This window comes from Coprinopsis cinerea (assembly GCF_000182895.1).
Source record: "Coprinopsis cinerea okayama7#130 chromosome 3 map unlocalized cont3.3, whole genome shotgun sequence".
In the NCBI taxonomy this organism is placed as follows: domain Eukaryota; kingdom Fungi; phylum Basidiomycota; class Agaricomycetes; order Agaricales; family Psathyrellaceae; genus Coprinopsis; species Coprinopsis cinerea.
Window position 1 is genome coordinate 1 of NW_003307542.1, and position 1,035,928 is coordinate 1,035,928.

Sequence of the window (1,035,928 nt, forward strand, 5' to 3'; positions counted from 1 at the left end):
TATCTCGATTTGTAGTAGATACCTCATCCGGAATCTCGACTAGGTTCATACGCATCGAAGCTCTTAGTCTAAGTTCCTCAGTAAAACTCTTTCTCTCATCGCCTTCGACCGTCGAGCCTTAGCTCCAGTCGTCCTTCACTCTCGTCGTTCCGCCGGAAGGCGTTTCCGTCTGGTCCTTCGGCCTAGCCAGCCTTTGGAGCCGTGACGAAGGGTACACGTTCTTACAACGTGAGACCAAGGCTATCCTCCTACGTCCTTCTCTCCTCTCTCTCGGTATCCGACCCTGACATCGTCGAACTTCTTGTCGGAGTAGAATGCGTGTGGCTGGTTGTAGCAGCCGTAGGGAGGGGTCGAAGGAGTTCGGAGATCGTCGTCTGAATCCGTGGTTGAAGAGAGGGGGCCGCGCTTTCGAGGAAGGCGGCGATGGAGGAGCCTGTTATTCTGTTACGACTTCGGGCAACGAGGACTTATCGTTGCCAACAGTCGTTCTGAAGTTCTGGAGTTCTGGAGTTCTGGATCGAAGTTCTGGTTCTGGAATCAAGTTTAAGAGGCCTGTCGCTATCGCAGACAAAGAGGATCGAGTTGAGAGCGATAGAAGTTCTGAGGGATTCGGAAAAGGTTCTCGATAACAGGCTGAGGAATATCTACTACAGGGAGACAGTATTTATAGTAGAGCTAGCGGGTTATCAAGAGGTTCGGAAGAGAGTGAAAGAAGGTATGAAAGCGACAAGTAAGGAGTATCGATGAGTACGGAATACGAGAGGGACGGATGTACGAAAGGTTCGGAGATGCGAGAGAATCGAAGAAGCGAAGATCACGGGACTACGGAAGGAACGGAAGTACGGAGGAAACGGGAGTTCGGAGGGTTCGGGGAAATAGAGCGTAGAGAAGGAAACAAGGGAAGTAAGATGGAGGAAATAGGGGAGTTCGTAACAGGGGCGATATTCCTAGGAAGTGGAGGAATATCGAGTGGGTCCGGTCGATATTCCTGGCAAGTGGAGGAATATCGAGGGCGAGGAAAAGGGCCCGAAACCCGTATAACTGGCCTCCGAGCGAAAACGGGGCAGTTATACGGGTGCCGTGTTATCCGGACAGACAGTTAGGGCCGTTCGGGCGACGACGGCGTCGTTGTAACACGGCCATGTTACGGGAAGTATATTATTAGGCCCGTTGCCAGACACCCCGACTCCCAAGCTCAATGCACTCGGAGAACATACAAATGAAGGTGTTTCAATTGGGCGCTCGACGCTCTAATCACATCGAATAAGTGCTCCCCTCCGCAGTGTAATAACTATCGCTTGCCCTTGGTTCACTAATTCTTGAACAGAGGCGCGAGGTTTCTGAGAACGATCGACCCTATCGACTACCGATATCCACGTTCGACATCTATACCCTTGGATACCCATACCTATCCTTCCTATCCAAGCCACAAGCATTCATCCAAAAGGACGAAGAAAAATGAAACATCCAATAACATACATGTGACATACTACAGCCCGATTTTAGTCTTCAGTCTCATAGTACAACTATTCTACAGTCGTACAAAATCCTCTACCGACGCGCCTGCCCACCTCCGCATACACAACCTCCTCCAACTCGTAACCCCCTCCAATCGCCGAATCGTCCAAACCTCCAACCGCCCAACCTACGCCACATCCCCATCATCACTCTCCCACTCACTAACACCCAAATCCCTCACACTCCCAACAGCAACAAGCAACGGATGATTCTGATCAAACATACTCAAGACCCGTCCCACCTCTTCAAGCGCATAATCCTCAACCTCCTCCATCATCGCCATATCCTCCCGCTCATACGGCTCCAAACTCAACGCTCCAGCCCCTGCTCCTCCACCACCGCCGCTCATCAGTCGATTCGAGCGCATCTTCCGTCGATCGGCCATCGATTGGAGTTGTCGTTTCGTAGCTTCGATGAGCGCATTTTGGTAGTCGGCGGGGAGGGACGTCGGTCCACCGAGTACGAGCAGGGAGTCGTGGAAACATTTGTAGAGTGATCCGAGGAAGGACGAGTCGTGTTCGGTGGAGATGCAGTGGATGATTTGGTGGAACGACGCGGAGACCATTTGGGATGTTAGCGTGTTGCTATTTTTGCCGCACGAAATGAGCATCGGGATTAACCTGGCGCTCGTCGTTAGCGTCGTCGATTAGCCTGAAAGAAGGCGAAGAGACGTACATGGCACATGCCTCCCGAACGCCATCGTGGAAGTAAAACTTCAAAGCCGGTAGCGTAATCTCCAACGTCTGCGAGAGGTACGGCGCGTACTTCTCGGCCAGCGTCGAGCAATAAATGACCAGCGTCTCGAACGCCTGGCATTTATCCTCGATTGACGACGTGCGGATGCCCAACGTCTGACCGTCCATCTCGATCACCTCCCAGCCCTCCCGTTCTTCCATATTTTCGACGTCTTCATCTGCGAAGGGAAATGGTTAGCTCGCGCAGGGAGGGATTTGTCGAACGAAACAATGATGTCAGGAACGAACGAAACCACCACGCCTCACCACACCTCACACTCCGAAACCACCACGAAGAACAAAAGAAAACCACGCACCATACACAGAAATATCAGCCTTCGCACTCGCAGCATTAAGCAACGAAGGCATTACCACTGGAAGATACGGCTCAAACTCCTGTCCCATCGCTTGACAAATCTTCGCCCACGTCGCGATGAGGTAGTGTGTGAGTTGGGTATCGTTCGGGTCGTGCGGTGACTCTGTGGGCCCGAGACGTGTGGGAGACGACGGATGGACCATAGAACGACGAGATGGGATTCGAGGAGGGATTCGATGGGAAATGGTGGTCAAGAGTCGGTCGGTGACGTTCGCCGGAGTGGACGAGGAAAGGAAGGTACCATAGAATGCCGAAACGGAAGTTGGCGGATAATCGAGGACGAAGAGAAGAGGATAGCAGTCAGCTCTCCGTCCCTCCCCAAAGAAATGAAAATCACGGACTTTGTATCCGAATCAGCAGCTCAATCAACGTATTCGAATCAGGCCTGAAGACCTCCTTCCCAACAGCGATAGCTATAAAATAAATAGCATATCAGCATTCAATCCTGGCTCGTTTACGGACTATCCTCCTCTCTTAAAGGACCATCGCCGACGTCGAACATCGCCATCGACGAACCAAAAGCCCAAAGCGAGGGACGCCGAGGACGACTGGACGACGAGGGAGGCACAACCGAACGCGTCTTCGAACGACGTAGCGCAACGCCAGCGTCCAGCCCGAAATCCAACCCCACACCCGAACCAGCGCCTCATCGACGCCCACCCGAGGGCACGCACGCGGGAAAAGAAGAACATAGACTCACCAATCAATCCAGCACACTCCATCGCCTTAATCCTCAAATTCTTATACTCGGCCCCATCCGCGTTCTGCAGTACGCTAAGTAGGAGAGGCATAATCGTCGGATAATGCTGTTGGAATTAAGGGCATCAGCATAGAGGTTTGAATTGAAAAAGGAAGGGAACGTCGCGATTCCAGTGCGGACAGAAAAGGGGGAGAAATGTAGTCACAACTCGAAGCATTGAAGGGTAATCGCAGTTCTACTTGACACTCGATTCCGTCGAAGAACGAGTGAAAGAGCAGGTTTGAAGAAAGAGAAACGAAAGAGTGGAACCAAAGAAAACACTAGAGAAATTCGCCCAGCACCTTACCGGCGAACGAACAGGCGAAACGTGAATGAATGGTGAAGCGAGGGTTGAAAGGTGAATGAATGGTAAGGCGAAGGGAGGAAACCAAGCAACGAAACTTGGGAAGCCACACTCAACAACCGCACAGAAACCAAAACCCCCAAAAGCCAAACAAACCCACAACGCACCTTCGCAAACGTAACCTCACTAGCATCAGCAACCATAGCCAACGTCGTAATCGCCTGCTCCTGTACATATCTCCTTCCCATCCCACCACTCCCATCCCCACCTCCACTGCCACCTCCACCGCCTTGACCCGGATTCAACAACTTCAATAACCGTTCGACGATGGGGTCCATGTAGGGTAGAAGTGTATCACGCTCAACGCCCTCGCAAAAGTTGATGAGCGCCGCTGCGGCGTGTGAGTGGACTCTAGATTGGATGGAGAAGGGGATTAGTGGATGCGCGGAGTGGACGTAGGGAAAGCGAAGTAAAGGTTGAAGAGACGTGACGAAACAAGGAAATGGACATGGATGTGAACGTGTGGGGAACGAACAGTGAACGCGATGAGGTGATCAAACATAAGCGTAACGAAAGTGTGAAACGAAGAATCATTACGACGAACGAGAGGAAGAGTAGACCAGTCAGTCACCAAGAGGGGTCAACGAAAGGCAAGGAACTAACGAAAGAACGAAGGAAGTCCACAGACGAAATAGGGACCACAACAAAAACGATAGGTACGCACCGTGGTTCAGGATCCTCCAACGCACCAATCAACGCAGGGAACAACTGCGGATGGTACTGCTCTTGTATGATCTCCTACACCCCCCAAACCCATGAAAACCAAAACCCACGCCCACGAGAAAAGAAAGAAACCACGCGAAAGAGAAGAAGAACGCGACATATATCAGCCTCCAACCTTCGTCGAGCACACCCAAAAGAACAACGACGTACCTCCAAATCCGTACACAGCTGCCCTCTAAACCATCCCCATCCCATCAGCCTCTATGCAGCCAACCACGAAATCGCGAAAAAAGAAAACGACGTACGTGCACTGACAAGCAGCATACCTCACCCTCGGATGCGAATCCCTGAACATCGGCACCACCATCCTACAACACATCCACCCCAAGAAGGTCAACGTCAGTATTGTCTTTCAAACGCGAGTAAAAGGAGAAGGGACTTGCTCGACGATTTTTCCAAGTTCGTTTTGCATGACCTGTAGGAATCGACGACCATGACGAAATGTGGGAAGGGTCATGACGAAATGGTAGGTAGAGCAGAGATGCCATGTCGGTGGATGTGGATTCGGTGGACGGTGAGCCGGGGGATGGTGAGTCGGTGGATGGTGAGTCGGTGGATGGTGAGCCGATGGACGACGGGTCAGTCGATAGCGAGTAGGCAGTCCCAAGCACAACATCAGAAACCGACCACCCAACGGCGAACCCATCCCCGACGAAAGAACCATGTCGGGATCGTGTAGGTGGGTACACCATGTAAGTAGACCGTCCATCCGCCGTCAACGACGAAGTGAAGCACGTCCAGTCACCAATCGCACGACGAGGGCCGACGGTAGAACCACCAACGAAGGTGACGACGGATAGCGCCAACCACGGGCGACAACGACGACGACGAGGGATAGCGAAACCACAAACGACAACGACGACGGTGACGACGGAAAGAAACACAACCAACGACGCACAGAAAAACGAGAACCAAAAGCACGAAGCTCAATCAGCACAACCCGCAAAAATCCAACTGAAGTGGTAAACGCACCTTCCCAGTCCCCTCACTGATAGCAGCAATCGCCATCAACCCCGCATGCCTTACTCTCCAATCGTACGCGGCGAGCATCGAGGGGATCGTCTGTCACCCCGAGCACAACCCCAACCACCACACCGAACGCAGCGGTGACATCGAACGCAACGACCACGCCGAATGCAACCACCACACAGAACATCGCGACCATACCGAACGTAACCACAACACCGAACACGCGACAGTCATACGGAACACACAACGGGTAGGGACGTCGATGCAGGAACGCCAAAGGGGAGAGGAAGGATGCGTGGGGTGCGGTGCCGGTATCGTTCGTTGAAAGTCGTCGTCCGTCCACGAGTGTCGCCAACGGGAAGAAGTGGCACGTCGTCCGTGAGCAGTCGTCAGTCGTCGGCCATGCCCCGTCGTCGTCCAATCGAAGTCGTCGTCGTTGATATCGTCGCCCAATCGAAATCGTCGTCGCATCCAAGTCGTCACCCAACCCAAGCAATCGCCAAATCCAGAATCATCGTCGCAACGCATCATCGTCCAATCGAAACACCCCAGATACCAATACCAAGAAAGAAAAAGCAGCGGTACCAAGGAAACAATAAGCGCCCACTCGTGATTCCGTCATCATCGAAAATGACTCACCTTGAACGCAGGAGGGAGGACCGCCTTCCCGCCTAGTGCGCACGCCAACCGATCGAGCGACTGTTCATACAGGGCCGGTATCGAATCCGCATCCGAGGAGGTCGAAGGCTAGAAGTTGACACGTCGCACGATCAGTATTCAGTATACCGCCACCCCCATCCCACAAAAATAAAAAAGGGTTACTCACATCCTCCTGCAACCAAACACTCAACTCCTCATCTTCATCAAACTCCCCCATTCCCTCAAGACACGCCCGAACAATCACATCCACCCACCCCTCCGTCTTCCTAACCATACTCGGTTTGGCCTCTGACAAACTAACCATGAACTCCAACGCCGCAAGCCTCAACCCCGCCCTCTCATCCTCCTCCTCATCGTTCCCTCCCTCCCCTCCATCCTCTTCTCCATCCCCATCTCCATCACCCGAGGTCGCAGGCGGGAACACAAACGCCCCACCTCCTCCATTGTTGCCCGCACGACCATTGCCCGTGGGGAACGGCCGCGACACCGTAGGCGTAGGCCCGCTATCCACAGCAGGCAAGATCAGCGATGGGAGGAAAGAGAGCAACGCCGGGAGGTGCGGCCCAAACAGCGCAGCATGGGTCGAGCAAAGTGGTGTGAGCGCCGTCAAAAAGGTCGATAGATGGTGATAATTTGATTTGAGCGAGGGGTTGACGGAGGCGCCGAGCGGAGGCGACGACAGCGACTGCGAGAGCTGGTGGATGGTGTCGAGGATCGGGTAGAGCAACGAGAGCGCTTGCGCGAGCTGTCTCGAATCCGCAGCCGAAAGATACGCAACAGACGCTAACAGCGCCGCATACCGCACCTATCCCATCCTCAATTACTCCTCTTCGCCACCCAAATCAACGAAAATAGACGACTCACCTCGATACTATCATTATCCAACAACCCCTTATGAAAAACCTGCAACACCGCATCCGTCTGGAGGTCCATAACAAGATTCGGACACCCCGCCCAAACCCTATACGCACTCTCCCTCAACCCCGCGCCCCCACTCCCACCCGCACCCCCAGGCTCCCTCGCCATCGCAAACGTCTGCGCCTGCAGCGCATGCCACGGCCTCCCCCGCGCCATCCCCTGCTTCGCCACATCGCATATCGTGTCCACCGTCTTCCTCCTCACACTCGGCGATCCTTCGTGCGAGAGCGAGTAGAGGAGGAGCCGCTCGAGCGTCGTGAGGGTGTTCGAGGAGAGGTGGTCGTAGAGCGTTAGTCGGGGACCCGCGGGTGCGAGAGGCGCCTGTGCTGTCGCTGGTGGTGGTCGGAAGAGGAACCGGCGGAGGAGGACGAGGGAGAACGACCTCATCTACATACCACGAACCCCATTTAATTCAGTTAATTCTTTACCAATGGAGGTAGACTCACGATATCGGTATCAGCAGCAATCGCAAACTGCGTCAATGCCAATATATACAGCTCAGGGCTATGAGCCAATCGGTCATTGACAGCCTTCTCGGCGCTAAAAAAAAAACCTTCAGTATCCCCCTCCAACCACACGATAATTACAACAATACGCACTTGGACCGAATCTCATTATCGCCCAACACAAGATTCGAAAGAATCTGCGTGAGTTCAGCTGTAATTTCAGGAGGGACGACAGCGTCCATAATGTGGTTCGGATGAAGTGGTGGTCGTGGTGGCCCTGATGTGAAGCAGCGACCTTGATAAAGATGAGCGAAAAGCAAGCCTGAGAGTCTCCACCATCAACACACTTCGAAGCCCCTTCCAACCCGGACTATCGGCGCGACGATAATCAGCTCGGCTATCCCCGCGACGTTCCCATGCCCCTATCTCACGGGCGCTAGAGTTTTGTTGGGGGCAGGCGAAGGATAGCTGTGCGCGTGAGTTCGATTGGGAAGGGCGTCGTAACGAGTCTCTCATGCTCGGCTCTTCCATATTCAACTCCCTGTATACGATATTCATAGGTTTCTTCCATATTACCCTTGTCCGTGGAATTCACACTCAGGCTTCAGCCTCACACTCGAAAACTTGTACTCTGTACGCCTTCTCACCTGCTGTGATCATCTTCCGTATTCCAGGCCCCCTCGATAAACGAACCCAGGTTCGTTCAACGACGAAGCCCGAATCGCCCACGGATGACTTTGACTCTCGTCACCGTTCTCTATCTGGAGGAGTATGCCAGTATGCCCTGGGGGATGAGGGTGGTAGAGCAGGAAGAGATCATATTTTCTATATAGACGTGACTATACGCACTTACTTCCTACTGTACATCCATCGCACATCCTCCCATCCCACGCCTTGGTACACGGCGGAAATCGGAGGACCGCGGTAGAATGGAATCATAGCGCCCGAGATAAGCGCCCTTCTTCGTATCACCGACAACTGCTATTACTAGATTTTAGACTAGTAGATAACGCAGAATCTACTCGCCAGATCGCCAAAAGCTATACCATTCACCCGATACCAGGTGCAACCCGAACTAGAGCGCCCAATACTTATCAGAACCAAGAATCCCCAACGTCAAATTAACTATTCCTCTTCCCAAAGACAAGAACGCCACTTGGAGACCTCATATCTAATCTATCAAGGTCGACATTGCCCTCTATCTGATACACCAACCTCGACATTTTGATAACAGATAACAAATGCCGCTCGGTTCGTCTATTACCTTGTATTTGCTCTTCCCGCAGGCGCTAACCTTGGCCTTTGACGACTTCAAGCGTTGTAACTTTACCGCAATACGTCGTCATCCCGCTAACCCTCCATCACCCACCTCTAACCACATCGTAATCCACCCCACTCTTCAGAGCGTCCAGGTACAGATCTAGACGCCACCCACTCCAAGTCCCAATCTCCACTCGGCCATTCCACCCCTGCTAGCTATCTTATCTTATCACCTCTCCCTCCGTTATCACCTCATCCGAAAGAAGCGGCTTGTACGTTACACAACGCACAGCGACCTGAGCGACACATCCTGCTGATCACCCCACTCTATCCGTAGAGATCGCGTAAAGTACAGCGCCCGTGTCTGCCACTCGACTTGAATATTGCATCATGATCGACGCCGCTGCACATGCAGCGTTTTCCAAACACAGTCTAAGTACGAGATAGTAGGTAAGTCTGATCTTCAGCGCTTCGGCGTCCAGCGCCGGCAGAATTGAGAACTACCCCCCTCACGCGAATGAACACCGACCAAGCGTATCACGCCACAACAGCCCCTCGACGAACCTAAATCCCAAAATTCGAACCCAAATCACTGAGAATAACATTCCAACATCCCCAACAAAGCGCATGTATGCATCTCATTCCGTCAGGTAAACTACAATCAAACTAAACGCTGACCCGTTTTCAAGCTCTTATCTCTCGGGAGTGGCGACTGTCCCTTGGAGCCACAGTCAAGACGCCGTCACTGACATATGCCAATAAAGGCTCCTGGAATGACGAACCTTTCGCAAGTTGCAACCAGACCTTTCCAAGGTACTTCACTGACACGAACGCTCTTGTCATTCTTGAGAGTTTACGTTGCGCGTCCTACAGACAAACTGCATGATATGAGTACCAGAATGGGCAAGGAGAAAAGGCATAAAAGGCTACCTGTTTATACGTTCTAAACTCCAGGGAAGTATTACTAACCTCTCGAGCTATCGACTTCAGCTTTTCTGCCCCATCGAGTCATCCAGAATGCGTTTCACCGCTCTCCTCACGGGCGTACTAGCCAGCGTAGCCTCATTCTCTTCCGCGCAGTACGTCTACAATCCACCATCGTCTTTGCTACACCCTCCCTTAGACTTTGACTTAACACTACTGACACTCGATACCTTTGACCTAACACTACGATACCCTAATACTACACCATAGACGCATCCCCGCCCGCCGAACCTGCGGCTCCGAGCTCACCGACGCCCAAGTCGCCCAAGCCGAGCAAATCTTCGCCCAAACCGCGAACGCGACCATCCAAACCGACGTCGGCATCCTCGCCTACACTCCCCGTGTCATCAACGTCTACTGGCACATAATCAGGTCCGGAACCGCTGTCTCGCAGGGCAACATTCCGTACGTCCTTTCCTCGCTTCCCATCGCACCTGCGCACAAGGGACTAAGTATTTCTCGTTCACACTGTGCTATTACTCGTACCGTGACCATGCATCTCATAATCAGCGCATCGCAAATCACCAATCAAATCAACGTCCTCAACAGCGCCTTCGCTAGCAGCGATCTCTCATTCACCCTCGCCGGAACAACCGTCACAACCAACTCCAACTGGTTCAACAACGTAGCCCCTGGAACCGCCCAACAGACCGCAATGAAGACCGCGCTCCGAGTCGGGGGCGCTAATACGCTCAACATCTACTCAGTCGGGTACGCATCCGAGTCGTATCTCGTTTCTTACCAGGGAGTTGTGTGTACTGAAGGACATGTTTTGATTCGATGTTAGGTTCACTAACTCTGGTTTATTGGGATATGCTACCTTCCCATGGAACTACGCTTCGAACCCAACCGACGACGGCGTCGGTGAGTACTTCTTTCATTTTCCACCCTACTCCCTAACCATCCAACCTCCAGTAATCCTCTTCTCATCCGTCCCAGGCGGCACCGCTTCTCCCTACAACCTAGGGCAGGTCAGTCCACCAACCTTCCATCATCTACTAGTATAGACGTCCGAGTCCATTTACCCCAACACCTCGCAGACCGCAACTCACGAAGTCGGACACTGGACCGGCCTCTACCACACCTTCCAAGGCGGCTGCAGTGGATCCGGAGACCTCGTAGCCGACACCCCTCCCGAGTCCTCCCCCGCCTACGGATGCCCCACAGGCCGCGACACCTGCCCCGGTGGCGGCGTTGATCCTATCCGTAAGTTCACCGCCTTCACCGTGGCGTTTATCAATGAATTCTATACTGATGACAATTCTCGTGGATGTCCCCATTTCAGACAACTTCATGGACTACACCAACGACGCGTGCATGACCCACTTCACCGCCGGCCAAACTACCCGTCTTCGTACCCAGATCGCTACCTTCCGCGGAATCGCACTTTGATTTTTGGGCAGCTCAGGGGTGTACACTAAGAAAGCGGTTCGCAATCCTCAAAACCTTCTATTTCTTTCGTCTCATCGTCTTTCTCCAAACCCATACGTAACTATTAAAATTAAATACAGTCCAAACAATTCGAACCTTCTTTCTATACGCCTATCTCTATTGAAAATGTCTTCAAATCTCCATCCGTTTATCACTCCTCTCCGCATCATACCCTCCTCCAGCCCTCGAGTAACTCGATCAACACTCCTCCTCCACAAGCGATTCACTCCTCACCGGACTAGAACTAAACGCAATAGGCTGCGACAACCTCGTCGACTTCTCCCCATACACCCCAACACTCTTTCCGCGCTCTGTCCAAGATCGACCCGTCGTAACCCAGAAAATAATCATCTGCGGTGAAAGCGCCTTTATTACCCAAAATTCGTCAACCTCCAATCCCAATCTCACGAGGAACTTTGAAAAGTATAACTCACCGCGAAACTCGTATACAGCGAGTTGAACACGATAGAGGCACCAAGCAAATCTACAGCCTGAGCCGCAGTTCCCAGCACATTAACCGCATCGAGGACAGCCGAGACCAGGCTGAACACAGTCAACGGAACCGCCGACTCGATAAGGATCGCAACCACTCGTGTGTACAGCTTCATATCGCGGTTCGGCAGAACCTTCGAAAGGTCTCTCTGCGCGCGCAGGAGTCTGATCGAGAGAAGCGACGTGAGGATGATGTTGAGGAGGACGGTTAAGAGGGAGATCGTGAGGTAGATTCGCGCGTCCGCTGCGACTGAGAGCTGTTGCGTCGGGATGGTGGTTGTGTAGTAGATTGCTATCCCTAAACGATTCGCTTCGGTTGTGAGCTGAAATCCACGCGTATTCCTGGTAAGACGTACCAATATATGCGAGGTACATCATCCCCGGTACAATCGTCACCCACCAAAAGTCCTGCCAGATGATATAACATCGATACAGCTATCCAATGCAATCAGCCAACCTCAGCAACCCCAAAAGGAAAAGAACCCCACCAATAGACCATCGCCCAAAACAACATACGCATACGTGAACGCAGTTCCAGTGACGTACGGCCACTCCGATAGTATACCCTCCTGAGCGCTAATATACGACAGGCCCCCACTCGAATAATAAAGCCCTCGAAATTGGTTATAAAGCCCCAGGATAGTCGGGACGAGGGATAGAGCCAAAATCGTAAAGCTCATGACTATGTACGAAGCACGTCCCTTCTTCAGATCTTTCGGCGTTTCGAGGTAGGTTACCAGTCCATAGAGACACATAAAGAGTTGGATACCTGAAATAGAGCATCGTTTGCAAGCTGAGATTGACGACAACGACAAGAGAACGTACCACCCTCAAACATCGAGATTGCATTCCCTGCGTACACGCTGGCTGCATGCCTGAGTGCGACTTGGTCAACTGTGAGAGGCATTTCTCGTCGATGCTGGAGCTGCAATGAATGTATCGAAAATGTGCCATATATACGTCGCTAAATAAAAATCTCCAAACCACTAAACACACCTGCGGTATACTGAGGTGAGGTTAGATGCATACCACCCACGGCGAAAACAGCCGGCCGGGTAGACATGACCGGTATTCAGGCCCGGCGGTATGCAATTTGACCTCACTTTGCACAGCGCCCTCACTAACTGACTAACGAAGTTAGCCTCTGAGCTCAGCACAATGTACCTCTCAATGCGAACGTGCCTGAACACCCTCATTAATCTTGATCGAATAGGCGCGCCCGAGCTCGGGATGCAGTCGCGAGCATTGAAACCAGAAGCGTAAAAATGGGGCCCCATTGGGCACAGAATCACGGAAATGTAGCGATACCGGGCTGCAGGGATACTAATTAAGTAACGGAGCCAGTCAACAACTTCACTACTCTTTGTCTCACCCATCAAAATAGGTGTCAAGCGAGATTCGAACACCACGAATCCGAATGGGAGCGCCCAAACCTTGCCCAAACTCGTCTCCGCACAGTTTCTCCGGGGAGGTGATCCGGGCTCTACGGTCTCCGGGCTCTTCGTTTAGCGCGATAAGCGCCCATCGGCCAGAACCTAGATACCCCCAACGTTACAGCGCCAAACCCTGTCTCATATCGCAAACGAAAATCAAATCATATCGCCGGCAAGGGCGCATCCTCACTGAATGCCTGTGACAGGGTTTCGACTTGACGTAGCGAAGCTCCTTCGATACGTATTGCTTTCCGAGTCCCCCCGAGTCCGGGAGCGTCAAGACCAGTTCAAGTAGCGTCGGGTCCTAGGTTTCGCAGAAGTGAGTCATTTTTCGGATCTTGCGTGTGATCTGAGTCTCTGTGAAGTGACAATGTATACACTCTCACTGGGAAAACCATCCCATCCCCTTACGAGTTCATCCGACTTTACTAAATCCGATCTTTAAAGATACCAGTAGTGTCAAGGCAGTACGCTGCAGTTCGGCGTTCGAGTCATCTAACTGTCTAACTTGTAGCCCGTTATCTGCGGGCTTTGCTTCTATTTCGAGAGAATTCAATGATTGGAATTTAGTTATAAAGGTAGGGGAAAGCCGTGGGTAGTCTGTAGGACACCGATTCTCAAGATGTTTCCAGCGTCCCTCCTCTCATTTATTACCTTCCTCCTCCTCTTCTCCAACACTCTTTCTGCCCCTTCTAGGACAGGTGCCCATCACACACTGCCCACACGACCATGCCCAACCGCAGTCGACACTTCCAACCCGATAATCCCATTCCTCAATTACGGAAAAATACGCGCTGCAGCAGACGCAGCTCTAACTTTTCTCGATTCCAAAAAGATACCTCCTCACCGTGTGCCTCCTCGCGGTCCGCTCAAATGCGACAAGCTTCGAATTCGGAAGGAATGGCGCAAACTCACTCGAGCAGAGCAGAAGGCTTACATCCGAGCTGAGAAGTGCTTGATGACCACCCCGACTTTAGGTCTCACCGGCAACTCAAGCCATACGTTCTACGACGACTTGACAAACGTACGTACCCTCCCCTCTCTCGCACTTATATAACCGCTGACCGAAGAGATGATTTTAGTCTCATGCTCAAGGATTCCTACGATATCACGGTAACGCCAAATTCCTCCCTTGGCGCCGTTGGTTCGTTTGGCTTCATAGCGTCTCCCTGGAGCGTTTGTGCGGATACATTGGACCTATTCCGTAAGTAGCGGATTTTTTTACTGTGACAACCATCGCACACTGAGTCTGATTGGCAGGTACTGGGATTACACGCTCGACGCTGGCCCAGACGTCTACAACAGTCCGATCTTCTCCACCGATCCAGAGGTTGGCTTTGGCGACGGAGGCTCGGTACCGATCAACGAACTGGGTGGACGGGCTGGTGGCTACATCGTTGACAACGGTGCTTTCGCCAACTACAGGGTCAGTAATAGTTTATGTTACGTCGTGCAACGGTTCTTGACTATGACTCCCTGGACCATCCTGGATCTTCTAGCCCAATCTCCCAATGCCACATTATCTCGTTCGAAACTTCACCCCCGACGCTCAATACAACCCAGATGGTATCTTCGGCGTTGGCGTTAGCGATACTTTGTAAGTGACATTCACTCACAAAGTCTTTGGAGATGGCCTCAACTCTTCGCGCTCTATAGCAATCAAACGGCACGCGATCGTGTGATGTCTGCCGACCACTTCTGGGATTTCGAAGTCAAAATCGATGGACTTGACGAACCAGAGTGGCGAGGCGTGCACAATAGCATCCACTTCTTACTGGGCGGTGACGGTCAGAGCCTCAACTGGTCAGTATAGAAATATCCACGAAGTCGGGTTGTCCAACTTAACCACTTGGACATGTATGCAGGCTGGAAGGCACGCCATGGTACGGATCACAAGTCTTCAGCACCAATGAACCTATATTTGTGAGTTTGTGCGCATTTCTTGATCTTCCTGGCCTTTTCTCCAAACACCGTGTTAGTACCTCCATCACGCAAATGTCGACCACGTCTGGTGGGAATGGCAAAACAAAAACCCGAAATTCCAATATGACTTTAGCGGGCCACCTGGATCCACCGATGGTGTATGCGACATGCTCCCATTGAATGGTAAGCAGCGCCTATTTGGAACTGTTGGCCACTCGCAGCTGACCCTGCCATGTACGCCTAACGTAGACCTTGGGCCCGACGTCCCCATTGGATTGACGTTGAACACGGAGTGGTATCCCCAGTGCTACACTTACGAGGATTGATGAGACTCTGAGATTTGATCAGGTCTTTAGCTACAATGTGCCAACCCCTACTCACTAGATATTTTCAATGGAAATCGTCCCTCCATGGACCTAAAGATAAGGCAAAACACGGTTGAGGATGGCTGTATTTGTCCTTGATTGATCTGGAAGGTGTTGGCTTCGGCTCTCGGCGTTGAAATCTTCGCGCACGGGCGAGATCGGACTTGGTCTCCCCTATGGCTAGACTCAAACCAGAAGTATACCGTTCTTCAGTATCTCGTCATAAGAATGTACTGAACAATGCATCCTTAGGTTATTGAAAAGGCGCGAAATGGAGACCTTGAAAGTCTTCAGAAACTGCGACAGTCGATTACAGAGAAGAACTACGTCGTCTCGGCCTTGGAGGCAGCGCTAGTCCATATTGAAACCCCCCTCACTGTGCCGAATACAGCCCAGCCCGGGTTTCTGGACTCATTCCATCGCGTCGGCTATGCTCTTGAGGTCATTCTTTCATGCGTTGTCTACGGAGGTCGGAGCCCTGCAGTCAAACAATCGACGGTCGCCACAGTTCTGGGAAAGCTCGATCAGTTGTTCACGTCGAATCTGGTCTTCCTCGACTGCATGCTAGACCCACCAAAGAATCTACCCGCCGTCATGCTCCCTGGAGTGGCTGTCCGTCTTGCCTGCCGACTCATGTATGTGATTCTCATCGCCCATAAAGAACTTGCAGAAGCCATGTTTTCCTGCCCGACAGCAACCCAGCTCGCCCTACGACTCTGGTCGGTTTCCAAAAACCAAAACGGGGATGCATACCTGGACCTTCCTGCCATCGCCGGATCCCCCGATCCATCAACCATTATTCAACTTTATGTGCTGATAGAGAGCGGTAAAGCGGCGTTAATCGACGCCTTGTTATGCTCACGGAGCCATCGTCGCGCGTTTTCAACTGCATTCGTATCCCGGGTTCGCCAGATCGGCCTATATAGGGACAGTAACAATGGGTCGAATGTCTTCCCTATCCCTGGCACGGAGAATCACTGGCGCATGGTCAAAGATGTGGCTGTGGGGCTAGCCACCCATCCAACCATCTATCGCTCCCTGTCCCGTCTTGATTTCTTCAAAGTATGGGCCCGCACTCTCGTGACGGCAATAGGCGATAATACTTCACCTCAAGTCATCGACAGGACATGCGACATCATCGTTGCGGCTGAGATGTGCGGTGGTAACAAGTGGGCAGCGGTCAGGGATGTTGTACTCGAAGGGTTTCTCTGTGTGGCTCTCAGATCGCTCCTGGACATTGCTCGAACGGATGACAAAGGTCTGGTGGAGAGGGCTACATGGATCCCACAATATCTCAGCAAATACGCGTATTATCCTTCTTTCACTCCACTTCTTCATGGGCAAATCAGCAGTGTTGTCGGAGTCGAGGGTCAGCAGCGTCGCCTGGAGCGTTCGCCGATCGCCAGAGAACTTTATGCATTCATTGGTGCCGCTCACGAAGCCAATGAAAGTCGGTACGAACCTCCCGAGCGACATGTTGTGATCTGCGACAACTCGAGTGCGGTAAGCCCGGATAGACTATGCTATTTCACTTTGCTTTTGCTCACGCCGTGCTTCAGCCCCACTCGTGCCCGAATCCGACGAGCCTTGATCCGACGAAGGCAGGGAAAACCTGTGGGGGATGTCATTGGGTCAACTACTGCAGCGCGAAATGTCAGCAAGAAGACTGGACTCGACGGCATAGATGGGAATGCGCCGAGATGCGTCGAGAATACATTGGTATGATGTATCCCCATCGCGTTCTATCCCTCGCGACACTGAACTTCCTCTCCCAGCTGATAAACTGTCGGGTGCACGGTATTCGTACACCATGCGCTACTTTCAAACCCAATTTATCATGGCCTCTGTCTTGTTTTACGCTCAAGGTCAGCTCGACAACTTCCTCGTCTTGGACTACAGTCGTGGAGATCTATACCATGGTGCTGGGAGGAGGTACATGCCTGCCGAGACATACCAGGAGTATCGCCTCAAATCTAATTGCCCTGCCATCGAGGCTCGCGTTGATGGATTCGTGGCCGACGTTATTGGCCAGCCCTTCCAACACTATTCTACTCGAAGCGGGATTCGGACGCACCCACGATTCCGCGATCTCTTTGGTTATGAAGCTCGAGCGAATCGAAGGTGGAGAAGGTACCCAGGTCAAAGACCACTGGAGGTTGTGTGAAAGCGTGGCTCGCGTTGTGTAAGTTCTCAGCTTCCTCGTTGCTTTCTATTGCTTACCATGGTTTAAATAGAAACACCTTCGACGGTCTCTTCTCCCCGTTGTACTAAACGGACTATTAATCACATATATTTCCACTGGAACTTGTTTACGACCATGACTACTGAGTCTCAACTACTTGTTCATTCATCGTATGTATAGCATTGGGGGTACCACTCCGTCTTCAATGCCAACCCGATAGGAACATCGGGGCCGAGATCTGAAAAAGAGCGGGTCATTTCACGTTCCGAAGGGCATAAACTTACTAAAACTTACTGTTCAATGGAAGCATGTCGCAGATACTATCTACTGCACCAGGTCGTCCGCTGAAGTCGTATTGGAACTTTTCGTTTTTATTTTGCCATTCCCACCACACGTGGTCGACATTCCCGTGGTGCAGGTACTAGGTAAAGCTGTGTCAGCGTGGAGCGGGCAACCAGGAAAGTATATCGCACGAAGATGGGATCATTGGCACCAAAGACTTGAGATCCAAACCAGGGTGTACCCTGAAGCCTACGAGCGGGGTTAGCATGCATGATTTATCCACCAAGGAAGCGACGTACCAGTTGAAACTCTGACCGTCACCGCCAAGCAAGAAGTGAACGCTGTTGTGGATACTTCGAAATTGTGGCTCGTCCAGGCCGTCGATCATCGTCTCGAAGTCCCAGAAACTCTGAGCGCTCATAACACGCTCTCGAGCTGTCTTGTTGCTGTGAGGGGAGGAGTAGTCTTAGCTTATCCACGACATCGATAGACTTAGTTCACATACAAGGTATCACTAACACCCACTCCATAGCGGTTATCGGGATTGTACAGCGCATCAGGAGTGAAGTTTCGGACAAGGTAATGAGGGAGGGGGAGGTTTGGCTTGAAGGAGGCAAGTCAGATGACAGATACCGAATGAAACGAGAGAAACTGACCCTATAGTTCGGGAAAGCCCCGTTATCGACGATATACCCACCAGCGTTTCCGCCCAATTCGTTGATGGGTACTGAGCCACCATCTCCAAACCCGACTTCTGGATCAGTCGAGAAGACCGGCGCCTTATAAACATCTGGACCGGCGTCGAGGGTGTAATCCCAGTATCTGTCAAGAAACCATCAATGAGTTGAACCTTCATCAGTCCTCTTCGCGACTGAATGAATTACTCACGGAACAGGGCCAGTATATCCGCATAGCTTCTCCAGGGAGTAGCCATGCATCCATACAAACCAACGATGCCAGGGAAGGAACTTCGCTCCAGCATGATAGCGTACGAAGCCCTGAGCATGGGACTAGTACAATGTGTATGGTTATTATCGGCATAAACAGCGCTGAACAGCATTGCTCACGTTCGTCAAGTCGTCGTAGAAGGTGTGACTCGAGTTTCCAGTGAGTCCGAATGTTTTGGTCTTCATGAGGCATTTCTCAGCCTTGATGTACGCTTTCTGTTCCTTGCGGGTAAGCTTACGCCATTCCTTCCTCACCCTGATCCTGTCGCATCTTAGAGGATTTTGAGTGGCGGGCTTCCTAGCGCCATTTCTGCCCTCGAGGAAAGCGATAGCTGCGTCTGCGGCCTCGCCAAACCTGCGATAGTCCAAAAACGGGAGCAAAGGATTGGAGGTATCGACTCGGGCAGTGCAGGCGAGGGTTGAAGGGTACTCTGAGTTGGTGCCCGCTGGGAGGGCGTGCACCTGAGTCAAGGTGAAGACTGTAAGAGAGGCCAGTGATACGAGAGAGGCTAGAAGCATGGTGGTCAATCCAAGTCTTGTCAATTCAACCCAGCTCTCTTCGCGTTTTTATGCGGTTTCTCTGTGAGTAAAATGCTTCAAATAGCACAAGGTCTCAAGAACAGCGGATGTGCATATCTGAAGATACTCCGAGTTGAACATCCTAGCTCAGTTACAGAGTGTCCACACCATAGAGAACTGATCATATCTCCTCGATGCATGAGAGCTCCATGGCCATTAAAGGATTATCGCCCTCGCTCCGGGTGCACTCCGACTCGGGCGGGAACTTCGACTACCCAATGGCCATCAAGAAGGGCCCATTCGAAGTTGGAAACTGGGTTCTTCATGGATAACTTACTACCAGAAATGTTCAATCTTCACTTCTAGCACACGTACGTTGTTCCCGTTCAAGACATCCTCACACAAGTGAGACGTCTGGTCCCTTCACGAGACCACACGACATACTGCTTGAATAACACGCCACTTCCGAGGTATAGGCAGCATTTACTGGATATATTGAAACATACGCAACTCTTATCATTAAGACGATCAAGCAGACACGTCTGAGGGATAGCACTGAGCAAGCCAGAGTCCTGACGCGCGCAGGCCGACACTAAATACTGACGAACGCTCGGCCTATGTTTATTTTTAACAAATAAAAAGGGATACTACTATAAGATTTTTACAGATCTATCATCTATGCCTATTTCTGGTGGTCTATTATTGAAAACTAACATATACAGTCGCAGAACTGAAGGGGGGCGGGGAAAGCGTCTCTCGAAGGAGCGTGGGCAAAGCCCAACGTGCCGAAATCATTCGTTGATCCGAAGAGCACAGCGAGAATTTCGGGATCACAGACTTGCATTCGACGAAGTTGGTTGTCCTCGTCCGCTGCGCTCGCTTCACTTTTAACCTGCTCAAACCATATCCAAACTCTTCCCTTGTCGGCTGAACGTTTACCACCTGCCTATCAATGCGGATCGAGAGCATTTCTCAGGGGAGATGTCGCCAATGTCAGTGTCGCCTTGAAGCTGTGCTCGTTCTTGTCCTTCCACGAGTCTCAATACCTCTCCCAGTCTATCTCCCATGCCTAGTCTGTTGTTCGACCACAAAATCTATATAAATGCACCAGTTTCCCAACGGCAGTGCGAAGGTGAAGCGTGTCCAAGTAACGGCCCGCAGATTGTCCGTGTGTGCCCACCCGCTGGCTCACATGAACGAGCGCGCACGTAACGTTCTCGTACCTGGCTGGGCCAAATTTGCTACTGACCCCAGCAGAGTATACATAATACAGCAATGTATACAAAAATGTAAACCTCGGAAAGGTGTATCCATCCACCGTGCTTCGACTTTGATGGCGCAAACAAATACGGTGGGGGTACTATAAGAAGGTCGGGATGGACGATAGGCGTTGGAGAGGTCTTCCTGGTATCTCTTGACCCCACTACTAATCATCACTTCAAGATGTCTGACACGAAGGTCGAGCTTGGAAACAATGGCCAGCAGGCCCAGTCAGAGCCACCCCCACCTCCACCACCCGCGGTCCCAGGGAACCCGACGCCAGGGTTCGTCGTTATCTTTCTTCGTTCAGCACGATACTAATGGGCGCTTTTACATCAGAGGCATGTTTGCATTTGCTGGTACCCTCTTCCTGATGGCCCTCTACAACCTCAACGCCGGCGGAGTGACCGTTCCCAACGTCCTCGTTGGAATGCTCATTTTCGCAGGAGGCCTCACGTTGATGCTCGTCGCCCTCCTCGAGTACATTCGAGGTTACAGCCTCTTCGCTACCTGTAAGTTTTTCTCGCTGTGAGACAGCTAGTCTCCACACCTATCAAACCATTCGCTAACCTCTCGTTAACTCGTACAGGCTTTTTGACATTCAGCACTTTCTGGTTAAGCTATGGCGCTGTTCTCACCCCGTCCTTTGGCATTCTTGAAGCCTTCTCCGCCGACCCTTCCCAGATCGGACGTGCTATTGGCCTTTACCTCTTCGTCTACTGGATCACGATCACCATGCTCCTCATTGGTGTCATCGGCAAGAGCAAGCTCTTCACCATCCTGCTCTCCTTCGCTTCCTCAGGAGTCTTGCTCTTGGCCTGCGCACAATACACCGGGAAAAACGCGTACGTATCCCGATCGCCCATTCATTCCTACTTTCTCTCTTTACATCAAGCCACCCGGAGCTCGCACTTCCTTCTTTCAATTTATTCCTCGAAATTTCGGTGAATTTATGCTGATTTCAATTCAATCTGTTGTTATCCAGGTTGAACATCGTCGGAACTTCGTTCTTGTTAATCGTCGTGGCGATGGCCTACTACATTGGATTGGCTGGTCTGCTGATGTCGGAGCCCAATCCCGTGGTCAACCTCCCTATCTTTTGAGCAGGGCTGTTTCAAACTCGTTACGAAACGCTTTCACGTTCACGTCCGTTCATGTCATATCATCTCGCATGTACTGTAGTTCTCTTGCTGAAATTATCTGGCTTTCGAAACGAACCATAGACGCTCTTCACCTCCACCTCAACGCACCGAAATGCTCTCTCACTCGACCACAGCCTGCATCGTCTCAACCAATCGAAGGATACCTTGGTCAATCCCGGATAATCGAATTACCCTGGCACTTCGCACCTTCTTCGTGAACTTCCAATCTCGTCGGATGTCTACAGACATGGACTTGACGGATTGTGTACCTGAATACCTTCGTCTAGCTTGTCAATCAGCAGCGTCGTAGATCCATTTATCTCTTTTCTCTCACTCCATGGGGCGTTGATAGCCTACATTGAGGGAGAAAAACGCCCACCGAACACTTTTACGAGACTGTACCTGGCTCGAGCGCGACTACCAGGAAAAGAAAAGATAAAGCCACTTTATCCGAAAAGAAGCGTCGTCGATGAAGATACACGTGTATCCTCGCGACTGGTGGGGCTCTCTACTCCTCAAACTCTCCCTTCAAGGAAAAACTGCAAAGCTCGAGGAAAAGCCAAGCGGATGCCATCCCATTCAAATAACGGAACACAACTACCATGATTCGCCCGAACTCTCTCCTCGTCTCGGTGAATCAACAATACATTCGGAGCGGATGATAGTGCTTTAGTGAGTTCGTCGATCATTTCATGGGAGCCACGCGAGAGCGGGAAAACTCAAAGTAATTCAATCCAGGTGGCGATAGGCAGTTAAACCTGTGGTGCCCATATGTACGCTGTGATATCGTTAGTCTTCGTTCTAGACAGGGAACAAGACCAAGCCTGAAAGTAGTAACGTCGGCTCGACAATACAGCGACTGAGTTCTTGGGTATGTTCGAATTCACAGAGGTGTTGGGCGGATTTCCATGAATGGTAAAAATTCGCGGATGTCTTTATTTAATCAGACTTCGCCTTATACGCGATGGTGGTGTGCAAGTCCAATCTGAAAACCAGTTCCAAACCGTTGGTCACGGTGTGACAATAGAACATATTCCCTTGACTCCAAGTCACACTTCATGTAAGTACGGCATACATACACCATCTCTTGCACTTAGATGGCGCCCAACGCCCAACCGTCAAAATGGAACCTGATTTGGGTACAGTCATCAACGGCTCAATGAGACACGATCATGTGACGAGACAGCGATTTAGTGTTTTCACTCTCGTGCATTCAAATAGGGCTTTGGAAGCGAGTTTTTGGGTTCAATGTTACCGTTGAGTTGTTGCGAATTTAGTGGTGTAGATATTTATTCGCTACGACAGACAGCAATTGCAGAAAGACCACGAAAAAGCGAGTGTTTATCAAGATTTTGGCTTTGATCTGATGATGCGAAAATTCTTATGGGCATTTAACACATGTTGAGAGAGCTATGGGTAGGAAAAAGAATGTCATACAACACCCAAGGCATCGAGAAGAGTCAACATAATAATATAACTCAGTAGAAGGCATGTAGCTTCGGAAAAAGTTCAAAATACAATGACTCAGTTATCTTATCAAGATGCAGAAGGTTATTGGGAACTTCCGAACATGAGTTGGACATGAGGTTCACGCAGTTTAGCTCTTTGCATTAGTCCTTCACATCTTCATTCATTCCTATCCCATCTAATTCGTATCTGCTCCCCACCATGGTTGCGACTGCCAAGTCAGAATCTCTCAAAAACCGGGAGAATCGCGCCAAAGTGGATGACCTTCTAAATCGGGCAGCTGCTGCTTATCGCATCGAATTGGACAAAAAACCCGGAATACCACGCCGAGGGGCTCGTACTATAGCCAAGGATTTTGAAGAACTCTATTTCGTCGAGACGAATGGCAAATCACGTATCAAATTAAATCACAACACCATCATCGAGCGAGCAAAAGGGCGGAAAAGCCGGATTGATGCAGCCCAGATGCGAGAGTGGTTGCTCCCAGAGGAGATTGAGCTTGTGATCCAGCTCATCATCCGGGCTGCAGACCAGGGGTTTCCACTTACACATCGGAGGCTCAAGGAGGAAGTGGATCGCATTTTGAGGGCTCGCCTTGGGGAGGAATTTCCGGAGCAAGGGGTTGGAAAGAGATGGACCCAGCGCTTCATCGAAAAGCATCGTGATCGCATCAAAACCAGTTGGTCAACACCATTGGAGACCAAACGCGCGAAGGCTGTTAATCCCAACACTAACGAGGCGTGGTGGAAGTTGTTGGGCTCAACGTTGGAGGATTACAAGATGGAGACAGAGAATATTTACGCCGTTGATGAAGTTGGATGCCAACCATATGGTACAGAACGGGAGAGGGTGATTGGAGGAAACCGATCGGGGCCGCAGTATCAGCAACGTTCAGGAAACCGTGAAACGATTACGGTCCTAGTAGCCATCTGCGCTGATGGGTCGGGATTACCACCTGGAGTAATCTTCAAGGGAAAGGGGTACCAGGTGAAGTGGGCGCAAAATAATCCAGCTAATGCATCGTGAGTCAATTTATTTTTAATCATGCTTATTATTGATATATGATTATGATTAGGATTGGGTATTCAAAGAAGGGCTGGACGGACAATGAGATAGGTGCTGACTGGCTGAGGATTTTTAACGAGCAAACCAAGGCAAAAGCAAATGGGAAATGGCGTCTCCTTCTTGTGGATGGTCATAATTCCCATTATAGCCTTGAGTTTCTCAATCTCGCCAGAAATGAGCATATTCTCGTTCTCTGTTATCCCCCACACACGACACACATCTATCAAGGTCTTGACGTCGTTATCTTTGCTGTTCTCAAACGGCGGCTCAGCGAGGAAAGGGATAAATTCACGAGAACACATTCTGGTGAAATTACGAAGGAGAATTTTCTCGAAATCTACGGACAGGCCCATCTCGCAGCGCTCACCCCCGACAACATCAAAGCAGCGTTCCGCAAGACGGGAGTAGTCCCATTTGACCCATCGGTTGTCAAACCAAAGGACCTTGCTCCCAGTCAAACCCACTCTATGACATCTAACCTTCCGATCGCACCCCCGACGCCCGTGAGAGTGCTTGCAAAAATGTTGGGAGCACTGTCATTTGAAGACCAGAATTTGGATACAATTCCCGAAGACGATGAACCCCCGCCTTCACCATCAGATGCACAACAGTCACACCGTCGAAAGATTGTTGAGGAATCCGCCAAAGAATTAGCCAAGACAAATATTGGTTACCTCATCGGGCACTCACCTGCTTCTTCCTCATCCCCCATGTTCCAATTCCAATCCCAGAGTATTTCCGAGCTCTCTACAGACATCACATCTCTTCTCAACACCACACCATCCACCAAGAAAGAAACCGCACTCCTAGCTGCATTACGAGAAATTCATGCCGAGAACACTGCACTCAAAAGCCGTGTCGTTGAACTCCAAGCCTCGAACATTATTAACGAAACTTACTGCAACAAACTCCGGTTCCAACTAGCAGCCAAGGAGTCTAAATCAGCACGGAAGGGCAAGGGGAAATTACTGGGGGATGGACTGCCCCGGATGTTGTCGGGTGATCCATTTTACGAGCAGGTTGTTCAATTCACGGAGTGGCAGCGCCGCGAGGAAATTCTCAAGACCAAAAAGGGTGATGCCAAGACTTTGTGGAAGGCGGCAGTAGTGGAATGGGAGGCTGAGAAGGCCCGGGTGAAGCAGGAGAATGAGGAGAAGGATCGCGCGTACACACAGGCCGAGGAAAAGTGGAAGCGAGCACAAGCAGCAGCAAAAAGGTCCAAAAAGCCATTCAAACAACCAAAGCCCACTCAAGAACCGAAGATTCGGCTTCCAAAGAAGCCCACTCTCAAAGAATTCCAGGCGAGAATTGTCGGAGAGGTTGATGAGAATGCTGCTGAGGACCTGACAAACGATTTGGAGGCCGTTGTGGATAGCGACGACGACGAGGAGACTGATAGCAGCGACGATGAATAGATATCTCCGGATTTGATCGGCCGCTCTCGGCAAATGTCTCGTTCACTGATCGGAACACCCAAACCCGCCCACCATATTCTTTCAACCACCATGGCCTCCATACCATATGTATCCACTTCATTTCTGTGTATCTTGTGCAGCGAATGTATATCTATGTACTTGTCTAAAAATTACACCTCCGTACATAACTGTTATGGCGAATGAAATGGGTTGCACCAATTAGGTGTCTTACTCAGCCGTTGATGACTGTACCCATGACATCCCGTCTGATCCAGTTTGCGAATTCGGTACATGGCTTCACCATTTTACTCCTATGATTGAGGTACATCGGATTACGTTCAATCTCATACTTACACCTAGGCTTAGTACAGCTTGCTTGATACTGCCTTGCTTTCACGAACGGGACAGGTAACCCTGAGGGCCTCATTATCGGCGTCTATAGCTATGCCCTACTCTAGGCGACCGCATCCTTACTGCGATGTATCGCCTTATCTTTTGTGCTCTTCCTGATCATATCTCTACAGCAGAGCTCACATCCAGTCGTAATCCGTAATTAATAATTTGAGACGTACGGGGATCGCGTCATGGACAAGGACCACTAATGACTGGAAACGGCTGAGATAGGAGCAGCTCGTACTAGTACATTCACATAAAGGTATTGACACGAAGCTACAGTGAGATTAGAGAGCATATATTCAGCTACATCCGATGAAGAGTCACCCCATCAACGAGCTAAACTTCGGCACCTCAGCCAAGGCATAAGAGATATCTTTAAACCACTGCCCTGCCAATGCACTACACGAGTGGCGTCCCGTACAGTTACTGAGCAACTCCGCGTGTTGGTCGTCAAATTTCTCTTGCCCGGGAGGCTTTTTCTCCAGGATCAACTGATAAACCCCGCGAGTTGTTCGTCTGAAATGAGACATTGTCTGGGGGAAATACTTGGATGCGGCCGAAGTGCACGTGCGATGCATCGCTAATGAGCGTTCCAAGGGATAGCTCACCGCTGTCGGCTTGGTGAATAAAGCGTCGATGACGGGTCTGTACCCTTCGCGGTAGCGAAACTAGAATATTCTGCATCAGGACCAAAACGTCCGTTACGAAAAGGTAAGGCAATATACCCAGAGTAGCGCTATCTCATTGGACCTGCATACTTTATCCACCTCCGCCATGGTGTAAGCGATGGTGAAAGGGGCAGCCTCGTCCGCAATCTTGGGGTGATTAAACACCACCGCATACCGAAGAATACGGAGCGGCATCTCCTTGGCTCTATAGCTTTTTCGACCGTCAACCGTCCAGCGCGACTGCAAATGGGCCACTCGTACTCACAACAGAGCCGTACTACACGCGTCAACTGCAGCATCGATCAAGTACTTTTCGGCTGCCTCTGCCAGATCCACGACAGTTCGTATAGACAGGTCTACCACACTGGGACGTCGCTGGTTGTGGCAGAACTGCATCATGAGTCGGATAGTCTCCTCGCTCTCTGTCAGCTTGACTGGGTCCAAGGAGTCAGTGACCGAATCGCTGATCGGGAACCCATCGGTGTAGAGCTCAAGGTTCCTTTTATGAGCTCCAATCATGACATCGTCCCTTGAGGATAGAACGACGTCTACAGGGATAGCGCACCCGTCGACTAAACACGTCCCAATATCGATCAGTCGAGCGTCATCTTCCCAGCTTAGAGCCAATTTGCGTACCTGGACATTCAGGCATAGGTAATGTTTTCGGTGGAGGAGAAAGCAGGTGAGGTAGATGGCGGAATGGAAAAGACCAACAGAGATGAATCAATGACACTCCATCGATTACAGATTGTCAGTGCGCCGCTCAGGCTCGTGACCTGGCCGGTCCCATGACTTGGGCGCTACACTCTATATGGGCGCTAATCTCTATGCTCTATGAACGCCAATCGACGAATCATATCTTCCCGTTCACAGATCTCACACACTGTCTTCGCCCTCCTTCGGATGGTAAGCTCAAGCCCAAAATCTCTGAGACGCGCCGTGGTGTGTTGTATAGACGCCTCCGAGTTCAGTTCAATCCAATGGGCGTGCTTGCTTGGTTTAGAAATTCGAATGGGAAGCTTAGAAACTCGAATGCATGGTATAGGTAATGTGGGTCTTGAGGGCTGCGAAGGTCGCACACGAGGATATCCGAGATCGACGATGTAGTAGATAGACGATGCGTACCAGAATACAGATGAGAGATGAGAGATGATGTCGAAAGTAAGGGAGACGCGGCGCGCGAAAGGGGGCACGGCGGATGACTAAGCCGTGCGCCTCAAATCTACCTGTCTACGCTACGGCTATGGACAATACCTATCCACTACAGTAATACCCCACCGAATGAATTTGAATGGACAAATGAACGATTCACGAACAACGAGCTTCGAGTGAGACTCTGCGTGGATGACGTGCGGACGGATAATGCTACTGTAGCAACTTTCTTTGCGGAACGTCACGAACGGCTGGAGACGAGCCTAATACTACATCGTCCAACATACATAAATGCATAAGTAGTAAGCACCTTCTTTACTTGACACTTGTAACTCCATCCTTCGGCATTAGACTTTGCCTTCCATTGCCCCTGTCAATGTTCATCTTCTCCTCTCCTCTCGTCTCTCGGACGTCGGCTACTCAAGTACTCAAGTCACACCATATATATCATCCACGACGCGCATTTACATACAGTAGTCTACTCCAACTCCATTTATACATACTTACATTAAAGCCAATAGAAAGCGGGCCTGATCACATATTTGCAATGTATAGTTCAGAAGTAAAGCTTGGCGTCGGTGTATAGACGTCTCCGAATAGGCTTTAAATAAAAGTGTGAGGAGTAAAGTGCGAGCGCCGAGCACTCAGTCTCGCAGTTGTATGGGCAAGGGGTGTACCAGCCTCAGGCCTCAGGGGTACTACTAGTCCATGGAACGTATCCAGCCTCCTGAGGTTCCGATATACCAGTCGTAGTATAAGTACCGTTCGCACACGCACCACGGCAAACGAGCAAATGGGCAAATCAGTCGATACAACTTGAGTAGCCGACGTCCGAGAGACGAGACTCGGAAGATGCCAGGGGGAACGGAATGCGAAGTCTAATGATGAGAATGTACAGGTGTCGAATGACAGAAGGATTTGTTTATTTATATACGCATGTTGAACAAATCAGGACGTCGACGACGTGGTTGCCGGCGTTGTAAGTTTTAGTAGTCGCCGGGTTGTCCGCACTTCATCCACTACTCAAGAGTCTCACTCCACGCTCGCTCGTTCATTCAAAGTTCGCTCGTTCGTTCATTCGATGTTCATTCGGTTGGTCACTAGTAAGTAGTACTTACACACACACATTCGAGTTTCCCTAGGCAAGTGCGACCCGTTGAACCATTCGAGTTCTAAACCACTACATACACCTATTTGACTTTCTAAGCAACTTTACGCCCATTCGACCTTTCTAAGCTACTACTAGTCTACATTTCCAAGCAAGTATGTACACCCATTGGAGTCGTATTCAATATACTTATTCGGAGGCGTCTATAACTCCGCTATGACTTAAGTAGCTGACGTGGAGACTCGGAGAGTCGATTTCTCGACCGTGACAAGGGCAATTACTTAGGCGAAGTCCAATGCCGAAGAGTGACAGAAGAATTTGCTTACTTATGTGTTTATGTTGGACGATGTTGTTGCCGGCGTTGTAAGCACTAGTAGTCGCCGGGCTGTCCTCACTGCTTCATCCACTCAGAGTCTCATTCAAAGCTCGTTCGTTCGTTCGTTCAAAGTTCATTCGGTTGGCTACTAGTAGTACTTTCACCACGCATCCGAGTTCTAATCGAGCAAGAACACCAGCCATTCGGGTTCTAAGCAAGTATCAACACCCATTTGAGAATTAACTTCTAACCAAGCATGTACTATATACATCCATTAGAGTTGTATTCGGAGGCGAAGATGACAGGGGCAATGATTATGGAACGCAAAGTCCAACGCCGAACTAAGTACAACTTGAGCGACAGAAGAGCCTTTTGTTTATTTATATAAGTACGCATGTTGGACTATGTAAATGCCGGGGGGCAAGGTTGTACTAGTGTACTAGTTACCGAGCTGTCCGCACTTCATCCACTCACCGTTCGTTCTTTCGCTCGAAGTTCGTTCGTTTGTTCATTCGAGGTTCTTTGTTCATTCGGCGGGTTAGTACTTGCATCTTCTTTTCGAACTACACTTATTCGAGTTCCACGCTACTACTAAGTCGTCTACGTTTCTAAGCAAATATATATACACTCATCAGAGTTGTATTCAATGTACACACTCGGAGGCGTCTATCCACCGATATTTATAATTATGACTTGAGTAGCCGAGATCGAGACTCGAGAACTCGAGGCGAGAAGGGATGACAGGGGTAATCGAAGCTTTGATTTCACGGAAGGCGTCAGTAACGAAAAAATAACAGACATTACACTATGTAATTGCTCATTACTTTTGGTAATTGAAATTCGTACTTAGTCTAGTCCCGAGTGGTACTATACTTACATAGCTCCAAGTCGTACTATACTTGGCTCCAAGCAAGCTCCATGTTGTGTGCTGCACGACGGACGACGGAGACGTGCCTAAACTTAGCATGGAGACATGTCTAAACGACGATGGAGACCTGTTCAAGTCCTATCGACAGACTAAGTATTGAATATTGCGCATTTGTGGCTGCGATGCCTGGAAACGGACGCGATGACGGCGTTGGAACTTGGCGTCGTCGCATACCAACAACCCGGTGACGAGCCTGGGCTGCTCAACGACGACGTCGACGAGCCTAAAGTTGTTTCCCAACGACGATGATGACGGGCAGGACGCGGACGCGGGGAGGCAAGATCGCTCTGTAGTGACGGGTGACGGCGGAGAGTGCTGTGACCAAGAGCGAGGGGGGGCGCCTATCAGAATTCCATCTGTTACTTGGAATCGACGATGACGTTGGAGTCACGGTCACATCGCCCACCATCCAGCTTGCATGGCTCCAGTGCTTGAGTACTTACCAAGAGTCCAAGAAAAAAAAAAAAGAAGGACCGAGACGACTCTGAATAACGAACGAACGAACGAGAAAACAAAACGACACCTCCAAAACGGGCTAAATGACATCCTCCTAAAAAAGGACAAAGGCAATCAATTGCAAGTTGATGTGTGGACCCTCCAACCCGTCCCGTTTGATTTTGAATCCCAACCCTGACCCAATCACTGCTACGTAAGCCTGTTGGTGTACCTCCCCCACGGCACCGTTCCAGCCCTGTTCCTTGGCCAACGGCAATGGATTCTGGAAAGGGAAAGAGGGGATGATTCAGGTTCTGGAAAGGGAAAGAGGGGGAAACGGTGGCGGTGTCAGAGCTCTGGTGGGTGGGAAAAATCCCCCTCGTGCCCTTTACACATCGCACTGCTCTTGTTCTTCCTTTTCGTTTCGTTGTTGTCTTTCTGGTTGTCGTCGTCGTCTATCCGACAATCTAACCTATTACCCCCTTTTTTCTTCCCGCCCCCTGCTATCTAGCTCTATCCCTTCCTCGTTTTTTGCTTTTCGGTTTTCGTTTCGTTGTTATCCCTTTTCGCTTTCGTCTGCTGTTCTCAGGCCCGACCTTTTGGAGGAGAAGAGAAGACATATCAACGAGGGCGTATACCAGAGATAATCAACTCCCCCGCTCGCGCCCGACCGCAGACTATCCGACTTATCGTAGGAGGAGGACCCGACATACCAGGCGAAGGAGAAGTAGGAGGGAAACGACGAAGCATAACCGAGTATCACTCGCGAAGAGACACATACACACGCACTCACGGAGCCCAAGGCCTTGACGGTTTCTCTTTTGGGCGCAGGAGTACGAAGAAGAGGCGCGCATCGACACAGCGACGCCGGCACTAGGAGGAAAGTCGCTCCCTTTGTTTGTTGAAGGAATAGGCGGACCGGGTTAGGAGTGTTGGTTTGGACAAAGAGGAGGACAAAGGAGGTTTCCTTGAGTGTAACTCGACTCGACTCTTCAAATTCAATTCAACCTCGACACTCGGAGATACAGTAGTACAAAGACGACGATAATGGGCGGATGCGTATCGACAGTGGATCGGGCGGGCAAGGCTCGTTCGGACGAAATCGACAGGCAGATTGAGGAGGACAACAAGAGGTTTAAGAGGGAGTGTAAGATTCTGCTGCTAGGTGCGTTCTCTTCTTCCTCCCCGTCCCTCGCCTTCGTCCCTCTCTCTGGCTACCTCACCTCCGCCACCACACCCACACCCACATCCACACCCTTCGTGCGCCACCCAACGCCGACACTCGCACCCGACACTCGCACCTCACCCTTCCCATTCCCGCTGACACCTGTCCTGATACTGATACTGATATGCGCCCCCGCGCCCACAGGCTCAGGCGAATCCGGCAAATCGACCATCGTCAAACAAATGAAGATCATTCACAAGAACGGCTTCACCCCCGCCGAGCTGGCAGAGTACAGACCCGTCGTCTACAAGAACGTCCTCGAGTCTGCGCAGCATGTTGTCCTTTATATGATGAAAGCGGGGTTGGGTTGTGTTGAGTATTCGAATAGGGTGCGTGGAGATTTTTTTTTTCCCTTTGTGTTATCGTTCGGTTCCTTCCTTTGTTTCTGCTATCGCTTCTGCCGTTTTATTTTTGCTATCGATAATCGCTGGCCCGTTCGTCGGCTGTGGTTGGGACGTCGACGGCGCCGCCCACACCGCCTCGTTCGATGGCTTTCTATGGCGTTCTTGGCACCCCGGCCCTGGTCTTCCCACTCTTTTCATTTCCTTCCTCCTCTACGCGCCCACCCGTCCCTCTTCCCCACAACCCCAATTACTCACACCTGACACGCCATAACTGACACTCACCTCGCAAACTTGCAGGCCCTCGCCGATAAAATCCTCGAGTACCGCCTAGACGCACACGGAGACACGCCCTACTTTTCTCCCGAAATTGCAGAAGCGATTGACCAACTATGGAAAGACCCGATTATACCCAAGATTATGGACGAGCATTCGAGCAAGTTTTATTTGATGGATTCGGCGGGGTAGTGAGTGTCGTCTTCTTTCTCATTTCTCATTGTTTTCCTTTAGTCGTTCGTTTGCTTTTACGTTTTCTTTTTTCTTGATGTGTTTCTCGGTTGGGCTGGTTGGGGTTGGAGTCGGTGGGCTGGCCAAGTTAGGGGTCACTACGCTGGGCGAGTACGAGCATGAGGACCTGTTGCCTAAGTATGGCACTACACTGCCTTGACGCATACCCTTGCTTCCCCATATAGCCATCCCAGCACACCCTCCTCCCCCATCAGATACTGTCCACGGAAAGAATACGGTTACTGACTACCCATTTTTCTCGCGCTCTACAGCTTCTTCAGCGAAGTCTTACGGATAGGCGACCCCAATTATCTACCCAACGAAACGGATGTGTTGCGCGCTCGTCAAAAGTCGGTCGGCATTTCGGAGACGAGGTTTACGATGGGGCAGTTGTCGTACGTATCTCTTTTGGATTTTACATTACCGGTATCCTCTTCTAGACTTTATATTCCATTCGTCAAACGACGACAACAACCTTGATGCTAACCCCCTTTCCCTCCCCACAACAGAATACACATGTTCGACGTGGGCGGTCAACGTTCCGAACGCAAAAAGTGGATCCACTGTTTTGAGAGTGTGACGTCTATCATTTTTTGTACTGCGTTGAGCGAGTATGATCAGGTTTTGAGGGAGGAGAAGACACAGGTGCGTTGCTTTTAGTTGTTATGGGTTTGAAGGTCAAGGGGAGAGGGCTGACGGTGAACTCTTGTTATCGATTCACATCGCGACCTTTTTGAACGCACGCACACACCCAAACTCGAAACGACTCGAAACGCTCCCACCACCCACCCACCCACCCAACTGGAAATGAAACCCACTTCTGGCACTGAACAGAACCGAATGGCCGAATCGCTCATTCTGTTTGAATCGGTGATCAACTCGAGGTGGTTCCTCCGCACGTCTATCATCTTGTTCTTGAATAAGATTGATGTGTTTAAGAATAAGTTGCCCAAGGTGAGCTTCTTATCATTTCTCTACCCTCTCTATCGAGCCCGCTCGCCCCTCCCCCCTTCACCCCTCGTTACTGAACTTGCTCGCTAACGCTCACTCGTCGCGCAGGTCCCACTGGAACGCTACTTCCCTGAATACACGGGTGGACCGGACATCAACAAGGCTGCCAAGTACATTTTGTGGAAGTTTATGCAAGCGAATAGGGCTAGGTTGAGTGTTTATCCACAGTGCGTATTTCTCTTTTCTTTTTTTTAAAAATGCATCGGGCGTGTCTTCGTCGCACCATACATGTTTTCGTTGCACCGTATTGAATTGAATAACAATGAATGTCGGATACTAACGTCTGTTTTCTTTTCTACTTTGGCACAGTCTAACGCAAGCGACTGATACTACGAATATTCGACTGGTCTTTGCGGCTGTGAAGGAGACGATTTTGCAGAATGCGTTGAAGGATAGTGGGATTCTGTAATGCGTTAGGTAGGGATCGTGATACACCTACCATTTCCACGCAATCGACATACGGCATTCTATATCTACCATTTCGCGCGACTCGCTGACACCACCATCACCGCCACCGACTACACCGACACCATTACCATAACCACTTGCATCCTTGGCATCCCGCACAACTGCAACCTACTCCTTCGCATCCGGCACCTGTTTCAACGTACCAGTTTTTTTTTCACGGCCTATGAAGATCATCACCATCCATCATCCATCACCATCGTCATTTCAAGAATACGTGTACCATTTACTATCTGTCTTTTTTCTGCATTTTTTGGGCTATCCCTTCTGTCCTTTCCTATCGACCACACACAGCCGCTATCGACCACTCACCCCGCGCTAGCATTTACACCTGCGCTACAGGGAGCCACCAGATCGATGACGTGGTTGGTGGCCAGCTTTTCGACGGCATGAATGGCTTCGACGATGTGGGGTTCCGACGCGTCCTGGATGTCTTCATCCACCCACCTTTTTTATGTCCGTTTTTATGCCCCTGTTTATGACCCTCTCTTTTTTCGTTGAGTTTTTATAACTTCTTTTTCTGTGGGCGTCGTTTTGTCGTTGGCCTGCTCTAGGGAGCGTGGGGAGGAGGAGGGCAGGAGGAGCAGGAGGACAGGAGGAGCAGGAGGAAGGGAGGAGGAAGGAAGGGAGGAGGGTAGGACGGGAGGAGCAGGACAGGAGGGAAGGGAGTACGACAGCAAACCTTCGACCCACGACTCTTTTGGCACGCAAGATTTGGTGTGAGCCATATCTCGACGAGGTACCGACGACGCGTCCCTTCCGGCATCTGCATCACCCCGTGCTCTGCTCTTTCGGCACCAGGTCACCTCAGGATACAGCTCGCGTCGGGATACAGCGCACGTCAGGACACAGTCATCGACGCCGACAGCACAACCGTCACCAACATACGTGCCACATCGCGGACCCAAGCATACCGTCTCCTCAGCGCAACACCTTTTCGAACGTTCGAACCGTGTCCTCAGGCTTCAGAGTCGCCCGGGGGTTGTTGTTGTGCACGTTCGTTGTCGCGCTTCTGGTCGTGGGGGTTGGTTGGGCTTCTTGTCTTTGTCGTGGAGGACCGGGGTAGGCTAGGCGCGTTCCGGGTGTTGACGGTAGGATGGGGTCGAGGCATCCCGGGGGCTGGCGAGTCCGGGCCTCAGTCTGCCGTTCTTCCAAGGTCGGGCCAAACGTTGCTCGACGTTCGGCCATGCGTGCGTTCACCTTCGATCGTTTGGATGTCGGCAGCCCGCGTTCGACCTTTGTCTTTCGACCGTTCACCGACGATGCTCGGCTTTTGACTTCCCACGTTCGACCCTTGGCTCCCGGTATCAAGCTTGCGTTGAGGATGGTGTGTGGTCCTCCGCGTCTCCAACCAGCGACCGATGAACGACATTCCATGTTCCCGGCCGACGAAGGACGATCCATGGGTTTCCGCCCGCATCTTGCTTTCCTTCATTTTGGAAGACATTTGGGATTTGCTATTTTTATGCTTGCGTTTTCCTTATCGGTGTTTTCACGTTGACTTTGCGTGTTTCGCCTTTGTCTGGTTGGGTTTGACCTTTCTAGCGTGCGTCCCCGGCTCTTTGTGTTCGTTTTTGTTTTGGAAGTACATTACCCTCTCCTATGTTTTTTTTATGTTGCTTTTGGCGCTACTTTTGTTTTAATTTGGGCGTACGCTTTTCTTTTTCTCTTCTCGTGTGTGTGTTTTGGTCCTCGACGGAGGATCGGGCGCTTTCTTACAACTTGCTAACTGACGGCTGTTTTCGTCACGCGCTACTACTGACGGTTGTTTCGTCTGGTTCTTCTTTTACTATGGGTGGGCGGAAACCCTTTTCTTTTTTCTTTATCCTACGTATTTTTAGTTTTTTGAGTGTGTTTGATTCGTATATTACTACTGTTACCTATCCTCCCCCTTGTCGTTTTTTTTTTTTTTGTGTTTTTTTTTTTTCTGTCTCTGGCTCTATCTCTGTTTCCTATCTCTCTGTCCTATCCCTCATTCTTCCGAACTACTGTCTATCTCTCTCGTCTCTCGTCTCTATCTCGTCTCTCTCGCCTCGACTCGACTTTTCCTCATCTCTCATGTCTCATCTCGTCCCTCTCATCATTCTATACTCTTGTGTTAGGTCTACTTTTTTGGATTGTACAATATATATTTTTTTCTTTTTTCTCGTCGACATCTCTCAATCTTCGTGGTCAAGTTCTCCGAGGGTCTATCCTTAGTTAGTCTTAAGGAAACTACCTATATTCGTTTGTATGTGTTTGTCTTCTGACGGTCTTTGCATGGTGCCATTTTAGCTTCTCTCTTCACTTTCTTTCCTTGGTCGTTGGGACTCGGTTAGCGCTCGAAATGGGGAGTCATGATTGCTTGAATCACCTGTGAGGCTACGTTTTCGCCTTTCTATCTCCCAACGCCCTCATACAAGACGTATGTTTTCTCTTCCTGGGAGTGTAGTACAGGTCCCTGAGACCAGATCGAAGCGACATGGATGGTGGTTGTGGTGGGAGATCTTCGCCTCAATCCAGCAAAACATACGAGAACTCTGCCGGGCCCCCTCCTGGCCAATCGCCTCGCTTCCTTTTGTTTTCGAATTTCGATTGTATAATATAAAGCCTTTTCGGCACTCCCAGATGGATCCCCATAGTATATGCTATATCTTACTGCACAATCCGTGATGTGCAATCTCCATAGGTTGTCGGTGTAGGAATCTGTCTGGACTCGCACATATGAGCACAGGGTACTCCTTTGACCACCTACGCCGTCGGAATGATAAAATCGTAGTCGGTACGCTGAGGATCTGTGCGATGCGACACCATCGTCGGGCCTTTACGGTCTAATTGGCAGTGTGTTCCTTCTTAAGTTGTTTTCAATAACGGCCCGAGATCTATTGTTTGTGCCCTATATAAGGTGGATATCCGGAGTCTAGGACACCGTACATCCATGGTTATCAAAATCCCCTACTGTTCATCGTCCCTTCATGGTGTCGGAGCCGGTGTTTAATCATCATGATAAGAGCTCGACTTTCGATTTCTTTGAGTCGTCAGACGGTCGGAGCCGGCATCGTGAACGCTTTTAATGCGCACCTTCCACCTATCATTATATCTCGACGTTGCTACTCAATCTTCGTGGTCAAGTTCTCCGAGGGTCTATATAATCTTTGAGGTCTTTGAGGCGGCGGGAAGTTCTGTGGCTGTCAACTCACTCACTCTCTTCTCGCGGTGTCGGTCCCTCTGCAGAGTGAGGAGTCCTACGTAGTATGAAGTTTGGTGGAGAAGAGAAGGTGCACCGTCTTCCGCGGTGGACTCGCAGGGAATTCGAAGAGACTCGGATGTTTCGCAAAGAAGAGAAGGTGTGGTTGGGATGACGACTAGAAGCCCACCACTACCGTGACGAAGGGCGTGTGGGGATTGGAGCTTGTGCCGGGAGGAGGAGGGCAAGAATCAGAAAGGTGTCCGGGCTCGGGGGTTGCAAGTGTTCCTATTTCTCCGAGAATGTGGGTTAGGATGCAGGGTACTTACTACACCTGAATGGTTTTTGCTTACTATTCCTGCGCGTATGTAGAACGACCATCAGGGTCTGAATCGCAGATGGGGGAACTATAGTCTATAGAATATCGAGCCTGGGGTCAGGGGGACTCGGAGGGCAGACTCGGATGGAATCCTGGATGGACGATGGTGAGAGGAACTTTATTCGGGGAGGTTCGAAGTTTCGAAGGGTTCGAGGTTTCGAAATTCGAATTCGTAGGCGGTACTAGGGCGCCTGAATATATGTATGTTGGACGTCGAACATTGACTCATTGAAATCCATGACTCTCAGGGCTTGAGGCTCGACTTCGACTCACTCACCTTCCTGCACCCACCCACCTTCGACGCGGTCGCTTCAGCTGACTCGACGTGGACGCTTTTAAGTTGAAGGATAGCGATGGCCGACCATATAGTCTTGGGCGCTTTCAGAATCCAGTTTTCATTCGTCTTTTTATTGTCCTTTACCACGCTGGTGGTTTTGGGGGATGTGCCTGGCACTGCGGAGACGAGTGTAGAGGGGAAGGCGAGGATCGATAGGGAGGCGATTGTGAGGAGGTTTAATCCTGTCCGTCGGCACAGTTCGCCTCTGGGTCAGGGAGGGGAGGGAGAGGTTACGCCTTTGCAGATCGGTACGTCTTTCCTTGAATTTCTATCCTTCCTGTTCGTTGATTCGAATTGACTTTAACTGACTGGGCAATTTGGCCGGACAGGAAACGGCGATTTCGCGTTCAACACCGACATCACTTCATTACAAACTATCCATCCTTTCAATATCCTCTCTTCGTGGGGGTGGAAGGAGGATGCGTATCCGGTTGGGCGGACGAAGGAGGATATTGAGCAGTACCAAGGTGCGCACAAACCTCTCTATGTTCAGGCTACACTCCTCATCCGAACGTCTGATTTACTTGGGATTTGGATGGATGATTAGGCGCAACATGGCCCAACCAACATGGCATGCAAGTTCCATACGATTTTGGCGGTCCTCCTGATCTCGAGGCGTATTTGAGGGGCAGTCCTAATCGGGCTAATCTTGGGAGGATCGGGCTCGTCGTCCTCGACGGAGATGGGTCCAGCACCAGTCAAGATGGAGATGAACCTACTGCAAATGGAGACGTAAAGCCCATCGAGATCAGACCGGAAAACATCCACAACGCGACGCAGACTTTGGATTTATGGAGTGGGATTTTAACAAGCAGGTTCGAGTTGTTTGGGGAGGACGTTGTGGTTAGAGCTGCGGTGGATATGGGGAGCGATACGGTTGGGATTAGTGTCGAGTCGAAGCTGTTGTTACAGGGGTCCGGCAAAGGGAGGAAAAGGAGACTCGGTCTGTTCATTGACTTTCCGTGGAACGAAGGGCGGGAGAAGTTTGCTGCGCCTTTCGTTGGGTATTGGAACGAGACGGAGAAGCATATCACGAGTCTTTCGTTTGTGTCTGGGGGATCTAGTTCAGGGGAAGAGGATGAAGATGGTAAGGTTACAGGCGGTGGAGGAAGGAAGGTGGCGAGGATTACGCACCGGGAGTACCAGACTACTTCCTACGCTTACATCTCCGGCTCGTTCGACATAACGCGGGACTCGCCGTACAAGCATCGCTACACCATCCTCCCCTCCTCAGCGCGCTCAACGACACTCTCCCTCTCAGTCCACTTCTCGCCCAACGCCCTCCTCAACGCCTCTTCGATCCCTTCCTCCCAGCGTATCTTCACGTCTTCTCGCGATGGATGGAGGAAATACTGGGAGGAGTCGGGGTTCATCGACGTCTTGACTGGATCTACGGATCCGAGAGCGGAAGAATTGCAGAGGAGGATCATCTTGAGTCGGTACTTGATGCGTGTTAATGCGGCGGGCGAGACGCCTCCGCAGGAGAGTGGGTTGGTTAATAATGGTTGGGTGAGCCCCGTTTATTCCTCGCACCGCTGATAAATACGGGACGCTAATCTAAGGCGCTCTGGTCTAGTTTGGAAAGTTCCATATGGGTGCGTTTCGGTTGAGATTTAGCCTATTTGCTAGCGAAAAGCTAACCTTTGGCGCTTATTTCTGGAATCCTTTGGTGCAGAGATGTATTTCTGGCACAAGGCACATTGGGCCTTATGGAACAACTGGGATATTCTTAATCGTTCGTCGTCGGTTTATCATCGGTTTTTGGAGTCGTCGATCTGGAGGGCTAGGGAGCAGCAGGGTGCGGCCCCACATCCGTGACTTAATCTCGACATTGACCTCTATCTTTATTAGGATGGAAAACAGGCGCTAGGTGGCCAAAGATGACCGATCCTTCAGGTCGCTCCTCCCCTGGCGAGTTGAACAACCTCTTAATCTGGCAACAACCCCACCCGCTCGTTTTTGCTCAATACGAACTGCGTTCCGTTCAATCGCCATTGTCGGCGCTCACCACCGACGAGAGAACACGAAAGGAGCGCGAAGTATTGGAGAAGTGGAGGCCCGTGGTAAAAGAGACGGCAGATTGGATGGCCGAGTTTGCGTGGTTTAATGAGACGAAGGGGACGTACAACCTTGCTCCGCCTATCCACGTCGTTTCGGAGGATACGAATCCAAATCGGACGTATAACCCTGCTTTCGAGTTGGCGTATTGGAGGTTGGGTCTGGGTCTAGCGGAGGAGTGGTTTGAGCGACTTGGCGAGGAGGATGCATCTCGGTCGAGGTGGAGGGAGGTGAGGGAGAACCTGGCTCATCTCCCATTCGACAAGGAAAGAGGGCTGTACCAGATATATGAAGGGATTGAGAGTGATTTTTGGATGGATGAGAAGTATACGAGCGATCATCCGGCCCTGGTGGGGCTGTATGGGTGGTTACCACCGACTGACGGCTTGGACACTGTGATTGCGAGGAAAACAGCGGAAGAGGTGTGGAAGAGGTGGAATATAACCAATTGCTGGGGGTATGGTCTCACTATTCTTCTCATAATAGTTCTCGACTAATCAATTACACCTGTAGATGGGACTTTCCGATGCTGGCGATGTCAGCTGCGCGCCAGGGCAACCAGGCAAAAGCGGTCGAATGGTTACTTCATCCCTTGTTTGCGTTCGCTGACGCTGGGATGCCGATTGGAGGTGCGAGGGTTCCGACGCCTTATTTCCCGGGCTCTGGAGGGCTGCTTTATGCTGTGGCGATGATGGCTGAAGGCTGGGATGGATTTGAGTTGGACGAGGGTAGAGCAGTAGGGCGAGAGGGAATGGACTATAGGCAGGCGCCTGGGTTCCCCGAAGGGTGGGATGTGAGGACTGAGGGGATCGACCGTGCTTTGTAGTACGTAGATCGAACTTTTGATTCAGCTGTATGTGGTCGATGTTGTCACCCTGTACTTCCCCGCTCCCGCCTCATACGTTCTAAGTAGAGGTATGTTGCGGAGGTGACTGGTTCAGCTATGCCAAGCATCCTCATTCAGTGGCGCTACCTCTATCAACCCGACTCCGACTTCATTCACACATGTATCGACTGAATAGACTGATCTTTGAACGTCCTACCTACATACGTTGATCTCCACGAAGGGCCGAATAGATCCAATACTCCTCGAGTTCCGGACAGCCTCTGAATTCCATCCGAGTCCATCCTGAGCCTTTCATTTATCGGTGAAGCCAAACACCCGAATCTTACGGGTGGACACTACACCACCAATTTGGCCAGAGCCCACCGTGATGTCGGGGATTGATGTTGGCTAAGGTGGGACGGTGATGTCGGGCAGTCCTCACATGGATGTCCACCGGATATCATTGTCCGAATATCGCTGAGACATCAACTTGGGATCCTCAGGGCATCGGCAGATGGTCATTGGGACCTCGGTAGGGATGTTATCTGGTCATCGACGTAAGAAACTCGGCGCAGAGCTATGTGTGAGGTCCTGGAGGATAGGGTTCCATTGGGTCTGGTTGCATGTACAGTCTACGTAGAAAATAATACATCAGGCATGTCCGTCTACGTCCTCCATCTCATCATCGAGCTCAGGTTCGTCAACTGGGGGGTCGATGGCCATCTGTGTTGTAGCCGCAGCTTTTCTATTTTTCTCCCTTGTTGCTTGCGCTTTCCGCTGAGTTTCCGCTCGTTTTTCCGGACCAATGATGCGAAGTTTGGCGGCCGCGGACTTGCGATGAGCCTCACTATCAATACTGAATGGGGTTGGTTGGAGTAGTTCCCTTGGGAGGGTCTTGCGGATGAGATGTAGATTATGGAGAGAGTGAGTATTTAGAAAGTATCGAGGCTTCTGGGCGTGCACGATCGCAGGCTTCGGAATGGACGTTGAGATCCTTTCTTGCATGACATTCTTCGGGCCTTGTTCAGTGATAGAGCACCCGGCGGACACGCAGTCGTGTTGAGCATTGAAAGCAAACAATACATTCTGTAGTTGGCAAAATGAGTGACGTTCCCATTGACAGAATTAAGGCCCTTGTATTAGAACTTACTGAGGGTGCCATGGCTACTCGCTCGCCCGCTGACTCGAGGATGGGCATCTGCATTCGTTCATCTCGTGCTGACAATATCGTGAACCGGTCAATCACAACAAAAATGTTTCCATCGACAAGGGCTGCCCCTGTTCTGGCCAAAATCTTGAATATACGGCCGGAGTGGACCTCCTAAGAGTGGAATAATGAGCCAGATCGCAAGATAAGAAGCAAGGAAGATGCGTACCTCCCCCTGCTTGTAGAAGACCCAGAAGTCCACCTTGCACAGATCTTTCGATTGAGAGATCACATACTTGCAATGATCCAATGTTTCGTCGCCAGGCAGGCCGGTCACATCGAGGAGATTCAGGGAAGCGCTTGTACCAGGGTGGAGCTGCCTTCGTGCCTGGAGCTTTACAGTTCCTGCGGGACGCCGTCAAAAACATTGAAAAGAAGGGATTGAAACGTGCGCACCTCTCTCCAGCCGCTTCTCATCAGCCCATCCAAGTCGGCGCTGGATTTCGGCGTTCGTCGTAAACAAAAGACGGATCTCAACACCTGCCTGGACCCAATGACCCCTGTGCTTCCACCACCCGCTGCTTATGAGATGTTTGAATCGCTCCATTTTGCCCAACGTGGTTGCGATGTCCTTGCTAGGTGACAGGTGGTTGGAAAAGACGCTGCACATCCGGAAAATCGCATTCCAGCATTCGAAAACCTCTGTTGAGTAGAGGATTGCCGGACCGAAACGTCGAATGTCGTCGACCAGATGGGTCAGAACATGGAGTTTGACTTTAACCAGTATTCTTCCGGGGTCGAAGAGCGCCCAAACATCGAGAAGGTTGTCAATCAGAACTTGAAGATCACTCTAATTGACGCAGTGAGCCTTCTGTCGTTTGAATGGCCGGCGACGTACCAGATATTCTTCAATGTTGTCAATCTCGGCGATCCAGAGCATGGCCCCAAGCTCCCCTGAAGCTCTCCATAATTGGAATACGACGTCAGAGCAGAGATCGTGAAGGTGGAAGATGGCCAGCTGTTGCAACACCTTGAAGTGCTTTCCAATCAACGAATTCTTGTATTGTACCAAGTATTTAGCGCGCGGTGGAGCAGTGGTCAGGCCTGCGAGGATAGACGATTCAAGGCGAGTTGCAAAAATTGCCTCCTCTGCCTTGCTCCAACCCTTCGACGTCTCGTGCCAAACATACTTCTTGTTTCCAAGAAGCCATGTGTGCAGAATCTCGACAGGCGTGTCAGAATGGGGATTTATTCCTGTCGAAATGGAAGTCAGTAGATGAACCAGGCGAATAGACAAAGGATGTCCTGAGGACTAACCACGACAATTAAGTAGGCTGCTGTAGTGCACGCCAGGGCGTAAGTCTGTTGGAGGATCTTCGTATCTCCGTAAGTACATAACCACTAATTCGGGCTGAATAAAACCGTACCTTTGTTGTCAAAGCTGTCTTCGGGAAGCCACACGATTTCGTTCCAGAGCTCATGCTGTATATTTCGCTGAATGGCCTCTTTGAGCCGGATTCTGTCTTCACGGGACATCCTCTCATTGAGCCGAGGGTCTCGCGTTAGCCTGTCTCTCATTCGCTGCGCTTGGAGTTCCTGGGATTTGGAGAACATGAGCTCGATCCAATGTTGCGAGATCTTGTCCTTGACGCCGGATTGAGAAATGTTCGACTGAAGATCATCGCGTTTTCCATAGCAGGCAAGGCGAACCTGCGCTTTCACTGTATCAATTGTTTCCATGACCCGCCGGGGACGTCCAGGCTTGGGAGCGTTTATCAGAGCACGTCTCGATGGTAAGAGTAACGGCTGGAGTACCTTGAAAAGGGCGCAGTATCCTTCATCTGTTTCTTTCTCTTCATCGCGACCTCCTGTCGTATCCCGTCGACAATTACTGAGACCATTTCCCCCAATGTGGGAAGCGTGCTCGGACTGCTGCGGATTGTCCGCTGGGAGAAGGTGAGGGATGAGCTGGAACAAAATTTCTTCTTTGTTCTGACAATCGTAGGCCAAATGCCAGATATCCTCGTCGCTATGATCACGGTTAATGGCGATAGGTTAACTAGATATCATGTAAGCACTCACAAGTCTTTAACCAGCGCAACGAACTGTTCCGAGCTCGACGCAAACGAGGACGTGGAGCAGAAGCGTACAAAATATTCCTGCGAGAGAACTTTATGAGGAAGACTGAGGTTCTGGATATAGATGTTGGTATGCGGGTTGTATTGCTTGCTAACATTTCCAGAAACGTCGTCACTCCAAGGCATAACACGCATCCGATACATTGGACGACCACCAGCCTTTGTCCGTAATGGGTGGGGCGGGCCAATATCCTTCATCCAGGCCTGAGAGCCAATCGCTAATTTCAGATTGAATAAGTATAAGCAAGCCCGACCGTGATCAAATGGGATCTACACACCAGTGAAGCGCAATTTGTACTTTTGCTCGCCATCCAAATCCACAGCATTCCTGGTCAGCTCGGAAGCGGGGACATTCACCAGATCCGGATCCGCTATGGAAAATGCCTGTCCCTACAAATTCCATCAGTCACTGACCCACATAAACACGCCTTGGAAACTTGCCTCTTGGCTATATGAAAGGACGTAACATTCGGCGTGAACCGCACTCCGGATTGTCACCCACCGGATAGGCAGGACGAAGCTTCCATCACGACGCTCTGTGATTTCCTTGATATAGAAGTGCTTCCTCTCTTGCACACTCCCATCATACCACATTGGGCTCAATTCATCGACGGGGACCTCTTTGAGCCATTTCTCTGCTTGCCACATCTCAGATACCGGGAGGCTCCGATCGACTTCAGGGTATAACGAAAATTGGTTGCGAACCATTGGGTTGGCCCAGTCCTGCGACGTTGGGTGGGTCATCGAAACATAGAGGCGGTCATTCGAGTACTCACCAGCGCGATTAGCTTTGCAGGGTGGTTCATGTAGAAATGGTTCCCTTGAGAGGATGTGTGATGCTCAGGTGAGAACCCGATGGCCCCTTGGAGTTCGTTCTGCAGTTTTCGAAGACGAGAAAAGGTAGGTACATCTGGGGTGCCACATTCACGCATCACCCAAAGTATTGCCTTCATATGGTCATCTGAAAGGCGCAGGCGTGGAAGGTTATCCAGCATATCGAGCATGAACATCTGGCTCGCGAAACGATCAACATTTTCCGTGCGCAGACCAACGAGGTTGAGCTTGGACTCACCGTCTTTGATCCATACGGACTCCAACTCTCGTCGCAAACAGGTGGGTATCCAAGTGCGTCCATATCGTCGATATCGTCTGATTCTGCAACATTGTCTTCCAGTTCTGTCATTCTCGTCGTTAATAAGTGGAAGTCGCGGTAGAATTGTCAAACTCACCCAAACCCCGCAGCGCCTCCAGAGTTGCAGATAATCCGTCGGTGAAGTCTTCATTGTGATCTTCCTCGAATACATTGCTCACGCTGCTAATAAGGTCGTTTCGATAAATTGCAAGGTTGGCAAGCTTGGTGTAAAGCTGCTGTCGGCGCTCCTTCTCGCGATGCTCTGGATCCTCTCCAGCTAAGAAGGGTACCCGGGTTCCATTCTGATATACATGGCCTTCAGCAAATACCACACCTCCTAGCAGTGAAACATCTGCTTCATTGGCCACATTCCCGTCTGGTCTGACCATGGCGTTGTCCGCAAGGTAGTCGGTGATATCGTGCTGCAGAGTGGCAGGACTGGTGAGTGTTTGCTCTGACGCCGAGTTGTTTGGAGCTGCGCTGCTTGACTGCGACACTGACGCTTCTTCTAAGGCTTCAATATGTCCTTTACTCGAAAGATGACCAGCCTTCGATGTCTTAAGCATCCTTGCAACTCTGGATGCGTGTCGCCTGTTTGAACACACAAGGCAGATAATTTCTCTGTGCGTATCATCCGCCCACTCGAAGCCTGATAGATCGCAAAAAGTTTGGTGACGAGCCCTTTGCTTTTTATGAAAGAGGAACACACCGTCAGGAGGAGATTTGGAGGTCCTTACAGGGGCCATGTTTTCGTCTGCCCGGACTTGGGATCCGGAACTCAGCAGACACCTGAAGCAAGAAGAGCTTGCCGCACGTGACGGCGTTGCAACTCATCATCTCGCCTTGTCCTTCGCTTCGTTCTCTCTCTCACTTGCTCTCGTTTTCTCCTTTCATCTCACTTGTTTACGACGCCCCTTCCCATTCTTTCTGTCCCCTTTCCGTTACTTTATGCCTCTGTCCCTAAACGACCTACTTTACCAACCCACTCCGGAGCGCCCTGCTCCTTCACCCGTCACGTCCCCAAGCGCCAGCTCACGCATTGGTACATCCACCAGTCGCAGCTCTAGCCCTGACAGCGACAGCGAGCATGTGATGCCCCAAGTGGGCGGTAGTGGGACTGCAACCACTTCACGAAAACGTCCATACGAGGACTACACGACATTTGCAACTCAGGCTGCTCGCAATGTTCGCCTCAGGCCCGGCTCTGAGGGCGAAAAAGCTGTCGTTCAATTCGCAAAGGTATGAATAATAAATATCTCTCTTCTTTATTCATGGTCACCCAGTCTCACACGTCACGGCTGCAGCTGTCGAGTCCAGCCCAACGGATTGCTCTCTATGCTAACCTCCAGTCAATGTCAGAACATCTCCACACCATCAACCCAGCCGATGCAATGTACGAAATACCAAGCAAGCTAGTGGTTTGTGCTATCGTTTACTTCACGGCTAGCCCTACTCACCGCCCGTTCCTTCCATAGCACCGCATTGACCGCTCTGCATTCCTTACCCTTATTTCGCCAACGTGTTCAAGGTATCTGAAGCAGAGGGGGCCCCTCGGAATGATCTTGGTAAAATCGTCATCACAGTCGCACCTTTATGTTCCTAACAAGTCTTTTCAGGAGCATCTTGAGGCGCACCCGTCCTGGGGCCTCACCACTGCGATCAAAGAAGACAAAAGCAAGTATGACATTATTGTCAAAAAGATCCAGAAGGCCCTCACCAATCGGAGGAATGCGATCAAGTCGACTGTGCGCATGCCCCCATCCTCATTTTACGTCTCCTGTTTAGCTCATGTCGTCTCTTTCTAGCTCAAAGCCTCGCTGGAAATCATAGCACCCGAAGATCGCGCGACCAACGACAAAACTGGGAAGACGGATATTGTCCAACTCACCGACAACATTCTGTCGGGAGGTGATAGCTTGGTTGTGCGGCGACCCGCAGCCACACTGGCTATGCTTGCTCGTTTCGCATACTTGGTGAGTCTCGCCGCTCTTTCCTACGCACGAATTCAGGGCCAAAGACTCATTCTCCGCTCAGCGCGGACTCTACGTCGATTCCATTGAGAAACCCAAGGAGGAACCCGAACTGGTCAAGGACTTCTGGAAAGGCGTCGATATGAAGCTCCAGGAGGTTCGCGAGGTTAAAGAAACTGAGCAGCGGCTTTCAAGGTATGGTCCACATCCCGTACAGAGTTCGGCACGACTCACCATATCTGTTAAGCTACTTCGCCGGGGTCCTGGAGCTGGACTTCGCTCGATGGGGTGACATCGATCGCACAGGAATCAGCACAGCTACATTCGACCCTCTCGCAAACGATGACGCCGCCAACTAATTATCCTCAAGTAATCCACATCTCGACACGTCGCTCTCGTTACACTTTACCATACATCATTTAATTCTGCGCAACCAGTAATATAATTCCGTGCTTGTTTCTATTCAGTCTTGATCAGTAACCTAATGCACACCACCGTTGCCTACTACTCTTCGTGTAATTACCAAACTCTGAAGCCAATACGAGCAATTTGAGCTGAACACAGTCTCTGAAACCTGTCTGGGCAAGCAGCAATCAAGATTGGATCTCTCTATTTCAGATGTTCGTGAGGCAACTGGCGGTGACCTCAGAGACCTCAGCCAAACCCCCGTGAAATCTCTTGAAGGCCTTACTTTGACATCGCACTCAACGTACCCAGAAGGTCGCCCTGGATGCCCTTCCAAGCTCACTCCCGTTCTCTGTGGGAGCTCAGGATTGATATCCCCTGACATCAACTGTCTGGCGAGCTCAAAAAAATCGATGATTTTACATCACGCTAGCTCAAGGCGACGTCGGGAGACATTCGGGAGCGGACCTCCCGAGATCGTTTCGGGGATCTCTATCAGACGTCACCCCATATTGGTGGTGTAGGGGGAAAGTGCTGCCGAGTACCAGGCACCAGGCGTTGACGGTTTGACTGGCCACTGGGTCCAGAGTCATGGCTGGGCACTGAGATCCTCGCGCGAGACACACCGAGCGTTTACCTTCGTCTCTGGGTTTGATTCTGGGGAATGGAAACTGCACAAACCTGGCATTGCTCCCTATGCTGGGAACATCGTGAGAAGAGGCGATTTACGTGAACCCCTAAGCACACTCAGCACCCTCAGCCGAGCTGCAATTCAATACCCTTGTTCAATTTTTTCATGGTTCACGCTCCGCTCAATGACGATCCCTGGGGCTCAGACGTCGTTCCGCTCTTTCCCTCCTATTCACTCCACCCGTTATCCTCTCTAACTGTCCGCCTGCGCCGACGCATCCGTCTATGCTTCTAGGACAGCCATTCGTTTGAACACACCGCGCACGAGGTTGAAGTTCAGCGATTAGTGGCTGTTGGAGAAGATGTCACGGCTCGAACACGAGACGGATCCAGCAGTTCAGGCAGAGAAAGATCGACAGCTAATGCTATTCTCGCTGCTGGGTGTCTTTCTTGGGGTGAGTAGCGACTTTGGATACACGTGCGTGGAAGCTGAATTCTGGTTTGCTTGCCAGGTCTGGTTATATGGTGCGTAAATCCACATTCTCCATGGTGAAGCTTAAGTGACGTCGTCTCCTCAAATCCTAGGAATATACGTGGTCCTTTTCGCCAGGTCGGTTCAGATTAAACTTAAGAAAAAATCATCAGAGACACGCCCTGCATCGGTTGGTAATCGCTTCCTCACTATGAAACTGGGCTAACACGAAGGTACAGGTATTCTTCTACTCTAGTATCTTAATGTTCATAATTATCACCGTAAACACTGGTCAGCTGTCTCGAAGTTTCTTTCTTTCCGCTCGGTCTAACGACTTGACAGCTTTCGCCATTCGTCGTTATGCCCATGCTTTCACCACCTTCGCGTACACGACGAACGAAATCCCATTGATGTATCTCTTCGACTATACGTTATGGGACAATTCCGGCTGTGTCTTCATGCTCAACCTCCTGGTTTGGATGGCAGATGCTCTGGCGGTACGTTCCCTTGTTCAAGAAAGCCCCGTTACCCCTGACCACGCCGGTGTAGATCTACCGTTGCTACCTAATCTGGAACGACAGCCTGCTCGTCATTCTCTTTCCTTCCGCTCTGCTACTGGTTAGCATTAGTACGCCATCCGTTCTTATCCTACCCGCTTTCCACTCATTTTCCTTCAGTAATCAACAGCATTACCTTCTCTTGGTTCCTCGACATGACGTCCGTCGATTCGGATTTGGCTATGACCTTGCTTAAGTTGGTCTACCCCATCAATATCTCCCAGAACATCGTCACGACCTCCTTAATTGCCGTCCGAATCTACCTCCAGCATCGTCTTTCTCGCAAGGCGGGCTTGAACAACCTCGCTACAACATCCAGCGGCGTGCACTTGCTCACCGTGATGCGAATTGTGATTGAGAGCGCTATGCTCTTCACTGTTCAGCAGATCGTGATGATGATATTGCTCTATAGTGGGCATATGGCCGAGATGATATTCCATGGCACTACAGCACCGACGATAGGTGAGCATCTAGGTCGCCTTACGCCTATCTCGCGGACTGACTCTTGTATGACAGGTATCATTTTCCTCCTAATATCTGTCCGCTCCTATGAGGCCCAACGCGCCTCTCAGCGCCCATCTACCTGGGACGGGGAGGGAACTTCCTGGTCTCGAGAATGGAGCGTCGCCACACACAGATCGACCCAAACAGACATCCAGTTCGATCCAATCGGAACAGCGACATCCTCCACTCCGCGACAAAGAAAATCGAATGTCCAAGTCATAGCAATCTACGATGGGGAAGATGGCGAGAGAAGCGAGAGTGACATTGGGATCAGCGACAATGGTGATCACGGTGAATTGAAGCTGAGAACATTAGGTTCCGGTGTTTGACCCTTTGAATGAAATTCAACTCTTGTCGTATTCAATGTGAACATCCAACGCTTGAAAGATAAGGTTTCCAGGGACATGAGTGAATTGAGTGTACGTACATGCCTACACACCGAGCATTGAGACTGCTCCGACATAGGCGTCTGGATACCCGAATATAAAGAGGGATTTAAATGCCGTTCGTAAGCTCCAATGACGGCGAACATGACTTTACGACACTTTAGACGAGGTGGCGGTAATTTGGGGACGGATCGAATTCAGTCCGAATCGAGTAGATATTGAATGGATACGACATTGGAATCAGGCATCAGGTACATCCATTCCAGCTGTTGGAAGCATGTGCCGCTTTAGCTTGAATATCGGATGTATTCTGGACAAAGTCGCGGCATCGCAGAAGGGAAGGTCAAGAAACTGCCTTTCTTTAGGTGGAAGAATCGCACGTTACCCCAGTAGCACGTCAAGGACGCGGCGAAAACGAGCTTGCCAGGCCTGAGGGGCTCTTCACAAGTCTTCACAGGGCGCTTAAGGGTCTCCACACTAGTGGGTCCTAATTATTACGTGACCCAGGGTCCCATGCCGGAATAGCACTCACTGGGACGTGGGCATCCGAGCCCTATTCAATCGCCAGGTTTACAAAACTACGACTCGTTGTCAACACGCACCTTATCCATCCCCCACTTCTGACTCTCTCGTTCTCGGAAACTCTCCTCCAGCTGCTAGCGCGCTCCCTCCTCTCGCGCATCCGGACATTCCAGGCACCTGAACACCCCTCTGTCCGCGCTCGGCTCCGGAATGTCAAATTCGACGGTAGATCAGGATGTCGAGCTCCTACCCAGTCCACAGCAGATTAAGGAGCTGACGCTCGCGCTGGTGGGTTGCTTTATTGGAGTAAGTATCGCTTTGGAGGAGGATTATCGCTTTCCTGAACTGCCTCTCCGCGTAGATGTGTCTCTACGGTCTGTCATTCTCCTCGATGGAAGGGGATCCAATCTAACGCATCACAGGAGCCTACACAGTCCTGTTCGTCGTTTCTGTACGCATTAAACGAAAACAAAGAACCCCAAGCACGCGACCTGCTACAGTCAGTTGGCCCGTCTTTTGACGCCCTCGCTGGGTATATTTACTCGGAAAGGCAGATATTCTTCTATTCGAGCATATCGATGTTTATTTCAATAACACTCTTTGTCAGTGAGTCGTCCCTTCTGCGACCAGGTTTTCCTTTACTGACTATGCCCCGCAGTATTCACTATCCGACGTTACTCGCATGCACTCATTACCTACACCTTCACCACGGGCCAATTCCCAAAAACATACCTTCACGACTGGGGGCAATGGGACAACTGGATTGTGACCTTTTTTCTCGGCTTTGTAGTGTGGTTGGGTGATGGGCTAGCTGTATGTCTCCCTCGTTCCATCCTGTGATCGCTTCGCTGAAAGACACCTAGGTTTACCGCTGCTATCTCATCTGGGACAAGAACTTCATCGTCATTGCTATCCCTTCCGCCCTACTTCTGACCAGTATCAGTGAGCGCACCCTTCCCCGTCTTCAGACCTTGTCAAGCTCTATCTCACCCCGCCTCGAGTTTCTAACAGCGTCAACCTTGCCGCGTTTCTAAACCCCAGCCTGGTCCCCGAGAACGTCGTCCTGAACAACTTACGTATGGTCTACCCTGTTAACATCGCACAGACCACCCTTACCACATCTCTCATCACCTGGAAGATATACGCACAATACCGCATATCCAAGGAGGCTGGCCTCCATGACATGGGCAGTAAGGTTAATTCCCTGACCATTATTCGCGTCGTAGTCGAGAGTGCCATGATCTTCACCGTTCAGCAAATTATCTTGTGCGCCACGTTCTACGCAGGAAACCCCGCTGGGGCGATCTTTCACGGAACATTGGTCCCTAGTATTGGTTCGTCAATATCCCTAAATTTCCCTCTACTTCAACTCATCCATGTTTAGGGATTGTTTTCCTGCTCATCTCAAACCGATGCTACGAGGCCCAGATCGCCCTCGAGAACTCGTCGAACTGGGAGTTGGAAAGAATATCTGCCTTAAACTGGCCTGAAAGTTGGGGAATTCCGACCACCCTTCCCAACCCCGAACTTGGACCGAATCGAAGCCCGCCCCGCGACTCTGCTTCCGCTGGCGCAACTTTAACTTTTCGCCAACGACAAGCGGAGGACTTGAGGTTCGTTGGCATACCCACAGGGACCGACGAGTCGAAGAGTGACGTTGAGTTACACGACCTGGGGGAAGGGTCTTTGAAACTGAGGCGGTCCAGCTCATGATCTGGGCTGAGCACAGGTTCGCTTGGGGCTGGTGCGGGCGGAGGGATATCAATAGCATAGCTGTAGTATTAGATACGATAGCAATAGTCAGGGTAATTGGAGATAGATCGTGGACTAGGTCCGCGAAGCCTAAGTCTTGAAGCAGGCTGGATGGAAGGGCAGCGGAATGGAGACGGATTCGGAGAAGAAAGGCCTCCCCTGAAGTGAAGGCACGGGCCGGTGTTCAATACAGCCCACGGAATTTGGCAGAGAGGTCGGTTGGCTCCGCACGCCGGATAATGCTAAGCGAGGTTAAAGACGGTTCAAGCTTGTCATATATGTCACAGAGATCCTTCCACTCATCTTGGTCAATCCTCAAGTCAGCGGAATTCATTTGGTGGGGAGATTCCCAATGTAGACTCACCAGGGACATCAGGGTTTGCGGACATAGTGTCCTTCATTGCTTCAGCGAAGACTATGGCGAGACCGCTACAAGCGATGATAAATGAATATCATGAGTCCTGCAGCGAAAGAAACTCCGACTCACCCGACTAGGTGGGGTTCGATGTGGCTACGGGACGCGTGTATCAGATATACCAGCCGCCTCATGTTGTGGTGATAGAGAACCACATACCAGTGGAAGAACCAGGGTCCGGGATTATCGGTAACAAAGCGAATCGTAACCAGATCCGAGTCGCCGCCAATGTTGACGACGTCTCGCTTTACAGGATTCACGTAGTTATATGAAGTGTTACCCGCGCTGCGAATAACGCTGAATGCATGCTGAATACACATTAGTGTCGGTGTTTCTCCTGAGGGAACGAAGGGATACTCACGCCATGAAGATGGAAGGGGTGCTGGTAGGGAGTTAGTTTCAGACTCTGAGATGAGTTGAACGATAGGTCTTACGGGGCCACTTGCACTGATTCCAGCACTAGGGATCTCTACCTCAATGACTTGATTCCTTGGCAGGTAATAAATTGAGTTTTCTGGGAGAAGCTCGCCGGGGTTAGCGCCACTCATGATCTGAAGGAGCGTTGGTACTGAGGGACTCGAATACGCAGTGCCGTTGACGAAGAATCTTCCTCCCGAAAAGGTGAACCTAAGCGGGATTCTGACGTCGGCACCACCAGCCTCGGGGCGACCTGGCGCAGCCGGATCCCCTCCTGCGTAGGCGTGGAGCATCCATTCTTGGAGATCAACCAAGTTGCTGGGCAGTTCATCCTCCTGGGGGAGTTCAGTAGCTTCCGCATTTGCGTATCGAAGGATGGCCGAGTTGACCCCACCGGCTGTGGTATCAGTAAGTCCGTGGACCCCAGCATTAGGAATTGCTCTGATTCGGTAGACGTCGGGAGTTTGGTTGGCGTTCAGAATGACAGAGTACCTTTGACCTGAAAATGATGTCGGCACAAGTCAAGGAAAATAATGCGAGACATCTCACCAGTGAAAATTTGGATCCTATCGACCTCGAGTGGATCGGTCAGCTGCCCGTCAGCTTCAATAATTGTCAATTTATGCTTGTCGATGGAGAACTGGAAGTTGACGTCGCAAGCGAGAGAGACAATACGGAACCGATATTTTTTCCCTGCCTCAACATTGACGACTGCCAGGTCTACCTTCGGCCCTCCAGGAGTACGACCGATACCGTTGATCAAAGTTGAATCGGGGAAGAAAGGCCCACGAATGGAAGGCGCGGGAGTGTGATACCAGTCGGCGAGAGTGATGATCGTGTTGACTAGGGGTAGGAAAGGATCAGTTCTGCGTCTACCGGATAAGGCTTATACTAAAACCAACCATCGTCGACTGAATAGTGTAATGTGTAAGTAAATTACTGTGAAGAAAGAGCTAGGTCAACGTACCATCGTACTCGTTCTTATAAGGGTCGTCTGGATCATAAACGACCATAGGACCACGCAAGCCATCACAGTACTGCGTACCTGCGTTCCAGCCCATCAATGGGACGGGGATACATGATAAATGGGTGAGGCACGTACCGAAGTGAGAATGGTACCAAAAAGTCCCCGCGTGTCCAGCAGGACTGAAGCGATAGAGGAACGACCGCTCAGGGGAAATGGGGCACTGGTTGACGCCTTCTGCACCATCAGCCCAGTTGGTTCCCCTCTGGAAGAGCCCGTGCCAGTGCTGTTGGGAAAAGATTGATGCGTAAGTACGACCTGATCCCATTCGTACTGTGAAATTGAGTGCGGGACGTACCACGCTGGTGCTCCGAAGCATTGTGGGGTCCGTCAGCTCGTTGACGACGTTGATCGCGAATACATCGTCCTGGAAAATATCAGTCTTCGCCACGAAGGAAAAGTAAAAAGCCTATGCCTTCTCCCCAATAAGGACCGGTCCTGGGTGGACGCCATTGACTACGACGGCCCTGGAGGTGGAGTTCAGATTCGTATTCTTGAGGTGAGTTAGACTCAAAGAAAGACATACGATCGAGTAACGCCATCAGGGCTGACGTTCGCATTGCTGATCACCATCGTGTCCGAGGGACTGAGTATCATTTGCCCTCTAGCCACCGAGTTGTAGAGCACGATGGCAAGCTGAAGATACCCGAGCAAACGGCTCGTCATTGCGAATTTAGCGAGATAAAGTTGAGGAAACAATGTAAAATGAGAGCTGTCGAGTTGTTGAGAGTACGAGGTTGCATTCAAGGCCTTTTAAGCCTTTTCCTGAGAACGTAAAGCAGATGTTTACGCTCCCACTTCACAGCCCAAGTGCCGGGATACGCATGGTCATGAAGCCTACACCCGCAATTCAAAAGGTCGGCGGTATAACCACCAGTACGTTACAGAGCAAACGAGCGCTGAGAGGAGCTTCCTCCTTATGAAAAGGTTGTCCCAGACAAGCCAGCGCAGGTCACTCAGTCTCTTGAGCGCCTATCGACAGGTTACGTTTTATGGGCCGCCATCACAGTCACCAGCATCACCCGGCTACTTTCTTGTCCACAGAAGCGGAGTCCAAGATCAAGTGGGCGTCGTCAGGAATGCGGAAAGATGGATAACCAGTGCACGCTGGTGCCCACAGCCGGGATGTCTGTAGCCAGTATGCCGTTGATCGTTGGGAATATCGTGCCACAAGGGCTTCCGCAGAAGCGCCAACAGCGTCGGAGGGTCGAATTCCATCACAACCGCCATCTCCGTCCTAGTCGTACGATATTAGTGGGCAGACGCGTAACTAGACTGAGCGTTGGTTGGAGAATGTATGTCGGGAGGTGAGAACTCCCCGTACCGCACGACCGGACGTGTGTGCAGGTGAAACAAACTCTGAAGTACCCAGATATGGTAGATGGATCGTGTCGTAAATTGTGGACGAGCTGCTGGCCTTGGGAGGCAGGAATGGCGGTGATTCCAAGTGTTCGCGTAGTCCAGTCATCGAGTACTCAGTGGACCAAAATATTTCGCCGAAAGAAAGCCCAGGTCGAATGCAAATGCAAGCAACGGTTCTGGGAGAATGATGGCCGCTGCTTTGAGGCATGCGTGGGAATGTAAACTTTTTGAGCGGAGCCCCAATATCTTTCACGCCGTACGGGTCCGAGGCAACCTCAGGCGCTCGACTAAGCGCCTAAAGGTCTTGTAGAAGAAGTAGAGCGTGGTCATAGACGCCGCGTAAAGTACGAGACAGTCCGGGATTCCCAATTACCCTTCCAAACCCTGGGCTGGGATCTAGTCTAATCAAATAACACTCCATCGTTCCGTTCTTGGACACTCGTAGAGCTATGCCGAGTCAATGTCGCTCGTGGTACAGATCAATGCTGGCACCCGTTGTTCTCAATGAAGGGAGAAGAGATCGTTGTAGTCATTAATATAACATTGAATATGATAGTAATAAATAGAGTAATCGTGGATTCGGGAACCTGGTCAGCAAAGGAACTGATTGCGAAAGTATAGAACGGAAAAAAATCCCCCTCGAAGTGAAGGGATGAGGTCTACAATCCACGGAATTTAGCGGAGAGACCGGTCGGTTCTGCTCGCCTGACAATGCTAACCGACGTCAAAGACGGGTCGAGGTCATGGTGGATGTCGCAAAGGTCACGCCACTCAGCTTAGAGAATCGTCAAGTCAATAAGGTTCTTCCGACCGTGAAAGGCTCGATGTGGACTCACTAGGAATGTCAGGGTGGGCTGCCGCAGTGTCTTCCATTGCCTCAGCAAAGACGATAGCGAGGCCGCTAGAACGGAAAAAGGGAGTGAGTATCGGACGCTTTGTGCGATAAAGGGCTGCGACTGACCCGACGAGGTGAGGTTCAATGTGGCTACATGTTGAGTGCGGTTAGATGCCAGACTCCATACCTCAGTGACGAAACACCGCTTACCAGTGGAAGAACCAAGGCCCAGGATTGTCGGTGACGAAACGAATCGTGACCAAATCTGAATCGCCGCCCATGCTGACGACATCCCGCTTTACGGGATTAACATAGTTGTAGGAGCTGTTACCGGCGCTGCGAACGACACTGAATGCATGCTGGGTGTACGTTAGCGCCGAGGTTTCTCCTGAAAGAGCACGGAGGAACTCACGCCATGAAGATGGAAGGGGTGCTTGAAGGCGGTTAGTTGTCCGAAAAGAATGAGCATCGAAAATTAGTTCTTACAGGACCACTTCCACTGATTCCAGTGCTGGGAATCTCGACTTCGACGACTTGATTCCTTGGTAGATAGTAAACCGAGTTTTCGGGAAGAAGCTCCCCAGGATTTGCGCCGTTCATGATCTGAAGGAGGGTAGGCACCGAGGGACTGGTATAAGAAGTTCCGTTGACGAAAAATCTCCCTCCCGAGAAGGTGAACCTGAGAGGGATGGTGACATCTGCACCGCCAGCCTCTGGACGACCTGGTGCAGCCGGATCACCACCAGCATAGGCATGGAGCTGCGATTCGGACAAATCAATCATGTTGCTGGGTGCCTCAGTCGTGGGCTCGGCGACTGGAGCACCAGCATATCGGAGAATGGCCGAGTTGACTCCCCCGTCTACCGTCCCAGTAAGCCCGGCGACTCCGGCATTAGGAATCGCTCTGATTCGGTAGTTGTTGGGAGCTTGATTGGCGTGAAGGATAACAGAGTATCGCTGTCCTAAAGCAATGTCAGCAGACAGACAAAAAGAGCATGGAAGTTTAAGTCCTTACCAGTGAAGATTTGGATCCTATCGACCTCGAGAGGATCAGTGAGCTGTCCGTCGGCTTCGATAACGGTTAATTTGTGTCCGTCAATCGAGAATTGGAAGTTAACATCGCAAGCGAGAGAGACAATACGGAATCGGTATTTCTGTCCCTCTTGAACATTGACAACCGCCAGGTCTACAGGTGGCCCTCCAGGAGTGCGACCAAGACCATTGATCAAAGTCGCGTCAGGACGGAAAGCTCCTCGAATAGAAGGGGCGGGTGTGTGATACCAGTCGGCAAGAGTGATGATGGTGTTCACTGGGGGTAGAAGCGTCAGACTACACTCGTTCTATAGACCTTGTTGTAAAACCAACCATCGTCCACTGAAGATTGTAGGCGTTAGTCACTTTTGCGCAGGAAGCGTTGGACCAACGTACCATCGTACTCGTCCTTATAAGGGTCTTCTGGATCATAAACGACCATAGGACCACGCAAGCCATCGCAGTACTGCGTGCCTGTGATCCAGCGCATCAATTGGACGGGGATATCACCTTGAGTGGGTGAGGGACGTACCGAAATGAGAGTGGTACCAGAAAGTCCCCGCATGTCCAGCAGGGCTGAAGCGATAGAGGAACGACCGCTCAGGAGCGATGGGGCACTGATTGACGCCTTCTGCGCCATCAGCCCAGTTGGTTCCCCTCTGAAAGAGGCCATGCCAATGCTATTGGGACGGTCCCATGCGTAAGTCCCGCCACCTTCGTCCAAGTGGTAGAGGAAGATGAAACATACCACGCTGGTGCTACGAAGCATCGTAGGGTCCGTGAGTTCATTGACGACATTGATCGCGAAGTTATCATCCTGGAAAACAGAAGTAACCAGTCTCGAAGGAGAAGGGGAGAATTAGTACCTTCTGTCCAACGAGAACCGGTCCTGGGTGGACGCCATTGACGACTACAGCCCTGTGAGTTAAAGGAGAATTAGATCCATATATATTATCATCGCGGTATCGTAGTCTCAGAGGGAATACATACGATCGAGGAACACCGTCAGGGCTGACGTTCGCATTGCTGATTACCATCGTATCGGATGGATTAAGTACCGCCTGCCCCCTAGCCACAGACTGGTAGAGCGAAATAGCAAGCTGTAGATATGCGACTAAACGCGTGGACATCGCGGATGCAGAGAACGAGGGAAAACGTGGTGAGTGAAGCAACGAGGGTGAAAGTGAGAGGGAGTTCTGAAACAAGGGTCAAATGAAAGGTGTAGGTTTGCTGAAAGTCCAACCTGGCACTTGAGGCCTTTTAAAACGTTTCTGTAGCACGTAAGGTGAGGCTTTTTCATCGCATTCAGGGTCCAAGGAGCATCCGGTACACATGGACATGAAACCTAGCCTCATTGAAAGGGCGGGGGTGACGCTTTGGGTACGTTAGGAGGAAAGCGGGCGCTGGGGGGAACTTCCTCCATATGCAAGGGTTGTCTCGCAAGTCACTCAGATTGAAGGGCGCCCACCGACCAAATTACGTTGCCTTACTGCGCCATCACAGTCGCTGGTAGTATGCTCGGACGTCGTTGTACCCAAAATCTCCATCCCAAGATCAGAGACAACAGCATTACGCAAGATCAGAACTGCAAACCCCGGGCGACTAGAGAAATGGTGAGCTAATATGCTGTTGAGCGTTGGGAATTTCGTGTCACAGCGGGTCACGTACGTAGTGGTCTGAATCGCATTCCACCACACAGCCATCTTTCCCCTGGAGATTAAGTTGTTACAGGGTTTTCAAGTGAGAGAATCCAGTCTAGTATGCCCAGAACTGCGGATGAAACGATTTTTTTGTTGAAGAGGAATACCCCGTAGTGTCGTAAAGGTAGATTCCGACGAGCAGACAGAAGGTGCGAAGGGGCAGCCAGGACTTCCAAAGCAAACATGGCGGAGTTCGCCAAGGGATGTTGCCTTTGTATTGTGCAGACCTCGAGTCCAAGACGTAGAGTGACTGGTACAATGGCCGTTGCGAAAAAGGACCACGAAGTGTCGGGTTTGGTGAATCCCAAGCAATTTTAAGCGGAGCCTGAAAGTCACGCATGCGGCAGTACCAACGGTTGAGTTGGAAGGTTTTGGCTCCGGACTGCTTTACCCGTTCGGAGTTGACTAGCAACGTCCCACCCCTGGTGGTTAACCATGTCTAACAGCAACGGGGTACTCCCCCTGCGAATCTATAAGAGTATCCAGTACTTAACTGTGATGAAACAAGGGATGGTGAGGGGGTCAGGCACGACCTGTGAAACACGGTATCGATTCTACGATGGCCTTGGTATCCTGCGTTAGCGCCTGGGTTGACGTGAGCTTGTCAGACATTACTTTCCAATTCCATAGGTACTCTGGTAGTCATGGAACTCGTCCCAAGAACCCTCCGCAGTTCAATACTGTAGGTACTTACGGAGTTCCTTGCCGTTGCAGCCAGCGCTTGTTGGCCTTTCTTTGGGGTTCGTGTCAGTATCTGAGCCCCATGACACTGACTGAGGCCCTGTGACAGCCTGTGACGCACCGTCCTCAGCTATATTTCCTTTCTTGACCTTCTTCTAAACTCCTCCAGCACGGGAAATTATTAATTAACCATGACCGTTAAGCGCCCGTGCCTCGTTGGCGCACTTCTAATGTTAGATACGCCTGTGCGTATCGAGCCTAAATTGCAAATTAGTATAGTCGGTACCTGTCGCGGGGATCATGACAGACACTTTCATCATCTCAATTCGTAGGCCGCCCGCTCGGTCATGACAACCCGACCAATACAATAACTTGTGACTCTTTCATAGTGCTACTCACCCAAGGGTTCGTCTCCCTTCTCGTAGGAGCTTCTCGATCCTCCTGAGTCCTAACAACGAAGATATCGATCGACGCCCCCTCCCCCTCCCCGTCCTCGTATTATTCCCGCTAGCACTTCGACATCGCACGAATGTTTTCTCCACTTCGCGAGACAGAAGATGAAAATACAACCTGAGTCCCACAAAAATGGCACGCAACCGTAGTGAAACGAAAAAGATCTCCTAAAGCAACAAATATTATAGGGCCTGACCGGGAATTGAACCCGGGACCTCCTCGAAATTCGCAAATCAACGCCGAATAAGCGCCGAAAGCTCCCTAACAAGGAATCATACTACTAGACCATCAGGCCGACAGTTGTGAGATCCGCAAGGCCCGGCCCCTTCGAGTGGGTGTAAATATCGAACTTTGCACGGCGCGGTGCGAACGTTGGGAGACGAACAACGAAAGCAATGCCAAAAAAATGTGAAGGACAGCATGCGTGGATGGCCACTCGACAAGCTTTCAAAGGTTAAAACTCTTTGAAGCAACAGTCTTCCCAAATTCTAAACCTATTTCTACTGTCATGAATGTCAGTCGCAATGCAGTACGTACAGCCGTAAAGAGGTCATCGATCAGCAATTATGACTCCAAGAGTAAATCTCGGTTGAGGCAAGTACTTCCTCCAAACTTCGACGTCGGTTTCTGCGGCTTTTGGTATCTCCACCCACGCACCGAGAATACCAGACTGTCCACTGCTCCACACTGTACGGTTACCCACGCGCTCGCTCGTCTCTTCTCCTACCTGTTCGGGGAAATAGACAAACATGGTCCTTCTAGCACGCTTTGCGCCAGTTTTCCTCGCAAATGAGCTTGAGTGGGCAAGATCTTCGACCAACGACGTGCTCATATCCTTGCATGACAACAGGTCGTTCAAATGCGCCAATGCTTCCTAGTAGAATAATCAGCAGGTAACGTGGGTATATTTCGAGGCCAAAGTAAGGAGAACCGCTGACCTGATACGTCGACGGACGCCCAATGCAGTACCGACGTCCACTCCACGCGACTATATTCCTATTCCCAACTGGCTTACCCGGTACCAGCCACAAGTATCCGCGCAGGAACGGCGGCTCGATATCCTGGGGAACGATGAAGACTCCCACTTCCACGGCGCCCAGCACAGACCTCATCCAATCCTCAGGATCAACATCCGCCCAAATCCACTGCCCAGTCCGATTCTTCGAGGGGAGTCGCAAAACTACATTGTCCGGATCACCAGCTTTGGCGTTGTACCGCTTGAACACTCTGCTCGCCGATTCCTGGGCGCTCTGGTGTGCAGAACGATATGATCAAAAACGGTCATGAAATACGGAAACAAGTCACAGAATGAACTGTCATATAAGTCTATGCTTAAACCCAATAGCAAAAGAAACACCATGCCATACCTTGTACGTCCTCGGAAAAACTACTCGCGCATATCGATCTCCTCCATCAGTGTCCTTCCTCGCCACAAGAACCAGCTGGAGTGATTCAAGCGTCCTCGGCCCAGGCACCGCTCGCTTTTCGTCGTAAAAGACAGGTGTAGAATCCATTGGATGCTCTTGTATTGAAGCCATCGTCGGTTAGCCCCGCTGCCGTGGCCAGTGCTATGATGGTGACTAGGAGGACGCAAGAGATGGGAGATTATCGATAAGCGCCCATGGCTGCCTCACCGTCACGCGTCACGGCTGGTCCGTGCCAACTGGCATTGGTCAGCACTGCCCTTTCAACTTAAGACTTTTCCTAATCGACCCTATAAATTTTGAAGGCCAGCTTGATGGGGACACCGACTGAGGCGGAAACTTACACCGACACCCCGGACAAAAAAACCCACACAACACACACAACAAACACCAAAAAAAAAAAACTCGTACCAACCTACAACCTACAACTTACAACAAACCACACCACACTACTCCAACTGAACATAACAATACCAAAAAAAAACAACTAAAGCAAAAAGAGGGATATGTAACAGAAGCAAGAAGGAAAAAAGTAGCAAAGAGCACCTGACCTGGGACGAGTCACGACCAAACTTACCACCACCTCCATTCCTGAATCCACGCCCCAAAACCAAACCAACCGCCGCCTTCCGCACAGCCACGCCAACACAACCCGAACCAACATCAACCAGACCAACACCAACAACGACAAACAAACAAAAGCCTCCCAGCCTCCGACGTCCACGTCCAGGGAGCAGGACAACCAACTAGCGATGATCAATGACAATCCACGACGTTGTCTACGACTGACCGTACAGTAGTATACTTTTTTCGACGACGTTTGTTCTACAATCGGGTGGCTGGAAGTCGGGTAGCGGTGAAAACGGATTGGGTGGTTCTTTACGAGAAGAGATGAGGAAGTGGTTCACTAACGGCGCGAGAGGGGATGACGGCGGCGGTCGGGTGGATTCATCACGCAAGCGCGGCGAGGAACGCGACGAGAGGGGGCTCAACTGCAAGAGTAGACATCGGGATATTCGTCGTTGCCGCACGTTCGCACTTTCAGGGGAAAGACAAGAATGAAAAAGAGAGAGAGAAAAGCATAAGTAAAAATGAAAAGAAAAGAAACGAAAGAAAAACGGTTTGGTTTGGAAGGTAGAAAACAATTAATCGAGTAGGAGGGGACGGACTGGGGATAAAGAAAACCTCAATCGCTCCATCATCCCATCCTCGTCTCCTCCGTGCCTTGTCAATTAGGTAGGTGAGCGTTGATCGCACTAGGCGGTCGTCGATGGCAGAATGTAGGCGGAATGTCGATGGGTAATTGAGAGAAAGCGAGACCTCTGACTGTTCGAGACGAGGCGAGTTAGCATCGGACAGCGCCAACAGTGGACATAGAGACGCGAACTCACTCTACACCGGAGACACACTCACTCGGTCAGTCCAGCACCTATAACCTACAAGAAATCTTCCGCCCTAGCCCTTTTCTTCCCTCTCGCCTCCTCACCCGCAACACCCACTCCATCCAGTTGAGGAGTCGTCCCCTGACTTCCTCCACCCTGCGTTTGCGACTGCGGTTGGACCTGACCCTGCGCCTGATTCTCCTTATTCCCATTCGAAGCCGGCGTCGTCGATGCCTTCAACGAATTCTTATCAAAATAGTACTTGGGATCATTCGCCCTCCTTTCCTCCTACACATCATCAAAAAAAAAGGTATCAATCAGCACCAACCAGAATCAAATGAACACAAAAATGGAATGAATGCAAAAGATATAAATACGCACAGGAGAGAAATTAGCATCATTCCACTTCAACACAGTCGGCTTCTTAAACTCGGGGTTGGTCTGCTTGAGGGCAGGATTAGGTAGCGTCAAGGGAGGAGGCGTCGGTTTCGCCTGCCCAGGTCCCTGTCCTACCGACCCAGCTCGCACGAAATTAGGCGGGGGCGGCGTCATACCCGGTGGAAGAGGCATACCAGGCGGCGGAGGGACGCCTGGTGGGAGGAAGGGCGGTGCACCGGGCATACCTGGTGGAGGCATGAACGGCGGGACACCGGGAGGGAAGGGAGGTCGGACGCCTGGTGGAGGTGATACGCCGGGGGGAGGGACCACACCGGGTGGGGGCGGGAAGGGGGGTGCTTGGCCTGGTACAGGTGGAGGGAAGGGCGGTTGGAATCCTGGGGGCGGCATCCTGTAACGAAATCAGCTCAACGCTCAAAGACAAAGAGACGGACCGGCGTACCCTGGAGGGACAGCACCCGGGAACGGAGGGGGGAACGGCGGTGCGAACCCTGGGGGCGCAAAGCCAGGAGGCGGGACTCCCGGCGGTGGGGTGACACCCATACCCACCGGAGGCGTCACCCCAGGCGGGGGAACACTATACGCCTGCGCCGGGGCGCCATACACCGCCTGGCCGGGCACACCCGCCGCCGCCGCGCCCGCCGCATCCGTACTCGTGCTCGCATTCCCCATCAACGCTTTATGCGCCTCCAGCTGCGCGCGCAGCTCCTCCTCCGACAGCGGACGGTTCTCGATCTTGGCGCGCTTAGGTTGGGGCTGGGAGATGGACCCTGCGGTGAGCCCCAGTTCGATTTCTTTGCGCCGCTTGTAGTCTGCGACGTCGGGGGCGGGGATGCCTTCCATCCCGAAGATTTCGACTTCGTAGCCGTCGCGGCCTGGGAGGGCGTTTTCAATTCTTGGGAGGCTATCGTAGTTGAACGGTAAACGTGAGGGAACGAGGGTAAAAAGTTCAGGACGCACTTTTCGGGTTCGAGTTTATGAACTTGCTGAATATGCACAGCCAGTCCTCCAGCGGTGTTCAACCGCCTCGGACACATCCCACACTTGAAATGCTTCGCTTTCTGGTGCTGCATGAGGACTAGACGTACCGTATCCAGGGGTTAGCATCTCCATACACTCACAAAGGGGCCCAAGAAAGAACATGCACGATAACGACAACACAGATAAAGGAGAGAGAGAGAGAGTAAGAAAAAACTCAGAAAACCGACCTTTTTCATCCTCGAATTCACGTTCGCAGTACCAGCACCATGGGCGAATCAGCTGTTCCAAAGCAATTAGTATCTATTTCACAACGGACGATAAAAAGCGCTAAAAACTCACAGGCTTATTCTTCTTCTTCTTTGCCATCTTGTGGTCTTTCCAGTCAGTCGTCTAACCCTGCGAGTACAGAGAGTTCGGACTCTCAAGCTGTTTTTCGCTATTTCTTGTCAGTTAAAAGTTGTATTGTAGTCGGGTTGTCGATAAGTTGAATGAGCGGCGGGGGGAGAGGCAACGACGAGGGCGTGGTTGAAGCAAAAGCCGCGCGGCGACGACGACGACGGAACCCGACAACCTTGCTTGTTTGGGCTAGAAGCATTTGACAATTTGATGACTCATCATTGATTATCCCCGAATTTGGACATTCGTGGGTCGTGGGTTCGACCTTGCGCTCAAATATTCAATCGAGGAAGTGCGGGGAAAAGGCAGGTCGGAGGTCCATCAAAAGGTTACTAGCACTTCAACAAGGATTCCAACTCGACAATCAAATACATTGTCATTCCAAACTCAAGCACACATAACGATAGTTAATAAGTAACAACACGATAAATAACAACACGATGAATAACTAGTAGTACTCAAACGACTTCTCTGCGACTAACTCTTCCCTCTGTGACCAACTTTGACTATAGCAGCCTCCTACCACTGGCCCTCTGGTCAGCTATAGTATTATCTACAAACCCTCCCTGCGGAACTTGGCCGAAAAGCCGGTGGGTTCAGCGCGACGCACAACGGTTTGAATCGAGGTCGCCTCAGGCGGCAGGTCATCGTAAATCTCGCAAAGCTGGGCCCACTCGACTGTAATTGATGCCGAAGTTAGCTTCGGAAATTAGGACTTGAGTCAATGGGAGGGGGCGTACCAGGCGGGTTGTTAGCATCAACCGTGTTTGCCATGTCTTCAGCAAAGACGATCGCCAAGCCGCTGTGGAGGTGGGTTAGACTCTGGAGTATACAACGATGGATATGAAGGCTTACTTCATGAGATGGAATTCGATGTGGCAGTGGAAGAACCACGGGCCTGGGTTATCGGTGACGAATCGAATGGTGACTTCGTCTCCAGTAACACCAAGACTAACAACATCGCGCTTGACGGGGTTGACAAAGTTGTAGGTGCTGCTGCCTGCACTCCTGACGACGCTGAACGCATGCTACACAAATTTATCCGTCGTAAGCTCATGTACACTTGACCACCCATGAAAAAAAAGAAGAGAAAAGAGAACTTGACGTACACCGTGGAGATGGAAAGGATGAGGACCACCGAGGACACCAGCAGGAACAACAAGCTCAACGACTTGGTTCCTGGGCAACTCGTAGACGGATCCAGCAGGGAGCAAGTCATTCGCACTCTGCGCACCACTCATAATCTGCAAGAGCGTAGGAACACTCGGGCTCTCGTACGCAGTTCCGTTAATCGTGAATCGACCGCCGCTGAAGCCTAATTGGAATCGGAGGTTGACGTCTGCAGCACCCGGAGTGGGGATACCGGGAGCAGCGGGGTCGATGAGAGCATGGAGGTCGGCTTCGTTGAGTTGGGCGGGGTTGGGGTTGGCGGAGGTGGTTGGATCAGCGTTGGCAGCGCCGGCATAGCGAAGGATGGCCGAGTTGACACCGTTGGCGAAGGTACCAGCAAGTCCGTTTCGACCCTTGTTTGGTTGAGCACGGATCCAGTAGTTGTCCACTGGCTGGTTGGCGTCGAGAACGAAGGAGTACCTTTGACCTGATAAACCGTGAGCGTGCTTTCTCAACGGAAACACACTGAGTTCAACGCTTACCAGTGAAGATCTGGAGACGGTCAACAGTATGCGGCTCAGTGAGCTGACCATCGACTTCAATGATCGTCAACTCGTGTCCGTCAATGGAGAACTGCCAGTTGGGGTCGCAGGAGAGCGAGATCAAACGCATGCGGTACTTCTTGCCTTGCTCAACATTGACGATCGAAAGCTCAGCAGCTGGGCCGCCCACGTAGCGACCCTTGCCGTTGATGAGCGTAGCGTCGGGCTGAGCAGCACCCTGGATGGAGGGAGCGGGGATATGGTACCAATCGGCGAGAGTGATGATGGTGTTCTCGTCATCCTCGTCGTAGAGGGCAGCGTGTGGGTCATTGTCGTCGTAAATGACCATTGGACCACGGAGACCATCGCAGTATTGGGTGCCTAGTAAATTAGTTGGACATCAATCAGGACTCCAGTCAAGATGATCATAGTCGGGGGGTCGGGCTTACCAAAGTGGGAATGGTACCAGAAAGTACCGGCGTGACCAGCTGGAGTGAACTTGTAGAGGAAAGCATGCCCTGGAGAGATCGGGCACTGGTTGACACCATCTGCACCATCAGCCCAATTGGTCCCTCGTTGGAAGAGACCGTGCCAATGCTACAAGCAAACCAAAATCAGAACGTTGTCAGTGTTCTGGATCATGATGGATCAGTGTTTATTTCTGTAGAACTCACGATACTGGTAGGCCGAAGCATAGTGGGGTTGTCCAAGTCGTTAACGACGTTGAGCTCAAAGTTGTCGTTCTTTCCACCTCGAATAAGAGGTCCGTGAACTCCATTGACGAGGATACCACTGTTAAGTTGGTAAGTAATGGATAATCAACAGTGGGCTGAAGACATATACTTACGCTCGAGTGAAACCGTCGGGACTGACGTTCGCGTTGGTGAGGGTCATGGTATCGACAGAATTGACGATCTGAGCGTTGGCAACGCTGATCGCCAGAAGGGCGAACGAGAGGAGGTTCTTGAACATTGTTACTCTGTTCTCTGATACGACGAGGCTGTCAAGGAGAGTCTGTGGAGGAGAGAGGAGCAGAGGAGTGAAGATAGACGACGAGAGTAGTCTGAGGTTTCTTCGCCAACTTTCATACAGATTTTATACTTCTTTCGGTGCTGTAAAGCTTAGGCTAACGTACGACCAGGGACTCTGCATTCCGTTAAGCCAGGTGGTAAGAATCATTCCAAGAGTACACTGAGCGGTGCACTTGCTCCGTTGTGAGAGGCATATACGTGCATTACGGACCTCTCTGAAACAAGGTTTACGGCGTCGAAAACAAGGTCAAGAGAGAGATTGAGATACTAGATTCAAGAAGTGTACTCAGCAAGATAACAAATGAGCTCAGGCAACGTAACGCCTTAGGCGCTTGATGGGAAGCAGAGTACCGCAAACTGATGATACTGACGTTAAGTTCGTACATCCCGATGTCAGAGCGATGACGGAACCGTAGGAATGAGCGGCATATGTGCTTGGCTGACTGAGGATAACGGATGCGGTACGACCGAAAGTTGGTATGTAAGTTCTATCGGAATGTGGTTAAAATCTTAGCGTGCCTAAATTCATAGACCGGGTTCTCACTGGATAATTCTATTGAGAAACCCGGTATGAGAGGTTTCTCAATAAGAAGCCCGGTATGCGAGGGTTCCTCAAAGCCACCTGGCCGGCCGAAGCCTCGGGACATACGGGAAAGTCGGTGTGACGGCTGATGCATGATGACCGGAGTCGGTCCTCAAGGTAATAAGCGCCCAGCCCACAGATCTGGAGTCGTCATCCATTCATCGTGTCCCGCCCTGCGCAGTCTCCTGCTCGGGAGATACTTCAGCCTCTCGAGTGGCCACATGCTGATTCATTCGCAACCGCCCGACAGGTCCACCTCCTTGTGCACGACCTTCGAGTGCACCTGTCATCCTTGATGATTGGGTCTGCCTTTGGGATACCTGCAATCTGAATTACATTCCATCTATATTCTTCAAAACTAATTTTCGCTCTTACAAATCATTTTCATTTCCACTGGTGGAGAGGAAAGCTCTCTCCACGGGTTGAGGCTGTGCTTTAAACTGAATTGACGGTACAGAAATTGAGAGACAATTACTGTAAAGTGGTCAGAAGTATGACCATGGATGGCTCCGAGTCTCGATTCATGCTCGCAACATCCTCATAACGGATATTTAAGAGCAACCCGTATTGGGACTCTCCCCAAGTGAAGTTGTATCTACTAACGTCGAACGCCATCTCATTGCCTTTCGCATCTCTCGCGTACCTACCAGCCCCCGGATCACCCGGCCACTTTTCATTCTACGGGCCACCATTGATCAGTCACGGAAGAGCCGTCAGGGCCTGGTGATAAGGGCGCCGGTGAGCAAAAGTCGTTGGGACCCCAGGGTGCCCAGTAGACCCGGGTTTCTAGGCTCATACCGGGTTTCTCAATAGAATTATCCGTTCTCACTGTCCTCGTATACCCGGATTACAGATCAGAATTAACAATGATAATGGTGGCCCTTGGCGGTACGTATCCCCTCCTTAAATCACAATCGGAGGGCCTGGACATGGAAATTCGGAGTTTCACACATACGCGTAAGTGTGCCTTTATGAAGCCACCGCAGTTTTTTATTACGCGGGTATGAAGAACACCCAAGACATATTTACATACACCAACCACATCTGGTATGTCAGATCCTCAAACATGTAGTCGAGTCTTCGAGCCTGCATCGAAGCAAAGAAGTTGTCCACCAATCTCGTTATGGGGATACGCTGTACCCATCTGTATGAACATACGGCGGTGCAAGCGCTCAGAGAACCATGTGGAGTCCATATCGCGACATCTCTACATCAATTTGGCGAGGAACGATAATCATCTCTTTACGGAGTCTATACCGTGACTCGACCTAAAGGAGTCTGTCACTTTGAAGTTTAGACATGCCGCCTGAATTGTCCTTGACCGACTTTGTTAAGACTGCGGAGGCTGTTCACCGCATCCGACTCGGACGGCGCAAGAACTCTCAAGGACCGGAGGAGGTACCGAACGATTTGATGAGCTCCGCCCAGGTATCCCGTACTTTGCTACGTTATCCCTTGTCCCTGTGCGTACCTAAAAGGCACTGTCCCGCTCTGGTTGACTGATGCGAGGTTTCCCCGTCAACGTTAAGCTCCACAAACACGATTGTGCCTTTCAGTTATTGAAAAATTCTGAAGGAGTTGCAAAGCCCCTGCCAGCATCTTGCGAGTTCCCATCAGGATGGGAGCGTAACGGCGGAGAATAGTCCCCGCTCCCGAGAGATATGAGAATCGGAGGTTGATCTTCCCCAGGCCAGCCTCAACTGCTTTCAGCGGCGTTCAGGCAATGAAGGCTGCTGTTAGCCGGTTTCTATCGCTATAGGTAAATACTAAATACCCGATTCGAACATCGTAGAGAGTAGTCTCGTAGATAAAAACTTGATTGTTTCAAGATCGCTTATTCTAGCGGAGATGTCGGAATAATCATTTTCTCACATCCGTAATGCCGTTCGCTTAGCTGTTCCTTTCGCGCATCAGAACGAGAGAGAGGTAGGCATTATTGGCGCATGATTCCTAGACGGCGATGATTAACGAGTCAAAGAGGACTCCGCCGTTGGAAAGTCGTAGCGGAGTTGCCGATGGAAGAGTCGGGTAGAATCGGTGATGACTGTTCCAGCCTGGATGTCGAGATTCCGGCCTCGTTAGCTACGTGACGCGTCTGCTCGGAAACATAGTTTCCGACGCTGGCAAAAGGAGGTTTTCAACAAATCGATCGTCTTTGCCGCTCATGGTGTAACGACTGCGAGGAGATACGAGTGCTGTCACAGCGTACCACGTTGAGCACATACCCTACAATCTAAATCAAACGTTTCAAATACGAGATAACAGCATACATTGGCTTTGTATCCTCAGACCTGTCAAGGGCCGGCTTTACGAGACCGCCTATCAAGTACGAATGTTGTAAAACCTCATCTCTCTACAGTCTGGGCGGTTACCACGCTTACAGCACCCTCTTTTACCTGCCATGGAGTGGGATGTTACAAGGACTGAGTCAAAGCTATCCACACCCCTCGCACCCTTGTACTTCCAGACATCCCTGGAATCCTGAGTGAGCGTCGACTCCAGAACCCGATGTTCAAGGACCCACAAATCGTACTTCCCACATTTGCGAAAAAAGGCTCCCAGGAATGATGAACTTACATTGCATTTCTTTATATAGCCAACTTCTCCTTTGCAGGAGAGAACCGTTTCTTTTGATCCTTTGAGGACGGTAATCCTTCGAGTTGAAACGCCAGGGGCTAGGCGATGGGCGTCAAAATTTCCACGTGGGCCACGGACCAATTCCGATCAATCCCGGATCAGAAGTTGGCCCAATCATAGGGGGCGTTAGAAAGGAAAGGAACCCCTCGAGGCTCGAGATGCTCATATCGGTCGGTTACAGGTCCACAAAGGTGTACTTCGAGAGACTACTATAGGTTACAACAATGAATTGAACGTACAAGTACAGTTCCTTTTTACATGGCAGAAAGCTTACATCCACGAGACATACAGGACAGGCAACGGATATGGGGAAAGAAATGAATGTGTTGTAGTCTGACGACAGGGGTATTCGGCATTCAACTCGGGAAGCCAGCATTTTAAACGCGTTCAGCGGGAGTGCGACCACCCAATTCAGCAAAAAGGACATCGCGGCTAGGATTGGCGGCGTTCTTCGCAGCCTGCGCTTGCTCCTTCCTCTCCTGCTTGAAATGGTTCGAAAGCAAGAACGCGACATCTAAAAAAAAAAAAAACAAAAATAAAACCAAAGAAACAGGGGGATCAAATCAGTCAGTCAGCCTTCGGTCCATCCATCATATCGCAGAGAACGAAGTAAAAGTTAAAAGTATAACGTGAAGAAATACTCCACGCAGGCTTGGAGTCGAAGCGAGGAGATGGAGAGAGAAAGCAAGGGAAAGGGAACACAGGCGTACCTAAGCTTTGCTCAAAGTTCAACCTCGGATCACAGAAACTCTGGTACCTCAAGCCAAGCTCGTCCTCGCTCAGCTCCATGGATCCACCGGTACATTCGGTGACACTGAACCCCTCGTCGTTGAGTTCGCCGGTGAATTCGAGAGAGACGCCACCGAGACGAGAGTTGCAGGCGGTGTGAATGCGGAGACACGAGGTAAGCTCTTCGATGATAGACCCGAAGCTTCGGGTCTTGAGGCCGTTGGAGGAGGTGTGGGTACTGGAGGGAGGAAGAGACGTCGATCATAAACCAAGGTGGATGAGGGTGGATGAAAAGGAGTAGCAGGAGGGATATCGAGTAGGAGGAGGCGGCGAGGGGGTGTAATCAAAAAGGATGTTCGTTGGTACTGATCTCATCAGAAGAAGAGCGAAGAGTACTACTTACTTTCCATGCATGGGATCGCAGACCCAGACGACAGGGTGTCCAGATTCTTGAACTGCGGTGATATGTGAGGCGAGATGGGCATCGATCTAAAGTCAACGTCGAGGAAAGCATAGTCAGTGGCGCTGGCGTTGAGCGATCGAGGGGCATCACAGAACGTGGATGCAAATCCACAACGCTCGGGAGAATGGACATCAAACGCCATCAGAGACGACTATAGCTATCCCCAATACAGGAGCGTACCAAGGTGGTACGTGCTGGGTGGACGATGATGATAGTCCACGGAGAAGACCAGAACGCCATTCCGAACAGAACAAGCCACCAGAAAGACCTGATGAACGGACACGTACCTTCTTTGCGCCATATCGAGTGATCAACGTAACCCTTCCAGCCTCCTTGTCAGGGTTGACAACTGTAAAAATACAACCAGCCGTCAGCGATGGACAATGGAAGAGGAGGAGGGACAGTGCATACTGTCAAGCAAGCGAACCAACTCCTCGTTGGCCATGCTCGGTCCCACTTTAACACCGATTGGGTTGCGGATACCCCTGAAGTACTCGATGTGAGCATGGGTGAGTTGGCGAGTGCGATCGCCAATCCAGAGGAAATGAGCGCCAGTGTTGTAGAACTGTTTCTTGGGGGTGGGTTGCCCAGCTTGAGATCTGATGTTGGATTCGCGGTGGCGGATGGAGGAGGGAACGGAGAACTCGCGGGTCAAGGCTTCTTCGTATGGAAGCATCAGTCCTTCGTGACTGAAGTGGCATGTCAGTAACGGTGAACAGCGGGAACGGAGAGAGGTGGACGAGAGGAGAGCGAAGCACGCGGAGACGGAACAGGGCGAGGAAGAAAAACGAGGGAGGAAGAGTGATCAGGAATCCAACCAACGCCGGTATCCCCAGAGAACATTTGGAACGCGAATTTGAGAAGAGATGCAGGGAAGTTCTCGGCGGGGTGTGTTGCGTCAACGAGGCATAGAACGAAGGTATGCAGAGCTTCGAGACACTCTAAACCTCACAGTGTGGTGCTCTCCAATTAAACGAGACGGAGGTGGTTGTGGAAGAAAGGTAGAGAACACCGAAACGAGGGGAAGAAGATGAAGTTAGAACTTGCCTGGTGTAGAAGTCGACTTCGCCAAGTGTTCCTCGACCTCCACCTTGTTCGTAGGAGACACTGGAATCCATGCCGATGGTACGACTGAAGTCCAGGGCATCGGAAAGACCGTCGACGATCTTCTCAAACTCGGTTCTTTATGACGGAAGTGGAATACGGTTGGAATGGTTAGATGTAATCGGTAAAGAATTTCAGGAACGGACATACCTGAGAGAGGCAGAGCGTACGTGGTTCAAAGACCAATCGCGAGGGTGGTGGAGAGAGGCGAAACCTGAGTCGAGGAGACCACGAACGTAGTTCAGGGTCGTAGTAGAATGGAAGTAAGCGCTATAAAGCAAGAAACAGATGAATGACTTCGCGAATGTGCTGCAGTCGAGACCCCCTTGACACATACCTAAGAAGGCGCTCGGGATCGGGGGTACGGTCATTAGGGTCAAGACTTGAAGAGAGAAACGAAGTTTTAGACTTCAATTCGAGTGTTAAATAATGTGTCATACCCGTTCACGTTGTCACCTCTGTAGATGAAAAAACAAGGTGAATGAAATGGATGGGCGAGACCGAACATGAGGCATACCTGAAACTGAGGACCTCGCGTCCATCAATTTTTTCGGTGCTGCTGCTTCGGGGTTTCGCGTATTGTCCAGCAATACGGCCTACTCGTACCTATAAGATGGTCTCTGAGTTTCAAACAGATCGGATAGATGCAAGGATCAGCGGAGACTCACAACAGGAAGACGAGCGCCCCAGATGAGGATCAAGGAGAACGACAAGATCAAACCGATTTTCGAGGAGATATTCTCCTGCGAATCCAAACCGACCAGAGGAAAGCGGGTTCTTTAGTCGAGGACGATAAAAACAATAAATGAGTCAGTCTGACGTACATGGGTGCAAGCGTCGAAGCTCTCCGCGCAGTCGCCGGCGTGCAGCAGGAACGCCTCGTTTCGCTGGACAAGGCCGAGCTGATAGCGCAAGCGTTCGATCTGAGGTGTATAACGTTTCGAGAATTAGAAATGGATCGCGAAAACGAGTTTTAAAGGATGCGATTTGCGGAGATCCATGTAGCTTGTGGAACAGCCAGGCTCACCTCGGAAGGGGTTACCATTGGAGGTAGAGTAGAAATCTTGTTGAGAACTCTACGCACACGCGCCCAAGTCAAAGTGATTAGAAGTTCCACTGTATATTGACTACGAAGTAACGAACTTGTTCAGTTTCTGTTCGTCGGGGTAGGCGACATCCTGTGGCAGCGGAAGCAAATTGATCATGTTTTGATCAGAAATGCTGCGGCAATTATGTGGTTCGACATACCTGAGCGATGGGCTTGGACCTCCAAGACGATGGTGACCACTGATTCGACATTGTAAAAGCAGCGAATATAGAATTTGTGATACAGTTGGAGCAAAGAACCCTGGAATCCTCGGTGTTGGTGGAAGGTTGGTAATGAACCCTGTAATCGCAGTCCTTCCTATTTAAGGCCCTTCGGCAATTCCCGTATGGGCTGCGTCCGGCCAGAAAACGCCTTGAGCTGGCGCTTATTTTTGTGTCAGCTCCACTTCAGGCGGGCTTAACTGCTGCACCAAGGCCTATTTCAAACAAGGTCTATTCCGATATAGACCAGGTCTAGTCTCGATACATCGCCTGACTCGACTAGCATTGCCGCGGAACGCGAATTGGGAGAGCGACGCCGCGATGCACTGACTTGGCAACGCAGATGCCCCGAGTGATCCTCGACGGGAATCTGGCTTTAGACTTTGTCGAAGCGTCGCGAAAGAGGTTGAATCTGGCTCCTGGATATCCCTAAAGGACGGCCTATATCCGGGTGGCCATATCGACTCGCTTTTTTACATCAACGCTGGTGCTTCCCCGAAGCCCTGCATGGATATATAATCTGCGCGGATTTCCTAGAGTCTCTCTCATTCGCCGTCAACCCCACACAACCATGTCTCTTACCCGCGTCGTATTGGTTCTCGTTCAGGCATTTTGCAACGGACTTGCATGTACACCTCCTAACCCAACTTCGCCCAAACAACGGTATCACACTGAGGAGATGTACATTCTCCAAATAGCGCCTCTCATTTTCAAGGTTTGTTTTCCCCCCTGGATTTCTGTTGTCCTTACTTACACCGGTCTCTCAGTGTCACCAAATAATCTGCTGGGGCTGCGCACTGTTTGAAGTGCTGCACTACCTCGCGGCCTTCTTCCAATTACCAACCGTCCTCCCCGCGGCGTCTTCACTGGTCTGCCTAGCACCACAGGCCAACATCCGGTTAACGCCTATGTTCATCATCGGCGTGCTATCCGTCGTTCTAGGATGCTACATCCGTCTCGACTGTTTCAAAACCCTCGGCAACATGTTTACCTTCGACCTCACCGTCCACCCAGAACATCGCCTCGTCACCAACCGCTTCTACTCGTACGTCCGCCACCCAGCGTACACCGGATCCATGATGTTGGTCATCGGCTTGGCGTTCTCGCATCTCACTAGGGGAAGCTGGTTGACAGAGTGTGGCCCCTTGAGGAATAGGGCCGCGGCGATTGTGGTTTGGGCGGTGTGGTGGTTGTGGACGTTCTGTGTGGGGATCAGCAGGGCTGACGCTGAGGACAAGCAGATGAGGAAGCTATTCGAGGATGAGTGGACGGCGTATGCACAGGCGGTGCCCTGGTGGTTCTTCCCTGGACTGGTCTGAACGAGGTGAGTTTGTGTCGTCTGCCCTCGAGGTGCTTCTCGTATTGATTTGATTGATAGATACCTCGAGGTTCTCGCTTTTTCTCATCTTGACTCGCTCATCTCTAGACGACCGCCTCGCTCCTCAGTGGATCGTGGCGATATATCTGTCGACTAATCATCTGCAACGCTACTTGAAAACCGATTCTTGACCTGTGGTCTCATCACGATCTCATTTACGTCTTTTCTACTTATATTTCTGTTGGTACCTCTTCTTTTTTGAACGTCGTCTATCTATCCATCCATCCATTCTCTCCCAGCGGTTTACATAGACATCTTCGTATTGGTCATGGCATTTCCTGGACTGGAATCCCTACGTATTCATGTATGTAACTCACGACACCCGAACGAACGAATCGCATTCAGACCTCAATATAGACTATCCATTGTTGCTACCCACTACCGAATTACCTTTGCTTGAAAACCTCGCGAAGCTTGATATCCGCATCAGTTGGTTAGGAATTACGAGGTTATTGGACAAGTTATTGGAGTGAGTCATTGCGAACTTTGAACGAGTGTCCCTTTGAATACGCTTGCTTCGGTGTTAGGAAAACTCCCCGAGGGTTTCAGTTAGGCTCGTCCTTGCCGGTTGTCATCGATGTCATCGATGACATCTCCGAATCTTGGATGGGGTAGGGGCCTTGTTCACGTTTCAATGTAGGCTACGTGTAAACTTGGACATGGTTTCGTGAATGGAAGTTCGATCTCCTTATACGACATGGTGCTACCCTGAAGTTCAACGTTCAGGGGTCTAGGCCCCAAACTCAGTTTGGTCGAGCTTTATTCCTGATCGATAACTTTAGAAAGTAACAACAACATACAACTTGGATCAAGAAACGGAAAGGAAGGGAACGAATAAAACGATGACGAAGGCTCACTACGAAGCTGTGGCGACTTTATGAACGCGAATATTCACCCCTGCTTAGGAACGGCCGTGGCACCAGGACGGCTTGTAGTCGAAACCGCATCACAATGGGGAACCATCGTCGCAGGGTCAGGTCCGTGCTGGACCGGGTTGCACCCAGGTAACTTCTCCAAATCTAAAGAAGTAACAGTAACGCATCAGCTCCAACCCTTCAAGTTACCCGACAGGCATTCTAGCTGAAATCCAAAAGCGCTGCCAGTAGCAGATACTCAATAACTAGTACTCACATTCGCCTTCGGTAACTTCATCAACCATCACGGGCACCTTGCAGCTGTTCATCTCCTCGTCAGAGATCTGGACTAGCTCAGGGCAGGAATCTGGGAGTCCGAGGATAGAAGCCCCGCATTTGTCCATGGCGCGTTGGAGGGAGTCGCCTTCCCATCCGAAAACGTAGTCGCCGTGGTGTCCGTAGCCCGTGCTATATTTGGAGCATTGTGTATTCAAATTCAGTGAGGTTCAGCACGAGACGAGACAAGAATAATACGCACGGGTCGCCCATGCTCAGCACGAATGGCTGGCTTCCGTCTTCAGGCCAGAGATGGGTGAACTGTGCCGTATCCCACACAGTCTCGTAGAAGAGCATGGGAATCCGGACGGGGTGAGAAGGCGGACACTCTCCTCGATGCAAGAAAATCCCTCGATCGGGATTGACTTTTCCGTCCATCCACGCTACATGACTCTATCGACCCAGGAGATTTCAAACACATCAAATCACCATCATCAGTACATCCTACGAAGCCTCCTATTCTTCAAGTGGTTAAGAAACACACCTTGTGGTCAGGTGAATCCAAATTAACTCCATCCCAACAGCTCGGGAAGAAGATGTTGGCGCGGATGCCATAGGGGCAGGGTTTGTTCGGCAGTTCGACTGTATCGTATGGACCTGCACCAGGTGCCCACGAGTTCGAAAGGTCAAAGAAACCGGGGGTATCCCAGCATCTGAACGAGGAGGACCAGGCTTGAGGACTTTCAGGATCAATCTTGGGACCGATTTCGGATTTACGGAGCATGGGATTGCCGGTAATCATCCTGAAGCCCTAGGTACGTAGATCAGTGGGAAAGTGATCATGAGTTACTGTGAGTCGTAAAAGGGAGAGACTTCGTACAGGTCTGAAAGCGACGGTGGGACGCAGGTCGGGCGGTTGGATGTAGTACACTGTCATACCGCCATCCGGACTTCCTGTAACATGGTTTGGAATTTGAGGCACCTGAAGACAAATTGTCAGCTCTCAGCAGCTAATGCACCGAACTATCATAAAACCCCAGCCTTACTCTGATGAAACTACCATTCGGGTGCTTGAAGTACAAAACTGCAGTCCAGTAATTCGATTTGTCTTCTTTGAATTTACACGTGGTGCAGGTGGCGAGGTTTGGTAGATCGAGCGATGGGTCCATCGTCAAGTTGAACGCATTCTGTTTGGGTAGTGGGATAATAAGTGAGCCGCGACACAAATGTAAGGTAAAAGGGGAGAAGACGTACTCCGCCGACGATTTGGTGAACGTGGGGCGACACTTGACCTGGAGTAACGAGCCTGTTATCAGTCGTATCAATGGGTCGCCGAGATTAGGATTAGCAGATATCGAGTGTAGGGCATGGGACGTACGGATCGAATCGCTCAGTTACAAGCTGCGCACATGGAAAGCGGATTAGAGCGTTAGATCGAGCGGTGAAGAGCGTTACCGCGGCCAGAGATGCTAGCCACTTCATTCTCGCAGTCTGAGGTCAAAACACAGTGGGAGACCTCTGCCTTCGAATCGATGAAGCAGGAGAGGAGACATTATGAACCACTGCCAATGGTAGAAAGGAATACCCGCGTTTCGAAATTCGCGCGGAAGCCGTACCTTTGGGGCGTCGAAGCTGAGGAAACATAACGACTGGGCGGTGATCAATACCAAGAACTTGGTTGTGACCAACAGAAAAAGGGACGCTCGATGCTAGGGGTTTATGGTGGAGCGGCGAATTGCCGCATGGAAGAAGTCGTGCCTGGGAGTTTGACCTACTTATAGCCCTGGACAATGTCTTCGAGAAGTGACGTTTTGAATGGCGACGCTGTTAAATCAATTGGAGGGGGACCACGGGGCTTCTGGGGCGAAGCGCGAGGTGCAGAGCGTGCCAGCCAATAGGATCACATAGCGTTCTTTGGGATGAAAGGTTCTACATAGCGACATTGAATAGGGATCAAAGTATCTAGTATAGAGCCCTGGATATTATTTTGAACAAATCTCCTCGGAAAAGACTTGAAAGAAAAGCAATAGGGTGACGCCCGTTGATTGATCTCAAAAACAAAAACAAAAACCAATGTGACGGGCCTGACCGGGAATTGAACCCGGGACCTCCTCGAAACTTAGCGCGGAACGCTCCCTAACAAGGAATCATACTACTAGACCATCAGGCCGTTATAATCTGTCCCTGCGATGGCCAACCCCGCTCGACGATTCATGAGGTTCCATGAAATAGTCAATGACCTTGGTCTCGCACCTGGAAAGAAGTGCACATCAGGTTTAGACTCGTAACCAGTCAGAGAACGAAGATTTTTGGTGTGGATGAGAGAATCCTCGATTCACCATGCAATGAGCCCCCGCTCGTAGTTCCCTGTCGAGACTACGCCCGCTTGGGCATCTTCAAATTCTACGTACTCGTAAGGACACACAAACCCTCCACTAAACCATGGAGGAGTTACCCCGAAACGTCAACCAACCCCGATCCTCACATGAATCAAACTTCGCAAAGTACTTGTCAAACACCCTGAATGGACCCAGCTGCTTCTCCCAGTCTTCCTCAGCTAGATCCCAAATCCCATGACGGCCAGTCCAACTATCTCGGAACTTCAACAACGTTCTCCAAAGATCCAGTTTCTGTGGCGGTACACCATCGTCGCTATCACGCTTAGGAGCATAGGATAACCACCAGTATTTTTCCCTCGCAAGCTTTGAAGATGAACCAGTGGACCAATTGCGGCGCAGGACATCGGAACAGTACCACACCAAGCACCACAAGAAGGACTCGAAGTCATGATACCACATACGATTCACTCGTCCTCTCGTCGGGGAACATAGAAGGTCGATCGCCATGAAAGGCTTGGTCCCCGTCCGTTCGAAGCCCGCCTTGTTGGGTGAATAATCGCCTGGGGTCATGATCGCAGCCAAATCAAAGTCGTTCAAGACGGCTTGGAGGGTACCATCCGGACAACGACGCTGCATCAGGTTCGACGGACTGATGTCGCCATGCGCGATACCGATTTGCCAGAGAAGAAAATGACCTAATGAAAAGGGACTTGGCTCGATGGGTAAACTATTAGGCAGAAAACCCGTACTCACAGCGAATGAGTTGCGAGATCGCACGAGCGTACTCCTCCGGTGGGAGGTCGTTGGTCGGAACCAACCATTCAGCAGCGATTCCAGTCGGCACCAAGCAGTCATCCAAAGGTAGCTTCATAAGTTCGCGAATATGCCTCGTCGAGAAGGAGCCGAACTCGGCGTAGGCTTTGACGCAGGGGAGGTGGTCGACGACATGCTCCTTGTACGCACCGAGGTGCACCGCCCGCCTCTTGGCGGTCTCGAGGATGTACTCTTCGCTCTCTTGCTTCTCCGCACGCCACAAAAACTTGCCAAATATCTTGTTCTCGTGCACAGTGGATGCTAGGTCTCCTGGGTCGATGCGTGAATTCGCCATCCCACAGGGGCGCAACTGACCACCGACTGAACGTCGCCCTGTCAGCCCCCACCGCGTACGCGTGTCGTCTCCAAGCGTGTGCGGGATCGCCTTCCCATCGACTTCAACATCCAGCTTGAACCCTCCAATCCCCCGCATCCGATTATCAAAGCGCTGGAAAACAAGGATCGTCGCGACGAAGAGAGGAAGCTGACGGACGATGTCGATGGGTCGGGTTCGGATACATCCTTGTGGATCATACCACTGGATGGACAGTTGATTATCTACGAAACAGTCAGATTTGGAAGGAAGACTAAAGAATTTTGGCATCTACCTATCAAGAGGACGACGATAGCATGCGTGCGGTCCCATCTCGCTCGCATCATCTCGAGTGCATACAAGCCTGACTGAGCATGAGGGGATGCAGTGGGATGGGGAGAGTCCGAATCCGAGTTGTAGTCAGTTCTGACCCTCTTCCACGATTCGAAGTCACTGTCAGAGTCTTCTTCTGAACGCCCTTTCCGTCTCCGGCTGTCACAAGATATCCCTGACACCTGGTCAGCGGATGACGATGGGACGGAGGGAGGAGCATGCGGGGTCGAGTCCACCGCATCTAAGGGTCAAAACGGAAATCGATCAGTTCAATGCGACCCGGTGCAGATCAAGAGACTTGTACCCACCACATTCAATCGCGAATTGATAGTTTCGATCCACAAGAAGCCTAAGATCGTCCTCCGACACCACATTCTCCTTCCTAACCTCCCAACAATCCACAACATCACGCCAAAGCGTTCTCCGTCCATCCGATCCCCATTCAACGCGCTCTCCAGGTTTCATGAAAGGAGTCTCAACCCAATCCTCCCACCGTCCGCCTTCTCGCTCAGGGAAGATTGGCTCCAGCGCGCTCAAGGGCAACCGGACGAGGTCAGGCTTCCGTTTAGGCATGTAGTCATAAACGTCGTAGATAGGATGGCACTTCAGAATCGCGGGGTTGTTCACGAGGACGACAGTTTCCTCGTCGTCGAGGGTGTGTTGAAAACCCGCAATGTCCTTCCCTCGACCATGCTCGAGGATCAAGTTGAGAGCACGAGCCAAATGGGCGCAACTCTCCTTTTGATCGGGAGTCTTCAACCTGAAAAAGCGAAGGATACTAGTCAATCTCATAGAGATAGGAGAGCAAATCTAAGCCAGTCAACATACGCTTCATAAATCCTTTCTTTCACCCCGCTAGACGCCTCGTCATTGCAAAGCCCAGCAGCACGAGTCAGAAACGCATCAAACGCCCTCGCCGCATCAAACTGCCCATCTCCTTCACCACCCGCACGCATCCTCCTCAAAAACGCAGTTAACATATCCCCCAAACCAACATAGCACGCGTCTTTCAGATCCTGCTTGAGGAGACCAACCACAAACTCGGCGGTTCTCGTTCTATTCAAATAGACAGACAGTAATCAACGTTCTGAGCTCGCTGAAGAAGAATAAACGACACGAACCTCCCATCCCATAGATACGTAGTAGAATCTACATCTGACCCCGAAGCATCGTTTGAGGAGCGCGAGCTGCACGTCGGTCGTTCGACGGGTTGATTCTGTGGGATAGAACTCCCTGTCCGAGTCTCCGCCATCATCGAGGTGTTGGTGGTGGTCACGGTCGGGGAACAGCAGCGGGCGCTTTCGACCTTCGCCGCGGCAGCGGGGGAAAGGGTCAGACTGATTCAGATGCTCCCCGCTCCACGTGCTACGTCCCCTGGGCACTCCTCCTCTCTCGATCGGTAAGTGCGCGGTGGTCGCCATTCTCGCGCCGCCGGAGGTATGTCGAGTAGAAAATGCAGCGTCAAGCTTCAAGTCTCGTAAAACCAACAAAACAGAACTGAACGAAACGGTAAAACCAAGGGGGTATCTTCTCTATATACATACACCATATACACGGTAAAAAACAAAAAAAAAAAAAAAGGAATCACCTCAAAGTCGAACACATTGAACATTGAACATTGGAAATCGGACAACACGCGACGCCAGAGAACCAGAAAGAAATCAGGGACGTTAAGCGATAGTCCGACATGGACCAAGGCAAGGCAACAGGGAGGCCAAACGACAGCACCATCGGAGGACAAAACCTGCCCAAACGAAACAACAAAAACAACCACTCGGAAATAAGTTATAACACCCTCGTTCCAACCCAAATAGCACTGTAAGAAAAAAAAAGAGAAACATTGAAAAATAGCAGCAGTAAAGCAGTAAAATGTGTAACGTGAGTAAAATATGCAACAAGCGCCGAAAGTAAAGGAAAACGCGGTGAAAAAGTAATAAGTAGTAATCAGCAGCCAGTAGTCGCCAGACGAAACAGAAAGAAGGAAGGTCGTAGTATTAGTAGTGCGTCTGGTGCAAGGTCCAGGAGTTTGTCCTAACCCAAGAGAAGAAAGTAAAACGATCCGGTGTGGGTGTCGGCTGGTCGTCGTCCGAGTCGTCGGTGCACGTCCCTGCACGTCGGTTCGTCGGTGGAAGCATACAGGGGTCGTAAAACGAGAAGGGGTATATAATATAGCGCGATGCGTAGCGAGGGTGGGTGTGGGCGTGGACGGCCTTGGGGCGGGCGATAGCATAGCATTATCCATCGAGGGCCGCCCTGCGTGGCGGGGGGAGGCGATAGAGGTTGCGTCCGTATAGAAGTTCGTCATGTCAATGTTGGTACTCGACACGGAAAAATCCAGCGCCAATAGCCCAACAAACACAGTCGCTCAATAATACGTCTTCTGCATCTGCTTAAACTTGCGCGTGCAAGACGACTTTCTGTTATCTGTATTCCTCGCGTGTTAGCTTCACTTCTCCCAAGTTTCAGCCGAAAGGAGAGAACGAGCAAAGTTACAACTGAAAGAAGAGGAGATCCAAAGTTACGACGGAAAGAAAAGTCCGAAATAGAAAGAACAGTAACAAAAATAGAACAAAAACAAGACAAGAAAAAGACCAGGAAAAAAGACTCACTAAACGACCGCCCTTTATCACACCAACACTTGCCCTGCTCCCAAACCTGACCACCGGGACAATGTCTGAATCCGTCATGTCTGTACCTATTTCCCAAAAGACAGATTTGCTGTCGTCAGCGAACTGCAAACCACTCCTACGAACCACGGGTCGGGGGAGGAACCCCGCCGTCGACGTCCACCGCGAGGACGTAACCTCGACGTCCACCGCGAGAATCACAACACCGCCGTTCCAACAGAGAACAGCCAAGGCAAGGGAAAAGCAAGTAAAAACTCACCCGATATCATAAAAATAATGTATACTCTCTTTAGGCGCAAAGAGTGAGACACCGATAGAGTGGACAGGCGCGTCGCCCCAGCGCTACAGAAAGGAAGGAACGAGGGGACGAAAGGAAGGAACAAGGAAGGAAGAGAAAGGTAGTCGTCAGTGAGAGGTCCTTGGAGGCTTGAAAAGCGAGAAGAAAGCTGGAGGATGGAAGTATCCAGAAGTCGAGAAGGAAGAAGGAACGAAAGCAAGATGGGGACGAGAACAATGCAAAGGACGAAACCGCGAACGAACACAACACCACCCGCCAACCGCCAACCTCCACCGAACGAACGAATGAAAACGAAACGCGAAAAGCAAACGAAACTAAAAAAAAACAAACAAGCAAAACGACCAAAAAAGACGGATACACACCTCATAATAAAACCCTCCCTTCTTCTCCAACCACTCAAAATACGCAGAATAAGCTTCACCCCTCCAGAAATCCATATCCGCGATCTCAAAGTTGCTCCAGACTGTTTGTTGTGGGCGGTCGAGGGAATTCGTAGACGGAAACGAACGAGAGAAACCAGAGATTCGTAGACCGAAATGAACGACAGCAAACGAGAATGCGATACCCGAACAGTGGAGACGGGAGAATCAGTTCACAGATAAGACCTCATTCATCCCAAAAGGAAAAGGAAAGGAAAAGGAAAAGAAAAGGGAAAAAGGCATGCACGCACAATGACACATATTATAATCCTCCCCTCCATTATCAGAGATAAACTCCATCGCGTTGTCCGGGTGCACGTATTGTGGGTTTTCCTTCATGAATTCTGCAAAACCAAAGAGAGAGGGGGAAAAGGATGTTTTGTTAGTACATATTTCGCGTTGGGGGATTCATTCGTGACGGCGCGTTGGGGTATCCGTTCCTGACGGCGCTGCGGGGTATTCATTCGTGACGGAGCGGTGGGGTATCCGTTTTTAGACGGCGCGTCGAGGGGCGAGGCCTCTCGGACGGAAAGTCGAACTGTGTCGACAACGCCCGCCTTCCTCCAGGGCCTCCCTCGCCAAACGTCATATCCAGCCCCGTCCCCAAGGGTGTCGTTACCTCCCAACCACATCTTGACCGTCCACTTCCAATAACCAACCGCATCTCGACCACCCACGCTTCCATCCACATCTCAACAGCCCGAGCGCCATCCACATCTCAACAGCCCGAGCGCCATCCACATCTCAACAGCCCGAGCTCCGACCACATCTCAAAAGCCCGAGCTCCGACCACATCTCCACCATCCACACTTCGACCCCTCAACCCCCTGGGCGGCACCACGATTCACGAAGATCACCATCGGCTACCCCTCCAGCTATCCGCCCCTCACCACCACCTCACATTGTAGCCCATCCCCTCGCGGTTCAACCCCCGCAGTCCAACCCCCCGCACCCCAACCCCTCGCAGCCGAAACCCCCAAGACACCGAACGAAGACAAGAGAAAAGGCTAAAAAACTCACCCTTCGTAGCATCCCACAACGTAGGAACAGTCTCCACCCATTCCAGTAGTGAAATCGTGAATCCTGTAGGTCGGGGTCGTCGGATTCCCATTCGCGAGGGTTTGATTGGATGGACAGTCGCGTTGGAGTTTGATTGGATGGACAATCCCGTTGGAGTTTGGTTGGTTGGGCAGTCGCGTTCGAGTTTGGTTGGTTGGGCAGTCCCGTTGGAGTTTGGTTGGTTGGGCAGTCAGTCGCGTTGGAGTTGGAGTTGGACGGGTTTCATCGTCGAGGTCCCAAAGCAGGGGAAAACAAGGAATTGGGAGTTCGAGGTAGGCGTACGTGCGGATTCACGGGTCGTAGGTTGATTTTGATTTTTGAATTCGTTGGATGCGCCCATCGGTCAGTCCCAGTCCGACAACCAAAAGATGCCAAGTGATGGATCGGATTGGAGGCATTTCCGAAGAGGGTGGAGCGAGGAGAGATGCGAAGATCACGAGCGCGATAGGATTAGGAAGGTCGTCGAAAAGATGGCAGTGGTGCGCCAAGAAGTCGCGTTAGTTGTTGGTTTGTTGGTGGTGAGGCGTTGGTAGACACGACGCCGATCCACATCCGTAACAAGCACGATATCCGTAACGAAGATGGTAGGTATCCGGAACGAAGATGTCATGTTTGTTATGTTTCATCGGGGAGGATTGGCCGCGTGTCGATACACAGGACGTTGGCATTTGGTAAGGCGGGGGCAATGAGCGTTACAGGCCATGGCGGGTGTAGGCGCGTATCGTGTATGTCGTGGGCGTATATCGAAGGTGTAGGCGCGTTTCATCGATATGTGTCGTAGGCGCGTATAGAGGCGTTCAGTGGGCGTCCAGTGGATTTGCGATAAGGAAAATATGAAGAAAAACAATAACGAACAAAGTCAGCTTCATCCACCCCACCCAAAACTAACCACGAAGAGAAGCGACGCACCGTAAACTTTCTTATTAACCTCCATATACGTGAACGGGTCGTAATTTAGATCGCAGAAATAGTCGACATCAGGTCTGTCGTGCAAAGCGTGCGTCAATCACCCTAGAGTGGAATGGATGGACGGTGGTACGTACTCGATTCTGTAGGAGAGAGGCCCAAAGCACAGGTGGGTTAGCGGTTCGTATAGAGGCTAAGCGTGTCGGTTTAGACAACTAGGACGCATGCGTACCTCCAATAGTAGCGATACGGTAGCATTAGTTCGTGTCTGTAGAAAAACTGCGCGTCGCGGGAGAGTCAGCTCAAGCCTTCCCAACCAGCTTGGACAACACATACTCCCGAGTTGAATCTGCACATGTTGCGGTATCTTCACAAGACGCGTGTACATCGTTAGCTCGAGCTGGCGTGTTGGAGGTGAGGATGGGGGGTGTCTTACGGGACGCTATCTGTAGTATAAGAACAAGGGGCAAGGGGTGTGAGGCGTCAGGTTGAGTGAGGAGTGGTTAAGGAAGGAAGGAAGGAAAGAGACGCACCACCATAAATAATCATCTCCTCGACCATCTTCTTCCTCCCCGCAGCCGCCTTCTCCTCGTCAATCCAATCCGGCTGGTTCCACACATCGGGTGGTATAACCCCAAAATGCACCGGACTCTTAATCAACACACTGACTCTCCTACCAACGCCAATCTATAAGACAAACCCAAGCCAGAAATCCCAGAAGCCAGATAAACGCACCTCTTAAACTCCTCCGTAAACGGTTCATCATTAAGAAACACCCAAGGGTACCCATAGTTATCATTAAACCTATCCTCCACCTGCCTCACACTCGAAATCACACCCTCGATCTCCCTATTCCGACAGAGCATCACGAAGGTCGCGTTGGCCCGGTGGTGCGAGGGCACACCCCTCAACGACTCCTGCGCTCTTTCAATCGTAAGCTGCATGCTTTTATGGCGTTTGTGGCTGTATTTCGGGACGGTCATGATGAACGTTATCGCGGGCTTTCATTTGGCGTTCATTTCCACAGGGGAGGACGGGGCGGGGAGGAGCGGTGGGATGGGGTGGGGATGAGCTTGAGTTGAGTCGAGTCGTCTAGGAGGGGTGCATAGAGCAAGGAGGAGGACTTACCACGATGATTGAAACGAAGAGGATGATGTTCCGCCATAGTGTCCGGCTTTTGAGGAGGTGGGTGAGGGTAGGTTTGAGCGACGACGACCAGCGTTCTCGGTGGTGCGTATGTCGGAGCATTTGCTAGCTAGCTATCTCGTCGCGGTCCTAGCGAAATCGTATCCGTAACCCGCGTTTGCGTCGTGTTTCGTTGACCCGTAAAGACCTCGGATGCGAAAAGAGGCCCTGGAGTACGTCTTGAAGCTCGTAAAGCCTTGCGTTTCAATGAAACCCGTACGCCTTCAAGAAAGTCGAAATGAACCTCGCAAGGTTTCGTCGTGAATCGCCCAAGCAGAAACGAGAAAGAAAAAACGCGGTCCAACAACGTAAAGGACGAGAAAAAAAAGGCTTGGAAAACCGTGCGGGTGTTTTGCCAGCGAGTAAGAAAATGTGGATGTCCGATAACGCCTTGGGGGTGTTTGTGTGGGTGACACTGCTTTTTCCGCAGCTCCTCCGTGATCGGGGGCAACGTTGATCAAGCGTTGATCGAGAGACTAGGGACTGCATCGAAGAAATTGGACGGCGTGTGTGCCACATGTATAGAAACCGTGTCACGGTACCCGGTACCCTCAGGTGACCAGGTATCGCCTCAAATCGACGGTCTTTTCGACGATTTAGGAAGTGGGAGGTCTTTTCATGAGAAGTGGTCCAAGCTCGAGCGGATTTGGCAGGCGGTTTGGCGCCGAGCGATGCCGGCGTCCATTTCGGGCAGCGAAGTGCCCGTTTTGGACGTTTTTGATGCGGAGCTTGAATTCGAACATTTGAACTTCACATCTCTCCCTTGCTCTTGATGGCGTTCAGTGCGTCTGTACATGAATTTCACGATTTATTAAATAAGACACAGATAGATTGTATCTGTACTAGTAACTTAGCAATGGGCTCCCATCCCATGTGTAGGAGCAATAATCAACCACCCAGGGTTCCATTGGCCAGAATTTCGGGTTGAACTGGGAAGAGACTGGATTGGAGGAGGGTAAAGGTTGATAGGGGCTCGTTTACTAAATTAATCAGATCAGCCGTTTCTCGCTTCGGTGGTGTTCGGTGGGTATCAGGGTGGTAGATTGACAGCGGGAACCATGCCAAGGGCTCCCATTATACGGTATAATGCTACTGTGTACCGGTACCCCACCGAAAAAGCGAGGGTACCCGGGGGTACCCCGGCTAGTGGGCAGTATGTCTTATATCCTATGTACTTAGTTTGCACGAATGTAAGTTACCAGTTCATCAGCTCCGGCCCACTGAGATCGAGCCTCAGTAGCCCGAGCAATCAAACTCAGAGAAGAGAATAAACGCGAAGAGAGAGAGAAACACGGCTACTCAAGGAAACGAGAATGTAGGGCCCGATAATGAAAAAAGAAAACGACGACCCGTAAGGTCGTAACTTGTTGCGCTAAAAAAACAAGGGAGTCAGAGACTTGCCGCTAGTTACATAGTACGGAACACCAAGGAAAACACCAAAATGATCAGGAAAACGAACAAAGATCAAGCCTCGACCACGAGCGTAGCCGAACGGAGATCATCCTTCGACTACCTCTCCAAATGTAGCATCCAACCACCTCTGCAACCTCTCACACCCAACGTCCTCTCCCTCCGGACACAACCACGACACGCACTGCCTAATCGCCCTCCCCTTGACCAAACAATCGTAATACTCCGCGTCCTTTTCCTTCACAAACACTTCATAGACTTCGCGGAGGAGGGCTGATTCTTCTGCGGAGGCCATCCACCACATACATTGAGTACCAAAACGTGGATCGAGGTGCCCTTCAAAACGCAGCCACTCGGGGTATTCCGCAGCCAGAACGCCAGGTTGGAGAGAATGATGCTCCCAATCCGGTATTTCCTTTACACTCCCGGAGGAGGGATCCAAGTAGACTTTAAGCACGTGCAGGTCGTCGTGCTTAAGCACCATTCGATGAAGGTGCTGGTCCGCAGGCAGTTGGGCGTAGAGGGATTTGATAAGATTGGTGAGTCGGTTGATTGTAATGCGACTTTGGGCATAGGCCTCGGCACTCTCAGTCGATTTCTTGAGCTTGAGCTCGAGGGAAGCAAATGCGTCGATGTGGGAGTCGAAGGTGGTGAATGTGTGTGAAAAATCACGTAGTGATCTTTGGAAAGAAAACGACCAGACCCGGGATTGAACCGAGGACCGTCCCAACACTAGGTGGATGCTCTAACCACTGAGCTATCCGGTCTAGTTCAACGTAGTGTGATACAGGTATTGAGCATATGCAAGAGATTGCATGTGAGCTCGGCGTATGCTAGAGATAGCATGTGAGCCGTATACCTGGTAGAGATAGCAATCGGATTACTGATCTCAACAATGTGGTGCTGGGGGAGAGGTACGGAAGAGAGAATCTGGGAGTAACGTCTGCCTCGCCCAAAGTGTTGTCACTGGTGGGCTCGCAGGGAAGTAAAGACCCATACACCCCTTGCGGAACTCCGATCCTAAACAACTTAATCATTTGCTCTGCATATGAGGTCGCCGCTTGTTTCTGCAGATACAAATCACGCTTCCGTTAGCCCACCCAAACGAATCTGGATGCGCCCGAGCGCTCGGAATAGATGGTCTTGCTCACCTTTGCCTCGAAACTGAGACTCCCATAACAGTTCAACGTCCGTTCCCCTTGCGTTTTCGTTTTCACGATGAGGGGTACGTAGTCGGTCAGGCCTAGGTCTGAAGTGACGACCTCTGGGATAGCGAGATCGGGACAGTGGTTCTTGAGGAACCCGAGTATCGCGATTTCGGCGCGGAACTTGCGCGTGAGCCAATCATAGTGGTCCTCTTCGTTGGTAGAGGAGGCTTCGTTGAATGGGGGGAGTGGAAATTGGAGGATGAAGATACGCCCGTCTTCTAGCGTTATCTCGCTCGTCTATATCATACATCAATACCCCATCTAAATAAGGGGAAAACATGAAATGTGACCTACGTGAGTCAAAGCTGAGTCTGTCAACAATCTCATTTTGACGACGCTTGATCCAAGGAGTTCTTTGACTTTTTCGAGCGCGCAATTCTCGAGGGATAGCTCCGGGACTTTGAGGTTTGGTTCGTCTGAACCAGCGATTGGGGAGCCATTGCCGCGCCCTAGTGAGGTGGCTTGGTCACAGTACCACACACCATAGTCACTTGGATAGGGCGCGCCGGGGATGCATTCCCCTTGTGCATTCCAGTAGTTCTGGAGATTCATCGTTCGTTGGGTTCCAGTAGGTCAACAAGGTTCTCGTGACGAATGGCGTTAGAAATACGACTAGTGATTTTACAGATCCCAAGAAAAGGGCCAAAGGAAGGGTCGGCGAAGATGTTAGAGTTGTATCAGAGGGAAGAAAGGTTCTTGAATCGGAGTTGGGTGGGGGAAGATAAGAATGTGTACTGGTCTTTAACTCATTCTCAACGATCAAGGTAGCACACGGGTGGTTATCTTTACTCCCATTGGAACCTTCTAATGTTTCCAATCAGATTCTACATATACACGGATGACGACGTGATCACCGCTCGAAGCCGTGAACCTTGAGCGCATCTTGGTGCACCCACCTGCACCCACTCTTAGCCGTAATAGCGCCCGTGCTTCTGTGGTTCTCGGTGAAATGATGGGGCCTAGATATCTGTCAATAGTGATATCTCTTTGCACTGACCAGATGTATCTTTACTTGAGGATAAGGCGAGCATAGTCTCTGACTAGAGGGGACTAGTGGGGCTCCGTTTGCTCCTTTGCTGAGGAATGGCTAGTGCTAATAGTAGGGAGCGCTCGATGGGCCGGCGTCGGCGGACGCGATGCCGACTCGGATTTGTCGGTCGAGTGCCTGCAATATCTCAATGATTAAGACAGGATTTGCGATTCTCATGTAAGAAAAAGAGTCTCTGAATGAGAATGGAGAGGTGTCTACCAAGGAAGAGCGCCGATTACCTCAGCTTGTAGAGGCTATGGTCGTCCATAGCTGTGGGCTTTGAAGGGCAGTACAGCAACTTACCTGTCACTCGATGGGCGAATTCCTTTGCACATGTGGGCGGTCATTTCTCCGGAGGCTGTTTCCTGAACAGCGCCGACAGGGAGAAGTAAAGGCCCATGAAGTCAACCTTTCTCTAATAGAGGGTATAAAAGCATAGCGAACCCATCCAGTATCTTCCCAGCTCGGTCTCACTCACATTTCCTCACAAACTTGCTGGTCGAGTTTCGTCGCATTGAACTAATCCTACAGACTTTGTGTCATCGCTAGAGCTTTATATCTCGAATTTACAATGGTTAACTGCTATACCCTCGCCTTCGCTGCTAGCTCTTTGCTCTCATCCGTGGGACCTTCTCTGGTCGTTCAAGCTGCTCCTGTACAGGGTTCCTCCGATGCTGACACGCTCCTTGGGCGTGCACCCGTTGCTAACGGGGTTGCCAATATGATGTAAGTATGGTAATCGACCTTGCGTCTGTCGTCATCCTTCGCTTCTTCCGCGCTCGTTGGAGACTTATTATTGATTACTGACATCACGTTACTCACTCCCAGCATCCCTTCTACGCTCCACCAACGAGATAATGTGCCCAGCAGAGGTAGGGTCTACAGATGCCCTGGACGCGGGAAAAGGTGTAGGCTCGTTCCTGAACCGGGGAGAGAGCATATCGAGGGAGGGATGTACGTGAATGTTTCCAGCCCTGCCTGCCACGCCAATACAAACCAATACTGATTCTCCCCGACATTTCCATTGCGATGCAGCGCTGACCATACCAGGCGTGCGCTAAGCCCCACCTCTGACCTCGAAATCCTCGAACGGTTTATTTCCAACCTCGAGGAACGCAGTCTGGAGCTCGAAGAAAGGATTACAGAGCGCGATAGTCTGGAGCTGGAGGGACGGGCGGGCAGGTGCTCAGTGTGCGGTGACTGGATGCCTGAAACCCGTGGAACATTGCATGTCTGCCCTGGGAGTCCCGGTGACTCAAAAGAGGAGCCGCGGGTGAAACGATGCTCAGTGTGCAATAAGTGGCTCCGTACAGGCGGTGGTGTGCACAAGTGCCCGGGGGGCGGAGGACGAGGGAAGAAGGGGAATTGAAGGGTCTTTGACAGCTGGTAGTGCGAAATCTACAGTATTAATACTTTGCTGTACAGAGGAATTCCTGGACTGAATGCCATCAACTACGGCCTATTAGGCGGCAGTACAATTAACATAAGCGGGAGCGTTCCGGAAGGAGTCGCGCCTTCGCGCGCGTGTGACCACGTACCATACCAGAGGAGCTAATAGCCGGCACTATCAGCTTGAAATGCGGCGCTTCCACACTCCAGTAAAATTGTTCCGTGTTAAGAGACCGTTTTTAAGCCGTAAGTCGAAGCTGTGCTTTGCCAACCGCGCGGTCCGTGCCTGGCTTCTCTCTGCATATCCCACCCATATGTTACCGTGTCGCATGTATATCCCTGGCGATACTTGCAGTAGTCGAACGGAAATCCAGTGTCTCAGTGACAAGCCGAGCCGTCAGTAAACTCCTACTTACCAGGCTTTGGAACGCTGTCTGTGAGTCGTCGGGCGAAACTGGGGAAAAACCTTCAATTAAAATGATCATTTGTAAAATAACAAGCATACAATCCTACTCAGCGCGATCTCGCAGAGCTACGCCTAAGATAGAGTTCGGAGATGGAACCCACGCTCTCCAGAGCGCTACATCCGTCTTCGCAGTTCGGGGCATCTCTTGCCATATCGACGTATGGAAAGGCGCGCCAGCATCTTCCGACAGGAACGAAAAAAATACGACTTCTCGTCCAAGTTCCCCCAGACCCGAAGGAATCCTGCCGAAAGGAACACCGAGTTCATACCAAAGATGTTTGTCTCGGAGGAGATCGTCGAGCAACGTGATCGCTTCCTGTCAGTCCGTTAAGCACAAAGCGAAGGGTAAGCAGGAAGCGACTCCATGGGTGACTGACCTCGTAAGATGGAGGACGCCTGATCAGGGCTGAGCCAGGACTCCCATCACGGTCATAGACCCTTTTCACGGCGGACCAAGAGACTGTACCCTTTCCAAACGTTCCGAGCGCCAGCCAACAATGGCCCGCAAGGAACCTGTTGTCGTCCAGAAGGAGAGCGCGCTCCCTCCCCGCTTGGAACACTCCGACCTCCTTAGCGGAGCGGGCGAGAACGCTCCAACTGCCAGGGGTGATATCCGCCCAGATCCATTCATCGTCCTTGTTTTTGGAGGGGATGCGGAGGATCACTTTGTCAAGTGGGATGTTGTCCCCGACCATGTAGTGGCTGAAGGAAGAGAGGGCTGCCCTCTGAGCGTCCTATTACGCACCCCGCATCAGTTCAGAATGTATCGGTGAGCTATTAGTAGATCGGTATGAGTACCTCATATGTGCTGGGAAATGGCACAAGGGCGTAGCGATCTTCGCCGTTGTCCTTATCTGTCGCGACTAGAACGAGCTGGAGGAAACCGGGATTGTCAGATGGCCCTGCCACGGCTTTTCCTGGTTCTGCATGGAGGTTATCGCTAGTGTTCGACGACATGAGGGGAGAGTGAAAAGACTACATGACCTATGCCCTAGAAGATGGCTGTAAGAAGACGACCGCACAGACCACCGTGAGTGCACTCCGGTCTGCCAGAAGACGTCGAAGGTCTTGAAGGTCTCGCTCATGGATGCCGCTTTCTGATCCGTCAGGCCGTTTCGAGCTCCGCCCAAAGCCTGTGCGGAGGATCGAGTCGCTGGCAGCGCAACTTTTGGCCTTCCCCTTCCACACATCTCCAGCGACGGGCATTCTATGTGTGCGCACTTCGGTCTCTCTCGGGCGATACATTCTGGCTATACACCGCGGCTGTCGACGTATTCAGTTGCCTTCTTGTCTAGTCCGTCAGGCGGTCCTTGGGCTTCTGAAGCAAGGCGAACAAGAGTCGACCAGCTGGTGCACCCATCGTGAAACGGGTTACGGGAAGCATCGCCCGAGATCGCCCTAGCTGCTTTTAGGACCAATCATGAGTCCGGCTACTCAAGTACTCATCCAAGCGCTTTCTTCAACTTGCAAGCCCATCATCACGCGAGTGATTTTTCAATATTGATATCGGAGACATTGATTTTGGAACCGGGGTGGCGCGCTGAAGACGTAAGTAAGTAATGGCATCTTGACAGGGAAACAAAAGAATTCATGGTGATATTTTCAGGCTTTTCCTGTTCTGGTAGGCGAACATGACAATGAGCAGGCTCATATGTCTGATGTACCAACCGGTCAATGAGTCCATCTCCACCGCCGTTACGGAGGTGGACCCACAAGATTTTTTTCAGATATAACCCTTGCATCTTTGGGTATAGGCATGTCGTCGAGCAAGGCTCATTGTGCCCTCGAATCGGAACTCCGCGCTCTCTAGACGAACCATGACTATCGCCACGGCTCAAAGCCATACTACAGTCACCTCCTCGGACGGGACTGCAATCTACGCTACCGCCGTCGGAAACCCCGAACTCCCCTCTATCGTGTTCATCCATGGGTTCGCTCTGAGCGCCAAGGTCTTTGAGCGTCTCTTCAGTGACTCGAGATTGCTCCAGCGCTTTTACCTCGTGAGTCGTCTGGTGTTTTTTTGTGAAGAATGTAGCATCCCCAAGTTCTCACCTGGTTAAACTTATGTCATTATCTGCGACCGTGATTCATCAGGTCGCCTTCGATGTGCGAGGTCATGGACGGAGTGGGAAACCGCTGTCCCCGGAAAGCTATGAACAACGTCTGTTTGCGGATGACTTTAAAGCTGTTTTGGACCATTTTGGGTTGAAGAAACCGATCGTTGTGGGTTGGAGTCTTGGAGGTATGTCAGTCCTGGTGGATTTTGACTCTTCACCAGCCCTAATCGATAATCATTAATGGCACTATCCAGGGCTCGTCATCGCCGACATTTTCGCTCACCTACCTAGGGAAATGGTGTCCGCCGTCGTCTACCTCAACTCACTACCCTGGGGCGGTCCCGCGATCCCTCGCGTCGCCACCCCCGAGATCCTCGCCATCCTTCCTCAGGTAATCGGTGCCACCGGAGACATCGACGTCGCCACTACCTTTGCAGCACGAGTCCACTTCATCGAGATGTGTTTCAACGAGCCTGCCGAGGACATCCCGATCAGCATCAAGTGGGAGTGGCTGGGTATGGGTGTTACGCAGCCCCCCGCGGTCGCTGGTATGGCTGTCGGTCGGACGCAGGATGAGAGTGGGCTGGTTGAGGCGGGCAGGGCGGGGTTGCCTGTGCTTCTTGTTTATGGAACGAGGGATAGGTTGCTTGATGGGTCGGCTGTGGAGAGTTTGCTTAGAGAGAACTTTATGGCCCTTGAGGTGCACAAGATTGAGGGTGGGAGTCACTCGCCCTTTGCGGATGAGGGGTATGAGGAGACGGTTGTGGCGCTTGAGAAGTATGCGAGTAAGATTTTTGCAAAATCGTCATGTTAGCTGTATACTCTAAATACGTTTTCCTTAACTAAGCCCCTATCGGCTCACTTCCATGAGCGGGCTCTCGTCAAGCCCTCGTTCCTCGATGTCTCTGAGCGCGTTGTGACTTGTGGTACGCGCACGCGTTGCGCAGGAATTTCCTCGCCTGAAGCTCATTGTAAGGCGTGGTTGTTGGTGGTTGTGTTGCCTGCTTCGAGTTGGAAGGCGCGGTTGATCAGGCCAGGGGCTACCAGAGAGCCTCATAAGGCGAGAGAGTTATAAATAGAGAAGCGATGGAGAAGAAAAGACTGTCGTCCACGCTAGACAATCAAAAATATGTGACACGAGAGGAGTCGCCGCATATAAGGAGCCTTGACAAACACGGGAGCTTGAATAGATTAAAGTATCGTGCTGAAAGGACTAACTACATAAAATGGGGGTTGAACACTTATACATCTAGACTACCTACCTATGTAAGCTAAAACTAACTAGGTACGAGAAGGAGAAGGGAAATGAGAAGTTGGCATACCTAAAGACATAGGTAAACAGAGGGAAGGCATAGATAAACAAAGACATACGGGAGACTTGGGAGGCGCCAAGTCGAGCGGCGCCTTACACTCTCTGGGCTGCAGACCTCACACTTCTAAGCCCCTATCTTCCCCTCATGGCTGTACTTTTAGAAATCAAATCGCACCTGACTGGACGATACCTTTGCGATTGATATCGTCAATGAACTCAATGATCCGACCATGCTTCGTAGCCCCAGTATCGCATTAATATGCCTCTATCCCCTTCTGTTGCTCCGATCGTACTTACTTACGAGCGACTCCACAGAACTGGCACGGTCTCTTCGAGAACTTGAAGGGAACTTATAGTAACTGGGCTGATCATTGATGGCGCGGGAGGGGTCAACCAGTCTCCTATCATCGCTCCTTCCTCGAGTCTCCTGAGAAGGCTGAGAATGCGTTTGCTGAGTACCATGTTATCCCTGCTGGACATACTGGGACGTTTTGGCACCATTCGTTCGCACTTTGGTACTAATTCTCTTCCGACGCGCTTCTAGATACGTATGATGCCCTAGGGTTGTTGATATGTTCTTGATTACAGGTAAGTACGCAGTAGGTATTGTGATGGAATGTGTGGTCCGATCATGATGGTCATTTACGACGCCCAGGAACCGTACCCGGACGAGTATGATGGTACATCGCTCTTTTCCTATCTTCAATACTGAAGTTACTCTCGCCCATCTCGTCGGTACTGCCAATCCTCCGGACGCCGATCTTCGATTTTGGACGTTGGACGACGTTGGACGACTTGCGACATGAAGACCCGTGGAGGCGCCTCTGCGACATCCATAACCACCCTTGACCGCTCTTTGACTACGGTCGAGCTCCTTGTGAGGAGGTCCGAGTTCTTGAATGGGCAGTACAGTAGGGGATGAATTGCCTTCGGTGACTGCAGGGTTCGGAATGGTCTTCCCCTTTCAATTTCCTTTTATCCCTTTGTATGTTCTTCTTAATTCGCTCCTTCTATAGTGCGACTCTCACGTTCTTTAGTGGTTTGTGCGATCTTCTATCAAGGGCACCTTAGTACTTACCTGTTACAGCCGATTTTGCATTTCTCACCTTTCCTTGAATACCGAACCTTTCCATTCGTAAGTTTACAGTCGTTTGCGTAGCTATAAAGCTTGCTTGCATACTTGCGCGACTCGTCTTCTACTAGTATGCTCGTTGGGATTCGTTCCAAATCACTGCAAGAAGTGCCATCAGATCGACGCTCGGCAACGCGCGCGGCGCGTTTTTTCGTCGCGTCTAATTGAAGCCTGTCGACAACGACGACTACAACCTCCTCTTTTCAACACCCTCATTGACTCACTTGACCATGTCTCCGCCCGCAATCTAACCAGCGCGTGTACCAAGTGACTACCATTCCACGTTCGCCGCCGCAAGTCAGAGCGAGTGAGTTCCGAGTCATGTTTGTTTCCCTTTGAACTTGAGCCTGGGAGAGTGTGTGACACGAGGCACGGGAGGGCGTTAATGAGTACGTAGTGCGCTGCGCGTGGATTTTTGATTACCGCGTTTTTTTTCCTTTGTTCTGTCATCTTATAAAAATGGTTGGAATCTAACTTTCTTTTCATCCTCATCTGCGTACGCTGGCGACTAGGCAGACCGGGGGACAGACAGCGAGACAGAGAAGAGACAGGAGACCATGGCTCGCCAATCCAACACAAATGCGACATCCACGACGACGACGCCCCACCGCAACGTTATCGCCGTCGTCGAGATTAACTCGTCGCCTGAACCTGAAGATATCACCCCTCTCGCCGGACCTTCCTCGACGCCCGCGAGACCCCGCCCTCGACCGCGTGCCGTCGCTCGTAAAGCCCAACCTCAACCTCAACACCAACAATCTCAGAGCCAGAACAAAGGAAAAGGAAAAGCGATAGCGCGGACGCCGTCTATCATCGAATTGAGCGATTCGTCGGAGGAGGATGATGAGGTAGAAGAGATTGTTGGTTTCACCGCTACTACAAGAGCGACTACGACGACTACAAGAACGACTACGACTACGAGTACGACAGCGACGAGACGAATAACGCGTTCGACCTCACGACAACCGCCTCCTCCGCCTTCCACGCCAACCGCGAGAGATAAAGGAAAGGGGAAAGGCAAAGCGCGCGCACCATCCGTGCGCTCTAACGCGCTTTCGCCTGTCCTGTCGAATACCCCAGTTGCAGCAGGAGGATCATCGCAGCCTCAGCAGCCCCAGCCGCTGTTCTTGCCTACCAGTAGCGATGAGGAGAACGTCCCTCCCCTTCTTCCTCCTGCTTCTTCAACCCCGGGCGCTTCAACGACGACGACGACGGGTGCGAGACGCGGTTCGGTGGTTGGACGCACGGCTTCGGTTGAGGAAGTCGGGTCGGGGCGACGTGTTGCGCCGCTTCCGCGTCGTGCGTCTGGGAGGGTTCAGCCCGCCCCAGCTCCTGCTCAACCGCAACCTCAACCTCAAGTGCACCAACAACAGCAGGGACAACCTCCTCAAGCCCAGCCCGACGAGATAGTCCCGAAGGCTACCCGCAATGGCGATGACGATGAAGACGGGGATGGGGAGGAGCTCTGGCACGACGCGCTCACGTCTCCTATTTTGCAGCCGCAGGTTCTGGGTGGGGATGAGGGACCGCGGGATGAGGATTTGTATGGCGAGGATGGGGAGGATGAGGTGGTTATTATCGAGGAGGAACCCATGGAGCGGCGCCGAGGACGAGGACAGGCTGGGCTCCCAGAGGGCCAAGCTAATGTTGATCAAAATCGACTTCAGCCTCCACACAACGCCGCCGAACCCGTCGAACTGCAGCAACCCGATGCCGCACGCCAGCAGCCCAACGTCGAACCTCAACCTCAACCGCAACCTCAACCTCCGCCTCAACCTGAACCTCTGCCTCAGGCCGAAGAAGAAGACCCCCTCACACACGCACACCTCTCCATCCTCGAACTCATACCCGACATCGAGCCCGACTACCTCTATGCTCTAATAACGGAGCATATGCCGACGTATGGACGCGGAGGTGTGGTGGAGTACGTGGTGAACTGGTTGTTTGAGAATCCTGGGTATCCGAGGGTTGAGAGGGGGGCTGGGGGGAGTGGGTCGAAGGCTGAGGGATCGAAAGGGAAGGGGAAGGCAAGGGATGGAGGGGGAGAAGGATCAGAGAAAGCCAAAGGAAAGCGCCGAGCTGATACCGGAGAGGGCGTCGAAGGCGGAAGTCCGGGAAAACGACGCCGACTCACCCACCACCACCGCCACCACCACCATCACCACCACCTCGACGAAGACGAAGCGGATGTGGGTGTAGACGACCCGGAAGGGTTTCTTAACCCTTCTCGACCTTTTCCTTCGGGCAGGGACTATGCGGATTTGGCTATCCAAGCGCTTCAGAACGACTTCCCGTTTATCCCGGTTCCGTATTTGAGGAGGGTGTTGTTTGAGGGTGGGGGTGGAGGGGATGGTACTAATCGAGCGGGTGGTGCTAGTCGAGCTGGAGACTTTGTGGATGGAGGAGGACGGGAGGTTGGGGATGGAAGCCAGGAGCCGATAGACGTCGATATGGACGTCGACATGGAACGCAACACCGAGAACGCGAATGGGAATGGGAGCACAGGAGGCTACGCCAAAGCTTTCACCTTCCTCACGCTTCAGGAATCGAGGATCGTAGCGGCGGGAGGACACGAGCTTGTGAATGAGTCTGGGGGGTTGCCGTATGTGCGAAAGACTATTCCTTCCGACCCTGCGAAGCCTGTAGGATCGGGAGGAGGCGGAGGAGGAGGCAGAGGCGGTAGTGCTGGTGGTAGTGGTGGTGGTGGTGGTAGTGGGAGTAAAGCGAAAGCGAAGAGTAAAGGGAAAGGAAAGAAGAGGGCGTTGGAGGACGACGTGTTCGAGCGGGAGAGGGCGTTTGTTGAGCGGTGGAAAGCTGCTTTTGAGCGTCGTGGTAGCCGTGGTGGACCAGGAAACGGGGGTAACGGCGCTGCGGGAGGAAGCGGCCCTGGTCAAGGAGGCAGACGAGGTCACGGTGATGGCGATGACGATGATGAACAAGAGGAAGCAGAGGAATTCAACGAACAAGCATTCCTCGCGTCCCTCGAGAACGACCATCTGCCCTCTGAGCAGAACCCGGATGACCCTTCGTTGGTCGAGTGTCAGTGCTGTTTTGGGATGTTTTTGTTTGAGGTTATGACGCAGTGTCCTGAAGGTGCGTACTAGAGTTTTTGGTGTTGTTTTTTAGTTGCTTCTGCGCTTGGTCACGTCGCACGTTGACATTCTTTCGTGTGTGCGTTCGTGCGCTTGTGCGTTGGTTCGTTGGTTCGTTCGTGGCTTGACGAATCGTGGCTTGATGAATCATGGCTTGATGAATCATGGCTTGATGAATCATGGCTTGATGAATCATGGCTTGACGAAAACTGCTATCTATTTCACTCGCTACACTGGTATCCTCCTTGTACTGACGAACGTTGACAGGACACCTCTTTTGTCGAGGGTGTTTATACAACCATACGAAGACGGTGGTTGGAGGGGGGAGGGTGGATGTACTCTGTATGTCGAGTACGGCTGCTGCACCACCACCACCACCTCCCCCTGCTCCCGCTCCCGCTCCTACATCCAACCCCACCTCCGCCTCGACCAACGTCGAACCAGGTCCCTCCACCTCCACCGCCCCCGCTCCCCTTCCTCAACCCCAACCCCAGCCCCAACCCCAACCAACAGGCCCATGCGCCCTCCCCTTCCCCACCACCGAACTCTCTCGCCTCCTCCCACCCTCTCTCTTCCGTTTATACGAAAAGCTAAAGTTTAGAAAAGAGGTTGAGAGTGCGAAGATTGATGGATTGGAGGAGTGTCCTTTTTGTGATTGGGTTGTTGTTATTGATGTGGGGGTTGAGGAGGAGAGGGTTTTGAGGTGAGTTTGAAAAGTTTTTTTGAAGGGAGGGGTTTTCTTTGAGTTTCGAGTTTCGAGTTTCGGGTTGGGGGTTCTGGGGTTCCGTTGTGCGCGTTTTTGTCTGTCGTTTTTCGTTGTTCGACGTATACTTTGTCTTTGTGGTGTTGATCAAGTTTACTGACGTCCCGCTTTTTTTGCGGTATAGGTGCGGGAATAAAGATTGTGGAGTGGTTAGTTGTCGGCAGTGTAAGAAGAAGGAGCATTTGCCGAAGAGTTGTCAAGGTGGGTTTTTTGTTTGGGGGTTTCTTTCGGTCTTCCACTCGTCCTTCGCGCATTTTTCCGTTTGCTCTTCCTCGTCCTTATATTCCCATCTCACGAACTTACATCCCCCGTCTCACAAACTCCCATCCCTCGTCTCACGAACTCACCATTTTTCGTTCCCTTTCTCAACTCGTTTTTTCCTTGAACAGAAGCAGAAGCGGATAAGCATATCGATAAGAGGGTTATGATTGAGGAAGCTATGAGTGCGTATTATCTATCGTTTTTTTGGGGATCTCGAAGGGGTACTGATTGTTGGATGGGGCGTTTGTGTAGCTCAAGCGTTGATGAGGGTGTGTCCGAAGTGCAAGAAAGGTATGTTGCGTCGGGAGATTCGTTGTTGGGGGGTGGCGATTCGTTCGTTTAGGCGTGGTGAATCGCTCGTTTCATTCGACGATTTGCTCCCAGGCATCGCTGTTTGCGTTCGAAATGGAGGCTGACACGCACTATTTTCTAGCGTTTATCAAGGAGGATGGGTGCAACAAGATGACTTGTCCGCATTGTCGGACGATGTCGTGTTATGTGTGTAGGCAGGTTGTTACAGGTTATGATCACTTTCATAACCAGGTGCGTCGTTCTCTCTATTACTGTCCGGGGTGTAAGCTGATGAATGCATCGGTATCGCAGCAGCAACCCGGGATGCCGGTTGGCAGTTCCTCGCGGAAGCCCAAGTGCCCGCTCTGGGATTCCGTCGCGCATCGGCATAGTGAAGAAGTATGTCTCGGGTTTTCTCACCTTTTACCGACTACCTAGCTAACGCGTGGTATCTAGGTCAAGAAAGCGTACGAGGAAGCCCTCGCCAAACTCAAGGAGTCGAACCCCGATGTCGAGATTGGGAAAGATATCAAGGTGGACCTGCCCGAGGCGCCACCACCGCCTGTACCGGGACAGCACCCAGCGGGCTACATCGATCCCTACGCTCTAGCGCGCGGTCAGCATCCTCACGCGTTCGGTGGTGTGCACTGGGGCGGTGGTCGTCATCTAGGCCAAGGCATGAACCACCACCTCAACCCCAACCACCCCAACCACCAACACCACCTGAATTTCGCCAACGTAATGAACCAGTACATGTTGAACCGGTACATCCCGCCACTGCAGCCCCCAGCGCCGGTTATACCACCGAATATCGACCCGGCGCCGTTGAGGCTTGAGAGGGAGAGGTTGAGGGAGCGGTTGAGGGAGAGGAGGGTTCGGCTTAGGAGGGAGGAGAGGTATTTGGTTACTGCGGAGAGGAGGGAGGAGGAGGCGAGGGAGGTGTTGAGGGCGAGGGAGGGTGCTGCGGGGATGGCGAGTGCGAGAGCCGCGAGGACGAGGACGGGGGCGGGGGCGGGGGGTATAGGAGCGGGTGTTGGTGTCAGCGCCGCCGACGCCCGCGCGATCGAGGAAGCGAGGAACCTCGTGCGACATCGGGCGGTTGAGCGTGCTGCGCGTATGGTGCAGGTTGAGAATTTGAGGAGGGAGGTTGGGGAGGGTGAGCGGGAGGTTGAGGGTGTTGAGCGGATGCTTGCTAGGAGGGAGGAGGAGGCTGAGCGGTGGAGGGCGGAGAGGAGAAGGGAGGAGGAGGGACAGGTGCAGAGGATGAGGGAGGCGGAGAGGGAGGCGGAGAGGGAGTTGGAGAGGGAGGTGCAGAGGTGGAGGGAGGCGGAGGTGCGGAGGCGGCAAGAGAGGGAGGTGGAGGTTCAACGTGAGAGGCAGAGGCAGAGGAGGGAACGGCAGCGTGAGAGGGGCAGGGCGATGGAAGCTGAGCTGGGGAGGGAGAGGGAGGTGTTGGAGCGGAGGTTGGTGGAGAGGGAGCGGGAGCGGGAGATGCAGCGGGAGGGGGAGAGGCTTTTGCGGGTTTTGGCGGAGGAGGAGAGGGAGAGGCGGGGGAACGCTGGTGCTGGTACCGGTGCGGGTGGTGCGAAGAGGAAGAGGCGTGGTTGAGCGTTGAATTGTGGAGCGCTCGTCGTCGCTGAACGACGATCTCATCGATTCTCTTTGTTTCTTGGTTGATTTTTGCGATACATGCAGCGTACATACCCCATTTCTTATGCTTGTTTTATAACTCGCCGTGTGGTGCTAATTATATCTGTACATTTTAGCTTCTCTTTCTGTCTTTTATGCGGTTTTTCTAATGGTAAAATATTTGGGGGCGTCATACATAGGGCTTTGTGTATGCGCCGTATTATTGGGTCGTTTGAGCCTCAGGCGATCCCGCACACGCTTGGAGACGACACACGTACGCGGCGGGGGCTGACAGGGCGACGTTCAGTCGGTGGTCAGCTGCGCCCCTGTGGAGGGGGGATTCGCGCGGCGATCCAGGAGACATAGCATCCACTCTGCACGAGAACAAGATATTCGGCAAGTTTTTGTGGCGTGTGGAGAAGCAGAAGAGCGAGGAGTACATCTTCGAGACTGCCAGGAGGAGGGCAGTGCGGCACCTCGGTGCGTACAAGGAGTATGTCGTCGACCACCTCCCTTGCGTCAAAGCCTATGTCGAGTTCTACGCCTTCCCGGACGAGGCATATTCGCGAGTTTATGAAGCTACCTTTGGATGGCTGCTTGGTGCCCCGACTGGAATCGCTGCTGAATGGTTGGCTCCGATCAACGACCTCCCACCAGAGGAGTACCCTCGTGCACTCTGGCAACTCATTCGCTGTGAGTACGGGTTTTCAGCCTAGTGTACCCATCGAGCTAAGTCCCCAGTGTTCATTAGGTCATTTTCTTCTCTGGCAAATTGGTATCGCGCATGGCGACATCAGTCCGTCGAACCTGATGCAGCGTCGTTGTCCGGATGTGTCTCCCATCTTGACCCACTTCAAATACGACGACGACACAGCTCGCTTTGACCATTGATTATGGCCCCAAACCCGATCCAAGAACCTCAACTAAGAGGAATTCCCGACTTCTATGACGAAAGGAAAACGGGACCTGGACCGCAATCACCTGAATTCCTCCAACTCGTTCTCCTAGCGGGCGAGTCCGCTGATAAGGAAGATCGATACGCACGAATTGCATTTCCAGCGTCTTACAAGGTATTTTTCTGTATTCAAGTCTAACGTCGCAGCTGATCACGACAGTTTACATCTCTTCCACATGACAGGAGGCCCAGGAATCGGCCGCGAGAGTGTTCAAGCGCTACTCATTCCACGCAGCGGATCCAGAGAATCTTGTGCTACGCCTCCCCTCGAAGAACCGAAACGGGGAGTCGGTTTGGGCGGATATTGATATGAATTATTGGACAAGGTCTGCGCTAGGCGCTGTGGAAGTTGGTGTTTTCGTCGTTCCTCGACGATCTAAATGGGGATTGGCATACCAGGAACTGCGCCAGTGAATAGATTGTGTACTATTAGCCTGTAAGGCCACTATCCATCGTGGTATCGGCGCAGGAGTCAGCGATTTATGGCACTCCGGTTTCTGTGCTTATCATTAATATCCATTACTTCGGTCAATCGTCAGATAAATCTAACTTTTATGTACATTTTCCAGGTGCCAGTCCAAGGTCATTGACTTTTTCATGGCAGCCTCACGAATCGTCGAGAGCGGGGTTGGCCATCGCAAGGCAACACTCTAACGGGCTGAGTCTCTGTTCATTAGGTCACTTTCTCCTCTGGCAAATCGGTATCGCGCATGGCGACATCAGTCCGTTTAGTGGAGGGATTACTATGTATCCTTCCGAGTACGTAGAATTTGAAGATGCGACTTTCTTTGCAAAGCCGTCGGGTTTTGGTGAATCAACGCAAAAACTCCTTTTCTTATTAAATTTACATTCCAATTACGTTCGTATATGTTTGTTCGTCTCGAGCACGGGCGCCTATTAAGAGCAGATCAGAGCGGGTGTTTAGGTAAAGGAACGAGGAACGAAGAGTGATATCCCCCTGGAAGCGATTCTTGAGAACCAAGTTCATTATCGGTTTGGGCCACGCTACATCCGGGTGATGCTTATCCCGTTAAAAGGTGAAGAGTTCAAGGGATGCCAATCGACTATCACGTCATGATTGGTTCTCCCGATCTTCTTCTCCCATACCATCGCCGTCCGGCGTCTATCTTGCGATAGTTGGGGAGTGAGTGCCTCAAGTTTAGTACTCAGCGAGAAAGAGAGTGATGTTTGAGCTCCCGGTATAGAGAGAGTGAAAGAGGGCCACAGTGAGTCGAAGAATATTCCATTCAAGCCGGTGTGTACAACGAGCTGACGGGCGCTTAAATGGCGCTGGGAGAAGACACCCTGAGAGTCCAGTATGACAAGGAACCTGACGCCAACAAATGGGAAGCATAACGCAAGAAGCTGAAGTGATAGATATCTCTTTTCAATTTTCGAATGCAATATCCGCCCCCCTCTCCTCCAGGCCTTTAGCACCTTTTTCACAGCTCTCGCTTATGGTTTGCGGGCTACCCTTGGCGTCTGCATTTGACAACGAAGGCGAGTTGTTCTCCCGAGCTTGTGGACTCTGGAACGGTATAAAAAGACTCAACTCCTCACTGCAAATTCCTCAGGTTGGTCTATCTCCAGCGACACAGTCCCACCAAATCTTCTCATATCACAATGCGTTCCTTTGCTCCACTCTTCTTCTTCGTCCTTGCCGCCTCGGCAACTCCCTCCCCAAACGCTATCGACCTCGCAGTCAAGTCCACGAGCAACACCACCCCCATCCAACCCGGAGCGTTCAACTCCTCCGCTCCATCCATCGCAGCCGTCACCTGCACCGGCTTCGTCGCCTTCAACAGCGCCGACGCCTTCGTCCTAGGCGACTACCTCGCCTCCCAGCCCGATACCGCCATCTCCGGCATCCCGCGGTTCTCCACGCACACCATGGCCTACGGGAACGCGCGATTCTGCGTGCCCAATACCACCGGCTCTGTACTGAATGTCCGGTTTAACAGTATTGGGAATGGGATTTTGGCCATTGCTGGCAGGTGTTGCACTGCCGCGACGTGCTTGGGTGGGACTGAGACTATTGTTGCGGTCGGGGAGAGCGCTGCGAGGATCCCGTTGAGGTTGAGGGGGTATAGCGAGTCGTGCTGAAGGCGTACTGATGAGTCCTTGGTGGGTCAGTATCGTTGTGTTTTGTGAGAGAAGGGATATCGAATGTTGACGATTGGGCCCAGGTATTCAATGGACAAAGTTCAATCCAAGTCGCACTGGGGCCGATCATCGACGGTCGCACGATTTTGGGACTTGTAGTCTTGTACTTAGCGCTTGTATTTTACTCTGAAAATCCTGTAGTATACCATTCATCGTGTCTTTGAGTCTAGTCTCCCTTGGATCGTAACGTTAACGCCTTGTGCATTATGGTCATGGTAGTCGGGCTCTACAATGATCTTTGCTAGCCGCCCACCGTGACGATAATGGGCGTAAAGATTCACGCTTCCGTGCTGTCAGCCAGCGTACGCCAGGTCGAATTTTTGGCCTTCGGGAGCTCATACATAAATGTAGTCGCCGGGGATCGAACTCGCGATCCCTATGTATATACGCTCCAACGCCAACACATTGCACCCGAAGAGTGAAAAAAAGGCTTTGCACAATAGGGACAAACCGAGGACACGGAGTCTATAAGGCCACGGATTCGATTCCGAACGGTGGCAACCCACCTCGAGGTACGAATTGAAATTCCAATTAGTATTTTGTATGGCTGTTCTAGAGAACAAAGAAAGACAGATACTGGAAGGCAGAAAAGAAAGTAATCCAGCCTGCACTCCGGCGTTGTGTTCCAGGCCAGCGAGATGAGCAACACCACGTACCAGTTCGACCACGACTCCCCGAAATCTCAGAACGCCAAAACCCAAACCCGAAGCAAGGAAAACCAAAAACACACAGAATTCAAGAATTGTTGATGACAACTACAAACAGCTGGTGTAACACTACAAGAGAAACCGGGGCGGGAGAAGATGGGTATGTGGGAGTTTGAAGAGGGGTTTGTTTGGAGAGAAAGACTCTATCTAGATAGAGCTTTAGGGCCGAGGTTTCTCGAGAATAAAGGGTTATAGAAACTGTGTACGTAGCAATCAATGTTCCGTGTTCCACAGAGGACGGGGGGTGGCGCGTCCGAGAAGGTAAAGGGAGGGGAGAAGAGAAGAGAGTAATCGGCCTGGCCCAGAAAGAGTGGGGTATGGCTAGGCCGAAGAGGTATACACATCCACCATATTATCATCGTCGTTTATCATCCAAATCTCCAGCACCACCAACATCCAGCTCTCCTCACGAAAAGGGTAGCTTAGATGAGGAATCCAGCACCGACAACACCAGCAACAACAGCCGCAAAGTATCCGACTTTGCTAACGCCAACAGCGCCCGCAGCACCCAACAACCCAGTCTCGTCCTCGCCCGCACCAATAGTCTGGACCACGACAGTCGTGCTGGCGCGGCTAGCCGAGGAGAAGCTGCGGGTCATGCGGGTGGAGGTCGAGTCGTCGTCATCACCTTGGAGGGCGGCGCCGGGGGAGGTCTGGGTGCCGCCAGGGGGTGCCGGAGCGGGGGTGGGCGAGGCGTCGTCGGGGGTATCCGCGGATTCTTCTGTGGGGGTAGTGGAGGGGGTGTCAGAGGCCGAGGAATCACCGGAGGAAGAGGAACTCGTAGGGGCGCTGCCTGCACTCGAGGAGCCGCTGGCGGAGGGCGACGCGGCCGGGGGAGGAGCTATGTAGAGCGTCGCATCGACTCGCTCAGCTCGAGGTACGAGCGAGTAGGGAGGAAGTAGGACGTACCGTTAGCGCAGGTGTTCCTGAGGGTGATCTGGGAACCTTGACGATCTGGCATCGGGCAGTCCGAGTAGACGCAGTTGATGGCGTCGTTCAAGAAGGTGTCGGTTGCGCAGGCGCAGCTCTCGTCACCGCTGAAGGGTTCGTTGGTTGGTTAGGCGCCGAAAAAGGAATACACGTAGCAGAGGAGAGACGTACGCGGAGCATCCGACAGCGACGGCGGCGTCGTCCGTGCAGACAATTGCGCACTCGGGGAGGCTGCTGAATTGGGCTTGGACAAGGCCAAAGGTGGCAAAGGTAGCGGCGAGGACGAAGATGGACTTCATTGTGTCTTGTGTATAGTTCGGTCGTAGTTAGGTGAGTTGGAACGTCGGGGTATGTCGAGTGTCAGGGATATAGAGCTTGTTTACTACAGTTCAATTCGTCAGTTCTCCTCTTCCAACATCCACGACCCAAAACAAACCAAAGACTCACCAAAAAGCACGAGGAGAGGTATTCGAATCCGGTTCAAAGAGAGCGTGTAGAAATTTCCAAGGGAGTGTGGGGTCGCTGACAAGCGCGTGGTTGGTTCAATCCAAAAAGCAAAGTATACAGAAATGTAAGAAGGGTTTTTTTCAACGAGATAGCATCCAAAGGGACGTGCTACGTTGTCGAAGAATCGATGTGAGGTGTTGAGGTGGTGGTTGGAGAATGAAATTTGGGTAACCCGATGAATTTGATGGGGGCTCTAAATGCAGTCGCGCGGCGGGGGGCGGTTGCCATGGGTCATCAGATCAAACATCAGTCTGGGGTCAGTTCCGTTGGCGCGGAGAAGGCGGGAGCGGATGCTCAGTAGTGCCTGTACGGAGGCGAATAGCACTCCCTCTTCATCTCGTCGTTGGGCTTGAACGTGGGCTGAAGGAAGGTAGAAGGTGAGGATAACCTCCAGGCTCCCAGCGAGAGCAGGGAAGGGCGAAGGAGGAGCTCACACTCACCGACTCACCCGGATCCAACGTCCATCATGTTAATTGAATCGCCTAGCATCGTGGAACAAGGGCCTGGATCGATGAACAAACCCTGTGTTCTGGACGAACAGAGAGAATACGTACAATACATATTGCCAGTATTTCGAAATCACGCTCGAGCAAGAGTTTGTGCGGTAAAAATAACGGTAAGCTATACGGCAAGGATGTCTAAACATACAGTACAATTGAACTACGGAGATCAAGGGGATCAAGTGTAACAAGCTAAACATAGCACTACGACATCAGTACATAGGACATGGAATCGGACTACGGGGATCAAGGGAAGAACTTAGAAACCAATAATGAAAGCATAAAGATATTGAACAGCGCACTAGCAAACCCGAACCAACCAACCACGAACTCACAAAACACCGTCGAGTCAGGCCCCACCAACACCCATATGCACCATCCTCGTCGTCCTATACCCAAGGTAACAATACAGCCGTCTGGCAGGCTCGTAATCCCAAAACGTAGGCGGGATGGAGCGGCCTCTGGATCCATACCTCTCACCCCCTCTCTCCGAGTCCATTATGTCTGAATCTTCACGGAGCTTCGTGGTCTTCGTCATGTCTTCGCTGAGCTTTGCGGATGCACCGATACGCCCGGGGTGGCGGCTGCGTCGCGGTAGCAAGAGCAACTCCGCCTCCTCACTCTCATCCATCGGCTCTCCTTTCACATCCGTCACCTCCAATGGAGTCGATAGCAATGCCGACGTCGGTGTCGGCGCTGACGTCGAGGTTGGCTGGTCCCAACAGTTACTTTGATATTCTGTCGATGCCGAGGGTAAAGTCGCAGCCTCAGGAGTACCAGTACGAGTCGGATCGGGATCGATATCCCGCACAGGCCCCCACAGACCCTTCACCTCCTCATAATACCTCCCCATCCACGCGTCGATAGGTACAATCCACCCATCTCCATCTCCACATCCATCCTCGTCACAAGGCAAGTACACCACACCCTCGTCCTCACATCCTTCCTCTCCTTCACACCAATGTCCATGTTCACCCAACCGACGTCCATATCCACCCCTTTCCCCATCATCCCCTTTCATTGAACCCCCCACACACTCCCAAACACCATCCCGCCCCACACACTCCCAAACAACATCCCGCCCCACCAAATCCCACACCATCCGCCCAAAACACCTCCACACGAAGTAGCGAGCGCGGAGGTGGCGTTTGAGGCGGGTGAGGGTTGGGAGGGAATGGAGTTCTGTGAGTCGTAGAGGGAGTGATGACCGGTCCCGGTCGGTTGCACGTAGTGGGAGTGAACGGGGTTCTGTGGGTTTTAGTGCGAGTGAGGGGTGTTCTGTGAGTCTTAGTGGGAGCGAAGACGCGTCGAATAGACATAGTGAAAAGGAATGCGGGTCGGCTAGACTTGGTGAGAAGGAAAGCGGTTCTATTCGGCTTAACGGCGTCAGATTCTGCATAAACGGAGGTGTGGCTGGAGTGGGAAGGCGGCAGGGGGTGGGTTCATGAACCAATGACCAGCTAGAACAACGGGGGTATGACGATGGTTTACGAGGAGGCGAGTCAGTGTGGAACTTGGAGAACGCAGGATACCGCTGCCACTGGTCGGAGTCGTTCTTCAGGAACGCCTTGTCCAGCAGCGGCGGCGGCGACGGGGGTGGTGTGGTAAGAGGTGAACCATCCAGATCCGCATCAAGGTCGGGCGTAGTCAAAGCATGCAACGCAAGTCTCGAGAGCCTCCCTCTATGCATCAGGGGCGGTCGGTTCGGCGAAGGCTGGACGATCTACATAGAAGATGGATGGACGGGCGTCCCAGATCAGATTGAGACAAAGGCCCCACGTTGCATGCGGTGGGTGGTGGATGAAGACGTACAGCGTAATACCGAGGATCCAGCCCAAGCAACTCGACGACTTTATCGAGGTCGAGCGATCCATCGTCGGAGAGTTGGACGTCTCGCCAGAACGTCCCGCATCTTCTTCGACATGTCGTGGTGGACTGGGACTGGGGGTGGTATTCCACTCTAACGAAGCTAGACCAGGTGCAATGAGCACTCTATTTAGTTACACAAAGGGAATATACAATAGGACGTACCCATCTCTCACACTTGAATTCTCGCATACGCATGAACATCCCCTACTGTTCTCCCGATCGAGACAAGTACCATGCCCGGAATCGCGAGAACATGTACGATGCCCGTGCCCGAACTTCATACACATCCCCTCCCGCACCCTCCTCTCCGCAACCCCATCCCACGGCGTCCGCCGCCAGATCGACGGACTGTCATCCCACTCCCTTTTTACAGCTTCAAGGACAGAGAGGATTTGTACGAGGGAGGAGAGGAGGGAGAAGGTGAGGTGCGAGAGGAGGCGTAGGGAGGTGTAGTACGCTAGGAGGATGGACTCGAACATCCCTTGTTTGCACGGCTGGGGTTGGGACTTGGAGGAGCGGTTGTGGGGAGCGATGGGTCTGTGAGAAGTGAGGTCGCGTTAGATGGCCGACGGATAGCCGGAAAGCTGAATTAGTTTTTTGATAGGCAACACAGATACGAACAAGCAGATGGGCAGCGATAGCGTTGTGGGACGATCCACTGTGGAAAGAGGGGGAACCCGAAATCAATAAGAGTCCTCCCGGCGGGTCGACGCGTTAATTATAAGTACTTAGCGCCTGCACCGTAATAGGGAAGGGAAGCAAGTCAGTCAGTTAGTATCCTTGGCAACACAAAGTAATAGTCCTCAACCTCGCCATCTATGGCCCTCTTACTGCATAACCTCGCCGTCTATAAGCCAAAAATAGTCACAACAGCAGCGCCTCCACCCAAGATCCCACCGGAGGCAAACTTGAAACCTTAATCGCGAGTCAAGTCGAGGGGAAACAAAAGAGACTTGGTTGATGGTGGTAACTTGTATGTACGAATCGTAATGGAAGATGTCGCGGAAGAGAAGAGGAGATGTCGATGGCAACAAGTAGGTACCTAGGCCGAGTTGCGATAACAGCAAAGAGTCCCCGCGGCAAGTTCGATGACAGGCTCGCAATTGTTTTCGAGATTAGCGCCCGCAACGGGTGGAGAGGGATTACGTTTCGTGACCAATCCTTCCAGGGGTTGAGTCATGTTGAGGTCTGGCGTGAGATGGCGGATGTGGCACACCCAGCTCTCTACTGTGATATCGTAAGGAGCCGACCAGAGAGAGAAGCCAGTTGATTCGGAATCGTACATAGAGCCTCTCGCCATGTCCCCGCCCTTCAAAGACCCAGTTGGGACAGCGGACTTGAAACCCCAGAAATTTGTCGCTTTATTAGCTTGAAGAGTAGACGTGTGGGATGGGTTCTCGTCCTGCGTAAAGTGATATAGCTGTTTTAGTCAGTATACGAGTCATGAGAAGCGAGAGGGGCCTAGAAACGGGAGATGAGGAAAGACAATAAAGGTGATGATGGAAGTTGACAAGACAGGCACCGCGCGAACGCGTCCCCGCGCCGCCTAATTTGGTTGTGTTTGTCAAGGGCTTCTGCCGTTTTCGATCGGGCGCTTCAATTTGGTCTTGCAAGTTGCTTCGGCTCATTCGACTATTGCTTATGTACCAAATGACGGTGCATCTCACCAAATAGTCTAGCTGGAACTAACCCTGGACCCGTAGAAGAACCAATGTTTCAGCGAATTATTACTAGGCGCCTACGGCTATGAAGCTCGATATCACCGTGCTCGGAGTCGCTATGGCTCCCGATTTCAAGTCCGCTAAGTACACGGTGAGGAGAAAATTCCAACTCGAGCTCAAATTTTCTAACCGTCACTTCACCGTCTCCACTCCCAAAGTTGAAGTCACTCCCTCGAAGGAGCTAGCTGACTTTGTCCATGCTTGTCAATGCCTTCTCCAGGCCGGATTGCCGAGTTCGATCCTCAGCGGAAGCGAAATGGTTTGTCAGGTTGACCACAGTCATCGTGAGTCGTGACGTGACGATGAGTTTTATTCCTCTTGCTTCTCCAAGGTCAACTTCAATCGAGTCTCTGCTCTCTGGACCGCGGAAGCCAAGATCTCTAGGTGAGCGCTCATACCCAATGTCAACGTGTCCTTTCATCAAGACTAATTGATTTATCTACTATTCAAGCGCCAGCACTTCATCCCAAAAGCCCTTGTTTTCTCCGACATTTAGACTCAAATTCAAAACTCCATCTTGTCCTTGCTCTTCTGGTAGCTTCTGGAGACACTTGAAGACGCCTTGGCTAGCGTATCATCGTCAACGACACAGCGGGACCGGGACTGCCATTGACTCCACTCTTGATGGCAAATCGCCTATTGGATTGGCGAGTGAAGAATTGATTTGGCGAACTCGGAAGTACGGAGGGTTTATCATAGGAAGAATCGAGCAAGACCCGGGCCCGCGAACTTCGAAGCTCAAAGACCGACCTCTTCATTTGTCGTTTCATTCTGTCGATTTTCGTGAGTCAGGTCGATTTTGTTCTTCCATTATTCACCAGTAACTGACACCGGATATCCTTGACTGACTTGGCCTTTGTCCTCAGAACTGAAACTCACCTGGCGCCGGAGGAACGTTCTAGTGCAAAGGATACTCCGTGCCTATACACTTTGCTAGGCTTGGCCGACAACTGTCAGTTCTTCCGTTGATTGGAAGGCTGGAGCGCCCGCGAGGTCGTTGAGCACGAAGAGTGCCGTAGACAAGCTTGGCAGAAGAGAACGAGGGGAAGAAGCGTTTTCGCGCACAGCCCAGGGTATACTCGTATTACGCCCTGGAATATCAGCGTCATCCACCATTCATTATCGGCGTCGGATATCAAGCAGTATCGGCGTCACACAACTACACAACAGTCAGACCCAAGACCAACAAATACTTGGCTAACAGAAGAGAAGTGACGAGAAGGCAGGCGAAGGATGGCGGATAAAGGTTTAGTCGAAACGAAGGCTATCGCGTCTTTGTGCGACCAATTGGAACAGGTAAGCGCAAAGTGTTCTTTTTCTTTTGCTACGGGTTGGTGTTGGTCTTTGAGGGTTTGGATTCTCCGAGCTTGGCGTATAGCCCTGCACCACTTCCTCATGGCCGTCGTGCCTTATCCTTTCCATCGATAGAAACCTAATCGCGACCATCATTCATTCGTTCATTCACTCGTCTATCCATTCTTGCTGCATTACTCATTCAATCCTGGTTCACCGGTTCTCTGATAATCATTCACCTATTCTCTGATTTCATTCACCGATTCTAGCATTTTTTACTGATGCACTGCCGATTTCTCCATTCCTCGGAACATCCAGGCTCTATCACTATCACCTCAATCCCAGCTCCCGCCCGAAATTCTGGCAGAAATCTTCATCCACACTCTTCCTCAGGCTAGCGACTCCGGATGGGAGTGCTACTGGGATCGAGAAGATGCATCTCCGGCTGACGATATCGATATATCGAGTGGTGCTGCATCTCCGTCCAACGACGTATCGAGTTTGGCATCTGGGAGCTTATCGTTTGGATCTACTGCTTTCGGAGATTTGGAAGGTGCGAACGCGACTGGAAGAGGGGCTGGAGGACGGGAAGGGCGAGGATCTTTTTCCGTCGCTGACAGCTTGGGTGCCTCACCTTCTTACCGCCCACGAGCGAGCGGATTCTTCTCCTCCTCGAACCCTCCAGAAACTGGCGAAGGCCTGCCAAGCGTCTCAAGAACCAGTACCCTGTTGGCGATAACACACGTATCGACGTCATGGCGCAACATTGCGATTCGTACACCAGAGCTGTGGAACAGGATGTGTTTCGAGTATACGTATTTCGACTCGGCGTCCTCAGTGCCTTCCGACCTCCATGCTCACGCTTACGCTTCGGCGTTTCCTGTGTACCCTGAAAACCCTTTTCGTGTGGTTGGTGCTGCAGGGTCCAACAATGGTGTAAGGGGGAGGGAAAGACCCGAGAGTGATCGCGAGGTTGATCCTCGATCCAATCTGCTCCGTCTGTGGATGGAGCGCTCGCACCCTCTGCCCATCCACCTAGCCCTCACGCCCCGCTACGCCCTCCTACCATCCACGCCACTCCACCCATCCACGCTCGCCGTCCTCACTGCTCATTCCAACCGCATTCGGACGCTGGCTATCGATGCGCCTGTGAAGACTGTGCTGCAGCCTCTGTTCTCGCCGTTTGCTGGTGAGGAGGTGGCGTTTGGTGCTCTGGAGGGGCTGAGCATCAAGGCGAACTTGGTGGATTCGGTGTCCGTCGCCCAGCCTATTCGGGGGTTTGAGGCGTGCCCCATGCTTCGACGCGTGTCTTTGGATCTGGCACCTGCGCAGCCTGGTGTACTCGCCATCGATTGGGGGAAGATTACGCATCTGGATATGCTCAACGCCCGAGCGCCTGTGAACCGTGGAAGGTGGATTCACCTCGTCCGAGCGTGCCCGAAACTCGTAGTGGGCAGGTTCTGGGTGACGTCCCAGTCTGACTATATGCATCTTGCTCCTCCCCCGTCATCGACCTTTCTTACGGATGGCAATGCGACGTTGAGCACCCCGTTTGCGATGGACGATCTCGTGGAACTGGTGATTGAATACCGAGGCTCGGATAGTCTCTCCTCGTTGTTTCATAACCTCAGCTTTGGGAAGCTCAGGAATTTGGAAGTACGATGTGAGCCAGGCGAAAGATTCTTCCATGATCGTATGAATTTAGGGAGCTGGAATAAGCTGGTTGGGAGGTTTGGAAGAGGGCTGAGGAGGCTGGTTCTGACTGGCTTGGGGTGCTCGGTGGATAACTTGCTGCTGTTTCTGAGGACCTTGGATGCGTTGGAGGAGCTCAAGTTGGATATTCCGAATCTGGAGGATGACAGGCTCGTCGGTGCCTTCTGCGTGCGGCGGGCACAGACGCCTGGATCCTCGGAGAGCCCTCTCCTACCTCACCTTCGACGGCTGTGGTTCAGGGTGAACCGTTTCGACTCGGACTCGTCGCGTGTGTATCGAGATGTGGTACAGACGAGGGTTGCTTTGGCAGAGGGGAGAGACGGAGTTGGGTGTTTCTATCTGATTTTGCATTTTGATCGAGCCAAGTGGTATGGACGTTCGATTGATTTGGTTGATCATCTCGGTTTGGACGATGATGCATATGGTTATTTACGCGCGCATGTTGTTATTCGACACGTATCTGCGTACGAAAGACTCTAGTTGTATTGCTAGTGTATGCATTTATGGAGCATGGAATAGGCACGTTTAGCCCATAAGCGAGCTGAACTTGGGAACCATCTCCAGAGCGGATCTAACGTTATTGTGCCAGGTATTTGCACGCTCCCTGCATTTGCCACAAGCTTGAAGCTCTTGTTCGTATTCGTCCGCAAAGTTAGCTTGTCCGGGTAGTCGATTATCGACGATCGCCCTGCAGAGTTCATTGTTCCCCCGTGGAATCTTGCTCAACGTTTTCGGAAAATACTCTCCTGCTCCCGTTGTGCAGACATGCTCAATCCCCACGTTGAACTTCCCCGTTCGGATATAGGATATCATGGCCGGACAAACAGTTGCGGCGCGAATCACACCCTCATATCCTTCCCTGTAACGGAACTGGTCGAAAAGGAGATGAGCGGAATTGACCAGGTAAAAGTGACATCGAGACATGACTCACCCAGAGGGCTGTCAACTGGCTTCTCGGCGAGCCGGCTGCTTCATCAACTCTGCTCACCGGCAGGTGAATAGTAAGAGGAGCAGCTACGTCCGCGATGTGTGGGTGGTTGTACTTGGCTGCATAGGCCAAGATTTCAATGGGTGTCTCCTCAGCCCTGTATCTGTATTTCATCACTAAATCATTTCCCAGCTTCCATCAGTCGCAGGGAGTGTAACCCACCGTAACGCGGTGCTACACGCGATGATCCCAATTTCCGCGATGTACTTCTCAGCCGCCTCCGCCAGTTTCAAGAGTCGATCAGTGGACAGCCCGGTGACGTTCGGGTATTTGTGCTTATGACAGAAGTGCATCAGCAGCTTCAGGGTCTCGCCATCTTCGGTGAGCTCGACTAGGCCCTCTGAGTCTGACACCGAGTCGCTGGTGGGGAATCCATCGGTGTAGAGCTCGAGATTGCTCTTGTGCGCGCCGATCCTAACTCCGTCGCTTGACAAGAGTGTGAGATCGATGGGGAGGGAACAGCCTTTCACTGACATCGTCCAGCATCATCGTTTCAGCCATTTGGCCAAGATACAACTCAATTCCTACACGTACCAGGACATTCAGCCATGGTTTGAAAAAGGATTGTTGGAATATCGGTTTCTGCGAGACTTGGATGGGTGAAGGCTATAGAAAAGCGGTGGATCGATAACTCTACATCGATTAGCCTCGTGTATACGTGACTCAGAACCCGTGCCGCAGTACATCATACATTAAGCGCCCGTGGGCAGCGTGTCAAACAACGGCGATTACCATCCGCACTGCGACGCGATATGTATGTGTGTTGGGGTGCCACGCATCCGCAGCGCTCTCCTTCCGCTCCGGAATTCAATCTTCGCAGCCCTTTTCGCTGCGAATGATCACGATATTCAGCAAAGATTTGAGCATCGACGTGTTTCGACGATGGGATACCCTCAGAGCATATTCCTCCGAAATATGCAGTATCAATGGACTCCAGCAGTCGGATCTTTACATCACCAACTAATGTAAGTATTCTCTGAACTTCCCAATCCCTTCCATACGTCGAGCGATTCTTCTTTCCCATTCTCTAACTTGGTCCAGACAGACACCGCATCCGGAGATGTCGCTTAGGTTTTGGCTGTAGTAATCTCCTGGGAGCTTATCTCTCACCAAGAGTTGGATGGTCGCACCGGCTGTGCGAGGAAGATTGGATAGAGTCTGGGTGAAATAGGAATCGCGTCCAGGGCAGGAGTGTTTCTTTCTCTTTGCGTTGATGTATGGCTCAGGCGCCGTCACCGCCAATTCTGCGACCTCACGCCATGCTCGTTCATAACAATGCTAGGAAGACGGAACATATTCAGTATCCGGGTGGAGGAACATCTATCCTACTCACCCAAGCAAGGTGCAGCCGCTGATTTTCTCTGATGATGCACTCCACATCGGCTATGGGCATTGTGACGGTTTCAGGAGCGGCTGTATCCGCGAGGTCGAGATAACCGTGCTTTACCGCGTAACAAAGCACCGCCAGGGGACTCTCGCTCCAGCGAATTCTGGATAACACCATGAGTGAGCGCCCCCACCATGATGAAGTATCGAAATCTGACGCACTTGGCCTGCAACCTACAAATCTCGAGTACATGAAAGACGAGGTACTTCTCCGCTGCCTCAGCTAACTCCAGGACCTTTTCCAGTCGTTCACTACTCAGATCGGGCGTGTCATATTTTCTTTTGTGCATCATTTGGAAGAGCCATTGCAGCGTTGATCCTTTCTCTGTGAGTGGCACGGGCTCGCCATCGTCAACGACCATGTCACTCGCAGGGAAAGAATCGGCGTAGGTCTCGAGGTGCGACGTATGAAAGCCAAGGTCCACTCCATCGATCGATCTGAAAGTAATATCCACTGGAATGTCGCATCCGTTCACTAGGTATCAATCGTTCGTCATCCGCAGGGATATCTTCAAGGCCTGTATCGCACACTTACGGGGACAACCGATATCTTTCCCTCCACTTGCTTCTTGCTCGATGGACATTGTGGACGATCGATAGATTTGAGAGACGCGTAATAGAAATGCCACGCTTTGTGGGTTTCTTTCCTTTTCAGTCGACCCCGTGATCTTCCTGCAAGAGGCGCGCGTGGGGTTCCATGAAGCGCCCATCTTCTGCCCATCTTCTGCTTGTACTTATTTGTCCCTACGGCACGTCGGCATCGATGCGAGAGGCCAGGACCCAGAGAGCGAAAAAGTAGTGAGGACAGGTGAGGCCGGCACTTACGTGATCTATTCTCGCTGGGACTCTATCGCTCGTACGCCAGTATTGTTTAGCTATCCTCTCTAAATCCTCCAGTAAGTAATATCTCGGTGAGGTTTGAGCATCAATTGCACCGCTTTCATTGGGTCGCATGGTTGCCGGTCAGCAGCATGAGAACTGATCCTATCCCGGAGCCGAGAGGTGACCGTCGCTTCTTGGGGCGCATACACAAGACTTCTTCCATTGGGAAGCCAATTGACTCGTGGAAGGTGTGGAGACACGAGTGCGGATGGTTCACGTGGGGCCCCCAGCTTCTTCGACAAACATCACAATTAAGTACGACGATTTTCAGTCCTTTTCTGTGCATTAGAGGTCTGCTGACGTGCCTGCGCAGAAGGAAGGTCCCATTTCAGACCTTCCAACTGCCTTCTCCCTTGAAGAAGCACCCTCCGGCCCGCCACTTGCCGGATAATATCGTCGTTGGCCCGAGGTTTAGTCGACTGCGTGTAGAACTGCAGGGAATCGATTGAATAAGTGTCGTCAACTGTAGCAAGAAATCTCCTATTGGACAACTTATGAAGTTTCATACGGTTGCTAGAGCTTTCATGAACATCTAGGAAGTGGGAAGAGTCGCTGTCCAAGCCCAGGGGCTGCACAGTTTAAGCGAGTCCCAACTTCCAAGTTACACGGGGCTACTTTCAATTGTTGTTCATGGTTAAACCTGTTGTGGCTGCCGTCCTAATAGTGTGTGTATCCCGCTGGCACTTGAAGTATCACAGCACATGAATATATTCTCGCTCTCGAGTCTCATGCGAAAACTCTTGAAAGAGTGAGAAGCCAGTCTCATTCATGAGAGGGAAACCACCCAAGTATACCAGAGAGCTCACCTGAGGTTAGCGGGAGATCGGAACATTTAGTCCGCCAATCCCAATCACAAATGCCATGCAGCTTCAGAAGTCTTCAGTCACCACGTTTTCGAGCGTCCTTCTCCCTCGTGGCTAAATTGATTGTCATCGCCGCTTTTGGCCCTCGAATGTGGGGTCTTCAGTATACCAAAGGCGGTATTGCCTCCTTGGCACCCACGCTCAATGGTTCTTTTGCGAGACCAAAAGGGATTGCTGAGTGGAGATATAAAACGTGAGATGTCAGAAAATCTTGATTTGATCATGGGATTCCCCAGTTTGTCACGATTCGCTTGTTCCGGTTCACGCTTGGCACTTGGTTAGAGCCTAAGTTAACGCGATGAACATCCATCTCTGGCCTTGTCAAGTGAAAGTCAAGGCTTTCATTAGGGTGATTCGGATGCGCCCAGGTAAGCAAAGAGATCATAGCCATAGGTGTCTTTTCACCTATGGCCACAGAGGACGTCGAAAGACGAGGTTTGTAGCTACGACGAGCTATGTACTATGTGTAACCTCGGAAAGAAGGATCCACCTCCATTTACGCCAAGATCTTGTACGGAATTATACAGCGCCAATTTGGCCCACGGTTCCCGTTGGGAATATCTTGTACACTTCGTAAAATGATTGTCACCATAACCCTGGATGGGATATCCACAGCGGACGAATCACGGATGTTTGAATCAGGAAAACGAGTTCCGGGGAAGCCCAAAGAAGATCTAACGGCGATGCAAAACACATTAAGCTGGTGGGTATTAATAGACGAACTTTATTCAGATCTGGTACTCCCCGTCAATCTTCGACTTCAGACCATCAGCCATGAAGTGGGGAACCCTTCTCTCCCTTGCGGTCGTCGCACCCTTTGCCAACGCTCTTCTGCGCTTCCCTTGCTCCCAGCTCGTGACCGAGCGTCTCGACCCGTAAGCCTATTTTTAGTTACGCGTCGTTGTGCGCGCTGCTCACCGTATATCCAGCTTGGTCACTCCTGGTGAAGTCTCCCCTCACGTTCACCAAATTATTGGAGGAGTAAGTCTGCGACACCTGCTCGTCTCACATGAACTGCGGTCTCACTCTCAACCACCCTTAGAATGCCTTCAATATCACCATGGACCACAACAACGACCTCGGTCGTCTCTCCACTTGCACAACCTGTCGTTTCAAGGAGAACAGGTCTAACTACTGGACCGCTGTCCTCTACTTCAGGGCACGCAACGGCTCGTACATTCGGGTATGTCCCGTCGCACCTTGTGGTGAAACCGTCATCTTAAACCGAGTCGCGTAGGTCCCCCAAATTGCCAACCAGTTCACTGGAAACCCCAATGGCGGTATGACCGTCTACTACATCCAGCCCATTGGTAGCAACGAGAAGGTTACCGCTTTCCCCAAGGTATGTGGATGGATCTCTGGTAGCTTTGTTATCGGCTCTAACAAGAATATGACCGTATAGGGATTCCGTATGATCGTCGGTAACCCGATGGTCCGTGCCCGATCCAACAACGAGGCCCTCAACCGTGCTATCACCTTCCGATGCTTCGGTGCCAACTTCCAGAGCAACCCCGCCTACCCTCACCCTGGAACTGGTGATGACACTGTCGAGCTCCCCAACCGTGCCTGCGCTGGTGGTATTCGTTCTAACATCTTCTTCCCATCGTAAGTCCCCTTCCTACTTGTTCTAAGAGCATTGGTCCCTTACATTCAATGTAGCTGCTGGAATGGACGGGACATCGATCCTCCGGACCACGCTTCGCACATGGCTTTCCCCACTGGTAGCATCGGTCGTGACGGTCACTTCTTCCACGTTGGAACTTGCCCATCCTCACACCCGATCCGTATGCCCTTGATCTTGCTCGAGATCGTCTGGGACACCCGTCAATTCAACTCGCAATGGCCCACCGATGGATCTCAGCCCTTCGTCCTCTCATACGGTGACCCCACTGGCTACGGACAGCACGCTGACTACGTCTTCGGCTGGCAAGATGACTCCCTCCAGCGCGCTATGGATTCCTGCACGGATATCGGTGGTGCCCCTGAGAGCTGCCGTGTCCTCCAGAGGAACAGCGATGCCGAAATGAACCAGTGCACTCTCCCCACCGTCGTCAACGAGCGTGTCGAAGGAGGTATGACCTAGCATTTTCTCTTCCCGCTATACCACCACTAACTGTTCTCCCTCCTCCTCTAGTCTACCTCGACGAACTCCCCGGATGCAACCCCATCCAACGCGGCCCTCAATCTGCTACCATGGTCCCGAACTGCCGTGCCATCTCTACCACTGGCATTGGCGGCCCCGTTGTCACCAACCCTCCCGTTGTCACTCAACCCCCCGTCGTCCAACCTCCTCCTCCCGTCACCAACCCCGGAGCTCCTCTCCAGACCCGCTTCGGTCAATGTGGTGGCCAGGGATGGACTGGCCCTACCCAATGCCAGCCTCCCTACGCTTGCCAGGTCTCCAACCAATGGTACTCTCAGTGCCTCTAAGCGACTGAGAGGGCCTAAGGTCGGTGCGCGCATAGAGCTCGGTCGGTCATTCGCCGGATGGTTGCGAAAATCGCATATGTAGCACTTTAGAACATTGTTTTGTCAGCTTTCTTCATACCTCTTTGGAATCACAATTTCTCTTTCTCTCTTCTCAAACGAGGGTGTCTGAGAGACGCGTGGGACCACTCTGCTCGAGTAAATGCCGAACGTCTGAGTAGGTTGTTCTGCGGTGGTTGAACTTCACATCGCCTTCAAGTTGGGGCGCCAAAACCTCATGTTGAGAGTCTGGTGGAACGCAGGCCACCGGCGCTCCAAGCACGCAGACTTACGTCCTAATAGCCTCGTTGTTTCCTACTCAAGCTAATACATAGCATTTTGCAGCTGGATAGGTGAGGAACACTTGAATGAGCGTCAGACAGCACCCATGCAGCTTATTTGGTCCTGTTTGCCAAAGGCCTCCAATTCCCTTCGGGAGGCTTCGGGCGCTTGGCCCTCCTCCAGTTCAACCTTTTTCCGCACGAGCGTCGAGCAGCGTTGGCGTGAAGATTTTTGTGAATGGTATGTGTGCCAAGCGCGTTCCCTCTTGCCTTCATCTTAATTCACTGAACCCTCAATAGGCGATTTTCTGAATAGTATTGCCCAGTGTACTTGGGCCCCTGACAGAGTTGGCCTCGGTCGAGGGTTTTTAACCTGTGGGCCACAGGCGACTTTTGGGCGGCTTAGGTTTTGCGATCGACCCTTGATACGGACGTTCATTATATCTGAGAATACGCTGCTAGTTGAGGAGAACCTACTGAAAAGACCCCCGTCGATGGCTTCCCGACCTCCCTTTCCTTCCCAACTCTGGCCTCGTACTATATTCGTTCTTCGGATGCGCTGGAGACTGTTATACAGCTCTGAGTTCCAGCTGGATACAACTGGATACAACCTGTGGCTTTATGCTATGCAACTGCGATTACTCTTGCTGATATGACTGGTTTTACTTTGATTCGGTATGTTGCTCGCACTGATTTTGATCCATGTTGACCAAACTTCGATTTCCAGATTCCCTTGTCCGCACGCAGAGCCTCTGCTAGCCCTACCATCTAGACCTCCGCACATATAAGTCTCGATGAAAGTCGTCACCATTCCGCCCTTTCATCGCAGTCCGAATTCTCCCCAGCCGACATAGCGCCACGTCACTCGGAGAAATGCTCATTCCTCAATTGCCTTGGCTTGACTTGTAGAGCCCCGAGACCATCCGCCCGTGGACGGTAGATGCCCTTTCTCGAAAATTCGTCTTCGGCTTGTGACTTGTCCTTGTCTGACTATTCTTGGAATACGTCATGAAAAAGTGGGATGGTATATATGATGGCCAGCACGATGACCGTGATATTCCCCTCCCCCGCCGTGGAATGTCTGTTCTGAAAGCCCATCCTGAGGACAACGTATTCCGCATCTATTCACTCAGAGTAGCCTTTGCTTTGATTGTCGATCCTCATACTATTCACGGACCTCCCCGCGATTCTCGCAGCTCTTCCTCAGGTACGCCACTCTCTTAATTGCTCGAAGTCCTTCTGAAAATGAACAGTTCTCTTTCGTACAGGCACAGACGCACATACGCGGGCCCGACTCTCGCTCTTGCATATACTCGCGCGCCTCCCTCGACACACGCGAGCAAATCTTCAGATGAACGCGCTCTGAACAACTATATCGAGCTCTGCATCTGGGACCTTCACCATATCGAACGTGCATCTCCCCTGCCCTCCATATCGAAGTGCTCGCTTGGATCTATATCTCGCCATCTGGTCTGGAATCTGCATCTCGCGATGGTAGTCTGAATCGAGTGGACTGCTTCTTGTCTGAAGATTTTCGGATGATTCGTCGCGATTATGTCTCTCACTTTTAGGATAATATCTTGAACATTTCAACCGGGGAAGGGCCAATGAGGAGGGTAGAGGTCTCGTCACGGAGAGAGAGCACATGGGCACCACTCGAAACTGACATTCCTGGGCACCTTCTATCCAACTTCCATCTATTCACCTCTTCGCTGGGAGACGGGGACATCCGCACGCGTATGTATGATGTGCGCACTGTACTTTAACTGTTGTGGGACTGCGGCGTGGTGCTGCGAAAGTGCAAAGAGGTCAGTTGATCATTTAGGTTTTACTGTCTCCATCTATTTTGCCGAGCCCGACTTCCAACACTGATACGTCTATTTTTAGAACACCAACTTCCTCGGGTCCAGCCCAACTCCTTCGAGGGACATCCGACCTCAATATATGCCTCGGCTGTCGTTTCGCAGCTGAAGACCGCGTAATATGGGTGCGTTAGTCTTCGGCGTGGCCTTTGCTATCGTAACTCGAATTATGAGGGGCGTTTATCGCGACTGTTCACGCGCGCTGACTGGCTATCCATTTTGGGCGCTGCTTCGAGTCTTCGATGGTTAGAGTTTCTAGTGGACCCAAACCCCACGCGACGAGTAATGGCCATGTTTGGGACTGCGTGGCACCGAATATACTCTCACATCTCCGATCCCTGATTCGTCTACGAAGATGCAGATGCATGTCCTCGATGTGGGTCAGTTGAGATTCACGATGGATGATGGCATAGGTTTACCCCAGATTCAAATCTCTCACTTTGTACTGGCAGATAGGTCAGTCCTCTGCACTCCTCCATGCCGGTTGAACCATGGAAATATGAATCCCCTAACATTTTCTCTCCTCTCAGGCCTGTACGTACCACGTACGATTCACTCCCTATCCATTCTGGAAAACAATTTACGCATACGCGCTCTATCGATCGCCGTTCACCGAGAATACAGCACCTCTACCTCCCCTCGAGCGTCCGGATAGCCAAGATCATTCGAAGGCCTGGTCTTTTCTGCTGAAATTGTATTTATAGGGACCTCGCCTAGTCCTTCCTCCTTCTTCATCCCTCGTTATCTACCACTCCCCTCCTGGTCTAGGTATTTGGAACCCTCGACATGAAGTGGGCAGCATTGTTGTCGTTGGCGTCTGCCGCGCCTCTGGCGCATGCGCTCCTGCGATTCGGATGTAGTCAGTTGGTGACTGAACGGTTGGACCCGTGCGTACTCCGTTATATCTCTCACTGTTATTTTTTCATTCTGATGGTGGTGGTGGTGGTGTAAAGGCTGGTTACTCCCGGACAGGTCTCCCCCCACGTCCACCAGATTATTGGTGGTGTATGGCCATTCCTCCATCTTCATCCCTTACGCTTGTAAACTGACGAGAATGGTACAGAACGCGTTCAATATCACCATGGACCACAACAACGACCTTGGTCGTCTCTCCACCTGTACCACCTGTAAATTCAAGGAAAACAGGTCCAACTACTGGACTGCCGTGCTTTACTTCAAGGCCCGCAATGGATCGTTCATTCGCGTCAGTTTCTCTTTGGCGTTGCTGTTAATGGGAGCTGATGAAACTGGGGATTTTCGCTAGGTTCCTCAAATGCCCAACCAGTTCACTGGTAACTATAACGGTGGTGTCACCGTCTACTACATCCAACCCATCGGTTCCAACCAACGGGTTACTGCCTTCCCCAAGGTGGGTTCCTCTTCCTAGAGTGGAGTTTTCCAGTAACTGAACAATTCTTTCGTACTAGGGCTTCCGTATGATCGTCGGTGACCCCATGTCCCGTGCTAGGAGGACTTCGGGCACCAACGACATCGACGCACGTGCTATCACTTTCCGTTGCTTCGGCGCTAACTGGCAAAGTGACCCCGCCTACCCTCACCCCGGTACTGGTAACCGTGACACTGTTGCCCTCCCGTCCGGTCAATGCGCTGGTGGTATCCGATCCAACATCTTCTTCCCATCGTGAGTTGATTCTCCATCTATGAATTCGTTGGAATGAAAGGGTTAACATCCTTTAAAGGTGCTGGAATGGGAGGGATATCGATCCTCCGGACCACGCCTCCCACATGGCATTCCCCACTGGCAACATCGGTCGTGACGGTCTCTTCTTCCATGTTGGTTCTTGCCCCTCGTCTCACCCCACTCGCATGCCACTCCTCTTCCTCGAAATCGTCTGGGACACCCGTCAATTCAATTCCCAATGGCCCACTGACGGTAGCCAGCCCTTCGTTCTCTCCAACGGTGACCCCACTGGCTACGGACAACACGCTGACTACGTCTTCGGCTGGCAAGATGACGCTCTCCAGCGTGCTATGGATCAGTGTACTGACATCGGTGGTCAACCCGAGAGCTGCCGTGCTTTGACCAGGAACTCTGATGCCGAGATGAACCAGTGCACTCTCCCCACCGTCGTCAACGAGCGTGTTGAAGGAGGTACGCCTTCCTCTCTTCTCCACCCTTACTGAAGACGGACCCGCTACATAGATTCTACCTCAACGAGCTCCCTGGCTGCAACCCCATCCAGAACGGCCCCAACCCCGCTACTATGGTCAGGGACTGCCGTGCCCTCTCGACCACTGGCGTTGGAGGCCCTGTCGTCACCAATCCCCCGGTTGTCACCAACCCACCCGTCGTCCAACCTCCTCCCCCTGTCACCAACCCTGGTGCGCCTCTTCAAACCCGATACGGCCAGTGCGGTGGTCAAGGGTGGACTGGACCTACCCAGTGCCAGCCCCCGTATGCTTGCCAGGTTTCGAACCAGTGGTACTCTCAGTGCATTTAAACGCGTTGAGAGCCTGGTGCGCGTGGTTGGTTTGGTCTCGTTCATCGGTTAAGGCTAGAATGCGCTCAGTTTTGTTCTTCTAATTTTTGTTTTCTTTGCTTTTGCTTGTATTGTGATATATCGTGTATTACTCTGAAGGAATGAAACCTTTCTCTTTGCTCTTAGGCTGCCGTGCCAGCGATCTCATGGCCCTCGTGCCATTCATGTTCATGCGACGCGGTTAAAAAGTGAATTTATGCCTCGCTTCACCTTCCAAAGTAATGAGCGCTACTATTCCCCATAGCTCAGAGGTTCTCATGTTGCCCGCGGCTATGAAGGCTCTTAATCCAAACTTCGGAAGGTTGTCATGTCTACTTCTTTCAAACGCCATTGGGTCTTTATTAGTACGTACGGGCATGTGAGAACACCATATCTTAATGCCCTGGGTGAGTGCTGAACCTTCTCCTAATAGGTCATAAAGCCCTCATAAGGCTCAATGGACGACAATGAAGGGCTCAAGAGGTTCATTTGGAAGCGAGGAAAGGAAGCGGAGGATCGGATGAAGGTAGGCCTTGGGTCTTGATCCGTTTTGTATCTTTCCCCAACATAGTCTTGGTCCTTCAAACATCGCCTTGGCCTTTCTTCCACTCACATTTCCGGCCGAAATACGCGGTTTTCAGGTCGTTGTCATAGGTTATGGGGTGAAATCGATCCATTGCGACGGTCTCTTGCACATTTCCTGTCTCGCGTTACCCTCAGGGTCGATCCTCCGACGGCAGAGAAGAAGTTCTAATTCAGGTATCTTCATTGTCGTTCAAAGTGATTTTCATTCATCTACGGACCCCACTGGTCATCTAGATGCATCCCAGATAATTCTGAATGTCTTCAATACCGATAAGGAGATCGAGTTGGCCCCGTCGCGATCTACGGATCTCTTCTGGTCGTGGTCCAAGATTCAATCTCGAGATGCGCCTTGTCATATCGAGAAACGTATCTCTCAGATTATTTGGAGATTAAGCTACGCATGTGGGAGGTTAGTTACTTCGTAAAACATCCTTCACTCTGCTAGCCCTGGAAGTTCACATTTTCCGGCTCTGCGCCATAGAGCTGCTCCTGAGTCTGTCATGACCCGAGTGCTATTTTAAGAACAGCCTGATACGTGGACCACGTCGTCCCGGAAATTAGTTTCCAAAATTGCTTAACTTCAGATAAACGCTGAGAGTTCTTTCACAGCGTGGCTCCAAACTTCGCTTACACGGACGAATTGCGGATGGACAGCCTCACGAATTGTATCTGGAGGAATGTGCTAGAAATCACGTTCGGTAAAACCATTATATCCAGCCCAAAGTTATTTAAAGCCCTACGTTGAGGTCGCAGGTCCCTCAGGTCGACAAGGAGCCTCTCTCTCGACTACAACGAGCCTCGCAGCAGCGATGAAGTGGGCCTCTCTCCTCTCTTTGACGGCAGTCGCGCCGTTGGCGCATGCGCTCCTCCGATTCCCGTGTGCTCAGCTCGTGACGGAGCGTCTTGACCCGTATGCCTTTTCCACCTGTATATGTGTATGCCCCTGACCTCAGCTATTTAGTCTCGTCACCCCTGGTCAAGTCTCGCCTCACGTTCACCAAGTCGTCGGAGGAGTACGTCCAAGAGATGCCTTAAAATTGCTACCAGCCAACCCTAAGATCCGTCTAGAATGCCTTCAACATCTCCATGCCGCATGACAATGACCTCGGGCGTCTTTCAACTTGCACCTCGTGCCGATTCAAAGAGAACAGGTCAAACTATTGGACTGCTGCGCTGTACTTCAGGGCCAGGAACGGATCCTTTATTCGAGTAGGTCTCAACTCACATCCATCTTTCGAATGAAACACGACTGACCATTATGATATAGGTACCTCAAATGCCCAACCAGTTCACTGGTAACTACAACGGCGGTGTTACTGTCTACTACATCCAGCCCATCGGCAGCAACGAGAGAGTCACTGCTTTCCCCAAGGTACGCATGTTTCTCATGTAACGGCCTTCGGTACAGCAAACTAACTGGGCCACAGGGATTCCGCATGATTGTCGGTGACCCCATGTCGAGAGCCCGAAGGACTTCAGGCACCAATGACATTGACGCTCGTGCTATCACCTTCCGATGCTTCGGCGCCAACTTCCAAAGCGATCCCGCTTATCCTCATCCCGGAACTGGTAGCCGTGATACTGTAGCCCTCCCTTCGGGCCAGTGCGCAGGTGGTATTCGCTCCAACATCTTCTTCCCCTCGTAAGCCTTCTTGCACTTCTTAGAAACGTGGCTCTGATCTGACGGTTACGCTAGGTGCTGGAATGGCAGGGATATCGATCCTCCCGACCACAACGTCAGTATTCATAACCCCACGTTCATCAATTTTCGAGCTAACCTACCTCCTTCCAGTCTCACATGGCTTATCCTACTGGTAACATTGGTCGCGATGGTCTCTTCTTCCACGTCGGTTCCTGCCCATCCTCTCACCCCAGGCGTATGCCTCTCCTTTTCCTCGAAATCGTTTGGGATACTCGTCAATTCAACTCCCAATGGCCCACCGATGGTAGCCAACCGTTCGTTCTTTCTAACGGAGATCCCACCGGTTATGGACAACACGCCGACTACGTCTTTGGATGGCAAGACGACTCTCTCCAGCGCGCTATGGACCAGTGCACCGACATTGGTGGACAGCCAGAAAGCTGCCGCGCGCTCACTAGGAACAGCGACGCTGAGATGAACCAATGCACCCTTCCAACTGTGGTTAACGAACGCGTTGAAGGAGGTGAGTTAATTGACATCACAATTTTCTTTCTGCAGCATCTGACATTTCCTTTAGTGTACCTTAACGAGCTTCCAGGATGCAACCCCATCCAAGCTGGACCTCAACCTGCCACCATGGTACGGGATTGCCGAGCTATCTCGACCACTGGTGTCGGAGGCCCCGTCGTCACCAATCCTCCCGTTGTTACCAACCCTCCCGTCGTCCAGCCTCCTCCTCCTGTTACCAACCCCGGCGCGCCTCTCCAAACCCGATATGGACAGTGCGGCGGGCAAGGATGGACGGGCCCTACTCAATGCCAGCCTCCTTACTCCTGCCAGGTTTCGAACCAGTGGTATTCTCAATGCATCTAAGCGGAGAACTCCAACGGAAAAGGTGGTAATATGGCACGGCGCTTATTGGCTTTTGGTGGATTTGGTGCGCTGTAGAGACTTGATCATTTCCTATACACATTCATTCTGTTGTTTTCTGTTGGTTTATATGAATACGTTTCCTTGTTCCTCTTTATGAACTCAGTCCTCCGTTAGTTTGCAAACGGGCGCTGTACTTAGCAACGAACTTGCATGAACAGTCTCCACTCCGAGTCGATGGTCCACATTTGCGACTAGGATCTCCCAAAACACTCCCTGAGGTAATAAGTTCGCAGCCCTCGGTAATCTGAGCGGATTTCTCCTTTTCAATGTTCTGATAGTATGACGTGTAGACTAATAATAATACCCGCCAAAGAATCATAATCATAGTTATGAGGTTTCACACTCACTTGACATACATAGGTTCGCGGACGACCGGATGACGGTGTCTGCTGGTGTCCGTTCCGTTGACACCGATCATTTCTACAGTATTCTTGGCCCCTGGCTAGAGATTGACGCTCACTGAGGCTGCGCCATGCTGCCTTACTCATAATTAAGGGAAGCTTGTGAGATCACTCGCGTTTTCTAGTTTCATGTTTGTAGTTCGTGAGATTTATTGGCCACGTATTGCACCGTTCTCGGGGTGGCTACGCCTATGTCCGCTGAACAAAGGTCTCTTGCGACGCTTAAAACACACACTCTCTATATACGCAATTTACTCTAGAATCTACCAATACATCTCAACGCATCTCTAGATCATCGCCGAGGAGGGCCAATATCAACTTAGGAATCTGTAAACACGGTGCCGATCTGGCGCTGAATCTCTCATCTCCAGATACAACTTCGTAGATGGATCTACGACATGGTAAGAGTCGCCACGAGGGCGGGCGAGCGATTTATATACCATCTCTCTTAGCCTTTGAATCATTTGACCACTAGAGATCGTATTTTACCGACCATTGAACACGAGTCGAAACCTATTCAATACAACGTCCACCCAATATGCAACGTGAGAACTTTACCATCATGCGTCACACAAGAAAGTCGGCGGAGGGTACTTGTAGCCCACGGATCCCAATGGGGCCAGCGGCGACCAGATCTGCAAGAGATGGAAGACTATGAGTGTATTGCACTTCATTCAAGAACGGGCTAATCGCGGAAAGACACCCTATGGCATATACGTTAACAGTGTACTCGGAATTCGTCGGGGAGTTTAGATGATTTTAGAGGGGGAATTTCCTATAAATAACGAAGTAGGACGGAAATGAAGACACAACCTCCCAAGGTAACCCACCATTTCGAAAATGAAGTGGGCTGCACTACTCTCTTTGGCGGTCGTCGCACCGCTGGCCAACGCCCTTCTCCGATTTCCGTGCGCCCAGCTGGTGACAGAACGTCTTGACCCGTGCGTTCACACACTCGGCCGCTTAAAACGTAGCTCTGACCATCGAGCAGCCTTGTCACACCGGGACAAGTCTCGCCCCATGTCCACCAAGTTGTTGGAGGAGTAGGTCCCATGCCTTCACTGAGATGCTTGGCCCCCGAATTAACTGGTGTCTATAGAATGCATTCAACATTTCCATGCCCCATGACAACGACCTTGGAAGGCTTTCAACTTGCACCTCTTGTCGCTTCAAGGAGAACAGGTCTAACTACTGGACTGCTGTCCTCTACTTCAAAGCAAGAAATGGATCGTTCATAAGAGTACGTTACATGAGGCGTTCATGACATCCAGCCTACTGACAACAGAACAGGTTCCTCAAATGCCTAACCAATTCACAGGAACCTATAATGGCGGCGCGACTATATATTACATCCAACCTATCGGTTCTAACCAACGTGTCACCGCCTTCCCCAAGGTAAGCTTCCTTCGTGGTGCCGATATTTCTGAAATAAAACAATTCTTCTGCAACAGGGTTTCCGTATGATCGTCGGCGACCCATTCTCCCGAGCCCGAAAGACTTCGGGTACCAACGACATCGACGCCCGTGCGATTACCTTCCGCTGCTTCGGTCCCAACTTCCAGAGCGACCCCAGCTTCATCCACCCTGGCACTGGTAATCGCGATACCGTCGCACTCCCTACTGGACGATGCGAAGGTGGCATTCGTTCCAACATCTTCTTCCCATCGTGAGTCGTCTCTGGTCTGCTAACGGCACACATCAGGATCTGACAATTCTTCCAGATGCTGGAATGGGAGGGACATCGATCCTCCGGACCACTCTTCCCACATGGCATTCCCCACTGGAACGATTGGGCGTGACGGCCTTTTCTTCCACGTTGGCTCCTGTCCTTCATCCCATCCCACGCGCATGCCACTTCTCTTCATTGAGATTGTTTGGGATACCCGTCAATTCAACTCTCAATGGCCCACAGATGGCAGTCAGCCCTTCGTTCTTTCCAACGGTGATCCGACTGGCTATGGTCAACATGGCGATTACGTCTTTGGATGGCAAGACGATTCCCTTCAACGCGCCATGGACCAGTGCACAGATATTGGTGGACAGCCTGAAAGCTGCCGTGTGCTTACCAGGAATAGCGACGCTGAGATGGACCGATGTACTCTTCCCACCGTCGTCAACGAGCGTGTTGAAGGAGGTACGCTCTCCTCTCCTCACTATTCCCCACTTGATCTCTGACCCATTCTTCGTCCACTACTTACTTAGTATACCTCAACGAACTCCCTGGCTGCAACCCCCTCCAGAATGGCCCCAACCCCGCTACCATGGTCAGGGACTGCCGCGCCCTCTCGACCACTGGTGTCGGAGGCCCTGTCGTCACCAATCCTCCTGTTGTCACGAACCCTCCAGTCGTTCAACCACCTCCTCCTGTCACCAACCCTGGAGCGCCTCTCCAGACTCGATATGGCCAGTGCGGTGGTCAAGGGTGGACTGGACCTACCCAGTGCCAGCCCCCGTATGCTTGCCAGGTTTCGAACCAGTGGTACTCTCAGTGTATCTGAGCTCAGAAGGGGTCAAGGGATCTTCTTTTGGTTTGGTTCTATCGCTTCCAGGAATACTCCTCAAAGTTACATTTCTTTTTCCCTTTTGTTTTCTTCTATCCTCTGTACTTCAATTTTCTCGCCTCTGAAATGAATATACATCCGTTCCGGTATCCTCTCACAAATTATACCGTCAGCAATAACCTTTAGTATGCCTCATAACCACGACAAAACACTTGGCTCTCCGCTCGTAAGGTGATTCAGCCCAGATGACAGAGTGCGGAGGACCGGATAGTAGTATCGACTTCGCGGCTGATCCGCCTCCGATCATTTCTTGAGCACTCTTGGGCTACCCAACCAGTTCTTGGCCTCTTCTTTATGGGCGATATGATCATTATCCCACTTGTTCCACGTCTTATGTCTTCCGAAAACGATTCCTGCACCCAGATTTCAGGTTAAGTATCCACTGTGGCGTCGTATCTCTTCCGCGCTGCAACATCGAAGGACTTCTCGCCTCCGTTGAGGATGCCGAAGCATGTCCTCGACTGCAAATCCTCGCTGTCTTCCCCAATCTGACCGAATCAGTAGACACTACCGCTGCATGTTCTTAATTGAAAGAGGTATATCGAGGCTCAAGCCGTGTGCAATCTAAGAAGTGATTTTCGAAGATGTCCTCCCCCGATGGAACCAGTCTGTATCGAGTTGCATCTCGTAGATTGTCCCAAATCTTGGTAAATACCTCCTCGAAGGTTTTCCATCATTCGAGCTTCATGTTGCCCACTATGCCGATTCACGGACTCCCCTCATATCGTCGAATAGTACTCGTTCTATGATTAGCACAGTGAAAATTGTGAGAAATGGTTCCCTTACGAGTCTTGGCGGATAATTCTGTCCATTTTGGGGAAATCGTCCACCGATCTGAGAAGGATGGAAGTTCACAAGCATATCGCACACCACGGACGAATAGCGGATAGATGCTTCAGATATTTTGGGACTACTAGCAGTGGAAAAGACTTTAAGCCCAGGACAGGTATTTAAAGAGTACCAGAAATCTCTGCTAGGAATCTCCAGGTCAACATACTATCCGAGAGTTGTCCCCTTTGATCCTGTCATGATGTGGGCTTCGTTCCTCTCTCTGGCGGCCGTCGTGCCATTGGCACACGCGCTTCTTCGATTCCCATGCGCCCAGCTTGTTACCGAACGGCTTGACCCGTACGTCTCTCTCCCCCATCTCATTAACATTTGGACTTGGTTCGAGTGTTCAATGACCATCTCTTTTAATACAGGTTGGTTACACCAGGTCAAGTCTCTCCCCACGTCCATCAAGTCGTCGGAGGGGTAGGTGAATGCTCACATATGGCAGATGCCGGAGTACTAACCGCAGGACGGCATGTTAGAATGCGTTTAACATTTCAATGCCTCATGATAACGACCTCGGACGGCTTTCAACTTGTACCTCTTGCCGTTTCAAGGAGAACAGGTCGAATTACTGGACGGCTGCACTCTACTTCAGGGCTAGGAACGGGTCGTACATGAGAGTATGTTCAGTGCAGAGCATCTATAAGGTTTTGAGTCCTAATATCTGTCGATAAAGGTGCCACAGATGCCCAATCAATTCACCGGAAACTACAACGGTGGTGTGACGGTTTATTACATCCAACCAATTGGCAGCAACGAGAAGGTGACGGCTTTCCCCAAGGTCGGTATCGACACCTCTCATCGAATTTGCTCCCACTCACCTCGCTCCTCAGGGCTTCCGTATGATTGTTGGTGACCCTATGTCCCGCGCTAGGAGGACTTCGGGTACCAACGATATCGATGCTCGAGCCATCACTTTCCGCTGCTTCGGCGCCAACTTCCAAAGTGACCCCAATTACATCCACCCTGGTACTGGCAACCGTGACACTGTCGCGCTCCCCTCTGGCCAATGTGCTGGTGGTATCCGATCCAACATCTTCTTCCCCTCGTGGGTACTTCTCCTTGGTCGACTCTTGTATAACGGTCTCACCCAAAATCACAGGTGCTGGAATACTCGAGATATCGATCCCCCCGACCACAGTGTAAGCCCACGAGTCAGTCATACAGGTACTCGCTTGCTGAAGCACTGCTTGGTAGGCTCACATGGCTTATCCTACTGGTAACATTGGTCGCGATGGTCTCTTCTTCCACGTCGGTTCTTGCCCTTCCTCTCATCCCAGGCGTATGCCTCTCCTGTTCCTCGAAATTGTTTGGGATACTCGTCAATTCAATTCCCAGTGGCCCACGGACGGCAGTCAGCCATTCGTTCTTTCCAACGGAGATCCTACCGGTTACGGACAGCACGCCGACTACGTCTTTGGATGGCAAGACGACTCTCTCCAGCGCGCCATGGACCAATGCACGGATATCGGTGGACAACCCGAGAGCTGCCGCGCTTTGACCAGGAACTCCGACGCCGAGATGAACCAGTGCACCTTGAAGACCGTCGTCAACGAGCGTGTTGAAGGAGGTGAGCTTGAGACACGTACCTTTGCCATCATCGGGTATCTGACGTATTCGTTCAGTGTATCTCAACGAGCTCCCTGGATGCAATCCAATTCAGAATGGCCCTAACCCTGCCACCATGGTCCGGGACTGCCGCGCCCTCTCGACCACTGGCGTCGGAGGCCCCGTCGTCACCAATCCTCCCGTTGTTACCAACCCTCCCGTCGTTCAGCCTCCTCCTCCCGTCACCCAGCCCGGAGGCCCTCTCCAGACCCGATACGGCCAATGCGGCGGCCAGGGTTGGACGGGACCCACTCAATGCCAACCTCCGTACGCATGCCAAGTGTCCAACCAATGGTACTCTCAGTGTGTCTAAAGGGGGATCGTTATCAACCCCAGGTCTGGTGAACGGTTAAAGGTCTTACGCGCGTCTCAGCAGAAATTTCCTTTTTCATATCGTTTTTTTTTTATCTTGTACGATCGGTGAATGCTATGCTTCTCGTTGTATCTGGGAAAACGTGTTGAATCGTTTAACACATCCACAATGGAGAGGGTAAGAGCTAGGGACGTACTGGAAACTTTCACAGCTTTGGTGTCAATCGCATATGTCGCTCAGGATTCAGGAAAAATCCGATGCGCGTTGGACGAGGCTGGAAGAGACACGTTTGGTGTGCCGGTCGGGCACTCGGTGGGTTGTGAGGCTAGTCGTCAGGTCATGTGGATTATCTCGGGTGGTCTGAGTAGTAGTAGCCACCAGTCCAGAGTCGTATCCTTTGTCAACAAGTCGGAGACAGGCGAGATGTTTGGATTCTACAGCCGATCCCAGAGGTCAGAGTCACATTTCACGCGTTTCAAACTGGACGTTTGCCTGGAGAAGAGCAAGGAGAACACCCATAGCATTGCTTTGCGCCATTGTCTCCGTGGTGCTGGTGTCGAGACGCGGACGCGAACCCCACGGATGTCGATGACGGGAGACGGCGGAAGACATCAGAATCCGAGCCAGCAGAACAAACAAAACTTTGGCTTGTTTGTCCTTGATTGCCAACGGCTTTTCGTTGGGCGCCAACGGCCGAGTGCTATGTAACTCCCTCAAGGTGAACTGCATACAAGCTCCGGGCAAGGTTGGTTCATTCACTTCGCGTGAACCACCCAGCGAGAGGGTGGCTTGCAATGCAATGAGGTAAACCATTAGGTCCCGAGTGAGACTCGAACCCTCGAACCCGTGCATCCCCTTCGGGACTATTGATAAGCGCCCATCGAAGTCTCCATCCGTGATAATGTCCAGAGACAGGAATCATGCGTGAGTTTTCGTCATTTCCAATTGTCAATGCACAGTAACTGAGTAAGTGTCTGAGTCAACTCCCCAAGAATCCCGGCATCAGCGCTCACCAAGTCGTCTATCTATACCCTGCCGCCGCGGCAGACTGCAGCGGAGACAGTCTAGAGCAGAAGGTTTACGTGAAAGGTCAGTAGTATCTGAAATAGCCCTACGTCTTCTTCCTATCTTTAAATGTCGCCAGTTTCAACGAATCTCTGAAACACCCCGTTCACTATACAACCATGACACGCCCAGCGCTTCGTATCGCGATAGTAGGAGGGGGACCAGGCGGTCTCACTCTAGCTTCCATCCTCCACCACACATCCCACCTTCCCTCCTCTCCCCTCCGCGCCGCCTCCATCTCCATCACTGTATTCGAAATGGACGCGTCCAGCACATCTCGCCAGAGCCAGGGAGGCATGCTCGACATCCACCGCGCCTCTGGCCAGCGCGCGCTCGAGCGCGCGGGCCTCCTCGACGTTTTCAAGACACACATGCGAGTAGACGCGACTGAGTTCTTGTTGCGCGGGAAGGATGGGAAGGTGTGGTTGCGTCATACCGAGGAACCGGATGGAAAGGGTGATGACTCGGAAGGCCAACCCGAACCTGAACGACCAGAGATAGACCGGATCGTGCTGCGCTCTATCCTCCTCGATTCCCTCCCTCCCGATATGATCCAATGGGGAAAGAAACTCGTATCCCTCACCACCACATCTGACCCATCCACCGCCTCGTCCACTACCAAGTTCAAACTCGGTTTCTCAGACGGAACATCCGCAGGCGACTTCGACATTATCGTCGGGGCAGACGGTACCTGGTCCAAAGTCCGCCACCTAACCGATACCACCCTCCGCGGCTCAAACAAAGTCGACAACAAACCACCCTTCTCAGGTGTCATCTGCGTCGAAGGATGCATTCAAAACCTGTCCGTTCGGTACCCCGAACTCGCCGAATTCGCTGGAAAAGGCAGCTGCCACAGCATCGGCGAAAAGTTGATGCTGGCTTCTCAGTTGAACGGGGACGGGTCGTTGAGGACCTATGTCATGTTTGAAGGGCCGGAGGATTGGAATTTCCCCCGACCTCGCGATGCCGATGTGAAGACGAAGGTCAGGAAGTTCGTTGACGAATATATTCCCTTAGCCGAGTGGAATGTAGCAGCCAGGAACGTTATCCTACTCACCGACATCGACCCGGTGGTTCGCCCTCTGTACGGGTACCCTCCAGGACACCGCTGGACAAGTCCTGTAAATGGGTGAGTAGCCTCTACGGAAAATCATCCATGGTGCCAGTGTTAGTAGTACTCACAGCCCTGTCGCAGGATCGTCCTCCTCGGAGATGCAGCCCACGTCATGACCCCCTTCGCCGGAGTAGGGGTGAACCTCGCACTACACGACGCACTCGATCTTGCTTCCGCAATCGAAGGGATCGCCGAAAGGATCACCGAGGAACCTGCGGACAATCAAGGCGTTGTATCCAAGGCGATCGAGGAGTGCCTGGCGAAATACGAGTCAGCCATGTTCGAGAGAGCGTCGCAGAACGCTGACAAGACGATCAAGAACCGAGGTTTGTTCTTGGGCGAGGGAGGGGTGCAGCCTGTCTCCGAGGCTATGGGAGCCATATTGAGCGTTGATCCAGAAGGGAACCGAATAGATTAGTATCCCATGCGTGTGTACGAGCCCTAGTTTCATTGACACGATTATTGGAGCAAATAAACATGGATCAGGCGCTGCCAAAGCATATCCATATGACGAACGAAGGCCACTTTACGCCTCCCTCGCCTTGATAAACTCCTCCGAAAAAGGGTAACAGGCGTATAATGCGCCTTCCCATCACCCTCATTCAACGCTAAGTTCCTTTCCAGTCTGAACGGGAGGTCGGGCTACAAAAACACCACACCCCCACACGCGGTTCCAAACTCATCAGCGCCCATTCAAAACAACCAGTGACTACCAAGAAGAAAAGGACTAGAAAGGACTCACATTCGCAATAAACTTTTGCCCAAACGCAAACAAATCACCCTTCTGCTCCGAAACCCGAAGCCCCTTCTCCCTCTTATACCCAGATCGAAGGGCAAGGAATTCCGAGAGGAAAGCAAATAAAATAACTCAGTATGTGCTGGTAGAGTACAATGTGCCAGAGGTCTAAAGTGAAAGTGTGACGAATGCATGAAAATAAAGGTATGTGCGAAGAAATCGAAAACAATGATGCAACAGGCAGGCTGGATGACAAAAGGCTGGACGAGAGATTACTGTTTTTTGCCTTTCTTCCTCGACTTGCTGGTTTGGTGGTCCGCATTCTTTGTGGTATAGCCGTGTTGCTCGAGATACGTCTGGTATCGAATGAATCTAGGGTCTATCTGCTGGAAATCAGTCGCCAGTTTCTGTGCCAAAAGCATTAGAAAGAGACACGGATCTGGAGGTAGCCGTCACGTACCCTAACCATCTCCACATACCTCGTCTTCACCTCTGCTTGTACCCTCTTCGTCTCTCCCACCATCTCCTTCTCTCGAAGACCGAATCCACCACCAACGGGAATCCAAGAGAAATCTTTCCTCGTCTCGAACATTCTCCATTGCTCATAAAAGTCGGAAGCATAGTCCTTCGTCGGCTCGTGCGGGAAGGACAGATCACCGGGACACCATGGTTGAGAAACATCGCCGAGTTTGGGAAGCTTCCGTCCGCCCAAGCGTGCCTCGTCCATCGCGATGCATTGGAAGAGGTTACCCATTCGCAACAGAATTTCCTTATCACAGTGTCAGCGTCAGATATATCCTCGGCGCGGTACCCATGGCGTACCTTCCCAGTCGTGTTATCCGGCAGCTGCCCGAAAGCGATGAGATAGTCGGTGATGTCGTCTGGGTCGATAGTGCCCCAACCCCGTGACTTCTGCGTTTGGTAATTTACTGGGTCGAACCGCAAAAATGGGTGCGTCAGTTTGGAGGATGGATCTTGGACCCGACTTGGCGAGAAACGTTCGGATTGGGACGTCGCAGACCGAGGTTTACTGAAAGCGTTAGCCAGCGTCAACTGTTTCCACAGAAGCGATGCACCACGCCATGCCAAAGTAGCGCCCTTGAATACCAAACGCAGAGACAGAGATACGAAGACGATGATAACACCAAGCCATAGGAAGGGATCCCAGAGAGCAACGAACGTGGGTTCGGGTGGACCTTCCTCTGTTGGCTCTTCTCGTTTGAATGCTCCGAGGGCGAGGTCGTAGTCGTAACCAGCTCGTCGCTAGAGAAAGGTTAGATGAGCATTCGCCGATTAAGCACAAAACCCACTTGGTCATCGTTTAGAGTCTAAACAGCTATTCAGCCCAACTTCCTCACAGTCATCCCAGAAAAAACCATACCTCGAAGGCCTCTTGCACCTTTGCAAACCGCTGGTGTGCAGCTTCTGGGTTATCAGGGTTTTTGTCCGGGTGGTGCTCTAGCGCTTTCTTTCTGTATGCTTTCTGGCGCGTTGGGTGAGCCAAAAGTCGGAATTCGGAGCGCCACGGTAAGAGTTACCTTGAGGTCCTCAGCCGACACGTCGTTGTCAACGCCCAAGACTTGGTACAGATTCATGCCCTTGAACGCCGCCTGGGTGCTGTCTTGTTCCGAGTTCCTAGAGAACTGAAATCCCCATAACCAGGCCGCACAAATCGCGGTTTCCGTCAGTGCTGCTTCCCATAACAGGCTCAAAACCGGCCCTGCGAATGCTTCTTCAGGGCCTGCCATTTGGGCAACGCTTCCAGGGTAGAGTACGTTCCAAAGGTCGTCTACGGAGTCGTTATGTCGTCTTCAGATGCTTAAACTGGGTCCAGCCCATGAACGCGGTCGCTGTGTTCGCTGTCGTGGTGGTAGTTTGTGGAGAAGGGACAATTTGCCCTTGTTGATGGATTGATCGCGGTAGGCTAGGGGCCAAATACCCTAAATTAGACGGCGCTTTCGAAAAATCGGCAGTGACTTCATGAGGGGCGATATACGGTATAGACTAAATTCAATAGAGGTTTCATGTCGAATGTGTGAAGGGATAAATTTTTGGGAAAAGGGAAAAAAAAAAACAACCTCGTGCATGTTTCATGGGCCTGACCGGGAATTGAACCCGGGACCTCCTCGAAATTCGCAAGCCTACGCGGTTAGCGCCTGCTGCTCCCTAACAAGGAATCATACTACTAGACCATCAGGCCGACCCTTCTCCATGGATTCCGTCCTTTACAGCTTGTTAGAAAATGGGAGATGCAAAGGACCCGAGTGAAGAGGGAAGGGAAGACCCCCCGATGAGCATCTGCAACGGGCGTGACGTCTGAATGGACCTGATCGACGGCCGTGTTCTCTTTCCTTATCGAGATCTTCCTGGGTTGGAGGAAATAGGAAAGGGTGTGTCCTCGTTTCGTCTGCAAGGAGGAGAACTTCCCGGGGGGGCTGGACGAACAGAGGCTGAGTCTTTCGAAGGAAATCGCGGTCTCGTGACCGCAGAATATGTTGGCGCAAAATGCCAAAGGAGGCGCGTTTACCACTTCTCTCGTCTTCAAAGTGACGAAGAGTGTTTGAGAGATGAGTATATAGTGTTCCTGGTGTCTATGTGAGGCATGGAGCGTCTGTGACCCAGAGGTCTCCAGGGGACTGTCAGTGGCCACTCACCTTTCGAATCATAACTCCACCACACAACATCCCTAAACCTTTCACGGCCAACTCACTTTCATTGCGTCCACAAAAACCATTAATAATTATACACACTGCTCAGTAAAAAAAATGCCTTTATCTCTTTGACAGTGAAATATTTTTTCATCAGTAAGTACTTACTCAGCTGTATCGAAAACCTTTATCTCTTAGAGATCAAAACGTACGCCACACCAATCGCACATCACAACGGACAACAGACAACGGACAACGGACAATGGTCCAACCCCCAAACGCGTGCGGCCCGCCTACCAAATCGGGAACTTTAACCACAACTTTGCTGATCTCTTAAATACCTCCCGGACGCTTTGACTCGTTCACTCGTTCTCTCACTTTGACCACGACCTTCCCCCGGTGCCCACCCATATAAAGACCTCCCATACCTGTTCCTCCCTCTCAGAGCGCAGTCCGTTTTGATTGGAAAACAACATGGTGAACACCCCGAAGACTCCAGCCAGAAACAAGTTCGGCGTCGACCCGCGCGACAAGTCCGCATTGCACGAATTGCTCTTAAAGACCTATGCCACAGCTCCTCCGCACGTCGAACGTGAAGTCGAAGACTTCCTCATCGAAGCTGGCTTCCTCAGACCGAGAATCAAAACGCCCAGTCCAAAGGTACGCGTTTTCAAGTTTTCCAAAGGATCTCGGGAGGCGAGTGAGGCTAACTTCGATGATCGGGTTCTACTACAGAAACCGAAAGGGAGTCTGATGATTAGTCCGTTCAAACTACGACACGCGGCACAAGAGTCGCCTGCCAAATCTAGCACCTCGACCACTTCCGAAGCTTCCTCCTCGTCTACAACTCCAACTCCATCGAAGACCAAGTCAACCAATCTCTTCAAAAACTTCGTTTTACCGAAACGAAGGAAGACTACTACTGACTCTGCACCTCGCGCTCCAAAATCCCCTGGCACGGCAACCAAACCCGTCCGCGCTTACACCATCCCAGTTTCGCCTCGATCCCGAGTGGTAGGAGCAGCAAGAAGGCGAAGCCACACCGCGGTACCAACCACCAAACCTGGGTCGTATGGACTTGGAGTCCTGGTTGCTTCTCCGAGGCGTACTACCAGGGGTCCAGTAAAGTTTTCCGAGGTCTTAACCGTGTCTCCTAAGCCTCGCAGCCCACTCAGGATGTCCAAGACGGAGAACAAGGCTAATGAGGAGGAGAAGGAGAGAAAACACCAAGAATCGCTCGCCGCTTTCAAAATCTACACCCCACCTCCTCCCATCGCAGCTCGCGCTCACCCTCAGCCAGCAATCCAACCCCCTGGAGAACTCTCCCCTCTCCCAAGAACCAAGGTTGCACTCAACACCGAGGGAGCCACCGAGCTAAAAGACCAAGGCACCCTCAAACCCCTCCCATCCCGAAACAACTCCTCCAAAAAAGACGAAAATTCAATCACCAACAAAGCCTCCAAATACCTCAAACGCACGACACTCGTCTTATCCATCCTCGTCCTTATCCTCGTCGCCCTAGTCGTTGGCGTATTCTTCGTACTCGTCATCCTCGTGCTCAGTATCGTTGTGGGATTTATTCTGGCTATTGTGAGACTACCGCAGATTATAGGCGCGTCCCAGGGCGAGAGTCCTAGGGCTGATGGTGAAACCATGGGTGAGGAGTGGACCCTCGTTGGAGGTGATGATAAGCATGAACTGTATTGGTTCGAGGAGGTGTGTGATATTCTTGATACGATGTCGTCAGGCGAGGATGGACAGGTTGATGGCTGTGAGGAGGAGGACGAGGACGAGGAATTCTTCGACCCCGAGTTCGAGCCCACACAACTTACGAGTTGAGAGGTGATCGACGCGCTCTTCGTTGATCCATCAATTGCCTATCACTCGCGTCATCGGACGCGAAAGACGAGTCTTCGTTTCGCATTGACTTCGTTCTTTTGAAGTCTTTTTCCTGCTTTTCATCTACGTTTATGTTGTATTATATCTTCCTGCGGATCTACTTCCATTTCATTTATATATGCTATTACTAAGTCTACGCAGATTTATCTACATGCACTCTACTGACTGACACAGCACTAAATCCATTCACGTCTCATTACCATGCTTTCCAGTTCTCTAACGCACCTTTATGTATCTCTAAGCCCTATCATATGCCAATGACAAGCGATTAACCATGCACATGAATAATGACAAGTATCGAACCCTCTGGAGAGTGCGTTGAAGCTTGAAGCGCAATAATCTCACAAGTCCAGTCAGCTGCTATATCTAACCCCTCCATCCGCATGCAAAAAGAGATAAATCCGATTGATAGGTTTCATTAAGCACGCGCAATAGGGCTACGTAACATATACAGGATCTGAACAGGTACTAGCGATACAGATAGCTATAAGAGCGGGAGTATCAAATGGTATATACACAAACACGAGACAAGACGATGAGAGATCAATTCCGCTACACAGAGATAATACTAATAGAGATGGAGGTACAGTAATGGTATCAAACCGATTCGAGGTATCATGGGTATCCAATCCAAGAGAGAGAGAGAGAGAGAACAGGCACCGACTCCAAAACGGCACTCACACCACGAACACCACTCACGACGAATCAGTAGCCGCAGCATCATCACCCTCCGTAACAGTAACCGTAACCGTAACAGTCACATCCTCCGCCTCCGTACTCGTCGCCAAATAACTCTCCGGCACACTCACCACCTGCGGGTCCAACGGGCTCGGGGTCGCGACCACCGCAATCTCCGTCATACTAGGATCAAGCGCATCATACGCCGGGCAGAGGTCGTCCCAATCCTGCGGCGTGGGGTTGAGCGCGGGGGTGCCGACGGGGTCCTCAGCGAGCACGATGGCGAGCCCGAGGTCGAGGTGCCAGTCGATGTGGCAGTGGAGGATCCACGGCCCGCTGTTGTCGGTGAAGAACCGGATCGTGGTGTTGGACCCTACGTCGCCCGTGCTCACCACGTCGCGCTTGACAGGGTTGACGTAGTTGTAGGGCGTGTCGATGCCGGCTGATTTGACGACGCTGAAGGAATGCTATAGTCGTAAGCGTAATGAGAGAGTGGTCAGTACGACAGGACGAAGGAAAAGGACGAGGCTGAAGACGCACCCCGTGCAAATGGAAAGGATGAGGACTCGAAATCACACCTCCCGGAATCGAAATCTCAACGCTCGCGTTGGGAGGAAGGGTATACACCGAACCCGCGGGTAACAAATCCTGCGCCGCAACAGCCCCACTCATAACCTGCAACAGCACGGGCACAGTCGGGGGGTTGAACGTCTCGTTGTTAACATAAAACCTCCACGCGTCCACATTAAAGTCCAAATTCAACAAGAGGTTGACGTCGGCGCCGCCGGGGAAGGGCTGTCCTGGGACGGGCGTGGTGTCGAGGGGAACGAGGAGCGTCTCGTCGAGGAGGACGGGGGCGTCGGGCGCGGAGGTGGTCGGGTCTGCGATGGGTGCGCCGGCGTACCGCAGGATGGCGGAGTTGGTTCCGTCGATGAAGCCCGTGAATAGGTTGTTGTTGCCAGAGTTGGGCAGAGCACGAATCCAGTAGTTGCCAATGGGCTGGTCGGCGGTGAGGATGGCAGAGTACCGTTGACCTAGAGTGCATCCCACTTTGTGTCACTGCCCGTTCAAATCCCGAACAACGAAGGGGTGCTCACCAGCGAAAATCTGAATACTATCCACTACCAAAGGCTGCGTCGATTGCGCATCCGCTTCGATGACCGTCAATTGGTGACCGTCAATCGAGAAGATATAGTTAGGATCGCATGATATGGCCATGATTCGAAGCCGATAGCGCTTTCCGGGAACGACGTTGATGATGGCTAGGTCAACTAGCGGACCACCGACGTAGCGGCCCTTTCCGTTGATGACTGTTGCATCGTTGGAAGCAACGCCAGTGATGGAAGGTGACTGGAGGTGGTACCAGTCTCCGATGGTGATGACAGTGTTTTCGTCGTCAACTGAGGACAAAGTCAGATCGTGTGCGGGGAGAGAGAAAGGGAGATGGGACAGCTTACCATCGTACAAGTCTCTGTAAGGATCCTCAGGGTCGTAGATAACAAGCGGGCCGCGCAGTCCATCGCAGTATTGGGTGCCTGCGGAAAGTAGTCAGATGCGTCTATTCACCGAAGGAGAAGGTAAGGGAACTCACGGAAATGCGAATGGTACCAGAACGTTCCAGCTTGGTTCGGAACATCGAATTGGTAGAGGAAGGAGTCGCCTGGACCGATAGGACATTGGTTGACACCAGCAACACCGTCAGCCCAGTTTGTATGCTTCTGATAGATACCATGCCAGTGCTAGCAAAAGGTGTGAGGCCAAGCGGAAGTGAGTAGAGGATGAGGATGGCGTACGATGGAGGTGGCGCGGAATTGGGTATCGTCCGTCATATCATTGACAACGTTGAGACTGAAGTGGTCTCCCTGTAATCGTTTAGTACAGTGCATACGTTACCAAGGATGTTCTTTACCTTGTTGGCCTTGATGAGAGGAGCAGGGAAAACACCGTTGACGACGGAAGATCTAGGTTCTCGAGGTATTAAGGGACGAATAGGACCAGCAGACATCGAGAGAACTCACGGTCTTTCAAAGCCATCCGGCGACAAGTTTGCGTTACCGATGTTGAGCGTTGCCACGGAGCCGACGAACGGGAAAGAAGTTGACCCAGCGGCGATGACAGCACTGGGCTGGGGCGCGGGAGCAGCACCGTCGACGTCTTCAGGAGCTGCAGCCTCGTCGCCGGTGGAAGATACGGCGACATCGTCTCCAACTGAGCCAACTGAGGCGCTATCGTCGTCTCCGCCTGAGATGCTATTGCCATCGCCAACATTGCCAGCATTGTCAACACTGTTGTCGTCACTGTCGTCGGAGGCGATGGAGGTGGTCGCCACAGCCTCAGCTACCGAAGACGAACTGGCTGCTGTCGAAGCGGAAAAGGTCCTGGCAGCCGAAAAGAGAGTAGCAGGGCTCGTCGTGACCGCAGGGGAAGCCGCAGCCGCAGGAGAAGGGGAGGTCCTCGCACTGGCAACGGAAGCAAGCCTATCGCTATACGATGAACTACCAAAAAGGTTGTCGACATAGTCGTTTTTGGAGTATACAGCCGCAGACCGAACCGTGCTCGACGCAGCAAGCAGGGAAAGAGTCGCGGAAAGCACTGAGCGTTTGGTGATCATGTTGGAAGCAGCAGCCTAGATGGAACCGAGGCCACCAAAGAGGGATGATCAGGTCGTTTCGGTCGTGAACCCCGTTCGTAGAGAGACGTCAAAGAGGTCGTGTTAGATGTCCGTGAGCAGGGTCGTGCCAAGCGTCAAGGTCGTTACTGCTTTTTGGTTTTTTGTGTCGTCGAGTGAGGTAGATGGGGAGGGAAGCAATACCCAGTACTGCTGAAGGGTGGCGAAGAAGGGATGGATCGAATGCGACGATGGGCTCATTGGGACGAGCAAGGCTTGTTTTTATAGAGAACGTTGCCAATCGAGAGAGGGGCAATCGAGCCTTCTATGATGCATAGCTGAATAAACGTCGTGAACCTGAAGCTGGCCGTCCGCCCTGTCGCAGTCGCAATCGACATTCCCGCCTCTTCTGCAGCGATCCAGATCGTCGCCATTGAGGCTGGCGGGCAGAAAGTGCCCAGTGAAGAGGCTTGTACTGATGCAAGAGATTCATTCACGAAGGTATAGTATTCAGAGTCCATAGCTATTCTCATGTTGAAGGATATCTTGAGCCTATTCCACTACATACATAGTCTGTTTCGTAAAATTAGAACTCGACACCGGAATTTAAAGGCAAAACGAATACCCACAACAATCTCAACATGCAGGAACATACAGTGGCCAGTCAAATGCAACGTTTTCATCGCCATCGCGGAGGTCAAGGTCAGTGACACTCTTCACCCTCTTCACCATGCACGCCGTCGTCGAAGCACAACCAGCGGCGCCAGGCACCTGGGAACGCGCTGACCCAACCCGCATTACGTCCGACCCTCCACGCCGTCGGGGCTCCATCAAACCCTCAATCAGTCCTGACCCGACCTGACCTGACCTCCGCCCGCCGCGTGCGGGGAATTCGGGGATCAAAGCCGCCCCATCAATTTCGCGCGCCTCCGCAGCACCAGTTGACAACACCCGACCCGCCCGATCAGATCTATCTCCATCTCTACATTCGCCTCCTCTCCTGAGTCACACACACAACACCCAGTCAGTCATGATCTTGGATGTGCGACCCGTGCACCCTTGTACACCCGACGAGAGACCGTTCGATCAGTATTATTCGATCTGCACCGCCACGACTGGGCATGGGAACAGCGGCGGGCGCAAGCACCGCGCATCGCTCCGTCCCCGCTCCTCACCGTCGCTTACGGTGACGCTTGAGATGGGTGCTGAGTGAGACCATCAGAGTCCAGATATCGCTCTCCCTCGGGCTCTAAGTACTAGTTTCGTGTGTGTGTGTGTGTGTGTGTGTGTGTGATATAAGCACAGTCGGTGACGAAGGCAACCAGGATAAATAAGTGTATATCTCGAATATCTATGATTATCCAAGCATCCCCCCTAAGTGCGGAATCCAAGCAGTGCAGGCTTTGGTTGTACGTGCCTGCCCTAACGTGCCGTAGTTAAGCGCCCATCGTGCGAGAAAGCCAGAGGCTGCCCCGTGCTCTGGCATGCTGATGCGATGCTACTCATCTGAACCAATCTAGAACTTATCAGCGCACCGTGGATGGTAGCGGATGGTATATTCGGTACACTACGCAAGTAATTGACATTATTTTGGACTCAAAGCGAAGCGACGGCGATTTGCATCAGTAGTCGGTCGTTGCTCTGGATCATCCGATCAAACGGCGGGCTAGGCGTCCTTGCCCTCTCCCGCGCCCAGCCGTTCCTAAATCGAATAATACTGATCGTAGTATGACTCTACACCCGACTCCTCCTTTCCTTCCCGCTCTTCCTTGAAATGAATGAACCCTCGTTGTCTGTGGATTCTCCCGTCGATTGTGGCGGTGGAGTAAACTTCCGTGTATCCAGGCTGGTTGGAATAGAGTGGAGAAGAGGCTGTTGGCGTGGCGATAATCGATTTCGCGGAGGAGCGATAAAAAAAAAAAGTGCTGAAGGTATGGAGGAGTAGTATTGAAGCTCTCCGAGTCGACCTGATCCTGCGTTCTATATGCAATTCCTTAGCACGCTCGTCGATCCCCTGAACGTTGCCGTTTGACCTCTGTGTCTCACCTGCCAGTGGAAGGATCTGCTTCGATCCGCAAGACGGCATGCTTCGCCTTCGAAAAGGCTCGTCCGCAGCAACCTGCGTTGCTTCTAGCCTGAAAGAAGGCATGCTCCACTGGTCCTTTCAACAGCACGTTACATAGTCAACGGTCAGCTTTTCATATTTCACTTTCGCCTACGTAAATCTGGATGAAGCTATTACTCAACGAGATGAGCGTCAACGATCGCGCTTGAGGACCTCGTTCAAGCTGCTAATCCAATAAACAACCTTGACGGTACCGATAGCTTTGTTGACGGGCGCTTAACCAAATCAAACTGGAGCACTCAGCAACGCATAATCACCCGTTCGTACTTAGGATCGGCATACATTCTGTCAGTCAGGCAGTCTCTGCCTGACCAAACGTTACTTTGGTATTCATTCTCTATGTCCATCGGTCGACATCTCGACTCTGAAGAACTTGATGATTGTCATCGGAACGGAACCAACGGATAGGGGCTATTTCGATTGAGGATTGAAGTGACAACAATTTCGAAGGAGAAAGGACGTTAAAGAAAGACTTTAAGAAATGTTTTCCCTGTTCAAGACTTACATAGAGACTTCAAGACGCGTACGGTCTTTGAGTTCGAGGGGATACCTTTTGCCATTCGTTGGCCCAAGTCTAGCCTGATCTCGAGCGCTCGCGATCTGCGATCCTCCAAGTTTCCCTCCTGAAGCCTCGATGCACTACTTAGTATTCTCAACACATCTTCAAATCGCTGAGGTACATCGTTTGTCCTTGGGCCTTTGGACTTTTCGAGACATAATAGCGGTTATTTAGGCAGTACCTTTCTTCCTACATAAATCGATGAAGCGTCCTTGGATGGAACCGAAGATTGTCGAGACTTCCTGTGATGCCGCTGTGGCTTGCATAGACGACTGGCAAGGACATCGCTTAAACAATGCCTCTCAGGACAGCTCGACATATCTGTCCAGGACGCAAATGTTGTCAATTTCGAATCAATCAATTGAATCAAGCGCCCGTGAACGCTGCGCTCCGAAACGACCATGAGTCCACTCCATGATAAGCCATGTCCATCTAAATCAGAGAATCCATCTCCACATCCATCTATCTACCTATCCATCCATGTACGACGTGCCAGCGCTCCGGGAAGCGCTGCACTGCAGCATAACTTCCAAGTTCATCTTCAGACTAGCGTTCTAATGATCCATCTTCATCCTTGATTGATCCTTACACCTCCTCCACTTTCGATTCGGAACTGTTACTTCGTTTGTTCTCCTCATTATAATGTCGTTGTCACGTACACCGTATGGACATTGGTCGACCGCTGTGGTGTCAATAGCTATCTTCTTGGGCTTCCTTATCTTCGTCGATGTAGTGGACGTTGACTGGTTCGTGATTTCGTATGTGTATGCACGTTTTGTTATCATCAGACGTTACGATACTGAGCCCTGGCCTTGCCCTGAGAATATCCGATCATAGTAAGTACAGTAAACGTTATATGTACGTCCAGCGGGTTCCTTGATCATCAAGGGCGACAGCGCGCTCGCCCCTCGAGCGCTCAGCACGTTCGGCCTTCGAGGAGAACAAAGAACCAGTTCCACTGCCATCCAACTCGAGCTCCGAACTTGTTCGTTCTCGCGAACTCCAGCTTCTGAACTTCTGGCTCTCACGGCGACCTCCCGAAGGAAGGGAAGAACGGGCGTCTCGAAGGAAGTGAAGAACAGGTGTCTCGAAGGAGTGAGAACAAAACCCAAAACCCACCTCGGTCAAAACTCGGCCAACAAAACGATGAGGCATTTTCAGGAATTCACATTGAATTGGGGTCTTCGAAAAAGGATAAGTGTGCGTCGACCACTTATACACTGAGACTACACAAGTGAGTAAGTATGCAAGTGTATCAGGAATCGAATTGATTGATGATGTCTAACGAGATTGTATTGATTTGATTTAGGTTTTATTGATGCTGCGCATCGTGAGTAAAGTGGCAGGGGCTTCCTTTTAGAAGAACAGGGAGGGCTTCAATCTGTCATGGTTTGATTTCAGTTTGGCTGACCCGACGAGGGGCCAACCAAGTGGCGAGTAATGTGACATGCCCTCGTAGTAGGGTTGTAAGGGTTGTATGGTGCATTGAGATGCACGTTCGTTCAGGAGGCTTCACAGGTGCATCCACAAGCGTTCACTTTGGGGTTTCCGCGATTGAACGAGCTGTAGCTGCGATGGGGCGAACACTGTCCGTTAGCGAGCGCTTAGTTGAATGAATTGAATGAACGCCCGAATGAAGTCCGAAAGGGTTTCCTCGGCTCTAGCGTGCCCATGTTGTACACACTCAAGTGACCCTTGGGAAGGGGAAGCAGGGATCCACAACCACACCGTCCAATGGCCCTTCTGATGTCGTTTAGACGGATTGCAACACCCAAACCCTGATGCTCCTCGGCGCGCGGTCAGTAACAAGACAGGTTCAGACGATTCCGATTCAGAGCGTTCATTCCAGCACGTTGGGAATTTGAGCTGGTGACCCTTTCTAGCCCTTTCTGAGGATTTCATGTGGTAAACGAATGCGGGGGTGTGAGATGCATTCTTCGTTCGGCGTCCAGAGCACCCGCGACCCTGTTCACGCGGCTCGCTTCCCCAGGTCTCATCTGAAACTCTTGGCGCCCTCCACCGCCGAGCGCGCCCTCTCCTGAGACCCGACTTGGTCAATTCATTTCACTTTGAGACATCCCTTGCTGCCTGGCGTTTCTCATAATCCCCAGGCGAGGCGAGGGGACAAGCGAGGGCGTGAAAAAAAACTCGAACGAGATGGGCGCCATTTTTTTTTTCGAGCTGTCAAATCCCATGTCCGAGATTGGAATGGACCCCACAGGGGGGCGTAACTCCGTGACAACAAGTGATCAATCGGACAGTGAGGCAAAACGGTTCATCAATCTTCCCACGGAGTTTAAGCTTCCGAGGCCGACCTGGAGGGATCAGCACAACAAAATCAAATACGAGCTCAAATTCATAAAGTCTGTCGAGTTTGCGGTTTCTTCTTCCTTCCTCAGCCCACTTCAGTGTCGCAGCTTCTCCTCTCAAACACAGGCCTCCTCTTCTTTCTTTCACGAACCCTACTCTTATATTCATAATGCGTTTCGCCACCGTCATCGCCGCTGTTGCCTGCGCTGCCTTCGTCGCTGCCCAGACCCCCAGCGAATGTGTTATGACCTGTGTTCAGACCGCCATGGAGGCCAACGGATGCGAGGGCCTGTGAGTACATTCCTTCTCTAACCGTCTAGTCCAATATCCTGACCCACATATCAGCTCCGACACCGCCTGCCTCTGCGGTAACGAGGCCTTCCAGACCGCCACCCAGGAGTGCCTTGCCGCTGATTGCACCCCCGAGGACCTCACTGCTGCCCTCGCTCTCCAGGAGACCCTTTGTAAGCACCCTCCACATCAACATCTCTCTACCACGCTAACTCGGTCCCCCAGGCGCTGCCGCTCCCTCTGACGGTGCTGAGCCCTCCGCCCCTGCTCCCTCCGACGGTGCTGAGCCCTCTGGCGGCGCTGAGCCTTCTGCCTCAGACGCCTCTGGCTCTTCTTCCGGCTCTCCCCGCCCCACCGCCTCTGGCACCGACGATGCTGATGATGCTGAGGAGACCGACGAGCCCGACTCTGCTTCCATGATCAAGGCTGCCTGGGCCCCCGTTGCCGTTGCCGCCGTCGCTGCCCTCGCTCTCTGAGCACCTTAACCCACCTACCCACCGTCCACGATATATTCCACACTCAAAAGAGTCGATGCTCATGAACTCTTTAACATTATACCACGATTGGAATACCTTAACGTCTGCACTTAGTACCCGTATTTGAATGATCATGATACCTTAATCCTCCAACTTTCTGTGTGTTTCCGCTCATTTCTGAAATCCATGGTTCGCCCTTCTGCAAGTTGTTCGTTCGAAAGTACCCATGCCTTCTCGTTCTTTCCGCTCCCCATCTTGCTCGCGAATTCGCGTTCGGAAGCCTTCTAGCGCTCCGTGGGTATCGTATGGAAGACCCTTTCCGCAGCACGTTCAACGCCAAGGCCCCCAAGAGTCTGAAACACCTCGATACCAGCCCACCTTAACTGCAACTGTCAATCTAAACCCTTTTCGTAGGTGATCTATCAATGACGGTATAGTAACGTAAGTCGTTCCGCGGCATGTGTTGTATAACTTGTGTGGGTGAACGGAATCCGTGGGATCGCTGTACATATGTAGGTGTGAGTGCACTGTGTTTGCTCTGCCACTGTGTCGGTGGAAAGAAGGTCGGGTTACGAAAGTATGTGGATGTTCCACGTTGGGTTTGATGGGTCAGCATGAGATTTTGGAGGTGAAATGAGGTGCGGGCGCGGGCGTATGGCCTTACTGGATGCGAGGTGGAGTGTCGCGGCGTGCCTTTGAGCGCTCAGTGGGATCAGGAATCAAGGATGTGATATGTTCGCTGACATCTGATGCGGGTCACTGATAGCGAGCTCCATCTTTTGTTCTCACAATGTTTATCTGCCTAGGTGTAGACAGTCCTCAAATCTTCGTTTACATATCTTACACCTCCGCTATGAACGCAGTCTATAGGGTCAAACTGATCGCCATCTTCAAGTTCACCTCGTAAGCTCTCGGCATCGTAAAGCATTGTAAAGCAAGGCATAAGTAGGGTGGTCATGTAAGAGACTCAGATAGTGCAGTAATCGGTTAGAACCGCTCGGCGCGCATTCTTTCACTTCACTTCTCAAGTTCTGGAGGCGGGGTTCTGATGTATCCTGACAGAGGAAGCCCGTCTCCTGTCCACTTGAGCGTTATCCGTATCTATTTCAACGTGATATCGTATACTTGCAATGTAAGTGTGTAATGTAAGTGGGTTAGTCAGTTATCACGGTGAAAGTTGAACTTGGGAGCTGTTATCAAGGTTCTTCGGTAAAGCGGGGTTCGAGTTTGTACGGTTGCTGTATGCAACACTTATCGTGTATGTACATACGATCGCTGGCAGCAAAAACGAGAATGGGTTAGGTCGCTCGGGTACGCCTGAGTCTTGCGGGCGTCGCTGTAAGACTAGTCTCGTTTAGACTAGTCCACACACGATCCATTAGACACTAACCCATCCGTCAGCCTTCACATACGTAGTTAGCCTCCCTTCTCTTCCTATAAATACGACTCCCCTCTTTGTAAGAACCTCCTATCTCTCTCTCTCTCCTCTCTCTCTCTTTGTAGTCGACTACAGCGCGCTCTTTCTCAATACACTCGAATCCACCTCACCTTGTGTGTCTTGAGTGAAGACTACGGTCTTACAGTCGCTCGCTCCTTCTGATGATGTCTTGCTTTGCATATCTACTGTACATGCCTAAGGAACGTGAAGGAAGAGGCCAGACAACATTTGAAATTCCCTGGACTAACCTGTTGTACACGCACGAGGCACCGTTGTTGGACTTAGACTTAAGACTTAGACATCAAGGTAAGTCGAGCTGGCAGATGATATCTCGACACCACCAAAACACGGTGCCGCGCCCTTGTCGCACTCAGACACACGGGACGACCCTTACAAATGCCCACAATTGATACCCGTGGCAGCAAACGCACTACACGCCCACTGTAGACCCTGAAAATACCCCTCAACCGTATCCCATTACCCCATGTATCTGGACGGTGGACCAAGCTTCAGTTCCAACGACGCGCTCACCTGCAGGAGACTCGGAGTTCTCGTTATGTAGGGCTTAATTAAGCGCCCGTCAAAGTGCGTGTCACGTTCGATCTCACGTGAGGAACGCGTCATTTCTAGCCAATTAGAGGACGCCATCGCTGAACCTGAAGGCTCTGAGTGACAGTCTTTCTTTGGTCTTTCTCGCGGGTTGCTCTTGACCACCACGACTACGACCACGATATGATATTCACTTTCTTCACCTGATTCGCTTGAATTTCACTTCTAGGAATCATAAACGGCCGAGTTAGAAGGCTTTACTGAGGTACTTACAGAATTTTACGCTGGGCGAGGTTTCGTTTTGCGATGTTATTGGCCGTATTCTGAGGTGAGTCGCAAGTTGATTCTATGTTACGCTTTGTGGAAGTAGCTGACTAGCTCAAAAGAATTAAGAAGGACTGCGATTTTCGTTTTGTCTTTTTCGAGGCCCGAAATGCCCGAGTGCAGCGCTGGTGATTATCTGAGCTCAATTTGAGCATCGAACGCTGGGGCGCGCGTATCCTTCCCTGACTCTCTGCGTTCAACAACAATCAACTTCGTTAGAGATTCAGCATACCCAGAATGAGCTCAGAAAGGTATGTCTTGCTCTTCGTTCTTTCGTGATGAAGCGCAGAACGCTGACACGGATACGTTTTCTTTCACTGATGCCACTGATTTGAGTACCCCAAGTTATGCGAAGCGGTATGTCCTAATACAAATCGTTCTTTACTGATAACTAAACACCATCTTCTACAGGCGCTTCATGCTTTCGAGTCCGTATAGTCATCGACGCAAGGGCGCCACGATCTAACATCGCCCATAGACTACACTATCGAGTCGACAGGGAGCGAAGTCGACCTTCAGGGCGCCCAGCTGGTTATGACAGTCGTAGGCGCTGGAGGTGGCGAAGTTTGGCTATTGAAATCGGTCGAGAATAGTCGTGATAAGTGGGAACTCGATCCTCCTGCCGTTTTCATCATGTAAGTCATTTATCGTTCTAGCGGAATCGTTGACTGATCGATGGATAAATAGTCCTGGGACATCACTTACAGCGTTGGAGATTGTTTTTGTGCTGAGGAATGGAGAAGGGCAGGATATAGGACATGCACGTATCGAGTCGGGTGAGTTGGACTCGCTCGTCTTTGATGTTCGAAGGAAGGGAAAGCAAGGTAGGATTCTCCTTTGTCTTTAACGATGATTTTACTCATGAAGTAAATAGACGTCGCCCGCGATTTCTCGATTCCGAACGCCGTCGAAGGAACCTTTCTCCGAGTATCGATGGAGTTCGACATCATGATTGACCCCGCCATCCACCCCTTCGACATGTGTCAGTGTTTCTCCTTATACAGCTCGCGAGTGGCCACTCACAAACTTCTCTAGCTGATCCAGATGCCCTCGAAGCTCGTTATGTCACCTGGATCAGAACTATCTATGGGATTACTGGGCAATTCAGGGTCCCAGGAAAGGTCCAGGAGGCGAACGACTGTATCTCCTTCCTGCGCTCGGCGATGCACTCTGTGTCCAAGCTCAACCCTTTCACCACTCACCTCACTGCTCTGCTTGCTATGACGCTGAACTATCGATTCAAAAGCACTGGGAATACCGACGACCTTAATGATGCCATCGACAATCAGGAGCGTCTCCTGGAGGCAATGGGAAGGGCCAACCAGGATACCAGAATTCAATGTCTGACGGATCTTGTCGCGATGCTCCGGATGCGACATAGTCTTTTCAAAACCTCGGAGGACTTGGATAGGGCAGTAGCCGAGGCCAAATCTGCGACGGTGGAAGCTGGGGAGAACGTCAGCAATCTGTTAAAGTCGACGGAGAGTCTTGTGGCAGCGCTCGTCACTCGTCAAACCCTTGAAGATCTGGAAGAGGCGTCGAATGCACTTGAACGACTCGTCGAGTTTATTCCAGAAGACTCACCGGTGTATCGACAGAAGCTGGTACAACTCGGCGCGATACTCGATTTGCGACATCAACCTTCGCGCGACGATGAGATCTTTGCGAAGATGTACCACTGGCAGTCACGGCTTGTACAGCTTACTCCAGACGACGACCCAGGAGTGGTACCGAATCTTCGGGCGCTACAAGAGATTTGTTTGCATCGTGGGCTCGTCAAGGAACCCGACGACGCTCAGAGCCTCGACCACGCAATTGAGCTCGCCAGGACTATTCTCCACCTACCTTTCGAGTCCATGGTCCACCACCCACCAATCACCTTCACACGACAGAGTATCCAGATCGACCTTGCGCACTGTCTACATCAGAGGTTTCGGCGAGCGAAGTCTGGCGATCGGTCTGATGTTGACGAGGCCATCGAGATTTATACGGAGGTGGTGGATAATTTCGAAGGGGAGGAAGGTCAATATCCGATGGAGCTTCTATCGTTGGCGAACTGCTACGAGTCGCGGTATGAACGGTTGTTTCTCCTGGAGGATATCGTCGAGGCGATTAGCTACGGGAAGAAAGCCATCAATCTCATGACGGACGCCAACCACCCTCGTTTCACGGATGCGCTGGGTTCGCTTGTTCAGTATCTTCACAAGGCGACTGACCGTACGGAGAGAGCGGAGTATGTTGACGAGGCAGTCGCGGTTGCGAGGAGGGCTCTTGATCTTGCTCCGGAAGGCCATCCCAAGCATGATTTCTACTCCTACAGCTATGCCATGGCCTTAGCCTCCCGGTTCGAGCGATATGGGGATCTACATGACATCGAAGAGGCGCTTCCGATCCTACGCCGCCTGGTGCAGCACGTCCCGGAGACTGAGAGGGTCCACGCACTGTACGTCGGTGGACTTTCGACATGCCTTCTCCATCGTTTCAGCCAATCGCAGGACCTGGCAGACCTCAACCAGTGTATATCGTATCAGCAAAAAGCCATCTCGTTCATCCCTGAAGACGACGAAAACAGGTTGATCTCTCTCAGCACCTTGGCTAGCGCCTACCAGCTGCGATACAACATTACGAAGGAGAACTTGGATATTCTCGAGGCTGTTTCCGTTTCGCGTCAAATCGTCGAGGGAACGCCGAGCGGTAATCCATTGTTGCCGAGCCGACTGCACAACTTTGCAGCGGTCCTCTATACCTATTACAACGGGGAGAAGCACACTGCGGACTTGCAGGCGGCTATCAACGCTGTTGTGCGTGCGATGGGGTTGTGCTCGCAGGAGGATCCTGCTTATCCCAAGCTTTTGGTGTTCGGGTCGTCGTTGATGATGGTGTGGATTACAGATACCAAGCCGGAGGGGGATCTCTTGAAGTTTATGGATGAGCCGATTTCGTTCCTCAAGAACGCCCTTGATCACCTTCCTGCTGGGCACCCTGAGCGCGTGGTCACCCTCAAGAACCTTGGGAATGCATACCGTCGTCGGTTCAATGCGGGACATGATGTCGAGGATGTCAAGACTACTATATCTTACCTCAAGGAGGCTGCCGATAACACCTCGGTGGAGGACGCGGATATTGCCTCGATATGGTTGACCCTTGGTCACGACCACGTCAGGGTGTACGAGGCGGAGAAGAAGAAAGAGGATCTCGACATTGCTATCTCGTTTTATCGGAAAGCGGCTACTTCGACTGTTGGTTCTCCAGAGACTCGCATGCATGCGGCACGGTGGTGGGCAGTGTTCTCTATCGAGGCTGGTCATCCTTCCGACGACACGCTCGAGGCTTTCGGCATCGCCATCAACCTCCTCTCGCGTGTGGCAGATCTGGAGCTCACGGTTGAGAACAGGCATAGCCGACTTTCGAACGCATCTCATCTTTCGCTCGAGGCTGCTGCCACGGCGCTCACGTTTAGTCGGCCGGACAAGGCGCTGGAATGGTTGGAGCAGGGCAGGTGTTTGGTTTGGAGCCAGATTAACAACCTTCGGAAACCGGTTGACGAGCTGCGAGATCGGGATCCTGGGCTTGCGGCGAGGGTGGTGCGGGTGTCGAGGGATTTGGAGCGTGCGGCGGCGAGGAGGAATAAGATGGAGCTGCAGCTTAATCCGAAGCTGTACGAGAAGGTGTCGTTGCAGAACGAGATTACGCGGCATGTACAGCTTGCGAGGGAGTGGACGGAGCTGTTGAAGACGGTCAGGGGGATGCCTGGGTTCGAAGAGTTTCTCTTGCCGGAACCGTGCTCGAGGTTGCTCAAACACCTCCCTTCGTCCGGTGTCGTCGTGGTCATCAATGTCTTCCGATCTCGATGTGATGCTCTCGTGCTTTCCTCTGGCTCCGATACACCACTTCATATACCCCTCCTGGAGTTCTCGCTTTCAAAGGCGGAGAAGCTACGAGATTCTTTGAAGAGGAGGCTGTCGTCGAGTGGTCTGCGCATGCGCGAGGCGTTTGACCAAGCGGGGGATGAACGCGCCTTTGGCCCCAAGTCGAAGCTCAACGGCAGGTTGGCCCGCGAGAACGTTTTGGCCGATGCTTTGCGGCAACTCTGGATTTGCGTGGCCAAGCCTGTTCTTGATGTGTTGGAATTACCTGTACGTAGACTAATTCCAATGGTGGTTGGCTCGATGCTTATCCCGTTCTTGTATAGCGAGCTATCTTTCCTACGAAGCGAATCTGGTGGTGCACTACGGGTCCCCTCGCATTTCTTCCTCTCCATGCAGCTGGTATCTACGGAGCCGGAAAGGAGAACATCTGTGTCGCTGACTTTGCCGTTTCTTCGTACGCACCTACGGTATCTTCGATTACCGAAAGAGTCAGGAAGGGCGCTGTACCACCCGTAGAGAGCCAGGGGCTCTTTTTGGTCAGTCAGCCGTCGGTACAGGGCCTGCCCCCTATCCCTGGTACTACGAAGGAAGTCAAGAAGATTTCCGACCTGGCCAGTACACACGCTATTCGAAATCTCTCTCTGGAAGGGAAAGATTCTCCAGTCGACGTTGCGTTGAAGAAGATGGCAGAGTATAGTTGCATCCACTTTGCATGTCACGCTGTCCAAGACATGGAAGACGCGCTGGAAAGCGGTTTCTTCATGTACGACCGCCGACTTAACCTCTCCACCATCATCGAGAGTAACCTGGAGAATTCGGATTTGGCGTTCTTGTCGGCGTGCCAGACGAGTGCGGGGAATGAATCATTTGCGGAGGAGGCAGTGCATCTGGCGGCAGGGATGTTGGCTGCTGGGTATAGAGGCGTTGTGGCTACGATGTGGTCTATTGCGGATGGGCATGCGCCGATGGTTGCGGAGGAGTTTTATCGGAGGCTTTTCGAGGGAGAGGCTGGAGGGGAAGATGGAGGTGGGGCCTGTGGTTCAGGAATTACCGGGTCTGCCGCTGCTTTTGCTCTGCATTATGCTGTCGGGAGGTTGAGGGACTCGCTTGATGAGTCGGAGGCGTCACTTCTTGCTTGGATGCCGTACGTTCACTTCGGGTTGTAAAGGAGGGCTTCATTGACAAAGTGTTTGACTCTCGCCTAATTTCCGTTATACCTCATTTCTGCACTTGTGAACATTGTTTATGCGAATGATGCATAATATTCAATATGATCCGGTTAGAATACGCAAGGTAGTATACAGGCGTTAGGTTATGAAAGCATTGTACAGGGGAATAAGTGGCATAATCTGAAAGGAGATGCATATAGCTGTACGGTACAGAAGGGCATGGGCGAAATAGGTGAGACTCGGACATAGTTTTGAAATGGGGGTGGTCATGAAAAGTGGATATTTATTTAACGCAACTCGACGGGACCCGTCCGACAACGCGCTGCGACGAATAGGGTAACGATGGTCAGGACGAGGATGGACACTACGAGCGTGGTACGTTTAAGGTACGTAGCCACTTTTCCGTTTATCGAGTTGTAGCCACCTGTGGCCAGAGGAGCGGGTTTGATGGTGCCTTGGTCCTTTAGCTCGACGACAGCCAGAGATCCTTTGCGTTCGGTACCAGAGAGCGAAGATACCTGAGTGTTTCGGATGACAGGTCGAGTATGAGAGAACTTCGACGGCGCGAAGGGAGGAGGGGCAGTAGGGCTCTTGGGGATGTAGATCTTGAAAGCCGCGAGTGCTTCTTCGTATCTTTGATTCTGCTCCTCCTCTTGGGCCAGATTCTCTACCTTGGACAACCTGCGTGGACCAATGGGCTTGGGAGACATCTTCCCAATGTCTGAGTCTTCGATGGGACCCTTGATCTTTAGACCAGACTGTGCACCGGTGACCCCGTGTTCAGAAGGCGACCTGGGTTTGGTAATGGTCCTGGTGAGAGTCGTGGCGTTGTGGCTTCGCCTTCTTGGAACCACCGCTCGGGATCGAGGCGAAGCAGGCGTTGTGTAGGCACGGACGGGCTTGGCTGGAGTCGTAGATAATTTCGGAGCCCGAGTTGCAGAGTCGGTAGTCTTCCTTCGCTTCGGCAAGGCGAAGCTTTTGAAGAGATTGCTTGACTTAGCTTTCGATGGAGTTGAAGTCGACTTTGACACCTCTGAGGTAGTTGAGGCGCTAGTTTTGGCAGGCAATTCTTGAACAGCCCGTCTCAGCTTGAAAGGGTTAATAATTAGGCTCCCTCTGGGTTTCTGCAATACGACCTGATCGAATTCAGTCTTCGTCTCCCGAGATCCTTTTGAAAAGGTACATACCTTTGGACTAGGTGTCTTAATCCTTGGCCTGAGGAACCCCACTTCGATAAGGAAATCTTCGACTTCACGTTCGACACGAGGAGGCGCTGTGGCATACGTCTTCAAGAGCAACTCGTGCAACGCGGACTTGTCGCGCGGATCGACGCCGAACTTGTTCCTCGTTGGAGTCGTCGGGGTATTCACCATCTTCGCAAAATGTATGACTGTCCGGGAGGGGTCGTTGAGTGGTGAAAAGTGAAAAGGCCTTATCCAGCCAGAGGATGGTGGTGCAAAGCGTCCGGGAGGTATTTAAGGGATCAACAAAGTTGTGGTTAAAGTTCCCGATTTGGTAAGAGGGCATCACGCGATTGAGACCGTCCATTGTCCGTCGCACAGTATGCCATCGTTGTCATGAAATATCGTTCTTGTAAACAACCGCTGTAGTATGTCTGTATAGGTAAGCTTCAGAAATCCCTTGGCCGCAACTACGAGTCGAAGAAGAGATGTTGCCAGCGCTAAATTGGCCTGTCACGGTGGCGCCTCCTGAAAGACTCTCAAATTTGAGAGAGAGCAGTATATACGATATAATGCGGGCTTGATGTACTAATCTTGACTCCTCTCCTCAGATGAGTAGAAGATGTAGCTCGCGGGTAGCAGTGAGCGCCACTGAGCCACTCGAAAGCGCCGAAGAAATGATGCTCAGCGTTTTCTAGCCTGCGGTTGTTGTCTGTTCTGGAGCCCTGGTGTTGAGAGTAGCACGACGGGTTAAGTTAATACCTCTCTTGGCAAATGAACTACTGGAAGATAGGCGCTGTCAGACTCGAAACTTGCAGTTGAATGGTTTTCAAACGACGACGGTGGCAGTGCTTATCTGACTTGCCGCGCTTGTTCTGAGTTGCTGTCATCAGTCTTTGTCCGCGACCATAGCTGTCAGGGGATTTTTTTCGACCTTTCACTCCTCCGAGCCTCGTCACCAAGCAGAACTCCTTCCTAGAGGGAAAGGAACACGGATAGCGAAGAAACAGCAAGGAAGCAACGACTAGCAATTAACAAAGGACTGGAAGAGGCCAATTGCAACGTCGTAATCACCATGTGGAAGTTGCGGCTGAAATCAGGAAGAGGCGGAATATTAAATCCTCCCGCTTTCAGGCTGCTTAAAACGTACGATTGCATTAGGCGGAAACCTGGAAACAACAGGTAGCTTTGTATCTCCAACTCTGAACTCCAATTCAGCTCTGAATCCACTCTACAGGATTCTTAAGCAGATATGAGGGTATCGTCGACACTCTAGCCCCTCAGTGTGGCTCTTGGGTGAAGGTCAAAAAAGAGGTGGTCGTGCCCGAGAGGGCACGCTCTGCTTTTACGGACCAGCCCAAACCGACTGAAGCGGTATGGGTGGCGGACGCACGCCACCTGGCAGTCTGGATTGGATCTCACAGGACTCGTGGATGCATCAAATGAGCGATGTAGGGGGCGAAGAGTGTGATTTTGAGTTCAGGAAGCGCCTTTACTGACAATCTACCGATATCCATCTCCTCTCCTCCAACGCGTCGCGTATTCAGGGGTGTTGATCTCGGCGGGGATAAGGAGGAAAACTATCGGCAACAATAGATGACGAGATTCCGTTTTCGTGAAGGTCATCAAACTGCTGTGAAGCAACGGCAAGCATTGCCCTGTGCCGACGTTCAATGCCTCTTTCGACGACGACTGCGGATTCCAGCATGGCCTTTTCTTCGCTTCTTGCCCTCCGACTCCTCCCACTAACTTCCTCCAAAACACTTTCCGCTCGATAATTGACCTCCAGTCCGCTCTTTTCAGTCTGTAAGCCGTCGTATCTCGTCTATGGGCCAGAGTTCCGCATGAGACTAACCTATTTCTTTTTTCAAGGTTGGAAGCCTTCTACCCGCCTCGCTCCCCCTACACCCTGCAACAATGATCGTCGACGGCGTCAAAGTCAGATACGACGACCCTCCCCCGTCGTTCCATGCCGCGACAGGCATGCCCATATCGTCCAGGGCTTCGACCTCCAGTTCGACCACTGCCCACGACAACAATCTGCTCCTCCCATCCAATCGCACGTCGCCGACTCTCCCTCCAATGGCCAACGAAGAGAACCCATTCCTTAATCCATCCGAATCGACGCTATATTCAGGCTCAGCGCCCAGTACGCCGCCCACCGCCCACACGCCTACCGCGAAATCCAAGCAACGTGCCCCGCCAGACGTTCCATACCGCAATAGAGAGGCGTCCTCGAGCACGGCAGGCCTGATTCGTGGCTCGATTTCGTCCAGGGAGTATCCAAACGGCCCCAGCAATCCCAGCAATCGTGACCTGGAGGCGCAACACCAGCCTTCGGAAAAAGCGACGGCGGGAGTAAAAAAGAACGCCAGTAACAGCCCATTCAGAGCGATGACCCTAGGTCTCCTCATGCTCTGCACTGTCAGCTTTTGGATAGCGGGTTATTTCGTTCTCGCTATGGCGATGGTGGTGAATGCGATGGGGATGTTTTTGACGGGTCTGGGCAATGCGATCAAGTCGCCGCATGACTGGGTTCTACGGAAGTACCAGGTGGAGGAGTGAACCGGGGCAATCACGCTTTGGAATGAGTCCTCGGCAAGATATTGAATAGATCCAGGACTGTTGTATCATAACGCTCCGATTTCGATCTGCGACCACTCTCTTTTCTCTTCCACCGGCTGTTCTGTAACTTAACATCTTCCCTTAGTTCGGACACAAAACTTCTACGTTCTTTATGGACTATACCTAGGCCATTTGACCACTGTACACTAGCGACGGACACCAAAAACAAATAATCACTTTCGCTTTACTCGGATACCTCTCTCCCTTCCAGACCCTCCGCCCTCCTTCAAGGCCGCACTATTCAGCTTCGATTCCAAACGTGCAATCTGTCGATTTGACTCTTCAAGCGCATCGAACGCTAGAATGTTCTGCGCCTTGAGCTTCTGCAGCTCCTTCTCGAGACGACTTCGGTCTTCTGAATCTTCATCCCCCTCTTCCTCTTCCTCCTGGACCATCTCAAGACTCGACGAGCTGTCCCTAGCGATCGACCTAGGCCTTGACCTAGAGACACGGAGTGTTCTCGCCGGTGGAGAAGCCTTCGGGACAAGCGGCGTAACCGTGATCACAGGAATGTTGGGAGACGAGGCCTTCGATTCCTGAACTGCCTTGGGCGTGCGCGGGCCACTGGGTACACGAGTCGGATTCGGCATATTTTTCTTCGTTCGGCTGGAGCTCGGCGAGGAGGAAGAAACAGAGCCTTGGACGAGGGCGTCGTACAGCTCTTCTGAGACTGAAACGACCTTTGTCTCCCTAGAACGCGGGTGCTGCATAGGCGGTGCGGGGGCGTGAGCAAGTTGAGGGGAAGCTTTGGCTGCATCGACTATGGCTGCAGATTCGGTTTTGAACAAGGCAGACAGTGGGTCGGATGCTGCGAAAGAGGATGAGGACATGGACATAGCCATCAGGCGCTCGTTCACTATGCGCTGGAGGTCAGTTCGTGTTCATCTGATATGACTGTACAACACTTACGGTCCATCGAGGACGATGTGCTCATCATGGTTGCGACCGAAGTCTGGGATATAGGCGGGACAGGAAGGGGCCGAGAAGGAGGACGCGAAGACGAGTTGGCAAGAGTGACGGTCGACGCGGTTTCGGGGGTGTTCGCCACAGCGGTAGTCGATGCAGTACCAGACATCGACCCCGACCGAACAGCCGACTGGTCATCCTCCACCACAGGTCCAATATCCTGGAGACTACGAGCGAGCTGGGACAGGCCCAGCTTCACAGTTTCTCGTGTCTCTGGTCGTTGACCTGGGTCAGAAGTTAGCATACCAGGCGGGACTGTAATACGACAAAATACTTACCTCCTGGCGCTGTTTGATCGCCACCGTCCCTGTTTACCTCCACCTTCTCCTCCGCTTTGGTGATCTCTACTTGCAGGTCCTTCACACCATCGACCAGGTTGCGCATGATTGACACCACAGCATCGGCGTGTGCGGCCACCCCGCTGTCCTGAGATGGAAGAGCGATCGAAGGGGCCGTGTCTACGGTCGAGAGAGGGACGGAAGTCTGTGGGCCAGTAGTGTCGACGCTCGCATCCCTGATGGGTCGATGGTCAGCCTCAATGGCCCGACCTCGATGTGGTGATGTGGAATCGGGCATGGGTCGACGATGTCCACTGACGGGAGTTGCGTCGCGGACCTGAACCGTATCCCCACTGGCGGTCGAATACACCGACGACGCGATAGACGCAATGCTCGGACGTGAATGCAGACCCCGGATATCCCTCCTCTGGTCGACAATGTCGCCACTGTGAGGACTGGGGCGTCGAAGAGGGGAGCGGAAACGCGGGGGCGAAGGCTGAGGAGGGAAATAAGACTTGTCCAACTCTCTCCTCTTTCCCGCACCAAAACTACCGTGACCTCCAGGAATCCCGTCTCCAAAGGACTTTTGGAGGTAATCGCTGACCTCTAGGAGGCCCGCTGAGATGCTGTTGCCGTGGACGAGGATCCAGAGGAAGAGCTCCCTGTTCCGAGCATCGAGCTCTCGTGCCTTCTTCCAGCGCCCGCCGTCCTGGTTTCTACCCGCGCTTCCGAATATCCACTCGTAGGACATCTCAGCTATAGCCTCGACAGACATGGAGCCTCCCGCCTTGGCCTTCCCGCGAATGGCTTTCTGAACATTCACCAACTGGTTCAGGAACGACAGTAAATACACGAACAGGAAATAGTTGGGAGTCGGAAGCAGGTGGAGGACGAGCTGGGCGATTCGGACTTGTCGTGCACGGTCTACCTGGGGATTGGAGCTTGAACCTTTGGCATGATGCGAGGGGTAGAGGTGATGCGAAAAGGATTGATGGTGGAGGTTGTGGTGAGACTTGCCGCTCTCGTGATCGACACACCATTTCCACAGAACGTCGGCAATGGGGAGAGGAATAAGGGGCTCGGGGAGGGACATCATGTAAGTCGAGAGTAAGGCGCAAATATCGGCAACAGAATCGCATGCCAGGGAGGTGTTGGCTCCGAAATGCGCGGGGCGAGCGTCGTCCGAGGAGTGAGGATCGTTGAAGATGTCCACCAGTTCACGAAGGCGGATGGGGTCTGGAAGGGATTTGAAGAGGTTGGGATCGTAGAGCGCTAGTAGTTGGACGATTATGAGCGATGTTAGAACCGAACAGAAAAGTCTGTCGTACTTACCATCGGTAGACAATGCCTCGATGCATGCCACAACGACAATGGGAAGTTCGAACTCGCAGCCTCCTACACGTAGGGGCTCCCATGCATGGAAAGAGGATTGATCCAGAGCAACGCCAAAAACTCCTGTTCCAAAGCCTGAATTCGCGTAAGGCAGGAAAAAATGAAGCGCCACGTACGGTTCTCGTCAGAGTCTGCTCGTTGTAACGGGGGACGCTTCAGGCCCCGTCTTTCTTCGATGCGGAATGACTGGCGAAGTCTCATATTATGCTGGTCAAGTTCATGCAAGATGCCCAGATCGCGGATGTCCAAGCGTGTCTGCACCTTGAGAGAGGATGCTGATGTCGAAAGGACCTCCAGGCCTTCCACGACCAACCGAGGGTGAGGCTTCACGTAGGTAGGGTAGCCGCCAGGTGGTCGTGGCGGCGGGCGCGGTTTCGGTACCACCCTTCCCCTTGGCCTGGCCTCGATTTCCGGTCGATGTCGCAAGGGCACTGGCGATATCTGCGAAGTACTTTGAAATGCGTCGGGTGCGCCGGAGTCCCTAGAAGGGTAGTGCAATTCGAATGGTTCGGGACTTCGCGCGTAATGGCCGCTGGGTTCTGCAGTGGGATGGGTTGCGGAGGGTTCGGAGGGAATGTGAGGGCTTGGGAACGATGGTTGGCGATTGCCCTTAGCGGGGAAGGGCTCGTGAGGTATGCTTGGAGCTCCTGCTACGTCTGAAGAGTCGGATGGGGTGCCTTGTGGGGATCCAGCTACATCGTCGAGGTTCTCGCCGGGCGAGGAACCATCGGAATACGAGTACGACGCGCGTGATTGGGACCTGGCAAGGTAGTTGGATTCCATGGAACGGCTCGCCTTGAGCATCGGCTCGTCGGCAAACCCGTCGGAATCGTCGTCGAGGTCGTCGGCAAGGCCCCAGGGATGTGAGCGGCGGCTGCGCAGTCGAAGACGGGGTAGCGAGATCGAGGCCGAAAGTCGGTTTCGCGCATTGTGTCCTGCTTCCTTGGTACCTTTGTTGAAGTGGATAGACTTGGAGGGCGGGTTATGAGGCCCATCTTTGCGAGACAAGCCAGAACCTTTGGAAGTGTCGGACTGGTTACTCCTCTCGCCATCCTTTGCCTTCCCTATCCCGAGTTTCGTGAACGATCCTTTTAAGCCTTGGAGAACAGATGAAGATGCTGAAGATGATACCGCTTCTCTAGTGACCATCTTGAGTCATAGGACTTGAGCGACAGAAAGCACGGCGAACCCACCTGAACCACCTGGTCGCTCGTCTCAGGGCAATTTCGAAATGTCCCGTTGTCTCAGTTAGGCCAAGGTTTTAAGCAGAACTTTGCCCTTTCATTACGCTTGATTGAAAGTTGACCCTCTTCAGCGTCTAATCCGAAGGGAGAAAAGAAGCATGTCGATCGTTAGGAGAAGCGTCGACGCATTCTGTCGCTGGGAGATCTGGATGCATGATACGTCGCTGTCAATGGTATTTCAATTGCAAATGAAGCATTTGGAGATGTTACTGTTATTTGTCAATACCTTGGATAAGCATTCAGTACTGAGCAAGTTGAAGAACAGGCTGTATGATGCGAGCGCGAGTCTCTCGCGTGTTGCGTGTTGACACAAATCAATCAATCAATGATGTCCTTTGATGGCCGCGATGCCGATTGCTTCACCGCGGGCGTTAAGATTTGGGAGTGGGCGTTTCCACTTCCACACCTTGCTTGTGCGGTTTGAATGGACAAGGAATGCGACCAAAACCAGCCATTTATAGAGATCTACAACTCGGAAACTTAGCCAGTAACTTGGTTAGCGCTGCCTCGCCGCACTTCGCGCCCTTTTCCAAGGTTTTCCTGTCATCAGACATCATACGACGGAGGCCGAGAGTCGGAAATTCAGAGATGTGGATGTGACGTCTCGCAGAACAGTGAAGTATTTGTCTACTGCATAAAGAGAGTAATACATGCCCGCCCATTACTTGACCTTATCCAACGCGACGTGTAACCCTTGACGCTTGAATCACAGACACTTTATCAAGGTCGCTCGCAGGTACAGTCCAAAAACTCTGGGAACGCGACTTGACATGGAGTTTACAGAGTTTGATTAGGTTCTTTGTACAATTCAGTCGCTTCCACATAGTTACGGCAGAGACTGAAAGTACAGTCGCGGACAATCAAACCCAACCAATTTTTACGAAGCATTTGATAGTCTCCGAAAACCGTCGGAAACGACATGTTTGCCTGAGCCGAAACCCCAGTCAAAAAATGGTACCAATTGGTCCATCGGATTGGCCAGAAAAGGTAACTTGATATCTTGGGCGCCAAAAGTTTGGCCGCCCGGTCATTTTTTATCCCAGTAACCTCAAACTATGTTCAATCGATAGCTTTCAAAAATCACTGTCTGTTCACAAAATTTGAGCCCAATTGACCCATGATTTCTCTGGGAAAATGGTGATTAAGTTTGGGTATCCGCGGAACCCTGACCAACCTTTAGATTACCGAGTGCCATTGGATTTGGCTATGGTTGAGTTTTAGAAGGCTCTGTCCCTTCTAGAACACGAACTGCTGCATGGCGCGCCTACTCAGCAAGCAGGATGATTTTGCAAACCAGATCTCGGTGTGCTCATGCACCTCGAGGCGCTTTTCTCCTAGTTTACAGGTCAATAGATCTCGCTCCCGCACCCCTGAAATTTGGCCACCGGGAAAATGGCGTGGGAAAAACTTCGGAGATGCGTTTTTCGAACGCTTTCGCAAATCCACGTCTCCTGGCAAGAAATCAGACCAAACCACCCATGATTTCCTGAGAAATCTGCGATTTACTATATTTGTTGGGTTTGACTGTCCGCGACTGTATCTACGTGTACAGTCTACTTTACGATGTTGATTTGTCAACTTGCCGACAGACAACGCCACCCGTCTTCCGATCGATTGATGGTGGCTTTGCTATCGTAGTACAGACTGCAACCATCCGAGCACCTCATCTTCGCGTACGTAGGTCGATGGAAGCCCATGGTTGCGGTGGTTTGCACACATTAGTCACTCAGTCGCCACTATACCCAATGGAAAGACTATTCTTTCTTTCCGCAGAAAGGAATACTTACCTGGAACTTCCCATAGGCACAACCGCAACTCCATTTACCATGCCAGACGAAGCGCCTTTTTTCCCACCGCGGCTTTCCTACGGTTATGTCACCCACCCATGGTCATGGTCGATTAAGGAACGCGGGTGCCACAGTCTCGCTACGTTCGACATCTCGCTTCTCACATCGAGGCGTACGTACAATCGTAGACAAAAGACCTTCGTCGCTTGTTTCTTTCCTTCATGCTCCACCTAGAATCGCCACCTTTGCACTGCACCTTCGACCTCGCCCCCAACTGACAGCCCCTATTCCAATTGTGAATCGTGCATGGGTGACGTGGAGAGGTGTTTGGAGGAAGATTCGGCTCTTCAAGTGCGGTTTTGACGGTTAGGGGAGATGCCAGAGTTCGCTTTCCATGGCTGCTTAGCTGTGTCATGCACTTGTCTTTTGGTGCGGCTCTGCCATTTTCTTGATCTCCCGTCTTCGCGGTTGACTCCCAGTGAGAATCGGGGTGCGCCAAATCTTGCTCAGATGTGCCGAAAACCGTGAGAGCTTGTCAAAGCATGCCCAAACACACCCCAGACACGCCCAAAGCCGGCGACACCCTCTTTGGTCATTCCGTCGACATTTCGTCACTCGATCCAATTTCTTTTCTCGCTCTGCTATATGCCCAAACCACTCTCAAATGTACCGATGTAACGAAATCAATCACAAAGGTCCCGCATTATTTTCTGTCGTTTCGCCAAATCCCTAGATCCAGGAATCGTGAAGTCCTCGCTCTGGTCACGCGCAGGCCTGGGCGCCAGGTGACTTTCGATTTGGCTAGACTCTGTGTCGGCCGCATACCCGTCTTGGACTTCTACCACCACCACCACCACCACCACTTTACGTGCAGCACGCCCTGCTACCCACCCCTCCGTTTGACCATCGACCGAGATGAAGGACAACAGCGCGCATTCAGCTCACAGGCGGGCCCGCGGCGGGTGCCAGCAGTGTTGGCAATGGACGTCGTAAATTGCAGATAGGGCTAGGGGAGTAGAACAAGAAGGCGAGCCTTTCGTGTTTCAAACTCCATCCCGCCAGTCCTTTCTGTGACCGCCTTTCCAGCTCCTCAGCTTCTACGCGACCCGCTATAGTCTGTACCAGCTCTCGACAACAGATGTACTCCTAGTTTTGAGCCTCGTGGTATGTTCACTTCACCCCCGACGCTTTCGTCATGCTAACATCCGTCCCGCAGGCCTCTACTATCTTGAAAAGTGTCTCGTAAGTGTCCTACGTTCCCCATGTACCTTTCTGACGTGTTTTCGCTGTCTCTAGACTCGCCTTCCGACCGCCGACCTCGATATCGCAACGGCACGACTTACGGACTTGTAGTGGCTAGGAGGAGACTGGGCAGTATTTGAATTTGGAGTGGATTTGGGATGGTCTGGTGTACCGGTGGATTGGGCATATTTGGGGTGTACTGGGGCAGTGTATGGATGTTCCTAAATATATCCCAGAAATGCTATAAAAGTGGATGATAACAAATTTTTCGTATGGGGCTTTTTGAGCTATGTGAGGACTAGCAGTTTTGTCAAATTTATTTTCCCAAACCACCCCGAGGCATTCCGAAAAAGCCCAGAAATTTGGGAATGTTTGGGCTAGATTTGGCGCACCCCGATTCTCACTGGGGTTGACTTGGATTTCATGCCATTCCACAGATATACGACTATCTAATAACCCTTCCATATGAAGTGGGTGTTCCTACAGGAAACTGAGGACTATTTCTGAAGCCACTCGCCCCATTCAGGTTGCGTTCGTACGGCCCTCTGTGTATCCATCCTTTGGCGTGCCACTTTTCTATATCAATCGCTATGGATCTTTCATCTTGCACGCCTTGATGACTACATGTACGCGCTGTAAACCACCTTTCCGAGTCCATGGAACTGACAAAAGAGGTATAGTCACCTTGGCTCCAAACTCTCCTGAAGTACGGTCGCCTCGTCATACGAATGACATTGATTCTGACACCGACAATAGGTCTGTGAAAGGCTCTACAGAGGGTGGTTGTGTACGTTGCTCCAAGTTCTCTTTTGGCCTAGTCATCCCAAATCGCTGATCCCGCTTCTCTACTCTAGGGCTGGCGGCCATTAGTGGCAACGTTGCGCATAGTAAGGGGCCCATCATCCTCCGACGAAATTTCAGAGAAACTTACGACGCTTAGCCATCATTTTCCTTCAAACCTGCGCCATCTGGTACAACCGCAAAATGATCGTTTATCCTCTGTTCCTCATACTGCTGGTACGCGAGTCCTAAGTCTTGTCCGTTTGTGTCATGTCGCATTGAATGCAAATACAGGGCAAAGCTGTCGTTTCCGTTGTACTATTGCAGATACAACTCGATAGCACGATATGTCAGTCTCTTCAAGCCACGCCGTCCTCCAGGTTGACTCACAGTCCATCCAGTCTTCGATCCCTTCTCTTTCGAACCAATAGCATACGGATGTCGAATGGCTGCCACCCAGTTTGTCTCCCGATGGGTCTTCATGATCGTTTTTATCTCGGAGTTTCGTGAGTTCTGTCACGCTTCTTATCCACCATTGTTTCCCCTGACATCCCCTTTCACACAGTTACAGTCGCTGCCACTATGGTGAAAGCAGTTCAACATCGTGAGTCTCCAGTGCCTTGCTCGTGCAGTGGGTTTAATTTGTCCCTATTGGATAGTTCGTCAATCCAACTCGTCCTGGGTATCCGAGCTGTACAAAAACGGTAGGTCTATGTCTCTACTTCTGAATTTATTGCTGAGCGAGCTGACCTCAATTCTCATCGCAGGGATTATGTTTAGTGTTTCCATCCTCCGTACGTCCGGGTTCCGCATCACCGCGCAGACAGGGTGCAGTAGTAACAGGCTTCCGTCGCCATAGTTCTCAGCTTCTTTAATATGCTCATGCCTGAGCTGGTAGTGGGGCTCCATTTGGTGAGTTGTTCACCAACGTTTCGCTTTCTCCCAACGTATTTCTCACCATTCTGTCATTTCCGTGTCGCTACGACCCTTGCTGCCAATTAAATGGCAACAGCCTCCGCCCTATATCGCGATTTTGGCTCCGTGAGTATCTCATCACCATATCTAGTCAATCCGAACTAGAGGCCGCACACTCGTTCACCCCATCTCAAGGACCTCTTGACTAACCATCGTCCTCGCAGGTTTCAGTCGACAATGGAGTCGGTGCTGTGCAATAGGGTCATGTTTATTATCCTCAAGCAACGCCGTTTAAACGCGGGACACGAAGAGTTTTGGTTATCGGAAGAACCGAGAGCACCTTCGGACAACCTTTCCAGCGAGGGGATCTTCACCAGTGTGTACGAGAGCACCGGACAGCAGAAGTCCGACGAAGTCGAATTAGGGGTTCTGTCAGGGAGCAGGTCTATACAGCAGTGAGTAGATCCGGCAGTAGAGGTGTATACCGTTTAGTTTGTATAATATAATAAGAGACTCCTGGAGACGCTGGTGATGATCTTTCGTGATACCTGTCTTCCGATGATCGCGATATCGTACTCGTGGCTGCAGTTATCCCTCCGACAGGGAGTCCAACTTGTGAAAGAGGAAGGGGGAGGGGGTTGGCAGGAGCCCAGTTCACGTAGCCAAAGGAAAGTCTTAACTGAGGCTCGAATCCTCGAAAGGGTGGTACTATAGACCGAGTTAGCGCCCAAGTAATGATCCGGGAGTTTGGACGACTCTGATTCGAGTTGGGACGCACTTAATGCGTTTCGACTCTGCGGAAGCCACGGACTGCCAAGGCAATCGACCGGTACGCGGTTGGTGGGTCCCTGGATAACCGCGAGGCAGCGTGCGATGAGGCTCGAACAGATCCGCCATGTGTTTGAAATCATGTTTCATTAGCTTTGAGCAGGTAAAGGGTGAGGCAAAACTCCAAGCAATGATAATCGATGCCCTTACTAGCCACTAAGGGAATAGCCTCGAGACCCGCACCAAGTTGGCAGTGCAGGGTTTTGGATCATACCTTCGGACACGTCGGTAGTCTGGAGAACAAGGTAGGAGTCTGTGGGCGCTTGGTGGACATCAGCTCTGAATCACTGCCCTTGGTGCCCGCGTCGTCAATATTATTCGCAGTCCCAAGGCATTTTGGGGGTCCACAAGAGGCATCGGGAGCCGAATTGGAGACCAATTCGTTTTTTTCGGACGGTTTGTCAGTTTTTCTGTGGGCGTGGGCGCTTGCTTTTCCCTCCATATTGATAGATTGAGACTAAGTATATAATTGTGTAGAGTGGCGTTGAGGACTCGTATTTCATCCCGACATCGTCGCCTTTCCACCGGCCACCTGTTGGTAGAACGCCTGCACAGGAGGTATGAAGATCACTTCAGATTCTCAAAGAAGCCTCCAGCCTTAATATCATCCATAGTACCCACTCGACGATAGGATTCTCTGCCGCTTTAACGATCGGTCGAAGTATAAAGGCAATCCTCAAAAAGGAACGTTTAGGGGTGGAGAGCTTGTTCACCTTTCTTCCTTCCACGTCCTTCGAAACCGTTGCCTCCTTCTTCACACTGACAGAAGACCGCGACTGCCCATATCATGCGAGATAGCGCGTTACCGGTCCTCTTCCTTCTCTTCGGCCTCTTCCCTGGAATCCAAGGGAAAGTCTTGAGTTCGGCATCTACGTTAGTTGTGCACAACCAATTCGTCGCACCAGACGGCTTCAATCGCTCGTACGTGGCACGTTTCCCGTGGCTTCAATTGCTCATATCCTCTTCTGGATTAGTGCGGTCCTTGTGAACGGCGTTCATCCCTCTCCACTGATCAAAGCGAATAAGGTGCGTTGCATCAATAAACGTGTTTTTATCTGATGTTGATTAACTGCCTCTTCATCTAGGGTGAAACGTATTATCTGAACGTCGTCAACAAGCTCCATGACTCCACTATGCTTAGGAGTACCAGTGTCGTACGTTTAGTCCTTTCTCGCTTTCTCGAAGGTGTAGTCGACTGACTCGTGGTTGATCGTGATCGCATGATCGTTCGACTTTATTCAGCACTGGCACGGTCTCCTCCAACATGGGACGGCCTGGGCAGATGGATCACAAAGCGTGAGCCAGTGTCCGATATCCCCTGGACACTCATTCGAGTATCGCTTTCCAGGCGGTGACCAAGCTGGGACCTTCTGGTACCATTCTCATTTTGGTAGGCCCATTTCCATTTTCGACGACGCGACCGCGTGCGCGCGGCCTGACATATCACCCGATTCAGGTACTCAGTATTGCGACGGATTACGAGGTCCCTTTGTCATATATGACGAAAATGATCCTTATAAGCACCTTTATGATGGTACGAGTCATGTTGGCTTCCCTCAATTTAAGAAATTAAACATTACATCTACCAGTGGACGACGGTTCGTACCAGTCTTCATGAACGATCCCACGGCTCTAAAGCACCGATTTAGAGAACACCATTATCACGGTCGCAGACTGGTACCATACCCCTGCACCGTCACTTCCCATTCCCGCCTTCGCAGATTCCACCCTGATCAACGGCAAGGGTCGCTACCCCGGGGGACCCAAAGTCGATCTAGCCATCGTCAACGTCGTGAAAGGAAAGAGGTACAGGTTCCGGCTCCTGTCTCTTGCATGCGAGCCCAACTACCAATTCTCCATTGATGGACATCGAATGACGATCATTGAAGCGGACGGGTACTTGACAGAACCTGTCGTGGTGGACAGGATCCAGATCTTCACAGGTGCGCACAGTCCGAATCGACTAGACTGGAAGCTTGGACCCCCCAACCGTGCTAATATCAGCTGTACAGGCCAACGATACTCTTTTATCCTTGAAGCCAATCGACCGGTGGCTAACTACTGGATTAGAGCGCTTCCAAATTACGGTAATAACGGACTTACCCTGGGCTTCGAAGGCGGAATCAACTCCGCGATCTTGCGCTATGCTGGTGCACCAAAATCCGAGCCGATATACAGTAATTGGCCTCTTGACCGTGGCGTTCAGCTGCTAGAGAGCATGCTACATCCTATTTACAGCCCTCCTGCGCCTGGTCCACCCGTCCCAGGAGCCGCCGACGTGAACATCTACCTCGACATGGGCTTCCAACCTGAAAGTCTCACGTATACTGTCAACGGTAGTGTGTTCGAGCCCCCATCTGTCCCCGTCCTTCTGCAGATCATGAGCGGGGCCAAAAACGCTGCCGAGCTACTACCGAAAGGCACCCTTTATCCTCTGAAGAGAAATCAAGTCGTCGAACTCACTGTTCCAGGAGGGCTGATTGGTGGACCGGTATGTCCTTTGGGAACTCTTCTAAAGGAGCTTCTTGACATTTGAGTTCGATAGCACCCTTTCCATCTTCATGGAGTACGTTGTTCTCTCCAATCCGCCGGCCCAATGGCAAAGCTAACTTGGTTACTAGCACTCCTTCTCTGTCGTCAAAAGCGCGGGAAGCCAAACCTACAATTTCGACAATCCTGTTCGACGGGACGTCACAAATGCTGGAGAGGAAGGGGAGGAGGTCGTCATCAGGTTTGAGACCGACAACTCTGGGCCCTGGCTCTTCCACTGGTAAGTCCAAGTTCGCAATTTGCTTGGGGATATTGATGAAGTGTGCGCCCCGTAGCCACGTTGAGTTCCACCTCCAAATGGGCCTGGCCATCGTATTCGCAGAAGACATTGAGGGCATGGTGGATAGAAACCCGGTGCCTGGAGCATGGAAAGAGCTGTGCCCTATTTACGATGCACTTCCCGAGGACGAGAAGACTGTGACCATCTTGGAGCCCACAAATAACACGGAAGTTTCCTCCGATGCTCCCACCACAAACTAGATTCTTCGTTTTGATTCTTCGTTATTGGACATTGCTTTCTCGATTGGACAACTACCTCATGGGATTTTCTAGTGACACTGAAAATATGTTACATCTCCCTTCCTTTAATAAATTAATGCTTTCCGAGCGCACCGATTGCCAAGCGCTGAAATCGGACTTCTTCGAGTGTTAGAGGAGATCCATTCGCCTCAGGACGCATTTTCGAATGTGGGAGATGAACTGAGCTGCCATTCACTTGGCTGCAGGACTCCAAGATCATTTTACAGCAGGGTTGTTCTCTGTGACCCGCGCTGCATTTCGAGCTTCGACTAGGTAGGCGATCGCTTGGCACTAGGCGGTGCGGCAGGCCGGCACCTATGACCTTGCCCCAAGCCCTTGTTCTGGTCTCTGTTCAATAGAGAGTGCTTTTTCATACATATTCCATATCATATACATGTTCCGATGTACATAATTACTATTCCAGGGGAACCATACTGTCGATAGACTATAGTGTTGGGCATTTTGGGGAACAAGCGAGGTGGACAAAGAGGAGAAGAGAATCCTCGCATTGTAAGGGCGGGATACAAGTATGGAGGCGGTGTTGGGACCGTTAACCATGACGGTAAAGCAGCGGCGGGTTCCCAGCGGGCGTTTACCGTGAACGTTGAATGGGGATGAAGCAAAAAGCAAAAAGATGGGTATGAATTAGAGCGGAGTGAAGAAATTGAAGCGGAGATGTAGGAAAACGCGGTATTACTTGAAAAGGAAGGTAAGCGGATGGGATAAAGCCTTGCTTGGGGCAAGGAATTGTTTCGTTCGACTGACATGTCACCGTCTTCACTTTCCTCGCCGCCGTCATGTTGTCCCCTTCTTACCTTTTGAAACTGCCTTTGGAAATTAAACTCCATATTTATCTTCAGTTAGACGCAGAAGAAATTGTCTCTACTCGTCAGGTACGGCAATAAAAAGAAGAATGTCCCAAACGCGTCGTACTGATGTATTCCAGACTTGCAAAGAGCTTTACAACGTTGAGAAAGCGTTTTACGACGCCATATGGAATAGTTGCCTTTCCAGAATTTGCCGCTCAAACGAGATGTTTGCATCTACGTATAAATGGCGTCCGAGATCTCCTAAAACCAGGGAATTCGTGGCCAGGAGGGTCAATATGGTGGAGCCAATCCTCGAAAATGCTCGAAAAGCCAAATCCGACGACCCACCGAAAAGCGACGCTTTCGAGCTCATCTATCCGCACGATACACCGGAATACGATCCCGATACAGGCGAGGAATATGGGTTCCAATTCATCGAACTCCTTCCTGGTGGGCGCTTTCTTCTCCTGGTCACCAGGCAAAGCCTTTATGTATGGGATTTTGCACCTTACCTTGAAGGACTTGCGGCTCCTGTCGAGAGAAAGTTGGCCCTACCATTGCATTACGCACATGACACACAGGTCCTCCCCTCCCTGGGCCCCGATTCCACCTCTGTACGGTTATTGATTTGCATTAAATCCCACTTTGGCGAATTCGCACAACTTTAGTACGCCCTGTTCCCTATCCAGAGTGTGCCCCGCTAAAATTTACCATTCAGTGGAGACTGGGACTCGGAGAGGTTGAGAGTTTATTGGGTCATGGAACTTTCCTTTGGAGACGACGACCTTCGACTCCGGAAGATTGGTGAATTTCCAATACTCTACCCTCCTTCGGACGCTGGCGATGAGTACAAGGAGTTATGCCAAGAAGACCTTGAATTCAGCGAAGAAATCATTATATTCCGGATACTGCACACCGTCGTTCTCTGGAACGTTGTCAAGAATGGGTACACAGTCTGGGAGCTCGACAAACGCGACCCGCCGGCGATCAGATATCAGGTCAGAACCAAGCCCTGTTTCGCGATAAAACACAAAGATTCACCGATATCCTAGATGGTGGCAGTGGGCGGTAACGTCTTGATTTTCGAGGACAACTCATTGATTGTGTACGAAGTTCCGCCGCTGGTCCCACTCCCAGCTCCAGGCAGCGCCCTCGATCTTGCCCACCCGCCGACGACTCCGATTCCTCGCCAAACGGCAACAGTGCTGCCGGGGTATGCTCTTGTCTGCGACAGCAAATGTGAGCCCTGGAAAGCCTCTGCTGGCTACTTCCGGCCCCCACTTTTCTACGTGCGCCACGTGAACCCTACGGATGCAACCACAAGGACTGCTTGGTACAACATTGCTGTGGACATGGATTCGCCCATGCCCGTCCAAGTCACCGAGCTGGGATGGGATACGGTGCGAGACCCAGCCGGCTACGAGAAGGTTTGCGCCTTCGAGCGACCCTGCAATGGGAAGGTCATTGGAACCTCCATATGGCGTCGACCATTGCCGCATATCCCTGAATCAATGGTCCCTCAAGCTGCATTTCTGCGTGTATCCCTCTCCAAGCCATCTCCTCGCTCGTTAGCTCGGCCCAAGTCACAACCGCACGAGTCAATGCTCTATCTCCTTACAAGGATAGAGGGCATCGATTGGAGCTGGGATGACGAGGTCAGCTGTGACTTTTGTCCGCTGTCGGGGATATTGGTGGTTGTCAGTCGTCGTTTTCGGGGGGAACACCTTCTACCTGCAAAGCGAGTGCAGGTATTCGACTTGATCCGGCCACTGCTGCGATAGGTGGCCATTGTCTGACAATCTTAGACTATGATACTTCCATACCTTGTGTTAATGGGAGCAATCCTCGACAATAGAATAGCCATGGACTGATTACTCGATTGAGATGCACGAGAAGGCTGCACGAGAAGGGAAGACGTTGAGAAGGGCGCTATACTACAATTCAAGTATGGTTAGCGTAACAGCCTGACCCTTGCAGGTGCGGGAAACCTGCTGGAATGGCACTCCATCGGCCTGAGCGCTGACTTCTTGACTCCGTCGAGGATTATCATCAATCTGGCGCAAGTCGCAAGGCCTCTGTTCACAAGTCGGACCGCCTCGACAGGCCCATTCGACGATTGAGATACATACAAGATACACCTCTGCTAGCGGAACCGTGTTGCTATAATACAATTGAAACGTGATCAGCGTACATGCTCGCCAAGTTCATCAAGAAAAATCTGCGCATTTATCCCTCAGGATCGTAAATTATATTGGCCGGAGACCTGTTAATTGGGGGATCAGGATGCGCCCTCCGAGTCACTTGTGGTTGGACAGGGGCGACTCACCGTTTCTCAACACCCTATTAACGCGTTTACAAGGTCGAAAGAGGACGTCAGTAACCACGGAACGTGTACTAAAAACGATACACCCACATTCTCCTTCCACGAGAAGACTGCCTTCAACTCAGACAAGCCGAACAGGAGGATAAGCTTGTAATGCAGTCGGTAGTAGGTACCTTGAGGCCCTTCCTTCTTGAACTGGTCGGCACATTGCGCTAGATGGGAGAGGTCGACTTCAATGGTGCATAACCGCGAGTAGTTGTCTTTGATGGAAGGTCAGTCGGACGTCACGTAGACCTGATGAGGGCACGCGACTCACCCCGGTCAACATCCTTCCACTGAGGAACAGCAATCTTTCCACGATAGGCCCATACATGGACGGTCGCTTTCGTCAGCTTTTCTATTGACGTGCGCGATATATGGAAGTCCTTTGAGAATTCTTTCGTTTCCGAAACTTGGGTATTCTATATCCCAGCTGGTCAGCCACATTGACGCAACAGCAAATCCAGAGACTCGTACCTTGGGTAAGATGATGCTGAAGTTGTTTTTGATATTCCTATGCCCCGACAGCGAGATGTACACGTCCTTAATCCGCTTGGCATGCTCCGGGTCAGACTCGATGAATCGGGTGTTGGAGAATTGGCCGTAGGTAAACTTGGACACCCGTGTTCGAACGCAGTGGTCAATGTAGAACGACATGGCGCCGTCCGCTACAGCTTTGTTCAAATGATTCTCAGGACGGATGACGTTAAATCCTTCTGGGGCCAGCGCTTCGGCGACCCTTTCGTACAGCCAGTCGCTGCTGGCGAAGCCTCCGACTAGGACGACATGCTGGAGGACAGGTTATTGGAGGTACGACGAAAAACGATGTCAACTACTTACGGTAAACGGCTTGTGCGCGAGCCGTCGTTGTTCTCTCACAGCTTCGATGACACACGCCACAGAGGGTTCAAAAAACCGGGCAACGTCAGCTCTACGTATCTCGTCAGCACTCCAGCCAAACCGACAACCACTCCACGCACCCTGATAGCTTTAGTTGGCCGTATCGAATGTTGAATTCAGGCTCGTTATCGCGAGTTGAGCCAAACTTGATAAACTGGGGATCATTGATGCTCCTAAACCGTAGCTTTGTCGTCTTATCGAAAGCGCGAACGATGGTTTCCATGTCGTCATAGAATTCGGATTCCTTGAGAAGACCTTCCAGGAAGAAGCGTGCGTGTAGACTGACGAATACCGAGCCGTTGAAGTGACCTGAAGGACGTCAGGCATGTTCGCAACTATACGTCACAACCACGTACATTGAGGGGGCGCAATCTCCTCGAAGATACTCCCTGTCGCGCTTCCTGATTCAAGGGTCTGTGCATACGCACTGATATCCACGGTACCACCTCCAGCGTCAACAATCGCGACTCCATCCCCTTTCTGCAGACAATAAGCATCGAATCAGGGAGAATGAGCACCGAACATACCCGTAGTGAATTCGCCGGGAGTCCATTCTCGATGGAGTAATGTAGACTGGCTTCCCCCTCGGTGACGAACTGGATTCGTTCATTCCCAGCAGCAGCGTCCGGCACCAAGCCAGCCTCGATCGCGGCCGTTCGAAGCTGACTTTGTTGCGATCCTTCCCACCCATTCGGGTGCGACAGCACGAATTCAGCTTCTGGCGCCAGGGTAGCCCACAGATCCGGTCCATTGGGGTGCGTCTCTCGAATATATCTGCTTGCACATTCGAGTAGATACCGTAAGAAGTCGCTGTATACTTGTATAATCGTCTTCCCCGGTGGTAGTGGAGGCAACTGACTGAGATTCGAGATGTTGGCCGAGTGATCATGGGTTGGTCGTAGATGCAGCTTGAACCTGCAACCATCAATCAATGGTCCACCGTTTCGAAGATCTGTAGGCGTACCATTCGACCTTAAACCATCTCTCGTCCTCCGCCTGTTCGTAGACAGCTTCGCTCATTGCTTCTGCGCCTACTGCGCGAACTTTGCCTTCCGTATCGTAGTACATCACGGTGGGGATCTTGGACGAACCACTGACTTGTTCTTGCGCAGGGTACCTGTTCCAACATCAGAAAGCCCGGCTTTCAACGAAGCGATGCTGGTGTATACCTCGTCACACCCTGAATCTTTGGGACCTCTCCTGGATCCAGGATGCTATACAAAGGCCATGATTAGCACGCTGTGCGAATTCAAACGGATATAGGCACCCACCTGTAAGATATTCCACTGTAGGTAGTTCCTACATCGAAGGCAAGTACCAGTTTGCGCTTGAAGCCGCCATACGCGATCCTGGAGGTGACCATGATGGTGATGGAAAAGAAGCAAGCTTAGAAGGTGCCTGTTAAGCGCGCTCGCTACAGGGTGGCACAGCAATTTGGAACACGTGTGTGGCCCGTCCCCGCAAAAGACGGCTATCGCTATGAGTGATATCCACACATCCTTTGGGGTGCAAAAGCTGTCGACAAAGGCGATGAAGGGATTGGAGTGGTGATGAAAGGAGAAGGAAAAGGAAAAGGGAAAAGAGCAAAATTGATCGCAGTCTGACGCGACGGATATTCCCGAAAATGGATGGAAAATAACCCAGAAATTCGTGTTGATTGGATGACTGGAAGACTATACAGGAAGGTAGGTACAAGGTTGTGAGAATATGGACTATAGTCCTCTCAGGATGATGTCCGCAGCCTTCGAGGACGTGATGATAAGCTCAGGTGGGATCTGGGCAGACGACCTGGTAAGACATACCATTTCACCGATCATGTACACAGTCGACATCTAGAAAAAGGAAAAGATTTGGTCAATTAACATGTACACAACACAGCAAGAAACCTACTGTATGAGCGCTAATGGGCATCGGAATAACGCTCGCGTCCACGACCCTCACATTCCCGATTCCATAGACCTTGAAATCATTATCCACCACGCCCCCCAATTCCATGGGCATCATCGACATCGACCCAACCTCGTGATTATCACTCGCAACCACACCTCGAGCCCACTGTTCAACACCAGTGTCGTCGTCAATCCAATATCCATCCCAGGTTCGAACTCTGCCTGGAAGATCGATCCCAGAGGTTTGGACCGGAGCTGACGTCGGCTAAGCTGCATCCCGGCTACATGCCCCGCAACATCGAGAGGGTGCGCCCAATAGTTGGGGTCAGGCAGTGGAGGTGTCCCTGGGTGGTTTGACACGATGTGGGTCCTACCTCGGGAGAAGGGGTAGTAGAGCACGGCGTTGATAGTCGTAAAGTTTCGATCTGGCCGAGAGGCTAGGGGAGTAGGACCCGAGTATCCAGGCTCTGGGCAAAGTAATCAGTTTCTGGAAGTTGACTTGCGAAACGTTACGACCTACCAACGTTGAGCTCCAGAACCCCCGTCTTGTCTCGTTCATACAAGTCCAGCATCAATCGATATTGGGCTTCGATTCCCTTCTTAAGAGAATTGTTCCCGTAGAGAAAAACGCTGCATAATGGGATATGCTGTCCTTAGCTTGTGCTAGGAGGACTTCCAATCGGGAGGCAGTAAAGACATCAGGGGGCGAGACTATGGATAGCGAACGAGGGGCAGCTGAGAAGAGGCCTGAAACGCAAGGTTAGTGGGTATCGCGAAAGCTGGGCTGGATCTCTCACCTGTTCTGCTCTGGAGTCACTCGGCTAGTTGCTGGTTCACAAAGTCGAAATTGGCCAACAGAATGTCCCTCGTGATCCTACAAGATTGGTGACAGAAACCAGCCTCCACAGACGTTGATGGTCACACACGTCGCGTTGGTGAAAACGTTGACCCAACTGTGAACGTTGTCTGATTAATCGGTAAATCAGCTTCATATCGCGTTAGTGGACACTGGAGAAGTACGCCTACCGCTAAGATTCTCGCATACTGTGGGCAGCTCGAACAGGGGCTCAATACCTGCCGCTTTTAGGATCCTATCGATGCTTCTTCAGTGAACACGTCGCAGCTCCAAGGACCAGCATAAACGTTGCATTGCCCACACCGGATAACTCCATGACCTTCGGACTTCCAATCGTCCCAGCTGAAAGTATGACCTCCCGGTTCACGCGAACCGTCTTCTTCTCCCCTGACGCAGTCACATACTCCACATGGCTTGCCGACAGCAGCTGACCCTGTCTCCTTGGTGCCCACAATATTCTTGAGACTGTCGAATTGACCAGTACACGGAGATTACTTCTATCCTGAAAAGAAGCATAGAAAGCGCAAGCTGCCGAGCACCTGCAATGCACACACGTCCGGAAAACAGCGAATAATAATGACAGCACGCTAGTACATACCGCGTGTTGTTCACCGCGTCAAGTGAGTTCGGTGATACCCCAACGTGACCAACCACGCTAGCCGCTGGAGGATGGCCAACGATACGCGCGAATACCCTTGAAGAGGCTCACCCATTTCCTCCACCGACGACGACAAAATCGTACGCTGGCGCATGAGCCAGAGAAACGCAGCAAAGAGAAAGAGTTTGCAGTAGAGCCATCCACATCTGTATCCGTTGAATGCTGGGACGCTTCAAGCGAAGTCCGTATGTAATGAATTCGTGACCGTCAAAAATGAATTTCATTCCAATGACTTGACAAGATGTACCACGAGTTTCTCGCCTCACCTACTGAATTGAATTACCAAAAATGCAGCGAAAAAACGAAGAAACACATACGCGTGCGCACTGTGGCGCCTTGTGGGTCCCGTTATCGGCGCCGGAAACTGAGTTATGTTGAACGTCATATTTCCGAGGAAGTATGGGTTCGGGACTACCTTCACATGGCTCGCTGAATGCAAAATCTACATCGGCCGTTAATTCCCTGGTTCTAGCATGCTTTCTGATTCACATACCTTTATGTTTCCATTTCATCGTCCTCCGACTCACCGCCCAAACTGGTCTTGATGGCCTTGTATATCCGTTGAGCAGCCGTCCTAGCCATCGCTTTCCCCGACTCGAGATGCTCCTGCTTGACACCTCCACTTGTCGATCTCCAATTAGTCCACACACATGTCGAGGCTGACGATCCCGCAAACATGAATGAAAAGCACCCTCCTTCCGTGATATCCTTCGCCTCTTCCGCTGTAGGATCCACCAAGAACTCCCCGTTCGATGTCCTGCCAACAGCGACGGCGCAAACCACCCCACGCATCGGTAATGATCCAGCGTTTAATAGAGCCAAAGTGCTGGCGTTAATCATGGCAGCAGTTAGGCCATCTCGTTCTGTGTTTGTCGAGGCGGAGCTGAGGTTTTGAACGACCAATTGGACCAACGTCCTCGGATTTTTGGTGAGAATCAAGGAGGGCGTCAGTGCAGATCGAATGACAGTTGCCTGAGACTTCGAATCTGTCGCTGGTACGTTCGAAAATGGCCTCACGTGGACCTCAAATGTCGCCTGAGACGATTGTTCTGCAGCCAGGCGCACTTCTATCGGGCCAGAGACTGACGCAAGCGCTGCAGAATTTCCTGTCGACTTCAATCATTAGTCGGTCGATTCGGTGTCGTTATTCATTGTTTCTCACCAAATCCAAAGCGAGCTGAGCCGTCTACACGGTTAAGACCATCATATACGATGTGTAAGGGCCTGAATTGTTCGTTGGAACTTCGGTGGAAATCTGAGCTCGTCATGGTCGTAGGAAAAGTGGAAATTAACCAGCGGCTCGCGCGACGTGATGCGATATGTATGGCTTTCGAAACTAACAAATGCAAACAATATCGCTGGGCGCTTATGGAGAATGCCCTTAAGCTTCTTCTTCAGCCTGCAGTTATTCAATTCAAGCGTGCAGCTTCCAAAGGAAAATCCTTAATACCTTTATGTACGAGGTGCAAGATTCAACTATTTAGCACTATCGCGGTGTTCCTTATCCATCTACTAGTACAAAATCAGTGATATCAAATCAGGGGCCATTGATTTCTACGTCAGGATGTACCCACTGGCGCTAGGTCCGTCGTAGGCAAGATCAGAAGTATCGCATCTCGGGCATCTCTGAACGTCGCACACAAATTGGAGCATTGGCCTGGGCTGGAGCTTGGGCCCTATTCAATGAAATGAGATAATGTCGGATCAAGGGCAGGTGGCTTTGTCGAAGCGAACATGCAAACAGGGGGGCGGTATGATCTTTTGTATCTGTACTTACACGTTTTAATCTCGCGTAGGTTGCGCTATAAAGTGCCGCAGACTAATTGTTTCAGCGACCCATCTCAATCTTTCGCTTTCCCCCTCCACTCGCCGCCAGTATTTTCCTAATGACGCTGGTTAGTGCTTCCTCTACCTGTTATGTGACTGCTGGGCTTAATCCTGTGTTAGACTAGCTCAGAGCTTGAGCTCATCGAGCGAGAGATCGTTCACCTTGAAAATCGCCTCCACTTGCTGAAAGCCCGTCGAAGGTCACTCCTGAGAACAGCGAAGCCGATACCACGACAGCCGACAAGTACTCCCATCGACCACCTCCCCGACGACATTCTTCGAGAGATATTTGAGCTATGCCTTCCTGACCAACGCCAGCCGACATTGGATAACCTCGAAGCCCCGCTGCTTTTCACTCGTGTTTGCCGCAGGTGGCGATTTACGGCATGTAACACCTCGAGGCTGTGGGCGCAACTTTACATCGTTCCACCAGTCATCCAAGCTAAGACATCACGAGCACTCCCTAGTGGCGAACAATCACACACCAAGATCCGATTCCAACGCATCGCAAAGTCGTTTGTGAAGGCCGTCGAAGACTGGACGTCTCGCATTGGAGGACGCCCTCTGTGCTTTACGCTCTCCCAGAAGGATCACCAGTTCCAGGAGGAGGATGATCTGGTTCAGTCTCTGATTCAAGTGCTCCTCCAATCATCGCGGTCGTGGAAGCGAGTCGAGATCAGTATCCCCCTCAGGAGCGCCGAAGCGCTCATTAAGCGCCCATCCAGTCACTTTCCCATGCTCGACTCTCTTGTCCTCTGCTGCACTTCCCGCTCCAGGCTCGACCCATTGGGAAAGCCGTTCTCCCTCTTTGCACCACCGGCTCCTCAAAACCAACAGCAGCTCATGTGTTGGAAAAACGCCCCGATCATTCATTCTCCAAACCTTCGTTCACTCCGCTTGGTTCGCGTGGACGAGCCGGTCCTCGAGGTGGCAACGAACTGGTCGGCGCTGCGCTCACTCGTAATCGAGCAGCAGGGCAACCTTGGTGGCCTCATGTCGTCTGAACAGTCGATCACGATTGACGTTCCGACCGCCATCGTCCTTCTGCGACGGTGCGAGCAACTGGAGCATCTCAGGTTATCCTTGACCCCAGGAGCTAGGCCAGCCTCATCGGACAATGAGAGCTTATCCTCGCCGCTCTGCCTCCCTCAACTTAAGAGTCTTACCTTTCACGAGGACCGCTGCCCCTCCCGATCATTCTTCGAGCTCCTCGAAGCACCCGCTCTCCGTAGCCTCGAGTTCCATACCCTTCGCAGACCCAACCCCACCGGTGAACCCTATTCCGTCACTCCATTTATACGCAAGTATGGAAACCAGCTTGAAGAATTCACCTTCGACACCCGGTTCATCAGTAAAGACGTATTCACACTCTTCGAGCATCTTGCAGGACTCAAGCACCTGTCACTATGCCCATCAGACTTTGTGTCTATCACTTACGCAGGCGAAGAGCAAAGCCATTACACATTCACCGACGATGATCTCCTCTCCTTCGCTTCTTCGACTGCAAGACTCTGCCCTCGACTCGAATCGTTCGAGTGCAGCACTCTTTCCAAACTATCCCATACCGCGATTCTCCGGTTTATCGAAACACGGCAGCCGTTGGGGCTTCGAAACGTCGCCGCCACCTGCATCACCACCAGGGAAGACAGAGCGTCTTTGACTAATCTCCTGAAGGAGTTCACTCGGCAGGGAATGCAATTGGATATCGCTTGGGAGTACAAAGCCAAGTTTGTTCCCTCATGGCAGGAAGAGAAAGGCCAACATGCGGGACGGCGTTGGACAGAGTGCTTCTAAGTATTATTTTCCACGTAAGATAATAGAAGCCTATGGTTTATGCCTACCATGTTCTACGAATTTATGCAGCGATTTACCTTCCTCTCTGGCGGTGGATGGGCTTGGATAGGAACCAGACTCGTTTGTACTATTCGCCCAATTGATGGCCGGCGATTCTATACCCCCGGTTAGGGCCGTCCGGTAGGCTCGCGACCAGCCGGTTCACACGTGACCACATGGCAAGGGTCACTCCGTGAACCGGCTGGGACGATCCAACCAGGTTTTGGCGTGTCACGCCTGTCACACTTGGACTTAGAGAAATTCCGCGCGCGCGCGCCTGTAATTAACGCGGTACATACGACTTCAATTACATGTTACAAACTACCCTCCTCTCCTGTCGCCTCCATAAATAAGATATCATCGGGAACTTCATCTACGCTATCTGTATCATCAGAATCTGAGGATTCTGAATCCATATCGCCACCAATATTGTCCATGTCATACGCGACATCGTCATCAGCAACCCGGGGTAAAGCAGCCTCATCCAACCCTTCTCGCACCTCCCTCATGATCCTGACCAATTCTGGTTCGAGGACCCGTTCGAGCTCTTCATACGTGGGTATATCTTCATCTTCATCATCCAAGTTGCCATTTGTATCCGGAGATTGGCTGCCTGGAGTAGGGAGTGCAGCCTCGGGATCTGTGGCAGCTAGTACGGGGGTAGCGATTGAGACTCCATGATCATCAGGGTCTTCGAGATCTGGGACAGGCTGCATTTGGCGGTGTCGTTTAAGCATACGGAATGCTGCGTTGAATTCAGTGAGTGGTGAATTTGATTGGGAAACCAGTTCTTCAGACCCAACAGATACGACATCAGGCACAGGTGGATCATCCTCATCCAAGACCCGTCCAGGTTGCATACGGTAAACCGAGTGCTCGTCAAGACTGTCCATCAATGCTCTGATGTCTGCGTCAAGTTTGGCATCGGAATGTTTAGTACCTTGGTCGTGCCCAAGAGCTGAATGCATATTATTTGCGAGTTCCCGAAGGGCTTCGGTGCACGGCGCGATGAGTGCCAACCAATCCCAAGAGGCATTTGAACCTCTTGCTTTATATCCACCCTGTAGTGTTGTAGCCGCTTAGTTAGAATTTCTGAACATATATTGCATTCCAAGCATACCTTTATCTTCAAGTTCGAGTGCTCTTGTACAAGATCACCTTCAACCCACGAATTCGGATTACCGGAAGGGTTGAGAACCCAATTATTCATAACGCAGCGACTAGAGAAGCGCCCACGTCAGAGATAGCCAGGCTCAAAATCATTGGTCACTCACCGCATCGACTCCGGCAAAACCGAAGAGAGGTTATGAATGATGTACAACATCTCATATGCATATTTGAGGCGACCGTTTCCCCGAAAACTGAACGCAAAGTGCTTCAGTACAAGAAAGATCCTGCCGGAGTCCCCTGCCTTTATCGCATCGGTAAACTCCCGAGAGACGAGGGCATCAGCAAGAAAGAGAATTGCATTTTCGAACACCATATCCCCTTCATTCGGATCACCTGTTACTTTCCGTTTCCAGCGCATGCTCTGCACAACGTCCCTCGAGGCAAACTGGTCAAGAATCTCGGATGCGTGCTTCGAAAGATCTTCGTAAGTGGTGAACTTTGCCAGATAGTCGTCTAGACTTCCTGCGCCCGAAACACAAAGCAAGCAGTGGAGTACCCGGGCATAGAGGGAGGTGAATATCAAGTCTCGAGCAATCCGGAATTTGGGAGGGGCTGACTTCGAGTTGAGTGTGATGGGAAGGCGATCGAGAACAGTGTTGTGAAAGGAAAGGGAGCCAGGATTGCGGGATCCGGAGCTGGGCTTGCCAAAGTGTGTCAAGAGAACACCATGGGCGTCGGCTATCTTGGTATGGAACAGCCCAGGGACCCAAACCCCCCAGAAGAAGCCTTCGTAATCCGTCTCGTGGCCTGCCCGGATCGTCTCAAGGGAGCGGAATCGCGCAACCGTGAGCTGGTCCCCTATGATAACTCGAGCCCTTTTGAGGAAATCTGGATGTTGATCGAGGCGAAGCTCCTTCACAATTGCTTCATCCACATCAGCGTTCCCGGTAATGGACGATTGGTCTATGTTCATGGCTGGAAGGGGGTAGAGCTCCGTTTTGTGAAGATCAATCTTATGGGCGCTTGTAGGCTGGTTATTCTCGACTTCATTCTCAAAATGTTTGAAGCCAGGCCCGCCATAGCGAATGATAATCCGGAGAATGGTGTGGATGAGAGCGTCTCGGAAAAGCTGGTGTTCGTCTGGGTTGAATAAGAGGTCGGAAAATTGAAGGTCGCGTGCATTAAGAAAAGAGGTGCGAAGCTTCTCTACATCGAGATCCTCTACTGTAGTTTGATAGAGGGGAAACAAGGTTGCGCACGTCCCATTCTCCTGCGAGTCTGTCGACAAGCACTTTAATTAGAATCACAGTGTCTATGCAATTAACTTTACACACCGTGTCGACCAAGAACCTGCTCCCCAACCATGAACGCCATATTGATGTTGTCTAAAATAAGGCCTGCGGTGCCCGTGGCAGCTAGCTCCCTCGAGCATGTCCGTATACTGTGCGAAAGCTGAGGCAGAGTCCCCTCATACAAAACTTCGGGGTCTGGGTTGGTCGAAACTGGATTAGGCAAGGGGTTACTCGAAGTTGCGGCACTTCCATCGTTGTCGGTCTGTGGACTGTTAGAGTCTGCCTTCTTGGAGTTTCGTTTCTTGCGGGCTCTGGATGAGATCAGATTGGTGTAGCTTCCGCAAACCCCGACTCGTGACAAAACAGAGATCGTTTGCCGTTGTGCCCCAGTCGAGTATAGATACAAGGTGAACTGTCGCTTAACAAGGTTGTTTGCACGACTGTATTCCCCAAGGCATGCCAATGCAACCGAGGTAACAACCTGGCAACTGTCCGTTAGCCTTGTCTCAAAAGCATCAGGATATGGTAGGTGAATCTTACTTACCATCCGGGTACGGGCTCTGCGAGATTCACTGTGCGTGGAGACGTGCCGTGACGTCGCAAAGGCTTTGAACATGGCCATAGCAGTTGGCGCAGTCTCATAAGCAAGATCCTCATACCAAGCACCGAAGTCGAATGATGCTACGGATTGCGCAGTAACTGGATGGCGAGTCGAGTTGAGTACACCGCTCTCGGTGATTTGGCGAGCTTCTTTGGCGATGAGGCTTGAAATGTATGTGACTGCCCACTGGTGAACTTCTTGGCGTACAGAGTCTGGGTATTCGGAAGAAGCAAACCATCCTAGAAGCTGGGACGCTGTGCCAGGGACGGCGAAATACTCCTTCCAACGTAGAGCCCGTTGTCCTTGAGCTGGATCAAAGATATAGCCCAAGATGTCCTTCAATCCAACACCCTTTCCCTTCAGAAACCCCATGGCCTGGACAATCAAAGTATGCACAGTTTCCTCCCGTGCTCGTTGGCGTGCTTGTTTTTGCTCTCGTTGCTGTTGCGCCTTCCGCCTCTGGTTCTTTTGAAAGCGCTTTTCCCTCCTCTGTTCTCTATTCCCAGTGATTGGGGAGCTCCATACGGGACCAGAGCTGGATTCGATAGGTTGTGGCTCCTTTGGCTTAACAGGGGTTGCAGGTTGAGAAGGAATGTTCCCTCTTGGTGCATGTCGAGTGAGAAGGGTGAGGAAGTCCACCTTGGGGGTAGGGTCATCTTCAAAGTCGTCAGAATCGATCGTGTAAAGGTCTTCCCATTCGCCCTCGTCGCCACGGACAGTCGACGATGTGGCGGGTTGGTGCATTTGCGGTGAGGACAGTTGGGTGCTGTATGGATACGGAGGAAAAGATTGTGATCGAGCCGCCATGGTCGATCACTTCTCCTTTTTTCCCCTTTCCCGATCGTTCTCGTTTCACTCGCGATGGCACCCGATGCCGTACCACGTCACTTGCAAAGCAAAGCTCAAGCTCAAAAGTCAAGGCGCAATATATTGAGGCTAACAGAACAGCAACAAAGCGAGAACACACCACAAACTGTACGGAATCGCCTGACTGAACCCCTGAGCGACGACGCCCTACAAAACCTGTCGACACAAATCCAGCACCACTTCAACTGGCCCCATTCACCCCGAGACTTTCAGCTCGCTGCAGCCAAAGCGCAATTACAGCGGAAGGATGTTCTCGTACATGTAGGGACAGGCATGGGCAAAACCGCGATAGCAGCAGCACCACATGCACACCCAAAGGCGAAGGAGATGGTTACATTCCTCATCTCTCCTTTAATAGCACTACAGGAGGAGCAGGTAAGTACGAGCACGAACTGGAAAGTACAAAGAACTCACTTGAAGGTGTAGGCTCAGACTTTCGAGACCGAATTCAAATTGAAGGCGACCGCAATCAATAGTGCGCGGGGAGGGCTGAGCAAGGAAAACATGACGGTGTGTGAGGGTGCTATATTTGACTGAACTATTGCTGATCATTGGCCAAAAGGAAATACGAAGAGGGAAATGGCAGATAGTAGTCATCTCACCTGAGTTGATTCTATCCAAGGTTTTCATCAAACACGTCCTTCGTCACCACGAGATGAGAGGAAGGGTCATGTCGATCGTCGTTGACGAAGCTCATGTTGTATCACATTGGGGAACCGACTTCCGAAAGAAGTATGGCACCCTTGGTATACTGCGAGCACTGTTGCCAAAAGGAACTCCCTTTGTTGCAATGTCAGCGACACTCCCAAATCGAGTTCGAAGTGACTTGCTGTACAAACTCCATTTCCACAAGAATGATTACATCGACCTCAATCTTGGAAACGACCGACCCAACGTCTCGATAGTCGTTCGACCTATGCACCACCCAATGAATACGTTCCGTGACCTGCGCTTTCTGATACCGGAGAACATGACCTCACCTTCCGATATCAAGAGCGGCTACATCTACGCGGACCAGTTGACGACAGCTACCGGCATGATGGACTACCTCTATAGCCTCTGTCCAAAAGACCAGAGGTACAAGGGATTCATCCGGCCATACAGCGCTGCGTTCTCTGTAGGGTACCGGCGGAGAGTGATGGAGCTGTTCAGACGAGGGAAGATTCGCATTCTGATCTGTACTGATGCAGCCGGGATGGTGAGTAATAGCTATTGTTCAAACAAAGAAATGTTAACTTACGCATCGCTCAAGGGTTGCAACATCCCTGACATCGACATCGTTGTGCAATGGAAGCTGCCGGCCACTGTGTCTTCTTTTGTCCAGCGGGCGGGACGCGCCGCTCGTGCACCAAACCGAACGGGGCTTGCAGTGCTTCTGGTTGAAAAATCGGTGTACGAAGCTGATCTTGAAGCTTACTTGAAGGACGGTACACCGACCCAGGTGCAGGAAAGCTCTAAGAAACGGAAGAAAACGGTCAGGCAATCAACGGATTATCCGAAAGCAACAAAGGAATACGCAAACGAGCACGGCGCGCTGCGTGGACGCCACGATCCGTCCGACGACAATAAGTTTGCAAAGAAGGACGTACCGTTGGACCGAGATTCCATTGACGAAGGTCTGTACACGCTGGTGCAGACGGGCACATGTCGGCGAGCAGTCTTGACAAAGATCTTTGGGAATCAACCAGGTGAGTGTTTGCCTGGGCACGATCGGGGCTGTCGCTCACCTTTCAGGATCGCAGCACGTCCAACTGTGCCTTGCTGCGATATCTGCTGCCCTCAACTACTAGATCGCACTCGCCCAGCCCCTCCAGCCACCTCCGAGCGTGCAAAGGCGATCAAAGGCGGTGTTCCCAACGTTGACGTGATGTGCAAGTTGAACGACTGGCGCGTTTCGGTTTTCCGTCGAGACTTCGCGGGCAAAGCGATGTTCACGGCGTCGGGTGTCCTCAGTGATTCTCTGGTCGAAACGCTCGCCTCCGTTGGACCTATCACAACCGAAAAAAGGCTCAAGGAGGTTGTTGGTCGGTCGTGGTTGTTGTATCCCAAATACCACGCCGAGTTGTTGATGACCCTGCTGGCCATGGACATGCCACCCATGGTACCCAAGCCACCGAAGGAGAAGTCGAAGGGGAAGAAACGGAATCGAGAGGAGACCACTATTAGCAGTCAGAACAACGAGACCGCCAACATCGATGGTGATGGTGGAAGAGAGAGAAGCAAACGACCTAAATCCGGAAATTCCCAAGCTGTCATCGAAGAAGCGCCCATGCCGTCATCTTCTGCTGCGACCGTCACGCCAGAACCATCAACGAGCTCTCTTCCTCCACAGGACCCTGCGTCCACAACTTACCAAAATCCGTTGATTCAGCACACCCAACGCCCTACCGCACCGTCCGGAAATCCTTACTCGACATTGATGGCAGTCCCACAGGCCCAGACTTACCCTCGGCTACCTCACCCGATCCCAGTACAGCAATATGTCCCTTATCCATTCTATTACGTTCCTCCCCCACAACCTCAGATCGTGTATCACCACCCTTATCCATTCCCTTATCCTCCTCCACCTCATAATATCCATGGACCTACCTCCTCCTCCTCTTCCCCTCTCCCAGATACACCCCGCTCGAACACAAGTTAAAATGTTCAAAAAAAATGTATTTTTAGAGTCGTCTTTAATCGCATTATCGATTCGAAATAACGTTATAGAGGGTGACATGTGAGATACGTTGTTTTTGAGTCGGGTCGGCGGCCGCTATAGAGAGGGCGGAGCGTCGACACGCGAAATTTCGCTAAGTCGTTGTCACGCTTTGGGGGTTCCTATGAAACCTGGTTAGAGCGTCCCAGTCTTTACGCATGGGACCTTTTGTTTGCGCGCGCCTTCCTTCCAAGGTAAGATTTTGATGTTTGTTCTGATGAGGCTGACGACAAACATACAGCAAACAAAGGTCCCAGCGTAAAGTACTGGTTGCGAGTCTAGCCGTCCGGTAACAATATCAGATGGAATCAAACATCACACCATCGCAACAAGGAGATCTGCCCACTTGCTGCCATTCGCGCACAGGGCCGAGGAAACCGTCGCAATGGGCGCGAACACACGCTGTCCTTTTCCTTTCACCCTCATATCGCGGTGTGGTTGGTAGCCACTGCCCCTCCCCAGTGCCACCTCCTTCTCACAACGCCTGCTAGTCCCTCTTCTGTAGCCTAGGCGTATCCTCGATGTCGCACAGACCGAGCAAAAGGTCATCGACGGGAAACCATGTTTTACAGCCTGCCTCGCGTCCAGGATCGACCTTTGAGCATATTCCGCGTGTGCCTACCTACAGTTTGATTACCTGGACATTTGGTAGAGGCTCAGTGGTGCGTTTCCTTTCATCTTTAGCCCCTATGACCACATTTACCTTTGGTCATGTAGATATGGAGGATTTGGCCTGCCGTTCTTTTGCATACGGTCTTCGCGGCTGGTACGTACGCTACGGCCTCCAGAGCGCGTTATATCACTCAAAGTCTGATTTTAGCTGTCGTAACGCTCTCCATGCGAGAGATCCTCGTCCTCGAAATTCCCAATGTCATGTTAACGGTGCTTGGTGAGCACCGACTTTAATTTTCGTTGGAACGGCGCTCAGAATCACTCCACCCCACTAGGTGTGGTAATCGGTTTCGTTATCTCCTATCGCGCTATGAGTGGGTGCGTCTCCATTTACAACACTCGTCCCCGCAGATCTAGGCCTAACGGAATGTCCACAGGTATGAGCGCTACTGGCTTGGTCGCGGTTACTGGTCGGACATCATGCGTAACTCGCGCACTCTCGGTCGTTTGATTTGGTATCATGTCCCCCCGCGCCTTTCACCCAAGACCCCTGAAGAAGCGAAGTCAGGACAACTTCAGCGCTCTGTCCAGGAGATGAACAAGGTTATGGCCGAGAAGCGAATGGCGCTTGACATGATCCATGGGTACGTTTCCGTTGTACCGTGACACAACCATCACGCTCTAACGCCAATGCCCGCTTAGCTTCTCTGTTGCCGTCAAGCACCATCTTCGCGGCGAGCTGGGGATCTATTTTGAGGACCTGTATCATCTGATTCGTCCACTGCATGATGTATGTCCCCTCTTCTACCATTGAAATAGTATCTCGAACTTTGAGCAGCATGTTCACACCGCAGACGATGAAATGGACAATCAAGCGACGACGACCGCCTTACCACCTCGCAAGGGCATGCGCATCACCACGAAGACCAACCTTCCCCAACAGCAAGACGGTACCATCTCCATCTCGGCCATCTCAGCTTCACCCCGCTCGGTCCACTCGTACTCGTCCCAGATCGCCTACGCAGCTTCCGCTCAAGTCGAACGCGAAACATCCGGGCTTCCGCCGCCTTCTGGCCAGTATGGGACCTTTGGAATTCTTGATGATCAAACCACCGTCATCCATCGTCACGCCTCTGCCTCCTCTTCGCGAAGCAACGTCTCGGACGAGAACGCTCGTCAGCCACTGCTGCCCTCCTCCCAGCCTCCCGCGGATGAAGTAATGAACAAGGTCTCGCGAGAGCTAATACCAGGTGCGCGTTCCTGGGCTATCTTTAAGCGATGGCTCGGTTTTGGTCCTAAGCCGGAGCAACTCCCTACTTCTGTTCAAGGCGTGAGTGGTTCCCATTCTCTCTCCATATTCGTCGTGTCCGCTAAACCGTCACTTCCTAGGCACACGCCGAAATCGAGCAAGGCACCGACAACAACCCGTACCGGACTCGAAGACAATGGAAAGGCCCTGTTGCGTCCTCTGTTCATACGAAGCATCGTCCCAAGGTTGCTGGTGGAGGGGAGAACCTTCCTTTGGAGATTATCCGATGTTTGAGTGAATGGTTCAGCGTCCTTGAGGATCGCGGGACTGTGAATGGAGCGAGTATTGGTGGCATGATTGGTACCCTGGTTGCGTTTGAGGACACTTTGACGGGCAAGTTGAACTTCCTGGCTCTGTTCCAGCGTGTCTCTAGCTCACAAGGAACACATTAGGCCTCGAAAGGATTCTGACGACACCGCTGCCATTGTGAGTACTAGACGCTAATTCACGTCTCCCTGTCCTCGCTCACCATTCTCTTCAGCGTCTATGCCGTTCACATCCGGTTAGTTGATATCAATATCAGTCGTGGTCGCTACTGATGCCCTTAATTCCTTGGTATACGACCACAGGCAGTAAGTTTGTTTCCTTTCTGCATCGCATGGCGTTGACAAAACCACCTTTTTAGTACCGTTTGGATGTACCTCTTCTTCCTTCCGTTCCAGCTTGTCAGCCAATTCGGTTACTACACCATTCCAGGTGTCGCCATCGCTGCTTTCATTTACCTTGGCTTTGTGGCTGCCGGTGAAGAGATTGAACAACCCTTCGGTATGTTTCGTCCCCTTGAATCCACTTCACTTCTCACATGCCATCCCCCTTCCACCAGGCTATGACGACGTAAGTCCACTTCCTAAATCGATATCACGCTGGATGACAGCCCTAACACTTCTGTTCTCAGAACGACTTGGACTTGGACCTCTTCTGCTCTGAGGTCGTAGGATCTGACATCAAGCACCTGAAGCAATCCCCGGCTCTCAACGTGTACCTCGGCCCGCTACAGGAAGACCCACAAATCATCCATCGCCGCTCGATGACCCTCGACTCTATCACCAATAATACCGAGGACGAGGACCTCATCAGCACAGTCCACATTTCGACATAGGCTTTGAGCCTCCCTCGGACATGCCCCTCAGTCCCCCTTTTTAATCAGTATCATCGTCGACCATCTGATTGCGACTAATATCTAACATCTTATCCTAAATTATCACCCCCGGATATTTTGTTCGGTGTTTTGGGATTTGTGATATATTCTATTCTACATTCGGGTACTAGTACTACCGTCTTTACAACCTCGACTGATGAGTCTACTGCTTGGGCTTGATGGGGAACTCTTTCCCGGTGACGCTCTTGAACTGAGAACGGATGGTGTCAGCGATCATCTTGTCCTTCGCCTGCTCAATGGCGCTCTCGTTGTTCTGTGGGCCCTCCTTGAGAACATGCTCTTGGAAGAGATCGATGGCTGCAGATCACATTAGTCGTAGTCGCGGATCGGTTGAGGGGCCGTGCTAACCTTTGTCGAGCATATCTGCATACGAACGGTTAGCGAGGTTCTGACAAGAAAGTCGGAAACAGATCACGTACCCTCTTTCTTCTCAGCCTCGGGTCCACCACCCAAAGCGCCATTCAGTTTTCCAAGAAGCCCATCGGCGAGGGGGTTTCCAGTCTGGAGACCGCTTCCACTCGGCTTCTGCTCATCCTTCTTGTTGTTCTTGGACGCGGTGTCGAGAGCGGTCTTGAGGAAATCCATTGTTGTGACAGGTGGGTGCTGCTGGTGGGTGGTGGTGGTGGAATGAATTAACGATTCATTATCGACGCCGTCCAGCCTTTATGTGCATCTGAGATGATCATGTGCGATCCAAGATGTCACAACAACACGTTGAGTGCACAAGGCTTTGCTCGAATATCGCTATCGATCCGAGATACTGCCTCCACCAAATGAAGTGGTTGAGGGCTAGACTACCTTGGCTGCGATGTTATTTCACCTATCCTGGTATATCTCTGCCCTCGAGGGAGCGTCCTTCTGAATACAGCTGGGGAAGATCCGTGCCCAACTCGACTTCGGGCTCGAGCATGATACAAACTTAGAACGGATTGATTGATTAGGTAGTGACCGTTAGATGGCTGATAGATAGAAGGTTCACTCTCAGCTCTGCATTGTAACTGCTATGTTGACTCAGTGCCTGAAACTGTCCAGATGAATGCCAGCGGAATGCGAAGATGTGTCGTCGTTTACGGAAATAAAATAAGCGCCCAACGCGGATTGATCATGAGGTTAGGGTTTGCACTTTCCTGTAAACACAGCGTCTGGCTCTCCAGTTCTTTCCTCTGGCCAACTTAGACCTCTGTTTGTATCGTAGCTGGTCATTATGTATCTATTTCGAGCCACCGAATCCCTAATGTACATTGGCATCCAAGTTTGATGAGTAATGCAACGACGTCAAAAGAATACGAAAAAAGAGTCCAAAGTGGCGATGGTTACGCCCTCAAGGACTTGCAGATGGCCTTGTGCGCCGGCCAATCCGCCTTCTGGCAGGTAGAGCCGCAATCTGCAAAATCCGTCAGACCGTCCGACAATTCCGAAGAAAGCCTCGCTAGACTTACAGTTGACCGACTTGCAGGCACCGCACTTCATCAACTTTGCATCTCGTTTCCCGCAAGCCTTGCACTTGTCGCTCGCAACCTGTACCTGCCTGACAAACGAAATCCTCCCATCTCCTTCAACCCTAATCGCGCCTATTCCCAGCACTTCCTTCCTGTTGTCTCCAGCTCCAGTAAGACCATACTCCTCAGCCACGACACGGGAGACGTTCTCGTCGTTCATGAGGAGCATGGTGAGGTTATCGCGCGTAGTCTGGACCTCGTTCGCGATATACCGCTCCCAAGGCGTAGTCGCCTTGGTCTTGTCGTTGTACTGGGGGAATTGGGAAGCAATATCGATGGCCTCGCGGTAGCGTTTCACAGCAGTCGGGCGCTCGCCAGCATCCCAGTGCATGAGACCTAGCGTCAATCCGGCAGTTATCCTCATCCCCGCCAGGTACGCCTTCTCTTTTTCAGACTTGAATCGTTCAAACTCATGAGAAGAATTCGGACGATATGAAGCGAGGAGTTTGTACGCGTCAGGCGAGTTTTCTAGCATGAATGATCGTGCAAATCAGCACGCCTGAATCGTTGGTATGAGAATCATGGAACGCACCTTTGGTTCTCCTCATCTGGGGGTCCTTGAAGAACCCAACAAAGTTCCTCCACACGGCTCCCAGCGTCTCTTTGGGAAACGTGGGGTCCGGGACGAGAGCTGGCAAAGGCGCCAAAAGGTTCTCGTTTCTGACAATCTTTTGAATCGCCTTCGCGTAGTACTCCAGCGTTTCATCAACACGATTTTGAGCATAGAGCTGCTCTGCTTTCATGAACAATTGGACGCCGCTGGACATTGTGGTGGTTCGAGAAAAAGACCGTTTGGCGTTTAGGCAAGCTAAATGGAAGGCTTCGAGTAGGGGAAAGCTGGGGAAGGCCCTAGATTTTGATGGCATCAAATGGCATTGCGGCACGAAATAGTCGCCCGTTCCCTCGATCTGCTCGAAAAATTGGGAAGCTGAGCCAAAGCTGAGCCACTTTTCAGAAAGGTGTTATAGACACGAAACAACTGCCCATCGATATTCCCCAAACCATAAATATGCCATATATAATACATTAACTTCGTCCGAATATTCCCATCCGCCTCAGGTCGAAAACCTGGCTTGATTTACTTCTTCTCCGCGATGGGGAACTCCTTGCCAGTGACCTTCTGGTACCCGTCGCGAATAGCGTCGGCGATCATCCTGTCCTTGGCCTGCTCAACTGCGCTCTCGTTATTTTGAGGGCCGGCCTTGAAGACATGCTCCTGGACGAGGTCGATGGCTAACGCGAAAAGGAAACCCATCAGTCAGGATGATTACGTGCTGGTACCGATCGTCAAATACTAACCCTTGTCGAGGGCATCTAGAAGGGAGAGAGGTGTTAGAACACCCTATGGAATGAATAAGACAATCGAATATACTCACCCTCCTTCTTCTCTCCCTGCGCACCGCCTCCCAATGCACCGTTCAAAGATCCCAGGAGACCGTCAGCGATGGCATTGCCAGTCTTGATACCACTGCCGTTGTTGTTGTTGTCCTTGTTCTCGTTCTTCTGCTCCTTCTGCTCCTTGTTATCGCTCTTAGTGGCAGATTCGAGAGCAGACTCGGCGGCCTTCTGGAGGAAATCCATCGGTGCGAAGGGGTATTAAAACGAGGAAGAGAGGAAAGAACGGAGGGCGTAGTAGAATTGACGATGCAGCTGCCTGTTGTTCGCACCTTTCATTCTTATACGCTCCAAGGCTGATCGCGTCGTCCCTGGCTCTAGACAGATCAAGTGAAAAACATTTATCCTTCCACAGCATCGCAATTTAATTATTGTGCGCCTCCGACCCGACGATCATCGCACTTGGCTTGAGCGCCAGGGGCAATGCCGACGATCCGAAGACGCTGATTGGCTCGTCCTTCCTTGGCCGTGTTTCAACGGCTCATTCTGGCTCATTTTTGCATCCTCTGGTTCCATCCCCGCGCGATACAACGACGGGTCCTGAATCAACTTGATCAATTCGATGTCATTCTTCATCGCCTCGCACTGCATCGCCCCGACCTAATTTCAATTCCAAAGGCAAATGGGAAACATTCGTCGAATCGAAGTTCTAAAACACTACGCTACTACATACATACATACAACAAAGAAAGTCTACAACACGTACAATTTCGGCCATGACTACAATTCTACAACACCTAGCCTTCGAGGGCAATACATACAATCTAAATATTCAAACCGCGGTCATCCTCTCAGCGCAACTTGAACCCCATCAGTTCTCTGCTTCGGTCCACCAACTTTCAGAGGGGCAGTGCGAGGGGGGTAAGGCTTCACGCGAGAAAGGTCATATTCGGAGGAAGGTGTCTCTGGGGAGCGTACTGGCGGCGATTTCGATAAACCGAACGCCCCGGTCAAGGGGTACAAAGAGTGGGAAGTGGGAATCGGAGGCAGCATCGGCGACACGCCTGATGATGCACGGCCTTGATTCCAACCGTCCGCCCCACCTCTAGCCCCTAAGCCATCTCCCTCTCCCTTCACCTCGTCTTTACTCGCCGGCGGCGACGCGGGACGGACGAATCGTAGTGGCTTCAGATGAGGATCAAGGGTTTGCACTCGAGTCTTGATGCGAATGTTGCTGGTGCCGTTGGAGGAGATGATGCTTGAGCTGGACACAGCGCGAGGCCGCAGAGACACGCGAGGGCCGAGAGGCTGACGACCACCGCGAGGTGCTTCACGGGGGACGACGATCTTGCGGACACCTGGACCTCCAACGATGGGGCTTCGAACAATGTTCCCGTAACCTCCCTCGTCTTGCTTCCCACCCTCCTGCTTCTTATCTTCCTCGACCTTCCGCTCCCCATCAGCAATCCCGCTATTCGACACACTGCCCTCCCTGGCCATGGCGGAGATGCGGCTGGAGGAGGCTGACGAGATGGTTCGGCCGTCGTCGCTGGATGTGGCGTGGAGAGCGACGTAGGGTGCATCGCTGTGTCTTCGAGCGCGGAGGATGTTGCCGATGACGACAGTGTCCATTCGCTTCACCGTGGGGCCCTTGGAACTGGACGGGTCGCAGATGAAAGACGATCCGTTGGTCGCGTCGGCCGACGAGGCACCGGAGGACGAAGGTTCGCGCGTTGGTGGCAGGGGTCGAGGAGTGATCGCTGGAGGCGGGGTGGGTAGTTTACGAAGGCTGGGTCGATCCTGGGGCATGTCTTCCTCGTCTTCTGGTCTCGCCTTCTCCTTCCCTTTGACCGACTTGCTGTACCTGCTGTGAGAAGACGAGGACTGATCCTCCACGCTCTCCGCCGCCAACCTCTCAGCTATCGCAGACAGGGAAGGAATGGGTGGGGCGACATGGTCCTTCACAGCGAGATGTCCATCTCGATGGATTGTGTTACTCCGGGACATAGACATTTGCGAGTAGATGGACAGCGAATCATCGGAGATAGTCGAGACGGACTGGAAACGCTCCAGGAGGACCGGGAAGGTTGATACGGAAGGCGGAGGTGGCGGGATGGCGCTCTTCGAATCGCTGGCTGGAAGTTCCTCGGGTCCTCGACTTTGCTCTGGGTCCGATGACGCAGGAGCGACTGAGAAAATTACGGAATTTTAGTCTCTGGCTATCTCGGTGATCTTTGCGTCTCACCTTCATTAGTGACTTTCGCAGGAACGGGCGACGGTTTCACCTGGCCATTGTTTGCGCACGGAAGGGGGAGAGGTCGTACGCCAGGGGATCTGACCTTCTTGGTGGGCGTGAGCGGCTCTGGAGGGAGCGCTCTCGATAGCTTGCGCACAGGGCGAGGTGACTGTTGTGTGTGTTCTGTCCATGATGGCCGTGCGTGTACATCCTGGGGAGGACGAGGGGGCATAGGATAGGATACTGGAGTCCGATTGGCCTGGTGGTCGCTCTGGTACTCGGCGTAGGGGTTAAACGACTCCTCACTGTACTTGGAGATGTGGGCGATGGGCAAGGTTGAGGTGGAGATGGTGCCGTTATAGTTCGCCGCAGATAAATAATGCAACGTCTTCTGAGAATCGTTGCGGCTAGTGTCGAATGGTGTAGCGCTGAGCAAGGGCATCATCCCAACAAGATCAGAATCTGTTGGATGATGGGACTTGGTATATCCCTGCTTCGCCATCAAGATGACTTTGCTTTCCGAGAAATGATAGGGCGGGTCGAGGTTGGCCATTTGACGTGCTGCTACATCCTTTTTCTGTTTGCGGCGTCTCTGCATCGGAACAACGATTAGAACCAGCAGGATTACCAATATCAGGAGTGCAGCAGTTGCTCCTCCAACAATAGCGCCCGTATTGGTCTGTCCATGAACCCCGGGTTGAGAAGGTGCAGTCACAGATGGACTGGGTGTTTCTGCGCTTTCCGAAGGAGCCATCTTCAACCTAACGTCGAAGAGGGTGGGATGATGGAGGTAGAGAGAAGAGATGGGCGGTACGACTCGATATTGGCGCGCAACATGATTGAATGAGTCTCAGTTTTACAAGCGTTACTTGGAGTGTACGAGAGCAGCGGTGTTGACGGCGACGAAAACAGAAATCGCGAGCACAGAGGCGCTGCCTTTGATTCTGAAACCAATCATCCCACGATACACAACATCACTGCACCGCCAAGCCCACTCATGTCTTGGCGCTGCGCGACGCACAAGGGCCCCTTCTCTGTGGTGAGCTACTACAAAAAAGGAGGGTATGGAAGTGACACACAAGGGGAACGAGAAGCTTCCCAGTCACCCAGTGGAGTTCGCTGAAAAGTCGTCGCCGAGAGCAGTTATCCATACGAGCGATGATACCGGGTCTCCGACACGCACTTCTGTGCCAGCCTTGCATTGGGCGGTGATCTAGGAAGTAAGAAATAAATTGAGTACATACTGATAGAAAACACACCCACTTACCGTATTCTAAGTTAGTGCGCTTGTGTCGAGCACTAATGGGCCATAGTGGGCTGTCCGACATGGCAACCAAGACTACAGAATGCCAGGAAGGGCTGGAATTTGATTCGTGGTAGGGTTGGATCACCACGTTGAGTTTATGAATACCCACAGACTGCGAACATATGTATAGGCGATAATCACGATCCGCCACTCTGAACCTGATCAGACCTTTGATGAATCACAAGCGCCCATGTAACCGCTAGACGCTCCGTAATCAATCTTATCATATCAGAAGCAAGATGATCATGACGTAGCCTTGGAAATCGTTCCCGATGAATGGACGCTGGTTGAACTCTTTCCACAACAGTAGAGTCCGAACTAAAACAAATGGCGAAGGTGAGCGAATGAATATCTGCCTCTGCGAATGTAGTGACTCACTATAGCTACTCTCAGCAACAAGAGAACGCTTGTCAGACCGAAGGTGGGACTTCGACATGCTTTGGAGGCTTTGTCAACCAAACTGAAAGACCCGGTTTTGCCCCTAGCCTGTCAGTTACACGCATGCCTCAACAAGCACACCTACAGTCCAGAAAAATGCGATCAACAACTCAGGAGGCTGTACGAGTGTTGCCAGCAGTTTTACGACAAAACGTCAAATCAGGGCGAATCCACAGCTTGTCCCATGCCTTCGGTGGTTAAACGATGGCTCAAAGACCACCCTCGGAAATGAGATGTGAAATATCAATGAAAAATGCTCACTGTCGGACACGGTGTGTGTAGAAATAAATTTTATTGCACTTTGAAATGCTTTGAATCTCTGACGGAGATTGTTTTGAAGTTTCGAAGTAGAAGCCCACCACTGGCTCGATACATCATGGCAGAGTCACCCCTGAACGAAAACGGTTGGCGCCCTTCACGCCAGGGAAAGGATTGGCTGCGCTGTATAGACTCGCGCAAAAATTGACCCTGAGCTTGCTTGCAGCATGCCGATTACCTAAACCCCCGACGATCCAAACAATACAGCGCGTACTTTCCCTTATCCGACATTCCTTACTTTGGGGACTCTTTTGTCTCAGGCCACCACATTCACCATGTCCAGCGGTCTACGTCTCTTCCTGCAAGCTGAGAGATCCTATGCTGGAGGCCGTGTCGATGATACACTTTCCTACTACACGAAAGCCATCACGAAGATCCTGAAGTCAGAAACCCTCCTGGCGCCTTTACCGCCCACCTTCTCGCATCCCGCAGTTCCACAAGAAGTTTTAGGAGTGGTGTGGCATAATTTCGCGGGTTTCTTTCGGGACCCTATTCTTAAAAGGACCAGAGGTATGGTTTCAAATTCCTGCCTTCCGTCTCCTGGTATTCTTATGCTCCATTCCAGAGAACTCGCCAGAAGCCTACAAACTTCTGTCCTCGTTCCGCCCCAACTCGCATCACGAGTTCCAACGATTCTCAACGGAACAAGAGAAGACCTATCTCGCGGGAATGAGGATTTCCGCTGGGTTGACACTGGCGCTTATGGCGTGGGATGAACGAGACCGGGCCACCGCTGCAAAGCGATATCGCGATGCAATCGAACCAGTACCCTACCTATCACAGCCAGGACAATGCTACGACAGCTTGGGAGCGCTATATTTCCCGCGATGTCCAGGACGCGCGAAAGAACCTCACGGCGCTCCTCAAGAGCGACGAACGCTTGGCACGTTGCCTGGCGGAAGTGTTTGGCATGACTGGAGCTGGAGAACATAGACGAGAGGTGCTGGGGATTGGTATCATTCGTATTGAAGGCGACGGACGTATCACGTTTTCCGACAACCCACAGGTAGCAAGTGACCGTTGTAAAGCCTGTGGGAAGCGAGATGCGAAGCTTATGAAGTGTTCCGCCTGCAAATCGGTGACTTGTGAGTGGTCCTTCCCATTGTGTCGTCCAGCTTGTGCCTGATAGTCTTCGCCGTAGATTGCAGTGCGGATTGTCAGAAAGCGAATTGGCGGTACGTCCACGATGTTCTTCACGCAAGGTCTCACATACTCATTTCACCCTTAGTGACCACAAGGCCAGGTGCAAGGAACTGAGAGCCTCATCAACTTAAATTTAGCTAAAGATTCTCGTTTTCTGAAATGGCACATACCAACAGTACTCTTCCTGTCGAAGCGGTATCTTGATTTCCCTACTTCACCACAATGGCGAATCTCTTTACAAATTTAGACCTCAGTGTTCTGCCCAACCCATCCCAATGCCTTGTCAGCACCACCCCGTGCCGGGCGCTTATCCCTGGATTCGCGAGGGACGTAAAAGAAGTCCTGATTCGAATCCGAAGCTCCGTGTCAACCTCACGGCTTCGTATAAAACGAAGCTCTGGGCCTGACTGCTCCTCATCTTTAGCTCTTTCCACGACCACCATGGTCACCACGTCTACTGTTGCTTTGGTTGTCGCTTCTACCCTCTTTTTAGCTTTGGTTCGGTCCAGAGCTAATTGGCGAAAGAGAACCAAAGGGTTCCCTTTACCTCCCAGTCGAAAAGGCTGGCCGGTCATTGGCAATGTCCTCGACCTCCCCGGCATTATCGGTACAGAATGGGAAGCGTACGAGCAGTGGGGGAAGGAATTAGGTCAGTGCGTCACCAAACGCAGGGGATTTGGGGCTGACCAGTGCTTGTGGTCTAAGGAAGCGACATGATATATATCAATGGAGTAGCCAAATCCATTGTTGTTCTGAACTCCAGAGAGTTGGCTGTCGACCTGTTCGAAAAGCAGTCATCGATCTTCTCCAGTCGGTAAGTGGCTTCTGTCCCGCGGTGAAGCCCAGGCCGCTTATTGGAAATCAGAGAAACCCTTCGTATGCTGGACCTGTGAGCACATTGAATTGTAGCTAAGTATTTTGCTCACCGTCAGACGGAAAGGATGGGCTGGGATTGGGCCCTCCCGTTCCTTCCCTACGGCGAACCATGGAGGAGTCGACGGCGTCTCTTCCACCAATACCTCCGCCCTAGTGATAAGAAAATGCACGCTGAACGAGCGATCGATTTCCTGAAGCCAATGTTAAACTCACTTCTCTCTGAACCAACCCAAATTCAGCACCGAGCTAAGCAGTAAAATGTCAAACCTTCCTGTCTTTGCGCGTTGACCTAAAGGCACTTGTTTCCAGGGCTATTTCGGGAATCATGTTCTCCCTTGCCTATGGCATCGACATCACCAAGGAGACGAAATACGAGGATATTTGTGAAGCAGCCATACGGCCAGTCGTTTATGCGAGCTTTCCAGGTCGGTACCTGGTCGAGTTTATCCCCCAACTGAATCGTGTCCCTGCCTGGATGCCAGGTGCTGGGTTCCAGAAGGATGCTGCGAAGTGGAGAGCGCTGCAGGACGTCTTCAAGATTGCCCCCTTCCAAGAGACAGTGAAGCGTTCGGTGAGTTTTGCACCCAATGTGTCGAAAGCATTACTGACGACGTCGTGGCAGAAGGAAGATGATCATGTGTCCTCGTTCGTCTCATTGGCACTCAGCGACTTGCCGAATGACCAGACCCGCGCCACCGAACACAGGATCAGAGTGCGCGACGCAGCGGCTATGGTCTACGCTGGTATGAATTATGCTCGCGAAGTTGGTGTGTACTGACATCGGTGTCCGCAGCTGGGAGCGAGACAACCAACTCTGTCCTCGAGTTCCTATTCTACGCGCTTCTGTCTAGGCCAGAAGTGCAAAAGAAGGCGCAGAGGGAACTCGACGACGTTCTGATGGAGACGACTCAAGATGGAGGTGTTCGAATTCGACTTCCTGATATTGAAGACTTCGGGGATATGCCTTACATTAACGCCATCGTCAAAGAAGCGTTGAGGTGGGTTAAGGGAAACTCCGCACCATCCTACAGGTGTTCTATGTACTTACGATGAAGCCTTTTTAGGTGGCAACCGGTGATGCCAGTCGGTTCGTAGTTGAACTCGTGGCGATCATCAAGCGAATTTATCCTCGTCTTATTACCCAGGTGTACCTCACTTATCGACCGCCGACCACATTTACAAAGGCTATTTCATTCCGAAGAGCACTATCGTCATTGGCAATGCATGGTTCGTGCTGCGCTATATCATGTACTTCCCGTCCTCACTGAGATCTTGGTCCAGGGCCATGCTTCGGGACCCCAGGGTGTACGATGATCCCGAGACGTTCAAACCAGAAAGGTTTCTCAAAGCAGACGGATCATTGAACCCAGACGTTCCCGATCCTCACAACGTCGCTTTCGGTTTCGGAAGACGGTGAGCGTCCCCAATTGAGATCAGCATGCATTCTCAATCCTCATTGTCGATCCCAGTCTTTGCCCTGGAAAGCACATCGGGTCCAACTCCATCACATTTGTGGTGTCCTCGGTTCTGCTTCTGTTCGACGTATACAAAGAAGTGGACGACTCGGGCAAGGAAATCATGCCTGAGATGGAAGTCATCAGTGGGCTTGCCAGGTATGGTTCTTCCTTTCTGATCGCCATTTACTCGTCGACGTGATGCTCAACTTGCTTCGAAGAGGTCTAAAGCCTTTCAAATGCGTGTTGAAACCGCGATCCGGAGTTACGAAGTCGTTCCTCGAGTCTCTGTGATCTGGCCGATGATGATGAGAGAGACCTTCCTCTCGACAGCTCTATCCTGAATGCATAGAAACACCTCCTACGTCGCATCACCGCGCTGCTGGGGTTGTCCCCCGAGTACTGCCTGGGACTCATACCTGCGGTGTATGGCCAGGGCGTACTTTGCCAATACAAGTATTCTTTGGGTGTAACTGAGAGGGCAGTTGAACGTCCCGTACTTGAGTTCAGAATCTACGGTCGGAGTTCGAACAGCGCTTCCACCTTGCATTCTACCACCACCCACAGTCAAATTCGCAAACCCAATGTTCCTGAAAACGTTTACTCCTGTCTAGCAGATTCCGCGCGACCTTATCTGCAATTCCTTGGCTCTGTCTTTGAGACTTTCATGCAACACTGCATGCCTCACGATCAGGTGAAATGCGACTCCAACCGATGGAAAGATAAGCGAGGAATCTTCGATAAGGTGCCAACCAAAGCCCCGATTCAGTTCGCAAGACTTGGAAAATCGAGTGCGAGGGCAAAGATAACGGAAGTAATGGCCAGGCTGAGGATGTAGCTCGCGAGGAAAAGAAGGGCGCAGATGAGGCCACCTTCCGACGGAAGATTTCCTTCCTCCCGTGGTGGGAGAAGAGCAGCTCATGTATGTCCCATTTGTAAGTGTCTCCCTTTCCATGCTATCTCTTTCAGCTGATCTTGGGTCTACCACAGGTACAGACCTTGAACGAACCCCTAATCTCAGTGGGCCATCCGTCAAAGTTCTTCTCTGGGGACCTTTCCGGCAAACCGGATCCCTGGTAGGACGAAGCACTCGAGCGTTATTCGAATGGGACACGCCCAGAACGCGGGCCTGTGTCCTCAAAGATACCTGGCGCTTCGTAGAGGGTGACGCGATGGCTCAAAAATCAGAGGTCGTTGAAACTCTTCATCGCAGGCAGGTCCCCGACATCCCCGGACTCATTTCCAAGGATGACGTTGAAGGAGAGGATGCTTTGACACATTTTTCACCTGATTGGGTCGCCGTGACGAAAAGCAAGGGCTGGGGTAGCGGCATGCACTTCAGGAGACATCGTTGCCTTCTTTTGGACTTCATTCCGAGATTCCTCGAGCAGTTCAGGCCAAGAGGCGCTCACCACGTGGATTCAGGAAATACGGGAGGCTTTCGAAGGGCGCTATGGTAGAGGAGGGAAGGATTTCGACGAGCACGAACCTGACTACATGCTCGCAGCATTCCAAAAGGCACTGGATCCCGCTGCCAAATGGGGAGACAATTCGACGCGTCTCCCCACCGTTCATTCGGATCCTTGAACTTCGAGAGCCAACGGTACGCCTCAGGCCAAGGGCGACAACACTTCCAAATGTCCTGAACAGTCGTAAATTCAAGAACATGCGATTGGAAGTTTATTGGCCTTTTCTTGATTCCTTTGCCATCTAAACCATATATTCCTCATCCACTGTCATTTCTCCCTTTGTAGTTCTTACCGCGAGTAATACGGCTGATACTTGTTATGCCGTGCGTCATCTTCGAGTATCGCCAATTCACGACGTGATTCCTGCCCTCCTCCGAATAGATAAATTTACCTCCGTTTCCGTCTGCTTCTTCCATAGTGACTGTTAACATTGAAACTCACGAGGGAGCCAACCGGTCGATCGAACAATTAAAAAGCGAGCTGAATTTCTGAGTTGACAGACACTCCGAAGGAGCTGATTCAGCACCAAAGTGTTGATATCCATGTCCGGAAGAGTGTACTTACCCGTTAGCAAGGCGCAACATGACGATACTTTAGCCTCACAATCGATCCCAGCCTCTGTCCTAGAAGCACATCGGAGCCAACTCGTAGTCGCGATTCGGGCGAAGACAGTCCATATTCGGCTAGGACCTGATGGCAAATTGATGGGACTTCCCAAAGCGGCGGTGCCATCAGGTCCCACCATCAATCGGGCAGGGACCCCGATGCAGGCGTGCTGGAGTCGCCTCATTAGTGGACTTGACAGGTAAGTCTCCCCCAATCTTTATTTACCTCTCATGCTGACGCTCATCTCGGTTGGAAGGGGGCTATCAATCTTTTCGATCAGTCTTGAAGCCATGTTCCGAAGCTAGCAGGTCATTCGTCGAGCCTCTGTGATCTGTCCGAGACGGTTGTCACCTTTCATGTAGACGGGGGATTACCGAATTGCTCTATACTTCGTAACCGCCCGTCCTCAGAGGAATGAGCCTCTTGTTGCGAATAAGGATCCTTAAGTGGCTATATTCAACACCTCGCTCATCTAAATAGGTAGGCCTGGCTGTCTTTTTGACTATCGCACGACCATCTGGTGGGCCGGTCGAAGGTGGGGGGTTGGAGGAATACACGCTTCGATTCATGTATCAGAGATGGGTGGGGTGGCCTTAAACCCTCACTAGAGCATAACGAGAGAGAGCTGGGTACAGGGCAATCCGCTACCGAAAGTTCTTCCGTGACGAGGACCACATAAAAGGGCTGTAGGGGAAGATCACCGCGCTCTGTCCATTGGACTCCACTAAGCATGCCCACCTCATTCTCTTTCAAATTTGACACCCCTGCTTACAAGGGCGTCACGTCCTTTGAAACGGGTTTGTTCATTGACGGAAAGTTCGTCGATGGCTCGGAGGGAACAACAATCGAGTACGTCGTTCACAATTTACTGCGCGCTTCCCCATTGACAACATGATTCCGAATCGCTTTCCAGGGTCATAAACCCAAGTTCGTCATTCTTCAATCCTGCGATGTCATCAAAACTGAGGCGTTACACCTGCAGCACCGTCTCGGAGGGTACTCCGAAGGATGTCGATCGCGCCGTCGAGGCCGCCCAGAAAGCCTTTGACACCTGGGGTCTGAATGCTCCTGGGAGTCAGCGTGCCAATATTCTCTGGAAACTTGCCCAGGTCATGGAGGACGCCGCCGATGAGTTGGCGGCGCTGGAGTCACTCGATAACGGTACAACCAGGCAGAATTTTAGCTTGACAGTACACTCATATCCACCGAACTACAGGAAAAACGTACAGCTGGTCCCACGGAACGGATGTTCCTTGTACTATGCGGGTTGGGCCGACAAACACGGTGGCAAAACCCTTGAGGTGCAGTTTCTCAAACCTCTCCCCTGCGGGAGTCCGACTGACTGGAATCTTTGTCAGACGAACGAAGATACCTTTGCGTATACTCGCCATGAGCCCATTGGAGTTGTTGGACAAATCATTCCTTGTCAGCTCCCCATCCTTAGCTGAAAGCAATCCAACTGATCATTCGTCTCGTCCAGGGAACTTCCCTCGTAAGACAACGCTGGACTTTAAACAGAGACGATATTGACAAGTTACTCTAGTCCTCATGTTCATCTGGAAGATTGCACCAGGTAAATCCGAGGGCCTACTACATACGAGTCGTTTTATCGCTGCTCACAGCGCTCGACCTAGCTCTCGCCACAGGGAACAATCTTCGTCCAGTCAGGGGTCTATGATGAGTTCCTCCAGAAGTTCACCGAGAAGGCAAAGAGTATCAAAATCGGCGACCCATTCGACGAGGGAATAGACCAAGGTCCTCAGATCTCGAAAATCCAGTACGATCGTATTATGGGGTACATCGACTCGGGGAAGGCAGATGGTGCCCATGTCCATCTCGGGGGCGGGCGTGTCGGAGAGGAAGGCTACTTTATCGAACCTACCATCTTCACTAATGTATCCGCTGAGATGAAGATCGTCAAAGAGGAGATATTCGGACCGGTTGGCGTGATCATCAAGTTCGAAGACGAGGAGGGTGAGCTTTCAAAAGCCTATTGGGAGCGGAATTCTAATTAGTCTTCATAGATATCGTCCGACAAGCTAACGACACCAGTAAGTTGATCCTCCACTCTCTCTCGCAGCGGTAAAGCCTCGAACTATGATTTTTGCTATCAGCGTACGGTTTGGCGGCTGCTGTTTTCAGCCGTGATATCAACCAAGCCATTCGAACTACTCATAAACTAAAGGCTGGAACCGTGTGGGTTAACTGCTACAACACTTTCTACCCTTCCGTTCCTTTCGGAGGGTACAAGCAATCAGGTATTGGGAGGGAACTTGGAGAATACGCCCTGAGCAAGTGAGTGGTCCACATAGAAATTCTCTCTCGTCATCATCTGACCAGATCACAGCTACACCAACGTCAAAGCAGTGCAGATCAACTTGGGTAACGCATAATTGTAATCAGACCAACATCTCGGATATTCGTATGTACGCAGCCCTTGCCTCCTTCTACCGTAGCAGTGATCGAACAAAGTCGAATACTTGGATTCGTTTCGCAGGAGGAACTTCCGGTCCGCGATATCGACGAGTGGTAACGACAAGTATCCCTGACAGAGGACAAAAGTCACAGTTGATCTCGTGATCCCAGTCTTCGTCGATGTCCTTGATGTGCGCCATGGGAAGGAGTATCGATTCGCGCGGTTGGATTGGCTGAGTCGACGACCTTGATGGATCCGAGACTGATACGTACACAGAAGCGGACTGAGGGTTTCGCATGGGGGGAGTCGCATCTGAGTCGTCATCGTCCGGAGACGGTGGTACCCAGATAGATGTAGCGATGAGCTTCCCCTTGTACGGCCGGTGGAATGACGAAAACCGTCCCAGACCATCCAAATCCCGCGCCACGTCCCACCCCAGGTCGGTTACTTGAACTGGTGTCTGCGAAGCAAGGTCTATGGATATACGGTACCAAGCTCTCTTCGTGGCTGCTTCTGAGACGCCGACATGGTGCACATAGTAGTATGAAGGTTTGAGGGAGCCTGCAAAGCCTCGCCAAGCCTCGCACTCGCCGTCGCAGATCAGGGCGTGTCCTGGGAGTGACACCGATATCTGACTAGGGTCTGGAGTCGGTCCTAGCTGGGTAACATCGATGACGGAGCCTGCCTCTGGCAGTGGCATCAATGGTGGAATTTCGTATACTGTGAGTTTGTCATCCTCGAAGACCAATAACTTGTCCCCCGCTAGCGAGATCTGGAACATAGGGGCAGCTGAGTGTTCGTTGGAATCAGACCGCGATTGAAACGCACCTGAAATCTGAACATCTCCGAATCACCTCCAATGAGGTCCCAGGCGACATAGGCATTTTCTTGGAAATTCCAAGCAATAATTGTGCGCCTGATTCGAAATAAGACATAATTCTCTGTGATGTCGAGGTCCTCTTCATAAGCATCGATGTCGGTCTCCGTTTCAGAGAACGGATAGAAAAGTGGGAGCGGGTCCCCAATCTTCCGGAGTTGAAGGTCTCCATCCGTGAAATTGAGTTCCATGATCTGAAAAATCTTCAGCTTCTCTGGATCCCAGCCAGCACTGATGGTTAAAGAATTTAGTCGCGGATGCGGTTATAAAGTGGAGTCTGGGACGTACTAAAGTTCGTCATAGTCGAAGGGTTCCAGCGAAAGCATGAACCGTACAGACGTCGTGTCAGCACCCAAGGCAGGCAGAACGACAGCATCTTGGGCAAAGTTCCAGGGTAAATCTAGTCTTCGCTCAATGGGAGTGGCGAGATTCTGGAGGTAGGGCGCAAGATCCCACACGTGAAGGAAACCGGCGCTGAAGAGCAAAATAAACCTTCCTCCAGGGAGGAGTTCGATCGACTCGAAGCCAAAATCCTCGTCGGAGTTGTCAACGAAAGATTCGAGGAGATCCAGGGAAACGCTTGGCAGGGGCTTGTCGGACCGGCTCTGCGAATCCTTTTCGAGAATGGGCCCCATCATCTCAATCCTCCTGGCCACGGATTCTTGACCTTTGGGTGACATTGGACCCCATTTGAATGTAGGAGAGAACAGTTCACTCGAGTGGCAGATTCTGTCCAGACAAGCATTCCAGATTGTATCGTAAAAAGATTTTTCGAACGCGTAAAGCTCTTTGCAGGTCTGTCGAGGTGCCCCAGTATGATGAGTTACCAGATAAAAAAGCAGAATTTACTAGTAGGACTTCACCTGGCGAAGGGCGACAATGTCTTCCGCTCCCAGATAAAGACATAGGCGTATTATGAGTTCCGAGGGCAGATCCAGGAGGTAGGATATCGACGACATGATGGTGGTCGATAGGCAAATTATCTCCCGCTAAATGGCCGCAGTGCGCACGGCGTTAGACTGGCTGAGGAGATTTGATGGCTGTCTGGTCGGAGCTCGAAATCAATTGCTTGTAAGTGCTTCTAAGGGCGTGTACTTTGCACGCCGCCTACTTACTTACCGAGGATCCGCTGTGATAGCGTCTACCTAGACGATATTATTACTGCAGAGTTCTCTCTGTCATTGCCTGGTTGTTATAAAAATGTTCTAGTGCCCCAGATAGTGACCTGGTGCTGCAATCAGCCTACCAGGTTCCACACTGTGTCATCCGGCCCATCCTGGATACTAGCTCATACAGCTGCTATAACTCATAGATCTCCCTGATGGTACTACTTTACATACTAGCTCGCCGTTTATCCGGCACTGAAAGACGCGTTTTTAACTTTGAACTTCGCTTTCCTCGGTCAAACTTAGGGGCTATTATGGGTTCGGCTTGTCGAAGCGTACGGATTACGAGCTTATCATTGAAGTGGTTGCACTACTATGCCGAAGTACGAGGGAGTACTCCGCCAGAAATTCTTCCGAGTCACCTCCTCGCATCAACGTTTTCTTAACTGTAACTTTCTCTGAGAGACGCGACGCGTCGCGTCGCGTCGTGTTTTGGAACCGCGATCACGGGGTCCGATAAAACGGAAAAGTTCAGAGGTGCCTCGACTCGGCGCCAGCCCTTTCTTCCAACCCTTCAACATCTCCTGGATCACTTCGACAGTAAATGCACGTATCGTCGACGTTGAACGCCGCCAACACAGCGGACAAACTACCAGTTGCTATCTTCGTCTACGAAAATCGAAGAAAGTTTCTTCTGAAGGAAAAGAAATATGAGGTGTGGTCTTTGGTTGGTACTTGTATGATTAAAACTGAGAAGACACCCGTAGGAAGCGTTGAAGTCCGTAAAGCAGGCCTTTGGCTTGGGCTTGAACCAAGAAATTGTGCTGAAAACGAGCACGCTTGACGTGTGTCGAGACCGGCTGGTTGATATCGATCCCAGCGCGTACCCACATTTGTGGTCCGTTCTGGACGAGATCGTCGTCTTCACACCAGACCAAACCACAAGTACGTGCTACTATGTCAATAACAACCTTTTTCTCAACCTTCCGTAGAGGATGAACCCATGACTCCAGTCCGTGTCCCCCGAGTGAGCACTGTGCAAGAGACAACTCGGACGAGCACTCGAACCTCGATTTCAGGTTCGAGAGTATCACTAGCGCGCCAGTCTGCCAGACCGTCCACCAGCTCTCGCCCAAGGCCGTCCCACACCCCCGCTCCGCAACCCCCGATCCATGAAGAGCACATGGAGGAAAGCGCAGATTCCCAAGATCACCACGGAGAGAACTTTACGGAGGAGGCTGCTATCGCTGACGAGCTCGACGCCGAACTTCTCGAGGAAGAAGGGGCTGCCACTGGCGCTATGGAGGAGGAAGAAGAGGAAGAAGAAGCACCGCCTCCTGCTCCCAGCCGGGCAGCTACAGAACCCCGCACGCCACGTGCCACCAACCAGGAGCAGTCTACCGCCAAACGCCAACTGGCTGAAGAACTCTTCCCTGAATCACCACCGCCCCCACCTTCGAAGAAGCTGCACGCTGCCAGCTCGGAATCGCCTGTCAAGCAGGAACGCGCCTCAAGGGCCGAACCGTCGGCTTCGATTCGCCCAACATCCAGTGTTGCAAGTACGATCGACGAGAACAGCCGGATTGGCGTCATGATCAGTGGCCCGGATGGTGAAAACCAATCTGCTCAGTTCAAGATGCGGGGAAGGCACACGATTCAAAAGATACTCAAGGCTGTCTGCCTGAGCTTCGAAATGGATTTGGCAAGGTTCGTCGTGGTGCCTGTTGTCACAGCGCAAATCTGATGCATTTTGACAGCTCACAACTTTATCTGGTCCGCGAAGTGTTCGACGAGGACGATACCTTGGTCAACACTGAACTCGTGCTTTGCCCCAAGAACCAGACAGCTGCCCAATGTGGTCTCTACAACGGGGCCAAGATGGTGGTTCGCTCAGAGGACGACGATGAAGACGATTACGAGGATGGGTACTAATCGCATTGCTGTCATGGTAGTACAAATTACAGTGTTATTCTTTCCATCAAGGCAAGCTGAGGACGGTGTGCATAAAGGTATCGTAGTTGATCTGGATCCACCCATCACGGTCGGTGTCGAGCTTTTGGAAGGACTCGCTGAGGGTCTTGACGACGACGCAAGCACGGACGAAGCGGTCGAACGAGATGCCAGGCGCGGGGGCACCGGGAGCGGCAGTTTGGTTGGCTTTAGCGTCTACCCCAGACGTGGGGTAGTAGGATAAGCGTTCGGCGAATTACCCATGGAGATTCAAATAGACGGTGCTCACCATATTTCTTCTGCAGGAGATCGAGGAGTTGAGGGGAGAGATGGTATCCGAATTGACCGAGCGCCTCGCGGAGTTCGTTGCCATCGATAGAGCCGGAGCGGTCGCGATCGAAGTGCTTGAAGACGTTTTGCCAGTCCTGGAGAAGGCATAAGGTGAATTCCAAAACGAGGCACTTGGTAACACACCTTGATATACTTCCAAAGACCAGCAAACTAATACCTTCGGTTAGAAACTGCGTCGAGGAACAAGGCTCGTGCGCGCACCTCATTGAATCCAATGGTACCGCTGCGGTCGACGTCCTGGGAGCCAAGTCAGCCAAATGCGACGAGCACGGGTGCGAGACGGTGCTCACGAAAATCGACATCAACATCTTGACAGTATCCAAGTCAAAGGCTGTGCGAGGGCGATCCGATAAGCACATTCACTGTCGTCGCCAGAAGTGGGTGCTTACGAGTCCAGTCGCCGTTGATGAGCGCCCGCTCTGGAAGAAATGCTGTCAGCCATCGGTACCACCATGGACTAGGCTCCCCACGTACCCAATTCTGTGGCGTTGATATGACCTGATCTGTCGGTATCAACAGCAGTGAACCAGCCCCACAGCCTTCAAGTTCCAAGTTCGACGAGCGCCACAGGAGATTCGACGACGATGAGCACGATCAGCTTTCGTATGCCGGTTTGAGAGTGCGAAATGAAGACGCACTGAGGGTCAGCACCAGGGGGCGGAGGACGATGGCCTCCTTGAGGGGCAAATCCACCGCCGTATCCCTAAACAAAAGCCGTGCAGTAAGCCACAGCCGTCGTTTTTCGCCAATAATTTAGGGTACTCACCGGCGGTCCAGCCGGGGGTGCACCGTAGCCTCCAGGCGGTGGGGGTGCACCATATCCTCCTGGAGGAGGGGCGCCGTACCCTCCATATCCTCCTCCAGGGGGCGGTGGGGGTCCTCCGTATCCTCCTGGAGGGCCTCCGTACTAAATCGTCAAAAACGTCAGCGCTTTTTTAGATTACAGCTAGTAAAGCATTCCGTTTCGTACCGGTGGGTAAGACATTTAAGAGATTAGAGGAGAAACGATTGAAATGTGGACGTTGGGAGTAAGAAACAGCCTGGTTTCACTGCCTCCTGGGTTGGATCTTATCTCGGTGATTGCCGCTCGGTAGTAGTAGCAGGAATGCCAATTGTTTCTTGAAGTTGGACGTTGAAGTCAAGTTGCAGTTGGAATTGACCAAGTTCCAACTTCAGCTCGCCGCTTTTTACGAAAGTTCAGATTGACTTTGTATCGCGAAGCAGGCACGCGTGGTTTCCATGGAAGCCTTTGGAGTTACGTTCGCATGAAAGGCTGCAGCTGCGCAATCGCCACTACTCATAATCACTGTGACGACGCAATCCTGCCACCACAATGGTCCATGGCCACCGTGTTCCCCTTATAAAAGGGAGAAGGAGAAATCGAGGGTGGAAGCCCTGGGACTTACGACGCCACGAATTGGTTTATTCCCATTTCTTGTTCGAACTTGGCGCAGCAATTCGCCCAGCGCGATGACAATCCGGGATTCTCGCAACGGTACGTTCTTTGGAATATCAACCTGTATCTGAAGCTAAAAATCCTGTCTGTTTACCACCGCAAGTAGAGAAAAGTCCCCTCCCATTTTCGATACTCCCGCTCAAGTGGCAAATTGCCCGCGAGGACGCGCACGGAGGCCACCGTGCCACCCAAGCAGCAATGGCAACACTACCTGCTTTCAGCGGGGTGAACCGCTTGCCGGAAGAGATTTTGGGGAAGGTGTTCAAAGAGCTCTTTCCTGAAGAAGCCACCGAGTATCACCGAATGGAGCTTACTTCGCTTATGGCTGTCTGCCATGATTGGAGAAGCATAATTCTGTCTACGCCGCAGCTCTGGAACAACCTCTCTGTTTCTCTGGATTTGTGTTGGGTCGATGGTCAAGTAAATCCTTGCATCGACCCGCAGTTTGCGACCCGCATCCGAAACTGGTTCAATCGCGCCCAGGCACTGCCTTTGACCCTCTCCTTGACTAGAGAAAGCATGGACACTTTTCCATCTGATGCACTGTCCACTCTAAACGGCATTCTCGCTCTTCTTCTCGAAGATCGCCACTGGACGTCGTTTCGACTTCGACTGAAGAATGCACGCGATACACTCATTCAAGAGGCCCTCAAGAGCTTTTTTGCTCGCCTTAAGGACACCCGTCATCGCCCATGGAAAAGCCTCCGCTGCCTAGAACTGCCTCTTTCTTACACCTGGATGTCGTCGCCGAGTCTGTGGCCAGTTCTCAACGAGCCACTCCAAACGCACACCCCTTTACTGCGATGCATGGAGATACATCTTTCCTTACCCCAGTCTCTCCAAACGGCGCCCACTATTTCCCATGAATCTCTTAAACATCTACGGTTAACCATTCCAAGCCCCTCCGTCCTTTCAATTCTCACTGGATTCCCCAAATTGACGAGCCTCGAGGTCCGGCTCACCTCAACTCGACTTTGCCATTTCTCCGGCTCTTCGTCTGTCCTTCGAGTCAAGCACCCGGGGATCACCAACCTGACAGTCCTTGATGCAACCCTGACCTCTTTTAACTGCCTCACGCTGCCTAACCTCAATCACCTGCGGATTGGCAGTCACGACCTCTTCACAAGTTCGCTAACCAAGGTAGAGCACGGATCGGCCTTGGACGCATTCCTCCGACGCTCTGAATGCCAGCTTCAATCCCTTCGGTTCGATAAAACTATCACGCTGCCCCCAGACCAGCTTCGTATTCTACTAGAAAGACTGTCACGGATGCCAACCCTGGAAGAGCTGGCTTTCTCGTCCGAGGATGCATTTCCCGACCAACTGGCATACGGGGTGAGCAATCTGAACGCGTCCCAGGTCCCCGGTCCATATCGACCCCTGGTTCTCCCAGCACTTCGAAAACTCACCTTGCATCGACAAAGCGCCAACTTCAACCTCTCGGCATTCATTTCCTACCTGGAGGACAGGCAATGTCTGTTCCATTCGATGGATCCGAAAGAGCGTCGGAAGCCGCATCTCCCACCTCTTACCGTCGAATTATCTCGCCCTTTCTGCGCTTTCGAAATGAACTGCTGGTGCCGTACGCGCGACAGAGAAAAGTTCGCGAAATTGAAGGAGTTAGGTGTTCAGATAGTCGTCGGTGGGGATTTGTGGATTTGAAGGGGCATCTCCGTGTACGTCAGTTAGGGACTCGTAATAGCTGTAAGTAGACTATGAAATTTACCTCTTAATTATCGTCGCTCGTACTGTGGACTTGAGGAAGCGTTTGGTACCTGAAGTTCAAGGTACGACGCTCTGAACGGAATACGGCATGGTTCGGCATCTTGGGCTGAGCGCTGGTTTTTGAATCTCCGCACGAAATGAGGTTTCAGCGAGATCAGCCCAACTTGGTCTCGTCCTCATCGTTCTTGTTGCTGTCGTCGTCGTCGATCTCGCCATCGACAAATTCACAATTTGGTGTCTCCTGCTGCTATTGGCAACAGATCCTGACGTCGTCGCTGTCGAGCTCGACAGTGGACGCTGATCCAACACATTTCCCCGCCGCCGTCCTCGACCAGCTCGCCACGAAATCAACGCGGTGTTGATTCTGCTCTGAGGGCTCGGAAGGGCGTCTATAACTGTTTCTCTCCATCTCGGGTTGCGCCGTTGGTGACATGGACCACGAGGCAGTCATCCAGAGCCTCCGCGACGAGCGGGACAGAATCCGTCAGCAACTCAGAACGGCTGAAGGGCAACTCGCTGAGGCCAACAGGACTGTTCTTCGCTTGACCGACGAAAATGAGAACCTACAGAAGCTCGCCAAAAACTGGGAGAAGGATAGCGACCGCGCTAGGCAAGACAATGACCGCCTCCGGGACGACATGAGGTTACAACGAGAAGAAATCCTTGAACTCAGGGAACAGCTCAAGGAGGCGAAAGTTGAACTACAGAGGAACGGGCACACAGTGAGTCCTTATTACTGAACATGATTTGATCTGTTACTGACATGACGTGTTAGACGCCGGGCCTCCGTCCAAAATCGGTGGGGAATTTGCCACCATCTCGTTGAATAGTTCTGAATTATGACGGACTATTCGACAGGTGCCTGATAGATCCCCCTCTCTGCAACTCTTGGACGGTCCACCAGCTCAAGTGACTCCCAAGGTCGAAACTTTGGAGCCTCAAGCGTGCATCCAGGCTGCCCCAGCTGCTCAAGCTGGCCGCGCTCTCAAAAGGGCTCCAGAATCAGAGGATCCTCGACCTCTATCGTCGTCGAAGCGGATCAAGACGGAGCAACCTCAGCCTTCACTCAGTCTACCTCCTTCACCTCTCACTCCGCTTTCGTCCCTTTCTCCTATCCCCGAGTCCACCCTTTCGACGGCTCCACAAGGGCCTACCGCCCAAACTGCCACTCCACCTGTCACGCCGAAAGGTGAAGACGATGCGGGCGACACTGTTGATACTTCCGATGCAACGAATGGCGTGCAAGGCCAACCTGATGTGAGTTCGTTTCTCTACAGCTAGGGAGGCCAATTGGATTGACGTCCTCCAGGTCAAGGTCAAAGAAGAAGCGATTAGACTCTCGTCCAGCGCCATTCAAGCCTACCTCGCAGGCGGGAGGCGTCTAGAAATCTCGCCAAGACCAGATAAAATTTCCGTCTCTCGCAAATTTGTTCGACTGGCGTACGGTGGAAGTGATCAGCAGTTCGTCCAGAAGATCCCTGCTGAGAAGAATCCTTCAGCCGCAAAGATTCGACGGCTGGTTTGGCCCAAGATAGAGATGAACCCATCCATGCCTCGACAACCTGGGGACCTTGGTCTCCTATTCGCGTCTCGACACGACGTGTTACACGACGGGCCTTGGACTGTCTTCTGTCGCGACACGGCGAGCAAGGAAACCTTATGGTGCTATCTGGGAGAATACGAGAGTGTCTTGGTCGGTAAAATGACTGCCGAACAGTTTCGGGAACAGAAGGCTCCCGTACGTCACTATACGCCACACATTCGTCCATCCGCTGACTGCCCATGATCATAGGTGAAAGCGCAATGGGGCTCGCTGCTGCTGTCACAGCGCCAACAGGAGGTGTATGTCGCCATGAGGGCGCGCATTGCGCTTCGTAGGGCTGGCCTAATACCGACCGACAGCAAGAACGAAGACAAGAAACTCATCGCCACCGAGATTCAGAACGTGAGAGAGAACAGAGGACACCCGGTCGAAGCAGAAGATATTATCCAAGCATTTGAACGTGGCGATGAGGTGAGTGAGTTTGAGTTGTAATCGTCGCGCATTGTGATAACAAAAACGCGACACCAGGGAATTGACATCATCCGCATGGATTGCGTTGCGTATGACCGTGTCTTTGCAAATGACCTCCGAACCAAGTTTCGCAATTACCCGCAAATGCTGGCGACGGGCGCGCAGAAGAAAGGAGGGAGTTCCAAGGCTATCAGGGGGAGGGGTAAGCCAAACAGGGGCCGTGGAAGTCCTATTCGACAAAGGCCATCCCCTTCGAATCCTTCGATCGTGCGTGGACGTAGTGCTCTACCGGAGATGACGGCAGTGCAGTCTGCCCCGGAAACACGGTCACCACGACCTCCACGAGTACAATCACCCGGCTCCACTTCTTCACGGCGTTCGAACCTTCCCTCGGCACACAGCTCATCGACTTCGTCGAGGCCACGACGGAACCGCAGTGTTTGGGACCACGAACGAGGGGAGAGAGTGAGGGTAGCTTCGGCGGCCCCACCGGACACCCGAGAAAACGAAGACCTCGACCCACCCTCGGAATCGGAATCAATGGCATCCTTCTACATGGATAGCGATACTGGGTAACGACCGACAATCCTGGTGCATCGTTAACCCTCGTTGCATGGCTATGAATAGCCACAACGTTGTCCACGCATTCACTGAACATGCGTCTTCCTCATTTCATCTCCATCCTGCCTCGTTTCATCACCCACGCCGATATAAATAATATTCTTCGCGATCCTCCCGCTCGTCGAACTCCCAGGAACGCTGCTCTCCCCATTAAACCCTCGATATGTCAGCATCACGCTGTGCCACCGCCAACCCGGATATTTCTGGAATTGGGGTCCGTCTAGCTATTTATATCCAAGCCAGCCTAAGTCTCCTCGTTGGATTTGCTCTCACTCGCCTCGACGACAGAAGCGACATCAAAAAACTCTATTATGGGCGCAAGTTGGTTGCTGGTTGGTCCGGAAACCTGTCTTTCTTAGGATGTGCCCTTCTCCTGGCTGGGCTCATTGAAGAAGCGACCGCCACACTCGGCATCTACCACGCCATCGTCATTCTCTATTTAAGCTGGATAATCCACATCAGCTCCATGTCCTACATCGTTTTTTCCTGCACAACCGAGAACACAAGCGACTCGTCGGATATTCCGGGGTGGAAGGGGTGGTTGCGCCGCAGGGATGATCTGCCACTGGGTCTGCTCACGGGATGGGTGGTTCATGGCGCCTGCTTGGGCGCGTTTGGCATTTATGTTTGGAAGGGAATGGTGATGTCCGCACCGCGGACGTGCACATCTTGCATTATTGTCGTGGTCCTTGGAAAGGAACTTCGCGCCTCGGACCCCAGTCTTCGGGTCGGATCGCTCATTATTTATTCACTGGCCATCGTGCCCTTCGTCATCGCCATCATCCCCGCCCTTCTGTGTGTCGTAGTCTACGGGGTCCTCGACCTGTCTAGGCGTGCGGTATGGGCCGCCCTCCTACCCTTCGATCCCGCTGGACTCAAACTCATGTGGGCGGTGTCCAGCACGGTCGGGGTTGGATCTCTCCTGGCGGTTCTCATTGCCAATGCGGAGATGACCATCGTCCGAAACTCTCATCTAAACCCTGCTGGACGAGATGAGGAGTCGAGATGGACATTCGGCCAGACGCTGGCCATGATTATGGTCCTGTCTCCCTTGGTGGAAGTTGCAAAGGCTTGGACGAAGGGAATTAAACGCCTGAAGACCGCGGAAGTAGGCAGTCGCATAGTTGGCGATGTGGAATGAAGGTATCCGATCCTACTGTTCATATAATTACAATAATTTGAAACATAAGTCATAGTTAAGAATGTCGTAAGGCTGGGCTGGGTCTCCTGGATAGCTAAGTAAGAACGCCGTTTTTCTGCAATAATTTCTCAATTTTCTTCACTTGACCCTTGCTCATGCCACACTCTATTCTCAACGTGGCCAAAGCCCCATGCACCTCTTCGACCGCGACCCTTCGCTTTCCAATCGTCCACCACAAAAATCTCAACTTGACGGTCCTGTACGTCACGGCATTGAGCCACTTGACCCTGTCCTTGACGATCCACGGTTTTGACCGGATACAGACAGCGGGGATGATTTCGTGCACCTTCTCCCTCGTTGGCTCGTATTCGGAATCGAGTAGGCGCTTGTTTTCTCCTGGAAGTCTTTTCCCTCGCGTTGTCGCCCCGCAGATCTGGTCGCAGAAGGTGATTTTTGCCTTGTCAAAGGACCGTTTATTCTCCATCCACCACTGATTCAAATCTTCCTCGTTCTCAAGCCCATTGATGACCGCCACTATCGGCACGGATTGCTGACAGAATATATTGTGGTACAGGGTCCAGTTCTTTGATAAACCGCTTGTGATCCTCCCGCGTATGCAGAAGAGAAGGAGATGGACCCCACCCCCGTCATGGGATGCTTTCCTTCCAAAGCAGCGTCACCTGGTTCCTCGACCAGCAAAAATCCCCCACCAAGCAAAAAGAATACCAAGGCAACAACCGCAAAGCCGTCAACTAACACACCGGAGTAAGTCATCCTCTCCACCGATTGGGCCCGGGCTGACAGCTTTAGACGCCCAACGCCACGAGTGTCCCAGCCCGCTGTCGTCCCAAACCTCGTGGTGTTTGGGGAGACTGGCGCAGGCAAGAGCTCTTTCATCAATATGCTCGCCGGTCGTGATGTCACCAAAGCCTCCAGTTCGGCCAAAGGTGTCACCTCCAAGAACTTGGAATTCAGCCTCAAGATCGAGAACCAGGATTACCGGATATGGGATACCGCTGGGCTGAACGAGACTGACAAGGGAACGGTTTCGTCGCAGAAGGCGCTCGAGAACTTGCGAACCCTTATTCAAAACCTTGCCCAGACATCCAGCGGCGTCAACCTGCTCATCTATTGCATAGCAGGACAGGGATTCAGCGAGATTCTCCGAATCAATTTCGATTTGGTTTGGGGAATCATGTGCCAAGCTCGTGTTCCCATCTTGATAGTGATAACGAAGCAGGAGCTCGCCGAGGGTGACAGCTGGTGGAAAACGCACTCATCACGGCTGTTGCTTCCAGGGATTGCCGCACAGCACCTTCAGCACTTACCGATTGTCGCGACCAAAGGGAAGGATAACCGATACGCTTCCCAGTACGAGAAGTCGTGTGTCGAGGTGAAGAAACTTATTCGACAAATGGTGAACGGTCCGGGATGGAAGCCGCCACCCTCCACATGGCCGGTAGTACGGAAACAGATGGCGGCCTATGGTAACCAGAGGAAGGCCTCGAAGAAGGGGGAGGATCGGAAACTAGTAGTAAATAATTACAAAACGTCCAGTACTACTAAGGTCAATAAAACGAAGCGGTAGCTGTAGCTCGAAGTTTGTACTTGGAGCACTTTTACGCCTCTGACCTACACTTCGCTATTTCGTCTTCCATTCGATTAGAAGGGAATGAGTTGACGCGAATCCAGTCATTGGACGGGAGCGTTGAACCAAAACGGTAAGCTCTCTTCCAGAAGAAGCAGATCACCTTCCGGATTGAGAATTTAAAAGTAATGGGCTGGTGAACAACGTGAATCATAATGAAAGTGTGGATACTACATGTTATAACGATAGGTAGAATAGTGGAAAAATAAAAAGAGATCCATGATAGTCGTGTAATTACTCCACCGAGAGAACATCTAGTCCCCGATGTTTATTAGAGTACAACGTCACAGGGACGTGTTCGAGTCGTGATGCCTACAGTCCTCCAGCAACGGAGACCTCTTCTTCTCTTGGGTTTCGCATATACTGGGGCGGCAAATCATCAACAGTATTTCCAGCGATCAATGAAGCATCGTCAGTGATCAGCTCTGAAACAGACATGTGGGTCGGAGGTGGACGTCGAACGTATGTCGGCGCTCGCGTGAGCCGTGAGCTTCGTGATGTTCGACGCGACTGGAGTAACGGCGCACTCGAGTTTGATGATGACACAGTCGTTAACTGCGAACTGGAGGCCTGTGTTGTTATGGATCCTGCGCGGTGATGGGAACTTTGGCGATCCATGGTGTATCTCCGCTTATTGTCAAGAGGGAAATTTGAAGACGCTGTCGACGATACCGAAATATCAAACGGGTCTATCGAGTGAGTCCGAGAGCTAGTCGATCGGAAGCCAAACTCGGACTGATCTGGAGTCTGCGGCGGAGAATTTGGTAGAGACGGAGGTGGGGGATATGAAATTGGTTGGGGGGTTCCCTGTCGCGATGGTGGGTCTTGAATAGGTAGAGGGGGCGAAATGACATGTTCTGGAGGCGGAATTTCCCGGTGTTTGGAGATTATCGGAGGTAGTTTCGATCTAGAGCTCTTTCTGTAACGGAAGAAAAGGAAGCTTGACAAACCACCAAGCAGAATGCCCACAATGAAGCTCCCGATGCTCGACCCAACCGCCGTAGTAGTGAATGTCGTCTTCGGTCTGCAAACATGTCAACAATGGAAGATTCTTAGAAGGCTGGGTACCCACATTGAGCTCGGAGAAAGGCAGTCTGGTCGTCCAGAACGGGCGTGAAGGGGACCTCTCGACCATACCAACCCATCAGCGCTGGCCAAAGATAGGAAGAAGGGAAATCCTTCCGGCTAGAACGGGGCGGGCGCTCCATCAACTGATTTCCTGGAGGAATGTTTGTAAACCTTACCAGTGCAACAGTCCAGTTGATAGCATTCATATTGTCGGAGGTGATGTTGACGGGTGGGTGGAAACTAGGCGATACCTAGCCGGGCTAGGGGTCAGTGTCCAGTGAGGCCTGGTAGGTGACATCCCTGCGTACCGTTAACGTAAATGGTGGCGACCCATTTCTGGGTTTCACGCTCAGGTCTGAGCACTGGAACAGATTTCAATGTCAATGGAGTGATTGAGTTCCAGAGAAATGAAGCAGGCACACCTGATCAATCAGAGGAACTGGAGGGTCGATCTCGGGACCGCTCATTGGACTGACAGTGGCATTGAGGGGGGAAGGCGGTGCAGTTAACTGCTCACAGGTGGTCGTGTTTGATGACGGAGGTACCACTGTGTACAGCGCTCTACATCCTCCTGACACACCGAATGTGTCGTACTGGGCGATAACCATCAATCGAAGTTCTTCTGAGTAACGAGATTGCCAACTTACGATGCAAATCTGGTACTGTTCCGAGGTGAGCAGATGACGATGGAGTGAGCACTGTACTTGAATCTACCTGTGTTCCAGGGGAGAAAGGCACTCGCCACTCCTAAACGAGGGAAAATTGTCAGCGGCTGCACATCGAGAGACTGCGCGCCCACATACGAATTTGGGACCAGCTCCAGCAGGAATAATGAAGGGATGGGGCGATTCCCTGTAGCGCCCGTTAGTTCATCTGCGAGGGGCGGAGAAGCGCAAAAGCACTGACGATGAAAGGACCTGAAGGAAATAGGGAGCGGTTGGCGGAGTACTAGAGGCGCGTCGACTCGATCAGTAGTGGAGAGTGAACGACACCCTAATCGTTACTTACCCTTTCGCCCCATTTCGACCCCACTTCAGCTCAATCGCTTCACATTGGGCTGATCCGAAATGCTCAGCGAGCTCCCCGAGGGAAGTGGAGTGGTACTCACGCGTTATCGGGACTGGGGCTGTTCGACCACCTGAGTAATCCGGATCGAATGAAAAACCCTATAAGCAGTCTTTAGCATACGGTAGAAAGTGTTACTGGAGACAATATTGGCCTACCGCGTCAAGAAAAGGAACGACCTTTGCCAAGGCAGACCCGAACTCGGTGGCAAGGGTCAGAAATAAGACAGCCGCCCAAGGGCGTCCATGCATACTGACGGTGGGCAGAGACGGGGGGTGAGAAAGCAGAGCCGGAACGAAAACGCCAGTGTTTATATAGCAGTGTGCCCCTTGCGGCATTCTGTAACGAGCTAGATCTCGCCACGAGGAACAGCCCGTCCTCATCGTGACAAGTGCGCCCACGGTGATCCCCAATTACATTCCCCGCCGCCCTCCGTTATCCCGGTTAGGTAGCTTTAGATATGGATCTTGTCACCTCGGTGATATACAAGAATATGGATACAATGTGGTATAATCCCTCTGAGAAGTAGCCTTTCTCAGTCGCTAGTATAGTCAGGAGCGCATGCATATTCAAAACCAATCCCAATCGGTTTTGACGTGTTGATGTTGACATTGATCCTCATCATAAAGCGAGCTAAGACACAGCCTGGCTATAACCTCCTTTCGGGGGCGGTACAGTCCATGGAGGTTGTCTAGCAGCATTCCTGTGGTAATGATACACTTTGGTCGATACCCTTGCCCCAGACGCCGTTCTGCTTTTCGATTTCTTCCATCCCGAGCGCTGATTTTCATACCGAGGGATACACCTTCGGGGGGGTGGGACGAAGTAAGTCCATGTCACGATAATAATTCGCTTTTAGTCGGCCATAAATCCCTATCCAATGTTGGTCTGAGCATTGGATGAAGTGGGCTCGAGCCATCGCCGCCCGCAAGGAAGGACTCCTCAACATCAATCCATGTTGGGTATGACTTCAGGAAGGAAGTTGCCCCACAAATAAGTGATATTTCCGTTCGCAGAACCTGATAGCCATTATCGAGGTACGAAGCTTATTGGCTGAAAACACCTATGTGTATGGTATATACTTGATGATCTTGGGTGCTGCAGTTGTGGGTCCTCGGGCGATCCAGGGATGGGCGCTTCTTGAATCCAAGCGGAGATATATAAAGCAGACGGCCCGAATGCCTCATCGGGCGCCTAAACGAGGACGCGGGCAGACGCTGACTTCAGAATCAGACGGCTTGGAATTCTTCGAAGCTACATTTCTTTCTCACTTGTGACACCCTTCCAAGCCTTAGCTAATGCAGAAGATCGAAGGGCCAATACGAGCTTCTGCAGGTCCGACATCTAACCGACAATAAAATCCAGAATACCTGCCAGTGCCCCAACGCCTCATTCATTCCCTCCTACCCCGAAATGATCTTTCGCAAAGTAGCGCTTAATAGTGCTTTGGCTCTCTTTGCCATCTCAGTTCATGCTCAAGATGGAGAAAACTCGCCGCCGTCAACGTCATCATCGACCTCATCACTGCTCGTGAGGACCACCTCCGGTTCGGTTGAAGGTTACCTCGACTCCGCCACTACCTCAGTGCCTTTGCACAAATGGCTGGGAATTCCGTTCGCCCAAACTACGGCTGGTCGAAATCGATGGAAGCCACCAGTCGCCCTCAATCCCAAGCCAAGATCTGTGTTCAATGCTTCGGAATATGGTCCAGCATGCTTGCAGGGAAGGTGGGCCTAACCTAACGCCGGTTTGTCAAAAGGAGAATTTCCGACGCATTATAGGGAGTACGGTGGAAACGGGACCGAGGTTCAAAGCGAAGACTGTCTACGGATTAATATAATCGCCCCAGTCAACGCCTCCGGTTTGGCTGTGTACCTCTATTCGCAGTAAGTGCCGTAAACTGGATCTCTGCGAGGCTGACCATGAAGTGGCACAGCGGCGGAGGTTTCGACAGTGGTGCATCTTCCGACCCCAAAATTGACGGATCGTATTTAGCGGCTAGGGTAAGGACTCGCATGACTTCTGGTTGTCGAGAAGCATGATCTGGAATTGCAAACAGGGTATCATTTTCGCCAGCTATAATTACCGACTGTCTCTGTTTGGCTATCCTCACGCTTCGGAGATTGCTAGAGAAGGCAAAACTCAGAATCTCGGATTGTTGGATACCAGAGTCGCGGTGGAATGGCTCTACGCGAACGTACGTCGCTTTGGAGGGGATCCAAATAAGATCACACTAGGCGGTACGCACTGAACGTTAGAACTCTGACTGGAAGGCATAACTAAACGCTGTCTTTTCTCATAGGCGAGTCTGTCGGTGGAGGTGAGACTTCCGAACAGTGCCTCCAACTCGGTTCTAATCCTTCGGTAGAAATGACCAATCTGTATATGACTGCCTATCCGCGCAACTCGCTCATCCGTGCGGCTATTATGCAAAGTGGGGACAGTAAGTAATACTTTCTGCCCGTCCCCGTATCACCCTCGCGCTGACTGCTTCTGAACAAAAGCTGCTCAGCCGATGTGGCCAGAAAACCAAGAGCTTTCCAAAGTTTCCACTGCTCTGAATTGCCCCTCCGGTCGTGGCCAGCTTGACTGTTTAAGGAGGAAGTCGGGAGACGAACTTCGAAGGGCTCTCTTAGACACGAAGGCACAGTTCCAGCCCGTCACGGACAATGTCACTATTTGGAAAGAGTGCGTTGCTCTCAAAGACGTTCGCCCCAGTCGTCACTGACCTTCTAGCAGTTTTGTGCACCAAACCAGAAGAGGTCGCACAGCTCGCATCCCCCTTCTGGTCGGGACAAACAAGGTACGGAAAGTCCAGTAATGAATGATATGGGATGAAATATGACGACGACCATCAGGACGAAGGTACTTTGATTGTAGAAGGAGAGCCTACAGCATATTTAGACGATATTGTTGCCTACAGGTAGGTTCTCAAAAATCATCGGATAAGACAAAAAGGCTGAATATACCTCAGCAAAAGTAACAACCTCAATTTCCCGTTCACCGACATCGACGTTCTTCAAAAGCTCTATCCAGTTCCTTCGGAAGAATATCCTTCGGCTTACAATGCTTCGGCAGGCATGTGGCGAGATGCACATATGCTCTGTCTAGCCAGTAATCTAGCCAAGCATCGAACTGAAGACCTCAGACTTCCAGTCTGGCGCTATAGGTGGGACCACGTTGCGCCAAACCTCAACTCTCGCGGGGTACGGATTGGCGCCTTCCACGGTGGTATCATTCGGTTCGTCATGGGTCAATGGAGGACGATCGTTCTATCACCACCTTTTGTCGGAGCTACCCCAGAGCAGATTGCCATCTCAGATTTGATGGTCGCTGCTTGGACGAACTTTATCAAAGGTAGAAAGATTTCTATCTCGGTATGAATATCGGATCGATTCAAATGTTATATGACAGATCCGTATAGGGGGCCACAGATCCCGGGTTGGAAGAAATACGACACAAGAGATCCAACGACCCTGGCCATCCTTGGTCTTTCCACGACCCGAGCGTTACCTGGGGATCATCATCAAGTTGATTCAGTCTGTGATTATTGGAACAAGGTTCTCCCCCAGTTCCCGCAAGTAAGCACCTTCACCTTCCGCCTCCGTGTCACTCCCGTTCTCATTTATGATCAGGTATTTCCACCTTGTGGTAGCTGGACGTGTTAGAGCGACTGTGCGGGAAAGGCTGTTTAACTTGCGTACATCCAACCAAAATCTGAACCTCCAAGTCCCATATACGTAGCCTGTCGAGTTGGTGGCGTCTCTGTTCCTTTCCCCAAGGGTTCTGCGTTGTCCAGCCTATACCATGCACAATTTCCACCTTGATTTGAGTTGTCGTTCATCAGAGCTTCGCAGGTTTCACCATGGGCACAGTGCCGGTGTTGCCGAGTGTCGGAGAAAGAATAGTCATTACATCAGGGTGATAGCCGCGCGCTGGCACACGGCTGCATTCTTTGGCCTGCCACGGCTTGACTTGAACGTCCACGATCTAGGACCGCGAAGATGTCTTTGACAGGACTTCCCCTCGAACTTCAGGTTCAAATCTTCGCCTATTTGGACCCTGAGGGTATCGTCGCCTTCAGGCAGGTAATGGCGTTTGTTTTCATGCGACATTCCATTGAAACTGACAGCGATGCCGAAAGACTTGCAGACACTTTCATACGTTAGAGAGATCTTTCCATCTTTCTATCTGGCAGCAATGCGTCGAAATACTGTGCTCTGGGAGCCCTCTGTTTCTGCCCACATTCCAATTCCCGACGCTGTCCTCTAAGGCTTTGGAATCGATGGCAAGGCGAGCCTCGTTGATGGAGCCCATATTGGAAGCCAAGCAAAGAGATCCTGGTGCAGAACCACTCGCCTTCAAGACCCTTGATCTAGAGTCTCGTGAAAATTCGGCAGCTGGATTTAACGGCGTCTTTTTACTTCCCGGTGGTCGTTTCATTCTAGCCCTTGGTGACAAAGACCTCCAGGTCTGGGATTTAGCGCCTTACCATGAACGATTTGCCATGCCTATCATCGTCAAGTCGTTCTCTATCCCCGCCTCTTTATCCTCTCGCGCCTTTACGGCGATGGGCAGCAAGGACAGGGTTTTCATCCTTCTGGAAGACAATTTCGATGAATTGGAGGCCGACAGTGGCCGTTTTGAAGCATAGTGAGTCACCGACTCACATTCAAGCTCTATCCCGCTTGCCCCTTTCTTATTATTCACAACCAGTGGAGTGAATGCCAATGAAGAATTTGACATCAACACCGCGTACGAATTGCGAATCGCAGGAGATGAACCCACATTCGTCAAACTCGGCGAGGTTGCTTTCGTCAGGGAGTACGCCGCAGGGTCCAAGGACCTCTTCACATTCGCGGAGAACATGGCGATAATGTATATCGACGATGCTCTCCTCGTCTGGGACTTTGTCAATGGCACATACGCTGCCTGGTTGGTCCACGGCGCATCGCCTTTCAGACCAGTACTCGAGGTAGGTTCCAGTGTCTGAATAATGTCCTAGCTCACGCGTCATACCATCAGATCTTCTCGTCGAACGGACATGTCTACGTCCTGAGAGGTATCGAGTTCTTGGTGTATCCCATCCCACCACTTACACCTCTTGGTGATCGACCCCGCGCCTTACGAAAATCGGCGCTGTTAGCCTCCCCTGTTCCCCACCCTCAGCGAATACGTCTTCCGGAGCTTCATGACTTTGGTCAATATTCCATCTTTTTCGACGACGTCGGCACTTGGGGCTTGGACAGTGCTAGGAAAGGTCCTTATGCAGTGCGGGACTACCACGAGAACTGGCTCGAGACGATCTGGTACAACCTCCCCGACCCCCCGGCGTCAAGCGCAGCCACCGTCTCAGTAGCTGCATCCGAGAAGCATACCTATCCACCCAATATGTTTGGAATTGGTGAAGTCGTCAGGCCTTACCGCGGACGGCTCGTCACAGCATCCTTGTGGGAGGATTTGGAGTTGGATGATGACACTCGGGGGCATGTGGACGTCAAGGCATACGCCTCCATTTCTTCGCGGTACGATGGTTCATCCACTGCACAGTCAGCGCAGGAAACGGAAGGAAAGCCGCTCATCACCCTGGCGCCCGTTCACTCGAACGCGACGGTTTGCGACTTTGACCCTTTCTCTGGCATCCTGGTTGTAGCTGGCCCTCGGGCTCTTGGCTGCCCGATTCGAATTTACGACTTCATTCGCCCACTTCTCCCAACGACATCGCCATAGCCATACTATTTACTGTGGAATCAATTCTGTGAAAGTTGCGATACACCTTTAACACCGGTACCATTAACCATCTTGAATCCCTGGTAGGTTTCACCGTAGCACTGCTCACCTTGGAGTTGTATGGGCTTTGATCTATTCTCCATCCTGAGGTCAAATTTGCTAATCGCGAATTCATCTTTCTCGACAGGGAGAAGGCTGTGTCAGATCAGACATTAGTGGGATAGACTGAGAGCGGATACAACACAACTCACTGAGCCGTGAAGCTATTGAGTTGAACATTCTGTGCAGGACCGACGCGAACCCTGAATTTCATCGTGCGTGTAACCTCGAAACTTCCCTCGATGACAATCTGTCGCAGTCTCAGCCACAGTGTCGTCTCAATCTGACATCCAATACTAGAGACACACCTTATCTCCTTCCCACCTTCCTGCCAGATCCTGCCAAACAATCTTGACGTTCGTAGTGGCAACCTGCGAAGCCTGGAGTTGTTCCTTGAAATCGTCCAAGGTCATCGCTTCACCATTCAATGTGACTTTGGCAGTAGGTTGGAAGCTTTTCTCGAAGTGTTTTGAGTAACCCTCTACATCTGCCTGCCCAGGTTGGGTGTACAGAAACTCGAGGCGTTCCTTGACCCAGGCTTTGCTCTCTGGTGGAGGTCTCGACATGGGTTCTAAGAGCGTAAACGGTGTGAGGGATCGCACGAGTCTCAGAAGATTGGAGTACTTGAGGCAAGAGATGCTAAGAAAAAAGACGAGAAGGAAGGTGAGAGTGGCGAATCTAGCCATCGTCGTCCAACCCCGTCAGGCGGGGGAGGGGAGGAGACTTTCATGGAGAGTGACGTCATACAGCCCCTATTTCGAATGTGGATTGCGATTCAGGTTGGATTCAGGGGTCGATGGTAGAAATACGCGATTAGGGCTAAGGAGAGGATGAGTTCAAGTTATCGTGATTATTAAAGTGTGTACGGCGTAGGTCTCCTGACATTGGTCGTGACAAGAATTATTTACAGGAATCAAGATCAGTCAAGAGACGAAGAAGGTAAGGACGGTCGTGCGATATCAATAACTCGAACAGAGCCATATCCCGCTGCAACTAAAATTCCGGAAAACGGGTCGAAGTCGAAGGTACAGGTTTCCGATGGAACATCCGCCAGTCGAATTGGATACAATGGTTTAATTTCCAGAGATGAATCTTCCTGAGTGACGCTGTAGCGAGAGGAGAGGCAAGCGAAAACGGAAACATCCCAAACATGCTTGCTCCCCAGCCGAGGGTGTTGACACAAAGAGGCCACAAGTTCCCGGCTGTCATAGTCCCGCTTGATAGTCCTTATGTATGCGCTCTCGTCGTGATAACCGACCTTTTCTCGCCCTAAAGCCTTGACCGTGCTTGTGCGAGGGTGGGCGGCATCCAGAAGACCATACCAAGTCGTGATGGTGTCGTTACGGTCGAAATCGTGAACTGAGAAAACGATATTGTCGCTGTCCTTGAGGCCCCATGTAGCTTTCGACTCCGAGTAAGGCTCCATGCTCGAGTCGAAGGTGAGGCGATCGTGCCTGAGGGGTAAACGGATGATATGAGAGGAGTATGGCGAAAAAGGAATGGAGGAAATCCGCAGTATCTGGGGCTTGCGATTTGCATCCTGAATGGGAGTAAGCGGGGGTATCTCAAACATAACAAGCTCGCCTTTCTGGCGGTAAAAGACGATGCCCTGCGAAGTGAATACCTGGATCGAAAGAAAGGGATCAACTTTTAACGAGCGGAAACTGAGCAACGTGCGACTGACTGTAATGTCCTGAGGGTCATATTCTCGTTCCGTCACTCGCCAGGCATGGTAGGAATGGTTTTTGAAGTCCCACACAACCATGGAGCCATCCACAAATAACAGAGCTCGATTGTCAGTGAGGATGTTCAGGTCGTCCAGTTCAGCTTGGGAGTCCAGATCTCGAATAAGCCCGATATCCCCCAGCTTGGTCAACTGAGGCTCCTTTCCCGAGAAACGGAGTTCGTACATCACGAATACCGACCACCATTCCTCGTCCGAATCTTCCAGGTGACTGGCGGACTGCATTAATGTTGGGTACGCAAGGAGAGCCAGAAGGTGGCACGTACCACTGGAAACGCCTTCGCAGTTCGACAGTAGGCGCATTGGTTGGATACCCATCGTCATCCTCAAGTTCAAAGTCCTCAAAAGCCAATAAGATTTGAACCGTTGCAGCATCGCCATCGCTTGTGGCCATTACCGTGGATGTAGGGGAAAGGGGAACGGGGAACCTTTTGATAAAGGCCGGAGCTTCATGGCTCTCGAGGAATGGCGCTAGGTCCCAGACTTGAAGCCACAATTCTGTGACAATCAGAAGGAATCGGCCGCCCGGGAGGAGGTAGACTTCGTCAATCTCCACATCGACCAGATGGTCGTGCCAAATGTCCCATTGGAAACTGGGAACCGGCTGGAGCTCGCTCCGTGACTGGTGGCCATTACGGTATTGAAGGAACGTGGGCTCCAAACATGATACCCTTCGGGCTATGGACTCGAGGCATTTCGAAGAGATCGGGGTCTGGAAAGTGGGAGGAAACAAGGGATGCTTGAGGGTCATTTGCGTCAGACAGCCCTTCCAAATCGCATCATGAAAAGTCTTCTCGACATCGCGGAGGTGTTTGCAAGTCTGCGAAATGTCAAAGGAGTCAGCCCTTGGACATGGGGAACAGGTTTTAATTTTTCCGAAGCTTTACCTGCCGTACAGAGACGATGCCTTCTGGATCTAAAGAGCTCAGTATTTTAACCTGGAGCTCTGATGGTAAGTCTAGGAAATGAGAGTAAGTGGCCATTGCCAAGTTGGTGGTGGTTGAAAGGAAGGCACGAGTAAGAGTCGAACTCCGCACGGATGAGTCCTCCGTTAATCCCGAAGCCTTTCCGCATTTGGACAGAGAGCCCCTGTCTTTTCAAACTTGAAGCTTCCCAGAATCCCAGGGGGGGGGGGGGGGGTCATTGGGGAAAACGCTATTAATTGCTTTCGGTATATGTACAAACGAGCCCGAAAGCTACGACAAGGAATTAAGTGTCAATCATTTAATAATAAATATCACTTGGCGCCGATATTGTGGGCAACTGGATGAAGGGAACTAGCTGATCCCAGATGCGTAACGGGTGTCGGTATGGCTATGTGCTATGACTTTAAGGAGTGGGGACAATTTGGATAGAGGTGGCTGAGGCCGGGAGGCTTTCAAATTTGGGGCAGAGCTCACTCCAGGAAGCTGAAGATATTATTAGAATCAGATTTAGACATGAGTGGAAGGAACTCACGGGGAGGTGGGCTGGTTGAAGGAATGTCACTGGGAGCTTCCATGAAGACCATAGCGAGGCCACTATATCCGAAAGGTAAGAGACTGAAAGAAACGTTCAGAAGAGCTGGATTCTTACAGGACGAGGTGGAACTCAATGTGGCTGAAGTATTGATAGAAGACAGTTGGATCAGTGTCGGCCAGCAAGAAGAGATGGTGAACACATACCAATGGAAGAACCAAGGTCCTGGGTTATCCGTGGTGAAGCGAATGGTGACGTTGTCGCTTGCACCTCCAACGTCGACAACGTCGCGGCGGACGGGATTCTCATAGTTGTAAGTGCTGCTGCCCGCACTTCTCACAACGCTGAAGGCATGCTAATAAACGGCAGTTACAATGAGCTTTTATGCGATGTCAGCCATCAAAGACCTAGACTCACGCCGTGCAGGTGGAAAGGATGCTATCGGGAAATTTCAGTTAGACCCCGATACCCGAAGAAGCCGAAGACAACTCACAGGTCCAGCGAGCTCGAATCCAGGGATGGATACTTCGACAACACGGTTTCGAGGCAAAGTATGGATCGCACCACTGGGAACAATATCAGCAGGTGGGACGCCGTTCATGATTTGAACCATGACAGGGCTGTCGGGATTGGCCCAGGTAACACCGTTGATCTCGAAGCCGGCAGGTCCAAGGCCCATCTGAAGCACAATGTTCTCGTCGGCCGGACCACTTCCTCCTGGGGCACCAGGGTTCAAGAGGGCATGGAGGTTGGATTCGTGAAGCGCAACGGGGTTAGTGACAGGAGTGCTGGTGGGATTGGCATTGGGAGCGCCAGCATAGCGCAGAATCGCCGAGTTGATACCTCCAGAAGAGAAATTTGGGAGATTGTTGCTTCCAACGTTGGGGATCGCACGGATCCAGTAATTTCCGACAGGCCTATTCGCACTGAGGACAAATGAGTAGCGCTGACCTGTGACGGGTACGGAACAGTCAGAATTATCGCCTCTTCGATGACAAGAAAACCTGGATGGGTAGTTCTCACCTGCGAAGATCTGGATTTCGTCGACCATGAGAGGCTCGGTCAACTGTCCGTCAGCTTCGATGACAGTCAACTTGTGTCCGTCAATGGAGAACTTGTAGTTGGGATCGCACGACATTGACACAAGTCGGAATCTGTAGCGCCGGTTCCGTTGGACGTTGACGATTGCGATGTCAGTCTCTGGTCCTCCCGGGCGTCGACCTTTGCCGTTGATCAAGGTCGCGTCGGAAAGCGCAGGCCCCTCAATAGAGGGTGCCTGTAGGTGGTACCTAGACTCGTGGTTAACGAAAGAACACCGGTTGTACTGGATACTAATCTTACCAGTCTACCAAGGTAATGACAGTGTCGGCTACACGATCGATGTCATAAGTTGGCGAACGGCATCACTTTCTCTATATTTAGGCTCACCATTGTCAACTGAAGGTCCGCGATAGGATAATTGTCAGAATGTCTTCCCTAGGAATGAAATGAAATAACGCTTACCATCGTAAAGGTTCCTGTGCGGGTCATTCGGATCGTAGATCACGAGCGGGCCTCTCAATCCGTCGCAATATTGAGTTCCTAGTCGGGTATGAGACACTGCAACGAACAGCTTGCACTTTGGCAACTTACCGAAATGAGAGTGGTACCAGAATGTGCCAGCTTCATTTCCAGCATTGAACCTGTACTCAAACGACTCTCCGTTCTGAGCGATCGGGCACTGAGTGACTCCGTCGGGGCCATCTGCCCAGGCTGTGCCGTGCTGGAACACTCCGTGCCAATGCTGTTTTGTAGAGCCGTCACCATGAAGCACTCCAATCTTCGTTGTAGACCAGATGTTTGACGTACCACACTCGTCTGCCGAAGCATAGTGGGATCATTAAGGTCGTTGACAACGTTGATTCGGAAGTTGTCACCCTGAAGGTTTTCTGTTTAGGATCATCGATGTTAGCAAGAGATGGATAACATCGCTCACCTTGTTCGCCCGTACAAGGGGCCCAGGATGTTGGCCATTTACAGCAACGACGCTATCGTCAGGATAGGTGAGTTAAACGCCATGAAGGAAGCAGAGGGGTGGTTGGACGTACGGGCGATTGAAACCGTCAGGGCTCGCGTCAATGTTCGAGACCGTCATGGTACTGGTCGGGCCAAGGATTTGACCTGCGACACTGACCAGTACAACAGCCAAGTAGGCGAGAGAGAAAAGTTTCCTGGACATGGCGACGCGGTAAAATATGATAAGTCCCAAGAAGAAGGGAGAAAAGAGGATGGATGAACCCAGTATGAGAGAGACTTCAGTGGGTCGAGTCTTTATAGCTCCTATACTCTCCTCTTATCAAGGGACAATTCCATCTGGACAAAAGTGACTGATGAAAAACATACACAGACCCATTCTAGACAGAATGAATCACCAGTTAATCGTCCAAATGGCAGTATCTGTGAACGTAAATCAACTCTTCTCCTCTCTGGATGAGAATCTGCTGCGACGGTACCGTATTGCCCTCTCCGTGTGCCTCGTAACATACCCCTTCTGTCAGGCTCAGTGGCAGAGTTTGATCATACCACAATTTTCGGGGGCGGTACACCTTCAACACAGTCCCAAAGCTGCGACATTTCCGACGACAGAACGTGGGTCAGTTACGGAATTGACATCCCACTACGCCCATTTGGTACCAACGGCGAAAAATCCTGCCTTCAGAAACAGGAAGTCGTTGCTCTATATATAGATGCAAACATCTTGCCGTCGATTCAGCCTTGGAGTTCGCGAAGCCAGCATCGCTACGAAGTACTTCGTGAAGAGAACGTGCAAGCAGTGAGTGCTTCTTTTCCACATTCCAGCGCCAACTGTTCGATGCATCATTCGGGCAGGGATGAAACCTGATAATCGAAGATGAGTATCATCATGGAACAGCACAACCGAATGACCTCACCAGGGTTCCTCCCGCGTGCTGTTACCGTTTTCGATTCAAATATTGAAAGGCGCCCATCAAGGATCGCTAAAATTGACGGGCAGCTCTGGGAATAGCTCTGTATTTCGGATTCGGCGAGTGATAAAGATAGAGGCATTTGTCGACCCACCGAACTTCCGAATACACAGGATACCGGTGGACATTCGAGTTATTAGACGCAACCGCCATCTAGCGCAAAGACGTTGACAGTTTTGGAAAGACGATCGCGAAGGAAGCGCCCCTGTGGAAACACTGGAAGGACGGATCAACCCTCGACACCATGAAGAAGAGCGAAATTAGTTCCAATTGGCAATTCCAGACGGTAATTTGGCTTACGAAGAAATTGGTTCTATGACAAAGGTAGTCGCAGTGGTTGAATGTCGTTGAGAATGATAGCGATCGTTGACAGTCGTTACCTCGGTCTGGCGCCTGACTCACCCGACTGTGACACTCGAAAACGACGGAGTCATGAAAGAGGCGAGAACTGCACGCTTTGTTTTCAATTCGGGGTTCTTCGCATCCGGACGTGTCGAGACGCAAACAGTCCACGGAACTATCGCGGGAAGGCGGCTAAGTTCTCGCCCACTTACCCTTTGCATTCGTCCAACAGGACCCCCTCTGAGCATGGCAGGGCTTACCAAAGGAGAAAACGACGACCAGGCACCAAAAGTGAGACCAGGGTTTAGAGTACCCTTTGATTGAGATCTAGGGACGTGAATGGACGGACTGGTAACTGAAATTAGAGGCTGTAGCAGTTGTCTCTAGTCGCGCCAAAAATACTTTACCTCGGCCAGAGTGTCGGCAGTATCCACCTCTTCTATTTCTAGCGACATATGAGGGGGAGCGGGCTTGAAGAAACTGTTAGTTAGGACGAGGTTATTGGGCAACGGCTCATCACAATCCATTTTTGCGGGTGCAGTCACCCGCCGACTCCGAAACCTAGATTGGCATTTAAACAAGGACGATGAGGTATATTAGAGCACGGCCAAATTAAGTACACATTACCCCCGACGCGCGAGGCGACTATCTCGAAACGCAATTCGTCTCGTTCGCCACTGTTGCCTCCGCTGCCAACTCGGCGTCACCCATCCTCGACGCGAGACGACGCGCGTGCCAAATTCAAGTTCCTGGCAGTTTGGTGACAAGTGGCGAACGAAAACGGTGTAAAGCCCATTCCATCGCACATACCGTCGGTCCATCAGGCCCCAAACTTGAAGCTGAATGCTGGACCAGGCGTCGCTGATATCGGTGGTCCTGGAGTGACGGGTGCGGCGATGATAGGCGCTGGTATGTGTGGGTTGCTCACGGGTGTCGAGGGTACGATTGGGGCAGGTGCGGGTTGGTTAAAGAACTGTCGAATCTCTGCGCTGTTCAGTTCTTTGCCCGCGAGCATAAAGAATACCCGAAGTTCCTGGAGAGAAGATATCATCAGTCGCGTCCCATTCGTGTGATATATGTCATTAGTTACCTCAAAACTGTGGTCTGCAAATAACGGTTGGCAGACTATACTTTCCATCTTCTCGCGAGAGTCGGTCGGTGGTAATGTTGAGGCCGTCGAAGTGGACGTAGGGGTGACAGTAGACATGACGAAGGGGTCCATTTTGACTGACAGGGGTGGAAGTTTATTGCCCTTCAGATAGGCATAATATCGTAGCTCCTAAATCGAGGATCAACAACTGGTTTAGCCTTTTGGTTGAATGAAAACACTCACCTCTGGGCTAAAGAACGCGTATTCAGCCGCGGCTACTATCGAATGAAAAGTCTCAGAATCCACTTTCGCTGGCTTAAACTCTTGACCGATAGGAAGTTGAGAAGGGTCGCGACATGTTGGGACCGGTGCCAACGTTGTCGTGGCGGTCGTTGAGCTCAATAAACTGGATGTTCCTGGTGGTGAAGCCGAGTACGGCTTGAATAGCGGCGGCAAGCCCAATGCTGAGCGCGCAACATCCGATGCTGGTTCTTGAGGGCACGGTTGTGGTGGCCTTCCTGTAGTCATATACGCTTTAAGATAATCATCAATTCTTACTTCCTACATTCATTTAATTGGTCAGGAATCGTTATACGATTTGCGCAAGATCTACAAGGTTAGAACTTACCTCGAAGCTCTTGTTTAGGCCCTCCATGGCCCCTATTGTCATGAATTTCTGCGTATCATCAATCACAGCCATCTTTCGGTCTTGATTTCGAGCTTTAGATCCTAAATCTCAGTCCTATCGAGATAAATTGGAGAAAAACGAGGAAGAAGATATGGTCCGCGGTTAACCTGCGAACCCGAATTCGGCGCAGCCTTGGGTGTGGCTTTGTTTGCCTAAACGGGCATCACCAAACAGAGGCAAGCATCCCTGTCCGACTCGCATCTCCGAGTCAGTGAAAGTTTGGGTGCAAGACAGATGTTCCCCTGGTACTTCGCGTTGGACGAGATTCCAAGAAGTATCGGTAGTAGGTCCTATTCATAGAGACGCGTATCTAGGTGCGTGGCTACCTGTAGAACTTCTTGTACACACGAAATGCACGTTTGGTTTCGTCCAAAAGACTATGTGGAATTTACCGCCAGACAGGGGGCTTTGTCCTAATGCGGAGATGGCTTCGGCTTAACGGAATTGAGGACCGCTCGCAGTTCGACCAGTATTCGTGTTCTCTTCAACCACCACCAACTTGGAGAATGTCGACCGGTTCCAGCTTCTTGAGTTTACCGCCTGAGCTGCACATAAAGATTTTGAACTATTCCGATTCGGAAGATATTGTTGCAACACGACAGGTAAGAGGAGTGGCATAAAGCATACACTGCTCAGCCTGACTTGCTTTCGCAGACTTGCAAACACCTCTACGACGTGGAGAAGACGTTTCATGAACAGATTTGGAAGGCCTGTCTGACTCAAATCAATCTCAGAGTGCCTTTGTTCCTTCCTACCTTCCAGGCCCCAGTTTCCTCACAATGCCTCGAGTCCATAGCTCGACGCACAACGCGAAGCTTAGAGCCCGTGTTTAATATGCAACATAATCACAGCCTATCGCCGCACGACCTCCAGCCGGTTCCAAGTTTCGAGAGGAGAATATTGCACAACCACTTGGCTAACGTGCACCCGTTGGCTCTGTACCTCACTCCGGGCGGCCGATTCCTTCTGGTTCTCACAATACTTTGGCTTCAGGTGTGGGACCTCGCGCCATTCCTCGAGAGCCATGAACCTCCGATCTTTATCAAAAAATTTCCGGTTCCCCCTTCCTCGAAATCGACTTTAATGACTGCAGGGGGCGGCGACACTAAAGCCATTCAAATCGTGTTGAAACTGCAGAGAATTAAGTACCCAACTAATCCGCCTACCATCGAGCTTCGCGAGCGTTTCCAGCAGTGAGCATCCCGATTTCATATTCCCTTCAAACCCAAATACTAACCCAGTCCGCTAGCCCCCTGGACCAGCATGACCAATGGCTGTCAATATTCGTGGCGTACGAACTCAGTTTCTCGGGAACTGAGCCTCAGCTGACGAAACTGGGGGATCTTGGTTTTATCCGCGACGAAGGCTCCCGACCCGACCGCGACCACCTGAAGATCTTAACTGAGAGTCGAGCGTTATTTTTTGTGGATGGGGTCATGGTGGTGTGGGACTTCAGGAACCACGCTTACTGTGCCTGGAAAGTGTCTGAAGGAGAGTACGACCCTCTAGACATCACAGTCAGTGCTTTGATCATCTATCTATTCCTCCCATCGGTCCTCATTACTTTGACCCAGATATTTGCCTCGCAAGGGAACGCCTTTTATCGACACCAAGATAAACTGGTTGCGTTCGAGATACCCCCACTTAATCCTATTCAGGAACCCAGTCGCAGGCCCGAGATATTGCAATTGTCTTCCGTTCCCCCCTCTCCATGTCCCTCCCACCTCATCCGCCTACCCATCAAGCACCAAACCCCCGATAGTGATCTAAGCCTGCGTGCGTTCGATTGGATGCCACACTGGGGTTTCAAAGAAAGCAATGACATTGTTTTCTTAATCCACGAGCAAGATCGCACCATCCATATCACGACTTGGTATGGTCTCCAGGACACCCGAAATCCTCGCAACAGCATTCTCAAACCTTTGGGCCGGGAAAGGGTCGATTATCCCGGCGAATACATATGCATGAAAACTGTCGCCCGGGAGGCGTACGGCAGTCGAGAAGTACTGGCCTCCTTATATCTCCACCCTGCGCTCGGAGAAGCGCATTCTACAGATTCTTCCATTTTCGCTTGCCTCTCATCGCGCCACGACATCACGCAGGAAGCCCACTCACCGCTTCAAACCAGACAATCGTATCCAGTCCGGCTTCTTGCCATTCCGCCTGAGGCAAGTTTTTTCGACTTCGACCCGCTCTCGGGGATTTTGGTTGCGGCCGCGTTCAACAGCTTTCGAATCTTTGACATAGCGCGCCCGTCCTTACCTTGCTGAACTGAAGACGGTTCCCTTTCATATGCCTTTTGTTCAATAAACGATAGATATGTGCAGCTCCTGTATTGTCCGAGAGTCTGATGTTTGTCTGGGAATCGAGTTAACAATTAAAGTCTACTATAACACCATGATTGATCCATTTCGACCAAATCCTATCCGACAAAATATCAATTCAATAATACTGAAACGATCACTAGAGAGCCAGTAAAGTTCCACATAAACGGCACACAGGAGTCATCGGGAACCCGTGCTCTCTTTTTATCTTGAAGGGGAAAACACTTGTGGAATGGGGAAGGAATGCCTCGCTTCACAACCCTGAGAGAAAGAGCTACGAAATTCAAGGAACGAGGCCGATACGACGGTCAAGCCCTGGTGTAATTGAAACCCTCTTTTTTCATTCATTGTTGCGTTTGTGAAGATGAGAAGGAAGTCTGGACTGGGACCATTGGTATGTATTCCGAACGGTATCAGAACCTGTCAGATGGAAACCGACGATCATGCGGCCTCAGATGACGTCGAAAGGGAACGCGGTCGAACATGGTAGAACGCCGTAAAGGTGACAAAAAGCACCCAGAGCTTGTTATCTGTGATGATCTTTATGGCGAAGGGCGCCTCTGTGTTCATGAAAGGAAGGACCCCGTAGTAAAGGGGCATGTGATCCCCCTGGTCAGGGCTGTGACCGAGTACCTTTGCAATCACAAGAGCGTGCGTCCTTGGTGGCGGAGGTTGCTCAAAAGGGATACTCTTGTGTACGGGCAGAAAACGTGTTCGCTTTTCGTTCACCCATAATATAGTTCGGACCGTTGTGGGACAACATGAGGCACCATGCTGTGAGGGATCTCGCTATAGTGGTTTCGTCTTCGTTCTCGCGGTATCGCGGAAGGCTGTATACCTTACGAGACTCTACAGCATTCGTATTCTTCTATTAATTGAAAGGATATCGTGGCACCATTTAAACGAGCGTCGAGATAGCACATAAGACTAAGCACGTTACGTTCTTCACGCGTTCTCTGATTTCTATACCTCTTTACCTTTATTGTTAGACCCCAAAGAAGGTTGACAAGAGTGATCTTCCATCACGGAGTTTGCCCGGAGTCCATTATCTCTGACGTTGATCTAGTTTCGTTCTGGAGACGAACTCACCCTTTTGATTCGATGTATGGAGCGCCCCTTGCAAAAAGGTGCACCAACCATGTACCTCTAATAGCCAAAAGCGAACCTGATCATTCTGGAGGACCCCAGCGGCACAGAATACATGGTCGCGACAGCTAAAGCTACAACTAAGGTTTGACTTTCTATCATGATTCTACTATCTAATCGGACGCGATGTGTGCGGCCCTAATGTCAAGCAACGGCGCGAAGGAAGTTCGAACGCTTAGAACGCGGCAATTCTGTGAAGGAGGAATGTGATAGTTTTCACAAACATTGCCCAACTTGAATTCATTGACCCCAAGGGTCTGGATTTCGCATTAGACCTAGCCTTTTCACATTATTATCTGACAGCTTCCAACAGGTACAATTTAATACCCTTGCCTCGTCAGTGTCGCCACGACGGACATCGACGTGGATTTCGGTCGCTGTTTCGACGGTAAATCAAAGATCTCATTCAGTTCTCTGAAGAGAAGCGAACATTTGAACCCTCGAACACGATGCAAAGGTTGCATCCTTCTAGAGTTTCAGCCGTCTCTTCTCCCAGTGGTGGGTAAATTAAAACTGATTCGAAGAAAGGGATCACTTTGTCGTCGCAAGCATTTGTCCATCTTTCGGTTCGAGAGAAACACGCGTCGCTGATGAACAGGAAATGCACGGCAGTTGGGCCTCGCCTCCTGCCTGTTCCAATGCTCCGAGTTCGGGTATACCGCCTCATGGTGCCCGCAGCCCTTTTTCCTCATTCAAATTACCCCTTTTGACCAAGACCTTGGATGTCTTGGTACTGGGCAATGAACACGGGTTCGTCGATTTTCTTCAGGGTTTTGACTGGATTTTATTTTGTCACTGCTATGTCGCTCGTCTTCAGCTCACCCAAGGCCTTCGTGGTGAACAGCTCGATGCCTGTTGACTACCCATCATATCTCCAAATCTTATCTTTATCCATATTGGTTTTCGCACAGAATGGAAACCCTCATTCTGGCGCCATATGGGCGATTTCGGCCGGACTTCTAAAATGATTTGATGGTGACATAAATTTGTCCTCGTACTGATCGTTCTGGCCATCGCTCTTGCTTTCTGCACCCTTGCGTCTCCAAACAACAGCAACCCCAGCAATCTATATAAACCCCCGTTCACGGCTGTAGTCATCCCCCAGGTCCTACAGCCTTTTCTTTCTTCCACTGCTCCATCGCTTGCGTTCGCCCTACAGGCCAAACCATCTTCCTTGAGTTACTTGCAAATTTTGCATGTACTCAAACCAGCTCTGCTCCTCCCACAACACTCATAGAGGCTCGAAACACTCGTGCGCCGACCACGTCCTAAGATATTGATTTTACCCACCACCACCTCGTTCAACTCTCCACTCTCATCCGACATGTCTGCTCCCGCTGTCGCCAACAACACCTCTGGGTACAACACCCCTGACTCTCAACTCGAGGGCGTGGTCCCGGTGCACCCCACTTCGGCTCGTCGTGAACATGCCATTGCTGTTCAGTCCGAGAACACCTCGTTCACCGACGAGCACATCACCGCGAAGTTCGTCAACCGCGGCACCGAAGTGAAAGTTTCGAACGGCCAATATGTCGTTACCCCCACCACTCAAACCGTCGAATTCCAAACTCAACGCAAGGTCAACAAGACTGGGTAAGCAATTCTCCACGTTCATCACTCTTGGCCAATGTCTAATCGATCGCGTCTATAGTCTCATGATGATCGGTATTGGCGGCAACAACGGAACCACGTTGTGCGCGACCATCCTCGCCAACCGTCACCAGATCACCTGGAACACCAAGGAAGGTCTCCAAACCCCGAACTACATTGGTTCCCTCCTTCGTGCTTCCACCTTCCGTCTTGGTGTCGACTCTACCACCGGCAAGGACATCTATGTCCCCGTCTCCGACCTCCTCCCCATGGTCCACCCCAATGACCTCGTCTTGGGCGGCTGGGACATCTCCGGCACCCCCATGGACAAGGCCATGTACCGCGCCAAGGTCCTCGACTACGACCTCCAGCGCCAGGTCGCTCCCCACATGGCCCTCCTCGGCAAGCCACTCCCCTCCATCTACTACCCCGACTTCATCGCCGCCAACCAGGAGGCCCGTGCCGACAACCTCATCCCCGGCAACGACAAGCAGGCCCACCTCGAGCAGATCCGTGCGGACATCCGCAAGTTCAAGCAGGACAACGACTTGGACCGCGTTATCGTCTTCTGGACTGCCAACACCGAGCGATACAGCGACATCATCCCCGGCGTTAACGACACGGCCGACAATCTCTTGAACGCCATCAAGACCTCCCACTCCGAGGTTTCCCCGTCCACTCTCTTCGCTGTCGCCTCCATCCTCGAGGGTGAGCCCTTCATCAACGGTGCTCCTCAGAACACCTTCGTCCCTGGTGCCATCGAGCTCGCCGAGCGCGAGAAGTCCTTCATCGGTGGTGATGACCTCAAGTCCGGCCAGACCAAGCTCAAGTCCGTTCTCGCCGAGTTCCTCGTCAACGCTGGCATCAAGCCCCTCTCCATCGCCTCCTACAACCATCTCGGCAACAACGACGGCGAGAATCTCTCCGCCGAGCGCCAGTTCAAGAGCAAGGAGATCAGCAAGAGCAGCGTCGTCGACGACATGGTCAACGCCAACCGCCTCCTGTTCAAGGCTCCCGAGGTCGGCGAGAAAGGCGTCCCCATCGGCAAGGGCGAGCATCCCGACCACATCGTCGTCATCAAGTACGTCCCCGCCGTCGGCGACTCCAAGCGCGCCATCGACGAGTACTTCTCCGAGATTTTCTGCGGTGGTCGCTCTGTCATCAACATCTTCAACGAGTGCGAGGACTCCTTGCTTGCCACCCCCCTCATCCTCGACCTCGCCATCTTGGCTGAGCTCCTCACCCGTGTCAAGTACCGCAAGGAGGGCCAGGCTGACTTCCAGCCCCTCTACTCGGTTCTATCGTTGCTCTCATACATGCTCAAGGCTCCTCTCGTCAAGCCTGGTACGTCGTCGTTTACCCTTTCGTTTCATTACGTCGATGCTTACTCAATTCCTTTAGGCACTGAGGTCATCAACAGCTTGAACAGGCAGCGCAACGCTCTCGAGAGTTTCTTGAAGGCTTGCCTCGGCTTGGAGGGCAGCAGCGACCTTCTCCTCGAGACCAGGCTCTGGTAAAGGGTCGCCGTCCACGTCATAGAATCTTCCGTCCGTTCCTTCGTTCCTTCACCGCGGCGATCTGAATGCTGCCTTCTCGTTCTCGCTCTCGTATTACTTGTGCTTCGATGATGTAACATGATGTGTGCTTGTGTATACCGAATGCAATGGTTCTTCTGTTGCGAACTTGGCTTGCAGGCTCAGCGGATGTAAACCATCCTTCGTGGAGAGAAAACACATTGTCCATTGTTTGGATCATGAAAGCCGTGAGTGAAGTAATTAAAGAGCGCTGCTCGACAAGTAATTATGTATGTCTAATGTTCAGAATGATAGATACACTATCGTGGCCATTAAGTTAATAACCACGCCGGTGAAATGACCCCCGCTTCGTAGCGTTTACCCTGCTAGTCAGCGCTCAGCGCTCGTCGGGACTCGTGCCCAAGGCATGCCGCGCACAGCACACTGGCAGATCTCTTGGCAGTAGGAGAGGGGCACCCGGGCATGGCATGGTGGTCTCGTTGGCAGACTGCTGCGAGCTCTGGCCGTGGCTCTCGGTCTCTCCGTCAGACAAGAACCTCGCTGACAGAGGCGTAAGTCCCTGCCCATGGGTATCGCTACTGACAAGGACAGTCTGGCCTTGGTCGGCGGCGCTTCCTAGCGTGAGGTCTGGATTGGGATTTCCGTCTGTGGGCAATGCAGAACTGGACGTCGACGGAAGGTCGGGGGCTTGGCTGGTGCTAGAGCTGGCACTGGCACTCGGCTCGGGGGCGTGGTCGCTGCTTGAGTCCCCATTTCTTCCATTGAGCTGTTCACGAGGTCAAGAGTTGAGTACGGGTACAGTGGACTGAGACTTTGGTATACTCGAAACACTTACCACTAGATCTAGGCCTAGCGCCTTGCCCTTGCCTTTGCCTTTGCCAGAACCACCAGCCTGACCGGGGGATTTGTTCAAACCGGGCATTATATGGTTAGTGGTTAGTGTAGTAGTGAATGAAAGAGGTTTAAAAGGAGTCGTAAGGATCGTGTTAAGTCGTCAAGAAAATGGGGAAAGGCCTTCACAGAAGGCGGTAAAGAATCTGAAAAGAGTAGGAAAGAAAGGAAAGGAAGGGAATGTTGCTGGTTTCCTTCCACTCTCGAGGCGCCTGTATTTATACCCAAATTCCACCCGACTTTCCACTGTGGCTCCTTGCACAACAATACGCCGTCACCAACGGGCGGCTGACAACGTTCACCTCCACCAAACAGGTCTGGAGCGTAGGCAATCATGATGCACGACCAGCAAAGCCGCGACGGAGCTGTGGCACAATACAACCCAAGTGTTGTTCCTCCAGGAAAGCACCCTTGCCCATCGTCACCCCGGAGCCTACATCGCTTGAAAAACAAAGACCTGAGGCGAAGATGATCACGGTACGAAAAGGAGAGTGAATGCTAGACCTGTTCATTCATGAGTGCAATAAGCAACAACGAAACGGGGTGCTGGCGGGAGTGGCTCTGGTCCTTCTCCCCGCCTCCACAAAGCCGACGTGACGGTTGTAGGCCTTGTTCTCCGACGCGTTGTCCTACACCTGCATTCACTGCCACCGCCCCAGAGGAGTGGCAGTTCCAAAATCCTGCCCTCGAACATTCATCTCTTCATATCCAGCATTAGCCCAATGTCCAGCGTCCCAATCACACCCAAACCAAGTTCAGAAAAGACGACATTTGAATTCCACCCTTGAAAGAAAACAACACGAAAAAAGGGAAACACCGACCAAAAAAATCAAATTACTGAATAATGAATTAGTAAAAGGAAGCGGGAAGGAAAACGACAGCGATCCTTGCACGGGATGATGGAAAACAGCGATAACGGATGGACGGTACTAACAGCGACAGAATTGAATCATGAATGGCATTCGAATTATCCCGCGGGAAAGATGGGTTCGACCTGGGGAGAGAGAAAAGTCGAGGACTGGACGCTCCAGGGGAGAAAAGTCGAATTGCCGATATGCGGGGACGATGAGATGACCAGTTGAGACGGACGATGATGACCAGACGTTGAAATGACGACGATTGATGGATGGATGAATACGTGAGTGCTAGTATGTGCGACATGCAGGATCTAAAATACTGTAAAACGAGCCATAAAGAAGTGAAAATGTCAGAAAGAAGTTCGTACTATGAGAAAGAAAAAAAGAAAAAGCGGAAGAGAAAGAAACGAGGCATCCCCGTGCGTGACTTGAGGTACGAAGGAATACATAGAAAGAAAACAGAAACGGGAACAGAGGAAATGGCGCCAACGCCCCCAAGTCACGCACTCGCAATAACAACAGAAGGAAACGACGAGGACGAACCATTGCCATTACCCTGTCTACCTCCCTGACCCTGCCCCTGCCCATTCCCATGTCCCTGCCCCCAACTCCCATTCGAAGAAGCATGACTAGACACAGCCGACACAGGCAACACAAAACTCCCCGTCCCATCCTTCATCTCCTTATCCTTATCCTTCTTCTTCCTCCCAGGCCCACTCCCACTCCCAGCACCCGCCCCAGCCGCCGCCTTCTTCTTCTTCCCCGACCCGTCCATGCTGACAGAGATGAACCCGTTCGGGCCAACGACAGTCGGTATGAACGTCGTACCGGCTGTTATAGGACCGTTGGACGGTCCTGCACCCGCGGTGGTTCCTGCGCTTGGTAAACCTCCTCCTCCGGTACTCGTAGAAGGTCCAATCACAATGGGACCCCCACCTGAGCCTCCTCCCTCCTCCATAACCTGCTTCGCCTTCTTCTTGGGCAGCCCCGCGGTGGGATTCGGCTTCGAAATCTGACCAATGGGCCCCATCTTCGTTTGGAACGCGTGCACGGGGTCGTCGGGGAGAGCCAAATCTGGCGGGATGGGTGGGGGCGCTGGAGGTTGGTTCGGAGCGGTTTGAGGTGGTGATTGTGGTTGGGTTCCAGGCGGTTGAGGTGGCTGAGGTGGTTGAGAGGGTTGAGCGGGTTGAGGAGGTTGAGGTGTTTGAGAAGGTTGAGAGGGTGAAGGCTGTGGCTGGGGTGTCGACGGTGGTTTGACGGGACTCGCCGGTGTCGGGGTCGCAGAGGGATAAGGAACAGGAGGATACGGTGCAGGACCAGACAACGAAGGTCCGGGTAACGGCGGAGGGGCAAGAAGGGAAGGACCAGGTAACGGAGGGAGCGATGGTCCTGCGAGCGGTGGTAGGGATAACGAGGGACCGGGAAGCGAGGGAGGAGCAAGTATTGAAGGTGGCGGTGGAGGTGGTACTTGCGCAGCAGCGAGTTGCTGAAATCGGGCGTGGTAATACGGTTGGAGGAGGCCGATTTGATCTTCTGCACGGGAGAGCGTAAAAGGAGGAAAGGGCGGAGGTAACGGGTAGTCGAGGGGCTTCTCCACTGGTTTGGCGCTGTAAACACTTGGGGTCAATCGACATCTGTGTTCGCATGTTCGAGATACGTACGCAGCAAGCTTCTGTAGTCTCTTCCGCCGTAAGAGAGCTTTGGGTATAGAAAGATTTGTGAGGTTGAATTCGTCCGCAATTCCAAGCTCGCGGAGGCCAAGGTAGTCTTCTCCCAGTGTGTCCGCAAAGTCGCCACTAGTCCATCTGTTAGCTTTCGGGTAAACGAATCAGACGAGTTGAATACTCACATGGCCAGTGCACCAGCCTCTTCATCGTCTTCTTCGAACAGTCCTTCATCCTCAAGCGCTTCATGACCAGATGTCTGCGTGTATGGTTAATAGAGCGTGAGGCGCTCGGGGAGCGATGACGTACCACGTCGCGGTAGGCGCCTGCGAGCTTCTTCTCCAATTCGCCCAGCCGCATCCCGTAGCGCTCGATGTCGTCCGAGATAAATCGTTCGAGCTCTTGAATCTTGAAGATGCCGCTCTCGAAGAGTGTGTGGAGGATGATTTCCTGCAAAGGGTCAGCATCAACCTCCACAGCAAACTGACGAACCCACCTCCGGAGTCATGGTCTTGCCATACTTGTCAGAAAGAAAACGGATGGTGCGCCCCACGTTGAGCAGATAATCCGAGGCAACAGTCGACAACACCTCCAGCGCCATCTTGGACGTCCCCTGGAACCCGACATGCTCCAGCACCTTCTCCCCCATCCAATTGATGCAATCATGGGCACTCGCATCCCCAATCTCAATCGGCCCCTTGAGCCTGTCTATCCACGGACGCTCGTCGATCTTGTCGTCTGTCGGGTCGTCCTCTGCTGTAGGCACCGGACCTGGTACGCCCCCTGCCATGCTCGTGCTCGGCCCCAGACCAAACACGCCGCCGTCTCCGTCGGGATCTTCTGTGGCGGTCAGAGTCGCAACCACGGCCGACAGCTTCGAGTGTGTCTGTCGCATCCTGCGCATCGTCTTGATGTTGCTGTTCATCAAATTGAGCAGGGACTTCGGGTTGTCCCGCTGCGGTGTCGCCGTCGCCGTCGTCGACGATTTCTTCTGTTTCCGGCGTTTCTTCTCGTATGCTTGTGACGACGATGCGTATGGTATTTCCGGTATCCCGTTGGCGATCATGGATTCGTTGTGCACGGCATGCCACCACAGTTGCGACAGGTCGTCCGGGAGTGCTGCAAACCGTGCCCGTTTCCTCGGTCTCTCTGCTGCGCCATTCAATTTCCGCTTGTCGCCCGTGGCACCGTCGAGCGTATCCGAATCCTCGTCCACCTCGCCCACATTCCCCACCAACGCATTTACCCGTTCCCCCGCCCTCGCATCACCCTTATCCAACCCTCTATCCAACTCCCGAAACAGCGCCATTCCCGCCGGTGTCCGCACGAGAGCCGGAGACTCTGCAAACGTCGGGTTCCGCGACGACTTGCTCGGTGTCCGGCTGTGTCCGTTGACCATCCCCCCACCATTGACCTTTGGGCGAGCGATTCCCGGTTGTTGCGGGGCGAATTGGAACGGTATCGAGGGGTCTGTTCTGTCCTTGCGGTCGGTGATGTGCTTGAGCAGTCGTTCAGCTTTGGCCTTTAGTCGATCGACGCATTGCCGGAGTGGATGGTCCTACGCTTCAAGTCAGAATCAACTGTTAAGGATAGTGAACATCTACGCACCTCCGCCGCATTATATTTGTAACAATTGGACCAAATCAAGTCCAAGTCGTCCTTGAATTCCCGCTTCGACTTGTACTGTTTATTCTTGACCTTTTTGGCCATTGTCCCGAGGTCCATGGGATTGGTGATGTCTGTCCAAACGAGTTAGCACGGCATATTCCTCTTGAGTTCCACACGCACAGTCATAGTAATCAGGGACCTCCACCCTCGAAACAGGCTTGAGAAATGCCTCTGCATCACGGTTGTCCTAGTCGAGCTGTTTAGACGCGTGACGCGAGTTGGCCGGGGTAAACTCACAATAGTGATGGTCCTCAAATCAGCCAGGAGATTGTCCAAAGACTCGTAAAACGGGTCAGACAGCTTGGTATCATAGCTTTGGCGCTAAAAGAACCTTGAGAAACGCCGGACAACAGGGAATATTAGGCTGCTTACACGGGCCTCCTTCACCGCCGTCAGCAGGAGCTTGAGGTCGCTCCCTGGCCTGACCTGACTCTCGGTCAGGGTCCTAAGGAGGTTCTTCATCGTCGTCAGCGCCCAAATCTATAGCTGGTCGTCGGGAATACTCACATTCATCGTCGAGCGCGACGCCCGTCGTGGTGGCGAAACGGAAAGGGGAAGATGCGGCTTTCGGACTCCGACGACCTCCAAAACAAGCAGTGCCAAACATATCCGAGTCGGGGCCAGTAGACTGGAGGTGACTGGTAGATGGAGGATATTCAAAAGAAATTCGAGATAGGAAAGACGTACCAAGCTCATTGCTAAGTCTGTATGGTGGACAAATGTAACATTCAACAAATGGCACCTAACCGCCATATTTTGCGAGAAATTGGATTTGAAGCCGCTTTCGTTGTCTCCGTAAATGTGGACATTATGCAACTGAAGGGACAGAGAAATCAGTAAGGATACAACACAGAAATTGAAACTCGGAACACCGAAATTGTGAGTGTCCAGAGCGCACATCCAAATCACTTAGGATTTTCGAGCACGTCGGTCTAATTGACAACATCGTCTTAGAAGATAGACCTGGATTGAAGGCATCTATTTGAGTTCCCATTCCATTCCATTGCCTTCGCTGACTCGGAGCCCTGAAAGCCAGTTCTATGAACAGGACCAGTGGCCTTTGAACCTGATACAAATTCGGTGTTCTGAGATTTTGAAATTTCGGTGCGCCCGGATTTCGGTGAAGGGGTCTCGTAACCGACTTGACGTTTCCGTGTCCGCACATTCCGCCAACTCTGACTTGAATATTATAATACTTCAACCCCGAAACTTCTCGATACCCCGAAGTGGGACAAAAAGTAAGTGATTTCTCTACTGAGAGTCAATGTTTAGGAGCGACTTACTAAATGTTACATTGGACCGCCTCAAGTTTGCCGTTTCGACGCGAATAACAAATGTGTATTCAACGCTCAGAGAGGGGATGTAATTAGGAGAGTGTACAAATAACATTAATCCACGACGATCTCTAACACTACGCCTTCGCCTGCTCGGAACCAGGGGCGCTAGGAGGCTGCTGGCCAGGCACTGGAGGAGCTGGAGGGGGCTTGCCCATCTGCCCAAACGCCTCGAACAAATTCGAAGGGACCTGCTGCGCCATAGCCTGCTGCTCCTGCTCAATAAGCTTATCCAACATCTCCTTGTTCTCCGCGAGGTACTTTTGCTCTTCCCGGTACTGGATCTGCGCTTCCTTGCGCTTCTGCTCGAGGTAGGTAGGAGGGGGGCCGCTGGTGGATGCATGAGGCTGAAATTCGACAGGGTTAGTTGGATAGAACCAACAGAGATACGAGGAACGTACATTCTGAGAAAGACCGAAGAGTGAGGCCATGAAGCCGCTCGAGACACCGGGCTGCTTGGCTTTCCAGGCTTCGATGTGGCGTGCCTTGGCTTCTGCCTCGGTTTTGGCGTACTCGATTGGAATGTTTTTGCCTTCATAGGCCTTGAGGATGGGTCGGATGTCGGGGGGTTTGTAAATTCCGATGGCTGAGAGGGAGGAGTTAGGCACGAATACAAGAGGTCAATTTACGGCACATACATTCGAGGAAGGGAATCATGGCAATGAGACCCTTGTCCTTGGGGTCACCCTTCCACTTGGGGAGGATGACAGCATTTTCGGGTTGGAGGCAGACATGGTCAGGGTTGGTGTCGAGGACGAGAACTTTGGAAGGGTCACGGTTGAGGTACGACAGATCCTGCAGACCTAATTTAGCGGCTGACTTTCGTCGAAAACAGCTCACGCACCTTGACGATCTTGCCATTCAGATAGCGGGTACCTTCACGGAACAGTCTGTGGGTGATGAAGAAATTGTAGCGGTCCAATTTTTCAAGGATCGGGGCAGCAGTCTATGGACACGTTCAGCGAGCGTGGAATGGGCACTGGAGCCGTGAACACGTACGTAAGAGGGTTGTGACGTGAACACCACGACCTCGTAGAATTGGGAGATGTAAGCGAGGAAGTAGTCGACACCGGGGCGTTTGGCTGTTCTCCATCCGTGTTGGCGCTATGAAACCATCAGTAAATTGGGAGAGATGAAATGGAAATGAGAAACCTACATCCCAAGTAGAAGTGATTAACAGGTCGTCCAGCGAGATGACGAGAGTGTAAGGTTTGCCTTGTGGAGGAGGCATGGGTGGTGGAAGGAGTTCAGGCCAGGCAGGTTTGTTGAAATACTGCAAAGGGGTTAGTTTGTGAAGCTTGAGCCTGGAGAAGTCGACATACATCGAAAATGTCACCAAACCGCTCGGACGTGCGTCCCCACCACGTCGACGGTGCGGTCGCCAGGTTCTAGTAAAGGTCAGTCTTAATTCAGCATCAGAGAACGCGATACACACCAGTTTCTTCGCCTTCAACTCCTCTTCATCCCATTCCCGACCCATATAAACCGCATAACCTGCAAATCCAGCACCCATGAGCGCCAGCATGGCCCGTCCAACGGCCTTTCTCCGCTTCTCCGTCGACAGAGTCGTGTCATCCTTCGCCGACCTGGCACCCGTCCTCTTGGGTTCCTCCTCCGCAGCTTCAGCAGCAGGCGAGAAGTCAAGACTGGGCACCTTCCCCGCCGCGAACCCCTCTGACGCGACAGAATCCTGTTCCGGCTTCACATCAGCATTTGCATTGGCGCTGGCATTCGTGTCGGGTTCCTTGGATTCATTCGCGCTCTCGCCTGGGGGCTTTGGTGGTGAAGCTTGCGATGCCCATCGCGCGCCTCGCGCGACAGACGTGCGGTAGACAGTCCGGGACCTGGCGAGAGCGGTCAACATCGGGGTAGCTTGACGATGTCATCATCCAGCGAACCAAAGTTTTCGGTCTCGGGTCTGTTTGGGCTTATTGATTGATGAGGGTGTCGGGGTTTCGAACACGGGCGGCTGCGCGAGGTGGATGCGAGTCGGATATCCCTCAGTCTGACGGAGGAATAAACTAAAGAAAGGGCACAACAGACCTCTGCTTAACTGGAAGGGTAGGAAACATGATGTATGACTTGGAGTACCACAGCCACATCACCGGACGGGTCCAGGAATAGAGGATACATTTCGAATTTAGCAGACAACCGGGAGTTGGGCGTCCTCAGCGACTAGATGTCTAAAGAAAATAAGTGAGCGTCATTGGGCAGAAGCTTTGACTACTATGGCACCAAGTTGCTGTAACACACTCTGTCGAGGTCCACAAATTCACAAATTCAAAGACTCCAGTATGCCTAGTATGCACAAGGCATGCTGTCGGTAACGCTAAGTAAAGTCAACGAATGCACGTCAAATTCACAGGAATAAAACTGGGATGTCTGACCTCATTTGATAGACACAACGGTGTAGGTCAGAGTCGCGGCGCATATAGCCAGGGGGCAACGTTGTTGGCCACAATGACCGCGATGGACACGGTTCTCTCCAGGTGGACTGAGCCCCAGGCTAGAGCTTGAAAGCCACTAAGCAATACAATGATTGAGCTAGCGCGAGGCATATAGCGCACCATCCAAACCTCTACCTATCTGAGTCGTCTGACTGATATGCCGTGTTATGCCCTCCATTCGGTAGCTGACCTGGGTGCAGGCTGTGAGCATCGTCTGAGTGGTGCGTAGACTGGTATCAGCTATATCCAAAGGCGTCAGGCTCTGCAAAACATTCCTGCTACTACCTGGAGTAGCAGGTTTTCAATACGCTCCAGCTGTCATGTCGACTCTATATTCTCCCACGACACACCTTCCATATATGCACCTCCTTGGTCTGCTTCTGTTGCCAGCTCTGTTTCAGAATCAATGGTTGCTTGTCCTTTCCAGTCGTAAAGCCGCGTCTTCACTTGTGATTTCTTACCTTGACTGCTCTGCAGCAGTTTCTTTAGCTTTTGGCCGACCTGTCAGTCTTCGAGCAGCTTACTCATACCTGCTGCTTCCTTGCGTGCAGACAGAGTAATAAAATGCTACCTGTGTAATGTGTTCCAATAATCCAAAATCAGAAGAGTGCGCTATGAGGAGGTGGGTATGGGCGTAGCTCAGATTAGTTATGAAGAGGTTTGTGTGTAGGAGGGAGTGTAAGTATAAGCGGAGTTCGGTAGTAGCAGGCTCTGCGGCGAAGCGCGCTCTTTTAGTTTTGGAGGGAGGAAAGAAAGAAGGCAAGGAGGGGGTATCCGGGTTGACAGGGGTTATATAGACATTTCGGAATGTACCGCCCTTTCTTTCCCGCGCACGGGCGTCGGCTTTCTCTAACAGGAAATACCGTCGGCGTGTTCCCACATTCCTTGACCCCGCTTATCGCCGCCAAGCGCGTTCCCCGCTTTTCACTCTAACCACCACCACCACCACCTTGATCGCCGCCGCCGTCGACGACGACGACGACGACCGCCGGCACGCTGGTCAGTGTCTACGTAGATATATCCCACCGCTGCTCACTGATTATTCAGGAATTATTCAGGAAAATGCTCAGCTGCCTGGAAATCGTGACGCCAGTCTCGCGATTCCTTTGTTGGAGAAGTCGAAGCCTCGCCCAACGTGAATCTCGGGGTATCGCCGTCTTGAGCACCTAGCAAATCACAGAAAATCACAGAAGGCCACGGGTGCTGATCTTTCCCCGGAATTTACGCGAAATCTGGGGTCGATCCCAATCCCATTGAGTTTGGTCTGTTACCCTGCACAAAACGTAGGTCAGTCGCGTCCAAGTCGTAGAGGCTAACGCTACACTGTCGCTTACTTACCTCAACAGCTTTGGAGATGCCTATGCACCCCCCAGAAATGTGAACGGTCAGAACATCCCTCGGATGATCTCCGGAGAAGGAGAAGACATCCTTCGAACTGCAACCTTCGCATGAGCATTCGACGGGCTTTTTGCGAGGTCACCATTGGCGCTTGCTATTACGACGCCAAACGTTTAAAGTGCGGGGTCCAATGGCTTAAAATTCCCCAGCTTTCTCGAAAGCCTCGTCAAGATGGTCAACTTCAAAGCTTTGGCTTCAGTCCTCCTCGCTTCTGCTACCCTCGCAAGCGCCCGTCCACCTCGCGTACCACCCAAAGGTTAATGCTTTGCAATGGCTCACTCGTCCGCATGCTCATCGTTTGTCGTTCAGGACGCTCTGGACCCAACTACTGGTTCAGCTTGTAAGCATTGCGACCAAGCGTGTTATCAATTTGCCTGACATCCATCTTCAGTGGTGACTCCTACACCCAGACTTGGTTCAACCATACCGACACTCCACCGGCTCCCGGAAACCCCCTCGGAAACCCGCCCTACCCTGGCTGGACTGCGACTGGAGGTCCCAACTGGGTTGGCTACTTGACCACCGAGTACAACAACTCGCTCGTCCTCACCTGGAATTACGCCTACGGTGGAGCTGTCATTGATGACAAGCTGGTCACGCCTTGGCAGCCTGGCCTCATTCATTTGACCGGCCAGGTTGATCAGTTCCTCGAGTACGCTGCGAAGAAACCCGCCGTCGTCCCTTGGACCAGCAAGAACGCTTTGTTCTCCATCTTCATTGGAATCAACGATATTGGCAACAGCTGGTGGCTGCCTGGATCTCGTGACGAGTATGGACTAACCTTGCTGTCGCCTTCTCCTTGTGACTGACTGTCTCGCAGATTCAATGATGTATTGTTGGATGCCTATTTCGGTTTGGTCCAGAAGCTCGTAAGGTTCCCCATTTTGCGTTCCTGGGCGCTTTACTTACACACTCTATCAGTATGATGCCGGAGGACGCAACTTCCTCTTCGTGAATGTCCCACCTATTGATCGATCGCCTTTGGTACGCCTTGTCACACCCTGCCGATGATGTCGGATTGATAACCCCTGTGTAGATGCTGGAGCAAACGGACGATGCTGGCAGGGCTATCGAAAAGGAGGTTATTGCCAGCTACAACCGCAAACTGCTGGAGAGGATCGAGGCTCTCAAGGCCACTGACAGGAAGGTTTGCCACGTTTCTTACCTATTCAGTAGCCACGGTCCTGACCTCGACACAGATCAAGACCTTCTTCTGGGACTCGAATGCGTTCTACACCAAGGTCCTTGATTCTCCTCAAGAGTATGGGTTCAAGGATGCCACCTCTTGGGGCAAAGAAGACCCTGAGATCTTCTGGGGGTATGCTTTTAGGGTTCACCTTATCAACGGGGAACTGACAGACCTATTTTCAGTGACAACTACCACCCAAGCAGTAAGTGCAGCTATAGTATCCCCGTTAACTCTGATACTCACACAACGCTGCAGCCTATGCCGACAAACTGTTCGCCGAGGACATTGCCCGGAACGTTCTCGCAGATACTGTCTGGTGACCGCCCAATGTACATTCTTCTGAATACTGAAGCCGCAATACGACCTCCTTTGACATCGCGAGTAGTTTGCAATCTGAACAAGTTCCCAGCACGGTTGCCTAAACCTCACTCCATTTCTTTCACAGACATCGAACCATCTCGGACTATCCATGATTCCTCATCCTCTTTTCTCAATGAAAAGACGCGCTATGTCCGACTCCGGAACTTCATCGGTCGCGCCGAGCAGGCGGTTTATTCATTCCTCCCATTGTCTTTGGACTTTACACGCGCACTGTTGGCCTCTCTGTCCGTTGCCAGTCTTGGAATGTTCAATTCTGGCTCTTCGACGACCTTATCTGTCAAACACCGCTGGCAGAAACAGTCTCACGCTCGAGCTTGCCAGGTAACCTCATGTTTCGGTCCATGACATCTCCAGGGAAAATGGCGTCAATTTTAAGCTCGATTTCGGGTGAATACCGGAAAACCCATTTGCTTTCAAGCCCCTTTTCATAGCCCCGCTCATGGATTCCGCACAATCGACTACCTTCGTTCGGTTTTGGTTGGGGAAATGGAAGCAACCCTTCGTGGCCATAGACCGTCGTACGGTAACCACCTATCCCACATGACCTAGTCAAAATTGGCATTAGCCTTTGGTTTAAAAGCCGCGTTCTAATCTCTCTACTTCTTTGTCCCTGATCGACCCCAGAGAACCATGGTCAAGCTTCAGATTTCCGTCGCGCTTGTTTCTGCCAGCTTGGCTCTGGCCGCTGTTCCTGTTAGACAGCAATGTACGTTTCATGTGTGGATGTCGGGTGCCTCTTTCTAACGTCCTTGCACAGGTGGAGGAGCCAATTGGAAAGGCTCGACCGAATGTATCGATGGGTAAGAGCATGTCGTTCCTGGTTAATTATACCACTAACGTCACCATAGAGAGGTCTGCGTTAAATTGAACGAAGGTACGCTTAATTGCTTCTGACGTCCATACCTGCTCTCACCTATGCTCTCTAGAATACTCCCAATGTCAACGTGCGGTTGAACCCCCGATCTGGCTCACGAGCCTCACTCGCATCGAGCCCGAGCCCACTTGGACTCCTCGCGCTCGAGAGGCCGAAGCTGATGGCATTATCCTCACCAGCTTGACCCGCATCGACGTCAAGCCAACCTGGACTCCTCGCCCACGCGAAGCTGAGGCTGACACCATCATCATCACTAGCCTCACCCGCACTGAGGTTAAGCCCACCGCGACCCCTCGTCCGCCCAAGCCTCAACCCCCCAAGCCACCCGTCATTCCTCGCCCACCTCCCCCTGTTGTGATCACCAGTCTCACGAGGATCACGCCCAAGCCTTCGCCCACACCCAGGCCTCCTAAGCCGCATGAGGCCCGCGAAGCTGAGGCCGATGGGATCATCCTCACGAGCTTGACTCGCATTGATGTTAAGCCTACCTGGACTCCCCGCCCTCGAGAGGCCGAGGCCGAGGCTGACACCATCATCCTTACCAGCCTCACGCGTACTGAGGTTAAGCCCTCTTTGACTCTTACTCGCATCGAGCCCAAGCCAACATGGACTCCCCGTCCCCGCGAGGCGGAGCCCGACACTATTATTCTTACCAGCCTGACCCGCAGTGACGTTAAGCCTACCTGGACCCTCACCCGCATCGAACCCAAGCCCAGACCCACACCCAGGCCTCCTGTTAAGCCCCATGAGGCGCGCGATGCTGCAGCCGACGCTGACGGGATCATCCTCACCAGCTTGACCCGCATCGACGTTAAGCCGACTTTCGTTCCACGCCCTCAAGAGGAGGAAGAGGTTGAAGCTGCCAACACCATCATCCTCACCAGCCTCACCCGCATTGAGCCTAAGCCTACTTGGACTCCCCGTGCGCGAGAGGTCCCTCCGATTCCCCCTCTCCCTCCTATTCCCCCCAAGCCCGCACCTCCTGTCATCACCACCGGCTCCCTCACTCGAATCACTGTCAAGCCGACTCTGACTGTTCCCCGCACCACCGTCAAGCCCACTTTGACTGTCCCTCGAACCACCGTCAAGCCGACCTACACTCCTCGTCCTTGATGCATTGATGATGGGGTAGGTTGAGGTGAGGTGATGTTATATGACTTCATGATCGCCATCGAGATGTGATGGATTGTGTCCAACGTTACGATAAACTTCACGAATGTACTGCTAAATACAGAAAAAGAACACGTCTTTGACTTGCTGGCTATCAAGTTGAAACGTCAATGACATAGTACTTACTTGGACTCCAGTTTGCAGATCATCCAGCTCCTTCCAGCAGCCACTGCTCTGGTACCGCGGTAGTCATCACGGGCAGAACTCACAACGCGAGGTCTCTTTCTATCGGGTAACGCTTTTGCATCCGCTTTGCATCCTGGCGCTCGTTGTCGAAGGGCTTTGATCCGTGAAGAGATACGTCCTCTTGTCGGTGTTTTTGCGGAACAAAACTTCAATCGGTCTCTTGAACACCTCCGACTGACCACTTAGACAGGCGTTACAGTGTTCCGTTGCCCACATTGTCGGTGCGTAGTGGCGCGTACGTCCTGTTCAAACATATGTCTGACACGCTGAAGATGACCTGGGTGAACAGGAAGTGAATAATACAGGGTGGCGTTCTGGCCTAGACCGAGGGTCGTGTGTACTTCATTTCCCTCTTGGTGACTATACCTCGGGCGCTCATCCTCAATTACAGCAGGCATCATTATTGGGGCCAAGGATACTCGAGTATGCCAGGGAGACGTATCCTGTCTATGTTGTTGAGTGGAATGATGACGTTAGTCACCGAATGTCCAAAGTCTAAGCACACTGTTGCTTGCCTTTAAGCTGGCTCGACACCCATCCGAAACCGACCTTGCAACAACTGGGAAAACTATTTCCCTCGCTTCTCCATCCCGTCCGCCCCTTCGATGTCTCACATCTGCGAAATACGAACACCCGATGGATATGTCTTGCCCAACCACCTTGCTCGCCGCTCTGGAAACTGGAGATCCATTCAACCAAGTCCGAATCACACGAGCCTCCACGGTGCCCTCGCGCCCGCTCTCACTGTCTCAGGACCCTTTTGACTCCACTATTCTGCGCTGATGCACCCGAACAAATGCTTGGCTCGTCAGCTGTCCGGTCATGTAACGACCAACAGTCCTTAACAAGTTAGGTTGCCAACATTATCAGTGGGATCCGACTCCGTGCTGGCGCCCCAACATCCAAGAATAGACATTTCGTCCACAGCCTCGAGAAAAAGCTGCCTGAAACGATGGGGCTCCGTTCGTCTTCCGGCCCTAATTGCCTCGCTGTTCTGTTCAAAACTCTCTCGGTATTGTAAGCAATGACATCGAAGCGAGTTCAACCTTCCGCTTCTGGGGGTTACTTGCTCATGGCGCCAGATCGACTGTATTGGTAAGTCTTCGATCCACAAGGCTAACAAGGGAGCTCGAGAGCTATAAATTGTAGCGAGGATTGTGCAAGGTTTCCTCGTGCTTTCGACACACAACCCAGTCTTCCCGCCTCTCAACATGAAGTTCCAAAGCCTCTTCGTCCTCCTCGCTGTTTCCCTCACTGCTTCAGCGCTTCCAAGTCCCCAGGTTGTCAAGCTGCCTACCCCGCAATGTGCGTAATGACGTATGGCCATTGACCTTAGCTGACTCCGTACAGGTGGAGGAAAGGGATATACTGGCCCCACGACTTGCAGTAAACCCAAGTAAGTGTCACTGCATCGGTATTCCGAAGTGCCTTTACTCATCGTCTGCGCTGCAGCCATGTGTGCTTCTACTTCAACGAGAGTGAGACCACACCACCTTTCTTTGGGACTTGACGACAGGCAACTGACCCTCGATCTTATCAGATTACAGCGAGTGCATTCACGTAACGCGAGTGCCCATGTGGACACCAAAGGACTCCCCCGGTGTTGAGCAATGAAAGCAACATCAAGACGACCACGGGGTCGATGGCCATGAATGGCCTACCATTTCTGTTTCTATGTAGAACGATTCAGCCGGGCGTTTAGGCGGCGAATCAGCAAGATACCCATTCGCATTCAACTTCAAAACGTGTAATATTTTTCATGTGTAATTCTGTCACGACGTGTAACGACGATTGCTTGAAATGGTTACCACCTACCTATGTCATACCCCCCATACCCGTAGTTCGGCAGCGCGCGAAAAGGTATCTGTTGTTCTACTGTCAATCCTGGGGAATAGGCTTCGACGACGCTTCGAAGAAGCTTGATCGAATATCGATCCAGAGTTAACTGCTTCCTGACGATCCTCAACTCTCCTCAGCTTTCGCATGTTCGTAAACCCAACCGCGTGTGGAGTCCCCACGCTCCCCCACGCAGATATTCTGGTGGGATAGTTCGGATAAATGGAAGTTGCGATTGTAAAGAAAGCGGCCCTCGAGGTCACGCCTGGACAAGGGCGTGGCTCAGTGAGAGGGCGAATAGTCGGCGCCCAATTGGTGGGTGTATCCCGTGACTGAGGCGTTTAAGCGCCCTCAATCCAATTTGTTCCCAGCCCCTCTCCCAACGTGGCTATCTCCGCACTATTAAGCGCCCACCCGTATCGGAGACGTCCAGGACTTCTCTGCCTTCGCGAACTTCGCCAGGCCCTTGATTGTGCGGGAATATGCTTTTTGAATATGTGGTAACGTATATGCAACAGTAGTCCGTCATTCAAGGCTTTTTGTAAGAGAAAAGCTTCCTCTGTATACACTGCCGTCGTTCGGCCAGATTCGAGCTAGCGACTCGTGCTCACACACTCAGATATCTCGGATGATTAACGGAGAGGTAAGCAGGAGGTTGGGAGAGATAGACCTCCTCATAGATGACATACTAGGCAACCTCATCGCAGGTGTTCTTTGATTTCTGTGCCTTGTTGAGTCTATTTTCCCCTAGCACCGATTATTGACACCTAAAACCAGCGGAACGGACGCCGACCTATCGCAATATCCGTGAACATTTAAAAGGCTGGGTTGCTACATTGTAGCTCCTCAGCTGAACGCTTTACTCTCTCGCCATGTTCAAGAAACTCGCCGTCCTCTTCGCATCTGCCTTGCTCGCTGGTAACGTTGCTTTTGCAACGCCCGTCCCTCAAGCGGACCCCGTCCAGATGTGTATGAGCGACTCCTCCGATTATCTTGAGCGTTGTTGACCCACACCTTTTTAGGCGGCGGTATTGGCTGGGAGGGCCCAACTGACTGCCCCGCTGGGTAAGATCCTGAAGCCGTCTTCCACCGTTTTAGCTCACTCGGTTTGTCTAGCTTCTATTGCCGAGAGCTCAATGAATGTAAGCCCTTTCTTCTGTTCTAATCGAGTGTAATATTAATCCCATTCCACAGACGTCAGCCTCTGCGTTCGTGAATCGACCAACACCGAAGGAACCACCCGACCTGGTGCAACTGGATTCCCCACCATCCCCGTTCCTGGACCCACTGGAGTCCCCCCAATCCCTGGAATTCCCGGAATTCCTGGAGTCCCTGGCATCCCCGGATTCCCTTGAGCATTTGATTATACCACACGTATTAATGAAAGGCGGAAATCGCTTCTGTAACATAAATCTCAGAGAACAACTTACATACCCACTACCGTCACTCCCTTTCGACTCGGAGAAAAACACCGTTGTGTGACGACTTGACTACAGCCTGCTTCAACGGACCTGGATAATTAAAAATGGGCCACGGACTTCCTTTATTCCGCTCGTTTTACAGGCGACAATCTCCAGTGGGCTTCGGACGAAGCGCCCTATCCGAGTGTGATATCACCGTCCCGAAAGAACACTGCCAGTTGCCTCTTTCGATAATCAGTAACTGAAGCATATATTAACGGAGGTTGAGCGCTACCGAAAGGGGGATTCTACTCAGATGTACCTGACCTGGGCATACATATGATATCGATAAGGAGGGAAGTCTGAGAATCTCCGGAAGAATCAGTAATTGTTACAACTAACTAGAGCAGTAACGGCAATTGAATTCAACCAGGTGCGTATTTATAGTGGTGCAAGGAGAGAGGATAGGCAGGACCTACGCACCCTGCTTATCCCCTGCTAGGCTTACTCTAATATCTTTTGATCGCAATGGGCTTCAAGACAGTTGCTTCCATGATTTTCGTTGCCGCTTTGTTGGCTGGCAGGATCGTGCATGCTACGCCAGTACCACAGATACAGCTTCCGGGAGGAGGTACCACCATGTGTACGATGGCATCTCCATGACATATCTCGACATTTATAATAAACTCGCCGATGTTTAGGTGGTGGACTTCATTGGACGGGGCCAACCACCTGTGCTGCAGGGTAAGAACTTTCTCAACAGCATCTGACTAGACATCGTGCTAATCTACCCGACTAGGCTCATTTGCGTGAGGTATAATGAATGTGAGTCCGAGTATACCGCCTTCCTCTTCGTCGTCTCCGGACAACAACATGAACTAACTGGCTTCGAACCATGAACAGACGCAAGCTTCTGCCAACCTGCCGACTCGCCGATCACGAGAACGCTTACGGGTGCACCTACTATTCCTGTCCCTGCACCCACAGGAATTCCCCTACCTCCCGGCATCCCCATTCCTCCGGTTATCCCAAGGCCTTAGCCTATTCTCCTCACACAGGACAGGGAGATAGCGGCGACAACTATGACGTCATGAAATAGGAGGCGTATCTCCGGAAAACTAAAGTCCTCTTCAGTTACGAGCATCGAAATGTTATCACGATTTTAAGGATATATAAACGAGATAGTTTCAGCTTCCTAGTTTAAGGTACTTATTGCCGTTTATGCGTGTCTTCGACTGTAGTATAGTGTTTTTTGAATTCGAAGGCATCTCTCCTGATCCCGGTTCCTTGTGACTTCGGTTGTACAGTACCGAATGAAAGGTTGGGAAGCCGTTACCTGGCGCTGACAGGAGCGATAAGGACGCATTTCTGAGGATCTCCGGAATAACTGGTATCATTCAATTGGCAGTTGAATTCAGAATCAGATTTATAGTGGAGGAAGAGGCTATGTCGTCTGCGAGGCCCCGCGCTAACTCCCGCAACGTTCAGACTATGACTTTGCTGAAGACCGTCGTTTCAATTGCCGTCGCTGCCTTTTGGGCAGGCCAAGTGGCCCATGGAGCACCAACCCCACAGGTGCTTCCTGGAGGTGGTTCCGGAACTATGTGTACGTTGCGTTACCTTCTTCTAATGCACCGCCAACCAACTGCTAACCGGGACAAACTTGAAGGTGGTGGATTCGGGTGGTCAGGGCCGTCGACCTGTTCTGAAGGGTAGGCGCCAGCATCTGAGAATACAGTATTGCACTATCCTAACATTGGATTAACCTCATGCATTAGTTACACCTGTGTGTGGCTAAACGACTGTAAGTTTCAATCTTTCATGGCTTTCTATCCACATTGTCTCATTTTAACTGCTCTTCAGATGTTAGCCTGTGCCTTCCCCGAGAAGGAGGACCATAGGCCGTTTGGCGAGCCGCGAGGGTGGGAGGATACTTTGGATGGCTGTCCCGCTTACCGACTCGGACGAACGTGCTGAGATCATAACATGGTTGGCATGTACTTTGAAGGCCTTGGCTCTCAGATTTTGTAGTGTTAGACAGGCAACAAATGGAGCTGAACGACAGCTAGGTTTGAGAGGGCAAGTTTGAGCTTGGATTTTGGATGCGACGTTTAGACAGCTGGAGAAAATGTAGTTATGGGCAGTATTTTGTGCATTTTCTCTGGTCCTTTGGTCGCATCAGCAAGGAAAGTGTCCAGGTAATTGAGCCAGAATTGTACATATCTGCCATGGGTGGTCAGAACGATTGTGGAGAGCGGCCCTGAGCTCGTACAGTCGTGGACAGTCAAACTCAACAAATTTTTTGAAAGGGTTCCTGAATCTCCGAAAGCTATCGGAAACGATATATTTAGTCGAAAGGATCCTACAGTACAAATATGGAAGAAATTGAACGGGCGGATCAGCCCTTACAGGACTTTGTCCGCATTGGCGCCAAAAATTTGGCCGCCGACGCATTTTTGCACCTAGGAATATGAAACTATGTGCAATCGATAGCTTTTGAAAAACGCTACCTGTTCACAAAATTTCAGCCAATTTTATCAACTCGTTGGTCGGTAAAATTGAAAACAAGTTCGGGCACCTGGGAGACCCTGCATAGGTTTAGATTACCGGAAACACCAGACTCGCTTAATCCCTGCATTCAAAAATGTTCGTTAGCACGAGGAGAGCACGAGGCAGTACTCTTCCACCTACCATCGTCATGGGGAAACGAAAGAGAAAGGCCCATCCCAACACCTTAGCCAATTTGAAGAGGGGTGCAAAGAGGATGAAAGAAGCAACCAAATCACCTTCACCGGAGCCGGTTACAGTCAATGTCAGCGGTCAGGACGAGATAGAGTCAAGAAAGGACGCACCTGAGCATGAAGGGGTGGAAAGGGAGGGATGGGGGGAGGAGAGTGACGATGAGGATGACGATATTGAGGTTGTGGATGATCCCAAGTTGTGGAATGCGAAAAGATTGAAGGATTTGGGCGTTTATGAGCGTGTTGTCAGTGCAGCACTTTCGGGTGACAAGTGCCCATACTTGGGCGATGAATGGGACGACTCTGACGACGAAACTTGGCTTCCTCCAAAGAAGAAATGGGAAAGGGAGAAGAGAAAGCGAGAAAAGAAAGGTAAGCTCGAAATTTCCCAATGTAAATGAGAAAGAGCTTACAGTTTTCGTCTTTTAGATCGTCCTTCGACCTACGCCACTGGCCCCGACATTATGGCAAAGTCGGAACGTACCCAGCGCCGTTACAAGCAGCAGATGGCCACGCAAACATTCCTTGATGATCACATCGTCAGAACGAAGCGTCCTCGCCCTCCTCCGAGAGAAGAGAAGTCCCTGGCTGAGGAGACAGCTAGTGTGAAGGTGGAAGTCAAAGAAGAGCCCCTCCCTTCGACGTCTTCATCGATTCCAGATGTCCAGGTCCGAATCGAGTCCCCTGAACCCGTTCAGCTCGAATTTCTCGATGTCGAAATTCGTCAGGAGTCCCTTACCCCCCCACCGCTGTTTTTCGATGAGCATCCACGAGTTCCGCCATCGCCACCCCTTCCTGGTAGTGCAGAATCTGCAGACGCACCCACCGTACTCCCTGAGACTTCAGAGACGGCCATCGACCCGCAAAGTGGCATCGAGTGCTGGGAGGAGGAGCTGAACGATGTTCTTGCTCCAACAGCAAGTGACATTCGTCCTTGGGATGTCCTTCGTGAACGTATCAACAAGGCGATGGAGCCTAAGCAATGGAAGAAGCTCACGCAAACCCACCAGAACCAATACCTCATCCTGAGGGCCTTCGCCACACTTCGACTTCGTGGGATCGGACGACTCGAAGCAAGCCAACAGATCGCTCTCCAATGGTCGCAGGACATCAAGGGATCAGGGGTCAGCTTCGCGCGTCGTGTAAGGGCGCTGGCTCGCCATTACCAGATCTGGGAGCAACTTCCAGTCGAGAAACGAGGTGGATACCGGAACGGTCGTTCTGTATTGAAGGACGAAAGTGTCCAGCAGGCTGCTCGTGGATGGTTGACGGCGCAGAAACTTGGGACGGTCAATCCCAGTCGATTTCGAGATGGTTTGAATTCCGAAATCCTTCCTAGTCTTGGAATTTCTTTGAAGAAACCATTGTGCACGAGGACAGCGACGCGATGGCTGTGGAAGCTTGGTTGGGTGAAGACGAAGATTGGAAAGGGTGTCTATGTTGATGGGCATGAGAGAGAGGATGTGGTACATTACCGAAAGCACTACTACCTGCCAAAGATGAAGGAGTATTCTCGACGCATGACGCACTACGAGCCATCCGATCCGAAGTCCCCGGCATCCGATCTGAAGGCAGTTCCTCCCATTCTTGGAGAAGGCGAGAAGGAGATTGTTGCCGTGTTCCAAGATGAGTCTTGCTGCCATGCGAACGAGTTCGAAGGCCATGCTTGGTATGTTTATTGCCCTCTGTCGCCTAATCTGTTTCCAAGGCTCAATAGTTGTTATCCTAGGCTCAAGCCCGGACAGCAGCCTCTTGTGAAGAAAGGTCGCGGGCGCCTCATCATGATCTCGGAATTCATTTGCTCGACAACTGGGCGCTTAGTCGTCGAGGACGAAAACGGTAATGTCATCAAAGAAGCTCGCAAGATAATCTATCCGGGCAGTAACGGTGACCCCTATTGGGACAAGAAACAGCTGCTCGAACAAGTCCAGAACCATGCGATCCCAGTGTTTGAGGAATCACACCCAGGAAAGCAAGCCTTGTTCATCTTCGATCAGTCCTCGGCCCACGCTGCACTCGCTGACGATGCTCTCAAAGCTTTTGAAATGAATAAATCCAATGGAGGCGCTCAACGGATCCAGCGTGACACAGTCATTCCAGATTCTAATCCGACAGCTCAGCTCCGAGGCAAGTTACAGCCAATGACAGTCCCGGGTCCAGATGGAAAACCGATTCCCAAAGGTCTTGAACAAGTCCTCCAGGAGCGGGGTTTCAACGTTGATGGACTGAGAGCGAAGTGCAAACCGGTCTGCCCCTTCGACAGCGACAAGTGTTGCATGGCCCGACTTCTTAGCAAGCAGGACGACTTTACAAATCAAGTCTCTGAATTGGAGCAAATCATCGTCGATGCCGGTCACCTGTGTTTGTTTCTTCCCAAGTTTCACTGTGAATTGAATCCAATTGAAATGGTGCGTGAACTGCATTTCTTTTGTTTTCATCCTGTACTCAATCAATTAATTTCTCTCCTTCGACAGTATTGGGGTTGGGTGAAGTTTAGGTATCGCCAAATGGCGAAGCCCAACTTCGAAGCAGCAAAAAAGGCTGCCCTTTCCTGCCTGAACGCTTGCCCCAAGGATGTTATTCGACGATTTATCAACCGCTCTTGGCGATTCACGGAGGCTTATCGGGCGGGACTGACTGGGAAGGCAGCTGCATGGGCAGTCCGGAAGTACAAGGGACATCGTACTATTTCCAACGGGGCGCTTATGCACATCGAGGCGCTCGCTGGGTAGTCTAGTCGTCAATAAATTTTCGCTTCCGGGGGGTCAAAATTTGGCCAAGGCCAAAAACGCGTGGGAAAAACTTCGGAGATGTGTTTTTCGACGTCTTTCGCAAATCTACGTCTCCTGACAAAAAATTGGACCGAACCATCAGGTCTTAGTCGAGAAATCAGCGATTTACCATATTTGTCGAGTTTGACTGTCCACGACTGTATAAGTACGGCAGTTCCGATCAAACACGTGAGAACCCCGCTTCCGACAAGGATTGACTCTCGGAAGGACGTCTGCAGATCTCCGGAATAACCTACACTGAGGCCTGGGTTCTAGTCAAGTAATAGAACTGAATAACGAATTAAATTTACTTCCTACTTATACCAGACAGCTACTACTTCTATGCTCCAAGGCTGCAAGGCTCCGCGCGAACTTCCGTCATAATGATTTCATCGAGAACCGTTCTTTCAATCGTCATCGCTGCGCTGTGTGCCGGGAAGGCTGCCCATGGAATTCCGGTTCCACAGGTACTCCCTGGAGGCGGTCTTATGTGTACGTTCTCGTACACCGTCGTCAACGAAGTATATATTGACCAACAGTTGCACAATTGAAGGCGGTGGATTGGGGTGGACAGGCCCGGCGCAATGTACTGAAGGGTGAGCGCCACTGCCACGTCCTATCTCAGAATTTTGCTCAACACTTCCACAAGCTATGAATGTGTATGGCTAAATCAATGTACGTCCCATGCGCTTACAGCCTATGTGAAAGGGATTCTGAGTACTGGGCGATATTTCACTAGATGCTAGTTTGTGCCTTCCCAAAGAATATGCGGCGACAAGGACGACCACGGATGCACCGAATACGCGGAGGGATGTGCCTACAGGCCTTCCTCCTCCTCATATCCCTTATCCGCCCCCTCTTCCAGTACCTACAGGTTTTCCTCCTCCCAGTTTTCCTTATCCCACTCCTCCGACACCGTGATACTAGGAGGCTGAGTGTGGGCCTAGGGCTCAAGGAAGCTATCTCCAGAAGCGTAGAGAGATGATCTGTGATATCGCTTGTTGTGGTACTCCGCCTTTGTCTTATTGTGTAGCTCCAATTAACATTTCACATGGATCGTCACCGATGGTCAGTTAGTCTTCCTTCGTGCCAGTGAGGCCTGTTGGGTGACGATTGCGTGCAAGGTCATCGATACGAAGGATTCGAACCATAAGTGAATCTTGAAGAGACCTTCAGTTGTGAATGTTTGACGCTTGTTCCGTCCGTATTAAAGCTGTGCAAAGGAATTCGAAGACTTGCTACGCTCTGGTGCCGCCTCCCTCCACGTATACCTCAGCGCACATTCAGGGAAAGTATGAAGATGAGAGAAGTTTGGAATATTTAGTTCCAACCGTGTTAACCTTCCAAAGTCAGTATGGTTTGTTCCGAGGTTGAAACATACCATCCAGAATGTTCCAAAAGGTATTCCTTCAAAGATACACTGCAAAAAGCTTGCGCTGTGGGTGATGCTTTGAGCTTGGAGATATGGGTGTCATGGAAGTGGTCGTGGAGAGCAACTCCGGGAGATACGAGACCAGGAGAGATATGGTCAATAAATATTGTCTAATAAGCGCCAAATAGGCACTAGCCTGGCCGGAAGCAAGGTTTTCCGCTCGAAGTCATGCTTCGGAAGAACGTGGGAGGAGTCCAGAGCTCCAAGAATTCTTATCCAATGCAAATCCATACCGTCCCGCACGTCGAAGAGGAACTTTTCGTACATTTCAAGGCTACTCCATCGTGCGCTCCCTTTAAGGTATGTATTCCCCGTCTCTTTTTTGAAAGGTATAAAAGGCGGGTGGGCCTTGGGTGTGTTTCCACAGAGCACCTCGCCTAAGCTTTTTAGCAAAGCACCCTCTCTAAACTACACACTCCTCCTCTTTCTTCGAAATGCGCTTCTCTACTCTCGCTTTCATCTTCGCCTCCCTGGTCAGCACTGTTGCTGCCAGCCCACTCAAGATCGCTCCTCCTGTACTTGGTGTTGACCAATGTAAGCCGGTTTACCACTGAATAGCACACCATTAGCTAACGCGTCGCGTCTACCACTAGGCGGTGGTGACTATTACGATGGTTCACGAACCTGCCCTGAAGGGCTCCGCTGCCAGCGGTTCACTCGACGTAAGTAATATAATCGGGAATAGAGCTTAGGCCTATGTGCTGAGTCTCATGTTCTTAGTCTTCCACGGATGCGTTCCCGTTCAAGAAGAGGATCCCATCATGTCCATACTCCCTCATCCCGCCATTCCGGTGGAGGAGCCGGCTTTCTCTATCCTCCCTCACCCAGCCATTCCTGGACCCGAGGAGCCTACTTTTTCTATCCTCCCCCACCCTTAATTCCCCTCTATTTATACGACTTCCTGTTTCAACGGATTAAAATGATTCTTCAGCCGGTGGCCCTTCGATTGAAAAATGTAGCAGTAAACTTGGGCCGCATCACCAAATCGTACCCGGTATCTAGTAATCTCTGGACTCTGTATCAGTGACCTTATGCCTTTTAATGCGTAGTTAATCAAAATTTGCTTCATGTTTCTATTTGTAACCTGCCGGCCCTCTTCCTGCTGGAAATGGTTCTCGAACCCCTGTCATCGAGTGCATCAGGACCCAGAAAGGGCGTGGGAAACGGCATGCCCGGCTCATGGATCCAGTGTCCCCGCCACAGGTTCAGGCTTGGTCAACGACCGCGACGTCGAGCTCGAAGATCGGGGCAGCGAACTCAGGGGAAACCGTTAAATTGTGGTGTCCTGGTCATAAATCCCAGGTGAGGACATAATTTATCTTTTCTGCATTATTCACTGGCTTATACTTTCTGCAACAGCGGACGAGATTGTCCCAGACGATTCCAGTTTTGCAACATTTTGCACACGACGAGCTCGACTGAACACTATATAACCATCTGGTAAGAGGTCTATAGTATCCATATTATCTGAAATTTAACTTTGTAACTACAGGCCAGCTGGTCCTGATCCAGACGAACGAGTCAGAGAACACATGAAGCATATCGTGGAGCAGAAATCGTCGGGCGAGAAGATGCTGCTGGGGCTGAGCTCGTTGCCGTACGATCTGCTGCTAAACATCGCGATCCACCTGAATTCGGCCGATATACATTCCCTGAATATGGTACGCAGATGACTTGGGTCGCCAATGCAGGGAACTGACCAGAGGCGATAGACCTGCAAATCGCTTCACGGATTCTCCAAAACCAGGCCAGTATACCGAAAACTGGCTGCCGATCTTCTTCGAAGATGTCGCGCGCTACCGCTCAAGGGATTTCAACAATTGACAGACCTCACGACGGAGCAGTTGGTAAAGTCGGTGGACAAGGCTACCCGGTACGAAATGGCCTGGAAGAAGCGCGGTCCCAGGCCTATCGGCACCAACACATATTCCAATTATATGGACGTTTCTGAGGGCGACGCAAGCTCAATATCCCACAAGTGGTACAAGGTCGTCAGTTCGCCACCGGGGGAAGACGTGGATTGGCTGTCTCCCATCACATCAAGCTATACACTTTGTGCGACGAAGAAGGGCCGTGTGGTGTGTTGGGATGTTCAAACAGATCGATGTTTGGCAGAGTGGAATCCAGGGGAGAAATGGGAATTGTGGAAATGTAGGGTCGAGTTTGAGGAACGGACGGTTTATTTCACCATGGCCAAGGTGCTCTCTGGAGGGTGAGTTGCGCATTCCTTACATAGACCTGCGTGTCGTTGACACACTTCTTTTTAGACTGGCCGACGATGACCGCGTCATGGAGTTTATTCTCATGCGGTTGACGTTCTCCGATGGTCCCTCAGGGGAAACGTCCAAGGACCCTCCGGTCTTCTCGCATGTGACCGAATTTCGAACCTCGGGGGTGGTCATGAACGTGTTTCTACTCGATCCATCGTCAAGGTTGCTCTCAGCATTCATTTGGGTGTCAAGTTCAAACACGATAGGTCTGTATGCCTTGCTCGATTGGGACAACGACGAATATGTCTTTATCGATACCGGGATTGAATGCGTGAGTCCCTTAAACAGCCGCTGTTCCTTTCCTTCACTAACCTCGCCCAGGTTACTTCTTCCAATTGGTCTTGCATACTCTACGACGGCCACATCGTGATACACTCGGAAGAAAGCGATATCGCTTACCAATATTTCTATCCCTTGTCGCTCCTGCGGAAGCACACCTCGTATGTGGACAAATCGTCTTCAGCACCAAAACTCTCCCGTCGCGTAACCCCGTGGCGGACGATCTCGAAGCGCTTCATATTCCCCGCCTTAACACACCACCACGCTGAACCACCAGAAGACGTCCCAATAGCCACCACCACCACTTTAAACGGGATCACAGTTAATGGGACTGGGTCGTCATCCATCGTTCCCGTCGGAAACAGCGAAGGCGCCTCGCCTCCGAATCCATTCCCTTTCCTCCCATGGTACCCCGAGAGCGCGCACTTTGTGCGACAATGGTGGCCAACGCTTCCCGGAATCCCCCGCGTTAGTTGTACGGTGGTGCTGCTTGCAACGCACGATCAGGTTACCCATCGGACACGGTTCGTGCTAGCCCAGCACTACTTCCGCGTTCCCATCAACCACGCGCAGTGGTTCCAGATGGAAGAAGAGGCGGCTGCAGCGGCGGCGGCGTCAATGTCATCGGCGTCTTCTGCGTCTTCGTCAACGTCGTCAACGTCTACCAGGACATCGTTCGCAGACGACCCGATGAAGCAGGCCCTTATCGCTCAAGACGAGGCGCTGATGCACATGTGGTACGTCAGTGCGCCTTTCGAGGTGGTTAGGGTGTTCGAGTTCGACGAGGATGACGAGTTTGGGGAGAGGCCGAGACCGCTTGTTGCTGTCGATTTTGGCCACGCTGCGTGGATCGAGTACGTAGATCCGCCACAGGATCCGTTAGAGGGCGATGAAGCAGCTGATTCAGCGAGAGACGGGGAGGATGGCGAGCAGCAGGCGAGGAGTAACAGGGAAGGGGAAGATTCGGACGAGGACATGGATTCGGATGGAGGCGATGGAGAGCCTAAGCGGCTTCGGTTTGTCACGTTCCCTTCGTTCAGGGACGAGCTTGAATATGTTGGATTGGAGAGGGAGCAGTGGTTGCCTAAACCTGAGGAACTGGAAGGCGAGGTTAGGACGTTGGAAGTTCCGGACGAACTTGATTTGGGAACTGTTGAGACGATTAACATTGATCAGAGTCAGGGTGCGGTTATCCTCTCTGATAGGATGGGGAAGATATACATTTTGTGTTATGAGTGATTTGTGTACTATGGTTGGCTAGTAGTACGGCAGAGAGGAGAGGAGAGGGAGGGGGAAGGGCTTCTTTTCTAGTTTTTGTGTTTGTGCATGGGGACACTTTGGATGCTCTCGATCGAGTCGACGTTTGATGGCCTTTTGATTCATAGTTGGTTAGTATACCGGAACTCGGTTACTGTAGTTAGTTGACGACCCTCGCTATGTTTATAGATATTGTCGCTGTATACTTAGTAATTACCTCGGCTTTGAAAAGGACTCTGTGAATTCCACTCACTGCCTGGGTTGTGTCAGGAAGGGCTCGCTTTCCGGAAGGGCGGACGCGTTTGTAAGGCCGATGGCTTACAGCGATTTCTCATAACGCTCATATACCCTCGGACGGTGGCTGAAGAGATAACCTCTTCAGTTATGCTGCCTTTTGGTTGTAGCGGCAAATGCGTCGGCCTGTAAGTTGTCGTCTTACAGCGTTCCATTCCGCACCGTGCCAGTACAAGGCTGATAACTCTGAATCGAGGTAAGCGTTCAACTAGCAGAGTCCAAATTATAGACTAACCTCGGTGACAGTGCAGGGCCACTGAGGTAACTGCTTCATCTAGGATCTAGCGCTCCAGCATTTATAGGGACTCAGAAGTCCTCGCCAGAGAATTGGGAGGTGCCCTGTGTGGCAGAGCATACAGTGGGATCTTTTTCATTAGACTACGCGTTATTTCCTGGAGGACTTCCTCGACATTTTAGACAAAATCCTTGATGTTGGGCTGGTTTATGTCTTCCGAAGCATGTTCACCGCACTGACTGGGAGAAAGGCTTCCATGAACGACGTCCGAAAGGCCAGGCGCGAGTTCTTTGACTTCTGAGGATATCCTCGACGCCAGGGGGTGGACTCGCTCCTCTCAAAGCCCATGCATGGCACAAGCATGGCCAGAACAGAAATGATCCTTCATGGAATAATAGCATGGGAAAGCGGAGGAGGGATTTGTGAGGGGACATGATTGGGGCTCGAAGGCTTAACCCTGTCGATGAGATTGTAGCAAAGCGTGCTGAAGTGATGATTCATGGGATGCTGGTCAACAAATGACATTCCAATTGACGCTGATTTGAGAAAGAGAGCCCGCACGACTCTGGGAGTTGTGGTTCATCAAGGTTACTCCATTAAATAATCAGGTTGCCTTTGCTGTGAAATGGGCGATCTGGTTGTCCGGGATGTCCCAGAATTGGACGTGGTGTGTTGGGGATTGTCGGATAGACGGATCTGTTCCACCATAGAACGACACAAGTACATATCGGCACTTCCAATCCAACTTGGAGTAAAAAACCCACTCGGTCGTGTTTCAGATTAGGCGCCTAGCTAGAATTTCCCGGCGCTTATCATACACCCCAAAGTCCATCCGTCTTTCAAATTTCCTGAATGGGCAATTACGAGAAACGTGTCTATCCCAGGGCTATCCTCGAGGTCTTGGCTTTTTGCCTGGAGGCAATTGGAGGTCAAAAAGGTTAAATTGCAGTTTGCGCATGGAGACTTATTCGCGTCTTGGAAGTTTGGGGGATGTACACGTTTCAGATTACCTTTGAACCTGCAGTACATAGACAAGTACTTATGTACATAAACAACCACATTTGCTTCGTTCCCGGGTACGGTACGGACGTGTGTCTTTTGGGGGTTGAAGGATGACCCGCGAGCTCCACATGAGAGAAAAGTGCGAGGTTGAATGGCGGTTGGTCGGCAAAGAATGAGGGCAAAGTTGTCCAGTGGGAACTGGGTGTGAGTCACTGGACGATCACTGCTTCACCGGGCAGCTTGTGGACGTTTTGAATGGGGTGCATCGGTGCCGCGGGTTAAACGTCAAAAGTCGTCCGACAACGAGAAAGCCAGGTCGAATATGGTCAAAGTGAAGATGGGGCGCGGGACCAGTGTTTGTTCAATACACTTGTTGTACATATGTATAACTTGTGATGGACGTGTTCGATGTTGGACGTGGATGGGAATTTGGGGAGGACGAGCGCTTCTGATTCTTGACAATGATGCCTACGCGAGGACTTTGCCGTGAAGAAGGTTGGCTTGGGTGTCTGTAGTTGAGCTGGGAAGGCGATGCCGCGGCGTGGCATGGGGATGTCGGGGTCGTTTCAAAGTGGTGTAATCAACTGACATGGTGCATAGGCTGGGCAATAGGCTGCAATAGGGACCCTTAGGGCCACCCTTCGAGACGACAAGAATAACCAAAGGCACTTGCTTCTTTCTGACGTGGCTCTAATCTAAGCACCAAGTCGGTTAAGGAGTTATTGTCTCCCTCCAGTTCTAAATCAAGGAAAACGTAAATGGACACATACCGTCGATCTAGAGCACTGGGAAAGCTCGAGGCCCAAAACCACATCTGCAGCTGAAGTCCAAATGAGATGAGCCCAAATTCTCGTCTTCAGGTTGCAGAGGCAAGATGCGAAGGTCGCCATTCCGAACGAGGGTTCAAAACGGATAGCTCAGGGAGCTTTTGCTTGTACCAGAGCATTAGATCTGTCTACAGCGACAAGATCAACATCCTGGGCGCTCGTTAGCAGAGACAAGCCCCTTTGGGTCCACCCTTCCCGGCAGGTACGCTTGTTCGGGTAAGGCTTATCGCCTAGCCGTGCAGCACGCGCAAGAATAGACCTGGCGACAGCCTACACGATTGGGGCATGAGGCAGGTTTCGCCGTAAGCCTCACCTACGGTGGCCGATAGTGGCCAGGTTGAAATCAGTTTTGTCGCGCGCGACCGACCTCCGATCCACGGGCTGTGGGACCAAAGAAGGGCCACCACCAGCAAATATACCTTACCATACTGGCCGTTTGCGAGCCCTAACGCCCTATATATCCGATATATAGCATCCCTTATTCAACTAAATACAAGTTTATGCAGTAAAACCGAGTGCCAGGCTCCTCTGAGATACCTCAAAGACCTCCGAACGAGGTGAAGGGGTATACACCTGCCCTAAAGTGAACCCCAAATGTATTACTATCATGGCACGTCTACTGAGTACCCTCCATACGGTAACAATAGCTATTTATCATGTCTCTAAAAATGTTCCAACCACGAATTCCTTCAAAGGGTGGTGAACCGATGTCAGCGTGCAAATCAGTGCAAAGGTTGATGAAGTCGGCGTCTCCGAACTGAGTTAGGCTAGGGTCATCGTATTCTGCCAGGAGCTGGGCGGTGTCTTCTCGAGGAATATCAATCAAGAGGCCCTTCTCGCCCCCGTACTCCTCTGGATGGTTATAGAGGTCCTCCCGACGTGCATCGCTTGGGAGAAGGATATTCCTCTGACCGCGAATGCGATGGGAAGCATTCTCGATCATCAGAGTTTTGTGTCACCTCCCATAATTCCCAAAGTGTCAGTTCCTCTTAGATAGAGACACGTTGTGGATTTTATATACATCAGACTATAGATTCAAATACCTAAAACCTCTACGGGGCTGACGAACGGTTACAAGGGAGGGTCTCGAGGCCAGTGTGTGGATCTATTTGTCCCACAGCCCGTGGATCGGAGGTCGGTCGCGCGCGACAAAACTGATTTCAACCTGGCCACTATCGGCCACCGTACTCACCCTTCTTTCTCGCTGTCAACAGCAACGCCCCTTATTCGGCTGATTATGGACGACCAGGGGCCATTGACATTGACCTGAGATCAAGGCACTTGGTTAGCTCTAGGTCGTAGCGATGGCCTAGGGAGAGAGACGATCTTTTAGTATACATTACAGTCAATAAAAGCTAGCCAAAAATCTACCGTATCTTGAAAGAAACTCTTCGAAACTGGTCTTGGTGGTCGCGGCTATCAGAGCCTGATTTTGAGCTCCGGCATTTTTATGATGGCGCGTCGTGAACCTCTTGACCCCGAACCTCCATGTTCTCCCCAAATTTCCTTCTTCTCGACGACGATATCAAGATTTTCTGAACGACCAGGGTCGAGGATCTTGACCAGACGACCGTGAGGTCGCCGATTAAACCGCCAGCTTCGCCACGACCACCCAACGACCCCCCTTTACGACCCGAGAATTTATTACAGAATTATCGCTCAAAAAGCGCCTTGGATTGGCGTTTGAGCTGCCTGAAAACAACGATAAATGCCGCCAAAGCGCGTACAGTCGACGTCGAACGCACTTTCGCCGCAGAATACGCTATCACCGAACCCCCCGCCGTCGCCAAATGCCTACCGGTCCACGTCACCTTCGGGGTTTACCCAATTCCTGGCGAAACCCACAAAGTGGTTCACCAGGAGCGTTTCCGCAAGCAAAGTCCCCAGTTCGCCTGTGGAATCACGTCCGAGCTTCAGTTCTTCATCGAGAAAGCCAAAGATATCGAAGCCTACGGATCCCCGGCCAATTTTGGACACTTATTCCAGTAGCCCCAGCAGCAAGTGAGTCTAGCCAGTGAACTCAAAGTCTTCAAGATTCTGACTATACTTGTCTAGATCGGTACTTGACTTGTCTTCGAGGCATCAGGGCTCGATAGACCTTCCCCGGTATCCACAACCACCCAGCACTCCGTCTAGTCCCACTATCCCTTCGAGCATCAACACAAATGGCCTCGGCGACCTTCGCAATATCTCCAAACGCGCCTGGTCAAAGTCGGCAGACGACCTGAACAAGATCTCCGCTCCTATCCCATTTTCACCCATGAAAGCAAGCTTTCAAGACCGGGTCGCAGAGTATCGTGCCAGGACTGACAGCGGCGCCAGTGCCGTGTCCTCCTCGAATGCATGCTCTTCATCACCCGTGCATGGTGGACGTCACCCGTTCCCCAGTCTCGCAGGCTCACCTCCATCGTCCTCTCCCCCGATTGCCCTTCGGAACGGGCCAGCCCCGCGAAGCTCGACCCTGCCACCTCTTTCGGTGTCAGTTTCGACACCAGTCCTTGAGGACAACAATTCGGGAAAGAACCTCACGCCAACACACGTTCACACACGATCGCATTCCTTCACCCCGAAATTGCCATCGAAGCTGGCGGGCACACCTACCTATCCTTCCAGCCCGAGGCTGCCTCCCTCGGCCAGTTCTTCCAACACTCCGATGAATCACCGTTCCACGACGTTGCTTTCACCGCCAGCCATTATCGAACCCCAACCAGAGAAGAAATCCGATCCCGACCCGCGTCGTTCCTCCCAGATCCTTGTTCACAGTGGTTTGATCAACAAGCTCACGGATGTCCCTCCTAACCTCAATTCACCGAACGCCAACCTCCAGCTTTCCAAGGGCTGGAAGCCCTACAAGATGGAGCTGAAGGGATCGAAACTGTACTTTTTCAAGCCACCATCTGACCGAAACAACGCGATCAAGGACCTTTTCCCAACAGGGCTCGTTCCACCATCGGAGGAGGAAGATGACGAACCGATTCTGGAAGTGGAGAAACCCAAGGATGAGCCTCCTCCGAGTGCTGGTGGCGCAGGGAGGCGGAAGAGGGCGTTCTGGGGGAGAAGAACGCACCCTGACCTCGTCTCCGATGACAGAGGGGAGATCGTAAAGGGCACCTTTGAAGCCCTCGTCCACGAAGCTGCCTTCGGAACCACCTTCGACCTCGCAGGTGACCAAACACGATGGAAAGACTTTGCTTCTTCCATCCTCCTCGCGCTGCCGAACGTCATCGACCGCGCGACATTCGAGACGGAGCTTCTGCGGTGTTGCTCTTACCTCATTAGCGGAGCGGAAGATGACACTCGAGAGGCGGAACGGACACGCGTGGGTTGGATCGCGAACGAGTATCTCCGGCACCATGGCAAGCCCGTCGATGGTACGGCCTGGGACGAGTGGAAGAAGGAGACCATCCCTGGTGTGGACATCAGTGCTGAATCCACCAACTCTTCCTCCGGAATGCCAACGTCGGCTTCGACTCAGGCAATCTACCCCTCCTCTCCCCCCAATCCGGCCTCGCCGGAATTTACGACATTCTCACCACGACCTGACAATGCCGCGTCGCGCATGATCCCACTTCTCGATGCTCTCAACCCTGGCCTTCATCGAACTTATGAGCACCCTAGCGTCGTGTCGCCAACTAGCCAAATCCCATGGAACGTGTTGCAAGAAGAAGGCCTCACGCGCGACATCCTCGTTCAGCTCGACCCTCTCTTCCTTGCACGAAGCCTGACCCTGTTCCACCGTTCAGTCCTCGAGCAGTCCCCCGAAAACCTAACCGCCGAATTCCTCCTCCCCGACTCTGACCACGCGAAGCAGTCGCCGTCTATACCCCTCGCCATGTTCTTTGGAACTGAAGACCAGCCGCACTGGTTGACGAAGCTCCTGCTCGTGCAGATATTCTCGACTGATACGCACGGTCCCAACCCCGGCTATACCTCACCCATCATCCCACACCAGACCCCGCAACAACTCCAGTCGCCTGGTCGAAGATCAGAAGATCGGTCACGCCAGCCAGCACCGCCGCCTTCCTCAACATCCCGCACGCACACGCGCTCGGAGATTATCTCGGTGTGGGCTAAAGTAGGAGAGCTGTGCCGAAGGACGGGAGACGAGTGTTCGTGGAGGGCGATCGCGGCTGCCTTGTGTTCGCGGCCTGTTGCGCGGCTGGATAAGGCGTGGCGGAGGGTGGAGCCCCAGGCGTTGGGGATTGTAGAGTCCTGGTCGTACCCTTCGAGCGATGGCAAGGTGTTGACTGTCAATGACCCTCAGGTGACACCGTGGGGTGGCGACCTAAAGACACAACTCGCGGCTGAGCTGGGCAAGGCAAAGGGCGACAGTGGGGCTGACCAGATGATGACGGTGTCAGCATTCCACAGCACCAAGGCGCTGTTCGAGAAGTTCAGAGCTGCTTTCGTTCTGTGTCCGAGGAACATTGTGGTGCCTGAGGAGGAGGTAAACGACGATGTGAGGAGGATGGTGTCATTCTGGAAGGATGTTGCAGAGGGTGGGAGGACGAGTGGGTTGGCGATCAAATTCCAACGGTACGTTTGCTTTATACCATCGCAAGCAGGGGTGCATGTTGATTCATTTCATTTCGTATAGCGTGGAGCAGTTCCTGTCACTATCGCTTGCCGCCGAATCAAGACGGAAAGGGTTGTTTGAGCCATTCTTCTGGCAAAAGCAAGCGCAGCCACAGGGTCCCCACGCAGCCCTTATACCCCTGCTGTTCCCTGAACCCCTTCCAACGCAAAGCCTCATTGATCGAATACACTTGGTGCGGAGCCGAGTCGAGAGTGACGCGATGGAGATGCAGCAGTACCTTCGAAACAGCCCTGGTAATCACCCCCTGCAACGGTTGGACTTCAACCCCGATTTCACGAAGCGGCTCATCTTCGGCCAAGCCGGGCCTGTGATCTCGGTCAACAATGGCGAGCTGCTGCTCATGGTCCAAGGTGGTGGTCCTGAATCTCGTCCCCCTTCGCGTGCACCTTCGCGGCCCACGAGTTCTGCGCATGACAATGCAAGTCCGGAGAAGGCCGTCAGCCGGACCCCATCGATACGCGTCAAGCCAAGTACATCGCACGATCTGAATCGCAAGACGAGCGTTGCTCGACGAAGCTCGCTTCCTTCTGTGTCCCACCGCCAGAACTATGTCATCAGCGAGACGTCGTCTGAACCTCCTCTGCGGGTCATCGTGCAAGCTGGGACGTTGGATAACCTCGTCAATGTTCTTGTCCATGGACTTGGCCACATCTCGGTTTCAGTAGCGGACGACAATGGCGAGATGACCCTTCTTGAAGGCAAATCTCGCGAGCTTGTCGTTGATCGTGCCGAGTTCTCGACGATATGGTGGAACGTCTTCCGGAGCTTCGTTACTCCCTTTGTGTTCTTTGAGGTACGTTTCTTCGTTTGATGGAATGATTGTAGGTTCCTCGATGTTGATTGACGGTTTGCTTCCTCTTTCAGCTCCTGCGAAAGCTTTATATTACGTCTCAACCTGGTGGCGCGTCTCCGGCGGTTGGAGAATACATCCATGTGGCGACACGACGGAACGAGGTCCTGACGACGATAAAGGAGTGGCTGACAGTGGGTGGCGGTGCGCAGGATGTGTTGGACGATGCCCAGCTGTACTCGTCGGTTCAATCGTTCTTGAGCGGTCCTTCTGACCACTCGGTGCACAAAGCCGAGAACTTTGATGATCCTACTGTTCGTCAAGTGTGGAATGGGCTGGAAGAGAACCACAAGATCTTGAAAGCCTGCTTTTCTTCGCAAACGATGAGACCGACCCTGAGCCGGCTGCATAACCAGAAACGGATCCCCGGTGTCAATGCTGGCAGAACGAAGCATACGGCGCCCCGGGAACCACCTGACTTTGATCGAATGGATCCTGAAGATTTCGTCGATAATCTGGATGGGATGGCCTATGCGGCATTCAATAATGTTACCGAAGAGGTACGGGTATCGTTCTTCTATGTTAGCCTTTTCATTCATATCTAATTGTGTGGTTCCGCTTGTGTCTAGGACCTCTACATCACCGCAGACTTATTGGAGGTGCAAACCTCTGATAAGACGGGTTGGTTCACTTCCAGGGAGCCCAGCACGATCGAAGAGATTACCGAGATCCAGTCGATCTATGGACACCTGCAGGAAGTGGAAACGTCGTCGCTCATTTCGGAGCTGTCGCAGGAGGCGTTGTACCGACAACTCCCTCCAGGAATCCGAAGCTGCATCCGGGCCTTTGGCATCATACGTAAATGGCTCATCTCGAAGATTGTGGCCCCGAGACTGGGGCTCCGGGCTCGACAGGCACGAATGGAGCTTCTCGTCCAGGCCGTGGAGGTGGCAAGGCTTCGAAATGCGGAGAGGGCACAGTCTGGGCCTGCGATCATCCAGCCTTGTGTGCGGTCGTTTGTCGAATCTGTGGTCACTTCAGCCATTCTCAGCATCGAGAGTCGCATGCACCACCGGTCATGGCAGAGCGTTGCCCATAATCGAGGAACGCAGTGCGATTCGATAGCGTCTTTATTGCTGAGGCCTTTTGTCCAATCGACGTCTTCGACTGATTGCCTGACGGTGGATATTGGATGGCTGTTGGAGAGGATGCTCGAGGTCATCGCGAGCCCCGACGTTCTCGACTCGTCCTCAGCGGAAGGTCAGACCCTGATCAACTTTGACAAGCGAAGGTAAATAGCTCAGTCTATCGGTCTTTATATGCAATGGATCCGCTGACCGGTGACGTCCTTGTTTCGCCTAGGCATCTCTGCAATCTGATCAACAAGTCGTGGTCGCTACCAGCAGCACGGAAGCATCAGCAATCGGACGAGGCAAACAGGCGCGGCTTCGAAAGGCTGAACAACATCGAAAAGGAGGTTATCCAGCTTCAGTTTGACCACCGGTATATCAGGGACGAGGCTTCGAGAGAGGCGACCCAGGCTGCTGCCAACGGTCCTCCCTCGTCCAAGAAGGCCATCCGCCCGTTCCACAAGACTGTCGCGCAGCAGTTGGAGAAGAACCGCAGGGACAAGACGCTTCGGTCCCGACTTCAGCGAGAGAAGATGATGGAGCAGACGCGCACTGAGCGCCGAGACGATCTCCTCAACCGCGCCATGAAGAGTCCCCGCGGCAAATCTGGTAGCCTGTCGGTTTCTTCGTCAAGTCAGTCTCAGAACAAGCAGCACCGCAACAAGAAGAGCATGTCTGCTTTTCTCAACTTTATGCGCCCTATTTCCAGTGCCTTTGGAGCCGACTTTTCGCCTATTGGTGGTAGCAGTGGTCCGAGTGTGAAGAAGACGCCTGAGGAACTCGACTTTACACCCTCTGGCAAGCCGGCGCTGGTGCTCAGCATCCTTGATGCTCGCGCTGCCCAGTTCATCAACAACGAGCGGTCGTACATGTTCCAGCTGGAAACCGAGGATGGAGGGCATTACTTGCTCCAGTCTTATTCCAAGAAGGAGATGAACAAGTGGCTCGAGACCATCGCGAAGGTTACCCAGAGCGTTGCACAGAGGAGGCTCACGTACATTGGGTCGTCGCCGAAACCCCAGATTGCGGACCACATTCACGACCGTCCTATCACTGCTTCGAGGGATCCTCATGCAGGTGCGTATTTCTGTGGTCTACGTAGGTTATGTTACTTATCTCTTGTCAGTGTTCGGCGTCGAGTTGGAGGCGCTGCTGAGCCGCGAAGCCATGGGCGGGGAGGTCCCTCCCGGAACAATCCCCCGCGTCATTCACGAGTGTCTGTCCGAAGTTGAAAGCCGTGGCCTGACTGAAGTCGGAATCTGTACGTCTCGACCACCGCCACGTCACCTCTACTACCTAATCCTTCTAACCACGGGATGCCTTCTAGACCGTATCGCAGGTGCCGCGCTCGAGATTGGTGCACTCAAGGAAGCGTACAATCGCGGGGAGTCGCCCATCAAGGAATCCACTGATATACACGCTGTCTGCGATATCATCAAGTCGTGGTTCCGAGTTCTCCCTGAGCCCATCTTCCCTGCTGCGTCGTATTACGAGGTTATGCAGGCGATGAGTGCGTAGTTTTCTTGCTTTGGATAGGGTGGTTGAACGATAGAGCTAACGTGGTTGCCTAGGGATTGAGAACCTTGATGAGAGGTTGCTGGCGATTCGAAATGCTGTCCAAGGTCTTCCTCAAGCGAACTTTGATCTCCTTCGAAGAGTAGCAGAGCATCTGGATAGGTAAGGGCGAATTGTGCGTAGATGGAGTTGTGATACTGATGGGTGGTTTTGTAGGGTGACCGACTACGAGGAGCACAACCATATGACAGCCGATGCGCTCGCAATCGTGTTCAGTCCCAACCTCCTGCGTGCACCTCAAAACAACTTTGCGATGATCCTGAACAACATGGGGTTGTCCCACAGACTTGTCAAGGCGTTCATTACCCATGTAAGCTGTTCGCTTTCCCCCCTTGTGTTCACCTTGTTAACAAGCTCTAGTTCCACGCCATCTTCGACGAAACTGACGGGGACGGCGAGGTCCACTCCGATGACGAGTACGATGCTCCTATACCCGAGGAAGATGAAGAGGGCTTGGAGGATGAAGAAGGATACGACCACCGGCAAGGAGGGGACGACGACGGTTATACCGACAACGAAGTTGACGACCAAGGCCGCCAGTTCTACGACACCTCCATGACGTCCTCAGACTACCACGCAGAGTCGAGCCAGCATCATCATCGCCATCAGGCTCCAGCCCTGCACCCACAATTTTCTAGCTCAAGTTCGTTCAACCCCACAGGAAACTATTAAATCCACTAGCCGTATACCCATGGTCAATACCCATCCTGACACTTTTTCTTTCCTTCTTTCGCTGCTCTTTTACTTTTTTTTTCTCTCTCATTCGTAGTCATTCTACTACTAACCACACTAGTACCTACCATCGTTCGAAGCCTCACTTGTTAATATTCCGCTTGTCTACCGTTTTTGGACCCTTCAGCTTTTTTTGTTGCTACTACTCTCCTCGCACAGTCTACTTTGCAGTACTATCGTCGGTCCTGGTCTCTTCTTCTTTGTCCCCACCCTTTTTTGACGACTGTAACACATCCATTGTATGTACATTTACCGACATTGACCACCCACCCCCCACACTGCCACCCCTCTTTTTCTATCGTCTCCTGGGTCGTTTTGTGACCTGGGATAGCATTTGTAGTTGACACACTTTGGACTCTGGATATCATTATCTAACATCCTGTTTATTGCAATCTTGTGAGTAGTGCTATGGTGACATGAGTAGGGAACGACTCGAGGTTCAGAGTGGTATGTGGATCCTGGTAGGTTGACGTCGAAGCAAGGTAGATTTCCCCCTCTGGTTTTCGTTGACCATATCTTGGCTCGGTATTCAGGATAGACGGTGGAGAGAAAGTCCGCGCGTGGTCTCGTAAAATATCACACTTCTGGGAGACAGTAAAAACGGAGGCATGAAGACTGGATTGAGCCTAGAGACGTGGTTCGCCGTGTTCCGCGTGCAGGCCTTGACATACGCAAAAGATTCACTTCGGGAGCGTCGGGTTCGGAGATTCTCCCATAGCTGCAGAGGTTTTGTCCGAGTTCCATGCTTTGGAGATGTTGAAAAGGGTTTGATGATGGATAGAATCGACAGCAATAGATTATATGGGGTGTAGAATAATGTACATAGCTCAACCTGTTAAATCCAGTCAATTTCACGAACTCGCCAGTCACTCGGAGGCGACGTACCTCTCAGCCCGGCCTCTACTGTGTAGACATAAAGTTCCTGTCCTTGATGGCCTGCTGGCGTTCCTTTTTCCGTGCAACACGTTCAGCCTTTCCTCCGGGACCGTCGTCGGGATATTGCTTCGGTGACAAGACAGTCCATAGCCAGTCTGGGTATTGGTCGTCTGGCAAAGCTAGTACTGGTGGTTGGCCCTTGAGGTAATTAAGACCTTTGAGAACAGTTTCTGGTGGACATGATGATTTGGGGGCTGCAAACCGTTTCATGTCAATAACCTATAACCAGGAAACTAGAGAACGAAATACACACCGGCCTGGCCTGGTTTCTTCGCTGCTGCGCTGTCGCCGCTGCCGGGCGTCGTCCCTGAGGACACTGTGCTAGAGTATCGGCGGCATGTGGCCGCTGCCAGCGACGTTCTACGAGCAATTTGGAGGAGCGACATTGGGTTGGGCGACGAGGACGGCGACGACGCGACCGGAAACAGCGAACAGGGCCCTTTGGCGCGGAGCGACCAAACGCTGGCAAATTTTGGTCGGGCCGAGCGGCCAGTGGACACGCTCACGTGGGTACCTTCCACTTTCGGTCCCAGGACCTTCGGATGTTTTAGCACGGCGCGTACCGCGAGCGCGCTCGAACCTGGTGTTGCGCAGATAGAATGGGTGTGGCTGATACACCGACAACGCAAGGGGAGTAGCTAACTTTGCTCTTCAACGCTTCAAGGTACACGAGCTGCTACTAGTTGTACATAATTGTCTACTAATCCACATATTTGAAACACCCGGGGTACGCCTCGGTATCCATTACATCCCCAACAGCTACAGGCTCGCTAACCGTCGCGTATGGCATCATAAAGTCCCGTGTAACATTATCGTTAGAGGGTGGTCGCACCGAAGAAGGTCCTGAGATGGCGTAGAGTCGGTTTTCCGGATCATCCATCTGCCACTTGTACCAGATTCGATCAAGGTTTCCGTGGTGAAGATAGAACAACGGGTCTGAATTGCACAAGTCAGTTGTCGTTGACTCGAAACCGGACTGATAGCCGGATAAATAGTGACATACCGCCTGGCGCTGACCAGCCATCCATCATCATTCCTCCCACAATGGCGTGTCCAGCCCAGTGCAGTCCAGCACCAACAGCCAGTGGGGGTCCTTGAAGCTCAAGGAAGTTTCGGAAATCTTCGAAGTTTGTCTGAGCCATCTGCGCTGCTACACTTGTGCTGTTGACATTGTCCCTAACGTCCTCGTAGATCGCACGAATGATGCAACTTGGGGCCCCTATCGATTGGCCTGGTCCGAAATTGACGAGATGGTCCTTGAAAGGACCTGTTTGAACACAGCCGGCTGGTGCCCTTGGACCTTCAGGGAACCCTGGGAGAGGGGGAAGGCCTGGCGCTGGAATTGGAGGCAGAGGCTCAGAGGTTCCTGGTACGCCATTTCCCCCGAATCCAGTAACGTCGTCGAACACCGGTGAGTCCTTGAATCTGCACCACATCGTCAACCTTCGATCAATATCCCAAATAAATGTACTCACAATCCAGGTCCATCGGCATCTCGTGTCCAGTCCCAGTATCTGTAAAGGCAAAGTTGAGGGCTATGATGCGAAACTCCTAGACAAAAATCCCTACGTTGCCGGCCCCTCGTATCCGCAATCGTCACGCAAGGCCTTGTGATAAAGCGTAACAAAGTGACGGTGCCATGCCAGGAACTGACCCTATTCCAAGCTAAGTTCTGTTGCAGAGTACAGACCCACTCCGAGACTTACAACACCGTGTACTTGGAATGCGAGATCAAAATGGGCCGCCTGGAATTGATCATACCGCGTCTTTATCTCCTTCCTAGATGTTTCGATGTTCGCCGGCGTCTCCTGGAGACACTTCACAGCACGGAGGTAGTCCAGTCGTTGTTCGACTGTCAGGTCACGCCTGCCAGTGAGATCGCATAAACGGATGGTTAATCATTTAAGAAATGTATTGGGACTGGATTGAATACATACCATTCTCTGCGGATTTCGATGGAGTCGCATTCTTGCTTCGCTTGAGAGCCTCCAGGGATTGGAGTTGAAACAATCCCGGCAAAATTGGCGCAGAAGATAGCGAGGAAAGGGAGAAGCTGCGTGAAGAGTACCATGTCTGTTTTACCCCTTGTTCTCCTGAAGTAATGACCCACCATCCTTTTTATAACGTTCACTAAGATGGTGCTACATAATATTCCGAGCTCCACTTCCTTCCCTTGTTCCCTCGGAAAGATTACTCCTAGGCATGACCCCCTTTCAAGGATCTTGATATGCTGCTCTGTTGACACGCTCCAACTTCTATAGAAGCACTGGGGTCTTCTTAACGACATAAAATAGAAGACGCTTCTCGGGACGTCAAACCCGGTTCACTCACGGGGTATCTGCTACCATCCGATGTTCGGTACCGCTAAGATTAGACGAACCTAAGCGCCGGTGCGGCGTACCGTACACGTGAGCGAGCGCGCATTCAAGCATTGACAAAAAATAAAAAGACGGTCCAAAGGCGAAAACGCCGAACATGAAATGGCTTGGTATTGGAGCTCGTACACAAAAGACATGACTAAACATAAAAACAAAAGAACACATCGAAAAGGATATACAGCGGCGGAATGCCGGTCCCGAAAGACGCCCAATACTACTACCTATGTACTACTTGGTACAAAAAATAGTCTAATCGGCGTAGGTGAAGCAGCCGGGGTAGGCTCTCGAGTCCATAACCTCCCTAACGGCGAGCGGCTCCGCAATCGTAGCGAATGGGAGTTGGAAGTCGAGCGTCACGTTCCTCCTGGGTGGGAAGATCGTGGCAGGGCCAGAAATCTGGTAGAGGCGGTTCTCGGGATCCATCATCTGCCACTTCCACCAGACGCGGTCGAGGTTCCCGTGGTGCAGGTAGAATAGAGGGTCTAATAAGTGAAGGAAAAAGTAGACGCGGTTGATTAGTATATTGGAAGTTCGGAGATGAATTTGTGGAATAAAGGAGACTTACCACCAGGAGCAGCGTACCCGTCCATCATCATTCCACCGACGATAGCATGTCCTGCCCAGTGCAGACCAGCACCAACCGCAAGCGGGGGACCCTGGATCTCAATAAAGTTACGGAAATCCTCAAAGTTCTTCTGGGAGAGTTGGACAGCGAGGCTGGTGCTGTTCACATTGTTTCTGACGTCCTCAAAGATACCTCGAATGAGGCATCCAGGGGTCTTGGTCGTCACGCCAGGTCCGAAATTGACGATGTGGTCTTTGAAGGGCCCGGTTTGGACGCAGCCTTCGGGGGCGGTGGGGCCGCCGGGGAGGCCGGGAAGGGATGGCATGCCTGGGTTGGGAGGTGGGGCGACGGGTTTGGCGGTACCTGGTACACCGTTTCCACCGAAACCGGTAACATCGTCGAAAACGGGCGAGTCCTTGAACCTGTACAAGAGGCGAAATCGTCAAATGCGGAGAGAACATATAGGACGGAAATGTCATACAGGTTGGGTCCATCAGCGTCGCGTGTCCAATCCCAGTATCTGTATTACTAGATCAGGACATCGTCCGAAACATCATTCGCGAGGACTCACGTTGCCGGTCCCTTATACCCACAGTCTTCCTTCAAAGCGTTGTGGTACAGGGTGACGAAGTGACGGTGCCATGGCAAGAAGTGGCCCTAGGAAATCAGGTATTCTAAGCCACAACCGGAAATGTTGGGAAGATCGTGGACTCTTACGACAGCGTGCACCTGCATGGCAAGGTCGAAATGGGCCGCTTGGAACTGATCGTATCTCGACACGATGCCTTCACGTGGGGTAGTGTTGGTGGCAGGCGTCGATTGCAAGCACTTCACGGCACGAAGATAGTCCAATCGCTCTTCCACTGTCAAATCACGCCTACAAGCCGAACAGAACTCCTTAGCCAAGCGCTTTCTTCGAGCACAATCACGAAGAAACACACACACCATTCTCTTCGAACTTCGATCGACTCACATTCCTGTGCCCGTTTGGCGGCACCAGGAACTGGCGTGGAGAGAACTCCCGAAAGGCTCTGACAGAGCACGATCGCAATGAGAGGGAGAAGTTTGGTGAAGGCAGCCATGATGCCGATGATAGTTCTCAACTTCCACGATTCCGTCAGCCCAGGTTTATTTATACGTTCCAGGATGTCGACAATACCCCGAACTCCACGTTTCTTTTTGATCTTTTCGGAAAAGCTATTCGTCAATGAAATCCCAAGCCGTTACTTTCGACACCTTTTGATACCTATCGATGGGTCCAATCGTCTTCGTTCGAAGCGAGAAGGACTTCTCCGAGACGGAGATGGGGATGCTTGAGAAGGAGAAGACGGTTCGAAGGACTGAGATGGTCCTATCGGTATTGGTGCTTACCTAGCAGAAAGCCTTCCCTGGCGTGTACACTTTATCCGGGACATCCGTCGTCTTGCCAAGGTCATTGCGTACGGACTTTTGTTCGCGGACATCCGGTTTATCCTGTGGTTTACCCAGAAGTTCTGAAAGGGCCATGATGGAGTGGAGGTAACCGTTGGTTGGATACGGGTTAAGAGGTGGGTTTCGAGCACTTGTGACGAGGTTTTCCCTTCTCTTGTCGGTACCGGGGATTAATTCTTCCGATTGCCCCACACTTTCGTATTTTTGTTGAAACCGATTACCCTAAAAGTACACAGAATTATCGACAACAGAGGTTAACAATGATTGAAGGGAGAGTAGGCATATCGGGCGTTCCATAGGAACTTCAGCCTCTCGTCAGCGCATCACCGTTATCTTGCCACCATTTTTCGACCTCCTCGTCCGCGTCGTAATCGAAAGCCTCTTTATTTCTCTGCCTGTCGGCCCAGAGATTGGCGCTCCCAACGCAATCGCTGATATCCTCGCCCCTCGCTTCACGCAAAGCAGCTTCCATCGCCTCTCGCATGGACGCGTCTCTCTTCGCTTGTGCCGGGCCGTCTGGCAGATGGAATATGTGTTGGTTAAGTCGAGACGCTGTCTGCGTCGCAGTCGCCCGTGAGTGCCGGAGGTCTTGATAGGCTTTGAGGACTGCGGGCAGCGTTTTCTTCGAAGGAGATCGGGAAAGGAGGTTCGCGAGGACGGCGGCATCTTCGATCTGGGAGTGATGGGTTCAGCACACTGTTGCCAATATCAATCAAAGGTGTACTTACAGCCATGGCAGCGCCTTGTGCTCGATATGGCTGGTAATATGGGCGCTCAGAACAAGCGGTTGACGGATTTCTGGAGCGCGACGTACCAGCATGGGGTGACAAGCATCGCCCAAAAGGCATACCTTACCCTCTGGATGCACCCATGATTCAAGCGGCTGACGATCCTTTAACGACCAAACCATGGCTGAAGTCACAAGCTCCAGGAGCTTCCTGACCCTGAGTCCCAAATCTCAGTTAGACACTTCACGGTTTCTGCCACTCGTTCATTCGGCGTACCTTGGTTCAAACTGATCAAAATCGGCCTTCATCCTCTCCAGACCTACTTCGCGAACGTTCTCGTCATCCTCGTGAGCAGGATGTATCAGGACGAGGTTGTAAAGCTCTTTGTTGCGCTGGGGAGCGTGGAGTGAATGACTATAGATAGGATGACCGAGTTGACAACTCACAATGCAGTACCCTACGATATGCCTTCCTGGTCCCATCCACACGTTCACCCCGGCTTCTTTGACGAGGTCCTCCAGATCTGGATCTGCAAGCAACGCTGCAGCAGGAACGACCGCTCGATAGGCGGCATCACCAGTGGCTGTCGGGTTGTCCTTCTTCCCCACAACGATATCTCTGGTTATACTGTGTAGTCCATCTGCTCCTATCACCAAGTCTGCCGCGATTGTCTCTCCAGATTCGAGCGTCACGCTTGGTATGGAAGGATTGATTCCTTTAACGCGGCTGTTCAAGCGGATGGAAGCATGAGGCTCTGCAATCTCAGCGAGTATGCCGTGGATGTCTGCTCTCTAGAGTACGAGTTAGTTGAAATGGATAATAAAACTCGGCATGGACTTACGTGAACGTGATAGTATGGGGCTTTGTGTGCCTTCTCGAGACTTTGGCCTGTCTCCATCCAACCAACGACTTCCCCATTCTCGTCTGCACAGACGGTCAGACTTGAGAGAAGAGATTTGAAAGAGAACAGAAGAACTGACATCGCCTTAACGTCAAATTCTGAGGGACTACAGCAATTTCTGCCAGCTTGTCCCCGACGCCCCAGCGTATCAAAAGACGCGTTACGTTGGGCGACAATTGAATTCCTGCTCCTACCTCGCCCAACTGGGAAGCTGCTTCGACAATAGTCACTTTGTGACCCGCCTTTCCGAGAAGAAATGCTGTAGCGAGCCCCCCAATCCCCGCCCCAATGACGATGATATTTAGGGAGGGGCTCGATGAAGGCTCGAGGACTGTCTGGGTGGGAGGGTGCTCCCTGTTCGTCATGGCCCCCTCAATCTCCTGAGAGGGCCTGGAGTCACCGTTTACGACAGCCTTGCAAAATAGTTATGGCAGACTCCATTCTGGAATTGGCGTTGTATACATACCTGCGTCTGAGGGTCGGTGGGTTGATTGTCTTCCACTCCATTGAGTTGATCGTTCCCAGCATTCGGGGCGGACTGGACATCCGTGATGGGAACCGTCTCGGATGCCTTTGAATTGGATGCAGATGAGGGTCCAACGGCAGCTGGCTTCGAATCAGGTGGTGAAGGTTCTGAGGCCTTCGAGGAAGCCTTGCTCTTCCGCCGTTTGTGTGAACTAGTCCGAGTCAGACCGAGCTTGGCTTTAGCCCAGGAGAACATTGATTCGAATTTTGGGTGACCTTCGACGACGAGGGCCCTTGCCAAGTCAACTTGAGATATACGCACGGAAGCGTCTCCAAATGTGAATATCTTCTGGGCGGGAGGAATCAGGTGGAGTGAAGCTGAAAGGAAGGCGGGCGCGACGTGTCAACGGGATACGTCCTTGGTCTTTATACCCATGTCATCGTGGGTCGGCTACAGTAAAGGTGTGGACATGCCGATAACGTAGAACAGCAAGAATCATGGCGAATATGCTCAGGCACTTACATATCTTTACATATGCGCGATGGTGCATCAGAAACTTTGGAAGGCAGACAGGGGGTCAATATATCAGATCAACCCCTTAACGCCTCATGACCAGTTTCTGTGGACAAATGTCTGGTAAACGCTCTCAGGCTTACCTAGGCTTACATCCCTCGAGTATACAAAGCGGTGAATCGTCGAATTAGGCAATACAAATGAACATCTGAAACCGGTTGGCACGTTTCTGATGGACTCGGAGTTGTCGTCCGTTCGTCGAGGTCAACTCGGAACCTCGGATGGAGGGATACAGGTTGCTCTCTTGTTGCCTTTAAGCTCGGAGCCACTAAGCTCCGTTAAAGGTGAGTCAAAGTGGCAGAAGAATTATACTACGAGCGTAGTGTCCCTTGCCTCTTCCTGATGGTTCCCTCCATCCGTTGCGCCCACCATTCAGACAGGGCATATTTTCGTCTTATTTCCCTCTAATATTGTTAAGACAATGACGCACGCTAGCACATCAACGCGTCACGCTTTCTGAATACGGTACGTTGAGGCAAGTATGTAATTAGCCTGGTACGTCGAAAATGTCCCTACCTTGGTTCGAACCCTCGCCCAACGCGCTCGTGGGAAAAAGGAAAGAACGGGACCCCTATCAATCCTGCGTCGGGTCCAAGTCGCGTCCTCTCTGAGATTCAGAGGGCACAAAGCGACTTAGAGCTCAAGTCCTTCCCTAACTGACATCGATAGATTGCAGAATAAACAGTATATTGAGATATTATAGCTCTATCTGAGCTTTAAAACAAACAAGCACTAGTGCTAGATAAATAGGAGTTCTCTAATGGGGACGCGAGGAATTAATACTGGGTCGCGTGCATTAAGAAGAAAGAAGGTAATTCAAAGGTCGACGAGGAGCAGTTTAAGAATTAAGAAGCGAGAGAGTCAATCAAGAGAGCAACCCAATTATAGGATTTTTAAAGCACAAAAGTTCAAGGAGTTGGGGTCGGAACAATCTGGATGGAGGTGGCGTTGGCTGGCAGGCTCTTGAACTTCGGGCAAAGGGCGTCCCAAGAAGCTGTACGAGCAGGGCGAGTGTAAGGAGACCAGTTGAGCAATGTGTCGTTTTGGTTTACTCACGGGGAGGAGGGCTGTTGCTGGCAATGTCGCCAGGAGCTTCGAGGAAGACCATCGCAAGTCCGCTGAAACGATGAAGAAGTCAGAAAACTGGATACGGATGGAGTAGTCAATTGACGCACGTAATGATATGGAACTCGACGTGGCTGAAGAAGGACTTCTTTTAGTAAAGGAGCTCAGAGAGTGTAGCGAAGAGAACGTACCAGTGGAAGAACCATGGGCCTGGGTTATCAGTGCGGAATCGAATAGTGACATTGTCGCCAGCTCCTCCGATGTCGACGACATCGCGACGGACAGGGTTCACGTAGTTGTAGGTGTCACTACCAGCACTCCTGACAACATCGAAAGCGTGCTGAAATTACTGTCAGTTACGATCAACATGGAGAGGAAAGAAGGTTCAACGTACCCCGTGCAAGTGGAAGGGGTGCTGTATGTCGTTGAAAGAAAGGCTCAATCAGTAACGCGCTCCCCTAGCTTTGTGGAAGGTTCACTTACAGGTCCAGCAATTTCAAATCCGGGGATGGAGACCTCTACGACACTGTTCCTAGGCAGCGTGCGATAGGCGCCCTGGGGGATGATGTCTTCCGCTGGAACACCGTTCATGAGCTGAACCATGACTGGGATATCAGGGTTAGCCCAAGCGACTCCGTTCATTACAAATCCAGTTTCCTCCGCGTTCAAGGCCAAATTGAAGACAATGTTCTCGTCGGCGGGTCCGCTTCCACCGGGTGCTCCGGGGTTCAAAAGAGTACGGAGATTGGCCTCCTTCAGCACGACTGGGTTCCGTGGGGCACGGGTGGTCGGGTTCCTGGGGCGTGCTCCAGCATAGCGGAGAATGGCCGAATTGATTCCACCGGAAGAGAAGTCGGGCAGATTGCGAGCGCCAAGGTTGGGAATAGCTCTGATCCAGTAGTTGCCCACCGGCTGATTAGCTTCCAAGATGAAGGAGTAACGCTGGCCGGTGAAGATTGTGATTTCTTGGACGGTATGGGGCTCGGTCAACTGTCCATCTGCCTCGATGATGGTCATGTTGTGGCCGTCGATGGAGAACTTGTAGGTGGGCTCGCATGCCATCGAGATGAGCCTGAACCTGTATCTAGTACCAGGCTGGACATTGACGATCTCGATGTCCGTCAGGGGACCACCCGGACGACGACCCTTTCCATTGATTAGAGTCGCGTCAGACAACGCAATACCAGCGATGGAGGGAGTCGGGAGGTGGTACCTTGGGTTCAGAGGTTAGCCTGTGAGAAATGCGATTGAGATAAGGATCACGCTTACCAGTCGGCCAGGGTGATGATGGTGCTCTCTATCATGTAGCATCACAATGTCAGTGGGCTGGGAAAGAACATGAAACGTGAAAATCTCACCATCGTCCACTGTAGGGAAGCGTCGTCAGCGATCATAATCATTTCAAGGGAAAGAAATGGAACTGACCATCGTACAGGTTCTTGTATGGGTCGTTGTCGTCGTAAATCACCAGTGGTCCTCTCAGACCATCGCAGTATTGAGTTCCTAGAACGACTAGCGTCAAAGACTTGGAGTTACGCGAATAAAGTAGATTCGGACGTACCGTAATGAGAGTGATACCAGAATGTACCGGCCTCGTTTCCAGCATCAAAGCTGTATGTGAAAGAATCACCGGACTGTGCAATTGGGCATTGTGTAACGCCGTCGGGGCCATCCGCCCAAGCTGCCTTGTGTACGAAGATACCATGCCAATGCTAAAGACATGGATTAGAATCCCGGAACTGAGTGATAGATCAAGCGAAACATACCACACTGGTTTGGCGAAGCATCGTAGGATCGTCGAGATTGTTAACGACCGTGATTTGGAAGTCATCTCCCTGGTCGAACGTCAGTAAAGAAGAATGTCCAGGTGTTGGGGCAACATACCTTGTTGGCTAAAATGGGAGGTGGGGGATGCTGACCGTTGACAGCGACAACTCTGGATGGGAGACCGCTCAGTCAAGACGAATCTTGTGTTGAAAAAGGTAAATGACATACGGGCGAGTGAATCCATCAGGGCTAGCGTTTATGTTTGACACAGTCATAGTAGCAACAGGTGGGATCGCCTGTGCAGTGACTGGAACAATCAGCGGCCTAAGGCTTACAGCCAAAATGGCCAAAGGGAGAAGGTTGCTAAGCATGTCGAGTAAGACGGGTTCGAAAGGAGCGCGCTTATACGGTTTCTAAGCCCAAATGAATGTGGAAGGGGAGGCGGTTGAGGGATGAAGTGAAGGGAAGGATTCGCCACACCTTTTATACGCGCTGGTCTTCAGATAAATGGAGAATTCGCAAGCAAAGTCCACGGACATACAATGTTAGTCTCAGCAGAAAACAGGGAGACGAGTTCATTTGCAAACGACAAAATGTCATCAAGTTCCCTTTCAGTGAGGCATTTTTGTGTTTTTGACGATCTAAAGGATCTAGAGGGTGCAGAATTCAGGGGTTAGACCCATCTGTGGCCTTGTGCATCAACAAAATCACGGAAATCCATGAGTCGAGTTTCAAAAGACTCACCGACAACGGGCTCCGATCACGAAGTCTACCGTGGAGCAGGAACAGCTTTGGCTGATCACAACCAGTTAAACCCGTTAAGCCTGAACCTTTCGGTCTTCTCGTCCTTTGGAACAGGATCGTCGCGACCTCCTTGCTTGAAGAGTTTAAGAAAACCGTGACGTTGAGTTAGTGGCATTTTGCGTCCGAGTGAAAGAGCTATACGGAATGCGTGAGCTGTAAGTCTGAATTAGTGAAGGATTGAGTCAAGTCAGGCAGTCAGTCCATTCGACCGAGCAGCGTTGATAGGCAACTACAGACAAGATTGGTATCAGCGCCGTGGTGGATGAAGAGCAACGCTACGGTCACTCCCGAGTCACTGGAAACATGTGTAGCCGCCCCAACGATTGCAATGTAAGGCACAGCAGAGAGAAGGATCACTCCGTTCAGCTACCCTCGGTTGATATCATTGATCGTTCTCAGAATTTCGTCCGGTGCATTCGGCGTCTAGACATTAGCGCCCGAGGGATATGAGAAGAGGACAGTCCAAGGCCTGGGTCGAAAGCCACCCCGTAAGTTGAGTATGTGCCAGAGTTCAGTCGCGGATGTTAATCAGAAGGGTCTGTGAATTCTAAGGCCGACGTAGAGGTCTGGAGGGGCCTTGCCAGTCGGCGATTTCGATTCTGTTGTGTTTGTAGATGATAATCAGCACAAAGAATAACAAAATATATTTACTTACCACCCGAGCTAACAGGGTCGGTTCACATGTCAATCCCGTAATGGACGCGCAGGGCGAGGTGGATCCAGGGTCACGCTCTCCCGAGTGTAACTTGATGCAACAGGGCTGGAATGCGCCAAAACATCAGAATGGGCCCATTTATTGGAGGGCCAGTGTAGTAAAGCTCCGAAAAAATTCTTGAGCAGAAGTAGACATGGATGTCGCTGCGTTAACCACGACGAAGACGGACGCTGGATGGTAAGAACAAGAGGCTTACTGACGCTTCGTCGATTTGTTTGGCGCATACTTGGTCTTAGTTGCCATCAACCATCAAACCAAACATAGAGATATTCAAATGGCTTATCTTTCAAATTAAGGAAGTCCAGCCAACTTTCACAAAGTACCAGAGGGTGGCCCTCTCGTATATCTGAGAGTTGTAAGGAATTTTCTACAAGGTTGGACCCAGATAACATATGCGGAGGTCGATGTGCGGCATGTTGGTTGCGTGGCTGTGCCGTTCTTTGGTCCTGCAGCCAGACAGCTGCAGACGCGCCCGGTTGTTCCTGTTTCCGACATACTTTTGCTGCGAGCCTATAGCTCATGCGGTTGCTGTCTGGTCTTCGTCAATGATAACGGAATTCCGACCGTATAACTAAATATGTAAGGTTCTCCTCATAAAACACCCCAGTGTGCCATCTAACACGTCGTAATCAGATTACAAGGATACATAGGTGCAATGCATGACGATTCATCGTTTCCCGGCTCCACACATGCCTTGAGCGAATTAAACGCAACAATGTAGCCCGTGGTTTTCTAGGACCACCAGTCACCACGGAACTACTGGTACCCGCAATGAATCCAGCACGTGGAAACGCGCCAGTTTTGCCATGTTCGCCTAATGTTGCCTCGCCAAATCGACGTATCAGAAGGTCTCAATACCCAATAGCTAGACTGTCACAAGTCTAGAAGGTAAGGTTGAAACGTTGTGCCCGTGATCCACGCGGTTCTCGTGCTGGAAAGCGTCGATGGGCACAACCCCACAACGTGTGGCGTGCGTGCCTTTGGAACACCTGGCCACTATGATGCTACTTGGCTTTATCACCTATACGGAATGGGATAAGATGGGCAGCCACTGTGGTTCGCCACTCATTAACTTCCCTCTTCTCTTCCCTTTCAACATACAGGCATTTCATTCTAGCCATGCCTTCCGCCCGCCTACCCTATAGCGGCACTCGACGCAAGCTGGTCCTTGCGTTCGACGTCGGGACGACATACAGCGGTGCTTCATACAGGTAAGATCTTTCGTCTCCATCTGCGAAATTATACTCATACCTTGGTAGTATCCTTGACCCAGGTGTTGTTCCCGAAATTCGAGGGGTAACTCGGTGAGCGATTCTCGCTTCGTTCTCCTTTCGCCCAGTAGTACTGACGACGCTCAGATTCCCCGCTCAAGAGCACGTGGGAGGAGACTGCAAGATCCCATCTTTCCTCTACTACGACAAGAATGGTGTTGTGCAGGCCGTTGGTGCTGAGGCGATGCGCGAGGAGATCGTAGCTATCAAGGACGAGGAGGAATGGATCAAAGCTCCATGGTCCGTCGAACCATTATTCATGTACCGCTGGGCTCTCACCATTTCTCATCAGGTTCAAGCTCCATCTCCGACCCAAATCCGCCGCCAACACTGAGTTCGCAGGCCAAATCCCTCCCCTTCCTCCAAACAAGACTGCCGTCCAAGTTTTCGCCGACTTCCTTCGATATCTCTTCCAATGCTCGAAAACATACATCGAAGAAACGCATGGTATTGGCACCAACTGGTGGTCGACAGTGGAAGGGAACATCGATTTTGTTTTGTCACACCCCAACGGATGGGAGGGTGCACAACAAGAGCAGATGCGCCATGCAGCTGTTCTCGCTGGTCTCGTGAGCTCACACACCGAAGCCGAGAAACACATCTCTTTCGTGACAGAGGGTGAAGCGAGTCTTCACTTTTGCCTTCACAGTGGTCTGCCTGCGGATGCGCTGAAGGTACGTTTCATCTCGATATCATCATTGATTAGATCCTGACCCTCCACGCGTTTGCAGGACGGAAGCGGCGTGCTGATCGTCGATGCGGGAGGAGGCACAGTCGACATCAGTGCATACGCTCGATCCCAATCAGGGGATTGGTTTGAGGAGATCGCTGCTCCTCAATGTCATTTCAAAGGTTCCATCTTTGTCACCTTTGCCGCTCGAGACTTCCTCGAAGGTATGTTCGCCTTTCATTTCCGCCCCTGGTCCCCACTCATTCATCACTCGCTCTACTCAGCTCGATTACGACATTCAAAGTTCGCCGAGGATGTTCCCTACATCACGGAATGTTTCGACAAGACTACCAAGCTGAGATTCCGAAGCAAGAACGATCCGCAATACATTCGATTTGGAGGTGTCCGTGACAAGGATCTCCAATACGGTATCCGATCGGGTCAACTACGACTTGAAGGGTGAGTTGGTCAAGCAGTTAGCACCCTCCTTTAGGCTCATGCAACCTTCAGATCCGAGGTAGCATCATTCTTCGAATCTCCTATCAGCACCATCTTGGCCTCTGTCAAGGAGCAGATCCTGTCCGCTCACCGACCTATCCACGTGTGTTTGTCCATTCCATGAATGTTGCCCCCGGTTAACGATTCCCGCAGTCGATCTTCCTAGTTGGCGGCTTCGCAGCTAGCGACTACCTCTACACTCAACTCAAGGACGACCTGTCTGCTCTCGGCTTGACCGTACTTCGCCCCGACAGCCATGTGTAAGTATTTCTTTCGCCATACACCCTGCCCGAACTCACCCTCATTTCAGGAACAAAGCAGTCGCTGACGGTGCTCTCTCTTTCTACCTCGACCACCGCGTCGTCTCCCGTGTCTCTCGATTCACCTACGGCGTCAACTGCCACGTACCCTACAACCCGCGCGACGAGGAACACCAAATCCGCTCCATCACCAGCTGGTTCTCTCCCTCTGGTAACCGTCGCCTGCCAGGTTTCTTCAGTGTTATCCTCCCCAAGGTACTTTTACATCTCTTTGGATGGAAAGGATGAAGCGGCGACTCGAGGCCAACGGCCCCCTCCGCCGAATGCTCTCCACATGTAGTTTACTTTATGCCTTTCTATCTATGATGATTTCCGGAGCTGATCTCTTCCCTTCTTGCCCGACACGAAAAAAATCATCGACGTTCAGAACACGCAAGTCTCGGAAACGAAAGAGTTTAGGCGATCCTATTTCGAAGAGTCCGACTACTTATCCAACTTTAGCTGCGTCTCTGTTGCTCTGGATTGTTACCGGGGCAAAGTGGAGAATCCTAAATGGACGGACGTTGATGCTGGTGGGTCGTCGATCCCTTCTATCATCGTGTCAGGCATTTGCTGATCGCTTCGCGCCAGAGAACTACTCGACGCTTTGCTCAATCGAGGTTGATCTTTCTCAAATGGGCAAAGCTTTGGGACCCTACAAGGGTGTCGGAGGCCATCTTTACTACAAGGCCGATTTCGACATCATCCTTCTGTTTGGATTGACCGAACTCAAAGCTCAGCTTGCGTGGAAGGAGAAGGGCATTGAAAAGCGGTATGTAACTTCCCCCTTTTGTCGACGCTGATCGGCAGTCTTTGCTGACGTGTATGTAACACAGATCGCCAGCGCGAATCGTATACGACCCGTCTGCCAGGTTTCGATAAGCGTTGAGGCTCGAAGCTCGAAGGGTACTTGAGTATGAATAGCATTCGCAATCTTCATCTAGCATTTGTACAGTAGTATGTCATCCACACACTTATGTATCACCTATGCATCGCTTTCATCGTTCATCGACATCTCCCGCCGCTGCGAGGTCTAGCTCAAGAGTGCACTATATAGGTCAGATCTGTTACCGCTCCTTGACGATATCAAGATCAATGATATTGTAAGTGTATTTTCCACAACCCATGGTATTACAGAGATGATACTATCGAAGCTGTCAATTGTAGAGGACTCCTAGGGTACGTCGTCTCGATGCACGTTACGACAGTCGCTGCAAGGCGCGTCTCTCCAAATCGAGAGACGACAAGTCGCGCTTCACCCGTTTGGGGCCGGGGCCAGGCGAAGGGAGCTTTGAGCCAGGCTTCGACGAGGCGTGCTTAGGGCTCGCAGAATTTGGGGAGGCGGGCTTGGGTGAGCCGGGTTTCGGGGAACCGGCCTTGGGTGGAGGTGTTGATTTCCTATTTCCGCTCCCCGACTTTGAAGATGCAGTCAGTTATCTACTCGCGACCGGGAAAAAATAACGACATACCGGGGAAGGAGTTCTGGACGAGGAGCCACCCTCAGAATTACACTCTGTTCTGTAATCCTTGATACCCCAGCTTTCCCAAGCAACAGGCGTTATCGGAATCTTCTCGTCTCCAGGAGGGTAGCAATAAATGCGGATGTCTAACTTGGGATTCTCACCAACCGCCTTGGGAATAAGCATCTGGACCTTATCCTTCTTAGGGTCTGGTATTGTGTCTTTATGTGTCTCGATGTGCGAGAAAAGGACGGTGTTGTCGGGGGTGGCGCCCCTCCTCTTGAGATACGCCTCCCGAAGGAAGCTATTTTCTTTCCAGAAGAGCCGCGAGCCGCAGATGGACTTGCCATTGTCGATATCGATGGAGAACTGATGGACCCAAGCTTTGGGAACCTTGGCCCACTCGACTCCGTTGGCTTGGATGAAGCATTGCATTGCACCGAACCACTCTCCTGGAGCTGGGGAGGCGTAGACCCCAGGGCCGAGTTGCTCCCCGTTAGCCTTGATCGAATAGTCGAGCTTGTTCTTTTTTTTTGCGTAGGCGGCGGCTGTATCCTAAAAGAAAAGAAAGCGTAAGTGACGGCCCACATGGAAGGACGACACCCTACTGACCTTTGAGACCATCCGGTACCCGATTGTAACGGCAGGGATAGGGTTGCCTTCGACAGAGACGACGATGCTGCTGACGAGGAGAAAAAGGGCGAACGACTTGGAGAGGATGGACATAGCGACGAGGGGTTGACTAATTTGACGAGCAGGAGAAGGATAGTGTGCTGCAGAAAGGAGCCGGCCTTTTCTGCTGGGTGTAGAGGGAAGTGGGAGCACCGGGCTGGAGAGACAACCTCATCGACGCCAGCCCTTTTATCCTCAAACTGTCCCGTTCACGGAGCGCCCAGTGAGGTAAACTGAGGGTTTCCAAATACAAGGAGTGTGACGACTTCTGAGAATTCTTCTGATTAAGTGCAAGGCTCGAGTATACCGTGAAATCGTTGTTTGCACCTGGTCGGGTACAACGGGGATGGCACCCACCAATGTCAGTGAATCCCCTCCAGCAATCAGGATGTGCTTTCTCTGTCATGTGTATGTGTACGATGATGGAGCAAAGAACGTAAAACACTACCCTTTGTCGCCGGTGTGGTCCTCAGAATTGCCGCAGTTCAAGTAGCATAACTCAGATATTGCACCTAATGTAGGATCCGCCGGTCCGGTGCACTCAGCAAAGTTACAAACCAGCAGTGAACCAGGACGAAGGATCAACAGTGCTGATCCCCCGCCCAGTGGGCTTGTCGGAGATCGATATGGGTCTGTGTGTGGGTTGCACCGGCGCTATCAGGCCAGCGGCTACCCGAGAAACAAGTCCTGGTCGCCTTCTCTTCCAAAATTTGGAAGCCCATCCATCAATAGCGCCCACCAGCGCTTGAGCACCCACTGCCCGGCCTAGCGCCGCGTAGGAGAGAACAATACTACACTGCCTCAATGTAACGTCAGTATCCTTATCCCACAGCACACAAGACTATCGGCAGACAGAGATTGTTCCACCTAAGTGAAGTTACCTTCACACGGGGGTCGCCGTATGTCCCCTGAGGTCACCGGTATTAGATGTCCAGGCCGAACACGATAACTACTTCGAAAAGAAGACAAATCCGGCGCTCTTTTGTATATAGATTCAAAGTACCAGGAAAGACTTCTAACGTTGGGTGATATTGGCATGGACTGGGCAAGGGGGTAAATATAACTCACTGCCGGCATGCGATCACACCAGTGATGAAGAAACTATTCTCAGAGGTGGTGTTTGTGGATAAGAAACAAGAGGCTGAGAACAGCTCTACCAGAATCCCGACTCCAAAACCGCCCATACCTTCCTGGATGCCCACAATGAATGTCCACTTGAAACAAGCGCTACTTCGGGCGTCAACTTTTGTCGTTATTTGCGTTTGTTAGGATCTGAGAGCGTCGGCTTCTATGTCGCCTTTTGCCCTATGCGCGTCTGTCTTGTTCCTATGCATCACTTCAGTTGCGGATCTTTCAGCTGTAGGTTACTCAGGTAGGCTCTCAAAACCTTCTGGACGTAACCGCGGCAACATTGATGGTACTGAAAATTTATTTCCCAAAACGGCGCTTTTACTACAGAGATAATACTATCGAAGCTACTTATCAATTGTAGAGCTCGTCTTCTAGAGCACGCCTCAATGCGCGTCGCTGCAGGGCGCGTCTCTCCAAAGCGAGCATAGCCCGGGTTTCCAAATCGAGAGACGACGACAAGTCGCGTTTCTTCTTGCTGGGGCTGGGCGATGGCGACCTGGAGCCAGACTTTGGTGAAGCCGAATGATGGGAACCAGCCTTGGGTGGGGGTGTTGAGCTCCTTCCGCTCCCAGCCTTTGAAGAGAATAGTCAGTTATCGATCAGGCGGGACCGGGAAAATACGACATACCGGAGAAGGACTTCGTGATGAGGAGCCGCCAGATTGAGGACCGCACTCTTGACCGAAATCCTTGATACCCCAGGATTCCCAAGACACACGCTCCTTTGGTATCTTGGGGTCTCCTTGAGGGAAGCAGTAGACGCGGATGTCGTACTTGGGGTCCTGGCCAACTGCCGGGGGGATGACCATCTGCAAGTTAGGCCCAGGTGCCTTCTTTGGATCAAGCTCGATGTGCGAGAACAAGACGGTGCTCCCAGGGGTGGCGCCCTTCTTCTTGACGTACGCCTCCCGGTTGGCGGCGTTCTTCTGCCAAAAGAGTGGGGTGCCGCACATGGCCTTGCCGTTGTTGATCGACTCGATTGCGACCTGCGGGACCCAGACCTTGGGAGCCTTGGTCCACTCGGCTCTGTTGGCCGTGATGAAGCATTGCATCTCGCCGGGCCACTCTCCTGGAGCTGGAGAGACGTAGGCACCAGGACCGATTTGCTCCCCGTTGGCCTTGATCGCAAAGTCGAGTTTGTTGCCGTTCTTCTGGTATGCCGCGGCTACGGTCTGGAAAATGAACGAGCGTAAGTGACGGCCTACGTGGACGGACGATAGCTCTACTGACCTTTGGGACCACACGATACCCGATTGTAATGGTGGGGGTAGGATTGCCTTCGACAGAGACGACGATGGTACTGACGAGCAGGAAAAGGGCGAACGACTTGGAGAGGATGGACATGGTGACGAGCGACGTGAGATTAATTAATTGGACGAGCAGAAGAAGGAGCGTGCGCTGCACAAAGGACCGGCCTTTGCTGTGGGCTGTAGAGGGAAAAGGGAGCACCGGGCTGGAGAGACAACCTCGTCGACGCCAGCCTTTTTATCCTCAAACTTGCTCCTTGACGGAGCACCCAAAACGGGCAGGCCAAGCTGTCAGGAGGTAAGGGACGTGATGGTGTCGTTCGAGCTCTTCCCATGGAGGAATTAAGCGAGCATCATGCGCCTAGGCGGGCACAGCGGGGATGGAGCACAGAAGCCACCTGAATCCGAATGTGTTTTCTTTGTATCACCACTATGCTCGCCATACGCAGACCAAGGATCGTAGAATCCTGGCTCTTTCCTTGCGCCTCAGCTAAAACAAACCTAGCAATCCGGGTCAGCGTACAGGATGATCGACTCTGATCTTTGCCGGTCAGGTGCACTCAACAAAGTTGCGAGCTGTTGCGAGCCTGTCGCAATTTTCGAAACCAGCCTTTGATGGATCAATGGCGCCGCAGATCAGCGCCCAATGGGCTGTACGGAGATCTATGTGGGTGCGTTTCTGCTCGTGTGTGAGATGCTGGGCACACTTGAACGTGAAGACCTGATCGTAAAAAAAAAAAAACTGGCTTCTTTGGCGGTAACGACGACTCACTTCGTCCTCGCAGCAGCATTAGGAGCTTAGAAGCCTCAGGCTGGGTCACCATGAAGTGGAAGCCCCGAATTGGGGAAGACTTGAACTTGAAACGTTGGAGCCTTGGATTGGCAACTGCGCAGATCAGTCCCGCCCAATGGGGTCAGTGGTTCGGGGATCATACATACATACTAGTACTTACGCATTCAGACACCTACCCAGTCAGCCGTAAACTCCAACGCGGTCAGCTGCCCGAGTCGAGGTCTTGGCCACGTTTCCTGACATTTGTGAAACGCGTTCATCAAGAGCGCCCACTTTGAGCCATCAGCTGCATCAACTTTCCGTGATGAGCGCCCAATGTCTGGGTTGCCGGTGAAGCAGTTGCGCGGCGATGCCGTGCAGGGAGAACAATAGCGCACTGCCTCCACGACTGCACTCACGAAGCGTCCGTTGCCTTCACCACCACACTCAAAACCAGCGGCTGATAGAAATTGTCTGGCATTATCTCTTTCCTCTCCACCCAAGTCACTGTCAACCACCCCTTGTTTACCCATCGTCAATTCCACCACCATGTCCAGCGATACAGGAATTACTGCCCTACTCTCCCACCAATGGATCGGCGACGTCGAGGGACAACATACGCTACTCCTGAAAGAAGACGGATCCGGAGAGGTTCGCAATTCTGCTTTTTTGCGATAACGTCGTTCTAAAAGTCTATTTGAATACAGATCGTTTCCCGCTCTGAGCTGACCATTGCGTTGGCCGCGCATCTCACCTGGAAGGTCATCGACTCTGGCCCCGTCAACGACGACGACCCACCCGCGCAGTCGTTCTTGGGCAAGCTCCTCCGGCGAAATCCACCCTCAACCGAAGCCCTCGTCGCGACGATCGAGCTCACCATCTCGAAGGACACGAGCCCCATGACGCTCGTCCCCGAACACCGCAGTTCGGAAATTGGAGGAGATCGGATTTTGAAGGAGAGTGGTTTGGAGCCAAGGCGCGTCCGGGTTGTCGTCCAGAGAGGTGTTTTCCAGCCACCGTTTTGGAGGAAGGACTTTGGGACCAAGTATGCCCTTCGACTTAGCTTTGATCCTTCACCGTATCCCCCTGTGGAGGAATGGTCGCCGGACCGCAGGGATATGGTTGAATCGGTCAAGCCGTTTAACAGGATTTCGTTTGTGGGGCTCGAGATACAGGAGCAATAAGGAGGGAAATGTAATCTACGGTTGATGTTTTGGGCAGTTATGCAGATTACGAGGATTTACGCAGTAAATGTTCGTTCCTATAGCGCAATTTTGCGCCTTTTTGATGCCAAGAAATTGAGCTCCCATGGTCCCGTGATCATTTTATTCAGCTCCTGTCGCGCACTATTCAAGCCTCCTGCAACCTTTTCGATGCCAAGAAATTGAGCTCTCAATAGCGTGCGAATCTGGACCAGAATGCTTGGTTGTGTGCTCAGGTGTTGGTTACAGGTCTCGCGTTGTTTGTCATAGCTTGGTCTTGACGCGTGACGTTTGGCCGCGTTCCGCGTCCTTCGCCTTGGTTCTTATATCTCAAGAGTCTCCTCTATTATCGTGCATTTGATTTTTTTTTTTTTGTCTTTTGCATTCGGTTTCTATCGGTACGTCGTTCTGTGACCTTTTATTAAACGAGATCTTTGCTTGCCGTCTTCCTGTGGATTTCCCCTCGCCTCCCGTCTCCGTCTTTGTCCTTTGTTTAATCACTCAATCCCGTGGATCGTTTATATAAATTAGTATTTCGAAGGCAATCTGTTTACTTGTCTTCCGGTCGCGATTTTATGCTTACGATATTGCTTTAGGGTTTGGTAATGCCTGGACAAGAGGATGTCCGTGCGTACGAGTCTAATTCGGACAGGCACAGCCGCTTCTTTTTTCTCTTTGGGACAGTCGAGAGGTCCTACTTGTTGTGTGTCTTGTCGCAGGCCACCTCGTCTATTTGCTCCGACTCTTGCCTATTTCTTCTGGTTTTTCCTCTGGCACGATGCCTCCGCGTAAACGGGTCAAGGTTTGTGTTTTGTTCGAGCGGCTTGCGTGTATCTGTACATCGTTAACAACTACAACTAGTATGAACATGCTGGGCCAGCTGCTTCTGCTTTGCAGGACACGGAACTTGCATTCATCTGTGCACGCTTCCTAATCCACCAGTTCAAGTCACCTATGGCCATGCCGCGCGACTCGTCTACCTCGAAGAATCTCGTGAAATTCATCTCCACCCTCATCCGACGTGCTGCGCTGGAACCTAGTGTTCCTTATGCAGCTTTGCTTCTTCTTCAGAGGCTCAAAACTCGCTATCCGACTGCCCGTGCGACGGGACATTTTCTTTACTTTGCGGCCTTTTTGGTTGCTTCGAAAGTCCTGTCCGATACAGATTTGACGGTCAGGTCCTGGCTTTACTCGGCCCAGTGGTCTTTCTCGCCTGTTCTTATCGGCAAAATGGAAAGGGAGCTGTGTCAATATCTGGACTGGGATCTCACTTTCGACTATGAGACCCTTTCAAATTTCCAGAAAGTAATTCACGATGTTTACGGCCGATGTCAGGATGTCTACCCCGAATACTCCCTTCTCAGGCTTTCCCGGAGGATGGATCCTCTCGTGCGCCGTCGTGGCACAACGACTCTCTACCTTTCCGGATCCTCACCTTCTCCACACACCATACGAAAAACTGCATCGTCCCCTACCAGCTCTGAACAAGGGTCTCGAATGTCACCTCCGAGCTCGCCCGTTAATTCCGCAGACGACAAGCACTCGGAGAGCGACGAGTGATCGCTTTGGGAGTGGTTGATACGGATTCCTTGCTGCCTGTATGTGCTTTCGCCCTCACGACCCAGTTTGTTGCCTTCTATTTATTTGCTGGCTTTCTATTCCGTGTATGTATTCATTTTTCTGCCCCTCTTTTTTTGTTTTTATTCCTTCGCTTTGTTCCCATTGTCATTCATCTTACTTACTTCGTTCCCTTTTCCTTGTTTTGACTCTCATCGTTGCACTCGTCCTTTCTCGTTCTACTCCGTCGTAGTTTGGTTACGTGTTATCCGACTCGGGGTTAGGCTTTTTGTGGCAACGACCCGTCACTTTTTGGACTCTCTTTTCGTTTGGCCAAGAATATATATTGTATTTATGCTTGTACGTGTTGGTTAACGATGGTTTCGTATTGCGATCGTATGTACGTGTATAGTGCAGCCTTCAAAAATGATATGTACAATTGGATTCTCAGTTTCTTACTTGGTTTCGTAGAGCGATTGTATGTACGTTTGTAGTGCAGCCTTCCAAAATGATATGTACAATTGGATTCTTCAATTTCTTCGTTGGTTGTGAGTTTCTTCTCCTTGACTTTTAGTCTCTGGTCTTCCCTTTTCCCCCCTCCTTCTCCTGTCCTTACGCCTTCGTATTAGTATCCGTGCTTGCGAGATGTTCAGATCGTTTCGTTATTTCGCGGTCCTCAACGTCTGCGGTTAGTCTGCTGATCCCGGGTTTCAGTATAAAGCTGTTGTACCCGAGTCGACCATTGGTAACGACACTTACTTATGATTTTCGAGTTGCACTGGTACAGTGCTTTGTTGGCGTTCAGGTCGTACGGAAAAGGATGGTTGCCACAGATATCGTGACATCGCAGCCTCCATAGAGTGAGAGGTCGTGGCCATCGAGTTGGTTTCATTGCCTTCTCTATTTTGTCAGCTGGGCGTAGTCGAGTGCGCAGGATTTGGTGATCGTGTGAGTTCCTTATTGCGAATAGACAATCTATATTGTATCCGCAAGACGAGTGGGGTGTGACGGGAGAGAAGGTGTCGTGATCCCAGGTAATGAAGCCGTGATTGGCGTAGTGGGTGCATTCATCGATAACTTCGTGACCGAAATAGTCGTAGTTCGACACGCCTTCCAACCTTAGCGTGTACCTCGGATACATCATGATAGCGTCCTTGCCGTCGGTCCCCAGCATGAACATGGTGTTTGGCAGCTCTGCTAACGAGGCCAGGGGATCTGCGAACTTGGACATAATCAGGTAGCACGTCAACCCTCCAGTATTCTTCCAATGCTCGACTCCAAATACCGTCGCGCCGAATTCGGGGTAGATTGCTTTGGCCTGGTACGGGTTGTCGTCCATGAGTCTCTGTTGAATCTCGTCTTTGGTGAATCCGTGATCTTGAAGTATGACCTGAATCTCCTTCTGTGCTCTGTAGCTGCTGGGTACGAAAATATGCAAACCCGTCTTGGATTCTAAGCCCGGAAACCATATACCGAGCATGTCCGGACCGGCTATAATGCACTTGAAGCGGTCGACTGCATGCAACAACCTCGAGGTGTTGGAAATGCCTCTTTCCGTTATAAGACGCACTGTGTTGTTTCTGAGCCAGAGCGCGACCGCTTGCCGAAAGTGCCAGCAAGTTGCTGCTAACTTGAGTAGGTGAGCGGGGTTCATGTTGATCATGATAACCTCCAAGATGTCGTATGGTATTTTTGTCACGAATTTGCTCTCTCTCTCTGTAACTGCAAACATGTTAGTATCAGTTTCGCATGTATCGCTGTCGTGGACTCACCGTGAATCTGGTTACATATGTTACAAATTCCATGAATTGCGATACATTTATGGCATCGAGCACATCGGAAGTGTGTATTAGGATAACGTGGGACTCTGTGTCTGTAGTTGCTTGCAGGATTCGTTGATTGTGACGACAAGTTGGCGCCGAGACTCTGTACTTGAACAGAAATAGGGTTGGCCAGTGTCGTTTCGCTGGTTGATGTGTTTCCATTGTTGGTGTTGTACGAGGTCGTTGTCGGTATTACATGCATGGCGCCCGTACTTTGTCCTGAATAGGCGATGGAAGCTGAACTGGCCCCTTCTTCTGGTCGGTAGTTGCTGTATTCTTCTTCCGTGTCTGGTTCGGGGTCTATAGTGAACCTGACTCGGTTTCTGGTTGAATCTGCGGCAATGCCATTGTCGTTGGTCGGGAGAGATACCACAGGTTGCTCGACCTCGACATGATCTACTGAGCATTGCAGAAGCGCACGATGTAGGTTATAGTCGATCAGCGCGGGTACAGGTACGTCGTTCTCCATCCTGCACTAGCCGTACTACGTTAGTTTACGTAGAGAACTGTCCACTTAAAACACTAACCTTTGAGATTCGATGAGTTGATGCAACTGTTCTCCGTGCTGCCTTAGGTCAAGGCGTTGATGCTGCACACAGGTCAGTAAGCAACTTCGAGTTTACTTCTTGCACGGTGAAATTATACCTTTGAACTCAAAAAAGTGATATGCAAGACGTGGAGGTTGGTGTTCAAACGTGTTTAAAGGGGTGAGTTTCTTGGTGGCGACTTGTACGGTCTTCGTCAGTCTCTCTTTTATCTTTTGTCTGGATTTCCGCGTGCCTGAATGTTTCCCTTATATGTGCTCATAAAACTGTTTATGGTGCACCGATCATTGAATCTTCTTTTTACCTGTTCCTTTTTCATCCTTTTTTTTTTTTAAAAAAAAATTGTCATTGATATATTACCGCCACTCGAATGACTCCAGTCAATCGTGGCTCGGGACTTCAGTCATATTGGATACGGGTGCTTTGCTGCGCAGTTATTCAAATGACTCCTCTCGATCGTGATTCGGAGTATCTGTCCTGTTGCATATGGTTACTGGTAGGTTTGCATACCCCTGTAGTCTACTGCTCCTATTGCTCAATACATCTGTTCTGTGTGCACCGTCCATCTCTGCCTTTTCTTGCTCGATGCCTCTTGTATTGTAGGTTTGTCAAGCGCAGACTTTATTTTCCGATACGTCGCAGATTTCTTGGTTTTGTACCTGTCAACTTGCTCTCGTCCGTAATTAGCTTGTCATATACCTTTACCTGTGTGCGGTCCGATGTTTTAGATCCCCGTTATCCGATTCCCAAGGTCCTCACCGAGGTCTTCCTTTGGGGTGACTACTTTCTTATTGGCCCGAGAGTATTGTTCCCCGCACTTCGTCCGATATTGGAACGATCACTCATCAAGTTGTAGTTTTGCCTTATATAGTATTTATTATACCCTTATCGGCATTGTACGAGCGCTTGAACCCTACTACATGTTATCAAACTTCTTTCCGCTGATATACTTTCTGGAACTTTCAGTCGAGTCTCATTCGGGACATGGCATTCTCGCTCGTGTTTATATCTTCCTCGATATCATATATTGCAGGCCTCTTCAGACTCGTGAACGTTGGCTTTGCTTTGATTCGGTTTCGCATCCTCAAGATGCAAGCTTTCTACAGAAAGTTCAGTTTACAAGCCATAATTTCAATACTAGTGGACTTACTTCGCGAAATTGCTGATCTATGAGTACCAGAGCCTTAAGTATCAACCGCATTTTGACTCTACTGTTTCCGGTAGGGTAACACCTTGCTGTCAATGCGCACTCCACGATATCTCCCACTTTGAAAACGGTGGGCGAAACAATTCTGTACCTTGATTCGAGTCAATTGGAAACATGACCATTATATAGAAACTGCATAGTACACACTGGTAGTCTTTGGAATTTTCTGCGATCACGCGTTCGATGTAATCCACGTGGTTATCTTGAGTGTGGACGTAATTTCCTCCTCCCATCTGCTTGAGTACGTCGAAAGGATCCACAGTTTCATGGAATGGGACTTGAGGTTCTCCTGTAGCGTAATTGGCGTGGGTGAAGTATCGGTTTATGACGTCAAATCCGACACTGTCGCCATCGGTAGGAGGGGACCATTCTTCCAGGTGACCGTCAGATATGAAGTCGCCGTACTTGATATACATCGCCTCCACGGAATCGGCGAAGTTCTGAAACAAAGGAGCTCCAAAACCAAAGATTGTTACTTGCTGCCGCAGGTGTTTCTTGGCCCTGTTGCTCCTGTTTCTATGGTATTTATCACGTTAGTTATGCTGTTCATCGACAGAAGGATATGACGACTTTGAAGACTCACATGTTGCGTCCAACAGGGGGAAGTTCTTTGGACTGTATAATGCCTTGAATTCTAAAGACAATCTCCGTTGGTTCGTCGTTTACTACTTGGTACATTCGCCAGCTCTCGGGTCGTGATATTCTCTTGACGGACGCGGTTTTGATCTACCATGAATTGTTAGAGGACTGCTGTTCATTGAAGCAAGTTGGCAGTCGCACTTTACTGGTAGACAGTTGCATGTCTTTAGTTTTTTCCCCTTTATTGCATTCGTCAATTAAGTCTTGCAGTTTGGCAGAAGCTTCATGCTTGTCGTAAAACTCGTCGATCTCGTAGCCGCTCATGGTCGGTTGTTCTTCTGGTCGAGATCACTCTTCCGCCTCCTTTTTATATCCGTTCGGGAGACCCGATAGGTCGGGTTGGAATGTTTGGGTTGGCTCTAATTTCGTAAATCAGTATCGGTCAATCCCGTGTACTTAATTTCGAGTGTGACTCGGTCGATGTTGTTTGCTGTGCCTTTAATCTACCTGACTCGTCCAGGAGCTCTTTGGAACCTTCCAACTACCGTTCTCTGCGTCATATTCTCGCTCTTGGCGAGATTCTTGCATATTCGGTGGTCTCGTCTGCAGTATTCACTGTTCTTCGAGTCATCGCATCATGACTCAACCGCTGCAGCTGCGGGACTGCTCCGTCTGCTGCGCATTCAGGTTGATCTTTAGAATTGTATTTAAACCCAGGTCTGTTGCTCACTTGCGTTTACATAGAACCCACCTTCCTTTAGGCTCGGTAAAGTGCGACATGTCTTCCAGGACTACCCGGTCTTCAGCCAAAAAGCAGGGTCAGCCAGCATCGGCCACCGTCTCACCGACGTAAGATGTTTTGTTCTCCTTGCACACGGATCTTATACTTATTTCTTCCTTATAGAGAGGAACAGGTGAACATTACCTCTCCTTCTAAGTCCAAAAAACGCGCACTTGATACGTCGGGGAGTCCTGTTTCTAAGAAGAAGGCTAGGAACGCGATCTCACCGTAAGTGCTTCCTATACCTGTTTGTATATTCTATATCTCATATTTCTTTGTTACTTCAGCACTCCCTCCAGCGATAGCAGTGCAGACGATGTCCCTCTTAGTCAGTTAGTGCTGTCCCAAGATAAAGGGAAAGGTAAAGAGGTGGATGAGGACATGGACAAGACAGTTACTGCGGATGTCCCTGAGGAATGCGAAGAAGACTTCGAAGACCCCTTCAAACAATTGGGTGTACCAGAAAAAAACGACGATGTTTATGACAATTTCACCGTCGACAAGAGGTTGGATGAATTTAATTTTCCTCGCAGTCACTACTCTTACGCTCGTCACTCTTATTCGTATCTAATAGCTCGCTCCCTGACCAGTGTCCTATGCTTCTTGACACTGTCCGCGACCCTTACCTTGTTCGTCGCAAATTGTATGAAGGGGTCCTTCCTGTCAAGTGTGTACATTTACTCCCTTATTTTTCGCTCGCCTCTTATTACTCTTTGATCTGCAGAGAAGGATCGCTCAAGACTTGGAAGACGACGGGAGACGACCCTACTCCTGTCATGTCTATCAGTGCATGGCAAAAGATACTTCCCAAGACTTTCGCCTTAGAGTACGTTGGACTTCATTCTCCTATGATGCTCATAATTGTGTTAATTTCTTTTACCAGCCTTCTTGTTCAGTGCCTCACCTTTTTTATCAGTGGAGAGTACTATAATCCCAGTTTTGCGGATGCTACCGAATTCGTAGTCCGGTCGATCGTCATCTATCGATTCAACTTCACTCGCTACGAGCTTCATCGTCCCAAAATCGGCATTGTGGCCGGCGTTTCGGTCATAGGTGTTGTCGAATCTAAACTGCGTGCTGAAGTAGACACACGCTTCATAAGTGGGATAATGAATAGGGGACACTGGGAGCGGTGGAACGGGTTCTATGCGACAGTTTTTAATCACGATAATCTTCAAGCGCAAGTAGTCGGTACCAAGATACAATTCCAGACAAAGTCTCGATTTGAAGGCGGTGGATCAGACAACAGAGCAGGGGGTAAGATCATATACTATGAACCGATTGATGCTGATCTGATTCATTCTGGATATCTAGCGTCGTATCATACAGATAACCCCTTTGGAGATGTTGAAGACAAATCGTACAAAAGCCCTGTGAAACAGAAAAATAGTGTTAGGCGAATGGCGCCTTACAACCATGATGAGGATGGTTCGTCCGTCGTATTATCACTTGCATCTATATTCTAAATCCCCTATCCCTCTCCTCCCTCTCCCTCTCCCTCAGTGCCAGTATACGACGCAAGAAATGTTCCTTTCAATCCCAATACCGACCTTCCTCGACTCTCTTCGATTCTACCGACATGGCATGGAGAAGTGCCTTTGCGCAGCTGTTGCCTTGTTGCGTATACCTCGTCCTGGTTTGAGAGAAATGGGGTTCCCAAAATTGTCTTTCACGTTCTATGGGTTGTTGTTCTTGGTGTTCCCGCAACCTACAATCAAAATACGAGGATTCGGAAGTAGACGGGGGATTCAATCTGCGTTCTACCTGCGGTCTCTCCTTTCTACTCTTGGCGCCTTCTTCCCGTGGTTCTTAGTTAGTCCTTTGTTTCTGTAGTTCTATAGCGTTTCCTTATCGTAGTTATAGTAATTACGTTGATACTTAGTTGTGAATAATACATATAACAGCCGTCTTTGTATTCGTTCATCGTGTATTGCTAGTAATGGTCTGTATATACATACTACCTCGCTAAGGTCTATTCTCGTTATCGCCTGTATTGAGAGCAATCGAGGTCTTATGTTACACAATTAGTCCTATCTTTCTACATGTCACGGAGTTTGTAGGTACGCTGAAACTTGCACAGAATGTGCTCAAGGCAGATCAAGTCATAGCCTGCTTCGTTCAAGTCGTCCTTCCCGAACGACTCCCGAATCAATGCGTCCAACGAGCGAAGGGCCTCCGAAACCACAGCTACTTTATCCTTCTTTGACCTCTCCCTTCCACGGATGAATCCCAGGCGCTTCAATCCGTTCATGGCACCCTTGTTGAGTTCGACTATGGCAGACGCCAATTCATCAACAGTAGGGAATTGACACACATTTGCGTAGGCGAGATCTGCCGTGAGGAGGTAGGAACCAAGATCGCCGAGCTGGGGGAAAAGTCGATCGTGGTCTTTCTGTTTTGCGGGTCTAAACCACTGCCAGCACTCTTGGAAAGTGGGATTACTGGCTGCCATTCGAGGCCAATGACGTTTTGTGATGGTCTTCCAGTATGCGGATGCGTTTTGGATGGATCGGTTGGGATTTCGGGAGCCGTACGCATCGCCTCTGCAGAAATAGGAATCGTCTTCAGTGGTAGGTGTTGTTAGATCGTCGTTGACTACGCTCCGTATGGTGTCGATGAAATCGTTGTAAGACTTGAAAACCTGTCGGTGATTCGTCGCGAATGGAGTTCTATAAGTAATACCCCTCCAAACCACAGCACTGAATATTCCGACGTTGGTGCGAATAGTCGATGAATGAAAAATGGTACTTCGAGTTTGGACACGGGAGGGAGCGTGTTCTCGAAACGCGAGGTAGTAATCGGCATCGTCGATCAGCTTCCCTTGAAAACCTTCGTTGGTGATCGATGGTCTGTCCTGCACGTACACCAGACATCGCTCGAGCATCGTGCATAGTCGTCCCCACGCAGTTGGGTCAACTGAAATAGGCGTCATCGTGTTCGAAGGTGAAAGAGATCCGTCCAGCAAACCCCGGTAAGTCCTGTACAGACGCCCTTCGATGGTGTCCGCCTTGGTTATGGGATGAGAGCGTAGCGCCTGTTCGAAGCCGGATGCATCGCTACGTCGTAGGGTTCTGGCCTTGTAAACCTTGTTGCTTTTCACGAGGTACCATGGACGAAAATCGGTGTACATGCTCCAACCCCAGTCCAAGGTAAGAGCCTCCGGACCGAGTACGTCTGCTACGATCGTTACGAACCACCCTCGCTGGCGGCGTCGCGTTGGAAGACCCATCCACTGCACCACAACGTTCAGGACAGCCTCCTCCACCGCTCCTACAATATCTTGCCCTCCTGGTAGAAACATTTTGGAGGACTCGGAATTACACAACACGACTTCGTCCTCCGTACACTGGCCGAGAAAACCCATCTCGCTTGCCTTGAACAGCACCTCCTTTTTTCGCTGTACAAACATATTCGTCGTAGCTTCCACGGTCCTGTCGATCCACTCTTCGTCCGCGGGGCTACCTTCAACTGTACTCCGAACCTTCTCCCTCAACGTTTTGTCGACCCATTCCCAGACAGCCGACTCCGCTCTGATAAGTGCAAGCTTTCGGGCACGTAGGAGACGTTCGTCTTTGTTGATCGAATGTTCGGCAGCGCGGGCACTCGTCTGGACTTGGTTAACATCGTCCAATGTCTTCGACGAGCAAGATCTTGTCTTCAACCGGTCGAGCACTTCTTCCAGATTCGGGCATGGTGTATATGAGAGTTCCGTGTCGGTTACTTGGGTCACGATGGTTTCCTTGCGAGCGTGGTAAACCTCGACCTCGAGATCCTCTATAGAGCAATGACGTATAAAGGTATACGACGCTAAAACACACTTCAGTATGTGTACGATATGAATCGACGCTTGACCATACCTGCGGGACTCTGCCCTGTCTTGGTACAGCGAGTATTACTTGATGGTGTATGCTCCCTATCAACAGCATTCTCCCGTCCAGGTCCCTTCCCTGAAAACCCATGTGATGAGAATACAGCTTTCGGTTTGGAGAACCAACGCACCGATCGACGACGACTGGTCCTGTTCACCTGCAACCGGACTTTGTCTCCCCCCGGTCGAAATTCCAGCTCGGTCCTCGGTGACGCTTGTTCCCTCCTTTCCCTTTCCCTTTCCCTTTCCCTTTCCCTTTCCGTCACCCTTTCCTCGCCCTTTATCCCTCTGTTTGCTCTTCGATCCGGTGCTTCCATCTCCCTTACCCTTCCCCTGTGCTGCAAACACGGTTAGTGCTACACACCCAACAGCCGACCCGGCACCCTCACCTGTTGCAAGACGTTTACTCTTCGATCTGATATGTTCTTCCCCTTCTACCTCCTCTGTACTGTGCGCTTCTTCATATGTGCTTGACTCGTCACTGTCGTCCGTCCTCTTCCTCTTTCTGGTGCTGGCGCAGGGACTGGAGACGACACCCGGCTCTCTTTCTTCACTAGCTTGGGTAGGGCGTGCAATCGATGTGTCGTCGTCGACTGGTTCGCATCCCGGAGAATCTGTGACGTGTCCGTACATGAGAACATGCTCCATCTGAGTAGAGACGACTCACCGCAAACTCGCGCACTACCCGCCGGAATGTTCGATTCATTGTCTGTATCTTCGTCCATCGGAACCCCCTGATCGTCTTTGTCCAACCCAAGGAAACATTGAGGGATGTGCTTCACCACCTCCCTCTCTCGCTCCTTCATCCTATTTGCCGCTTCTTGTCTACGTCGCGTATAGTCGTTTGCCTCGCTTCCGGGATGTTGCGGCGCCATCGTCCAGTCCTCGATTGGCTCCCATTCCCCCTCGTCGTTCTTGAAAGAGAATGCCTCCAAAAACTTTTTGCTATCTATCTTGATGTCGGGTTTAGAGTCCGTTTGTTTAACCACAAACGAATTGCTGAGATAGAGAGACTGGGCCGTGAACTGCGCGAGAGACTTGGTCGTCATGATGACATGCCCCTCGCGCAAATAAGTGGCATGGTTTCCTCGATGAATCGGATCGCCTCCAGACCTGAACGCAAGCAATCGTTAATGGATCGTTGTGGACCACAGTGATGAGACCTTACGTTTCTCGTCTCATTTCGGGAGAAATTTCGTAAATCGCTCTGGGTAGGAACCCCAGAAAGTGACCGATATCATCGCTGAGCATGCCTCGAGGAGGATAGTGCACAACAATGACTCGATAAGCCCACTTTTCCGGTACACCGCTGTTCAGGGGGTGCGGTGCGTCGCCGACATGGAAATTTCGCCCGTTGAAAACAAAAGACGATCCGCATTCGAGTCGAGTAAAGAATCCGTCCCTTAAAAGGAAAAATCGACCGGGGTGGTAATTGTCGGGGAGCTGCGAGCCTACTACCATGCAGGTGTAATGGGGTGGGCAGTCGTTATTGTCGTAGTGTTCATCTCCGAACGGTCCCATATGTTCGCCCAGCCTCCCTGTTCAATAAGTCAACACTACCCCCGGGGCCCCGATGTTGTTAAAAGGGATGACGCACCGCTATCTGATGACTTTGCAGGTGCTAAGTTTAACTGGATGGCGTGAAACGCGTAGTTGGTGTCTGTCCCCACGCACGGAAGTCCTAGTCTATTAGCATGGTCGCGCAGGCAGGTCTGAATTCGTTCGGGTGCTTCGTCCATACTTCGCATCGCCATTTTGGTCGTTGCCTGCTCCCGTGTCAGAATATTGCCGCAGCAAACACAATATGCCACGTACCCGTGTCAGATCGTGTGCAATTTTGTGCACCTCGCCCTCTTCTTTCCCAATCTTGACGTTTGCACAGGGCGCCATACATTCCCTCTGTTTCTCGTACGAGTTGGCCATAGGATAGCATCGCCCGCCTTTGATACCGTCTACCCGAGGTCGAAGTCGTTCAATATGCACTTCCGTATCGGTCCTGTTTTCTTTTGCTCCCAGTAACAATTCCACCGCGTTGTCGAGCGCTCCCAAATCTTCAGAAGTTTGTAACCCACTAAAATTACTGAGTATCTGCGTTTTCAAGTGACAGTTACAGGCACTTACCGTCCTACCACCCACGCCTTAGTCGTGTCGTCCTCTGGATTACCACTTCCTAAAGTGTTCCTTGAGAAGAGGTAGTCCCCCGGTCCGAGTTCCACCCAACCTACAAAGCCGGCTCAGGTCGAATTATGCTTGACCTCGTACGGATTGATTGAACGTACCATTTGCTATCAACTCCTCGTCACAACCTTCCGGCTTTCGCAATCCCTTCTCGAATGTGTGCTCCTCCTCCATCCGCTCGTACTCTGGGGTCGAAAATATAACGAACGAGCGTCCGGGATTCGTTTTCGGGTGTAGCGGATGGTTGAAGGCTTCAAGGACAGTGCTCCTTCGTCGGTCGCGATTGCGGCAGTCATGGAGCTGTAGATCGACTTCGGAATATGCCATGACTAGCTTCTGGAGGGTGAGTGTTTTTCGTGGTATATCAAACCGGAAAACTCACAAGAGCTTTAAAATTGAATTACGGTGAGGATGAGGGAAGGGAGAGAGTGATGAGTTTGGAGCCCGTCACCCTCCATGACATCATTCCAGACATGTCGAGTTTTGTCTGAAGGAAGGGAGAGGGTGGTGAGCTCGGAGGCCGTCACCCACCATGACGTCATTCCAGACATGTTGAGTTTCGTCTCCACCAATCACTCGATCCTGCCCTAAAAAAATATCGGGAGGCTATATTTGCTAGGCAGACCTGCGTTTTGGCACAACAAATTGAAATAGAATAGGAATTACCGTTGATTTGCGCACATTATGCCTTTGATATCGAATAGTGACTTCAAAATCCGTTGAATTATTGCTGTCGATCGTTTCGTCGGGAGTGGTCAGAAGGAAACCCAGAAACCGAGCTGTGCGCTCGCGGCAAAGTCCGGCATCGTTCAAAGTAAATAATGCACACGTCGGGACTTTCTATTTCAGGTCGGCCTCCCTCGGGCTCCTTATACCACCATATTGTATCGCTTTTGCTGTGTCCAGTATGTGTAGTGGAATGACATGAAATGCAATGAGCGATGTATTGCGAATATTTCGTCAATACAAACAGCGACTAAACATACCTGCAAGCGATAGAGAGAATGGCAATCGTTTGAGTCCCCGACTCTCGGTGTTCACACGACCGATGCCCAACAGCTCAACCACATCACATTGTGGCGCGCGTTGACGCGTTCTGATCCTAATAAACAGACACGACCCCAAACCAGCGTGGTTCTGAACCCGAATTTTTACTCTAACGCGCCACTTCTCTTCCAATTCAGATCGTTATGGCGCCCCTCCTTCTCAATGTAATTCTTGGAACTATGCCGAAGTCAGAGCCCTTGGTATGGAGTACCTTCGAACACGGCTCAGCTTGTCCCAATTCAAGATCGTCACCGCCTTTCGTCTAAAGAACAACATCGTTGCATGCCTTCCGACTGGGGTAGGCAATACTCGCTCCTTTTGGATGTCGACTCGCCTATATATATGACTTTGGCCGATGAACTCAATCCTTTGAGCTTTGTAGTAACACGCCTTTCAATATTCTTTACAGCGATAACGTGAAAACAACTGGAGGGTGTCCTAATTCGTTTGACGCAGCGAAACAATGCATTGAAGGGTGTCTGGCCGCGTCCGGACCGAAACAAGGGGCTTGCTCTGAACCTAGTTCCGTAGCGGGCCGCGGCGCAGCCTTCATTCTGCCGTCTTCATTCTATAGCCTTCACTCCGCAGCCCTCGCACGCCATCATCTTTCCAGTGACCAACCTAACCAGTCGACTGGCATTCTAGTCCCTCGTGCAAACCTATTCTTCTATAATCCACCTGATCCCTCGTACAAATTGGCCTCGAACTTTAATGTGCCATGTACCCGTTACTGTCGACCACAGCTCTTGCTCCTTTATTGTCGGCAGGCGTACCCAGCATTGATCGTTCTTCACAATCTTCAGGTACCGCAGTGAAGCCTGTATACAGTCGCCTGCTCATTGCAGAGGATCTTTTATCACGCCTGCTACCGGCAGAGAATCATGGGCTAAAGTTGCTATCTGGATACGAGCTCATGACAGCTGCGCACAGTAATGGATCTTTACCAGTTCCTTCGATCTCAGGAGTTACGTCTTGCCAAATCAAAGACACAGACAACGAATCGCAAAACGACTTCACTCGCTTTGGCGGGGGGTATACGACCAAACGATTGTTCCTATATTCAGATCTTCAGGAACATCCCGTCGTCACGTCCAGGAACTCGAATGTCCAGGTCGAAGATAAGTACGAGTTCGTTGATCTGGTCCCTCTGGTAGAATGTCTGGAGATCGTATCCAAGGAACCCGACAAACTAGCCGCGAATATACCTTTTTCTTTAATAGCGTCCTGTATGTCTCTGATCTCTTTACAAGACACGATGCGAAGACATAACATCAAGTTCTACGCAAGAGATAGCAAATCCACTCTCGAACATAAGCTGTCGACCCACCAATGCCCCCTTAATCAATGTAAAGTTGAATTAGCTTTGCTTCGTCGCATTCAGCTTGTGTCCTCTCCTATTTCTAGCAGTAAACATGAATCATTTCCTTTTCCCCCTCCTCCCCCTGGTAACCACCTTATTGAAGAGATTGTGCGTGGATTTTGCGACGACTCCCAACCGGTGTTAATCGAGGAAGATGGATGTGCGTGTTGCGGTCAGCTCACTCCTCTTACGAAACTGGTTCCGCTGGATTCTTCTAAACTCAATTTGCAGTGCCTGGAGTCACCTTCCGCTATGCGAAATGAGCGGTTAGCTTCTGACCATCCCTTTGTCCCTGCCACTGGACCGGTCGTCGATGGAAGGTGTAAAAATTTGTGCATAACATGCAATACCACATTGCAACGAGGAAAAAGACCTAAGTACGCATTGGCTAATGGATTCTGGATAGGAGAAGTCCCAGAAGTACTCAAAGTCCTTACGTTTGCAGAACAGATGCTTGTTACTCGCGTTCGCCATAATCGGTGTCTTGTACGTGTGGCATCAGGTCGGGCCAAGCTAATAGCTAATGCAATCATGTTTGCTACTCCTGTGGTAAAGGTATACCACCGTTTACCACCTAGCCTGGAAGAACTCGACGAGATTCTTGCTGTCATTTTTATAGGATCTAACTCACCGACCGATGAAGAATTCAGAAGAACTCCTATGCTAGTGAGAAGAAATGCAGTTGCGAACGCTCTGGAGTGGCTTAAACTAAACCACGTAAATTACGTTGATCTTGAGATATCAAAGGACAATCTAGAACGGTACCCGTTGAACGGGATCCCCGTGGTGGTAGATCATCGAAAAGTAGAGTCAGATAAAGACCCGACCGATCTTCTTCGTTCTCAAATGAGTAAACATGAAACAGAAGTGAACGTTGCTAACAGCGAGGGTGCGTGCCCCTTTATAGTGAACGGTATAACTGGGACAGAGTACATGGAACTTTCTATGAAATCGATAAAAGCGAAAGCACTTGAGCATCTTGTTTCGGGAGGGAAGATGTTGGGAGTAGGAAGAAACGAGGAGCCAATGAGTATGTACAAGAACCCTTCCTTATACCCGCAGATGTTTCCCTGGTTGTTTCCTTATGGTATGGGAGGGGTAGGTGTCGAGACGTTGAAGAAAAAAGTTTCCGAGTTAGATCACAAAAGGTGGTTACTAATGTACTGGGATAAACGATTCCAGACGGATTTCTATTTCCCTATGATAGCTTTCAATCACGAACAAATAAAGTCCAATGCAACGTGTAGCCATCTTATAGCGAAACGAAGTAAGTTCAACGATATTTCTAAAAGAATTAAGTCTGTAAACAAAGAGGTACTGAAATCGATCAGCAGTCGTTTGGCCAATGGCGAACTGTTCAAACCTGAGACTGAAGACGAGAAGGTGTGTTTCAAGTTGATAGATGATCTGGACCATGTAAGTCATACCACAATGGGCTCTATCTCCAGTAAGAAAAAGTTAAGAACAGAACTTTGGTCTCTAATATCGTGGAAGGGGGCTCCCACATGGTTTATAACGCTTTCCCCCGCTGATGGGCGTCACCCTATATGTATCTACTATGCGGGTTCTCGAATCGAATTTGACGGTAAGATTTTATCTTCGACTGTTCGAGATCGATTGATTCTTTCCAACCCGGTTGCTGCAGCCAGGTTCTTTGACTTTATGGTACGGATGTTTGTCAAGCACGTCCTTGGAGTAGGTTCTCAAACCGGATCAGGACTTTACGGGAAAACATCCGCATATTACGGAACTGTAGAGCAGCAGGGTCGACTAACCCTCCATCTGCATATGCTCATATGGATCAGCGGAAGTTTGTCACCTCGTGAAATTCGTGACAGGCTTCTTAACAAAGACGAGGCGTTTCAACAGGCTCTAATATCCTATCTGTCGTGAACAGCCGGTACAGCCCCTATTTTTCACTTTATCTTATCTGATCTGTCTCGCATCTTATCGTTTCGCTTGCCCCTATTCCTTCGCTCCTTTATTCCCTCTATGGACTCTTTCACTCATGGAACACTGCCTCGTATTACCCTTCGCCCCACTTCCATTGTTCTTATTGTTACGCACTGCCTCTTGACTCATTCTGACACTCTCTTGTTCCATTATTGTTTCATCCTTGTTCTTCGCGCAGCCTTCGCGCAGCCTCATGACCTTTCTTATTGTTCTTAGACGTTTCGCCATTTGTTTGTCATTTTGACTCATCGCGGCTATGTAGACTGTAGAATAGGTATATAAGCTAGGTAGTCTGCTCTGTATTTCCTCAGCTTGACCTCTTCGTCAATACATCCGCATAGCTTTCTGGCTTACAAAGTCACTCATCGCTCTCGCCTCTCTCCTCGCTCTCAGCTCTCTGGCACTTCCGCTCTGGTTTCAAGGTTTGGTTTGGTTTAGTGTTCGCTCTTCGCGACATTAGGTCAAGCTACCCCTGTGCACTGGCAACGCCGATCGTTGTCCCTGCATCCCGCCGTTACTCTGGTCCTTCTGGTTGACCTGCCGATCAGGTCTCACTCTGGCAACTACCACCCCGTACCACCGTCAAGATTAGCTGCGTAGGAAGTCCGCACTTCTGCGCTCGAAGCACCGACCCCGCCAACGATTGGATCTTCGACTACCACATCAGGAACGGCAACTTCGAGCAGTGTTCACTTCAACCCTGCCCTGAACGCTACTCTCTTCCGCCCACCCAGTCCCAGTGGCAGAAGATCAACGCGCTCACTAACAAAGGAGTTGCAGCTACTCCGTGTACCGAATCCAACGCCCGTAAACTCCGTGAAGCCCATCCGCCGTCTACGCCCCCGCCTCAGGAACAAGAAGGAAGCAACGTCACCGACTCACCCGAGACCCCGCACAAAGCCTATCAGTCCGCCCCCACATCCCCATCAGGAAGAGTTGGTAACCGAGTTAGGTTCACCGACGCAAACGACGACGACGACGACCAAGTAGAAGAAGAAGAAGTCGCCCAGGCCCTCAATCCGCAGCCCACACTCCAGACTTTCCAAGCCCTTCACTCCGCCTTATCAACCGCCTCTACCGACACTTACGCTCAACGTCTCAAAGGTTACCCCACCCCCGCCCCCGCCTCCGCTTACACCACACGTCCGATCCGTCCACCCCTTCATACCACTCGGGAATCGGAGGGCACATCTGATCTCCCACGTTCAGAACAGACGCCTCCCAAATCCCAACCAACCTCCCTTACTCCACCTCACCCCAACACCACCGGCACTCTTGATCTCACGATGAACAACGAAACCCTCATTCAGCTGCTGCAGGAACAGCAACGCACCACTCAGCGTATCCAGGAGGCCCTTGATAAACTCTCGAACAAGACTGCTTCCACACGCAGCCCTGTCAAGGAACCCGAACCCTTCAAGGGCCACCCATCCGACACCCATCGCTTCCTGCAGTACTTCTCCAATTGGGCCTCAGCCAATCCCGAGCTGAAGGGAGATGGCAAGAAGTGGATTTCGGCAGCGCTCTCGTACTTCCAGGGTAACGCCGCTTCATGGGCAGTCCAGTATCTCGATCAGATCGCTAAGCACGAAGCCGCCACCGACGCCAACAAGGCTAAGAACCCCTGGCCGGTTCAGGGAGGAATGGTCGGAGATTCGTTGTAGCTTTCCGCAAGCGCTTCCAGCCTGCTGATCAGGAGAAGGCCGCCGAAGCGGAACTCGAAGCCCTTAAGCAAGGCTCCCAGTCCGCCTCCCAGTTCGCTGCCAAGTTCCAAGAGGTGTTCCCCCGCACTGGTTTGTCTGAAAAGGATGGCATCGCTCGCTTCCGACGCAAGCTTAACGAGCGCGATCGCACCCTGCTGGACTTCCGTATCGTCACCAAGGATCAGAAGCCCACCACCCTTCAGGAATACTGTGACATCGTCAACGAAAACGACTTCACCTTCCACGGTACCCATACCTCCTTTTTGACCCCGTCGACCTCCACCCGTGCTGCCCCCGCTCGCGACCCGTATGCCATGGACATTGACGCCACTCGCACCGGACCCAATGGCCGCTCCCGCGAGGAATACCTCCAGGCCATGAGGGGACGCTGCTTCGGTTGTGGGTCTACCGCTCATGTCAAGAAGGACGGCAACCATGGCTCCTTGCGCTGCAGCTACTGCCACCGTATGGGACATTCCGAAAAGGTCTGCCAGGACAGGTACATGGGGATACCCTCCGGGCAGAGGTCCAACAGTCCCAACGTCGCCGCATTAGCCGCCGCCTCCGAGGGCCCCATTCTCGCTCTTTGATGATTCTCCCACGCCCTCTGCCACTGTCGCCGCCACTTCTCCTGCCCCGCCTGCTGCCACCGCGCCCAATATCTCCCTCGCATGATCTCTTGGTCGCTCAGAAGAACCAACAGGACATCCTGGAGCGCCTCGAGAATATCCAACAGAAGGGTTTTTGAAGCGGGTGCTTGTTCGTGCTGCAAAGCATGCACCCTTTTCACCGTCGTACGCTGTTTCTGAATATGACTCGATTTACTCCTGTACTATTAGCTCTGTGCGCGAAATACACCCCGGTTCCTCGCATTTTCGCATTCGCATCAGACTCAGAGGCAGAAACCGTACGGCGGACCCCGCAGCAATGATCGACTGTGGCGCTACTGGCAAATTCTTGGACAAGCCTTTTGTGGAAAAAGCATCTGGATCACCACGTATCCACTCCGACACCCCATTCGGCTCCTCAATATTGATGGGACCCCAAATCAGGCTGGACACATCACTCACTTCGCTCGCTTGGAACTCACGGTTGACGGTTACTCCGAATGGACGGACTTCCTCATCACCGATCTCGGGGGAGAGGATGTCATCTTGGGTCTTCCTTGGCTTCGCAAGATCAACCCCCAGATTGATTGGCGCAAGGGCACCTTGGAGATTCCCCCACCTCGTGTCTCCAGTGTTACCATCGAAGAAATCCCCGACGAAGATGCACAGCCCCCTCGAAAGGAACCACCCTCCGGCAATGCTATTATCGAACAGATCTACAACGACCCTGATCCGCCTGTTCCTACCAACGAGTCCCCGGCGCCCGACCCCGACTTTGAACCAAGCGCGCCTCCTCTCTGCCGCATCCGCGCTAACCGAATGACCCGGCGGAGATGGGTTCGTAAGGGGTTGATGGAAGACACAGGCGACGAACTTTGGTGCGCCGCTGGTTTCACCTATTCCCAACAGATCGCCGAGAAGTCCCAGAAGGCCAAGCCCCAGAAGTCGTTCGAAGAGATGGTTCCTCCCCAGTACCGACAGCACGCCTCCGTCTTCTCCGAATCTGAGTCCCATCGCCCTCCCCGAACACAAGCCTTGGGATCATGCCATCGACCTCGTTGCAGGAGCACCGGCCACCATGCGCACCAAGGTCTACCCCATGTCGCAGAACGAGCAGGAGGAGCTGAACCGATTCCTCGAGGAGAATCTCAAGAAAGGCTACATACGACCGTCTAAATCGCCCCTCGCCTCCCCGGTCTTCTTCGTTAAGAAGAAAGATGGCAAACTCCGCTTCGTCCAGGATTATCGAAAGCTCAACGAGATCACGGTGAAGAACCGATATCCACTTCCCCTCGTCTCTGACATCGTCAACCGACTCCGTGGTGCCAAGTATTTCACCAAGTTCGACTTGTTCGATGGGGCTACAACAACATCCGCATCAAGGAAGGAGATGAATGGAAGGCCGCGTTCGCCACCAACCAAGGACTCTTTGAGCCCCTGGTCATGTTTTTCGGCCCTCACCAATTCCCCAGCAACGTTCCAGGCCCTCATGAACTCGATATTCTCGGACCTCATCGCTTCAGGAAAGGTCGCTGTTTATTTGGACGACATTCTCATCTTCACGGCCACCCTTGACGAACACCGCCAAGTCGTGCACGAGGTCCTCCATCGGCTCAAGAAACACGACCTCTACCTTCGTCCGGAGAAATGCGAGTTTGAGCGGGAGGAGATCGAGTACCTCGGTCTGGTCATCAGGGAGGGAGAAGTCCGTATGGACCCTGCCAAGGTAGAAGCTGTTCGCAACTGGCCTGTTCCCCGCAACCTTCGCGCCGTCCGTGGATTTTTGGGTTTCGCCAACTTCTATCGCCGTTTTATCAAGGACTTTGCTACCATCGCCCCGGCCTCTCAACGACCTCACCAAGAAGGACATCCCTTGGCAGTGGAACGAACCGCAACAACAAGCCTTCGACACCCTCCGAAACGCGTTCACCTCCGCTCCAATACTGACACTATGGGACCCCGACCGTCCAACCCGCGTTGAAGTAGACGCCTCTGGCTTTGCTACTGGAGGAGCCCTCCTTCAGAAGCTCGACGATGGACTCTGGCATCCTGTTGCCTTCCGCTCCGCCTCCCATGCAACCAGCCGAACGCAACTACGAAATCTACGACCGAGAAATGCTGGCTATCATCGAAGCACTCAAGGACTGGCGACATTTCCTGGAAGGACTCCCCAAACCGTTCGAGATCGTCACCGATCATTCCAACCTGGAATACTGGCGCACGGCACAAGACCTTAGTCGACGACAGGCCCGGTGGTCCCTCTATCTTTCCCGTTTCAACTTCACGCTCACCCATCGTCCCGGAAAGGCCAACACCCAAGCCGATCCCCTGTCCCGCCTCGACATTCATCAGGTCGCAGACGCCGAGGATAACAAACAACAAGTCGTTCTCAAACCAGAGTTGTTTGCCAAGCTCGCAGCCGCCCACACCGTCCTTGCCAACCCCCTCGAAGACCGACTGCGTCGAGCCAGCGCCCGTGAATCTCAGGTCTTAGACGGACTCGCCCAGCTCCGTAAGTCAGGACCTCGCCGTCTCACATCTGGACTTCCCGAATGGGAAGAGGACACACGGCCTTGTGTACTACAAGGGCCGTGTGTACGTACCCCCGGACGACGAACTCAGGCGCGATGTCCTCAAGCAGTGTCATGACGACCCCACGTCCGGACACCCCGGAGTGCACGGAACCCTCGAGCGAGTTGAACGACAGTACTGGTGGCCCACGATGCGGGCTTTCGTCAAGAAGTACGTCGACGGTTGCGATGTCTGCGCCCGGAGAAAGCATACCCAGCACCCGCGGGCTGCCACCCGGCCTTTGGACGTTCCCGAAGGGCCTTGGGAGACAGTAGGAGTCGATCTCATCACCCAGTTACCGGAAGCCCATGGACACGACGCGATCATCGTCTTCACCGATCACTACAGCAAGGTTCTTCATGCTCTCCCCTGTACATCCGACATCACCACCGAAGGCGTTGCAGACATTTACTACCGAGAAGTATTCCGTCTCCATGGTCTCCCACTCCGGTTCATCATGTGATCGAGGCCCTCAGTTCGCTTCTAAGGTCATGCGCACCCTCCTCAAGCGCCTCGGAATCGAGTCCAACCTCACCACCGCCTATCACCCTCAAGCCAATGGACAAACCGAACGGGCCAACCAGGAAATCGAGAAGTATCTCCGTCTTTACGTCTCTCGCCGACAGGATGACTGGGACAAGCACCTACCGATGGCTGAATTCGTGATCAACTCCCGCGTCCACTCTGCCCATGATCGTTCACCCTTCGAAGTTCTCTATGGGTATATTCCCCACTTCAACATCCCCATTGGCAAACGGACCGACCTTCGCCCCGTTGATGAAACGTGTTCAGCAGCTACAAGAAGCCCGCAAGGATGTGGAAGCTGCCTTACGTCTCGAGAAGGCCCAGCAGAAGGATGCGTACGAGTCCGGCAAGCGAACGGCTCATCAATTCAAGGTTGGCGACTACGTTTGGCTTAACGCGAAGGACATCCAGATCAAGGTTCCGTCCCGCAAACTCGGCGACCTCCAACTCGGCCCGTACAAGATTACCGAACGCATCGGCGACCTCGACTACCGCCTCGAACTTCCCCCGTCCCTCTCCCCGCATTCATCCTGTGTTCCACGTCGACAAGCTCTCCCCCTGGAAAGGCAATGATGTCAATGGCATTTTGCCACCCCCGCCTGAGCCTGTCGAACTGGAGGGGGAGCTTGAATACGAGGTTCACGACATCCTGGACAGCCGTTGGAGAGGTCGAGGAAAGAATCGCAAACTGGAGTATTTGGTCAGTTGGAAGGGTTATGGGTCGACGGACGACACTTGGGAACCGGAGGAGAACTTGGAGCACGCGCCCGAGATCGTGAAGGAGTTCCACCAGCGACACCCCTCTGCACCACGCCGAATTTCCGCTACCATCTTCAGCTCTCTCCCATGGCGCCCACTCGAGAATTTCACCGACGCCCCGCCTACCGACTTTGACTGGGAACTGGGACGCCGCCTACCGTTGGTCATCGAGGACGATGAGGCTTAGAAGGGGGGTAATGTCGTGAACAGCCGGTACAGCCCCTATTTTTCACTTTATCTTATCTGATCTGTCTCGCATCTTATCGTCTTCGCTTGCCCCTATTCCTTCGCTCCTTTATTCCCTCTATGGACTCTTTCACTCATGGAACACTGCCTCGTATTACCCTTCGCCCCACTTCCATTGTTCTTATTGTTACGCACTGCCTCTTGACTCATTCTGACACTCTCTTGTTCCATTATTGTTTCATCCTTGTTCTTCGCGCAGCCTTCGCGCAGCCTCATGACCTTTCTTATTGTTCTTAGACGTTTCGCCATTTGTTTGTCATTTTGACTCATCGCGGCTATGTAGACTGTAGAATAGGTATATAAGCTAGGTAGTCTGCTCTGTATTTCCTCAGCTTGACCTCTTCGTCAATACATCCGCATAGCTTTCTGGCTTACAAAGTCACTCATCGCTCTCGCCTCTCTCCTCGCTCTCAGCTCTCTGGCACTTCCGCTCTGGTTTCAAGGTTTGGTTTGGTTTAGTGTTCGCTCTTCGCGACACTATCTGGAAGGATGCCATCAAGGTGAACTATTCCAGGGACCGTTGGAAATGGTAAAGGAACTCGTACCTGCTCCACCATCCGATGGTACGGACGGAATACATTTTGTACATAAAGGGTCGACTAGTAAAGTAGTGGAAGGTTATAAAGATCCCACTTTAACGCTACCTACTCCTCCTCCCGAATCCCTTTCGACTAAGCACAGTCCTTTTTGCGGTAAGGGTCAATGTGTATCTTGCGATCGACGACTAGAATGGTGGAATGAGTATAAGAAAACCGTGGATGACCTACTTGTTCGTTGTAACGTGCACTCCTGCAGGTACTCCTATGAAAAGAAAGATTCCAACAGTAGCGAGATCGTTGTTCAGAAGAAAGCTTGCTTAGACAAGGATGGCATTTGTAAGGCGAGATTTCCGAGAGAAGTACATACACAATCTACAGTCGATTCCGATGGACACGTCACCTTGCGCCACCTAGAGAGTTCAATGAACACGTTTAGCCCTTGTCTAACCTACTTGCTCCGATGTAATACTGACGTGGGTAATCTTCTATCGGGAACAGCCATCAAAGCCATAGTTTCATATGTAACTGATTACATTACAAAGTCCATGTTAAAGTCGCATCAGATATTCTCAGCTGCATACGACATATACCAGAAAAACCCTCACTTGGCCGAGCACTCGCATAGTTCTGAAGCTAGGAGAGACACAGCTAGGCGCCTGATACTCAAGCTTTCAAACAATCTCACTTCAAAAATGGAAATAGGTAGCCCAATGGCATGTATGTACCTCCTCGGTAATCCTGATCACTACTCTAGTCATACATTTGTGTCCTTTTGGTGGCGTAGTTACGTTCGTCATGTGCTCACAAGTAGTGAGTCTCTTGGTGACGATAATAGCAAACCTATCGTAAATCATACTCTAGCACTGGAAGGAGAAGACGTGGAGGAAGATACAGTCGTGCTGAAAAAGAAGGGCGGTGATTACGTTCCCTGGACCAATGTTGACGATTATATATATCGTCCTCTACAACTATCTCGTGTAAGCCTTATAGAATGGATTCGATGCGTCGAAAAAAAAAAAGGTTTCAAAAAATAAGAACAAAAGTGAACAGGAAAGGCTGACAAGTATTAACACGAACAGTGATGATCAGGTCCGATCGAAGTGGTCGAGATTCCTCCCTGAACATCCCCAGTGTGATAGCCACCACGTGAAGTTCGACCCGCTGTCCAGTACTCATAAGGTCCCTAACTTTATGGGAGGTGCCCTGCCGCGGAAAGACCAAGGTGATGTAAATTACTACTACGTGACTATGTTAACAATATTCAAGCCTTGGAGAACGCCTGCAGATCTCAAGTTGTCGACGCAGACATGGAAAGATGCTTTCGACTCGTTCTCGTTTACTACAGAACATAAGATAATGATGTCTAACTTCAATGTTCGCTATGAATGCTTAGACGAAAGAGATGATTATCATAAGATTCTTAAACAAAAGAGAAAAGAAGCGACCAACGTTCGATTATTCAATCCTTTTAAAGGATTCGAAGAGGATGAAACAGACGACGGTGAAGTCGAAGCTCTTATGAAAGAACTGATGGACAAGATTTCTGCAGTCGATTGCTCTGATATCCAATTAATCTCCGGATACAAATCGAAACGGAATGATCGTGACAAGATGAAAGCACGTGCAATTTTGGAAAGATTAAACTGGCTGGGCAGTAGCGACATTCCAGAACAAAGTGGCGAGGAAAATGGAAATGAAGAATGTATGGATATGCATATTTCGACCAGCCTTACTGGATCCCATTGGAAAAACATAGTGCAGTCCACCAAAAAGCACCTGATCACGTTAAGACAGCAGAGTAGATTGGAAAGCATAGCTTCAATAAAAACGAACAAAGACGGATATGACGGTACCACGCCACCTGCCCCATTTTCTCAATGGCGTCGTACAAGGGACGGAGTCGTTCGGTTATTAGACAAATCATACATCTTTCATGATTACAAGGCTCAGTGTGAAAGAGATACGAATATTGTAAACTCAACAATCGCCAAATTCTCCTTGAACAAAGAACAGACCAGAGCTTTCAAAATTGTGGCTAATCACGCTTGTTCACCTTCTCCGGAGCAATTAAAGATGTACCTCGGAGGTATGGGAGGTACCGGGAAATCCCAGGTAATCAAAGCTCTTATTAGCATGTTTTCTTCTAGAAGCGAGTCGCACCGGTTTATGGTGGTAGCTCCAACGGGCACCGCAGCTGCCCTATTGAACGGATCAACTTATCATTCCGCTCTAGGTATCATTAATCGATCAAATTCGGAATCTGATGACGTACCTATCAGAAGCGAGTCTGCGCTTGTTTTAGACGCCCGCGAGCGTCTTGCTGGTGTTGATTACATCTTCTTAGACGAAGTATCAATGATTTCGTGTTCTGATTTATATAACATTAGCACTAGGCTCTCTAAGGTAACGGGTGAAAGTGACGAACCTTTCGGAGGTGTCAATATGATATTTGCCGGCGACTTTGCACAGTTACCTCCCACTGGCGGCCATTACTTGTACTCCCACTGCCCTACAAATGAAGATTCGAAAAAGAAATGGATGGAAACAGCCATTATAGGTAAGTTTCTGTGGCATCAAGTTACTACTGTAGTCATTCTTACTCAAAACATGAGACAACAAACTCAGTCGAAAGACGATGACAAGCTTCGAGTTGCACTAGAGAATATGAGATATGCATCGTGCACACCTGAAGATATATTCTTTCTCAAGTCTAAGATTGTGAACAACTCAAATGCGCACCTGCTGCGGAGCAGGCGCTTCCGAAATGTATCAATTATAACATCCTTGAATAATTTCAAGGACCAGTATAACAAGGATGGTGCTAGACGATTCGCGTTGGAGAACGGCAAAAAAATAGTTGAGTTCAAATCTATAGACTCCCTTACTCAACTACCGGGTGTTACAACTTCAAAAGGCAGAGGAAACCGCAAGTCCAATAAGAACAGGATGACAGAAGCGCTGCAGAAAGTTCTCTGGAAGTTAGATCCAAATGCTACCGACCACATTCCTGGGATGCTGTCTATATGTATTGGAATGCCTGTTATGTTACGGAATAACGACGCCACCGAACTATGCATAACAAAAGGTCAAGAAGGAATCGTCGTAGGATGGGATAGTACCACGGGCCCTTATAACTCACAAGTACTAGAAACCTTGTTCGTCCGACTCATTAATCCTCCCAAACCAATACAGATTAAGGGTTTAGCCGAAAATGTAGTGCCTATACCACGATCCAAGAATCCTGCCAATTGCCTGTTGCCTGATGATACACGAATTAGAGTCGAGAGAGACCAAGTAAATGTACTCCCAAATTTCTCGATGACAGATTACGCGTCTCAAGGTAAGACTAGGAAAGAGAATGTAATAGATTTGTCCAATAGTAGAACTTTTCATCACATGTACACGAGCCTATCCAGAAGCTCGGACGCGAATGGGACTATTATTCTAACCGAATTCGACGAGTCCAAAATAACCGGTGGGATCAAAGATGGTCGGCTACGGCAGGAATTAAGGGAGCTCGCCATTCTTGACAAAATCACCGAGCTCCGGCATTCGAAAAAATTGCACCAGGCAGTTACCTGTGACATGCGTTACCCGCTGATACATTCATTTCTCACGGCCGAGGACCACTCGCATAAAGAACGCAGGATCAAGTGGCATGAATCGCTTAACCCGGTAGCCGGAGACAGCCTCTTACCTGATTTGAACGACTATAGTGCTTTCTATACCGTCAACAAATCCATAAGGACCAAGCTGGATACGATCCTAGGCCGCGAAAGTAATAAGAATGACGACAGAAAAGAGGTGAGGATCAAACCGATATCGAAGCCTAGTCTGAAAAGATTGAGAACCGAAGAACCTACCCGCAACTCAAAAAGAAATCGCCCTTCGAACACTGCTCGATCCAATGACATTCCTGTGGGGTTTATATGGGACAGTCAACACTATAGTTGCGCGTACGATGCTGTGTTCACTATTTTGATCAATACGATTTTCGAAGACATTCCGACTTGGAAGTCTTTACTTGCGACCCAAAGCACTTATTTACAGTTGCTAGTTTCAATGACCTCAAATGGTTCAAACTCGAGAGAAGAACTCCCTATGGAACAAATCAGAGATCAGATTCGTTTGGATCTTAACCGCGCCAATCCTTTGGCTTTCCCGTACGGGCATTCCTTTATCTTCATCCACGACCTCGTAGGTGAACTGTTCAGAAGCGACGAATTGTACGGCGAAACCGTGCTTACATGCGACACGTGTGACATCTATAAACCGGAACATCACTTGCAACTAAGGGAACTAACGTCGGTATTGAGCAACAGTTTCCTACGAGAAACATGTGCCACAACGTACGGTCTGCGGCATGCTCTGTACATGTATCCATCGCCAACAAGGAATCTTACCTGTGATACCAACATGTGCCAAGGTAGGATGATCCGTTCCATGAAAATCTCCAAAATACCTCCATTCCTGCTGTTAAGCATCGACGATGTGCATATAGTCCCCGAGACGAGAATAAATCTGTCAGTGCATTCGAACCCGAGCACCTCATCGGTATTTACTCTCAAGGGTTTGATCTATGGGAATAACAACCACTTCGTCGCGAGATACATTGATCCATCGCATCGTGTTTGGTATCACGATGGCATGTCGTATAGACGGCACTGCCAGCTACAGGGCATTCTTGAAATGGATCAGGAGGCTAGATGGCTAACTCGAGCTGATGACAAGGTACTGATATTAGCGTGGTATTGCAAAGACCCTACGCCCGTATGCCCTGACGTACCTATGTCTTCCCCCTAATCAGCAACAGTAAGGCGACCGCGTACATATCCAGACATATCCCTTATGCAGAAGGACGAGGCCCCCCTGTAATGCCCTATACGGTACAGGTGTGGAGACTAAATAGTAAATATCCCGATTCTCATCATACATGATATGAGGAACTGTCCACCGTCATCCCTAGATCATCCCAGGGAAAGATATTGGTCAATCAAGCAAGTTCCATCCGCAGTCAACAGGTAAATCCGAGTACTGCCGCACTGCAAAGTGGCGGCCCGCTTTCCACCTAGTAACAGGCGAATATGACGTGGTTCCCGTGCTCAGTTTTGATCGTTCACCGTAACCCCCTGTTAATGAATGGGCCCTAGACCGGAGCCCGGTCCCTCGTAGCTCGGGCGTCACGTTTTTTGCCACGTGATGGACGTTCCGCTTTTCCTCGCTAGCTCCGATAGGCGTCACGTCCGTCACCTGACAAAAAACGTGACACAGTCCGGATTCCGGACTAAATGGGCCCCTCGTTGCTGGGCTATGGTTGACTCCATTCAGCCATTTACCAAGGCCTCTTTGGTGACACTGGAGATAAACAAGAATAATTTTGGAGCCTGCGAGGCAGCCTTCGAGAAAGAACTGCGAAGCACAGTCCCGTTCGGAAAATCATTGACATCACTGTGACCTTCTTCTTCGGAACTATATATTTCACCCACCCAGCTCCGTACCGATCTCTACATCTGCTCCATGGAGGGCACAATACCCCCAAACCGTAACTGACAATCGGTATGTGAGCCGGTGGGAGTAATGACTGATAAGTCTACGATACACTGTCCAAGAGTACAAGAACCTCAGAGGTCCATATCCGACGGTGGGTCACCAAACCTCCTCCCGCTTCACCTTATTCAACCTCAGTGCCCCCAGTCCCCCACCATCCCTGCCAGAGCTCGATAACCTCTTTTTCGTTAAAGCACTGTACGAAGCGCCGCCGGACTGCGAACTCGTTGTTTTCCAGCTGCCGTTTTGGAGGAAGGATTTTGAGATTTATCCTTCGCCGTATCCCTACTTGGGCAGTGTCCTATCTACTCTGAGAGTAACAAAGGGGCCGGTGAGTAGAGCTTACTCTCAATCGTTAGCCTCGGTTGAGATGTCCCTTTGGGTTGTCTTTCAGGTCATAATCTTGCAACAAGCCTGGGCGCCTAGTAATCTGTTTGTCCTTATTAGCTTTGGACGGCGCCGGCTTCCCGGTCGGAGATGACGCCCCATTGCGGACGCTGATGTGGGTTACCCCTGGACTCTGTCCACCATCCCAGTGGGTTCGTAGATTGTGCCGTGTGGTTACAAAACTGACAATATCTGCAGATAACAGGCGAATATGATATAAAGACCTGCCTCTACCACCATGGTTCTCCAAATCCTCGAGGCGGTTGCCACGTCCAAGTATTTTCCGACCAATTACCTGGTCCACATTGTCGTTGGGTTTATTATTCTGTTGGCTGTTCGAACGCTATCTCAGGGGCGTAAAACGACATGGGAAAGGAATCTGCATGCTAGAACGGTCCTTGTTACGGTGCGTCGTCATTAGACTTGTGAAATGAATCGGTATTCATTTCTGGACAGGGAGGCTTTACACCATTAGGATTGACCCTTCTTCAATCACTAGCTGAACGAGGAGCACACATTATCGCATTGTCTTCAGACCCAGTCGAGTCTCCTGAAGTTACCATTCTTATCGACTTACTCCGGAGCACCACCAAGAACGAGCAAATCTATGCCGAACATTGTGACCTCGACTCTCCACATTCAATACGCGAATTCTGCACCAAATTCCTAACGGGAAAGGACCAGAGGCTCGACGCCATTATCTTTGCCCACGAATACCAACATATCGGTGCTATGGGATGGCTGTCGAAGAAATTTGGAAGGGGCCATCGAGAACGGGAAGACGCGAACCGCCGAGAACGAGGCTCATTGGCGAGCTTCTTAATCACCACCCTCCTCCTTCCCGCCCTCCTCGTCGCCCCAGTAGAGCGCGACATTCGAATCATCCATGTTGTCAACCCATTCTACGCAGCCGCCGCCGGTCCTTCGTTCCACGTACCCAGCTCCAGTTTTTCTTCCGGAAAAGACAAACGAGTGGCCACGAAATCTATCATTGTCGAAGAGGGAACACGGTCGCTTCGAACGGTTATCCTGGCACGTCATATGCAGAGGATTTTGGACGCCCTGCCTTCTGCTTCGAAAGCGCAGATTCCCAAGGCCGAAGAGGGGTCGAGCTCTGTGCCTGTCGTCAGCCCCAAGCTGCAAAAGTCGAATATTGTGACTGTCAGCGTGTGTCCTGGCATCAGCCGGATGGACACCGTTGGTCCATTCTTGAACGCCGATTGGAATGTCAGCCAAGGCGCATCCGTTCGGGGAGTCCTCGCCTACCTCATCCTCCAACCCCTCCTCCGCGTCCTCACCAAGACACCGACGAGCGCCATCCAAACCGTCCTCCACGCCCTCTGCTTACCGACTCCATTCAAACACGTTGCCCAGTCCAGCCTGGAGGATCCCGAAGATGCGAAGAAGGCTTCCGACAACAAGCCGCGTCGGGAAGTGTTGAAACCCGGGGCGCTGTATCGCGAGTGCGCGGTGGTCCAGCTCCGTGTTCCGCCACCCACCAAAGAGCAGCTGGAGCAGCTCGAGGAAGCGATGAAGCAAGCACAGGCCAAGGCCGATGCGTCGAAGAAGAAGGGCAAGGCGAAGGCTTCGCAGGAGGAGGTGTTGAAGTTTGAGGATGATGGGGAGTATGGAGGGGAGGTTGCGGGCAGGTTGGTGTGGGAGGCGTATGAGGATGCGTTGAAGGTTTGGGAGAAAAGTTGTCCTGCGCCTCCGCCTGATGAGAAGAAGAAGATGGAGGAGGAGAAAGCGAAGGCGAAGGATAGTTCGACTGCTTCACCGTATGACTGATTCTCTTGTTGTAGCTAGCGACAATCAATGATATCGAATGGTTTCTGGGACACATTGCACCATCTTCCGCAAGCTCGTGGCTAGCGAGGATGGCCTTTACAGCTGCAACTAGGACCCGATTCACATCTATTCCATTCCGGTCCGACCAGTGGTCTGAATATGGGCCGAAACAAATGTGCATAATAAAGCGCAGAAGGAGGGAGAACCAACGCGCTACAACTCTTGGTAGGGAGATACGAGGTGTGATGTACTAACGAAGGAAAGATGGGAAAGATCACTTTTACAAGGAAGAGAAGGGTCATAATTTATCAAGGAAGCAACATGGTCAGGGCCCTTCGAGGGCACGATGGCAACCGTTACCAATCTGGGGCAATAACTCCAGCTGCATCTGCCACGGTCTCTCGGCGTCTCCACGAGGGTGCCGGTGGTCCTTCGGGATCGTCGTCGCTGATGTCGATGGGCCTCCAGGCTGGGGGAGGTCTTGCATCGGCTTCTCGCTTCACGGGTCTCCAAGCTGGCGGGGGTCTTGATTCAGCCTCGACAGGTCTCCAGGCTGGGGGAGGTCTTGACTCGAGTTCTGAATCGGTCTCCGAGTCGATGGGTCTCCAAGCTGGAGGCGGCCTCGAGTCTTCTCGTCTGACTGGGGGTACGGGAGTGGGCTCGGGAAGGTTATCTCTCCATGGAGGTGGAGTGATTCCGGCGGGGGTTGGTTCGACGTGGTCCCTCCACGGCGGTGGGGTGATGCCTCGGTCTACTAGTTCCCGCCTTGCTGGTAGCTATCGGGACGGTTTAGGTGTTATTATGTCAGGGAGGAGAGGCTGCTACCCACCCGCTCTAGGTCGTCGAGGGCACCACGGTTGACCAATGCTTCACCCGGAACCTTGGAAGGGACGATAAGCAAAATCGACACGGTCAGTGATAGATCGAGCATACCGGTGATGCAAGGCTCGTCGAAAGGAAGGCAAATACGAGGAGCGCGACGGAGTTTGAGAAGCGCATGGTGAGAAGGGGAGAAGGGGTATGGGGGTGACTTTCCAAAGGGTCAAGCTGAGGAGGGGCCTGAATACCGGATCCACCCACGTATTATATAGCAGTCCTGGATCCTATTCTGTTTTGGCGTGCCTGAGAGGATGAAGCTGCGCTATAAAATTACACGCCCGCATGGGGCAGAACGGAAGTGGTGCTCTAACTCCATCTAGGTCCGGGATTCTTTGAAGATCTCGTACATATCAACCATGAACCTTCCCAGGTCGAATCTTGCAAACTTGAAGTGCCGTGGAAGACGATGTTTTGGTTTAGGAAGTCCCGGCGAACGGGGAAATATGTTTCGTAGGACACATAGACGAACGTGACCATGGGATCGAACACAAAGACTTAGACTGTTGCATTGAGACGCTTCTCGAACTAATGGACTCTGATGGACATGTTTCTCCATACACCCCGCGTCTGTGCATTTCGACGTCATAGAACCTGTTGCCAGAGATATATAGCTCAGTACATATTACAACTATCTGCATAAATAAAGACTAACGGGGCGCTCTTTGACTTCATTCTCACCCTGAGAGAGAGGTAAATATCCGGACATCAAGGCGATCGCAACCTTTTTCCGAGGAATTGGCCGTTGCGAGGAGTCACGAGCTGGTGCTAATCTCCATCGGTCAATGTCATCCTGAACGTTTCCCGCCATACGCCAGTAAGCATGCGATGGTGGGCTTGGAGTGGGACTTACGCCCGCCTGTCTATAACGCGGTTGGCATCCCAATGGTACAGTACACGGTTGTCGCAGCGAACTCAATGGCACTCCCTGGGAGGAATGGAGGGGCAGTAGAAGAAAGGCGCCAGTAGCCACAATACTAGTAGTTGGCACAAGGTACTCACTAATAGTTAATTTAAGGCCCCCTTCTGGCATTAAACAGGCCCAGTCTGGTTCATGATCCACCGTGCAATCCCCGAGTCCCCGTGACTGAGGTGTTTGAGCTTTGTTTGCGCTTCCGAGGCCGAAAAGGCGCCTTATAAGATGGCCATGGGAGTCTCCTATGTAGTGACGTCCCGATATAAAAATGTGAGTGGGCTCGCTGTTATCTTCTCAGCTGGATTTTTGCCTTATTCAGCCATCTACCGCGAGAATCGCAAGATTTCGCCCAACGGCAGGTGGGAGTTTCCTTGACGCCAAGGGGTGGTTTTATCTATGGAAATGACGGTGGTGGAGGACATGACGCATGAACTGCGACTTTTGACTTTATAGAGGCGCAATCTCTGTCCATGATGTATGGTAACAAAAGTAGAGTAGGATGATTAAAGGGATTTTGACCATTTTGGTGTACATTATATATGGGTCGTGTAGTACCTCCGGATCCTCTAAAATGTTCGTTTCTTTGACTGGCCTGGCATGCACAGAATGCGCAAAGGAAGAAAGCACCAGCGGGTGAACATCGCATCGGGCGCCTATCAATTCGGCAACTCACTGTGGGAACTCGGCCCATTTTTGTCTCACAAACGCCAGCGCCTTTTCCCTTGCCTTGTACCGTAACCAGCATGCCAACAAGGCACCGAGTCCAACCGAGCGCGACAATACTCCATGACAGGTCGCGAGGCAGCCTTTCCAATTCAGTTTCAGCCTTGGAGATGGTAGACCGAGACCCAGGTGAGCTTCGTGCAGTCAGGCCTCACCCCACGAGCCAAAGGGTGACCCCATGTAGCATACAGGTTTCTCTGCTTTCTCAGAGGCTAATTTCCAAAAAGCCAAATGCCTCGAGTTCCGATAGGAATGTCGTTTGTGTTTATGAAACGCTTCCGTTTGACATCGTGTACAGCGGTACGCGCCAAAGCCACGAGGCAGGCTATGCAGCTCCATAAAGGGGGACGGTGGGCCGGTCTCCTGGCACCAAGCTCCCTGATTCTGACCAAGCTTCTGGCTGGGTGCGGCACCAGCATGCGACGGCATGGAGGCTTTATCAAAACAAGCACTGATCTAGAAGGTGAGTGAGCGTCATCTCATCACAGTGGACTCGAGGCTAAGGCCTGTTACCGCCCAGCTTTCTTTCTATCTTCGACGTCCGGATCGCACAGGGGAGTGGGTAGCTTTGTTGTATAGCTCGAACTGAACCCTGCACGCTCAAGCCACATGCTCCAAATGTCCGAGTTCGAATCAACGACGACTGCTTCAAAAACAAAACCCAGACCCCCGCAGCGATGTTTCCGCTCTCGACCACCTTCATTCAGTTAGTTTCATCTACGGCATACATACACCCCGCATACAGCCTTTAGGCAAGCTCAACCTCACAGAAGCTGTCTATATCAACGCGCTGTAGAACATCATCCTATTCAAAGGCACGAGGGAGGATGCGTTCACGTCCGTCATTCCTGCTTCCACCCTCTTCTTCACGCACCACCATGGCGCCCCTGGTCCAAGGGATTGCGAGTTTGACACTCGCAGCGTCCGTTTCCTACGGTGCTTTCCGATTCTTCAAGCTCTGGCAACGCCTACGCTATTATGAACGGCTCAACAATCGACTTTCAACCGAACTGCGCGCCGCCAAGCAAGAGATATCCGACAGGGATACGCGGCTCAAGACCCGAGACGAGACGATCGCGTCCCTGCAGGACGATCTCGAAAAGTCGAAAACGCACATCACCAACCTCGCGTACACGCTCCAGTCATCCGAGCGGACGAATAGGGAGTTGGCGCAGAGGGCGCAGGAGCTGGAGGGGGAGGTGCAGAGGCTGGACGGAGAGCTTGGGAAGTTGAAGCGGGAGCACGGGGAAGCGCAGAGGCTGCTCGACGTCAGGGCTCAGGAGCTAGCGGGAGCCCAGGCTTTCTTGACAAAGGCGGACTCGCTTTCCGGGGGGGACGTCATCAGCATGATCGAGACGCTGAATGCGGAGATTATGCAGCTTTCGGCTCATATGGCTGAATCGTTCTCACCCATGTTCGCGATCTCCGACGAGGAGCGGTCTGTTTCGCCACTCTCCGCGGGAAGTGGCACCGCCTTGCTGGAGGAGGCTGCGGTTGTTAAATCTTCGGGAGACGACGATGCTTCGTTCCCTCGTACGGAGTCTCCGCAAGAGTTTATGGATTCCGAGGTACAGGCGAAGGATGCGATGGCGCAGGCGCTTGAGGTGTTTGGGCCTACCATGGTCGAGCTCCTTCAGCGCACGGATCACGCTCAAGACCCGGTTCTACTGCAGTTCGCGTTCCAGGCTGGCTTGAGCGCGTACACCCACTGGATCATCTCTTCTTGGTTCTTCGAGGACCCTGAAGACGAGGTTCTGCTTACTGAGATCTATGCCCGGGTCCGAGAGGCCGGTGAGTGCCTCTCCATTCATCCTCCTTTTGTTTAATATCGAGTATTGATCCCCGGTTTTAGAGGAGCAATCTGTCTCGGGACGGTGGAGAGCCTTGACGAGGTACCACGTTCAGCGAATGATGCGGGGTAACACACCATCCCATTCACCATCTCCCGGTGTGGACGACCTCGTCATCTACATGGCGGACGCTCTTGTCAACGTCCTCCTCATCTCCGGACTCAACCGCCGATCACCAGTCACCGGACACCCTCTCTACACTCATTCCCAATTACACTCCCAAGTCACCTCCACCTTCTCCAACCAGCTCAACCATATCCTCTCATACGCCAAGAAACTCAACAAGGCCGTTGGAGAGCGTGTGACGTCTTGTGATTTGGAGGCGTTGTATATTGCTCCTGATGTCATTTTTAATGGGACGACGATGGAAGATGCGAGTGCGGATGGCGGCAAGTCGCCGAATACGACGCCTACGAAGAACCCTGAGAAGGTGCTGTGTACGACGGATTTGGGACTTGTGAGGGCGGAAAAGGTTCCTGCTACTAGGGGGGAGTGGCATGAGTCGGTTTTGTTGAAGCCGAAGGTTATTTTGGTTTCGGGGATTAAGGAGCTGTTGGGTTCGTAGACTGTCAGCGGGGAGTGGGGAGTAGCATGGCGTTGTTAGATGGTGATGGACTGTGTATGTATCGTGGTATGGCTGCCTCGGTTGTTCGTTCATGACATGGACATCCTCTGCACGTTCTCTGGATCTACATGCAATCATATCTTATGTATGTATTTGTATCCTGACATTGTATTCAATCACGGTGGCCTGTAGCCTGGACCTGACCAAAATGGAGCCATCAAGTTCAGTTCCTCGGATATTACTCGAGGTAAGCGATGCTCAGTGGGAGTGGTTCGCAAGTTTTAACATTACTTTTCCGCGGTACTATGTAAGTGGTCCAGAATACCACTGTTCTGAACTGAATGCCCGCTCTTGCGACTAAGAGACGCTGGCCTTTGAGAAGGTAGGTCGACACAACTTTCCGAGTCGGAAACCATCGAAACTCAGCTTCAAGCCCCGCCCCTGAGAACAACTGCGGCACAGTTCGGCGGCTAAACCGACGTTGTCTTCTTACCACGGCCAGCCTCGAGGTTCAGCTTGTATACCGTAACAGTCCCCTTGGACTGGAGGTGATAAGAAGAACAACAGGGGAATCTGTTGAAATAACTTTTTTCTCTGCACACAATCCACTTGTTCTTGCAAGGTCATGGCGAAGGGAGGGAAGAAACCCAAAGTGAGTTACCGTTCGTTTGGAGAAAGCTGTCTTCTGATCGACTCGTATAGGCGTACAAACCGCCTCAAGAGAAATTCGTGGTCGTGGTTAACCCTTGGGGCTACGCTGACAATGTTCAAGTCGCGGTTAACCAGATCACCGCTTGGTTCGAGGTCATGCTCGATAACAGGCACCCACAGACCAGGCCTCACTGCATTTACTATCAGAAAACGGTTGGTTATCTCACGTCTATTGGTGGAGTAAAGGACTGAAGTGAAGCACTCTAGCATCGTAATGTCATAGTAGAGCTGCCGCCCACCGTCCAGATCGAATACATCCTCGGTACACACCGATATGCCCGTTTCTTGGACAGGGGTATCCATGTAGGACCCGACCAAGCTGCCCATATCTACGAATACAACTATCGGAGGTTCAACCACCCTGAACGGACAAGTGAGTGATTTGAACTGGCTCACTATCAGTGAAGAGTGGTCAACAATCTATGTAGATTGGTCTGCAGGATACCCGTCGTACTCGCGAAGACCACCGAATTTTCCAATACGGACGCCGTATCCTCCGCCAGAGCTTGCGCCACCGCCTCCGGGGCATATTCATTATGCCATTCCACCTGTGTTTCCTCCTTTGCCTCTGTTTGAGCCTGCGGAACCTCAAGCATCTACGTCGTCAAAACCCTCGCCCCCAAAACCTCCAAGTCCTGCCCCAAGAACCGCATCGCCGCCTCCCGCCAATGCAGTCCATTCTCTTTTCAAGCCCTACGAACCCCCAGGTCATTATCGCCGTCCTTCAACACCACCCCCATCACCACCGCAACCGTCTATCGTCACTGAAAGCTCCACCAGCGACAATGCCCAACCATCAGCAGTCACGGATAAGCTCAAAAAATTCGATCCATTCGAGGAAGGTAATCGAGCCCGCTCTTCTTGTAAAGATCAACCCACTGACTATTCCCAAAGAGGAGGCAGCTCTGCGTTTCTTACGGTCGGAAACACTTGATACCAAACCGCCCAGCGAGCTGGAAGCATCCACACCCAATGTGATGAAGAAAGAGCCGACTCCTGATTACGACGTGAAGCCCAAGATTGAACCCTCGGACTCTTGTGGGCTGTTCTTCTCCATTCATTGGTTTAATTCACCGCTCATGTCCATCTTGTCGGACAGTCGACGCCGCAACCGACTTTCTCAACTCGATCATCCCGCCTCAGCCCACCGTCAAGCAGGAACCTGGCGTACAACCAGATGCACTTCAGCCGGCACCACCTCCTACCCCCACCCCCCGCCAACCAACCATCAAGCAGGAGCCTGAACCAGATCCACCCCATCCGGGTCCATCCTGCAGTCAAACAATGCAGTCAGAGGACGACGACAACGACGACGACGACGACTACGTCCCGAGTGCTGCACTGGTTGCAGCCTTTGAAGCCATGGCCTCTGCTAATCGGTTCGGACCCCCGTCTCAAATTCAAGCTGCCCCCGTACGAGTCAAGGAGGAGCCTAGGGACGACACTGGCCTGTCCCAAACGCCTTACAATCCACCAAAAGTAAAGCAGGAGCCTGGAGAGGGTGATTTAGGTCGGTGGCTGCTGCTACTATGTTCTTTCGTGGTATCACCGACTGATGTACTGTACTTATCCTTCTAGGGAGTGTGTTGGGACCACAAGATAGGGCGAGGTCGACTACTCTGGGCAGGTTTACGGTGACTCCTGGCCCCCGCCAGCCACCTCCAGAAACACCTCGTATAAAGCAGGAATATCCTGAACCAGAGATACGCAGTCGAACAGTTGCGGTGAAACCAGAACCCATGGACGACGATCGACATATGCTTGGAGGGTGGAACCCCACGAGCTCGCAATCCGGCGGAGGTGCGCACAATGTTCTTGGTCTGAAATCTACGCGGTGGGCTGAGACGAAATTTTTCTTTGGTAGCGAAAAAGCGGTTGTCGAGCTCGGACAGGGATGTTGGGGGACTGGGCCAACTGAAATTCAAGAAAGTGAAGCGGGAAGAGGTTTGGTGAACCTTCGTCGGATACCTTTGATGGAATTGTTGTGCTCTTGGACACTGTATAATATAGTTATCCGTCATTACTGACACCAACTCACAACGGCATTGTCGGTTACGGTTTTGTGCGCCCTCGGTGGAGCAGATGTGTAGAAAACGGTCTAGAGCTGGATGGGTGAAGTATTTAGTTCCGAAGAAGAAGGTCACAGTGATGTTTTCCAGACAGGTTCAGAAATACGAAAGTACACGGGATACTGTCCAAACCACTGTCGGCCGTAAAATATGACTCCCAAATTATTGCTTGTTTATCTCGAGTGCCACAAAGGAGGCACTTGGTAAATGGCTGAAACGAGTCAACCATAGTCCAGAAACGAGGGACCCATTTCTTAACAGAGGGATATGTACGGTGAACGATCAAAGGAACCATGTCATATTCGTCTGTTATCTGCATCACTGCCCAATTACTTCAATCATCCTACTCTACTTTTGTCATAATATCATCATGGACAGAAATTACGCCTCCATGTAGTACATATGTAGTCAAAAGTCACGCTCAAGCCTCAATTATATCCTCCCAAAAATCCCTCCTGCCCTTTCCAATGGTATTCATCGAAGCCTTGCCACCGTCAGTTCCATGGGTAGGCTTGGGGAGCGCGAGCCCGCCCCTGGCATCAAGGATATCCTCGAAAAAATCCCTCCTGCCTTTGCCAATAGTGTTGAGGGAAGCCTTGCCACCATCCGTGCCATGTGTAGGTTTAGGGAGAGCCAAACCACCCCGCACATCGAGAATCTCGTCCAACAGGTCTCGAGCATCGAGGAGATCCTCCAAGAACTCCCGCCTGCCCTTGCCGATGGTGTTCAGCGATGCCTTGCCGCCGTCGGTGCCGTGCGTAGGCTTAGGAAGCGCGAGTCCACCCCTGGCCTCAAGGAAGTCCTCCAAGAGGGCACGCCTTCCCTTGCCGATGGTGTTGAGTGAGGTTTTGCCACCGTCGGTGCCGTGAGTAGGCTTGGGGATTCCGAGGCCGCCACGGATGTCCAGGATGTCTTCAAGGAAGGCGCGCCTGCCCTTTCCAATGGTGTTCAACGAGGCTTTTCCGCCGTCGGTTCCATGGGTGGGTTTAGGAATGGCGAGACCACCCCGTGCGTCGAGGATGTCCTCAAAAGCGAGGTCTCGTCTAAAAATACGAACGTCAGTCGGCGATGACACCCAAAAAGCAAAGTATGTAGACAACATACGCGTCAAAGTCATCAGAGAAAGTGCGAGTAGGCGCAGCGAAGACCGAGCCGAGGGTGGAGAAGGCGGCGACGGCGAGGAGAACGAAGTTGGTGCGGAGCATCATCTTGTTGAGCAAAAAGTATAGATTCGTGAAGTGAAAAGGGAGGGTTGGAGCGGTCGACGCTGAGTGAGTGGATGAGAGGTAGTAGAAGACCGTGGGCGACTATCGACCGGCGATAGTACTAGGGATGGCTGAAGAGAGGGAGAGAACCAGCTGAGGAAATAAGAGCAGAACCCACCCACCTTTTTATAGGGTATAGGAGCTCCCACGGCCGTCTCGGGCGCCTTTTCGGCAGCGGAAGGACGCAAAACTGAAACACCTCGGCCAGGGGAGCTCGGAGATTACACGGTGGTTTGAACTCGAGCTGGTCGCGCAATGCTTTTAGTGATAAGCTCCAGTGAGTGAATTGAACACGTACAAACTAACAGATGATGAAAACAGGCACCACAGCGTGAATAAGCGCTTACGCTGTGACAGAATACCCACCCACGCTGTTCCCTACCTTGGCCGTGCGGAAAACGCATTTCCTCTGGCCGTGGACTATATTTCTCTGGAGAGAAATCGCCGAAATAGCCGGTGACCGTTGAAAACAATATGGTGTTACATAATACAACATGCCCGAAGGTACACCAAAAGCAAAAGAATTGAACACATACAGAGAGCACCCCCGCTCATGGTGACGGTCGTCCGGCGCTTGTTCGGCGCGCTCCTGCTCGCGCATGACCGCTGATGGAGACCATGGTCCATATACGAATGTTCTTTGCACCTGTTTCAGGCGGATCTGTTGCGCTACTCGGCGGGAACACTGACCACATGGCTGGGGTTTCTCGCGGTTTCGCCGTCCCCCAAATATATTCCATCCACTGTACCGTCAGAGCGTTGGTCGGACCGGAATTGAATGGATGAGCAGAGGTGTGGATCGGATGCCAGTTGAAGATGTTAAGGCCGTCCGCGCTGTCTACCGGCCACCAGCTTGCGAAAGATGGTGCAACGCGTGTCCAGCCCACAGAAATCATGGGCATCGATATCATTGAGTCGCTAGCTACAACAAGAGAATTAGTCGTACGGTGACGCAGTCGAAGCATCCCTCGCCTTCTCCTTCTCCTCCGTCTTCTTCCTCTGATCGGGCGGAGGCGCAGGACAACTCTTCTCCCAAACCTTCAACGCATCTTCATACGCCTCCCACACCAACCTGCCCGCAACCTCTCCTCCATACTCCCCATCATCCCGTTCTCTATGGGCCCTTCCGAATCTCTTCGACAGCCATCCCATAGCACCGATATGCTGGTATTCGTGGGCAAAGATAATGGCGTCGAGCCTCTGGTCCTTTCCCGTTAGGAATTTGGTGCAGAATTCGCGTATTGAATGTGGAGAGTCGAGGTCACAATGTTCGGCATAGATTTGTTCGTTCTTGGTGGTGCTCCGGAGTAAGTCGACAAGGATAGTAACTTCCGGAGACTCTACTGGGTCTGAGGACAACGCGATAATGTGTGCTCCTCGTTCAGCTAGTGATCAATCCTAATGGTGTAAAGCCTCCCTGTCCAGAAATGAATACCGATTCATTTCACAAGTCTAATGACGACGCACCGTAACAAGGACCGTTCTAGCATGTAGATTCCTTTCCCATGTCGTTTTACGCCCCTGAGATAGCGTTCGAACAGCCAAAAGAATAATAAACCCAACGACAATGTGGACCAGGTAAGTGGTCGGAAAATACTTGGACGTGGCAACCGCCTCGAGGATTTGGAGAACCATGGTGGTAGAGGCAGGTCTCTATATCATATTCGCCTGTTATCTGCAGATATTGTCAGTTTTGTAACCACACGGCACAATCTACGAACTCACTGGGTTGGTGGACAGAGTCCAGGGGTAACCCACATCAGCGTCCGCAATGGGGCTGTCATCTCCGACCGGGAAGCCGGCGCCGTCCAAAGCTAATAAGGACAAATAGATTACTAGGCGCCCAGCCTTGTTGCAAGATTATGACCTGAAAGACAACCCAAAGGGACGTCTCCGCCGAGGCTAACCCAGAGTATATAGGACACTATTTAAGAATACGAATGTACACGGGATCATACGGTCCAAACCATCGGCCGTAAAACGTGGTTCCCAAAGTATTGTTTGATTATCTCGAGCGCCACAAACTTGGAGACCTTGGTAACTGGCTGCATGGAGTCAACCATAGTCCAGAAACGAGGGACCCATTTCTTAACAGAGGGATCCGGTGAACGATCAAAGGAACCATGTCATATTCGTCTGTTATCTGCATCACTGCCCAAAATATCAACCGTAGATTACATTTCCCTCTTTATTGCTCCTGTATCTCGAGTGCCACAAACGAAATCCTGTTAAACGGCTTGACCGATTCAACCATATCCCTGCGGTCCGGCGACCATTCCTCCACAGGGGGATACGGTGAAGGATCAAAGCTCAGTCGAAGGGCATACTTGGTCCCAAAGTCCTTCCTCCAAAACGGTGGCTGGAAAACACCTCTCTGGACGACAACCCCGAAGCGTTTGGGCTCCAAACCGCTCTCCTTCAGAATCCGATCTCCTCCAATTTCCGAATTGCGGTGTTCGGGGACGAGCGTCATGGGGCTCGTGTCCTTCGAGATGGTGAGCTCGATCGTCGCGACGAGGGCTTCGGTTGAGGGTGGATTTCGCCGGAGGAGCTTGCCCAAGAACGACTGCGCGGGTGGGTCGTCGTCGTTGACGGGGCCAGAGTCGATGACCTTCCAGGTGAGATGCGCGGCCAACGCAATGGTCAGCTCAGAGCGGGAAACGATCTGTATTCAAATAGACTTTTAGAACGACGTTATCGCAAAAAAGCAGAATTGCGAACCTCTCCGGATCCGTCTTCTTTCAGGAGTAGCGTGTGTTGTCCCTCGACGTCGCCTATCCATTGGTGGGATAGCAGGGCAGTAATTCCTGTATCGCTGGACATGGTGGTGGATTTGACGTCGGGTAAGGTAGGTAGGTAGTTTGGAACTGACTTGGGTGGAAAGGAATGAGACACTTAAGGCCAGACAATCTCAGTCGGCCGCTGGTTTTGAGTGTCGTGGCGAATGCTACTGACGTTTCATGAGTACTGGTGGAGGCGGTGCATTATTGTTCTCCCTGCACTGCGCAGCTGCTTCATCGGCAACCCAAACCCCAAGCATTGGGCGCTCATCACGGATTGATGCAACATTGATGGCTCATGGGTCTTGATGGACAGGTTTCCAGGGGTTTCCCAAATGTCAGGAAGCACGACGGTCAAGACCTCGACTGGAGCACCTGTTGGCCTGACCGCGTTGGTGAACCCACCAGGTTCTGCTGATCTGCACCGTTGATCCCGGGTTTTGTGACCTTCAAGTTGCCACCCTGTTCAACCCACCTTGTCCAGAGCTTCCAGTACTTGCTGACCCAGCCTGACCATGCTAACCTTCTGGTTCTTGCCATGCCTAGGAAGACTCGACCAACCACTACCGCCAAATAATCCAATCGTTTTGGATCCGTGTTCAACTTTGACCAGCCATTGGACACGCGCCCGTAATACTTATTGATCTCCGCACAACTATGGGCGCTGATCTGCGTCATGAATCCATCATCTTGGTTTCGCGACCTTGCAACTTTGTTGAGTGCACTGCCTGACTGGCGGATCGTCCGCTACGTGCTGACCCAAGGTTTTAGGTTCTGCCGCTTGAACTGAGGTGCAACCAAGACCACCCTTCTACAATCCCTGTTCCACCATGATACACAGTACAGAGGAAGGAATTTCGGATCGTTTCCGAGTCGTTGGTCGACATCCCCGTCGTGCCCGCCCAGGTTTCAATCGATTGTTCCACCTGACGCTCGCTTAGTTCTTCATGGGAAGAACACGGGTGACGGATGCCACCACATCACGTCCCTTACCTCCCAACAGCGCGGCTTCCCCGTGCTGGGCGCTCCGTCAAGGAGCATGTTTGAGAATAAAAGGGCTGGCGTCGACGAGGTTGTCTCCCCAGCCCGGTGCTCCCATTTCCCTCAACACCCCGCAGCAAAGGCCGGTTCCTTTCTGCAGCGCACTCTCCTTCTCCTGCTCGTCCAATTAATCAATCCCTCGTCGCTCATCGTCATGTCTATCCTCTCCAAGTCGTTGGCCGTTTTCCTCCTCGTCAGCAGCATCGTTGTCTCTGTCGAAGGGAACCCTATGCCCACCATTACAATTGGGTATCGGATGGTCAACAAGGTTAGTAGAGCTATCATTTTTTCATGGAGACCGCTACTTACACTCGTTCTTCATTCACCAGGACGCAGCCGAGGCCTACAAGAAAAACGGCAACAAGCTCAGCTTTTTGGCCAGTGCTGGCGGGCAGCAACTCGGTCCTGGTGCCTACGTCTCTCCAGCTCCAGGAGAGTGGGTGGGCGAGATGCAATGCTTCATCCAAGCCAAAGCGAGCGAGTGGGCCAACGCCCCCAAGGTCTGGGTCCCTCAGGTCGGGATCGAGTCCATCGAGAACGGCAGGGCCATCTGTGGCACCCCACTCTTCTGGGAGAAGAACCGCGCCAACCGGGAGGAGTACATCAAAAAGAAGGGCTCCACCCCCGCCAACACTGTATTGTTTTCGCACATCGAGAATGATCCCAAGAAGGCACCAGGGCCGAAATTACAGATGCTCATCCCCCCGGCGGTTGCCAATGACCCCAAGTACGACATCCGCATCTACTGCTTCCCTACAGGAGACCCCAAGATTCCGAAGGACCGTGTTTCTTGGGAATCCTGGGGTATCAAGGATTACGGTCAAGAGTGCAATTCTGGCTCCTCATCACGAAGCCCTTCTCCGGTATGTCGTTTATGCTTTTCCGGTCCCGCCTGGTCAATAACTGATTCCTCTTCAAAGGCTGGGAGCGGAAGTAGGAGCTCAACACCCCCACCCAAGGCTGGTTCCCCTAGGTCCTCTTCACCAAAGTCTGGCTCCAGGTCGCCATCGCCCGGCCCCAGCAAGAAGAAACGCGACTTGTCGTCGTCTCTCGATTTGGAAACCCGGGCTATGCTCGCTTTGGAGAGACGCGCCCTGCAGCGACGCGCATTGAGGCGTGCTCTAGAAGACGAGATCTACAATTGATAAGTAGCTTCGATAGTATTATCGCTGTAGTAAAAGCGCCGTTTTGGGAAATAAACTTTCAGTATCATCAATGTTGCCGCGGTTACGTCCAGAAGGTTTTGAGAGCCTCCCTGAGTAACCTACAGCTGAAAGATCCGCAACTGAAGTGATGCATAGGAACAAGACAGACGCGCATAGGGCAAAGGCGACATAGAAGCCGACGCTCTCAGATCCTAACAAACGCAAATAATGACAAAAGTTGACGCCCGAAGCAGCGCTTGTTTCAAGTGGACATTCATTGTGGGCATATAGGAAGGTATGGGCGGTTGTGGAGCCGGGGTTCAGGTAGAGCTGTTCTCAACCTCTTGTTTCTTATCCACAAACTCCACCTTTGAGAATAGTTTCTTCATCACTGGTGTGATCGCATGCCGGCAGTGAGTTATATTTCCAAAATCAAGCTACGCGAATGACCCCCATGCCCAGTCCATGCCAATATCACCCAACGCTAGAAAGCCTTCCTGGTGCATTGCATCTATATACAAAATAACGCCGGATTTGTCTTCTTTTGGCAGTAGTTATCCGTGTTCGGCCTGGACATCTAGTACCACTCAGGGCACAATACGGCGGAACCCCGTGTGAATGTAACTCACTTGGTGGAACAATCTCGGCCTGCCGATGGTCTTGTGTGCTGTGGGCGAAGGATACTGACGTTTTACTGAGGCAGTGTAGTATTGTTCTCTCATAAGCGGCGCTAGGCCGAGCAGTGGGTGCTCAAGCGCTCGTGGGCGCTATTGATGGATGGGCTTCCAAATTTTGGAAGAGAAGGCGACCAGGACTTGTGCTCGGGTAGCCGCTGGCCTGATAGCGCCGGTGCAACCCACACACAGACCCATATCGATCTCCGACAAGCCCACTGGGCGGGGGATCAGCACTGTTGATCCTTCGTCCTGGTTCACTGCTGGTTTGTAACTTTGCTGAGTGCACCGGACCGGCGGATCCTACATTAGGTGCAATATCTGAGTTATGCTACTTGAACTGCGGCAATTCTGAGGACCACTCCGGCGACAAAGGGTAGTGTTTTACGTTCCCTGCTCCATCATCGTACACATACGCATGACAGAGAAAGCACAACCTGATTGCTGGAGGGGATTCACTGACATTGGTGGGTGCCATCCCCGTTGTACCCGACTAGGTGCAAACAACGATTCCACGGTATACTCGAGTTTAGCCCTTCATCAGAAGAATTCTCAGAAGTCGTCACGCTCCTTGTACTTGGAAACCCTCAGTTTACCTCACTGGGCGCTCCGTGAACGGGACAGTTTGAGGATAAAAGGGCTGGCGTCGATGAGGTTGTCTCTCCAGCCCGGTGCTCCCACTTCCCTCTACACCCAGCAGAAAAGGCCGGTTCCTTTCTGCAGCACACTCTCCTTCTCCTGCTCGTCAAAACAGTCAAACCCTCGTCGCTCGTCGCTATGTCCATCCTCTCCAAGTCGTTCGCCCTTTTTCTCCTCGTCAGCAGCATCGTCGTCTCTGTCGAAGGCAACCCTATCCCTACCAAACTAATTGGGTATCGGGTGGTCCCAAAGGTCAGTAACGCTATCGTCCTTCCACGTAGGCCGCCACTTACACTCGCTCATTTTCTAGAAAGTAGCCGAGGCCTACGCGAAAAACGGAAACAAACTCGACTTTTCGATCCCGGCTAACGGGCAGCAACTCGGCCCTGGGGTCTACGCCTCTCCAGGTCCAGGAGAGTGGGAGGGGGACATGCAATGCTTCATCCAAGCCAATGGAGTCGAGTGGGACAGGGTTCCCAAAGTCTGGATCCACCAGTTCGCCATCGATTCGATCGACAATGGCAAGGCCGTTTGCGGCTCCCGGCTCTTTTGGAACGAAAACCGTTACCACCGGGAGGATTATATCAAGAGGAGAGGAGCCACCCCCGCCAACACCGTCCTGTTCTCGCACATCGAGACAGATAAAAACAAAATACCAGACCCTAAGAAGGATAAGGTCCAGATGCTTATTCCCAAGGCGGTTGGTGAGAATCCCAAGTTAGACATCCGCATTTATTGCTTCCCTCCAGGGGACCAGCAGATTCCGACAAAGCTTGCTGCTTGGGAAACCTGGGGTATCAAGGATTACAGAACAGAGTGTGGTTCTGAGGGTGGCTCCTCGTCCAGAACTCCTTCCCCGGTATGTCGTTATTTTTTCCCGGTCGCGAGTAGATAACTGACTGCATCTTCAAAGTCGGGGAGCGGAAATAGGAAATCAACACCTCCACCCAAGGCCGGTTCCCCGAAACCCGGCTCACCCAAGCCCGCCTCCCCAAATTCTGCGAGCCCTAAGCATGCCTCCTCGAAGCCTGGCTCAAAGCCCCCATCGCCTGGCCCCGGCAAGCGGGTGAAGCGCGACTTGTCGTCTCTCGATTTGGAGAGACGCGCCTTGCAGCGACTGTCGTAACGTACATTGAGACGTGCCCTAGGAGACCTCTACAATTGACAGCTTCGATAGTATCATCTCTGTAGTACATGTGTTATGGAAAATACACTTACGGTATCATTGATCTTGATATCGTCAAGTCAAGAGGTTTCCGAAAGTCTCGGAGGGAGGCCTACAAGGGTAACAGATTTGACGTACATAGTGCACTCTCGAGCTCGACCTCGCAACGACGGGAGATGTCGACGTCGATGAAAGCGATGCATAGTTGACCTCGATTGAGCAAAGTGTCGAGCAGTTCTCTGGCGCGAAGCGATCAGCAAATGCCTGACACGATGATAGAAGGGATCGACGACCCACCAGCATCAACGTCCGTCCATTTAGGATTCTCCACTTTGCCCCGGTAACAATCCAGAGCAACAGAGACGCAGCTAAAGTTGGATAAGTAGTCGGACTCTTCGAAATAGGATCGCCTAAACTCTTTCGTTTCCGAGACTTGCGTGTTCTGAACGTCGGTGATTTTCTTCGTGTCGGGCAAGAAGGGAAGAGATCAGCTCCGGAAATCATCATAGATAGAAAGGCATAAAGTAAACTACATGTGGAGAGCATTCGGCGGAGGGCCGTTGGCCTCGAGTCTCCGCTTCATCCTTTCCATCCAAAGAGATGTAAAAGTACCTTGGGGAGGATAACACTGAAGAAACCTGGTAGGCGACGGTTGCCAGAAGCAGAGAACCAGCTGGTGATGGAGCGGATTTGGTGTTCCTCGTCGCGTGGGTTGTAGGGTACGTGGCAGTTGACGCCATAGGTGAATCGAGAGACACGGGAGACGACGCGGTGGTCGAGGTAGAAAGAGAGAGCACCGTCAGCGACTGCTTTGTTCCTGGAATGAGGGTGAGTTAAGGTAGGGTGTATGGCGAAAGAGATACTTGCACATGACTGTCGGGGCGAAGTACCGTCAAGCCGAGAGCAGACAGGTCGTCCAGTTGAGTGTAGAGGTAGTCGCTAGCTGCGAAGCCGCCAACTAGGAAGATCGACTGCGGGAATCGTTAACCGGGGGCAACATTCATGGAATGGACAAACACACGTGGATAGGTCGGTGAGCGGACAGGATCTGCTCCTTGACAGAGGCCAAGATGGTGCTGATAGGAGATTCGAAGAATGATGCTACCTCGGATCTGAAGGTTGCATGAGCCTAAAGGAGGGTTAACTGCTTGTCCACCTTGCTTCGGAATCTCAGCTTGGTGGTCTTGTCGAAACATTCCTCAAAAAAAATGGCCGAGGGACCTGTCACAGGTCTATGTAGTACGTGTGTTTTGGAAATAAACGTTCAGTATCACTGACGTTGGTGAATTTGGGCGTCGTCAATTGACCTCTTCGGCGTCGTCTTGGTATCCTTGACCTTCAGCACGCTGCATGATCTGCCAACCCGTGTGCGTTTGGGCCTCGTCTATTGAGGGGCCACGCCTGTCCTCATCTTCGTCGGTGGCTGCAGGGTATCATGTGTTGCGATTCCAAGTCGATGTCGATGCCGCCGTTTTCCTAAAGCGCTAAGCCGGTAGGCAGGACCGTAGAGACGTTTGTGCCACATCATTGCGTTCGAAACCAATCCGTCTCGCCTCTTCAGTAACAAAAGGATGGTGTATAAAGCCATGCAGGTCGCCAGCGGCCAGACGTCGTGGTCGCAAACCAAGGCCACAGACGCGGTCGCTCGCGGGATCGGCATCTCATGCGTGCGAACACGGATCAACCAAATCCCACGAACTTTGATTATCACCAACAACGGCGCCCCGCGCCGGCCTTTGCCCTCAGGTTCAAGTCATGCACCAAACTCGGTTGGCACATGAGCTACATTCCATATAGACAGTCCCTGTGATGAACGTATCACTGGTCCACAATCTAAAAAATTGTGTCAAACCAAATGCCTTTCCTCCCGCAAAACAACGAGATGGCGAGGCTTTGATGTGAACACTGATCCCAGAATGGAAAATAGGCGCCCATCTCGGAAACGTCCTTGGTAATTCAGTAATTCATCACCATCGCAGGTCTAGACTGTACCTCCCACCACACTCGCGCATACCCTGTCCAACTCTCATTACATACAACAGAAAATCAGGTAAGTAATATAACAATTCAAACGGGAGGAACGCGGGTTGGGAGACGGGATGGTAAATTTGACCTGTCTCTGGCCGTAAGCAATGCCGTGAGTGGGTGACCGGGAGGAACTTCAAAGTTCGACACAGTGGCCTGCCATCTCACGCCACCTATAGATAAAGGGTACAGACTATAGTCACCATACCATAACGGAAACAACCTATTCAAAGCCAATCGTAATGCACCGACTAACCATCCCACACCATTGAAAAGGGGCACGCCTGAACAAGTCCAGAGGGACTGAATTCAGAGACTGTATCTTTCCCTCTTCGGTACATCTTACTTAGGAGTCAGGTCTCGAAGCAGGACTGTAGGCCCTGTGAACATGCCAGCTTCCTAGAAGAATAAAAAGTAAGCGCCCAGGTCCGGCGCACATGATCAGCCGCCCATCAGGCCATTGAGTCAATTCCGGAATAGCGTCGTCGGGAAGTATGTATTCACGCGTGCCTGATCACCAAATACAAAACAATACGCGCTATTTCAGTTTAAATGCAGCAGGCTGTCTTCCATTCAGCCAGGGTTTTTTTCTCCCCTCCCTGCCCAACACCGTACACGCAGTCATCGAGGTAGGTAGTAACGGTACTCTGAGACAGTTCCTATGCCCCAGGCTATCATATTCAATGCTAACTGGGACTTACAACGCAGGTACCCTAACAGCGTCGGTACAAACGAAGATGACCACATCCAGCAGGCGAACGCGTTTGGCTGTCATCGACGACACCGACCCCAGCATCACCTGGGGAAGCTACTGGGACACCAGCCGCGAAACCTTCGAATATCCCTACAACTACTGGGGACAAATCTACAACGGCTCCCAACACGTTAATTCAGGCCAAGGAAACGAGTACGTCGGATGGCTGGAATACATATTTCGAGAGGTGTCTCAATCGTATGCATATCTGCGTTCCATTCTACAGTCTGCTCATCATCTTTATAATCTCACCTCTGTCCAAAAGGGTCGGCCATCTACGTGTACGGGACGAGCCGCATCTACAATGTCACTGGTACACCCACAGACGTTGAACCACTATGGATATGCCTGTTTGACGGCGAACCCTCGCAGCCCCTCCAGGGTTCGACCCGCCAGCCGATTAACGGGTACCCCCTCTGCAGGGCTACATTCGACGACAACGGTCCCCACAACCTCACCCTCCTCGCTGCAGGGACTTCATCCTACCCCTTTTACGTCGACTACATCGAGGTCTCTCCTCCTTGGGACGAAACCGACACCTACCACCCCACGGTACGGCTAGGAAACCAAGATGGCGGATGGACTTACGACTCCAACTGGTATAAGTACGACAACTATACCATGTACACGTTGAACAGCGGTGCCCAGGCCCAACTCGAGTTCAATGGTGAGTCATCACGAGCGCATCGATTTATCACTTCCCTACTCACCAGCACATCCGTTCAAGGTACCAAGGTGACGTGGGTAGGCATAATCCCGCAGTACCCCACCGGCCCATCCACCGCCTCCTGGTCAATCGACGGTAGCGACCCCGTCGAGTTCGAAATTCCCGGTATACCCTCCGACGCTACCCAAGAGTTGAACTTCCAGCAACTCTTCGAGACACCCCGTCTAAGCTCTCGCGGCCCGCATACTCTTGTAGTGACGTATGACGGACCCTCCGTTCCTCTCACCCTTGACTACCTCTTCGTCGAGAATGGGGACGTCAACAACTATCAATCCTCCCGCACTGCAACCATTGGCGGGACCATTAGAGGTGGAGGCAAGAGCGGTGGAGGGTCGAGTGGCGGAACTTCTGGAGGTACCAACGGGAGTGGTGCTATGTCCTCACAGGAGACCCCAGTGGGAGCGATCGTAGGAGGCACAGTCGGCGGTGTTGTTTTCCTAGCGGTGTGCGGCATTCTCGTCTATCTCTTCCTCAGGCGAAGGAACGCAAAGCAGAAGGCTGCCACCACCGACCTGATCCCGCCGTTCGCAACTCCTATGTCCACCGGGAATGCTCCCTCGTCGCCACACAGTCCTCCTCCCACTTCGGGGATGTACTACCCTTCCCAAATGGTAGAGTACTCCCGTGACCAACGTCCAGTTTCTGCTGGGGCAACGCCAACCGGTTCGAGCATGGTATCAGTCCCCACGACTACGAATAGCAACGTTCCTATCCTCTACACCCCAGGTTCTGCCAGCCCCAACGTTTCTCCTGGCCAACTCCCCTCGCCCACGACTCCCACTTTCCTGCCAGACCAGGTGAAACACCCGCGCATTCCGCAATACCCAGAACCTCAGCATTAAGTGGTCCTGTCCTCTCTCTCCGGTTGATTTAGGGGTTTTCATGATTGGGTCATCCTCTCCGATGGGTGTTCCGAGTAGGGTGCTGTATTATTATTTCTAGGTTCAGTGATCATATCCAGAGTAACCCTATTTGAAGGGACTTTCACAGACGATCTTTCATGCGGATAATTGTGGAACTACTTAGGGAACGAATTATGTCTTGATCTTGATTGCGTCATGATAGGGAACTAACGTACTCGCACTCTGGATGCGGGTCTGGCTTTCGGGGTACGGGCTCTCGAGGAACCCTCGGAAACAGCTTGAGAGGGTTCAAACAATTTAAGACTTCCAAGACGAGTCTGGGCGAACTTCGAAATCCTGAGGTGCGATAACGGCGGGAAGGTGCGTTGGCCTAGTACTCGAGTCCATGAACACGACCAACGAGGAAGAGGACACTCCCGGTGGCCAATGAGACCCCACTCTCCTTCGATCCTCCTTGGCAGCCTCTCTCCATGGCCCCGAGATTTAGAACAAGACCTAGATTATATTTTCATAGATCCATGGCTTGTCGAATATACTGCGGTTCCGTAATGCAACGATACGTGACAAGAAGGACAAATATCGAAAAAAGCATTAAACCAACACGATAAGACTATAGCGTCGAAAGTTTAGATACCATGAGACACAATGCAAAAAGAAACATACAACGCACCATTGAAAATCGGTTTTCCACCGGAGCGTGTCCCAAGGCTTCATCGTCGGAGAAAGACGAGTGGTCGCCTCTGATAGACTTACCGCCCTCCTTTTCTTCACTCTCCTCGCTAGATATCGGGGAAGGCGTTGGCGGAAAATGTGGCCTATGAGATGCCCAGGTAAGGTTATCCAAGTTCCAAGGGCAATATACCCAAAGAATGACTTACAAAGGAGAAGTACTACTAGCGGACAGCTCGCAGTCGGCAGAGATACTAGTAGCAACCCACATGTCAGAGTCCAAAGTCTCCCATCCACTACCAACCGAAGCAACGTCGCAGTTACCAGCGCCAGCGCGCACTGCTGACCGATGGTTTTGGGCATCCTCAAGGAGTCGGACTACCTCCTCTCTTTCTGCCATCCCCTGTCTCTGCCCATAGAGGAAGTTGAGCTCTCGGATCGACAAATACGGTTTCTGAGACAGTTCCCAAACTGCCGCCCATGCATCCATATCTGCTAATTTCAAGACTGATGACCCTCCTTCCCTATCCACAGTGTCAATATCCGCTCCTGGCACCTCCAGGAGTCGTCCGACAGCCCATTTGTCACCCCTCTGTGCAGCCAACATCAATGCTGTCCTTCCATGCACATCCCTCGCATTGACATTGACTCCTGGCATCTCGAGGAGACGTGTGACCATCCCTGTGCGACCCCGTGCTACAGCCTCCATTAGAACCGTTGTCCCCAGACTGTCACCATCGTTGACGTCAACACCTGGCACATTCAGAAATCGTTCAAAGATATCTTCGTTACCTCCCTCCGCGGCCAGCATCAGGGGTGTCCTTCCCAGTCTATCCACACTGGGGACCTCCACTCCCGAAACTCGAAAAAGTCGCTCGACAGTGCCCCGGTGACCTCTCCGTACAGCCTCCATAAGCGCCGTCCTCCCCAACCAATTCACAACATCGACTTCGATCCCTGGCACACCTAAAAGCGGTTCAACAATGTCGTTGCAACCACGTTCTTCCCCAGCATCGACCCCGGTCCACGCTGGTATTGAGAAGAAATGGTTGATGGTGTCTTTCAAACATGCAGCCTCCATTAGCGCCGTCCACCCAAAGTTGTCCATCACATTGACATTGATGCCTGGCGCTCGGAGAAGTCGTTCCACACTGTCTCGGTCACCTGCCCTTGCAGCCTCCATCAGCGCCGTCCGTCCCAACCGCCCACTCCTAGCGTTGACATCGATGGTGGGGAATCTTAAGAGGGCATCTACACACACCCTTTGGCCACGGTGCGCCGCCAAATGCAGAGCAGTTACTCCTCCCGTAGATTGTGCGTTGACATCCAATCCGTAGCAAACGGGGAGTCCGCTAGGTGGTTGGTGGTATGGCGGGGGCTGGATATCCTGACCAGCGAGAACTTCCTCGATGAACCACGGAAGGTCGTACACGACAGAAACGTGCAGTGGCTGAATGAGATCGAAGGTTGACCATGGGCCATCGGAGATTTCGCCATCGAAGCCAGGACTATCCCCCTTCGCAACGTAGGGGAACGAGGAACATTGGTACAGGAAGTTGGCGATGTCTTTCCGAACACCAGCCTGATCCCCGGATTCCTTGGCATGATCTGCCCAACGCTGATAGGCATATCGAAGGAGGGGTCTCTTGAGCAGTTCCTCCAGTTCGACCCTGTCTTCTACGGTACAGTTGGCGATGGTGTTATCAATCATGAGTTGAAGTAGAACCCTGGTGATGAGCGCGTGAGGCTGAGGGTAGTCCTGGAGCAACAGCGGCTCCAGCGCATCCCGAGCAGTGAAATCTAAAGAAAAAAAAACAAAACAAAAAACGATTGATTCAGGGGTCTAACAACAGTTAAGAGTGACGTACGGATGAGGCGAATAACGTCGGTTTGCTCATGGTACTCGACCAGACCCGAGCATGCCGAAATGATAGATTCGAGTTTGGGAACACGGTCTTCTTCAACACGGAACGTTTCTGGGTTGATGGCCAACGCAGCCCGCAAGTCCTTCACCCCGAGCTGGCCTTTGGCATGAACGAGCCAAAGCAGCGCCAGCTTCGCCATAGTGGCAAATCGAATTGGCTGGTCCTCTATTCGACGGAAGGTCTTCTCGTACATCGCGGTTATATCTTTTGGGAAGCTGTCGAGCTCCTCCCACACATCGGCGAGCGTAGGGCAACCCTGGAGCGCCTTCACCTGCAGGGAAGCGTGTAGGAACCTAGCCAAAACCTGCAGTCAGTCGGAGTCCGTTTCCGTTTTGAAGGTAATCCCACTTACATCCCGCTAGCATTATCTATTATAGCGCCCACGATGTCTTCTCGACACCACGCCTCTTCGAGTAGCTCACCAAGGGTTGACGACCAGTCGATTTCGTCGTTGATGAGGATCCACATGTCATCGTCTTGGGCCTTCAGCTCGACTTGTTTGACGTGTTTCAATTTCTGCAGCACTTGCAACGGTCGGGATGAGATGATAATGTTTCCATTCAGTTGGTTGATGGTTTTGACGAGTTCGACCAGAACTTCTGACTTGACATCGGGCCGAATCAGTTCGTCCGCGCCATCGAAAACATAATAGACGCGGTCGAAAATGGCCTCGCATTGGTGGAGGAGACCGATCAAGTCGTCTTCAGTTGGCTTGACTCCTTGCTGTTTGCAGCGCGACAGGGTAGACTTGACAGCGTCCAGGAATCGTTCATTCTGCTTCTGGGCAGCTTGGAGAACCAACCCCTTCAGAATATCGGCCGTGGACAGCAGGTCGTCGTAACGGTTATAGGCAAAGAGGACGCAGATCTTCGGGTCGGTGGACTCTTCATGTAGTAGATTGTCGATAACATGCGACCTGTCAGGAGGTGACCTTAGTGCTGAAAGACAGTCGCATTGCAGATGACATCCTCACATCAGGGTTGTTTTTCCAGCGCCCGCTAAATACTGCTATTAGCTCAAGTAGTCACATATAAAGCACAACACTCACCGATGCCCGTCCCGCAAAGAACATTCCCCTTCTCAGCTTTCCATTCTTGGTACTTGGGGCTGTTGATGAACCAATCTCCCGTTCCCTTGGTCCGTTTCCTCTTAACGTCGTTGTGGATGGCACGAAAGTTGACTTTAGCACCAAGCCAATCCCTGATTTCCGTTACCATTGCGGCTATGCAGCTGATGAGTCCTTGACAGTGGCCCATAGCTCCTCCATCTACCATACTCACCATTCGAGCCATCCCTTGGAGGAGTTGGTGGTGGTGCAGAGAGGTAGTTATGTTGTGTAATATTTTGGATAACATTGCCGCCTGCCGCTATCCCGCCGCTGCCGACCTGGTTGCCTGTTTGTATGACATGGGCAACCAAATTTGTGCTCGCTGACGCCACGTCCATCCTACCAAATAATATCAGAACACACTGGCGACATAGAAAGAAAGAACTCACCTGCGGGGTCGGGACAAGTGACAATTGGGGGTTGTGGTATCAAGAAGCAAACTCGCACCCCGAGTCCTGACTCGTCCGACCCTTTATACCCAGCATGAAAGCTGTGATGACACCCACACTACCGACTGACTGCCTTGCGTATAGGTGACATGAGGCCGAGCCCAACGCAGTGGTAGACCATATCGTCACCCACCTGACCAAGATTGGCGCTGGAAAAGGCTGAGCGGCTTGGAATTACGCCGGAAGAGGGACCCACACCTTTCCATCGAGATTCATATCGTTCACGCCGGTCACAAACCTCGTCCGCTCATCTTGACTGATTGAATTGGTGTTTGAGGTGCGGTGGCGATTGGGAGGGGTGGTCCTTTGCGGGCTGCGGCGGCGTGGTTGAAGGGTGCTGGGAGGGAGGGTGGAGGAGGTGGAGGAGCGATGGAGGAGCGATGGAGAGGCTGAAAGTGATTTCGGGTGGGGTTGGTGAGTGTATCGTCGGTTTCGGGGTTGTGGGTGGTTGGCTGATTGCGTTCGTTGTCGATGTACAGTAGAATTTGAGCGCATCGAAAAGGAAATCGTCAGCAAAGGGAACGGAAGACGTACATCGTGGGCGTCGGGTTCACCAGAGATACGTATTTCCTTCTCGTTGGTGCTGTTGCGATCGGCGACGTGGATGATGAGCGTCCAAGTGCTGGCTGTCGGCGTCCAGAGCTTTCGTAAGTGATCCCGGACCAGCGACTAAGCTGAGCCTGAGCATACGAGCGAGAAGGAGTGTGGAGTCCGACGTTGCAGCCTGACAAACGAAGAGGCGCATCAGTCAAGCATCAGTCGTTGGCTCCAGGTCCAGGTTCGGCAACAAACTGTGAGAACGCGGATCAAATACCGAGCCCGGATCAATGCTTCCCAGGTGTTGAGACGCACCAGCGCTAAGCGCTTCGGCTTGTCCCTCTCCCAGCTTAACCACCCACTCCCTCTACACGAAATGACTTTGGGAATCGAAGAAATTGGGCTTCAATGTAGTTCGATCAAGGACTGTGGCGACGGTGCACAAGAGGAAACAGTGATGCAAATAGCCATTCTTGTCCACGGTACACGCCAGGTCTAAACAACTCGCAGCCTCCAATTCGACGTCGATTACTTCTATCTCCAAGGCTCGTACCGCTTGCCAGTCCTGAGTGTTGAGCTCTGCGATACCACGACTTCCCGCTGCATCTCCCATGGCGATCGAGACACATGGACGCAAGCCTTTGGTCCGCCATCGATACCGCGAAACACGCTAGTCGCCTAGTTTCGTAGAGGATTCGCAGAAAGTCAACACTTCAATTACCACCTACAAGGACCCTTGTACTCAAGATCGACGCTGAGGCATCCTATTTGACGCTGACGCCTCTCAGCGACGAAACGTCATTGGACGTTCCTTAATGGCTTGTTCCACAGCGCTCCCCGCCTTATTAAACACCTCCAAATCCCATCGTCCACCTCCCATCCCCAGTGCTGGCCCTAAACTCGACTTTACGGAGCATTCGAAAGATGACCAGACCCTCCTTGAGCAAACTCGACGAAGAACAGCGGGAAAGGATACCTGTTCGCCTTGTCTACGGGAGCGCTGACTGTGGGGTGACGAGCATTGACGCAACGCGTGGGTACGATCGACGAGTAACAAGACACTGACCAATGTGCCCGGTCTACACCAATCCTCTCTGCACCTCCCACTCGCCATTCCATTCGAGCCATCTTGTTACGCTATTCCACCACCTACCGCTCAACCTCGACCCCAACAAGCATTCAGTGTTCGCCGAGTCACTCCAGAACTGGCGGAAGAACGACGGGAAGAGCTTCCAGCTCGGCATAGGTAGTGGGAAGGAGCACTCGCCGTGGGACAAGCAGGGAGAGGAGAGAACCATGGTGATGGGATGCTGAGGATAGATAGACAACCACGTACGACGTTCTCACAGAACCACAGCTCCATAATCATCGTCGGATGAGAGCCAACAGAAGCAAGACCCCCCAATCCGACTTCTCCATGCCAACATTCCCTCGAATGCCGCATGAAGCTTCAGTCTCAACGTCGAACAAAGGGGCGCGCTTCAGCTACGAACATTACGCACATGGGTTGGGTGGTCTTCAGGGGAGGAGGGCAGTCTGCGGGGGAAGGAGAGTGATGTTCGAGTGCGTCGTAGAGCCTAGCAGGGATGGTGTGGATCAAGTTGGAACAGTCGAATTCGCAGGGGGTGTGGATAACGTCGTCGTAGGGTGTGGTCATCCAATACGCGCATACGAATTAGAGCCCCCCCACTGCCAGCTCCGATGACGACCGCCAACGTTCCCGTTGATTAGTCTTAGGGCTCGAGATGAAGTAATGACCGACATGTAACTCAGTGCTTGCCCCCTCTAAAATCGCTGCTATTACTTCTTCCCCCACACATTGCAACAATCGTAGCCGACAGCGATTTTCTTGTATCTAGGTCAAAATACAAAATTTTTACGTTATGAAAGCCTCATTCTCTTCTCTCTCCCAGTCGTCCCATCCGAGTTAACACATGCATCACACATCCAATCCATGGAATTCGCTTCGGCGCCAACGCAGTCGAGATGATACTGAAAACCCTTCAGGCGATTGAAAAACAGAGTAGAGATCAGGAAACATACCCATACAGTGTGACAATTTTGACCCTGGCAGCGAAGTGCACCTTGTTCTTCTCTCACCGGAAGGCCACACAAGCAATCTGTCGCAGCGTGATCGCCCGTCGGAAGTTTGCGCTTCCTGCTGGATTCAGGCCTAACAAGTACGCTTGTTAAACGATGCCAGAATACGATGAAGGTGAAGCTTACAGGCTAGTCGGGGATGTTGCGCCACGGCTTACGGGTGGATCGATAGGCTGGAGATCATTAGAGGATTCCACCGAGTAGCTCATCCAGTATGAAGTCGAGCCATCGTCAGGATTCTCGCGTTCCCAGCTGGGGTACAGCGGCGGGGCCCAACAGGAGTTGATTCTATGAACAAGCCACTCAGAGCAATGTCATGAAGAAATGCACAAAAATAAACTTACAAGCTCTCGTTCATTATCTGGCAGCCATCCACGGCGGAAGTAGCGTCGACAAAGGCTGGCGTCGACTCATCCGTCTGAGCATCCATTAGCATTTGGAGTATCACCTGTGCTACATTTTCATCATCATCATCGATCCCCCGATGGGCACTTGCTGCGACTTCACGCGCGAGATCCAAGGCTGTCCTTCCATGGTCATCGATAACGCTCACCGCAATTCCTGGAACTTTGAGAAGTCTCGCGACAATATCTTTGTGACCATTCGCTACAGCCTTCATTAGTGCCGTCCTCCCTAACCCAAATACATCCGTATCCGGAGCGTTGACGTCGATGCCCGGCACCTTGAGAAGCCGCTCGACGATGTCTGTGTGACCACTCTCTGCAGCTCGTGCCAGCGCCGTTGCACGTCCAGTGTTGACGTCGATGCCCGGCACCTTGAGAAGCCGCTCGACAATGTCTGTGTGACCACTCAATGCAGCCCACGCCAGCGCCGTTGTATCTCCAGCGTTGACGTCGATGCCCGGCACCTTGAGAAGCCGCTCGACCATGTCTGTGTGACCAACTCCTACAGCTCGTGCCAGCGCCGTTGGATCTCCAGCATTGACGTCGATGCCCGGCACCTTGAGAAGCCGCTCGACGATGTCTGTGTGACCACTCTCTGCAGCTTGTGCCAGCGCCGTTGTATCTCCAGCGTTGACGTCGATGCCCGGCACCTTGAGAAGCCGCTCGACCATGTCTGTGTGACCAACCCCTACAGCTCGTGCCAGCGCCGTTGGATCTCCAGCATTGACGTCGATGCCCGGCACCTTGAGAAGCCGTTCGACAATGTCTGTGTGACTGCTCCCTGCAGCTCGTGCCAGCGCCGTTGGAACTCCAGCGTTGACGTCGATGCCCGGCACCTTGAGAAGCCGCTCGACGATGTCTTGGCGACCACTCAATGCAGCCCACGCCAGCGCCGTTGTATCTCCAGCGTTGACGTCGATGCACGGCACCTTGAGAAGCCGCTCGACCATGTCTGTGTGACCAACCCCTACAGCTCGTGCCAGCGCCGTTGGATCTCCAGCATTGACGTCGATGCCCGGCACCTTGAGAAGCCGCTCGACGATGTCTGTGTGACCACTCTCTGCAGCTTGTGCCAGCGCCGTTGGAACTCCAGCGTTGACGTCGATGCCCGGCACCTTGAGAAGCCGCTCGACAATGTCTGCGTGACCACTCCCTGCAGCTTGTGCCAGCGCGTTTTCAAATCCAGCGTTGACGTCGATGCCCGGCACCTTGAGCAGCCGCTCGACAATGTCTGCGTGACCACTCCCTGCAGCTTGTGCCAGCGCCGTTGCAAATCCAGCGTTGACGTCGATGCCTGGCACCTTGAGAAGCCGCTCGACAATGTCTGCGTGACCATTCCAGGCAGCTTGTGCCAGCGGCGTTGTATATCCAGTGTTGACGTCAATGGCGGGGAATCCTAAAAGGAGCTGTATACAGCTTCCATGTCCATGCAGCGCGGCCAACCTGAGAGCGGTTACACCTTCTCTGGATTGCGCATTGACATCCAATCCCTCGAAATTGGAGTGTCCACAAGGTTGTTGGTTGTGTACCAGAGACAGATTATGGCGTGCCAGGACCTCTTCGATAAACCACGGGAAGTTGTAGGCGGCAGCGAGGTGCAATGGTTGAAAGGAATCGTAACCCATAAAGGAGTACTGGTCCCTCTGTGGAAACGAAGTACACTTGCACAGAAAGTTGGCAACGTCTCGACGAGTGTCGTCCTCTTCCCCGCATTCCCTGACATGCTCTGCCCAGTGTTTATAAGCGTAATCAAGGAGAGGTTTCCGAAGGAGTTCTCGCAGTTCAGACCAGCCTTCCACGGTGCAATTGGGGATGTTGTTGTCGATCATTCGTTGAAGAAGAATCTTGGTGATGAGTTTATGGGGTTGGGGGAAGTCGCGGGCCAACAGTGGCTCCAAAGCGTCTCGGGCAGTGAAGTCTATGCGGAACGATTAGTTCAAATCAGTGTTGCCAGTAGCCAAAGCCACGTACGAACAAGGCGAGCAACGCCAGTCTCCTGATGATGTTCTATCAGACCGGAGCATGCTGAGATGATGGCGTCCAGTTTGGGAATGCGGTCCTCCTCAACACTGAACGTCTCTGGGCTGACCCCCAGCGCAGCCCGGAGGTCCTCTACCCGGAGCGAGCCCTTGGCATGTACAAGCCAAAGCAAGGTCATCTTCGCCAGTGTCACAAACCGGGGGTGTTGGCCTTCAATTCGGTCGAAAGTCTTCTTGTACATTGCTGTTATGTCCTTCGGGAAGTTCCTCAGCTCCTCTCGTACATCTGCAATAGTGGGGCAGCCGTCGAGTGTTTCCACTTGCAACGCAGCGTGCAGGAACCTAGAGAAAAACAGTGTCAGTCGATGTCCATTCCAAGGATCTCCCACTTACATCCCACCAGCTCTGTCTATTATGTCGTCGACGATCTCTTCTCGCTTCCCACTCTCCTCGAGCACCTCACGAAGGTTTGGAGACCAGTCGATCTTGCCATTGATGAGGATTCGCATATCGTCGCTTTGGGCGTTCAACTCGACTTCAGTAACACGTTCGAATTTTTTCAGCACTTGTAATGGCCGGGATGCAATGATGGCATTTCCGCCTTTCAGTCCATTGATTGCCTTGATGAGCCCTTCTAGAGTTTTAGTCTTGACGTGTGGCTGGACCAGCTCGTCTGCGCCATCGAAGATATAATAGACGCGGTCGAAGATATCCTCCAGCTTGAGGAGGAGACTGATCATGTCGTCTTCGGTTGGTTCAACTCGTTGCTGTTTACACCGTGATTGAGTCGATTTGACGGCGTCAAGGAACTGCGGGATCTGCTTCTGCGTAGCCTGGAGAACCAAACCCTTCAGAATCTCGGCGGTGGATAGCAGATCGTCATAACGGTTGTAGGTGAAGAGGACGCAAATTTTTGGGTCATTGGACTCTTCGTGCAGCAGATCGTCGATGACACGCGACCTGGGAAGGCTTTAGCCATACAAGAAACCCGGTTGAAGAGTGAGACCCTCACATCAACGTCGTCTTACCAGCACCGGCTAAACATGGCTGTCAGGCGAGGTGTTAGCATATCAAACGTGGCACTCACCTATGCCAGTTCCACAAAGAACGGACCCTTTGTTCTGTTTCCATTCCTTGTACGCGGGACTGTCGATGAACCAATCCCCCGTGTCCTCGGCCCTTTTCTTCGTAACGTCGTTGTGGATGGCTCGAAAGTTGACTTTGGTTTTGAGCCAGTCCGCGATTTCTTCAACCAGTTTGCCTACGCGCCCAGTGAGCTTCAGCAAGGGTTTCGAACACCATTCGCGATACTCACCATTCGAGTTGTCCGGTGGTGCATTGGCGTGGAAGTGTTGGATGACATTTCCGGTTGTGACTGTGGCGCCGCTAGTGACCTGGCTGCCTGCCTGTAGCACGATTTTCGTAGCCACGTCTGCTGGAATGCGGCTCGTCGATGCCACGGTCATCCTATCAAATGGCATCAGAAAAAAAGCAACACACGTCCCAAAACAAGCTCACCTTCGATTGCAATGGCGACAACGGGGCCTTGGGTATCAAGAAGCGTACAGGCACTCTCCGCCTTCTTCGAGCCTTTATACAGCATAAAGGCTGTGTCAGACACCTGTCTCCCACGGGGCTTGACTGCTATACAGTTGACATGAGGCTATACCCGAATTAATGGTAAGGAAAGTATGGCAGACCCACCTGACCGAGATTAGCGCTGGAGATGCTCAGCTATTTGGGTGCTTGAAGCGCTGCCAAGAGGTATTCCCACCTCGCCCAACAGAGATGTCAAAGGTGACATACAGTAGGGTTCTAAGTGCGAAATCGAGATGGCGAGAAATTATGATCAACAAGCAAGGTCGGAACAAACGTCGGAGGACTCACAGGGAGAATGAAGAGGCTGCAGAACCTCAAATGATATGAATCTCGAGCTTCAAGCGCCCAATATAGTACCACCAATGATGTGGGTCCTCGTGTTCGCCACGCCGGGTGCAGGTGGGGTTCCCTTGATGTCAACATAGCGCTCGCCGTTCAGAAGTCCAGCTGCTGAGAGTCAGACGACAGAGCCTGACCTGCTCAGAAGGTTCCAATTACAGGTAAATAGGCCTTCCCAACGCGTTTGCGTTCGGTTGGGAGTGCTGCAAGGCGGTGTCGATATGAGGCTTTCGGAATTGCACACCCCGAATGTGTAAGGCACTGCCGGAGCCGGGGTTATTCGCCAGAAGCCACCACATCATGATTCTAATGATAAGTACCTGTATTCGTTTTTCATTTGAATTGGAACGGGCGGTGTCGAAAGAACGGCAAGCGCGCCCCAATTACGATTCTGGGGGAATGAGGGAGATGAGGGACGATTCCGAGTTGGACGTAACATCGGTTGGACGCTCGCAGATTGCAGTTGCATCCTCCTTTCGACCATCCTCCTGCCCACCCTCCTTCATCTTCAACCAGCCTCCCGCCGCCAATTGCCTTCCCTCTGTCATCACGCCCATCCTCCGCTTCAGAAACCTTTACGCTCGCTTCACCACCATCGCCCGAATCACCCATCAGTATCCTTCGTTTTTCACCATCGCCTTGAAACTCGTCCAAACGCGCAACCTCTGAATCCCCTCCCACCCAAGGCGATCCCTCCTCGAAAGCCTAACAACCTCCGCCGTCAGCCCACATCCCTCCAACATCCTTAACTGAGAGCGGGATGCACCTCTTCCCAATCTCCATCGGGCCAGATGCGAGGGCGAAGGGGTGGGTACCGTGAAATTACCGTTTTGCATCGAGTCGTTAAGGCGTTAGTCTACCCGAGCCAGGACATTGCCACATAAGACTCCATCTTCCCCACGCGATCTCCATCCAGAACTCCTGGTCCAATTGTTGCTACTGCGCCTCCTTCTCCCAGTGTTTGGGATCGGGGGTGTGGTCATTGAGCATCAAGGTGCTGGGTGTCGGCGACCAGAACGACAAGTCGGGAACCATCATCTGTCCCTTCGTCAAACGTTGGTTGGCGGATGGACAACGGTCAACAATGCGCTAGTTCATCGGTCAGTCGGTGGGATGGGATTGGTGTAGTTAGAAGCGACGTTCAAACTGACTTTGGTAGGTGTTGGGTGCGCTGGGAGGTCGCCACCGAGGGCGAATGGTGGAATTGCGGATAGCGCTTGACGTTGAATGGCATACCAGGTGAGAGAACAGAACGGCGATGGTCGACGGATGGAGGAGTGGGTAGGAGGTACAATGAGGGATGCAGCCTTTTCGACGTCCATTTAGAGACCAGTGATCATATAGAACACCCTCGAGACGAGTGCCATCTGGTAATCCGCGGCGGGTTTGGGGCTCGTCGATTGAGGGGACACCGTTGTCGTTGGTCTGTCGTCGTCTTCCTGAACTTCATCCTTCCACTCCATGACATCCTCGGATCAGGTCACCATCCCGAACGTATCCTCCCCTCACAGCGGACTGCTCCCAGCACACACCCTGGTCCCACCACTTTTAGTCCGATACATTCGAGCAGTGGTCAAGATTTGCGACTGTGTAGATGGATGTACAACGTCAAACACGGCGACAAACCATGATCAATGTCCATGTGATGTCTAGAGGTCGTTGGAATAACTTACAGCAATCTAAGAGGGGTCGGGTCATCGTGTACTTAGTCCATCGCCACTTCCAACTCTTCACATCTCCTCAGTGTATCCTTTGACCCATTCCCAAACCCTCAAACCACCCTCATGCCCAACCAGCCCCCTCCACTCCTGCCTCAACTTCACACGTGCGATCTGGTTGGGCGTACAAAACACACTCATTCTCGGTAGGAATTGTAGGGATTGGTAATCTGGATTTCGGGGTATGCCTCTTGAGGCACCTCGGTACTGGATTGGTTAGGTCTAGGTTCGCAGGACTGAAGAGCGGCTTGGGGTGCTTTCGAACTGTGGAACTGGGCAACGCGAGGTCAGGTTGTGGAGGTGTGAAAATGCCGTTCATATTATGCACCTGTCCTCCTTCCTTGTCGTCTCGCCTCCGTCCTTCTCGGCTCCTCCATCCCTATCCTCCTCATCCATCAAGCAACTTCCACAGCAAATGATGAACGGGAGTATCCTCAATAGCGACGCTTCCAGGTTTAGGTTCGATGGTGCGGAGGAAGAGTCCGTATCATCGATCGTGATCACATCGGCTGGAGCAGCGGTGGTTTGGCAGTGGGGTCGATTATGAGCTCAGGAGGGCTGAAAGGGGAGATAGACGACGCGAGGAGGTTTGGGTAGTTTCGGCTGGGTGTTCCGTTGACATACAGGTTGCAGAGGGCTGGGTCTGGATGGAACCGATTGGGATACATCGTCATGGTCTGCATGCGCCTGAAACCAGATGGCTTGTCAATTGTCAGTAATGGCTATGCAAGAAGATGGAGGGAACGTACATCGTGAGCGCCCGGTTCGTCCGGAATACGAATAGCTTTCTCCCCGGTGAGGTTCGGATCGGGGGTCGAACGTTGAACGCTGAGCACCAGACCCAAACCGGACCATCGTTGGGTTGGCGGGAGGTCAACGGTGTTGAAGTCGGCACAAATCGGTGGGTTGGTTGGATGGGTAAACGAGGAGTCTTCAGGCCTCAGGTTCTACTGAGGTCTTGCAGCCGCCAGAGCTTTCCATAGCACCGATATCGTGGTTCACAAATAGAGCTAAATGTTTGCCTGGTCCCCGTGTCGAATTGAAATCAGGAGTAACAAGGTCATCGCGGAGTAATATCGAGTTTATGTCGCGTTCTGTAACAGCCATTGAGAGCCGTCCGTGTGTCTGCGAGGAAAAGAGTAGATGTCTGGTCGTTCTGGTCGTTGAGAGGAAGGAAAGCCATCGGAGACGCCCCAGATTCGGCAAGGCACCCGTGAGAACACGGATAAAGCCGAGCGCCTAAGCGCGCATACTCACACACAACAAACACTGCCGACGTAATGTCGCAGTTTGCTTCTCAACCACCACCTCGACACTCGGTACTAGATGCATCCCCACCAGCAAACTCGATGCCCTGTTGACTCGGCTCTGGCTAGTCATCATGAGTCGAGAGAGCTGCTGGGAAGTCGAGTCCGAGATTGAGCACACCACCGACACCCCTCTTTTCGTCACCCACGTCAGCACTACGCTCAACGGCCTAGAAGACAGTACCCGAACCGACCGTATTCGATTCGACACGACGACTCAGCGAATCAGTCAACCCCAGCTATCCAGCTCTGCCGCCAGCATCCACCTCATCCTCGGCTTGCCAGCCAATCGAGGACCAAACGGAAACGGTCCGCGCGACACAAAGCGGGGAAGAGCCCACGGAAGATGAAGAGAGGAGGTAGATAATTTTTTCTTCCTTTTCTTTCCCTAGTTACCCCCACCCAACTGTACTCAACACACGAAAAATCGAACATCCTGATTCCTGAAATAATTTTCATTGCTCTCTATTTCATTTCTCTCTATATCATTTCTCTACTACGGACGCAGGCGCTCGGTCAGTCGACGCACCCAAACACGCCCACAACAATAGTCGCATTGAACGAAGGGCTGAGCAGGTTCTCAAGCGTGACGCGTTGCTGGGCCGCGTCTCCGTCGTCGACTTCGTATGCGAACCCGTCTTCGGTTGTCTTAGAGTCGAGTGGAAGACTCCTAGTAAGAGAATGGCCTGATGGCAGGAGAGGATGGCGGTTGGAAGCATTGTGTTGCTGCTGGTATTCAGCTTCACATCGCGGCGGCGCCGATGGTGATTCCGTCGAATTTCTTTCGTCGATGGGAGGTGTCAAGCATAGACGCCTGCCTCCATTCTCCATCCTCGACTCCAACCCAGCGCTGGTCTCTTCGCTAAACCACAGGCTATTTCCTGCACATGTTTCGATCCCAACGCCCTTGTCACTCGCAACTTCAACAGTCCAAGGTTTGCAGCGGTTCTCCGTGCGCGCTAGGGGAGATATGGACTCGTTGGGCGATCGTTCAGTTGGGTGGGTCAGCGACATTGAAGTAGACACTTGAAATCGAGAGTTGTTGTCCAACCAAGTTTTGCAATAAGTTTGCAGAACGTCGTGGTTCAGATGGTGCAATTACACATAGACGTCAGGCTGCTGCCTAGTCATCGTCCCTCGAACCCGCTCTTCCTCGATTGTCGTGTAGCGTCATGGGAAGGCAAATCTCGACTCGTCAGGATTCACGGACAGCCTATGCGATGCCTCTCATTCTCCTATCCACCACTTACCGCTCGGCCTCGACTTCAGCAACATGTATCTCAATGCCACTAGATTCAACATTCCAATGGCTCCTCCATGAGCAACGGCGTAATCAATCGAGGGGCGGCGGGAAGAGGTGTTCGCCTACGCGATGGCAACGTTTAACTATGACGGTGACAACGAGCACAGGCACAACGCTGGTGTACGACCAAACGAGAACAATGTTCCGCACCTTGACCTAGACACGCGGCCCTCTAGAATGGGGGATGAAGTTATGGCAGACTTTGAATAGGATTCACTTGGTCAACAACACACGTTGCAGGTACGTCCGTGGAGGTGACTAGGAACATCTTTGCACATCGGACTATGTGTACTCTGGATGTAGAAGACATCGAATCTCATATCTATTATCTGGGAGTACACTATAAAACTACACAATACCTACATTTAAACACTCGTTATCGGGCTCGTAGCTGTGTCAGAATCCAACGATCAATGAAGATAAAGAGAAGAGAAGGAGAGGTAACGATTCGACGACTGCAACGAGGAGGCGCGCACGAGTGAAGCTCGATCAGCCACGAGACGCTACAGAGACGATAATGAACACACCTGGGGGATTTGCTGGTCTAGGACTTGACGCAAAGCTTCAATGCTAGCTGAGGAGGTCTCGGGACAACATGAACAGTTGATGCTCAAGTTATCGCTCGAGGCGGTGTCTTGCAATGGTGCCTGCGGGAAATCCAATCTAAGAAACGAGAATTTCAGAACAATGGCCATGAGATAACGAGCGAAGTAGAGAGAGAGAGAGAGCTCACACTGTAGTGCTCGATCTTTCACGGTCAGTAGGCGGGTCAATACAGTTGGAAAGTTCTGACACATCCGCGAGGAGTTGGACAATCGCCTCCACTGCTGCCACTCGCTTCTCCGCCTGCTCTGCCGCATTCTCCCAAGGGCCCATGAGAAGGGAGAGGGAGTATGGCAACGCTCGCTCACGCTCTACTACCACTCTTTCCCGTGCCTTCCTTGCCTCCTCACGCGCTAGGTCCAAGGCTGTCCTTCCACAGTGATCTACGGCGTTGACATCAACCCTCGGATGTCGGAGAAGCTGTGAAACAATGCCTGCGTCGTCCCCTTGAGCTGCTATCATCAACGCAGTCTGTCCAATTTCATCCACAGCGTTGCAGGTGATCCCTGGCTGTTGAAGGAGCGCATCGACAGTCGCTGGATAGTTTCGGAGCACCGGATAAAGCAAGAGGAAGCCTTCATCGAGCGCGGATCGGCTCCTTCCTGCAGCCTCCATCAGCGCCGTCCTTCCCAACCCATCCACAGTGTTGACCTCGATCCCGGGCACTCGAATAAGGCACTCGACAATGTCTTCGTAACCTGTCACTGCAGCGTCCATCAGCGCCGTCCTTCCCCGCCGATCCACCGCGTTGACGTCGATCCCAGGCACAGTGGCTCTCGAAGAAGGCGCTCAACGATGTCTTCATGACCTCCCCCTGCAGCTATCATCAGCGCCGTCCTTCCCAACCCATCCACAGTGTTGACCTCGATCCCGGGCACTCGGAGAAGGCGCGCGACAATGGCTTTGTGACCTCTCCCTGCAGCCATCATCAGCGCGGTCCTTCCCTCCCCATCCACTGTGTTGACGTTGATCCCAGGCACTCGGAGAAGCAGCTCGACGATGTCCTCATGATTTTGCATTGCAGCCTCCATCAGCGCCGTCCTTCCCTCCACATCCATTGCGTTGACGTCGATCCCAGGCTCTCGAAGAAGGCACTCCACGACGTCTTTGTGACCTCCCCCTGCAGCCATCATCAGCGCCGTGTTTCCCCGCCGATCCACTGCTTTGACGTCGATCCCAGGCACTCGAAGAAGGCGCTCCACGACGTCTTCGTGACCCCACCAGGCAGCTATCATCAGCGCCGTCCTTCCCTCCTCATCCACCGCGTTGACCTCGATCCCAGGCTCTTGAAGAAGGCGCTCGACGATGTCGTTGTGACCTCCCGCTGCAGCCCACATCAGCACCGTCCTTCCCTGCCGATCCACCGTGTTGACCTCGATCCCAGGCACTCGAAGAAGGCGCTCGACGATGTCTTTGTGACCTCCCACTACAGCCTTCATCAGCGCCGTCCTTCCCTCCCCATCCACCGCGTTGACCTCGATCCCAGGCTCTCGAAGAAGGCGTTCGACGATGTCTTTGTGACCTCGCCCTGCAGCGTCCATCAGCGCCGTCCTTCCCTCCCCATCCACTGTGTTGACGTTGATCCCAGGCTCTTGAAGAAGGCGCTCGACGACGTCTTTGTGGCCACCCACTACAGCCTTCATCAGCGCCGTCCTTCCCCACCGATCCACCGCGTTGACCTCGATCCCAGGCACTCGAAGAAGGCGCTCGACGACGTCTTTGTGGCCTCCCCCTGCAGCCTTCATCAGCGCCGTCCTTCCCTCCCCATTCACAGCATTGATATCGATGTCACGGAATCGTAGCAGGGCCTTCGCGCACACACCATGGCCATTGTCCAAAGCCAAATGTAGAGCAGTCTCGCCCTTTGCGGATCGCATGTTGACATCCATTTCGGGGTGGCTGAGTTGTCCGGTACGTGGTCGGTCGTGTGGCAGGGGCTGGTCATGACTGGCGAGGATGTCTTCAATGAACCACCGGAAGCCGTACGCCGCAGCGACATGAAGTGGCTGAAGGATATCGAATCCAAACTGCAACCAATCCACATTCCCGTAAGGGAACGAAACACATCGGTGCAAGAAGCTGGCGACGACTTCACGAGCGCCAGCCTGGTCCCGAGGTTCCCTAGCATGATCTCCCCAGTGTTCATAGGCATATCGAAGCAGAGGTGTCTGGAGGAGCTCCTGCATTTCGTGCCCATGTTCCAGGGGACAATTGGGGATGTTGTTGTCAATCATGAGCTGAAGGAGGACCTTGGTGATCGCTGCGTGCGGGTGCGGCTGCTCCTCGAGCAACAGTGGTTCCAAAGCCTCCCGAGCAGTCAAGTCTGTGATAAACGGTTAGCTTGGGTGGGAGCCCACAGTGATATAAGCGACGTACGGACAAGGCGAACAACGTCAGTTTCAGGGTGATGTTCTACCAGCCCACAGCACACCGATAGGATGGACTTCAACGGGGGTTTGCGGCTCGTTTCGACGCTATGCGTCACTGGGTGGGCTGACAACGCAGACTGTAGGTCCTGTACTCTGAGGGGTGCCTTGGCATGAACAAGCCATAGTAACGCAGTCGTCGCGATTCGCACAGATCGAGGATCTTGGGCTTTGATTCGGTGCAAGGTGGTCTTGTACATATCCGTAATATTCCTCGGAAAGTTTTTCAGCTCTTCCTCCACATCAGCCGGTGTATGACAGTTGACGAGCGCCTCGACTTGCAAGGCAGCGTGCAAGAACCTGACAAAGTAATCGTGGTCAGCCGGAGTTCATGTTGAAGGGGCACCAACGCACATGTGGTTGGCTTTCTCTATTATATCGGCGACGATCTCTTCTCGCTTCCCAGTCTCCTCGAGTACCTCACTAAGATTCGGGGACCAGTCGATCTTGTTGTTGATGAGGGTCCGCATATCATCGCTTTCGGCCTTCAAATCCACTTGATTCGCGCGTTCCAATTTCTGCAGCACTTGTAATGGTCGGGATGCAACGATGGCGTTTCCTTTCAGTTGATTGATTGCACTGATAAGTTCGACTAGAGTTGTAGACTGGACCTGGGGCTGGACCAGTTCGTCTGCACCGTCAAAGACATAGTAGACGCGGTCGAAAATAACCTCCAGCTGGAGAAGGAGGCCGATTAAGTCTTCCTCGGTTGGGTCGATTCCTTGTAGTTTGCGGCGCGATTGGATCGACTTGACAGCGTCCAAGAACTGTCGGTTTTGTTTCTGAGTAGCTTGAAGAACCAAACCCTTCAGAATCTCGGCTGTGGATAGCAGATCGTCGTAGCGGTTGTAGATGAAGAGGACGCAGATGTTTGGGTTGCTGGACTCGTCGAGCAGTAGATCATCGATAACACGCGACCTGTGAGGGACTTTCAGTATCGCAAGACGCCCGCCTTGAGAATGAGACTCACATCAACGTCGTTTTTCCAGCGCCGGCTAAACGTTGGTGTTAGATATGGTAGCGACATATTGAACATGGGACTCACGGATGCCAGTCGCGCAGAGAACGGAGCCCTCGCCAGTTTTCCACTCTCGGTACTCGTCGCTGTTGATGAACCAGTCTCCCGTGCCCTTAGCCCGCTTCTTCTTCACGTCGCTGTGGATAGCTCGAAAGTTCACTTTGGCTTTGAGCCAATCCATGATTTCTGCAACCAGTTTCGCTGCGCACCAGGTGAGCTCTTAATACTAATAGCAGATTTGACGTTCCATCGGTCATGCTCACCATTCTCGTCATCCTTTGCCGGAGGTGGTGGTGCAGGAGGGTAGTTATTGTTTATGATGTTTTGGGTGACAGGTCCACTTGTCACAATGCCGCCGCTATGGACCTGGCTGTCTGCCTGTAGATTAATTGTAGTGGGCAGGGCCTCTACTACTGGAGCGGGATTCCTTGGCTCCACCGCCATTCTGCCGAAGCCATCAGAGCAAAGGACTCGTAGAGTGTAAAGAACTCACCTTAAGTATGTCGAAACAGCGCCAGAGGCGGGTGGGAAATAAAGAAGCGAACGGGCGGCCTGCCTTCCCTGAGCCTTTATATACAGAACGTAAGCTGTGCTGATGCCTGTACTTCCACGGGACTTGACTGCTGTACAACTGACATGAGGCTAACCCCAAGCAACGGTATATCATAGATCATGATTCACCTGACCAAGATTGACGCTGAAGATCCCGAGCGCTCTCTTCTGCTCGAAGCTGTCCCAAGAGGGATTTCTCGCCCTAGACCTCTCGGACAAGCCATGACAAATCTAAACGTTCACCAGATTCGATTAGCACGGTATACGTAGTGACAGGACAAGGGACAAGTTCAGAACAGGAGAGGGAGGACTCACAGTTGACACGAATCGAGAAGGCTGTGAGAGAAGTGAATAAATGAAAATGGTGAGAATACAACGTGCGCCACGCCCAATGCATTGTCATTGATGATGAGGCAGCCATGTTCTCGTGGTTCGCCGCGCCGGAAGCACGGGTCCCACACCTTCCCATCGAGGTTGACATCGTCCTCGCTGGTCACGGCTCTAGCCATTGAGCACCAAGTTAATGCAAAAGCCACGCCAGTACCAGGTGGGTTAGCCGTCTTATGGAATGTCATGATTGTGCTGTGAGCACTGCAAGGCGGTGTCGACACGAGGCTTTCCAATACAGATGCTAGACGCCCAGGGTGCTATTCGCCAGAACCAGTGTCGCCATGTCGGAAATGGCAGTGACGTTCGTTACTCGTTTATTTTTTGGCTTGGGCGGTGTCGAAAGAAGGACAGAATTGACCGGTTATGATGAGGAAACGAGGACGGAGAGGAACAAGGAAGAAGAGGCGGGTTTGTCCTAGCCCTGGATGATGCCATCAATTCGAATTTCGCAATCCGCAAGGTTTGTAAACTCAATGACTGCCTTGGATGGAAGCCGTTATCCAGCGTTAGACACAGTATTTGCAGTGCACGAATGAATTAGCACGTACAGAAGCAAACACAACTACGTTAAATCATCGAGAAGGTTCAGGGCAACAGCAACGTTTGCCCCTTCCAACGCCGTCACAGCTCCTCAACGAGCACCTTCCCCCATACCAACAAGAACACCATCACTCACTGCCCGCAAACACCCTCGTGCCTCCTCCCAAACCCTCACACCACCCTCGTACCCAACCAGCCTGCTCCACTCCTCCCTTGCACAACTCACGCGGACGATTTGGGTACGGTGTACAAAAACCGCACTCGTGCTCGGTAGAAACTGACAGTATTACGGACCTGGTCTCCCCAGCCGTATTAAGCGTGGTGACCTACGCGAGGGCGGACAGCGATCGATGATCGGGGTTGCAACCTCCTCTCTACCATCCGAACAAGGCGAGAGGACCGACAGCGAAGTGAGGTAGGCGCGTGATAGATCTCGCGAGTGTCCGACAGGGAAATGTCCTGGGCTTGGCCGTTATGTAAATGAGCGTTAGAGTCGGGCGGACGTGGAGGAATGGTGTAGTTGCGAATAGCGCTTGAGGTCGAATAGCATACCAGGCGAGAGAACAGAACGGTGATGCTGGACGGATGGAGGAGTGGGTCGGAGGTACAACGAGGAATACAGCCTTTTCGACGTCCGTTTAGAGACCAGTGACCATACCTAGAACACCGTCGAGATGAGTGTCTGGTAGTCCACGGTGGGTTTGGGGCTCGCGTATTGAGGGGATACCGCTGCTCTCATCTTCGTTGGTCGTTCCCAGGGTTGAACGGGTTCGATGGCGATGTCGAAGTCGCTGTCGTCGTCTTCATTAACTTCGTCCTCTAAGTCTATGTGTTGGTCAACAAGTATAACAACTGCGCGAGGATGAGCTGACCGTGGCTGCTTTCATGCACTGCTGCGTGACATCAATAATTATTCGGCTAGATTTGTTACGACAATCGCGATTAGGAGCCCGATAGCGTTGGTGCGAGTGCGTGGATGGATATAACACGGACGGAACGGCTGAGAGAGTTCCAGGATCTCGTCTTGCTGGAGCACAGGACGGGGTATTCAAGCCAATTTTCCTTTCGTCGGTTTCTTTGCGTTAGGTGGTATCAGGAGGGCCATATGTCGCATGGCTTCTCATTTGAAATCGACACGCCTTGCATGATTTCGAGCCAAAAGTAAAAGAAAAGAAATAGATAAAAGTTGCATGGTCGTCGCGGAGAGAAAGCCAAGAAGACGCCGGATCCTTTCATCCGTGCGAACACGGATCACCCAGCTCCCACGAAATTGATTATCACCAACAAAGCAGGCACTGTCTCAGAACCCACTGACGTACTCGGGTGTCGGTCTTTAGGAAACTCCTATACAATCGTTTCCTTCTTCCTAACCTTTTCGGGGTTGTGACTAAAGTGAAGAGTGGAGCAAAGCAAAGGGCGAACGTTTCCCTTTTGCCCTTTCTTTTTTGGTTCCCTTCATTTACTGGCGCACGAAACGTGTTCGCCTCGTTGCAGCGTTTTTTTTTTCCTTCTTCCTCTCCGATTTGTGACTGGTATAAGAGTGTTGGGTATTCGATTTATTGGTGCTAGGAAAGCAGAGGATTTGAAGACATCCGTAGAGAAGGAGAGAAAGACTATCTATTGCAGACTATTTGGTACGTTGTCTTTCTGTCGCAATCAGCTAGAGATGTTGACCGTTATCTCTCCCAGACGCTGACGCCCACGACGACGAAACAACAGACGATGGACTCGCCGTTCTCACTAACGACAGCCAGCACTTCGACGCTCATCATCCACATCCCCGATCCTAACACCACTGACGAGAAAGAAATCCGTATATCAGCTGAACCCGACGTACGCTTCCTCATCTTCTTTCATTATCTTCACTAACGATTTCCTTTTCGATGCGCTGAAATTCTATTATACATCGACGATGGACTCAATCAGTCAACCGCCCACAACCCCGAAACCAACGATACACCCACTAACCCCACCCGAAACCACCTAAACCTCTCCATCGCTCCTCCACCTCCCCCTTCCTCCCTCCCAAACCCCTTTAACAACGTCGCCTCAGCCCGCAAAGGACCACCCCTCCAAATCGCCACCGCCCCTCATACAAGTCAATCAGCCAAGATGAGCGGACGGGGCTTTGTGGAACCGCACCATAGCCATTTACCGCGTCGCACAAGGATGAGGGTCGTCAGTCGGAGTAGGAGCAGAAGGCGAAGTAGGAGTAGCAGCAGCAGTAGTTGGGCGCGAAGTTCTCGCAGTCGGACGAGGATGGAGGTCGGCAAGGTGGACGAGGCGCAGGAGAGTCCCCAGCCCCAGCCTTCGACGCAGGACGAGAACCCGCATCATGCCCCGGCTCCAGAGGAACCTGAAGCCGACGACGACGACGACGCAGAAACCGACTTCGATTCCAACAAAACCGAAGACGGATTCCTCCACGAAACCGAGAGCGTCCACCGCGCAAACGCACAAAAAGAACTCCTCAGCGCGCTCGAAAGGGGGAAGATGCGGCCGAGCTATGCGTACACCCTCGAGCGCCTGCTCGGTCCTTCGTTCAACGCTCCAAGGACACCACAACTCGAGTCTAATCCTCTTCTTGCATCGATGACTATCCCTGAACCTCAAGCCACGCCTGGTGCAGGACCGTTGACGAAGGATAGCACGACCTCGCAGCATCTGCAGCCGCATGTCGGCAACCTCCCCAGACGCAGGAAGACGATCCAGGCTTCGTATAAACGGGCGTACATCGATCGCCGGACGCCGAGGAGTGTCTCGCAGGGAGTGAGCACACTCCGACGTAGCCTATCCAACGACGACTATAACGACGACGAGGGACTTGGGGGTAGGGAGGAGGAAGTTAGAGGCCGTGATAGACGTGGGTTTTCCTTAGAGAGGATTGGGAGTTTGCGTGAAGATGGAGGGGAGGATGGATTAGCGAATGGATATGGACATCCACATCCAAGGTTGGACAGTAGTCGCCCGCCGCGGTCTGTTCCTCCTGGCTATCGGTCGACATCGGTTTCGGTCTCGAAGAGGGTCGATCAGCGTGAACCCTTGCGCGAGAGGATGAAGCTGCAAGAGGTCGGGAGGGGCGTATGGATTGGGGTGTGTGATGAAGATATCCGGTTGCGGTGTCGAAAGGGTAATACTGAGGAGGAGAAAGGTGGAGATGGAAATGAGGAGGAATGGAGAGGGCGGAAAGGATGGGATGGAGGGTCGGTTTCGCAGAATGCCACGACGAACATCTGGGAGGACGTCGAACGGGAAATCGACACCCTTTCTCACTCAACACACCCGACGAAGAAAAGGAGGAGGATACGCGGCATACTCACGATAGACGAAACCGACTCTCTATCTTCCTCGCCAACAGCGTCGTCACCGGCGCTATCATCGTCCAAACCCCCACCTCCACCTCCCAACGGCTCACTACAAAACTTATGTCTTACGGTGCCCTCCCTTTCATCGCTCGCGTCCAAACGCAAAGGGGGTGAACCAATTGAGATTGCGAGGGGCTGTACACGGCTGTCGGTTGAGCAGATGAAGGAGGGGTGTAAGTTTATGGGTGTGGTGTTGTCGTCACGGTCAGTGTCTGGGGATGTACGAGAGCGGGAAGGAAGAGGAGGAGAGGACTCGGAAGAGCCCATTACGCTACTCCTTGCGTCTAACGAGGAGTGTATGGTGGACGTTATGTCGATGGCGTTGTGTTATCTGGTTGTGCAGGAGATTGGGGGCGGTGCTGGAGGGTGTTCTGGACTGGGTAGAGAAGGAGGTGAGGATGGGGAGAGTGAGGTCGTGGAGGAGAGAGTCGTGGGGGAGGAAGAACGTATGGTGGAATCTCAGCCTGCGCCTCCTGGTGAGAACGCTCCTGGGTCCGACGCCCTGGATCCCCCGACCACCACAGCTCGACTAAACCTCGACCCCACTTCTCCTTCGGTTCTCTCGCCCTGTGCGACGGTTCGGCCTTCAGTTGGTGTTGAGGAGGATTTGTCTCGGGTGGAGGGTAAGGTGGTGCATTCAGCGGAGGGTGGCGATGAGCGTGGGCTGAAGGACGAGCATTGGGATGGCGGAATGAAAGATAGGGGTGAGAGGCGGGTTGAAGGTCACGGAGGGCCGGAGGTTGCGCAGGAAGGTTCGAGAGACGAGGCTGACAATTCTCGGGTGGATGTCGAACCTCTTCGTCCAGTTGGCAGCCTGGAAGGAAACACGACTTCGGCGGACGACTCGACTGCGCCAACTGCGATGGACGAGTCAGCTACATCGACGACGACCGAGGACCACTCGACTACGCTACCCCGTTTCGAAGGCGAGGACGAGGAGGGGTATACGCCGGTTCATCGTTTAATGTGGAAGTTGCATGATGAGTACGAGGTGCGGGTTATTCGGCCTGTCAAACCCCTGGCTGAAGGGGAAGATGAGGAGGTGGATGTTGTTGGTCTGGATGGGGAGGCAGGAGACGAGAAGGGGGGAGCACAGGTGTATATGAACGGAATCTTCACACCTCCCCAACTTAACACCGCCAAATTCTCGAATTCGAAACCTGTCTCGAAATTGGGTCAACCCGATTTTCAGTCCTCTGAACCTCGACCTAGCCAGCCCGGTCCCGAGGTACCTCGAGAACCGGTACCGCGAAATCCGGATCTGCAGTCGCGCCAGTTCCTGCCGAGTACGAGTGTGTTTTGCACGTCGACTCGGATTGTGCGGGTGAGGTTGAGGGAGGAGTGGAGGGGGTTGGTGGGGTATGAGGGGGGTGTCAGGGTTTGGGAGGGGGTGAGGGGATTCGCTGAGATATGAAGTGGGTTCGTTGAGGTGTGAACGCGTTCGTTGAGGAGATGTGAGGGGCGATAGACTGAATAGACGTTAACCCGACCCCTCGTAGATTGCTTTAAGTTATTCTAACGACCTCTACTAGACACCACATAGACGTTGATCATCCTTCTTGTAGTTGTGTTTGCTGTTTGCTGTACACGCTAATCCATATACTTATTGTAACTGCTGTTTTGTTGGACATTGGATTCCATCCAGATTTCTGTCTTTGATGGCCAGCGGAACATTGTCATTTGTGCGACGACCGAGGTTCGAACTCGAGCTCAGGATGGCTGATCCATTTTCAGCGCTGGGGCAGCCGAGGTTCGTTTTGCTCGTCTTCGTTCTTCTTGCTCATCTTCCTCGTTCCTCCATATAACAAGCGCTTCTCTGTCGTTCATCTACACAGCCCAAGCCAAACTATACGAATAACAAATTCTACAGTCGTTTCTGGCATCGCGAGATGGCTTCTGGCGAATAGAACCCTGGGGGGGCAGCCGCTGGATGCTATGTAGTACATAGCGACACCTACCTGTAGGACGAGCCGACCCCTACCTGTAGGTTATGCACGTGATTCAACATAAAGTCCTGTAATTCAATGACAATACAATGAATAGGTTAGTATTACACTAGTACAGTTGAACTAAACCACGGAGCATCGATATCGCCACCGAATCATATACATAGGCCGTTCAACTGAATCTAGACGATAGGTCGGTGGTTTATGGAGGCTCTACGGTTCAGCTGAACAACACGAGGGCGTCCCTACGGTTCAGCTGAACCGCAGGTGAAGACGTCTACGGTTCAGCTGAACCGCAGGTGAAGACGTCTACGGTTCAGCTGAACCGCAGGTGAAGACGTCTACGGTTCAGCTGAGCCCTAGAAGTCTTCGCCTACGGTCCAGCTGAACCCTTGAGGGTCACACCTACGGTTCAGCTGAACCACAGATTCATCGTTGAGGTGCCCACCCTATAGGCTATGGGTCACCGAATCATATACGCTGTTCCACTGAATCTAGACGATAGGTAGGTGGTTTATCGGGCCTCTACGGTTCAGCTGAACAATACGAGGGTGTCCCTACGGTTCAGCTGAAGCCTAGACGTCTTCACCTGCAGTTAAGCTGAGCCCTAGAGGTCTTCGCCTACGGTCCAGCTGAGCCCTAGAGGTTCACACCTACGGTTCAGCTGAACCACAGATTCATCGTTGAGGTGCCCACTATGGGGTCACGGAATCATATAGGCCGTTCCACTGAATCTAGACGATAGGTGGTAGGTGGTTTATGGAGGCTCTACGGTTTAGCTGAGCAACATGAGGCGTACCTACGGTTCTGCTCTGCCCTAGACGTCTTACCCTACGGTCCACCTGAACTTTTAAGTCCTCACCTACGGTTCAGCTGAACCACAGATTCATCGAAGGTCACTCTCCGTTGAGGTGCCCTCAAATGTACAGAAGCGTGACATCTGTGGTTCAGGTGGACCATAGACGGTGGCGTCTAGTGGGATCAACAAAAGCAAGGTGAACGTTATAGACGCATCTGCCGTTCAGGTGAACCGTAGGCGACGAGAAAAGCCCGACAAAGAACGCACCTAACGCACCTGTGGCTCGGGTGAGCCGTAGACGCCTTCCGGTACGGTTCAATTGAACCATGCAGGTCAGTCTCACCTGTGGTTCACGTGAACCTTATAGACGCCTCTGCCGTTCAGGTGAACCGTATGCGATGAGAAAAGCCCGACAAAGGAGAATGCTGCTGCGGTTCAGGTGAACCCTAGGCGATGGTGTCTATGGCTTACTTGAACCACAGAGGGACTTGACATGGAGATGTAGAACACGTCCGTGGTTCAGATGAACCCTAGACGTTGGTATATATGGCTCACTTGAACCACAGCGGTGTTCTACCTACTTTGAGAGGGAGAAGTGCCCGACAAAAGGTAGAACACCGCTGTGGCTCAGGTGAACCACCAACGCCTACGGTTTACCTGAACCACAGAGGGACTTAGACCTGACTCAAGGTAGAACAAGTCTGTGGTTCAGGTGAGCCGTAGGCGTTGGTGTCTGCGGCTCACCTGAACCACACAAGTCAGTCTCACCTATCGTCTATGGTTCAGGTGAACCGTACGTGTTGCTGTATACGGCTCGCCTGAACCACCGAGGGACTGACAGAAGAAGAGCCCGACTCAAGGTCTACGGCTCACCTGAACCACACAAGTCAGTCTCACCACCTGAACCGTAGGTGTGGCTGTCTAAGGCTCACCTGAACCACCGAGGGACTGACAGAAGAAGAGCCCGACTCAAGGTAGAACAAGTCTGTGGTGAGCCGTAGGCGTTGGCGTCTACGGCTCACGTGAACTGTAGGTGAGACTGAGACAAGTCCGACAAAGGTAGAACGCACCTGCGGTTCAGGTGAACCCTAGCCGATGGTGTCTACGGCTCACCTGAACCGCAGAGGGACTTCTATTTTTTGTCGCGCTCTTCTCCATCTAGAACGCCCTGTGGTTCAGGTGAACCGTAGACGCCGTCCTCTACAGTTCAACTGAACCAAGGCATGAGATGAGCTCTAGAGTTTCCACAGATCAATGTGTGTATGTGGATAACGTCGATTAAGATATTCCGTCTGCGGTTCACCTGAACGATAGATTAGTCAAACCTAGTTTTTCAACTCATTCGCATCCTCGCTTTTCTTTCAAACACACAGAGACAGCCAGGGTGGGACACGGTAATCTTACAATATGTATACCACAAAAAAAAGAAAACCCGAAACAAAAACCGAAAACGATGACAAAAACAAGCAGCCAGTGATTGAGCAACGGAAGAGGATGCGCAAAGATCCTGCTTTTGACGTGACGAAGCCGCCCGTTCCTGCTCAGAGTGTGAACGAGCGTCTTCCTCCTCCCGCCGCCTCTTCGGCTTCAAAACTAAGGCTTTCTCCGCATCCTCAGCAATCAAATCCCAAAGACGAGCGATTCTGGCCTTCACAACCTCTTCGCGAGTGCGGAAATTGCCAGTGTGGTCATAGGCATACAGGTCCTGGACATTGATTCCAAGTTCCTCGAGGATCCTGCAGAACCAAGTCCGGATCCGTGGTAGGGAAGGACAGGGGTAACCCCCGGGTAGCCGGACACCTACCCTTACCCCCACCCCCCAAAACCCCTACCCCTGACTGAGGGGTAGGGGTAGTACCCTTACCCCTCAACCCTGAGGGTTTTGACCAAGGGTTTTAAGTATTTTGGCACTAACCTTTAGTTATAGTAGTCTATATGGATATTTTTATGTGCTATATCACACATACAGCAGTTGTTTAGTAGATACAATACATAGATGTTGAAATAAATAGGTTTTGTTTTGTTTTTATCAAAACCCTTACCCCCGACCAGGGGTGGGGTTTGGCCAAGGGTAGCCGGAGACCTACCCTTACCCCTACCCCCGCTCTACCCCTGGCCTCTACCCTGGGGGTTTTAAAACCCCTTGACCATCCCTAATCCGTGGTGGCACTGGCATTCCAAAAAGCTCCTCAGTGCCCTTGGAACGCGACGAGATGTAGGGGAAGGCCTTCCAGAAGAAGAAGTCGGTCAGGGCGTCTTGAAGATCGCAGCCACAATGGAGATATCGTCGACCGTCTGCAGCACGAGGGAAGAAGTTGCACAGCTCGTGGAATGTGACCCCATTGATTGAACTGGGACCTTGTTCCGGCTGCTCAACCGATCGCGGCATGAGGCCCACTTGGTCAGGAAGTCGGTCGGGGACGGCGCGCAGGAGCCTGCGGGATGCGAAGACAGTCTTCGTGGGGCTGTATGGGACACCGGTGACCCCCTCGCGCGTGGAGTCGTTCTTCTTGGAGGACTTGTCCGAGAGCGTGTGGTAGTGGCAACGGGTGACCCCCCTCCGAACGATGAATGTCTCCATTGCAATTAGAATCGAAGACGTCCCATACCCCGCCAAAAACTCCGCAAAGCGACGCGCATCAAACCTAGCACCATTAGGGATGTCGACCTCCATGCAGAGTGCGTTGCATAGCGCGTTAAATGCGTTCTCTACAGTTAGAGTGATCTGTTAGTTGGCGGCAATGGATAGAAAGCAAAGGACTCGCCGTAGCGCTGCTTGATGACCTCCTCACGGGTCAACGACCCAATCCTGGTTGTCGCCTTGGGCCTACCCGTTCGGCGGTCCTCCTCCTCCTCCTCCTCGTCCTCCTCCTCGTCCACGTCCTCCTCGTCCTCCTCCCCCTCGTCCCCCATGTCTCTCATCTTCAGCAAACCATCCTCTGGATCGTGGTCCTGGTTTGTCCAAATAGATTTCCCCAGTCGCCGGAGAAGGTCGGTACGCTTCACATGGGCCAGGCGACCCATCTCCTGGTACTTGTCAACGACCTTCCTCACTTTGAGGTACAGCCTCCATCCCCAAACGCTTAAGACGTTTTTGTTCCCTAACGATGCCTTCAGCCGACTGTCATGAATCTTAAAACATAATACATACCTTCGAGGATTTCAACAAGCCGAGGGTCCTTGTCAATGTTGTCGTCGGCTACCTCAAAGTCGTTTTCGATCGACAGAAGTATGCAGTTAAGGTACGCAGTGAGGCCTTCCGCACTCAAGGAAGATGCCGCCCTGTCCTCGTCGACAAGCATCGCGATTTCGGTGTAAAGGTCCCAGTTGGTCTCGGCGACGGTTGCTGCACGCACCAGCCGTTAGCATTCAACCATCAAGGTGCAGCTGGCGACTCACCGTCCAGTTTTTCCTCCTCCCCTTTCTTCAAATCCTCCAGGCCCTCGTGGTCCAACGTCTGATCTGGGGACTGTGTCCCCTCGTGCCCTTCGCCCTTGTTTCCCAGATTACTTAAGGAGGGGTCTGGGGTATTATCTTTGACGCTGCCTGTGGAACCTGGGACTTCACGCGCAAGTGCAGGTTGCGTGTAGGAAGGGTCGGGCTCGCCTTCTGAGTTTCCAGGTAAGCATCAACTCAGGATTAGTTAAAGGAAACTTACGAGCATCCTCTTCACCAAAGTGCGTCAGCAGCGACGCCGTGTTCTGTGGGACCATATCTCGCTTTGGGGAGTCTTCACCAACCCCCACAGACGCGAGACCCTGGCGCAGACCCTCAAGCCGGGCATTGCCCTCCTCGATAGAGAGGGCAATGGAGTTGATAATCTGTGTTTTGCCAGCGCGCTTGTTCTCTGGGTGAAACGATAGGTGAGCAATCTATCGTAGTACCATCGGACGCCTAAACATACTTGCAGTCTTTGTGCGATCAGCGATCGCAAGAGCCTTCGACGCCTCGAGCTCCCGGATCCAGTCTTCAGTGACTATGATAGCCTTTTGGAACTCGTCTATTGAAAGTGATGTTGTCAGGCTCTATGAAATCCAAAAAAAACAAAAGAAAAAACGAAAACGAAAAAAGAAAACCAAAGGGAGCGGCGTACCAAGTGTCTTTGGAGGCGGAAACTCGGGAGCCGTTGGAATAGTGGCTGTTCTCTTTGGGGGCATGTCTAGTTTGCTGTGTGCGATTCAAGGGAACCAGAGGAGAATTCGGTGTGGTCCAGTAGAACCAGAGAGCTTAGTGACAGTTCAATGAAACCAGAGGTGCCGCGTAGAGTTCACCAAAACCCCAGGCGCATACGGGACCATGTGACACCCCAGACCGAATTCGTGAATTTGTGAATCATATGTCCCTGGCCAAGCAAGGTGGCCACATGCCTACGATCCGGCGAGATTCCTTCATGGCCCGATCTGACATGTAGGTTTTTTACCGTGATTTCATGGCGATCTCAGAGCGCGCGATCTGAAATCCAGCGTCTGATATACGTGGATCAGGTGTTGGCTCTCTTCAGGTACTGGCTCTGAAGTGGCCGAGGAGTAAACGATATGAGTGAAGAAATAAAATATATGGACTACCCGACTTGCCTTACTCCTGCCAGTCTCACCCCCTATCCTTATCGCCCAGCCCGGAACACAGTTATTGCGCGTTATCCGAGCTTTTTCTCTTACCCATGGATACGATCGGGGCGGCCGGTCTGTTTTCAATTTCTTGACCTATCCCAAAACCCGATATGTTACCTTGAAGGAATGCATTCCATCGCTCCGGTCGCGTCACCGGTACGCATAGAGCAATCGCCGATGGGAAGACCATGTGGTGAAGGCGGAAAACATACCGAAAAGGGATAGGGGCAGCCTTCTTGGTGAAAGTTTCCAGGTTGCTTCCCACGATCAAAGACCGGATCAAGGTCGGCGCAAAACGATCCATTGCCTAATCGGGACAGGTTTTTTTGGGGGTCAAACGAGTTTCAAGTGGCAAATTCACAAAAAGTACCCCATAGTCGCCTCAAACCAGGGAGAAAAAGCGAGAGATTGTACAAAGAAACTAAACTACACCAGTCTACTACTGAACCCTAAGACGAGACTGATCCTCCACCCTCCAAGTAGACTTTCTTCGCATGCTCCTCGATGAACCGCATCACCCGCACCTCCTCGTCGCTGTAGTCGTCCAACATGAAAGGAAAATCACATTCGGTGATTATCCCTGAGTCGTTAATCATCGAGGGCACACGAGTGGGGAGATTGTAGCTCCCTCTGAGCTTGACCCCTTCGGAAAACTGCTCGTCGACCGACCTCTTCGACCTCAGAAGTTCTTCGATCCGTGTTCGCAGATCCCGTTCAAATCCGTGCCAACCACCATGAGCGATCACCAAATGAAGGTTCCAATCTGCAAGAAGATCGGCCTCCCCCAGCTTAACGGACTTGTCTAAAATACGTATGTTAGTTTGGGATGTATAGAAAAAGAATTTGTAGCCCCGAACCTGGTATTCCCGTTGCTGGTTGGACGGGTAAGGGTCAGATATTGGTGAGTGTAATGCAAGGTGTGCCACGTACCTCGGTTCCGACGATAGAATCCCGAATCATCCAAGTACCAGCCTTTGACAAGGTTCGACAGTGCCCAACGATGAAGCTCGAGGCGGGTGAGGTTACGACGTAATTCCCTTCGGGTGAAGGAGACACGATCAGTTGGTGTGTTTGGGACTGACGATGTTAGGGGGACTTCCCCGAGGGGACTATCAAAAGAAAGAATGAAGGATTCTGGGAGGGTGTCCATGGATGGATGACGACGAGGCTTGCAGACAGTAGGGCGTTGCGAGAGAGATAAGGAAAGGCAAGGGTGTCGCGAGAGGTATGAGGCGCGACTGATGGGTTTCGGTTATTCCCGAAACTTGAAGCCGTTATGCCGAGGTCTCCTCCTCCCACAAGAAACCTGGTATATACACTGAAGGACATGCTTTATGGCTTCGAAAAAGGGTGAATGATGCTCCAGCCAGACATACGTAGGGTTTCTTGTTGGAATTTTGAATGTACCTGAGCCCAGTAAAAAGTCAGACCGTGGCGCCTAAGAGGACCCCAACTCCATCATACTTTCACTCACACTCCCACTTACTCGATGGCTCGCGCAAGGAAATACCGGACCAAAGCCGAGCAAAAAGAAGCCAATCGACTAAAGAATAAACGGTATTATGAAAGGTAACTGTGCATCTCTCTCTGGTCGACCAGCATCCCTAGATTTGCCAAAAAAACACACTCAGAAATAAGGGACTCATTAACGAGCGCCGAAGGGAAAGAAGAAAGACGAAGTCCAGACGGTACAGAACATGTTACGCTTGTAGATTGGCCAGCTCAGTCTGCTAACCACCTACCATTTAACAGAGGCAATAGTGGGTCCAACCTCCCTCCCTCCCCCGACAATAGCAGTTCCAAAAAGAGAGACGAGTACGTCAATGATGCGGCCTCATCTGCGTGAGTCGCAAGTACTGATTAAGTTGGCTTCTTACAGAGACTTAGAAGAACTTCAAAAGCATATCGAAAGGGCAAAGTCGGCATTCCAATCTTTCCTTAAAAACATTGGGAAAGATGGAGTCCGGTATGCGCAATCCATGTCCCACCAAGTCCTCGCACTCCTCAGGAATGGGGAAGGTTGTCGCCATATCCGAGATTACCTCTGTCGTCAAACGGCCAAGTTTCAGCCTTGGAGGCATACAATAAAGTCCTCTAAAGACGAAATTCTTCAATTCAGAGGGGTTGAAGATATCTTGCGCAAGATTGACGGATATCTGGAGGAAATCGACCGTGTACAAGGATGGATTGATGACATGGAAACGTACCTTTTCAGTGACGCCCAAGAGTTCGTACATGCGTTCAATACAAACCAGCTAGAGTTCCAACAATAAACTTTTTCGATCTCACTCACTATCAAAGATAAACCGGCATTCATTTATTAATAACAAGCTACAGGGGCTTGTTTGTACGAGATATTGGGATGAGAATACAAAAACCTTTACATCTACTCGTCGACGCGGATACCCTGAGCGACCAAGATACGTTTGAGGCGAAGAAGCTCCTCCTCCGCACGCTCTGCCCGCTTGGTGGCACTGCTGGCCTTGGCATTCGCCACCTCCAGCTCCTTCTCAGCCTCGAACATGCTTCGCTTGTGGCCACGGGTGAGGGAGTTCATTGTATGACGGACCTGCTTGTGAATGAGCTCGACATCGCTCGCGGCGTCATTGCGAAGCTTCCGAGAAGTGAAGTGGGTGAAGGGAGTCTTGGACGACGGATGCTGTATGGCCAGGTAAAGCCAACAGCCAGTGCGCGTCGAAACGGCCTCGGCCTAACGGTTAAGGTCAGATCAGTCATGGAACCTTTGAAAAAGACGAGAGGGCTTACGCGAGAAATGAGGTCGACGGTCCATCGTTCAAGCTTTCGAGTGGCCAAGGCCTGGTCCTTGATGGGAGGCTTGAGCTCACGAACGCGGTGGACCTCTGAGAAATGTACATTGGACGCCGTTAGCGGGAGATACACAGGACTTGAATATTGGACACTCACCCCACACATCGTTTCCGCGACCAGCACCCTGGACCTTGCCCCACTTGGGGTTAACTCCAGAGGGCTGTGTGCGTTTCACAACTCGTGGAGGTGTTGAAAAACGGCGGGGTGTAAGTGGGGACATGCCACTGGGGGAGCCTGGAGGGGTGGTTGACGGAGCACGAGGACTAGGAGGAGCTGTAGGGCTTGAAGACGCGAGGGCATTAGCTGCAGAGGTGTTATAAAATTTATTGGCCATGTTGGGGAACATAAAACTTACTAGCACTTGCAGGCAACATCTTCGCACCCGAAATGACCCCGCCAGACGCTTGGGCACGGACTTCCTGATCTTCTCGGAGAAGTACGGGGTCGATAACTTGCATGAACGGGTCCTGAGGCTGGGAGGCAGTCGATAGAGGCCCTTGGTTAGTAGGGTGGACCACAGGCAAGGTGTTGTCCTTGTTCGACGTGCAAAAGAGCACAAAATGTAGATCAATACACGGGAAAAGAGGAGAATTAGTGTTTACTCACTGAGGCTGCTGGGACCGAGCGTTTGCGATATCGATGCTCGCAAGTGGACAGCAGAGGGCGACCGGGACACCTCTGACATTGCCTAGGCTTCCTGGAGGGCTTTGGCTTCACCTGCCCGAGGGCCACCGGACTGCGAGGGGTGCTCGCTTTCTTCTTCGGGGAAGCGGACTTGGAACGAGTCTGAGCCATCGTAGGGAAGGGGATGGGGGTAGGCAGCAGGAGAACGGCGTGTTTTTGAGTTGTCCGAAGAACGTGAGAGCACTTGGCAATTCAGGGCTGCGGCAGGTGAGGTGAAATGGAGAGATCTGCCGCGGTGGGTAGCCGACGCTTCACGCCGGTTTTTAGCCAGTGGAAACCTTTTTAGGGGGGCAGGGATGACTCATCTTTTTTACTGATTGTTCCAGATACCCTTTCTCTTCCCAACCAACGTGCACCTAGCAAGGAAATGAGCCGACGAAAAAGGGTTGTTAATTGGGACGACAGCGACGAAGATGCATCATCTGGTTATCCATCAGCTTTGCTCGAAGCAGCCAGAAATGAGGAATGGGACTCACCTACGAAAGCCCAGCGCACACTGAAGTTTCAGCCCCGCCCACGAAAGAGCCGCCAGCAACGGCCCAGGCCCCAGGAGCAACCAGACATGGTTGGGGAGGACATCGATGTGGAACCAACCCAAGCGCTCGATCTTCAACTTGATGATCACGAGGTAATTGAACCCGATATGGACTCTGCCACTATCTCGTCCGAGATCGCCGCCGATCGTATCGACACATATGTCGATGCCGTCACTGCGCATGTTGCTGGGTTCTACCACCTGGAAGGAAAGCTATTTGCGGTGCAAGGGTGGGATGTAGAGAAGGGTCATTCTGTGGTAAGTCTACTCAAATTGGTCACATCATCGCAAAACTGAGAAAGTGGAAGGATAACTGGTACCACCTGGAGTACAAGGTTCTGATGGGCGATGTGGATCCAATACTCGTGGCTTGCACTTGTCCGAGCGGCCTGGATAGTACCTGTATTCACGCGCAATTCTTCGTCAAGTACGATGTCGAGTCCTTGCTAGAGTTTGGGGGTAATCAAAACTGTACGTTTAAAGGTCTTCTTAGAGGATGCAAGAGTCTCCGTAACCTAACTGATGGTCAGCTGAGCCTTCCCTAGCAATTATGTTCCTACAGAACGCCGTTCAAAATGACAATGTGGCTTCCTACTTCTCTGTTCTCTCTGCATCGAGTTCCGCCTTGAAAGGTCGCGCATTTGTCAAGCACGTCGGCGCCCCTGGGAGTTGGAGTGGGTCATGGCGTTGCTCCAAGGATCCGGGGACCGGAACCTGTGTTCACATACGACGTGTTTGGCAAGTAGTAGGAGATGGTGAGGGCGATGGAGTCATGGGCAGCCACAATGGTCGTGCTGCGGGTAGTCCTGTAAACGAACTTGGTGAGCAACAATACACACATTCCTGAAACCTGGCACTGAAGACGATGTTAGTCGGTAGTCGCTGTGGGCAGGTATCCCACCTCCCGATCAACGTTCCTACATGGGCGTCTTTGCCCAGCGACCCCCTCCACTACCCTACACCACCACCCTTCCGCTCTCCCCCTGATCATCCGTTCCTCCTGGACTCCCAATCATCTTGCCCTTGTCCCGAGGGGAGAACGTTCTATGACGAGGGACGACCGTCAGAACTGCGTCAATGCAAGATCTACACGCTTTGCGGGGTACTTGTCCATCTCATCCAGCTTCAGCCTTGCCCGCGATGCCCACCCTCTCGTCGTCGATTCATCGGCCCTGATCTTCGCGAGAAAGGCCTCTTCAACTTCAACAACACTATTCTGGTTTCGCACGAACTGTTGGACGAATATACTAGTGCGTATACCAGCTCCGAGACTCCGTTCTCCTCGTGGGTGCTCCACCTTTCGCGACGCTACCGAGCGACTGGGGACAGCTTCATGGGGGAGGACTTGTTTCGCACAGTGTGGTTCTCCTACGTGTCGTTGCAAGGGTTCTCTAGCGATATGAAGTGCTCGAGGTGCGGTGACTACCCCGAGACCGTCATTTGGGATGGTATAACGCTGGCGTTCGGGAGAAAGCACCTAACTTCGACGCTGAAGCCTCCCACAAAGGTTTCCGATTCGTCTTTGGTCCGCAGGAACGTCAGGTACAACCCTCGCCAACAGCTTATTCTTGATGCTGCTCTTCGAAAGCAGGTCCGATTGGCAGTAGACCCCCCAAGCCTGGACGCACTCACCGAGCTTGAAGAAGAAGGCGCGATCACATCGTCGCCTTCCAAAGGTCGTAGCCGCGAACTAAAGGCGATCGGGGAGCACCTGAACAGGGTGAACACCGTAAAGGAGAGTCTGGAGGAGATTTGCCCAGCTCTGGGGGCGCTTTTCGAAGAGAGCTTTGGGGAGTCTACATATGCTCAACGAAGAAAGACGCCTGCGGCATACAAGAGCTTTTTCATTCAGGTACAGTCGTAACTTGTCTTTTCATGATGTCCTGAGTAACCAATCACCTTTGCACCTTAGATCGCCGCTGAGGAGTCAGTGCTTCAGCTTATCAACAACTCATCACTTAACGCGCTGCGATCGTTTATGGCGAACCCTACGAAGGAGACGGCCACACAAATCCTCGGGATTCCGGCCCTCTACAAGCTTGTACAAGTACATGAAGACATTACCTCTCTCGTTCCCATCATGTCGTGGCTCATGGAACGAGCATCCACGGTTCTGTCGATGTTGAAGGTGGAGGACCCCCTCCCTGATGTACAGGATGCGGTTGGAGACCATGGGGCAGATGGAGACTGGAAGCAGGTGAGAATGTATCATTGGAGTATTGGATGGAGGCCCGCTAATCCTGCTCAGACGGGGTGCTTGTATAGTATGCCGCAAATAAGGCATCGACCCAAATACCCAGGGCTGAGGGGAGACCAGCAAAGGGACAAGTCTTCAAAGCGGGGCGACAATTGTGGAAAGTATTTCACGCAGTACGGGGAACAGCGACTGACAGGAGGACTTATGGTGGCCTGGTGCACGCATGGTATCTGCTATGGATTCCACTGTATCGCTGAAAGCGAAGGGCGAGACGATGTGTTTTCGGCTATGGTGACGCGCTGGCCTGTTGCCCCTAAGCACGTTGTTTACGACTTTGCTTGCTCCCTGGGGCCTTACTGCATGCTTCGAGAGCCAGAGTTTTTCCAGAACACTTACTTTTCTATTGATCATTTTCACAGCTCCGGTCATACAAAGTGCTCCCCCGCTGCGTTTCTTTCGGAATATGCCAATGTGGATCCACGGCTAGTGAAGATAAATTCCAGTGCCGCCGAGTGCGGTAATGGCGGCCTGAAGAAGATTCGCAAATCGGTTAGTTACATGTCACAAACGAGGGCGATCATCTATTCAAAAGTGTTTTTGTCGGTTTGGAACCGAGTGCGGGAGAGAAGAGCAGTTGGGGCACTGTACTAGATTGTTATATTTTGAATAGGCGTTGAATACTAAATGATATCATACCTTTCGACGTGTGCCCCCATAAGATCTTAAGTCACCTGTTATATTTCGAGTGGGCGTTGAATAGTGATGTCAAGCCTTTCTTCATCCATCCCAAGTCCACCTGAACCGCGGGTGCGTCCAACCTACTCAATACCCCCTCCCGTGCCCATGTTCACCTGTGGTTCAGGTGAACCATCCATCCACCTGTGGTTCAGGTGACCCGTAGGGGAGAGCCTCTACAGTCCACCTGAACCGCGGGTGCGTCTAACCTACTCAATACCCCCTCCCGTGCCCATGTCCACCTGTGGTGTCGCTCTACCTTCATCCGTCGCAAGTCCACCTGTGGTTCAGGTGACCCGTAGGGAGTACCCTAAGGTTCACCTGAACCACAGGTGCCACGTCTATATAACTTACTCGATGGCTTACTCACCAAAGTCCCCAGGGGGATCGTGACTCGTTTTTTTTTATGCTAAAAATGTTTATTGGTACCTAAGAAGCCTATATACCGACTTTGAACTGAGTGGAGAACGGCTAGTAGAGACCGTCTGCAATGCGCGGCAAAGGGAAGCCCCCGGTCTGCTGTACGCCGCGCGCGGACTTTCCCGGGCGCCTAAATCCTTTTCCCTCCCATTGTAGATTCGGATCTGCGGCTCAGCTGAACCATGCACCCCCGACCCCGTGTCACTCCTGTTTTGTGGAACCGCAGACCTTGTACGCCTGTGTCTCTGTGGTACCGCAGCGGCCATTGTCTTGGCGTGAGATGACATTGGTCAGCAGGCGGATCGATACGCCTGCTGACCAATGTCATCTCACGACCGGTCGCGCGCGGATTGTGCGTGTTAGGAGTTTTCCACGGCTAGGCCGAGGATCNNTACCACACCGATGGNTCCTTGGAACCACAGANCACAGGNTNAGCTGAACCATGTATACCCGACCCCGNGTCANTCNTGNTTTGNGGAACNGCANACNTTGNACNCCCGTGCNTCTNTGGAACCGGAGACCTTGGACCACAGGCTCAACTGAACCATGTATACCCGGGCGCCTAAATCCTTTTCCCTCTCATTGTAGATTCGGATCTGCGGCTCAGCTGAACCATGCACCCCCGACCCCGTGTCACTCCTGTTTTGTGGAACCGCAGACCTTGTACGCCCGTGGCTCTGTGGAACCGCAGACCTTGGACCACAGGCTCAACTGAACCATGTATACCCGACCCCCGTGTCACTCCTGTTTTGTGGAACCGCAGACCTTGTACGCCCGTGGCTCTGTGGAACCGCAGACCTTGTACGCCCGTTGTTCTGTGGAACCATAGACCTTTGTATGTTTGTATGTCTGTGGTTCCACAGAACCACAGACCACATGTACCGACGGTTAGGTTACTACTATATAACCAATGTCTAATTCGTGATACGCTGTCGTCTATCAGGCAGGTGATAGTGTTATGACTGATTTATCCACGTGATATATTGCCTACCTGTAGGTGGGACTTCGTCCTACAGGTAGGGGTCTCTATGAACTACATGTTGTATAACGGGTATCCGACCCTGGGCGGCTAACCTTCGGTATCGACGCCGCCTTTCAGCGCTCTCATACCGACCTTGCTTGTCTGTGGTGGCCTCTCGACAGGGGTTCTCAACTTGTCCAGGAACTGCCTACCCGTCTATATGTTGATTCTCTGTGGATCACAACGACACCCTTCAGAACATCGCCTCGGATCGCTCGACCGTAGTACCTCTGCAAATGATGGAAGTTGCAGGCAGTGCCTGGAAAGTGTGCTTGCATGGTCGACGTTCCAAGGAAGGTGCTACAAAAGGACTACAGCGACGCATCGATATCGAATCTCGCCCACCGCTGCGACCCCGGAAACGGCAAGCGCAAATCACCCGGAGGAGGAGAAGTGTCCCCAAATGGACGAGGTGCGAATTCATACTCGACATCAATGATACCGAAGGTTTAATTCCCAAAACACCTGTGCTACAGAGATAATACTATCGAAGCTATCAATTGTAGACCTCGTCTTCTAGAGCACGTCTCAATGCGCGTCGCTGCAAGACGCGTCTCTCCAAAGCGAGCATAGCCCGGGTTTCCAAATCGAGATATGACGACAAGTCGCGCTTCACTTTCTTGCTGGGGCCAGGCGATGGTGACTTGGAGCCTGGTTTGGGCGAACCTTTCGAGGGACCGGCCTTGGGTGGGGGTGTTGAGCTTCGACTTCCGCTCCCAGCCTTTGAAGAGGAATCAGTTATCGATCAGGCGGGACCGGGAAAATACGACATACCGGAGAAGGGCTTCTTGACGAAGAGCCGCCACCAGACTGAGGACGACACTCTTGGCCGTACTCCCTGATACCCCAGGACTGCCATGAAATACGCTCCTTCGGGATTTTGGGGTCGTTCGGAGGCAAGCAAAAGATGCGGATGTCGTACTTGGGGTCATTGGCAACCCCTGGTGGGATCAACATCTGCACTGCAGGCCCTGGTTCCTTCTTGGGATCAAGCTCGATGTGCGAGAACAATACGGCCTTGCCGGGGGTGGCGCCCTTCTTCTTGATGTAGTCCTCCCGATAGGCCGAGTTCTTCTGCCAAAAGAGTGGGGTGCCGCAGATGGCTTTGCCGTTGTTGATCGACTCGATCCCCGTCTGAGGGATCCAGACCTTGGGGGCGTTGTTCCACTCGCTGGCCTTGGCTGTGATCCAGCATTGCATCTGGCCTGGCCACTCTCCTGGACCTGGAGAGACGTAGGCACCATGACCGAGTTGCTGCCCGCCAGCGCTAGGCAAAAAGCTGAGCTTGTTGCCGTTCTTTTTGTAGGCCTCGGCTGCGTCCTGGTGAATGAAGAGCGAGTGTAAGTAGCGGTCTCTATGAAAGAATGATAGCTCTACTAACCTTGTTGACCACCCGATACCCAATTGTGATGGTAGGCGTGGGGTTGCCTTCCACAGAGACGACGATGCTGCTGACGAGCAGGAAAAGGGCGAACGACTTGGAGAGGATGGACATGGCGACGAGCGACGAGGGATTGATTGATTGGACGAGTGGGAGAAGGGAGTGCGCTGCAGAAAGGAACCGGCCTTTGCTGCGGGGTGTAGAGGGGAATGGGAGCACCGGGCTGGGGAAACAACCTCGTCGACGCCAGCCCTTTTATTCTCGATTTTTCCCCTTGGCGGAGCGCCCAGCGCGAAAAAGCCAAGCTGTCGGGACTCGGGAGGCAAGGGGCGTGATGGTGGCTTCTCAACATTCCCCATGACCCGTCCGCTTAGTTTCAACCGAGCATCGTGGTGGCTCCTGGGTGTTTTTCCGTGAAGCGACGGCTAAGCGCTAACCGAGCATCATGTGGAACCGTAGATCGCACCTGGTCGCGCAGGAGTGGCACCCAATGAAGGGATCTGAATTCGAACGTACTTCCATTGTACCCGGTCTCAGCCTTTCCAGCAGCAAAACCTAGGAATCTGGGTCAGCATGTAACGTCGGACGATCCGCAGACGGTCAGGTGCACTCAACAAAGTTTCACGAAACGATTCACGAAGATGACGATCAATGGTAGATCAGCGCCCAGCGTGCGGTGCGGAGATCGCTACTTACTACTTATGGGTGCGTGTGTGAGTTGCACCAACGCAGGTCAGGCCATTGCCAACATGCTGCACGAGTCGAGGTCTTGCTTCCTGCCACCATCAAGAGCGCCCATGAGCCATCAATACGGCATCAATCCGTGATGAGCGCCCGATGCTCGCGTTCCCGATGAAACAGCTGCGCCGTGCAGGGAGAGCAAGTAACGCACTGCCTCCACCGGTACTTACTCGTGAAACGCCAGTAGGCGTCGCTACACACTCAAAACCACCGGCTGATTGAGATGGTCTCGCACTATCTCTTCCATTTCCACCCAAGTCAGTTTCCCTAACTCGACGTCAAATCCACCACCATGTCCAGCGATACAGACTCGGAATTACCGGATAGGCGACGTCCAGGGCCGTCGCAGTTCTGCATCCCGCAATAACATTCCAGATCCTTTTGTATATCGTTAGATTGTTGCGCGCTCGGAGCTGACCATTGCGCTGGCTGCTCATCTCACCTGGAAGGTTATCGGCTCTGGCCCCGTTGACTACGACGACCCACCAGCGCAGTCGTTCTTGGGCAAGCTCCTCCGGCTGGACCCACGCTCGACCGAAGCCCTCTGAATCGCGACGATCGAAATCACCATCTCGAAGGATAAGAACCCCATGACCCTCGTCCCCGCCCACCGCAATTCGGAAATTGGAGGAGATCGGGCTCTCGACTGAGGAGAGTTGGTTTGGAGCCGAAACGTTTCAGGGTTGTCGTGCAGAGAAGGGGTTTTCCAGCCGCCGTTTTGGAGGAAGGAGTTTGGGACCAAGTATGGTCTTCGGCATAGTTTTGATCCTTCGCCGTATCTCCCTGTGGAGGAGTGGTCGCTTGATTACAGGGATATGGTTGAGTCGGTCGAGCCGTTTAACAGGGTTTCGTTTGTGGCACGCGAGATAAAGGAGCAATAAGGAGGGAAATGTAATCTACTGTTGAGAGTTTGGGCAGTCTGCATGTGTACCTAGTCTGAAGCTGATAAGAACTCATAAATAAACACACTGTTCAATATTAATCTTCACCAGGTGCGCCTAGAAGAATGTCTGCGAGGCTGCATAAGCAAGTATGTTTGAGGCTTCGTCGAACTCAACGAAGAACGTATAAGGACTGCGAAGTACAGTCCTATTTGAACCTTTCTGCAAAACGTCGCTGAAACCTTCCAATTGGAACCAACTTCTTCGCCCATCCAGCTCTGTACCAATCTCTGCATCTGCTACGCGCAATATTCAAAACCGTAACTGGAGATGCGATTGTGAGTTGGTGGGTAGTAATGACTGGTACACGATACACTTAGATCCAAGGGCACAGGAGTTCAGAGGTATTCGACTCCTCCCGCTTCACCTTCTTGAACTGACCCTCAATTGCGCCAATACTCCGCCATCCCTGTCCAAGCGCGACAACCGCTTTTTCGCCACGAAAAGTTCGTCTCAGCTCGCCGCGCAGAGTCAGGACTTGGTCTTTGACGTACGTGAACAACGTCTCCTGCTCTCCAGACCGCCCAACCCATTGTGCGTAATGCTCGTCTCCCAGACCCACCCGCTTTCAACCATTGTTCGACGTTTAAGCTTCGCGAGGCGTTTGAATGGACTATTGGGTTGGTCCTCTGGGTGTCGAAGATGGGTTGACATGAGGAAGATGAGAGAGAGGTCGAACGGAATAGCGAGGAGCCAGAGAGAGGAGCCAGAGAGAGGAGCAAGGGAGGATCGAAGTAATCCTCCTCCGCTGGTCGTGTACCTGGGTTGTGTCTATGCTCGTCATCCCGACGGTCCAATTCCCCAATCGAGTATATCAACACGCCTTGCTGTGGTGTTTCGGTCAGGTTTGCTCGTAGATGGATGGATACATTGAACGTTGAATGCTCGGTGAAGTTGTGGTTGAGGTCGGGCCATGGTTGGCGGATAGGATATAGCGAGAGGTCGAGTAAGATGGGTGGGTATGGGCGTAGCTCAGTGGTAGCAGGCTCTGCGGCGAAGCGCGCTCTTTTAGTTATGACCGTCTCAGCTGCTCCCTGAGAAAGCATTGATCTGCGTTCTCACGACTTCTTGCCGGACCTGGAGATTGACATGCCCCTCTTCGTTTCAAGTTCTTGTCACTGCAATGACCAGGCTGCAACATTGGCCTGTACGCTTCTCTGGCTCGTAGACACGCATGCGCGTCTCTCAATGGTTCTCACAAGTGCGACAACGAATATGATATGATTCCGCCAATCCCATTCGACAGGGAGGCAAAAAAAGACCAGGCAAAGGTCGACATTGTTTTGACGCTCCGAACTGCGATACTCCGGAACTGAAGACACCTGAGTGTCCATCCAACCAGCCCTCGAACTACGTGTATTTCAACGTCGATGACTATCCCCAGCCCAACGATGGCCCAGTGCCCAGCTTGGTCGCTGGTCCGGGATCACTTTACGAAAGCCTTCCATTTGCAATCTGCCAGTGGACGCCCACTCCTCTCTTCAAACGCCGACGCAGATGAGATGATGGGAAGTGAACGATCTGCCTTCCCGGTGCACTCATTCGCCTCTCACTCGCTTACTCCATATTGACCAACACTAGTCCTCGATCCAATACCAATGTCCCAAGAAGAAATCTTCGCCGCCTTTGCCAACCCCGACACAAGCCGGCTCCTTGCCCTGATATGCGCCAACCCGTCCTTTTCCACTCTCGAGAGTATCATCAAGTCCTTCCTCCCATATCTCCGCCTCCGCAACCCAACCCACGCCCTTCAAATCGCCGAACATCTAAGCTCGATCGGGAACGCCGACAAACTCTGGGCTATCTGGAACCTTTCATCCGACGATTTCTTACGGAGCGTCTATGAGATGCTGAAGCGGCAGGCCGACGAGAAGATGGACGTCAACGTCCACCCACAGAACGACTACCTGCTTCGGGCGATGATGTACGGCGCCTGCGCGAGCTCCGGTCTGTGCAAGTCGGTCGCGTACATGGCGTGCGGTATCACTCGGGGGCTTCAGCTGCCTGCGGGTGAGAATTTTAGAGATTTCTTCCCGGAGAGTGAAGATGAAGTACGCGCTCTGCATGCTATCATCCAGGTGTTGGCGTGGGGGCTGGAGTGCGGTCTTCCGCCTGGGACGCCCTTTGAGATTGAAGAGATTCTCCCTGGGTTGTTGGAAATTGAGAAGAAAGGTGTCATCAAGCATCCTGGTGGGCGCGCTTTGCTCCAGGTACGTATTCCATTTCATTCCATACACTGTGAATGCTTATCGTGGAGAAGCTGGCAATCCGTGAAGCAAAGGGCGGGTTCGACAACGAAACCTCGTACGAGGATATATGGACCACCCTCTTCCCACCACCACCGTTGGGCGGCGACCATCTGCGTGATGATGTGGGGGTTTAAACCGGTTGGGTGGTTTCCCCCCAAGCTTCGCTGCAAGGCAGTGCTTCCTCCATTTGGGAGACCAATACCGCCCACCCGCCAATCACACTCACACGTCCCGGAGATAACAAAAACTCGCTATTGTCTTATTGCACGCTCCATCCGCCTTTCCGCCTTGTCTTCGATTGTTTGTATCAGAGGTCATTAGCACCCTCCTCATCTACTCTGATACTATATGCTCAGGGTCTCTTCGAAGTATCCGTGAATCAAGTCGAGTATGCCGCCCGTGCTGCGGCAGCGGCATCACTGGAGCTGATCCAGTCACTATGTGTGCGTCTGTATCTGTCAGTGTGATTCCACAGTCCGATGTGGATGTGATGAGCGGCCAGATCACGCCGCTGCGCCGCACAGTGAAGAGTTAAAAACTACACTGTCTCATGAGCGTGGTAGGACTCACAAAACGTCAGCATCCTTCGTCACGGTACTGAAAACAACGGCTCGACTACGGTTTTTTCTTCGCATTCCCCCCAGATCCCTTGATACCACGACAACGTATTCCGCCACCATGTCGAGCAATACAGCCATTACCGCCCTGTTGTCTCGCAAGTGGATAACCGACATCCACTGAGGGGACCCACGTGCTACTCTTGAAAGAAGACGGATCCGGCGAGGTTCGTCATTGACATTTACCACTCTGCGCAACAAACAAGTAAAGTGATTCTCCTTCTAAAGGAAGCCTGTTTTTTGTGTAGATTATGGCGACCGCTGGCCCCTGGGCTGACCATGGCGTTGGCTGCTCATCTCACCTGGAAGATCATCGACTCGGGCCCCGTGGACGAGTGAGACCCACCCGCCCAGTCGTTTCTGGGAAAACTTCTCAGGCTGGAGCCGCCCTCGACCCAAGCGCTCGCTGCGACGATCGAGAGCACCATCCTCAAGGATGGCACGGAGCCTATGACGCCCGTCCCTGCAGATTTCAGTCCGAACATCGGAGGGGGTAAGCGGTTGAGGGATGAAGGTTTAACGCCTAAACGCTTCCGAGTGGTTGTAAAGAAACAGGTGTTCAACTCGGTTTATGGAGCCAAGTATAGTCTTCAACTTTGCTTTGATCGGTCGCCGTACCCGGGTGTGGAGGAGTGGTTGTCTGGTTTTGGCGTTATGGTTGAGTCGATTCGGTCGTTTGGTAGGACTGTTTTTGTGGGTGGAGAGATGGATGAGCAAAGGAGAGAGGGAAAAGCGTTCTATGGCCCACGGGCGAGGGTTTGAATTGTATGTTTGATATGGGTGGACCACCTGCGAGGAGGGCGAACTGATTTTCTGACACCGAGGAGTTTGGCAGGCAGACACTGGAAGTAGAGGCGATTTACAATTGAACAACGAGAATCGAGATGTCGTGCGTGGAGAACATGATCGACGACCAAAATTGACGCGTACAAGTTGTGATCAACGGATTCCACTCTCCATCGTCAGCGTCAGTGTGACCACGGGAGACTACCCTCACACCCAGACCTCGGACACTTCATCGCGAAACAGAACTATTCCCTCTAGCTTCGAGACAGAGACCAAGTGAGTGAATGGAGATTGGGAGGGGGCGTACCCCGGCTTTCGGTTGAGCAGATGAAGGCGAGGTGTAATTCATGGTGGGGGTTGTGTCATCGAGGTCTAAAGATGTACGAGAGAGGGAAGAAAGACTCGGAGAGAACGAGGAAACCGCACTAGGAAAGCGGCATGAGCGTGTATCTGGATGAGTCACATAGAGTCATTCTTCTTGAGGTACTCAAGGGTTTCCTGGACGACAGGGTTTCGACTGCTTTCGATGGTACCATGAGCCAGTAGATCTAATGAAAGAGGTGGGTACTTGAGATTGGGTTGGGAAGCACGTTCGTTCCGAATCCGACTTGCCTGCGTCAGTACCCTTCTGCGTGATAGCGAAATAGTGCGGGGCCCAGCCAGAGAGTCGAAGTGCTACACCCTCGGTAGGAGTGCCTTCTTTCCATCCCAGGGCTTCTGCTACTTCTTGGGGAATGTACAAGGTACCGCCGTCCAGAGTGACCTTGAAGTGTTGTGGTGGGAGGGCTTGTTGATGGTTGGAGCGGGAGGGAAGGTTCGACCAAGGGGATCTACCGGGAGAAAGGCGACGAAAGGAAGGATTGAGATTTTTGGTCCAGCAGGTACGGAGCATCGTTGGCGGAGGTTTTCAATGTGAATGTAGATGGTGGTGGTTGCCGTCTGTGGCGAGTCGGATTGAGGCGGGCAGGGGCCGCAGGGCGGGATTGCGTCATCTTCACCAAAAGTATCCAAAAAATCTAAAACGTCTAGGATTGGCGGCGCGTCGCCCACCAAGTTTTCCAAAGTCCGCCCATCTTCCTTTCCGAGCATTCACATCGCCAGAAATGTCCGCTCACGCCGTGCGACTCTCTCGTCTCTTTACGCCAGAATACGTGAAACGTATAAATGCCCAAATCGTACACCCAGCGCCATCCGTCCTCGTCAAACCCAACGAGCTAGAATCGTCCGTCAGTCGGCCGCTCCAGCTGTCTTTCTACGAGCCGGAACGCCCTCCAGCGTATTTCGCAGCTACTTTGTCGTACGGGATCATTAAAGGGCATCCGTTTATGGATGGGAACAAGCGGACTGGTATGTTCGTCTCGAACTTGATTCGCATATTATATTCCAGCCTGATCCCCTTTAGCATTCTTTCTAGCCAATGAATACCTTCGCGCGATGGGCATTCCTGGCCTGGCCGATGCGGGAAAGGTTGGCGCTGCGTATGAGTCCGTTGAGAATATCGCTCAGCGCCATATGGACGTCGCCGCTGGAAAGCTCGGGATAGAAGGTTTGGCGGGTGGCCAGGGACCCGATGGCGATAGTTCGTGAACGATTTTTACATATCAAGACCGAACCACACCTGTGTTGATTACTGGAGGTATTTGGGACGAGTCGAATTCGTGCATGTTTCACGCCGACACGCTGTATTATTTTTCAAGTAGAGCAAACCGCGTGTCGAAGAACCTCGAGCCCAATGTCGAAGTGGAGTTTCCGAACAACCCCAACCTATAATTCGCAACCGCCTCCTGCGACCGACGACCTTCAAGACCCACTCAGGTCTGAATGGCTAGGTCTACACCATCGTGCTATCGCAGTACAATGAAACCTCGACCCCACTTCTCCTTTTCGGTTCTATCCCCTTGTACGATTGTTCGACCCTCAGTCGGCGTGGAGAAGGGTTGGCTCGGATGGAGAGGGAGGCGGTGCGCTTGGGCTCCGTCTTCAGACGATCGTGGTGGGGATGGATGCGGATCCGGGTGTAGAGAGTGTGTCTGTGTGTCCACGCTCCTGTGGATGTGGTGAGCGCCCACAACGTACTGCGCCCACTGTAGCACTCATGAAACGTCAGTGGGCTCTGTTATTCAAAAGCATGGGACGACTACAGGGGTTCCACATAGTCCTTTCACATTCCTCCCAGGTCCCCTCCTACCGATACCAACACATCCACCATCATGTCAAACGATAGAGCAATTACTGCTCTGTTGTCCCACCATTGGATAGGCGACTTCGAGGGTGCGCACACGCTGATTTTAAAAGAAGACGGGACTGGCGAGGTTTGGTCCATTCGCGATGCAAAATATTCTCTTTTTAAATGCCTCGTTTGTAGATTCTTGTCCGCTCTGAGCTGACCATTGCCTTGGCTGCTCATCTCACCTGGAAGATTGTTGCCTCTGGCCCCGTTAACGACAGCGATCCCCCCGCTCAGTCCCTTTTGGGCAAGCTCCTCGGGCTGGAGCCGCCCTCAACCGACGCACTCATTGCGACGATCGAGATCACGTTCTCGAAGGACACGAACCCCATGTCCCTCATACCCGCCTCTCGCAGTTCGGAGATTGGAGTAATCCAGCTGAGGCCCAGCGCGTTGGAGCCAAAGTGCTTCAGAGTTGTCGTTCGGAAGGGAGAATTCATCCCATCGTTCTGGAGGGCCATTTCCGGTGTTAAGAGCCCTACGTATGGCCTTCAACTCTGTTTTGATCGTTCGCCCTATCCCCCTGTGAAGGAATGGATCCCTGACAGTTGGCCTATGGTTCGGTCGATTGAACCGTTTACCTGTGTATCCTTTGTGGCACGCGATGTGAAGAAGTAGAAAGTATAGATAGACGTCTTACGGTCGAGGTTTCAAGAAGTGCTGCATGTGCTCTTCAGAAGCTGATGTTGTAATATAGGGAATGGAGACTTTCCTAGGGAAGGTAATAGATAAATTGTTGCGATTGAGTAATGTACATAGAGAACTTTGGGGACCCGGGAAAACTCGATCAACGTCAACGTCGCAGAGGTGGATGGAGGCCACTGGAGCATTCAAGTTCGTCCCCCAGACTGGGCTCGAACTCCCGGAGTGATGGCATCAATTTTCGTGTCGATCTCAGTCACGGTTTCTCTTTCCTTCCTCTCCCCGTCGTCTCCCATTTATAAAAGGTTCGAACCAAAATTCAACAATGGGCAGAAAACTCTTTAATATGTCAATTATATCTTGTGATGACTGTCGGTTCTCAAGGCTGACGTGTCTTCTCTGTCAATCTATGCTTCCAGGCCTGACACTGCCTGATTCAATGCGAGGCGCCCACAGAGGGTCACGCACACCCGCCCACAAAGAGCTTCTTCGCCTTTTGGAAACAAGGCGGAAATCTCTGTTCTCCATCGATTATCTTGCTCTTATCTCACCTACGACATCCGCGACTCGAAGATTCGCGCCCTCCCCCCTAATCGTCCCAGGCCGAGGGTTAGTTTGAACGTAGTCGCCAAGGGTAGGTCTGAGATGACGTTGATATCACGCCCGATGCTAATACACTATAGCAGAATGGATGTAGCAGAGAGGGGCCCACACACCGTGGAGGTCCCTGCAGCTTCCCCCCTAGGATCGTTCGTCGGCAATCAACTCAACGGCGGGGTCATCGCTGGCGGCAACGTCACGCAGATCATACACAACTATGTTCCCCAAGCGTCAGCGGAGGATATGTGTGAGTGGCACCGCCGACTGTAAAGGACCTCGCCTCTCAACGAACGTCTAGCCCCCCTGGTAGAAGGGATTAGGGACTGGCTGAATGTGAAGGTTAACTTTCGAGCCATCCATAACGACGTTAGGCAGAAACGAGTCGGATCCACGGGAGACTGGCTCATAAACAGTCCCGAGTATCAGCAATGGAAACGGTCCAGGGGCGGCGTTCTATGTGGGACGGGAATCCGTGAGTGTCCTGTTTTAACAATGTCCTATCGTGCTCTAACAGCAACGCTTACTAGCCGGCGCTGGGAAAACAGTCTTAATGTGAGTGGTTCTCACAAATGGGATCTACTTCTAGCGATTCAAACCGCCCATAGGTCTCGTGTTATCGACGACCTACTGCCACTTGAAGAGTCGACCGATCGAAAGGTTTGCGTCCTCTTCGCCTACAACCGTTACACCGAACCTCTTTCCCTATGCGACATCCTGAAAGGGTTCGTCCTCCAAGTCGTCGAGCGGCACCAACACCTCGCCGAGCTCGTCAAGCCGATCAAAAAACGCTGCACATCGGAGCGAACAGAGCCAACCTCGGACAATCTGATCGATCTCCTTCTCAAGCTAGAGGGGCATTTCGACTTTGTCTACTATGGCCTTGATGGCATGGACGAGGTCCAGTTCCACACCCGAATCCAGCTCGTTAAAGCCATCAATCAACTGCGAGGCAACTTTGTCATTGCATCCCGGCGCTTGGAAGAGTTGCAGTCGAATCTGCAGCGTGCGGTTCAGTTCCCTTTGGTGGCGCGTAACGAAGATATGACGCTTCTCATCGAGGAGAAGCTTATGTGGTACCAGGGTCTGAATGGGATCCTCGAAGATGCGGGTTGTCGAGAGAAGATCATCGGGATATTTTGGAGAAGGCTAATGGAATGTAAGGCCCCCGCCGCCTCACCTCCGATCTGCGCAGGGCACTGACCGCAGACTTTACTCAGGTTCCTGCACGCTGCATTGCAGATGGAGGCACTCCGAGACTGTCTCTGCCTCGCAGACGTCCAGGAGGAATTGGACAACTTTCCGGCAGACATCACGGAAATGTACACCCTCACCTTTCGTCGAATCGAAGCGCAAGGACCTCGGTCAGCGAGAATCGCGAAGACGGCTCTACTCTGGCTCGTTCACGCCCGAGATCAATTCACGCTTCGGGATCTACAAGCTGCATTGGCTGTCAACCCGAACACCTACAGCGTTGAGCTGAACCGAATGCCGAGGAAACAATCCATTATCTCCCTGTGCTGCGGTCTGGTGGAGCACCATCCCGAAACAGATGTCGTTCGCCTCGTTCGTACGTTGCCTTTACCACTGCTCCTGCCTTTGGACTGCGCTGATCGCTTTGCACAGACTTCACTGCCAAGGATGCTCTTGAACCGCTGTTGCTCAAGGACCACCCCCAGCCCCATCTACTCATCACCAAAGTCTTACATCAGCGACTCATTGACAACAACATCCTCGATTCGACTCTGGACGACGAGGACGAGCTGCTGGAATACCTGGAGGGACAACCTCTTCTTCAATATGCTTATCAACGTTGGCCCGATCATGTCCGGGGTTGCAGAGATTCTGTTGAAGTCGCTGCCGCCTTCCTCCAACAGTGTGTTTCATTTGCCTACGTCGATTTGTGGATTTTCGATATCCTTTCGCCGCTACACGTTGCTGCTGCATATGACTTCCCGGAGTTCATACAAGCTACCCTCGCCGATCCATGCAACCAACAAGCCGGGTCATGTCTCGGTGTTCCAATAGCCCAGGGTGTCGACATCAACGCACACTCCAGGTTTGGTCGGACTGCGCTCGGTTTCGCGTCCAACAAAGGCCATGTGGCCTGCGCAGAGGCACTTTTAGGATGTCCAGACATCGACGTCAACGCACCAGTTCCACTGACAGGTCAGACAGCATTGATGGAAGCCTCCCGGATGGCACAGGAAGGGATGGTAGAGCGTCTCCTCCGAGTCCCGGGGGTTGCGGTTAATGCCCAGGATAAATCTGGTGAAACAGCGTTGATGCAAGCTTTGCTGCGAAACTCTACAGGCATTGTCAGACGCCTCCTCCAAGCTCCAGGCATCGATGTCAATCTTCGAAACACAGTGGGACGGACAGCTTTGATCATCGCTGCAGGATACGGCCACCTAGACGTTTTCGAGCAACTCCTTCAAGCTCCGGGAATTGACCTTACAATAAGGTGTGATTTTAAGGGGTTCACGGCACTAGAGCAGGCCATTTGGGTAGGCTGGGAAGGTGTCACTGCTCGAATCATTAAATTTGCAACTGGATGGGAGGTCAAGTTCGGGCGGCGACGCCGGGGATGGAAGGAGCTATTTTACGCGCTGAGGTCGGAACCTGAGAGGTTCCCACCTTGGTTTGTGACGGCAATGTCCAAAAGACTGGCCATGTTTGAGGGCGGAGAGGAGTGGTGGAGAGTCGAAATTGAAGAGGAGTCTAGTGATGAAAGTGATACGGAGTGACGGAAGCGGAGGAGCCGTTGACAACGTTCCAGCGCCCTTGGGGTCTTTCTTCAGTCTCTAGTGGATCGTCACGATTGAGATAGTATATACGTACCGTAGTATGCCCTGTTAAAAGTATGCAGTCAAACGGTTCGTAAATTAACCTCCCGCAAGTTTAAACCCAAGTTCAAAGATTAGGGCCGTCCAACCCTCACGATTCGTCGCGTTTATCCGACCGCCCAGAATTTGAAGGAGCGCCTCGATGATGCGGATGAGCTGAATGGCCAAGTTGTGCAGCTATGTATGATAAGCGGGGTGAAACCGTGCTGGTTCATGATATTGACGGCGACGCCCGGCGTTTTGGATAGGTCGCTCGAAAATGTCCCAAGTGCGAAGCAAGGCTCAACACTAACTCCTCTCTAGGTTCCAGTGAACCCAGGCTCAGACAGAGGCAACCCGCTAGGCCGCCGCAGGAAGGGCCGCCGAAAACAGAGAAATCGAGCCTGTAGTACTCGAAGGAGTCCCCGCCCTTTTCAGAAGTCTTTTAATCATAACGCCTTTTATGTATCTCTCTTGTCAGAGAAAAATCAAGTACAAGAAACGAAAAGGCAAAGGCGTACCTGGACTCGAGATACCAACCTCGCCTGAATTCAACGTAGGCCATCGCGTTTCGTAAAATCGTCGTTAGAATGTATCGACCTAGTGTACTCCCAAATTTAAATGACGTTGGAGGTGAACGCTACAGGTGTTAGCGCGATATTCTGCAAAGGCGGGATACCTCAATGGTGGAGCGCAGGTCATAATCATGGTGGATTCGAAGAAGAAAAAGGCGCGGGATCTGGATGGGTCGTGAGGGCGGGGCATGGGCGGGGTTTTAATTTTGATGAGCGTCGGGATTGAGGCGGAGACGATGTCGGTTCGAATCCTGGCGAAGTCAATTGAATTACCGAGAAGAGTTGGTTAGCGACAAGCACGCCGCTGTGTCCATGGGAAGCCCGCCTTTCAGGGAACCATGCGAGTAGAATCTAGATAACTCATATAAGAAAGATTGGAATAACCTGGACCGGAAAGATGCTTACCTCGTCCAAGAATTGAAGAAACCCAGTACATCTCGCCCCATGGATCCAGCGGAAAGCTATATGTCCTGTAATGAGATTATGATCGATAGCAATGTCTTGAAGGAAGGAGGTTCGATGGGTGCATGTAGCGAAGACGCTTCCAGGATGAGAGCTTGAATCCTGTCCAGGACGACATTCACACAAAGTAATACAAAGCAGCTGTATGAAGACCACGAGCACCGGTATTGAATTTTTGAGACCAGGAAACAAATATCCACACGATGGAACGCAAAGCAAGAGAGAGAATGGGGGAGACAGAGAGACCGGGAACAAGAGGAAAGCAGCGAAATCTATGGAGCAATAATAGTACAAATGCAAGGGACGGATAGGCAAGAGATGAAGAATGTGTAGAAGAGCCGATGACAAGAGAGGATGTCGTTGAAACCAGGAAACGAAGCCAAGGGGTGGGTGGATAGGGTTTGCTTGATGCGTACTTGAATGACCCTCTATCATTGCGCTTGAACCGAGTCATCGCCAAAGTTTTGCTTGCTCTTCCGCCTGAACTTTTGGGTGAAACCGCGTGCACGGGCGACCCATCCAGTAGCGTTGGATGTCGTCGAGCCTTTCAGCGACGCTTTCGATGGTTGGGACTTGAGCATTCGTGGTGCATGCACGCTAGCCCGGCGTGAGGGACCACGCGACTCGGTCTCCGCAATGCTCGCCGCCGACGAGTGGACCGTCGTCTCTTGCACAGACACGCCAATGCCTATTGGGACGACGTTGCCTTCGCTACTTGGAATGACGGACGACGAGCGCGCGCGGCTGAGTCGCCGTGGAAGTATCTTTGAGATTGTACTCGTTTTGGACGGGATCTGTTGCACTTGGATGACCTGGCTCAGGTCTTCTGTGTGCGCTTCGTCGTTCGAGAAGGCGGAGGCACCGGAGGCTACCGAGCTCGTACTGGCGTTCTGTGATACGTGTTCAGATGAGGTAGTACCTCGGTGACAACGAAGAGACGTACAGCAATCTGGGCCTGATAGAACGGCGAAGTCGAAGCTATCGAGAAGCCTTTCGGAGAAGCGGGTCCTGAAGGGCTTTTAGCCAGGTCTTCCATCTCCTCCACAGTGAACTGCCGTTCCCCAACGTCAGCGAACCAGAAGCCATACGAACGAAACCCCGAGCGTAGCGTACCTGTCCCAGCCTCGAAATTGAGATACTCCCCCGCCGCCTCGTCCTGGTCTTCCGCACTGTCGTCGACTCTTGGACAAACTTGTCCAGCTCCTCCGCTCGTTTCAGCTCCTCCTCTGCACGCCTCTCGCTCTCCTCCTCTACCTGGCGGAAGATCTACGTTGCGAACCGCGAGTCAAATTAGCATTCTGGATGAAACGTGAAACGAAGGCGTCGTACACGTTCTAGGGGTTCTGGGCACCCTGACATTCTCGCAAAAAGCCAAACGCTAACGACGAGACGAAAATGAAATTAGTCGCGACGACGTGGGGGGTGTAGAATGGAGAGGGCCGTCGTGTGGGGGTGGCTGAAGCTGAGGGGTAATGGACGAGCGGGTGAAGGGTTGTAGCGGGCGTAGAGGGCAAAAGAGGGAGAAACAGGGAAAAGAAGAAGAAGGGCGATTTGTTGACTGTTTTGAGAAGAAGGGAGGGTTAAATTGACCGCATGCTGACGAGCGTTAACAGGACAGGGATGAAGCGACCTGCCCTTTCCGGACAACCTTCAAAAGTCTGTATTAGGTCAGCTGCCCAGCCACGTGTCCGGATGGGGGAATACCCGCCCCTAAGCGCTTATCCGCCCTCCTCCCTCGCTCTAGGCTCTCGCTTCTAGCGTCCACTCCAAGTGAAAAATGTATTCATCCTTTTGCTTCCAACTTCAATGCACCATTGAATGAGCTGAAAGACTCAGACCCAAATTTCTTTCAACCTTCCTTTCCCTTTTGAAATCACGGATGGGGTTAGTGCTTGACTTCCCCATCAGATTCATCATTACGAATGTTAGGAGGTTACGATGCTCAGATGTCGGACCCAAGTGTGTCTCTCCTCGCCGACAGCGAAACGATATGTTATGTGACTTGTACAGGGACATGACAATCCAGAGCCGGAAACGTCGCACTTTCTCTTCAGCACCGTAGAGACAAGGGGTCCTCGTACTCCTCAACGCGAAATGAAGGCGCAAGCTTGTCTGATATGTCTTATCCCATGGAAACCACATGGGACATGGAAGTCTGCCTTCTCCGCAAACAAAGTCATATAAGTCCACCTATTCGGAAGTGAACGCTAGAATATTCAGCGCTTTTATCGGGCTTTTATCATTTAGCATCTGCCATTCTTTCTTCCAACAGATGCTTCTTGAATCGTTTGCGGATATGGTCGGACCGGTAAAACACCATCAGATGTACGGTGATTCCTTTTTGGAGGCAGGGTCGTGTGGGCTTGGGATTGTTTCGAAGTCTGCAAGACTTTGGAGAATTGCGAAGCACGAGTTTTAGGTCGACTGTGTGTGTTCGTGAATGTTCGCCTGACCTATTTAGCGTTCATTCATTCGAGGTTACTCCAGAATCTCCGCTCATGTACATCTGATGGACAGTACTCGGCTAAAATGTGGTTAAGCGCCCATCAAACTTAGTGGTTGCAGGTGGTTGCCAGTAACGGAGAAGGTTAATAGGAGATGTTAGCTTGAATGAGCTACTAGTAGCCTAAAAAGGATTGGATCGTCCCCCAAGGCTAACGAGATAACCCTTGAAAGTTGGAACGGACGACGACCCGTTATTGTAATAACCATGGAGGCATGCATTGATTTAGGCTGTCTTCATGTCGTTGGACAGAGAACAACTTGAATGACTCGGCATCTGCATTACATGTACTCCCGGAATCATGATCAGTGACCTTAAGGACAAGGTATCCAAAAGCCTCTTCATCTTCAGTTCTTCCACTTGTCGTGGGCCCGCCGAAGGCCATGGGGCGGGGGATGTCGTCAGACTCATCCTTCTATTACCTATCTGCCTGGAACCTCTCTGATCTTTGTCTTGAACGAAACGAAGTCCACAGGACATGTGGACGCTTGCGCTGGTCGAACGCTCGACCTCTCGTCTGTGCCTTTCCAGTGGAGAATGATGACATGTCAATGATTGCCATCAGATGTCCCTATTCGGTTTCAGCTCGTTGTCCCGCTTCGCTTTACTCCTTCATCTCTTTCCTTTGGTACTTAGGACGAGGGAATGACTAGTGACTGATGGATGAGCGTTGTTATCTATTGGAAAACGCCCCGGCATCCCAAGTTTCGATCCCGAAGTGATTGGTCAACCTCGCTTTTGTCATTTTGCGTGAGACTGAGCACAGTTCCGCTATGTAGTACTTAACCCTACCTTGGCTTTCTCTTCTGCCTACAACATCACCCTAATGTCCCTCTCTCCACATACCTGAACTCACCGGATTAAAAGTATGGGTCAGCAGCTCTCAGGAAACACGGTGGGTTGTTGGCAACGTTCGCTCTCCACGTCGTTCTCAATGCCGCCCATACTAGACGTCGGATAAGGCCCACAATAACCCTGTGCCTGGAGCATGTACGTCGTCTATCAGCTACCGCGTTTTCTAATGTCTAAAATTACAACTCAGATGATTTGAACGATCAAGACACGACCTTTAACAATCCTCGCACCGTCGAGATCAGTGGCGGGAACCACTACGCGATTGGCCGCGATTTCGTCCAGATTGAAATCTCGAACTACATAGCATCTTCTACACCCAACGATCGCAGTATGTGACTTTCCTTGTCTTGAGTGGACCCTGGCCCTCTTACAGTGTGCACAGGGGCCCGTCTTCGGAGGATAAGGACGTGGCTGGCGCCGAACGTCAACTTCAGGTCGATCCACATGGACGTTCGGAAGAAGCGTATCCCAGGAACAGGGCATTGGTTTCTCAAAAGTCGACTCTATAGGGAATGGAAGAAGAGCAAAAGCGGAATCCTGTGGGGCATGGGAATTCGTGAGTACATCGTATTCCACTTTCCCTTTGTTCTCCTGTTAATCCAAATCACAGCTGGTGCAGGCAAGACGGTGCTTGCGTGAGTACGAACTTTGCTGATCGCGATAGGTATCTCTGACTGGATCAATCAATCCAGGTCGAATGTCGCAGATGATCTCTTAAGCCTAGCGGAGGGGACCGACAACATCTGCGTCCTCATGGTGTACAGCCGCTATACCGAGCCGGTCACCGTGGACGACATTCTCAAGGCTCTGATCAAACAATGCATCGAGCGACACCCCGACCTGGTGGCTGTCGTCGAACCTCTGTACGAACGACACACTCTGGAGGAGACGGAACCCTCGCTGGATGAACTCGTCGAGCTCTTGCAAACGCTTGAACAGTATTTCGATTGCGTATTTTATATCATCGATGGCGTCGATGAAGTGCTAAACGAAGTTCAATTCGACTTTATTCGAGCCATTAATTGTTTGCGAGGCAACTTCATTCTCACCTCGCGGCCGCTGGATGACCTGGGCACCAACCTTGAGGGCGCCGTTTTTTTCACTATCCTGGCTCAAGACGAAGATATCCAACTCTTGGTGCAAGAACGACTAGAACGATACCCTGGACTCTCGAGGATCTTGGACGCCAACAATTTTCGTGCAGAGGCGACGGCGCAGATACAGCGAAAGGCTGCCGGAATGTACGGTTTGTCCCTGCCTTGTTTACCCGCAACTGAATGTTGTTTCAGGTTCCTTCATGCTGCCCTTCAGCTGGAAGAGCTCCAACGGTGTCTGTCCCTTGCCAGTGCGAAGCAAAAATTGGAACAGTTCCCTTCCGGGCTGCAAGGGATGTACGCCTCTGCCATGGAACGCATTGAAGCTCAGTGGCCAGAGCATCGAGATATGGCCAAGCTCGCTCTACTATGGGTGGTTCTCTCTCGGACACCGCTGTCTGTTAGAGATTTGCAGTATGCTCTGGGAACCCAGCAGCAATCACACGCCTTGGACCAGCAACCAACGCTCCCGGACGGCCCCTCTATCATTGCTGCATGTTGTGGTCTCCTGGAGGTCCATGGCGATAAAGAGCTCGTTCGTCTTATCCGTAAGTCTGATTCGTCAATGATGGATTCTAAGGGACTCCCAACTCACCGGACCTGCGCAGACTTCACGGCGAAGGACGCATTGGCGCCCATGCTTCTGGCGGATTTCCCCTCTCCTCATGCCCTCATAGCCAAAGTCTTGATCAAGCGGCTCGAATCCAGTGGGATGCATAAGGACAATCCATCAAGTAAAGAAGAGCTCGGTGCTCTCCTCGATCGTCAGCCCCTCCTACGTTACGCGAGGGACCACTGGGGCCATCATGTTTCGGAGTGCGACTACCCATCCGAGATCGCCCCCTTGGTGGAAGGCTTCTTGCAGCAGTGCACAGCTTTCCCTTCCGATGACTGGGACGCCCTCGATTTCTATTACCCACTTCACGTCGCCGCCCGCTATGGCCTCACGCCTTATCTGGAGCGCGTCGTGAACTGCGGTTGGGACATCAATTCACGCACGCGACATCGCCAGAGAACACCATTGATCATTGCCGCCAATGCTCATCTCGAATCGGTGGTTCGGCGATTACTCGGGTTCGACAAGATAGACGCGAATGCCATGAGCGTCGCTGGTTGGACGGCGCTGATGGGAGCGGCACGAGGAGGAGAGGAGAGGATAGTCGATCAGTTGGTCCAGTTTGGGGGGACGGAGGTCAACCGTGCAAACGTCGTGGGGTGGACGGCGTTGATGTCTGCCTCGAGGAATGGGCATGTTGGCACCGTCAAGAGACTGCTACGTGTGCCTGGCATCGACGTGAACGCGACCAATGGCTCTGGCCGGACGGCGTTGATGTTCGCCGCTTGGTACGGCCACGAAGCGACCTTACAGTCTCTACTGTCCTTCCCAGGAGCTTTGGTTGATGTGGCCGATGTCGATGGACAGACGGCACTTATGTTGGCCGCTGGAAACGGACATCAAGCCAACGTCAAGCTTCTGCTGCAGGCACCTGGTATCCTCGTCAATGCTGCAGACAAGAACGGATGGACAGCCTTGATGTCGGCATCCAAAAAGGGATGGGAGGGCGCTGTACAGCAGTTACTCGACTTCCCTGGTATCGACGTCAATGCTGCAAACGCAGAGGGACGGACTTCTCTCATGGTCGCGTCATGGACACATAAACGTTGCACGGAGGTTACTCAAGGCCAGGGGTATCGACCTCAATGCATTCGATGTGTATGGATGGACGGCTCTTATCACTGCATCAAGATATGGCATGATCGACATCGTCCAGCTTTTGCTGGAATGCGAGGGACTCGAGGTCAACGCTACGAACGGGGACCGACGGTCGGCTTTGATGGTAGCCTCCCAGTTTGGCTGTGAGTCTATCGTGCGCTTGCTGCTTCAGCGCCCTGAAGTTCAGCTCGACCTCGTCGATTATCATGGTGCGACGGCCCTTTCTCTGGCCTCGGAGTTTGGGCATGGGCGAATTGTCCAACTTTTGAAGGGCTGGGCGTCGTCAGTAGGTGAGATGTAGAGGCTGTTGCTTCAGCTTCCGGGTACGGAACGGTCCCTTCCATGTCTCCTTTAACTCCAGGACCCTCTGTTTGTGATAATCTTTCGTCACTTGAAAGTTCTACATAATACATATACAGTAGATCTCGAACCCCTTATGACAAACATTGGAAAAGTAAGAAGATTGATTCGGGCCCTTCATACTAGTCACGTACCGAGTCGGGAACAGTCTAAGGCTGAAGCATTGAATAACGTTCACTCCTCGGGCTCGTCGACGTTCATGACTTGCTCGAGTTCAGTATTGGTGGCGTACAAGGACAGCGCAGCAGAGAAATTGATATAATTCTGCTTGATGATCGCGATGCGACTCAGGAATGCCTTTGAAGATAAGGTGAAGTCAGCATTCCGACGCAACCACCTTTTGTGCATAAGATCACCTTTTGGGTAGCCTCCCTCGCAGAAACCTCCTTCAACTGGGTGTGGATTCGAGTAGCTTCTTCGTGAACCTGAATGCTGCTTGGTAAGCCCTAGCGCCTATGTCGAATTTTCAGTCCATGAAAGTACCATACCATGATCCAAATCTTTTCCAAGCACGAGAGCTTCGCCGCGATCAGAGCTATGTCCCCGTCAGCCTGGGCTTGAAGGGTAGCCCTGATGTTCTTAAGGTCTTCCAGCTTCTTCTCGTACTCTCCTTTCCTCGATTTAGCGGCGTCGCGGGTTTTCACGAGCTCTGTATCATGAATTTGGTCAATTTCATTTCAAAGAGATGATGGACATGAAGTCCTGGATGGTACAAAGGGGCATACCTGCTCGGTGAGTCTTAACATCATCCAGCTCCTTTGCGGTGATGGAGAGATAGATAAGTCCAGCTCCCTGCATGACAACCATAAACCTAGGTACTGGGGGAAGGTGATCGATTCGGAGACTCACGAGGATAGCGAGCGAGTAGAGGGGACAAAATATGAATCCGATCATAGCCCCGACACCAGTGCACACGCTAATCGCTTCGAGTTTACTTGCCAAGGCGGTAATGGTTGTATCGAGGCTACCCGAGCAGGTAATAGTGCATGCTTGAACATCCAACCCAGATACGCGCTGGAACGTGCTCACCTCGAGATTTCAGCCTGCGCATCATCAATTATCTTCTGTTCTGCTGCGATTTTCCCGTTGAGATCCTTTTCAATGTCACCGAGGGATTCCGTAAAAGCGAGGATTTTCTCTTTGTATGCTGAGACATCGTTCTTCAATTTCTGGAACCCGTCGGTGTACAGCTTAGAATCCTCGATTGTCTTCTCGTGGATTGTAGGCCCGGCGCTCTCATCGGGGGTCCCAGAAGCGCTGGTCGGGGCTCGCTATCCAAGTAATGAACACTCAGTGTTGAGCTGTGCGCCAGGCAAACCAAATTCCAAACCTTTAGGAAAGCCGCTAGATCCTTCTTTGCATCCTCGAGATCCTTGTCGTTCTTGATTGATTCGATGCCGGGAAGAATAACCTCGAGGAAGTCTAAGAGATGGAATGGTCAGACGCGTACAGATACGGTGACGTTGTAATATCTTACCTTGAATATAGGCATCGGTCTCAATCGCGGTCTGTCGTGAGGCCCAGAGGAGATCCTTCCAGCGCTGTATGCTCTGCACGTCAGTATCTCTTTTGCGTGGTAGAGATGAGATGTCCGGGCACTGACCTGCTGGTATTCAAGCCAAGTAGGCTGGAACTTCTGAACTGAGTTTCCATTCTTGTCCTTGAAGTCCAAGCTGTCGACGTCGCCCAGTTGAATCCGAACACGTTCGAACGCGGCGTCGATTTCGAGAGCGCCACGACCCAACTCTTCGATGGCCTTGATGAGCTTTGGCTGTGCCTTCTTCACCGCTTCAGCCGCCTTTTTTGCGGCATCGTCATCCACCTGGGGTGACTGAGTCAGGACGTGTACCTCCGTGAGTTGGGCTTTGACGTTTTCTGGGAGCTTGTCGAAACCGGGAACACTTTCTGGAGAGGCAGTGTACGCAGGAGGGTTGGGAAACGACATCTCTGAGAGAGATAGAGAGAGCTACAAGTGGCTGAGGATGGGGTAAATGGAGATGGCCGACAAAGACTGAAAGTAGGCCGCTTTTATAGACATCCCAGGATGGCCCTTGTCCGAAACGTTAATAGTGGGAGCGCTGCTGTGCCTCCAAAGGTCGATGAACTTGTTCATCGCGTTTGAAGTGGGTCTTTTCACAGGGCATAGGTCGGACCGTCCAAACCACCGAGCTTTGACTGACGTCTCGCTTGGGAAATGCAGAGATAAATTGACGAAAAGTTGGAAGATAGTTCAATCCATCTCACGCCACTGGCCTAGAGGAAAGGGATATGGACTCGACCAGGTCAGATGGGATACCGACGTCGTCCGGCCTTGCGACAGCACCACCGTCCTGATTTGGTAAATCACAAACTTGGTGCCTTAGAACGTGAAGACAAAATTTTTGTAAACCTATGTAGAACAAAAGTTCTAGTTATTCCGTATGGGGCCCCTCCCTACTGACGGTCCTGATTTCAGGTACATTTTCCACGCCTTTCTACTTCCAGATAGGCAGGAGTGAAGACAAATGGACAAGAGCCGGTGAAAGTGACAGTCGGGCGCTTAGATAGTGTCTTCGGAGGCAATTAGACAATGTACCCGATCATAATTCCGTACCATCAAAGTCCAGGGAAGCTGCTTCGTTGAGCATCGAAATGTATTCATGAAGGTAGAGACACAGGACAGACAGCGTGCCATAGTCTGTGGACTTGGAATACAAGTCCTAGGTTGTCTACAAACCAAAATATTATGTGCCAGCCTGGATTTCGACTAAACGCGGACTTGGATAGGATGGATCCGTTTTGACATTCGTAATGTTGTTGGATACCCATCTCGAATCTTTTTGAAGGGAACCATTCAATCCATCCGCTCACCCAGAAAGGCACGATCAATACCTTCAAGTCAGGAACGTACCTTAGACAAGCTGCGGCTGGAGCAGCGTCGTACCCACGAGCATCGGTCCTCGTTGGCCACGGGGCTTGGATTTTACCTGAGATTCATGGAAGAAAAACCGACAGGAAGAATGTGCGATAGTACCTGATACCGACATACACTGCCCAGGTGATATCCCGTGCAGAATTGTCTGGCTGAATGGTTTCTCAGGACTTCACGAGACCACCATTCAGGCTATCGTGTCGGAACTTCAGTAGATCCGTGTCACAAGTTCTACTACCTCCAGCGCCAACAAGAAACCATTATTAGAACTCGAGAACTTCCACCCAACCGTGAAATCAACTTCACAATGACCTCCCAACTCCCAGCTCCTGCTTATCACCCAGGCAATGCCAACGACATCGGAGTGCCAGTTCAAGGCCTCGCGGGTGTTGTCGCTGCTGGCCCTTACTCTGGAGATAGCTTGCGTCGGATGGCGGACATAAAGGATCTCCAAGACAGATCCCTTGCCCTGGGCTCCAAGATCCAATCCTTCGAGAAGGAGGCGAAGGCCTTGGTTACCCTGGCCGTGGATTCTTCAGATCCCGCCGGCACCGAGCCACGCGATGACCAGGACGAGGGTGGCGACTCGACCGCCATCTACGAAAGCGCCTCTGAGTTGGAGAAGGTAATCTACATGCATATTTAGTGCGACTAGCCTTGGCTGATACCGTTTAATAGCGTTACAGGGTCAACCTCTGGACCATGAGAGGGTTAGCTGCGTCAACTCGTGCGAGCCTCGACGGTATGTACTCCTTGGCACCAGGGTTCCCCTAGTGCTCACTCCACTCATCCCTTCTGTGGTCCACCGCTTTAGACTTTGTGGAAGTTGTCTTGCCCAATGTCATCGACAACACTGCTACTGAGTCCGAGAAACATCAGGACCTTCGAGCTGTGATTGCGGTATGTCTGTCAGACCATCTCCCAAGGCCCGGATAATCTCATGGACACGGTATACAGCGGGCAGAGTCAGGCCCAGAAGGCGACTCAACCCCCCTAAGCGTCAGCTTTGCCGAAGCTGAGAAAGACTTCCACAGCCTTCTCGGGAAGGCGATCACGGAATGCATGGTTCAGTCAGCCGTAATCAAAACTAATGCAGCCAACCTTGCCAAGACGAAGGAGAAGTTAGAGAAACAGTACGCCTTGCAAAAGACTGCACTTATCTATTGGCTAACGTTCAACTACTTTCATTCAGGTTGGAAACTTTGGGTGTACGTTTATTGTGGCTTTCCCTTCAATGGTGCTCACTAATCACCTTGTTTTGAACTCGTTTGTCCAGCGCTCTAAGGTTAGAAAACCGCACGACGACAAGCTTATTTCCAGTGGTGCTCCGCCTAAGCATAAGGACCCCAAGACTCCAGGGAATACGGCTGAAGACGAGAAACGCAATGGTTTGTTCTGCTTCTTGAATGCGACCATAGAACTCCTGCTAAGCGCTGTCGGACAGACCTCAAGCGCCAGATCGATTTGGTGACTTCCCAGATCACCGAGCTTCTGGAGGCGCAGAAGGCCATTGACACCATTCGAGGCCGGGTCGAGAAGGAAATTGAAGGCATACCAAAGCCCTCTGAGGTCTCTGAATGCATCTTGGAGGCCTGGAAGACGGTTAGTCTAAATCGCCCCTCGAGTAAACATGGCGAAGCTAATCCCTCAACAGACTGTCGAGGCGGCACGCACGATCGATAGCGAGGATCTTTCAAGGCTCGAGAGCGATGAGGTGAGTTTGAGTCGTCTGACTGGCCGGACAAAACAGAACGGTAACGCCGGTTCTATTAGGTACTTTTGCTTAAGATCCAAAGCGTTGAGGCGACAACGAAAGCCTATTCGTCGGCCCTCTATAATCTGGCCACCGCGCTTGAGGGGTAGACTTTGTCTTGCGCTGCTTTACAACAGTTTAGGTCAAAGAATGAAGATATCGTGTGCATACGGGTTGTGTGTCGTCAACGGGTCCATAAATCGAATACACATATGATTACAAATGAAGGTTAACCTTTCCCATCGAAGTTTTAAGAACAGCAGAGCCTTTGGCCTTATTCTCGTTCGACCACCAAGTCGCGCCCTGGATCTGGTTTCGTTTCACAGAATCCACCTGGAGATGTCGTTTCCTTCCCTTGCCAGCTGGATCCTCGACGTCTTCCTTGTAGTCGAGAGAAGCCTTGCTCAAAACCGTCTCGAGGTCGAACTGCCCTTGGAAGGTAGTCGGAAGGCGGGCGTCAATCCTGGCGAGAGCAGTCTGTGCTTCAAGAGTGAGGATCGAGTCGATGGGCGTTTCGACAATGTCCGCGTCGATGTGCCCTCGGGCGGTTTCAGCAACGATTCCAAAGGCGCCACCATCGTTTTCCTGGGTGGACGTTAGATTGGCTGTGAAATCGATGTGGCTGGGGAGGCAAGAAGTCAGAGATCGAGCCGTGGGTTAACTTGGTGCTCAAAAGGTTCACACACCTATTCGTGGTGTAAAGCTCGGCAGTGGTAGCGTGAGTGACATTCTCATTGATCATCTCTAGAAGAACACTGATGGGAGCGTTGACAGTCTTCAGCGTGATGCTAGAATTGGTATAGTATCGACCAGAAATGCCCGCGTTCACAGTTGAAATGTTGACCACCTCAGTTCTCAAAGGCTATGTTATCCGAACCACACGCGGTAAGCGACAGGCCCAACCCAAAGGCTTGAGAACTATGAACTTACCCCGGTTTCGATGGCCTCGTTGATCGAGGATAGAAGTAGGTTCTTGAAGAATACATGCTCTCCTATGTTGCCGAGTGTATGTCTGAACATGGGAAGGTCAGTCTCGAGCGACTGGACGACCAGCGGTTTCTTCTTGCTTGACTTGGGAAGGTCGACCTTGACATCGAAGATGGGTCCCCGAGCCCGACGACGGCGATCCCAATTGGGAGTCTAGACAATGATCATCAGCATTTCGCACCCCTAACATGATGGGCTCAACTTACAAAGATACCAATGCCATTGGCCCCATCGTCCCGGATTATCTTACAGACTTTCGACATTTCCTGGAATCCATTCCTGACAGCCACATTGACTTCTACGCTGTCCCTGCTCGGGTTGTCATACTGGGTAATGAGGATCTTGCCATAGGAAAGAGAACCGCGGGAGACGAAGAACAGGTTGGATGGATCGTCGAGCGTGATGTTGGTCGACATCGAGTTGAGCGCCCGCGCTGAATCAGGGAGGTCGTTCCAGTCCGTGCATTCCTCGAGCTTGATCCCAGGCGGAATGGGATAGCTGTGAGGGCGGCGGTGTCCAGGACACTGATGTCATGATTGGTCAGAACTTCACAGATCGTACAAGACAAGAGACTCACTCCGACGAAGCTGCTGCCACTGAACCAACGAGGGGAGTATTGACCCAACAGTTCAGTTCCAAACAAGATGCCGGCGAGAACCAGGAAGCAAGTCATGATCCTGAACGTTCGTCGCCTTCGCTTGCTTCGAATCTCGTAGTCGAGGAGGTCATGTTGGCCAGGAGAATCCGTCAGAAAAGGTGCATTGGGGGAATCGAACTTTGTATCGCCAGGGTACGACATAGCGATGAATAGACGTGGTGTGAAGAAGAAAGAGTTCCGCAGCGAAGGACAACCAATGACGAACAGTTATATATCCAGAGTGCCTTAGGAAGTCGACATCATGCCAAGGGCATCACGGGGTGAGTACTTGAGTTCCAAAGATAGATAGAGATAGATTGGCTGCGGTCAAGACTCAGCCCTGCAGGTGCGCGGCGATTTTGGCTGCGCTTTCGCAGCCAAGAAGAGGGCCACGAGGCCATTGCGCAGCCAGAAGAGTGAGACAGCGCGACAAAGTTGTATTGTCGCAGCCGTGACCCAAGGGGAAACGGGCACCGAATTGAGTTAGGAGGTCTTGAAGATGATTTCCAAATGTGCACGCCTGCGTAATTTGTTGGAATTCCCTGCAATTTCGATGACGCCTACTTTGATGCTTATTCTAGACCCAGGACCCGCATTGGTGTTTGGTGCCGTCATTTTAACCCGGTTCCATTGGAGAGCACCAGCCTTCCATGAAAACAGCAGCACTTGGGCTTGATCTGGGCGCAGAAGGTGGAGGTGAGAGGCAAATGAAGAACACCGAAAACCTTGGCCCCATTGTGCCGGAGCTTCGGCACGGGCCCGCCTTTGGATTTTCTCACGTGTTATCCGAGAGTTCGATCCGCAGTCGTGCCCAAGGTTTCCGACTGTAATTCCCGCATCCCGCCTGAGAATCCATCCAGACTCGGGTTTCGATTGCAGAATTATTTACAACTTCAGGCACGCACTTCCCCGATCGACTATCAGAGACACATTACCCCTCGATTTCGTTTCCTCCGACCACCATGTCGAACCGCGTACACCGCGTCGATGGGCCTCGTAAAGCCTCAACTGGCGCATCCTGCCAGTGTTCCGTCCAGAAGGGTCTTCAACGGCATCGCTAAACTCGAGATCCGCATGTGAGAATTATTTCTCAGAATCTTCCAAGTGAAGAAGGAAGTTTCCTTCGTATGTCGAGGGGAGATGGACCTCCAAGTCACCCCAGCCGCTGGTAACGTTGTCACCAACGATGCCTGCTGCGATGTTGATGACAGAGTCCAAAGGTGCGTCGCCGACTTTGATTGAGAAGCTATGAGGTGAAGTCGCGGCGATGTCAAAGGCGCCCCCTCGGTTATCCGGGATGGTCAGGTTAGTAGAGATCTTCATGGTCTTCTGCTCTGGCAATTCGGAGATTTCCCGCAGCACTGGTTGACATCCCCAGCAGGACCTGCAGTGTTTCAGCCTCGCAGTAGACGCGCATAGGAACGTCAGGCTACCTCTGTACACCCTTCACCCTGGCAAGGGTGGGTCGATCGATATCGTCGTTGACGAGGTTCAGCTCGACATCAATATCTTCGGCCTCGCCTTCGACGCTAAACGAAGAGTTTGCGGTGAACCGGCCGGATACACCCCCTTGAGTCTTGATTTTTATGTTCTCTCCACTGGTTGACTGATTGGAACAAACTTATTTAAGCATCGGGTAAAGAAACCAACTTTGGAAACAACAATAACACACCTCGACAGAGATGGGCTGATATGAGGCTGACTGGAGCTTAAGCTTGTGGAAGAACATCTCTTGCGTGAGGTCCGTTAGCGATTGACGAAAACGAGGAAGGTCGGTTTCCAGGGAGTTCAAAGACGACATGGACATCGGGAGGTCCACGTTGAACGATATGTTCGGTGGGACATTGCAGGGAGAGTACCGAGGCGCGCTGTTGGACGGTGCCTAGGCATCTTGAGATTCTCGCGAAGCGTGAAATGTTTCCCAACAGGACTCACGAATATCCCTACACCAACAGCACCATCCTCGCGAACAACTTTGCAAATCTTGATGTCTTTGTACTCCAGGCTGGTCGATACTGTTGCGTTTACGTTGATCCGGTTTCCTGTGTTCGACTGCGTAAGGCGGAAAGTCCCAGAGGCAAGCTGTCCTCGAGAAACGAATAGAAGGTCCCGCGCAGAATCGTCGAGACTGAGGCTGACACTAATCGAAGATACTTCATGAACGTCGGAATAATCATCCCATTTGATACATTCCCCGAGTTCAATACCGGGCGGGATGGGGTCGTATACCGGCGAGATCTAGGTCAATCTATTAGTATGCATTATACAGTCCTCAGAAGAGAACACTCACTTTCTTTTCCGGAACAACAGAACCATAGATATCTTGAACTAGCCAAGACCGAAACGCCTCCCACCGCTCCAGGTTAGATGCAGCAGAGTAGAGAATAAAAGACAGAAGAATAGAAATAAAGACTTTGGTGCAATAGATCCAGCGACTTTGGCCAGCTGGTTGAAGGGGTTCTTGCGCGAGATCAGAGGATGAGCCAGGGATATCCGGTTTGATGGCTGGAATGATGGACATAGCGCCCTCACAAAGTGAAGGCGATAGCTTCACAGAAGCTTGTGGTGGATGACGAAGTATATATACCCTGTCCTTGCTGGAATCATTGAGCGCATGACAGCAAGACGCGAACAGATCTCAACTGCGAAACTGCGGATTGGATACGAGCGGCAAATCCCAGAGCGCATAGAAACCGCAAGGCGGAGAGCAAGTGTGATGCGTTGATTGTAAAAGCACTCCAGCGGGCTGCACGGGTTGTTTGTAGAGCGACTGTCAATAAAACCTCCTAGGCATGAGAGCAAGGCAGCATATAATTGAAGTTACAAGTCACCAATATACAAGAAGACAGCTTATCTTAGATGTTCACGAACGGGTAGACGCGAGGTAAACCACCAAGGCCGTAACCGATGCTTGGGGTCCGGCATACTGTATCTTGATCAAGCTCCAACGCCGATCTCCCGCAGGTAGTTGATTCGGTGAGGATTGACTTCAGTCTCCTCGCTGCGGTTGTAAGGAATCCATTTGGGTTCGTCCTGATGGAACGAGGTAAGCCCGAGTACTGTCCAATGGGCACGCAGAGAGTACGAACCTGGAACAACCGGATAGCCTTGATGTAGTTGTTCTCGTCCAGGGTGAATCGGTGGTAGATTCCGGCAGGGATGACGAGGAGATCGCCAGGCTCGACACCAATACGAATCCATTCGTCGGATGGGGACTCTATAGAGAAGAAAAACGTTAACCGGACTAAACCCGAAACGAGTGGTCGGCGACGCACCTCGAACGTCGAAGAAACCGCTACCGTCGACGACATATCGAATTTCCTCGTCTTCGTGCATATGCCTGCAGTCGTTCATCAACACAGTTCGAGATTCCAAGCCCTGAAAACAACGCACTCGGAGAAGAAGTTCTTCAACTTTTCTTCGTAGCTCTGCGCGAGATTTGGTTAATTGGCCCATGCACTTCTGATCTAATAAAACTACTCACATCTCCCAAACCAGCTTTCGAAACATTGATAAAGTCGCGATTCTTGTAGCCGCGTTCTTCAGCAACGGCATTGAGCTTGGGTAGATAACCGTCCAATTCGATTCGCCAGTAGCTGATATTGAGTTTCCTCAAGGTGTCTTCGGAAACTGGGCGTCCCGAGTCGTGCGGGAGGCGTTGATCGCCGGGGATATTGTCGAAGTAATAGGCTCGCATTCTGAAATCTGAAGGCTTTAGGTGAGTCTAGAGGGATGTAAGAAGACTTACTCGTCGTTATTAGTGTCTTATATAGGTTGTCCGGGTTCAAGAAGCAATTCTGATTGCGCCATCGTGCTAGGCTGTGGCTGCGAGAGAGGAGATTTACTCCGACCTCGGCGAGAGCGAGTCTGACCGTGGGAAGTGACTGAGGTAAGCCAAAATCTTCGGCAGGCCGGCAAACAAACGGGTTGAATGCCATCCTCTCTTTCATCGATGTTCACAGAACGGTGCAGAGCTAACGACTAGAATTGTAGTGGGTAATAATACATATGAGGAACAAGCATGTAGAAAAGAATAAACATAACATAAATACAACCGAGACCAGATTCAGGTCTCGTACTGACGAGACGTTCCACGCTTTAAAGCTTGCTCCAAGTAATCCAGCTCCATAGCCAAGCACCCCATCCAACAGCAGCAGGCGCAACCGGCAGTCCAAGCTTTTCCTTCGTCTGCTTGAGATACTCAAGCCGGTACGGGTTCACGTCCATCTCCTTGCTGCGGTACATGTACACCCACTTGGGGTCTGCACGGAACAAGCGGATAGATTTGATGTAGTCGCCTTCGTCTAGAGTGAAGCGGTGGTAAATACCAACTGGAATGATGACGAGGTCTTCAGCTTCAATTTGGAAGCGGATCCATTTGTCGGTGGGGGTCTCTGGAGAAGAGCGGTGGGTTAGGTTCTTCGTCACCACATTCCGGTAGGGGAAAGCAACCAACCGCGGATATCGTAGTACCCCGTGCCGTCGAGAATGTATCGGATCTCTTCATCCTCATGCATATGCCTATGCGGAACGTATTCAGTGACCGGTAAACATGGTACATCGGCAATACTCACTCTTGGAAGAAATAGACCATCTTCTCATCATACAACTAGCAAAAAAAGCGTCAGCCGACTATGTCCATCGGATACACAAGGTAAACCAATCACTTACCTCGCCTAGTCCCTCTTTGGAGATGTTAATGATGTCCCTATTGGGATAGTCCCGCTCTTTCGCAATCTGGTTGATGGTTTCTTCATGTCCATCGAGGGGGATCTTCCAGTGCTTGACGCCCAAGTCGTAGACTTTTTGGTTGGGCACGGGCTCGCCCATGTGGGGGAGCTTCTGGTGGCCAGGGAGTTCGTCAAAGTACCAGGCGCGCATTGTGAAGGGAGAGGAAAGGGCCGGTAGCGAGGGGTGTGATATGAAGCGTGAAACGAGGGGGTGAGGAAACTGAGGTGGGTAACGCAGCAAGTCAGCACGGGTCCCAGGTGTAGCACTCGTCGTTTATAAGTCGGTCGGAGGTGTGAAATCGCACTGCCCGCCGAGATATTCGCCTGATGTAGAATGAAAGGCTAAGGAGCGGCAGAAGATAGCCATCGACAGCCCGCAAAATGTATGCTTCTTCTAGGGATGGTTCTAAATGATAGCTGGCGAGTTGCCTGGCATCATGATTCACGGATTTAGGCTCTCCAAAGTTAATGTTGTGTTTCAACTCCAAATCCGTGATGGAAGAAGACCCTATACGCCGAGTGAGCGCTTTAACCTGACTAAAGCAAGCCAAAGGCTTACCACAAGAAGCACGGCTACCATTGCTTTCGCCGCTGGGCGAAGGGAGCCATATGTTCTTCGTGATGGAAAGATGAAGGAAGCTTCGCGCCATGGCTACTGTGGAACATATACTTAGCGCTGTATTATTCAGTGTCAAACGGATGATGGGTCAGATTCACAGGACCCCGGGTAAGCACTAGTGTTATCAGACACGTTCTGCGCGGAGGCGATGTTACGACCAGGCAATCAGTCAAGTAAACGCAATGCGATTCAGGATCCAGGAAAGGGAACATACCAGATGGAGCACAGACAAGAGATCCAAACGTGGCAGGGTCAGCCATGAGTCATGGCCTCGTTATCTAGCGCTCGGTGCGAGTCTCGAGTCCCCGTCCGCCATGGAAAAAGCGAAACAGTCGACAGGCTCAGTTGTGACGGCAACCTGCTCGGCGTCGAGGTTCGGATGATAACTGTTCGTGATGTTGCTTGCTCCGGACATAAATGGCAGTGGTGACCGACCAATGGCCACCTCCAATGGAGCTTAAGTTGTCGAGAAGGCGAGCTGCTGATGTCGCCATTGGAATACATTCCCTTGACATTGCTTAAAGTGTTCATTGACGTATCAAGAAGGGCGAATGGGGGGCACTGTTGCATCATTTCTGGAATTTGAGGGTTTTGCCGAATGGCCATCTGTCGAAGGGGTAAAGTGGCAGGTTGTCTCTGGGAACTATCCACGTAGCAGGTTCAAAAAGAAGCTGAGCTTCGTTCGTCTGTACTGGCAGGGGTCGCCAACCGTTGAGCCAGGGAAAAGTGACCGCCGACGTTCAAAACTGGCACACAGGTTTCGGGGAGCATTATTCCATTATCATAAGATATATATCTGCGTTAAGGCAAGGTCAGCATTTCGATAGAATCTAAAGAACGTGGCAACGCACCTCTACAGCACCAGTCCGTATCCCGCCCAAGAAGCTCTACGGTTACTTCTTGGTCTTTTTGCTCTCCACGAATAACACCCTCCGTTTCACTGTCAAGCGTCGTTCCGCGTCAGTTCATCGATCTGGCGTGTTCAGGAGAGGTAGGTCACTCACCCACTGGGTCATACTTGACCGCTGAAAGTTTTGGGCCCTGCCGCAGGCGTTGGGTGGTGTAGAAGAAACCAGTTTGCGCCGTTGAAATTAGACGAACAATGAGAGTCCTGTACCATTCATGAGTACACACATTTGAAAAAGTTGTGGGTGCTTTTGCGTACCTGGCCTTTGCCTTTGCTGCCATCCTGAACGCTGAATGTCGTGGGGCTCAAGCTCAACGTCGACGACCGTGATGACCTGGGACTGTGATGGCTGGCCGACCTTGGCCGCGGGCTCGGAAGCCGCCATCACCGGAAGGGCTAGCCAAGCATGGCCAATCAAACGCGTTAGGGGCTTGGTGGTACAGGCGCTTATTCCGGTGGGTCGAACATACATACAGGCGACGTCCATGAAGTGGGAAATAGATGATCTCGTTAATAGATACGCATATCATCTATCGTACTCCCAAAAGTCTATCGCGTACTACTATTATATTGCCTGTCAATGGTGCATGAGAAGTGAACAAGCTACAGGGCCTCTCCTTAGTCTCTTCGAGCATATGCCCTCTTGACTGTACATGTGAATGCTCCCCCGGTCCTCTCCATCCTCTCCATCCTCTCCTTCGAAACTGAGAAAATCTCTATGACTTCATTCTCTGCCCGCCTATCATAGTATACTTCGTCCTGACTGGGCGGTTCTGCTTCAAACCCCATGACAGCATCCCAATATCCGTCAAGACGGATGGAAACCTGTGGGACGATCGCGATGCGTTTCAACGCAGGTAGCTTTTGACAGTCTGCCAGAAGATCATCGAGAATTGCCCACTGAGGGTTCTGTCCCTTTGACTCAAAGAACCGGCGACCCGGAGTTGGGTACGTCTCGAACACGGTGAATGTCAAAGTAAGCTCTCGAAGATTGGGTTGTTGGGAAATGAAGCTGTGAATGTACTTCAGCACAGTTGGTGTACAGGGGGGAACGTTCCTGGCTGGCTCGTGCGGGTGGTCTGGATTGGGTCGACTCATACTGAACGTAAAATTGAGCTTGAGGAGGTTAGGAAGCCTGATGGGAGTAATGTACGTCCCGTTGTAAACCGGGGATGCGTAAACGTGGGTCACTGGAGGTGTTCATGAGTAAATGCAAGTGATAGTAACGAGCCAAATCAGACGTACCGCCGTCGATAAATGGTTCATAGGTCAATCCCACCTCGGTAAGGGTATCTTGAGACATCGAGAGGATTTTGAAAGCCGCTTCATCGTCCAGCTGGCGTTCTATCACCAGGTCAACGCTCTTGAGCCGTGACAAATTTAACCCTGAGCTTAGAATTTGCGCGGGGATGTTTCCGTCTCCGATGACCAGGGAATCAAGCGCTACCGGTTGGTCTGGGGCCGATGATTCGTCGTCTCTATCGCCAATGATGCTGTGTCGCCCACCATCAGCGTCCACGTCGTCGTCTGCGAAGCTGACGCAGTCAAGGTGTAGACGACGGACGGTCGGCGAGAGCTTTCTTAGCACGAGGGCGGGTATGCCTGAGAAGGATTCTAGTTCGACTTCCCTAAGCAGATTTCCTTCGCGACGGGTCAGACAGTCCACTAACGCAGCTCGCACACCGGCATCCGTCATATCCCACTCTTGTGGCGAGAACCGCCATGAATCTCCACCAAAGCTCTTGAATTGGAGAGAACGAAGGTGGGTCAGGGTTCGAAGAAATGAGGGGAACAGCTCGTTGAACGTCGTAGTCCGCCCGGACCTGTCGCTGCTCTCCCTGGTGTAGTAGTCCCCAATCAAAATGTCCACGCCGTCAAGGGTGAGCCGTTGGATGTATGGCACGAGGTGGGGGTGGGATTGTAGGATATCGATAGACCCCTGGAGGTAATGGCGAAGGGAAGGACACGATGGCTTCTTTCGTGTATCCCCAATACTGATTCGGTAGAAAATGTGCGTTCTCGACGGGTGCAGGGCAGCCTTGCATACCAGGGAACAGGCCAAAAGACTTTGGAACGCCAAAGATGTGGAAGGGACATCGTCAGGTCGAGCCTCCTCCCCAAGACAGTCGATGATAGGTCCCAAGAGGTCGATATGGAGAGAGACCTTGTTCGTCATCTGCGCTGCAGTCAAAGAGGTCAGCCATTGCCGTTGCAAACTGCAATCATGGTGTCCCAACGAGTGAAAGCACCTACCACTGGTGGTCCGGTCTGATGAGCGAAGTGGAACGAAGGAATCAGTTCTTTAGCTTAAAGGATCCATCCATGTGTGTACGAGTGTGTAGAGCTCTAGTACCGGGGCCCCCGCGGACTTGGCACAAGCGCTCAAATTGAGGATCCTATTCCGCCCTCATCGGATGTCACGGGTGCACCGAGTTTTCCCCTATCTGGAGTGGAGTATGGTGCAGGCCAGCAAAGCGTTCAAAAAACAATGAAGAAAAAAGTTTCATACCGGTGCTGTTCGAATACTTAGTCTAGTCTATCTAGAAGATACTTTTTAAATTTGGTCCCGCTAATTCCAGCTTCCATAAACTCGAAAGCCCCCGCTGACGGTCCATTATCTCCCTCATCTGAACTGATAACTCTCAAAGTCCCTCGACTATACCTGCAACTCCAATCATCGGGGCCGGGGCTCACCTCCATGCGATGTACTCGTGCCTTCAGCTTGGTTTCATCTGCGACTAGGAATACGCGATTCGCCCAACCATCCCGGGCATCTGCACCTATGTGTAAGGTAACTCCCATCTCCCTGCAACAATGGCCAGGAATCGGTAGCGACACAGTTCCAATTCAACTGAATGTACAAGGATTGAAGGGACGCAAAAGAAGCGAAGAATTCACAAATGCACTGAGGATGGTGTCGGAGGTGGGGATGCCTTGCGCAAGTTCGAGCCGCAGTAGCCCAAGTAAAGGCGTAGATTGGAGTCGGAATACTGGTTTCGAAAAGTTATGAAGGCGCAGGGGGTCACAGAAGTCTGGATGGGATATCGCCTGGGGGCGTACGTGTCAGAGGCGGGTCCCATGTCACATTCTTTCTGTCGTTTCCCTGCCAGGAAATGGGAGCAAGACCCAAGCTCCCATAGCCAGATAGCCAACCTGCGAATGTGCCGGGTAAGGCGAGGGTGATCGTCCAGAATTTGGACAGTGGTCTGGAGTCAGGGAAGGTTCTCTGGTTGCCCGTTGAACATCGGTTTAGGGTTGATTTGGAGGTCAGCGACGGTGAAAAATGGGAGGCATCTGCGCAATCATCTAATCCCCGGCATAGCTCCTCGCCGCCAGGGTGGTCGAGGACTCGCTCGAAGAGCTCAATACTGAGAATGGGGCTCTTCACGGCTGGGAAAGTGGCGTTGACTGGGGTTCTCGAGCTCGTTAACGTCCTCAATGGAATGACTGTCATCGTTATCCCCGCTGTCAAGCCTATTTATAGTGGGACACCACCTCGTCGAAGGCCTGAAATCAGCCCTAGCATCAGGAAATACATTAACTATGGCAACACAGCGTAAACACAATAAGAGACTGTACCAAAGAGAACGGTAAACGAAAGCAAAAAGAAAGAAATCTACTACTAGTACATGTACAACAAAGATCTCGGTACTTAACAGATGATACACTCTTGATTGTCCTCGGACTTCTGTAATCGTGCTTCAAATCGAGCGCGGAGTTTCTCGTCCGGTGCAATGTACGACGTGCCACTGAAGAGCCCAACATCAGCGGAAGGTCGGATCAGTGAGGAAAAGTGCGCTCATACCTATATTGGAGAGTGCTCGCAGATGGATTCTTCTCCAAAGCCACGACGATAGTATTCCCCCCAGGCGTTGCCCCACCGGGCGCTGATAACTGGCTAAAACCGGTCTTCATGCGAATGGCGATTGGTGGTTTCGGATTAGTATCGCCATTTAGAGTAAATCTCGACAGGAGGGGTGAACTTCGAGGACTTGAGCGCGTAGAGGAATAAGCAAGGGTGGGGTCGCTGATAACGAGTTGTCCGTCGAGCCATGTCGGAGGGCTATTCGGTTGTAACGACAGCTCAACACACCAAGAACCACCTTGTATACCCGTATACTGGTAGGACTTGGCCACAACGAACGCGAGCCGCCACATTCGACCTGGAACACCCATGAAGACCAGCCGCCATAACATTAGGCACGGATTCAACTTACTGCGAGCTATGAACTCTAGTTCAATCAACTTCGTCACCATCAGTCGCTTCTGGAAGTGGGGTATCACGAAATCGACTGCGAAAGAGCCGTCATCGGCGGCAACTTCGTGGACTTCAATCTCGTCTTGGGGTTGGGTTGCCCCAAGCAATATCTGGTCGGCCCCGGAGACTTTCGAAAACTCCGGCGACATGCGCAATCGGTGAAACAGCTTTTGGTCGGACGTGACGAGGCATGCTAATCGAATGTCTGCTATCGTGGCGGGCTGGAGTGGACTGGAGTGGGACAAGAGGGCGGTAAGGAGGTCGGGAACTTGGGAATTGTCGTCGATTTCTTCGTCCGGTTTCCGTTTCACGATGGCCCAATAGAGTGGTGTATGCCCTTCGATCGATTTCTCTTGTAGGATGGTGTGAAGATCCAGATCGTGAGCTGCACAAGCATCGGCGCAACTCTGAAGGATCCCAGCTGGTGCTGCAGAATCGGCATAGTGTTCGCGAATGAGGTCACGAACGAGGCCTAGGACCGTTGTGTGGACCTCTCGGGAGGTTCGGGTTGCGGCAAAGTTGAACCAGCTGCTGGGCGCCTTCCCTTTCCCCTTGGATGACCCTGGTGTTGTCGGCGACCTTAAGGAGGATGATGATGGGCTTGTCGGACATTGCGCTGAAGACGGCCACGAGGATGAGCTGGAAATTGGCGAATATGAATAGTTTGGCTTGGCATCGCGAAGGAGTTTGCGCTCGAGCGGAACAAGGGTGTCGTAGGAGGGCGGAGAATCCAAGGTCACATCATCGTTTGGAGGTATCGGTGGTTTAGCGTCTTGGATAATCATAGCGGAAGTGACGAAGACCCAGTGACTCGAAGGAAGGGTTCAAGAGGATGGATAAATGACTGCGTAGAAGGAAGCTTGGCCGCCCAGGCTGCTGCGGTTACCACACGTCGTCGAGCTGCGGCCTGCGCAGCGCTGGGGTCCCTGTCGAAGCGATGTTGCCCATCTGATTTTTGTCATTTGACGGTGACAAAAGCTGTAGAGGTGTGGCGGTGCCTTTTGATGCCGTTGATGCCGACATTCGAGTCTCCGCCGACGGACGTTAACTTCAACGGTTAAGCGCTCGCGAGCTCGAGGAGAGGGTCGCAACTTGGAGGAAGGGGAGCAATAATTTCCCATTTCAGCTTTCAATTTCTATAGCAAACCGATATGGCTATCAATAGAGATAGATGCACGACAAAGGTTACACAAATGCTTAACTAGCTAGTACAGTCGAAGCTTGTCAACGGTCCAAGTGTGTACTGTCTTCAACCCCACTCCAATCTCCCTGACCATGACCCCTGACGCATTCAGCATTGCGCCGGTTCCTTCCAAAACAGCACCAGTCAAGAAAATCGGAATGGTGACAATCAGAACTACTCCCCCACCAATCTTTCTGAAGACACCACCCTCGTTACGGCCAAACCAGATGGCGTCGTTCTTCTTATCCCGTAGACGTTCAGCCTTCTTGAGGAGCGTCCTCCTAACGGCTGGGTCCTCGCTGTTGGCAGCAGCGATTTCGAGACTTCGAGCTGCGTTTTCGAGCGCTAAGGCTTCGTCGTCGATATAGTCCCGGCTGTATTGGGGAGCAGTGGCTGCGGGACCGGAGATGGATGTGGACGCGTCGCTGGGGGAATAACCAGGAGGGCTTAGATCGATTGGGTTGGTGGTTTGGTGCACTCGTGGTGCAAGTTTATCTTCGCCTTCAAGTGCAATTGGACCATCCTTGGACTTGACGTCGGACGGAGGAAGGAGAAATGGGGCCGTTTCGGAAGACGACGCATCGAGAGATGATGTCTCTGCATCCTCCCGACGGGTGTTATTCAGGTTCTTGAGCGACGAGGGCAGTTCCACGGGAAGGTTAAGCATTTCGTGAATCTCTCCTGGCATTGAGTCAGTAGACGTAACGGAAGGCCAGATAAGCATCAACTCACTGGAGTTAGCGGAACCGCAGAGATAGGGTGTTTCAGTGGAAGGGGAGGGGGATGTCGGTCAAGAGCTTCACGCTCGCGTGATACTTATATATTCGACGACACTTCATGTTGACGGCCAAGAGTTGGCGAGCGCAGCAGTGAGGCGGTCAACCCTGCCCGCTGTCTAAAGTTCCCGCGGAACTGTACAGCGTTACGAAACGGACATTGTACTTGAATTCAGCCACATCAGACCGCAGTCGTCACAAGACTGTGCCTCATTTCTCGTATTAGTAGTAATAATTGAATTGCAGTGCTTCTGTGGGTGCTATCTTCTGTCTGTGGAGAATAGGAACCAGGGGAACAAATGGCAATGCGTCCGGTTCTCCGGTCAGCGTCCCCGTCACACCGCGCGGGCGTCACGTAAGCACGTGCTGTGACGGTCACGCCACGTCGTCGGAAATCTTCCATTTCGGGCAATTTTGGCGCGTCAACTTCACCCCGCATTTACCTTTCTGTACCCCACCAACTACGCACCGACATTGTACGACGCACATGGCGACGGCGAGGAAACCATATGAAGGCGCTTCGCGCAAATTGGTGATAGCGTTCGATGTGGGGACGACGTTCACGGTTCAGCGGTGTTTCCTACTGGTGCGTCTAATTATGTGTTCCACGGTTAACGTGAATCCTTAATGAGATTTTTCTCAGCGTTCTTGATCCTGGAAATGTACCCGAAGTACGCACTGTGACGAGGTAAACTGTGTCTAGATATATAAGAAACCAAGGTTAACATGAAAAAGGTTCCCTTACCAGGACCAGGTTGGCGGCGACTCGAAGATTCCGACGATTGTGTATTACGACCGGGACGACAACGTCGTAGCAGTTGGCGCTGAGGCCGTCAAAGAGGGAACTGAAGGTGTAGCTGAGGAAGAGGGCTGGAATAAAGCAGAATGGCACGTCATTCCATTTCTAAAATACGTGGACACCCTTCCAACTTTTTTTCTTTTGCCTACAGGTTCAAACTACATCTTCGCCCAGGGCGTATGGCTGCCGGCCTGTTGTCCCAAGGACCTCAAATACCCTCGCTTCCGCCCAATAAGACTGTCGTCCAAATTTTTGCCGACTTCCTTGTTTACCTCTTCAGGTGCACAAAGCGGTATATCCAGGAGACCGAAGCGAACGGCCAGACGCTCTGGGACTCTCTCAAGAACAGCATCCAATTCGTCATCACCCACCCCAATGGATGGGAGGGCTACCAACAACATCAACTCCGCAAGTCTGCCGTACTTGCAAACCTCATTCCCGACACGCCAGAAGGCTGGGGACGCGTCACCTTTGTAACGGAAGGCGAAGCGAGTCTCCACTTCTGTGTGCAGAACGGTTTGACGGACCTTGTCAAGGAGGTGCATACTATGCCTTTCCTACTCTGATAGACCACGAATACCTAACACCTTTTGCGTTTCAGAAAAACCAAGGCGTGTTGATTGTGGGTGGTGGAGGAGGCACTGTTGACCTCAGTTCCTACCGATACAACACCGAGGTGAAATCCTTCGAGGAAACTGCCGTCCCCGAATGTACGTTCCCCCGCAGTTTGTTCAAAATAACAAGATCACTCATCGTATGCACCAGGTCACTTCCAAGGATCCGTATTCGTCACCAATCGCGCCAAAGAGCACCTTGACAGCGAGTGTCCGCGCACAGTTTTTAACTAATCCCATGAGTTAGATTTGCTGAGAGGATCCCGATTTGAAGACGACGTAGACTTCATCGTCGAACGCTTCGACAAGCGTACGAAACTAGCTTTCAGGGACGACAATCAAATGAAGTTCATCCAATTTGGCTCGGTCAGGCAGAACGAACCGAGCTTGGGTATTCGCACAGGGCAGCTGAAACTTCAAGGGTGCGCTTACACGAGCTCGTTCTTTTCTTGCATCTGATTTTCTCGATCTCTTGACAGGTCCGTCGTCGCCGGGTTCTTTGAGCCCTCTGTTCAGACCATCATCGGTGCGATTGAGAAACAATGTACCGAGTCCGAACACCCTATTTCCGTAAGTTGTGATGTCGACGAATGGTCACTTGGCTAACTCTTATTAGACTGTCATCCTCGTCGGTGGCTTTGCCTCTAGTGATTGGTTGCACTCGAAGATTGAAGAAGGTCTCAAAGGAAAGATATCGAGGAGGTGTCATGTTCTATATCGATAACATGGTCAAAACTCGTGTATCACGAACCTTTTACGGCACCAGGTGCATGCCAACATTCAATGGAACAAAAGCCTCCCATGCAGAGCGTAGAGACAAAATAGTCAAAAATCCAGTGACGGGAGTGGACTCTGGACTATTTCTTCGACATTATTTTGCCCAAGGCACGAACACATTATAATGAAAGGATACTTCACAGCTTCTCACAGATATTTGACAGGGCAAGAAAGTCGCTGAAACTCAAGAATTCAGACGGACCTATTCTAGGTCGAGTAAGGACAGGGCAACCGCCGAGTACACCAGCCCAATCTTAAGATATGACGGGGACAATGAAGGTCCACAGTGGATGGATGAGGATGCAGGTTGGTATCTTGCACTGTGCAAGTGGAATCATCAGCTCTAATTTTCATTCAAGACCGGTATTCCACTGTATGCGAGATTCAAGTCGACGCTACCCGGTAGACCTGTGACAACAGATCGGTTACCGGTCTAGCTACCCGGTTGGAATTCACCAAACGAAGAAGTCCCGTGACCCAGAGAATTCTGCTGGGAGACTACATATGATATTGTTATTCTTTTCGGCTTGACCGAGCTGAAAGCTCAAATCTGTTGGAAAGAAGACGTGAGTCTCGTGCTCCCTTTCCTTCCTGTCGTGACTTACAAGGCTTTCTTTTAGGGCGTTGAGAAGAGGTAACTATTCCCGCTTCATGGTGCGCGATAACGATTCTGATTTATTACTTAGGACACCGGCCAAGATTGTCTTCAATGACTGAGCGTACGGGATATTGACACATTTTGAAGTTCCTGGCTACTAAACCCCCACATTTAATACACTGGAGCTCGAATGGCGAGCTCCGTACTGGTTCTATATCTTATAGCTTATGCTGCTTAATGAATGGGCTTTTGCTGATTAGGAATGTCGTCATTGTGGAAGTGAAGGCGACATACATTGCGATGTATGACGCTGAGATCGTCACGGTGAGGATATGCGAGAGCAGTACTAGTCGAGTTTCACTGGGTTTAACGTTGATTATAGGATAACTACTTGACAAGAAAGCGAGCTTCGCTGGCGCTGTGTAATGTACATCATTGAATGTGCAGTCGGATATCCATGAAAACGAGTTACAGTTTACAGTTTGCTGGGACCAGGGGTACCGTCGGTACGAGCTCCTCGAGGGTATGAGCGAGGACGACTTTGGGTCTGACCAGGAGATCCGTCCTTCGAATCAACTTTCCATCCTGCCCTTTCACGGTGTAGAATTTCCGTGTTCCAAGATCGATGTTCCCCAGGGTCGGGCGCTTGAGATCGTTCGGATTTCCTTCGTCGTATATGTTTTCCATAAACGCGGGATCGTAAGGCTTCGAGTGGAGTATTGCCACGAGGGCTATGTCCATGGATGTGACGCCTTCGCTGACCGCTTGTCGAAGGGCATAAACAGATTTTTCGATAGCTTCCAGCTGTGGCACGAGGTAGGCCTCAATGTCGGGCCACCGTTTTGCTTTGGTTGACGCCCAGCAAGAAAGATGGCACTAGATACATCCTTGGTCGTGTATTGTGACCAGGACGTTTGGGGCTGTTTCCCAGCGCGAATCTGTGCCATCGTGAGGGCTCTCTAGCGACCAGCGACGGCTTGCTCCTCTAGATGCATCGCTCTAGTGCTCGGCATGTGGACGCATAGTAGATCGCCTTTCTGACATATGCTCCTATACATTTCCGCAAGCCTTTGGTTCATATCAGGGTTGGTCCAATCGTAAGAGTTGACAAAGGATTTGCATCGTAGGTTCAGGATGATTTGAAGGGTTGTCTGCAGGGGAAGCGGATCCCGACCCGCGCGGAGGTTCTTCTCGAGGACTCCGACGGGTTCGCCAACCAGTTTCGTGATGCGGGTCCGCGATTCTGCCAGGACCTGTTGTTCTTCTCTCGGGATATTCTCCTCCGAAAAGACCATCTCCGAAATCTGGGCGCAGCACTGGAAGATATCCGAGTTCAAGCTTTCGACCATAGGTACAGTGATGTCGGCGCCGGAGAACAGGTGGGCTTTCGTGAGGAACGTTTGGGCGCCCTTGAGCTCTGCAGTGCGAACTTTGAGTAGAGCTGTCGTATTTGCGTGTTTGGATTCGTAGTCCTTGATTTGTCTCTCCAACTGGCGGCAGTGGGCTTAGGTGCCGGCGCTCCAGTTCCTGGTAATGCCGGTCGAAGTCCGCCTGCCAATGGAGCTCTCGTTTCTCGTGTTCAAAGTTGGCCGTGGCTTCTTCCCAGTCTACCTGGTAGGCGGCGGCCACCCCGTTTTCCGTCTGTTGGTACTTTTCCGATTGCTTCATCTGAAGCTCTTCGATGAGTGCCTTCAACTGCTCGTTCTCCTGGAGTAGTGCAAGCCCATATGCATCATCTATGTTCATTAAGAAGACTGTTTGCAAATAATGTCCAAATCATCAAGAATGACTCGAGGTGCATACTTCAGAGTGCACTGAGGCGGACATACATGACGGGCAGTGGCAACTTCAAGCTTCAAGTTCAAGGCTTTTGGGGCGGCCGTCAATCCATGGTAAACCAGAGAACAGGTTGGGTTGAATCATGGTAAGGTGACTTCAAGACGCGTCGCGACACGCCTCATGGTTAACGGCGCATGGACGCCCCTCCGAAAGTGATAGTGATAACAATGACGATTCTTGGCACCCTTCTGCGCCATCCAACAGCATTGTTAAGTCGGACGAGTCCTGAGCATATGTGCTTGAAAACTGTTTGAATAATAGACGGTACTAACTACTAAGTACGTTTGCATGCAGGTGCGGTGTGAACGATAGCGAGATGAGAACATACAGGACAGCGAAACGAAAGCAAGAGGGGAGCAACAATCATGTGAACAGGAACATACAACAAGCCAGGCGTGAATTTGATGGCTGGCGGCATCGACTGTGACTTGTTAGTTGTCCAGTGCTCTTCGTAAACAGATATTTCACTTACTTGCATGACTAGTACTCGGTGTAAAAGTAATGCCATCCAGGAGGAGTCTCGACACCCAATACCTTTCTGACCTTCGCGACAAGCTCCTTATCCTCCGCCCTTCTCATATCCGTCCCGCTAAGGTTGCTCCCAATAACCAAGGCCAGAGACTCCCAATACGACGTCTTATCCTCCGTCGGAAGGACGACGTACACCAGTCGAGTTATTTCAGGGGGAAGCATAGCGGGCGCTCTCGTCCGGAACGCGTAGTGCGCGGCAGTGCCGACAAGCACCTCGTCGGGAAAGTGGCGTTTAGCCCAAGCTTCGAGGTCGGTGCCGCGGAGAGGGATGGCGAAGACTTTGGGGAAAACACGTTTACCCTGTGCTGGGTCCAGGTTGGCCAACCCTGGATTTTCGAGCATATAAGGCTGCATCTTGAGGACAGGATAATAGCTCCCAGTTTGGGTGGCCCTGTAAGATCATCAGTTACCCCAGAAACATTGGGCAGGAAGAGACTTTTGGCGTACATGGTGAATCGACGAGGTGAGTGGAGCTGGCAGTCTGTGTTTTTGTCCTTTCTCAACTCATTTATGTAACGTTAGTCACGATCACGTGATAATTGACTGGCCAGCCGCCGATCACCAAGCAGTGCACAGCCACCTTGGATTAGTATGTACGTCGGTGCGATCTTTCGTTGGGATCGATGGATCTGAGATGACATCTCTAGGCCTGCCACGACAATTACTGACCCCAGAAACAGAAAAAAAAAACCTGTAGGTCTACATTGGATTTGTATTGTACTTTCGAATTCTAACAACTTGATACGCGCTATTGTTCAATAGAACCTCGAAAAGTGACATGACGGCTCGTGTCAATGCTGTCGAATAACTTGAAGAGCTGGATCAGGCCTATTAGGGTCTTAGTACCCCAATGCATCATCGGACATTCCTTTTTATCATTCGCACCCAGCGGTCCTCTTAAATTCCATTGGAACTCTAGCTTGAGCACTTAAAGCTTGAGGCCCGAAGCATTATGCAGAATAAACACAAAGCGGCTCGGATTCCGATGTGTTTTTCTCAAGAAGAATTTCTGATAGAAATCTGTCGAAACGCGTCTGTCGTTGTTGAACATGTCAGCAGTGTGAAACTTTGTCTGTCAGATCTTCAGATCTAGAAGCGGTCCGCTGAATGTTCAATGAACATTCTATGGGCAAAGTGGCGAGAATCGCGCATTGTCTTATCATTCTCCGAATGGTCACGAGTCCACGTTAGAAATGGGCAATGACTTGAAGCTTGATGAGGAACAACTTCTCCGTTCTTCTTCGCCGTGAGCATGATCGATGGCTTGCCAAAAACAATTCTGGGGGCAATACTGAACGTCAAAAACTCGTAATACAAGGGAAGTTTTCTTGGAAACGGAAACCGATTGAGGAAAAAGGGGGTTCTATTTGTTGGACAATGTTAATGGTCATAATCCAAACGTTTGTAGTTGTGTGCATCCACATCGCCAAGTTGTAGGGACAATTAAATACGTCGTCCACGTCTGTCGTGAGTATCTTGTCAATCGACACCACTTCCCCACCCACTTTAACGACCCTCTCCAATGTCATCCAAGGAGGCTTTTAGCAACTACAGCCTTGCCGGATCCATCTCTCGCCGCTACCAGTACCAACTTGCCCTCGCTTTGCTGTACTCCAGGCGCTTCAACTTCCGGTTGTTGGAGAGCCATGGCCATGGCTTGTGGGGTATGGTTGGAGAGGACCTGTTGAAAGGCCTTTCAGACCGAACCTTAGTCGTTCCACAACTCAACTATACGTCGTCCATCCAGACGAACGCTCTCTCACCCGAGACATCGATCGACACCGTAGTCCCACCCAGCTATAAGGAGCTGATCCCCGACTTCACCGGTCTTCTCATCTGCGCCAGAGACAGGGATAATCTCGAACACGCATTTTTCCGCGATAACCTTTCCGCCCACTCCATGCCAATCCCCCAATTCGACGAGGGCATAGATTTCAGCACCGTCCCTCGCGGCTACACAGTAATCCACAAGGGGTCGCGCCCCAACGCATGGGAGACTCTGAACTGGCATCTCTTCAAGCTCGGTGCCGTCATTACCTTGATCCTCTTTGAGCTCAAGCGTCCCCCGAGCCGCCGAATGCCGTATGCCTCTCTATTCTTCGAGAGTCTCAATTCCCAGATGTCTGAAGCCCAAACAGCGGCAGTCAAGCAGGCCCTTCTTGTTTTCAGGATCGAGCGGCATCGAGAGTGGATCGTCTCGTTCGCCGTCGTTGGTGAATGGTGGACTTTCAGGATCTCCACCTCCCCCAAGCACCGCGCGAAGGCACCGACATTCAAGGGCAGAGGCTATGAGTTTCTCGACGAGGATAACTCTCCTCGCGCTGCCCCCAAGCAAGCCAAAACGGTACCCGCCCGTCCGCGCACGGCTTTACCGGAGGGCTTTAGGCAGGCTTCTGCCAGTCCCAAGCCTGTTAAGATTCCCGGACCCCTCAAACCCACCGCCCTGCAAACTACCACCGTTCCTCCCTCGATTTCTGAGCAAACGACTTCCACTCCCACCCCTTCCCCGACTGGCAGTCATACTCCTACTTTTAATCCTACCACTCCCCCCGTTCCTACTACACCAGTGTCATCCACCACCGCTGCGGCGGGGGACGGCATGCAAACTGATCCCAAAGCACAATCTGCGTATCTGCACATCGCCGGACGGGGTTCATTCTCCGGGTTTTCCGATGCAGTCCCCGCCGCTCGACTCAGTATCAATCTTGGAAAGATTGTTTCCGAAATGAACACTGGGAGTCAACTGTCGGCCCAAACAATCAACGTCGACGAAGATTATTCCTCCGAAGAGTCAGATTGCGAAGACGGGGATGCCGAGTTTAACAATTTCCCAGTTTTCGACCCCGCCAACCCGGAAGCTGACCATGAAGGACTCGGAAAGGATGAAGAAAAGGCCCCAAGTCAACAGGAGGGTGGAGGCGAGAAACCGGCATTGACTTCCGCCCCAGGCTCCACACATGCCGGCGATGAATTCGCTCGTGACTCCTCCGCCGAGCAAGGGCTGGAGCCTCAGAGTCCTCCAGAAGTTGGGTCCGAGCAGCCTGAGCACCCTCTCGACGAGACCCGTCAGTCGCCTGCCGGTAAACCGAAGAAGAAAAAAGTTGAAAGTAAGGCGCTTCAATGTATCGATCCACCGAGAGTTCCATGGGCAACTAACGACCTCTCCAGAGAGCCCGCATCCCATTCGCTATCTTCAACACGACCTAGACGGTCGTCAGGAAACGTTCGTCTGGAAGCTCAGGGACGCGATACCTCCGTCAGATCAATGGAGCGACATCATCCTTTTCGGCACACCTGCATCGAATCAGCGGTTGTATCTTCTCAGAGAGATCCTTAAAAGAGAGATCAAGAATTTAGAGAAAAGATACAAGCCGCATGACATACCTTCTCCTCAGTGAGTTTCTACCGTACCCTTGTTCTGTCGTTTGACGCATCTGACATTGAAGCTACTCAGCGCGACCATACTCTGACCGACATGGTTCCCCAGACCCAGCGCGCCCCTCTTTCTTCCGTATCACTTACCTGTAAAACAATACCATGTACCTATGCGTTTTCAATTTGGATTCTCGCTTCTCTACAGCTGTATCTGAGTGCTCAGTGTCGAATATGCAGTGTCCAAGGTACTCTGTATCCACCGTTTCCCAGGAACCCTCAGCCGACTCGGTCCTGAGGCCTGCACGCTTGACACAGTCGAAGGGTAAGGGGCTGTGACATGGGAAATTCATCTCAGATCTCACAAAAGACAATCAAACGCCATCAACCCTACAAACCCAGACAATGTTTGAGGATAGACGGGATCCTCACTGAGTGTCAGGATATTCTCGAGTTGGAAGTCTGTACTGCAATAAAATCGGAATCGGAACTCGATCTGCGGCCAAACCTTGGATGACGATAAAGCATCATCGATCATCGCTATAGATTTTCCCCGTTGCAAATAATTATTCAAGATACCTGAGGGAATATCTAAACTCCAGTCACAGAAGCGAGGTACTCTAGCAAACGAAACCTTCTTAGCAAACCACCTCTCCTTCGAAGCCAAAGAAAAGGACAACCCACCTCGTGTCAACTCGAAAGCAGCAAATGTGCTCGCAGCAGCTGGAATACTTCGAAGCACTACAATGTCCCAACGTCAGCGCTATTCCTCTTCACAACAAAAACGGTGGCATCTTACATGACGGTGAAAGACCCCGTAGCAATCCTTTCCTACAAAATCAAAGGGAGAGTAGGAGCAGTTAGACCTGAGTTAGTCATTGGGAACTATTGAGAGAAGATACGTACGGTCCTGATTCTTGCACGATGGCTTTTAGTTCACTGGCGATATACTGAACGGGCGTCCCCGTTGGCGGCGTTTGCCGTAGCTGAATTCGAGATTTCACGACATCTGCGGGGAAACTATTGAGTCGACGCAGTTCATGAAGGAGTAATATTGCGTACCTAGAGGGTAGCACGCCAACCAATACGCGATCTACATCAGGAGAAAGACAGGCTTTTCAGTGATGAAGATGGGAGACGGGAGAGGAGGACGACGTACGCCTCCCGTGGAACCACTTGCGAGCAGAGCCCACACGGGTAGGTTATCCCCGTAGTGTTTCCGGAAGTTTCGTTTTGAGAATTCGAAAGCTAGTTTGAGTGGGTATCAGCTGAACAGGTCTTGGTTCTTATCTTCGTGGACAGAACGAACCAGAGTAGAATCCGGCGTAAGCGGGAATTTCACGGACGACTGTGACCTAACCATTCAAAACTGGCTGTTCAGCGAATGGTTTCTGCCAAAAGAAACGCGTATAACGCACCCAGTACCCCCTCATGATCCCCTTCCTGAACCCATACTCCCTCCACATATCCGTAAACACAGCACGCAGGCGTTTATCCGACTTGTCACCGTACTGGCCCTGCATTCGCACTTTGAACATCTCCACCGGACTCGCTAATACAGCGTTAGCCGCGCCGGCCATTGCACCTGCCAGAGCGATCTCTTTGAGTGTCTTGTCGGGGTAGGGAGAGACGATGCGTTTGGAAAGGGCGTAGGAGGCGAAGAGGAGCGAGTTGACGCCTGCGACGCCGAGGAGGGGGCTGAGCATGCCTGGGATAGGCGGGCGGGTGGGTGGTTAGCTGGGCTGTCGGGTGTAGGAGGATGGTGGGCGCACCTTTGTACAAGGCGAAGAACCCTTCTTTCCGGAGGGTTTGGACGAGGATGTCCATTGGTCCTTTCTTCCGCGTTTATGAGCATTCAACGGACAATTTAAGATACTCAGCACGACGTACAAACATTCCCTCTACGAATTTAATCCATTATGAGCACCCTATTGGTATAATCTCGAAGAAGACAGCGAGAACTGACTAGGTGCAATCTGAGCTCTGGTCTTGATTGTGTCCAGAGGTTGCCCGACGAGGACTTGGGCCGCCCCTCCGACGCTACCGGCGAGGAGCTCGTTGATCGTTGCTTGCGTGTGATTAGTGCCCATGGTCGCGCTTCACTCTGGAGCGTGTAGTGAGGGGAATAAAGGAGAGGTTTTGGACGTCGTGTCCAACGACGACGGCGCTAAGTTCGTGGCCATTGCGAAAGTTGACGCGATCAGGGACCGGGCGAGCAGCCATTGATAGGGTGCCGTCATGCTAAGTGGTTAACTGGGAAAATATCTATTTTATTTCGCCAAATGTACTTCCCAGAACCTCCCTACTAAACTATGTACGAAGCCGTACGCGTCTTTGGAGAAGACGGAATAAACTACGCCTTGCTCATCTTGAACGAAGTTTTCGCACCTGAAGCGGCTGTTGGAAGTTCCTTCCACCACTGCTTCTTCTGCTGATCCTTCTTCTGACCCGGACGACGAATAATCGTCGAAAGCCCCGACGACACACCTTTCCTTCCCTGTCCAGGATCCAGTGGGTTAGGCGACTTGGCCTTTTTCTTCTTCGATTTGCCCTTCCCAGAGGCTAAGGTCGACTCTTCCTCCTCATCGTCTTCATCCCCCACTTCAGATTCCGCGCGTTTTCGTTTTTGAGCGGAAGGTTGGGATGGACCTGGTGTTGGGAGGGGATAGAGGTGGGCACCCATGGACTTGTCGAATTCCTTTTTGTGTAGCCGGTATACCGCCATTGTAGCACGGGCGTCGGTAACCTGCAGAAACCATCAGAACAAGCTACGAAGATAGATGGTGTGGGACGTACACTAGAGTGCTCCCCCGCTTGAATCGTCAACCCAATCTGCTCCTTTACTAAATTTCGAAGAGCGATTCTCTTCGATTTTGTTAGTCCGGACTTGTAGGCCAAGACTTGGGTATCCCGTGTGTAGGGATATGGATGGGAGAGTAGAAGCGCCTAAACCTTGGTCAAAAACGTCTTCACAATGGGATACCATCGCAGCCAGGGTAAATGGACGCACCTTCAAATCGTTGTGCACGGCATGACCGACTAGTATCCGGTCTTTGAGGAGGTCTGCTACCTGTTTTTGTACCTCAAGGAAAAGTTTTGCTGAACACATCAAGTTAGCACAAGAAAACTGCGAATCTAGATGAGGAACGCACCGTGAACCATGTCACTCTCCCGGATACCAGACCACTGCGTTCGATAATCCACAACCCTCTCCCGTTGGCGTACAAACTCATCCATGATGACCTCCCCATAAAAGTTAACCAAACTAACTCGCGCAAGCGACGACTCCTCTCCATCAATCCCCACACCCACCATCTCGCAATCCAATGCGAGATACTTGCCTGGGCTGTGACGGTTACGCGCGAACACACATATCATAGAGGGAACTGACTTCTTACAGTTTTTGTTTTTCGGTTAGTTCTTCGTGGCCTAAGACCATGCTTTGCAGAGTGCCGACGTTTTCTCTGCCGGGTTTGGAAGATGAAGAGGACGATCCTGCAACTGTGACAATCTTTTCGGAGACATGGGAGGTGTGGGAGATTGCTGAAGGTGTTGGTGAAATGGATCGCGTCGAAGATATGCTTGTCGTTCGCGTCCGTTTGCGGTGGGTTTCCGATTTTTTGTCCTTTCCTTTTCCTTTCGACGACTTTTTCAATTGCTGAAAGACCTTTAACGTTACTGTCTCTCCTCGGTAACTCTCTACTCACCTCTTGAAGCTTTAACCAATTCGAAGACGGGCCTGACATCGTGGTCGAGAGAAAGACTGAAGAGACTTGGCAGATCCCACCATCACTTATTCAAAATTATATAATTAAATTCTCTAGCCCTCGGGTTTGGTGGTTTCCCGCTCTACACCCAATTCAGTTTCATCTCCATCACCAGCGCTTAACGATTTGGGACAGGTTGAAGATGTTGGTGATGCGGGGAAACAACAGACACCTTTTTCTCTTTCTAACGTCATGTCAAGACAACCGTTCAGGGGACAGCGACGAAAACTAGTGCTTGCCCTCGATGTAGGGACGACATACAGCGGGATATCTTATGCGTGCGTTTCTAGGAGGGTTTAGGGGCTTGGGTGGTACTGATGACCGTGTTTCTAGAGTGCTGGACCCAGGCCAGGTGCCAGAAATCAAGCCTGTAACAAGGTGAGCCTCAACAGCCCTCGATCTCCCTTACCTCTCCCAACAACCCCACTAGATTCCCAGCCCATGAATTCATCAGCGGCGCCTCCAAAATCCCCACCGTAATCTGGTACGACCGCTCCGGCCAACTGAAAGCAGCGGGCGCCGAAGCCATGCGCGAAGGCGTCTACGAAATGGCCGAAGATGAAGGCTGGGTCAAAGCCGAATGGTTCAAGCTCCACCTCCGCCCGCGGTCCCAGTCATCGCCCAACATCTCTGCTGAAATCCCGCCGCTCCCACCAGGGAAGACCGTAGTGCAGGTTTTCGCGGATTTCTTGAGGTATTTGAGGGATTGTGCGACGTTTTATATTCAGGATACGCATGCGAATGGGGCGGAGCTGTGGGAGTCGGTCAAGGGAGATGTGGATTATGTGTTGTCGCATCCGAATGGGTGGGAGGGCGCGCAACAGGAGATGATGCGCCGGGCCGCTGCTTTGGCGGGTTTGATACCGAACACACCGGAGGGCCATGGTCGCGTCTCGTTCGTCACAGAAGGCGAGGCGAGTCTGCACTTTTCCATCCAGAATGGGCTGCCTGCTGGGGCCATGACGGTGAGCACACACCCGAACGTGCGTGGTCGGACGCTGACCAACGTGGCCTGTGCAGAACGGTGATGGCGTTGTCGTCGTCGATGCTGGAGGCGGTACTATTGACTTTAGTGCCTACGGCCGTAGCAACAGTCAAACAGGGGCCTTTGAAGAGATCTCACCTCCGCAATGCCACTTCCATGGTTCCATCTTCGTCAGCATCCATGCTCGATTGTTCCTCGAAAGTACGTTCGACCTTGGCATGATCTTGGAGTACCACTAATCACCGCATAAGATTTCCTCGCTGAATCCAACTTCTTTGATGACCTGGAGCACATCATTCGCTGTTTCGACAAGACCACCAAACTAAGATTCCGAAACATCGACGATCCTCAGTACATCAAATTTGGATCGACACGAGATACGGAACCGGAGTTCAACATTCGCTTTGGACAGCTGAAGTTGCAGGGGTGGGTTCCTGTTTGGCATGTGCTGAAAAATTGTCCTCGAGGCTGATTCTCATTCTTAGCACGGATGTGGCCGGTTTCTTCGAACCCTCTGTACAATGTGTCGTCAACGCTGTTCATGAACAGAGAAAGCTCGCACACAGGCCTATTTCAGTAAGCAGTCGTCTCCTTCCCATCACCATGGCGCCTTTCTCATCCTCGTAGCACGTCGTTTTGGTTGGAGGATTCGCAGCCAGCGACTGGCTATACTTCAAAGTCCGTGATACCTTGAAGCCACAGGGCTTCAATGTCGTCCGTCCAGAGAACCATGTGTATGTTTGCCCTCCTTTTCAATCTTGCCGACTTTCTGTTCATGAGCACCCGGCAGCAACAAAGCAGTGTCAGACGGTGCTATATCATTCTACCTCGACCACTATGTCGACAAACGAGTCGCCAAGATGACCTATGGAAACTTTTGCCATATCCCCTACAACGATCATGACCCAGAACATAAGAGGCGCCACCACACCACTTTCATGTCCATGGCAGGTTCGCGTCGGCTCCCCAACGCGTTCGATATCATCCTCCCCAAAGCACGTCTTCCCTGCTGCCTTACTCCAAACCGTCACTAAATCTATCTGTTCCCCAGGGCGCCCAGATATCCGAGAAAGCAGAATTCAGGAGAGTATATTTCCGAGAATCACCCAACAGGAACGACTTCCAGACTGCCGTCTTCACTGTGACAGGCTATCGTGGGGCACATCGAGACCCAAGGTTTAAAGATGTCGATCCTGGTGTGTAGTGCATGCCTTATGTTCCGCCTAGCCTCATCTTCAAGCTGATCGCTCCACTCTCATGCAGCCAACTTCTCGACATTATGCACCATCGAGGCGGATCTGTCCAGGCTGACGTTAAGACCTCTATCGAACGGGCAGTTGAAGTACTACCGCTTAGACTACGCCATTGTGTTACTCTTTGGAGCGACGGAATTGAAGGCAATGGTTGCGTGGACTGAGAACGGGGTGGAGAGGAGGTACGTGTCGTTTGTTTTGATGTCGAAACCGGGTCGAGCTAACGCGTGTCGCAGGAGTCCGGCTAAGATCGTTTACAATCATGTCTAGACATCTATGTTACAGCCTAATCACAATTCTATACCCACATCACCCTCGCCCCGGCCAGCAGGCGTGCAACGAGGCATGCAGAAAGCAAGAAAGTTACGGATCCGGCTTCTCGATTAGGAAAAGACTTGATGGGCGAGTCCCGCAACCCCCACGTTCCCCCCACGCACCTTTCATTTCCTTCAGCCACTGGACGATGTTAACCTTGAACAGCGAGCAACAGGCGGTATACACGTCGACGAGAAGGAATATACAACAACAAGAAGCTCACGCTTTGGAAGCACACGCACCACTACCACCACCACCCCGCCTTTCGGTTTCAACACTCCGCTCAGAAGAAGAAGTACATTACGTCGTCGCCCGTGCACCACGTCGAGGATGAGCTACTTCAAGAATCTGAGCAGGCTGGTTTCGAGGAACAGTCAGAGTTCGCAGGCCTCGAAGGAGGAAGTGTCACCGCCGTCCAGTGGTACCACGACGTCAAAGGCTTCGTACGGCGACCCAAGGAGGACGGATACCCCGCCCCCGTCTATCCCAGAAGACGCTAGGAAGACGCCAGAGATCCGACGAAGGGAATCGTTAGGCGTGAGGATGAGCTCGGTGATAAACTCCTCAAGCAAACGCAAGTCGGAGGATAAAGGATCCAAGAGGTACGTCCCGCGCTTCTCTTGATTGATGCCACACAATTCCAATTCCAATCCCTGCTTCTCCAATCCCTTTTGAAAATTATGGTATTGTATTAGGACTCGACGTGATTCTTCCACCCCGAACCGAGTGAACACGCATGAAATATGGTCGTTGCAGGCTCCGACACCGACGACGGAAACGACTACGCGGCCGATCTCCCCTCCTGTTTCTTCTAGACCTCCGACGCCTGCGATCGCCCGACCCGCGTCTCCAGCTGTCCGTCATAAGGAATCCCGGCTCCGCCTTGTCCATCGCGGAGAGAGCGCCAAATCGGTACTTCTCAAAGAGAAAGAACACCTCACGACACGTGTCCATGAGCTCACCGAGCAGGTCCACACCTTGGAAGAGCGGGAAAGGACGTACCAAGCGCGATGTAGTAACCTGGAGACCGACCTGGATAGGGCTACGAGCAAGTACCGGAGCGCCAAGGGTGATCTGGAGGCGCTGCTGAAGGAACACAACGCGGCGGCGGAGCATACCGCTCGGCACATCCAGGAGCTCACGGCGCAGAAGCAGAAGGTCGAGGCGCAGCTCCAGCAGTACGAAGCTACGGCGCAGGTCGCGCGGCAGTATCAGGACCTCAAGGTTCGGTATCAGCAACTTGATAGTCGGAACCAGCACCTTGAAACCCGGAATCAGCAGGCGGAGGCGGAGGTGCAGCAGCTGCGGGATCAGCTGCGTGTTGCCCAGTCGACGGCGGCGGCGGCGGCGGCGGTGGTTCAACAACAGCCGTCCCGCCAGGTGCAGGATCTGAGGACGAGGAACCAGCAGCTTGAGGCGCAGCTGCATCAGGCGCAGGCGCAGTTGAGGCAGTACGAGTCGAAACATTCGGAGACGACGGCGCTCCTCGATGTGCGCACAGCGGAGCTGAAAGGGGCACAGGCGTTTTTGACCAAAGCCGACTCGTTCTCTGGGGCGGATATCATCCGGATGGTCGAGGGGTTGAACTCTGAGATCTTCCAGTGTTGTGCGCTCGTGGCGGAGACGGTGTTTTCGGAGGAGAATATCCCAAAGGAGGACGAGAAGTTTGTGGCGGGGATTAGGACTGAGCTGGCGGGAATGCATGGTGAAATGTTGATATCCTTTTTGGCGAAGAATGCGGTGGCGAGTCGGGATCCCCTGCCTTTGCAAGTCGCCTTGCAGATGCTCCTGATCAAGTTTTGCATCCACGTCGTCACTTCCTTCGATCTGGACAACGCGGAACTGAATGAGAGGCTGTCTTTCATTTACGAACAGGTTGTGAACACAGGTGTGTAAAGTTATGGGATTGTGACTTGGCGATTTACTCAACCCACGCACATAAGAGGAACAATCCGTCGCGGGCCGCTGGAGGGCTATCACAATGGGCCAGATGAAGCCACTTTACACGTCGCGAATGCAGATGATGACTCGGGAAATGCAGAAGGTCATCCTAGCCGCTGGAGGGTCAAGAACCAGTAGGCACTTTGCACACCTTACCTCTTCGATCCGAGGGCGCCTTCAGCCCATCGAAAAGGCCATCTATAATATCAAGCATGCCATGTGCGAGGGCGTCACTTCGGCTGATGTCGTGCCTTTGGTATGGCCCTCTGGACACCCGTACGACCCCGCTTCGATGGAGAACCTGTACCCGGAGGACCCTTCCACCGAAGAAAAGTTGAAGGGCTCGCCTATTATGGGGACTGTGGACATTGGGGTACAGAAAGTCACTGTCACGAGGATGCGGGATGGGACTGTGTTTCGACAGAAGGATATCCTCGCAAAGCCGAAGGTCATCCTGGCGTCCACTTTGGAAGAGATTGTTGAGACGACGGCCAAGAGTATTCGCAGTGTCAGTTTAGCTTGACCTTGGAGTCGCTGTGTTCTTTTCTTTCCTCGGTAAATATATTTGATGTACGTGTAGAACTTATAATTGCTTTCGCTGTTAATATAATGACATTCTTCTGCATAGGTTCAACAATGCATGGAGATACAATTACAATGCCACTATAGTACTTGAAAAGAACTTGGAAGACGTCCTCAGCTTTAATGAAATTCCCAACCTCGCTAACCCCATCGGTCGAGTTTCTTTATAAGTAGGCGTCCACCGATTCGCGTTGTTGTTGTTGAAGCTTTCTTGGGACCGAACCTAGAAATAGGAGTCACGCTGAGAACGTGAGGATACGACCAGTGTTGGAAGACGAGGCGTCTTGCTTCGTCAAGGACAGAGACGGGCACCTGATGGGCGCTCGGCGATATCAATCAGTCACCAGACTCTCAGGATTATGCACCTCATACAGTTAGTCTGTTAACTCTCCATGTGCCGTTCTGGAGCTTAGAAGATGTACGCCGCCTCCACCCTCACAAATATTGAACATGTCCGGTGACTTTTGATCTTTTCGCCATGAGCGAAAGTTACAGGACAGGAGGACAGTGTGATATGATAGGTGGTTGCTGATGCAGCTACCATTCCCCTAAAGTGTGTCCCGAGGGCGAGGGAGGCGAAGGTGATAGAGCTTGAATAAGTAGAAGGGTGGGAGTGGCCAACACGATTCAAAGCCTGTTACACATAGGATAGGGGCGACATATTTTTGATGGGTGATGGCAACGCGTGACACGAATTTGTCGATGCGCCTACTAGCTATTTTCGCTCAACCGCCATTTCTCGACTTCGTACCGCCTCCAGACCTGAACTCTGATTAGGTGGCTTCAAATTCAGAGCCATGCTGCGTTGGGCCGCCAATAAACTAAGGTCATTCTCCGAGTCGCAAGAAGACAAATCTCGCAGCCCAGTCAGAGGAATCCGCCGACGAGGAACGAAGCCAGAAACGCGACCAGGAAGCCAAACGCGAGGCGGATATGGTGGGGCCTTCCTTTACCTACACGAGGGCTCCATAGGACAACAGGACAGTGCCCCAAACTTGCCCCAACAGCACCTTGCCAGCCGTGACTCCTTCGTTCAAGCGGCGACTTTGTCGCGGACCGACTCGGAAAAATAGGAAAAGGCGTCATAGTGTGTAAATCTCACTGACGCAGATTCGCGGACGAAATTTAAAATCCAAAAGATGGATTTGAGAAGCAAACCAGCGAGAGACAGCGGAGTGACGGATGCCATAGTACTCTACATGCGTTTCATTTTTCGGTCAAGAACTGGGATGCGAGGCAAACAAAAGAATTAAAGCCAAGAAGTCTTTCAGGTCAGGGTACGTGCAATTCATCACAATTCATCGTGTTGGTGTATTGGCATATATGGATAGCTGGCAGACTCATTCAACACCTAGTACTGTTTGGAGCCCAACATCAAACCCAATCCAAGCTATGGAACCAATCAAACAACGTTCGATGGTTCTACTTCGCTCTATGGTAAGTGTACAAGCTCCATCATATGTAGTCCATATCTAAAAGCACATCATCTCGCTGTAATCAGATATCCACGACTACGCTGTCAACCAGTTCAACGCAAAGCACACCATCACGGGGAGTCCACGGGTCTTCCAGTAAGCGCCCCAGTCTCATCGCCATTCTTCTATTCTCTCTGATTATTACCTTTCGATGAATCTATCAGGACAGAGACTTACCTAAATCAAGAGGGCGGCATCACTATTGAGGGTGGGCAAATGGGTCTTACCCTCAAGCAGTATGTAGATCGCCTTCGCGATGACGGCTGGATTACGGTCCCCACAATGTCTTCAGCCAAGCCAGTTGGGTTTGGCAAAAAGCGTACGGGCCCTCCCCCAGTAACCGTTAACTTTGAGCTGTTTGTTCTGATGAAAATGGTGAGTGCATTACTTCATTTCTACATCTCATCTTTTCGTAATCGTGACAAAGTACTGACTTCTTCAGTATACCAAACGGATTGAATTATCGGAGGAGGATGGTCGACCATCTGGGAAGCGTCGTGACCGGTCTGAGTACCTGGTTGCATATAGCACCGGACACGGGCCTTCCAAGATCGCTCGTCAACAAAATCCCAGTACGTATTATTGATTTTGAATAGAGAATTTCGTTGACCTTCGTGTTTGCTTTTTTAGTTCAGTCCTCATTTTCGCTTCCCCCTGCAGGAACTATGAGGACTGTTCCAACTTCTACCAAGGCGAAGTTTCAACAGTCTTGCTGTGTTCAACTGACTCCCTTGGGCGACCCGGTTATTCAAAACGAGAGGATGATCACAGGCTTTATTTCGGACGTACATGTTGCGCAGGGCTCAATGAAGGTCGTGCACGAGGTGAGTACTGGTGGATAATTCAATCTTCACATTCTTAGCATTGATTAACTCATTGAATACAGCTCATATCGAGCGACTTAGAAGGACGCTGGGTTGCGAAGAGGTTCTTCAAAATCCGAGAGGGCCAAAACGAATTGGAAAGCAGTGCGCAACCTTTCGCTTGCTCGCGGAAAGGCGATGCTCGAGCTGTTCTACGAGCGATGTGAAGAGAAGGGTGTCGATGCCTACCTCTGTGAGTGCCGTTCTTACTCGCCCATTCAGTGTTCAGGTTCAGTTCCGCTTATATTCATTCTCACACCTTGTTTAGATCTTTCCTTCGCGAAGGGCCTTCTGTTGCAGGAGATTGGAAAACACTCACCTGCTTCTGGCCAGTTATGCGATTCTGAGACAGACCATGATGGACAGGAGGTCATCGGTATTAAGTGGCTCGCTGAGGAGCGTCACTTAAGCCGCCGTATTGTGCGGTTCTGTGGCACGATGCAGCACCAGACCACCAGGACGGACTTAGCGTATCAAACCGTCCACACCTTCAATCATTTCGTGTACTTACATACAAACCGACAGCTCATTTTTGCTGATTTGCAAGGTATGTCCTGACTTACTTCTGCAATCAGGCTATGCACCTAAACATACGTCGTTTTAGGAACACCGACTTCTGTCAAGCTGGCTAGCGGCGAAGTCGTAGAGGGAATGATGTTGTTTGATCCTATGACCCATACCATTAATCAGTATGTGCCCATCCGTCAATCTTTTAATTTACGCCGATCTAATGGGTTTTTGGGATGTGTTACAGTGGCTCTGGAATCGGAGATTTTGGACAAGAGGGCATTGACACCTTTGTTGAGCAACACACCTGTGGACCACTGTGCCGTGCCTTGCACTTGCTCGACTCAGACGGCTCCGATGTAAATGCCCCTAAAGCAACCGATACTGAGGAGTCAGAAGATGAGGCGCAAGACAACGATTAGCGCAACTTTGACAACGCCGTGGCCCTCTTTAGGGCAGGCCCCCGGTTGACTCTCAATATGCATCCCTCGTAATTCCCTCATAATTTCCTTGTTAGCATGGTACATACTTGTTCATTATTCTAATTTGAATGTCGGACGTGTTCTACACTGTCCCTATCGGTTGATCTTCCGCGACTTCGAGCTGTCGTGCAAAACACCTGGAACGGTGATTGCACTGCGTGATCCTGAAGGACCTCTGGGCGCTAATTGGATCAGTTGGTCTCTCCTGGTACCCACGGTATCTGGTTACTCTAACTTATTTGAACTTATAATTCTTTGACTTACTCTGTATCACTTTACGGACTTTCCACCCTTAGCTATGGCAAACGGATACAGGACAAGCGGTACTTTGAAGCCGTTCGGATATGATGACATCACTCGCGCTGCTGCGACAAGCCACCGAAGGTCGCTCGCGCGGGAATTTCACCCACGACGTTCTCGCCGACGATACCCCCTAATACGTGGTCATCGTGGGCGGTCGTGGTTGTGGAAAAGCATGGAATGAGCCCAAGGTCATTGATCATATTTCCCGCCGGTGTTAGCTTGGCTTGGCGCCGGCACAGCCACGGCCAAACGCGATCATAACCGCGTTCGCGAAGCGCGACGCGTCTTAATTACTTTGAAATCGCGTTAAGGCCGCCAGAGTAAACGCCAAATGTCCGAACGAGTCATTCAGCAAAAGGCGCGCGTGCTTTATCCCCAAGAGCTAAACACCGAATCTCTTCACATATGTACCTCAGACCATCTACCATGTACATGTACATCTTGCGGTCCACAACCCCGCCTACTAGTAACTCCCAAGGTCCATGTAGCACAAAACCCTATACAGGCGGACCAATCTCCACTCTCCAAGCTTTCTGGGGCGCCCTGGCCCGGCCGAGCTACTCCGTCAAAATCTGATGAACATCAAACTATTCCCCTTGTAGGTGCCCTAGAACTCGAGGCTCGAGTTCAACGTCGATGTGTCGCTCGTCGTGCCTCGTTGCAATGTCGCGGGAGGGACCAAAACGGTGGCAACCGAATCCAAGATGACGGGTCGAATGTACCCGGAAAGTGACCTATAGTCGACTCCCGTTGTGTCATGTTCGTGGCACGTAGACGACTTTGGCAGGACTCCTGCAATCGGTACAAGTTAGCTCACCATCAAGAAACATTACGAGAGCTTCGGTTCCATACCTCTTCTTTTTACCCTATAAAAAGCAAAGATAGGAACAGCGGACATATCAGTACTCAGAACGCAATAAACGATGAAGGACAGCGCACATCTTCTTTCCACTCCACCTGGGCCTTTAATTCCGTCAAACCAAAGAGAATGACGATATAATATTCAGTGTAATAATATCGTTTGCCTGCTAGGCTGACCATTTTGCGTGTCTCAACATTTCTGAGATCGGCCTTGATCGTGCATACAGTCACGAAATTATCTATAAGACATCCGGAAACATCGATTTCAGCGTTAAACTCATGGCAATCCTCTCAGATCCAACGTCGTACCTGGGTCATCATAGAGCGACACCGGCCTCTCTAGCTCTCCGTCGTATTGCAATATATGTACAAGTTTCCCTTCCGGTCTCTCGGTGGTGGTAATGTGATATTTATGTTTGTATTCTCCAGTCGCTTGCACGGGCGTGCCCTGAATTGCGAATTTTGACATATGAGTCGACAATTTCACGGTGACAGCAACGCTTGTACCCACCTTGGGAAGGATGACCGTGAACATCTTCTTCAGTATCCGCTCCCCCGTAACCGGGTTTGTTTCCACTTTGTCCTCTCGAGCCTTGTGGTCAGAATTGTCTGGGTCATATTTCACCCAGGCACTCAGTCCATATGTCCACTTCGCTATTCGTGTCTTCACTTTATCATCGACGAAGAACGATACCCCACCATCGGAAACAGCTTTGTTCCTGCAATAAAGTCAAGCCCTTTCGCGACACCATGCAACGAAGGAAACATACACTTGTCGATCAGGTCTGCTAACCTCAACGTTCTCCGCCATCGCCTCCTTGATCCGCTTATACAGCCAGTCACTCGCAGAGAACCCACCCACAAGGAGAACATTCTACTAGCCTAAATCAGAACGATACAGGAAATTTGGTGATGAAACGAACTTGCCGATATGGGAATGGTAGCGTTCTCGATTTGCTGCTCGATAGCTTCAAGAATGGCGGTTACCGAAGGCTCGAAGAACCCAGCTACAACAGAGCTGGTGGTTGGAACTGGATCAGCAACGTGGGTACAAAGAAGGCCCACAGTTTTACGCACCCCTCCAACTTGAGCTGCCCAGCACGGATGTTCAACGAGGGGTTGCTCTCGCTGGCGCTGGTAAACGGGATATAATAGAACTTCTGGCCGGATCTGAAGATGGGTTTGGTGTTTTGATCGAATCGTTGTCCGATGGTTTCAACATCGTCTTTGTACCGCGAATTTTTAAGAAATTCTGGAAGGGGTTCGTGTGAATGAGAGGCAGAAAGCGGGAAGCAGAAGAGATTGTGTACCTCTCAGATACTCTTTGGCTCGCATGGTGACGAACATGGACCCATGGAAGAGACCTGAAAACGATGCACCTGTTAGCGAGAATCGGCAACAAGAATCATAGGCGTACATTGAGGAGCAGCAATCTCTTCGTAGCTGTCGTCCTTTTCAATGAATCGGTACGCGCTAATATCGACCGTTCCACCTCCCGCATCCACAATGAGTACACCTTTACCATCCTTCATAAACGCAGTCAGGGCGCAGTTCCGTACCAAGGCAAACCGACAAACCTTAGCCGTCGTCGCCAATCCGCTCTGCACACAGAAATGCAAGCTCGCCTCTCCTTCTGTCACGAACGATAACCTCGAATGTCCTTCATCCGTATCCGGAATCAACCCCGCCAAAACAGCAGAGGTTCGCAGCTGTGATTGCTGGAGACCTTCCCATCCGTTGGGATGCGTGATGACATAGTGAATGCCGGTCCTGTCTAACGAGTCCCAGAGGTCCTTTCCGTTCATTTCAGTGTCTCTGATAAAGTCCCTTGTACATCTGTAGAGATAGTGCATAAAGTCCGCAAAGACTTCGACGATGGTTTTGTTCGGGGGTATGGTGGGTATTAGGCCTTCGGTCACGCCGGAGTTCATACGGTGCGGTCGTAAGTTGAGCTTGAATCTGGATTTGCGTCAGGGAAGGTAGAGAACCTGGCGTTCCATCACTCACAATGCGGCTTTCGTCCACTCCTCCTCTTCAGCCTGAACGGCGATACCGTCTTCCACCGCTTCAGCGCCTACAGCCGCCGGTTTCGATTCACGATCATACCAAATCACGGTCGGGATTTTCGAAGTACTTCCTACGTGATCTTGACCGGGGAACCTGGAAGGTCATGTCACCATTACGGTCTCCGCTGGTCTTTACCGGACAAAGCTAACCTCGTCACTGTATGGGTGTTGGTCGTATTGCCTGGATCTATAATTCTTGGACAGTGTTAGTATTCTTCATTCGGGCCGGGTGGATTCGTACTTGTATGAAACCCCACTGAAGGTCGTCCCGATGTCAAACGCGACGACCAGTTTGCGAGACGTCCCCGTATGTGACATACAGGCAATCGAGCGCAATTTTCGAGCGTTATACAGTTGATTCCTTGGTTGAGATATTGTGCACCGATGTCCTGGTTGGTTCCGCAATGTCGTCGTCGCCGTCGTTCGTGCTTCACTGCTTGGTGGTGGAACGGATTCAAGTTTGCTGCCTTTCTGTCACTGCGAGCGAGCCGAGCCCATCATCTGCCATGGCCGGCACAGCCACGAGCTTGGCAACGGAGTGGACGGCCAGCGGGAGGCTGATGAGGGTCAGTGGGTCTCATAGAATCATGGGTTATTCATTTCTACTTCTGTCTCCAATACTGGATCTTTCGAGGCCTTGCTCGTCGAACTCAAACTTGAGGAGCAGCAAGCCTCAAGTTTCGACGGGCGCTTGCCAGTCCTGTGCGAGAATTGATGGGCACGGCATATTCCGATAAGCGCCAGTTCGACTCCAGGTGGACGCGATTTCCTTCCTCCCAAATTGTTCGCCCTAGGCGCGTCTCCGGCTTGATCTTGAACCACCACCAAACCTGTCTGTCAAACGACATCCAGAATAACCAACACCAATAATCCTCGCAGATAATGTTCATCTAGACCAACATGACCCAAGAACTACGTATAAAGGGGTCTGCGAGTCGAGACGACGCTACGAACCTCAAGTCAGCTGGCGAAACGAACTCAATGGATATCGATTCAACTGGAAATCATAGCTCCGCTTTGAAAAATCGTATTGAAGACCAAAAACCCTCTTGTGGTGGTATTCCGTCACTGTTGCAGAGGTTAAGCGTAGCCCCTGACCCGGGCAACTCGAACGACCAAGGCGGTGGAGGAAAAACCCGTCCTCACGACGGGGAAGGTGGAGCAGGCCCTGAAGCCAAACGGTATGCTCTTCCTTGAGTTTTTGGGCCATTGTTCATGACGATGTAGGCCGCGAACGGACCAAGGGCCTCAAAGTTCGTCCAATGAGGGCCCGCAAGAGCAGGAGCGACCTCATTCACCTGCTCCAAGCCAACGTTCCAATAGCTCGCATCCCAACAACAATACTCGCGGAGGAGGGCCTCCTCGCCACCCTCGAAACAGAGGTCCTCATACCGATAACGGCGACAGTCACATCAACAACTGGCAGCCTCGACATAATCGAGGTGTGGCGTAACATATTCTCTTCCGGAGACTACTTTGACTTATAGAGGTACAGGTCAGGCGGCTTGGCGAGGAGGTGGAGGTGGAAGAAGAGGCCGGTCACACAATCGACCGTACGACGGCCAGCAGAGGTGGCGTAACGACTTCAACCACAATCGAGGGGGATATCATGGTGGAGGAGGTCAGGGCCACCATCCTCCGAATGGATATCACCAATGGCAGGGGTTTCATCAGCATCAGGGAGGCCAGGGTCGGTACCCTCAGCACCAGGTAAACTACCAGAGCTGGCAGGGACCGAGTCAAGGAGGGTGTCACGATGTTGGCGGCCCCAGTCACTATCCCCAAGATGGAACCTATCCAAAGCAAGGTCATAACCAAGGCTGGAATGACGGTGGTCGCGGCGTTTCCCAGCATCCTCAAAGCCAGGGGTATCACGACCAAAGACAACAGCGACCCGATGGGAAGAACGAACCTCCACCAGAGCCAGGAAGTTACAGCACTAACGGAAAGGGTGCGGAGGATCGAGACGGCGGATACGAGAGCGACAGAGGGCCGCCGGATGAATACAAGAGAGAGCAGAGGAATAGGAGCAGAAGTAGTCGGAAGGGGAGCTACTATAGCCCAAGCAGTCGGGAGGGGAGCTACTATAGCCCAAGCAGTCGGAAGGGGAGCTACTATAGCCCAAGCCGGAGCAGAAGTAGAAGTGACGGACGCAGGAGCAGGAGTCGGAGCAGAAGTCAACAGCGGGATGGGTCGAAGGATGTGGAGCGGCCCCGGAGCAAGGGACGAAGTAGGGGCAGGGAGCGCAGTAGGAGCAGAGAGCGCAGTAGAAGCAGAGAGCGCAGTAGGAGCAGAGAGCGCAGTAGGAGCAGGGAACGCAGTAGGAACAAGAAGAGTGGGGACCGAGACGGAAGAGGTAAAGACCGGTCCAAGAGGAAAGGAAGCAGAGAGAGACGTAGAGACGATAAGAGGAGCAGAAGCAGAAGTAGGGAAAGGACTCGGGAGCCGGATTCGAAGAGAGGTGGGAAGCGAGATCGGGATAGACATCGAGATGGGGGTAGAGACAGGCACAGGAAGGATCACAAGTACAAGGAGGGCGACAAGTATAGGGATGGAGACAAGTATAGGGAAGATGACGGGTATAGGGACGATGACTGGTATAGGGAAGATGACAAGTACAGGGACGGCGATGGGCGCAGAGACGGAGACAGGTATAAGGACAGTGATAAGCACAGGGGAGGAGACAAAAACAAAGACGGGGATAGGCACAGAAGTGGGAACAGGGATAGGCGCGACGACCATAAGGATCGATACCATGATCGACGAGACGACAGCAGAAGACCCAGTACCTCCGGCACCCACGACAGGGACGCTCTCGACAACTGGGAAGTCGAACGGGTCGCCCTCTTGGAAGATAACGAAGCGCTCTATCTTAAAAACAGAAACCTCGAAGATCAACTATCGCAATGTCAGGCCGAATGGCGAGAGAAATATGACCAGCTGGAGCGGCAGCTTCACGATGAGCGAGCAGTACACCAGGAACTGAAGATCGACCTCCAAACCAAGGCTGAAACTCAAGCAGCGGAACATAACACGACCCTCAACAACCTCGCCGCTCTCCAACAGCGACATGAACATCTCGAAAACCTCCACCGCAGCGCGACAACCCAACTCCAAGAGTGTCAAAAGAAGATGTCCGATATGTCTGCCCTGCTCGAGATGCGCACGTCAGAACTCAAAGGGGCACAGACCTTCCTCACCAAAGCCGACAAATTCGCTGGAGCGGACATCACACGGATGGTCGAAAACCTCAACTCGGAGATCTTCCAGTGCTGCGCGCAGACGGCGGAGATGGTCTTGGAGGATCCTGATAACGCTGCTCCTAAGGGCGAAGAGCAAGGGAAAGAGGATCCAGAGGGCCAGGTTCGAAGGGAGGAGGTGGAGAAGATTCTTGGAAGGAGACTGGTAGACTTGTTGGAGAAGAATTCGTTGAAGAGTCGGGATATGCTGCCCCTCCAGGTTGCGCTGCAGATTACAGTGACCCATCACTGCGAATCTCTTATCAACGCTTTCGATTTCGCTGATACCCATTCAAATCAGAAACTGTGGGATATCTATCTTGGAATCGCTTCTAAAGGTTTGTGTCTCCTAATATCATTCCCCAATCTTGAAACTGACCATGGCAATCCAGAGGAACAAGCAGTCGCAGGACGCTGGCGCGCACTCATGATGAGCCAACTCAAACCAAGCACCGACTCCTTCATCCAGCACCTCCTCGACGACCTAACACGCGTCATGCTCCTCTCCGGCGGTTCCAAGTCGAGCCCGCGCTGGACCGAAACCACCACCTCCCTCAAAGACCAACTCCTACCCATCGCACAGAGCGTCTTCACATTACGCACGGCAATCGGCGAGGGCGTGACGTCGATGGATCTCCGACCTGTGCGGCCTCGGTTCGACGAACCGTTCGATGCAGCGAAGATGGAGAGTTCGTACAACGAGGAGTGGTTGAAGGATGCAGGGGAGCCGCCTATCATGGGTACGATCGAGCTGGGGCTTCAAAAGGTCGTGGTGGCCAAGGGCTCCTCTTCTCCAACTTCTTCCCAGAATCCTTCGAATTCCCCTGGTTCATCGACTCCTGCCGCGATGCCCCAGATCCAGCAAGCCGACGTCATGAAGAAGGCGAGTGTGATAATGCCTCAGACGTTGGAGGGTATCGTGGAGGAGATGGGAGGGCCTTCGTAAATTCACGTAACGCCATCCCCTTCCAGGGTTGTCTAGATCTATGGCCACATCTCCCTCTATATCGGACATCGTCGACTCCGACAATCGCCATAGGTATCACCTGCCGGCGCTATCCCCTATATGTACCCCCTCGTTTTTTTGGAGCAAGGCATAGGCTTTGCATGTTTTTGATTCCCGAGCGGGGCGATGCAACTGAGTACTGAAGGGTGACATAGATATGCGATCCACACATCCTCACATGCCGCTACAACGATGTATATTATGTACATGCACACTATTATCCTCCACCTTATCTGTTACACTGGGGCTGCAGTAATTCTAATCGGCAATACACAAGATAGATCCTGATAGATCTTGCGGCCTACGGAGAATGATTGGCCATTCGTTGAATGCAAAGTGATAGTAGACACCCTGCCCAGAACTGCAATCATCATATGAAACTCTACAGCTATCAAATCGACGGCTAACAGACCTCATTGCAATAGGGGGAGGCACGCCTATCGCTCGCAAACCTCGAAACAGGGTCCACGCCCCCGCCTCGTTGCACAAAACGTTGGCCACACCTCACGGACACTCCCCAGGTCGCCACCACCAGATTACCACGCCGCAGCACCACGGCCGACACGCGGTTCTAATTAAGCGTTTCGCAGCATGTTGGCAAGGAGTGGATTCACTACATATAATAACGCCTCGCCTTTCTTTGTTTTCCTTCCTTACACACCGACCGTCCCTCTCAGAAGTGATAAACTCGTTACCCCCTATCCATCCATCCATCCATTATCCCATTGTTCTGTCTTCTCTTCGTTTGATACGAAGAGGCCACAAACGAGACAAAGACATCACACCCGTTAGCCACCCAACTCGAATCCTATATATAACGAACCCTTCCACTTGAAACGATGGCATCCGCTTTCTCCATGTTGAGCATGATCAGCAAGGCCCGACGGGCCCAGCAAGCCAAACGAGCCGCATCGACCGTATCCGTGACAGACGAGACCGCCAACGGCAGTAGTAGTAGCAACACCACCATCTCATCCTCTACAACCACGCTCCCCACTTCATCCGCTGCCACCGCCACGACGACAACCGCGACCGCCAACGCGATCCCCGTTTCTGCTTCAGGCTCCCCCACACCCAGCGCAGCCACCACCCTCGTCAACGCCTCCTCCCCCAGCGGGAGCCCCACGCCATCATATGTTGTACCCAAAGACAAAGACACAAGCGACACCGCCTCCATCAAGAGCACCAAATCCACGTTTAGGGCCAAGTTCCGCAAGGGAACGTTGTTATCGCGTATGACCTCCGCCGCGGTGCCCACAATCTCGGACGTCACCGCGACCACCGCAAACTCCAAAACGAATACGGCTTCGAATACGCCTGAGAGGCCTGGCACGCCCGCTGCTGCTGCCGAGCCTGCCACCGCTGGTACAGTGATTTCTGAGGAACCCTCGAGTATTGTCAAATCTGGTCCGGAACCACCCAAGACGACTGTATCGACGACCGCGACAGCGGGTAAGGGGACGCCTACAATCGAACCCATCGAACCCGTCTCGGCAATCACACTCTCCTCTTCTCCCAAACTACACGCCCTCGTCGACGCAAAGAAACCACCACGCTCGTCCTCCATCTCCACCTCCTCCGCCGGGGATTTCTCCGTCGTCGGAAACGATGAGGGGAAAGAGAAAGAGAAGGCACGGTCGTCAGTAGACGGCGATTGGACCGACGCAGGATCCCGATCCTCCATCCGAGCGAGCATCAAACGCACGCAATCCATCGAGCCTACTACGACGATCGAAAACGGCATCTTGCAGCGATCGACAAGCTCGTCTTCCAGATCCCCCGCCGACGAAATCCGTAAACTCGAGGAAATGAACCGATCCCTGCAAGAAGAAACGTTCGCTTACAAAGATCGGGTCAAGAAACTCGAAGAAGCCAAGGGCGCACTGGAGGAGGAGAACCTGGCCGATAAAGAACGGTTACGCAAACTCGAGGAGGCCAAAGCGGCGTTGGAAGGGAAGAACGTACGGCTAGCTAGGGAGTTGAAGGAGAAAGAGGCCAAGTGGGTTGCGGAACGACGAGCTGAGCGTGAGCGTCTGGAAGCGGAGAACGCGGGGCTGGTGCAGGCGATGAAGGAAAAGGAGGCGAGGTTGGTGGCCGAGAAGGTGGCCGAGAGGAAGACGCTGGAGGGGGAGAGTGCGAGGTTGGTGCAGGAGATGAAGGAAAAGGAGGGTAGGCTGGCGGCTGAGAAGATGGCGGAGAGGAAGACGTTGGAGGGGGAGAACGCGAGGTTGGCACAAGTGATGAAAGCGAAGGAGGGCCAGTGGGTTGCGGAGAAGGAATCATTGTTGGCTGCTCAGGAGAAGGAAAAGTCGAGATTGGTCCAGGAGGCGAAGCAGAAGGAAGCGATATGGATGCAGGAAGTGAAAGCACGGGACCTGGCTTTGGAAACGGCAAAAGCGCAGTTTGCCCGGGAGTTGGTGGCGAAGGAGGCCCGTTGGGGAGAAGAACGAGAGGCCGACCGACTTGCTTTCGTGGACGAAAAGGCCAAGCTGGCCCAGGAGATGAAGGCGAAGTCGGAGGAATGGAGCGCCATCGTCGCAAAGCTTGAGGAGCAAAAGGTGGCATTGGAGGCGGAGAACACGATCGTTGTAGAACAGATGAAGAAGAGGATGGAGGAATGGGATGACGAGCGGAAGTTGAGGGAGGAAGAGCTCGAATTGGTGGAGCGCGATAATGAGGCGTTGACGAAGCGTATTTCCGAGTTGGAGGATGCCGTTAAACAGATGGAGTCGTCAAAGGCGAAGTTGGAGGAAATTTTGGCTGGATCGCAGAAAGAGACCGAGGAGGCTAACAAGGTGATCATCACTCTGAAGGCAGATGTTTCTTCGGCGCTGGCGGACGTCAAGAGGCTTCAGGGGGAGATCGCAGCACAGCAACAGCGGGAGGGATCACTGAGGGACGCCATGACACGACTTCGCAAAGAGAAGGACGCCGACCTGGCCGTACGAGACAGCCACATCGAGTCCCTCAACAGCAAGCTCACGCAGAGCCAGAGCCAGGTCGAAGAACTCCGCGAGTGCGCTGCAGGCAGGAACCGGGAGAAGGACCGCATCATCGAAGATCTCCGAGACAAAATGGCCGCGTACTACCAATACGTCGACGAGACCGACCGCCGCAACCGACTCCTCTGCGATCAGCTCAAACGCCAGTCCATGGACGTCCGGTTCGTCAAACCAGCCGAAAGCAAGTTCCTCCTCAAATCCTCCACCGAGCAGATGGACTCTGCCGTGCGCCTCCTCAACAACTTCAACTCGGAGGTGTTCCAGATGGCCGCGTCGTTTGCTGATAGCGTCGACCTCGATACGCACTTGGAGGACGGGATGGCGGATTTGGAGCGGCTAATGGTCAAGCTGGCGCCGATGATGAGCAGGGAGCTGGTGCAGGCATTGAGGGAGTCGTACATGGACCGTGACCAGGAGCCGAATACGCTGTTACTGCAGGTGGCGTTACAGGCGTGCTTGACCCACTGCGCAGAGAAGTTTGTGAATTCGTGGTACCCGTTCCAATGGGACCATGGTGATTTGCTTCAGATCATGTATAACCGAATCTTGGAGTCTGGTGAGTCGTTTTCAAGACATTATTTCGTTCGTTCGCTGATATTCGATATAGGCAAACGTGACTTGGCTGATTCCTGGCGAGCGACGACGAAGGCCATGCTGAGGTTAACGTCCGAAAGCCACCCGCAACTGCTGGCATACCTCCGAGAACACGTATACGACGTCCTCGCCGTCATCGGGCGCTCCAAGACCCAACCCGCCGTCGACCGCCTCGTCAAGCAATACGAGGAAAAGCTCTCCATCATCGCACGCCAGACGATCCGACTGCACATCCTCTACAGCGACATCCTCTTCAACGACGCCCTCTGCAATCTCGCTTCATACGTTGCTGCACCCGGATCTGAATTTTCAAGCAAGCGGTTCGAGGATAACTATCCTGAGGGTGGAGATAGCCAGACGGACTTGTTGGCGGACAATCGAGTGTTGTGTACAGCCGAGATGGGGCTTTTGTTGACTTCAGGGAACCATGCCCTCGTCAAACCGAAAGTCGTCCTGGCGACGATTCTGAATCCAGACTGGTAATCGATTAGCATTTTGTACTTGAACCATGTAACAGTAGCAGCATATTTTAAGTACCTTATTTATTCATTTGAATTTCCTTCGCCCAAGACTGGAGATTGCCTGGTCATCGTCGTTGTCGTAATCAAGGAAGAGATTGCGTGTAGACAGGCGACAGGAGGCGCCGCCCCTATTCACCCTGTTTGGCTGTGTTAGCATCAAAGGGTGCCGATGCCCATTGCTCCTCTTCGTACCTTGAGCCTTGCCTCGTATACTTTTACTCGAGCTCGGCGCTGTAATAACGAGAGATAAAGGCCAAAATGAATCCAGAACACTGCTGAAACGTCGTTTCGTTGACTTTCTCTCCCTTTAATAGACAGTTTCGAGCGCTTGGTTGCCGTTGACCCGAATTGGTCGGAGATCGAGCATTTGAGCACTCTGCCGCGCAGCGGCTGCTGGCGCTTAATATTGGCGCGCGTTTGCGAAACGCGCTCGTAAATATGGTCTCTCTCTGTAACCTTGGTACCTCAAGGCCTTTCAAAGTCTAGATCTCACGTGGGGCTACCTTGAGGACACCCTGACCGTGCCTTGTAGCAACACTACTTACTACCAGTTCTCGGATGACGACTGAAGCGCCCATCGCTTTGTCTCTCTGGAATGAAAACCCCAATTGCTTTGTTTTTCTGAAATGAAAACCCATTATCAAACGAACAAAGCAAAATGTAGCACACTGTGGCTGAGTGGCAATGTATGAAGTTTCCCTTTGTCTCCGTTCGTTGGCCTTCCGTCACGTTTCTTCTCAGCGTCGCACATTCGCCACTGGCCGTATGAGGGCGTCTGTTCCACGATTGTTCTTCCGAGGACTGTATCTAAGGGGGGACCCACAGTGAACCGGCTTATACGGCCCTGTTGGGACCAGCGAAAGTATATAAAGCCTCTGGAAGGTTCAACGAGAATCATCAGATAGTACTAACAACTAACTTGCCTACTCAAGAACATCGGTTCGTCTACTGAAGTTTCGAGGCTTTGTGCAGCTGCTGACTTAATTTTACTCGTCTTCAGCAATGGCAGGAAACAAATTACGGCTCTACGTAGCTTATTGGCGGCGGACGCCGTCAAAAACAAGCAACCAAATATTTCACACCGGTCTACTGCTCATTCCCAAGAATCCACAGAACGACGAGCGTACCACCGCGAGGTATCATGTAGTCAACCGTATCGACCCTGGGACTAAACTCGAAACTTGGATGTTTGAGCCAACCTTGCAGCTTCTTCCCAGGACCAATAAGCTCTCTGGACTCATGCTACTCGGCAAGGTGCCACCCGAGTTCACCGCTGAAGGGATCGAAGCGATCCTCAGAACTGTGCATATTCCAACTCCACAGGAGTTAGCGAACATAGAGGCTAGGGGCGACACCTGGCGCTGTCGTTATTGGGTCGCAGATGCTTTGAATGTGAGTACGCTAAGCAACCGCTGGAGATCCGTTAGACACGACCTGATCCTTGTTCTTTTCAGGCGCTTGTGGCAGCAGGGGTGATTCCGCCGCTTCCCCATAGTTCTGCCCTCGAAGTAGTGAAGACGGGTAGTACTTTCATCGAGCGTAAGACGAGCGACGGCAACCCGGTGCACAATGATTGGTTGTACACATGTGACCCTTGTGGCAGGGAGATCACCAGCGAAATCAGACCCATTACTGTCTAACCTTTCGATTATTCATTCAAGTTGGTACATTCTCGTTGGTCTAACTCTTCTACTACATACATGTAACCCAGATGTATATCTCTGCCGCGACGTTTATATCAATCATTCTTGTTGAAGCCGTATGCCAGGGGAAGGGTCCAGTCTCGGGAGGCCGACGCCCGGCTTGCAAGATTCGGATGCGAGGAGTGTGGCGTCCATGGAGAGCAGTCTTTCAATGCAAACGGAGAGGTACTTCGATGTCATCTAGCAAGCAATTGCGACTGCCGCCATATTAAGGGCGTGGAATCTGTGTGTCGATTCTCGAACGAGGAACGTGTAGTTGATAAGAAGTAACGGCTGCCACACATACAATACAGTGTATATACATAGGTTCGAACATCATATTGTAGGTCTTGACGTTGCTAAGTCTAGCTACGCGCCTATGGAATCTGACCATCTACTATAATATCCACGATTCAAAGTACTCGCAAAATCGAATCTCGAGCTCCAACTCGTCGCCATATCTATCCACCACCTCCTCGAACTTAGTCCACCAATCTTTCATATCACCACGAGCAGTATGCGCCCTTGTAAAATCATAATACTCTGGAAACCAACCTGACCTCTCCCAGTCGATAACAAAGATCGTACCGTCCCTCCAAATGAGGTTATGTGGTCCGAAATCGCCATGAGAGAAGACGGACTTGTACTGTTTATCCTTGATCTTCGTCAGTGCGTCCTGCATACGAGAATATTTCTCGGGCTGAGCCCGATAGATGTCGTGGTTTAGGAACCGATGGAAGGCCGCATGGTTCTCGAAAGGTCCCCATTCCCCCTTTTCCACTCGACTGTCAATGAGCCCCGACCCGTCCACGGCTTGCACCCGTTCTGGGTGCGGGGGCTGGAGCGCACGCAGTTGATCGAAACAGTCCTTCACCTGCAGCATAGCGCTACGTTGTTCTTCCGCGGAGAGACGGTGCCACACATCCTCGAGAACAGGCCCATGGATGCGTTCCTGGACTATGTGCACAGTTCCGCGAATGGAAAAGACATCCAGAACCCGGGGGACGCGGATTGTAGTGTTTTGTGCGATGAATTCCATTGTCAAAGCCTCTTGGAGGCGCACATGAGGGCCGGATTTGATATATCGCGTGTCTTTGAACCCCAATGGGCGCAAGAGCTCCCTAAAGTCACAGTTGAGTTTGTGTTTGAACAGCTTTAAGCCCGTAAGCTCAGGAACTGGAGGCGACGGACGTGCTGGCGTGCTCGAGGAGTTGGCATCACTAGGTTGGCAGTCAGGCAATGGTTTCTCTTGTAATTCAGCAGTGAGTTGACATACGAGGTATCCCTCTTATCCCGTTCAGTATTCGTGGTGGGCATGCGAGTGTGCAGCACTAAGGTCTTTGATGGTGGTATGGGAGCAAGCGCAATTCATTGACGCCAAAGGTCGGCATGTTGAAGTTCTGTTCGGCATCGGCGTCCGCTGCAGCAGATTGCGTGGCTGTGCCGATTTCGCGTCTTGCTCTCTTCCATCATCGTCTCAGCACAATGTCGCTGAAAGTCCCCAAAGCCAACAACGTCCAGCTCTTCAAAGATGGCTACAAGGTATCCTCTCCCTGCCTTCCCTTAACCTAATCTAACGGCCGCAATCAGCACCGACAAGGCCTCGAAGACGCAGTTTTGCGCAACATCGCCGAGATAAGTGAGCTGACAGAGAATCTGCGGACGAGTTTTGGACCCAATGGCGCGCTTTTTCTCGTGTTCTACCAATTGAAAAATAGGGCTTATACCTTTATAGGTCGAAATAAACTTATTATCAACCATCTTGGCCGGTTATTCGTCACATCGGACGCAGCTACGATTATTCGAGAATTGGAGGTCGTCCATCCTGCTGCAAAGTTGCTTGTGATGGCATCGCAGGCTCAGGAAGTCGAGGTGAGTTTGTATAGAAGTTTACCTTTATACAGGGAAAGTCTGAAACCGAGTTAGATGGGCGATGCGACCAACCTCGTCTTCATCCTCGCCGGTGAGCTGCTCAAGAAGGCGGAACATCTCTTGATCATGGGTTTGCACCCCAGCGAAGTGATCAAAGGCTACGAACTCGGTGCTCAAAAAGCCCAAGAAGAACTCGAAAGTGTGTATTCCCCAATAACCATCTTCGATCTTGGATTCTGACATCCCCGCTCGAAGAACTCACAAACTTCAGCCTCCCATCTCCTTTGACCAAACCCTCGCTCGCATCAGCACTGAGACCCGCCATCGCATCGAAACAGTATGGATCGGAGGATGTCCTCGCTGATCTCGTAGCAGAGGCTGCCCTCTCCATCATGCCCAACAACCCCAAAAACTTCAACGTCGACAACGTCAGGGTAGTCAAGATCATGGGTGGAAGTTTGCACTCGAGCAGGGTCGTGCAGGGTATGGTCTTTGGCCGCGAACCAGAAGGTGCACCTCTCCTCCGATACCAAAAGGCAACCCCAGGCTAACCTGTAGACCCAAGGCACCGTCAAAAAGATCTCAGGAGGCAAAGTCGCAGTCTTCACCTGCCCCCTCGACGTCGCCCAAACCGAAACCAAGGGCACAGTCCTCCTCCGCAACGCCGACGAAATGCTCAACTTCACCTCGGGCGAAGAAAAACACCTCGAAATGATCCTCAAAGAAATCGCCGACTCTGGTGTAAAGGTGATCGTAGCAGGCTCCACTGTCGGCGAACTCGCACTCCACTTCCTCAACCGCTTCGGCATCGCCGTCCTCAAGGTCCTCTCCAAGTTCGATCTGCGGAGGTTGTGCAGGGTGGTTAATGCGACTCCCTTGGCGAGGGTGGGCGCCCCCACGCCGGAGGAAGCGGGCTATGTGGATGTCTTTGAGACGATTGAGATCGGTGGGGATCGCGTGACGGTTGTGCGACAGCTCTCGCCCGGTGAGGAGGGGTATAACCCCAACTCCCGCGGCGAGAAGACCAGGACGGCTACCATCGTCCTCCGCGGCGCCACCGCGAACCGCTTGGACGACCTAGAGCGTGCCATCGACGACGGCGTGAACGTGATCAAGTCCCTCTTGAAGGACCCTCGTCTTGTCCCTGGTGCTGGTGCTACTGAGCTGGAGCTCGCGAAGAGGGTGGACACGTACGGCAGCACCCTCAAGGGTCTCTCGCAGCATGGTGTGAAGAAGTTCGCGTCGGCGCTGGAGGTTGTGCCGCGTACGTTGGCGGAGAACGCGTTGGGCGGTGCTGAGGGCAACGAAGTCGTCAGCAGGCTGTGGGCCAAGCACGACCAGAAGGGCGGTGAGACCTGGGGTGTCGACGTCGAGGTGCGTATCACAGCCATTCCCCATCTCTTCTCTATACTAAAAAAGTCCCCCCCCCCTTCCATCCTCTTCTTGCGCAACGTTCCACAGGCTGAGACAGACGGAACCCTCAAAGCCGACGAGCACAAGATCTACGACTCGCTAGCCGCCAAATCGTGGGCAATCAAACTCGCCACTGAAGCCGCCACCTCTGTGTTGAACGTCGACAGTCTCATCATGAGCCGACCCGCTGGTGGACCCAAGGTTCCTCAGCAGTCGGGTAACTGGGACGAAGATGATTAGTCGTAGTACTTCAGCCTGCTGGATGAGGACGACTTGATCACTAATAGACGTGTTGTGGTGAAGGAAAAAAAGTGTGTATAGTAATAGCATTGTTTAGTTGCATTTTTTCCAACTTAGACCTTCTTTCTGCTTGATCGTAAGTGTGTCTTGGAGAGGACAGGGATGAGGAAGATGAGTTTGTTGGATCCTTAGATGGATACACATGACGAGAGGATGGTTAGGTCTGCAAGAGAGGCGAGAGTCTAGAGAGGATTGAACTTTCTCGACGCGTCGGACAGGCGCGTACCTCGTTTTCCCAATCAGGAATTATGACTAGACGACTGTGGTTTAACGTTAGCACAGTAACTTTAATCAGCAAGTACAAACGAGACACATTATACGGCCTAAATGTCGGTGTGGAAGTAATGCCACCCAGGTTGGGCCTCCACACAGAGCAACTCCCTAACCTTCTCAACATTATCCTCTGCGCGCTCCAAATCCCTCTCGGTAAGATTACTCACGATAACCACACCCGTTATTTCGAGATATTTACCATCGTCGGTCGGCATAACAAGGTTCGCCACTCTGGTGATCCCTGGCGGGAATACTGCGCGCCCTTGGTTCGGAATGTCGCGCACCCCTCAACGCCTCGTGTTCTTCGCCGGGAAAGTGACGCATTAAGAACGCATGGGGATAGCAAAGACCTTTGGGAAAACTCGCTTTCCGAGTGCAGGGTTCAAGTTGACGAGGTCGGGTTTCTGGAACACATATGGTCGAGGTTTAGGCAATTGGTAAAACACTGGGTCGTCTTTCAGTAATTGCTCGGCAGACCTGTATCGAAGGGTTTGATAATTCATGTTTATGCATCGAAGAAGAGCCAATACACGTACATGGCTAGAGCTTATGATGGGTGCTGAGGAAGCTGAACAACCGAGGGGAGGATTAGACAGGGTTGAACCTGTTTACCTGGACACTTTAGTGTCTGGGTTTGGGACGTTACAAAACCGCGAAACAGCTGCCTTTTTTGGTAATTCCTCCGCATCGGAGCACAGCCTCACACATGCAAATTCCTTCACTCTCTCGAGAGAAGCTGTCTCAAAATTAAAGTTTAAACGACCAGTCTTGTAGACAGATATTCAAGGGATGTGTTGAATGCTCTAGAGCTGTCTGTGCGGGCCCAGCCTTGCACTGCCACCTCCCAGGCCTATATAAGGGCAGGCCCCCGCGCGCGGGCGACTTCCGTATTTTCCCACCCTTCCATCCATCGATCATGAACATCGATAAAGGTTCGTTTCATTATTTCTTCACCCTCGGATTTGCGCTGACCATCTTGAACCTACCAGAGCTTTCGGTCTATTACTACGATACCGCTTGTATCACAGGTCGTCGAAAATACATTTCCGTTTCAATTTGGAACAACAATTTTCTTTGCGTCGGTTTTGTGTCTAATGAATCCGAGCTTCGAGCATCGCTCTCGACGTCTGACACCATCGGCATAGAAGCCACTATCCCTATCCTGCTAGATGAATATCGCTTCATGAGAGGTCCTGCACTACGCCAGCTTTCACGATTTCATGGCATGCCTGAATCCCTCCAGCACGCTGACCCCGGCACCTTACGAAAGGAGCTCTCTCGCCATCGTTGCCGACTTGAGTGTATGCGCCCCATCGCGATATTTCGCCGGCTTGTAGTCCCACGGAATCAACCCTTGACATCCTCTAGCTCGTTGATACCAGCAAAGCGCCAGTTACCGACGTCATTTGAGGATGCAGGGCCGACGTCCACCGCGGAGCAGGATTCTGTTGTCGGAGACGGGGAGGATATCCTCCAAATGAGTGCGTGGTTCTTTACGTGTTTCTCTCGGCATCCTTTTGACACCAGGCACCTATTTCCACAGCATGGATATGTCGTCGCTTTGACATCGGGCCAGCGACTACCTCTATTCGAGAGAGCAACGAAACCATCGCAATCCGCACGTTTAACGAACACTATACATACCATTCACACCGAGAATCACTGTCTGGGGCTGAGAGCTTCCTCCGTGATCCGACCTTCCTCGTTGTTCGAACACCACTGCCGGTGGTGGTGCGGGTGTACTTCTTTTTCGGGGTGAAACATCTGCGTGAGTTGGTTAAGCACCACAGGCTGAAGTATTTCAAACAATCATTGGCCGCTCTGAGGAGCACTATCACTCAGCATGTGTGCGATGATACTTGCACCCACGTCTTCTTCTTTTTCAAGTCGCTCTCAAACCCTCGTCGTAATGTTGATTCCCGGAATATTTCTCATTCTACTCGGCCTGATTCCACTCTCATTCGTTTGGGAAGTTCCGCTGCCAGGCCTCCACGCGCTTCACCTACGGAGCCTGTCGTTCCCCAGCCAATACCCTGTCACTTACCATTTGGAGAAGGGGTTGACCGGGACATCACTTCCATTGCTCATTTCGCTCCAGCGTCCGACCGTCTCAAACACGAGATAATTAGCAGCTTCCAGAACAGAATGCAGCTATCGAGCTTCCTTCGCCGTCCCTGTGCAACATGCGCTCGCCTTGTGCCAGTTCATGAAGGGTCTACTGCGTCGTTATCCAAATTCCAGTTAAGCCTCTTACGGAATCCTCAACTTGAACCAGCTCTCCTCACCACGACCTATAATCTCTCAGCCTACCATGGGGCCTTGTTATGCCCAGATGGCCTCGATAATGTCAACCACATTTCCCCCGTCTTCCTTTGCAGTTCCTGTGAGCAGGACCTTGGTAAAGGTATCCTCCCGAAGTTTGCATTAGCCAATTGGCTTTATTATGCAAAAGAATGTCTGCCTCTGGCTGTCAGGGATGCATTCACAGCATGTACGCCGTTTGACAGGGCAATGGTTTCAAGGTAAGGCTGTCCACGAGTCAACTCGCGAGTTGACTTGGAGCCGCAAGGCAAGTACTCACAGTACCAAAAGCCAAACTCGGACTCACATGAGTTTCTTGGCACGAGTGACTCGGATCCACGAGTCAAATACTCACAAGGGTTTGTATGCTTTTAATCTGTGATATCTCTATCAATATACCTTTGTTTAGTGTTCCTTTCATGGATAGACCCTACTTAAAGCAGATATACAGCACTAGAGGGCCGTAAAGCCTTGTTTAAGGCCTTTTTACAAGTACTCATGGGCCAAAATCCCAAACTCGGACTCGCATGAGTATTTTGGCACGGGTGACTCGGATCCGCGAGTCAGAATACTCACAAGTATTCCCACGGGTCTACTTGCAAGTACTCGCGAGTAGGGCTGACTCGTGGACAGCCTTATTTCAAGGGCGCGGGCAAATGGACTCTGCTGCAGATTTACGAACACCAATGAGGCACCTGAATCGGCTGAAGCTGGACATCGGTACTGGAGCAGGTATAACAAAATTCGAGGGAACGTCATTATGATGCCACTCGACAGTATCCAGATGAACAAAGCTTTGCCTCCCTCTGCAGAAACCATTTGTGACACATTGTGTGCTATCTTTGTGGGAAAAGTGAAACCAACCAAAGCGACGATCAAGTCCTTTAACCCAATATTGGTTCGTCGAACCCGCATCCAAACAATCCTACACTTCCTGCTAAGCTGCAATAAAAACTACAGTCGGGATGCTTCATTTTCGGGATATGATCCCACACGGATGAAACTTTTCATCGAAGACACTGATTGTGGGGTACCTGAGGCTGTGCAAGTTGGGTTTCTGGAGACTAATGAAGCTGTCGATGCGGCTACGTCTGGGTATTCAGAAGTCCAAATTCACGATGGAACCGAGGTCACATCGGAGGAAATTCTAATGGAAAATGTCGGATATACCTCAGGAGATGCAAACACAAGTGCCTACCGTGAGATGAAACTAGCGGCCATCAGCCAATGCCTGAGTGGCCGACCTTTTATCATCCAGCGTGCAGGGACGACACCAATCCCCGATTTCAATAACCCCTACATGCTAACATGGCTGTTCCCTCACCTTGATCCATGGGGGATCGGAGGATTCAACCACCCCGGACGAACACGGTACATCACCATGGAGGAGCAATTGTCGCACCTTCTCCAGATCAGCGACCATTCCTTTGAGGCCGACTTTGAATTTGCTTTTGTCTTCCACAACGTAATCCGGAAGATGCAAGTATTGACAACAATGCGATTTAAAGTACCCCAGGCCCGATACGAGGGAATTGTTGCAAGCATCAAGACCCTCAATATCCAGGACGTCATGGCATTGGAAGCGAAGTTTAAACGTAACCCCCATTATGAACCTATAACCCCCATCGAGAAACAAATCATTCAAATTACCCGATCTATTTCTCTGGTATCCAAAAATATACCCGGTACAATGGCTTCTCGCATTGCCAGTCGAAATGAGATCCGTGCAATGATAAACTACCGTGGTGCACCAACACTGTTCATTACCATCAATCCGTCAGACCTGTACAACCCTATCGTCCAAATTCTGGCTGCGCGCTGCAGGGCTGTGGGAGATATTGACGGCACCCTGGAGAAAACGGGTAGACAAAAGGTTCATACGGCGTTGACAAATCCTGGCTCGTGCGCACTGTTCTTCAAGGCAATTATGAGAGGCTTTATTGAAGAAATCCTCCGCTGTTCCGATGCAAAGCGACGTGGCCTCTATGGTATTTGCGATGGATTCTATGGGACTGTCGAAGTTCAGGGGCGTGGCTCATTACACTGCCACATGCTGGTCTGGCTTCAAGGCCATCTTTCACCATCCAGATTGAAGGACATTATCCTTTCGAACGAAAGCTATCAGAAGCACGTTGTTACGTGGCTTGACAGCATTATACAAACCGACTTCCTACCCAGTCCTTCAAATGCTTTTGTTTCAGTCTCAGATGACCAAGTCGATACTATGGTGGATGAGCTCCCAGAACCACATCCTGGAACCCTGGTGGAACCACAAATTGATAATCTTACAGAAACTGACTTCTCATCTCAATTCCCCACCTTTACTAATGAGCTCCTGCTGAGGTTCAACTGGCATACTCACCGTTCAACCTGCTGGAAGTACTTGAAGCGTGGCGAGCCCCGAGTCCCAGAGAATTGTCGGTTTGGTCTTGATGGGAGCACAGTTAAGCATACACAATTTGATGATACAACAGGAAGGGTTATCGTGAGACGGATGCGCCCAAAGATGACCGGTTTCACAGATGTCACTCTCTTCCTGCTCAAATGTAATACTGATATAAAGTACATTGGGTCTGGCGACGAGGCCAAGGCTTTCATGTACTATGTCACGGATTATATCACAAAACCGCCACTCACAATGCACTCCGGCCTTGCTGCCCTATCTTATGCCATCCAGCAGTCTAGCACTAGCACACTGGATAATTTCAACGCCAGAGTTGAGGATTTTCATCCACCAAAAAGCACAGCAGGAGCGATCACTACAGCGGTTAACAGCATGTTGGGACATACCGAATTCTCCAAAACACAAATACTCTACCAGTTGTATGGAGGCGAAGAGGCTCTTACAAATGAGTCCTTTTTCAGCCTTAACTGGGGCGACATATCACGCTTTGTTTCCAGCTCCTGGAACTCTAATTCAACTGAAGCATCAGCTTTTGGGAGTCCAGCTTGCGCAGACGTTACAGTATCAGTTATGCCTCCCCCCGAAACATCAAAGGTACGCCGAACAGAGAGCAGAGCAGAGCTAACTGCATCAAACTCGAGAATGGATTACATCTTCCGTCCTTCAGAATTTGAAGAATACGGAGTTTACAATTACTTCTCTCGAACAGTGAAAACGACCTTACGCACTGACAGTGAAGGCAATGCAACTGTCGTGAACTGCCGGTATGACCCCTATTTTTCTATATCTTATCTTATCGCTTCCTTCATCTTATCTTCGCCTCTGCATTGTCTTTATTCTCGTTATGGACACTTTCCCTCATGGAACACTGCCTCGTCTTGCCCTTTGCCCTGTTTTCTATTGTTCCTTTCTTCTCGCACAGCCTTACGACTCATTATGACTTATTGTGGCTTCTTTATTGTTTCATCCTTATTCTTGCGCAGCCTTGTGACCTCCCCTTATTGTCTCTCATGTATTGCATCGTTATTCGTCATTCTGACTCACGGCGGCTATGTAGCTTGTAGTTACAGTATATAAGTTGTGTAGTTGGTCTTGTAGATTCCCCCAGCTTGACCTCTCTGTCAATACACTGCTCTACTCGTCGCTCCAACTTATTGCTCAACGTCTCTCATCGCTCCCACTACTCTTATCTCGCTTTCCGCTCATCTTATCTGATCTTTAGTTTGGTTTAGTGTTCGCTCTTCGCGACATTAGGTCAAGCTACCTCTGTGCACCGGCAACGCCGATCGTTGTCCCTGCATTCCGGCCCCCCTGGTACACTGGTTGACCTGCCGATCAGGGTCTCACTCTGGCAACTCTGGTTCCCTCACACTGTCAAGATTCCGCCCTGCGAGTTTAGACCGCACTTTGTTATCCACCGGCCCAACACTAGCCACTACCGCGACGGGTATATAGGCAAGAAGCCCGCACTCTGTGAACAGCAACCCTGCCCGCACCGTTATAACCCACTCCGACAACAAGACCCGGACTACCTCCAAAAGAATCTCCCAGCAGACGCCCTCATCCTTGAGGGCTTCAACCGACAACTACCGCACAGTCCTCTATTCCGCACACCCGCCACCGTCGCCTTCCGCACCACCAGCAACCCCACCCCCTGCCACTGATCAACCTCTACCCGAGGAATCCCCGCAAGCATTTCGCTCCGCCGAATCTTCCCCTGCGCCTACCGCCAAGACTGCCAAGGGTTACGCCTTACCCACCGACTCGTCCGAAGAATCTGACACCCAGGAAACCGCAGTAAACCCTTCCGCCCCGCAAACCCCTGTTGAACAGTCACCCGCACTAGCCCTCGACACCGCCCTCGCTAAACTCACTGTTTCCACACCCGTTACCTCTCGTCACCGCATCTCCGGATCCGGCTCCGTTACCCCACGCCCGTCGCTTAAGCAACCAATCCGTTCCCCTCTCCCTACCTCTAACCCCCAGAAGGAGGAGGTCTCATCTGACGCTCAACGCTCAGACATCGCACCTTCTACTTCGACTACTTCTCAACTCTCTTCCACCCTTTCCCCTGTCACAAACCCCCGTACCACCTCCGTCATGGCCGATCCCACGCTAACCAAGTTATTGCAAGAGCAGCAACGCACCACTCAGCTCATCCAAGCGTCCCTGGACAAGCTTACCGCCGCCAAGTCCGCTTCAACTCGAAGCCCAGTCAAGGAGCCTGAGCCCTTCAAGGGTGAACCAGGCGATGCGCAACGATTTATTCGCTTCTTCTCCAACTGGGCTGCATCCAACTCCGAACTCAAGGACAACGATAAGAAGTGGATCTCGTCCGCCCTCTCGTACCTTCAGGGCAACGCTGGTTCATGGGCCCTCCAATACCTTGACAAGATCGCCGAACACGAGGCCGCCGCCACGGATGAAGACAAAGCCAAGAAGCCGTGGCCATTTGAAGGGAAATGGTCTGAATTCGTCGTCGCCTTTAACAAACGCTTCCAACCCGCCGATCAGGAGAAGGCTGCAGAAGCCCAGCTCGAAGCTCTCACCCAAGGCAAGAAGTCTGCATCCCAGTTCGCCGCCGAATTCATGGAGGTCTTTCCCCGCACGGGCTTGTCTCAGAAGGATGGCATGGCCCGCTTCCGTCGCAAACTCAACAACCGTGACCGCATCATGCTAGACCTTATCGTCGTCACTATGCCTGCCGATTCCAAGCCAAAGACCCTCCAGGATTACTGTGACATCGTCAACGAAAACGACTTCACCTTCTCCAACGGTAGTACTCCCTTCTCGGCTCCCTCTGCAACTCGCACTACCCCTGCTCGTGACCCCTTTGCCATGGACATTGACGCAACCCGTGTTGGACCCAGACTGCAAAAGGACTTTGCCACTATCGCCCGACCCCTCAACGATCTGACCAAGAAGGACGTCCCCTGGCAATGGAACGAGCCCCAGCAACAGGCCTTTGACACCCTCCGCAATGCATTCATCTCTGCCCCTATTCTTACCCTCTGGGACCCTAGCCGCCCCACCCGCCTTGAAGTCGACGCCTCGGGTTTTGCCACTGGAGGAGCCCTCCTTCAGAAGCACGACGATGGACTCTGGCACCCCATTGCGTTCCGCTCCGCCTCCATGCAGCCGGCTGAACGCAACTACGAGATTTATGACCGCGAAATGTTGGCCATCATCGAAGCCCTCAAGGACTGGCGGCACTTCTTAGAAGGACTTCCGGAACCATTCGAGATCGTCACCGACCACTCCAATCTCGAGTACTGGCGCTCCGCTCAAGACCTCAGCCGTCGGCAGGCACGTTGGGCCTTATACCTCTCCCGCTTCAAGTTCTTCCTCACCCATCGCCCCGGCAAGACCAACACTCAAGCCGATGCCCTATCCCGTCTTGACACCCACCAGGTCACTGATGCCGAAGACAACAGGCAACAGGTCGTTCTCAAACCGGAGTACTTTGCCAAGCTCGCCGCCGCTCACATGCTCGTCAACCCCCTGGAGCAGCGCATCCGCGATGCCAGCACTCGTGAGACACACGTTCTGGAAGGACTTGCCCAACTCCGCACATCTGGTCCTCGTCGCCTCGTTAACGGTCTCGCTGAATGGGAAGAAGAGAACGGCCTGGTGTACTATAAGGGGCGTGTCTACGTTCCACCTGACGACGAGCTTCGCCGCGACGTTCTCAAGCAATGCCACGATGATCCCACCTCTGGTCACCCCGGCGTCCATGGAACCCTCGAGCGAGTTGAACGGCAGTACTGGTGGCCTGGTATCCGAGCCTTTGTCAAGAAGTATGTGGACGGTTGTGACACCTGCGCACGGAAGAAGCATAGTACAACACCCCAAGGCCTTTGTTGAACTTATCTTATCTTATCTGTAGATCATATCGTAGATTAGATTAGATTAGTGAGACTTAGTCCAGAACACTCTAGAACATTCTAGTGTAGAACATTCTGGAACGTCACATGAGTAGGTGCTAATACTTGCACCATATCGCGTCATTATCGCTCATTCTTACTCATGATGACTCATTCGCTTACTCACCCGTCACACCTTCCCATATTTATGTAGTATACGTCACATCTGTCACGCTTCCCTGTAAACTATAAATACCGGCCCTCTCTGGCCTTGGAATAGATGACAGAGTTCGTCACAACTCTTTGTAGTTAGCCACTAGTTAGCCTCACATAACACTCTACCTGGTAAGTCTTAGAGTAGACCACCTTAGCTAGATAGTGTTTGCTCGACAGGTTATGAGCCCCGCTAGGCTTTAGCTTTGCGCTTGTTTGGCAGCATTGCTAAATCTGGTTTGCGCTAGTCACTGGCTGCATCCAGAATCTAGTTTGCGCTTTTTTGGCTGCATCTAGATGCTCTAAGGCTTACTACTTGTGGTCGTCATGATCTGCGCTATTTTTGGCTGCGATCAGGGGACTAAGGAGCGCTATTTTTGGCTGCACACTTGTCCTTCTATTCTCTCACGAGAACGCCATGCTGATGATCGGTCTTTTTGACAGATCTCAACAACCATGTCCTCCGCCCTCACTCAACTCGTTCCGATTCTTGATGGCACCAACTATCGAGAATGGAAGCCGCTCGCCATCGCTTATCTCCAATTTGCTGGCGTGTGGGATGTTGTTGATGGGACCAATCCGGAGCCTTCTGATCTTCCCCCTGATGCCAAGAAGGAAGACAAAGAAGCTCGCCGGAAGGAGCAAAGGGCGTGGCTCGAGAAGAATATGACTGCTAAAGGTGCCCTCACCTTACGCATGACACCTGCTATTCGCTTGACCATCCAGTCAAACCAATTGGCTCGAACCATTTGGACGAAGTTGGAGGAAAGTTACGGTACTCCAGGGGCATCCGTGGTCTTTGCCGATTTCCGGAAGGCTATCGCTTTCAAGCTTTCGGAAAATGAAAATCCGGTACCACAAATGGATGATCTCCGATCAGTTTTTGATCGACTTCACGCCAATGGTGTCAGAATGCCTGACTTCTTCCAAGCCATGATCCTGATCAAACGCAATTCCCCAGAAATGGGATAGCATTGCGGTTCTGTTGATGCAGAACAAAAAGGTCAAGGAACTCAAATTGGCTGATGTGTACGAAGCCATCATGGCAGAGTATGAACGTCGAACTCAGGGTTCCGTTCACGCCAACAAGATGTCAGCGGATCAAGCGGCAAGAAGGGTAACCCCAACTTCAAGCAGCAGAAGCAGCAGCAGTCGTCTTCTAACTCGCCTACCCAAGGACAGCAAGGACAGTCTTCTAACGACAAGAAGAAGTCCAAGCGTGGGAAGTCGTCCGGAAAGAAGAAGCAACACCATCACCATCATCACACTCACATGGTTGACGCTGATTCTGATTCCGATTCCGATGACTCCTCCCAAATTGCTTCCGCTGTCGTCCTTGGCTCCCACATCATCTCGGCTCACCATCACACTCCTACTCCCACTACTACCTCCGTCGCCTCGTTTACCTCGTCCGGCATCAAGGTCAACAAAGTCCCCGTCAATCTTCCGGCTCAAGTTTACACCCCCGCTACCGCCGAGAAGACCAACGATCCCAGGACTCATCCAGTTTATCCGGACTTGGCACAGGCTCAGGAGATCTGCGATCGGCTTCATGTTCCTCGCACTGCCAAAAATCTCCGACCCCTCATGGATTTCCCCGTTAAGAAGTCACTCGAAGATCGTCTTGAATCACCTCCTCCTGCCAAACGTGCTCGTTCCGAGTCTCCTCTCTTTACAGACTCTGACAACGACGACACAGTCTCACTTGGCATGGATACCGATGACGAACCCGACTTCAAAGCGGACACGGAGATTGAGGACACTGCCATGGAACTCGACACCGGACACATCGACGAACAAAGGTGTGTGTCATCCCGTCGGCTGAACGAACAACTTGCTGATCTCACACAGCGCTCTATTCTAATCGATGCTGCTGTATTACGTGATGATCTGTATATGGACTTATGTATTGCTTGTGAATTACCTCGCTCGGCAATATATGTCTATTTCCTCGTTCTTCGCGAGTTGTTCTGAATGCCATTCTCCATTCCATGGGTATGACGTCTGGATGATGGACTCCGGTTGTTCTATGCACGTCACTAGTGATGAGACCGATTTCGCATCCTATACTCCATTAAGAAATTCGCCCGAAATTCGCACAGCTGATAAAAAGGCTACTCTTCGTTGGGCTGGAGTTGGATCCGTCTTCATCAAACACATGGTGAAAGATTCTCATGGGAAATATCAAGAAGTCAGGACTCGTCTATATCCTGTCTATCATGTCCCCAACCTACACGGACGACTACTCTCTATGGGAGAGTTTCTTCAACAACGTGGACATTACGTTCACGGTGATAACAAATCGATCGGCATCTATAAGCCCGATCAATCTCAAGCTATCGTTTGCCGTCCGGCTATACCCGGTCACACCATTTTCTGGGTTAAGACTCGGATCACTTCCGTAAAGAGTCTAGCGGCAAAACAGCTCTCGATGGTTTATTCCGTCGACTACCAAACCATGCATCGACGCTTTGGGCACCCCTCAAAGGAAGTGCTTGAGAAAGCAAAGGGACATACCAAGGGTTTCCCACAGAATGTCTCTGTACCCGAAAAGATGTCTCCCTGTAAGGGATGTCATGAGGGAAAGATGCCATCAAAATCGTTCCCACCATCAACTTCTCGTGCGAAGAAGCCTTTTGAGAAGATTCACTCTGATCTTAAGAGCTTCCCGGTAGAATCCTATCACCGGTACAAGTACTTCATCGCTTTCTTCGATGACTATACCTCCCACGGTTGGATCGTCCTTCTCCGAAAGAAGGATGATGCCATCAAGGCCTTACGCGACTTCGTTGCTATGGTCAAGACCCAATTTAACGCCTCCATCAAAGAGTGGATGTCGGATGGAGGGGGAGAATTTAAGTCCGAAGAATTCGATAACGCACTGAAGGAACTTGGCATCAAAATCCTACAGAGCATTCCGCGTCCGAGTCAGCCCCAACAAAACGGCAGGGCTGAGCGTTTTATCAGGACAATTATGGATAAGGCCCAGGCACTTCGCTTTGACGCCTGTCTTCCTGAGTCCTGGTGGGAATTCTCGGTGTCACATGCTGTGCATCTTTACAATCGCACGCCTGTCAGACGTCTTAAGTGGAAAACTCCGTATGAGCTATTACACAAGAAGGTCCCTGACATCTCGCACTTACGTGTCTTTGGTTGTGGCGCTTACGTCTACCTTCCCGAAGAAGTCCGAAAGAACAAACTATCACCCAAATCTGAACTTATGGTGTTCTTAGGATATCCTGAGGGAATGAAGGGTTATCTCTTCATGCGCTTACACAACAACAGTCTCTTCCGAGGCGCTACGGCTGTCTTTGATGAGACTTACTTCCCAAAGTGTCCTGGTGCACAACCTCAACGAGGTGGCGTTCGTGCCGGCGACGAACCGCCTCCACCATCGGATCGCGGAGATGACAACATTTCTCCTGAAGGGGGTGACGATGATGACTTTGTCCATCGTCCCAACTCCCAAAATGATGACCTTCCCCAAAGGGATCGAGGGGGAGATCGTGACGACGATCAACCTCAAGATCCGCCGCCACCTGCCCTGGGAGATCAACCAGAGGAACCACAGGCTCCGGAACCACAACCGGACCAACCTCGAAGATCTGGCCGTGAGCGGAGAACCGTTACTCGCCCCAGGCTCCATTTATGGGGATAAAACCCCTTCACAAATTGATGCTCAATCGCAGCGTGATTGGAGAAAGACTGTTGGAGATACCGAGCGAAGGCCTGCCGGTTATCACAAGTCTAGAACGCAAGATGAGGTTCCCAGACCAAATCCTGCCGATAGTCCAAATCGCGATAGTGGCACTGCTGATGAGCGTGGAGACCTAGAGAAACGATTGGCCCGATTGGTCAGGGAAGGGGGAGTAGAGTTTATCACATACTTGCTTTCTAAGGCAGTTTCGCCCGATAAACCCCTTCAGAAGTCGCCACGTGAATACACATTCCGTGACATCCAAAAACTTCCGCCTAAACAGCGCGAGAAATGGTTAGCTGCTTGCAAGCTGGAGATTGAGGCACTCCAGAAGCGCGGCGTCTATATTCTCGTCACTCTGCCTGCTGGTCGTAAAGCGATCAAATGCCGATGGGTGTTCGACGTCAAACCAGACGGTCGACTTAGAGCCAGACTTGTCGCCAAGGGTTTCTCCCAAGTTGAAGGTGTTGACTTCAACGAAATCTTCTCTCCCGTGGTTCGTTATGAATCAGTTCGCACGATGCTTGCTGTCGCTGCACTCGAAGGCTGGTATGTCACCGCCGTCGATGTCAAGAATGCCTTTCTCTATGGCAAACTTGAAGAGGAGATCTATATGGAACAACCCGAAGGCTTCAAGGTACCTGGTCAGGAGCATAAAGTGTTCCGGCTGCTCCGAGCTATCTACGGTCTCAAACAAGCTTCCAACTCCTGGTACAAGGAACTTGTAGAGTCTGCCAAGCTTCTTGGCTTTAGACGACTTTCGACCGATACCGGAATCTTTATTTTCCAGGAGAAAGATGGCAACTTCGTCATCATGATCGCATATGTCGATGACATTCTGTTCATGGGACCCTCCAAGCGACTTGTCAATCAAAAGAAAGACGAGTTCAAGCAAAAATGGGAATGCCGTGATCTTGGCGAACCAACCGAATTCCTCCGAATGCGGATCAAACGTCAAGGAAAAACCATACGCCTTGATCAGAAAGACTACCTCAAAACAGTCTTAGAACGCTTCGGAATGATGGACTGCCGAGTGGCTCGAACTCCCATGGTTGAGGGATACAAACCTCTTCCGAATACTGGTCCCGTGGATCACCAACTTCGACAACGTTTCCAGTCTGTGATTGGATCGCTGCTATACCTTATGTTAGGCACTCGTCCCGACATTGCGTATGCTGTCACCAAGCTATCGCAGTCTGCAGCAAATCCGGTCCAAGGAGCACCTCGACAAGGCGCTCTACATCTGCCGATACCTCCGAGGGACTATGGACTACGCACTGGTCTTAGATGGGGTTCTTCCTCACAAGGACTCATCGCCTACTCGGATTCGGACTTTGCCGCTGATCCCATCAAACGCAGGTCCGTGACTGGATTCATTGTCAAGTTGGCTAATGCCGTTATCTGTTGGACTTCCCATGCCCAGAAGACCATCGCTACTTCGTCTACAGAAGCCGAATATATGGCGCTTTCTGATTGTAGCCGTCAGGTCATGTGGCTAAAACATATGTTCAACGAATTAGGCATGCCCATCGACAAAGTGCCGATCTGCACGGATAACAATGGAGCTATCTTCATTGGCTCAAACCCTATCCAGGAACATCGAATCAAACACATTGATGTTCGCTATCACTACATCCGCGAACGTGTTGAAGAAGGAGACGTCGAGATTCTTCGCGTCGACACTAATGACAATCCTGCTGACATGTTTACCAAACCTCTCGGTCATGTCAAGTTTGAGCATTTCCGTGAACAACTCGGACTTGAGTTTGGAAGGGCTTAAGTTCTTGAGTACGCTCAGCGCGCTATTCATAGCTGCACTTAGCGAGGGGGAGTGTTGAACTTATCTTATCTTATCTGTAGATTATATCGTAGATTAGATTAGTGAGACTTGGTCCAGAACACTCTAGAACATTCTAGTGTAGAACATTCTGGAACGTCACATGAGTAGGTGCTAATACTTGCACCATATCGCGTCATTATCGCTCATTCTTACTCATGATGACTCATTTGCTTACTCACCCGTCACACCTTCCATATTTATGTAGTATACGTCACATCTGTCACGCTTCCTGTAAACTATAAATACCGGCCCTCTCTGGCCTTGGAATAGATGACAGAGTTCGTCACAACTCTTGTAGTTAGCCACTAGTTAGCCTCACATAACACTCTACCTGGTAAGTCTTAGAGTAGACCACCTTAGCTAGATAGTGTTTGCTCGACAGCCTTCACCCAGGCCTCTAGACGTTCCCCAAGGCCCCTGGGAATCTGTTGGTGTCGACCTCATCACACAGCTGCCTGAAGCACATGGGCACGATGCCATCATCGTCTTCACCGACCACTACAGCAAGGCTCTCCACGCTTTACCCTGTACGTCCGACATCACTACCGAGGGCATTGCCGATATCTACTACCGAGAGGTCTTCCGTCTTCACGGTCTTCCCCTGAAGTTCATCAGTGATCGTGGTCCCCAGTTCGCTTCCAAGGTCATGCGTACCCTACTCCGTCGACTCGGTATCCAATCCAACCTCACCACGGCCTATCACCCCCAAGCCAATGGTCAGACCGAACGCGCCAACCAAGAAGTCGAGAAGTATCTCCGTCTTTACGTCAATCGCCAACAAGATGACTGGGACGAGCACCTCCCAATGGCGGAGTTTGTGATCAACTCCGCGCGTTCACTCCGCTCACAACCGCTCGCCATTCGAAGTCCTCTATGGCTACATCCCTCATTTTAACGTCCCAGTTGGCAAGAGAACCGGACTCCGACCTGTCGACGACCGCCTTCAACACTTGCAAGACGTTCGGAAGGACGCCGAAGCTGCGCTTCGACTCGAAAAGGCCCACCAGAAGGATGCCTACAAGGCTGGCAAGCGATCTGCCCACCAGTTCAAGGAAGGCGACTACGTTTGGCTCGACGCTAGGGACATCCAACTCAAGATACCCACCCGCAAGCTCGGTGATCTTCAACTCGGCCCTTACAAGGTTCTCAAACGTGTTGGCGACCTTGACTACGAGCTCGAACTCCCCAAGGACCTCTCTCGTATCCACCCTGTCTTCCACGTTGACAAGCTTTCCCCCTGGAAAGGTAATGATGTCAACGGCACTCTGCCGCCTCCGCCTGAACCTGTTGAACTGGAGGGGGAGCTTGAATACGAGGTCGACAGCATCCTGGATAGCAAGTTCGTCAAGAGGGGAAGGGGTCAGAAGCTGATGTACTTGGTCAGTTGGAAGGGGTATGGCGCCGGGCACGACTCTTGGGAATCGGAGGAGAACTTGAAGAATGCGCAGGAGCTCATCGCCGAATACCACCGTCGACATCCGAACGCACCACGTCGTATCTCCGCCACCGCCTTTGCATCGATCCCGTGGCAGAAGCAGCCGACAACTCAACCATTCTGGCGCATGGACTTGGATTGGGAGGAGGGGCGTCGATTACCTAGGATCATCGAGGACGATGAGTCTTAGGAGGGGGGTAATGTCGTGAACTGCCGGTATGACCCCTATTTTTCTATATCTTATCTTATCGCTTCCTTCATCTTATCTTCGCCTCTGCATTGTCTTTATTCTCGTTATGGACACTTTCCCTCATGGAACACTGCCTCGTCTTGCCCTTTGCCCTGTTTTCTATTGTTCCTTTCTTCTCGCACAGCCTTACGACTCATTATGACTTATTGTGGCTTCTTTATTGTTTCATCCTTATTCTTGCGCAGCCTTGTGACCTCCCCTTATTGTCTCTCATGTATTGCATCGTTATTCGTCATTCTGACTCACGGCGGCTATGTAGCTTGTAGTTACAGTATATAAGTTGTGTAGTTGGTCTTGTAGATTCCCCAGCTTGACCTCTCTGTCAATACACTGCTCTACTCGTCGCTCCAACTTATTGCTCAACGTCTCTCATCGCTCCCACTACTCTTATCTCGCTTTCCGTTCATCTTATCTGATCTTTAGTTTGGTTTAGTGTTCGCTCTTCGCGACAGCAACCCCCAAACGAGGACAGTACCGCTTTTTGAGTGACTCACATCTCCAATATGATACACACGGTGTCTCAGAGCGTAGGACTGCTGTCATTCCAGTCCTGCTTGGACCCAACCTCGCGAGAGCTCAGTCGAACAATACTGAAAAGGAAGATTGGTCCCGTGATGCCCTTACATTATTCAAACCTTGGCGATCTCCGTATGATCTCAAGAGTGCAGGGACATCGTGGACAGATGCCATGGAGCAGGTTCAAGCTACGCTGTCGCCCCAGGACAAACAGCGTCTCGAGAACATGTCCCTCTTGGCAGAAGGGAGAGAGTCCCGTGCCAGTTTCCCTCGTCAAACGAAAACTGATGACCTCAGAGATTGGGATGGGCTGCCCGAGGGTGTCGACGACACAGAAAGCACACCTGTTTCTCGCAATGTCTTTGACTGTGTAGTGAATGACGCATCGGAATTCGACAATCAGTACAATGAGCCCCTGGAGCCGCTTCTGAATGTCGACGTCATTAATGCGTTTGCACGCTGTTATTACTCAGATTCGCAAGGCATGAAACTCACCAAGTCTGACAGTGTTGTACCGAAGACAGAGCTGCTCCTTGCTAATGCGCGAACTGCCTACGTGAAACTCACTGCACCACACACAGATCACTATCAGGAGTCTGTGGACACTGATTTCAACGGAGACCTCATTGCCATAACGCAAGCGACTCAGCAAGAACTTCCCAGTGTCTCGACCGAGCGCCTTGCTAATGGTATCACAAACTTTACGGTTGATGATTCAGTGTCAGAAACAACCATTGCCAATGGACGCAGATCAATTCCTCACCATGTGATAGAGGAAATGAACATGGGGAATAATAGAGAGCAACGGCGAGCCTTCTCAATTATTGCGGACCATATCCTTGATGGTGGACCCCAACTTTTAATGTACGTCGGCGGCATGGGTGGCACAGGGAAATCCCATGTAATACGTGCGGTGGTCATGCTCCTTGAGCGGCTAGGACGGCGCCATGAGCTGCTCATTGGCGCGCCAACCGGAATTGCAGCAACATTAATTGGGGGGACAACATTGCATTCATTGATTTTAGCAAATCCTGGGAGGAAGGGTGAAGGAACGGCCAATGAGCGGTTGACAAGAATATGGGCGAACATTCGTTACCTGATCGTTGACGAAGTTTCTATGGTTGGGGCGCAGTTCCTAGCAGAGATGTCGAGCAAAATACGTATAGCCAAGGGGAACGATCCCCAAGCAAGAACACGGCCCTTTGGAGGCGTCAGTGTCATATTCACGGGAGATTTCTGTCAACTCACCCCTCCCAGGCAAACAAGCCTCTTTTCGCACTCGCTGGTGCGTGATCCCTCATTCCTGCAGTCCCGGGACAACGATGGGATCGACAGCCTGGCCGGGGCGTATCTGTGGCGCTTGGTGGGAACTGTTGTCATTCTTACATCCAACCAACGACAAAAGACTGACCCCACATTTGCTCGTGCCCTGGAGCTCATACGGATGCGGCGATGCTATGACAGTCTCGGCCATTCCGAGATCATCAACGAAACACCCATCTACGAATATCTTCGAAATCGTGAACTTGTCAGAGTCGCTCGGGAGAATCCAGAGTCGCTGAGGGCATTTTTGGATGCGCCCGTGATAGTTGGGAGTAAGCTACTGCAGGATGCCTTGAATGCGAAGCTTGTCAAGTTTAATGCTGATCGTCAAAAGGAAGAAGTGTGCCTATACCACTCACTGGACTCATCGCACAGACAACCCATCGCGCACGAACCGCTCCGAACGCAGCTTTGGAATTTGAGTTCACGCAAAAACAGCGAAAGCCTTGGGAAGCTGCCTCTATTTGTGGGGATGAAGGTCATGATCACCGAAAATGTATCAATTACGCATAAGGCGGTGAATGGCGCCGAAGGAACCGTCGTCCAAATCGTTTACTCGGAGAACAAAGAAGGACTCCGATTCGCCGAGGTAGTCTATGTCCAGATACCGGGAAGCGGTATCCAGCTTCACACCCTACCTCCCGAAACACTGCCCTTGTTTCCCACTTCAACGACTATAAAACATCACATAAAATCCGCGACTTTAGCTGCTCGGTCCTTCACCAGAAAGCAAGTCCCGCTCGTACCTGCATACAGCTACACCGACTACAAGAGTCAGGGCAGGTCTTTGTCCCGAGCAATTGTTGATATTTCAACGGCGAGAGGGCAAGGGGTATACGTGATGCTGTCCAGGGTCAAGTGGCTGGAAGGTCTTCTGATTCTACGTTCCTTTCCGGCATCAAAGATTTTCGAGTCAATGTCAGGGGAATTGAGATCAGAGCTAAATCGACTCACCATCCTGGACGTAGCGACAGAGGCAGCGTACCAGTCCAGGCAAAATCCAGGTAACTGCTACGAAGTTCTATCCCATTCTCCCGATGATCTGATTATGTTGCCAGATCATAGCAAATAGAGTGTTTCGTCGACCTTGAGAAAAAGTGTTGGTTTTGTACCCTTCAAGTTAGTTAATGACAGTGTAATACGTGTATAACTTGATGATAGACACTTACCTGGAGATATGAATGGTTCGGTTTGCGAACAGTTGGCAAAGGTTGGTTCAGCGTTGTTCGCTCGACGTCTATTTGTATGTAATTGTTAGGATGGAAAACTATTGCGCCGCTCGTCGGATGGCACCTCTGATCATGAATCAGGGTCCGCGAGAGCCAGCGAGGGGAGTCGGGACGGTGTCCAGGTCTGCCCGCCAGGGCCATTACTTTGAATTCATGGCAAACGCCGGGCCGTGAGTTGCCAAATAAGCGCCCATGCCAGCATTGGGCGGGCACTGTAGCAAGACGAGGCTCGATGAGAGCTGCTCGCTATGGAGTACCAATCGAGGACTTTTCTTCCTGACCATCATCTAGTGTAGCAGGTCATCCATAACCCTGTTAAATTTACTGGGAGGACACGCGTCTCATTTCGGACGCGCCTCGTGTCGAGACTAACGGGCCCATCAGGGACAAGTTGTGGACGTGGAGTATTTGACGAGGTATCCGAGCCCTCATCTTGGAACTGAGCGAGGATTGCAGATAAGAATAGTACATGAATCAAAGTGCATTAGACAACCAAAGCAATGGACAGCGCGAGAGCAATAACGTATGATACCTTCCAACGCCAGCCTGCGAATCTACCTGTTTCTTGCTTCGGTGTCTGATAGAACAAACATCCAAGTCGCTTTTCAGGCTTTAACGATTACTGTTAAAATTATGATGCGACATGGTAGTGCAAATAAATTGGATGGCCGCAAGTATGAATGACCATTTCTTCTTTTTTCTTCTTTCCGACTGCCCTGTTCGAGTACTACCTGGACTACTTCTTAAAGCCACACCGACTCGGGATCTTAAAAGGCAATCTAGAATGTTTGTCAGCGTTTGTGCTCGCGGAGTTGAACCAAGTCTGCATGTTTCCATTGTTTCTCTCTTACCATCGGACCGCACACACCAACTTCCCAACGCTGATTCGAATTTATCGAAATGACGCCAAATCCGCTGGATCTATTCGCTAGTATTCGAATCCATGGCCTTGTCTCTTCGCAGGAAGGGGAGCGGCTCAGCATTGAACTGGACCGCTCCGTCTCGTTCCCAATCCCTGTGTGGCACGATCCTGACCAGAGACCCAAAGACCCCGAGGGAGATGTCTCCGCGCGACCGCTTTCAACGGCAGATTTCTTAAATCTAGAGCTGGAAGCATGCATCTCTGCCCCCCACAAGCCGATTAGCAGCCATTCCAATCCTCTCGCACTTGGGTATGGGCGGAGTGGAGACGTTTACCCACTCGAAGTTGTCGCCATTCGCCAGCTTCCACAGTCCCTTTTCCAGAGCCGCGTGCACCATGTCGACATCGAAGCCCTGAAGAAGTCCCTACCCCCACTTTGCATGAAAGTGGCCAGACCCACGTACGCACGTTCCGTGGCCCGTGAAGCTTGGTTTTACGAACGACTGGACAAAGAGGAACTTATGGGCGCCGTTTCACCGAGCTGCTACGGGCTATTCCACACCAAGGTTACCTCCAACCTGTCTATCTTGCTCCCCCCAGACTACGATGAAGTAGTCGAGGAACAATATGAAAGAAACCCGGACGGCACATCGGTGATGTCTGAAGACGAGTCCGACAGATTTATGGACGATCCTTTCGCAAGCCACAAGTCATCTCCTTGGCTCTCATTCCGAGAATCGAAAGATTCTCCGACCATCACTGCTCTCATCCTCGAACGAGTCGGGGAGAGAATGACGATGGAAGAATACGCGATGGACGAGAACAGGTGCGTCGGAATTCTTTTCCCATTCAATGCATTTTGCTGGCTTACCGGATCCACTGGCAGAAACGACATAAACTCCATCTACCAGGAGGACTTGAGGTACGCCTTGATCCGTCATCGCGATGGAAGGCTTCCTAATGTTCTGCGGGCCCCTCCAACCGCTCGAATCTGCCCTATCCACAATCGCGCGCACCGTTGGTTTCTGGTCGATTATGAGCGCTCTCTACTAGTAACCATGAGGGAAGAGGAAGAGTTGTACTATCAGTATACATCCTTATCATCCTGGGTGCATTGTGGGGGACGAGACATCCCTTATGGCGCATGAGTAGACCGGAATACCCGTCTGGAAACCTAGCATACAGTACTACCGTTACCTTACATATGGAAATGAATACGTATGGGCCCAGCCGACCCCATCCTCGAGCGTTTGTGGTGTATTGTCGAGAGTATGACCTTGTCATAGATGATTGGATCCTGCGCAGATCTAGAGCTGTTTCCTTGTGACTTAATACTGAGCTTGAGGAGAACCTCGAGCATCTACGAAACAGCGACTTCGAAGATGACGAGCGCTTAATCGTAAATATCACTCATGCCGCGACTATTCCGTGTTCCTACGGGCATCCCATCCGCCTCATCCAAGAGAACTTCAGGCCTGAGAAAACACACATACGCCAGTCTGACTACGGGAGACTATACCCACACCGACATGGGCATCAACGAACCTTCCGCGAGGAGACTCCGAACTAGCTTGTGTGTGCTAGTAAACTACACTCTGAGAGACCTATTTTAAATTTCTATGAAAGTACCTTACTTGCTCCCTGCTACAAAGGAGACCCTGGTAAATGGCTGCATTGCCTTAACCATACCCCTGTGGTGAAGGTCCCATTCCTTCAAGGGAGGATAGGACGAACGATCGAAACTGAGCCTCAGGCCATACTTTGGATCCTCCCAGCCGGGTGTCATCTTCCAAAACGGTGGATTGAATTCTCCTCTTTGGACGACAACTCTGAAGTGCTTGGTCTCTAAACTGCTGGCTCTCAGAGTTTTATCACCTCCTATCCAGATACCTGTATTTCAAGTCCAGACAGGGCGTGAAAGTGGTTGGACTAAGCGCTAGCTTCAAACACACTGTAAGGCACGTGTTGTAAGGACAGAATACACACAAAGCCTCAAGTAGCGTTACAACAACAACGTCAAAGAAAAGTAGTGAGAAAACGAGTGGAGAAGAACGAATGTCATACATAATGATAAAGTTAATGAATGCAATAAGGGGAATTCATCTCCGAGAGCACTTATGCGCTCTTCAATGCAGCCTCGAACTTTAGTCTAGGCGATAGCGGTCCCATCTCAAGAACCTCCAACTCCGAATCTGGGTAAACATCTGCTTCTGTGTGCGACAATTCCAGGTGGGCGGTATCCTCAAGAGGGGAGAACTTCGCTGTCGCCAGCGAAGCAAAGTCTTCATCGTCGTCAAGCATGGGCGAGATCCGTGTGTCCACCAAGAGTTTCGGCAAAGAGGGGACCCCATGGCTAACTCCCCTCGCATCCCCTCGGGATCCAAAGTCCAGCGCTGGCCTACTCGGAGACCTGATTCGCACACACCCCGGACTCCATTCGTCCTCGTCGCAACAGTTCCACATGGTGATGGTCTGAACTGACTTGAACGTAGCCCCCTCCGGGGAACGTGTGAAGAACTCGTATGCATCTTCCTTTAGATGGCCTGAGGAGAGTCTGTTAGCCGGTCTCTAGTGACATCCACGGGCGCGGAGGGACTAACCGGGGTGGTAAATCGTCTCTTCGAAGGAAGGATCATGTCCTGAGGTATCCGTATCTCTGGAACGCTTGCTATCCGAAGAGGCAGATGAGGAGGCAGGTAAACTGGACGAAGCCGAGCGTTTTCGACCGCGCGAGTGTCTCGATTTCTTGCTTCTGGTCCTGGCTTTAGGTGTCGCCTCAGGCTCCTCCATCACCGCGTCCGATCGTCCATTGAAGGACGTGCTTGGCCCACCCTCATGTCTCAGCGTTGGCTTACGAGGTGTCGTCGGTGTCGTTGGAGGTGTTTGCAGAGGGGGATGAAGCGGTAAGGAAGGGGAACGCGGTGAACAATCGATATCGACCCTCGCAAGTTCCCTGTGGACTGCGCGTTGAAACTGAGGGTTGCGCTCAGCAACCTTCAGGATCACTTCGCGTAGTTTGTGGTCAGGGATGGCATCGAGGGACAACCGAAAAGTAGCCGGTATTCCCCCGTGGAGAGTAAGCGATGCTGGGCGGCGACGTCGACCTGTGCTTCCCTCGTTGTCGCTGGAAGCAGGCGTGCTGGGTGGATAGGGAGAGTTGGACCTCGAGTCATCATACTCGGAATTGTAGTAGTCGGCATACACGAGCGCTGCAGACATCGTGGACCAGTCCGTTCCGAGCTTGAGCCTGGTCAAGAACCAGGTAACGAGAGTGGTGGACGGTGAGGGGTGACGAGTTTTCGCCTTTTAGGTGGAGAGATGGCTATCTATATATGCCCAACGCTGGGTCCTTTTTGTTCGCCCATTCTATAGCACGCGATACAGCGATCAAGGACTTCGTCGAACTCCGGCAGCCCAATCCAGAGCGGTGGCGTCTAGCCAAGTGCAGATACATCGGTGCCCCGGGCCCTATGCACGAGCGCCTACAAAAGAACCGGCAGAGTGGAATCAATCCCGCTGAGCTATACTGTTTTCGTGACACAATCAAGACACAATTGAGTGAGAGGCGGAGGAGATGAAAGTTCTGATGTCGCCGGAAACAGAATTGATGACGCCCGAAATCAACCAGGCTAACAATAGGCGTTCTGAGACAAGCGGATGCCCACATGAGGTAGGCTCGAAGAAGTTGCTGTCAAATGCTCCTGCCGTGCTGAAGGTCTCTGGAGATACTACTGGTGAATAATAGGCTTTCTAGTGATTTTCAAATAACCGGCTACCAAACCTGAAGAAGTCGCCTTTTGCGAGAATGGTTGGAAAAACTGAAGATCCCATGAACCCCACTCTTTTGTCAGAGTCTGCACAGTGAATTCGCCCAGGATTTCCGGGAACAGAGTAGAAGATGGTCGTGTGCCAGGTTCGCCGACGCGGTATGCCTGTTGTTCGGGAGAACATAATGGTCGTTCACAACGGCAACCACAATGCACAAGGCGTTTTAGGACTTTTTCCATGCGCTCTTGGTGCTGGTTCGGGAGCCCGAATTAGCCCAGGGAATGTTCACAGCGGCAACGGTGGGCGGCTTCATTTCCGCTGTGTATGGGTATGGGCATCCAGCCACTGACGCCATTATGTCAACCGACGTTTGTGCCACTGCCCACACCAGGGAACACCAAAGGAATGGGAAAGAAGGGGATGGGCAACGACGAGGCAAAGGAAGATATCCAAAGTTGAAAGTGTCCTGTGCTGGGATCGAACCCAGGCCAAAGACTGCTTTGTCACTGCCACGTTCGAGACACACACGATCATGCCACCACCGCGCGACGCGCCACGTCAATAAAAGGGGCGCGTTTCGACCAGACCTTTCAAGAAGAAATCCCCGAATCTCTCAGAACTCGGAGGCAAAATGTCCAGACAGCCGTACCATGGGTCTACACGAGCGCTTGTCATTGCCTTTGACGTTGGCACGACGTTCAGCGGTGTATCTTACAGGTAAATTGAACCCGACTTCTGCCAGCAAATTCGGTAACGCTCAAAAACCCTTGTCATGTAGCGTGTTGGATCCCGGAGCTGTGCCAGAAATACGAACAGTCACCAGGTCAGCCTCACTACCTAAAAAGCAACATCGTGCACTCATAAGTGCCCAGATTTCCGTCTCAGGATCAAGTAGGAGGGGATTCGAAGATCCCCACAATCGTTTACTATGATAGAGAAGATAAGGTCGTGGCAGTCGGTGCCGAAGCGGTTCGGGAAGGTATTCAAGGCGTAGCAGAGGAGGGTGGGTGGGTCAAGGCAGAATGGTGCGTCCTTGACTGGAACTAGATCGAGCTATAATTAATACTATCCCGGAACCGTAGGTTCAAGCTGCACCTGCGGCCCGCTCAGATGGCTGCTGGCCTCGCAGACCAGGAGTCACAACTTCCATGTCTCCCTCCGAACAAGACCGCTGTCCAAATCTTCGCCGATTTTCTGAGATACCTGCGTGACTGCACGAAGCAGTATATCCAGGAAACGGAGGCGAACGGAGAGTCCCTGTGGGAATCCCTAGAAGGCAGCATCCACTATGTCATTACGCACCCCAACGGCTGGGAGGGCTATCAGCAGTCACAACTCCGGAGCTCAGCGGTATTAGCCGGCCTAATTCCCGAGTCTGAGGAGGGCAATTCACGGGTTTCATTTGTGACGGAGGGAGAGGCCAGTCTCCACTTCTGTGTGCTAAACGGTTTGGCAGAAACCGTGACGACGGTACGTTGACGAGGTCCACACGAGTTTTTTCTACTAAACCTTGCCGCTCAGGATGGAAACGCCATTCTAATAGTGGACGCTGGAGGTGGGACGATCGATCTAAGTGCTTACCGCCATGTAGCGGAGAAGCAAGAATTTGAAGAGACCATTGCTCCTCAATGTACGTTATCTTTGACCTGCCTCTCAATCCTAATCTCGTTTTAACTTCCTCGTAGGCTACTTCCAAGGATCTGTCTTTGTGACCACTCGAGCGCAAGAGCACCTGAAAAGTGGGTATCGATGTTGATACGTTCCTCTCGTTACTTATGAGATGCGTAGGTCTCCTTGAGGGTTCCAAGTTTGCTGATGACGTCGAACATATTGTCCAGCGCTTCGACAAAAGAACGAAGCTGGCGTTCCGTGACGACACTCAAGTCCAGTTCATCCAATTTGGCTCGGTCCGGGAGAATGACCCGTCGTTGGACATCCGCTCAGGTCAGCTAAAGCTGAAAGGGTAAGCTCTCTTCGAGAGATGAGTTGAAGAGGCCGATCTAATCCGACCTTCCATTGCAGATCTACAGTCGCCGAATTCTTCGAGCCTTCAATTTCTTGCATTCAGGCTGCCATTGGTAAGGCATGTACTGAGTCCCAGCATCCCATCTCGGTAGGTCTCTCTCTATAGTGTCCCAACTCATCCAACTAACGAGATCTACCAGACCGTTATCCTGGTTGGTGGGTTTGCAGCCAGCGATTGGCTGTACATGAAACTTGAGGAGCGATTGAAGGAGAAGGGTCTTAAACTATGGAGACCCGATCGACATGTGTCAGTCTCCTCCACTTTTCATACAATGATATCCTTCAACTGACCCATCGTCTGAAGCAACAAAGCCGTATCCGATGGAGGTGTCTCGTTCTATCTCGACAATCTCGTCAAGGCCCGGGTCTCGAAGGCTATGTACGGCGTGACTTGCTACGTCACATACAACCCCAAGAATCCCGAACACGAACAGCGGAAGGACAAAATCGAAGTTCACGAGACGACAGGAGAAACGATTCTATGGGACGCCTTCGATACCATCCTACCCAAGGTCAGTTCTCCAGAATTATGGAGTCAGCCATCATTCCTAATCTTAGATTTGTAGAATCAACGCGTCACCGAAACGCAAGAATTCAGACGAGGATACTCCTTCATCTTCAAGACCCAAGAGGAGAAGGTCGAGCTGAAAGAAGAGATCATCCGGTACGATGGAACACTGGACAAACCGCTGTGGATTGAGAAGGATTCGAGTAAGAACTGGCCGTCTTTCCGCCTTCACTTGAGCTCAAGCTTTATTCGCAGGTGATTTCGTGAATGTTTGCTCAGTCGTCGCGGAGGTTGTTGCGCCTGAATACAAGAAACAAGTCAATCCCTCGACCTCTGAGCCTTATTGGGAACTGGACATCGACATCGTCGTTCTGTTTGGGTTGACCGAGCTGAAGGCCCAAGTTTGCTGGAAGGAGAATGTACGTCCTCAATTTCTAGTCTGGTGTTACTGGATCATCGCTCAATATGTACTCATGTTTCCAAAGGGTATCGAACAAAGGTCAGTGAAAACGAGACTACCAGATAACGACGATCGTTGACTTTCCTTCTTTCCCTCTACAGGAGTCCGGCCACCATTATCTTCCACGAGCAATGAGATACTTCATCCGTCCGGAACGGTGTCGATTGTAGGCCTATGTATGTACTTCTGCTGCGCATTGTATGTACCCTTCAGCTGTAATCTCTGTCACCTCCGAGTCGCCAAATGTAACACCCACGTGTACTGTGACACTGTCACGCGACAACTCATTTAAGGATCGACACGCGTTCTCAACGAGGACGCTGTAAGGGCACATCCACAACTACGATTTCCAGTAACTGTGGAGGAAACCTTCTCGTCTTAGCCACCCAAAAGATTTCTCGAACCTCTTTCCTCCAGAGTCGTGATATTACCAGTAGCCATGCTGAAAGAGCCCTACGCAGGATCCACGCGCAAGCTGGTCTTGGCCTTTGACGTTGGAACAACTTTCAGCGGCGTCTCTTACAGGTACACGCCAGCAATTGCATAAACGTCGACAGACCCTAAATGTGTTTACAGTGTCCTAGATCCAGGAGAAGTCCCTGTTATACACACAGTCACCAGGTTGGTCGGCACAGCGAGGTTCAATCGCCGCTCATTTCTATTTGTAGATTTCCCTGTCAAGAACAAGTCGGCGGCGACTCCAAGATTCCAACGATCATCTACTATGATGAGGACGATAAGGTCGTTGCTGCCGGTGCTGAAGCCATCCGTGAAGGTATAGAGGCTATCGCAGAGGATGAAGGCTGGACTAAGGCTGAGTGGCACGTATCATCCCAGGGCTTGATTACTTCCCCTAAGCTGACCATTTCCCGCCTGTTTCAACAGGTTCAAACTCCACATCCGCCCTCGTCGCATGGCGGCTACACTTCAAAACGTACCCCAAATCCCATCTCTTCCTCCCAACCGGACTGCTGTCCAAGTCTTTTCAGATTTTTTACGATATCTTTACGAGTGCACGAAACGTTATATCCAAGAGACAGAAGTGAATGGTCGTACCCTCTGGGAGTCGCTCGAGGGTAGTATTCATTTCGTCCTCACCCATCCCAACGGATGGGAAGGCTATCAGCAATCGCAGCTGCGCCGTGCATCTGTGCTGGCCCAACTGATCCCGGACACCACAGAAGGGCACGACCGAGTCTCTTTCGTCACAGAGGGTGAAGCGAGTCTTCATTTTTGCCTTCTTAGCGGCTTGGAGGAAAGATTGAAAAAGGTTTGGACAGCGTCGGTGCATGATCTCTGCACGTCAGCTTACTCGGTTCTCTGCAGAGCGATAAAGGCGTTCTGATTATCGATGCCGGCGGTGGTACCATCGACCTCAGCGCTTATCGATATCGGGCCGAGAAGGAATCCTTTGAGGAAATCGCTGCCTCACGATGTAATCTATTCTCCTTTCGACGGGTCTAAAAAGACACCTGACAGCACCTTCTCAGGTCTCTTTCAGGGATCTGTTTTTGTTACGGCGCGCGCGAAGCAATATCTTCAGGGTAAGTACGCTCGATGGAAACAGATGATCACAATCTGACAAATTTGGCATGCAGATTTCCTAAAGGAATCACAGTTTGCTGAGGACCTTGACGACATCGTGCGTGGGTTCGACAAGAGGGCAAAACACACGTTCCGGGATGAGAATCAGACGCAGTTCATCAAAGTGGGGATGCCGAGGGTACACGAGCCACTGCTGAACATTCGCTCAGGACAGCTCAAACTGCAAGGGTACCCGCTTTTTCCTAACTAGTTGATTGGCACTCTGACCAAAGTTCCTTTAGATCGACGATGGCCAAATTCTTCCAGCCGTCCATTATGGCTCTTACAAGTACAATTGAGGACTTGCTTGCCACTTCGAACTACCCCATCACCGTAAGTACTCTAGCCAGAGAGGCTAGTGGGTCGCGGGAATTGACGTACACCGAATTTCAAGGCAGCCGTCCTGGTCGGCGGGTTTGCAGCCAGCGATTGGTTGTACAGAAAGCTCGAACAAAGATTGAGCAACGAAGGGATTGAACTTTGGAGGCCTGACAGACACACGTAAGTTCCACTAGGCCTCAGTGTCGATGAAACATCAAGCTAAACCTTTCGTCAAAGGAACAAAGCGGTTTCGAATGGCGGCGTCTCGTTCCACCTAAACAGTGTTGTCAAAGCGCGGATTTCTAGGGCAGCGTATGGTGCCAGATTGTTTGTGGAATACTGCAATGGTCTGGCAGAACACCGACAACTGGAGCACTTGGTCATTCAACACCCGATCTCAGGAATAAAAGGCATACCAGAGCTATTCGACACAATATTGAAGAGGGTAACGGTCATTTGATACAAGAGCTCTGTACAATCAAGGTACTGACGCGAGTCCGACAGAACGTCCAGGTTTACGAGACGCAAGAGTTTCGAAGAACATACCATCTGACTCATGTCAAGTCACAAGGACCTTTGAATAGAAAGACATCCGAAACTATAGTCCGATACACTGGCACCTCAGAACTACCGCTTTGGCGGGAGGCACCGGATCCTGGTAACAGCCTATCACTGAGTGTGTATTTCGATGTGCGGCTGACCTTATGTTCTCTGACAGAGGCATACTCTACTGTATGCAGGATTGAAGCGGACCTTTCCGCGGTCATACCCCAGAAACGTTATAATTCGGTTACCCTGGAGCCCTACACGACGCGGAAGTACCACATAGTCATCCTCTTCGGACGCACCGAACTGAAAGCTCAATTCGCCTGGACGGAAAATGTAAGTACCCATCACGATTCAAAGAGATTGATCAGAATGACGCTAACCGCCTGGCAGGGGGTCGAAAAAAGGTACGTCGCCAGGACCATGCACTGCATCTCTGCGTAACTGAGAGAAACTGGGTCGACAGGACTCCAGCGCAAATCATTTACGAGCCCGACGACGAGACTAGTCCATCACCAGAGTTACCTGGACCGGGCTTGAACTAGTTGGAGGGTTTCATCCGCCACATGCCAACTCGCTTGAAGTTCTGCTATCTCTAAAGTTTTGGTCACATCCTATGTTTACCATCAAAAGGAATATATGGCGTTCGATAATGTACACGGTACTTATACTAATGTATGCTGAAATTCATGAATACGTCTCTCCTCAATCGTCGGCGAGTCTATCCACTTCCCGTGATAAAGCCCGTCAACCCAGCACCACCGTGTCTTCCACCGCCACTCTCGCACAATATGAAATTATCATCCTCTTTGTGTGTACTGAGCTGAAAGCTCAATTATGTTGGAAGGACAATGCAGGTCTTTCTCTTCGAATTCCGAGTCCGTCGTACGATGACGGACACCAGCACCAGAAGTGTGCTATGAAGAGCAAGAAAAGTATCGTAAATTCGCTACTAATGTACAGAGATTATCCCGTCAAGATGACTTCTCGTATCCCGTCAACCACTTCCCGTGAACAAGCCTACCAACCCAACACCTCCTCCACCTCCACCTCCACCTCCACTCTCCCCACCCTTCCTCCTCCTGCTCTTAGGCGGCGGCGGAGGCTCAATCGCCTCCCTCACCGTCTTCTCCAGCACCACCTTGGGCTGCGACAGCACTTCCAAAACTTTCCCCACCTCCGCCTGACCCTTCTTAACCATGACCTTAACCAACCCCATCCCACTCGTCGCAACAACCTTCTCCGGATTCGCCTCCACCGCACCCTTCCCACCACCGCTCTTCACAGCCGCCCGCTCATCACCATACGCATCCTCCATCGTCGCCGGATCAAACGCACGCTCATGCTCAACAACCATAACCGCCAAATCCGCCGACGTCACGTCCTCACCCGTCGCCTTCCGGACGTCTTGGACGATCTTGAAGATCGAGTGGAGCCGTTTCTCGAATTGGTCGATCTCGGTTTGGCTGGGTACGGCCCACCCGGCGACGTGCATGATGGATTGGACGTTGCGGAGGAGGTATTGGGTCCATTCAGAGGTGCTATACTTGATGTGGCTTAGGGTCAGGGAGCGCCATCGACCAGCGACGGCTTGGTCCTCTGTCACGAAAAGGAAAAAGAATGAGAAAAGGGATCCGATCAGGGTTTATGAGAACTCGCACCGTTGGATCGGATGTCCTCATAGATATCAGCAATGATACGAGACGTATCTCTATCCCTCGACCTCGGACCTGGCTTCCACATGTCACAAATCCTAGCACACCACGCAGTGAGCGCACTCTGTATAACGATCTGCACCAACAGCGGGTTGTTCGGTTGCTGAGGAGGCTTGAGACTTTCTTCCGCCAGGATGCTAGTGAGATGGGCGCCCAAAAGCTCCTTCGCGCTCTCGTGACCCTGTTCAATGGCCTTCCTGCGCACCTCGATCCGATCCACGCCTTCTTCATACACCTCGTACGCGAGGGTCTCGCCGAGCAGACAGGCGGCTTGGAAGATCTCCTCGTTGAGCGTCGCGACCTTTTGGACGACGTCGCTTGTAGAGAGAGAATCCGCTTTGGTCAAGAAGACTTGCGCCCCCTTGAGTTCCTTGCCGCGAACTTCTGAGAGGTTGACCGCATCGCTGAGTTGCTGCTTGATGTTCGCCAGCTCGTTTCTCTGCCCGTGTACTTCCTGCTGAAGGAAGTGAATGTGTCGTTGAGAGTCGGTGTATGCTCTTTCGAGTTCGCGGGCTTGATGATACGTCTGGCGGTGATGATGTTGCTCTCGTTCTAGAGCCTGCTGACACCTGACAAGCTCCTTATGCATTTGCTTAAGCTCTCTCTCGAGGTCTTGACTTTTGGCCCTGTATTTCTCTTCCTTGGTTGCATAGTTGCTGCTGCTGGTACCCACGACCGCCGACCACAGTCTTCCCGCAGCGGTAACCGGAGGCTCGGGGCGTCGGTGGTGCGCATCTGGCATCGGGGTATCCGACTCCACATCTGAATGCTCCAGGCGTTTTTGGTGCTGGAGGGCCCGTGCCTTGGCCTTCGATTCGGCATCCTCTTCCTCTTGGAGCTCGATAGCGATAGCACGGTCTGTAGCTTCTTGGATAGTGATGGTATCGGGATCTTGGTGTTGACGCGCCTCCTCGTAGTCCATTTCAGTGTCAGAATCGGACTCTGAGAATTCGTCGGTCTCTGCGGTCGACATTATCAAGATGTGTTAAGAGTTGAAAGAGAGAGGACGACATACTGGTTTCCATGGAGGAGTCGCCTTGGGCAGATCTAGGGTCCATTACGGGAGGTGCAGGCGCGGATTTCTTTCCTTCTGGGTGAGGGAGTCAGCATGGCTATGGCGGAGATGCCAAGGGTAGTGTACCTGAGCGGGAGGCGTCTTGGAGATCACCAGCCCTTCTGGATCTGCCGCTTGTGTGGTCATGCTCTGGACGGGTATCATTGAGGTCGACGATGGTGCTGTGGGGTGCTGGAAGATTCATTTTAGCACCGCGCCACAGAGGATGTAGAGACGACTTACGTTCGTCCTTGGTCCTCCTGGATTTCGCTGGGAAACGAAAGGGTTAGCGTCAGAGATGATTCGCGGTACAACGCAACGTACCCGGACTCTTTGAACGCTCGCGATGGGGTTTATCAGGGTCGCGCGAGCCTAGAGACTGAACTGAGCATCGACTCGTAGAGAGAGGCTGTCCTCGTTCCTGGACAGCGTTCAGAGCGCCAGTGTCCGGTGCATTTCCCGCATGCGGCAATGGCTTCTCTTAAGGTCCACCGATGAGAAGAGATAACGGCAGCGACGCAAGACTGCTCACCGCTGCGTCGATCGCGGCCCTCCTTGCCCTTGCTATCGGCTTCCTTCTTCAACGATGGCGGGTGCTCAGGATAGTTCCCGACCTTCAAGTCGCCCCTGCCAAAGTTGTATGCCTGTGACGATACCGGAGGGGTGTTCCTGTCGTTCTCTCTCATCTGGGGTATCGCTGAATCGTCTGCGGCGGTCCTTCGCGACGTCGTTCTGTCCATCCTCTGATCCCTGTGACTCTCGGCGTCGCTTCCTCTTCTCGGTCTTGACCTCGATGCGGTCGATGCATTTGACGACATTGTAGCGCTGGAGGCAAGGTATAGGTTCCTTATAAAGGACTGGGAACAAAGTGATAAGATGACAGGGAATGCTGTGTCGAAGCTGTTGTCTGCGGCCAGCCATCAGCGAGGGCACACCTCATGTCCGACCGTATAGGGATAAGCCACTGTGTTTTCGCAAAGCTCCATGGGTGGTCGTAAATTGAGATAGGGGCATTCCCTTGCCTGCCACGCGCGCTTACGGGGAGCCCAGCCCTCGCATGGCACCAAGCATGCACAAGCCCCACGATATGGCCCGTGCGAGGTTCTGGCCCGTGTGAGAACCCTCGCACGGACCAAGTAAATCTGCTTGCATATGCTTGCGGATATTTGTTGGCCAAATAGCAAGGAAAACATATAAAATGGGTCGAAAATCCTTAACTTTTTCCTCATACTTACCTTGGGAGCGTAGTCCCCTTCACGTACTTGGGGCTACGGGTGATTGAGGCTCCCCATTGCACGGCGACCTTGTCCTCAGGGAGAATTGGTCACTTGTATAGGGTATCCCCCTATGCACTCCCCAAATATTTTCCGGTCCTGCTACGGCCACTCTGGCTGGGCAGGCTCTTTTTTTTTGGCCCTTTCGTTCTCCTAACCCTAACCTTAAATTCGCTTTAAATAGTAAACCAACCCCTGTATGCTACGATGCAATACAATCACTTTGCGATAAAACTTGAATGCGACGTTGGGATTTGACAACAAAGTGTAAGGCTCTTGGGATGTCCACCAAATGCTGACCCTGGTACGGTGATTCTGAACACGAAGAACATGTTTGACGGCCTTGCAGCATCGGGTCGAGGCAATACCTTGCTTTTCCATTGATGCATCAGGAAAAGGTCGAGAGCAGTGTACACTGGATTGGCGCACATGGATAGCAAGTATAGCACGCGTATGGAGGACAATCAAGAATCAACACTCAAACTATGGGCCTATTCTACAGCGTTGCCCCAAACAAACTTGTATACAAAGAACGCCTTCGTAGAACGGTAGGGTGAATAACCAGCTCATCCGATAACCCGCCTAACGTCGATTTCTTCAGACCCAGCCCCAACGTCGCTGCAACGATGTCCCCGACATGAGTAGCCGCTGGGTGGTCGGGGTAACCGTCTTGAAAGTACCGAGGGTCGAACGGGATCCCTGGACTGACAATGGCGAGCTCAAGGTCAAGTCCAGGTTCGACGACCAGCTCGCCAAGGGCTCGCCTAAGGCTTCGAACAGAGGTGAGCAACGCTTTCGACATCTCTCCCAATGACTGCTCAGTTTGGGTGTATCGAAGACCTAGCATATCCAAGACACTGTATATGGCCGCCGACAGGTTCTCAGTCCATTGGCGGGACGACAATTTGATTTGTGCGCGTGTGAGGCTTCGCCAACGGGCCGCTACGATAGGACCCTCTGATCGACGGTCAGTGAATATATGCGCGAATAAGAGTTCAATTGAACTTACCGACAGTTCTCAGCTTACGGTAAACAGTCAGAAGAGCGTCCCCAGAATTGCGAGTATGATCTAGATCCAGATTCCATGAATGGACACTATATGCGCACCAACTAGTAAGGCCCGCTTGCAGTAGCACCTTGCAGAGAGTCTGACACTGAGAGGAAACTAACGTAGGCTTCAGGGAAGGAAGCGCCGCTGTCAACTGGTCGCCCAGTAGTGCCCTCGCAAGAGAGCTGTCGGGCTTGGTCAATGACCCGTCCGGGCTTTGCTCGACTGCCACTGAAAGTTCAGAGGTAAGATCGCGTATCCGAGCGTTGAGTTCATGGACCATCGAGGTGATATCTTCGCGTTCTTGTGGAGGATAGTGGATCCTGCCCGACTTCAGTTCTCTTCGAGCAACCTCCAGTTCCTTTGAAGTGAAGGTCAGGCGGTCCTTGAGGCTGGAGAGCTCCGCAGAAAGTCGTCGGTTGACGCTGACAAGGTCCTTGAGGCTCTCCTCACTTCATTTTTGTGACACCGGTCGCAGCAGCTATGCTCAGTCTCCGTTGGTGCCTGCTTGACTGAGACCACGCCGAGTACGCCGCTTGGAATCGCTCTTCGCCTTCCGCCAATTTTTGCCGAAGGGCAGCGACTTTGACGGGAATCCCGAGATATTTTCGCAATGTACCTGTCCCAGCTTCGTCAGCATCAGACAAGCCATCGAACCTCTCCACCCTCTTCTCTTCCTCCATCGATCGTCTTTGTCGTAGTGACCCATTGTTCGCAGCGGGCGCCAGTTCCTTCTGTGTAGCTGCGAGGTCTTCCATCGCCTCTGCGAAATCCTTGCGTGTCGCCTCGAGATCGACCAACAGCTTGTCGTTGAACTCGCGCAGTCGGTTCCGCTCCTCTATTAACACCTGCATCCTCCGGGATGTTTCCTCCAGCTGCAGGTTTTGACGCCGAATTACGCCTCTCTGCTCTCTGACAACCTCCTCTGCATCAGCCAACAGGCGACGGAGGTGAGCTATCTCTTGCGTGTAAAAGACCTTGTCCTCCTGATGCAGCCGCTCTACCTTTTCCAGTTCCAGAGCCAGTGCTGTTATATCGGTACTAGGAGGCCGGGTCCCAGAGAGCTGACTGCCGCGGTCCACAGACGAGTGCGTGTCCTCTTCATAGACTGGGTATATTGTGCTGAGCTTCAATGCTTCGGCGACAGCGGCTTTGGAGGAACGAAAAGCGGAGGGTAAAGTTAGGCTCCTCTAGTACGAGTTAGTTGACTTGATCGCAGGAAGGAAATGCTAGAACACACTTTGTGGAATGAGTGGACTTGCTCCAGGGCTGCTGGAGAAGCTAGCATAGCGATATGCCTTTGAGGTGCGTTGCCGTGGAACGTTAATTCTGGTTGGGGGCCCAACTGATTACCACAGGGATCCCAATCCATCGTTCTTATCCCCTGCACTCGCTACAGCACCAGTAAATGAGAGCACCACATGTCGTCATCGCCATCCTGGTTATGGTCGCCGGCTGGTTGTAATCTTCGAAGCTATTTCGAGTGCTGTGAATGCGATCGTGCTCGTCTGGGCTCATGGGCATTGTCGGAAAGCTTCTGTGAGTTTCAGTATCCGGCGATGGTGGAAGAAAGAAGTGCTGACAACAGCCTCGGAGGGGTGCAGAGTCACAGTTCGCCCGGGATCTGTCGCCTCTTCACAAATTGGCACGGCCTGGTCGATCAACGTATGGAAACGCTGTGTCATTTTCATCGGAACGGTGTCTCTGAGTTACGGGAACGTGGTATAGGCTGAACAGGCGTCCAGAAATTGTAGGCCTGTGTCCTCAACAGTGTCGACACGAAGCAAAGGCAAAATCCCGTCTTGATCCCGCCAATGTCCTGCACCAGCTCTTGGCGTGGGGAACGCTGCAGATCCGAAATTGGCGGCGAGTCTCCTTGGACTCTGCTCCCAAATGCACAACGACGAGATACACCAAACGCCAGCCGACAACCAATAGCGACCCAGTTCACGTCATACCAGAAACCACGCATCGACCATGACACCGCAGGCGTCAATGTATGGACACTGGACCGGGAAAACACGTTGCACCGCCTCGTGCTGCTGGTCTTAAAGAGTCATTGTTTAACGCCCTCCTTTTCGGTTGCCACTCAAAGCATTGTTTCGACCAGAAGATGAAGTTGCCAACGTATCGAGGACTTCGACGGCGACTTGTGCTCGCGTTCGATCTAGGGACGACTTTCAGTGGAGTTTCTTATGCGGTTTTGGACCCGGGACAGACACCCGAGATCAGAGGTGTAACAAGGTATGTCTATACAGCAGAAGTAGCCCGTGAACTTCCCTGATCGTTTTCATTTCTTAGATTCCCTGCCCATGAACAAATTAGCGGAGCATCAAAGATCCCGACGATCATCTACTACGACCAGGAAGGCCAGATCCGAGCTGTTGGTGCTGAGGCGCTGAGGGAGAACACACAAGAAAGAGCAGAGGAAGAAGGATGGTTTAAAGCGGAATGGTGCGTCCATATACAGAGCTTTATAATGTTCGCTTTCGTAACGAGTTATATTTTAGGTTCAAGCTTCACATTCGGCCTCGAGACGGCTCGTCATACGACATTGCAGACAAGATACCACCCTTGCCCCAGGGCAAGTTTGCTGTCACCCTATTTGCGGACTTTCTTCGATACCTCTTTCAATGCACCGAGACTTACATCAAAGAGACCCACGCCAATGGGACGGAGCTCTGGGATTCGCTCAAGGACGATATAGATTTCGTTCTTTCCCATCCGAATGGCTGGGAAGGATATCAACAATCCCAGGTTCGAAGGGCGGCTGTGGCTGCTGGATTTATCCCGGACAACAAGTATGGTCACGACAGAATTTGGTTTGTCACGGAAGGCGAGGCGAGTCTGCATTTCGCCATTCAGAATGGGCTTCCGCAGGGAGTCATGGAGGTGTGTTTGGACTGAATGAGCCCCGCCTCTCAGTACTTAGCGACTTCTTACAGAGCGGGGACGGCGTCATTATCGTCGATGCTGGAGGAGGGACGATCGACATCAGCGCATACCGGAAGCCCAAGTACAGCAAGACTTTTGAGGAAATATCGACCCCTCAGTGTGAGCCCATTCGCAGGCGCGACTAGTCGATGACTTAACATTCATTCAGGCCATTTTCAGGGGTCCGTGTTCGTCAGTATCAACGCGCGGTTATACCTCGACAGTATGTTCCATTGTCCTCTGACGTTCCACTCCGGTTGACCGCGCGCTCTCGTGCACAACGCAGACCTGCTAAAGGAATCGGAGTACCACGAAGACCTCGATCACATCGTCCGCTGTTTCGACAAGACGACCAAGGTCCGGTTTAGCGATGACCAGCAGCCCCAGTACATCAAGTTCGGCTCTACTCGCGACAACGACCTCAACTGCGGGATTCGGTTCGGTCAGTTGAAGCTCGAGGGGTGAGCGCTCTTGTCGTACGCTCGAGTTCGTGATTAACTGGTCCCTAGATCCGATGTTGCGACCTTTTTCGAGCCGTCCATCCGAAGCATCGTTTTATCCATACGGGAAGTCCTCAAGTCTAAATCCTACAAGGTTTCGGTAAGCACTGCTCTCCTATTCTTGACTCCTTTGTTCACCTACCCTCGCTCGCTTTAGCATGTTGTTCTTGTTGGGGGCTTTGGAGCTAGCGAGTGGCTACTTAAGAGGCTCAAGCTGGAGTTTGAGGAGGATAGTCTACAGGTGATGCGCCCTGAGCTCTACGTGTACGCGAAATTCTCTGCCTCACTCGCTCCCTTCAGCTGACGGTCGCGACCTTTACAGAAACAAGGCGGTATCCGACGGCGCTGTTGCCTACTACCTCAGCCACATGGTCACGGCTCGCATTGCGAGATATAGCTATGGGACCTTCCGTAACATCGAATACAAGCCTGGTAATCCTGATCATGAGAAGAGGATTGGGGAACTGCTCGTTCGACCGTCAGGCAGGCGTCTTGTGCCGAACAGCTTTGCTGTGATGTTGGCCAAGGTAAGAGACGCGATTCATTTCTTCGTGAGGCGTTACTAACTCGGTGCTGTAGGGAACGAAGGTCTCGGAAGAGAATGAAGCAAAGGTCTATATGTGGAAAGAGGCGGATTCGCTTGACCAGCTATCGACCGTCTCGTTCGACGTCATCTGCTACAAAGGGAAGATGGAGAATCCTACCTGGAAAGATGAGGACCCATGTACGTCCTTCAAGCTTCACCGCTTGTTTCCGTCCCCCTTCCCGTGCCATTTACCCAACTCCTCACCCTCACAGTGAACTTTAAAAAGTTGTGTCGCGTTGAGGTGGACCTCTCCCATTTGCAGTTGGAACCTCAGACGAAGAAGGATGGGGGAAAGTATTATTTGGCCAAGTACTGGGTGATTTTAAAGTTCAATTCGGCGGAGTTGAAGGCGCAGATGATGTGGTATGAGGGGACGGTGGAGAAGAGGTGAGTGTTTCTTGTTTTTGGTTTCTGTGGAGGTGTGCTTATTGGTGTCGTTCAGGAGTACGGCTAGACTGGTTTTCTATCAGGATACATGAACGTTAGGCTACGATTGTGCGGTGGTGCGATGTTTCATTCAAATCCATTTATTTGCTTCAATGTTGCATTGGTTGCTATCTGGCCTCGTTCTCGATTCAGAGATTGGTTTAAACCTGGTGATTTGCTCAGGCCCTTACGTATCGTGTTTGTCCCTGCACGTGTCTTACCCGTGCTGAAGCACTGTGATCGAATTTCCGATTTCCCACTAACCAGCCTCTGCGTCAGTCATAGAAATACGTACGACGTTGCTGGAGTCACGGATGGTCCATCTGTTTGCAATAGCACCGTCAAGAGTGACCGATTCTCCGAACGAACGCGCCCAGGGGCCTGTGGCTTGGTTCGCCATGTCCTCCAGAACCCAGGATGGTTCTTGGAAGTTGGTCCTCGTTTGTGCCTCATGCCCACCCAAAATGTAACCTGCCAAACGCTGCCAAACTCTGTTGACATGCGGCACAGTAAGTGGCCACCCTTCCTCTTCTTCTTCAGCCATCTGCTGTCCTTTGTGACACCCTCGCAAAATGGCGCGAAAACCATTCCAAGGCGTAAAGCGCCAGCTACTTCTGGCTTTCGACATTGGAACGACGTTTAGCGGTGTTTCCTATAGGTGCGTAGAGACTATAATCCTCTCTTCGGCTAACCAACGATCGATGATCAATCACCTGCTACAGTATCATGGATCCTGGCGATGTGCCGGAAATTCGGACAGTTACGCGGTACGGATCGATATCGCTCATATTCCTGGCGGATTATTAACTGGAAGCTGTCCTAGCTTCCCTGAACAGGTCCAATCTGGAGGCGATTGCAAGATCCCCACTGTGATCTACTACGATCGTGACGGTGAGGTGTGCAAAATTGGTGCAGAGGCTGTCGCGGAAGGTATCGAGGGAATTGCTGAAGATGAAGGGTGGACGAAGGCGGAATGGTGCGTCCACAAAATCGCACGTCACCAGAGCTAACGATATTTATAGGTTCAAACTCCATCTACGCCCTCGTGGCCAGCGCTCGAATCTCTTTGGTCCTTCCATGCCTCCGCTCCCGCCCGGAAAGACAGTTATCCAAGTCTTCGCCGACTACATGAGATATCTGTTTGATTGCACGGCCTTGTATATCGCAGAAACACACGCCAACGGTGGTCTCCTTTGGAACTCTGTCAAGGATGATATTGCCTTCGTATTCACCCACCCAAACGGATGGGAAGGGGCGCAACAGGCACAGATGAGACAGGCCGCGGTGATGGCTGGCCTTATTCCGGGTAGTGACGAAGGGCATAAGCGGATCCATTTTGTGACCGAAGGCGAATCTAGCTTGCATTACTGCATCAACAATGGGCTGAGCACGGAGGCTTTGCAGGTGTGTTGTCTTTGGGCACGTCGTCAATCCATTGATTTCACCCTTTCGTTTGGCAGGAAGGAGAAGGCGTAGTTATTGTGGACGCGGGAGGTGGAACGATCGATATCAGTGCGTACCAAGGTGTAAACGAGACTTTCAAAGAGATCGCCGTTGCCCAATGTTCGTCCGTTTTCTCCCCTGGCATCATCCGAGAACCGATATTGATAACCACCAGGTCACTTCCAAGGCTCTGTTTTTGTTACCGCGCGTGCTCGTCAACACATCCAGGGTGAGTTGTCCCAACCTTGAAGACTACCGGGAATTCCTATTCATCGATTTCTAGGACATCTCCGCGGCTCTCGTTTTGAAGACGATGTTCCTTATATCGCAGAGCGATTCGATAAACGCACCAAACACGCGTTCAAGTCGGATACCGACATCCAGTTCATACAATTCTCGTCTATCAGAGATACTGAGCCCGACCTCGATATTCGCCACGGGCAGTTGAAGCTGAAGGGGTCAGTGTTATAATTACTACTCTTTTTCCTCACAATTACGATACTGAACGCCAATCTCACAGATCAGTTGTGTCCAGTTTTTTCCAGCCCTCAATCCAATGCATAATCAAGGCGGTCGAAAGGCAAATGGCGAGTAGCCACCATCCAATCTCCGTGAGTGACCGTCAGTTTATCCTGGGCGCCTCTTTTTGACTTGGAAGATAGACTGTGTTGCTCGTCGGTGGATTTGCAGCTAGCGATTGGCTGTATAAGAAAGTCAAAGAGGCACTCGAATCGAAGAATGTCGTGGTTTTTAGACCTGATAGTCACACGTGAGTGTTTCTCCTCGAGCTCGGTTGATTTCTACTCATTCATTCGGGGTCAGGAATAAAGCGGTTTCCGATGGTGCTGCCTCATTCTATCTTGACCAGTTCGTCAAGTATCGAGTGTCCAAATACCATTATGGGATTGAAGTATACACTCCCTATGCCCCTGAAAATCCAGAGCATTATCGACGCAGAGACAAGGTCACACGACACAGTGTGACTCAGACATTAATTCTTGATAACCAGTTCTTTGTGCTGTTGGCCAAGGTTTGTACCCATCTGTTTCTCTTTAAAAGCAGTATTAAGAACTGTTGTGAACCAGGACACTCAAGTTTCAGAGGCCAAAGAATTTCGCTCCGGCTTTTCCTGGCACTTCAGCAACCCCAATAGTCTGAGAACGTTTTCTAGAACCGTGCACTGCTATCGTGGGTCTCTAAGGTGCCCCGACTGGACAGACGAAGATTCAGGTTTGTCTGGGGTCTCCGTCTCACTTTCTTCTTGATCCAACGACTGAACGACACATTAGGCTCATTCTTGGTGGCTTGCACGGTTGCCGCCGACATTTCAGGTGTCACCATTGCCCAAACATTCTCCCCGGTCACGCAGCAATACTGCCAGTATGCGCAATTTGATATGATTCTCATCTTTGGGGGCACGGAGCTTAAGGCGCAGATTGCTTGGAAAGTGAATGTTAGTTAAACGTTTGGAGCCTGCTAACCCATTGCACCAATGGCTGACCATTTTTCTTTACTTTTGACAGGGTGTTGAAAGGCGGTGAGTGGAATGCTGACCTGGAAAGACTGGAACTGACGACCGAGTATTGCTGCAGGAGCCGTGCGAGGATTATCTACGAAGAGGTTGCCGGGATGACGAACGCTCTACCCGGGGCGGGCGTGTGAGCTACAACGGTACCGTGATACAAGAGAGAAGGTATGAATGATGTATTGAGTACAGATGTGCAATGACTGAGGGGGAGCTGGGGGGAGTAACGCTTGAAAGGTATCCCACTCGATCTTCCCAGTATTCAACCAACATCGTAAACGAAGTTCGAAAGAAAGCAATGGCGAATTCAAGAGAGTCTGTTTGGCGCGCGTCGCGTGACGTCAGAGCGATCCGTGTTTGGATAGGGGCGTCGAGGCACCCTTCTCCGTCGCCGGACGTCTGCAGTCCACGTTGATGTCCCAGTCTCTTATATCTAATTGTCGAAAGGATACTGTTCAAATATTAAGAGCGTTTGAAAGCTATGAAATTCCAACAACCGGAGCGGCGTTTGGTATTTGGACCCTGACTTCCTTTCTTTGTATTTCTCTCCTTTCAGGCTCCTGGGATGCCGAGATTTTCTCGCCTTTAAAGACCGCTGCCCTTTCCCTTCCTCACTTACCCTCCCCTTAGTAGCTTCTCTTTCTTAAGCCACCAAATGGCACGGAAACCGTTCGAAGGCGCAACCCGCAGGTTGCTCCTCGCGTTCGACATTGGCACTACGTTCAGCGGGGTTTCGTACAGGTGGCAATGGTTTCCAGTTCTATCCCGTGTAAGCGACGACTCAGTCTTGCTCTTTACAGCATCATGGACCCTGGCGAGGTACCAGAGATCCGAACTGTGACGCGGTAACGTGTCTCTCCACCTTCACCCAGGCTAAACGCGTTGAACGCTGTTTAGATTTCCCGCCCAAGCGCAGTCTGGCGGCGACTGCAAGATTCCCAGCATTATCTACTATGATACCCAAGGAAAGGTCTGCGTCGTTGGCGCGGAGGCCACTGCTGAAGGGATTGAAGAACAAGCTGAAGACAACGGCTGGTTCAAGGCGGAATGGCATATACTTTTTCCTTTCAGGTCTCGACCATCTCTGACGCCTGACACGCCAGGTTCAAACTACACCTCCGTCCGCAGGGTCAGCGTTCCAACCTCCTCGGGCCCGCCATCCCCCCTCTGCCACCGCGTAAGACAGCCCTCCAGCTCTTCGCCGACTACATGAAGTACCTCTTCGACTGCTCCGAGACGTACATCAAAGAAACCCATACGAGTGGGGATCTCCTCTGGAACACGCTCAAGGATGACATTCTTTTTGTGCTCACGCATCCGAATGGGTGGGAGGGCCCCCAGCAGACTCAGATGCGTCGGGCTGCGGTGCAAGCTGGTCTTGTTTCGGATAGTGAGGAGGGCCATGCGAGGGTTATGTTCGTGACGGAGGGCGAGGCGAGTTTGCATTTTTGTATCAATAATGGCTTGAGCGGGGATGGTTTGGAGGTAAGAGTCTAAGGAATAGTGCTCACATTCATCAATTTCTGTACTGATTTTATTCAACAGAGCGGAAAGGGTGTTGTTATCGTCGATGCTGGAGGTGGCACGATCGATGTCAGTGCCTATCAAGGGCGGGGTGGTGTATTCAACGAGATTTCTGCGGCGCAGTGTATGTGGATGATGTTTTCATCTCCTCAGATATCGTGTCCCTGACCCCTTCACTAGGCCACTTCCAAGGGTCGGTGTTTGTCACCTCGCGGGCTGAGGAATACATGAAGCGTACGTCCTGCCTTCTACGACATCGTAGTTAATACACAGACTCACCATCTGCGACTGCTAGAACACCTCAACGGAACTCGTTTCGAAGCCGACATTCCGGTTATCGTGAAGCGCTTCGATACGCGCACCAAGCACACTTTCAGATCCGATTCTGAAATGCAGTTCATCCAGTTCGGGTCTCCTAGAGAGACTGACCTCGCGCTTGACATCCGACGTGGTCAGATGAAGCTCAAAGGGCAAGTCTTCGCGTTCTTGGTTCCTCGTTTCTAGGAGGTTGAGCGTGTTCCACGTAGGTCTGTCGTCGCAGGTTTCTTTGAACCCTCCATCAAGTGCATTGTCGGGGCTGTTGAGGAACAGATGGCGAATCGACATTACCCAATTTCGGTAGGTTTCTCCCAGTTACTTGATTTTCAGTTCCTAACGATGACTTTGTGAATAGACAGTGTTCTTAGTCGGAGGCTTTGCAGCGAGCGATTGGCTGTACAATCAAGTCAAGAATCGACTGGAGAGACGAGGTGTGAAAGTATTCCGCCCTGACACCCATACGTACGCCTTTCCATTCCCCTTTTCAAACAGTTCTACTGAGCGTCCCGCTAGAAACAAAGCGGTCTCTGACGGCGCCGCATCCTTCTACCTGGACCATCTCGTCGGGACGCGAGTATCGAAATTCGACTATGGGCTCAACAGCTTCGTGTTTTTCGACCCTTACGATCCAGAGCATTTCAAACGTCGCTCGAAGATGCGGGAACACTCGATCACGAGACATTTAATTCTCAACGACTGTTTTTCTGTTATTCTGTTCAGGGTATTTATCATCATCCTGCTTTTCTTTTCATGTTGTACATCGGAAAGATGGGCTCTCATTGATATTTCTGGTTGTAGGGCACCCAGGTCGCTGAAAGGACTGAATTCAGAGGCCGTTATGATCATTGGCTCAAGCCGAACGAGGACCTTACTCAATTCAGAGTGTACATCCAGTGTTATCGTGGAGATGGGCCGTGTCCTGAGTGGATGGATGGGGAAGGTTAGTTGCAATGTGCAATTGATATCGCCTTTCTACTAACCTGGAATCCGAATCGACGATCGTGAAATTTGAATCTTACCTATGTTGTCTATATTTACGATTTCCTCTAGATTCGAACTCCTTCTCTCAGGTATGCTGTGTTACAGCAGACGTTTCGAGTATTGTCCCTGCGTGGCAATTCTCCCCTCTGACGGGCCAGTACCATTCGCGTATTGCGTTTGATGTTGTTTTGTTGTTTGGGCTTACGGAGTTGCGAGCTCAGATTGCGTGGATGGTTAATGTGAGAGTCTCTTCAGGATTTTTTCTTTCTTTTTGGAACTGTTGAACTTATTTTCCGTTTTTTTTTTTTTTTTTTCTTTCGATACAGGGCGTGGAGAAACGGTGAGCTACTTTTCGAGCACTTTTGGGAGGGTTGAACGGAATGTGTTGACGCGACGCGATGCGATTGATGGATTTATAGGGGCCCTGCGAAGATTGTGTATTTGTGAAGTCACGGCTTGGTTCTCTCAGTTCCTCTTCATTATCGAGTACTTTACCAGGAATATGTATACAACCAAGTGTTCACATTTTTATCGTCTTCTGGTGTTTTGAGTTCCACCCCTTGGACCTTTCGTGAACCGCGAATGTTGCGCGAATGTGACGCGATGTCGCGCTTGTCACGGCACGTGAGCGCGTCACAGTATCCATGCCAAGTGAAGAGGCCTCGGAGGACGTCGACAAGTTATCTTCCTCCTCATACCATCCTACCGAAGTATTGAGGCTACTTGTCACTCTGAGAATCGTCACCTTTCCCTCGTATCCGCACCAATGCTCATCTATCTCGATCCTATCTATCGTATACCAATATACAATAGCATTTTTAAGCGTCTGCCATACTGACGTCCCCATCTCCAGCACCATTTTGGTCGTTGAGGAGCGCCTCGGCGGCAGCTTTAATAGTAGCAATCTTCTCCCTCATCACCTTGATAGCTTCAGGTAACAGTCGTTCAGGGGCATAAGGGCCTTCAGACTCGACATTGACTGTTCAATAACGTAATTAGCTTTCTCGCCCAAGGAACAAGAACAAAAAAAGGCGAACGCACAGAGGAAGTAATCGCGAACTCGAGAGAGTTCCACTGAATCTGCGAATTCGGGGTGTCGGAAGACTTCGCGGGTGACAGTGTCTTTTCGGACGTTGTGTTCGTCGACGCTGACTTGTTTAGTTTGTGGGTCGACTTTGATTACGCCTGGGGAGAAGCATTTAGCGAATTTTTCGGCGTGTTCTGGTGGGATGGGTTTTTTGATTTTGATGTGTGGGAGGAGGCGGTAGGAGGCGGTTGCTATCGAGCAATGGGATGCGATTAGCGAGAGGTAGATTGGGACAAGACGAAGAAACTCACCGACGGGAGTAAACTTTGCGTGATCCTTACCCACCCCCTTCACAGCGTGCAACTCCATATTAACGGCCTGACCCGGCCTCAACTTTGTCAACACAATATTAGGGTTGATAGGCGCCGGCGGACACCCTTCAAACACCTCCGCCTGCTGTCCGACCGGACTCCACACCAAATCCCTCGATAAGACTTCATGGTTGATATAGAGTTCGTCTGGGTTGGTTGAGCCTTTTGGAGCGTTTGGGTTGCGGGTGCAGGTGACGTCTAGTTTGAAGATGAGGGTGTCGCGGTCTGTTGGGTCGTTTTGTGGGGAGCGGGAGTCCATGATTGAGGGGTTTACGTTTAGGGGTACGAGGCCTATGCGGTGGGCGAGGACTTCGTCGACTATGACGGAGGTGTTGTCCCATACGTAGACGTGCTCGATTGCGATTGTTGGGACCTGTGTATACCTCGTTTGTTAATGCAAATGGAGGCTTGGAAGGGGATTGTTGGACGCACCTCTGCGATCATGATACGACGAAAGGCGTTCGCGATGGATGCGTCTACGCCTACTAAATCGAACTCTATCGTGTGTTGCGAGAGGCGGGTGATTTGTACTTTAAGATTCTGCCTTGAAGGAATACGTTGGCGTTGTTCTTCCTTAGGACTACAACCACCAAAACCCCAAAAGCCAGTTGGGGCAGTTGGGGAATTCGGTGGTTGCGGGACGTTGTGAAGACGCACTTTTTTGAATTTGGAGAGGCTCCAGGAGTCGTCGAGGCCGGGGTAGACGCCTGGATAGTCTGTGCTTGAGATGTTTGAGACGTGTTCGGCGTGGACGCCTACTAGGCGGCGTTTTTCGTATTCTTGAGACATTGCTAGGGGTGGGTTGAGGAGATAGGGAGATGGGGAAGGACAAGGGACGTTGATGGTGGATGAGGAAGAAAATGAGATTGCTTGGGTTGATTGCCGAGCGCCGGCGGATTTGGAAATCAGGCTGTGTTTCTCACGAGGCTGGGAATGGAAGGTTTGATGGCACGGGAGATGCGTGAGCGCTTGGGTTTGTCGTTTTGACTTTTGTTCTACTCACCGTCGTTTTGCGGACACGATGCACTGTTTTCAGTGTTTCTATTTCCTTATCTAGGGGGGATGAATGGTGGTGTGGAAGTGGTTGTCGTTTTTAGCCTCGGATTTCGCAGCCATGCTTCAGCTTCTCACTTGCGATGGCGACGGCGACGAGGCGTTTAGCTCCAAAGCATGCTTCGCAGTTCTGGTTCTGGTAGACCATGCACCATACATATGTATGTTACACACTCCCTTTGGTAAGGAATCTACTTTTCTCATTCGAACTGTTTTTGGGTCTTACGGAAACGCTTTACCGTTTTTTCTAGCCCTTTCTCCATCGTTCCAAGCTCGAACGGCTGAGGAGCTCTCGGAACTCGTTGAAAACCCCCGGCTAAATCCCATCATCGTGATCGGTCGGCTGACGATGAGTGGGTGGGTCCATGCCGTTCAAGGGATGATAAGTTCTAGTCAGTCATCATCTGAATTGAGTTGCGGGGGTATAAGTAGGAGCTGGAGGTCCGTGTGGGGAAGCCCCCGGTGTCAACGCTGTTGGGAACTTCCTTACACTAGTTTGTGGTTTCGTTTTTGTGCGTTATTCTTTTCGGTGCGGTTGGCTAATCTAGAGCATCGAGGTGAGTTGGGTTGTCGCATTACTTTACTTAGGCTGAGGATAGGTTATCTTTATCCGGATTAGCTTTTTTGCTGACGTTTGGTGCTTCCTCTTTTGTGGTGTTGGTGTAGCTTTAATTGGACGTTTGGTGATAGAGATAGCCTGCCTTGCGACTGGGTTCTACGGCCAACTTCTACTCCTACGGCCAACTTCTACTCCTACGACCAGCTTCTCATACGACCGCCTCCTACGACCGCCTTCTCCGACTGCCTACTAGCTTCTACGACCAGCTTCTACGACCAGCTAGCTTACACAACCGCATTCTCCGACTAGCTTATACATACGACTACCTTCAGCGCCACGGTGACGGTGACGCTCGCCCTTGTCGTAATACGGCCTGCTGCTTTCCGAGCTTCAAGGAGACGTTGAAAGCAAGGCGGCGTACAGCCAGTGATTCGCTGTTGTTGGCTGTTGGTGGGATTGGGTGACCTGGTTAACGTGGGTGGATTGGGTAAACACCCCCCGCGATCGCGAAAGCCTACATATAGAGCGCTTTCGAATTCGTAATCCATCGGAACCCCCGAATCGTAATTGGAACACGCCATTCGTTTCCCTTCCGCTATTTTCTACTCTCCAGGTACCCTTCGCTTGGGGTGTTGTTTGCCTCTTGACTCTTGATTCAACTTGACAAGGCACCACTTCATCGTTCGACGCTCGATATCGAGGTTCAAGGTTCAAACTCAAGGGTGGTTTGTTGGTTGACGCTTAACGGCGGTTCGGTCATTGGTCAACGCCCAGCACAGGACTCGCCCTACGCTCAAAACGCCTCGCTCTACTTTCCCCTCTTCTACCATACGCCTTTCTTCCCCGCTCCTCTGTATTCCGTACCCGCCTCGCCTTTTGTCATTCCAACCCCTTTTGCGAGCGACGTAGACGGTCATTCCACGCCCCGTGGTGGCTTGAATCCCCCCTGTGATTCGGTCATCGGACAGATTCTCATTGTTAATTGGTCTGGGGTGACGCTTTATCATTCGACGTTGGGGTTGGGATTTTGTCATTTAGAAGAGCATTTGCGTCTTCTGTTGCTAGTTCGTTCATCCCTCTCTCTCTGTTTAGGCACCCCCCGCCGTTCGTAAATCGACCAGCCACACACTCAACACCCTGCATCTCCCATCTCCCTTATTCCCCATCTCGCCTTACACGTTTTACAGCACACCCCCCTCTCACGCCCAATGGAAGCCACCTTCGACAACCGCTCCAACGTCCTCTCCGCGCAAATCCGAACCAACCACGACCACTCTGTCGTCTACAAAGTCGTGACAGACCAAACGCGATGGCGGCGTGAGCTTACTTTTTTGAAGGATGCGAATCCGGCATTGGGAGACCCGCCTGTTGCTGGTGTTATTCATTGGAGGGAGAAGGTGTTTGAGGTTGGGGGTGTTAGGAAGAGTGTTGGGGAGGTTAGGAGGAAGCCGAAGGGGATTAGTTTTAGCAAGTGAGTGTTTGTTTTGTGGGGGGATTTGGTTTTGGGTTTGGGTTTGGGGGGTGGAGGAGGATGGGATGCTGATGAATATTTTATCATTTTTGTAGGGAGAGGTTTTGGAGGTGGTCGAATGATAGGAAGGAATATACTGTTGTGTATCATCAAGAGAAGGAGTGGCAGGTGCGTATAGCATACTCTCCTCCACCCCGTCTCATTCCCTTCTCATCCCCTCCGCATCCACAAACTAATATCAACTGACCCCTCCCCCAAACACAGGTTCAATGGAACAACGAAATAGTGGCGACCTTCCAAGTCCCGTACCGCCCTAAACTATTCGGCAAGACGAAGCCTATGGTTTTGAAGATGTGTCCTACTGCGTTGGAGAGGGATGAGGTGTTTTTGCTTTTGGTTTTGATTTATTGTGAGGCGAAGAGGCAAGATCGGATGGTATGTGTGTCTTTTTCTGAGTTCTTCTCCATCATATTGCTTGCCCTTCATTCGGCGTTTCGTTTTCTTCGAAATGTGTGCGGTATGGTACGGCTGACTGGTTTTCTCTACAGAATGCTTCGGGAGGATGGCAAGCTTAAGCTTGATCATGACGCTGTTATGGAATTTTTTAAATGGACGATTAGGGATTATGGACCTTGGGCTATTGGATTTTTTTTTTGTTTATACCTTGCACTATGGACGTTCTTGTCCCGCCATCTCCTGGACTTCTTTACACCAGAAAGGTTGCATACCATCACGGACTCTTGCTCAACTTCATATATTACACTGTACATCTCTGCACTGTCACCTATACACCGCCCCTTTTCTTCCTTCACACTACTTATTTTATTAGAATGCTGTTTAAAAGGTGTAGAGAAGTGGTATGTTGTTGTTTGCCTACGCCTTTTGGCGGAGGGTAGATTATAAGGAAGTGTTTGCCAGGGATGTACGCTGCGCAGAACTGTGATCAAAATCGCGCCTGGCTGTGCCTTTGCCCTTGATCTTCTCGAGGGACGAGAACGGGAACGAGGTTCACGAGAACGCGGGCTTGAGTTTGAGCGCGACCGTTGCACGTCTGGCGGTTCTCGGTCGACAAAACGCTCTACCGCCTTATGGGCCCCAGCTCACGTCCGCGACTGCGACTGCGAGGATAACGCATACCGATACCTATTAGGCCCGTACGGTATACCACCTGGATTCCCGTATGGACGACCCCGGCACGGCACGACTGACTCGTCCTCTTTCTCATCCTCCGCAAGGACTAGAACTACAACTTCAATCGTCATCGCAACTACCGCAACCTTTCTCAATCCAGATACCGCAATTACCAGTCCTACCTCCAGCGACACAACCGACGTATTCGTATACACCTGAACCTGAAGATGAAGACCAAGGACTGCTACCACCACAACAACAGCAGGAACTGCGGCTACAAGTCCAGGCTCTCCAAGAGAAATGTGAACGGTTACAGCGGGAGAGGGATAGATTTCGGGATGAGTTGGAGAGTTTGAGGGTTGAGTATAGGAGGGTGGAGGGGTTGAGAGGGAGGGAGACGGCGAGGATGGGTGGAGGGAGGGAGACGAGTGGCTCTGCTAGTCCTGCTGTGAGTTTCCTTGGAATTGAATTCGGACTGTGCTGAGCGGGATGCCAATTCCTACAGACGGTTGACTCGCCTGAACGGCACGAGGCATCGAACGGTCAGAGTTTCAGGATTCTGCAGGTGCGTACTTAGTAGTATTCTATCGTTTCTTTCCTACGAATTCGCACTAATACTAATGAATACTTTCAGAAACCTGAACCTCGAGAGGATGTTCCGAGACCGAGCACGAGCGTTTTTTCTGCGATTCCGAGTCAGACCATGGGCCGGGATCCTGTTCTTCCTGTTCCCGTCTCTGTGGCTGTTGATGTCAGTGCAGATTTCTCTCTGTGTGCAGCGGTAAATGTGGGTGCTGATGGTAGGGTCCTCCACAGGATTCGATAAACGTGCATGATTCGACGAGTCCACAAGCATCGACAACTCTACAAGCATCGACAACTCTACAAGCTACTACGAGCCGACAAGCTACGACAAGTTCACAAACTACTACGAGCCTGCGAGCTACGACTCAGCCACAAGCTTCGACGAGCAGTCGCAGTAGCAGTAGCAGTAAACCGCCACCCGCTGCTAAACCCCTTACGACGCTCAAACGTATCATCCTTCTGGTACGTCAGTTCCACGTTCACCTTTCCAAAGCGCAGTTTGTCTGACTCCAATCATCCTCATTTCCTTTTCCTGATTATTGTCGCTCAACCTACTGCGCTCGAACGCTATCGGGACGGATTGTGACTCGAATGCTATAAATAGCCTCCATCACCGTTCCATAACGTCCCTCCTACCCTGTCGACGCGTAATGCTTTGGTACCGGTTGACAAGACGAAGAAGCCGAAGGTGGTACCGAGGGAGAGGGAGTATGCGAGGAGGACGAGTACGTCGAGGGTGGTTAGAGCCCGTAGTTCGGGGTCGCAGAATGGGTGTAGAGCGAGTCCGGGGTCTTCGTCGAGTTCGAGTTCGAGTTTGGGAAGCGAGAGTGTGTCGGGTGGTAGAAGTGGGAGTGGAAATGGAGTTGCTTCAAATTCGGTGGTGGGGGCACGGGATAGAGGAAGTAGTGTTGGCGTGAACGGTGTACATGCCAATGCCAGTCCATGGTCGGTTGCGTCTTCCAGTTCGTCAAGTTCGGCGTCGACATCTAGTGGACAGTCACATATTCACAAACGGGCGGTGGAGGATGAGCTTCCGTATGTTGCTGTTCCGTTGTCGAAGCGTCGTAGACGGGAGGAGAAGGATGGTCGTGATGCAAAGTCTGGTTCGAGATCTAGGTCGCGATCGAGTGGTCTTCGGGCTGCGTTTCCTGATGAAGCTAGGGTGCGTGTCTTCTTTTTTTTTTGCTTTGGCACTGTTGCGGGTTGTGCTAATTGGATGGGAATATCTAGACGTTGGGGGAGCTGCAATCTGCAAGACGGCGGGCGGCGGGTAGTTCGGGTTCTGCGCAAGTTTGGTTGGAGCAGGAGGGGGAGAAGAGGGCGGAGCAGGCCTGGGCGCGGCGGCATCCACCTCCACCATCGCCGCCTCGAGAGCCTGGGCAGAATCACCGCCCTGGTCAGGCCTCGCTCGACACACCTCCTAATCTTACCTCTCCGAATGGGCACCTTAATGCTATCTCGCCCAACACGCGCGCGACTCGCGCACTGAACTCGCATCCTGCTCCCGCGTCTCCGACACATTCGAACCTCCATCCTCCAAATACTCGTACGAACCTGAACACTTGTCTAAATGGGCATTCCAACACCTCCACCATCTCCACGCTGAACCACGGCGAAGGTGTAGTAGACAGAGACGGAACCCGTAGCCGTAGCCGAGATTCAGGGTCGTTCTCTCCATTTGCAGATTTGGTGTACCCAGAGGGGGAGGGTGATATTTATGTCGAGCTGCCGCCTGTTTCTCGGGTGTCTTCGCCTGCGTTTGGTGATTTTGCGACTTCGTTGCTGCAGACGGCATCATTGCCTCGAGCTGGGTCATTGTCGCAAACTTCGGCGTTGCCTCAAGCTTCGACATTGCCTCAAACTACGTCCTTGCCTCAAACGGCGCCCTTGCCACCAGGACCTCCACTTCCACCTCAGCCTGCTCTGCCACGAACATCATCACTTTCGCGAGACGTTTTATTGTCGAGGGAGGCAAGGAGAGTTGACCCGCCTCCTCCCTCGGTTAGTGTTCTTCCAGAGGTGTTTGGTGAAGTTCCAGCGCGGGAGGAGCGGGTAGAAGAAGAACAGGAAGAGGAGGTTGCACGGGACGTCGGTGTTGGTGTGGACAGGGAGGTAGACGAAGAAGCAGACGCAGTTGCTCTGAAAGACGAATCTTTAACTCCTACTCTTGTTCATGAAGACGAGGCGATTGTTGACGTTCAGATGGGAGAGGATGCGACGAAAGGAGAGGAGATAATATATGGGTTTGAAGGGGAGTGGGAAGATGTGGATGCAGATGCGGAAGGTGAAGAAGAGGAAGAGGATGTCCAGATGGGAGATGGTGAACTGGGAGCGGGAGTGGAACAGGGGGAAGAAGAGGAAGAGATGAAGGTGGGGGTTGCTGAGCCTGATGTCGAGGTTGAGCATCTTGAAGAGGTGGTTCGGGAGGAGGTCTCGGTGCAACTTGAAGAAGAATCTGTTCCGCCTGAAGGGTCTGTTCAGTCTGAAGAACTCGGATACCCTGAAGATCCTTTCCGAACGGAAGAACCTGGGTTCGGTGGTCAGCATGAAGAGCTGGGCACATCTGAGGAATCTGGACAAATGGAGATGGTTGAATCAGAAGAACATGTCGAAACGGAGGAGCCTGTCGAACCAGAAGAGCCTGCCGACCCTGAAGAACCTGTCAATCCTGAAGAGCGTGTCCAGCCTGTCGACATTGTCCATTTCGAGGAAGCAGTCCAGCCCGCCGAGGAGGAGCGGGAGGGCCAGGTTGGAACGGTGGGAAATACGGATGATGCGGAGCCCATCCGAGAGGAAGAGGTTGTTCAACTTGAGGGGGAGGAGCAAGATGAGGGCCGGGAGGAGGAAGAGCAGGAGGTTCGCCTGGAGGATTGGGAGGAAGAGCAGGTCATTCGCCCAGAAAGTCCTGAGGGAGGGTCCCAGCCCCAGGAAGAGGATGAAGGGAGCGACGAGGAAATGCAGGTCGATGAAGGCGAGGCTGAAGTTCAACCAGAGGACGAAGAACGCGACGGTTCGTTAAAGCGCGAACTCAGCGTCCAGTCAGAAGAGGAGGATGAATCGGAAGACGAAGATGAGGGCGACCCTGCTGAATCTGCTTCTGCCTTGATAACGCGCGTCACGAGGTCCCGGACTGCAGAGAAGCGGCGGGCAGCATCCACACCTCTCACTTCGGACCGACGATCTACGCGCAGAACGAGGTCATCGACGAATTCACCTGTGAAGCAGAGGACGACGAGGTCAACGAGGTCAACAGCTTCCCCTTCGAAACAGCGGTCGATGGCACCTCCTTCAGCACAGAGATCGGCGTCTACCTCTTCGAGACAGCAGTCTACGAAGTCGCCTTCAAAAACGGCTTCCTTTCCGTCTGCATCTAGGGCTAGCACTTCAACCGCGCCTTCAGGCAAAACTCCTACAGACTCTTCCTCCTCTAAGAACTCTTCCACCGAAAAGCCATCCCCACCTTCAGCCTCTACCCGCACCGAACGAACAAAGCCAAGCACACCTTCAGCTTCTAAAAGCACTCGGACGTCCTCTGCAGCAACAAAAAGGTCGTCGAGGGTCAAGACGCAATGGGATCCTGTTTCGGGGACGAGGAAGTATATCGGGTTGGCACCGGAGGAGCTTAAGAGGATGAAAGTTCGTATGAGGTCTGGTCAGTTGCCGAGGAATCGGAGTGGGCTTACGAGGAAGTGAGGACGCGAGGTCGTGTGGGTTGCTCGAGACAATGCAGTTTTTCATTGTTCATTTTTGTCCCTGTTTCTTGGGGTTCCGGGTTGAGGGCCTTTTTCCTTCAGCGCGACGTGAAAAAGGGTGTTCGATTTACATTTGTGTGATACTACTCTGGCATGGACTTTGGGACTCTGTCGGCATCCGGAATTTCTACTACTACCATCCCCAACTCAAAACCTTTGGTCGTTTTGTATCGATGTATTTTTCGCTATCTTTCGTTGTCGTTGCAATTGTTATCGATTTCTTGCACCATCGAATTTGCCACGCCAGCTAGTCGTTTGGAAATTTGGGAAGGTACCCGTATACGCGAACGGCGTCTCAAGTATGACAATCCTCTCGCCGTTGGCATATCGTTCACCTAACCGTTTGTACAGGAGCTCTAGACCTAAGAAGAGTGCATTTTCCCCTCTAAATGTCGGGGGCATAGCTCAGTTGGGAGAGCAGTAGACTGAAGCTTCGAGCGTATTCTAAAGGTCCCGCGTTCAATCCGCGGTGCCCCCATTTTTGCTTCTTTCCATTTTTGCTTTCCTGATTTGCTTACTACGCCAGGTCAGTGCTTTCGGCTTCGTCCTGCTTTTGGTGCAAGTGTACCTCAAAGTAGCAGCGGCATTTTACTAGACTAATTGCGGGCGCTAAGTGTTGTCATTCATAAGCGCCTAGAGTCACCGCCAATGGTTGAGACACCTGCAGGCAGCGAGCGGCCCAAGTGCGGCTAACCGCCTGTTTAGTTTGTGCGCCAGTAGCAGTGGTAACGGACATCTCTGTGCGTTCGAAGATTAATCGATAGAGTCACGAGCGAGGTTATAATTTCAGGAGAGCGGCTGTATTCATATCAAGTTGAGTGCCGGACACCAGATTCCAGCAGATTCCTTGGACCTGCGTCATCGCTGCGGCGGCAGTGTGAAAGCTAAACGAGTCATTGTGAATGGAACCGTATACGGGTCCGACAGAGTGCCTCCGAAATCCGAATAGGCGCCGGCGGAAGTGGGACTATTTAAGTATATCAAGCACATATCTGGAAATCTCACCCTCCCGAGCGTCGATCCTGATCTTACACCATGTAACGTGACGAGTCTTGTGTGAAAGTCGAAGATAAGTAGCATGGTTCTTCAGAAAAGACATCGCATACAGTATCTCACACATTGGTATGATATTCCAGGAAACAGGCAAAACTTGGAAACAAGAAGACATATTTACGATAGAGTACAAGGTCCCAAAATATAAAACACGACACTGCGCCGCATTGCAACAACTTCAGTACAGGATGCATTCGACAATAGGTTAGTAACGCGTGTCCTTTCGTTGTCAGCCAAGCAGAGCAGAGCACAACACAAGAAGTCAAAAAAAGAAAAAAAAAAAAAAAAAACAAGACGCAAGAAAACATCGTCCATCTTTAAACAACGGTGAAAGGAGCAGAAGCCTCGACCAATCCATCCGCAGCCTTGGACACAGCGACCCATTCGGGGAGGAACGTCAGCGCCTCCTCGAGTGCCGGAATCTTGGGCTGCCTATCCGGACCAAACGAGCCATTATCAACCATCGCACTCTGGTACTCCACCCACTCGCACGCAATGCGTCCCGCAAGCTGCCCCTCGTCCTCCCCAGTGCCCAAAGGCGTCTCCCAATCAACATCGACCTCCCAAGCCTTGCCCCATGTCCGACTCCACAACCTGATCTCCTGCACCCCGTTGACGAGGTCAACCGGGTACCCAGGTTGCATACCCTTCGCTCCGCCGTGAACGACGTACCGCACAACTCGAACACCGGATTTTTCGGGCGGGTCAAAGTAGAGGCGGCAGTTGCGTGTGTTGCGGCCCTGGACGATGAAGCGCGCGGAGGCCCAAGCGGTGCGTGTGACGTCCGCTTTGAAGAAGGACACGTCGGTGGTGGTACGTTGGGCATCCGAGTCCCAGGTGCTCCAGGGATCTTTGCCACCTGGGAATGGAGCGAGGCGGTTGCTCTTCCATCGACAGGTTTCGAGGCCTGTTCGGACTTCGTGGGGGCTGCAGGTGATGTCCTCCTCTCGGGAAGATGGGAGGTAAGGGAGGACGCGTCTGAGGTAGGCAGGATTGCCCGTGAGCTCGGTGACGATCTTGGGTCCGTGGGTAGTGACTGCGTTGCCGGTGGCGTTCATAGGGAATACGTCCTCTCGATCCAAAGAGACTGTCTGCTGGAAGAAAACTTTGAAGGGGTCTTGTCGGGTGAAGGGGAAGACTACCCAGAGGTAGATTGTGAAACCAACAAAGACCGCCGCAGAGAGGAAGATGAGACCACGGTGCAATTTGGGGCTGAAGGGAGCAACGGGGAGAACGAGCATGGTAGCGAGAAGGGCCGTCAGGAGATAGACTGGAACGGTTATCAGTATCGATGCTTCACTGACAGCGATAACACTCACTACTCCAGGCACTGTTGCCGTCAGTTAAAGTTTGATTCATCGCTTCCAAAACAATGCTTGTGATTTGACCAACCAACATCACTACCGGCGGCACGGTCAAGAGAACCTGAGCGATCCACCACCCAATGGCTCCGTCCTCCTTCGACTTAGAATTGGTCTTGCGGCGGTTCGAAGCACCATTCGCTCTTCCAAACAACAACGGTGTTCGCTCGCTTGCGGGTTGGGTAGAGGGTCGTTCCGTCTCCGTGTCACTTCCGCTACTGCTGCTGCTACTGCTACTGCTGCTGCTACTGGTCGAAGCAGACCTGGAGCGTCGAGCACGCCTCTTCCCCTTGTCATCCGCTCGCTTAGACACGAGGATAGGTTGCAAAGTCCCAATGACAGTCGCTGCCCAAATGCCAAGGTACCAGACAGTAACGACGTAGAAAGACCCGACTTGGGATTTGCCGATGAGGATGGTCGACAGAAGGAGGGCGATCCACGAGAGTAGGTGCAGATGGAGCAGAATGGTGGTCTTCTCCTGTTCGCGGACTTCAATGGCATGCTTGACAGGCGAAGATGGGAATGCCGCTTGGAGGACAAGTGTCATGGAAAAGAAGCTGAGCGCGAAGAAAGAGAGCAGGACGAAATAAGGCCGAGAATAGATGGTCTATGGGAAGCGTGAGGCGACAATCTGAATTCGAGGGTTGGAGACTTACAAAAGGGTTGATTGCAACATATCCCCAAGCCAAGAGAGCCTGGAGACCGACAGTGACGATCAAGGCGATCCAGAAGCTTGCTTGCTTCCACACTGTAATCAGCACGTTCTTAACGGAGACGCTCTTGATTCGGGCCAGAATGCCGCGCTCAGAGTTGGCGTCTTCGTTCGATCCAAATGAGCGGGTGGGTTGACGGGTAGATGCTCCGGGACGACCGGTGCCAGCACTTGCGTTGTTCGCAGAATGCGGAACAGTGGGTTTTGGTGGGGGTGGTGGAGATCCAGCGTTATGCTTCAGCACCGCTCCAATAGCCCAAAGGAGTGCCAGAACGACCGGGCCTACGATCAACGAGACGATGTTGAAAATCAACAGTGCCTTCAGGGAAAAGGAGACAAGCGCCGCCTTGAAGACTGAATGAACGTTCAGCTTAGGTTCCGTTCAGACAAGTAAAGATAGACTTACGGTCGAAATAAACTCCAGGCTTGCTTTTCTGTTTCGCAGAGTCTTCTGGATTCAACAACCCAACGCCAACACCTCTGGCAACGTCAATCATAGACCAAAGACTTCTCTCGCCTCCCTCTGTGTATGCGGGTGCATCCCAGCGGGTATGATAGCGACTCCTGCCCTTGTAGAATGCGATATCAAGTCCTTCCCTCAGTAGTCCCCCTTCCGCAGCTAGCACATCAGGTCAGCAAATGGCGGAAACGAGTAACTGCGTAGTACGTACCTGGACCATGCCTATCTATACCTGTATAGACTGAATAGTCCGTGCCAGACCGAACGAAGCCTCGTGCAAAAGCATCTGAGAAGATTACGTTCGCGTGGGGGTGGCGAACACGCAGTTTGTGTGGTACATCGTCGTAGGCCTTGACCGGCTTCAACGAGGTGGATCGGAATAGAATAGGTCGTCCGCCGGATGCTGCTCCCTCAAGGTTCAAGAAGGTCGACGTCAGGTTTGCCCATGGGTGTTGGAGGAACCTAGATGTTTGTCAGTGGCGTTACCACACATTTGTAGATGAGCGACATACGCATGAGCTCCGTTCAGCCAGTCCTCCTCGCCATTGTTGATATTGAAGATAGCAGTCTTGCGTTGTCGGTTCTCTGCAAAGTACTGGATCAATTGCAGCAGAGTGACCACTCCCATGCCGTCATCGGTGGCCCCAGCTGCGGTAGACACCGAGTCGTAGTGTGCTGAGAACAACACGCCATCTGCAACGCCCCTGGGTATCTGGGTATGAGGGTCGTCGTCGGTACCGTCGATTTTGACGAGAAGGTTGGTTCCTTCGAAGTAAACGCCGTACTTGGGTGACGCCCAAGATCCGTTGCTCCTGAGGTCGTTGTCGAGGTGGACGTGGTCTTTCCCCCAGGCGATGTCGTCCAACCGGTTCAAAAGGTATTCGCGAACAGCATCATTCGCATGGGAATTGTATGGGTGTGGTCGAGCAGCAATCTATTCTCCTCGTTAGCCCGAACTAGGCTCGTCCGAGCCTGACTTACATGCTCCAGGTCCCTTCTAGCTAGATCTAGGTCAAATCCCTTCAGTTTCTTGCTTCCTGGGTGGGGAATCGAGGGTAGTTGGTCTGAGACGAGAACCGAGAAGAATGCGACCACATAGATGAGCGCTATGAGCGCCGTCGTTGGTAGGGTCTGGTAACCGAGAATCGAGCGGGCTGTCGTTTCTTTCGCCATGGTGAGAACACCAACAGGCCTTCTGTTGCTATTTATTGTTGAGAACGCTGCCTCGAGGGTGTGTTGTGGCTTTAATTTGACTGAAAAGGGGGAATCATGAAGCCACGAGGCACGTCGAGCTCAACGTGTATCGACGCGTCCCAGGCCCTGGTATGGTCGATGAGCTCGAATACGGTTTAAACGGGTTCAGCGCTGTATCTTGCTCGCTGTGTCGCCGTCGTCGTCGTGGTGGTTGTGGAAAGAGACGAGTGGAGATGCCGTCACTTTGCGTCATGGCCGCGCGAAAAGTATTTGGACGTGTCGAGAATCGAACCCGGAACAAGGCATCTGATGAGCAAGCATCAGCAAACGCCAAGTCCGACTCCTAGACCCTGGCCTTGGGCGCTAATTGTCGTGCACTGACGAGTCAACGTACACTTGAGGCTTTGTAGGCGGCCCACTCCGGTAAATGTATAGAGAGCACTTTGATTAGAAATAGAATAATTCATGGCAAACGGGTGAGAGAAGACAGAGAGACAATATTACAGCCAAGGAACAGCACTGCGAGATATATAGGGGAGCACAAGAGGGGTGGTCTCAAAGCTCTAGTAACGGTGGGCTATATGACTGTCTTTGTGCACCTAGCATTTAGCGGCGGCTGTTGCGAGATACAGTGAATCTGGATGATACTGCGCGTCGGCCACGAGAGCTCGACGCCCTTCGAGTTGATGAAAGCGCGGCCGACTGCCCTTCCGCAGCCGGTGTGCTTCCTCCTTCAGCTGGGGGACCTGAGGGAGGGGTCAATGGTACCGAACTTTGGCTAGTGTTGGTACTTGAGGTCGAGCATGCAGGGTTTTGCGAGGCGTGCGCGGCCTGATGTCCTTGCAAACCATGATACGTGTTCTGAGTGATGCTCCCTGTAGGTAACGTCGGTGTTGGATCCCCTGAGACCGATATCAATCTACTCACCGTGATTTGGGGCCAGTACAACATTACCGCCATTGACCATATGGCCACCATTTATCATGCCCTGAGAAATGGTGAGGTTCTCATCTGGGACAGGGTGGTTAGGCTGGATGAAGACATGGGCAGGTATTGAGTGACCTACAATGGTTGTGTATGTCCCCATCAAGACGTCCACCTCCGGTAGCTCGGGAGGAAATACGATAGTTGGGATATCTTCTTGACATGGTAATGTACAATGACACGACAAGTAAGCGAGGGCGGGCACAGTAAGTGTTGTGGTGCAGTCCATGAGATGGTTCCGCTTTATAGCATTTTTCAGCAGATAAGGCACCTCGTTCCCGACGCTCGCAGCAAATAACGAAACGCCTTAAATGCGGCAGATTAAAGAAGGAATTGCAGTTCTTTCAAACTGCAGATCATCGGCTGGCTTTGTGGCGCCACCGGTGTCTGTCTACCGATCGAAAGTTCAAACGTTCAAACCCTGCAGGAACTTACAGGAAACTGCTGTTGTCAATAACGCCCAGAGGCTCTCGAGCATCCGGCTTCTGAGCTCCTCCTTGCCAGCAGTCACATAGTCCCAGATGTTTGGGAAGTCGTCATCAGTAAACCGGGTATTTACTTCACAAGACATTAAAAGGCGCAGTAGAGTGCCCCAATGTGATAACAGCTGAAAGTTTAAACCCCAGGTCCTCCGGTCGGAAAGTTTAAAAATGTTCGCGGTATACCTCACTTCACACTCTCCCTTCAGCCACTTGGGTGGGTTAAATCAAGTGTTTCAAGTTCCCAGGTCGACTGGGAAGTGCAAAACAGTCAGTGTTTTCTAGGAGCTTTGAGCGCCTTTCTTCTCCGCGGTCCAGGGCCTTCAGAAGCTAGACAAAGCGGCGAAGTAAAATAGCGACTCCCTGATGAAGTGGCGTAAAGGGAAAAAGGGTTGAAGTTACTGTAGCGTAATATGGTATCGAAAGCACGAGGCAGTCATGGGTGGAACTTGAACCCTTTACTAACAATGACATCCGGATCTATGTTCACATCCTTGACCCAGCATTTGGAACTTTCTGTATGTTAGACCCAACTCGCAACGTGTCAGGTTTGATTCTTCACCGTATCACGTCGACGCCTTGTTCGTGGTATCCATCGGATGGTTTAACTCGCCGACCTCGACGCTCTAGCCTCCAGGAAGTCGCACACTTATGAAAAGTGGGAAATGCTGCCATACGGAAAGTGCGGAATAATGTCAGGGTCTTATGATGGAATAGACCTTACAAAAAGCCACACAACTTCGAATATCCCACCCTGATCGAGAGGATCAAAAGCGCTGCGCACAGGGTTTGTTCTCACAATGCTGTTCTCTGACAAGGCTCCCTCTAGTCGGACCCTTCTGAATCAGAGCCCTCAGGCTGAGAGGAAGGGGTCTGATTACCGGACATGGCCTTTTGTTTTCCTTTTTTCAGCGAAGAACCGGATCGGATAATAGTTTGGTGAGTTCCAGACCCCCCACCAACTGCGGCGTTCCCTCGACCGGCGGCAGGGGCTGTTGAAGCCAAAGAGGACAAGTCTTGTGCAAAGCTGTGGCGGTATTGAACACATGTCATACGGATGATCGGTATGGTCTAACCTCACAGGAAACATTAACGCCTTGTTTGTCGTTTCGACTAAATAAGCACTGACCTCGTGTCCGGACTCGAAGGCTTCGATGACATCGTCACTGGAAATCTTGCTGGATGTTTTCGGTCGCTTCTTGATTTCCTCAAGCTCCCGTTGGATGTTCAACTCGCTCAAAGCTTTCCCAAGCTTTCGAAGAGTAATCCGAGCTCGCATTCTGAGGTATGGTTCAAATTTCTTGTGGTGCGCGATCTTGGTCCCCCAAGTTCGTTTAACCTAAACAAGAAATTTCTTAGATTGAAGAGGCCGATGCGTTGGGGACTGCAGCTGACCTTCTCAGGCTGTTCGGAGAACCCCTTGGCGCCCAACGAGCCCACGACAGCGCCTCGGTACTCTCCAGCGTAATTCCACCTTGCTTTGGAATTGTTCAAGATCTTGATGAAGAGCGTCCAGGTGTCGCGGACGACCTCAGTCCTCGCACTCAACAATAGTCCAGGCTCGCCGGGACTGGTAGGCATCAAGGGGTTCGTGTCGTACCCCGGGAATAGGAACTTGTACGGTCCCTTTTCCCACAAGAGTCCTTGAGTAATCGACCCATAGTTCTTGTTGAGAAGCTCGAGGGAGATTTCAAGGGACAGTGGGGAGGAGATCGGGATGGGAGAGAAACCGTGGAGGTAACGGTCGACGTCTTCCTCCTTCAACTGAAGTGTACCTGTTCGAACCTTGCTGGGGGGAACCTGGATATTGAATGGGAGATGAGACGGTATATGTAAGGATATAAATCCGTGAGTTTACCTTGACGCGAGGTTTGCTTCGCGAAGACGTTGATGTGATGGGGGGCGAGCCGCTGGAACCCGGCTCGTCGGATACACTGGATTTTTCATCCGCCAAGGGAGGGACGCTTGCCGGGGGTTCGAAAGCGATTCCAACTTTTCTCGGACTCTCACTTTCGGCCTTAACCAGCTTTGCCTTTTTGGATGACACTAGTCCCGATGCTGTGGATCCAGGGTGTATGTCGGTCGATGGTTTCCGTTTCATGGCCACGTGGTGGTGCCCATCTTCATCTCTCGGATGAGAGAAACTACTAGTACTATCCTGGTGCATCATGATTAGATCTTACCGAGGCACTTGATTGCATAGGTATTTACCTCGTCATCGCTCAGAAGGACAATGATTTCGGCTTGAGCGCCTCTGTGGTCCTGGCAAAACGCGTCAGCAACCTGGAGATACCAACTTCCACGAGGGGAAATTGTGTACCCACCTCAAGCTTTGGTTTTCCCCCGCGATGACCCTCTGCTCTACTTGTCGAAGGTTCAAGTTTAACCTTCGAGTTATTCTGTATGAAATCTGAGTACCTCGATAACGCAATTTGGACCGGCGGCTCACTTGTCTTGGCGTCGTTGATGGCGACGACGCGGTGCCAAGCCCACCGTTGGTCTCGCTCGAACGACCACGATGATCTCCGCGATGAACACCTTCGGTTAGGCTCCTCACTTTTGCCTTCAACAACTCAACATCCACGGCTTGATCTGTAAGTCTGTCCAGCTTTCCTTGCAAATCGTCGACTTTCTGGCTGAGCTCATCGTTTTTCTTCAGCACACCAGCTAGTTGATCCAGTATCGTCTGCCATGATTGTCGGGAAATGACGATAGAGCCATGTTCGTCGCTGATTTGGTTGGAGTTGGACATGTGGGTTTGGGGGAGGAGAATGTGGCGGTGACCAACACGCCTTGGCGGACATGCAATGTGTTGGCTGTCGTCGTCACTTTGCCTGAGCCGTCAGCGACCGAATAGGGCGGACTTGGGCGACAGGGCTGGCACTTCTGGGAATCTGACTGGACCAGCGTAGCTTGAGCGGCATATAAGCTTGGACTGGCCCAGACGTCTCGGTTTACGTTCGTTCATCCACCATGGGCAAGCTTGCGCTGGCTTTGGCGTATCTTTGTGGTAAGTTCCTCCACATACATTTACAATGTCTGTTTCTAACACTGCTTTAGGCTGCGGCTGCATTGAGCCTACAGATGACACCTCGCAGTTCAAATCACGCGCAAAGGAAGACCCCCGAGAGCAGATGATTGACGCAGAGTTTATGGCCCGCAACTACACTCGCGATGCATCTGGCCACTTCCATATGACCCCAACGCCATCTATGTTGAGGGATAAGACCTCAAGTACCCAAGGCACATCAAGCTTGAGCCCTCCTGCTATGTCGCCAATGACGTCCAAGGAATCTCGGCCGCCCTCTCGCGAAAAAGCGACACCAAACCTGGAGTGATTTGTCGACAAGAATTGTGATTAACGAACGCTAATAGTGATTAAATACAGAGGTAGGTCTAAAAATGAGATGATCGATTCATATCTTTCTAATTCAACCGTTTAGGTGTTGTTTGCAACTGCGGCAGCCTCTCCTCCGAGTCCGTAACCTGCGCAATCCTATCCAAGCCATCCTCACCGATCACGCCCACCCAACCCTTTCCGCCATATCCAATCGCCTCATCCATATGCTCCACCACCGTATCAATGTCGACCATGGATGCGTAACTCAAATAGCAGGCGGCAATCGACATCACATCTACTGCTCCCCCAATCCCCTTTGGCGCCGTCATCAACACATGCGCCATGTCCGACGACCCTCGTTTCTTCAGGTTCGGCCTTCCCTCGGAGAAGTATGGCAGAGCGAGGGAGAGGAAATCGCGAGCTGCGAGGAGCTGGCGGTCTGAAAGGAGGGTGTAATCTCGGCGTCGGTTGGGTGGTGGATGGTGGTAGATGGGGAGCGTCAACGTTTGCGTGCCCGTGTACTCGTCCGTCTCGAGTATCGTTCTCCCTGCTTCCGAGGGAGATTTGGCGTCGACGATTTTCAGGAAATGGGTGAATTCGTTGGTGTTTGGAGAGAGGTTGAAACGTGCTGCAATTTCGGGGGTGAAATCGCCATCGGAGAAGGCGAGGGAGAGGTAGGGGACCAGTTCGTAGAACGACTCGAAGTCGGGGAACTGGTGGAAAGGGGAGGACTTTGGGATGCGAGGGATTGTTTGTTGGGAGAGTTCCGTGTTGATTTGCGCTCGCACTGCAAAGGTGGATTGGACGTTTTTGGGCGGTGCAACCGCACCCTTGGGTTTCGCGCATTGTAGGCTCCGAAGATGGTTGTCCTCGATGTAGATTGGCAGGTCGTCGATGTAGGGTGAAAGGGCCGTATAAATCCGGAGGTTTACTTTACATCGTTGTCGAAGAGCAGCTCGAATGACAGTCGTTGCGGGCATTCTGAATCTAGGGAAAGTTAACGAGAGCTGGCGAGGGGGTGCAGAATGAAAACCAAGTCACGGAGCGGATTTTTCGCTGAAAGCCAGGCCATACTTATACCAATCCTTTGAACGTCGTGTGGAAATGATTACGCCTTTGTCCTTATTTCTCGACCCTTTGACTTGGAGCCACCCCTCGTTGCTAGAGCGTGTAGATCAGCTTTTGCTGTTCTTTAGGCCCTTTGTCGACTAGAACATGTGTCCTTTGGCTTGATAACCGCTCGGAAAGTCGATGAACTCCACGTTTCATTTGAGTAAACACGAGTTGAGACCGCTGTAGCGTACCAAAGAAAACACAACCTAAGTCCACGGGCGGGATTCGAACGCGGACGTCGGCGCCTGTTGTGTGCCAACAGCCACCGAGCCCCTCCAGGCACAGCGCGATATATCGACTTGACCGACAACCACGACGTCCTCGACACAATATCCAAACTGGAGGCTCCAGAACGTATCGTATGGTAAATGCAAACTGACTATCTGGTGAACTATGAAGGCTGATGACCACGCAGACCGCCCGTGATGCTGGTTACGTCGCGCTCGAGGCCCAAGATGCAAGGGTAGACGAGAATGCGGACTCGACTTCGCAACCGTTATTGGCCTCCAGAGTAAACTACCGCCGACAGGTTGAACAGGGAGGGTCTTTGGATATCCATGAAGATGGAACGTATACCTATTCGTATGGTCCGACGGGAATAGCAGGCCTCAAACATAATTATTACACCCTGCTCTGCGCGTTCTTTGCTTCTATTGGGGGATTGGAATTTGGCTACGACCAAGGAGTGGTATGTGACTCTTTCACCTTAGATAAACTTGGCTGAAAGGTTCTGGGAAGATTGCGAATGTTTTGGTTATGGAAGACTTTGTTCGTCGGTGGCCAATTACACCGCTGCAGAAGGGGATTATGAGTAAGTGGAGTGATGGTTCCGCGCTTTGGCGTTACTCTGACGGCTCTCAGCTGCTGTTCTTGAGCTGGGAGCTCTAATTGGCGCCCTGTCCGCCGGTTTTCTCGCCGACCGTTATTCAAGACGACATGCAATCGTCGTTGCATGCGGTATGTCTGTTCATCACGCGCCAGCGCCTCCCACTAAACAACATATCATCCGCAGTCGTTTTCATCATCGGATCGGCCTTCCAAGCAGGAGCAATCGATCTCTCTCATCTCTTCATTGGCCGTGCAGTCGGCGGTATCGGGGTTGGCGCATTGAGTATGCTATCCCCGCTCTACATGGCAGAAATCAGCCCTCCAGAAGTGAGAGGCTCCCTCCTTGCTCTTGAGCAGCTATCCATCGTTCTGGGCGTCGTGTTTGGATTTTGGACCGGCTTCGCCACTCGCTCGATACCTGGGTCTGCGTCTTGGCGCATTCCGTTGGCGATTCAAATCGGACCTGGTATAATCCTTGCTTTGGGATGCCTGTTCCTTCCACCTTCACCTCGCTGGCTTGTGATGCAAGGAAGAACCGATGACGCTCTCAAGAGCTTGGCCAAGCTTCGAATGAGGACTCCCGAGCAAGCTCGGACGGATCCGTTACTACAGGCAAGTCAACCGTCGTTACACCAACGCAAATACTGAAATCATTCCAGATTGAACTGCTCGAAATGCGTGCCGAGACTGAACTTACCATCCGAACAACTGGACAGGACCCTTCCAAGTCTGGGTTCCTAACAGAAGTCAAAGCGTGGAGACAACTTTTCAGCGCTGAGTACAGACCGAGGACCTGGATCGGCGTCATGATTATGTTCTTCCAGCGTAAGTGGTTCTTTATCCCTCAGAAGGGTATCCTCACGTCAGTACACAGAATGGAGTGGAATCAACGCGCTTTTGTATTACGGACCGACACTCGTCGAAAGTATCGGTTTCAAGGGCGACACTGTTACGCTTGCTGTGTCGGGCGGTATTGGCATCGTGCAGTTCCTGGCTGTACTGCCGGCCATCGTCATCATAGACAAGATAGGTGCGGATGCGATGATTTCGGTTCCCTCCAGTATCCCCTAATGCGATCTTATTTCAGGGCGAAAACCTTTGCTTCGATGTACGTGGCTATTTGCTTCATTTTGAATGACACTAATCTTAGCATAGATGGAAGCGTGGTGATGACTTTGTCACACTTTTTCATTTCGCTTCTGGTGGGTGAGAACCGGGCACTCTGTGGGTCGCGTTTCTCATCTCTACGGTCATCACCAAAAGGTACCTAACCATTCAATACAGTGAAATATCGAGTGATCCTTCTTGTCGCCCGGGATAATCAGACTACTGATCCAATGGACGGCCCTTCAATGGACGACATTTTACTGAGTGAAATATACTGAAATGAAGCCGACTTGTTTAAAAGGTTCTAAAAGGTTCGCCCCGCGGACCGCCAAGCGAACTAGCGACGTAAAGGCCGGCCAGCCTGGCGGGTCATGACGTCACACCGAGCGAAGCTTGCTGCTCTGAAGCGGGGACTTTGACAGAAAGGAACAAAAATTCTCTGCTTTCATTAAAATGTTACAAAAAGGATCGCATCGAGGTAAGAGGATCATCATACATCCCCCAAACATACCAATGAAGAGCGAAGTTCAGCCATCATTTCGGCACCTTTTACCGAAGCCACCACTCCTTCGAAGGAAACACCTCTCCTTGAAAGGATGCCCGACATCACTTTATCTTAGGTACCTTTTGGTGATGACACAGGTTGTGACGTTCGAAGATGACTGGGCGGCACACAGGGCAGCCGCCTGGTCTGCAGTAGCGTAAGTGGCTCTCCATGGGGACCCGACATTTCTGACTCTAGGTTCGACCACAGAGGAATCTACATGTTCACCGCTGCGTATGGGGTCTCCTTTGGACCCATTGGTTGGGTCCTTCCGAGTGAGGTGTTCCCCCTGTCCATCCGAAGCAAAGGCGTGGCATTGTCCACTGCGTCGAACTGGACGAACAACTGCACGTTCCTCCTTTATGATTCCATTTACTAGTTTCTGACTCTGGCTTTAGTTTTGATTGGGCTCCTCACACCCGTCTTCGTCAGCTGGTCTCCTTCGTAAGTTGGCCCGCTCGTATGCATTCCACGCCGGCGCATTGACTCCTCCGATCAAAGAGGGACGTTCATGACCTTTGCAACGGCGTGTTTTGTGGCCTATCTTTGGGCGACCTACGTCGTCCCTGAGACGGCGAATGTTTCGCTGGAGGAAATGGATGAAGTCTTCAACTCTACAGCGGGGAAGGCGGACAGCCATCTCAAGCAGGAGGTAAGATCCGATCTCTCTCTGAGATCTACCGATCCAATGGGTGACTTATTAATTATACCTTCAGATTGAGGAGGACCTGGGGCTTCGTTCGCTCATTCGGGATTTGGCAGAGGACCGATAGCATTAGTGGTATGCAAAATACATAGACTTCCATGGACATCGTATATTATTGCTTTGTGCTTGCCATTTAACTAATACACACTATTTACATCCTTCAATACCAGAATTCAGAGCGGTCTCTGTTATGCCAACTTCGCATACATTTTGAACTATCGGCACGGGAAGGCATTAAAGATGCGGGGTCTTGGGTATCGTGAAGAGTCGCTTCTTTTGGATGTCCTTTGACCTTGTGGGAGACGAGACTCACGATTTCTAGCTGGTTGAGGCGCCTGATTTTGACATAGATCTTTTCAGGAAGGAGAGCTAAGAAGGCTGGTTTTGGCAATTGCAATAGCGTGCTTTCATTCCGAGGGAAATGGCTAACTAACCTTTTGAGGTAGTCTCAAAGGAGACAATTGGACTATTTCGGGGTGTCGGGGGGAAGGTACCCTATGTACGCGGGGCACGCTTCGACGTTCTCGATGGATGCAGTGGGTGGAACGCCCAGTATCGGGGTGTGGCCTCCATGTTGTTTCTCGAAAATATATATGCCACAGCTTACGTTCAGGAACGGGAGAAGCACCATTTTCAGGGGGCGATGGGAGGAAGGTGATAGAGCCGGACCCTATATGGATTAGGCGCCGGAGAACTGGCCGGACATGGGCCCTTCATTCAGAAGTTGTTCGACTCGAAACCTTCCTTGAGCATGTGAGGTCGGAAGCCCACAGCATAAGGGAGGTGGAATGTTCTTTTGGAGGTGGACGGAATGCAGTTGCTCGGGAAGCATGAGATCAAGATAACGAAATATGCATAGCCGTATACTAGGGAGTGGGAGTTGTCCTGAATAAGCGGCTGTTCACAGAAGAGGACTGGTGTTGATCGAAGATTGCTCGCTCACAGCAAGGAGACTAAACGAAGCGACTTTGTCGTTAAGGAGGTGCTGTGCAGCCTTCTCGATGCAATTCCGTTGGAGTGGACGACTCTTCCCAGTTCTGGCTGGGATTGGAGAGGACGGAGAGTATTTCTCTCCCCACGGTCCACAGGGTACGGGGTTCTCCCAAGCCGCATCGAGTTCGCGGCGAGGGCAGACTGGTCAGTCCTGTGGATCCGCCTCGTGGATTCAGGGCGCTTCATCCGCGATAAAGTCGAGGTGAAGGAGAATATAGCTCCGATGATCTCCAATAGGACATTGGCATCAGGAAAAACGCGAATGGATAATCGGGACTATACTTACATGTCTAAATACTAATAGGTCATGTATGTCTAAAATTCCCCTGATAGACGATCCGTGAAAAATAGTCCAGAATTTTTGTTCAGCTTTTTGTGGTCGTCAAAATAGACCGAGTTAGGACAGAGTTGGTGCACAGTATACGCAGTAGTCGCCGACTGCCGATGGCAAGATGTCGATGGCAAGAGGACCAGATTCGTAGTACTCTTTCATGCCGCGGAACTTGAAAGGCATTCAGTCCAGGCACGCGGCGCGCTACCTGGAACGAAAGAAGCGAAGGCAGATAGTTCGCGGGAGTTTCTGAGTCAGCTACATAAATTGGACTCCTTGAATAAGTATGGTAATGATCCTGCACAATTGCGGAGAAGCCGGCGGGAAGACAACTGAGTCCGACATGGGCGTCAATGGATTTTCAGGCGAACGAATGGGAAGTTCGATGCACTTACCAGTAGCCCGGTGAATGAGTTGCGTAACTTGGCGGTTGAGGGAGCTGTCTGAGAACCTGTCACAATTTATGTGAGAAAGGTGAATCTGGCTTATGAAGTTCCACGAAGAAAGTCCCGCAGCTGATGGCCCATTTACCCGAGTCTGAAAGCAGGACTAGGACTTTCCTGTCTTTGTTTCTCCCTTTACAGTCACGAGTCAGATGCGTTGGACGTGAGGTATGCTGCGTGTTCAGGAATGCTATAAAGCACTGCGGCCATTACCATGCGTTTCCCATTGCTTTCCTCCGCTGCATACTACCATGTCCAGGAAATATCCCAACAACCGCACTTCTCCGCGCACTACCAGAGACGGTCGTCGTGACCGGGACACCATAATAAACAACTCTTGTGGGTTACTGAACACCCACCGCTGACCACATTCCGACCTAACCACCCTCTTCCAGTCGGGCAACTCACCATCTATCATGGTGTGATAAACGGTGGCCATATGGTCAATAGTGGCAGCACTGTACTTGCTCCGAACCACGGTGCGTGCGCTGAGGACAGTCTGTAGTTCAGCTCTCATCCCGACTGCAGGCAGCATCGTTCAAAATACGTACAATAATCCGCAAGTGGCCCAGAGCTCGTCAAGCGGCACTGCGAACTCGAGTACTGATTCCACCACTACCAGTCAAGGTGCTCTAGCTCCTCTTGCCACTCCCTCGTCTCCGGCAGGAGAAGGAAACAGGGATTCCAGCGCAGAGCCGCGCCCGGCGCATTCATCTATACACAGATCGCAACGCTCTGCCAGTGGTGCGCGTCGCCGAGGCTCTAGATCCATCGCGTCTCGCAAGAATCACCGTTGAGAGACAGCTATTTGGCCAATGACTTGTGCTATATATAGCCTGCCCTCACTACGAGTCTGAGAGTATGATGCCCTCCTTATTTTCTCCAACCGTTCGCACAGTCGTTCCACATATGTAATTCTGGTCCTCCCGTTTGTAACATCACCTCGTTCAGTGTCCATACACTACACGAATCGTTTCTATTAGGGTTCTGTCAATATCGACGGGAGGTGTCTAAAGATGGCAAGGCCAGGTCCAAGTACGAGCGCACGCCCCACGGTCTAATCGGACATATTATCGTCTCCATGCACCGATGCCGTACATGCACATCCACGTCCGAGTCGCTCCAATCCTTCCCAATCTACCCTATCACTATCACTCACTGATTGTCACTTTCCGGCCCAAACACCCTCTGCCCAAGACTGTTCCAAAGGGCTGTCATTCCCAGGATCGAATGATACCCATCGAAAAGTCTCATTGCATATATACACACACACTGTCAGGCCTTTTCACAAGTTCAACGTTCAACTTTAGAGGCGGGATACCATAAGCGCTGGGGCGCTTCTTCTGCGCAATGATGTGATGTCGCTTGGCATGTTAGAGAACTGACTCGTTGAGATGGTATACTTTAACTTGTTGTTCACAGCTTGGAACCATGGAAGGCGAACGTCGACAGGATTGTGCGCAAGGGCTAGACCGGTGACCGATCGCTCTATGAGCGAGCTCGAGGATTCTCTCATCTGCACCAAGTCCTCATTACATAACATCCTCCAGCTGGTTACGCGTCTACGCAACGGTTGGGACACATCCGGAATGAAAGCCAGCCGTTCAGCCTGAGTGACCCAAGCGGATGGTTCGATTCCCGACAGTGTCAAATACTTTTTCTCCCCTTGGCCAGGTTCGTTAACGTTCGCTCCAAACCTCTTCTCATACCGTGCCCAAGATCCAATCCCTCATACAACCCTCCAACTTACACCACAGAACAACACTGTAAACCGATTTCAAAAACCAACAATGGGTTCGGTTGCGGATGCTATCTAAAACATGAAACAAGAGACACAAAAACACAAACGAAAAAAGAAGGAAGAAACGAGAACAGTCAAAAAGAAAAAAACGCCATAGAGGATGATCATGGAGAAAAGTGCTAAAAGCAAAACAGAAAAAAAGGCTGATGCTATTGAACACAGAGAAACAAAAAAGGCCAAAACGAGATGGGAGGAAAGAAAAGAAAAAGAAAAGAAGCAGGAGAAATGGAAGATGGATAGAAGAGACAAAACTAGGACAACAAATCATCGATCGAGAGAACGAAGATGGAGAAGGAGATGGGATATAGGAGAAAAAGGAAGAAGGAAAGAAGAGACTCAGAGAGGGAAAAGAGTTCGGGAGAACAAGAACCCATTCGTCATACAAAACAACCAGAGGAAAGGAGAAGAGAACAACTTCGATGGGCGAAAAAAGGACATAGGTGGCTAGCTTGAAGAAAGGGGGGCTACTTATTGCAAGAGGAGAAAGCCTTGAGAAATGTACATTGAGAAGATGGGGCGCTCGCAGCCATAGGGGTGACAGAGGCGGAAAATCATAGGTGTCTGTTTGTGTGTGGGGGGATGAGGATGAGGCTAATGTGGTGAGTCGATGTTGTCGGAGCTGGGATAGGCGTATGGCGGGAGTAGATGATGGGGCTGCTATATATGTTGGGGACGGTGTGCTGTGCGTTGATGGTTCCGAGAATGAAGTGCATGCGATTGAGATAAATAAATCAAAGCAAAATAGGATATAGGCTGGTAGTCATAGACAAGGCGTGGCGACGTCGTGACGGCATATGAGGCTGGCAGGCAGGATGGGTGGGCGAGTGAGATAGGAGGTGAGAGGGAATGTTGATCAGCGGATTTGGTGCGCATAATCCAGTTTGCTGCCCCCTCCGCGATTGTGCCTTTCTTTCTTGGGGAAGGCGTTCCAGAATCGTAACGTCTCGTCACCCGCGCCCGTCACGATCGTCTCGCCGTCAGGGCTCATGGCGAGGTAAAGAACACGGTTCGTATGGCCCGTCAAGGATGCAACCATGCTCAACGTTGGATATTTCCAAATGCAGATCTGATTCTGCGCCGTGGTCGAGGAGAAACCGTGAGTCGAGACCAGCTCATGGGAGGTCATGGACCAGATAAGGTTGCAGACCTGCAGTAACGGTCATAGTTAGCGGACAGTCCGTTCATTTAGCAGAACCAAATCATACCTGGCTCCCGGTATCAAGTTCCGACGTCATCGTGCCATTGATTACATTCCAGAAACGAATGTGCTTGTCCTGAGTACCGCCGCCAGTCGCCAGGACGCCAGTGACATGGGGGTCCCAAGCCAGAGCCTTGACAGCAGCGGTGTGTTCATGGAACTTCCACAATGGCGTGTCGCCCGGTTCATCCCCAACGGCGCCTCCGGCGGTCGTTGATTGTCCCGGCCTCGCTGCTCTCCGTGACCCCCGTAGATCCCAGATGCACACCTTGTTGTCGTTCCCGCCACTCGCCAGGTTGGCAGACCCCGCACCTCCGTCCCCGCTCCATTTCAACCCGCAGACCTCCTGTCGGTGGCCCGTGCACCGTTTAAAAGGCCTCTCCCCAGGCTCGCGTACGTCCCGGTGGTGTACCATCCTGTCTCTAGAGCCAGAGGAGAGTATGTGAGAGTTCCATGCGAGGGCACCTATTCGCTGCGTATGGGCTTGTTGATACGTTCGAATAAGCGTGAGGGTGCTGGCGTCGTAAATCTGCAGTTGACCGAGAAGCGTTCCAATGGCGAGAGTCGTCCCCTTTTGCACCCACGAAACCGAACTAATGCTGTCGTGTGAGGCGGACAGCTCGCACAGCTTGTTGACATGAGCGTTATGTGCAGTCCAGAGGTAGACACATGACCCCAGTCCCACTCCCAGTACGTTGGTGCTCGACCAGTCGACCAGGTTGAGATAAAAGTCGTCTGCGAGTTCTGGGGCGTCCAGAACGCGGTAGGGGGTCTTGCAAACACTCCGGGGCTGTCTCCGGGGACTTTCTAGAAGTCTCCGGCTCGCTGCTCGAACGGGGCTCATTGAATAAGCTTCATCGATGGGGTCGTCTAATCGTCTACTTGGAGATGCAGCGTTGGATCCTGGCGATTTATAGGTGAAGAGCCGGCGACGTGTAGGTGTGGAGGGCGGTAGTGCTGAGCGGATTGGAGAAATCTGGCGTTGGGGGGATGGCGGGGTGACTTCTGTGTGTAAGATCGATGTAAACATCGAGTTTGCTTGTTCTAATAGGGGTGTTTAGTCTGTAAGGGCGGTGTATGGGGTTCCTTTGGGACTCACCCTTCTGTGCGTCAGACTCGGAGGGTATTATCCTGTTTTTCGACGGCGTCGACGGCCCTCCCTCTTCCAGCAGATGAAACGACGTCCGGATATCGCCAGACTCTCTCGAAGGTACAAATCTGTCGCCATATTCGTGCCGTCGCGGTGACGTTGGAGGAAACACGCTTTCACTGGTGCCCGCCCGAGAGTCGAGCGACGGCGTCGAGTTTGTAAGGTCTGCTGAGCCGACACCGAACATTGGGTTGACCCTTTGCCGATTCTTCCTGGGTGATCCATCGTCGTCCTCTCGATGTGAGGCTCGTAATCGTTTGCCAAACGGCGAATTCTTCATCCCCGACATGGTGGGTGGTTCAAGTTGAACTTGAGCGGAAAATTAGCGAAATCAGAGGGCAGAAAAAGGGGAATATAGGCAAGATTGAGGATAAAGGCAGGAAATCAGGGCATAACAAGGGCAACAAAGGGCCAAAATGGTGGGACGCAGCGGGACGAGGTGGTGGTAAGAGAGGAACCAATAATTTGGCTCGAGCGCGACGCGTCGCTTAGAAATTTCAACAATGCCCCAAACAAATTGGTTCCGCTGCCACAGCCTCACGAGTCACTGCCAATCAGTCACGCGTTGAGCCTTGCCCGCTTTTATATTCACAGAAAAAACCACAAGGACGTTAACAGAGAAAAGCTTGTCTATATTAGGCCTGCAATGGTGGTCAGGCGCGCAAGCCTCGAGGTGAGATTGTGGACAGACAACGTCGGTTTCTTAATAAAGGAGAAGGTCCGTTTTCTCCTTGTAGCCCCATTCGTCGGTTTCATATGGACAATGATGATCGCAAGTTTATCGCGCTGACGTCCAACTTACCTTCGCGGCGATGCATGCTCTCTGAAACGCGTGGCGGAGGACAAAGGACCAGGAATGAAAGGGAGAGATGACGTTGAAATTCCCTGAGATATGGCGTCAATGTGTTTACTCGTCCACTCTATAGCCAGGGATGTATTTCTGGACACGTAGTAAACTCGGAGTTCCTCGTGTTGAAAATTCTCAAAGCTCGTGAGGAGCAGCCACTCGATTCCTGGAAACAACGCTGTCGCCAGGGTCTGGCGCAGATCCAGAAGAGAGGCTGCGATGACGCACGCAATGCGAAGATGATGCTTAACCTCAGACCGGGTCTTCGCTCCATCATCGTTGAATGTGTCGCATAGCCAAACTTTCGGTATTGGGGTCAGGATTTGGAAAGCAGGTCTAGCCACCGAGGGTCACGAAATTTCTGGAGTCCTGTAACCATGTCGAAGCTAGTGCTGACGGCTCGTTGACTGGGCTGCGCCTAGCAACAGGGGAGGCACCACGCCATGCAAGCACGTCTCGACGGAAGGGCAGAAGAGTCCTTGTACCACCCGCCTGGCTCCAATGCTGACCAAGTCCCTGGTTCGAGTGGAGACAAGAGCCACACAGATAACAAGGACCCAGGCCGTCCATCCGCAGCAGTCGCAGTTCAATTGCGTCGAAGTACCGCCGACCTGACTAGTCCAAAATCCATCTATGACACTAGCTGGAGACACCCAAGACCTTAGCTCTTGACGCATTCGATATCCAAGTACCATTTTGAACATCGCGTAGGTTTGGGGCCTCTTTTCCAGAAGCCTAGAACGAGTCATTCCGTAGTATGATTGAACCAGGAGGCCACAGTGCTTTCAGATAGGTCGGAATTCAAGCATCGAAACGTTCATGGGGAGGGGTCCAGAAAGCCGACGAGAGTCAGGTCATCCATCTTCAGCCATGCGCCAACTAACAATTATTTGACAGAGCAGACATTTCGATGCGTCCAGCTGTCGTGTCGAACTGAAAGCCGAAAGATCCACCTATGTCGTTCGTCCAGGTCTTCAAGGCTCAACGGCTCCTCTTTTCCAAGATTCCTCTGTTCCGAGACTGGTCGTTGTCCTTCCTATTCAAAGAATACAACATCATAAGCACTCGTCTAACACCACGAACTGTGAGGGACTCACCTGCTTCCGAGAGGCTAGCAGATCCTGGCGTGATATCCGAAGTGGTAAGAACATCGACATCCTCCTCAGTGTGTCCGAGCTTTTTGAGCCTAGTCCTAAGTCTGCTCGCGACGTCAGATCACGAGCTTCAAGCCTCAGTTTCCTCGCAGGTGTCTTGAAGTTGCTGGGACGAGCAACGCGAAATGGGGTAGCTGGAGGCGCCGTTATTCGCCGTCATCCTGGGATACTGAGCCCTGTCGCCAAACCAGATCGCTTTCGCGACATACAAGGGGCCCTTCGACGTGTGCATTGATGTTCTCAAGTCTGAGAAAGAGACGTCGCAATCAGTATCGCGCTCTGTCACGACAATCTAGCTTGGAGCATTGTCGATTCCGAGTCGATCTGGGTTGCTGGGTGCTTGAGGTACTGAGCTTATCGAGGGCAGCTTTGAGGTACAGCGCAAGACCTTGCCGTCGAAAGTTTTTCTGGTCCTGATGATGTCCAGATCGGAGTTGTTGCCCAATCGATCGCACTACATAAAGTGTCAAGGCAAGAGTCGAACTCTCTTCCTTGATGCCATCACTGTCATGATCAACTTTCTGTGCAATGTTCTTGAAAGTGTCCTTCGACGGCATCTGCCCCCCTCGACATCGTGTAAAGATACTATTGCGCTCAAAATCAATTAATCCAGGTGTACTCTAGGAACTAAGAGTCAATCGCATATCAAATATACGTAGGAGGCATAGTATATCTCGGTCAATTATCAGTCAAGTACCGCTGCCGCGAACGTCTCCCAGATCCTCCGTATCGTCGTCTTCTTGTTGTACGCCATAATGACCTGCTCCCATTGGCGTTTGTTTTGACGCCAATCTAATCATACTTCACTGGGTGTACTGTGTCCTTCCATAAGCGTCAACTTACGGTGTACAGTCATTCTCAGAGGCGTTCTGGCTTGGGCTGGCATCATCTCTATTGGCATAATTGATGGTGTAATTAAGACCTCTGGGATATGAGGCTTTAAAGTGCCTTTAAACCCTAACTGTACTTTGGATTCCGCTAATGTATGCATTTGGCTCTCGCCTCGAGTGCCAAGACCAGACGCGTTTCGACATCAATTTGTAACAAGTCAACAAGCGTGTCGGCTAATTAGTCCTACGTACGCGACGCGCCCGGAGGCGTAAAGTGACAAGAATACAGTCATGACGCCTCAGGTGAATCACCCAGTTACAAACTTACTCTGTACTAGGTCAGGACTGAGGTAATTGCTTTCGGAGAATTTCGAATCATCAACGGGAAGAGAAATTGAAGAAGGCCCTTTGGACAAATGCGGATCCCTTCATATCTCGTGTGTCAGCAGAGTCAAGAGAGATGTGGAGAGGTGAAGTCATCCCAGAGATCGAAATGTACATGTAGGCTCGTGCAGCTAGCATCAGATACAGCCTGTAGGTTAAATTTCGTCGCCTTCGTTGTTTACAGGCCCACAGTATGATGGTCCGTGCGTGAGAACTGGCCGCCACCTTCCGGATGCGGTGCGAAAAAAACAAAGGTAAACAGAGTGATCAGACATTCGCTCATCTCGCACTGACCACCGCGTTGCCACTTGATTGAGTGGTCGGAGTCGGTATACAAAACCCCCTAATTCGTTCCACCAACCGCGACGTCGACCACAGAACCGGACGCGAACGAAATCGGCCTCACCGATACACTGGCGCTGACCATATACAGCTGCTGTAAACAAGCTGTTACCGCCTCCAAAAGCCCTGTCTTTGTCCGGTTCTCGTCGCGTCATACTTGGGCTTTTACATTGTTCGGCTAACGAAGTGGGAGGAGATTGAACGATAGGGATAACGAGACGGTGTCGACTTCGACGACGAGCGCAATGGCCACCGAGACCGATTCCTTAATGGCAGTCCCAACAGCAACAGCGGCGGAGTCGATGGATGTCGTCGACGAGGATGGTGGAAGGACCAAGGTTTATAAAGGCAAGGTCACTCACAGGTCCTGGGCCCAATTGCCGGAAGAAATTGTGCGGTGAGTTTTTCTTCGTTAACGTTCTATTCCCAGTCTGATAACCGTTTGCTAGCTATATCGCGACATATTACTTGCTTTCTCTCGCGTCGACCTCTTATAATCCACAAACTTGGGAGACTCGTGATCATTGGCAACAACGAATGGTCTACACAGTTTTACGCGACGGGGGCGCTCTCGAGAGGAACCTAATGAGCGTCTGCATGGGCTGGCATAAAGCCCGTAAGTCAGCTTCCTCGACGTTCAGGTAGTGCGCTCATTATCCGCTTTGCAGTCCAAAACCACTTATTTTGGCAGCAAGCCGTGGCGCTAATCGACCCCACGGACTATTTCCTATCTCACATGTGGACCCAACCATTACCCACCCCATCGGCGGTCTCTCGGTCAGGTTCAAACAACCGCGGCTCGGTCAGTCGTCACCTTCTCTTAATTAGATCAATTAACTGATCCCATTACAGAGCGCTCTTCCACCGTTTCAACAGCTCGTCAGTGGAGCTGCACAACCTCCGCCCCCTGTTCGAATATCCTTCTGGAAACACCTACGCAGCATCCTCGCAGTCAGCTGCTATGTGTGCAGGATCAACGCTCCGCCTAGTAATATCGGCCTAGGCAGTGTCCATCACAGTGCGTACGAGCTCTCAAATTACACCCACAACCTAATTGCAGCGTAGGCAAGGACCGGCGTACGACCATGTTCACCCCGTATCTGGGATGGGTCAACGTCTGCCGCGACCACGAACGGCGGAAAGCCGGGTTTTGTGGACTCTGTCTGCGAGAAGCGCCCATTTTTGAGAGCGCAACCGCGAACGCAGTATTGAGCCAATATGGATTGAGTAAGTCCTTGTTCTCCGCTGGTAGATTAAAGTTTAATACTCATTATCTCAGATCAAGAATCTCAAGCTCATGCACAGGCTCTCGGCAGTCTTGTCATGTCCGTGGCGTGTATCGAAAATGAAGACGAGGAGACTTGGCCCAACGTGGAGGCTACATGTCGAACCTGTCGGTTGGAATGGTTGTGGAGGAAAACCAACACGAACGAACGGGATAGGGAAGCCGTCGCCGGTGGAGCAGCACCTAGAACCGCATCAAAAGACGACTTCCCGCCCAACCTTGCCGCCATCCTCCTCAGCTCCGAGGACTGGGAGACACGCCAGACGATCGAGTGCTTCTTGGACCTAGGAGAAGGCACCATCAATGATGTCCTGTGTTTGGCTCGCGAAAAGTGGTGGTTGCGAAAGTTTACAAAATTGGGCGACATGATGCAGCAGGCGTTAGCGGCTCGGAGGTGGAATGGTAACACCGAGGACATGAGTGGGAGGGCGTCACCTGCGAGGGGCTACCAGGACCATCAACACCAGTCTCAACAAGTCGTTCTACTCGAGGAAGCTGCCACGATCACCAGTCGGACGTTGTCATCAAGTGGAAGCGACAACGCTAGTGAGATGGACCGAGAGGAAACACACTACGACAGCGCGGACGCGACTCCCGACCACCAGCGACGACCGATCCTGCGAGAGGTAACCGACGATTATGAATCCCTGGGAGACGAGGAAGAGTCGCTGCAGGATGATGACGAGGACGACGATGAAGACGCGGCCCTCCTCCAGCGGGAGGAGAATTCTGTCAAGGAGCTTGCCCTGGGCGATTGGGCACGAGCACGGATCTTGGATGGGTATTGGATCAGTCCGGCCGATACGTGGTACAACCTCGATACAGGTTATCCACCGCCGTCCGTCCGGTACCAAAAGGAGAAGCAGGGGGGCGGAGAGGCTAGGAAGGGTGAGACATGGACGTATGCGGTGCATCCATGTCCTTGGACGGTGGAGAAGGAGAGCGATGGGGACAGTAGCAGGGTGGTGGATACAGCAGAAGCGGGGTCCTCGTCATCTGACGACCACGGCGAGAGCTGGGAGAACCAGGAAGATGACAAGCGTATGGATGAAGAACAGGAGGACTCGCATCCTCGTTGGAGCGTCGTCACGGCAGAAGTCCCGCCTTCGTATACCCTTTGCGAGCAGGCGTTTCTCGCGCACCAAAAACAGCTCAGGCTTATCCTCCTCCCCGCGATGAGGAACATTGTGCGGAAGCTGGTGATGGAGTGCGGTGCCGCCGCTACGAGTTCGGACTTGGCGTATCAGGTTACACACACCAAGAAAAGGAAGCTTGAAGATCCAGCTATCATTGCTTCGAGGATGTCGATGGAGGAGGTTGTGAGGATATTGAGGGAAGAGGAGGGTGTGTGGTTCGATGGCGTGGACTGGATAGAGAGGATGAAAAACAGGGAGGCCGATGAAGGTGCCGGTGTGAGGAAACGTCCCAGGGCTTCCTACGATGCTCACGACGCAGATGGCACTGCTAACGAGCCCGAAGAGGTGGTTAATTCTCCTCATTCATCGCCTACGACGGACGACGACGACAGGGACCCTTATCGACCAGGCCATACTGCCAAGGCGGCTTCTGCATCTAGCGGGAGCGGGAGCGGAACAAGCCCCGTCTTATCGACGACTACTCTGGAAACGACACCTTCGCCACCGATGGCTCCGAGTATGGCTTTGTCAAGCGAAGATGCTTCGAACAAGGCTGCTGTCTCGCGAGATGAGTCTATCGAGGATGGCGATGCGTCTGAGGATGGCGAACCGGTTCCCAAAATATTGATTCCTGTGGCGCCTGTGCTGGAAGCTCCGAGATTGCTCAGACCCATTCCCTATGTCCCAACGACGGTGGCGAGGTTCCCTCAGTATACCATGGAGGCGTTAAAGATGGTGAGCTTGAATCTATATCCCCTCATCCACCTCGTATTCTGACGGACGTTTAGGTCTGGCGAGAGGCTTGCGTGCCACTCTTCCACTGTCGGTGCAGTATATGCCAGCGAGCGGCGGCGGCTCGAGCGGCGGCTGAAGCCAAAGCTGAACGAGGCCACCACTCTTCTTACGTTCCCAGGTCTCCGCAAGAACCACGTCAGTACCAACCTACTTCTCCCATTCGCAGGCCTGTGCCTACAAGTGACCAGCCAGCGGTCCGTATCGTGTTGAAGAACGAGCAGCATGAATGGCAGGAGGAGGTGCAGGAAGTTGATTTGAACGAGCTCGAGTTTGATTCGGATGAGGTGGTGGAGATTGTGTTGCCTGATCAGCATGACGGGGGAGGAGGAGGTGGTGGTGTCGAGAACGCGGCGTACTACTTTCCTCGGGAGCGGGAGCAGCATCAACAACAACGCGGGACTGACGATGGGCAGCCCAAACTTGACGCTGAGCTCACCTTGACCGACGAAGAGTTGCGTGCTTTTGGGTATACTCGAAGTGCGGATGGAGGTTTGGTCTCCCTTGAGGAAGATGACAACGGGGATGGTCAAGGGGAAATTGTCCAAAGCCCATTACCGTCGGAGGATATTGGGGATACCACCAGCAATGCTGACAGCCCCGACAGCGGTAATTCGTCAAGGAAACGGTCGTGCGACGAGCTCGAAGGTCCTGTCGATCTGAGGGTATCGAATGACCCACTGGCTTCCCCGAAACGAGCTCGATTAGCGACACCGTCTCCCGTCCATGTCACCCAGGCTCCCCAGACGCCTCGAAAACGACCAGCCGAATCTCGTCTTTCGCCACCCCGAACGCCTGCCAGACGCCGCAAGTCGCCAGCTCTGGAGGAGGCCATTGATCAAGCTGCCACACCACCACCACGTTTGACGACCACAGACCTCGAGATCGGGTCACGACCGATGATACGCAAACGGAACAGCGAAGAGTTGGAAGTGGGCGATGGAGGAGATGCGGACGGAGTGGCACAGGCACAGAAGAAGGCCAAACTGGGTGGGTCGACGATCATTCAAGATGTCGAGAACCCACTTGCCCCGCCGGATCTCGGTGCTTGATTGCGTCTCGTTCTGTTTGTCACCGGGAACGGGATGATTGTGGGTTGCGGGTTGCGCGCGCGCGGATGTGAATTTGGAAGACTTTTGGCTTCCTGGAGCCAATCGCTTGTTACTCCGACATGATCACCTCTCTGCCTCCGCTTCTGTCGTGATTCATGAACGCGAATTTGGTTGCTTCCGTTTGTGGTTTTGGCATTTTTTTCTCCTTTGTCTGACGTCACGCGTCGTGTCGCGACGCGGGTGTTGTCTTGCTTGGTGACCGGTGCGATGATCGACGATCCTTTAGGAAGGCGAAGGCGTGGTCTTTTGCGAATTTGTCTTTAGGGGCCGGGGTTCTTGGCCCCTGGAAATGCGGTTTGTGTAGACGGTGCTACCCTTCATACGACATGCCATCATAACCATTCCGATGGTTCATTGTCCCCGTTTGATATGTACATAGACTGTCCATTCAATTGTTTCTTTCTTCTCTCGAGTTGGAATACATACTCCCTCTCCCACCTGTAACATGTACATGTACTGAACGTCTCCACTCTTCCGGTATTCCACGCATATACATAGTCCAGTTTCGTATCATCATTTAGCTTCTTTTGTCCCATTTGATTACTTACTAGTATTAGTACCTCCTTTTTTGTTACTTTCTGATTTCTTGTTTGACTCGCACTTACTGCTTTCAGGACTCATTTTCATGCAAGTAAACCTACATGATCTTTATCAGTTCTGTTGCGGTTGCTTCCGCGTGGCACAGTCGGTTGTTGTATCTCTCTTGGACCACGACCATCGTCATGTCCATCCTCTCTACCGTTCTCAACTACTTTTCTTCCAAGCCGCGGCGTCCAAAGTGGGAGTCTTATCTGCTCACGTTTCGAGGAATTGGAGATCAGTGGCATCACCTGCACATAGTTCCGGAATACGAGGGACGGGATCCGCAGCAGCACACCAGGAGCCCAGGGGCCTCGGATGGCTGCGCCAACATCCCAGTTCAAGGACAACCATCGATCGTGGAACAGATCACCGTCATCGCGTCCAAGGACGAACCCAAGTTCCCAGCAGGAGTATGGTGCATCGCGAGCTTTGAAACATTGGGAAAGCTACCTGTGAGCCTAGGCACAGGGGCCGAGCAGGTTGTAAAGGAGGTTCTGGAGAGGTTGGAGGAGAACGTGAAGAGGGCGCTTAATATTAAATCTCCACTGGTTCAACCTGGGGGTGGTGGAACGGAAAGCTCGGAAGCGGAGCTCGTGTCAGGTGCGCTCGAGAGGTGTAGAGAGGCGTTGGTGAAGGGTTATTGGGACACTGTTGCGCAGATTCAAGAGGTAGAAGAGTCTAGTGCTAGTGGCCTTGGGGGTGAAGGTCAAGCGGAAGCGCCCACGGTCAGGCTGACGCAAATTTGGAGGCACAAGCCCGGGCGCTTATGTCGGGAACAGCACGAAACGTAGGGGCGCGTATGCCTACTACAAGGAGAATCACGAATACGAAATGCTGCGTAATATCGTGAGCGTTACGAGTCAGGTGGTTTGCCATACTGTACAGTGAGGTGTCTGGAGGTATCGATTGAGCGTGCCCTTGCTGGTGATCGAGTGATGTTAAATAGGCGCCCAGTCCGGGATGCCATACTCCCATGCAATGGGAGGGGTATACGTCATAAATTCCTGGTTTATCCGTGAATACTCCATTTACTCTGTAACTTCGTATGAACATGCGGGCATAGTACGACGTTCTGGAGTCCAGGTTACAGGCCAATCGACATGTATCTGAGTCAGAGGATCCCTAACCAGTGGCGATCAGTATCTGCTCGATCGATGTTGATTAACACAAAAGGCCAAGGATGAATTCCCGTTGTGCGAGAAGGGAACTCACACCACCAGGTGGTCGATTCAATATCCAATCCCCCAAAACATTGCTTACACATCGTTCCGGCGGACGGTCTCTTTACGCCCTGCCTGCACTCTGACATAGCCGCGTACATACCATACCATATACCTCTAGGGTAACAAGGAAATTGGCCGCATACTATTTGTCATGGCGTGCAGGTGCTCAGACTTCGTGTGCACAGACCGTCCGCGGAATCGATGTGTCGGCAATGTTGCCGGTTCGGACTCTGGGGCGCACTTTCGGGTTTGAAACTCCGGTTGTTCCCGAGCGGGCGTTTGCTTTCTTGCGTTGCTTTGTTGCTTTCCCAACCATGGCGGAGACCATCTCGATTAATTGCCTTATTTATGGCGATGGTCCCGACAGGGCGTTTACTGTAGAGATCCAGGCGAGCGATAACATCAGCATCCTCAAACAATTGATAGCGACGGGCAGGCGACTGTCGAGTATCGATCCAACGGACATACATCTCTTCAAGGTTTCCCTGACGCCAGACGAGCTACACAGAACGATTCCAAACCCAAAGGACGAGCTCAAATCACCGCTTGCATTGATATCAACCATCTTCAAAGACTTATCGAGGGACAAAGTCCATGTTTTCGCAGGTAAGCAAAGGCTATGACCGTGCTTCATATCTTCACTTAGATTGCTGCAGTCCTCCCTGATACTGGCCTCAAACGATCTGCTCCCGAGTCTGTGTTCCAATTAGACGCACTCAAGCGGGCCAGGGTGGTGACTGAATCCCCGTCACAGCTTGCCCATAAGTGGATTTATGAATCGCTACAACGCCAATCTACCCAGAGGATCTTTGACGACCGTCCTGAACCCGACTCTGAAATTCCCCCTCTTGCGCTCCTATACCAGGGCTTCGGAATGTTCATGGATGACTTCCTCAAACGCATTCACGTCAAGAACTTCCTGAGCACTGTCCCAGACTTCGTCGATGTCAAGGACTTCATGGGTGCTGTCGATCAATTCGCGCATGCTATGTCCCGGTTCTACAAGGATGAAGCAGAGAGGCGTGATGTTGGACTATATCATCTCAATGCCATCATGACCTCAACCGGTGTTGACCATCCTCCTCGACTCTATGCGGCCTTCATTGGGAAAGTCATCAGTGATGGACATGCGGTCACCGAGGACGGTTTCCCCATCCACGTTGTACAATTCAAGAATGAAATGGTTGGGGTCACCTCCCATGCTGGCACTGAAGCCGTCGGCTATGTGGCGCGCCTTCATAACACTGTAAGAGAGGAACGTCCGACTGTTTTGCAGCCGTGGAGGGTGCCTTGCATTGTTACCACAATTGTTGGTAGGTACAGGAATACCCTCTCTCTTCCTCGTGCCGTGTCGTTCAAGCTCGTCATAGGACACGAAGTCCGGTTCTACGGCGTCATCTTGCTCGGACACCAGTACCGCCAGATCAGCCTTACACCAGCTCTGTCATGTCTCCAAGGTGCCAGCGACGGGGCGGAACGAATGTCCCTATACGCCGCGTTCTTCGCCGCCGTCCGACTCCGAGACCGCATCCTCGCAGATCTCCAACAACACCTCGACAACACGCACGTCGATCCCATCCCACCTAATGCAATTCTCTTCCCAGCCGTTTCAAAGCTCGCCAAATACGACGGTGTTGGCGACTTTGAATTCAAGATCATAGACTACCGATATCCTCGAACAGACTGTCGGCTCCTCTATATCGCCCTTGCCGCTGATGACTCCGCTGTCCTCATCAAGTTCTCTAGGACCTACTGTCGTGAGCTGCATGAATACTGCTACAACAAGGGCTATGCCCCTAAACTGCTTGGCTTCCAACAACTCCCTGGTGGGTGGTATGGAATCGCGATGGAGTACGATCCGGAGATGGTCCCCATCCACACCGAAAATGACCGTGCGCTTAGGAAGCCGATTGAGCAACTGATGAAAGGGTTCCACGAAGAAGGGTGGGTGCATGGAGACCTCCGATATTGCAACATCCTCAGGAGCGAAGACAAGCAAAAGGTTTGGGTTGTCGACTTTGATTGGGGAGGGAGAGAGGGTGAAGTCTGCTATCCGACTCCGAGGCTGAATGAATTGTTGGTTGAAGGGAGGAACTGTTCTCATTGGAAGATTCGGAGGGAGGACGATGAGAGGATTTTGGATTTGACGTTCACGAGGCTCGGTCAAGTGTAGATTGTATGCTGAGGTGTATGGAATGACATGCAACCTGCATACTTGGTTCTTACTCTCGCTCTCGGGCCATTCGTCGAAGAGACGCTCGATACGACTTGTACAAGTCCTTCTTTTGACTGCCCGATTCGAGTGGGACCAACTTTTCAACCCACGCGAGATGTTTCGAGTTCCAAAGACTGAAATAGCATTACTGCAAATACAGCGTACAAGAGAATACGAATGGAGATTTGAGTCAATAAGCTCTACGGTGAGATATGAGGGGATGTGGGTATATAATGTACAATGTCCAGCGAATGAGATGAGATGCAAGAATGAAAAGAAACCGAAAACGCGACGAACGGCGACCTCAATCAACAACAACCAGCCCCTCAAAACTCTTCCTCATCAACGCCTTCTTCATCACATTCAGAGGATTGAACTCGTCCTCCTTCTCCTTCTCCTGGCCCTCCTTCCCAACCTTCTCCCAATCCTCCGCATCCTCATCGTCGTTCTCCTCGCCCATGAACACCTTCAACAACGCCGGCGAGAACCCGTTCATCATCGCAACCCCCTTCCTCTCAGCAGTCACCTCCACCGTCTTCTGACCGCTAGCATTCAAGTCCCAGTACACAATCTGCGGCACCTCGTACCCAGCCTCCTCATACGCCTTTGCGATCGCGTCATAGTTGGTCTCCCAGTTCGCAGCCGTCATGACGTTCCCGTATCCCTGACTTCCCGCTTCGTCAAACTGCATGTCGGAGAAGATGAAGAGACGCTTGACCATATCCTCTTGCTTGAGATTGTTCTTCTTCGCAAGGGGGAGGAGCAGCCTTAGGAACACCGCGTTCAGATCCGTGTTCATACCCCAATCCGCCCTCTCCATCTCCAAAATCGTCTCACAAAGCGACTTGTTCTCCAGATCCAACTGGACGAACTGCGGGTTCTGCGAGAACGTGATGAAGCCGCCGTTGAAGGGTGGTTTGGCGAGTGAAGCGAGGACAAGGGAGAGCGCGACGGCGACATGAATTGGGGCGGGGTTGGTCCTGCTGACCTTGGAATGGAGAGAGCCCATCGAACCGGAGACGTCGCACACGGCGAGACAGTTGTCCAATTTGCCGTTCGCCTTGAGGGTCTCGATGAGAGTCTTCCACTGCGCCTCGGCAACCCTCAACTCCGTCTCTGCCAGCGACTTCTTGAACTCCTGCAGAGCTGGGTACTTGGCGGGCTTGGAGTCGGATCCGTCGGAGCGAAGGAGAAGTCCGTTGTGGTAGATGGCGCTGGTGAGTTCGTGGGGCATGAGGGTGGCACCGCTGATCGACTTCTTGCCCTTCTCGACCGAAATGAGGTACTCCTGGAACCGATCGGGATCGTGTCTGAAGAAGTGTTCGGTGTTATTCTTCATAGCGATCGAGGGAACACGCGTGTAGCGAATCTCGTTCCACCGGTTGCTGGACATGAGGGGTTCCGGACATTGGATGGCTTCACGGAGCGGGCGGAGGACCCAACGCTGGTAGAAGGAACGGAGGATGAGGAACTTGTCTCGAGGAGGGAGAGATGGATCGCTCAGCGCTTTGGGGAAGTGAGAAGAGAGCTGGGATCTGGAAAGTAAGAGTGCGATGGCCGAGGACATGTTGGTGACCTTGTCGTGCGCAAGAGCCGGAGTGGGTGCCCACTTGCCGGCTAAGGACATCGTCTTCAGCAACGGGACAGGGCTTTTACCCTTGGGAAGACTGGCGACCTTGGTGAGGATATCCATGTCCTGTTCAAGACGGGAAGAGAAGAGTCGAGCGACAGCGATGTAGAGGGCGCGGAACTTGGGGTCAGCCAAACGAGCAGTGAGACGTTCGTGAGACTGAGCCAGCTTCTCAGCACGCTTCACCTTCGCCTCCTCTTTCTTTTCGACGTTCTTCGCAAGGTGGGCGGCGATCCGCTCTTCAGGTGTCCCAGTCTTCTGCTCCTTCTTTCGCTTGTAGGACCAGTGTTGCCTGGGAGGATACAGGAATCCTGGATGGATGACGTCTGGAGAAAGGTCACCACATGCAGCGATGGCCACGATGTTGAGGAGGTCCTTCCAATACCCGTGGGAGATGCTGGTGTTGGTCTTCTTCTTGAGCGAGACTGGCTCGACCAGAAGACGCAGATTGACGATGGCGGTGCGGGGATGGTTGTCCAACAGCCAGGCGTACGCACGGTAGAAGCCCTCCTTGCTTCCCTTGCCGTCGGGGATGCTACGGAGGCACCAGATGATCCTGAGAGTGAGCTGAGGATCTTCAGCCCATGCCTTGCTCAAATGGTCTTTGATGGTCTCTCCACGAGCATGCGCGTCGACTTGGTTGAACGCGTCCAAGGTGGAAGAAAGGGTCGAGCGCAGAGCCGGTGCAAGGTTGGCAGTGAGGGTTTGGTTTGTGGTCCCCTTGAGCGCTTCCATCAAGGCGTTTTTGGGGGTCTCGACGATGGTTGGCGATTCGGAGTCGGTCTCCATCCGGATTTCGCCCTGGCTAGGGAGAAGGACATCCAAGAAATTCTCATTGAAGAGCTCCGGGATGTCGGGGAGAACGACGTTTTGGGAGGTGGAGGACGTGGCAGGGAGAGTGGTAGCCATTGTGCGATGTCGCTGTGGCTGGTAGAGACGCAAGGTCTTGGGGAGGGCTCCTGGTAGGACCCTCTGGGCTCTTATGAAGGACCACATGTCATCAGCATCTCTCTGATGGAGTCATCGCATCTCATATATCAGCGCTCAGACAGTGTCAATCCACATACAGGAGGTCATGCGGGACCGCGCTCGGACCCGCTGGGTTTCAACCGTTTGCCCGCCATCAGGACCATTGGAAACAAGCAGCTAGGGCTGATGACCTGTAGATCAAGGTCCAGAGGTTATTCGATCCCATTTTCGAGACAGAAACGGCAGGACTGAAGGAATTATTCGAAACACTGGTCCAGGTTGTGAGTCACTAGGCACTGCCAGCTTGCTTCTACTAATCGGACTTCCAAACTTTGAAGCCAGCTTGCCTATTGGGGACTCGGGATGATCGGGGGCCATGGGCGCTCCGAGCGTAGCAACTTGAATTGCGACTAGAAAACGAAAGGTCTCTTCTCTGAAGAGACACGACGAAGGCTACTGGTTGTTGTAATACGGGCTATCGTACACTGATTTTTGTGCTATTGGCTGAGGCTGCGCTATCGGCTGAGGCTGACTATTGCTCTCCCGCCCTCTCTGCGCCTTCATCTCGCTCTCCACCTCCGCGACATATCTCGCATCCTCTTCGTCGTACGGTTTTGAAGCATCCTGTTGTCGACATCCACCTATACAACGCAATCCACACCAATTAAGAGAACGTCCAGAGAAACAAGTGGTGAATGGGACCTACATGGTCGGCAGATCAAACGCATGAACTCGAGCTTTGTCAAACAATCTACCCAGGAAGAGCTAGTATTAGGAGGGATGATTTTCGTCGCACACGGAGTACGCACTGAAGAGCCCAATGCACAGCATGCAAGGCAAACAGCAAGCGTCACATTCGTTGGCCATATTGAAGCAGTTGACGCTCAGCGCTCGACCCGGACACAGGTGATGAACTCGAAGGAAGGAAAGCAGGAAGAAAGAGAGCAAGAGCTTGCGGTACAGCCCCAAATGCGACTCGCAAGGACTTATAAAGCCCTCTCTCGTTTAAGCTTCGGAATCAAAGATGTGATCTTCTGTATTGTTTCTGAGCCTTCCGAGCCTATAAACAAGTTTGGATCAGCGTTTGAACGGGATATCAAGCCCGGTATCCATGTTTCGATTCTGACGTGCTGTAAAATCCGATGGAAAGGTCTCGTGGAGACGAGCCGCTCTTCACCCCGAGCACGTCCCTAAAATGGCTGGCATTCCAGCGAGAAGGATTAAACATACCAAATTTTGCTGTGCAAGAAGACTGCAACACTCAAGCAAGGCATTGGGATGGCAACAATGAAATACGTATAAGGATCCGTGTCAAATGAAGAAGAGTACAGCGTGCGCACAATGTGTATGGAAGCTTTTTATGTTCGTGAATGTACGTGTGAGAAGGATGATGACAATGAGAAGAAAAACTCTAGCAAGGAACGTTGGAAAAAAATGTCGTCACAGAGTCGTCAAGAAAGAAAGTCGTGTCCGCGTCTGAAGAGCGATGGAAAGAAGTCGTTAAATAGCTAACTGTTCTCCCGTGTACGAAACCCACTCGCTCAAATCAACCTCCTCTTCTCCGCAACCTCAACAACGCTGGCAGTGGGAAGACTCTGTCAAGGAACGAAAGAAAGCCAATAAGTACCACCGCTCGCAAGAAAATGAGATAAGGGAACGCAAATAAATAGCCACCGCCGATCCCCCACCCCGCATCGTCCAACTCCATCCATCCATCCGCCAGGGACCCGGACGAAGTTCCACCCATGACTCATCGAGTAAATGCATGCGAGATCGCCGCCAAGGCTAGCACTACTTCACTGGCCCTGGACCAGCTCAGATGATCCACCGGGGGTGTTCAGGATAGTACGCAGAGGCCTGTACCCTCTCCTCCCCAGCAGAATTCTGAACAGCAGATGCACCTGACCGCGACAACGGCGACACAGGCGTAGTGGCGACCATCGAATCGGCAGCAGCGGCGGGATAAGGACGGTTGGGTTGGTACCACGATTTACCGCCAACAGCAGCAGCGGAGCGGGGGATCGAACCGTAATCGATTCGAACAACCTGACTCACCTCATCTCCCTCAAGCTTCACCTGCCTAGCCTTGTTAGCGCGGGCACGCTTAACGAGCTTGGCGGCGGTGAACAAGGCGAAGAGGCCGACGGCGGCGAAGGCGAGGGTGAAGGCGGATTGGGAGTTGACGACGGTGGGCTGGTCGGTGAAGCCGAGAGGGACGCTGGAGAGGAAGTTGGAGACGACGCCTTGGCTAGAGCAGACTTGGCGCCATTGGGAGTTGCTGGTGATGGCGGCGTTCTACAGGAGAGAGAGGAGAGTAGAGGTGTGGTTAGAGAAGGAATGAGGGGAAGAGAGGGAGACGAAACGAACCTCGGCACGGTAGATAAACTCGGTCAAGGGGATGTCAGCGCGGTGGTTGAAGACGTGGACGTCCTTCCAGTAGCCAGAGGTGCCGTTCTTGAAGCGGAAGCGGAGGAAGTCGCGAACATCGGGGGGAGAGCCGCGGCGGAGCTCAATGGCGATGGCAGAGTTGAAGTCGGCTGGTCAAGATCATGAGTCCTCAGTCCTCCATCCACTGTACGACAAGAACGCGGCTAGACTTACGGATGCCAGCGAGTTCGGGGTGCTTCTGGGAGATACCGGTCTGCTTGAAGAGGGAGATGAAGGGCTGGTAGGTGGTCTGGATGAGCATGAACTGGAGGGGGTCGCCGTTGAAGGAGATGCGCTCGAGGGAGCTCAAGATGGAGTGGAGCATGGTGCGGCCAGCAACTAGCAGAGTAGGCAGCGCAAGGCACCAGTCAGTCAAAAAGCATATCAGAGATAGGGTGGACTACGCACTGTTTCCGATACCGTTGATGTCGTCATCGCTGAAGACACCAGCCTCGTGGTAGTTGGCCCAGTGGCGGGCTTGCTCGATGAAAGTGGGACGGAGACGGTGAGCGAAGGTCTTGTTGTGGATGAGCTCGGAGTTGATGAAGTCGTAGATGTTCCACTGTGGAGGACAAAGAGTGTATCAGACAAACGTCGAAAGAAGGAAACCGTGGAGGCACATACGGCGTTCTCGAGCGTGGCAGGGCGGCCGAAAAGGTAGTCCTTGGCAGCGGTGAAGAAGGTTTGAGCATCCTTGGCCTTCTGCTTGAAGTCGGGGGAGGCGTAGAATTCCTTGATGTGCTTCTCAAAGGCCTAGGGAAACAGATAAGAAACAAGAAAGATCACAAAAGGTCAGGAAATGCACGCACAGGGCAGTTGGTCCAGCTTTCCAAAGAGCGATCATTGCCAGGCTCGACGGTCTCAACTGGACCCAAGTCAGCGAAACACTCTTCAAAGGCAAAGACAGGAAGAACATACGAGGAACGTATTGGTAGCCACCGAGGGGAGCAACAACAGTGGTCTCGTTGGCCAACTTGATCTTGTTGTTGGGGTTGGGAGGGAAGAGACCCTGGAGGAGGGCGACAGCAGAGTCGAAGACGACGGTGCCCTCAACACCAGCCTTGACGCGAACCTTGACTTCGTTGTTGTCAACGAGGTCGGAGCGGATGCCCTCGATGTAGGATGGGGACCTGGGGTCGAAGTAGGTCGAACGGAGGTTGGCACCGAGGTTGAAGGACTCGACCTGTACAAAGACGAAAGGGAAGCGGCGTCGGTAAGTCACACTACTTCAGAGCGAGGCAAGGAGAGATGGAACGTGCCTGGCCGAGCGCGGTGCTCTCAGTGTTGGAACCAGCGTAGGTATTGGGATCCTGGTAGTAGTTCAATCGGTCGCCGTTTCTGGCGATGACGATGACACCCAAAACTTTCGACAGCAACATTCTGGATAACTCGTTAGGCTGGAAGGAAAGAGGATGGGATGCTGTTGGTAGTGAAAGACGAAGAGTCGCGTCGAGCGCGTTTATATGCCAGCCTGGTGGGAGCGGGGCCCTTTGAAAGACTTTTATGAAAGGGCAGGTGTTGGGAGCATGGTGATGGATCCGGCCCAATTGGCTTCAGGCCACCGTCTGAATCAACATTGCATAATGGCCTTTTCCCAAAAGAGTTTGAAGGTAGTCGACCACGTTGAAGAGTTCGCGGCTTCTCGCCGGAGCTGAAACGCCTGGCCAAAGGATGATGCTAGCTTGAAATTGAAAGAACCGGAATATGAACACTTGATCAGCGTAACAATGCGACAGATGCGCTTTGAGAGGTTATTCTAGAAAGTCCAGAATTGTGCGGCAGTATGGAAAGACCCTGCACGGCGAGGAACGTGGACTGGGACAAGGAATTATCCAAGAGATAACCTTTGTTAATCTTGGGTTATTGTTTTGCGTCGTGCAGGATAAGCTGCTTAATCGGAACAGTGGCATGGCGCCTGACATGGTGGCCACTGCGTTGATTGGGTGTTATGAAACGTCGATTTAATAACTGAACCTGCAGCGGACCATGAGGCAGTCAGACAATGGACTTGAAATCCGAAAAACTCACAAAGGGATACCTCAAATCGAGACTAGCGTTGCTCTAGAAGAGCAGAAATCTTAACGATGATAGAGTAGGTATACACACTCAGTCTTGATTACCAGACTTCAAGCGCGGTGCGGGGAATCAGTGTATGGACCGAGGGCGACAATCACTCGGCGGCGATATCACAAACACGCGGGAAGCCATGAGGCGGACTAAGCGAAATCCCAGTCGCTTTCCTTTGAGTAAAGGGCACGCTATCTGATTGAGATTAATTGAGATTGCGCTACTGTCGATATCTGCGACATTTGCAACATGTCTTTCATACAATCAGAGAAAGTTCCACCGGAACGAAGGTGACAGAACGAACGTACAGTACAAGACGGCCTCCACATTCTAGGCCTGGATTTACCTCTTCTTCTTGCCTTTACCGCCTGACTTTGCAGGCCCAGAGGAAGAAGTTTGGGGTATCGGATCCACCGCGCTTCCCTGTGTTGCTCCCCCACCGGCACCCTTTCGTCGCTTGCCGTGGGCGAATGTTGATCGCTCGCTTTTCTTGAGCCACCGTTCTGGATCAGGGGGAGGCGTAACACCAGGGATAACGCCTGGAGGTATCCGTGATTTCCGAACCTTCTTCACGGGCGGGTTGGTAGCTTGCTGGTTATCAGCCCCAGTGTTCACCGAGGACGTGAGGCCTGGGGCAGGTGCTGCGGGTACCGGTGGAGGAATAGATTCTAATGCGGTGTTGACGTTCGTGGGCAGGCCATCGAGTGCTCGCAGGTAGCCTTCATTTACGAAATCAAGGTGCTGCTGGGAGGCTTGCAGGTTGGTGAGGATGTCAGACTGTTCTTCCGAGTCCTAAATGAAATGTGAGATCGATATAGTTATTGTATGCGACGTCACTACACACTGGCTCAGCAGAGTCAAGAAGTTGGTTGTAGGTATCGAAGGCGGCCTCATAGTTGCCTTCTCTATAGCTCTGGACGGAGATGAGTTGTCGTAAGAAACACGCAGACCCGGGTACGTACAAGTTGGGCCTCGAGATGTGCAGCACCTCGATGTTCGCTATCCTGTGCCCGGATTTCTTGAAGGATAGCGCTTGCCTCAGATTCTCGGTGCAGACGGTACAGCGTATATGCCCTCTCAAACCGGTGTGCTTCGGGGTATTGGTCCAAAAGTGCCAGGGCGGTCTCGTACTGCTCAGTTTGCAACAGCAGGAACAATTTGGTCTTCACAGCGTCGACATCGTTGGGCTCCAGTCTGAGAACTGCAGTCTATTAGATCGCGTGGCCGGGTTGTATACGGTTCTGACGCACTTTTATCGCATGTCTTGATAGCGTTCGCAAAGTGGCCACCATCGATCTGTGCGCATAGCGACGTAAACAGGCGTTTCAGTCGTTCGGGTAATGGAATCGGCTGCTTGGCTGCAGCTTTGCGACCTGGGCCTTTCCCAATAGCCTTGGGATCTGGCTTCGAGGCCTTGGATTTCTGCGCTGGTTTCGGCGGCATCGTCGAGGACTCTCTGAACTGACGTTACGCGGCGTCGTCCAAAGTCAGCAACTCGCGGCCGACAACTATTCGCACGCTTCTCTTCCACAGCCCTCATCATCATCGAGCTCAATATGTCCAACGACGAGTAAGTTTCCGTTATTCTGACGGTAGTCGTGGTTTTGAACGGCGTTTAGACCAATACAGGTTGATACCAAGGCTGATACGCCCGCCAGCCCCACTGCTCCCAGCGGGAATGGGCAACCGTCGACAACGGAGCGAAGGCGGCCTCGACTGGACCTCAACGCAGCGCTTGGTGGAGATCGGAAGCGCAAGGGGATACTCGGTCTCGTCGTCGGTACCTTGAACAAGGCCAAAATTGAAGATAAAGAACGAAGTGCGAGTGAAGCGGTAAGTCGAACATAATTATCGCCAGCTTGACCCGGTTGCTGACCTCATTTCTTGAATTCAAGGCCAAAAAACGACAGTTGATCGAAAAACGGCTGCAGCAGAAACTCAGAAAAGAGACTGACTCTGTTAGACGCGCAGAAGAAGCGAAGAAGGACAAGACTTTGGCCAACCGGAAGGAGGAAGACTTGCAGCTCAAAGATTCGATTGTATGTTCATCGTGGTTTAATTTTGGCATGACTGTTCTGACTTGACGCTCCTCAGTACAAATTGCGGCGCAAACGTCTCCCCATTCTTGCTAATTTCTTGCTTACATCTGATGTAATTCCCTCTGATTCCTCGTCCTCGCCACATTCAACAAACCCCCTCTCTGCTCCACCACGATCTCATCCACCGCCTCTCTACTACCTCCCCGCTATCCTCACCCCTGCACAAGAAGCATTTATCTCAAGACGGAAAGCAGAGGTACGCTAATCAGTTATATATGCTCTCGTCCAGATCTGACATGTCTTTAGGTTAACGAAGCAGCGGAGAAGGAGTGGGAAACATTCAAACAAGAACGAGAAGCAGGTATTGAAGAAATCAAACAACTACGGCAAAAGGTTGCAGACGAGGAAGCGCGTCAGAAATTGGAACGTGACCGTGATGCAATGGACACCGATGGTCCTCAGGAAGACGCCGCAGCTCCAGCAGAAGAGGATAGGGGCAAGTCCCAGCTTCCTGCGATGAAGAAAGAGCAGGACCGACCAGGAACTGACATGGAGGTTGACGATGGTGCCCCTAAGCCGTCGGAGCCTGCGAAATCGAATCCGGAGCCTACTGAAAAGAAGGAGGACATTGTGCCCATGCAAGCAGATGACGATGATGCGGTTGAATACTAGTTTACCATGAGACGTATGTGGCGTGGGCTTCCTCGTTCTTTTCTTCCCATCGACTGACCCCCTCTCCTGCGTGCTGCCCCAGCTGTTCATATTTCGTACGTTCTTCCCTTTCGTTTCCGCTCTTCCTTTACCCTTCTTCGACCTTCCTTGCTCATGCTGTAGCTATCTCGTCACCTAATTCATTTTTGACTTGCCTGAATCTGTGCAGCTCCGCTCTTCCCCCGGTGTTGGAAGTGGTCTTTGTATACAGATGGACGGGAGAGTTCTTACACGAGGATCCCTGTGACCCGCTCCTGTGAGCGCAGCCATCACCCTCACGTCAACGAGGTCTTCTAAAGAAGGTCTTACTCTGCTCCACACAATCGACGCACCAGCTCCTGCACAGCGTTTGCGCTCCCTGATTGTCCTTTCTCGAACTCCATAAAGCTTTGGTCTTTGCCTCTTTTCCCGTATCATCGGGATTAGGAAATCTCAATCTCGTTTCAGAGGAGGAAGGCAGTAATGAGATTCGGCGCTTAATTTTTCCTTCTCGAACACCTTGGGGCTGGAACTTGAAACGGATACGTTTATCCTCCGTCTTCTGTGTCTGTCATGAGGTGAAACGAATGTTCTACGTGTTTTTTAAGTGACTGATAGGTGGGAACCGGAGAACCGCACCCTTCGACCAGCGCGAGGGTACTGGTGGAGATCAATCGAATGCCGGTACTTGGGACATGGCTTCGGCATCTCTCCCCTACATTCCTGGACGTGTGCCCTCGCGTCACCGAAGGGAGGGACAATCACGACTTCGATTCCGGCTTCGGGAGTCGGGGGGCTTGCGCAACCTGGACATTGTTTGTGTGCGGCTCCGAGGAATGCACACATTCCATGACAGAGCCAATAGGGCTCCATACAAAAAGATTTTTCTCTTTCAATTGTCGAGCAATTCCTGTTCTCGATGCATGCGAAACATCGGCAGTGGTGACGAAGTTCCGTTTAGCAAATGAGGGCAAGGAGCCGACTGAGTTGCTTGGACCTTCAAGAAGAGTATAAAACGGCCTCGAAATCGTCTTGAATTCTTCACTGTTCTACAGTACATCAGCCATGGACGCCTCCATCACCTCTGGCAACATCCCTCTCGACAAGGAGACCGGTGGAGGCGCCGGTAACGGTGCCCACTGCATTATCGCTTGAGTGACTCATCGTCGCTCGCGACTCGACGCGCCTGGTTTGGTTCCATGCATGTTTTCACTCTCTTGTTCTATCTATAGACTCGTCGACTGATTAGATCTCCATACCACAGAATCTAAACCTTGAGCCGAAAATTCGTTTTTAAGTATTCGCTGCTGGAGCTTTGGTTTGGAATTTATCTAGACATGCTCTTGCAATGATTAATAACCCCATATATACCCATAAACCTCATGTAACCTTGTGTCCCGACCAGTTATATATAACTTAATTACGCTCCCAAATATCTCATTAGCGAGCCTATCCGTCTAAATCTCTACGGTCCAAAATATCTCTATATTACAATGCCCCTCGGCGTTTAACTGGATGACCGACCCAATCCATCCGAATACCCGGAAGATGGCGGCTCGCTCACCATAGCCGTCTGCTCCGTTCAAGTTGTACATCGCCCGTATATCATATCCGCTGTCTCCCCTTTTCTCTGGCGACGATCGTCCTTGCAATGGTCCAGAGGACTGCGGTAATGGTGAGGCATATCTGAAAAGGGATATATTCGAGTGAGCCTTCAGTCGCAACTGTCGCAACGTTAAGTGCCGGCGGGACGAATGTCAAGCCGCATTAGGACGATGGGGTACTACTAGCATGGACATACCGAAGCAAATATCACACCCCTGTCAAAGTGTAACTCTGGCCCGTTTCCAATTAGTTCCCCGCCGATCGTGCTGGCTGGTAGCGATGTCGATGTCAGTATCGAGTGGCGAAACAAGGGTGATAAGATTCCGTTCTACATACCAAATAGGCCCAGGAAACCTCCGGCCATGAAGAGCACTGCCAACCGTCCGCCCATCTCACTTACGTCCTTGGCTAGCACGGCGACGACCGAGGGTACGATTGAGATGGCCGCACCAGAGAAGAACCCGTAGAAGATTGCAAAGAGGATGGTACTGGTGGCGTTTTTGACTGCCATCATGGCGAATGCGGAGCCTCCGGTTGCGAACGCGACGAATGAAGCAACATTCATGGAGCCTAAACTTTGAGCGGCGAGGCCAGAGAGAACTCTACCAAAGAGGCTGGATGCGTTTAGGATGGCGATCTATTGCAACAAGAAAGGGCGGCATCGCATCAGCATCGTGTATCGTTAGGTGCGCAGCCTTTGGGAGTACTATGAATTTGAACTTACCGAGTGAAAGGCAATATTTTTGTCTACTCCTTTACTCACCGCCGTCAACTGTAAAAAGAACACGGGGTAGAAAAGGCCGAGGAAAACAAATATAGACCTGTGATTAGCAAGGAAAGGCGACGTCAATTAGTAACTGTAGGCAACGTTGGAGTCAGCCTCTTCGATTGGAACTCACGCAACGACAAGCACCACATATGCCGACTCCTTGAGCCATTCGCCAATGGGATATCTCTGTGCGGGTCTAGGTGGAAGTCGTGTTTTCATTAAAGCGACTGCAACGAGGTAGAGGAAGGTGTTGATCCCTGCGCTGATGCGGACGCCGTTGTGGAACCCGATGGCCTCGTTGGTGAAGAGTTTGTTGAGCATAATTGGGTGAAGCACAGAACCTGAGGTGGATTCGATGATGAGATACGCATTCAGTACAGGTATTGACGTTTCGTACCTAGTGCTGCCCCCGAGGAGATGATACCTAGAGCTATAGGCCGGCGTTTCTGGAAATGGTGGGATACGATACCGAGACCTGCCATAGATGTCAGTTAAATTAAATTAGTATCAACGTCGAGAAATAAGGCTCACTTGGGATGTAGATGAGGCCAGCAGACAGACCTAAGGCGACTCCGTGAGAAAGGAAAACCTAGTCGAAAACCAGCATTAGTTGGCGCCATACAGCGGAATGGGGCAATAAGAAGTACTTGATAGTACTTGTTGGCGTAAGAGGCTGAAAGTGTGAACAACGCCAGGCTGTGTAGTAGGAGGCTAGAGATCACTAGCGAGCGGCTAAATAGAATGTTAGAAGTTGAACTCTTGAAATATCTTGAGAGATCAAACATACAAATAACCTCGATCAAAGGCTCGACCTGCAAATGCCCCTGCGAAAAATGTGAGGAAGAGCTGCGCCCCTCCTATCCAGCTGGATCAGGATGCGCGTCTGAATATCTCAACAAGCGATATAGAGGTAGTCACTCACCCTATCTCGCTTGGAGTATGCCTAGTGAGATACACCCGAACATAGTAATCTTGGTAAACCCCGAAAGCGTTGACATATCTGCGAGCGACTGTCAGCTGACTTGTCATGTTAAAGGGTCTAAGTCCCCTCACCCAAAGGTTATGTACTGCACAAGTGTTCTGGTAAATGGTTAGTCGAGAGGTCGTCAACCAAGGGCATGGAGTTACGTACGCTCCTAGGACTGTAAGCCAAGCTTCTGTTCCTCCGTCTGGAATTGTGATCGCGGGGTTGGGGTCGGTATGGGCTGCGATGGTCCGTACAGAAGCTGTAGACTTCTGGTCCTCTACCTCCAATTTTGCTGCTGGATCTGGCTGTGGTGATAGTACGTCCGAGCGAGAGGTGCCTGCAGGATTCTTCTCTATGCCAGGCATGGTCATGTCAAGGAAGGGTATGCGTGTCGTGTACCTCCAATGTCGTCAGTTTTTAAACCACGGAAGAATTGCGATCCTCCGTTTTCGGATGTGGGGGGTGCTGCATATGCGTGTCAGAAACGCTGGTGCCATCCGGTTCATAGGTTTCATATTAACCGGTATGCTGAATCTCGAGCTTTGTAAAGTGGCTGATCCAGCCCTCAGTCGCGGTGTTTTCAAAATTCCAAACCATTCATTCATAGTGCGAGGCTTTCTAAGAGTCTAAATCAAGGGCGCTGCTAACGTTGATGCGATAATAGCCGCCATTCTATTACATTTGTCAGTCGTGGGTGATGCCTCGGGCATTGCTTCGGGCATGGCCAGTCGTTCTGATGTTGTTTTTCTTATGTCGAAAACATGCGGGAAACTCCGTGAGTTGTGGCCCACAGTGTAGGCCATATGGAGAATCCACCAGAGACACACCTCAAGGTAGTTGGTCGCCTTCAAGCTTTACTTTCAACGCTTCTGCTTTTCCGCCACCGTGCTCATCCCGAGGCTGACACACCAAATAAGGAAGGCAATCAATTGCCAAGGATGAGCGGGCGGCGCATCCCGACGCTTCCCACGGTTCACCGCGCCAAGCAAGCGCTTCCCAAGCGCTTCCCCGCTGGCAGGTCTTTTTCCAACCTGAGCGTTCACCTGGGCTCCCTCTCTGGATTTGAGACCTACAGATGGCGGGCTAACCTTCACTACCTCGAAAAGTGTCTCGATTGTCGAGTTTCTTCGTGAAGCCACGGTGGATGACTGGGGATTGGCCAATATCCATGAAAGCCGCTGGTGGGCTGTGGCTGACGAAAATCGCCGCGCTACATATAACCTTGGCAGTGTGCCAGCAGGAGGTGTCTATTATTACCTCTGCATCGACCTGGGACTATGGCTAGTTCGTCCGACACCCTCGTCAATCCAACCGACTCCTCGTACGATAACGCAGATCCGATTAACGGCCAAAAACAATGTCACCACATCCCACCGTCGCTGCTGCCATCTAGTCGCCAATCTCAGGACCATCTCTCCCCTTTGAAAAACAAAAGCCATGGAATCAGTCTAACCGACCCGAAAACGGCATCGTTTCGGAATCCCCGAAAAGCACTCATTGCCCTGGTTTCTGTAGTTTCTCTTCTCTCTGTCCTTGCTGTCGTTGTGCCAGTGGGATTGCTTGTTGGGAGGTCGAAACGAGATGGGAGTGACTTCGACAACAACAATCAATCGCAATTGCCTGCGTCACCTTCGGCGGTTGCGAACTTCGCCATCTCCGGAGGCGATGGGTCCACGGTAACCACCGACGATGGGTCTACTTTTATCTACTCCAATAGGTTCGGGGGCTTCTGTAGGTGTCATTGGATCTCCTCATGTCAAGCACCCAAAAACCTGTTCGACCTTCCGAACTAGAACTCTGACTCGCTAGAAGCGAACAAATCGAGGGTGTGCGCCTACTGTGCCCCACCTTCGACATTATCTTCGACTAGACCTAACTTAAATGCCCGCTGCTTCTAGGGGTTTCCGATCCTGACAATCCTTACAACAATGATGCGCAGCCTAACTCTTGGACTCCACCTCTGAACCAAAGTTGGGACTTCAACAAAGACAAGATCTTTGGGTGCGTACGCTCTTCTTTCTTTTTCTAGACGCATTGTGTTGAGTGGCGCTCTAGTGTCAACCTAGGCGGCCTTTTCGTTCTGGAACCTTTCATTACCCCATCCTTGTTTCAGCGGTATCCAGGCGCTATCGATGAGTGGTCTCTGAGCGTATTGATGGCGGCCGACGCGGCCAACGGAGGATTGGGTCAAATTGAGCATCATTACAATACCTTCATTGTAAGATCTCCTCGTTACCGCTCCCAATCCTGTGATTCTGACATCCGTATTATCAGACAGAGAAGGACATCGCTGATATTGCGGGAGCAGGACTGAACTGGGTGCGACTGCCAATTCCGTTCTGGGCCATTGAGACATGGGATGGCGAACCATTCCTTGCGAAAACGAGCTGGAAGTAGGTTCTTAACTACACCTTTCACGGATCTAAATGACTTCATTATTTTCTCAAGATACATCCTCCGTCTCTTGAAATGGTGTCGAAAGTATGGTATTCGCGTCAATCTTGATCTTCATCAGTACCCGGTTCTCAAAATGGTGAGCATTCTATCCCAATAGGTGGCCCATCCCTTTTTGACTCCAATCCCAAAGGGTACAACCATTCTGGACGATACGGACAAGTGAACTTCCTTCGGGGCATCATGGGACTTGCAAACGCTCAACGAGCTCTGAATTACATACGGATAATCGCCGAATTTATCAGCCAACCGGAGTGGAGAGACGTTGTTCCTATGTTTGGTATCATCAACGAACCATTGTTAGAGGCCATTGGCCCGGATTCCTTACGCAGTTTGTTCGTCACATCCCCTATCGCCGATCCTCTTTACTGATCGGGTTCTCGAAGCTATGTCGCTGCCCATGGATTGATCAGGAGTATCACTGGTTACGGGGCTGGATATGGGCCGTGGATTGGCATTCACGATGGATTCTATGGGGCTGACTCGTGGAGAGACTTCATGCGAGGCGGTGATAGAATCTTCATGGACATGCACCCCTATTTTGCCTTCAACGGAGGACAGACTAGGGTGGACCCGATTGCTAATGGAACGGGTTCTGGGGCAGGTGGCGTCTGGCCTGGTATAGCGTGCCAGCGATGGAATGCGTTGTTCTCTAACAGGTATGTCCAGTTGTCATTGCGCCTGCTTTCCTTTTGGCCTCATCACTTGCGAACACAGCCGTTCGGAATTCGGAGTCACCGTAGCGGGCGAATGGAGTAACGGCTTTAACGACTGTGGTCTTTTTTTAAACGGGGTTGGCCTACCAGCCACCTACGCTGGAAATTGCAATCTCTGGCAGGACTCCACGAACTGGGATGAGGCGACGAAGGCAGGCCTTCGCAAGTTCGCAACTGCAAGTATGGATGCCCTGGATTCATGGTTCTTTTGGACATGGAAGGTAAAAACTGCGGCGATTTTCGTTGTTCTTGCAACTTATTCAATCCTCTTAAGATCGGAAACTCAACCAGGGGTATCGTTGAGGCACCGTTGTGGTCATACCAACTGGGACTCGAAGGAGGTTGGATTCCGCGAGACCCTCGCACCGCCTACGGGACGTGCAGCAAGCTCGGTTCTCCTTTGACGCCGGTCAAAGGTCCCTATCCCTCTTGGATGACCGGTGGTGATGGCGCAGGACCTCCTCGAGATGCAAGAAGCTACCCCTGGCCGCCCTCCATGATCGCCGGGGGAGGAGCGCCAACAATTGTTCCGCACTATGCAGCTACTGGCATTATTGCGACCCTACCGCCACCGACATACACCGCAAGTGACGGACATACAATTTCGTCTGGAAATGGCTGGTTCAATACGCAAGACACGGCTCCCGCACCGACCCCGATCCAGGGTTGCGTCTACCCCGACGCTTGGAACCCCAAACCGACCGCAGTATCTTCCCAATGTTTGGCGTAGCTTTCTCGTGTATCAGGTTTGTCCGGTGCACACCTCCGATGCACTATGGCGAACATGTTTCCTGATGGGTACACCCACAATCGATGTCACTGCCGTCATACACGCGTTTTGGTGAACAGAGCCTGGTAGTCACAGCCCTTTCTCTTTCTCGTACTGATCCGGTATTTATAGCCCTCAATTCAGCTCATTCTGTTTCAAACGCAGACCTTCCCCCTTCAGGGGTAATTTACACGTTATGCTTGCGTTCGAGTTTTCAGTGCGAGCGCTTGTCGTGCACACTCGCACTTTTTAGAAGCAACGCGCCTACTTTGTGATGCATGAGGCACTTGACTCGCGTTGAGCAATACCTCGTCCTCAGGAATCGTTTGGCCTCCAATGTCCACATATCAGCACATGTTCTCTTTCTATCTCTCGACGAAAGACACGACTGAATTGGAGTGGAGCGAACCTTCGCAAACAGCTGACGGCTGCCTTCACCCTGACTGACGTTCTCCACTAGTGACTCGACGTCTAGATACCCAGAATTCGTTCAGTTTACGAACATATCGCACAGGTCAGGATATATAGAGAAGTTATATCTACTCCTTTATGATAATTACGTTATATCCGATTACTTCGAGGAGAACCCTTGTTGAGGTCCGTTGGGCGCTCGATAGCTACATAGTCAGGCGCCACTGGACACGAGGTAGCGGGATTTGGTAACTTGCGGCACGCCCAAGTGCATGCTAATTACTTGCTGAGGTTTGAGGGTGGATTTAATCGCCTCGAGCATGTTCGGGGCAATGCAGGCACCCTCGGCGCACGCCTTCGTACATAGGACGTTTTTCCTACGGGTCGCAATCAGTGACTGCTTGGTGGCACTTATGCATACACCTAGATGATCATTGGCTTGGGCGGCGAGGCGAGATCCTGCTCGACGTCCCTTCACTTCAATCGATTGCAATCTCTGCTCACCAGCGTCAACTAACTGCCTTTCCAGTAGCCCAAAGGGGAAGTGCGTCAATTTCGAAGACGGTAGCGGAGAAGGACCTTGTTCCCGAAGAAACTGTTTTGAATCAACATAGTCCAACGACTCTGTCCTCTTCATGTATCTGGACTGGTCAGCGCTGTTTAGAATAAAATGGACAAGAGAACATAACGGCAACTTACATACAGGAAGCTACTAATGAACAGCCTCGTTTACATGACGGATAGAATACAGATTGCATGCATTGATATGTCCAATAGCGCTCACTAACCCCAAGAAAACCAAGAATTGGGTGTGCGTCAAGAACGATCTGCTTGGCGAGGCACGGGCTGACACGGGGCACTGAACGTGGTGGTTGCCGACACTGCCGTCTGGCCCGCCGTAGACGCGCTTCAAGCCCGACACTTCCACAAGTAACTACAGCATAGTCTGTTCTACGACTCAGAACATATGCTTTGAACAACACTTTCCACAAGACAAAGATGAATGTTGGTTTCTCTGCCTTCTTGGCGTATGCACCAAAGTCACTCAAAACTTTGTGCGGGGAACCGATCAACGAGGCTCTGCCGTTACCAGTGATCTAGAGGCCCCGCTACAGGCTCCGGAGACTTGGCCAATAGAGTGCACTTGCGGTCTATAATTCACCATGGTTGGCAGGTGGCAAGCGGATTGAGCGCCTGCTTCCCTTTCTTCCCTCTCCCTCCCTCCCTCCTCGACTGGTCCCATGGCAGAGCGACCAGTTTCGATAGTGTCGGACGGCGCATTGGCGAATGCAGCATCGGTCCCTCTCCCTCAAGGAGATGGGAACTCGCTCAACGACCCTCAAGCAGCGCTCGACTCGCGGACGCCCTCCTCTGCTGCCTTGCGCGACTCCGCTGCACTAGCGGATTCAACTACAGCGCTCGGCCCCGGCAATAATGCAGTGGATTCATCGAAAGAAGCGGCGGATTCAGCAGCGGAAGGTGGCCAGGCTGGTGAGCCTGCCTCCACCTCGAGGAAACGACGACCCCTTCTCATTGCCCTCCTGGCCCTGCTCGCGCTCGCAATTGTGGTGCTGGCCGTTGTCCTCCCGGTCTATTTCAAGGTCATCAAACCCCGACAAAATCGAGATGGCTCGACCGATGGGTCCAGCGGCAGCGGCACCGACGGTAACGAATCGACATCAGCCCCTTCGCCTACCGGGTCTGCTACTCCCACCAACCCTACGTCTGGTGGTGACGGATCGACAGTCACGACCGAAGATGGAACTACGTTTACCTATTCCAACCAGTTTGGCGGTTTCTGTACGTTTGACGTCGCTTCTGAGGTTCTGCTTCTCAAGATCACCTTCGATGTGGTGTTGATTCTGTCCTCGCTTTCTCTCTTGACTTCATACCGCGGCCGCAACTGACTTTCTTATATAGGGTATTCGGATCCCGACGATCCTTACAATGACAGCGCCCAACCAAACTCGTGGACACCTCCGCTGAACGCTAGCTTCGATTACACGACGACTCGCATCTTTGGGTGGGTCTTCCTACGACAAGGAAAGGATAAGAGAGGTCTCTAACTCTTGACAGCGTGAATCTTGGTGGTCTCTTCGTATTGGAACCTTTTATCTCCCCTGCTCTATTCCAGAGATACCCTGGTGCCAGAGATGAATGGGATCTCAGTGTAGCTATGGCCGCAGATACCGCGAACGGCGGTCTCGATCAACTGGAGGAACATTACAGGACATTCATCGTACGTCATCGTTGAGCCTTACCCCCGAACCACAGCTCATTCTTGTTTTTGCCGAAACAGACGGAACAAGACATCGCTGAGATTGCGGGCGCCGGCTTGAACTGGGTCCGTCTCCCTGTTCCTTTCTGGGCGATAGACAAGTGGCCTGGTGAGCCCTTCCTTGAGAGGACTTCCTGGAGGTGAGGGATAGTTCAATTACAATCAGACACGCAGGTGAATTACTCGCTCTGTTCTTCCAGATATATCGTTCGAGTGCTGCAGTGGTGTCGAAAATACGGTCTCCGTGTGAACCTCGATCTTCACACTATCCCTGGTTCACACAATGGTATGTCACGTTTTCGCAACCAAGGATCACTGTCTAACCTTGCCCCAAGCTTACAACCACGGCGGAAAACTGAATGCGTTCAATTTCCTCAACGGCGCGATGGGCATGGCAAACGCCCAGAGGGCTTTGTACTATATCCAGGTATTCACCGAGTTCATCAACCAGCCTGAATGGCGAAACGTCGTACCGATGTTCAGCATCATGAATGAGCCTATCATTGGCACCATCGGTGTTGATCAATTGCGTTCGTTGTAAGTCCAACGCACCGTTCAAAATTCGTCTTTCGCTTACCCTACAAATGTGCTCAGCTACGTCGAAGCGCATCGCATTATGCGCGAAATTACTGGATACGGAGAAGGCAATGGACCATACATGGTCATCCACGATAGTTTCCGTGGTCCTGGTCCGTGGGCTGGCTTCATGACTGGCGCTGATCGAGTGGGAATGGACGTTCACCCTTACTTCGCCTTCAATGGTGATTCCGACCCTCCGACTATCGACGGTGGTGTTGGTCCTGGTGCAGGCAACGGTTGGCCTCTTCGCGCATGTAATCGATTCAATGCCATGATGAATGACAGGTATGCCCTGTCACCCTATCCCTCACCATTCCGATGTTAATCATCCATTACAGTCGAAGGGATTTCGGTGTTACAGTCGCTGGGGAATTCAGCAACGCCTGGCAAGATTGCTCTCTCTTCCTTCGTGGAGTAGGTGGGAGGGCGGACTACGGTGGTGACTGCACCCCCTGGCTGGACTCTTCCGGTTGGTCGGATGGTGTCAAGGCCGGCCTTTTGGCGTTTGCTTCTGCTCAAATGGATGGGCTTGGCGATTGGTTCTTCTGGACATGGAAGGTCTGTACACTTCCAGTTCTGTGGACACTTCCTTAAACTGATAACTATCCCATAGATTGGCGAATCAGAGCGCGGTATTGTTGAATCGCCCTTCTGGTCCTACCAGCTTGGTCTCCGAAATGGATGGATGCCGACCGACCCTCGCACTGTAATTGGTACTTGCCAGGCCCTTGGTGTCTATACCCCATGGGATGGAACCTTCCAACCATACATGATTGGAGGTCCTGGTGCAGGGGCACCTTCCGATGCTTCCAGCTATCCATGGCCACCCACCGCGCTCGGTGATGGCAATGCTGTCGCAGCACTTCCCACTTATGCTACCACCGGCAGTCCTGTCGTCCTGCCCGCACCCACTTTCACCGATTCGCAAGGCAACGAGATCCTTCCTAGCGGCACTCAGGCAAGCCACCCCGCGCCAACACCCATCGCCGGATGCACCTATCCTGATGGCTGGGACTCTGACGGTGTACCACCCCCTGCGCTTTGTGGAGTGTAATTCCGCAGTTTTTCCCGGGCCCTGGGCCCTCGAGCTATATATGGACTCTAGATACCCTCTTTCCACGACAGCTATTCTTTCGCTACGAACTCCTTTTTTCTGACTTGTGACGCTTTCCGGACGCTTTATTATATACCTTTAATGCTGATAAAACGCGGACGCTTGACCTTTCTCTGACTTTCCGATACACAACGCTGTACTGACGCCTCGGTATCGTAGCTTTAGAGCCATTGAGACCGCGCTCTCCCCTTTCGTAACTATTGCCTCTAAACCGTGCTCAGTAATATCTAACATGATTTATCATGTTCTGTGCCAGAAGACTAGGTATGTAAGCAACACAGTACTTCAAGTTGTTCCCACACAGTCAGGCCTGAGGTGTCCTTTCATGTTGCGTACAACTTGAAGGTCGCTTACACTCCTTCACTGGTTACGATAGGCGCGTTCTTTGTCTCGCCGCAAGTGTCTCGTGGTAGCGCAAAAGGAACAGGTGAATTTGGTGCCTTGACCTACCACGCATATGTAAACGGAATGAAAACGCTGCCGCTATTAAGGAAGGGTTGTGGCCATGATGAATTGAACTTCGAGCCCATATCACACTAATCGAGGAAGTAACGGCATAAAAGGGGAAATCTTCAGGCACCAGGACCTGGTGGCAGTCTATACAGTTGCGCAAGTTTTAGCTTTGACAATGCCATCTCAGTGAAGCTCCGAATCAAGCCATACGTCCGGAAGCCGCTGAACTTGTACCTGCCCCACCATCAGGGCCCACGTAGCATCGTCAGTCTTCAAGCTTCAGTGCCCGGCAAGACGATTGGGCTTCAAGTTCTGCATGGAAAGGTTTAACCAGGTGGTAGGCGCATGGGATGGTGCATTTGTGATGTTGAACACTCTTTGTTGGTCGAATTGGAAGTAATATGACTGTTTCTGCTTCTATGACGGTGATAAGTTTTGGTGAAAACGTTGGGCGCTGTTGGCTCATTTTTCAGTATCGCCGTACAACAAAACCAGAACCAAACCGTCCTTGATTGAGTTATAAATAGGCGTTCAGGAACCACTTTGATAACGGAGACGTGGTGAGTATCAAAATATGTAAGTCTGCCTTTTTGAGTACGTGAAGCGGTGATATGTAAACCACCAACCACCCACAGCTCGAGGCATCTATCGGTGCCTTGTCAAGTGTGCCTGGCATCAATTCGAGGACGGCACCACTATGTACATACATATGGAGGCCTCAAAGGGTTGTGGAAATACGGAACAAAAGCCGTGGAACACGAGGTACTAGTAGCATCTGTCGGGGAAACATGATACCAGAAAAATACAATGCTTTAGTGCTATAATCTCTTCAACTTCTCTCATCCCACAGAGGAGACGGTGTTTATCGTTCAAACTGACAAGGTTGGAGAGAAACGATCTCGTCACAGTGCCATCAGCGAGGCCAGAGATTTGAAAATTAAGGGCTGCGGAAACAGCCACTTCTGGACCCCGAGGTCGTATTCTACTTACCTGATGCTCGAATCACTGATCATCTGTGCCTGAAGTTTGAACGACAGTTTAGGAATTCGGCGTTTGAAGTTTCAAGAAACATCCCAAACACGGTGGAATATTAACACTTACTGGAGGCCAGTCCAACGACCGACAGACCACGGCGACAAGAATCATCCGACGACTTGAAGTGTTATGCACCGAGAATACAAGCTTAGGAAGCTACAGAGTCGCTGCATTGAAGTATCAGTGACTCTGGTTGAAGGTCGGTAGGTAGAATCATTCCCATAGTCTTCGTAATGAGGTGTCGCGCTTATCATGGGCAGCTTCTTGAAAAGCGCTCATGGTGAGTTGTCAGTGTGAGGGTCACCTCAGCCAACACGGATCCCTCGCCGACCGTTCAGCTAGCTCGGCAGCTCGGCATGGAACGGCCTGACGGGCCGCTCTTGGACGGGTAGAACGGGTTGAACATTGCTGGAAGAGTTTGCTACACCTTTAGGTCGTGTGGAAGTCGCGATAAGTGACAAACGAAGTAACAAATGGCGAACGGCGGTGTTACAGGTAGGTAAGACTTCAAGAAAGCGCCTGAGGAGCGAAAAAAAAAATCTCTGTCACTCGGCAAGGGCTTGTTCGGAGACGAAATTGCGAGGTCTTTCCGAATCGTAGCTAAAATCAGAACTCAGACAGCACGATAATCACTCGATACTAGTAGAAGGCAAAGTCCTAGAAGGCAAAGTCCCGCACCCCCCGAGCCGCACTGTGTGGAGGACCGTCACTTAGACCGATTCTTTGGTACGGTTTTGTTCGAAGGCTGCCAGATAATCTCAGCTGTGACGCATGCTAATTGTCAGGGTTGCAGGCTATCATTAGCAGGAATGTACTCACTACCGACGTGGTAGGCGAACACACTCTGTGGTTCTCCTTCTCGATTCTGGCAAGCTCCTTTGAAGTTTGGCGAACAGAGAAGTGGAGAACCTTCCAACCCAGCGCGTTGGCGCTCATGTATTGCCGTAAACCTTCGGCAACTGTGGTACTGAGAGCGATGCGCCGAAATCGTACCCTTGCTTCCCCATTTGGGCTACGGGGTTACATCAAAACCGGGTGGCGATGTCGAGGGAATTGGCTGATCGCGATGGGTTTACCGTTTCTCGGAAAAGCCAACGAACTTGAAAAAAGATCGACACCGACAACAAGCGCCATGAAGATCTGGGTCTTGTTTTCCAGATTGATTGCAAGAGCTAAACGCCGCTGGGGATTGGGGCTATGTTTGGCTCGATGGCTCCCACGAGAAATCCGGGTGCCCAACATAATGAAACTTCTCTTTCCAGTTCTCCGTCAAAGGAATCGAGGATCTGGGGCCGGTCCAAGGACGGTCAATGGTGCATCAGCGAGGAGCAGTCTTCGATCCGGTGGGAAGAGAAAGGCTTGGCGGCGCCTTCGACTTGTGGAATCAGCAGGACTTAACTCCTGTTGGGTAAACAACAATACATGACGAGATCTCTGATTGGTTAAGTCCAAGCTCCCGAATAACTGATATTACCCTGCCTTCGCCTCGCGGGGATCTCCCTTACTGCCCTTAGGATATATAGTTCCACTCCCACCACGTCCTTTCTCCCCTGATCCATCCCTTGCTCTATGCCTTCAGCAGTCGAAAGACGAAGTCCCATGTCCGAAGCCCCTGAAGGGCTTAAGCGCTTGCGCCCATCGACCGACGATAGCACCCATATTCCACAGCTCGACAATCCCCGAACGCAAGATGTTTTTACTTCAATCGTAAAAGGCCGCAAGAGTTGGAAAACTGCCCGAGGGGGTGAAGTCGTTTGGCCCCCCGAGCTAGAAGCCGCCCTGATTGAAGGTGGGGCATCCATGCTGGTCAATGTTCCTGCAAAGCCTCAGCAATGTTATAGGACTGGAAAACTACAAGCCCGACGACTCAAGGGAAACCCGGCTACTGGGTCGTTTCCCTCTCAGAAATCGGTTTATTTCTGACTGGATATTCGAGAAGACCGGTAAACGCAGGACGGCAAAGCAAGTCGGCAGTCGCCTCCAACAGCTCAGGGACACGTGCGGTGGCAAAAGACGTCAGTATACTATGTACTCTCCGTTCTCTGAGACAAACTCGCTCACCATTATACCCTCTCGTAGTGATCAATTTGATTTCTCCCCGACGCCCGATCCCTGTGCGAACTTCATCATCCCTTTCCCCCAAACCACCGCACCGTGCTGCTTTTACCAATCCTACTGCATCTCCGGAGCAAGAGGGCGAATCATGCAGTGACACATCTTCCCCTAGCTCCCCCACAACACCGACAGAGGTTCACGCCACCTTGCAAAGCCTCCTTTATCGGGGGATTGCGCTGCCCTCGGAGTCTTCGATAACTTCTGTGGTATACATTGATTTGCTTTCGAACCTGGACTCGGGTCTTAAAGGCTTGGTCGACGTTCCAAACTCCCCCTCCGACGACGACTCGCTCTTCTGGTCTGAACGCGGCTTGGAGGTCGTCAAAATCTCATCGCAGCCACGTTACATCATGGACATCGACCCTACCATCAGTTTTGTATCCCGTTCCCCCAAGTCTGGCGTCTCCCTTTTTTCCTTGTACCAGAACGGAGAGCTCATTCACTCGGAATCGACTTCGTTGAAGGCGTTGGGAATGCTACCTGGAAGTGACAGCCAATTCCTCTACAGCACATCGCTCATCCCGTCGTACTGGCAAAAGTTGGCCCACATACCTAGTGAGTGCAACGTTTGTCCCATAGCCAGCGCATTGCTGACATACGAGAAGACCTGTCCTCTTATTCCATCATCCACCGAGTTGTTGAGGACAATGGGGCGAGCGCGCTCTCACGTCCCGTCCTTTTCTCCACCATGTACAAGTTCAGATACCCGACGTCGGCCTACTCTCCTGTATTTGCTTCTTCCCAACGCCTGGACGAGGTGCCCATACACAAAGACGCTGTCCTCGATTACGCCGCCTTCGACAATCTCCTCTCTATGTCTTCCTCCGATGGCTATTCCACGGATTCTTCAAACTATGACAAGTCTCAAAACCTCTATGATATCGGCTGTATGAAACACGACTGGAGTGGTTATCCTGCCGATTTTCGAGTCGCGTAACGCCCTATGTTCATTCCTTTTCTATCGCTTTTCTGTCTTGCCTTCTGTGTGAGTCCCCTTCTCTCCCATCCTTTTGCACTGGGCACTGATTACTATGGTTCTCCAGAACTCACCGCACTGTACCACTGTCCATCTGTATCAATTGTACCATACCATGTGCATTTCTTTCCTTTTGCCTTATCATTTACGTTATTCGTGAGTACCTTCTTCCCTGGTCTATGTTCGCATTCTAACCCCCAGTTGACTTCAGACCTTGCCATTCATTTGCTATCTTTCTGGACGTTTTCGCTCGGACAATGAATCGCTGTCGTAGTTTATATATTACATGCTATCTTCGCTATTTCATCGGGTCTATTGGGTTTCGGGTCGAGGAGACAATCCTATGCAATTTATAGAGCAAGCTAAGCTATCATATCATGTACTCTCCGCTTTACGAATCTATCATGAAGATTGAAACGACATGAATGCGGGAATCCCACCATCTACGCCCTTCACATAAACTTCGAGCTCCAAATGGCCTCCGACTGTCTGGCTTCATCACTCCCTGCGCCATAAAGTTTCGAACTAACTACAAAAAGGTTTGTTCAAATGAGTAACAACGTAACAAGGCAATTGACAAGGACTCCTCACCGGACTTCAAACAGGAGATAATTTGGATCTTTGCCGTGAACTCTGGGGTCATGAGAGCCACATTCGTGTTGTAATTGAGGCCCCTAGTGATGCCTTTGGCAATTATGTCCTTCCTCGTTCCCGCAGTAGCCCTTTTGTGCCCCTCAACCAGTGCATCAGCCCACGTCCGAACGGCCATCCCGCCAGCCATCGGCTCCCATTTGCTGAGCTCCAAAGCCATATCCGTAACCCCTCCCACAATGGCAGAAACCTCGTGTTCAGCGTGACCGATAAGTTCTAATCCAAGCTTGAGATTGGGAAAATGCTTTTGTATGAGTGTTAAAATGGGTCCGTATGAAACGCCGTCGCCTGCTTGTCCGCCACCCAGCCCGCCCGACAGCCATGACTTGGTCTTGTCCATTGCGTCGTACAAGTCGCTACGAAGTGTAGGTGACATAGTCTTCTTGGCGTCTGCGTCTTTTCCACCGTTTGCAATTTGGTTGGCGAGATTTCGAAACATGGCTAGCGCTCGTGGTGGAGTACGTGCTGGGGATGAAAGAAGAGGGGACTCTTGCCTCTCGCTTTAATCCTACCGATGGAGAACGCAGTGAGGCACATGGCAAACGCGAGGCATCTAGGGTCTGGGGACCATAGTGCGAGGCCTTGGGTGTTTGATCCTTGAAAATGCTCAAAACGTACATGATCAAGAATGGTGGGTCCAGATTGTCCATCGATTAGCAATTAAAGTTACACGAAATAATAGGCATGGTGAATTCACATTCCCTTTCACGATACTACTGTAAACGAAGCCGACTGACCCGTGAAGGCTGAGATAGAACCGATGAGTGGTTTCGAATGGCCAAAGTATCGCAGTCGATAAGTTCCAGCTAAAGAGTGGAAATTCATTTAGCTATGGGACAAGGCGGTTAGGCGAAAGAATGCGCACCTGGTGTTCCATTTTCGATAGTCCTGTGGGCGGGGTAGGAATTCAGACTTAACCCCGACAAGAATACAGGTAGACCCTTACCATGAAATGGTCACGGTGCTCATTCCCAAGATCTACAGGAGCGTCAGACCGAGTCAAAGTGACCAAAGCATATCCGACTTACAGTGTTAGTTCTGGTCCACTCATAAATCGTCGAGGGGTGAGAGTCAGATCTCACCATTCGCCACTGTCCCGAGACCAACTGTTCCACAGCGAGGAAGGTTCCCTCTAGCAAAAGGTTGTTCTTCCCCAAAGGTCAGACAAGCGCAAGGATAGCCCCATTGAGACGACTTACTCGGGGGTTGGCGCCAACGAATTTGGCCGATACCTTGTCCCCGGCACGATATGGACTTGACGAAACATCTTCAATGACGGCACCAAATCGTCTACCCGCCGGTGGGGCGTCGAATACAACTCCAGTCTAATGACGTTGCGTTCAGATTGCGTCAGACAGGAATATGGACGTCCAGGAAGAACCCACCTGAAGAGAAATCGCTTTGGAAGTCTGCTCGGGTGGAGCAGCATCGCTCGGCGGCGTCCCAGAAGTGTTATCGGATAGGTAGGGGACTAAACTAGAGTACTTCTCGATATAGGCTTCGAGCGTAACTGCAAGTGATGAAGATGCGGTCAGCAAAGCACGGTCGATTCATTTCCAAGAGGTTGAAGGTCGTAGAATTGAGAGCATGAGGAATTGCCGCTCCCCTATAGGCTCCCAAGAGAACGGAAAGGACGAGAATCAAGGACTTACATGGTCCAAAAATGGTGCTCGCACCCTCATATCGCTGTACAGAGTATTCTTCCCGGGTGGTGACGTAGTGTGCGTACGTATTCGCCGGCCCAGCAAGTACCACATATGCATCCGAACCGAGAACGCCTGAAGAAATCAAGGCGTTTCGCAGCGACTCGCTATTGAATCGGGAGGTCCAAACGAACACGAGGCGAGGCGGATGCGAGGTGTGATCACGATGAAGTCGTGCGTAACGTAATAATTCAATGAAGAAGCGGAGGATTTGGCAGAGTCAATTCGATTCCGCGATACGGTTTGTGATGAGTACCCATGGGAAAGGGGCATTAAAGAAGGTAAGAATACTCCGTTAATTTCCTGTGGCGGAGAAGGAAAGAAGTAAAATGAAATCACGGACCGCATTCGTCTTCCAGCCATCGTAGTGAATTCGCCTGAGATGGAAGCCTACCGTATTAGACTGTAGCGTCGAAGCATGGGGAACGAATTACGCACCCGGCATGATAAGCATCACTGAGAGTCAAAAACAGTAGTCGGAGCGGAATTGAATGACACCGACGATAATCAGTTCCAGTTGACTTGCAAGGCGCGCTCGACATCTCACTTACCAAAGTTTCCAACACGGAGCATTTGGACGCTGACGCTGTTCGGTGCCCATTCATATGGGAAATGCGCGGCACCCTAGTGTCAAATAGATAGTGAATAGATTGGTTAGTAAATGGCGGGAGAAACACGCGCTTGAAGAAGCATGTTTGACTACATGTTACTCACCGTATTCAGTAAGATGGGCTTGGGATAGTGGCATCGGACCTGTTGAGCAGTCGGCGGAGGAGTGACGGCGCCTATCAGATAATACCAGGCCAAGACGTGAAGTTGGGCGTAGGATCAAACCGTGGCAGGGATGGAGGTTATTAAAAAAATGTCAACGTCTTGTCAATGGTTGAAACTTGATTGTTAGGCGCTGAAAATCTAACCTTTTACAATTTCCCAAAACGGATTCCTAACGGAGTCAGTGTCTCAATTTTATGTTCTCCCTATCGAAGCCAGATCAGCTTACTGGGTATCAGACGCGTTTGAGCCTTGAGTAAAGTCGAAGGCTCCGGGACCATCCCTATGGCGCAGTCAGCGGGACATGTGAAGGGAGAAGTTGGGTTAAAAACGCACGTCGTGCCACCCGCAAAACTGTAGCCTAGTGTCCATGCGTTAGCAACCGGGCTACCTGTGAAAGCCAAATAATAATTGTACTTACCTAGAGCCGCCGAGCAGGTCGAAGCTGTTGTTCCGTTCGGCAAGGTGAAGGTGTGTCCGGCCCTGAAGTCATGATCAGACATCACATCCCTGCCCACCGGCGAAACACAAAGTACAAGTACAAAGGAAGGATCGGAATTTTCACTTACATCTGCATCCAGACATGTACACTTCGAACAGCACCCCTGACTGGACTTAGTTGTCGATTGTTCATGATGGTTTGAGCGCCGCGGAATTGAAGTTCTCCGTTGATTCTATTGGACTCGAAATCAGAGATACGGAATCCAGGTCCTCTGCAAAACAGGTCAGCTTCATGTGGGTGCTTCGGCCGAGGATGTATTATCCCTTACCGTCCATGACAGTCTTGTGCTTTCCCTCCACATGTTGAAGTTTCAGGCTCGCACGGCTGTCCATCCCAAGGCTGACCGGGGCTGTGACAGAAAGCGCCCAATCTAGGATACTCGGTCAGCTTCGAAGGGTTCGTAGCTTAGGAGTCGATGAATGGGCTCACGTATTCGGCGTGGTGTCACCAACATTAGCTGTGATAGATTCGTCAGTCAAAGAGTCACAATCACTGAAGTTGGGTCACCTTGTGCGAATCCAGCGACGAAGGAAGTGTTGCCCGGCATAGCATCAGGCTCCACAAAATTCTCGTACAAGAACGCGGCCATTCCCTTATTGTCTGTGCTAATCAATGTGTTGTTCTAAGGGGAACAAATCAGGTCGGCAAATCAGGTCAGAAGTTCGAAACAGTTGACAGAGCCTCTCGGAGAATCTCAGGCTCACCATGTACAAGCTGGTCCCATGGACGGCATAGAAGCTCAAGAACCCTCTCGCATTTCCATTCGCATCATCGAAACGAAGCAGAGACATGTCCTTGTCAGTGTCGTACTGATACCTGGCACGCTCAGCAGCCGGGTTAGCAAGGTAGGCAGTCGGGGAGCGGTTAATGTTGCCATCGACGATTGTCGTGTTCCCCACACTCAGTTGACCCGGAGCCAGACTAGCGTGAGCACGTTGGACAGCGCGGACCGTGCCCGCCACGATGGCGTCCGCGGTCTGCTTCACATACCCCAACGAGGTCACCTGAGGCAGCAGATTCTCCATGTACCCGCCGACACCAGCATGAGAGTGGGTACCGACAAAGGCGATGTTCTGGTCGGAGTATAATCCGGGGTATTGTGATGAGAGTTGCTGTACGATGGACCGACGAACTCCTGTATCGCCCATGCCAACATCTGTGATGAGGTCATCAGTATTAGCGCCCAAGTATCCTAAAACAGATCATCAAGCCCCTATTGGCGTGGATGGTCGATGCGTTCCCCACTCCAACGAGAACAACAGATTCCAAATATGAGTACCAAGGGACACGTACCAGAGTTGATGAACACGATTCGGTTGTTGGGTGCTGACTCCTCCGCGACGATGAAAGCCCGACTACGTTGTCTCATATGCAGTCCCCGCCCATTCTGTTCCAACGATGCATATCCCTGTATCAATGAGTCATTAGCATGCAGTCCAAAAGAAAGATTCGGTCAGGGCGCACCATCATGTTCGTCTCAACCACTGGCCTACAATCGCATGCGAAGTCAGCCGTCCTCCCGTCCCACCCTGAACGAGACATCCCAGACTCACCCAGTGACATCACCAATACCTGTAGACTGTGGTCAAGTCGCCAGCAGATATCCCAACGCTGAACGCACGCACCGAGACCCAGTAAATACTGCCCCGCCACACCAGGAACAACATTCTGCTGGAGGACAGAAGAGGTGGCGAGGAACGCTGCGACGGAAAGTAACCCGCTCCACATCTTGTGCAGGAACAGGTGCAGAAAGTCCAACGACGAGCTTGGGGCACCGTGGACTAGAGAAGCCATACGTCCGTCGTTACGTCGCTTTAAATTCCTTCGCTATTCGCCCCGCTACCGGTGTGAACAGGTACGTCAGTGGTAACACACGGGAACGTTCAAGAATGCTGGGGGGAGAAGAAGTCAAGTTCCTTTCGGTGCCCGCATGCACGCTGCGTCACAAGGGCTATTAGAGGGATTCTGAATAGCCCACATGAGGCAAGACCGATCGTCTTATTTCCCATCCGTCCTAAGTATGGGTGAAATCACTATGTGATCAGAGCGGACTAAGGAATCATGATAGGGCAGTAGATGGCTGCTGTGTGCTAGAGAAGGGCAGCCAATGCGAGGCTCGAGCTTGAATACGGATCTTGAGCTTGTCCCGTCAATCTCGCTAGAAGGTTCGTCTGCAGAACACTGCAGACCGTCCATCTGCAGGGTTCGGCCGCCAGATATGCACATTGACGCTACTGGCAGCGCAAGCCCACGAGTCGCTGCTATCGACCACAAGGAATCTTTTTGTGATGTCCAATGTGGGGTAAAGCTGCCGACGACACGACAGGGGAGAACTGCGAGTCGCTGACATCCCCCACCTTTCCTGTAATGCTGTTTGGAAAGATAACATGACCGGTGCACATGTCCATCTTCCAACGCGCTTGACAGCCTTCAGACGACAAGCGGGTCTCCGATATAGACCAAAAGTGAAAGCTGGCGGTGGTGACTGGTCGCTTTGAGCTCGGGGAAACTGAGAAATTCAGGTACAGTGGTCACACGAGCACCAGTGTCCCACCAACCCCAGATGTAGCTGATCCTTGGGTGTCGCTTCACTTCGCAAGAGTCGATCCTTTGTTTTCATGGCGTTTCTACGCGAACCAAGCAGAGAAAATGGATCTACCTTGTTGTAGAACGGTAGAAAATGAATCTAGGGCCAAATATAGGACGACGTACTGAAAATAAAGCCCCGTTTTCCGCCTTTATCATTCTGACCAATCGCGAAATTACTTTAAGGATGAGAAGTCGAAACACAGGCTAGCATTGGCAACCCGCCGTTGCCATCGTGGATTCTGGACATGGTGAATGGAGGAAATTCAGGGATCAGCCTGGGATCAGCCTTAGGCTTTGGTCCAGAAGACCACGATCACGTGTGGCACCAAGTTCATTAGGGGCGCGTCGCGACGCGACGAGGGGTACACAAACGAGTCAAAATCAAATTATGAAACCAGCAGTAAGTATGTACACAGCAATTGTAAACAACGATAAAGAACCTCAAGACCCAGACGAACCAACATCCAAAAGTTCTGCCATAGCAGTCTCCAACCTCTCCAGCTTCTTCTCCAAATCCCTGCGCTTCGCAGCAACATGGTGATTCTCATGCGCCAACTCCTTGCAGATACGGTGTCCTTCAGGCCCGTCTATACCGAGTCGGGAGTAGAGAACGGAAAGAATATTGCGTTCGATACCCCGGACGAGCTCGTAGTCGACGGCTTGAGGGACGTTGTCGGCGAATCGTTTGTAGGCGACTACATACATGATGCGAAGAAAGCTCAAAAACAGTCAAGGGGAGTAGGAAGGATGAATGACATACCCTGGAAGTACGCCCGAACGTCGGCCATAATCTCAATAGCGGGTTCCATCTCGTCGATCGGCAGCATCTTGAAAACATCTTCCGGTGAAGCATCCCGTATCCCAATCTCATTCAACCCCTGCAAAACCTTTTCAATACCCCACTCCCCCTCCCGCTCAGAGTACTCATCCTTTTCTCGATTCAAATACTCTTCAATATGTCGACTGATATGTCCTCGAGCGTGCTTCTCCCTGGTAGCCTTGTAGAAGGCCAAGAACTTGCCCTTGTAATCAGACAAATAGTGCGTGTTGAGTGTGAACGGGAGGGTCTCGACTTCAATCAACCAGTCCACGCGAGCTTGGGCCCTAGCCAGGCACTCGTTGATTTGATTGTGGACGATTGTCCTGAAGGACATGGGGGTCAGCCGAGGACTACTGCACGCCAAAACATACGTACTTGACTCGTTGCTCCAAAAGTCCTTGACCAAACTCCGAGAAGTGGGCGTTGACGATGTCCTTGATGTACCGCGCCAGCAATGCGTAGATAGTCTGGATCAGTTCCAGTGCAGGCCTACGCCATTGATGGACAATCTCCTCGATGTACGTTCGCCGGACGACAAATGGGACATGCCCTGGCAACTCTCGGGCACGCGCACTGGTGAGGGTATCATCAGCACCGAATGCTAAGACAGCCCTGACATGCCAACGACACTCACTCGTGAGCCCTCGCAAGAACCTGATCAACATAAATAACCCCATCCCCACTACCAGCAACGGGCGTCCAATCAGCCTCACTCGATCCCTCTTCATTATCCAAAAAGCGAGGCTGGACGAATGTAGTGGTCGACGAAACCTTCTTCTCGCATGGGTGGAAACGAGGAGCCGTATCCTTGATACCCTTCCTGAATTTCATCAAAGCCGGTCGGATCGCCTGGAGAAGACCGTTGGCCTGCGGGACACCCGAGACAACATGGTGCTTGAGGTCGTCCGTGAACCGGTGGAGCATGGACACGACTTCGTTGAATGGGTTGGAGGAGGGTGGAGGAGGGAGACCTTGAAGCGCTTCTCGAGCCTTGAGGATCGCCTTATCCAGTTCTTCTTGGATTTGAGGGAGACTGCAAGTAAACGTTGACGTTAAACCAGCCGTCTCCAAGTTACTACACCACAAGGGAGTCTCACCGTTTGTTAATGAGGTCCGACAGAACGAAGCTGAGCTGTTCGACGAGGTTGGATGTGCGCAGATAGCGATGATAGCATGAATCCAATTCAGACCAGGGAGCGGTAGTACTGAAGAACACATCCTCAGCTTGGCGAGCTTCTTCCCAAGTCATATTCTTCTTGAGGTCGTTGGAGCTGGGCTGCTTGACGCAGTACCAGTTATTCTCGAGAACCTCACGATCTCCAAGAATGTAGGGCAACCAGCTCGACTCTTCGCCAGTGGGAATACGGTCGGGCTTGGTGAGTACGCCTGCAACAAACGTCAGCCTTCGTGAAAGGAGGGTAAAAAGAACAACGACGTACCTATGGTACGCTTGCCCTCGGGGTCATGGAGTTTGGCAATGGAATGGGCACCTTGGTTCTCAAAGTCGGCTGATCGAGTACTGTCAAATGCGAGCTAGCCGTAGTGGGGATCGATGAACATACTTTCACAGGCGACAGCCAGAAGCACGATTGTGCTGGGCCTCTTGATATACGACGTGATGAGAGATTCAATGAGTTCTTTGTCGCCGGGTTGGCCCCCGCTCGCAATCATACCTAACAACAACGAAGAGGGCCTGATCAAAATTACGACGATCAGGATGTGTATAAAGACATACCAGGCAAATCAACAAAAGACAAGTCTGCAACATCCGGCCCACTGATTTTCAACGATACACAATTATTAGAAAAAGTAAGCGAATCTTCAAATTCCTCGTCATCGCTTTCGAGGACGACACGAGGAGGTTGGTTTGGGTTCAAGATGGCAAGCTGGGCGCGCCGGATGCGATGTTCTACTTCCGACTTGTCAAATATGGTGGGACCGAATGCCTCGTTGCGCGCTTGGCCGAGGAGTTGGCCCTTGCTATCAGTGGTGAAGCGCAGAGAAACTTCGCACTGCCAAGGACTATTGGATTGGGCCAAGCGACACTCAATGGGACATCTGAGTGTGGGGTACTTAAGTGGGTGCCAAGTGGCAGGGAGGAAATGATGAAGACGGACGGACCTGGTGCATGTACCTGAAGCGCGGGGAAGGGTGATGCCAGAGATGGCCTCGATTAACGAGGACTTGCCGACACTTTGCGATCCAACAACGGCGATCTGGGGAAGGTCGATATCGACCTGGACGCTGGTAGTGGAGCTTTCAATGGGCTGAAGACGAAAGCATGAGACAAGGTATACCCCGTACTGTGAAGACGATTAACAAGGTCCAAGGTCTGTCGTCGACCTTGGGAGATTTGGGAATCAGAAAGACCAACGCCAGAGCTCTGAATCTGTGAGGCAGTCATGGTGTGTGGGTTAAAGATGGCCGCACGAGAGGAAGGCTTTATGTATCCTGGTCTACATGTGCAGGCTCGTGGAGGTCTTCTGCCCGAGCTCAAATTGCGAGTTACCCGCGCTTCCGCTTGTCAATGGCACGAGGACCGTCGAAAGTAACGAGGATTCGCATTTTGCTCTTTCACCATGTGTTGAATTGACTTTGCTTCCCAGATTCGATGTCACGTTGCGACTCCAAAAGGAGGGTTTGTGATATCCTCCAGACAGCAGAAAAAAAGGGAAAAGGACCTGACTAGGCTCGAGAAAGGGGTTCGAAGACACTGAATGCGCGGCAGTGTTTGCCAGAGAAACCCTGGACGAGGGTGAGTCACTTCACGGTGTGAGATGACAACAAGAACGAGCCCTGCACGCCTCTTTACCTATACGTACATCCCATCTTGACGTATTTTTTACCTCAATCAACGCTTGCTTCAATGCCCACAACGATAATCGATTCGTCGCCATCGTGGATGTGGTAAGGATTCTATCATCGTCTGCCGTCGTCATACGGAAAGATTACCTTGAGAGCGTATGCTAGGTGGGGATAGCGACCCCCGTGACCCGTCTGAACGTTTCCATTCTGGCTGGCGAAAAGAAATCAGTAATCTCTGCCAGAAACCGATAACTGAGCTACATACCCTTGGCGAATGATGGCTTTCACCTGGTCGGGCGCGCCGCTGTGACCGTGCTGAGCGCTTTGAATTTCGAGGCATCGAAATCTTTCTTGGGCGATCCGCACCATCCTCCCAATTTCTTCATTCGAGGCCAAGCCCATGCTGGAGGGAGAAGGCTTGATTGTCGGGTAGCTCGACAGGCTTGTTCGTAGCGGTATCGCACACACACATGCTTGCCACGTCGTCGCAGATCGTCGCCCATGCTGAGGCGAAGCAGAGATCGTGGTTGTGGACCAAGCAGATGCCCACAGCCCCGACGCAAATTAGTTACGTCTTCCGGTAAGCCTAGCCGGAGAAGCCATCGTCCATTTCCGAAGAGTGAAGAGCGCGTCGACGAGTAGACTCGGTGCTGTACGATGTCCGTCCGCAAGGTAGAGTTTGAAATCGCCGGTGGGTACTGGATTCAGAAGAGCCTGTTGTTGGAATCGGTAAGGGAATCCAGGCATTATTCGCGCGTGCACCGCCTAAAGCGTCGGTTCAGAGGACTTTGTCTGCCTTGAGCGTCATTGCAGGGAGCGAACACGTCCCCTGCTCAGTGCTGGCCGCCTCGAGCGGGCTGGTCGGAGATTGGTCCGATGCCGGCAAGCCCCGCGAATAGGGGTTTCATCGCTTTCGTCACCGCGACTCGGCGTGCCTTTTATAGCCCTTTGCCCGCAGCGACGACCATGTCCACCAAACTTTATCTCCTTCTCCCAAGTTCTCCTTCTCTCTCATCTTCAACATGGCCAACTACGACAACATCCTAGACCGTCTTTCTAGAGAACCAGAGTGGTCACCAGAATTCGAATCGGTGAGCGATAAGGCGTTTCATGGGTGCGAGTTGGGAATGTACTGAATTGCTGTGGATGCGGTGTTAGGCAATCCTGGAACCATTCACGTTTACAACCTCGAATCCTGGCAAGGAGATACGCGGAAAACTTATAGATGCCTTCAATTTGTGGCTCAACGTCCCCGATGATAAACTCCAAGTGATAGCGAAGATTGTCAACATGCTGCATGCTGCTAGTCTCATGTACGTCGAAATCGCGGGAGGTTGGGTATCAAGAACCGTGTTGATTTCAGAACCTCAGGGTGGATGATATTGAAGACGACTCGCAGTTACGGAGGGGGAACCCAGGTGCGTCTCGATCTTGCTGGGTTTCTAGAATGCTGTTAAACATCCATGTTTAGTCGCCCATAAGATTTATGGGATTCCACAAACTATCAACTCTGCGAATTACGTCTACTTCCTGGCGTTCCAGGAGCTGTTTGCGCTGAGGAATGGACCGACACCGCCGAGGCAGGATATCGACCAGATGGTGACGCAGGAGCTACTGTCATTACACCGAGGACAGGGTCTAGAGATTCTATGGCGCGACTCATTACAGTGCCCGACGGAGGAGCAATACATCGACATGGTCAGCAATAGTGCGTGTACCCCTTCGAAGTATGGACATCGACTCAGACTAACCCACCGCCCTTTGGCAGAAACCGGGGGCCTATTACGATTGGGGATTAAACTCATGATGGCTTGCTCCACCACCAATTCGGACGTGTGCGTCGCCGTCGTGCTATCTCGTGCCGCCAGACCTTCGAGCTAACATCCGGGGGATAGTGACTATACACCGCTCGTCAGCCTGTTCGGCGTGTACTTCCAGATCCGAGACGACCTCATGAACCTTCAAAGCCCAGAATACACATCAAACAAGGGCTTCGCGGAGGACCTGACGGAAGGCAAATTCTCGTTCCCAGTGGTACACGGTATCCATGCCGATCGGTCAAACCGACAAGTTCTTAGTACGTCCCCCATCAACGTCACCCTTCCTGTGATTCAGACGAACGGAACTCAACTCGAACTAACGCTTGTTGAATAGACGTCCTCCAAAAACGGCCCCCGACGCCAACGCTCAAGATCCACACCATCAACTACCTCCGCGATCGCACCAAGTCTTTCGACTATACGTTATCCGTGCTTAAGAAGCTGGAAGCTCAGTTGAGGCAGGAGATCGCCAAGCTGGGAGGGAACGAGAAGTTTGAGCGCATTATCGATTTGCTGCATGTGGATGAGGAATCGCTGGCCAAGGCAGCTAAGTGAATTATGGATTTTGCGATTGTGTATGTCTTGGAACATAATTAATTGGGATGCATATCTCGAATAGAGTAATTCTTCGCTCGTCCCGGTGGAAGTGAAAGATGTCCTTGTCAATCAACGGTCCGAGCTCAGTTCGTGCAGGAGGAATGCCAGGGCTTGCATGATCTAATCTCCTCCATCTTATCACAACAAGGTCCGCGACGGTGGTTGTGTGGTCCTATCCAAACCCAGTGCACTGACCATCAAATCAACATCCCCTCTCGTCTCGACGACCCCACACAAACCCCACATTGCAGTGAACCCCAAGCGCCTATGGTCAACACCCGAGGCGCCAAACGAGCGTTGGAGGGCGGGTACAATCCTGAACCGCCTAAGCTCTAAGAAGACGCGGAAGGCGGTGCATGTCAAGACTGAGGATGCATTAGAAAGCTTACCAATCACTTTTTCCCAGTCAAGCCGCGGCAAGCCAGAAAAGGGCCAAATCCTTTCACCAACATGTCAGCATCCAAGAAACGTAAGATCTCAGGCCTCAGCGGCCTAGAGCTCGAACTGTCGCTCGTACAACTTCGAAAGCTTCGGAAAACCATCGTTTTTGAAGACGTGCTCGAATTAGAAGCAACAGAAACCGACACACTTGGTGATGAGCTGGATAAAGTGATCGCTCTACTCGAAACCCGAACCAAGGAACCGCTTGTACGCCTTTCAGTTGTTTCGTCTCCTACAAAGTTCTGATTGCCTTACAGTCCTTGTCATTCTCTGCTGTCAATGAAACCAATCTGGGTCGGCTGAATATCACACAAGCCGGCATGCTGTTTTTGCAGGACCAAGAGAAACTTCGCGATGCCATTGAATCTACCCGACAACTTGGTGCTACTGAGCTATGGTCGAACGGAAATATGTACAGACACTTGTCGTTTTTGTCCAATACTTACAACAACGTGGTATGTGTTCGTCTAATCCCCGAGCACACACGATTCCCTAACATCGATTCAGAACGAGGCTTCTTCCCGAATGTTCATTGATGCTTTCTTTTTCAGAACCACGGCTATGGTTCCTTCCGACCAAAGGGTGGTCATAATGCTGGAGAAACCCGTACCAAGCGCTCGCCCAAGGGAATCGAAGATGGACACTGTGTCTGGGGTGATCGATTATACCGCTCTTGTGGCGGATGCCCGGATTGCCCGTAAGACATCTTCCCCTTTGTGCTTGGCCTCGCTGCACTCGCTTACTTCGCTTACAGGCATGCATCTGCGGAAGCCTCCTCAGCTCACACCGCGTATCTCTCAAAACCTGGTCGCGTTTTTTACCGCTGAGGCTAAAGCTTCCGACGGCATTGTACTCGAGGGACATACTCCCCGGGCTCTCGTTGAGCTCGTTGCTTGTGCGAAGCACCTTGGGTTGGTTGTTTTTGCCCCAATTCTTGAATTATGCTCACATTCCACTCAGGAAGTCTCACATTCGTGGTGCTTTGACCAGTGGTGACAGATGGATCTTTCTTGCTGTTAACCTTGACCGTGAGGGTGAAGGGGCGACTTATTGGGAATCGGAGGTTGTTGGATGGAGGACAGAAAACATGGCTTCGGATGTCACCGTTCCCGTGACTTCCAATCGGTATGATCCCGCCTTAATTGCTGGCATCCTCTCTTCCTGGGTAAGCTCTGTTATGTGGTGCGAATCAGTAAGGTTGATACCTATCGAATCATCCTCCCAGGTGCCCAATAGCTTTTCTGAGTTCGACGGCGACCAATGGTTTTACAAGTCCCCTCTATCCGACGATGTGAAAAACGATCAAGGTCCATCCGACAAGATAGGCTCATTCTCTCGAGAGCCGTGACGAAGCGTGAAGCCAAGTAAACCTAATCAGTTCCTTGGTGTTGCCTGGGACAGCTTGCTGGCCGGAACGCCCAGATGACCACCGAGCCGGAGCAACCGTGGCTGGATGGCCAAGCGTAGGCGCTGGTGGTGGGCGGGAGCGGTGGGACGCGAAAACGAGAGAGGAGCGAGTAGAGAGGATGGGGACCTCTCGAGAACGGCGAGAAGATGAGAGATACCATCTCTCATCGGCGCGAGGAAGACGAGGCTGTTTGGTCTGACCAAACAGGTGCGCCGCCTCCGGATCACTCGACCTCATCTTGTCCACGGATGTTGTGCTTGCACTACATCCACCCAAGGTTGAAGACTCGAGGCCAACGGGGACCTCTTGAGAGGCAGTCACGAGGCTTAGGTATGAATAACACAAGTATAAGCGGGACTATACGTAATACAGATATAGTTCGAAGCACGATGTACATCACAAACAAGCTCAAGAACCCAATGTTCTTTCGTGACCCCCTTCCTTCGCTCGCTCCCTCGCTCACCTTACTCCTTCCCACCCTTGCTATTCCTATCATCCCACAAGAAAACCCTAGCAGTCGCCAACGCCCTCATCCTCTCCGCCCACTCCCCAAACTCACACACACCAAAATCCTGCACAGTCATAAACGGCGCGAGCGTCATCCAAAAATTATACTCCCCAGGCGCCAAATCCGCTGGCTTCTCGACCACCTTGGGGCCGTAGACTTTGGTGAAGTGGGGTTTGGGCGGGTTGTGCCCGCAGGTGGTTATGTAGCCGCCGAGGACGGTGCGGGCTTCTGGGGTGAGGGAGGAGAGCATTTCGGAGGTGAAGCGTCGGGCGATGAGGGTCAAGGGGAGGCGGAAGGGGTAGGTTGTGTGGTCTGGGGGGAGGCGGGTGTATGAGGAGCCTGATGGGATTTCGAGTTCTGGGGATGAGACGAGGAATTGAGAAAAGGTTAGCGTTGATTAAATATTGGCCGGGCCGCGACGTACGCAAAAGTTCCTGCGACTCGGGCAGCGAGCTCGCTTTCCATGCTCGGCGGCCACACCCCTGGGCGTTGACATATCCCATCTTGCTGCTTGTGTCTTCACATGCAACAACCCCGGCCACGTCAAGCCTGTTCGAAGGCCGTTGATCGGGATGGGCATGGCAGCAACTCACCGTTGTTCTTACCTTGGACGAGAGGTAGCACGAAATGCTCGCAGACCTCAGTACAGTATCCCTCCCGAGGCCTGCCCTTCTTTGGAGCTCAACGTTCGAGCCTCGGATATCGCCAGCCAGATTATCGAGGAAGCTAGGCTGTCGCCTTTGACAGCCACTGTAGCTCAAATGGACGCTTTGGATAAGAGGTTCACGTGTAACGCTTGCCTGAAGACGGAGACTTTCAAGCAGGAGAACGGACACAAATACAAGCCGTTCTTAGGCGCCTATACTTGGAGAAGCGCCGTAAGTCATTCCCTTCGCTGAAATTTCTGGCATGAAATTCTAACGTCCCGCATCCACAGATACACCACGCGATGACCAAGCATCCCAAGTATTTCAACAGCGACCCTTGGAACTCGCTTCAGTTCACTGTGATCACTGACCCTGTAAAGCTACAAGTTGCGAAAACCAAATTGTACCGAAGTGTGTCGTGGTTCTGCAACCATTGTACCGAGTTCAACGACGGTTACGCTGCTCGGGAAGGTGAAGTGATGAGTCACCTTCAGACCATGATGTCAGTCGTCCAACATGACTCTGTATTCCGCCCCTTTCACTGATTGTTACCCAACACGTTAGGCATGGGATCAAAGATCCGGCACTCGAAGACGATCTGTTCCAGGATGATGAGCTAAGTCTCTTCTACGAGGCACCCGTCTTCATTAGAATGCTTGAGGACCCGCCTCGGCGCAGGTATCCTGAACTCTTCGTCAGTTGGTATAGTTTCTTCCATTTGGACGGTCGAAGAGAGGACGAGGATGATTTTCAAGAGTATGGGTGCATGATGTGTCGGTTCTTAGGGCTAACTCATTAGGATTATAGATGCTATGATCTTTCTGTGCTGTGCCGGTGTCGACGTGTCAGCCTGTGCTGTCGCGGTATGTGGCTGACGTGATTAGGCGCCCATCGCACCCAATGGGCATGGAATGTAAATCGGCCTCGATCTTCCTCTCTCGAGGTCGCGATCTGCTGCTATTGCTTCTATCGTGTTCTCCGGGTAAGGATCTCAGTTCATTTCAACATACCAAGGTGGTAATGTAATGTAACACTTGAGTACACTTGTGCACATATACCGGAACGAAGAAGCACGATGCACACCTTCTGTCTTCCGTGACCTCTCACTCACGAGGCCCCTTCACCCCCACTTCCGCCTACCCTTGTCATTCCTATCATCCCACAAAAGCACCCCAGCAGTCGCCAACGCCCTCATCCCTCCTCACCCACTCCTCCCCCAAACTCGCACACCTTATCCTGAAACGCGGCATATGCGCCATCCAGCTTCGGCATTGTGGGAGGAGCATATTGGAGGTGAGCCGACGAGGGATAGATCGATAGGGGCAGGTGTGGGGTGTGTGCTCTGGTGGGAAGCAGATGTATGGTGAGAGCCTGATGCCATTTGTACCGGTGATGCAGGGTGTTTCCCGCGGGCGGCGGGAGCTTGTCAAATGCTGCCAGCCATCGCATAGCCAAATCTGAAGGCCTCATCTCGAAATCGGGCTCAAGGAAGGCTTTGTCTCTGTCGACGATTTAGAACGAACATGGATCTCTTAGTGTAATTGAAAAGAATGGCTTCGAGGCTGTCAGAGTGAGGGTGCTGGACGGCAGTTGAAGTCAACAAGGTAGGCGAGCCATGTATATATGCTAACTACCACGGGGAAACGGGTGTAGCGTCCGAATGTAAGTAGTACTAATTACCATGTCAGTCCTCGGATACTATCATCTCTTTTTTGTAGTAATCTTTGCCACGGTCGCCTGAGCCTAGAGGTACATCAACAAAGGCAAGTTCGCGACCTGCCATCACAGTGTTCACCATTAAACCCGTAAATATCTCTCTAAACGGACGCAAGAGCCCCGCATCCTCTTTAAGAAATCGGGGTCTTAATACCACTTTACGCAATCTCTCTAGGCCCGGGCTTGCCAGTGCCCGATCCAGATCAACCCAATCCCTCTCGCTTCTACCTTCCCCGAGAGTCGGTCCAGAGCATCGGCGCTCCCATAGATAGTCTACCAACTCGATAGCCACTTCTTCGAGCTGATTAGGCATTCGGGAAAACCGGTCAAGGCTTGCGGACATGCCGTTGATTGGACAGTCCCGGGCCTTGGTGTAGTGAGCATATGAGTAACTGCAGTAAAACGTCAATTTCTTCAGGTTGGGGAAGACCGCGATGTCGAGGAAGGCCATGGGGGATACTGGCCCAGTCAGAGTTAAGAAAGAAATAACCTCGAAGGAAGGAATTTTGAAAACGTACTATGAGCAGAGCTGCAGAAAGACGCCCATCTGGAATAAGTGGTTTCCAGATGTCCACAATGCGTTATTGCAAGCGATTCCAGAGTGGAGGAAAACAGCGACGTGAATTGGTCCCAGGTTTCTATCCAATCATTCCTCGAGAGCCAGTTCACGTTGAACGTGAGATGTCGAAGGCGATCGAGCCGCAAGGCTGCAAAGGGGGACTGCACGTGTCGCACCAAGTGGGGCAGAGGATAGTGGCAGTCGTTGGTGGTGAAGTGGACCAACTCTCCACTGTCGGTGTTGCAGGGAGGTAGCGCCTTGTCCGGCAACGAGTCGAAGTACCCATCAACCCTTGTCAGGTCCAGGTGCCTGAGCGTCGGGATGCTCAACAAGCGCGACAACGGAAAGTCCATCACTTTCCAGATCTTGACCTTCTCCACGGTAGGCGTCGAGACAAGGTGGAAGAAAGCATCGACAAACCCCTTCGAAAAATCGAAACCTGATGTCCAGCTCGGTTTGTAGTCCGTCGAAGGCTGTAGCGATATCGCTTTTGGTGAGCCTATCATCGCGAAGAGGGCGGATAAGTCCTTGAGGCCCTGGTCCGCATCCATTATCGGCGATTCGTGATTTACGTTGACCAGGAGTTCAACCTCCCTGACGAACTGCGGAAGTGAGGGTCGAACTCGGAAGAGCTGAAGGAGTTCCAAGCTTCTCTGTTCTAACACTCCTGGTGGATATCGGATGGGGATTTGAATAGTGCGAAAGAGATGCACCCTCGTTATTGGGTACCAGTCCCGACCAACAAGGGACAACTGCGCGAGCATTGGCCGATCATTCACGTAGGGGTGGATGAGTAATTCAAGCAGCTCGGGAGGGAGACGAGGTGAGGTGTTTGCTGGCATGAAATGGACACGAGGGACGAGAAGCAACCCCACTGCAGACAGGTGTTTACATGTTTTCGTTCCGTTTGTTTGTCCCTAGTTTATCATAGTAGGGGCACTCGGCTGGGTCTCATGTGGTGCGAAGAAACTTACTAGCGCACTTAGGGTCTCTTTCGATTCTGACTGGCCCACTCGTCATCGACTAGTGGCCAATTCATCCATTTTTCTCCGAGTAGCCTCCCAACCGAGGAACCGTTGTTTGCACACTTGGGTCTGCTTGCAGAATTACCGACAGCTGTAGGATTTTATCCAAGGAATGGTAAAATCGACAACCATGTAATTCTCGCAATTAGAGATTGAGGAGGGGAGCCCGTCCTCCAACTTGATGGTAATTCCTGAAGAATTACGACTCGTGAGGATATCCCACCTCGGCGCTTAAAAAAAATGTTGTTATTGCACTCATGAATCTTCCGATATCTGGTCGACCAGTGTGTTGCGCTGCATGCATTGGTGAAGTGATAGGACCCTCCTGTGTACCTACCGTTATTTATCAATTCGAGAACTGCACACACTGAGAGTAGCCTGTTTTCTCTATTCCGAGAGGACATTCCAACCTAGCTTGCATCGTATGTACTGGCTCCTCTGAAAATATATAAGTGTAGAGCCTTATCCTTCAAACCACAAACCGCCTAAGGTTCTGTTCTCCCACTGCAAACCTCCCGAATCTTTTCTCGCCATGACCATCTCGCCAGACATGTTCTACGGAGCTCGATCATCCAACTTAGCCGCCGCTGCTACCCGTACGCCAGAGAGCCAGCGCTTCATGAGCAGGCTTCCGTCAAGCACAAGCCCTCATGTACCTAAAGCAGCTATCTATCTTGCGGCTTCAAACGAAATGAGCGGCAAGTTCGCCGGTCCAATAGATCCAGGAAACTTCCTGGACAACCACCTGCCGCTGAACAGATTGGGAGATGATGACAGGGGCAATATGTCTGAGTTCAGGGCGGCTTTTGTGGCTGCATTGGAACAATGCAAAGTCGCTAAGAGTGAAACGAAGCTGTACGACCCCCTGGTAAGTTCCCAGTACTACTTATTGAAACAGACTATTGCTCACTGTCACAAAATGTAGATTGCGGCTCTATCTCCCTATTGTCCCGACCTGAAGATTGTCAACACCTCTAACTCTGTGGACAAGGACTCGGGCTATTTCCTGGGACATGCTATAAAACCAGACATTGCGTTCTACAGGTCTTCTATGAATATCTCCAATGACAAGCCCACCAGGGTCAGATTGATGGAATCCATCTTGGAGATTAAGATGGATTCCAGCTGCCAACCATTCGACGACCAGGCCAAAAGCCATAAGGAATTTGAGACGACTACAGAAGCAGGTCAAGAGACACGGGGCCAACTCATTATCTATGCCAACGCCCTCCTGGCTTCGCAGCTCAGAACACATGCCTTCACAATCTTTATCAATGGATCATTCTGCCGCATCATCCACTGGACACGCAGCTGTGCAACTGTCACCAGAGAGTTTGACCTCGATTCAATAGAAGGATCCTCATGGTTACTTGATTTTCTCTGGCGATTCTCTCGCGCCACTCCCGAGTATAGAGGACATGATAAGAGCTTTGTTCCGATCTCGGACTCGGTTTCGCCCACGGATGCATATGAAGCCAAGCTGGCTCGCGAAGCCCTGAACGCGACTAGTGAAGAGCCACTGTACAAAGTGGGAGTAAAGGATGAATTCTCTGGGGAAACCAGTTACTACATTATTCGTGGTGTACCGGTGACGCAAACTCACTATTTTCCGGTCGGCCGAGGTACTCGAGGATTCATCGCCTACAATTGCCAGTTCGATGCGGAGGCCACATCACCAATGGAGAGAGAGAAAACCGGCTCCGAGTTAGTTTTCCTGAAGGACACCTGGAGAATTGACGGATATGACACAGAAGGGGAAGTCTATCTGCGGCTTCAAAAGAGCCAGGTCAGAAACATAGCCCCACGTTTGACCTCAGGCGATGTTAGTGTTACAGTGCAGGAGGCCAAGTTCCATAAATGCGGCCCCCCAAACGGACGCAAGGTTCAGGCTCGGGTTCACTACCACTATAGGCTGGTCCTCGATCGTATAGGAAAACCTTTGAGCGAATTTTCGTACTCTTGGGAGATGGTAACAGCTGTCCTACATGCTCTCCAAGGTCCGTTGCCTTTAACGTCAGAACTACTGCTCTCAAGAGGCTTATTAATTCTATGCTCTTTAGCCCACCTGGATGCTTATATAAAGGCCGGTCTTCTGCACAGAGATATCTCTATCGACAACATCATGGTCTATTGGAAGGATGGAAAAGTCACCGGGTTCCTTGTAGATTGGGCTTGCGAAGAAGCTCGACGTGCCAGTGTCCGAGTCGGATACTAGTCAGGCTAGCGCCCCCAAGTTTGTTGAGCGAACGGTAACATTATTTCGCCCATTCTGCCTACTCCAATGACTAAAAACTGCTATCTAGGTATCATGGCAATTTCTATCGTGCAGGTTGATGATGGATCAAAGCAGCCCTAATACGGTCCTGGATGATCTGGAGTCGTTTGTCCATGTCCTTATGTACGCCTGTGCCCGATACGCTCGAGCGCTGGGCGTCGGAGAGGCCATTGCAAAGGCGCGTGCCCTTGTGTTGGCGCAATTTGACCGCCTACACGGAAAGGAGAAAGCGGCGTTCTTGATCACAGAGAGCATCGAGCCAAATGGGTGGTATTTAAAAGACATACCGTTTGTTGCCAAGAGGCTTAGCACTCTGTTACCGGCACTTGCAGGCATGTTTTCAGCCGTCTACACTGGCGATCCCAGCAAAAACATTCCAACTCACGATGGCCTTATGCATGTGCTTGAGGAAGCGCTAAAAGACCCGGAATGGAAGACATTGAAGGATGAGATTCCACAATACACCGGCGGAGGTCTGAAGCCCGGGAATTTTGGAATACCCGAGGTGGACGAGAAAGGTAGAGATTCATATAGTGCAAAGGCATTGCAGGCAGAACCGCCGAAGCTCGCGCCAGCCCCCGACATCATATCCACCGGCGCTCCGCTTCCTCGTAACAGTGTAGGTGCTTCTAGAAGCGACGGCCCAAGCAGAAAATCATCCGATGATCAGCCGGTTGCAAAGAGAAAGCGCACCGAGAGTTCTTTTAAGGGCTAGATGGTCGGCACTCATCTGGCAACTCCCACTTCCAAAGTCGTTACTTTCGAGATGCGGGAGCGGAAAAGCCCTCTACCATCTGAAGAGAATGATATGTTCCCGAATTATAAAATCTGTACAATAGACATCTTAGTGCATTGATCCTTTCAAGTAATGCCAGCCCCAAGTCGCTTCGAAGTTCAAATTAGATTAAGCGCCCATCCAGCCTGATTCATCCTGGGCTTCTATAGCCACGTGGTGTTGAACGAGGACCAGGACTAGGTCGCGACACATGGCATGCTGCAAGGGTTGCAGTGAGCTCCACTGGCAGCCAGTCTCGACGGGTGCCTTCCCCACTGTCGCCTCTTTTCGGGATCGAGGAAATGACACCACAGGGAACTGGGCCTCGCAAGGTCGCGAGCCACTCTCCATTTATCGCGTTCTTCTGGCAAGGATAACGATTGCTAGATCAGCATAGCAAGATAGTACTATAATACACGCGCGCAAAGAGGCAGCCATCACAGGTAAGATCAAGAACAACTTTCGTTCATCTCCCACCTCCTCCTACACGAGACCACTTCACTTCCTCCCATTCAAATTCCTATCATCCCACAAAAAAACCCTAGCAGTCGCCAACGCCCTCATCCTCTTCGCCCACTCCTCCCCAAACTTACACACCTTGAAATCCTGAAACGCGACATATGGCGCGAGCGTCATCCAAAAATTATACTCCCCGGGCGCCAAATCCGCTGGCTTCTCGACCACCTTAGGGCCGTAGACTTTGGTGAAGTGGGGTTTGGGCGGGTTGTGCCCGCAGGTGGTGATGTACCCCCCGAGGACGGTGCGGGCTTCTGGGGTGAGGGAGGAGAGCATTTCTGAGGTGAAGCGTCGGGCGATGAGGGTCAAGGGGAGGCGGAAGGGGTAGGTTGTGTGGTCTGGTGGGAGGCGGGTGTATGAGGAGCCTGATGGGATTTCGAGTTCTGGGGATGAGATGAGGTATTGAGAAAAGGTTAGCGTTGTTAAATATTGGGCCGGGCCGCGACGTACGCAAAAGTTCCTGAGACTCGGGCAACGAGCTCGCCTTCCATGCTCGGCTCGAGGGTGTTTCACGCGGGAGCTTCTCAAACGCTGCGTGCCATCGTACAACCACATCTTCAAGTTTCTTGAGCTCCTCAGGATCGGGCTCGAGGAATGCCTTGTCTTTCTCGACGACCAAAGACGAGCAGCCCCACTTGTGATGTTGCTTCCAGTGCAGCTTTTGGCATTTTTGGCTCTGTGGTGTTCATTGGGCAAGTCAGATTTGGATCACGATTCACGAAGAGCTGGAGTCTTTGTTTCAGAGATAAATAGACGCACGCAGTAGGAGTAGTCTTTGCATACTGAGCATCGGCTCTTCGCCGCTGCGCCTTCGTCAGCGTCGGGGCAGTCATCGAATTCGCAGTACCCCGAAGGCTTTGGGGCCGGGAGAACCGCGTTATCTTGGGTGGTGTTGGAGGTAGACATGGTGGTGGTTCTAGTTGAAGTCCTAGTCAACTTGGAGTGCCTCTTAGAAGCTTAAACTTTCGGAGATAATGACAGGGCATTATGTAAGGAAACGTGCCCGTGACGAGTTTGATCAGTTTAGGGGCTATTGGGTGGAGAAGTGTTTTACCTGGTGTTTATTTACATTTTACAATTCTCTCAAAGGAAGACTTGGTTATGGCTTGGAAGGCCAACGACTCGATAACGGTACTAGGAGATTGGTACTATTACATGTTGTAAAGAGAGTCAATTTTGCAACTGATGCGCGCGTAATATCTTCCCGACGCGTCGCGTCGCGTTATGTTGTTGTCGGTACTTTATCCTCCTCTGACGACACCATCATCGTTCCAGAGCATCTTCCTCGCCAGAGACAGGGCAAGCCACCTATCACCCCACTCTTTCAACTCGCCTTCCATATCCTGTTCGACGAACATGATGGGTATCAAGTCCACGACTGTCTCATACTCCCCCGGCGACAAATCAGCAGGCTTGTGCACGACCTTGGGTCCGTACATTTTACCCCAACCGTGAGGAAGTCGAGCTCCTTCTCCCAGCTTGCAAATGCTGTCGGGGACAGTTTCGAGTGCTGAAGGAATTGGGGGCAGGAGCATGGAGGAGAGGAAGCGCCTGATGATGAGGGTGATGGGGAGCCGGAAGGGACGCTTTGTGTGGTCTTTGGGGAGACGGGTGTACGAGGCACCTGAAGCAATGTTGAAGTCTAGATGGAATCAGTCCTGAGCCAAGGCATGAAAATGTGAATTGGGCCGGCGTACTCAGCAATTCCTGCGACTCGGGCATCGAGCTGGCCTTCCATCCCTTCTTCTTCTTCTCGGAATCTGGGATCTTGACAAATGCCTCCTTCCAGCGGCGAATGACCTGAGTGAGCTCTTCAAGCTCTTCAGGATCATGTTTGAGGAAGGCTGTGTTGCTGTCGATGGCTAGCGGGGAGCAGATCCATTTGTGATTCTTCCAGTCCAGTTTTTGACATCTGAGACCCTGTAGATGCAAGTTTAAGGTCAGAGCAGCGCTAGGCGGTGTCGATGCACATGACGGGGAAGTGGTTGAAGGCAAAACCGAAGCCACATACGCAGTACGACTCGTTCTTGCAGACAGAGCAGCGAAACTGGGCCTCCACCGGCTCGTCTTCTTCTTCATTGGGACAGAGCGGGTAGCCGCACCCGGTGTCCTGGGCCGGTAACGGGAGGACGAGGGGCTCTGAGGAAGAGGTTGTGGACATGGTATTGTGGTGGTCGATGTTAAGAAGGGTTGAGGGTTGAAAACTAGGAGAATCACATATATGTAGTCAGTGATTGATAGAACCAGAGCCCCGTGACAGGTGTAAAGCTTAAAGATGAGAAGCTGGCCTCAGCGCTCCTGTCGATGCGGGTGTGTGCGAGTGCGAGGGGTCGCCCAAGAGTCCCGTTTAAAGCGGTCTATAGGGTTTCCGAGATATATTACGAGTGGTTGCGTTGTTGTGGTTGCAGATACGGTCTTGGGGATGAGGCGAGACGATTTAGGCAGGAAAGCCCCTGAGTATGACAGGATGGTGGTCGCAGGCGCCAGGTCACGAACATTCAAAAAGTCTATTCAACGGGGAAAGAGGTGGTATATACACGCAGTAGGATTGTGAGGTGGAGTACAGAAAGCCCATTACAACTGTTACACACGCGAATTCACTCTCTCGACGCGTCGCGTCCGCAACCTGCGCGTCGCCTGGTCCGTGTTCTAAAGTGTCGCGACACCATCATCAGTCCAAAGCAATTTCTCCGCTGTAGCCAGGGCAATCCACCTGTCACCCCATTCCTTCACCTCGCCTTTTATACCATGTTCAAGCAGCGCGACCGGCATCCAGTCCAGGATTGTCCCATACTCCCCTGACGATAAATCAGCAGGCTTGCGGATGATTTTTGGCCCGTGCATTCTAGGATAGTAATTAGGAGCGACGATCTCTCTGCCCATCCTGCAAAGCATGTCGGGGATGCGTTCCAGGGCTGGAGGGAGTGGGGGGTGGAACATGGAGGACAGGAAGCGTCGGGTGATGAGGATGATGGGGAGCCTGAAAGGGTATTTTGTGTGGTTTTTTGGGAGGCGGGAGTAGGAGGCGCCTGAGGCAATTTGGAGGTCTGGATAAGCGTCTGAGGTGAGCGAGGGCGTAAGAATGTGGATCGCGACGTCCCGACGCACCCAGTAGTCCCTTTGACTCGGGCATCGAGCTCGCTTTCCATCCTTTGTTCTGCTTTTGCTTTTCGGCGTCTGGGAGCTTGTCGTAAGCTTCTTTCCAGTGCATGATTACTCGAGTGAGCTCTTCCAGCTCTTCAGGATCGGGTTCGAGGAAAGCTTTGTCGTTGTCGATAGCTAGTGGGGAACAGTTCCATCTGTGGTTCTCTTTCCAGTCTAGTTTCTGACATCTTTGTCCCTGGAGATATAATAAAAGTCAGATCAGGTCTAAGAGTAGTAGAGAGAAGTAAAGACGGTCGAAGACAAAGGCAAAGCAACTCACGCAGTACGACACGCCCTTGCAGAGAGAGCATCGGTGCTTTGCCTCGCCGTCGCTTTCGCCGAACGTGGGACACGGGTTGTAGGAGCAGTGTTTGTCGAGGGGTGGTAGCGGGAGGACCAGGGGCTCTGAAGCGGTTGTGGACATTCTGTGGTGGTGGTCGATGTCAAAGGGAGACGGATCGCTGATTTATAAAGGACATCAGATGACCCCCAAAATTCACTGTACATATCTAGTCCTAAAATACAAACACCCCTACTATCAGCCAATAAACGCTAATACACCTTCTCTTACCGGGACGAGTCGATCGTTTTAGGTAGAAGAAGCCCCTAACTCATGAACGGTCCGAAGATGCCGCTGCGGCACTCGAATTTTCAAGCTTCCCTCCCAGTTTCAACCGAGTTGGTTGACAACCCTATAGCCGCAACCTCTGACTCGAGTCAACGATGGAGGCTGAAGAGCTCGTCGACGCTGTACCGCAAAAGCGGTTCAAGGTGAGCCTTTTTTATCCATTTCGTTCGCAGACAGACGCTAATGAGCGGGGGGTTGTTAGCACCAATCGTATAACCAACAACTAAAAGAGGTCCATCTGCCGTCTGTGTTCAACAAGCTGCAATATGAGACAGAGGTTGCGGTGAGTACTGGGCGGGGCTATTCGATATGGATACAGGGTGCTGAGCAGGGCGGGATATAGGACAATGATTCGCATTTTCATCAAGCACTCGACGACTGGAGGCAGCTCAGTATGGCACCTAGCTTCCTCAAGTTTGCGAAGAAAGCAGATCCTCTGTCGGGGTCGATGGCGTTGCTTCTGCATCATTGGCAGGACATCATGGCGTTGTGGGGGGAAGCTATGGATAGCTCAGACGACGAAGGATTGCGGGCACTCCTCGAGTACGTCTCCCAGGAGCTTTTTTCGGTTTAGACGAAGCTGACCTGTTTCCAGTCTACTGCAAAAGTTTACACACGACCTACGAACGACTATCGCACCAGCGTATAACGATCTCCTGGACCGGTTACTCAATCTATTAGCAAAGTCAATATCACCAACGGCCCTCACGAGTCTATTGGAAACTTTCAACTGTCTATTCCGGTACCTCTTGGTGCCCTCAATACACCTAGATCTCCTAGAACACACTTGGACACGGATAAAAGCGACTCTACCAAAATGTTTACCAGAAATCCAACGAGCTATGGCGGAGGTGTGGGGTTCTGTGTTGCGGAAGCTCAAATCGACGGCGAGGGTCAAGGCAGTTACGTTGTTGGCTGCTGAAGCAGAGGTGGTGGACGACGCATCGGCGTGGGTTTTGGTTTATGCTTGCAAGGTACGACCTGTCAGCCTCGCTTCAGGGCTTTTCTGATCGCTCTATAGTCGGTTTCGCAAACCCTGCATACAGCAACGCCTTCGATATTTTCACCTATTCTTGCCTACCATCTCGACGCGGAAGATCCGGAGCCAACGTTCAAGCTTCTTCGTCGAAGTCTTACCGCCTTGATCCACCACGTAAAAACAGCAGACCAGTTCGCAGACTTGGGAAACCTTCTCATCCAACAACTCAAAACCGTTTCTCAAGGCACGAACGTGCAACATCTCAAACGTACATTGGCGGTTGTCACTGTCATCTCTTCTGTCAGGCAAGGCTCCCGGTTAACTGGTAAGAGCTACCTCCCGTATCATCCCTTATCGTCGCGGAGCTTGATGTTTTCTTATCCTTCCAGAAAACCAAAAGACTACATTGGTTTCCCACCTCGAAACACTACCTATCACATCGGATCTGCATCCTTCACTTTTACCCTTTGTCACATCTATCTATGCCGCCACGGACATGTCACACTGGATCGGCCCGGGCCTCAAGTTCTTGCAACGAAGCTGGGGAATCATCGAGAGGCGCGAAAATGACGCGGACGACGCGACTTGTATACAGTTCAGCTTGAAACTACATGGATCGCTTGCGGAACTGGGATGGGGAGGGTGGAAGATGGTCGCGTTACCTCTGGTTCTCAAGGCTACCGTCAGACCGAACCTGTTGGAAAGTGAACCCTCGAAATTGTTGGCCTTTTGTGCTTCCCTCAGACGTCTCAAGAAGATCAGCCCGAATGAAGTCGATTTTGTGTGGAGGACGAAGATTGAAAAGTGTGCTTTGGCGAGGCTGGAGGTTTTGAAAGAGCAGACTGGTGAAGCCGTTGTGAGTATTTCCTGACATGTCGTTCTATTTGACGTTTCTGATGATTCCTTCAGGACACCGAAATCAACGATATCTTCACCCTTTCGCCGTTTTTCTCAGAAGCCGTCATTCCAGCGCTTATTGGGTTGATCGATTTCAACCTCCAGAAGTCGGCAGATCCGGCGACAGATACCCCTCGAGCCTGGGTCATCGAAGGAGCCGTTCAGGCTCTTTCGAGACGACCTGCCAAAGAGTGGACAACCAAGGTGCCACTGCAAGCATGGTCGAAGCAGGCCATCGAACGATGGTCCTGGTCCCACCACGTTATTGGATCCATGGTCGTGCTATCCGAGTCGATGTACGTATCTACCCTTGCTCGCACTCTTCCTTCAGCTTAACCTAAACCTGTAGAACATCAAATGTCGAGCAATTACCCTTCGATTCAGCATACCCGAATCTGCAGTCTGCGCTGTTATCGTATTCGAGACCGTTGCGTCTCAGTGCGTTGAGGTTCCTCAACTCGAAGCTTGTCAATGTCCCGGAGGGCGCTGGGGAGGTTGTGAAGCGGTGTCTCCAGGGAGAAGAAGCGACGGTTGACCTGCAGGGTGTACGTGAACGAGTGCTTAGGATAGGGAGGGTGGGGCAGGTTGTTGGTGATCGCCAGGGAGCCGATGTTTGTGCTCGATGGTTGATAGGTCAGTTTGTGTCGTATTTCCGTTTGGGACGAAATCTGAACGGGAAATTTCATCTTTTATTTCATAGCCCAACTCAAGGTTAACCTTCGCCCGCTTTGGTCGCCTGCGATAGCTGCGATCGGGTCTTTGGCACAGCGGTTTGGCGACCTCGTTTGGCAATTGCTGTTTGCGGAACTGCGTTCGGTCACGTCGTCTGATTCGAGCGAGAGAAAGGTTTCGAATGGCGGGGTGTCGGATGCGGAGCAAATGTCGGATGAGGACGTTGATCCGTGGGAGGAGGAAAGGTCGTGGAGGGATCCTAGTGCGCATAAACTGCGGGTTGTGTCGGCCCAATGGGAGGATGAGGCTCATGGGGTCAAAGAGTACATCAAGGTCAATGGTTTCATGTCTCTTTCCGACTTGGTTGTACTGACATCCACCATAGTCACACCAGGAAAAAGAACGTTTCGATGCCGCAACGTACGAATTTCAACTCTTGTCAGGGTTGGGCGAATGTTCTTCCTTGGTCGAAAAGTACAACCGGGAATTGATCCCTTATTTTCTCGGCCTCCTCACGCCTTCCTTTGACGCAACGACCAACGCCAACATTCAACTCTCCGACATCCAAATATCCAAGCAAAAACTCATCTCGTGGTTCACGCTCTTCTCCAAGTTCGCCAATCCCAAAGCCCTCTATGCGACCTCGACTTTGAAATCCGTCTATGTTTTGTTCCTCTCCCATCCTTATCGGCCGCTTCAGAGGATAGCGTTGACGTGTTTGCTCACCTACAAGTCACCGCACCTGACGTCGCACGAGGACAAGTTTCGCGCTCTCCTGGATGACACGCGGTGGAGGGACGAGTTGACGACTTTGGAGTTGGTCAATCTGGAGCATCGGGAGAGGGAGGAAGTCGTTGATGTTCTCACTCGGCTTCTGTTCGGTCTGATGTTGGAGAAGAAGGGTCGGACGAGGGGAACGGATCGGCGCGCTGCTGTCTTAACTGCGTTAGCCAACTGCACGGACGAGGAACTTGGGCTGTTGGTTGATCTCATGTTGCAGCCGCTTGGGATGGACAGGAACTCGCATTCCTCTGCGGCCGAGTCTGGGTTCGAGTTTGGGACGTTTGGTGGGGAGGTTGGGGATGGTCAGATGGTTGGGTATTTGATGTTGTTGGGTGATTTGATGAGGTTGCTTGGGTCGCGGTTGGTCAATTATTGGCCGGCACTGCTTGGTTCTACCATCGACTTGGTCAACTATGCGCAAAGCAAGATTCAGGAACTTGCTCCTGCGGGCCAGCAGTCTGCGGAAGAGGCGCCGGAGAATGAGGATGAAGTGGAGGATGAAGGAGTTGAGGAAGCTGCCCATGTTGATTCGGCTTCGTCGTCCACCAACCCGCGGACGTTGCGTACCATCCGTCAGTTGGGTTTGAAGCGGTTTGCGGATTTCTTCCGTGTGCCTATCTCGTTCCCGTTCGACCCTTACCTACCTTCGGCGTTCTCGTCGTTCATCTCGCCTCGACTCGCCCACCTGGCCCAGGAAAATACGCAAGCACCGTCGGCTTTGCTTGACCTCTTCCAAGTATGGTCCCGGGAGCACGCGCAGGTGTTCTTCCTGGTGCAATATGACAACCGACTGTTGCCGTCCTTGTATAACTGTCTCGTCGCCACCAACGTCAAGCCCGCCGTGGTCGATCGCGTCTTCGACATTGTGGAGAAGATACTTGGACATGCAGAGGAGGATCCGGAGGTTACTACGCGCGTTTTGGAACCTCATGTTGATCTTCTCCTCACCAATCTTGCCAAGTTGGTCGAATATGCGAAGCACACCGCTCCCCCTCCCAAGGCGTCTTCAGGACCGAGTGTCCTTTCGTTGTCGTTGACGACACCGCTTGGCCAACGACATTTGACGATCCTTTCGTTGCTCGCTCCGTACTCGACTTCACCCAGCCAAGCTATCACCCTTCTCAACCTGTTCTTGCCTGTGTTCCGCAAGCCCAATAAACAGGCGCCCGAGAAGGTCAAGTCGAATATCCTTATCATCATCCGCAACATGATGCGTTTGGTGCCGGATTTGAAGTCGTTGGAGTCACCTCTTTGGCGCAGGGTGTTCGATACGCTGTCGCATCTTCTTTTGACGCTCAAGACTCGCGTTGGGCGTACGCAGCTCGTGGAAGCGTTCACCCAGCTGGGATCGATCGCCAACGAACAAGGCCAAGGATGGCTGCTTGCCATTGCCCAGCAACTCGCATCGCTCAACGCCTATTCGGTGAAGAGGCTGGACGAACCAGATTTTGACCGCCGTCTTGCAGCTTACTCGAGCTTCAATGATGATGCGTCTCAGTCGACTTCGTTGGCCCCGTTGGCGTGGATCCCGCTCCTGCAGCAGGCGTTCTTTGATATTCAGGATGGGGAGGAGTTGGCGGTGCGAGCTGCTGCTGCGCATACGTTGCGGCGGTTTGTGGATGTTGTGGCGAGTTCGGCGGTTATTGCTGAGGCTATCCCTGGCGGCTCTGCGGAGGCGACGACGTACAATACCGTCTTCCTTTCAGTATACCTATCCGGCCTGCGATCCCTCGTCTCTGCTCCGCTACACGTTCATTCACCCACCTTGGAATCGTCGCTCTCGGTCAAGGCTGACCTCCTCGGCGTTCTGTCGTACACCGTCGCTCAGTCACCGGAGACTATCAGTCCGACCATTGCAGCGCTGCGACCTCTGCTAGAAGGTGGAGACGAAGAAGCCAATTTTTTCAACAACGTCCTGCATATCCAGGTCCATCGACGGACTCGTGCAGTCAGAAGGCTTGGGGAACGAGCTGATAGGGAAGGCTTCCAAACTGCGGGCAAGGAGCACGAGGCGGGTGTGGTCAGGGACTGGCTGATCCCGATCGTCTGCTGGTTCATTGGGAATGGAGGAGGGTTCAAGACTACGAATTCGGCTCAGAAGCAGGATCAGCAGCAGCATTTGACGACGAATGAGGCTATCCATGCGATGGGCAAGTTGGCGAGACACTTGCCGTGGGCGCCTTACTATGCATTGGTCCAGCGGTATCTTCGTTTGGCGAAGGCGAGGACTGAATGGGAGAAGGTGTATGTTAGGACGATTGTTTCTGTGTTGGAGAACTTTACGTTTGTGGTGTCGGATGGTGAGGAGAAGGTGGAGGCTGATGCGATGGATGTTGATGGACAAGAATCACCGACAGCTGCAGCTGAAGTTGCTGAAGGCGCTGATGCGGAGGCTGAGGAACAGGAAGAAGCGGCTGTGGAGGAAGGGGAGTTGCATATCCCTGAAGCTAAGCCGGACGCCCCTGTCCCTCGTCGACAACCCAAGATCCTCACCTCGCTGAAGAGCAAGCTCCTTCCCGCCTTGCTCACGTATCTCTCTCCGCCGTCGCATCGTTTCGAAGAAGACCAGACGCCGCTGACTGTCCGCCTACCCATCGCTGTTGCCATCGCACGGCTCACCCTGTACCTTCCCGTTTCTTCTCCGCAGGATATCGACAGGAAGAAGACTGAGCTCCGTCGACTGGCCACTGAACTCAGCCACATGATGAGGAGTAGGAGCCAGGAGGTCAGAGATAGTGTCCGGGAGGTTTTGGGGAGGATTGCGATGTTGGTGCTTCGTGTTGGGGAGGAGGAGAAGAATGTTCCGGCTGCTGCTACTGGTGAGGATGTGGGGTTTGACAGGGTGCAGTACCTGCGAGTGGTTGTGGAGGAACTTGCGACTGCGTTGGTTCGTGGCCCTCAAGTCCATGTTCTCGCTTGCACTGTTCAGTCGATCGTTACCAAAGTCACGTTGGGAGTGGAGGAGGCGAATCGGATGGAGAAGAATAGTGAAGAGGGTGTAGACGAATCTTCCAAAACCGCTGATGACGACAGTACCATTCCCATCGACACTACGAAACGGTCTCCCATACTCCTGGACAACATTTTGCACCTGATTTGCGACATTGCCTCTCGTATTCTTTTCGGTGATGTGGCGGTTTCTGAAGGACAAGACGGTGCACCGGGCCCTCCCAATCACGCCTCTGCGGCATTCCGAGAACCTCGAAAGTCGACCAACGCGTCCTATACTCTTTTCGCTCTTGCTGCTCAGTTCACTTCGCCGAGCAGATTACCGGACCTCTTCAAGGACGTGAGAAGTGTGATGAAGACCACGAGCAACATGAAGGTCTTGAACATGGTGGACGAGGTGCTGCGTAGGGTTAGCGGGGGATTGGAGCGGAACGCTGGTGTGGAACTGAAGAAGCAGGAGGCGGACGCCACTACCCCTCCAGATGGCGATTGGCTTCTTACTGTCATCTCCGGCCTCATCACTGGCAACATCGCATTTTTGAAGGAACGCCCCGAGCCGTTGAAGGCGAAGAACAAGAAGAAGCGCCGGGATGGAAGTGATAAGCCCGATGACCATATCGTTCAAACCAAGCGTGTTGTGAAGCAAGAGGTTGATCACTATGCGCACAATTCTTTCAGGTTCGAGTCTTCATCCATTCTCCATGAAGATGACACTAATTTGGGTGTTATTTTGTCAGGTTTATCGTTCTTGGCCTGGACCTGTTCAACTCGGCTATGCGTCGGGGTCGTTTCATGTCCGCATCGGACGCCGCGTATCGTCAAATTGACCTCCTCCTACCCGCCATCGGAAATACGCTTTACTCGGCTTCGACACCGGTCCTTCTTGCCGCCCTCAAGTCGGTCGCGTTGCTGGTGACTCGCTTCGCTACCAAGCTTCCAGGAATGCGTCGCGCCCTTCCCGTCTATGTCAACCAGGTTATCAGCATCATTCGAACCAGCGGAGGCGGCGGAGGAAGCATGGGAGGCACCGATGGCGATCTCTTGCAGTCGGCGTTGAGAACGTTGGGCGTGATGATCAGGGACGGTCCGAAGACAATGACGGGCTCCGACGGGACGGTCAGTCCTGGGGTTGAGATTCAGGAGAAGGACCTTTCATTCTTGCTCGAGCTTGTCACGCCAGACCTTGAAGATCCGGACAAGCAGAATGTAACGTTCACCCTGCTGCGCGCCATTGTCTCGAGGCGTTTCATTGTGCCGGAAATGTACGACATCATGGAGGATCGAGTGGCCCCCCTGTTGGTTCAATCCCAATCTGGTGTGGTGCGGGAGCAAGCTCGGGCGTTGCTGCTCCAATTCATGCTCGATTATCCTCAAGGCAAGGGACGCCTGCAGAAGACCTTAGCCTTCCTCCTTCGCAATGCGACAACGTATGTTCACGAATCCGGTCGGGTTTCTATCCTCGAGCTGCTTGGTGCGATCCTCAGCAAATTCCAAGTCGGCCTCATCAAGGAATACGGGGAGATGGTCTTTGTCACCTTGGTCATGGTCATCGCGAATGACGATAGTGCCAAGTGCAAGGAGATGGCGGCTGCCCTGCTCACCACTCTGTATGGAAGGTTCGACCCTGACGCTCGAAAGACCTTTGTTCGCAGCTGGCTCAGGAAGTGGGTGAAGGCTGGTACTCAAACGACCGAAGGTGGCAAAAAGAAGCTGGCATGGGTTGCACTACAGGTTTGGGGCATCGTGGTTGATGCTGCGGTCAAGGATCAAGAGGAAACCGTTCAAGATTGGTGCAAAGATACGATCGAAGACGTGACCCTCGCCCTGCATCAAAGCAAATCTCACTTCGACTCGCTTGCGCAATCCGCAGACGAGGACAGTATGGATGTGGATGGACCCAGCAAGCCTTCGAATGAATTGGAGTGGCAGCTTGCCTACTATTCCTTGACGGCGCTGAGCAAGGTCCTAAGGGCTGTCCCTTCGTATGCTCGGTGCGATCCTAGCGACAAAGGAAAGGGTATCCCTGTTCCATGGAACCTGGTTACTGCCCATCTTCTGTTCCCACATGCATGGGTTCGAACCGCCGCATCAAGGGCTTTAGGCGTTCTCTTCAATGCCCACCCAATTGCCAGCGTCGCCGCTATCCTCCAATCTTCGACCTTCGAACCTGGCCATCCGTTTGCACCGGGAGGTCTCAGAGACACAGCCTCGAAGCTATGCGATCAGCTGAAGAGCGAGCATTTGGACTCGGCACTTGGCCTACAAGTCGTCAAGAACCTTGTCTGGATCGGTCGTTATTGGTCCTCCGAAGATGACGACTCATCTCAGTCGGCTGAGATCGAAGTGGAGAGCGAGGCGGAAGACGATGAAGCAGGCGAAGCTGAACTTGAACAAGGACCAGCCGGGCTCGATAACCTTCCTTGGTTGTTCTCGAAGTTGTCATATCAAGTCCGCGGGGCCTTGATTAGGAGGAAGGGTAGACAAGGACGTAACAACGTGAGTTGCCCGCGTCTGTTGACTTTGCCGTATGGTTGACCATCCATCGTTTATAGCCGAACTGGACGCAGCAGCCCCTAGCTGTCGTTCGCTGGTTTGCTGCCATGGTCACATACCTGGAGCCCAAACGGCTGGAGCAGTTCCTAACCCACATCTTGAGCCCCCTCTACCGCATCATCGAAGAGGATACCATTCGTGATGATCAACTAGGTTCGTTTCTCGTCTCCATTTGCCGTTCCCTCCATGGCTGATGTCATCTTTTAGAGGAACTCAAAACGACCGCGATCGAGCTCCGTGAACTTGTTCAGCAGAAGGTCGGCGGAACGACTTTCTCGCTAGTCTACAACACTATTCGTCAAAGGATCTTGGATACGAGAAGGGATAGACGAACGAAGCGAGTGATGTTGGCCACGCATCATCCGGAGCAGGCTCAAAGGCGGAAGGAGAAAAAGCTGAAACTGAAGAAGGACAGCAAGAAGCGCAGAGACCACAGCTTCATCGACGCGAGAGGAGGGAAACGGAGACGCAAGGAAGCATAGAAAAAGCCAACCGGCTTGTTCCCTTCTTTAAATACTTCCCCAGCCTAGACTTCCATCGACTACATCGATTGTTGTAAACTCTCACTAATGTTAGACGCACTGGTTCCCAAGGATATCCGAGGAAAAGGTGTTCTCCCGGAGTGCAAACCCACGATCTTTCATTTCCTGTGGACTCAGTCGTGTTTACCGCGGCGATGGGCCTACAGTAACACATCTCTTGGTCGGAAGGGTTGTTGGCCCATTGTAGGCTGACATACTTCCCAGGTCTGTCAGCTTCCGCAGCCGCCGGTCAGGACTACTCTCTCGAGACTCTTTATTTCCACTGCAGAATGCTGAGACCTTCACTTCAAACAGAATTGGCAATATCTACTCGACTTGGTGAGAGGGGGTAGAGCGCCAACTTCATTGTCCAGGCACGCCCTAGTACGCCTCCTCGATCAAGCTGTGATCGGTTGCTCTGTCAATATCAAAAGTGCCTTGGCGGCGTCAGGCACACCGTGGCGATAGACCCGTTTGGGAATGACGTTGTGTCAGGGCAGTCAACAGACGGAAACACCCTCCCCTCAGGAGCTCAAGATGGCTGCACCTGGAGGCCATCGTAAATGCCAGCCTTACATTCCCGCTCGAGGTGCTGGCTGTCCGTAGCCCAGGCTGGATTGAACCAGGCACTTAGGCTTGAAGGGCGGATGCCTCGTGTGCGTGCCTGACGGCGATTGAATAAGTCATGTTCGCTACTTTTAGCCTCGTATGTAACGTCACTTCAACGGAAACTCGAAAGCTTTCCCCGATAAGGCCATCTCTCTAAAATGTCTACATACCGTGTGATTCACAGCCTTTCCCTTTGATTGTCGTTCAAAACTCTGGTCATCTTGTTTGCATCACCTTCTCCGACACCCACGTACCCATCCCTCATAGTTCTCTGACATCGTCAGCTATGAGTTCCTGCAGCGACGACTGTATTTGCTGCTTCTTACCCTGCATCGTGTGCTGGGCCTGTGTTTGTGAGTAGCCCATCCTCGTGGTATTCGATTGTCGAGCTGACCTTTGACGCGACTTGTGCAGATTATGCCTACGCTGGGGTACGATCGGCTTGCAAGTTCTGCTGTATGTCCCTTACGCTCTAGCCGGCTCCATGTTGCTCACAAAAATCTCCAGATAAGAAGTGCCGTCCAGGGGATGAAGGCGAGGAGGAGAACAGCCAACGGGGAAAGCGCGCACCTACCAGCCAATATTCTCAGAACTCTCTGAAGCCCTCGACAAGGCAACTGACTAGCGACATGGAATGCAGAAGTTCACGGCCAGTCTCCCTTCAAGTACCTGCACCCACCCATCACAATCCGAGCATCCGATCACAACCGCTCCCAACTGAACAAATGACGCTCAACATCCCTTCAAGAAGTAGCCCAAGTCCCAGTAGCAGCCGTCGGGCAAGCCCACAAAGCTACTCATATTCGGACCGCTACCGTCCACACCACCGGTCATCCCTGGCTTCGAATTCATTTACCGCCGACCTCGTGTTCAACAAGCAAGGCGAACGCTCGCACGGCTTGGCAGATGGTTCCCAAAGACCATCGTCCATCCCACAACCACCAACTGTGTCGCCACAGCCTACAGAAAGGGACGGGGACGACAGGGAAAGAGATAGGGGGGACCCGGATGGTATAACAGTCGAGCCTCGCGAGCCTCATGAGGTGCAGACAACATCCCAAAAGTACCCGACCCAAGCCTCTCCCTCATGACCTTGGCTTGGCTCGGTCGAGCGCATTCGCCACCCCTCTCGACTTGCTCCGGCTGTGTGTCAGAGGATAGGCGAGTATCTCACTTCACGATTCCGCGCGGATCTAGCTGCTTTTCAACTAGATCACTTGACGAGCCTTTACTTCACCCTACTAGCCCACGACGGACTTTTGTTTCTTCTGACTTATCTACCACTAGACTACTTGCGACAGGAACACTTCTTTTATTTGGGTTCTCATGGGATTCCTACTCGATTCACAGCTGCGTTCCTTGCTTTCGTGTTCATTTCTTCTAATCTCTCTAGATCAGGCATTACACGTGTATTCATAGCCATTGCATCCATGACAGCTTTTCGTTTGAACTTTCTTTTTCATACGGCAGTGTACGGCACGAGGAGATTTCTGCTCCCCTAGAACGATGGGGTCGGATTTGAGGGGCATTTCCAGCGACACAGGAGCGCGAAGATCGGCGTCGAGGTACCACCACAGACTCAGGTTGGCCAGATGATCCGTTTTAGCTGCGTGACACTAAATTTAAGCGCCCGGGCAGATTTATTTCCGAACCGAGCCTTGCGGATCTGTTTATTTCGTCAACATCGGCCACAAGACTCTGTAATCTGTAACACCATAAGGCTTCGAGCAGGTATATATACCCATGGGCGTCGCGATCTCACTTCATCTAGAGCCTAAAGAACCCGCCATGATGAACAGGCGTTCCACCAAACGGTTCTGAACCCGAATCACTACCACTGTTCTCTCTTTCCCGGGACGATCAAGGGAACTCGATGGAGTAGAAATACTCATCAAGAGTGGACCTTATTGGCCTTCCGAAGCCAAGTACCTGCACCGGACTCGGTGCGCTTCCATCAAATACGATGGTTATCACCACCTGTGCTGCGAGTCTTCTACTGTCAACTCTGTTATATTTCCGTTTCGCGGGCAGGTAAAATCCATTGCTCTACTTGCTGATAGCTATCTTACTCCCCCCTTGCCTCCTCACACTCTTTCTGTGTCGCCACCGACGGTTCGACACTTTCCCGCTGTCCGTTCGCCGACCGCAGTATCTCCTGTCCATTGCATTCCTTCAATCAACCTCTACTCCATCTTCAAGGCTGTAAACCGGTTGTGCCTTGCTACGATGAGCACTTGTGATTCCGACTGCATCTGCTGTTGCTGCCCCTGTATTATGGTGTGGGCAGGCTTTTGTAAGTCCTCATCAGATGCAGCTCCCACTCCCGAACTCACAGCTTCCAGATTTTGCTTACCGCGGCGTGGTGGATGGCTCAAAATACTGCTGTGCGTCGCGTCATTTATTCCTTGCATGTAAACAAAGACCTTATTTTTCACCTGTGTAGACAACGGGACTCGAAAAGCTTTCCGCAGGAACTCCGAAGATCTGGCCGGCAGCGAAGATGAGAAGACGAGCCAATTTAGCCGCTCAGGTGCAACATCCCAGTGGGGCGCTTCGCCTTACCTACATCCACATCCTTCTGCGGGCGCACATCGGGTTTCCCTGGCACATACGAACGAAGACGATCTCGAATCGACCGACCACAGTCACAGTGCGCGAGACCATGTCGGTGTGATCCAGCAACCACCTAAAGCTATTCCTTCGATGAAGATCGTCCACGCGGAGTACGGCACGCGCTACGATCGTCCACAGGACCACGTACAAAGCCATGGAATACATCACGAAGACCGCCCATCGGTAGTTAAATTCGACAGAAGGGTTTCGACGATTGATATTCACGGAGAGCGCGAAGAGTTCGAAGATGATGTTTCAAGTGTGGAGTCTGGTATGTGGTAACAAGGCTTCGCTCAGGCTATTGGAGCATCAGTCCCTGACTATTGTTATCTCTGACAGACCGTAGTCCCATAAGAACTCATCCATCGGAGAGAGGAGATCCTGACAGAGGTTCTCCCGCATCGGTTCATCCCTCCCATTCCCAATCATCAAGTTCCAGACCGACCATTTGAGGTTGCGGTTACCCTGATGATTGCTTCTATTTTTTAGACCCTGGTTGTGCGGTGCCTGTGGTATTTGCGACATTGAAGCCATCGTCAGCGAGCGCGTAGGCGCTTTCCTCGACGCACGCGCCCCTGCCATCGAGCTTACGGATGAGGAAGAAGATCGTCCAAGGTCATTTGCGACTTACAGACACCCATGTGGGCTGGGTATACCGCTTTTTACCTCGGACTGATGATGCTTTTGACATCACCTCACATGTCGTCAGCCCCAGGTGCTGTGCATAAGTCGAGGCCATCCGGTCGCTTGTAGCTGAACAATACCCTACCCTCTATTATGTAGTACCTAGAAAATGCTATTTATTTCTATTCAGCGCGCCTTTCGAAATTCGTACAAGTCGACATCGAACCTTGGAGAGCCAGGCATCTGAAACAAGCGACCAATCAAAACGCTTCTTTATTTGGTCACCTCGGTGCCTTTTTCAATCACGCTTCTCTTCTTGTCGTGATGGACGAGGACCTACCCGCCATCTATAGAAATCGTTATCGATGATAATGCGACCATCAGCGCCCGTGGTGATAACCTCAGAAAGCCTCACACGGTACCATGGGACTCGCAATATATCCCAAGCTTTCCATGGCACAGCGGTTGTCACTGCTTTGACACGGCGACACGAGCTATGGCGCTCTGCACAGTTGGCCCACTACTGCGGCCCAAGCCTAGGGTCGTCCTTTTCTTCTGCTTTCTGGCTCTCGTCTGCGCCTATGGTCTCGTGTACAGTGGGATAGGGTCTGGTTCTTCGTTTCTCCATGTGGCGCGGATTCAAAAGGAGTGGGCGCTTAGGAAGGGTACGGAGGAAAATGTGAAGGAGGAGGTGAAGGAGGTTAGGAGGGGGCCTCGAGTTCTGCTGGTGACGGCCCTATACCCTCTGGAGAAGTCTAAGCATACAGATGAAGAGTATGCAGAGTGGCTGGAGCTGTTCCTGTCCAGAATCGAGACTGACACATACTTTTACGCACCCGAGAAGATGCGCAAGCAGATCACCAGCGCAGCCGCGAAGCTCGACACCGTCTCTCCGTCGTCGAAGAGGCGTTTCACTCTGAACACCACCTACCCGACTATCTTCTCCGTCCCACCGCTCGTCGGACTGCAGAGCACTTACGAGGAGATGCACAGCATCGACCGCGAAAAGGACATCCATGGCGCCGAGCTGTACGCTGTATGGAATGCGAAGGCGTTCTTCCTCGACGAAGCCGTCAAATATACCAAGAAGACGCAGAACAAGGAGTACGACTATGCGTTTTGGATAGACGCTGGTAGCTTCCGAAACGAGCACCGGTATTCGGCTTGGCCAGATCCTCAACAGGTCGAAACCATCTTCAAGAGCAATGAGGATCGAGTGTTTTTATCTATTTCTCGTTTGCCGTCTCAGAGGGGAATGTGGTGGAGGGAAGATATGGGTCCTTTCGATGAGGATGTTAGCCAAGGTGAGTTGATTCTTCAGCGCTCAGCGCTCGACTGCGAAAAACACTCAACCCATTTTTTCAAGGCTCGTTTTTCGGAGGAAAGCCCTCAGCAATCACCTGGTTCCGAAACACATTCTACGCATACCACGACTATTACCTCTCCAAATCCTTTTTCGTCGGCAAAGACCAAACCATCTTCAACTCTCTCTTCCTCCTCTTCCCCCACCGGTTCCTTACAATGTGGAAAGACGACCCAGAAGCACCAGCTCGTCAGGAGCTCGCAAAAGACCTTGCCAACGCCGGCCTCTCGACGAAGATCTTGTCAATATTCCCGCAATTCTTGTCAGACGTTGGTTACCTGGGTCGTTGTAACGACAATTGGTACTACTATCACTTCTTCCTGGCGGATGATGCGACGAGGGAAAAGATGCGGGACTTATGGGATAGTCAGTACGAGGAGAAAGCTGCTGGTTGGAAGGGTGCTCTGGGACTGAAGGGTTCGAGGTGGATGGAGCATACGCGGTGTAGGAATACGAGATCGCTGAGGATGGAGGAGCTTTTTGGGCGAAGGTTCGGAGAGACTTGGGTCCCTCCTCAGGCAACTGTTGTTGAAAGCAGTTGAGAAAAGTACACTTTTACTCCGCGTTCCTTGGATAGTTACTTTGCTATGTAGTTCCAATCAAATGATACCCTTGGACCCAGCTTGGACAGAAGATGAAGTTTTTTGTCGGGGCGCGGTTCAATTCCATTTCGGCAACGCCCGACGGTCAAGATGCAATAGTCCTCGGTTCGTCTTGACTCTCTAGTCTTCACAGTCAATTGAGCTGGAAAACACTTTCTAGAATGAATACGCTGCCCACGGTGAGTCTATATCGTATACGAATCTACTTATTAGGCGAGATATTAATCCAAGTACTGCCGCCTGACAGCTTTGAGATCATGCATCGTTTATTTTATCTTCAAGAAATTCTTGAGGCCATCTTCCAAGAATTGCATGACGAAGAAGAAAACAGTGTCTGTCGATCCGGTGACTCTCCAGGGCCGTTGCGCGCACTGCCTGGACTAGCACGGACCTGCAAAACCTTCCACAATCCAGCGATACGTGTTATATGGCGGGATTTACCCGGGCTCTCTGTTTTGCGTTGTCTGCTACCTTCGTCAGAAACCAACAAACCCTTCACAATGATTGGGAATGCAGTGGTATGTCTTTCTTGTCTTGGGGAAGTGACGACAGGTGGCCTGACGCAGCTGGAATGACCAGAGAATCGACAGATTCGCGAATAGCCTCGACAAGCCGGGTTTTCTTCAGCGCCTTCAGCACTACGCTCCGCTGGTGAAGCGGATTGGTTATCCTGGATACTTCTCACGAGAAGGAACGTTCTTCGATTACAACTCGCTCTATCATCTTCACGCCTCCGCCACACTACCCCGACCCCTGTTCCCAAATGTCGTCGAGGTCGTTCTTCCTTGTCTGTCTGAAAGACAGGTGGAAGCTATCTTCTACCCTTCCGTTGTGCTATCGCCTTCCATCCGGAAAATCACCATCTTCACTGATTGCTTCGAGCACAGGGATGAAGAAAATCCAATCATCGACAACACGCAATGGACAGCCGTATCCAATAGGTTGCAATCACAAGCTCCGAACTTGGACTCCTTTGGTATCTACTGCGATACTGAAAGCACGGGGCGTATACCTTCCATTGACAGTCTTTGCCACCACTTCAGTTCTTCGTTGAAGTGCCTTGACATGAGCTACCTCGTCCTTCAGCCGGAAACGATTTGCACTCTCGGGAAGCTCGACTCGCTTGACGCACTCCAATTTACCGTAAACGACTACCGTTTCGTGTCACCACTCTCCGAAAAGATCCCCTTGACGAAATTGTCGTTTTTGGGTCTTCGTGTCGACTCAGCGGCTGGTCTCGACACACTTTTTCAGTCGATACTTGCTCCGTCAATCGAAAGGGTGGAGCTCACCTTCATGGCGTTGGATTCTATCGTCCACTTGGGAGATACTTTCAAAGCCCTAACGCAGAATTGCGCGTTGCCGAAACTCTATGACGTTGACATTGTGCTGGTGGACGACGTCGACCACTATTTCCCGATCAGCGCAGCCACGTTCACGCCTTTGCTCAGATGTAACAACATCAAGACAATTCAAATAGGCGGATGTGCGATGCCAGTACTTGAAGATGCTGATCTACTCCAGATTTTCTCGTCCTGGCCAGACCTGTCCCACTTCTCGATGTCCCTGGCTTTGCCATGTCAAGGATCACTCTACCGCGGGGGTCTTACACTTGCAGGGGTTCATGCCGCATTACAACTTTGTCCCAAGTTGCACACGCTTGAGCTTCCATTTGACGCTCGCGTTGTCCCCACTGATTCGACATTGCCCTCTTCCCCCCACCCATCCCTGCGCTCCCTGGACGTCTTCACTTCACCCATCACCTTCGGCTTCCAAGTCGGCCAGTTCTTCCGCAAATTCTATCCCCTTTTGAAGTCGCGCCAATTCAGCTTTTACGACATGTACAAAACCCAGTTCTACTGGGAGACTACACCTACCGCTGAACACTTTTCACCTTCGGTGGTGGAGGGTGCCATGATGGTTGACCAATGGATCGATGTTGAACACATGCTGGCTGAGGATCCTTAGTTTCTTCGTTATACGTAGTCCAGCTTGTAATTTGTACATTGAATTTCCCTTGAATGATCCTCGAGATGTCCGTAGGGTAGCGAGCTTTGTTTCATTCTCACAGCACGCCTGGGCAGATTTCCCCGAGCGCTAGCTGAGACTTCAGACGGGTTTTCAGAAGTGGGAGTGGGGCAGCTTGTCCGAGCCTGCAAATTCAACCTTCATCTCAGCTCTTCGCTTTCGCCGAACGAGGGTTACGTCCCCCCTCTATTACTTTCTTCTCCTTATCTCCCTCTCCTCTCTTTCCCCGTCCTATACCAGTGTAATCCTCTAGGTCAGGTTGCTCTTCTTTTTTCCCTCCCGCACTTCCCGTTGTCATGGGCGTCTGTTGAGAGGCCCGATCTGGTAAGAGCCTGAGCAACCCCTCGAATTCAACTTACGCCCTCTCAAAATTATGAAATTCGCTTATAGTAAACAATACTGAGTCAAAATAATGCTGAGTAAACATGAAGAACGATTCCTGCTAATCCGATCCCTCCCAAAGTGCAAATGTCAAACCAATTTCCCTCTCAACACAAGCGATACATCGTTCCACTGGTCAAGCATTGCACCGGCTTCGATATCTGCATCCGTAAGCTCTTCATCGTCACCCGAGAGCCGGAATTCGTACTCCGTCAGATACTCGATGCCTGTTGCGTCCAATTGTGGATAGCACCGGCGAAGGAATTCCCCAACCTTTCGACCCGAGGTTATAGGCGAGTTGTACAGTTGCCATCGTTTGAGAGATGGGTGAGGAGGAGTGTTGGAGTAGAAGGATGGTAGCTGTCGGGTATCGCATGGCAAGTCGAGAGAGTGGAGCTTAGGGCAATGCTGCAGTGCAGCATGGACCCCTTCGAGTGTGAGTTTGCCCCGGTAAATCTCCAAACCGATAGCCAGATCGCGATGAAGGGAGAACTCCTCGAGGGCCGGCCATGATGAGAAGATCCGTAGAAGGTCCATATTGTCCAGCTCAGGAATCGAACACCCTAGTATGTGGAAGGATTTGATTTTCTTGAAGTCCAGAAGCGAGTCGAACGTAGAACCAGAGATTTCAAACAAACCTTGGTCGAATCGGGATTCGTTTGTGCATTCGACTTCACAGAGGTGGGGTATCGCACGATTGTGGGCCAAAGCTTTAAACACCTCTTCCAGCGATACAGTCTGCAAAGTCGAGAGGCTGAACTCGAAATTAACGGTTTCGAGGGACGGTAGGTGAAGGGCGGGTAAAAGGTCGAGGCATACAGGCAAGGACCTAACATCGAGGTCCAAGCTTTTTACCCTGGCAAAATGAAGGCTGTCGATGGTAAAGTTGGAAGGGATGTTGCAAACAGAGAGAGAAAGTTCAGTCAGACAGTCGAGATGGGTGAGGGCGAGGAGAGTTTGAGGACTGAGGGCCAGACAGTCCACGTTCAAGCGAGCCAGAGAGGATGTGAAATGGTTGCACAATTTCTCGATGGAAGGGATACGGAAATACCCCCTCTTGACATCGAAGCTGCCAGAGCGTACCGAGAAACTCGTGAGGTTAGCAGCTAGTGGTTGAAGGCGAGCTGCGATTGCCGCCCACTGCGGACCATCCAAGACTTGAGTGAGATTGTCTCCCTCCGTGGCCTCATTGCCGTCCGTGCCATCTAACAGAAGTGTAACCGCCTTCACCGACTGGCCAAGGACAACCGCCGGGTAAAAGACAGTCTCCATCGGTCGTTCTATAAAACAGGGGAGCTCCACTGCAGTGACGTTTGGGAAGAGAGGTCGGAGACCACCAGTGTTGACATAAAGTTCGTTCAAGGAGTGGTGATCAAAGAACCTTTGTTTCTTGGCGGGGGTGTATAGGCACGGGGCAGGATAATCAATCTGCTTCACCAGGGGCGCGTAATGTGCAAGTCGCTTGAGAAACTTTCTCTGCCTGAGAAATTCTGGATCATCGATTCCCTGAATCATGACACGACTTGGTCAGGATAGTCTATCAACACCGAATAGAGGTGTGCTCACCACTGAACGACCCGAGATTGAGAACGATCCGCGAGGAAAGAGGTAGTGAAGGACATAGAGGCCAGGCAACCTTTTCCATATGATTCGAATGGCCACACCATGGAATATTTTGCACGTCCTTGCAAGGCGGGGTAGTGCGCACGGTTCAGCCGGCGGGTATATGCTGGACCTCGCCTCGCTGGCATACAGCCCCTGGAAAATATACTCCAAGACTCCCTGAGTCCGAAGACACTGGTGCATGACTAAAATACTTGTCAACGGTATGTAGACAGAGTAGCAACTAGCTAGACTTACTGCGATGGCAACGACAGCGCTTTGAGTGTCTAAAATGTGCTTGGGGAGACCCGCCTTGGGTGAGAGTTCGGTAAAACCCTAGGTTTGGCCAATTTTGTTGTCTCGCCCTCGACGAATCTAGCTTTAAACCACCTTGGCTGTGCTGGGGAGCCAGATGGTGGTCGGTGGTCAAGGATCCGCGCTTGGATGTTGGTCCATACAGGTCCATACTAATGGATGCGTCGGCCCTTGCCGAATTAGGGGCATCCGAGATCGACATTTTCGACTGTCAAGGAAGACAGGAAACCACAAAGCCATACAGGAACACAAAGAAATATAATTCCGCTACACCTAGTCATTCTGTGCTAGTATGCGTTTTACATCGTTCCATTGGTCGATCATTACAGCTCCCTGTACTTCCAAACGTCCAAAGCTTTCAGAGGTAGGCCTTTGCTATCTGGTGCTAAAGGACTGGAAAGCGAAGAATGTGCCCGCCTGCAGGCCTGTGTAAAACCTGCGGAAGAACCGGCCGACGTCGAGGCCGCAGGCGATGGGAGAGTTGAATACATCCATAAACGAGAGTGATGGATGAGGCGAAGGTGGCGGTATCGAGGCCGTGTTATCTGAACCTGAGGTAGGGGGAGTGAGAGGTGGAACAACGCGGGCGTCAAAGGGAACTGCGAGGCTTTCCCACTTGGGGCAAAGTTGCAGTGCGGCATGTACCCCCGTCAGAGTAAATGCACCGCTGTAGAGCGATTCCAACTCACACTGACCAACCGAGTACAATGTAAACTGGGTGAGATTTTGCCAAGACGAGAAGATTTGGTTTAGATCCGAATCTTCGAGTTCTGGCTGTGCACATCTCGAAATGTGGACCTTCTTCATGTTTTTGCACCCTGAAAGAGGGATGAACGCGGAGCGGGAAATTGAGAAAACAGGGACAGTATCCAGTTCGTCAATGTAGTCAGCATCAATGACAACTTCAGACAGCTCGAGCAACGCGGAACTGTGTGTCAGGCTTTCAAAGGTCTCCTCCAAGTCGACGATAGAGATGGGATCTGGGGCCCAAAAATGAAGATGCACGCTCTCCACGGAAGGTGTGGAGTCGCCGCAGGAGGGTGTTGAGACCTTCCACGGAAACGACGGAAAGTTGTAATGTCGATAGTTTTGGGAGGTGAATAATTTCAGGAATACGCGCGGTAAAGGAAAAGTCGTCCACCGAAGCTTGGAGGACTTGAAGACTGTCAAGCTGAGCGAGAGCATGGATTGTTTCCGACTGGAGAACGAGAGGTCGCACGTTGAGTGTGGTTAACGAGGTGAAGTGGTGACAAAGTTTGTCGACAGGGGTAATGTACGCAGCGCCTCCGGCTCCGGATGTAGGGTTGCTGAACGAGACTAGGTTCGGAGCATAAAGTTGAACCCTGCTCATCACAGCTGACCACTGCATGGTATCCACGGCGATAATTTGATACGAGTACACAGTCAAGGAATTGGAGTATATGGCCACCTCCCGAACTGAAGGCGACAACACAACAGCTGGGTAAAAGACGGATTCCACCGGCCTTTCAGCCACACACGGAAGGGTGACCTGAACGAGATTGGGAAACAGGGGCCTGGGTATGGCGGTGATGGCTTGAAAATGGTAGAGCGAATTGTAGTCGAAAAACACTCCGGAGTCATACCGCCCAGGGTATCCAATGCGTTTCACGAGCGGCGCGTAATGTTGGAGTCTTCCAAGGAATTCTTGTCTTGTGAGGACCCCAGGTTCGTTGATTCTCTAGCGATGCACATAGCTTTGTTAGATTCACTTCCGCACGCGAAGAACTGACAGAGTTCCTCACAACAGCATTTCCAACCATCGAAAATGGTTCGCGGGAGCCTGACTGAGGCAAGAGACAGCGCAAAACGGCAAGAGTAGGCAGTGATCGCCATAGAACGCGTATTGCTGGGCCGTGGAAGGCTTTACATGTCCGGGCAAGGCCAAAGGCAGTGCGCGGGGGCATTCCAGGGACAGCCAACGCATGGCATGTCAATTTTTCTTGCTCATGAAGCTCATGGAATACGACGACGCTTGCCACCCAGCCAGCCATCATCGGACATTGCCGAAAGCAAAATTAGGGGCTAAACAGATGTGAGTCGTTGATTTCATCCGCCCGCAAGGACATCGAGAAGTAGACCCAATGAAAACAATCCATAACTCGACCACTACAGTCATTCAGGATATCGATGACATTGTTCCACAAATCAACCATAACGGTGGCCATAACGTCTTCGGGCTCAACAGGTGCTGCTCGATTCTGTCTCAGCTTGGATCTGAAGGTGGGGAATGTGTAGATTGCCCCAGTCTGCAAATCAGGGTAAAAGGTACGCAGAAAGCGTCCGACCTCCCTACCAGACGTGACTGACGAATTCCACAAACCCCACGAGGACAGGGAACGGGTGGCGAGGCATTGATAGTGTCCTGTTCTCGGTGTGTCTCAATGCAAGAGGATTGCTGAGCCCATCTGTGACGAACGGCGGAGCATTGAAGTCTGCGAAAGCGGGAGGATGCAATGTCTGCAATGGCCTCGAGGGATAAGATAAAGCGAAATGTTATATACGTACATCGCAACCACGAAGGTCGTTCAGGGTATGTACCACATCAGTCCACTGGTCAACCATAGCTGCAGCCTCCACATCGTCGTCATGAGGGGCTACATCAAGTCGACCCTGTCTCAACTTGGATCGGAAAAAGGGAAATGTGAAAATGTCGTCGGCAAGAAGAGCAGGATAGAATTTATGCAGAAACCGTCCGACCTGTTCGCCAGACGCGATTGCCGAGTTCCACAATGCCCACGAGCGCAGAGAACGGTGAGGCGTCAGTGACGTCGAGTTGGGATCGTTGTCGAGGGAAGGAAGACGGCGCGTGTCGCAGGGGAGGGTGAGGATGTCGAGGTTTGGACAGTGTTTGAGTGCAGTATGAACCCCTGCTAATGTGAGAGGGCCCCAATAAATATCGTCATCATCTTCAAATGGACGAAGACTAAATTCCGATAAGTTGGGCCAGGCGGAGAAGACGTCGGCGAGAGCAGCGTCCTTAATGTCCGGTTGAATGCATTTGTCAATGCACACTGTCTCCATATTACGGCAAGCCAGGAGAGGATAAAATGTGGTGTCCCTGATTGGGAAACAACCTGAGTTCCCTTCAAGAACGAGAGCATTGATGGAGGAGAGTTTGGGTGGTGTGCAGTCGCTGACGAGGGCCGAAAATATGTCCTCCAACTCAATGTACCTCCAAGACAATGAGCCATGGACCTCGAATTCGAATGCTTCGAGTGCAGGGGTACGAATATTTCGGAGAAAGTCGATCAAGCCATCTATGGATAAGGCCACAAGGCTTAGAAATGTCAGCTTCGGGAAGGGGAGGCCATTTGAGAAGTAGGTCGGGTCCAGGTTTTCGTCCACCGCCACTTCCAATGCCTCTATGTGACCAAGCTGGCTGAGAACGCGGAGTGAATCGGGCTCGAGAACTATGTTGCGGATAGTGAGTGACGTCAAGGACGTGGTGCAATGGCGGAGAAGGCTGTCGATCGAAGGAAGGCAGACGCCGCCGCGAGCATTTGAACAAATTGAGAAACAATTAATGTTGTGGGCGAAAGGTTGTAATCTGCCTGATATGGCCTTCCAACGCGGGTTGTCGAGGTCCTCAGCGATGCGTCCACCATCCCAGTTGATTCCGTTGGCCAAAATCATGACCATTCGAACGGATGGTCCGAGGACAAGAGCAGGATAAAAGACGGCTTCGAATGGGTAGCGAGAAAAGCAGGGCAGAGTTACGTCGACTGCATTTGGGAATAACGGTCGCGGCATTGCTGGGTTGGCGTATAGCCAATGCAGCGCGCTATAATCAAAATCTTTGGCAGAGTCATGGAGTATGGTCCCAATGCGTTTAACATGTGGGGTGTAGTGTTGAAGACGTTGTATGAATCGCGGTTGGCTGAGAAGATCTTCTTTCACGATTGACTGTTGTTCCGTCAGAGAAGTCAGGATGCTCATAAAAATTGAACAGAATTCCTCACCGTCGTGCCATTTCCGTTCACCCGAAAGGCCTTCGGTTCAAGACCACAGATGACTAAAAGTGTTGGTATCTTCTGCCATATGACACGAATGGCTGGCGTGTGGAACGCTTTGCATGTCCTTGCGAGACCAGGCAATGCACGAAATTTGGACCATCGCTCGAGTTCTTCCAGTTCCCGGAATATAAGTTCTAGAATTTCTTGAACCTGGAGGCAGCGATGCATATCTACAGGCTGAGTATCAGTATAAAATTACATTAGCAGGCTGTATAGAAGACACACAATTGGATTCAAAAGCTTCAAACTCACCGTTGGAGACTTGTAGTGAGCAGTGGGCAGTGACGAAGGTCAACGTGCGAATTCCAAAAACAAACCCTTGATCGATTGATCGTCAATTTGAATCAATGCATCAGGGCTGGTCGTGAATCTCGGAATTGGCCGCGCTAGTCGAGGTAGTAAGCAGCGAGGTTAGGCTCCCCTTTCTCCTCGATATAAACCACCCCGCCTAACCACAGAATTCTCCAAGGACAAGTTTTGGGTAGGTAAGTTTGTTAAGTAAAAGTTGATCAACCTTGTAGCGACGAGTCTTGCGGTTTAGCAATATGTACAGGCCTCAGAGTCGAGCTCTGCAGACGCAAGAACTTCTCGAACTCATTTTCCAGCAATTGTGGGACGTTGAGGACCGTGAAAGCGAGATCCGACGCAGATCCTACAGGGGTACTCTCCCTGCGCTGGCGAGGACGTGCAGAACGTTCTACGACCCAGCTATTCGCGTTTTGTGGAAGCGGATACCGGGTCTTTCCGTTTTGACGCACCTGTTTCCCCAAGACGATTTCACAATCGAGGACAACAAAAAGGTACACGACTCTATCGCAAATTAGTTATTATTATTTCGTTGACCCCGATATAGATTTTCTTCAAGAGGACTGAATTCCTGCAGGACACCGCCTTCAGACAACGCTTCCGCACCTACGCAGTGCTCGTCAAGCACATAAGCTACCGCCATTTCACCAGGTTCAGCATGCATTTCTCCGCCTTGAATCACCTGGCCACCAAGGTGTCAGTATCAGGACCTTTATTTCATAACGCTGTGTCAGTAGTCCTCCCTTGCTACTCTACTCGCCCGATGGAAGCTATGTTCTATCCCGCAGTCGTCCTGGGCCCTTTTGTGCGCAACGTGCTGATTTATACCGATGGTGCCGTGGAGCCAGGCGAAAATATTGCGGCGTCTCGCATTCTTGGTGGCCCGTTGACAAAGGCGATGCTGGATCGCCTACACCCATATGCAGCAAACTTCACAGACTTCGCCGTCCAATTAATTGATCGCAAAGCCATCAAATGCATCCCGGGCATAGATTCCCTATGCACTCAGCTTTCTGCTTGCTTACGCAGAGTTGAACTCACTCAGTTTGTCCTTTCTCCGGATGTTCTCTTCGCTATCAGCCAACTGGGTGGTTTGGAGGTGTTTTTACTTTCGGTGGACACTCCCGATCGCCCCACTCCCATTCGACCCCCGGCACCTCTCTTGTTCCCTGCTCTGACTCACCTCCATGTCGAGGTCTTGACCATGGACGCTGGTCAGGACTTTCTCCGTCGGCTTCAGGCCCCCTCCCTTACTTCTTTGTATCTCGAATTCTGGCTGCCAGACGACGACGATCATGATGATGACGAAGACCTGGCTCTCCCACTTCGGGACTTAAAACCCATCTTCTCTGTTCTATCTGGCCGACATGCGGCACCCAAACTATCCTCCATTGAAGTAGACGTCGGTGAATTCAACAGAGACGCCTTCGTTATCAAGGGACCCACCCTCCTTCCCATTGTCGAGTTCAAGGACCTCACTTCGATCACAATCCACCGATGCGCATGCGTTGAACTGGACGATGCGAATCTCCTTCAACTGTTCTCTTCATGGCCTAAACTGGTCGAATTTATATTCGAACCACCCGAATTACACACGAGCGTCATCTACCGCAAGAAATTGACGCTCGAAGGGCTCCACAACGCCTTGCAACGCTGTCCAAACCTGGCCCGTCTCTCCCTTGCATGCGATGCGCGTCGAGTTCCCCCGGCCAAGGGCGTGCCGCACCAATGCCTGAAGGTCTGGGACGTAGGCTTCTCTCCCATCCAGTCAGGACGAGCTGTGGGGGAGTGGCTCCGCCAGTTCTACCCTCGTTTGGAGGCCGCATCACTGGAGTATTTTTCCCATTTCGCATCGGGCCTGGAGACGATCAAGGATGAAAAGGGCATCCCGGAGCACGAGCTCGAGAAGGTGCTGATGATCAATCGCTGGAATGATGTGGTATCCGTTCTGAGGGGTTGAACTTGGGGTGCACGCAGCTGGGACGCCTGATCGGTACCCTTGTCAGTATGTACGTCCGCGTTTTAGACGTTCACTAGTCACCCATACATTATGGAGATCCGAGTTACCTTTTTATCGCCGCATGCATGTACCCCTACACTCTTCTTTTCTTGTCAACGCGTTCTTGGTCGCCCTGGGCGCCTTCTCTCGTTCTGGACCTAAGCGCTCGACCCCGCCCTGAGGTCATGGCCGCACAAACAAAGCCAAACTGAATCTCGCCATCAGTCGCCTCGTTTCGGCCAGCGCGCCTCATGTTTTCTCCTTCAAAACCACAGACGCAGGTTGGCTACACGAGGCTCATTGATCCCCGTGGTCTTCCTCGTTGCATGAACAGACCATAGACGCCCGTTTTTATCAGGTACCGGATATCGAATCTATAAGATGATTTTTTCGCTCAATTGTTTGGTTTAGAACCTACTGAATCGCTGACGTTGACGACCTGCAAGAAACCCCGCGTGACGACACTTGCAACTGGCGCCCATTTTGCTTCCGCGGGACTTTCGATCTTTGTTGGTTGGATCCCATCCAAAGGAGGAGAGGATTCAATTTTTTGAATTGGACGAAGTTGCCGTAACGAGCTAGCGAGCGAGAGTTCTGAACTTGGTGAGTTCTGTTTCTGTGGCTGCACACCCAGATCAAAAGCAATGGCAAACCGAGGAAGCATGACGTTGGGTGGGATTCGCTTCGGCCGAATGTATTCCTCGAGTCATTTTTCTTTGGTTTGGGTGGAGTTGGTGAATAGGACCAGGGATATGAACTTACCGAATTGACCTTCTCATTTTATTCTGCTAGACCCAATACCCAGAATGCTTCGAACGTGTAGTAGAGCGGCTTTGCCGCGCGGGTCTGTGCAAGCGGGCACTTCCTATAGCTTATCCTCTTCAACCCCTCGTCGGACCGTGTATGTTCGTCTTTTTGACTGCATTTATCACCTATCTGCTTACGGTGTTGCTTTTGGGTTTAGGACCACGACGACGGTGGAGAACCACAGCAACGAGAATAACGATGACCTACCTCTATCCGGAATCCGAGTTCTTGAAATGGGTCAACTGATAGCTGGGCCTTTTGCGGGACAACTCCTCGGGTGCGTTACACTTCTTTTCGGAGCACGATGCTTTGAGCAGGCGCATCTGACGACTGACCCCCAAATCCCTACCCTTGCCCTCTTCCCTCTTCTTTGTCTGGACTCTGGACCCTCGACCCTCCTTCTCCTTCATCTTGCCTTTTCCGCGCGGCACAACGCTTCACGAATCACGACCCCCCGACTACAGCCAATTCGGAGCAGAAGTGATCAAAGTTGAACCGCCCAAGACAGGTGACCCTCTCCGCGTCTGGCGTGAACTGGACGTGGACGGGACAAGCCCTTGGTTCAGAAGTATCGGCAGAAATAAGAAGAGCGTGACCATTGACTTGCGTCAACTGGAGGGACGAGAGTGCGTTTCTGTTTTCATTGGGTCTTTTTTAGGAAATGAGAAGGAAATGCTGATTAGTGGGGTTGCGCTGGTAGGCTGGTGAGGAAGTTGGCGACCAAGTGTGACGTGCTGTTGGAGAATTTCAAGCCTGGGAGTGAGTTACTCACATACACATTCGTCGTGTGTCTTAGAAGGTCGATTGACTGACGAAACCTTTAGCACTGGAGAAGTGGAAATTGGGACCAGCCGATTTGCATCCGTATAATCCATCGCTCATCTTCACAAGAGTGAGTGGGTACGGCCAGACGGGCCCGTGGGCACCAAGACCCGGATATGCTTCCGTTTGTGAAGCAGAATCTGGGTTCCGGTATATCAACGGATTTGTGGATCCAGAGACGGAGGGTTTGTCCGGCCCACCTGTCCGACCTAACATCAGTCTGGGCGACTCGGTCGCTGGTCTACACGCTGCGTTCGGAACGGCAAGTATAGTATTTTTCTCCTACACCATCCCATCTGCCTCCGTCTCCAGCTTCGCTAATATGGAACCTTTTTTTGTCTTTTGTTGCGTCAGGTGCTAGCGCTTTTAAAGAGGCAACGCGCACAATCGCAAGGCTCGGGTTTGGAGAAGGGTGTTACAGTGGACGTGAGCATTGTCGAAAGGTGCGTGTATATACATAAACAGTAACCCATTCCGCCTTCCAAGCCCCCATCCCGTCGTAATCTCGGCATTCGGAAGTTGTGCACTATAAGCTATTGCGTAAAAACTGACCCGAACCACAACCCCTTCTTTTTCACAGTATGTTGAATTTGATGGAAGGCGTTATACCAGAGTATGATCGGATGAAGAAGGTCAGCTGGGTTTTTCCTTCTTGTCATGGAATAACTTCGTTTTAAGGAAAGAGTCTAATCATTGGTGTTTTCTATTTTCGTGGTTGGTGGCACATGGGGTTGTATAGACACGAGGACCGTCAGGGTCGTCTGTGACAGGCATCGTACCGACCAACGCGTATCCGTGTCTCCCTGACCCCGGCGAAACTCCCAGCGATAATCCAAGTTCGTCGTCCTCGGCGTACGTCGTGATAGGCGGGAACGGGGATTCGATCTACAAGCGCCTGATGAACGCGATTGGCCGGGAGGACTTGACGGGCTACAAGTACGAGCAGAACATCCAGCGTGTAGCGCGGAAGGACGAGATCGAGGACGCTATCGTGGCGTGGACGTCGACGCGGACGGTGTCGGAGGTGGTGGAGCATATGAATAAGGCGGGCGTGCCTGTGGGTAGGGTGGCGAGTGTGAAGGAGGTGGTGGGGAATGAGCAGTTGGTGGCGAGGGGTGCGGTGCGGGATGTGTGGGTTGATTCTCCGGGTGGTGGGCAGGAGGGGTGGAATGTGAAGATGCCCGGGACTTTTCCTGTGTTGGATGGGGTGGATTCTCGGCCTAAATGGGCGGGACCTAACCTTGGGCAGCATACGGAAGAAGTCTTGAAGGAGTATGTTGGGTTGACTCAACAGGAGATTAATCGCCTGCGGAAGGAAGGAATCGTGGGCTAGTTATCTATGATGTTTCTCTTTCTTTGGTGTTTTCTTGTCGTGACGATCTAGTGTTTGAATAATGTACGAATAAAGTTAGGATTTGAGGCTGTTTACTTGTGAAGGGTACCCTTCAATTTGCTAATGTTACAATTGGTAAAAAGGCGGCTATTTCTCGTTTATTTGATTAGGCTTTCAAGACTCGGAAACCAGTAGGAGCCTCGACGGATGGGTTCTCAGCGAGGAGTTTGAGGTCCTTTCCACCGTCTACGCGTTCGTAGATCTTGGCTCCTCCACCACGTCCTCCACCAGCGACGAGGTACCTATCGTCGTCCCCAAAGAACTCCATTCCACGGACATGCTTCAACCCAGTTCTGACTTCCTTGATCAACTTGAGGGGCTCCTCTGGGTTCTCGATGGCGAAGATGGAGATGATGTCGCCCTCGGGTGAGGGGTCATTGCGGTTTGAGAGGTAGAGGTAGGCGGTGGGGAAGGATGCGTTGGGTGTGGGGATGTAGATCTCGGCTGCGAGCATGTCGTTTGGTGTGGGTGGGGGGTTGGACATTGTCGGTACTGATGCCACGAATTTAGGTGCCTCGGGGAGAGGGGGGAGGGTGTGTCGCACGACTTTGCTGGATAGTTCGAGGATAGTGAAGAGATCGCCCTCTGTTATCCGGATAGATTAGATGTAGCCATGTTAGATTAGATATGGGTGTGTTGTTACGCACTGTAGAAAGCGACATGTCGAGGACCGCCGCCGAGTTCGAAGCCGATGTGTCCAGCGGGTTTCCATTGGCCTGATGAGGGGTCTTTCTTGAGTCGTCGGACGACGTCTGCGCCTAGGTCTGGGACGAAGAGTTCGTTGTATTCGGGGTGTTTGATGACTTGGTGCGGGTGCGACCCTTCTTGGCGGGACTGGTTGGGGCCTGTGCCCGTGAACGAGACGGTGTAGCCCGTCGAGGCCACGAAGGGGTCGTTCGTGGAGATCGGGGCTACATAGACTGATCCTGAGGAGTACTGGAATGCAGAGACGAGGGTCAGTCCGTTATCGACGTTCCGGTTATCGAGGGATGAGATACGAATTGTACCCGACCCATCGCGATCAAAAGAGAGGAAAAAAAGAAAGGGTACGCACGTTTCCGACTAGGACTTCCTTGGACTCGGGGAGAACGAGCAGCGTACACGGATCTCTTCCTCCACTCGTCACTTCAGACACGACCTGTCCCTTCCCAGTCGCCGCGTCGTACTTGAGAGTGACGATCTTCCCGTCCGACTGCTCGAGACCGGTGACGACGAGGTTGGGGTCCTCGGGGTGGGCAGTGATCCATGAAGGGTGGTGTCCGACGTCGGTGGAGGATACGGTGGTGAGCTCGGTGGGTTTATCGGTGTCGAAGGCGAGCGAGACGATGGAGTTTGTGTAGGACGCGACGAGGATGGTGTATTTCGTCATCTTGCAAGTTGGGTGTTGCAGTCTTTCGCTTCGCTGTTCAAAGTTGGCTTGACTAATATAATAATACGGCGTTTGAAAGATTTGTTGTTGGACTTGGACTTGGACTCTTCGGACCCCGGCTCTTCAACCCAGAAAAATGGGACCAGCCATATTTATATTGGGATGATATCTCCCCCTTCGAGGGATCCTCAGAAGCGGGTCCGAGAAATCACCGTTTCGGTATGTCAGCTACCATACCTTGTCACCCTTGCATCCAGGTTGCGAATCGATACCGCCTTACTTCGAAACTCTCCGCCGCCGTGTCACAACTGAATCCGTCCCTTCCCCCTGTGGAATCTGGATATTTTTTGCTTCCTTTTTTTCTTCTTCTTTCCTCTTCCTCCGGAGTGTTATTTGAAGGAAGGAAGAGGTCGGTTCGGAGGTTGTCCCGAGTTCGGTTTGGTGAAATGCAATGCAGAGATTCAGATTGGGATGGAAAGGGAGATTCAGAGCTCGTCCCGAGTCCGAGTCGCCCGCTGCTTCAATTCGTGACTTGCCTGATGCGCCGAATGCGCCGTCCCGCTAAATAGGAATTTCCCGAACTTCCCGCCGCCGTTTCATCCGTTAACACGACTCGCATATCTCAACCGTCAATAACACCACTCCACCAAAAGTCAACGCCGAAAAGCTTCAGTCTCCCAGTGACACAGAGACTCCGAGTCTCCGTTGAGCGTAACGTTAACGTTAACACTCAACTCGCCGTTGCCCAGGAGGACATCCCTCGCTAGTACCCGGGAATTTCATGCTTCGCACCGAGTATTCTCCTTGGAGAAGGTACATACTTATGGCGACCGTCGTATCACAAGTACTTATCAGAAACGAGTTACGAGTGCCCTTTAGTTTGATTTTGCTGACGTTCTGGTGCACGTCCTCGGCTTGGTGTTTTGGTTTTTGCTTCCAGTTGTGTCACTACATACCGGTGCGGTTATTTCGCGAGCCTCAAGCTTCGAATTCTTTGTCACGGTATCTATGTTCGGGGCAGTTAACGTTGATAACGTTGTGAGTTCGAGTCGGAATTGGAAGGCACTCAGAGTGACTGACAGTCGGAGATTGTGGATTTCTCGAGTCTCTTACAGAGAGGATTCGAAATCACGCGTACGCCACTTCGAATTTCTTGAGGGTTTGTAAGAGAAGTTCCGCTGGTTGGGCGTTATCTAGGCGTTAGATGGGAGGTAAGTCATGGTAGAGTAGTTAGCAGTTGACATTTGAAAACCGAAGCCAGGTCTTGCTGGTGTAGCGTGAAATCCGCCTGCGAAAGAAGGGTTGGAAAGAAGCTATAGCTACTGGCAGGAGATTGAGAAGGACATATAGTGGTCCGTGGAGCTCGAGAAGGAAAATATTTTTCCAAAATATGATTTAAAGTCACCAATAATCATTGGTTTATCGTCCGGTATCACCAGGTATCACTCATTATCACTTTTTGTTTTTGGGGAGGTAAGGTCGAACGGAGAAATTTGTATTTTCACCGGCCTCCCAACTTTGAGCGTCGGCGCTGTTTCTGAGTCGTAGACTGTCGTAAAGTGTGCTGGCTAGCTTCTGATTTCAACGCATAGAAGGTTTGGTGGTCACCGACGTCACGCTCGAGGACAAAAGAAAACACTTGTTTCCGAAGTCTTGTGTATGTACATATGCAGCCTACATCAGAAGGAAGACAACAGGAAACGTCGAGGAAATGTCGACTTCGATTCTTCGACTCGGAAGCCTGAAGCCTTGACGAGAAGACGAAACCTGAAGCAACACAACGCGCTTATTTGATTGAACACCGAAATTTCCCCCTTCGAATGTTTGTGTGTAACGTGTCGACACGATTCCGGATGCACGTACGTACTCAGCTTGTGCACGCAATCCCGCAAGGCAAGGCGAGATTGAGATCTGAGATGTTGAGAGTAGTTTCCCGTTGCTGACCGTGCATCATTGGGCTAACTTCCGGACGCGCAGCATTGTCAGCTTTTTACAAACTACTAATCTTGGTATGGACGGGCGCTTAAGCACCAGTAAGCAATTTAAAGCTCTGTTACAAGCCTACATTGAGATTCTCTTCCGTAACGGGCAATGTCACTAGAGCGCCGTGATTGGACACTGCTAGACACGGGTGTAGTCTCTCGGAGATCTATCGTAACTTGCTCTGTGATCCATCCTGTTGCATATGCCGCCTGCGGCGCTTGGCCAGTCAGGCCTTCAGGACTTGGAAGTACCTTCCGGCTCGTTCTGCGAGTTCGGTGAGCTGACGAGACGTCTATGTACGGCCATTCCGAATCGTCGTTAGTCACTTCGCGATAGTCATATTCAGAGACGAAGACGAATCACACACAGGGCGATTCAGACGGGATGGCACTTTGTCTGACTCGGAATCGCCGTGGGTCGACACGACGCTAGCGGTTGTCCAGTTTGCTCTCTCAGCGTCAGCCACTGGTCAAGGTTCACAGCAATCCGCAATTCAGACAGACTTGTATCAATCACATGTACTCTCCTCCCCCCCTCAGGCCCTTTAATTTAAATATAAGATTATTAGATCGACCACACGAAGTGGCGCCCCTCACATAGTTAGGCAGTAAAGTGAAGTGAGGTGAGGTCGTACCGCCCGGAGAAAGAACATGCATGATCAGCGGCCACCGTTAAGTAAGCATAGGCGCTCCATGCGTAGATACTTGCTTTTAGGAGAATACTCGCTGGATAACGTTAAAGATCTAAGAGCTTCCCCTTCCAACGCAGTGATTGCCACCAGCGGGGAGTCGGAAGGAAGCCCATTCAACGCAATCGGCCTATACGTCTTCGATATTCTTCGTGATCGGCGAAGTGATTTACGGTATATAGAGCTTGTTCTACGAAGAACGGAGATCCTCAGTACCGCAGGAACGTGTGTCTGACTTGCATATGTATGTGTTTATACAGTACGTAGGACTGGAGCGGTGGACTTGCAGCGCTCGATCCTGACCCGATCGAAGAGCCGCCCGACATCACTCGGCTAGCACGCGGGCGCTTAAATAGCTTCAAGTTAGGGCTCATCGACCATATAGTATTAACGAACTCAAGCTGGTACGACTCAAGCTGGTTACAGCTCGGTACGACAGGAGAGATGAGATGGAAATGATGCATGTAGGTCCCTAGGTGTTTGTTGTACAGCTTGCAGTGAAGAGAAGAGAGATGAAAGAAGAGAATAGACAAAAGAGAAGAAAGATTGCCGGGAATGTGAAGAAAGAGACTGCCGGGAAAATAAAGAAAACAGAGTACCTTGAAAATAAAGAAAACAGACTACCGTGAAAGTGAAGAAAAAGGACCACCAGGAAGAGACTATGTATCAAGAATGTAGAAAGTAAAGGATGCAAGAAACGAAAAGAAACAACGAGAATGTAAGAATACGAGAAAGTGGGAATGAAAGCGTCCGATATCACCACCCTATACCACAAAGGAAGAGAACACGACAAAACAAGAAAAGACAAGAGAAGAGAAAGGGAAATACGTATCACCCATCCTATACCAGAGAAAAGACAAAAGAAAAAAATACAAGTAGGTGTAAGTGCAGAAAGTAAGTAAATAGGGATAAGATTAAGAATTAAGGTCGATGCAAGAGGTGGAGATGAGCAGAGTGAGAAGTGAGAGGCGATGTAAGAGAAGTGAAAGCAAAGAGGGAAAAGATATAGCAAGTAAGAAGGGAGAACGAATGCAAGGAAAGAACGACTAATAGAACAAGCACCAACGAACGAACAAAAGGGCAAAGAGTGGTTAACCGACGAGATGAGTATGAGCACGAAAAGGAAAAGTAGGAAGAGTATGAACTAGTGTGTCAAACAGCAGGAAGCGGGGAGGAGAGGCATGGCATAAGCGGTGAGGGGAAGGGAGGTGGTGGCGTGAACATAAGTTCGGGAATATCGCGTGGGGGGTCGTCAATGAAAATAGGGAGTAGGAGTAGTACACCAGAGAGAGGAGAGAAAGGAGAGAGAGGAGGGAAAATGGAAGAGAGAAAATCGAGTCCGACGCCAACACCAAAACCCAACATAAAGAAACCAACAACACTTCACCACCAAATCCCTCCCCATCCACCCCTCCACCTCCCCTGGCATCCCACTCACGATTCATCCCTCGAATGTCTCCGATACGCAGGCGGCGGGGGCGTGAGAGGCTCGTACGTTCTCCACGCCTCCTCGTCCTCGTCGTACCGCCGGTCCTTGGGGGGTTCAGCAGCAGCGAGTTTCATAGCCCGCACTTCCTGTTCTTTAGCTGACATCGGGTTGTCGGGGTAGAGTCCTAGCGTCGACGTGCTCGCGTTTCCGTTTCCGTATCCGTAGGTGCTTGGACTCAGTGCACTCGGACTATGCACACTGGCGGTACTCCCGTTGTACCGAGGGAAGAAAAGGGAGGCGGAGGAGGAGGACATGGGGGAGGGAGAGGGGGTGTTCTCAAGGTCGGAGACGCCGGCTGGTGTGAATGGTGTACGCGAGTCTGTGAAGTGCCAGGCGCCGTCTGGGCGGCGGTAGGCGATGCGCATGTCGGCGCCTGGTTTGTGGTCTGGTTTGTGCGGGGCGGGAGGTGGAGGTTGGGTTACAGGGAGCAAAAGAGTAAAGAGAAAAAGGGTAAAGAGGGAAAACGCGATTAGCATAACGACATCCCCCTAACTCAACAAAACACTCGGAACTCACCAAACCTCGGTGCATGATTCGGCGCCCCAAACGGCGTGATCTTCGCAGCTGGATGTGTCCTCTCCCATATACTCGTGCCGTGATACGGGCCTCTCGTGCTTCCTCTCTTACTTCCACTCCCACTTCCACTTGCATCCCCATCCCCACCCGAGCCGTCCCCTATCCTACTCCGCTCTTTCCGACGGACTTTGATGGTGAGCCAGGCGATGAGGCCGAGGAGGACGACGCCGATGATGACGAGTGCGACGATGATGGGTGTTAGGCGCGGGTCTTTGGTTGCTGGGGGTGCGCTGGGGAGTGGGGAGGATGTTGATGGTGTTGTTGAGGAAGATGAGGGCGACGGAGATGGTGAAGAGGACATGGTTTCAGTTTGGTCCGGGTTGGTTGGCGGATTCGGGGTGAGTGCGTTAGAGTTAGGGGGTCGCTATAATTGGTGTGGCGGTGGAGGGCGTAGCAAGTGAATGGAATGAATTTGTACGACGGACTCGAGGGGCCGAGGGGGTTCGTGAACACGGTCCAATCGAAGTAGGGCTCTGGGGAAGAAAGAAATTGTGCGGTGATTACTGGGTCTTCGATGTGCACTTCGTTATTGGCAAATTGTCGACGTGCGATGGGTGCCGGTAGTGGTCGAGTGTCGAGTGACCTTGTCCCTGTGAACAGCGACGGGTGCTGGGATCCGGGAGCTTGGAGCTTCGCTGAGTTGTGTGTATCAACCAACCAACAACAGCAACAGCAACACAACCCCTGCTTCTGCAGTAGGTAGACAAGTTCTACTTGGTCCGACGTCTTTCCGGGGTAACTGACAAGTCAAGTTCGTTCTTCTAGGTTCTTCTTCTTCTGCCTGTCTGTCTGTGACTAGTGACTGTTGTCGTGTCGTGTAATGTCGTCGTGTGGAGTCGTGCGTCGTGCTAGTCCAGATCCAGGAGGAGGTCTTGACGCGTTGCTCGATGCTTGACTTGGCTCCAGCGATGCAGTCAAAGAGCTGCGGCGGCTGGTGACAATCAACGCTCCAACGTCCGACGACCCTGAATCGTTGTTGAACCGAGGTGGTGGTGAGGTAAACCACCCTCTCTAGCTTCTTCCTTCCGGAGACAGTTGAACTAAAAATCAACCCTGGCACGCGACTGGTCGACAGGTGTGGTAAATTTGGAACCGCTGGCGCTAGAGTTTTTGTTGGAAGGTGTTTTTGATTTGATTATCACGCTTCAGGGGTGTGTTCAAGTTGTGGGGAAGCTGTTCGAGTCGAAGGACGTGTTTACTTCAGTCTTCAGTCTTCGGGAAATAACCAGATTTCAGCGTTGGAGGCTTGACCAGCGGGACGAGTCTTGTCCAAGTCTTGCCGGGCTTGAGTCTCGAACGAGGGATGTAGAAGTGCCGCGGAAGTCGAACTCGAACCAAGAGTACGTCCAACTTGAACGCCGTGGACGTGGGGGTAAGAGAACAAGGGCGGAGAATAAACAAACAAGTTTCCCCCAGGGACGGAGGATGTATGGACTCTTGATGTACTCACGCACGCGCGAGTCACGGAGAGGGACAAGAAGGAAGAAGGCACGCGAACCCACAACAAATCCGCGAGTCGAAAGACAAACAACACCAGATCATGAGAGAAAATAAAATCATCATTTTCGTTTTGCCATTTCCAACAATTTCCAACACGCAATACATATGTAAACCAACAAAGCCCCGTTGAAAATCAACTCAACTTTTTCAAGACCTCTGGACTCCAGTCTCAAGCAGACTCCAGCCACCATGGCCAGGATCAACGTCCACAGACTTGGGAGCAGAAAGGCGCAAAGTTCTGATCGAACGCAACGCGGGAATGCATGCACCCCCTATCGGCCGGAAGACGTCGGCGGATGTGCCCCCCACGTGGAGCAGTGTGTCATGAATGATGGACAGGGCGGCAGTGACGGGGCCGGGGCCGGGTTTGTGGCGGGCGCGTCGGGGCTCGGGAGGAGATGGCGATTTCGGGATTCGGGTGCGCAGTTGCCGATTTTGGGAAATATGCCTTGTTTGGTGGTGGAGGGTCCGACGGGGGTGTCGAGGATGGTGTGACTTTGGTTGGAGGGTATGTAGTGTTTAGGGTGGGTAAGCTACGGGAAACATGGATATTGGGTGTGTCAGGTCCCAGGCCCAGGTACTACGTACGTCGAAGAACCGCATCTTTGCATTCATGCTTCAATGATTCAGTGAACAAACACCGTCCTAGTACATACATAGTTGGCGTGGTGCATCCAAGGAACGCTTCCATTCATAACAAGTAGAAGAAGTGCACAACAAGGTACACTAGAAGTATGTACATACAACAAGCTACCAATATACTTCACCCCTCATCAGCCTCCTACCAGTCCGAACAACCTGCGCGATCTTCACGTTCCCCTCTGCGTCAAACTCGGCGCCTACGTCCACCGTACCGCTTGGATGGAGGATGCGCGTCAAGTCGTCGTCTGATCCCGGGGTTGCGCCGGCGATAAATCTATTGAAATCGGCGCGGTCTGCTCGAGCCTGCTGGACGATCTTCCAGGGAATAGTGTTAGGGATCTTAGCGGCTACGCCGAGGCACAGCCCTAGTGTCATCGGGATGGCTTTATGGAGTACGCCCATGGATAGAGCGTGTGCTACGATGTCCACACTGTCATTTTCATCCCCTCTGGACGCGGAACGTGATAGCGACGGGGAGGAGAGGATAGCGATTTTGGGCTGCGCCTGTGCGGAGGGGTCAAGACCCATAGCTCGAGCCCCCGCCTGGCGTATATTCTCCAACATAGGTGATACAACAGCCACTGCTTCAGGTTCGCCGGCGAAGTACTGGTCCAATGGGAGTTCCAGGCCTGGTCGTGGTCCATGTCCGAAATCTAAACTTAGTCCTTCTTCGGAAGGCCAAGCCAGTTGGTCGTAGGAGACGAAGACGGAGGGGTTCGTGGCGTCTACGAGCGAGGCTGCCACTTCCATGGAGCGGTTGGGGTTTTGGGGGTGCGGGATGCGGAGGAGGGTTGTAGCTTCGTTTGTGGGGAGGAGCTTGCCCGTTCGTGCGCCGCCTGGGTTGTGGAATTGGAGGAGGATGCGGGAGGCGGTGCCTGGTACGCCTGCGACTGATGCTTCGGGTATATCTAATACCGGTTTCAATAAATCTCTATCCGTAGATTCGGAAGGGGAGGAAGTGGGGAAGGAGGTGGAGATGATTTTGTTGGTGTTAGTGTTGAGACTGAGGACTGTGGTTCTTTGGACGCGTCGGCCGTCTGTTGTGGTGGTGGTGGAAGAGGGTGGGGATGGAGGTGTGAGGAGGTTGGAGGCGGAGACGATGCCCTCGTCGAGAGCGAAAGCACCGATCATGGAAGAGAGGTTGCCGCAGTTCCCAGAGATGTCGATAGAGTCGTCTTTAATCCCCACTTGCACAAACGTATACTCGACGTCCACTTTACGATCTAACCCTGCCTCAACATCCGCACTAAGCTCTCTTGGTCGTCCGACAACGCAAATCTTGGATAAACTCGACACCCCGCCTCCCATTCCGTTGAGCTGTCGTCCGTGGATGGGGTCAGGGCTGCCCATGAGCCCGAGGAAGATGGGTTTCCAGAGGGATTGGTCGGCGGGGAGGTGCGCACGGTTGATGAAGATGCCCTTGGAGGTGCCGCCGCGGAGGAAGGAGGCTGGGAGGGGGTTGGGTGTTTCCGAGAGGGATTGGGGCAGACGAGTGGAGGAGGGCTTGGGGGAAGTGTAGAGCCGCACTAAGGAAGGCCGGAGAGGGAGGAGGAGGCGGCGCTGGAGCATTTTAGGTGGCTTATAATACAGAAATCAGGAGTTCATCGTATGCACTGTGGTGAGATTGTATAGAACGCACCGATATACCGTTGCTCGTCGTCGAGGATCGCGTCAAGTCGGAGAGTTTCTAAAGCCGGGAACTTCAAGCCCCTATTCGCAACTTTTAGTCTTTCTTCCCACGATCCCTCCTCAATCATCATCGCAAAGTTCGGACCCGTTCTATCGTGCACCAGTCACCAGATCATCTCTCTCCTCTAGGTTGTTCACAATCGAGTACCAGATCACCGTAGGCGTACTCGCAACCCTGACGACTCTATTCTCAAACTAGAAGAACACTACGACCTACGACTACTAGAACTTCAGCTACTAGCAGTAAAAGTGTCGTCCAAAAAAGTCCTAGCAAAGCTCAAAGCCAAAGAGCATGCGCTCGACTCTGCGATGAGCAAATCCGAGATTCAATCGTGGATCGCTCAGACTGGGCCTGCAGGGGCCGACGATAACGGGAACTCGGATGGTGAAGGGGGAGGGGAGTATGTGTGGAGGCGGGATCGGGTGTTGAAGGATTGGGATCGCTCCCTCGAGTATGCACAGACGAGGTTGTTGGGTGATAAGACGAAACCCCGTGTCCAGTTTTTGAGGGAGGAGGTGTTGGGGCTGGCTAGACATGCTGGTGCGTTTTTTGATTTACGTAGGAATGAATGCAGCTGATAAGATGATACTTAGATCTATCGTTGAGCCAGGTTCTGGACGTTTTCAGGCTGCTCACGCTTACTTATCCGAAATATGTTGATACGGCTTCGAGAGATGCGGTTGAAGCTGTGGGGATGGAGCTCGTTCGACGCGATGAACTGAGGGAAGACGGGAAGCTGGGGGTCACGGAGCAGATTCTTGGGTGGTTGTCCAACGAAGTCGCCGGGTTGGTCAAACGCGGGACGGCCAAGTGCGTTTTCTCCCCAACAAATTCTCTTTATGCAAATTTACTGATCCTTGTTCCAGCTCGTACGCACCATCGAACCTGTTCGTCCTATTAAGCTGGTCATGCGGGTTATACACAACCTGCACAAAACATAACCCCGAGTTCCCCTCGTCCCCCTCGTTCAGGGTACTCGTAGGCTCGATGGCCTTCCTCCTCGACATGCTCACCGAATCCACCCTCGCCAAACCCTCGCTCAAACAAGGAGGCCTCGTCCGCACGCGCCGCGCTCTACGCTCAAGCGGCCTCCCAATCGTCCCCAAAGTCATCGAAACCCTCCTCGCGCTCGCCAAAACCAACCCCACTCCCGTACCACTCGTCACCCTCATCGGCACGAGTGTGAGCGTCTTGATTCGCCTCAAACATGTGGAGGAGCAGCCTACCGATCGTCTTCCGGCTGAACTCAAGACGGGGATTGTGACGCTGTATACGTCGTCTGTCGTCCTCTCCAAAACGCCCGTTCCGGAGCACGTCCTGGTCGCTCTAGACGATTTCATCGCTACGTTTATCACCCCGGAGGATTTCGAGAAGACGGTGTTGCAGGTGTTCGAGAGGGCGTTGTTGCGGTCTCCGGAGGTCGCGTTGGGCGTGGTGATTAGGTTCTTCGAGGCGTACGCGCACCCGCTCCCTCTGGACCTCTTCAAGAAGATGATCACCCAGTCTGTGAACAGCGCGAAATCTACCCAGGTTCCTGTACGCACCAACTCGATCGCGCTCTTCAAGGCGGTGTTGTCTACGGCCAAGGGTGATCCTGGGTTGGAGGGTGCAGCGCTAACTGAAGTGCTGGTCCTACCCAAGACCTCGAAGACGGCTGGACCGGAGCACCGCGTGGCGTTGTATTCGATGTTGGGCTATGTCAGACCCTCCAACGACGTTTCGCCGGTCCTCATCCAGAGCTCTACACCACTCCTCGCGAAAGAGACGAACGAAGCGGCTATCGCGGTGCTAGCCAACGCCCTCCCACCACACATCACTTTCCTCCTCCGGTCCTCGACCGCGCTTCCGTCCGAAGCTGTGCAGCTTATCGCGAAGGAGATGGGGAGCCTGAAGCCCCCTGTTCGACGTGCCTTTGCGACTTTGGTGGGGAGTGTGTTTTACGAAGATGAAGGAGACGGAGAGGGGAAGGGTGTGGTTGGGGAGAGTGAGGCTGGGAAGGCGTTTGCGAAAGCCGTGGCGCCTTCGTTGGAGAATGCGTTGAAGAGTGTGGCTGCGAATCCTATTAATGCGCCTGGTGGGCCTTTGGAGGGGTATGTTGCCCTCGCTACGCTTCTAGGACCCTTCGCGCGATCGGGTATCTTTGGTACGTTCTTTCCTCCTAGATATGTTGGTTGGTTTGTGTTAAGAAGGGAACTGACGCGTTGATACTTTTTCATATTGGGCAGATGAGTTGATCAGCAAGAACGCGGTTGTGCAGGCTATTGTGGCTAGTTCGGCCAAGCAGCCGTTCCTGCTGTGGGATAAAGTCTACCAGAAGGTGACGGATCCTGCGGACGAGAAGTGGTTGTTGCGTGCTGCCAATGCTGCGTTTAAACATTTCCATTCGCAGATCGCGAAGAGTGAAGGTCTCAAGTGCGTATTCCCCTTCTCCCCCATGGGTATTACCCTCAAGCTGAATGGATTATACGAATTTTTGTAGAGTGCAGTTCGGCCTTGTCTTTGTGCATTTGGCTGTGGAGAGCAAGTCCCCGGAGAACCGGAAACTCGTGAACGAGTATATCGTTGGACTTGCGACTGCGTACCCGCAGCTTACGAATACGGTTATTCGGGAGGCTGTTACTTCTTTCGTCTCCGCCACCTCTTCCTCTTCCACCTCATCACCATCACCACCATCGACGGTACCCCCGAAAACGGAGCCAGAAGAGGCGGGGTTGCAGGGGTGGAACAAGCATGGCAGACTCTCGGGGTTGCTGCTTAGTTGTTCGGCGTTTGACGAGAGTGTGTCGGGTCTGGAGAAGGAGGGTCTTGTGGCGGAGTGGGTGGTTGTTGCTCATCATCCTTTGATTTGTGCGTTGTTCCTCTCCTTTTATTTCATTTACATTTTTCCTCCCTGCTTCCATCCCTCCCTCACGAATTTACGAGCCTTTTCCTGTTGTCGTTGGGTCATGATGGACTAATTTCCGGTTTCCGGATGGACAGGTGGTCCCTCAAGACAGACCTGGATTGATCTGTGTATGAAAGCTGGTGTTGACCCGTTGGTGGTGGCCAATAAGCATTTGCAGCGGTTGTTGGAGTTGATTCGAACTGCTACGCTCTTGGATTCCAAGGTACGCCTTATTTAGCCTCCATCTTCATCTCCAACAAGCACTGACGAACGATTGGGTGATGCACGATGATAGACTGGATTCCCTCAAGCTGCGTATGCTGCTGTTTCGACTTTGGCGTTTATCTCGCCTGGGCAGGTTATCCCGGAGGTGGTGAAGCAAATTGAGGCGGACCTTGATCCTGCTGCTGTGGAGGCCTTTGGAGAGCTTGAGAGGGGAGTGTGGGCGACCCCTCCTGGTACTACTTACGTCGATGGTGCGTTCATTGCCAATAACCCTCCTCCCGTCTACATGGATTAACACGAAAACACCGTCCATTGCAGTCCTCTCCTCATCCAAAGCTGAACAACGACCAACCAAAGGCAAAGAAGCAGCCATCGCCAAATGGGAAGAAGAAACCCGCAAAGCTATCGCGAGCAAGAAATCCCAACCTGCCACCCTCACCAAACAACAAGAAGCGGCACTCAAAAAGCAACTCGAAGTTGAGGATGGGATTCGAGTCAGGGTTGGACAGGTGAAGGCTGCTTTGGAGAGGGGGTTGAGGTTGGTGAGGAGTTTGGTTGGGAGTGGGGTGGCGGCGGGTGCGGGGAGTGGAATGGGGAGTGAGAGTGAGGTGGGGAAGGTTGTGGGGAGGCTTGGGGAGTTGGTGGTTAGGACCCCGTTGAAGGATGGGGCGTTTTTGGTGGGGGATTTGGCGTTTGAGACGTATTTGGTGAGTACCCTATCTTGATCTCCCTCTTTTTTTTGGTGTCGTTGTGTGGTGGATGCATGGCTGACGTTGGTCTGGTGGTAGGATCTTTCGTCCATCGCGTCCGAGAGGTTGGATACGTACCGCAAGTGGATCGGGATTGCTACGTTGAGGTGCTACAAGGTCGAGAACGTACCGGAGGATTTGCAGGCGGAGGGTTTGGGATGTGAGTTTTCTAGTTATCTTTTCGCCTGCATGAACGAGAGGCTCATCTGAGATGTGTTTTTGTAGCTTTGATTCTCCGAGTTTTGTATCGTTTGCGATTCTTGTCTGAGCAGGCGCCGTTGGATGCTGCGTCGTACTCGTATGCTTTCCCATTGCTTCAGCAGGTTCTCGTCTCGGGTGGGTTGGAAGCGGAGGATGAAGAAAAGTTGGAACAAGTCGCTTTGGCGCTTAGTATCGTCAAGTTCCACGCTGGTGAATGTGAGTATCCTTCTCCCCTCCATTCTTCTCCTGCTCAGGAAATTGATGTATGCGTGTCAACGCAGTCGACAATGCGGACCTTCCTCGATTACAGACGCTCGAAACGATCATCCATGTCGTCCGGAGTGAATTGCGGTTGAACAAGGAGGCTTCGTCGACGCTTATTGAACTTGGAGAGTCGATTCAGGTTAATGCTACAAAGGAGGAGGCGAATGTGTTGATTAGGGCTTCGTTGGCGCAGGAGTCGCATGCTAGGAATGCGTACCTCCAGGCTCTCCAGGTGAGTCTGAATTGAAATCCGGTTTTAGTCATGTTGGCTGTGGCTGACTGGTTTCTTACTGCCGTAGCCGTTCGATTTGACGGAGTGGGATTGGTCTCCTGAACTCTGGATTGCGTATCACGACCAGGATGATGAGCAGAATGCTCGGTTGGCGCAGAGGCTTTGGGAGGATAACGGGTTGGATGTGCCGGAATCATTCTTGGATGATTTGATTCCTTACCTCGGTGAGCTGGTTTTGATTCCACCTAGGCTGATGACGCGAGCTCATGGGTTGATGTTTGCAATTGGAAGGTCACGATAATGCCTATGTCCGCTCGAGTACTGCGACTGCGATTGCTACTGCTGTCGAGCAGACGCAGAACACGGCTGTTCAGACTATCGAGGCTTTGCAGGAGTATTATAAGGATAAGGCGAAGATTCTTGCACCCGAGTTTGATGAATACGTGCGTTCATTCATTTCTTTTCTCCGGATCAGTGGGGTCTAACTGGCGGCTAGGGAATGGTCATCGCTTCGAGTTTGGATAGGTCGGATCCTTGGCAAGCACGTTTGGCGACTGCACTCGCATTCGAACGACTCGCATCGTCTTTCCCTGAGAGCCAACTCGATTCGTGGTTCAACTTCCTCATCCAGTCCGAGGCGCTTGGAGATCGAGAAGCAGCTGTCCGCAAGGGTATGCTGAATGCTGGAACAGCCGTCATCGATTTGCACGGATCGAAACGGCTCGCGGCGCTTATCTCGATATTCGAGGCGCAACTTGGCAAACCTTCGACCACGGAGACGGAGGACCATATCAAAGAGGCTGTTGTCATTCTGTTCGGTCGTGTCGCTCGTCACTTGGATGCTTCGGATGAACGGATCCCCAAGATTGTTGATCGACTGGGTGAAGCGCTCAAGACTCCCTCGGAACAAGTGCAAATCGCGGTGTCGGAGTGTATCTCGCCTCTCGTTGGGTTGATGAAGTCTCGACTTCCGTCGTTGGTGGACCAACTTTTCGACGACCTGTTCAAGGGCGAGAGGTACGCTATTCGTCGAGGAGCAGCTTACGGTATTGCCGGTGTGATCAAGGGCACGGGTATTTCTGGTATGAAGGAATTCGACGTCCTGCGCCGCCTCCAGACTGCGGCAGAGGACAAGAAGCAGTACCAGTCTCGCCAAGGTGTCATGTTTGTTCTGGAAACGCTCTCTACGACCCTCGGCCGCCTCTTCGAGCCCTACATCACGCACGTCCTCCCACTCCTTCTCGCGGCCTTTGGTGATTCCACGGCAGATGTTCGAGAAGCGACGCAAGATGCTGCGCGTGTTATCATGGGCAATTTGTCGGGCTATGGAGTGAAGCTGATTCTTCCAACCTTGCTTGAAGGTCTGGACGAGAAGCAGTGGAGAAGTAAGAAGGGGTCGATCGAGTTGTTGGGTATGATGGCGTATTGTGCGCCTAGGCAGTTGTCGGTGTCGTTGCCTGTGGTCATTCCCAGGCTTACGGATGTGTTGACGGATTCGCATGCGCAAGTTCGGACTGCTGCGAATAAGAGCTTGAAGCAGTTTGGAGAGGTTATCAGCAATCCGGAGATTCAGAACTTGGTGCCGACGCTCCTCAAGGCGCTTGTGGACCCTACCAAGACGCCGAATGCGCTCACTGCGTTGCTCAAGACTTCGTTCATGCATTATATCGACCATTCGTCGTTGGCTTTGGTATGTTCTTTCCCATCGAATCGCAGTTTGGTATTGAAGATGTCGCTAGGTTATCCCTATTATCGAACGTGGTTTGCGGGAGCGTGGTGCAGAGACGAAGAAGAAGGCTGTCCAGATTGTCGGAAACTTGGCCTCGCTCACGGATACCAAGGACTTTGTTCCCTATCTGGACGAGCTTCTGCCCCTCGTACACACCGTTCTCGTCGACCCCGTTCCCGAAGCCCGTGCCACTGCAGCCAAGTCATTGGGAACACTGGTGGAGCGTCTTGGAGAAGTCCACTTCCCAGATCTCGTCCCTGGTCTTCTTCGAACCCTCAAAACCGATTCTTCAGGTGTCGACAGGCAAGGTGCCGCCCAAGGTCTTTCCGAAGTTCTGTCCGGACTTGGAATGGAACGTTTGGAAGGTCTCCTCCCCGATATTCTTACCAACGCCAGATCGCCGCGTGCGACTGTTCGCGAGGGCTTCATGTCGCTTTTGGTCTTCCTTCCCGCCACCTTTGGAACGAGGTTTGCGCCTCATTTGCCCAAGATCATCCCTCCTATTCTTGGAGGTCTTTCGGATGCGGAGGAGTATGTTCGAGAAGCTGCGATGCGTGCTGGAAGGATGGTTGTTACCAACTATTCGAACAAGGCTATTGATTTGTTGCTTCCTGAACTCGAGAATGGCATGTTTGATCCCAACTGGCGCATCCGAGTATGTGTTTTTCGTTTTCTTGATTGGTCGACACTCCTACTGATTCTTGGTTTGGTAGCAATCGTCCATCACTCTTGTTGGAGAGTTGTTGTTCAAGGTATCGGGTATCTCTGGCAAGACTTCAGAGCTGGAGGAGGAAGAGGTCACGGAAGAAGCTACTGCTGTTGAATCATCACGCAAGGCTCTCCTCGAGGTTCTCGGTGCTGAGAGACGCGATCGTGTGCTTGCACTGCTCTACCTTGTTCGTCAAGACGGTGTTGTGGTTGTTCGACAGGCGTCTATTCAAATTTGGAAGGCGCTCGTTCACAACACACCCAGGACCGGTGAGTCGATCCTGCCCCATTTGCTGAAACTGTTTCTCATTTCTTCTCCCAGTCCGAGAAATCCTTCCTGAGATCATTAACCAGATCGTCATCCTCATCGCTAGCGATGAACCTGAGCAAGAGGAGACCGCCGGTAGGACGATTGGTGAATTGTGCCGCAAGTTTGGCGAGCGTATTCTTGGGGAGATCATGCCCTTGCTCAAGTCCAAGTCCCAGTCCTCAGACTCGAAGACCCGACAAGGTGTCTGCTCGACCATCAGCGAGATCCTGTACGTACTTTTCCAACTCTGGGACTTCTCTTCTCGTATTCACCTATGGTCATTGCAGGCAAAGCGCTACGGAAGGACAGAGAGAGGACTACGAAGACGAGATCATCAGCATCGTTCGTGTGTCCCTCGTGGACGACGAAGCCAACGTCCGTGCAGCGGCTGCTCAGGCATTCGACATTATGCAGACCGAACTCGGCGCCAAGGCCATTGACGAGACGATTCCTACGCTATTGGAGGCACTGCGCCAACCCGGCAAGGGATCTGGAACTGCCCTTCAAGCTCTACAGGAAGTCATGAGCGTTCGGGCATCGACTGTGTTCCCAGTATTGATCCCGACATTGACGGCTATCCCTATGACTGTGTTCAATGCTCGAGCCTTGGCTTCGCTTGTCACTGTCGCTGGAAACGCTCTCAGTCGACGACTCAATGTCATTCTGAACGCACTCGTCCAGGTCATGGAAAGTTCGCCAGAGGAGGAATTGGCTGAAGCCGTTGATGAAGCTGTCCATGCCATTCTCTCTTCCATTGCAGATGCAGAGGGTTTGAACACCCTCATGTTGATGTTGCTTGGATGGTAAGTGTGTTTAGGCCGGTTAGGGAACAGTTACTGACATGAGTTTCAGGGCAAAGGATGACTCTCCAAAACGACGGGTCAGTGCCTGCAAGCTCTTTGGCACCTTCTGCGAAGCCTCCGAACTCGACTCCTCGCTGTACCGCGTGGACTGGATCCGTCAACTCGTTACACTTCTCGAAGACGAGGCAGAGGATGTACACAAGGCCGCCTGGAACGCATTGGATGTCTTCGTCAAGTCCGTTCCGAAAGACGAATACGAACCCCTCGTCATCCCTCTCCGCCGAAGCATCGAATCCACCGGTGCACCAGGGCGCACAGTACCCGGCTACAACCTCCCCAAGGGTGTCTCCCCCTTCGTTCCCATCATCATCGCAGGTCTCACCACCGGCCACAACGACCAGCGAGAACAAGCCGCCTACGCAATCGGCGACCTCGTCGAGCGCACGGAGGAAGCTGCCATCAAACCCTTCGTCGTGCCCTTCACTGGTCCCCTCATCCGTGTCGCTACTCAAGCCACGACCTACACTCCTGGTGTCCGGATTGGTATCCTCACTGCTCTCGCCACGATGTTGGAGAAGATCCCTGCGTTCCTCAAGCCGTTCTTCCCTCAGTTGCAGAGGACGTTCGTCAAGAGTGCGAGTGATGCTTCGAGTGCGAGTGTGAGGACGAAAGCGGCCAAGGGACTGGGTATCCTCATGAGGCACCAGCCTCGAGTGGATCCTGTTATCACAGAGCTGATTACCAGTGTGAAGGCGAACGTGGATGGAGATGAGACTGTTACCGCCAGTTTGGTGCTTGCGTTGGCGTTTGTGGTTGAGCAGGGCAGGGCGAATGTTGGTGAGAAGGCCAGGGAGGCTTGTATTGAGCTGGTGTCTGAGGCGTTCCGGGGCGTGCATCACGGTGAGTTAATCCAGGCTGTGGATTGGAAAGCGAGTACTGATGTAGTTTGTGCAGAGAAATTCTCAGAAGCTATCGGATGCTTGGTTGTCTCCCTCTCAGACAAGCCAGAGCTCCTGCAGCCCATCGTCGAGTACGTTGCCTCTAATGATCTATCCCTCATTCGCTGTACTTATATTCCCCAAACAGATCACACTTGCTCCTCGGAACACCGCCAACCTCAATATCTTCCTATGTGATTCTTGCTGTGGTCGACGCCCAAGCCAACCCAGACAACGACCAATACACCAACCACGCGCCAAACCTCTTCCAGCAACTCGGTGTCATGAAGAGTGTGGCTCAAAAGGCCCTTGAAAGTGCTGCTAGTGATAAGCCTGTCATCGCCCGCCCGGCACGACAGGCCCGGGATTGGATAAAAGAGTTGGAGGACGATAGCCTCAGAGGGTTGTTCTAGAGTGTAGAAACTAGAATAGCTGATATAGTCGTAGTTGTATCTTCAAAACGTTATTCATTGTCTTTTTCTTCCATGGCCTTGCTCTGGACTGGTTGCATGAAACGCGGATAGATCTTGTACAGGAGTCCGCCTCGTCAGACGGGGCTACGACAGGTCCATGGGCTCCTCCCCCTCTCTCGGGAAACATAGTTCCCTCTCTTCAGCCACTACCTCCTCGTCGTCCTCATTCCAATCACTCGTCGTCTCCCACTCATTCTCGAACTCGATGTCGACGGGCAACTCTTCCTCCGGAAACTCTGGCGCTGCTTGATCTTGCCCAGCAGATGTCTTGCTCGTCGTCGTCAGCGGTAAAAACGACGCCAACGGCATGTGCTTCGGATTGAATGATGACGATGCGTACGAGATGGGCTGAACCCATCTCCGCTCCCTGAGCCGTTTATGCCGCTCCCTGTCCTCTTCAATCCGCTTGAACACGTCGTTCTTGGACATGTTATGTGGCGAGGAATCCTTGGATTTGGATTTTGAGCTGGGGTTGGTTGAAGCGTCGTCTGGCTCGGTTGTAGATGGCGGCGGGAGCTGGCTGCGCTCGTTGAGGATGGATAGTGCTTCGTCGATTTTCTGTGGGTCTAGGACGCGTTTGGTTCGCCAGTTTTCTAGAATCTGGGAGGGAGGTGTATGAGGATCGTCACGGAAGGGTAATCGCAACGACTACGCACCTGTCTGGTACTGACGAGATTGGGTAAACCCTGTCTACCCTCTGGGACGACATACTCGATAATCTTCACCAGGTCCCTCGTCACGAAATCCACGTAAAGGTTATTGTTCTGCTTCTCCGCGGCTGCTCCTGGGTGTATAGCCGACGAGGATGACGTCCCCGAACGATGTGGATGGGGCTGGGACCGCTGGTGAGATTTTATCAACAGACATCGTTCGCAGAGGCTGTCCAGGAAATAAAGGATGTTGATTCGAGCGTTTATAGAGCCCTTTTGGTGGTATATTAGCTTGGTGCAGGGTTAAGAACGCCTACGCGCCGAGAGCACACCTTTTCGCAGTCTTCAAGAATACATTCCCAGATATCCTCTCCGCAGGCAGAAAAGTGTTTTACGGCGTAACTGACTACACGCTGTATTGACTGTTGAGACCTGGGCTTCAGATTAGCCTGTGGATTTAGCGAAATGCTTGGACTATTTAGATGGAAGACTTACGCGCTTAATCGTTGTAGGAGGACGATGAATTGCATTCGAACTTCAAATGGATCCATAATGAATTACAAAATGAAGGGGAATGCTTGAGATTTGGTGGTGGTGGTGGTTAAGAAACAAGGAGCAATGGTCAATCAGAAGTGATTTCTCTCAGGACGCGCTTGGGCGGACATTGTAATCAGGAAAAAGGAAACTTTGGCCAACGTGGGGATCGAACCCAAGACCTTCGCGTTATTAGCACGACGCTCTAACCAACTGAGCTAGTCGGCCGATATCAGCGTTCGTGAAGTGAAACCCACCGCCAGCAGGCGATTATTGTTCACGAGACTAGTTGGTCCATAACGGTGAGCTCCCAGCGGTCAATCTGTGAACAACACTACTAACCCCAGCCTCTAGAAATGCACCACTGTCTTTCTGTTCAAGAGATTTTGGAACACATATTCCGAATATTGGATCGCATTGAACAATGGAAGCCACGTCGGAATCGTACACTGCCCGGCCTAGCTAGAACGTGCAAAGCGTTTCACGAACCAGCCATTCGCGTCATATGGCATAGGATACCAAGGATTTCCGTTATATGTGGTCTTTATCCACATGCCTTTTGGTTGAATGCAAGCGACACGATGGTGAGGGACTTAGTTACATCTTTGCAGAGCGTTCTGACAGAATACCAGTCAATAAAGGGAGAGTTCTTGTCCGTGCGACCAGAATTCCGACAACGCCTGCAACACTATACCCCACACGTCAAAGAAATTGGCTATACATCTGGGAAACGCTTCGATCATCGCTCGCTTCATGCGCTACACACCTCGACGGTACCTCTACCCCTATTTCCAAATGTCGTCGAAGTGACATTGCCCTGCTTCTCTGAGCGCCCCCTAGAAGCCATCTTTTATCCGGCTATTGTGCTCTCACCTTCCATTCGTGTTGTCAGAATCTCGACCAATGAAATCGACGCTGCGCTGACTCCTGGCGTTACCGATTTGGATAACCCATGTTGGAAGGCCCTCTCAGACAGGCTCCAAGCGTATGCCCAGAACATCACCTCATTTACCATTTACAACCACTTTTGCGGTGGTGCGAGGCTATCCTCCATTGACTGTCTTCTTCGACATTTCACCGCCCGTTTAACTTCACTTTCCATCGACTACCTGGTTCTTCAGCCTGAAACGCTCCCTGTTCTCAGCCGATTTGTCCACCTCAAGACATTATCAGTGACAGTGGACGATAGCCTGTTGTCGGTTCACCTCCCATACGACCTTTTCTTTCCGAAGCTGGATTATTTGGGCCTTTCAGCGACGTCTACAGCTGGCCTGAATACATTTCTTCGAAAACTCCGCGTCCCCTCCCTCGAACAGTTCACAATCGAGTTCCACGTATCAACGCAGGACATTGACTTGCACGAGTCATTGTCAGCAACTGCACATTGTCCAAGGTCTCCATCTTCCATATCACCGTCCCTGAAGACTGCGACGCTCACCCAGTAGTTCGTTTCCAAATCACAGGCGCTACGCTAACTCCTTTCCTCGCCTGCAAAGATATGAAAGAAGTCCGCATTCTCAATTGCTTGCCACCGGAAATCGAAGATTCCGTTCTGGCCGATCTTTTCTCCGCCTGGCCAAAGTTGACGGACTTCAACCTTTATCCGGCTGAAGGCAATGAAGCTATTTATCGGGGACCCCTCACATTAGCAGGAGTCCATGCTGCGATGCAGCACTGTCCCAACCTCGGGTCACTCGTCCTCCCCTGCGACGCTCGCCTGGTTCCTTTCCTGGTCAAATATGACAACGATGACGACGAGGAAGAGGAAGAGGACAACTACCGTTTTCTGCGTTGCTGGGGACTGTGCAACTCGGCAATCACGTCCGGTCAGCAGGTTGGACGCTTTCTGCGTAGGTTTTACCCCGAGTTGCAGTTGACGCTCCCATTCTCCGAGTTCCGAACCAAGCTGCGAAAGAATCGTTTAGAACCAGTTGATCCAGCGGCCATTGAGGCCGCGGTTATGGTTGGCCAGTGGGCCGATGTAATTCGTCTTGTGAAGGGTCACTCCCGATTAATATGATGCTTGACTCGGATATGTAACTTTCTTGTTTTCTCTGCTTCTCAAAGTCTTTGCGTCCGGGATTCCGAATGACAAGGGTAGGCAGAACTGGGGGTGAAGGGGCCTCGTGAGTGGGTGGTCACGGAAGACAGAAGGTGTGCATCCGTGCTTCTTCCGAGTCGTTCCGGTATATGTGCACAAGTATACTCAAGTGTTGGATTATATTACTACCTTGGTAACCTTGGTATGTTGAAATGAATTTAGATCCTTACCGGGAGAACGCGATCGAAGCAATAGCGGCAGATCGCGACCTTGAGAGAGGAAGATCGTTTTACATTCCGTGCCCATTGGGTGCGACGGGCGCCTAATCACGTCAGCCTCATAGAGCGACAGCACAGGCTCACGCCGCTGACCCGTCAACACCGGCACAGCGCACAGAAAGATCATAGCATCTATATAGTACAAGACCTGGTGTATCAGATATGCAATCCCAATATACAAGAGGTGCTATTCTCCAAATATTCCAATCCTAATGAGGCAGCCCTAAGAACCGACAAATCATGCACCCATACTCTTGGAAATCATCCTCGTCCTCTCTTCGACCGTCCAAATGGAAGAAACTATACCAACTGACGAAGAGTTCAGGATACCTGCGCCGAGGCGGGTCCTCAAGCATTCTAATGAAGACGGGCGCCTCGTAGAAGAGACTTAGCTCATCATCCTGGAACAGATCGTCTTTGAGTGCCGGATCTTTGATCCCATGCCTAAAGTGTTGGGTAACAATCAGTGCAAAGGACAGAATAGAGAGGCGTTTGGACGACTGACATGGTCTGAAGGTGACTCATCGCTTCATCTTCCCGAGCAGCGTAACCGTCGTTGAACTCGGTACAATGGTTGCAGAACCACGACACACTTCGGTACAACTTGGTTTTCGCAGCTTGTAGCTTTACAGGGTCAGTGATCACAGTGAACTGAAGCGAGTTCCAAGGGTCGCTGTTGAAATACTTGGGATGCTTGGTCATCGCGTGGTGTATCTGTGGAGGCGGACGTTAGAATTTCATGCCAGAAATTTCAGAGAAGGGAATGACTTACGGCGCTTCTCCAAGTATAGGCGCCTAAGAACGGCTTGTATTTGTGTCCGTTCTCCTGCTTGAAAGTCTCCGTCTTCAGGCAAGCGTTGCACGTGAACCTCTTATCCAAAGCGTTCATTTGAGCTACAGTGGCTGTCAAAGGCGACAGCCCAGCTTCGTCGATAATCTGGCTGGCGATATCCGAGGCCCGAACGTTGAGTGCCAAAGAAGGACAGGCCTCGGGAGGGATACTGTACTGAGGTCTGCGAGCATTTCGTGCTACCTCTCGTCCAAGGTAAGAACAACGGTGAGTTGCTGCCATGTCCATCCCGATCAAGGGCCTTCGTACAGGCTTGACGTGGCCGGGGTTGTTGCATGTGAAGACACGGGCAGCAAGTTTGGATACGTCAACGCCCAACGGTGCGGTGAACGCGCCGCGGATTTGGTTCTCCAACGCGCCCCTTTTCTGAAGGATACAGGCGTCTACAAGTCGAGCGAAAGAAGCGAAGTTGGTCGCTTTTGCGAGACGGTTGTCGAAATCTTCGCGTGCCGCATCGATAAGGTCCTTGAGAGGTTGGTGCTGGAGCAATTCGGATAGAGTTGGGTAAAAGTGCAATCCGACTGGACGTTTCTCAGCAACCAACGCAGCTTTGAATTCGTCATAACGACTGTTCAGCAACCTCTTCTTCCTAGCCAAGCACGCGGTCGGACCCAGTCTCACTTCCAGCTTCTCCCATTCTGTAAAAGGATGTCAAACGTTCTTGCCTATTAATATCAGGTGAAGAAAGAACACTCGCCTTTATCAGTGATTTCCACTGGACCGGTCTTTATATCCTTATGATCCTCGGTGAAGACGCTGACGTCGTCATCAGTGTACCCAAGCTGCTTGAATCTTGCTCGGATACTGAGGAAAGATGATGATCAGTGCCTAGAATTGGGATAGGTGAAGGAAACAGACCTACGCGGACAATCGTGCACGCCGCCGTTCCTCCATGTTCGTCTTTTCGTGGGCTTTGTACTGGTCGTACCAGGATTTCCTGTTCCAAAGATTCTATCATCGCGGGAACTCAGCAGAGTCTCAAGTGTGTTCACGAAAGATGCACACCCTCTTCATATGATCCACAAAACTCCTCCGCTGTGTCTTGTAGGCTTCGAACTCTGCCCTCACATTGGGGTCGCGCCGTATGAGTCCTGCCGTGTACGATAAAAGTCGGGTGGAGACTTCGTCGGCTTCGCGCTTCCAGTAACGAAGCCTATTGGTCTTTTCCTTGCCTATTTGAAAAAAGGTCACTTCAAGCGTTACAAAAATAAATGAAAAGCATCAAGTATCCCTACTTTCATGGCGATTGAGGAGTTTTCCTGTGAACCAATCATCCAACTTGTCTACCTCATTTAGGTTGGTTATTTCTTGCTTCTTGATCAGACTGGCACAAGGAGAAGGGTCACTCCCGACTCTTGAACCAAAAGTCAAATACACGTACGTTTCTTCCCTGCATCTCGCACATAGCCGTGTAGGAAACTCGAGGAAGAGTTCGGCTTCAGTGGACTTCCGTTGGGAGCAACCCTGGAGCAACATTGCAGTCGGCATCAGCGGTCCAAAGCAAGACCCCCAGCATGAATCGTACCTGACACAAGCGCTCGTCGAAAAGTAACTGGGCCCATTTCTCTTCCGAGCAGTACCTGGGAGGGTCAGGGACAGGTCTAGGTTTAACGTTCGACCTCGCTTTGCTCCATATTGCCACCCCGGCAGTGGAAGACAGAGTTTCCGCAAGTTGGTGGTCCTTCTTCGCTAAAGCAAGCAGTTCCTTCGGGGTCAAAGAATCCAGTGGCTTCGACATTCCTTCCGTAAGACACATAGGTCTGACCTCTAAAACGAACACAGGACGTACGACAGGCGTCTTTTCTCTTCCTTTCTTTTTCTTTGGAGTTGCAGATTTCTTTCTCGGCGATGAATTCTGCGAAGTAGCGCCTCGCTTGCGTGGGGTCCGAGCTGTCGGGTTCTCTATGTCAGTTTCTGCGCACTCAGAGAGGCCGTTTTTCGAACTCACCTTCTGCATTACTCTCGCTCTCGTCGACATAATCCGAATCATCCGCAGCTTCCTCTTCTTCTACATTGTCTGGTGCCGTAACAAGGACCGGCGCTTCTTCTTCCTTTTTGGGTACTACTTTAGTCTTCTTGCGAGATGTGCGCGTCTTCGGCGTTGCAGGGCTGCGAGTTTGCGAGGATTTGGATGGTTCTGTTGGTTTTCATTCGTCGTTAGATTCCCTAATTACATCTACAGTATACGTGCCACCGCAGGTACCTTCCGAATTGGCTGCCCTCTCGTCCTGGAGAAGATTAGTCGTTCGTTCTTCGTGCTCTGTTTTTATCCGAGTCGACCTCTGGATCTTTCGAGGCGGTTCAGAGGCGTGTCCGCTTGCCTGTAGTCGTTTGGTACCTCGAGCGTTGGACATAGTGAAACAGCTCAACGATATGGCGGAGAACAAGAGAGGTGTTTTGCTGAATCCGCTTCCGCTGTCATCATCACGATTATCGTACAGCCACCTAATATAGATAAGATAACAAATAGGCGGCGAGGGGTCTGTTCATGCGACGTATGAAAGTGTCCATAAAATTACAAGAGTATATTTACAACACAACCTAGATACATACTACAAAAATAACGACCCAAAATGTCCCAGAAACCAAGAATCCAGCACAAATGAATTAAATAATTATCGAGCACCCCACCCCCTACTTAGTACTAGTACTGAGGCAACCCCAACCACGCACAACACGTACACCCATACTCCTCATAATCATCTTCATCCTTCACCTCCCCATCCATATGATGAAAATCATACCAATTCACTGTTAACCTCGGGTAAACTCTGGTAGGCGGACGAACACTGGCGCTTCGTACAGTAAACGCAGCTCGTTATCCTGGAATAAATCGACTGGTGCTGGCTCTTTGATTCCGTGCCTGCGTCAAGTTTCAATGAAACAACGGAGTCAGAAGAGTGCAGTCGAAGTAAAAGCTCCAGAAGCGAGTGGTAGTTAGTACTCGCACTTCCCGGAGGTGCGCTTTCACAGTTTGCTCCGAAGGCGCTTCCTCTCCTCCATGCTCCTCCCGCCAATCCCTTCAGCCCTCGAAACCATCCCCGACAAAATCTGAAAGACGGGCGAAGCAGCACAACTTCCTCACGGTTGGGGTAAAATGTACGGACCCAAGGTCGTGCACAAGCCTGCTGATTTGTCGCCGGGGGAGTATGAGACAGTCGTGGACTTGATACCGATGTTCGTCGAACAGGATATGGAAGGCGAGTTGAAGGAGTGGGGCGATAGGTGGCTTGCCCTGTCTCTGGCGAGGAAGATGCTCTGGAACGATGACGGCGTCGTCAGAGGAGGATAAAGTACCTACGACGACATAACGCGACGCGACGCGTCGGGAAAATATTGCACGCGCCTCATTGGCGCATCAGTTGCAATTGCCTCTCTGTACAACATGTAATAGTACCAGTTTCCTAGCACCGTTATCGAGTCGTTGGCCTTCCAAGCCATAACCAAGTCTTCCTTTGAGAGAATTGTAAAATTTAAATGCACGCCAGGTAATTCACCCGCTAGCTCCTAAACTGATCAAACTCGTCACGGGCACGTTTTTTCCTTACATAATGCCCTGACATTATCTTCGAAAGTTTAAGCTTTTAAGAAGCCATCCAAGTTGACTAGAACTTCGACCAGAACCACCACCATGTCCAGCTCCGCCACGACCCCAGATACCACAGTTCTCCCCGCCCCAAAGCCTTCAGGGTACTGCGAATTCGATGACTGCCCCGACGTTGAAGAAGGCGCAGTGGCCAAGAGCCGATGTTCAGTATGCAAAGACTACTCCTACTGCGTGCGTTTATCCCTGCAACAAAGACACCATCTCTTCGTTATCCAAATGATAAATCTGACTTGGCCAACGAACACTACATCTACAGAGCCAAAAATGCCAAAAACTACACTGGAAGCAACACCACAAGTGGGGCTGCTCGTCCTTGGTCGTCGAGAAAGACAAAGCCTTCCTTGAGCCTGATCCTGAGGAGCTCAAGAAACTTGAAGATGTGGTTGTAAGATGGCACGCGGCGTTTGAGAAGCTCCCGCGTGAAACGCCCTCGAGCCGAGCATGGAAGGCGAGCTCGTTGCCCGAGTCTCAGGAACTTTTGCGTACGTCGCGTCGCGGCCAATATTTAATCAACACTAACCTTTTCCCAATCCCCCATCTCATCTGTAGAACTCGAAATCCCATCAGGCTCCTCATACACCCGCCTCCCCCAAGACCACACAACCTACCCCTTCCGCCTCCCCTTGACCCTCATCGCCCGACGCTTCACCTCCGAAATGCTCTCCTCCCTCTCCCCAGAAGCCCGCACCGTCCTCGGCGGCTACATAACCACCTGCGGGCACAACCCGCCCAAACCCCACTTCACCAAAATCTACGGCCCCAAGGTGGTCGGTAAGCCAGCGGATTTGGCCCCTGGGGAGTACAATTTTTGGATGACACTCGCGCCGTATATGACGATCCAGGATTTTGGAGTGTGTGAGTTTGGGGAGTGGGAGGTGAGGATGAGGGCGTTGGCGACTGCTAGGGTGTTCTTGTGGGATGATAGGAATTTGAATGGGAAGAAGTGAGGTGACCTTGTGGACGAAGGTTGGCCCGTTCTAACTTCTTAATCTTATCTGTGTTGTGCTGCTGCTTCTTTGCGGGCGTGTAATATAGTACTATCTTTATCTTGCTATCTAGTAATTGTGATCCATGTCAGAAAATAGAGGAGAGTGATTCGCGTACCCTGAGAGGTCCAGTTCCTAGTACTGCGGCGACAGTGAAACCTCCAGGGGCATCTATTGCGCTGTTGATTTTGACATAGTATGCCAGTCGTATTAACTGGTAAAAATACAAAAACGTACACGGATTTTGAATGAGTCTACCCTAACCTCACTGTGGTCCATTAGAGCCCGGCTCCATCACCGAAACTGGAACCAGCGAGATAGACAGACGCCCATTGATCTTGACGGTTCGCAAACTCGGGCAACGACGCGCAAAGAAGTCCTGTACTTTCTCAGTTTCGCTTAGCGCCCAACCCGTCGACTCCACATCGATGGCGAATTCGTTTAGCAGCAGGTGCTCGACCGCCGGGAAGGTATTGATGAATTGCGTCAAGAATTCGAGTTCGGGCGGCTTGAGGACCATATACCAAGAGTAGTTGAGGTCGAGTGTCCGGATATTGGTGAGCGATTTAATTGGTCCACTGTCTGGATCGTCCACGCGGCTCTGGAACCACTCGTCCCGTCCTTCGGTAATCGTCAAGTCAAGTCCAAGGGTGAGGTTTCGCGCACCCAGCGACTGCAGCACCCCGTCCAACAATCGATGATCGAACGGTCGGTTTGAACTACTGCTGTAGTACTCGGTGTTGGCAACGACGCGCTCGAGCCGTGGTACCTGCGCCGGATCAAGGTCGAGGATCCACGACACATACGCTGGATGGCCCCTAAACGACCTCAGCCCAGGCATGAAAAGGCGCTCCGTTAGAGCCTGCGATGGGACACCTGGCTTTAGCCCATAGAGGGTTATCACCTCCAAGGTCGTGTGGCGCGAGAGGAAGTAAGCAAGGTCGTCCGGTGCGATGTCCAACATCTCCTCCACTAGGAGCATGCTTACAATGATCTCCAGCATCCTCAAACAGGAGATCTGAACCGAGGTGAAGAAGTCGTGCCAGACGGACGAAGGTGTGGAAGAGCATTCGATGACGAGCTTGCTGAGGGTGGATGAGCTGGCTCTGAGGAGGGTCGATGTAAAGTCATAGAAGAGAGGCAAGAGAAGCATGTCGGATCGAAGTTCGAGATTGCTCAGTGACGGCTGACTAGCTGGTCCGTGAGTCTGCGACGTCAGGGAGGGTCCGGGTTCTGCTGGCCTAGGGACAAGTGCAATGTCCTTCTTCGACGAGCTGACCACATCAGGTCTCACAGGAGCCGAAAAGGCGGAAGGGGGAATTGGCGTAGGAGTAGGGTTCAGAGAAGACGAAAAGGCGGACGCAGGCGTCGTTGTAAGAGTAGGGCTCAGGGAAGCCATCGGTTTCGGTTTCTTCTTCCGGAATCCAGTTTGAAAGAGCCGTTTGAGGTTGAGAAGCGAGTGTCGTGCTCGACCCGGGAGTTCTACTTCAGGTCGTGGACCCTTCAGTGCCTGGGGTTGCGACCCAAGCGGTGGAAGACTAGCCCCGGGGCCTGACCAACATCCAGGTTCTCGTTAGTCCACGCAAATGGAAAAGATCTCATAGCTCACCTTTACTCATCGCCTCTTGAGGCCCTTCTTTAGGACCTGGTTCGATCGTTACGGGCGCAGCCTGCTCCTTTGTTTTTGCATAGGAAGGCCTTGTAAGTGGCCCGGCGCCCAAAGCACCACCAGTGATGAGTGCGGTTCCCTTGCTGATATCCAGGCTCTTGCAACCTTTATTGACAGCGGTCGTCACCAGGCTGCACAAGAGCTCCTGGAACGCGGTTTCCGACACGCGGATCCCCCTCGCAAATGCCAATCCGCCGCACTTTTGAATTCGGAAATCGACAGAGGAGAGGAACAAGGCAAAGTGGTGACATCTGGTTTGCCGGCGGACAATGGCGCGGAGATCGAGCAGCTGTTGAATCAACTCTTGGAGGGTTTCGACGGATTTAGGGCCCACGATGATGCGGCGAAGGCCCTTCACGAATAGAGCACATCGTAGAGCTGTCAAGAGGGAAGGGGGATAGCCAACAGGGGCAGAGAGGAGATCTCCAAAGGTGTAGTACTCGTTTTGCGTCTCGAGGTAGAAGGTAAAAGCGAAATCGTTTAGCGACCGACATGCTCGTCCCAATTCGAACAACGACTCTTCATCCAAGTAGCTCGCGATTTCTTCCCATACAAGGTCGGGGAAAGGTGTCCCTGAGATATCACCTTTAGGCTTGTCGTGTATTTTGGTCATGCGAAAGCGGTGGGTGTCGATAGAGAGAGGTGCTGTTGAGGGCGAGTGAAGAGATGGTTTTTATTTGAGCGGGCCAGGAGAGTCGAGTGCGGAATAGTCCAGTACGTGATGTGTGGCGTCGCTTCAAAAAGGCTGTGCAAGGGTGTGCTGCTGTGTAGAGGGGAGTGGCAGATGTACACATATCACAATAACGCAGATCATCGCAGATGGCGTTTCTGCTATAGACGCGGCGGTCGCTATCCTCCACTGCTATCTTGCAGAGAATGTTGACGTCGTGGGAGGCTCCATATTTATTCTGTAATAATACAATCCAATAAACATTCCAGTGACACTTGAATCTTCCAAACCAAAGCCCATCTACCGAATCAAATCGTCGACTAAGGGGTAGCGCGTCCGGGCCACCTGTACGTGGAATGAGTGCCAGTCGAATATTAACGGTGACTAACTCGTACCTGGGATACAGAGAACATTCCCTAACGGTGTATCGGTTGGCGAGCCAAGCCAAGAATCGCTGAAGAGAAAGCTATGAGTGGGAGAAGGATGGGAGGAAGGATGGAAAACACACCTCGACACCAAGACCGTATCCGCCGTGTTCGCAGGTACCGTACTTGCGCTGGTCGGTGAACCAGTAGTAAGGATCAGGGTCGATACCCTCCCTCTTGTAGGCAGCAAGCAACTCCTCAGCATCAGCAATCCTCATCGATCCACCTGCATTCTCAATCAGCCGGCGTTGACAAGAGCAAAAGGTAATCACAAAGCACATACCGACAATCTCTCCGACGTTGGGCATCAACAAATCGCAACTCTCGGTGAAGACGGGACCGCCTTCCTGGCCAGGTTTGACGGGCGCCTTCTTCATGTAGAAAGCCTTCAACTCGGCAGGGAATCCGTGCAGGAAGATGGGCTTGCCAATCTCATCCGTCATACGCCTCTCCGCCGCCTCCGCAATGTCATCGCCAATCTTATGGTCCACCATCAACACCTCGCCGGTTCCATCGGTTGTCGGCTTGCCCTCCTTGTCGACCTTGATAACATTGCCCTGCTCATCCTCAGCAGGATGCTGGATACCCCTCTTGTTCAACCACTCGATTGCGTCCACATACGACATCCTCATGAACGGCCTCTCAGGAGGCTTGAAGTCGGGGTTCAACTGCTTCACCAACGCGGCCGAGACAGGGTTGGCCAAGAGCGAGTCGACGGTCTTGCAGATGACATCCTCGATGTGGTTCATCAAGTCGTCAAAGGTGATGAACGCCAGCTCGGCCTCAAGATGGGTGTATTCGCTGAGATGGCGACGGGTGTGGCTGTTTTCGGCACGGAAGGATTCTTGGATACAGAAGACGTCGCCAAGGGAGGGGAGACAGGTCTCGAGGTAGAGCTGGGAACTTTGGGTGAGGAAAGCGGGTTGGCCGTAGTAATCGAGTTTGAAGAGGGTAGCGCCGCCTTCGACCTGGGTTTGGACGAGACAGGGAGGGGTGACCTCCATGAGGTCGTGGGAGTGGAGAGCGTCGCGGAAGGCGGTCATCATGTAGGCTCGCAGACGGAGGATGCTGGAGGCATTTTCACCTCGCAGAACGAGGTGGCGGAGGTCGGCTTGGATGGATGGATCGGATTTCTGTTGGGCATGGGAGTTAATCCGACGGTTTTCGGGGAATTATCGTTGTGACACGTTACCTCGTTGAGTCGGTTGGTAAAAGCGTCGTCTCCACCGGGGGCAGGTCCAAGAGCTTTCCAGTAATCGACGATAAGTTCGTGGCCGCCTGGAGCGGTCTTTCCTTCGGGGACTTGCTGGAGGCTACCGACGAGCTCGACAGATGATTCGAGAGTGAGGGTCAAGGCACTGTATGTCTGGGCGACACGACCAGAGAGAACGGCCTGAAGATATCCAGTTCCATCGCGCAAAACAATGAAAATGATATCCTTTTGCTGTCGAAGACGATGGACCCAGCCAAAAACGCGAACGCGCTGTCCACGGTGCTTTTCGAGATGGGTAATTTTGGCCTGCGAAAATCCGACGATTAGCTCCAATCGCCCCTATATTTCAGAGATACTGGCACACCTTGGGAGCCTTAGGCAAAGCGGGATCCTCCTCAAGGACGATCTTCTTACTTTCCTCCAAAAGTTTCTCTCGCTTCTCTTTCTCCTCACCCTTGGCTTTCCTTTCCCGTTCCTCGAGCTCCTCTTGTTTCTTCTTCTTCTTCTCGATACCCTCTGCAGTCTTTTTGGCCTTTTTCAGGGAGGATTGGGTGGGTTCAGCGTATTCGGCAGCCGAATCTTTTCTGATCAGGTAGCTGGCGGTGGGTTGGGAGTAGACGGCGAAGCCGAGAGTCTGGTATGGCGCCTCGATGGTACCAGTGCCGGTGGTGTCCGAGCCAGCGGCTTCGTCGATGTACACTGAAGCCATCTTCCGATTCTATGCAAGGGATATTGGTGGTGATATAGACGAAAGAAAGACTATAGCAACCAAGTGTTGATAACGGAAATGAAATCTGACTCGAAGATCACTGCTATCTAATCTAATCTATTGTTCGGAGGCTCTTCAAGGCTGTCCTTGGGGAGCCGCAATCGTAGGGGGAAGTGATGGTATTTGACCCTGTTTGGCCGCCTCATTCAAGACAGCTCCTCCAGTAAAATCCAAGTTTCGACTGCCATGTAAAATGTATGATTCAAATTTAAACACCAACTTAATTAGAACCAGAGACTCGAGGAGGTGTATAGACTGAAATTTTATTATCTGTCAAAGGCTTAGAGATAGAGTAGAGTTCGCATACTCTGACTACTAGAGTCACAAATCTAATCTACAGAGCTCCTAGAGACAGACAAGGAGAAGGTGTATGCAAAATTTCAGAACGGTATCTGAGGTACTGAATTAGAAAAAGAGTTCCCAAAAAATCGTGTGCCAATGCGGTCAGATCAAAGTGTCACACGCCCCTATTACGCGTTAGCGCGGGTAGTCGAGAGGCGCGCGTGCCAATTCTTGTCACATATACCTGCATATACCCACGTATCTGGTCAGTCTCAGTAAATATTCTCTAAGGCGTTTTAATAACTCACTTTTAGATGAAAAAACGGCAGGTGGAAGCGGACAGGAAGAAGGCTGAAGCTAATTTGGTCAAGGAAGTTGCAAGGAAGCAGAAACAACAGGATCGGTTGGCAGCGTTGGAAGTGACGAGTCGGAAGCTTGTCCTAGATGAGTCAGAGATTCAGAAACTCACCAAAGATCAACTTAACGAGCAGCTGGACTACCATCGGAATGCAGAGAAGGGACTTCCAGACATTCCACAGGAGGTCCGGGTACCTCTAAAGTCGAAGATGACGACGAATGCTATGCGGAAAGAAGTCCTAATACGCGCTGCTATCAGGTATAGAGCACGAAATGGACCCCAGAATGATACCCCACCTTTGGATATACCCCGGTAGACGAAGAGAACCCAAGGACAGTTGCTAAAGATGACTAGACTCGGTACGAGTATGATTACTTTGACAAATCCGCTTAATTTGTACTTTTAGCTGCTGCATGATGTGTATTGAACATTAACCTACCCTATAATATATAACATACTAGTGTATTCAAGTGAGAAGAGGCCATGTCGAGCATGGTGCTGTGAGCGAGCGCCCGCGCGAGCCATTTGACACATTGCCGGTGGCTGTCCACTTAGTCAGCCGACCGGTTTTCGTTCGCAGCATTGCGGCTCCCCACTGTCCTTGCGCTTCTTCCTCTTCGACACCCATGTCCCCAATTTCAAAATCCGAAGATGATACCAAGATGATACGACTGAATCATGGCCACTTGTGATTCCCTAGGCACTGAAAATATCCCGTCCACTGACAAAGAAAATTTGGGATACCCCGGGGCCCGTCTGCTGGCACTGCCGCGACCTGAAGCCAGAATTGGCGACGTACACTCTGGTTCTGGGCGTTTCAGAAGTTCTCAAAGTCTGAATGCTCTTATGGCTGTCCTACGGCTTCACCCTGGGCAAGAATGTGGTTTAGATCTGGATGAACGACTATCTTCACCCGGGGACTTGTCACCAAATCTGTTTGTCTCTCGCCGATTCTTGTCCATCAGGCGATTGGCGCATCTAGACGTGGGAGTCACGTGCACCGCACCGGCGACCCGCAAACCACTGGATCCGTATAAGCGCCCATCCAACAAACGCCGCCCCTGCCACCCCAGCACTGCTCAGACACTGCCCTGCCCACCTGACCATTCCAAGGACCTTCCGAATCTTCCAACGAATCTTCCAAATAACGTATCGATATGTTACTGGTAAATACATGTCAGAATCATGACGCCCCGACTCAAAGACGTACCTTGGGAGGATTTGGCTATTGCTGTGGCGATTTGACAGGTCTGTTGGTCCCGAAACGTGTATAATGAACAGGGTTCGTGTTGGCTCCGTCCCCTCCCCCGTCAGAGCCTCTCTTCCCTGTGCCGTCTCGTCCACATCAACTTTGCTTTGAAGGCATTCAGAGGCAGCACGAATCATGTCGTCGATTCACGAAGATGGCCAGACTGGCAACTTCACAATCGGGCAGCAACTATTCATGTTCCTCTACGTGGAGGCATCCCTGTACGTCTTTTTCCCTCTCTCTCACCTTGAGTTTCATGTCAACCTATTTGAACTTGTTTCCCAAGGCTATCAGGGCTCGCCGTCACAGTCCTACTTCTCTACAAACTTGTACGGCTGTCCCTCGTCCAGATCCTTGCTCAGGAGTCAGACCTAACCTGCGTCATCTGTATTCGCGATAGACCGTATTTGTACGAAGAAAGCGCAGCGCGAATAATGACGAAGAGGCAGAAGCAGATGCCGCCGACTCGAGTCTATTCCTGAGTTTAATGGTTGGCGAAATACTTCGGAGCATCGGAGGTGGCTTTTCGATACGGTGGATCCTCGAAGGAGTATGTACACGCCCATCCTTACAGCTGATTACCGCGCTAGTGCTCACTCGTTTTGGTTCAGGTCATCAGCCAGGGCAAACTATGTCAAGCCCAGGGATACATCAAGTTAATTGGGACGAATATCATCGACTTTTCGACTGGGGTGAGCTCGCATCCTCACTGACCTCGATCTTGATTCTGTCTCGACTACAATCAACACTCACCGGCTTCGTATTTCAGGCTATCACTATTCACACTTTCACGGTTCTGATCCTTCGCTGGAAACCGCCAAAGCACATCGTCAAGTACCTCACGGCGGCGGTATGGGTCATCGTGGTTTTGATCGAGCTCATCACTTTCGCCGTCCATCCCAAAGATCTAATGGGTCCGACCGGGTATTGTAAGTCCCTCTCTTGCATCTTCTATTCGTCAAATACACTAGTATCGAATCTCACCCTCGTTCATCGCCACGTAGGGTGCTGGATTCCTAGAACACACACTGTCGCTCAAGTCATGGCCGAATACTTCTGGATGTGGTTAATTGGCTTGATCACTTTAGTTCTGTACACCGTCGGCTACTTTGTTCTCAAAAGGAACCCCGCCACTACACACGAAGCTGAAGAAATGCGAAGTATCGCGCGGCAGCTCCTCTGGCAAGTGCAATTCTTACTCAGTCTTCAACTCCCACCACTTTATTTCTTACCCCCGTGACGATTCAGGTATCCTCTCGTGTACCTCGTTTGCATATTACCCCAATCCATCGCCCGCTGGTTAATGTTCACCAACAACCCCGTCCCTTACGAATTCACCCTCCTCGCTCGAAGCCTTTTCTCCCTGAGCGGTCTATTCAACGTCATCCTATTCTTCACAACGAGATACGATTTAGTCGCGGGCGTCTCCGGGGCTCCTCAACCCCAAAGCACTGCAGGCACAGTTCCCACTCAGGCGCCTAACGGAGCGGCGGGCGGGAACTACTACAGAGAGAAAGCTAATGGGACGCTCGATTCACGGTCCTATCCATCTTCGCCCCTCTCGCCATACGCGACGCACGACCCACTTCTCTCGAACCTAAAACCCAACTACAAGCAGCATGGGCGTCTACCTCACTCACCGCTTTTGCACCACTCTTACGGTCAGCAGGAGTCTCCGTCTCATGCTAACCGGCAAGAAATCAACTTTGGCCCGCACGGTATTTACTCTGATGCTCAACATCAGCCGTACGAGATGGGGGATCGAGATCGAGGGAGCGTGATCCAGGTTAACGAAGCGTCTTGGTCGAAGGATCCCAGCTCCAGCACCCAGAGGACTCTGGAAAGTTATCACGATGAGGATAGTGACGAGATGGGGATCCCTCCACCGGCTATCAGGGGATAAGGATTAAAATAGGCGTAGATGGACCTTCGAATTCTGATATTTTATAGCACTTGGGAAATCGACGCCACAGCCGCTCGCGATAGTTAGGCTCTAACGGACCTCCTATTCCATTTGTTCATACCATTTGCTGTGTATGACGGGGCAGACTGTCTTTTGTTAGTACTTAATAGTACCATAATACCTTCGCTTCAATGGTCTGTGACAGAAGCGCTTCGTGGTCTCTCCGCCTCGTGAAACTGACTTCACTGTACTCAAGATTGAAGTATTCAAATTTGGTGTGGGATCATCCCTGATCATCCTGATTGCCAGCGGTACATGTACAAGAAAGCATCCACTGAAGGAACCATTCGATCCCCCTGATACCCGGAATTCACTACGTCTAGTGATGGAACCGAAATTTAGAAACAAACGAAGCACAACCCGTTCTCGGGAAGGATTGGTGCCAGCGAATGTTGTACGATCTACAGCCTGCAATCGTGTATCTCCGAGTAGCCCGATGCCCCCTCCCCGCGGTCATCCCGGGGGCGCCGGGCTGCGAACGATGCATCCCTCATCTGCACGCAGAAAGTGAGGAGATGGGTATTGGAAGCCCCGGATTTGGAACGGGCAGCGCCCCGTGCGGCAGGAGTTGCACTCCAAGTAGATGTGATGTATGTATGTAATGTATAGTTTTGAATAAGTTTACAGATCGTCTTAACCGCATAGAACGGGGACAATGCTAAGTATATATTTAAGTCGAATGGGAACGTTCACCTAGACCCAAGCTTCATTCGTGATCCTTTTGAAGAACTCTCTGCCCTGAATGCCTTACTTTGAAGGAGGTCGACACTACACCTTCTCCAACTGCACCTTCAACGACGTTGGACACAACCAAATCAATACCGACAATTCCACCACCACACAAATGACAGGGTCAGGCAACCGCAGCACTTGGTCGAATGTGCAATCAAGTTCTGTACAAAATACCCCAACGCAATCCCACCCTGGTGCACGACAGTCCTTCAATGGTGATGGTGAGTTTGACCCTCCTCGCCCGCCTTGGACGTTGCTCGATGTCTGATGTCATGATCACAGACCCAGCATATCTATATCAACGCCCATTCATTGCGACACCGTCGCCTTTTGTGAATCAGACGATGCAACCACCTTGGGCATGGCATCCAATGACGATGACTTTCATGCCATACCTGTGGTTCTGCCCTATTCCATACTACACGCCCTTCTTCTTGCCCATCCCTTCGTCCAATCCCTCCCAGGTATCATACCACCAACCCCTCGAAGGCACCCAATCTACTCCTTTTCAACAATCTTCTCCGGTTCATCAGAACTCTCGACAGCTTTCACCGTGCCACGCTTCGCTCGACCAAGACCCTGCACACCTTCCGTGCCGATGCTCAAATTGCGCGGTCACTAGCACCTGTGGTCACAACCCTGAGCATCATGGCGAACCAGCTGAGGATCCAAATGTCAGGCAGCCAGGAAACACGCGAGGACACATTCGAGTCATGGAGAGGCCAGTATGGGGTGGAAGAAGAGACTGATGAAGTGTTGAGTGAGAGGAGGTGGCCGCGGGTTGGCCCCCATCCCAATGCCATTAATATTGCCTTGTCTATAGCACTGTGGTATGGATAGGCAATAGATTTCGCAAAGGTCGCGTAAAGAGGGAGGACATTGTGCTGGCAAGCCCATGCCTGAGATGTTGCTGGCCCGGCGGGACCACGAGCTAAGCCTTCTCTTCTTTAAAAGCCTCTTTGACTGAACAAGCCAGAAAATTGTCAGAACATAGAACAGCGAATCATCAAGGCACGACGTACGCCTCTCCAAATCCTTCTTATCCCACTCGCTCAGCTCCTCGTCTTCCTTAGGCAGCTTCCTCCCAAACCAAACATCCCTCCACCCAATCTCTACTTCAGGCAGTTTCCTCCCATCCGCGTGAGGATCTTCCTTCAAAGGCCTCGCCAGCCGTTTCAAGCGCTCGATCTCATCCTTGGACGTGGTGGAATTCGGATTCCGGAGGTGGTCGCGAATTTGTTCGAGGATGGAGATACGCGACTCGTATCTAGTTCTTTCTTCTTCGCTTTCGCGTTTGTGGCCTACGATGTGGATGGAGATGGAGGTCACGGCGATGGCGTAGAGAGCATGAGGAACGTATGGGGACACCATTGAAACCTGTGCTCTCGTGGCCGGCGCGAACAGGAAGAATTTAGCCGTGGGAATGATCCGTCGTATTTGGGAATTTCATGCGCTCCTCCTCGTACCCTTCCAAGACCCCAAAAGAAAATTGGAATTAAATGCTTTTTACAGACCGGCACATCCATATACGTCTCGTGCTACTCGTCTCCAGTTCTCCTTGTCCACAGCGAAAGCTTCCGCATACTCGATTTCAAGGTAGTGCACGCGTTTACCGACAATCACGATGCTGTGAAGGGGCTCCCCGAAGACCTCTGGAGGCTGGCCTTGAAGCTCCTTGAGAGTACCGGCTACGATTCGCTGTTGGTTTCCGTCTCCACCGACTCTTGAGAGAGCGATCGCGAGCGTCGATTCGGGATTGAGGACGTTTTCTTGTCGGGTTGATTCCGTATCTAGCATCTGGGAAACAGCAGTAGGTATTGACATGTACCTTGGCGGCTCGTAGATTTTGCGTCCTCTGGATTACTGTTTAGCATGATGAAAAAAGCAGGAAGTGGACAGTCGACATACCGTGCCAGGTTCTCTTCGCTCTGCTCCTTGACCTTGATATCCAGCAGTACCAACGTGTGCATCCCGAGCTGGACGTTCTCCTTCACCCTGTCGTAATAGCTGTCCGGCTTCCAGGTCTCCGTGAAGAAAACCAGCGAGACGGTCTGTCCAAAGTTGTACAGCTGCAGCCCACACGCTCCAACCGCGTTCATGATCGAGGCATTATGGATAACTCTTGTCTGAATTCCAAGTGCACGGGCTCGAAGGATGATATCTGTATGTGTAGTCGCTCCAAATGGATCGCCGACAACCAGGAAAGCGACGTCCTCCTTGTCTGCGTCTCGAAGGATTTCGTCGGATTGGGTTTCGACCATGTCGCGGTCGGCGAGGATGACTGGCTTTCCATAGAACTCTTCCTTTTGAAAACGAAGTCAAGCTCAGGGATATGAGGGTCGATTGTGAACACGGACGAGGCGATCTTGTTGAATCATCAGGATGCTGGTGTAGGCTTCTAGGTACACTCGAGACGCGCCCTTGACTGCCTATTATCCAATAGATGAGTCTCCATTCAAATCCATGGATTCTGCTACGCACCTCGAGGCCCCGAACGGTGATATCCTTTTCATCGCAAAGCCCCAGGCCGATGACATAGAACATTTTGGAGGATGTGGTAAAGGAAGAAAGAGATAAGGCGGAATCAATCAAGACCAAAATCGTTTCATCACGTTCGGAGTCAATACCCGTTTCTCTAACCGCAACACCCGTCTAACCACTCGTTTATCCGGGGATGGCGACCTCACATGTCCTATGACTTCATCCAGATAATCTTTCCCTGGTCTAGAAGTAACCTCTTTATAGCTTACCAACACTGTCATCATGGGAAGCGGGCATTTCGAGCACTATATCACAAACCTTGTAGCCTAAACCCTCTTTCTTTCCCAACCACCACAGCGTGAGCTTGGTGTCCTCAAAGTCCGCGTCTTTACTTCTGAATCTTGTCCTACAATGTGAGTTCTTTCTGGTCTTGGTGTTACGGACTCAGCGCTCAGCTAATGAAAAACCGGAGTTAGGTCGTCTTTCCAAGAGCTTCCTCTGGACATCTTGGACCCTGTCATCTCGAACCTGAGTGATCGTAAGGATTGGCGAGCTTGCACCCTCGTCAATCGAGAGTTCAATCGTATCGCGACTCCTCTGCTTTACCGCAGTCTCGATTCCAGGGTAGCGACGCAGGTAAGCTAGCGTTGGCCACTGGCTTCCTCCCCAAAGCCATCTCAAGCGGCGGGTACGAGTGGTCTCGTGCCGCCAGGAAACTGGGTGGACATTCCTAGTCATTCCACTGGCTTCCCTGATTTCACGACGTCATGCCTCGTGGAAAGAAAGAAAGACACTAACGAAGATCATGGCATTTCTAGAATGGGAAATTCGTGGTTCTTCACCCGTGCTTCACCTTGATTCAGCGTCCCGAGCTTGGGAAGTATGTCCGACACGTTACCGAGTCTGGTTTGTCTTCCTCCCATTCTCCCCATAGTTGCTTTTGACACACCCTATACCCAGGGTCCATACATAATCGAGTCACCTCGAGTTTTACCGAGCAAACTCTCCAGGCCTTGGTGCACTGCACGTCCCTGCGCTCATTTACCTGGACAGATGATTCTGATGCAGGCTTTGTCCTCTACCGCTTCCTCGAGGTCATCAGAGACCTACCTGGACCTCTCGAGGACATAAAAATCCGATCTCACTTGGATGTTGGGCAAGATACCTGGGACCTGTTGACGACATTCTCCGGATTGAAGAGCGTCTCGTGGTTTTGCATGGACGGTCCGCCCAGAGTCTTGCAAGGATGGGGCGAGCGTTTGGGGCCTACCCTCACCCATCTCGAGCTCGGTGTACGTGCTTGCCCATGGCCTATCAGCCACATAGATCGCTGAATGACACCTCCCTCAGAGATGCGCGGGCGTTCCACCGAGCATCCTCGTCTCTGTCATTTCACAGCTTCCCAAGCTGGAGAGTATCCTCTTGAAAGGAGCACCAGCATCAGCAGTGGCCACCATTCTGGGTATCCTCCCCAACCTCCGACACCTTGACACCGAGTACATCCCCTCCGGCTCCTCTCGCTCCTATAACCGATCTCTCGGGGAGGCAGCAGACGACCCTCGCCCTCCTCTCACCCATTTGATGGTCCGAACCTCCTCTCTAGACTTCCAAGGCCCGCGCATGCTCTGGAGTTGGATCCTTGCCAACGTTCCAGGACCTGAACCCCACCTCGAAGTGTTCAGGTTGCACTCTTTTGCGAGCGCGATGACGCATATCGAAGTCCCTCGGACGTTCATCCTGGGATTGGCTAGGATTCATGGGAGCTCGTTGAAGCAATTCTCAGCGTGCGGTGCTCAGATGACTTTGACGGATATTGAGTGTTTGTGTGGGATGTTCCCTCAGTTGGAGTTCATTGAGACGAGCGTATGGGTCGAAGAAGGGAATATGGTCAGTACGTCATACACTTCGTCCTTCGAGTAAACATTAGATTGACAAGAACACGATGTAGGAATCATTGAAGTTCGCAATCGCTAAAGGCAAAAATCTACGAGCGCTAAAGCTCAACGTTCGATCCCGTTTCTCCACTCGAGATGCAACAAATCTCATGCTGCGAGACGAGGATTCAAAATTGCGATTCATCAGTGTCGATGGATTCCAATACACCGTCAGTTTCTCTCATTCCCCTTCATCTATCTATCCGTACCATGAACTCACCTTGCTTCCTAGGGCAAATGGTACATCGTCGATGACGACCTTGAGGAAGATGAGCTCGAAAATCGAGCGGATTATCAGGTCATGCACAATAGTAGAGGCGGACGGGTGGTCCTCAGGTTCATCGTCACCAAAACTGATTCCGCAGAGGACTTGAACTGGTGATCAAGGTGTGCATAGTATCTACTCGTAGTCGATGTTGTCGAGACCGTAGAATCGGAGTATTCGGAAATGTTAGGCGAGTTAGCCGTGTGCGAGGAAGAATCAGATAATTGACGTCGGCTTCCAGTTTCGGAGATAGTTCCCTGTTCTGTTGACAGCTCTCCGGGACGCGTGTAAGAGTTGGATTATTATCAATGACTTCATCGCAACGTTGAATGAAGCCCGCTTCCAGAGAAGCTGGCCGCAGTTACAAGTACGTTATGCCGGTGCTGACGAAGGTATCATGGGAACAGGTTTCTGCTGCCTCGTTTTGCCGCGCGGGTGGGCTTGGTTTATATCTCAGTTCATGAAGCAACGTATGATTTCTCGCTCGTCGTTCTTACGCGTCTCTCGCCCTCAAGGAAGCCATGTACGTCGATTATTTCCTCACAGGCATTCTGTGGAATTCACCGACTGTTGCACAGGGCGTCCTTTCAGGACCTACCGATTGATATCCTGGACCCAATCATCGGTTCTCTTAGTCGAAGAAAGGATTGGCATGCATGCGCCCTTGTGAACCAAGACTTCAATAGGATTGCAACGCCGTTGCTGTACCGACGCCTGGACTCGAGGTTCTCGAAGGTGCGTCATGTCTCCTGTACAGGTGGAAGAGCGCCGAACTGCGTCGAACACTTCACCACTTCCAGGAATATCAGGTCTTGGTTCACCCGTGGTCTACCCTGATCAAGAGACCGGAATTAGCAAAATATGTTCGCCATGTTACTGAATCAGGTGTGTTTCTTCTTTCATCTGATTATTAGGCATCTAGCATCTTCTGAAGGCGTCACAACCAGATTCCAAGTTCAATGAGGCGGAACCGTCTCTCCATAAGCAAGCCTTGGACGGATTGTCCCTATGCACCTGCATTCAATCTTTCACCTGGACCGGCGAGTCCATCCAAACCTCTGTCCTCTACAGCTTTCTGGCAGTCCTCAAAGCGTTACCTCGCCCACCTGTCGAACTCAGCATCCGCTCTCATTACGATATTGGAGCCAAGAACTGGAATCTCCTGAGCTCGTTCACCGGCTTGGAGCGATTTTCATGGTTCTGCGTAGATGGTCCGGCGAAAGTTTTGCAGGGATGGAGTGAGACCTTGGGTCCTACGCTTACCCATCTCGAACTTGGTGTTGGTCCCGGTTTCATCGTCTATTTTCGACTACTAATGGTCCTTGACAGCGCTGCGGGGGTGTACCGTTGACGATCTTGATCTCGGTGTTCATGGATTTGCCCAAACTCGAGAGCCTACTCTTGCGAGGTGCTCCAGCGCCCGCTGTGACCAGCATCGTCGCACTCCTTCCGAACCTCAAGCACCTTGATACAGAATATCTCCCCTCCTTCACCTCGCGCCGCGCCAACCAGCCAAACTGGACTGATGAATCCCGCCGCCCCAAACTGAAGCACTTTATGATTCGGATCTCTTCATTTGACTTTCAAGATTATGTCCCCATCTGGTCTTGGATCAACGAGAACGTGTCGCATTCGGAAGCGTCTTTGGAGGTGTTGAAGCTCCACTCGTACGCGCTTCCGACTAATTTTACTCAGGTTGATATTCCGAGAACGTTCTTGCTTGACCTTGCGAAGACGCACAGAGCGACTTTGAAGCAGTTTGCGGTGACGGGTGCGCACCTGACCTTTGCGGATATCGAGTGTCTGTGTGGGATTTTCCCGTTGTTGGAGATCATTGAGTGTAGTGTGTGGAATGAGGAGGGAGATATTGTGAGTATCTCTCTGACCTCTGTGACTTGTTAAAGCCTGGCTGACCTTTGGTGATTGCCTGCGTAGGAACCGCTAAAAGACGCGATTGCGAAGGGCAAGAATTTGCGGGCGTTGAAGTTTGGTCGACCACCATTCAACGTCGGAAATGTCAAGCACATTATGTTAAGGAGTAAAGGGTCTAAAATCCGGTCAATAAGTATGGATGGCTTCCTATATACAGTCAGTCGCCGTCCGTTCGAATCGTAAGACGGCTGTGGTACTAAATGATCCGCAGGGAAAATGGTGTGTCCTTGGCGAAGAGGTAGATCCAGGAGACTTTCAGGGTATGCCTGAGTATCAGGTGGCTCAAAACTCCAAGGGGGAGAAGAAGGTACTCAAGTTCATTGTAACGAGATCGGACAGTTCCGAGGAGAGCGATTCGGTTTAGCAAATAGACGCCCGCCCCTATCTTGGCTACCGGCCATTTCGGCTTAGAGTATTCCCGTGATCGGGAATCAGATCCAAACAATTTCGAAAATCGTCCTGTTCAGCTTGACCTCTGACTTTCATCTTGGAGACAACGACTTGCTACGAAATTCTATTCTTCTGCTTTCTCTTACCTTATGTCTTGGAGCAACTATAGCTTTCCTTTCAGCATTCTTTCTGATGACCGACTGACGTCTCCCACGCGATGGCCAACGAGAGAAGGCCTCGAGCTGTGCCACGAAGAACTCGAGCCCATTGACGGAATGTGTATGTTGATGTATGAGGCCGAGGAATTGAAGGATCTTGAGAGCTTCATTGCGGCAACGTTCTACGATAAGTCTACTGGCGAGGAGAAGGAGGCGAATAGGCAGCGAGAGTTGAGGTGGGTGAAAGATCGTGTTGTTATGTGGAGGAGGGCTCGGTTCTTGGATATCTACAAGGGATTTATCGAGGTGAGTGGTTTGCAAGGCTTTGTGGTGATGATTGCTGACCTCTTTTATAGGGAAATATGGATCTAACAGGACGACATGAACCTGTACGCTTTGCGTCTTCCTGACGAGACAGTCTGAAAACAGTGGCCTGACGCTGAAGACAACAGCGATGGAACGAGTACATGCAGGGTTTTGAGGTGTTCATTCGGGATTTCGAGAGGCTGGCGCCGTATATCAAGGAAATATGTGTCATTGGAGATTCCGTTTATTGGCGATACGAGGTCCTCCCCCAGATTCGTGAAGAATACCGCGACTGGCGCCAGCGGTGGGAGATTGGAGACAAAGAAGAGGCTAGAATAGTTGGTCATTCCGGTAGGTACCCATTCCTGCTCATTCAAAACGCTTCTGACGCTCTCCTAGTGAAGGCCTGTAAGCTTTGGGCGACAAATGCGGCACCCAAGTTCCAGAGTCTTACCCTGCTCGACCTCCCCGACGAAATCCTGGAGCTCATCTTCAACGGATGCAAACTACGAGAATTGTTATTACTGTCGAGAACGTGTAGCGGTTTGCGATGGGCTAGGGACCATTGTCTGAAGGCACGTAGCGCTTCACGAAATATCTCCGTTGGGTTCCATTAATGAGATGGCAGGGATGCGAAATCCGTTTCGGCGAGCCGAAAGAAATTGACTTCCGCTTGGATCCTGCATTGGAACCCATTCCGCAAATCAGTCCTTACCTCGGAAAGGCATATCGACGATGTCGCAAGCATATCGAATACTACCTTGCCCAACCCAAGCAATGCAGGGCTCTGAAGGATCTCTCGGTGGATTTCACATGGACGTCTAAGCCTCTATGGTTGGACGAGTTGAGGACAATGGACACAGCGCTCGACTGTATGATCTTCAAGGATCTCTTCGCCGACCTTTGCAATGTCCTGACACCCAACGGCGTCCCCAACCTCACCACCCTCCGACTGACGCACGTCTTCCTGGATGCCGATGGAATTGCAGCGATATGCTCGCTCGAATGTTTGAAGCGTCTACTGTGTCACGACTGCAGTGTCCAGCGGTCGGGCGACCTTCAACGGTGGCTTGAAGGAGACCATCTTCCCTTCCTCTCACAAGCAACGCTCGACCTCGACCTCAAATTCGGCTCCCGTGATGCATCATCATCCAGCCAATGGGATATACTCTGTTTATTCCCGCACGTGCAAAATCTTACCCTCGGTGCCCTGGATAAGCACGGGGAGTTTGACTTCCCTACGCTACTTTACCCCAAATTTCATTGCATCAAGACGTTGCAACGTCTCTCTGTCTACAACATCCGTGCCTCTACCCTTTCCACTCTGGGTGCATGGCTGATGGAGCGACTCTTCTTGATGCCAGGGCAGACCGACCAACTGATTCACTTCAAGATTGCAAACCGTATCCACATCCCGCAGCGACATTTGTATACGCTGTTCCATTCCCTTCATTCGAATACTCTGGAGGCGCTGGAGATAGACGGAATCGAGTACCAGAGAGCATTGCCAGGCATGATTCGGCGGATCGCCCTCGTTTGCCCAAACCTCCGCGCACTCAAGCTCGTTGTACGTGCCAACGGGCTGCAGAAAACAGCCAAACCAGTGATTTGGCCCGAACCTTCGTGGGCGTACGCACCCGCGTTCTCGTGGTTCAAGCGCCTACAGCATTTCATCTGGAACTATAGGATCGCGTTGGATGACGCAACTCCGTTTCCCTTGGAACGTTTCGAGCGCGAAGCCGCGGGCAATCAGCGTGACGGCACCATGGGACAGGGGGAGGAGTTGGATCCCTCCGACGAGTTGTTCTTTGACGACTTTGAGCTTTCGGCCGCCCCGTTTGTCCGTTATTGCCCAACGCTGAAGAGCTTCGCCTCCCACGACTTCAACATTCTCTGCAAGATAGTAGGAGAGGATAGTGACCGCCGCTCCTACAGCAGAAACGAAGTGTTTGGGAGAATCTTTATTTCGCGTGTCGAGGATTCAAGCGAGATGGACCGACTTCTGGCAGACAATCCAATTTACACTCAAGATTGATGTAGACAACACCGATCTCATGACAATAGAGTAATGACGATTCCAGTTGCGACAGGTTATTTACCCAGCATTACGTTCATTCGCCACCTGCATTAGCCCCTAACTGCGATACACATCTTCGCCACTCTCTTCAGTACTATCAAAAGTTCGTCACGCTCCCTCCTTCGGAGTTGCCAATGATGTGACATGGAAGTGTTCGCCATCATGTCACAGTCGTTGCAACACTATGACTTTCGGCACACAGAACGAGAACTTCCCTGATTCTCTAAATGACTAAATGAATGAATAGCCGAATAGCTTAATAACCTGAATGCCAAATTTCAAATGAGTACACATAGAGATATTGAAGAGAGAGTAAAATCCGTTTCAAGACCCTGCAAATGATAGTACAGTGTACACCCGGCGCACTGCCTTCTTGAAACGACTCCGCAGATCACAGCAGATCACCATAGGCTCAAAGCTTCCGTCCATTGCAATTCCGCACTCGACTCCTTCTGGCCCGCTCTAATAAGCAGCTTCGTTTCACTCGTGTTCAACAGCACCTCTCTCTATCGACACCCACCTCTTTCGCATGGCCAAAAAGCAGAAACATGGGTCATATTTCGACAAGCCTAAAGGTGATATCTCAGGGACACCCTTCCCCGACCTTGTATGGGAAGAAATCGCGAGCTACTTGGATGAAGGGTCGTTGTTCGAATTGGGACGAGCATGTCGGTCGCTAAACGATTTCGCTTTTACCTTCTACCTCGAGACGCAAAGCGAGTACTACACCTTTGGAGATTTCCTCTCTGCCCCTGTTGGCTATCCCCCTTCCCTCTTGACAGCTCTACGATGTGCTCTATTCGTGAAGGGCCTTCGCCGCATCATGGTGGGCCCTAAATCCGTCGAAACCCTCCAAGACTTGATTCAACAGCTGCTCGATCTCCGCGCCATTGTCCGCCAGCAAACCGACTGTCACACCTTGTCCTTGTACCTCTCCTCCGTCGATTTCCGAATTCAAAAGTGCGGCGGATTGGCATTTGCGAGGGGGATCCGCGTGTCGGAAACCGCGTTCCAGGAGCTCTTGTGCAGCCTGGTGACGACTGCTGTCAATAAAGGTTGCAAGAGCCTGGATATCAGCAAGGGAACCGCACTCTTCACTGGACGTGCTTTTGGGGCCGGGCCACTTACAAGGCCTTCCTATTCAAAAACGAAGAAGCAGGCTGCGCCCGTAACGATCGAACCAGGTCCTAAAGAAGGGCCTCAAGAGGCGACGAGTAAAGGTGAGCTATGAGATCTTTTTCATTTGCGTGGACTAACGAGAACCTGGATGTTGGTCAGGCCCCGGGGCTAGTCTTCCATCGCTTGGGTCGCAGCCCCAGGCACTGAAGGGTCCACGACCTGAAGTAGAACTCCCGGGTCGAGCACGACACTCGCTTCTCAACCTCAAACGGCTCTTTCAAACTGGATTCCGGAAGAAGAAACCGAAACCGATGGCTTCCCTGAGCCCTACTCCTACAACTACGCCTCCTTCCGCCTCTTCGGCTCCTGTGAGACCTGAGCTGGAAGTGGTCAGCTCGTCGAAGCAGGGCATTGCACTTGTCCCTGGGCCATCAGAACCTGAACCCTCCCTGAGCTCGCAGACAAGCCTCCCCATGCCCTCTCACGGACCAGATATTCAGTCGTCACTACGCGAAATCCAACTTCGATCCGACATGCTTCTCTTACCTCTCTTCTATGACTTTACTTCGTCTCTCCTCAGAGCCAGTTCATCCACCCTCAGCAAGCTCGTCATCGAATGCTCTTCCACACCTTCGTCCGTCTGGCACGACTTCTTCACCTCGGTTCAGATCTCCTGTTTGAGGATGCTGGAGATCATTGTAAGCATGCTCCTAGTGGAGGAGATGTTGGACATCGCACCGGACGACCTTGCTTACTTCCTCTCGCGCCACACGACCTTGGAGGTGATAACCCTCTATGGGCTAAAGCCAGGTGTCCCATCGCAGGCTCTAACGGAGCGCCTTTTCATGCCTGGATTGAGGTCGTTTAGGGGCCATCCGGCGTATGTGTCGTGGATCCTCGACCTTGATCCGGCGCAGGTACCACGGCTCGAGCGCGTCGTTGCCAACACCGAGTACTACAGCAGTAATTCAAACCGACCGTTCGATCATCGATTGTTGGACGGGGTGCTGCAGTCGCTGGGTGCGCGAAACCTCACCCTTGGACTCGACTTGACGATTACCGAAGGACGGGACGAGTGGTTCCAGAGCCGCGTGGACGATCCAGACAGTGGACCAATTAAATCGCTCACCAATATCCGGACACTCGACCTCAACTACTCTTGGTATATGGTCCTCAAGCCGCCCGAACTCGAATTCTTGACGCGATTCATCAATACCTTCCCGGCGGTCGAGCACCTGCTGCTAAACGAATTCGCCATCGATGTGGAGTCGACGGGTTGGGCGCTAAGCGAAACTGAGAAAGTACAGGACTTCTTTGCGCGTCGTTGCCCGAGGTTGCGAACCGTCAAGATCAATGGGCGTCTGTCTATCTCGCTGGTTCCAGTTTCGGTGATGGAGCCGGGCTCTAATGGACCACAGTGAGGTTAGGGTAGACTCATTCAAAATCCGTGTACGTTTTTGTATTTTTACCAGGCAATACGATTGACATACGTCGAAATCCAACGAGTGCAATAGATGCCCCTGGAGCGATGCGTTCGTCCTTTAAAAGGATGATTCTTACTGGGATTGACATACACTCAGTATTCAAATACAAATGCTATCGGGAAAGAAGCGCCCACCAAAGTCCATTCAAGAGCATTGGCACGGTCCCTCTTCAGAGAACCCAACCCAGATCAATTGCAATCCCTGACACGGGTTTAACCGGCGTAGCCCCCCAGCGATGTCTACCCTCCAGAAGTGTCGGTTCGAAGAAGTTTCTGATTGTTGAGATGCGGAAAATGTCCCTGTCATGGGGCAACTCGAACTCCATGATGTTTCGTTCGATGCCCCACACGTAGAGCTGGTGATCGCCGGTAAATCGGAGGTCGGAAGTCCAGTATAGTCCGACGGAACGCAAAAGCGGGAACGTAAGGAGGTTTGTTAACATTTCAGGCTGCCAAACATGTCGTTAAAGGTTTGCTCGACGAAGGAGAGGAGAGGGTACTCACTAAATTCCGGACGTGGCCTCCAATGTGCTCAAGACTTACGTCCACCGAAAGGGCTTCAAGGTTTTTACATTCCAAAAGAACCGATGTGTATTCGTCGACGGTGCTCCAATACACTGGAGATAGGTTATACAATGCCAATGCGACAATCGACTCCTTGTGCAATGGCAGCACTTTCTTGTAGAACATCTCTCGATCGCAGCCGCCTTGTGCCTCGCCCCAATGCCTTTTCTTTGGAGCTCGAAGGATCAGCTTTTCGAGACCCGAATACGACTGGAGGTACGTCGCCAAAGTTGCTGGTATTGAGTCGACGATTATGGTCCTCAGCTTGACTGTGTCGCCAAGGATAGCCCAGATGTTCGTGTTTGAGGGGAAAGTCGTGTGGTCAATATCGAGGTAAGTAAGGCAACCCAATTGGGGTCGCCCTCTGAATTTGAAACCGCACCCTCGGAAGCGTAGGTACTCCAGCTTGCAAGGGAATGGATTCTCGGGGGTGGGCTTTGGGAAGCTTGGGAAGGGGAAGCGAATGCTTCTGTCGGTGTTGCTGGAGAAGTCGAGCGAGAGGTGGGTGAGATATGGGTTGGACACGAGCATGAAGGAGACCTGGGTTAATATTTCCTGGACGTAGCGGCCATCTCGGATATTGGAGATGGAGAGCTTGTGAAGGGAGGAGAGAGTAGGAAGTGGGAAGTCGTGGAATGGGATGCCGATAAAGTGAAGGAGGAGTGTCTTTAGTAACGGAAGAGAGCGCAGGGCGGTTATGATTTGGGGAGAGGGGTCCGCTGATTCTACATGCCATCTGAGGAGAAATTAGCATGCGCATTGAGCACAAGCCAGGGACTACGTACTCAACACTTCGGACCTGCTGAAACGCGCTCAAGACGGGGACAAGGAACGCGTCGCTCATCCCAGGCATTTTAATCTGCGTCGCCGTCCATTCCTTCTTCGAGTTGCATCCAAACTTGATCCTCAGGACTTTACAGAAGCGGAAGATGGACCCATTGTCGTCGATGTGGTCCTGGACCTGTGCTTCAGGCACGAACGAAAGTCTGCGCTTCTTGCGCGCGTCGAGCGTGACGTCCCTGAAGAGGTAGATCTCAGGTGGGTACTTGAGCTGCCTGCAGACGAGACGAAGGTGCCTGAGGTTGTCCTTGATGTCCTCCGGTGTTGCGTTGTACTGAAAGGCAACCTGGGACACCCGTTTTAGCCTTTGTATCCAATTACTATTAAGTATGGGTTTGACAGACGCACCTCGGCGCAGATTCGCTCAATCAGCTCTGGCGCTAAGTCCGTCAGAGTGGTCTTCATGGTTTTTCCTTTGGACGAGATGGTATCGCTGGACAAAGACCCATTGGCATCTTGGACGCTCTGGCTGTTACAGTGGATGTGGGAAGGTGGCACTGTGGCTTTCCTGTCACGATAACCCGGGATCCCCGCCATCATGATGGCATCACATGATGTCCGCCGACATCCTGTCAAAGGAATTGGTTCTCTCTCCACTACATTACTCCTTCTCATTGCTCCCCTTGAACACAATGCGCACAGAATTCGAACTGGTTGAACAGAACCAGCTTACCCCGCCAACATCGTGGCCCACCAAGGATGCCATGAAGCTGTGCTATTCGTACGACTGGGTTTGCCGCCCGACGATGCTGATTTATGAGAGGGAGGAAATGAGCCAGTTCTTGTTCTGTATCGGCCCTCCAGGATTCTTTATCAACGACGAGAACGACGAAGACGAGAGAAGCACTATGGTGGAGCAGGTTAGCGTCTTGTACACCCATGCTTTAAGGTGGAGGCGAGCCAGATTCTTGGGGATTTACCATGGCTTTATTAAGGCGAGTTGCGAAGAACTGTCGTTGGGCGGTGTTCTTAAACTGTTTATAGGGACGTTTGGACCTTACCGGTCGCCATGAATCGGTACGTTCAATCTCAATAGGCGAGGTAGGTGCGGCGAGCACAAACTAAGCCTTTCTTCCTTAGCGATGGAATGAGTACATACCAGGCTTTGAAGCCTATATACAGGATTTTGACGCCCTCGCGCCGTTCCTGTACAAGGAGAAGAAGTGTTCTCCCATGTGGACCGGAACATTTCATACCGTGACGTATCGTGTCAAGCCTGAGGGAGAAGATACCTATCGCCAATGGCTCTCTCGATGGAAGATCGAACATGATCAGGGGGACCTTGCGGATATCATTGCTCGTTCCTGTAGGGTTTATTCTCTGTTTGGTTAGAGGCATGCTCACCTTTCTCCTAGTGGATGTGCATGCGCTCTGGTTGAAAGGCTCGAAACCCCAATTCCAGTCCATCACACTTATCGACCTGCCTGAAGACATTCTTGAAGTAGTGTTCAGCGAGTGCTCTCGCGAAGAGCTATTCATTGTTTCTGGGACATGCACTACGCTACGATGGGCGAGAGACCACTGCCTGAAGGTGAGCCCTTGCCAGTGATATCTCTGTCCTACCTATCTCACATTATGTACTGCAGGCCTGCGAGATCCGCTTCACCCAGTTCATGGGTTCATTGTGTGAGAAACTTGATCCAGAGTCTGACCTTCCCCGCCAAATTATCCCGTATTTCATCAAGGCGTATGGACTTTGTCTCGATCGTATCGCCTACTATGCTGCTCGCTCCAAGCAATGTGCCATCATGGAGAAGCTTGTCATCAATCTCTGTTGGACCTCGGGGACCCATTATGGTTCACCTGTCTACCAGGCCTTGAAGGGTGCATATTGGGAACGCGTTGTCAAGTCTCTGTCCAAAGCAATCATCCCCCTCATTGGGTCGAAGGGAACGCCCAATCTCACCCAACTCTCTCTGACTGGTGTTTTGCTGGATGGCCACGAACTCTTGGCTGTCTGCTCCCTTGGGAAGCTGAGAACCCTCTCGCTTTTTGAATGCAAAGTCACTGCTATTGATACTCTGACGAAATGGTTGGAAGGCAATACACTTTCGTTGTCTTCCCCGGTGGCTAATCTCCATATCCGCTTTGGCCCCTATCGACCTGGACCTCCCTCTAGTCAATGGGTCGTATTACGCCTCCTACCTAATATCCGAAACCTCTCGCTCGAATCTATCGACTATGCGAATGGTTTTGTCCTCCCTGAAGACTCGGAATTCTATTCTCAACTTCGCTGCCTCGACTCCTTGGAACGCCTGGCCGTGACTCATATCAGGTCAGAGAGTGTTGGCTCTCTTGCGTCCTGGCTCTTGATGCGCAGGCCTTTTCATTCGGACACCATTGCCGACAAGCTCACTCACTTCGAAATCGTGAACGATGTGCACATCCCCCTGGAAGGAATGCAATTACTTCTTCGCTCGTTGCGCTCAAATAGGTTGGAGGTTCTCACTCTCTATGGGATCCAGCGTCAATTCGCTCGACCAGAGTTAATAGGGGAAATTGCTCAACTTTGTCCCAACCTTCTTTCCCTGAGGCTAATCGCACACGGCAGCCTTCAAGCAAAGTATCCAAAACCAATCGTCTGGGCAGCTCCATCCTGGAGTTATGCAGCCTTGTTCGCTGGATTCAATTGTCTGGAGCACTTCAAGTGGAACTATCTTATCCCCGTTGAGGATCCGACGCCCTTCCCGTTAGTACATTTCGAAATGGAGGCAATGGAGCCGGTTGCTACTGCTTTCCCCGGAGAACTCTGGCCCTCCGAAGTCGACGACAGCACGCTTTACTTTGGGGACAACCATCTCTCCGCAGCTCCGTTTGTGGCCCACTGTCCGACTTTGGAATCGTTTTACTTGGACAACGATTCACTTTGTTGTGAGATAATTCGATGGGTTGAGGACGACTTGGGTTGTGATGTACACAGTCCTGGAGTGGATTTCGAGGAAGCTGCGACTGGAGGGGTGGGCGGGAGGGTGGAAATTCGGGATGTAACTCAGTCTAGGAGGGAATATGAAGGGGCTTGGAGCTGGGATGGATTGTAATTTTATTTCTCCAGATTCGCCGTGAAATTTCGTTACTACCTATGTAAAATATGTAACGCCGTCGACTCATTTGGAGAGGTTTATTTCGTTAAGTAGACGCGGGCGTGGCCAGGATTGGAAAGCAAGTTTTATCTCCGCCATCATTTGTCCGTCATCTGAGTAAACCAGGGTTTACTCCTGACTCCTTCAGGCTTCCCCCGTCTTACTTGCGTCTTACCTGCAATTCCTTCAAAGCGCTGAGCCAACAAACCATGGGCCTCGGCTTCCCTTACGATGTAACTGTGGACAAACCGCTGACCTCACCCACTGAATGGCCCAGGAGGGACGGCCTTGAAGTCAATCACTCTTCTTCGATGGCTCAGGGGCCGTATATGCTCATCCGCCAAAAGGCCGAAATGGACATGATAGAACGTTTCTACTATCTGAAATTTAGGATGGATGAGAAGGGAGAAGAAGCGGAAAAGCTCAAGCTGGAATTTCTGACCCGCCGCGTCCTCATGCACAGGAGGGCTCGGTTTTTGGATATATACCGAGGATTTGTCACAGTAAGTAGCACGAAACCTCTCAGTTCAGAGCACAATCAGTATTTTGATCTTCCAGGGACACCTTGACTTGACTGGTCGCCATGAATCTGTAAGCAAGTCATTTTGTGTCTCGTTTGACAGTTAACGACATCCTTGGGCAATAGCGTTGGAACGAGTTCATCGACAGCTTCGAGGAGTTCATGATTGACTTCGCCCGTATTGCCCCCTTCGTTGAAAAGGCGATAGGTAAACCGGGGTCTCGCGTCCAATATACAGTCCAGCAGGAACGTCAAGAATTGTATCGCGAATGGACTCAGAGGTGGGATGTCCAGGATTTCGAGGCAAAGATTGTGCTTGGCCACTATCGTACGCCATTTGTTGAGTCTCGGTGTGATACTGACATATTAAGATGGCACCAGTGGCGATCTACAATCTATCGTTAAAGAAGCCGCAACCCAAGTTTCAATCCCTCACCCTTGTTGACCTCCCTGAAGATATTCTGGTTTCTATCTTTGACCATTGCACCGTTTCACAGCTAGTTTCCCTTTCTCAGACGTGCACCGCGCTCCGATGGGCCCAGGATCATTGTCACGAGGTACGCCATGCCCCGCTGCATATCAACTTTGTGTCGGTACCTTACTGTCGTGACCAGAGCTGCGAGTTCCGCTTCAGCACATCCGATGAAAAATGGGCGCTTCAAGGAGATCGTTCCCACCTTGCTGCTCGAGTGGGCCCCTACGCTTCCAAGTGTTCGATGCGATCGCTAAAGGACATTATCCATTACATCTCTCACCGCGAGAAATGTCGAAGGCTGAAAAGCCTTCTCGTGGATTGGAGTTGGACGATTGATCCCGACGCAGAACTCCACGTGGTATTGGACGAGGTGTTTCAAGACGGACTGTTCAACCTTCTCTATAAACATCTCCGCCGTCTCCTCGACCCCTCCGTCTTGCCACAGCTGACCTCCCTCTCCTTGGAGCGTGTCTACCTGGATGCAACAGGATTCAGGGGGATCTGTTCGCTGCCGCAGCTGCGATCCCTGTCATTCTCGCGCTGCAGTTTGTCCGGGCCGGAGATCACGGAATGGTTTCTTGAAAGCGACGAGGCTCCGTTCACCTCTCCGGTGGTGAACCTTCACCTCCGATTTGGCCCCTGTGACAACCCTCCAGCCAACCAATGGTTGCTACTTCCCTTCTTCCCCAACGTTCGCAATCTGTCTTTCGGCGGATTCCGCTGGCAAGGGGCCGTTCATTTCCCTCCCGCGTTTCTCCACAGCAAATTCCGTTGTCTCGATGTTCTGGAGCGCCTATTCGTCAAGGAGATTGCCGAGTCCAGCGTACCGCTTCTCGCGGAATGGCTGCAAAGCCGTCGTTCCGCTCATTCAGGCAATGCCGGAGACAAACTAACTTACTTCAAACTCAGAAACCAGATCCATATCCAGGATGAACCGATGCAGCAGCTTCTTGTCTCGCTTCAGTCTGAGCGGTTGGAAGCGCTCACCATCGATGGTGTCCATTATAGGACCGCACAACCTCGCATGATTGAGGATATCGCTCGGCTATGTCCGAATATCCGCGCCCTCAAACTCATCGTACGCGCTAACGGCCTCCAGCAATGGGCTCGGCCAGTCGCCTGGCCCAAACCTTCATGGGCATATGCACCGACATTCGAGGGATTTAATCGATTGCAACACTTCACCTGGAATTACAACACCCCAGTGCACGAGTCGACACCTTATCCGTTGGAAATGTTCGAACGAGCGGCTTCCGGGAGCGACACGGATACTTCATTTGAATGGGAATGTGTAGATGAAGACGACCTGGACTTTAACGACTTCGAGCGCAGCGTCGTGCCGTTCGCGGTCTACTGCCCGACGCTAAAGACATTCGCGCTGGAATATCACGAACCTCTTTGTGAGGTGATTCGAGAAAGAGGTGGCGATACAAGCGGAATTGATAAGATACACGTGCATTGTGTGGACTCGAAGCGAAGGGAGGAGCTGTTGGCAGAGAACCCGGATTCTTCACTAGAGGTTGAATATGGCTGGCCTGACCTTTGAGACTACTTACGCAGGCGACAATGAACAAATGCTTCCATATCATCCATGCTGTGCTGCTGCTGCTACCCGGACTCGTGTCTCTTTAAAGCCCCAGGCTAGCGTCGCAACTTCTGCCAATATACACGTGGGTTGCCCGGAACTGCGGAGCAGGGACTATATCTGAGTCCTGGGTTCACTGGAAGGTCTCTGTCACTTTCTCTCCACCCTCCCACTCCCTGCCTTGATTCGAAGCAGGAGCTTAATATATCGTTCTTTACTGGGACTGATCCATGTCTCGAATTGGGGTAAGAGGGGAACGTTGTGAAACGGGGATAAGGATTGGTGGATTGGTTGAAAATACACATACAATACATTGATAATTTTAGTTGAGGGCGGCGTTGACACCGTCGTACGCAGGCTTGCGCCTGTAGTTGTCGTCCCAGAGCAAGGGAGAGTCATCACCTGGGAACGTGCCGTCGACCCAGGTGTGCCTGTCGGAAACACCCCAGATGGTGATACCAACACACTGGGGAACGTTCAAGCAAGCGCGAGTGACAGCCTCATAGTCCCTCTGTTGCTGCTGGAGCTTACCCTGGTCGACGGGCCTTGGGATACGGATGTCGAGCTCGGTGATGGCAACGTCGAGACCGGTGTCACCCAAGCGCTTGAGTTGAGCCTCAAAGTTGCCAATGCGACCGACGATCAAGTGGGCTTGAGTACCAATACCGTCGATGGGAACACCACGCTGGCGGAGACGGCCGACAAGGGCGAGCTATTGGAAAACGGTATCAGCACTAGCTATGGTCATGCATACGAGTGGAAACGTACAGTGGCATCAATCTTGGGACCAGCATAGTCCAAGTTGTAGTCGTTGATGTAGAGCTTGGCGTTGGGGTCGGCAGCACGGGCAGCTCGGAAGGAAATGTCGACGAACTCTTCACCGAGTACGCGGTAAAAGACACTGTTACGCCACTGGCCGTTGTCCTCGAAAACTTCGTTGACGACGTCCTGGGGTCCATTTAACCACAACGGCAATCAGAGATGAAGCAGGAGCTTACCCAGGCGTAGATGCGTCCACGGTAGCGGCCAGCAACCTGGGCAATGTGGTTCTGGATAACCTGGATCAAGGTGTTGCGGTCCCAGATGTTGTTGACCCAGCCGGGAAGTTGCGAGTGCCAAACTAGAATTCGGCGCGTCAGAGCATGGCGTTCTGTAAATTTCATGATAACCTACCGAGGGTGTGGCCACGGAGGAGCTTGCCGCGTTGAGTGGCCCAGTTGGCGACCTGGTCAGCGCCTCCCCATTGGAAGTTGCCGCGAGAGGCTGGTCGACGTTAAGCATATGAGCTTTAGGTCAGGTGCAACAAAGCGTACGTTCAGTGGCATCCCACTTCATCGAGTTTTCGGCAGTGATGGCGCCAAACTCAGTGTTGAGGATGTTAGTGATAGTACCATCGTTGAGGGTGTTGCGGTCCAAGATGTTACCGTAGTAGCGCTTGCCCTTGGCCTTGATTCTGGCGTCGAGCTGAGCGTTAGCGGCGGTGATAGCCAAGAAAACGGTGGTGAGGAGAGAGAACTTCATGATTGCCTAGGAGATAGCAACAACGAACTGAAGAAAAATGCGACCATAAACCCTAGCTTTTATACCCACAGAAAACACCACTGAAAATTCCGGTTGGCCAATGTGATTAGCGCCTTGGCTTTCGAGGAAGGTTCGTCATCGACCGTCATTAATCAGTTTTGCGATTGAATTCGATGCCTGCTGACACCCAATTCTCCGAGCCGGCGACCAAGCTCGTCTTAAACCCTTTATCCGAGCTTTTGTCGAAGGAAGCCAAATGCTGTAGCGAGTGTGCAACAACCCTTGCGGCGTGTTTAAAGCACCGTCCCATGCTGGCCTGTCGCGATCCCGATTGTCGGTGGGCCATTTCGAACAGCGCTGGTAGGTTTGTGGACTTCCACTCATGAGGTTCATGAGGAGATAGTCGTCTCAGGGTGAGAGAGAGTTCTCCCTTCCCCGGGTTCAACTACTGATGGTGCAAGCCTGGAAATCCAGAGAAGGGCGTCCCCGCATCCAATTCGGAGATCTGGAGAAGCCTCAATGAGACACATGGTGCACCCCACGATCTCGGCGTGTAAACGCGAAGAAGTCGGTGGTTACGCTCAGTCATTCAGAAGCCGGTAGAAGACGCTGAATTAACCTTCGCGAGTACCCCAGAGATCTAATAGAAGGGGAATGGAAGCGGCTGGTGCAGAGAACATCATGGCCAAGAGCAAAGAGCGTGGCGGCCGTTTCTCGTGACTCCGTCCATCCTGATGTGCGGCCATTTCGGGACGATTGCACCCGCCGGACCGGGGTCAGTACATAGCGGATGTCGGCGACGAAACTCGATTCTTCGGTGGCCAAGTTATCGCGTTGCATCTCATAGTCGTTTGTTGTTCAGTTCACGGTGCAGTGAGAGCACTCCATTGTCCCAGGTTCCCACCCAAGACTTTTGATCATACTAACTTACCCCAAAGAAGTCTTCAAAGCGGCTCGTCAACGCCTTTCTTTGTAACGTGCTTGCCTCAAGTGTCTTAACCTGTAATATCAGCGTCGAAGGATGTATCGCATTTTATGGAACAGTCCGTGGGTGTCATAGAAGCTGCTGCCCATCCCTCAGCCGGTATCTCTCCATGGTCGTTGCCTACTCAGGTATTCGACCTGGATAAGTACCGGTATTGTTACCCATCCAGCCACTCACTCCCTGACCGAAAATAGATATTTCCAAAGGGCTCCGGCTTGCGATTCTTCTGGTTTCGTCCTGCTGAGCGGAACGAGGGGAACTCAGGAACTGGTACTATTGTGGGACCGGATCGACTAACGCGCTAGTGTAACGCAGCCTACTCCGAATGTCGAACGGGATAGCTATGGCTCTGAAGGGTTCTAGCTTTAAACATCTATTCAAGTAGCAGGTACTCGGGACAGGTTTTGAAATGGTGCAGTCGCATGACGGCCGACCCCATGTTCTCTCCATTGGAAGACTATCATCGACAGAGAGCTGGACCCTCGGAGCAAGCAGCCTCGTAGTCAGAATCAAATGCCCCGAGATTCGTGACCCGGAAGTAATACACACAGCGCTTGCAGACAAGAGGAGCCAAGAAAACCTAAGCCTCATAGTCCAGCACCATATTTAGCAATGCTGTGTCCTTAAAAGGGACACGTCCAGAGGTCTTCCGCAGGCCTTCGATGAAATTCAGTTATGCTTCCTTGTTTAACACTCAAAACCAGGTCCAAGACACGTACTCCCATTGTCAATATACAAGCGAGTAATCATTGAGTTCTCTAATAATACAATACATTCCTTTCGATAGGAGTTTAGTTAAGAGCGGCATCAACACCATTATAAGCAATCTTGCGATTGTAGTTGTCGTCCCAAAGGAGAGGAGCATCATCACCTGGGAACGTGCCGTCGACCCAGGTGTGCCTGTCGGAAACACCCCAGATGGTGATACCAACACACTGGGGAACGTTCAAGCAAGCGCGAGTGACAGCCTCATAGTCCCTTTGTTGCTGCTGGAGCTTACCCTGGTCGACGGGCCTTGGGATACGGATGTCGAGCTCGGTGATGGCAACGTCGAGACCGGTGTCACCCAAGCGCTTGAGTTGAGCTTCAAAATTGCCAATGCGACCGACGATCAAATGGGCTTGAGTACCAATACCGTCGATGGGAACACCCCGTTGGCGGAGACGGCCTACAAGGGCGAGCTATTGGAGTAGTATGGTGTCAGTAATTATGGTCATGCATACGAGTGGAAACGTACAGTGGCGTCAATCTTGGGACCAGCATAGTCCAAGTTGTAGTCGTTGATGTAGAGCTTGGCGTTGGGGTCGGCAGCACGGGCAGCTCGGAAAGCAATGTCGACGAACTCCTCGCCGAGAACACGGTAGAAAACGCTGTTACGCCATTGCCCATTGTCTTCAAAGACCTCGTTGACGACGTCCTAGAGAGTATACGGTTAAAAATGGGACAGTGTGAATGTGGATTGGGAGAACATACCCAGGCATAAATTCGACCACGGTAGCGACCAGCGACTTGATTGATGTGGTTTTGGATGACCTGGGTGAGGGTGTTACGGTCACCAATACCGTTCACCCAGCCTGGAAGTTGAGAGTGCCAGACTAGAGGCCTATCGTTCACATAGGAGATGATATCATCAATCGACATGGCCTACCAAGGGTGTGTCCACGGATGAGTTTGTTGCGTTGAGTGGCCCAGTTGGCAACCTGGTCAGCGCCGCCCCACTGGAAGTTTCCGCGAGAGGCTTGTCGACGATGAGCAAGCTTGAACGATGAGTAACGACCCGGGAGACATACGCTCGGTAGCGTCCCACTTCATCGAGTTCTCGGCGGTGATGGCACCGAATTCGGTGTTGAGGATGTTGGTGACAGTACCATCATTAATAGTGTTGCGGTCCAAGATGTTGCCGTAGTAGCGCCTGCCCTTGGCCTTAATTTTGGCGTCGAGAGCAGCGTTAGCCGCAGTGACAGCCAAAAGGACAGTGGTGAAGAAAGAGAGCTTCATGGTGCTGGGTGGCAGAGGCGAGCAACCGGTAGTAGGAACTGGGGACCTGGAGAAATATAGCGGCCAAACTCGCTAGCTTTTATAGAAAAAATGAACCCAAGACTAACTTTTACCTCGAATCTCGTCATTTTATGCTTCTGACTGCCCAACTGAGGTCAATTGAATAGGGATGGGTGGAAGTTCTGAATAGCCTGGGGGACTCCACAGCGAAATTCGAGGAAACTCTCCGAGTTTTACTCGAAGGAAGCCTGAGTGGCGTTACCTGTTCGTCTCCCCAGACAACCATCTTACGACCGATAAGGCAGCAATATGTTCGGCTTTAGCCTTCTTCTACTCCTATGGAGGGTTCGCTGTAACAAACCATCTTCTTTGCGGAAGAATAGGATGTCGCCTGATATGGGTAGTACAGGACCATTGTGATGAACTAACATAAGTGAAATGGGAGCACCACATACGGGATAATCTGAGATCCTCGCTCTCTGTAGGAAGCCTTCTTCGTGTAAGTTAACCACAAAGGAATCTACAGGGCCATATTGACGGCATTCGCGAGTGGAAGCGATGTCCAACTTTGCCTTCAGAATCAAGGTGACGGGCGCTCCAATGCAACGCCAAGGTTCCCACGATCACAGTTGTTTACACTGCCACAGGCTGAGCCGTCCTCATCGAGCTTGACGGTGTCGCGTCCACTCTTGGTCGTCGCCAACAACGACGAGAAAAGATCGTCAACATGGTACGCCCTCACAGCGCCTCTGGCATCTCGAAGCTTATCGCATGCTCTTAGCTGCCACTATCTCTGCTAAATGCAGCCCAGAATAAGCCTATGGTGAGTCCCAGATCGATCTTTCAGGCGGCTTTTGTTCACGGGAGCTCGACAGCTGGTAGAGCTGAAAAACGGGGAAACTTTCAATGGACATCTAGTAAACTGCGACAACTTTATGAATATCACACTGCGAGAAGTCTACCAGACGAGTGCAGAGGGAGATAGGTTCTGGAAATTGAAGGAATGCTATATTCGAGGCAGCACAGTACGTTTGTCCATTGGGATCGTGTCCGAATACCGAGGCAATTGACGCCTAGCTTCGCCGTTAGATAAAGTATCTTCGCGTCCCCGACCAACTTTTGGATGCAGTGAAGGAGGAACAGAACCGCGCACGAGAAGCGAATAGAGGCGCTCGAGGGGCGCCTGGCGGAAGAGGAGGTACGTCTAATCCAACGATCCTGGGACGGCAGAAGTTCTGAACAACGTTGGTTTGTCAGGCCGTGGAATGCAACAACGAGGTATGGTTTCTGGACATCTTGACAACGGCTTCCAACTGACGACTGGCTAGGACGAGGAGGCAGAGGAGGACCGGTCCGGGGTACTCCTGGGCGAGGAAGAGGACGGGGAGCATAACCAATCTCTAAGGCTTCTTTATCGAACGTACCGGCGAATGCTTTCCGGCTGGTCCCTCCAACGTTCGCGGCGATTTACACGATCTTCGTTCTTTGGTGAATCTTGCGCACAGAGATCCTTGCACTTTACCGACACCACCACATCACGAACCGCTTTTCTCTGGAGTAACGCGGGTGCAAAATGTGGTGTTTTATGATCTACACCCACCAGCAAGGTAATGCGATGTATAGGGACACTTTCTCTGAATAGACTGAAAATTCTCAGGCGAAACGCCCTTTTCAAATGCTGTTCAGCAGCCGTTCTTGCCCACTACGGTTCTATCGCACCACATACCGACAATTATCCTCGTATGCTGTATCTGTGCTCACGGTGGACCGCGATGAAGCCGCTTGCTTCGACCCCGCATCGACGCCGCGTCGAGGGCAACTGCCTCATAGCCTCCGAACAAATCCCTTTCGACGTAAATTCCCGGTCAACAAGCCATCAAGAATGTTAATCTTTCTCCAAGACTTGCTGAATGTCCTTAGATGACATTCCTTCACATTCCCCCGTTCTTCCTCATTGCACGCGATCCTCGAGGAATAGCAGTCACTAACGCGTCTCTGCGAGTATCGCGCGAATGGCTGGTGTGGCCGTCCGACGCCGTCGTAACGCTCGTCACGCGCGTACACTCAGGGAGGGAACTCGTTGAACTTCCTGGTTCTCATTTGAGAATTTGCGGCAGGAACTTCTGGTCAGTTTTCCCATCGACTGAGCTCCCATGTGGACCCCAGTCATTATTGATGAGTGAATACAAGTGAATACTAGTACAAGTACTTCAACCCACCGCAGTTTTCTGCTCGCTCGTGCCCCCCATGAGGCCCCATGAGTGCAGAAAGCTTGAGCAGCCTTACGAGGGGGCTGGTAGGTGCCAAGGCCCGTGAGAAGCCATCATTGTAGACTCCGAGAGTTTCGGCATCACAATGGCGGTGGGCGTCATCGACGTTGTCTCGAACAACGGTGTCAATGTCCATCTTTTCTCTCGATTTCTCGCTTGCACATCCAGCAACACCGTCATGATATCCAGATTTGCGAAATCGATATTCTTAATCGTTGGTTTGATGGTGAGCGGCCCAGAAAGTACGACCAACGACCCACACATTGACAAGAAACGGTCAGCTGGTGTTGACGACGCTGGCAATGCTTCACCCACCGTCAAGGTCATATATCGATCCTTGGACAGGCCAGCTGTTTGGAGAGGGTGGTGTGGAGAAGTCGTTGAATAATGGACACACGAATCAACCGATATTGGGTGTCGACGGAGGGGTGATTATGGGGAAGCTGGGGAACGAGACGGCGAAGTGAGTATTTCAGCGCATTGTAGACCTCAAGCCATTTCTGACATCGGGGTTCAAGGGCAGCGCTTGGTCGTGCTACCTGGAAGCTCATGTTTGTCTTCCATTTCTTGCCGTGGCGAGCGCCTAATGACGATTCACAGGCATACCATGACACTTCGATACCCAGAGGTGGGAATAGCTTCAGCTTCGAAGGGATTCGTGGACTCATAGGCGGCTAGAACCCTACACAAGACGAGAGAGATGCTCTCAGGTCATATTTCTACCTCACATCTAGACTATATCCATGTGGAGAATGTGCAGCGGAATTCCAAGCGCTTCTGAAGAAATTCCCGCCACAGGTGTGTAGGCATTCTCGTCCTTGCTCAGGGCACCGCTAACCATCACTTATCGTGAGCACAGACATCCTCTCGCCGTTCTGCCTCACTATGGTCTGTTGCTTTATCATGTGCGCCAAGAAGAATGCTTATCCCAGTCTAGGCTATGCGCAGTCCACAACGAAGTCAACAAAAGACTGAAGAAGCCGCAATTCGACTGTGCCCATCTGGATGACGAGTACGACTGTGGCTGCGGTGACGAACCTGCCGTCAAAGGTGGGGAAGGGTTTAATGAGTCTGACAAGGGGACAGACGACCTCACTGGTGCAGATATGATTCGTGGTGGCTAATAACTGTTGGATATGGATGTGGTAATGGCTCTCCCAATTCTTTGCTGAGCGGGACCCAGTTACCTTTCGATGCAAAATTCAGTGCAAAAAAAACGTAGGTAAATACCGAGGCGATGTGAACATCGATGTGAACATCGACGGGAAACATTTGCGTACGACAAGATGGTATTGGGACGTTTGGCTTGCTCCCGGCAAAGGAAGTGGGGTCTGGCGCGGAGGGGAAAAGACAAAGGACTCCAGACGTCCATAAAATATACATTGGTGCGTCCATAGAAGCAAGGAGTATATCCCACTTCACTTGATCCTTCTGGATAAAACATGATTTACGTCACCCCATTGGTCCATCATCATAAGGGCCTCCAAGCGTTCAAGTGTGATCAGGTCTCCATACAAGCTGGCTATTAGTGCTTCGAAGTGGAAAATCTCGCCACCTCTTCAGCGCGGATAACACCTGTAAAGGAACTTCCCGACTTCCTTGCCGAAAGCAATGGGTGAATTATAAATCTCCCAGTACTCCAGGGATGGATGATGGGACGACTTGGATTCGGGGATGGCGGGCACTTGGCGAGCATCGCATGGGAGGTGCAGGCGACACAAGTTGGGACACCGTTGCAGGGCTGCATAGACTCCGTGTAGGGTGAGATTGCCACGATACATATCCGACCTGTAGCTCTTCATTCGAATCGCAAAATCGGTGAGCATCGGCCAGGACGAAAATATGCGGAGAAGCGCCGCGTCATCGAGCTCAGGGTGTTCGCAATACGATATGTTGATTTTTTGCACTTTGCTGAAGGACAGGAGAGGCGTCAAGGTGGTCTTTGTGGTGGAAAATAGCCTTGAGTCAAAGCCCCATATCGCCCATCTCTATGGTGATGTCGCGAAGCCTATCGGAGATTAAGCCTTGCGATAATGCGAAAAACGTTTCGGTTTCCGGGAAATGTTGGAGAGAGAGTTGGAGATTGAGGTCAACAAGCGATGGTGCGAGAAGAACCTTGGCCAGGGCATTGAAGGCCGTCAAGGCACTTGATTACGAACTTTTCCAGTTGGTTTAGCTTCGGAAACAAAAGTGGTTGAGAGAAGCTGGAAGGTAAATTTGGGATGTCGGACGCCGACAACCTGGCACTTTCTAGACACTCGAGTTTACTCAGAGCAAGGAATGTTTCGGGGTGAATGAGTAGGTCGCCAATGTCGAGGACGGATAGAGAGGTGCCGAAGTGGAGGCAAAGTCTCTCAATGCAGGGAATGCGCTTGACGATATCGTCGTCCTTGAGAATCATCAATGTGAGGTCGTTTAGAGCCGGGCAATAGGGGCGAAGCCTGTTTGCGATTGCATCCCATCGAACCCCATCGAGGGTAGGGCGAAATGAGAAAGCTGCGGTACCAACGCTCGCACACGATTGGCGATTGCTTTGAGCTGAGGATTGTCATGGATTTGGAAACTTGGCGGCGATAGATCCAGGGCCCAGGCGTCGACCTTCGTCAGTCACAATGATGACGGATCGAACGGAAGGCGATAGGACGACGCTTGGATAGAATACAGCTTCCAACGGACGCTCGGATATGCAAGGAAGGGAGACGTATGCGGCGTTGGGAAAAATGGGAACCGTGAATCTTCGCAAAATCGCGCAGTCGGAGCAACGCAGAATGGTCGAGACAAAAGTGCGAGGAAGTCGTACATTCGATATGCTTAACGAGTGGCCCGTAAAGTAGAAGCTGTCGAAACGACAGAGGGCTCTGCAGACATGCCGCGTCTTTGATATGCTGCGATAGGCGTTTAGTTAACTTGCATCCACGATGAAGCCATAAACCCACCATTTCTGATCTATCGAACGAATACGAATATCTGTATCTTACCCGGACGATCGGATGAAGACATCCGGGGATAATCACAGCTTAGAGCGTCCATACTGAATTAAGACGTTTCAATGCACACGAGTGCATCTACATATCTATAATTTCACTGGGCCCTTCTTCAAGTTGTGCCGTTTGAGAGCATGCTCTACGAGGTTCCATTGATCGACCATTCGAGCAGTCTCGAAGGTGACAACTTCGCTCTCAATTCCAGTTTCGACATCGAAGGACCGGAGGAGGTTGGAGCGGGGAAACATAAACGCATAAAGGTTGGGCAGTAAATGTGGGTACCATTTGAGTAGGAACCTTGCCACCTGATCTCCGGACGTGATCGGTGAGTTCATGAAGTCCCATGTTTTTAGCGAGGGATGAGGTGAGGCTGAGATGTCGCCTTCGGATGGGAGGATGCGGGAATCGCACGCAAGATACAGGCGGCGGATGCCTGGGCAGTGTTGAAGGGCGGCGTGGGCCCCCGCGAGCGTGATCTTGGTGTCGAGAGGGCCACCCCTGTTCATTTGCCCCGCTCGGATATAGCCAAAACTCGGTGAGCTTGGGCCAGGACGCGAATGCGCGTAGCAGGTCTGCGTCGTCCAAATCTACCCGCGAGTACCCGGATACAATGAGCATATTCAGGTTCGCAAAACCCAGAAGTGGATCGAATGTCGTTTTGGAAATGACAAGGCCATCCGGGCCATGCGTGTCGGGTCCGTCGGGGCCAGCTTCGGGTCCTGAGTCGATTTCGATTCTCGAAAGGCCTGGAAAAACGCTGTCTTGACAGAGCGCTACGAAGGTCTCTTCCAGGGATACCTTTGAGGCAAGGTCGTTTACATTGTATCCAAGGCTCAATGAACATAGGGAAGGTGCTCGAAGACGTCGAAGGATCGCGTTGCAGACGGAGACGGATGGTACTCCACAAATCTCCAGGTTGAGGGTGTCGAGGATCGGGAACATCAAGGAATCGGGGAACTGGGATGCGATGGATGGGACGACGCACGCCAAGTAGCGAAGTGTGTCACATCGGCTGAGGAGAACCAAAGTATCGATGGAAAGCATTACTCCATCCAAGTCGAGACTTTGAATCGGGCCGAACTTGGAGCAAAGGTCATTCACCACTGGGACAGATAGTCCACTGTTGGCAGTCGTGCGTGTATTCGACCCGATCGTCAGAGAAGACAGTCGGGCGGCAAATGGCTCCAGCCTAGATCCAATGGTTTTCCAATATTCTTTGTCGAGGAGCGAACCGGTCCCTCCGACATAGTCGACCAGCTCATCTGTCGTGATAGTGACGGCGCGGACTGAAGGAGAGAGCACGACTCCTGGGTAAAAGATTGCTTCCAAAGGCCTCGCCGAGAAACAGGGAAGTGTGATTTTCTTGACATTGGGAAAGAGTGGGCCTGGGGACTGGATATCGACGTAGAATGCCTGGAGCACGGAATGGTGGAACACGGGTCGTTTAAGATCCTCGGGATATTCAATTTCCTGCACCAGCGAAGAATATCGAAGGAACGTCTTTGAAAAGGATGCCTCTTCCAAGAAGCCGGAATCCTGGAGGAACTGGAAATGTAGTGAGAGGATGTAGTGGATTGGCTGAAAGCGGTTGAGGCGTACCATTGTGACAACTCTTTGTTTCTGGATTGACGATACTTTCTTGATGATCAATGCCTTCTCCTTGCGAGAGAAAAGACAAGTAAGAACGTCAAGTCCTGGGATCTTCCTCCATATGACGCGAATCGCTGGGTCGTGGAAGGTCTTGCATACGCGGGCGATGCTGGCGGGCGTGTTGCCATCCTTACCCGTACCGCTAAGGTTCTCAAAGACCAGCTGGACAACCTCTGGGATTTCGAGGCATCGATGCATTGCTGTTATCATGGGTCAGATTGCAATCACAGCGGGTCCGTCAACTACTCGCCTTCAATCCCTTTTGGCCCTAGCGGTTTTGGTTCACGTTGCAGAGACGAAACAACACATCATCAGGGACCGTGCATGAAAAGCCAATCACGGCCACTGCCGAACCCGATAAGGTAGTGAAATGCACGATATTCTTCACTGACTACTGCAACGCAGAAAGACGGTTTTCTATTCCTTGTCTCAGCCCATGTATTGGGAAAAGGAGTGGAAATCAAGGCAATGAATGATCATTGTTGGCCTATCCCGCTTTAAATTCATTTGCGGGATTGTCGCGACCCATCCCCCGATTCCTGCAAACCCACATACCTATCACTCCTACTTCTACTCCAGAATGTCCGGCCACATCTGCAACCGACAATCATAATCCAGATCATCCTCCATCAAATCCTCCCTCCCAGTCCGACTCCGAAGACACCGTATCGGGACACCCTCCATCCTCACAGGCCGCCCCTTCCAATCCCGCACGACTTCACATATCGGTGACGTCCTGAGATCATTCGAAACAAAGGTCTTGAGGGTCGGACAGGACGCAGCAAACGCCGCCGCAGTAAGGTGGTAATCGTCAAAGAACAATTCGTCCTCGGTGCACCTCCACTTGGACTCCTTCCCCTTTGCCTCCTTCCCAGATCCGCCTTCAGGACCATCCTCCTCCCCTTCACCTCCATCCTCCGCCAATCGTTCAAAATGCAAAAGAGGCGCAGGCGTAGGCGCACTCATCGGAACAACATGATTCCACCCAAAATGCCTCAACGCCCTAAAATCCTCAAACACCTCCGCATACTCCCAAAGCTCCCCAGGCCACACAGCAGGCTTAAGCACTCTCTGCCGATCACTCGCCCTCATCGTCACCTTCAAACTCTCCACATTCGGATAATACTCCGCCAACCTCTCGATCAAATACGGGCCAGCTGAAACGCTTTCCACAGCGTCCAATGTGAAGGCTTTGATCTTGTCCGAGCGGAGGAGCCAGATAAAGTAGTACATGACTTGGTCGGGGATGTTGCGCGCGTTGCTGATCTTGAAGTGGGTGAGGTTGAGTTGGTGGTTGGGGTCCCCGTTGGCGTCGATGCTCGGTGAACCGCGGCGGGTGAGGACCCAGCGGATGAAGCGGTGGCCGTGCGGGATGTGGAGGCCTGTCAGGGAGAGCCGCTCTAGAGTGTGTATGCACTGGAATTTAGACCATAGAGGTTCCTCGGGGAAGTTGACTTGGTCTTCGAACATCGAGAATCCGCCGTCGAGGAGGGAAAGATTCCGAACGACCGGGCAGAAGCACAGTGCATGCCACAGTGTGTCTCCAAGATCTAGGTGGTCGTTGAACTTGAGGTGGAGGTTCTTGACGTTGCAGACAAAGGTCTCCGTCCCTTCCATCAGGGACGTGATGACTTCGCTAGTAAAGCTGCAATAGAAAAGCGACATCGACTGGAGCGTTTCAATCTGGCATATCGTCCGGACATCCTTCAAGTGTAACCGGACTAGCGTCAAGGATAGCGATGAAAGTCGAGGAGTGACGGTCGGTTCCAGTAGCCGACGAACCTCTTCATAGATAGGTTCGAATATCGGCTTCTGAACAGCTTCGTCAATCGGGTGGAAACCCTGCGACACCACCAAGAACCCCGGAGAAATAAACCGCGAATTCCAGCTCAAGTCGATCCAGAGTTTTCTGATGAGGTGACACTCGTGTGGTGAATTGCGTTTATCTCGGATACGTTCTACGCATTTGTCCCGGCTCTTGATGAGGTGCGGTAGGAGTTGAGGAATGGCGGGGGAAGCAAAATCGATCGCTATTGGTTCCATATCTTCTTTTCCGAGGATGAAGGTCATTTCCTACGAGGCCCATGTTTAGCATGCAGCAAGAAACGAGGAAACGTTCTTACCCGAAGACAATGAACCTTGACCCAGTCCATCGCCTTGCAAGTCATCGACAGCGAGAACAAGTCCTCCCGTGCACACTCCTCCAAGATCAAATCAAGAACGTCGCCCGGCAGGTCCAAAAAATTCAACCTCTGGAACTTGGGTTCCAACTTTCGCTCCCAAAGTTTATAGACGAGAACTATCAAAAAGGTTTCATCAATGGTCAGTCAAATCCCCCTTCAATAAAAACCCCAAGAGACAGCAAAAGGAAGACTCACTTATTTGCGAAAGGTTCAAAAATGCATTGGCCTCCTCGATGTCCCACCGCATAGCAAACGACCGATACGCATCCATCCCCTCACGCAAGATCCCATACGACACAATCGGGATCTCCTGCCCCGAAGACGTCGTATGAATCGTCTCCACAGGCTGTATCACAGGAGCCAATGCACTAAAATCCCTCATAAACTCTTCAAACTCCCCAATATACTCCTCCCATCGCTGTCCAGGGGGAACACCAGTCGTCAGAAGGCCCGTTCAACTTTAGGGTAGGAAGAGAGACAGATAGTTACACCTGGATGTCGACCTGAGAGATCCAAGTCGCCCTGCGTCCAAGTGTCAGCTGTTAAGAGACCAGCAAGGAACGGAGAACGCACCTCAACGAATCCCTTGTATATCCGCAGAAACCTCATCCGCCTCAGCAACAGGATATGTCTACACGTCTCTGCTCCCCTTAGATAGTGGTCCGAGGAGCCTTTAGGCGCTCCGGGGAGGACCTGAGCGATCAAGTCGTCAATAGCATCCTGCTCATCCCGTTCGTATATCTGGAGGTAGACATGCGGCGTCGGTCGTGGGCGAGTGATATCCTTCAGACCCTCCTTCCGAGGCCATAGCTTTGCCATTTGAGCAGTTGGTTGACCGGGCAAGTGAGCACCGGTAATTGGACGTCGAGTTGTGAGTTACAAGACGAGAAACAAGACGAGTCACGGAGGAAAGAGTCGGGAAAAAAGATGACGAGGGATGAAGATGAGTGACGGAAGGGGACGACAGGGGCCTTGATCCATGGTCACAAAATTCAAGTTCAGCTCGGATTGCACCGAGAGCGCTTATCAACACGGAAATAGCTCAGCGCTTCATGGACAATAAAAAAGCCCTGATATATTCCAGGGAGCCTAGGAGGCTTGTGCGTACACTACAACTCATCCTCTGCACCACCCTTCTTCCCATGGCGCCGTCTTCGTTTCTTCTTTTTAGGTGCACCATCTTGAGTCTCACCGCCATCCTTATCCTCGCCTCCACTCTGCGCCTCAGCTTCCTTCTCCTTCTCCTCCCTCTTCCGCTTCTTCTTCTTACTACCCTCCTCCACAGGAGCCGGTTTCTCCTCCTTCACCTCAGCAGCATTGGCGCCTTCTTCACCCTTCACCTCCTCACCTCCACCCTCCCCAGCCGCTGCCTTCAACTTCATCCTCTCCTTCTTCCCCTTCCTCTTCTTCTTAGGCTGCGGCCCACCATCCTCCCCGTCTCCTCCAAACCCACCACTACCGCCACTCCCACCAATACCCCACTGCTTCTCCCTCTCCCTAATCTTCCTCCTAAACTCGCGCAGCTTTTCTTGTTGTTTGGGATCCCATCGACTGCGGTCAACTTTCCCGTCTTTACGGTAGGGCGCGTATTTTTTGAGGGACATGTACTCGTTGAGGTCGGCGTCGTCGGCGAGGAGGATCTCCACGGGGTCGAGAGAGTAGGTTTGTGCGGGGACGGGGACGTATTTGAAGCGAGTTGGCATGCCTCCGACCTGAGCAAACGTGCATTAGCGGGAGCTTAGCGGTGAGAGTGGAAGGCAACGTACCATGTCATTAAAATCGAGCTCATACAGCTCATTCATATACTCCTTCCACTTCCGTTTCCTCATCTCCTCCGTACCGTCCCATTCCTCATCATCATCATACTCGGGCACTTTATCAGCGTCCATCTCGTCAATGTCCACACCCACATCCTGCTCGTCCTCCCCATCCTTCTTTTTCTTCTTCTTTTTCTTCTTGTCCTTCTTCGATGAGGAGGCGACAGGGACAGCATCGTCATCCGACATAGGGATATCCCCAATATCAATGTCATCCTTCCATATAGGCTTGCCATCCGCATCATACTGAACATCCTCATCCTCTCCCTCATCCCCCTCCTCCACATTCGCAAACAGCCCCTCCATCTGCTGATCATGCTTCGTCGGATCCCACTCACCCTCCAAATCCAACTCCTTAAGCGCCTCATGAATCTCATCTCCACTCTCCTCCCCATCACCGCTCCTCTTCTTCCCCTTGAGCAACCCACCAACCTTCCCAATCTTCTCCAACTTCCTCTTAATCTCCTTCATCCTAAGCGCCTTTAAGCGCCTCACCTCCTCCTTCTTCTTCGCCAACTCCTCCTCCTTCCTCGCCTTCCTACGCTCGCGCGCTTCCTTTCGCGTGGAGTCGGTACGGCGGACGACGGAGGCGATGTTACGGGGGAAAGTTTGGATAGTGGCTGCACCAGGTTCTTCGAATCTGTGGTTGTAGGATGATTCGAAATGGGAGGCGAGGGATTCGAAGGAGGCGTCGGAGAGGAGGGCGTCTTCATCTTCTTCTTCGTTGCCGCTGCCTTCGTCTGAGGCACCGGCAGCGGAGGGTTCGAGCGAGGGCTCCTTGGCTTTGCCCTTTTTCTTTTTCTGGGATTCCGTGACCTCTTTGTAAGTCGGCACACGTTTTGCGTCTTTGTCGATCCAACCGCGGTTAAGGATGTAGCTGTAAAAGATGGATAAGAATCGGAAATGCTAGTAGCAACGAGAGGCAGGGCAAACTTACTTCACAAGAAACTCTTCATCCTTCTCCGCTTTCGACTTTTTCTTCTTCTTACTCTTCTTCCCCTCTTTCTCATCCTTCTTCTCGTCGTCCCCACCCTGATCTTTCTCCTTCCCAGTAGACTCATCGTCCGAGTTCCCTCTGAGACTAATCAAATCCTGTAAATCCTCTCCGACCTGTCGTGCGAGGTAGGCCTTGTACTCTTCCTCCTCAGCTTCGATCTCGTCTTTGGTTTTTTCACGAGGGATTAGGAGGTCATCGACATCGTCGTCTTCTGGGACGGCGGAATGGAAGGCGGCGATGGTTTCGTCTCGGAGTGCGCGTTGCTCTTCGACGTGGGTTGGGAGGTTTGGTTCGGGCGAGGGGGATCGAGAGCCATGGAGGACGGCGTCTAAAGCTACTTGGCGGACTGTAACAGGTTTTGACTGAAATAATGTTAGTTAAAATATTGACAAAAGGCAGTAGGGACACACCTTGTCCTTGGGCTTTTTAGTTTGGTTTAGCTGCTCAACATTCTGCGCTTCCTCTATACATCTAAAATCAGCTCAACGCGCTCTAGGTAGACTAAAACGAGCACGTACCTCCAAATATACTCTTACTGGAATCATAAATTGCGGGATCCTTCTTCCTAATCCTGGCCAAAGTCCTCAAGATAGCAGCATCAACCGCTGGCGTCAACTCCTCGCCATCCTCATCCTCCGACTCTGCACTCTCCGAATCCGTCGACTCGTCCAAGTCCTCCTCTTCAAAATCAGACCCATACTTTTCTTTCACTGTTCACGCAAGAATTATTCTTCCCAATCAGTAATTAGCTACAACAGAATTAAAGGGAACGCAATGCCCAGGGTGGGTAACGCACATTTTTCCAACTCCTCGCGCTCTTTTCGGTAGTTGAACGCTTTGGCGTAGTGTTCGTTGATTGTGAGTTGGACATTTCGCTCGCCCTCGTCGTCTGAGCTGTCGGAGAACATTTTGGGGTATCGCTGAGGACGCTTTGCTCGAGGTCGCCGTTCGACTTGGAGGACTCGGCGAGCAGCGAGCAAAATCATGTTCCCACGATGGATCAACGGCCCGCCTTTGATCCGCTACTAGTTCTCGACCTCATCGTCCACGACGTCGGCCACGAGCTCTTGATCACCGTGGACACCATTGCCCTCAACCTCCGCCGGCTATTTCGGTATTTCTATCCTTAAAATCCGTCCTCGACCTCGTTGTACCTCAACCCATGATCCCGGTCACCTACGAAAGAGCATACGGCTGTGGGAGACAGAATGGTTGACGTGTTGCTGCGGATGCGCAGCCCAGTCTAAATCTATTATAATTTCGTGACTCGATTCACAGCATCTTCCCGGTCTTCTTCCTCTTCTCAGTTCGTTACCCAGTCGCCGCAGCTCTCTTGTTGGAGCCCAGCTTTCTGTGGACTAGGACCCCCTAATTCTAAAAAGGATGATCGTTCTAGACAACGAACATGGCCAAGAGAACGAGCGGTCGCCTCTAAAGAGCGATTCAAGTCCAACAACGGAAAGACACGTCTACTCGCCTCCTCCACCGCCGTATGGCGCCCCGCCTTCGAACTATGGCGCAATACCCTCGCATTCGTGGTCGGCACACCAAGAACCTCACCGTCCTCCGCGGTCTCCACTCTCACCACCACCGGCGTTCTATTATACCCCGCCCCCGCCTGCACCGGTCCACCCAGCTAGAGCAGCAGCAAGACGCTTCTTCAAAGCCTACCTCGTCGCTATCTCCTTCATTTTCTTCTGGGGTCTCTTCATTGGCGGCATCGAGCTCGCCTATCGAGACGCTGCAAACGGGCATGTAGTCGTACGTCCACCCCCTAAACTCCCTTTCTCCACCCCTGTCCTAACGTTCAGATGCACTGCACAGCGTGACTGGGTGAAAGACAACATCGGCGTGACGATGGGGCCAAAAGAACTTGGAAAGAGGAGTCGGAGTAGCAGGAATATTTCACCATATGAAAGGGTGGAATGTGTGACGATAACAATGGTCCCTTCAGCGTCGCCTTCGCCTTCCCCTACGCCTAGCACCGGCATGCCGATCCGACCTCTACCTATCAATTACCCCCCACCTCCGCGTTTACAACCGTCAAGCTCCTCGCCTTCCCCTTCTCCGACTTTCACTTCGCCTCCTGCGTCAACATCGCGTTGACACTGGTGTGATACCAGATTTCTGATGCTTCCCCTTCCACTTCGTCTTCCACTTTCGCCGGAAGGCCTTACTCCCTGGCTCCACGGAAGACATACCCGGGAAGAACAACTCAACTTCGCGCGTCCACCCACCCTCGACCTTCTTACCCACCAACCAACCACGCAACATCTACCCTCAATGACGATTCACGAATTCCATGTATGTATTATGCACTATATCCTAGATCCTCAACAAATCAACAGGATGATCCCTCCCGCGAACCTCATAAGATATCAAAGGCTCCTGATAGGACTTTCCTTTCCTTCAATTATCTTATCAAGCACTGATCCCATCCAAGCGGCAGATGGCCCGAAGTTCCTCCTCTCTTCCTTTCCTCTCCACTTCCATATCCGGTCCGCACCTTCCTGTTCTCGCTACCAGGACCCAAATCTGAATATTGAATCTGTGGCACATCAACGAAAGAACGAGTTCGAACGCATGTCAGGCAAACGTTGGCCGAGTTCTCTACAGCCCCCCCAGCTCCAAGACTTTCAAATTCCTTCTGTCTTATCTATCCACTTGCCTCACCGAGTATCATGAATCATGAATCCTGAATCATGATCCCGGGTACCGCGAATCTGTGGTGCGTGTCGAAAACGTCCAAGGAATCATCGCCAACCTAGAATGGGAGTCGGAGCCGTGCAGAACTGGTAAAGACGTTCCTAAAGACTGGGAAATATCGATGGAGTGAGCCGCGTCGAAGCAGCGATTGCGACGTCAGTCCGCGTCTTCGATGTTGTATCGCTGCAACCAGACGAGGTGTACACTGCAGTCTACGTCCCTTACCACCTACCACTCCAGAGCCTGAAATCCGCATTTGCCATGCTACTTCACACGCAAACTGGATTGGTCGGTTCTGGTATTGCAGCGAGTACCACCCGGCATGTCGTATTGATCAGCGCCGGCACAACCCTGAGTACATCTCGAGAATCGAGTCAACGCGATCGCAGCCAACACCCGCAGTTTTCCTTGTCATTCGGGGAATACCAGTCCAGTTGAAATGATCAATGAATTCAATTCAATCGAGATGCACGCAGTCGCAGCCGTGTGCTCCCATTCCATCCCAACTTGAAGCTCTGGGCGACCTAACCCAGGTATCTCAACTAGGAAAAGACTGACTCGACATGGAAAATGTCACTTCAATCCAGAAAACTTCACCTCAATATGGATGCAGAAAACGCACCAACTCAGCAAGGAAGCCCTCAATTTCAGCCGGTAATAAAAGGGTATCAAGTGCCACAGCAAAACTTGAAATCAAGGAACATACAACGGCTATTATACAGCTTCTTACGGTCTCGAGAGCTCAAGTATGTACTGAAGGAAGGCTGACGCTCTAATGACGTGAACGGTGCGTACATAATTCTCCTCATGATTCTTGTCGACACTCAATGCAGGGACCAATTGAAACCATGATGATGTAGGGCCTCCTTCTAAAGAGAGGGGAGGGACGATCTGATGTATCCACTTACCTACCAGTAAGTAGCAGTATGTAAGTAGAAGTAGGTCTGGATAACTGAATGAGATTTTGAAACACTCCGAGAAATCGCCACGACTCGGACTGCTCAAAAATCCTTCGTCCAAGTTCGTCCACTTAGACGACACCCCTGCCCCCTGCCACCCCTCCCTCTCTTGTACTTAGTAATAGCACGCCCGGCCGGCGGCATATCCCGCACCCACCCTGTCATCTCAAATACTTAGTACTTAGTATTGAATGGATTATGGCGCTAGAGTCTTTCGAGAATCACCCACATGTTCCACCGGCGCCCTTAGTAGACGGACTGAATACATATGTATTACTACTAGGCAGCACTGGCACCACACGTATTTTGCTACTTAGTAGGACTACGCCCCACTCCAGGAGTAGGACTGACTGCCGTTAAATGCGGCTCCCCAGAACAATACTGGGACAGAACTTGCTTTCCATGTCAGCACCCAAAGTCAAGGCCGCAGTCACACCAAAAGTACATAGTTGACAATAACTCCACCCCTGAAAAGCGGAAGCAAATCGCCCTCCTGCGGCTCCCTCCTTCCTATGTATGTCCGCACTTTGTAAAATTAGGAACACATTCACGGGTACTAGTTGCGGGCGGAGGACATCTCACTCAGAACAGGAATGACCATTAATATTACTCAACTCCAATGCCGCCTTCTAACTTCCAACTTTTCAGCGCTTCAGTGCTTAGAATTCAGAACCTTTGCACGCCGCGCCGCGCACATTGGACCTTTGCGACTCGGACGATCTAAAAAGATCTCTACTACATATGTACTACATAGTCCGTCGCTTCTCAAAGTCAGCGGCGGATAGCGGAGTGTACAACGCGGTAAATTCCTATGTATTGCACCTGGCCTAGTCTAACGCTTAACGGAAGCAAAACGGTGGTACTTAGTATGATGCACCCCTATCTTTGAGATTTGGGCGCTCACTTGGGCGTCGGCGTCGGCGTCGGCGAGTCGTATGCCCTGTGTTAGGTATACCCATAGTATACCCATACTTAGGCGCGCTGGACGCCGTTGCGAGTCATATCAAGGTCGAACTAAAGAAGCGATGGACTTCCAGAATCCGGGAGAAGAGTGCATATGTACTCCTTCATTAGCACACACCGAGCCCTTTCCTCGTAGAAAAAAGACGGGATGTCGTAAACAAATTAGCTCTATAGAATGTACGTAGCTACATTAATCTCACCACCTGCCGCCAGGACACCCGTAACTCAATAGCTATAGTAACTCGGGCCTCTCGAATCCGGCGGCGGTACCCTCTTCGGAATCACCCAAAGTTAAGTATGTGTGTACCGTCGGCCCATCGGGAGCGGTGCCCATTCAATATCCAATATTCACTTGGGGTAGGTAGGTGTAGGTAACCAATTCATTTCCGATGTGACGGGCGGAGTGCACACAAGCTCAGACGGGCGCTTGAATCGCGGCATGCTATCAGACACCGAGAGGACAGTTTGGACACTCTATCTATCGAGCCGACAAGTCCTCAAAACCTCAGGTAAAGGATTCAAATTAAAATCCAAAACGAAAGAAAAGTCTATAAGTAGATACAGTTACAAAAGCGCTTGGCTAATTCCGTTCAATTTATGTAGTGTATAAGTAAGTCATACGAATGGGGAATGGGATGGTATACAAGGATGGCGAACAGGCAAAGGGGGGACGGATGGTATCATGCCACTCTGTGTGCGTGTGTGTGGACTGGGTGTCGGGACGGTAAATGATACAATGGGGAGAGTAGTTGAAAGAGGTGGTGTAGTAGTAATAGTGAGCAGCGCATAGTGGCGAAAGAAAGCGACGATGTGGGCGCAGTGGACCCGAATCATTCGACTCGAGCCCACGTAGAAAGCAAACAACGACAACGACGGCGACGGCGATGAAAGTGTAAGGGGTAAGCGAAAGCGGCGAGCCCAGCTCCGGGAAGCAAAGTGATGGCGGGGTATTTCAAGAAAGTACAATGGTGAGGGGGTGAACGATAATCGATGGCGGCGTGTACAATTGGTGGGGGGGGGGGTGTTGTTGGACGACGAGCAAGAAAGGCGGAACTGTCCTCCTCCTCCCGAATCTAGTGCGCATTGGAGTACCCATTGCCATTCGGATACCCGTTCGACCTATACCCACCATGCCCATTTCCATTGGCGTACCCGTTCCCATTCCCATTACCATGTCCACTCCCACCAGCCTCCCCATTCGAATTCACAACAACCGACACCCCATTCGACACTCCCACCCCCCACACCTTCCTCTTCTCCTCCTCCCTCCTCTTCCTCCTCTCACTCTCCTCCTTAAAAAAGTTCAAGCTGGCCGTACTATCCACAAACTCCTTGAGGTACCGGATTTTGGGCAGATCGCCTTCGTATTGCGGTTGCGTGAAGTGCAAGAGGAGGATGTACTCGTTCGTGTAGGGCGTGCCAGAGAAGGAGCGGCCGCGGGTTGAGGCCTGTCGTATAAGGTGGTGGGGATGGTAGAGTGGAGACGGAGAATAGGTGAGTAAAGTGTATTATGTGAGAGGAAATGAATAGAGACGTACGTGAACAGTCAGCTTCTCACCCGCCTCTATAACCTCATGCACCACGGTCTATCCCAGCCAAACCCCCCAACCCAAAGCGAAAACCAAAAATCCCCCATTCAAAGCCAGCGGTCACCGGTCAGCAACCTCAAGCCCTACAGAACACCGCCAAAAACACGTACCTCAAACTTTGCAAACATCGACATAACCCCCTTCCAATAGTCGATATACTGGCGTTTAGTCAAGACAGGGCGGTTCATAGATTTGGGTAATATCCGGTGCTCCAAGGCGTCATCAAAGACCGCTTCCATGGAGCCGAAATCACGCGCATTCACAGCGTCGAGGTAGACGAGGAGCGAGCGCATGTACGGGGAGGGCTGGCGCGGGCGGGTGAAGGAGTAGTTGGGCGATTGCCCCGGGTTGAAGGCCGGTGGGGAGGAGCCATTCCCGTGCCCGTGCCCGTGGCCGGAGGACGATGAGGAGCGGTGGCCGTTGTAGTTCGTTGGTGAGGATGGCCCGGCGTGGTATGATGAGGACGGAAGAGAGGTCATGGTCGTGATTCGTCTAGAGTAGTCGTGGGATCGTAGCGTCGTGGTCGGGCGAGCGACTTTTGGGTCAGAGAGAGTCTATGATCAGGCCAAGGCTCGAGCGGTGGGGGGAGGAAATGGTCGAAGGGGGAAAGAAGGGGGGAAACGAGGGAGACTGTGGAATGATGATGATGATGGTATAAAGCCAACCCAATTCGATAAGTAATCCCGTTACTTTCGTAAAGCCTGAAAAGCAAATAAAAAAGGCAGGCCCGTGTACGTGATTACCGAAATCTAAACAGAACCCAGAACAAACAACTTTTTTAGAAGAAGGGGGAAAAAAGTTGGTCTTGGGCTCCTTGGGCTATTGAGCTAAATGCCTCCTTGACGTTTTTGCTGAGAGAAGGTGACAGTCGGATAGCGGAGTCTGAGATGAGGGGAGGAGACCCAGTCACCAACGAACCGAAGGCTTTTTGACTGAATCCAAAGGGACAATCGTTTCGGCTGTTCCTGTGTGTCCAAATAATTGATCTGAGCAAGCGAAACGACGGGAAACGAGATTTGGGGTGACACTCGGATTGCTCGTTGCGTCACACAACCGTGTGGTTTTTCCGAACAAGGTTCCAAAAAAACGATGAGGTCAGAGGTCGACGGGAAGGGTTTGGCCTTGGTATTTCGGCGGGGGTCGAGAACCTTGAGATTCTTTGCTTTGCAATATGCAGTGCTTTTGCCGAGAGAACAGCGCTACAAAAACCCGCTCGTAGGAATGGAGAGAGAGAGAAAATGACTCGAGGAGGTGGAGACGACGTCGAGAGGAGAGTATGGAGCAAAAACCACGGATGGACCGTCGCCAAAAGGGAAAGGGAGAGCCCGTACTTAGCACCGGTTAAAAAAGAAGAACGAAGGAGCACAAAAGAAGATCCCAACTCCGTGACAAGAAGACAGAAGCTTGAATCCCAACCGAATCCTGAATGGGATCCTTAAAGCTCTTCTGACCACAAAGTAAACCCAGAGCGCCGGCACACTGTCTCCTTTTTCGTTTGCTAAACCTAAAAAAGGTTTTAAGCAGAAAGGTCCCCAAAAACAACGAACAGGAATTCAAGTTGGCCCTTGTGAAAGCAGAGGTAGAGGAGTGGAGATGTGAAAGACGTCCGCGAAAGGTTAAACGGACCCAAGATACCGGCTTCCGACACTCTCCTGCAACTTCTGTTTCCGGAATCCATACACTCGTTTCGCTGATTTCCAGAGATGCATGTATGTATCCGTAGCCTTTCTACTGGGATAGAATACAACAGAATTGTATACGATATCATGGACAGCTTGATGAAAGATAGCTGACCCAAGCCGCTCAATTGAATTGGATTAACCCCTGTCTACTTGTCAAAGCTAGTCAACCAAGCCAACATCGTCCCTCAACTGACCAACGCCTTCGAACCTCGCCATCCAACGACAGCAGCACAAAATTAGCCACCAGCACCAGGTAAACCACAAAGTATCCATCGAGTCTAGACTCTGGACGATCCATGGACCCTCTTCATTTAGGAAAGAACTACGTCAAGGGTGGTGCCAGAAGGACCAAAGTACGGTTGTTGGTTGGCTGTTGGTATGTCAAAAGTGGAGAGAACGGTGATAACAGGATAAAAGTGGAGTAAAAACGTATTGTTCAATTTTGATTGGCTGGTGCGGGACTTGGCCTCCAAGAGCTCCAAGGTGTTGCAGTCGTCGGTACAGTATCATTATGTTCGTTGTTACAAGGCTAATCAGGAGGGTCGAGGGTCGACAGGAGAACGAACAGTGCATGGTAGGGATATCGTAGGATGTACGATGGTGATAAGGTAGGGAATAACACAAATCATCGAAAGCGAGAACGAAAGCGACGAAACGAAAACGAAAACAAGAAATACACATAGACATCGACAACAAATGCATAGCGGAATAGAGACAGACAGACTGGGATCCGGGTAGGGAAAGACATGGTAGGGAAAAAAAAAACAAGAAAATTCAAGAAACTTCTTTACTGCACGTTAACTTCTTCGTATTCTTTCATCATTCGTTCGGTCTTCAAGTCATTTGGTCCGATCTTCATCGGCCTTGGTCGAGGTTGGTCCACTCGTCAAATCACATACACATTCTCCGTCTCAACTTCATACTCATCAAGCTTGCGGAAGTATTCCAATCGAGCCTGTCGCTCTCGCTCCCGTTTCTAGAAAAGGAAAACCTCCCAATCAGTATCCCAACTCAACAGGCTGAATGAATCAAGTTCAAATGTACTCACAGCTTCAGCATCAGAATCATCCGAAGGCAGAATAGCCGCAGCCTTTCTCGATCTCGTCTTCTTCTCTTTGACAGGCGCAGCCTGAGATCGCGTCGACTTTCTAGCACTGGAACGTGTCCTCGTGTTCGCGTTAGACTCGGACTTGGTCGCATTCCTCGAACGCGATCGACGGCTACTCCCGACTTCATTATCACGCCCCTCTCCATCCTCCCCTCGCTTAATGGACGTTCTGCCCCTCTTCGACCGCCGCAACACACGCTCTCCTTCCCTGCCACGACCATCATCGTCACCTACACCATCATCACCCTTCTCCTCCTCCTTCTGCTCGGTTCTCGCCTGCTTCCTCACCGGCCTCCTCTGCCTCTGTGCCTGAGGCGTCGAATCAGCCTCGGCATCCACCTCGTCATTGAAGGCATCAGAATCCACCGCCACTGCCTTTCGTTTAACCGAGGACCGTTTTGAAGGTGACGGACTACTCGGACACGAAGAAGGGCGCGGGTTGAAGATTTCATCTTCTTCCTGCAAGTTGAATTCAAATCCATGTCGAGATGACCGTCTCCTGTCCCGCTTCTTCTGTGGAGTGGGAGGCGTTGGTGGAAGGAAGAACGATTCTGAATGGGCGAGAAGAGGGTGGTTGAATGTGGAGGCATGTTCGTTGTCGTTTTCGTGATGGTCGTCGTACGGGTCTTCCGGTGGGTCGGTGTATTCGAGACCTGGCGAGGAAGGTCGGGCTTGAGGGGCAGCAAACGGAGAAGTCTCCTTCACCAACACCACACCTTCGACCTCTTCATCCTCATCTTTCTCCCTCCCCTCCTTCAACTTGCGCTCCAAGGCAAAGAACCCGAAAGGGTCGGAATTCGTAGGCGACACTTGTGCCTTCGAAGAACCCGCACGAGCACCACAGAGCTCGCTTTCGGGAACGACAAAATCAAAGTCTTGCCATGCGTCGTAGACATGACGATGCTCTTGCCCTCCCTGGTGTCGTTCTTCTTCTTGTCCTTCTTCTGCGATTGTATCGGCTGGTCCGAATAGTCTTCTCGACACGTTATCCAAGAATGGAGAAGGCGAGCGAGATAACACCGGGAGGCTGTGATGAGGGTGGTTGGATTGGGAGTGGGAAGGGCCGGCGTTGTGGTTGGAAGATACCGATGGGGGGGAGGAAGGTGGCAGAGAGGAGGGGTAGGGATTCCGATTGGTGTTCCTGGTACTTCTGGTCCGTCGAGAAGGCCCAACCTCGTCTGCTGCCCCCGTCCACGAGAACGTCGACAGACCCGCCATTGAGATGTTCAGGTTCTCAGGCTCGCCGAACCCGCTAGGCTGTGCGTGACCCCTGTTCTCAGATTCTGGAGCTGGGAGGTAGCGGGAGGTGATATCCTGGAGCGGGAGCTTCTCCGTTTTGGTCTTGGTCCCCTTCGACGGTGGTTTACCCTTTCCCCTGGTCTGGGTTTTGGAAGGTCCCGTAGATGCGCTGGGGCGGGTGGTGCTCAGAGATCCGAGAACCGTTCGCCCTGTAGTGGTGGTGGTGGGGTTGGCTGTAGATCCCCGAGCCCTTGAGCGGGTGACACGCCCGGTGGTGTTCTCCTTCTCGCTGTCGTCGTGCCCGCCGTTCTCTCTGCCGCGTGCGTTGTGCATGGCGTTGGCAGCATCCCACTGACTGCGCGATACGTTGCGCGTGCGAGGCATGCTGGTGGGTCTAGTTGTTGTTTAGTTCGAGAAAAAAACCCTAGTGTTGTGGTGGTTGTGGGTTGGACTGGTAGGTGGATCTCCTCTCGATAAGGCGGTCAAAAATCGATTACAAGAAAAAATGCCCCGTATCCAGACGAAGATCAAAGAAATAAAAGGCGATATAGGCGTTTTTGGTGGGGGTTGTTGATCGCGTTTTAGCGTTGGTGGTGGTTGGTAAAAATGAGATGAGACGAGTGGCGGACGGGGCTTGGTTCGAACTGGCCGGCGGGTTGGCGTGGGAAGGCAAGCGAGCCGTTGGACGCGTTGGATCACGTGGGCGAGAACTTCGCGACGCGTCTGGGTCGGTCGAGTTTGGGCGCCTACGGTCGGTGTGGTGGCCTCCTGGGTCGCTGTTAACGGGAAGTGCTCCTTGAGGAGGCTACAATGGGTGGTATAATTGCGATACTGAGGCGATTCCAATGTCCTTAGACCCTGTACCACTGGGCAGAACTTGATGGCTCAATGGTGGCTGCACGGAAAATTTCATTCTGCCAAGTCATAAAGCGCGTATGTGAGTCAATTGCAATCATTTAGTTGCGCTTTAGTCGACCCTTTGCTGTACGAACAGCTATGAACCGACTTCAGAGCGCCGTAGACCGCATTCAGGGGCTAAACATTGCCGGATCTTTGCCGCCTATGACGTCATTATATTAGGCCTCCGCCGGCAACGGCCGGTAGCTTTGAGCGCACTCCCAGAGTCCCACCGTGAACCACGGTCGAAAACGTTTGCGAGTTCTGAAATTGCCAACCTTTGCTTGATATCCAGTCTCCTGTGATTACTGGGCGCCAAATCAACCCACACGGTGAATTCTACTGTAACTGTGTCCCATCTGGCCTCTGGAATTCCAACAATATGCAACGCATGGACGCTCTCACTCCACCCCTGCTGCGGTGCTGCGATCAGAGACATACGAAAGGGTCCGTCTCCTCCCCGCACAAAATCTAAGCTCGTGATCTTATCCTCACCCAAAGCCCATTCCCGTCTTTACCACCTACAAACCAAAGAAGAAAACAGGATGATCAAGAAACCAGGCGAAGAAGACCTGAACCCACCGCCATACGGGAACCAAGCAGGCACCTACCCAGTAATCGAGCCATATCCCACAACAGGCTTCCCAGCTTCGCATCCTCAGCGCGGTGGACCTTCGCCTCAGCCTCAACTCACCTTTCAAGGCCAGCCGCAGTATAGTAGTGCCCACCAGCATCAGCAGCAGGGTCCGACACCTCTCGCCAACGTCCCTCATACTCCACCGCCGCCTCCACCGGATGCGTCGGCCAGGTTGTTAGGCCCTAGGTATACGGTTGCGGTGAACGCTTATGAACCGGCGTGGAAGAGGTTTTTGAAGGCGTTGGGTATTGCGCTGTTTATCTATCTGTTGTTTAGCATCTTTGTGGAGAGCGTGGTCGAGGTTGCGAGGTGGACGGTGGGCCATAGGCATGGACGTCATCAGGTGAGTCCTATATATCTAACCTATTCTGTCCGTGCTGAAGGATGGTATCGTTGTAGATTCCAAGAGACTATCCTGTGCCCGGTGGAATAGTCTTGGGAGAATGCACGACTTCGTCCGGTTGGAGGAGAACGAATCGTATGAACGATGCCTACGACTACTACACACCACCCAAACATGCCCTCGACTTGCTCGATAAGGAGACGTTCCCTCTCGCAGCTGAAACTTCCTTCTCCTTTCCTCTATCCATCTTGCCCTCGTTCGCCAACGCCAGTCGTAATTCTGGAGCTAAAGCCGATATTCCGCTCAGCGCTACCAAAGACAATGCGTTTATCGTCCTGTCGAGAGGATCGATGTCCGCTGGGGACGCCAATATTGTTACCTCGCCGTCGCAGGAGAAGAATAAAGCCAGTGTGATAGTGACTGTCCGGTATTTCGAGGATAAAATCAGAGATTTGGCTAGGGTATGTTCGATTGTGGACGGGGAGGGAAAGCGGGGTGTTGGGATCTTCGTGCGTGGTTTCCTATCGCTTCTCAAGTATCTGAATGGGGCGCTTACTTGGATGTTGTAGACTCCCGACCGAGAAATTCGCGATCCCAAGAAGCATAGGATCTACTTTGAAACCACGCTCATCCTACCAGAACTTGACGGCGACGAACGACCCTTGAGGGTGAAGAAACTGGAAACCGATGTTCACAATACGGCTCACCACTTCGCTGTCGACAAAGATCTAGTTGCCTTTCACGAAGTATCGTTCAAAGGCAGCAACGGTGCCGTCACTATCGAAAAGGTATGTTCTTTACTTTCCTTTTCTCGTCCGGTGAAACTAACTTTGATGTTTGATCCAACAGCCTCTATCGACTCCTAAAGGCAAAATCCGAACTTCCAACGGGCCTATCTCGGGAACCTTCAACACCTCCGACTCGCTGCTGATCCAGACACAAAACGGGGAGGTGCGAGTCCAAGTAGGATTGGACTATCTGGAAGAGAAGGGGAAGAAACCTAATTTGGAGATCCGAACTTCGAATGGACAGCTTCGTGCTGATATTTCGCTTTCCGCCTCGTCGAGTTCGTTGGCAGGGTCTTCGAAGCCAGCCTACGATATTACAACCCACACCGCCAATGCTCGTTTATCGACATCCGTTCTCTCGACTATGCCTTCCTCGCAGGGTGTGGACCTAACGTATGACGGCTCGACAGCCAACTCGCCCGCTTCACTCCGTCTTTACCCATCCTACACCGGTGATTTCGTCGTCTCGACGGCGAATGGTGCAGCGGACCTGAGAATGTTCTGCGCGGATCTCCTTATTGACGATTCCGTCCTCAATCAAAATGAAGCCGAGGACGAAATGGAGAACGACAACGCGAGTGCAGACAGTGGACGTGGGCAATGTAAAGAACGGAGAGTGACGAGGAGGGTGGTGAGAAGGAATAGGATTGAGGGGAGGATTGAGTGGTTGGGTGAGAAGGGTAGAGATAGCAACGGAGGAGAAGGGAGAGTGAGGCTGAGGTCGTCTAATGGGCCTGCTGTGCTTAGCCTGTGAGACTGTGTTCTTGGTCCCAGCCCTGAGGGAGCGGATCTATCGGTTGCGAGGAGATTAATGGAATGTATCAGAGAACTGTATACTAGTGGTTAGGTTATGTAGCACTATTGACTCGTGAAGCTTGTGTAATGGAGGAAGCTGGTGTCTTCCAGGTTGGGAAATTGAGTTGACCTCTTTGGTTGGCCGTCGGCCCGCACACCCATCCTTTTTTGCGTTCTTCTACCATGTCGGGCGTTTTCGTCCACCAGAGTCCAGTGCACGTCGCCAAACAGAATGCACTCATTCAACACGCAGCATGCCTCCCGGCTAATAGCGACGAACCCGCAAAGCATTCTCGGCGATCTGTCTGGGCGTGGATGCGCTGACGTGTTGCCCGCCGACGGCGTCGTTATCGATGGACGACCCGCTAGTCTATGCATTTTGATTTCCTGCTACACCCTTCACACTTCTCTCGTCGAAGTGGATATCGGATTGAAGAGGCCAACGGCAGAGGAATCCTCAAACAGAGAACTCGGAAGGCAGATCCCCAGAGTGGTGTCCAACATTCATAACCACAACAACAGCACCTCTCCGAGACTCGCTGGCATCCCTTGTTGTGCACCTCTGAATCCAACTCTTTCCTGGCTTCGTTGGAGCTCCTCAACGCTTGAAAGGGTCGCATCCATTGTCTTTGTGAAACAACGCGCGAGTCTATTCCGGCGTTTGTCTCTCAGATCTCAGTTGTGAGCGGTAGTGGCTCGTGGTGGATTTGGGCTTTTGGGCAGAACGCGTTGTTGTCTGTAGAACTGCCTGGAGCTGGTAGCGGCTCCTCGGGTTGTCGTTGTCTTAAATATTCAACCTGGGTCTGGAGGAGCGGGCTTGGTTCTTTCTTCTGGACCTCTTTCTCTCTCTCTGTGCACTATCCCATCACTTTTACCTCCAACGCCTACTCCCTGTCATCTACTACCCCTCTCTGCTATCGTCAAATCGACTACTCTATTCTTGCTATCATTCCTACTCGCGACTTGTACGACCAATTGACCCCTCGACGAACCATCAATGGGTGAGTTGTCTTCTGACCTGTAGGACACCTTTACTCGAGGCTAACGAACAACGTCCTTTCGAATTGCAGGAGACTCAGAAACCGAATACGCTGCGCATGGCGAGAGGCTCGGAGAAGTTCGAGCTGAAGCGGTGACGCAGAATCGAAGGCGGTTTGTAGTTGCGCAGTGCGTGTTCAACCTCTCTTGTCTCGACGAATGAAGAGTATTGACTTTGGGCGGGTAGCTTCATGGTCGGGAATACCTACGTATGTCGTCTTGTCTGTTCGTTCAAGGAAAGGGGTCGGAATTGACGCGCCTTTGTAGCCATATACCGTCGACGACTGGCTTTCAGACATCAAGCTTGCTGCTTCGTACCTGATGTGAGTTGTGCTTACAGCATACAGAAGTAGACTATGTACTGATCATCACTGGTTTCCGTCTCCAGTGACGGCTTCGTCCTTAACGTCGGACGGGAAGAATGGCAACGCGACCGCGTGGCGGATTGCTTCAAGGCCGCTGCCCGTCTTCCTGAAGCTATCAATTTCCAATTCTTCTTCAGCTTCGACATGAGGTGCGCATTGCTCTCTTTCCACTCTCCACTTCTTCCTGCTTACTTCTCGACTTTTCGAACACCACAGTTCGATCCCAGGGAACTCGGCTCACGACATCAACCTAGTTAAATCCTACTACTACGCACCGCATGCGAGATCCCGGCATATGATGAAGCATCCGCGTACGGGAGGGGTGATCGTCTCTACTTTTGCGGGCGAGAATTGTACATGGGGGCAAGGTAGTATGGAAGCCGGATGGGACTTCTTCAAGAGGGAGTTGAGCAGTATCGCTCCTGTCTATTTCATCCCCTCTTTCTTTGTGAATCCGGCGAGGTACCATGGGATTAAGGCTATGGACGGCGCGTTTAACGTGCGTTTTAAACTTCCTCACTATTCATCAAAATTCTGACACTGTGTGTGTGTAGTGGAATGGTGGTTGGCCCCTTCAACTCACACCCTCGACCGCCCGACAGGAAATTGTGAACCCGAAACTTGATTCGGATCTGATCCATTTGCAGAACTTGACTGGGGGGAGGACATTCATGGCTGCTGTTTCGCCGTGGTTCTTTACGCATTATGGACCTGACACTTGGAATAAGAACGTGAGTCGACAATTGTTTCTTCATCTTGTTCAAAATATTCATACATTGGCTAGTGGATCTACAGAGGCGATGACCACCTGTTCGTCAGGCGGTGGGAGCAACTCATCTCGATGCGGGATAAAGTCGACATCGTGCAGGTTATCTCCTGGAACGGTTCGTTCTTCTCCTCGTCCCTCCTTTCAACGACCCTTTCTTACCATGTGACACAGACTATGGCGAATCGCACTACATCGGACCAATCAAAGGGGCCCAACCCAATTCTCAAGCTTGGGTTGACGGCTACCCACACGAAGCCTGGTTGGTCCTCAACTCGTACTTTAGCGCTGCGTTCAAGAAGGGGATGTACCCCCCTATCAAGAAGGATCAGATCTTCATGTGGGCGAGGCCGCATCCCCGGACGGCACATGCCAGCGATAGAGTTCCGAGGCCTAATAACTGGGAGTTGGTGAGTCTGCTTCCTCCATCCACTCTACCTACCCAGTGACTCTAACTGCAACTCTGCTTTTTTCCAGACCGACGACAAGATCTGGGCCGTCGTCTTCACCACTGCGCCTGCCAAAGTGGAGCTGTACACCACCGAGAATAATAAGGAGACGTTTGAGGTTGGGGCGGGGATGACCAAGCTTTCGAGGGGGCAGACCCCTGATGGGGGGATGAAGGGTGTGATTGTGAGGGGTGGGAGGGTTGTGGCCGAGTGTAGTCCGATTGGGTTTAGGTATGAGAGTAGGCCGGGGGTGTATAATTTTAATGCGGCCGTTTGTATGAGTTATTAGATTCGTAGGGATAGAGGGGATAGAGGGGAATGGCAATGTGGTTTAATGGATTTGCATTTGCTAGGATTGTGTATCTTTATCTCTATGTTATGTTACGCTCTTTAGAACTACCGGTACCCGTGATCTAATCGAATTCTCGACTTGATAATTGGAAGAGCTTCTTGATAACGTCGACGGCGTCCTGTCGGATTCCGTCGTGGACGAGTTGGTTCGTGATGTATTGCTCGACGTTGCCCACTTTGGAAGCTGTGTCTTGTGCCAAGTTGAAGTCGACGTACATGTCGTTGAAGTACCTGTATACATACGGAGTCAGGAAACTCGCCGATTCTGCGTATACTAGGAGGTAGCAAAAAGCGACATACGTGACGGCAGAAACTTTAATCTCGTTATTTCGAAGCTGTTCGAGGTCGTAGAGGGGCCCCCAAGTGACATCTCTCGCAAGGATGTTGGCAGCACCTTTCCATGGTCGGAGGTTGGTATAATCGTCAAACATGTCCGGGAATATCTGGGTTCGGGGGGTCTTCTATCAGCATACTTATACTTGTTTGAAGAGGAACCTGGTAGAGATAGCCCGTCCCACCATTTCCCCGGTGAAATATACGGGTTGTGTGTCATTTAGAGATTTTACTTTGTCCCAGTGGAATTGGGAACGAGATTGAAGGGTTCGGTGGGCCGACCAGCCGGAGGGTTGACTATTATAGTCACGTCCAAAGGTTGATTGGATGTACATGTTAGCTTAGGGGGAGGAGGGAGGGAGGGAGGGGATTAGGACGCACCCCTGGCAGTAGATAGCTTCGTGTAGGATGGCGTAGAGGGGGTTACCGTCGAAGGATTGAGCATGTTCGATTGTTTGGAGGGTCTTATATGATAGCTTCCCAAATAGCTCGAGGTCGTTTGAAGCTCGAAGGACGATTTCTGGGGCCGCCGTTTGTTCGTCAAGTCAATCACCCAATCACGAAGTGTGCTTACGATGGACTTGATCAATACCGCCTAATGCACAGATGGTTCCGAAGAGTCAATATGCTGACAGGAAGTAGCGAGATAGCTTACCTTGCATTCCAAAGTCTATTCCGAGGTGTTGGAATCGTCGTGGAGTCAGGTTTCCGCCGTTCGGAAGTTTAACCTGGTTTGCCTCGAGGTATGTCATGATTTTCCTAACGCGCTGGATGTCCTTCGGGTACTTCTGGTAATAGATCTCATTTCTCTTCTCAACTCTAGCTGAAAGATGCGAGATAATCCCAAATACCGCCTGTCAAAACCAGTCTCCTCGAGGGAGAGAGCAGAGGATGAGACTTACGCGCCAGTGCCTTGTATACTGGATCTGGTCCGTTGACTAGAGGAGCGAGTCCGCCGGTGAGGAAAGCCTCTTTGACGCCTTCTGGATGGAAGGATAGGTATGTCAAGCAGCAGAATCCTCCGAAACTTTGGCCGATGATGGACCATTTTTGGTCTTCTGGTTTCTCTTTGTGGCCAAGGAGAATCTTTCGGATAGACTCGCAATCCTTGACTGTCGGGATAAGCGAGATGGAGGAGTGAGCGAAAGTGCAACTTGAAAGGATTGGTTGTTGGGGTTTGGGAGTAGGCAAGGACTCACCGATGCTGTCTGCTCGGAAGAACTTGAGGTAGGTTGCAATTTCCTGGTCGGACTTGACATTGGGAGGGAGAGTATCCGGAGAGAGGGGAGTGCTAAGTCCTGTCCCGCGTTGGTCGATCCAAAGGACCTGGGGTTGTGAGTTAGGTGGGCGGGGAAGATCCACCTTCTCGGCAGGGAACCTACTTGATAGCCCTTCTTGTAGAGTTCAGCTGCGAACCCTGAGTTGCCTCTGAGGGGAACCTCAAAGCCAGGTCCGCCTGTCTGAAATTTGAGCGGGCCCCTCAGTTGCTAAAGAACCGACGTACCCTGCAGATATACGACTAGATACGGCGCGTATCGGCGTCGTCAGTGACCCCAAACTTGATGAGATTCAAGGAACCTACTGAAGGGTAGTTTATCCTCTTCTTCTGGTGTCTTGGCTTTGTCGAGAGGGATCGACTGCCGGGCGAAGACACGAATCTTCGTGCCGTCTGGATTGCTATAGTCCAACGGAAGGTCGAAGAACCGTTCTACGATCTTCAAACCATCTGGATAACGTGGTCAATGTAGATTCTGGAACTTGGAGATCTTTGTTCACCTTTGATTGTGTATGTTTCTGGATCTTGGGGAGAAGGCATCGTCTATACTGCAGAGTGTGGTGATCTGTCGAGGGATACCACCAGCGCTTGATCTTAGCAAGCCCCTAAGTTGAGCTCGGCAATCGCCGTGATGAGTTTTAGGTCTCCTGATTCCGCACAACTCCTCTATTCCGTGACTGTCACTGTAGACGTGAGGTAAAGTCGCAATTGAAAAGGTGAGTTGTAGAGGGCGGTTTGGAATATACAGTGACTCATGATAGCAGGCATACACAGGTGTTTTCAAATACCCGAGATTGTCCAACTTGTATTCGAACACCTTGCTGGCAAGGACGGCGAGGCGCCGGAGCAGCATTGCCTGCGTATGCAAGGCTTTCTACGACCCAGCCATGCGCGTCATATGGAGAAAGATTCCAGGACTTGACGTTATGACTTGTCTTTTCCCCCGCAAGGAAAATCCCATGATTAAAAGGAAAGTAATCACCACTGTCAACATCGGGGAAAGGAGAGTGACCATTATCTTCTCCCTTTCACTTCCACTTCCGCATACCATGTCACCTCAGCATGGGGTGGCTTATCTGCTCTCGCACTGATTTCCATTATACGTAATCTGAGAAACCAGCCTTTTCGCCTTGGAAATCCGTTAACGGACGCACGCTCAGGCCAACTTGGAAAGAGCGACTTACTTGAGCTTCCCCCCGCTGACAACGATATCCGCGACCTCGTTGGCCCTGAAATGATCTCCACTCAGCTTCCTGGGACTACCTATTTCCATTCAATGGCCTCGTTGGAACCTCTACCTGCGAGAACCAGTGTCGTCCATTTGGTTGGCCTCATCACCATTTCTTCATTCGGACCAAACTCCGCAATTACCTGACGCACTTTGGAAATCGTGGCATGCTCGATGAAGCCCCTCCTTCTCTCCCTGCTCTCCTAACGACGGTAAACTGATCTTACAGTACTATCGGTCAACCTCTGGGCCTGCTCTGACCCCTCGAGTTAAGCGCCCACCAATGTCATTTGATCGTGGGATTCTTCCTGTCGACCAATCCATGGTCTTGGCGCTTGTCGACCATTCGAGCTTGCCCCTTTCCCCTTTTCCAATCGTCTGCATTGATACGCCTCTGAAAAGGGCCCCAGATATCCGACACAGCCACACATCATCGACACCCGCTTGTAATCAGCATCGCTAGTCATGACTCGACCCTCGCTCGACGACCTACCGGACAAGTCATTAACAACGCCAACCAAATGGCCGACCAAGGGAAACCTCGAGATCGTCTACCCCAAGGACCGCAAGGTCCTTATGCTGCGTTATGAAGAGGAGGAGATGGAAGTCATCAAGTGGACGGTCCGGGCGTATCTGCAGAGTCAAGACGATCCGCAAGAAAGCTGGGACGCCGAGAAGGAATGGAACCAGATGGAATATTATGTCCTGCAGTGGCAGAGACGACGTTTCCTGAGGATCTACAAGGGTTTTATCAAGGTATGTCACTGTGCAATGCATGTTCCAACTGTGGCTGACCGGGTTCTATGGGTTCTAGGGCAATCTTGACTTGACTGGACGGCATGAGCAGGTCTGTGCCTTTTCAACAGCTGTCAGTGTGAAAGAGGGACCCTTACATGTACTATAGCGATGGAAAGATTACATGGAAGGCTTCGAGGAGTACATTCGACATTTCGAGAGGCTCGCATGTGTCATCGAGGAGGTTACCACAGCGCGCAAGCTGCGTGGCATGGAGTTTCCGGAAACCTCATACCGAATCAAACCGGAGGGCGAAGAGATTCTTACACAATGGGCCCGACGGTGGGATGTTGACGAGGACAACTGCTTTTCTGAACTGCATGCTTCCTGTAAGTCGCTCCATGTCAACCAAATCGGGAGGTGCGCTCATCGCTTTTCGCTTTGCAGTGGAGGCCTACAACCTATGGATGAAACGAAAGGAGCCCAAATTCCAGACTCTTCAATTCCTTGACCTTCCACAAGAAATCTTCGAGGAAATATTCGATAGGTGTGAGAGAAAGACGCTGTTAGCTTTGTCTCGAACCTGCAAAGCTTTGAAAGGGGCTCGCATTCATAGCTTGAAGGTATGCACGTCTGTTCTCCATTCATCCGAAAGAGTCAATCACATACGGCCCGTCACAGAGCTATTCATTGAAGTTCAGTGATTGGGAGGAAGCATATACCCTAGAGCTCGATTACGACTCTGATTTGCTTCCACAAATCCTTCCATACCTCCAGAAATGCCGCCACCGCTTCATCGACCGGCTCGAAGATTTCCTATCCCGCCACGATCAATGCCAATTGGTGAAGTCTTTGCGCTTCAACTTTAATTGGACGTTTCCTGGCGATCCCCATGACGCCAACGATCTTCATCCCCTCGTGGAAGAGCCCATCTTCCACCGCCTCTTTCTCCAAACCTCCCAGCTCTTGTCGCCTGCTCGCCTCCCCAATATATCCTCTCTCAACCTATCCTCCGCTCGATTGGACGGAGAATTTCTGGCTGCTATCTGCTCTTTCGAGAACCTTCGGACGTTAACGCTGATCGGCGGCTTCGTCCCTCCCGGCGAAACCAGGGACACGTTATGGAGTGGAACCCCGCCTTTCAAATCAATGGTCACCAATCTCCACCTAGGATTTACAAAACTGGGGATTGACCCTGAGAGCTTGTGGCTCGTCCTTTGTTGCTGTCCCAACGTCCGCAATTTATCCCTCGAATACTTCTGGACACATGACGAACTTCAATTCCCCGACCAAGCCTTACACTCCAAGTTCCGATGCATTGAAGTTTTGGAACGCCTGGCAATCAGAAGACTGGACCCCGACACCGTCCCCGCGCTGGCGGCGTGGTTATCCGAGCGCCCAAGTCGCACCGCAGACGGTGCACCATCAGGACTCACGCACTTCAAGATTTCCAACGAATACCTTATCCCCCAAGAATGCATGGTCCCTCTCGTACCCTCCCTACGCTCTAACCACATGCAGGCGATCACGCTGAGCGGGCTAGAGTTCCAGATGGCACAGCCTCGTTTAATCGAGGACATCGCGGAACTTTGTCCTAACCTAATATCGCTCAGGCTCATTGCAAGAACCAACATCCTCCAACGACGAACGCGTGCTATCATCTGGCCTCAACCATCCTGGGCATATGCCCCCGCGCTTGCAGGTTTCCGTTCGCTGAAGCATTTTGGGTGGAATTTCGACTTTATCCAGTTCGATGCGACGCCTTATCCGTTGGTGGAGTTTGAACGTACTGAATTGGGAGAAGAGTGGGAACCGACTTGGGAGGAAGAGTGGTTCAAGGATGCAGAGACGAGTGTTATGCCCTTTGCTGCTCATTGCCCCTCATTGCGGACGCTCTCGTCTAATGATCCGCCCTTGAGTTACTACGAGATTATCCGTGGACGGGGCGATGGGAATCGAAATGGGTTGAAGAAATCGACTGTCAAGAAGATTAACTCGCTGTACACTCGACCCGATCTGACCTACGACAATCCTGATTTTTCAGGATACCTTACCCAATGGCCCGACCTATGATTTTCTCTATTTAACCCTTTCATTTTGATTAAGTAGGTTGACGAACTCAATACAGAATTTGCGGGTCAAACAAACACGCTTTAAACATTGTACATTCGGCCCGTATTGGTTCTTGGAGTCGGAACCTGATTCGCAGATTATCTAGCTGCCAGCAACGTGAACACCACTCAGCCTTGACTCAGCCCCTCCGAGGATGACCTAGGAAAGAACACCAACCACTGCTGATGAGCCTGGCACCCTTGAATTCAAACCCAGCATGGCACGATACAAAACTTGGTACTCAGGTATTCACCAGCACCCTTACCTATCTCAAAGTCCATTCCTCCAACTTGCAATCTCGTATCAAAGGATGCTGGTAACAAAACACGACAAAGTTTATTATTGGGACACTGCCACCTTCCTGGTCTGTCTCCCCTTCTCCTCGAAACATTGCTGCTGGCCTGACGTGAAGGTTTTAGGTTGAAGGATGTCTCTTTAAGGTCCCGCGGGGCCGGTTCGCCGCTAGTTCAGAGTATTTCACATCCACACACCACCTGGCCTCTGAGACTTGGACGAAGGAGAACGCTGGCTACTGCGAGGAGAATCCTATCATGCTCGCGGACGTATCTGCAGAGGAGTTCCGAACTTTACTCTCTCTCCTTTTCCCCGTGTACGTCGAATTCATCGTCTTCCATTTTTCTTCTGTGCCTAAAGACTATCCTCAGCCACACCACTTCGTGTGATTTGTCCCTTTCGAAGAAGAAATGGACTCAGGTCCTGAAGCTCTCGACTATGTGGAAGTTCAATGATTTCCGAAAGTTGGCAATTACCAAGCTGGACGGTTGTTTGCTTGCGGATCCCGTCGAACGCATTACCTTGGCACGGACCTACCACATCTCTTCCTGGTTGATGACTGGGTATCATGCCCTGGTCACCCAAAAAGACGCCATCGCCGATCTTCAGCTCGACTCCCTTGGGCATCTTTGCGCAGTTCGCCTGTTCACCATTCGCGAACGTTTGGTCAAGGCCGCCCACGCCCAGGAGCTCACGCAAGCTAGAAACTGTTGCTATCGTTCTAATAAAAACGACCCTGTCGCCCCTACTCCTGGCCCTGACACCCAGATCGAGCACGCGTTCGCCACCGAGCTCGCCGTCATCAAAGACCACGAACTCGATTATCTCACCAACCAAGAGAAGAAAGAAGAGGAGATCAGGAGGACGAAAGTGAAGAAAGAACAAGAACTAACTGAAAAGAAGAAAACATTTGAAGCCAGCAAGCTGAAGCTGAAGGAGGACGAGGAGGCGTTGGAAGCACTGCGAGTAGCCCTACAGGAGGAAGAAGACCGGCTGGAGAGGGAAAAGGCTTCCGAATTGCTTAATCCAGGTTCCACGGTCGCCAAGAAGAAGGGAAAGAAATGATGGGTAAACTGCTACAGTTTGTCTCGACCGGAGTGGGTGGGATATGTCGCGACCCGGTTTTTGTCCATACAACCGGAAAATTGAACTCGGTCTGGTCGAGCTGCACTACGCGTCCTTACGACTGAACATTCGAATTGTGAGATGTTAACGATCGCGAAATAAAGAGACCAGTATCTGACCTGCAGAATCGAGAAACGGGAACCATGTTAACCCAGTAGGGCAGTTTTGCAAGACGATCTCCGAGAATTCCTCGACATCGAATCCGTGGTCAGAAAACGAATGCCGGCCAAACGAGAGCTCGCGGAATTCAGTGAAAGATGGGGTGGTTGATTGTTGGGAGTGAGCGCCGTTGGTGAATTTGTAGATGAGCTCAAGGGTGATTGTATTACGGATTCGAGAAATAGCAGTAAGCGCTGCTGTTTCTTCCGTAATAATTTAAAGCACCTCGTAGATTGCCCACATGTGCCCAGATGCAGCTCGAGGAAGTCGGGCAGTAGTACAGAGCGCGAAAAGGCTCGGGTCGGGGCAGAGGAGCAAGAAAATCTGGCGGTAGAGTTCATTTGGTAGCTGCAGAATGGGTCGGACATGGTTACGTGCGAAGGAAAAAAGGGACTGCTACCACCGAGATCACCGAGAAGTCCGATCAGCCCCTATCCCAGTGCGCTCCCAGGCCTTCAGTTAATCTTGATTGTGTTACGTCCTTTCTCCATTCACTTAGTTCTTTCGCCGTCGGCCAACACCATTCATCGTCCTTCTACCGTCAAATCGTTAAGAGAGTAGCTCTTTAAGGCTCATACAGAGATATGACCTCAGGACAGAAAACGCGCACGGACCACAAATATGGCGTCAAGGACAAAGACTGGTACTGGGAGCTGGTGGAACTAGAGGTGCGTGTGGCTAGCATCTTGAGTGTACGAATACTTCACAGGTACTGACTCTAATAGGTGGAGGGACACATCTTTAACGTCCCCAAATACCACCTTATCCACGGATCTGAGCGGTTTGCCGCTGCGTACGGTATTCGCAACAAAGGAAAACCCAGCACACCTGACCCAGCACCCGACGGAGAACCTCCTGTTCCAGTCGTCGACCTCATTGGGCACGACGCGCCTATCCCTCTTGTTCATGTTCAACTCGAGGAATTCCGGATTTTCCTGAGCTTTCTATATCCCATGTGAGAGTTCTTTCCTTCGAATTCCTGTTGCACTGTCATGAAATTAACGATACACCGCTAGAAAGATCAGTTTCACCATCGAGTACACCAAAGACGAGTGGATCGTTATTCTGAAGTTTGCGTCTTTCTGGCACTTTGAAGATATCAAGCGCATGGCCATGGAGGAGCTGGAATCGATCCGTCTCAGCCCCCCGGAGAAGATCTGCCTTGCAAAGCGATTTTACATCGCAGAATGGCTCCTCGACGGATACGAGGAGCTAATTGACAACCCTCAGACTATGAGCATGGATGTATCTGAAGAGATTGGACATGAATCGGCGGTGCGGGTCTTTATGTGCCGAGAAAACCGCCAGCAGTACCTCAGAGAGGGCAGAGAGTATCTCAAGCAAGTATTCGCGAAGGAACTCGAAATTATCCGCCAGCGAAGCCAGTTGTGTCCAATCTACGGCGATAATTTACTGCATCTTCAGTTTAAGCAAGACAGGGCATGGGTGAAAAAACAGGAGTGCAGCGAGGTGAAGCAAGAGCCAGGGGAGAACTAGTCATTCCCTTTGTATCGTTTGTCGAAATATTATCTGTGCACGTGAATCGCCTCTCCACGGTATGCTTTATAGGTCGACAATCTCGCTGGCCCCAGAGGCCAGTGCCGCGGATGACTCTCTATCGCGCAAAGTTTAAGCGCCCGGGACAACCCAATTAGGGGCAGCCCCTATTGCGATTTGATCCCGTATGTTCGCAGGCTCATTCACGACGTCTCCATAGAGCCCGAGGCATCTCCGCTGTTTCACTTCGAGACAAGCCTCCTTGACGTTCGGTGGGTATAGACGCAACATCCACCAACTTGGTTCTTCAATTCCGTTGGAACACCCGGTACTACGTATAGATACAGTATGCGCCGGAATCGGGGGTCCAGCGAGAGGTGCGCAACCTTTCCCATGGAGGCAAGGCGCAGCCCTCAGGCTGATTCCATGGGGAAGGTTGTCGTTGTCTGCAAACTAAGAGTCATTCTCCTTCTAGGCGACCTTCATCAGCCGATGGAGAGAGGGCGGGACTACTAACAAAATCCACATCGGAGGATACATTGGCTCAGGAGACGGCTGGAAGGTCAATACATCATATTAATGAGGGGTATCTAGGCTTGCGCTAGGACAGTAATTAGAAGGAGAGGCGCGGTAGTAAGTACGAGTATCGTAGACGAGAGTAGGCGAGAGAGATAGACAAGAAAGGAGGGTGAGTAAGCTAACTAGATAGTATACAGTGCAGGCTGGGCCAGGTGGAAACGGTATGTGCTTGGATACAGTTGTGACGAGAATGAAAACGAAAAACGACACTGTCTTTTTTGAGAAGCAAGCGGAGCGGACACAGAATGGAATTGGAAGGGGAGGAAGAGTTCCAAGAACGATGTGCTACACAAAAGGATGGGCGGGAGAATGCATTTATGACTCCAGCTCATGGGAAAGTATGGAGATGGGAATGAGAACGAAGGACGCCTAAAAGGTAGGTATCCGCTGTCGTGATAACACGAGGCTCACACGGTGAGTTACGAATTACGAGTGCGAAGAGAGGCTTCGAGAAGGGGGTGAAGGTGAAGAGGTGGACGGGGATTAAAGACTGGCACCGGAAGAATACGGGAGTCAGTTCATTGTGGCTCAACGAGTGATGAGACAACAAATTTTGAACTCACTGGGATAGTGGTAGTGGCATGGAGCTTATCTTTAGATACACCGCCCAGTGTCAATGCGTATGAAGGGTGTCCATCAAGCAGAAACTTGGGCGCCAGGCCTAACGAGAGTCAATTTGGTTGGAATGTTCGCACAGAACGCAGCCAGGCGCCCTGACATGCTCGTTTTCCGTCGAATGACGGGTGTCGGGAATTGTCCCACAGATCGCGACTTCTCGTCACTGAAGTTTGAATGGGAATGTAATGACCGTGGAGAGCGAGACTCTACCACAAGTGAAATCGGCTTCACGGCGTCAAAGTCGTCGTAGTAAATGTCCTTTTCTTTGCCCTAGAGGAAATGTAATGGTCAGCTTCCGGCTCAGTTGACTGGATGCAATGATAAAACACCTCGAAACACTGCCCGCAGGCGAGGCTGGGTGCAATGGATACCATAGAAATGTTGTAACAACGTCGGTGAGGACGATGTTCGTTGGTGGAACCGGGTTGAGGGAAGGAGTAAAAGAGAAAGACACTCACCATGGGACTGAACGCTCCAACGGTGTGGACACCGTCCGTGATCGTCCAGCAGTCATCATAGCTGCTTTCGTCCGAGTCCGAGTCTTCTTCACCGTCGGACCACAAACTCGGTGTTAGGAAGACAGGGATAGGGGAGTCAGAAGTCGAAGTCTCCACCGATAATGATGAATTTCGGTAGGGAGAAGCGTCCAACTCCCAGGTTCGCCCTTTATTGGTGTGAGTGGTACCAGCGCCAGACGTTCTAGTGGACAGTGGAGCCACGGCTTCCCAGCAAGAAGTAGCAAACGCCAGGTGAGGAGTGTGAAGGAGCTCGTCGTCCATACCCTCCAAGCACGCGTAATCAAAGTTGCAGGAGAGCGTGGTTGGGTCCAGGATTGCTGGCAGCCACGAAGGTGCAGAACGAGAGTCAGACTCCAGGGTCATTGACGCGGGCTCGGAGTCGTCAAAATCAATGGGAGAATGAAGGGAGGAAACAGCGTCGGTAGGGAAGGCTTCCTTGCAAGGGGTCCAGATTGTAGACTGAAATAGAGCAGACCACGGTTGGATTTCACCATCCGATATTGACGCGCCGTTGGAGACTGGCCGAGGTGACTACAAGTACGCCAGCGCGCTCAGTATAGACACGAGGTGATGGTTGTACGAGTGGGCTTACGATAGACATAGACTCGTGGTCGAAAGTGGGTATTGAAAGTGTGAGCGCTGACTGCGCCGTTGCCCGCTGGGCTCCATGAGGTTTGATATCGAGAACGAAGTCGCCGTCGAGGCGGGTACGCGAAATTGAGATCATATTGGTCCGTGGTGAAAGTCGGCGTCAACGACGACTTGAAGCTCGATGTTCAAGGTAATGCAAATGAGAGAAGAAATGGGTAACGCAACGGGGGCTTAATGAGTCTCGGAGGGGCTGCTGGCATTGGTTCTTATACCGGTGTGAGTGGGAGTCAAGGAATTGACCCTTTTGTGAAAGCCGGTGAATAGAACCTGACAGGGAGTTTCCATTCGAGCGGTTACGTCAAGCACGCGCGCTATTATTGCATCACGTCCACCTCGCAACCCCTCTCTCCCGGACTCTTTCATCGTCGAGCAGATCCTTCACAATGAAAGTTCGGAAAACGAAAAGACCATTTGGAAACTCTTGACATCAATACTATTGTGAATCTAGAAACGCATCTCGACAGCAAAGGACAGCAATTAGAAAGCAGCAACGATAACAAGTCTATAGGGGAGAGACAATAACATACGATGGATAACTCTAGAAGGGGATGCTCGAAGAATGTAGGGAAGGTGTCCGTGGTCAGAAGGCCGAGTGTTCTATGATTGGTTTTGCGAAGGTTCCCCCTCCTTCCCCTTCCGTGAAAACCTCAAAGTGAAGCCACGGGCTCGGGTGACCCATTTCTGGCCAGAGGGCTTCGAACTGCTCGACGATTTCGAGGAGTCGTTCTTTTCCGGCTTCGACGCATGCACGGTCACTTGCCTCAAAGGTTCCCCAGGTTCGTCGTCGGCAATGCTGGTTGCGGACGAATGGATTGTGGTCTCTTGCACAGAGACAGAAATACTGCTATTGGTGTCGCCGTTGGAAATCCGAATCATCGAGGCCGAGCGAGAGCGAGTGAGGCGTCTGGTGATTATTTTGGACAGGGGGTTGGTTTTGGGTGGAATCTGCTGTACTTGGATGATCTGACTTGGATCCTCTTCGTGGGCTTCGTCGTTCGAGTAGGCCGATGCACCAGATGCAATCGAACCCGTGCTCTCATTCTGTGAATGTACACGTTTTAGCTTTCACTCTCTACACAAAATAGACATGGCTAGTCCCACTTGCCGCACCTGCGCTTGGTAGAAAGATGAGCTGGCCGCAATCGACGCGTAGCTTTTAGGTGATGCTGGACCTTGAGGGCTCAACCTCGAAATCACAATCGTCGCCGGGTTCCTTCGTCGTGCTTCCTCTTCCGCACGCCTCTCCGTCTCTTCTTCGACCTGGCGGAAGATCTAGAGAATCCACAAAACGTTCATCAGCAATCGCCATAACCTGGACTCAAAACCGAGTAAAACCCACCCTTTCTAGAGGCTCTGGATAGGCAGACATCGTGACGTGGACGAGGTGAACCTCAGTTCCTGGAGAGAGTTACGTTCATCGCGTCGTAGTCCGTTCGGATAGCGGTCAGGTAGCCGTACAGTGCCGACCCCCACCATTCAGAAAATTATGTCACTCACTTAGGGGCGACATGAGGGAACCGAATTCATCAACGCCTCTTGATAGGCTGATAGGTGGACCAGCTCGGCATGCCTCGAAGTCGCGCCATTGTGGCGGCGCGTGTTCCATCCCGGAGAACACACTCACATAGCCTATCCCATTGTAGAGGCCATGCCCATTGGCATTGGACAGAACGTCACCTCTCAGCTTGCTTGCCTACTCGGAAGTGAAGAATTATCAGATTTGGTCTCACCATCGACAGACAGCCGCTCCAACCGTTCCAACAGAATGTTACCCACTCAGGAGTCTGAATGCTTTCATCAGACATACGGGCCTTCCTTTTCCAGAAGGTTACCTCAAATAGTTCGCGAAGCTGGTAAAGATCACAGCCTAAACACTTCCATGAAGCACAGATGGACGCACAAAAGCCGGTCTCATTCATTCATTTCCCCTACACCAAGATAACATTCTCAGAACGTCGCTGGGAAGCAAAGGCGTTTGTGCTCTGGCCAGGCTTCACGCTGATGGTCGGTGTCACACTGGACATTACAGCAAAGTTAATACGTATCGTAGTTGTTAGCAACGGCAAAGTATAATTGAAACATGAGGTGAACATACGTAGACAGATGTTTTACACCTATGAAAGCGAAATGAGGTGGGTTGGTAAGGTCAAGAAAACTGTCTCGAGGGCTGGAATGAAGATGAGACTCACTTTGAGCATTTGAGCAACGAAGCGCCGTCTGTTCGGGTCGTCTTTTGACATTGCGGGCCTCCACATTTGTTCAACGGACCCTCGAGGTTGTGTTTGATACTGTCAAACATCGGTTGCATCTCCCTGTGGATCGTAAAGCCCACTTGAGTCTCCGTCGCTCGCAAACCAGAATGCGAATTCATCGTACCTAGACGCGTTCAGGACCGCTAGGCATCTCTCGCTCGTGTCGCCTGCAAAGGAATCCCTAAGCCAGCTCTTGAATCTTGTCAGGAGAGCCTTCTTGTCGTCCTCTGAGATGCCATTTTGGCCCTGTAGCACTACCAGCGTCGCAAAAAACTGTCCGATTTCAGCAATTTCGTCCTGCGAGAGCGGGAAGGTGTTGTTATCGCTCAGTTGAGCAATGCGAGAAGCAAAAATGGACGTGATATCTTTTCCCGCCGGTGTTTTGGTGAAACGGACGAAGTAAGGGCTTTATTACTAGATGTCAGTACTATGTGGCGACCGGGAAAGTGGCAAGCCAAACATACGTGTACGAGATAACATTTAGTAGCCTTGCCGGCGCTCCTAAAACGCTTGTATCGGCCTTGAACTTCTCCACTAGGGCCGGGGTGTATTTTGCAGCCAGCTCACTGGCATAAACGCATCAATTGCGCCGTTCCGCCTCGATTTCGAGCAGAGGAAATGTCGACGACGTACTGGTGGATGGCAAATTGCACAGGGCGCGGTTTCTGTTGTAGAATTCCAAGCTATGCATTCATACCGATGCGAGAACACTGTCTTTAACCCTCAAAACCGCAGAGAACGCGTCCTAGAACTCACTTGAGCCTTCAAAACCGCAGCGCCCCCGCGTTCATTCTTCCCATCGTAATCATAACTGGGATCCCCGACCCCTGAGAACGTTGCCAGAGACTCGACCGTCACGTTCAGGAGGGTATCTGCAGTCGGATTTGCCATCCTCAAACCTAGGAGCTTGAAAGTCTGTCTGTGCTGCGAATGCAGAAGAAAAGCGGTTCTGGTACCATGGCCCAGTCGATATTTGTGGAGAGGGTCCAGGAACAAGTTCCCAGCGGTCTGCCGAGCAATTGATTTTAACCCAGGCCCAAGTCTGCCTCGCCACCCATCTCTTGCGCCTTGCACTTACCTTCTTCACAAAGTAGTAGCTGGCAACAGCGCTTCTCTGACACAATGTTAACGGCGACTCACACCGAAGCTCCTCAAGCAAGTCGGAGAAATAAAGACTTTTACTTCGACATTGTCACTTTCAAAGTAATGATACCTGGTACTATCTCTTATACAGATTCGCGTTCGATACTGACGAGAGCATTGATCATAGGTGGAGAACGAGTTCTTCAGAGTACCAAGTCTATACTTCATGAAGGAATCGGATTTCTTTAAAGGGATGTTTCAGCTACCAGTGGCAGAGGGGGCAGTTGCAGATGGCCACAGCGAAGATCAGCCACTATTGCTCGAAGGAGTCCTTGCGAAGGATTTCAACTCCCTCCTCCGGGTGATGTTTCCATCGTAAGTGATTTACCTCAGATCTCATGCTTTACATCCACTGAGAGATGTACTTAAAGATCAGTCGGACAGGAGGAGACCCTCAACGCAGAGGAATGGGAAGGAGTCCTCAAACTCGCCGATATGTGGCAAATGGAGTACTTCAAAACACGGGCCATATCCAAACTCAGAGAAATCCTCTTCAGGGATCCTGCAACGCGCATCGTACACAGCAGGAAATATAACATCGACGAGTGGCTCCTCCCAGCTTACGAGCAACTGGTAACCCGCTCGGATCCCATCACCATTGAAGAAGCGAACCTGATAGGACTGGAGACCACCCTCAAGCTCTGTGCCATCCGGGAATCCTATGTCCTCAAAGTCGGCGACGATTATGGTTACGGCAGATGGGTTCTGCAGACGAGGCGCGGAAATATCGACACCCCTACTGCTGCTTTGCCTTTGCGAGTTCGAATGAAGAAGGATTTTGGAATGGACCTTGAGCTTGACGAATCGGACCTCTTACTTCAGACATCTACACCGGTTAGAGTACGAAGTAGCACCTTCACCGTTGATAGCCCATGAATGTTTTCGCCCTTTGATATTTATTGAATCAACTCGACCAAAATGTACTTGAATCCGGGCCTTGCGTTCAAACTTTCCAGCCTCGTGTCCCTCAATTTGCACGTGCACAACCGTGCTATCAATCGATTGATTCACTATCGCTGGAACGACGACTTGTACTCTACTTTACGTTGGCCAGCAATCATGATAGGTACTCCTTCGCCAGATGCCCCTAGTAATACAAGCACTATTATTTCAAGCATTTCCACAGCCAAAACGGCCGCACAAACCAGCGAGCAGTACTTCTTCAGAGACATAATCTTCCGTGTAAGTCACCAAGCCCATCTCGAGCAAGCCGTGAGTTGTGCCTTATATCAGAGTCGAGCAGGCAGATGATGAGCTGTTCAAAGTCCCTGCTCTGTATTTCTTAACCGAGTCCCAATTCTTTCGGGATATGTTTGATCTCCCGAATCCCGAGGGTAGCATCGTGGATAGCACCTGTAAAGATAAGCCGCTGGTTCTCGAGGGAGTCCGGGCGTCCGAGTTGAGCGCTCTTTTGCGTGTTATGTACCCTCCGTGAGTCGTCAAGCTGTACAATTACCTTCGACTTATGTCGACTAACAGCACAAAAGGACGTTCCGAGAGGCTGATTTGTTGTCAAAGGAGGAATGGGCCGCTGTCTTGAAGCTAGCGGATATGTGGCAGATGAAACCCATCAAGGCGCTCGCAGTTGAACACCTAGTTCAAGACCTATCGGAGGACCCAGTCACCCGCGTTGTACTCGGAAAGAAACACCATGTCCCGGAATGGATTATCCCCGCCTACAAGCAGCTGATCAAACGAGAGGAGCCAATCAGTCCAAAAGATCTCGAGGGCCTCGGCGTAGAAATTGCCTTGAAGATATGTGCAATGAGGGAAAGCTGCAGTCGTGTCGAGTACCCTGGGGGAAAAGGTCGGGCACCTCAGACTGTATGGTCACTGGGAAAGTCAAGGCCGGTGATACCCAGTTCCGAGGATCTTCGTGGCCTGGATGAGAGATTGCAGAAGGAATTGATAGACAACTAGTCTCGGGTCGCCATGTGTGATTTGTCGAATGAAGGGCCATCGATACTAGCCTTGTATCATACTGTAGTAGGGTTATTGGTTTGCTTCCAGTAAACAGAGAAACAGAACGACTCGGGGGAAAGGTAGGATCCAGGAAAGCAAGGAAGGCCGCTCCTGGCAAATGAGATGCCGAAGAATGCCGACCCATCACTAACGTTTCGGACTATCCCGTCGAAGCCCCTCACCGTTGGGAACGATGAGCACGCCCATTTCGAGAACCTTCGACAACGTTCACCACAATGACCAGAACCAGCCAGAACCCTCTCGGACTCTTGACCTCAATCCATCGCCCTAATTAAACTTCTACCAACCTCTGGAAAGGCGCTGATCTTAGCGCTTGCATGTCTATATAAACGCTGGTCCTAGCTCTGCTGGTTCTGCAGAAACACACCCCAAAGCGACTCAACTACTCAAGCTACTCGCCTCTAAGCACCCCTCACAATGTCCAACGTCTTCTTCTACGAGCCCTTCTACGACTTTGACCGCTTCTTCGACGAAGCCTTTGGTGGACAACGCGTCCCATCAGTCGGTCGCCAGATCCAATCTCGTGTCGCCGAGGAGGACGGTGCCGTTAGACATTTCAAGCCAAGGTATGTTCAATCTTGAACATGATGATTTCAGACAGATACTGACAGACCGATAGGATGGACCTCCACGAGGACTCCGAAAAGAACCTCGTAACCGCCTCGTTCGAGCTCCCCGGCCTGAAGAAGGAGGACGTCAGCATCGACGTGCACAACGGACGACTGACCGTCTCCGCAGAGACCAAGGCGTCCTCTGAATTCGAAGAGAATGGCTATGCAGTCCGCGAGAGGAGATTTGGCAAGCTCTTGCGAACTCTCCAGCTTCCTACCGGTCTGAAGGTATGTGCATTGCTTCAAAATTAGACTCGAACAGATCCTAACAAATGATTACAGGAGGAAGATATCAAAGCCAGTATGGAGAATGGTGTCCTGACGGTCACCTTCCCCAAGTCCTCGCCAGAATTGGCGCCCAGGAAGATCGCCATCTCTTAAGCGCAATTTTTCCTGCCTTCTTTCTACTCAACGGACTCTCTACCTCTCTCTACTCCTATTCTTAGACACATTCATTCGCATATGTACCATACCCAACATTTTGTATTAATACCATCCAACAATCCATCTATAATTCCAATATTCCAGTCCCCTTGATGCGAATCTCTACTCTTCGAATATCAACTTTGCCGCGCACCTTGGCTGCTCTTGGCTGCTCTTGGCTGAGCCATCAATTGTCTCTTGATTCCGAACCACCATCTCGAGCGTACCATACGCAGCCCAAAGGCTTCCTTTGCGTATAAACGTCCTCGTATAGCAACAAAAAATCCCTAGGGAGGGGGACTGAGCGATTACCCAGCAAAGTTAGAACCGGAAACCCAACCCATTGCGACGCAATTCCAGCGGTTAGTGAGTAGCGCCCACTCCCTTGCACTCCCTTCTGCACTCTTCCTCCTCAACCATCGCCCTGCCACTTCACTCCGGGATGCCTATCCTGTAATTCCCTTCCACCCCAACGCAACACAAGGTGTTCCTTCCTGACTCTGGAGGCTGTTGTTCTACAACATCCGCCGTTCATGCCCCGCTCTGCTCTACAGTCACGATCCGTCACATCATACACAAGGACTCCTAAAAATCTACCGTCTATTCAATCATGATCGAGGCAGGGGTGAGGCACGCACCGAGGCTGTGGATAGCCAGCGAATTCAACCCTAAGCATTCAACCGTCGACCATCGGTTTGGGTGATGTGTCAATACCATTCACTCTGTCATATCCTGACCCTGGCGGAATTCCAACCTTTGTCCCTGTTGTTCTATAAAATCCGGATTGTTTGACTGTGGCCCTGCCTTTCCTCGAGTCTCCCCAGTACTCAGTTCGCGTCACCTGTAGCTCTCCAGCTGGTATGTCGTTTTGTGTTCGTCGGATTTGTAGCCTGATTGAAATTCGTTGCCAGGCCATCGATAACCCAGTCAGAGGTTCCGGTTATTTGCGATGCGTACACCTTCTCTCCTGAGCGCCATCGTCCTCGCTGCAGGCACGGTTGACGCATGGGTCCACCTAGACCCGTCCATCATCCCTCACATCCCTACTCCCCTCCCTCTTCTCACCCTCGGACCTCCATCCACATTCCCAACCACTCTCCTCAACGAACTCATCAATGAGTCCCACCCATCGCATCACTCCGTCGAACTCAAGCCCAATAAAACCATGGGACCGGGCCTCTACGCGCACCTCGATGATCGATTGGTGGGGTACGTCGACCCAGAGACCGGTGAAGCCCACATCTACCCCAACCTCGCGAGGATAACACCTGTTCCTGCCAACGAGACCTATGAAGGAAGGTTCGACGTGACCGAGGCAGTATGGTCGCTCCTGGGGATGAAAGAGGCGTTCCCGGAGGACGATACCACCTTGAATGTTGTCCACGACGGAAGTTTGGTTGGGAGCAGTGTCTTTGCTCCGGGGCAGTACCACCAAAATGGGTCGCATGCGGTGGCTGCTTATTCGGACGTCGAAGGGAGGGAGGAGGTGTATTGGACGAATGGGGTTATCGAGCGCTCGATCACGTTCGAAGGACAGACTTACCCAGTCTGTGGTCCGGGAAGCCATGCAACGTTCAGCGTAGGCCCTTCCCAACAGGTCTACTCCCTCTCCTACACCTGGCGCCCTGCTCATTTTGCCTTCTCGGCCACTGGCCATGCGGGTGGTGGGAAGCACCATTCATTCAAAGCTCACAACGGCTCTGCGCACACGAATCTTCAGCCGCAACCCCAAACTCCCCACTTCATCACACCCAAATCCGCCCACGACATCAAGGGCCAGATCAAGCACCAGCTCCAGTCGACTGGCCGGAAGACCAGTTTGGTCAAGGTTGAAGAGGTTGACGTCTGTTATTACGATGGGAACAAGGGCTACATGCAGCCCGTGTACCGGTTCTTCGGTCGGACGCATGCGAGTGAGGGGAGAGGGAAGGCGCCAGGCATGGGACCCAAAAAGCAGGGAAAGGATGGTGGCGCCGTCACTGAACCCGTGTATGTTGTCGGCTACGTTCCAATCGGCGATGGTAGTCCAGAAAAGGTACCCACTGTCGAAGAGACTTCTATTGGAGATGGGAAGGGTGAAGAGCCCATCGAGAATTGGGCCGACAAGAAGAACAAGGGCTCGAAGGGTAAACGACAGGAGAGCGAAGGCCTGAACTACTTCCAGGCCGCCTCTCAGAAGCTTTCCTCCTTTGCGCCTCGATCTTCAGACGAAGACGACCTCGATCCACGCGCCATTTCCCTCCCCAGCATCCGTGTAGGCCGTTACGTTGTGCGCAACGACATTCCCGAGTGGACTGCGAGCGCCCGCTCCTTCCTTTCCTCACTCAACTCCCACCGACGCCTCGCCACCTGGGACAACACCCACTTCTACTGGAGCCGACCGTTCCTCTACACCACTTCCAAAGACCAGTTCATCAACAACGTCGATATCGCACTCACCGAAGCGCACGGCTCGTTCCACCTGTTCACCACAGACGCGAACTGCTGCGACATCGTCGACGTTGAGGACGATATTCCCGCTGGAGGACTGAACGGCTACGGTGCCTCATCGACTGCCACCAAAAAGCAGGGACTCAGTTACTGGGTCATCCATTCCTGCGAAGTCCTCCCAACCTCGTACGACTTCCCCTCTGCCTCGTCCCCCGCTGAAGCCCGTCGCCTTGCGTATGCACCCTGGTGGGACGTCTTCAACGGTTTACACGCCGTCCTCAGCTACCGCACTCAGATGTACATCCAGGACCACGCCACGGCTGAGTTTGGGCGCAGCGTTGCGCTTGGTGTACCTGTGGTTGAGGCGTGGATGAAGGCCGTGAGTGGGGATAGGATTTACAGAGGCAGGAAGACGTATTATAGTCGGAATGCTGGGAGGGATCAGCCGTTTGGGCGGGCGAGCGCTGTGTTTGTGTGCGGCCATGAGGGAGATAGGGTGTGGGATCGAGAGGATCTTGGAAGGCCTGGATGTTTGAGGATGGTTTGGTACGAGAATTGAGGGTTGGGGCCGATTATAGTTTTCTTGAAGTTTTCTCATTGGACTTGACTTGTTTTTCCTTTGGGTTGGACACTAATTCGACCTGGACCTTTCATCGCCTCCTTTGACTCGTAAGCACGTGCAGTAAATACTATTGCCATCATGATCTCGCAGGGATATAACCCCCTTTCTGCGTTGTCTTATGGTATACGGCAGGGTTCATTGGCATAGAGAAAGACGATTCAAATGGTGCCATCGATATCATGGTGGTTCGGGTTCAAGATTCGAGCTCGCATTGACGTCGCGGTCAACGCGACGAGAAACCATCTCACAGTGGGTCACACGATTCAAACTAAGTCCATTGACAAATGCTAGTGGTACAGAATGCTTAATATTACACATGGTGGGTGGGTGCAGCACAACGATGAGTGTATTGGGTTGAGTGATCGTTGGTCGAATTTACGAAATGGCAATCTTCTTGGGCGCCATTTCCGGCGAGCACTTGGGGAAGGTGACGGTGAGGATACCGTTGTCCATAGTCGCCTTGATATCCTTTTCCTGAAGTTGTTGTTAGTACCTATTCACAGCGTCAGAGTTAGAAAATGACGTACATTCAAGCCGGCAGGAAGCTGGAGAGTCCTCGAGAGCTTGCCAAACCTCCTCTCTCGAACAGCGTAGCCGTGCTCCCCATATTCAGAGGCGGCTTTGCTTTCGGCAGAGACGGTGAGGCGACCATTGTGAACGTCGATGTTGACGTCCTCCTTCTTGAGACCGGGGAGCTCGAAGGTGGCGGTTACAAGATTCTTTTCCGAGTTCTCGTGAAGGTCCATTCTGAAAGATGGCTGTCAGTACTTGCCCGAGATACAGAAGCCTACATAATACTCACCTAGGCTTGAAGGGCCTGATAGCACCGTCACCCTCGCTTGATTCACCCGTTCGATGGACCTAGCTTTGATACCAAGCTTCGTTTGTGTTCAAGGCAGATCGCTTGCTCGTAACTCACGAGGCCTCACGTGGTACAGCGCTCTGGCTCGAGTCCTCAGTCCAAGCGCATCAGATATGTACGGTTTCCTTTAACGATGGCGGTCACTGCCGCTAATGGCTTTGTCATACCATATCCTTATAACCCTATAGCCCCTTATTCCTGTCTGTGACTTTGTTCTAGGCAACGACGTCGGCGTCATGTGCTCATGACCTGAACTGCAACATTCGCGAGCCGAAATAAGCGCCCAGGTACTAAGATTGTGGCGCCTGGTTCAAGCACGCAGCGAGTCCCGGTCAAAGCTGGAACGCTGCTGGGACCATTTTCTGCCACTCAAATTCTAGCGCTTTGATATCTAACTTCTAGATATAAAGACTTCTCTAGCTCTTCGAGATTTCCACCAAACAGCAATCCACACTTGCAATCCACAACTCAATCAGAAGTTCAAAGCAGAAACCAAACGACGCCTTTAACATAATGTGCACTATTAGAAACTACTGCAGCGCCTACTACTGCGAACAGATCAAAGTAAGTGATCTTTCTATGATTATATCTGACCACCAACTGACCTTTTCTCCTCAGGAAATCGACTCTGACGAGTCTACAGAACTTGAGTACCAGACGTTCGAGATTACCAGGCCTGAGAACCAAAAGCGCCACACTATTGTTGGGTTCGGTACCTCCACATACGAGCAAATTGACCCTCGTTTCGATACAACAGGGGTGAGCTTCCCGCGCCTCAAACCAGGCCAGCGGAGGCGCGCTTCTGACTCGACTACCTCCTCCGTTTCTGCCACAGGTAACAGCCCGAACACCTCACGACGAGTACGTCGCTATGACTCGTGGCGCGACTCGCCAATCGATCAAGCTGAACGGTACTTCTCTCAGGCTAGTTGGTCTCGCTCTCGGACACACCCGGACGGACTCGCAGCGCTGCTTACTACCCTTCCCGAGTCTGGTTCTCCGCGTGAGCACTTTGAAGTACTCGTCTATAAACTGAAGAGGTTAGCCGAGGAAAAAGCTTTGGAGGCGTCGGAAGCTGACCAGGACTCTATCCCCGATAGCGAAGAGACAGTCGAGTGAATTGTAACCACGAGCCGAAAGGCTGGAGAGGTGCCGTGTGATATACATTGGACAAATCCTCCCAATCGAAAAGAACCTTCACTGTTTGCCCTATATGCCCCTCCTTTTCCCTAACTCACATATGCATTCACAGATTTATGCCTCACTAAAGTCAGATCAACCTTTGTCAGGCAATGACCATATGCACGACCACATGCAGTCACAGCTTTATGCCCTACATAGAATCTATTTCAAGTCAAATAATCCTTGTCAGGCAACAACCATATGTATTAACACCTTTATGCCCTCCTTAAGATCTATCCAAAGTGAAATAAATGCTTGTCAGACTGACGACACTCGAGAACGATACTGCGTGTTTCCCAAAGAGGAGTGCAGGTATCCCGATATGGAAGTGTCAGGTGCAATGTAGCGCAACAACGGTAAGGAGCGGGTAAGGACAGTACGATTTCAACTGGGTGCGATACACTCGACAGGCTGAGACTACACTGTAAATGGGAGGGTGGGCAGCTACTGATGAAAAGGATTCAAACGATATCTTGAAGTGACTCTACTACTTCTACGATGCCTGTCGAATCTCTTAATGCATCGGCTTTTGGTTTTGAACCGACCCCTGTGCCCACCCGGGGACCGTAGATTGAAACTGTACCGGGCGAAAAAGCAACTTCATTGAGCAAAGACAAATAAATCCATCCACGAAACTATCATAAATCTTTCCACCGATCGGACATACACGCATAATTGGGATTCTCCTCTCTAAGCTTTTCGCTTTTTCTTTTGCCTTTAGCCGTAAAAAGCATCCTTCCATCGAGACACTCAATCCGCACCTTCCGAAGCACCCCTCCCTCATCGACGTCGCGTGTAATCTCGCACACAGGGGATAACCTGTCCGACGAAAACGTCCGCAACGTAGGGCAGTGGACTGCAAACGGTGCGGCACTGCGTTCGTAGTCGTCGAAGTAGAGAAGGTCCCTGACCTTCGACCAGTGCTCCCAATCCTCTTCCTGGTCCTGATCCACCTCACCCATGACTGCGCGTTCAAACCTTTCAAGCGGGTACGGCGTGGCATCATATACTGGAGTGTTATAATTCCAGATGAAGTGCTCCAAACAGTTGAACCCCGCAAAGCGTGGTGCGTAGGCCCAAGATGGCTCAGGCCAGACAACCGGTCTCCACGATTTCTGTAGGGCGTTGGCGCGGACAGCGAGGCTCAGTGAGTAGAGGTTCGGAAAGAGTTGAGTCAGGAACTCAATAAAGTTCGGATATCCCATTTGATATTTGATGCCGTCCAGCGCCAGCACCTTCAACCTCTCCGAGCGGAGGGACGTCAGAAGGAGCCGCATTGCGTCTTCAGAAAGGTGATAGTCGTTGGATATTTTGAAATACGCCAATGTGTCAACGACGTCATCGGAGTGGCGAGAGGGCCGTTCCGCGAGCCATGAAGCAAGGTGAGGAATGGTGGCGTCGGAAATGCAATTGACAAAGAGCCGTTCCAAGACGTTGATACAGCGGAATTTGGAATGAAGGACTTCATCAGGAAAGTGAAGCCCGTTGTAGCCGTCAAATGAAACGAGCGAAAGGTTGCGTACGCAAGGAAATAATGTTAGGATGGGCCATTGGGTGTTTGGCGGATCAGAGTATCCGAAACGTAGCTCGAGATTGATAGCAGGCGATACAAATGGCGGCGTTTCGCCCTGAAGTAATGCCTCCATATCACCCGAGCGTTCCAAGCTGCAGTCTTGGAAGGACATGGTCCTCAGTTTCCTGAGTGAGCAGATGGCAGACAGGCCCTCCACATCGAAACGGGTGTATCCAAAGTGGAGATGTGTGAGGTTGCACAGAATCTCGGGTTTAAGAAGGGGGCGCAGGGCACCGAGCAGCGACTTGAACATGGTGGCATGCAGCACCTCATCGATAGGCCTGAGGGGGTCGCTACCGGGATCCCATCTCCAGGGAAACCATCTCCAGGAAAAGCTGACGCTCAGTGTCTGCATCCGCATGCATTGCTTGGGGTTCTCCAAATGGTACGCGATGCGATCCATGCAGCGCTTATAGGCTGTTTGGAGGTAAGGTGCTAATTGGGGTAATGGGTTGGAATCCGGGTCGAGAGTCTGAGCGATGGTTTGTTCCTTCAACTCGCTGAACGTGATGGAGGAATCCTGATAGAAATCGTCAGGGGTCTAGTAAGAACGGAGCGAATACGTAGAGCTCTAACCATCAGACAATGTCCTCTAGCCCAACGGAGGGCTCTGCACGTTTTCGAGATGGCGAGCAGTTGCGGTCGACTGCACTCGTCAAAAACGAGCTCCAGCACGTCTTCAGGGAGGTCGATTAAGGTGAGCGTCTGGAATTTGGGTTTTGGTTTGGTTTTCCAAAGCTTGTGGGTGAGAACTAAGAGGGCCTTCAGCGTTTATTTCAGCGGGTGGAGAAAATAGACGCACGGGATCGGTGCAGACACCCGTAGGCTTCATCCTGTTTGATGTCCCATCGTTGCATCCAGCGGGAATAAAGGCCATCACCCCTGGCTCTTAGCTCGTATTCTGTCACCGGATATTTGTCCCCCCATGGGTACTCCTCCATTCTTGTGACCGTAATAATGAATGGCACAAGCTTATCGAAATCGCGGATGTACTCTTCGAACCCTTCCATGTATTCCGTCCATCTCTGAAATTGGAACATGGTTTGGCCGTCTTATAGCGCACTGGTCAAGAGGAAGCACTCACAGATTCGTGCCTTCCGGTGAGATCAAGGCATCCCTGAACCTCTGTGAGTGCAATGACGAGAGGAACGATGGGCCGTGCCAACCTCGATGAACCCTTCGTAAATATCAAGGAATCGGATTCTTCTGTATAACAAGACAATTTTGGTCATTTCAATGGTGTCTTTCGCAATTTCTTCCTCCTTCTTGCGTTCGTAATCGTGTCGGATAAACATCTGGATGGCGTCCATCTCAGAAACCTGGTGCTTCAACATGTAGGGGCGCGCGACGAAGGGGTAATAAAACTGGAGGCCTTCCCTAGTAGGCCATCGTGTCGGGGTAGACGGTCGCTCGTCTCTGAGCAAGTCAAAAGGGAAGCCCATGGAACAAAGGCAGGGTCGAGGTGGTGGTAGAGAACAAAACCTTGACTTGGGAGGCACGAAACTCGGGGTCAGCCAACAATGTTCCGATCACGGAACCCCTATACCTCCATTGATACTACGGATGGGAGAAAATCCAAAATCCATGAAATACTACGAAAATCCGAATCTATACAACAGCGTGTCGACAAAACGAAGAATGCTATCGAAGGCGACTATCGTTCCCAATACTCCCTAGGCGTAAACAAAAACTCATTGACTCTCTTCAGCGTCGCTCTCGCGGGGTTGGCTTCAGGCCGACTGGCAATTATCCACTCCAGACGCGTTTTGATGTCTTTCTTCGTCAACGTTGCGCGCTCGAGGATCCGGGTCCATTCGGTTTCCTCCGAAGGTCCTGGGTCTCCATCGTCCCCTTCTCCACCATTCGGTACTTTCAGTGCTCCCTGATCGTCAAAAAGCACGCCCACTCCAACTAAACCCACTCCGACGCTCAAATCCTTCCCCGTCGGACAGACGATGCAAACGTCCCACCCCTTCCGTAGATAGCGATCCATGAAGGGAAGAGATCGAGGTAGAATGGTGTGGAGGAAGTACTGCTGTGTTAGTGGTTTGGACTTCGAGGATGACGGGATCGGAAGGGAGAGGATGTGCGTGGGTTGGACCTGCTTTGAGCTGGCAGAAGGCGTCGCGGATGCAGGGGAATTTGTGGATGCCTGGATAGACGATGCTTCGATGGATTCAATCATGGTTCCTTCTTCATCCTCTGAGCCTTCATGGATGACGATGTAGGCCCTGGCTCTCCCCCCTGCGCTGCCGTGAGGGTCCTTGAGGAGCTCGCCTTCCACGTCGTCGACCTTCCCAATCCATATCCGACCCCCAACCTTTACGACAGGCGTTGGTCTTCTCTTCTTCGAAAGAGGTCGTACAGAACTTGGTGATGTGGGTGAAGAGGATCTCCGACTGGAATCTAACGGGGAGGGTTTCTTCGCCGACGACGCAGACGAGACGATGTCTTCGACTATCTCAGGCAGATCACTGCGACTGGAGGAGAGCAGTTCGTCCTTGTGGCTCCAGAAAAGCTCGGGGGTAAGGCCCTACACAAATTGTCAATGTTGCTCGAGACGGGTAGTTTGGCACTCACCATACCCCACAACTCGTGATCATCGCCTGAGCCCTGGATATACGAAAATCCACCCGCTCGTCGTTCGGTACCATCCTGGACTTGCTTCGAAGCCGACACGCAGATGATAGGTATAAACCTGGGGACTCCGTTGGCTTGGGCGTGATTGTCCGTTGGGGGAGGGGGAAGGGTGATTGGCGGAAATGTTGACATGGAAGGCGTGATCCAGATGGGCCGTAGAGGGTATGGTAGCTTCGGAAGGTCGAACGAAGAGTTCTGTAGGAAGACGCGTCAAATCCGTCGATACGATTGGGAAAAGTGGAAACGTACGGCCAAAGCTTCAGCCCATCCGTCCAATTTGGCAAGTATCGAGTTGTGTTCTTGAGATGGAACGACAGACGGAGGGGTGTAGAGTGACGTATCCCAACTGTGTGCACCTTCAGAGGACGAGGGCGGCGAATGGAGTTCGGGATAACGCTTGACCAGCGCCCTGTTGATGACTGCACACCAAATCGGGACAGTCTTCGATAATGCGTCGGGGATTCTCTTTCCAGAGCGCGTTGAGTCGACAAGAATTAGCCTGGATTTATCATAGCGTTAGTGGTCAGTGGAAACACACTGTAATCGGACACGCACCCCCTCTTCTGTTCAAGAAACGCCAGCAGATGTAGATTCGACCTCCTCAAATTGAAGCTCCAATTTCCATAGTGCCCGTCAGTGGACTTGAAATACGCAGGGATGTCGGTGGACTGTCATGTCGAGAAAAAGTCGGGTCCAAGTGACGTTACGCGAGGACGATGAGAAGGGTGTGGGTGGGCTAACGAAAAGCCGGACTGACTATGGTCGGATCTGTGTACCACGCACCACATCGAAGATTTGCTATGAACAAGATGATTAAAACCGTAGAGCTCGATAGACTTTGGAGACATACGAAGCAGTGGTACGTCTGCATACGTTTCATGGACTTGATTTACGAACTCGACATCCTCCTTGATTGAATGCAGACGATTGTAGATATCGAGGGACTCTTTGCGGATGTGGGAGAGTGCGTTGGACGCTGTCTCCATTTTTCGATGTCTCTTCCTTTCGTCGCTGTCGTGGCCGCTATCGCTGTCAGCTGAGCGATGCGTCGGGGTCGTTTGGCTTGGTGGTGGTCGCAGCGAAAGCAGAAGCCATCAATGCATCAGACGGGGTTGATGGCGTACTCGAACAAACAGATTCAACATAAGTATTTGTGGTCTTCGACTCCAACCACGACTTTCATTAGCGTTCGCTTCACTGCACTCCTAAACCAACGCCCGGCGCGTAGAGAATAAGTTATAGGAGGAACTCTCATCTGTGGTTTCGTTTAAACCGCCTGGCACTACAGCAATTGTAACGTCTACTCATTTCGGTTCGACTTGGGAACTGTGGTTGAACTCGAGCCTATCGAAACGCAGCGTATTTCCTGAGCGAATACTGACGGCGGCCATTCCCTTTACATTGGCGACTCGGCCGTTGCTGTTCTGTGGCTGTGAAAGCGACTGTGTCCGCAATATCTCCTTGGCTCTCTTCACGCCCGTTGGACTCGTCTTAACTTGACCATCCAGCCAGAGGAGTCCCTTCGAGAGAGACGTCAATCAACAGCTATAAAGTCCTTCCTTCGGCTTGCGACCATGTCGTCCATCCCAAACTGCGTGAAGGTGCAAGACGAATCCGCTAGCGGGCGCACGACGTTAACCCCAGAGAGATCGCTGACAGATCAACCGACGGAGAATAAGTTCTACTTTTTCCAAAACCTTACTTTCCGCGTACGTACCCTATTCCTTTCCAATATCTCCTCATTGGCAATACTAACCTCTAAATCTACTCCAATGTTAGGCCGAAGATGAACTCTTCCAGGTGCCGGCACTCTATTTCCTGGGAGAATCCCACTTTTTTAGGGAGATGTTTGAGCTGCCTCCGCCAGAAGGTCAGCCTCTTGAGGGATCAAGCAAGGAATGTCCCTTGGTGTTGGAGGGAATCCGAGCAATGGAGTTTCAAGCGTTATTGAAGGTGATGTTTCCTCGGTAAGTCCAATCACTCTCTCTCTTTGGGAACCGGACCTGACCCGTTGTTTCTTAAGCACGTTTGGGAAGGCAGAGATCCTGAGCAAGGATGAATGGGAAGGAGTCCTCAAGCTTTCCGATATGTGGAACATGCAAACCATCAAGGAACTTGCAATCACCAACCTGACACCGATACTCCTGGAAGACCCCATCGCCCGCATCGTTTTCGCTCGCAAATACAACGTCGGAAGATGGCTCACACCTGCGTATGTCGATTTGGTCAGGCGACAAGAACATATTGGTGTGGAAGATCTCGAGGCTATTGGTACGGCAACGGCTCTACGGATATGTAGCCTGAGAGAGCGTTGCGTTCGGGAGACAAAGATAGAGAAGACGTATGACAGCTACCATGGCTACCATACCCAAAACAAGACAAGCAAAAATTGGTCGCTGACTCCTACCAGAGAACCTATAGCAGCCTCAGATATCAGCGGTCTGGAGGGGCACGTTGAGGAGGTGTTTGGGAAAGCAGAATGAAGAAAGGTGGTGGAAGCCTACTGGGTACGCGTCTGTTCGCTCAGCTTGTGACTTCCGGGCGCTGGTATGGTTGTATATGATTCATGAACGACGTCTATATATAACATTGCTTTAGTCTGGTGCTCACCCTGGCACTTTGGTCACGAGCACCCTCTGGGAGCGGGGCGGTCTTGGTTCGGACTTGCCTAGAAGGGGATTATGTTCGGCGGAAATCAGAATGTCGAACCAGAACGGCTGGTACCCATTTCATCTTTTGACCATCCATCTCTGTTTGGCCCCTTGACCTCGTCTCGAAGGTATGGTATCAGCTGGTGCTGCCGATCAGGAATCGCCCTCTCAGCAGGGTCACCGTCGGTTCTATCGTCGACCCCCAAGAAGAGTGCCCTGTACTTCTTTCAAAATATTGTATTCCGTGTATGTTCTACTCTCCCAAACTTCTGATCGCCAATCCCATCACCCAATGGCCACTGTAGTGGCATTACACTCTGGATTCTGATCTGTTTTGTTTCCTGTTTCACAGGCAGAAAACGAACTGTTTCAAGTCCCAGATCTCTACTTCGTGAAGGGGTCCCAGTTCTTTCGGGATATGTTCGAATTGCCGACACCATCTGGACAGCCTGCGGACGGTTCGAGCGAGGATCGGCCCCTCGTTCTCGAGGGAATTCGAGCTGCGGAGTTCCTGTCGCTTTTGAAGGTCATGTATCCCCAGTGAGTGATTGTTTCTCATCTATGCTTTGTTGCCTGACGTGAATTCCCGTCAAGAAACTTTGGAGAACAAGAAAGAATCAGTGAAAGCGAGTGGACCAGCATCCTCAAGCTCCCTGACATGTGGCAGATGTCGGCTTTCAAGAAATTTGCGGTCGAGAGCCTCGCGTTATTGCTTTCTGAGGATCCTATCACCCGAATGGCCCTCGCTCGGAGATACGGGGTTGAGGAATGGCTATACCCTTCCTATGCAGAGTTGGTACGACGGGCGCAGCCGATCTGCCGGGAGGATGTCGATGCCATTGGCATTGAAACTGCTCTGAAGATTTGCAGCTTGAGGGAGCGTTGTGTTGAAGAGACGACGAAGACCATAACCATCTATGGAGCCAATCAAGGAAGACTGTTCGCGAATATCCCTACAACAAATACAGTTCAAACATTGGTTCTTAACCCTCAGAGAAAGCAGGTGGGATCGGACCAGATAACGGACATGGAGCAGCATATTAGAGATATTTTCAGTCCGGAACGTAGATAATCACAACGTCGGTCATATGTAGTTCTGGAATTGTATTCTTTGCTCGGGATAGCCTGTACGCCCAATGGAGGCTGAACGTGGCCGTGTATCGACAGGTATCGACGCGTTGAAGTGGAGACCGCGTGCACACCGACTCGGGTTCTCCCTAAACGGGAGCGATCATCGGGTTGCGGGATTGATGGCGGGATTCGGGAATTCCCGACGGTGGCGTCATCGTGTCTCACAGTGAACGAGTAGTTTCCGGAAACTTCGACGCTGTTCACCACAACGATCAGTATATTCTTGGACCTTCTGTTCCCTCTGGAAGCGATCTCTGACGTCTTCATTGGAGTCTACTAGCATCTCGAAATCGCTAGAATGGAGTATCCTTTGTCTATATAAACGCCCGTCGCAGCTGCCATGGTTCTTCAGAATCTCAAAACCAAATCGTCTATCGACTCCACTCGATCTGCTAAAGTCTCTAGCTCTTTAACCACCACTCCAAAGCCACCTAGTCGAAATGTCAAACGTCTTCTTCTACGAGCCTTTCTACGACTTTGACCGCTTCTTCGAGGAAGCATTTGGTGGGCGACGCGCTCCTGCGACCAGTCGTCAACTCCAGACTCGTACCAACGAGGATGACGGCGCTATCAGGCACTTTAAGCCAAGGTATGTCCAATCTGCTCACTCTATTCACGAAGCGGATACTGACGACGCTTATAGGATGGACCTCCACGAGGATACTGAGAAGAACCTCGTAACTGCCACCTTCGAGCTCCCCGGCCTCAAGAAAGAGGACGTCAGTATCGACGTGCACAACGGCCGGCTGACTGTCTCTGCTGAGAGCAAGGTCTCCTCGGACTACGAAGAAAGCGGCTACGCCGTCCGAGAGAGGAGATTTGGCAAGCTCTCCAGGACGCTCCAGCTCCCTACTGGCTTGAAGGACGAAGATATCAAGGCCAGCATGGAGAACGGTGTTCTGACTGTTACCTTCCCCAAGTCGACACCGGAATTGGCGCCCAAGAAGATCACCATCTCGTAAACCCTTCTCACCGCCAGTCACCAACCAATCACTCTAGCCTGCACTTTTGAAACCCTTCTGTATCATATACGACCTTTGTATTCGTAGCCTGCATTGTATACTAGTTTTCAATTCTGATTTTGTTTTTTGTTCTACATAATGACCCCTCTCTTCAATGAGTTGTGTGTGACATCAATCATTGCGATCAAACGTCCTTGGTCCCAAACCACGATCTCGTTCCGCGATACCCAGGCACAAAGGCTGCCTGCTTCCGTGCGTTCTTCCTCTAAGGTCTTTTAAACTACTCTATATGTCGTCCTAATGCAGACCTCGATGCAACAGAATGACTTGAAGGTCCAAATTCGAGATGCAGAGGTACGTGTTGCCCACTGGCCAGCGGATATACCAGCTTACATTTCCCCTGGCAGACTCTGTATTCTAAAGCCACGAAATTTGAACTCTCTAAACGTTATGACCAGGCATATGAACACTATATTCGCGCGACAGAACTGTTCCTGCATATAACCCGCTCACCACCCAACGCTCTATCCGACAAAGAACGTCTGAAATGGAAGGACAGCGCGAAGAAGGCTTTGGATAGGGCTGAGAAAGTGAAGGTTTTCACCGACTCCAGTAGGAGGAGAGCCGCAGGAGGGTCTCCAGTGCCTTCCACATCTTCTCCGGCGAGTCCAAGTGTCGGAACCGGCGGCGGGAATGGGACTGTGCGGTTGACACCGGTGGCGATCAACCCTTTTGCTCCTCGTGAGTCCCCAAAGATCGACCATGTTTGACTTGCTTATCGTGTCATAGACGAACAATACTACGTTCTGAAGAAAGGAAGCACGATCAACGGCCTTGTCTACCCTCTCTGGGACGAATCTGAAGGGCCAGAAGCGACGGAATCGCCATTCCAGTACGCCACCACCTCACAGCACTATCACCCAGCTATTCATATTTTCCAGTGATCCAGATGGACAACCCAAGCTCTCTTCGGAACAACTAGAAGTCTCGTCGATATGGAAAAGACCGATGCACGAATTCATGTCTGAAGAAATGGGATCGACATGCGATTGGGAAGAAACACCTCGAATTCTCCCCCAGGATATCCGCCAACATGTCGTCTCAGATTGCTCGGTCTGCGCTTCGATCTCGGTGTGTTTGGAACATGGGAGGAGGTTTGGGTCATACGTGAGTTGGCATCGTATCCTTCGGAGTGACAATGCTCATGAGGGTTTGTGTGTAGCTAGCTGAATCCCCTCTACACCACTATTGCGACGCGGAAAAATGGGTGATGCGGATTGGGATGGGGTCCAAGTTGTTCTTCAGTCAGAAGAGTGGCCGGTTTGATTTTAGGATGCTGGTTAACGGTGCTTGGAGAAGGATAGGTACGTCTCGCTTCGTGGCTCTATGCGATCATGTCCATTGACAGTATGGTAGTCATCGACGACCACCTACCCTGCAACCCCGCCGATAACTCGTGGATGTGTATGTCTATCTCGCCCCAAACCAAGTCTCCGTACACCGTCTGGCCTAGTTTGTTGGAGAAAGCGGTATGTCTAGTTTCCTTCACCCTGCTGCTATGCACGCTCATCTCTCTCTTTGCTAGTACATGAAGCTCATGGGTGGATACGACTTCCCTGGATCGAACTCGAGTATAGATCTGCAGTAAGCCCTCCGTCGCCTCCCGCCCGGATACCGCGTTGAACGATGCTAGTGCTATTACAGGTTGGATACCTGAACACGTTGAGATCCATAGGTATATACCCGCCCTACAACATCCTCGAGACGAGATTGAACTCGCCTGCCTCCAGGTCCGACTTCGAGCGAGAACGAACATGGCAAAGAATCTCCACCGGGTTCCTGAACGGAAAATGTATGGTTACACTAGGAACAGGGACCCGCCCCATCTCGTTCGACTCGAGGATCCAGCTGCTACCATCTCACAGTTATGCCGTGACAGGTTCGCCACCCTAGCCTTGCACACTCTCTGGCCCAAAAATAACGTGCTCACCCCCAGACGTATTTGAAGCGGACGAAGGAAGGATGTTCACCGTCCTAGACTCCTGGGCTCCTGAAACCGAAGATGGGAAAGGCGTGGATGGTGTTAATCGTAAGGAGCTCTGGCCTTTTCACTGGGAAGGATTCTGAAGAATTGCGAGCAGGAATGATCAATGTACTTTGGTCCGACGCGTTGAATATGTTCGATGGGATTTACCTTTCATGGGATCCGAGTATTTGGGATAAGTGTATCACGTTCCATGGGTGCGTAATCCACTGTATGTGCCCTCTCCCCTCGACTGACTCTCTTGCCTGGCAGAATGTGGAAACGACAGGATCCCGAAGATGGTATGCTCCTCTTTATTCTAAGCCAAAAGGTATCTAACCTCGGGACAGTCACGAAACAGCTCTTCATCAAGTTCCGCGACAACCGCCCTTCTACACCCCCAGTTGACCAGGTCGACGGAACGCGACACCCCTCGCCCGCCGAAGAAGACACGGAAATCTGGGTGCTCCTCACACGCCACCTTTCCAACTCGCATCGGACACAGGACTTTATCGCCCTGAGGGTACAAGTGGAGGATGATGTCAAGGGTGCGGTTGTGTTGAACCAGCAGATGGTTTGTAGGAAGGAAACGTATACGAATAGTACTCATATCTTGGTGAGTAATCTCGATAGCCGTCAACGTACTCGGTTACTGATGTCGCTCGTGTTAGGTTCGTGCGCGCCTCAAGCCCTCGGATCGAAATGGTATTCTGTCAGTTGTTGCCTCGTACGACGGGGTTGCGAGTGAAGTTGGGTTCACGTTGAACGTATACTCGCCAAAAGACGTGGATGTGGAGTGGGAGGAGGGCGAGGGTGTTGGAGAGGCTCGGTACAGTGATAAGGCAGGTAGCCCCTGCTGGATCAACCTCCTTAATGTACTGACCCGATTGTATAGGAATCTGGAACGTTCACACTGCGCACTGCAGGTGGAAACTGCACACATCCGACGTTCATGATCAACCCCCAGTATAGGCTAGTCGTGCACCCGGCGAAACCATTGTCTGCTGCTCTACGAGCGCAGAACGCGACTACCGCAGGAGCAGGGAGGATGACGTTCACTCTGAAGTCGAGCAAGGACATACCAGTCAATGTAGCTGTTGTGAGGTCTAACGCTGGGGAAGAGAGGGTTACAGAGTGGGTATCTCGGCACTCTGGGCGTTCTGCGTGTTGCTAACGACATTGGAATCAGGCTCGCCGAGAGGGACTTGATAGCAAGCTCAGGTCCCTATACGTACGGCGTTGCTAAGGTCTCAAAGGACATTCCGCGTACGTTGGCTCCTACGTTAATGGGATCACATGGGCTAATTCGTTTGGTAGCTGGCGAATTCACACTGATCCTTTCTACCTTTGACCCGGAAACCACTGGGCCCTTCAATCTCAAGATCGAGAGCGTTACCAATCCATTTGATGTGCGTCTGATTCCACAGGAAGGAGCGGGGATGTACTCGAAGAGCTTCATCGGGTCTTGGTGAGCAATTTTGTAATCTCTCCATCTTTCCTCGTGAACTGAGCTTTGCTTTAGGGACATCAGAACTTCCGGTGGAAGTATCTCGTCTGCTGCGCACGACAGGAATCCCAAGTATCAAGTGGAAGTCCCGACTAGGACGCAATTCAAGTGAGTCTTCCCCGTCTTTATCATCCGTCCAAGAAGCAGCTGAATACGAACTGGCGGTGATTAGAGCCCGTCTACAAATCGTCCGTTCCTCGAAGGCTACGCCAATTAATCTTGCAGTTTATCAAGTTCCTGCTTCTTCGAGTTTGGGATCGAGTTCGTCCAGGGCGGGTGGGTCGTCTAGCACTTTGGCCTTGGCTTCGTACAAGCAAGTTGCGTCGTCTGGGCAGTATGATGATGCTTTAGCGGGGGTGGCGACACCCGTGGTAGATTTGAGTCCGGGGAGGTATTGGGTTGTGCCGTCGACTGTTCGGAGTGGAATGGAGGCAGAGTTTAGGCTTGTGGTTTGGTACTCGGGTGGGGCTGTCAAGGTCTCTGGGCCTGTTTAAGGGCTGAGGCAGGTGACATTCACATAGGTTGAGCGGGAGTTAGTCTAAGTTTAATGGAAGGATAGATACCGACCGATTACATTCTTGGTATTCCTTAGCTGCTGCCGAGGACCGAACAAATACAGCGTGCTGATATACAAGCGGTGTCCAGAGAAAGCTGTTCCTCGTAGTCAAGTAGTAAGGGCGCTTTCTAATGCAAACAACCTAGTTATCTCAATTCCTACAGCGTCGACACTGACGTTTGGATGAGCTTGAAGCAGAGAGACCGTTCGATCAGTATTATTCGATCTGCACCGCCACGACTGGGCATGGGAACAGCGGCGGGCGCAAGCACCGCGCATCGCTCCGTCCCCGCTCCTCACCGTCGCTTACGGTGACGCTTGAGATGGGTGCTGAGTGAGACCATCAGAGTCCAGATATCGCTCTCCCTCGGGCTCTAAGTACTAGTTTCGTGTGTGTGTGTGTGTGATATAAGCACAGTCGGTGACGAAGGCAACCAGGATAAATAGGTGTATATCTCGAATATCTATGATTATCCAACCATCCCCCCTAAGTGCGGAATCCAAGCAGTGCAGGCTTTGGTTGTACGTGCCTGCCCTAACGTGCCGTAGTTAAGCGCCCATCGTGCGAGAAAGCCAGAGGCTGCCCCGTGCTCTGGCATGCTGATGCGATGCTACTCATCTGAACCAATCTAGAACTTATCAGCGCACCGTGGATGGTAGCGGATGGTATATTCGGTACACTACGCAAGTAATTGACATTATTTTGGACTCAAAGCGAAGCGACGGCGATTTGCATCAGTAGTCGGTCGTTGCTCTGGATCATCCGATCAAACGGCGGGCTAGGCGTCCTTGCCCTCTCCCGCGCCCAGCCGTTCCTAAACCTAAATCGAATAAGTATGACTCCTTGAAGCACGGTTACCACGGGCGCCAAGTGCCCCTAAATCCATCACTGTGCCAAGTCCTCGCGTTCCTTTTTTTGATCCCGCTGCAACGTTGAAGAAACTTGCGACGGTGTTTTCCGACCGCTGCTTGTCCCTTTTCTACCACCACCATCATCGTCCGGAGTCCCTGGTTATAAGCCGCGATGTCGTCGTGATTGACGATTTCCCCTTTTTCCCCTCGTTTTCTAGCACACTCCTTTCTTCTGGAATTGTATTCCACACGGGTCCTCAAGTGACAGTCGACATTTGGCATAGAAAACTGCCTTTACTTCAAATAATTGGGCGCAGGCAGCCGCGATGGGCCGACCAATACTAGACCGACGACTGGGCATTCTCCTCCTTGCGCTCTTTGCCTGCCTAGCAGTGCTGTTCCTCGTCATCCTACCACCGCCGTCAATAACGGAGAAACTCCACAATCGACCTCGGATATCCGTTTCGTGGTCAGATTCTGCATCAGATCCGGCTCCGCCTTCCAAAGAATCCGCGCTACCGCCCCATTCAATCTATGCTCCTCCGACGCCCGAAATGCAGGGCCCTTCAAGTCCCTACGCCTTCGTCTTCTATGCCACCAACCCCGGTTACGCATGCTCAGCGTTGTTGCTGATTAAACGACTATCCATACTTTCCCCTGGTATTCCTTCGGTGCTGATGGTACCACCTACATTCGACGAGACGCATCTCGAGCCCTTCTCGAAATTCAATACGACTATCCTGAAGCTCAGACCACCACCAATAGCGCCAGGAGGGAATAAGTACTATGGCAGCGTCCTCTTGAAGATGATGGCGTTCCAAATCCAAGACCACATCCCACACCTCCAGAGAATCATCGTTCTGGACTCTGATCAAATCATCCTGAAGCCCCTGCACCACCTATTTTTGCTCCCTGCGGCTGACGTCGCCGCCCCCATCGCGTACTGGTTACCGCCACCTCAGTACACCACATCAACACTCCTCGTGGTCAGCTTGAGCGACAGGTTGAAGGGGGAGGTGGTGCAGGGTTTGACGGAGTTGAAGAAGGGGGAGTATGATATGGATTTGATTAACAAGCTATGGTATCCGACGAGGATTATGACTCTTCCTGGATCGTACTGCACGCTCAACTCCCATTGGGAAGTCCGGGATGCACCAAAATGGATGCTTCACCCACCGTCCATTGACACCTCCGACGCCGATGCCCCCAGCGCGACATATGCGGACCCTAGGATCAAGCATCTCAGGCCTCTCAATCCCTCTCCAGAACAGGAAACCGAGAGTCGAAAGGAAATCACGCAGGCGCTCAAGACGTTGTATGAAAAGGAGAGTTTGGTGATCCATTTCACGGCTGGAGGGAAGCCCTGGAGCGTGGATATGGCGAAGCTGCGGTGGCAGAAGGAGAAGGGAGAGGTGGATGCGCGGTTTGTGGATATGTTTGAGGAGTGGAGGCAGGAAGCGAGCAATGAGTGCGTGAATGGGTGGGAGTTGTGGAGTTGGCCGACGAGGTGAAAGGAAATACGGTGGTTGGAATGCTGGTTTGGACATCAGAATCGTAGACGTGGGCTGCGCGGTGATAGGTAGAATGTATACAGTGTAATTGTCCATAGCGTTACGAGTTTCTAATACGTACTTGTGGTACCCAATGTCATGCAAGTTTAAACGTTTACGGTGTATCCCTACCACTTTTATGAACATATACACGGCCAGCAACGGCAAGGGCGTACAGCACAGATATACGGACCACGATGCAGAGGCATCCTAATCCCAAAAATCACCCCCACCTGTTCTTCCAAATCAATCAATTCTTTACCTGGGACCTCCTGTCTCCGTGCTTGGAGGGTCCATTCGCATGCCTCGGTTTCGGTCTCAGAAGTCGGCGGACGATTTGGGTGGTACACGTACTCTTGTATAACCTTGGTGATGGTTTTGACAGGATGACATCGCTCCCGCAAAGAGCAAATCTTCAAGGCTGCATCTGCGCCGAGGGCAGAGAGATCGTCGAGGCTGATCGGCTCCTCTCGTCGGACAAGTTCTGCATATGCTCCGCCTTGCCAGTCGTCGACGTTATACTTCCGTCCAAGCAAGATGCGGGAGACGGGGTCTTGTGCGGACACCCAAGACCCGAGGTTTTTGACAGCAAGCGATTTGAAACGATGCATTTCCCACATGTCGGAGAGCTTCAAAACTCCTTCCCACTCTTCTGTCCCCAATTCCTCTTTCTTCCTGAAAGATCTAAGAAGTTCAATGCATACGTTAGGAAGTCGGGGCGCTGCGAGGTACCTCTGCACTTACTGGGTAAACATGACTTTGAGGAGCGCTTGAAACTCCAATGCCCGAATACCTTCAAGGACGATGGGGTGGTCCTCACTCGAGCCATCTACGGGAGCACCTTCCGGAGGAGGCAACTTAAACATGTCCCTGAAGAACTGGGATTCGCTCATGAAATAGAGTACTGGGACTTGGAAGAGTTCGTTTTCAGCCTATAGTGGAAGAGTGAAGATGATTTCCATCGATCAGTAATCGATGGTGTGGCAGATTTGAGGAATTTCAGGTACCAACCTTGAAAACAACGATGCGAAGAAAATAGAGAGCGTTCTTTGTGGGAGGTGGATCTTGGCCCAATCCTGCATCGGGTGCGCTGGTGTCCATGTTTGCCTGCTTGTTCGTCCTGTGAAAGAGGGAAGGTGGGTAGGCGGAGGTTCTTTAAGAGCACGAGGCTTCACCCACATTTGATTATGCCTGTTTCCCAGGATGAAGTCTTCTATCGATCGATTAGCCACATGCATCACCACGCACCAAGTGGGCGCTTAAACAAGCGCGCATTGAACGGCTCCATCTGTCACATATCGGAGAGCTTTAGGACGCCCTCCCATTCCTTCTTTGTAAGGTTTTCCGAGCGGCCTTCAGACCGGTGTATTGAGACCAAGAAAATGGAGTACATAAAACTTCCGCGCACCTGGGATGCATGACCCACAAAAGCGACTGCAGCTCTCACCTTGATCCCTTCAAGGATTAGGGCATGATCTTCGCTCGATCCGTCTACAGGCGCCCCGGCTGGCAATGGTCCATGGAAGATCGAACATTATGAGGGAATGACATGTATACTGGGCGGTAATGAGCACTCTATGCAAAGGATACATGGCATTTCCCATTATAATATTCCGTGAGTTCCAATCGCGGCACTATGTCGTTGGCCACAGCGGCAAGGGTTTGTCCGGTTCGACCCTCATCCACATCGAAGTACATCCCAAAGTCAGAGGCTTGTACAGTATAATGACTCCGAAGCAGGTCCTGCCGCCTACCCTTGGTCAACGAGCTGCCGCAATGTACGCAGTCTTTTGGACAGATTCGTTCTCGTAGCGCACAAATCTGCAGAGTTGTCCCCGGGCCCAGCATCTTGAGGTCGCGAAGGTCGAGGGGCTTTTCCCTCCATATTAATTCATTGTATGCAGGGATAAGCCAGTCTTTCAGTTTATATCGCCTTCCGAATACGACACGGGAGATGGGGTCTTCTGAAAGCAAGGCTGCCAATTCTCTCGCTGCATGTTCCTTCATCCGGGCCATACCCCACATATCGGTGAGTTTGATGACTCCCTCCCACTCATCAACCCCCAAGCTCGTCTTTACGAAGGGTCTACACTCGATGTAAGTAATTTTTGAAGTATGAAATTCAGTGGGACTCACGGGGGAAACATGACCTTCAACAAGGATCGGAGCTCAATTGTCTTAACCTCTTCGAGAATGATTGGGCGCTCTTTGCTTGATCCTTCGACCTCTTGTCCTTCGGGAATGGGCAGGCTCAGCATATCTCTGAATACCGGAGATTCCACCAGGAAATGGTGTTTTGGAACTTTATACAGTTGACTCTCCACCTAAATATTATAGATATGAGTACCGAGGTTGAATTCATAGGAATTGATTATCTTAACGGACTTGGAAAATGATGCTCTCAAAGTAGAACTCTTCACTCATCTTGATCTCTGAAAAGCTTTCCGCGTCCGTACTTGGATGACGATCGGACTGGAGGCTTGAAGAATGGACGCTCATCGTAGCCTGTAGTATGGGATGATGAAGGGATAGACTGAGAATGAGAAGAAATTCGCGATTCATTATCATGTTTTGATCATGTTGGGAGTAGTTATCGATGCATCGACCGCACGGGACTCAAAAAGTCAACACGTGCCAGAATCCAACAACTTGGATAGAAGCCTCCTATGTGGGCGCCTAAATCCCCATCATTCGGAAGACCCAATGGTGGTGCGAGTGACTGTTCTAGAGGAGTCGTCTGTCGCTAATATCTCAAAGAAAGACTTTAGTCCGCGCTAATGGAGCCAATTTGAGGCTCTAAGTTTCAGGCTCTTCTATATCTCGAAGCAACTAAACGGGTCGTCGTCGATAGCGCTTGACTGGATGTGCGTGGGAAAATAGCGGCAGATGCCGAGTAAGTAGGACCTCACTGTCGCAGCTGGCTCTCGCTCTCGACCAGTCGCTTGTCCCGGACCACTCACTACTTATCGATATCAGTCAAAACATAGATGGAATACTCATTGCTCCAATTCTGTGATACAAACCCTGTCTGAATCTACTTCCAAATTCCGCCGAAGGCAACGACTTCATCCCTGGACGATGTCGGAATTCTTGAGGTGTTGAACGTTGAAGGCCCAATAGGAAACGGGGAGAGGAGCTGATCGCACAATGCATTGGAGAGGTGAGATAATAATTTCGGTGAGTAATCAAGCTGTGGCTGCTCCGCTGTTTGAGCCTGAACTCGTCACCAGGTTGCGAATCGTGCTGTCAAATCGAACCAACGCTGTGCATTTGAAGGCATAAGTTACCAAATAGCATTGGATATTGATGGTACAACACTATCAGAGGTTTCATAAATACGATGGACTGACGAACGCATAGTTTAGGTACACCCTTCCTCGTCCAGCCGCCTTCTCTGTGCATGATTCTCCCTCCCAGAACCCGAATGCAGCGCCTTGTTCTCGCTGATGCTGGCATGAGATCGTTTTCCAGATTGCTTCGGTCGCTTCAAGTCGATTCGACCGGTCAATATTTCCACCCTGCGACTGAGGATCTTGTTGTGTTCATCATACTTCATGCATCGCCACATCGCCTCGTGCTTCTTCTCTCGTTCCATCATCATCATCCTAGTCGCAACGCAAACTTCGCGTTCGAGGTCCTTGATATATTTATCCTGTGAATCGTCTTCGTTTCTGTGTATTCGTTGTGCCTCACCACGAGATAATCGAACCCCTTCAAGTCTCGGCCTGTCACAACCGTCGTCGAAGTCTGCCGCCGTCCATTCATCCCCACCGTGCCCTTCATCCCTCGCCCTCTCTTTTCCCTTCTGCCTCCTCGTCGACCTCTTAGCCTCTTCCTCCCTCCACTTTTTCGCAGCCGTCTTGGGGCCCGTTTGCGTCGAACGACGCTCCATCTCAGCGTCCGTCATCAACTCCCATTCGCGTTCTGACAACGTCGAAATCTCTTCCGCAAACGACCGCTCAAGGAAATCCTCGTCTCGCCTGTACTTGTCAATCTGGGTGCGCACGATGTACAGTCGGATAGCCGATTCCAACCCGATGGCCCTTGCGTCTTCGAGAGAGATGGGGTCTTCCTGACGGACGAGATTTTCGTACCCATGGAGAAGCCACCCGGGAACGTAGTACTGTTTTCCGAGTTGGATGTGCTCGATTGAGGTGAGGGGGAAGTCGTCAAGGTGCTCGATGGCAATCTGTCGGGCCTCTTTGAAGTGCCAACAGGTGGCGAGCTTGAGAACGGATATCCACTGGGCTTTGGTGAGATCGGGTGCGTTTGCAAATGATCTAGAAAACGATATGCCCATTAACACGTCGTAAGATTCAGAGCTGGAACTCGACCTACGTTGGGAAGATGACTTTGACAAAGTTTCGGAAATCATCGACGTCGGCGTCAAGCTTGATGACCTGCTCCCTCTTTGAGCCACTGCAACCCTCTCCATCCAACTCCCCCAGTTCAAGACCAGAATCCACCTCCTCTTCCAGACCGCATATCTTTGCAAAGTGTTGCGAGCCTTTCAGCAGGTGATACAAGGGCAACCTGAATCGACGATTCTCGACCTGCCAACTAGCCTTTGAATGCAATACCGAAAGGGGGCAGTGGCCATACGCACCTGAAAGACCGCAGTATTCCAGTAGTAGACCTCATCTTTGGGAAGCTTCGCGGTTGGCTCGTTTTCCGTGGCCATAATTAAGACCATGGAGAGTGGACAGAAGAGAAGAGTTTGGGGGGATGCAAGATCGAAATGCGTGGCCACCTTTTGAATGCCAGTTGTTTCGATCCCCGCGATTTTTCGGGCTCACACCTCCCTTATAATTAGCCACACGTGCTCGAGTTGGAATTAGCAAGCCTTTGAGCAGCGGCGTGCTCTTTGTTTTACTCTGTCAGGATGGGGGCATGTTCCTTTGTCCCTCGGCTACTCTATTGAACGGCGGCGGATTTCCACCATCTGTAAAACCTCGAGGGGGAAGGGATTTCGGTGTTGCGGGTATTTACAAAGGACTTATGTTCAGCGATAACCACTCCTGACTTGTTTCCACTCCTGCGATTGTTCTATGACCGGGCATACCTACATGTCTCTCCCTTGGCGGCACCATGAGGAATGGACCTAGTGATGCTTGATCCATCCAGGTGGCGATTGGCTTGGTACTCCTCTGGTCAATTCGTTCGGTAGTTCTGCAACACGATCCGCATAGAAAGGCGTCATGAATGTGCGTTCTGCTTTGCCACTGATATGATGATGCAACTTGTAGACAACTTGAAATGAGGTACCCCATCACTGACTTGAGAAGTTCAAGTTCCCCACTTCACGCCTGCCTTTCAATTGACGCGTTTCGCAGTCGTGTCTGAATGACATCACCAAGTTTGCTTGCAGGGCAAAAGGTAAAATGACATATTAAATCAACTTGGAGAGAACCATTCAGTACGGTATTATATGATTATCCCCTGTCATCACCACTGTGAGTCTGAGAATTCCTCCTCCGAATCTGTTGTATTGTAATCAGTTTCCCAATCCTCTTCCTGTCCGTCCCATTCAACCTTCCCGTCCACAACCCTCCTGAACTTTTCCAAGTCCACTCGCGTCAGCCCCTTGCACCCCTCAATCTTGACCGCCTTGATTTTCCCCTTTCGTCTTCTCAAGAAAGAGATGAAACGTTCGAAGAGGGTTTTCCCCTCGGCGCTGCTTGAGAAATTGGCTTTTCTAACCTCGATTTCTCGGAGGCTGGGAAGCATGTTAGGGCTACAGAGGTGTACCACCACCGGGTTCACAACCTTGCCGTGAAGGCTGAGAACATCCACAGAGGGTAAGGAGCAGACGAAGGGTTCGACACTATATTGCGTACTGTGCCGGTAGACAACGCCAGCGAGCTCGAGGCGTTTCACTTGTACGGGAGATATTATGAAATGAGGGCCGGTTAGGTCGAAGGGGGCCGGGGACGAAAGGGAAAGGGAACTGCTTCCTGCAGAGGCACGGAACGCAATGTCTTCGAGGGGGGTTGAGCGGATGGAGATGGTGGTTAGGTCTTGAAGCGGAGGACGGCTGGCTGGAGATGGGGATGACCAAGCAGAGGATAAGGCCGCGCTTATTGCGGCGAATTCAGGGCTGTCGCCTTCCTCGGGCATGTCGTCAACTCTGAGGACGAGTGATAGCAGACATAGTGGGATCTTGAAGGCCCCTAAAAGCGTCGTACAGACTTCGTGTGTTGCTCTAATGGACAAACTTGACAGGAGAGGAAGGTCGATCATCTGAGGGGGCTGGAAAGAAGAGGCGAAGGAGGCTGGCAAACCAAGGGTCAACTTCGTGAGGTCCCGAAGTTCATTGAGGGCAACAAAAACATTTCGAGCGTCGGGGTGGAAACTCGTATGGAATTCTTCGCTGAAGCTGAGTTCCAGATGGGTGATATCGGAAAAGAGGCCAAATTGGTGGGCAAACAATCGGAGAAGGTGGCCTCCTTCAAGCAGGGGGCATGGCCAGCTAGAAAAGGGGAAGGAAGGACAATTCCTCGGCGATATGAGAGGCTATTGTGGACAGTGATCTTTGTCAACAGGGGGGCTGGCGAAGTCATTCGATAAACGAGGAAGGCAGAAATGCCGTTCCTACGCCATGGCAGTGACAGGTCCCCTGAGAGGAACACATGGCGTAGTCTATGCGTTTCCTTCAAGGTGTTGGCAAGGATGTGCCGAACGCGTGAAATGGCTGCTTCGTCTTGGTTGGGAAAATCATCGATTTGGCTGTGAATCGAGAGTGGTGCACCCTTGGATCTCTCCAGAAAGGTAGCCAGCCACGACGGCCCCATGTTCTGCGCAGGTCCATGAATGGTCGACCATAAGGGTGGAAAATTCAAGGCGATCTCCCTCCACGATGCGCAGACGTGTGTAATGCTGGGAACCCACATGCGAGGCTTTTCTGTCGGAGATGCGCGCCAGACAAAGATTTCGGAAAGGACTTCAGCTGGGAGGCGCGATACAGGCGATAACTTGTTTCTTTCGAACCGGAGGAGACGCATCCGCTTCTCGATTAAGACTTGCTGAGCCGCCAGTTCTGCGAGTTCCTTGTCCATCCGTTAATCAGGGATGTCGCCGACGAAAGGTGAGCTCGAGCAGGACAGTCACATGAATGTTTCTTAAATCTTTCAGTGTCACCCCAGGTTCAGGCGGAGTTACAGTCAAGTCCGCGTTACTCTGAGCGCTAAGTGCACTCCATGGCCATTGGTTCCTCCAGGGGAAACCCTCGCAGACTGCAGTGACCAGTCTAGCTGGCGACTAAAAAATCTCCACAGATTAACTCTTGTGCTTTGAGAAGCGGAGGAAATTCAGCGCTTAGCGTCCCCCGTCGGAGATTTCAAGCGGAGCGGCGAGTTGATTTTAAGTACCCCATAGGCGCTGGTTGGCAAAAACCTTCGATTTCTAACAGCGCTAACCGCTTCTACCGGTACGCTGACGGGGACATCTCGCTTCTGAGTGATTGCTAAAGCTTTTGGACTTCTCAATTCAACGAGAAGCACTAAGAGACTGAACAAGAAGCCCCTCTTTTCTTGTGGAGGTGTTGATTGGACTCCCAGTCGGCTTCCCCAAACCCACGAACGTCCTTCAACCACTTGCCTCTTTCCCTTCGCCCTTTCACCATATATTGCTTTGGATATCGGTGATCGTATGACGCAGGATCTTGCCCAAAACAAGAAGCAGGCGGTCTTGGGAAACGTACCCGCGATGTGGTAGCACCGGTGTGCCCCAAAGGTTTGGACTTTCTACCTGACCTCCGAGCCATAGAGCCCATAGCCATGACAGCCAGGAGATTATCATGGACCGTGGAGACCTTGCTTTGACGGGTGAGGGCGCTATGTATGTATCACGGTTTCGTCTTGTTGGGGTTGACATCAAACTGAATCATTTATAGCCCTCCCGAAGTGGACTCTAGCTATCTTTAATGCTATCAAGACTTCGCTCTCTCAAGTGGATTTATAGAGCAAGGACAGAGTACTCCCAAGGCCACACTGGTGCAACATCTCCGCAAAGGAATCGGGCAGGCGACTTAATGGACAGGGGCGTCAGCGTCCGAATCCGTTGGCCTGGATGACATTCTCATCCACGCCTTACTTGAAAGCGTCGAGTCAATGCTACATTGGCTTTGCCATGGAGTGCACACCAAATGCATTGTGTGCGGACAACCGAATCAGCTTGTAGGTGGAGGAGATCAATTATTAGGCTTTATTAGGTGAGAGTCATGTTCGGCAATTGAGTTTGTGCCTGAGCGGCCCTGACTTTCGCATCGTCGGAGGCTTTTGAATAATTTCTCCCATAACTCCTCTTGTATCCCAGAGTGCCGACGTTTCAGGAAGTGGCCCACATGCCGGTTGATCTCTGTCATATCAGTCAAACCCAGTTGCACTGCCCACGCTGCTTGTCCTGTTCAGCAACCAGCTGTCTTCCCTTCTTTTCTTTCCCTCGTCGTTACACCGTCCCCCTGCGCGCTCCCCCTGCGCTCCTTCAGCTCTGTCGAGCGACACAGCGCTCATAGTGCGGCGGTTTTCTCAGGAAGAAAAGAACGACTGAAAGGGGCGAGCTCAGAGCGGTGGAGTTGGGTCTACAAGGGTGATTAGGATCCCTGAATTTGGAGGAAAGCTTAACAGGTGCGCAGCCCCTCGCTTGCTACAGCCTGAGGGACACAGCGCTGACGTGTGGTATTCTGCTCTACGCTCTCCCCTCGACCCTGGTCGCTTGGATACCTGCTCATGGAATCGCCCGACTTGTCGTCGTCCCCGTCGTTTGGTTGGTGGAACTCTTGCACGATGGCCGGTGTTGTACGGACTGTGCGGTGTGTGTCGATTATGCTGTCGGCTTGGTCTTATCTTGCACGTTGCACTGTTTCAATGCCCTCCCTGATTTGCCCTGGATGCCCTCATCATCACCCCGCGAAACACGTCCATTCAACCGACCCCTACCCTGCGCCATACCGTCCACGTGAATCTGTCCTCCGAACGATAACAACCATTCGAACATTGAACATTGCAATTTCGCGTCCACAACATTCAACGAATGCGCCAACATTGTGACGTCCAACGACGAATCTCGACTTTCGCTCACTTCCGGCTCTTTGTCACTCACCCCACCCCAATGCAGATTTAGGCTACAGCACCGAGCTAGGCAACCCGCACACAACTACTTTCTTTAACAATACCTCAAGAACACCCCTCGCTGGTACCGTCAGGAGCAGGGTAGGTCGGTTTCCCCACCGCTTAATGCCCGCTTTACTTATCCCGAGTTAATTTGCGTTGAAAAGGCATTATTTCTCACCTTGACCCGTGGCCCTGCGATTTGCTTAGATTTCTGTCAGTTCACCCTTTAACGGCGCCCAGGAACGACACTAACAACGCCACCAGAACCGCGGCCACCACAGCATCAACCACAACCACCATTTGTACCCCGACCTCGGCATCCACCACAGTTCCCGATTCCGACAAGGATGTCGCAGCCTTTTTCATACAACCCCCCGCCTACGTCGAGCGGCCGACCGACGACGTCGACGGGACCCCGACCTGGCACTTCAAATCCTTTCCGCCAACTCGTCGAACAGCAGCAGCAGCAAGGTCAAACAGGAGCAGGAGAAGGAGGATATCTTGACGGGTCTAGCCAACCACCGCCCACCTACAACTCACGCAACCCATACTCTAACTACGGATACGACGCTTCGGAGAGGCCGCCACCATCATCTTACGGTACCCGGCCACCACAGTCGTCATACGGGTTTGGAAGGGGAGGAGGGGGAAGGGGGTATCCCGAAGACGATTATGAAGAAGAGGAGAGCGACGACGAAAATGTGTTTGCTTTCCTACCACCCACGACCGCCGATTTGGAGGAAGAGAAGAGGAGGAATGAAGAGGAGGAAAATCGGAGGAGAGAGCAGGAGAGGATCGCTGCGGCGCAGGGGCAGCAGCAAGGTGACGGGGGTGTACAGCTGCATTTGGGTTTGCTGGGCGCTGCTGGATTGCATCAACATTATCAACAGCAACAACAGCCGCAAGCCTCAACGTCGATGATGAAGCCTATAACAGATGAAGACCGCGCGAGAGATTGGGAGGAGGAAGAGCGGAGGAGGATTCGGGAGGAGCACTCATTTGCCTTCTCGGTGGACACTCAGCCTGGACTAGGTGGGACTGCGGAGCCAAGTCCTACGCATTCGACAGGGAGGAGGAAACAATACCCGCCAACCGCTGATTCAGAGGACTACGGCGGACCATCGTACGATCGCTCGCAGTTTACATTCGCCTATGCACCCCCCGTCACACCGCCCAGCACGGACAGCAACGGACCCAGTCGCGCTGGGCTGGGAACGTCTGATCAGGATGGCTTTAAGATGACCAGACTTGACAGGGATGGCAGACGGAGCGTGGATGAGAGTTCGCGGAGGAAGAGCGGTGAACCTGAGCGCAAAAACAGCGATGGGCGTTTGCAGGACGAGGAGAAGTATAGAGAAGATGATAGTGTGACCGTTGCTTCGTCAGGGTTGGCAAGTCCGAAAGGGAAGGAGAACGAGGACCTGGAGGCGAACAGGACGGGGGTGGCCAAGGAGGTGAAGGAAGAGGAAGGAAGACCGGAGCCCGGCGTCTTTGGGAGGCATTGGCAACATTTCCAACCGAATCCTGCGCGCTACAACTCGAATTCGGGCCCATACAAGATGCACAGGGAGTACTATTATAACCAAGCTTACCCGCAGTATGCGAAGAGTCGAGCCGGGTCATCCGGTATGGACAACTCTACCAAGGCTGGGGGGAGCAGCAGGAGGAGAAGGAGGAGACGTCATCCACCTGGTACCGCCGACACGAATGCAACAGGGATGTCGACCGCGACGAGCGAGTATCTGGCGTCTAGCGAGTACACCGATATGCCTGGCTCGACGAAGGATCGCCCTGGTACCGGCTTCGACAGCTTGGGATATCTGAAGGAAACGAGTCAGAGCGAACTGGATGAATATGACGAGGATGATTACGACGAGTACGATGGGGAGAGTCGGGAAGGGAGCATTAAGTGAGTTCCTCTACACCATCGACCCCTGCGCATGAAGATCGCTGACATGATTCTCTCTGTAGGATGCAATTCGATTTCGACGACATTGAAGACGAGGATAGTCCCTACCCTGAGGTCCGCGCCAGTGTGTCGAACATCGACGATCCGGACATGCCAGCAATGACCATCCGAATGTGGTTCATTGGACTGGTGCTATGTACAGCTTCGAGGTATGTATCTGCTTGATCCAGGATATTCGACTTACCAACACTCGTTACAGTGCCTTGAACGTGTTCCTGAACTTCCGGTACCCTGCACCTGCTGTCACCCCACTTGTGCTCCTACTCCTTGCCTACCCCATTGGAAAATTCCTGGCATTCACCCTACCGATTACCACCTACCGCATCCCTCTCCCTTACATCCCATCTCGCCTTGTTCCTTCCAACCTGCCTAACGCCCTCTCCCGCGTCCTTGCACCTCTCACCTTCCAACACGCCATCGAATTCAGTCTGAACCCCGGTCCCTGGAACATCAAAGAGCACGTCCTCGTGTACATCATGGCCAACGTCGCTATCAACTCGCCGTATGCCCTCAACGCCATTGTCGTCCTCGAGGTCTTTTACGAGTTCCCCACGGGCTATTGGTTCTCTATCGTCCTCGTGTTGGCTACGCAAATGACTGGATTTGGCTTGGCCGGAATGTGTCGCCGGTTCTTGGTCTGGCCTGCGAGCATGGTGTGGCCTCAGAATCTCGTGGCGTGTACGTTACTGAATACGTTGCACGCTGAGGATGAGGACGATGGTATTGGGATGCTTGGCGGGCCTACGCTGGAGGATGATCCAAACACTGAAGGCGGGAGGAGGAGGAAGCGGGGCATGTCTAGGTACAAATTCTTCATCTGGACAACGTTGGGGGGTTTCTTGTTCTACTTCCTACCTGGTACGTTTCTCACTTTGTGCTCGCGACTGTAACTTTACTGATGTCGCTGCAGGCTACCTCTTCCAAGCGCTCTCTTTCTTTTCGTTTGTCTGCTGGGCCGCACCGAATAACGTCGTGGTCAATCAACTGTTTGGCGTTTCATCTGGATTGGGTATGAGTATGTTGACATTCGACTGGTCGCAAATCACTTGGATTGGAAGTCCGCTCATGGGTAAGTCTGCTAGCTGACCCTACGAGGATAGTTGATTGACTCTCGTTATCTAGTCCCTTGGTGGGCCGAGGTCCATGTTTTTGTTGGCTTCGTCCTCTTCTACTGGATCCTTACCCCTATTCTTTACTATACCAACGTAAGCTCGTCTCGCAACTTGTTGCCAAGCATCACTAACAGCCTTGCAGTCATGGCAGTCCGCATACTTCCCCATCAGCGCATCCTCCCCTTACGACCGCTTCGGCAACCGCTATGATATCGCCCGCGTCCTCAAGCACGATGATACCTTTGACCTGGAAGCCTACGAAGCTTACTCGCCGCTCTTCCTACCCGCTACTTTCGCCGTAACCTACCTCCTCGCCTTCTGTCTGAGCACATGTGTGATTGTTCACACTGTGCTGTACCATGGACATACCCTCCTCAGTGGGTTTAGGAAGATTCGACCGGAGAACGATGATATCCACGCCAAACTTATGAGGAATTATCCTGAGGTACCGGATTGGTGGTATCTATGCTCGTTTGGATTGTTCTTTGCGCTTGCGATAATTGCCGTCGAGGTGCGTTTCCCTGTCCGCTTTGTGTCGTGGAATGGGATGCTGACGCGTGGCTTGTTGTATTAGATCTGGGATACGAGCGTTCCTATATGGGCTTTAATATTGAGCCTTATCCTTCCCATCGTCTATATTATGCCGAGTGGATTTATTTACGCGATGACGGGTCAGGCTGTACGTCTTTCTCATTCTTTCTCTAGGAACCGAAACTAACGGGGTCGACTCGTAGTATAACCTGAACATTCTAGCACAGATCATTCCTGGCACCTTGCTCCCCGGTCAACCTCTTGCCAACATGGTCTTCAAAGCTTACAGCTTGCAGACACTGAGCGCAGGCATCAACTTTACGCAAGACCTCAAGTTGGGACACTATGTCAAGGTCCCGCCTCGGGCGACGTTCCTGGTTCAAATGATCGCTACCACACTTGCTGCGTTCATCCAAGTCGGTGTCAAACACTGGATCTTCTCGAACGTGAAGGACATTTGTGACAAGAACCAGCCGAGCAAGCTTGTTTGTCCTCATAGTCAGGTGTTCTACACAGCTAGTGCGATCTGGTGAGTTCTGCATCACTCGTTTTATGCCTCGGTTTCGTTTGACACGGCTCTGTCTAGGGGTCTGATTGGACCAACGCGGCAGTTTGGACCGGGATCCCTCTACCACCCGCATCTCTTCGCGACCATCGTCGGTGTCTTCCTCCCCATTCCATTCTGGCTCTGGCGTCGTCGCTACCCAGACTCTTGGGTTAAATGGGTATCGACGCCTGTCATTCTCATCGGTGTATCATGGATTCCACCCGCTACCGGCATCAACTACAGCAGTTGGTTCTTGGTCGGGTTCATCTTCCAATACCTGATTAGGAAGAGGAACTTTGCCTGGTGGAGTAAATTCAACTACGTGCTGAGCAGCGCACTGGATAGTGGTATGTTATGTTCTCCCATCCTCTGATGGAACTCCCGCTAATGTACTCTGTGATAGGGACCGTTATTGCTGTCATCTTCATCTTTTTCACGCTTCAGTTCCCTAAGGACGGGATTGAAGTCAACTGGTGGGGGAACAATGTGTTCACAGGGAGTACGTTTTCTCGGCATTGTCGTTCCTTTTGACAGTCTTCTGACAGTGTTTTTCAGCTGCCGATTGGAGAGGGGAATCGCTCCTCGAGGTGCCGGAGGGCGGTATACCATGGAAAAGCTGAGTCCGTGTTGTGACAGTATGTAATGTAAGTTTTGGGTAGTGGTGACCTTTCCCGTGCACCATCGCTTACGCATTCATTCTAGTAGTTATAGATTTGATTATAAACGGACATTTAATTCTCTGCGGTTGTCGGTTTGCGTTGAATCCAAGGGCGATGCGTGATCCCATGACTTGGAGAAGGTCGGTTTCCAGAATGCGGCCTCTTTCCATGAGCCTAGTGCGGCGACAAGTTGTTATATAGCGACCCCACAACTACTTTCCGTCGCCTTTCACAAAAAAGAGAGGTATGTGGTATGTACAAGATTCCAGGGCTATTGAGGTGCGAGGGGCTGAGATCCGGAGGTGTGGTGGGAAGTCCGAAAATGCGGTGGGATATAGTAGTACGGCTGGGTATGCACCACTTTTTGCTTTGAGAGCTCGTCGCACCTGCGCTTGTAGCTGTCCCTCTCCCTGGTGGCTTTGTCGATGGCGTCTTTCCCTTGAGAAATCTTCGCCGCATTCGAAGCTTGTTCAGAGCGCAGTGTTTTCTTAAGTGCCTGATATTGTGCTTTGTACTCGCTCGCTCGCTGTGTCTCCCGTTCCAACTTGACTTCGGCGGCGAGCCTCGATTCCACCTCCGACTCCAGACGCCTGGCGAGCGCCTTGCACTGGGCTTCGAGTTTCTCTCGCTCCTCCTTGGCGACGGCCAACTTCTTCGCCTTTTCCTGGTCGGAACAACGCTTCTGCTCGGTGCGAATCTTCTTCCTTTCGTCTTGCTCTGTCTTTAACTTCGCCCTCTCCTCAACCCGTCCCTGTTGCGGAGCTAACCAGCCCCTCTCGTCATAATGGCGCCTTTCCTGTTCGTGCACCCCGCCCAATTCTTCGGCAAACTCCTGCTCCAGATAATCCTCGTTCCGACAAACCCACTCGGTTCTGGAGCGTAGAGTGTACAATCGAATGGCTGACTCCATCCCAATCGCCTTTGCGCTCTCGAGGGATATGACGCCGTTCTGGTTCACGAGTGCATGGTAGCCGCGAAGGAGCCAGTTGGAGATGGCATACTCCTTTCCGAGTTGGATTAATTCAATCGACGTGAGGCTCGGGGACCAGGCCTCCAAGTGATCGATTGCGAGTCGACGAAGTTCTTTGAAGTACCACAAGGTGGAAAGCTTCAGAACGGATAGCCATTGCTCCTTGGTTAGGGTTAGCACCCTTTGGATTGTTCTGCCCTCAAACGACTTTAACTCGAGATGAATTTAGTCTAAAGACTAAAGGTATCTGACCTGGGGTATAATGCCTCTAAGAAGTTACTAAAGTCGTCAGCTGTGACACCTGGGAGGGCGATTGCGTTCTGGGCCGACGTTTCAGAGTCGGGCAAGCTCAGAATCGATGCGTCAGGATCGTTCCCTGGACAGGTTTCTGCGAGGCTGCAGAGACTGGAGAAATGATCCGAATTCCTGACCAAGTGGTACTTGGGAACCTTAAACAGACGTTCCTCCACCTAATTTGTACACAATTGAGTACGTCGGCGTGTCAACGAACGAAGAATGTGGCAATGATACCAAAACACGGCCGAATCCGAGTAGTACGATTGGTGCAGAGAATAGCTGTAGCTCGCAGCTAGTAGATCCTGACCCATGTTGAAGTAGCGAGAGTGACTGTAGCTGTACAGAGTTTGGACGAGAGGGCGTGTGTTTATGGATGGAAGGGGAGATGCGCATCCGCCCCTGGTACTTATTCGCCCTGTTTGCCTATGTAAGCATCAGAGCCCTCGTTTTGCCTTCCGCCTTCTTGCAATTGGCTTCGCCCAAGTATGTATTGGAAACGGGACGGCTAGGCTGTGGCGCAAAGTCACCAAATCCATCAAAATGCTAAATTTGAACAGACACGGGGTGGAATAATACAGGTCTCTTCGATTCATCAACTCCAGCTATGCAGCAATGGCAACATCTCCCATGACTTCGTCCTTCATCCTTTGCACACCATCTAGACTCAGGTTCTTGCACTGCACAATCTCGATGTTGCCTATCATTTTCCCGGCGGCTTTCCGAGCATGTAGCATTTGAATAAATGCTTCAAGAAACTCTACTTCGTCGGTGCGCGGAGGATCGCCAAGGACTCGGGGATCGTAGGTACAGGCAAAGTCGACATCTCGGAGCTGGATCCTTGTCAGGAAGGGGGGTTGGGTGGGTTTCTCCTTGAGGCATTTGACCAAAGCAGAGGAAGCTTCGTTCTTGCAGAGGGCAATGGTGCGCAAAGACGGGAAGAAATCCAAAAACCGTTGGATATCGCGAGATCTGCTGGTCCAATCGTCAAGGGCCAGTTCGAGGTGCTCGACATTGTGCAGGGAGAAGGGTGTGTCGATTTCGGCCACAACTTGGTTAAAACCGCCGCGCAACCACAGGGAAAAGGAACTGTCCCCTCCGGAAGCGCAGGCGAGGACGTCTTTCGAGAAATGGTTGGCGTGTGGATATACTGGCTGGATTCGGAAGGTGAGTGATGTAGGGGACTCCAATGGTAAAGGAGTGGTTGAAGAAGCAGAGGGTGAAAGCCAGATGGAAGACACCTTCGAGCGTATGTCGTCAAGATCATCTGATCTGATAATATGATCTCTGATGATGATCGAAAGGGCTATTGGGCCTGGAGGAATCTTGACGGCATTGAGGAAAGGGGAGCAAGCTTGCCAAAACTCCCCTACGACTGTGAGCTCCGAAAGGCGCCGAAGTACAAGTCTTTCGGGGAGAGATAAGATTTTGGGGAAGACATATCCTCTCAAGTCGAGAGTTAATTTAGTCAGGGCAGGAATCTTGTCCAAATCGGCGATCATTCCACGGGCTGGAGGGTGCGAGGTGAGGCGAGCGTCGAAGGTGAGTTGGAGCGTGGTAATATTTGCGAAGACGGATGGGTTTGGGGGGAAGTAGCAGTTGTCCAAGACGAGGCGGCGCAAGCGAGGTGCGTGTCCGTTGAGGAAATGATCTGGGAAAACATTGCCCTCTTTCAAGGACCAATTTTCGATGGTTAGACTTTGTAGCTGAGGCGCCGAAGATGTCATTGGCGCTAAGAGTGCCTTCATCGACGGGGATCCATTAAGGTTGACCTCTCGCAGTCGCGCAGTCTGGCTGAGGATCTGGCTGAGCATTGGACGAATGGCCGAGTGAGTCGCGGGGTCTCTAGATCTGAAGCCCGTGTTGTTTGAGATATCCAACGTCGGAGCATTTTTCGACCGCTCAATAAAAGCCGTCAGCCAAGATGGACCCATATAGGTCTCGGGGTCGTAAATTCTTGACCACAATTGGGGGTAATCCAAAGCTATCTTTCTCCACCTGCTGCAAACATGGGTAAGGGGGATCCATTCCAAAGGTTTATGTACCGGGGTGGTCGCGACGCATAGCCATAGAATTTCACGAAGGATCTCTATCAGGAGACTCGACGCGTGGATCAGATCGTTCCGATTGGATTTGAGTTGGCGTATGTGTTCGTCACGTAAAGGGATTTCAACCTCCAGTTTCGCAATCTCTGCGTCAATGAGGTTTATCGCGGTCTTCACATCGATATTGGGGCACTCAAAGTTCGTGGCCATTGTCGTCTGTGACGCCTGAGGCTAATTCCCGGTGCAGGATGCAACACTTATTCAGTGTAAGAAATGAAAAAGTGGTTTTGACTTACGCTCAATAAATTCCTCTGAAGCTTTCAGATGAGTAGATTCAATCAAGCAGGAGACAGGAAAAGATGCTCCATTCGATGGTGGGGTGTTGACGGAGTTGCAACTTGCATCAGCGCTGTTCCGAGCTCGGCAACCGTTTCTGTTACGGGAACAGCCAAACAAAATCCGATTTTGTTTGCTTCGAACCAAAAATCCTGGTATTCAGATCTCCATTTCTCAACTACCCGAGTACACCTAAAGATGTTAACGCTGGATGTGACACCCTCTCTGTCCTGTAATTTCTGCCCTAGTCCGTCTCGTATGGGATGGTCTATTGAAGAATGGAAACCTTGTCATTGCAGCAAGACTCACCCTGCTTGAACTTCAGTAGAGGCAGAATACTGGTCAAGCTTCCAGCCATCACTTTGCTCGTTTTGGTACCCTCCGTTTCCTTCACCCTACACACACCCACAGGTTCCTGCATTTTATGATGTCGATGTTCTCAACCGCTTTTACGGCCGACTTATGCGCCTCCATCTCTGCGATTATCTTGTCGACGATGTCGACGAAGGCGAGGTCTGCGTTAATCAAGATATAGAGGTGTACATATTTTCAAAGTGTACCTACCTGAGTCTGGGGCAAGAAAATTATGTTGTCCAAGAAGAAGAACAGGAAGGAAGAAAATGAGACTGTAGCGACTGAGGAGTCGGGCGCTTTAAGCGTAGTTTTAACCGCGCGCCTGTGGTTTAAACGAGGCGCGCGCTTATGGTTCAGGGAAACCACAGGGAATTCCCTCGACTTTAATCTTAGCTCGACTTCAATGAAATGTGATTGCTGCTATTCGACCCTTGAACACACAAGACAAGATGATAAGGTAACAATAATACTTGGAGATCGACAATAGTTAAAAACCATAAAGGAGTGGCGGTAGTAGTGGGAAGCGGACGATACGCAATGGCGTTGAGTGATAGACAAAAAAATGAACGGACTATAAAAAAAGCAATAAGAAGGAAACGAAGAGAGTGACCCCTATCTATGGAAAGATTTGAATTGAAGGAGAGAAATAGAGGAAGCTGAGAGCACACCAAAATCGATACCAAAAGGGAAATGAGGAAGAGATAAGCGCGGATAATATAAAGGAAGGTTTGTCCTGTTTCAAACTTCTCCATCAACAAACAGTCTCACTTCAGCGAGGAGCACATACGTGCTCAGTTTTTCCAGGGAATACCGCCTTCAGGAATCTTCAGTAGAGGTTCTTGGTTGAAGTCGGCAGCTAGAGGAGAGCCATCGGAATCAGCACGGCGGAAACAAATGACGAGTCGACTACACATACTCTTGGTATGAACCACATTCCCCCACCAATTGAGGAAGAATCCGTCTTTCGGGAATTGAAGCGTGAAGAAAATGACGATGACAGCGATGACAGTGCCTACAAATGAAAGGGTCAGATCCAACCATACATAACGTGAAGGAACGCAACCTACCGCTGTCAAGTGCGCTACTCAACACGTAGTTGAACTTGCTCCACCAAGCAAAGTTCCTCTTCCGGACGAGGTACTGGAACATGAAGCCCACCAAGAACCAACTGCTATAGTTGATACCGGTAGCTGGCGGAATCCAAGATACACCATTGAGCACGACAGGAGTCGAGACCCACTTGACCCACGAGTCCGGGTACCGACGACGCCATAGCCAGAATGGAAGAGGGAGGAAGACGCCAATGACGATAGCGTAGAGATGCGGGTGGTAGATGGAACCTGGTCCGAACTGCCGTGTTGGTCCGATGAGACCCCTAGAAGCACAAGGATCAGCGAAATCAAGGCGATGAAAGATAAAGCACAACGCACCAGATCGCACTTGCCGTGAAGAACACATGGTTATGCGGGCAAGTGAGCTTACTGGGCTGGTTCTTGTCGCAAATATCCTTGACGTTCGTGAAGATCCAATGCTTGACACCGACTTGGATGAATCCAGCAAGCGTCGTCGCAATCATCTGGACCAAGAATGTTGCACGAGGTGGAACCTTGACGTAATGGCCTAACTTGAGATCTTGCACAAAATTCGTGGCTTCGCTGAGGGTCTGCACGCTGTACGCCTTGAAGACCATGTTGGCGAGCGGTTGACCAGGCAGGAGGGTTCCAGGAATGATTTGCGCTAGAATATTCAGATTGATCTGTAACGCCATCTCGATGAGCTCCAAGATCCAAGAGAAGAAGAGAAGGTACATACACCCTGTCCCGTCATCGCATAAATGAAACCACTCGGAAGGATATAGATGACAGGAAGGATAACGCTCAGCAAAAGCGCCCAAACCGGAACACTAGTATCCCAAACCTAGTGAGGCATCAATCAGAATCCAACTCCAAACACAAAGACAGCAAAGCAAAAAGAAAGGAACGCACCTCAACAGCGACGATCGCGAGCGCAAAGAAGAACCCAAACGCACAAAGATACCACCAATCCGGTACCTCTGGGTAATTCCTCATAAGCTTCGCATGAATATCGTCGTTCTCGACTCGAATCTTCTTGAAACCGTTCAGAAGCGTGTGGCCGTGGTACAACACAGTGTGAACAATCACACATGTGCTGAGGCAGAACGCCAGCAGATAGGTGACAGCGTAAGTGGCAGGGAGGAAGAGCGGCGAATAGGCTTCGTAGGCTTCGAGATCAAAGGTGTCGTCGTGCTTGAGTACACGTCCGATGTTGTAGCGGTTGCCAAATCGGTCGTAAGGGGAGGTGTCGCTGATAGGGAAGTATGCGAGTTGCCACGACTGAAGGGCTGAATTAGTTTCGCACGCAGTGGAGAAAGACGGTAGGTCGCTTACGTTGGTGTAGTACAGGATCGGAGTAAGGATCCAGTAGAAGAGGACGAAACCAACAAAGACATGGACTTCAGCCCACCAAGGGACTATAAGACACGTCATCAGCCGGTGCCTTCCACAAGTCAAGTTGAGGGACTCACCCATGAGAGGACTACCAATCCAAGTGATCTGAGACCAATCGAAAGTCAACATGCTCATGCCCAAGCCAGACTGAACACCGAAAAGCTGATTGACGACAACATTGTTGGGAGCGGCCCAGCACACGAAGGAGAAGATAGAGAGCGCTTGGAAGAGGTACCCTGTAACAATGACATGAGCCACAGCGGAAAGATATGGTCATGACAGGCATACCTGGTAGGAAGAAGAACACGAAGGCACCCAGCGTTGTCCAGATGAAGAACTTGTACCTCGACATGCCCCTCTTCCTCCTCCTACCACCCTCGGTATTAGGATCATCCTCCAACGTAGGACCCCCGAGCATCCCAATCCCATCATCCTCGTCCTCAGCATGCAACGTATTCAACAACGTACACGCAACAAGGTTCTGCGGCCACACCATACTCGCAGGCCAGACCAAGAACCGGCGACACATCCCAGCCAGACCGAACCCGGTCAACTGGGTCGCAAGGACGAGAACGAGGGAGAACCAGTAGCCTGTCTTGAACTCGTAGAAGACTTCGAGGACAACGATGGCGTTGAGCGCGTAGGGTGAACCGACGGCGACGTTGGCCATGATGTAGACCAAGACGTGCTCTTTGATGTTCCATGGGCCGGGATTGAGACTGAACTCGATGGCGTGAGGGAAAGTAAGTGGTCGGAGGATGCGGGAGAGGACGTTGGGCATCGAGGCGGGAAGAAAGCGTGACGGGATGTAGGGTAGAGGAATTCGGTAGGTCGTGATCGGTAGCGTGAACGCCAGGAACTTGCCAATAGGATAGGAAAGAAGGAGTAGAACGAGTGGAACAATCGACGGCGCTGGAGACCGGAAGTTGAAGAACACGTTCACGGCACTACACGCAAAACGTCAGGACCTGTCGCACTCGATACTAAACACAAAAACCCACCTCGAAGCCATACACAGCACCAACCCAACCACCCACATCCGAATCGTCATCGCAGGCATATCAGGATCATCGATATTCGACACGCTAGCTCGGACTTCAGGATACGGGCTATCCTCGTCCTCAATCGCATCGAAATCAAACTCCATCCTAGAAACAGAAAGAGCATCATCACACGTCAGCGACCCCATCCTCTTCAAGTCGATATCGCTATGACGGCGCTGGAAACCACTAGCAGTACCGTCAAAGCAAGGCGAAGGGGTGGAAGGTAGAATGTTTAAAGGGGTAGCCATCATCGACCCTCGGTGGGGTACCGGTGGCGGGGAAGCAACGTATTGGCGACCAGCAGACGAAGGCTTGTCGTCGCTCTCCCCCTCCGACGAAGACGAAAACGAAGATGTAGGAGGAGGCGGGTGTTCAGCAATAGGCGAAAGCGGGGGAGGCGAGAATGGGGGAAGCTCCAGTTCACTGCTCGTATTAGCAGCAAACGTACAAGAGGGGAGGGAACCAGGGGAGGCCATGGTAGAAACGAAGAGGAGAAAAACGAAAGGCGTTCCCCAACTCCCCTTCCCCAAACTCGCATGTATATATACATATCCACTCGAATTCCCCGCTCCGCTAGATTAGAAGAGAACACACGAAGAACGAAGCCAGAAAAAAACTGGCAGACACTCTTTCCACATCCGTCCATCCAACAGCGACATGTCCAAAACCAAGCTCGAAGCGCTTCGAAGCACCGGAAGCGACGCTCCTGCCCCCAACCTGTCGCACCGACGGCCGGTCTGCTTCTCATACGTAAAAACGTTCGCACTACCCATTTCGGGCAGAATAGTGCCAGCAGAGAAGCCACCTCGAAATGAAGGAGGAAATGGAATGAAACACAACAGCGAAAACGAAACCAGGAAAAAAGGAAACCAATGAAAAACGGAGTAACTCACTTGATACTCCCCTCCCTACTCTCCCCATCATACCCGTCATACTCATCATCGTCATACTCATCCAACTCGCTCCGACTCGTCTCCTTCAGATACCCCAGGCTGTTGAGACCAGTATCCGGCCTATCCATCATCGACCCATGCGTGTATTCGCTAGACGCCATATAATCGCTCGTAGCAGTCGACATCGCAGTCATGTGCGTACCCGCCGTACCAGGCGGCTGCAGATGCCGACTCACGCCCCTCCTACTCCCCTTCCTCCTCCTCCTACTGCTCCCACCCGCACTCGGCTCATCCATGGAAGACGCAACACCTCTCGACGACCCCCGGCTCTTGGCATAATGCGGGTACGCCTGGTTGTAGTGGTACTCCCTATGCCTCTTATACGGCCCCGAATTCGAGTTGTACCGCGCAGGATTAGGCTGGAAATGCTGCCAATGCCGTCCAAACACACCCGGCTCATGCCCCCCACTATCCTCCCCATCCACAGCCCTCTTCTCCTCCTTCGCAACCTCACTCTCCCCACCGTCATGCTCACCCTCCTTCGTCGTAGTCGGACTCCCCAACCCATCAAGCGAAGCAGCAACAGTAACACTCTCATCCTCCCTATCCTTTTCATCGTCCTGCTGCTGTCCAGGCCCTTCGCTGTTTTTCCGCTCACGTTCCCCGCTCTTCCGCCGCGAACTCTCGTCCACACTCCTCCGTCTCCCATCCTTATCAAGCCTCGTCATCTTGAACCCGTCCTTCTCAGCCGTCCCAAGCCCAGCTCTACTCCCCCCATTGCTCTCAGTACTCGGCGGCGAAACAGGGGGCTCATAATCATACGTGAACCGCGGGCGTTCATAAGACGGTCCACCATAATCTTCGGAATCGGCGGTAAGAGGGTACTCCTTCCTCCTCCCAGCCCCCGTCGAATACGTCGGACTCGGATGGGCAGTAGTCACATCCCCGTCCCCACTACCCCGACTACTCCGCCGCTTCTTCGGTTTGGTGGTAACGTCGGTATCAATCGTAAACGCAAACGAATGCTCCTCTCGTATCCTCCTCCTCTCCTCCTCCTCCAAATCCCTCACACGGTCACCCTCCGTTATAGGCTTCATACTCGACGTCGACGCATGCGGCTGCTGCTGCTGCTGCTGCTTCTGCGCCATCTGCTTCTGCATCGCAGCTACCCTCTCCGCCTCTTCCTCCCTCCTCTTCCTCTCCTCCTCCTCCCTCCTCCTCTGCTCCTCCTCAATATCAGCAGTCGTAGGCGGCAAAAACGCAAACACATCCTCCTCATCACTCTCTTCTTCAAACTCATCCTCCGGGTACCTCACCCCTCCTCCAGGCGCAACAACACCATACGACGAACTTCCCGTCCCATAGCCATACGAAGACGGGGGTGGTCGAGCACCATAGGACGAAGGCGGCGGCCTCCCGGACGAATCATATCCATGACCATAACTCGAAGACGGCCTCCCCGAACCATCATACCCATAACTCGACCACTGATTACTCCGCGAATCGTACGTAGGCGGTGGACCTTGGCTCGTCCCTTGCCTGAACGGATTCGACGTCCCAGGACGAGGCCCAGTAGACGTCGTAGGTCGCCCACTAGACGTAGGCGGCGAGTTATACGAAAAAGGTTCCGACATCGTTATCGGGAATCGGGATGCGTGTGGGTGAGACTCGGATCGTCGATGTCAATGTCGGAGTCAAAGTGTGTGCAAGTGGCGGTCGTCGACTACTGCTGTTGCTGTTGAAAGTCGTAGTCGTGGTTCGAAGGAAAAAGTACCAGATGGGACCCAAACGAGGCTAGGTCGTGGTATTAGATAGAATGCCCGTGAGACGAGGTCGAGGGTGGTATGAAGAGAACTATACAGTTCTCGTGAGACGAGGCGTGGTATAGGGAGTAAAATCGGTCAAAAACGGGTATTGAGCGGCTGACTGCTACAGTCGCACTCGAGTCGCAAAGTGGTATCTCGGGTATCTGCACGTCACCACCCCTACAGGGTAGTCCCAGTGTCGAGTTGTTGTTTTGGTTGATGTCGTCGTCGTGGTGGAGATAGCTTGCTGCCTACAACACGCCGTACCGGACAAAGTGCAGGCGTCGAGTCGGAGGGGGTGTAGGGGAAGGTGGATGGTTGGTTGGACGGACAGGAGAACGCAACAACCCAGCGAGGGGCAAATGCAACGTTAACGTATGAGATGGATGATTCGGGTGCAGATCCAAGGGATGGCGAATCCCAAAAAAACGATCGTCGATAATTCGTTATTCGGTGGGTTGGCGGGACGTGTGGGATCACACAGCACAAATCCAGCAAGCACCGTCCAACGTCGTCGTTATCGTTCGTCGTTGAATTCGAGCAGTAGTTGAACGAGTGTGGACGGTAGTATAGACCAGGAGATGACCAAAGGTGGGATAGACGGGGGGTCGGCCAGCCGTGACAGCCGGGCGGTGATATAAGTGAAATAGGCGTCAAGTTGAAGAAGCGCGTGCGCGAGGCCCAAAAAGAAGCACCCCAACCACAATAATAAGAAATGATAGGCAAAAAAGGGGAAGCCCCAAAGTAGGTAAATGCAGAACCGCAAGACGAAACGTTGCGTCGAGCGGAGAGTAAATAATCGAAAAAGGGGGGATGGGATGGGAGCAAGGGCGAAGAATAAGCGTCAAGTACGGAACGGTGAGAAGACGAGCCGATTCGAGGTGCAATCGGAGAGAAGACCAGAAAGCGTAAAGCGTAAAAATGGGCAAAGCAAGCCAAAGTATGGAGCATGGGAGGGGTGTAGCGTGCGTTAGCCAATACCAACAAAACAGCAAGGCAACCAACACGCCCGTTCACAAAGAAGCCGGGCAAAGAAGTTGGCCAAGTCCCCGTAGAGACCAAGACCGAGCACAATGCAAAAAAGAAGTGCAGAAGGGGGGTGGGGAGAGATCGCGCATGCGCACGCAGAAACACGTCAATGTCAGTCAATCCGTTATGCCCGCAGATAGAGCGACATGACCGTGCCCGTGCCAGGGACACCAGGATCGTTAGTATCCAAGGTGAGCATCATGGACAAGGACAAGAAAGAAAAGAAGATAAAAATAAGAACGGAAAAATGAACGAGGACAAGATGAATGAAGGAGAGGGATGTCGGAAAGGGATTGCAAGCCGAAGAAGCGAAGACGGAAGGATGAATCATGAATGCAGGAGAGGGGAGTAGGGAAAAGAAGGATAGGGGAAACCGCCACGACCCGAAACCAGGAACAGGCAAGGAAGGTCAAGGTGACAAACACCGCCGTTAGCGTTAGGTACCAACAGCAAGTGAATGAAACGATGAACAGGAAGGTATGGTGTGAATGAAGATTCAAATCAAGCCGAGAAATGAAGGTCAATAAACCAAAGTTAATGGATCGGGTGAACCGAGACGCAAACCAAGGTGGCGTTGAGTTGAGTTGCGTTGCGTCAAGCCGGTCGTTCGTTGTTCGTTCGTCGTCGAGGGTCGAATCGAGTCCATGGTAGATAGAACAATCCGGTCAACAGGGGACGTTGATACCAACAGCGGGGCGAAGGCCATAGGTTGAGTTTGCGGTAATAAATTGGGCATGGGGATGGGAACGAGCGTCGAGTGTGGTCGTAAAGTGACCCGTCCGTGTCATCGTCCAAGGAAACCATGAACCGAGAAGCGTCGATGTCGATGAAAATTCATAGTCGTGTCGATCAGGTCGTTCGTTGTTGGCCGGTAATGGTAAGAGGTAGCGGATGTAAGCCGAGGCATTGGTACGACGTTGAACGTCGAGGACGAAAGTCGACAGCCATGAGTTCAATGACGTCCCAATGTCGCAAAAACAGTGTGCCAGCGTACGCCGGTTCCAGGAACACCCAGGGCCATATGGTGGGGTGACGGGACCAAACCGACGGCCAACCGACCAAGGTCCATACCCCACACCGCACCACGCGCACCACCACCGCACCAGCCCAAACCCAATCCAATGATACCCCAACCGAACCCGAGCAATTCCAGCGAGGCGAAGAAGAGTAAGTTGTGATAGATAGATGAAACCAATCCAGAATAAAATAACGGGAAGATATGAAAAAGCGAGATAGATTCCATACGTCAGCCGACGATGTCGTGAACTGCAGGACGAGGGGGTACGCACCGTAGCACAAGTTGAGCTTCAGCGCTCAGCCTTCAATCCTCTAACGCCAACCCAGGAAGTAATCTCTCTCCTTCCTTATCCCTTAGACTCCCAGGTTTAAGTTATCCTCCTCTTTTCTTCGACACGACAAATTCGCTGCGGTTTGGTTTAGGTGGTCGGTCGGTTTCGTTGCTTCGTTGCTCCACCGGGCTGCTACCGCGTCCTGGGGAGTCTTCGGCAGCCGTTCGCGTTACAACGCCTCGGGTACAAACCAGGATAGAAACACTATCCTCAATGGTGGAGGGAGAGTCGAGGTCGCAAGCAGACAGCCAGCCGGTGACAGAGGGACAGAGAAGGAAGTAGAAGTAGGAGAAGAAGAAGCAAAATTAAGCTATACAATGGTGGTGGGAAGGTTCCAAGACTCCGAGAGCGACGAACGGGGCCCACGGGACACGGAGTCGTCGGGGTAACTACAAAAGTCGCGAAGTAAGGTATGTAAAGCAAGGTAACTTGGCCTGGGTCGACCTAAGCCGAACTTCCAAGCTACATAAGCCAGACCAAATTCCAATTCAAACTTGAGTGATGGGAAAAATGGTGGAGTTCGTGGATGCAAGGTCGAATCCAATGTCTCGACTTTACAGGATTCATGCAACAGCACTTTATAATTTTCCGAATGAAAAAAGGGTCGTCGGGCTCTGGCAACGGACATCGGTTTTTTTGCGTCAGGCACGGATACCAAGCCCGAATAGTGTGGTGGATGGATGTAATTTGTGGGCGGTAGTGAGCAAAGGTTCACCTAATTTCTGATTGATCTGCATGTATACATACCTCTTTGGCAAGAGGGGTTCGGGATCTCCGTCGGGGTGTACATATCCTCGGCGGGATAAAGTCTGGTTGTGTGAAGAGGGTAAGATTGAAATTTCTGGTCACCGGTCAAGGTAACGTGCAATGTTTAGATCAAGCCCCTGAGGCGATGCCATGTTCTTGAATCCAGCCTGTATATTCGTTGGTTGACAGAAATAAATTCATTTTCTGACGAGCGCTCATAAAGCAGTCAAGTCCAATGACAGAATAACGACTGATGTACAAGGAGTTCACCTCTGACAGTCACTCCTCACTACCTTCACCATCCATATACCCCTCTCAAGACACTCGGAGCTTCTGACTATCCTTCCCCCGGCCAGGCCCAACTGCGCATGAGCACGAGATGCAGATGACTGTCATTGACGACGACATCTTTCATGAATAGTACTAGAGCACATTCACCTGGACCACTAATGAATAATGATAGCCTACCACCACCTCCATACTCACGTCTACCGCTTTCAACAACCTGAATCACTTTCTGATAAATGACTAGTACTCATTCCAGCGCTAGCTTGAAGACCGTCCGACGGACTCAGGACTGAGACTCTGAATCACCGCCAACCCCTCGGAATCCGCCACTCTCAAGTCTGCTCACCCCAACGATTAATGATAACCTTTCTGCATGGTGCCTACCATTGTAGTCGAGCTCCAACCCATCCATCGGAAGGAGCCTGATCATAAGCTCGAGCTTATCCAAATCAGTATAATAATATTAGTACTGTGCTACTACAATCCAGAAACATCCATACACTTGTTCCTTGTTGTTCAAGGAAATTAGACTTCGTCTCCATTGGATGGAAATCCGATTAGAAGTCCATGTGGATATAGTACGTGGCTCCAGGGCAAGGACAGTGAGGATTGGGATGGGGAGTCTAAGTAGGACCTACCTCGGATAATCCACCGGCGACTCAAGGTTCTCAATATACCGGAGATGAGAATATACACCTCGGGCATCCTCTCATGTCCCTATGCACCAATCTATGTACTTAATTGCTTTACTTCGCCACAATGCCAGTACCGTCCCAGACCCCAGACTCAGCACACGCGTGTCTGATTACTCTCATCGAATTCCAATGCATGGGATTAGCTTGAAACAGATGATAGCTACCCGAATGGATGCTTCGTGAGGAACGGAGTCCCAACTGGTATATAAGGGCTTACTTTGAGTTTGTTCCATCAACCTATCGAGGCGGAGAGGTACGACCAGGAGAACTATTAGGGGCGCTTCCTGCCATTTCAGGACTTGATACAAGGGGCACCCCTGGAGCTGGATAGGACGCTTTAATAGAGTTGAGAATAGTCGCACACTGTACGACGCGTTCAGATCCCTCTCTTATTGCAGAGCTGGGACACGTACGATCCAAGGAAAGGGGCTAGATTACCAAACCGAGCCGGACCGGCGTAACTGATCCGGCCCTCCGGAGCGCGTTCACACCCACCAACAATGACGGTTCGTTGGGCCTTTGTGCAACCACAACCCGCACGATTCGACATGGCCTGAACAAACTCCTTTCTCCAACCCGTCGATGAATCTCGAGTTTATAGAATAAAAATCAAATCCATAGAAATCTCACACTGCAACCATGAACTCTCTTCTCTCTCTCGGAGGATGGTCAATAATCCCAGACCTCGCAACCCGCTACACCCTCTCCTTCATCTACCAAACACCCCTCCTCCACCGCCTCCTCCGTCTCAAACCCTCCAACCCTGGCACACCCCGATACCGCAAACACTACGGTACAACCTTCGCCCTCGTCGTCCTCGGCTACCTCCTCTACACCCTCATCCAACAAGCCAAATCCATGCCCCCAAACTTTTACCAAATCCTCAACGTACCCAACACCGTCGACGACGCAGGACTGAAGGTCGCGTTTAGGCAGTTTGCAAAGAGGAACCATCCGGATCGGCCGGGGGTCGGTGTGAAAGGCGAGGCGCTGTTTATTTTTGTGAGGGATGTGTATGAGGCGTTGAAGGACCCCGCGGTGAGGTTTGCGTATGATCGGTTTGGACCCGAGGTGCTTGGATGGAGGGCGACGTGTAGCACCCATAGGGAATTCTTGAGGCAGGGGTTGTTGGCTTCCTCTGGGTACCACATCGTCGCCTTTTTGGTATTGCTGTTTTGGTCGGCGGTTGGACAACCAAGTCCTATCTCCTTTGTGAGTGTATTCTACAGGAATTATCCTTGAAGATATTAATCAACTTTTCCAGTGGAGATACATCCTCTTCGCCGCCCTCCTCGCCGCCGAACTCTTACTTATCCTCTCGCCCACACCAACATCCACGCTCTCCCGGCACACCACCATCCTCCACCTCATCTTCCCACACAGAGTGGCCTACCAACACATCCTCTTCCTGCACCAATTCTTCATGTTCATGAGCGTCGCATTGACAAGGGTCGCACCGCACCTAATCCCATACGACGAATACGCAGATCCACGCGTCGAACAGGCCTTGCTCGAACGAACAGTGCAATTAGTAGCCGTCGCCGACCGTGAAGGTGCGTCCATCTAATCGTCCCTCTAGACTATCACTAACCTAACACCTCAATAGCCTCCAAACTCCTTCACACAGAACTCCAATCCATCGCCTCCCCTTCCCCACCATCCCTCGCCTCAACAGCTACACCCCGCCACCCAAGCTTTGCACGCATGGAACCCATCTCACCAAACACCGCCTCCTCACTCATGCAAACCCTCCAACCCGAGATGGAACAGCTCGTTATAGAAGCGAATCTAAAACGACAAGAAGGTCCTCTGAAGAGCGCGTGGGATGCGGCTGTCGCTAGGGCCTTTAAGACGTTCGGGAGGAGGGCTGGGCGGTCACGGGAGGCAACAGAGTCCACTGGGGAACCAGAACAAGAAAGGATAGTAGAGAATGACGATGTAGATGAAGACGAAGAGGAAGATGATTCACGACAACGAACACCGCGAGCATCAAGAGAAACCACTCCAACCGCTCCCTCTCCCCGCCCGCACCACCTCACACCAAACCTGCACAGGTACCACACCCCCGACCCTCCCTCCTCGCCCAACGGCCGTCTCTCCGTTCCTTCCAATTCGGCATCCGCATCACCTCGACCACCACACTCCCCAATCAAAATCAAACAAGAAGACGAGGACGAAACTCATATTCTGGGGAATAGCAGCTACTTTATGGTATCCGGATCTCCTCGTTCCCAGCATTACCACTCTACAGACGGGTATCGGGAAAGCGCACCACCGGGCACATCACCCGTCCCCAGCTCAATAACACACGCACAAACCAAACCCACAGCACCACGCACACCAGGCGACCTCCCCTCCCCCCGTCCCTCACCTTCCCCGCCCCCTCAAGGCCGCTCACCAACAGTCAAACCCTACCAACCCGCCTTCGCATTCGGTTCACCACCGACAAACGGCGGTGGTGCAAGGCACACGAGCGGGTCGCCTGCTGCTCGACATACCCCGCCTAATACGAATGGTAGAATGCAGCCCGTGTATACATCCCCATCTCCACCTGCCCATGTGTATAATCAGCTGGGACATCCAGGAGGAGGAGCAGGCGCGTACAGATCCTTCGCGTTCCCGTCTGCGCGGGGGTACTTTGCGAAAGGAACTGCCAACGAGGAAGTTTTCGTGGATGGCGAAGAAGGCGAGGAGGAGCTCAGGAGGAGGGAGTATATCCGTGCTAGGAGTCTGAGTTGTTGATTTATCTGTTCGCTAGTACACGTTTGACCGTATTTTATTTTGAAGTTAAGGATGATTGCTTTTATGCTTCATGTATTTCTTTCTTTGTCATTGGAGATTACAAGAATTGCACTCTTCGAGCTGGCCAGCTTTAAGTAGGCCGATGGGCGGATGGTTGGAATGACAATGCAAGCATATTCCATGGCAGGGTTGGGGCGTGAAAAATAGCGAAGTAGAGGGTCCGGTATGCGAACTACAAAACACAGAAACCACAAATGAGACTTATTGATATCATACAATGGATATTCCTCGAGACCATAAAGATGCTAAAGACTACAAACTACGGAAAATACGAGACTAGTAGGTGTTTATGGGAGTGAAATGCAGAAAGCGACGAGGAACAGAAAGGAAAACGATGGTAGTGGTAGTAAGACTGAAAAAAAAGCAAATGAACATCCAGGGATGACTCCTCAAACAGAATGGCAAGCAAGGCGAGAGCAGATAGAGCGCAAAATACGAAAGCAGTGTAGGGTAGCGAGATGCGAGAGCGATAGCAAAAGACCAACGAGAATAACAGAGAAAAAGAAATGAACCATGCACAATGGGATCTAGCGCAGCAGAAAACGTGAAAAGCAAGCCAATGAGGACAATTCGGGAGGTCAACACATTCATCCTCCAAGCGCACGAGAAAAATCGACCAATCGAGTCTGGAAGCGCGACCACAGGGTGTCAAGCTCCTCCAAAGACCGGGGATAGTTCTCAAGTTCTGATGCGGAGGCCTCCTGTAGTACTCGTGCTGGTGCTAGTGGTGCACCGAATGACAACACCGACGTGCAAGGCGAACGTGGCTCCAGTGGTTGGATTTCCTGCTCTTCATTTGATGCTGATTTTCGAGGCGGTGACTCGGGGGAGGAAGAATACCAGACCTCTTCAAGCATCGTTGCCACCTGAGACGCCTCCTCATCTGACATAGCGCCCTCAGCCATTGGAAGAGTACGTTGGGAGTCAACTATCATCTTGTCATGCGCCTTCTCTGGCGAAGTCGGAACTATAAGGGGCGACTGTGAGCTTGCTTCTGCATCTCGCATTGTCCATGAGGGGGCTGACCGACCGCGGGTGGAAAGATGGGAAAGGGATGAACTACCGAGTGCAATGACATCTGCATCTCCATCGGCAGAATCCCAATTGTCAAACTGAAGGCTTGTCAAGGATTCTACTCCAATCCATCCAACAGGTACAAGGTCTGCGTCAAGATGAAGCTTCGTAGAGGGTGTCGCGTGAGTGTTTGGGCACTCGGAAGATCCAGGTCTGTTGTTCTCTGTCGGGACGTTGGCAGGACCTGGAGGGGGGATATTAGGTGGCCCCGGGTCTGCTGCAGCTTGCGCGGGGGCAACAGACTCGGGCTGCTCCGCGAAGAAAGGTAAATTCGCCCACGCCTCCCATGGAGCTTGAACACCTTCCGCTTCGACAGGCGACTCATCCACTCTCGAGCTACTACCACCTCCAACCGGGGTCTTAGATGACCTTTTCGTGGGTCTCCCAGACCCAGAACCAGACCCACTCTCCCCTCCTTCCCTAAAGATGCTCAGACAACGCTCGTCCTGTTTCGTGGAAGCGCGTCGTCTGAGCGTCAACGGTGTTGGGGAGAGTCGGTCCGCATCGGCCTCTTCGTCCTCGGAAGGATTGTAAATGGAATCCTTTTCCTCGTCGTCCTCCGATTCACTGCTATGATCACTCGTCGATCTCGATTTTGAGCGGTCTGACACCGTAGCTGGAGACGACGGAGGGAGACGGACTTTTCGAGGCGCCCTTGACGTTTCCAATACATGGGAGATGGACTGTACTAAGATGGATTTCGTAACTCCTAGGAAGGTAGCCCACGAGTCCAAGGCCTCGCTCGAAGGACTCGGTGTCGCATTTAGCAACATTTTAAGGTTGGCTAGCTGGCCAGAGTCCAAGAACGGGGACTGGTTGACAGAAGAAAGGGATCTGAAGGCTGTGGGTGACGTCGACCTAAGTAGAGAATAGGGATTGTCTCGTTTCTCTAGTTGGTCGTGAGGTCGAGGCCGAGGAGGACGCCCGCGTTTGCGTTTGACGTGGGGTTCCTCCGTCTTCCTCTTCAAGCTGGAAACTGGACTCGGCGTGGTAGTAGGGGTGCGAAGGATCGTTGGGACCATTTCAATAGATCTGTTCGCCTTTCGTCTTCGACTCTCCCTCTGGATCTTGAACCACTCCTCGATGGTGGAGAGTTGGCAATGGTAGTTGCCCGCAGCCTGTATCGGGTCGACTGCAGTCAGTCACAATCCATAACTACCGAATTGAATGTCGCTTACCCGCACACGCCCAAGTACCTCTTCCATTTCCTCGAGTGTAGGGCGCAGTTTGAACTCTGCCATGGGCAGAGGCATCGGTATTGGTTAAGGAAGGGGCTGCAAGTTAGCTTCAAACCTTTCAGAGAACATGGATGTCGTTAGGTATACCTGATAGGATACGCTGGCCTTCGGCATTCAACATCAAGCCATCGTCCGAGGAAGACGAGCTTGAGCCTTGCAAAAGATCACCATTATCTCCAATTGCTTGAAACTGGGGCAAAGGTGGGAGCGGGCATCGAACCCAGTTGTAGAATCGTCCAGTTTTCGATGTCCCAGCTGCAGCCATGCTCACTGAGCGAGGAAAAGGAGGGGGTAAGAATCAGTTTCCTCGCTATCAGTCAGCCTGGCTATTACTAGAACCTGAATTGAAGAGGGTACGTGGTGCTGCGGTTTTGAGAAGAATTTCCTCGAATGGACCGTTTGGTTCCGAGGAAGCTGTCAGTCAGCCTGGTTGAATTCAAATTGTGATAGAATGGGGGGACGTCTTCCGTTATTATGAGACCCTGAGTCGTGAGCCAAAGCCAGGAGTTGGACAGGTTTCCGGGGCACGAAACATGGACATAGGAAAGAAGAAGTTGCGATGAAGGAATTGGTGACTTCGACTTGCCATCAGTTGGACCTTCGCAGGGTCATGCTACTCTAATTCGATCATGGTCTGTGATCAAGAACCAGGCCAACGCCAAAGACACTAACGGTAGGGCCAAGTTTATTGCCTCCAAAACCCTTCCAAAGCATCAAGATCGTCTTTCAGAGGGTCAAGGGTCAGAAGGGATGTTACGGGAAAGGGTTTCCATTCTTCGCCAATAGATGACGGAGTGTCGGATGGCATGGCCCGTGGGTAGTACATATACAGAAACCAAAATGGTTGAAAACAGCGCCCAGTAAGGTTACTCAAGGGAATACACATAAGAGTCGACTTCAGTTTGCAAAAACCCGAGTCAAATTGTCCAATTTAGGCTGGAAGACATCCCAAAGGCTCCTGAACTCTTCTATGGTGCACGGGCCAGCAATGGGCGCTTCTGCATCGGAATTAGGCGCCGTGGTTGCCATTGCCTCCCGCACAGCACCTACAATGGCCTGAGCAATGGCGTCCGCTTCTTCTAGGGGCTCTTCTAGGGGTAGGCATGCAGTGACAGGTGAGGGTGGTGTCCACGAGGTCCCTTCGAGATAATCGTCTAAAGACATGCTGGGTTCCACTTTCAGATGTGCTGAGGGTGATGGTATTGACAGCTTCAAATTGTAGGATGGTTCGGGAGACGGCAATAGTGCTAATGACGGAGACGGACTGCTCACGACTGGGGAGTTTGTAGGAGTGGGTAGTCCGTGGTAAGGCACGAGACAATCCGCTCGCATTTTGGCGTTGAATTTGGCGCCCGTCTGTTCCCCCGCAGACGATGGTACCGTTGTATTGAGTCGATAAAAGTCAATGGCACCTCTCTTGGCACCAATCAATTGAGCCCAGACTTCAGCAGCTTCATCCGTTGGATTAGGTGTGCCCTTTGCCAATTCGGCTAGCTGGGAATCAGTTAGACCTGTCAGGTATTTCTGGAGTGAGCAGCGAGCTTCGGGTCTTTCCAGTCAATGGGTAAGCTGTCCCAAATAGTAATACTCACCTCTCAGCTGTGTAGACTCTGGTATTTTGGACGATGTGTTGTGCCGCTTCCCTTCTATTCTTCCATCCCCTTTCCCCACTTTCTCGTGTTCATTTAATCTTGCCCTTTTCCAGCTGAACCAATTACCGATGTTCTCCCTCTTGTAATGTGGGTTTCCCACCGCCTAGAGAAATCCTACCATTACTTCTGGTTCGGATGACTGCAGACCACACAAACTCGAACTTGGTCCAGGAGGGAATAGAATTGTGGCCTCGAGGGATAGAGACCATGTCCTTCCATGAGTTCTGACGGCGATGTTTAGCTTGCCAGTGAGCGAGCTTTTCCACGTATGGATACACCGTGACTAGACTCACCGAGAAGGATCCGTCGACCATCGTCATTAAGTCGGGGCATCCCCACTTCTCTGAGTCTGAGTGTACCAGTGGACCTTCGATGACGAGACGAGAGGCTCGCTCTTGGACCACCTACTCCATTTATTGCTGGAGGTGAGCTGCTTGACTGAGAAGTGGTGGTCTGCGTGCGACCACGCAGCTGGAATGTGGACTCTGGAGCAGGCACATTATTTCCCTGGTTCAGAAATGGCCGCGATGACGATGTGCAATGGATCCAAAGAGACATGACGAGGGAGACACTTTAAGCCATACCATCCAGCCCTCTTTATCAATGTCGCAGACCTTTCTCCGATTTCCGTAAAAGATATTTTATTCTTTTTTCATTCAATCGATAATCAATTTCCCGAGAACAGCTTCGATTCTCGAAGCCTGTATCCTGATTGAACGTGATCCCAAAGGTACCCAGTTTGCGCGTGGTTGGATGCAAGCTCACCTCAGGTGTCGATTAGATCCAATCCTCATGACGAGTTGACCATGGGCTGAATTCCTGCCCTTTGCTCTATGAAGTCGAAAACCTGAGAATCCATTGGCCGGCAGCTCGAATGCCTCGAGGCATGTCGTCTAACCCTCAGAATGCCCGCGCACCAACTGCGCATGGGCATTTTTATCTCGGAAGATCAGTGACACGCCAAATTCAAGTTGACACGAAGGGCAGTCGCATCACCTTCCAATGGGCCCAAGGTGGCTCGAGTCGGTCACCTGCTCCAGTGGCGGACTTCAGGATCCCTTACAGCACGACGGACGCTGATGGATGTTCGCTTGCTCCTGATGTTGGGGTCATGGTCAATCCATCTGCCATAATTCATGGGATATCTACACAGGTGATGAATGCAGCGCTCGCTCGAGCCTCAGTTTCCGACCTGCAGAAGCGCACCTATGTCATTCTGATCGAACACGTTCTGGGGTCATTTAAGGCTCTTCCGTTTGATAACATACTTGCCAGGATCCGACGAGTTGGATGGTCGAGGTCAAAATCGGGTCGTCCGATTGACTTGACTTGTTTGCCAGCGGCATTCCCCCTTGCTGATTGATCCGGAGCGCGTCGTCCCTGCCAGTGGGCGCTAAAATTGAAATTCTGGTTGCTTTCGCAAGCTAAAAGTAAGCACAGATACTATCTATTTCCTTAATATCTGTACAAGGCTGTCTAATGTGGGCTGAAAATCTTTCCAAAGGTGATTGAACTCTTCCATGGTTTGCGGAGTCGGCGCCTTTTCGAAAGGTGATGAGCTGCTGGATATGCTGTCTCGAACACCCTCAATGATAGCACGGGCGAGGCGGTCTGTTTCATCTGTCCATGCTCTTGGATAAGCCCTGTAGGCAACGTCGCTAGTATCGGGGGAGAGAGAACCATCGCTGGGTACATCGGATACAGCTTGTCGTTCCACAACATCTGGCCCGGATAACAGGGAGTCCTTCGGGGTTTCTATGGGCGACGGCAACTGGAATTTCGTAGTGTTAGTAGAAGCGTGTGAGGACCTCGACGTCGAAGCGCAGGTGTCAGTTGGCTCTTTATCCCGAACGGCTTTGCGGTTCAGTGCCCTTCTTCTTCTTCCTTGAAGCCAGGTGCTCAAGTTCTTTCGCGTGTAGTCTTTGTTCCCTGCATCCTGCGTAAAATCAATGGAAGCGTGAGTTCCTCCGTGACACCTTGTACAGTGTGGACCTATACATACCTGCACTCGTTTCACAACCTCGTTGATCTGAGCGACTGGACAAAGGCTCAGGTATGGATATCGGTCTGCGAACTCTGATAGCGACACCGTCATTCACTTAGGCTGAGGTTTGGGATTGGACATACGGGGAAGAACATACCATTTAGAATTCGCCTCCCTTCCGCAGTCAGAGACCTAAAGTGAGTGCTCTTCTTATCGAAGTTATCCCGCTTCGTGCCCAAAGAGCGATCTTCTTCATCCTCTCCACTAGTTTCTGCAGCCTTCTCCAAAGGCGTCCGGCGAGATCCTCGTGGACTTGACCTCCGAGGTGATGGTGGATGAAGCGTAGATGGCAGGGGTCCATTCACGACAGGAATCTGGAACGTCGCGGTCGGTAGATGTGTGGGTTGCGGGCATACATCGACACCATAGATCCAATAGGGCATGATAGAGGACTGGTCAAACCACAGAAAATGCGTGAAGATAATAATATGCGGGAATGGTTCCTTTGTTGCACCTCGTCAAAGCGTTGCCCACAGTGGCGCAGGCTAGGTAGCAGTGTGTCCCTTTTCTCACCATAGGCTACGTCGTGCCGACAAGCCCTTTCAGATATTAGAAACACCTTTGTCTTTGTATTCCGGACAGAAGCGTGGCAATAACAAGAGACAGGACGCGAGCGAGAGCGGTTTATGACGAGAGGTACGCACCCGCATTCATTTGCCGTTCAGGCGTTGGATAGAGGTTGCGCATCGAGTATCGGGTTGGTGTACCACTTCCTTCCATTTTCTAAACGTCGTCGTAGTCGTTCATGAGCAGCGGCTCTACCCCGGGCCAGTCAAAGTGACGGCTGCTGCTGCTGTCGGTGAAGGTGATAAACGCAACCTTGAAACGGAGCGCCAGCCTAACCCCTGGTCGGGGTTTGCCGGAATCCTTTGATCCGGACTTGCTTGCATAGCCCGGCGCTTAAATCGACTTGCAGGAGGCTCTGTAGATCTCCTGCAGAGGGGCGCTATAGGGCGTATATGATGAAGGAGGATCCATCCCCAACTACCTCCTTGATATATTTGGGCTTTTCGGCCCACCTGGAACTTCTCAACGTTGGACAGTAGAGTCTGTGTGCAAAAACAAAAGGTACCTCATTCAAAAGGATCTGCGTACTACTATACAAGAGGTATGTAAGTAGCCCCTCCTACCGTACCTTGCTCTACATATCATCCCCGAGCACAGGCTCGTTTACGAGTGGCCCCAAAATCCGGTCGGAATACGGCCCGTAGTCGACTGGTACTGCTCTCTGGTTGCTGCACAGACTGCAGACCGGAAGGTGGAAGAAACTCGTCGGGAGCAAGATATGGGCCATCAGTTGCTTCCCTAGCGTCGTCAATGTCATCGTTTACAGGATTCACATTGCTTCGGTTTGTCTCCGAACTGTTGGTGGAAGTCGTGTGGTATGCCAGGGCGCCGTCGCCAACGTTGCCTTCAAGCCGAGAGGTAGAAGTCCAAGGTGAGAAACGGACGCCATGTTGCAAGCTAGACAACGCATAAGGGGCCCTCGAGATAACCCTCATCTGTGCAGGACGTCCAAGAGGTTCAAGCTGCATCGTCGCACTGTTTGGAGGGCGTCGGGATAACGACCGGAGATAGGACCGAAGAAGACGATTCTCAACGCCAAGAATGCGAGCCCAGAGTTCAATCATTTCGTCGGTGGGGTTGGGTGTATCCTTCAGCCATAAACGCAGCTCAGTGATCTGAAACTCGCTCAAGCGAGCTAAATTGGATACCAGGTCCATCAGCGTCCCATTTCGAAAACAGATGCGCCTCGCACCTTTAGCCGTAGACGACGGTCCTTTAGAATGGATAGCATTCAGGTACGGAGCCTGGTGTGCGCTGAGCCTTATCTTCGTTTGAATCCACGCATCCAAGCTCTTCCGAGTATAACCTTCGTTTCCTGCATCCTGTGTATCAATCCGTCGCGTCATTACTTGGTAACACAACTGGTAATGAAGCCTGGCACTTGCCTGAACGCGCTTGAGGACGCATCTGAGTTGTGCATCTGAACAAGCACTCAAGTCTGGATGTTCCTTTGCAAAGTCTGGCCGGGTCAAACCGAATTCAGGGAAAGGGCAAGATGATGAGTGCGATGAAGACATACCACGTAGAATACGCTTCCCTTCGACGTTGGTAGAACGACAGGACATCGCTGTCGACAACTTTGACTTCTTCTTGGATGGTGACCTCTCTGAGCCACTGGACTCCCTTGGCCTCACTTTCGAAGGGCTAGTCGAGCCAGATCCCAATGTAGCCATTCGAGCCGGACTCTGAATCCCAGTCGCTTTCTCTCCAGAAGTATTCACGTTCTGGACCGCGTCGTCCAATATCTCGTTTGGCGTGGACACGGTCGAAGTTGAAGGTTTGCATCCCAGAAGCGTAGAAGATAGCATCCCAGTCTCATTAACTCGCTGTATTCTGTCGTCCTTCTGAGGGGCTGAGGTCGAGGTCGAAGGTTGGCAGGCCGGAACAGAGGGTGTTATCCCATACCCATTCAGATTCTGTACATCCTGCTTATTCTGCACAGGAGAGGTCGAGGTCGATGGCCTGCCATAAGATGGCAGTGGCCCATCCACTACGGGTATTTGAAAGGTCTTGTTCACGACGATGGCGGGTAGAGCTCGAGGGTACGAAGACGGTGTAACTATATTGTAGAACCCACAGGCATCGTAGGGAATCCAGACTGGCATTCTTCAGCAAGAAGTAGTGTCGGTTGGTCGCGGTGGGGTAGGTGGAAGGCGGGTGGCAAGTAGATAACATTGGTTTCGCCACTGTAAAGCTAATTATAGGCGACAGCGTTTACGCTTCTCTCGGCATCTTTTGCTAACCTCCATTGTCCTCGATATGACTCGTGTCTCGAAGCAGCGAGCGCTTGGATGTCGTTGAGGTGGAAAAAGAAGAACAAAGCGGAAGGTCGGAAGCAAAACGCGCCCCTTTCCAAATTGAATCTCCGCGACCAAATGACATTCACGGCCGTTGCCGTTGGCCAGACCTCGACGACAACGACGAAGGAACAACGATCACGACAGGAGTTTCAAAAAAAATCGGTATACACTAATAAAGCTTAGAGCCCTCCAAGTTGTTCGTTACAGTAGTCTAATCGCAACAAATTACACGTGTAACTAGCTATGTCCTAGGGGGTCGCGCGCGTAACAACGAACGAAGAATATCAAATTTGAATTGGCCAGCCAGCCAGCATGGGTGAAGAAAGCGGTATTTATGCTGGAAGTTCGAATTTCTGGCCTTGCAGAACCCTAAAGGGAGGATAATAGTGATAAGTCTCTATGTCACGAAGGAGAAACGGAGAGAGGACGTACTTGGTGAAATACACGTAGAAGAAGTCGAGGTACAGACCAGTCTGGACGATTCCTGCTACCACTGCGATTGGGTCCACGACGCCGTCGCTGAAGTATCTATTGGGACGATGACGGAATCAGTATTTATTCCGGTAATCATGGAAAATGGGGTGAAGAAAGAGGGGATCCCGACGTAATGCAGCTCCACAACACAGCGGGGGCCCACAGCGCCGACCAACGCGTATCGCTGACAGCTCAGCACCATCTCCCAACAGGCCCAGGGATGCTCGAAAGGGTCGAAGAAGAGAGGAAACACGACAAAATACGCACCGCCAGATCCAATTTGGAATATACAAAGCTCGATACGCGCCCAAAGCCGCCAAATAGTGGGTAGTAATCGTCTCCGCCTCTCCTGTTCTCTGCAGCATGAATAGCTGAGGGAAAATAGCGACGGCTTCCAGGAAAATAGAGAAGGACCAGAGGACTTCGGAGATCTTGAATTCATAGTTGAAGATGAGACCGAGGACGAAGCAGGGGCCTATGAGGTACTCGATTTTGAAGGTATCAATTGCGGGGTCGAAGGTTGGTCTGTCATTTCAAGCCATCGAGTGTGGAGGGGACGGTGCGCGCGTCAGGGCTAGTGGAGTAGGTCTGATGGGTCTGGACGACTGACCTGTACTTGATTTTCATTAGGTAGAGGACATAGATGCTGCTGGCAATGAAGAAGATCTTCATGACAGTGTTGTAGAGCGAGACATAGCGCCAGAAAAGGTCAAGGTAGCGGGTGATGAAGACGAGGACATAGAGAGCTTGCGTCTTGAATGAGATTCCTGCACAGCAGCGAGGATCAGCACACTTTTAATCCTTCACTACACGCCGAAGCGAGATAAAAGGATGATAAACTCCAAAACACGTACCCCGGCATGATTTGGTCGTTTGGATTTTATGCAATAATATAAAAATGGACGCCAAGTGCGAAAGGTCGCCTGTAAACCTTTCTTTCAGTATCCTCTCTGGCAGATAATGACTAGAACTTACCCGCTAATCTAAAGAGATTCATGACGGAAAGGGGGGAGATTAGAACGAAGGAACGAGGAAGGCGTTTTGCCCAAATCCCTGACGCACAGAGTCGTCGACGTGTTCGACGTACGCTGACATAATGTATTTGCATCTGCTTGGCGGCACCTTTTCTTTGGGCTTGGCTCATTGCGTCCGGAACGCGACTTGATCCCGAACGCTCATGCACCCTCGTACCTTGAAATGTGAGTAATCTCCTTTTCAATTCACTTTCGCAAAGATGCTTTAGTAAAAGGGTCGACTCGTCCAATCGACACCTCTTCGATCGAGATCAACCCCAGCCGCAGCCCCTCGTCCTCCCAGAACCGCTCAAACCCGTGTCTATTCCCCATCCGCCAATAAAAGGCCATTTGTTGGAGGGTGTAAGGCTTGACATACATTCAAACTCCCCATAAACGACCCTTTTACAACCCAGACTACCTGGTCCATAGATCAACGGCCGGGTGGTAAAGGCAGGGTCGTACAACCAGGAAAAAGCAAGTTTGAATCTTTCGTTCACGCGAAGAGGTCCAGACTGCTTGCTCCTGTTCCCGTCCAAGCCGAGCCCGTACGAATGAAGCTCCACTTCGCCACGGGTGGTCTCTAGATGTGGTTATCTCCAGAGTTGACGACATATTCATTACCAGTGCACGTTCAAAGCGCCCAGGCTCGAGCTCAATGCTTGGTTTTTGTGTGGTTACGTGCGTACAACGCAGGTTCGGGGGTTCACAGGACGACGGAAGCGGGCTGGCACTTTGGTTTCTTTTGACTGGTGGATGCTTGGATGGGATATGAGATCACATCGAAATCCGCCTTTGCGGTTCTGAGCTATTTCTGTTCTGCTTTGACTTTCTCTGCGACCATTACTGACCGATCATCCGACAGAGATTACCACGCCCATACCTCACCCCCTCTTCATAAATACAGCCTGTTCGCTTCAAAGTTCGAATAATATAATGGTAATAACAAAATGAAATGAACCTGTCCTTCAAGCAAAGATCCCCGCTTCAAAACCAGATCTCGCATAAACCCAACACACGCCGCAGAAATTAACTCGACTTTGTCCCCTCGACCTTCCCAGGATCCCCAATCTCAAGCTCCGAAATACCCCCTAACGACGTGACCGACCCCCCACTCCTCCTCTTCCCCTTCGAACCACCACCCGAATCCTTCCTCAAGGGTTCATTCGACGACCATTTAATCGAAGATGACCTCGACATGCTGCCCTCTCCATTCCCATTCGAATTCAAACCGAAGCTCAAACGCACCGGTGAAAAGATGGGGCTCATAGGCGTCCCCTCCCCTCCCTGACTCGTGAATTCACAGCTCGAAGCGAGTCTGTGTCCCTCGAGTGCTTCGCGAATGGAGGAAACGTCCCGACTGAGTAAGAGGATCTTCACGTTCTTCGGGAGGTTATCCAGCGACTCAACGAGAGCTTTGAGGAGTTTGTCGAGGTCTTGAGGTGTACATTGTTCGATATCGTCGAGGATAATGATGATCGCGTTCTTTCGGGAGGACGTCGATCTAGACTTGCCATCGGCGTTCTCGTGTTGTTGCGCATTCGATGCCATGGAGAGGGGGTCAAGCACTAGCCTCTTGAACGCGTCCTCAAAGGACATCCCCTCTAGCGCCGGACAGTGCTTCACAGTATTCGAGATACCCGACTCCAGCCCCTCGTTGTATGCGGCCAACTGGAACGCCAGCGTCGCAACCATCGTGTGCAACCCGTGTACACCTTCATTCGCCTTGTCGCTCTCCCCATCCGGGGGACCAGAAAAAGAGAAATATGCAGGAGAACCAGCATCCAAACCCTCGAACGCCTCGACAATCCGACCCGCAAAGACACTCTTCCCAGTGTTTTCACCTCCATAAAGCCAGAGCACCCTCGGAGCCTCGATCATCGGGACACCCAGCGTCCACGACGCAACCAACTGAGTCGCATTGGAAGCAGACGTCGCGTTCTTTGCTTGACCAGTGCCAAGCTGTGGCGCATCCATATCCGAGAGTGGGCGTAGTTTGGTCGTGATATCTGGTTGAGATGCTGTAAAAATGGCGGGCGCCTATGTTAGCCATCATATCCGTTTAAAGGATAGAACCATAATCGATGGATTGGTTGGGATGACAGCGGAAGACGAATCCCGAGGCAAACACTTGGAATGAAATGGAATGGAATGGAAGGAGGCAATGCATGAAAGGACTGAATGAAGAGTCACGAACCTGTCAATTGCGAACGCCGATTCGCTCTAGCTGCGGAAACATCTCTGGATAGGGGTGTAACACCATTGGATCCCTCCGATTTCACCTCTGTACCCGCAAAATCGTCGAACCATTTAGTGTCTTTCGAGGCTTCTGCGGTCAGAGCTGACCGTGCCGGCCCTGCAAAAGCCCACATTGAAGTCAGAAACGGTTAGTCAAAAGGAGATGATTATCAAGCCAGGACGAAGAATTCGAAGTTGTCGAATATCACTGAGGAAGAAAGAAGGACTGGATACTTACCGAGTTTCAGCCCGTTAGCTGTAAGATAGCTCAACGATCGCAAAGAGGCAATGATCTTTGAGCATATCTGGCCATAGAGCTTGATCACAGTGTCAGGAGAATGATGAGGTCCTTTCTCGCGGATCTTCTTGAAACTATCGCATTGTGCGGAGATTAAGGAGACGACGGTGCGATCCTCGTGGATCTCAGGGAGCGAACCGACCTGTGACGCGAGTGTCAGTCAATGAGCCCATCGTGATCATCGAGCTTTGCGAAGCGAGAGTAGAAACACGAGCCAAGATAGAGGTGGACCTACATTCACGAGGAGGCTCAGAGCTCCTAAAGCGATGTCCACAATCGTCTTCTCGTTCTGAAAGACAATAGCGGTTTGAGCACACATGAGGATCTACCCTGGAAACTCGGAGAAAAATCGCTTACAATGCCCGTAGGAAGGTCAGCGCTCAAAGCCATGAACTCTCTTCGCAGATTATCGATCTCGACATTAAGATCTTGCTGGTTTCGAGTTTTCCACTGCGCTTTGACTTGCTCGTGGAATTTCTTCTTGTCGTCTACTGACCAAAAATCTTGGAGGGATAGTATCAATGTAGGAGGCTGCTGGTTCGTTTGAGTGGTCGAGGCGACTACGTCCTGGTCCAGGGCCACTGCGAATCCTACATGTGGGAAGCAAGGTGAGGTTTGGCTCGGGGAAGGGTGAGGGGAGGTAAGACTCACCCTCTTCGCCTTCTTTCGAAGCCTCCTTTGCATCTCTGAGTGATAAGAGTTCGCTCACGGTGTATGGCTTGGACCTTGCAATCTTAGTGTACGACAGTGGGAGCAAGGGATTGGGTAAATCCACGACGATGAACGTCACTTTAGTGTCCATCGACACCTTGCTATCCCGTTGCCTTGTGATGGCAATTCAATAATTTCAAGGCATGACAGGATATTCAGCGGAATGTCAGACAAAACGCGATGGTGCCGCAGAACCTGGCATACGCACATGTTCATGTTGATATTCTCATCCCAGACGGGGTTGTGGCTTTTCCGCAGGGCAGTCCTGTCGGTCTTGCCTTTCTTACCGGTCTCGTCGGTGATATACTTGGCATAGACAGCTGCGTTGGGCGCATCCCCGTTCTTGCGTCGAAGGTTCAACGCCTTCCGGACTGGAAGGTGAATGCTAATGAGTCCAGACAAAACTCAGTACAATCTACCTGGCGCGCCACTTACATTTGAACTGAATGTTCGATCCTCGTCTAGACATTGCACGCCTTCAATTGAGAGGATGACATATCGATGACGAACGACTCACACAGCATCGTTACCCATGAGAGCGCAGTTATCAAACAAGTGGAGATGGGTTGTGGTGTTCCGGGTAAGTTGTGTGGTGAAAAGTATGGGTCTTGTTGGAGGGGGCGGCTAAACGAGCTCGCTAGCTCTTATATAGATTTCTGGAAGAGTCACGGTGTGTTTATTGAATGGTCAAAAGGTTGCGTGCTTGGCAAGTTCACAGCTTTCCTCGGCTCGGAATTCGACCCAAAAGCGTATGCGATCAGGCTGCCCTTCTCCATGGAAGTGCACCTGAGTGACTCTTCCGCCGCGCTCTGTAAACGGATTTGGGCTGCATGATAGATGGCCGCCCTGTGCAGCATGCTCAGAGCATGTTTTGGGTTTGAATATTCGAGTGAAATGCAGGGGACAGGCCAGATAGCCGAGGGAAGACAGATTGCAGCACCATGGCAATGAGGCAGAAGAATTGGAAATGGCAATGTGGTCGAGACGAAGAAGGGGGCTGCCTCGAGGCCTGTCGTAGGCGACAATCATGCCTCCGGACTGTGATCCGTTACGGATCAGATTATCACATGACCCAGTGCTTCGTGTCATTGGCTTGGCGCTTTCGACATCGTCGGCGAGCGCAACTCTGACCTTGACGACTTTCCCCTTCACGCTCTAGTTTTACGGTTAATCCGTTCTAATTTCTTAGGACAACTCAAATAATAGGGAACATTAGGCGGGACCCACTTTTGGTTTCCTAGATCCCCTTTTTCTGTTCAATATGTTGTCAGGGTGCTGGAGCATGCTGCCAACCTATTTGCTATTCGCGAATCTGTTGTTTGGGGCTGGCGTATGGGCGAAGGAGGGCAGTAAAGTAGCGACGAAGATTGGGAACAGCACAATAGAAAGGGTAAGTCTTGTTTCTGTGAATCCACAGTTTCCAAGGGAAATGAGTGTAGTCTTGTGAACTAATTGATCTGTTCAGACTGTGCAACTCAGAACACACTCATTATACCCTCCGTATATCGACCAGGATCTCCAAAATCGGTACGAAAATACACAGCACCATGCTCTGAATAAATCCCTTATTCTTTCTCCAACAGGTGGTGGGATTTTGGCGCCGATGCATATGTCGTGTGTACCCTATTCTTGTCTCTGCCTTATTGCATGCCGACCAGCCCTTTCAGAACACCAACAAGCACATCCGATTGACACAACACAAGCCCTCTCAAGTGGTAATTATCTCCTTTCCAATCCATCGCAACGGTTTGACCAATTGTTTCTCCTCTAGGGATGGCTGTGGTCGCGTCTTGCTCTAACTGCCACCAACTGGGTCATCGAAGCTGAATTCAAGGTGTGCAGTGCAGTCTCCCGAATACCAAGCACCAGCTCAATTTCATCCTTTTGTCGTATAGATCGGCGGCGAGACTTCTCATCTGTACGGCGATGGCATGGCCATGTGGATCACGACAGAACGCGCGCAAACAGGGCCCATCTTTGGCAACAAGGACTACTTCAACGGCCTCGTAATCGCTTTGGACACGTAAGATCGAGCCTTGTGCCTTCACAAGCGCCCGTTGACCTTTCGCAACTAGATACTCCAACGAAAAACACACCTACGGCTTCCCTCGAATCCTCGGCGTGCGACTCGACGGTAAAACGAAATACGACTATCACAATGATGCCGACAAACAGGCACTCGGCGCTTGCTCTGTATGTGTCTCGTAGATCACCGGTCTCGTCTATGCTGACCTGTCCAAAGGCCAACTTCCGCAGGACCAATGTCGCAACCAAGCTCAAGGTCACCTATGTCAAGGACGAGTTCCTAGACGTTAAGATCCAATACAAAGCCTGTACGTGCCATTTTGGCCCTGCTATCCGGGACTCGACTAACATCTCTCGCAGGGGACGAATGGACTGACTGCTTCACGATTCCAAAACTCTCCCTCCCTACCAACCCCTTCGTCGGCTTCTCAGCTATGACCGGTGATGTTTCTGATGCTCACGAGTAAGTTCACGTCCCCATCCCCCTTTCCTCGTTACTCAAGCTGGCCCCCTTTCAGCATCATCTCCGTAACAACCTACTCCGCAATCCTGTCCCCTCCGGACACCCAACGCGACACCATCAAAGCCAACAAAAAATGGTCCCTCCCAGGCAAAAAGACCAACGACCCCTCGCGCAAATCAGGCTCCTGGCTCGGCTTCTTCTTCAAGGTCTTCCTCTTCGGCGGCATCGCCGCCGGCGCATGGTACGCATACAAGGAGTACCAGCGCCGACAGCGGTTCAGCGGCGGGTTTGGCGGGATGGGTTCGGCTGGATTCAAGAGCCCCTCGAGCGCACGCAGCTACGGACCGCCTAGCGCTGGGTTGAGTTCTGCCGGACCGTACACCCCTGCGGGTAGCGCGCTGCCGTTTGGGAACGCGTATACGCCCACTACTGCTGGCTTTGGAGGACCCAGCTCGCCGTATGGTGCTCCCCCCAATTCCGCGTATAGCGCTCCGCCCAGCGCTGGTCTGAGGGCTACCAGTCCCGGTCTTCGACCCAAGAGCCCTGGGTACGGGTACGCCGAGAGCAAGAAGTACTGATCGCTATTGTCGTAGTAGGGTTTGTACGCGTACTGCTGCTACTTACATGTTATGTACGAACTTTGTGTGGTCAGACAGACATACTAGTATACGACGCACTCTTTCCCTGTAATCCTTCTGCTACCGTGTCTACCTAGTGGTCGATCTATCTTGTTATTCTTTCCTTCAATCAGTTCCAAGTCCCAGATGGCAAATTTCTAGTTGAGTGACATGCAGGCCAAGTACGCATAGTCTAGTGGCTATGGGCTATCGATTATAAAAAAAGACAAAAGGGTTTGTTTGGTATTCGAGCGTGTATATGGGGGTTACTACCAAAAAATGCCAGAAAAGCTCGGTTTACAAAAAGAGAAAGTGTACATCACAAGGGATCCAGGATGTGGTTGTAGTGGGTGTGGGTGTGATAGACGACGGAGCCCAACGGGGTTGGGGTGATAGCTATAGGAGCGGAGGGGGTGTTTGTAGAACAACAGACAACAGGAATGGGACAGAGACAGAAGAACCGAGACAGACTATCTACTTGCAAAGGATAAAGAGAAATACTACACTACAAATTACTACCTACAAAAAAGATGTAAAAAGCGATCGGAACCGAAAAGAAAACCAGGTCTGCCTGGTGGTGTCGGACGAGGGGACGGGTTTCAACGACCAGTTGAAACCACCTCCGCATTCTACAACCGACAAACCCAAGGACAGGGAGAAAGGAGAACAAAAAGACACTGAAGGAGCGAATCGAAAGTTGAAAGGCCGAGAACGATATCACTAAAGCTACACTACTAATTGGATTGGAAAAGAAGATTTGACTACTGCTACTAAAAGATGGGATTGCGAGAGGCCGAGAAGAGAATTGACTACTGCTACTTGTAAAGAACGGAATGAGATGGAGAGCTACTACTGCTACTGAAAAAAGAGGGTTCCTGATGCAAGACGAAAACAAACGAGCCGGGGGGTAATAGAGATGGATGTCGATGGACGGGATAGAACGGGCGGACGTATGGATTGGGTTGGATGGGTCGTAAACGAGAATGGCATGGCAGGGGAGTTGGAGACAAGAAAAAAGTATATCAACAAGAGAAAAAAGCGAGCATAGAAAGCTGGAGGGAGGTTGTCGTTGTTATTTATCATCACGAAAAAGAGAGGAACGGGAGAAGCCAACCGAAGAGGAACCGGGGAACCACTTATCGATTGAATATGGTACACAGCAAAACAGAGAGGGACAGGAAAAGAAAGAAAGGATTCGACACAAAATGAAATTTAAACACCGTATCGCTGGCTCAATCGTTCTTGAATGGCAGGCGGGAACATGGCCACCTGAGCTGCCCATCCCTGGGGATCGTGATTCTTGAAGCCCTGGAGAAGAGTCTGGAACATATTGTTCAGCTCGGGAGAAGGGTGGTTCCATCTGACGATCGAATTGCAGAACCACAACAAGCTCTGTTTTATCACACCGCCACAAAGATAAGATGATTGTCAGTCACAATTGATCGTGAAGGTATGATGTAGGGAAATTCGCACCTTTGCAATTCCAGCAGGGTTCGTCTGCACAAGAGTGCAGAATCCTCTGAACGCAGAGTCCTTCTCTTCGTTGTCCCGAATCTCGTACAGAGCCTGGCACCAAGCAGGCGCAAACTCGGGGAGATGGGGAGCGACGAGTGCAGGGTGCATCAACCCAATTCGGCCGATGGAAACAGCCGCATTCTCGTGAAGACTTCTAGGTGCCTTCGGGTGCAACAAAATGGGGATCAAACGGGAGATGAGAGGGTTCACCCATTGTTGGAACTCGGGGTCATCTAAGAAAGGAATTTATCAGACCCTGAAAGAACAGCACAATGATGCATCACGAGTACTCACCCCGTCCATATCGCAAAGCGACCTCGCCAACACTCCAGGCTGCGTTGTTCGAAGCACTGACGAACTCGAACTTGGGTTCTGGATCGAGCTGCAAGATCAGCTCGTTCATGATACCAGGCATGTGCGGCTTCAACAAGGGGAAGCAGTTGACGGCCATATCACCGACGAGGGCGTACGCTGATTGACGAACGGGTGCCTGAGGGTGCTTCAAGCATACGGTGAGGAGGTGCAACAAGTGGGGACTGCTGGTATTGATGAGGTTCTCCAAATGCATTCCGAGACCCTGCGTGAGACCAGAGAGGAGATCGAGGGCAACAACGAGGAAGGCCTTGTCCGGTTCATCGAGATCAGGGTTCTGTTGGTATTGTTGGTATTGCAAAAGGGAGCTGTGAATGATGTTGCAGCAACGCTCGAACACTGGGCCGGCATGAGGAAGGAATGCCGGTCCCATCGCAATTGTGACTGATGCAAGACACTGAGATGACAATCCCGTTAGCAAGCACATCCGGCTTAGATTGACATCTCAACGCACCTCGAGCAAAGGAATAAGATCATCATCGTCATCTGCCAACTTGGACCAGCGCTTGGTAAGAGGGGGCATCAGGATGTCCACATACAGTGGGTTGGCGAGAGCGCGGCCGACGGCATCTGCAAGAGTGCCGACCGCGTCATACAAGATCAGCATGTTCTTGTGCTGGTACTTGTCAAACGCAAACACCAAGTTGCGCAATACAGGCTCCAAGTAGGGAGCCAGCTCGGGACCGGCGTCTTCTTCTAGAGTGGCGAAGGCACTGCAACCTGCTTCTTGCACTCGCTTATTGTTGTCCAGAACCATGCGAAGCAACTGCAATATCACACGGAATCAGAGGCGCCATTCATAGATTAAATGTGAAGGAACATACCCCTTCCATGGTCGGGATAAAGTAGTTGTTCTTATGTTCTTCGGAAATGGGTTGTGTGCACCAACTGGCATAGCGGCCGAGAGTCCAGCAAGTGATAGACCGAACGAGCGGCTGTCAAAAACGTAAGTGATATTGATCAAGTGCGTCAGCGGGGAAGACCTACCTTGGGGTCGTTAAGCATATTGATTAGGTATGGAATAAGGGTTGGAAGATGAGGTTCGATAGCCTCGATGCATCCTGTAACGGCAATGGTCAGCTAAGTGTAAGCTCGGATAGATCAGGAATCGTGCCTTCAGCCATGGCACCCAAAGCCAGGATACCACTCTCTCTCTGCAACCAATCGTTGCTCCACAACTTCTCCTTCAAGGGACCAAGCAAGTGCTGCAACAATTCCCCACTAAACCTCACAGCGAGGACGTCCAGCGCGGCAGCAGCGCACTTGCGCAAGTTCCATTCGGTCGACATTTCGTCCGCAAAGTCATCATCATCAAAGTCGTAATCGTCTTCTTCGTCCGAGTCGATGGTCTCTTCGCCGTATGCGCCAATGCGTTGCTTGGGTGCTTCGTTGGGATCGCCGTTGGGATCGCGTTCGAATGTATGGGCCTTGCCACCGTAGTGTCGAGGCTTGATATCAGACTCCTTGTCGGGGACGTGAGAGTCGTCGACATCTCCTTCGAGCCACAGCAAATCATCTTCTCCGTAGACCATGCAGTCCAACAAGACAGGTGCCACCTTCTCGAGCAGTGGTTGGAGGTAAGGAACGAGGTCGGGGTCTTCGGCGAATGTGAGCCAGAACTCGCATGCTTCAAGGGCGACGTTCTCGTTCTTGTCCTTGGTCGAATACAGCATGTACTCTGCGACGTTCGCCATCTCTGGCATAAGCTTGTCCGGCCTCGCCGCCAAGAGGAGGACAAGAGCCTGGCAAACATGTCGACGCACAGAGGGATCGTCGTCTGATGCCCGCTTGAAGAGACACGCGATGAAAGCGTCGATGTGGACGAAGAGAGATTGGCAGTTGACGGGGACAAAGTATGACAGACATGCGACCGCATGGGATCGCATTTTGGCCGAAGGGTGCTCGGAGAGTTGGAGGAATTTTGGAATCATATAGTCCAAAGGACGCGTGCCGTTGATTTCCATGTCCATTTTCCGTGGATAATCTTCACAGGCTTTCTCCAGGGCGTTGAACGCGGCCTAAAAAAGATGACAAAGAAGCGGTTAGCATCGTACATAGTCCAAGGGCAATAACTAGCATAATGCCGGCCCAGAAGCGAGGGGTTGACAGTGTGACAGTGCCGTGGACGACGCGAAAAACAGCGGAGCCCAGAACGAGCCACAAAGTCATAGCCCAAAGGAGTGGGGAGTCGAAGGAGAAAAAAAGGGCGGAAACTCACCTCTTGCCTGTCCAAATCGGGGTCATCCAACGCGTTGACGAGGTGCTGAAGGCACTCTGGCCAGTTTCTGGGTTCGAGGACGCCTAGGAACGTCACGATATCCTGGCTCGCCGCGTTACGAATCATGATCGACGAGTCGGTGAAGGCCTGCAGGATGGCAGCCTTGACGAACTCTGCGACTTCGGGGGGAGCGGTGAGGATGTATCGGGCATTGTTCTTGAGGAGAAATCCAGCAATTGTCCGTATACGATCCTCCTCCTGAGGCATAGAGCTCAGGATGTAGGCCAAATAGGCGATGTACTCTGGGGAGCGCGTAAATTGGTTGAGTTTCTGGGTGTGGCAGAGAGTAAATTGTGGTCAGCTGGGCGTCTTTGGAGACTGGAAAAGTCATCGGTGACCTACTTCTGTGATATTGCGCTGAGCAGTGCTGTTGACTGCCGTCGATTCGTGGATAGTTTGCAAGATCTCCTGCAAACCGGCAGGATTTGGGGTCCAAGGGGCCATTGTGGCGTCAAAATCGTGTCGATTAGGACTGTTTGATTGTCGAAAAGATGGATATTGTGGACGAAGAGAAAGCTAGAAAAGAGGATTTGAGGGAACTTGTGGTTGTCAGAAGAAGGGACTGGTGGCCGTCAATATCAGTTTGAGCGTTACCCTCTTTGTGTGCATCTGTTGATCGACATGAACCATTTGTCACAGGCTTGCCACGATCACGAACTAGTCTGTCCACAGCTTTCCTCTCTTTATTTTCTGAATTCAAATCCTCATGTGTGAAGGGACCAGTAAAACAGGTACATGAGGCCTCGGGGAACCAATCTCTCGAGGACTAGTTGTCTCGTGTCGTCCTCAAGCCACCTCGTTCCCGAACTATCCGATGATTCCATCACACAGAAACTGCCTCCACCAATCCTCACCCGAGGACGATGCCTCGCCTGTCGTAATCCTCATCTACTACTCTACATACCCAGGGCCGGTGAGGGAAAACGTGTTGATCGACCAAATCCCTCTGAAATGATTTTATCTGCTTGAGGAATGGGTCGGGCACCTTCCCTTTGCAAAGCCTTGTTCCAAATCGAAGCAAAGGTGCAAAACCCAGTGCCTACCCCTATCTCCGCCTTGGCTTCCCGCCGCCTCAGCGGGCAACTCCACCAGCACAAGCTCTATCCAAACCTATCGTTCATAAACCCATATCGTCGTTGATAGACCGTCGATTTCACTCTCCTTATCGATTGGTCCTCTATATAATTTGCGGTGCTATCTCGGTCGGTCGTTGATCGCAACGGACAATCCATTCAAACTCTCTCTATCTACCCAAAAATAATCAAAAAGCGAGCACCGAAAGAAATCGAACGAATACAACGCACCTCCTACTGCCAATAATCCAACCAGTGTAGATAAGGGTATTCAAAGCAAGTCATCTCCGGCGTTGGAGCTATGCAAAGAACCGGTGTCAAATCCAGTCACATTCACATCATAGCTTCATTGTCAGTGAAGCATTCGTCTGATTACCACCACCGCCTCCGGAGTTTGCTTGGGGCGTCTCACTCCGCGATGGTACAGTCGAGGAAGCCTCGGACGAAGCTGCTTCTGTAACGCTAGGAGACGGAACGTCACCACTAGAGTTGCTCAGATACGCTGCAAGGAACTTGCGCCATGGCGCTTTGCTGGGGACGAAATGACCTATCAAAACCAATTTCACATCAGTCTCCCTGTCTTGTAACCGCATCCAGCAACAACGAGGTCGAGGCTAACTCAAGTTAACTCTTCCTCAACTCGGAAAACACGAGCACCGTATCGCCCGGTTAGGTGTCAGGCAGTGCACCAACCTTCCCATTCCGAAAAACACAAAGACAAGGAAGGTGAAATACCCACCTCCAACATGTTCCTCCAACCTCGGGTTCTTGGAAATAGCCAAAAGCGCACGAGAGCGTTCTTCCACTACGACGACATCGGTTTTACCAATGACATGCAGCGTGGGCGTCGAGAACCCGTCTTCGCCCCAGATGGGCTCGCAGATCGGGTCGGAAACTTTGAACCCTGAGACGGCCACGCAGAAATCGCTGGATCGGGGCAAAAGGCAAGGGCGTCAGAGTTACGCCATGGGCTAGGGGCTAAAGGGGACGCAGATCAGAGACGTACAAGGGAGGGTGTGGAGCCTTGCCGTCTACCAGGAAAGGAGGGTAGGCTTCTGGACGCTCGAGCTACGATCCCGAGGAGAATCGTCGTGATCCAGTTCAGCAATTCGAGATTCGAAGCAAAGCGAGAGGGTGAACCGAGATGAACGGAGAAGGAGGGTCGATGATTCCATTATGCAGATGACGAATGAGAGCAGAAGGGAAGATCGCAATCATAATGGAATGGAGCTTGGTGAGCACAGTGCAGGGAACACGAAAGAATCGAGAGAACCACGTACCAAAGCCGAGATTAGAGCTGCGAAGGCTGCTCCCTGACTGAGTCACAATGAGTTCGTCGCTCCTAACACGATACAGATTCGTTCGAGTTTACCTGAACCCAAACACTCCCTATAGGTCAGTTCCAAATGATCAGCCAAATTCCAAACTAAACCGCTCATAAAACTGAAACGAATACGCACATCAAATTTCCGACTCATCAACACCTCCCGCACACTCATAATCGACTCTTCAATTCCAGTCGCTTTGGTACGTTCAGGGTTGGGCTTCCACCAAGCTCGGGGGGTCAGGGTGGGATCGTCGGCCATGGCGGCCTCGTTTGCCTGCACTTCAGCGCGGAGGCCGAGTTCTTCAAGACGAGAGGAGTTGAAGACCAGGTCGGCCGGTTGGAGGATGTGCGGCGCATCGATGAAGACTGGGTAGAAAAGACGGGTGAGTATTGCGATGTGGTGTGGACTGAGTCGCCCGACGAGCAAGGGACCCTCCCAAAAGGATTGCTCACCGAAATCGACTTTCTTTCCACATTCTTTGCGAAGGGCTCCGATCTGGAAGATGCAGGATCAGAAACCAGGCCATCGCGGTGCGCGCTATGAATGGAGACTGAGTACTGAGTCCCAAAGCCCGTCCAATAAGGCCACCGGGATCATGTCCGATCCGGTTGGGCACCCTCTCCTCTCGTGTAGGTGTATCAAAACTCACCCTCTTGCTGAAGATCGTCGAGTTCTGGGAGTACCTGTTCAACAGTCGACGTCAGCTCTCTGTAGATAAGAGATGTCCCGTCGAGAGAGCACCAGCAATCCAGTACCCTCAGCATCGGAATCCAGAGCAAAAAAACTCACCCATGCAGCACCAACACAGTCTTCTTCGACATCCTTCTAATAGCCTGCACTTTGACTTTCTTCTAGTCTTCTAATCCTGCCCAAGCTTGAGGGTTTAAGAAGAATCCCAGCAGCAAGCCGTAGTCAGCTTGACAAACGATACGTGGATGCGGAAACGAGTCAAGGAGCGTCTCGAGTGGGCGTCGGTGTCGGCGGATGATTGCAGCAGCGACAACACCGGCTATTACACGGGATCCACAATTGCCTACAGGTTGCAATTCGAATTTGTTCCAGTTGCTCTGGGTTCTTGATAGGCCGTGGTCTGCTGACCTGGTCTTTTTAGGAGTTGGTTAGATTATCACCGTCGACTGGTGTCCCTGTGGAAAATTAGACGTGGACGCGGTGGTGAATTGAAGGACATGACGGAGGTAAGGCAAAATGGTTATTCCCGGCTTCCGAGCCCCGCACCGCAGTCCAACGCCCCTTACACCGGCGATGTTAAGAAACACAGTTGAGACGTCTGAATAGAATACATTTTAAATTATACTGGTACAAGGAAAACAATAGACACATGGTACAATCGCGACCTACTACGAAAACACCACCTCTCCAACGACGAATAGCTATAGATACAACATCCAATACACGCTTCCACTACTCCGAGTGATAATCCGCCTCCTGGACCCTCGGCGAGATCCTCTCTATGATCTGACTGACGCGTTCATATACAGCAAACACGATAGCCTGACCTGGGGCTACGCGCAGTACACGAGGCGTGATCCCCTTGTAGAAAGACCTGAAGCCCTCGTTCTTCCACATGTCAGACGCGATATAGAGGATACGCTGCATCGAGGTTTGACCAGGAACTGTGGTTGCTTTTTGTAGGCCTGAAAAAGACGGGTAAGTAGAGGTCACTATGTGAATACCGAGGGCACGTACGAGTCTTAATGGTATCAATTGGTGCGTTGGAGAAGGGGCCCATAGCACCAGAGATGAGACCAATCATCATGTGCTGATATGATGGTAATTCCTCCAAATCCGGCTGCAGCTTGTGTGCAAACTTCTTAATTTCTTGGTACGCCGTGAAGTTGGCGCCTAACATGCGATCATCATGAGCGCCCCTTTCACCACCAACAGCAATGGCTCGCAGCACCCACCCTGATTAGTCGCTTGCCGCAAAGCAGTCAACGAAACACCGCGGTAAAGCGTGGCGAATCCTTCCTCTCGAACGATGGTATAGGCGGCATGTGCAGCATTGCGGTATCTTGGGGTTTCCAACGGGTCGGCCAGAGAGTGTTGCTGCGCCTGCAATCGAATCTTGACAACTTCCATTGGTGTTACAACCGCGACGGCTTCGGTCACACCAGCACCAAGACCAGCTATGCGACATCAACACAAACGTCAGCGTCGCTCTCAACACCAAACAAGTGCGGGACGCACCAATAAAGATCCCTCCAACACTCGTCTTCCCAGTCGACTTGTCTGCCAACCATCCCTTGTACGCCTCGAAGCTTGCGAAACGGATGGCCATCTTGGGTACAATACCAGAGAGCACGGCACCCAGACCCTTGTACAACGCAAGCAGCGTTTCACGCTTCACGATATAGGCACCCGTCGCGAAAAACCCTCTCGGTTTCGTCTGCGCATTCGAGTGGAAAAGCGCGGTCCATAAGCCGGGAGACGACGGGGACCAATCGAGAGTGACGTACCCCTGGTGCTCTACCCGACCTGGACAGCTGCATCCGAACCTTTATTGTATCTAGGGGTTGACATACCAGCTGTACTGATAAACAGCAATGAGTTATGATGTTTGGGCGCTTCGAGGAAGAGGGAGGATTAGACGAACCGCTTCGCAAGCTCCCGCGATGCCCCCGGCAGTGATATGGGTGGCGAACCCCACAGGCTTCTTCCCAGACCTTGAACGCGACATGATTCACCACAAGCGTGCAGACGACGAGTTGGAGGGACGCGGGATATTCAGAGTCGAGTCAAGTCGTATTCTGGGGTGGTAAACAACCCAAAAGCCTAAATGACTCGAAATTCGGTGAAATAGAGAGACGCCGGGTAGAACGACCGAATGTCCCGTCCTTTAACCCTCAGCCTTTCCTTGCAGATCCTTTTGGAGTTGGCCAGTGACTCTGGAGAGATATGACGACAGGGATGGTGGATGGATTCCGTTTGTGATGTTTGCCTCCGCACGATGGTCGCTACAGCCGCCAGTGGAGTGGCATTCGAAGAGATACCGGGACACTAATGAGCCTTGGGCCATGTGAAAACAGGAATGTTCTACCCGTCAACGTCAGCCGCTCTGAGTCTCGCTCTCCTTCGTTCTAACTTCCTTGTTCCGAGTCCGTCTTTTCTCCGTGTCTCAAGGGCGAGAAGATGGTCCATTCTGCGCGTTGTATGTTGCAGGTTCAGTGAGGAGGTTTTATACTGGCGTCGGTCTTTTGTCGTCCAAGACAGTTCCAAGACGGAGAATGACGATGGAGAGGGGCAAACCGTGGAGACGACTTGGAGAACCGTGTTGATCATGAGCCGTTCATGTGCCACGGGGAGTTTGATCCGCACGGCCATCAACTTACGGATCAATTCTACCGGACTTTGCCTTCTGAGGTCGCAAAGCAGGACGCAAGGCACTGGCGCTCGTTTCTCCTTGACCACAACCATGCATTCCGACAACAGGGGAGTTCAAGCAACCCGGTCAATCCTCTCGTCCACTCTATCCTCTGAGGAATCCAGGTGTCTGTCACTTGGTCTTCTTCGCCTCTGATGGACGATACCGCACTTTCGCTTGAACTTCTTTGGGCTGGATTCCAACCCAAGTTAGGTCAACGCAACCTCGCCTCATTGCCTCAGTTTGACATCATCATCCTGACACTTTTACGTTTTCCGATGCCCAATGGGTGTGCACGTAGCATTACAGCTTGCCTTGATCTCGACGTACCAGCTCATATCGGACGCAGGCACGTTGCATTCGAGCTGGGAACTCTCATCGTTTTTACTTTAGCGCCCGTATCGTCAAATCAACAAGCCCCGGCGGGCGTTGCGATAGATATCCTCGCGATTGCTTTCTTCTTGTCCTAGCTGTCGATTTCAAATGCCAACCATACGATTGTCCAACGCAGCCAACCGCCGCACCTGCACAAAATCCGCAGACTGACTTCGTCATTCCATGACTATGACTCCTGGGTTCAGTCGCAATCAAAGCCATCTTTGGTCTACCGTTGACGCGATGTGCGAACTGGGGAAATGAAACGCAAAAACCAACGCCGAAAACGGCCACGTGCATTCCTTTGGAACGAGAAGGGAGTCATCTGTACCAGGGCGTGTTTGGTTGGTTCCGCTTACTGGTTCCCAAGTCATGAAGCTGTGTCTTGAGCCGTACTTCTGGGACAGTTGTGCCTTCAAAACCTTATCTGGCAGGAAATTTCTAGAGCCCGGGTTGCGATTACCCCCTCCCTTTTCCCTTTTGCTGCTCAAGTGCCGGATAGCAAGCGAGTATGGCTTATTGGGAAGCGCTACCACCGCCTGGTGAAAATGGTCCTAAGAAGCGGGGAAGGGTTAGTGTTGACAAGCGCAGACGCGATCAAGGCCTTTTGTTCACCACTGGGAAGACGTGTCCGGTGGGGTTGAACGATGAAGGAACGCGAATCTTGAATGGTACGTACTTTCTATGCGCTCTGCGTCAACGCTGAAAACTAACACCGCTTTTCTAGATTTTGCGGATAGGTTCGGTCTGAACCCAACATCCCAGGAGGTAGCTACGCTGCATGGACAACTCCAGGTTTGTCGAGCAACTACGTGCGGGAAAGCTAGATTGCTGGTGGTTCAAGTTACACTATTGACGATGTTCAATCATGGTTTCGCGAGAAGAGAGAGGCACGGAATGGGAGCGGAAGGGCTGCGAGAGCCTTAGCTGTAAAAGCCAAAGCCAATTGGTTGGCTTCAGTCAAGTCTTTCATGAGGACGAGGCGGCAGTTGACTGAGGAAGGGCTGCGTATTTTGAACGGTAGGCTTCCTCTCAAGTATTTCTATTGCGCATCTAACGATCACATGTTTGTAGAATTCAAGCAAGAATATGGACCCAACCCAACGTACGAGCAATGCAAGGGGCTGCTCAGTCGAGTTGTGGTATGCTTTGTTTTTGCAATTGCGTCTCTCACGTACTCATGGTCTTTGTCCTTGCAGGAAGCAGGAAACGATCACTACACAGCTGAATCCGAACCTGGCTCTCCCTCCACTGCCAGACGAGGGCGACCGTCGAAGTGGAAAGGCTTCAATATGGAAGGAAATCGCCACGCAGGAAACATGCCACCTGGGCGCTCTGCGTCAGTCGAGCAGAGCTCCGGCATCGTCTGAAGAAGACGGAGAACCGCGCGACTCTGGCGATGACCCTGCGGCGTCAGGCGAATCATATACTACTCGAGGTACGAAAACTCTGAACTCTCTCTCGCATGGGACTTGAAACTCAGTGGGTACGTCCAGAACACGCGCAACCTCTTTCTGAGAACCGCGAACTCCAAATCCCACTTTTGGAGACGATGTCGACTTTGCTGAACTTGAAGGTGATGTTGACACTTTGCAACCGGATCGTGAAACAGGGTCCATGAGAGGAGTTGACGAAGAGCTCGACGAAGGGCGACGACCGAGTACGCCAGATTTGCCGGGGAGCAGGGGTAGTGTTTCTGAAGAGGATGTAGATGCCAAGGTGACTAAGGATGAATCGGCGGAGCAGCTTCTTGGTGCCACGTCGCTTGCGCCAGATGGGCCGCCAGACCAGCTTGATCCCTTGAACTCCCTGCTCCCGACCGAATCTTCTTTTCCGTCCACTCCCATTGAATGCAATAGCTTTGAAGAACGCGATCCAGATCTCGACGCCATGGTGGAAAATATCCGCGAGATCCTGGCTACATACCCCTCTGTTGCTGCTTCTCAGGCAGGACTAAATCCCCAATCCCCTTCATTCTGGGAGCCGTATACTCGACGAGTGCAAGCTCTCACTTACCCGTTTCGTTCTTGACGGCACATAGACTTCGACTTAACCTCGATGCTCCTGACTTGTTTTCTTAGACATCACCCCGTCGTTCTCTGCTCATTGTACGCTGTTTGAGTAATGATAGACCGGTGTTTTTTTCGGAGCATTACCATTCATGCCAGTAGACGCGCGGAACCCCTTGATATCTCCGAAGATCTTCGACCGGATGGGCGTCTAAGTACACCGAGGGTAATGAACCAATCTGATGTACTTCTTTCTTATTCTCCTTAAGATGAACGTTCTGCTTGTTACTTGTGTGTTATCGGACGCGCCAAAGGCCACATACATCACGGGATGAGAAGCCAGACAGGGTCTTGGGAAGCCCTACTCCGGGGTCCCCTTCGCCTATTGGATATGTGTCACTGTGACGAGCTTCATTCCTTGAGAGTTCATTAACGTTCATTCTGTGACCATATTGAACCACCAAGACCCACTCTGACACGTCCCAAACACAAGCAAACTGGGAACTTGAGTGATCATATCGGCCATGCCATCTGTTTCCCAAAAACCATGTTCACCACGCCCTGCAGCTGTCCCCTTTCAAATAACCATGTCATCTACTTCGCCCACGGTGGGAAGGCAGACACGTGTGACGTAGTTCACCTCGATGTACAGTGAACAAAGAAGACGCGCCAACGGACCAACACCAATGCCAGTGGGCACCTCGCCATCTGAACCCAGAAGGGCTGGCCATCCTGCTTGGTAGGTCTTGCATGACTGTCAGAGGACGACTGATGCTGATTTCTCGATTCCAGCATTCAGTAAAGGGCACGGCCTTTACCCTACAACACCCCAAGTCGACGCGTTGCTGAAGCAAGTCCAAGTGGGTCTTTCAAACTAACCAGCGAAAAGTGGGCCAGCGATTCCATCGTGGCAAGATCCGAGTTATTTCAACTCAAGGAGGGCGAAATAAAAAAATAATATCAATGAAGAATTAATCGAAAATTAACGGAAAAAAAAAAAAAAGAAAATGTCCTCGGCCGAAATCGAACCCTTGACCGCAGCGGGCCGCGATCACATGGCAACTGATCACGTGGGCGCGATGATGGGATCAAAGGGGCAATCGCAGCGGGAAGACAATGAATAACCGAGTTAAAATAACTCGGAACTGGTTCCAATAAGACCCATGATCACGTGATCAGTTGCCCAGCACTTTCTGGTACTTTTCCCAAACCTTTCCACCCCTTTCTGCCTGCCCCGGCTCTCACCTGAACCTATGGAGCCTGAGCCCCTCCTAAGGTAGAATGAATCAGGGCCAAACCGGGAGGTAGACCAAGGAAAACGAAACCAAGTTTCGGAAGAGAGGAAATGGCTTTCGATGTTCGAGACCACCAGGGATGACGAATATGGAAGCATATCACTGTTATCACAAAAAGAAATCTACATACAAATGAAATTGCAAGCAGGGTTATCGCAAAATTGCAGTGGAGAGTATGGAAAGACTACAACACTGCGCACGCGAGTCAAATCCACTAGCATATGCAAGTGTCTAACCCTACGTACCTCCGGAAGTTGGGCTACTAGTATCGAAAGTGCTACATAATGTTATTATTACTTGGGAATAAAACATACAAGTGCGCAGAACGCGAATAGATTAACATAGCTGGTTGCTCAAAGTGAAAGCGAGGTTTTCGAGCGTTGGTTGGAAGGTGTTACGAATTCCGCCCCTATCTTTTCTCTTCGCGTCCTTTCTCTATCACATGACTCATCTTCTTGTTCACATGATCCCCTTTTTTATCTCGTGACTATTTTATCAGTTAATTCTTCTTACTGCTGCGGCGCAGCCTTTTTTGACTCTTTATGACTCCTTCTTGCTGCGGCGCAGCCACTCTCTATTGTTCTCTAATTTATCTCTGCTGCGCTCCGCAGTAACCTGTGCTCGCGCAGCCTTTCTCTCTGATTTCTCTTGACTCATATTCACGTAGCTAGATAGGTATATAAGCTCTGTAGATACCTCTCTTGTTCCTTAGCTAGTTCTCGTGAATCATACCCACTTCTCCTCTTCTCTCGAACTCGCTCTAGTCGTCTTAAAGACAATACCTCTTGTGAGGCACTCTTAGACGCCTATACCCTCGAACTCGCCTCGGAACCACGACTCTACAGTCGACGTGCATGCTCACTTGAGTTCGCGTCCCTTGACCGTAACAGAAGGTGTTCCAAAGCTGGTCAAAATCTTCCAAAGAACGCGGAGCAGGTGCATGCACGGCACTAGAAGCCGCCGCCTCCCGCACACCATCAACGAGAGCCTGCAATACCAAACCTGTTTCCACCTTCAAAACTGATTCGGCAGAAATGGCTGGCGGAATGGGTGGCGGCGGTGGGTCGTTGAAGTCGCTTTCATTGGATAAAGCCTTTGGAGGAATTGAAGCGCCTGGCAGTGGCGATATTGACGTTGGCGGCAGATACTCTTCTGAAGCAGCCAGTAAAGTGCAGGGTGACAAAGGGGCTAAAGGCTCCGCCGTCGGTGACGCAGCAGGAGTCGGAAGACCACCGACAGGCTCAATTTCTGCCAGCCCATCTGAATCCACGTCGACATCCATTCTGTTTGATTGCATATGAGCCTCAATTGCGCCTTTTTCAACGCCGGACAGTCGAGCCCATATTGCAATTATCTCGTCAGTGGGGTTGGGCGTGGCCTCGAGCAGCAGCCGGAGCTCACTGATTTGAAAATCGCTGAGCTTTTCAGCAAGTTCTGGGCCATCCCCTTTCATTGGAATGTTCAGCGTTAAACTTGGACGCAAGGAATTTACATACCGCCATTGTCAACAGGTTGGGAAAGCCCCGTGCTCGAGATTGTGGGACTACCCGTGGTTTCGCGGTTTGTGGTATGATTTGCACTCGATGCAGGAGCGCTCGCCTTCCTTGGTCCTCTTGCCCGTTGATTCTTGAACCAATGCAAAACATTCTTGGGTGTGTAATGGTCATTCCCGGCTGCCTGTAGTAATCTTAACGTGTGGTCATCCATTGAGACCAGCTCAATTGTTTTACCTGAAGAAGCTTGCAGATTTCTTTACGTTCTGCTACGGAAGGGTTCATACCATGTTCATCCATCCACCCTTTGTCGTGTCAGTTGATTTCCAACCGCATTTGCAGATTAACAGAAAACCCACTTGACATGATTCGAGTTCCCTCGGAATTGACGAATTTGACTCCGGACTCCATCCTTCTCTTGTTCATTTGGCGAACGAGAAACCAGCTGTGTAGGGTCTTCAACGTATAGCCTTGGTTTCCAATGGACTAGAATAACGTTAACATTCAACGCTATCCGGTATGACTTTTCCCCTACCGTAACTTCCCCCAGCAACAGTTTTAGTTCTTCAGCGTTGGGGTTTAACCCATGCTCATTTTGAAAGTAGGGAAGGACAGGGGTAACCCCCGGGTAGCCGGACACCTACCCTTACCCCCACCCCCCAAAACCCCTACCCCTCAGTCAGGGGTAGGGGTTTGGCCAAGGGTAGCCGGAGACTGTCAGGGCTCGTGCAACCGCCGGGTCTCGATACGTGCAACTACACCCTTCCTTCACCCTCAACACCATTCGATATTATTATTCGTATTTTCTCTAATATATTTTATTTGTTATACCCACTTCATTTCAGCCCGCCGGTTCCTCTTTTGACTTTGACGCGCGACGTTCGCGGAGCGTGGGAAAGGTCACGACTGGCGCGCGCGCGCGGCCTCGCGGCTGTGCCGGAACTCTCGGATCCGCCGGATAATCCTGTGGACTTTAGACGCGCGCTTGGCGAGCTGTCCAACGGGTTCTTGTTATTGTGTATTCGAAGTACGTCCTATTCTGTCATTCCTCTATCTCTATATCCGCCCGTGCACTGGATCTTTCTGAGGCTCTATTCTCGACACTTGATTTTCTAGTGACCGATTCCGATATCGATTGGGGCACCTGGAAGGACTTGTCAGCCATCTTCAAACAGGCATTCACTCCGATCAATGAACAAGAAGACGCCTTACAGCGCCTAAAGACGATGACCCAAGGAAAGAAGACGGCTGAAGAACATGTAGCCGACTTCAAGATTGTCCTATCGAAAACCAATCTCCTCTCCAAGGATCACGCCAACAAGACCGAAGATCAAAGAGTTGCAGACGCTGGAGACACTGTAGCCAGAGACTACTTCCAAGCCAGTCTGAACGATCCGCTTCGAAAGAAGCTCTTCGACCTTGAGAAACCACCTCGAACCTTCAAGGAGTGGACAGAGAAGGCCATCGAAAAAGACAACAACTACCGTCGCTACTTTGCCCTCACCAACAAGGCTCCTGCCAAAACCTCGACCTCCACCCGACAGTGGAACTTCAGTCGCCCCACTCCCGCCAAAGACCCTATGGCTATGGATATCGATGCCATCATCTCCAAAGTCAAGGGCTTAGACCAGTCTGCAGGGACCGCTTTAGAGCAACACATCAGGGCAATCAGTCTCGGGAAGCTCTCTCCCCAAGAAAGGGCTGACCTGATCAAGAGAGGAGGATGCTTCCGTTGCCGAAAAGACGGACATCGCTCCTGGGAATGCCCCAATAACTCCACCAACAATCGCTCTGCAGGAACCAGCAACCAGAACACCAGTAACCGTCAAAACTGGTCTTTCCGCCCAAAGAATGGCAAGGATCTCTACACCAACATCCGAGCCGCGATCCAAGAAGCAGGAGAGGAAGTCGTTGAAGAATTTTACAAGGGAACTCGAAACCAACCAGGGTTTTTAGAATGGAGACCTGCATCGACGTCAGTGTCTCCCTATTTATCGATTCATTCTGCCTTAGTAGCCCGAAAGAACAATAAATGCTTATTTATTCCAATGCATCTTGAGGGCGAAACGGAGAGTGGAAAGATAATCGTCGACACCGAAGGAATGATAGATTCTGGAGCTGGAGGGAAATTCATCGACCAAAACTTTGCCCGAAACAAGAAACTCCCACTCGCAACTCCTTCCAACCCCTCTGAAAGTCTACAACGTAGACGGAACCCTGAACAAACAAGGAACCATCCGATACTCAACCACCATGAACGTCACTATCCACGGACACACACGACCCATTACCTTCTACATCACCGGCCTTGGAAAACAGAAAGTCATCATGGGTTTTCCCTGGCTTGAGGAAGCCAACCCCATCATCGACTGGAGGAAGGGTACCCTTGAGTGGCGACAGAGCCCTTCGTCAACACCACCGATCAGACCCACCAAGCCTTACTGTCGTGAACAGCCGGTATAGCCCCTATTTTTCGTCTTATCTTATCTAATCTGTTTCGCATCTTATCGTTCCACTTTCCTTTACTCCGTTCGCCTCCTTATTCCCTCTATGGACTCTTTCACTCATGGAACACTGCCTCGCATTGCCCTTTGCCCTACCCTATCGCCCTTATTGTTACGCACTGCCTTCTGACACACTCTGACACCTTCTTGTTCCATTATTGTTTCATCCTTGTTCTTCGCGCAGCCTTCGCGCAGCCTCATGACCTTTCTTATTGTTCTTCGATGTTTCACCATTTGTTCGTCATTCTGACTCACTGCGGCTATGTAGACAGTAGAATAGGTATATAAGCTAGGTAGTCTGCTCTGTATTTCCTCAGCTTGACCTCTTCGTCAATACATCGCTTCAGCCTTCATCTGCATTTGTCGCTCATCGCTCTTATCTTACTCGCCGCTCTTATCTGCTCCGCATCACTGGTCTTTGGTTTGGTTTAGTGTTCGCTCTTCGCGACATTAGGTCAAGCTACCCCCGTGCACTGGCAACGCCGATCGTTGTCCCTGCATTCCGGATCCCCTGGCACTCTGGTTGACCTGCCGATCAGGTCTTACTCTGGCAACTCTGGTTTTCCGACACCGTCAAGATTAGCTGCGCAGGATACCCACACTTCTTCGCCTCTAGTAAAGACCTCAACCCTGACAAGTGGTTTGGCATCGACTGCCACCTCGATAGCAAGGAAGAGGTTGTAGAGTGTGACAGTTCCCCCTGCCCCTACCGCCTCAGTCTCCGACCCACCTTATCACCAGTTACGACGCCTCCAGACAGCCAGCTTCTACGCTGCTGTTTGCACCTCCGACAACGCCGTAAAAGCCCGCGAATTTGCCGAATCCAGGAAAGAAGAATCGAAGAAGAAATCCTCCACAGTAACTCCGCCGCCTAACGTCACACAGCTCTTACCAGAAGATTCTCCCCACTCACGAATTCGCCGACGTCTTCAGTAACGCGAAGGCTTATTCGCTTGCGCCACATCGCCCCTATGATTTGCGCATTGATCTGGATGAGTCACAGCCCCTTCCTCCGAGTCGGCTCTACTCCCTCTCCCCGGCGGAAACCACAGCGCTACGCGAGTTCTTGGACGAGAATTTGCGCGCAGGTTTCATTCGTTCGTCGAACTCCCCGCTTGGTGCGCCCATTCTCTTCGTCAAGAAGAAGGATGGTTCCCTTCGCCTCTGTGTGGATTATCGGGCTCTCAACCGCATCTCAAAGAAGGATCGCTATCCGTTACCTCTCATTTCGGACCTTCTTGCGGCCCCGGCGCGTGCTAAGATCTACTCCAAGATCGACCTCAAGCACGCGTACCACCTTGTGCGCATCGCGGATGGGGATGAGTGGAAGACAGCTTTTCGTACTCGTTATGGGTCTTTCGAGTGGTTGGTGATGCCCTTTGGCCTCACTAACGCACCATCGGCTTTCCAGCGCTTCATGAACGACATCTTCGCAGACATGACGGACGTCTCAGTCATTGTCTACCTCGACGACATCCTTGTATTCTCGGACGATATCACTCAGCATCGTCAGCACGTCAAGGAGGTACTCCGTCGACTTCGCAAACATGGTCTTTTCGCTTCCCCGAAGAAGTGCGAATTCCATGTCGATCGCGTCGAGTATCTCGGGTACATTCTGTCCCCCGACGGGCTCACCATGTCGTCTGAGAAGGTCCAAGTCATCCAGGACTGGCCCGAACCCCGTTCAGTGAAGGACATCCAGTCTTTCCTTGGGTTCGCGAACTTCTACCGCCGGTTCATCCATGGCTACTCGGACATCGTCGTTCCCCTTACGCGCCTCACTCGCAAGGACGTTCCCTTCGAGTTCTCCGCCGCTGTAAGGGCAACCCTAGCCGCACCGGTGGACACTCACACACGGGTCTGACAGGGGAGAATCCAAAGTCTATTGAGCCTCTGAGAAACAACGACAACTACAAGGGCCTACCTGACAGGGGAGAATCCAAAGACAAAAGCCTAAGGAAACCTGTCAGTGCGGAGCGACGATGATCGACTACTAGAGACCGTGGGACTAAACTATACAGTTGATGCAGCCACCCATGCTGTGGAGCATCTGAGACACATCAGTGGAGCAAGCTGTGTCGGAAAGGTTTTGGAGGGGTCGTGGGAAACTACTTCCCGAAATGGAAGTATGACGCACATCGTCCAAGCCATCGAGAATCTGCAGGTAGGATTCTCGTAATCACGCTTACCTTACTCCACATAGGGGCCGGTGATACAGGAGAAGTCAGAGAAAGCGTCTGGTCCCCTTACATTACCCCCCCTTCAAGGTGCAGCGCCCCGATGCACCGGGACTGGCCGCCACAACTCGTCTGTCCTCCTTCTCCAACGCATACCCTCGAACAGAAGGGTACGGATACGCCGAGGGGCACCCGGATTCTGGCGGTAGAACCGAGCTACCAGAACGGGGGAGTTGACGTTCTCCTCTGGTTCCCAGCTGTTCTCCTCGTAGCCATACCCTTTCCACTTCACCAGGAACTGGAGCTTGTTCCGGTGAATACGGCTGTCCAAGATCTCTTCCACCTCGTACTCCTCCTGGTCATCCACGATGACTGGAGGCGGGGGTGGGCGAGCTCTTCGACCAGGGATGGGGTCTGGGACTGCAGGAGTGAGTTTGACGACAGGGAAAACAGGGTGGAGACGTTGCATCGAGGGGGGAAGCTTCAGGCGATAGGCGTGTGATCCAACTGCGGCCTCCACCTTGAAAGGCCCAAGTTGGCGGTGCGCCAGTTTCTTTGAGGGGCGTGTGGTGGTAATATCACTCGCATCCAAGTACACCTTGTCCCCAGGCTTGAAGACCGGAGTGGGGTCCCTTCGGCGGTTGTAGTACCGAGCCATGTCGTCCTTTGCCTTGGCGAGGGCTGCCTTGGCCTCCTCCAGTGCCTTCTCCATCCGGTCCTTGAACTCGTTAACCGTCTCCAGTCGTGAGGGTTCCTGGTGCGGTTCGAAGCCCATCCTCGGGTGACGACCAGTATCCAGCATGAATGGTGTCTGCTGGGTGGATGAGTGGACATGGTTGTTGTACTGGAACTCCGCCAAGGGGAGGAGTTCGTCCCAATCGTCCTGTCGTTCGTTCACAAACACCCGGAGATACTGCTCCAACTCCATGTTCACCCGCTCCGTCTGTCCATCGGTCTGGGGGTGGTAAGCGGTTGAGGAGGCAAGCTTGATCCCTAGTAACCGGTACAGCTCCTTGGTGAACTCCGCCACGAACTGTGTTCCCCGATCAGATACCACCTGACGTGGCAGCCCATGGTGCTTCCAGACATGCTGAAGGTAGAGCCGAGCAGCACCAAGCGCGGTGACCGTGGTGTTGGTGGGGAGGAAGTGGGCACGCTTGCTGACCGAGTCCACCACATTCATGATGGCGTCATGACCATGGGAGTCGGGAAGCTCGACGATAAAGTCCACACTGACGGTGTCCCAACGAGACTCCGGGATGGGGAGAGGGTGGAGTTCGCCTACTGGGCGGCGTCTCTGGATCTTGGTTCGCATGCACATGTCGCACGTCCGGCAGTACTGACCAATGTAGCGGGACATCTGGGGCCACCAGTAGTTCCGAGACACAAGTTCCAACGTCTTCCAACGACCAGCGTGGCCTGCCACCTTGGTGTCATGATGCTGCGCCACAATACGTCTTCGGAGCTCAGGGTCGTTGGGGACGTAGATCTTGCCACAGTAACACAGGAGGTGGTCCTGGACAGACCATTCCGAAGACCGGACCGACTTGGCAGACGAACTCTGAAGCTCGCGAGCAGCCTTAGCCACTGACTCTTCGTGCAGACCTTGAGCGTTGAACCGACGGATGGCACGCAGGATGTCGCGCTCTTCACCCACCAACTGGACTCCTTCCAAGGCCCGGATGGCAAAGAACTCTGGTTTCAGGAGAGTAATCCCCTCGTTGTCCCCAGAGCCATCACCATGGTCTGCTCGTCGTGACAAGGCATCGGGCTTGCCCATCGACTGACCTGGGCGATGATGCAAGCGGAAGTCAAAACGGGCAAGGGAGAGAGACCAGCGGGCCTGCCGGCGGTTGAGCTTCTTGGCGGTGGTGAAGTACTGCAGGTTCTTATGGTCGGTCCAGATCTCGAAGGGGTGTCGTGCTCCCTCAAGGAAGTGTCGCCACTCCTCGAGCGCCCGCATGATTGCCAACATCTCTTTGTCATGGACATTATAGTTGCGCTCTACCTCGCTGAGGCTCTTGGAGTAGAACGCAACCGGATGCCACTTCCCATCCTCCTTGGACTGTTGGGAGAGAACAGCTCCCGTGGCAAAGTCCGAGGAGTCGGCCTCGACCCGGAAGGGGAGGTCGTCCTGGGGGGACACCAGGATGGGCGCGGAGGTGACCGCCGCCTTCAACTTCTCAAAGGCACCCTGTTCTGCGGGACCCCAGGACCATGCACAGTCCTTCTTGGTGAGGTCGAACAAGGGGCGAGCGTGGTGAGAGAAGTTGGCGATGAAGCGGCGGTAGAAGTTGACAAACCCAAGGAAGCTCTGGACTTCCTTGCGAGACTTGGGAACAGGCCACTGGGCGACACCTGCAATCTTGACCGGGTCCATCTCCACATGGTCCTCCGAGATGATGAGACCTAGGTACTCAATCTTCTGCTTCTCGAACTCGCACTTCTCAGGCTTGAGGAAGAGCTTGTGCCGACGCAGCCGGTCCAAGACCAGGCGAGTGATCCGTCGGTGTTCATCGAGTGTCTTGGTGAAGATGAGAATGTCGTCTAGGTAGATGCAGACAACACCTTCCATAATAAGGTCATGGAAGATGTCGTTCATCATCGTCTGGAATGTGGCGGGACTATTTGTGAGCCCAAAGAACATGACCAGTGGTTCATAGAGACCGCGATTGGTACGGAACGCCGCCTTCCACTCATCACCCTCCTTGATGCGGACATTGTTGTAGCCCCAACGAACATCCAGCTTGGTGAACCAGCGGGCACCACGGAGGCGATTAACGAGTTCAGAGATGAGGGGGAGGGGGTAGCGGTTCTTGATGGTCATGCTATTCAGCACTCGGTAGTCCTGGACCAGTCGGAGGGAACCATCCTTCTTCTTGATGAAGAAGACCGGCGAAGCCATGGGCGACTTGGAGGGGCGAATGCGACCAGTAGCCAAGTTCTCCTGTAGGAAAGCATCCAGCTCCTTCTGCTCGTCTAGCGCCAGTGGGTAAACCTTGCAGCTCGAGGGCTTGGAGCCTGGTTCAAGCTCGATAGCATGGTCCCAAGGCTTGCGCTCCGGAAGGACATCAAAGGAGGCCTTCGAGATAAGGCTGGACGCGGGTGCAGGTCGTACACAGGTACCCGTGACCCGACCCGCCAAGAAACCCCATGGGTATGTGACCCGTGGGTCCAGGTAACCCGTGGCCAAAATACCCGCAAGGGTGCAGGTATAGCTTTTAGCCTCACAGGTACCTGTGGGTGGGTACCTGCCAGCCTGTTGGTGACCATGTCCACTGTAATAATGCTTCAAAACCGCTCAGAAATGAACCTAATCTCTGTATATCATATTAGACAATGAATTCACTTATTAATTAAGGTCCATGGCCATGGATAATGGAGGGAATTCACTTCTAACTGATCCATTTTTAGCAGGTACCTACAGGTTTACCTTTGGGTACCTGTAGGACCTGTGCCCAACAGGTACCCATGGGTAGGACCCGCAGGTAACAGGTACCTGTTCGGAAATACCTGTGAGGGTGCAGGTATGGATTTTGGGGGCATGGGTACCTGTGTCAAGGGTGCGGGTACCCGTACAGGTGCACCCGCGTCCAGCCTTACTTCGAGAAGACATCCTCGAAGTCGTGGAGGTGGTTGGGGACGGCATCGCGGAATGACTGGGCTTCGGAGTTGGCAGCGTGGGCTTCCGCAAGGCGCTGAGACGTGGTCGTGGTGGCAGCAATGAACTCGGACTCTGGGGGAAGGGTGGTCATGAGGAGCCGATCACCTTCTTCCATCAGAGGGTCATCGTCGTCATCCTCGAGGGCGATGTGGCACAACTCCGACAGCTCGGGAGGCTCCTCGTCATCCGGGTCCACCTCCTCCATGGTGACTGAGGGGAAGGGGCCTTGGGAGCATGCTTCCAGGGCTCGTACTGCCGCACGGGCTTCGCGCTTTTCGGCCTTGAGCTCGTCGCGACACGTAGCACACTTGGCTGGGCACCTGCTCATCTTCACCTCACCGGTCTGCCAATCAACCTCCGGGTTGTGCTCCCTAAGCCAGGAGTACCCGAGGATGATCTGCTGATTGCCCAACCCGGTGACAGCAAAGTAGGCCCGTTCAGCATGATCCTTGAAGCGTAGGATCAGCTCCACCACGGACGTGATACTACCAGCCTCGTTAGGGGTGCCATCGACGTTGAAGACCGGAATCGGGACTTGTAGGTGCCTCTCAGTCAAACGATTGGCACGAACAAAGTCCCGGTCGATGAAGAGGCCAGTAGCACCACAGTCAAGCAGGGCCTTAAGCAAGCGACGCTCATGGGTGTCAAGCGTCTCGATAGAGATGGGGAGGCGAAGGGAGTTGGTGCTTGGAGTAGCAGCAATGATGTAGCGACGGGGAAGACGACGCTCCCAACGAGCAAGACGGATGCGCATGGGACGAGGGGCAGGGGTCTGAAGGGCAGGCTGTGTGACTGGTAGCGGGTTGCGAGTAGAAACGGAAGTGGATTCATCGGAACACGATTCTACAGGCAACGAGGCGTAACGACTACCTACGAGCGACGAGGGCACACTGATCACTCGTCGCCCGACACAAAATCCTCCTCTTCAATGGACCCTTCAACGACGGCAGCCTGTACAGCCTCTTGGCGGGCCTGTGACTCGGAAACGTCCTGAGCCAGGGCGCGCTGCTGCATGGCCTCGTCAATCTCCTCGGTTGTCATGTACCGCACGTCGTAGGCTCGGGGGCATTGCGCCTTGACGTGACCTGGCTGGCCACAACGGTAACAGTGGCCAGCAGGCAGAGGGCGGGTGCGACGGGTGGCATCAATGTCCATTGGGACTGGATTGCCAGGAGAGGGGATGGATGGAGGAGGGAGACGAGGCGGGGCAGGAGGAGCGGCAGGGAGAGCTGTCGGCGCACGAGAGAAAGGAGTGGGGAAGAAGGAACAGCCAGGAGCAGTGGTAGGTGGGGCTGGGCTAGGTCTGGAGGCAACTGTGACCGTGCTGGAACGGAAGACCTTGGTCGCAAGGCGGCTCTGTTCTGCTTCAACGGCACGGTCATACCAGTCTTCGGGGCTGTCGTCCTTGGGGCGAAGCTCGCGAGCGAGGTTGGCGACCTGGGACTCGATGGCAGGGTCTAGGCCGGCACGAAACTTCATGACAATGACGGCACCCTCGGTGTAGCCAGCATCAACGACAAGGTCCTTGAAGGTGTCCAGGTAGTCCTCGACAGAACGCTTGCCCTGGTGATAATGGGCGGCGTTCTCCAGCTTGACCCTGGCGGTCTCGGTGTCGAAGCGGGTGCAGAAGTCCTTGACGAGCAAGGCGACAAAACTCTTCCAGTCGTTCAGATCGAACCCGAGGTGGTCAGTGGTGGTGCGGCCCAGACCAATGAGCTTCATGACACGAGTGGCGAAGCGGGTGGCCCGGCCACCCTTCATGAAGGACAATGCCCACAGGATCCGAGCCTGGTCGTCTCGGAACTGCGACCCACAGACGGAGAGGTAGATGTTGCACTGGGCAATGAAGCTGCGTCCTTTGGTGCGGTCACCGTCGAAGTCGGCAGGAGGCGAGACCTTGGGGGGAGCGGATGAGGTTGCCGTAGCGACGGGAGCGGGAGGAACCGGAAGGGGAATAGGGGGTTCGTTTGGAGGTGTGGCGGGGGGTACCGCCTGGTTCTGCAGCAAGGCTGTGATAGTAGCAAGCTGAGCAGTGAGGTGGTTGTAGTTCTGCTGAAGTTGTTCAGCTCGAGCATTGCTCTGCTCCATCTGGCCCACCAGCCAGTCCAGCGTTGCATGGGGGTCGGGTGCTGCTTGCTGGGTGTTGGCTTGGTCGCTCATGATTGGTGAGAGAGTCGCAAGAGGGAGAGAGGGGAGCAGCGAAGGTGAATCGTGGAATGAGTGGTGAAGGTCGTCAGCGATACAGACAGTGCTGCTCCGGTCTCTTGGTTGTAGAGGCTTTTGTACTGTAAGGGCAACCCTAGCCGCACCGGTGGACACTCACACACGGGTCTGACAGGGGAGAATCCAAAGTCTATTGAGCCTCTGAGAAACAACGACAACTACAAGGGCCTACCTGACAGGGGAGAATCCAAAGACAAAAGCCTAAGGAAACCTGTCAGTGCGGAGCGACGATGATCGACTACTAGAGACCGTGGGACTAAACTATACAGTTGATGCAGCCACCCATGCTGTGGAGCATCTGAGACACATCAGTGGAGCAAGCTGTGTCGGAAAGGTTTTGGAGGGGTCGTGGGAAAACTACTTCCCGAAATGGAAGTATGACGCACATCGTCCAAGCCATCGAGAATCTGCAGGTAGGATTCTCGTAATCACGCTTACCTTACTCCACATAGGGGCCGGTGATACAGGAGAAGTCAGAGAAAGCGTCTGGTCCCCTTACAGCCGCCGCTCGAAAATCCTTCGAGACCCTCAAGTCCGCCTTTATTTCCGCTCCCATTCTCGTTCATTGGCAACCCGAAATCGACCCCTCATTGTTGAAACAGACGCATCCGATTACGCTTTGGCCGCCATTCTCTCGATTCAGCTCGAGTCGGGAGAAGTACACCCTGTCGCGTTCCACTCTCGCACATTCCAAGCTGCCGAACTCAACTACGATGTCCACGACAAAGAACTCCTCGCCATCTTCGAGGCGTTCAAAGTCTGGCGTCATTATTTGGAAGGTGCAGGCGACCCGGTCAACGTCGTCACAGACCACAAGAACTTGGAGTATTTCTCCACCACCAAGGTTCTTACCCGCCGGCAGGCGCGTTGGTCTGAATACCTCTCCCAGTTTAACCTCATCGTTCGTTTTCGTCCTGGCAAATTGGGCACTAAGCCTGATGCGCTAACACGACGGTGGGACGTCTACCTTAAACAGGGGGGTAGTGACTTCGCCAGCGTTAATCCAGTCAACTTCCGTCCAATCTTCGCGTCTGAACAACTGGCTTCGTCATTAAGGGCTACCTCAGTCTATACCCCAGCCCTTCGAGCCTCGTTCGTGGTCGATTCCGCCGGTCTTCATGCAGACATCAAGGCTTCTTATTCTTCGGACACCCTCGCCTCTTCACAACTTCCTATTCCTTCAGACCCTCGTTGGGAGCTTCCATCCGACGGTCTTCTTCGACTTGATGGGCGTATCTACGTTCCAGATAGTCCTGGCCTTCGTCTTCGAGTCCTGCAGCTCAAGCACGATCACCCCCTTGCCGGTCACTTTGGTCGTAACAAGACGATCGAACTGGTCCGCCCGTGATTATGTTTGGCCCCAAACTGCGTTCGTTTGTCGCAGACTACGTCAACTCCTGCACGACTTGCCGCCGTACGAAGACTCCTCGTCACAAGCCCTACGGTCTTTTGAAGCAGCTTCCCATTCCCCTTCGCCCTTGGGAGTCCATCTCCATGGACCTCATCGAGCAACTTCCCTCCTCTGGTGGGTTCACCGACATCCTCGTTATTGTCGACCGCCTGTCCAAGCAAGCCATCTTCATCCCGACGGACTCTCACCTCACGTCCGCTGAGCTTGCTCGCCTCTCTCGTTATCCACGTCTTCTCCAAGCACGGCGTACCCTCAAACGTAACTTCTGATCGAGGTTCAGAGTTCGTTTCGCATTTTTTCCGTGCATTGGGTGAGGCCTTGGACATGAAGCTTCACTTCACGTCAGGATACCATCCTGAAGGCGACGGACAGACTGAACGGGTGAACCAGACCCTGGAGCAGTACCTTCGGGCTTACTGTTCTTACCAGCAGGACGATTGGCATCGACTCCTTCCTCTCGCAGAATTCGCGTATAACAACGCACCGTCGGCTACTACTGGGCGTCTCCCCCTTCTTCGCGAACAAGGGTTATCATCCAGCTCTCAACATCCACCCTGAGCGCGACCTCGCCAGCTCTGCCGCACAAGAATTCGCCGTCGATCTCGCCTCGTTGCACGAACACCTCCGGGAATCCATCGCTATCGCCCAGAAGTCCTATCAGCACTACGCTGATCGCAAGCGTCTACCTCCGCCGGACTTCAAGGTTGGTGATCGCGTCTTCGTCAAGGCTGCCTTCTTCTCGCATCACTCGTCCTACCAAGAAGTTGTCTGAACGGTATCTCGGTCCATACGAGATTATCGCTCAGGTTGGCACCCACTCCTTCACCCTTCGACTCCCTGACTCTATGCGTTCTGTCCATCCTGTTTTCCACGTCTCCATGCTCGAGCCACACCACGAGTCTAAAATTCCTCTTCGTCATGATCCCCCTCCCCCGCCGGTGGAAGTGGATGGCGAATTGGAGTACGAGATAGCTGAAATTCTCGACTCGAAAGTGGATCGTCGCCGCCGTACCTGCAAACTTCTCTACGAAGTGCGCTGGTTGGGCTACGAGAACACGGATGAAGAGCGTTCTTGGCTGCTTGCTACTCCGAGTTAGCCCATGCTCAGGAGTTGGTCCAGGACTTCCATCGTCGCTATCCCGATAAACCTGGCCCCGATTGGTGATACTGTTCCTCTTCAGCCTCGTCTCCCCGGTCTGCCTCTTCTCCTTTTTCTGTTCGACTTCTTTCACTATTTCTTATTTTCCTATGCTTCAATTTCTCCATAATTTTCAAGTCGCAACTTTTTCTTGCACCTCATCGTTTGGCTTCGAGGGCTCAGCCGTAACAGGGGGGTACTGTCAGGGCTCGTGCAACCGCCGGGGTCTCAATACGTGCAACTACACCCTTCCTTCACCCCTCAACACCATTCGATATTATTATTCGTATTTTCTCTAATATATTTTATTTGTTATACCCACTTCATTTCAGCCCGCCGGTTCCTCTTTTGACTTTGACGCGCGACGTTCGCGGAGCGTGGGAAAGGTCACGACTGGCGCGCGCGCGCGGCCTCGCGGCTGTGCCGGAACTCTCGGATCCGCCGGATAATCCTGTGGACTTTAGACGCGCGCTTGGCGAGCTGTCAAACGGGTTCTTGTTATTGTGTATTCGAAGTACGTCTTATTCTGTCATTCTTCTATTTCTTATTCCGCCGTGCCACTTATTCTTTCTTGCTTCTATTTCTCGACACTTGATTTCTAGTTCGCTCAGATGACTCTTTCGTACGAATGTTCTTGCTTGGATTTTATCCGCCGGGTTACGATTGGTAGTTGTAGTCGTTCTCGAGTACTCTAGATTTTCTTGTGTACGATTTCGTCTTTCTTGTTCTAGTTCTCGACTTGTTCTTTCCCTCTTGGACTTCGTCATTTCGTCTCGATTCGCCCGTAGATTCCCCGCCGGTATTTACTATAAGTACTATCTCAATTTGTAGTAGGTACCTCATCCGGAATCTCGACTAGGTTCATACGCATCGAATCTCTTAGTCTAAGTTCCTCAGTAAAACTCTTTCTCTCATCGCCTTCGACCGTCAAGTTTTAACTCCAGTCGTCCTCCACTCTCGTCGTCCCGCCGGAAGGCGTTTCCGTCTGGTCCTTCGGCCTAGCCAGCCTTTGGAGCCGTGACGAAGGGTACACGTTCTTATAACGTGAGACCAAGGCTACCCTCCGCCCTCCTACGTCCTTCTCTCCTCTCTCTCTTTCCGACCCTGACAGAGACCTACCCTTACCCCTACCCCCGCTCTACCCTTGGCCTCTACCCCGGGGGTTTTAAAACCCCTTGACCATCCCTATTTGAAAGTCTGTCAGCACGACGATGAATTCCATTGAATTGAGCAGCATTTGACGCAGATTAACGCACTTGTCAAGATCTCCTCCCCTTGTTCATTGATTTCGTTGCATGTGGGCCCCTTTTCTGCTACGCTTTGTGGTTCTTCCGAGCATGAGGAGGCTCTGTCACCTCGATGCCGGCTGATCGTGCCTTCCTTCTCTGTCATTTGAACCAATTGCGCACTGTGTCCCTCTGGTAGTACCCATTCCCAGCATCCTTAGTGAAAAGCAGGGGTACGGCAGACCCTGCGGGTTTTGGGTAGGGGTAAGGGCGGGTCCGAGTCCGGGTACGCATTTTCGTACCCGCGATCTTTAAAACAAGCCCTTACACGTCCAAATCGGCCATTAAATGGCCGAGTTATGCTTGATTTAAGTAAATTGAGCATAACTCGCCCATTTCTGGGCCGTTTTGGACGAAATAAAGCTCAAACCCTGCGGAAAACCCGCAGGGTTGCGGGTAGGGTTTTGGCAGGGTCCGGGTCCGGGTCCTGGCTTTCAGACCCGGGGTTTACCCGTGGTGAACACTAAGCATCCTGTGTCGTTTATGAGCCTCGCCGTTTGTCCACAGTACCAGCGAAAAGTGGGCCAGTGATTCCATCGTGGCAAGATCCGAGTTATTTCAACTCAAGGAGGGCGAAATAAAAAATAATATCAATGAAAAATTAATTGAAAATTAATGGAAAAAAAAAAAAAAAAAGAAAATGTCCTCGGCCGAAATCGAACCCTTGACCGCAGCGGGCCGCGATCACATGAAGGTGGTCAGGGTCAGGGTCAGGTCAGGGCTCAGGGTTAGTGGCACACGGTGAAAGTCGGGTTCAAATAGAAAAACATGGCTTACTAGTCTCGGCCAGCCAGACGTTTACTTGGCGACGAACCCGATTTGGGTTTGCCACCGTAAACGTCTGGGAACCCGCCAACAGGAAAGTGGGGGTTCGACACTCCGACGGTTCGGAGATTTTTTCTCGCTTAGATAATGCCAATATCGAGGCTCGCGTCGCGTCGTCGCTTGCTCCCTCCCCCCATCGACACCTTCTCTTCTGCATTTCCAATATTCCTTTGTATTCGATACCTCACACAATGGATGATACACGTTTACGCTCTCCATTGGTGATGGGATTATTTGAATCAGACTACGAAGAACCCGAAGCTCAGCTAACCTCAGAACCCGACCCACTCGAGTACGATTACCTCCCAGAGGAAGTCATAAACAATGCCCATTTCTCCATGGACCTTGATCTACCCGATGACGACCCCGCAGACTTCGATTTTCACCGCCCCTGCACCCCGGTTAAGCGAGCCTCACCCCAAACCGATGAACAAAAGGCCGAGAAACTACTCGGCTACAAGGCCACTTATTACCCTCGGTTTTCCCTTCTATCCTTCTTGAAGACCATATTTGCCTCGGGGAACTCGACTTTGAAGCACACCTCCAATGTCTTCCTATCAGATAACGGTCATCTTGAACTATTAGAGCTCTGGTGGAGCGCTCTAAAGGGCAATTCAGGACTGAAAGAGTGGATTGTTGGGAAGGCTGCTGTTATCTGTGAGCAAGAAGCTGCACAGCTCTCGAATCGGGCCTCTAGTGGTCCCCATTTCGCACTCGCCGAACGTCTCAGGCTATCAGCAAAGGATATCACGGTTGACATAGTGAATGAGTTCCGTCTGGCCAAATTAACGGAGATCTACGATACGACAACCCCTTTCCTTCAAACAATCCTCAAGGCTGTGGTACGATCTGAGATGGACAACAGTCGTGATCGTAATCCTGTGAGTGCAACTGATATATAACATCATTCATTTACTCAGATTGAAGATTCAAGGGCTGTACATTTATTACTTCGATGGTCCTCAACCTCCGCAGCTCACAGGTCAATTACCATGGAGCAATTAACGCCCTATGGCTTTGGGACAACCAGGTGTCAAAGCGAATGGTTCAGGCGCTAAATAGGATCGGATTTTGCTCCTCCTATCCTTTTCAAATTCGCGCTATCTCGTCCCTGAGCAAGAGTGCGAAGCAGCTGGCCCGAGTGGTCGCAAACGACTCACAGAAGATTAAGATGCTCCCATACGACAACTTCAATTGGCGCAAGCGTGCTTGGGAGAGTACTGCATTACACAAAACCCAAACGCACGACCAAACTTCCGCAATACTGGTCGTTCTGGATCATCCGAAAGGCTCAGACCCGCTCAATATCACGTCTCTATCGCGCTTCAAGGAATCCGAAGGCCGCCGGCACATTATTCCACCACACCAGGCGCTTTCAGACATTCTCCCAACCAAGCAAGATCAGCAAGCTTTCCGGGAGAACGCTATAATTCACGTCATGCAGATAATCTCGGATGAAGTCAAGGACCTCCTATTCGATTCCTTTGAAACAATTCCATCGTTTCAAGACCCCAAAGCGATTCCACCCAAGAAAACCGAGGAATATTACCTCCCAACATTCGACCAAGAGCAGGGTTCGACTCGAGGGAACATGGTGGTGCTAGAACATTACCTCGGCCCTGGAGTCCTCTCGATTGACCCAGCATTTTTTGAATCCAATGTGTTCACCATTCTCGGGGACCGACTCACAACAGCTCGTGATCGTGCTGCTCAAGATCAGCGCGCTGTAGACCGCTCCCCTCATGCGTTTGACCATCTCTCAAGCCTGAAGATGGTGGGTGGCCTAATGCACTACATCCTCAATTTTATCCGTGCTCTCTCCAGCAATTACTGGGGAAACGACGCCAGCAAAGACCCTTTGAGCTTCTCAGAGCTCTGTAAAACCTTGCCCAATCGCGACGACGTCAAACCAAAGAAAATCGATTATTACGCCTGGCTCCGATTTCTGGATGTTGTTCTGCGGGGCCTTGTACTAAGGTCCGCCTTGGCCATCCTCAAAACCGACGACTTCGACGACTTTACAGCTGCGTTTGGACGTACACGAAACACATTGAAAACTCTGGCAATAAAGGTGGTGGACCATTATCTCCTCCCCAGTCCTGGTCGTCTCGAAGAACTCGGAGTGAAGACATTGAAAGGACACACCATTTCCGGACATGCAACCCTTTTAATGCACGATCTCATGACGGTTCGCGAAATGCGTTCAGCCATCAAGAAAGGACACCCTCTCGGATTCTTCGGATGATTAAGTATTGGAATCCAATGTTCTATGCTGCAGGAAGCTACAACTATGCGAACGAGTGCATGGAGCTGCTTCACAACATGATCCACGAATTCCGAGGCCTGTTGGGTCTCGGGTTCTTTCCCAGTGGGGTTCTGTTGCGCCAAGACGCGACGCGCTCACGACACGTGACTCGCATCGTTATCTATTTCTTATCTTATCATGCTCGTTTAATCTGATGTCCATTTTTCTTACTTTCTCCGCTCATTTCCCCTCTTTCCTTTCCCTCCCTTCCTTCTGTGCGCTCTTTTTCTTCCTCTTTCTTTTCTACCTGTCGCTTTCCTCATTCCCTCCCTTCCCTTCGATGACTTTGTCCCCCCTTCTTCATAATCTCGCATCGTAATTCACTCCCCACATTCGGCTGTTCATCCGTCTCTTCTATGCCTTCTCCCGGTACGTCCATCTCCCTTTCCTCGCGTCGCGTGTTTCGTTGATTATTCATTGCAACCATTGCAGATGTCTGTTCACCTTCTTTCTTCCATCTCCTGTATTCCTTGTATGGCTGTGTCCCCTTCACCACCTCCCATATTTCGCTGCCGAGTCGTTGGCGTCGTCCTTGTTTTCTATTCTCTTTCTCTCCTCCGCCTCGCGTCTTTCGGTGATGATTGCTTGGCATCGTCCTTGCTTTCTCTTTACTTTTCTTCCTCCACCCTGCCTTCCCCGCATACGTACCACTCCCCTTGCCACCTTCGTCGTTTCGACGCTGAAGTGTGTTACGCTGAAGTGTGTTTCGACGCTGAATCTTTCCCGTCGTCCTTCATTTCTGCTCATTTTTCCTCCTCCCTCGGTGTGCGCGTCCCTCTACGATCTCTACCCACCTACCACCATGCTTGGAGAACGTCCCATCTTGTCCATACCAGCCCAATACGAGAAATCTTTTTCATAAACACTGCTCTCTTCCCAAATGTCCACTTTTCATTGTTTAACTACAGACTAACTCGTCGGCCTTCCTCTAGCTCCACCCATCCGCTGCCCGGTCTCGCCCGAGTATGGCATCGACTCGTAAGCAGCCGCCATTTGAAGTGCACCTCCATAAGGTTCAACAGAAAGGTTCTGTCAAATTGTCGATATCCCCAGTATTTTACCATTCCCACTCCCTCGTCGTACAGACTGCGCTCCGTTTGCGTGCACCATACATCGCTCCCGCACACATGGCCCCCATTCTTCCCCATACGCGAGTCTGGGTACGCACGAAATCCCCGACTCTGATACTTGTTTAACCACTCGTAATCACGCGGTCTCATTCGCGATCCCCTCAGGTTAACCCATCCAATGCGCTTCGACGTGTACTGTTGGTAGAGGGATACCAGTCCGAAGTACGTGATGACGTTCATGACGAAGGTCGAGTGGAACTGCACGATAGCACACAAAGGGGACCTGAACCCATACATTTCGTAAGCACATGCTCTCTTGCATTGGTTGCGACTACTCACCCGTCGTTGTTAGTCACGATAACATTTATTATCTGCCCACTCCCTTCCTTGAAAAAGTACCATATCTCTTTGACGAAAGGGAGCTCCGCATACGCTGGCATTGGTTGTTTCCCGATGGTGTGAAGCTCTGCGTCGGGTACCCACCTCCACCCTGGGCTACTGGTCAAAAAATCCCAAAGAATTCCCGCGTGGAACTGCGTCACGTAGAAGTCAATGTCGCCTGGTCGAAAACTACCTGGGCGTAGTACCCATAGGACCGCTGATCCAGAGATATACCCTTCGCATCGGTGAAGAACTATCATCGTATTCAGAGGGTCAAGGCCGTAGCCGGAAAGGAGTTGCATGACTCTTCGCTCGAGCTCCCTTTGCGCGAGCTCTTCCAGTTCTGGGTGAAACTTCGCCCCACCTTGCAGCTGGAAGAGGCATGCGCTGCGGAGGACGCGACGTTTGGTTCCCCTGGGAAACCACCGCCACATCCGCAATCCTGACCGTACATCGGTTAGACTTTCTACCACAATGCAGCACTGTTTCGTACTTACCTATGTCGCTTTCCAGAACTTTGGACCACGAGATGCCCATGGTACTTTCGTTTACCTGTTGCTGCCTGTTTTCCGTCCATTCGCTCCCTTTTTGTACATGTCCAGAAACGTCCTTTCCCCTTTCATCGTGTGGCATCGTGTTATCGTCGTTCCCCTCCCTTCCCTTGACTGTCCCCACGCTTTCCCCTTTCATGTTGTCAACACGGTCAACTTCTTCGTTTTTTTCCTCGTGATTGTTGTCGTCACCAGCACGTTCCCCTTTTCCTTTTGGGATCCCTTGGCCCTCATCCCAATTGTTTTTCCGACTCGGCCCCGTTCATCCAGGTGCCTATCGCTCACAGGGCCCTCTTGTCTTTGGCGAATATTGCAGTCCCCACATCGCATGTTGTCCACATGCTGAACATTTCGGCATGTCTTCTCCGTCATCGGTAAAGCCGATTTGTGCGTGGGTTTTCACCCCTTTTATTTTATTGTGGATTTCCTTCCAATGATCGAGTTTCATTTCTCTTTCGCTCCTGCGTGTATGCCTGTGACCATTTATTACCTGCAGCATCCGAAATTACCGAAAATCACCTTCCTTCTTTCCCGATGTTCGGACTTCTTTCCTCTGGCAACGCCATTCCTTCTTTCTGCCCCATCCGATCTTACCGCGCCGCTGTACACCTTCCCCGTCATCTGGGCCGCTCTGGCCTTTTCTCAGTGCGTAACATGTGGATGGATGCCGGAATGACATCGGTTAGTCAACGGATGTGTTTCTCCCCTTCTTTTCTGTTTTTCCGACTCGGACACACAACGTTTCGTTTCCCCCCCAGTCGGTTGTTATCTTTTCTTCAGTTCCTCCCCATGTAACTCGTTCTCTTGTTATCAACCTTAGCTACCCTACGTACACATCTCCTCATCTGTGCGAGCGATTTTCCGCCTTTCGGTAACCTCCGCGAACAATGCCCGTCGCTTGAGGGTCCGTACCGGTGACACTGGTACCATAACATTATTGCTTTCTTGAAGTCGGTCCTGTTCGGACTTCTAATCTGCTGTCAATCAGTGTAACGCGTGTCCGCTCCTATTACTCACCTCTCGGGTTTCCGAAGATACTAATGTGATCGCTTTGAGTGCAGGGATAAAGCGAAATTGTCCATTTCTGATGGGAACACATTGGAAGGCCAACGTGACTTCCACAATATCGCCTTCCTTGAATAACGCCGGCGAAAATTCCCGAAAACTGCTTCAAACTCATCAGAGAAAGGTTTACATCGTGACGAAAATTTACCTGAGCTGTCCCTGTTCGTCGATGATTTTCTTGCAGTATTCCACACGGTTGTCGGGACCATGAATGAAATCCGCTCCCCGCAGGTCTTCCAAAATTTGCTTTGGATCGACGATCTTGTCAAACGCTTGGTGCTTCTCCTGTGGTGCCAGCTCGCGATCTGTGAAATAACGTGCATGACAATCGAGTGCGGCATCCCCTTCGAAGAGCTTTGGTTCTTGTCCAGTAATCTTTCCCGCTCCGAGTTGCGACTCAAACATGTGAACCACACCATGCAACGCTGAAATGGTTTCTTCGAATGAGTGATGACCAAACCCGGTTACCTTCACAAACTGGCGAAGGTTGCGAAGTTGTTGCAATGTCTGTATCCTTCTGGATAAAAGAAATCAGAAGATAACATGGACTTCGTGTGGCGCTTAACTCACGGCTTGCTCGTAAGCGGCGGTAACACTTTCGAGCAAATCGCTCCAACGATACGAAAGTAAGCCTCTTCTTCGGGATTTTCCTTGAGCACCGCTCTGAAAGTTTTGGGGTAATGGAACTCGCTTATCGTAAGGTTCTTCGCCTTGTGCCAAGTTAACTCTTGCTCTATCGCCGAGTGAACACAACTTACTGCATCGACTGTGAGCAACGGCGGAGCCTCCGGTCCTTCCTGGCTTGCCCTCGTAGCTGCCTCTGAGATACACATTCCTAATTGTTCTGGTTAGAACCCAATATCAGTCGTAGGCAGCAAGGGAAGCTCACTGGCATGCTCGAAATTGTAGTGACGGTTCATTTTGAAAGGACGCGAAAGTGTGCTCCTATACAACGTTCCGTCCCCCACTTCACAAGGTGGCCGTCTTTAAATCCCTCACATTTCTTATCAAATCGCAGTCAATCTGCGATCTTCCTGAAATGCCAACGAAACACCGTCATATCTGATTTTCACCAACTTGCACAACGCGTCTGCGCGACCGTCGTACTTCCCACTGCTTCGGTTTCGAGTTCCATCCGGCCACGATGGGAATTGTACCTTCCCCAATTCCGTTAGTACATGGTCTTGCTCCTGCATTTTGTTCCCAAATACGATGGTCTTCTGCCGTTACTTCTACATTTGGCCACGTCCGACTCGCAGCTCTCATTGTCCTTGTTGCAATGCACATGGTCCTTTTGTTAAATTCCTGTGTTCCACATGGGCTTTCTCGCTGCCCATAGTCCGACTCGCATTTGATGCGGATGCCTTCCGTGACTGCCTGCTTCTTACTCCTGAAAACGATCTCCCCCGATACTACCTAACTACGAGAACCCATACACGTACCGTGCAAATGGTTTTCAATCGTTTATCTCGATCCTAATTTGCCCTCGCTCAGCCATGGGAATTCCCCTTCCGTACAAATAAAGATGTCTCCTCCTCCCAAATAAGCAATTGGAAAGACATCCTCCACATACTGGTCCCTTTTTCTTTACATGATTCCGCGGTGCGTCCGCGCTGCTGCGCATAATATACTTTCCAGCATATCAAAACATGCGCATAGTATCCCCATGTTGCTTTTTTTTTCTCACTGGTAGCCTCCCTTGTTTCACTTATAAGGCCACATTGACGCGTGTTCCACTTCAACTCTTTCTGTCCCAACTCTCGAAAAGAAAACAAAACCATGCAACGTTCTCCTGCAAACCGTACCCCGATGCCCAACGCTGTGGCCGAGGCGGTCACCATCACTGAGTCCGCCGCCTCTCTCTTGCCGTTTCCTTGTTTTCACTCACCACCCATCTCCCTAGTCCCACACGTCCCACGCAAACAAGCGTTAATGCCGCAAATCTTCACTTTGGGTATACCTCTTTTATCCTTGTCGCGATCCTCACATGTTGAATCCAATTGTTACCCAGTTCCGTTGGGGACCTCTATGTCCATGTCCCTTCCAAGGACGAAAGCCCTGTGTCTTCGAATTTAGGTTCACATGGTCATGGAGCTGTGTCCTTCGCTACCAACGGCCCCCACCAACATGGTGTATTCTCCGCGCAGCCGCATCATCCCTGGCACGAGTGAGGTGTCCATCCGTCCTCCATGACCTCCAATCAGAAAATCTTATATTCACAGGGCCGCTATGCGAAATGCCGGGGTGAATGTTGCGAATCACACCCAGGATCAGCATCGCACTGCAGAGGTACTGAAAGTCAACAGCGACACGCACATGTCGAGGTTTTACACTTCCTCTCCCATTTCTAACCTTTCGTTGACCATTGCCTAGGAGTGAGGACCCTGTCTCCGCCGACCATACTGTTGAACCTGCGCGAGTTCCCGCACCCCACCCTTCGGTTCCTCCTCATTGGTTTGTAGAATCGTCTCCCTCATGCTCCCCCTCTCACCTGGTCTCCAGTCTTGTGCCATATTCCCGATCAGATGGCAATCCTTCCACCATTAACCAAGTCCCGAAGTACATTCTTTTCCATACGTGGTGTTGTCTGATTAATCTTTAATTTCGTGCAATTCATTAGAGCCGACTTCATCCCTGGCCGGTGCGATCACGTTCTTCGATTGTTCTCTGCCTTCTTGTTACTGATATACTTATATCTCATCAGCACTGCTGGAGACAACACTCGCGTGATGGAGGCTGACGACGATGTTATAGAATTAACTTCCTCGAGCGAGGACGACGGCGCGTATGTTGTCCCAAATCCCATTGTCCTTTTACACTCGTCCTGACTTCCCTTGAAGGAAGCCTTTACAGCGCGGAGACAGCGTATACCAAGGTCGAGCCACCCGAAGTCGGATCAAATCCGGCGCGACCGCTCCGCGCCCCGCACGAACCAGGAAAATGACCGAGAAGGCAGCCATTGCGTAAGTCGATTGTTTCTCAGCCTGTTCCCACTACCCTGAACGATGCCTCCAGTGCCGCGCTCAATGCCGACTCGTCTAATACTGCACATCAGCCATCGTCGTAAGCACTTGTATTTTTCGACGCGATAATTCTCTTGACCACTTCGTAGCTCCACCACATCTCGACTTCGACCTCGACCCCGACCCCGTGCTCGAAAGACACCCAAGTCCAAGGTTTTAGTTTCTTCCGAAGACGATGAAACTATACCGGCTACTCTCTCTACTTTGCCTGTCGCCGGCACTCCGCCTGCGGATGTCGCTTCGTCTATCGAGCGCACAGCGCTCTTGCCATCTGCATTGTCTAACGGCTCGCCTGATAGGAAACGAGGGCGGGGTGATGGCTTGGATTCTCCGCCCAACGGGGAGGAAGACACACGGTGCGTTATCACTCTCTGGTCGTTGCTTGTTCTGACCCTGCTTCAAGCCCAACCAAAAAACCTTCGGTGGAAGAAGACAGCGATCTCATATCTTCAAGTGATCTCCCAGAACTGGCTTCAAGTATGCGTTTGGCTTATGGTCGGCTACACCGCCATCTAACTTTTTCCCTAGTTTTGGGTGGTTTGGTTACCCGGGACAAGAAGTCGAAAGAGGCCAAGAAGATACTGATGAAAAAACTGAATGGTCTCTATCGATCCTCGAAGCGTTGGAGAACAGGATTTCTTGATCTCGAAGCAGAAGAGGACGACTCCCTCGACCCCGTTGAGAATGTGCTGGCCGACGAGGAACGAGGTGACCGCTGTGACGACGAAGACGTTACTGCCGACGCCGGTGAGGGAGGACCGGATGAGTACGATTTAAACGACCCTTTCATGTGCGTCTACTAGACACCTTTGCTTTTGCGACTATCTGACTTTGGTGCACAGTGACGACTCGGAACTCATGGAAAAACCCAAACGCCGTGGAAAGTCACGCAAGAATTCGACCCTGGCTACCCATGAAGGCGACACTGCGAAAGACAGCGAGCATGTAGACATTGACGCGCCTATGCCGGGCTTCGAGTATGTGCTATCATATTGCAACTCAACACGCCCTTTAACTGTTCCGCAGACTTGAGGATTTCGCCCGTCAGCGTGCTGAAGAAGTCGGACGACAGATCGAAGAGGATCGCCACATCGCGACTGCCATTGCTCGCAATGCTGCTTTTCGCGAGGCTGCCCAATCTGCTGAGGTGATGATGGACGTGGAAGGGTTACCCAATACGGGGCCGCGCCGTTCGACAGCAGAAGACCAGTACGCTGTTTCTTTTTTTTTGGAAGCTACGTTTCTCATGGTCGGATTAGATATGGGGTCGAATATTACCGTCGTCAGCTTGAGTGAGTTGTATTACACAGTATATGCTAGGTGCAAAAACTGACACCGAATAGGGAGGCTATCCGCCGCAGCCGCGAATCTTCTGCTCAATCGCTCTGGCAATCGACACAGCGTTCACCAAATGACGATGCTATTGGCCCTGGAGAGGCCACCGCAAAAACGACTGCGCTTGCTGGTCCCATTCCTTCCACACCGTCCGCTTCGTCTCACTTTTCGTCGTCCGGTGGAACCCTCCACCCTCTTTCTACTCCACCTCCTAACACTCCCCTTTCCAACCATCTCGCCTCCGTCCCTCACACTCCGTCCCCTTCAAGTTCCGGTTGGGATCATCGTTTATCGTTACAGACTCCTATTACGAAGCAGCTGCCCACGCCCCCTTTCACAGCCAACGCTGGCGGTTCAAGTACTCCCTCCCCGACCAAGGCGAAACCTCGACCTGCAATCGAAAGCGCTTCACCTTCGACCAGTGGGGATATTTCTTCGGCACCGTCAGCGTCTCAGAAGACCGGGTACACGGTTCCTCGTCGTCGCTTTGGTAACATGGGAAACGTTGACGGAACGCGAGCAGAGGACGTGTCTTCGAACGGCGCCCCGAGGATGCGATTTACATTCCCTGAAAGAGATGAAGTAAACGACCCGGCGTTACAGGATGAACTCCTGGCTCGCTATTACGAACATCTTCCGCGATTGAGGTGAGATCGGTTGTTACTGCGTTCAATTCCAATATGCTTATGTCTCGTCCACTTTGAAAGAAGGGGGACGTTTATACCATGGAATAGCACCCCTGGTCCGGGCCTGGCGCGGTTCAGTGCATGGGCCAAGCAAGCACCTAATATGGGATGTTGAGTGAGTGCTTACATTACCGGGTGATTTCATCTGCCAACCGACATATCAGTTTGGCGTTCCTCGCAATTGGCTTCGTTCACTACGAGCAGTTCATCAACGCGTCCAGGGCCTGCCCTTCTTTGATCAATGTCAAGGAGATCCGAGGTGGACACGGTGTCCCACAGCCGTTGGCTTCACGCCTACGTCGGTCATCGCCTGTCGCGAAGAGCGAACACTAAACCAAACCAAACCTTAAAACCAGAGCGGAAGTGCCAGAGAGCTGAGAGCGACGAGAGAGATGAGAGCGATGAGCGACGAGTTAGACCAGAAAGCTATGTCGATGTATTGACGAAAGAGGTACAAGCTGAGGAAATACAGAGCAGACTACCTAGCTTATATACCTATTCTACAGTCTACATAGCCGCGATGAGTCAAAATGACAAACAAATGGCGAAACGTTGAAGAACAATAAGAAAGGTCATGAGGCTGCGCGAAGGCTGCGCGAAGAACAAGGATGAAACAATAATGGAACAAGAGAGTGTCAGAATGAGTCAAGAGGCAGTGCGTAACAATAAGAACAATAGAAGTAGGGCGAAGGGTAATACGAGGCAGTGTTCCATGAGTGAAAGAGTCCATAGAGGGAATAAAGGAGCGAAGGAATAGGGGCAAGCGAAACGATAAGATGCGAGACAGATCAGATAAGATAAAGTGAAAAATAGGGGCTGTACCGGCTGTTCACGACATTACCCCCCTTCTAAGCCTCATCGTCCTCGATGACCAACGGTAGGCGGCGTCCCAGTTCCCAGTCAAAGTCGGTAGGCGGGGCGTCGGTGAAATTCTCGAGTGGGCGCCATGGGAGAGAGCTGAAGATGGTAGCGGAAATTCGGCGTGGTGCAGAGGGGTGTCGCTGGTGGAACTCCTTCACGATCTCGGGCGCGTGCTCCAAGTTCTCCTCCGGTTCCCAAGTGTCGTCCGTCGACCCATAACCCTTCCAACTGACCAAATACTCCAGTTTGCGATCTCTTTCCTCGACCTCTCCAACGGCTGTCCAGGATGTCGTGAACCTCGTATTCAAGCTCCCCCTCCAGTTCGACAGGCTCAGGCGGGGGTGGCAAAATGCCATTGACATCATTGCCTTTCCAGGGGGGAGAGCTTGTCGACGTGGAACACAGGATGAATGCGGGAGAGGGACGGGGGAAGTTCGAGGCGGTAGTCGAGGTCGCCGATGCGTTCGGTAATCTTGTACGGGCCGAGTTGGAGGTCGCCGAGTTTGCGGGATGGGAACCTTGATCTGGATGTCCTTCGCGTATAAGCCAAACGTAGTCGCCAACCTTGAATTGATGAGCCGTCCGCTTGCCGGACTCGTACGCATCCTTCTGCTGGGCCTTCTCGAGACGTAAGGCAGCTTCCACATCCTTGCGGGCTTCTTGTAGCTGCTGAACACGTTCATCAACGGGGCGGAGGTCGGTCCGTTTGCCAATGGGGATGTTGAAGTGGGGAATATACCCATAGAGAACTTCGAAGGGTGAATGATCATGGGCAGAGTGAACACGGGGAGTTGATCACGAATTCAGCCATCGGTAGGTGCTTGTCCCAGTCATCCTGTCGGCGAGAGACGTAAAGACGGAGATACTTCTCGATTTCCTGGTTGGCCCGTTCGGTTTGTCCATTGGCTTGAGGGTGATAGGCGGTGGTGAGGTTGGACTCGATTCCGAGGCGCTTGAGGAGGGTGCGCATGACCTTAGAAGCGAACTGAGGGCCTCGATCACTGATGAACCGGAGTGGGAGACCATGGAGACGGAATACTTCACGGTAGTAGATGTCTGCAACGCCTTCGGTGGTGATGTCGGATGTACAGGGAAGAGCATGAAGAACCTTGCTGTAGTGATCGGTGAAGACGATGATCGCATCGTGTCCGAATGGGCTTCCGGTATACTGGGTGATGAGATCGACTCCTACTGTCTCCCAAGGCCCTTCGGGAACGTCCAAAGGCCGGGTGACCGCCCGCGGGTGCTGGGTATGCTTTCTCCGGGCGCAGACATCGCAACCGTCGACGTACTTCTTGACGAAAGCCCGCATCGTGGGCCACCAGTACTGTCGTTCAACTCGCTCGAGGGTTCCGTGCACTCCGGGGTGTCCGGACGTGGGGTCGTCATGACACTGCTTGAGGACATCGCGCCTGAGTTCGTCGTCCGGGGGTACGTACACACGGCCCTTGTAGTACACAAGGCCGTTGTCCTGCTTCCCATTCGGGAAGTCCAGATGTGAGACGGCGAGGTCCTGACTTACGGAGCTGGGCGAGTCCGTCTAAGACCTGAGATTCACGGGCGCTGGCTCGACGCAGTCGGTCTTCGAGGGGGTTGACAAGGACGGTGTGGGCGGCTGCGAGCTTGGCAAACAACTCCGGTTTGAGAAACGACTTGTTGTTTGTTATCCTCTGCGTCTGCGACCTGATGAATGTCGAGGCGGGACAGGGGATCGGCTTGGGTGTTGGCCTTTCCGGGACGATGGGTGAGCGTGAAGTTGAAACGGGAAAGATAGAGGGACCACCGGGCCTGTCGTCGACTAAGGTCTTGTGCCGTGCGCCAGTATTCCACAGGTTGGAATGATCGGTGATGATCTCGAACGGTTTGGGGAGTCCTTCCAGGAAATGTCGCCAGTCCTTGAGTGCTTCGATGATAGCCAGCATTTCTCGGTCGTAGATTTCGTAGTTGCGTTCGGCTGGTTGCATGGAGGCGGAGCGGAAGGCAACAGGATGCCAGAGTCCATCGTCGAGTTTCTGACAGGAGGGCTCCTCCAGTAGCAAAGCCAGAGGCGTCTACTTCAACGCGAGGTTGGACGGTCGGGGTCCCATAGTGTCAGTATTGGAGCGGAGGTGAACGCGTTTCGGAGGGTGTCGAAGGCTTGTTGTTGCGGTTCGTTCCACTGCCAAGGGATGTCCTTCTTGGTGAGGTCGTTGAGAGGCCGGGCGATGGTAGCAAAGTCCTTGATAAAACTGGCGATAGAAGTTGGCGAAACCCAAAAATCCACGGACGGCGCGAAGGTTACGGGGAACAGGACCAGTTGCGAACAGCTTCTACCTTGGCAGGGTCCATACGGACTTCTCCCTCCCTGATGACCAGACCGAGGTACTCGATCTCCTCCCGCTCAAACTCGCATTTCTCCGGACGAAGGTAGAGGTCGTGTTTCTTGAGCCGATGGAGGACCTCGTGCACGACTTGGCGGTGTTCGTCAAGGGTGGCCCGTGAAGATGAGAATGTCGTCCAAATAAACAGCGACCTTTCCTGAAGCGATGAGGTCCGAGAATATCGAGTTCATGAGGGCCTGGAACGTTGCTGGGGAATTGGTGAGGCCGAAAAACATGACCAGGGGCTCAAAGAGTCCTTGGTTGGTGGCGAACGCGGCCTTCCATTCATCTCCTTCTTTGATGCGGATGTTGTTGTAGCCCCATCGAACGTCGAACTTGGTGAAATACTTGGCACCACGGAGTCGGTTGACGATGTCAGAGACGAGGGGAAGTGGATATCGGTTCTTCACCGTGATCTCGTTGAGCTTTCGATAATCCTGGACGAAGCGGAGTTTGCCATCTTTCTTCTTAACGAAGAAGACCGGGGAGGCGAGGGGCGATTTAGACGGTCGTATGTAGCCTTTCTTGAGATTCTCCTCGAGGAATCGGTTCAGCTCCTCCTGCTCGTTCTGCGACATGGGGTAGACCTTGGTGCGCATGGTGGCCGGTGCTCCTGCAACGAGGTCGATGGCATGATCCCAAGGCTTGTGTTCGGGGAGGCGATGGGACTCGGATTCGGAGAAGACGGAGGCGTGCTGTCGGTACTGGGGAGGAACCATCTCTTCGAACGACTTCTGGGGCTTGGCCTTCTGGGACTTCTCGGCGATCTGTTGGGAATAGGTGAAACCAGCGGCGCACCAAAGTTCGTCGCCTGTGTCTTCCATCAACCCCTTACGAACCCATCTCCGCCGGGTCATTCGGTTAGCGCGGATGCGGCAGAGAGGAGGCGCGCTTGGTTCAAGGTCGGGGTCGGACGCCGGGGACTCGTTGGTAGGGAACAGGCGGATCAGGGTCGTTGTAGATCTGTTCGATAATAGCATTGCCGGAGGGTGGCTCCTTTCGGGGGGGTTGAGCATCCTCGTCGGGGACTTCTTCGATGGTGACGCTGGAGATACGAGGTGGAGGAATCTCCAAGGTGCCCTTGCGCCAATCGATCTGAGGGTTGATCTTGCGAAGCCAGGGGAGACCTAGAATGACGTCCTCCCCTCCGAGATCGGTGATGAGGAAGTCTGTCCATTCGGAGTAACCGTCGACTGTGAGTTCTAAGCGAGCGAAGTGAGTGATGTGACCAGCCTGATTCGGAGTTCCATCAATGTTAAGAAGTCGAATGGGGTGTCGGAGGGGGTAAGCGGTGATCCGGTGTTTCTCCACAAAAGGTTTGTCTAGGAATTTGCCGGTAGCGCCACAGTCGATCATTGCTGCGGGGTCCGCCGTACGGTTTCTGCCTCTGAGTCTGATGCGAATGCGAAAATGCGAGGAACCGGGGTGTATTTCGCGAACAGAGCTAATAGTACATGAATAAATCGAGTCATATTCAGAGACGGCGTACGACGGTGAATAAGGGTGCATGCTTTGCAGCACGAACAAGCACCCGTCTTCAAAAACCCTGTTGTTGGATCTTCTCGAGGCGCTCCAGGATGTCTTGCTGGTTCTTCTGCGCAGCCAAGAGGTCGGCGAGTGAGACGTTAGACGAGGTGGCGGCAGGTGGGGCAGGCGAAGTGGCAGCAATGGTGGCGGCAGGTGTGGAAGAGTCATCGAAGAGCGAGAAGGGAGCCTCCTGGGTGGCAGCAACGCGACGACGTTGGGTGAGTCCTCGACCGGGCGGATAGCCCATGAACTTGTCTTGGCAGACGTTAGCGGAGTGGCCGAGACGCTGGCAGTGGTTGCAACGAAGTGAGCCGTGGTTGCCGTCCTTCTTGATGTGGGCGGAGGATCCGCAACCAAAGCATCGTCCACGCATTGCTTGCAGGAAGTCCTCACGGGGAACGGCCACTAGGTCCAACACGGGTCGCGTCGATGTCCATCGCATAGGGGTCACGGGCAGGAGCAGAGCGAGACGAGGCAGTCGGGGTCAAGAAGGAGGCGCTGCTTCCGTGAAACGTAAAATCGTTCTGGTTGACGATGTCGCAGTAGTCTTGAAGGGTCTTGGGCTTGGCATCGTCCGGTTTGGTGATGGCGATAAGATCCAGCATGAGGCGATCGTTGGAACTGAGTTTGCGACGAAAACGTGCCATACCGTCCTTCTGGGATAGACCGGTGCGGGGGAATATCTCCATGAACTTGGCTGCGAACTGGGAAGCAGATTGTTTACCCTGGGTAAGGGCCTCGAGCTGGGCTTCAGCTGCTTTCTCCTGGTCGGCCGGGTTGGAAGCGTTTCTTGAAGGCGGGCCACAAAAGTGGACCAATCGCCACTGAAGGGCCAGGGGTGGGCGGCCTTCTGAGCAGCGTCGGCAGCAGCCTCGTGGGCGGCAATCTGATCCAGGTATTGGACAGCCCAGGAGGCAGCAGCACCCTGAAGGTACGAGAGGGCAGCTGAGATCCACTTCTTATCATCTCCTTTGAGTTCGGACTCGGCGGAGGCCCAGTTGGTGAAATAGCGGAGGAATCGTTGGGTATCGCCGGAGTCACCCTTGAAGGGCTCAGGCGCTTTGACGGGGCTTCTAGTGGAAGCGGTCTTAGCAGCCGTGAGCTTATCCAGGGATTGCTGGATACGCCTGGTAGTCTCTTGTTGCTCGGCAAGCAACTTGAGAAGAGTGGTGTCGGACATACTGAAATCGGGGATAGGCTTTGCGGGTTCGGTAACGGGGTCTTGTTGGACGAGCGGCAGAGAAGTGGGTGGGAATAATAAAGATGGTGATAAGGTGGAAGTGGGAGGTTCGTTATCTGAGCGTTGGGCAACAGACGTGTCCTCCGACTCCCTAGGGATGGGAAGTGGTGTGAGGGCGCGGCGAGGAGTGAGGGTAAGGGCTGTGGTGGGGGGTGGAGTGTCCGGAGCGGCGGAGACTTGTTACTGCGGGAAGGGCTTCTGCTAACGCGGCGTAGGTAACGTGAAAGGGGACGGGTGTTTCGGAGTCTTCTTCTTACGGATTCGTCTTCCTTGTCGTTGTCGTCCTCTTCCTCACTGTCTCTCTTCAGATGATGTTGACGGAGGGCGAAAGGACTTCGGTGCGGTACTGGTGGTTGCTGTTACTGGGGCGGGGGTAGAGTCGGCGGAATGGAAAGACTGGGGAGAATCTTCTGGTAAGAGCTGTGTGACGGTTGGCGGCGGAGTTACTGGTGGGGATTTCTTCTTTGATTCTTCTTTCCTGGATTCGGCAAATTCGCGGGCTTTTACGGCGTTGTCGGAGGTGCAAACAGCAGCGTAGAAGCTGGCTGTCTGGAGGCGTCGTAACTGGTGAAAGGTGGGCCGGAGACTGAGGCGGTAGGGGCAGGGGGAACTGTCACACTCTACAACCTCTTCCTTGCTATCGAGGTGGCAGTCGATGCCAAACCACTTGTCAGGGTTGAGGTCTTTACTAGAGGCGAAGAAGTGTGGGTATCCTGCGCAGCTAATCTTGACGGTGTCGGAAAACCAGAGTTGCCAGAGTAAGACCTGATCGGCAGGTCAACCAGAAGGACCAGAGTAACGACGGGATGCAGGGACAACGATCGGCGTTGCCAGTGCACAGGGATAGCTTGACCTAATGTCGCGAAGAGCGAACACTAAACCAAACCAAACCTTAAAACCAGAGCGGAAGTGCCAGAGAGCTGAGAGCGACGAGAGAGATGAGAGCGATGAGCGACGAGTTAGACCAGAAAGCTATGTCGATGTATTGACGAAGAGGTCAAGCTGAGGAAATACAGAGCAGACTACCTAGCTTATATACCTATTCTACAGTCTACATAGCCGCGATGAGTCAAAATGACAAACAAATGGCGAAACGTTGAAGAACAATAAGAAAGGTCATGAGGCTGCGCGAAGGCTGCGCGAAGAACAAGGATGAAACAATAATGGAACAAGAGAGTGTCAGAATGAGTCAAGAGGCAGTGCGTAACAATAAGAACAATAGAAGTAGGGCGAAGGGTAATACGAGGCAGTGTTCCATGAGTGAAAGAGTCCATAGAGGGAATAAAGGAGCGAAGGAATAGGGGCAAGCGAAACGATAAGATGCGAGACAGATCAGATAAGATAAAGTGAAAAATAGGGGCTGTACCGGCTGTTCACGACATCGCCCGGCCGTTTTCACTTCATGCATCTACTCTGAAGTGTCGTGCCTCCGTAGCCTTACACAATTCGGTCTCCCTCAAAACATGCTCCAAGGAAAACTTCACTCTCAGGAATTTGAACGTCTCGTCGGATTCGTGTGCATGGTGTTCGGGATGGAGGAACTCCATGCCAACATGGCAAAGGACTCTTTGCATTTCGTCGGTCGACCTGTTTCCAATCGTGGTGAGGGATCCCCTGGTGTGTTTTTGGCCTTGCTCCTGGACTTGTTGACGTTCGCTAAGCTCTTGCTCCCTTTCAGACGTTGATAATGGCATGTTCACGAATACACAGAGCCCTTCGACTAAGCAAGTGCGATCGGTAGCCGCCCGCGTTAACGCGGATAGCTACTTCTTGGAGTCTAATAATAATGGTGAGAATGTGACGTGTACTTCCTGGTAGACTCTCTACTGATAGATGAATGTGCAGTGCCTATCTACGATGCACAGAATGCGCCCGACTTCAACCTCTCGAGAGATTTGCCTAGACTTCCCAAGGCACTTCCTGCATGGCAGGGTGAAATTCCTTACGGGTCATTCGTTATGGTGGGTTATACTGTTGCCGTATACAAGTCCAACGCAGGGAGATGGACTGTTAGTTGTAACATTCAGTGGGCCATCGTAATCGGTACTCCCGTCGACGACGAATAGTTGTTGTGGCGAGCGCTATAGAATAACATCGTGTAGTTTCTTCGTAATAAACTGAATAGTTTTTTCTTCATCCTCATTGTCTTGCCTGATACATGATAATGGATGCTATTCCATTCGTAACAAGCCTACTTTGAATCCATCCACCAAACAACGTGCCACCCGAGACCATTACTTTCTATGTCGGAGTTTGAATCGCTTTGAGGCTTTTCAGGGATTTCCCGAACTCAATTGGCTCTCGCGTTTCTGTTGCTCCTACTCTTTCCCCTATTTCTCAACGTCTCCATACTACCAACTTTGAAATTTCACCTACCACATATGCTATGGACTACGACACCTCTGCCGCAGGCAGCGATACTTTCGATGCAAATGCCACATCTGCTGCAGGCAGCGACACCGATAACCGACCCGAAAACGAGGAGAGCCCTGTCCATTGCCCCCTTGGAGACGACTTCCTTGTTGGCGGAGGTGCACACACTAAGAAATGGTCACACGACGAGGTATTCCCATACGTTTGTCCGCAATGGAAGGATGATTTTCCTACCATGTGCAGGTTCGAGTTTCAGTCATACGTCCGCGAGGATAGGCTGTTCGATGAGCTGCAAACGGAACCCGACTTAATTCCTTGCGACATTCCCCTCAACCTTTTGACTCCAACCCTCTTCGTTCAGGAGATGAAGGAGTTATGCTCCCACCACTCTATTACGGTTATTGGGCGCGACACTAAGGCTAGCCTTGCCGCGAAACTGACCGACCATGATTGTTCTCCCGCTTGTAGTGTTTTCTTTTCCCTTATGAAACCGATTCACATGGAAACGGAAAACGAAGCAAATTCGAAAGCGTTGGCTAAGATTTTCCCTCTTGGTGACCTGAAGGAGTTCATTGCTGATGAAAACGTGAAGGCTCTTCCCGCAAAAACGACGTGTACACTGGTGCGGCTGGAACCATTAAGCGATGTAGGGGTGCTACATCCCAATGAATTCACGGTTTCACTCCCCCTCGAGATACTTCTTGGTCGCCTTTCCAAGACGGGCATAAAGGAGACCTCTCGGTACCACGGCTTGCTCGTTTCAACTCAGTGGACGCGCAATACGGCCCTCGAACAGTTACGAGACCACCAATGCGATGCCGGATGTTCTCCGTTCGCTTGTGTCTTCCAGTGTCATCATGTACCCACGAAGTCACACGTCGTTCGCGAGGATGACAATGTTTCGTTTGAATGGCCAGTCTTCAACGAGCCCCACGTCGAGCCGTACCCTCCGACAGCCATCAACAAGAAGGACATAGCTCGATGTGTTCGTGGCTACACCGACAACTTGCAGCCGCACTTCATCGAGGAAGCGGCTTGTTGTGTGTGCGCACAGCTGACGCCACGCAGTGGTCTCACAACATTTGACCAGGATGCCTATTCTCTTTCATTACTCTCAGATACGTCCAAGACTAGGAGGGAACGCAGGGATGTCTCCGATCCCATCATGCCACTTGCAGGACCTGTTTTGTTAAACCCGAGTGAGTTCATTTGCCATGGATGCCACGTCTCACTGTCTGCTGGTAGAAGACCAGTTTTGTCTTTGGCCAATGGCCTTTGGCTTGGCGACATACCAGGGGTCCTTAAAGACCTGACCCTCGGCGAAAAGGCACTCATTTCGCGTGTTCGGCGAAATCGATCTCTTGTGCGTGTTTCCGCCGGTCACTACAAGATGATTGCCAATGTCATCGCTTTCCCCAACCCTACAGCGAAGGTTTTTCGTAGGCTACCCCCCCGAAAAGAGGATATCGATGATGTCATTGCTGTCATCTTCACAGGAGTGACTCCTCCTTCGGACGAAGATTTGAAACGAACGCCTGTTCTTGTGCGTCGGGCTCGCGTTCTCGCAGCGTTGAGATGGCTTCGTCTCAACCATTACGATTATGCTGATTTGATTATAGATTACGATGCACTCAACACATACGACGAAAGTGGTGTACCGGTAAAGGTACTTTATAACAAGACATCAGATGATGAGGGTAATACACCTGCCTCCGCCAAACCGTTTAATGATGAGGAAGAAGAACGTGGTACGTCCGAGGGATTCTGCCCAATGACCGTTCATGGTCTTACACCTACCAAATTCAGTACGATGACCACCACAACGAGGAAGATCATCGCCCTTCAGCACATCCAAGATAATGGAGGTGCGGCCTTAGCAGTTGGTCATGGCCCAAACCCGGAATCAATGTTCGATAATCCAGGTCTTTATCCTCAAATGTTTCCGTGGTTGTTTCCGTATGGAATGGGGTGGGTTGGCCAAACTGATCACTTCCGTAAGCTCTCCGAGTCGAAACACGTACAATGGCTACTCAACTACTATGATAAGAGATTCCAAAGAGACAGTCACTTCCTAATCACGGCGTTCAATCACCAGCAAATCAAAGAGAGTACAAAGGCGAGTTTCTTGATGGTTAAGCGAGGCAACTTCGTCTCTGTTGCAGAGTCCGTTCGGGCAGTCAACCCCTTAGTGCTGAACAGCGTCGCAGCCCGCATGAGGAACGGCGAAAGGGTCAAGCCAAGAACAGAGGAGGAGCGCAAATGCTTCAAGTTATTTGACCAAATCGAGTACGTCGGAGGTCAGGTTGACGGGTCCATGGCCAGACGCAAATACATGAGGAATGAATTGTGGTCCTTGATATCGTTCAAAGGCGCCCCGACATGGTTTGTGACGATAGCGCCTGCGGATAACAGGCACCCTCTGTCAGTGTTTTGGGCTTCCGAAGAAATAACTTACTCACCAGAGATTAAATCATCCGCCCAACGTGAAAACTTGATCACCAACAATCCCGTTGCTTGTGCCAAATTTTTCGATTTCGTAGTGGAGTTGTTCCTTACACATATTCTGGGATGGAACCAGGAGAAAAGAGGGGTTTTTGGCGTACCCGCTGCGTACTACGGGACGGTCGAACAGCAAGGGCGAATGACCTTGCACCTCCATATTTTGCTTTGGGTGTCGGGGGCTCTCTCTCCCAAGGAAATACGTGATAAACTAATAAAGGGTGATCCTGAATTTGAGAGGAAGCTGTTGGAATACCTTGAAAGTGTACAAGTAGGGCAATTTCTAACTGGCTCCAAGAAAGATGTAGCATCGCGCATCCCTCCTTCCACACTCCCAAAAAGTAAAGGCATACATACAATTCTGGAAGCGGATCCCCCCAGTATGGATGCCGTGAAGTCGTACCGTATACCTACTCTGACTTTACCTGAGGCACCTCCCTTGGTGACGTGTCCAGAGACCACCTGCGATTGTGATAACTGTCGCGAAATCGAACAATGGTATAAAAAATTCGAGAGCACTGTTGACGACATTCTGTACCGTTGCAATGTGCATGTTTGTCGTCCCAAGAAAGGGTCCGATGAGGCGAAGCCTCAGTACACTGCTAAAGGCTGTGGAGGCACGAATGGAAAGTGCGCCGCACGGTTTCCTCGAGAGGTCTTTCTAGAATCCAAGGTGAACAGAGAGGACGGTCACATAGACTTGAAAAAATTGGAGTCATCTCTGAACAGTGTTACACCTGCTGTCACATATACAAGCATCTGTAATGTGGACACCACCTCTCTGCAGTCTGGTACTGGAATCAAGGCCATCGTGGGTTACGTGTGCGATTACTTGACCAAGTCGTTCCTGAAAACACATCAGATCTTTAGCACAATGTACGATGCTTTCAATCGACACGGTGACTCCCTGCTTAGCGAAGGATCAAAGCCGGTTGATGGTGCTCGCAAAATGATCTTGAAGGTGGTGAATTCCTTGAGCGCTAAAATGGAGATTGGGGCGCCTATGGCCGCACTTTACCTCTTGGGCAATCCCGATCATTATTCCAGTCATAGCTTTGTCTCTTTTTACTGGAAAAACTATGTGAATTTTGTTTTCGCAGAGTGGGCTAAATTTGAAAGCAACATGGAAGGTGATAGCCCCGATGCCACTCGCACTCTTCGCGAAAACCTGGACGGAAATCGATCTGAGTACGACTCGGATGTCGTGGATGACTTCGATGACGTGGACGGTCATTTGCACCAACAGGATGATGAGTTCAACGAGTATGTTGTAATCCGCCGAACCAAAAAGGCGTTTGTCAGCCGATCAAGTGTTCAGGATTATCAATTTCGCCCCCTTCAGCACGAGGATGTGTGCTTGTACGAGTGGGTGCAGTGCTCTGTGCGTGAACGTAGCTCTATGAATCGAGCATCGCTTCGATTTTTCCGATACCAGCAAGGTCACCCATTAAGGGATAGCCACCGCGTAGCATGTGACCCTGAACGGCGTCACTACATTGTCCCTAACTTTATTGGACCTCCACTCCCCCGTGAGGACCAAGCCGGCGAGGAAGATGATTATTATGCGACAATGTTAACTCTTTTCAAACCGTGGAGGACAGGCATTGATTTAAGAAGAAGCGACCGATCTTGGAAAGAAACTTTTGAATTGTACTCCTTCACAGATCGTCAACGTCAAGTAATGAAACATTTCAGGGTCCGGTTCGAGTGCTACGACGCTAGAGATGACTTCCATGCCCTGCGCAGAGCAGAAGAGAGCGTGACTGTTGAGAATGATGAGGCTGAGGGGTCAGACGTTGATGACACGGAGAACGATCTGAACGGTGAGGATGAGACCTCCTGGGAAGGGAAAATGATTAAAGATAAATGGGCAAACAACCAGGATACTTACGCGCAACAAGCCTCTGATGCCTTACTAGCAGCGGGATGGGGATGCTCTAAGTCGATGTCCGGGGTGGAACGCGATGTCGCTGCATTGCCTTCTCTAAGTGTGAGTTCGAGACAAACAGCATCCTTCTGGAATGACATTGTAAAGAAGGAAAAGAAGAAAGTATGGCAAAAGCGATTCTCCAGGCTTGTGGGACACATAGAAGACGATAACCCAGATATGGATCAGGACAACATTAAACCCATTAAAGACCGCGTGTTTTTGGCGTACGCGTCTTTCTTGTCCAAATCGTTCGTTCCTCACAACCGTCGCTGGTCGGACGAGATGGATTCAATAGAAGCAAGGTTTACTTTGAATAAGGAACAGAGAAGAAGTTTCAGGATTGTCGCAAACCACGCGACTTGCATTGCCCCGGAACAATTGCTGATGTTTTTAGGCGGCATGGCAGGTACCGGGAAGACTCAAGTTCTTCGCGCGTTGATAGCCTTTTTTGAATCGAGGAATGAGCCCTTTAGATTAGTGCTCTTGGGTCCGACGGGTACGTCTTCGGCGCTTATAGGGGGAACTACGTACCATTCTTTCCTTTCCATCGTTCCCTCGAATTGGTCTTCAGGAAAAGCGGAGTTGCAAGCCGTGGAAGAGGTGAGAGAAAGGCTAATGGGCGTCAGCTATATCTTCATCGACGAAGTGTCCATGCTGTCTTGCCTTGACGTGTGTAGAATAAGTGCCCGGCTTTGCGATGCCATGAACATCCATGAAAAGCCATTCGGTGGACTCAACATGATTTTCGCGGGTGATTTTGCTCAATTGCCGCCCACCAAAGGCCACGCTTTATACAGCGGAGATGTGGCATTGAAGCAGTCTCCAAGACAGACGGTTCACCAACAGGAGGAAACAATTGGAAAGTCCATTTGGCTCCAGTTTACAACAGTGGTCATTCTTAAAGCGAATATGCGACAAGTCAATCAAAGTGACAACAATAAGAAATTTAGAAAGGCATTAGAGAACCTAAGGTATAGAGCTTGTACGGACGAAGACATTGCATTTTTGAGATCGCGTATTCCTGCCTACAACGAAAACCTCAAGTTAGATGATCCAAGGTTTAAATATGTTTCAATTATCACCTCTCGCAACGTGCAGAAAGATGCATATAATGCTGATAATACAGTCTCCTTTGCGGCCGAGCACGGAAAAGTACTCCACCGGTTTTACAGCATCGACTCCAAAACAGTGCGCAGAGATAGAGGTGCCGACGACGATCGCGTAAAACCACGAATTGATCCTCATGAGCAACGCATTCTTTGGACGCAGAGACCTTCTACAAGCCAACAAATTCCGGGGTGTCTGGAGTTATGTGAAGGTATGCCCGTCATGATAAGGAATAACGATGCCACAGACTTGTGCATTACCAAAGGACAAGAAGCACGAGTAGTGGGATGGCATGCGAAAGAGATCCCAGGGTACCCCCGCCACATGGCGTTGGAGACACTATTTGTAGAGTTAGTCAATCCCCCAAGAACCATTGAACTGCCGGGCTTGCCTGTTAACGTGGTACCACTCACGAAGATGTCTACCACGATCGACGCTAAATTGCCGAACGGAGAAGTGGTGAAAATCTCTCGCAAACAAGTGCCTCTGCTACCCAACTTTTCTATGACCGACTATGCGTCGCAAGGGAAGACGAGGCAAATCAATGTCGTGGATCTGAAGATGTGTCGCAACCACCAGGCCGTCTACACATGTCTATCCAGGGGAAAAACAGCGGAAGATACTGTCATAATCCAGGATTTCTCTTCGGAAATGCTGCAAGGTGGAATCTGGGGATGGCTGCGACAAGAATTCCGAGAGTTAAATTATCTGGACAGAATTACTGAACTGAATTTTGAAAACGTGCTTCCTGAAGGTATTATCAAACAAACTCGATGGGCAACACTTGACGCCTACAAGAAGTGGTCAAAGGGTAATGACGAGGCTGAATGGCATCCCGTACTGAGGGGAGAACCTGATGAAGATGAGTGGCGGAGACCAAAGAAGGACGTCCGATTAAGAAAGAATATCCACGGTATCTCTAGGAAGCGAAGGGGCGAAGAAGTCGAGGAGCCCCCACCTAAAAGACCCCGAGTAAGTGCAACATCGTCCGGATCAACTGAGCCCCAGGCGCTTATGGGGCCAATATGGGATTCAACAGACCACAGCTGCGCGTACGATGCCTGGATCTTCGTTCTGTTTTCCATGTGGCGAGCGAACGAGCAGGAGTGGGTATCGGAAATGGCAACATTAAGCCCCTCGTTCACATTCCTCACTTCCCTTTTTCATTCTTGCGGGCCCACTGCCGAGGGTGATTATGGGTTGAGTGAAGTGCGGAATAAATGGAGGGAATTTCTCCGACAAAGAAATACAAACCCTTTAGCCATGCGAGAAGGGACATACGGAGCAGATATAATCACCATCACATTCCATTTGTGGGGCTTGGAAGACAGACCACAAGATTTGCATACAGTGGGACGATGTGATTCCTGCGACTTTCGGGAGCGAAGGCGGGGAATTAGGGGATTTGCTCCTTGCATGCTGGTCAGAGGAACGGCGCCAGACATAGGGGCTGAGATCGTGGAGCGACTGACGCCGTACGCGAGCTGCGGTGAATGTCGGGGAGATCTCTACTGGCAAGGAAATTTCGGACCATTTTTCTGTATCCAACTGGCTGGGCGAATGAGGCACACAGGGATTGATGAGGAAATCAAGACATCACAGCGTCTGCGTTACGTCCTTTTCGGGGCAATCTACTACAGCGGGGACCACTTCGTGGCTCGCGTCTGTTTGGATGGAAATTTTGTCTTTTATCACGATGGTATCCGTGGGCCGGTGAGCCGCGTGGAATCGAGATCGCCACTGGAGAGAAGTAACAACTGGTGGGAACGCATCGACCACTATGTCATTTCTTTGCTGGTTTACCGACGTGTGATGCTGTAAAATGTGGTGGAGATATAAACGAAGGCATCGTTGATTTGCACAAACCCAGAAATGTTCAAGCCTCGGGACATAGTACCGACGCGATACAAGGAGGTGCTCCTGAAAGTCAACGAAGTAGAAACGATAGCGGAGGCAGGTTGCTTTTTGTTGACATACCTTCTTTACTTTGCTGACATGGATTCAGCTCGCGGACCGAAAAACTGTGGATTGTTTGTTATACCCGGTGGACATGAGTGTCTCGATTGTAGTTCCCGTGCCAATCGAGGATGGTCTAGTCAACGCAACACCCATTGCTTTGATTCCGGAATGCTACATGCACAAATCACTGACAGTGTCGCATCGAGTATCCGTACTAGGATGGTCATCCACCACGATACGCAACTTCCCTTCAAACTCCCTGTTGCCTCTGCCATTCGAAGTCACCCTGTTCTATAGTAGAGGCGTAAGTTTTAATTGCGCTATACAGCTGCGTCACTTAATAATCACGCTTAGAATGAGCACCCTTCCGACGACCGGCCCAACAACAGGCTGCTCGACCGAATTGCTCAAAGGCCGGTATCTGTTTGGGGTAATGTCGTTGCCTGCAAATCGAAGCCTGGGACTCAAACCTTAATGCCTATGACGGAAAAGGATAGAGGCTTGGTCGATTGGATTGTGGCTGTGAACGCGTACGATGGGAACTTCGATAAATCGGAGGTGTAGGTGGGCACATGGCTTGAAGTAGTTCCTATGTCTTTTTATACAGTGCGCCATAGTGCACGAACAACGACCTCCATTTCTCGCACGAATCATCTGTTCGAATTGGCCCAATCCAGCAAAACTCCTTTCCTCCACCTTCGATCGGACTTAGGGTAATCAAGAGATGGGAGGGGATAACGAACTCACAGAGGATGTGTTCGCAATCATCGCGGCAAATTCAACTTGGTCGGAGCTGTGGTCCTGGGCTTCCACCTGCACTCTCTTCAGGGAGATGGTGCAGATGGAAATGAGGCGAAGGGTGGAAGACGCTGTGAAGGAAAACTTGGAGGCGTTTGGGATTACGGTGGACACCTTCTTCAACGCGTTGGCAACCACCGACTCAGCCTTGGTTGGGTCGACCGTTCTTCGAATCCTTTACAGGTGCACACCGTACGAGGAGGAGCACAAAGACAACTTCCGGTTGACCGTCGTCGTTCCGGCGGGTCGTGTGGATCGATTCCTAAGAGCCATTGGCTTGGAAAAGGCGGAAGCCGTCTGGATGGAGGTGAACTCCGGAGCGGAGCCTTGCGTTGTGTCAGTGCGCGAGGTCTGTAGCGACTTTATACACGAAGTATCCCATAACACCTCGGCGAGCGACTGCTTTTCAACGGAAGACGAAATGGATCGTACTCATCCTATACCGGGCGAAGAGGGCAGTGGTCGCGTAAGCTTTCCTTGTCATCGACTTAACATGGAAGACTAACTCTTTTCAGAGATGCATAATTAAGGTCGTAGAGTCTCGCGGATCGATACTTCAGGCTGTCGTCTCCAGTCATTCAACCGAGGACATGGCCCTGCTAACGGCGACGCGAATGGTGATACTATTCCCCTACCTTTTGCTCCAGAACGTAGCGCTTCGGTGTGAAGGCGAAAATGACGGGAGGACCGTGGTTCGCAATTCGCCAATCTCGGTTTCCACGAATTCTGACTGGACGTTTCCGTGCTTGAAAGAGTGTCCCAGCATCACTCGTTACGGTAACGAAAGGAACGGGGCGGCGATCTTGTTCTGGAATGGGGAGGAAGAAAGGGCAAGGAGGGCAGCGTACGAACAAAGCCGGGGCAGGTGGGTGTGGGGAAACGGGTGTGGTTGGGAGACAGACGTTGAAGGGGAGAACTGGAATGGGGAGGACGGTGCGCTCGGTTCGGATGGTATCTTCCAGGGAAAAGATTTCAAATGGAGGATTTCGCGACAATGTTTCAATGTCAACTGTGTCCATCGTCAAGGGCGCAGACTTCTGTGACCAGGTTACTTGTTGGTACATCGCCTATGGAGAATAGAATTCTAAAACTTTTCAATGTCAATGCACATGTGGAATTAAAAGTCGAAAGAAGCGTGAAAACTTACTTTGATAGTGAGGAGGTATGCGTTCACGATTGGATCTAGGACACATGTTGGAATGGTCACTTGGTGATTTGGCATGTCCAGGTGAGCGCCCGCCGTTTCCCAGAAGCGGAGGACGGATGCGCTTTACTTGCGCGGCGCGTTTGGCTGCATTGCCAAGGACACACTGAAAAGAGAAAAATAGTTCATCGTTACCGAAGACGAAGGGGGGTCTTTCCTGTAGCCCGGGTCTGATGTGGAGGAAAGGGGATATGCGATGCTATCAAGATCGACGTACCAGCAGGCTATAAAACCAAGGGCTACTCAAACGAGCGCACTGGTTCGTTTACTCTTCGCCGTTGAAGTATACCTCGAAGATGGCGATCACTCGCAGCGCAAGCAAAAGAGCAGGTGAGAGAATTCACAGTCACGCACGGCCTGCCTCATGGTTGTTTAGATAGTCAGGCCCCTGGATCCCATCCAGGGTCGTCGAACATTAAGCGCGAAGACGACGGAAACCTAGGTAAGCCTCGCTCGCGGCCATGATTCACATATTGACTCTCGACAGCGGTACGCCTTCGAGACAGTGAGTTCCATTCGCTACTGGTGGGGTTTCATCACGATTTACATGTATTCTATTCATAAAGAGAGATTCAGCAAACGTGAGTGTCCTGCGACTTGGTAGTGGATAACTGTACTCACCGGGAGCAGGGAAGGAGCAGCGCCAGCAGATCGCTGCGTTACGGAAGCAGATCGCCGAGGCCAGCGCAGGTAAGGTCGTCTAGTGGAACCTCGCTTTCACGCTAACAGAGAACATGGTTAGCGAAACAGCGTCTGATCGAACGTATGTTGGAGAGCATCATTCCAGACCTCTTCCGTTTAACGTCTGGTACAGGTAACCGGGACCTTCGATATCGGCTGAAAGAAGTCACTGAATGCCTTCAAGATGCCGTGAAGACTGTCGAAGCTATGCGCAATTCCTTGTTGAAGACAGGAAACTACAGCGAGGAACTGCATGAGCGCATGATGGAAGAATTGAAGGACATCAACGTCTACAAGAGCGACGACTCAGACTGTAACAGCGTTGGCTCGTATGATGGCGCGTGAAGAGGTCGGTAGTTGCGGATAGTTATCAGGAAATGATGGCGTTTGTCCTAGTGGAGGGGGGAGCGGTGGGTGACACATTCGCAGGAGCGAACTTCTTGCCTACTGCGCAGTGCGCGTTGTCGACATACTTCGAATCAAAGTGGTTTTGGAATCTGAACGCAATCGGTGAAGTACAGGGCCAATGGCGTGCGGTGCGCGGATGGATCAACAAGGCGAATTCCGCGTGCGGCGTGAGTTACTTCGTGACGCGCCGATGCCCATGCGGTCCCTAGGTGCGGCTGAGTTATACCGAGGTCAATAAGGCACATGACGCAACTGTATAACCATAAGATGCAAGGCCAAAAACCCAGAAAAGCATTGGGGCGAAAGGGCTTTTAACCCAACACGAGGTTTAAATTGAGAGGGCAACGATTGCAGTCGACTTGAAATGTTAATTCCAAAGACGCCAAAGAACGAGAGAGAAATCGCGCGCACCACGAGAAGGATACTGTCGATCGCACAGGTAACGCTCCCAATTCCCCTCCTGGACAAGCGATGTGCTGAATTACATAGTCAGAAAGCTTAGCCACAAAGAATTGCCTGGTTTTTCCAGTGCAAGGCAGCCAACCTGTCATTGCGCCTGTCTTGGTGGATGCAGGATGTCAGTCGCAGTGCAAAGTGGTGGACCTGAACCCAGAAAGCTACCTACACAAGGGCCGCGCTGAAAATCGGCAGGTGACCGTGTTGGATCGGTCATCGATCCGATGTCGGAGATACAGCGAAAACAGCAATCTGCCCATCAGTAATCGTTATCTGGTTTTCTTCTCTCGCCAGGTCAGTCGTCTGAACATCGGTCGTTCCGAAATCTCAACGCCATTCAATAGGACGAAAATTTCGGCAAAGAATTCCACAATTATCTCGTCAGCAGACTTGCTGGAACCACGTTCGATTTATGGGGAAACGTGGTCGTGTGCAAGCACCAAAAGGATGACACGGTGGTAGACATAGAAGAGCGCGATGTGGAACTCGTCAGCTGGGCTTTATTGCGGGAACTTGAAGAAAAATCAATCGATCAGGGGTCTTTGTAGGCGACTGCATAATTAGTGGCTGTGTATCCTCCCGAGTTATTAATTCACGGCTGTCGCCAGTGTGCAGTCCTGTAGCTGCAAACGAGCCTTTTCCCTTCTCCCTATCGATACCCAACAAGTCATACAGCGTGAGGTGCGTTGACAGTTGATGTTCTTCAGGGATGCACCACTCATCACCGCTTCAGATGTTGAACGAACTCGTACCTCAGGTCACGGCGTCTCAGGCCATTACTAGCTGGTCCAATGCCTTTGACATCATTTGTAGGGTGGCGGAGAAGGTCGACTGGATAGATGTGGCCCTTTTTGCCAGCGTGTGCCGAACGTGGCGCCATGCAGTGCAAAAGGAGGTGGAGAACAGGATTCGAGAGGCGCTGGAACCCAACCTCACGGCACTTGGTTTGTCTTTCCAGGATTTTGTTGCGGCCTTAGATGAGGCGGACGGAGCTTTGATTGGGAACTGCGTTTTGTCCATCACGTACCGCAGGACCAAATGGGCGAAAGCGTACGACAGGATCCCCCGACTAACCGTGGTGGTCCCTTCTGGGAGGAGAGAGACATTCATAGGGTTATTGGGGAAATCGGAATGGCGTTGGATTCCCCAGCCCGTCGGCATGGGTGCACGTCACGTCGTACGGGGAATTTGGGAAGTGACACTTCAACGGAGGCCTGGCGAAACACAGGGCACCTTTCCGACGTTACAGAACATGAATGACGCGCCTGATGACCCAATTGACCATTTATTTGAGAACTGGGAGGGGTGGAATGACGAAGACACACTGTTGAGTAGGAGGAGGAGAGAGTGGAGGAGGATATCGAAGGTATGCTTCATTTGTCGTAAAGGAGAATAAAAACTGATCGAGGTAGGTATATCTACGGGTCATCGAGAGCAAGTCTCAGGTGCTCCAAGTGGCCTTCACGGCAGACACGACGAGGGATATGGTCCTGCTCACAAGCAGACGATTCTACCACTTGTTCCCCAAGGTTCAGCACGCTCACCTTGGCTTAATCGGCAGATCGGGCATTTCCCGCGGGGACAACAATGTCATCGTACCGCAGATGTGTCGGGATAACTCCGAATGGCCATGGCGGTGTGGTAAACTGTGCCCCATCTTTCCGCGAAAAGGTCGAGAAGGCGACGGCACGGGGGTCTTTTTCTGGAACCAGAACATCGAAAGGGAAGCTTTGGCGGAGGGGGCAATGGAGATAGATGTCGGCTGGGGGAACGCATATGACGGTTGGAACACGGACTTGGAATGGGCTTCGAAGACATGGGCTGAGAGAAAACGCGAGTGGCCCAAAGCGCACACCATGGCCCTGTTGAACGTAGGTTCATTGCTGGACCGTTCTCAGTTCAAAGCCACGTTGGCCAAGACTTGCGTCAATCCACACTGCGAAAACCACGGCAAGCGAGCTGTTTGCTTCGTGGAAGTGGACATGTGGTTCGAGTCAGCACCAAGTACCGATGTCGAATAGTTGTTAAGATGGTGTGTTTACAGTCGTATTTACGGAGAAAGGAAAGGGTTAAGCGGGAGGTGAAATGCATGTTATTACGAGAAGGATACCAGGAGTACAAATAGTCCCCCATGATCGACTGGACAGAAACACTCGTACCACAATGCGTCTTAAGCTGTCTCCCAGAGCAGCAAGCAGTATCGCCAAGAGTACTGCCTTCATCGAGGTTTGCACCTTGCAAGATCAATCGCTTTCTCCCACGAACTAATCGGCTCCTTCAGAGTTACGATCTCCCGTTTGTAAACGGTATATTGTTTCCGCAAGACTCAGAAATTCCGGCTATTATTCCGATGGCACATGTGAAGGAGGATCGCGTCGCGGTGAGGGATCTGAAACTGGACTTCTACCTGGGCCCCACATCACCCGACCGACCAGGAAGGCGTGTTCCCATGCCTTTCACCATGCTGGACGGATACCAAGGAGAAGCTACGCACGGGTTTATACTGCGGCATCCAGAAAACTACAGGGTAAGTGTTAGCTCAAGAATGACGGTTGTGAGGAAAGCTTATGACAGAAATAATCTAGGAGCTTAATCCATCGTTCTCCCGAATTTTGGGAAATGAAAACGCGAAGGGGATGGACATAAAGGGGCCTTGTGTTATCGTTTTGTGCAACCAAAGGGGCATCTTTGTGAATGCAACGTACGAAGACATCCGGTATGTGTGCGCCGCCACCACTTGGTCAGTCTTCATTATCTTGGTTTACCAGCATGCGTCTGATTGATGGTTTCGAAGGGCACTCCTTTTGTGCTACGCTCGGACGCTCACAGAATATTCATTCGAATTACTGCGTTTGGGGTGTGAAAGCGAAGAGACGGATAGGGAAGACATTGCATCCGAGTCGGATAAAGAAGGGGGAGAGATTTAGAATAGATAGGCCCATGCTGAGGGTTTCAAATGGAAGTAGTGCGGCGAGCGGTTTAAGGATGTTCATTCGGAAAGGGATGTGAAAGGAAATGATGTAAACGATAGGTGCATTCGATGAGAACCTGCATGTGGTGAAAGGGCGTCGGTCCAGCCCATGCCAGTGAAAGCAAGGACAGGGGAAAAGGAACAAGAGGATCGGATCCGACTCGGATGTAAACATATTTGACTTTCCAACACTAAATTGACATCGTTTGTGACAAAATGCTCGAATACGGTGGACACAGATGGAAGCCCATATTTAATGAGCGAACAGGAGAACACGTACCGCCAGGGAAACAAGAAAGGTCCTCAACGCACTTCGCGTCGGCCGAAGATCACATCGGCGAGAACTTGAAGGGGGACAAGAGGCGGTCTACCAATACTTGGGAGGGAACACACAATCGATTCAGGGGACCGGAGATAGTTATCATCTTTCTAAACCTTATCATGCCAAGGGGCGAACAGCGGGGCGCCGGGAACGCGCAATTGCGCAAAAACGGAACCTTCGCCTCTCACATGCGGGTAGGCATTAGGTTATTCTCCTCGAGTGGCTAGTGGGAGCGTGCGAGAGTCTCTTACTCATCGAGGGAACAGGCGTGTGTAGGACATTGGGTAGAAGGGTAGTATAAAGAACGGATAAAGTAATAATCAATGACGCATGTACATTGTAACGAGCCGTACCACGGAGTAGTACCATGTCCGCGTCAGCGGCGTCCATCATTGCAGCGAAAGTGGGATTCACGACCCTCTTTTGATCTATCAGCGTGCATTTCATTCCGAGCGAAAGGGATACCCGCCTTGTGTCGATTGTTGTCGTCTATATCGGAATAGTAAACAACAAGAGCATCGTTAGCCCCGTTGAAAGTATTGAAAGGGAGATGGACAACGTATGGGCGGAGAATCATGAAAGCCCAGGCAGGAACGTCGGGATCAAAGACAGAAAGTGCAAGGGACCCAATGCCACCAGAGAGGTCAGCGCCACTTTTCATGGGAAGCGTCGACAAAGAGGGCGACTGGGAGTCGGCGGGATACATAATGAAATCCCAAGCACTGACGCGATGTTGCTGTGAAAGGATGATCAATACGATATAGGCGGAACGATCTGGATGAGATGGGTCACGTCGATATAGGACTTTGCAAACTTCCTGGCCGCAAGAACGAGAGGGGAGGCTGTGTAAGTGTATATATCATAGTGATCAGGGATCGCAGAGGGGGATGAGCGGAATGAGGAGAGGCGCTTGGAGGGGCGTTTACGCTTGGTCATGATTTGGGACGGTGTGATAAGAAAGGAGTGAGTGGGGAATGGATGAGGAATCAGGATACGTACACAGGACCGACGAGGGGTTTTGTAACAGGGAAAAGGACTATTTCATCCGAGCGCGTGAGAGGAAGGAGAATCGTGATGTAGATTTCAAAAGGGGTAAGTAAGCATGACATTGAAAGAGCAACACATGAAAGAGGGCGCATGGCGACTGTATGAAATTGATGTTAAAGGGAGACAGATGAAGGAGAATGGGTAAGAATATGTCCCCGCCCGCACCTGACACATTTCCAGCGCTCGACGCATTCCCGTCACCGGTGAATGATGTCTGGATCGATGCGACGATGCTATCACCACTGATAACAGTTGAAGGCATAGTGAGCCTACCAACGTTGACGTGCGCCAACACTACGCGGTGGAATTGCGGACTCAATGAGGGCGAAGCAGGCGGAGGCGAGGCAATGCCGGACGGACGAAAGGCACAAGTGGAGGAGGTTCGCGAAGAGCACCAAGAGCATAGGTTGGCATGGAACGAGGACCAAGTTAAAGAACGAACCGCAGACTTGGATAAAGGCGAGTGGTTAGGGGATTTTTGGAGCAGGAACGGCGATTGACCAAAGGCGATAGTGACCAGCAAATATTGGAAGCAGACACAAGGATTCGTAGAAGTCATTCTACTCTTGCTGTCGTGCGTGGAGAAGATGGAGAGAGTGATAACAGGAGAAGGAAACGATGATGTGGAGTGGAGACAATCGGTGGCGGAGGTGCGCGATCGGGTGGATAAAATGAAAAATGATATGGCGGAACTGGTGGGAGAAGTAGAGGACATGAGGGGACGTTGGATGTAACAGTAAAGGATGCAGGGAACCGTAGATAGATTACGGAGGAAGGAGCAACAAAGTGGATAATGACAGCGACGAGCACGAAGTGATGAGTAAACAAACGCGAATGAGCGCTCGAGTGGCGCCGATTAAGGAGAAGGCAGGGTGATTCGAGGGAAGACACAGGGTGGCGGTGCAATACAAAATTCACAACCTCCGAAGGCAAACAACGGCAAATAGCCTCGGCCTGTTGGGGTTATGGGCGGGTTGAGAGGCGCGCGCGAAGTGCGCGGCACGAAATCCCGTCCACCCAACAGGCCGAGGATACTTGCTGTTTAGCGGCCCACATCCCACTAGTGGCCTACCGACTATGCCGATGTTGCTTTTAATGGAATGCTTGTCAATCCATCGGGAAAAGAGGACGACTTCAAGGAGACCGACATACGAGTAGAGCATCACAACGATCACGTCAAGGAACATGCCCATGGATCTAACGCCTCGCCGGAAGTCCTTGAGAAGATCACACCAGCTATGGGCCATGTACAGCACCTTACACGGCAAACCTTCATTGACCTTGGTGTCGAGCTGCTCAATCAACACCATGCCAACGTATCACAACACCATGATGTCAAATTAACAGTTGCCCACTTTGCAAGGCATCGGGTTTTCGACTACGAGAACGACAAGCCTTCGACCCTCCCGGTCGTTGATCTCTATCGCTTTGGAGCCCTTCGCTTATCCGGACCAGACGGAGGTCATAGCCGCCATCTTGCTCGACACAAACTTCGCCTTCGATCCCGCCATGGAGAGGAAACTAATCCTACACTCCTAGATGCTGATCCAGAACTCCAAACTGCAATTGATAAGGATGAAATCGACTTTATTCTTTCCCTTACTGAAGATGATTTTGCAAAGTTAATTGCAGAGGATGATGTCAATATACCAGAGTTGAACGAGTTAGGATTGCTGTACTAGTGTAGTAGTGCACGTATGAATAACGACAGTGTACTACTACCCTAATTGGTATCAAAATGACATGGCATTTGAAGAGGAGCCCATTCAATCGACGGCGTAGATGATGGTGTAGCCACCTGCTCGGAATTCCTGGAAAGTGCCTCCTCAATTTGCTTCTGCTGTTCGCGCGCTGTCGTTCCGCATACAGTCCGAGTGATGTTCTCCAAGGTTTGAAGAAGGGAAGGGGCGAGGTCGTCGAGATGGATGATTGGTGTCACATTGTATAAATCATCAGCCGTCGAAATCTTGAGGGCATTCTTTGCGATCGACAGCAAGCCACTGTCAGTTACAAGGCACTCGGGCCCGTAAGACGGCCATTCATCCTTCCATTCCCTCCTCCAAAGCTCCCCTTGCCATTTAAGTAAGAGATTGTGAATCTCAGCAACTGTGTCGCTGTTCATAGCGATCTGGGTCGCGGATTTTGATTGCGGCATTTCGTGGACGAAAGTGTAAGGTGTTGGGAGTTTGAGGGCTGGATTACAGTTGGAGCAGCGTTCGCAGCGGGACGTGTAAGTCGACGAGGGATTTTCGAGCCAGATATTGGTAACTTGCTCCAAGCACCTGCTAGTCTGTGCGAGCTCGACTAAACCGGGATCTTCGGTTCGAGGATTCCGGATAGTTGGAGACTTCTCTTCTTCTCCCGCCATCGACTTCTCTACAAGTAAAATCCCCACAGCTGTCATCCCAGATCGACGAGCACCCCGACCACGTCGCTGTTCCCATCGGACCAATGTCAAACCTTGACAGCCATACTGTATGACAACTCGTACATGTGGGAAATCCATTCCGGCGCCTATTTTATCTGACCCAAGAAGAATTCTTGTACGGCCGTCGATGAAGTCTTCAAGGCATATTTTCTGATGTGCATTGGAAAGGCCAGCATGGAGGATATCAACAAGGCTGGGAGAAAGCCCTGCTGAGCTCAACCGGAAGTGGAACCACCAAAACATGGCTGTCAGAAGGTTGAGGTCATCGGAATAGACAATTGTTGGCGGAACATCGTTATCGGTTGCGTTCAGAGGAATAAGGAAGGCGAGATCGAGGAAGGAGGTTTTGGGATGCTTCATATGTTGTCGTATAACTGATAGCTCGGGCCTGAAGTTCCCAAGGTGGATGAGGTGGTATTGGGAACGTAGGCCTGCGTAGACTTCGAGTGATTTTCGGTATTTTGATGGTAAAGTGGCGGAGATGACGATTAAGGGGACGTCTAGCCCTATAACGCGTCGTAGCATGTGTAAGTTGGCGTTGGCGGGCCTCCACGAAACGCTTTCGTGAATGGTATGGGCTTCGTCAATGTAGATCCCGGAGAGTTGGGCTCGAAATTGCTCGCTGGAAAGCAACTGTGCAAGTTTCGGTGTTTCGAGCATTTCGGGGCAGATATAGATTATCTGAGAGCCACGATTAGCATTGAGACGATTGAGAGTCTCGTAGCTTGCGGTTTCGGAGCATAAGAATGTCGCAGCTATGCAGCTTGACCTACTTCTGTAATTCTTGTTAGCTAGTGCACGGTAACGATTAGAATTGGGAATTACCTTCGTTCTCCTTGGAATCCGAGACTTGTGTATGGCACTACAACGATGGATGTGCCCTTTCCCTGAGCAAGCAAAGGCAACATCCACAGCAAGGACTTGCCAGCTCCAGTTGGTGCTATGACAGCCAAATCCTGATTGCGACGCAAAACCGTGTTTGCTGCCTCGATTTGGAACGCTTTGAGCGTTTGCCCACGTTCTAATAGCTTCTTCGAATGTGCGAGGACGTTCCATTCATGGTTTTGAAGCGGATTTTGAGGTAGCACTTTGGGGGGAGGGACAGTTGGAGGCGAGAGACTCAGTTTCTTCTTCGGTCTTCTACCCACCGAGTAGGGCGTGTACGAGGGCGTTTTGGGTGTTGCCACAAATCCATTTCGATGTAGCTTCTTCCTAGCTGAGGGATCAAGACGTAGTTTCTCATAATTGAGAGAGTTTGGTACATGGGTGGCCGGGGTAGGTGTTGATGGTGTTGCTGGCACATTTTCCTTATCATAAACGGCGCGTCTCGATGATATGGAGAAGTTAAGAGGTGTCGGATTACTGGAAGACATAATATACAAGATTTCGAGGCAAAATTTAAACGATAGAGGGACAGAGAAGGCGTCGATGGGGGGAGGGAGCAAGCGACGACGCGACGCGAGCCTCGATATTGGCATTATCTAAGCGAGAAAAAATCTCCGAACCGTCGGAGTGTCGAACCCCCACTTTCCTGTTGGCGGGTTCCCAGACGTTTACGGTGGCAAACCCAAATCGGGTTCGTCGCCAAGTAAACGTCTGGCTGGCCGAGACTAATGGCTTACCAAGCCGCTAATAATACCTCATCCGGAGGCGTCCACATGGGCCCACTGGCCCAAGCGCAGACGGCGTCCATCATTTTGCAGGAGCGTCATTTCGAGGTCACGAAAACTGACGCCCGTGCTGCTGGTTGGCTTTTGGCGCTCGAGCAGCGACAAAATCTGTCAGCCCTATTTGGATTGGATCAAGGGCATGACACGGTCAAAGAATGAGGAGAAAAAAATGAGAAATAGCGCTTAGGATTTGCTTAAGATAAAATCCGGCAACGCCCGATCGGATCTGAGACAAGCACGTCACAACAGGAACAATGAAAACATTCACATTCTTGCTCATGTTGTCCCGTCCCCGCTTATTTAAACCTTGGTGCCTAAAGTCTCAGCCCAATCCAATCCTTTCTTCCCTCCGGTCAAATACCCTGAATCTACATGGTCCAACCATAGCGTTTTTCCAACCGGAAAATAACGTGGTAGGGTCTCTGTGGCATTCCAAGAGGCATAAAAAGGAGATCAGTGGGAGCAAAGTCATTGATTCACCCCCAGACACCTACAACATCAGAAAAAAAACAGCACGGAAAGCTGAGCCTGCTCTCAGCTTTCTCTGGCACAATCTAAAAATACGATATGTCAACCTGGACAACATGGCCACAACCGAAACCTAACGAGGTCGAGCATGCAATGCGTGCATCCGTGAGCGCCAGTAACACCCACGCCAGCGGCAGTAATGCGGCCGCGACAACAGAGCAGCCAAAGAAAGCAACCAAAAGAGGGGCAAGAATCAACGAGGACGGCGTGGCCATTCTCCGAGGCAAGTGCTGAGTTCAGCATATATCTCACTGACAATACATAGTGGCTAACGGTTTTGTCAATGTCCAGAATTCGAGCATGTCAACGGGCTGTATCCTACACGCGTTGAATGCGATGATTTGCTCGAACGCATTCGCGTCAGTGAACCCATCGTTCCCGGGCGATTTTTGCAAAATTGACGTACAGTTCCCTTTAGGCTGTTGGGAACGCACATTACCAGTTTCACACTCTGAAAGGCTGGTTCAATAACAGGAGGGCATTACGCAAACGGGAACAAGCACAGAGCCAGGGGGCTGTCGCCCACAGCACAAGCGATGCGCTACCAGGTAGGCCTCGCGTTCTCGTCCATTCAAGCGCGAACACTTCAGCTGACGATCCTTAAAGCGCCATCGACCCACCTGAACAAATCGCAGATGGCGCAACTACGCATAATGGCAGAGCCGATTCCAGGCATGCCGCCAGAATCCACCATAGCGATATGGGCCAATTTACTTCGCGTCGAAAAGGACGTCGTGCACGCGTTTTTACGCGACATTCGTCGCAAAGCGACATCTCCGGAATCGGAAATGGCTGTAGACGACGACGACGACGCGTACCAAGGCACACGACCACCATCTCCTCATACCTATCAACGTCCCTCACAGCCCCTCAAGATCGAGCCCTCGCTACACCAACAACGACTACCCACCCCTGCAGAAACAGCTTCCCCCGGCCCGTCAATATCCTCACCTGTGATATCTCATACGGATGAACGGTTCTCCCCCGATGTAAAACCTCATTCGCGGTCGTCTTCATTGATGTCACCGCTCGGTCAATTTCCCGGATCCGCATCTCTACCTCCCACCGCCGTACTCCCTGACTTCATCCCAACTCATGTACAACGACATGAAGCTCCTCCGCAGAAAGATATTGTTCTGGAAGCAATCAAGCTCGGTGTTCTTGAAGGGGCTGCGGCGCCTCCCAAATCCGAACCCCCGCCGCGTTCGCTTGCAGAGTTCGACACGCTATGGGCCCCCTTCGAAACGACGCTAGCCAACATTGCACAAGCTCTTTCCCAATAATTATTCGCGGACGGTTGTCCAAGCTGGCGCAACCGTTACAATGTCTCCATGAACCAACGAACAACATACAGCCTATTCCCTCGCATTTTCATTCCAATTCTGTAATTGCATCGCATCCATCCATTTCGCTTTCGTGTTTTCTTTCAACCATTTTTTTTCTTTTCGTGGCATGTATTCATTCCATTTCGCATTGTTTCTGTTCGCACAACTACAATTTCACGTTACTCTAGAGCTGTTTGAGGTTGACAATTATTCACATATGTACGACGGTAATGAGCTATAATATTTGACGGTAGTGTAGATAATTAATGCAAGACGAAGCATGAGAATAGGGTAGTACGAGAATCCTAAAGAATGTACAAAACTGAATGACTGGGTAACAGCGAGAGGCACCCTCAGATTCGCCAATCGCTGAAAAAGTCGTAATCGTATTCAACGAAAGCGACCATGTAATCCACAGTTGTTCCGCCTTCCTCTTCATCCTCTTCTCCCGCTCCAGCAGCATCGACAATACCCTCAAACTGGGGAGGGGAGGCCGCACGATTGTTCTCGTCTCCTCCAGCCGGCTTCGCGGCGCCGGGATTACCTCCACGGGGCCCAGACCCATCCTCGAAATCCGCCGCATCCGCACCTTCCAATTCGAAGGCTTCGCGAGTAGCAAGCTCGGCGGCATGCGCGTCTTCAGCATCGTCATATTCGCCGAGAGCCTTGGTGAGAGCAGTTTCTTCCTTGTTGAACAGCGTTCGCCAATCAAACTCGCCCTTTTGAATGACCAGATCGTCCAAAGATCGTTTCTGGTTGGCTTTACGGAGCATTGCTTCTTCGACAGTGTATTGGGATACAAAGCGGTAGATGTGAACATCACGAATTTGGCCAATCCTATGAGCGCTGTTAACGAGGTGGAGAGTTAGCCTTATTCTTGATATCCACGTCGTCAAACTCTTGTACTTACCGATCTTCACACTGGCGATCCATTTGGGGGTTGAAATCGCTATCATAGAAGATAACCGTGTCTGCACCAGTCAGGCTGTACTTTGCGTCAGTTTGGGGTGTTCTTCAAGGGACGGGGGAAGAAACTTACTTGATGCCTATCCCTCCAGATCGAGATGAAGAGATGAAGCAAAAGATCCGCGAGTCCGCGTTGAACCTTTCCGTAATGTACTGTCTATCCTCGATCTTTGTCGCGCCATCCAAACGGAGGTACAAATATCCATGGTGGTTGAGGAAAACTTCGAGAATGTCGAGGACGCGGGTCATCTGAGTGAAGATGAGGACTCGATGGCCACCTGCCTTCTTCTCTTGTAACAACTCGGCAAGCCGCTGAAGCTTTCCACAGTCGTATTGCAAGAGAGAAGGCTCGGGGAATGCTATCTGAAGTTTGACGGCCGCTCGATGGAGGATGTTGTCAAATTCAGGTGGTGATTGGAGGATGCGATCGCAATGCCCTGCGAGGGCTATCCTTGGCATATCCAGAGCTACGACGGAGGGGGTAACGAAAGCGAATCGGTCGATGAGCCCTGCCATCTGCTGTTCTCGATCGGTATGGGACAGGACAGCAGCGTGGACGGAGTAAACTGTATCCAAGTAAGCATGGCGGCGGTCGGTGAGAGATAGAGGTAGAAGCGGTTTGGCGAAGTGAACTTGAGAGATGCACTCCGTGCTCACAATAGGGTGCTCGCTACACCGTAGCCGATTGAGGTAGCTGATGTGTGACCAGTGGGCAATTGCCTTGGCTCGTTCGAGATATCGAGCGTAGTTGCGAAAGCCGGCGATGGTCCTGGTATCTTTAGGCGGGGCTTTGCCGATTCCTTCGCCATAAAAAGGCAAACGGGAGGTAGCATCCAACTCCTGCCTTCTCCCGGCCGCATACTGAGACACGTTCTGGCGGTGGATAAATTGAAGGCCAAGAACATCGAGGTTGACATTCTCTTCCATGTCTTCACACCACCGTCTGCGCACGAGCAGTTCCTTGATTTCATAATCGGCGATCGCAGAACGTGACATGGCGAATGAGGTGACAATCGACCGAACTTCGAATAGGTCTGGATGATTGCAGACTTTGCGGAGCTGCATAAGAATGTTGGCGATCTTCAAATAAACACCGGATTGGAGGTCCTTCTGCGTTTGCGCTCGTGACATGAACTCGTCGTAGAGAAATCGCTGGCGTTTGGAGAGAGGACACAAGACCAAGTGCTCAAACTTGCTTGGGAGTTCCTTCTCGACGTCCCGCTTCAAACGTCGAAGGAGGTATGGTCGAAGGACCGTGTGCAGCTTGGAGACCCGTTGCATGGTCTCTTCGTCAACATCGCCGTGTTCGATTGCCTTCTCGAGAGGGTCTGCGATTTAAAGTTATAGACGCAGAAACATTAGCATGATTAACCAAGGCACTTACTGGAGAACCAATCGCCGAATTCCTTGAGATTGGCAAAGTCTGACCCCGACATGAGAAACTGAAGAAGCGACCAAAGCTCTGTCAAATTGTTCTGCAGCGGTGTACCAGTCAACAGCAACCGTCGAAAAGACCGAAACATCAAGAGAACGTTCCAGCGTTGCGAACGGAAATTCTTGATCATATGCGCCTCGTCCAAGATGAGGTAGTACCAATTCTTGCGCTTGAACACCAGTTGATCTCTGCTTGCTAGGGTGTACGAGGTGATGCAGACATTGAAGCTGTATTTGTCTCGCCAGCCCTGTCGGAGCTCCTTCCGTCGTTTGGGAGACCCGTGGTAACTGACAACCTTGAACCCAGGCAGGAATTTCTTGAACTCCATCTCCCAGTTGAGGAGAACACTGGTGGGAACAACCTAGTCCTTCAAGGTAAGCATGATGCACCCGCATCCTAATGGGGGAAGGACCTACGATTAAATGAGGGCCCCAGATTCCTCGATCACAGGCAAGGTGTGCCAACAGGGCGATTGTCTGGATCGTCTTCCTATTACAAGAACCGACGTGAGCCTAAAACAACCTTTTTCACCACATGGAGTGACGTACCCTAATCCCATTTCATCCGCCAAAATCCCATTCATATGGTTTGTGTGTAAACTCGCAAGCCATTCCAACCCCGATTGCTGGTACGGTCGTAGAACTCCTCTGAGCAGTGAAGGCGGCTGGATGGTCCGAGATGGGTCCCAATCCACCGGCGCGACAGCATAGGGACGGAGATAGGCGGGTATCCGACTGTAGTCGGAATCCTCTGGATTCTCTGGCACAATGCCTTCCTCATCGATGCCCTCCTCTTCCTGTTCTTCCAAGGTCATGCCTGGCTCAGCGTCAACATCCATGGCTGTCGATGTAGGACTAGTCGGCCGTGATGAAGCCGGGCCTTCGCCATTGACAGGCGTATCAGGCCGACTGAGTGGTTCCGGGGAATAGATCCCAAAGTCTTCTCGTTCCAGGGCGGACGCCACATATTCGTCCCCGAAAATAGGTGCACTTTCGTGGTTGAATATCGGTTTGTTGGGCGAGGGGGACAGAGTAATAGGGTCAGAGCTCATGGAGCCAGACAAAAGGATGTCCTCAAGGGGCGCTAGCGAAGATTGTCGAACAGGCGATTTGTCCGGATCAGGAACGAGGATATTGTCAATGAGCGTTTCGTCCTCTAGACCATCTTGGATACCGTCTCGTAGCCTCTGAGGATTGTCTGAGTCCATGAGGAGCAGGTTGGTCCCCAGTCGATCCCCCGACCCTTCTGAATCTGTGTCCGCTATCTGACTGGCGGGTAAGGACCCGTCAGACACATAGTCGTCGGTATCGCTTAGCTCTTCTCCCAAAGCCCCTTCTCCGTCCTCATCGTCAGAGCCTTGCCCACCTTGGAGCATGGTTACACCTTGTATCAAGTGTCGCTGCTGCGTTGAGAGAATATGCCCGGACTGCTCGAGGATGGCATTGAGGTGCTCCTGGCCAAGCCTACGTTCTTCTTCTTCCTCTTCCAGCCTGCGTTTCTCTCGTATGTGCTGCAGGAGATGTTAGGATGATGGCTATTCAAGCAATGTGTGATGTAGTACTCACGAATACGGCCTTCTTCCATTCCGCCACGACCAGCTTGATAGTGGACTTGGCCAGGGTTCTGAGTCGCTTCTCTTCCTGTAACCTCGCCCTTTCCTTCTTCGCCTCTTGGGCATCCCAGTACGCTCGAATCCGCGCAGCAACCTGGCCTGCTACCTGCCTTCCGACAGGTATCCGCTTCCCCAGCCTCGCCTTGCCATTGAGAACTGCAGCCTCGACGACGTCATCCCAATGGTCTGTAGTTGTCCTCTTTGGAGGCTCGTACGCAGGATTAGAGTCGTCTTCGTCGAGTCGCGTGCCGAAGTACACATCCTTGCCCGGGATAAACCTCTGCTGTCGACGAAATAAAAGCTCTCGATTTCGAATCTCGGCTTCCTTCTTGATTTTGCGCTGGTACGCTTTCTCATCTACAATCTCCTTGAGGCCGTTGGTTCTGTAGGTCGCGAGGAGTGCAGATAGAGAGCCCCCGTGTTTCGGAGGGAGAGGGATTTGGGCAGGGTTGGTGTATGTTCGTGATGGTTTTCGCACAACCAGCTTGATGCGTTTTATTGTTTTGTTTGGAAGGGATTTGGATGGACCTTCGGTGGTGTCAGGAACCAATGAACAGCCGGGAGGGTCCTGTGGAGTAGGAATGCCGTTAAAACGTAGAATGCAATGGCCAAACAGTAGAAGTAACGTACCCCTAAAACAGGAGAGATAGGTTGAGGGCGCGGTTTCGGACTGATCGGTACTTGGTTGGGCTTGTCCCCCTTCGTGGTTTTTGCTCTCGATTCCAGCAAGGGCGCCTCTACCCCATCATAGTTTTCGTCGATGACGATAGCAGCTTTCTTCATCTTCGCCTTCTTCTCCTTTCCGTTCAGTCGAGGACCCTTGTCTTTATCTACAGGTTTGGGTCCGGCCGGAGGCTTCCTACGCGGTATGATGATCGTAAGTTCCTCGTCGAGGTCTGTGAGAGGAGAGGAGCTTCGTGACAGTGACGGAGACTTTTGCGCTACTAGCTCGGAGGGAGGTGCGGTCTTCATCCTCTTCGGAGTCGGCTGTGACGGTTCTGGTGCAACCTCCTTCCCTTTGCCCTTCCCCAAAGCATCGTTTAGGATATCGAAAATCTCGCGATTCTGAACGTGCACATCAGGGACTAGTTTGCGTTTAGTGGGCCTGGGAGGTGCTGCTGAAGACGAAGACGAAGGCATTGGAGCAAAAGCATTGACTAGCTTCTTGCGTTCGTTGATGGTCCGGCGAGTTTGGCGAGAAGGACCTGCTGTAGGTTGGATCATCCCGACAAGGTCAAAAGAGGCTTTGTACTGAATTAATGCATCTGTCAGCTGCGTAGAGTCTAAATAAGCTCAGTATCAAAGATACACACCTCTTGGAAGACGCGACTATCATCCTCCTTCGCGGCCTACACACAGAACCCTCGTTAACCGCGTCCAAGGCCGAAGGTCACAACACATTTGCGTACCGAAGGGTGGTAGGTCAACATGTTCCTGTAGTTATCCATATGGAACTTTTCGCGAACCTTTATGAAATAAATTAGGTGACCAGGAAGCCAAAAACGACAGAGCCTGAAAACACATACCAAGTCATCGTGTCGATTGAACACCTGGTCGCGCTCCGTTTCCTTCTTTGACAATATCAACGCCTTCTCAGCTTCGAGCATCTCGTTCGTGACCGAGAATTCCGCCAGATCCTTCTCATTCGCGACCGAGGTCGTCAAAGTTTCGTTGGCAATAGGATCTCCGGGTACAAGGCTCCGTCCTACGTCCTGCCCACCGCCCATGTTGTTCGAGCTTCCAGGTTCAACCTCCAGACATTCATCGCGTCCAACTCTAACAAAAGACGAGGTAGATAAGACAACCAAACTCTTCAACAGAACTGACATTTGGTACTTACGGGTGCATAGGCCCACTAGGGTCGCGAAGCGTATTGACCGTCGCGTTCTTGAACTCGCTGTGCTCTGAATAATCCAGTAGACTTCAAGGGCTGCGTTTCCCGGGCGTTTTCTTCGTTGTCGTTGTAGTCGTCGATGGCAGATATCGTATTGGCGAAGACATGGCTCAAGTTCGTGGTTGATCCCATTTGTTTGGCGCGACAAATATCATTTAGGCTTCGGGATTCGGCGCGCCCCTGGCCACACCCCTTCGCCGGTCAGGAAATCCATTGCCAACTCAATTCTGAACAGTATATGAGTCCAAATCGTTGGTTGAACGTTGAATCCGAATAGAATAATTTAAACCATCTATACAACGTACAAGCGTTGTACATACAGAACAGTAGCAGCAGAATTACGAAGACACTGCAAGAAACGACGAGTGAGAACGAAGTGCATCATCATCTACAGCTTGCTTGGGGGTACATTAGAATACAGACAGGCATCGAAGAAACAAGTGGTCAAGGATTCGGGGGATAGGTTCCGGGGTAGATGCTCGTTAGATACGTTAAGGGCTAAGTGTTCGTTTGTTGTCACTTGAGGGCATGAGGCTGGGGTAGTGTACAGTGTGGGTCTTGTACAGCAGAAAGCAACGCTCGAAAAATGGAAAATGTGAGTATAACAACTTGAAGGGTAGGTTGTGACGATCGTGTCGAACGTATCGCAGTGTGCTTTTTCGTGATCATTGCCATGGTAGGGTATTCGTCGTTCTAGACGGTGGTGGCGTGTCGAGAAGGTGGGCATCGCGGGGGTCGTGGTAGAACGATGTCATGGAAGTTACTATGAGCCGGTATATTCAAAATCAGGGAAGACGACCCCATAAGGGTCCAAGGCTGGTAGGCCGTAGGTGTTTTGGACATTGTCTTCAGGGTATTTGTCGAATCTGAAATTTAAGGGATAAGCACGAGAACCTTGGAACTCTGAAGCATATCACGTACGCGCTAGCATCGCCATCGCCACTGATTCGGGGCAGATACGGTGCGGTGATCTCCCTAGCAGCAAGTCGATCCCAATCGACCTCTCTGAACCACGGATGCGCAAAGACATCACCAGCGCCATGCCGCAGGTTTCCATACCGCCGTGATGGATCGCCTTCCATGAGCTTCAAGATGAGATCCGTCGCGTTCTCATTAAAGGCTGCTGCTGGCCATCTGATGTTTTTGGGCCCACGCATAATCTTCTCGTATAGCGCAAGGTGGTTGGGTTCGGGTTGGTGATATGGCGGTAGCCCTGACAGCATCTCGAAGATCAACACGCCGAGCGCATACCAGTCGACACTCTTGTTGTACCGTTGCTGGCTGACAATCTTCCCAAGCCATGGTGTTAGTACCAATATCGAGACTCGGGGCGGCGTTATGGACTTACCTCGGGTGCTAGGTAGTCGGGTGTCCCGCACAGTGTCCATGTCGTTGTCGCACAAAGTTTGGCAAATCCAAAGTCAGCAATCTTGATATGTCCGTCGACATTGAGCAGAATGTTTTCGGGCTTCAGATCTCGATAGACTATGTCCAGCGAATGCATGTAGTTGAGCGCTAGCGCCACCTCGGCGGCATAGAACTTGGCAACGGGGTCGGGGAAGCGCTGAGAACGATAGCCAAGGTCAACACACGAGGCTAAAGACACAAAGAACCAGGGAAATGCGTACATTTGACCTTCTCAGAAGTGTAAACAGCTCTCCTCCCGGCACGAAATCCATAACCATATACAGATTGCTAGAGTCCTGGAACGAACCCCAAAGGTTGATTATAAACGGGTGCTGCACAGACTCGAGCATCTTCATCTCGTTATTCGTGTGTTCGATTTGCTTCATCCTGACGATTCTCTCTTTGTTGAGGACCTTGATGGCGTAGAAGCGACCATTGTGTTTACTCCGCACTGTAACAAAGGGTGGTCAGGACGGAACGAACGCACTCGTGGCCTGGGGGACGCACCTAGATGTACCCGACCAAAGCTGCCCGTTCCTAACGTCCGTTGGATACTAAAGTCTGAGAGTCGGTATGTCCCCTTCGGTCGCTGTGGGCGCGCAGAGAACCTAGGTGCCTCGATACCGAAGCGCCCACCCGCGACGCTCTCGTCTCCCATGCTGGTCGAGGTTCGCTCTGTTGATATCGAGTCGCGATGTTCCAGAGACGAGACGGCCATCGGTATCGTGGGTAATGTCGTCGTGTCTGGGTACATCGCTTCGGACGGTGATGAAGGGGTCAAACCAGTTGCGCCCAGGAAGCCCTTGCCGTTATGATGACCGCCAATGTGCGCAGTAAGCTTGCCTGCCATGCGTTTGATCATGAAAACGACGGTGACCAGTTACGTGTCGAAAGAAAGGAATAAGAAAAAAGAAGATAATTGTGAGAGAGAGAGGAAGAAGAACAGAGGCTCTAACAGCGAAAGAGCCGAATTTCCTTTCACAACGCCATTGTTCGATAGCGAAATCTTGATGACACGCGACAAACAGATCTCAAGCGTCCCAGGAACCGTCGATCACACGATCAAACCTGGAACTTCAGGTAGTACAAGGTCATCCTCTATACCAACACAATAGGACCTATCCTTGGAATAAGAACAGCGGCCTCTGAGGCTGGCTTCTCATGAATCTCTCATAACGCGTTCAACTTCTTAGCAACCTGGTTTCCTGGTTTCCTTCCCTGACACGTTCGTACACAACTGTCCACTGCGCGCCGCTGTCGGTCCCGTCTCCCACCCTCCTAAAGCCGACCAACAAAGGGAGCGTCCCCAAAAAGTGGGTGGAACACATAGAACATCAGACCTGCTTGACAGATTGCTCGGTTGCCTTTTGAAACGCTATGGTCGCACCGCCGACCGCCGATCAGACGAGTGTCATGGCCTGGCGGATGCCTTCCCATTGACTGAGACAGGCATTTAACATCGTCATCTCGCTAAGGACAACGGAGAGCGCGTTCTTCGTGAGGGGTTGGCTGTGGGCGATACTCTGAGCATGTCGTCAGTACGCGGCCCTTTCCATAATCAAGCAAAAGGCCTACCTCCATCAAATCTCCAATTTTTCCTTCATCAAATCCACGTTTCCCTAGGCCTCGTTTGCGCAGAGTGCAAAGGTGGATAAGCATCTCGACAAGCTCCTTCCAAGCCCGCGTATGTCGTTTGTCGAGAGGTTCAAGGAATTCGAGCGTGAATCCACGATTCCTCTCGTCTTCATCATCAAACGCCAATCCATGGTAAACGCTCATGAAGCCTACGGCTTCTTTCAACTGAATCCTGGTGTCTTCGCACCAATCGTAGGGCTTTCTGAGTTTGTGTGAGGCTGTGATGAGCAGAACGAGGAAGAGCATGTCGGAGATCTTTCCGTCGCTGTCGATGTACAAGCAAGTTCCGTGGGATTGCTCGGAACGGGTCGTTCCACAGACAACTGGAGAGCTTTCCAGTTCGTTTTGAAGAGTAGGCATATAGTCGACGATTTCGAGCGCCTGCTCCTTGATGCTGATGTCAACGATATACTCTTCGAACTGCTTTTCGACATCGATGCCGAAAGTTTCGGAGATTTCCTTGTAGTTCCAAGTTATCCGGTCGTTCTCGTTCGCCTCTAGGACAAAGCCATATCGAGATAGTAACTGGGCGTCCGAGAGCGTTTCACCATACGTGTTGAACACTTCTCTCACCGCAGGGATGTCGGTGACGGAAACCATCTCGTAGTAGCTGGTGGGAGGGGTGGCATTGTCGTCCTTTTTTTGACCTTCATCATCCAACGCAACAAGGTCAGGAGCTTCGTCGTCGTCATCGTCGTCGTCGTCATGCGGGCACTGGTCCACGGAACCGCATTCGAGGCAAACCTCAAAGTCCGCCTGGGTTGTGGAGTAGAATCAGGATCATAATTAGGGAGCTGCTGCGCATCCACGTTACCTCTATGTGGACATGGTTTTCCTGTACGTGGTTGAACCTGGGTAGGTAGAGGTGTTCATCAGACATCAGGTACTCGGAATCATGAGAAACCACGTACGCATCGGCGACAGGGACCATGGAGAGACCATGATACCTATCCACAATGAAGGCTCGGGAAGATACAAGGCAGTAGGCTCGCAAAAAACCCTCAAAGTTGAAGTTGTGGTTCGGCAATTTTTGCTTCAGGAGAGGCTCTGCGATTTCGCGATAATAGGTTTTCAGTTGTTCCTAGACGAACGGGATTATTAGATGGCACCGCATATCATGGTCAAATGACTACCTGTCAGTTTCTCAGAAATAGGAGGATATGTTATCACTTACGAGTATAGGTTCACCCTTGTCCAGGAGAATTCTTTGGACCTCTGTTCCAGTCAACCACTCTAGTGCCGAAAGGCGGTCCACATCGTTCGCGCTATCTCTCTCTTGCTCCGGGCGAGATGCGGTAAACTCCCAGAGGATCGGAAGCTCTACGGTCTTGGGGAGGCTTTTAAGATAGTAGAACCATTTCGAGTCTACGACAAGAAGCCTGCGAAGGAGTGTTAGGGCCACTTCTGATCGCAACACATGAAACTGCCTCGGGGAAAGACAGATCGGAAAGAAAAACGGAATTGGACCCACTGCTCGGAGTAAAGTGCGAGACTCAGATTCAGTTGGGCCTCCAAACCAACCGAAACGGGCTCGAGCGAGTCAGAAAACTTGCAATTCCGAGCAGAAAGAACGGCATCCTTGGGTATCTGGACCACTGATTCGTGTCATAGTAGAGAGAAGCAACGTCCGAGTCAGCCCCGTACGGCATGAAATTGTTTCAAACGCGCAAATGAGCGAGGATATCGATGACACCAGAAGACTGGAACACACCAGTTGTATCTTCTGGGATTTCTCCATCAGGATTCGTGAAAACACCGAAACCATTTTGGCCTTGCTTAATGCTGAGGCGGGAGTCAATTATGAACCCCTGATCAGTACACCACTGCACCAAGTCCTTTAGAATTTGCATAGTCTCTCGAGTGGCTGCTCCCCAGGGCACCCGCATTGTGGATAAAGAGCTTGGGTAGTCAGAACACAGGATTTCGTCGCGGTAAGGTTTCAGTGTACGACGGTTGCCCGACACGGCGGCGGCAGTCGACGCGCTTATGTCCGGGACCGGCCCGAGGCCTTCCGGACGCGGCTGGACTCGCGCTCGCTGACACGGAAACTTTTTGCGCCCATACACCGACGACCACCAGCCAACGATGTCGCGACTAGGGATTCTGGACTACTTGCACAGGGCTATTGTATACACCTGTGTTGCTGTTTCGATTGGCGGCATCGGTATGGGTGTTGCTGTTCACCGTGATACCCTAAGGCGTGGCAGAGGTAAGTACTTCATCCGGATAGGAACTAGGAATGCATTACTGAACCAGTTTGTCATTTTCGCAGAGGTAAATACCTAAATGGCTCTGTAGATGGGAGAAGACGATGAACTTAACGCTGAGATATAGATCATCGCTGAGCGAGAAGCACTGGGACTGCCTCTCGAACCTCCGAAAACTGTATGCCTGTTATTGCGTCAAAAATGCTGAGCTGGTATTCATGGCTTTCACAGGACGAGCAAAAGGAGCAAGATCTCGCAGCCCTTGCTGCCCAAACTACGCTTCTACCCAGCCGCAACCAGTCGTCATAAATCTGTTATGGAAAGTCAACCTAATACTCACACCACCGAACACACCGATCACACTGCATCCTGACTCTCCGTACCAAATACGCCCACAAACCACCTCTTTTCAACACCACATTCGAATGTCAAATACTCTATTCGCGGAACATAATGGCCTATATTTTAACACCATACAGTGCATTACTATTGTACTTATGTGTGTGCTGAAGGGGGAGGTAATGTCCAAATCTACAGTGTGGTCCGTCAACTATGCTACAGGTACTTGGGGGGTTAGTTTCGAATTTGGGTACACAGGTGGATATGTGTGGTTAACAAGAGAGCACGAAGGATCAAGCTTCAGCGAAAGACAGCTAGAGAAAAACAACAAAGCAGGGAAAGCAGGACGATATTCTAACGTAACAAGAACGAGAAGGACGGAAGGAGATGGTCCGAAAAGGCGCTGGTCACGCTTACCAGTGGCCTTGACGAACGCGATGCTTGTCGAATCCAATCTCGAGCCAGCGGTCGACGCCTTGAACTCGGGGTGTACCATCGCGGAGGCCAACGAAGCCAACCTTGTCGTACACAAACCTGGCCGGGTTGTCGTTGCCGACGAAAAGGGCAACCTTTTCCTTCCCGACCGCGAAGAGCCTGGAATGCCGGGTCGGTCATCAAGTCAATCTATCCCAGTTGACAGAATCACTTACTGTTTGCAGACCTCTCGAGTCAAGCGCTCGGCGCAGCCGTTGCGCCTCCAGTCGGGGTTGGTATAGACCTTCGTGATGGTGGCCATGGTCGCAGTGTTCCGGGTACATGCAGCGATGGATGCGATCTCCCATTCGTCATCGGTACCCCTTCGGCGGACACGGTGGACCCAGACGGCATTTTGCTCGACCAAAAGTGTGGCCTCTAACCGTGCCTGGGATGGTGTCAGAATGAACGGCTCCTATCGAAGCGAATTAGGTCCTCTATTTGGATTCGACGCCAAGGAGGCACTTACCGATTCTTGCGCGAAGAGCTCGCAGAGCACTGCGATCTCAGGGATGTCAACTTTTGTTCCTCGGCGGATCTCGTAGTCGATGCCTTGCGTGGAGAGCACGGTCATTTGCCTGCGGGGCTTGAGGTCCCTTTTGGTGCAAAAAGAGCCAGTGCAGTCGTAGAACGGTTTGCGGTATGGTTCGATCCCCGTCTTTGCGTACCACGCATTGGCGAAGGCCTCCGCGACGACGTCGATGGCGAACACGGAGTAGATGCGCTCGTGGTGGATGATGGGGGACATATGATCGGAGAGGAACTTCATGTCTGCGACGGCTATGTCGTCAGTGAATCGGTCAGTGGGGATTGTAGTGAAGATGAAGAGGGGGTAGTCGCCCAACGGCGTCCTGTTGCAAGAGGCAACGTAGAGGACTCGCTCGTCAGGTCCGTAAACAATGAACCAGGTGTTCCCGGAATCAGGGAGCTCCCCGGACAGGTATTTGAAAAGCGAGGGAAGGATGTGGTTGGCTTGTGTAGCTTGGGCTTCCATGGCCTCGATGACAATTCGAGGGACCTCTTTTGCCTGCTGGTGGCATTGGAAGCGAAGCTTGTTTGTGATTGTCGTTGGCACGGGCATGTTGAGAGAAGTGAAGTGAAGAAGACAGAACGTTGGAGCGGGAGATGGGAAGAACGAGGAAGAATGCCGTTCCAAGCTGTAACGAAATATCGCTTTTATAGGGTCTTGGACTTTTTGGGTTGCTGTAAATGAGGGCCACCAAAAATATTTTTCTCGTTTCCAATTCGAGATTCGCCCGGACAGATGGTTCGGACGCGCGAATCTAACAGGGATCTTGGGCGCTTAAAGGCGACCTCGTGGGATTCCCTTGAATAACTCACCAAACATCAGCTTTCCGAAAGGACCTATTTGGCGCTTGCTGTTATGACGCCTTGGAGCCTGAAAGCTTTCACTTCTCTCTGCAGGTATATGGCCATTCGGCGAGGCTGCAAAATCATTCACCGGACAGGTTGCTAATACACCGGTGAACGCATATTGTACTTCGTACATCCTTGACCTCTACAGCAATCCACACCCCGTGTTCTGAGCTTTTTTAGCCTGCAAGTGCCCGTTCCGTATAGAAATTCCCGTCTTACACTATTTGTCCTCCAGGCCCTGCTCGGTGGGACACCGTTCAATCGGCAGCGCCGGTCGAGTCAATGAAAAGTTCAGTAGAAACTTGAAACTCCAAGTTTTTCGCTCTGACTTAGGTCGTTCATCAGACACGTGGTCGTACCCTTGGCCAAAACCTTTTGCTAGTGGTTAGCGTCGGCATTTATCTTGGGGTTAACAGCATCCTCAGATCTTGACATTTTGGGACAGCGATTCTGTAAAGGGCCAACCGCGCTTCATTAAACATAGACCCTGAGCTTTACGCGATCATCAGAACTTCTCGACCCGGTCACCACCGTTCAGTATGGCAGATACCTCCAATCTAAACTCACTGCGGCATTGGGCCTTTACAGATGTCCTGATACTGCGCTGACAACACTCCCGATTTGTCCATTTACTGACCAATACGGATTAGCCGAGCGCTGCGTGTGATGCCGTCCTGACTCGTTTTCACTATACCCAGCCTACCTACTCTAAATGTAATAATACCACTGCTTCTTTCTCAGCTCGGCGAAGGCGGGAGCTACTTAACTTTCCAAGGATCTCCACAAGTGACCTTATCGGAGTTATTCCAAGAGGGGATCCTCAATTCCCGAGTCACCCTGAACGTCTGTGGTGGGATCGCACCAAATGTTTGTTCCAATCTAGAGCTAACAGAGTAAGAGTGGCCATAAGACTAGTGCGCGCCTGACAATTGGCTGGAGGGGTGAGCTTGGCTGCTCCGCGGCTCTGCCTTTTGCCTTTTTGGTCAAGAAGTCGCAGCGATCGCTGTCAAGGTTGGCCGCTCCATCGCGGACTGGGATAGTTCCACAAGTCAACGAAAGTTGGAATCTTTCCAACGGCTGTAGGATAGGCTTCTAGGAGGTGCTTCTCAAGAGACTGTTACTGACACCCACACCTACCTTGCAGACAGGGAATGAAAATCTGGAGTCTCATGCGGTGAACCTACATGGTGGTGAAGGTGCCCACTGAAAAAGACCGACCCATAGGCCAAGATACATAAAATAAACCCTTTCTTGGCCCATAGAGGCCGTTGAGACTTCGCTGAAATGCTCAGTGGATAGCAATATCATTAATATCGGCGACAGGATTCGGGTAGCAGGAGCAAACCCTGATGAAGCCTGTACCGGCCCAAGGCACTGTTACAGCTCTCATCGCCTGTGGACAGTAACCGAGAGATAGAACATACATATGGTTCACGTAAATCGCGGTGGACAAACTCGTGGTGGCAACATTGATCATCTTGATACGGGACGTGGGCTGGGGGCGTTCATTGGCTTAAGCGCCCACGTGCCTGCCTGCAGGCCTTGTGTTTGCGTCCTTTGGCGCATTGCGAGGCTCTCCGAGTTTACACGTTCGGAGTTTACACCATTCTGAATACAGCCTTTACATTTAATTCGCCTTCGAAGCAAGGCCAACTAGGCGCCTCGCTCGCGGGTGGGGAGGAAGCTCGTTGGCGCTAAGAACGGATAAGCATCATGCTATGTTTCGTAAGTCCACGCGCTGTCTCAGGCTAGGAACGCATATGTTAGGCGCCCGGTAGCTAAAACGCCTCCCACACGTCGGCGCCAAAGGTCGCCGTGAATCTTCTCATCATCTGAACACACCTCTCGAAGACCAATTATCTTCTGCGGAGTCACGGTACTGTCAAGACTGCGAGGGGCGATTGGCGTAGATGTATCGCCTTCTTTCTCCTTTTGCACAATCAGAACATGACTCGGTTCCCCGACCAACGACCAGGAAGAAATTTCTGTACTCCTGGTATGGTGGAAGGTTGACTCTGACTCGGTTCATCCCTTTCGTCACAGCTACAGCTTCGGTGCAGGTCATGGGTCGAGCTCATACCAATGATTATAATTTATGCGTATCGCCATCTTGATGTCGACGTCAGTACAGGGAGCAATGGTGCCGTTATTGTTGTACTTGTGACATCGATGGGCAGGTGTGACTCATTTATCGGACATTGTCAGTGGCAAGAACAAACATTGTACTCTACTAGTATGTTTGAATTATTTTAATTGGCAACAATAGCTGAACTACGGTGAAAGAATACCAGAAGTCTATTCATTTACTCATACGGTTGAATCCCGGGTGTTGATCGCCCAGTGGCTCGTTACATAGTTCAAATGGTCAAGTCTCAAGTACTTCATCGGAGCTTGCATATTCCGCCAATTGAGCCCTCGCTTCTGATCTTCAGATACTTGGAGAACGGAGAATTCATCCACCAAAAAGGCAGAATGAAGTTGGAATAAAGCTCCATAATATCGTATCCTGGCAGAATATAGAGTGCGATCTGCTAGAGTCAGGAAAGTCAGATCCTGTTATGTAAGGATCCAAAATACAGCAAGCTCCGGCCACAAACATCACATCTTATCGCTTCATCCGCTGCTCAAGACCGCAATGACATGCACGTAATGCTCCATTGGCAGTTACTGAGGAACTGTGGAATGGAAACATGTTTGCGTCTTCGCCACTTTCCCCGGTCTCGGATCGGCGTGTTCGCAGATGTCAGAATCGCTGTTCTGTTCCCTCTCCCTTCCGTGATCCTCGACAGTGACTGTGCCCAATACCGCGCAAGGTGACCATCCCTCTTTCCTCGGTTCGCCGCGTTTCTGACTAGGGCTGGTTTCCGGAGATATTGTCTGCTGCATGCGCAGCTCCCGGTGCTTGCAGGGAGGCTTGTAATTTCCAGGGGGTTGGTTACATACGCAAGCGCTGGGAACGGGATGTGAGTGCAAGGCTTCCGGTGTACTCGGTGGTCAAGAGAGGTTCTACATCATACTGTATCCCGTAACCAGGGCGCGATCATGTCTGGCCATCGGCCTACCTACGCGTTTGTCGCGTCGATGAGCGCCCTGCGATCCCATCAGCGCTATACTTAGTGAACTGTGACGGGAAGTCTTCCCGACGAGGGTTTAAGCGCCCGTGCGAACCTAATCCCTGTGGGTAACCACAACATGCAGTCTAAAGTTATCGCATACAACAAGCACACAATGACAGATCTGACTGAAGTTGAAAGCTGTTCTAAGCTGTTGGGGCACCTCTCCTTACAAGCAGATACATGGATCCATTGGATTCGTTTCCTTTAGTGGGGAAAGCTCACAACCCCGACGTCAAAGAGGTGTTCGTATCCACATATCCATGGCGACGACGTCACACTATAGGCTACAGCACTGTACCCGTGTCGGGACGAGGAGAATTCTCTAGCACCTCATGAAAAGGGATCGAAGAAGGAGATACTATTGGCTGTAAAACTGTCGGAAACTAGGGCTCAGACTCGGAGTGTAGACGGAGAAGATACTAGTCGGAAGTGGAATGGGGCTGTCACGGCCTATCTTGCCCATTTCGTGGATCTTGCAGCATTGAGCTGTACTCAGGAACTTCGAGTTCAAGATAAACCGTTTGGTCGACACCTGACCACGACTGAACGGGTGTTTTTACTCGCCCTAGGCCCTGGAAATCGCGCAAAAATGACTCGGGAACGCGAGTGCTCACCCGAGATCCCCTCTGCCAGCGAACCGAAATTACAGTGAATGATGTCTATAAAACGTGAAGAGTGCAAAGGACTCTGCAGCGTATGAGAGGCAAACCTAGGTACTTGATGAAGACTCTTAATAAAAAAGAAGGAGTTCCCAGGAGTTCGGTTCGGCTCCGCCCTCGCTGGCCGCTCACTGCAACGCCCAAAGGAAACACCATAACTCGAGAGTACTAGGTGCCAACATCTTCCATTAGTTCAAGAAGAGAACAAGGAGTGCACATACCACAGTATGCATTCCCATGTCACCAGAGCCTTTTGTATCGACGATCGAATCACGAGTTCCGACGGGCGCTTAACGTCACTCACGCGGCGTTTGCCCTTGGGATTGGAATTTAAAACTTCTTCGGACATCTTACATGACACTAAATGAGGATCTCTCCGGCGGTTGAAAGTCGGTCGCGCTTCGTGGCCACCCCACTGGATTCCAAGGAGTTCTCGAGGGCCCCACTCTACTAGTACACATCTGCGGTGAAGTTGCTTGTGATTGACACCCGCCCTTCCATCCCCCCGGAAAATCAAGGATTCATTGAGAACGTCCCAGCGAGCCAATGTGAAAGCAATATCATCTGAGCTTGGACACTGTCGACGGGTTAGAAGGCGGGACCGGGCGGTAATCCTAGATCGACCACAAGCGCTTCCAACTCCCTGAAACCTAGTTAAGTATTTGATAATGACAGGTTGCTTCCATGTCACAGACCTGACATCTTCTACTCCTACACGTCAGACGTTGAACGTTGAACTCTTGACAGACCAAGTCAAGCTTCTCCCGCGCTTCAACTAGCACCAATACAACTTCGAAGACCTTCAGCCAGTCGAAAATTTTACAAGATGTACTCAATGGCAAAATTACAACTGGTTTTCCTGGTAAGGTATGGCGCCTGACTACCCCAGCCTTTGCAGTGAAGAGGAATTTCACTTCAGCTGTCACTTCAGACTCAAAGCGATACGTCTCATACCGTGAACATATTTGTGAATGCAATAGATTGCAACGTGACAATGAACGAGAAACTAATAGTACAATGAGCGTAACTAGAGCGAGAGCAAAGCGAGTACACAGGGGGGAGAGAACACAATGGCGGTGGAACCACCACATCGAAGAACCAAAAAGGGAATAGAGTAGCTATCACCATCGTTCCATCATCTGCATCCACCACCTCTCTAGGGAACCATCGACTGCCACGAACCTCCTAGCTTCCACGTCTCCGTCCCCAAACGATACTAGTCAGCCGACCAAGGATATCCAAAGATATAATGATCTGGTAGACAAACGAAAGGAAAGAGGAACGGAGGATTGAAACGAAGATGAGGAAGCAGAGTCAACAGCCAACGGAACCAAAAAGAGGCTCGTGCACCAAACGATCAACGACGACAAACACCACAACCACGCCCTCCTCCACCCCACCCCCAGGCCACCAACGAAATAAGATAGCTATACTGTTATATCGTTACACAAAACATCATGAAACGCTCTAATGGGAAGTAGCGTTGTTGAAAATGAGTTTGTTGACAGTATTCTCGGGAAGACCAGAAAGGACGTTCTTGGTCGTAAGAGCAATCACGGCCTTCTTCAATTGAAGAGGCGTCAAGGTGGGTCGCTTGGGAACAGGGGCGATGGAAGCCTCAACTAATGAGGGAGAAGGCAAGAAGTTGGCGATCCATTGAGGAAGGGTGGCGTGAGCGAGAGCGTAGATACTCGTGGTCTTCGAAAGCAGCTTGTCGTTGGTAAGGCTGATGAGGTTCTCCTCGGCGTCGAAGGTGGGGTCGAAAGAGGCGTGGGGGTAGATGGAGAGGAGGTAGGCGAGGAGACCAGCAGTGTGGGGAGAGGCCATAGAGGTACCGGACAAAGTCGAGGTGGCAGTTCGGCTACCCTTGTAGGTTGACAAGATGTTCAAGCCTAAAATATAATCATGATAAGCATCACGCCACGAAAGCAAATCCCAAAACGCTGCTTACCCGGAGCAAAGACATCAACACAAGCACCCCAGTTGGAGAAGTAGGCACGCTCGTCACCGAGAGTGGAAGCGCCGACGGTGATGGCGTTCTCAGCAGAGGCGGGCGAGTAGTTACAAGCATCGCGGTTGTCGTTACCGGCGGCAACGGCAAAGTGGAGACCGGAGAGGACAGCCTTGTTGACAGCAGTGTCGAGTGCCTGAGACTTGCCACCACCCAAGCTCATGTTGGCAACAGAGCCCTTGTGACTGGTTCGGCCAGTTGCAGCGAACTCGGCGTCAGCAGCAGCGGCCTTCTTGGCAGCCTGCTGTGCGGCCCATAGGACACCATCGATAACATCCGACATGGTTCCGCTTCCGTTGGTGCCCAAGACCTTGATAGCGATAACGTTGGCCTTCTTCGCGACACCGTACTTGCGGGAGGCAATGGTACCAGCGCAGTGGGAACCGTGGCCGTTACCATCCTCATCGATGTCGTTCTGGGGAACCGTCTTGCCCCATGACGCACGGCCCTCAAACTCGACGTGGTCAATGTTGATACCAGTGTCGACAACATACACATCAACACCCTCGCCTGCAACGTCATCATAGAGATACTTGGTGAAAGTACCAAATGTGAGACGCGGTCGATGGCTGATACGCGCAAGACCCTGTGACAATAACGGGACCAAAAAGCAACTACGTCAGCGGTCCAAGTTCAACATCAGTAGCAACAGTGATGCGTACCCAGGTAGCGGACTTCTGGATGGTGAACTCTTGCGTGCGCACAATCTGGTCTCGCTCGATGTAGTCGACTTCAGGGAGCGTCCTGAGCTGCTCAATGACGCTGTCGCTGAAGTGGCCGGCGTAGCCGTGGATACCCTCGTAGACCTTCTGGATACCCTGGAAGTCGCTCACGAGTGGGTCCGTGCGGTGCAGGGTCTGGAGGAAGTTCAAGTGGTTGGTCTTGAGCTGGTCGGTGACACCATCCTTGAGCATGATGATGTACGAGTTGTTCACTGTGCCGTGGGGGTGCTCGCTGGCGATGACGGGCGCCAAAGTGAACGGCGACGAGCGACGGGGGACGCCATCTGGGTTTGTGGAGAGGGGCGTGGCGACGACGGCAGAGACGAGACAAGAACTGGCCACCAAGGCCCACTGGAAGAAAGGAGACATGGTAGTGGTTCAGGAGAGAGAGGCTGTTGCCAGAGCTCGGCCCCAGATAACGCAACCCATGTTGTGACGTATTTGTCACTGCTCGTCTGCCGCAGCACCCCAATCGAGTCATCCACACAGGATATCTCTCCACTTTCAAAGAAAACACGTACAACTAATCACCCCACAGGATTCTCCATCTACCAGTGCACCTGTACACCAAGTTCTACGCGTTTTGGCGTCGCCTAGCCCCAGCTGTAAGACCCGGACCTTGCGGGGACGCCCCTTTGACACTTGCCTTATTTGTGAACACATCATGCAAGAATGGAAAGCAATAAACGCCCATAAACATCAAATGAATCCCATTAGTATACAGTAGTCCAACAGTAAGTGATACCCAGTCCACCCTTCAATTCGCCTTCAACGCTCGTTGTCTCAGGTACGCTGCAACAACAAGCTGTTCGATGCTATCAATATTCAACCTTGAGTAAACCATGAAATCAACGAGAGAAAGGCGACTCACCGTCCCTTCACCAAAAACGTCATGCCCTGGTTGAAGAATCCCTTCAAAAGCTGCATCTGCAGTCCTTGGTACAATCCCTCCGGACCTTGCAACGGTTTGCCCGCCTCTCGCTGAACATAATACCTGCTTCCCTTGCTCCGGCGCGTGAGCGGTGGTCGTTTCGTGGGGTCCGCGTCTACGTGTCCATTCGTCGTCGCCTCCGACGATGGAGCCTCGGAGCTCAATTCCTCTTCGGAATGTGGATCATACATGCCCGTGTACGCATCTACCAACACCGAAAGCAGATTCTCGCCCGGTTTCGCTCCCGACCGGGCTTGTAATCGCTTCTTAGCGAGGATCAAAGGGTATAGAATCGTGTTCGCTATCGGGGGCGTATAAAGTCAGCCTACTGGATATTTTAGCGTGACAGCAGGTCGGACGTACCGATAGAAGTTGCGATAGCACCCACGAAGAAAGCCTCCCATGGCTTGAGATTAGGATTCACTTTCTTCCCTGCGGCCAACGCGCTCCGTGTTCGAGAATACACTACGAACTTTCGGAAGAGTTGGAAGAAGGCGAGTGTGATTGAGGGGTTTATCGATAACAGCGCAGAGGTACCGAAGCCTTGATTGAAATGGCAGATGAGCGAATGTCCAACACTTTAGGTTGGGAAGAGCCCACAAGGAATGTATACCCACCTTTCCAGAATCCCTTCCACCCATGCTCTTCGTGAATCAACCTCGCGATATCAAAGAAGCCCAAATTATCTTTCTGGAGCGGGCTGCTAGACCGAGACGGGCTGGCCGGAGTGCTCGAAGAAGATCCATCCTCAGAGCCAGAACCCTCTCCAGAGCTCAAAATAACAACATCCTCATCCTCCGCATCTGCCCGCTCCGCTTGGAGTCGAAGCGTGATAATGTTAAGTGGTGTGGAGACGGCGCGAGAGGCGACGCCGGAAACAAACCCGAGTAGGATATCTTCGAGAAGGGAAGGCTTGTGTGTTTTGTGCGGTCGAGGTGGTCCGTTGCGGAGAAGCGGTAATGCTTGTGTTCCGTGCATTGCTATGGAGCGTGTAAAGGAGTAGAAATAAAAATAGAAGAAGCTTTGGGGGGTACATCCTGTCAACACCTCTCTACGAACTGAGCAAGATAAGGGGCGCACTTTGAGAGAACAGTTGCGAACAAATCCGACCCTAGGCCATCATATAGCGCTTTCCAACCCAGCCCTTTCTTCCCTGTCTTCTTGCTCCCATAGACGATGTACAGGAGAAGTTTCAGTCCGCCAACAATGCCGCCTCTCCTCCTAGCCTTCACAGGTGAGTCCAACTGCAGCCTCGTCGTAATCAAATCAAGAGGATAAGTCAACGCCGACGCCGATGCGCTCCCAACGGCGCCTGAGACAGCCTGAACCAGAGGTGGTAGTGTCGACGTCATCCCAGTAGTATTCGCCCAGAAGCCAGAAAGAAATCCTCGTTTTCGTTCAGAAACAACGACAACGGGAGAGATAGATGGTGATGGTAAGTGGTAAAAAGAGAACCAGAGGGCAGAAAATGTCGAAGATAGCGTCAATGTGGATTTCGATATGCCTTGTCGGAGAATCAGTTCGCCGGACAAAACACGAGATGATGTCATGCTGGTTTCGGATACGGACGGGCGTCAGATCAGCGTGGTCCCTGTCGTCCCTCCCGATGCCAGCCTAAGAACAGCGCGTAATTTCGATTGCGGGGAAGGCGGCAAAAACCTGGGTAGCCACGAGGAGCACTGTCCGCAGGAAAAGGTTTTGACTCTGAAAAGACCTCAGTGCAGACAAGTCAGGAAACGAAAGACGATGCCCAAAAAATCGTGAAAGATCCCAAACGTAAAGGCATGGATTTTCTGGAAAGAGGTTCGCGTTGAATTTGGCGGTGTTTGATTCGGAAGATGTCAAGGCCGTTCCAGGAATAGGGGCAGCTTTTCACGTGCGATTGATTAGGAGCGAACCATGATGCAAGCTCCGTCGCGTAACGTCGTCCGGACCTATCCTACTCCTCCACACAACCACATCCACCAACTCTCCAGTCACAATGGCATCCACCCTCGTCCCCCATGGAATCCGCCGCCTAGGCGTCCTCGGCGCAGGCCAAATGGGCACAGGCATCGCCCTCGTCTCCGCCATGCGCGCCAAAGTCCCCGTCCTCCTCTACGACAAATCTCCCGAACAGGTCAAGAAGGGCCTCGCGCTCGTCGACAAACTCTTGGACAAGGACGTTGGAAAGGGAAGGTTGACGAACGACGAGGCGAAAGATGTGAGGGGACGGATTGAAGTCGTTCCGGCTGAGAGCGGGTTCAAGGGATTGAGGGATGTGGATATGGTTGTTGAGGTGCGTTTAGTTGGTTTCGTTTAAAGTATATGTGCTAAGGAATGTATTCTGTAGGCTGTTTCCGAGAATCTCCAACTCAAGGAGACAATATTTGCTTCCCTTGCTGCTGAACTCAAGCCTGAAGCCATCCTTGCTACCAATACCAGCTCAATAAGCATCACCAAGATTGCCGCTGCTACCCTCGGCAAGAATGTCTCTCCTGCCAGTGAAGAGGGCAAGAGGATTGCTTCCCGCGTAGTCGGTTAGTATTACCCTGTTTACGAGACGCGCTGATACTGAAGCGGCGTGTTGAATAGGCTTGCACTTCTTCAACCCCGTGCCTGTGATGGTATGTCCCTCGCACCCCATTTGCAACGTATAAAACTAAACGATCATTACCCAGAAACTCGTAGAACTTATCTCAGCACTCCAAACTAGCCAGGAAACCCTCGACCGAGCCCGTTCCTTCGCAGTCGCTTGCGGCAAGAGTACGCTTCCCAATACCCCCTATTGTTCACGGAACCATAACTAACACGATACCTTAACCCAGCTGTAACCGTCTCCAAAGACGTCCCTGGCTTCGTCTCAAATGCCCTCCTGATGCCATTCATCAATGAAGCCATCATGCACCTCGAAAAGGTTCGGCCAGTCCTCTACTTCATACCCTGCGGCTTCCCAATCTAATGCACCATACGTATAGGGAATCGCAACCCGCGAGGACATCGACACCACCCTCAAACTCGGCATGAACCACCCCATGGGTCCCCTCCAACTTGCCGACTTGTACGCCTCTTCCTTCCATCTCCCGTTTGCTCATTGCTAACGCCATGGTGTAGCATCGGTCTGGACACCTGCCTCGCCATCCAAAAGACCCTCTACGAAGGTACCTCGGATTCGAAATACCGACCTTCCATCCTCCTCGAGCAGATGGTCAATGCCGGGTGGTTGGGTAGGAAGTCCGGAAAGGGCTTCTATGACTACTAGGTGGTGGCAGATGCAGGAAAGTCTGTGTGATGCGGAGGAGCGCGTAACATTCTGTCTTCACGGACTCAGACGCCAGGAAGTCTGCCGTGAAGGATGCTGGGCCGAGCGTTGAGAAAACCAGTATAGTCCTATCGTGCACTAAACGTGGTCAAATAAAAAAGAAGTGAAAACATCTCAACTTCCTTCTGGTCGTATTGCGCCATGCAGAGAGCCAGGTCCCTCTCGATTTACCCACACCCCGCTCCCGTTTTAATCAGGGTCCACCACAACCACACTGCCCTAGCAATCCCCTTGCGGCGAGGTTACCAAAGACGCGCGCTTTGTGGGGCCGCGCCAAACCGAGTGTCTTGAATCCACCGAACCAGACCAAGGGTGTGACCTCAAAAGTCCGGACATGGAACGAATACATGGTCGTACCGCCTCCATCGAATATGAAAGTGATCGCTAGCGCTGGTATGAAGAGCTATTAGGTTGACGAGTAACTCCGATTATGACGATACGAACTCCCGGGAGGGCGTCAAACCTGAAAGAAGCACCAAAGTTGTTAAGAGCGATCCCGTCATTAATGACACTCGTATCTTCATTGACTTGGATAAGAAACCGGGTGCAACTTCACAGCTAAAGCTGTACCAGGTCCACGACATAGGAACGCTCGGAAGATGAACCTGTCTTACTACATACCACGGATATCCTCCCTGGCTTCACAGCAAAGTCGGATCCTAGGCCCACAACATCATCGTGGAGAGGTGTTCCATCCCCAAGTATCCTTCATCGTTCTCCACAGTCATAATCGGAGTCGTTTCATGAGCTGAGATTAGCTTGTAGCATGCAGACAGCTTAAGGTGTACAATTGTGCAACAGCGGTCGGCGGCTGGTGGTCGGTGGCGAGGAACCTGTTAGTTGGGAGATGTGTCCCTGCGGAAAGTCATCCATGGATTCACCGCCGGAGCCCAATCGCAACGGCTCCGAGGGAGCCCACGGTCTTGTTGCGGGCAGCGTGGTCGACTGGGGTGATGATGGGTACTGTGGGTAATGGCGAGGAATTGGGGGAATCTACAGAAAGAACCCGTGGCTCTATTGTCGCCAGTGGCGCTCCACTTCTGAGACCTCTGGCAAGTGAAGGATGGTAGTGGTCGGGGAGCCAGCGAAAGGCCGAACTGCTGCAAGGCGATTTCCGATTCCTTCGCGTCACCGTTACTGAATCACATTACCAGCTACTATTCTCGTCGCTGTCAGGATGCCGCCAGGAGCCAGTGGCGAAAGGCAAGTAGGTGCCAACTTGGTGACTGTTGGCCCATACTAGACGATCTTAAGAGAGGGTATGACTTGGGAGTGGGAGAACATAGGCAGACCGACCAAGGGCGGGCGGCATCGACTGTCGCTACGCATCGATTGGCACCCAGCTCATGGCCATTACCGCCAACTCAATAGTACCAAGCCCATAGTCCGATCCAGGCAATAGCTCGTGCTTGGTCCTAGCTTCTCTTCTTGTTCTCGGACATAAAGACTTATCCGGATCCATGCTCGTCTTCCACTGGTGCCGTGGGACCTCTGTCGAGCAAAGCACATTAGAGGCGAGCTGAATACAGAAGCTCAAGGCGCGTAGCAAAGCCTGGCACAATCGCTTTACGACTGTAGTTTTACGTGGTCGGCCAATCATTCCGGAGAGGAACAGGAAAGGAACTCACAGACACGTCCATCCTACTCATTTCATCCTTCCCGTGTCACCCTGTCGTCTAGAATCGTGGTTCAAGTGAGCAAAGTGCGGACCGAGGTTATCCGGTATCAGCCTTATCTCTCGCGTTTTGAGAGGGCCTGGTTATGTTCTGGCGTACATCCTGAAGCTTTTCTTGGGTCAACTCTGTCGATTTGCTGTTTTCAGCTACTGAGAGCGAGGCTTCCTGATATCCAGAAAAAGACCGCTATCAGGGAAGCTCGTCGGAGCTCGTCGCTGGAAGACCTCGAACGGTTGGGGGAGGGATAGCTGAGGACGAGGCAGGGCAAATGCCGACAATGTGCCAACTGCCAGTCGCAGCTCCAACAAGTCACGATCCAGGGAGAAATCTATTGTCGATGTCGAAGGGCTGCCCACGTGTTTCTACAAGGGGATGAGGAAGGGAACTCCATTGAATTGTCGAAGAGCACAATGGATGATTTCAGGTACGCACCCAAGTGCATGGCATTCGGACGATCGTCCCTGTTCCCTCTTCGCTGGCTTGTCCAATCGACCGACGTACAGACGGCTGGAACGGCACAGCCAATTCGACGTGAGCCTGTGAGAGAAAAAGAATTGTTGCCGATGAGGTGCGTCGTCTCGTACTCCACTTCGATCAGGGCACAGTCGGTGGTAATGAAGATGGAAGACCATCTGAGCCGGAAAGTGAGGAAAATCATGGAAGGCCGGCCGCTGCAAACAACAGATACCCGTTTATTTCGCGAGAATTACCATTACGAAAGGGAGGGGAAGTCCCAGGAGTCGATGGATCGCCGGGATCCAACGCTGGTTGTAGAAGCTGCAACTGTGGTGTACTGTAATTCGACGGCTGCGATAGGCTGGATGGTCAGATCTAGGGCGCTAAATTCCCGCTAACGCGGAAAAACCAGTATGAAAGGGTCGTCCGAGATATCCATCATCCTCTTGGTTTTCACAACAGGCCATCCATACGGTGCAAATTGAATGTCGCGTCCTTCGGCTTGCTCGGCCCCACGCATGAGATAAAATTGGTTGAGCCAGCGTCTCTAGTGGATAAAAAGCTCCCCATCCTTTCCTCCTACGTTCATATCTCAGTGACCTCTCCCTGTGGGTACGCTGAATGGGAACGCACCACCTTTGACCACAGATACGTCGCCAAATCCTGCCGTGCCAGGACAGATGACGATTATTAGCGTCACTGCTAGGTTTTCGCCACCACTGACACCACACGCAGACACAAAGGTGCATCGACGTACGAAGCATCGCGCCCTTATAAAAGGTTGCGAGGTCCGTATGCTCTCCTTCATCCCCCTTCCTTCATCGACCCCATCCCCACCCGATTCAATTGGCTGCGCATCTGCTCCGGTCGGCCACACCTCCTTGCCATGGACTATGTTCCTCGAAGGCTTCGCTGCATCATCATGCAAGTCGAAGAGAAAGGCTGCATTACCATGGGAATGGAGGATGGTCAACCCATGCATTGCAGCAACCGGGAAGATATCGTGTCGGGCCATTCCATTCCATTCAGAAAGCGCCAGCAGTTCGCCAGGCCCTAGCGGTCGCCAGCCCCGTCATTCAGCCTCGAGTTAAGACAAGTTTGGATCAATAGCGACTGCGAACCGTCCAGTTCAAGTCCACTTGCAACGTTATTGTCAGTGTCGCCATGGTCAGTGTTGTTATGGCCAGCAGAAACTGGGGGATAGACTTTGACTGACAGAATCCAAGCGTCGCTAGGCTGTTGCCTGTGTCATATGCGATTTTGACAGTAGCTCAGGTGCTCGTCGTTGTCGAGGACTCGGATTGTGGTATTGGGCAAGTGACCATGGCGGTTCTTGGAAAAGAGCGGTTCGCGTTGTCTCCTCACGAGACCGCTTTCCGTCGCGTCGGAACTACCGATTCCCACCTAGAAACATCGAGCCCTTTTCCCAACCTTTTCCCCGCCCTTGCCTCGTAGAAATCTGTCAGCAATCTCTCGACCTCAGAATCTGTGAGTAGTCGCTAAGGCCATGATTCACAAACATCGGGTAGAATACATTCTGATCGACACAACAAGCGGAGCCTACGTCTGTTACTAGTAGTACACATCGAAGTAAGGTTGGACAATAGAAAATACCAATAACAATAAGATATGAAACGGAGGAAACGAACGATGAAGGGAACAGTAATACACTGAGAAATTTGAGAGGCATTATACCCCAGCCAGCAAGGCATTGAACTGAGCGTTGAGGTCCATAAGAGCAGGGAGATCAGCACAAGTGGCATCCAGGAGATGAGGTGAGCCGAAGGAAGCACCACTCAAATTCTGTCGGTCACCCAACTGTATCAGAGTGTCAGTGGAGGGATTGTATTGTGGCCACCCGTACGTCGTCAGCCCCGATGCAGGGTTCCTGACGAATGCAACCCAAGCTTTCTGGAAAGTCTGTGACAGGCCAATTTGTGTGGATGTGGGGTTGGGGTCGATGGAACGATACGTTCCAAATGCTATGGGGATGTCTGAACCGTGGAAGGCACCGAGATCTGAGCGAACAGAGATACCGGGGAAGACAGCTGGAGAAACATCTGTTAGCACTTTGAATCCCTTTTCCCGTGCTTTGACTTACCTTGATACCTGTATCGCCAGGTTGGAACACCGGCATCGAAACGTTGCTGGGTTTCCTTTGATGTTGGGCAAGTACCTCCAACTTGGCTGCTGATTTCTCCAATGACTGTGGTGAGGAATGGCGGAGAATTGCCACGAATGAGGAGATTAAGGGCAACCGTCAGAGCATTGGCTTCATTGACGACGTTTCCGATCAAAGCAGGGACAGGTAAGAATTGGCCATTGTCCATTCGAGTTTCATAGTCGGAGAATACCAGTTGCTCTAGATAAGTTGGTTAGATATGTCGTGCCCTCTGTCAAAAGGGGAAGGACTCACCGTCTGTGACCAACTTGAAGAAGACGATACCGGCATCGTTAGCCGCGTTCACGAGATCACGCCATGGCTTTCCTTGCATACAAGAGAACTGGGCGGACGTTGGTGCTACCATCGCATGTCAGCCCAAGGAGAGTGTATTCGAGGACTTCTGGACTCACAGCTTCCGCAGCCTACGGCATCGGCGACGGTATGCCATGTAGCATCATCCAGGGTAGGAGAGACGAGATCCGCTGCGCCGTAGATCCTTCAAGCAATTGTCAGGACCAGTGATGGATAATGACCAAGAACGAACATACCCTCCGGATTGTTCGATAATACCTAGTAATGGGTCAGTAAATGGTGTTTCAATGTAACCTGAGTTCGTACCTTTCACGATAGTATCTGTCGGATAAGCCAAAGAATACAAGCCAGCTCCCGTTCCACCCGCACTATGTCCAGCGAGTGTAATGCGATTCGGGTCTCCTCCGAAAGCCGCGATGTTGTTATGGATCCATTCGATTGCAGCTCGCTGGTCGAGCAAGCCAAAGTTCTGCGAGTTGGTTGGGGACACCAGTTGGGGAGCATTAGGCTGCCCAAAGATATTCAATCGGTAGTTGAAGCTGACAACGATAATGTCGTCGTTGTCCTCGACAAACTTCTGACCGTCGTATACCGATAGTGCACTCTGCAATATCGTCAGTACGTACGAACTACACGTGGTAACTGATGTCAGACCTACCGCTCCAAATTGGAAGCCACCGCCATACATCCAGACAAGAACGGCAGTATTCTGAGGTCGCGACTTAGCAGGTGCCCAAATGTTGACAGTGAGGCAATCTTCGGCTTCGGTGAGTGGTTCATCTTGGTGAGCGAACTCAAGATATTTGGCAATTGCTGGACCAATGAGTTGAGGGCAACTGTTGCCAAAAGAAGTGGCAGAGAGGGTCGAGCTATGGGACGGTGCCGGGCCAGGGGGCTGCCATCGGGCTGCAGATGCGTATGGGATTCCGAGCCATCGACGGACCCTTGGAACTGGACGATTGCCCAAGACAGGTCCCTCAGCGGTCGAGATAAGGAGGCCTACACCCCCGCCAGCTTGAGCCGCGATAAGTGGGAGACTCGAACACCCCAGGAGCGCGAATGAGAGGAGACGCATTGCGGGAAGTGGTACCGGTGGTCAAGGAACGGTGAGAGTGCCTTTTCTGCTGGTTTAAGTGCATCATGACGGTAAAGTATCCGAGATTTTGAAAGGACCGCCGCTCGTCATGTTTCCCCAAGCCCTTCCAAAAGAACACAGGATCCAGTTGATCTTGTGGTGAAACCGAAATCCAAGCGAACGACGGTGTGCGTGATCAAAAAAAAGCTTCAATCAATCAGATTCTGTCGTTGGCCGCTGCAAGTTTTGCCAATCCTTCCCCAAGCAGAACAGGCATTCGGTGGGTAAAAACATCCTTTTTATCTACAGAAAGGATACCATGTCAGTACAGTTCAGAAGTGCAATATCCTAGGACAAGGATGTTGCGTACAAGAGGCGCTGGTAACTGGGTAGGAAGAGCAACAAGACAACAAATTGACATCTCTGAAGGCCTCCACCGTCCACGTCGCGAAAGGCTGCCGGCATTTGACGGCACGGGCGACAACCAAGGGGCCGACACACGGATCAGAAGAAGATCGGCGCCAAAGCCGGCGCCTTGCAAAATGGCGGAAGCTTACTCTTAAACTTTAAGTTCATTAAGTCCATTTGCCATTTGAAAGTTTTATACAGAGCCAAGTCGTACCTTCCTTTTGATTGAATAACAGCGCTCCCCTGCTGTACCTTGATACCCCTGAATTATACGGTCACCATAATCAGCTCGTTCCTCCCTTGAACTTCGGAATGTTCTCAGATGTTCTCCTGGTAGATGTGAAAGGAACGGGCTGGAGCACGCCAGATCACAGTGGATCGCGGCCAAAAGTCCAGGTTCAGTGAACAAAAGGTACACACTTATCTGAATGAAGCCACTTGTCGCCCTTGCAGGAAGCTCGAGACAACGGGATGAAAAGTATTTAGAGGATCTTTGGGAGCATTGCCACTAGCTTGCGCTCGCTGCTCGCACGCGTTTTCGTCACATGCGTTCCTGGTGTTGATTATCATGTCACTAGGAGTTTCACGGCATGCCGTGACCAGTTTATAGCCCAACGGATCCTCTACTTAGATAAATGTTGAAGTGGGGCGACCTGACCGGGGCATTCCCATACGCGTGAATACAATGCGCTGGAGCCACAGCGTGTTGAACACTGTTCGAAAGTGGAAAGCCCAATGAATCACTTCTCATCTCCCCTTTGTCACTCGGTGATAATATATTAGTGCTCGAAAAAGCTACAGACACTGGACAGCACACAACAGGTGAAGTAACCAACGTGGACTCAAAACAGACTGCATGGGGGAGGAGGGAGCATACTAATTCCATTCTTTACCACCAACATAAAATCGAACCCCCAACTGCGATGCGCGAGTCAAAAGGTCAAGATTGAGATTTCGAATGAAAGGCGAAGTTTCTGCGAAGATGAGGTCGATCCTGGGCAAGGTGGCACAGTCGATTTGCTCGCCCGAATTGTCGGTTTGAGCGCCAGTCGACGAGTAGTAACCTTCTTTCCTTTCTTCGAGGCATTCGATGAATGAGGGTGGATGTAAGTTGATGTAGGCAGTCCCGAAAATCGCGAGCTTCCGAATAGAGGGTAGAAGCAGGAGCCGATGGATGAAAGCTTGTTGGGGAGATACACGACCACGATATCTCTCCGTATTCAGGTAAAGGGATAGGGAGTTAATGTACCGAGTTTCGATCCCGTCAAGGAGCTGGGACGACAGGCTGTTCCGAAGGTGCCATTGGTAGATGTGCAGCTCTGAAAGGTGACATCCAGACCGGCGTAGAAATGCTTGTGCGATTGGCAACAAGTTTTCAGACTTCGTCGCACAATCACGTATAAAATCCATCGGTGCCAACTCGAGGCTTTTCAGCGAGGGAAGAGTCAGATACCTGATGATTTCCGGATAACCGCTTGCGGTTAAGGACGTTACTCCCATGTGAGTTACGATGGGCTTTGAAGGTGTCGGAACGCTGGCTGCGCGAATCTTGAGCGACCGGAGCCCAGGGAGATGACGAAGATTGCTAATGAGCGACTTGTATGACAGCTCGGTTCCGCAGTCAAAGTCGAGCGTCAGGTGTGAAAGGGTACCATGAGAGATGGTCCTTTCTTCGGGTGATCGAGTCCGAATGTCCAGTCGAAGGGACGCCAAATTTGGTGCATAAAAGTCCAATGGACGGGATCCAAAGGGCCAATATTTAGAATCGCCAGGAGAGGGAGTAAGAGAAACACGTAGGGTTGTCAAGTTTTTCCATGGCCGATAGGGTGCATTCGCAACAGCCGTAAAGAGTTTGGGAAGGCTGTGCAGCGCGTACAAGCCGTTGAGGCAAAATCGAAGTTCAGACCAATTCCTATCATCCGATGCCAGCGATAGTACGTCTGGGTGCTCCTCTGAGTGTTCCTCGTCACTGGAAAACCGATGGACGGGGCAGAATATGACCTGGAAAGAGAGAGGGGCCCATTTGGCGTGGTCGAACCAAGCCCGAATTCTGGAGGGTGATGCTTCGCGTGCCTCCGGAAGTCGAATACACAGGATGCAGTCGAGAGTCAGAGTAGACCATAGCCTTGGATTCGATAAGGTTACAGCGTTCCAGCTTTTGCACACTGACCTCAACACGGAAAAAGTACGGCGGCCGTAAGCATTGTTCCTGCTGCGTTCTAGGGCGAACAGGAAGATTCTGGCGAGAAGTTCTTGAGGGAAGTCTTTCAGGGAAGCTTGGGTGTGTCCTCCGAGCGTACGCGTTGCCGCATACGAGGCTTGGGTGGATTTGTTGAGGCAATAGCTATGGGATCGCGACGCGTTCGTGGCAACTACATTACCGTCGTTTCGCTCGCCGTCGTCGGTGCCCAGAAAGCCACCCGTCTGGGTGGCCGACTTGCTGCAGGTTTGCGTTTGCGCTGACCCCATCTCGAGCAATTCGTACGCTGGAGATGATTTCTACTACGTTTGGACTGTTCCGGAGTCTACTGTGAGATGATCGATAATCGCTGAGCATTACGGTTGGACAACGTACAGTCTATCGATGCCCGCCGAAGCTGTCCCTGGGGAGCTGAATTTGTGTTTGAGCGAAGTGGTAATCTTCAATGGTCAATTAAAAGGAGCTCTTGAACAGTCACTGTACTGGAGATGGCGGTGTTATTTGAAAGGCGTCGAACTTCCAAGTGGGTTGCTGTTGTGGCAGGAGGTAAAGAGCTGTTATTGATGCCGAGGCGCGCTCGCGGTGTTTCAAGTTAATATTCGGTCATTGTACAGATGTACAGTAGGCAGAGCCACAGAACAGAAACATAGCAAGTCCATAATGCACATTCCTGTATTACAGCGCGACCTTAAAAGTTAAACGGCATTCGTTCCTAGCAACGACCTTCAATACACGAATCCTCATCTGCACCTGGTCTAGTTCAACATAAGTCAAAATGGAATCGGGCTCCAAGCTCTAGAGCCTGTCCCAATAGATACTTGACGGATTCCGTTGGAGAAGATAGAAAGAGCACTGTCATGTCCTCGAGTCCCAGATCGATGGGCACCAGTCCCAATGATAGGATCGAGTTCCCTCCAGTGTTTGTGCCTGAGGCTTCCCCAGAGCCGACCAGAGACGCCTTTCTCTGCTCGGAAAAGGAGATGAACTCTTCAGAGCTCAGGTCGAGGCCTTCAATCCACTCGGGCAACTCCAGGCGTCTGATGGAAGGAAGTTGTGAGAGTTCGTGCGTGAGGACTTGTTGCTGGGAGCTGTCAGATGGTAAGAAGGCTTGTAAGAGCGTGATGATTTCAACCTTGACTTAGTGATGGAGAAACAGAATCACCATATGCGAAGCGACAGTTCCCGCAACCGACTTTCCAGCAATCGCTTTGAACATTGCAAGAAGGACTTTAAGGCTTCCAACCACCCTGAAGCTCCTTCGTGTCTATGCACATTCACGATCCCAACTGTCAGCGAGACCTCCTCGACGCCCGGAAAGGATAGAGCATGGAGATACTCGACAGGCCCTTCAAAGAGGAAGGTGCGGATGCCTGGGTGACTGACTGTGGTGTCGGGAGTACAATTGGCCCGACTTCGCGGCGTCCTGCGAGGATGGAGACCTCTAGGCAGCGAAGAGCTGGCACATCAGATATCATGGAAATGAGGGTATAAAATAATGCGAACTTCAAGTCGAAAATGTTGAGCTCCAGACGGGAGAGTGCTAGGTGCCGGACCTGGAGGAGGCGAGTGGTGTACTCGGGGTCCAAACTTGGCGTCAGCTCGAGCGCGAGGGAAGACAGGCTGGGGGTGCAGATCTGCCACAGTCGCGGCGTCGTGGTGATTAGAGGCTGGAGCTCCACACTTTTCAGATTCTTCCACGGACGATAGGGCGCATCGGCGATTGCAGAGAAAATATTGTGGAGAATGGCCTCTGCCTGTGCCCACCAAGTTCCAAGGACTAACTGGAGGACAGACCAGTTTCTGTTTTCTGTTACAACCGAAACTACATCGGCTACCACTTCTTCGCAATGCGGCAAAAACTCGGATTGTGCTATGTCGAGCCGAAACCGCAGAGGCACATTTCTTGCGTTGTGAAACCAAGTCTGAATTCGAGCTCAGAACTCTGCTGGTGCACCGACAGCAAAATCGAAATCGGACGAGGATATAGTGAGGGCCGCCCACAACTCCGGGTGCGAATACGCTGCATCCCGCCACTGTCTGCAAACGGCCCTATAATTAGCAAAATCGTGGCGTTGGTAATAATTGTTGTCGTGTGGTTTGAGAGCTGCCTTGAATATTTCCGCAATGAGTTCCGAAGGGAGTCGTCTCAACGGTGAAACGATGCCTCGAGCCTTGTCACGGTGTTCGTTGAGATGGCGAATACGGCCATGGCAGTCAGAAAAGAGCTGAGAGAGGCGCCTGGGTTCTGCTTCCTCGTCCTCGATGTCTTTGGAAACCGTGTCGACATACTTCCGTACCGCGAGTTCTTCTTCCGTATTGGGGGGTTCGTTGGTTGAAAGGAGTCGTTGGTCCAAGTGGTCAGGTACACGTGTTGAAGTCATCGATCCCGTTGGTAACAGTGGGTCTTCTGCACGGTCTCACAGTGATGAATACACACACTGTACCCGATGGAAGAAGATTGACTGCAAGTCCTGTACAATCGCTCTGCTGGATTCCACCCTGATGGCCAGATGCAAAGATGATGGTCAGTCACAAACGCTTATCGATGTCACGCGAAGCGCCATAAACTCGTTTCGGAGACAGTCATACTCCCCTGAACTCCGTCATGATTAAGATTTGGGTCCTGCTAGTTACTCAAGTGCTTATGCCGTGAAGGAAGTTGAATGAGACCAATCTGGAGCGCACATAGAATACATTGCTTCTGCTACTACCGCTCTACACTGTCCATCAATGGAAAGCTTCCTAATTCCACGCTACGCTTCCGACCTGTATCCGAACTTTCAACTGGAAAGCTCGTGCCAAAAGGTCACGATTGCGATCTCGAACGAACGGCGCTGTTTGCTTGAAGACGAGTTCGAGCCAGGGCAGGGCAGCTTCCGCGGCCTTTTCGCCCGGGCTTTGTCGACTCGACGAGAGATAAGCGACCTTCCTTTGCTCGAGGCATTCGATAAATGCGAGGGGTTGTAACCTGATGTAAGCTGTTCCGTGAATTTCGATTCGTCGAATGGAGCGTAGAAGTAAGAGTCGATGGATATGAGCTTGTTCGGGGAGGACATTCCTTAAGTAGACTGACAGGGTGGTGATGTACCCAGTTTCAATCTCCTCAAGGAACCGGGACGATAGGTTATACGGAAGTTGCCACATGTGGAGGAACAACCCCGAAAGACAGCATCTTGATCGATGCAGAAACGCCTTCACCACCGACGAGAACTCCTCGAACGCGACTATATCAGTCTGCGGTCCAGGAGACAAGTTCTCTGGCGATAACCAGAGGTGTGTGAGCGCGGGAAGAGTCAGGCATTGAAGGAGTCTCGGTGGGCCCTGTAGGATTACAGTGGTGATGCCTGTATGAACGATGGGGGCAGGGGGAACGGGAAGTGAGTAAGGCTCCGACCGTCCCATGCGTATTTTGAGCCAGCGAAGGCAAGGGAGATGGCGAAGGTTACAAATCAGAGATGCATATACATCCCTTGACCTATCGCGAAATGAAAGTTCCAACCGTGAAAGGTTGAGGTGAGAGATTGTGCGGCTCTCAGGAAGAGATGTATGGACGTCCATTAGGAGAGAGGAGAGATTGGGCGCATGAAAATGCAATGGAAGTGAACCAAAGGGCCAATGTTCTGTACCTCCTGCAGTGGTCGCTGAGGGTGGAACCAGCGCAATCTCCAAAGTTTTCAAGTTCTTCCACGGGCGATATGACGCGCTGGCAATCGCGGCAAAGAGGCTGTTGAGGGAAGTTTCCGCATGGGCGTCAAGGGAAAGCTTCACAACGGACCAATTTCTATCGTCTGCCACCACGGAAACAGCGCTCGCAACTTCCTCCGCGGTATTTTGAAAGCCGTTGGAAGAGTAGATTTGAAACCGAAGAGGTGTGGCTAAGGCGCGGTCAAACCAAGCACGGATCTTGGCTTGCGGGAGGTCCGGTGCATTTGGACCAAAAAGCTCTCTGGGTTCCACGGTGAGTGCTGCCCATAACGCTGGGTGCGAGAAGGCAATAGCACGCCACCGTTGACACACAGACCGTAGCCGTATAAAAGCACGGCGCCCCCCGAGGTTGTTATTCCACGGTTCCAGGACGATCTCGAAGATTCTCGCGATGAGTTCTTCGGGAAAGTCTCTCAGTGGCGAGAGAATACCTTGAACCTTTCGCCGAGTCTTGCGCAGCTTACCGATGCGTCTTCTTAGGCCAGGCAGCGGGGGGAGAAACTGGATCGCTGCTTCCCTCTCCTGAATTTCTTTGGAAACTGCATCAATGTACCGTTTCGCCGCTAGCCTCTGTTCATTGGTCATAGGGGGGTCATTGGTCGAGAGAAGATGCTGATCGACTTGTTTGAACAGTGAGCTCGTTCCTAGTGACTCCATTGTCAATAGGGCGGTGGGACTCCAGATCTGTCACTTGCTGTGAGAAGTATATTGGGGCCAATGTCACTAAATAACATACAGTTTCTCTCAGCGCTCAAAGAACTGAAGAGCTATTGGGTGAGGTGACAGTGAAGAAGAAGGTTGAAGTTGAACGTGAGTATTGAAACGGAGTTGAATCTTATCAGTCGCGCACGCCCACGTGTTGGGTTCAACTTAGCGCGCGAAGTTCAAGTTGGTCAATTCCAACGCCTCTTGGCTGTGTACAACCACCACAAACTACCTCATTTCATCTCGTTTCATGCCTTTATGACTTTAATGCTATGCCCATGTACACCGCGCCCGCTCTGCTCGTAGGCCTGGGTACCCGAATCCTCATCGACACCGTCAACCAGACAGCTGAACCGCCGACACTGGGCCAATCCATTCTTCAGGGAGTCTGGCAGGGTGTAGCTCTACAATATGCTGGGAAGAACACCGCTGCAACGCTCCTCGTCGGCGCTGGGATAGTTGTCAAGCTGCTGTTTGACTTTATGGCTTCGCAGGATGCGACCAGATGCATGTCAACGATCATTGGAGTCGCTTTGGGGGTCGTCGGAACGGACTTGCTCGCTTCCCAGTTCGACCCGTACTTTTCTCCACCTAGCAGGAGCTCACGGGACAGGTCCTCAAGCAAATCTTACCGGACGCACGAGTCTCGACACAGATACGACGACGACATCAAACCGCAGAGATCTTCTCGACAACCCGACCGTCCAGCACGCTCGGTACAATGGAGGGCTAGCGTCCAAGGAGGGAGCGTCACGACCCAACCCACCGACCCCCGACCCCAATCCTCAGCTGCCTTTACATCCGACATCACGTCCGTCGATTCAGCCACTGGGTTGATCAGCAGTCGCAGAGCGAGTAGCATGACGCCGCTGGAACGGGAAATTGCGGCGCTGAGGGCTAGGGCTTCGCTGGCAGACAGCGAACGTCGACGGTGCAGGGAGGAGCGGAAGTGGGCGCTGTCGCAAGGTAACCTTGCGCTTGCGTCAGAGCTAAAGGCGAACTATAAACGGTTCAAGGCTTTAATGGAGGAGTGTCATCGAGAGGCAGATGCTAAACTGCTCGAAGGTGCGTTGCCCATCGTTCATCCCGGCGCGTTGGATTCCCTGACATGATTTTCTTTACATTACAGACGCTAGAGAAAAGGACATGAAGAGTGGCTACGAACAATCCCGACAAGATATATCCTCCTCCAACCTGCGCGACCAAGTAGCTCGTATCCTTCGCGAAGAATCCTCCAAGAACACCCCGACGACATCAACACCCAGACCAGAGCGGCGCCAACGAAAGATATCTTCCTCCTCAAAACCTTCCCCTCGGACTCCCAATCGATAATAGGAGATCCCCACCGACGTTTATCGTAGCACTTTCGTTTAGGACTCTTGTAAATCTATCCTATGCCCAACTTACTACCTTCAATACACTTGTTTCCAGGCGGGAATTGCTTCATTCTCATTACGATATTTACAAGTACTTTGAGAGGGTTGTGATACAATGATGTGGGTTGCGACAGCGCGTATATGGGATACAAGGGGCGGAGATACCGACATAGGAGAGGAGGGAAAGTGAAAGAACTTGAAGAGACCAATAAACTAACGAATACGAAATGAATAAAAAGTCGGACGAGGTAACCAAGGAGGAGACGAGAATGGAAACGAGAAGAGTGAGAGGAAAATGTCAAGTGAAAGAAACGAGGAAAAAAGAGTCTATTGGTTTCACCGGTATTTTCCATTTGACCGGATGGCGTTCATGCTGCTCATCGAGGAGGAACCGTTCGCCTTGCTACCGCTGCCGCTAGCGATTGGGCGTGACTTTTTGTTAGGGTCACTTGAAGATGCATGGGCGACGTTGCGAGGGCCAGACTCCTTCATGACCATCTTGGCGTGGATCTCTTCGAGCTTGGATGCCTTCACCTTCTTCGGCCAGAAGAGCGTGACGAACCTAGATCCCATAGGGATGAAAAAGGTCAGCGACGACTCATGGTAAGAGAAATATATAACGACGCACGTCCACAGATGACGACGCCACCGTTCACGGTCTTCGCCAGCAGCGCTCTTCTGCGCGAGGACGATCTCGATGCGTCGACCGATTGCGGCAAGAGAGTCTTTGAGGATGGCCACCTTGTCATCTCGAGGCATGTCTTCACCCGAAAGTTTGAGTTGTTTCTACAGGCGTGGTCAGTCTTCTGATATGATGTCGACCGAGGACGGTTACTTACGAGCTGCCTCTTGACGGGTCGGAGCTCTTCCTTGGTTGCAGCTTCATCCATTGACGGACTGTTAAAGGGCCGATCAGAATTCGGTCACTCAAGGGAAGTAAAAGGAAACATACCATTCATCAGATGAAGAGGAGTCGGTGAACGTCGGCGTCGGTCTTCGTTTGCGCTTCCTCGAGGAGCCATCGTCAATGGTAGCCATAGCCTCACTCTCAGCCCTCCTCTTCAAGGAACTCGAATAGGAAGAAGTCGATGCTACAGCTATCGGAGGAGGAGAGGTTGAAACTTTGAGCCCTTTATCCCTCAACGAACTCTCATACGAACGTAATTTCTCGACATGTTCCCGCAATATGCCCAACAGGAAATCGCCTCGTCGAACAAGGTGAATGGCGTTTGGTATAGGTCGACTTGAAGAGTCTTCGCCTTTCTTGCCTTCCTCGAGGAAGAATTTGCCTTCGAGACCAAGCTTGGGGTCTTTCTGCATCGCTTCCCAGTTGCCGAAGCCGTACAGGTAAGCGCCAACAAGCAACATCGAATCGTCTTGAGGGCCCCATCGACCGGACCAGTTTAGCGTCGGGCGGATGTTGTCGATGGGTATCGACCAAGTGTAGGGGTCATCTAGCTCGGAAAGAATATTGTAAAGGATGCTGAGATCGTGATGACGAGAAAGGACGGTCTCCGCGTTGATGTTACCGACCCCGCGACAGGTGACTAGAACCGCTTTACTCTTCTGAGCGTTGCTGAGCGTTTCGCCGGCTGCGAGCTTCCTGCGCTTCTGTTCTTGATCATCCTTGATGGCTTGAGAGCAAATCTCGATAATGTCGTCGGCAACATCGAGAATCATGCCCTTGTTCTTGTCTTGTAGCTTGGCCTCGTTAACCTAGTGCAAGGTAAACCGGTGAGCGCATTCGATAAACCGAGCGTGCCACGACTTACAATGACATCGTATCTCTGGCGGATATCGCCCCATCGTTGCAAACTTCGGATAAGGACACGAACGTCACGCTCCTTGAGTTCCATAGCCTTCTGGCTCGCCGACTTGCGTTGGACCGTAGCTTTAGGCTTCTTCGGTGCTGGAGGCTGGGGTGGCTGGTCAACATCCATCCCTTCATATGACACCGGTGCATGACTGCGCTTCCGTTCACGGGACTCATGAGCAGCAAGGTCTTCTGCTCTCCTGCGCTCTTCTTCCTCCTCCTGCTCGAACCTAGTGCGCTCCTCAAGAGGAATAATGTCCTCCCAGCTCATATCGTTCTTGACATCGCTGACAGCGGCGAACGTTGACAGGAATCCTTCGCCACCAAGCGAAGCACCGCCATCGACCCCGGTCTGGGTCTCGTGGTCTTCGGCATGTCTGAGGATGTCGTCGAGGTCCATCTCGGCGAGCTTCTGGCTCTGCTCGTTGTCGTTCTTGTCGAACCTAGAACGGCGGGTAAGCCAATGTCTCCAACATGGTCAGACACACTTACATCTTCTGCGCACCGTACTTGAGAACGGCAGTAAGCTCGTCCCTGCTCAAGCCCTCCGGTTTCGAAGTATCCTTCGGACCTTTGGAACTCAAGTGCGCTTGCGTCGTATCCATCTGGTTGATGACTGAACGTGGACATAAGTACCAAAGTGACCATGATGGAATGGAAATAACTTACTCGCATACTCGAGAACCATCTTCCTCTTGGCCCTCTCAAGAACGTCCTCCTCCATCGTGTCCTTGCTGACGAAACGGTACACACTAACGTGTGACTTCTGACCGATACGATGGGCCCGCGCCATCGCCTGGAGATCGTTCTGCGGGTTCCAATCGCTCTATCACGGGAGTAAGCAACTGCGGGCTGTGGGAAGGGGAAGAGGAGCGGTAACTCACATCAAAGATGATAACAGTGTCAGCGGTTTCGAGATTGATACCCAGCCCACCCGCACGCGTTGATAGCAAAAAGGCGAAATCAGGAGAGTTCTCCGCATTGAAGTGGGCAATAGCCTTCTTTCGCAGGTCGGAGCCAACCATGCCGTCAAGCCGCTGATGCTGATACCCTCGCAACGTCATGTAGTCGCTGAGAATGTCAAGCATCCTGACCATCTGACTGAAGATGAGAACGCGGTGGCCGTCCTGGCGGAGACGGGCGAGGAGCTTGTCGAGAAGGACCATCTTGCCGCTTGACATGACCAGACCCTTGAGAGTTTCTTCGTTGTTATCGGTTCTTACTTCGGCACCGTCGAAAAGGTACGGGTGATTGGCCGCCTTCTTCAACTCCATTGCTGTGATCGCGGTGAGTTGTCGTCCACATATGAAGTCTAGTGGAACGCACCGATGTTAAGCAAGCTGATGTTCTGGTTTCCATTGGCGCTCTTGACAAGACCGGCAAAGTTCTGGACAAAAGGTCAGCACGGTGCTGAGCAGGCATGGAGACGGCGCTCACCTTGGTCAAAATGTTCTTGTAGAAGTGCGTTTGCAAGGCCGACATTTCCACCCGAAGGATACGCTCGCTCTTGGTCGGCAATGAGGTAAGGACGTCCCGCTTGAGCCGTCGCAACATGTACGATTCAAGCTGCTGATGAAGTTCCTTGATCTTGTCATGGTCTGCATCGTTCAGGTCGAACTCGTTGGTGAGGGCGACTGGAAGTAAGGGGTCAGTAAGTAGCTAGTTTTGATGGAATGCACCGCTTACATTTATCGGGCATCAAGAAATGCATCAACGACATTAGCTCTGATTGAGGAGAGGTTAACCAAAAAATCGAGTTTTGCCTTAAGGAGATCGTACCTCTGACATTGTTCTGCAACGGGGTTCCGGTAATGAGGAGCTTCGAAGCAGCAGAAAAAGACCGAAGAGCTTCATACAGCTGACTCTCGGAATTTTTCAGACGGTGAGCCTGTAAAAGTAAATAGATTAGATGAAGTCATAAACAAGAGAGAGGGGAACAAACCTCGTCAACTGCAAGGGCTTGCCACTTGATTTCACAGAGCTCCTTCGCGTCTCTCAAGATCAATTCATAGGTGGTCAACAAGACGTTCATCTTGACTTTCTTGGGAGGTGTGCCGAACTCGTATCTGCGAATCACGTCACGGGCAGGGGCATTTCCAATGTAGGTAACCACGTTCATGTCAGGTGCCCAGGTGGCAAACTGCGATTGCCATGCTGTGATTGTCGATAGAGGGACAATGACGAGGAAAGGCCCGTATTGATTCATCTCATGGAACAAGTATGACAGAAAAGAGACTGTTTGGACGGTCTGCAGACGCGTCAGTACTGGGAGTGTATCAAGAAAGTAGATAGATACATACCTTGCCCAAACCCATCTCGTCCGCAAGAATACCATTGTCGCCTTTGCTCCAAATGTAGGCGAGCCAGTTCAAACCGGTCAGCTGGAAGTCCTTGAGCTGACCACCTGTTTCTCGGATGTATTCAGGGTCCGTTTCGATCTTCTTGAAGCGAGGCCGGTTGTTCCTGGGATAGTAGGTGCTCCTGTAAGGGAATTTCGCTTCCGCTTCCCGTTGCCTGTAGGCGGCAATTTGGTCTCTGGCGATGGGGTTGATGTCCTTCTGGGCTTCCCATGTGCAGTGCTCGTAGCCCAACCCAGTCCATTTGCAGAAGTACTCGATGTCTGCACCGATATCTCTGTGCAAAACCACCCGCTCAACGATCCGATACATCTCCAACTCCTCCTTCTCGCGCTCCTTCTCCAACAGCAAGGATTCCTTCTCCTCGCTTGACAAGTCCGGAGACTCGACCCTGGATTTCCATAACTTGTACGCCTTGATGTAGTTATCGACGCGTTTCAGACCCTTGAATCGCTTCAAAAACTCGTAGGTTTCGTCGGTGTTATGAAGGTGGGAAAAGCCTTTCCATTTGATATGGAATCGCTAGAAGGGAAACTATAAAAGCGATTCTCAGTATAATGCAACTTGAGAACTTACCACATTCTCGAACCACAAATCCTCGGGGTCGTCTTCGCGGCCTTCATCTCTGCAGTGCGCCAGAACCTGTTCGATCTCGTCCTCTTCGACATACTGGAGACTGGGGTCAACATAATACCCGGGGATAGTCTCCTCTTCTTCGAACTTCTCAAAGTCTTGGATATCGTCAACGTAGTTCGGGATCTTGCCGCCTCTGCTGGAAACGCGGACTTCGTCAGTCGATGAACGGGCCCGCTTCTTCTTCTTGTGAGAGCGGGAACCATAGTCTGAGTCGGAATCTGATGTCGAGTCTCTGCGGACAAGCGCTGGAAAGGGGGCGGGATTAGTCTTGGCGGTGTCATCGGCGGGAAGAACGTTGCTCACCTCTGGGTCTGATGGTGCTTGCGGCCGCAGCTGTGCGTTTCTTCTTCTTGACCGGCCGCTTCTTGGTGGAGTACTCCTCGTCGGCGTACGTGCCGTCGTCATCGTCGTCGTCATGATCATCGCCGCGGTCTTCATAGCCCTGAAAGGAACACTGCGGTGAGAACGGAGGTCAAGGACGAGGCTCAAAGGGGATCCATACAGAGTCGTCGTCGTCCTAGATAACGCGTTTAGGGTCGATGTATGCGTTTGAAAAATACAGAGAAACTCACAGAATGAGCGTGCAGTGAATGAGACCCGCTCGCTGTTGGCACAGAGTGGTGGCCGGCGAGGTTGTTGGATGAATAGGCGTCCTCGTCGACGGACTCGCCGTCAGCATCTAGTAGGTCGTGTTGGTGCTTTGTCTCGTCGGGAGAGTCGACGTGCATGCCGTCGTCGCTGTCATAATGATTGTCGAGGTGTCCACTGTCTGACGATGAGGACATGGTGTTGGAGGATGCGGATGATGATGGGGGGAGCTCAAGGAAGGCAGCCCTGGGCGGCAGGCATTGTCAACAGAGAGAATTCACACGCGGGCAGCGTCGCTACGCCCATCGCCAGTGCCACGGCCAACGCCGGAAGGGCCTTCGTCACCGGCGCTCGTGACTTCCAGGGTGGTAAAAATTTCGTCTAAAGTGGCGCTAATTGCGGCAATCCATCGCTGTAATCGTCCCGAGACATCGGATCCAACGAAACAATCCGGCCTAAATTTCTTTCCTCTTCGTCCTCACCGTCATGAACGACCACGGCACCCTCTTGGCCGTCGTCTTGGACCTTTCTCCGGCACAATGGCACCGCGCCGCCAACGATCCCCAACCTATTACCCTCAATGCTTTCCTCGCTCAGCTCCTTGCCTTCCTCAATGCCCACATCGCATGCATGCATGAAAATACCCTCGCCGTCTTCGGCGCCTTTCCTGGCAAAAGGTCTGTGGGGCTCTCTGCACGCTGTCCTCTTTCGCGCTGATTATCATCCCCATCATGCAGTGTCATGCTGTACGCCTCAACTGACCAGCACCAAACGGCCTCCATCTCCGTCGATGCCAACTCGTATCCGCCGTTCAAGCTGCTCGATAACACCGTTGTCACAAGTATAGCCGCCGAGCTCGACGCTTTGGACGACTCTCACGATGAAGAAGAAGGTGCGTTCCACACATGACTCGCCGGTTTGACGCTTATGGACTCCATCGTTCCCAGTGCCCTGTGCCCTCGTCGGCGCGCTCACCAAAGCTCTATGCTGTGAGTGTTAGTCACCCGTCCAGACCGCATGCCACTCATCCCGTCCGTTGTTAGACGTCAATCGCATTACAGCCACGACACCACTGCCAAATGGATCCCAGGGCGTCCCTCCACAGCTGGACCCAAGAATCCTGATTCTTTCGGTCTCTCCCGACTTATCGACGTCCTACATACCCATTATGAATGCTATCTTCTCGGCCCAGAAGCTTGTATGTTCATCGTGGTCCCCACTTTCTGACCAATATCTCACACACACAAAGAAAGTGACCATCGATGCCTGCCAAATCTATGGCGGCGAAACTGTTTTCCTCCAGCAAGCGGCGCACTTAACGGGCGGATCCTATCTTCTTCTCGAACGCCGTGATGCTTTGTTGCAATACCTTACAGTACGTCTTGATCGTCGTGCTCCCCGGATCCTCGTGCCGATAACCTCGTCCCCAGATGTCCTTCCTCCCGCCGCCATTTATTCGCAAAATCCTCGCTGTTCCAACCCAAGACCGCATCGACTTTCGCGCTGCATGCTTTTGCCATAAGAATATCGTCGACATTGGATACGTCTGCTCCGTATGTCTATCCAGTATGTCCTGCCGACCTTGCCGTGCCCTGAGCGCCACTGACTTTGACCACAGTCTTCTGCAAGCCGAGTCCTGTTTGTAGCACCTGCAGGTTCGTGCACACCGCACTGAGCTCCAACTACTCTTCGATCTAATTCTGACAACTATAGGACAAAATTCCCCATCAAAACTCTACAACGTCTCAATGCCCTTCGGGGACCAATGGCGGTCGATTCCCCGCGGCCTTCGCCAGCACCTGGTCCATCAAACGCACCTACTCCAACGGCCTCGGGTACTCCGTCCCATCATCGAACACCATCGCTAGCACGCAGAACACAGTCTCAACAGCCACCCCGGGTAGCTGATGGATTCCCTGCTGGCGCAGGTATGCCTAACCGAAGCAGTAGTATCGGAGGTCTCCCGCACAGCAGCTCGATTGGTACACACCGGAATGGTAAACCCAATGGATCCTGACCGTGATGGTCCTACCAGCACCCCATGAAGGAAGACCTTGCTATCGATCTATGGACCTTCTAACTGGAACTTGGACCATTCATTCTCGCGCTAAAGCAGTACGGACGTGATGTACATCCTCGGTCGTTCGCCGCAACGAGTACTACCTGCGTCTGGGTGCCTCAAGATCATGGTCTACGACGCCGCCCAACGTCAGCCTAACTTAACTTTGACAGCCACTTGATATCCTCACCTTGGGCCTTGGGTGTTTGGGAGATGCATATCCAATGGCCATGCTTGGGGTGGTAAAGGCGCACCATAGCCTCACTGCCGTCTGCCTTCAGTATCTTTCCGCCTCGTTTGCGTCAATGCACTCACCCAAGCATTCTCCGTTGCGGTCGACTTCTCTCGTCATCAACAGCACCCCTGCACTCGGACTGAGCTCTCCTTCCTTCCTGAACGTCTCTGTAAAAAAGCCATCAATACCGTTGTATTCCCGTTGTTTGCAATATACCAACTTACCCCAAAACTCTTTCCCGAGCGTTTGCTCAAGGATCGTGTGTGGATCCAAAGGGTCGTGTTCAATGTCTTCGTCAAAATCGTCGTCCTCGTCTTCGTTGTCCGCTTCGTCTTTCGTTGGTTCGTCTTCGTGCGCCGATCTTGCTTGCAGAGCAGTGAATACCCGTTCACCGATTGTTCGAGCGAGTTGGGCCCGCATTATATGTTCGCCGGTTCCTATTGACACCCCGTTCTTTATAAGTAACAGATCCCTGTTCGTGAAGACATACGGACGTACCAGAGACGCTGCAAGCTACCCCAATCTCGTGGTTCCCTTCCAAGCTCTCCCCCTGTTGGGCCCAACAACCTGCACCATAAACTCCAGCCTAAACAACCAGAAGTCGTGAGAACAGCCGCCTCTGTGAATCGCACAGAAGGTCGCAATACATACCTCTCCGACCCTCCCAGGCAGCTTCAACAGCATTCCACCACTCGACACGCCCGCTACAACCTTTCTCTCCCTCGGATGCCACGCTACCGCTCCTACCGTGTCCTGCCTATCCCGCAGCGATTCATCCAATCTCCTTTGCATTTCGTTGGGAGACCGGACTTCGTCAATTGTGAGTTTCTCTTTGAAACTCGTTGTCGGGGGTGAACTTGGAGACGAAGTGGTGTCTATTGCATTCGGGGACCGCAACCTATCTTTCCATTTCTTCCATTGCGACTGGGATTCGGGTGTTATCAGTGAGGATGGGGAGACGGGTTCGATTCCGTTGGATTTGGCGAATGAGGCTGCGCCTGTGGATACTAGTGTTCTATGGGAGGGTTGGTATCGGGAGGTTGCAGGGGAGCAGGAGGAGGAGGACGTACAGAGGCGGGATACGGCCCAACTTGTCTTCCTTTGCTGAATACTCGAGTATGGACCTTGCGACTTTGATGGGGTTCTTAGTTCCTGTGTACACGGCACCCACGACACATTTCAGCTTCCTCAATTGACGTGAGTGACGAGGACCAACGAACCTGGAATAGCACCGACACTTCCAAACGCATGACACGGACCAGACATCATCGCCGCATCACATTCCACCGTTCCGTCGAGCGTCAAGTTCGAGCCGACGCCCGCGTTTAGGTGCGGCTCGTCCTCCAAGACGCAAATCGCGCTTTCGACCATGTCGAGAGCCGAGGCGTCGGTTTTGGCGCTTAATTCGATCGCCTTAATGCAAGCGCTGGAAAGGCTAGGGTGTTAGTGGCGTCGGATGTATACGTATATTTAGAGGATGATAGGGAAGCCCATTAGAGGGACATACTCTTTCATAGCTTGTTTAACTTCCTTCTCGGTGGATTCGCGGTGCACACCTGCACCTCCGTGTACGGCGACATAGGCGTGCGCGACGAGCGTGTCGCCGCGTCGCCTTCCATTGCTCGTAGATGCTCTCCGATCCATTGGTAGTTCTGTAACTTGAAATAAACGTTGAAGGGCGTAGGTTGACTGGGATGATGATGATGATGTAGTCAGCACGCCGGAACTCGGAAACGACTCGACGGTCGTCGTAGCTGCGATGAAACAATATGTCGAATAGTTCAGGTACTGAGTCAAAGTCAGTTAGGCGGAAACTGGGTGTGTGAGTGCGTGTCGTTGGATAAGGCTCTTGCAATTGTATATGGGTGGGGTGGTCCAGTTCTACCGTCGCGTGCACAGAACCGCTTTCCGGCGCTTAATTTGTACTTGGACGCCGGAGCTTGAGATTGAGAGAAAGGATGCAAGGTCCACAATAACGACGCTGCAATGAATGAAACTGAAAGTTGCTTGACGCTTGGAAGCTCTTGGAAGGAGGAGGAATACGGTCATTGTCGCCACTACGCAATTGTTTGATCGATCGATTTTCGGCGCTGGATTTGCGGAGGGGGCCTGTTTGGGGAGATGAAGCCCCTATCTTCGAGGTGGTTGGTGAACTCGGAGAGGACAGATTAGATGGTCGAGGTAGAGAGTCTACCGCCGAATTTTGGTTGGGGTAGTCACAAATGTCCATTTTTACTTTTTGTTAGTGGTACAAATCTATAGATCTAGCAATAAAAGTACATCCATCCCATCAATAACAATACCCCTCGTCTGACCTTCGCAGTCTTCTATACACCCACTCAAACGATAGGAGTAAGATCAAACACGTTCTGACCTTCAGCCTTAACTGCAACACCCTTTTCAGTCACAATCGCAGTGATCAGCTCGGCAGGTGTGACATCGAAGCTGGGGTTGTAGATTCCCTCCAGGCCGACCGGGGTCAACAACACCTGGGCTTGCTCGACTTCGCCGGATTCAGGCAGGGGGTACACTGCCCCGCGTACCAAGCAAGCTTCGAGGGGTGGTCGTTGTTCGATGGGGATCCTGATTAGGTGAGGCACTACGTTAGGACCGGGGTTTGGGGAGAGAAGGGAGAAACGTACTGAGCCCCACTGTCGATTTCGAGGTCTACAGTGGTGATGGGGGCGACAACGATGAACGGGATGTTATGTCGTGCTGCGATAACTGCGGCGTTGTAAGTTCCAATCTATTGTCGAGAGTTAACCAGGGTATGTCAATTATTTGGAGGACTCGAGGTATGGAACTTGCCTTGTTGGCAGTATCACCATTCTTTGCGATCCTATCAGCGCCGACAACTATCAAGGTGGAGCGTTGGTTTACTATGGAGAATGAAGGTTGGTGTAATGATGACTCACCGACAGCGTGAATGTCGTGGTGTTGGAAGAGAGAGCCAACCATGGTGTCGCAAATCATTACGGAGGGGATTTGGAGGGTCTTCAATTCGAGAGCAGTTAGCCTGGGATCATGGTTAGAAATAGGGTGGCAGAGAAGGATCAAAGAACCCACCTCGATCCCTGGTGGTAAGGAGTGGTCTGCGTGAAATGGGCCTTGTTGAGTTGCCCAACCTCGTGGAGGTACGTGATGAGACCAAGAGCGGTTCCATATCCCTATCGCGAATCAGTAACTTAAAGCCCAAGCAGAACAATAGACTTACGGAAGTGGCCAATGATCCAGTGTTGCACACAGTCAAGACGTTCAAGCTCTTCGGGGTAGATGGCTGAACCCTCTTGATGAGCCAATCGCCTCCCCATTTCGCCATCGCCTTGTTCCTGCCAACATCCTCATCCGCAATCAACTTGGCATCCTCAATCAGAGAATGCACTATCGACTTGGGAGCTTCGTTAGCCGCGATGCTATCGTCGATGAGTTTTGAGAGGCGCTTGGTTGCGTTTCCGAGGTTTACGGCGGTCGGACGCGATGTGAGGAGGTAGTCGAGCAGAGGTTGGACATGGTTTTTGATCGCCTGGCCTGAAGCGAGGAATTCTGGCTCTGGAGTCTGCCTCAGGGCTCTTGTGAGGTATTGGGCCAACGAGAGAGAAGCCAAGGATGCGATCGCAGGTGCACCGCGAATCTGGACAGATAATTGAATACGAGATCAAAAATTGTGATTGGGCAATAAACGAACCTTCATGGACTTGATAGCTTCATGGGCCTCCTCAATCGAGCTTATTTCGACAAACTTTGTGACATGGGGCAGCAGAAGCTGGTCGACGATTTCGATTTTGTCGTCTGTCCTGCGGATGGAAATGAGAGGGGCAGCCATGATTAGTTTGTGTGGTAGGGTTAGGGTCAGAGACTAGAAATGGGCAGTGAGAATCACAAGGAAAGGGCAGGTGTATTCTTAAAGCTCTCTGCGATGGGCGTCGTTTTGTCTTCGCCAACCCGTCTCCTTGGACCTTACGACGTCCGAGATTCATCATTACTCGTATTTTCACCGCAATAGACAATGCTAATTCCTTCTTAAACTCGTTCCACCACCACCATGATTGACCATCTCGTTGGTCGTCCGAACCCGTCCTGGAAGCGGACCCAGGTGAGCACACAAACTCTGGTTTCTGCACCACCGATGCCGACACTAAGGTCCTTCTCTTGATGCCCAGGTCTTCTTGGTTATTCTCTTCTGGCTCTGGAGAATCGTTCGGGGCGCTTCAGGCCCACCACGAATCCTCTTTTTACCTCGAGCTAACCGTGCTCTTCGTGCGTCCTGATGCCATCATTCCCGCAGTATCTGGTGCAACTGACAGGGGCTTTTAGAGCGCTTCACTCCATGGCAGATTATTCTCAGCACTTTGACGACCGTTTATGCACTTAGGAATTTGGATCATATCTTGGGACTGACTGGTGAGTCTTCTACCCCGCACATGTCGTTGCTGTTAGGTCGTTGACTCGGTTTCAGCACCGGAACCTCTAGCCCGCCTCGTGAGTCGATAGAAACCGCCACCATGTGGACGACCCTTATCTCATGCTTTCGTCCAGTACTCAGCATCCTACTATCGAGCAACATGGATCGTTACAGGACTAGATGCCGGCTTCGCAACAGCAATGTCAATCCGCCCCAAATGGCTCAGAGACATCGCGTCTATCATATTCACGATATATTACATTATATTCGCCCAGGAAGCGGATGAGAAGGTATGCCCAGACTCTTCCTTTTCAGAAATCTGTATGCCTTATCTGTCAACAGCTCCGTAGATTCCGGGCTGTTCCCACTGTCGAAATGTTACGCACAACATGGGAGAAGACCACCAATCCCTATGTGAGTTGACATGACCTGCCGCTGCCGCCTTATTCACCCGTCCTTTTCCTGTCCAGATACGATTTATAACGAACCTCCGTCTTCCTCGCTTGGGTGTCCGCAGGAAGATATTGCTGCCCCGGCCCAACTCGTCGTCCTATGACCGACCCATCACCGCGTACCTCTACTTTGCCCCTCCCGAGAGCGAGTTGGCCAACCAGACGGAGCTAATCCTGGATTTCCCTGGAGGTGGCTTTGTCGCGATGACCCCTGAGCATCACGAGGAAAGGCTTAGAATGTGGGCTGTGACGTCGGGAAGACCCGTCTTAGCCATTGATTATGGCAAAGCACCTGAATGTAAGCTTCATCGTTCTGCACCTGAGGCAACCACTTACGCGAGGAGTCAGATCCCTATCCCTTCGCTATCGATGAGGCCTTCGATACCTACCGCGTGCTTGTCGAGTCCAGTGAGTCCACCCTCCTTTTCCTGCGACGGCCCCATTCCAACGCCTCGTTCCTAGATGGCTCCCTCATTGGCATGTCTGGCCGCAAGCTCAGTGTTGTCATCTGTGGCGATTCAGCGTAAGCTGATCCGTTGCCTCATGGTCAGTATACCTCTGACATACCTTCTAGAGGAGGAACACTCGCAGTCAACGTTGTCGTGAGGATCCTGGAGCTCAGAAACATGAAGGTCGCGCGGCCTGTAAACCTCCCGCTTCCCATCGCCGTTCTGCTCAGCTACCCAGCGTTGGACTTCAATTTCACCTCTTGGATGTCTCCAGAGAACCTCCGTGTTTTGAGATCAGAACAGTCTAGCGGAGACCTCCCTGGTTTGAGAGAGTTGGCCGAACAGAAAGACCACTTGAAGAACACCGTACGTCCATGCTGTTTCTCTCCGTCTCTCGATCAAAAAGCGAATGACGTCCTCTAGTCTCCACTGAGTATGGTCCGAGAAAGCAAACCCTTTAACCAACGAAAGAAGCTGAAACGCAAGACGAGCTGGAAGGACAAATTCCGTGGTTTCGCTAGTGGTGGAGAGGAGCCTGCGACACTCGAGCCTCCGAAATTGTCGCGCAAGTCATCATCGAAACTGAGGCTTCCCCCTCAACTGGAAAGCTCACGGAGTAGGTCTGGAAGTATCGGGGATGAAGGGAATCTTGGAGACGCTGAAAGTGAAGATGAAGAGAACTTCGATCAGTGGCGAGAGGAAGACAAACCGATTCGAGCACGTGTCAAATATAAATATCCTAATGGCGACGGTTCGACTGCGCTCAGTAGATCGGCAATGGAGTTGCAGCAATACGAAATGTCGGTGGCCGTCGAGGAAGCTAATTCCAAAGCTACTCAATCTATCTCTGGCAAGGAGGCTGCCCAGTCTAGCATGGAGAGGGCCAGAGAACCGATCGGCACACGCCTTACCATGACCAGCAGGACTGGCTATTTCCAAGATCGAATTATCTCTCCCAGTATGGTGCGTCGTCCACATTTCATTTATCGATACGCCTGGTCTTGATGCGCTATTTGCTAGATGCGAGCTATGGCGATTCTCTACATTGGCCCTCACCGAAACCCAGACTTTGGCACAGATTACCGCATCTCGCCTCTCCTCACTCCTGACCACCTCCTCGCTCAATTCCCTCCGTTGCTCTTGCAATGCGGTGAGAAAGATCCATTCGTGGATGACACCGTCATCTTTGCGGGACGTGTACGCGAAGCGAAACGGGCGAGGAAAGCCGCGTTGGATCTGGCGTTGTCTGGAAAGAGCGCACGGTTCGGAGAAACTCTCCGCATGAGCAGTAAAGAGGTGGCGGACATGGATGGCAAAACGGCTGCTGAACTGAAACGCGAACGCGACAGACTGGCGAGTCAGAGTGAATCGGACTGGGTGCAGATGGTTCTTTTCTCGGATTGGAGTCACGGATACCTCCAAATGCCCACCCTGATGAGCGAAGCCAAGGCGGTATGTTGTGTTTCAAGGTAGTGTGTATGATGCTAACGACATGTTAATGAATTAGGTGATCGAGGATTTGGCCGAGTGGATAGACGATGCGTTCACACGATACAAGCCTGTGGCGTCGAGTATTGAGGGTGGTCGAAATGGGAATGGAGGCAAGGGAAAGAATGTGGTTGCGCTTCGTGTTCCCTCTCCTCCAACGCCGTTTTCCATCCCCCCTCCCTCCCCAAGCCCCCTTGCGTCTGAAACGGAGACGGACGGTGACACTGCAATCACGTTGGTCCCCAAGCGGTTGCAAGAACAGTCAAGAAGGAGTTCAGCAGTTACGATGCCACGGCCGAAGGAAGTGAAGACGTTGGTCAAGTCATCACTCGAATTGTCAGACAGTTCGGAGACCATTGTAGGCAGTTCGTCGAGCCAAAGCTCTGGATTGAACGCCGCCAAGACTTTCAAGTCTGAGGTTGGAACGCCTGAAAAGGCGTCGACACCCCGTTTGACTGGACAGACGATCACGGAGAGCGAGTTGATGCAACGTAGACGGTTGCAGGACTCTCATTTGTTCGAGCAGAAGCCATAATTTAGAGTTTGTAGTGGTACACGATCAATGAACCCCAGTGAGAATCGGGGTGCGCCAAATCTTGCTCAGATGTGCCGAAAACCGTGAGAGCTTGTCAAAGCATGCCCAAACACACCCCAGACACGCCCAAAGCCGGCGACACCCTCTTTGGTCATTCCGTCGACATTTCGTCACTCGATCCAATTTCTTTTCTCGCTCTGCTATATGCCCAAACCACTCTCAAATGTACCGATGTAACGAAATCAATCACAAAGGTCCCGCATTATTTTCTGTCGTTTCGCCAAATCCCTAGATCCAGGAATCGTGAAGTCCTCGCTCTGGTCACGCGCAGGCCTGGGCGCCAGGTGACTTTCGATTTGGCTAGACTCTGTGTCGGCCGCATACCCGTCTTGGACTCTACCACCACCACCACCACCACCACCACCACCACCACCACCACCACTCTACGTGCAGCACGCCCTGCTACCCACCCCTCCGTTTGACCATCGACCGAGATGAAGGACAACAGCGCGCATTCAGCTCACAGGCGGGCCCGCGGCGGGTGCCAGCAGTGTTGGCAATGGACGTCGTAAATTGCAGATAGGGCTAGGGGAGTAGAACAAGAAGGCGAGCCTTTCGTGTTTCAAACTCCATCCCGCCAGTCCTTTCTGTGACCGCCTTTCCAGCTCCTCAGCTTCTACGCGACCCGCTATAGTCTGTACCAGCTCTCGACAACAGATGTACTCCTAGTTTTGAGCCTCGTGGTATGTTCACTTCACCCCCGACGCTTTCGTCATGCTAACATCCGTCCCGCAGGCCTCTACTATCTTGAAAAGTGTCTCGTAAGTGTCCTACGTTCCCCATGTACCTTTCTGACGTGTTTTCGCTGTCTCTAGACTCGCCTTCCGACCGCCGACCTCGATATCGCAACGGCACGACTTACGGACTTGTAGTGGCTAGGAGGAGACTGGGCAGTATTTGAATTTGGAGTGGATTTGGGATGGTCTGGTGTACCGGTGGATTGGGCATATTTGGGGTGTACTGGGGCAGTGTATGGATGTTCCTAAATATATCCCAGAAATCAACCAGAAATGCTATAAAAGTGGATGATAACAAATTTTTCGTATGGGGCTTTTTGAGCTATGTGAGGACTAGCAGTTTTGTCAAATTTATTTTCCCAAACCACCCCGAGGCATTCCGAAAAAGCCCAGAAATTTGGGAATGTTTGGGCTAGATTTGGCGCACCCCGATTCTCACTGGGAATGAACGGGATATTTTGCAGAACCTGCACAGCTGTTTTTGTCAGCAGTGGAGCCAAATTCGCACAACTCCAAAAGGGGAGTGGCTGTCCAGAGGCACACAGCCACGTTCGTTGTTCCGTTTCTTCCAACCACGATCTTCTCGCAGCCAGGCTTTGCCCTTCACATTCTTCAAATCACTCCTCAGACAATTCGATACTCTCCCGATTCTGCCACAGTTTTGGCAAACTCTCCTAAATTGTAGCATCCGATTTCATGATCTTTCCCTCATCCCACCGCTGACAGACTCCGATTTGCAGGCTGTGCACTTGCTCATTTAAGCGCCCCCGCGAGAACGCTCAGAACCACAGTGAGTCTCATTGTCCCCCGCCTCCATCGTCCAGGACCCGTTTTGAGCGCGACATCTGGTAAAGCCTTGACGAAGGACTGTTGTTGACCAAGAATATGTCGCCACCGCCCGAACCGAAACAGCAGGCGTCGCCAAGGGACTCACCGTCCCCGGCGTCGCCACCCCAGATCCAACCGCCTGCCCAAGATCCACAACACATGGCTCACGACACTCTGCCGCGGATCCAATATCCAACAGCCCCAGAACATCTGTATCAGGCTGCTGCTGGTCCACCAGTTCCTCAAGGCATACCCACTGAAGGTCCTGCGACTCACCCCGATGGTCCCCCACCGCCTCCCAGAGACTACGGGCGTTATGCACCTCCACCAGGAATACCAACACCACCTATCCATTTCGCACCTCATTTACCGCCACCTCCTCACCTCCAACCTTCTACTTCCTCCACTTCATCTCAGATGTCTCCTCCGCCTCCGGGTGGCCAGGCTCCTCCCAAGCGCAGTCCCAAATCTTCCTCTGATTTGTTCCTAGCGCCCAACGCCGCTGAGCTATATAACCATGCCCAAGGTCTGGGATTGACCAACAACCCACCCAACCCTGACGCTGCAATGACTGGACCTGGAGCTAACCACTACCCATCTGCCAACGGTGTCACCCGACTCCCTCCCATTCTCCAAGTGGAGAAACAGCAGGTTACGACGTCTGCGACTCAGATGGCGAGTGCGAGTCGGCGACGGAACGAGGCTCACTTCCAGTGCCCAGTCCCTGGGTGTGGAAGTACGTTCACTCGTAGATTTAATTTGCGAGGTTGGTTCTTTCGCTTTGGGTGGCTGTCAATCCTCTTTGTTGATAGAACCTTTACAGGTCATTTGAGATCACATACGGAGGAGCGCCCATATGTATGCGAGTGGCCCGGATGCAAGAAAGGGTTTGCTCGACAGCACGACTGCAAGTATGTCCTTTCCCGTCCGTTTGGTTGACTGTTTTCTCAATTCCACCGACTTGCCTTTAGGCGACACCAGGCACTTCATACCGCCAAATCCCAGAATAATATCTGTCTGGGATGCAAGAAGACGTTCAGCCGGTTGGATGCATTGAATGTACGTCACCACTCGTCCGATCCGCTTCCTCGTGTAGACGCTAACATGAATGCTTCCCTCTCCTTCCTCTTTCAGAGGCATCGTGAGTTTATCCCCTCAAAAGCTTAATGTATTAAAAGACTGACTGGACCCTTGTTTGCTTTTACAGTTCGATCGGACGGTGGCGCTGACTGTCGACAACACAACCCCAAGTTTGCGCAAATGGCCGCGGATGATGAGCGAAATCGCCAGGCGCAAGCACAAGCACAAGCACAGGCACAAGCCCAAGCCCAAGCACAGGCGCAAGCCCAGGCACAGGCGCAGGCTCAAGCTCAAGCCGCTGCTCTTGTGGCCGCTGCTCAACAACAGGTGGCAGCGCAGCAGCAACAGCAGGCTGCTGGTGGACTGCCACACCCTCCGCCACCGCCGCCGCCGATGCCAGTCATCCAAGGCCCGAATGCCCCTCCGCCTGCTTCACTCGTAGCACCCCCTCCACCGGCTGCTGAGCAAACTGTTGCTCCTCAATAGTTGTAATGTCCCTCACACATACGGATCGTCGCTTTGTTATTCTCTTTATTCCCTCCTTGTTACTTATTTAATTACATTGGTCGCGACTTCGCGCGACCATTTGCGCCTCAGTATGTCGGTTTCCCCTTGTATGTTCTCTCTGTCTGTCGGATGCCACTGTGGTGATGATGCTTCTTTCGTTTTTATGGGTGCCTCAGAAGTAGTACTACCTACACAATCTACCCTGTGTAGCCTATACTCCTGTACTTGTTGTAATTGTAACCTGAATAACCTGAATACTGATTTCTGCGACGAACGACTTAGCGGTTCCTGGCGGATGGAGCTCGAGGAATAAGCACGTGAAACTTTTTGCTTAGAAGCCGCAAGCGCCGGGATTAGATTCCGGCAACCGAAAGCGGCTACTGGTCGCTACAACTTGGCTCTAAACCACTTCATTCTCTGTTGAGGTCGTTCAGGATGGCGTTGCCTATGCTCGTTGGTGGCTCTGAATGCGGGCCCTCGAACGCACTCAAGGATCTCTCAAGGCGGTTTGAACAAGATCGAGGAGTTCAGCAGGTCCGGACGGTTTTCGTTTCCTTACCCCAAAATCTGGTACTCAACCTTTGTATCTGCAGGATTTCTTTAACCAAGCTCGAGCTGGGTCTTCCCGCGAGGTGCTTCATCTCTTATACGCCAAAGCAGACATATGTTCTAACGCCACTGTACAGGCCTTCAGATCTCAACCTGCTGGCGGTTCAGCAACAGCTGATCAAGACGCTGCCCGTTTCTTCTCTGCTGCTAACGGACCTGGCGGTGCCCTCGGCCAACTCGCCCCAGATGGTCATTTCGATGTGTCTGCTCTTCGACAGGCGTTACCGATGCACGCCCATGGGCCCCCAGCGCTTCAACAGCAGGCTGAGCTACCGGGAGCGGCTGCAACGGCGGATTGGGGGATGGACTTTATGCAGCAGGCGATGGGAGGGACTCCTATGACCCAGACATATCAGCCTGCTCAAACTTCTCAAGCCCATGCTGCGCATGTGCATGCCCCGTCGATTAATATCCAGCAAGGTGGGTCTGTTACGTCAGTTCGCCGCCTACCGCAGTCTAACTTTGTCTTCTCTCTTTGCGATGCAATTAGGCCCAACTTGGAATCCGGGGATGTCAGCGTTTAGAATGAACACGATGCAGATGCAGCCTGGCTTTATGCCGCAGATGCAAATGCAACCGCAGGCAACGGCGGCGACAACCAGTAAACGTACGTCCCCTTCTTTTTTTCTTGGGGTGATCGATATAGGAGCTTATTTGGCTAATTTGATTTTGCGTTATGGCGATGTAGGGATTTCGTGGGACAAGGAGTTCAGTGCCCTGGAACTCAACGTCGGACCGACGTCTGAACACGTCCCTGAAGTCGTCCAAGAACAACCCCAGCAAGAACAATCCGCACCCGCTCAGAAACAGTTCGACGGAGACGAATTGGCGCGCACGGCTGGTATGCTCCTCGATCATGTCCAACATGAGACGAACCCAAAGTTCAAGAAAAGTCAATTCTTGGAGCTGATGAAACAGCTTCGGGACGGGGAGGTCATCGTGGAAGGAAACCAAATGGTTGAGAGCGACGGGACGAGGACGTCGGCGTCTGCGAATGTTGACGTCAAGGGCAAAGGGAGAGCCGTGGACCCGGTCCTTGGACCTCTCAATACCTCGGCGCCTCGAGCGTTTGGTCTTGACGGAGGGAGCATGGCTATGCACCAACAGGTGAATGAACCGCAGACTGTCCATCAGGACGAAGGTGATGTCCGGGAGGAGGATCCTAACGATGCGTATTTCCGTCAGGAGAATGCCGACTATGCCAAGTACTGGAACGACCAGCAGAGTGCTCGGTGGGGAGCCAAAGATACACCTGAAACGGCAATGTGGGATCGCCTTCAGGAAGACTGGGACAAATTTGAAGCCACGACGACGGGTGTTAAGCCTGTTTCGACATACCAATTCCAGGAGCAGAACCCATATCTCCTTGGAGAATCGTCCAAGTCGAGACATCATTTGTTGCATGGAGGTGGACGACAGGCTTTCCTCGAGGTTCGTAACATTCCATTCTGTGTTTGGGAGATATGAATTCTGATATGGGTATTCGTACTTGTGCAGAGTGTTTTGGAGCTCGAAGCGGCTGTCCAGAGAGACATGAACAACGCCTCCATTTGGTACGAGCTCGGTGTCAAACAACAAGAAAACGAGCGCGAGCACAAGGCGCTGCAAGCGTTGGAACGCGCTGTGGAGCTTGACCCTACCCACCTACCATCCTGGCTTGCGTTGGGCATTTCGTACACCAATGATAGCAACCGTACTGGGACGTACGAAGCTATTTCGAAATGGGTGGAAATGAACACCAAGTATGCCGATGCAGTCGCAAGGTTCAACGCGGAGAACCCTCCGAGGGCGGATATGAGGTTGCGAGACCAATTTACGAGGCTCATTGATTGTTTGATTGCGATGGCGAGGAGCGACTTGGGTTCGGAAGTCGATGCGGATATCCAGATTGCGCTCGCTGTGCTGCTCAATACCAATGAGGTGGGTTTTGGGTTTTGGGGACTGGTGGAATGACTAGCTGACAATGTTTCAGGAATATGAGAAGGCCCAAGATTGTTTCCGAACCGCACTTGCAGTTCGTCCAGAAGTAAGTATTGGTTTGCTGCAATGCACAGGACTTGCATTCACACGATATCCAGGACTGGCTGTTGTACAACCGTGTCGGCGCCACTATGGCCAACAGCGGCAAACCCGAGGAAGCGTTGCAATACTATTACAAGGCGCTTGAGCTCAACCCAACTTACATCCGCGCTCGATTCAACCTCGGAATTGCCTGCATCAATCTCAGGGTGAGTTTTAGTCTAGGCGTCGTCATAGGAGAAGCAGAGATATTGAATGTGCTTTCATTTCAGCGATACGAAGAAGCCGCGCAGCATGTTCTTGATGCGTTGCTGTTACAGGAGAGTGATGCCACGATGGACTCTGCCGGTGACAAGCAAGACGTCATTTCGAACGCTTTGTGGGACAGCTTGAAGACCAGCTGCTTGCATATGCAACGAGCAGACCTGGCGACATTGTGCGATTTGAGGGATCTCGACGGATTCCGAAAGCGCTTCTACGGGTAAATTTAGACTCGACGGTGTGGACGAGCGAAAGTTCTGGTATCGTCATTAGATGTGGATTCGAATGGCATGGTAGAAACAATACATCCGTTTGTGCGATCCAGGTGCATTAGCCTACGAATTAGCATAGAGATGGTAGTAGTAAGTAAAGATGCCAGTGAACCCAGTGTCCGCGACTCTAAAGCGAACATCATGTGGAGCACGTCATTATGCGAGAGGCGAAGCCACATCTTTTCACGTATACGCTGGATATTGCTGTAGTGGTGAATGGGGGTGATTGTTCGTGGATCATGGAATCCGTCTAATAATTTACAGTAGATGGTGTTGTGTGCGCCGATCATGCTGCTGGTGCAGGTTGAGGGGGTACTGTAGGAAGGGAAGGTCATTAAAACTGTCGTGGCTGAGCGGAAGAAAGATGACGCCGTACATTGAGCCATTGGTGGTCCCTGGCCTTCGCTGAACACCCGTCCCAGCAGAACACCGACACCCTCGAACACACCGAGCAGGATACCGCAAGCAATGGCGGACCCTAGTGCCGATTTTGGGCCACCTGGAATAAGGCCCGGTCAGTCGGGAGCCGCCAGCACAACACGCCAACTCACTTCGCAGAGCAAGGCAGCCACCAGTCATGAAACCAGAGATGATCGCATTCCATGCGTCCTCCTTTTGCCGGTATCCCTTCACCGCGCAGTCGAATGTCGAGAACATACCACCCCAAATACCAAAGTTGCCGCCTGTCACTGGTGCGCGGGCTTTTATTTGTGAGATGGCACCGACGAATCGCTCTCCCTGGGGGCGTGTTAGGATTGGAGGTTAACAAAGACGTTTAACGCACTCTTGGGGAGTTCCTTGCACCCTTGATGCCATACCAGATACCACCACCGACAGCACCCATCGAGAAAGCGCCGCCAAAGTCGTTGAGGATCACCCAAGGGCATGGGTCGCGCGTATGATCACTAGACATGTTTTTGGCGGGACGGACGGTAACAACGACAAGGAACGGTTTGTGGGAGGATTAAAAACTGGCTAGCTCGACGTTGGGAACGACGACGAGAGCGACGCGGTAAAGGTCAGGTAGGTGGTCAGAACGCAAATGCGGGGTTTGTGAAACTTTTCGGCCATGTCAGTAACTTCACGTGCTGTTATGTCACGTGGTATGCTCGGTTAAGCGCGTCTCCCTGAGAGATGCGAAATTGAGTTTGTGTTGAATCTGTTCTGAACCACCATCACTGGGTCGTTTATCGTCGTCGTGCCGCGCTTGACATGTCCCCGACGGCGACGCCAACGTCAGCGATCTCAAGACATTCGACAGCGAGCTCAACTGTATACGTCCAAGTCCCTACATCTTCCTCGCTTGATTTGGAGCGCTATCGTCCCCTTGTGACGGCCGGTGCCAGCGCGACTCGGACCAACAACAAAGTTACCTCAACACACGTGTCGCTTTCCAGCAGCAAACTCAAAGAAAACACGCCTTTACAACCCCTACAACGTCTGAGCTCCAAGAAAAGCCAGACAATGCTTTCATCTGCCAGTTCTGCTCCCCAGTCCGCTTCTATGAAGCGTAAATTCACCGACCGCGATCGAGATCCTAGTGCAGACTCGGATTCTTCTGCCTCCAAACGGATTAGGTCCCTCTCTAGTGCCAGTGCATCTGCACCGACCGCCAGTGCCCCTCTCAAACCAAGCCAGCTCAATTCATCTGCCAGAACGGTCGACGAGACTATCGAGGTCGACCCCAGCAAGGCATGCCCCGAGTTCCCAAATGGATGGACGTACTGCCATCAATGCTGCAAGAAGCGTGATTTGGGAGGTAGCTATCCATTCTCCATTGATAAGTGTCTCCTTGGGACTGACAGGCGTCAATAGACACGATCCACTGCACCACTCTTGAACAGCGCGAAGTCGGAAAGACTAAAGTCGTCAAGTCAAAGAGATGTGTCAACAAGTTTTGTCGACCGTGTTTGAAGAATCGGTATAACCTGGACCTTGATGCTCTCAAGACGAATAAGAAGCGCGAACCGGGCCACTTGGATAACGCGGGTTATTACTTCAAGTGAGTGATCCCATGACTGTGTCTCTGACTGTCTCTTATTGCTCTCATAGGTGTCCCAAATGTCAAGATATATGCAACTGCCCTCGTTGCCGGAAGCTGAAAGGATTGGAACCCATCGGGCATGTGACATCGCCGTTTTACTCTCAAAGCATAACTAACTCAACCCTTACAGTGCCATGGCTGTCCGCAAGTCCCTTCCGAACGAGTCTGCTTCTTCGAAGAAGGCAAAGGCCAAACCCACCAAACCCGATGCAACCGCGCCAGTGGACAAGAAGAAGGCCCGTCCCAAAGCTCAACGCAAGATAAAGACACTTGCACCTGTCAAATGGACTCGGGTTGCAACTGCATTGGACCAATCCGAGCTCGAGGAACGCTTGTATATCCGAGAATTCCTGCTCCGGTTCAACCATCTCAGTGAGGCCGCGATTCCCAAGGCTCACCTTGACGAACTCGACCAGCTCAATGGCAACGGCAAATCTATCCATGGGGTTGAGGAGCTGGACGAAATTGCTTGGGTGGGGGACAATTGCGTCAAAGCGATATTCATCGGTCTTCTTGGCTTATTTGCTCGCGCTGATGATGTCACCACTGTCCGTGCTTCTCATGCTGCAGTGCGGGCACTTCGTCAAGCTGGGCTTCACCTTAGCAAAGTTTGGGGTATCTTGGTCGAATGGCAGAACGCGGTGAACGCTGCCTTGACATCCACATCCAACGCTCCCTCTGGCCCACCTTCCACTGCTCATGAAAGCGCGTCCACTTCGTCGTCTTTAACAAATCTCAGTTCCAACTCTCGCTCTCCGTCAGTGAATGGGGTCGAAGTGGAGGGCGACATGGAGCTGTTCGGTCCTTCAGCCATCTCATTATCCGAACCTCAAACTCTTCCCCTTACCATCCTCGCTGCCGTTGACCAAGGCCGTCGTGCAACCCGCGGTATGACCTCTGCAACAACCATGGCGGATGGTTCCTCGATCTCGATCCTCAGTGCTAGTCAATTCATTCCCGTTATTCTTTCCATGATCGATCAACTTTTGCAACAAGATATTTCCGCTATTAGAGAAGACCTGGACGAGGGATTGAAGACCTCGAAGGAGTTGGTGCGCAAGGTTCGAGAGTGCGTCAGGGGCGAAGGCGAGAGGTGGGAGGTGATTAGGAAAGAGCGAGAGAGCATGAAGGATAAAGAGAAGGCCAAGGATAAGCACAGGGTAAGTATTCGTCTTACAGTGCGTCTAGTAGCATGTATTGATTCTTGGCGTACAGTTCCAATTCGCAAGGAAACTCCACAGAGACATTCTGTCAGCCCTTGACCATTCTGGAACGATCGCTCAGTCTGAATTCGCACTTCGATTCGTACCGTCAGGCACCGACCCCGACGGTCGAGTATACTACATTCCTTCGCCCGGTTTTGCAGAACGTGAAGCCGCCGTCGAGTACATCGACACTATGCACACCATCCGCGAGCAGGGCGGTAAAGTCAATTCCAAGCTCAGGCTGAAGAAGCGAGTTCGGCCGGCTAAAGCTGAAGAGAGGGACGAGTTCATTGACTTTAGTTGGATGGTGCTGGTGTGGGGCCAGATGCCAGATGAGAAGGAGGCCTTTTGTCCGAATGTGCCTCGACAGGGCGGTGACGATGAAGATGCTATGAGCGTGGATGGGGATGAGGATGACCCGGAGAAGGAGCGGTGGTACGCGTTCGCACATCCTGAGGACATCAAACATCTCGCCGAGTGGGTTGCAGCGGATAACGGTTTGGATGAAGAGGAGGGGTCGTCAGACAAGGCTGCTTCTGCGGATAACGACCAGGATGCGCCTATCAAACGATTGGTGTCCGAGTTGAAGCAGTTCGCTGAACTATTGGAGTGGAGGAGTCTCGATGACAGGTATCGGTTACCTAACGAGGCGTTCGTTCCGACTACGACGAATGGCACCGCCAGCGCGAACGGTGTGAAGAGCTCAAGCGCGAAGACGAAGGCTATTCCACCTGAACGATTTTATGCTCAGTAATTCAACCATATTTTCATTCTTTGAGTATCTCGCATTATTGACGATTCCAACACCTCATTTTGCTGCGGCACATCTGTTATTATACCAAAGCTGTCACCTATTGGATGGCTGTATCACATACGATGCATCATCGTTTATTTTTCTAAACCTTCACGACTTTTTGTTCTGAATTCATCCGTCTTTTCGGTTATAATTCGATTACCTAACCTTAGTTGTGCATTTAGTACACTCCTTTATTGCCCTGTACTTACTCTAGATTTGTATTCTGTTTCAGTATCTATTATGATAGGCTGAGTATAGGATAGCACCAGTATGTATCACCTTGCCACTCCTAATATGCCCTTTTGAATCAGTAGCACTCTTCTTTACAATCGCGCCGAAACCCGAGGAACGCTGTTACGACGATTTGGGAGTGTCCAGTACTACCTCTGGAGTCCCGCTCCGCGATCGCGACCTGTCCTTTTTGAATCCCTGGAAATACTTTTCCCGGAAGTCTTTATGAGCTGGGATGTGTTTTGGCTCTCCATTCGTTTCTGCTCGTTGCTCGAAGGCCGGTGGGCCGTACTCTTTGTCGGTCGTCTTTTTGATTGTGATTAACTAACAGAACTTTTCAATCTCTGGGAACAGGGATGAGATCTAGACGATACGCACCCGCCTTCCCCATCCTCCAAAATCCTGCAGAGAGTTGGCGATCACTTCCATCCCCTCGCAGAGCATGGTGTAGATGTCCACTTCTTCGTATTCGTCTGTTATTGTTGGGAGGAAGAACACGAGTCGACCGTTCGGCTTTAGGATGTAGCGAGCGAAGAGAACGAGGTCTTCTACGAGGTGTGAGAGTTCGTACGGTTTTGTTGGAGGAATGTAAGGGGCATCGTCTCTGTATGGACATCGATGGTAAAGATGCTTTGGGCTACAAAGGTTGTCGGTACTTACGGACGAGGATTCTCCCTGTGAAGCTTACACAGCTCTTTCTGCCGCTCCGACAATTCGCGCTTCCTTCCTAGCCGTTTAGCTCCTGCTCGTACACCATCTACAGAAACCGATGCGCGATCAGAACACTTGTGACACAGTGGACGACACGAGGTGGAACGTACAGGGTGGGTCAGTAATGATAGCGTCAAAGATCCCTCCAGTTCTCCAAGGGTGGTTCGTGATGTCGAAGGTGGCGAGATCGAGAATTCGGTGGTCGACGTTGTATTGCTTGGCAGCTCGGATGACTCCAGGCTCAGATTGCATGCCCTGTTTTCCTCGCATTTGGCGGCCGTCAATGTCTGAGCCGAACACGAGGGATCCAAAATGTGCTACAGGCTGGATGCGAAGGAATCATTGAGCCTGAGATAGTTTGTACAGATGGAATGCAGCGCACATATGCCATGCTCCCTGTACCCATGAAGGGGTCGTACATGAGTTTCCCTGGCGAAGCCTGGATCGGTGTTAGGGACTTGTTATGGTGCGAAGAGGGTAAGACGAACGAGGGTCTGGTTGGCCATCAGCAAGGAGACTTCTGCCTCCATGCTCGTATTACCATAGAATTTTCGTTTCTTGACATCGAAAACGCCAACCAATGGGCGAGCAGAGCCTTCCTCTAGCTAAAAAGATGTCAAGTAAAAGGATACGATCAAAGCTGTATGCGAGAGACCTACCAATTTCCCAAAGTATACTTGTCGGAATTCCCCATCTCCTTCATGTCTAGCTCGAGGGGTTGCCCGACGTTCGTCGTCATCTAGCTAGCCCATTCAAACGTCAGCCCTGCGGTCTTGCACGACTGGAGGGACGTGTGCAGAAGAAATCAACTCACATACATTCTTCAAAGCAGGTCAACAATATCTCCGGGTTCTTCATATCGATCTTGCCGAGGAACCCCATGTAGGAGAAGTTCTCGATGACGGCTCTTTGTCGCCTTTGAGGGATGGTGTGGTTGTAGGCTGTAATGATGAACTTGAAGCTGGTATCTTCAATGTATTTTGACCATTTTTCTCGAGCTTCTGGGAGCTGGTTGGCGGCGTGAAGTTGTTCATAGGTCGTTCCCTGAGCATAGTACTCGTACACGGCTCTGAAGATCCGAGGTCATTTCTCTAAAGAAGGGGGAGCATGGGTTGATACACACTTCACTAAGATGCATCTCCGAGCTAAAAGCCTCGCCTGAGCTTCATCGGCGAGCTCGAGGACCATGAACGGTCGGCCAGGATCATTTCCGTGCCCACCGCTGTTCTCGGCGAGTTTGTAGCTGAACCCGTAGAGTTCTGATATCGAGTCGAGTTCTGGTATCCGAAAATCGTTGTGTACTTGAGCAAAGTGGAACAGATATTGGGGCATTCTCTCGAGATCTGGTGGTGGTCAAAACTGAAAGGGCTCATCCAGAGAACTTGAAATGATCGATCAAAGGAATTATTGTCCGAGTCGCGATCCATCAAAACTCGGCTTGGCCTGGGCGTTCATGGGTACAGAACATGATAAGATTCAATGGTATCAATGTAGATAGTTCAGACACTAAGAGATTTACTTGAAGCCTATTTGCCAATCGGTAAAACGAGATTTTTGAATTCGGCACGTCCCTTCTTTATGCATTCCTCCTTGTAGAGCTCGCTGAAAGCAAGGAATTTTTCCTTGGTCATCTGCGCCCTTGCTACAGATCCATCCGGGTCTCGGTCACCTAGGCCATAATAGTTAGAGATCAAGTGCGATATGTATGCCCAGATAGTCTCAAGCTCGGCGGGGGTGAGGGGCTTGTAATCCGCTCGCACAACGGTGACCTATTTCAACGCGAAAAATGAGAAAATGGGTTTACGACTGGCTCCGGCAAACACTCACCGTTCCAACTTGGCACTGCCATCTATTTCGATGTCAAAATTAGACCCTCTATGCAAGATCTAATGCCGGATAACTGACACTCACTCGAGTGGGGCAAGGCCAAATTGTGTGGAGATCATCAGGTATGTTGCTTCTTGGTTGTCCAGAGAACTTGGGTCTTGTTCAGTACCTCTCCAAGGTCTAAATGGTTCAGGCAGGGAACTGCGAGTTTAAACGACGTTAAATTTGGGCATGGAGCTCGACTGTGTGAAGGGCCACATACTCTTTCCTGAAGATTAGCAATGGGACACCGAACCTGGCTGGTACGGGAGTGACATAACCAAATCCAAAAACAGCGTCGCTTCTGTGAATACGAGTACCAGAGAATCTTTCCGGTTTCCGTTCTCCATTGCAGTAGATTGTGACACCTGTGACGTGCTCAGGGATACAGCCTTCCTTGTGGAATTTCCAATGAGAATTCTGGCAAGTTGGGCTCTGCGGGCGAGGGGGGACAACTGAATGAGGCACACCTCGAGCATGATCAGAATCAAGCATTAACTCACGCAGTACCAGACCTTCTGGCATCTGGCGCACCGCTTTGTAGCACCAGCCGACTTGCAATTGATGCAGGCGTTGGAAACCATGCTGCCAAGTACGAGTCGTCTCGATGGCGGGCAGAATAACCTGGTTCACGTATATATACCTTTCCCTCTGCTGCGCAAACTGCGGAGAATGTCGAGAAGCCTTACTCTCTTAGACAACGTGGGATACCACCGGTCTTCGGTCTTCTTTCGCGACGGTTCTACTGATAAGCGCCCATTAATCCTATCGAAGTTCTAGATTTTGGCACTCTGTGAGCCTCTGTCAGCCCCTCGAGTTACTTAAAGGCGATGATGATGTTCAGCCTCAATTCATACAAGCGCTCATTGCGTAAACCGTCTTTAAAATCATGAGCACGTTCTCCCGGAAACTTATGTTTGAATGTCGAACTTCTTGGGACCCAGGCCTGGTGACCAAGGGACGAGGAGACTGTCGCAGCTCGGGACACTGGGGACAGCGACGACACGAATAACGTCTGCGCAAGGCCGCATTGAGCATGTCATTACATTCACACAAGTCTTCAATAGTGATCACATACCGTCTGCACGCTGAGGTGCGGGACAGGAGTAGGAGCCAGTAGATCCTATTCGAACGCGACGATCCCGTTTGATTCTGACGTGGTTAAAAAGGATAATAATACATTGATAATACACAGTCCTTGTGGAGCTCAGGTCATCACTAGGGGAAGCGAGGGAGAAATCGGGCACTATTTCAAATCATCCACCAATCGGCAAGTCACTCATGTAAGTGAAGACTGTGTTTCCCCTCTCGATGTTCCACCTCCTAAATACCTTGTGCCATTCTCCAAAGGTCATTGCCGTGATCTGTTTGGGTACACCTTCGCCAAAGCCAGTACCATGCCGGCGCCCATCAGATGCGGACAGGACGAGGGCCTGAATAAATGACTTGATGGTGTCGAGGTGAAGCTCGTGGAGGGGACGGTAGTCAGCCCTGATGATATAGACCTGACGCGGGTATAGAAGTCAGGATTTGATTTGGACGATTCGAGCCACACCCACCGTGCCGACGTTCTGCTGCCATCTAATGCGAGTAAACAAGATTAATACCACATGTAGGCGCCCAGTGATCAGTGCCAAAGCTTACTCTTCCGGGGTATGTCCAGTTTTCGGACTTAGCATCAACATTTTGGCAGTTTTGTTATCGAGGCCTTTTTCAGAGTAGAAGGACGTGGGTGCAGGCATATACTTCCTATGGAAGTTAAAGCCATGCATTTACATTCCGGAGAGAGACGCGACCTACTTAGAGACGATCAGGGGGAACCCTATCCTTCGAGTTATGGGTGAGATGTTCCCTTCCGTAAAGATTCGATGTCCCCGAGAAAAGGACATACGCTGGAGCTCAGCGTTCCCGCGTCGCTGAGGGTCGGGGTCCTCGTTGCAATAGACGACGAGCCCTTCTACACCCTCGTCTGGGATGCACTCGGACCGATGGACCATTTCCCAGTGATCCGTTCGACAGGATTTGCTCTAAGTGGTAGGATAAGTCAGGCATCCATCCAGTGTAGGAAGGTCATTCAAAGTGCGTACGCAATAGTTCACGGTTATGCATCCATTAGAGCACCGAAGGCGAACAGTTCCCCAAGGTACTCCGCAATGGGTACAAGGCGCATTGGGCTCTGGCATATTGTGCGCTCGATGGGTTGGTCGTGATGAGGGTAGGGGGTAGGGTAGAGAAAGGGATGTCGAGTTTATAAAGGCTATGGACGTAAGAAGACGGGGTCATTCGGGCAGCTGTGGCAGGCGGGCTGTGCCACTCACCTAAGATTATTGCGCAGGCAAGGGTTGTGGATGCTCGATTGTGTGTGATACCATTCCGTGATAGTTGGCGTATAATGTGGGCTCAATGTTGATGGTTGGTGTTCTGTTACTTACTATATGCTAAGCTGTGTAGTATCCAGGGAAGAAAGACGTGTAACATTGATTAACATCGCTGGCGAAACAAAAGAGAGGCCCAATAAAGGTCGTACAGGCCTTGAACCAGAACAAAAGGTTGGTCATAAGATGCCGTGTCAGATGGGAAGCTTCAGGTCCTCGAACTCTTTCCGATTGTTCATCAAGCACTCCTCCTTGTACCGCTGGCAGAAGGATTGGAATCGTTCCTTTGTCATGGCAGAGTGTGCCACCTGAGGACCATCTCCAAAGAGATCGAGAATGTGGTCGTGGTACATCCAGATTGTCTCAATCTCGGTCATTGTCAGTGGCTTGTAGTCGGCGCGAATCACAGTGACCTGAAATCAGAATGGCTGTGAGAATGGGGCTTTCATTGCGGGGTGAAAAGCCTACAGTCCCAGCCTGTTGTTGGAATCTGAGAAAGGAAAGATACAGTGAGTTCGATCCCCCATGCTAGCTGAGCAAAATAACGTACTCAGGAGGGGCGAATCCTGTCCTTAGGTCAATCATCAGGTAAGTGGCGATCTGGTTATCAAGCCGCGGTCCTCGAGGTGTGCCAGGATCAATTGGATGGCTGAGAATCGTTAACCGAGGCCGTGTCTCATTGACCCAGGACTCACCGATACACAATGAGAGGCACTCCAACTTTCTTTGGCAGAGGTGGCCTCAAGCCACTGGTATGAAGAGGATGTGTGCGAGGAACTTGGGTCACGGCGAAAGGGCCACCCGGCTTTCGCTCGCCCTCGCAGCGGATGACAATGCCCTGCACACTTTCAGGGATACATGACGCCCTGTGTTCTCTCCAATGTGCGTTTTGACACTCCGCGTTCTGTTGAGCATCCAATTAGCGATATAATCCGTTATAATGGAGTAGATTCTGCCCACGCAATACCCTGCCACACGACACCTGGAGCATTTCTTCTCCGGGTTAGGAGCCTGGCACCTAGCGCAATTCTCGCCTCCAGACATTTTTCGTGATTTCTGAGCAAAGGTTGGAAGGTCTTACAGAACAAGAAAGGAACAAGCTGAGTGGCTGAATCGAGCGCGATCGTGACGCGTCGGAAGTTGAATTAGCGCGTTCAGCGGTTTGGGCGCTCTTGGCTTCTTGGTCCTGACGACGTTTCTCTCTCACAGAGGTCGGACGGCGGCGAATTGCGAACCAGAGTCTGCGAAGATAGGCAAAATTGATGCAGCTCACGCAATTCTCAAGGATGCAAAGAACCGAAAGGTACGATTCCCATAACCTGTCGGTTTTCCTGATGGATTCAATATAGGCCACATGGAACATATCCACTGAAAGAGTTTTCATTAGACCACCATAGTTGCCCTGAGAATACGACTGTCATTTGTTGGGCTCGACGTAGCTCAGCCCAGGCGCAACTGCAGGCGAAAAGCAGAATCAGACGGATATCCGCGAGGGCTCACATGTCCCAGGCAGATGCTAACCCAGATCCGTTCAATTGGTATGTGGGGTACACATCAGTCACTCAGCCCCGGCGGCGCCGTCGAAACCGTAGGATGGGTCTTGGAATCAGCACTTTCATCAAAGCCCAGGTGTAACAAAATGCCCTGCCGAGCTGAAATCTCTATCAAATACCCAACCTGGGTCGGATTATTCTCGTTCTCGACAACCACCCCGCATTATAGTCTTCTGTTCCCCCCACACGACTAGGCTTCCTACAGCCATGCGCAATGTCACAGTGGATGACTCGGATAGGGGCCGACTGCAATACTCTCCCACTCTTTGCGACGGATCTGGCTGGGTTGTAGAAAGTGGCACAGGGTATAGTGGTTCCTATTCCTGGTGTACTGGGTCGTCGAGCTCGTCACAGCCAACAGTCACTCTGAGCTTCACTGGTACGTGGCCCTCTTGTCGTCACCGTAGTACTCATCTTAGGTCGTGCTCGCAGGTGTTGCCGTTTATTATTCGACTCCCCGGATTGAGGGGCAGTCAATACGAGTGGAGCTAGACGGCTCGTCTTCAGACGACATCAATCTTTCCATTCCCAGTGGAGGCGCTGGTACATCAATAGTGTGGTACCAGACAGGTCTCGAAAACACCGAACATACCCTCCGACTCATTCCCGGGTCAGGGAGTTCCACATTGAACGTTGATGCGTTCATGTAAGTTCCGTCATACTCCACACTGCGCAGTACATTCAACGAAGCCTCCTTCAGATACACTGCCCTTGAAGAAGACGAAGAGCTCAGGTCGCACCCATCAATCACCCTCCAACGGGAACCCCATCCGCACCGTCCGTTCATCCACAGCCTCGAACGCCGCGACGCCCACGCTTCTACGAGCCCGCTGCCTACTATCCTAGGCTCTATAGTTGGCGGAATCGCACTTCTCATCTTCCTCTGGATTGCCTACTTCCTCCACCGCAAAGCAAAACAGCGCAGCGCTCAGTATAGCTGGAAAGCGCCTGTTCCTCCGTTATCCCGAACACCAGATCCCCAAGAGCACTTCGATCGCTATGCGTCACAACAGACAAATCAGAGCCCACCGGCCATTCATCGAGATTACGTGCAAAGTGACAACTATGCACCTCAACCGCGGAGACATCAGGGTCGTCTGAGCTTCTCCAATCAACAATCAGAGGGCCGTGTAGAACTCAGCCCACCTAAGCCTTCGAATATCCGACCACTTCCTCAGATACCAAGCCGAAATAATTCGAGGGGAACGGAGGACGAGTACTTTGAACGGGTTGCTTCACCAGCCACAGCCTACAGTGGGGGACGAGATGTGCAGCGGAGTCAGGGCTATCATGGGTATGGTGGGAGGAGGATGTACGAATAAGGAGAATACTGGAGAGACGACTGTGATGACTGAGTTCCTTCTGATCGTCTCTTGGTGTATTCACGAACTACTTTTCAATACTCCCCTAAGCACACGCTGCCTTGGTCCTGACCCGAAACCGGTAGAGACATATGCATGGAAACCTTCCTTCGAAACTCCCGTGTCCGCTGACCATCCTCGACAGCGCAACGGCGTGAAAATCTATCACCATAGGGTTCGACGTCCAAATTCAGCCTCTTCTCTTGAATCTTCGCACCTCTGTCCCTGCCAATTTTTGCATCCGCGAACGAGAATCCGACGGAAGCTGAGCGTTGAACTCGAGAGTTAGGGGTAATCTCGAATCGCGTGACGCATTTGATGGGAGGCGTGCCACGACGCGTCTAAATTTAGGCGCCGCTCTTCTTGACACTCAACCTCCATGTACACTACACCAAGGACGATCTGAGAGGCTTTTCCCTCACCTACAAGCCTCCGAACTAATCAGGCTCACACTTAAATTCATGGACAGTGGCTCTTATTGCAATGGAGACTGGCAAGGACGTCGTAGTCCTAAATTCCGAGTTGCTCGTTGTAGTGTTCAACATCCTCGATTCGCTCGAGACCGATACGCGTAGGCGATATCACGATATCTCCGCTTATTATTGGCTGACTCGGATAATATCAGTGACAGATGAGTCTTACGCGAAGCTGGGTGCGCTGTTTCCCGAAACGCTGGTTGTTGCTGCTCTCGACTTGGTAGACAGAGGGAACGGTACGTGGGGGCACAATAGACGCCCGAGCATCTGGAAGACAGTAGGCTAATGTCAATGAACAGTGTTAAAATTGATATTTCCATGGAATAAAAACAAGACGGAATACCAAGTTCTTGGGACTACAGCAACATACCTAGTACACCTCGACCTTCCAGCAGAGATCCCTTTCTACTGTTCCTGCCCCGCGTTCTCGTATTCAGTGCTCTCAACCGGCACGCATATTATGGTGAGTCACTATTGCTTTAAAACAAGCGGTTTGGCCACGACTGACCTTTGGTGCTCAGTGCAAACACCTTCTTGCCACCCTCATCGCGCGCCATCTCGACGCATGCGTCGAGAGACCCATCACAGCAGACGAACTAGTCGAATCTCTCACCAAAGAGTTCCAATAGCGAATAGATGATGTATTAAGATACACATAAATGCTCGTACGGTACGCGTCGAATACACCATGCCCATGCAAACCCAACAAAAGCGGCCATCACTCGATCGTCGATATCAACAGATGGATCCACCATCACAGAATATTTTGAAAGTCTATAATTTATGTAAAGTAACCCATCGTACACCAAACGCAGACATCAAGCAGGGGAAACAGGCGACAACTCCGAGTTATCACCCTGTCTCTGCTCAGCTTCACGCCTCTTCTCTTCGTCTAGTCGTTTGCGAGTTTGGAGACCGCGGATGAAGAAGACTGAGCATGCTGCAGCGAGGACCCATGCTCCGTTGAATATTGAGCCCCGGCGGAGGTGTTGGGGCGGGTCAGCGTCTAGTGGTGCTCGGAGGGCTTGTTGAGCTGTTCATTCGAGGACGAGTTAGTTCCGACTCGGTTAGGCCAAGAGGAGGATGCGGCACTTACAGAGCACGAAAACGATTCCGAGGAGGTTACCCGTGAACCAGAGGATAGCCGAACTTCCATCAGGATTCCGGGTGACTTCACAAGACAATTCCAAGGCCACAGGCAACATCGTAACCGAACTCACACCGATGATGGTCATGATCACAAACAATCCCGCCAGATTTCCAGGTTTAACTGCACAGGAGAAACAAGGTGAGATCCCAGAAACCACAATGACCAATTCACTGGCAACTCACTAGCCCAGATCAAGGAGAACCATCCAGCCGCAGTGACCGGAACGAATACTTTGGTCGTCAGAGCCAGATGGTGGGTGAAGACTCTGTCGAAGAGGGGCGCGGAAATGATGGCTCCGACGATACCGGTCAGCAGGAGACACGCTCCGAAGAACCCAGCTTGGTCGGGTGTATACTTGTGGGGTTCCTATGTCGTTTGTAGGTGTCAGAAACGAAGCATATGATTTTATCGGTGAAATGGGAACGCACGAAGAGCTGGGCAGTAAGAACTGCGAAGGAACTCGAACTGCAAAGGAGGTTCTAGTTAGTGACAGAATATGTGATATCGAGGAGAGTACGTACGCGCCAACGAGAGAACCGAAGACCAGGGTGATGATTGCAAAGTCCAGGCGCTCCCTGCCTGACATGGCTGCTTGAGGTGAAGGAGGTTTGCCAAGCATAGCCTTGAGCAAGCTGCTCAGACTGAGAGGAGGTTTTGAGGCGGCATAAGCTGAACGATGGCCAAGTCAGTATCGCTATCTCCCTTATCCAAGTGGAATAGGACGCACTGGGTGGTGTGGGCGGCGCCCGGCCGACGAGAAGGATGAAAGGTGTCACTGCAGTACCAAGGATTCCCAGAACCAAAATCTGTGTACACCCACACACGATCAATATCACTCACTATCGTAACAGAGACCAAGGACCCAAGGCCTGGAAAGAACTGAAGTACTCACCGAACGACGAGTGTCCCCGACCAACGGACTGATAAGTTGTCCCAGCGCACCGCCGATAGGGTTCGCTGCATCAGTCGAAGTAGTAGTGTGGAACGGACATCAGAAAAATAAGAACTGCATTTCAGAAAGAAGTCATGGAGCACCCAGGAAGAAGACGCACAGATAGCCACGACCATTGTGGCTGTCGTTCTGCCGTTGAGGTCGAACCATGTCTCGGAGTATTTGGGGCCGAGGACTTGATAGATGGGCTGGGCGATGGCTGCGAAGACCTGGCCGAAGAATAGCAAGGCATATGCGCCTTTGGGCGGGAGGGAGGTAACTGTCCCAGCGTATCGAATCCAGGAAGCGAGGATCAGGGCGATACCGCCGATTTCACACTGTGGGATGCGACGAGAGCGCTGTGAGCTCGGGAGCGGTGCCAAGGGCGTTGTTGTGGGCACGTACGCAGCGACGAATTCCCCATCGTGAGACGATGACGGGAATGAAGAGTGCAGTGGGGAGGTAGATGCACGATACGACGATACCTAGCCAGTTCACCTGGTCAAGGGTGATACCAAAATCCTCAGCCACTGAGCTCGACGTCAGACGGAGCGCGGAACGGAATGGTCGACGTTAGAACGCACTTCGGTTGGATATCGGACCAAACCACGAAAAGGCCATGGCGGACACCACATTGAGCAGGAACTGCACACTGTTCAGCGTTGTTCAAGAGAGCTGAATGACAGGGAACTGACCAGAGCTACGAGTCCAGCGAACCTAGCCTTGTACAGCCGGTACTGGACGGGTTCCTCAGCTGTGACGGCCTCCACTGTTGCACCGTCAGCCTTCAGGTCGGAGCCTGCCTCCTTCGACAGGCTCTTCTTTGAGGCGTTAGAGTGCTTGGTGAGACTCCCAGTGTCCTTGTCACTGGCAGCAGTCTCAAGTTGCTTCTCCTGGACCACTGCATCCTCCGTCGTCGCCGTCTGTTTGGCGTCCATGGTTCAAAGCCGGCGAACGGAATGGAAATAGAGGGAGAAGAAGACGTAGATTCCAAACTGGATCCATTGATACACACAGTTAAAAGATTGTCCACAGTCCGGGACAAGTAGCCGTTTGGGCGATGACAAGCGGGGGAAGATGATCACCTGTTGGTTGGGCGCTTCATGTGAACAATCCATTGATGGAAACTTCTCACCTCCGAGTCTCCCTTGTAAGTACACCCACCACCGACTTATCACCGTCTCCTACCCGGCCGCCTTTGGGTTCGTGCCTGGAACTCAAAACCAACGTCGACCAGAAGAAGAAGAAAACCCACAATGTCCGAATACTGGGTCTCCAAAAAGAAGTACTTTTGCAAGTACTGCGAAATCTACATCGCAGACGACGCGCCCTCCCGACAACACCACGAAAATGGAATGCGACACAAAGGCAACCTCGAGCGGTACATCCGCGGGATCTACAAGACAGGTGAAAAGAGAAAGAAGGATTTGGAGGAGGAGAAGCGGGAGATGGCACAGATAGAGAGGGCGGCGAATGCGGCTTTTGCTCAGGATATTGGGTCGGGCGTGGCGAAGCCTTCTGCACCAGTAGCTTCAAGTTCGTCGGCTGCGAGGAAACCACCTGCCAAACCGTCGAATCCGTACGCCAATTATACGACAGCTGCCCAGTTGGGAATTACGGATCCGGATGCTGAGAGGTTGGCGGCGGAGCAGGAGATGAGGAGGTCACAGGGTGTTGCGGGTGAATGGCAGGTCGTGTCGACAATACCGACACCACAGACGTCGCAATCACCCGAACTGGAAGACGAGAAGGACGTTAAACCAGACATTGAAGGGTCAGCAGTTGTAGGGGAGAAACGACCTGCAGACGACGAGGATGCACATGGGTTCAAAATCAGGAAGAAGAGGTTGAATACTGGGCTAGGCGAGATTTACGACCCGGGGCTTATACCTATCAAGGTGAAGAAGAAGGAAGAACCTAAAGAACCTTCGTTACCACCCGCTGCTGAAGCCAGCACATCGCAGTCTGCATCCCAGCCATCGGAAGAGCGACCCAAATGGGCGCCTCTTTCACTCAAACCTCGTGCGGAAGGGTCGACTTTGACACCCACCTCTGGTTCACCCGAGTCATCGACACCTGCGCCTGCGACGACGACGGAAGGAGAGGCTCCTAAACCTGCTGCATCGAAGTGGGCCAAGGTATCATGGGGAGCACCCGTTGAAGACGTCAAGACAGAACCTGACTCGACACCCTCGGAGCCCATAAAGACTGACGAACCCTCTGAACCCACATCCCAAACTACACCTGCGGTCAAGGAAGAATCCCCTGACAAATCAGTCCCACCAGAGCCAGCTGAAGCTCCAGCTCCGATGTTCAAGAAACGCAAAGCACCACCGAGTACGGCTCGCGGTCGGAGAGTGGTGTAAGTGCGGCGGCTGGATTCCCAGGTTGCACTTGCAACGGTAGAAACCTACAAATACATAGCAGTGTAATTATATATACAAGATGGGGCGTAATAGATCGTGCATGCAGTCGTCACGGGTCATAAATACAAAGCAGAAAGCAAGAATTGTTGAGCGTAGAAGACGTGCAGGGTAATGTCCGATGAAATGGTGTAGGTATTAGGATTTGGGGAGCTCGACGATGAGCACACCCGTGTTCTTCGGGTCAACTTCGCAAGGGATCTTCTGCCTATGAAGGTAGCGCTACACTCAGCACACCAAGGTATACGAGAACTGGAAGGGAAACCTACCTTTGCATTGCAGCAGTGATGGCACCCTTGAGAACCGGTTGACCATTGACAGAGTGTAAACCTTTGCCAACGATAACCCGGAGTGTCGAATGACCGCTCTTCAAGAGTTCAAGAAGTGCCTTCTCAGTCTTCTCCAGAGCTTCCGAAGGTCGCAAACCGTGGACGTCAATCGTGTGCTCTCTTCTCTTAGGGTTGAAATCGTTCAGCGCTAAACATCGATGTCCGATGGGTTTGTATGGCATTGCATTGCGCATGGAGAGCGGGAGAGAGAAAGCAAGAAAGAAGGAACAAATCGTCAGTCAGTCTCCAAACTTCACAAAATGGGCTCTCAGAGGAAAGAAATGCTACCTACACGCAAAATACCTCTTTGCAGCTCTTTTATGCAGCAACTTGGCTTCCTCCTCCAGCTCCGCAATCTCTCCCTTCAAGGTCAACGCATCCCTCACCCTCTTCTCCCTCATCGCTTTCTGATACTCGTGCCGGAGGAACTGCAGGTCCTTCTCGAGGTTCCTCGCGTCTTTCCGCAGCTTTTCGGCTTTCTGCGTGAGTTTGGTCGGCGACCGTGTGGAGAGGATACTCGTTGCGTTCGAGAGGACCGTTTCAGGGTCGGATGGAGGTCCGCCGTGTGCTTCGTCGTCATCGTTTTGGTCACCCTGAGGAGGAAGAGGAGCAACGGGCGAAGGCATCGAACCTGGAATTGATGGCGGTTCAAGGTCGAGGTCGAATCCTGTGTCGATAGCGGCAAAAGGCTGGAATCCAGTTGGGTTTCCGAATGTCCTCGTGTGGCTTGTGGAGGTCGATCCTAATCGAGCTGGAGGTGTTTTCGAGCCTGAAGCTAGAGGTTCGTCCACCAGTAAAGGGGAAAATGCTTCAGGTGACCTAAGCTCTGGAGGAGTGCGTAATGGGTCATCTGAAATTTCTTGGGGGACTCTGATATTGCTGCTTGAGGCTTTGCCCTTGCCCTTGCCGCTAGTACCTCTCTTGTAACCTCTTGGAGGAGGCGTACGCAGTTCGTCAAACTCCTCCCCTTCGCTGACAGGTGATAGCAGGTCGTCGGGGTCAGGCGTACGTGGAGGTGCGGAAGCCCCTCTCGAATGCGATGCACCGAATTCCGGCCCATCGCTGAGGGGCGACAGTAGCTCCTCAGTCGGAGGGTCCTGGGGATTCCGTGCATGGCGAGCTCCGAATTCAGGACCATCGCTCAGTGGAGACAACAAATCACCGTCCTCTTGTGCCGCCTGGCTCCCCGCGCAAGGTTGCCAGTTTGATGTGGTGAGGTTGGGGACGGGGACAGGGGCAGATTGCATGGTCTGTGAGTAGGGCGTGCTGTGTTGTATTTCGTCATCGGGTTTGAAGGGTTGCGAGAGGGCGAAGCCGTCCAAGGTGAGGTTTGGCACCGGTAATGGTGAGCCAGGTCGAGTGTGGTTCCCCTTTTCTGAGCTTGCGCCCGATTGTGACGGACGAGAACCTGAGGGGGCTGGTGCCGCTACCGCTGGTTGCGACGGTGGTGGTGGTGGTTGGACAGGCACTTCTGGCTCCAGTGCGCGAGAACCAGAATTGGTACGTCGCGTACGAGGAGACATTTCCTGGTCTGACGAGATCTCCTGAATAGTAGAAAGTCGACGAGGGGACCCTGTTTCTCGTGTTGTATAGTCTACATTTTCGGATGGTGCGCTTTGAGGGGGCGTGGGGAGGACGCCTTTAGGCGAGGGAGTGCTGCCACCCGAGTCCGCTTCGAGGCAGACAGCGAGACCGGTGGGCGGCCGTGTTGGCGAGAGTTCGAGGGGGTGTAGAGGTGGTGGAATGGGAGATAGGGTGTCTGATCCATCTCGAAGGAATGTGCTTGGAGGGGATGGTGGGCGGTGTACTGGAATCCTTGGTGTATTTGAAGGACGAAGGCCGGGTAGTCTGGTTGGAATAACGGGTGTAGGTGTAGTCCTTGCTCTAGTCAAAAGGGTGTCTGTGGAAGTTGGACTTTGGTATGCTCTGATACGAGAGGATGTGCCAGTTGTCCTCGACGATCTATAACGCCTTTCCGAGCGTTCACGTTTGATGGGAGGGAGTGGTTCCAGGGTCGTCCGGGGCGTGACCACTTCAGAGGTTATGAATCCAATTGCTGTCCAGACAACAATCATGACCGTCCTCGAGGTGTCCCCGGAGAGGAGATGATCAATGATCAAGCGCAGACCAAAGGCAAGGAAATGATCGACCTCGCTGTTGGACCTGCTCGACAACTGGTGGACCACGACGCCCTCGAAGGCACCAATGACGGCTGGGCTGAGCCAGACAAAAGCGACATTTTTGCCGACGAGGAAGGTTCGGAGGGAGAGACCGGCTACGATAGAGATTGCGATATCCATGTGGTGAGGGTGGAGTTGTTATCTGTGAAAGGGTCGGGGTCGTGAAGCATTTCAAAATGCAGGGACTGCAGTGAACCTGCGTGGCGAGTATATGAAGCCTTTGCCTCGTGTGTGACTGTCTATTGGGTCATATAATAGACCTTCTAGAAGACAGATATTAGATACACGGGGCAAATTCACGTAAGATCTAGCTCGGGTCAGTTTTGTTCTATGTAACTGGAGAATCCACATACCAATTATCAGGAAAACAGAGAAAACAAGTGAATAGACGAGCCAGCACTGACCACTCGCCTCATGGCCCGTTGCCTCGTGTTGGCCGCACCGCCGTGCCGCATGTCCCGTCGGAGTCCTTCGGAGTTTGTAGACGCGATCATGTGACGCGACGCGCTTGGATTGCCGAATCCGGTAAGCCGAGGCGGTTCATGTTCTAACGCAGCCTGCGCAGTGCCTTCAAGACTCTTACGACCTCAACACTCAAGCTACGACCCCGACGACGACGATTACGATTATGGCAAAACGAAAACCAGTTCCAAGTGCTGAAATCCCTACCGACAATGCCGCCCAACCAACACAACAGCCGCCAGTAGATCCCAGCGTCCAGCGCTACAGCCTGTCTGACGCACCTGTATTGCCTGAAATAGTGACCAGCAGCGGAAATGACGACGAAATTAGCAGAGCTGTGAACCAGCTTCTCCAGCAACAACATATCGATACGACTCAAGCCGCCCAACCGCCTGTGGCGCCAATTCACGACATTAGACGCAACAACTTGAACTCGAGCACGACGAGCCTCGCCAACACTTCACAGGAATACAGACCCTATCAACCAGGACAATTCCTCGAACCGATCATCACAGGAGAAACTCTTCAGATTCAACACCATGGCTCTGATATTGGCACATCGCCCAGCACTGTGCAACCAGCTCTGGATCCTTTCTATGACCCAGCACAAAGCGTCGGTCATGGGTCCGAATACACTTATGTTGAAGGATATCACCCACCTTCCCACCACTCTTATCCGTCGTACGACAGTGATGCGACTTACGCAGGTGCCCCTGAAGTCGACCACTTCCGGTACGATACGGAAGCATATGCTTCAGGTCTCAGCTCAGGGGTGGCTTATCGCCCACCTCGCTCACGATCCCCAACTCCCGCCCCCGACGACGAGGACTACCATATCGTAGGCGATGAAAGCTTCCATTACACCGGCGCCTATGGGGGCGACCCCGAGAAAGTCGACTTCCACAAGAGCGATCCTTACCTCAACAATTACCAAGTTCATAACATCGTTTACGATCCTGAGCCCGAAACACCCAAGTCAAGCCAGTACTCGCTACCAGAGCCGACTTTGGAGACTCGGCATTTTGGACCTGCGCCCACTGGACGGGTGACTCGACGGCACAAAACTAAGAAGAGGGTTCAACTTACCAATGGTAACCTCGTGGTTGACCTCAAGGTGCCACCCAAACTCGTTCTGCCTCGGAGAGGAGAATCTGAGACTACACATACCCGGTATACCGCTGTCACTTGCGACCCCGATGAGTTCGAGAAGAAGGGCTTCTTCTTGAGGCAGAATGAGACGGGACGCAGGACGGAATTATTCATCGTGATCACCATGTACAACGTACGTTTCATCCTTTTCTTCACTTTCCGTCGATTTAATTCCTTTGGCCCCTTCAGGAAGATGAGATTCTCTTCTGTCGAACACTCTATGGCGTCATGAGGAACATCTCGCACCTCTGCACGCGCAAGAACTCTCAAACCTGGGGACCTAATGCTTGGGAGAAGGTACGTAACCCGAGCCGCTCCAACACATCCATCCAAATTCTGACTCCTCTTACAGGTCGTAGTCTGCATCGTAGCCGACGGCCGTAAAAAGGTCCACCCGCGCGTCCTCGACTGCCTAACCCTCCTCGGAGTCTACCAGTCTGGAGACCACATGAAGAACATGGTTAACAACAAAGAAGTCACCGCCCATCTATTCGAATACACTACCACTTTTGCACTGGACCCCAACCTGCACTTCAAGTACCCCGACAAGGGGATCGTCCCGACTCAAATCATCTTTTGCATGAAGGAGAAGAATCAGAAGAAGATTAATAGTCATCGGTGGTTCTTTAATGCATTTGCCCCCATGCTTCAGGTAACGTCAAATGCTACTTTACTTAAAACTGAGTCTGACGAAAGGTTAATCACCTAGCCCAACGTATGCGTCTTGCTCGATGTCGGAACTATGCCCGGCAAGACGAGTATATACCGACTCTGGAAGACATTCGATCTCAACTCGAACGTTGCCGGCGCGTGCGGTGAAATCGCAGCTTACAAGGGCAAGAATTGGTCACTTTTGCTCAATCCTTTAGGTTGGTATTCGGTTCAACTATTTTCAATTTAGGTTTCATTAACTTTACGTTTCCCTCTTAGTTGCCGCACAGAACTTTGAATATAAGATTAGCTCCATCTTGGACAAGCCCACGGAATCGTTATTCGGGTACATCAGTGTATTGGTACGTTTCTGCCCACTTTTTGTTTGAATCTGGATGTTGATTAGACCACAGCCTGGCGCATTCTCTGCGTACCGATACATTGCACTTCAAAACGACGAATTCGGTGTAGGACCTCTGGCGTCGTATTTCAAGGGAGAAGTACTCCATGGTCGAGATACCGATATCTTCACCTCCAACATGTGTAAGTGACACCCTTTTACGAGTTGATGCCCGTTTACTGATTCCTCGACATAGACTTGGCCGAAGATGTAGGTGTTCGAGCAAGTTCCCATCAAGTATACTTCTAACCGCCTCCTGTAGCGTATCCTCTGCTTTGAACTCGTCGCCAAGAAAAACTGTAACTGGTAAGCTTTTCCCTCCCCTTTCAAGCCCCACCGCTGGATAACCCATCCTCTCTCCAGGGTCCTGAAATACGTCAAAGGCGCGATTGGCGAAACCGACGTACCCGACGCCCTCCCCGAATTCATCGGCCAGCGCCGCCGATGGCTTAACGGATCCTTCTTCGCGGCTACCTACGCCATTGCTCACGTTGGGCAGATTATGCGTTCCGGGCATAGCTTCACACGCAAGGTTATGCTGATGATTGAGACGATATACAATATTATCAATCTGGTGTTTTCTTGGTTCAGTCTTGTGAGTACTTTTTTCATCGACGGTGTGTTGGACGGAGCTGACATCGCTGGGCTATAGGGGAATTTCTATCTGTTCTTTGTGAGTTGTTTCGGTGAGGGCCGATGGGGCGTGTATTGACTAGGATTTTGTAGGTTGTCTTGACTACTTCGATTGAAGACGAGATCTTCGGTTTGAAGGGAATCAACTACTTCAACGCTGCCACTCAATTCATACTCACGGCTCTGGTTATCGGGTGTTTCCTCATTTCAATGGGCAACAAACCCAGAACGTGCGTCTACCATGATCTTACTCCCGGGCTTTCATTTACCCCCTTAAACAGCGCACACTGGAAATACAAGCTCATGGCAATCCTATTCGGCGTCCTGATGGTCTACCTCCTCTTCACCTCGATCCTTGTCGGTATCCAGGCTGCCAAGCAGGGAGGAACCGCGAATAATATCATGTTGTTCAGCGTCATCATCACATATGGACGTGCGTATTCATTTCCTGGTTTGCGCTTCTTGAGGAAATGGTTATCTGACGAGTTTCGGGGATAGTGTATGCCTTCAGCAGTATATTGGCGTTCGACCCCTGGCACATGTTCACGAGCTTCATCCCGTATATGCTGTTGTCGCCGACGTATATCAACATATTGAACGTGTACGCTTTCACCAACCTCGACGACGTGAGCTCCCTCTACTGTTTTCCTCTCCCTCTTTTTCTCACTCTCCCTCTAGATTTCATGGGGTACCAAACAAGACTCGGAACCTGAAACAGATCTCGGTGCCGTCATTCAAGATAGCCATTCCCAAGTCGACCTCGAGATGCACAGTGAACCCGCGGATGTGGATGGTATCTATGAAGAAGCTCTAGGAAACCTTCGTGACCGCGTCCCTGTTGAAAGTAAGACGAAAAGTGCCGGACAATCTCTTGTGGAACAAGAGCAGGCGGCCAAAGACTATTACGCGGATGTGCGGACGAACGTTCTTCTTGCTTGGGTATTGTCGAACGTGAGTACTCCCGTGTTGAATTGATCGGCATGAATTGACGCGATTGGGTGTATAGGGCTTGCTGCTCCTTGTCATCTTTGGTGGAGGTGGAGGCGGAGGCGCTTTTGCCCCTGAAGAATCGATGAACAAAACCAAAGGGTATCTGGTGTTCATTCTCGCATTTACGGCTATCACGAATATCATTGTGAGCTCTTTGTTCTGCCTTTATCCCTATGACCATCTCGCTGACCTCTACCTTCAGAGATTTACTGGATCAACATTATATCTCCTCGCAAGATTTATTACTGGTTACTAAATCATTTGTGTTGTATCTTGTCGCATTGATGTCCTCACCCCCTTCATTTCATACGCTATACTTTGCATTGTGCGCATAGTTTACTCAGTACTGTTTCTGCTCGGACATTTGTAGATTAGGGCATGGATCGCATCTTATCTTATCAGTTTGACTGTGTATGACATCTATTGTAGATTCGGAACCGTACTGGGCAACCTCTCTCTTTTTGTCCCCACTTGCGTTTATTTTCTTACTTTAAACCGTCAACAAGTCTCTAGTTGCTCTGCAATCATGGCTGAAACTGCTGCTCCTGTGATGGCGACCCCCGCCGTCGAGACGACGACGACAATGCAAGCTTCGGCCCCAGTCCCACTTTCGTTCCCCGCAATCCTTCGCAACCCGGGAATTACCAGTCGTTTTGCGCATTTGACTGGAGAAACTGGCGAACGCCAGCGCAAGTCCCCAAAGACTTCGTCGTTCAAGAAGCACCGCAGAGACCAGAACGATGGCAAGCGCTGGGTTAGGCGCAAAGATAACGGTCTGTATATCTCATTCCACTATCCAAATCGTCCTTCGCCGATGGTGTTTCTCTCTTTTTCTCTCTCTATAATGGCATGGAATATCTCTAGCTCAGTTCGTGGGGAATCCATACATCGTACAAGCAACGAGAAAAGACTACATTATTCCCCCGCCGCAGATTAAACCAACATTCCCGGAACCTCTCCCGCCGTACCTACCCCGCACAGTCAAGCTACCCACGACGCCCGAGCTGCCGCCTACGAACCCCATCTCAGCCAACGCAGGCCGCTTCTCCTTGAGCCTCAAAGGCATGCGCAAAGAGCTCCGTCGACAGGGCGGGCGCGCTGAATCCCTCGTCGTCGATATCGAACGTGCGATCCTCATTTGGCTTGTCGACGGTGGGACGGTCCTCGCCCCCGGAGCGCAGGAGTTCATGGGACCCAATGCTCCAATGATGAATGAGGGTGTTCCAGTTGGGAATAATACGAGTATTGTGGAGGTTTCGAGGACGCCTCTGCAGCTCATTTGGAGGATTCCGGATGATGCGTTTGCGCGGTACGTCGTCCATTGCTGTGCGAGGTATCATGAAATAGTTAGTTTCAGTGAGTCTTATCCTGTTCTTGTATATGTGGGAATGAGGATCTCTAATTCTTGACTGCAGGCAAAGGGGAGGCTGGAAACCGCTTGACTTACCTCTTGCGACCGAACGTGACTCGACCTGACCGTCGAGCTCCAGCAGGTCTTGATACACCACCTGCAACGGATATCGACTATTCGTCCAACCCAGATATCGACACGGATAGCAACATCGACTCTGACTTTATTTCTGACCGCGACTTGGACTCTGATGTCGAAGGCGCCGAAAGGGCTGGTAGTACCAACATCCTAGACTCAATCTCCGAACGGGAAGGCTCTCTCCCACCCGACTCGCCTCACCTATCGCCTACGCAAGATGGGGATGAGGCGTGGTCACTCATTGGAGAGACTGAGGCAGACGTCGAGTCGAGCAACGAGTTGGAGGTTGTAGAAGCCGGAGTGGAACAACTTTCCATCTCACAAACAGCCGGAGAGTCCGAGATTGACGAAGAGGATCCAGACAAGACGTTTACAGCGGATAACATCCCCCAGGCTATCCGGCCACTCCACCGACCTTACCCTCTCGGCGCTTCCCCCCGTCGCGTTATCCGGTCAAGCTCTTCACCCTCAAGGTCCCCTATTCGCGAACGGAGAAGAGTCCTCGGACCAGTCATGCCATTAACCGACACACCAGCTAAACGCACCTTCTACGAATTCGTGTTCAGATAACTTTCAAGCTACATGTACTAGCCCCCGAAGAATACTAAATTTCAGCTTCAGAGCCAAATCCCATTATTCGCCGTAGATGTCTAAACTAACTACCATGTCTAAACCAGTATGTATGCAGAAGAGAATTGTAAGATAGTGTCCAATTTCGTTTGGATATCTTTTAGAAAGCAAAGCATAAAAAAGTCTATCGTGAGTGAGAAGAAAAAAAGGGCGTGCGTCATACGGGCGTCATCAATGGGACAGAGAGAAGAGTAGAAAATAGCAAGGCGGTAAGTTGGGGTGAAGAGATAGCATGGTACTTAGCACAGAGTGGATGTGGGCCGCGTCCATCGACCATCCAAGGTAAACGTCGTTACTAGACGTCGGGAACGATGTAAAGGTCGTTATAACGTGCAGGCATAGACTGAGAAGCAGCATATACCTCTTTGAGTTGCGCAGAAACAGGGTCGACCATGGTGCGTAGTGCAGAGATGATCGCGCTGGCTGTCATTTGTAGACTCCACCAGCTCACGGTCTTCATTCGTTGTCGGTTCATGGCGGATTGGGAGACGTGATGAGCCATGGCTTCATAGACCTACATCGAGAGGGGGTTAGAGAAGCGACGGGGGGAGGTGAGGAGAAACATACATTAAGAGAGATTTCGTCGATTAGACCAGCTAGCGGAAGGATATCAGTCAGAGTCTTTGAGAAATTTATGTTCTGCACTTACTCTCCCACATCGTCCATGAGCCGTCAAAGTCGCTGAGGTCTTTCACGATCCGACAGTGAATGGGGACCAGCGTCCGATTAGCGCTGAAACCCAAATGTCAGTACCAGGAAATTATGTAAAAATACCAATACACCCACTTCATGAAAGCCACGATAGGCCTAATCAACGCATTATTCACATACGACAAATCCGACGTAAAGATCGGCACCGCAGCCTTCAAATCCCTAAACCTCAAATCTATATCAACCACCACCTTCCGCTTCTCATCCTCTTTGGCAACGCTCTCCAATAGCTCCAGACTAGGCGGCGATATGGGTGGCTTAGCCAATTCGCGGTTACCAGGGATTCGACGCGTGTCTTCGGTTTCCTGACTGTTGGTGAGGGAGGTGGTGATGGCGTCGGCAATTTCTTCGAGGATGGCGTTGAGTGCGAGACCGTCTTGCGGGTCGCGAGGGAATTTAATGTCGAGGACTGCGTCTACTTTGCCGGAGGTTATCCAGGAGATGGGACCTTCCATTGTCGTCGAGTTTTGGAGGTGGTCAATGTTGACGCCGTCGATGCGTATACGGGTCTGGGGTTCAATCCTTAGTACCAGTAAAAACACAACTCGGCAATACGATGAGACGTACCATCATACCCCAATCTCCATGCTCCAAATCCTTCTCCGTCGTCCGTCCAATGCTCTGTGGTTTATGCAAACTGAACAAGCAATTATCGAACTGCCCAACGACATTCTCCGCAGCCAGGAAATCGTAGAACAACCACCTCTTCCGGAACGTCCTGATATCCGCTCGGAAGATGGACGCAGTATAAGGTCTGAATTCGCCCGGCTGGTACACGGTCACCAGCACGTCTTCCAATTGGAGTCGTTCGAGCTCGAAATCGCCGGGTTGGTATTTGTGTCGGAAAGCTGCTGGGTCAAGGGGGTTGTCTGGGTCCCAGAAAACGTTTCTGCGGTCTGAAAATGATGGTTTAGAGATATGGGAGAATGGAGTAAGGAAGAAAACATACCAACAACGCCCCTCACACCCTTGATCACAGCGTCCTCCACCAACCCCTTCCCGTCCAACCACCTCCACAAAGACAATGTCACGTCAACCGAATCAATCGTCAAATCAAACATCGTGTAGTTGTAATCCTCATCCTCCAAAGGTCTGAACCCATCCGCGTTGTCCTCATCCTCCTCCCCTACGCGGTGGTACGCAGGATGGTTCCCGACATCGTATCCAACACCCGCCATGTTTCTCGACCTTTCTTCATTCGGGGGAGTTCCTAGGGGACTCCCAATGTCGGAGTCGGCAGGCCGACGAGAGACGTAGACGTTCTTGAAGGATATGCGCGAGTCTTTCCATTTGGGAACGATGGCGGATTCGAAGATGATTGTTACTCCAGTTTCGGAGGTTAGGTAGTCGCTGATGGCGCGTGCGATATAGTCTAGGGCATATGTCAGAGATGGATATCACGGAACATTTTCTAGAACTCACGTTGGAGTTGCAGACTATTGGCAATGGCGAAGATAACTGAGAAAAAGGTTGTCCTGGAGAACTCACTGTCACTTCTACGTCCCGGGATCAAAGGTGAAGTGACTCACGTTCCAACCAAAATCCATAACGTCTGGCTCATCAAAAACCAAGTGATAAACGCCGAAATGTCATCTGCGTTGAACTTGCGGAAAGACTTGATAGTGAACCATTTGAAGCGTATACGAAGCCGCTGCCAAAAGCTGGTTGCGACATTCAAAAAGTCTTCTCTTGTAGGTCGGTGGACATGCGGCAAGGACATGGCTAGACGTCGAAAGAAGGCTGGGTATTCTTCAAGGCTGTGGTCATGTTGGTGCTGGACTGGCTGCTGCTCTGGAGACTCTGTTGACCGGGGCGGTGGTGATCCAGACGCCGTATGTGTATGGTCGTGCGACCCATTCACTGGCTTTGAACACTGTCGACAAGTCGGACCTTCATCCTTCACGTCCTTCCACAACGTCGTGGTCGATGCAAACCCGCGAACGCTGTGGAGTCTTCCAAACCTCCCGGCAGTCCACGACGCCTGAACCGACAACCTGCACCTCCCAAACGCGCTCCCTTCCACTACACCTAACCGCAATCCCGAACCAACCCCAGATGCAGATGTATGCATCCCTCTGGCCACATTCTCCCTGAAGAACCTTCGAATAACGCTATACCTGTCGACCACATCCGAGCGAACTCCCAGACCTCCAGCAACTCTTCCTCCCGCTCCCACCACTCCAGCTCTGCTCGTCGAAGCGTGTAGAAGCCTGCTACAGCTTTTGGCCAAGGCTATTGTAGCCATTTTTTGGTGTGGTTGTTGAAACCGCACATGCACCTATTCAAGGAGCACGGTAAGAGAACCTTTTGGGTTAACTTGAACTTGGTCGAAGTCCAAGGAACGTCGTCACTGACTTTGCCGCCGAGACTCCTCGTCGAGTCCTTCCAATCGAGCCGTGCCTTGGCATCAGTGGCTGGGCTTGAAAAAAGCAGGCACCCGGCTTCGGCATGAGAATCGTGATTGCGTCCTCGCGTGACCGATTTCCCGACTTTCCCGGTCGTTGCAAAGATGAAGAGCGAAAAAAAGTGTCTGCAGTACCTGTGTACTGCAAACGCGTCGATTGCGAAGAGAAAAACTAGTAATACAAGAGGTATCTACGATAAATAGTGAGTGGTTAAGTTATATTACAACACACAGTAGGTTGTCGAGAGAAAATGTACAAGGCGTTGCTGCTGCTGGACGCGAAGGGCCGTCGCGCCAATATCCTCGATTTACGGCACGAATATCGTTTGGGCGAAGGCGACGTTCATTGGCACTGAATCGCTGGGGCGGACCGCGGCGTGGCCCATTTCTCGCAATGTATTGTTACGATACTGCAGAATCTATCCAGCAATCCTCATTAATCCATGCATATAGGAGCTAAGGGGCTACGCAACGCACCTATCCGCCAATCGTAGTACCCTGCACCGCGGACATTCCATTCGGTGTCTCGCTAAGCACGGGCATTTCGTGAGGTCTTCTGGACGCGAGCAGCATCCATTCGAAGCTATTGGACTGGGCGATACACGCGTTTCTGGTTTTATTGTTGTTGGTACTGGCAGAGCTGGTGGTAAAGGCGTAGGTGGTGTTGAATGCAGACTTCTAGACTCGCTGGAAGACCCCGACGTTGATGTCGACGCGCTCGACAAGGACCACGACGGACTTGGCCGTCTGGGCTTCTGCTTCTCAATCCGCCCTTCCATAACTGCTCCTCCGCACGTTTTGCGAGATTTGAATATATCCCGCGGTTCGCGTCTTCCTGGTACGAATTTAGGAGCTGGACGGAATTTAGGTAAAGGCCGGCGCGCATAGACAGGTTCAGGTGGGGGCGTTGGGGGTGCTGTAGGCTCTTGTTTTCGCTGTGTTTCAGTTGGAGTTGAAGGCGAGTTTGGTCTGCTGCTGAAGCACTCGAGAATGATTCGGGTCTGTTGTTGTGGTTGCACAACGCGTTTGGCAACGGGCCGGATCAATATTTTCGGTCTGTTGCTGGAAGATCGTGAGCTCATGTTTTAGAGGAAGGACATGGCGCGACGTACCCATGGTTTATGTATTCCAAGCCTGTGGATGAGGAGGATAGGCACAGGAGTTCCTTTGGCCCTGAAAGTAATGGATCGCGCCTCATATTTGATGGCTATGAACGGTTACAATCTAATCAAGAGCAATAAATGCATAACCCTCACAACATGGATGAAGAAAAGACTTACAGTGGGAGAAGGGAGGAGGACTGGGTTGTGGAGGGCATCTTCCAGGGGCCAAGCTCAAGCTTATATAGGAAGAAGTGGAAGGACCCTGCATCGTACCTCAAGTTAACCAAAAAACACGTCCCAATTAGTACATCACTAAAATAATAGAGGGGCAGATCGTGCGGAGATTTCGGATGACGGAACGACGCGCTTCGACGCTGTCAAGATGAAACGCGCCTCCCACTTTAGCCGCTCTATCACCATTTCTGAAGGTCAACGTTCTGCCTTTTCGTTTATCTCTCTCTAGATCAAGGGTTTTGGATATCCCTTGGGTGTAATTTCGGGAAACAAGCCTCAAGGTCACCAGAACCGAGGGGGTAGTCGTGAGGTCCGGGCCCTGCCCTTTGTCTGCGTGCCACTCCTTTCCAACTTGAAAGGTCGCGAGGAGTACATGAGGCACGACCGAGTTGTTCGTGACCGAAAGTAATATACGCGACCCTGAATTAGCAACCAGGCTAACTTGGAGGGTGGACAGCAGAATGTATTCGATCCCCGACGGACCATCTATGCGAGGCGGGGAATGTACCTTGGAGTAACCATTCAAAAGCTCCTGGCCCTTCAGATCACCTTCGAGATATAGAAAACGAGGGTATAGATCCTTGCGAGATCATTATGTTGAAGTAGAAATCTCGAAAAGTCAATCCAGGGAGATTTCTACGAACGTGAACTCATGATGGTAGTACAAGATTGTCGAACTCACGATTTGTGGGCAACCTCAGGGGCGGAGATGATTCTCAACAGAGCCTTGGTGGTCTTCTGAAGGGCAACGTGCCCTTTGTTCTGTCACCTGATGCAACCATAAATTGAAAGAGTTGAGCTGTTCTTGAACTCGTGTTTTCTCATGGCCCTAAATTTGTCCTTCAGTCATAAACATTGAGCTAAAGCTTGATCTTGAGAATTGTAGCCATGTTGGATAAGGTGCCGATGAATCTCTACGGCAACTGAGTACTGAGTATCAGAAAGAGAAATACGAACTGCAGAAACGGATGTGACGCTGTCCGCTCTCACCTTCGCGGAGCCCAAAAGTTATCGAATTTGTAAAGCTTAGGCAACTTGTTAGACCACTTGAACGTCTAATTACGTTTCCAACGCCGATGACGGGGGCGGTGACGGAATTTCTGGGCGCTAACCAGATAATCGGGCTGAAAACCAGGCTGAGATGGGATTGAACGGGTGACGATCAGACGAGACTCTGCCCGCAGCATTCACATAAGTGGACTCTGCTTCGTCCCCATCCAAATTGCTTGTATGACCTCGATTGGGCGTTGGCCAGAGGTGAGCATGTTATGTGACAGGTATTTGCACCCCGGGCTAATGTTGTAGAGTATCCTTTGCTGCGGCGGCACTATAAAGTATAAAAAATTGGATTAGATTGAAGATGGTCGTACAATGTGAGTCTATCCAGTCGTGATTTACCTGCGGCTGGTCGAGCTTAATCGCATTCCCCCAAGTCCTAGACCACGACATTCGTGAATCCACCGAGGTCCCTGTGCGCATTTCTGGTGCCCGCGCGACAGAGAAAAATCCGTACACGCTCTGCCTGGGCTGCAACGGCCTCATGGAAGCCTCCGAGGGGTTCGAACGGACCAAGGAGCATAATTGGCACGAAGAGTGTATCAAGGATCATAGCGAACATGAATTGGAGGATGTTCAGGCAGCATTGAATACCAAGTTGCCCACGTTGGAGGCTCGAAGTCGTGTCGGGAGGAGGTTGAAGGAGGAGGTCGCTCCTGTCAAGCTCCGCTAATAGTTTATTGAACTATCGTTGTATCATCTTGTAACTTGTATCGTGGATCCTTGAAAGCGTTCTGGTTTGGATTTACATCTGAACGTGGTGGTCGCTCTGAATGAAGGCCGTCGTTGATTGGATGACGAGCGGCGGAACCGACTTCAGGCACCGACGCGTGACGCCAAATACCGAGCCAAAGCTCTGAGACCCTGCATAATTGAACACAGCTTCTTCTTTCTTCCCTTCATCCAGTTTTCTTTCTTTTCGCTTTCTCTTTCAGCTTTCTCTCTCAGCTTTCCATGTTTTTATAGCGTTCGATACTCTGAAAGTCTCTATCGTACCCCAGTCCACCGTATAATTGCACCCGCATCCCCGAACTGCGAGCCATTCGTATCAAATAATCACGTATTTTTTCATGTGAGTGTGGACGGCTGGGGTCTGGGTCTACCTTTAGGAGACGACAACGGAGCCTGCCAGTCCTTTTCCGTTGACCGCCACCACCACCATCGCAGGGCTGACCCAACTCTCGCTGACCAGCGTCAAACCATCACCGCATTCATAATCAAGTACCCAGAAACACAGCCAGAAGACGTAACAAACGAACCCGCCCAACGAAGAACGACGACCTTACGATGAGCGTACTCGGCAATTTTACGTGGAAGACTATTGGAAAGGACCCAGCTCTGCTGAGTCGACTTTCTTCCGCGCCAGTCGCCAATGGCGAGATGTCCGGTCCCGCGTCATCGTCTTCATCCCCAGACCTGGGTGCCGAGCTCTTACCTGCTGAAGACGACGAGATGGGGCATCACCTCGGCCAGGACGTCGAGATGCAGGATGCGCCCCAAACTTGGGATCCCACCGTAGCTTTCGCTTCGAACCCCGGCGCTCAGGGTCTATCCCTCAAAGACAGGTTTTCAGGGCTAGCCAATGGGACAAAGGCGAGCACGGCCCCAGTACCACGAGTCTCGTCTACGAAGATGGTGGCCCCCGCCCAGCCTGTCGCTTCTACTTCTACCCGACCGGCAGGGAGCAACCCGCTTCCGACAACCGTTACCCGAACCCCAGGGATCGCACCCCAAACTTCTGCGACCAAACCAGCAGGCAACCCGTCTTCTGTTGCTCCTAAACCTTCACGCAACCCGCCTCCGGCAAACGCTGCTGTCGTCCCAGGACCTTCCGCTCGCAATTCTGCACCGTCAACCTCACGTTCCACCCCCACTCTTAACCCCTCCTCTTCCCAACAAATCATGTCTAGTGCAAATGGCGGAGAGCAAGAGCCAGACAACCTCGCTGCACTCCGCTCCATCTTCTCCTCGATCCCACCTGTTGATTTCCCTAATGTTCAGGGGATGGGACGATCGCTACAGGCTCTCAAACAGGATACAGTTTCGACAGCTACAGCTGCCCAGAAGGCGGCGGAGTTGGCCCAGCAGGCCATCACGTTTGCCCAAGAATCTTTTCAGAACGCGAAAGCGTGCATCGCCTCGACCGAGTCCCTCCAAACCAGGTACAAAGAACTCGCGCTCGCTTTGGAGGAGCTATCCAAGGAGAACGTGTCGAAAAAGCGCAAGTGGGATGAGGCACTCAAAGGTGCCATCAGCGCCGGTGAGGAGTGGATCGCCAAACGGCTGAAGGAGGACGAGCAACGTGATGGCGCCCAAGAAGCGCTGTTGAAGGAAAAGGCGAAGCTCGAGGCCGAGGTTCGCCGCTTGAAGGCTCGACAAGCTCTTCCCCTCGACAGTCCCGAGTTCATGTCGCAAATCGACGCCATGTTGGATCGCAAGTTGGCGGAGAAAATGTCACAAGGTCCCAGTCAAACGACGACACCTCAGCGGGCGAGCCCTCAGGTCCAGGTCGAACAACCGATGCAGCCGGCTATGAATCAACAGCCTCCCGCCCAGCCCACTAGACCGCAACCGCCCGCCATCTCTGTCGATATACACCGTGCGCAAGCAAGCATGGCGCAACCCATGCGGCACACTGGTATTCCGATTGACCAACAGAGTGAATCCCTTCTCATGCAGCACTGCAACAATAATCCCCAGGTCGCCGCTCAAGTAAAGCGAGCCGTGGAGAAGGAGCTCGAACGCCGCACTCAGTCCCTGTCTCCCACCGAAACGACCTTCACGTTTAATCAGCAACAACCGCCCTCCGGATCTTCCAACGCACAGAATGCCCAACGTCAAGAAGCTGCTTTGCGCGAAAAGCTCAAGGTCAGAACGCAAGGCGCTGATCGTCACGATAACAGGAGCATGCCTCCTTCGACCTCGGTCTCTCCTACCGAGATGCAGCATCCTCGATCTAACTCGGGGCAATCCTCTCAAAAGCCGCCAGTGGACACCGGAAGTTCTCGTTCGGTATCTAGCAACGTCGCCCTTGCAACAAGACCTCACGGGCTTCCACCGAAACCAGCGACGGCTCTGCCCAACGGCGCTCAAAATGGCGTGGCTCCTCAGCTCCCTTCCCCTCCCAACTCATCTTTCGACGAGAATAACCCACCGACTGCCAATGGGGCCACTCGAGATCCTCGTTTAACTGCCCCCTCCGTTTCCCGACCCGCATCCCCCACCAACTCGTCGAAACCGCTTAGCAAACGCAGCAAACGAGTCGCGAAGAAGAAATCTCAGGAATGGGAATCAGACTCATCCCAAATGACCATTAACCGACATGGCTCTGATGGCGGAAACTTGGATATCACCCAGCCGCCACAACCCCCAGCTTTCGTACAGTTAATCAATACGAGGAATGTGCCTATTGGTGCGGTTGAAGCACCGGCTCAGGTTCAGGCTCAAGTGCAGCAAGTTGCCGACGTCAAGCCTTTTATCAAGGAAGAACCTGTCGAGGTGAAACTTGATCTGAGTGCTCCTGCACAACGGCCTGCCAAAGCTTCCGCACAGACGCAACCAAAGAACGCGGTTTCCGTTCAGCCTTCGGCTCAGTCTCAGTCTTCGTCATCTCAAAATGGATCGACCAGGCAGGTTGCTCCTCCTCCCCTCCCCTCTCGAGCATTTCCTCCCAGCGTATCACAGCCCCTAGCTACACCACATGAGCAAGCTCCCACCCACGTCAATCCCCCGCCGTTCATGGCGAGCGCTCCTGCTCCTGCGTCCACCCAGGTGTCTCGCCCGCCACCAACAGGCCCTTCTTCTAGGCCACCACCCAGCCGACCGAGTGGCCGCTCTCGACCAGGTTCACCTTCAGGTCGTCGACCCGAACCTCGTCGCAGAATGGATTCCTACGTTCCTCCCCCCTATCCTTCCTCAAGTTACCGTGGTCGATCTCCATCCCCTCGTGGCTCCAGCGACTACTACCGAAGTCGCCCTCGCCACGACCACTATTCACCTTCTCCGCCACGATCCCCACCGTTCCGACGCTCTCGATCACAGCAACGATCTCCGCCTCCTTCAGATTCTAGCATCGGCAGGAAAAGGCCTTACGAATCGAATGAATCGTCCTCATCCAACAAGCGCCGTCAATGGCAATCTGGTTCGATAGAGCGTCTTTCCGGGGGCGTTGACGCGTATGATCCTGCCAACCTCCCCCCTCGAGCGCCTTATCGCAACGGTAGCGTGAATCCCCCTCGCCACCCTGCATCCCACGACGACAGACGGGATGATGCTGACGGTTCGTCCAAACCTTCGCTCCTCTCCCGTTTAGAAACCGAAACCGAGGAGCTCCAAACGCAGCAGCAGCAGCAGCAGCATCCAAGTATCATAGAACGTATTGAACGTCCTCCCCAGGAACAAGTCGTGGACTATGACGGCGATGAGGAGCCAGCTCCTTATGACTATTATGTGCGCTCGGGTTCGAACGACAGTGAAGCAGAAAGGATTTCTCTCGGACAACGACTGACAGATGCACCTCCTACTCGTGGTGGTCGTGGGGGTGGCCGGGGAAGGGGCCGTGGAGGTGGAAGAGGTGGACGTGGTTCGGGAGGGTTGAGGAATCGCATTTCCTCTCCAAACGAATATTCGTGAAGAATCGTTTTCGTTTTTCGGCTAGACAAGATTTCACCTGCTCTCGAAGAACACGAATCCAGGTAAAGCGTCGTCGCTCGTGTCTTGTTTTTCCGATGTCTGATCCCTCCATTGGTGGATGATTTGGCCTTCAGAAAGTCCAATAAATATATGCAGTTCTCGTTATCGTTCACTTTCGCTCTTTTCTTCGACTTCGAGTTTCGGACACTGTTATGGCCAACATCCCTTCTTGACCGAAATAATATGCATAACCTATGCTACATGCGTAACTTGCCTTGTCGAAACTCCAATCATGAATATATAAATCAATTTCCGCCGCATATTGAGAGTTCCCGCATCTCAGCCAGTACTCCTTCGACCTGGTATGCAATGGTGAGCCTGGTGTAGCGGGGGAGTGGAACACGACAGACCTGGGCATCCAGTTGGCCGGCAGCGTAGTCGTCCCGGACATTATCCGCAAAATATCTTTGAACACCACTCAACTTCTCGTACCCCTCCTCTGCGAACTTGGATTGCATTCGAATCATGGCCTCGAAGCTGGGATCAAAGTAGGGCACTCGAAGGTCCAGGAGTTGAGGAAGTTCGGCGATAAGCTGGTCGTTGAGCATGTCGAATACTTCCTTGGCTTCATCGTTCTCTTGTTGTGCCTGAAGACGTAGCGTTGGGAAGTGAGGGAAGTGGTGCAAGGGAGCGCAAGAGTGGGCAATACACACCCTAGGAAGCTTGGTAGGATCTTCACTGGGTTTGTCGATGAGTTTCTTGAGTTTGCTTCGTGCCGAGTCGTAGTCAAGGAGCTGGGTTCGTAGAACAGGGTGAGGGGAGATCCACAGGGCTGTTGAGCGACCAACCGACCTTCTTGTTCCGCTTCGATATGTGTTCGTTGATAACCGGGAAATAAGAGCACATCTTGCCCAGAGGTTCCAAGATGGCTGTTCGGTATGGTACGTCCTGCATGAGTTCCAACCCCACCATCGTGCATCAACCGTCGGTCAGACATTTCAATCTCTACCGTTCTGAGAAAGGGTCGACTGACGAGTTCACGGGTGAATCCAGAGTCGAGTTCGTCGACTGAGCGTTTATACGCATGTCCGGCCATCGCGCCTTCTGAACCTCGGTCTGCTGCACCGTAAAAGATCTCGATTGTATCGGCGATGCGGGCCTGTGCTGAGGTCATTGCTGCGGGTGCGCATGGTTGTCGTAAGGAGACGGAGCGTAAAGGCAAGCGGCGGCGGCGGACGCACCTTTCATGGCATCCCAGTATCCCTTGCTATCCTTCTGAAGTGCTTGACATTCTTTCTCGAAGCTGTGGCAGTTGCGTTAGCCTTGGTAAATGGCGAACGACGAGCGGTGATATCATCGCGACAGTGGGGAAGTGGAATCGGACGCACACCCTGTATTTCTCCTCTTCTTCTGTGAATTCCCGGTCGATGGTTCGTTCAATCTGGCCCGTCTTTTGCAAGAGCTGTGTTTTACAATCCAAAGACGAAAAGAGACGATGGTCAGGTTTTGAAGGTGACTGGATAGTAGGATTTGAAACGGGACCGCTGTTTCATATGATACTGACAGTTGTTCCTGCTCGGGTTACGGATTTCTTGAAGCTATCGATGGCCAGATTTCAGTTATATGATGCGTTTCTATTGACGTGTCTGTGCGTGCTCACCCTACCCAGCTCATTGTGGCGAGCGAACTCGAGAATTGCGCGACAAAGGTTCTTGTTCTGAGATTGCGGAGGACGACTTGCACAGCCCTGGCTGGCTCATTTGGCGCGGGATGCAACGTGGGAATATATCTGTAAGCGGCATCCGGTTATCCAGCGATTGATGGATAGGGGCTTTCGTCCTTGAACACGAGTTGCAACGATCTCCGGGATACCATCCATTGTTAGTTGAGTACTTTGCGTTCTTCTTGGATGATACTGACATAGGAGTTATAGTAATGCCTATGGAGTGCGATCTGAACCAAATCATTCAGGAGTTGTCCTCTACAAACCAACCTCCGGAGGAATGGCAGAGGATTGCTTTGGAAGGACATCGCCAGAAGATTTCCGACGAAATTCAAAAGGTGGAAGGAATGATCGCTTGCCCCAGAGAGCGAATAGACTCTTTGAACGAAGAAAAATGGGCCGTCTCTGGTATTTTATCCCCACTTCGCCGGCTCCCCTCTGAACTTGTGGCGGAGGTTGTCAAAGCCTCGCTCTCGCCCCTTGTCCACGACCACGACCAACGTCGCCATTTCATGACGCTGCGATGTATTTCAAGACTGTGGCGTCAGGTCTCATACGATACCCCTTCACTCTGGGCGAGCCTCACCCTGTCTGAGGACGATTTCCTCCGAAAGGAGCAGGGAGCCCTGCCATCGTCGTCACTGCCCTCGCGAGTGCGCACCTGGTTCGACCGTGCCGCGGATGTCCCCACTTCACTTTACATATTCGCGGATTATCGATACCAACCCGACTTTGATTGGGGCGCCTACGAAAGCACGGTGTTGCTCGCCGCTGAAGACAGAAATTGGGCGACTGTCCGTCTCTCCAAAGAGAACGGGATGTCAGAAGTCTTGGCTGCCAAACTTGTCCTCCGGGCTCATACCTCCTCTTATCGCCCCTGGAGAAACCTAAAAGAGTTGAAAATACCATTCGACGTCATTGGCCATGGCACAGCCTCTCGTGGAAAGATGTTTTGGCCAGTCCCAGATATACCACTGGATATCTTCCTACCATCCCTCTCCATCCTCTCGCTCGAAATTATTAGCTCAGTAATCCACGCCAACGCAATCATCTCGCACAAAGGCATTACATGCTTGGAAGTCATTGTTCACCATGTCATACCCAGTCTTTTGGAAGATTTCATTCCCAACCTCAAGTTCCTTCCCAGTCTGAAGAAAATTCAGTATTCATTAGCAGGGCCACTATCGGTATCATTGGCAATGTCTCTCGGGCTGTACTATATATACCCCGAGCGCTCCGGCAGGGTGGTTCACGAAGGAGTCGAATCTCTCACTGTCAGCACTGACGGGCTGATGGTACTTCACTACCTCAACCTTCCGGCACTCAGGATTCTCGAGCTTCCAGGTGCAAGATATATCAACGACCGCGCCATCGAATACACTGACCTGGTCTATTTGGAAGAGTTTTTGGAACAATCCCGATGTACAATCCAGCACCTCTCCCTGCATCGATTGTACTTCAGCCCAAAGGAACTTCGCCGTCTCTTCTCCAAGATGGATGTCAGTAACCTGGAATTCATCTCCATTTGGACCAAAGACATTCTGGGTGTCATGCGTTCTGAAAGACTGGGATGGATAGGCGCCGCTCGTCACCCTCTATATTGCAAATCGCTTCGAGACCACCATCTATACGGCCAACAGCCCGACTTTGATTTGGACGACTTTATCGAGTGTCTCGAGACAAGATGGGCAGGCCTTCAACCTCCCACAACCGAGAGTACTTCGGGTGCAACACTCCCGACCCTCAATATCAAGATATTCCACCTTGACCAATTGAATCTGAGGCCACCTTGGTGTCGGGAAGCCAACGCTACCCAGTTACAAAGGATTTCAAAGCTTGGTGTTCGGCTGTACATCGACGAACTTCCATGGAACTGAACGTCGTACTCCTTCACCGTTTGCCATATACCACTGCCCATCGGCTCGTCTTCTCACATACTCCCGGAAGCCATTGTTTTTGAATGTTGACATTGCGAACGTCGTGCCGAAATTTATATACAGTGCAGGAATCAATCTATCGAATACTGACCTCTGCCTCTTCATTCGGAGTCACAACGGCTATCACGCACTTCTTTCCCCGCCTCACATTAATTTCAGATCATGACATATACGAGTCCTGGAAGGAATTCCCAATGGAGGAAGGAGCGACTGTGCATCACGCACTGAGCACATTCTTCCAAGCAGGCCCACCGATATCGCTCAACACCCTCTCCACCTCAATCTGCTCGATGTTCAAGAGCACTCGTCTTTCCTCCTCTGGTTTCCGGGCCACAGCGGCACCATCTTCCAGAAGAATTGCGCGCGAGGCAACCAACGAGTCCAAGACTATCGCTAGTTCAGCCGACGTTGGTTTACGACTCGATTCACCGACTCCAGCTAGGGCTCCAAGGTAATTGATGTGTTGGTATTGCACCTACGAATGAGAAAAGACGGTGAGGGTTTGCACGAGAGGTACAGAGAGACAACATACATCACCCCATTTAATCTCCTCGACTCCTTCCCGCTTGACGCATTTGATCAAGGACGCGAGCATGATTCTTTCATGCAAACTACAGTCGGCCAGGTAACTTGCGGTTGGACTGCTTTGCATGACTGACAGGACCTTTAAAACGTCCTTGGGACCACCGGCTGTTTTGGTCGCGCTGACATTCTCCACGACACGTCTATGAAGCACGGTCAGCAATGGTCGAGGGCAATTTGGAGCGAGACGTACCTGCAGACATCAAGCACACGCCGAGCATCACCAGTAATTCTACTGATCCTCACAGCAGCAAGCTTGATGGCGTCCTCAGTCAACACAACCTGTGAAGCAGCATCTTCCTTTAATCCTTCTTTAGCACTCTCCAGCCGTGCTCGAACAATCTCCGATAACTGTTGAGTGGTGTAAGGCTGGAAGTTGATTCGGGTCATACCCAGCCGACTTCGAACGCGACCGGTCATGACACGCTCCGGAAGGTCCATGGTATTGGCGACGGCAATCACCACCAGGTTGCTTCCAGCTAGGGTGGGCCAGTTGAAGAAGTTGTAGATCACGTCTTGTTTTGCTGTTACAAGCTGGTCGAGTTCATCCATCAAAACAACGCTGCATGGCTTGTCAGTTATAAAGGCATAGAGAAAGCGTTTGTGTACTCACTAGGCATGGGCCGCAGGTCCCCGAGAGCGTCCGTTGAAGTGGTGTGTGAGGGCCTTCAGACTTTCTTTAGCGCTTATACGCATCCCCGTTTCTCCGGATGGAGCATGTATCGCCTCCCATAGTAGGGTGTAGGCGACAGAGGGTTCTGGGATCCGCAGGCCGTTAATCTCGACGTAGGTGAACGGGTTAATTTCCTGTTCATACATGAGCGTTGGGAAAATAGAGTAGAGAAAGTTAGATTGCTCACATTGGCTTCAGCCATGCGCTTCAATTCGCGGACCACTGTATGCACTGTGGCGGTCTTTCCTGTTCCAGGAACGCCGGAAATATCTGAGGGGTCGTCAGAAGGGCACGGAAAAAAGGAAAGAGACCTTCGACTTACAAACACATCCCCCGCTGCCCTCCTCCAAGAGATCACCCACGCACTGAAGCACCCTCGCGTATTCGTCTTCTCGACATGGAAGGGCATCGGGACGGTTACCGACATGTAATACATGCATCGCCCTGCGCCAGGGATCCTGAGGAAGGTGACTCAAGTCGGACTTGGATGGCAGGGTCGTTGGAGGGCGGAGGGGTAACCTCTTCCTGGGCGACGAGTTGACGTCGGCTGCGCTGTCCCTAAGACGTCTCCTCTTCCGCAGGGCTGCTTTGGAGTGAGGGGTGGGTTGAGCGATATTTTTGCGCGATTTACGAGGGGTCTTTGGCTGCGTTGAACTCTGGCCTCGTTTGCGTTTTCGCCGGGATGGCGTCTTTGGGTTTCCAAAGTCGTTGTCCTCTTCATCCTCTTCCTCTTCACTACCTTCCTCTTCTTCGCCTTCCTCCACTACGTCGTCAAATTCTTCATCATCCTCTTCTCCGTCGGAGTCAATGTCAGCCTCGGAGCCAGAGTCTTCGTCACCGCTTGCCTCCTGTTCCTGCTCTTCAGTTTCTAGCTTGACACGCTTCCGTGGAGGTTGGCCTTTCGTCGTCGGTTTAGGCTTGGGTTTCCTGGGCTCTGTGGTGTCAACGTTCCATTCAAGTCCCTGCCCCCACGTGTTTCTTTCCGAAGATTCGTCGTCTGGCACCGCTAGAACAGTTTTCATGGCCCTGTCATGGTGGTCATCCCAGTTCCATTCGTAGTAGAGACCCCTCTGTGAGTTAATTGCAAAGCGGCAGAAGAACTTTTGCTCTCCCGTTTCTGAATCGTCAATTTCTTGGTAGCCTCTTGAGCGACCTGTGGCTTTGACGGTCTTCTGAATGTGTGCAGTATGGCTGGAGACTGAGCAACGCGAAACGATAACAGTGGGAACTAGGATGTCCGTCGAATGGAGGGAGTAGTAAATCTCGTTCTGCACGGAAATGAGCGTCTGCCGTGGGCGAGAGAAAAAGTCAGATACGCACCTCCACATGGTCTCGTTTCTGCCTGATAGCAGGCAACTCTCCAGGCCGCAGGAACCAGTGCACCCTCAGCCTCATTCGAGCAGGATCTCCGCTAACCTCTTCACCTGCTTTCTTCACCTCCCACATCGACATAATCACTGCAATACTGGGCGGCCGCTTCTGTCGGTACAGAACGTCGGTCTCTACAAGGATTGTGTCGCCTGGACGGTAGACCTGCGCAGCGTCCCTAGCTGAATTATCCCCACGTCCGCGCTGCCTTGGCCGCTGCTTCTTCATGGTGAACGACGCGTAGAACACAGTCTCCTCCCCCTTCTTCCCCCTTCTGCTGCTTCCTTCTCCATTGTCTTCTTCAGCCTCTGCATCTTCTCCATGTACGTCTTCTCTGGCGTCAAGGTCCTCTTGCATGAGGTCTAAATCTGGGTTGCACGGCCGAGTAAAGATTGGTTCCCCATCCCAAGAGCATTCGAGCCCTGCTGGCGCTGCTTGCTTCAAGAAAGGAGTGGCTAAAGGTTGGAAACGCTTTGAACGTCGAACAGGAGTCTGTGGAAGGGCGTTGAGGGCCATGTTCGTCGTCGCGCCTGGCAGTGGTGAAAGCGAAGGAATCGCGCTGGCGATGCTGCCAAATTGGGAGGAAACGCGACCGCGCTCTCACGTGTATGTCACGCTCCAATCACGCCTCATTTTCCGGTGGCTGGGAAGTTGCGTCGCGCTCGTTTTCATCTCTCACCTCCACGATCACGACTGGTTCGAAAACACTGGCAACGAACAGGATCTAGTGTTGAAGCTGTGTAAGTGGCCTTATCTATTCTGTCCTGTGATACATCGTCCAAGTCTACCATCGTCCTGATCTATGTGGTTACATGGAGATATGGTATACTCTTTGATGCCGTATCCTATCCCCTGCGGTCTCCAATCTATTGGGGCGCAGATGTACCTGTGTAACTTGCATCGAGCGTTCCCCAAGATCCATCGTATATTTAATGTCAAGGATAACCGCTTCGCCCATTTGCATTCTGATGGAATGACACCGGATGAAGCAGACCTGCTTTTGCTGGGATTCGGGCCCCTCGAGGAGCAGTGTTAATCCGACCAGTTCCCTCGGCGATCCAGGAGCGATAAAACGACAAAGCATCTCCTTGGATAACGGCAACTTCTGCATCCCTGGCGTTCTCGGAATCTTTGAAAAGCGAAAACACTTCCTTACTCGAAGGATCTACGCTTGGCGTATCGTCTTGCAAGGTCGCCGCTCTTCCACCTCTCACTCTGGCTCGTCGGAGACTGAGTGTACATTGCATGTAATGGAAGGTGACTCGAAACCACTGTCGACCGCGGCTTTCTATTACCGGATCACTGCTAGCGCTACTGTTCCTACTATCCCCTTTCCCCTACGCTTAGTATCCCATCCCATCCATCCATCCCGTTCAATCAGCCCAGTATGTCGATGCTTTGATGAAAACATTTATTTCCTGCGACTCAGCCCCTGCATTGGTTGGATGGAGAGGGGACCTCGGTTTGGCACCTGATCATCCTGGTCTTCTTTCAATGCCCTCAACTCCTTGATACGATGGGTCAGGGCCAGTAGGACTAGACCACCTTAATAATCACTTCTTCTCATTACAGTGGTTTCGATTATCAGACCCTGTGAACAGGCTCTTGCGGGAAGACCGCAATTCGAGGGACATTGGCTGGCTCGCCCCCTGTGAACAGTGGTTAACTTTGGTCGATGTCAACTATCGGGCCTATCCCAAAAGAGTGCACTAAAGTCGCGGACTTGGAAACTGGTTTAAGCCGAGTTCGAGTAACAGAGCCTAAGTCAACTGAAGAGTAAAGGCCTTCCTTCATAGTTAAGTAAACACCGGTGGCGAACTCCAGCCTTCAGATGTCACCTCCTGGTGCACTGCGGCCTCGAAGTTGAGACAGGACAGGGCTTTCAATTTCTTTTTTCATCCACCCCACCCACTCCAGGCTACTATTCGGACGGCGAAGTTGGAGTTTTACCGCGGAATAGCAGTCGGATGGAGCGGAAAGAGGGGACGTATATAGAACTCCTTCCGTTCCAGTATCTCAGTTTCCTGGAAGAACCACGTATCTATCAGAGAGTCGCTTCTTTCGGGAGAAAAACAGTCATACTGGCTCTGCTGAGCTCCGTTAAGTCAGGTGGGTGAGAATAAAGGTAACCTTATTCGTTACGCAGCTAAGTATGTGATTTTTAGATACGGGATGAAGAATCCCGAGCTCGGCGATAGACCCTTTCCCTTGAGTTTGGGTGGCTGAATTTGCAGTTGAAAGTGGCGGTTAGTTGCCGCACTGCCAGGGTTGCTGTCGAGCTCGCTGATGCGACAAGGAATGACAGAAAAAGGGTACCAGATCGCTGTGTCCTGAAGATCTTGTGCAGCGTATCTCAGGCGAGGTGGATATGAAGTGGAAAAGGGAATTAGAAGGTAGACTCCCACCCGCGTCATAGAATGACCTTCGCGAAGGGTCATTGTATCAATGACAAAAAGGTGGCTTATTCCGGAATCCCTTGAATTATCTTGGTTCTGGATCACGGCTGCATACATCTCGAAGGGGTTGATTAAAGATGAGGACAAGAGAGAGAACAAAGGGATACTGCCCTCTAGAGCTCGACAGGAAAGATATCAAAGCATCAGAGTTAAGACTACATAAGTTTAGCGCCTACCACTGGTATCAGAAGGCGCAGCCACTTTTTTGATCAACTTGGGTCACCCTCACCCGGTACTGGTCTGGAGAAACGCGAGAGCAGAACGCGATTGAAATCGGATGAATGCTGATATGTACCAGTTCATCTGCAGTAGAGTTAGAACGGGGTTGTGAGAAACGCTAACGTACACAAGGGTGGATTCATTAATGAACCCATCAAAGCGATTCCACCAGGGTAGATTTAAAGCCCCGTGGCAAATGACATTTCAGCGATTCTAGCTGCCTCCGTCAAATCTTAACTTTCCTGTCCAAGTCAATGTCCAGCCCCTGCCACCTCTTATAAAGCATATTAAAGAGGACACACGGCTCAATCTATTCACCTCGCGACACCCCTTCGATTCCACACCTCCCACTCACATCTCGGACGTCTTCAATAGCCATGGGACGACACGCAGGCGGGATCAGAAGACCGGAACCTCTTTCTCTTGTGCGCGTCATCTGAGCTCGCGCTTCATGTTCGTTTGCTAACCTCCCATACAAAGCAGGCCTCAACGCGGCATTATGGTGGTGTAGGGCCCGACGACGATTGCGAAGAACCTGTGCGCGGGCGGCTGTTCCGGAGAGGCAATGTATCAGCATCAGAGGTGGTTCAAGCATCGGAAAACTGCATGTATATGGTGGTGAGACGGGAGAAGATCCACCAGGCAGTCGGACGCATCGTGTTCATACCGAGCAGCCCACCTCGGTGAGTCGTCCATCGTCCCCGCTGTCGTCGCGAGTGCTGATTCGCCAACGCCCGTCTAGGAAGCAAGCGGTGCGTTGACGGCAGCCGTTGCGACAAGTCGGAGTCGTTTATCCAACAGAAGAGAAACACCTTAGCGACCAAACCTTGAAACGGTTTAGTCGTGTCTGATGCTCCGTCCACTGCTCCACCGCCTCCGAACAAGGATAACCCGTTCTCCACCTACATTGTCACCCACCTGCACCCTACACATCGGTTTCCTATCATCACAATATCTTCATTATCTCTCCCGCTTTCTTGCTTTTTCCTTATCGTATTCGCTTCTGTTCATGCACGTAATTATCAACATTCCTGTACACTAACTAGTAGTAGAGCATCATCACCAACCATCATATTCTTACATCTACATAGACAGATGTAGGCTTGGATTCTGATCTTATCTCCATTACACATCTATCTGTGATTGCGCCCCTAGAGACCGCATGATGCCTGAGGGCCACAAAAGAGCGGAGACTGGCCGAGGTGGACGCGAAGACGAGTACGAGCGGGACGCGCCTCGAAGTTCGATCGAGCGCCCGTCGGGAGTGTCGGCAAAACCCGAACCGCGGGAAGATTTTGTGCGCCGGTTCCCGGCATTCGAGTTGGCGAGCTTGCCTGGTCGCGTTGCTTGACCTTGTCTCAGCTAGTCTCGATGGAATCTCTACCTGCTAGCTTCAAAAGTTTATATCGCCTCGTGTTACGGTCGTGCTCAGCAACCGTTCTGCATCAGCCCAAGGCCACACGACATCTGCGTTTGATATACCGACCCGTGTTCGATGCAGCGTCCATGATGATGCACGAATATCATCGCGATGGAACGAACCAGGAGAGGAAGGAGGAGATTGCGAAATGGTTTGCGGTCTGGAATTTGAGGAGTACGTGAACGATGCGGATACCTCTTGGCGAGATAACTAACTAAATTTAGTGGACCAGACTCTCGATTTGCTGTACAACTCTAGTCAGACGCGAGGCCAGCCGCACGAGGTCACGAAGAACCTGTCCTTCTTGGTCCATTCTGAGAAGAGAAGGCAATGGGACATTGAGTTTGAATATCCTGTCTGGGATGCTAAAGCCACGCCCACACCTGCCCAGACTACCAAGGCATACAAACGGCTTGAGAAGCGCAAACTCACTCACCAGTTCAACGACAATAGTCTTGGCGCTTTGACTGAACTTGTACAAATGGCAGAAGGCCGTGACGACCTTTGCCTCGGACGGTTAATTCTCAGTCGGAGAGTCCGCACTTTTAACGTTTCATGATTAAATATGTATGTCCAGTTGTGTATTCCGAGGTTTTAGCTGATGCTTGGTTAAGATGATATCATCCATTTTATATTTCAGGTCTCCGTTGCTACCAGAACATTGACATTGACAGACGGCGCTCCCGCATTCTACGAGTTCTTCCGGTACCTTGTCATCGCCCGGTGCCATAATCTGCCATGGCCAGTCCAGTACTGCTTCTTGGACACTCTCTCGAGACCCACACACCGTTTGCTACTTCATCAACAGACCCACGGAAAAGCTGTTGCCCTGTTTGATACCTTCTACGAATCATACAGGCAATGTCGGGACCGGATTAAGCTGAAGACGAGCCGACACCTGCCGTTTATCCGCAGGCTCCAGTTTGAGGCCCCTCTTGCCCGGGGTTCCACCCCATCAAATTCCGAAACACACGCTTCGTCTCACCCACGACCACAGTCACTAGTAGTTGGTCGCTAGGATCTCCAATGTTGTTGGTTTCCTTGATGTACGCTTGCTAATAACTCAATATTCTCGGCAGAGTGATAGTTTCCTTGATCCCGTCGCCGTAATATATAAAGGGACTTTGTCGAAACTCCTGTTCCTATTATTCATTTTTCTCTTCTCTCTTTTGGTCTGTCCGTCACTGGCGGGCTCTTCTTTACAGGGTATCCATCTCCACCACACTCCTTTTATTACACTCACCACGCAACATGGCGAGTCTCACCGTCAACCCAGTCTCCGAGGGCGAAATGCGACGAGGATACAAGAGCAGGGCGACACACTTACATCTCCCTCTCAGTCCCGTTGGGGGTTTCGACGCAGAGTTCGAGGATGACTTCAAAGTATGCACCTCTTTGATTATCCTCGCCCGCGCTCACTCGCCGCCAACAAGGACGTCGACTTTGATTTTCCTATGTCCTGCTCCGAGAGTGCTGGTTGTTGGCCAACTGACGAGCATTGGGAAAGCGGTTCTGAACCGTTCACCTCAGACCTCAAGTCCGTCTTTGAAGATTGGGAAGACTTCGATGGAGGGCTGGAAGTGACCATCGACGAGGACGGGGCTCAGGTCATCCATATCCCCTCTGACAGTCGCTTCTACCAACCACCGACCCCACCGCGCCCATTCCACTACCAGCCTTACTCAGAAACCCAGAAAGCAAGCACCAACCAGCCCCTCTCTCGTTTCCCAGATACGCGGTTCTCCGACACTCCCACAAGAGAGGTTCGAATCTCTTCCAAGCGAAGCAGGGTTGCCAACCACCAACGACAACTGTCCATTCCAGCGCCCACGAAGCAAGGCGGGCTCGTAGACTCCCAGGGCACCTTCCTCCTGTTGGACACGTCGTTCATCACGAATATGACAAGTACGGTTAATCTGTCAACCTTGACGACTTCGTGGTGTTCGCCGCAGAGTACTCAGCAGGAGAAGAAGACCCTCCCTTGGATACACGGCATCGAGCGAGAGGCCGATGTTCCCTGTTCTGCTATCGCTCTTTCGCCTACGGAATTGCTGGGAGAGGTGTGTATGGCTGTTCCACCGTTCTGGAAATCGTATTGATTGCAACGGCTATTCTTAGATGAATTTCACTATGATACAGGCCTAGGTTCCTCCGGTCCCATACACATGAGTCGAACGAACCTACTTTCCACGCTCGCGTCTCCCCCACGAAACCACCGACCATATCTTCGGAGAAATTTCAAGATCGTTATGCGCAACCCCTCCCACTCCTTCGATACCCTCAAGACTTGCCCACTATGCCGAGCCAACTTCACACACTCTTTTCCTCGAATTCGTTCCCGTTGTTGTACTACTACCAGCTCCAGTTTCGCCGAATTTTGTTGTACAGATTAGGCTTTCTTCCAGTTGTTGACCAACACACACTGTACTTTGAAATAAACATCCAGAACAGAGTTCTTTTGGGCCCCTTCACAACTGTATTGTTCCAGTGGGCGCTCATCACGATTAGATATGAGCGAATCGCAATTGCTTCCGAAATGGTTCGAATTCTTGTACTGCACACAGCGTCACACGGGTTAGCTCGCCTGTCCTCTCTCACAACCCGAATGCCTCGTGCTCCCCGCCTGGCAGACGTTGCTTCACCGATTTCACCGTTAATATAAGCATGGTCTTATAGCCTGCGTTGCTGTTAAACCCAGACATCTGTAAGTGCACCCGGGTGCTAGTCTGGCGGTTGCAGACTGGACTCAAAGGAAATCGCAGACGATGCCTTCAAGCAGCACCCATTCTCGAGAAAAACGTGAACGCAACAGAGAGTCGAGCAGGCGAGGGTCGCGGTAAGTAACAGCGCTGCACAGGTTTACAGCTCATCATGAACCCTTTCAATTATACAGACTTGCCCGACTGCAGACCCAACTGGAGGCAGTCGATGAAGGGGAGCCACAAAGTCCTTCACCTCGATCGGAACTCTTATCCCCGTCATCAACCGACCGACGACACCGTTCTGAATCTGGACATGGCTCTTCCTCCCGAAGACGACATGGTGGTCGGAGCAGCTCTGAAAGGCACAGTTCGAGTCACCGGCACCGTGACTTGGATCGCTCGGATGCCTCTCACAGAGAACTCTTGAAGCTGGTCATGGAGCAAGAGTCGGAGGCAGAGAAGCTCAGGAAGACCCTCTACAGTACACTTCAGCGATTGGAAGAGGAAGCGCAGAAGGCCGCGGAACTGGAACGAAACAGTCGGGAGAGTGCTGAAAGGTTCCAGCAGCTGAACGAGAGTCGACTCCAGGCTCAAAAGGAAGCCAGCAAGACCAGCCAGGAACTTCGTCTGTACCAGTTCCAGCTTCAGAACGCGCAAGCTCAGATTGAAGAAGCCCAGGAATCGGTCAGGCAGTTGGAGAAGCAGAAAGAGGAGGCAGAGTTGTCCGCTGCTCGCGCTCGTGCCAAAGCGAGGAAGCTGTACCAGAGGCAGCTGGTATGGCAAGCCAGAGAGGAAGGTCGGAGACAGGGTTTCGAGGCTGGTCTCAGAGAAGCTCAGGAACAGTATCTAATCGAAATGCCGCCCCCGTCAACTCAAAGAGGCTCAAGGAATACCAAGTCTTCTTCTCGGAATCGCCGACGAAGAGGACCCACCCCTCCGCCTGATTCAGAGACAGAGGTAGAACAGGAGAACCGCGACAATGGTCGTGACGATTTTGAAGAGGAAGACACTATTCCGACAGAAATTGCTCTGCAAAGTCCGGATCCATTCACTGCTCGGAAACCTAGTCGCAACATCGGCATTCCTTCGCGGTTCCAAGAGCCCAATCACCAACCTCCTCCCGAGCCAGAGCCTGAACACCCGCCTGTCTCCCATCCACCTCGAGCACCATCGCCTAACCCAACCATCCCTATCTCACACTACGCCATCGACATCCCCCCTCATGATGAAATTGTAAAAGGAAACCGAAAGGAATGGGTAACGGCGCAGAAGCATATGGAGATCAATGGCGCACCTTCTCCTGCACGTCCAGTTTCCCAACAGCCACACCTCCCTCCAGCGGAGCCTGTCCCTCTCGAGCAGGTAACCGGCCCTGTGTACTTCGTCATACCAGATGCAGCAACTCCCCAGTCTGGGCCGCCTCCACCAGCCCCCGTTTTCCCTCCCTCGGCGTTCAAGAAGCACGATACGCCTCCAAAAAGCGCAGGCGCTACTTCAATCAAGAAGCCACGGTTCCTTTCGTTGTCGAAAACCAAAGCTCAAGCTGCTTCGTGGTACCGTTCACTCAGTCTTCGCAAGAAGAGTAAACCTGAAATTGATCCGGACGAGGACCCTCATCAACCACAGCAGCAGCGGCAGCCAGCGGAACAGGCGCCGGGGATGTCAAACCCTACTGCAAGTGGCACCGAAAACGGCGACGTATATCGATACCAGCCTGAGGCGCCTACTTCTTGGTACACCAAACCGAAGAGCACGAAGAGTCGACACAGTCGGATTGCGTCAGCCTTCGATGGTGGGGATAATCGGTTGTCGAGAGCGTCAACTCGTCTCTCGGATCTGGATATGGTCAGTGCGGCCCCTGGACGGTATCAAGGTGAAGGCAGCATATCCGGTCGCAGCGCGAGTCGGCAACTCGCACAGAAGCTCAGTATCATCAAGGAAGACCCTCTTAGTCGCGGCAATACCCCTCAGGTGGACAGACACCCACAGCCCCATGCTGCAGGTGCTACTTCCACTATGCCTGCTCCGCTGTTTGCCCACAGCGGTCAATCAGAGGCTGGATCTGTTCGTCGTTTTCTTGTAGTTCCTACTTCAGTGTTTCGCTGACTTTATTAGGCGCGAACTGGGAAACGTCGCCCCCCTGAAATAGCTTTGCAGAATCCCAATGGGCTGCAACACCCCTCCGTACAAGCCCACTGGGGTCAGGTGCCTCCTCCAATGCCCGTCCAAAGCCACTCGACTGGTCGTTCTGACACCATCCAGATCGACGTCCAACCGGCAGTGAGTACGCTACTTGATAACCATTACAGTGAACCTTACTTCGTTCGTCACTTACAGACTGCAGCACCGGAACCTTCGGCTCGTCCAAGACCAATGGACAATAACCATCTATCGCCAAACTATGTCTACCAACCTCTTCGAACGCCTCCTATTACCCACAGACGAGAACCGAACTATGCGTCTTCGACTACGTCCAAGAGAAGCTACAAGTCTGGACATCAGGTCACTCAAAGTTACAGCGAGCCTCCTGCCCGCCCGGCAGATGCTCGGTCAGTGCGAAGCAGCCATTCACGCTCCGCGAGTGCCATGGGCCCTGTGACTTATCCCTCCGACTTACTGGCGCCTGATGGAGGACCGCCGAAAATGGCCTCTCGTCCCGCTAGCACTAGTTCCTTCAATCCTCGCGACGCAACCTCTGGAACAACGGAGTACCTGGATGCCCAACCCAAGGTCATTTATCGATCTGCGTCGCGTTCTTCGATGCACTCGAGATACGACCCGGACACGTACCTGGATCCTGCGTATTTCAATGCGCCAGACGGGCAGCCTGCTCCGCAAACTTTGAGCCCTAACATGAACATCAATCGGCAGAGAAGTCCCAGTCCCGGCCTCGAGTATGTTTGATTTCTACGCACGCTTTCTGCATTAACTTCCACGTTCTTTCTTTCTACGCTTGCACTTTACGACTCTCATGCGATACCTGCTGTCCATAGACTACTTTCTATTCCTTTCATATGTGTTGTAACTATATGGACATTCCGCTGTGCTACCTGTACCCCTTCTTTGCTTCTTGTCCAGCCTTGTATGTACCTACCTCCCCATGTATGACTCCGACAAGCAATCACCTTCGCTCTATCGTAGACCGCGTTTAATGGTACAAATCCTTCCCCCAGGTCTGTGCAACGAGGAGTAGCACCATGTCTTTCGACCTGTCCAAATCGCTCCCCTTGACGAATCGAATATGGTGCCTGACCACCCCGATCCGAATGACGTCTTTCATCCCTAATTTTTCGCCCTCTTCCAAATTCAACGGTTCGTCTCTGGTGCACAGATCTAAGTATGCGGTCATGAACCAGGTGCTGAGTTCGGGGATGCAGGGAGACAATTGCCTCGCGATGTGAATACGGTCGATTGGGGAAGTAGAGGTGAGTTTGGTGAGCTTGGATAGGGAGAGTTTGGTGATTGATGTGAATTGCCACAAGGACGCTAGCTTGAGGGTCGATATCCAACCTTCTGTAGCTAATGTGTTTCCACTATGGAAATCCCTGTTAGGTCGGAGTCAGCAGACGGGATGAGACGGGCGCTTAATGGCGTACTTGGGGTATAGGACTGACAGGAAACGCTCGAAGTCCCCGAGCTTCACTCCTTCCAGCACTATTGGGCCCTCGTCGGAAGCTCCCTCTGGACCTTCCCCTGGAGGCGGGGGAAGAGAGAACATCGAGGCGAAGACGGGGGAATCTCGTTGGAAGAAATAGCGATGCACTCGGACTAGTACGGATTCGACCTTTAATGATACAGATGGGAGTGAGCGATATTAAAAATGAAGCTGGTGAGTCTTACAAGAAAGGTAACATTCCCGTCTGAGAAATAGAATTGGGGGTGACGCATGCAGAGGGAATAGTTGCGTTTGTCGAGCAAGGTTTGGAAAGGTATTTCAGGCTTGGCGAGTTCGTCGAGTATGTCCATTGCTTTTAGAAATGGACACGGATATAAAAGAGAATGCAGGGACTAATCGATACCTGTCAGTGGTGATCCATGAAATATCTTTTCAGAAAGGGGCTTCCAGAGTTCTGGTGGCCCAGTTCAAAAACGACTGGAGGGAGGGGTGGTGTTATCATGCATACGACACGATCACCCCCTGTGACTCAGATATCCAATTCATAATCCGCTTCACTCTATGTAATGGTATTTAGATGCACCGCTATCCAGAGCTGACTGGTAACGTTGCGAGTGTAACTTGAAGCTTAGGTAGTGGTGGGACTCGTCTACATAGTACTAGCAGAGATTAGATTAGATCAAACCACTAGTATCGCTCGGAGGCAATTTAAATAGCTCCTCGATCAATCGATGCCCCATTGCTCTTGCCACCACCAGCGACGTGCCTCGACGCGATTCCTAGCCAGCACCAGCGATAGAGACTACGGGAACTGCTTCATATAGTGAAAAATGTGCGACTTGACTGTTACATCACGCAACGTAAAGAGCAGAAGTTGACCAGCTGCAGTTAGTTACCGCACATCGCCAGCACGTCACCACGAGGCCCAACACCAGTCACCAAGCTATATAACGGCCCACCAAAGGATTTACGAAGAAGATCCAGCGACTGGAGATTACGACTCAACCGAAGATGTCCGCTGATCCAGAGGATAAGGCTCAACAATCAACCTCGAACGGCAAAGGACCTCAGAAAGACCGTCATATTCTCACGTCAGAACAGCGGGCGACCACGAGGAGCGACTTGCCCATCGAACACCGCTGGATTTGGGATGTGGCCTACGAGAAAGGACTGTTCTCTGGGATACGAGAGGGCGTGGATGCGACTATCGAGCAATACGAGAAGTGCTATGGACTGGACGATAGCCGGGAGTGGATGATGGTGCAGGCATTTGAGCAGTTGAGGCGAGGGAGACTAGCCGGATACGACAGTGATGAGCTGGAGATGAAGTCAGAATATGACTCCTCCATTGACGACTCGGAGACCAGTGATCTTTGCGATGACCTCCAGATGCTGGCCATGGCAGAATCACCGATAGAGCCAACAACCGTGGCCCACTACCCGCCCCTCCCCGTTGAAATTCTTCAGCAAATCTTCGACCGGACGTTTCCACCCCACTACTTGCTCGATTGGGAGCATGCATTTGGAGAACATGCATTTGCCTGCATGGCGATCGCCCATCAGAAGTCGCTTATGTCCGTCTGCCAATCGTGGTACAACGTGGTCAAGCCCTACCTCTACGAGCAGATTCACATCAGACGCCCGACGCAGCTCTTCATGCTCCTGGACTCCCTGAAAAGAAACCCGGAAAATCAACCGTTAGTCAAGGGAATTTCAGTGAGCTGCGTGGTGGGGGCAGCTTGGGCGGAGAAGTTTTTCAAGACCATTCAATCCGTTGTCGATCGTGCTCCCAATCTCACGGATTTCTCGATGAAAGGATGGAGTGTAACTGGAGACCCCGACATTCCGGACGCCTTCCGCTTTCCCGTTTTCAAGCAAGACAATATGAGGCTGGGAATATCGTATTTTACTACGCTCGACTCGCGGCTCAACCACACCCAGCCTCAAGATTTCCCTCATGGAGGTTTTGACAGGTTAACGCGATTGTCCCTCAATGTGGATTACGACAAATACTTCACAGACAGTCAGAATCAAGCTCTTGATCTGGACCTACCTGTCTTAGAAACTCTGGACCTTCACCACTACTTGGAGTTCACCGGACTCCGAGGAACCTGGAAGATGCCTCGTCTAAAGAACTTCTCAATCGATTGGAGCGATCCACATGCCCTCATTGGCTTTCTCCACGACCACGGTCGCGGCCTACGACGACTAGAGCTCGCGTTTACTCTTGCCCTTGAACTTAATCTACATCTACTTTGCCCCTCCCTTGAACATTTAGTTGTTCGTCAGGGTTCCCCGAGCAACGTACCACTCGCGCACCCGACCATCAGGTGGATCGATGTCTGGTTACGTTACTCTTCGTTTCCTACAAGCGAGCAGTACCTGCGATTGCGAGCCCTCCAGCACGCCAATGCCCGCGAGTCCTTGCCATCTTTCCTTGGCCTTCGGTTTTTCCACTCGCAGTTGCTTCACCTCCCAGACCTTCCTCACCGACTTCCACCTTGGTCTGTCACCTCAGCTCGCGATTCGTACGAGATTCGTTTCGCAGATTTCTTTATTCGGCACGAAGAAGGAAGAGTGTTTGGCACAGCCGCGGTGCCGGAGAATGAGAGCCCGGGCGGCCAGGACGCGACGTGGAAATATGCGAGTTCCTCAGGGTATTATGAGAGCAGCGAGGGGAGCTCGAGCGAGGCATGGTCTTCAGAGCCAGAATCGGATGGGGGCAAAGAGTTCTTCTCTGGCTTTGACTCCGAATAACTGTAGCATGTGCTAGCCTTCAGTACTCCGTACTCGAATCAATCCACTATCTTTGCGGGGTATTGCGTGCAACTAGGATTAGCGCCCAATGCCCGTAGAGCTCGGAGTTTGGCGGAGCTACAAATGGGAGTGACCTTATGTAATGATCGAATCAGATCTCGAGTCAAGTCGACCGCTTTGTTAGGTACCACCATCACCACCACAAGTCCTTTGAGGTGAGGCTTTTGTAACTAATCCAACCAATCTATTCAAACAAGCAACGCTTCCAGGGGTCTCGCAACGGACGGACGCATGCCATGGCCACTCGGTTTTGTCCAACCTCCAGTCGAGATACTCCAGCAGATCTTCGACCGAACGTTCCCACCGCACTACCTTCTCGAACAAGATCATGCCCTCGATGAATTCTCTTACGCCTGTCTGGTGACATCGGAGCAAAAATCGCACATGTCGGTCTGCAAAGAGTGGTACAATATCGTCAAGCCATACCTTTATGAATACATCCAGATCAGACACCCTATCCAACTGTTCTTGCTGCTGAAATCCCTCAAACAACATCCCGACAACCAGTCCTTGATCAAAGTATTGCACATCAACTGCATGATAAGCATAACTTGGCAACACAAATTCGGCAAAACTCTTCAATCGGTCGTCGATCGCGCACCCAATCTCAGGGAATTCTCAATGAGACGCTGGAACCTGCCCTGGGCCGACAGCTGCTCCATCCCGTGCGGCTTACGCTTTCCGGTCTTCAAGCACGAACCAATGTCACACCTGAAGATCGTATACGACTCGTCTCTCAAAGTGGGCGTGCTTTCCCGAGACTTTCTCGACCATGGGTCTGGGGTCTTTGACAGATTGACCCAGTTATCCCTGGATGTCAACATCCAACGCTACTTCGCGGACAGACAAGACAGGCCCTTGAAGGTGAACTTGCCGCGACTGGAGACGCTAGAGTGTCGCTACCGGTTCCTTGGGTTGAAGGGCACCTGGAGGATGCCTCGTCTACGGCGGGTGATGCTCCAGCTCCCCACCCTCCGTCCACCCAGCGTAGAAGAGCTGTCAGGCATACTCAAGGAATTCTTCACCGCACATGGCAAAGGCCTAAAAGAACTGCAACTTGAATCAGAAGGCGGAAGCTACCTAATCAGCACGGGTTACAACCCAGGACCCGCTCTCGATGTACTCGATTTGGCCATACTCTGTCCTTCCCTCGATCATCTCATTTTGGATGGGTACCTTATCTTTGGGTATCAGACGTTTGCACATCCAGCACTGCGTTGGATCGATGTATGGTGTGCAGCCCCTACGGATCGAAATTGGCGTCCTGAAATCGAGGCGTATTACCGTGATATACGTAACCGATACCCTATTGGTACTCAACTCTTCCCATCGTTGCGTCGAGTGCGAATCCTCGACTATCAACTACACCACCTCCAAGACCTTCCCTATCGACTCCCGCCTTGGTCTGTCATCTCACCTAGAGACTCGTACGAAGTTCGGTTTATGGATCTTTGTATCATCCATGAAGTGGGGGGAGTTTATGCATTCAAGCCGCCAGAAGAGAGTGGATATGGGAGTGAGGATTCGTCGTACGACGGGGGCGAGTGGGAATACGCAACCTCGTCGGGATACGAGACTAGCGGCTCCGAGTTACGCGAAATGTCCACCGATGAGGACGGTGGCCTCGAGCTGTTCTCTGGTTTTGATTCGGATTAGTGATGTGCAATTCGAGGACGAATCGATACCCTACACGTCAAACATCCGAGCCATCGTGTCTAGCGGCAACAAGTGAGAAACAAAGAGTGCATCGGGCTTCACGGGGAAATGAGTGGGTAAGTACTGCACCAAAAGGATTATGAGTGGGCCAGAACACCAAAGGTAATAAACTAGAGTCCAAGGCGAATGAATAAATACGAAGCAAAGGTCCATGCAACAAACACTCGAAAGGTCACTCAGATGCGCTTGCGATCCTCAGGATCCTGGACGACGCTGCTGCTAAACTCGAACGACCCAGTATCCCTCAGTCGCTGGATCAAAACATCACCAAGGGCTGTCATGGGCGTCAAGATGCCTCCCTCTCTCGCCATGCTGGGCAACGCGTCGAAGGGGTTGTAGTTTTCTTTCACATGCGAAGGTGCAGAAGGGGGAGGCAGGAGGAGGGAGAGGGCGGATTCGGAGATCATAACTGCGGTCTTGTAATAGCCAGGATCACCCTTGATCTTCACGTCGGTCTTGACCTTGACTGGAGGGAGGGAGGGGATGTCGGCTGAAGTCGAGATGTTTGTGAGGTGGAGGTATCCCGTTTCCTTTTGGCTAAACGGCACACGACTTAATAGAGTTGCCACACGAGTCGTAGAGCAGGACGTACTCAATCGAAGGCCCAGAGCCTGAAGGCATCTTCTGGAGGATAAGCCTGCGCAGCTGTAGGAAGTTTGGATAAGCAAGCGGGTAGGAAGGTATGGGCATGTGGTGATACGCACTGGCTTGAAGAGCCTCACAAGCAGGAGGCCAAAGATGAGGGAAATCGACGAGAAGAAGGCTGAGAACTTGGACGGCCCGGCCAAGAATTCATCATAGGCGAAGGATGTACCGTAACGCTGAATCTCAAGTTTAGGATCCTGGTGCAATTTTGAACGAGCTGTGCCAAATTTGTCAGATAAGTTCCTAGCAAGAGGGCACGCTGAGAACGCACCGGTGCGCGCTTGCAACTCGATCAATCCTGCTGTACGGTGGACAATGGCTGCATTGCTTGGTCGCATCACGAAGAAGCTTCCAACGATCGGGTTTCCACCGGGTATGGGCAGACTGTAGACCAGCTTGGGGAATGGCAAAGGCGTACCCTTGACTGGAGGAGCTCAGCATTGACGTTCATCAAAACAGGGAGAGACAACCCACTGGGGCTGATAAAGAAAGGGTTTCCGGATATTTTACGGAGTTCTGGAGGAACCTCTTCAATAGCAGTAATGAACGAGGCCAACGTTCCACCCGAAATTCCTGTTTTGAGGCGGTGAGCGCTGATGGAAGTGCTGAGACCAACATGTCCGACACTGGCAAGGATGTCCGGATGATTAGCAGCGACATGTTCATGGAGAGTCTTAACAGCGAGATGGGCTGAAATGTCAGAAGGGATAGAGTCGTATCCGCACGACGGGATGATGACGGTGTGGTTTTTCGTTGCCAGCCAGTCGAATCTGAGGGTCTCGGTGAGTTAGGATCGTAGAATCAAGCAATTACTTGCTCACTGAGTGATGAGCTCATGAATCCAGCAGCCCTCTCCGGTCAAGTCCACGTAGTGAACGTTGTTTCGGACGCAGCTCCTGTCATTCGTGTGAGGCAACGGGGTTTCGAGACAATCTCTATGACACGCACCTCACAACCGGTGTCCCCCATCTCCAATACGGTCCAACAGTGTTCACGACCACCCGAGCCGCCTTCACAGCCCTTTCTACACTGTCAGGGTCGGTCACGTCTAGCGTCACGGTACGTATGCCGCTCTCGCCCAATCCCAGTTCCTGCAAGACACCACGGAGTTTAGACTCGGATCGAGCTGCAACGCCTAACGAGAACAGAGCTTTCTGGGGATGTGTTGCTAGATATTCAGTGATCAGTCGACCTGTGAAACCTGTTGCGCCGAAGACTATAATGTCGGTTTTGTCGCTCATGGTGGATTTGGGTGTACGTGGGCGTCGATGTGGAAGTTGGAAACAAGGTTTTTGAGGTCGGAGCGATGCTGGAAGCGCGTCTCGTGTGTTGACATCATCACTGCCTTGTCCAAAAGCACGCGGGACGTCGCCTTCGGTTGTACGGCATCCGGCAATCTATGTAACCGGCATTTGTCTTCATCCACATGGCCACTGCGCGGTTTATTCTTCGACCTCGATGTTGGCCATTCAAACAAATGTATTCAAGCGATAATCAGAGCAGCACGCATTTCAAAACAGTCAAAGAACGATCAAAAGGCTGACGGTGGCCACAGCCTTTTGAAATAGAACCAGCGAGAGGTGCAAGTCAGCCCCAATTTCAGGCCCTATAAGGACTCTCACTGAGCGTTTATGGCCCCTCCAGCGTCTCTTTTCGTTCTTCTGCTCGAAGCTCCAAGTTCATACTATTCTTCAATCTTTCGGCTTACACGCCATGCGTTCGTTTTACATTCTTATACCGACTCTTACGGTCGTCAACATGGGCCTAGCCATCCCGCATCAACGGATTGGCCTTCAACACAGGCGCCAGGTTCATGCAGCTGATTTTGCGGCTGCTACGCCTCCTGCTCTGGGTGAGTATTCTTGCAGTGACTATCGTTTCCGTCTTAACACCCTTTGATAGTCCAAACCCCCGACGTCGCTGACGCCAGCAAGGCGGCCCAGATCCTTAATAGACGAGGACTTTTCGGCAGCGATGGCGTCTTGAAGAACTTCTTCAGTGGTCATTCTTCCTCTTCGGACACTTCTACATCCTCGAACCCGGTTTCAGACGACGTGGACTCCCAGCTATCTTCTCTGGGAGCGAACACCAACAGTGTTACTACTGGCTCCAAAGGCGCTGATGTCGTCCTCGGACAAGGAAGTACCGGTGGTACCTTTGGCCAGAATGGTGTGGTTCTCCCAGTTTCGCCGTTCTCGTCGCCATCCCTCCCCGTCAAGGCTCCGAATACTGGGACCATAGGTCTTCCAGTCAGCCCTGCGGCGGGCAATTCTGGTTCTACTGCCTCAACCATCGAAAGTTCCCTCACAGGCAGCGCTAATTCAGGTGTTGACTCTCTCCCCGCTGGCTCTCTTCCCAATGCTGGATCTCTTCCGTTGAACGCCGGTTCAACCGCCGCGGGTTCTATTCCTGTCAGCCCTGCTTCAGGTGGAGCTGTCCTTCCCGGCAGCTCTCTCCCTGTCTCCGGCGCCGGGAGTCTCCCTCTCAACGCTGGCGGCGCAGTGTCTGGAAGCCCCATCCCTATTAGCCCTGCTTCGGGTGGAGTCATCCTCCCAGGTAACCTTGATTCCAATGGGTATCCCCTTCCTGTCGGCTCGCTTCCCAACACTGGAGCCGCCGGTCCGTCGACCAGCGTCATTGGTTCGGGCTCCCTCCCTGTGAACCTTGATTCCAATGGAAATCCCCTCCCAGTCGGCTCTGCACCAGGTACAGCATCGCTGCCATTCAACGCTGGCTCCTCCGTGCCTATTAACCCCGTGTCTGGAGGTGTATCTACGAGCGTCTCTCCAGGTTCAGGCGCCTTCCCGGTGAACCTTGATTCGAACGGCAACCCTCTTCCTGTCGGCTCTGTTCCTAACACAAGCTCTCTTCCTTTCAATGTTGGTTCGTCCGTTCCAATCAACCCTGCTTCTGGTGGAGTCTCGTTGCCCGGAAACTTGGATGCCAACGGAAATCCTCTTCCTATCGGATCTGTCCCCGCCGCAGGATCGATCCCGCTCAGCGCCAGCACAACCACCACGGGTAGCTTCTCTCCTGGTTCAGGCTCTCTCCCTGCGAGCCTCGATTCTAATGGAAATCCCTTGCCTGTCAGCTCTATTCCCAATGCAGGACCTCTTCCCCTCAACGCGGGGTCGACCACAGGTTCTCTTCCAATCAATCCGGGCGCGTATACCGGCTCTCTTCCCGTCAACGCTGATTCGGGCGCGAACACTCTGCCTCAGGCCATTGGGTCAGATCTTACCACAGGCTCTCTCCCCCTAGGCGACGGAAGCTCTAACGCTGGATCCCTTCCAGTCAGTACTGGTGCCTTTGGTCCCCTTCCCGTGTCCCCCGGCTCCCTCCCGAATGGTTCGATCAGCTCTGGCTCCACTTCATCCACCAGTGTATCTTCAGGTTCGATTCCTGTACCCGGTTCCAATGGAGGAGTTGTTCTTCCTGGAAACGCAGGTTCGCGTTGTGTAATTTCTCCCTCTTAACCCTGTCCTAACCGGTCGCTCCGCAGGTAATACCATCGTATCCGACGTCAACGGCGCAGGCTCCACCGCAAACTCGATCCCCGTGTTCTCTGGATCGACAGGGGTGTCGCCGGCTCCCATTGCTATCCCTGGGTCTAACGTCGGTGTAGTCCCAGGCAACACGGTTGGAACGGGAGCGTCCTCTAATGCAGGGACCGGCGGTAGCCCCAATGTCATTGCCAGTTTCCCAGGTACCTCCTTGCCCTATACGAATGGTACGTACAGTGTTCTCTTTTCCTGGTTCACAATGTGACGAAACACAGGATTCAACCCTTCAGGCAACTCTGGCGCCATTGTTGCTCCCATTCCCATTCCCAGTGGCAACGCCAACTCGAACATTCTCAATGACGGGTACACTCCCTCCCTTCCTGTTCCTGTCGCTTCCAACGGAGGGAACCCTCTTGACAATTTCGACTTTGACTTGTCAAAGGATCCCAAGTCACCACTCGGCGCACCTACCCTTACGTCCACCCTCGATCACCAGGCCGACTCGAAGGCTGCAGGGATCAGCCTACCTGTTTCCCCTTCAGATACCATAGACAAGACGTCCACGATCGTGACGAACAAGAAGCCAGTTCCCGCTGTTACCGACAAGAGCGATATGGATGTGAGCGTCGGAAACGATCATGACGGTAGCACGACGGATCATGGTGTCGGTGTCCATGATTCCGAGTCTTCCAGTGACATCCTCTCCAAGTTCTTCGGCTGGTTTGGCGGCTCAAAATCCCCAGCAAGCTCGGTCTTACCTTCGACCGGCTCTGGCGATGGCTGGAGCTCTGTCGCTGACGATCTGCCCGTTGACATCACCGCTGTCACTGGAGACGACACCACATCCGGAGCGCTTCCTGTTGACATCGAGGACCTTGGGTTGGACATCACTTCTCTACCCACTGACTCGGACCTTCCTTCCGTTCCTGTCGACCTCTCTGGCCTCCCCGTTGATGTCTCCGGCATTACCGGAGAACCCAGCGATTCCGATTCTGAATCCACCGACGCAACCTTGCCGATTGGCATCGTCCCTGTCCTGGATTCCGACTACAGCGAGGACGAGTCTGACTCGGACACCAAACACTGGGGCTCTCCTCTCAACCTTGGCAAAGATTTGTTGGATGGGGAAACCTGGGTGGAGGATTCTGAAAAGGACGATCAAGATTCCCATGAGGACTGGACCAATTCCGTGTCTAAACTCCTTGACCGAAGGTCCCGTTTCTTTGCGTCTTTGAACTGACTCGCGGCGCCAGATTTGCATAATGAAGGTTGGTATTGTTCGACCTTCTTTACTCGCCTTTTGCTTTGTGAACAGTGAATCGTTCGATTTCGATTTTTAGCTATGCTCTACTTAATGTGTCCGTGGCTACTGTGTTAATATAAAATCTTATGTCGAAAGGAGCTCCTCTCCCAAATGTGGCTCACGCGTTCGAGACAGTCAAGGAGGGAATCGTGAACGCGAAACATTGCCCCTATTTCACGGGTGTGACGTGAACGCGTGACAGCCGCGTCATGTGATTCGTGACGGTTCGCGAGCGCCTGTTTGTCGTTTCCGTCACAAACAGTGAGCTCGACGTTTACGAATTCCCTCGCCGCTCCGCTGGTCGACCTCATGTCAAGACACCCAAAATAAACAATAAAAATGGCTCTGGACGTCATTCCTCCCGTTCAAACGGACAGCAAGACGGAGCCGACGACACCAGGAGCGTCGCTGAAGTCGAATCCTCCCAAGGCCATCGCGACGCCTAATCAATGCTCGTCATCCTATCGACTTCTGTACCGTGGTGCACTGTCTCTGCCAGACTCCCATCTGCTGCTAGATGGTCTGACATTCTCTGCGCGACTGGATTCGCCTTCCAAACACACCAAATCTTATTCCCTGTTGGAGAATCCGTTGGCTTTGGCGTTGGAGAGTATGCGTGGCCGGCCGAGTCTTAGGCTCCAAGGTATCGTCAAACTCGCAGATATCTACATGGACGAGACTGGAAACGTCGAGCTGTGAGTCTCCTTCCCAAACCTTCTGCATCGCACAGTATTCACGTTTCGCACAGGGACATCCATCCAAGAGCCATGCTGTCTCGGATATACTTTGAGAATACCTTTTGCCTTAAGCCATTCTCCTCCTCCGACCCTTCTCAATTGAATACAACGCGGTCCGATTTTGGTGTCAAAGTGGCTTTGGGAGACAGTGGTATGTGAAGGGTCCAGTGAATTCGTGCGCGAGGCCCGTCTTTGAACCGCACTCAGATGGTCCTGAAACGACGCAAATTATTATCTATGCTCAAGTTAAGCCTTCAACAACAATAATAGATCCAAATGCACCCTCGACATCCGCGAACCCCATACCGGCCCCGGCACAAACCATCCGACTGTGCGTTGGCCGAATTACTCAACGACCTCAGCCCAAAAAACGATTACCACGTCCTGACGATCCCATCCCACGGAAGCCACCTATCTTATTTGCCCGCGAGATACAGAGAGCGGAGAGTAAAGGGAGTTTGGCTTTCGCAATTGGCACAGGAAAGATCGGCAAAGTCAACGAGTTGAAACGCGTTGGAAGTGGAAGCTTCGCGGCTTCTGCTAATGGCGTTACGAAGAGGCCTAAACTGGTTGGAGGTACCTCCAGCTCGAACGACGTGTTCAAGGTTCCAGAAGTACCCCATAGGCAGAGCAAGGGGAAGGAAAAGGCGCAGGATGTATTTGGAGATGTGGCTGAAGTGCAGAATGGGAAGGGGAAAGGGAAGGCGCCAGTCAGTGGGCAGGAGGCTGAGGCCGCCGCTTTGGAGAAGGCGAATAAATCTGTAAGTCGTGGATGTATGCGCTGCCTGCGCGAGAATGCTGACTGCGGTGCTTTCAGGAAATCAAGAAGGCAACGATCGCCTATCTCGCACAGACCAAGGACCCAACGCGCGATAATATCGTTGTTGACAAGAAGCATCCTGAATGGAAGGATCTCTACGGATATGTGTATCGAGGCGTCTGCTTTGCAATCGTACGTCCATCTCCATCTCCAATCATACTATTCTGACCCCTTTTTATAGCGCAATCGAATGAAGACAGAAACAGTTGATGGTGCTCTTGTGGACCGGCTACTGAAGACCCACGTCAAGCTGTATCTATCCGGTCGCGGACCTCCAGACTCTTCCAACACGGTTTCATGGAAGTTGCCAGCTCAGTCGTCGTCGAAAGCATACCAAGGGAGCAGTGCTATAGCTGTAACTGGTACGGGGACAACGCAGGATCCAATCGTGCTTGGGCGGTAGTATGACATTTTCGGGTTCACCTCTTGTATTTATATTAAGCAGGCAGTAGCTTGACGCGTCGATGGGCGGTGATGAGACTCAAATTAGGGGCTAAACGCCGACGCGTGGCGGTCTGATTGGGGCGAGTGGGAACCGACGCCCGGCAATTGCCGCTTAATCCAGAGGCATGAATGTCGTCGTTCGCGCTTGACGACCTGCTTGTTCGATGTTCCCAGTCACTAGTCCCACTGGAAGTTCTCATTTTCTATACCGTCTAATCGATAACCCTCTGATAGATAGGAGCTGCATCCAATGGGTCAACCCGGGCTTCGAGGAGATGATAACAAAGGCGGTACTTGGGTAGCCAAAAATAAACGATAACCTAGGGTCATATGGCCGCGCTCAGTGATTGACGGGCATCGGTTATGACTACTACTAGTATGCCAAGGTCCAGATCACGCGCTGAACCAGTAGGCGCCCAACAGCTTCTTCGACCGCTTTTCACCCAATCAGCATCGGTTTGCATGACAAGGTTCTGACTCGGGGAAATGGAACCGCAAAGGCGTGTTGTGACAAAGGTTATTCTTATCTCCAGCCACTCATTTTTGTATAAAGGTGTAACTTGAGGGCTATTAGGTCCCCACGGCTGGATGGTATCTTTCCCTCCTCCCGATAACATGACATCCACCAACACGAACGCCTCCTCTGCTTCTCCGTCCTACTACCCACCTAACATCCTCCAAGCTCCCTACCTTGGTCCTCCTCGAATGAGTAGGGAGGATCTTCAAGGCCGCTGGGGCGATGGAATGTTTGCCCCGCCTGTCCCCTCTCGTCGCACGTCTGGTCGTTCCAAGCGACGATCATACCTTCCTGCTCCCCACCCTGGAGAACGCTTAACTGGACTTGGAAACCCATCTCAAGGAGACGTCTCCAATACCCATCCCGCCACGGGATCTGGCCGGTCTCAGAACCAGGGGGTGCCTACACCCGCTCAGGTTCCCGCCGTCGAGCCTACCGCACACGCCACTGGCAACACCCCGGGCGCACCTAAAGAGGTCACCCTCCACTTGACCATGCCCATCACCTTCCCTTCTGGCATTGGTGGTCCCGCACAAGTGAAGGTCCCGACCGCTGTCGATACCTCCTCCGCAGTACCCGGCCCTCTTGGGCCCACTGTCATTGTACCCCCCTCTAGCGATGGCTCTGGCCGTAGCAACAAGGATTGGGTCAGTGTAGATTCCGTACCGTCTGCTAAGCTTTCTGGCTCCAACGCTCGCTCGGTGTCCAGGTCCAGGTCGTCGTCGCCCGCAACCACCGTCAGCCCACGATCTCGATCGCCTTCCACCCCGGAGACCTGCGACGTCTGTCCCGAAGCCGCGATAAATACTGTGCTGATCAATTCCCGATATGATTTCATGGGTGCGCCCAACAACAACCTTGAAGCTCTTGCGAACAACTTTGGAAGGATGAGCGTCAAGGACAAGGACAACAAGAACGTTCGGTTCTCTCGCAGGCGTAGTCGAAATCCTTTGCCGGACCTTCCGATCCCACAACCTCTCTTCCCGCAGTCGATCAAGGTTCGTGTTTCTTCGTAACGTCAACCTCTTATCTTACTGAATATTAACCAGGGGGATACTCGCGACACGAACACCGGGCCTATTCCTGTCTCTGCGCCCTATATCCCATCTCTGGCTTCACCGACCCAGTCACCTTGGTCATCGAACCGGAGTCTTCCCAGTCCAACAGCTGTCCCAGCTCCCTTTCCAAGATTCAGTCCTTCCCCGCCCCCTCTTATCATGCCTCCCTTTGCCCCGGCTGGGTATTGCAGCAAGTGCTCTGTCCCTCTTGCGCACACGGGATCGACGGTGTGTGACGCGTGCAGACCTTGGGACGCAATGAATGGATACATCTATCCACAAGGGAGGCCGATTGCACCCAGTGGTTATCCGCCTTTTGCACCACCAGTCGCTCCAACAGGCGTGTTCGCACCGCCCGCCCCTAGTCTGTACTCCTACCCCACCAGGGGTCCGTCGCTGTGCAGCCTATCCGGCGAGGTGATCTATCCGTATCGTGTCTTCTATCCTGGTCAATCTGGGGTGGTACATCCGGTTTATTACTTTTCGGATGCCAGTCTTGCTTTTGTGGTATGCATCTAGGGTGCTGTGATGCAACGAACGTCTCACTGACGAGTCGACGTCTAGGTGCAAGGCTACGAATTCCGTGTCCATCGTTACCTTTTTGAAAATGGTTCGGCCGTCTTCAAAAAGGCACTCGCGTCATTCCCTATTGAAAGGGACAACATTGTCACTATCTCCCTTTATACGGCAACGGCAGACGCTTTTGAAGCCTTCTTGAAGGCGTTGTACGCTAGGTTTGTCTTTTCCCACTCATCTCGCCACATTTATGGGAACCTAAAGTCTGTTGCTCTGATAGGCCTGGCGAGAACATTTTCGAGAACACAGGTGACCGAGCCGAAGCGGGCTCGTCCATGACTTCTCTTCAGCGTGCGCAAGCCATCTTCAGTCTCGCCACGCGCTGGGAATTCCACACCCTCTGCAAGGAAGTCATGGCTCACTACAAGGACGTTGGAAGCCTTGTCGATAGGTTCATCGTCGCTAAGAAATACGTCAAACTCAACCCGGCGAAGGAACCCGTTGTGCTCAGCACCTGGGGCGGCCCTTACAGTCCTTACATACCCCCCGCTAACATGGCCACACCTTGGGACCCGCTGAAAGATGCGAAGAAGGTCGATGATGAGAAGCCAGACTGGGAGGCATACCTTCTCGACGTTCTCAAAGGCCTTTGTCTTGGAGGTAACCCAGTCACCCTTGAGGACGCCCGAAGACTTGGCTTGGAGACCGCTATGAAGATCTGGCACGCCCAGGACCAAATCAGGACTCATTTCCCAGACGTCATGCGGCCTACCTACCGTGCTTGTTGCGGTCTTGCGAAGCCTCAAAATTCCGCTAGTGACTACCCTCACGTCGACACACACGCCATGAAAGCGATTGAAACTTATATCAAGAAGAAGTTCGGAATCAAAACGTGTGAGTGAAGGGCATGAAGGATCAACTGAACCTCTCTATGATGTATATAACTGTATTTGTATCGCAATGCCCCGGTAATTGACGAATGTTTCGAATCTTGAAGGATACATAAAACCCTGCCTGGAGGCGCGGTTCCTGGAGGGTCTGGTCACATTCACAGCAACTTCTGACACGAGTTGATTTCGAAGTGTGTTTGGGACGCTCGCAGCTGCAGGGTCTATACACGAGGCCCTAAAGTGCATCTTGGCGGGAAAATCCATGTTGAAAATGTGATAGACGACCGGGTTTGCTAGATTGCCGAACAGACTCGCGTTGTTTGCGCTCTCATTGGGCTGTATAAATCGGGCGCTAATCAAAAGGAAGGTGGCAAGCTTGTCCAAATAGATCAGAGCGGGGTTCGCAGGGGTCCACATCATCGGGCACTGCCTGCCATTCTTATCCCTTTCCCAAACCACCATGACCTCTGAGATTGGCGGTCGCTTTAGTACCCCTCCACCGAGCTCAGTCCCTATAACCAGCTTTTCGAGCTCGCCAAGGAACCTGTCTTCCCCGCAGATTGTCGACGTCGCCGTCGACGACCTCTCAGACGAATCCGAGTTCTCGTTGCTAGGCTCATTAAGCTCGCGCACGCCCAGTATCGTAAGCTTCTCGAGCGGTGCTAGCAATCCCAGCGCTCCTCAGACTGCGGAGCAATCTCCAATGCGTTATATTGCCAGCGGTATGTACGCTGGCTGCTTAAGAAGAGACGATGTGCTGACTGACCCTTTGATTCTCGCCGTCGTCTAGACTCCATTTCGAGCATGGGCGGTGCTGATAACGTCCAGCGGACACAGCGAAAACCGAATGTTGACACGACACCAATCATAACGCTACTCTCCCGCGCAACTTCGAGGAGGAGCCAACAAGCATCGAGCGCTTCGGACGCTAGTCCCACCGCTACCACAAAACCGGAGGGTTCTTCACCTCCAGCGGTTGAATCACAGCCATTCCACAGCGCAGCGGATGCCTTATCTGATTCAAGCTCACGACTCGGAGCGACGCTATCGCCAGACGCACATCACTTACAGCCTTCTTCGGGTTCGACCACGGTACTATCACCTACGTCTAGCGAGGATATGCGCGTCTGGCCGGTGCACCAGCCCAGCTCGACGAATGGCGGAAGTCAATATCGTTGGGGATGGTCATGTCACATTGACGAATCCCCGATTTTGAACATCCATGACGTAGGCATCACCAAGGTTGCCACCTATGGCTCTCTCAATGCTTCGTCGTCCAATCTGCCTTCGTCGCTTCCGACGTCGGTGACTTCGATCTTCGACGTTGAGGCTCCGACATCGACTCAGACCAGTGATTCGGGAGAAGAAGCGGCATTTAGTCCCCGTGGCGCCTCCGTAAAGGCGTCATCAGAAGGGACAGGTTCACCTTCGAGCCCTTCGCCGCCGTCTGTCCTGGCGTCTATCGTTTCCATGAAGCCCTACCTCAGCGCGGAGGGAGCAGAGTGTGATAGTAGCATTGCAACTAGCGATGCCGAAACTATCAGGCCGGGATACAAGGGGTCGGACCGATCCAATACCTCCATCCTCGCCGGTCTGCCCCCTCCATCTCCTCCGCTTGCCCCAACCATGGGCAGTGCCTCCGCTATACCCCCGTTGGACCTCCACAAGCCTCAACCCGTTGTCGCATCTGAGCGCCAGGAATCACCAACTTCGCACCCGTCCCGCCCATTGCCCGTTCGCTTGTCCATAGTCGGCGAGTATCCCCAGCAACGGGTAGATCCTGTGAATCAACACGCCAGTCCCGTCAAGACCGGAACGTCACGGCCTTTCCCTAGGATCGGCTTCAATCCACCACCGTCGGTACGCTTTGAGGAAGAGGAAAACCTGGGATCTGCATCCCAGTATCCTCAATTCTCAGAGTTGAACGACCGTGACGCTAAGGCTTTAACGAATGCTCTTGCTCGCCTTGTTTTCTCTGCTCAGAGAATGACGCTAAACCCGCCCAACCCCCCACCATCCGACGGAAATGAGACTCAAGAGCTACACATCGGGCGCCGCGATGGGGAAAGCGACCAGCACCAAGGGAAGGAGTCGTCGTCGGAGTGCGGGGTTGACAGCGGATCCTCACATCCAACCGCCAACGCAGTACAGCCACCGCCAACCTCGCTCCCATCTCACCCTTCGTCATTGTCGGCAAATGGCCTACCTGGCGCCCAGCCTCGACGTTACACAGTAGAGTGTGAGACGGAAAGTGAAGATTCGTTTTCCTCGTCTGATTCCGAGGCTGCGCCTTTTGAAGAAGCACCTTTCGAGGAGGCATCGTTCCATCACTACAACGTCGCTCCTATCCCTTCGTCGACCAACGATTTAACCTCGCCCGGACCCCACAAAGCCACCTCGACCTCTATGTCGCAGGCCGGAAGCTCCATTGAACGTCACCTTTCACCACCCACGTTGGAAACACCTGCCTGGAGTCCAACTTCTGGCGATTTCCGAGTTCAAAATTGGGACCCTTACCCCGAATTCTGCGACTTTGAACGTGACTTCCGTTGGTTCGAACCCCATGATACAGCGGTCAGTGACGCCGTCGAACTTGCCAGCCCTGTTGGATTTGTCCCTCCGTCTCTGACACAGATGCCAACCATGGGAGACAGGTTGACTCCGGATTGGAGGGTTCAAGGATCTAGCAACGCGAATAAAGGTAGAATCATTTACGCCAAGAGCACTGCCGGCGCTACCTGTGGCAGTTCTGTTAGGTCGGCCCTCTCCCCTCCCCCTTTCGTCCCTCCTTCATATGTCGCATCTTCTGACCGCTCTTCGATCCCAAGCTCGCCTGAAGTTGCTGCGGCTATTCGGCGAGCGACCGTCATTTCCCCATCCTCCCCGCCGTTCTCAACTTCTTCCACTCCGTCAACCATCCCTATGGCCGCTCCACCTACTGTCACCTTCCGTGAAGGACCTCGCGTTCGGATTTGGAATAATGTTGTCAGTTACCCCGGCGAGAGCAGTAGTGGCACAGCCAGTACTTGTGACACTCCCCCTCCGCTTTCGGGTGTATCCCTGCAACACAATCACCTGGCCGCGAAGGAAGGGACGCAGTTGCCTTCATGGACCGGCACCTACTACTCATCGGCAAGCACAACTACCGAGCAGTCATGCATCGCGCCAGGATTGACCGTTCGTCCTCCGACACCCACCGCGGACCTCTTCTCATGGTCAGGGCTCCTTTCTACGGAGTCACCAAAGACGTGCAGGCCTTTCGCTCCAACCGTCGCCCAATCGGGAGGTGATAAGGCCCTTGACAAAAATGAGGGCACCCCCGCCAAACCAGCGGCAGGCGTTTCCACTGCCGGACCGCCTGCTTCGGGGTACGACCAAGCGAGGGACTCCTTCCACGATGCCGGGGTGCGAGACGGACCTTCAACATACCCCGCTGGCCCTGCAGTAACGGCGCCCAATCCTCCTCCGCTTCCACAGCCCATTCCCACCCAGCCTCTTGCACACGTTCCAGGGCAGTGGGGCGCTCCTGTAGGTTGGCAGGGCACGTGGGGCCCCCAGCCAGGTCCTTTCGGCCCACAGGCTCAAGTGCAACCGAATTGGAACTCCTGGCAAGCTCGACCCGCGACGGCCATTTCTCGAGGTCTCTCCTGCCTCCCTAACCCATATGGGAATACCCCGTTCATGCCGCCCCCGGCACCTGCTCTCGGTCCTTCGAGCCTGCCTTATGGAACGTCGAGTTTGCCTCAGAGGACGATGAACCTGCCGGCTTCATATCCCTGGCAAACCCCTGGGACGATGTATGGTGTTTCTCCGCCGTCGGCGAGTTACTTTGGACATCACTATCTCCCCACGCCCCGCATGCCCGCTCCTGTCAATGCGGCCGCAACCCTGAATGCGACGGCAAGATGGGACAGCGCTGCGCTTTCCCAAACAGCGACAGGATCGACGTCATCGAGGTTCTCTTTCTCTGACTCTACAATTACTTTCTCTGTAAGTTCAATCATTTCGTTCACTTGGTGGTTTGTGTCCTTACGGTTGCGTTTTGTTTCCAGGTCGAAGATAAGGAATACCGTGTCCATCGTCATTTCTTCGAGCAGCATTCGACCTTCTTCAAAGAGTCGTTGAACTCCACGCCTGTGCAAGAGCGCATTGTTCTCCAGGGGTCCTCGACGGACTTTGAGAGGTTGTTATCGTTATTCTATCCTTTGTGAGTATACGACTCTTGGTCTGTTGGACAAGTCTGACGCGCTGTTATCCGCAGGAACCTTGCTGAACCCACCGAACTCAAGACTTCGGAAGAATGGACTTCGATCCTCAAACTGTCCACTGAGTGGCGCTTCCCGCAATTGCGCCAGCGAGCTATCAAGGAACTCTCCTCCATTACGACACCAGTCGAACGCATTCGACTCGCTGCAGAATACCACATCCCTGAATGGAACTTGTCAGCGTATCGAGAGCTATGTCTGCGAGGTCGTCCTGTGACGTTGGAAGAAGGAGAACAATTGGGGATGAAGACGGTGATCAAAATCTGGGAGGTGGAAACGGAGCTGAGGGCGCAGGCACACTCATGTGGGGGACCTTGTTGTGCGGCGTTGGTGGATGGTATTGTCAAGGCCAAGTTTGGCATTGTCTAAAAGAGTAGTTAGGGGTATTTGTGACTGGATTTAGATAGACTGGCATTTGCTGCGTTTCTTTTATATACCGTTTATTTTGGGATTTTTGTTGCTACTTATATGCCCTTGTCGCTTTGTTCTCCCACCTCTCTTCATTACGTCTCGGTGTAATTGTACTCATATTGATCTGTCTTGGGCTTTTCAGGTACCCTTACTTATGCTATCCTTCATTCACGATTCACGAACGATCTTGTAGTTTCGTTTTGTCGCGTCGAAGTACTTTTACTTTTATTCCAGTGTACTATTACTCGTGGTATGTTTCCAAAATCTAACGAAATGATTGTTGGGCAGAGGCTAGGGGTATCGCTATCCTTCCACTTCGACCATGGATGAGCCAAAGAGATTTCCCATAAAGAAATCGTCGTCTACCACTTCGATCTGTTTCCTCCCTCGACGGCCTAGGAAATGTTGGAGCGTTGTTAGATAAATAAGTTCAAGATCAGGGATGAATGAAACCGACCTTGAACCTGGCGCAACTTGGTCCTCGAACCCCATTTTGCGAAATGGCCAACAGGGTCTTCGACAATGCGCTCCAGCTCGCCAGCGAGAGCAGGGTTCGAATAACGCGTTATGCGAATCGTCTTCTTAGCCCATAATTTAACTTGGTCCTCGTGTCCCAGTTCGGCATAACACCTCAGGATCTCCTCGAAGAACAAGGGGAGCATGGCCTCTACGCCTTCCTGAATGATCATGGGAAGTACGGCCATGTGGGAATCGATGACAAAGGTGTCGGGGAGACAGAGGTCCGTGGACCATTTGCGATACGATGGGTGAGTGGAGACATAGCTCTTGAGGTATTCTCGTGTCGCATCGGACTTCTCTTGATCTAGAGGATCTTTGAAAGTGCACCAATGGCAGTCGCATGTGAATCTATAATCAGGTTCTAGTTTCTTGAGACGTGCAGCGCGAGATTGGAGGGGGTCGGCATAGGTGATGGTAATCTCCTCTCCTTCCGAAATGTCGCGAAGAGCGTAGAGCGTTGCTGCGAGCTTGGAGACATCCCATCTGTAGGCGGCGTTGGGCCCACAACTGTGGTTGCACCTGTTGATCTTGAGGAACGCGCCTCCATAGTGTCGCCCTCCTTCGAACGTGCTGTCGGCGAATTCTGGGAACCGGAACTGGAGGTTGAGCGCGTTGGTTCGGGCAACACCCTCGACGATGGTAGGGCATTCCTCGTTGCTTCTGCAATTGGCGAGGGTCGTCATCTCCTCGTATTCCGGACGGGGCATCCTTTGTGCTACTCCTTCGTAGAGCTCGATGCCGGCATTTTGGGGAAGAGGCATCGCCGGTACGACGAATACAGGGTGTTCTACGATGATCAAAGATCCCTCTTCAATACGACGAGCAGCGAACATGCCAAACCCGCGATCTGGGGTCTTGATCACCTTGAATGGCGGGTTGTCCACGGGTGGGGCGGCGGTTGGTAGAGGACTTGGCAATAAGGGAATCATAGAGGGATGCATAAGAGTTGAGATCGTAGCAGGTGGGTAGCTGGGGAGTGCTGGCGGGAGTGTGATGACATGGTGGACGTAGGGACTCTCGTAGCTCGTCGAAGGCATACTTGCATTTTCTTGTGAACGATCGTCTTCAAAAAAGGACTCTGTTGTCGGTGAAAAGCCCTCAGCAGAACTGAGAACAGGTTGGTTTTGAAAAGCAATCTTGATGAGCGTCGATGGCTCTGTCGACACTGGTAATCCGTTTGGGTGGTGAACGTGGTGCGAAAAAAAGACAGAAAAGGCGGTGAGGGTCCTTGCAGAGCCACCGGAAATCCGACCGAGCTTGTTCAGATAAACCGGACGTCGGCGACGACAGACATCCTAGAAATGGTGCTGGCGATGCAGAAACATCATAGAGGACCTTTATAACAGTTGTCTGAGACTTGTTCCGCAAGTCCTGGCTTTTTAGAATCTTTCTGAGAGTTTTCAGAAAAATACAGGAGGCGACCGTAGCGTTCCAGAATCCCCGGCGAGAAGTGATGGAGCCATAAAAGTCAAGAGTAGTACAGCAGAGACGTCTGAGGGAATATCTACACCCGTGGCCACAGTTAGCACGGATTCCGGAGCCTCAGAGGTGCCAGAGAGCCAGATTTCAAGAAAAAGACGAGGTGGAGATGGATGTCTCAGAGAGAGCGTCGGTGTGGCTGTGTTGCATCTCGCCGGTGAGAACAGAATGGCTTGGCCCGCCGTTCTAAGGCCCTTGGCGTCGATGAGGTCACTGGGCGCCTACATACGACTCCCAGCCCAAGTCGGTCTCTTTTAACTGGCTTGAGGAATTTATAGACTTCCTACATACATATGCACACATTTATTGCCGAGGTCAGCAGCTCAGATTGAATTGAATACACTATCTGGATTGTATTACAACTGTTATAATTTCTTTATGTCCTTGGTACTTGGACTTGGGGCGGTGGTGGTGCGCATTAGCCCTAGTAGAGAAACAAGATAGTAGATACCATAGTCAGCAGTCTCTCTGAGGAAGAAAGATGCTTAAATTGACGCACCCTTAGTGCGGCCTGAGGTGTTGCAGACGCCTCACGGGATGGGAATGCAACACACTCACTGCGAGTACCTACGCGGGAGCAAAAGGCACCATTAGCTTGACCAGACTGCTTATCAGCTAAAGGACAACACACCTCCCGTTACGAGTGGAGGTGTTGCTGCAGACGGCTCGCTCTGGGCCGACGAGCAGGGATGGCGGAAATTGGCAGAAGGGAACAGGATTGTGGTTGTGAAAGCCTAAAGGGCAATCGATGGTATCTGGCATCGCAGAGAGCTCGAGGCGTTAGAACCGGTTTGAATGACTTCGATTTCGCTGTGGCAGTCCCCATTTATACCATCCCCTGAAAAGGCTGGTGCATTAAACGCGCGAAACGATCGGGAAACCACAATAGAAAGAAACACGAAAACAACGGCTTCGAGTCATGATTACTTTGTTTCGGACATGCGTAGTAACCAGGAGTTATAGAAAGGGGCTCGAGAAGGTTGTAGACCACAAGGAGAGACAGACAATTGCAGACGATCGGGACACATGCGTAGCTTACAGATGTCCAGCTTGTAGGCGCCCGATCATAGACTACGTGCACACCGTATACATTCCGTCGGTGTGGCGGACGCGGGGGCTACTGTAACCCACTGAAGCTTTAGGGGCCACAGGCGCCCATTCGAAAACAACAACATGTCGGTGATCTCGCGCTTGCAGCGTCCGACTCGTCCCCCTCACCAATGTCCACAAGCACCTGGATCTACAATTCGTTACGTGGAGACATCAACACCTATCAGGACCCACTTGAAACGAGCACACAAACGCAAACAGCAACGAAACCACTCGCGCCCACACAAACTGCCCATTGGACAATTCGGAATAGTTTCTGTTGTATTAGTTCTAAATGTATCCAACGACATATGGGCCAATCAAACATTCAAGCATCAAGGCCTAAGGTCCATTGTTTACACGATCGAGATATTCCAATCCTGCGCAATCTTCACGTCAGGATTCTTGATGATGAGGGTGGCCGCCCTCTCCTCTGCCTTATCCGTGCTCGCCACGCCAGGCACAAACTCCCATGTATCCTCACCAACCTCCTTGCCAGCAACCTTGACACTCTTAGGCTTGTTCTTCAACCCAATCACAATAACCCTCTCAACCCTGACATCCTCGATACTCTTCGCGTACTCGTTCTCGGGGTTGTACACAGAAGCAAGGTCAACACCGTCAACCGCTTCCGCGGGTTTCTTCGAACCGAGATCAGTGCTTGCGATTTCGATGCCTTTGCCCTTCTTGGAGGCGATGAACTCGCGCCAGACGAATTGACCCTTCTCGTGGGACCAGGTTTCGCCGTCATCGAGGTAGAGGTCACCTCGGGCGGAGTTGGTGTTGCTGAGTGCGACACGGAGAGTGAAGGGGTCCTGAGCCATGAGAGTGGAGGCACGGCGACGGCGTTCGCGGGTGGGGACGATGGATCCACCGCGGATGAGGAGGGGAATTTGGTTCAAAGCGGATGGGACGACGACGAAGCGACCCTGGCGGTTACCGCGGAAGGCGTGGTGGCTGAAGTAGCCATAGTAGACTTGGTCCTCGGCGAGGTAGACGAGAGTTTCGGTGACGCCCTTCTGGGTAACGGGTTTGACAAGCAAACCAGAGCTGCCGATATAGTATTGGTCGTCGATCTTGAAGCCGTACTCGTCCTTGGGGAACATGATGTATTGAGGCCTGAGCAGACCCAAACCACGTCAGCTACGTCGTCACTGTATTTACCAGTATCACATACCTGAGGATAGGAACGCCAGTAACGGTAGTCTCCCGGAAAGCAGTGTACCAAATGGGCAACATGGTATAGCGGAGACGGAGAGTCTCGTAGACGATGCCCTTGTATGGGTCCTCCAACAAGTAAGGCTCACGTCGTTTGGTGTCGATGTGGGCGTGCGCTCTGAAGAATGGCGCGAATGCTCCAACTTGGTACCATCGCGTCAGCATCTCGGGCTCAGGGTTGCCGAAGAAACCGCCAACGTCAGCTGCATACGGTCGTCAGTCATGATTTATCTCATACAAAGGCCAGCAACTCACATCCACCGAAGCTGAGGCCACCAAGACCGTTCGCCAGAACCATCTTGACACCGACGGTCATGTGCTCCCAAGTTCCAAGGTTGTCTCCGGTCCACATAGCACCGAAGCGTTGAGAGCCGGCATAGAAGGAGCGGGTGAGGACGAAGGGTCGCTTGGGCGGGTCAGAGCGCTCAGCGACGGCTTGCCAGGTAAGGTTGGACTAGAAGGAATCATCAGTCGGGGTGTTGAAACAACGATGCTGGAAGGACGTACGAAGAGCATGCCGTTGATGTTGTGAATGTCACGATGCTCCCAACCTCCATGGTGGATGTTGTCCTTGGGCATGGTGATTTCAGGTCCATTGAAAACAGAGGGCTAACAAAGCGAGACATCAGCATAACGACTTGTACAAAGCGCCTTTGCCAACATACCTCGTTCATGTCGTTCCAGATGTGAACAGCTTCAGTGCTCTTGGTCCAGGACCATTCACCGCTGGGAAGCTGGTAAGGCTTGAACAAAGACTTCCACCAATCCCAAGACTTGGGGTTGAAGAAATCGACCCAAGAGCTGCTTCCAGGCCAGCACCATCCTTCGTACTCGCCTTGGCCGCTCTTTGGCTTGACAAGGACCTCGAGCTCAGAAGCCTTCTTGAAGACGGGGTAGCCCTGCTCACGCTTGAGATGAGGGTCGACAATGACAACCATCTACAGCAAAAATAGTTAGCATGTAGCCTCATGGAAAGGTGGGGAATGAACATACCTTGCGGCCGGCGGCAGCAACATCGTTGATCATCTCAACGGGATCGGGGAAGGTCTTGTCATTCCACATGAAGTACTTGTGGCCTTCAGAGTATTCAATATCGAGCCAGAGGACATCGACGGGGATGTTCTCCTCGTCGAATCGCTTCTGAACAGTTCGAATATCCTCTGAGCTCACATAGTTCCATCGGCACTGGTGATAACCCAAGCTCCACTGAGCGGGGAGAACAGGGGTTCCAGTGAGACGGGCATACTGAGCGAAGACTTCCTCAGGAGTGGGACCGGGGAGGATAAAGAGGTCGAGAATTCCGGACTCGGAGATCCAATGGGTTTCCGTCGATTTATCCGAAGCATGGGACACGTCGATCCACGTCTCTGACGCGACGACGTGGAAGACGGCCACAGTGGTATCTTTGGAGTGGGCGTGCATGAGGGGGATGGAACCGTAGAGAGACACTGGTGAGGACGCCAGGTACTCGAAGACGTCGGCGTTGTAGAGACGGTAGGGGTCGCTGAAATGCGCGTTCTCTCCGGTAGTAGTCGGGAGAGCCATGTCGGTCGCGTGCTGGGGAATACCATAGACCACTGGGTGGTTGGGGAAAGAGATATCGACGGACAGCGACTCCGGACCTGGGAACGTCAGGAATCTGCTTGGTATAGTGTCGTGAAAGGCATACCTTTAGGCTTCGTATCGGTCCAGGTTCCAAAGGTTTCCTCCCACAAAGCATCTTCCTGGTCTCCCTCGAACCACGCGCGAGGGTTAACTGGTGGCTCGAGGACAGCTTGGGCTTCATCGGTAGGCTGAGCATCGTCTGAAGACGAGCTCTCAATGGCGGCGGGCTCGGCCTTGTTGCGGAAGTGCTCCATGTGGAACAATCCTTGGCCGTTGACGACGACTTGTTCTTTACCTCCCCTATACACAGTGAGCTTGAGGGGCTCAAAGTCGACAACAACCTCGACGTCCTTCTTGGGGCCATATTTGGCCCGAATATCCATCTTCCCAACCGTCCACCGAATATCCTTGCTGATTTTAGGTTCAGCAATGAGCGCCCAGGAAGCCGCCTCATCGTATCTCTTCCTCAATCCACCAACTTCGTCCATCCTAGCCCGCACAACACCATCTTCTTGAATGCGAACCTCGAGTCCGAAATTGATTTCGGGGTACAGCGAGGACTTGACACCGGCTTTGAACACGGCTTCACCGTCTACGACGGAGATGGTACTTGGGTCGACAGAGTAGGGTGATTTCCAGGACGACCCTGCATCCTTAGCACGCGCAGACAACGCGCGACCACGTCGACAGAACCCGGACTGGCTGCATGTTTTGAAGTCGTGGGCCTTGAATGCTGTTGCTTCGTGTACGACGAGGAGGAGCGAGACTGCGCTCACAAAAGAGCCTATCCGCATGGTTGTAGGTCTACCCTTTGAGAATAGGCAGTCCTATAACGTCGGAAAATAGAAAAAATGGGGGTGGAGGTTAGTGGTCAAGCGGCAAACACAGAAATCTCAGGGGCGCAACTTCTGATTGGTGGCGACCACGTCACTCCGGTCGAAACTCCTTCCTTTTTGGGAACCGCCTAGGCAAGCGCCCAAGCTTTTAGCCGTGAACTCTCCTGGGCAAGTGAGAAGGCGAGGGAGGCGTCTGAAGAGAGGTAAGGGTAGCAGATATGGTATACGGTTCAGTTAAATAGGTTACACAAGGAACTAATCGATCGAATTGAAAGCTCCGAACTAGAAACTCTTTAACCAGTCAACCAACCCCCCTCAAATGCAAACTCGTATAGATCAATGCCTTCCACAAAAACACGGATCCCCAGCTTCGGCATTTGCGATAGAGCCTCCTTCTCAATATCCCACAGGTCCTCCATGCGTTGTTTGATAAACGCCCGGTCCACAGTGATTCCGCTCTGGGCTCTGAATACTAGTCGGAAAACGCTTGGCTCCTCTCGACCTCCGTCGTCGGACTGAGAGTCGGTTGGTATCTTCTGGGCCGCCTTCCTAAGGTGGAACCACTTGATGAAATCTTGAAGGGGGAGCCTTCTTCCACTTCCCAAGATATTCAATTCTAATCGCTTGAGCATTGGAAATGCAAGTGGTTTCACGAGGTCCGGATCTGAGCTCGAAAGGTCATGGAGTAGATGGTTGTTGAAGTTCGCGCTGTGGAAGGAAAGAGAGGACAGTGTCCTGACCCGTTCATCGAGTCTCCGGAGGAACAGGCTCAGTAGAGAACCGTGCAGGTGCAAATGGGAGATGTCCAACTCCTCCAGTCTGCATCCCGATCGAGTGAGCAACGAGAAGAAATTCTCGAGCCCGGGGTTGAAGTCGTAGCACCGACTGGCTCCAACAAGCTTCAAGATTCGCAGGGCAGGAAGTGTGAAGAATCGAAGTGTGGTCAAATAGCCATAAACCAAAGTGAAATGACGGATTTTGGGGTGCTGAATGCGTTCAGGGAAGTCTGGGCCAGACATTTCTCGGTCTGATTCGTAGCCCCAATCCTCGCCAGGGAGACGCTCATTCGCATTGAAGTACGACTGCTCCAACACCAACGTTTCCAGGGCAGGAAGGTTTGGCACAATCTTCTCAATACACCATTTGATTTCTTGGGGCCTGCATAGGATGATTTTGAAGGTCGTCAGAGTAGGGTGTAAGATGGTGCCAGGAGTGAAGGCGATACGGGACAAAATGAGGCTCGTTGTGTCAAGGCTTTCGAGATTGGGAAGATGCTGGTCAACAGGGTGCAAGCAGGGGTAAGCAGGAGTACCGGAGTGAAGAGAACCGGTCCTATAGTGCATATATAGAGCTTGAAGATTCCTCCACGGATGGTACGGAGCGTCCCTGAGCCCATCGAGGAGGCTGCTCATGTCAACATGGTAACGATACCTGCGGGCGAACGATATGTGGATGTCGGACCAATTTCGATCCTCTGTGATGATGGGGTATACGTGGCTGAGGCAAAAAGGTGCATTCTGGATGTAGAGAGAAAGAGGGGACGCCTTCGCTCTGTCGAACCAGCCACGCATCCGGGCCCCTACTAGAAGCACTTTTTTGCGGTTATTCCAATCGGAGCTATCCAGGGTAATTTTTGACCATAACTTGGCAGTCGAAAACGCGACCTCCCGCCAATGTCTACAGACACATCGCAGTGTCTTGAAGCGATGGCGCTGGGCACAGTCCTGGGTAAACGGTGTCAAAATGTGCATGAACACCTCGACTACCAGCTCGGAAGGAAAGTGCAATGGGTATGGGATCGGGCCTTGAACATTGAAGGGGAAATCGACGATGACCTGCGTGCCCAAGAGGTCCCTGAGCTCATCCTGCTCCAAGTCAGCGAAAGGCAGCATTGCGGTCTGAGCGAGTGGCAGTCGTGGTATAGATCAGCGCTCAGCGCTCACCCAATGCTCACCATCAGTAAATTCCCGCGGCTCCTCAGAGGCTCGACATTGACCTCATCGTCGTCCTGCAAGCCACAGCTAGATTTTCCTTCTTCGCGTCAGGGTTGGGGCTCCTATTTCTATGTGTTGACTCGATTCCACGTTGTTCGGCAGCCAAACCGACGCGATGACTCTTGGGTTTCGATCTCCACGACTGGAGTCCGTCCTCGATCGAGCGCAGCGATGTCCTCTTATAGATGCTCCAAAAAAATGAATTTTCTCCTCTCTGGTTCATGCTACGTGCTCTCCTTCGACATTCCAACCCGTGTCTCTCGTCCTACAGATCTAGAAATTTGTCTACGACCATGTCAGCGATGATTGTAACACGACGTAGTGCGAGGGTTGCTGCTCTGCGCGGTCCTCGGATTTCTGCAGATGAGTCTGTGGTCCAAGAGTCGATTTCTGTACAGCCAGAGGTGGAACAGGAGCTTCAAGAAAAAGAAGAACCGAGGCAACCAGCGAGGAAAAGGAAGACGAAAACTGCTTCGAGACATGGCGATGAGGCATACGAAGACGAGCAGCCCAAACCCAACAAGAGGAAGAGAAAGGTCAGAGAGGAGCCCGTTTACATCATACCCGACGTAGAGAAGAAAACGACGACGTTCAAAGGGCGCTTAGGCGAGTTTCCGTTTTAGCTGTGCCCTCCTGACTCGAAGTTAACTCGCGTCCCGTTTATCAGGATACGCGTGCTTAAACACCGTTCTCAGAAACAAATACCCGAGCGACGAATCCGTGTTCTGCTCTCGGACGTGCAGGTCAGCATCTCCAACCCAGACGTGCAGCATTACTCTGATAGACATGGCTTCCAGGATAGACTCTATCAAGAAGAACGGGGTCGAATGGCTCAAGGAGTTGGGCCGAAAGAACGTCCAAGACTTGCTCACTGTGATACAATGGAACGAAGACCACGTCAGCCCTATCACCCCACCTACCTGTCCCATTCATTCTGACACTCTTCACCATTAAGCACATCCGATTTTTCAGACTATCATCTGAAATGTTCCCGTTCGCCTCGCACGCAACCTACGGATACACCCTTGACTACTGCGCAGACCTCCTCGCACAAGCAGGAGCGCTAGCCAATAAATACGGGCACAGGTTAACAACCCACCCAGGACAATACACCCAGCTCGGGAGCAACAAGCCCGCGGTCATCGAGGCGGCAGTCCGTGAACTGACCTATCACTGCCAAATGCTCGACTTGATGGGTATTGGTCCAGACGGCGTCATGATTGTACACGGGGGTGGGACGTATGAAGACAAAGCTGCTGCCCTACAGCGTATCAAACATACCATCAAGAACCTTTTGCCTCATAACGTGCGACAGAGGCTCGTGCTGGAGAACGACGAGATGTGCTACAACGCAGACGATCTTCTCCCGCTATGCGAAGAACTTGATGTACCTCTCGTATTCGGTGAGTTGCTCCAGTCCACCGCTCGTTATCCCATGCTCACCCTCGCGAGGGAATAGACTACCATCACGACCTCCTCTTCCCATCCTCAATCCCACCAGCAGAAGTCATCAAACGCGCAAACTCCATCTTTGCGCGCCGTGGCATTCGCCCAAAGCAGCATTTGAGCGAGCCTAGGCCAGGAGCAGTGACACTGATGGAAAGACGAGCTCATGCCGACAGATGTTCCAAGCTTCCTGACGATCTGCCAGACGACATGGGTATGTTCTTCCCGACCTTGTCACTAGTCGCATGGATTGACTGACACGCCCCTCCAGATCTGATGATTGAGGTGCGCATTCTTTCAGAGGATGAATTTGTGGCCACGTCGTTTATGATTATGTTCTTTTTCAAGGCAAAGGACAAGGAACAGGCTGTGTTTGAATTTTATAGGATATATGACTTGCATCCTGTCAAACATGGTGAATTATCCCGAGGCCCTGTCCAGTCTGCTCGCTGACAGCCCTCCCAGAATCTCTGCGCCCACCAGCAACGAATCAGACGAAGGAGACCAAAGGGCGGAAGTCGAACAAGCGCGCAAAGCAATCTAAGGTGGATGCCCCAGAGAATGGCGATAGTGAAGACGCTGCCGAGTGATTGAGTGCGCTGGACGACCTGTTTCCCGCACTCAAGCCTGTTATTTCTTACTTCCTAATTCAATAGCATTGGTATACGCTAGACGACAACATTCCAAAGAAAACATGTACCAGAGAGATCAAGAGACAGAGAGAAAAAGCAATGATAGATACATGGTAGGAGCAAATGATCGACTTGAGAGAACCAGAGATATAAAGAGAAAACATCGACGAGAAAACAAATCACAAAATGTTTGCCCAACGAACGAAGACACATTGCAAAAAAGGATACCGATAACACCGTCCAAAACGACAACAGAACGACAATTGATACAGTAGATGTAGTGAGTGGGGCGGGGCATGTGGGTGCACGAGAGAGGGAGTGATGAAAAGGCCATGTCGAGGTATGGACCCGGATGGTGCAAGTCGTGTATACGAACCAGAGGAACGAATGGGTTGTTGCAATAAACGTGAATTGGTAGTAGCTGGTGTTAAATAGGGTGGGGGGTCATAACGGGGTCGTGACGAGGAACAAGAAACAAAGCATGAACGATACGCGTACGACCATAATGGCCGATGAAGAATTGTGAATCAGGAAGGGGTGTGAACTTAGACACCCGGTCCAAAGCTCGTAAGAGCCATAGCTCCCAACCAGGCCATCTCTACCACCGCCCTTCCAATCGGCGTCAAAGTCAAGATCGAATCCGACGGCTCGTCTTGTTCCTCGATGCTCCTCATGCTGAACTTGGCCAAACTGCTGATATCATCCGTGTCGTCCCTCGAGAAAGTGGGGTCAGGTATCCTCCTAGTCAACCCAAGCTTCTCCAACCCCTCCGGAACAAACTCGATACCCTTCTCCCGTGAGGAGCACACACCGATGACTTGGAACGTGTCGATCAAGGCATGTGTGGGCATCGAATCGTACGCGTCTTGAAGCGGACCCAGAACGGACAGACCTGCATCAGGACTGCGCACGCCCGACCCTTGGATATCGCTATACGTTACGATCCGGGCACAGAAGTGGAACTTGTCGTACAGAACATACTTTTCACCCGCCTTGCCTACAGAGTCGCGGGAAGAGGTAGGCGAGGTTCGGGATCGTTTCTTGCTTTCGCGGAGGACACCTTTGCCTTTCTCGGTTTCGGGTGGAGGGACGTCGTCGGGTTTATAGTAGATCAGAAGGTATTGACGTTCTTCGACGGGAATAAAAGGAACATGGAAGGGGTGTTTCTGAGCCGAGATGAAGTCGGTTTCGCCAGGCCAGAGAGGGAGGAGCATGTACAGGTATTCGGACGAGAAACTGTGGAAGACACTAGGTGGTTCGACGGTATGTTTGCTGCTCGAGCTCTTCGTCTCGCTTTGTTGGTATCGCTTGCGTTTAGAAGGCTGGCTAGAGCTTTTCTGCTCATCGACGGCGGGTAAGAGTCCAACGTCTTGGAAAGATGTGTTGAGGTCTTCGACGATGCCTTTGCGATCGCCGTAGTTGCGGTTATGAGCCACGGCCCACGGAGGGTTGTAGGATTGATGGATGTGTCGCTGGAGAATAGAATTCCCCCGATTCTTGTTCCAAGGGAAGAAGCTGGAGGAGTGATTCTCTTGTTGGAGAGCATACGTTTCGAATGCTTCCGGTGGGAGGGTGGCGTAGGTCTCGCCATGAGGCGTCCTACCAGGAGGTTTAGGTAGAACGGGGTCGTCGTCATCATCGTCCAAGATATCCTCCGAACCTCGACGACCATTCCACACAATAGTCCGTCCCGAAGAATTCGTTTCGTGGCTCATGACAGAGTAGTCGATCGACGGTCGACTGACACTGGAAATGGGAGGAT

At 51.8% G+C, this 1,035,928-nt stretch overlaps 393 protein-coding genes and 6 non-coding genes across 399 annotated transcripts in view; 204 read left to right on the forward strand and 195 right to left on the reverse strand.

Moving 5' to 3' along the window:
* Positions 1-1,526: 1,526 nt before the first annotated feature.
* Positions 1,527-4,911, reverse strand: CC1G_09590 (RAN binding protein-like protein; the record flags this gene model as incomplete). Its single annotated transcript, XM_001829649.1, has 11 exons — positions 1,527-1,645; positions 1,681-2,102; positions 2,194-2,431; positions 2,570-2,968; positions 3,091-3,273; positions 3,329-3,392; positions 3,839-4,082; positions 4,396-4,469; positions 4,605-4,655; positions 4,721-4,762; positions 4,834-4,911. 11 exons carry the CDS (start codon positions 4,909-4,911, stop codon positions 1,527-1,529), a joined length of 1,914 nt encoding a protein of 637 aa, XP_001829701.1.
* A 1,133-nt stretch (positions 4,912-6,044) lies between these two features.
* Positions 6,045-7,689, reverse strand: CC1G_09591 (hypothetical protein; the record flags this gene model as incomplete). The annotated part of the gene is made up of 5 exons (XM_001829650.1): positions 6,045-6,170; positions 6,250-6,888; positions 6,948-7,388; positions 7,448-7,541; positions 7,601-7,689. 5 exons carry the CDS (start codon positions 7,687-7,689, stop codon positions 6,045-6,047), a joined length of 1,389 nt encoding a protein of 462 aa, XP_001829702.1.
* A 2,035-nt stretch (positions 7,690-9,724) lies between these two features.
* Positions 9,725-11,083, forward strand: CC1G_09593 (metalloprotease; the record flags this gene model as incomplete). The annotated part of the gene is made up of 6 exons (XM_001829652.2): positions 9,725-9,786; positions 9,902-10,402; positions 10,479-10,555; positions 10,607-10,662; positions 10,732-10,897; positions 10,977-11,083. 6 exons carry the CDS (start codon positions 9,725-9,727, stop codon positions 11,081-11,083), a joined length of 969 nt encoding a protein of 322 aa, XP_001829704.2.
* Positions 11,084-11,320: 237 nt separating this feature from the next.
* CC1G_09594 (hypothetical protein) lies at positions 11,321-12,521 on the reverse strand (the record flags this gene model as incomplete). The annotated part of the gene is made up of 5 exons (XM_001829653.1): positions 11,321-11,488; positions 11,557-11,912; positions 11,971-12,049; positions 12,103-12,383; positions 12,440-12,521. The coding sequence occupies 5 exons, from the start codon at positions 12,519-12,521 to the stop codon at positions 11,321-11,323; spliced, it is 966 nt and encodes a 321-aa protein (XP_001829705.1).
* A 1,147-nt stretch (positions 12,522-13,668) lies between these two features.
* Positions 13,669-17,639, forward strand: CC1G_09595 (hypothetical protein; the record flags this gene model as incomplete). The annotated part of the gene is made up of 11 exons (XM_001829654.2): positions 13,669-14,071; positions 14,130-14,251; positions 14,308-14,473; positions 14,547-14,644; positions 14,704-14,850; positions 14,913-14,970; positions 15,027-15,153; positions 15,652-16,838; positions 16,895-17,054; positions 17,111-17,517; positions 17,570-17,639. Coding segments are annotated over 10 exons (2,857 nt in total), but the record flags the coding sequence as incomplete, so codon positions are not given.
* Positions 17,640-17,678: 39 nt separating this feature from the next.
* Positions 17,679-19,265, reverse strand: CC1G_09596 (hypothetical protein; the record flags this gene model as incomplete). The annotated part of the gene is made up of 8 exons (XM_001829655.1): positions 17,679-17,755; positions 17,812-17,938; positions 17,991-18,048; positions 18,099-18,245; positions 18,305-18,402; positions 18,456-18,621; positions 18,688-18,809; positions 18,867-19,265. The coding sequence occupies 8 exons, from the start codon at positions 19,263-19,265 to the stop codon at positions 17,679-17,681; spliced, it is 1,194 nt and encodes a 397-aa protein (XP_001829707.1).
* A 676-nt stretch (positions 19,266-19,941) lies between these two features.
* CC1G_09597 (hypothetical protein) lies at positions 19,942-20,234 on the reverse strand (the record flags this gene model as incomplete). The annotated part of the gene is made up of 2 exons (XM_001829656.2): positions 19,942-19,947; positions 19,980-20,234. The coding sequence occupies 2 exons, from the start codon at positions 20,232-20,234 to the stop codon at positions 19,942-19,944; spliced, it is 261 nt and encodes an 86-aa protein (XP_001829708.2).
* A 474-nt stretch (positions 20,235-20,708) lies between these two features.
* CC1G_09598 (Gpr1 family protein) lies at positions 20,709-21,628 on the forward strand (the record flags this gene model as incomplete). The annotated part of the gene is made up of 4 exons (XM_001829657.1): positions 20,709-20,809; positions 20,865-21,037; positions 21,115-21,370; positions 21,511-21,628. The coding sequence occupies 4 exons, from the start codon at positions 20,709-20,711 to the stop codon at positions 21,626-21,628; spliced, it is 648 nt and encodes a 215-aa protein (XP_001829709.1).
* A 5,083-nt stretch (positions 21,629-26,711) lies between these two features.
* CC1G_09600 (hypothetical protein) lies at positions 26,712-27,330 on the reverse strand (the record flags this gene model as incomplete). Its single annotated transcript, XM_001829659.1, has 3 exons — positions 26,712-26,883; positions 26,944-27,250; positions 27,315-27,330. The coding sequence occupies 3 exons, from the start codon at positions 27,328-27,330 to the stop codon at positions 26,712-26,714; spliced, it is 495 nt and encodes a 164-aa protein (XP_001829711.1).
* A 4,334-nt stretch (positions 27,331-31,664) lies between these two features.
* CC1G_14055 (heterotrimeric G protein alpha subunit 2) lies at positions 31,665-34,110 on the forward strand (the record flags this gene model as incomplete). Its single annotated transcript, XM_002911478.1, has 7 exons — positions 31,665-32,171; positions 32,484-32,650; positions 32,963-33,085; positions 33,200-33,335; positions 33,525-33,644; positions 33,750-33,868; positions 34,011-34,110. 7 exons carry the CDS (start codon positions 31,665-31,667, stop codon positions 34,108-34,110), a joined length of 1,272 nt encoding a protein of 423 aa, XP_002911524.1.
* Positions 34,111-34,460: 350 nt separating this feature from the next.
* Positions 34,461-36,310, forward strand: CC1G_09603 (hypothetical protein). Its single transcript, XM_001829662.2, has 4 exons — positions 34,461-34,622; positions 34,669-34,885; positions 34,968-35,190; positions 35,233-36,310. The coding sequence occupies exons 1-4, from the start codon at positions 34,556-34,558 to the stop codon at positions 35,665-35,667; spliced, it is 942 nt and encodes a 313-aa protein (XP_001829714.2). The 5' UTR covers positions 34,461-34,555; the 3' UTR covers positions 35,668-36,310.
* Positions 36,311-38,064: 1,754 nt separating this feature from the next.
* CC1G_09604 (hypothetical protein) lies at positions 38,065-40,932 on the forward strand (the record flags this gene model as incomplete). Its single annotated transcript, XM_001829663.1, has 6 exons — positions 38,065-38,296; positions 38,378-38,515; positions 38,596-39,557; positions 39,625-39,643; positions 39,900-40,563; positions 40,620-40,932. The coding sequence occupies 6 exons, from the start codon at positions 38,065-38,067 to the stop codon at positions 40,930-40,932; spliced, it is 2,328 nt and encodes a 775-aa protein (XP_001829715.1).
* A 651-nt stretch (positions 40,933-41,583) lies between these two features.
* CC1G_09605 (hypothetical protein) lies at positions 41,584-45,915 on the reverse strand (the record flags this gene model as incomplete). The annotated part of the gene is made up of 12 exons (XM_001829664.2): positions 41,584-42,018; positions 42,083-42,253; positions 42,309-42,484; positions 42,536-42,929; positions 42,978-43,333; positions 43,507-44,108; positions 44,162-44,435; positions 44,496-44,607; positions 44,632-44,940; positions 44,994-45,227; positions 45,290-45,393; positions 45,447-45,915. The coding sequence occupies 12 exons, from the start codon at positions 45,913-45,915 to the stop codon at positions 41,584-41,586; spliced, it is 3,636 nt and encodes a 1,211-aa protein (XP_001829716.2).
* Positions 45,916-46,297: 382 nt separating this feature from the next.
* CC1G_09606 (hypothetical protein) lies at positions 46,298-47,678 on the forward strand (the record flags this gene model as incomplete). The annotated part of the gene is made up of 7 exons (XM_001829665.2): positions 46,298-46,588; positions 46,654-46,767; positions 46,825-46,914; positions 46,966-47,094; positions 47,155-47,322; positions 47,384-47,514; positions 47,567-47,678. 7 exons carry the CDS (start codon positions 46,298-46,300, stop codon positions 47,676-47,678), a joined length of 1,035 nt encoding a protein of 344 aa, XP_001829717.2.
* A 953-nt stretch (positions 47,679-48,631) lies between these two features.
* Positions 48,632-50,216, forward strand: CC1G_09607 (hypothetical protein; the record flags this gene model as incomplete). The annotated part of the gene is made up of 8 exons (XM_001829666.2): positions 48,632-48,809; positions 48,867-48,879; positions 48,940-49,016; positions 49,066-49,117; positions 49,169-49,323; positions 49,376-49,454; positions 49,504-49,845; positions 49,900-50,216. Exons 1-8 carry the CDS (start codon positions 48,717-48,719, stop codon positions 50,214-50,216), a joined length of 1,128 nt encoding a protein of 375 aa, XP_001829718.2. The 5' UTR covers positions 48,632-48,716.
* A 789-nt stretch (positions 50,217-51,005) lies between these two features.
* CC1G_09608 (hypothetical protein) lies at positions 51,006-52,508 on the forward strand (the record flags this gene model as incomplete). Its single annotated transcript, XM_001829667.2, has 8 exons — positions 51,006-51,101; positions 51,157-51,169; positions 51,218-51,246; positions 51,296-51,401; positions 51,454-51,608; positions 51,659-51,737; positions 51,764-52,129; positions 52,180-52,508. The coding sequence occupies 8 exons, from the start codon at positions 51,006-51,008 to the stop codon at positions 52,506-52,508; spliced, it is 1,173 nt and encodes a 390-aa protein (XP_001829719.2).
* A 223-nt stretch (positions 52,509-52,731) lies between these two features.
* CC1G_09609 (laccase 7) lies at positions 52,732-55,069 on the reverse strand (the record flags this gene model as incomplete). The annotated part of the gene is made up of 13 exons (XM_001829668.2): positions 52,732-52,850; positions 52,912-52,976; positions 53,035-53,058; positions 53,122-53,270; positions 53,324-53,344; positions 53,397-53,878; positions 53,929-54,222; positions 54,282-54,290; positions 54,347-54,424; positions 54,482-54,629; positions 54,702-54,770; positions 54,837-54,870; positions 54,930-55,069. The coding sequence occupies 13 exons, from the start codon at positions 55,067-55,069 to the stop codon at positions 52,732-52,734; spliced, it is 1,632 nt and encodes a 543-aa protein (XP_001829720.2).
* Positions 55,070-56,424: 1,355 nt separating this feature from the next.
* On the reverse strand, positions 56,425-58,762 carry CC1G_09611 (laccase 7; the record flags this gene model as incomplete). Its single annotated transcript, XM_001829670.2, has 13 exons — positions 56,425-56,540; positions 56,602-56,666; positions 56,727-56,750; positions 56,811-56,959; positions 57,013-57,033; positions 57,087-57,562; positions 57,616-57,909; positions 57,966-57,974; positions 58,029-58,106; positions 58,165-58,312; positions 58,381-58,449; positions 58,499-58,550; positions 58,623-58,762. 13 exons carry the CDS (start codon positions 58,760-58,762, stop codon positions 56,425-56,427), a joined length of 1,641 nt encoding a protein of 546 aa, XP_001829722.2.
* Positions 58,763-60,653: 1,891 nt separating this feature from the next.
* CC1G_20050 lies at positions 60,654-60,761 on the reverse strand. Its single transcript has one exon. It is a non-coding gene; the product is annotated as a tRNA-Pro (tRNA).
* A 255-nt stretch (positions 60,762-61,016) lies between these two features.
* Positions 61,017-62,004, reverse strand: CC1G_09612 (hypothetical protein; the record flags this gene model as incomplete). The annotated part of the gene is made up of 3 exons (XM_001829671.1): positions 61,017-61,340; positions 61,405-61,716; positions 61,834-62,004. 3 exons carry the CDS (start codon positions 62,002-62,004, stop codon positions 61,017-61,019), a joined length of 807 nt encoding a protein of 268 aa, XP_001829723.1.
* A 1,279-nt stretch (positions 62,005-63,283) lies between these two features.
* CC1G_09613 (zinc finger protein 207) lies at positions 63,284-65,015 on the reverse strand (the record flags this gene model as incomplete). The annotated part of the gene is made up of 6 exons (XM_001829672.2): positions 63,284-63,560; positions 63,654-64,059; positions 64,111-64,572; positions 64,629-64,746; positions 64,877-64,928; positions 64,989-65,015. The coding sequence occupies 6 exons, from the start codon at positions 65,013-65,015 to the stop codon at positions 63,327-63,329; spliced, it is 1,299 nt and encodes a 432-aa protein (XP_001829724.1). The 3' UTR covers positions 63,284-63,326.
* Positions 65,016-65,598: 583 nt separating this feature from the next.
* Positions 65,599-67,669, reverse strand: CC1G_09614 (laccase 1; the record flags this gene model as incomplete). The annotated part of the gene is made up of 8 exons (XM_001829673.2): positions 65,599-65,723; positions 65,786-65,847; positions 65,901-66,073; positions 66,155-66,642; positions 66,698-67,078; positions 67,174-67,294; positions 67,372-67,489; positions 67,545-67,669. 8 exons carry the CDS (start codon positions 67,667-67,669, stop codon positions 65,599-65,601), a joined length of 1,593 nt encoding a protein of 530 aa, XP_001829725.2.
* Positions 67,670-71,325: 3,656 nt separating this feature from the next.
* On the reverse strand, positions 71,326-72,816 carry CC1G_14056 (phospho-2-dehydro-3-deoxyheptonate aldolase; the record flags this gene model as incomplete). Its single annotated transcript, XM_002911479.1, has 5 exons — positions 71,326-71,462; positions 71,659-71,915; positions 72,081-72,166; positions 72,428-72,489; positions 72,552-72,816. 5 exons carry the CDS (start codon positions 72,814-72,816, stop codon positions 71,326-71,328), a joined length of 807 nt encoding a protein of 268 aa, XP_002911525.1.
* A 265-nt stretch (positions 72,817-73,081) lies between these two features.
* CC1G_14057 (hypothetical protein) lies at positions 73,082-74,543 on the reverse strand (the record flags this gene model as incomplete). Its single annotated transcript, XM_002911480.1, has 5 exons — positions 73,082-73,322; positions 73,762-73,840; positions 73,913-74,021; positions 74,069-74,167; positions 74,493-74,543. 5 exons carry the CDS (start codon positions 74,541-74,543, stop codon positions 73,082-73,084), a joined length of 579 nt encoding a protein of 192 aa, XP_002911526.1.
* Positions 74,544-75,123: 580 nt separating this feature from the next.
* Positions 75,124-75,871, forward strand: CC1G_09616 (hypothetical protein; the record flags this gene model as incomplete). Its single annotated transcript, XM_001829675.1, has 2 exons — positions 75,124-75,267; positions 75,320-75,871. The coding sequence occupies 2 exons, from the start codon at positions 75,124-75,126 to the stop codon at positions 75,869-75,871; spliced, it is 696 nt and encodes a 231-aa protein (XP_001829727.1).
* A 950-nt stretch (positions 75,872-76,821) lies between these two features.
* Positions 76,822-78,542, reverse strand: CC1G_09617 (hypothetical protein; the record flags this gene model as incomplete). The annotated part of the gene is made up of 9 exons (XM_001829676.2): positions 76,822-76,949; positions 77,062-77,252; positions 77,323-77,513; positions 77,605-77,871; positions 77,941-78,042; positions 78,107-78,247; positions 78,315-78,366; positions 78,439-78,461; positions 78,516-78,542. The coding sequence occupies 9 exons, from the start codon at positions 78,540-78,542 to the stop codon at positions 76,822-76,824; spliced, it is 1,122 nt and encodes a 373-aa protein (XP_001829728.2).
* Positions 78,543-79,140: 598 nt separating this feature from the next.
* Positions 79,141-79,230, reverse strand: CC1G_20051. Its single transcript has one exon. It is a non-coding gene; the product is annotated as a tRNA-Pro (tRNA).
* Positions 79,231-79,495: 265 nt separating this feature from the next.
* On the reverse strand, positions 79,496-82,110 carry CC1G_09618 (other/FunK1 protein kinase; the record flags this gene model as incomplete). The annotated part of the gene is made up of 6 exons (XM_001829677.2): positions 79,496-80,094; positions 80,153-80,770; positions 80,821-81,099; positions 81,167-81,618; positions 81,687-81,914; positions 81,980-82,110. The coding sequence occupies 6 exons, from the start codon at positions 82,108-82,110 to the stop codon at positions 79,496-79,498; spliced, it is 2,307 nt and encodes a 768-aa protein (XP_001829729.2).
* A 4,016-nt stretch (positions 82,111-86,126) lies between these two features.
* Positions 86,127-87,150, reverse strand: CC1G_09620 (alpha-1,2 mannosyltransferase KTR1; the record flags this gene model as incomplete). The annotated part of the gene is made up of 6 exons (XM_001829679.2): positions 86,127-86,244; positions 86,305-86,310; positions 86,400-86,435; positions 86,504-86,609; positions 86,701-86,840; positions 86,903-87,150. The coding sequence occupies 6 exons, from the start codon at positions 87,148-87,150 to the stop codon at positions 86,127-86,129; spliced, it is 654 nt and encodes a 217-aa protein (XP_001829731.2).
* A 2,306-nt stretch (positions 87,151-89,456) lies between these two features.
* Positions 89,457-89,529, reverse strand: CC1G_20052. The gene has a single exon. It is a non-coding gene; the product is annotated as a tRNA-Thr (tRNA).
* Positions 89,530-91,721: 2,192 nt separating this feature from the next.
* Positions 91,722-92,369, forward strand: CC1G_14058 (hypothetical protein; the record flags this gene model as incomplete). Its single annotated transcript, XM_001829681.2, has 3 exons — positions 91,722-91,726; positions 91,829-91,954; positions 92,036-92,369. The coding sequence occupies 3 exons, from the start codon at positions 91,722-91,724 to the stop codon at positions 92,367-92,369; spliced, it is 465 nt and encodes a 154-aa protein (XP_001829733.2).
* A 462-nt stretch (positions 92,370-92,831) lies between these two features.
* On the reverse strand, positions 92,832-93,812 carry CC1G_09623 (hypothetical protein; the record flags this gene model as incomplete). Its single annotated transcript, XM_001829682.2, has 3 exons — positions 92,832-93,171; positions 93,233-93,589; positions 93,654-93,812. The coding sequence occupies 3 exons, from the start codon at positions 93,810-93,812 to the stop codon at positions 92,899-92,901; spliced, it is 789 nt and encodes a 262-aa protein (XP_001829734.2). The 3' UTR covers positions 92,832-92,898.
* Positions 93,813-94,034: 222 nt separating this feature from the next.
* Positions 94,035-95,991, forward strand: CC1G_09624 (twin-arginine translocation pathway signal; the record flags this gene model as incomplete). The annotated part of the gene is made up of 6 exons (XM_001829683.2): positions 94,035-94,403; positions 94,462-94,476; positions 94,535-94,855; positions 94,950-95,097; positions 95,167-95,697; positions 95,960-95,991. The coding sequence occupies exons 3-6, from the start codon at positions 94,673-94,675 to the stop codon at positions 95,989-95,991; spliced, it is 894 nt and encodes a 297-aa protein (XP_001829735.2). The 5' UTR covers positions 94,035-94,403; positions 94,462-94,476; positions 94,535-94,672.
* Positions 95,992-96,381: 390 nt separating this feature from the next.
* Positions 96,382-97,588, reverse strand: CC1G_09625 (hypothetical protein; the record flags this gene model as incomplete). Its single annotated transcript, XM_001829684.2, has 6 exons — positions 96,382-96,403; positions 96,526-96,651; positions 96,707-96,782; positions 96,889-97,084; positions 97,350-97,455; positions 97,581-97,588. 6 exons carry the CDS (start codon positions 97,586-97,588, stop codon positions 96,382-96,384), a joined length of 534 nt encoding a protein of 177 aa, XP_001829736.2.
* A 325-nt stretch (positions 97,589-97,913) lies between these two features.
* On the forward strand, positions 97,914-100,460 carry CC1G_14059 (hypothetical protein; the record flags this gene model as incomplete). The annotated part of the gene is made up of 1 exon (XM_002911481.1): positions 97,914-100,460. The coding sequence occupies one exon, from the start codon at positions 97,914-97,916 to the stop codon at positions 100,458-100,460; it is 2,547 nt and encodes an 848-aa protein (XP_002911527.1).
* Positions 100,461-100,792: 332 nt separating this feature from the next.
* CC1G_14060 (hypothetical protein) lies at positions 100,793-103,371 on the forward strand (the record flags this gene model as incomplete). The annotated part of the gene is made up of 7 exons (XM_002911482.1): positions 100,793-101,151; positions 101,336-101,412; positions 101,601-101,654; positions 101,725-101,763; positions 101,906-102,015; positions 102,076-102,162; positions 102,220-103,371. 7 exons carry the CDS (start codon positions 100,793-100,795, stop codon positions 103,369-103,371), a joined length of 1,878 nt encoding a protein of 625 aa, XP_002911528.1.
* A 231-nt stretch (positions 103,372-103,602) lies between these two features.
* On the forward strand, positions 103,603-104,283 carry CC1G_14061 (hypothetical protein; the record flags this gene model as incomplete). The annotated part of the gene is made up of 3 exons (XM_002911483.1): positions 103,603-103,666; positions 103,711-104,085; positions 104,144-104,283. The coding sequence occupies 3 exons, from the start codon at positions 103,603-103,605 to the stop codon at positions 104,281-104,283; spliced, it is 579 nt and encodes a 192-aa protein (XP_002911529.1).
* A 2-nt stretch (positions 104,284-104,285) lies between these two features.
* On the forward strand, positions 104,286-104,761 carry CC1G_09627 (hypothetical protein; the record flags this gene model as incomplete). The annotated part of the gene is made up of 2 exons (XM_001829686.1): positions 104,286-104,462; positions 104,531-104,761. 2 exons carry the CDS (start codon positions 104,286-104,288, stop codon positions 104,759-104,761), a joined length of 408 nt encoding a protein of 135 aa, XP_001829738.1.
* Positions 104,762-105,970: 1,209 nt separating this feature from the next.
* CC1G_09628 (hypothetical protein) lies at positions 105,971-106,450 on the forward strand (the record flags this gene model as incomplete). The annotated part of the gene is made up of 1 exon (XM_001829687.1): positions 105,971-106,450. The coding sequence occupies one exon, from the start codon at positions 105,971-105,973 to the stop codon at positions 106,448-106,450; it is 480 nt and encodes a 159-aa protein (XP_001829739.1).
* A 323-nt stretch (positions 106,451-106,773) lies between these two features.
* CC1G_14062 (hypothetical protein) lies at positions 106,774-107,426 on the forward strand (the record flags this gene model as incomplete). Its single annotated transcript, XM_002911484.1, has 2 exons — positions 106,774-106,812; positions 107,067-107,426. 2 exons carry the CDS (start codon positions 106,774-106,776, stop codon positions 107,331-107,333), a joined length of 306 nt encoding a protein of 101 aa, XP_002911530.1. The 3' UTR covers positions 107,334-107,426.
* Positions 107,427-107,639: 213 nt separating this feature from the next.
* Positions 107,640-108,446, reverse strand: CC1G_09629 (hypothetical protein; the record flags this gene model as incomplete). Its single annotated transcript, XM_001829688.1, has 3 exons — positions 107,640-108,058; positions 108,127-108,254; positions 108,319-108,446. The coding sequence occupies 3 exons, from the start codon at positions 108,444-108,446 to the stop codon at positions 107,640-107,642; spliced, it is 675 nt and encodes a 224-aa protein (XP_001829740.1).
* Positions 108,447-109,503: 1,057 nt separating this feature from the next.
* Positions 109,504-111,859, reverse strand: CC1G_09630 (hypothetical protein; the record flags this gene model as incomplete). Its single annotated transcript, XM_001829689.2, has 4 exons — positions 109,504-110,877; positions 110,967-111,123; positions 111,186-111,560; positions 111,855-111,859. The coding sequence occupies 4 exons, from the start codon at positions 111,857-111,859 to the stop codon at positions 109,504-109,506; spliced, it is 1,911 nt and encodes a 636-aa protein (XP_001829741.2).
* A 206-nt stretch (positions 111,860-112,065) lies between these two features.
* CC1G_09631 (hypothetical protein) lies at positions 112,066-113,027 on the reverse strand (the record flags this gene model as incomplete). The annotated part of the gene is made up of 3 exons (XM_001829690.2): positions 112,066-112,425; positions 112,546-112,569; positions 112,935-113,027. The coding sequence occupies 3 exons, from the start codon at positions 113,025-113,027 to the stop codon at positions 112,066-112,068; spliced, it is 477 nt and encodes a 158-aa protein (XP_001829742.2).
* A 950-nt stretch (positions 113,028-113,977) lies between these two features.
* On the forward strand, positions 113,978-116,230 carry CC1G_09632 (hypothetical protein; the record flags this gene model as incomplete). Its single annotated transcript, XM_001829691.1, has 2 exons — positions 113,978-114,040; positions 114,356-116,230. The coding sequence occupies 2 exons, from the start codon at positions 113,978-113,980 to the stop codon at positions 116,228-116,230; spliced, it is 1,938 nt and encodes a 645-aa protein (XP_001829743.1).
* A 45-nt stretch (positions 116,231-116,275) lies between these two features.
* CC1G_14063 (hypothetical protein) lies at positions 116,276-118,708 on the reverse strand (the record flags this gene model as incomplete). Its single annotated transcript, XM_002911485.1, has 9 exons — positions 116,276-116,620; positions 116,682-116,841; positions 116,901-117,207; positions 117,273-117,344; positions 117,471-117,684; positions 117,849-118,016; positions 118,072-118,228; positions 118,287-118,599; positions 118,660-118,708. 9 exons carry the CDS (start codon positions 118,706-118,708, stop codon positions 116,276-116,278), a joined length of 1,785 nt encoding a protein of 594 aa, XP_002911531.1.
* Positions 118,709-120,643: 1,935 nt separating this feature from the next.
* CC1G_09635 (hypothetical protein) lies at positions 120,644-122,299 on the forward strand (the record flags this gene model as incomplete). The annotated part of the gene is made up of 7 exons (XM_001829694.1): positions 120,644-120,744; positions 120,799-120,850; positions 120,912-121,052; positions 121,107-121,211; positions 121,272-121,474; positions 121,529-121,941; positions 122,004-122,299. 7 exons carry the CDS (start codon positions 120,644-120,646, stop codon positions 122,297-122,299), a joined length of 1,311 nt encoding a protein of 436 aa, XP_001829746.1.
* A 1,325-nt stretch (positions 122,300-123,624) lies between these two features.
* CC1G_09636 (hypothetical protein) lies at positions 123,625-124,598 on the forward strand (the record flags this gene model as incomplete). The annotated part of the gene is made up of 4 exons (XM_001829695.2): positions 123,625-123,823; positions 123,851-124,110; positions 124,188-124,353; positions 124,504-124,598. The coding sequence occupies 4 exons, from the start codon at positions 123,625-123,627 to the stop codon at positions 124,596-124,598; spliced, it is 720 nt and encodes a 239-aa protein (XP_001829747.2).
* Positions 124,599-125,264: 666 nt separating this feature from the next.
* Positions 125,265-126,940, forward strand: CC1G_14064 (hypothetical protein; the record flags this gene model as incomplete). The annotated part of the gene is made up of 7 exons (XM_002911486.1): positions 125,265-125,365; positions 125,432-125,483; positions 125,542-125,682; positions 125,743-125,847; positions 125,906-126,120; positions 126,179-126,569; positions 126,626-126,940. 7 exons carry the CDS (start codon positions 125,265-125,267, stop codon positions 126,938-126,940), a joined length of 1,320 nt encoding a protein of 439 aa, XP_002911532.1.
* A 1,879-nt stretch (positions 126,941-128,819) lies between these two features.
* Positions 128,820-130,058, forward strand: CC1G_05959 (hypothetical protein; the record flags this gene model as incomplete). Its single annotated transcript, XM_001829698.2, has 5 exons — positions 128,820-128,915; positions 128,971-129,146; positions 129,240-129,279; positions 129,336-129,708; positions 129,763-130,058. 5 exons carry the CDS (start codon positions 128,820-128,822, stop codon positions 130,056-130,058), a joined length of 981 nt encoding a protein of 326 aa, XP_001829750.2.
* Positions 130,059-131,636: 1,578 nt separating this feature from the next.
* Positions 131,637-133,017, forward strand: CC1G_05960 (hypothetical protein; the record flags this gene model as incomplete). The annotated part of the gene is made up of 5 exons (XM_001829699.2): positions 131,637-131,759; positions 131,810-131,914; positions 131,971-132,185; positions 132,241-132,653; positions 132,722-133,017. 5 exons carry the CDS (start codon positions 131,637-131,639, stop codon positions 133,015-133,017), a joined length of 1,152 nt encoding a protein of 383 aa, XP_001829751.2.
* Positions 133,018-134,411: 1,394 nt separating this feature from the next.
* Positions 134,412-135,835, forward strand: CC1G_05961 (hypothetical protein; the record flags this gene model as incomplete). The annotated part of the gene is made up of 6 exons (XM_001829700.2): positions 134,412-134,534; positions 134,600-134,695; positions 134,748-134,962; positions 135,017-135,056; positions 135,112-135,484; positions 135,540-135,835. The coding sequence occupies 6 exons, from the start codon at positions 134,412-134,414 to the stop codon at positions 135,833-135,835; spliced, it is 1,143 nt and encodes a 380-aa protein (XP_001829752.2).
* A 1,150-nt stretch (positions 135,836-136,985) lies between these two features.
* Positions 136,986-138,432, forward strand: CC1G_05962 (monooxygenase; the record flags this gene model as incomplete). The annotated part of the gene is made up of 2 exons (XM_001829701.2): positions 136,986-138,029; positions 138,096-138,432. Exons 1-2 carry the CDS (start codon positions 137,020-137,022, stop codon positions 138,430-138,432), a joined length of 1,347 nt encoding a protein of 448 aa, XP_001829753.1. The 5' UTR covers positions 136,986-137,019.
* Positions 138,433-139,022: 590 nt separating this feature from the next.
* Positions 139,023-140,498, reverse strand: CC1G_05963 (hypothetical protein; the record flags this gene model as incomplete). Its single annotated transcript, XM_001829702.2, has 6 exons — positions 139,023-139,157; positions 139,211-139,519; positions 139,573-140,013; positions 140,061-140,078; positions 140,132-140,233; positions 140,289-140,498. 6 exons carry the CDS (start codon positions 140,496-140,498, stop codon positions 139,023-139,025), a joined length of 1,215 nt encoding a protein of 404 aa, XP_001829754.2.
* Positions 140,499-140,844: 346 nt separating this feature from the next.
* On the reverse strand, positions 140,845-140,950 carry CC1G_20053. The gene has a single exon. It is a non-coding gene; the product is annotated as a tRNA-Pro (tRNA).
* A 922-nt stretch (positions 140,951-141,872) lies between these two features.
* CC1G_05964 (hypothetical protein) lies at positions 141,873-143,237 on the forward strand (the record flags this gene model as incomplete). Its single annotated transcript, XM_001829703.1, has 1 exon — positions 141,873-143,237. One exon carries the CDS (start codon positions 141,873-141,875, stop codon positions 143,235-143,237), a length of 1,365 nt encoding a protein of 454 aa, XP_001829755.1.
* Positions 143,238-143,992: 755 nt separating this feature from the next.
* CC1G_05965 (laccase 8) lies at positions 143,993-146,586 on the reverse strand (the record flags this gene model as incomplete). The annotated part of the gene is made up of 8 exons (XM_001829704.1): positions 143,993-144,442; positions 144,516-145,009; positions 145,073-145,375; positions 145,433-145,510; positions 145,567-145,714; positions 145,769-145,837; positions 145,885-145,936; positions 145,994-146,586. 8 exons carry the CDS (start codon positions 146,584-146,586, stop codon positions 143,993-143,995), a joined length of 2,187 nt encoding a protein of 728 aa, XP_001829756.1.
* A 254-nt stretch (positions 146,587-146,840) lies between these two features.
* CC1G_14065 (hypothetical protein) lies at positions 146,841-148,069 on the reverse strand (the record flags this gene model as incomplete). The annotated part of the gene is made up of 3 exons (XM_002911487.1): positions 146,841-147,135; positions 147,239-147,583; positions 148,011-148,069. 3 exons carry the CDS (start codon positions 148,067-148,069, stop codon positions 146,841-146,843), a joined length of 699 nt encoding a protein of 232 aa, XP_002911533.1.
* A 1,840-nt stretch (positions 148,070-149,909) lies between these two features.
* On the forward strand, positions 149,910-151,309 carry CC1G_14066 (hypothetical protein; the record flags this gene model as incomplete). The annotated part of the gene is made up of 6 exons (XM_002911488.1): positions 149,910-150,103; positions 150,164-150,467; positions 150,577-150,601; positions 150,699-150,763; positions 151,025-151,065; positions 151,258-151,309. 6 exons carry the CDS (start codon positions 149,910-149,912, stop codon positions 151,307-151,309), a joined length of 681 nt encoding a protein of 226 aa, XP_002911534.1.
* Positions 151,310-151,677: 368 nt separating this feature from the next.
* On the forward strand, positions 151,678-152,495 carry CC1G_05966 (hypothetical protein). The gene is made up of 3 exons (XM_001829705.2): positions 151,678-151,868; positions 151,923-152,041; positions 152,094-152,495. Exons 1-3 carry the CDS (start codon positions 151,747-151,749, stop codon positions 152,342-152,344), a joined length of 492 nt encoding a protein of 163 aa, XP_001829757.1. The 5' UTR covers positions 151,678-151,746; the 3' UTR covers positions 152,345-152,495.
* Positions 152,496-154,908: 2,413 nt separating this feature from the next.
* CC1G_05967 (hypothetical protein) lies at positions 154,909-159,690 on the forward strand (the record flags this gene model as incomplete). Its single annotated transcript, XM_001829706.2, has 7 exons — positions 154,909-155,012; positions 155,067-155,083; positions 155,134-155,290; positions 155,343-155,479; positions 155,530-155,637; positions 155,691-158,791; positions 158,848-159,690. 7 exons carry the CDS (start codon positions 154,909-154,911, stop codon positions 159,688-159,690), a joined length of 4,467 nt encoding a protein of 1,488 aa, XP_001829758.2.
* Positions 159,691-159,980: 290 nt separating this feature from the next.
* Positions 159,981-161,066, reverse strand: CC1G_05968 (hypothetical protein; the record flags this gene model as incomplete). The annotated part of the gene is made up of 2 exons (XM_001829707.2): positions 159,981-160,829; positions 160,881-161,066. 2 exons carry the CDS (start codon positions 161,064-161,066, stop codon positions 159,981-159,983), a joined length of 1,035 nt encoding a protein of 344 aa, XP_001829759.2.
* A 1,557-nt stretch (positions 161,067-162,623) lies between these two features.
* CC1G_05969 (hypothetical protein) lies at positions 162,624-163,489 on the forward strand. The gene is made up of 2 exons (XM_001829708.2): positions 162,624-162,680; positions 162,747-163,489. Exon 2 carries the CDS (start codon positions 162,792-162,794, stop codon positions 163,437-163,439), a length of 648 nt encoding a protein of 215 aa, XP_001829760.1. The 5' UTR covers positions 162,624-162,680; positions 162,747-162,791; the 3' UTR covers positions 163,440-163,489.
* A 183-nt stretch (positions 163,490-163,672) lies between these two features.
* CC1G_05970 (hypothetical protein) lies at positions 163,673-167,284 on the reverse strand (the record flags this gene model as incomplete). Its single annotated transcript, XM_001829709.1, has 5 exons — positions 163,673-164,355; positions 164,409-164,690; positions 164,744-166,015; positions 166,076-166,198; positions 166,252-167,284. The coding sequence occupies 5 exons, from the start codon at positions 167,282-167,284 to the stop codon at positions 163,673-163,675; spliced, it is 3,393 nt and encodes a 1,130-aa protein (XP_001829761.1).
* Positions 167,285-171,064: 3,780 nt separating this feature from the next.
* CC1G_05971 (hypothetical protein) lies at positions 171,065-172,827 on the forward strand (the record flags this gene model as incomplete). Its single annotated transcript, XM_001829710.2, has 10 exons — positions 171,065-171,082; positions 171,165-171,195; positions 171,263-171,295; positions 171,590-171,694; positions 171,760-171,792; positions 171,848-171,892; positions 171,956-171,982; positions 172,201-172,229; positions 172,335-172,558; positions 172,818-172,827. 10 exons carry the CDS (start codon positions 171,065-171,067, stop codon positions 172,825-172,827), a joined length of 555 nt encoding a protein of 184 aa, XP_001829762.2.
* Positions 172,828-173,718: 891 nt separating this feature from the next.
* CC1G_05972 (laccase 4) lies at positions 173,719-175,961 on the forward strand (the record flags this gene model as incomplete). Its single annotated transcript, XM_001829711.2, has 11 exons — positions 173,719-173,852; positions 173,906-173,957; positions 174,017-174,085; positions 174,174-174,321; positions 174,388-174,465; positions 174,521-174,529; positions 174,581-174,874; positions 174,944-175,422; positions 175,477-175,497; positions 175,553-175,701; positions 175,757-175,961. 11 exons carry the CDS (start codon positions 173,719-173,721, stop codon positions 175,959-175,961), a joined length of 1,638 nt encoding a protein of 545 aa, XP_001829763.2.
* Positions 175,962-177,105: 1,144 nt separating this feature from the next.
* On the forward strand, positions 177,106-178,929 carry CC1G_05973 (hypothetical protein; the record flags this gene model as incomplete). The annotated part of the gene is made up of 4 exons (XM_001829712.2): positions 177,106-177,476; positions 177,528-177,807; positions 177,862-178,464; positions 178,765-178,929. 4 exons carry the CDS (start codon positions 177,106-177,108, stop codon positions 178,927-178,929), a joined length of 1,419 nt encoding a protein of 472 aa, XP_001829764.2.
* Positions 178,930-179,035: 106 nt separating this feature from the next.
* On the reverse strand, positions 179,036-181,434 carry CC1G_05974 (hypothetical protein; the record flags this gene model as incomplete). Its single annotated transcript, XM_001829713.1, has 12 exons — positions 179,036-179,072; positions 179,136-179,149; positions 179,223-179,392; positions 179,449-179,593; positions 179,649-179,960; positions 180,012-180,102; positions 180,152-180,380; positions 180,428-180,551; positions 180,599-180,986; positions 181,036-181,188; positions 181,241-181,285; positions 181,343-181,434. 12 exons carry the CDS (start codon positions 181,432-181,434, stop codon positions 179,036-179,038), a joined length of 1,800 nt encoding a protein of 599 aa, XP_001829765.1.
* Positions 181,435-181,783: 349 nt separating this feature from the next.
* CC1G_05975 (hypothetical protein) lies at positions 181,784-182,532 on the reverse strand (the record flags this gene model as incomplete). The annotated part of the gene is made up of 5 exons (XM_001829714.2): positions 181,784-181,846; positions 181,874-181,903; positions 181,962-182,182; positions 182,221-182,427; positions 182,481-182,532. 5 exons carry the CDS (start codon positions 182,530-182,532, stop codon positions 181,784-181,786), a joined length of 573 nt encoding a protein of 190 aa, XP_001829766.2.
* Positions 182,533-183,969: 1,437 nt separating this feature from the next.
* Positions 183,970-184,742, reverse strand: CC1G_05976 (exosome component Rrp46; the record flags this gene model as incomplete). Its single annotated transcript, XM_001829715.2, has 2 exons — positions 183,970-184,580; positions 184,637-184,742. The coding sequence occupies 2 exons, from the start codon at positions 184,740-184,742 to the stop codon at positions 183,970-183,972; spliced, it is 717 nt and encodes a 238-aa protein (XP_001829767.2).
* Positions 184,743-185,360: 618 nt separating this feature from the next.
* CC1G_05977 (hypothetical protein) lies at positions 185,361-187,095 on the forward strand (the record flags this gene model as incomplete). Its single annotated transcript, XM_001829716.1, has 2 exons — positions 185,361-185,369; positions 185,422-187,095. The coding sequence occupies 2 exons, from the start codon at positions 185,361-185,363 to the stop codon at positions 187,093-187,095; spliced, it is 1,683 nt and encodes a 560-aa protein (XP_001829768.1).
* A 353-nt stretch (positions 187,096-187,448) lies between these two features.
* Positions 187,449-190,944, reverse strand: CC1G_05978 (hypothetical protein; the record flags this gene model as incomplete). Its single annotated transcript, XM_001829717.2, has 5 exons — positions 187,449-188,195; positions 188,255-188,354; positions 188,409-189,522; positions 189,579-190,017; positions 190,081-190,944. 5 exons carry the CDS (start codon positions 190,942-190,944, stop codon positions 187,449-187,451), a joined length of 3,264 nt encoding a protein of 1,087 aa, XP_001829769.2.
* Positions 190,945-191,277: 333 nt separating this feature from the next.
* On the forward strand, positions 191,278-193,645 carry CC1G_14067 (ATP-dependent DNA helicase RecQ; the record flags this gene model as incomplete). Its single annotated transcript, XM_002911489.1, has 5 exons — positions 191,278-191,379; positions 191,431-191,514; positions 191,567-192,202; positions 192,257-192,692; positions 192,747-193,645. 5 exons carry the CDS (start codon positions 191,278-191,280, stop codon positions 193,643-193,645), a joined length of 2,157 nt encoding a protein of 718 aa, XP_002911535.1.
* A 578-nt stretch (positions 193,646-194,223) lies between these two features.
* CC1G_14068 (hypothetical protein) lies at positions 194,224-194,608 on the forward strand (the record flags this gene model as incomplete). Its single annotated transcript, XM_002911490.1, has 3 exons — positions 194,224-194,364; positions 194,420-194,468; positions 194,523-194,608. The coding sequence occupies 3 exons, from the start codon at positions 194,224-194,226 to the stop codon at positions 194,606-194,608; spliced, it is 276 nt and encodes a 91-aa protein (XP_002911536.1).
* Positions 194,609-194,794: 186 nt separating this feature from the next.
* On the forward strand, positions 194,795-196,722 carry CC1G_14069 (hypothetical protein; the record flags this gene model as incomplete). The annotated part of the gene is made up of 9 exons (XM_002911491.1): positions 194,795-194,958; positions 195,017-195,076; positions 195,134-195,644; positions 195,704-195,960; positions 196,016-196,049; positions 196,131-196,195; positions 196,249-196,388; positions 196,447-196,457; positions 196,519-196,722. 9 exons carry the CDS (start codon positions 194,795-194,797, stop codon positions 196,720-196,722), a joined length of 1,446 nt encoding a protein of 481 aa, XP_002911537.1.
* Positions 196,723-196,924: 202 nt separating this feature from the next.
* On the reverse strand, positions 196,925-197,367 carry CC1G_05980 (hypothetical protein; the record flags this gene model as incomplete). The annotated part of the gene is made up of 3 exons (XM_001829719.1): positions 196,925-197,079; positions 197,131-197,145; positions 197,202-197,367. 3 exons carry the CDS (start codon positions 197,365-197,367, stop codon positions 196,925-196,927), a joined length of 336 nt encoding a protein of 111 aa, XP_001829771.1.
* Positions 197,368-198,095: 728 nt separating this feature from the next.
* On the reverse strand, positions 198,096-199,048 carry CC1G_05981 (hypothetical protein; the record flags this gene model as incomplete). Its single annotated transcript, XM_001829720.1, has 3 exons — positions 198,096-198,166; positions 198,222-198,749; positions 198,814-199,048. The coding sequence occupies 3 exons, from the start codon at positions 199,046-199,048 to the stop codon at positions 198,096-198,098; spliced, it is 834 nt and encodes a 277-aa protein (XP_001829772.1).
* A 195-nt stretch (positions 199,049-199,243) lies between these two features.
* Positions 199,244-199,908, reverse strand: CC1G_05982 (hypothetical protein). The gene is made up of 3 exons (XM_001829721.2): positions 199,658-199,908; positions 199,581-199,595; positions 199,244-199,514 (listed from the first exon to the last, which is right to left on the reverse strand). The coding sequence occupies exons 1-3, from the start codon at positions 199,860-199,862 to the stop codon at positions 199,360-199,362; spliced, it is 375 nt and encodes a 124-aa protein (XP_001829773.1). The 5' UTR covers positions 199,863-199,908; the 3' UTR covers positions 199,244-199,359.
* Positions 199,909-200,459: 551 nt separating this feature from the next.
* On the reverse strand, positions 200,460-202,606 carry CC1G_05983 (hypothetical protein; the record flags this gene model as incomplete). The annotated part of the gene is made up of 2 exons (XM_001829722.2): positions 200,460-201,805; positions 201,862-202,606. The coding sequence occupies 2 exons, from the start codon at positions 202,604-202,606 to the stop codon at positions 200,460-200,462; spliced, it is 2,091 nt and encodes a 696-aa protein (XP_001829774.2).
* Positions 202,607-202,954: 348 nt separating this feature from the next.
* On the reverse strand, positions 202,955-203,180 carry CC1G_14070 (hypothetical protein; the record flags this gene model as incomplete). The annotated part of the gene is made up of 2 exons (XM_002911492.1): positions 202,955-203,065; positions 203,112-203,180. 2 exons carry the CDS (start codon positions 203,178-203,180, stop codon positions 202,955-202,957), a joined length of 180 nt encoding a protein of 59 aa, XP_002911538.1.
* Positions 203,181-203,485: 305 nt separating this feature from the next.
* CC1G_14071 (hypothetical protein) lies at positions 203,486-203,991 on the forward strand (the record flags this gene model as incomplete). Its single annotated transcript, XM_002911493.1, has 3 exons — positions 203,486-203,494; positions 203,552-203,646; positions 203,937-203,991. The coding sequence occupies 3 exons, from the start codon at positions 203,486-203,488 to the stop codon at positions 203,989-203,991; spliced, it is 159 nt and encodes a 52-aa protein (XP_002911539.1).
* A 198-nt stretch (positions 203,992-204,189) lies between these two features.
* CC1G_05984 (hypothetical protein) lies at positions 204,190-205,188 on the forward strand (the record flags this gene model as incomplete). The annotated part of the gene is made up of 5 exons (XM_001829723.1): positions 204,190-204,424; positions 204,480-204,679; positions 204,750-204,999; positions 205,056-205,089; positions 205,143-205,188. 5 exons carry the CDS (start codon positions 204,190-204,192, stop codon positions 205,186-205,188), a joined length of 765 nt encoding a protein of 254 aa, XP_001829775.1.
* Positions 205,189-205,498: 310 nt separating this feature from the next.
* CC1G_05985 (cytochrome P450 oxidoreductase) lies at positions 205,499-207,854 on the forward strand (the record flags this gene model as incomplete). The annotated part of the gene is made up of 12 exons (XM_001829724.2): positions 205,499-205,706; positions 205,763-205,871; positions 205,923-205,946; positions 205,998-206,186; positions 206,243-206,504; positions 206,556-206,676; positions 206,727-206,931; positions 206,998-207,020; positions 207,118-207,160; positions 207,215-207,346; positions 207,403-207,546; positions 207,611-207,854. 12 exons carry the CDS (start codon positions 205,499-205,501, stop codon positions 207,729-207,731), a joined length of 1,581 nt encoding a protein of 526 aa, XP_001829776.2. The 3' UTR covers positions 207,732-207,854.
* Positions 207,855-208,054: 200 nt separating this feature from the next.
* On the forward strand, positions 208,055-208,974 carry CC1G_05986 (hypothetical protein; the record flags this gene model as incomplete). The annotated part of the gene is made up of 4 exons (XM_001829725.2): positions 208,055-208,081; positions 208,165-208,309; positions 208,378-208,710; positions 208,784-208,974. 4 exons carry the CDS (start codon positions 208,055-208,057, stop codon positions 208,972-208,974), a joined length of 696 nt encoding a protein of 231 aa, XP_001829777.2.
* A 1,218-nt stretch (positions 208,975-210,192) lies between these two features.
* Positions 210,193-211,855, forward strand: CC1G_05987 (aldehyde dehydrogenase; the record flags this gene model as incomplete). Its single annotated transcript, XM_001829726.2, has 6 exons — positions 210,193-210,311; positions 210,376-210,887; positions 211,131-211,436; positions 211,487-211,513; positions 211,577-211,757; positions 211,810-211,855. 6 exons carry the CDS (start codon positions 210,193-210,195, stop codon positions 211,853-211,855), a joined length of 1,191 nt encoding a protein of 396 aa, XP_001829778.2.
* A 54-nt stretch (positions 211,856-211,909) lies between these two features.
* On the reverse strand, positions 211,910-213,714 carry CC1G_05988 (hypothetical protein; the record flags this gene model as incomplete). Its single annotated transcript, XM_001829727.2, has 4 exons — positions 211,910-212,650; positions 212,707-212,986; positions 213,044-213,552; positions 213,619-213,714. 4 exons carry the CDS (start codon positions 213,712-213,714, stop codon positions 211,910-211,912), a joined length of 1,626 nt encoding a protein of 541 aa, XP_001829779.2.
* Positions 213,715-214,453: 739 nt separating this feature from the next.
* Positions 214,454-215,793, forward strand: CC1G_05989 (hypothetical protein; the record flags this gene model as incomplete). Its single annotated transcript, XM_001829728.2, has 4 exons — positions 214,454-214,576; positions 214,629-214,806; positions 214,854-215,568; positions 215,619-215,793. Exons 1-4 carry the CDS (start codon positions 214,466-214,468, stop codon positions 215,791-215,793), a joined length of 1,179 nt encoding a protein of 392 aa, XP_001829780.1. The 5' UTR covers positions 214,454-214,465.
* Positions 215,794-215,839: 46 nt separating this feature from the next.
* CC1G_05990 (apoptosis-linked protein 2) lies at positions 215,840-217,147 on the reverse strand (the record flags this gene model as incomplete). The annotated part of the gene is made up of 10 exons (XM_001829729.1): positions 215,840-216,027; positions 216,101-216,236; positions 216,286-216,312; positions 216,364-216,399; positions 216,453-216,493; positions 216,552-216,581; positions 216,637-216,665; positions 216,801-216,865; positions 216,929-217,069; positions 217,133-217,147. 10 exons carry the CDS (start codon positions 217,145-217,147, stop codon positions 215,840-215,842), a joined length of 708 nt encoding a protein of 235 aa, XP_001829781.1.
* Positions 217,148-217,632: 485 nt separating this feature from the next.
* CC1G_05991 (hypothetical protein) lies at positions 217,633-219,280 on the forward strand (the record flags this gene model as incomplete). Its single annotated transcript, XM_001829730.2, has 2 exons — positions 217,633-217,657; positions 217,725-219,280. 2 exons carry the CDS (start codon positions 217,633-217,635, stop codon positions 219,278-219,280), a joined length of 1,581 nt encoding a protein of 526 aa, XP_001829782.2.
* A 494-nt stretch (positions 219,281-219,774) lies between these two features.
* Positions 219,775-221,933, forward strand: CC1G_14072 (hypothetical protein; the record flags this gene model as incomplete). Its single annotated transcript, XM_002911494.1, has 6 exons — positions 219,775-220,065; positions 220,119-220,142; positions 220,202-220,600; positions 220,653-221,081; positions 221,136-221,357; positions 221,415-221,933. The coding sequence occupies 6 exons, from the start codon at positions 219,775-219,777 to the stop codon at positions 221,931-221,933; spliced, it is 1,884 nt and encodes a 627-aa protein (XP_002911540.1).
* A 208-nt stretch (positions 221,934-222,141) lies between these two features.
* Positions 222,142-223,119, forward strand: CC1G_14073 (hypothetical protein; the record flags this gene model as incomplete). Its single annotated transcript, XM_002911495.1, has 1 exon — positions 222,142-223,119. The coding sequence occupies one exon, from the start codon at positions 222,142-222,144 to the stop codon at positions 223,117-223,119; it is 978 nt and encodes a 325-aa protein (XP_002911541.1).
* Positions 223,120-223,750: 631 nt separating this feature from the next.
* On the forward strand, positions 223,751-224,707 carry CC1G_05993 (hypothetical protein; the record flags this gene model as incomplete). The annotated part of the gene is made up of 2 exons (XM_001829732.2): positions 223,751-223,884; positions 223,930-224,707. The coding sequence occupies 2 exons, from the start codon at positions 223,751-223,753 to the stop codon at positions 224,705-224,707; spliced, it is 912 nt and encodes a 303-aa protein (XP_001829784.2).
* Positions 224,708-225,079: 372 nt separating this feature from the next.
* On the reverse strand, positions 225,080-227,151 carry CC1G_05994 (hypothetical protein; the record flags this gene model as incomplete). The annotated part of the gene is made up of 11 exons (XM_001829733.2): positions 225,080-225,791; positions 225,840-225,952; positions 226,012-226,086; positions 226,144-226,197; positions 226,258-226,428; positions 226,483-226,497; positions 226,550-226,582; positions 226,639-226,687; positions 226,742-226,783; positions 226,844-227,001; positions 227,059-227,151. The coding sequence occupies 11 exons, from the start codon at positions 227,149-227,151 to the stop codon at positions 225,080-225,082; spliced, it is 1,515 nt and encodes a 504-aa protein (XP_001829785.2).
* Positions 227,152-228,313: 1,162 nt separating this feature from the next.
* CC1G_05995 (carboxylesterase) lies at positions 228,314-230,568 on the forward strand (the record flags this gene model as incomplete). Its single annotated transcript, XM_001829734.2, has 12 exons — positions 228,314-228,627; positions 228,682-228,786; positions 228,837-228,903; positions 228,960-229,140; positions 229,203-229,220; positions 229,269-229,343; positions 229,405-229,588; positions 229,640-229,703; positions 229,759-229,823; positions 229,875-230,257; positions 230,315-230,481; positions 230,536-230,568. 12 exons carry the CDS (start codon positions 228,314-228,316, stop codon positions 230,566-230,568), a joined length of 1,656 nt encoding a protein of 551 aa, XP_001829786.2.
* A 336-nt stretch (positions 230,569-230,904) lies between these two features.
* Positions 230,905-232,630, forward strand: CC1G_05996 (hypothetical protein; the record flags this gene model as incomplete). The annotated part of the gene is made up of 4 exons (XM_001829735.2): positions 230,905-230,988; positions 231,045-231,553; positions 231,617-231,875; positions 231,926-232,630. 4 exons carry the CDS (start codon positions 230,905-230,907, stop codon positions 232,628-232,630), a joined length of 1,557 nt encoding a protein of 518 aa, XP_001829787.2.
* Positions 232,631-232,693: 63 nt separating this feature from the next.
* On the reverse strand, positions 232,694-233,415 carry CC1G_14074 (hypothetical protein; the record flags this gene model as incomplete). Its single annotated transcript, XM_002911496.1, has 4 exons — positions 232,694-232,710; positions 232,740-232,825; positions 232,882-232,979; positions 233,038-233,415. The coding sequence occupies 4 exons, from the start codon at positions 233,413-233,415 to the stop codon at positions 232,694-232,696; spliced, it is 579 nt and encodes a 192-aa protein (XP_002911542.1).
* Positions 233,416-233,648: 233 nt separating this feature from the next.
* On the reverse strand, positions 233,649-235,456 carry CC1G_14075 (hypothetical protein; the record flags this gene model as incomplete). The annotated part of the gene is made up of 4 exons (XM_002911497.1): positions 233,649-234,353; positions 234,414-234,684; positions 234,740-235,293; positions 235,361-235,456. The coding sequence occupies 4 exons, from the start codon at positions 235,454-235,456 to the stop codon at positions 233,649-233,651; spliced, it is 1,626 nt and encodes a 541-aa protein (XP_002911543.1).
* A 346-nt stretch (positions 235,457-235,802) lies between these two features.
* CC1G_05998 (laccase 5) lies at positions 235,803-238,149 on the reverse strand (the record flags this gene model as incomplete). Its single annotated transcript, XM_001829737.2, has 13 exons — positions 235,803-235,882; positions 235,932-236,014; positions 236,049-236,072; positions 236,138-236,286; positions 236,349-236,369; positions 236,425-236,882; positions 236,955-237,276; positions 237,360-237,407; positions 237,435-237,448; positions 237,564-237,714; positions 237,780-237,848; positions 237,907-237,958; positions 238,019-238,149. The coding sequence occupies 13 exons, from the start codon at positions 238,147-238,149 to the stop codon at positions 235,803-235,805; spliced, it is 1,602 nt and encodes a 533-aa protein (XP_001829789.2).
* Positions 238,150-240,077: 1,928 nt separating this feature from the next.
* CC1G_05999 (hypothetical protein) lies at positions 240,078-241,121 on the reverse strand (the record flags this gene model as incomplete). The annotated part of the gene is made up of 4 exons (XM_001829738.2): positions 240,976-241,121; positions 240,591-240,908; positions 240,348-240,536; positions 240,078-240,290 (listed from the first exon to the last, which is right to left on the reverse strand). The coding sequence occupies exons 1-4, from the start codon at positions 241,045-241,047 to the stop codon at positions 240,078-240,080; spliced, it is 792 nt and encodes a 263-aa protein (XP_001829790.1). The 5' UTR covers positions 241,048-241,121.
* A 420-nt stretch (positions 241,122-241,541) lies between these two features.
* On the forward strand, positions 241,542-243,305 carry CC1G_06000 (hypothetical protein; the record flags this gene model as incomplete). The annotated part of the gene is made up of 3 exons (XM_001829739.2): positions 241,542-241,637; positions 241,690-242,228; positions 242,285-243,305. The coding sequence occupies 3 exons, from the start codon at positions 241,542-241,544 to the stop codon at positions 243,303-243,305; spliced, it is 1,656 nt and encodes a 551-aa protein (XP_001829791.2).
* A 537-nt stretch (positions 243,306-243,842) lies between these two features.
* CC1G_14076 (hypothetical protein) lies at positions 243,843-244,509 on the forward strand (the record flags this gene model as incomplete). Its single annotated transcript, XM_002911498.1, has 3 exons — positions 243,843-244,010; positions 244,100-244,135; positions 244,426-244,509. 3 exons carry the CDS (start codon positions 243,843-243,845, stop codon positions 244,507-244,509), a joined length of 288 nt encoding a protein of 95 aa, XP_002911544.1.
* A 1,162-nt stretch (positions 244,510-245,671) lies between these two features.
* CC1G_06001 (inositol-3-phosphate synthase) lies at positions 245,672-247,612 on the forward strand (the record flags this gene model as incomplete). The annotated part of the gene is made up of 3 exons (XM_001829740.2): positions 245,672-246,098; positions 246,157-247,439; positions 247,497-247,612. Exons 1-3 carry the CDS (start codon positions 245,830-245,832, stop codon positions 247,610-247,612), a joined length of 1,668 nt encoding a protein of 555 aa, XP_001829792.1. The 5' UTR covers positions 245,672-245,829.
* A 394-nt stretch (positions 247,613-248,006) lies between these two features.
* CC1G_06002 (hypothetical protein) lies at positions 248,007-248,552 on the reverse strand (the record flags this gene model as incomplete). The annotated part of the gene is made up of 2 exons (XM_001829741.1): positions 248,007-248,396; positions 248,466-248,552. 2 exons carry the CDS (start codon positions 248,550-248,552, stop codon positions 248,007-248,009), a joined length of 477 nt encoding a protein of 158 aa, XP_001829793.1.
* A 1,325-nt stretch (positions 248,553-249,877) lies between these two features.
* Positions 249,878-253,172, reverse strand: CC1G_06003 (hypothetical protein; the record flags this gene model as incomplete). Its single annotated transcript, XM_001829742.1, has 9 exons — positions 249,878-250,985; positions 251,040-251,174; positions 251,228-251,301; positions 251,352-251,492; positions 251,539-252,600; positions 252,651-252,781; positions 252,831-252,897; positions 252,948-253,031; positions 253,083-253,172. 9 exons carry the CDS (start codon positions 253,170-253,172, stop codon positions 249,878-249,880), a joined length of 2,892 nt encoding a protein of 963 aa, XP_001829794.1.
* A 949-nt stretch (positions 253,173-254,121) lies between these two features.
* Positions 254,122-255,908, reverse strand: CC1G_06004 (import inner membrane translocase subunit tim-50; the record flags this gene model as incomplete). Its single annotated transcript, XM_001829743.1, has 8 exons — positions 254,122-254,391; positions 254,446-254,630; positions 254,683-254,839; positions 254,889-254,990; positions 255,044-255,148; positions 255,201-255,317; positions 255,367-255,432; positions 255,480-255,908. The coding sequence occupies 8 exons, from the start codon at positions 255,906-255,908 to the stop codon at positions 254,122-254,124; spliced, it is 1,431 nt and encodes a 476-aa protein (XP_001829795.1).
* A 2,152-nt stretch (positions 255,909-258,060) lies between these two features.
* Positions 258,061-259,398, forward strand: CC1G_06005 (fungal cellulose binding domain-containing protein; the record flags this gene model as incomplete). Its single annotated transcript, XM_001829744.1, has 9 exons — positions 258,061-258,145; positions 258,199-258,229; positions 258,281-258,658; positions 258,710-258,758; positions 258,811-258,873; positions 258,926-259,036; positions 259,089-259,207; positions 259,261-259,280; positions 259,334-259,398. 9 exons carry the CDS (start codon positions 258,061-258,063, stop codon positions 259,396-259,398), a joined length of 921 nt encoding a protein of 306 aa, XP_001829796.1.
* A 691-nt stretch (positions 259,399-260,089) lies between these two features.
* CC1G_06006 (hypothetical protein) lies at positions 260,090-261,446 on the forward strand (the record flags this gene model as incomplete). The annotated part of the gene is made up of 4 exons (XM_001829745.1): positions 260,090-260,165; positions 260,217-260,259; positions 260,308-260,333; positions 260,386-261,446. The coding sequence occupies 4 exons, from the start codon at positions 260,090-260,092 to the stop codon at positions 261,444-261,446; spliced, it is 1,206 nt and encodes a 401-aa protein (XP_001829797.1).
* A 1,454-nt stretch (positions 261,447-262,900) lies between these two features.
* Positions 262,901-263,303, forward strand: CC1G_06007 (hypothetical protein; the record flags this gene model as incomplete). Its single annotated transcript, XM_001829746.1, has 4 exons — positions 262,901-262,994; positions 263,040-263,085; positions 263,142-263,167; positions 263,230-263,303. The coding sequence occupies 4 exons, from the start codon at positions 262,901-262,903 to the stop codon at positions 263,301-263,303; spliced, it is 240 nt and encodes a 79-aa protein (XP_001829798.1).
* A 1,094-nt stretch (positions 263,304-264,397) lies between these two features.
* On the forward strand, positions 264,398-264,880 carry CC1G_06008 (hypothetical protein; the record flags this gene model as incomplete). Its single annotated transcript, XM_001829747.1, has 4 exons — positions 264,398-264,494; positions 264,548-264,590; positions 264,642-264,667; positions 264,720-264,880. 4 exons carry the CDS (start codon positions 264,398-264,400, stop codon positions 264,878-264,880), a joined length of 327 nt encoding a protein of 108 aa, XP_001829799.1.
* A 524-nt stretch (positions 264,881-265,404) lies between these two features.
* On the forward strand, positions 265,405-266,201 carry CC1G_06009 (hypothetical protein). The gene is made up of 4 exons (XM_001829748.2): positions 265,405-265,568; positions 265,627-265,669; positions 265,725-265,750; positions 265,829-266,201. Exons 1-4 carry the CDS (start codon positions 265,454-265,456, stop codon positions 265,963-265,965), a joined length of 321 nt encoding a protein of 106 aa, XP_001829800.1. The 5' UTR covers positions 265,405-265,453; the 3' UTR covers positions 265,966-266,201.
* Positions 266,202-266,371: 170 nt separating this feature from the next.
* On the forward strand, positions 266,372-266,826 carry CC1G_06010 (hypothetical protein; the record flags this gene model as incomplete). The annotated part of the gene is made up of 4 exons (XM_001829749.2): positions 266,372-266,531; positions 266,595-266,637; positions 266,704-266,729; positions 266,789-266,826. 4 exons carry the CDS (start codon positions 266,372-266,374, stop codon positions 266,824-266,826), a joined length of 267 nt encoding a protein of 88 aa, XP_001829801.2.
* Positions 266,827-267,569: 743 nt separating this feature from the next.
* On the forward strand, positions 267,570-270,398 carry CC1G_06011 (hypothetical protein; the record flags this gene model as incomplete). The annotated part of the gene is made up of 4 exons (XM_001829750.2): positions 267,570-268,038; positions 268,096-269,335; positions 269,396-270,074; positions 270,141-270,398. The coding sequence occupies 4 exons, from the start codon at positions 267,570-267,572 to the stop codon at positions 270,396-270,398; spliced, it is 2,646 nt and encodes an 881-aa protein (XP_001829802.2).
* A 422-nt stretch (positions 270,399-270,820) lies between these two features.
* CC1G_14077 (hypothetical protein) lies at positions 270,821-271,176 on the forward strand (the record flags this gene model as incomplete). Its single annotated transcript, XM_002911499.1, has 3 exons — positions 270,821-270,929; positions 270,991-271,033; positions 271,134-271,176. 3 exons carry the CDS (start codon positions 270,821-270,823, stop codon positions 271,174-271,176), a joined length of 195 nt encoding a protein of 64 aa, XP_002911545.1.
* Positions 271,177-272,303: 1,127 nt separating this feature from the next.
* CC1G_06012 (hypothetical protein) lies at positions 272,304-272,747 on the forward strand (the record flags this gene model as incomplete). The annotated part of the gene is made up of 3 exons (XM_001829751.1): positions 272,304-272,403; positions 272,463-272,531; positions 272,590-272,747. 3 exons carry the CDS (start codon positions 272,304-272,306, stop codon positions 272,745-272,747), a joined length of 327 nt encoding a protein of 108 aa, XP_001829803.1.
* Positions 272,748-273,401: 654 nt separating this feature from the next.
* On the forward strand, positions 273,402-275,657 carry CC1G_06013 (hypothetical protein; the record flags this gene model as incomplete). The annotated part of the gene is made up of 4 exons (XM_001829752.1): positions 273,402-273,530; positions 273,582-274,081; positions 274,137-274,410; positions 274,461-275,657. The coding sequence occupies 4 exons, from the start codon at positions 273,402-273,404 to the stop codon at positions 275,655-275,657; spliced, it is 2,100 nt and encodes a 699-aa protein (XP_001829804.1).
* A 2,017-nt stretch (positions 275,658-277,674) lies between these two features.
* CC1G_14078 (hypothetical protein) lies at positions 277,675-278,096 on the reverse strand (the record flags this gene model as incomplete). Its single annotated transcript, XM_002911500.1, has 2 exons — positions 277,675-277,896; positions 277,977-278,096. 2 exons carry the CDS (start codon positions 278,094-278,096, stop codon positions 277,675-277,677), a joined length of 342 nt encoding a protein of 113 aa, XP_002911546.1.
* Positions 278,097-280,293: 2,197 nt separating this feature from the next.
* CC1G_06014 (rho GTPase activating protein 22) lies at positions 280,294-286,797 on the forward strand (the record flags this gene model as incomplete). The annotated part of the gene is made up of 10 exons (XM_001829753.2): positions 280,294-282,569; positions 282,631-283,423; positions 283,495-283,980; positions 284,050-284,711; positions 284,783-285,627; positions 285,677-285,811; positions 285,878-286,060; positions 286,122-286,227; positions 286,282-286,435; positions 286,486-286,797. 10 exons carry the CDS (start codon positions 280,294-280,296, stop codon positions 286,795-286,797), a joined length of 5,952 nt encoding a protein of 1,983 aa, XP_001829805.2.
* Positions 286,798-287,757: 960 nt separating this feature from the next.
* Positions 287,758-288,179, reverse strand: CC1G_06015 (hypothetical protein; the record flags this gene model as incomplete). The annotated part of the gene is made up of 2 exons (XM_001829754.1): positions 287,758-287,987; positions 288,047-288,179. 2 exons carry the CDS (start codon positions 288,177-288,179, stop codon positions 287,758-287,760), a joined length of 363 nt encoding a protein of 120 aa, XP_001829806.1.
* Positions 288,180-288,493: 314 nt separating this feature from the next.
* CC1G_06016 (tyrosinase central domain-containing protein) lies at positions 288,494-289,864 on the reverse strand (the record flags this gene model as incomplete). Its single annotated transcript, XM_001829755.1, has 6 exons — positions 288,494-288,729; positions 288,797-289,218; positions 289,269-289,307; positions 289,363-289,448; positions 289,500-289,659; positions 289,731-289,864. 6 exons carry the CDS (start codon positions 289,862-289,864, stop codon positions 288,494-288,496), a joined length of 1,077 nt encoding a protein of 358 aa, XP_001829807.1.
* Positions 289,865-290,420: 556 nt separating this feature from the next.
* Positions 290,421-291,818, reverse strand: CC1G_06017 (hypothetical protein; the record flags this gene model as incomplete). The annotated part of the gene is made up of 5 exons (XM_001829756.2): positions 290,421-290,653; positions 290,737-291,158; positions 291,308-291,393; positions 291,454-291,613; positions 291,682-291,818. 5 exons carry the CDS (start codon positions 291,816-291,818, stop codon positions 290,421-290,423), a joined length of 1,038 nt encoding a protein of 345 aa, XP_001829808.2.
* Positions 291,819-292,471: 653 nt separating this feature from the next.
* Positions 292,472-294,517, reverse strand: CC1G_06018 (salicylate 1-monooxygenase; the record flags this gene model as incomplete). The annotated part of the gene is made up of 7 exons (XM_001829757.2): positions 292,472-292,840; positions 293,018-293,111; positions 293,172-293,287; positions 293,342-293,686; positions 293,737-293,819; positions 293,876-294,209; positions 294,263-294,517. The coding sequence occupies 7 exons, from the start codon at positions 294,515-294,517 to the stop codon at positions 292,472-292,474; spliced, it is 1,596 nt and encodes a 531-aa protein (XP_001829809.2).
* Positions 294,518-295,743: 1,226 nt separating this feature from the next.
* Positions 295,744-298,038, reverse strand: CC1G_06019 (laccase 5; the record flags this gene model as incomplete). Its single annotated transcript, XM_001829758.2, has 13 exons — positions 295,744-295,829; positions 295,892-295,953; positions 296,011-296,034; positions 296,092-296,240; positions 296,295-296,315; positions 296,384-297,113; positions 297,170-297,197; positions 297,259-297,267; positions 297,326-297,403; positions 297,462-297,612; positions 297,667-297,735; positions 297,785-297,836; positions 297,896-298,038. 13 exons carry the CDS (start codon positions 298,036-298,038, stop codon positions 295,744-295,746), a joined length of 1,602 nt encoding a protein of 533 aa, XP_001829810.2.
* Positions 298,039-298,615: 577 nt separating this feature from the next.
* Positions 298,616-299,307, forward strand: CC1G_14079 (hypothetical protein; the record flags this gene model as incomplete). Its single annotated transcript, XM_002911501.1, has 4 exons — positions 298,616-298,626; positions 298,723-298,801; positions 299,034-299,077; positions 299,142-299,307. 4 exons carry the CDS (start codon positions 298,616-298,618, stop codon positions 299,305-299,307), a joined length of 300 nt encoding a protein of 99 aa, XP_002911547.1.
* Positions 299,308-300,305: 998 nt separating this feature from the next.
* On the forward strand, positions 300,306-302,806 carry CC1G_06020 (hypothetical protein; the record flags this gene model as incomplete). Its single annotated transcript, XM_001829759.1, has 12 exons — positions 300,306-300,397; positions 300,446-300,490; positions 300,545-300,697; positions 300,750-301,131; positions 301,189-301,351; positions 301,412-301,586; positions 301,638-301,728; positions 301,779-301,885; positions 301,936-302,140; positions 302,313-302,457; positions 302,516-302,696; positions 302,761-302,806. The coding sequence occupies 12 exons, from the start codon at positions 300,306-300,308 to the stop codon at positions 302,804-302,806; spliced, it is 1,785 nt and encodes a 594-aa protein (XP_001829811.1).
* Positions 302,807-303,123: 317 nt separating this feature from the next.
* CC1G_06021 (hypothetical protein) lies at positions 303,124-304,110 on the reverse strand (the record flags this gene model as incomplete). The annotated part of the gene is made up of 3 exons (XM_001829760.1): positions 303,124-303,339; positions 303,394-303,939; positions 303,997-304,110. 3 exons carry the CDS (start codon positions 304,108-304,110, stop codon positions 303,124-303,126), a joined length of 876 nt encoding a protein of 291 aa, XP_001829812.1.
* Positions 304,111-305,538: 1,428 nt separating this feature from the next.
* Positions 305,539-306,530, reverse strand: CC1G_06022 (hypothetical protein; the record flags this gene model as incomplete). The annotated part of the gene is made up of 3 exons (XM_001829761.1): positions 305,539-305,760; positions 305,816-306,358; positions 306,417-306,530. 3 exons carry the CDS (start codon positions 306,528-306,530, stop codon positions 305,539-305,541), a joined length of 879 nt encoding a protein of 292 aa, XP_001829813.1.
* A 1,147-nt stretch (positions 306,531-307,677) lies between these two features.
* On the forward strand, positions 307,678-308,467 carry CC1G_06023 (hypothetical protein). The gene is made up of 2 exons (XM_001829762.2): positions 307,678-307,856; positions 307,913-308,467. The coding sequence occupies exons 1-2, from the start codon at positions 307,755-307,757 to the stop codon at positions 308,387-308,389; spliced, it is 579 nt and encodes a 192-aa protein (XP_001829814.1). The 5' UTR covers positions 307,678-307,754; the 3' UTR covers positions 308,390-308,467.
* A 545-nt stretch (positions 308,468-309,012) lies between these two features.
* CC1G_06024 (alternative cyclin Pcl12) lies at positions 309,013-309,967 on the forward strand (the record flags this gene model as incomplete). Its single annotated transcript, XM_001829763.2, has 3 exons — positions 309,013-309,034; positions 309,127-309,209; positions 309,305-309,967. 3 exons carry the CDS (start codon positions 309,013-309,015, stop codon positions 309,965-309,967), a joined length of 768 nt encoding a protein of 255 aa, XP_001829815.2.
* A 686-nt stretch (positions 309,968-310,653) lies between these two features.
* On the reverse strand, positions 310,654-311,696 carry CC1G_06025 (hypothetical protein; the record flags this gene model as incomplete). Its single annotated transcript, XM_001829764.2, has 2 exons — positions 310,654-310,661; positions 310,724-311,696. The coding sequence occupies 2 exons, from the start codon at positions 311,694-311,696 to the stop codon at positions 310,654-310,656; spliced, it is 981 nt and encodes a 326-aa protein (XP_001829816.2).
* A 1,598-nt stretch (positions 311,697-313,294) lies between these two features.
* CC1G_06026 (hypothetical protein) lies at positions 313,295-314,442 on the reverse strand (the record flags this gene model as incomplete). The annotated part of the gene is made up of 5 exons (XM_001829765.2): positions 313,295-313,432; positions 313,483-313,543; positions 313,687-314,055; positions 314,123-314,265; positions 314,320-314,442. The coding sequence occupies 5 exons, from the start codon at positions 314,440-314,442 to the stop codon at positions 313,295-313,297; spliced, it is 834 nt and encodes a 277-aa protein (XP_001829817.2).
* A 454-nt stretch (positions 314,443-314,896) lies between these two features.
* On the forward strand, positions 314,897-316,638 carry CC1G_06027 (hypothetical protein; the record flags this gene model as incomplete). Its single annotated transcript, XM_001829766.2, has 8 exons — positions 314,897-314,967; positions 315,023-315,127; positions 315,187-315,405; positions 315,474-315,566; positions 315,624-315,725; positions 315,783-316,156; positions 316,214-316,327; positions 316,403-316,638. 8 exons carry the CDS (start codon positions 314,897-314,899, stop codon positions 316,636-316,638), a joined length of 1,314 nt encoding a protein of 437 aa, XP_001829818.2.
* A 299-nt stretch (positions 316,639-316,937) lies between these two features.
* CC1G_06028 (hypothetical protein) lies at positions 316,938-321,496 on the reverse strand (the record flags this gene model as incomplete). The annotated part of the gene is made up of 11 exons (XM_001829767.2): positions 316,938-318,706; positions 318,757-318,846; positions 318,899-319,105; positions 319,157-319,381; positions 319,435-319,880; positions 319,936-320,305; positions 320,365-320,533; positions 320,583-320,838; positions 320,889-320,988; positions 321,047-321,281; positions 321,350-321,496. The coding sequence occupies 11 exons, from the start codon at positions 321,494-321,496 to the stop codon at positions 316,938-316,940; spliced, it is 4,014 nt and encodes a 1,337-aa protein (XP_001829819.2).
* Positions 321,497-333,192: 11,696 nt separating this feature from the next.
* On the forward strand, positions 333,193-337,037 carry CC1G_14080 (hypothetical protein; the record flags this gene model as incomplete). Its single annotated transcript, XM_002911502.1, has 6 exons — positions 333,193-333,233; positions 333,336-334,813; positions 334,889-336,060; positions 336,307-336,682; positions 336,758-336,779; positions 337,001-337,037. The coding sequence occupies 6 exons, from the start codon at positions 333,193-333,195 to the stop codon at positions 337,035-337,037; spliced, it is 3,126 nt and encodes a 1,041-aa protein (XP_002911548.1).
* Positions 337,038-338,394: 1,357 nt separating this feature from the next.
* Positions 338,395-339,978, forward strand: CC1G_06035 (hypothetical protein; the record flags this gene model as incomplete). Its single annotated transcript, XM_001829774.2, has 2 exons — positions 338,395-338,596; positions 338,647-339,978. The coding sequence occupies exons 1-2, from the start codon at positions 338,429-338,431 to the stop codon at positions 339,976-339,978; spliced, it is 1,500 nt and encodes a 499-aa protein (XP_001829826.1). The 5' UTR covers positions 338,395-338,428.
* Positions 339,979-340,334: 356 nt separating this feature from the next.
* Positions 340,335-340,977, reverse strand: CC1G_06036 (hypothetical protein; the record flags this gene model as incomplete). The annotated part of the gene is made up of 3 exons (XM_001829775.2): positions 340,335-340,754; positions 340,808-340,858; positions 340,912-340,977. The coding sequence occupies 3 exons, from the start codon at positions 340,975-340,977 to the stop codon at positions 340,335-340,337; spliced, it is 537 nt and encodes a 178-aa protein (XP_001829827.2).
* Positions 340,978-343,371: 2,394 nt separating this feature from the next.
* On the forward strand, positions 343,372-344,908 carry CC1G_06037 (hypothetical protein; the record flags this gene model as incomplete). The annotated part of the gene is made up of 2 exons (XM_001829776.1): positions 343,372-344,284; positions 344,346-344,908. 2 exons carry the CDS (start codon positions 343,372-343,374, stop codon positions 344,906-344,908), a joined length of 1,476 nt encoding a protein of 491 aa, XP_001829828.1.
* Positions 344,909-345,533: 625 nt separating this feature from the next.
* Positions 345,534-347,572, forward strand: CC1G_06038 (hypothetical protein; the record flags this gene model as incomplete). Its single annotated transcript, XM_001829777.1, has 8 exons — positions 345,534-345,560; positions 345,611-345,772; positions 345,827-345,992; positions 346,048-346,461; positions 346,514-346,657; positions 346,719-347,129; positions 347,198-347,419; positions 347,484-347,572. 8 exons carry the CDS (start codon positions 345,534-345,536, stop codon positions 347,570-347,572), a joined length of 1,635 nt encoding a protein of 544 aa, XP_001829829.1.
* Positions 347,573-348,109: 537 nt separating this feature from the next.
* On the reverse strand, positions 348,110-348,896 carry CC1G_06039 (hypothetical protein; the record flags this gene model as incomplete). Its single annotated transcript, XM_001829778.2, has 2 exons — positions 348,110-348,731; positions 348,793-348,896. The coding sequence occupies 2 exons, from the start codon at positions 348,894-348,896 to the stop codon at positions 348,110-348,112; spliced, it is 726 nt and encodes a 241-aa protein (XP_001829830.2).
* A 993-nt stretch (positions 348,897-349,889) lies between these two features.
* On the reverse strand, positions 349,890-350,588 carry CC1G_06040 (hypothetical protein; the record flags this gene model as incomplete). The annotated part of the gene is made up of 2 exons (XM_001829779.2): positions 349,890-350,243; positions 350,421-350,588. 2 exons carry the CDS (start codon positions 350,586-350,588, stop codon positions 349,890-349,892), a joined length of 522 nt encoding a protein of 173 aa, XP_001829831.2.
* Positions 350,589-351,141: 553 nt separating this feature from the next.
* Positions 351,142-351,776, reverse strand: CC1G_06041 (hypothetical protein; the record flags this gene model as incomplete). Its single annotated transcript, XM_001829780.1, has 2 exons — positions 351,142-351,618; positions 351,675-351,776. The coding sequence occupies 2 exons, from the start codon at positions 351,774-351,776 to the stop codon at positions 351,142-351,144; spliced, it is 579 nt and encodes a 192-aa protein (XP_001829832.1).
* A 1,152-nt stretch (positions 351,777-352,928) lies between these two features.
* CC1G_06042 (hypothetical protein) lies at positions 352,929-353,919 on the forward strand (the record flags this gene model as incomplete). Its single annotated transcript, XM_001829781.1, has 3 exons — positions 352,929-353,042; positions 353,104-353,637; positions 353,695-353,919. 3 exons carry the CDS (start codon positions 352,929-352,931, stop codon positions 353,917-353,919), a joined length of 873 nt encoding a protein of 290 aa, XP_001829833.1.
* Positions 353,920-355,370: 1,451 nt separating this feature from the next.
* On the forward strand, positions 355,371-356,358 carry CC1G_06043 (hypothetical protein; the record flags this gene model as incomplete). The annotated part of the gene is made up of 3 exons (XM_001829782.1): positions 355,371-355,484; positions 355,543-356,091; positions 356,146-356,358. 3 exons carry the CDS (start codon positions 355,371-355,373, stop codon positions 356,356-356,358), a joined length of 876 nt encoding a protein of 291 aa, XP_001829834.1.
* Positions 356,359-356,976: 618 nt separating this feature from the next.
* On the reverse strand, positions 356,977-357,749 carry CC1G_14081 (hypothetical protein; the record flags this gene model as incomplete). Its single annotated transcript, XM_002911503.1, has 4 exons — positions 356,977-357,203; positions 357,272-357,368; positions 357,419-357,526; positions 357,705-357,749. The coding sequence occupies 4 exons, from the start codon at positions 357,747-357,749 to the stop codon at positions 356,977-356,979; spliced, it is 477 nt and encodes a 158-aa protein (XP_002911549.1).
* Positions 357,750-359,159: 1,410 nt separating this feature from the next.
* CC1G_06044 (hypothetical protein) lies at positions 359,160-360,745 on the forward strand (the record flags this gene model as incomplete). The annotated part of the gene is made up of 3 exons (XM_001829783.2): positions 359,160-359,388; positions 359,442-359,843; positions 359,904-360,745. The coding sequence occupies 3 exons, from the start codon at positions 359,160-359,162 to the stop codon at positions 360,743-360,745; spliced, it is 1,473 nt and encodes a 490-aa protein (XP_001829835.2).
* An 895-nt stretch (positions 360,746-361,640) lies between these two features.
* Positions 361,641-364,577, reverse strand: CC1G_06045 (hypothetical protein; the record flags this gene model as incomplete). The annotated part of the gene is made up of 5 exons (XM_001829784.2): positions 361,641-363,235; positions 363,304-363,653; positions 363,713-364,276; positions 364,334-364,358; positions 364,409-364,577. The coding sequence occupies 5 exons, from the start codon at positions 364,575-364,577 to the stop codon at positions 361,641-361,643; spliced, it is 2,703 nt and encodes a 900-aa protein (XP_001829836.2).
* Positions 364,578-366,378: 1,801 nt separating this feature from the next.
* On the forward strand, positions 366,379-366,768 carry CC1G_14082 (hypothetical protein; the record flags this gene model as incomplete). Its single annotated transcript, XM_002911504.1, has 2 exons — positions 366,379-366,487; positions 366,638-366,768. The coding sequence occupies 2 exons, from the start codon at positions 366,379-366,381 to the stop codon at positions 366,766-366,768; spliced, it is 240 nt and encodes a 79-aa protein (XP_002911550.1).
* A 908-nt stretch (positions 366,769-367,676) lies between these two features.
* On the reverse strand, positions 367,677-371,403 carry CC1G_06046 (ankyrin repeat domain-containing protein 44; the record flags this gene model as incomplete). Its single annotated transcript, XM_001829785.2, has 6 exons — positions 367,677-367,842; positions 367,899-369,876; positions 369,930-370,279; positions 370,331-370,897; positions 371,051-371,198; positions 371,253-371,403. 6 exons carry the CDS (start codon positions 371,401-371,403, stop codon positions 367,677-367,679), a joined length of 3,360 nt encoding a protein of 1,119 aa, XP_001829837.2.
* An 871-nt stretch (positions 371,404-372,274) lies between these two features.
* Positions 372,275-372,544, forward strand: CC1G_14083 (hypothetical protein; the record flags this gene model as incomplete). The annotated part of the gene is made up of 1 exon (XM_002911505.1): positions 372,275-372,544. The coding sequence occupies one exon, from the start codon at positions 372,275-372,277 to the stop codon at positions 372,542-372,544; it is 270 nt and encodes an 89-aa protein (XP_002911551.1).
* A 267-nt stretch (positions 372,545-372,811) lies between these two features.
* Positions 372,812-373,197, reverse strand: CC1G_06047 (hypothetical protein; the record flags this gene model as incomplete). The annotated part of the gene is made up of 2 exons (XM_001829786.2): positions 372,812-372,964; positions 373,027-373,197. 2 exons carry the CDS (start codon positions 373,195-373,197, stop codon positions 372,812-372,814), a joined length of 324 nt encoding a protein of 107 aa, XP_001829838.2.
* Positions 373,198-373,730: 533 nt separating this feature from the next.
* On the reverse strand, positions 373,731-373,989 carry CC1G_14084 (hypothetical protein; the record flags this gene model as incomplete). The annotated part of the gene is made up of 2 exons (XM_002911506.1): positions 373,731-373,857; positions 373,922-373,989. The coding sequence occupies 2 exons, from the start codon at positions 373,987-373,989 to the stop codon at positions 373,731-373,733; spliced, it is 195 nt and encodes a 64-aa protein (XP_002911552.1).
* A 1,427-nt stretch (positions 373,990-375,416) lies between these two features.
* CC1G_06048 (hypothetical protein) lies at positions 375,417-375,914 on the reverse strand (the record flags this gene model as incomplete). The annotated part of the gene is made up of 1 exon (XM_001829787.2): positions 375,417-375,914. One exon carries the CDS (start codon positions 375,912-375,914, stop codon positions 375,417-375,419), a length of 498 nt encoding a protein of 165 aa, XP_001829839.2.
* A 1,608-nt stretch (positions 375,915-377,522) lies between these two features.
* CC1G_06049 (ankyrin repeat domain-containing protein 44) lies at positions 377,523-381,311 on the reverse strand (the record flags this gene model as incomplete). The annotated part of the gene is made up of 10 exons (XM_001829788.2): positions 377,523-379,129; positions 379,183-379,532; positions 379,587-380,150; positions 380,203-380,227; positions 380,278-380,451; positions 380,514-380,695; positions 380,744-380,873; positions 380,932-381,004; positions 381,118-381,138; positions 381,177-381,311. The coding sequence occupies 10 exons, from the start codon at positions 381,309-381,311 to the stop codon at positions 377,523-377,525; spliced, it is 3,261 nt and encodes a 1,086-aa protein (XP_001829840.2).
* A 1,885-nt stretch (positions 381,312-383,196) lies between these two features.
* CC1G_06050 (hypothetical protein) lies at positions 383,197-386,511 on the forward strand (the record flags this gene model as incomplete). Its single annotated transcript, XM_001829789.2, has 3 exons — positions 383,197-383,366; positions 383,422-383,565; positions 383,659-386,511. The coding sequence occupies exons 2-3, from the start codon at positions 383,455-383,457 to the stop codon at positions 386,509-386,511; spliced, it is 2,964 nt and encodes a 987-aa protein (XP_001829841.1). The 5' UTR covers positions 383,197-383,366; positions 383,422-383,454.
* Positions 386,512-389,249: 2,738 nt separating this feature from the next.
* CC1G_06051 (hypothetical protein) lies at positions 389,250-389,684 on the forward strand (the record flags this gene model as incomplete). Its single annotated transcript, XM_001829790.1, has 2 exons — positions 389,250-389,509; positions 389,585-389,684. 2 exons carry the CDS (start codon positions 389,250-389,252, stop codon positions 389,682-389,684), a joined length of 360 nt encoding a protein of 119 aa, XP_001829842.1.
* Positions 389,685-389,961: 277 nt separating this feature from the next.
* Positions 389,962-391,999, reverse strand: CC1G_06052 (hypothetical protein; the record flags this gene model as incomplete). The annotated part of the gene is made up of 7 exons (XM_001829791.1): positions 389,962-390,551; positions 390,635-390,943; positions 390,994-391,188; positions 391,242-391,451; positions 391,501-391,689; positions 391,747-391,842; positions 391,936-391,999. 7 exons carry the CDS (start codon positions 391,997-391,999, stop codon positions 389,962-389,964), a joined length of 1,653 nt encoding a protein of 550 aa, XP_001829843.1.
* Positions 392,000-392,901: 902 nt separating this feature from the next.
* On the reverse strand, positions 392,902-393,602 carry CC1G_14085 (hypothetical protein; the record flags this gene model as incomplete). The annotated part of the gene is made up of 3 exons (XM_002911507.1): positions 392,902-393,254; positions 393,310-393,324; positions 393,383-393,602. 3 exons carry the CDS (start codon positions 393,600-393,602, stop codon positions 392,902-392,904), a joined length of 588 nt encoding a protein of 195 aa, XP_002911553.1.
* A 547-nt stretch (positions 393,603-394,149) lies between these two features.
* CC1G_06053 (hypothetical protein) lies at positions 394,150-394,725 on the forward strand (the record flags this gene model as incomplete). The annotated part of the gene is made up of 3 exons (XM_001829792.2): positions 394,150-394,160; positions 394,205-394,294; positions 394,332-394,725. 3 exons carry the CDS (start codon positions 394,150-394,152, stop codon positions 394,723-394,725), a joined length of 495 nt encoding a protein of 164 aa, XP_001829844.2.
* Positions 394,726-394,838: 113 nt separating this feature from the next.
* CC1G_06054 (hypothetical protein) lies at positions 394,839-396,076 on the reverse strand (the record flags this gene model as incomplete). The annotated part of the gene is made up of 5 exons (XM_001829793.2): positions 394,839-395,162; positions 395,219-395,313; positions 395,378-395,584; positions 395,637-395,814; positions 395,888-396,076. 5 exons carry the CDS (start codon positions 396,074-396,076, stop codon positions 394,839-394,841), a joined length of 993 nt encoding a protein of 330 aa, XP_001829845.2.
* Positions 396,077-396,527: 451 nt separating this feature from the next.
* On the forward strand, positions 396,528-398,806 carry CC1G_06055 (hypothetical protein; the record flags this gene model as incomplete). The annotated part of the gene is made up of 7 exons (XM_001829794.2): positions 396,528-396,758; positions 396,809-396,971; positions 397,031-397,174; positions 397,244-397,321; positions 397,373-398,352; positions 398,413-398,697; positions 398,801-398,806. 7 exons carry the CDS (start codon positions 396,528-396,530, stop codon positions 398,804-398,806), a joined length of 1,887 nt encoding a protein of 628 aa, XP_001829846.2.
* Positions 398,807-401,369: 2,563 nt separating this feature from the next.
* Positions 401,370-402,587, reverse strand: CC1G_11118 (hypothetical protein; the record flags this gene model as incomplete). Its single annotated transcript, XM_001829796.2, has 3 exons — positions 402,255-402,587; positions 401,648-402,193; positions 401,370-401,594 (listed from the first exon to the last, which is right to left on the reverse strand). The coding sequence occupies exons 1-3, from the start codon at positions 402,366-402,368 to the stop codon at positions 401,370-401,372; spliced, it is 885 nt and encodes a 294-aa protein (XP_001829848.1). The 5' UTR covers positions 402,369-402,587.
* A 43-nt stretch (positions 402,588-402,630) lies between these two features.
* Positions 402,631-403,587, reverse strand: CC1G_14086 (hypothetical protein; the record flags this gene model as incomplete). The annotated part of the gene is made up of 5 exons (XM_002911508.1): positions 402,631-402,653; positions 402,771-402,809; positions 402,983-403,030; positions 403,147-403,188; positions 403,482-403,587. 5 exons carry the CDS (start codon positions 403,585-403,587, stop codon positions 402,631-402,633), a joined length of 258 nt encoding a protein of 85 aa, XP_002911554.1.
* A 1,947-nt stretch (positions 403,588-405,534) lies between these two features.
* Positions 405,535-406,319, forward strand: CC1G_11120 (hypothetical protein; the record flags this gene model as incomplete). Its single annotated transcript, XM_001829798.1, has 2 exons — positions 405,535-406,146; positions 406,197-406,319. 2 exons carry the CDS (start codon positions 405,535-405,537, stop codon positions 406,317-406,319), a joined length of 735 nt encoding a protein of 244 aa, XP_001829850.1.
* Positions 406,320-407,081: 762 nt separating this feature from the next.
* Positions 407,082-407,564, forward strand: CC1G_11121 (hypothetical protein; the record flags this gene model as incomplete). The annotated part of the gene is made up of 2 exons (XM_001829799.1): positions 407,082-407,137; positions 407,180-407,564. The coding sequence occupies 2 exons, from the start codon at positions 407,082-407,084 to the stop codon at positions 407,562-407,564; spliced, it is 441 nt and encodes a 146-aa protein (XP_001829851.1).
* Positions 407,565-408,691: 1,127 nt separating this feature from the next.
* CC1G_11123 (hypothetical protein) lies at positions 408,692-409,175 on the forward strand (the record flags this gene model as incomplete). Its single annotated transcript, XM_001829801.1, has 2 exons — positions 408,692-408,935; positions 409,003-409,175. 2 exons carry the CDS (start codon positions 408,692-408,694, stop codon positions 409,173-409,175), a joined length of 417 nt encoding a protein of 138 aa, XP_001829853.1.
* Positions 409,176-409,798: 623 nt separating this feature from the next.
* CC1G_11124 (hypothetical protein) lies at positions 409,799-410,433 on the forward strand (the record flags this gene model as incomplete). The annotated part of the gene is made up of 2 exons (XM_001829802.1): positions 409,799-409,900; positions 409,954-410,433. 2 exons carry the CDS (start codon positions 409,799-409,801, stop codon positions 410,431-410,433), a joined length of 582 nt encoding a protein of 193 aa, XP_001829854.1.
* A 711-nt stretch (positions 410,434-411,144) lies between these two features.
* On the forward strand, positions 411,145-412,257 carry CC1G_14087 (hypothetical protein; the record flags this gene model as incomplete). Its single annotated transcript, XM_002911509.1, has 4 exons — positions 411,145-411,304; positions 411,356-411,529; positions 411,585-411,609; positions 411,663-412,257. 4 exons carry the CDS (start codon positions 411,145-411,147, stop codon positions 412,255-412,257), a joined length of 954 nt encoding a protein of 317 aa, XP_002911555.1.
* A 39-nt stretch (positions 412,258-412,296) lies between these two features.
* CC1G_14088 (hypothetical protein) lies at positions 412,297-413,801 on the forward strand (the record flags this gene model as incomplete). Its single annotated transcript, XM_002911510.1, has 2 exons — positions 412,297-412,624; positions 412,681-413,801. The coding sequence occupies 2 exons, from the start codon at positions 412,297-412,299 to the stop codon at positions 413,799-413,801; spliced, it is 1,449 nt and encodes a 482-aa protein (XP_002911556.1).
* A 1,546-nt stretch (positions 413,802-415,347) lies between these two features.
* On the reverse strand, positions 415,348-416,275 carry CC1G_11126 (hypothetical protein; the record flags this gene model as incomplete). The annotated part of the gene is made up of 4 exons (XM_001829804.1): positions 415,348-415,806; positions 415,860-415,967; positions 416,030-416,182; positions 416,246-416,275. The coding sequence occupies 4 exons, from the start codon at positions 416,273-416,275 to the stop codon at positions 415,348-415,350; spliced, it is 750 nt and encodes a 249-aa protein (XP_001829856.1).
* A 2,012-nt stretch (positions 416,276-418,287) lies between these two features.
* On the forward strand, positions 418,288-421,229 carry CC1G_11127 (ankyrin repeat domain 52; the record flags this gene model as incomplete). Its single annotated transcript, XM_001829805.2, has 8 exons — positions 418,288-418,314; positions 418,370-418,409; positions 418,462-418,602; positions 418,648-418,830; positions 418,885-418,909; positions 418,967-419,515; positions 419,564-419,916; positions 419,977-421,229. 8 exons carry the CDS (start codon positions 418,288-418,290, stop codon positions 421,227-421,229), a joined length of 2,571 nt encoding a protein of 856 aa, XP_001829857.2.
* Positions 421,230-421,616: 387 nt separating this feature from the next.
* Positions 421,617-423,387, reverse strand: CC1G_11128 (hypothetical protein; the record flags this gene model as incomplete). Its single annotated transcript, XM_001829806.2, has 9 exons — positions 421,617-421,739; positions 421,799-421,867; positions 421,931-422,091; positions 422,168-422,234; positions 422,292-422,406; positions 422,472-422,713; positions 422,773-422,864; positions 422,920-422,983; positions 423,046-423,387. The coding sequence occupies 9 exons, from the start codon at positions 423,385-423,387 to the stop codon at positions 421,617-421,619; spliced, it is 1,275 nt and encodes a 424-aa protein (XP_001829858.2).
* A 1,273-nt stretch (positions 423,388-424,660) lies between these two features.
* Positions 424,661-426,216, forward strand: CC1G_11129 (hypothetical protein; the record flags this gene model as incomplete). The annotated part of the gene is made up of 9 exons (XM_001829807.1): positions 424,661-424,978; positions 425,032-425,095; positions 425,168-425,253; positions 425,311-425,486; positions 425,546-425,561; positions 425,630-425,741; positions 425,798-425,955; positions 426,008-426,067; positions 426,127-426,216. The coding sequence occupies 9 exons, from the start codon at positions 424,661-424,663 to the stop codon at positions 426,214-426,216; spliced, it is 1,080 nt and encodes a 359-aa protein (XP_001829859.1).
* A 106-nt stretch (positions 426,217-426,322) lies between these two features.
* Positions 426,323-427,892, reverse strand: CC1G_11130 (hypothetical protein; the record flags this gene model as incomplete). The annotated part of the gene is made up of 5 exons (XM_001829808.1): positions 426,323-426,728; positions 426,793-426,968; positions 427,037-427,246; positions 427,300-427,617; positions 427,671-427,892. The coding sequence occupies 5 exons, from the start codon at positions 427,890-427,892 to the stop codon at positions 426,323-426,325; spliced, it is 1,332 nt and encodes a 443-aa protein (XP_001829860.1).
* A 321-nt stretch (positions 427,893-428,213) lies between these two features.
* On the reverse strand, positions 428,214-430,251 carry CC1G_11131 (hypothetical protein; the record flags this gene model as incomplete). The annotated part of the gene is made up of 7 exons (XM_001829809.2): positions 428,214-428,554; positions 428,636-428,792; positions 428,877-429,114; positions 429,164-429,336; positions 429,403-429,612; positions 429,666-429,968; positions 430,021-430,251. 7 exons carry the CDS (start codon positions 430,249-430,251, stop codon positions 428,214-428,216), a joined length of 1,653 nt encoding a protein of 550 aa, XP_001829861.2.
* A 416-nt stretch (positions 430,252-430,667) lies between these two features.
* CC1G_11132 (1,2-dihydroxy-3-keto-5-methylthiopentene dioxygenase) lies at positions 430,668-431,427 on the reverse strand (the record flags this gene model as incomplete). Its single annotated transcript, XM_001829810.1, has 5 exons — positions 430,668-430,763; positions 430,820-430,947; positions 431,006-431,070; positions 431,124-431,158; positions 431,215-431,427. 5 exons carry the CDS (start codon positions 431,425-431,427, stop codon positions 430,668-430,670), a joined length of 537 nt encoding a protein of 178 aa, XP_001829862.1.
* Positions 431,428-431,828: 401 nt separating this feature from the next.
* On the reverse strand, positions 431,829-432,611 carry CC1G_11133 (1,2-dihydroxy-3-keto-5-methylthiopentene dioxygenase; the record flags this gene model as incomplete). The annotated part of the gene is made up of 4 exons (XM_001829811.1): positions 431,829-432,124; positions 432,187-432,251; positions 432,305-432,339; positions 432,402-432,611. 4 exons carry the CDS (start codon positions 432,609-432,611, stop codon positions 431,829-431,831), a joined length of 606 nt encoding a protein of 201 aa, XP_001829863.1.
* A 1,361-nt stretch (positions 432,612-433,972) lies between these two features.
* CC1G_11134 (mitochondrial 54S ribosomal protein YmL39) lies at positions 433,973-434,267 on the reverse strand (the record flags this gene model as incomplete). The annotated part of the gene is made up of 3 exons (XM_001829812.1): positions 433,973-434,019; positions 434,084-434,190; positions 434,245-434,267. The coding sequence occupies 3 exons, from the start codon at positions 434,265-434,267 to the stop codon at positions 433,973-433,975; spliced, it is 177 nt and encodes a 58-aa protein (XP_001829864.1).
* A 337-nt stretch (positions 434,268-434,604) lies between these two features.
* Positions 434,605-436,162, reverse strand: CC1G_11135 (hypothetical protein; the record flags this gene model as incomplete). The annotated part of the gene is made up of 2 exons (XM_001829813.1): positions 434,605-435,176; positions 435,232-436,162. 2 exons carry the CDS (start codon positions 436,160-436,162, stop codon positions 434,605-434,607), a joined length of 1,503 nt encoding a protein of 500 aa, XP_001829865.1.
* Positions 436,163-437,638: 1,476 nt separating this feature from the next.
* Positions 437,639-439,029, reverse strand: CC1G_11136 (hypothetical protein; the record flags this gene model as incomplete). The annotated part of the gene is made up of 3 exons (XM_001829814.1): positions 437,639-437,735; positions 437,792-438,149; positions 438,204-439,029. 3 exons carry the CDS (start codon positions 439,027-439,029, stop codon positions 437,639-437,641), a joined length of 1,281 nt encoding a protein of 426 aa, XP_001829866.1.
* A 349-nt stretch (positions 439,030-439,378) lies between these two features.
* On the reverse strand, positions 439,379-440,201 carry CC1G_11137 (hypothetical protein). The gene is made up of 2 exons (XM_001829815.2): positions 440,160-440,201; positions 439,379-440,108 (listed from the first exon to the last, which is right to left on the reverse strand). Exon 2 carries the CDS (start codon positions 440,092-440,094, stop codon positions 439,450-439,452), a length of 645 nt encoding a protein of 214 aa, XP_001829867.2. The 5' UTR covers positions 440,095-440,108; positions 440,160-440,201; the 3' UTR covers positions 439,379-439,449.
* Positions 440,202-441,181: 980 nt separating this feature from the next.
* CC1G_11138 (hypothetical protein) lies at positions 441,182-442,340 on the forward strand (the record flags this gene model as incomplete). The annotated part of the gene is made up of 6 exons (XM_001829816.2): positions 441,182-441,541; positions 441,604-441,712; positions 441,768-441,827; positions 441,864-442,038; positions 442,096-442,186; positions 442,233-442,340. 6 exons carry the CDS (start codon positions 441,182-441,184, stop codon positions 442,338-442,340), a joined length of 903 nt encoding a protein of 300 aa, XP_001829868.2.
* Positions 442,341-443,459: 1,119 nt separating this feature from the next.
* CC1G_11139 (hypothetical protein) lies at positions 443,460-443,678 on the reverse strand (the record flags this gene model as incomplete). Its single annotated transcript, XM_001829817.2, has 1 exon — positions 443,460-443,678. The coding sequence occupies one exon, from the start codon at positions 443,676-443,678 to the stop codon at positions 443,460-443,462; it is 219 nt and encodes a 72-aa protein (XP_001829869.2).
* A 272-nt stretch (positions 443,679-443,950) lies between these two features.
* On the reverse strand, positions 443,951-444,737 carry CC1G_11140 (hypothetical protein; the record flags this gene model as incomplete). The annotated part of the gene is made up of 2 exons (XM_001829818.1): positions 443,951-444,481; positions 444,603-444,737. 2 exons carry the CDS (start codon positions 444,735-444,737, stop codon positions 443,951-443,953), a joined length of 666 nt encoding a protein of 221 aa, XP_001829870.1.
* A 327-nt stretch (positions 444,738-445,064) lies between these two features.
* CC1G_11141 (hypothetical protein) lies at positions 445,065-446,269 on the reverse strand (the record flags this gene model as incomplete). The annotated part of the gene is made up of 2 exons (XM_001829819.2): positions 445,065-445,752; positions 446,247-446,269. The coding sequence occupies 2 exons, from the start codon at positions 446,267-446,269 to the stop codon at positions 445,311-445,313; spliced, it is 465 nt and encodes a 154-aa protein (XP_001829871.2). The 3' UTR covers positions 445,065-445,310.
* Positions 446,270-446,883: 614 nt separating this feature from the next.
* Positions 446,884-448,937, forward strand: CC1G_11142 (hypothetical protein; the record flags this gene model as incomplete). Its single annotated transcript, XM_001829820.2, has 3 exons — positions 446,884-448,468; positions 448,530-448,755; positions 448,816-448,937. The coding sequence occupies 3 exons, from the start codon at positions 446,884-446,886 to the stop codon at positions 448,829-448,831; spliced, it is 1,827 nt and encodes a 608-aa protein (XP_001829872.2). The 3' UTR covers positions 448,832-448,937.
* Positions 448,938-449,324: 387 nt separating this feature from the next.
* CC1G_11143 (mitochondrial ornithine transporter 1) lies at positions 449,325-450,823 on the reverse strand (the record flags this gene model as incomplete). Its single annotated transcript, XM_001829821.2, has 9 exons — positions 449,325-449,353; positions 449,418-449,474; positions 449,533-449,564; positions 449,640-449,742; positions 449,796-449,826; positions 449,893-449,981; positions 450,043-450,088; positions 450,152-450,441; positions 450,700-450,823. The coding sequence occupies 9 exons, from the start codon at positions 450,821-450,823 to the stop codon at positions 449,325-449,327; spliced, it is 801 nt and encodes a 266-aa protein (XP_001829873.2).
* A 263-nt stretch (positions 450,824-451,086) lies between these two features.
* CC1G_11144 (MipD protein) lies at positions 451,087-452,479 on the reverse strand (the record flags this gene model as incomplete). Its single annotated transcript, XM_001829822.1, has 6 exons — positions 451,087-451,479; positions 451,530-451,679; positions 451,744-451,832; positions 451,886-452,079; positions 452,132-452,391; positions 452,441-452,479. 6 exons carry the CDS (start codon positions 452,477-452,479, stop codon positions 451,087-451,089), a joined length of 1,125 nt encoding a protein of 374 aa, XP_001829874.1.
* A 213-nt stretch (positions 452,480-452,692) lies between these two features.
* On the forward strand, positions 452,693-455,008 carry CC1G_14089 (hypothetical protein; the record flags this gene model as incomplete). Its single annotated transcript, XM_002911511.1, has 10 exons — positions 452,693-452,778; positions 452,834-452,878; positions 452,931-453,465; positions 453,521-453,686; positions 453,737-453,911; positions 453,971-454,061; positions 454,113-454,219; positions 454,276-454,436; positions 454,749-454,920; positions 454,975-455,008. The coding sequence occupies 10 exons, from the start codon at positions 452,693-452,695 to the stop codon at positions 455,006-455,008; spliced, it is 1,572 nt and encodes a 523-aa protein (XP_002911557.1).
* Positions 455,009-455,383: 375 nt separating this feature from the next.
* Positions 455,384-456,949, forward strand: CC1G_14090 (hypothetical protein; the record flags this gene model as incomplete). Its single annotated transcript, XM_002911512.1, has 2 exons — positions 455,384-455,655; positions 455,749-456,949. The coding sequence occupies 2 exons, from the start codon at positions 455,384-455,386 to the stop codon at positions 456,947-456,949; spliced, it is 1,473 nt and encodes a 490-aa protein (XP_002911558.1).
* Positions 456,950-457,034: 85 nt separating this feature from the next.
* Positions 457,035-457,517, forward strand: CC1G_14091 (hypothetical protein; the record flags this gene model as incomplete). The annotated part of the gene is made up of 1 exon (XM_002911513.1): positions 457,035-457,517. The coding sequence occupies one exon, from the start codon at positions 457,035-457,037 to the stop codon at positions 457,515-457,517; it is 483 nt and encodes a 160-aa protein (XP_002911559.1).
* A 1,451-nt stretch (positions 457,518-458,968) lies between these two features.
* Positions 458,969-460,843, forward strand: CC1G_11146 (atypical/Alpha protein kinase; the record flags this gene model as incomplete). Its single annotated transcript, XM_001829824.2, has 9 exons — positions 458,969-459,013; positions 459,104-459,147; positions 459,216-459,426; positions 459,494-459,623; positions 459,682-459,875; positions 459,957-460,107; positions 460,183-460,461; positions 460,519-460,603; positions 460,669-460,843. The coding sequence occupies 9 exons, from the start codon at positions 458,969-458,971 to the stop codon at positions 460,841-460,843; spliced, it is 1,314 nt and encodes a 437-aa protein (XP_001829876.2).
* Positions 460,844-461,961: 1,118 nt separating this feature from the next.
* Positions 461,962-464,451, reverse strand: CC1G_11148 (hypothetical protein; the record flags this gene model as incomplete). Its single annotated transcript, XM_001829826.2, has 14 exons — positions 461,962-461,998; positions 462,059-462,072; positions 462,146-462,306; positions 462,377-462,515; positions 462,579-462,786; positions 462,838-462,941; positions 463,055-463,085; positions 463,145-463,319; positions 463,378-463,431; positions 463,485-463,593; positions 463,645-464,026; positions 464,075-464,227; positions 464,284-464,328; positions 464,375-464,451. 14 exons carry the CDS (start codon positions 464,449-464,451, stop codon positions 461,962-461,964), a joined length of 1,689 nt encoding a protein of 562 aa, XP_001829878.2.
* Positions 464,452-465,033: 582 nt separating this feature from the next.
* CC1G_11149 (hypothetical protein) lies at positions 465,034-468,318 on the forward strand (the record flags this gene model as incomplete). Its single annotated transcript, XM_001829827.2, has 6 exons — positions 465,034-465,314; positions 465,361-465,386; positions 465,442-465,575; positions 465,629-465,843; positions 465,906-467,710; positions 467,765-468,318. The coding sequence occupies 6 exons, from the start codon at positions 465,034-465,036 to the stop codon at positions 468,316-468,318; spliced, it is 3,015 nt and encodes a 1,004-aa protein (XP_001829879.2).
* An 899-nt stretch (positions 468,319-469,217) lies between these two features.
* CC1G_11150 (hypothetical protein) lies at positions 469,218-472,533 on the forward strand (the record flags this gene model as incomplete). Its single annotated transcript, XM_001829828.2, has 2 exons — positions 469,218-471,936; positions 471,988-472,533. The coding sequence occupies 2 exons, from the start codon at positions 469,218-469,220 to the stop codon at positions 472,455-472,457; spliced, it is 3,189 nt and encodes a 1,062-aa protein (XP_001829880.1). The 3' UTR covers positions 472,458-472,533.
* A 964-nt stretch (positions 472,534-473,497) lies between these two features.
* Positions 473,498-474,135, forward strand: CC1G_11151 (hypothetical protein; the record flags this gene model as incomplete). Its single annotated transcript, XM_001829829.2, has 2 exons — positions 473,498-473,887; positions 473,950-474,135. The coding sequence occupies 2 exons, from the start codon at positions 473,498-473,500 to the stop codon at positions 474,133-474,135; spliced, it is 576 nt and encodes a 191-aa protein (XP_001829881.2).
* Positions 474,136-474,574: 439 nt separating this feature from the next.
* CC1G_11152 (protein kinase subdomain-containing protein PKL/CAK/CAK-fungal1) lies at positions 474,575-475,494 on the reverse strand (the record flags this gene model as incomplete). Its single annotated transcript, XM_001829830.1, has 2 exons — positions 474,575-475,397; positions 475,454-475,494. The coding sequence occupies 2 exons, from the start codon at positions 475,492-475,494 to the stop codon at positions 474,575-474,577; spliced, it is 864 nt and encodes a 287-aa protein (XP_001829882.1).
* Positions 475,495-475,662: 168 nt separating this feature from the next.
* CC1G_11153 (t-complex protein 1) lies at positions 475,663-477,702 on the forward strand (the record flags this gene model as incomplete). Its single annotated transcript, XM_001829831.2, has 7 exons — positions 475,663-475,719; positions 475,768-475,816; positions 475,913-476,049; positions 476,104-476,248; positions 476,305-476,559; positions 476,615-477,423; positions 477,469-477,702. The coding sequence occupies 7 exons, from the start codon at positions 475,663-475,665 to the stop codon at positions 477,700-477,702; spliced, it is 1,686 nt and encodes a 561-aa protein (XP_001829883.2).
* A 17,024-nt stretch (positions 477,703-494,726) lies between these two features.
* CC1G_04579 (hypothetical protein) lies at positions 494,727-496,949 on the forward strand (the record flags this gene model as incomplete). The annotated part of the gene is made up of 1 exon (XM_001829838.2): positions 494,727-496,949. The coding sequence occupies one exon, from the start codon at positions 494,727-494,729 to the stop codon at positions 496,947-496,949; it is 2,223 nt and encodes a 740-aa protein (XP_001829890.2).
* Positions 496,950-498,006: 1,057 nt separating this feature from the next.
* On the forward strand, positions 498,007-499,116 carry CC1G_04580 (protein kinase subdomain-containing protein PKL/ccin3; the record flags this gene model as incomplete). The annotated part of the gene is made up of 2 exons (XM_001829839.2): positions 498,007-498,794; positions 498,855-499,116. 2 exons carry the CDS (start codon positions 498,007-498,009, stop codon positions 499,114-499,116), a joined length of 1,050 nt encoding a protein of 349 aa, XP_001829891.2.
* A 967-nt stretch (positions 499,117-500,083) lies between these two features.
* On the reverse strand, positions 500,084-501,187 carry CC1G_04581 (hypothetical protein; the record flags this gene model as incomplete). Its single annotated transcript, XM_001829840.1, has 2 exons — positions 500,084-500,511; positions 500,569-501,187. 2 exons carry the CDS (start codon positions 501,185-501,187, stop codon positions 500,084-500,086), a joined length of 1,047 nt encoding a protein of 348 aa, XP_001829892.1.
* Positions 501,188-502,367: 1,180 nt separating this feature from the next.
* On the forward strand, positions 502,368-504,864 carry CC1G_14092 (hypothetical protein; the record flags this gene model as incomplete). Its single annotated transcript, XM_002911514.1, has 14 exons — positions 502,368-502,453; positions 502,515-502,559; positions 502,609-502,761; positions 502,819-503,206; positions 503,258-503,366; positions 503,422-503,475; positions 503,525-503,699; positions 503,759-503,849; positions 503,902-504,008; positions 504,066-504,273; positions 504,328-504,472; positions 504,525-504,688; positions 504,755-504,768; positions 504,831-504,864. The coding sequence occupies 14 exons, from the start codon at positions 502,368-502,370 to the stop codon at positions 504,862-504,864; spliced, it is 1,773 nt and encodes a 590-aa protein (XP_002911560.1).
* Positions 504,865-505,168: 304 nt separating this feature from the next.
* Positions 505,169-507,725, forward strand: CC1G_14093 (hypothetical protein; the record flags this gene model as incomplete). The annotated part of the gene is made up of 14 exons (XM_002911515.1): positions 505,169-505,254; positions 505,306-505,350; positions 505,398-505,547; positions 505,615-505,999; positions 506,056-506,164; positions 506,220-506,273; positions 506,328-506,502; positions 506,556-506,646; positions 506,708-506,814; positions 506,872-507,079; positions 507,139-507,292; positions 507,353-507,516; positions 507,574-507,587; positions 507,647-507,725. The coding sequence occupies 14 exons, from the start codon at positions 505,169-505,171 to the stop codon at positions 507,723-507,725; spliced, it is 1,821 nt and encodes a 606-aa protein (XP_002911561.1).
* Positions 507,726-508,177: 452 nt separating this feature from the next.
* Positions 508,178-510,635, reverse strand: CC1G_04583 (hypothetical protein; the record flags this gene model as incomplete). Its single annotated transcript, XM_001829842.2, has 7 exons — positions 508,178-508,779; positions 508,842-509,855; positions 509,911-509,985; positions 510,037-510,141; positions 510,193-510,219; positions 510,274-510,429; positions 510,482-510,635. The coding sequence occupies 7 exons, from the start codon at positions 510,633-510,635 to the stop codon at positions 508,178-508,180; spliced, it is 2,133 nt and encodes a 710-aa protein (XP_001829894.2).
* Positions 510,636-511,719: 1,084 nt separating this feature from the next.
* CC1G_04584 (hypothetical protein) lies at positions 511,720-513,643 on the reverse strand (the record flags this gene model as incomplete). The annotated part of the gene is made up of 4 exons (XM_001829843.2): positions 511,720-512,180; positions 512,233-512,663; positions 512,725-513,461; positions 513,512-513,643. 4 exons carry the CDS (start codon positions 513,641-513,643, stop codon positions 511,720-511,722), a joined length of 1,761 nt encoding a protein of 586 aa, XP_001829895.2.
* Positions 513,644-514,384: 741 nt separating this feature from the next.
* On the forward strand, positions 514,385-516,770 carry CC1G_04585 (hypothetical protein; the record flags this gene model as incomplete). The annotated part of the gene is made up of 12 exons (XM_001829844.1): positions 514,385-514,515; positions 514,573-514,725; positions 514,782-515,163; positions 515,217-515,325; positions 515,375-515,428; positions 515,492-515,666; positions 515,715-515,805; positions 515,863-515,969; positions 516,028-516,232; positions 516,285-516,429; positions 516,504-516,678; positions 516,734-516,770. 12 exons carry the CDS (start codon positions 514,385-514,387, stop codon positions 516,768-516,770), a joined length of 1,764 nt encoding a protein of 587 aa, XP_001829896.1.
* Positions 516,771-517,269: 499 nt separating this feature from the next.
* On the forward strand, positions 517,270-519,949 carry CC1G_04586 (hypothetical protein). Its single transcript, XM_001829845.2, has 14 exons — positions 517,270-517,375; positions 517,440-517,484; positions 517,541-517,693; positions 517,740-518,121; positions 518,178-518,280; positions 518,336-518,389; positions 518,444-518,618; positions 518,681-518,771; positions 518,823-518,929; positions 518,983-519,190; positions 519,246-519,390; positions 519,450-519,613; positions 519,684-519,697; positions 519,753-519,949. Exons 1-14 carry the CDS (start codon positions 517,290-517,292, stop codon positions 519,820-519,822), a joined length of 1,797 nt encoding a protein of 598 aa, XP_001829897.2. The 5' UTR covers positions 517,270-517,289; the 3' UTR covers positions 519,823-519,949.
* A 540-nt stretch (positions 519,950-520,489) lies between these two features.
* Positions 520,490-522,955, forward strand: CC1G_04587 (hypothetical protein; the record flags this gene model as incomplete). The annotated part of the gene is made up of 13 exons (XM_001829846.1): positions 520,490-520,530; positions 520,583-520,814; positions 520,880-521,170; positions 521,231-521,333; positions 521,390-521,443; positions 521,505-521,691; positions 521,737-521,827; positions 521,883-521,989; positions 522,041-522,248; positions 522,326-522,467; positions 522,578-522,747; positions 522,835-522,848; positions 522,928-522,955. 13 exons carry the CDS (start codon positions 520,490-520,492, stop codon positions 522,953-522,955), a joined length of 1,668 nt encoding a protein of 555 aa, XP_001829898.1.
* A 469-nt stretch (positions 522,956-523,424) lies between these two features.
* On the reverse strand, positions 523,425-524,695 carry CC1G_04588 (RNA polymerase subunit; the record flags this gene model as incomplete). The annotated part of the gene is made up of 3 exons (XM_001829847.2): positions 523,425-523,786; positions 523,847-524,279; positions 524,339-524,695. 3 exons carry the CDS (start codon positions 524,693-524,695, stop codon positions 523,425-523,427), a joined length of 1,152 nt encoding a protein of 383 aa, XP_001829899.2.
* Positions 524,696-525,020: 325 nt separating this feature from the next.
* CC1G_14094 (hypothetical protein) lies at positions 525,021-525,827 on the forward strand (the record flags this gene model as incomplete). Its single annotated transcript, XM_002911516.1, has 3 exons — positions 525,021-525,120; positions 525,211-525,316; positions 525,626-525,827. 3 exons carry the CDS (start codon positions 525,021-525,023, stop codon positions 525,825-525,827), a joined length of 408 nt encoding a protein of 135 aa, XP_002911562.1.
* An 899-nt stretch (positions 525,828-526,726) lies between these two features.
* On the forward strand, positions 526,727-532,398 carry CC1G_14095 (hypothetical protein; the record flags this gene model as incomplete). Its single annotated transcript, XM_002911517.1, has 9 exons — positions 526,727-526,989; positions 527,085-527,157; positions 527,254-527,424; positions 528,140-528,568; positions 528,626-528,685; positions 528,755-528,871; positions 528,937-529,167; positions 529,310-529,867; positions 529,936-532,398. 9 exons carry the CDS (start codon positions 526,727-526,729, stop codon positions 532,396-532,398), a joined length of 4,365 nt encoding a protein of 1,454 aa, XP_002911563.1.
* Positions 532,399-532,851: 453 nt separating this feature from the next.
* CC1G_20054 lies at positions 532,852-532,935 on the forward strand. Its single transcript has one exon. It is a non-coding gene; the product is annotated as a tRNA-Phe (tRNA).
* Positions 532,936-533,827: 892 nt separating this feature from the next.
* CC1G_04591 (hypothetical protein) lies at positions 533,828-537,216 on the reverse strand (the record flags this gene model as incomplete). Its single annotated transcript, XM_001829850.2, has 7 exons — positions 533,828-534,780; positions 534,830-535,478; positions 535,528-535,865; positions 535,990-536,202; positions 536,255-536,505; positions 536,556-536,977; positions 537,025-537,216. 7 exons carry the CDS (start codon positions 537,214-537,216, stop codon positions 533,828-533,830), a joined length of 3,018 nt encoding a protein of 1,005 aa, XP_001829902.2.
* A 627-nt stretch (positions 537,217-537,843) lies between these two features.
* CC1G_04592 (hypothetical protein) lies at positions 537,844-538,385 on the reverse strand (the record flags this gene model as incomplete). Its single annotated transcript, XM_001829851.1, has 3 exons — positions 537,844-538,112; positions 538,165-538,248; positions 538,304-538,385. The coding sequence occupies 3 exons, from the start codon at positions 538,383-538,385 to the stop codon at positions 537,844-537,846; spliced, it is 435 nt and encodes a 144-aa protein (XP_001829903.1).
* A 1,140-nt stretch (positions 538,386-539,525) lies between these two features.
* CC1G_04593 (hypothetical protein) lies at positions 539,526-541,452 on the reverse strand (the record flags this gene model as incomplete). The annotated part of the gene is made up of 7 exons (XM_001829852.2): positions 539,526-539,771; positions 539,830-540,039; positions 540,096-540,500; positions 540,559-540,858; positions 540,912-540,962; positions 541,025-541,099; positions 541,150-541,452. The coding sequence occupies 7 exons, from the start codon at positions 541,450-541,452 to the stop codon at positions 539,526-539,528; spliced, it is 1,590 nt and encodes a 529-aa protein (XP_001829904.2).
* Positions 541,453-541,673: 221 nt separating this feature from the next.
* Positions 541,674-542,038, forward strand: CC1G_04594 (hypothetical protein; the record flags this gene model as incomplete). Its single annotated transcript, XM_001829853.1, has 2 exons — positions 541,674-541,710; positions 541,761-542,038. The coding sequence occupies 2 exons, from the start codon at positions 541,674-541,676 to the stop codon at positions 542,036-542,038; spliced, it is 315 nt and encodes a 104-aa protein (XP_001829905.1).
* Positions 542,039-542,126: 88 nt separating this feature from the next.
* On the reverse strand, positions 542,127-543,020 carry CC1G_04595 (hypothetical protein; the record flags this gene model as incomplete). The annotated part of the gene is made up of 1 exon (XM_001829854.1): positions 542,127-543,020. The coding sequence occupies one exon, from the start codon at positions 543,018-543,020 to the stop codon at positions 542,127-542,129; it is 894 nt and encodes a 297-aa protein (XP_001829906.1).
* Positions 543,021-543,556: 536 nt separating this feature from the next.
* On the forward strand, positions 543,557-546,405 carry CC1G_04596 (monosaccharide transporter; the record flags this gene model as incomplete). The annotated part of the gene is made up of 15 exons (XM_001829855.2): positions 543,557-543,841; positions 543,892-543,964; positions 544,015-544,110; positions 544,166-544,500; positions 544,641-544,806; positions 544,856-545,011; positions 545,043-545,089; positions 545,132-545,183; positions 545,266-545,352; positions 545,390-545,399; positions 545,709-545,789; positions 545,831-545,907; positions 546,031-546,076; positions 546,134-546,284; positions 546,349-546,405. The coding sequence occupies 15 exons, from the start codon at positions 543,557-543,559 to the stop codon at positions 546,403-546,405; spliced, it is 1,719 nt and encodes a 572-aa protein (XP_001829907.2).
* A 1,323-nt stretch (positions 546,406-547,728) lies between these two features.
* CC1G_14096 (hypothetical protein) lies at positions 547,729-549,323 on the reverse strand (the record flags this gene model as incomplete). The annotated part of the gene is made up of 7 exons (XM_002911518.1): positions 547,729-547,833; positions 548,058-548,113; positions 548,194-548,238; positions 548,514-548,593; positions 548,657-548,708; positions 549,002-549,066; positions 549,265-549,323. The coding sequence occupies 7 exons, from the start codon at positions 549,321-549,323 to the stop codon at positions 547,729-547,731; spliced, it is 462 nt and encodes a 153-aa protein (XP_002911564.1).
* A 1,023-nt stretch (positions 549,324-550,346) lies between these two features.
* Positions 550,347-552,543, reverse strand: CC1G_04597 (hypothetical protein; the record flags this gene model as incomplete). Its single annotated transcript, XM_001829856.2, has 3 exons — positions 550,347-551,053; positions 551,112-552,148; positions 552,204-552,543. 3 exons carry the CDS (start codon positions 552,541-552,543, stop codon positions 550,760-550,762), a joined length of 1,671 nt encoding a protein of 556 aa, XP_001829908.2. The 3' UTR covers positions 550,347-550,759.
* A 3,537-nt stretch (positions 552,544-556,080) lies between these two features.
* Positions 556,081-560,076, forward strand: CC1G_04598 (hypothetical protein; the record flags this gene model as incomplete). The annotated part of the gene is made up of 7 exons (XM_001829857.2): positions 556,081-556,208; positions 556,261-556,427; positions 556,480-556,613; positions 556,664-556,829; positions 556,877-557,038; positions 557,091-558,967; positions 559,021-560,076. 7 exons carry the CDS (start codon positions 556,081-556,083, stop codon positions 560,074-560,076), a joined length of 3,690 nt encoding a protein of 1,229 aa, XP_001829909.2.
* A 782-nt stretch (positions 560,077-560,858) lies between these two features.
* On the forward strand, positions 560,859-561,509 carry CC1G_14097 (hypothetical protein; the record flags this gene model as incomplete). The annotated part of the gene is made up of 1 exon (XM_002911519.1): positions 560,859-561,509. The coding sequence occupies one exon, from the start codon at positions 560,859-560,861 to the stop codon at positions 561,507-561,509; it is 651 nt and encodes a 216-aa protein (XP_002911565.1).
* Positions 561,510-562,153: 644 nt separating this feature from the next.
* Positions 562,154-564,114, forward strand: CC1G_14098 (protein kinase subdomain-containing protein PKL/ccin9; the record flags this gene model as incomplete). Its single annotated transcript, XM_002911520.1, has 2 exons — positions 562,154-562,547; positions 562,598-564,114. 2 exons carry the CDS (start codon positions 562,154-562,156, stop codon positions 564,112-564,114), a joined length of 1,911 nt encoding a protein of 636 aa, XP_002911566.1.
* A 288-nt stretch (positions 564,115-564,402) lies between these two features.
* CC1G_14099 (hypothetical protein) lies at positions 564,403-566,782 on the reverse strand (the record flags this gene model as incomplete). Its single annotated transcript, XM_002911521.1, has 1 exon — positions 564,403-566,782. The coding sequence occupies one exon, from the start codon at positions 566,780-566,782 to the stop codon at positions 564,461-564,463; it is 2,322 nt and encodes a 773-aa protein (XP_002911567.1). The 3' UTR covers positions 564,403-564,460.
* Positions 566,783-568,570: 1,788 nt separating this feature from the next.
* On the reverse strand, positions 568,571-570,759 carry CC1G_14100 (hypothetical protein; the record flags this gene model as incomplete). The annotated part of the gene is made up of 8 exons (XM_002911522.1): positions 568,571-569,050; positions 569,123-569,292; positions 569,357-569,521; positions 569,591-569,744; positions 569,807-569,935; positions 569,992-570,047; positions 570,101-570,365; positions 570,745-570,759. 8 exons carry the CDS (start codon positions 570,757-570,759, stop codon positions 568,571-568,573), a joined length of 1,434 nt encoding a protein of 477 aa, XP_002911568.1.
* An 832-nt stretch (positions 570,760-571,591) lies between these two features.
* On the reverse strand, positions 571,592-572,692 carry CC1G_14101 (hypothetical protein; the record flags this gene model as incomplete). The annotated part of the gene is made up of 4 exons (XM_002911523.1): positions 571,592-572,041; positions 572,094-572,162; positions 572,212-572,450; positions 572,500-572,692. The coding sequence occupies 4 exons, from the start codon at positions 572,690-572,692 to the stop codon at positions 571,592-571,594; spliced, it is 951 nt and encodes a 316-aa protein (XP_002911569.1).
* Positions 572,693-572,805: 113 nt separating this feature from the next.
* Positions 572,806-573,960, forward strand: CC1G_04602 (hypothetical protein; the record flags this gene model as incomplete). Its single annotated transcript, XM_001829861.1, has 5 exons — positions 572,806-572,819; positions 572,869-573,082; positions 573,145-573,288; positions 573,344-573,544; positions 573,595-573,960. The coding sequence occupies 5 exons, from the start codon at positions 572,806-572,808 to the stop codon at positions 573,958-573,960; spliced, it is 939 nt and encodes a 312-aa protein (XP_001829913.1).
* A 1,623-nt stretch (positions 573,961-575,583) lies between these two features.
* CC1G_04603 (hypothetical protein) lies at positions 575,584-577,690 on the reverse strand (the record flags this gene model as incomplete). The annotated part of the gene is made up of 11 exons (XM_001829862.2): positions 575,584-575,664; positions 575,780-575,853; positions 575,920-576,220; positions 576,347-576,404; positions 576,483-576,693; positions 576,750-576,827; positions 576,884-576,941; positions 577,000-577,063; positions 577,140-577,217; positions 577,275-577,352; positions 577,485-577,690. 11 exons carry the CDS (start codon positions 577,688-577,690, stop codon positions 575,584-575,586), a joined length of 1,287 nt encoding a protein of 428 aa, XP_001829914.2.
* A 349-nt stretch (positions 577,691-578,039) lies between these two features.
* Positions 578,040-581,219, forward strand: CC1G_04604 (exo-beta-1,3-glucanase; the record flags this gene model as incomplete). The annotated part of the gene is made up of 12 exons (XM_001829863.2): positions 578,040-578,094; positions 578,118-578,448; positions 578,605-579,050; positions 579,218-579,320; positions 579,375-579,537; positions 579,594-579,712; positions 579,768-579,805; positions 579,835-579,852; positions 579,874-580,108; positions 580,160-580,432; positions 580,491-580,710; positions 580,764-581,219. 12 exons carry the CDS (start codon positions 578,040-578,042, stop codon positions 581,217-581,219), a joined length of 2,457 nt encoding a protein of 818 aa, XP_001829915.2.
* Positions 581,220-582,910: 1,691 nt separating this feature from the next.
* Positions 582,911-587,116, forward strand: CC1G_04605 (exo-beta-1,3-glucanase; the record flags this gene model as incomplete). The annotated part of the gene is made up of 14 exons (XM_001829864.2): positions 582,911-583,469; positions 583,590-583,692; positions 583,746-583,908; positions 583,969-584,087; positions 584,148-584,233; positions 584,283-584,484; positions 584,542-584,811; positions 584,865-585,084; positions 585,140-585,576; positions 585,800-585,904; positions 585,931-586,067; positions 586,281-586,357; positions 586,621-586,653; positions 586,910-587,116. The coding sequence occupies 14 exons, from the start codon at positions 582,911-582,913 to the stop codon at positions 587,114-587,116; spliced, it is 2,718 nt and encodes a 905-aa protein (XP_001829916.2).
* Positions 587,117-588,727: 1,611 nt separating this feature from the next.
* On the forward strand, positions 588,728-590,180 carry CC1G_04606 (hypothetical protein; the record flags this gene model as incomplete). The annotated part of the gene is made up of 4 exons (XM_001829865.1): positions 588,728-588,917; positions 588,970-589,143; positions 589,208-589,798; positions 589,849-590,180. The coding sequence occupies 4 exons, from the start codon at positions 588,728-588,730 to the stop codon at positions 590,178-590,180; spliced, it is 1,287 nt and encodes a 428-aa protein (XP_001829917.1).
* A 491-nt stretch (positions 590,181-590,671) lies between these two features.
* CC1G_14102 (hypothetical protein) lies at positions 590,672-591,309 on the reverse strand (the record flags this gene model as incomplete). Its single annotated transcript, XM_002911524.1, has 2 exons — positions 590,672-590,748; positions 590,811-591,309. 2 exons carry the CDS (start codon positions 591,307-591,309, stop codon positions 590,672-590,674), a joined length of 576 nt encoding a protein of 191 aa, XP_002911570.1.
* A 195-nt stretch (positions 591,310-591,504) lies between these two features.
* CC1G_14103 (ceramidase) lies at positions 591,505-595,743 on the reverse strand. The gene is made up of 24 exons (XM_002911525.1): positions 595,472-595,743; positions 595,400-595,418; positions 595,311-595,335; positions 595,140-595,254; positions 594,551-595,002; positions 594,354-594,468; positions 594,276-594,303; positions 594,115-594,216; positions 593,914-594,057; positions 593,766-593,827; positions 593,681-593,705; positions 593,574-593,627; positions 593,491-593,516; positions 593,288-593,358; positions 593,125-593,197; positions 593,012-593,029; positions 592,917-592,950; positions 592,523-592,680; positions 592,256-592,380; positions 592,070-592,195; positions 591,899-592,018; positions 591,817-591,848; positions 591,736-591,758; positions 591,505-591,676 (listed from the first exon to the last, which is right to left on the reverse strand). Exons 1-24 carry the CDS (start codon positions 595,638-595,640, stop codon positions 591,576-591,578), a joined length of 2,217 nt encoding a protein of 738 aa, XP_002911571.1. The 5' UTR covers positions 595,641-595,743; the 3' UTR covers positions 591,505-591,575.
* Positions 595,744-596,639: 896 nt separating this feature from the next.
* CC1G_04608 (myxovirus resistance 1) lies at positions 596,640-599,659 on the reverse strand (the record flags this gene model as incomplete). The annotated part of the gene is made up of 11 exons (XM_001829867.2): positions 596,640-596,674; positions 596,894-597,130; positions 597,196-597,578; positions 597,631-597,828; positions 597,890-598,288; positions 598,353-598,641; positions 598,695-598,763; positions 598,818-598,928; positions 598,991-599,235; positions 599,377-599,522; positions 599,630-599,659. 11 exons carry the CDS (start codon positions 599,657-599,659, stop codon positions 596,640-596,642), a joined length of 2,142 nt encoding a protein of 713 aa, XP_001829919.2.
* A 1,058-nt stretch (positions 599,660-600,717) lies between these two features.
* On the forward strand, positions 600,718-600,959 carry CC1G_14104 (hypothetical protein; the record flags this gene model as incomplete). The annotated part of the gene is made up of 2 exons (XM_002911526.1): positions 600,718-600,789; positions 600,843-600,959. The coding sequence occupies 2 exons, from the start codon at positions 600,718-600,720 to the stop codon at positions 600,957-600,959; spliced, it is 189 nt and encodes a 62-aa protein (XP_002911572.1).
* Positions 600,960-601,066: 107 nt separating this feature from the next.
* Positions 601,067-602,435, forward strand: CC1G_04609 (farnesyltranstransferase; the record flags this gene model as incomplete). The annotated part of the gene is made up of 7 exons (XM_001829868.2): positions 601,067-601,151; positions 601,219-601,373; positions 601,432-601,478; positions 601,532-601,768; positions 601,829-601,895; positions 601,956-602,137; positions 602,215-602,435. The coding sequence occupies exons 1-7, from the start codon at positions 601,083-601,085 to the stop codon at positions 602,433-602,435; spliced, it is 978 nt and encodes a 325-aa protein (XP_001829920.1). The 5' UTR covers positions 601,067-601,082.
* A 492-nt stretch (positions 602,436-602,927) lies between these two features.
* Positions 602,928-604,266, forward strand: CC1G_04610 (hypothetical protein; the record flags this gene model as incomplete). The annotated part of the gene is made up of 6 exons (XM_001829869.1): positions 602,928-603,125; positions 603,176-603,373; positions 603,426-603,615; positions 603,673-603,829; positions 603,879-604,083; positions 604,144-604,266. 6 exons carry the CDS (start codon positions 602,928-602,930, stop codon positions 604,264-604,266), a joined length of 1,071 nt encoding a protein of 356 aa, XP_001829921.1.
* Positions 604,267-604,790: 524 nt separating this feature from the next.
* On the reverse strand, positions 604,791-605,337 carry CC1G_04611 (hypothetical protein; the record flags this gene model as incomplete). The annotated part of the gene is made up of 2 exons (XM_001829870.1): positions 604,791-605,191; positions 605,259-605,337. The coding sequence occupies 2 exons, from the start codon at positions 605,335-605,337 to the stop codon at positions 604,791-604,793; spliced, it is 480 nt and encodes a 159-aa protein (XP_001829922.1).
* Positions 605,338-605,406: 69 nt separating this feature from the next.
* On the forward strand, positions 605,407-606,280 carry CC1G_04612 (hypothetical protein; the record flags this gene model as incomplete). The annotated part of the gene is made up of 3 exons (XM_001829871.2): positions 605,407-605,712; positions 605,772-605,983; positions 606,046-606,280. 3 exons carry the CDS (start codon positions 605,407-605,409, stop codon positions 606,278-606,280), a joined length of 753 nt encoding a protein of 250 aa, XP_001829923.2.
* Positions 606,281-606,672: 392 nt separating this feature from the next.
* CC1G_04613 (hypothetical protein) lies at positions 606,673-608,598 on the reverse strand (the record flags this gene model as incomplete). The annotated part of the gene is made up of 3 exons (XM_001829872.2): positions 606,673-606,982; positions 607,479-607,656; positions 607,716-608,598. 3 exons carry the CDS (start codon positions 608,596-608,598, stop codon positions 606,673-606,675), a joined length of 1,371 nt encoding a protein of 456 aa, XP_001829924.2.
* Positions 608,599-609,313: 715 nt separating this feature from the next.
* Positions 609,314-611,671, forward strand: CC1G_15846 (other/FunK1 protein kinase; the record flags this gene model as incomplete). The annotated part of the gene is made up of 5 exons (XM_001829873.2): positions 609,314-609,649; positions 609,707-610,778; positions 610,842-610,995; positions 611,129-611,574; positions 611,607-611,671. 5 exons carry the CDS (start codon positions 609,314-609,316, stop codon positions 611,669-611,671), a joined length of 2,073 nt encoding a protein of 690 aa, XP_001829925.2.
* Positions 611,672-612,329: 658 nt separating this feature from the next.
* CC1G_04615 (hypothetical protein) lies at positions 612,330-613,253 on the reverse strand (the record flags this gene model as incomplete). Its single annotated transcript, XM_001829874.1, has 3 exons — positions 612,330-612,730; positions 612,798-613,023; positions 613,107-613,253. The coding sequence occupies 3 exons, from the start codon at positions 613,251-613,253 to the stop codon at positions 612,330-612,332; spliced, it is 774 nt and encodes a 257-aa protein (XP_001829926.1).
* A 335-nt stretch (positions 613,254-613,588) lies between these two features.
* CC1G_04616 (hypothetical protein) lies at positions 613,589-614,508 on the reverse strand (the record flags this gene model as incomplete). Its single annotated transcript, XM_001829875.1, has 3 exons — positions 613,589-613,989; positions 614,045-614,267; positions 614,359-614,508. The coding sequence occupies 3 exons, from the start codon at positions 614,506-614,508 to the stop codon at positions 613,589-613,591; spliced, it is 774 nt and encodes a 257-aa protein (XP_001829927.1).
* Positions 614,509-614,996: 488 nt separating this feature from the next.
* Positions 614,997-615,915, reverse strand: CC1G_04617 (hypothetical protein; the record flags this gene model as incomplete). The annotated part of the gene is made up of 3 exons (XM_001829876.1): positions 614,997-615,394; positions 615,456-615,687; positions 615,772-615,915. The coding sequence occupies 3 exons, from the start codon at positions 615,913-615,915 to the stop codon at positions 614,997-614,999; spliced, it is 774 nt and encodes a 257-aa protein (XP_001829928.1).
* A 299-nt stretch (positions 615,916-616,214) lies between these two features.
* Positions 616,215-625,434, forward strand: CC1G_04618 (U3 snoRNP protein Utp20; the record flags this gene model as incomplete). The annotated part of the gene is made up of 13 exons (XM_001829877.2): positions 616,215-616,262; positions 616,322-616,402; positions 616,463-616,662; positions 616,715-617,093; positions 617,141-617,423; positions 617,488-617,954; positions 618,008-618,291; positions 618,345-618,628; positions 618,696-619,000; positions 619,053-623,077; positions 623,137-624,895; positions 624,952-625,105; positions 625,160-625,434. The coding sequence occupies 13 exons, from the start codon at positions 616,215-616,217 to the stop codon at positions 625,432-625,434; spliced, it is 8,544 nt and encodes a 2,847-aa protein (XP_001829929.2).
* Positions 625,435-626,360: 926 nt separating this feature from the next.
* Positions 626,361-627,443, forward strand: CC1G_14106 (hypothetical protein). The gene is made up of 3 exons (XM_002911527.1): positions 626,361-626,435; positions 626,497-626,538; positions 626,590-627,443. The coding sequence occupies exons 1-3, from the start codon at positions 626,369-626,371 to the stop codon at positions 627,171-627,173; spliced, it is 693 nt and encodes a 230-aa protein (XP_002911573.1). The 5' UTR covers positions 626,361-626,368; the 3' UTR covers positions 627,174-627,443.
* A 913-nt stretch (positions 627,444-628,356) lies between these two features.
* CC1G_14107 (hypothetical protein) lies at positions 628,357-629,184 on the forward strand (the record flags this gene model as incomplete). The annotated part of the gene is made up of 4 exons (XM_002911528.1): positions 628,357-628,375; positions 628,425-628,466; positions 628,526-628,966; positions 629,051-629,184. The coding sequence occupies 4 exons, from the start codon at positions 628,357-628,359 to the stop codon at positions 629,182-629,184; spliced, it is 636 nt and encodes a 211-aa protein (XP_002911574.1).
* Positions 629,185-629,815: 631 nt separating this feature from the next.
* CC1G_14108 (hypothetical protein) lies at positions 629,816-631,224 on the forward strand (the record flags this gene model as incomplete). The annotated part of the gene is made up of 2 exons (XM_002911529.1): positions 629,816-630,623; positions 630,686-631,224. The coding sequence occupies 2 exons, from the start codon at positions 629,816-629,818 to the stop codon at positions 631,222-631,224; spliced, it is 1,347 nt and encodes a 448-aa protein (XP_002911575.1).
* Positions 631,225-631,784: 560 nt separating this feature from the next.
* CC1G_14109 (hypothetical protein) lies at positions 631,785-633,252 on the forward strand (the record flags this gene model as incomplete). Its single annotated transcript, XM_002911530.1, has 2 exons — positions 631,785-631,802; positions 631,864-633,252. 2 exons carry the CDS (start codon positions 631,785-631,787, stop codon positions 633,250-633,252), a joined length of 1,407 nt encoding a protein of 468 aa, XP_002911576.1.
* Positions 633,253-633,783: 531 nt separating this feature from the next.
* Positions 633,784-635,208, reverse strand: CC1G_04620 (hypothetical protein; the record flags this gene model as incomplete). The annotated part of the gene is made up of 1 exon (XM_001829879.1): positions 633,784-635,208. The coding sequence occupies one exon, from the start codon at positions 635,206-635,208 to the stop codon at positions 633,784-633,786; it is 1,425 nt and encodes a 474-aa protein (XP_001829931.1).
* Positions 635,209-635,985: 777 nt separating this feature from the next.
* CC1G_04621 (hypothetical protein) lies at positions 635,986-636,795 on the reverse strand (the record flags this gene model as incomplete). Its single annotated transcript, XM_001829880.2, has 1 exon — positions 635,986-636,795. The coding sequence occupies one exon, from the start codon at positions 636,793-636,795 to the stop codon at positions 635,986-635,988; it is 810 nt and encodes a 269-aa protein (XP_001829932.2).
* An 851-nt stretch (positions 636,796-637,646) lies between these two features.
* On the reverse strand, positions 637,647-639,567 carry CC1G_04622 (hypothetical protein; the record flags this gene model as incomplete). Its single annotated transcript, XM_001829881.2, has 3 exons — positions 637,647-637,877; positions 637,939-638,088; positions 638,137-639,567. The coding sequence occupies 3 exons, from the start codon at positions 639,565-639,567 to the stop codon at positions 637,647-637,649; spliced, it is 1,812 nt and encodes a 603-aa protein (XP_001829933.2).
* Positions 639,568-640,189: 622 nt separating this feature from the next.
* Positions 640,190-641,910, forward strand: CC1G_04623 (hypothetical protein; the record flags this gene model as incomplete). Its single annotated transcript, XM_001829882.2, has 2 exons — positions 640,190-640,444; positions 640,498-641,910. The coding sequence occupies 2 exons, from the start codon at positions 640,190-640,192 to the stop codon at positions 641,908-641,910; spliced, it is 1,668 nt and encodes a 555-aa protein (XP_001829934.2).
* An 845-nt stretch (positions 641,911-642,755) lies between these two features.
* Positions 642,756-644,911, forward strand: CC1G_04624 (L-carnitine dehydratase/bile acid-inducible protein F; the record flags this gene model as incomplete). The annotated part of the gene is made up of 8 exons (XM_001829883.2): positions 642,756-642,850; positions 642,914-643,033; positions 643,221-643,382; positions 643,457-643,515; positions 643,581-643,849; positions 643,933-644,021; positions 644,159-644,210; positions 644,318-644,911. The coding sequence occupies 8 exons, from the start codon at positions 642,756-642,758 to the stop codon at positions 644,909-644,911; spliced, it is 1,440 nt and encodes a 479-aa protein (XP_001829935.2).
* Positions 644,912-645,077: 166 nt separating this feature from the next.
* On the reverse strand, positions 645,078-646,340 carry CC1G_04625 (hypothetical protein; the record flags this gene model as incomplete). Its single annotated transcript, XM_001829884.1, has 3 exons — positions 645,078-645,556; positions 645,619-645,907; positions 646,026-646,340. 3 exons carry the CDS (start codon positions 646,338-646,340, stop codon positions 645,078-645,080), a joined length of 1,083 nt encoding a protein of 360 aa, XP_001829936.1.
* A 4,105-nt stretch (positions 646,341-650,445) lies between these two features.
* On the reverse strand, positions 650,446-651,377 carry CC1G_04626 (hypothetical protein; the record flags this gene model as incomplete). The annotated part of the gene is made up of 2 exons (XM_001829885.2): positions 650,446-650,885; positions 651,017-651,377. The coding sequence occupies 2 exons, from the start codon at positions 651,375-651,377 to the stop codon at positions 650,446-650,448; spliced, it is 801 nt and encodes a 266-aa protein (XP_001829937.2).
* A 1,949-nt stretch (positions 651,378-653,326) lies between these two features.
* On the reverse strand, positions 653,327-654,787 carry CC1G_04627 (methylitaconate delta2-delta3-isomerase; the record flags this gene model as incomplete). The annotated part of the gene is made up of 1 exon (XM_001829886.1): positions 653,327-654,787. The coding sequence occupies one exon, from the start codon at positions 654,785-654,787 to the stop codon at positions 653,327-653,329; it is 1,461 nt and encodes a 486-aa protein (XP_001829938.1).
* A 429-nt stretch (positions 654,788-655,216) lies between these two features.
* Positions 655,217-664,364, forward strand: CC1G_04628 (translational activator GCN1; the record flags this gene model as incomplete). The annotated part of the gene is made up of 21 exons (XM_001829887.2): positions 655,217-655,448; positions 655,502-655,718; positions 655,775-657,051; positions 657,134-657,320; positions 657,388-657,755; positions 657,888-658,015; positions 658,088-658,268; positions 658,336-658,724; positions 658,806-658,926; positions 658,992-659,183; positions 659,249-659,463; positions 659,531-659,687; positions 659,755-659,906; positions 659,960-661,153; positions 661,203-661,847; positions 661,906-662,170; positions 662,223-662,439; positions 662,498-663,013; positions 663,063-663,913; positions 663,959-664,043; positions 664,100-664,364. The coding sequence occupies 21 exons, from the start codon at positions 655,217-655,219 to the stop codon at positions 664,362-664,364; spliced, it is 7,854 nt and encodes a 2,617-aa protein (XP_001829939.2).
* A 144-nt stretch (positions 664,365-664,508) lies between these two features.
* On the reverse strand, positions 664,509-665,625 carry CC1G_04629 (hypothetical protein; the record flags this gene model as incomplete). Its single annotated transcript, XM_001829888.2, has 4 exons — positions 664,509-665,024; positions 665,081-665,347; positions 665,407-665,506; positions 665,570-665,625. The coding sequence occupies 4 exons, from the start codon at positions 665,623-665,625 to the stop codon at positions 664,509-664,511; spliced, it is 939 nt and encodes a 312-aa protein (XP_001829940.2).
* Positions 665,626-665,762: 137 nt separating this feature from the next.
* On the reverse strand, positions 665,763-665,836 carry CC1G_20055. Its single transcript has one exon. It is a non-coding gene; the product is annotated as a tRNA-Ile (tRNA).
* Positions 665,837-666,189: 353 nt separating this feature from the next.
* On the forward strand, positions 666,190-667,628 carry CC1G_04630 (hypothetical protein; the record flags this gene model as incomplete). Its single annotated transcript, XM_001829889.2, has 2 exons — positions 666,190-666,942; positions 667,002-667,628. The coding sequence occupies 2 exons, from the start codon at positions 666,190-666,192 to the stop codon at positions 667,626-667,628; spliced, it is 1,380 nt and encodes a 459-aa protein (XP_001829941.2).
* Positions 667,629-668,136: 508 nt separating this feature from the next.
* On the reverse strand, positions 668,137-671,131 carry CC1G_14110 (hypothetical protein; the record flags this gene model as incomplete). The annotated part of the gene is made up of 11 exons (XM_002911531.1): positions 668,137-668,371; positions 668,433-668,641; positions 668,700-669,415; positions 669,499-669,581; positions 669,640-669,728; positions 669,783-669,949; positions 670,013-670,101; positions 670,159-670,241; positions 670,303-670,667; positions 670,726-670,914; positions 670,981-671,131. The coding sequence occupies 11 exons, from the start codon at positions 671,129-671,131 to the stop codon at positions 668,137-668,139; spliced, it is 2,376 nt and encodes a 791-aa protein (XP_002911577.1).
* A 743-nt stretch (positions 671,132-671,874) lies between these two features.
* Positions 671,875-672,069, forward strand: CC1G_14111 (hypothetical protein; the record flags this gene model as incomplete). The annotated part of the gene is made up of 1 exon (XM_002911532.1): positions 671,875-672,069. The coding sequence occupies one exon, from the start codon at positions 671,875-671,877 to the stop codon at positions 672,067-672,069; it is 195 nt and encodes a 64-aa protein (XP_002911578.1).
* A 327-nt stretch (positions 672,070-672,396) lies between these two features.
* CC1G_04633 (hypothetical protein) lies at positions 672,397-673,403 on the forward strand. Its single transcript, XM_001829892.2, has 3 exons — positions 672,397-672,555; positions 672,641-672,866; positions 672,934-673,403. The coding sequence occupies exons 1-3, from the start codon at positions 672,409-672,411 to the stop codon at positions 673,329-673,331; spliced, it is 771 nt and encodes a 256-aa protein (XP_001829944.1). The 5' UTR covers positions 672,397-672,408; the 3' UTR covers positions 673,332-673,403.
* A 232-nt stretch (positions 673,404-673,635) lies between these two features.
* CC1G_04634 (hypothetical protein) lies at positions 673,636-675,652 on the reverse strand (the record flags this gene model as incomplete). Its single annotated transcript, XM_001829893.1, has 2 exons — positions 673,636-674,921; positions 674,980-675,652. 2 exons carry the CDS (start codon positions 675,650-675,652, stop codon positions 673,636-673,638), a joined length of 1,959 nt encoding a protein of 652 aa, XP_001829945.1.
* Positions 675,653-675,920: 268 nt separating this feature from the next.
* CC1G_04635 (asparaginyl-tRNA synthetase) lies at positions 675,921-678,085 on the reverse strand. Its single transcript, XM_001829894.2, has 6 exons — positions 677,712-678,085; positions 677,327-677,653; positions 676,418-677,267; positions 676,218-676,360; positions 676,105-676,163; positions 675,921-676,054 (listed from the first exon to the last, which is right to left on the reverse strand). The coding sequence occupies exons 1-6, from the start codon at positions 678,054-678,056 to the stop codon at positions 676,030-676,032; spliced, it is 1,749 nt and encodes a 582-aa protein (XP_001829946.1). The 5' UTR covers positions 678,057-678,085; the 3' UTR covers positions 675,921-676,029.
* A 627-nt stretch (positions 678,086-678,712) lies between these two features.
* Positions 678,713-679,072, forward strand: CC1G_14112 (hypothetical protein; the record flags this gene model as incomplete). Its single annotated transcript, XM_002911533.1, has 1 exon — positions 678,713-679,072. One exon carries the CDS (start codon positions 678,713-678,715, stop codon positions 679,070-679,072), a length of 360 nt encoding a protein of 119 aa, XP_002911579.1.
* Positions 679,073-680,140: 1,068 nt separating this feature from the next.
* Positions 680,141-681,245, forward strand: CC1G_14113 (hypothetical protein; the record flags this gene model as incomplete). Its single annotated transcript, XM_002911534.1, has 6 exons — positions 680,141-680,226; positions 680,292-680,334; positions 680,406-680,555; positions 680,617-680,697; positions 680,775-680,934; positions 681,010-681,245. 6 exons carry the CDS (start codon positions 680,141-680,143, stop codon positions 681,243-681,245), a joined length of 756 nt encoding a protein of 251 aa, XP_002911580.1.
* Positions 681,246-681,308: 63 nt separating this feature from the next.
* On the forward strand, positions 681,309-681,908 carry CC1G_14114 (hypothetical protein; the record flags this gene model as incomplete). The annotated part of the gene is made up of 1 exon (XM_002911535.1): positions 681,309-681,908. One exon carries the CDS (start codon positions 681,309-681,311, stop codon positions 681,906-681,908), a length of 600 nt encoding a protein of 199 aa, XP_002911581.1.
* Positions 681,909-683,454: 1,546 nt separating this feature from the next.
* On the reverse strand, positions 683,455-684,071 carry CC1G_04638 (hypothetical protein; the record flags this gene model as incomplete). Its single annotated transcript, XM_001829897.2, has 2 exons — positions 683,455-683,663; positions 683,723-684,071. 2 exons carry the CDS (start codon positions 684,069-684,071, stop codon positions 683,632-683,634), a joined length of 381 nt encoding a protein of 126 aa, XP_001829949.1. The 3' UTR covers positions 683,455-683,631.
* Positions 684,072-684,206: 135 nt separating this feature from the next.
* Positions 684,207-685,244, reverse strand: CC1G_04639 (diphthine synthase; the record flags this gene model as incomplete). Its single annotated transcript, XM_001829898.1, has 4 exons — positions 684,207-684,555; positions 684,609-685,003; positions 685,058-685,129; positions 685,182-685,244. The coding sequence occupies 4 exons, from the start codon at positions 685,242-685,244 to the stop codon at positions 684,207-684,209; spliced, it is 879 nt and encodes a 292-aa protein (XP_001829950.1).
* Positions 685,245-685,463: 219 nt separating this feature from the next.
* CC1G_04640 (hypothetical protein) lies at positions 685,464-687,497 on the forward strand (the record flags this gene model as incomplete). Its single annotated transcript, XM_001829899.2, has 8 exons — positions 685,464-685,502; positions 685,539-685,594; positions 685,658-685,817; positions 686,000-686,087; positions 686,142-686,473; positions 686,532-687,068; positions 687,130-687,285; positions 687,348-687,497. 8 exons carry the CDS (start codon positions 685,464-685,466, stop codon positions 687,495-687,497), a joined length of 1,518 nt encoding a protein of 505 aa, XP_001829951.2.
* A 343-nt stretch (positions 687,498-687,840) lies between these two features.
* On the forward strand, positions 687,841-689,676 carry CC1G_04641 (hypothetical protein; the record flags this gene model as incomplete). Its single annotated transcript, XM_001829900.1, has 7 exons — positions 687,841-687,903; positions 687,972-688,115; positions 688,181-688,265; positions 688,328-688,659; positions 688,710-689,249; positions 689,316-689,468; positions 689,524-689,676. The coding sequence occupies 7 exons, from the start codon at positions 687,841-687,843 to the stop codon at positions 689,674-689,676; spliced, it is 1,470 nt and encodes a 489-aa protein (XP_001829952.1).
* Positions 689,677-689,851: 175 nt separating this feature from the next.
* CC1G_04642 (hypothetical protein) lies at positions 689,852-692,201 on the forward strand (the record flags this gene model as incomplete). The annotated part of the gene is made up of 5 exons (XM_001829901.2): positions 689,852-690,166; positions 690,217-690,249; positions 690,313-690,517; positions 690,566-690,768; positions 690,795-692,201. The coding sequence occupies 5 exons, from the start codon at positions 689,852-689,854 to the stop codon at positions 692,199-692,201; spliced, it is 2,163 nt and encodes a 720-aa protein (XP_001829953.2).
* A 571-nt stretch (positions 692,202-692,772) lies between these two features.
* CC1G_04643 (hypothetical protein) lies at positions 692,773-694,783 on the forward strand (the record flags this gene model as incomplete). The annotated part of the gene is made up of 2 exons (XM_001829902.1): positions 692,773-693,463; positions 693,522-694,783. 2 exons carry the CDS (start codon positions 692,773-692,775, stop codon positions 694,781-694,783), a joined length of 1,953 nt encoding a protein of 650 aa, XP_001829954.1.
* Positions 694,784-695,015: 232 nt separating this feature from the next.
* On the reverse strand, positions 695,016-696,789 carry CC1G_04644 (hypothetical protein; the record flags this gene model as incomplete). Its single annotated transcript, XM_001829903.2, has 4 exons — positions 695,016-695,294; positions 695,350-696,145; positions 696,195-696,535; positions 696,598-696,789. The coding sequence occupies 4 exons, from the start codon at positions 696,787-696,789 to the stop codon at positions 695,016-695,018; spliced, it is 1,608 nt and encodes a 535-aa protein (XP_001829955.2).
* A 92-nt stretch (positions 696,790-696,881) lies between these two features.
* On the forward strand, positions 696,882-699,287 carry CC1G_14115 (hypothetical protein; the record flags this gene model as incomplete). Its single annotated transcript, XM_002911536.1, has 5 exons — positions 696,882-697,109; positions 697,234-697,266; positions 697,330-697,555; positions 697,605-697,780; positions 697,836-699,287. The coding sequence occupies 5 exons, from the start codon at positions 696,882-696,884 to the stop codon at positions 699,285-699,287; spliced, it is 2,115 nt and encodes a 704-aa protein (XP_002911582.1).
* A 251-nt stretch (positions 699,288-699,538) lies between these two features.
* Positions 699,539-701,870, forward strand: CC1G_14116 (hypothetical protein; the record flags this gene model as incomplete). Its single annotated transcript, XM_002911537.1, has 5 exons — positions 699,539-699,832; positions 699,888-699,920; positions 699,976-700,177; positions 700,231-700,406; positions 700,464-701,870. 5 exons carry the CDS (start codon positions 699,539-699,541, stop codon positions 701,868-701,870), a joined length of 2,112 nt encoding a protein of 703 aa, XP_002911583.1.
* Positions 701,871-702,231: 361 nt separating this feature from the next.
* CC1G_04646 (glycosyl hydrolase family 10 protein) lies at positions 702,232-703,430 on the reverse strand (the record flags this gene model as incomplete). The annotated part of the gene is made up of 5 exons (XM_001829905.1): positions 702,232-702,621; positions 702,678-702,857; positions 702,908-703,029; positions 703,083-703,172; positions 703,223-703,430. 5 exons carry the CDS (start codon positions 703,428-703,430, stop codon positions 702,232-702,234), a joined length of 990 nt encoding a protein of 329 aa, XP_001829957.1.
* Positions 703,431-704,995: 1,565 nt separating this feature from the next.
* CC1G_04647 (glycosyl hydrolase family 10 protein) lies at positions 704,996-706,413 on the reverse strand (the record flags this gene model as incomplete). Its single annotated transcript, XM_001829906.2, has 7 exons — positions 704,996-705,072; positions 705,135-705,173; positions 705,287-705,596; positions 705,653-705,832; positions 705,889-706,010; positions 706,064-706,153; positions 706,206-706,413. The coding sequence occupies 7 exons, from the start codon at positions 706,411-706,413 to the stop codon at positions 704,996-704,998; spliced, it is 1,026 nt and encodes a 341-aa protein (XP_001829958.2).
* Positions 706,414-707,120: 707 nt separating this feature from the next.
* Positions 707,121-708,078, forward strand: CC1G_04648 (U6 snRNA-associated Sm-like protein LSm4). Its single transcript, XM_001829907.2, has 6 exons — positions 707,121-707,143; positions 707,195-707,236; positions 707,289-707,438; positions 707,503-707,611; positions 707,671-707,691; positions 707,742-708,078. Exons 1-6 carry the CDS (start codon positions 707,141-707,143, stop codon positions 707,804-707,806), a joined length of 390 nt encoding a protein of 129 aa, XP_001829959.2. The 5' UTR covers positions 707,121-707,140; the 3' UTR covers positions 707,807-708,078.
* Positions 708,079-708,768: 690 nt separating this feature from the next.
* On the forward strand, positions 708,769-709,807 carry CC1G_04649 (hypothetical protein; the record flags this gene model as incomplete). The annotated part of the gene is made up of 7 exons (XM_001829908.2): positions 708,769-708,909; positions 708,965-709,146; positions 709,202-709,234; positions 709,284-709,311; positions 709,362-709,481; positions 709,543-709,571; positions 709,621-709,807. 7 exons carry the CDS (start codon positions 708,769-708,771, stop codon positions 709,805-709,807), a joined length of 720 nt encoding a protein of 239 aa, XP_001829960.2.
* A 2,055-nt stretch (positions 709,808-711,862) lies between these two features.
* Positions 711,863-713,515, reverse strand: CC1G_14117 (hypothetical protein; the record flags this gene model as incomplete). The annotated part of the gene is made up of 2 exons (XM_002911538.1): positions 711,863-713,212; positions 713,267-713,515. The coding sequence occupies 2 exons, from the start codon at positions 713,513-713,515 to the stop codon at positions 711,863-711,865; spliced, it is 1,599 nt and encodes a 532-aa protein (XP_002911584.1).
* A 372-nt stretch (positions 713,516-713,887) lies between these two features.
* Positions 713,888-716,427, reverse strand: CC1G_14118 (hypothetical protein; the record flags this gene model as incomplete). Its single annotated transcript, XM_002911539.1, has 5 exons — positions 716,074-716,427; positions 715,990-716,022; positions 715,696-715,918; positions 715,441-715,616; positions 713,888-715,390 (listed from the first exon to the last, which is right to left on the reverse strand). Exons 1-5 carry the CDS (start codon positions 716,317-716,319, stop codon positions 713,888-713,890), a joined length of 2,181 nt encoding a protein of 726 aa, XP_002911585.1. The 5' UTR covers positions 716,320-716,427.
* A 182-nt stretch (positions 716,428-716,609) lies between these two features.
* Positions 716,610-719,222, reverse strand: CC1G_04651 (hypothetical protein; the record flags this gene model as incomplete). The annotated part of the gene is made up of 6 exons (XM_001829910.1): positions 716,610-717,212; positions 717,267-718,194; positions 718,255-718,676; positions 718,725-718,777; positions 718,833-719,024; positions 719,111-719,222. 6 exons carry the CDS (start codon positions 719,220-719,222, stop codon positions 716,610-716,612), a joined length of 2,310 nt encoding a protein of 769 aa, XP_001829962.1.
* A 459-nt stretch (positions 719,223-719,681) lies between these two features.
* Positions 719,682-720,876, forward strand: CC1G_04652 (hypothetical protein). The gene is made up of 3 exons (XM_001829911.2): positions 719,682-720,075; positions 720,139-720,618; positions 720,690-720,876. The coding sequence occupies exons 1-2, from the start codon at positions 719,698-719,700 to the stop codon at positions 720,418-720,420; spliced, it is 660 nt and encodes a 219-aa protein (XP_001829963.2). The 5' UTR covers positions 719,682-719,697; the 3' UTR covers positions 720,421-720,618; positions 720,690-720,876.
* A 3,139-nt stretch (positions 720,877-724,015) lies between these two features.
* CC1G_04653 (hypothetical protein) lies at positions 724,016-725,010 on the reverse strand (the record flags this gene model as incomplete). The annotated part of the gene is made up of 2 exons (XM_001829912.1): positions 724,016-724,390; positions 724,642-725,010. 2 exons carry the CDS (start codon positions 725,008-725,010, stop codon positions 724,016-724,018), a joined length of 744 nt encoding a protein of 247 aa, XP_001829964.1.
* A 2,089-nt stretch (positions 725,011-727,099) lies between these two features.
* CC1G_04654 (hypothetical protein) lies at positions 727,100-729,151 on the reverse strand (the record flags this gene model as incomplete). Its single annotated transcript, XM_001829913.2, has 2 exons — positions 727,262-729,151; positions 727,100-727,189 (listed from the first exon to the last, which is right to left on the reverse strand). Exons 1-2 carry the CDS (start codon positions 728,942-728,944, stop codon positions 727,100-727,102), a joined length of 1,773 nt encoding a protein of 590 aa, XP_001829965.1. The 5' UTR covers positions 728,945-729,151.
* An 851-nt stretch (positions 729,152-730,002) lies between these two features.
* CC1G_04655 (hypothetical protein) lies at positions 730,003-731,979 on the forward strand (the record flags this gene model as incomplete). Its single annotated transcript, XM_001829914.1, has 4 exons — positions 730,003-730,437; positions 730,494-730,946; positions 731,007-731,225; positions 731,287-731,979. 4 exons carry the CDS (start codon positions 730,003-730,005, stop codon positions 731,977-731,979), a joined length of 1,800 nt encoding a protein of 599 aa, XP_001829966.1.
* Positions 731,980-733,017: 1,038 nt separating this feature from the next.
* CC1G_04656 (hypothetical protein) lies at positions 733,018-734,927 on the forward strand (the record flags this gene model as incomplete). Its single annotated transcript, XM_001829915.2, has 10 exons — positions 733,018-733,021; positions 733,091-733,187; positions 733,246-733,267; positions 733,326-733,381; positions 733,447-733,572; positions 733,640-733,922; positions 733,978-734,154; positions 734,208-734,307; positions 734,364-734,599; positions 734,667-734,927. 10 exons carry the CDS (start codon positions 733,018-733,020, stop codon positions 734,925-734,927), a joined length of 1,362 nt encoding a protein of 453 aa, XP_001829967.2.
* A 26-nt stretch (positions 734,928-734,953) lies between these two features.
* On the reverse strand, positions 734,954-737,451 carry CC1G_04657 (proline iminopeptidase; the record flags this gene model as incomplete). The annotated part of the gene is made up of 11 exons (XM_001829916.2): positions 734,954-735,220; positions 735,290-735,432; positions 735,556-735,619; positions 735,704-735,842; positions 735,897-735,917; positions 735,978-736,145; positions 736,225-736,434; positions 736,522-736,648; positions 736,705-736,778; positions 736,905-737,048; positions 737,148-737,451. The coding sequence occupies 11 exons, from the start codon at positions 737,449-737,451 to the stop codon at positions 735,052-735,054; spliced, it is 1,563 nt and encodes a 520-aa protein (XP_001829968.2). The 3' UTR covers positions 734,954-735,051.
* An 840-nt stretch (positions 737,452-738,291) lies between these two features.
* Positions 738,292-740,634, forward strand: CC1G_04658 (hypothetical protein; the record flags this gene model as incomplete). Its single annotated transcript, XM_001829917.1, has 5 exons — positions 738,292-738,582; positions 738,641-738,673; positions 738,731-738,950; positions 739,009-739,184; positions 739,243-740,634. The coding sequence occupies 5 exons, from the start codon at positions 738,292-738,294 to the stop codon at positions 740,632-740,634; spliced, it is 2,112 nt and encodes a 703-aa protein (XP_001829969.1).
* A 256-nt stretch (positions 740,635-740,890) lies between these two features.
* On the forward strand, positions 740,891-742,032 carry CC1G_04659 (hypothetical protein; the record flags this gene model as incomplete). The annotated part of the gene is made up of 3 exons (XM_001829918.2): positions 740,891-741,037; positions 741,093-741,283; positions 741,339-742,032. 3 exons carry the CDS (start codon positions 740,891-740,893, stop codon positions 742,030-742,032), a joined length of 1,032 nt encoding a protein of 343 aa, XP_001829970.2.
* An 803-nt stretch (positions 742,033-742,835) lies between these two features.
* CC1G_04660 (hypothetical protein) lies at positions 742,836-743,798 on the forward strand (the record flags this gene model as incomplete). Its single annotated transcript, XM_001829919.2, has 3 exons — positions 742,836-742,919; positions 742,977-743,206; positions 743,268-743,798. 3 exons carry the CDS (start codon positions 742,836-742,838, stop codon positions 743,746-743,748), a joined length of 795 nt encoding a protein of 264 aa, XP_001829971.1. The 3' UTR covers positions 743,749-743,798.
* A 632-nt stretch (positions 743,799-744,430) lies between these two features.
* CC1G_04661 (hypothetical protein) lies at positions 744,431-746,252 on the reverse strand. The gene is made up of 4 exons (XM_001829920.2): positions 746,056-746,252; positions 745,404-745,994; positions 744,891-745,215; positions 744,431-744,817 (listed from the first exon to the last, which is right to left on the reverse strand). The coding sequence occupies exons 1-3, from the start codon at positions 746,188-746,190 to the stop codon at positions 744,964-744,966; spliced, it is 978 nt and encodes a 325-aa protein (XP_001829972.2). The 5' UTR covers positions 746,191-746,252; the 3' UTR covers positions 744,431-744,817; positions 744,891-744,963.
* A 459-nt stretch (positions 746,253-746,711) lies between these two features.
* CC1G_04662 (hypothetical protein) lies at positions 746,712-747,483 on the reverse strand (the record flags this gene model as incomplete). Its single annotated transcript, XM_001829921.1, has 3 exons — positions 746,712-747,155; positions 747,225-747,386; positions 747,454-747,483. 3 exons carry the CDS (start codon positions 747,481-747,483, stop codon positions 746,712-746,714), a joined length of 636 nt encoding a protein of 211 aa, XP_001829973.1.
* A 578-nt stretch (positions 747,484-748,061) lies between these two features.
* On the reverse strand, positions 748,062-749,257 carry CC1G_04663 (hypothetical protein; the record flags this gene model as incomplete). The annotated part of the gene is made up of 7 exons (XM_001829922.1): positions 748,062-748,130; positions 748,210-748,228; positions 748,304-748,426; positions 748,491-748,772; positions 748,831-748,932; positions 749,000-749,049; positions 749,123-749,257. 7 exons carry the CDS (start codon positions 749,255-749,257, stop codon positions 748,062-748,064), a joined length of 780 nt encoding a protein of 259 aa, XP_001829974.1.
* A 180-nt stretch (positions 749,258-749,437) lies between these two features.
* CC1G_04664 (hypothetical protein) lies at positions 749,438-750,385 on the forward strand (the record flags this gene model as incomplete). Its single annotated transcript, XM_001829923.2, has 3 exons — positions 749,438-749,569; positions 749,637-749,824; positions 749,881-750,385. Exons 1-3 carry the CDS (start codon positions 749,489-749,491, stop codon positions 750,383-750,385), a joined length of 774 nt encoding a protein of 257 aa, XP_001829975.1. The 5' UTR covers positions 749,438-749,488.
* A 42-nt stretch (positions 750,386-750,427) lies between these two features.
* Positions 750,428-751,429, forward strand: CC1G_04665 (hypothetical protein; the record flags this gene model as incomplete). The annotated part of the gene is made up of 3 exons (XM_001829924.2): positions 750,428-750,691; positions 750,753-750,940; positions 750,997-751,429. The coding sequence occupies 3 exons, from the start codon at positions 750,428-750,430 to the stop codon at positions 751,427-751,429; spliced, it is 885 nt and encodes a 294-aa protein (XP_001829976.2).
* A 480-nt stretch (positions 751,430-751,909) lies between these two features.
* On the forward strand, positions 751,910-752,484 carry CC1G_04666 (small heat shock protein; the record flags this gene model as incomplete). Its single annotated transcript, XM_001829925.1, has 3 exons — positions 751,910-752,058; positions 752,112-752,331; positions 752,386-752,484. 3 exons carry the CDS (start codon positions 751,910-751,912, stop codon positions 752,482-752,484), a joined length of 468 nt encoding a protein of 155 aa, XP_001829977.1.
* A 991-nt stretch (positions 752,485-753,475) lies between these two features.
* Positions 753,476-755,515, forward strand: CC1G_04667 (hypothetical protein; the record flags this gene model as incomplete). The annotated part of the gene is made up of 1 exon (XM_001829926.1): positions 753,476-755,515. The coding sequence occupies one exon, from the start codon at positions 753,476-753,478 to the stop codon at positions 755,513-755,515; it is 2,040 nt and encodes a 679-aa protein (XP_001829978.1).
* Positions 755,516-755,953: 438 nt separating this feature from the next.
* CC1G_04668 (small heat shock protein) lies at positions 755,954-756,324 on the reverse strand (the record flags this gene model as incomplete). Its single annotated transcript, XM_001829927.1, has 2 exons — positions 755,954-756,052; positions 756,106-756,324. 2 exons carry the CDS (start codon positions 756,322-756,324, stop codon positions 755,954-755,956), a joined length of 318 nt encoding a protein of 105 aa, XP_001829979.1.
* A 629-nt stretch (positions 756,325-756,953) lies between these two features.
* CC1G_04669 (hypothetical protein) lies at positions 756,954-757,559 on the forward strand (the record flags this gene model as incomplete). Its single annotated transcript, XM_001829928.2, has 3 exons — positions 756,954-757,004; positions 757,059-757,301; positions 757,365-757,559. 3 exons carry the CDS (start codon positions 756,954-756,956, stop codon positions 757,557-757,559), a joined length of 489 nt encoding a protein of 162 aa, XP_001829980.2.
* A 701-nt stretch (positions 757,560-758,260) lies between these two features.
* On the reverse strand, positions 758,261-760,637 carry CC1G_04670 (hypothetical protein; the record flags this gene model as incomplete). The annotated part of the gene is made up of 5 exons (XM_001829929.2): positions 758,261-759,715; positions 759,772-759,947; positions 759,998-760,220; positions 760,280-760,312; positions 760,362-760,637. The coding sequence occupies 5 exons, from the start codon at positions 760,635-760,637 to the stop codon at positions 758,261-758,263; spliced, it is 2,163 nt and encodes a 720-aa protein (XP_001829981.2).
* Positions 760,638-760,849: 212 nt separating this feature from the next.
* CC1G_04671 (tRNA a64-2'-O-ribosylphosphate transferase) lies at positions 760,850-762,821 on the reverse strand (the record flags this gene model as incomplete). Its single annotated transcript, XM_001829930.2, has 4 exons — positions 760,850-761,728; positions 761,776-762,030; positions 762,085-762,334; positions 762,709-762,821. The coding sequence occupies 4 exons, from the start codon at positions 762,819-762,821 to the stop codon at positions 760,850-760,852; spliced, it is 1,497 nt and encodes a 498-aa protein (XP_001829982.2).
* Positions 762,822-763,409: 588 nt separating this feature from the next.
* On the forward strand, positions 763,410-765,558 carry CC1G_04672 (hypothetical protein; the record flags this gene model as incomplete). Its single annotated transcript, XM_001829931.2, has 5 exons — positions 763,410-763,544; positions 763,615-763,802; positions 763,859-764,106; positions 764,843-765,026; positions 765,081-765,558. 5 exons carry the CDS (start codon positions 763,410-763,412, stop codon positions 765,556-765,558), a joined length of 1,233 nt encoding a protein of 410 aa, XP_001829983.2.
* Positions 765,559-765,979: 421 nt separating this feature from the next.
* CC1G_04673 (small heat shock protein) lies at positions 765,980-766,713 on the forward strand. Its single transcript, XM_001829932.2, has 2 exons — positions 765,980-766,206; positions 766,261-766,713. The coding sequence occupies exons 1-2, from the start codon at positions 766,058-766,060 to the stop codon at positions 766,577-766,579; spliced, it is 468 nt and encodes a 155-aa protein (XP_001829984.1). The 5' UTR covers positions 765,980-766,057; the 3' UTR covers positions 766,580-766,713.
* A 4-nt stretch (positions 766,714-766,717) lies between these two features.
* CC1G_04674 (hypothetical protein) lies at positions 766,718-770,603 on the forward strand (the record flags this gene model as incomplete). The annotated part of the gene is made up of 20 exons (XM_001829933.2): positions 766,718-766,831; positions 766,886-766,933; positions 766,987-767,320; positions 767,369-767,471; positions 767,521-767,746; positions 767,802-767,943; positions 767,996-768,108; positions 768,165-768,223; positions 768,273-768,314; positions 768,370-768,518; positions 768,576-768,668; positions 768,721-768,820; positions 768,876-768,904; positions 768,953-769,218; positions 769,274-769,448; positions 769,529-769,736; positions 769,792-769,868; positions 769,920-770,070; positions 770,125-770,217; positions 770,282-770,603. 20 exons carry the CDS (start codon positions 766,718-766,720, stop codon positions 770,601-770,603), a joined length of 2,844 nt encoding a protein of 947 aa, XP_001829985.2.
* A 1,240-nt stretch (positions 770,604-771,843) lies between these two features.
* On the forward strand, positions 771,844-773,028 carry CC1G_14119 (hypothetical protein; the record flags this gene model as incomplete). Its single annotated transcript, XM_002911540.1, has 1 exon — positions 771,844-773,028. The coding sequence occupies one exon, from the start codon at positions 771,844-771,846 to the stop codon at positions 773,026-773,028; it is 1,185 nt and encodes a 394-aa protein (XP_002911586.1).
* Positions 773,029-773,174: 146 nt separating this feature from the next.
* Positions 773,175-774,168, reverse strand: CC1G_04675 (hypothetical protein; the record flags this gene model as incomplete). The annotated part of the gene is made up of 4 exons (XM_001829934.2): positions 773,175-773,195; positions 773,244-773,742; positions 773,812-773,999; positions 774,079-774,168. 4 exons carry the CDS (start codon positions 774,166-774,168, stop codon positions 773,175-773,177), a joined length of 798 nt encoding a protein of 265 aa, XP_001829986.2.
* Positions 774,169-774,642: 474 nt separating this feature from the next.
* On the reverse strand, positions 774,643-775,566 carry CC1G_04676 (hypothetical protein; the record flags this gene model as incomplete). Its single annotated transcript, XM_001829935.2, has 3 exons — positions 774,643-775,153; positions 775,204-775,391; positions 775,453-775,566. The coding sequence occupies 3 exons, from the start codon at positions 775,564-775,566 to the stop codon at positions 774,643-774,645; spliced, it is 813 nt and encodes a 270-aa protein (XP_001829987.2).
* An 862-nt stretch (positions 775,567-776,428) lies between these two features.
* Positions 776,429-777,748, reverse strand: CC1G_04677 (hypothetical protein; the record flags this gene model as incomplete). Its single annotated transcript, XM_001829936.2, has 3 exons — positions 776,429-777,347; positions 777,406-777,620; positions 777,674-777,748. The coding sequence occupies 3 exons, from the start codon at positions 777,746-777,748 to the stop codon at positions 776,429-776,431; spliced, it is 1,209 nt and encodes a 402-aa protein (XP_001829988.2).
* A 764-nt stretch (positions 777,749-778,512) lies between these two features.
* CC1G_04678 (hypothetical protein) lies at positions 778,513-780,122 on the reverse strand (the record flags this gene model as incomplete). Its single annotated transcript, XM_001829937.2, has 2 exons — positions 778,513-779,536; positions 779,608-780,122. The coding sequence occupies 2 exons, from the start codon at positions 780,120-780,122 to the stop codon at positions 778,513-778,515; spliced, it is 1,539 nt and encodes a 512-aa protein (XP_001829989.2).
* A 2,402-nt stretch (positions 780,123-782,524) lies between these two features.
* CC1G_04679 (oligopeptide transporter) lies at positions 782,525-786,956 on the forward strand (the record flags this gene model as incomplete). The annotated part of the gene is made up of 11 exons (XM_001829938.1): positions 782,525-784,086; positions 784,149-784,295; positions 784,346-785,004; positions 785,057-785,215; positions 785,269-785,351; positions 785,401-785,769; positions 785,833-785,937; positions 785,993-786,318; positions 786,376-786,683; positions 786,740-786,835; positions 786,892-786,956. 11 exons carry the CDS (start codon positions 782,525-782,527, stop codon positions 786,954-786,956), a joined length of 3,879 nt encoding a protein of 1,292 aa, XP_001829990.1.
* A 310-nt stretch (positions 786,957-787,266) lies between these two features.
* On the reverse strand, positions 787,267-788,573 carry CC1G_04680 (hypothetical protein; the record flags this gene model as incomplete). The annotated part of the gene is made up of 3 exons (XM_001829939.2): positions 787,267-788,158; positions 788,218-788,435; positions 788,505-788,573. 3 exons carry the CDS (start codon positions 788,571-788,573, stop codon positions 787,267-787,269), a joined length of 1,179 nt encoding a protein of 392 aa, XP_001829991.2.
* Positions 788,574-788,864: 291 nt separating this feature from the next.
* Positions 788,865-790,514, reverse strand: CC1G_04681 (hypothetical protein; the record flags this gene model as incomplete). Its single annotated transcript, XM_001829940.1, has 1 exon — positions 788,865-790,514. One exon carries the CDS (start codon positions 790,512-790,514, stop codon positions 788,865-788,867), a length of 1,650 nt encoding a protein of 549 aa, XP_001829992.1.
* An 874-nt stretch (positions 790,515-791,388) lies between these two features.
* On the reverse strand, positions 791,389-797,032 carry CC1G_14120 (sexual differentiation process protein isp4; the record flags this gene model as incomplete). The annotated part of the gene is made up of 11 exons (XM_002911541.1): positions 791,389-791,850; positions 791,911-792,006; positions 792,062-792,369; positions 792,425-792,750; positions 792,807-792,911; positions 792,980-793,348; positions 793,403-793,485; positions 793,540-793,698; positions 793,751-794,409; positions 794,464-794,928; positions 795,399-797,032. The coding sequence occupies 11 exons, from the start codon at positions 797,030-797,032 to the stop codon at positions 791,786-791,788; spliced, it is 4,269 nt and encodes a 1,422-aa protein (XP_002911587.1). The 3' UTR covers positions 791,389-791,785.
* A 4,918-nt stretch (positions 797,033-801,950) lies between these two features.
* Positions 801,951-804,053, forward strand: CC1G_04684 (chaperone DNAJ; the record flags this gene model as incomplete). Its single annotated transcript, XM_001829943.1, has 3 exons — positions 801,951-802,523; positions 802,576-802,864; positions 802,918-804,053. 3 exons carry the CDS (start codon positions 801,951-801,953, stop codon positions 804,051-804,053), a joined length of 1,998 nt encoding a protein of 665 aa, XP_001829995.1.
* Positions 804,054-804,700: 647 nt separating this feature from the next.
* CC1G_04685 (hypothetical protein) lies at positions 804,701-806,690 on the reverse strand (the record flags this gene model as incomplete). Its single annotated transcript, XM_001829944.2, has 3 exons — positions 804,701-806,319; positions 806,384-806,461; positions 806,513-806,690. 3 exons carry the CDS (start codon positions 806,688-806,690, stop codon positions 804,701-804,703), a joined length of 1,875 nt encoding a protein of 624 aa, XP_001829996.2.
* A 703-nt stretch (positions 806,691-807,393) lies between these two features.
* On the reverse strand, positions 807,394-808,391 carry CC1G_04686 (hypothetical protein; the record flags this gene model as incomplete). The annotated part of the gene is made up of 4 exons (XM_001829945.2): positions 807,394-807,423; positions 807,476-807,579; positions 807,691-807,919; positions 808,371-808,391. 4 exons carry the CDS (start codon positions 808,389-808,391, stop codon positions 807,394-807,396), a joined length of 384 nt encoding a protein of 127 aa, XP_001829997.2.
* A 586-nt stretch (positions 808,392-808,977) lies between these two features.
* CC1G_04687 (hypothetical protein) lies at positions 808,978-810,504 on the reverse strand (the record flags this gene model as incomplete). Its single annotated transcript, XM_001829946.2, has 6 exons — positions 808,978-808,997; positions 809,153-809,174; positions 809,346-809,501; positions 809,546-810,013; positions 810,080-810,114; positions 810,219-810,504. The coding sequence occupies 6 exons, from the start codon at positions 810,502-810,504 to the stop codon at positions 808,978-808,980; spliced, it is 987 nt and encodes a 328-aa protein (XP_001829998.2).
* Positions 810,505-811,269: 765 nt separating this feature from the next.
* CC1G_04688 (hypothetical protein) lies at positions 811,270-812,793 on the reverse strand (the record flags this gene model as incomplete). Its single annotated transcript, XM_001829947.2, has 1 exon — positions 811,270-812,793. One exon carries the CDS (start codon positions 812,791-812,793, stop codon positions 811,270-811,272), a length of 1,524 nt encoding a protein of 507 aa, XP_001829999.2.
* A 527-nt stretch (positions 812,794-813,320) lies between these two features.
* On the reverse strand, positions 813,321-814,459 carry CC1G_04689 (HDEL sequence binding protein; the record flags this gene model as incomplete). The annotated part of the gene is made up of 5 exons (XM_001829948.2): positions 813,321-813,357; positions 813,421-813,516; positions 813,730-813,987; positions 814,073-814,229; positions 814,438-814,459. The coding sequence occupies 5 exons, from the start codon at positions 814,457-814,459 to the stop codon at positions 813,321-813,323; spliced, it is 570 nt and encodes a 189-aa protein (XP_001830000.2).
* Positions 814,460-815,504: 1,045 nt separating this feature from the next.
* On the reverse strand, positions 815,505-818,191 carry CC1G_04691 (hypothetical protein; the record flags this gene model as incomplete). The annotated part of the gene is made up of 7 exons (XM_001829950.2): positions 815,505-816,496; positions 816,952-817,153; positions 817,247-817,300; positions 817,369-817,601; positions 817,663-817,835; positions 817,931-818,093; positions 818,158-818,191. 7 exons carry the CDS (start codon positions 818,189-818,191, stop codon positions 815,505-815,507), a joined length of 1,851 nt encoding a protein of 616 aa, XP_001830002.2.
* Positions 818,192-818,983: 792 nt separating this feature from the next.
* On the forward strand, positions 818,984-820,788 carry CC1G_04692 (lectin; the record flags this gene model as incomplete). The annotated part of the gene is made up of 10 exons (XM_001829951.1): positions 818,984-819,112; positions 819,188-819,249; positions 819,306-819,336; positions 819,390-819,437; positions 819,494-819,556; positions 819,618-819,745; positions 819,798-819,915; positions 819,965-820,055; positions 820,108-820,210; positions 820,266-820,788. The coding sequence occupies 10 exons, from the start codon at positions 818,984-818,986 to the stop codon at positions 820,786-820,788; spliced, it is 1,296 nt and encodes a 431-aa protein (XP_001830003.1).
* Positions 820,789-821,954: 1,166 nt separating this feature from the next.
* Positions 821,955-825,436, reverse strand: CC1G_04693 (transportin-PC; the record flags this gene model as incomplete). Its single annotated transcript, XM_001829952.2, has 9 exons — positions 821,955-822,219; positions 822,301-822,575; positions 822,637-823,111; positions 823,169-823,480; positions 823,539-823,649; positions 823,702-823,775; positions 823,844-824,732; positions 824,933-825,262; positions 825,335-825,436. 9 exons carry the CDS (start codon positions 825,434-825,436, stop codon positions 822,040-822,042), a joined length of 2,748 nt encoding a protein of 915 aa, XP_001830004.2. The 3' UTR covers positions 821,955-822,039.
* A 967-nt stretch (positions 825,437-826,403) lies between these two features.
* Positions 826,404-828,214, reverse strand: CC1G_04694 (hypothetical protein; the record flags this gene model as incomplete). Its single annotated transcript, XM_001829953.2, has 10 exons — positions 826,404-826,612; positions 826,805-826,992; positions 827,072-827,133; positions 827,206-827,295; positions 827,346-827,382; positions 827,438-827,454; positions 827,526-827,758; positions 827,846-827,888; positions 828,043-828,076; positions 828,183-828,214. The coding sequence occupies 10 exons, from the start codon at positions 828,212-828,214 to the stop codon at positions 826,404-826,406; spliced, it is 945 nt and encodes a 314-aa protein (XP_001830005.2).
* Positions 828,215-828,815: 601 nt separating this feature from the next.
* On the reverse strand, positions 828,816-830,091 carry CC1G_04695 (succinate/fumarate mitochondrial transporter; the record flags this gene model as incomplete). Its single annotated transcript, XM_001829954.2, has 6 exons — positions 828,816-829,048; positions 829,101-829,256; positions 829,319-829,540; positions 829,602-829,800; positions 829,871-829,939; positions 830,008-830,091. 6 exons carry the CDS (start codon positions 830,089-830,091, stop codon positions 828,816-828,818), a joined length of 963 nt encoding a protein of 320 aa, XP_001830006.2.
* Positions 830,092-831,661: 1,570 nt separating this feature from the next.
* CC1G_04696 (hypothetical protein) lies at positions 831,662-833,181 on the forward strand (the record flags this gene model as incomplete). The annotated part of the gene is made up of 6 exons (XM_001829955.2): positions 831,662-831,821; positions 831,878-831,918; positions 831,978-832,170; positions 832,225-832,292; positions 832,357-832,588; positions 832,763-833,181. 6 exons carry the CDS (start codon positions 831,662-831,664, stop codon positions 833,179-833,181), a joined length of 1,113 nt encoding a protein of 370 aa, XP_001830007.2.
* A 2,042-nt stretch (positions 833,182-835,223) lies between these two features.
* On the reverse strand, positions 835,224-836,358 carry CC1G_04697 (hypothetical protein; the record flags this gene model as incomplete). Its single annotated transcript, XM_001829956.2, has 4 exons — positions 835,224-835,900; positions 835,951-836,131; positions 836,185-836,252; positions 836,307-836,358. 4 exons carry the CDS (start codon positions 836,356-836,358, stop codon positions 835,224-835,226), a joined length of 978 nt encoding a protein of 325 aa, XP_001830008.2.
* A 15,008-nt stretch (positions 836,359-851,366) lies between these two features.
* CC1G_04448 (hypothetical protein) lies at positions 851,367-853,420 on the forward strand (the record flags this gene model as incomplete). Its single annotated transcript, XM_001829963.1, has 2 exons — positions 851,367-852,056; positions 852,110-853,420. The coding sequence occupies 2 exons, from the start codon at positions 851,367-851,369 to the stop codon at positions 853,418-853,420; spliced, it is 2,001 nt and encodes a 666-aa protein (XP_001830015.1).
* Positions 853,421-854,885: 1,465 nt separating this feature from the next.
* Positions 854,886-855,468, reverse strand: CC1G_14121 (hypothetical protein; the record flags this gene model as incomplete). Its single annotated transcript, XM_002911542.1, has 2 exons — positions 854,886-855,373; positions 855,429-855,468. The coding sequence occupies 2 exons, from the start codon at positions 855,466-855,468 to the stop codon at positions 854,886-854,888; spliced, it is 528 nt and encodes a 175-aa protein (XP_002911588.1).
* A 1,223-nt stretch (positions 855,469-856,691) lies between these two features.
* CC1G_04449 (hypothetical protein) lies at positions 856,692-857,467 on the reverse strand (the record flags this gene model as incomplete). The annotated part of the gene is made up of 4 exons (XM_001829964.2): positions 856,692-857,064; positions 857,118-857,257; positions 857,306-857,382; positions 857,437-857,467. The coding sequence occupies 4 exons, from the start codon at positions 857,465-857,467 to the stop codon at positions 856,692-856,694; spliced, it is 621 nt and encodes a 206-aa protein (XP_001830016.2).
* An 889-nt stretch (positions 857,468-858,356) lies between these two features.
* Positions 858,357-861,556, forward strand: CC1G_14122 (hypothetical protein; the record flags this gene model as incomplete). The annotated part of the gene is made up of 17 exons (XM_002911543.1): positions 858,357-858,394; positions 858,451-858,501; positions 858,559-858,714; positions 858,770-858,865; positions 858,921-859,001; positions 859,050-859,106; positions 859,168-859,188; positions 859,252-859,332; positions 859,388-859,510; positions 859,563-859,610; positions 859,660-859,926; positions 859,974-860,047; positions 860,099-860,360; positions 860,413-860,547; positions 860,597-860,779; positions 860,830-860,862; positions 860,914-861,556. 17 exons carry the CDS (start codon positions 858,357-858,359, stop codon positions 861,554-861,556), a joined length of 2,349 nt encoding a protein of 782 aa, XP_002911589.1.
* Positions 861,557-869,042: 7,486 nt separating this feature from the next.
* On the forward strand, positions 869,043-869,645 carry CC1G_04455 (hypothetical protein; the record flags this gene model as incomplete). Its single annotated transcript, XM_001829970.1, has 3 exons — positions 869,043-869,196; positions 869,258-869,368; positions 869,425-869,645. The coding sequence occupies 3 exons, from the start codon at positions 869,043-869,045 to the stop codon at positions 869,643-869,645; spliced, it is 486 nt and encodes a 161-aa protein (XP_001830022.1).
* A 320-nt stretch (positions 869,646-869,965) lies between these two features.
* On the forward strand, positions 869,966-871,766 carry CC1G_04456 (hypothetical protein; the record flags this gene model as incomplete). The annotated part of the gene is made up of 3 exons (XM_001829971.2): positions 869,966-871,151; positions 871,206-871,700; positions 871,759-871,766. The coding sequence occupies 3 exons, from the start codon at positions 869,966-869,968 to the stop codon at positions 871,764-871,766; spliced, it is 1,689 nt and encodes a 562-aa protein (XP_001830023.2).
* A 6,522-nt stretch (positions 871,767-878,288) lies between these two features.
* CC1G_04458 (hypothetical protein) lies at positions 878,289-879,459 on the forward strand (the record flags this gene model as incomplete). Its single annotated transcript, XM_001829973.2, has 4 exons — positions 878,289-878,711; positions 878,761-878,906; positions 879,009-879,178; positions 879,401-879,459. 4 exons carry the CDS (start codon positions 878,289-878,291, stop codon positions 879,457-879,459), a joined length of 798 nt encoding a protein of 265 aa, XP_001830025.2.
* A 286-nt stretch (positions 879,460-879,745) lies between these two features.
* CC1G_04459 (hypothetical protein) lies at positions 879,746-880,475 on the forward strand (the record flags this gene model as incomplete). Its single annotated transcript, XM_001829974.2, has 6 exons — positions 879,746-879,779; positions 879,826-879,891; positions 879,956-880,030; positions 880,080-880,139; positions 880,192-880,212; positions 880,264-880,475. 6 exons carry the CDS (start codon positions 879,746-879,748, stop codon positions 880,473-880,475), a joined length of 468 nt encoding a protein of 155 aa, XP_001830026.2.
* Positions 880,476-881,727: 1,252 nt separating this feature from the next.
* CC1G_04460 (hypothetical protein) lies at positions 881,728-883,015 on the forward strand (the record flags this gene model as incomplete). Its single annotated transcript, XM_001829975.1, has 2 exons — positions 881,728-882,360; positions 882,407-883,015. 2 exons carry the CDS (start codon positions 881,728-881,730, stop codon positions 883,013-883,015), a joined length of 1,242 nt encoding a protein of 413 aa, XP_001830027.1.
* A 329-nt stretch (positions 883,016-883,344) lies between these two features.
* CC1G_14123 (hypothetical protein) lies at positions 883,345-883,921 on the forward strand (the record flags this gene model as incomplete). Its single annotated transcript, XM_002911544.1, has 3 exons — positions 883,345-883,521; positions 883,580-883,710; positions 883,861-883,921. 3 exons carry the CDS (start codon positions 883,345-883,347, stop codon positions 883,919-883,921), a joined length of 369 nt encoding a protein of 122 aa, XP_002911590.1.
* Positions 883,922-885,261: 1,340 nt separating this feature from the next.
* On the forward strand, positions 885,262-885,834 carry CC1G_14124 (hypothetical protein; the record flags this gene model as incomplete). The annotated part of the gene is made up of 2 exons (XM_002911545.1): positions 885,262-885,379; positions 885,515-885,834. 2 exons carry the CDS (start codon positions 885,262-885,264, stop codon positions 885,832-885,834), a joined length of 438 nt encoding a protein of 145 aa, XP_002911591.1.
* A 600-nt stretch (positions 885,835-886,434) lies between these two features.
* CC1G_04462 (hypothetical protein) lies at positions 886,435-887,016 on the forward strand (the record flags this gene model as incomplete). The annotated part of the gene is made up of 1 exon (XM_001829977.1): positions 886,435-887,016. The coding sequence occupies one exon, from the start codon at positions 886,435-886,437 to the stop codon at positions 887,014-887,016; it is 582 nt and encodes a 193-aa protein (XP_001830029.1).
* Positions 887,017-887,057: 41 nt separating this feature from the next.
* CC1G_04463 (ATP-dependent DNA helicase) lies at positions 887,058-889,135 on the reverse strand (the record flags this gene model as incomplete). Its single annotated transcript, XM_001829978.2, has 2 exons — positions 887,058-888,537; positions 888,588-889,135. The coding sequence occupies 2 exons, from the start codon at positions 889,133-889,135 to the stop codon at positions 887,058-887,060; spliced, it is 2,028 nt and encodes a 675-aa protein (XP_001830030.2).
* Positions 889,136-889,375: 240 nt separating this feature from the next.
* CC1G_04464 (hypothetical protein) lies at positions 889,376-891,243 on the forward strand (the record flags this gene model as incomplete). Its single annotated transcript, XM_001829979.2, has 4 exons — positions 889,376-889,508; positions 890,252-890,319; positions 890,379-890,508; positions 890,567-891,243. 4 exons carry the CDS (start codon positions 889,376-889,378, stop codon positions 891,241-891,243), a joined length of 1,008 nt encoding a protein of 335 aa, XP_001830031.2.
* A 395-nt stretch (positions 891,244-891,638) lies between these two features.
* On the reverse strand, positions 891,639-897,146 carry CC1G_04465 (helicase SWR1; the record flags this gene model as incomplete). The annotated part of the gene is made up of 12 exons (XM_001829980.2): positions 891,639-892,122; positions 892,196-892,297; positions 892,325-893,579; positions 893,636-894,047; positions 894,103-894,175; positions 894,235-895,196; positions 895,252-895,866; positions 895,929-896,549; positions 896,612-896,647; positions 896,708-896,764; positions 896,825-897,074; positions 897,139-897,146. The coding sequence occupies 12 exons, from the start codon at positions 897,144-897,146 to the stop codon at positions 891,639-891,641; spliced, it is 4,875 nt and encodes a 1,624-aa protein (XP_001830032.2).
* An 809-nt stretch (positions 897,147-897,955) lies between these two features.
* CC1G_04466 (AGC/PKA protein kinase) lies at positions 897,956-899,461 on the reverse strand (the record flags this gene model as incomplete). The annotated part of the gene is made up of 5 exons (XM_001829981.2): positions 897,956-898,058; positions 898,114-898,481; positions 898,541-898,756; positions 898,821-899,050; positions 899,107-899,461. The coding sequence occupies 5 exons, from the start codon at positions 899,459-899,461 to the stop codon at positions 897,956-897,958; spliced, it is 1,272 nt and encodes a 423-aa protein (XP_001830033.2).
* Positions 899,462-899,999: 538 nt separating this feature from the next.
* CC1G_04467 (hypothetical protein) lies at positions 900,000-902,120 on the reverse strand (the record flags this gene model as incomplete). Its single annotated transcript, XM_001829982.2, has 6 exons — positions 900,000-900,122; positions 900,175-900,990; positions 901,049-901,085; positions 901,146-901,315; positions 901,409-901,599; positions 901,946-902,120. The coding sequence occupies 6 exons, from the start codon at positions 902,118-902,120 to the stop codon at positions 900,000-900,002; spliced, it is 1,512 nt and encodes a 503-aa protein (XP_001830034.2).
* Positions 902,121-902,987: 867 nt separating this feature from the next.
* CC1G_04469 (hypothetical protein) lies at positions 902,988-904,335 on the reverse strand (the record flags this gene model as incomplete). Its single annotated transcript, XM_001829984.2, has 4 exons — positions 902,988-902,991; positions 903,198-903,374; positions 903,431-903,642; positions 903,724-904,335. The coding sequence occupies 4 exons, from the start codon at positions 904,333-904,335 to the stop codon at positions 902,988-902,990; spliced, it is 1,005 nt and encodes a 334-aa protein (XP_001830036.2).
* Positions 904,336-909,372: 5,037 nt separating this feature from the next.
* On the reverse strand, positions 909,373-911,508 carry CC1G_04470 (serine-type endopeptidase; the record flags this gene model as incomplete). Its single annotated transcript, XM_001829985.2, has 3 exons — positions 909,373-910,298; positions 910,358-911,003; positions 911,080-911,508. The coding sequence occupies 3 exons, from the start codon at positions 911,506-911,508 to the stop codon at positions 909,874-909,876; spliced, it is 1,500 nt and encodes a 499-aa protein (XP_001830037.1). The 3' UTR covers positions 909,373-909,873.
* Positions 911,509-911,896: 388 nt separating this feature from the next.
* CC1G_14125 (hypothetical protein) lies at positions 911,897-913,511 on the reverse strand (the record flags this gene model as incomplete). Its single annotated transcript, XM_002911546.1, has 5 exons — positions 913,151-913,511; positions 912,688-913,091; positions 912,434-912,613; positions 912,011-912,371; positions 911,897-911,954 (listed from the first exon to the last, which is right to left on the reverse strand). Exons 1-5 carry the CDS (start codon positions 913,420-913,422, stop codon positions 911,897-911,899), a joined length of 1,275 nt encoding a protein of 424 aa, XP_002911592.1. The 5' UTR covers positions 913,423-913,511.
* Positions 913,512-914,012: 501 nt separating this feature from the next.
* CC1G_04473 (3-hydroxybutyryl-CoA dehydrogenase) lies at positions 914,013-915,483 on the forward strand. Its single transcript, XM_001829988.2, has 7 exons — positions 914,013-914,348; positions 914,403-914,589; positions 914,645-914,676; positions 914,731-914,815; positions 914,878-914,966; positions 915,028-915,110; positions 915,164-915,483. The coding sequence occupies exons 1-7, from the start codon at positions 914,052-914,054 to the stop codon at positions 915,309-915,311; spliced, it is 921 nt and encodes a 306-aa protein (XP_001830040.2). The 5' UTR covers positions 914,013-914,051; the 3' UTR covers positions 915,312-915,483.
* A 3,709-nt stretch (positions 915,484-919,192) lies between these two features.
* Positions 919,193-921,054, reverse strand: CC1G_04474 (carboxylesterase; the record flags this gene model as incomplete). Its single annotated transcript, XM_001829989.1, has 7 exons — positions 919,193-919,551; positions 919,605-919,865; positions 919,920-920,024; positions 920,078-920,163; positions 920,216-920,237; positions 920,286-920,583; positions 920,638-921,054. 7 exons carry the CDS (start codon positions 921,052-921,054, stop codon positions 919,193-919,195), a joined length of 1,548 nt encoding a protein of 515 aa, XP_001830041.1.
* A 1,284-nt stretch (positions 921,055-922,338) lies between these two features.
* On the reverse strand, positions 922,339-924,198 carry CC1G_14126 (hypothetical protein; the record flags this gene model as incomplete). Its single annotated transcript, XM_002911547.1, has 2 exons — positions 924,038-924,198; positions 922,339-923,975 (listed from the first exon to the last, which is right to left on the reverse strand). Exon 2 carries the CDS (start codon positions 923,929-923,931, stop codon positions 922,339-922,341), a length of 1,593 nt encoding a protein of 530 aa, XP_002911593.1. The 5' UTR covers positions 923,932-923,975; positions 924,038-924,198.
* Positions 924,199-924,422: 224 nt separating this feature from the next.
* Positions 924,423-926,043, reverse strand: CC1G_04475 (hypothetical protein; the record flags this gene model as incomplete). Its single annotated transcript, XM_001829990.2, has 4 exons — positions 924,423-924,799; positions 924,856-925,103; positions 925,166-925,584; positions 925,621-926,043. 4 exons carry the CDS (start codon positions 926,041-926,043, stop codon positions 924,423-924,425), a joined length of 1,467 nt encoding a protein of 488 aa, XP_001830042.2.
* Positions 926,044-926,404: 361 nt separating this feature from the next.
* On the reverse strand, positions 926,405-928,024 carry CC1G_04476 (hypothetical protein; the record flags this gene model as incomplete). The annotated part of the gene is made up of 4 exons (XM_001829991.2): positions 926,405-926,630; positions 926,736-927,006; positions 927,289-927,386; positions 927,438-928,024. The coding sequence occupies 4 exons, from the start codon at positions 928,022-928,024 to the stop codon at positions 926,405-926,407; spliced, it is 1,182 nt and encodes a 393-aa protein (XP_001830043.2).
* Positions 928,025-928,344: 320 nt separating this feature from the next.
* Positions 928,345-929,404, forward strand: CC1G_04477 (hypothetical protein; the record flags this gene model as incomplete). Its single annotated transcript, XM_001829992.2, has 2 exons — positions 928,345-929,137; positions 929,202-929,404. The coding sequence occupies 2 exons, from the start codon at positions 928,345-928,347 to the stop codon at positions 929,402-929,404; spliced, it is 996 nt and encodes a 331-aa protein (XP_001830044.2).
* An 86-nt stretch (positions 929,405-929,490) lies between these two features.
* CC1G_04478 (transcription regulator) lies at positions 929,491-935,039 on the reverse strand (the record flags this gene model as incomplete). Its single annotated transcript, XM_001829993.2, has 18 exons — positions 929,491-930,010; positions 930,077-930,234; positions 930,288-930,345; positions 930,401-931,164; positions 931,221-931,704; positions 931,754-931,877; positions 931,931-932,087; positions 932,146-932,537; positions 932,588-932,648; positions 932,699-932,895; positions 932,948-932,986; positions 933,041-933,149; positions 933,204-933,509; positions 933,562-934,140; positions 934,195-934,499; positions 934,558-934,696; positions 934,757-934,771; positions 934,827-935,039. The coding sequence occupies 18 exons, from the start codon at positions 935,037-935,039 to the stop codon at positions 929,785-929,787; spliced, it is 4,326 nt and encodes a 1,441-aa protein (XP_001830045.2). The 3' UTR covers positions 929,491-929,784.
* Positions 935,040-935,328: 289 nt separating this feature from the next.
* CC1G_04479 (basic transcription factor 2.35KD subunit) lies at positions 935,329-936,710 on the forward strand (the record flags this gene model as incomplete). Its single annotated transcript, XM_001829994.2, has 7 exons — positions 935,329-935,519; positions 935,580-935,734; positions 935,790-935,831; positions 935,904-936,040; positions 936,092-936,217; positions 936,461-936,497; positions 936,556-936,710. 7 exons carry the CDS (start codon positions 935,329-935,331, stop codon positions 936,708-936,710), a joined length of 843 nt encoding a protein of 280 aa, XP_001830046.2.
* A 468-nt stretch (positions 936,711-937,178) lies between these two features.
* Positions 937,179-939,006, reverse strand: CC1G_04480 (asparaginase; the record flags this gene model as incomplete). The annotated part of the gene is made up of 7 exons (XM_001829995.2): positions 938,644-939,006; positions 938,357-938,562; positions 938,207-938,288; positions 937,788-938,151; positions 937,635-937,722; positions 937,361-937,573; positions 937,179-937,303 (listed from the first exon to the last, which is right to left on the reverse strand). Exons 1-7 carry the CDS (start codon positions 938,778-938,780, stop codon positions 937,179-937,181), a joined length of 1,215 nt encoding a protein of 404 aa, XP_001830047.2. The 5' UTR covers positions 938,781-939,006.
* Positions 939,007-939,475: 469 nt separating this feature from the next.
* CC1G_04481 (translation initiation factor 2B subunit I family protein) lies at positions 939,476-940,959 on the reverse strand (the record flags this gene model as incomplete). Its single annotated transcript, XM_001829996.2, has 7 exons — positions 939,476-939,719; positions 939,779-939,882; positions 939,927-940,015; positions 940,052-940,152; positions 940,203-940,303; positions 940,351-940,767; positions 940,822-940,959. The coding sequence occupies 7 exons, from the start codon at positions 940,957-940,959 to the stop codon at positions 939,476-939,478; spliced, it is 1,194 nt and encodes a 397-aa protein (XP_001830048.2).
* Positions 940,960-941,178: 219 nt separating this feature from the next.
* Positions 941,179-944,462, forward strand: CC1G_04482 (hormone-sensitive lipase; the record flags this gene model as incomplete). Its single annotated transcript, XM_001829997.1, has 13 exons — positions 941,179-941,229; positions 941,297-941,393; positions 941,451-941,537; positions 941,593-941,615; positions 941,673-941,828; positions 941,881-941,952; positions 942,009-942,288; positions 942,339-942,398; positions 942,453-942,513; positions 942,565-942,805; positions 942,863-943,402; positions 943,460-943,891; positions 943,947-944,462. The coding sequence occupies 13 exons, from the start codon at positions 941,179-941,181 to the stop codon at positions 944,460-944,462; spliced, it is 2,616 nt and encodes an 871-aa protein (XP_001830049.1).
* A 559-nt stretch (positions 944,463-945,021) lies between these two features.
* On the forward strand, positions 945,022-945,394 carry CC1G_14127 (hypothetical protein; the record flags this gene model as incomplete). The annotated part of the gene is made up of 4 exons (XM_002911548.1): positions 945,022-945,030; positions 945,157-945,205; positions 945,258-945,283; positions 945,338-945,394. 4 exons carry the CDS (start codon positions 945,022-945,024, stop codon positions 945,392-945,394), a joined length of 141 nt encoding a protein of 46 aa, XP_002911594.1.
* A 750-nt stretch (positions 945,395-946,144) lies between these two features.
* Positions 946,145-947,653, forward strand: CC1G_04483 (hypothetical protein; the record flags this gene model as incomplete). Its single annotated transcript, XM_001829998.2, has 5 exons — positions 946,145-946,823; positions 946,911-946,998; positions 947,059-947,146; positions 947,222-947,228; positions 947,295-947,653. The coding sequence occupies 5 exons, from the start codon at positions 946,145-946,147 to the stop codon at positions 947,651-947,653; spliced, it is 1,221 nt and encodes a 406-aa protein (XP_001830050.2).
* Positions 947,654-948,085: 432 nt separating this feature from the next.
* Positions 948,086-950,787, forward strand: CC1G_04484 (peroxisomal targeting signal 1 receptor; the record flags this gene model as incomplete). The annotated part of the gene is made up of 9 exons (XM_001829999.2): positions 948,086-948,208; positions 948,268-948,306; positions 948,361-948,703; positions 948,774-948,890; positions 948,972-949,714; positions 949,781-950,203; positions 950,256-950,309; positions 950,362-950,511; positions 950,575-950,787. The coding sequence occupies exons 1-9, from the start codon at positions 948,110-948,112 to the stop codon at positions 950,785-950,787; spliced, it is 2,181 nt and encodes a 726-aa protein (XP_001830051.1). The 5' UTR covers positions 948,086-948,109.
* A 334-nt stretch (positions 950,788-951,121) lies between these two features.
* CC1G_04485 (mitochondrial import inner membrane translocase subunit) lies at positions 951,122-951,748 on the reverse strand (the record flags this gene model as incomplete). The annotated part of the gene is made up of 4 exons (XM_001830000.1): positions 951,122-951,150; positions 951,212-951,334; positions 951,387-951,573; positions 951,620-951,748. 4 exons carry the CDS (start codon positions 951,746-951,748, stop codon positions 951,122-951,124), a joined length of 468 nt encoding a protein of 155 aa, XP_001830052.1.
* Positions 951,749-952,047: 299 nt separating this feature from the next.
* CC1G_04486 (hypothetical protein) lies at positions 952,048-954,838 on the forward strand (the record flags this gene model as incomplete). Its single annotated transcript, XM_001830001.2, has 4 exons — positions 952,048-952,594; positions 952,651-952,837; positions 953,010-954,039; positions 954,095-954,838. The coding sequence occupies 4 exons, from the start codon at positions 952,048-952,050 to the stop codon at positions 954,836-954,838; spliced, it is 2,508 nt and encodes an 835-aa protein (XP_001830053.2).
* A 396-nt stretch (positions 954,839-955,234) lies between these two features.
* Positions 955,235-957,154, reverse strand: CC1G_04487 (RNA methylase; the record flags this gene model as incomplete). The annotated part of the gene is made up of 9 exons (XM_001830002.1): positions 955,235-955,435; positions 955,490-955,715; positions 955,772-955,868; positions 955,933-956,146; positions 956,205-956,261; positions 956,311-956,427; positions 956,482-956,561; positions 956,641-956,891; positions 956,946-957,154. The coding sequence occupies 9 exons, from the start codon at positions 957,152-957,154 to the stop codon at positions 955,235-955,237; spliced, it is 1,452 nt and encodes a 483-aa protein (XP_001830054.1).
* Positions 957,155-957,348: 194 nt separating this feature from the next.
* On the reverse strand, positions 957,349-958,213 carry CC1G_04488 (hypothetical protein; the record flags this gene model as incomplete). Its single annotated transcript, XM_001830003.1, has 6 exons — positions 957,349-957,591; positions 957,650-957,671; positions 957,734-957,850; positions 957,912-957,948; positions 958,009-958,143; positions 958,192-958,213. 6 exons carry the CDS (start codon positions 958,211-958,213, stop codon positions 957,349-957,351), a joined length of 576 nt encoding a protein of 191 aa, XP_001830055.1.
* A 386-nt stretch (positions 958,214-958,599) lies between these two features.
* On the reverse strand, positions 958,600-959,871 carry CC1G_04489 (hypothetical protein; the record flags this gene model as incomplete). Its single annotated transcript, XM_001830004.2, has 8 exons — positions 958,600-958,703; positions 958,767-958,934; positions 958,968-959,193; positions 959,248-959,269; positions 959,333-959,437; positions 959,489-959,510; positions 959,580-959,715; positions 959,776-959,871. The coding sequence occupies 8 exons, from the start codon at positions 959,869-959,871 to the stop codon at positions 958,600-958,602; spliced, it is 879 nt and encodes a 292-aa protein (XP_001830056.2).
* Positions 959,872-960,257: 386 nt separating this feature from the next.
* CC1G_04490 (hypothetical protein) lies at positions 960,258-961,107 on the reverse strand (the record flags this gene model as incomplete). Its single annotated transcript, XM_001830005.2, has 5 exons — positions 960,258-960,476; positions 960,532-960,553; positions 960,614-960,712; positions 960,759-960,967; positions 961,024-961,107. 5 exons carry the CDS (start codon positions 961,105-961,107, stop codon positions 960,258-960,260), a joined length of 633 nt encoding a protein of 210 aa, XP_001830057.2.
* Positions 961,108-961,823: 716 nt separating this feature from the next.
* CC1G_04491 (hypothetical protein) lies at positions 961,824-962,938 on the forward strand (the record flags this gene model as incomplete). The annotated part of the gene is made up of 3 exons (XM_001830006.1): positions 961,824-961,995; positions 962,049-962,262; positions 962,317-962,938. 3 exons carry the CDS (start codon positions 961,824-961,826, stop codon positions 962,936-962,938), a joined length of 1,008 nt encoding a protein of 335 aa, XP_001830058.1.
* A 522-nt stretch (positions 962,939-963,460) lies between these two features.
* On the forward strand, positions 963,461-964,082 carry CC1G_04492 (hypothetical protein; the record flags this gene model as incomplete). Its single annotated transcript, XM_001830007.1, has 4 exons — positions 963,461-963,548; positions 963,603-963,689; positions 963,753-963,916; positions 963,975-964,082. 4 exons carry the CDS (start codon positions 963,461-963,463, stop codon positions 964,080-964,082), a joined length of 447 nt encoding a protein of 148 aa, XP_001830059.1.
* Positions 964,083-964,271: 189 nt separating this feature from the next.
* Positions 964,272-966,472, reverse strand: CC1G_04493 (hypothetical protein; the record flags this gene model as incomplete). Its single annotated transcript, XM_001830008.1, has 11 exons — positions 964,272-964,486; positions 964,550-964,723; positions 964,786-964,969; positions 965,032-965,068; positions 965,125-965,272; positions 965,331-965,409; positions 965,496-965,560; positions 965,656-965,872; positions 965,940-966,064; positions 966,119-966,179; positions 966,230-966,472. 11 exons carry the CDS (start codon positions 966,470-966,472, stop codon positions 964,272-964,274), a joined length of 1,548 nt encoding a protein of 515 aa, XP_001830060.1.
* A 318-nt stretch (positions 966,473-966,790) lies between these two features.
* CC1G_04494 (hypothetical protein) lies at positions 966,791-967,900 on the forward strand (the record flags this gene model as incomplete). The annotated part of the gene is made up of 1 exon (XM_001830009.1): positions 966,791-967,900. One exon carries the CDS (start codon positions 966,791-966,793, stop codon positions 967,898-967,900), a length of 1,110 nt encoding a protein of 369 aa, XP_001830061.1.
* A 195-nt stretch (positions 967,901-968,095) lies between these two features.
* Positions 968,096-968,480, reverse strand: CC1G_14128 (hypothetical protein; the record flags this gene model as incomplete). Its single annotated transcript, XM_002911549.1, has 2 exons — positions 968,096-968,165; positions 968,227-968,480. The coding sequence occupies 2 exons, from the start codon at positions 968,478-968,480 to the stop codon at positions 968,096-968,098; spliced, it is 324 nt and encodes a 107-aa protein (XP_002911595.1).
* A 203-nt stretch (positions 968,481-968,683) lies between these two features.
* On the reverse strand, positions 968,684-970,774 carry CC1G_14129 (hypothetical protein; the record flags this gene model as incomplete). Its single annotated transcript, XM_002911550.1, has 2 exons — positions 968,788-970,774; positions 968,684-968,765 (listed from the first exon to the last, which is right to left on the reverse strand). The coding sequence occupies exons 1-2, from the start codon at positions 970,584-970,586 to the stop codon at positions 968,684-968,686; spliced, it is 1,881 nt and encodes a 626-aa protein (XP_002911596.1). The 5' UTR covers positions 970,587-970,774.
* Positions 970,775-971,094: 320 nt separating this feature from the next.
* On the forward strand, positions 971,095-975,007 carry CC1G_04496 (chitin synthase; the record flags this gene model as incomplete). Its single annotated transcript, XM_001830011.1, has 16 exons — positions 971,095-972,210; positions 972,267-972,374; positions 972,430-972,729; positions 972,787-972,946; positions 973,008-973,090; positions 973,142-973,271; positions 973,325-973,338; positions 973,391-973,434; positions 973,492-973,723; positions 973,781-973,801; positions 973,855-973,991; positions 974,043-974,194; positions 974,260-974,387; positions 974,440-974,712; positions 974,768-974,896; positions 974,954-975,007. 16 exons carry the CDS (start codon positions 971,095-971,097, stop codon positions 975,005-975,007), a joined length of 3,081 nt encoding a protein of 1,026 aa, XP_001830063.1.
* Positions 975,008-975,277: 270 nt separating this feature from the next.
* On the forward strand, positions 975,278-976,810 carry CC1G_04497 (hypothetical protein; the record flags this gene model as incomplete). Its single annotated transcript, XM_001830012.2, has 3 exons — positions 975,278-975,524; positions 975,616-976,107; positions 976,167-976,810. The coding sequence occupies 3 exons, from the start codon at positions 975,278-975,280 to the stop codon at positions 976,808-976,810; spliced, it is 1,383 nt and encodes a 460-aa protein (XP_001830064.2).
* A 355-nt stretch (positions 976,811-977,165) lies between these two features.
* On the reverse strand, positions 977,166-979,826 carry CC1G_04498 (mitochondrial distribution and morphology protein 31; the record flags this gene model as incomplete). The annotated part of the gene is made up of 8 exons (XM_001830013.2): positions 977,166-977,384; positions 977,438-977,466; positions 977,520-977,602; positions 977,657-978,090; positions 978,149-978,477; positions 978,531-978,953; positions 979,004-979,056; positions 979,111-979,826. 8 exons carry the CDS (start codon positions 979,824-979,826, stop codon positions 977,166-977,168), a joined length of 2,286 nt encoding a protein of 761 aa, XP_001830065.2.
* Positions 979,827-982,682: 2,856 nt separating this feature from the next.
* On the forward strand, positions 982,683-983,051 carry CC1G_04499 (hypothetical protein; the record flags this gene model as incomplete). The annotated part of the gene is made up of 2 exons (XM_001830014.1): positions 982,683-982,695; positions 982,762-983,051. 2 exons carry the CDS (start codon positions 982,683-982,685, stop codon positions 983,049-983,051), a joined length of 303 nt encoding a protein of 100 aa, XP_001830066.1.
* A 614-nt stretch (positions 983,052-983,665) lies between these two features.
* On the forward strand, positions 983,666-987,010 carry CC1G_04500 (hypothetical protein; the record flags this gene model as incomplete). The annotated part of the gene is made up of 1 exon (XM_001830015.2): positions 983,666-987,010. The coding sequence occupies one exon, from the start codon at positions 983,666-983,668 to the stop codon at positions 987,008-987,010; it is 3,345 nt and encodes a 1,114-aa protein (XP_001830067.2).
* A 281-nt stretch (positions 987,011-987,291) lies between these two features.
* On the reverse strand, positions 987,292-988,730 carry CC1G_04501 (Hob3p). The gene is made up of 9 exons (XM_001830016.2): positions 988,671-988,730; positions 988,575-988,608; positions 988,399-988,472; positions 988,252-988,313; positions 988,044-988,186; positions 987,863-987,958; positions 987,724-987,804; positions 987,421-987,657; positions 987,292-987,369 (listed from the first exon to the last, which is right to left on the reverse strand). Exons 1-9 carry the CDS (start codon positions 988,682-988,684, stop codon positions 987,316-987,318), a joined length of 795 nt encoding a protein of 264 aa, XP_001830068.2. The 5' UTR covers positions 988,685-988,730; the 3' UTR covers positions 987,292-987,315.
* A 215-nt stretch (positions 988,731-988,945) lies between these two features.
* On the forward strand, positions 988,946-990,610 carry CC1G_04502 (hypothetical protein; the record flags this gene model as incomplete). The annotated part of the gene is made up of 1 exon (XM_001830017.1): positions 988,946-990,610. The coding sequence occupies one exon, from the start codon at positions 988,946-988,948 to the stop codon at positions 990,608-990,610; it is 1,665 nt and encodes a 554-aa protein (XP_001830069.1).
* A 277-nt stretch (positions 990,611-990,887) lies between these two features.
* CC1G_04503 (replication control protein 1) lies at positions 990,888-993,809 on the reverse strand (the record flags this gene model as incomplete). The annotated part of the gene is made up of 8 exons (XM_001830018.2): positions 990,888-991,145; positions 991,203-991,281; positions 991,330-991,395; positions 991,446-991,814; positions 991,866-992,059; positions 992,113-992,195; positions 992,248-993,193; positions 993,246-993,809. 8 exons carry the CDS (start codon positions 993,807-993,809, stop codon positions 990,888-990,890), a joined length of 2,559 nt encoding a protein of 852 aa, XP_001830070.2.
* A 2,505-nt stretch (positions 993,810-996,314) lies between these two features.
* On the forward strand, positions 996,315-996,870 carry CC1G_14130 (hypothetical protein). The gene is made up of 3 exons (XM_002911551.1): positions 996,315-996,393; positions 996,452-996,651; positions 996,711-996,870. The coding sequence occupies exons 1-3, from the start codon at positions 996,346-996,348 to the stop codon at positions 996,727-996,729; spliced, it is 267 nt and encodes an 88-aa protein (XP_002911597.1). The 5' UTR covers positions 996,315-996,345; the 3' UTR covers positions 996,730-996,870.
* A 263-nt stretch (positions 996,871-997,133) lies between these two features.
* On the forward strand, positions 997,134-997,319 carry CC1G_14131 (hypothetical protein; the record flags this gene model as incomplete). Its single annotated transcript, XM_002911552.1, has 1 exon — positions 997,134-997,319. The coding sequence occupies one exon, from the start codon at positions 997,134-997,136 to the stop codon at positions 997,317-997,319; it is 186 nt and encodes a 61-aa protein (XP_002911598.1).
* A 20-nt stretch (positions 997,320-997,339) lies between these two features.
* Positions 997,340-997,990, forward strand: CC1G_04504 (hypothetical protein; the record flags this gene model as incomplete). Its single annotated transcript, XM_001830019.1, has 3 exons — positions 997,340-997,562; positions 997,613-997,904; positions 997,966-997,990. The coding sequence occupies 3 exons, from the start codon at positions 997,340-997,342 to the stop codon at positions 997,988-997,990; spliced, it is 540 nt and encodes a 179-aa protein (XP_001830071.1).
* A 394-nt stretch (positions 997,991-998,384) lies between these two features.
* Positions 998,385-999,859, forward strand: CC1G_04505 (hypothetical protein). Its single transcript, XM_001830020.2, has 3 exons — positions 998,385-998,771; positions 998,822-999,448; positions 999,507-999,859. Exons 1-3 carry the CDS (start codon positions 998,640-998,642, stop codon positions 999,531-999,533), a joined length of 786 nt encoding a protein of 261 aa, XP_001830072.2. The 5' UTR covers positions 998,385-998,639; the 3' UTR covers positions 999,534-999,859.
* A 294-nt stretch (positions 999,860-1,000,153) lies between these two features.
* Positions 1,000,154-1,003,100, forward strand: CC1G_04506 (hypothetical protein; the record flags this gene model as incomplete). The annotated part of the gene is made up of 4 exons (XM_001830021.2): positions 1,000,154-1,000,224; positions 1,000,282-1,002,154; positions 1,002,206-1,002,370; positions 1,002,428-1,003,100. The coding sequence occupies 4 exons, from the start codon at positions 1,000,154-1,000,156 to the stop codon at positions 1,002,992-1,002,994; spliced, it is 2,676 nt and encodes an 891-aa protein (XP_001830073.2). The 3' UTR covers positions 1,002,995-1,003,100.
* Positions 1,003,101-1,003,238: 138 nt separating this feature from the next.
* CC1G_04507 (hypothetical protein) lies at positions 1,003,239-1,004,056 on the reverse strand (the record flags this gene model as incomplete). The annotated part of the gene is made up of 3 exons (XM_001830022.2): positions 1,003,239-1,003,635; positions 1,003,687-1,003,874; positions 1,003,931-1,004,056. 3 exons carry the CDS (start codon positions 1,004,054-1,004,056, stop codon positions 1,003,239-1,003,241), a joined length of 711 nt encoding a protein of 236 aa, XP_001830074.2.
* Positions 1,004,057-1,004,717: 661 nt separating this feature from the next.
* CC1G_04508 (hypothetical protein) lies at positions 1,004,718-1,006,463 on the forward strand (the record flags this gene model as incomplete). The annotated part of the gene is made up of 1 exon (XM_001830023.1): positions 1,004,718-1,006,463. One exon carries the CDS (start codon positions 1,004,718-1,004,720, stop codon positions 1,006,461-1,006,463), a length of 1,746 nt encoding a protein of 581 aa, XP_001830075.1.
* A 200-nt stretch (positions 1,006,464-1,006,663) lies between these two features.
* Positions 1,006,664-1,008,179, forward strand: CC1G_04509 (hypothetical protein; the record flags this gene model as incomplete). Its single annotated transcript, XM_001830024.2, has 2 exons — positions 1,006,664-1,006,678; positions 1,006,733-1,008,179. The coding sequence occupies exon 2, from the start codon at positions 1,006,755-1,006,757 to the stop codon at positions 1,008,177-1,008,179; it is 1,425 nt and encodes a 474-aa protein (XP_001830076.2). The 5' UTR covers positions 1,006,664-1,006,678; positions 1,006,733-1,006,754.
* Positions 1,008,180-1,008,415: 236 nt separating this feature from the next.
* On the reverse strand, positions 1,008,416-1,010,125 carry CC1G_04510 (saccharopine dehydrogenase; the record flags this gene model as incomplete). The annotated part of the gene is made up of 7 exons (XM_001830025.1): positions 1,008,416-1,008,776; positions 1,008,832-1,008,884; positions 1,008,944-1,009,101; positions 1,009,156-1,009,308; positions 1,009,359-1,009,654; positions 1,009,706-1,009,780; positions 1,009,833-1,010,125. The coding sequence occupies 7 exons, from the start codon at positions 1,010,123-1,010,125 to the stop codon at positions 1,008,416-1,008,418; spliced, it is 1,389 nt and encodes a 462-aa protein (XP_001830077.1).
* A 472-nt stretch (positions 1,010,126-1,010,597) lies between these two features.
* On the forward strand, positions 1,010,598-1,013,627 carry CC1G_04511 (hypothetical protein; the record flags this gene model as incomplete). Its single annotated transcript, XM_001830026.2, has 4 exons — positions 1,010,598-1,010,736; positions 1,010,787-1,012,331; positions 1,012,387-1,012,614; positions 1,012,663-1,013,627. 4 exons carry the CDS (start codon positions 1,010,598-1,010,600, stop codon positions 1,013,625-1,013,627), a joined length of 2,877 nt encoding a protein of 958 aa, XP_001830078.2.
* A 402-nt stretch (positions 1,013,628-1,014,029) lies between these two features.
* On the forward strand, positions 1,014,030-1,015,742 carry CC1G_04512 (hypothetical protein; the record flags this gene model as incomplete). The annotated part of the gene is made up of 5 exons (XM_001830027.2): positions 1,014,030-1,014,385; positions 1,014,439-1,014,578; positions 1,014,635-1,015,188; positions 1,015,245-1,015,379; positions 1,015,429-1,015,742. The coding sequence occupies 5 exons, from the start codon at positions 1,014,030-1,014,032 to the stop codon at positions 1,015,648-1,015,650; spliced, it is 1,407 nt and encodes a 468-aa protein (XP_001830079.2). The 3' UTR covers positions 1,015,651-1,015,742.
* A 564-nt stretch (positions 1,015,743-1,016,306) lies between these two features.
* Positions 1,016,307-1,018,684, forward strand: CC1G_04513 (hypothetical protein; the record flags this gene model as incomplete). The annotated part of the gene is made up of 4 exons (XM_001830028.2): positions 1,016,307-1,017,206; positions 1,017,258-1,017,773; positions 1,017,831-1,018,000; positions 1,018,063-1,018,684. 4 exons carry the CDS (start codon positions 1,016,307-1,016,309, stop codon positions 1,018,682-1,018,684), a joined length of 2,208 nt encoding a protein of 735 aa, XP_001830080.2.
* Positions 1,018,685-1,019,132: 448 nt separating this feature from the next.
* Positions 1,019,133-1,023,154, forward strand: CC1G_04514 (hypothetical protein; the record flags this gene model as incomplete). Its single annotated transcript, XM_001830029.2, has 4 exons — positions 1,019,133-1,019,394; positions 1,019,463-1,022,662; positions 1,022,725-1,022,879; positions 1,022,962-1,023,154. 4 exons carry the CDS (start codon positions 1,019,133-1,019,135, stop codon positions 1,023,152-1,023,154), a joined length of 3,810 nt encoding a protein of 1,269 aa, XP_001830081.2.
* A 392-nt stretch (positions 1,023,155-1,023,546) lies between these two features.
* CC1G_04515 (hypothetical protein) lies at positions 1,023,547-1,024,904 on the reverse strand (the record flags this gene model as incomplete). Its single annotated transcript, XM_001830030.2, has 2 exons — positions 1,023,547-1,023,743; positions 1,023,806-1,024,904. The coding sequence occupies 2 exons, from the start codon at positions 1,024,902-1,024,904 to the stop codon at positions 1,023,652-1,023,654; spliced, it is 1,191 nt and encodes a 396-aa protein (XP_001830082.1). The 3' UTR covers positions 1,023,547-1,023,651.
* Positions 1,024,905-1,026,705: 1,801 nt separating this feature from the next.
* On the reverse strand, positions 1,026,706-1,030,052 carry CC1G_04516 (alpha glucosidase; the record flags this gene model as incomplete). Its single annotated transcript, XM_001830031.2, has 7 exons — positions 1,026,706-1,027,554; positions 1,027,613-1,027,856; positions 1,027,909-1,028,107; positions 1,028,161-1,028,262; positions 1,028,319-1,028,591; positions 1,028,647-1,029,275; positions 1,029,323-1,030,052. 7 exons carry the CDS (start codon positions 1,030,050-1,030,052, stop codon positions 1,026,792-1,026,794), a joined length of 2,940 nt encoding a protein of 979 aa, XP_001830083.1. The 3' UTR covers positions 1,026,706-1,026,791.
* A 335-nt stretch (positions 1,030,053-1,030,387) lies between these two features.
* Positions 1,030,388-1,031,986, reverse strand: CC1G_04517 (hypothetical protein; the record flags this gene model as incomplete). Its single annotated transcript, XM_001830032.2, has 1 exon — positions 1,030,388-1,031,986. The coding sequence occupies one exon, from the start codon at positions 1,031,984-1,031,986 to the stop codon at positions 1,030,388-1,030,390; it is 1,599 nt and encodes a 532-aa protein (XP_001830084.2).
* Positions 1,031,987-1,032,381: 395 nt separating this feature from the next.
* On the forward strand, positions 1,032,382-1,034,124 carry CC1G_14132 (endonuclease Uve1; the record flags this gene model as incomplete). The annotated part of the gene is made up of 7 exons (XM_002911553.1): positions 1,032,382-1,032,624; positions 1,032,784-1,032,831; positions 1,032,902-1,032,985; positions 1,033,044-1,033,491; positions 1,033,548-1,033,748; positions 1,033,836-1,033,949; positions 1,034,000-1,034,124. 7 exons carry the CDS (start codon positions 1,032,382-1,032,384, stop codon positions 1,034,122-1,034,124), a joined length of 1,263 nt encoding a protein of 420 aa, XP_002911599.1.
* Positions 1,034,125-1,034,711: 587 nt separating this feature from the next.
* The window catches only part of CC1G_04520 (hypothetical protein), a gene marked incomplete at both ends in the record, with an annotated part of 3,876 nt that continues 2,659 nt past the window's right edge, over positions 1,034,712-1,035,928 (reverse strand). The window contains one exon of the mRNA XM_001830035.2: positions 1,034,712-1,035,928. This exon is cut by the window's right edge and continues 624 nt beyond it. Within this exon, the coding sequence (XP_001830087.2) occupies positions 1,034,712-1,035,928 (1,217 nt within the window).

Excerpts from the sequence above, each read along its gene's own strand:
- CC1G_06009 (XM_001829748.2), top strand. The coding sequence starts at position 265,454 with ATGGGCTTCAAGACAGTTGCTTCCATGATTTTCGTTGCCGCTTTGTTG. Across the intron at positions 265,670-265,724 it reads CCAACCACCTGTGCTGCAGG|GCTCATTTGCGTGAGGTATA; the intron begins GTAAGAACTTTC and ends CTACCCGACTAG. Across the intron at positions 265,751-265,828 it reads TTGCGTGAGGTATAATGAAT|ACGCAAGCTTCTGCCAACCT; the intron begins GTGAGTCCGAGT and ends AACCATGAACAG.
- CC1G_06023 (XM_001829762.2), top strand. The coding sequence starts at position 307,755 with ATGTCCAGCGATACAGGAATTACTGCCCTACTCTCCCACCAATGGATC. Across the intron at positions 307,857-307,912 it reads AAGAAGACGGATCCGGAGAG|ATCGTTTCCCGCTCTGAGCT; the intron begins GTTCGCAATTCT and ends ATTTGAATACAG.
- CC1G_04652 (XM_001829911.2), top strand. The coding sequence starts at position 719,698 with ATGATCGTTCTAGACAACGAACATGGCCAAGAGAACGAGCGGTCGCCT. Across the intron at positions 720,076-720,138 it reads CTGCAAACGGGCATGTAGTC|CGTGACTGGGTGAAAGACAA; the intron begins GTACGTCCACCC and ends TGCACTGCACAG.
- CC1G_04473 (XM_001829988.2), top strand. The coding sequence starts at position 914,052 with ATGGCATCCACCCTCGTCCCCCATGGAATCCGCCGCCTAGGCGTCCTC. Across the intron at positions 914,967-915,027 it reads CCATCATGCACCTCGAAAAG|GGAATCGCAACCCGCGAGGA; the intron begins GTTCGGCCAGTC and ends CCATACGTATAG. Across the intron at positions 915,111-915,163 it reads CCCCTCCAACTTGCCGACTT|CATCGGTCTGGACACCTGCC; the intron begins GTACGCCTCTTC and ends GCCATGGTGTAG.
- CC1G_04505 (XM_001830020.2), top strand. The coding sequence starts at position 998,640 with ATGGCGAGTCTCACCGTCAACCCAGTCTCCGAGGGCGAAATGCGACGA. Across the intron at positions 998,772-998,821 it reads AGTTCGAGGATGACTTCAAA|GACGTCGACTTTGATTTTCC; the intron begins GTATGCACCTCT and ends GCCGCCAACAAG. Across the intron at positions 999,449-999,506 it reads CTACGGAATTGCTGGGAGAG|ATGAATTTCACTATGATACA; the intron begins GTGTGTATGGCT and ends GGCTATTCTTAG.
- CC1G_14130 (XM_002911551.1), top strand. The coding sequence starts at position 996,346 with ATGGGACGACACGCAGGCGGGATCAGAAGACCGGAACCTCTTTCTCTT. Across the intron at positions 996,394-996,451 it reads GACCGGAACCTCTTTCTCTT|GCCTCAACGCGGCATTATGG; the intron begins GTGCGCGTCATC and ends CATACAAAGCAG.
- CC1G_04673 (XM_001829932.2), top strand. The coding sequence starts at position 766,058 with ATGTCAAACGTCTTCTTCTACGAGCCTTTCTACGACTTTGACCGCTTC. Across the intron at positions 766,207-766,260 it reads ATCAGGCACTTTAAGCCAAG|GATGGACCTCCACGAGGATA; the intron begins GTATGTCCAATC and ends CGACGCTTATAG.
- CC1G_09603 (XM_001829662.2), top strand. The coding sequence starts at position 34,556 with ATGAATGGCTTCGACGATGTGGGGTTCCGACGCGTCCTGGATGTCTTC. Across the intron at positions 34,623-34,668 it reads CATCCACCCACCTTTTTTAT|TTTTTATAACTTCTTTTTCT; the intron begins GTCCGTTTTTAT and ends TTTTTCGTTGAG. Across the intron at positions 35,191-35,232 it reads TCGCGCTTCTGGTCGTGGGG|GCTAGGCGCGTTCCGGGTGT; the intron begins GTTGGTTGGGCT and ends GGACCGGGGTAG.
- CC1G_04586 (XM_001829845.2), top strand. The coding sequence starts at position 517,290 with ATGGCGCGAAAACCATTCCAAGGCGTAAAGCGCCAGCTACTTCTGGCT. Across the intron at positions 518,619-518,680 it reads GGGCAGTTGAAGCTGAAGGG|ATCAGTTGTGTCCAGTTTTT; the intron begins GTCAGTGTTATA and ends CCAATCTCACAG. Across the intron at positions 518,772-518,822 it reads GTAGCCACCATCCAATCTCC|ACTGTGTTGCTCGTCGGTGG; the intron begins GTGAGTGACCGT and ends CTTGGAAGATAG.
- CC1G_04635 (XM_001829894.2), bottom strand. The coding sequence starts at position 678,056 with ATGGCTTCAGTGTACATCGACGAAGCCGCTGGCTCGGACACCACCGGC. Across the intron at positions 676,361-676,417 it reads CAACGTCGGAGAGATTGTCG|GTGGATCGATGAGGATTGCT; the intron begins GTATGTGCTTTG and ends TTGAGAATGCAG. Across the intron at positions 676,055-676,104 it reads GAATGTTCTCTGTATCCCAG|GTGGCCCGGACGCGCTACCC; the intron begins GTACGAGTTAGT and ends TTCCACGTACAG.
- CC1G_04633 (XM_001829892.2), top strand. The coding sequence starts at position 672,409 with ATGTCCAGCTCCGCCACGACCCCAGATACCACAGTTCTCCCCGCCCCA. Across the intron at positions 672,556-672,640 it reads GCAAAGACTACTCCTACTGC|AGCCAAAAATGCCAAAAACT; the intron begins GTGCGTTTATCC and ends CTACATCTACAG. Across the intron at positions 672,867-672,933 it reads CGAGTCTCAGGAACTTTTGC|AACTCGAAATCCCATCAGGC; the intron begins GTACGTCGCGTC and ends TCTCATCTGTAG.
- CC1G_05966 (XM_001829705.2), top strand. The coding sequence starts at position 151,747 with ATGCGTTTCGCCACCGTCATCGCCGCTGTTGCCTGCGCTGCCTTCGTC. Across the intron at positions 151,869-151,922 it reads GCCAACGGATGCGAGGGCCT|CTCCGACACCGCCTGCCTCT; the intron begins GTGAGTACATTC and ends CCCACATATCAG. Across the intron at positions 152,042-152,093 it reads CGCTCTCCAGGAGACCCTTT|GCGCTGCCGCTCCCTCTGAC; the intron begins GTAAGCACCCTC and ends TCGGTCCCCCAG.
- CC1G_05969 (XM_001829708.2), top strand. The coding sequence starts at position 162,792 with ATGATCGTCGACGGCGTCAAAGTCAGATACGACGACCCTCCCCCGTCG.
- CC1G_04648 (XM_001829907.2), top strand. Across the intron at positions 707,237-707,288 it reads CAGCCCAGAATAAGCCTATG|CTGGTAGAGCTGAAAAACGG; the intron begins GTGAGTCCCAGA and ends GGAGCTCGACAG. Across the intron at positions 707,692-707,741 it reads CCGTGGAATGCAACAACGAG|GACGAGGAGGCAGAGGAGGA; the intron begins GTATGGTTTCTG and ends ACGACTGGCTAG.
- CC1G_14103 (XM_002911525.1), bottom strand. The coding sequence starts at position 595,640 with ATGGCTTCTCTAGTCCACGGTGCCCCAAGCTCGTCGTTGGACTTTCTG. Across the intron at positions 593,828-593,913 it reads GTACATGTCTGGATGCAGAT|GGCCGGACACACCTTCACCT; the intron begins GTAAGTGAAAAT and ends TCATGACTTCAG. Across the intron at positions 591,759-591,816 it reads AGCACCGTGACCATTTCATG|GACTATCGAAAATGGAACAC; the intron begins GTAAGGGTCTAC and ends CCCCGCCCACAG.
- CC1G_04501 (XM_001830016.2), bottom strand. Across the intron at positions 988,473-988,574 it reads TAACCCGAGCAGGAACAACT|CTCTTGCAAAAGACGGGCCA; the intron begins GTCAGTATCATA and ends TGTAAAACACAG. Across the intron at positions 987,370-987,420 it reads CCGGCCAACTGGATGCCCAG|GTCGAAGGAGTACTGGCTGA; the intron begins GTCTGTCGTGTT and ends ATTGCATACCAG.
- CC1G_04661 (XM_001829920.2), bottom strand. The coding sequence starts at position 746,190 with ATGATCTCAATTTCGCGTACCCGCCTCGACGGCGACTTCGTTCTCGAT. Across the intron at positions 745,995-746,055 it reads ACCACGAGTCTATGTCTATC|TCACCTCGGCCAGTCTCCAA; the intron begins GTAAGCCCACTC and ends GCGTACTTGTAG. Across the intron at positions 745,216-745,403 it reads TTGGAGCGTTCAGTCCCATG|GGCAAAGAAAAGGACATTTA; the intron begins GTGAGTGTCTTT and ends CATTTCCTCTAG.
- CC1G_05982 (XM_001829721.2), bottom strand. The coding sequence starts at position 199,862 with ATGGATTTCCTCCAGAAGGCCGCCGAGTCTGCTCTCGAATCTGCCACT.
- CC1G_11137 (XM_001829815.2), bottom strand. The coding sequence starts at position 440,094 with ATGCTTAACCTTCCCGTGGAACTGCCCTCGTCGCTCAAGAACCTGAAT.
- CC1G_14106 (XM_002911527.1), top strand. The coding sequence starts at position 626,369 with ATGAGTTCCTGCAGCGACGACTGTATTTGCTGCTTCTTACCCTGCATC. Across the intron at positions 626,436-626,496 it reads CGTGTGCTGGGCCTGTGTTT|ATTATGCCTACGCTGGGGTA; the intron begins GTGAGTAGCCCA and ends CGACTTGTGCAG. Across the intron at positions 626,539-626,589 it reads ATCGGCTTGCAAGTTCTGCT|ATAAGAAGTGCCGTCCAGGG; the intron begins GTATGTCCCTTA and ends AAAAATCTCCAG.